At 41.6% G+C, this 1,049,869-nt stretch overlaps 1 protein-coding gene across 2 annotated transcripts; it reads right to left on the bottom strand.

The window, feature by feature from the left end:
• Positions 1 to 108,347: 108,347 nt before the first annotated feature.
• ADARB2 (adenosine deaminase RNA specific B2 (inactive)) lies at positions 108,348 to 914,346 on the bottom strand. 2 transcript variants are annotated; one of them, XM_077491116.1, is made up of 11 exons: positions 913,717 to 914,346; positions 576,252 to 576,287; positions 409,575 to 409,661; positions 372,240 to 373,144; positions 262,290 to 262,401; positions 211,752 to 211,920; positions 204,150 to 204,301; positions 188,555 to 188,723; positions 164,227 to 164,408; positions 122,878 to 123,056; positions 108,348 to 108,672 (listed from the first exon to the last, which is right to left on the bottom strand). In XM_077491116.1, the coding sequence occupies exons 1-11, from the start codon at positions 913,811 to 913,813 to the stop codon at positions 108,496 to 108,498; spliced, it is 2,265 nt and encodes a 754-aa protein (XP_077347242.1). In that variant the 5' UTR covers positions 913,814 to 914,346; the 3' UTR covers positions 108,348 to 108,495. The 2 variants fall into 2 exon arrangements, with proteins under 2 accessions (XP_077347242.1, XP_077347243.1); XM_077491117.1 differs by lacking the exon at positions 913,717 to 914,346 and adding an exon at positions 665,795 to 665,840.
• Positions 914,347 to 1,049,869: the final 135,523 nt, after the last annotated feature.

Here is a 1,049,869-nt window from a genome sequence, read left to right as displayed (position 1 = left end):
TTAAATGTTGTGTTATCGCTCTCACTCTCTCAAGGTCTCCACCAGCTCCGTAATGGAGGAGTTGAAGAGGACTCCAGTGGCAACCTGTGAAACTCTGGTGAACTCAATGCCCAAGAGGGTTAAGGCAGTGCTGGAAAATAATGGTGGCCATATTGACACTTTGGGCCCAATGTGGACATTTTCACTTAGGGGTGTACTCACTTTTGTTGCCAGTGGTTTAGACATTAATGGCTGTCTGTTGAGTTAATTTTCAGGGGGCAGCAAATTTATACTGTTATACAAGCTGTACACCCACTACTTTACATTGTAGTAAAGTGTCATTTCTTCAGTGTTGTTACATGAAAAGATATAATAAAATATTTTTAAAAATGTGAGGGGTGTACTCACTTTTGTGAGACACTGTGTGTGTGTGCGCATATATATATATATATATATATATATATATATATATATATATATATATATATATATATATATATATATATATATATATATCTATACACACAGTGCCTTGCAAATGTATTCCCCCCCCCTTGGTTTTTACCTATTTTGTTACATTACAGCCTTTAGTTTAATGTTTTTTTAATCTGAATTATATGTGATGGATCAGAACACAATAGTCTAAGTTGGTGAAGTAAAACTAGAAAAATATATACATAAAACTATTTTTAAGAAATAAAAAAAATGGACAATTGGCATGTGCATATATATTTACCCCCTTGGTTATGAAGCCCATAAAAAGCTCTGGTGCAACCAGTTACTTTCAGAAGTCACATAATTAGTGAAATGATGTCCACCTGTGTGTAATATAAGTGACGGCCGCACACCAAAACTCGCATATTGGGCAAGGAGGGCATTAATCAGAGAGGCAGCACAGAGACCTAAGGTAACCCTGGAGGAGCTGCAGCATTCCACAGCAGAGACTGGAGTACATAGGACGATAATAAGCCATGCGCTCCATAGAGTTGGGCTTTATGGCAGAGTGGCCATAAGAAAGCCATTACTTTCAGCAAAAAACTAAATTGTATGTTCTGAGTTTGCGAAAAGGCATGTGGGAGACTCCCAAAATGTATGGAGGAAGGTGCTCTGGTCTGATGAGACTAAAATTTTACTTTTTGGCCATCAAAGAAAATGCCATGTCTGACACAAGCCCAACACATCACATCACCCAAAGAACACCATCCCCGCAATGAAACATGGTGGTGGCAGCATCACGCTGTGGGGATGTTTTTCAGCAGTTGGGACTGGGAAACTGATCAGAGTTGAGGGAAAGATGGATGGTGTTAAATACAGGGATATTCTTCAGCAAAACCTGTACCACTCTGTGTGTGATTGGAGGCTAGGACGGAGGTTACCTTCCAGTAGGACAATGACCCCAAACACACTGCTAAAGCAACACTAAAGTGGTTTAAAGGGAAACATGTAAATGTGTTGGAATGGCTTAGTCGAAGCCCAGACTACTGGGGAGGAGGGAATGGGTGTGGCTGCTGGGCGGTGAGAAATGAAAACACGGCTTGTTCTTTGACACAGCGAAAAAGTGGCACTGTGCATGCGCATGCACAATGCTGCTAAACAACAAGGGAATTGTAGTTTGTTTAAAGACGTGACATTGCTGCACAGAGCGGGCTCTGAAAACCTGAAGCTGAGGAGATCATAGATACACTAAAGAAGGAATTTTAGAAAAAGCATATGTATATAACAGGTAAATCGAAAATTTCTGCAGAAATAACCACTATATTCCTTATCTATGCTGCATATAGATCAGATATTGATAAAAAAACTTAGCTTTACAACCCCTTTAAGACATCCCAATAATTTAAATGGACTATCGATGCACCACAAAGGACTAAAAATCACACCTGCAGCTTTTGTGGTAATGGAGCTCAGTGTAACACACACTATTGCTTTAAATGGCTCCACATAGCGTCAATGTATGGGGTAATGTACGCATCATGGTAACACAAAATCCTCATGGAAAAGAAGCCTAACTGCATGTTTCTGTAGTTTCACCAATGTGTCCAGCCCTTCCCTCATTCTTGTACTCTCCTTTCTAATATTCAAGATATCATTCAAGATTAGACCTCAAAATTTTCCTGGTTAGGCCTGTGCAACAAGTGGCTTTATGAGTATAGCAATAAATATCTGGAATCTGGACAGGTAGACCTTCCAATTTAACAAGGAATTTAATAATACAAATGGTGCACTGCTGATCTTCAACTACACCCATAACTATGGATATTTGGTTCTGCAATAATTATACTGCACAGAACAGTTCCTGTGGTTTTTACATTGCCATTTGACCTGTTGGTGTCTGAAAATTATCTGCAATTAGGCATGTCTTAATGGTCTTTTCCTATCAGTTGAACGTTATTTTACTACTTTTATTATAGATAACATGAGCATTTATGGAGGGGGAAGCAGCGCTAGAAACTCTGGAGAGATCTTTGTGTCCCCGACAGTTATATCAAGCCATAAGGGGTACCTGACTCACTGCCATTTGTCCACCACTGAATGATCAACTCTGGTTGCATCGATCATGTAGGCCAATTGCACAAGCCAAGGCACATTAAAAATAAAGAAATAATTATAAAATTAAAGTATACAGAGGAAATTGAGAGGTCTTCAATACATTTGTTTTACTAAAGATTGCCACTATCTGACACTTATTTTGGGGTGGGGGTGTTTTGGGCATACCTTTGCAAAAACTTCTGCTTGCCTCTCTCAATTCAAACTGCAGATCCAGCACAGAAGTAAATTGTGCTACCTAACAATGGGGGGTACTCTTTCACTTAGCAGCAGAGTGTGCAGTCTGGGAAAAGGGGATTGAGTAACATCACATTAAGATGTCTTTTCTAACTGGCGTGCATTGGTAAGTATGATTTTAAACACAGGTTGTGCAGTCATCTTTCACCCAAATGAAGACCACAACCTAAAATTATTATATCCCATAAATGCCATTAAATAAGCTGTTAAATTATAATATGATGTGTAACTTCATTTGAATTTCTCCCAGAGTCCTACTGGCCGTACTCACTGTACAAACTGAGTAAGCCCCAGTTTAGCTTTGTATTCTGAGCCTGAAATGTCCTTCCATGTCAGTGAGACTATTGTGCTGCCCTCTTTGCCAATCCTTCATCCTAGGAGACTGCCCTCTATTCTCTGGGTGTTTGTGCAGGCATTCAGGGTCTACTGGTCTTTCTTTTCCAATAGTTTTTATTAAAAATAAAAAATAAAGTTCAACTGGTCTTTCACAGCCTATCATAAAATTATTATTATTATTCTGGTTTTATATAGCGCCAACAGTTTGCTCAGTGCTTTACAACATGAGGGCAGACATTACATTTACATTACAATTTTGTACAAGAGGAATCAGAGGGCCCTGCTCGTTAGAGCTTACAATCTAAAAAGGAAGGGTCAATTGATACAAAAGGTAATAGCTGTGGGGGGATGAGCTGATGGAGGAAGTAAAACAGTGTTAGTTAGAAGCAGGATAGGCTTCTTTGAAGAGAAGGGTTTTCAGGGATCGTCTAAAGATGGATAGATTAGGGGACAGTTGGACAGATTAGGGTAGGGGTTCCAAAGGATGGGAGAAGCTCTGGAGAAATCCTGGAGACGAACATGGGAGGAGTTGACAAGGGAGCTAGAGAGCAGGAGGTCTTGGGATGACCGAAGAGAGCGGCTTGGTTGGTATTTTGGGACTAGGTTAGTGATGTAGCTAGGGGCAGAGTTATGGATGGCTTTGTAAATTATTGTTAGTACTTTGAATTTTATTCGTTGGGTGAGTGGAAGCAAGTGGAGGGATTGGCAGAGAGGGGTGGAGGACACTGAATGGCTGGTAAGGTGGATTAGTCTGGCAGCGGCATTCATTATGGACTGAAGGGGGGATAGTCTATGTAAAGGTAATCCAATGAGTTGCAGTAGTCGAGGCGAGAGATAACTAGCGAGTGAATTAGAAGCTTGGTGCTGTCATTAGTTAAAAAGGGGCATATTCTGGAAATGTTGCGGAGGCTAAGGCGGCATGATTTGGACAGGGCTTGTATGTGGGCCTGATAGGACCCTGGCATGTGGGGACGGACTGATAGATGTGCCATTGATCTTGACAGAGAAGTCAGGTGAAGGGGCACGTGGGAGAGGAAATATTAAGAGCTCGATTTTAGATAGATTAAGTTTGAGAAAGTGGTGTGACATCCAGGCTGATATGTCTGTTAGTAGATCAGTGATGCGTGACGAGATTGATGGTGTGAGCTGAGGGGCAGAGAGATAAATTTGGGTGTCATCAGCATATAAATGGTAGTGAAAGCCATGGGAGGCTATCAGCTGACCCAGGGAGGACATGTAGATCGAGAATAGTAGAGGTCCAAGGACAGAACCTTGGGGGACCCCAATGGAAAGGGGAGTTGGAGAAAAGGAAGTGGAGTTGTAAGTGACACTGAAGGTGCGATCAGATAGGTAAGATTCAAACCAATGGAGAGTGCAGCCATGGAGACCAAGCAAATTGAGTTTTTTGAGGAGGAGGGGGTGGTCAACTGGATCAAAGGCAGCAGAAAGGTCCAAGAGTAAGAGTATGGAATAAAATGGCTTGCCTTCCTGGTAAAGTGATATTAAACTCTGAATGAAAAAGAAAACAATAGGGCTCTGTTTCCACTACTGTGAGTTGTTGTGCAAATTGGCACATGTGAAGTAGCATGACTAGTCAAAACCCATGCATTTCAATAGTCCCCGTTCTAAATGGTGCGACTCAAGTCACAGCGACTCCAAAAAAGGTTTTTGCACTACTTTGTTCCGTCTCCGGTGCGACTTGTTCTCCATAGAAAGGAATTAAGTCGCATGTACATGTCTGACACCGGGACTTTGTTGCGAATTCCAGAGAAGTCTACGGAAGCACATGATCTCTGCTCCTCCCAAATAGATCACTTCCTATATTGATGTACGTGAGTGTGGAAGACAGCAGGAAGCATGTCTAGGGCTAGAAAGAACAAGCGACAAGTTCATGACAATGAACAAATTATTTGGCTTGTCAGACAACGTCCGGCAATATATGACCTCAAAGATCCATGTTACAAAGATCACGTAAAGAAGGAGAGAGCATGGTTGGAAGTGACTCGCATATATTATGATACCGGGGACTCTTTATCAGCTACAGAACGGTCTTCAAAAAGTAAGTGGTTTATATATGCTGCTTAGCACTTTATGGCTTGCACCTATTGAAATGTTCAACAACCAATGGGTGTGCGTTAACAATGTACACTGTGTTTTCTTGGTGGAGACCGCTTCTCCTGCCGGGGGAGATCACAGCAGTTTGGCAGGAGGGAATCCCCTGTCAACACTATCTGTGTTGATGGTGGAATTTTGCTATTTTTTTCCCCTGCAACCTATGGTTGCAGGAAAGTAAATCTGTGTGTGTGTGTGGGGGGGGCCACCAAATAATATTTGCCCATGGTCCAAACAATATTAAAGATTTCCCTGTCGATGGAGACATCTCAAAGACTGTTACACCAGTTACTTACAAAAATGTAAAAAAAGGAAGGAGTGGTTCCGGCTCAAAAAGATTAGCCTCATATACCCATGCCGGGGATCTTGATTTTTTAAAACTGATGTTGGAAATGCGAGAGCAAGCAGGCATATTTTATGAATTTGACATATCAAATTATAATGCTTACTTGAAAACGATGTTATTTGTATTTCAGAACCCAAGCAAGCTGAGAAGACAGCACACAGGGTTTGCCACCAGAAGATGAGTCAGAGGAAGCTGCTGCTGCTGCGGAGGAAGAACAATTCCAAGAAAATGTTGACAAGGACCTGTTCGTAGATGAATCAAGGTCAGCAACAAACTCAATGAATGAGGAGGATGCAGGACCAGAGCCTAGCAATGTCTCTAGGCCAGTGATGGCGAACCTTGGCACCCCAGATGTTTGGGAACTACATTTCCCATGATTCTCAACTACACTGCAGAGTGCATGAGCATCATGGGAAATGTAGTTCCAAAACATCTGGGGTGCCAAGGTTCGCCATCACTGCTCTAGGCCTTTGTGAAGATCTTCAAGGGGAAGTGTTGGGGCTGGGAAACCCATGCATAAAATCTTAGATGTAGTCAGTCCAGATGTCCACTAAAATGGCTGAAAACCAGTGTGAAGACACAGCATTACATCTCACTGTAATTTTAGGCATATGTAAACAGGTCCCCCCGAGATGAAAAAATATCCACTCAGGATGTTTTTGATGTCATCTGCTCAATCCTTTGTGGGTGAGGAGCCAACAACATCCTCTGCATATATGCAACCCCCCTCCCCCCCCAATATCACCCTTATCAACAATACCCTAACTTTCGAAGTAAACAGTATGCTCCACTATTAATGCAGCTACAGCAGCCATAATGACTGCTGACCCAACATATTGCATAGCCAACATGTTTGCTAACCAACATACAACCTGTGACAACGAAAGAGGAAGGGGAAATAACTAAGCAGGATTAGGAAAATTTTCTCTATGACTAAATCGCAGAACATCAAAGTTGCACAAAGTCATTTTTAAAGTTGCATTAAATTGCAAAACAAAATCACACAGTTCTGGATCCAGAATGGACTCAGGTAAGTCCTTATAGGGTGTTGGAGGAAGCAGCTATTGAAATTTTTTTTTGCCTTAAAGTGGTGTTGCCACCAAAAAATAAAAAAGTGTTTAAAATTCTTTAAAAAAATAAAATAAATAATTGGAAAAAAAAATGTTTTATTCACCTCTAAATACCTGTTGCTAGGGGGTCACTCGTAGTCTGCCTTCTTCCTTGCCCGGGCTGGTGACATCACTTCACTTCATGCCGCACAGTCATCTGGGACCTGTCACGTGTCCCAGATGACTGTGCGGCGCAGTGGGTGCCCAGCTCTGAAGCCACAGCCGGGTGCCCACAGTACAAATGGCGGCGCCGCGAGTGGAGCAGGGGAATGAGGGGGGCTTCATTCCCCGCATCGCTGGACCCTGGGACAGGTAAGTGTCCGATTATTAAAAGTAAGCAGCTGCAGTATTTGTAGCTGCTGACTTTTAATTTTTCTTTTTTTTTAGGGGCACCCCACTTTAATGTAGAAAATGCATTAGGGTAAAAAAAAATTTTTTAAGCATTCTGTAAAAGTCCTCTTCTTTATTTTTAGTTTTTTAATGTAAGTATTTTTGTTTAGATTTTGTTAAGAATCATTACTTTTTCCATTGGGTTGTTTTATTACCAAGACACAGCCGTTGGTTTCTTGGACACAATTCTAAGTTATTGTTTATAATCATATATTTTGTTAATAATTCGATATCTTACAGACCATATTTTACTTTTTCATTTATGAATGTATGGTATTTAAAGCAATTGTAAACAATTGATTAAAGGCAACACATTTTTGTATAGATATAAAAATACATTATAAATACCTTTTTTTCCCCTTTGTTTTAATAAATGATCAGATTCCCTCTGTTTTCAGCTGCATAAGAGCTGGGGAGGAGAAGCAGCAGTACACTGAGCTTGCCAGTGAATGGCTGTGCAGGTGGGGCGTGTCAGGAAAAGTTTTATCATTGTAGGAGAGCGGGCTGAGTTCACAGCACATCTAGAGAACTGGCCAGCAGGGGTTCGGTGTGACCCCGTTTACCGTTTCAGGTCCGATTTCAGCCAAATTTTTGGCTGAATTCGGAACCTGAAACAAACCAAAAGATGCACAGAACTCCTGTGCAAATTCACACCAGAGCTGCAGCAGAGCTATGTAAACCAGCTTCATAGAGAGCCGGTCAAAATCTCCTGCTATTTGTGAATACGTTTCTGAATTAGTGAACCCACATCCAATTCACAATAGTGTGAACTCAGCCTAAATACAGTATCTCACAAAGATGAGTTGTCAAAATCAGGGATGTCATAGGACCATTTAGATCTTAGCTTTTACAAAGCCGGAAGAGAGGTGATAATCAAATGTCAATAAAATTGAGAGGTGTTTTTTTTTTTTGCACAATCTGACCTAAGGAGGTCCTCTACTGAAGATTGCATCAGTTGAGGAGGGGAGTTGGAGAATTGGCAACCAAAGGCATGGGAATGTTGAAAGTATCGAAAAAAATAGGACCACGGTATGTTAAAGTCAGAGTTCAGTTTGAAAAGTGGGACTAAAGATTGGTTGGAGACAATCTGTGTCACCGTTTTTATGTTAAATTTGGTCCAGGCATGGGGTTCAGGCAATTTGTAGATGTGCTCTAGGGTTGGGTTTAGCCAAAGGGGGGCATTGGGTGAGATTGCCTGTTTAGGGTATTTTTCGATTTTGAGACCTGCCCCCCCATGCACGCAGTGTGGTGCGCATGGAGGGTGTCAGTAGATAGGGGGCCCGGGGGCCTTGAAAGAGTAAGAATTTGAGCACCTCAAGGGATCCCAGCACTGCCATCTGGACCTGGGTAGCTGGATTGGAGTTGTCCGGATTGAGCCTTCAGGCAGCCGTTACTAGCTGGGTGGCTAAATAGTACTTATATAGAGATCTGGACATGCCAAACCACCTTGAGAGGTCGGGCGTACCAATGTGGTCCAGCTGTATCTGGGGGACTAGAATCCCCACAGGAAAGAGGCAAGGACGCGATGTAGACATGTGAAAAAAGATTTAGGCATCCACTGTGGAGAGTGGCGAAATAAGTATGTGAATTTGGGTAATATTTTAATTTTAAACAAATTTATACATCCCATCAATGAAAGTGCCAATGATTCCAATGACTTCAGCCGTTGCCGAGTCTCCTGAACTACCGGGGACAGGTTTAGGGGTAAGTAGTCGTTGGCCTGTCTGGAGAACACCACCCCAGGTAAAAGTCTCGACCCATTGAAGGGGAATGTTAGTAGGAGCTGTGACACGGGCGGCCAGGTCTATGGGGAACAGGAGAGATTTTGTCCAGTTGACCCTGAGGCCCATGACAGAGGAAAAGGAGTTAAGGATCTGTAGGGCTCCCTCGAGTGATGGACCTGCATCATTGAGGAAAAGTAGGAGGTCGTCTGCGTACAGGGCGACCTTCTCTTCCAGCCAGATAACCTGCAGCCCCTTAACGTGGGGGGTGGTGCGAAGGGCCTCTGCAAGTGGCTCCATCGTAATGGCAAACAAGGATGGAGAGAGAGGGCAGCCCAGCCGGGTACCTCTGGACAGATGGAAGGACTATGACAGGCCCACTCTCAGCTTAATGGCTGAGGTGGGGTCACGGTAAAAGACCTTAATCCACTCAATGAAGACAAGGGAAAACCCCATCCATCGGAGGATCTCCCAAAGAAAAGGCCACTCGACCATGTCAAAGGCCTTTTAAATGTCGAGAGAGGCCACCACCCTGGATCCCTCATTAAGATGTTGCGCGTGTATGTTAGTGAACAGGCGTCTCAAATTTACGAGTACTTAATCCCAGGTGTGATTGCAGGAGGTTTCTGGGGAGAGGTCTCATTGTCTTAGTTGAGAATGCAGGGGCCCTTGTCTCCCAAAAATAGGGACCTTCTAAAAAAAAACCCTGATTAGCTATTGGTGCTTGCCCTCCTTCACCATTTGTTGAAGAATATAAGGCAAATCTGCAAGCTTTATGTACTGATCTACAGGTGATATTCGAAAAATTTTAATATGGTGCAAAAGTTAATTTATTACACTAATGCAACTTAAGAAGTGAAACTAATGTATGAGATAGACTCATTACATGCAACGCAAGATAGTTCAAGCCATGATTTGTCATAATTTACAGCTCATGAAAACCTCAAATCCACAATCGCAGAAAATTAGAATATTGTGAAAAGGTTCAATATTCTAGGCTCAAAATGTCCCACTCTAATCAGCTAATTAAGCCATAGCACCTGCAAAGAATTCCTGAGCCTTTAAATGGTCTCTCAGTCTGGTTCAGTAGGAATCACAATCATGGGAAAGACTGCTGACCTGACAGTTGTACAGAAAATCATCATTGATACCCTCCATAAGGAGGTAAAGCCTCAAAAAGTAATTGCAAAAGAAGTTGGATGTTCCCAAAGTGTTGTATCAAAGCACATTAATAGAAAGTTATGTGGAAGGGAAAAGTGTGGAAGAAAAAGGTGCACAAGCAGCAGGGATGACCTCAGCCTGGAGAGGCTTGTCAGTGGACTGAGGCTGGAGTTAGAGCATCAAGAGCCACCACACATAGACGGATCCTGGACATGGCTATGAAAATGTCATATTCCTCTTGTCAAGCCACTCCTAAACAACAAACAATGTCAGAAGCGCCTTACCTTGGCTAAAAAAAAACAGACCTGGTCTGTTGCTCAGTGGTCCAAAGTCCTCTTTTCTGATGAGAGCAAATTTTGCATCTCATTTGGAAACCAAGGACCCAGAGTATGGAGGAAGAATGGAGAGGCACACACTGCAAGATGCTTGAAGCCATCTATCAGGAGATTTTGGAGCACTTAATGCTTCCTTCTGCAGACAAGCTCTATGGGGATGCTGGCTTCATTTTCCAGTAGGACTTGGCACCTGCCCACACTGGAAAAAGCACCAAAACCTGGTTCAATGACCGTGGGATTACTGTGCTTGCTTGATTGGCCAGCAAACTCACCTGACCTGAACCCCATAGAGAATCTATGGGGCATTGCCAAGAGAAAGATGAGACATGAGACCGAACAATGCAGAAGAGCTGAAGGCCGCTATTGAAGCATCCTGGTCTTCCATAACAACTCAGCAGTGCCACAGGCTGATAGCTTCCATGCCACGCCGCATTGAGGCAGCAATTGCTGAAAAGGGGGCCCAAACCAAGTACTGAGAACATATGCATGCTTATACTTTTCAGAGGTCCGATATTGTTCTATGTACAATCCTTGTTTTATTGATTGCATGTAATATTCAAATTTTCTGAGATTGTGGATTTGGAGTTTTCATGAGCTGTAAGCCAGAATCATCACAATTATGACAAATCACGGCTTGAACTATCTTGCTTTGAATGTAATGAGTCTATCTCATATATTAGTTTCACCTTTTAAGTTGCATTAGTGAAATAAATAAACTTTTGCACGATGTTCTAATTTTTCGAGTATCACCTGTACACCTTCATGCGTTGCAGTTTTATTTTATTGTTTTGTTATTTATCTTTTTGAGTTAATAAAGAGGTTTAACTTACCGTAATATGGCTATCAAGTACAGGTCACTTGTGTTATGTTCTGCCTATTATATCATAAAATGTCATAATTTTTCATGACATATCTATAAAAAACAGCATTGCTTTTTTATCAGCGATAAAAAGGGTACAACATAAAGCAGCATTGTCTTAATTTTCTTTTAGAAGATTATTTAATCATAAGAAAGCATGCACATCAGACATCTGTGGGTTTTTCCCTCCGTTGTACTGAATGGCTTTGGCTCCACAAATCTAGATCTCTTTTAAAACTTATATTGCTGATTTTATCTCCTGCTAAAAATTGCTGGAAGTCGTGCAGGGCTTAATGAGACGTAAGAGACAATTGAAGCAATTTTTTTTCTCCCTTTGCAACCTCTACAAGGTTACTTAGTGTCTGAAACTTGTGAAATTAGGTTAGAAATATCTTTGGTTTAAAATTAACACAATAGTCTGGGTTGGAAAGCCACGGGGAAAGCACATTGTGAAATCAAACCAGTATAGCTGGCACTATAGAGCAAAATAGACTTCAGTGATGAAAGAGGAATCACCATGTTACAGGGTAGATTGATCCATAGGTACATGCCCCAAAAAGCAGTAACTCACCACTAAGTGTCAATTACCTACAGCCACCAGTGGTTATCTTTCACCAGCTGTGTTAGTAAAACCATATTATATATATATATATATATATATATATATATATATATATATATATATATATACTGAGCAAAATGATTAACACAGCACTTTTGTGTTTGTCCCTATTTATCATGAGCTGATTGCAAAGATCTACAACTTTTTCTATGCACACAAAAGGCCTATTTCTAAATATTGTTCACAAATCTGTCTAAATCTGTGTTATAATCCATCCACCTCACAGGTGCGGCATATCCAGATGCTGATTAGACAGCATGATTATGGCACAGGTGTGCCTTAGGCTGGCCACAATAAAAGGCCACTCTAAAATGTGCAGTTTTATCACACAGTATAATGCCACATATGTCGCAAGTTGGCGAGAGGGAGTGTGCAATTGGCATGCTGACTGCAGGAATGTCCACCAGAGATGCCTTTGAATTGAATGTTTCATTTGCCTACCATAAGCCGTCTCCAAAGGCGTTTCAGAGAATTTGGCAGTACATCCTACCAGTCTCTACAACTGCAGACCACGTGTAACCATACCAGCCTAGGACCTCCGCATCCAGCATCTTCACCTGCAAGATCGTTTGAGACCACCCACCCAACAGCTGCTGCAACAATTGGTTTGCATATCCAAGGGTTTTCTGCACAAACTGTCAGAAATCGTCTCAGGGAAGCTCACCTGCATGCTCGTCGTCCTCATCTGGGTCTTGACCTGACTGCAGTTCGTCTTCGTAACTGGCTTGAATGGGCAAATGCTCACATTTGATGGCATCTGGCACTTTGGAGAGGTCATGAATCCTGGTCTTCACTGTACAGGGCAGATGGCAGACAGCGTGTATGGCATTGTGTGAGTGAGAGATTTGCTGATGTCAATGTTGTGGATCGAGTGGCCCATGCTGGTGGTGGGGTTATGGTATGAGTAGGTATATGCTATGGACCACGAACACAGGTGGATTTTATTGATGGCATTTTGAATGCACAGAGATACCGTGGTGAGATTCTGAGGCCCATTTTTGTGCCATTCATCCATGACCATAACCTCATGTTGTAGCAGGATAATGCACGGCCCCATGCTGCAAGGATCTGCACACAATTCCTGGAAGCAGAAAACATCCCAGTTCTTGCATAGCCAGCATGCTCACCGGACATGTCACCCATTGAGCATGTTTGGGATGCTATGGATCAGCGTATACGACAGCGTGTTCCAGTACCTGACAATATCCAGCAACTTCGCACAGCCATTGAAGAGGAGTGGACCAACATTCCACAGGCCACAATAAACAATCTGATCAACTCTATGCGAAGGAGATGTGCTGCACTGCTTGAGGCAAATGGTGGTCACACCAGCTATTGCCTGGTTTTCGGAACCCCCCCCCCCCCCCCCCCCGACTACCCAGTTTACAATACAGTAAAACTGCACTTTTTAGAGTGGCTTTTTATTGTGGCCAGCCTAAGGCACACCTTCTGCAATAATCATACTGTCTAATCAGCATCTTGAGGTGGATGGATTATCTCTGCAAAAGAGAAGTGCTCCCTAACACAGATTTAGACAAATTTGTGAACAATATTTGAGAGAAAAAAGTCCCCTGCCATTTACAAAAATGCACTGGCCACAAAACACATAGGTGTAAATTTGTACCAGAGGAACCCATGGTAAATGGACTGCAGAGTGTTTATGCAAACTGCAAAATGCACTAAAAAATGCATAGGTGTGAACCTAGGCTCAGCGCCAGTTCACACTGGAGCAATGCGGGAACCCTGCGAATCCAGTGTGGGTTCCCGCATCGCATACAACTTGCAGGGAGTTTACACTGCGATATGCAAGCTGCTGGGAGTGAATTCATTACCTGCAATTCCACAGCTGTTATATATAAAGATTCCACCTTTATCATTTACTTGCAGGTGTGATAAAGAGATTATTTTTTTGGGGCACAAATGCATATAGAAATTAAAACATAGAAAGATATTGTACTTCCCCAAAACCTGCTAGAAGCTGTATTTCTGTGTACACGATTAAGCAATGAGATCAAAGTGTAGAATGTCAGCACATGCTCCAAAACCATGTTTGCATGGTCAGACAGGAACAATACACACACAACTTTGACAGCATGGCCACATAAACCCACTTTTGATGGAAAAAATGCACACTATCATTCCTTCTCCCCCACAAATCACAGCTAAAAACCTGGCCTTCTCAGGCCAAACAAACCCCCACTACTGCAGCCTTTTATATAAGAGAGGTTGTATTGTTAGCACACTGACACATGCCCAATAGAAGTACACGTATCACTGAATAGAATTTGATATTATTAATCGCACCTGGGTTAAAAGTCACTCATTGCAGTGATTTTTTTCACTATTTTCATAGTTTTACCTAGCGCTGCGCCTTTTGTTATTTTGCTAATTTAGACTTGTTTTTTTTTTTTGTACCTGTGCAGTGTAAACCCTACAATTTTAAATGTCCCTGGTCATAATTATTGCTAACAAACAATGAGCTTCCAACATAAAGGCCAAAACTAGCTTTCTTACATTAGAGACTATTTCAACAGGAGACAAATAAAATGCCAGCATGTCTTTGGATTGTGGTGAGAAACCCACACAGGGAGAACATAAACTTCAACACAAACATTAGCATGTTGGGGAATTGAACCAGAAACCCCAGTGCTGCTAGACAGAATTGCTACCCACTTAGCCAGCAGGCAGCCTCACAGGTCTGCATCTCTGTGGTGTGAACCAGCCCTAAGTCCATAGCCATGCTCCGTGCCACAAGCAATATACAATATATTGGCCTAAGTATTGGGACGCCTGCCTTTAAACGCACATGAACTTTAATGGCATCCCAGTCTTAGTTCGTAGGGGTCAAAATTCATTTGGCCCACCCTTTGCAGCTATAATGGCTTCAACTCTTCTAGGAAGGCCATCCACAAGGTTTAGGAGTGTGTCTATGGGAATGTTTGACCATTCTTCCAAGTGCATTGAGGTCAGGCACTAATATTGGGCGAGAAGGCCTGGCTTACAGTCTCCGCTCTAATTCATCAACCAAGGTGTTCTGTTGTGTTGATGTCGGGACTCTGTGCAGGCCAGTCAAGTTCCTCCACCTCAAACTCACTCATCAATGTCTTTATGGACCTTTCTTTGTGCACTGGTCCAAATCATTTGATGGAGGGGGGATTATGATGTGGGGTTGTTTTTCAGGGGTTGGGCTTGGCCTCTTAGTTCCAGTGAAGGGAACTCTTAAGGCATCAGCATACCAAGACATTTTGGACAATTTCATGCTTCCAACTTTGTGAGAACAGTTTGGGGATGGCCCCTTCCTGTTCCAACATGATTGTACACCAGTGCACAAAGCAAGGTCCATAAAGACAAGGATGAGCGAGTTTGGGGTGGAGGAACTTGACTGACCTGCACCTCAACCCGATAGAACACCTTTTGGCTGAATTAAAGCAGAGACTGCGAACCGGACCTTCTCATCCAATAGCCTGGCCTCACAAATGCACTTCTGGAAGAATGGTCAAATATTCCCATAGACACACTAAACCTTGTGGACAGCCTTCCTAGAAGCTGTATAGCTGCAAAGGGTGGGCCAAATCAAATTGTAACCCTACGGACAAAGACTGCGCTACCATTAAAGTTCATGTGTGCGTAAAGTCAGGAGTCACAATACTTTTGGCTGCATCGTGTATCTGGCAAGATAGACAGGGTTGGTGGAACCCTCCTGCACATAAATACCACATTTAGACATAGTTTTAGGACCTGGGAGATGAAACAAATTCTCTACATGAAGCGGCCTGTTTGGGATTTGAACCCAGACACGCAGGGATGCTAAGCAGAAGTTTTAACCTCTAAACCACTAAGCTGCCACGTGTGACAACCTTCTACACATAAGTATACATAAAAAAATGCATTTCTTTGGACCTACAGGTGATGGAATTACATTACTCAAGAGTTCTTCTTCTTCTTCTTGATTTATTCTGTGATATTTTCTGATTCTTTGAGGGTGAGTGTAGAATAGTGATATTACCCTTACATTTTTGGGAGTAACATTTTGATTTCTGATGTTGGTACACATATCACATTTTCTTTGGGCTCAAATTATGATTATTTGGAAATAATAAAAAGCACAAAAAATGGTGACTCATTTCAAATTTGTATCAGCAATGGTATTGTTTGTGGATTGTAAAGACACCTTTTCAGTTTGGGTAAACATTGTTGTGAGATGGAGAGTAACAAGTGAAAGTGACAGAGAATTTTTTTTTTTATTAAAACATCAAAACACATCACATTCTAGCATTCTTATAAACAAAATAGATTAAGTAGAAGCAACAATGTTACAAAGTAAAATTTCATCTCAGCATTAAAATTATTTATTTGGGGAAGTTACCATTAGTTGTACCATTAGAATCAATGGCTAAAACTTGCATTGAACTATGATATAATTCACTCCGAAAAAATGCTCTTTAACACAGAGCTCATTTTGATATTTACTATAGTGCCCTGTAAAAAAGCTTTAAAATGAGAGCTATTTGCAGGTCTGAGCATGCATTGTGTTGGCACCTAGTTGTACAGAGACAGGGAATTAATCTCTTCTTAGACTTTTAAAGATGTTTCAGTGCAGAAATAACTTTTTCACACAGTGTAAAAGCAGATTATCTTTAACCACTAGAGATCCGCACTATAGCCGAATGATGGCTACAGCGCGGACCTGCTTTGCTGGGACTACGTCTATTGACGTCGTCACGTGCACAAGCAGCCTGCGGGCCCCCTGAGGGGCGCGCGCGGCGTGCTCTGTGATCGCCGAGTTTATGAGACTCGCCTGATCACGGATCGGAGCAAGGGGTCGATCCCGACCCCTTACCACGTGATCAGCTGTCAGCCAATGACAGCTGATCATGTGACAAAACAGAGCCGGTAATCGGCTATTTTTCTTCCTCGTGCTGACGAGGAGAGAAAAAAAAACCGATCCCCGGCGGCCGTGATCAGGACTGATGTCCCGATCACGGCCAGCTTATCAGTGCCCACCTGCCCCCTGCCAGTACCACCCAGCTATTAAAAAAAGTGCCACCCAGCAGTGCCACCCATCAGTGCCCATAGTGCCATACATCAGTGCCATACATCAGTGCCCACAGTGCCATACATCAGTGCCCACAGTGCCATACATCAGTACCCACAGTGCCACCTATCAGTGCCCAGAGTGCCAACTATCAGTGCCCACAATCTGCTTCAACAACAGTGCTGCACCTCAGTGCCACATATCCGTGCCCATCAGTGTCATCTACCAGTGCCCATCAGTGCCGTCCATCAGTGCCCAGCAGTGCCACCTATCAGAGCCACCTATCAGTGCCACCTATCAGTGCCCATCAGTCCCATCTATCAGTGGTACCTATCAGTGCCCCTTAGTGCCACCCATCCGTGCCACCTATCAGTGCCATCTTATCTTTGCCTATCTTTGCCCATCAGTGCCGCCTTATCTGTGCCCATCAGTACTGCCTTATCTGTGCCCATCGGTGCCACCTTATCTGTGCCTATTAGTGTCGCCTTAACTGTGCCTATCAGTGCCCACCAGTGCCGCCTATTAGTGCCCACCAGTGCCGCCTCATCAGCGCATTTCAATGAAGGAGAAAAATGACCTGTTTGCAAAATTTTATAACAAACTATTAAACATGATTTTTTATTTTTTTTTATTTTGCATCTTTTTTTGTTTGTTTAGCAAAAAATAAAACTCCCAGCTGTAATTAAATACCACCAAAAGAAAGCTCTATTTGTGGGAAAAAAATTATAAAAATTTCATTTGGGTACAGTGTTGTATGGCTGCGCAATTGTCATTCAAAATGCATCAGCGCTGAAAGCTGAAAATTGGTCTGGGCAGGAGGGGGGTTTTAGTGCCCAGTAAGCAAGTGGTTAAACAATATACACATATTTTAGTACCATTTAGGCAATTATATCATGCTCTAAACATTTTTTCCGTGTGCGCTACTCCAGGTTTTAGCAGAGTTAGACCCCTTTCACACCACACCGCCCATAGCTTCGGTGGTAAAACCGCCGGATTTGCGGTGCATTTCGGCTGCTAGCGGGGAGTTTTTACCCCCCCCGCTAGCAGCCGAGAAAGGGTTAAAACCGCCGGCAATACGCTGCAATGGCGGCGTTTTGCCGGCGGTATTACAGCGCTGCCCCATTGATTTCAATGGGGAGCAGCGGTGGAGGAGCGGTAAACACAGCACTCCTTCACTGCTCCAAAGAAGCTGCTGACAGGACTTTTCCTGACGTCCTGCCAGTGCACCGCTGCAGTGTGAAAGCCCTCGGCCTTTCACACTACAGACAATAGTGCAGCAGTTTTAGGGAGGATTGCAGGCGCTATTTCTAACGCTATATCGCCTGCAAAACGCCCTTGGTGTGAAAGGGGTCTAGGGGTTTGGGCATTATTTGCAGGGCTCGAGTCCCTGTACTTTTTTCACAGCATAAATGCCGTTCCCTTTGCAGGACTAGAGCCGCCCAAGCCAGTGGCATATCTAAGGTATGGCAGCCATGGCAAGTAGCGGAAAAAAGCCTCCCTCCGCATGAAAAAAAAACCCACCCGTCCTCCCGGACTAATATAGCCCCCAGCGCCGGCCAGCCTGCTGGATCGCGGCACCGGTGTTCTATCAGATAGCCAGCTGTTGGGTTCGGCTTAGGCTGAGGGAGGCTCTGTCAGCAGGGAAAGGCGGGGCAGGGAGTTCCACTAATGCTCTGAACCTGCCCTGCCCCGCCCCATGTAGTCTGTATGTGCCTTGGATTACTGAGATCTCCTCTGCTGGACTACGAACATTCCCGCTCCTACTGATGTAAGCCCCACCCCTATCTCCATAAGCCCCGCCCATACAGTGGAAAGCTCTACCTCCGGACTTCTGGGTGCGGGAGGTGAGTCCGGCTGGCCAGGTAGGTCTTTCTGCCTATAGACTCACTGTTACTAAACCCTCCCTGACAATGTTGTTAACCCCCCTGTATAGCTGTGCATTGCTGAAAGTTTAAGTTTTAAAACTGGCTACCTGGTCATGTTCTGTAGTCGCATTCGCAGTCTGGTCATCTCCTGTAGTCCTGTAGGAGTGGGCTTGGCATTGAACACCTGTCTTCTCTTTTGTTTATTAGTCTCATTGGCCCCCCTGTGCATTTATGGGATCCTTTACCATATGTCACAAAATGGCTGACCACACATTGCAGATGATACTAAATCTCGTAAAGTTGATAATCTTGCACGGCAAGGGCAACGTTATTCCAGTTTGTGTGATATTTTCTAATGGGCTGTGTAACATAGAATTTGCATAATTATTTGAAACAGGGTGTATTTGTGTTAGAAATTCCCTGCGAGGGAAAGATCATCACCTATTGTGGTGATTATTCTGTTAGTTTGACAAGTTAACTTATTTTGTTTTTGTAAACTGGCACTTCACAATAAATGTTGCACTGTATTTTCTGTGAAATATATATGCATATGAGCGTATCATTTTTTTTTGGTGGGGGAGTGGATCTTGGGTGGGAATTCCCCAGGACTTGACCCCTGGTTATTTGGATTCAGGGAAATATAGTAAATTTAATTTTGGGAGTATTTTTTTACCGGCGCTATAGTGAGTATCGTTTTAGCGCTAATTTGCGCTAATTAGCACCGCATCACTATAGTAAATGATCTCTGGTGTGTATTATGGCATCCAAAGAGTTCAATTTTGGTCTCATCTGACTAGACTATATTCTCCCAGTATTTCACAGATTTGTCTAAATGTTGTGCAGCAAACTTCAACAGGCTTTTTTCTTTAGCAATGGAGCTTTGCATGGTGAGTGTGCATACAGGCCATGACAGTTGAGTGCATTACTTATTGTTTTCTTTCAAATAATTGTACCTGCTAATTCCAGGTCTTTCTGAAGCTCCCCACAAGTGGTCCTTGGCTCTTAGACAACTCTTCTGATAATTCTTTTCACTCCTCTGTCAGAAATCTTGTGAGGAGCACCAGGACATGGCCGGTTTATGGTGTAATTATGTTCTTTCCACTGCCGGATTATGGCCCCAACAGCAGTTTAGAAATCCTTCTGCAGCTAATGACATCATTATGTTTTGCAACAATAAGGGTGCAAAGGTCTTGATAGAGCTCTTTGCTTTTACCCATCATGAGATGTTTTTTTGTGTGACACCTTGGTAATAAGACTCTTTTTTATATGTCATCAGTTGAGACTGAACCAGCTGATATTCATTTGCACTGACAAGGGGTAGGATTGCTTTCTACTCACTGCTAGATTTCAGCTAGCATCTTGGCTTTTTGCACCTCCCTTTCTTCATGTTCAATACTTTTTCCATGTATTCAATACTTATTTTACCCACTGTATATTTTCCACTTAAAAAGTATTAAAATAAAAGCCTACTCAAAACTTTTTTTACATAGTTTTGATTAAAGTGGAAAGGCTTAGATGTTTTGCCAGCCTACAAAGAGTAGGAAGTCCCCATAGAACAAATCTAATGGTTTTGGGTCAGTTTAAAATATCATACTTTTTTTGTTCAACATATTTTGATAGAGAACAAAGTACAAAGTACCAGAGACAATGCAATTTTTATGTAGTGACAAAGTAAAACTACATAAAAATAGCATTGTCTCTGATATTTATAGATCATCAGCTGCTTACAGTATGTTATAGACAACAATGAGTAGAATAGCTGACAAAAAACAAATCCAACAGCAGAATAAAATTGTATAGCAAAACGTTTTACAAATTAAACGGTTTTAAGTAGGCTGGTTTTGAATCAGAGAAGGATGTGGGGGGGGGGGGGGGGGAGGTGGGAAGCAGGAGCAAGAAAGGGAAAGGGGGGAAGGAGTTCCTCTGGGTTACGTTTGTGAGATTGGAAGTCTAATCTTGAAGGATTAGATAGGTTTAAGCCCTTGTACACACAGTCGGAGATTCCGACAACCAAATCCGCCGGATTTTGTTCGATGGATCTTGTCCGAAACTGTTGCATACACACGGTCGGACAAAGTTGTCGTAAAATCCGATCTTTCAGAACGTGATGATGTAATTTCGTTACGATGGACTACGTTCAGGCTAGTAGCCAATAGCTTTGATGTAGGAATTTGATCTGAGCATGCGTGGCACTTTGTCCGATCGGAATTCTCTACACATGATCGGAGTATGTCCGATCGGAGAAGGTTGTCGGAAAATATTTCCGGCAAGTTGGAAAATTTGGTCCGACGGATACTCCGATGGAAACAGTCCGATGCATACCACACACAGTCGGAATATCCGACAAAACGCTCCGATCGGACACATTCCGTCGGAATCTCCGACCGTGTGTACAAGGGCTTACATGTCAATCAGACAATCAGACACTAATCAAAATCTGTTGGTAAGAAATTTTTTAAATCATGGATTCCAAGTTTTCTTAAATGTAGTCATCAAATTAGTTAGTTTTTCACTGAGCAATGTGTTGTGGAGTCTGGTTTTGACTTGGGGAATTGAAAGAGAGGCATTTGATTGTTAAGTAGCAGTTTGGTTTAAAGTGATATTAGGTAGAGTTTTTTTTTTAAACATGTTATACTTCCCTGCTCTGTGCAATAGTTTTGCACAGAGCAGCCCTGATCCACCTCTTCTTGGGTCTCTCGCTGGAACTCCTGGCCTCTCCCTCCTGCTGAGTGTCCTCACAGCAAGCAGCTTGCTATGGGAGCACCTGAGCTGTTACTCTGTGTGTCCACTCACAATTGCTCCTGCTGCTGTCTTAGCCAATGAGGATAAAGAGACCCAGGAGAGGCGCTGCTCTCATGCACATCACTGGCTTGAGATAGGGCTCAGTTAAATATTAGGGGGGCTGGGGGTGCTGATGCACACAGAAAGTTTTTTACTGTCAATAAGAGAATGTATGAAGGATAAAAAACCTTTAGTCTTTACAACCACTTTAAGGTTGAGTAAAGCTTTCCCAGAATTGATGAGTAGTGGACTATAGTATCTAAAAGTAGTGATAAAAGTAGCGCACATATTATAGACCTGCTTCTATAGTTCTTGGACCACTGGACATGTCCACCAAGTAGGTAAATATTTTCCCAGTTCAGGGCAGCTATGAAAACAAAGACTTGTAGAGCCTGGATCAAAGTGGACAAGACAGGTGGGACCAGATACCAAAGGCTGATGCTAGGACTGTCCTTTTCTGAGATGGCCACTCAGCTGTCAGCTAATTGTCAGGTCCCATCTCTCTCCACAGTTACCCAGCTGTTGATGATCCTGCTCATCAGTCCTGCTTACTTAAGCCATCCAGTCCAGAGGAGGTCTGCCTTCGCCTTGGTCACATCACAAGAAACTGTGCATTCCTGTTTAAAAACTGGCTTTGCTGACATCCCTTCTGGCTCCAGATCCTGCTTGCTGTTCCACTACTTTGATCCCTGACTGATCCTTGATTGATCACTGACTTCTGTTTTGCTGACTCTCCGTTGCGGTTACTGAACTTTGGCTATGTTCTGGTTACGTTTGTTCTTTTTAATTTTATTATTAAACAAGTGTGATTTAACTTTACTTCTGTCTCAGTCTGATTTCATGGTTTCTGACAAGGATATGTTGCCAACACAACTTTGTGGTGTTTCAAATCTAGTCCCATTGTTCCTCTTTTTATTATAATGCCAATGTTTATTGTCCATTTGTCCATGTAAGAGTGATACGGGGATGAAAGGTCAACAAGAGCTGAGCCAAGAGAGCTTTGGGGAATACGGGCTGTCTCTGTATAGGTTCAAAGGAAGTCAAGGTTGACCCACCTAATTTAGGGCTAACCATGGCATTAACAAAATGTAATTTGTGGATATTGGAACAATTCCAAGCTAGGAACTTTTTGGGTAGCCTGAGAGGCAGGGAAAGATTTGATAGGTCAGACCCTTTTAATACTTTAGTGACACATTGGTGCGCATTGCCCAGACCATATTTATTTAACTTGATTAGGGTCTACTTTTTTTTTTTTTTTTTTTTTTTTACAAATAATGATTAGGGTCTATTTAGAAATGTTTTCACCTAAGATTCACATAACATTCCCCTAAGATTCACACAATCGTCTAATTTAATTAAATTGTAAAAAAATATGACTCCTCTGTGAAAACCTGCGTGAAGCATGTGTTGAAACATTTATAAATAGACACAACAAATTTTCCCACTTAATTCATTTTTACTTTTCTTTTTATTTGTTATAATGTTTTGTTAAATGATCTTCTTAGGTTTCTTCTTATAAGATGAAAACATTTTTTAAACTTTTATTATTTTTTGCAAACTTTACGGTAAGTGTTTTTAAACAAAGCCATGTGACTACCATGCCATATTGATGGTTAGAGAAACACCAGGAATTGTCAGTGGCAACTGGGTCTTACAGCCAGGTGTGAACAGAGCTACCTGCTCCTGGCTTTAAAAGGAAATGGATTAAAGCTGTATTAAACCCAATGCAAACATTTATTATGTTGCAGCTTACCATTTGCATTAATTTTCTTGTTTAGGCTTTCTTTTTTCTACTTGAAAAAAAGTATCAGTACTTGTACTTGGTCTTAAAAAGGTGGTATCAGTGCAACCCTATCTAAAACATTATAGAAAATACTATACATGCCCTTTAATATGAGCTGTCCCAATTCATACCTGCAGCTGGTTGGTTTTACAAGGACTGGTAGATACATATGGATGATTGTTCATATCTACTAGAATCGCAGGTAACACTGACATCTATATCAGCTCTTGCTCCAGGCTGTGTTCCATTTTATATGCAACATCAGTATGTCATTATTAGCTTTCCATTTTACTGGTCTAATATTCATCTAGCACTAAAAGACCTAGCTAAAGGTACATTCCAGTTGGCATACATGTTTAACATTCAAATGCATACAGAGAGCACACCACCTGCCCATGGCTCCTAGTTTTTATTCAGCCATGACTGTAGTACACCAGGCCACCCCGATACTACAATTCAACATGTAAAGTGGTTCTAAAGGTGCCTTTTTTCTTTAAAATAGTAAACACATCATACTTACCTGCTGTGTGCAATGGTTTTGTATAGATCAGCCCACATCCCCCTCTTCTTGGGTCCCCTCACCAGAGCTTGTGGCTCCTTCCCTTTTGCTGAGTGCCCCCATAGCAAGCTGCTTGCTCCCGAGCCACCTTTGTATGCCTATGGGACACACAAAGCTTGGCTCAGTCCCGCCCCCTGCTCCCTCCTCACTGGCTGTGACTGACAGCCGTGGGAGCCAGTGGCTCAGCCAAAAAGGAAGGAGAGACCTTGCTGAATTATGATCGAGCTTGGGTAATTATTAGGTGGCTGCAGGGCATGCTGCACACTGAAGGTTTTTTACCTTCATATATAGAAGGCATGAAGGTAAAAAAGTCATCCTTTACAACAACTTTAATACACAGGATTCTTTCAACGTTACAGCTTTTCTAGGGGGAGAGGAGCACCGCAGAGGTTGTTTGCTTTTAGATTCTCTCTTTTCAAATAAAACTAGAACTTTTTTTTAAAAAAATGGTCTTGTCAGGATACTAATATTGGAACTGCCTCTGTTAACTGAACCTAATAATGTGTGTTCCATGCCCTAAATCCCAATGACTACTCGACCTAAAATAAGTAAAAGCAAACAGGGTCACATATCCAGCGGTCAAGAAAATAAGTAAACTAAGCAGCTGCTATAATGAAATATAACATTAAGGAGAAAGCAAAAAAGTTCCAAAGAAATAGGTTCCTTCCAGTTTAAGCAGCACTCAAAATAAACAAAACACATAAATAAAGTAAAAAAAACAAAAAAGGCATATCAGCAACCAGCACTCTAAAAATAGTGACAGTCCAGGTGTTGAGCAGAAATGTCCCACCGTCACCACACCTTGTGATTCCAGGAATTGCACTCACGGACTCCTAATTATCAATACGGATTCCAGTCCGCCGGACCAAGTCCGTCAATGTCCAGTTGTGTGTACGCGGCATTAGTGAATCAATCCAGCTTTATCTCAACAACTAGAGGACATCAGCGTGCAATTTCAGTAATGATCAAATCGAGCGGTGCGCAGGCAGGACAGGAAAAAAACTCCTGCTAGCAGCATCTTTGGAGTGGTGTACACACTGCTCCTTCACCGCTCCTGCCGATTGAAATCAATGGGGCAGCGTGGCTATACCGCCATCATATTGCTTTTCGGTGATTTTAACCCTTTCTCTGCCGCTAGCAGGGAAGTAAAAGTGCTCCGCTAGTGGCCGTTTTACCACCGACGCTGCCCCGCCCCAGTGTGAAAGAGATCTTAAGCTATTGCATTTACACAAAGATATATTTAAAACAGCATTCAGGTATAATATACATTGCTGGTGAAAGTAGTTATGATAATCTCACCACCTCAGAAAGAAACAGATTGTTTCTTGGTAGTTCCCGGGAGAGACTCGGAACAAATCCCCAGTGCAGCCAGCCGTGTTGTCGCGTTTCCACATTCTGTCTTTGTCAATAGGTGGGCTGTGTGGTGACGGTGGAACATTTCTGCAATGATATGAACTGTCTCATGAGAAATTACTCAACACCTGGACTGTCACACAATTTTTATATTTTTATAAAGTGCTGGTTGTACATATGCGTTTTTTTTTTAACTTTATTTATGTGTTTTTTTTTTGTTTTTTTTTGAGCGCTGCTTAAGCTGGAAAGAACCTATTTCTTTGGAACTTTTTAAATTTCTCCTTAATGACTAGGCTACCTAGTTGCATACAAAAAGGAAGTAGCTGGTGTGGGAAGGAGCAGAGACATGTTACCTGCTGTTTATTCATCTAGATAAATGCAATACAGAGACTGTAAATGGCAAAGCATGCCGTGTACTTGACCAGTGGTGGCTGGTGCTCAAAAAGTGTTTGGGGGGGGCACAATTAAATCGAAAAATTCTGAAAAATACTGAAAAAAAAACATCAACTGCAGCCTCACTGTGCCATCAACTGCAGCCACTGTGCCCATCAACTGCAGCCACTGTGCCCATCAACTACAGCCACTGTGCCCATCAACTGCAGCCACTGTGCTATCAATTGCAGCCACTGTGAGCATCAAATGCAGCCACTATGCCATCAGTTGCAGCCACTGTGCCCATAATATGCAGCCATTGTGCTCATCAAATGCAGTCACTGTGCCCATCAAATGCAGCTACTGTGAACCCCGCTCGGTGTCTTACCGGCACTTACCCCATCTTGGTGGTGGGTCAGGCAGAGGGTGATGGTGGTGAGCTATCTGACCGACAATTACCCCATCTTGGTGGTAGGTCAGGCAGCGGGTGACGACGGCGAGCTGTGGGCAGCGGGTCAGGCAGCCACAAGCTGTATCCTCCATGCGTCTCTTCTTTCTTCCTGCTAGGCTTCCCATAAGAGTGCCTGCCCTTTCAGCTAATCAGGTGGCGGGTATTAGCCCTTGTACACACGGTCGGACATTCCGACGGAAAATGTCCGATCGGACCACGTTGTCGGATAATCCAACCGTGTGTGGGCTTCATCTGACTTTTTCGGTCGGAATGTCCAATCAACGAAGTTTGAGAGCTGGATATAAAAATTGTCCGACAACATGATCCGATTGGACTTTGACCGATTGTTTGTAGAGAATTCCGATCGGACAAAGTGCCACGCATGCTCAGATCAAATTCCTAGACCAAAGCTATTGGCTACTAGCCTGAACGCAGTCCCGTCGTAACTAATTAACGCCATTACGTTACGAACAATCGGATTTTCCGACAACTTTGTCCGACTGTGTGTATGCAACACCAGTTTCAGACAAAATCCGTCGGACAAAATCAGACGGATTTTGTTGTCGGAATGTCCGACCATGTGTACAAGGGCTTAGACTCGCTCCTTCTGATTGGTAGAGAGACGGTTCAGTGTTAGCCCTTGTACACACAGTCGGAGAGTCTGACGGAATGTGTCCTATCGGACCATTTTGTCGGATATTCCGACTCTGTGTGGTCTCCATCGGACTGTTTCCGTCGGAGTATCCGACGGACCAAGTTTTCCAACTTGTCCATAAAATTTTCCGCCAAAATTCTCCGATCGGACATAGATCATGTGTAGCCTACTCCGATGGACAAAGTGCCACGCATGCTCAGATCAAATTCCTAGACCAAAGCTATTGGCTATTAGCCTGAACGTAGTCCCGTCGTAACAAAATAATGTCATCACGTTATGTACAATCGGATTTTCTGACAACTTTGTCCGACCGTGTGTATGCAACAGTTTCAGACAAAATCCAACGGATTTGGTTGTCAGAATGTCCGACCGTGTGTAAAGGGCTTAGAAAAGCAAATATTCATTTGCTTTTCTAACACACCTGGGTGGGCTCCGAGTGCAATGCTCTGCGCTCTGAGCCCACCCTATTTTGAAGCCTATTAGAGCCTGTGACTGTAATCAGGTGCTTTGAAAAAACAGCCCCTCCACTATAATTCAGGTGTCCAGCATTCTAAAAGGGGCCTGGATAACTGAATAGGGGGTGGCCATGGCAACCATGGATAGATTCATGCTATGCATAAATCTATGCATTATACATATATGGGGGTGGTGTGATAGAGGGGGAGGCATCGGTGCACCCTTAATGGATGGGCTGCCACTGTACTTGGCATTGAAATTGCATACAGCTTTTGGAATACAATACTGCTTTCTCAGGCCGACTTGAGAAATAGAGGATTTAATAAGACTTGTGGACCAAAAATCAAATATCCTTGTGCTTACATAGTTGGGTAACGCTATGCAGGAAGTTGATGGAAAAGGTTAAAGATAATAATGAGTGGCCACACCCTCTGGCGCCTACTATATAAGTGAGGTGTGGTTTGGAGGGAGGGGCCTATGAGGCTGTGTCTTGCTTACAGCAGACTGACTCTCTGGGGTTGACTTAGACCCCTTTCACACTGAGGCAGTTTTCAGGCATTTTAGCGCTAGAAATAGCGCCTGTAAAGCACCTGAAAACTGCCTCCCATTTTCTGCAATGGGTGTTTTCACACCTAGGCGGTGTGCTTGTGGGACGTTCTAAAAAGTCCTATAAACAGCATCTTTGTGGTGGGTTGGAAGAGCTGTTTACAGCGCTCTCAAAATGCCCCTGCCCATTGTAATGAATGGTCAGCGCTACTGAAGCACCTGAAAAGCACTTCGGAAGCGCCGCAACATGGGAGTGTTTAACCCTTTTCTTGGGGTCAAAAGCACCTCGCTAGAGGCTGAAAAGTGGTACAAAAGTGCCGCTTAAACAGAGCTAAAGCTCTGCTAAAACAAATGGCACTTTAGCACAAATACCCGTGCCTTTCATTGTGAAAGCAGCCTTACTAAAATTGGAGAGTGCAAAAAATCTGGTACAGTTCTTTATAGAAACCGACCAGCTTCCAGTATTTTTTTTTTGTGAAAGCTTAATTGAACAATTTAGAATCTGATTGGCTACCATGTAAAGCTGCACCACATTTTTCACTCTCCAGTTTTAGTAAATCAACCCTCTTTGTAAAAGGCTGTTGAGTCTAAGCAGGGGCAGATCCTGAGTCTAGTCTTGGGAGAGGCACTGCTAGAAAATATGTTTTTTTGGGGGCAATTTATCAGGGAAAACACTAAAAAAGAACACACTGCCCCTGAGGGGCTTGGAGAGGGCTGCTCACCCCAAATAGATATAAAAAATGGGACAAGTTCCCCCACAAGCGGGTTTTTAGGCAGCAAAAACACTAATAGTATGACAGAGTATCGTAAAAAAAGTATTTTAATATATATTAGTTACCATGAAAAAACAACAACATGGCACAAAGGTAAAAACATGAGCTGCACCTGAACAATTGAAAAACTCCAAACGAAAAAATAATATAACATAAGAGCTATACACAAAGTACAATAATAACGATGGATGTGCAGAAATAGACACAACTATTACTAACACTGTACAATATAACAACAGTGGAGGTATAGTCCTAACGCGTTTCAACCCACTCAAGGGGTCTTCTTCAGAGAAATGGTCTGTTATAAAACAAAAATGAAATAAATAAATATATCAAAATACTAATTGTTTATATTGGGAATACCTGACATTTTAGGATAATTTACCCAATAGTGCACGTCCAACTAGATAAAATGAAGTACTTTCAGTGGAGTATCCCCTCCGGATGAATGCCTCAATTTCCTTTCACTTATCAAGAATGTCACCAGATCCAAAAATGTCGCCAAGTGCCAAAAGGAAAGAGAATAGGGGTCGAACGTCGTGGCTTGTGAAAGGTCACACGCATATCTCATCCCCCATAAACATGGGGAGTGGGTGCGGACATTGGTAGTCCCGACAGTATGGCAGGTCGCACCTGTGATAGAATTCCATATATATATATATCAAGTTAGGGACATATATTTTAAACATAATCATTAGGTGTGTATGGGGCATGAAACTATTGTCATACCTCAGATCTATATATATATATAGAAAATAACTGCACCTAGGTGTTTAAATATGTCTGTATATTAGATTAAAGAGAAAAAGGAGGAAGAAGAAGGAGAAGAAAAGCTCACGGACTCAGGTTCTTAGTTGGTGTCAGGAAAAAAAAAAACCCACACTGTGCACATAAAAAAGGGAAAAAGGTGAAAAACATGGGAACAAATAGGAAGAAAAACAGCAACAACAAAACCGAAAAAAAAAAAAAAAAAAAAAAATTATATATATATATTAAAATGTGTGTAATTTCTTTTGTTGTGAAGTGTGTATAGACTGTGTGCGAAAATGTGTGAGTGATATGGTGTATGCTGTGTATGGGGGCAAGGAAATTATGTGTGTATTGGGGTGAAAACTATGAACAAGGTACAGGTGATGTGAGGAACATAATAATAACAAAGGTGCATGAATAAAATCAAATGTGTGTAGATAAGCTGGTGCAAACTTTTTATGTGTGAAAAAAAAACACAAAAAAAAACACCTCAAAGCAACGAAAACCATAGTGAACATGCACGCCTAACAAGGTAAACAAAATCATAAAAGGTCAAAGGCTACTGCCTGTATTACCTGAATAGATGATGTTAATAAGAGGGTTCCCCTATAAGAAAAGGGGGGACTGTGAACAGGGACCTAGCCCGGGATAGGTAGTAGACGCAGTCACTGACTCAAAAATAAAGCCACCCAATCTATAAATTAATAAATAAATAAATAACTTAGAGTGTTATTATACCAAATGGTAATAGATAGTACATAAGTATAAAGGATGAATAGGCGCAAGTAGGGAGAAGTTAACCGTACGTACCGTCCGAGAGTTGAAAAGTTCCTAAATCCTTCCTCATGTAGAGATAGGCAGTAAATGAGCCTTTCCTATTTGGGGGAACATTTATACTGAACCCTGGAGTTCCTCACAGGTGTCATCCACATGCCTAACGGCCAATAACCGCCCCATTCCGTATGACCACCTGAATAGGTGGACCGCGTGTGGCCGCCCCGGAAGGCCACAAGCGGCCCCGAACCAACGTCAACTGATAATGTGGTATTATGTCTAGGCGCACCGCTTGTGCCCCCTCCCCCCAATGCCCTCCCTCCTTTCTCTTTTTTTTTTCTTTCCCTCACTCCTACACTCCCTGTCCCATTTAATCTTTTTCTGGGCGTTGAGGGGGCGTGGACCGTTGCGGTGGGCCGTGGTCATGGTACCACATGCCCCCTTCCCCCTCTAGGGGTATGCCATTTCCCCACTATCATGATCCTGTCGCCACTTGCCTTGGAAGAGAGGGGCATCATAGTTTCATAGTTTCATAGTTAGTAAGGTTGAATAAAGACACTAGTCCATCCAGTTCAACCTGAGTGTGTGTCTACCCCTATCCCTGTACATTGCACACTCTCATTGGTCCCTACCCTCAATCCCACAATCCAAGGTCCCTATTCATATACTAGGGCCAATTTTTGGACAGAAGCCAATTAACCTACCTGCATGTCTTTGGAGTGTGGGAGGAAACCGGAGTACCTGGAGGAAACCCACGCAGGCACAGGGAGAACATGCAAACTCCAGGCAGGTAGTGTCGTGGTTGGGATTTGAACCAGCGACCCTTTTTTCACTGCTAGGTGAGAGTGCTAACCACTACACAACCGTGCTGCCCATTCCGTATGGCCACCTGAATAGGTGGACCGCGTGTGGCCGCCCCGGCGTGTGGCCGCACCGTGACTTCCCGGCAAGGGTAGGAGGGGTTCTGTTTAGTAATATGAGCCCCTCCATTTGTTTCCTCTTATGATATGGGCGGGTCTTTTACCGCCCATCCACGGGGAACATTCACTCCCTTGCCGGCGGCATCCTTGGACACTTCCGGACTCATGCCTCATGCGCACCCGCGATCTAGCGGGTGCGCACGACGTATTGACATCACGCAGTTGCGACGGAAGTGACGTCAGTTCGGGGCCACTTGCGACCTTCCGGGACGCCGGGGCGGCCACACACGGTCCACCTATTCAGGTGGCCATACGGAATGGGGCAGTTATCGACCGTTAGGCATGTGGATGACACCTGTGAGGAACTCCAGGGTTCAGTATAAATGTTCCCCCAAATAGGAAAGGCTCATTTACTGCCTATCTCTACATGAGGAAGGATTTAGGAACTTTTCAACTCTCGGACGGTACGTACGGTTAACTTCTCCCTACTTGCGCCTATTCATCCTTTATACTTATGTACTATCTATTACCATTTGGTATAATAACACTCTAAGGCCGCGTACACACGCGGGGACTGTTCGCTCAACTTTGTCCGCTGAACAGTGTTTCGGCGGACAGTCCGCTCGTGTGTGGGCTTTCAGCGGACAGTTTCAGCGGACAGTCTGCTGAACAAAGTTTTTCGGAAATTCCGAAAAACTGTCCGCTGAAACTTTGTTTTAGCGAACAGTCCCCTCGTGTGTAGGCTTGTTCGTCAAACTAAGTTCCGCGCATGCTCAGAAAGGATTTACACGCCAAAGTTTGCATTGCAGTGTATAGGACGTCGTTTTCTAGTCCCGTCGTACGTGCCGTTCACGTCATCGCGCACGGTTTCAGCGGACTGTTCGTTCGTCGTGTGTGGCCAAGTCCGTCCATGCTAATTTTGAGCGGACTGTCCGCTGAAACTGTTTGACGGACAAAGTTGAGCGAACAGTCCCCGCGTGTGTACGCGGCCTCAGTTATTTATTTATTTATTAATTTATAGATTGGGTGGCTTTATTTTTGAGTCAGTGACTGCGTCTACTACCTATCCCGGGCTAGGTCCCTGTTCACAGTCCCCCCTTTTCTTATAGGGGAACCCTCTTATTAACATCATCTATTCAGGTAATACAGGCAGTAGCCTTCGACCTTTTATGATTTTGTTTATCTTGTTAGGCGTGCATGTTCACTATGGTTTTCGTTGCTGTGAGGTGTTTTTTTTTTTGTTTTGTTTTTCACACATACAAAGTTTGCACCAGCTTATCTACACACATTTGATTTTATCCATGCACCTTTGTTATTATTATGTTCCTCACATCACCTGTACCTTGTTCATAGTTTTCACCCCAATACACACATAATTTCCTTGCCCCCATACAACAGCATACACCATATCACTCACACATTTTCGCACACAGTCTATACACACTTCACAACAAAAGAAATTACACCCATTTTAATATATATATATATATATATATATATATATATATATATATATATTTTTTTTTTTTTCTTTTTCGTTTTTGTTGTTGCTGTTTTTCTTCCTATTTGTTCCCATGTTTTTCACCTTTTTCCCTTTTTTATGTGCACAGTGTGGGTTTTTTTTTTTCCTGACACCAACTAAGAACCTGAGTCCGTGAGCTTTTCTTCCCCTTCTTCTTCCTCCTTTTTCTCTTTAATCTAATATACAGACATATTTAAACACCTAGGTGCGGTTATTTTCTGTATATATATAGATCTGAGGTATGACAATAGTTTCATGCCCCATACACACCTAATGATTATGTTTAAAATATATGTCCCTAACTTGATATATATATATATATGGAATTCTATCACAGGTGCGACCTGCCATACTGTCGGGACTACCAATGTCCGCACCCACTCCCCATGTTTATGGGGGATGAGATATGCGTGTGACCTCTCGCAAGCCACGACGTTCGACCCCTATTCACTTTCCTTTTGGCACTTGGCGACATTTTTGGATCTGGTGACATTCTTGATAAGTGAAAGGAAATTGAGGCATTCATCCGGAGGGGATACTCCACTGAAAGTACTTCATTTTATCTAGTTGGACGTGCACTATTGGGTAAATTATCCTAAAATATCAGGTATTCCCAATATAAACAATTAGTATTTTGATATATTTATTTATTTCATTTTTGTTTTATAACAGACCATTTCTCTGAAGAAAACCCCTTGAGTGGGTTTAAACGCGTTAGGACTATACCTCCACTGTTGTTATATTGTACAGTGTTAGTAATAGTTGTGTCTGTTTCTGCACATCCATCGTTATTATTGTACTTTGTATATAGCTCTTATGTTATATTATTTTTTCGTTTGGAGTTTTTCAATTGTTCAGGTGGAGCTCATGTTTTTACCTTTGTGCCATGTTGTTGTTTTTTCATGGTAACCAATATATATTAAAATACTTTTTTACGATACTCTGTCATACTATTAGTGTTTTTGCTGCTAAAAACCCCGCTTGTGGGGGAACTTGTTCCATTTTTGATATATATCGGGGAAATGGCTGGTATTGGTGCTTCAATCATCACGGCACCATGGTTATTATGACGTCTGGATGATTGAAGCACATAATTTCTATTATTACATTATAATATAAAATTAAATGGTTCAACCATAATGCAGAATCAGTGGGAGCCCTGAGGGTGTCATTTGTCACGTCGCCTGCCACCAAATGCGGATTGTCACTTGCCACGCCACTTGCCACACACTGTGGATTGTCACTTCCCAGATCACTTGCCACACACTGCAGATTGTCACTTGCCACATCACTTGTCACCAAATGCGGATTGTCACTTGCCACGTCACTTGCCATACATTGCGGATTGTCACTTGCCACGTCGGCTGCCACACATTGCGGATTGTCACCTGCCACGTCGCCTGCCACACATTGCGGATTGTCACTTGCCACGTCACTTGCAACACATTGCGGATTGTCACTTGTCACGTCGCCTGCCACACGTTGGGGATTGTCACCTACTGTGTCACTTTCCTGCTAAGGTGGTCTTTTGCTGTGTCCCAGAGTGAAGTTAGGCAGCAGAGAGATGATGTAATCTCTCTACTGCCCACGGCTTCCTGCACAGTAAGGGCGGAACTGCAGGGATGCAGGGTAGTGAGAGATGATTTCATCTCCCTGCTCCCCTGCCCGCCGGCTTCCTGATTGGCCAGCAGCCCACTCAAACACTGAGCCGCCCAGCGCCCCCAATCACCTGCTCACTCATCGACCGAGCCGCCCGCACTGTCACCCGTGGAACCACTCGTGCTGTCATCCATGGAACTGCCCACGCTGTCACCCATGGAACCACTCACCTGCGGAACATCACCCGCGGAACCACCCACGCTCTCATCTTCGGAGCCGCCCTCCTGCGGAAAGTCACCCACGGAGCAGCCCGCCCACGCTATCACCCGTGGAGCCATCCGCATTCTCGGAGGGGACAATTGCCCCGTTGCCCCCCCTGGATCCGCCCCTAAGTCTAAGGCCCCTTCCACATTGGGGCCAGCTTCATTGGAGTACGCCTGCTCAGCGGAGAATCTGTCCACTGATCCCTGCTGAGCAGGAGGGTGGCTGGTCTGTGTCTGCTCTGCATATGCAGGGTGGAAACAGACACATCCTGTTGTTCTCAATACCTGGCTGTAAACGGACCGGACCAAACGGCATGGACCTTATACCATATACCCGACTGCCATCTGTTCTGCCTGACAGGTGGGGAATGGATCCCCATCTGTCTTTTTTTTTTTTAACTAGGATCAGATGTTGGCAGGTTTCAATGGAAACAAGTCCGTTGACACCTGCCATTCCATAGATGAGACTGGAGGGTCCAATCAGTCCGCTAGTGTGAAAGGAGCCTAATCGACAGTTTGCCAAGTCCAAATAACCCCCCCTTGTGTATTTTAGAATAATATTTACATACATATCTTTTTCCAGCTACCTTCTCACTCATCACGATGCAGGCTTCCTTTTCTCATCCGGCAGCATGGAGGGCAGCCCCTGCGCCCCTAATGGATGGGCTGCTGCTGGATCAGAGTATTCAATTTCATCTTGCAGAAAATTTTCAGAAATGTCTGCTATCACACCGCAACCTAGACAAGCCTCAAAGTAGATCATTTCCTCTACATCACTTCCCCTTTAGCCACTTCACACTAGAAAAGCAACACTTTCATGGGAATTTATCAAGCATTCATTAAGCTTTTTCGATGCTTACAAAACACAAAAACAAATAATTATTACATTGCAGCCTACCGATATTTAGATGTGGTCGCATTCATTTTCTTTTATTAGGCCTTTTTTCCTTAATTTTCACCTGGCGTAAAATGTATGTAAAATCTTTATCCTAAAAAGAAAAAAAATATTTGCTGTAATTGGTTAAAAAGTTTTAGCCGAAGTGTGGCTTTAATGGCTTAAAAAAAAAAGAAGAAAAAATGCATTTTGGATTGGTAACCTGCAATATATTTTTGATTTGGAGTTTAATACCGCTTTAATTAAGTTGAGTGAAGCTCGGCACCATTTAACCCAGCACAGGACCAATGATGGACCTTAATGCAGTGGGTCTTCAGGGGGTATCTTTGAAGAGAAGATGAGTATTGCAGCAAATGCTGCATTTGTATTTCAAATATGCTGGGCTATTTATTTTTTTCTTTATAGAAAATGGTAATTAGTCTTTAAACTTAAGCCTTATCCTCCATGTTAAAATTTTCATGTATGCGTTGATAACATAAGCTCACAATGCTTTACGTCTCACTAAACATTTATATATAATGAAGCAGACTCATTACTTACTACATAATTCAGCAATTGTCTAACAAGTCCTCAGATTTGGAATCTCGAGGGAGCACTAATATTGAAGGGCAGTGCAGTTGAGTAGTGTCTGCTGTCACTTTAAATAGAAGAAATGCTATGTTTAATCTGTTGATCTAAATGCTGCTTACCGGAATCTTGGCGCAGAGATACCATAGTAACAGATTGATGCAAACCATCGGCAAAGGTGAAAGGAGACATAGGAAGTGAAGATAATTGTCCCCACCTGAGTCCGATAAGCTGGACTGAAGTCAGGAAACAAATAAAAGATAACATATAAGTATCTTGTCATATGTATATTTCTTGGTTTCAAAATGGCACTGAAGCTGTTTTTAAATGGAAAAAAATATTTAGTGGGATGCTTCCAGCAAGGTAAAGTCTTATAAAAAGAGAAGTGTATACAAAATAGGTGCTTTCCACGGTTATAGGTTGAGGTTTTTGTGTATTTTAAAAGGCAAATGTGAAACTTCACCTACCATATTGATTATGCATTGATATACCCCGTACACACGATCGGACTTTCCGACGTAAAATGTGCGATCGGAGCTTGTTGTCGGAAATTCCTACCACGTGTAGGCTCCATCGGACAGTTTCCATCGGAATTTCTGTTGCGCAAAATTTGAGATCTGGTTCTCAAATTTTCCGACAACAAAATCCGTTCATGCAAATTCCGATCGTGTGTACACAATTCTGAAGCACAAAGTCGTACGTCACCGCATTCTTGACGTTCGGAAATTCCGACAACTTTGTGTGACTGTGTGTATGCAAGACAAGTTTGAACCAACATCTGTCTGAAAATATCCATTGTCTTTGTTGTCGGAATGTGCGATCAATGTCCGATCATGTGTACGGGGCATTAAAGTGGTTGTAAACCCACAAACAAAACTGCAAGACAAAGGCATATTGAGCTAGTATGCATAGCATACTAGCTCATTATGTATTACTTATCTTAGATCCAAGCCCTAGCAGCAGTCCTCGTTCATCGCTCCGGCTGGCTACATCGCTCCCGGAGTTTCTTCCCGGGTATCGCGGGCTCCAGCGCTGTGATTGCCCAGAGCCGTGATGAAATCACTCCCACGTATGTGCAGGGGAGCCGCCGGCAATGGCACAGTCTAACTGAAGCAATAGCATGACGTGCGGTTGCTTCAGTGTGCATGTGCCGATGACGTTGGCACAGATACAAGGGATATCTACTAAACCGTGCAGGTTTAGGAGATATCCTGCGTAGCTATAGGTAAGTCTTATTATAGGCTTACCTGTAGCAAAAAGTGGTTGTAAAGGGTTTACAACCACTTTAAAATGTCAGGTTTCTGTGAAGTAAAAAAATGAGACAAAGATAAATCATTTCAGAACTTTTTCCACCTTTTAGCCCTGTACACACGGTCGGAGATTTCCACAACCAAATCCGTCGGATTTTGTCCGTGGGATTTTGTCCATCGGATCTTGTCCGAAACTGTTGCATACACACGGTCGGACAAAGTTGTCGAAAAATCTGATCATTCAGAACGTGATGACGTAATTTCGTTACGATGGGACTACATTCAGGCTAGTAGCCAATAGCTTTGATGTAGGAATTTGATCTGAGCATGCGTGGCACTTGGTCCGATCAAAATTCTCTACACATGATCGGAGTATGTCCGATCGAACCAGTTGGTCGGGAAATATTTCCAACAAGTTGGAAAATTGGGTCCGACGGATATTCCGACAGAATCAGTCCGATGCATACCACCCACAGTCGGATTATCCCACAACACGGTCCGATAGGACACATTCCGACGGATTCTCCGACCGTGTGTACAAGGGCTAATAGGACCTATAAACTGAAATCTTTTAGGTGGAGGGAGGTAAAAAATAAAATAAAAATAAAAATGGTTGCATAAATGTGCACACCCTTTAACTAATACTTTGTTGAAGCACTTTTAGATTTTATTACAGCACTTTTTTTGGGCATTAGTCTATTAGCATGGCACATATTGAGTTGGCAATACTTGCCCACTCTTCTTGGCAAAAACACTCCAAATCTGTCAGATTACAAGGGCATCTCCTGTGCACAGTCCTCTTCAGATCACCCCACAGATTTTCAATTGGATTCAGATCTGGGCTCTGGCTGGGCCATTCCAAAACTTGAATAAAAATTTTTTCTGGTGAAGCCATTGCTTTGTCGTCATGCTGAAAGATGTTCATGTTCAGCTTTCTAGCAGAAACCTGAAGATTTTGTGCCAATATTGACTGGTATTTGGGACTGTTCATAATTCCCTCTACCTTGACCCAAGGACCCAAGGCCCCAGCTGAAGAAAAACAGCCCCAAAGCATGATGCTGCAAAAAAACATTCTTCATTGTAGGTATGGTGTTCTTTTGGTGATGTGCAGTGTTGTTTTTGCGCCAAACATATCTTTTGGAATTGTGGCCAAAAAGTTCATCCTTGGTTTCATTATAACACTTTTTCCCACAAGCTTTTGGGAGACTTCAGATGTGTTTTTGCTAAATTAAGGCAGGCTTGGATGTTTTTCTTTGTAAGGAAAGGCTTTAGTCTTGCCACTCTACCCCATAGCCCAGACATATGAAGAATACAGGAGATTGCTGTCACATGTACCACACAGCCAGTTCTTACCAGATATTCCTGCAGCTCCTATAATGATGCTGTAGGCCTCTTGGCAGCCTTCATCACCAGTTTTCTTCTTGTCTTTTTATCAATCTTGGAGGGATGTCCAGTTCTTGGTAATGTCACTGTTGTGCCATATTTTCTGCACTCGATGATGACTGTCTTCATTGTGTTCCATGGTATATCTAATGTCTTGAAAATTCTTTTGTACCCTTCTCTTGACTGATACCTTTTAACAGTGAGATCCCTCTGATGCTTTGGAAGCTCTCTGCGGACCATGGCTTTTGCTGTAGGATGCAACTAAGAAAATGTCAGGAAAGACCTACTAGAACAGCTGAACTTTGGGGTTGATCAGAGGCACTTTAAATGATGACAGGTGTGTACTGATTCCTATTTAACATGAGTTTGAATGGGATTGCTTAATTATGAACACAGCTACATCCCCAGTTATAAGAGGGTGTGCACACTTATGCAACCACATTATTTATTTTTTTTGTGATTTTACTTCCCCCCTAAAATATTTCAGTTTATTTTTCAATTGAGCTGTACAGTTTATCTGTCACATTAAAGGTGGAAAAAGTTTTGAAATGATTTATTTTTGTCTCATTTTTTTACATCACAGAAACCTGACATTTTAACAGGGGTGTGTAGACTTTTTTTTATAGCCACTGTATATGGATATTACCATGGCAGCACGGGAGTTTAGGTTGTGGAAACATTTTGTGTCACTTTAGTAAATATTTGAGATGCTCAATGACAGTTTTGCTTGTTGTAACCCAACTTACTACAACATAACCTGCCATTGCTGGTATAGAAAAGGCAAGCAAAACAGAAATATTCAGATTTTAAAAAAAATATTGTGCCTAATGCTATGGCATTAACTGTAGGGAGTTTGATTTCTATTATTCCTATTAGACTCATCAACTAGAGCATCTGAGGGAAGCTGCCACAAGCACAGGCAAAGTAAACACTCTGAGTTATGCCGTGTACACACGACCAGACTTTGACAGCAAAAGTCCGATGGAACGAATCCGCCGGACAATTCGATTGTGTGTGGGTTTCATCGGACCTTTGCTGTCTAAAAATCAGATGGACTTTAGCAATAGAACATGTTTGAAATCTTTGTGCTGGAACCAGTTTCTATTGAGAAATCCGTTCGTCTGTATGCTAGTCCGACGGACGAAAACAGACGCTAGGGCAGCTATTGGCTACTAACTTCCTTAGTCTAGTCCTGTCGTACGTCATCACGTTCTAATCCGTCGGACTTTGGTGTGATTGTGTGTGGCCAAGTCCGTTCGTTCGGAAAGGCCGTCAGAACTCCACCTAAAGTCCATCGGGAAGACCGTCAGACCTAGCCTGCCGGAAAGTCCGATCGTGTGTACACAGCATAATAATTGCAACCCACATTGCAATTGTCTCCACATAACTGCATTTCTGAAAATAGAGAGGGAGCATGTCAGACAAGTTATTTGCTGATTTCTAAGTGCACTGGGTCTAAGGTCCCTTTCACACGAACATCCTGATCAGATCCGCCTGTCCGTTTTTCAGGTGGACCCGATCGTAACCTCCATGGGACAGTACAGAGTAGCTAATAATAAATAAATGAAACTGAGACACAGTATATTTGGTCATAAATGGCCACGGTGTTTATTCAAGGGGTAACCCAAATTAGCTACATTCACATTAACTAAAAAATCAGCTTTCAGCATAGAATTAAATTTCAAAATTAACAAAATGATCCAATACCAGATCTCAATCACCATGTCCTTCCAGACTTATACTGGAAGACGAACCCCCACTGAATAGCACCGTGACTAAACAATCATGAAAATAGGGAGGGGGGGGGGGGTGGGAGCGCACACTGGTCCTCTTCAGGTGGCTGTGAAGCTGAGGTAGCGTCCGGCTTATATAAGCAGTCATAGGCGTGAAGAAACAGCCCGCCAAATTCCTCCAATGACGGCTTGTTGCTAAGGGATATTGCACCAATAGCCCTGCTGAGAGAAAGTAAAGAAAATGCACAGGCAAAGAGCCCTCTGCCCTGTCCCATGCGGGCCCCCGGTTAATGCCGGGGACCGAACATGGGACAGTACAGAGTAGCTAATAATAAATAAATGAAACTGACACACAGTATATTTGGTCATAAATGGCCACGGTGTTTATTCAAGGGGTAACCCAAATTAGCTACATTCACATTAACTAAAAAAATCAGCTTTCAGCATAGAATTAAATTTCAAAATTAACAAAATGATCCAATACCAGATCTCAATCACCATGTCCTTCCAGACTTATACTGGAAGACGAACCCCACCGGCCGAAGCCAATTGTGAAACAAAACGCTGAGGCCCCCCCAACACCGTGGCTTTCTCTATCATATTTTGCAAACCTACATTGAAAATGTCCAGACCTATGTCCGACAAATGTACCAAGTCTGATCTATAGAGACCTGAAATAAAACCTTCCAACTCAACGTGGCGATAGGATAAGTTATTGGAAGAAACCAAAAAATTATGAATGGTCCTATTTAAGCGTCTACGAATCTTGTCTAGATAAAACAAATTGCTAGAGGGGGACCAAAGTAACCTAGGAATCATCTCAGAAAAAGCGATAATTGCGGATGGAAAAAGGACCTTAAACGAAAAGAGATCCTGTTTCATCTCACATAAAAGATTCCAAGTTTTAACTTTACCAATATCATTTGCCCCAGCGTGGATTATTAATAGATCCGGGCTGGGCCAAACATTATTTAAATAAATTAATTCATTTCTTACATCTTTCCAACGTAACCCCCTAACACCATGCCAAAAGATTTGCAAAGCATGAACCTTAAAACCCAAAGACTTTTCGAAATTCCGTGCTTCGGCTCTTTTGTAGGCCCAATGAATAAATGAATGGCCTATAATCCAGACTTTGAACCTAGGAAAATCTGAAAAGAAACTTAATTAGTAACTAACTCAGGTCGAATGTAAGACTTATATCTAACACTGTCCCAACGACCCAACCTCTGAACCTCCTCAGAAGAAAAACCCATAGAGTTAGCAGCAGTGGCAGCCCCTATTCTGAAGGAGTGAGATGAGAAATAAAAGCCTGACAAACCAAGGGTTTTTAGACAAGAAGAAAGGACAGAAGAAAATTAATAACGAGTAAGAAGAGACAGGTCATTGTGAATAAAGAATGACCCGTGAAAGAAAGGTCTAAAGGCGATAAAATTTTAATTATTTTGGACCGGGCAGATAGGAATATACCATGCCCGACCCAACTTAATCATGCGTCCCTTCCCAACCTGATCGGTTTTTGATCTTCTGATGCATATAGTGATAGAATCTGAAGAAACAAACACATCACTATCTAACAGGATAGCGCATGAAGACTTATTTGAGGCGGAAAACTCACCCAGCCGTAAAGCGCCAAAAAATTCCAAAGAAAAAGCTGCTTTAAATAATAAAATTTCATAATGGGAATAGCATACTGAAGGCAAAGTCTGAATTAATTTAACCAAAAGATCAATAGAAATGGGTCTCCTACCATCTCTAACCAAATGGGAACGCCTAAAACCTTTCAATACCTGACGTACTGTATAGAAAGAAGACAAAGCCGGAAGGTCTAACAATTTTAGAAAGAAGGAAACACCAGCCAAAATTGTATGTATAGAAGCTGCACTAAGGTTAGAATTGATTAAAAAAGTAACAAAAGACAGAGCTGTGTAAGCATTACAACTGGCAATACTTAAATTGTATGTAGAGCAGAAACTATCCCATCTCGACCATGCTCGCAGATAGTCCTCCCATGTTCTCAGTGAAACGGAGTTCTTTAAATTGGTGGAGATTAATCCCAAATCAAGCCCCAGAGGAATTCCGGGCATTGGGAGCCAATTGGGTCTGCCTCCGGAGCCAATTCGCGGAACCTGGAAAACTGAAGATGAGATAACCAGTCTGCAATGCTATTGCTTACACCTGGTAAATGTTTAGCTTTAAGCCAAATATTATATTTCATACAATGGAGAACTAAGAAACGAAGCAATTTGATTACAAAATCAGACTTAGAAGATAAACAATTAATCGTGAATAGGACACCTTTATTATCCGTGTGAATTAAAACTCTCCGATTTTTAAACAAATCACACCAAATAACTACCGCCACCACTACTGGGAATAATTCTAACAAGACTAGGTTACGCGCAATGTCAGGAATCCTCCAAGATGTGTGCCACTTTGAAGCACACCAATGACCTGCCAGGAAGGCACCAAAGCCTATAGAACCTGAAGCGTCGGTAAAAAGGCCTAGTTCAAAATCGTCTATAAATTCTTTCTGCCATACCGTTGATCCATTAAAACCTAACAAGAACTCATCCCATACCTTTAAATCATCTTTAATGGCTTTTGACATGGTAACATGAGAAAAAGGATTTTTTAAATCCTTTGTAGCCCTAGCAAAATGGCGAGAAAAAATCCTAGCTACCGGAATTACTCTTGCAGCGAAAGCAAACAAGCCTAATAGAGATTGGACATCTTTAAGCAGAACTCTCCGTCTAGCTAGAAAAGAGGATATTAGCGACCTAATCTTGAAAAGCTTTGATGGAGGCAATCTGAATTCCATGGCGTTTGAATCTATGACAATGCCCAAAAATTCCAGACTAGTAGATGGAAACACTGTCTTCTCCTGGGCAAGGGGAATGCCAAAATTTTCACAAATATCAAAGAAGGCTGACAAAGAATCAGAGCAAACAGAACATTTAGGTGGACCTATGAAAAGAAAATCATCTAGATAATGAATATAACCAGCACCGGGATGCACCACAGACACTACCCATTGAAGAAAAGAAGAAAAAGCCTCAAAGTAAAAACAAGATAAGGAGAAGCCCATTGGCATACATTTATCAAAATAAAAATATCCGTTAAAATGAAAACCTAGAGAACTAAAGCCTTGCGGGTGTACTGGGAGTAAACGAAATGCAGACTTAATATCCGCCTTGGCCATTAATGAATTCCTTCCAAAATGCTCAAGGAGAACCAAGGCCTCATCGAAAGAAGCATACGTAACTGAAGCATCGAAATCAGCAACCTCATCATTAAGAGACTCGCCAGCAGGGTATGACAAATGATGTATTAGGCGAAAAGAGCCTGGCTCTTTTTTGGGAACTACGCCCAATGGAGAAATTCTGAAGTTGGAGAAAGGGGGTGAGAAGAACGGACCCGCAATCCTGCCCTCTGTTAGTTCTTTCTCAATTTTAACTCTAACAACCTCTGGGTGTGAAAAGACCGAACGCAAATTGTCCACTAACTTACAACCAGACCCAGAAAAACCAGGGACTAAAAAACCATGCTTGAAGCCACTATAAAGCAGCTCCGCCATCCTGGTGTTTGGATACATTTCTAGCCAAGGAAGCATGTTTGACAATTTCACCGTTGTCTGTGCCTTTTGAAAACCCATCCCTGGATTGAGGCTGACCTGACATGGCAGAGGCCTTTCGATAACATCTACAAGCCGGGTGTGACCCTGTACAATATGAGCACTCGTGTTTGTATCTACAGTTGGCCAGAAATCTGCATTGTCCTTCATTAAATGCAAAGCAGAAACCTTTGCGAAATGAATTATTAGTAAAGTTGGGTGCTTTGAATTGCACCTGCGGTTTTGGAGGCAACATCAGATTTAACCAAAGGCCAACGTCTTTCACACCCCAACGCAGAGAAGGGTGTACCGCCAGCTTCTGCCTGAAATTCTCATCATAATGAAACCATGAAATACCCCCGAAATGCCTAAAGGCCTCAGCAACAATGTCTAGATGTTGAAATAGCCCAGAACATTTTTCTGGAAATTTTTCACCCATAACTGAAGCGAAAATACAGAATGCTTGAAGCCAATTCTGGAATGTTCTAGGTACTGCTCTCCTTCTATCTTCTTCTGAACGCTCCTCTGATTTCTTATCTAATTTAGAAAGAAATTCTTTAGAAGAAGGCAGGAGGGATAATAAATCAACAAATTCTCCTCTCCAAATGTTCTCCTTAACTGAGGAAGACAAGTGGAAACCTAACGGGGAGATTTCGCACGGAAGCGCCTCTTTCATACAAGCTTCTGCTACTTGACAAGGTGTATTATTACAAGAACTAGGCTGTAAAAGACCACCAGTATTAACTAAAATGTTCTGAGTTCTTAAAGGGTTAAACTGTTTCTCCATAGGAATAGTAACATTACCCTGTGAACGCATAGCGTTCCAGACAGGGCCAACCTTTAAAGCATCCGCAGTGACTGACTGCTGCAACCCAGTACCATCTTGATAAGCACCAATATTTTGTGCACCTGAAGCAAGCAAAGGCTGCACATCTTCCCTTACACCAATAGGGGGAGCAGTACTAATATTCAAATGATTAACAGGATTTTGTAATATCGCTCCAGAATACTGAGCACCTGACACTGCACCAGAATACTGTGCACCTGGCTGCAAATTATAGGAAAAAGTACCAGAAGACTGTACACCTGACATAGTATTAATAGGAGCACCAGCAGGCTGTGTCTCCTGCGCTGCACCAAATAAATGTGCCCCTTGTAAGGTACCAGAAGGCAGTGCTTCCTGTACAGGGATAGTTGTTTGAACTGAAACATTGTTTAATTGCTGTCTATTCTGAAAAGAACTGCCAGCGCTTGCAAACAGAGCCCTGGCAATGAGAGAGGGAGAGGGAGATCCTTGTTCCCCTTCTGACAGGCTAGTAAAAGCATTTGCTAATGAATTAAGGATAACAATTAAGTCAGGTAAAGAAGAAACAGGATTCTCACCAGGCGGAATATCTGACACAGCATTCTGTCCCAAAGGAGCTGCAGCGCTGGTTTCTGGAATGGAGGATGAGGAGGATAAAGTTGCAGCATCTTTAACCACTTGAGATCTGCGCTATAGTCAATTGACGGCTACAGCGCGGATCTCCTTTTCCGGGACTACGTCTATTGACGTCGTCCCGTGTACGAGCGCCCTGCGCGCCCCCTTAAGGGCGCGCGCGGCGCGCTCTGTGATCGGCGAGTCCATGAGACTCGCCTGATCACCGATCCGTGCAAGGGGTCGATCCCGACGGTGATCAGCTGTCAGCCAATGACAGCTGATCATGTGATATAACGGAGCCGGTAATCGGCTATTATTCCTCCTCGCGCTGACAGCGCGAGGAGAAAAAAAAAAGCCGATCACCGGCGGCCGTGATCGGGACATCAGTCCCGATCACGGCCAGCCCTGCTAGCAACCACCTGCCCCCTGACAGTGCCCACCTGCCCCCTGCAGTGCCCCACTTAATAAAAGTAAGTGCCCCCTGTCAGTGCCACCCAGCAGTGCCCATAGTGCCACCCAGCAGTGCCCACAGTGCCACCCAGCAGTGCCCACAGTGCCACCCAGCAGTGCCACCCACAGTGCCACCCAGCAGTGCCCACAATCTGCCTTAAAGGTGCTGCACCCCAGTGCCGCCCACCAGTGCCGCCCATCAGTGCCCAGCAGTGCCACCTATCAGAGCCACCTATCAGTGCCACCTATCAGTGCCCATCAGTCCTATCTATCAGTGGTGCCCATCCGTACCCATCCGTGCCACCCATCCGTGCCACCCATCCGTACCACCCATCCGTGCCATCTTATCTGTGCCCATCTTTGCCCATCAGTGCCGCCTTATCTGTGCCCATCGGTGCCGCCCTATCTGTGCCTATTAGTGCCGCCTTAACTATGCCTATCAGTGCCCACCAGTGCAGCCCATCAGTGCCCACCAGTGCAGCCCATCAGTGCCCACCAATGCAGCCCATCAGTGCCCACCAGTGCAGCCTATCAGTGCCGCCTAATCAGCGCACTTCAATGAAGGAGAAAAATGACCCGTTTGCAAAATTTTATAATAAACTATTAAAACATGATTTTTTTTTTTGCATCTTTTTTTGTTTGTTTAGCAAAAAATAAAACTCCGAGCTGTAACTAAATACCACCAAAAGAAAGCTCTATTTGTGGAAAAAAAATGATAAAAATTTCATTTGGGTACAGTGTTGTATGCCCGCGCAATTGTCATTTAAAGTGCATCAGCGCTGAAAGCTGAAAATTGGTCTGGGACTGAGGGGGGTTTAAGTGCCCAGTAAGCAAGTGGTTAAGATACCTGGAACGAGAAGTAGAAGTGAAAGAATCTTCCTTAGAATAAGGAACAGCAGGGGCTGCCGACTTTTTCTGCTTCTTTCCTTTTCCTACAGGTGTGCGGGAGTTGCCAGCTGAAGGAGAATTCCTGTGTTCCTCCATAATGTTCGGCATGGGCGTCAGACAGGCAGGGAGAGAAGAAAAAGCAGGAGGGTCTTCAGCTAAGCAGTGCCTCAGCCACTCCTCACTGCCAGAGCTTTCTGCCTTTTCCAGAAGCTGACGAAGGAGAGACTCCATTCTAAATGTACACCTGAGCGCACACTGGTCCTCTTCAGGTGGCTGTGAAGCTGAGGTAGCGTCCGGCTTATATAAGCAGTCATAGGCGCGAAGAAACAGCCCGCCAAATTCCTCCAATGACGGCTTGTTGCTAAGGGATATTGCACCAATAGCCCTGCTGAGAGAAAGTAGAGAAAATGCACAGGCAAAGAGCCCTCTGCCCTGTCCCATGCGGGCCCCCGGTTAATGCCGGGGACCGAACATTCTTCTCTATGGAGCGGTGGGTGTAATCAGACGTGTCCCTTTATACCCGGCCTACATCCAATCTGAAACGATTTGCCAAAAAGAGATGAATGGTGAGGATCAGTTCCCCTTCCATCTAGTGGATCGGATGGCAATTGGGTGTAAGCAGACAGGTGGTCTGTTTACATCCAGCCGCTCATAGAGGATAGCAGTCTGTGCCAGTGTCCACTCTGCATGAGCGGAGCAGACAGGGACCTGTCATCCAACTGCTCAGCGGTGATCAGTGGAGAGATCCCCTTCTGAGCAAGCGGATTGCAGCCGCAGTCCACCCCATGTGAAAGGGACTTTACTGCAGAGTCATATTTAGACACAACTGTTGTAACAGGAAAGTGGAGGTTTCTGGTATAACGTGTATCTGACTGAATATATATCTTTGTGACTTTAACGTGCCACGGCAAGATCACTTGGAAGTTCGACCCCTCTCCTCCTTCCTCCGCCTCCGGGACATTCAGAAAGCGTAGTGTGCTACGCGCATGCGCAGTAAGGAAACGACGGCAACACCCGAGAGCAGATGGAAACATTGGCTGAAATTCCAGGACAGGTAAGTGTCCTAATATTAAAAGTCAGCAGCTACAGTATGTGCAGCTACTGACTTAAAATTTCTTGCTGGGGGGGTTCTGGGCGGATATTCGCTTTAAATTCAGTCAGTGTATGCCCAGCCTCTGTGTACTAAGTATACACCGATCAGCTATAACATTATGCCCACTGACAGTTAAAGTGAATAACATTGATTATTATGTTACCGTGATAACCAGAAAGTGGGTGGGATATATTAGGCAGCAAGTGAACATGTTGTCCCTGAAGTTGAGGTAATGAAAGCAGAAAAATTGACAAGGGCCAAACTGTAATGGCTTGATGACTGGGTCAGAGCAACTCCAAAACTGCCGCTTGTGTGGGATGTTCCCTGTATGCAGTAGTCGGGACCTACCAAAAGTGGTATAAGCCAGGCAGGAAAACTGGTAAACCAGTGACAGGGTCATTGGTGGCCAAGGCTCACTGAGGCATGTGTGAGCGAAGGCTGGCTTGTGTAGTCTGATCCAATAGTAGAGCTACTGTAGCTCATATTGCTAAAAAGGGTTGAAGAGAAGTATGGCCAAAGCTCTTTTTTGATCATTCTTCTCTTCTGGGTAACAGAAGTGCTCTTATTGCTGCACTCCTGTGATCAGATTCAGCTGACATCTGATGGCGAGCTAAATCATGACAATGATGCCTGACCAACAACTGACTGAACCTCAGCACACTGCTGCAGCCACCCCCTCCACAGCCTGGTGCTTCAGTGAGCACTGGAGGGGCAGAGCAGAGAGCTGGTGACTAATGCCCCGTACACACGAGCGGACTTTTCAACATCCAAAGTCCGTCAGACCGAGTCCGTCAGACTATCCGATCGTGTGTGGGCTGCAACGGACTTTAGCTTCGCAAAAGTCTGACGGACTTTAGAAATGAAGCATGCTTCAAATTTTCCCGACGGAACTCCGCCGGACCCGGTCCCCTTCGAAAAATCCGCTCGTGTGTATGCTACTCCGACGGACTAAAACCGACGCTAGGGCAGCTATTGGCTACTGGCTATGAACTTCCTTATTCGAGTCGGGTCGTACGTCATCACGTTCGAATCCGTCGGAGTTTAGTGTGATCGTGTGTGGCCAAGTCCGTTCGGCCGAAAAGTCTGTCAGAACTCCGTCGGAACTCCGGCGGAACTCCTTTGGAAGTCTGTCGGACATAAGTCCTCTCGTGTGTACGGGGCATAACAGTTGCTGCTCTCTGCTCAGCGAAGACCAAGAAGTGAGTGATCGTTGGTCATGTGGTTGCTCAGTTCAGACGTCGGAATACACAATGCATTACATCTTTCTGTATATGTGCATGAGTGCCCATGCTGACGTGTGCCCACAGACAAAAGTGCCTACAATGGCACATGAGCGTCAGGACTGAACCACAGGAGCCATTGAAGAAGGAAGCCTGGTTTGATGAATTCAAGAATGGTTTGAGGAATTACAAGTTTGATATCTTGGCTTGGCCTCCAAACTCGCCAGATCTCAATCTAATTGAGCATCTGTGGGATGTGCTGGAAAAATAAGTCTGATCCATGGAGGCCTCACCTCACAAATTACATAACTTAACCACTTGCCGACCGCTCCAAGCTGATATATGTCGGCAGAAGGGCTTTTACAAGTAAACTAATGTACCTGTATGTTGCCCTTTAAGAGACAGCCAGCGGGGATACCTGCGATCACCTCATTAGTGTTGGCTATAGCCAGATAAGATTGATAATTTTAGGTAATATTTTATACAGATTTACAGGCATTACCAGAGCTCTGCATTTCATTTATTATTTAATTGTATTTATTTGTATCACCTAGTAATGTTCTGACTTTTGTAATCTCTTAGCTCTTGTACACACGGCCGGACATTCCGACAACAAAATCCGTTGGATTTTTCAGACGGATTTTGTCCGAAAGTGGTGTTGCATACACACGGTTGGGCAAAGTTGTCAGAAAATCTGATAGTTCGGAACGTGATGACGTTCGTGCCTTGCAACAGGACTACGTTGCGGCTAGTAGCCAATAGCTTTGGTGTCGTAATTTGATCTGAGCAATTCTCTACTAACCATCGGACAAAGTCCGATCGGATAATGTTGTCGGAAAATTTTATAGCCCAGCTCTAAAACTTTGTTGGTCGGACATTCCGACGGAAACAGTCCGATGGAGCCCACACACGGTCGGATTATCTGACAACACGGTCCGATCGGACATTTTCCGTCTGAATATCTGACTGTGTGTACAAGGGCTTACTGTTCATTCACTTGCTTTACTGGTTACTGCAATTTGTCAAGTTGCAGTTTCTGTTTTACTTTTGTGCTTTTATGCCTAGGTTCACACTGACGGTTCAGCTGAACTCGCACAATTTCATATCCTCGTGTCAGTTCCGACTTCGGGGGCGATTTCAGAGACATCTGTGTGGGTTTCTGCACAGATGTCTATTGAAATCGCACCAAAGTCGCCAAAAGTAGTACAGAAGCTACTTTTGGGAATCAGTGTGGTGCCCCAAATGGGGCGTCGCACTGTTTTGGAAGGTGCCATTACCAGCAATAGCCCCCAATTTGGCATGCGATTTGACATGTAAAATCGCATGACAAATTGCTGCAATGTGAACCAGGGCTCAAGTGACTGTTTTTTAGTTGTTTTATGCTCACATTTGACACTGTGCTTGTGATTATCATGTCATTAATTTAGTTAATTTCATTATTTAAAAAATGACTGAAATTGTTAAATAAATTTTACATGTCCTTGTACTCCTTTTTTTTTAAATCAATAAAAACCAATAAAAAATAACCAAAATCTAGGCTTTCATAGACCAATGTTATGGACCATACTTCATAGAGATGCCTTGATGAAGTATTGGGGCTTCATACTTACATTATACTACCAAAAGTATTGGGACACCTGCATGCACTTTATTGGCACCGTAGGGTTCAATATTGAATTGGCCCACGCTTTGCAGCTATAACAGCTTCAACTCTTCTGGGAAGGCTGTCCACAAGGTTTAGGAATGTGTCTATGGGAATGTTTGATCATTCTTCCAGAATTTGTGAGGTTAGGCACTGCTGTTGGACGAGAAGACCTGGCTCCACCTAAAGGTGTTCAGGTCAGTCAAGTTCCTCCACCCCAAACTCGCTCATCCATATCTTTATGGACCTTGCTTTTTGCACTGGTCCAAATCATTTAGTGGAGGGGGGATTATGGTGTGGGGTTGTTTTTCAGGGGTTGGGCTTGGCCCCTTAGTTCCAGTGAAGGGAACTCTTAAGGCATCAGCATACCAAGACATTTTGGACAATTGTATTCCCCCAACTTTGTGGAAACAGTTTGGGAATGGCCCCTTCCTGTTCCAACATGACTGCTCACCAGTGCACAAAGCAAGGTCCATAAAGACATGGATGAGTGAGTTTGGGGTGGAGGAACTTGACTGGCCTGCATAAAGTCCTGACCTCAACTCGATAGAACACCTTTAGGATTAATTATAGTGGAGACTGCGAGCCAGACCTTCTCATCCATATCAGTGCCTGACCTCACAAATGCGCTTCTGGAAGAATGGTCAAACATTCCCACATTCTTTCTTTCCCTCGTTTGATGAGCTTGGAGTCTATAATGATCCGGAGTCCCAGAGAGGAACCCATGTGGATCGCAAATGTTTCAGCTGTGATCAGCAAAACGCTCATTGACCCATGGGGTCTGGTAAGCAGCCATTCTAATACTTACACTGTGGAGGTGATGCATGCAGCACTTTGAATGGTTTTGAATACCATGACATCAGTACTTGTCTACAGCTTATTCTTGGGACTGTTTTGATTAATTTTTCAGCTGTGTATTGTTTTTACAATTATTTTTGACACATTTTTCAGAAAAAAAAACTTTTTTTGGACTGTTTGTTCATTAAGTCACTGATGTTTTCTTGTACCTGTCCAGCAGGGGTGTGAATTTCTGCTTTTTTTTTCATTTATGCTTTAGTCCTACAGGCGTTGTTCATATTTGAATCTTGAATATTCATCATTTTTTATGATTAGTTATATTGCTCGGATGTTGGATCCATCAGTGAATTGCATATAATTCATAGTTTTGGTTATCACCTAATATGTTATTATTATACAATTAAGATGCATTTTATCACTTTCACAATAAACATTTCTCCCAGTGTTCAGGGAGCTTCAGGTGCAACAGTCTTCCCATCTAAATTACCAGTGCCTCCTTTTCTTCTTTTTACAAATATTCCCATAGACACACTCCTAAACCTTGTGGACAGCCTTCCCAGAAGAGTGGAAGCTGTTATAGCTGGAAAGGGTGGGCCAACTCAATATTGAACCCTACGTACTAAAGCCTCGTATACACGCTTATGCCGCGTACACGCGATCAGACTATCCGGCGGACTTAGTCTGGCGGACAAACTGCCGGACTATCCGCCGTACTTTTGAAATGAACGGACTTGCTCACACACGGAGGAAAGTCTGTTCATTTTGAGCGCGGCTACAGGGACCAGTGAAGGAAGCGTCGCTGGCCCCATCACCTGGTATACCCGGCTACCCGGCCAGTCAGGAAAGGGGGTGGGGACGAGCGAGCGCCCCCTCCTTCCTGAGCAATACCAGGCCGCGTGCCCTCAACATGGGGGGGTGTTGATGAGGACAAGGGCCTCTTCCCGACAACCCTGGCCGTTGGTTGCCGGGGTCTGTGGGCAGGGGGCTTATCGAAATCCGTGAGCCCCCAGATCCCGGCCCCCCACCCTATGTGAATGAGTAAGGGGTACAATGTACCCCTACCCATTCACCTGTGAAAAAAATGTAAAAAAACACAACACACGGGCTAAAAATAGTCTATTACACAGCTCTGGGGGTCTTTTTCCATCTTCGGGGGTCTTCTCGCCGGACTCGAACGCTATCTTCTGCTAGCTTTTACTAGCGGAGGAGCCCGGCTTTCTTCTTCATTGCCGCCCTCTTCTTCCGACTTCGAGGGACTTGTCCCCCTCCTCGGTTCTTGCCGGGCCTCCGCGCCTTCTTCTAGCTCTTTTACAAGCGGCCCGGTCTTCTATCGCCGCTTTCTGTTCTTCTGTTCTTCTCTTCTTCTGTTCTTTTGGTTCTTTGAAAAGCCCTTCCATTAAAAAGCTATAAATTGATTGCAGTGGTATGCTAGAATTTGTTTCTAATGCCCCATACACACGATCGGAAATTCCGCCAGCAAAAGTCAGATGAGAGCTTTTGGTCGGAAAATGTGATTCTGTGTATGCTCCATCAGACTTTTTCTGGCGGAATTTCGGCCAGCAAAAGATTGAGAGCAGGTTCTTAATTTTTTGGTCGAAAAAAGTTCAAATCGGAAATTCCGATGTGCAAAATTCCTACTCATGCTCGAAAACAATTCGATGCATGCTCGGAAGCATTGAACTTAATTTTCTCGGCTCCTCGTAGTGTTGTATGTCACCGCGTTCTTGACAGTCAAAAGTTAAGCAAACTTTTGTGTGACCGTGTGTATGCAAGCCAAGCTTGAGTGGAATTCAGAACAGAACAGAAAATCTGCTCGTGTGTATGGAGCATTACAGTGTTCAATTGTTGGTCTGTCTCTACCCATCTGAAATCACACCATATCACATATCTCCTTTCACAGAAACAAAATAAAACTGGCTAATTGTCTAACATTATCTACACCATGCTACATCCCATACAGTATTAAAGTTGGTGTTTCTCAGATTGCCATTTAGCTTGCCACTTTCCTCATCATCTGTATTGGAAGTGGTGGCTGAATCTCACTCTTGTTTCCACAAATATAATGTCACTCACCCCTGAACTTTTTTGTCCTTCTAATGCCGTGTACACACAATCAGACTATCTGGCGGACAACCCGCCAGATTTTGCAGCGGCGCTCCACCGGACTTTCCGAACGAGTGGACCTGCCCACACATGACCGGACTTTTCTGGCGGACTTTTGAAATGAACAGACTTGCCCACACACGGAGTAAAGTCCGTTCATTTTGAATGTGGCTCCGGGTAGACGGAACTAGCGAAGGAAGTCAATGTCGCCTCCTTCATCGGCGAGATTGACACCTTGAAAGCCCCATCACCTGGTATGGATTTAAAGGGGAACTCCTGCGCTGATAAAACGGCGTGGGGGTCCCCCAAAGTCCATAGAAGACCATAGCAGACCCTTATCTGAGCACGCAGCCCGGCCGGTCAGGAAAGGGGGTGGGGACAAGTGAGCACCCCCCCTCCTGAGCTGTACCAGGCCGCGTGCCCTCAACATGGGAGGTGCTTTGGGCAAGGGCACCTTGTCCCCATGTTGATGAGGACAAGGGCTCTCTTCCCGACAACCCTGGCTGTTGGTTGTCGGGGTCGGCGGGCAGGGGGCTTATCAGAATCCAGGAGCCCCCTTTAATAAGGGGGCCTCCAGATTCTGGCCCCCTACCCTATGTGAATGAGTATGGGGTACAGTGTACCCCTACCCATTCACCTGGGGAAAAAAGTGTATATAAAAAAAACACAACACAGGTTTTTAAAGTACTTTATTAGACAGCTCCGGGGGTCTTCTTCCGTTTTCGGGTGTCTTCTAGCCGGACTCCTACGCTATCTTCTGATCTTTTGCTAGCTCTTTTACTAGGGGAGGAGCCCCACTTTATCCTTCATTGCCGCTGCCATCTGGAGGTCTTCTTCCGACTTCGGTGGTCTTCTTCTGACTTCAGGGGTCTTGTCCCGCTCTTCGGTTCTTCTTGCCGGGCCTCCGCTTTCTTCTTCCGGGTCTTTTACTAACGTTGGTCTGGTCTTGTCGCTGTCGCCTTCTGCGTCTTCTTCTTCTTCCTGCTTCTTCTTCTTCTTCTTCTCTTCTTCCGATGTTGACATGATGCTCTTCCTGGCTGTAATGGCAGGGGCGCCTTGTGCGGCGACTATTATAGGGATAAGGGGCGGGGTCACCGGGTGATGTCACATGGTGACCCCACCCCTTATGATGTCCCATTCCCAGCATCCTCTGGGACTGTGACATCATAAAGGGCAGGGTCACCATGTGACATCACCCAGTGACCACGCCCCTTTCCCCTATATAAGTCGCCGCACAACGCGTCCCTGCCTTTACGGCCAGAGAGAGCGTTGTGTCAACATCGGAAGAAGAAGCAGAAGGCGGCGGTGACAGTGACAAGACCGGGCCTAACTTGTACTCTAGCAAACTAAGGCTATTCCTAAGGCTAGGTTCACACTAGAAACCAGTGCAGGAAACCAGTGTTCTGTGTGGGTTACCTACACCGTGTCAGTGTTAAGTTATCGATATACCAAAGGCAGGTCACAAACACAGTGCATTTGCCTGCACAGGATTGCATGGTATAAAAGTACCATTCGATCCGATTTTTTCCCCTAAAGTAATACATGCATTTGGTGTGATTTGAGGCCATTCAAAATGGGCTCAATATGCACCACACTAAGGTGGTTATTTACGAAAGGCAAATCCACTTTGCACTACAAGTGCACTTGGAAGTGCAGTTTCTGTAAATCTGAGGGGTAGATCTGAAATGAGTGAAAGCTCTGCTAATTTTATCATCCAATCATGTGCAAGCTAAATTGCTGTTTTTTATTCTCTTTGCATGTCCCCCTCCCCCTCACTTATAGTGCAAAGCGGATTTGCCTTTCTTAAAAAACTCCCTAAATCTCATGTGAATTGCACAGGAATGTGCAGCATGTTCTTGTGCGATTGATAGACTGAACCAAGGATACGTCATGAATCTGCCAGCTTCTACTGTCCTTTATAGCAGAATGAAAGGAAGTGGTAACTGGTTCCTTTTCCGCTCTACAGTAAAAAAAAATTTTTTTTATAGCAAGTTTCTTTTTTTTTAATGATAGATCAATACACAAAACATTAATTTAACAAAATCAACTACAAATTCATTGATCAAATAAAAACACAATAAGGGCCCATGTTGATGGGCTTTTGTTTGCTTCAAACAACTCGCTTGACGCAGTTCAAATGCAGGTCTGAAGTAGGTCAACTGCAGAATAAATGCACCTGTCAATGTATTCTGAATGCTCATAGAAGTGTTGCTATCTGATGTCATCAACACAAGCACTTAGAGTGGTCAGTTTGGTAAATAGGTATTTTGGAAAAGGGGATTCATTTGAATGTTGGAATTTTAAATCAATATGATTATTGACCACTAGAGGGCATTAGAAAGCTTTACATTACAATAAATACAAACAATGCAATTTTGTCCTATTGTCTTCTAGCACAGTGTAAGTTTATAATTTATGTGCCTGTAAGGCATTGTAGTCTACTATAATTGGTATGTCATGGATGCCGTGCTGTTTTCTTTGAAATATGCCCATCTCAACAAACTATTTACCAGAAGAAAAATCATGTATAGGAAAACTTTTGATCTATAAGAATTCTAATTCACTGAACTGTTTTATTCATACTGAGCACATTCAGAAGCAACGGGACAGGACATACATCTCTTTGCTTTCCAGCACTGGTCCTGGTGAACGTCCTGGTGCAAAGCCAATTTTGTGCAAGAACTACCAGACGGATTTTAGAAGTCAGAAAGTCTGAAACATGCTCTCTGGTTGGTTGCTGTAGATTGTTGCATCTTGCACATTACTTTGTCTAAATAATTAAAAAGCTCTACATTTTTTTATTTTATTTAAATTAACTGTACTTTAAGCAAACAACATTTTTGATAGTGAAGGTGAGAATAAAAAATAAATAAATCTCAGGCGACATTGATATATTTAAGTCTTCATGGTTTTGCAAATTATTTTTATGCCTTTTTCCTTTGCGCTGCAGAAGATTTATCATAAAGCCATTATTCTCCTTTAATTATTTATTAAGGTTGCTTTTAACAAAATGTAACTTTCAAGGGCAACATTTGCTTTCTGTGTAACTCATTGTTTTATTGCGGGTTCATAGCACTTATGCGAAAAATGAAAAATGTAACCTTTTTTATTTTTTTTTATTTTATTTTTTCATGGAAAGTTTTTTGTTGCCTCTGGGATGTGTAGTTTTAATTTCTAGAAAACAGGCAGATACTTTAGTTATGGTGTAATGCGTGGGGGAGATGTGTAGCAAGCTTTAACTCTATCAATCCTGGAGCTTTTACTATGTCTGCTCACATATGGGTCCAGCCCAGTGCGCATGATTTAATATACAAACTTTCAGGCTTCTCTTAGTGTGAACATGCAGCACTTTGCGCACCACGTGGGAACACTTTTTATAACGTCTTTAGAAGTTCCACTGTTTATACATATTTTGATATACAGCCTTCAAGCATGTTGCCATAAGGAAAAGCTATAGATATGCATAGAACATGTCACTGGAGTCCTAGCACTGGATTGTTAGCATGACTATGCTCTAACTTTTAAAAAGTTACTATTTGAATTTGGGGGCACAAAAGGACCCTTGGCAAAACAGGATGAAAAATGAGAAGTACGTTCTGGCTGATTCTTCTATGTATAAGTACACTGTTAACGCTTATGGCAGATTCTGTTGAAGCTCACTGAAATTATATTATTTACAATGGTAATACATGAAATTCATAGCAGCCTATGAGCTGGGAAATCACAGTACCTTTGTTTAGAGTAATAATTTTTATTTTTTTTTGACCACCAGCCAGGTAACCACTTTTCATGCCAAGATCAACTTCTCCCATTGCAAAAGTTCCTCAAACAATAGACGACTGTCTTACTAGTATGGTCACACACTGATCGCAATTCGTCTGGTCTCTGCTGAAACTCAAAATTTTAATCAGTGTATGGTAAGACTTTACACTGGTTAGATATGTTATCCATTATTATAAATGCTCTGCTGCTGGCCAATTTTACACTGCTGTATCTTCTGCAGTATCTTAATCCTTGTAATAAAACCCTGTCTGCACTCTTTGTCTCCAGTAAATTTGGGCCTAGTCTTACTATTTGAAAATTGGCCTGCTGCTGGCTAATTTTACACTGCTGTGCCTGTATTCTTTTGGCCTACACATTATACATATTGGCCTATTCTCAGTAAAAATGTCCCGTTTTATCTTTATCTTCTAATTTATGAGAGTTTATTATAAATTGGCCAACAGCAGGAAAGTTTCACATTAGTGAGAACAGGGACAATCACAATGATATCCTGGCCAATTCCTATTTGGGCGTCAAAGCAGATATATTACCATTCAGTGATTTTCTTTATTTATTTTACTTTAATAAAAAGTATGTATATATATATATATATATATATATATATATATATATATATATATATATAGAGAGAGAGCGAGAGAGAGAGAGAGAGCATCTCACAAAAGTGAGTACACCCCTCACATTTTTGCAAATATTTTATATCTTTTCATGTGACAACATTTAAGAAATGACACTTTGCTACTATGTAAAGTAGTGAGTGTACAACTTGTATAACAGTGTAAATTTGCTGTCACCTTAAAATAACTCAACACACAGCCATTAATGTCTAAACCGCTGACAACAAAAGTGAGTACACTCACTGTACACTCACTACTTTATATTGTAGCAAAGTGTAATTTCTTCAGTGTTGTCACATGAAAAGATATAATAAAATATTTACAAAAATGTGAGGGGTGTACTCACATTTGTGAGATACTGTACACTTAATATTTTTATTTGATTGTATTTATTTAATGTCTTTATTGCCAAACTGAAATGTATTAGATTTGGGGGCTATTGTTGTATAAAGGCAGGCTCATTTTACAAGTGTATTTGTTTGTGTATTTTAAATTTTGCCCTCAAAGTCACTTGAAAAGACCCTCTCCCACTGTGTAGTTTTTTTTTTTTTTTTGCATTATTTTCACAGGGTTAGTTCATCAGTGAACCTTTACCAAAATACTAGGTAAGTGAGGTCTGTATATAACAAACTCTGAACTCAGCTCTGAATAAAGTTGGATAAAGCCCTTGCTATAGATGTAGGCCATTTGGGTACCCCTGAAGCTTGGTTGAAAAACTCTCAGAAATGGCCCCCCCCCCCGTCCTGCCTTGTTAGGATATAACTAGGATCCTTCATGCTCTTTCTGCTCAACCCTACTACCACAGGAGGTAGCTATTTCTCAAATTCAGAACCCCTCACATGTACTCTCTCTCCCCCTGTTGCAGTAAAAGATAGTGAACATGTGTGCGGGCATCATGGGAAATGTAGTTCAAAAACATCTGGGGTGCCAAGGTTTGCCGTCACTGCCTTAGAGGATCACTATATCAGAAATTCTTGTATTCTGATAAATCAATGCACATTCATTACAGTATGTTATTCAGTATATGAAACACATATATTTAAATCTCACAAACCATTATATATATTATTCCCCAAATTTACATGCCGAGCCAGCTTTCCAGTAAAAGTAACGTATAACACTATAACTTAGGATCCAGGTAAGAAGAATAAATAGGTGAAGTAATCACATTGGCTGTAAATGTTGTCCCATTCCCCCCTACTGAAGGAAGGAGCTGTCCACAGGAGCATTGTGCTGAAACAGACGGCCAACAGTCCCAGTGTGTATAATGGTGCAGACAACATACTCTATATACAGACAGGAATTATCTTCTTTCTTCACATCTACCGATTCTACTGAATTATCATCCTAAAAAGTAGTTTCGTTTTAGCACTTTCTACACTCACCCAGCCTGTTTTCATCATCTCCTTATTATTACAATTATTATACTATATGGCCTTGCAAACAAATATCCTAATATGACACATCAGATAACGGTTTCTCTTAATATTCCTAGATATTTTCAAATAGGGTGCTGTTTATATTTATACATGATGTTTTAATAATTAGACAACAGATATTTTGCGCTGATCTGATCCTTTTTTGTACACAAAATGCGGTCTTGATAAAATAACATAGTTACAAGGTTAGTCTATTTGAAAAAAGAAATGAATAACCAATAAGTGCAAATGATCACCCCAATTGTATCCAATAATCAATGCATCACTTGATATTTCTGTTTTATAATTTTTTTTAGAGAGGAATTTAAAGTGGATGTAGAGGCTGAAGGTTTTAAACCTTGTGTGCAGCACAGGGCCACTGATAGAAATCATGGGGCCCCGTACAGCCTACCTGACGGGGCTCCCTTCAGCCTCACCCCTGGTCCCTCCTTCAGCCCCACCCCTGGCCCCGCCCCTATACAGAGAGGCTAGGGTATACATAAAGGCTTAATTGTGGGCGTGGCTATTTTAAAAATATGCGCTACGTGGAGCTGGAAAATGGACATGGTTTAAATTACGCTTAATTATTAGGGGTGGTTAGTGTCAGATGACTGTGTGTAGGATGCAGATAATACTGTGCTGCGTTTATAACTGCACTGTCCAATTTGTCACAGTCAAACAGTTCTACATGAAAAAGAAGAAGATGCCATGTCAGCTAAGCCCTTTTAAAAAAAAAAAATTCTAAACTTTTAATGAGAAGTAATATGTCTAAGGGAGCGGTTCACACCATGGCTGCATTTGAATTGTGATGAAATGTGCTGTGGATTCCTGTAAAATTCAACCTGCATGCAAAATGCACTGCTTTTGTGATCTGCACCAGGTGTCAATAAAAATTCAATGAAACCTCAAACGCAGGTTTCCAAACGTAGTGTGTTTGCCCTGCCCCTGCCAGCCCTGGATCATGTGATCTGGTTGCATTGTATTTTAAAAAGTAGTGCATACACTACACTACATACACTACACTACTTTTTGCACTACTTTTGGTGCATTGCAATTTTAGCCCATTCAAAATGAATGAGCTTGAAATTGCACTGCACAGACCTGCATGTGAATTGCACAGGAACGCACAGTGCATTCCTGTGTGATTCAGCTCCAGGCATGGTGTGATCCAGTGATTTAAATAGAAAAAAGTGGGGTTTGCTGACATTGATGGCATCTCCTTTTTCATGCAGCACTTCTGTGAGAAATATGGCAGTGCAGTATAAAACCCCATTTCTCACAGTCAGGACAGCTGTGCTACATGAAAAGCAGACATTAGACTTTACATTGCAGTTAATGTGACTGGGGGGCTAACCTGCAGTCCCCTGAGAATCCAGATCCACTGTCACCATAATGCAGCTCATGTGTGTACACCAGAAGAAGCCAAGAACGATCATCCTCGAAGCCGGCCACACCCCCTCCCGTCCACTCAAACTACAAGATCTCACAGTCAGGCTCCACCTTTCTGCCTCTGAGATGTTTAGCCCCAGTGAGTGCTCATTGAGAGCAGTTGAACAGCTGCTGAGGGAGGAGCGGACAGGGAGTTGGAGAAAGACTTTTTTTTTTCTTCTGCAATCTGTTCAGATTGCTCGGCCCCCCTGGTGGCCGGGCCCGGTATAACAGGGCCAGTTGTACTGGCTTATCAGCGGCCCTGGTGCAGCAGTCCCTCCAGCCCCCTCTTATGCTTAACTGAGTCCCATCACATTCCAGCGATGTGCACGAGAGCCTCAGCTCTCCAGGGACTCTCCCTCCTCATTGGCTGAGACAGCAGCTGGAAACATTGTGTCCCACTGCTGTCAATCACAGACAGTGAGCCTATTAGGAGTGAGAGGGGCTGGGGCATGAGCAGTGGCTCTGTGTGTGAATGAACACGCAGAGCAGAGGCTTGGGGGTGAGCCTGCTTTTATCAGCTAACAATATGGAAAGTAAATGAACAGAAGAGAAATCCAAATCAAATCAATATTTGGTGTGGCCATCCTTTGCTTTCAAAACAGCATCAATTCCTCTAGGTACACTTGCACACAGTTTGTGATATAACTTGGTAGGTAGGCTGTTCCAAACATTTTGGAGAACTAACCACAGATCTCCTGTGGATGTAGACAGCCTCAAATCCATCTGTCTCTTCATGTAATCCCAGACAGATTTGTTGATGATGAGATCAGGGCTCTGTGGGCGCCAAACCATCACTTCTAGGACTCCTTGTTTTTCTTTACACTGAAGATGGTTCCTAATAACATTGGCTGCATGTTGGAAGTTGTCCTGCTGCAGAATACATTTGGGGCCAATCACATGCCTCCCTGAAAGTATTGCATGATGGCTAAGTGTGTGCCTGTATCTCACAGCATTGAGGACACCATTGATTCTGACCAAATCTCCAACTCCATTTGCAGAAATGCAGCCCCAAACCTGCAAGGATCTTCTACCATTCTTCACTATTGCCTGCAGACACTCATTGTATCGTTCTCCAGTCCTTCTTGAACAAACCGCTTCCTGCTACAGCCAAATATTTAAAAGTTTGTCTCATCAGTCCAGAGCACCCGCTGCCATGTTTTTGCACCTCAGTTCCCATGTTTTCCTGCATAATTAAGTCACTTAGCCTTGTTTCTATGTCCTACGCATAAAAACATGGGAACTGGGCTGCAGAAAAATGGCAGCAGGTGCTCTGGACAGGACTTCTTTTTTTATACAGATTAGGTAGGATGGGTAGGAGGAGGGGGAAGGGAACATTTTTAAGAATATATATAGACTTTTGTCCCACTTTAAGGGTTACGTACACTCTAAGGATTATACAAACTGAATATCGGGCAGCATCAGCCGGCTTAATAGAAACTAGCCAACATTTGGCCAATGTGTACGGCAGCCGGTCTGACAGTAGCCAGCAACCGATCAGCGCTCTCAGAGTGTTGACCAATGTGTTCTGGTAGGCCGGCAGGAGGCTTGTGGGGGGGGGGGGTGGTTGGCCTGCCGGGATGAACAAAAAAAAAAAGACTAGTGTGTGCCAGGCTTTAGGTATAAACAATTTAGCACCATCCATTTTTGTTCTGCAGCATATGCCTCTTCCTTACTAACATGCAAATGACCGATGCCTCCACCTATGACTGGCCTTCACAGCAAGGAGCACATGGAAGGGCAACACATGCAAAACAAAACCAAAGAAATTCCCAGCTCAACTCGCAAACTAGTCTGCTACCAACTGAATGATACTATCTAACAGTTTGCAAGGGTTTGGTTAGCACACATTTGCAAATACATGCGTAAGCTGCAGAGCTGCTCCAAGGCACCCCAATATTTCTGCAGTCCTAACTCTTGTAAATCCATGAGAGCCTTCATAGTAGAAACACATGCATTATAATGGATAGGCAGGGGTCAGTTAAGCCTGGAGGGAGCCCACCCCTTCTTAAAGGCACATGGGCACACTTGAGCACAATGGAAGCAAAGGTATCCAGTGTGCCCCCTCACCAATATTGCATCAGAAACAAACAACTGGCCACTGTCCCCACCTATAACTGGCCTTCACAGCAAGGAGCACATGGAAGGGCTCTTCCTTACTACCCTATGAACTGTTATCCCAGGTTGACATCTCTGCACATCATACAATACACACATCTTCTCCCAGATTAGACCATGTATGCACATTACAGTAGATAGAATGCAGACGTTCCCTGCAGAAGTGAAGAGGTTAAAGCGTTGTGGTCCCTCTAGGGCAGTATTGTGGTTCAGTGACTCGATGAGGGTGGAAGAGTTGTGTTTCTGCAATACGACATTGTTTACCCTAATGAGCTGCTAATGGGATTTAATTGCTGTGCTGTGGTAAAAGGCGTGACAATTAATGTGGATGCTGTTAAAATCATTGTGTGACTCTGAATGCTTAGTAATGACTTCCAGGACACTTATCAGGAACAGTGAGCTGCATGCAGGCACTGAGCAGAGCTAAGCTTCGCTCTATACACAGGGGAGAGGCAGACTCTGCACTAACAACACCAACTTACAAAACGCACAAACTTCACTCCTCATTCTGCAAACTGACTTCTGTTCCTGCTTAAAATGCATTAAAATTGGCCTTTACCCACAAGAATGCAAAATCCATGCCATGTAAGTAGCTCTGCATACACATCCCTAAATATCATTCAGTAATTTGTACAATCAAAGAGTTTCTTGTAAGCTTACATTTTTTTTCTCCCACTTCCCAATCTTTAATAGGCGCTGTTGACTTTCAGTCGCCCCCTGGGAAGGTCATATCACCATTGCCCCCTGGGCAGATCTGGCTAATAAACTGTGAGAGCACTCTCATGAGATCTTGGTGGAACAAGGCAAAGGAGAGACTACAGACAAGATTCTCACTCAGATCTTGCAGATGTCATCAGCGGAAGCAGAGGAGAAGGAAGAAGAAGTCAGGCAGCAATGGCGTGTTCTTTTTTTTTTTAATGGCAACACTGGAAGTGGAGTGGGTGTATGTATAGCGCCTAATGAGAAAATTTGCAAGCAGGCATCTCTTTATTGCAGAAGAGTCTGCTTGCAGTCTTCTTATGAATGTAGCATACACTTAGCTGCACATGCGCAGCTCAGGATGTATTCCAGTTACACTCCGCCTTTGCTGGAATGACTGACTACAGTGTGCATGCATGGGATGATGTCACCCCCTGCTGGCTAATCAAGAAGCTGAAAATTTGGCACCTGGAATAGCCTTGGAAGACGATGACATCAGCCAGTGAGGGATGTAAGGGCCGTATCGCTAGAAGGTGAAGGTGAGCATTTTGCTGAGTTTAGTTCCGCTTTAAATAGAAGTTGGTTCTTGTATTTCACCAAAGTGATGTGAATGAATGAGTGGTGTATTAGGATTTATAGAATATGTTACCCAAACATTTTATATTCCTGAAATGTATATATTCTATCTTGTACCTGGATTAAAGAGTATCCTGCTCTCTTTGTATTTTTTTCCTTTGGGTAAAATACTTGGGGATCCTGCCACTAGGCATTAGAGCGCATCCATCTTAGCATGGCCGGATATCTGTGTTTTCTAGGAGAAGAGCCTGCCTGTCCTCCAATAAACAGACTTGTGCTGACATGCCCCTCCAGATCTATATGTACAGTATGTGTTGACTTAAATATGGTTACTGGTATTATCAGCAAGAAAAATAAAGGATACATTTAGGGCTGGATTATGCCTCCTTCATAGTGAACATGCTGCTCTGGGCAGGGTCATTGCAAGGATTTGTGTCTACACAGGCAAAGGTGCATTTTGGTGTCTGCCCCCATCTCGCCGTTCCTTGCCACCCCCATCCCCTTCACAATGAAATCTTCCACCCCTACTATCTACAGCCGCACTGGTACCTCCTTCTCATTGTGCCTGTATTTGTGATGGGGTGCAGCGCGAAGGACGTTTTTTTCAAATCCCTCCCCAATCCCCCTATCAGGCAGAGCTGTGTCCCTCCTCCCTGGCTCCTCCTCCTAGCTGTGTACAGGAAAACATCAGAGCTGAGGAGGGGGCTTCAGTCTGCTCTCCACTGTCTGCAGCTGTGCTAGTGTAAGGCAAATGACAGGGAGAGAGAGAGAGATGAAGCTGCTATACAGAGATCGCAGTGTGTGGGACACCAAACAACCTGCACAAGATGTGGGGCAGATGTCACTGGTGCCCACATTAGCGCATCCCTGCTGGGGATGTCACTGGAGCCAAGTGCTGGAATTTTCTTCGGATTAGACCTTCATCTTCTTTTTTTCATGTGATCAGCACTGGAAATACCTTGGGGCAGCACTTTCTCCAGGAATAAGCATTTCAGCCCCTCTGTAAGGTCTTTCTAAAATTGAAAGTATTTGCATGCCTTAAGCCGCATACACACTATGGGCAGCACAGTGGTGTAGTGGTTAGCACTCTCACCTAGCAGTAAAAAGGGTCGCTGGTTTGAATCCCAACCATGACACCACCTGCCTGGAGTTTGCATGTTCTCCCTGTGCCTGTGTGAGTTTCCTCCTGGTACTCTGGTTTCCTCCCACACTCCAAAGACACGCAGGTAGGTTAATTGCCTTCTGTTCAAAATTTACCCTAGTATATGAATGGGGACCTTGGATTGTGGGCTCCTTGAGGGTATGGACCGATGTGAGTGTGCAATGTACAGGGATAGGGACAACTGTAGACACTCACTCAGGTTGGACTGGTGTCTTTATTCAACCTTACTAACTATGTAACTATCACATTTTCTGTGATTTTTGTCACTTTAGGGTGGAACTCTGCTTTAAGGCATGCAAATACTTTCAATTTTAAAAAGACCTTACAGAGGGGTTGAAATGCTTATTCCTGGAGAAATTGCCGCCCCAAGGTATTTCCAGTGCTGGTCACATGAAAAAAAGAAGATGAAGGTCTAATCTAAAGAAAACTCCAGCACTTGGCTCCATTGACTTCCCCAGCAGGGGTGAGCTAGTGTGGGCACCAATGACACCTGCTCCACATCTTGTGCAGGTTGTTTGGTGTCTCACACACTGCGATCTCTGTATAGCAGCTTCGTCTCTCTCTCCCTGTCAGCTGCCTTACACTAGCACAGCTTCAGACAGTGCAGAGCAGATTGAAGCCCACTCCTCAGCTCTGATGTTTTCCTGTACACAGCTAGGAGGAGACGCCAGGGAGGAGGGACACAGCTCTGCCTGAGAGGGGGATTGGGGAGGGATTTGAAAAAAAACGTCCTTCACGCTGCACCCCATCACAAATACAGGTGCAATGAGAAGGAGGTACCAGCGTGGCTGTAGACAGTGGCGGTGGGATTTTCTGTGATTTTTGTCTTCAGATTTACCAAAACCATATAATATGAGGTCAAACCTTAGGAGTTTCAATGTGTATGCAATCAGGCAGGCCCTTGCACTACATGGTTTTGGTAAATCTGAAGACAAAAATCATGGGGCTTTATTCTAGTCTAAAAATAAGAGGATAGTTTTTCATTTCAGTTTAGTAGGTGGAACAATTCTAATCATTGCTTTACGCCATATTGGCCAGAGACACACCCAGTACCGCTGGTGTACAGTACAAATATTACCTAATATTATAGAGCCATTTATGTTGTATCCCAAGCTGCATACAGCTTGCTATCTGGCCATCATCAGTGCACTCTATGGAAACCATGGCTTCTGTTACAGAGTATATCTGTTAACATAGATTTACATAAATATAGAAATAAATGTCCACTTTAACTTGTATTGTAATAAATGGAGGCAAGATTACGATTGCTAGTGTTCATCTATGACATTATTAGGAAGTTCGCTGTGTGTTGGAAAATGTCACTCTTCAAAATATCATCATTATTTTATCATGAGTATGTTCTTAATAAAATGTCTGCATCATAGGTGTGCACAGCCTGTTGCATTAGAGTGTGCACCCTAAAGCTCAAGTACACATGCATGTGTGTGTGTCTACATACAGTATATATGATCCTGGCACAGTGAAAGAGAAGAGCATAAACACTTCTCTTATGGCAGAGTTGGTTAGAGGGAGATTTTTTCCATGTTCCTGCTGCTACACAGAGCGATAATACTAATGCAAATGGGGTGATTAGGGTGTGTTTGGACACACCCGACACACCCTGTATGCACACCTCTGGGCTGCATATTTATTTAAATAAACCAATCAGTGAAAATTTCACAGTTTCTTTATTCATATGTTATATATTATGCCATTTCCAGACAGCAAGACCATCATCTTTCTTGCAAGGACACAACTACAGCCATAGCTGGGATTGGCTTTGGGAAGAAGGTTGGAGAGCTAAGTACCAAAGAGTGATATTGATGTATATAGCATACAAATACATTTTGGACAGTTGTGGGCCTGTAGGCAGGTACAGTCTACTTTCTTCACTGCAGGTGGTGCTCTTCCGCAGCGGCACTGCAGTTGGAGAGGAAGTCAGTGTAACATGATTCCTCTATGGTTCACTAGGTCCCTAGGGAAGCTATCCCATTGAATGCTGCCACCCCATTTGACTCTATCAGTCATTTCGGGTCAGACAGAGCCTTTTTTAAGACCCTGACTCCCCAAGTTATTTGCGAGTTGGTAAAGTAGGGAGGGGTGCCTTGCCTGGTGGGAACAGAACTAGCAGCAGGGAAAGGTTCCTGACGAAAAGGGAAAGCCCAGAGCTCGAAACTTCTCTGGACACCTGCCTGCTTGACAGCCAGGCTGCATTGTACCCCTCTCCATGGGTGCTGTCAGTTTGGCTGAATCCTGCTCTCTACATGCTGTTGGAACTGTGAGCGTTTCCAGCTGGGCTGCCTTCCTAACAGGTTATTTGTGAACTTACTCAGCATTATTTAAATACAAGTTCTTTCATTACACTTGGACTGAGTGTATAATTGCCGCCGCACAGCGCTTCACCTCACCTACAGGCCTTTCAACCTCTAACAACAGTCTGTTCACGGCCCTTTTCTGTTCCACTATTACTGTGGCCCTAGGCATAAAACAGGTCAATAAAGTTTGGTGTGGAGGATCATACTGTAAATGGCTTGCACATGAGTCCTCAACCTTACAGAAAAACTTTGGGATACATTTGAATGATGCCTGAGAGCAAGGTATTGTCATCCAACATCAATACCTGTCCTTACAAATCATCTTTTGGCTGAAGAGCCACAAGTTTCAACAGACATACTCCAAAGTCTTGCGGAAGCCTTCCTAGATCAGTGGAGACAGTTAAAACAACTTAATATAAATGTCCATAGCTTTGGAACGGAATGTCCAACAAGCTTATATGTATGCTATGTCAATAGTTGTGATGGTCAGGTGTCTACAAACCATTCCATTCTGAATGGCTAAAACATATTTGCATATTGTAAAGGTGGCTGGTACTGTAGGTCAGTGTTTCTCAACTTCAGTCCTCAAGGTGCTCCAACAGGTCATGTTTTCAGAATTTCCCTCAGATGAAACAGCTGTAGTAATTACTAAGGCAGTGAAACTGATCAAATCACCTGTGAAAAATAATGGAGAGCCTGAAAACATGACCTGTTGGGGCGCCTTGAGGACTGGAGTTGAGAAACGCTGCTGTAGGTGACATTGTGACTCAAAGCACTGATTCAACCATGAAGCTATAGGTGCAACATGTTAATCAACTTCATGATTCTGATCTGGGCAGTGGGAAAAGAAAACATGAGCTAATTGTACTTGATCACATTATTTTCCTTGCGATTTCCTGTTATTGCTCTGGGCATCAAAACAGCAGGCATCAGAGTAATTATTACAGGGTGCTCATTTCACACTCCGTTCATACCTTGCATGTGTTTAATTACAGAAGCGATCACATTCTTTTCAATGCAGACAGGTTGTCTTCTGCGCTTTTATGCTACGCTTTTACGGTTCGAGGCTTAGGTTTTACATTCGGTGTCTTGAAGCCTCAGGGCAGTCCTCTCATGCTGTTAGTTGATATTTTTAATGTGCCTGCACTGCCTGATGTAATATAGCCTGAGAACATTAAATTAGACATTGCCTTCCTTGCACTGCACAAACCCCAGCTGTCATTGTTATTTTTGCATCTGTGCGGATTGGCAGTGACTTGTCTTTAAGTTCACAGGACTGGTGCTGAGCCTTTACTAGCACTTCCTAAGTTGTTAAAGAGTCAGAGGACAGCCTTTCTTGTCTACAGAGTTGTCGGAACTTCCCGCAGAATCTAGCTTTGTCAATCAGCTTTTTCATTCATACCACAGTTTAGAAGATTATGTTTATACTGTAGGTACATGGCCAGGCCAATTTTCATCTTTCAGCGCTGTCACACTTTAAATGACAATTGCGTTGTCATGCAGGACTGTACCCATATGTAATTTTTATATTTTTTTTCACACAAATAGAGCTTTGTTTTTGTGGTATTTAATCAACACTGGGTTTATTTATATTTTTCTTAAAAAATGAAAAGGAGGAAAAGTTTTTCTTATTTTCTGTAAATTTGTTTTGCAAACAGTTAATTTTTCTCCTTCACTAATGTGCACTGATGAATCTGCACTGATGGGCACTGATAGGCTGCACTGATGAGGCGGCACTGTTGGGTACTGATGACGAGGAATTTTGAGGCTGCACTGATATGCAGCACTGAAAGGTGGCACTGGTGGGCACCATTGATGGGCACTGAATGGTAGCACTGATGGGCACTGATGAGTCAGCACTGGTGGGCATTGATGAGGAGGCTCTGATGAGGCTACACTGATATAAAGCACTGATAGGGGGCACCGATGAGGAGGCACTGATTGGCAGCACTGTTTGGTAGGGGTACAACAGATCATCACTGATTCGTGATCCGAACGGGTCATCCCGCTCGGATCGGCACGCGCCACGATCCGCGGAGTGCTCCACGGTCTCGGCCTTAGGAAAGGCCACGGCTTCGGCCTAGCTCCGAAGTGGTGGCCATCTTTCTACACCCAATGTGATCGCTCCGTCAAATGACAGAGCGATCACTTGTAAACAAACCGGCGTCATCATGACGCCGGTTCCTCTCTCCCCTCCGTGTATAGATCTGTACAGTGGAGGGGAGAGATCGGATGGAAGCAGCGCTATGGGCTGCATCTGTAGTGCCCACAGCGCTGCTTTGTGACAATTGCAGTCGCAGCCATCCCCTCAATATGCTGGCAATACTCTGCAATACTCTGCAGCACCCTGCCAATACTCTGCAGCACCTTGCCAATACTCTGCAGCACCCTGCCAATACTCTGCAATACTCTGCCAATACTCAGTCTGCAATACTCTGCCAATACCCTGCCAATAGCCTGCCAATACTCTGCAGTACCCAGCCAAACATCGCCAATACTCTGCCATAACCCGCCAATACTCTGCCATAACGCCATAACCCACCAATACTCTGCCATACCTAGCCAATACTCTGCCATACCCAGCCAATACTCTGCCATACCTAGTCATACTCTGTAAAACTCTGCCATACCCAGCAATACTCTGCGATACCAAGCCATACTCTGCGATACCCAGACATACTCTGCGATACCCAGCCATGCTCAGCCGTACCCAGCCATGCTCAGGCGTACCCAACCATGCTCAGCCAATATTACAGTGGGGGAGATTGTGGATATTACAGTGGGGACTATATGGTGGTGGAATTTTCACAGGTTTTTGCAAATTCAATTATTATTTGCTGACCTGAAAAATGATCCGATCCATGACTCTGATCCGAGGAACGATCCGATCCGTGATTTTTTTGATCCATTGCACCCCTACTGTTTGGGCTGCACTGATAATCAGAACACAAACTATCAGTGCAGATGTTCCCTTTCACACTAGCTGGTTACTGGCTATCTCCTCTCCTCATGCTGTGACAGCATTAGGAAAAGAATGCCAATAACTGCAAGTGTGTTTACATCATGATCAGCTGAGATTGGACACAAATGATTATGTGGTAAAGAGCCACTGTGATTGGCTTTTTACCCTGATCTGTCATCAGCTGTGTCTGAGGTACACAGGAATCAAGGAGTGCACCAGGTGCGTTGTTCTGGGAGGACGTAAATAGACTGGCTACAGTGTGAACAACAAGTGGTTAATCTGAATGATCTTGAAATTTGTAAACTTATTGTTTGGTAACCTTTGAGAGCAGAAGTTATTTTATGATTTAATTTACTAATATATATCTGTTAGTGGGCTAGACAGTATGTAATAAGAGTAGATAAGAGTAATTACAATTCCATTTCATTAATCACATTGGAAATTCAAACAACATAAAAAAAGCAAATGCCTATATATTTATTTATTTTTTTAGACCGCGTGTCACCTGCCTCAAAATCGGAGGGGGGGGGGGTGGATAAATCTAGTGTAGTACCCTCTAGTTTAGTGTGCTAGATGTAGATAGCTTTTGTGAGCTGTAGTGTAGGAATTTGGCCTTGCCGAGAGCCAGGCATGGGTTGAGTCTAGGTCAGGGATGAGTGACTCAGGGAGGCTGGATGACTCATCAAGCAGAACCTCAAGCAACTCTCCCTGCTCTCTGGAACCTTGGAGAAGCTTCCAGAAATAGAGAGAGTGGAATCTGGGAGGAGCTGCTTGGAGCATTGAGGAGGGCTCCATCAAGTGGGCTGGCAGGGGGTGGGCACCTCTTAAAAACTCTGAGGTCATGCCAACAGGGGCAGTTGGGTGGAAGATGGAGTGTTGAGGAGGCCCTTGAGGGTACCCCCTAGTCTGGGCGGGGGGGGGGGGGTGACCTTGGGCCTGGGGCTTGGGTTCTGGACTGACCCTCTACAGCACACAGAGGAATCCTTTGTGATGCATGGGACAGCGGGAGAGAGAGTCAGCACGTCCAGGGGATCTCCAAGAGAAGTCAGCCAGATGGGCCGGTGAGTGTGCAGTCTGGGAGAACTGTAGTGTCAGTCAGGCTCTGTTTTGTATTAAAATTTTCCTTTGAAACTAAATAAAAGGATTAATGAGAAAAAAAGAAAGAAATTCTCTCTGGTGCATATATTCCACTCCACCAAGGGAGTAAATATACATTGGAGTAATTGCGCTTTCAACCAACCACTAGTAGCTCCATCAGTGGCGGCCGGTTCATTAGGGGTGCAGGGGCGCCACCCCCCCAATCTGCATGCAGGGCACAGGACACATGGATTTAATGTGGGCTTTTATTTTTTGATTTTTTAAAGCATGTGATTAGAGCTGGAGACTCTTATTGGCTTCAAAAAGGGTGGGCTCTGCACCCCAAGCCCACCGACTTGTGGGACATTAGCGAATTAATATTCGCTAATGTATTCATGCATTACTTCCTGGCCAATTCTGAGACCTGATTGGCTGGGAGTCTTAGGACCAGCCTCCTGTGCACATCGCCACCTTGTCCTCCTCCTTGCACCTCTTCTGCAGTAAGGTAAGGCCATTGATCACACGCGTGGGGGAGGGGGGAGGTGGTGCTGTTAGTGAGTGTTCGTGATTGTTTTTACTTAATGTTTAATTGCTCTTTAAGATCCAATCTGTTGATAAATTGCTTTCTTTGGGGAAATCCATCTCCATCTATCACCATAGGCTCTAATCAGAAACCCTTCTTCTGCTGGTCAGTGGGAGGAGTCTGCACGGTGCCCTATGCTTGACAGCATCTGCATTGCATTGTGTGGTTTGTCCACGTGTTTGCCATCAATGCCACCAACACTGTCTAGGAACTCACTCTTGCAGAATCACTCCATGCCTGTACAGAGGGTGTGTTCATGATGCCCAGGAAGTGGCTGGAGGAATTTATACCACCCAGAAGTTCCTCTGAGGTCATAACCTGCAATAAAAATGTGCACGCTATCTGTATGGGGTACAGAGGAAGTTGAAGAAAGTTTCAAACTGCATAGCAAAGTAAGTAAATGCCACACTACATAAATGTTTTTATAGTGAGGCTGGAGTTGGGCAATAATGAATAACTATATAATGAATTGATCCTTGGTAATTAACTGGGCCAGACAGCTGCTTATCCAGTATAACACTCAGCTCTTAGAAATACATGTTAGTTTCTGTAATATCAATAGGGGGCTTAATTGCCAGGGTAACTGTGTAGTATAGTTGCTTTGGAAAATAATCACCTTTAGCAATGTGAAGTCCTATTCATGTAGTTTATTAATTAGTTGGTACTTCACGGCAGGAGGGATGATCTGTAAATCATTAGCTCCTATGTGTATACTGTGATCAGAAATAATAATCTTAAGTAGAGTATTTTTATTCTCGTAAAGGCTAGTTGGAGCAGGCCCACCATGGATTTAACTTAAAGCGGAACTATAGGCAATATAACATTACACAGCAGTCTTTGTCCTGTTAAGTTCCCCATTGTAATACCCTGTGAATGTTTTATTACCTGGTGGTTCAGCAAGTAAGGCTGGGTTCACACTATCTGCGACATGGCTCGCAGCAGGGGGTCCGCATATTTGACTAAATTCGGACTTAAAACTGAGCCAAAGATGCACAGGACTGTTCTGCAGTGCGCTCAGCAGCCGCTGCGGAGATATGTGAGCCAGCTCCATAGAGAGCCAGGCGCACTCTCCTGTCATGTGAATTGGAAGCGGGTAAATCTGCATCCAAGTCGCATAAGTGTGAACCCAGCCTTACTTTTAAACTTCCTTCAACAGACCATGCTTGGTGTCCAGCAAAAATGACAGTTAGAGGGAGGAGACAAACCACAACACTGACCGGGGTGCTATGGATGGTCAGCTTTAATTTATATAGCTAAACCTTTAACCAAAAAAGGAAATACAAATTCTTGCTGCAACTGCTTAAAAAGCATAAGGTGATAGGCTTTCATTTGTTAGTCACGCACCTGATAGGAGATCGATGTGATGAGTGCAGCCTCTCTTGCGTCTCCTATCCAAGCACCCCTGAAGGTGTATAAGAGGACGTATAAGGACAGGAGGACATGAGTGCTGAAGAATGTAGCTTGCAGAACCTTGAACTTGATATGTTGACCATGAAGATCCAGCAGGGCGTGAAAGCAGGAGTGTCAGCTGAGCAGTCAGCAGAATAATTAGCAGAAGTTACAGGGGAACTTTGACTTGAACGAAAGTTTAGGATGGCAGAGATGACATCGGCAGGATTATGCTTAGAAGCAGTACAAACAGTCTTGCTGTTAAGGCAAATTATAGGTTGGAGCAGTTGCCGCTTGTTTGTACTGTTGGTTATTTGGAGAGGGGTGCACTGGACACCTTTCCATTGTGCTATTTGCTGGGTGTCTACTGCGCCCCTGTGCCTTTAGGATGAGTTGGCTCCCTCCAGGCAAACCTGCCCTCAATCTATCCATCATTATATTTGTGCTCCTACTATAGAGGCTGCTCTCAAAATGTATAGAGTTAGGACTGTAGATTATATTGGGTTGCCTTGTCATGGCCTCTGCAGCTTACACATGACTGCACAAGACTGCACAATTTGGTTTCTGGCAGGCTGGCTGGTAAGTTGCGCTGGGCATCTTTTTTAGTTGTTGTTTGTTTGCTATGCATAGAAGCAGGCAGCTGCATCAGGGTGTAAAGTAAGTAGACACTCAACAAGAGCGTGGAGCACAATCAGAGGCACAGTCATAGTCAAGATCAAGCAAGGTTATCAATGTACCTAATCAGGAACTGTATCAAGGACAGGGATAAAGCGGTGGTCAGGAATGGGTAGAGCAGAATCAAACTCAGATCAGGAGAAAGCCAGGTCAATAACAGGAATTGCAGTATATGCAGAACATAAGTCAGGAAGCGAGGAATATGTTGAAAACCAGCAATGAGTTAGGTTAGAGCATCCCTTAAAAAGGCCATCTGGTGCCAATGCTGACTGTGCACACACAACGTGATACACATGCACAACCAATGTTCGCGCAGAAGTATGGTCATGTACATGCACATTTTTCCGAGCCAGCTGGTTAGTAGCAATTCCCTGATATCACAAGCCCATCTAAATTTACTAGTTCATCTAACACTGACCTCTCTATAGGGTGACAAAGCTGCTGTCCAAGGGTAACTATACTGCTCCTCCATAAATATAGTAGAATAATGAGTGTAGCCACCTTAGGATAGTAGGTTTGTCACAGGCTGGATTACCAGGTGACAATTAAGGAAAAAAGCCAAAAGAAAGAAAAAAGGAATTCAGCCATCACCGCTAAGGACTACCAAGCTACAATATATTACATTTTTGTTCTTGGGTTTAGATACCATTTAATATTTAATTAAAAGCACCCCGGCACACACAAAAAACAGCTGGTGGTAATGTATGTCATCTTGCAATACACAAGTCACTTCACACTTAATTTCCTATTATGGACTGACAACGCACAGCATGTTTGTGGACCGAGTGGTGTCAGCCATGCCCAAAATCATTTGCTATACTACTCAAGCACTCTCAGTCTCACATCTCTACAACATAAAGGCAAATCATTCATAGTCCAATATAAGAACTAGGGGGACTAGTTATCATGTTGTTCTATATACTGTTTGTATGTCAGACAGAGAGAAAACATCTAATTGCAAACCTTTCTTCACCTAATAACTGTTGATGACTAAAATGGCAAACAAGATCAATAAATCAATGTCTTCTGGTAAAAATCTCTAATTGACTTGAAGTAGAAGCACAGAGCAGTTTTAGAGGTAGCCGAGGTTCCATTTCCTTACAGCACTTCACCCATAATAGCAATTGTTAGACTTTACTTCAAGTGTATTCACCTCTACCTCCATGTCATAGGGAGCAGTGCTGAATGAAAAGGATTTCTTTGTGTACTTCCAGACATACTGTGGATATGTTTCTAGTAAACACAAAAGCAGCAATAAAAAAAGCTATTAACTAGGCACAAGGACTGTTACCTGTTTGTTTTTGAGGAATATTAAAACTTTGAAGGGAACATTCAACATACACATTAATAGCCAACAGACTGACTTGACTCAGCAATATAAAGGAAGAACAACAACAAATTGCCAATCTGTGTTTTATTAGCTGCAGGGGAGACATTGAGGGTCTAATAGACCACTGATGTTGCCTTAATTTCTTAACGCCGACACCTCCCGACTCTTTAAAAGGTTTATTATGCTGGGAGGCGGGGCGCTTCTTAAGATCACGTGACCACCGCAATTGGCTGCCACAGCGGCTACGGGGCCGAAAACGTTTAGTTTGTCTACGGTAACTGTGCTGGGAGTGCACAGTGTGCACGCTCCCAGCCCAGGTGTATAGGCAGCAATTCACGCGCTAAGGACCAGGCGTAGAGAGGCCGCATATTTGCATACGGACAGTGCCAAGGTGTTAAAGAAGACATAGGAGGCTTCTTAAATAAAATAAAACGTGTTAATAAATACATTATGATTAAATAAAATTTAAATGTAAAAACATCCTGTCACCCCTGTACACACCCAAATGCAAATGTGTTTGTAGTTTGTGTATGTAAGCATGAATTGCACTACACAGGCAAGGCATCACCGCAAACATCAGTAAAAGTAAAGTAAAAGCAATAATTCTAAGCCCTTGTACACACGGTCGGAGATTCTGTCGGAATGTGTCCGATCGGAGCGTTTTGTCAAATATTCCGACTGTGTGTGGTCTGCATCGGACTGTTTCCATCGGAATATCCGTCGGACCAAATTTTCCAACTTGACGGAAATATTTTCCGACAAAATGCTCCGATCGGACATACTCTGATCATGTGTAGAGAATTCCGATCGGACAAAGTGCCACGCATGCTCAGATCAAATTCCTACATCAAAGCTATTGGCTACTAGCCTGAACATAGTCCAGTTGTAACGAAATAATGTCATCACGTTCTGAGCGATCGGATTTTCGGACAACTTCGTCTGACCGTGTGTATTCAACAGTTTCGGACAAGATCCGTCGGACAAAATCCGACGGACAGAATCCGACGGATTTGGTTGTCGGAATCTCCGACCGTGTGTACAAGGGCTAAGGCTACAATTCTGGTTAACTCTAAACTAATAAGGCTTTTAAAGTGACACCTATAGACAATTATGGGTATCATCGATTTTTGCTGTTTCACTGACACGTACAATTTGAAGGCTTGACTTGCTTGGTAAATATTTACTCAAGGCAATCCTATCTCTTATATTTTAGTTACAATATATTTATTATTGTGTTTGGCTGCACTAAATATAGTTTTAATGTATTTTCTCATGAAAATATGCATTTGATAAACAGTTGGGCAAATATGTAGCTACATAAAAAATAAATGCAACTGCAGCTATTTTATTCTACAGGGCCTCTGCTTTCAGAAAATATAATTCAATTAAGTATTTTTCGAGCAAAAAAATGCAGATTTTAATATGTGTGTGAAAAAAGTACAAGATTTTCCTGGTGGAAAAGTGATTAAAAGAGTGACCTTTGATCTTTATATGAAGTCAGTTAAAGCAACTATTAAAGTAAAAAGAAATTTATTTTAAAACAAGTTATTTTCATAAATAACCCCTCATTAACCTCCAGGTTCTCTCTAATCAGCCTTAATTAACTCCCCTTAGCTGCTGATTTTTCTGCTTTTTTAAATTTACCTTTTTTAAATTCATTAATAAACTTTTTAAAATGTCATTCTTAAAGAAGTATATTTAAACGTCATAAGCAATGGAACAATTATCAGAACATACTTGAACTTACAGAAGAATTCCACATAAAAATAATGTATAATGTAAAACATCATAGTTAAAGTATAAGTATGCAATTAGTTGACCATAACTTTCTGTAGCCTTTAACATAAATGGTTATGTAGGTGGGAAGCCTGGAAAAAACTGAACATTAACTTAAGGATAATGCCTAGCTACTTCTGGACACCCAAATAAAAAAATATATATGATAATAATAACAATATATATATATATAAAACAATAATACTTATATATATATACTCTATATAAGGTTAAGCAATATATATATATATATATATATATATATATATATATACTGCTCCGCACACTCCCAACACAGAGAGCTATCAGGAGCAGCCGTCCTACCTCGTCTGTGCCAGCACAATACGGGGATGGCACACAGCGCGGAGCACACCCCTATGCTTACCCGATCGACGGGAAAGACCTACGGCTGCATTTCATACCCACCTCATGGGTCAGCTAAGAAATTCAAGATGGCAATCTGCATGAACCCTGTGCAAACAGGGAAGGGACAGCAACAGCAACCACTGCCACAGAGGAACAGGGGACAGCCATCTAGCCACAGATCTCTCTGCATGGGCTCCTCCATAACCTTTCAATCCTTAGGTGAGCCGACAGACCATCCCTATCCCTCATCCAGCTCTGCCAGATCCCTGTCACAGGCTTCTATACTGTCCCCAAGCCCTGCTTCCATGGTTCATCTGCCTTAGAAAAGGACATGGCTGATATATTCCTTAGCCAGACCAGTGGCCAAGCTATAGATCCTGACAGTGCTGAGGGATCGTGTCAGGGCTTGCTTAGCCCTTCCTCCTCTGGGCTGGCCACTCAGCTGTCGGCTAATTGCCAGCTCTCTTCTCTTTCCACAGTTACCAGCTGTTCCCGATGATGCTCGTCTGACCTGCCTATTTAAAGCCTTCCAGCTCACTCTTTCATTTGCCTTTGCGTTGGTCACATCACTAGGAACCATCTCCTGCTGTTTGTTTCAAGACTGGCTTGCTGACATCCCTCCTGGCTTCTATCCTGCTTGCAGTTGCTCTCCTTGGATCCCTGACGTCTGGACTGGCTGATTACCCGATCTGGTTTATGAACTTTGGACTGGCTGACTACCCAATCTGGCTACTGGACTCTGGCTATGCTTGACTACGCTTCTTTCTATTTACCTTTTTATTTTTTATTAATAAACAAGTGTGATTTGATTGTACTTCTGTCTCTGTCTGTTTCATGGTTCCTGACAGATCCCCAGACCCTTTGCCTGCGCCATTGCCATATTCTCCAGATATTATCCTCCAGATACTATCCTCCTTGCACGCTTTGCAGATATGTTGAAAAAGGAGCTAGAGAAAGCCACATCTAAATTGGCCTCTGATCTGAAGCAAGATTTCCAGAATTTAGGATGTCAGTTATACAGTATTGAATCCAAAGTTGATGTCACTGTCCACAGAGTAGCACAGAAATCTACCACTGTTACTGAACTCCACGATCGTTTGGAAGAAGCTTACACTAGAATTGACGATTTTGAAAATCACGCCAGACGGTATTATTTTCATATCCGTGGCTTATCAGAATCGGTTAAAAACATAAACTCCATCACTTCTTCCCTGATGCAATCAGCTGTTCCAGATATTGAGGAAATCCACATGGAGATTGATCACATTCACAGAGCCCTAGTCCCTCTGAAACCAGATGGGCTTTCCTGAGACATGATTTCTTCAGGGTCAAGGAAGCGGTCATGCGATATGCCAGGGAACACCTGGACATGGAAGTTGAAGGTTATCAAATCCAAGTCTTTGCAGACATTTCCCAAGCTACCATTCAAAAAAGAAGGGCATTTGAACCATTGCTTTCCCCTCTGATTCAATGCAACATTCGCTACCGCTGGAACTATCCTTTCCATTAACAATTCACATATAACAATCGATCATATGCCTTCTCTACATTCACAGACGGTGAAAAGATTTTGCTGAAGTTGGGATTTATCTCTCATAATCCCTCATCTCTCGACCCATCAGAATCCAATGATCCTCCTCCTCCGCTTTCACCTCTTCCCCATCCTAAAGGAAATCCGCAACATCACACTGAGTTACCTGAGAAACTCCTGACTGATCCATATTGTCTTGCTTTTTGAAAAAAAATATATTTTTCAGTTTTTTGTTTTGTTTTGTTGGTGTTTGGTACCTTACAAGAGTAGCTTCTCAGTGGTCCTATTATGGGACATTAACTGCTGCCTATGTTTGGTTAACCACCCCCCCCCCCTTTTTTTCCCCATTATACCATACACTTGGTATTTATTACTTTTAGGTCATTCTGATATTATCAAACTTGGGACCTATTTGAAAAATATTTGCCATGCCATTATTACTGTGTGTTTCTCTTCTTTTTTTTTTTTTTTCGTATCTGTTTTTGTTTTTTGTTTATTTGTTCAGGTACATTTAGAAGGGCATTTTACCCATTATTCAATACTTGTGCCGGGAGACAGCTATGCACTCTCCTTGTCTGTCGGACTGTGTCCATCGATTACCCTTGGTGGAGACTCCTACACTCCCAGAACCAGAAATCTGTAATAAGTGGTTATACTATATTTTGTTTCAGCCGTTCAATGTGTTTTCCCATGTTATACTCTTTGATACTGGGCATCTCTAAGCCCACGTATCGACTACTCTCTTTTCTTTTTTCTATATTCCCTATTTTTAACCTTTTTTCCTTCTCCTCCTTGAGGGTCAGCCAGAGGTTCTCTTGGTCTCTGGAGATGCCCATACATTGGAGTCAGTGGGTAAGTCTACCTGATACAGCTGTTTATGTCTTTTGATATGTCCAAGTTAACTGACCCAAACGGAACCAATGCGACTGCTTTCTCATAATGTTCAGGGGTTGGGCTCCCCATCTAAACGTATTAACCTCTCCCCGCCCGCCCTATAGCCGAATGACAGCTTTAGAGCGGGCACTTTCGTCCGGGAGGCCGTCCCTGGACGTACTCGTGTTTACTTCCGCAATGCGCGCCGCCACGGGCGCGCATCGGGGAAGTTTTGTGTTTGCCGTGTCCTCCGGAGACAGGCAAACACAGATCGCTGTAAACGGCCAATCACAGCGGCCGTTTACAGCGCGATCGGCGTGTCAAATATGAGATGATCTCATATGTAAACATATGAGATCATCTCTCAGCGCCGCTCTCCCTCCTCACACAGACAGCGTGTGAGAGGGGAGAGATGAACGGCTGCAGCGGCCGTAAGTGGGAAAAAAATAAAAAAAATTAAAAAAATGCCATCTGCCCCAGTGCCATCCTCCCCCAGTGCCATGCTCCCCCAGTGCCATCCGCCCCAGTGCCATCCACCCCAGTGCTACTTGCCCCCAGTGCCACCTGTTAGTGCTATCTGTCCCCAGTGCCACCTGTTAGTGCTATCTGTCCCCAGTGCCACCTGTTGTCAGTGCCATTTGTCCCCAGTGCCATCTGTCATCAGTGCCACGTATAAGTGCCATCTGTCATCAGTGCCATGTGTCATCAGTGCCACATAGTGCCATCTGTCATCAGTGCCACATATTAGTGCCATCTGTCATCAGTGCCATGTATCAGTGCTATTTGTCATCAGTGCCACCTCTCAGTGTCACGTGCCATCTGTTGTCAGTGTCACGTGTCATCAATGCCACTTGTCAGTGCCATCTGTCATCGGTGCCACGTATTAGTGCCAGGTATTAGTGCCATCTGTCATCAGTGCCACATATTACTGCCACGTGTCATCAGTGCCACGTATAAGTGCCATCTGTCATCAGTGCCATGTATAAGTGCCATCTGTCATCAGTGCCACATATTAGTGCCATCTGTCATCAGTGCCACGTGTCATCAGTGCCACGTATAAGTGTCATCAGTGCCACGTATCAGTGCCATCTGTCATCAGTGTCATTGTCCTGGTGCTCCAAAAAAATAAAAAAATGAAAAATCTTAATTTTGCAAAGAATTGTGGGAAAAAAATGACAACATCAAAAAGCTCACTATGCCTCTTACTAAATACCTTGGAATGTCTACTTTTTAAAAAGGGGTCATTTGGGGGGTATTTGTACTTTCCTGACTTGTTCGGGTCACAAGAAGTGAGATAGTCCACCAGTACATCAGATGTGATCAATTTTGGGCGATTCGCACCACAGCTTGTAGACTCTCTAACTTTCAGAAAGACCAAATAATATCCACTAATTTGGGTTATTTTTACCAAAGATATGTGCAGTATAAATTGTGGCCAAAATTTATGAAGAAAAATTAATAATTTGCATAATTTTGTCATAGAAACAAAGAAATATGCGTTTTTTTCCCAAATTTTCAGTCTTTTTTCATTTATAGCGCAAAAAATAAAAACCCCAGAGGTGATCAAATACCACCAAAAGAAAGCACTATTTGTGGGAAAAAAAGGACAAAAAATTAATTTGGGTACAGTGTTGCATGACTGAGTAATTGTCATTCAAAATGTGAGAGCAGCAAAAGCTGAAAATTGGTCTGGGCAGGAAGGGTGTTTAAGTGCCCAGTAAGCAAGTGGTTAAGGTGTTTAATTATTACAAATCACTAGATGCAGATATTTTATCTCTTCAGGAAACACACTTTGCTTCCTCCTTCAACCCCCGCTATATACATAAAGACTACCCCGTTTGTTATTTTGTATGAAGGAGCAGAATAGTTTAAATGAAATAGACCTTAAAAAGGATAGGTCCTCCGATATAGCCAAAAGCGGGACACTACCTACCAGTCTATGCCGGCCAAATAAATGTGAATCTAATAAAGCATTTTTTCCAAGTGCTTTCAGAGCCTTATGTACAGTATTTTTTTAATGTAAGAGAGAGATAAATAAACCCCTCGCAAAATTCTTCCCTGTAAGCAAATGTAATGGAATTCCCTAAAAATAAACCACAGACAACGTACAACAATGCTTGGGCAGATGAACTGTTCGTCTGAACACGATAAAGCTGGCAGAGTGGAGGCAGCTGAGCATGTAAATAAAATGAAGAAAATGCATAAAATAAATACATGCTAAACAGCATATTACATTCATTGTGCTGGAAAAGACAACACGTAAACAAGATAAAAAAATACATTACTACTGAAAATTGACTTTCTGTAATATCCACATGCACATTACAAGAAGTTTTCAAAGATTTATGTATTGCCAGCTTTCATTAAGAACAGAGTTCTAGCTCTTTTTTAATGAAATGACCACATTTTACATCTCCCATTGAAAAGAGGCAGCGACATTTTGTGCTGATCCCAGAAGGATGTTGTGAAGCCTATGTTCATACCTTACCCCTAGGTGTCTAGGCAACAGTGAAGTCACTGTCTTCCTGATAAGTGCTCCAAATCAGATGAGAAGACACTCCAGTTCAGTACAAAGCATCTTCGTTCACAGTGTTTAAAGAGGTTGTAAGCCTTCAAAAAACAACAACTTGCAAGACAAAGGCATAATGAGCTTGCATGCATGGCATACTAGCTCATTATGAAATATTTACCTTAGAACGATGACCTGAATACATGGCCGACATCTTTCACCATAGTTACTTTCAGGCTTGCGGGCTCCAGTGTTGTGATTGGCCGGAGTCGTGATGACCTCACTCCCATGCATGCACGTGGGAGCCACCGATCATGGCACGGGACCTGAACAGCACCAGCGGGTCGATTCTTCAGTGATCATGCACCGATGACGTCGGAAAAAGTGTATATAGTGAATATCTCCTAAACTTGTACACTATACATATTTACAGTACCTACAGGTACCTACAGGTAAGCCTTATTATAAGCCTTATTATAAGCTTACCTGTAGGTACAAGTGGTGTAACAGAGATTACAACCGCTTTAACCGAAAGGATCATGATACCCATCAACTAGGCATGGCACTGAGTTATGCAGTAAGGGTAAGATAATGATATAGCCTAACTTTTTCTTTTGAAGCTATGTTCTTGCTCATATAAACTATAGCAAATAGTTTATATAGGAGAGTGCCCTGATATAATAAACACACCTTCCATTTAACTGCAAGGTCCACTTTAACACTTAATCCCATTCAATATTTGGTAGATGCTGAAGATAAACCACTGGACACAGTATCTCCCTGGGTCGACAATAGTGAAATCCTAGGTCTGTGTTCCAGTCTTGAACAAGTATTTAATTTTCAACCTTTCAGTGGATGTAAATCCTAACAGTTAATTTCTCTTATTTGCCCCTTTTTGGTCTGTTACAAATACCATTGATTGCGTTTTATTATATTATGGATAAGTGCAAAAACTTGTTTTGATTCCTGACAGAAATCCAAAAGTGTCCTGTGCACACTATGAAATAATAAATCTCTATGTTAGAGTGATGAGGAGAGGAGGAGGGATACAGCATCCTAACAAAAGACATCTGGGCAGGTCTGACACCATTCCTTGCTATTAGTCCAAAAACGTGGCATGTGTTGTCAGTTTGCAACAGTAATTTTTCTGTGGTTGCGGGGTCTTTAAAGGGATAAAACTTGGGCAAATGTGCATTTGCAATTACTAATGTGCATTACTATTAATATTATTATTATTATTAATATTAATTATAATTATTATATAATTTTAATATATTATATTAATTAATATAATATATTAATATTATTATTAATATTATTAATAGTAATGTGCATGTGTGTGTTGTCCCCACTATATATTGTAAAGCACTGCATAAACTGTTGGCTCTATATAAATCGTGAATAATAATAATAATAATTTGCATTTACTGCTTGTGTTTTTTTTTGCCCTGGTATTCAGTAAAGTTTTATGCTGGCGCACAGTCTAAGTAAATGTAAAATATAAAGATTTGAAATATACTATTTTACAAAAATGTAATACTTTTCACTCTCCTGTCAATCTATACAGATTTATATTTTATTGTTTTCTGCCTTGTGAAGTGTTTGATGTAAGTCAGAGCAGATTATAGAAACACCTGTGAAATGCAGGACCATAAATACAGATAAAACGGCGACTAATATAAAATTCACCACCAGTGAAGCCTTTCAACACAGAAGGATCCGTCTTTTAGCTCCCATTCCAGTGCTAACTGTTTTATAAAGTGTAATTTAAACTAATAATCTACTTTGATTGAATCATAGCACACTGTGCGCCAACTAGGATATGCATTACTCTGCTTTTTGATGTGTTCCCTGGCTTCCTTAATCTTTGTCCTAGTTAACACTATGTGGCTTAATGTAATTAAGTATTAAAATAAATTTGTGTTTGCTGTAAAGTCAGAAAAGTTCAGGCATGGCTGGTTTGTTCTCCGAAATCACAGAGCTCCTGCTATGTTCTATCACGTCAATTTACAGGTTTAACAAGTTATCTGGTCGGACCCTATCTGGCCCGTATAAATGGCAAAGTATACAATTCACATATATTCTTCTATTACTTATTAGTCAGATGTATTTAAAAAATTGCCTGTGAGTATGTAACATTTACCAGTTGCAGCCAGTAGGTGGCTAACATGAGATAAAAGAGCCACCTATTCAACAGACTGACTTATTACTGCTGTGAATCGCCCGTGACCTGATTATATACTCACAGATGAATAAGTTAGAGGGGAGATGAGTAAGGACAGTGCCCACCTGGATTTTGTTTGCCCGTGCATTCTTATTAGAAAGCCAAGCATGATCTGCAAACACAGTGTCATGAAAGCAACCAGTATTAAATGCTTATTTGGAAAAAAAAGAAGATTTTCAGCAAATAATAAAATAATTCAAAAGTTTAAGATTCTGCCTTTACTGATGTTCATTGCAATAAGAAAAAAACCGAGCTACGGATGAGCACTGGCAAGGTATTTGCGGGTGAGGGGATGCCCTATCAAGAGTAACTGTCACTTTACCCTTAATGGGCCAGTAAAATAAATTTATAGTAGTTTAACTGATCCTTTATCTGGCACTCCTGGGTATGGAAGAACATGGTAAAGGGGTTGTAAACCCTCTGTGTTTTTCATCTTAATGCATTTTTAGTGCAGCAGCGCCCCCAGCCCCCCTTATACTTGATAAAAATAGAAAGGTGCCGCGCTTAAGACAATTATAAAGGTTGCTGTCTCCCCAATAAAACTCCCCGAAGGAAAGTTCTAAGTATGTAAATATAAGCCAAAGAGAAGGGGATGGATGGCGCTACCTGTATACTGAAGAGTGATTTAACAAATCGCTCTTCAGTTGCTAGAAGCTTTTCAAAAAATGTGGTGAATACACAATAAGGCTAAACCCTCTACCTCTACCCCAAGGGTTTGAAAGAGTATAGTGGTCCACCCTTATGTGACTAAATTAGCCCACAAACTGAGCCTACACAGGCGATACACCTCCTGCCAAGAGAATGATGCTAAGAAACTATACTGGTACCTGCAATGTGACCAGAAAGCTATGATGTATAATATATATAAAAATATATAAAATGCCACTTATAGTGCATAAATGTCAAACATTAAAATAAATATACAGTGCCTTGCGAAAGTATTCGGCCCCCTTGAACTTTTCAACCTTTTGCCACATTTCAGGCTTCAAACATAAAGATATAAAATTTTAATTTTTTGTGAAGAATCACCAACAAGTGGGACACAATTGTGAAGTGGAACGAAATCTATTGGATATTTTAAACTTTTTTAGCAAATAAAAAACTGAAAAGTGGTGCGTGCAAAATTATTCGGCCGCTTTACTTTCAGTGCAGCAAACTCACTCCAGAAGTTCAGCGAGGATCTCTGAATGATCCAATGTTGTCCTAAATGACTGATGGTGATTTCCCAAGCTTTAAACAATAGATGCAGTAGCAGGACTTGAGAGAGCATGGGTATCCCAAAGGGGAGCACTTCTCCAAAAGGGCACTCAAGAATAGGAGGAGCCAGGAGCGTCACGGAGGGACCCCAGAAGAGGAGGATCAGTGCCACTCTGTGCAAAACCAAGTGCACAGTGGAGGTAAGTATGATATGTTTGTTTAAAAAAAAAACCTTTACCATTCTTTCTGATTCCCATACTACAGCCATAGGTGCCTGAGTGGCAAATTGGCGGGCATGGACACCATCACATGAGTGGGACAGGAGCCTCCATAGTCCTGACCGGTGACTCAGAAAGTGTTGAAGTCATTAGTATGGCATGGCGGCCAAGGTAAAGGCATTTTCAATAAAGGCCTGCAATGGCAATCCTGATTTCTGTCTGGACTTGTATTAAATCTCACTCGTCTGGCTGTGTACAGGGCTTAAGGTGCCCTAGCAGGGATAAAAAACTGCACTCGCTAATGCCTAAATGCTAGGCAAGAGTTTGCAGTCATTTGAAATCAGCATTAAGGCACAATTCCAACTTAGATGCAAGTAGCACTTGCGCTTATCTTCCTCCACTACCACTAATTGTCACCTTTGCGATGTAACCCATCTCCTGACTGGTTGGCTGCCTTGCATGTGACACTGATACTGTAGTTCTCTCGAGTCCATGATTTGGCAATAATCCATAAAGGCCATAAGTCTGACCTCACTGGGAACCCCGACTGGTCTCCCCTCACCCCAACCCCATCCACCCAAGGGGGTGATCCACTTCAGCAGGGTAACAGCTACATTTTGGCAGTATTTACCTAGGAACTCCACACAGGGGAATGGAGTGAGTCCTTTTTATACAGTTTGATCTGTAGGGGGCAGTAACCTGCCAAAAATGGCAGGAAACATGTTAACCCTTCCAGCGTAGTTACTTCCAGCTCACAGGTCAACCTTAGGACACAAAATGAAGACATTGTAACAATTTGCACCTGGCTAGCCCAATTAACTTGAAGGCATGAGTGCAGACAGGAAAAACTGGAACGCAGAAAGAAAAACACATTCACCCTCTTGTGTGCACCTGCCTAAATGACTGCATTTCCACAAGATAAAATAAATTACAAATTAAAGAGAGAAAGTGATGATGACTGTAGACAGACAGACATCTCCCTGAGAAGGACAGATGGGGAGATATCTGCATGCCCCTTCCTTCGTGTAGTAATTTGATTCTTCTGAAAGGTAAAGGATTGGGCCTTACAGGGAATGGAAATGCTCTTGTGAAATAATAAGTTCTTACAATTGCCTGTGTTCACTATTGCCCTCTACTAGTTCAAATGTCACCTGATAGCCAGACTGGCTTTCTTTTACTGGACCATTTACGGCCTCTGTAAGCTTCCTGCATAATTAATGGAACTCAAATGCAGATACCAGACTGCAAAAAGAATAAAGGAACTGCTTGGTGATCTAAATCTAAAATCAAATTACCATCTGCATTTTTTTAAAGGATTGGCATTTGAAGGGCACCTCTATTCTGATGTAAAAAGTGGACAATTATTGATGGGGAAGCAAAGGGTAACCTGTTAAATTAAGGCTAAATGGGACATGCCTACAGGTACATACCTCCACCAATCATGCAGACTTCTCCAGAGGGCCCAAAACCAAGTATGTTTTATTATACAAATACCAACTTCATTTCTGTAGTGCTTAACCCTGAAGATTAAGGTTAAGCTGGAAATAACCAAAGTCTCCTTTACTTGTTCATAGGCTGCCAGCCCAAGTACCAGCTCCAGAACCCATGACAAAATTCAGGCTCAGTGTAGGGGTGTATTTTTTTGTAGATTTATTGCAATACTTGAGTACAGACAATCAGAGGGACGAGGGTGCAGGATACTCAAAAACACTAGCAGGTACAGGAGGACAAAATTTTCAAGTAAACTTTTTCAATAGCAGTAACCTCTGATGTCTAAAAGCCCAAGCTCCCCTAGAGCTCTAGGCAATGTCCTACTCACAATGTCTAGAGACAGTTCCCAACCAGCTTCCCTGCAACAATCTTCAGTGAAAGGGTTCCCTATTCGAGTCAAGCTTACACAGGCAGTGTCTTTCAGCAAATTTGTTTGAGTCCACATTCCTCCAAGACCCTCAGTCATAGCACATGCTAAGGTCTAACAGCAGAAGCTCTTTATTAATGCAGGCTGCCTCCGAGGTACAAAGGCCCCAAGAGATAGAGATCTCTGGTCAGACCCTCCCAAACATTTATCTTCTCCCCAACCACACCTTCTGGGCCTATCTCCCATATAAGTATGCATAACCCAGTGGCTGACCCCCCTACTCTACTTCTGGAAGCTTCTTCCAGAGGCAGGCAGGAACAATCAACCACCAGGCTTAAGGATAAACCAGATAAACATAACCATACAAAAAATATAAGTTGTTTCTCAACTGGGTACAGCAGAGACAAAAACGAAATTTAGCTAGCCTAGGGCACTACATTTCCAAAAGCTGATGCTGCGTTCTACCACCTCTCTACTCATTTGTGGTCCATAAGAGTGACTGACAAGCCATAAGTTTGGAAATAAAGTTGGTGTTTAAATAAGAAGGTGTACAACTGCTTCAGGTATCTGTAGTCTGTCAAAATCAGAAACAGTTTCACCTCACGTGGGCCCTAAGTAAAATTTATTGGAATATGAAAATATCCAAAATGACACCAGAGGACACCAGCAGGGGTCAAGGTAGATGCGTTTGTCACAACAGAAATGTGCTTAAGAGCATTTTTGTTGTGTGAAACGCGTCAACCTTGACCACTGCTGATGTCCTGTGGTGTCATTTTGGATATTTTCATATTCCAATGAACTTTACTTGGACCCCACGTGTGGTGCAGTCGTTTCTTATTTTGACAATTTACCATGGAGGCGAGCCGAGGCTAGCACTCAGGTGTGTGTGTTCCAGTGGGCGTATCAGTTACACCTGGAGAGGTGAGTTCTTTTCATTTGATATCTGTAGTCTGTGCTGATAACAGGTATTAATACATTTTTACATTCAATGTTATTAACACTTAATTTCAAAAGGGTAACGCCTTTCTAAGAATATTTTGCTACAAAATTGCTGAAGGCACATTCATTCTGCTGTATGTGTATGCTGTCTAGAGATAGCAGAATAATAAATTAAATGTCAGTCCAGATTTACTTTTAAATTGTCAAGGAAATTGATTATACGCCATATAATACTTGCCCATTGGTCTTTCTGTATTTCCTTGCTGTTAGGTTCTTCTTGTAGGAAGATGGATAGATAGTACATGGCAGATACAGCTTATAAGGTTCATTGAACTCACCTGAGAAGCCACCAATGTACATGGCTCCAAATAAAAGGTAACACAACATTCTGACATCTGTCAGCGTATGCATCTGTTTAATATTCCTTTCTTCCCATGAACACTGAAATGTTCTCTACCAATATGGTTCATTGAGTTTTACAACAGGTCGCAGTTATATTCTCTCTGTAGCATACTATTCAAGCGTCTGAACATTTCCCATTCAGTGAAAAGGTTGCTTAAACCCCAGCCTTGGGATGGAAAAAAATGAAAGCTCCTTGCAGTGGCCTCCCCATGCATTGCAAGGGTTAAGGTCCAGGAGAAGCTGAAGAGACTGTATTACTTACTGTACTTCCTGGAGCATGAGGCTCTGGTGCTGTCCTTTTCTTTTCTCTCTTCTGGCCTGTGGGCAGTCCCTCTGTGTCATTAAGTATAGTGCTGGGCTTTTAACCCAGCATTGTGCAACTGTGGATGGGGGAGGCAGACCCACAACCACAGCCAGGAGTGCCTTTGTCAGGAAAGGTTCCCTCCGCTGGTAATATCAATCATTTGGCATGCAGTACTGCGATCCACCAGCAGGTGTCTCCTGCTGGAATTATGTCATCTTTGGTCCGCAGTACTGGTGTCCACCAGCGGAGGGATCCTGGCAGTATGGAGCAGGTATTGCCTTCTGCAGTCAGGCGTCACATGACTGACAGCAGCCATTATAAATACCCGGCAGGTGCACACACACCTCGCCTTGGTATTGTTCCTTGTGCCCTGACCTGCTGCTTGCGATCCTGATTCTGTACCTATTCCTGTGCCCTGAACCTGTGACCCGTGGTTCTTATCCTGTTTCCCTGTCCTGGTCCCTACCCTGTCCCACCTGTTACCATTATCCCTGTCCTGTAGTCTGATCCGTCCATCCTCTCCCTGTCCTGTGTTCCTTACCCCATTTACTGATCTCCCGTGTATGACCTTGGCCTGGCTTGTGACTCTGATTCTGGACTGCCCTTGTTTATCTGCTGATCTCCCTGTGTATGACCCTGGCCTGCCTATCGTTTACGGTCCTTGCATTTCCCATTTATTGTACATATCTGTCTGTTGTTGTTTGGGGGTCTTTGTTGGTTGGTTTATTGCACTGTGTGGTTGTATTTATATTATTCACTTTCTTTAATAAATCATATTTCACTTATACACGTTTGGGTTTCCTCTGTTGCAGTCCACACAGTTCTGGTCTTATCTGATACTTAACACAATACCAAGGCCATCCCTGACCAGAAGTGGCTACACAGAGGAACCATCTTGGTTCAGGTTGCTTACAGAAATGAATTTAGAAGTGATTCGTTATTATGCTTTGTTGGCGTCTGAGAGTGGTGACTATCTCCGCCAGACACTGAAAGAGTGGACCAGTGATCAGCTGTTGGAAACCATTCGTTTAGCTCACTCCTGGGTTGATCAGGGCTGTATGTTGTTTGGGGATGTTCAGCCGTTAATTCAAATCTGCACAGAGCTGGCCCTGCCCTGCATCCCAGGGGGCCAGGATGATTTTTCTCCCCCTTTCAGTATTAATCAAGTCACATCACTGGTATGGCTTCTGGAAGATGATTCCCCTTACTTTTTTGAGCATTACACAGCCTGTTCCCAACAGATGATAATAGAATGTGTTGATTCCGTACAATCCCTTGTCAGACAGGCAGTATGTAACCCGCAGTTTGTGCAACCACTACTTTTAGCATGGTCTGGTATTTTGCAATCAGCCACAGCCAGCCCACAACAAACCATCTCTGCTACCAAACACCTGCCTGCCCAAGAGTCTCTTCCTCCATCACCTATGGCAACCTCAGTTTCAGCCCAATATACTCTACTCCCCACAAAATATCAATACCCTGTTTCTTCCTGCTGCACATATCCTGCCTTTAATCCAACTGCCTCTTTCCCGTGGCCCACTATCCCTCAAGAACTTCCCCCAGCCACTGTTACCTCTTCCCTGCCATATTCCAACCCTTCTCTCCAGTTTGCTTCATCCCCTACCTATAGATCTGCAGCTACCTACAGGCCTTCAGTAGCTAAATCTAAAAAGAGACGGAAGTTCGTTCCTACCCATTTGATCCTGCCAGTAACGCAACCTGCCTCCACATCAACCAACCTGCTCCAGCCTGACGCCTTGCAGCCTGATGTCCCGGCCTTCCAGCCAGACGCCTTGCAGCCTGATGTCCCGGCCTTCCAGCCAGACGCCTTGCAGCCTGATGTCCCGGCCTTCCAGCCAGACGCCTTGCAGCCTGATGTCCCGGCCTTCCAGCCAGACGCCTTGCAGCCTGATGTCCCGGCCTTCCAGCCAGACGCCTTGCAGCCTGATGTCCCGGCCTTCCAGCCAGACGCCTTCCAGCCTGATGTCCCGGCCTTCCAGCCAGACGCCTTCCAGCCTGATGTCCCGGCCTTCCAGCCAGACGCCTTCCAGCCTGATGTCCCGGCCTTCCAGCCAGACGCCTTCCAGCCTGATGTCCCGGCCTTCCAACCGGCCTTCCAGCCTGATGTCTTGCAGTCTGATGTCCCGGCCTTCCAGTCTGATGTCTTGCAGTCTGATGTCCCGGCCTTCCAGTCTGATGTCTTGCAGTCTGATGTCCCGGCCTTCCAGTCTGATGTCTTGCAGTCTGATGTCCCGGCCTTCCAGTCTGATGTCTTGCAGTCTGATGTCCCGGCCTTCCAGTCTGATGTCTTGCAGTCTGATGTCCCGGCCTTCCAGTCTGATGTCTTGCAGTCTGATGTCCCGGCCTTCCAGTCTGATGTCTTGCAGTCTGATGTCCCGGCCTTCCAGTCTGATGTCTTGCAGTCTGATGTCCCGGCCTTCCAGTCTGATGTCTTGCAGTCTGATGTCCCGGCCTTCCAGTCTGATGTCTTGCAGTCTGATGTCCCGGCCTTCCAGTCTGATGTCTTGCAGTCGGATGTCCCGGCCTTCCAGTCTGATGTCTTGCAGTCTAATGTCCCGGCCTTCCAGTCTGATGTCTTGCAGCCTGATGTCCCGGCCTTCCAGCCAGACGCCTTCCAGCCTGATGTCCCGGCCTTCCAGCCAGACGCCTTCCAGCCTGATGTCCCGGCCTTCCAGCCAGACGCCTTCCAGCCTGATGTCCCGGTCTTCCAGCCAGACGCCTTCCAGCCTGATGTCTCGGCCTTCCAGCCAGACGCCTTCCAGCCTGATGTCCCGGCCTTCCAACCGGCCTTCCAGTCTGATGTCTTGCAGTCTGATGTCCCGGCCTTCCAGTCTGATGTCTTGCAGTCTGATGTCCCGGCCTTCCAGTCTGATGTCTTGCAGTCTGATGTCCCGGCCTTCCAGTCTGATGCCTTCCAGTCTGATGCCTTCCAGTCTGATGTCCCGGCCTTCCAGTCTGATGCCTTCCAGTCTGATGTCCTGGCCTTCCAGTCTGATGCCTTCCAGTCTGATGTCCTGGCCTTCCAGTCTGATGTCCCGGCCTTTCAGTCCGATGCCTTCCAGTCTGATGCCCCGGCCTTCCAGTCTGATGCCTTCCAGTCTGATGCCCCGGCCTTCCAGTCTGATGCCTTCCAGTCTGATGCCTTCCAGTCTGATGTCCCGGCCTTCCAGTCTGATGCCTTCCAGTCTGATGTCCTGGCCTTCCAGTCTGATGCCTTCCAGTCTGATGTCCTGGCCTTCCAGTCTGATGTCCCGGCCTTGCAGTCTGATGCCTTGCAGTCTGATGTCCCGGCCTCGCAGTCTGATGTCCCGGCCTCGCAGTCTGATGTCCCGGCCTCGCAGTCTGATGTCCCGGCCTCGCAGTCCGATTCCTTCCAGTCTGATGTCCCGGCCTTGCAGTCCGATTCCTTCCAGTCTGATGTCCCGGCCTTGCAGTCCGACGCCTTCCAGTCTGATGTCCCGGCCTTGCAGTCCGATGCCTTCCAGTCTGATGTGCCTGACATCCCAGTGCCTGCCTTCCAGCTTGACGTCCCAGTGCCTACCTTCCAGCTTGACGTCCCAGTGCCCGCCTTCCAGCCTGACGTCCCAGTGCCCGCCTTCCAGCCTGACGTGCCGCTGCCCGCCTTCCAGCCTGACGTGCCGCTGCCCGCCTTCCAGCCTGACGTGCCGCTGCCCGCCTTCCAGCCTGACGTGCCGCTGCCCGCCTTCCAGCCTGACGTGCCGCTGCCCGCCTTCCAGCCTGACGTGCCGCTGCCCGCCTTCCAGCCTGACGTGTCGTTGCCTGCCTTCCAGCCCGATGTGCCAGCTTCCCGGTCCGATGTGCTTCTGTCTGCTGCCCTGCTTGAAGTGCCCGTTACCCAACCTGATGTGACTTTGCTCATAGCCCAGCTTGACGCAATGGACTTTCCCCAGCAACTGCTAGTTGGAGCGTCCGGAGGTCGCTCCTTTGAGGGGGGGTACTGTCAGGAAAGGTTCCCTCCGCTGGTAATATCAATCATTTGGCATGCAGTACTGCGATCCACCAGCAGGTGTCTCCTGCTGGAATTATGTCATCTTTGGTCCGCAGTACTGGTGTCCACCAGCGGAGGGATCCTGGCAGTATGGAGCAGGTATTGCCTTCTGCAGTCAGGCATCACATGACTGACAGCAGCCATTATAAATACCCGGCAGGTGCACACACACCTCGCCTTGGTATTGTTCCTTGTGCCCTGACCTGCTGCTTGCGATCCTGAACCTATTCCTGTGCCCTGAACCTGTGACCCGTGGTTCTTATCCTGTTTCCCTGTCCTGGTCCCTACCCTGTCCCACCTGTTACCATTATCCCTGTCCTGTAGTCTGATCCGTCCATCCTCTCCCTGTCCTGTGTTCCTTACCCCATTTACTGATCTCCCGTGTATGACCTTGGCCTGGCTTGTGACTCTGATTCTGGACTGCCCTTGTTTATCTGCTGATCTCCCTGTGTATGACCCTGGCCTGCCTATTGTTTACGGTCCTTGCATTTCCCATTTATTGTACATATCTGTCTGTTGTTGTTTGGGGGTCTTTGTTGGTTGGTTTATTGCACTGTGTGGTTGTATTTATATTATTCACTTTCTTTAATAAATCATATTTCACTTATACACGTTTGGGTTTCCTCTGTTGCAGTCCACACAGTTCTGGTCTTATCTGATACTTAACAGCCTTAGAGAAGACAAGGATCATTTTTTGTTGTGTCCAAAGTGTTCTACTACTAGTGTTGGCCCGGTCTTCTTGTTCGTCGCTGTCACCGCCTTCTTTTTCTTCTTCGTCTTCTTCTCTTCTTCCAATGTTGACATGACACTCTCTCTCACTGTTTAGCTTTTAGGAAAAAAAGTTCAATTGTGGTCTCATCTGACCAGAGCACCTTCTTCCACATGTTTGCTGTGCCCCCCACATGGCTTCTCGCAAACTGCAAATGGGACTTCTTATGGCTTTATATTAACAATGGCTTTCTTCTTGCCAATTGTCCATAAAGGCCAAAGTTGTGCATGACTAATAATTGTCCTGTGGACAGATTCTCACACCTGAGCTGTGGATCTCTGCAGCTCCTCCAGAGTTACCATGGGCTTCTTGGCTGCTTCTCTGATGAATGCTCTCCTTGCTGTCAGTTTAGGTGGATGGCCATGTCTTGGTAGGTTTGCAGTTGTGCCATTTTCCATTTTCAGATGATGGATTGAACAGTGCTCCGTCAGATGTTCAAAGCTTTGGATATTTTTTTTCATAACCTAACCCCGCTTTAAACTTCTCTACAACTTTATATAACTTTAAATACTTGTCTTAGGCAAGTATCTGCACGTATCTGCACCCCCCTCCCCCCTAAAATGTGCCAAATGTGACACTAGAGGGGGGGGGGAGGGTTCCGAAAAGCGGAGGTTCCATTTTTGTGTGAACCTCTGCTTTAACTTGTAAGCAACAAATCTCAGAAAGAGGCTTGGTTCTTAAGGGATTAGGCATGCTCGGAATAATCTTAGGTCTGTCCTCACACAAAATGCTAATAAAAAAGGGGACAGACTTAATGGAACACTTGATCTTTTTCTGCTGTTAGTTTTTTATATTTCGATCATACAGTGTTATTTCATAGCAGTAGTAGAATATTGTATGGTGTTAGCCATTGATTAACGCGTATAATTTCAATTCTGAACTTTCTACAGTGCTATTTGAAATGGCACTGTGAGGCCGCGTACACACGGGCGGACTGTTCGCCCAACCTTGTCCGCTGAACAGTGTTTGGGCGGACAGTCCGCTCGTGTGTGGGCTTTCAGCGGACAGTTTCAGCGGACAGTTTGACGGACAAAGTCTTTCGGAAATTCCGAAAAACTGTCCGCTGAAACTGTGTTTGAGCGAACAGTCCGCCCGTGTGTAGGCTACTTTCGAAATGAGCAAACTGTTCCCGCTCGGAGGAAAGTCTGCTCATTTCGAGCGCGTGTGAAGGTAGGCGGGGCCCGCGACGGAGACGTCGCGGGCTCCGCCGCCTGGAATGGGCTTAAAGGGGAACCCCAACGCCGAAAAAAATCGGCGTGGGGGTTCCCCCAAAGTCCACAACAGACCCTTGTCCGAGCACGCTACCCGGCCGGCCAGGAAAGGGGGGCGAGCGAGCGCGCCCCCCCTCCTGAGCCATACCAGGCCGCGTGCCCTCAACATGGGGGGGGGTGCCTTGGGGAAGGGGGGGCCGCGCGGCCCCCCCACCCCAAAGCACCTTGTCCCCATGTTGATGAGGACAAGGGCCTCTTCCCGACAACCCTGGCCGTTGGTTGTCGGGGTCTGCGGGCGGGGGGCTTATCGGAATCCGGGAGCCCCCTTTAAGAAGGGGGCCCCCGGATACCGGCCCCCCACCCTATGTGAATGAGTATGGGGTACAATGTACCCCTACCCATTCACCTGTGAAATAAAGTACAAAAAAAAACACAACACAGAGAAAAAATATTTTATTGCACAGCTCCGGGGGTCTTCCGTCTTCGGGGGTCTTCTCGCCGGACTCCTCCGCTATCTTCGTGTAGCTCTTTTACTAGCGGAGGAGCCCGGCTTTCTTCCTCCCCGCCGCCGGCCTCTTCTCCCGACTTCGGGGGTCTTGTCCCCCTCTTCGGTTCTTCTGCCGGGCCACCGCACCTTCTTGTAGCTCTTTTGCAGGCGGTGGCCCGGTCTTCTGTCGCCGCTGCCTTCCGTTCTTCTGTCGCCGCCTTCGGTTCTTCTGCCGGGCCACCGCGCCTTCTTGTAGCTCTTTTGCAGGCGGTGGCCCGGTCTTCTGTCGCCGCTGCCTTCCGTTCTTCTGTCGCCGCCTTCGGTTCTTCTGCCGGGCCACCGCGCCTTCTTGTAGCTCTTTTACAGGCGGTGGCCCGGTCTTCTGTCGCCGCTGTCGCCGTCGCCGCCTTCCGTTCTTCTTCTTCTTCTTGTTCTTCTTCTTCTTCCCCAGGAGATGTTGACACGTCGCTCTCTCCGGCCGGAATGCCAGAGCCGCGCTGTGCGGTCACTTATATAGTGACAATGGGGCGGTGTCACATGGTATATGTCACATGGGTTGGTCACATGGTGACCCCGCCCCCTTACGATGTCATAGTCCCCATGTGACATCAACCCATGTGACCAACCCATGTGACATATACCATGTGACACCGCCCCATTGTCACTATATAAGTGACCGCACAGCGCGGCTCTGGCATTCCGGCCGGAGAGAGCGACGTGTCAACATCTCCTGGGGAAGAAGAAGAAGAACAAGAAGAAGAAGAAGAAGAACGGAAGGCGGCGACGGCGACAGCGGCGACAGAAGACCGGGCCACCGCCTGTAAAAGAGCTACAAGAAGGTGCGGTGGCCCGGCAGAAGAACCGAAGGCGGCGACAGAAGAACGGAAGGCAGCGGCGACAGAAGACCGGGCCACCGCCTGCAAAAGAGCTACAAGAAGGCGCGGTGGCCCGGCAGAAGAACCGAAGGCGGCGACAGAAGAACGGAAGGCAGCGGCGACAGAAGACCGGGCCACCGCCTGCAAAAGAGCTACAAGAAGGCGCGGTGGCCCGGCAGAAGAACCGAAGAGGGGGACAAGACCCCCGAAGTCGGGAGAAGAGGCCGGCGGCGGGGAGGAAGAAAGCCGGGCTCCTCCGCTAGTAAAAGAGCTACACGAAGATAGCGGAGGAGTCCGGCGAGAAGACCCCCGAAGACGGCAGACCCCCGGAGCTGTGCAATAAAATATTTTTTCTCTGTGTTGTGTTTTTTTTTGTACTTTATTTCACAGGTGAATGGGTAGGGGTACATTGTACCCCATACTCATTCACATAGGGTGGGGGGCCGGTATCCGGGGGCCCCCTTCTTAAAGGGGGCTCCCGGATTCCGATAAGCCCCCCGCCCGCAGACCCCGACAACCAACGGCCAGGGTTGTCGGGAAGAGGCCCTTGTCCTCATCAACATGGGGACAAGGTGCTTTGGGGTGGGGGGGCCGCGCGGCCCCCCCTTCCCCAAGGCACCCCCCCATGTTGAGGGCACGCGGCCTGGTACGGCTCAGGAGGGGGGGCGCGCTCGCTCGCCCCCCTTTCCTGGCCGGCCGGGTAGCGTGCTCGGACAAGGGTCTGTTGTGGACTTTGGGGGAACCCCCACGCCGATTTTTTTCGGCGTTGGGGTTCCCCTTTAAGTCCATTCCAGGCGGCGGAGCCCGCGACGTCTCCTTCGCGGGCCCCGCCTACCTGTACACGCGCTCGAAATGGGCGGATTTGCCTCCGCCTTACGTGGGCGAGTCCGTTCATTTCAAAAGTTGAGCGAACTGTTTGGCAAACAGTTCGCTGAAACAGTCCGCTCAAAAAGTGCCGTGTGTGGCCATGTCCGTCCATGCTAATTTTGAGCGGACTGTTTGCCAAAACTGTTTGACAAACAAAGTTGGGCGAACAGTCCGCCCGTGTGTACGCGGCCTCAGAAATAACAAATGAACAATTCTTCTTAAAGTGGAGTTGCCCCCCAAAAAATAAAACTACTTAAAATTCTTAAAAAAAATCAAAAAAAAATAATTGGCAAAAAAAAAAATTTTTACTCACCTCTAAATACCGGTTGCTAGGGGGTCCCTCGTAGTCTGCCTTCTTCATTGCCCGGGCTGGTGACATCACTTCCCCTCGCGCCACACATTCACCTGGGACCTGTCACGTGTCCCAGGTGACTGTACGGCGTATCACGGCGCCCTGCGCCGCTCGCGCATGCGCAGTGGGTGCCCGGCTGTGAAGCCACAGCCGGGTGCCCACAGTATGCATGACGGCGCCGCGAGCGGAGCGGGGAGCGAGGGGGGGGCTTCGTTCCCCCGCATCGCTGGAACCCGGGACAGGTAAGTGTCCGATTATTAAAAGCCAGCAGCTGCAGTATTTGTAGCTGCTGACTTTTAATTTTTTTTTTTTAGGGGGTACCCCACTTTAAAGGCAGGCTGTCCTGAAAATTCTGGTTGCCTGGCACTTTGTCTTTACATCTTTCTAAATCACTTTCCTAGGACAAGCAGGCAACAGGTAATATCAGGATTTTGTAGGCTTGTTCCCGATCTGTGTTTCAGAAAGCTTTGAAGTTAGGGATAGCCATGCAAGCTGACATTTAGAGTAATGGCAGTCTATGCATTTAGCAACCTCAGCTAAGTAAAATTCACTCATGAACTGTAGAAGCTCTCCAAAAAATATTGCAATTAAGGCTTCCTATAATGCTTGCTCTGTTTGTAGGATAAGATATTGACTACCCTAGGGATTTAACTTTCAGAGGTGAGAAAACATTTCTTTGACACTAACCTTCCGTCAAACAGCTACATAAAAAAGTGAAATACATCTAAGGGAGCTGTTTTTCCTTTCAGAAAATTTGTATTTCTGTCCATTCATTCCTGGGGTTAACACAGCTCTGCCACACAGCACAATGAATGCCATTGCTTGCTCCATTACAATTAAGAATACAGCGGTGTGATCTCCCCATCTCCAATCTGCTGACTGGACAGAGAAAGAGCCACAGCAGACTGATGGGGTCACCCCTTTGCTTACTCTGCTCTCCCCTCCAATCAGTATGTTCCCTGTTAGCACATTTGCATGCAGCACGCCTGCTTAAGGTCACAAGGTCAGTTCAGGTACCTACAATGGTTACATTTAAAAAATACGTGTCATTATTTATTAATTAATACAAAGGTGTACTAGTGTATTATTTTTTTGTCTCAAGTTTATCTTTAATGTGGAACCTAAAGTGGTTGTAACCCTAAAAAAAAATATAAATAAGATTCTGTTCTTTTAAAGCATGCTGTATAGCACAGGGCTCGTACTATGTAATTTTCACCTTCCCATCTTGTAAAATATTGGTTTATCCTGGCAGTTCCTATGTCCCCCTGTCTGTGCTGACCATGGTAATTATAGCTGTTGATTCATGATTACCGTGGTCAGGTTATGTGCCTTCCTCATCCCACTGCTTTCCTCTGACAGTCTCTCCCCTCTCCCCCTCCCTCCCTGTCAGCGTGAGAGTGGCTCTTCTCGCCACCTTTCCTGCCTCTATTCAGCTGCAATATGCAGCATAAATACATGTACCCCTACGGTTTAGCTGCCATATCCAACAGTGAATGTGATTTTTTTTAAATGAAACGGTTAAATACCTTTTTGCACACCACTACTGTGTGGTCACCTGACCCCCCTGTGCTGGCCAGCTGACATCACATGGAAATCTCGGCCCCTCCCACTTCTCTCTATTGAACAGGAAAGACCAGCAGAGGGGGATCACGTGACCGCACAGCTGCAGTGTTAGAAAAGGTATTTTTAGCCTTTTCAAAAAAAAAAAAAAAAAAAAAAACCTCTTAGCCTTTGTACGGAAATTCTGACGGAAAATGTCCGATCGGATTGTGTTGTCGGATAATCCGACCGTGTGTGGGCTCCATCTGACTTTTTCCATTGGAATGTCCGACCAACAAAGTTTGAGAGCTGGATATAAAATTTTCCGACAACATGATTCTATCGGACTTTGTCCACTCGTTTGTAGATAATTCCAATCGGACAAAGTGCCACACATGCTCAGATCAAATTACAAGACCAAAGCTATTGGGTACTAGCCTGAACATAGTCCCGTCATAACGAACGAACGTCATCACATTCCGAACTATCGGATTTTCCAGCAACTTTGTCCAACCGTGTGTATGCAACACCAGTTTCAGACAAAATCCGATGGATTTTGTGGTCGGAATGTCCGACCGTGTGTACAAGGGCTTACCCTTTTGTCAATAGCAGCATACTCCGGAGGGGATACATGTAAAGTCATATAGTGACTTTACAAACCATTTAACTACATGCATGTCTCCATGTTTTATTTTGTTGAACAATCACTTTGAAAAACTGCCTGTCAGGCATACAGGCAGGAGGTGACGCTTAGCTCCTCCTCCCCTTCCTTGAGATAAAATAAACAATTATGCCAGATAAGACTCATAGGATGTATGATATCATTTTGGCCTAGGCCAGAAATGAAAAAGCAACTGAAGAAATGTAAAATAAAAGCTTAAAACAAGTAAATATAATATATCTTCTTATCTATTTAATGATGCTTGCATCTTAAGGATTAAAAATTGTTCATGTTGATTGAGAGAGCTTAGTTCTGCTTTAATTAATATAAAGGCAGAATGTTTGTGTGGAATGCATATTTGAATGGTTTGACGCACAGCTGCTACACAATGCAATACTTTGCAGTTGAAAAGAGACAAATGTGCAGGTTGTTTGTTCACTGTTATTTTTATTTATTGAACAGAAACATTCACTTATATGATAGCAGTGTAATTTACTGGAACAAGCAGCAAATTCACCCCTCATAAATTCATTTTTTTTTATGTTGTTTTTACAAATCTTACAAATTTACATTAAATTACAAAGTATTGCCAATAAATCATGCTTCCATGTCATACAGGTTTGTGGTCAAAACTGTCCTACACTACTATATTTGCGCAAGAATGTTTATAGGACTTCCCTGACCCAGTCTTCGAGCAGTTATGATACCCAAGTAGATACTAGTTCTGAGAAATGCTGTTCAAGTGAGGTCTGAATGGAATGGCAGTATTTATTGGATAAGTTTAGATAACAAAGTGTTGGCAGTACTTTTCATACTATGGACATATATTTTCCTCTTCTTGATACAAGAGTTTGTTGTTGCTGGTAAATGGAAAACACTTGAAGACATAGTGACAATTTGACACAAACTATAACCACAGTGCTATTTCGCGTGAACCTGTCTCCTGATCAGAATGTTATAGAGCAAGGTAAGACAATAGAATGGCTAAATTGGTGACAATGTCCTCTTTATTGTATGGCCAGCCTTAGTCTACCCCAGTATGGTAAGTAGGGCTCTGAGCAGGTATGCCTTCCTCAGGCTTTAAGAGGCTTGGCCATAACAGTAAAATTGTATAGATCCAGCATTCGGTGCAGGAGTCAGACTGGAAAGAAAATTGAAAGGGTCTCAGAATGATCTCATCCAACAGGATTTTATATTGTGTACATCCCATATCGACGACCAATTATTGGCAAAATTAGATATACATTTATCAAATCTTAATTAGGGGCTGCTTTTCAACTTTCAGGTCAAGGTGACAGATGCACTTGATGCCCACTATTAATTCTTATTTCCCCTATGCTCCCCTTATATTGGATTTGCAGTGTTTATTAAACATGTGCACACTGAAACATTTTGTTTCGGAATTTCATTTTCGTCCGAAAAAAATACATTTATTTAGTTACTTCCGAAAATTTGTTTTTATTTATTTAGCTTCATTGAAAAATGTATTCGTCCAAAAATCCAAAATAATTAAGGTCAAATCTGTCATTGAAGGCTTATGGTGTCTGTTGAATGTTCGAAGAAGATTTGACGAAGCAGCTAAACTGTACGACGCCGCAATCGTACATTTCCAGTTGAATGTTCTGCCTACAAGCTATAGTAGAATTCTAATGTATGACACTAGTAATAATTATATTTATTAATTATTTTTACTAATCAACCAACATTAGAATTCTTCTATAGCCTATGGGCAGAGGATTTGACCATAAATGTCTGCTTGCGGCGACTGCTTCGTCGAATCTTTATGTCAAATCTTTTCTCTCTATGTCGAATAATCTTGGACTAATAGAGTTAGGTTAGGCACATTCAACCTTTTTTGCTATTGTCTCTATAATGTCAAATCTTTTCTCTCTATATAGAATAATCTTGAACTAATAGAGCTAAGGTTAGGCACATTCGACCACAGGTTCAATGCACACAGATTGCTATTGTCAGCGTCATGTCAAATCTGCTATCTATATTGAACTGTTGCAATGAAAACAAAAATAAAGCATTTGTTTATGCCGGATCTCTCAGTTTTTGGATTCTGCACGTTCGTTATCGTTTGTTAAAATAATAACGAAAATACCCAAAATTCGGCCGAAAACGAATGCACATGTCTAGTGTTTATACAATTTGCCACTCACTGTCAGGTTTGAGTTTGGAATGGGTTCTTAGCCCTGACCCAGAACTTACATAGAGCTTATTCTTCAGGGGAGAGTGGTTGACCTCAGAAGTATCAACAGCAGACAGAATGGGCTATCAAGCAAACATTTTTTGTGGCCCTCAATGGGAAAATGTCTTTAAAATACAACCCAAAAAAGAAAAGTTCAGATGCACTGAAATAAATATGTATGTATTTATGGTAGTATGTAGGTCATATTTACTTTAAATGGCCCAGATAAAATATCCTGTAAATGGGTTAGTACAAGATAATAGGAACAAAGAAAAAATGCACTTGACTCAAACAGGTTTTATATACAAGTGCCTAAAAATGCTGATCTGAGCAGTTATTTCTCTCCGAGATGCCTGCTTTGTTCTTTTTGAAAGGGGAAGACAAATGTGACCAGATTCTATCTGAGCAGAGATGTGAACACCCTGCCAGACACACCAGAAATGGGCAATTTGTCTTGCAGGTAAATATGAACTGCAATGGAAAATCCAAACAAGAATGGATGGGCAGATTAAAGGATTAATGTCGTCTTATCTCTTTTCCCCCTGAGTACTCTACTATTTTACAATGACCCTACTAATTTATAACTGACACTATGTCAGCCATTCATACTGCTATTACAAAGAGTCTGAATGAGGGACCAAGTCTAGTTGTGTTAGAAAAAAGATGTTGTCTTGTTATCTTAATTCCATTTCTACTTATTAGGAAGACACTTAAACTGATTTCAAGGTATTAAAATGTCCAGCCAAGCAATAAAAAAAAGCCATGGCTGCCTATAATATGGCAATCCACTTCATAACAAAAGTCTGATTTCAAACCCTGTAGGCACAGTGTGCACACACTTAGAGGGATTTATAGTTCACCTGCCTTTACTATTGTTCAGATGATATCAAAGTCCCATGTTCACATTCAATGCTCAAGTTTCTGAATTCCTGAATAGTAATTCTGAGGTCCTCCATATTTAGGGTTTATTAGGAAGCTGCACTTTTAGATTTTTACTGTGGCATTATTGCTACAGTTAGTATTTAGGAGCCAAATGTCTTTTTTAAATAGAACTAGAATGTCTTAGCCCTTGTACACACGGTCGGAGATTCCGTCGGAATGTTTCCTATCGGACCCTTTTGTAGGATATTCCGACTGTGTGTGGTCTGCATCGGAATGTTTCCGTCGGAATATCCGACGGACCAATTTTTCCAACTTGCCGGTAAAATTTTCCAACAAAATGCTCCGATCGGACATACTCCGATCATGTGTAGCCTACTCCGACGGACAAGGTGCCACGCATGCTCAGATCAAATTCCTAGACCAAAGCTATTGGCTACTAGCCTGAACGTAGTCCCGTCCTAACGAAATAACGTCATCATGTTATGTACAATCGGATTTTCCGACAACTTAGTCCGACCGTGTGTATGCAACATCACTTCCGGACCTCTTCCGGAATTAATCCGTCGGAATTACTCTGACGGATTTGGTTGTCGGAATCTCCGACCGTGTGTACAAGGGCTTAAAGGACATCTTCAGGCAGATTTTTATTTTTTTGGATCGAGTCGGTAAGGTTTAGAAGCTTTGTTAAGTTTTTTTTGTTGTTGCCTCTCCAATAGTGAGACAGATAGCAATAACACATTTTTTTAAACCCTTTCCCCTTTGTTCACAAACAACAAAAAAAGTTTTGAGAAGATCAAACCTTTGAAATGGATTTCCATTAAAGACGTTTTAATGTTGATGCTGTTCCTTTGCCCAGTTGTTACTGCATTCTATGATCCCAGTTTCTTAGAAAAAACCATGCCATACGTATAAGCTCAGCTTCCTTTCTCCCCATTCTAGAGTGCTGTCTGTGTTACCCATGGGGGCGATTTACCCTCACTTTCTTGTCCAAGTGACAGTTGTTAGACTGAAAAGTAAGTGAGGATAGATCCCTCCAATAGTGACACAGATAGCAATAACAAGTTTTTTTTTTAACCCTTTCCCATTCTTTGCAAAACAACAAAAAATAGTTTTGGAAAGTTTTAACCTTTGCAATGGATTTCCATTAAAGACATTTTAAAGTTGATGCTAATCCTTTGTCCAGTTGTTATTGCAATCTATGACCCCATTGTCTTAGGCACACCCATGCAATATGTATAAGCTCAGATTCCTTTCTTCCCGTTCTAGAGTGCATTGTTCCATTACAAAATCCACTTGGGGCTGTTGATAATGCTACTATCTCACAAGTGAATTCACCATATAAACATAAAGAGAATGCACTCCAGAAAGGAGAGCCAGGAGCTTTACTCTCAGAAATAATTTGTTGTAGAAAAAGAAAGTGAGAGGAAATCTCCACAGCAGGTTGTATATATGAGGGGAGAATCAAACTGAGACTTTTAATAGGTGTAAAAAGGGATGCTAGCCTGGAGATACTGCACGCAGTAGTGGCAGATGTGTGCTATTACTAATAGGCAGCGTGGATGTCGTGGGCCAGTTTAGAGACTTTTAATCAAGATGGCAGACAACAGTGTTAGTGAGTACATGGAACAGCGTGTGGTGATGACGTTTCTTGTGAACGAAGGTGTAAAACCCGCGGGTATCTACAGAAGACTTCAAACACAATACGGTGATGAGACACACATTTTAATGGTGTGAACGTTTCAAAGATGGCCGTACTTCCGTCAGTGACGATTCCAGCCGTGGTGGTTCCCAGCCCACAGCAGTCATTCCTGTAAACATTCAGCACATGAATCGCCTGAGTGATATGCATATGTGTCTGGAGAAAAAACAGTCTGGTTTGATCACTAAGGGTGTCCTGTTTCTCCAGGACAAACCACAAGCTCATACTGCTCACTGCACTATGTGCATTTTACAGCAAACTGGCCCATGAGGTATTGTCACATTCCCCTTACAGCCCAGACCTCGCTCCGAGTGATTTCCACCTGTTTGGACCCCTAAAATATTTCCTCAGAGGTCAGCATTTCACCACTGATTATGAAGTGAAGCAGGTGGTCCTAGGATGGTTCAGAAGGCATTAGTTAAACACTGGGATAAGTGTATAAATGTAGCAGGGGAATAATTTGAAAAAAAAAATTGTTCTTTTATTATAAAAACTCAAAAGTCCCAGTTTGACTTGAACGCCCCTCGTAGTTCAACTTTAATGCAATAAACTCTTTAGATGGCATACATTACCAGTCCTATTTCATTATACCTTTATACACTGTTGGAAGATTTGTGTGTGTCAATAGGAATTGCTTACATTTTGTTGGTAGTCAGTTACTTGTAATCTGGTCTGCAGTTATGTGCAGATATATATATATATATATATATATATATATATATATATATATATATATATATATATATATATATATATATGTATATGTATATGTATATGTATATATATGTATATGTATATATATGTATATATATATATATATATATATATATATATATATATATTCTGATTTATTTCCACTGTAAATAACTGCAGATGACTACATTCAAACAGTAAGGTGTCCTTCCAATTTTGTACGATATGAACTACTTTCCAGAGGGCACAATGGATATTTCAAGTACCTGTACAGGCATAGGGGGAAACTCATCTATCAATGCAAATATAACATTTCACAGTCTTAAAAGATCTAATCTATCAAGTGTTATCATATAACCTGAGATACAGTAACATAAAAATGATCACAATGATTTTTGTTTGAACATGTCTTAATTAACCAAGGTTAACAGTGAATGCATAGTGCTGAAATGTCCATGATAAAAAGTCAAAGTTTTTGCCAACCAGGAATAAAGTTACTTCTATAAATGGTATTTAATATAAAGATGGGTGTTATTATACGGAAACGGTTCTCGAACTATAAAAAAGACATATGGGAACTATTTTATTACATCTGCAGAATGACAGGAATGGAACGGTCAAATGTCACAATGTCTATGGTCTACTGTATACATTTGTATAAATATCCATAGGAAGATGCTTTGGGGAGCTGGAAAAGATGGGGGTTGTTTTTATTTTCTGTTATCATTTATTATTCCCATAGTCCTATTCTATTATAGTTCTTATCACTTTGGTCGATTCCTACTTGTACATTTTCTTTTATATACCTAAATATAAAGCTAAACCTAAAATACAAGTTGTATATAAAAAAAGCTATAAAATATTTATATATGTAAAATTAATTTATGAGAACTAAATATATTCAAGATAAAGGTGTGATAATGGGAAGGGGGAAGTACAGTATTTTCCTTCATGCAGCTGACTTCCTGGCCAATTAACCCGCAGTCAGCCCTTTCCCAGTCTGGAATGGAGGAAAATAAAATAAAGATAAAAATAACAAGATGGCAGGGAGAAGGCAACATCATTTTAAATGTCTTTAATTCTGTTTCCACATCCATTTTAATACAATAATTAAAAAAAAAAATGCTATTAATGAGCAACTATAGTCAGTGTAAAATCACTAATAAATTTGTGAATCTCAGGTCATGTGCACTTTTTCTTCTTGATGCAATCTGCAGCAGTGCCAGAGCCTAAGATGGGGGTAAAAGATGAACTGTTGAACTGAAGATGACTTCCAGGTTTGAATATTTTATACATAGTTATAGCCAGCTTGGTCCAATGTAAATATGCATATACCATACCTGACTGATACATTGGAAGCTGGAAATCAGTAGAATCGGGTAATGAAGTAGACACCATACTCCAGTGATCTCAACTTACTTCCAGGTCCTGTGATCAATGGCTGCCCTGCTGCCCGGCCTGCTCAACATGGGCGCCATTCTGACTGGACGAGGTGGAAAGCGTGATGTCCCCATTTCATCCTTGTCATTTGATCCCCTTTGCATTCATTCAGAAAAAGAAAAGCATTCTCTGAATTGCACTCGTGCTTAGTGGTCAACCTCTTGTATTCACAGTGCATCAGGCTGGCTGTTCAGCATAGGACCCATAAGCACCTTTAGATGATAGGAGCAGCGGTGTCTGCTTCAATGATTTCCAGCTATCAGTGGCGTTGGACAGGTGTGGTAAATACAGAGTTACATTGGTCCTGTATAATGACTAGATGGAGTTATGACTACACAGGAGCAGCACCATACTTCTGAAAGGCTTAATTACCTGCTACAGGGCCAAGCCATTAACAGGACAAAAAAAACAGACAACTGGCAAATCACTTTTATTATGGAATGTTGTTTTTTTGGGAGTTCACTTTTAATAAAAACGTTTTTGTTTTTTGTTGTGACATTCTAGGTCCAGTAACCATTTGAAGTCCAGTTCCAGCCAATAATTTGTTGGTTTTATTGTTGTCTGTGGCCCTATTGGTGATCACGGGGTCACAGGACTGGGAAATGATGGTAAATCTCCCTAATTTGAAAACTGAAAATCTGAAAACTGAAAATAAAACAAAACCCCCTTTTAAAAAAAAAAAAGAACAGGGAAACATCCAGAACCTCTGCATTTTTTTGTTGCTGTTTGTACCTTTCAATCCTGATGACCCCTCTTTTGCTAATTTTATAAAAAGTGATGGGGCATCTCCTCAGTTGAGTCACATACAGCAATAAAAGGATATTCTAACCCTTTTTATTCTATTCACAACTGTTTTGGTGGGAGTTGGGCCTTAGTAGCAATCTTAGCTCTAATCTGGCTAATGAGTTAAGGCCCTAAGCCAGTGAGCTGCACTTGTTGTGGGTATCTACAAATATCATGCCTGCCTACATTTTATACCCCCAACTTGGACAAGCCCGAAATCTGCAAATCACCATCCCGGCTAACCGTCAAGGAGCAAGCACATAAAACATATCCTTTATCAATATTATGTATTTGCTTTATTACAAAAATAATCTAATTCAGTATATTGATAACAAACTTTGCACATGGAGCAGAGAAATTCTGCCAGTCTGTATTGTCCCATGAGAACCCAGTCACGGCATAGAGGGGGAACTGCCGTTTACAGAGGTAATATAAATTGCTCTTGTTCTGGAGGCTTTTTCACCCAGGTGCCCAGGCCTGCTTTCTGGATGGCTTTAAAGAGCTTCTGCTTCACACATTGGTACTGAGGGACCACCAGCTTCGCTTCACAGTAAACGGAGGGCATTTCCTTGTGACTTTGGGTTCGTGTGCTCAGCTGCAAAAAGAAAACATAAGAATTGAATGTTTATGGCTGCAGTAAATTGCAGAGAACTCAGATTAAAGCATATGTCCCTTTGGGGAGATTTCCCTTCCTGCCCCATAGCCAAACAGGAAGTGAGGGAAAATCCCTGCAAATTAAGGGAAATCTTTGGGGAACCCCAGGCCACTAGAATTAGTGTCCCCATTTGAAGATGTCCCCTCTGTTCCATTTCTGGGGACAACCCAAAATTTAGGATTTTCTTTTACTTTTACGTTCAATGATAACAGCAAACAGGACAAATAGAGAGGATGAATCACCCTAATGGAAGCAATACAACTGACAGGTGTTCTGATCCCTCTCCACTTCATTCAAAACTAAAAAAAGTTTTGCCTTTAGACATACTTTAACAATGAACTTCTTTTGTTAAAAATACAATTGAAAATGTTATCTGTTCAGTAGGTACGAAAATATACCTGTTGACCCTGTCAGAAATCTTGTGAGCTTATAACTTCCGGTGCTGTCTCTCTGTGCAGCAGTCTTATCAGTTACATTGTTCCCAGGCCTCTTTGTGTACTACAGAACACTTCCGCCCCATGTTATGGAGATGAGAATGGGGTTCCATAGTCCCAACCCATTCCTCTTCTAGGGTGTCAGTGCTTCTTCCCCATAAATACAGTACAGTGAGTGAGCATTGTCACCCCAGAACAGACTGCTGGCACATTATATAAACATGAGTACGCCAGGGAAAGACACTGGCAGACATATTTGCCAAGCTGATGATTACTAGTCAATAAATGTATTACTACTATTATCATTGAAGAAACGATAAGCATGACAGCCATGCAATTTTCAGAAGTTAAAGTCTCAATAATTTTTGAATCTTAAAATCATTTACCAGGGACCTGGACCTACCAGCAAGTGCTGGGAGCCACCAGTACAGCCGAGGGCTTTGCGCTGAATCCACCACAGTGTGACCAGACTGGCTCACCACAGCAGTGTCACCTGGATGAGCACTTTTCCTTCTTACCGTTGTGAGTAGCCCCTTTATTATTTAATAAAGCCAGTACTTTTATGCTACACTTAGAAGGCATTGGTGCTCTTCTCATTTAGGTTAAGATAGAGTGCCTTGAAAAAGTATTCACACCCCTTGAAATTTTCCACATTTTGGCATGTTACAACCACAAATGTAAATGTATTTTATTGGGACTTAATGTGATAGAACAACTTTGTGTTGGTTTATCACATAAAATCCCAATAAAATACATAATAATAATTGTGAATTGGAAGGAAATTGGTAGAAAAATAATAAATGGTTTTCAACATTTTTTACAAATAAATATCTGAAAAGTGTGGCGTGCATTTGTATTCAGCCCCCCCCGAGTCAATACTTTGCAGAACCACCTTTCCCTGCAATTACAGCTACAAGTCTTTTCAGTTATGCCTCTACCAGCTTTGCACATCTAGAGAGTGACATTTTTGCCCATTCTTCTTTGCAAAATAGCTCAAGCTCTGTCAGATTGGAAGGAGAGCATCTGTGAACAGCAATTTCAAGTTTTGACACATAATTTCAATTGGATTTAGGTCTGGACTTTGTCTGGGCCATTCTAACACATGAATATGCTTTGATATAAACCATTCCATTGTAGCTATGGCTATATTGTTTAGGGCCGTCGTCCTGCTGGCAGGTGAAACTCTGCCCCGTCTCAAGTCTTTTGACTCTAACAGGTTTTCTTCTAAGATTGCCCTGTATTTGGCTCCATCCATCCTCCCTTCAAATCTGACCTGGTATCCCTCCTTGCTGAAGAAAATTATTTCCACAAGATGATGCTTCCACCATCATGTTTCACTGTGGGGATGGTGTGTTCAGGGTGATGTGCAGTGTTAGTTATCCGCCACACATAGTGTTTTGCTTTTAGGCCAAAAAGTTAGATTTTGGTCTCATCTGACCAGAGCACCTTCTTCCACATGTTAGCTGTGTCCCCCCGCATGGCTTCTCTGAACCTCTTATGGCTTTCTTTCAACAATGGCTTTCTTCTTGCCCCTCCTCCATAAAGGCCAGATTTGTGGGGTGCACAACTAATAGTTGTCCTGTGGACAGATTCTCCCACCTGAGCTGTGGATCTCTACAGCTCCTCCAGAGTTACCATGGGCCTCTTGGCTGCTTCTCTGATTAATGCTCTCCTTGCCCGGCCTGTCAGTTTAGGTGGACGGCCATGTCTTGGTAGGTGTGCAGTTGTGCCATACTCTGTCCATTTTCGGATGATGGATTGAACTGTGCTCCGTGAGATGTTCAAAGCTCGGGATATTTTTTTATAACCTAACCCTGCTTTAAACTTCTCCACAACTTAATCCCCGACCTGTCTGATGTGTTCCTTAGACTTTATGGAGTTGGTTGTTCACTAAAATTCTCTAACAACCTTCTGAGGGCTTCACAGAACAGCTGTATTTATACTGAGGTTAAATTACACCCAAGTGGACTCTACTTACTAATTAGGTGACTTCTAAAGGCAACTGGTTCCGCTAGATTTTAGTTAGGGGTATCAGAGTAAAGGGGGCTAAGTACAAACTCATGGTATACTTTTAAGATATATATTTGTAAAAAATATTCCTTCCACTTCACAATTATGTGCCACTTTGTGTTGGTCTATCACATAAAATCCCAATAAAATACATTTACGTTTTTGGTTGTAACATGACAAAATGTGAAAAATGTCAAGGGGTGTGAATACTTTTTCCAGGCACTGTATATAACCGTTCAGATATTAGCATAGTTGCAGTGCTTGCTGCACAAATGAATTTCTGACATGCCACAATTTACAGCAATAGTATATTGTTTCAAAAAAGATCCACCTTAGGCCGATGTTTTGCAGCATCCCCCAACCATTTTCCTAAAGCAATTTTTCACTAAGAAAGTGGTAATGATTTTCTATGCGAGAGCTAACTCGACTTGTTGCTGTCACTCACCGATCGAGATTAAGCATTGTTTCATATTGGTTGCAAAATCGCTGGCAACAATTGCTCCTGTGAACAAATACTGAACAGGCACTGGGATTTACATGATTATGTCATCTCTAAGCTAGCATGTCATTCCTAGAAATAGATGTTGACCCCTAGATGATGCCTGAACAAAGATGGTGCCTTCTTCTAGAAAGAAATGCAGATAAGAACATTGGGAGGAGCACTATGATCTCCCTGAGGGGTAGTAAATCCATACATTATGATAAAATATAATGCCTACACATTACTTAGCATACCTTTTATTAACATGTAACAAAATATGTGATGCAAGGTCCACTTTAAAGTAAAAATCCATAGATATGCTGTACCACATGTCTGTATTAATAAAGGGAAAACGTGATTTTTCTTAAGCCGTGTAAAACTCAGGATGACAAATACTGAGACCTTTAAAGAGATTGAGGAAATACACATCTCCAGACAGAACACAGCTGCTAAAAGGTTCATAAGCCAAACTTCATTAGGCCTGATCCCTGGCATTGCGGTGGGATTGTGTGTTGTTGGCTAACAAATGTCTTAAATTGTAGGAAGAGTGCAGTACAGGGAATTGTGGCTTTATGAATCCAGTCCTTGGTGAGGAAAATAAAAATTCTCTCTAACAAAGCAAGGCATGAGGACATTATTGTGCAGCCGTGTACCCCCAAAAGATCTCACTCTATCGTGCAATTTTTATTAGGAAACAGAACAGTATAATAGAAAGCCGTAAAATAGACTTGTCGGTGAAGGTTCCTTTGTTTCATGGTCTCATTCTTGTCAACACAAAGTACAGTCATTTTATTAGTGGAATGATCTCCAACAGTCTTGAATATACATTTTGTAATTAATTTACTGTATCGCTGTAGTACGTTTACAGAGAATGGATAAACTGTACAACATTTAATAAACTGGTGAAGAAAACCTTTAAAGATCTTCAGTAGGCACCCCTGCTTAACCGGTTCCCGACCAGCTCACGCCGATGTACGTCGGCAGAATGGCACGGGCAGGCATATTGGCGTACAGATACGTCCAATCTCTAATGCCGCCCTGCCGGCGGCGTGCTCGCGTGCTGGTCGGGACCCCTGTGAGTCTGGTCGCGGCTCCCGTGGACTCGATCGCCGTGGGCATACCCGCGATCGTCTCACGGGGCGGCTGAACGGAGAGATGCCGTTGTAAACAGCATCTCACCGTTCTGCCTAGCAATTAGTGACGCTGGTCTCTGCTCCATGTGATTGGAGCAGAGACCAGTGTTCACTAAATGAAAGCCCGGCCCCCAACAGTTAGTAACACACCCCTAGAAACACTTAACCCCTACACTGCCACCCACTGGTTAACCCCTTTACTGCCAGTGTCATTTACACAGGAATCACTGCATTTATATAGCAGTGATTGCTGTATAAATGACGATGGTCCCAAAAATGTGTCAAAAATGTCCGATGTGTCCGCCATAATGTCGCAGTCACAATAAAAATTGCTGATTGCCGCCATTACTAGTAAAAAAAAAATATTAATAAAAATGCCATAAAACTATCCCCTATTTTGTAAACGCTATAACTTTTGTGCAAACCAATCAATAATCGCTTATTGCAATTTTTTTTTTACCAAAAATATGTAGAAGAATACGTATCAGCCTAAACTGAGGGAAATTTTTTTTTTTATATATTTTTGGGGGATATTTATTATAACAAAAAGTTAAAAATAATGCTTTTTTTCAAAATTGCTGCAGGGGTGATCAAATACCACCAAAAGAAAGCTCTATTTGTGGTAAATAAAGGACGTCAATTTTGTTTGGGAGCCACGTCGCACGACCGCGCAATTGTCAGTTAAAGCGACGCAGTGCCGAATCGCAAAAAGTGGTCTGGTCTTTGACCAGCAAAATGGCCCGGGGCTGAAGTGGTTAAAGAGGAAGTAAACCCCGATGGGTTTTACTTCCTCTTTTGCTCCCCACAAGGCCTGCAAATTAAAAGCATAATGGGCTAGTATGCATGGCATACTAGCCCATTATATGACACTTACCTGCAAACAAAGCCCACGCTGTCCCCTGTGCAGGCCGTGTCCATCTTCACCCCTCTTCCTTCCGGCGCCACGGACTCCTGCTCTGTGAAAGGCCGGAGCCGCGTGACGTCACTCCTGCACATGCGCGCGGGAGCCGTCAGTCACAGCACACGTTCCTCCTCTACACGGGTTCCTCGCTGGCACTTCTGGCCCCTCCCTCCCGTTGAGTGCCCCCACAGCATGAATCTCGTGCAACATTGCTGAATTGAGATTGGGCTCAGGTAAGTATTAGGGGGGGCTGAGGGGGAGCTGCTGCACACAGAAAGCTTTTTTATCCTAATGCATAGAATTAATTAGGATAAAAAAAAAACTTCTGCCTTTAGAACCACTTTAAGCATCCTCCAAATACTAAAACATCCGTTTTAGTGAACCAACCATTTGCGGTCTGTTTTAAAAAATCACTGTGCGTAAGCATTTGTACAGACTCAACAAATGATTGCTAGATTTTTTGTAATATGATTATCTCCTATGGTTGTCAACTCCATCTAGTGATATCACAATAAGAAATGTCCAGCGCTTCCTGTGTATGGTATAACAATACTTAATAGTCCTCTTTTTTCTGTTCGTGTGCTATTTGTGGTAGTACTCATTTTCATTGTGTGGATTTATCTGCTCCGATATTGAAAAAAAATGTTTTCTTTTATTGGAAAAGTTACTATATAACCTTTTCTGTTTTTAATTTTTGTTGCTTGTATATCTTCATCTATTACTAGCTTTAAACAGGAGAGTGTTTCCAGATTGGTCTGTGCAATCACTTAATTTGATCTAATGGAATACACCTGAACTGTCATGTGTTTCCCCGATTTAAGAGAGTGTATTGTGTTTGCATTTGTGAGGTTTTGACAAAACACTTCAATATTGTGAAAAGCGTCAACCTTACCTTTTCTTCCCCTGCCTGTACTTATCCATTGCTTTTATGAATTTTCAATAAATGAATCTTATCATCGTTTTTGTGTGTGTGCAACAGATCTGAAGTCTTCCATTCCAGTCTTCTAGTACAGATAAAGTCCCCAATGTGTGAATTTGTGACTAGATTTCACCAAGTCTTAAGTGTCACTCAGGACCTACGGCTACTTAAGATTTTTATATACTTGACATCAGTGATAGGCAGATCTCTTGATAACGTGCACGAGCATGAAACGCATTGGAAGGAGCCTATGTGCTGAGTCATCATCACTGCTTCCTTGTGGCAGGAGCGGTGACTGAATATGTGATTTTTTTTGGCCTTATTTGTTTATGCTTAAGCCTTTGTACTTGATTTTAAATTAACGACTACACTATATAAGCATCATTTGGGCTCTCATGGGTGAGCTTTCTTTTGCACAGTGCCTGAGTTTTCTGAGGACCACATTTCTACCAACGCACCAGGGCGAGATCTCTCTTTGCTTCAGAGTATGACCCAAGGCGCATTATGGTTTAATACCTGGTGAGTGTACAGATTGGTGGAGGTGCTTGGCAAACTGTTCCCAAGCACATTGGGTGATGTTTATCACATATTGGAAGCTTATACTGGATTTTATTAAAGTGGTTGTAATGGGTTTATAATTAGGCTTGCCTGTAGCTGCACTGGATATCTCTATATCTCTGCATTGGATATCGCTATATCTCTATCTATATCCCTGTATTTGCATGTGCCGATGTCATGCGGCACATGCACACTTAAGCCAACGTCATGCGGCACATACACACTTAAGCCAACGTCATGCGGCACATGCACACTTAAGCCAGCGTCATGCGGCACATGCACACTTAAGCCAACGTCATGTGGCACATACACACGTAAGCCAGCGTCATGCGGCACATACACACTTAAGCCATTGTCATGCGTCACATGCACACTTAAGCCAACGTCATGCGGCACATGCACACTTAAGCCAACGTCATGCGGCACATGCACACTTAAGCCAACGTCATGCGGCACATACACACTTAAGCCAACATCAAGCGGCACATACACACTTAAGCCAATGTCATGCGGCACATGCACACTTAAGCCAACGTCATGCGGCACATGCACACTTAAGCCGTCGAGAATGGCTACGGGGGATTCGTTCTCAGGTAAGTAATTCATAATGAGCTAGTATACTATGCATACTAGCTCATTATGCCTTTATCTTGCAGGGTGTGTTTTTATTATTATTTTGTACAGGAGGGTTTACTTCCTCTTTAACTTTCTGGTAAATGGATAGACATATCACGCACATTTTTACTATATACGGGAAGAGCTGTACATTTCTTGTTGTGATATGATTTTTTGAAGGTTGTATGATCACCTTTTTTTTTTGTGGCAGCTGCTAAAATATTTATAGCGCTCACTTTTTTCTTGTTTGATTTTTTTGTTCATGTTGGAACTCCATCTAGTGACCATAACGTAGTATTTTTTTTTATCGAGTGATTTCAGAAAAATACCACATTAGAGCCACTAGATGGAGATGATGGCCATTGGTGATAACCATATTACAAAAAAATGTGGCGATCATTCATTGTACCTGTACAACAAAGCAACTAGACCTCTTTCTGTTTGTTGTTGTCAGAGCAATAAAAGATTAAATCTAATTGGTTGTTTTGAGTTTTCTTCAATTAGTAAAACCTCTTGTCTTAGTAAATACAAATGGAAGTGGTCACACCGACTTCAAGGCCAGAAAAAGGAAGAACACAAAGTTCATTGTGTATGCTGGGTATTTCATTGATTCCTATCTAAAAGAGAATTTAATTGACCAGTACTTCAGATGATTTATAATTATATCGCACAACATGGAGAAGAATCGCAAGTGCCAATAAATCCTTCCCAGGTTTAGGAAAAAGAATTATTTTGTCAATATTGGTAGTAATAAGTCACCCTGTTGTGAGTAATGAAGAGAGCTTTTATTTAGAAATTCAATTAGCTCTTTCACTGACTGGTATCTAATTGCCAACCTTAAAATGCTCATAAATATCGGAGTATAGGATTGTTAAATGCAGGCTGAGACATCCGTGTAGTTAACGGAGTGTGTAAAATGCGTTTGTCGGTAATGCACATAAGCTTTTATTTATCTCTCCTGGTGATAAGTACCTGAGAGTGTTGGGGAATTGCTGGGAAGGAACTTTGCTTTGATTACTATTATTATGAAAAAAAACTAAATATTGAAGACTGCAGTCTGCCATGTAATGTGTATTCATTACTGTTATGTGCAAACGAGGTAGTATAACAAAAGACAAGGGACGCGCAGACATTTATTGCTTCTTTATTTATGAACAAGTCTAGTATGGCACAGCACTTGCCTACCCATTTAAAAAAAAAATCAATTCAGCGTAAATTAGTATTTTGGCAGAAAATTATAATCTGCATCAACTGAAAAATATGTATTTGCAGAGACAATGGTGGGCTTATCCACTAGAGGCTCATTCACACTTGCAGAAGCCCTTGCTGCCGCCCCCCCCCCCGATAAGTGATCTGCCATGGGTTCCTTTTCATAGGGTAGTTGACACGTGTAATACCCCGTCCAACCACCATTGTAGCTTACGGTGGATGATTGGGAGGTGGCTGTCTATTTATACTATTCCCCCTGATGTAATGCCGGCCATACACGGTTCAAATTTCAAAAGAATTTTCTTTCGAAAATCGTATATAAGAATTTTTGTAAGAATTTCGCACCATTAGTGGGCTACAGCAACAGCCAGTTTTCATGCAGCAATCAAATTTGAGGAATCGGACATGTTGGAAATTTTTAGAAAAATGAACGATTTTCTAATCAATGATGGGAGAATCGTGCAAGAAATGTAAAAAGAAAAAAAATGCACATGTGCAAGAAAAGAAAATTTACGGAGAGAAAAGAAGTTTCCCAGCCACTAAAATTATTTTCTGTAGCAACATGAGGTAAAATTGAAGGCTTGGTCTGCCAAATTTCGAAAATCAATGGTGGCATCATCAGATCACAAAAAAAATAGAACTTTCTGATTTTGAAAAGAAAATTAGTTCGAAATTCGACCATGTATGGCCTGCTTAAGTGTGAACAAGGCCTAACATGGTTTTTACATTCCTCGAAAGGCTCTGGAAATGAGAGCTCTGCACCCGGGTTCACAACTCTACCCACCAGGTCATTTTGAAGGCCCACTTTAGCCAAAAACTCTTTTTGTTTTTTTGTCTTTATTGCTTTGTGTGTCCTCATTGGGAAGATGTCCTGGCAAATGCTTCAGAAACTGCAAGCAATGTTTCAGATTTTTTAGCATGGTTTGTGATTATCGGGCTGTTGCTGAACTCCTAGAAGGTGATATCCTGCACCTCAGGCAAACAAAGTTGCTCATTATCGTACAGGAAGATTTTCCAACTTGTCAACCGTCATTCCCGGAGAGAATCGTTTGTCTACCCTGTGGGACATCTGCAATTCACTAATCATTTATAATTGTCTATAGGATTGCTACCAAAAACACATTTATGATTAGAATTTAACACATATGCCAAATGTAAATTAGCCTATTCATTAGATAACATAATTGAGCAAACCAACTCATTCATTTGTAGAATACATTTAGAATTTCTCCAAAACATAACATTTGCCAACCATTACCATTGTAAATGACAGGAAAATGTTCTTGTCAGTAGTCAGTCTGTAGAGTTAATAAGACATTACTGGATAATTAACACTACGTTACTTATATAATTCAGTGGTCATCAACCCTGTCCTCAGGGCACACTAACCGGCCAGGTTTTATGTATTACCTTGGGGAGATGCAGACTAGAATACTGCAATCACCAAGCAGAAAATTATATCATCTGTGATGTATTTCAGTTACTTTTCAAACCTGGCCTGTTAGTGGGCCCTGAGGACAGGGTTGATGACCACTGTAATAGGTGTATGATATATTTGTAGCTTTAGTGCCAGGTTAGGCAACTTTAAAGAGTTGGAGATCTTCCTGAACAATATGGGAGAAGTTAAAGATCACCGGGCACAGTGTCTGCCAGTTTCGCCTCCTCACACCTTTAAACCTCCAGTTGCTGTACCACTGTGATAAAGGGGTTGGAAGCCTAGTCCCCAACCAGGTTTCCTCAAGAGTGCCTGCTGCACTTATAAATGAGCCCTTAGTTGGATTCAGCAGCTTCACACGTAAAGTTGGGGAGTGGAAAAACCCTGCGGTTGAGTCACAATTTTGCCGCCCCCCCCACCAAAACCCTACACATGCGGCAGCAGGAATTAAGCCCCCCGTTGCTCTTGGTGGGTGCAACTGCCTGCCAATCATGACCCATTAAAGTAAATAGTGCCACTCTGCAAGCACCCCCCAACTGTATGCTTCTGCGGGGTCCAAGGGGTTAAAGCAGATGGTGAGAAAGCAACACAACGCTGCTATTATGCTCAGTGTATTGCTCCCCACTGATCTGAAGATCTCTTCTTTCCTGCTGCTGGTATCACTCTGCATGGGACAGGAGCCGACACTACAGAGGAGGCATCAGCTTATGCGGCTCTTGCTCCCTACTACAGCTCCAATTTTATAAGTAGTCCCTCTGAATTGCACTCCATTTGATGCTCTGAGATGGCATGTCAGCAAGCCCAGACTGCAATCTACCAGTCACCTGTCTGCAATCTACATGATTGCTGATCCCCGCTTTAGTGTGTATAGAAATACATTCATGCCTGGTATCTATCATAGAGTTCTTAATATAAACAGATTTTTCCTGTTAAGAGGTTGTTTACTGCCCCTGCTATAAAAGGTCAGGAGACCCTTCAAGGCTATATATATGGATGTCTTACAGGAAGTGAGGAAGAGAATGGCCAGATGAGCTGTTACGCCTTGCAAGCCAGCTCATCAGGTGCCCCTGCAACTGAACTGTGCCACAGGGCCTAATTGGAGGTATTGGTGTTAAAGGCCTTTAGTTATATATCCGAATGTATAGATACATACTGTATATACTCTGTTCGTTTCAGACATATGTACATTCTTCCTGTTATTGCTTTGGTTGTATGTAATGCCATAACTTTATCATATATGGGGGGTTATTTACTAAAGGCAAATCCACTTTGCACTACAAGTGCAAACTACAAGTGTAAAGTGCACTTGGAAGTGCAGTCGCTGTAGATCCGAGGGGGCCATGCAAGGAAAATAAAAAACAGCATTTTAGCTTGCACATGATTGGATGATAAAATCAGCAGAACTTCCCCTCATTTCAGATCTACTCCTCAGATTTACAGCCACTGCACTTCCAAGTGCACTTTCAGTGCAATTTCAAGTGCACTGTGCACTTGTTGTTTGCACTTGTAGAGCAAAGTGGATTTGCCTTTCATAAATAACCCCCATAAAGTTACACTAATCACCTGCTGGTATGTCTGCATATGTTTACTTTTAGAAATCTATGCTGGGTGTATTACTAATGCTGTCAGTTATTTTGGGTGAATTATTAGTTATTGTCCTAGAAAGGGATCATTACTACATACGCTGGAGCCCTGTTCTAGGTGGAGGCACTGCCAATTATATATTCATAGTCCACTCTTCCTTTAGTGAAGGCTCTGGCTAATTTGGTTACCTGTAGGTTAGCGCCATAGCCTGTGTGGAGAGGGCAACTTCATATGGCCCCCCTCCTATAACAGGGCTATATTAGTTTATTTATTCATGTATTAATTTATTGATGTCTATGTATCATTGCAGAGATTTCCCTTCACTTCCTGTCCCAGGATGTAACAGGGAGTTAGAAAAAGTAAATCACATATCTTCCAATGGGAACAGGTGTCCCCATTCAAAGATATCCCCCTCTCCACCTCTTGTTCTGGGGGCAACTATAAAATGTTGCGCATGCCATGAAATCTAAATAATTTTTCACATTAAGACCACTTATTTGACAAATCAATCAAAAAAACATTTTTTAACTTTATATATGAAATGAGAAATATACTTGAAATTAAGCATTTATTAAGTATATCTGATTAGCTGTGCGTTTATTTTTGGCATAGATAGATGGCATTATTAGTTCTCTGCGAAGGGCTTTTGGTTCCAAAAAGTTGCAATAGTAAACTTTTGCATACTGATCAAAAACAATATCCTGCACATAGCATTAAAGTACGGTTTTCTAGAGGATCGAAGGATCAGGTGAGTATAAACTTTGTGCTCACCTCTAGAAAAAATGAGCAGTTAATCCATGCAGTGCGGGCACAGCCTCACTGCTTGGGAAAAAAAAAGTTGCCCTGAGTTTGGCTTCAAGTTACATATACGCAGCTCAGTGCCGGGATGTATTAACTCCTGTTAACTCCCCTTAAGGGCCATGTCAACCACAGGGACACACAGGAAACAACTGTTACCTATGTGTCCCATTCACACTGCAACACAGCCTAGTGCTACGCTAAAATGCAGACATGCTGCATTTTATTGAAGCGCACCGGCTCAAATTGCAGTGCAATGGCAATAAGCATAGTGTGCTGCCCGACATTACAGTGAATAAAGTGTACATTTTGTATACTTCAAATAAAGCTTGTATGGAAAAAAAGGAGCAGGGCGAAGCCCTGAATCGTGTATCACACTGCCTAGTAGCACAGCTGCCAATGCTGAGCAGTCAAAACGGTGATCACTCTGGCTATTTTGCGATTTGGCAGATGTGGCACTTACTCCCTCAAAAACTAGTTCGGACTAGCTCAGTAGATTGTTTTAAAAAGAGCTGAAAGCATTCCTAAATTCACAAAATAGAACTGGGTATTAACAATTATAGGTAATAACACCATAGGTTGTTAATCCAGGAAATATCAGATTTTTTTCTCTGCTGAAGCAAATTGGACCAAGCTTTGTTTTATTTTTTGTTTTTTTGTTTTTTACCTTCCTCTGGATCAATTACAGGTATAGGATTGTATATATGGTGGTTCTATTTATTTATTTGTTTGTATTGGTTAAACTAGATGGACTTATTTTTTTTTAACCTAGCTAGCTATGTAGCTATTTCATCTATGCTAGCCAATCAAAATCGCTGCACCCAGAAGGCAGGAAGAATATTCGGCACCGGCGAGGGAGCTTGAGGACATTGAATCACTGGAGTGGAATGAAGACGTTCGTCCCAATTTACTCATAACCTTTTTACCTATAACTGTTAATCTGACCCCTCCTTTTATTACTAAACCCCTAAAGTATTACTTTTATATATAAGAAAACATAAAAACTTAAATGTAAAACATGTGCTTGGTGAAAGGGATTCATGGGAATGGGAAAATAATTCTCAGCCCTATGTAAGCTCCAGGCCTTACACAAGGTGTCCTATCTTCACTTCCAGGAGCTGACTAGAGTGGCGGAAGAGCAAGGGAAAGGTGAGTAGGTAAAGCAAAACATAGGTTTGCTTTAAAATTAAAATTTTTAATTTTTAATTGCAAACATGAACTGATGTTGTAAAGACATGTCTTCAGACTACCAATATACCAGGTACATCACCGGTCCACCCAACTCTTGCATGGTTTGGGTGTTTTGGTGGATTGTTTCGGGCAACAGTCTTGATCAGTCCTTTCTAATGCGGCGTACACACGAGTGGAATTTCCGACAGACTAGGTCCGACGGAATCAGTCCGTCGGACAATCCGATCGTGTGTGGGCCAGTCCCACCGTTTTTTATAAAAAAAAAATCAGACGGACCTAGAAATAGAACATGTTTCAAATCTATCCGACAGACACAAATCCGATGGGGTAAAAATCAGGAAACCGTTCGCCTGTGTGCTGGTCCGACGGACCAAATACGATGCAAGGGCAGCTATTGGCTACTGGCTATTGAACTTCCTTGTTTAGTCCCATCTTACGTTCTCAAGTTCAAAACTAACGGATTTTCGAACAGACCCCGTTCGTGTGTGGCCAAATCCGTTCGTTCAGAAAGTCCGTTGGACCTCCGCCGAAAGTCTGTTGGGAAGACCGTTGGACCAAGTCCGTCGAAAAGTCCGGTCGTGTGTACACGGCATTAGTCATATAATAATAAGAAATAATCAATTCCTTCTGCATAAAACAGGACATAAAATATACATTAAGAACAGAAGCTCATATGCATATATGCATTTAATATAGTTAACTGAAGAGATATAAACTAGTCCATCTGAATTCTGAACTCAGGAGTGGGAAAGAGAAGTAGAACAGTTGCTAATTACACATCCTGCTTTAGTCCTAGATTTGTAATATTTAGGTCAATCTATGATACATTTTTAATAGCATTGCTCTGGAAATGAAGAACTGAGAAATGAGACCATACCTTGCCATAAAGTCTTGACCAGCGAGCGTATAACAAGCATTTACAGAGCCTGGAGGGGGCACCACAGCTTTTCTTTCCTGTTGTAGCATTAATGATCTCTAGGTCAGGACTTCCCACTGTCCAGTTGATGCTGAAATTTGGTGATTTCCCTGGTGGTCGAGGTTCAGTATTACTCACTCCTGCCAAAGAAAAAATAAAAAGCTGAGATGTTAAGTATGGCATCAGAAAATATTACAAAAACGACTGTGTTCAAGAGTTTATATAGTACATAGTACATAAGAAGCAATCTTCTCAGACTAGTAAATGAGACACATTTTAGTCCTTTGAAGGATGACTTCCTTTGCTGCCACACTCCCAAGTTGTACTGCACATCCTTTCTTATAGTGAAAGCATAGTGAGTTCCACTTCCAGGACAGCTCCAGGAAAATGTATTGTAAGATGAAACAACAAATAGATCGCTCAATCACTGCATAACCCCTACAAGTTCTCATGTATATATACAGTAAATGATGGAATCCCATCCTGGACACAGCAGGAAACAGCCCACATCTAATAGCAAGGCAAGGGAACATTATGATTAGATAAATATAAGAGTTTCTGTTTAAACCATTTAAAATCAGTTTGGGCACACTAAGCAAAAAGACGGACATGACATGACTTATTATTAACACCAGTGCATTGTATTGATGAATGCTTTTGCCCATTGATATATTATGTCCATTCATTTTCAAAGGGCCCTCAATGTGCATTCATGGCTAAAAAAATGCACCCACCTATGGAACACTGAAGGGCAGGTGTGTTTTTTAAATCTATATACCCGGATCGGCTATAAAATAGACATGAAATATGACCAAATCACATCCTTCTATACTGTGTACTTGTCTGTAGCCACAGCACTGAGTGTGATTTCTCTCTGCTGCTTTGTTCCTCTGTTATCTGCATTAACCATGTCTGACAGATTTTCCTGACTCTTACCGTACTTTCACACTGGGGCAGTGCCGACGTTAGCGACAAAGCGTCGCTAGTTTTAGCAGAGCTTTACTGCTGTTAAAGCGATACTTTTTGGCCGCTAGCGGGGCGCTTTTAATCCCCGCTAGTGGCCAAAGAAAGGGATAAAAGCACCCGTGTTGCAGGCGCTTCGGCAGCACTGCCCATTGAGTTCAAAGGGCAGGGCATTTTGGGAGCAGAGTATACACCGCTCCCGCACCACCCCAAAGATGCTGCTTGCAGGACTTTTTTTTCCATCCTGCAAGCACACCGCCCCAGTGTGAAAGCAGTCGGCTTTCACACTGGGGGGGCATGAGAGGCGCTTTTCAGGCACTTTACAGGTGCTAATTTTAGCTCTGAAAGGCGCCCCAGTATGAAAGTACCCTTAGAGATAACTAGTGGTATGGAGGAGAGCTACAACACACAATCTGTGATTAACAGTCAAAGCTGTGCATGTTCCCGTGTACTGTGAGGAGGGGGCAGGGTGTGTCTCCTCCCTCCAACCAGGGTTCAGAGTTCTCCTCACGGAGCTCTGTGGTGTTAGATTTTAGATCTCCACCCTCTACTTTTCAGAGCTGAGAGATGCTGTGTAAAATGTGTATTTTGTAACGCTGTAGAGAAGAGAGGGGTGCAAATAAACAGGTACAACTTATGTAGGAGGATTTTTTCACCTCTGTGTATCATCTGAGGCCAGCCACTTCACTCGTTATATGTAGAGGTTTTCAACCACTTTAACTACTTCAATACTGGGTATTTATGCCACGTAGACACACTGAATTTTGGTCGGAAAAAGCTCTGATGGTTTTCCCGACAGAATTCCGATGGGATTTTGCTCAAGCTGTCTTGCATAAACACGGTCACACTAAATTCCGACCATCAAGAACACAGTGCCGTACAATACATACGACGGGACTAGAAAAAGGACGTTCAATACCCAGTAGCCAATAGCTTCATTCTCGTAGTTGAATCTGAGCATGCGTGAGTTTTTTAGGAATTGCATACACGCGATTGGAATTTCTGATAGAAAATTTTTCAGTCGGAAAAAATTGAGAACATGCTATCAAATTTTTGCTGGCGGGAATTCAGTCAGCTAAATTCCAATGGAGCATACACAGAATAACATTTTCCAATAAAAATCTCTCATCGGTCTTTTGCTGGCCGAAATTCCGATCGTGTGTACGTGGCATTACACCCCCTTCCTTTCTAGGCCATTTTTCAGCTTTCAGCGCTCTCACACTTTGAACGACAATTGTGTGGTGATGCTACACTGTTTTGTTTAAAGAAAATAAACATATTTACCTGCTCTGTGTAAATCACATTGGATGAGCCATTAGTGGTATATTTACCACTGAGAGGTGAAATGAGTATTCCCATCGCCAAAGATTATGAGAACCGTTTGAGGAATCCGAAGGGCTCTGATGTGTATAAACGTGTTCATTCATTGGATTGTGGAATATATATTGTGTATTTTTTGGACCAGATTTTATATTGTATGTATTTTATTTAATTATACCATGATACTGGACATTTTTCAAATAAATAATTCTCATATATAATTACGGTAAAGTTATCTGACTTTGCTATCCTGCTGCTATAAAGCCCCATTGGGAAAACTCTTCCATACATTTTGTTTTCGGGGTGTGCAGCGTTCTTCATCTCCCTTATATGTGTCTTTTCCATATTGTATAAATACACCAAAGACCATCCAATAAATAATGTGACTTGATTGAATAAATGTATTATACTTGACCAGGGCTCAAGTCCTGCGGGAACGCATGGGAACGGAGTTCCTGCACTTTTTCCACAACAGGAACTCAGTTCCTGTTAGCAGCCGCGTCCTGCAAGACTTTGAAGTATGCAAGCTGTGTGGCAGGTGCTACACCAGCAGCTGCCAACACAGCTCACAATAGTAAGTGCCGCACACCTGACCATTCAGGCATTGCCAATACAAAGAATTACCGCTCTAAGGTAATGACTTCTCCCAAAACAGCTGTCTCCACAATCCCACAGGGTGCTGGCTCTGTTTGCAACAGGAACTGAAGTAGAAAAGATGTAGCTGGATAGCCGCACTCCAAATTATTCAACTTTATTTCAAAAATGTAATTAAAATCATAGCATCTAGGCTCAGCAGCTGTGCAGTTAGTCTGTTTGCCAGCCTAGATGCTATGATTTTAATTACATTTTTGAAATAAAGTTGAATAATTTGGAGTGCGGCTATCCAGCTACATCTTTTCTAATTCAGGCATTGCCAGTAGGGGGCCCCATGACAGCTTCCACTTCCATCTACCTGTCAATCACAGCTAGCTGATGGGTAGATCAGGTCCCTGCTGCTAGGAGATTGTATTTAGTCAGACCTTTCGCGATGCGCTCCTCCCCGCCGGCCCCTCCTGATTTTCTGTCTCCTCATCCCCCCACCCCCAGTCTCCTGCATACTTGCTCTGTGTGTCGCACTGAATCCCCCCCTCCTCTATCTTCAGTGCCATATGATGAGAGAACGCAGAGGAGGAGCACAGCTATTCTGCTCACAGAACAAGCAGGGAGAGAGGTGAGCTGAGGGAGGAACATCAGTTTGGGGTGGTAAGCTGAGCACAATACCTGGCAAAGTTTAATGCCAGGAGGGAAGTTTATGTGGAAATATGTGAAGGATTGGAATAGCAGCGAGTGTGTGTTGGAGCCCTGCAGAGTTTGCAGCCCCCCAAGCTAACATACATCTCCTAAGCAGGAACATCACTATCTCCCCAAGCATTCTGTCCAGATAATGTGCCGTTCATTTATGACCTTTCCATTTAACCCTGTGTTATCCAAACTCTGTTCAATGAAAAGTGTAAACTCACCACATAAACGCTTTATATATATACAAAATAGCATTCCCCAATAAAGATCAGAACATGATGTTCACATTTGCATGGAAGCACAATTGAACGAATGCTGCTTATTCAGAGAATTACCGTATTTATGTTTATTGAGGATTGTTTTTTTTTTACTAACTGTGTACTAACAGTTAAGCTTCATACACACAATACGAAAATTGGATGAAAAATAACACTTTTGAAGCGTTTGTGCATATGAGGGTATCATTTTTTATTTTTTTGGTGGGCGAGTGGATCTTGGGTGGGAGTTCCCACACTTTTTTCCCCAGATCTTGACCCCTGTACTTGACCACGGGGAACCCATCACCTCTAATCACCACTAGTAAGATGGGGGCTTACCGGATCACCAGCGACCACCTGTATAGGGGAGGTCAAGCAGCGCAAATATCACTCTGCCAAGTCTCCATTATACAAATAGCGTTTAAAACAAACACACAGCATTTAAAAACAAAGAAAGGGCTGCTGCAGAAAAAAATCTCTGTGTATGGGTTTGAATTGCGATCGGACATGCGCAGGGCGTGTGGGCGTGGCTATGTGTACAGCTACGGCTATATTGGAGACTCTGCAGAGTCCTTTTTACAGCATCTGAGCATTATGCTACATTACATTTTTTGTGTAAAAATATACGACACGATTTGGAGCACTTTTTATTTTGCATGAGCTTCTCCGCTGACAAATGTTGAGAAGTTTGCTGTGACTGACCACCTGAGCTACAGAGTCTGCTGATAGGAGATACCCGGGAGATCGGAGGATTCTTTTACATTTGGACATCCGGAGTCGGGATTTGTGAGACTATTTGCGCTGCTTTACCTCCCCTAAACAGGTGGTCGCTGGTGATCCGGTAAGCCCCCATCTTACTAGTGGTGATTAGAGGTGACAGGTTCCACGTGGTCAAGTATAATACATTTATTCAATCAAGTCACATTATTTATTGGATGGTTTTTGGTGTATTTATGGACATTTATTTATGATTTATGGACTTACATATCAATTTTTCACCAATTTTTAATTGTAAATTTAATACTGATTGTATTTGTATGTCACTTTATTTCGGTCACTATTTTTGCACGTCTAATTTGTGTGAATATTTAATTATTATTTAAAGAATAAGCGCTGCACTTTCATTTTTTCTTTGTATTTCTGTGCCCAGTATCTGGGTTATGGTGTTCAGCTGTTGTTAGTTGTTAAAGTTTTAACTGAGCGTGGATATTTACCTACCTATATGTTTTAATGCATGAAGATGCATTTTCAGGTACCAATTACAAAATCCCAAATAAGTCTTTTGTGTCAATTTACATACTTTAGGAAGCTCTACATATCTATATTAAAAAAAAAAGAAAAAGAAAAAAAAAACACTTGCAGAAACAAAGAAAAGCATAAAGTTGGGTGCTGTGTGGTTACTGTTGTGGTCCCATCCAATATTATAAAATCTGCACTAAACACCTTCCCTACCTATACACAGGTATAATCACAACCATTAATGAAGAGACAAAGCTACAAAGTAATAGAAACCCATATTTACTTTAGTTACAGTTTTACTGAAAGTCTCAAGTAATTTCCAAATGATTTTTTTTAGAATACACTATATTACCAAAAGTATTGGAACGCCTGCCTTTACACGCACATGGCATCACAGTCTTAGTCTGTAGGGTTCAATATTGAGTTGGCCCATCCTTTGCAGCTATAACAGCATCAACTCTTCTGGGAAATCTGCCCGCAAGGTTTAGGAGTGCGTCTATGGGAATGTTTGATCATTCTTCAAGAAGCACATTTGTGAGGTCAGACACTGATGTGGACGAGAAGGCCTGTCTTGCAGTCTCTGCTCTAATTCCTCTCAAAGGTGTTCTATTGGGTTGAGGTTGGGACTCAGTGGACTTGGTGGAAGGGGGATTATGGTGTGGGGTTGTTTTTCGGGCTTTGCCCTTTAGTTCTAGTGAAGGGAACTCCTGTACACATGATCGGACTTTCCGACAACAAACCATGGAATTTTGTTTGAAGGTTGTTGGCTCCAACTTGTCTTGCATACACACGGTCACACAAATGTTGGCCAACAATTACGAACATAGTGACATACAAGACGTATGGCGAGCTGATAAAAAGGAAGTTATATAGTCATGCGCCACCCTTTGGGCTCCTTCTGCTAATGTTGTGTTTGGTGAGCATTGATTCCGAGCATGTGTGTCTTGTACTTTGGACTTTTGCCTGATGGACTTTTGTACATGCGATCAGAAAGTCTGACAACAGACATTTGTTGGCGTAAAATTTGAGAACATGCTAGTCAACATTTGTTGGTGGAAAGTTCGACAACAAATGTCCGATGGAGCATACACACAGTCTGACTTTCTGCCAACAAGCTCACATCCAACATTTGTTGTCAGAAAATTTGATCGTGTGTACGCGGCATTAGGGTGTCAGCATACCAAGCCATTTTGGACAATATCATGCTCCCAAATTTTTGGGAACAGTTTAGGGATGTCCCCTTCCTGTTCCAACATGACTGCGCACCAGTGCACAGACCAAGGTCCATAAAGGCATGGATGAGCGAGTTTGGGGTGGAAGAACTTTCCTGGCCTGACCTCAACCAGACAGAACACCTTTGGGACACATTAGAGTCGAGAACACGAGTCAGGCCTTCCCTTCCACATCAGTGCCTGACCCCACAAATGCTTCTGGAAGAACGATCAAATATTCCCATAGGCACACTCCTAAACCTTGTGGACAGCCTTCCTAGAAGAGTTGAAGCTGTTATAGCTGCAAAGGGTGGGCCAACTCAATATTGAACTCTACGGACTAAGACTGGGAGGCCATTAAAGTTCATGTGCATGTAAAGGCAGGCATCCCAATACTTTTGGTAATATAGTGTATTTAATTTAGAACATATCCAGTTGCTGAGACAGAGGAGATCAAGAGTTATTGATGGGAACAGCCAACCAGGTCAAACCAAAAACTGCAGATGACAACAGAATATACATATCTCTTATATATATATATATATATATATATATATATATATATATATATATATATATATATATATATATCTCTCTGATGTATAATTAATGATAATATTTTGGCATTTAAAAACAAAATGATGAAAGACAACCCACTCCTTTAAATACTGTATATTTACCTAGAAGTTTTTCATCTCAAAAACCAAGCAAAGCTATGTTTTGTACAGCTTAACAGTATCAATGACCTATAATGTATTGATTTTCGCCAGGTTCATGATGAAAGCATCAAACTCTATTGCGCCATCTGGCAATTAAAATGCTAAGCACTGTATTTCTTCTTTTTTTCCCATTTGGACTGTTTAACTGAAGATATGAACCTATCTTACAAAAGTTAAATAATTGCTGTCAAATTTCCTGTCTTGAATCAGATATGATCTGAGCTGATTCAACGCTGGTGGCTGTGAGAGCTTTATTCACACTGCTCGCGTGACATTTCCCATCACATCATTACTTAATGAGCCGACATGTCCGACAGACACTGCCTGTTTTGCTGGCATTTTGCAGGATATTAATAGAAAATGCTGTTTAATGATGGCAGTACAAATGCTCCCATCTACATATTACAAAAGGACGTGTGTCAGCCGCGCACACGGGTGGCGGTATGCCGTTTCCATGGTGCCGGGCTTGCTGTAGCTTTAAAAGAAACCTGAAAATGATTAGATGGATTTGAAGAGATGCGTGATTTGTGATAATGACGCTTTTCATATATGTTTTTTAAGACATTATAAAGGGATTTAAGAAAAAGCAGAAACAGAGGTGATGTTTAACAAGCGTAAAAAAAGAAATGCCAGTCAACTGGTGGAAATGATCAGTGAACTGTTATGCTGAAACTGTGTTACCGACAGGATTTACTGTGGTTGTGGTTGTAAACCGTTACATATACCCAGTGAAGGGACTATCCTCAGGGGATACACAGAGAGGAAACAAATCCTCCTACATAAGTTGTACCTGTTTAACTGCTGTCTACTCTTCTCTAGAGCTGTTCAAAGTGCTGAATATTTAAAGCATACAGGAACAGAGCTGAGGCTCTTAAACATGTATATGGGGCTTTAGACTGTCTCTGTAGTCCCCTAGTGCTGGGCTAGGATTACATGCATCATACTCCTGAGCCAAGCAGAGAGAATTGTGGGGACTGTAGTCTCCTGAACAGACATCCTTGATCTGAAGAACTATTCATGAACTATACCTCCCAGCAAGCCATCTGCTCCATGGAGAGAACACTGGAAGAGGCTATAAAGGGATCAGCAGACTAGGCCCAAGCTCTCATGCTTCCCAGGTTCAATCAAGTAAACACCCCTTTTGCTGTGGTGCGAGAGGACTGTGGCCTACCACACGGCAACATGACACTCCTAGCTCCAACCCAGGTGGGACAGACACCACTGACTACACAATGGGCACCACCGCAGCATCGCTGTAAATAGCAGGACCGGACGACTCACTGTTCTAGCAGCCAGACCGCCATCTCAGCCCATTTGCAGAAGGAAGAATTAACTTGGATCGCTCTTCAGGAAGTTCCTACACTGTTCTCCAGAATGGTGAGAGGGCACCTGCCCACAAATCCAATACCAGCCACAAGCATATTCCACAGGACACTGTATACAGACACCTTATACTTGCACTATACTTATACTTGCATACTACTGGTCAATCTCAGCTGCTTTGCCTTGACTGCATATCACTGTGCCACAATTAGAATTCTTGTTTCTATGAGTTTCAACTTCTGGTGAAGATAATCGCAAGGCTTTGCATTTCTGAACACTGTTATTCTATTACTATTTAAAGGGACCACACCACTATTACCTATATTACATAATCTCTCATTAGGTTTAAAGGTATAATAGGCCGGCCTGGGGTTCCCCTTTAGCAGTGGTATTATAGACAGGAACCAGTAGCCTTTTTAGAGATCCACTCATTAACTGTCTGTTTCTGTGTGCATTTATATTATGTATCTGTCATTTCAAACTGTCATTTAACTGATTTGGAGACTTTTTTCAAATGAGTCTTGGCTGTTTATCCAGGATTTGGCTGACTAAATACCATGTTACAAGACTCTCCTCTTGATTAAGTAAAATCTGAGAGAGCTAATCAATCTGCCTTGTGTCAGTGTGTTATTTAAAGTTATACACAACATGTCTGAACCTAGAGTGTCAGGAGGGCTGGAAAGTTCACAGAGTCAAGGTGGCACAGAAAAACATGCAATTCTAAGCAATCGCATGGGGGCAGTGCTACAGTAACAAGCTTGGTTGTTTGTAAAGTCAGAAGCTTTTTTATCTTAATGCATTCTATGCATTAAGATAAAAACAGATAAAAAACCTTCAGAGGGCAGCAGCCCCCCTTTAGCCCTCCTAACACTTACCTGAGCTCCATCTCGATCTAGCATTGTTGTGTACGAAAGCCTTGGCTCTCCCTCCTGATTGGTTGAGACACAGCAGCAGGTGCCATTGGTTCCCGCTGCTGTTAAAGTCAGGGAGCCATTGAGGAGAGAGAGGGGGCCGGGTGTAGCCGTGGCTCCATGTCTGAATGGACACACAAAACAGCGGCTCGGCTTGGGTGCTCCTGCTTGCTGTGGGGGGCACTCAGCAGGAGGGAGGAGCCAAGAGCGATGGTGAGGGGCCCAAGAAGGGAGGATCTTGGCTGCTTTGTGCAAATCCAACTACCCAGAGCAGGTAAGTATAACATGTTTGTTATTTTTAAACAAAGAAAAAAACTAAGACTTTAATACCGCTTTAACCCTTGTGGTATGGCGGGAACCCACTGCAAGGGTATTTTTTTTATTGCAATCCCAGAATCCATTTTAAAATTTGAGGCAAATTTCTAAAGCAGGTTACAATCTGACTGGTGGCTGTGAGAGACCGCTTAGCAATGACACTTTAATATGGGAGGCTTTCTATATGACAGCAAGCAAGGAGTCTACAGGACATTATTAACCACTCCAACCCGGGCAGAAATTTGCCCCCTTAATGACCAGGCCATTTTTTTGCGATACGGCACTGCATTGCTTTAACTAACCATTGCGCGGTTGTGCGATGCTGTACCCAAAAAAAAATGGATGTCATTTTTTTTCCCACAAATAGAGCTTTCTTTTGGTGGTATTTGATCACCTTTGCGGTTTTTATTTTTTGCGCAAAAAACCCTCCCAGACAATTAAAAAAAAAAAAGTTACTTTCTGCTATAATACATATCCAATACAAAATGTAAAAGAATTGAATTTCCTTATCAATTTAGGCCAATATATATTCAGCTACATATTTTTGGTAAAGAAACATCCTAATAAGCGTATATTGATGACTGGTTTGCGCAAAAGTTATAGCGCCTACAAATTATGGGATGTTTATATGGAATTTTTATTTATTTATTTTAGTACTAATAGCAGCTATGAGCAATTTTTAACTGGACTGCGACATTGTGGCAGACAAATCGGACACCTAACTGACACTTTTGACACTTTTTTGGAAACCAGTGACACTAATACAGTGATCAGTGCTAAAAATATGCACTGTTATTGTTACTGTACTAAAGACATTGGCAGGGAAGGTATTAACATTAGGGGCGATCAAAGGGTTAATTGTGCTCCTAGTAAGTGCTTTCTAACTGTGTGGGAGATGCTCTGACTGGATGAAGACAGAGATCGGTGTTCTTGCTTAGCAGGAACACAGGATCTCAATCGAATTCCCTGTCAGAACGGTGATCTGCCTTGTTTACATTGGCATAACGCCATTCTGCCTCTCTGGGGAATGATCGCGGGTGGCCGGCGGACATTAGGTCTGGTGGAGCAGCTGATTGGCATCACCTGTGTCCAATCAGTGCGCAATCGTGAGAAATTACGTACAGGTACGTACTATTGCACAAAATGACATACAGGTACGCGGTTTCACGTAATACAGCTGACCTGCCACCGTAAATATGCGGTAGGCAGTCGGAAAGTGGTTAAAAGATAAATTAAAGAGGTTCCCAGAGCATTAGATTACTGATGGAAGGCAGTGGGGTGACACAGTGCACTACATCTATGATTGAATAATGAACTGGAGCTATGAAATCATGCTGTGTTTTCTGCAATGCCCCATACACACGGTCGGACATTCAGACCACAAAATCTGTTGGATTTTTTCCGACCACAAAATCCGTCAGATTTTTTCAGATAGATTTTGGTCGAAATTTATTTTGCATACAAACGGTTGCACAAAGTTGTCAGAAAATCCAATCGTTCAGAACGAGGTGACGTAAACCACGTACGATGGGACTATAAAGAGGCCAGTAGCCAACAGCTTTCGTCTCCAATTTTTTGCTGAGCATGCGTGGCACTTTGTGCATCGGAATTCACTACACATGATTGGAAAAAGTCCGATCGGATTTTGTTGTTGGAACATTTTAGATCCAGCTCTCAAACTTTTTCCGTCGAAAAGTCCGACAGAAAAAGTCCGATAGAGCCCACACACTATAGGATTTTCGGACAACATAATCCGATCTGACTTTTTCCGTTGGAATTTCCGACCGTGTGTATGGGGCGCTATTTTAAGATGTTCCCTGATTGGATGAGGTGGAGAAGAGGGGTGGATGACATCACAATCTATTCCTTGTCCAATCAGAGAATGCCTTGTATTCATTGAAAAAAATAAAGGATGTATTCTGAATGGCCATGAGGTCTGAGGTGCCAAGCAAGCAAACCCCACAAGTAGCACCCCCAGTGACCCTCTGGATGTGAGAAGTGCAGAATTAGATGAAGCCAAGCTGGACCAAAATAAAATAATTCCTGGAGTTCAGCTTTACATATTTTTATTCTTATTCTTTTATCATACGTATGAAGCTATTCATGCAGTCCTGTCTCCAGCTAAGTGCCGAACTTATAGGAAACTTGTATTTCCACTTAGTGAGCATCGCACTTGTCAGTACATCTTCTGTGACCCAGTCTAATTTATGCAGAAGACATCTTGCAGAGGATTTATCAAAGCTTTACTGGTGTTCTGCAAAATTAATCTAGTTTTGCACTGACATTTTTAAGATGAAAATATTTTTCCAGATAAATCCCAGGGCCACAAGGCTGTATTTTTCTTCTGTCAGCATTCAGGTGAGACTCGGGAATGGCATAAAGTGCAGATGCTTCAAGTGATAATCGCTTGTCTTATATTCTAATGGAATCAACTCCAATATTCATCACAATGGAGCACAAGTATAAAATGGTATTATCTCCTTCTGTTGGTAAGGACACCAGTTCTTATACATCTCTGCAAGGTCTATCTCAATAAAACCTACTCCTCTGCTCCTGTTAGACCTTGACTAAAAAAGGATCAGGGCTTTCGCAGGATGGGGCTGATCTAGGTGACATTTCATGCTCATAGAGGTGTGTAACTCAGACAAGGATGAAGTATAATGAAGCACTTCATTTATATTAGCAGAAGAATATTCATGAAAAGCAAGCATAATCCATCTGCAGTGGTCATATGTCTTAAAAAAATGTGTAGTGTTTTGCATATATTTTCTTTACTGGTTGGATTCAGAAATAACAAAATATATTTTTAAATATATATTTTTATTGATGTGAGTTTGAAATGTTGCAAATGAACGTAGCATTTGCAGCCAAAAAATGTAGCTCTAGTTTAATGTCACCTTTTCTTTACTGCTTTGCTGTAAATAGCCTTATGCCACATACACACGATCGGAATTCCGGCTAGAAAAAGACAGATGAGAGCTTTTCATCGGAAAATGCGACCGTGTGTATGCTCCATCGGAATTTAGCTGTCCAAATTTCCGCCAGCCAAAAATTGATAGCATGTTCTCAATTTTCCAGACGGAAAAACTTTCTATCTGAAATTCCGATCGTGTGTATGCAATTCCGACACGCCAAAAATAACGCATGCTCAGATTCAACTACGAGACGGAAGCTATTGGCTACTGACTAGTGAACTTCCTTTTTCTAGTCCCGTTGTACGTGTTGTACGACACCGCATTCTAAACGATCGGAATTTGGTGTGACCGTGTGTAGGCAAGACAGCTTGAGCGGAATTGCGTCGGGAAAACCATTAGAGCTTTTTCCGATGAGAATTCCGATTGTGTGTACGCTGCATTACACACGATCTGAGTGTTCGTTGGAAAAATCTTGGATGGTTTTTCTGATGGAATTCCACTCAAGCTTGGCTTGCATACACACGGCCACACAGAAGTTCTCGGAACTTTCGAATGCCAAGAATGCGGTGACGTACAACACTACAACAAGCCGAGAAAATGAAATTCAATGCTTCCGAGCATGCGTCAAATTGTTTCCGAGCATGTGCAGGGATTTTGCGCGTCGGAATTGCTACAGACGATTGGAATTTCCGATTGGAACTTTTTCCATCGGAAAAATAGAGAACCTGCTCTCAATCTTTTGCTGGAGGAAATTCCGCCAGAAAAAGTCAGATGGAGCATACACATGGTCGGTATTTCAGACCAAAAGCTCACATCGGACTTTTGCTGGTGGGATTTCAGATCGTGTGTATGGGGCTTTACCTGTGAACAGACCTCCATAGCTGGAACAAAAATTACAAAAACACCCAAATGAGTCAGAAGGGAATCACATTACCCCTCCCTACTTTGCGCATACAGGCCTGCCTAGATTTTCAGTAGACTGATAAAGTCTAAAAATTTGCAAACTGTTGAACTCTATTGTTAGGAAGCCCGCAATAATCACAAAAATCTGTGCACCCTGTGCAAATTTTTATAAAATAATGCGAACAATATAAAAATAAAATCTTTAAAATGTAAAAATACAATTAAAAAGAATTATAGATTGCCTTTGAAGAAATTTTGCTGTTTAATTTAGAAAATACGTAAAGATGCCGCAATAAACAAATATTAACAACGCTAAGAAGAAAAATAACTAGAAGTATTTAGTGCAATTCAATGTATAGTGCACAGAATACACATCTATCACATTTATCATCAGAATAGGTTTCCATCCATTTGTGCTTGGAGATAATAAAGGCTTTCTATTAGTCCATTTGTGGTAAGTGCATTACCAACAGGGATAACCTTTTGAGCACGAGGTTCCTTTCCTGTGTTGGCATTTTTGCTTTTGAGGCTTCTTTACGCTATTGAGGGGTCACAGAGCACTACTTCTGTCCTACCGATTCTGTTTGGGACTTTGTCACACATATGTGTGCTATACATTGAACACTGAATGCTGCATCTTTACGTATTGATTTTATTATATAATAGCTGTTAGAGAGCATCAACTTTTTATTGCCATTGAGCGCTGGGATTAGGAATACGTTGCATTTCTGATATATTTTTATTGTTAATTTAGAAAATGTTCTCTTCTAGTTGCCTTTTCACTGGTCGCTAAAAAAAATACCTGAGGAGACACACTATATTTATGGACCTTGCTTTGTGCACTGGTCCAAATTATTTGGTGGAGGGGGGGTTATGATGTGGGGTTGTCTTTCAGGGGTTGGGCTTGGCGCCTTAGCTCAAGTCAAGGGAACTCTTAAGGCATCAGCATACCAAGACATTTTGGGTAATTTCATGTTCTCAACTTTGTGGAAACAGTTTGGGGATGGCCTCTCCCTGTTCCAACATGACTGCGCACCAGTGCACAAATCAAGGTCCATAAAGACATAGATGAGCGAATTTGGGTTGGAGGAACTTGAATGGCCTGACCTCAACCTCATAGGACAACTTTGGGATGAATTAGAGCTGAGACTGTGATCCAGGCCTTCTGACCTCACAAATAAGAGTCTAGAAGAATAGTCAAACATTCCCATAAACACACTCCTAAACCTTGTGGACAGCCTTCCCAGAAGAGTTGAAGCTGTTATAGCTGCAAAGGGTGGGTCAACTCAACATTGAACCCTACGGACTAAGATTGGGATGCTATTAAAATTCATGTGTGTGTAAAGGCAGGCATCCCAATACAATCGAATGTGGGTTAAAAAACATCTTATGGTTAACCTGTGGCCAGACTATAGGCGTTTATGTATTTCCATATGGCTAACAACCAGTTAAAGCATACTGGTACCTGAGCCCCACAAACTGAAAATGCAAATAAAATAGATTTTTTATATTCAAAGCAAACTCATCCATCCATCCATGTCTCCATGCTTTACTTTGTTGAGAGATCAATTTAAAAAACATGTCTAGCCTAGCATGTCTAGCTGTGTCCATCTTGAGTGAGGGAAGATGTTTCAAGTTTAATTTACTTTCTGGAAGCCATCTGCCCTTAGCTCAGGCATATAGACAGGGGGTGAGCTTAGATGAGAAAGGCCCTCATCCCCTTATTCACATGAAAGAATAAAAAATGCCCATGAAGACTTATGAGATGTATGACATTATTTTGGCCTAGGTCACAAACCAGGAAGTAACTGAGGAAATGTATAAAAAAGGATACAACTATGTATTACCTTCCTATTTATTTACTAAGGCCAGTAGCATAAGGATTAAAAATAGTTAATGTTGATCGAGAGAGTTTAGTTCCATTTTAAACAGATTTAAAAGAAGCTTACTGACCCCTGTAGTTGCAGGCACTGAAGAGCAAATCCCCAAATTTCTCAGCAGATGCACTAAAATCTGTTGGGTCTCTCAGGCAGCCTGAGGACTGAACAAAGGAAATGTAACAGATTTGTCCATCCACACAAACTGCGAGGATAGACGAATCCCCCTTGCTGGGCTATTGTATTCTGACACCTGCAGGCACTGTTTGGCTAACAATTATTGACAGCCACCCACCTTTAGTATGGCCACCTATACAATTTAACTACTTAAGGACCGCCGTATTGCCATTGCACGTCATCTCAATGGCTCAGGCAGGCACAAGCACGTACATGTACGTGCCTGCCTTCCAGCAGGTGGGGGGTCCGATCGGACCCCCTCCCGCTGGATACGGCGGTCCGGTTCGCTCCAGGAGCGATCCGTGATGAGGGGATGGCCGTTGGTTTCTGGCCACCCCCTCTGGATCGCTCCTGGCCAATGACAAGCTTCCTCCCACTGTGTATTGTTTACACAGGAAGGAGGAAGTGATGTCATTCTCCTCGGGGCGGTCTTTTTGACCGGACTACGAGGAGAAGACACAAAGTCGCTGAGGGTTTGTTTTAACCACATGCAGACCAGCGTACGCTGATGTACGTCAGCAGAATGGCACAGACAGGCAAATGGGTGTAAAGGTACGTCCCTTTAAATTTGCCACTGTGCCATCGCATGCGGGGACCTCCATGAGCCCGATCGTGGGTCCTGCGGACTCAATCGCCGTGGGGATAATGTAAACAAGCATCTCCCCATTCTGCCTAGTGACAGTGTCACTGATCTCTGCTCCCTGTGATCGGAGCAGAGATTAGTTACGTGTCACACACAGCCACGCCTCCCCACAGTTAAAAACACTTCCCAGGGCTCACTTAACCCCTACACTGCCACCTAGTGGTTAACCCCTTCACTGCCAGTGTTATTTACACAGGAAACAGTGCATTTGTATAGCACTGATTGCTGTATAAATGACAATGCTCCCAAAAATGTGTCAAAAATGTCCGATGTGTCCGCCGTAATGTCGCAGTCATGATAAAAATTGCTGATCGCCGCCATTACTAGTAAAAAAAAAATTATTAATAAAAATGCCATAAAACTATCCCCTATTTTGTAAGCCCTATAACTTTTTAGTCAAACCAATCAATAATCGCTTATTGCAATTTTTTTACCAAAAATATGTCAAAGAATACGTATGGGCCTAAACTGAGAAAAAAATATTTTTTTGTATATTTTTGGGGAATATTTATTATAGCAAAATGTAAAAAATAATGTGTTTTTTTTCAAAATTGTCGCTATTTTTTTGTTTAACCACTTCCCACCCGGCCAATGCATATATACGGCCGGGTGGGAGCCGTCTACTCCTGATAGGACGTTCAGGAACGTCCTTCAGAAGTAGCGGGATCGCGCGCGCCCGTGCCCGCGCAGCAGCGCGATCCCGATGTGCTCATGTCACCCGGACACGGCACATCTCAGATCGGCAGGAGGGTTCTGTGATTGGCCCTCCTGATCACATGATGGCCGTGTCCAATCACGGCCGTCATGTGATGTAAACAAACAGCCGGTTGCTAGGCAATCGACTCTCCTCACACAGAAGTCATGGCTGAGGAGAGGAGAGCAGAACGCTGCAGCCGGCTGATGATCAGTGAGTATGAGCTGTTTTTTACAGCTTTTTACTCACTGATCATCAGTCTAGTGTAAACACACAACACACAACACAGTGTAAACACAGTCCCCACATATGTCCCCAAAACACACATGTCCCCAAAACATACATGTCCCCAAATAATAAAAACACATGTCCCTAATAATAAAAACATGTCCCCCACATATGTACCACTAAAATCACATGTCCCAATGATTATCTGCACACATATGTACGTGATCACCTGCACACATATGTACATGATCATTTGCGTACATATGTCCGTGATCAGACAAACCAATTATTATACACTTAACGGAATTTTTTTTACCAAAAACATGTAGCAGAATACATTTTGGCTTAAATTTATGACAAAATTTAATTTTATTGGATTTCTTTTAAAATAGAAAAAAGAAAATATTGCTTTTTTTCCAAATTTCCGCTTTTTTTGCGCTTATATCGCAAAAAATAAAAAACGGAGTCGTGAATAAATAACACCAAAATAAAGCTCTATTTGTGCGAACAAAATGATAACAATTTCATTTGGGTACAGTGTAGCATGACCGCGCAATTGCCACTGAAAGTGCTAGAGCGATGAAAGCTGAAAATTGGGCTGGGAAGGAAGGGGGCGAAAGTGCCCTGTATTGTAGTGGTTAATAGCGCAAAAAATAAAAACCGCAGGGGTGATCAAATACCACCAAAAGAAATCTCTATTTGTGGAAAAAAAACGTCAATTTTGTTTGGGAGCCACGTCGCACGACCGCGCAATTGTCAGTTAAAGTGCCAGTGCCGAATCTCAAAAAGTGCTCGGGTCTTTGGCCTACAAAATGTTCTGGGGCTTAAGTGGCAAAAGTCTAATGTCCACTTCTGGCCACAGGTTCTCATTGATGTTTTTGGTGTTTGGTTTAGTATCTGATATGTCACAACCATCTAAAAGTCATAACAGATGGTACTTTAACATCATACTAAAAATATATATATTGATTCGATGCAGACAGTTTGAAAATAATTGTTTTCCAAAAGTGTGCAGTCAAGTTTTGAATTAAAAAATAAAATAAAATAATGGAATACATTTTATGTATGATTCCTCCTTGTTCCAAAGAAACATATTTCTGTTAACATTTCAAACCAGTGAAATATTGACAGTTCCTCCTGCTGATTAAAGCTTGTAGACACATGATTCTGAAACTATTGGAAAATAATAGGCATTTTGTGGGCGTTTTATTGGGTTGTAGTATCTTTTTAGCAGCATGTGGGATGACTGAGCTTCACAACATGTCAACATAAATTTATCAGAAAGATACCAGTTTACAATTCAGTACGTTGTTTGAAATGCTCATATTTTATTTTTAAGATTTTTAAAAAAAAGCCGAGCTGTTAGCTCTAATCCTTCTCTGCTTTATACACATTTTACTGCTGATTCTAGATAATGACAACAACTCCATAGTCACCATATAAAAGAAAAAATGTCTTATTGTCTGAGAGGCATGTAATATGTACTAACAGGGAAGGGTCACCACTCCCCATGGCCTTTTGTAAGCAAAAGCTGAAAACAGCCAAATACGTCTGTTGCAAACATGTGGATTTTATGGCTGCACCACAATGGGTCATTTTACCATCAGCTAGAGCTCATCAAGAAGTCTTCCCTCAAATATCACAGTGAACAGCTACAATGGTGTGTTGGGTTACCTTGGAAGATTGATACTTTCTAATACTTTGGCTCATATACCTGCAGGCATCTGAAGGACTGAACAAAACAAACAAAAGTGGGTGCACAGGCCTAGTACATTATTCCACAAAATGTTAATACAAATATAATGAAAAGAACTACTTACAAACATATGAGTTAAAAGTGCTCATAAAGCCCCTCCTCCGTGGCTTAGTGTTTCCAGACTTTGAAAGTCTCCAGAACCTAGGGAAGACCTCACTGGGGTTCCTGTAGGCTGACGTGTTTCGAAGAGATTTCTTTCTTCCTCAGAGCCAAAAACTTTCTGGGAAGGTTTGGGAATCGCTGCTACAATGACCATTGCAGTGCATTGAAGTAGTAGTCATACCCCTTGAAATTTTTTCACATTTTGTCATGTTACAATCAAAAATGTAAATGTATTTTATTGGGATTTTATGTGATAGACCAACACAAATTGGTACATAATTGTGAAGTGAAAGGAAAATGATAAATGGTTTTCAAAATTTGTTACAAATAAATATCAGAAAAGTGTGGCGTGTATTTGTATTCAGCCCCCTTTACTCTGATACCCCCTAACCAAAATCTAGTGGAACCAACTGCCTTTAGAAGTCGCCTAATTAGTAAATAGAGTCCACTTGTGTATAATTTAATCTCAGTATAAATACAGCTGTTCTGTGAATCCCTTAGAGGTTTGTTAGGGAACCTTAGTGAACAGACAGCATCATTAAGGCCAAGGAACACACCAGACAGGTCAGGGATAAAGTTGTGGAGAGGTTTAAAGCAGGGTTAGGTTTTAAAAAAAGATCCCAAGCTTTGAACATCTCATGGAGCACTTTTCAATCCATCGTCCGAAAATGGAAAGAGTATGGCACAACTGCAAACCTACCAAGACATGGCCGTCCACCTGAACTAATAGGTGGGGCAAGGAGACCATTAATCACAGAAGCAGCCACGAGTCCATGGTAACTCTGGAGGAGCTGTAGAGATCCACAGCTCAGAACAACTATTAGTTGTGCACCCCACAAATCTGGTCTTTATGGAAGAATGGCAAGAAGAAAGCCATTGTTGAAAGAAAGCCATAAGAAATCCTGTTTGCAAGAAAGCCATGTAGGGGGACAAAGCAAACATGTAGAAGAAGGTGCTTTGGTCAGATGAAACCAAAATGGAACTTTTTGGCCTTAAAGCAAAATGCTGTGTGATGGAAAACTAACATTGCACATCAACCTGAACACACCATCCCCACCATGAAACATGGTGGTAGCAGCATCACGTTGTGAGGATGCTTTTCTTCAGCAAGTACAGGGGAGCTGGTCAGCGTTGGGGAAATGGATGGAGCCAAATATATCAATGGCAGTCTTAGAAGAAAACCTGTTAAGAGTCTCCAAAAGACTTGAGACTGGGGCGGAGGTTCACCTTCCAGCAGGAAAATTACCCTAAACATACAGCCAGAGCTACAATGGAATGGTTAAGATCAAAGCATATTCATGTGTTAGAATGGCCCAGTCAAAGTCCAGACCTAAAATCAATTGAAAATCTGTGACAAGACTTGAAAATTGCTCTCCATCCAATCTGACAGAGCTCGAGCTATTTTGAAGAGAAGAATGAGCAAAAAGATGTGACTTGCAGCTGTAATTGCAGTGAAAGATGGTTCTACATATTTATTTGTAAAACATTTTGAAAACCATTTATCATTTTCCTTCCACTTCACAATTATGTGCCACTTTGCGTTGGTCTTTCACATCAAATCCCAATAAAATACATTTACATTTTTGGTTGTAACATGACACATATGGAAAATTTCAAGGGGTATGAATACTTTTTCAGGGCACCATATATTAACCACTTCCCCTGGTAGACGTCATAATATGCCATTTACTTTGAGTGAAGATATCTGGATGATGCCTGCAGTCGGCGATTCCCTACATTGTAAAAGCCATCATAGCAGCTGTTTAGCCGCTTGCTTGCTTTCACAGGTGACGGAAGGAGATGTGTTCCATCCGCCCCCCCCGCCGCCTCCCTCTGGTGTTTCTCCAGTCTCTCCTATGCAATCAGGGAGCCGGAGAATGAACCTGCCGGCACCGACAGTTTACCATAGAGCCGGCCAGCTCTATGATCCTTGAGAGTCGAAAGCAATGTCATGACATCAATTCTGGCTCTGGCAGATGTAAACTCCATTTTTTTATTTAGTGGAAAGCCTGATATTGTTTTTTTTTTTATCTCTGGCTTTCCAGCATTGAGGAGAGATGTGGGGACTTTTAGACCCCAGATCTCTTCGTAAAGAGAACCTGTCATGCCCTATTCCTATTACAAGGGATTTTTACATTCTCTGTAATAGGAATAAACGTTATCAAAAAATAAAAAATTAAAGGGAAAGTGAAAAATAAAAATTAAAAAATAAAAATAAACAATAATACATTTTTTTAAAGCTCCCCCGCACACAAAAGGGAACACATATATAGATCACGCCTGCATACGTAAACGACGTTCAAACACACATGAGGTATTGCTGCAATCGCTAGTGCGAGAGCAATATTTCTAGCACTAGACCTCCTCTGTAATTTTAAACTGGTAACCTGTAAAATTATCTAATGCGTTGCCTATGGAGATTTTAAAGTACTGTAGTTTGGTGCCATTCCACAAGTGTGTGCAATTTTAAAGTGTGACATGTTAGGTATCTATTTACTCGACGCAACATCATCTTTCACATTATACAAAAAAATTTGGGTAAATGTTGTGTTTTTTTTGTTTTTTGTTTTTTTTTTATTTTCTAGCAAAAAAATTATGATTTTTACATGTAGTAGAGAAATGCCAGAATTGGCTTGGGCGGCATGTGGTTAATGACCGTTATGCTGGCCACACATGTTGCGATCTGGCTGTCCAATTTCTATACAATATGTACAATAAAAGGCTTACCTAAACAATCCGTTCAATTTATACTCAATGAAGCAAGCCCTCACTGCACAGCGGTTTGTAAAATGAGATTATGCAATAAAACTGTATGTTTGGCCCACTGAAGCGTTTTTTAAAACTATGCAGTGTAGGGGCCTTTCCTAAAAAATAATCTATTCATTTTATTGCAATCACAATGCAAAGTTGTTGGTAAACTGAAAGAAGATTTTCCAATCAGGTTGTATAATGTGTGGCAAGCTTCAGTTTTTTCTGCTGTATGCTCAGTTTTGTGAATATTAAATCATGCTTATAAACGCGTGTTTTTTTTTAATTACATTTTTTTTGTACATTCGATTTTGCTAAACACACACTACATGTGCTCCTGATTAGCAATAAGGTTTATTTAAAACAGCACAGGCACAGTGAAAGGGTAACACTGGTAAATAATGTCCACAGGGAGAGACAGCACACGGCAATTCCTAAACAGTGCACTGCAGATGACTGCAATGAGAAGTTTATGCAGATTTTAATCTCATCTCTGGAGCTTGCTAATTATGAGCAAAGCACAGCAAGTGACACGTTATTAAGCTTGTTATGATAGCAGCTTTCTTTATTTAACGGCCATGTTAGTGGCAAAATCAAGTGCCACTGCTCTCCATTATCAAATCAAATAACGTGGACAAGACTAGAGATGATAATGAAGGACACCAAGCTAATAAGATATTTATCTGTTTTATACAGAGGAAGAAAAGGAGATTTGCCTTTGTTAAGGACATACAAACATTAATGCAAAAACATCTTAGGTAAATACGAGGAGTCTTCAAAAAGTTTCTTCGTTTTATTAAATATAAAAAAAAAGTTAAAAAGGTGTGGAAACTTTTTTGAAGAAACCTTTTATTTAATATAAAAATATTTCAATTTGGTGTTGAAATGAGCTAGATATAAGACTAAAACAAAACATAGATTAGAAAAATCAAGCTGCCCAACCCAACTCAAGCTACAACTTGGAAAGTCCAGTCTTTGGCAGCTTCGGTCATTGGCACACGAAAAAATAAGTGTTGCAGTTTCCTAGTAGTCCCCCTGCAAAGTCACACAAATACCTGTTGATCCTGCCAGTGAAGCCCCCCTTATTGCAGCTTCCTGTGATGGTGTGGTAACAATGCTGCACTGCTTCTGAATTCAGAGCAGATTTGCCACTCTGTTTTGGGCTGTGCTTGCTTTCAGTGGGATGAGAAGATGTTGCAGGAGGCATGCCTGTTGGCATTATCACTTCTGATGTACAAGACTGTAGCCTGTCACTCAGCAACGGGCCTCACCTAATCCTGCCCACTGCTTTCTGGAATGACAGCACTACTTCTATTGTCGAAACACGCCAACTGCGAGCTGCAGTGTCTGGGAGAGAGAGAATGTGAAGAACTAAGCGTTTGGCTCAGTCAGGGAAGATAAAGTAAAGGGTGAATTCATATTTTTATGAAAAATGAAATGATGAACTAACTTCAAACACCCTGGCCACCACCCCGGACCACACTGCACGTAGTGGTTGTGAAGCCCCAGGCTGCCAGTGTAACAGTCTAAATACCTTACACTGCAATACACAGCTCCAGACTGAGCATCTATCACAATGCTCTCAATGGCAAATGGGAGCTGCTCGCTGTGATTGGCTGGGCAATCTTCTGGGACCTGTGTCGTGTCTCAGAAGATTGCACGGAGGGAGGGGGAAGAGGTGAACTTGCTTCAGGCTCCGCGGAGCCCCGGGAGGAAGTGGGAGCTGGATGCCCCTAAAAAGAGGGTACCCCCCCAAAATACGACATGTCAAATGTTGCATGTCAGGGGGTCACCTTCACTTAAAGTGGAAGTTCCATTTTTGCGTGGAACTCCGCTTTGACTTTTTTAGATTTTTGTTTACTATATGAGGTTTGTGCATCACACTGGATTTCGGAACCTTTATACGAACTTTACACCTTCAAATTTTCTTCTTCATATCGTTCTTTTATCCAGGACATTCTGCACTTTCCAAACACAATTGTTCAATGTTCCATGGCTAATACAATATATTTCTAAAAATATGTGGATGCCATTCCAAATTACCAATTTGGGTATTTCCGTTGAAAAGTACTAAATTCTACAGCATACAAAGACAATTGTGTGTCTCCAACCTTCTGATAAAAGATTAGGGGAGATTCTTTTCTATTCCAAAATGATTTTGTCCCTGGGCTCATAAAAACATGGTTTGATAAGTGGTATGGAGGAAATTGAATCACTGATTGCGAGCTAGGTATTTTCATCCAACATCACTACCTAACGTCAATGCTCTTTCGGCTGAATGATCACAATATCCAACAGGCACAATCCAAAATCTTGTAAACAGCCTTCCCAAATGGGTGGGGCTGTTATAGCTTCAAGGGAAAGGGGGAAGCCTCATATTATTGCCAATGGTTTTTAACTTGAATGCCCAAAATGAATATAATTTAGGTGTGATGGTCAGGCGCCCACAATTTTTTGACCACATAGTGTAATAGGACAGACAATAGGCACCTTAAAAAGAATCTGTAATTTTGCCTATACAGGCCATCGGACACAGAGCATACACAGGGTTTAGACTGCTGGCTCTGATGGAGGAATGGAGAAGTTAGGGAACATGGAGAAGGTGAGTATTTGTGGTTGAGGTTGCTTTTTCAAGAGAATTAGTCACTGTGCTCCAGGGCAAAATGACAGAGGGGGAGATTTACTAAGACTGGTGCATGCAAAATATGGTGCAGCTCTGCATAGAAACCAGTCAGCTTCCAGGTTTTATTGTCAAAGCTTACTTGAACAAGCTGAAGTTAGAAGCCGATTGGCTACAACGCACAGTTTTAGTAAATCTCCCCCAGAGTCTCTTGAAAGGTTATTATAGACTAAATATTTTGCATCAGAAACATGCATTTTGGACAGGATGAGAGTGTAATTTGGATTTCTTTAAAGTATCTTACACAGAAACAAACAACCTTTCCTTCCTCTGAGGAAATATAAGGGTCTACTAGTTATATTAACATGCTTACTAATGGGATATGAACCTACACATTTTATTTATGATTCTTGAAATGTTTTGGTTTGCATGAATTTGCTTTTTGAATAAATTGATTTTTGAAAGCTTGCTCACTTTGATTCATGCTTAATGGTAAAAAGAAATGAGCAACTGACTCACAAAGATTTGGGGGTCACACTAAAGTAATGCTTGTGAGTTTGGAGCATATTTGGTAAAGATTACTGAATACGCATCAAAAAGTATTCAGATTCCAGCTGTCATTGCAACTTAAATTATTTTAATGGCAAATATTAATATCTTAATGTTTGTTATATTTTGCTGACTCACCTCTTCTCTATGTATTACACGACTAGTCTAACATCTGCAGGTTCAAAAGCAAATAAATGGGCAACCACTCATTTTACTCTGGAAAAAAATTGTAGGGGCTAAGCAAATTTATTTAAATGCTTATGCCCTTTACTAGAAAAATTTGAGTTGGTTACTGGGGACATAGAGAAGGCAAATGCATTAAATACCTACTTCAGCCCTGTGTATAGAAAAGAAAATAGGGAAACTCAAGGCCTTAATGGGAATAGTATTGACACAGTCCCAAATGATCCACAATGGCTCAAAATTGATATGTCCGGAAACATTTGGACAAATTAAAGGTGGAAAAAGCACCCAGACAGATGTCTTACATCCAAGGGCTCTATTATATCTAAGCCATTGTTTCTTTAACAAGGTACCATGGTACAATCCATGGTACCACTGGATTGGTGTAAGCCCTTGTACACACGGTCGGACATTCCGACAATCAAATCCATCGGATTTTGTCCAAAACTGGTTTTGCATACACACGGTCGGACAAAGTTGTCGGAAAATCCGATCGTTCAGAATGTGATGACGTTATTTCATTAGGACGGGACTACGTTTAGGCTAGTAGCCAATAGCTTTGGTCTAGGAATTTGATCTGAGCATGCGTGGCACTTTGTCCGATCGGAATTCTCTACAAACGATCGGACAAAGTCCGATCGGATCATGTTGTCGGAAAATTTTACAGCCCAGCTCTAAAACTTTGTTGGTCGGATATTCAGACGGAAACAGTCCGATGGAGCCCACACACGGTCGGATTATCCGACAACACGGTTGGATCGGACATTTTCCGTCGGAATGTCCGACCGTGTGTACAAGGGCTAAGACCAATGTTGTGCCAATATCTAAAAATGAATCAAAGTCTTTACCAAGAAACGCTAGACCTGTTAGTTTATCTTTTATAGTTGGGAAGATACTGGAGAGTTTAATACCAAAATACATAGAAGAGTTTTTGGTAGAAAATAATATTTTAAGCAACAGATAGCATGGATTCATGAGAGACAAATGTTGTCAAACATATCTGATTTCTTTTTATAAGGAATTAAGAAAACACTTAGACAAAGCTGTGGATATGGTATTCTTGGATTTTGCATTTAACACAATTCCCCACACACAGCTAATGTGTAAATTTGACAAAATTCAGTTTGTAAATGGATAGAAAACTGGCTAAAAGCCCATATTCAGAGAGTATTTGTTATTGATTATTACTCTGAATGGTCTAAGGTTATTGGTGGTGTACCCCAACCTTCAGTGTTGTGACCCTTACTTTTTATTAATATTTAGACATGATATAGGGTCTGGGATTTGAAGTACCACTTCAGTGTTTGAAGATGACACCAAGCTATGCAGTTGAATTATGTCCTCACAGGATGTCTTCAACTTACAAGCTGATCTCGGTGTACTATTTATTTGGGCAACTTGAGGTTTAATCACTTAAAGGCCAGTACTGCAGCAGGTTGGCTCTCCTGGGTGAATCACCATCATTGCACGTTGGCCGCTTTAACCCCCCTGGTGCGACGCACGGGGACAGAGAACGGCGCCAATTTCAAAAAGTAAAACAAACAATACATATACAGTACACTGTAATCTTACAGATTATATTACTGTATCAATTTATTTCACACCTCTTTTGTCCCTAGTGGTCTGTCCAGTGCCCTGTATGCAGTCTTATATTATAAATACTGTTCTTCCTGCCTGGAAACTGGAGATTGTCCATAGCAACAAAAACCGTCCCTTTACATCAAAAGTGGTTTTAGACCAGCTAGAAAACAGCGATAATAAATTAGAATCACTTGCAGAATTGGGGCGATAGTGATTTGTGGAGAAATCTGTCATCAAACACTGAAAGTAATGACAGCGACAATTCTGCAACTGAGCAAATTTTAGTGTTTTTGATTTTATTATATTATTGAATAATAATAATAATAATAATTATTATTATTATTATTATAATATTATTATTTGTTATACTTATTTATAGTTATTTATTATATTATAATTCCCGATTTCGTTTTTCAAACTTTATCATACCCGGGATGTCTACTAGACTCTTGTTTGGACAGATTTAAGTGAGTTAAGAATTACAGGCCTACAATATAAAACACCAAATTTCTATGCAAAATAATTGTACCGCTTTCAGCATCAAAAATCTGAAATAATCATACCGCCAGGGAGGTTAAGACCTCTAGGGGGTGGCCGCGATGTCCACCCGCTACCCACGATTGCTCCTGGTAGAGACAGAATGGGAATCCTAGTGATTAGGAACAGTGATTTGTCTCCTCCTGCAGTCACTACACTCCCCCCACAGTTAGAAACCCCTCCCTAGGGAACACTTCACCCCTTGATAGCCCCCTAGTGTTAACCCCTTTCCCGCCAGTTACATTTATACAGCAATCAGTGGCTATTTTTTAGCACTGATCGCTGTGTAAACGTCACTGGTGCCAAAAAAGTGTCAAAAGTGTACGATCTGTCTACTGCAATGTCGCAGTCCGGATAAAAGTCGCTGATCCCCTCCATTACTAGTAAAGAATTTTTTTTTATAATAATGCCATAAATCAATCCCCTATTTTGTAGAAGCTATAACTTTTGTGCAAACTATTCAATATACCCCTATTGCAATTGTTTACCAAAAATATGTAGAAGAATACATATTGGCCTAAACTGATGAAGAAATGCGTTTTTTTAACTTTTTTTGGATATTTATAGCAGAAATAAAAAAAATGAAATTTACGCTTATTTGTTTATAGTACAAAAAAACCCTAATGTGATTAAATGCCACCAAAATAAAGCTTTATTTGTGGGAAAAAAAGGACATAAATTTTGTTTGTGTACATCGTCGCACGACCGTGCAATTGTCACAAAAAATGGCCTGGTCATTAAGCGGGCAAATCCTTCTGGTTCTTAAGTAGTTAATGTTGATAAATGTAAAGTTATGCACTTGGGGGCTAAAAACATGCATGCATCATACATACTAGGGGCAGAACAGATGGGGGAGTCAATGGTGGAGAAGGATCTGGATGTTCTTGTAGATCATACGTTTAATAATAGCATGCAACTAAAGCAAGCAAAATCCTTTCTTGTATTTAGAGAGGGAGAAGAGAGAGATATATAATTTTGCCCCTGTACAAATCTTTAGTAAGACCTCATCTGGAATAAGCAGTTCAGTTTGGGGATCAGTTCTCAAAAAGGATATCAGGGAACTGGAAAAAGTGGAGAGAAGGGCAACCAAACTGATAAGAGGCACAGAGGAGCTCAACTATGAGGAAGGATTAGCTGAACTGAATTTATTCTCTCTTCAGAAGAGGCAATTAAGGGGGGATGTGATCAACATGTATAAATATTTACAGTGCCTTGAAAAAGTTTTGATATCCCTTAAAAGTTTTCCCATTTTGTTATGTTATAACCAAAAACGTAAATGTATTTTATTGGTATTTTACGTGATAGACCAACACAAAGTGGCACATAATTATGAAGTGGAAGGAAAATGATAAATGGTCTTCAAAATTTTTTATAAATAAATACGGTATGTGAAAAGTGTGGCGTGCATTTGTATTCAGCCCCCCTGAGTCAATACTTTGTACAACCACATTTCGATGCAATTACAGCTGCAAGTCTTTTTGGGATGTTTCTACCAGCTTTGCACATCTAGAGAGTGAAATGTTTGCCCATTCTTCTTTGCAAAATCGCTCAAGCTCTGTCTGATTGGATAGAGAGCAACTGTGAACAGCAATTTTCAAGTCACAGATTCACAATTGGATTTAAGTCTGGACTTTGATTGGGCCATTCTAACACATGAATATGCTTTTATCTAAACCATTCCATTGTAGCTCTGGCTGTATGTTTATGGTCGTTGTCCTACTGGAAGGTGAACCTCTGCCCCAGTCTCAAGTCTTTTGCAGACTCTGATTTTCCTATAAGATTGCCCTGTATTTGGCTCCAACTATCTTCCCATCAACTCTGACCAGCTTCCCTGTCCCTGGTGATGAAAAGCATCCCCACAACATGATGCTGCCACCACCATGTTTCACGGTGGGGCTGGTGTGTTCAGGGTGATGTGCAGTGTTAGTTTTCCACAACACATAGCGTTTTAGTCTCATCTGACCAAAGCACCTTCTTCCACCTGTTTGCTGTGTCCCCAACATGGCTTCTCGCAAACTGCAAATAGGACTTCCTGTGGCTTTCTTTCAACAATGGCTTTCTTCTGGCCACTCTTCCATAAAGGCCAGATTTGTGGGGTGCACAACTAAGAGTTTTCCTGTGGACAGATTCTCCCACCTGAGCCATAAATCTCTGCAGCTCCCAAAGAGTTACCATGAGCCTCTCGGCTGCTTATCTGATGAATGCTTTCCTTGCCTGGCCTGTCAGTTTAGGTAGACGGACATGTCTTGGTAGGTTTGCAGTTGTGCCATACTTTTTCCATTTTCGGATGATGGATTGAACAGTACTCTGTGAGATGTTCAAAGCTTGGGATATTTTTTTTATAACCTAACCCTGCTTTAAACTTCTCCACAACTTTATCCCTGACCTGTCTGGTGTGTTCCTTGGCTTTGATGATGGCATTTGTTCACTAAGGTTCTCTATCAAACCTCTGAGGGCTTCACAGAACAGCTGTATTTATATTGAGATTAAATTACACACAGGTGGACTCTATTTACTAATTAGATGACTTCTGAAGGCAATTGGTTCCACTAGATTTTTAGTAGGAGTATGAGAGTAAGCTGATGGCAGAGGGCTGAATACAAATGCACCATTTATCATTTTCCTTTCACTTCACAATTATGTACCACTTTGTGTCGGCCTATCACATAAAATCCCAATAAAATACATTTACATTTTTGGTTGTAACATGACAAGGCACTGTAAGCGGTCCATATAATGAACTTGGTTTCTAGTTATTCACTTTCAAATTATTATAGAGGACAAGGGGGTACTCTTTACATCCGAAGGAAAACAGATTTAACCTTCACATTCAGAAAGGCTTCTTCACAGTAAGAGCTGTGAAAATGTGGAAAAACCCCCTCAAGAACTAGTTCCGGCCAGCTCAGTAGATTGTTTCAAAAAAGAGCTAGATACAAATTTTTAGATGTAATAATGCCAGGGGAAGGTAAACCAGGGAATATCCAATTGCCTTCTGGGGAATCGGGAATGGATCTTTTCCCCCCATTTGAGCAAAGAAGATCATGCTTTATTTTTTTTTGCCTTCCTCTGAACCAACTATGATAGTGTATATTGTGTGTGTGTGTTTTTTTTCTTTAATTGGTTGAACTACATGGACTAGTATCCTTTTTTTTCAACCTGACTAACTATGTAACTATATGTAACTTATTTTGCCTTTCCTTTTAGCTTTACTACGGTAATTAAAATGTGAGTTTTGAGCATTTTTTTTTGTAGAGTGATAAGGGATTTGATTCATTGGCAGGATTAATGCTCTCTATGTCCCCACTATGGAGATTCACTCTCCCTATCTGCCTCACTGACCAGTGTAATTAGGTTTGAAAGTGAAAAAAAGTTAAAATTCTGAGTTGTTACTGGAATGGAGAAATCTTCCAATAGAGCAGGCATGTCCAAAGTCCGTCCCGCGGGCCAATCACAGCCCGCAGCCCGGTTTTGAACGGCCCGCCTGATTATTTGGACATACATATCTTTTGTAGCCCCCGACGATCTCCCAGCACCGGGGCCACAAAAGATGTATATGCTTCGAAAGGGACAGGGAGGAGGCGGGACCGAGCACCGTACACAGGAGAATTTCCTGTTTACGGGCGGCCTCTGTTATAGGAAGTCCCGTCTCCGGTGCTGCGATTGGACGACTGTTCTGTCCATCAAAGGAGGCGGGACTTTCTATTAAACAGGCCACCGGGGTAAACAGGAGATTCTCCTTTGGTGCTCGTCAGTGCATTCCTGACAATGGTGCTGCATTCCTGGCAATGGTGAGGCATTTGTGGCTATGATGATTCATTCCTGGCTATGATGGTGCATTCCAGGCTATGGTGGGGGCATTCCTGGCTATGGTGGGGGCATTCCTGGCTATGGTGAGGGCTTTGGTGGGGGAATTCATGGCAATGATGAGGCTACATTCATGGCAATGGTGGGTCTGCAGATGGGCACTGATTAGGCTGCATTGATGGGCACTGACCATTATTTTGCTTCACAGTTCTTTATTTAAAATTAAAAAAAAATTCCTGAAACTTCTCTCTTAAAGCGAAGGTGTGTTTTATACGCCAATTAATATGGTATATCCAAATAATACTCCCAAGCTCATCTCTTTCCCACAATCAGCCACAAGGGCAAGAGAATTCTTGTTGGGCAGTGTATTAGTGCTTGAACTAACACACTTAGACCGAATTTTAATGGTTCAAAGAATGTCAAGCAAAATGGTCGGCCCTCACGCATAATCACTTCATCAAATCTGGCATTCTTTGAAAAAAGTTTGGACACCCCTGCAATAGAGACACTTGTTCTGGTATTAAAGAGGAAGTAAACCCTGATGGGTTTACTTCCTCTTTTTTTCCCTGCAAAGGTAAAGCATAATGGACTACTATGCATCGCATAGTAGCTCATTATGTGTCACTTACCTGACACAGGAGCCAACGAAGTCGCCGCTGATCCCTGTAGTCCGCCGCATCCATCTTGCTGGTGGCGTCTCGCAGCTCCGACCAATGACAGCGGCGAAGCCGCGATGACGTCACTCCCGCGCATGCGCATGGGAGTCGCGTCTCGCAGCTCCGCCGCTGCCATTCGGCGAAGCCGCGATGACGTCACTCCCGCGCATGCGCACGGGAGTCCACAAATTAGGCAAATCCATTCTTGGACTTGCCGCATTTAGTGCGCCTGCGCGCCGCTGTCTACGGCGCATGCGCCGTAGACAGCGGTGCCCATTTTCGGGCAAATATCTCCTAAACCATATAGGTTTAGGAGATATTGCTTGGACCTACAGGTAAGCCTTAATCTAGGCTTACCTGTAGGTCAAAGTGGTTTGAAGGGGTTTACTTCCTCTTTAACTGTCTAAAAGGGGATTTACCTCCTTCTAGAGAAGTTTTCTTTCACTTCCTGTTGTGTTTATGGGACAAAAAGCGAAGGTATTCTTAAATGGGACACGAGTGACAAAAAACCCCCCCAAAAAACCTGAATGGGGTTTTCACCATTCTCTACTCCAGGGATCTGCAATTAGCGGACCTCCAGCTGTTGCAAAACTACAAGTCCCATCATGCCTCTGCCTTTGGGTGTCATGCTTGTGGCTGTCAGAGTCTTGCTATGCCTCATGGGATTTGTAGTTCTGCAACAGCTGGAGGTCCGCTAATTGCATATCCCTGCCCTACTCCATCTAAACTTAAAATAAAAAAGCTCCTTTACAAATCATATACAATGTACATGACTCGCTGCTCTACTTCTAGTAAATTGGCCCAACATTTGCTATGCATAAAATCTATGGAGTTTAGTAAAGCAGATTTATTCTAAGCATTTTCAAAACCGCTAGGCAACCATAAAGCAAAAAAAAAAAAAAAAAAAGAAGACTAGGCAATGCCTGTCACCCATGTATCAGCAATTTGCAACAAATGACCCAGAAAAAAATATATATATCAGTAGTGGAGAAAACAAAACCAGTATTGTCTTTCAGTCGGTACCCGCAGCTGGGCTTCGAAAAGCGGGGTGTTTACTGGACTGAATATGTGACTGTGACGGCCCACACAATCAGTGCTCTGCTCTCAGATACAGGGAGGATGTATAGCCACAGGACACAGATTAAATACAGATGCAGAGAAATCAATCAGGAATAGAGGAAGCAAATGTGAACTGAATTAGCAAACACTCTGCACGCACGCGAGATAAACACAATATAACAGATTAGGCAACATCTTCTCCCTGTAGACCCTGTCATGCTGAATTCTCACTGAATAAAATGATGAAAATTCCCCACAGATATGAAATCTCACTCTGCAAAAAAATCCAAGCAAAACAAAAAAAAAAAAAACATATTTATCGTCGTACCAAAAATTTCTTTTTTTAAGCAAATAATTTTAGTTAGCAATTAGATCTTCTCTAAGACTATTATGTCGCTATGTTTTGTTAAAAAAGAACACCATCTACAAGAAAGCTAGGAGTGGTTAGTCTTGTTCTATAGTGTGGAAGACATTTTACTGTTTATCTAAGGCCGCGTACACACGGGCGGATTGTATGGCCTACTTAGTCCGCCGAAACACATTTCAGCGGACAGTCCGCTCGTGTGTGGGCTTCAGCAGACTTTTTCAGCGTGCAGTCTGGCGTACTAAGTATTTCGGAATTTCCGTAATACTGTCCGTCATACTTTGGTTTCAGCGGACAATCCGCTCGTGAGTAGGCTAGTTCGACGGACTAAGAATGGCGCATGCTCAGAAAGGATTTACACGGCGGAAGGTTGCATTGCTGTGTATTGGACTTCCTATTTCTAGTCCCGTCGTACGTGTTGTACACGTCATCGCGCAAGATTTCGACGGACTGTTTGTGCATCCGTGTGTGGTCAAGTCCGTTCATTCGAAAGTAGGACGGACTGTCCGTCGGATTGTATGACGGACTAAGTAGGCCATACAATCCGCCCGTGTGTACGCGGCTTTAGGAGCTTCCTCAACTATAGTGAGTGTTGGGAACATAGGTGGGTGTCCTTTGATCCCTACAACAAAGTCATGGAAACTGACTAAAAATAATATCAACAGATTCTCCTATGGGCATTTCATGCGCTAAGAGGATGGGTTTGAAATTGAAGTAGTTTAGAATGTATGGAGAGGTCAGTTATTTTATCTACTTGTAAGTCTCTAAATATGAAGGTTCATCTTCAGGGAGTGTTTTTGTTCAGCCCATGCAGAGGGGAAGGGATGAAAATGGCAATGAGGTAGGGATTTCTAAGCTATACAGTTGCCATTTGCCCCTGCAGCAAAGGGTGTCTGAGATTGTCACCTCTATGTCTAGGGTTACCTTTAGTAAAGTGACCATACAAAGTAAATCTATTATATTGAAATAGCACTCTAGGGAGAATGTACTATTTATTACAAGCAAGCATTAGCTGTTGTGTCTGCTTGACAATAGGCTTCTCGTTTTTACCTTGAGTTGCTCTTTAATCCACTGTGATGGAGGACCACGGTAAAATATTACCAGTAGAGGAAAGACTGGAATTGGTATGAATAACTTAATATAGTATGGAAACGTGGGCGAAATCAGAGGTGATGACGTGCCCAGTAATTACAGCACTCACATCACTTACTGAAAATTGCCGCTGCCTTAAAATAGAAAAGTGTTGGCAGCATGTCCAAAGTAATTTATGAACATATATCATTATATTCAGTCACCAGTCTAATGCAGGATAAAGCTGGCCTTAAATTGGACATAAAAATTCCTAGGGGAGGCACAACTTGTTCCAAACTTACTGCAGGACTCTTATGCCACGTACACACGATCGGACTATTCGACTGACTTTTCTTCCCCAAAAGTCCGGCGGACCTAGAAATAAGACTTGCTTCAAAATTGTCTTCTGGACTCGGCTCTTAGCGGACAATCCGTTCGTCTGTGGGCTAGTCCGATGGACTAAAACCGACGCTAGGGCAGCTATTGGCTACTGGCTATGAACTTCCTTATTCTACGTCATCACGTTAGAATCCGCCGGACTTTTGGAGTAATTGTGTGTGGCCAAGTCCATTCGCTTGAAAGTCCGGCGGACCTCAGCTGCAAAGTCAGTCGGATTGTCTGCCGGAGTAAGTCCGCCGGATAGTCCGATCGTGTGTACGCGGCATTTGAATGTCCTACACATGTACCAAGCATGTGTAAAACAAGTCTTGAAATACACTATATTGCCAAAAGTATTGGAACGCCTGCCTTTACACGCACATGAACTTTAATGGCATCCCAGTTTTCGTCTGTAGGGTTCAATACTGAGTTGGCTCACTCTTTGCAGCTATAACAGCTTAAACTCTTCTGGGAGGGATGTCCACAATCTTTAGGAGTGTGTCTATGGGAATGGTTGATCATTCATCCAGAAGTGCATTTTGTGAGGTCGGGCACTGATGTGGACAAGAAGGCCTGGCTTGCAGTCTCCGCTCTAATTCATCCCAAAGGTGATCTATCGGGTTAAGGTCAGGACTCTGTGCAGACCAGTCAAGTTCCTCCACATCAAACTCACTGGTGGACCAATAGTTCAATACTGAACCCTATGGGCTAAGACTGGGATGCCATTAAAGTTAATTTGCATGTAAAGGCAGATGCCCCAATACTTTTGGTAATATATTGTACCTTTGGTGTGTAAATAGAAACTAATGTTTGCATTCCATTGCTGCCCTTCCCATACATCTCAGCCTGAAAGTCAACATGATAGCCAAACATTCTGCATTAAATCCTCCATTCAATTCTTAAGAGAATTCAAAGTATTGAGTGACTGCCACATCAGAGACTCAATCCTCTGAAGATAGCAAAAAAAAAAATGGATGGTTTATGCAAAACAATTTTTTAACATTCAATCACTTCTTAAAGTGTACATAAAGGCAATTTTTTTTTTTTAAGTTTTGGATAAAGTAGGGAAGGTTAGATGCCTGATGCCTCACTCAGGTGGTTGCATGCGGCCCTTTGGAATTCACTATTTGCCCCTTGCAGACATTGATCTGTTTTGCCATTTACTTTAGCCAGCAAAGAAAAATATACTTCAGAGTGACTTCTAGAAGTTAATAGTTTGGTTTATTTCTATCACACTAAATTACTTTTTCTTGTACTGTCCATCCTTTTTCTCTTTTGTTTTTTTTTTCCCTCTGAACGTTTATAATGGATCATGCTGAGATAAATGTGATGCACACATTTTTTTAAACAGGGCTGTAGGGAGAACAAATGTCAAAGCGTTGACTTGTAAAGGGGAGGTAAAAGCTGTGATCTCTAGCAGGCTCATTCAACATGTCTCCAGGCTTTGACAGTGTTATGAAGCATGTCCCTAGCCTCCAACAACTCCAATTGCAGTCTCCAAACATCACCCATTAGATGTCTTCCATTTCTGATAGGTTTTTGTAGCCTTACATTCACTGAATATTATCACCCCTTTGGTGATGCCAGGGGTCACACTTGAGACTCCCTATAGCAAGAAATTTCAGCACCACTGGGTTATACTCTTTGCCAAGTTTTTTTTTAAGATTGTCTTTGTCCCCCTTGAAAAGAGTCACACATCTGTTAATTCTAGTGAACAATGTGAGGAAAAATCCCCAAATTGTGAGTATTGTGAGTGTGATTGTTATTAAAGTTATTAAACTGCTCTGTTGCAGTGGATTTAGCCTGGATCCTCCTCTTCTCGAGTCCCTCTTCGCTGCTCATGGCCCCCCATAGCAAGCTGCCCCCACAGGAAGCAGCTTGCTATGGGGGCACCCAAGCCAAGCTGCAGCCCTGTGTGTCTATTCAGACACACAGAGCTGCCTTTCAGCCCCACCCCTCTCTCTCCTGATTGGCTAACTGACTTTGATTGACAGCCGTGGGAGCCAATGGTGCCGCTGCTGTGTCAGTCAGGAGGGAGAGTCTTGGATGGCTGAGGGACCCATGGACATCACTGGATAGAGATGGGGCTTAGGTAAGTATTAGAGGGTGCTGGGAAGGCTGCTGCACACAGAAGGCTTTTTATCTTAAAGTTGTTGTTAACCCACTTATCTTCCGATCTGTACCTATATAAGCTCGGCTCTCGGCACTAAGCTGATTCCTCAGCTCTCTTCTATCTCGGTTCACAGTTCCAGTTTGTGGGGCCGAGCATTCCGCTGACATCAGACGGGGAGGAGGGGAAGAGAGGATAGATGTGCTCCTTTAGTCCTCCCCCTGCTTCTCTGGTCCCCCTCGCTCCTCTGGTCCCCCACATGCTTCTCTGTTCCCCCACATGCTTATGAGTTCCTCTTCTGCTCCTCTGTTTCCCCCATGCTCATCTGGTCCCCCCATGCTCCTCTTGTACCCCCCTGCTCCTCTGGTCCCCCACATGCTTCTCTGTTCCCCCACATGCTTCTGCGTTCCTCTCCTGCTCCTCTGTTCCCCTCATGTTTATCTGGTCCCCTCTGATCCTCTGCACCCTCGTGCTTCTCTGGGCCCCCCCTGTGCTTCTCTGGCACCTCTCTTGCTCCTCTGGTCCCCCACATGCTTCTCTGTTCCCCTACATGCTTCTGCATTCCTCTCCTGCTCCTCTGTTCCCCCATGCTCATCTGGGCCCCCTGCTCATCTGGTCCCCCCTGCTCCTCTGGTACCCCCTGCTCCTCTGGTCCCCCACATGCACCTCTGGTCCCGGTCCCCTGCATGCTACTCTGGTCCCCCTATGCTCCTCTATTCCCCCCATGCTGCTCTGGTCCCCTATGTGTTCCACTGGTCCCCTGCCTGCTTCTCTGGTCCCCGCATGCTCCTCTGGTCCCCCTATGCTTTTCTGTTCCCCAAATGCTACTCTGTTCCCCCCATTCTTCTCTGGTCTCCCATGTGCTCCGCTGGTCCCCCACTTGCTCCTCTAGTCCCCCCAGTGCTCTTCTATTCCCCATGTGCTCCTTCGTTTCCCCCCATACTCCTCTGGTCCCCCATGTGCTCCGCTGGCCCCCTGTGCTCCTCTATTCCCCCCATTCTGATCTGGTCCCCTGTGCTCCTCTATTTCCCCCATGCACCTCTGGTCCCCTGTGGTCCTCTCTTCCCCCCCATGTTGCTCTGGTTCCCTACGTGCTCCTCTGTCCCCCACCCCCCCCCCCCCCCCCCACAGCGCTCACCTCCTCTCCCTGGCTAGTTATGCAGTGTGACTGAATAATGATATGATCCTCAGGAATCGGCACTAAGAAGCTCATCATGCAATCCAGAAGGAGGGCAGCCACACACAGCTGTAACATAAGCTTCCTGGGCACTCATTCTCCTTCCCTATCCAGGGAAAGGAGGTGAGCGCTGTGGGGGGGGGGCTAACAGAGGAGCGGAGGGGGGCAGCGGTCTGCTGTCACTGAAACTGGCCCACTGAGCCATCTGGTAGTCCCGATGGCCAATACATGAGTACATGCCTGATGAGGACAGAGGAGACACAGGAGAACAGGCAGCGGATGACGAAGGCACGCACCCTGACTCCAGTGTCAAAGCTCTGCAGCCCTGATATATCGGAGTCAACGTACAGGCAGGAGGATATAGCCAGGCAGGATCAGCCAGGTATTTCAGGTGTTACAGGGGGCGAAATTACACAGCACAAGCACTGTGCTGTATAACATGCTTTAAAGGAACAGGATCCATTTTTCTTTTTCTGTAGTTAACAAACGCTTTAATGCATTAAGGTAAAATAACCTTCTGCCTTTGCAACTCCTTTAAAGTTAAAGCTGAGAGACAATTCTCCAACAGGATCCCTGTTCCTATGACCACTTGAAATTTCATTGACTTTGGAGATATTTCTTCCCATTTCCAGTTGCATCTCTCGGACAACAAATTAAGGGAAATCTCCTTATCATTGATGTCAGTGGGAGGAGTAGTTCCCCATCATTAGGGTCTGTGGGAAGAATAATGCCCCATTGTCAGTGTCAGGAACTATGCCCCAGTGTTGTTGACGGTAAGTGGACTAATGCCTCAAGGGCTGCATAAAAGCAAACAAAGGGCTGCATCCGTCCCCCGGACTGCAGTGTGGAGACCACTGCTCTAGTGCAATGGCAAAGCTTGTTCGAGGGGATGATTGGGCAGTAAAGGAGCAGCAGTATACTGATAAGTCCCGCTGTTCACTATTCTTCTCCTGTTAGCACATGTGCACTGCAGCAGAGGTTCATTGGCCCATAGTACTTCCCTCCTACTCCCAGTCTAATGCCTGCTTAATGAGGAATGCAGAAAGCCTAAAGTAAAATATATATAATTAAAAACAAATTTAAACATAGCATTAATATAATAAAATATTAGCATATACTAGAAAACTCCCTTTTTGTTATTCAGTAACTGATCTAAAATGATGTAGATGTGGCTTTACTCTGTTCACATTCATCGGGGAAAGCTCTGGGGGGGTTAATTGGTTTAGGCAGAGTAAAGATACGATAATTACAGCCATAATGCTGTGGAACGTTGGCTATAAATATGTGGAAATCATACTTATTTTTAACTTAACTACTGGGGAGTGTCTTGTACAATCATAGCACCTATAATGCATGCAGGGCATAGAGGTGGTCAATTTACTGAATTGCACAAATTACATATGATATGAGGAAATGGCTTATGTCCAGATTGTAAGACATACAATTAGGCAGCAGCTTTCAATTCAGTTATGCAGTCATTAGAAAATCATTGCATTTATTTTTTACATAAAGTTAAAAACACACTTAAATGTTTTTTGATATCAGCCTTCTGTAAATTATCTGTGCATCAGCACAGGCTGGGGGAAAAATGGGCAGCAATCTGAGCCAATAAGTGATCATTGCTTTGCAGTGTTATCTGTGAACATGCTTACAGGAGGGGAGAGCAGAGAGATGACCTTATCAATGTGCTGCTTTTCCTTCACTGTCCTAACACAGGATTGGGCTGATCCAGAGAGTAATGCATGACTACAATATAATCTGAGGCGAGGTCCAGGAACTGGAAGGGGTGTCATTAGACTGGCTAACAAAAATTACAAATTCTTCTCAGTTCCTGCAACAAACTGCTTTTCACACGTGTATGTTTTTTGATAAAAAAAGATCTTTCTTTGACCAAAATACATAAAAAAACTCAGTAAGTTACCTTAGAACAGTGATGGCGAACCTTGGCACCCCAGATGTTTTGGAACTACATTTCCCATGATGCTCCACTACACTGCAGAGTGCCAGAGCATCATGGGAAATGTAGTTCCAAAACATCTGGGGTGCCAAGGTTCGCCATCACTGCCTTAGAATATAACTGTGATTTTTATCATTCTCGATATCCAAACGGAGGGGGGGAGTGGATATGCCATGGCCACAATTGCATTACAATGTGGCAAAAAATGATCCCAGCTGTCACGTTCAGTGGGCAGTACCGCCTGCTGAAGATGTCTCATTCAACTAAATGGGGGTTCCTTGCAAGTTGCAACCATCCCGCAATGCATGCGGTGGCAGCATGATAGTGCATGGGTCAAGGGTTTAAAGCAGTTGGTGAGGAGGTGATACAATGCTGCCTTACAGCTTGTTAACTGCTTTCTGAAGAGTGAATCGAACACTATTGTAAACTAACCTTCTCCCTTTTCCAATGTTTTCTGGGTCCTCTTCTTCTGTACTTCTTTCTGGCAATGAGGTGTCCATGACGAGAGTGGCACTGATATATTGACATAAGCACCACTCAATGTACATTTACACTGTGAATGAAGGGTGCCATGGTGAAGCCCTCACAGCATGGTGCCAAGCTGCCCTACATTCAAAGCATCTCCCCAGTCTTTAGGGTTGAGTGATCTTGGGCATCATTCAGCCTGGAAGACTCAGGGTGGTTGATTTACTAAAGGCAGACACTTCGCAAAGGAATTTTTGCTAGAGCTTAGTGAATAAGGTAAAGCTCTGTTGACTTCCATCATCCAATCAGGCTCAAGCTAAAATTAATTTTTTAAATTTTTTCCTTGCATATGATTGTGTATTATTTTCAAGGTAAAATTTTACCACATTCAAGTTCTAGAGAAAATTTATTTGCAAAAATTAACAGCATATTTGCCTTTAGCAAATCAACCCTAGAATTTGCTATACAAGATGTGGCACCTGAAAGAGGTTCCAATCTTTCCCTATTCTATCCCAAAAAAAAGTTTTGGCTTTAAAAACACTTTATGAGAGCGAGAATATTTATATATATTTTTTTCTGATTTTGATGTGGAAATTATTAAGAGGTAAAATAACAAACACCATTAAAAACAACTCACACATCTTCATAAATTGACCTTCATGGCATGCTCCTGCTGTGTTTATCAATGTAAAAATAATTCCCATTTGTATCAATAACCGTTCCTACTCAGCTCAAGAGTAATTAATGCAGCTCAAGGACAATTTATTCCTCCAGGGCTTACTATATTTCATTTGATAACTATAATTGCATCAGTTTTTATCAATAGGGAGTGTTAGGAAAATAAAAAGAAGAAAAAGGATGGTCAATAAGCTGAAATGTCACTGTACAATTTATTGTATTGTATCAATGCAGTTTTTCTTCAGGTGGTCGATCTAAAAAAAGGATGGTGCAGTCTAATTATCCACATTAATTAAAACTGCAGTTTGAAAATTAAAAATAGATACTAAGACTTAAGGACAGTGTTATTATGTGCAAGATAGAGAACAATACATCAGAGGAGTCATGAGTAAACATTGTAGTTTGTAGGTCTGCTTAAAGGGCATTGTAGAATCCTTGACCTTCATTAATTTTCATGTAGGAATTGAGGACAATTTTTAATACATTAAATACAGAACTGAAGGGAGCATGATAATTTGTCTGCAAGAAAGGTATTTGCTTACCGCTGAGCAGTGGATGATTATGCCGATATGGGATTGGCAGTTTACCAATATCTTCTATTCTGTGGCTCATGACCCTGTAAAGGTGGCCCGTATGATGCAGGCTGCCAACGACAATGCTATACATGTAGATGGGCTCGATGAAGTGACTGAGGAGAGCGCCCTGTAGCCCAAGGATATTCCATCTGTACAAAAGAGATTAAACGTTACTCTGGTGAGGAGAATACAAATTGCAACATTCAGTATAAGGGATAATGAATCAGCTGAGGAAGTAATCAATCTGTAGTTCTCTTTGACTTTAGAAGAAGTAAACATTTATGACCTTCTTTTAAAGGAACCCAGTATGACATGAATATAGGAGCTGCCATTGCTGATTGTTTTTTTTTTTGGCTGTCTGTATTCACTACTGGGTGAATCAACAACAAACACATAGGTACATACCAGGTGCCGAGACACTTTGCTGGTTCAATGTGTGTTCCATATTGAAGGAACACAACCCCAGAGCTTAGACCCACAAATAACAGGCTTCTTTGCTTGTTGAGAATATGTAAACATTTTATTGTACATAATCAAGGCACAGGTGCTTTTTAAAGAGAAAGTAAATTCAAGTGAGATTACATTATTTAAAGTGGAGTGGATCTGGGTTTGATACACAGCAAAGATTTCTTCCCATCTCTAGCATGGTTTGATGTCAATAGAAATGTCTCTGACCTGTACCCGCACATTAGTTAAGACCCAGCAGCTGAATGAGCAATGCCCAACCCCACTCAAAAAAAAAAAAAATCAATATGGATAGAGTTTTAGAAAAATGAAAGGGCCACAAATCACTTAACATTTTTTTTTACAATTTTTACAAATATACAAATGTGAAAATGGTCAACAATACACAAACAAGATCATCAAATATACCTTGAGCTAGGCTAAAAAGTGTTTAAGTAACATTAAAAAGATCACTGGTAGCTTGTGGTGCTGAAAGTCTTCAAGTCGAAGTGAAGCCCCACATCCTCTTAGCCCTTGTACACATGGTTGGAGATTCCGACAACCAAATCCGTCGGATTTTGTCCGACGGATTTTGTCCGAAACTGTTGCATACACACGGTCGGACAAAGTTGTCGGAAAATCAGACGTGATGACGTTATTTCATTACGATGGGACTACGTTCAGGCTAGTAGCCAATAGCTTTGGGGTAGGAATTTGATCTGAGCATGCGTGGCACTTTGTCTGATCGGAATTCTCTACACATGATCGGAGTATGCCCGATCGGAGCATTTTGTCTGAAAATTTTACCAACAAGTTGGAAACTCACCCGCGCTGTGTTGTTCCTGTGTCCTCCCTCAGTGGCACTGGCATCTCTACTATGGGCCCCTGCTTGTGACAGCTTGCGGCTTCACACCGGTTACCGGCTGCGCTCCGTGACTGGGAGGGAGAGCTCTTGTTTCCTGTCGCCGAGGCTGAACGGAATAGAAGTGGGAGCAGGTACCTGTCAAATTCGGGTACCTGCTCCCCCCCTCCCCTAAAGCTCAGTTTCACAAACAGGAGCTGGGGAGGAGGCCTTAAAGCAGAAGTTCCACTTTTTGGTGGAACTCCACTTTAATGAAAGTGTAAATTTCAAATAACAAGCAGTGACACAGGAGGGGTCATCCAACTCATCAGATTTAACAATTTAACCCAGCAGATTAAAAAAAAAAAGTTTTTGATATAGTTCTTCTACAACAAAGGCACACATCTGTAATATTCACTGTTTTATCAATATAATTAATACACTAACCTAATTACAACACGTCATAACATGATGAATAATGTTGAAACTTCTCAATAAAATTATTTTTAGAATTTTCAGTCTTCTTTTGTCATGCTTTGCATGCATGTATTTATCGGTTACAAATACTTAACTACGGCGCCAAATGTACAAAAAAAATACTGTAAAATTCATAAATTTACACTAAGTAATCGTTTCTCTGCTGATTATAATTAGTTTAACAAATGCGTCTAAAAAATATTGTACTCTGCTTTTAATAACACAGCATAATATTTTAGGTATTTTTTCAAGCAGTTTTTTAGATTATGTGATTATTTAATAAATAAGTCAAAAACAGAGAAAAATTTTAAATTTTTGTGGGTGAAGAATGAATGTAACATGATAGTACGGTAAGTTGTTCAAGTCAATCAGAGCTATACTTTCACACTCTTGCCCTACATGTACTATTGTACAAAACTTGGTATACTGATTTATGGGAGCACAGATAAGAATATATTAATATGAATACATTTGTTAATCTTTCCCCAGCAACAAAGCGATTGTTTCCCACGGGTATACAGACTAACTGGATAGACACAAAGGTAGTCTTTTCTTGTTTTCACGGTTAGACTTAGTCTCTTTTTCAACGTTTTACTTGTGATGAACCCTAGAAAAAAAAAAATCTCGGGAACCCTTGCCAAAAAAGGAATATCCCTTCAGCTCATGGTATAGTAGCATGATCAATAAATTGAAAAACATTTTGAAGAAAGAATAAAACTAATGTTGTGTACCTAGAATATTTGACACCCAGGGCAGATAATTTTGTTACCAACCTTCTACAATATTATTTTCAATATTATGCATGAAATGAATAACAACTACAGAAAATAAAGGCAGAGAGTAAAAATTGTGATGCCCTCTAACATTATTACGCAGAGTCAAAGTGGTCAGTGTTTGTGGGTCAATCCACCATTGCTCATTACATTGCATAGCAACAAAGAGTTACTGGGATGCAAGCAAACAAAGTTTTTCTCAAGGTAAATTTGCAGGACTGGCTCTGATCTGCAAAGGGGAGCAAACATTCAGGGCAGTGATTCTCAACCAGGGTTCCATGGAACCCTAGGGTTCCTCCAGAGGTTGCTAGGGGTTCCTTCAGCAATGGGAAATTTCTGCCTCTCAGATAAGTTCCCACGGACACCATTGATCTTTTTAGCTAACTGTAAGGAGGTATTTCTTCCCAATGACCAAAAGTGTAAGGACCATTCCTCTCACTCACCATCACACTAAGGCCGCGTACACACGGGCGGACTGTCTGCCCAACTAAGCCTGTCAGACAATCTGACAGACAGTCCGTCCAACTTTCGAATGAACGGACTTGACCACACACGATGAACAGACAGTCCGCCGAAAGCTTGCGCGATGACGTGTACGGCACATACGACGGGACTAGAAATTCGACATCCAATACACTGCAATGCAACCTTCGGCCGTGTAAATCCTTTCTGAGCATGCGCCATACTTAGTCCGTCGAACTAGCCTACTCACGAGCGGATTGTCCGCTGAAACCAAGTTTGGACGGACAATATTACGGAAATTCCGAAAGACTTAGTCCGCCAGACTGTCCGCTGAAAAAGTCAGCTGAAGCCCACACACGAGCGGATTGTCCGCTGAAACACGTTTCAGCGGACTAAGTTGGACGGACAATCCTCTCGTGTGTACGCGGCCTAATGTATCACGAGTTGTAGATTTCTAATTTTTAGCAGGGGTTCCTTGAGACTGGAGAACTATTTCAAGGGTTCCTCTGTGTTGAAAAGTTTGAGAAAGGCTGATTCAGGGTGTTTCTTTTGAAGATCTGAAAGGCTAAGAAGGCTTAGAAAAATTCTTTCACTTTGTTTTTTTTATCAGTCTAAAACTGGAACTTTCACATCTTGCTGTTCTTTGGGAACCAAAGAATCATGACTGTCATGCTGAAATAGTAAGCTTGGGATTTTTTTATATAGATCATGAAATATTTCTTAGATGGGCAGCTTCTGTCACTCATGGGCACAACAATGGGCACATGCTTCTGTATATACAAGATTATTTACATGTTCCTTTGTGGACAGATCCTGTTTTCTGGATCTATTCAGAGTAGGGAAGAGGGTAAAGTTACAATAAAGTCACAGTATTAAAATTAGTGAAGGGAAGAGGTTAAACTTATGGTAAGGTGACAGTGTTAGGATAAGGTTAGGACAAAGGCTTGGTTAGGGTGTGGTAACAATGTTAGGATTATTTTGAAAGCAGGGAGTTTAGTTAGAATTAAGTGAAACTGTTAGTTTAAGGGATTATGTTAGGATTGGAAGTATGTGTTAAAATTAAGCTTAAGAGTAAAATGAAGACGAGGTAACAGTGCTAAAATTAGTCTTAGGGCACAGTGTGACGTTAAAAGGGGGCAATACTAGGATACTATTAAAGTGTTAGAATAAAGTTTAAGGCAGAGGGTTAAGTTAGGATGAGGTGGCAGTGTTAAAGTTACAGTAAGCTTAGGACAGGGGGTTAAGTTATAATGAGGTGGCACTTCTGAGATTAGTTTTATGGCACAGTATGAGATTAGGTGGGGGTATAGCTAGGATAAGATTAAAGTGTTAGAATCAGGCTTAAAGCAGATTGTAAAGTTAGGATGAGGTGACAGTGTTAGACATGGGGCAGAGGGTAACCTTAGGATGAGGTGGCAGTGTTAGAATTAGGGTAGAGGATAATGTTAGGATGAGGGGACAGTGTTAGAATTAGGGTAGAGGGTACAGTTAGGATGAGGTGGCACTGTTAGATGCAGGGCAGAGGGTAAATGTAAGATGAGGTGGGAGTGTGACTTAGAGCAGAGGATAACGTTAGGATCAGGTGGCAGTGTTAAAGTTACAGTAAGTTTAGGACAAGGGGTTAAGACTGAGATGGCACTGCAGAGATTATTCTTAGGGCACAGTATAAAGTTAGGTGGGGGTATACCTAGTATACCTAGGATAAGTTGAAAGTGTTAGAATTAGGCTTAAGGCAGGGGGTTAAATAAGAATCAGGTGACTAAGTTAGAATTAGATTTAGGGCATGGGGTATGGTTAGGTAAGGGTGATAATGTTATGATTCATTTTAAAGTTAAGTGTGAAGTTGAGTTAGGATAGGGTAACAGTGTTGGACTTTTGGCAAAGGGTAAAGTTAGGATGAGGTGACAGTGTTAAAATGTATTTTAGGTCTCAACGTGTAGTTCTGCTGAGGTTGGGGTAAAGTTGAGACAAGATGAAAGTATTACAATTAGACATAAGGACAAGGATTAAATTAGGATGAGGTGACAATGTTATAATTAACACGGACAGAAAAGTTAGGATGAGGCAACACTGTTAGGTCTACGACACAGGGTTCAATTAGTATAATGCTGCATAAACATGACCGGACTTTCCGTCAGAATACACTCTGACTGTCTTTCTGACGGAGTTCCGCTGAAACAGACTTGCCTACACATGATCACACCAAAGTCCATTCGTTTAGAACGCGATGACGTACAACGGGACTAGAAAGGAAGTTCAATAGCCAGTAGCTAATAGCTGCCCTTGCATCATTTTTGGTCCGTTGGAATAGCATACAGACAAACGGTTTTCCTGATAGGAATTGATTCCGTTGGAAAGATTTAAAACATATTCTATTTCTAGGTCCATCAGCATTTTTGAAAAAAAAAAGTCAGATGAAGCCCACACACGATTGGAATATCCGATGAAATGATTCCTTCTGACCTTTTCTGTGTGTACGCGGCATTAGACAACAGTTTGAGAATCAGATTTAGGACACAGGGCTAGACGTAGGTCTAGAATTTGTTGGGACCCTGGGTTTCTGATCAGGGTAGCACATGACTTTAAGCAAACTAATATGTAGAATACGTCAAGCTACTAAATTTCTGACAATAAAGTGCCAAGTAACCGCAAACTCCTAATGCTGCCAGTTGTGAATGGTCCACAGCCCTTTACTGTACTTCAGTCTTATAAATCTGCCAATGTGACATTGGCTCTGTCCATATCGTTGCTTACCTACATCAGGGGGAAACAGCAATATTTACTTTAACACAGGAATACATAATCACAGTTTGAAAATGAACATTTTGCAGCTAATTTCTAACATCATTGTCCTTTTCATTAATTAGCATTTCCCGATCGTTAGGGCAATTATTGTTCTCCCTCTCCGCAATGAATCTCTTTTCATGATTAATCAGGAGTCATTATATTTTCCTTTTCCCGAAGCAGTCAATTACCGCGGAGTCCTTCCCATTAATTAACAAATGTTTGAAACAGGCGCCTAGTACCTGAGCTGCAATCTGCTTAAGAAACCTGTGACACCTAGCGTTTTACACAATAAAAGGTCCCTTTAAATTTTATTCCAAAACACAAGCAATTTAGCTGGCTATATTAATTTGCCTGAGAAGCAGAGCTGTGAATTAGAAACATCTTTTAATCTCATGCTAGAAGAGGCAGCCATCTGGCTGCTGAGAATTTCTAGAGAATCTTCTTCTCTCACTCTGCAAATACAGGTCATTAAAGTAATGTGTTCATCTACATAAAACTCAAATGGAATATAAAAGGTAATATTTATATACAAACAATTTAGTCCCACAATTTAAACAGTCATTGATTTTATGAAACATTTACTTGGGACGACCAGATTTGCATATCTCTGTAGGCAATTTCAGCAAGTAATATAATATTTGGAAAGAAGAGGATACCATTAAATATTCACCTTTTCAAAATGCTAAACGAACAATTATGGCAGCAGATAAATAGGATGTGTTACAGTCTTGATATATTTTCATCATGAATAATGGATTCCGTGTAGAGTTAATCTCTTTCTATGTTTCTAATGGAGATGCAAGCAGTTTTTGCAAGAGTTTATAGTTATTGTAAATACTACGTGTTACATGTATTTGTTCTGTTTTCCTAAAAGACACTCACACCTGGAAAAATGCTTGTCATGGAATCATTTGTAAACTAGCAGTTCATATTTATCGTAGGTGTATTTGCATCCAGCATCTGAGTCTGAGAGGTCAATTCTCAGAAGGTTTACTGTACATACAGTATCTCATAAAAGTGAGTACACCCCTCACATTTTTGTAAATATTTTGTTATGTCTTTTCATGTGACAACAATGAAGAAATGACACTTTGCAACAATGTAAAGTAGTGAGCGTACAGCTTGTATTAGCCCTTGTACACACGGTCGGACATCCCGACAACAAAATCCGTTGGATTTTGTCAGAAACTTGTGTTGCATACACACGGTCGGACAAAGTTGTCGGATAATCCGATCGTTCGTAACGCGATGACATTATTTCGTTACAACGGGACTACGTTCAGGCTAGTAAACAATAGCTATGGTCTAGGAATTTGATCTGAGAATGCGTGCCACTTTGTCCGATCGGAATTCTCTACACACAATCGGTTTTGTTGCCAGCAGTTTCAACATTAATGGCTGTGTGTTCAGTTATTTTGAGGGGACAGCAAATTTACACTGTTAGCCCTTGTACACACGGTCAGACATTCCGACGGAAAATGTCCGATTGGATCATGTTGTCGGAAAGTTTTATAGCCCAGCTATAAAACTTTGTTCCTCTGATATTCCGACGGAAACAGTCCGATGGAGCCCACACACAGTCGGATTATCCGACAACACGGTCCGATCAGACATTTTCCGTCGGAATGTCTGACCGTGTGTACAAGGGCTAACAGTGTAAATTTGCTGTCCCCTCAAAATAACTGAACACACAGCCATTAATGTTGAAACTGCTGGCAACAAAAGTGAGTACACCCCTAAGTGAAAATGTCCAAATTGGGCCCAAAGTGTCAATATTTTGTGGCGACCATTATTTTCCAGCACTGCCTTAACCCTCTTGGGCATGGAGTTCACCAGAGCTTCACATGTTACCACTGTAGTCCTCTTCCACTCCTCCATGACGACATCACAAAGCTGGTGGATGTTAGAGACTTTGTGCTCATCCACCTTCCATTTGAGGATGTCCCACAGATGCTCAATAGGGTTTAGGTCTGAAGACATGCTTAGCCAGTCCATCAGCTTTACCCTCAGCTTCTTTAGCGGGCAGTGGTCATCTTGGAGGTGTGTTTGGAGTCATTTTTATGTTGGAATACTGCCCTGTGGCCCAGTCTCTGGAGAGAGGGGATCATGCTCTGCTTCAGTATGTCACAGTACATGTTGGCATTCATGATTCTCTCAATGAACTGTAGCTCCCCAGTGAGGCAGCACTCATGCAGCCCCTGACCATGATACTCCCACCACCATGCTTGACTGTAGACACACTTGTGTTTGTACTCCTCACCTGGTTGCCGCAACACACGCTTGACACCATCTGAACCCAATACATTTATCTTGATCTCATCAGACCACAGGACAAGATTCCAATCCATGTCCTTAGTCTGCTTGTCTTCAGCAAACAGTTTGCAGGCATTCTTGTGCTTCATCTTTAGAAGAGGCTTCCTTCTGGGACAACTGGCACACAGACCAATTTGATGCAGTGTGCGGCGTATGGTCTGAACACTGACAGGACGACCCCCTATCCCTTCAAACTCTGCAACAAAGCTGGCAGCACTCATACATCTATTTCCCAAAGACAACCTCTGGATATGATGCTGAGCACGTGCACTCATCTTCTTTGGTCGACCATGGTTCTGAGTGGAACCTGTCCTGTTAAACCACTGTATGGTCTTGGCCACCATGCTGCAGATCAGTCTTAGGGTCTTGGCAATCTACTTATAGCTTAGGCCATCTTTATGTAGAGCAACAATTCTTTTTTTTTTCAGATCCTCAGAGAGTTCTTTGCCATGAGGTGCCATGTTGAACTTTCAGTGATCAGTATGAGAGAGTGAGAGAGATAACACCAAATTTAACACACCTGCTCCACATTCACACATGAGACCATGTGACCATGATGTGTCACATGACACCGGGGAGGAAAATGGCTAATCGGGCCCAATTTGGACATTTTCACTTAGGGGTGTACTCACTTTTTGTTGCCAACGGTTTAGACATTAGTGGCTGTGTGTTGAGTTATTTTGAGGAAACTGCAAATTTACACTGTTAGAAAAGCTGTACACTCACTACTGTACATTGTAGCAAAGTGTAATTTCTTCAGTGTTGTCACATGAAAATATATAATAAAATTTTTACAAAAATGTGAGAGGTGTACTCACTTTTGTTTTCATCATCTGTTTAGAAACATCACATTGGCCTGTAGGCAGGTGCAATTTTTCCTCCCCTCTGTAGGTTGTGCTGTTTAACTTAGAGGGAATAGAGGTTGTAAAGAGCTTTATTCCTCTTAAGCCTCCATAGGTATCATCAGGGAAGCAGCTGTCTGACTAGATGCTGCAACACTGGATGACCTCCACAGCCATCTTTACTAAGAGCAATGCTAATAAATAGCACTATTCTACTGCAGTTGGCAGGCATTCCTGTCGAGGAAGGACAAAGCAGGAATACCACTTCCCCGCTCACTGGGGACTCTAGAAAGCTTGGATAAGGATCTTCCTATTAGTCTACCAAGTGCACCTACACTACTGCTCTGCCTGTCAGCCAACCCACTTCACTAGATGTGGCTGTTTTCTCAAGTGCTGGGACTGCGTTAAAGTGAAGAGAACTGTTGTACCTGAGTTGCTTACGATATTAAGGCTCTTCTGCCATATTGTGAAAAAAATAATATAATCAGTGCAATAATCAATAAAATAATGTGATATAATTTTATATATATATATATATATATATATATATATATATATATATATAATATAATATAATTAGCCTACTAATAAGCTTAACATGATTGCTGCCCACACCAATTAGAGTGTATCCACATTTACATAGTAGACGAGTTTGAAAAAAGACACAACCCCATCAAGTCCAACCTATGTGTGTGATTTTATGTCAGTATTACATTGTATATCCCTGTATATTGTGGTCATTAAGGTACCTATCTAATAGTTTTTTGAAATTATCAATGCTCCCCACTGAAACCACTGCCTGTGGAAGAGAATTCCACATCCTAACTGCTCTTACAGTAGAGAACCCTCTACGCAGTTTAAGGTTAAACCTCTTTTCTTCTAATTTTAGTGAATGGCCACGTGTCTTATTAAATTCCCTTTCACGCAAAAGCTTTATCCCTATTATGGGGTCACCACCAGTACAGTATTTGTACATTGAAATCATAGCCCCTCTCAAGCGTCTCTTCTCCAGCGAGAATAATTTCAGTTCTTGTAACCTTTCCTCATAACTCCAGTCCCTTTATTCGTTTTGTTGCCCTTTCTCTGGACTCTCTCCAGTTCTAGCACATCCTTCCTGGGGACTGGTGCCCAGAACTGGACAGCATACTCCAGGTGCAGGCTGGACAGAGTCTTGTAGAGTGGGAGAATTGTTGTTTTATCTCCAATTTTAACGCAGTTAATCCCCAATTTTAACGCATGCCAATATTCTGTTTGCTTTGCTTGCAACAGCTTGGCATTGCATGCCATTGCTGAGCCTGTCATCTACTAGGACCCCCAGGTCCCTTTCCATCCCAGATTCCCCCAGAGAATCTCCCCCTAGTGAAGATTGTATTCATATTTTTGCCACCCAAATGTATTATTTTACATTTTTCTACATTAAACCATATTTTCCATGTAGTTGCCCTCCCCATTAATTTGATCTTCTTGCAAAGTTTCCACATCCTGCGGAGAAGTTATTGACCTGCTTAGCTTAGTACTGTTTGCAAATACAGAGATTGAACTGTTTATCCCATCCTCCAGGTCATTTATGAATAAATTAAATAGGATTGGTCCCAGCACAGAACCCTGGGGGACCACACTTTCCACCCGGACCATTCCAAGTACTCCCCATTTATCACTATCCTCTGAACTCACCCCTGTAGCCAGTTTTCATTATATGTACTCACCCTTTGGTCCATGCCAACGGACCTTACTTTGTACAGTAAATTTTTATGGGGAACTGTATAAAATGCCTTTGCAAAATACAGATACACCACGTCTACAGGCCTTCCTTTATCTATATGGCAACTCACCTCCTCATAGAAGGTTAATAGATTGGTCTGGCAAGAACGATTTTTCATAAATCCATGCTGATTACTGCTAATGATACCATTGTCATTACTAAAATCTTGTCAATAATCCCTTGTCATCCCCTCCAAGAGCTTGCATCCAATTGATGTTAGGCTAACTGGTCTGTAATTCCCAAGGATGTATCTTGGCTCTTTTTTAAATATTGGTGCTACATTGGCTTTTCTCCAATCAGCTGGTACCATTCTAGTCAGTAGACTTTTCGTAAAAAATTAGGAACAATGGTTTGGCAATTACTTGACTGAGTTCCTTAAGGACCCTTGGGTGCAAGGCATTTGGTCCTGGTGACTTATTAATGTTACGTTTCTCAAGTCTATTTCTAATTCTGTCCTCTGTTAACCATTAGGGTGCTTTCTGTGACATGTCATGAGGATAAACATTGCAGTTTTGGTTACTGAATTCCCCCGATTCCCTCATGAAGACTGAGGGGAAAAATACATTCAATATCTTTGCCATCTATCCATCCTTAGTAACCAGATTCCTTTCATCATTCTTTATGGGACAATATGATCTGACATCACTTTCTTACTATTTATGTACTTAAAGCGGGAGTCTGCCGGGAGTTCCGCCGTTTTTTTTTTTTTAAAAGCCAGCAGCTACAAATACTGCAGCTGCTGACTTTTAAAATAAGGACACTTACCCGCCCAGCGCGCCCGCGATGTCGGCACCCGAAGCCGATCTCTCGATCGTCTCTCGGGTGCTGCCGCCGGCATCTTGGGTATGGGAATCAGGAAGTGGAGCCTTTCGGCTTCATTTCCCGGTTCCCTACTGCGCATGCGCGAGTCGCGCTGCGCAATAAGGATGGACCCGCTGCCTCTGGGATCTGTGTGTTACCCAGCAGGCAGCGGGGGACTTTCGGAAAGGGGCGTAATCTACGCCCCTTTCCGCAGAGAGCTATCCCGGAAGTGGGTGCAGATACCTGTACTGTACAGGTACCTGCACCCCCCTCCCCCCTGAAAGGTGCCAATTGTGGCGCCGGAGGGGGGGAGGATTCCAATGAGTGGAAGGTCCACTTTAGGGTGGACCTCCGCTTTAAAGAATTTCTTGGGAATTTGTTTACTCTCTTCCACTACTGTCGTGGTCTATCTTAGCTGCCCTGATTGCACTCTTGCATTTCTTGTTGCATTCTTTGTAAAGTTGGAATGCTGATGACGATCCCTCAACTTTGTATTTTTTGAAGGCATTCTCTTTTGTTTTTATATGCATTTTTACGTTGGAGTTAAACCACCCAAGACTTTTATCAGCTATTTTAAATGTATTTCCCTTTGGGATGCACTGGCTAATGCCCTTATTTAATATGGTCCTAAAGCATACCAATTTTTCCTCCGTGTTCTTTGTTGCTAAGATTTTATCCCAATTATTAACTTCTAGCAAGGGTCGTAGTTTAGGGAAGTTGGTTTGAAATTCAATGTCTTTGTATCCCCCTTATGTTTCCTATTTGTGTGATTTATACTAAAACTAATTGAACTGTGATTGCTGTTTCCTAAATTGCTTGCATTTCCACATCCGCTCTGTATTGTTGGTAATCAGTCGGTCTAGTAATACTTTGTTCCTAGTTGGTGCATTTACCATCTGACCCATGAAATTGTCCTGCAAGACATTTAGGAACTGACGAGCCTTAGATGAATGCCCGGTTCCTTCCACCCAGTCTATGTCTGGATAATTAAAATCTCCCATTATAATGATACTTCCCATTCTTGCCGCTAATCCTAATTGTGATAGTAGGTCTGCCTCTGCCTTCTCCTCTTGTTAGGGGGCCTATAGTATACTCCCAGTATTACTTTCCTCTTAGTTTCCTCCCTTTGTAGCTCTACCCATAAGGATTCTACCTCCTCCCTTGCCACCTTAGTGATGTCATCTCTCACATTCACTTGTACATCATTTTTGATATACAGGCATACCCCTGCCTCCTTTTTACCCTCTCTATCCCTGTGATATAGAGAATACCCTTAAATGGTTTCCAGCCAATCATGAGAGCTGTCGAACCAAGTCTCTGTAATTCCTACAAAATCGAAATCCTCCTCGTACAACAGTAGCTCTAGTTCTCCCATCTTGTCTGCCAGACTCCTGGCATTGGTGAACATGCCACATAGTTTAGACTGGTTGCATACTATCTCCTTATATGTGACTCTCAATATATTAAACAAAACAAAATATAGTGTAGCGCAACCATAAACAAATACAAATAAAAGGTCTGAGGTGTCGCCATTCATAGCGTTTTCTCTATTTACATCATGATTGAGCATATGCATGTTTTTCACATTTGTATTTTATCCCTAAGTTACAGTTTTAATAAATGTTATTAGCAGAGAGCACTATGGTTTGCCTTTGTTTTTTATGGCCACACATGACTGAATGAGATCGCAGGAGGAGGTCAGAGCTGTCTAGGTGCACTGTGATGAGGATTCATGTTCCTGAAAAATCCTGAGAGATATTACACTAAGCGTGTGTGACTCTGCAGTGGGGTCTACATAGTGAGAACCTGGAAGGAGGTCTATTTTGTCCAGGAACACCAGGATGAGGAATTGTTTTCCCAAGGCATACTGAGAGATGTAATCACAGGCGTGTGTAACTCTGTCGTGGGGTCGACTTTTGGAGGTGAGCAGGCATTCCAGCTAGAGGTGGTGGTCACTGAAAATGTATAAACTGTCACTGAAATTTGCACAATGGTAGAATTTTGTTATATTTGGACGTGTTTTATTTGTTTATGGTTGCACTACACTATATTTTGTTTTGTTTAATCTGTTGCCATATTGTTTTGAGACTGTTGAGTTAGCACCTTGTCACTGTCTTTCACATGTTATTTGTTACTTCTAATTAACCAAATAATACCAGTGCCACTTTCCTTGGTCTCTGTCTGCCTTTACTCCATCTTGGGTACCAAACAACTGGCCCTGACCAGAGGCTATTTTCTACGAGGGTTTACTTTACATTACATAAGCCAGTACCACATGTAATTTTCACTAACTACTGCAGTATATGAAAGTGTAGAAGGGGTAAAACCCCCGTCACTTTTTTTCGTTTTTGTTGCCTGGGTCCCGTTGAGATGATTTTTCCCTTACTTATTGTCCTAGAGATGCAACAAGATTTTAGAGGAAGATTCTCCTTTTAAGCAATTGTCACCCAAAAAGAATTACCTATTGGAAACATTTTCTCTTACCTTCTGTTTTAAGGACAACGCCAAAATTTTGGATTACCCTTATTTTTCACTTTAAAACAAAAAAATAGAAGACTGATGACAGAAAAACAGACCAAGTGGTTCATCAAGTCTGACACATTTTTTTTTATTAATGCATGTTTTATTTTTAATATTTTTTTATCTGAGTACAGATCTATGCTTGTCCCAAGCATGTTTGAATGCACTTACAGTTGACTGACCCCCTACCTGTGCTAGAAGTCTATTCCAAGCATCAATTACTCTTTCAGTAAAATAATACTTTCTAAGATTAGTTTTGTACTTTCCTCCTTCTGGTTTGAGGCCCTGTCCCTGTGTTTCCGATCTTAAAGCGGAGTTCCAACTACAATCAATACATTTGTTTTTTAAACCTTTCACAAGCATTTACAATGGCATTGTAACACTCACATCTTCTGTATAATTTGTCCCCCGATGTCTAGTTTCATCTGTTAGAAGAACTTTGATAATGCAGTTTTGGCCATTTTCATTTTGCTTGTGGGCATGTGAAGCTCACAAGCATCCTGTTCTGGGATACGGTGCTGCAGAGCAACCAGCATGCACCGCCCGTTCTCACCCTGATCTTGTGCATGAGTCATTCTCGCAGCGCCGTCAACTACTAGGTTGCTATCACAACGGGCGTCGGAAGTGCCCGGCCCGTTGTGGCGGTAACAAAGCCCTCTGCGCTGCCCACTGACCCCTGGGAAATGATGACACACATCTCCCAGGAGCAGTAGCGAGCGGATGCGCCAAGGGAAGTGATGTAAGGAGCCTAGGAGAGGAAGGAGGAAGATTTCAAGGGACCACATAGCAACAGGCATTAAGAGGTGAGCAAAAAATTAAAAAAATGTCCACATTTTTTTAAATATTATTTCATGCACAGTAATGCCTTTTTTTTTGGGTTGGAACTCCACTTTAACTTCATATTGAACTTGACAGGTGTTCTAACTCTTCCCCAGAGTGTTGCCAATCTGAACAATGATCTTCATGGCAGGATCACCATAGACAGTGGGTGGGCTTTGTGGACCACGTTGGAGACAGGAACATGGAGAAAAGCCAAACTGTGCTAGTATTAGTTTTATCATAGGTTGTTAATCTCCAACAGGAATAATATGTCCAATAAAGGTTGAAATTTAAATGATTTTTGTAACACATTTTTTAAAAGAAAACAAAACAAAACATGTAAGCTTCCGTTGATTGCTGCGTCACAAATCCAAAAGCTTATTTCAAATCGGAATCAATAAAGAAAAAATTTGTGTTAACGTTAACTGGGACATCTCCAGCCCCAGCATGGAGTGAGAAATACCTCTCTCTTTTGTTCAAACACTTGATATTAAAGCGCTGTTTACAGAGACACAATCCCTTGTCTGGCCTTCAATATAGATAAACCTTAAGTAAATATTTTTCCCCCATTTGTCAATCATAGAAATGCCACAGACGAGATGGGTGAACTCTCATAACTAGCTCCAGGAACAGGAGATATATGCACCATTTTCGGTAAGGACGGATCACACTAAGGGGTACAAAGACGTATTATTTGATTGCTGGACTAGATAGGTTTAAGGATGGAAAAAACGTAAGTCTCCAACATCATCATGCAGAATAATAATAATTTAAATAAGGATGCTGATTCATTTCCTATAATGCGTGAATTGCATTTTATTACTTTGTTCAAAAAACACATTATTAAAGCTGATCTCCAGTCAAGCATCGAGATACATAGTTGAAAATATGAGAACTATTTTGCATGCAAAAATGTGTATGGACTTGTGCAGATGGGCAAATATAAGAAATATTTCAGGCAGATTTACAGTAGCTTGCGTTTCACATCAGGTTGACATATTTTTAGATCGTTCTCAGGTGCTTCTGATCTCCTTTCAAGTGCTTCAATGCAGGCCCCCCTTCTAAGTCTGCTAGATTTGCCATAGCCTGTCCCTGTGGTCTAGCAGGGCAGACTGTTAATGTGCTGTTAGAACATTTAACTTGCATCATCATTTTCAGGCAGTGTGACCCCCCCCCCCCCTTCTATATTTTTGGAACTGCGCAGTTTGAGGTTGAGAGAAGGTTGACCGAGAAACTTAAAAAAAAAAACGAAATTGTTTTGGGATCATGTGCCAATGTTAAGAATCATGGACAATTAAATCTAACTGGCTCAAAAAGTAATGAGTCGCTGGGTACAGCAGGGCACTGCAGGTCTCATCTATAAACAATAGAGAAAGAAAAAATGAAGATGCTGTCCAAAGCAACTGACCACATTTCAGTGCACATCGCACCAAATATAGGTTAGAAAAGGAATAAAAGCATCCAATTGCTTTTGACAATTCTACTACAGTTTTAGATACTTAAGCACTTTCCATGTTTTATCTAAAATGGTAAAAATTGCCGTGAGCTATGCTTTAAGTTATGACAATCCCAGCTAACAGTGATGACATGGGGGCCAATGAGCAAAAACCTACCAAAGGACATGCTTAGCCAAATTTTCGAAATGACCATTATGCAAAACATGAACCAACATGTAGAACTATTGAAATATAGTAGTAAAAGTATAACTATACATAAAAGCTGAATGTTTAGTATTTAGTACTAGAGCAGTTTACCCGCTCAGATAAGATAACACAGCTGCTATGAATCGGGGCTGGCTCAGCATTACGAGGTCTGCTGTTCACACCTGCCAGGGAAGTTAATCATGCAGCAGGATTTACGCCATGGTTGGCTGTCCACATCATGACTACACTGGGTAAAATAAAACAGGGATTAGACATTCCAAGATTCCTATGCAATAACAAAGTAGATTAAATGCCTTACTACAGTGATAAGCCTTTTATTCTCAACTGTAAGTCAGATGTAAAAACTTCATGTGGCCAAACTTTAGAGGAGAAACTTGGCACGTGGAGAAAGGAGTTGAATTTCAACTGAGTCTACTGACTCTGTCTACATAGCCAGAGCTTTCTTATGGTAGAATGACAGAGCTGACATTTACCTCTTCTTTAAACAGCTGCCAAGCACATTACCTACATAATGTTGTACTCCTAAGGGCTTCAATGACTTTCACTAAGTCAAAAAAAACTCTAGAATTAACCTTCACCAAGCAAATGACAGCTGAAATCTGATTGATTGGCATAGACCAGAAGTGTGTAATTTGTGGTTAACTCCAGTGGCATTGAACGACGATGCTTGGGAGTTGGCCCTATAGTCTATTGAGACAGATATGGAAAGTGGTGAAAAATATTTCAACCAGATGATATAAAGAAGCTTGAGGTAGGGAATAGTTAGAATAAGGAGGGCTAGGCAGGGTAGATGGGCATACAGGGGTGATTTTTGTTATAGGGATCATCAACTGTGATCTTCTTATGATTAATTGCTAGCAATTGCTAAAGGTAGGGATCAGTGCAGTAGAGAATCTAGTAATTACTGATTGCTAATGGTAGCCCAATGCTGCAAATTTGTGGGATTTTTACAGCTGCATGTATAGCAATCACTAGTGATTAATTGTAGGCCGCTTAGTGGACTAAAATCACTATTGCAAAAATAGGCCCAGCCTAGCCCATCTCTAAAGGTAACTTAACCTCTGGCCGACCAGCTGCTGCAGGTTTACTGCGGCAGAATGGCATGGCTGGGCGAAACAACGTTACCGTATTTAGCTTCGCCTTTTGGTCACTAGGGGCGCGCGCGTGTCCGGAGCCAATGCAAGTGCCTGGCGGATGCGATGACCTCCTGGCTCCTGCCATCGCTCGTGACACGACTCTGGGGATCTCAGTGGAGTAGAGACAGATTGTGTGTTCATACTATGTATGAACACCGATCTCCTTCTCCTCCTAGACAGTCCCACCCCCCCTACAGTTAGAACACCGTGAGGGAACACAGTTAACCCCTTGATCGCCCCCTAGTGTTAACCCCTTCCCTACCAGTGACATTTATACAGTAATCAGTGCATTTTTATAGCACTGATCACTGTATAATTGCCAATGGTCCCAAAAATGTGTCAAAAGTGTCTGATATGGTTGTCACAATTTCCACAGCCCCAATAAAAATCGCAGATCGCCGACATTACAAGTAAAAAAAAAATAATAATAATAAAAAAGCTATAAATATATCCCCTATTTTGTAGATGCTATAACTTTTGCACAAACCAATCAATATACGCTTATTGTGATTTTTTTTAACCAAAAATATGTAGAAGAATACATATCGGCCTAAACTGAGGAAAAAATTTGTTTTTTTGATAAAAAATATGGGATATTTATTATAGCAAAAAGTAAAAGATAATGGGGGTTATTTACGAAAGGCAAATTTGTTTGGGTACAGCATCATTTGTCAGTTAAAGCGACGCAGTGCCATATCGCAAAAAATGGCCTGGTCATTGAGCAGCTAAATCTTCCGGGGCTGAAGTGGTTAATAACAATTTAGCTTCAGTTTCCGAACCTGGGAGAGGTAATGATGTGTAAATTAAATATTTCTGAGTAAAATCACACAGCTTCCTATGATTTTAAATTTGTAGAGGCATAGAAACTCCACTAACAATTCACGATTTCTTGGGGCTTATGTTATGTGGACTATTTAGAACACTGCTTACAGAGGTAGAATGAGGCTGATGTCACACAGGCAATTTTCTCACAGCAACTGAACCCCCCCCCTCCACTTTTGTTAAATGGATTTGTCGCTAAGAAAATCACAATGCTCTGGTATAGGTTCACTAACAGTGAATTTTTTTTAAACAATCTGTTGTTCCATTATTCAGCAATACATTAGCGTTTCAGCTCAGGGGCAAAATCGCTAGTGACCATTGCTCTTGATGCTTTTCTATGAAATGTTGCATCAATCACTATGCTTAGCTACAAATTGCTGCTAATTGCTGTCATTAGCAATTTTTAGTATCAATTAATATCTGCTAAAAAAAAATCACCCTTGTGTCACCGGCTTAAAATAGACCTTTCAGTCACCATAACTACATTTCTGACAAGTTGCTTATTTTATAATCAAAAAAATCAGTCCTTGAGCTTCAGTCAGAGACTTTGCCTAAAGTGAAATTACATCACCAGTCTGCTGCAAGCAGGAGGACACATTTCCTCAGTCACCTCTGTTGTAACCTTATACCAAGTCCTAAGGGGAGGAACTGTCAGTAAGACATTTGTGAACAAAACCACACACTGCAGAGGAACCAGAATTTACATGATTGTGCCAACTCTGAACCAGAATCTCAGTACAGTAGGAAGACGCTGACCCTGGATGATTCCTGAACAAAGATGGAACTATCTTTCGCATGAAGGAATTCTCATGGGGGGGGTACTGTGATCTCTGGGAGAGGAAATGAATACTTGGAAGTGTCACTCTTAGGCCCTGTTCAGACAGACATGTGCAGGAACAAGAGGATTCAGGTTCCTGCTTGTTTTTAGAAAAGTTTAGACATGATTATATGTGTTGCGTTTACTCGCATTTAGAGTTTACGTCCATTTTGTTTAAATGCGTATAGATGCATTTAGACATGCTTAGGGGCATTTAAAAGTGTTACTAAACCCAGTAATATGAAAATTGTTTATCCACCACCTCACAGTGCCCGCAGCTTATAAATCTTCTTTTTACATTAAAATACTGCCATTATATACCTTTTTGGATGATCTGCATACCATGGTTACATGATAAACTGCATAGTGTCTCCAGTGCTAAGAGTTTAGGTAGGAGGAGATTTCCACTGCAGCCTGTATACACGCCCACATGTGTGATGTCAATATCATGTGACCGGGCTAACTTTGAGAACAAGTAAATGTTCTCTCCAGCATAAAATACACAACTGAGCATGTGCAGGTCGGCTACCCTACCTGTGTGTTAGTTGGCCTTCCCCAGATAGACAATGCAAGAAGGGAAGGATCTGTGCATACAGGATAAAACAGCCTTTTTATACAATGCAGAGGATGACCCCTTAAGTTCCACAGTGAGTATAACAAGCATGCTATGCTGCATATACAAACAGATTTTACTATTGTGGGTTTAGTAACACTTTAAGCACATATCTTGAGAAGAGGAGATTAAGAGGGGCGGGGGGGGGGGGGTATGATCAACATGTACAAATACATAAGTGGTCCATATAGTGAAGTTAGTGTTGAGTTATTCACTTTAAGGTCATCAGAGAGGACAATGGGCACTCTTTATGTCTGGAGGAAAAGAGATTTCATCTCCAAATACGTTAAGGTTTCTTCACAGTAATGCCCCTTACACACGATCGGAAATTCCACCAGCAAAAGTCAGATGAGAGCTTTTGGTCGGATATTCCGACCGTGTGTATGCTCCATCAGACTTTTGCTGGCGGAATTCCTGCCAGCAAAAGATTGAGAGCATGGTCTCTATTTTTCGGTTGGAAAAAGTTCTGAAATTCTGATCGTCTGTACAAATTCCAACATGCAAAATGCCTGCACATGCTTGGAAACAATTCAACGCATGCTCGGAAGCATTGAACTTCATTTTCTCGGCTCGTCGTAGTGTTGTATGTCAGCGCGTTCTTGGCGGTCCAAAGTTCATAGAACTTTTGTGTGACCGTGTGTATGCAACCCAAGCTTAAGCGGAATTCCTTCGAAAAAAACATCCAAGTTTTTTCCAACGGAAAATCCGTTTGTGTGTACGGGGCAAAAGAGCTGTGAAAATGTGGAATAGACTCGCTCCATAGGTTGTTCTGGCCAGCTCAGTAGATTGCTTTAAGAAAGGCCTGAATTCTTTCCTTAATGTACATAATATAACTCGGTACTAACATTTATAGGTAAAGTTGGCTCAGGCAAAATCTGATGTGGCTGAGGATGCATCTGTGCTTTTTTTTTTATGCTACATAACAGCCACCAATGCACCTATCTGGATAGCCCAATTCACTTTAGTTATGCTGCATACAGATGCGTTCAGACCCTGCATGCATCTGTATGCAGAATTTTTTTTTTTTATGTCCCAGGTGAACAAGGCCTTACACATTATTTATCTTCGATGCACTTGGCATGAAAAAATCATATCTCATGCCAGGTGCACTTTAGAAATCAGGATATGATATATTGGTATTTAGACTTGCAGTACATAGATAATCAGCCTGGCAATAAAATACTACAGTGGATAGATGGTTGTTTAGGAGTTAACAAGAAGCAAAAAAACAAAAACAAAACAAAACAGAACAGTGTGATATGATGCCAGAGCAGTGCGGATCAGCTACGGGCAATGTACTAAACTACTGGCATCTATCAGGTTTTAACCAGGGTGACATAGAGTGTATGGAAATCACTGGGAGGAAGAAAGTGTCCCATGTTCCCTTTCTGATATATCTGCTATGATTGTAGCTGTCTGAAACAATCACAGAAGGCCGAACACATGCAAAGCCTGGAAGGACTTTGTACCGCAATCTTCAAGAAATCCTACAAAGTCTCACATGAACTTCTGTATTAACTTAAAGGACTGGTTCTATTTCTTTGCAAAACAACAATCACAAATACCTTTGAATACTAAAGTTCAGTGAAAGATTTAGCTGTAAGTGCATTCCCAGTCTCTAGGACACCAGGGTGCAGATGCCACAGAATGTCATAAATACAGCAGATTTATTTTACAGATAAAGATGTGTAAAAAATAAAGTTTGCAATAGTGTGAAGAACAACAATGATGTGAAGAGCATAGTAACCTACAACTGCCAATTAGATTTGACCTTTTTATCAGCTGTGGGCAGTCTGGAGTATGAAAATTGACTGTTGATTGGTTACTACACCTTGCAATTGTAGCCCTGTTGTCTTGACACTGTTTTACTAAGCTAGCTAATGTGAAAAAGTTGGGGGGGGGGGGGGGCAAAATTCAAGCAAACATCAATATGATGGCTTTCTGCACCCAGAATGGGGCTTTTGAAATAGAGAACAAGGTTGTTGTTGTTTTTTTTTACAGTCTATGTCCTGTTGGAGAAATTTCCCTTCACCTTCTGTCCTAGAGACGCAACAAGAAGTGAGAGTAAATTTCTACAAAGCGGGGGTATTTCTAAAACTGGCCATACACTACTAGATTTTTACATTAACATTTGTACGAGTATTCGCAGGAACATTCAATAAGAAATTCTCAGCAGGACATTTGATAGCTTGATGAATGTGGCTTGAAAATACTTTAAAAAATTTGATTTCAACATTTGTTTTTGGAGTGAATCGGCTTTCCTGATCTTAAATCACATTCACTGTTAGAAATGAATTTGTTCAAGAATCATTTTTCCATGTTGCTTCTTTGAATCTTCTGGTGTTGTGGTCAAAAATGAATGACGATCTGACCCCACTAACCATTGGAAAATCAAACGGACATTCTTAACACAAACATTTTCAAACAAAATTCTACAAGTGTATGGCCAGCTTTACACAGCTGTCTCTGGAGCAGGTATCCCCATTGGAAGATTTCCACTCGCCTCTTGTTCTAATGACAAATGTGAAATTATTGGATTTCCCATCACTTTCTTTCTTTGTTACAATGGTCAGTTTTGCCCTACTCTATACAATAAAAGTTTCAGATATGCAAACACTTTAAACCATGTTGGCATATATATATCTGGATATTTTGTAACACTTGTATAGTTTTTTTTTTTGTTTTTTTTTTTGCTGCTTGAAGAAGCAGATTTTAGGTGAAATGCATTCAGCTATAACATGCCAATTAGCCCATGTGAAAACACTTGTTAAAACGAATGTCTTGATTAGACTCATATATGTGTAAAGTGAATAAGTGAAAGGCATATGTGATATGTGTAGATGTTAAAATAACATAAGACTCCTGTTTATTTTATTTTATAAAATAAAAAAATTGTTTTGTGAATTCACTGATCAACTCAAGAAAATATAAGCACCCCAAAAAATCCTGTTATTTTGTTGTGTGGCTTCTTGGAAGCCCCTTTTCTAAAAAAAATAAAACAAAAAGGTTAATAAATAAAACATATTTCTATTTAACACTCTGTTAATGCTTAGTGAACCCTAATAATTTAACTCAGGGCTGGCCTAAGACATTGTGCTCCCTGGGTCCAAGAATAAAATGCTACCCCCCCCCCCCACACTCTCCAAAAAAAAGAATCACGCCCACCAAAAGGCCCCTACATCCATTATTTTATATCATGATAATTAAAACTAAAATTAAATTTATCAGGAAGTCAGATTTCCATGCAACAGTAAGGACAGTATAGGGGTGGGCTAGGACAGGGCAGTATAGGGGAAGGCTAGGGCAGTATAGGGGCCGGCTAGGGTAGTATATAGACAGGCTAGGGTAGTATACAGACAGGCTAGGGTAGTATATGGGCAGGCTAGAGTAGTATATAGACAGGGTAGTGTAGTATATGGACAGGTTAAGGTAGTATACGGACAAGATAAGGCAGTATAGGGGCAGGCTAGGGTGGTTTTAAAGACTGGCTAGGGCAATATAGGGCAGAGTGGGGTAGTATATAGACAGGCTAGGGTAGTATAGGGGTAGGCTAGGGTAGTATATATACAGGCTAGGGTAGTATATAGACCCTCTAGGGTAGTATAGGGACAGGCTAGGGTAGTGTGGGGGCAGACTAGGGTAGTATATGGACAGGCTAGGGCAGTAAAGGGGCAGGATAGGACAGTATAGGGGCAGGCTAGGGCAGTATAGCGGCAGGCTAGAGTGGTATATAGACTGGTTAGGACAATATAGGGGCAGATTGGGGTAGTATATAGACAGGCTGGGGAAGTATAGGGGTGGGCTAGGGTAGTATAGGGCCAGGCAGAGCGGCCCAGGGAACGGGGGCAGTTGTCATCATGACACACAAAACTTTTGGTCGTCAATTTGCTTGGTAAAAAGAAGAGAAGGAGAAGCGACCATGGTTCAATTTGCTGCCCCTCTCAAAGTGCTCCCTGGGTCCAATGGACCCACTGGGACCCATGGTAGGGCTGGCCCTGATTTAACTCCTTCCACCCATCTCCTCTTAGCTGATATTTTTCTGCTGATTATTTTCTGTTTGTACTTTTTTTATTTCCTTTTGTTATTTTTTCAGTTTGTCAGAAAAAGAATGCCACTGGTAAAAATAGGGGAAAAAACACAAATGTTTCTTATTTTTATTGTACATAAAAAAATATATATATTTTTTGTAAGACATTGTTGCCAAAATAAATCTTGGCTTGTCCTCCAGAAACAATATATGCATTACTGTGTTACAGTATTGACAAATAAACAGGCCCATAGTGGAAATGTAAAAACTGCTCGGTCCATAAGGGCCCGGGGTATGAGAGAAGTGAAGGTAGGAGAGCTAAAGTGGCTAAGGATGAAAAACAGAACATGTTTTCTAAGCCGAGATCGGTGTTACCTGGTAATCTTGTCTGTACAGGACATTGTGATGAGTTGCTCTCCTGATAATACTCCATCCCACGTTTGTACAGGCAGCCGGGTTTTCACTGGGACTGTCCCTTCCCCAGACTCTATTTTCGTACGAAGGTGACCCCGAAATTTCCTCACTATGTGCTTGCACCTGTTCACTATGAAAAACTTTGTGTTAGTCAACTGCTCCTTAAATTCAGTTTTTTAACATAACAAATGTAAAACAAAATCATAGATGTACTTCTAAATTCTTACAAAGATTTCTTTATTTTTTTTTAATAAAGAACTTGTCCCAAACTGTCTCCTGTCATTTTAACTTTTTTGACACTTTTTTTGGTTAATGTGTAGGGGTACAATGTACCCAATACCCATTCACATGGGGGAGGGATCTGGGGGTCCCCTTGTTAAAGGGGGCTTCCAGATTCTGATATGCCCTTGTCCCCATCAACATGTTGAGGGTATGTGGCCTGGTACAGTTCAGGGGTGGGGGGGGGGGGGTGGGTGCTCCCAGGGTTAATATCCATACCAGACCTAAAGGGCCTTGTATGGATTTTAGGGGGGCCTCCGCACAATTTTTTTAAAAATTTTGGTGCGGGTTTACCTTAATATTCATACCAGACTCAAAGCTCCTGGTAATGGACTGGGGGGGAACCCACGCCATTTTTGTCAGTTATTTTTTTATGTATATTGGCGGGACCCGACAATACATTACAGCCGCAAGCAGTTTTAAATTACATGCCATTTTACTGTTCTAAACACGGGAAAGATGTGCTACTTTACAGGCAGACTATGGACACACCCCAGGCACAATATTTAAAGGAATATTTCATTTTTATTGTCTGAGTTTAAGCATTATTAAAATTACTACTCATGAATAAATGGCCATTTTAAAAACTTTTTTTGCATCGATACATGTCCACTGGGGCAGGACCTTGGTACCCCAACACTTTTTATGGCAATAACATGCATATAAGCCTTTAAAATTAGCACTTTTGATTTTTCATGTTTGTGTCCCGTAGACTTTAACGGTGTTCATGTGTTTGCACAAATTGTTTGCCTGTTCGCAAGTTCTGGTGTGAACCAAACGGGGGGATGTTTGACTGGTCCGGCTCTACATAGAAACCAATCAGCTTCCAGGTAATTTGTCAAAGCTTAATTGATCAAGCTGCAATTAGAAACTGATTGGCTACCATGCACAGCTGCATCAGACTTTGCACTCTCCAGTTTTAGTAAATCAACCACCTTGCATCTTTCTGATTGCATGCTAGTTTTCCAGCATGTTTTTTTCAACAAAAGCCAATCATTAAACTGGCTTTTGTCAGAAAGACAGCTGTATACACTGACCAAACACTGTTTCCTGCTAAACTGGGCAATTTTTGGCCAGTGTGTACTAAGATTAACTGTTAAAACCAATTCGGCACTACCCCATACTCATAATATTAGAAATTTCTGCTGCCTTTATTCAGTTAACCACCTGTTCCTCCTCATAAAAACTCAAATTCCTTGGCCTCCAAAATTCAGATTTTTCCTGTTCTTCTCCTACATATCTTAGCACTCCTTCAATGTTACCTACAACTCCTTCTCTTCTTCTCCTCTTTCTGTAGAGGTCCATCAAGGCTCTGTCCTTGAACCCCTTCTGTTCTCTATTTACACCACTTCCCTAGATCAAATAATAACTTCAAACGGCTTTTCTATGCTAATGACACCCAATGTTTCTCTCAATTCTCCAATTATTATTATACACAATTTATATAGTGCCAACAGTTTACGCAGCGCTTTACAATGTATAGGGGGGACAACACAATTACAGTACAGTTCAATACAAAAGGTACAGGAGGGCCCTGCTCGTAGAGCTTACATTCTAAATGGAGGGGGTGGTACAAAAGGTAATTGCTGCAGAGAATGATTTGATGGGGTGGCTCAGGGACAGTTAGGCGGGTGTGGGATAGGCTTTCCTGAATAAATTCGTTTTCAGGGATCTCCTAAAGGTGGACTGGGTAAGGGTGATCGGATATACTGGGGCAGGGAGTTCCAGAGGAAGGGAGAGGCTCAGGAGAAGTCTTGAAGGCGAGCATGGGAGGAGGTAACAAGGGAGCTAGAGAGCAGGAGGTCCTGGGAGGAGCGGAGGGGACGATTTGGGCAATATCTGCAGATGAGGTTGGTAATGTAGATGGGGGCGATGTTGTGAATGGCCTTGTATGTTATGGTTATCATTTTGAATTTTACACGTTGGGGTAGGGGGGCCAGTGAAGGGATTGGCAGAGAGGAGCATCAGTCATGGATTGGTTAGTGAGGTTTATTAGTCTAGCAGCAGAATTCATAAAAGACTGAAGGGGGGATAGCCTGCTTAAGGGTAGGCCATTAAGGAGAGAGTTGCAGTAGTCAAGGCAGGAAATAATCAAGGAGTGAATAGGTTGCTTTGTGGTGTTATTAGTCAGGAAGGGCCGAATTCTGGAGATGTTGCAGGGTTAAGGCAGCAGGATGTAGCCAGTGATTGGATATGGGGGCTGAAGGAGAGGTCAGAGTCAAGGATTACACCCAGGACCCTGGCATGTGTGGAGGGACCAGTGGTGTATTGTTGATATTAATGGTGAAGTCACGGGGGGGGGGGGGGGGGGGCGTGAAGGAGGAAATCTAACAAGCTCAGTTTTAGAAAGATTAAGTTTGAGGAAGTGATGTGACATCCATATAGATATGTCATTCAGTAATTTTGGAGATCGAGGTGAGGTGAGGAGTGGAGAGATAGATCTGGGTGTCATCGGCATAGAGGTGGTATTGGAAGTCATGGGAGGTTATCAGCTGGCCCAGGGAAGAGGTATAGAGTGAGAATAGGTGAGCCCACGGACCGAGGCATGGGGTACCCCTACAGAAAGAGGAAGGGGAGTGGAGGAGATGGAGTTGTAAGTGACACTGAAACTGTGCTGCGATAAGTATTCATTTAATTTCAATTCATTCATCAATTCAGTCGCCTTGTCCATCACTAATTTACTAACTAACATAGCAGAATGACTATCACACCACTTCTGCAAAGTAATCTTTTAAAAAACTAAGCTCATAGTTTCCCCCAAATGCCTCCTCCGCCAACTTTTCTATCAAGATCAATAACACTAACTATAGAAAAAGATACAGGTAAATAGCTCACAGTTGCTAAAGCGGTTTCTTAAGGTGACACTCGTGGCTTGCCATGAGTGTCACCTTAAGTAACCACTTTTATAACTTGGGTGTCTGTGCCTGGGTTTCTGTTTGTACTAAACAACACAACTATTAATCCTTCTCCTCATGCCAGGGTGCTAAGTGTAATCCATGACAAGTCCTTATAGTTCCACATTCAGTCACTGAGCAAACCTTGCCATCTTCACCTCTCTCACATTTCCAAAACACATTCTTTTTAAACAAATTACACCACCAAACTATTAATTCAGTTGTTTGTTACTTATTGCCTTGATTATTGGAACCCCCTTGTTGGCTCAGCTATATACAGGCTACCCCCCCCCCCCCCCCCCCCATTTAGCCTATCAGAATGCTGTTGCCAGATTCATCCACCTTAGCAAATGTTCAGTGTCCACCAATCCCTCGACTGACATCTGCATGCCCAGTGAATACAATTTAAAATACTAACAGAACACATATAGGGCCATTCGAAACTTTACCACCAAGCTACATCACAAACCTTGCTTCGGGTTATCACTCTAATCATCCTTCTTAATTTTCCCAATACAACCTGCTCTCTAGCTCTCCCTTCTCCTCTCATTTTAATTTTCAAGACTTCTCCAAAGCTTCTGCCAATGCCTGGAATTTCCTACTTATCTGTCTGGATGTCTCCTACTCTCTTTGCCTTTAGATGATCCCTGAAAACTCATCTCTTCAGGGAAGCCTATCTGACCTCAGCCTAACAACGGAACCTTTACTTCTATCAACTCATCCATTATACTGTTATTACATTTTTGTTTTGCTTGCCCCTCCCTTTTAGACTGTAAGCTCCCATGAGCAGTACCATCCTAACCTTCTTGTCTTGATTTGTATTGTAGCTGTACTGTCTCCCTTTATATTGTAAAGTATTGTGAACACTGTGCAGTAAAATATGATAGGAGCTTTAATCCGTTAATACTTTATCCAAAACTAAAAGACAAGGTTTTGGATATAGATACACTTTCATGTTATTGATAGTGTATATAATACCATATTAGAAGCATTGTAGTTTCATCATTACCACTGTGCTGTGAACTAAAAATCAAATAGAAAGTGCACAGACATCGTGATATACCTTGAGTAAAACTTTATTAACTGACAATATCTAGTACTCACAAACATTCTTGATAACACAGCTTGTTGCATAAAAACATCCAGAATGAGACCAACTCAAATCTCTATAAGTGGGAGATCGTCCATTGCCAGGTCTGCTGAACAGCATGTAGCCACTGTCTTTTCCTCAGAGTATGTGACAAGCTGTGTTATCAAGATTGTTTGTGAGTACTAGATATTGTAATTTAATAAAGTTTTACTGACGGTACAGTACTGTATATCATAATGCCAGTACACTTTCTATTACTTTCTATTTTGTTTTAAAGATTCCCTGTCTGAAAAAGCTTTGGATATCGCAGGCCAATGCTAAGAGAATGTTTGATTTAGATTCAAGCATAGGTTTCCCTATAGCAAGACTTCTAATATGCCAGGACTGTCAGTTTGTGTTCATTTGTAACTGTGAAAGCAGAACACGTATTTTAATCAGGTCATTGGCCTGATCAGTGGGCTGTAAGACCATCGAAACTCATAAGTCTGGGCTAATGTCTGCAGGTTTGGCCCTCTCACTGAGATGGACAGAACCTTAGAGCAAGATCCGGGACTGCTATTTTCCATTATCTGTCATGTGGATTCATTCCTAACTGTACATAATATAACTGGATTCTAACATTTATAGGTAAAGTTGATCCAGGGAAAATCAGATTGCCTCTTTGGGATCAGGAAGGATTTTTTTCCCCTGCTGTAGCAAATTGGATCCTGCTTTTCTGCTTTTTTTTTCCATCTTCCTCTGGATCAACTGTGGGTATAGGATTGGATATATGGGATTGTATGATATTTTTTATTTTTATTTTATTTATCTGTTGTCAAGTAAATCTTATTTTTTCATTCTTGTGTATGTGTTATTTTACTGGTACCACTACCAACTCAAGAGACTTGAATCCCATAAATATCCAGTTTCCTTAGGGAAATTGCAAATTAACTTAAAGTGGTTCTAAAGTGAAAAGGTATTAACCTACCTCAATGCATTTCCTGCATTAAGGTAAAAAAAAACTCACAATAGCTATTCTTCCAACCCCCCCCCCCCCCCCACCACACACACACATTTCTCCAACCAGTGCTGTCCCAACAACAGGTCTTCTCTCCCCTCTTCCTTTTCTTACAGGCTACACTGGGAGCAGCAGGAGCCAATGGTTCCTGCATGTGTCAGTCAAATCCTGTGAGGATGGAATGGGGGGGGGGGGGCATGGCTGAGCAACACTGTGTGTGTCTCTATGAATGCACACAGCTCAGCTTGGGAGAGCTCCCACATGGAGAAAAGGAAGAGTAGAGAGTGCCTGTAAGGGATTCCAGAAGAAGAGGTAAGGCGCTGCTCTGTGTAATGGAAAAATACGCTTGAGTGAAAACAAAAGACAAAGTAATCTAAAACAAAGGCCGCAGCTCTAAGTGGGATACACACACTCAAATACACTAGAAAAATGTCAAAAGCTGTGCCAAAACCCATATATACTACCTGCACAAATAAAAAAATATATAAATAAATGTAAATGGATTATTATAGATCACATTACATATAAAATAAATGAGTGAAATAACATAGATTATAATTCATCAACTTGAGAGGAAGTAGCAAACAAAGTTCATAAAAAAGTCCTCTGTCGCAATTCCTTCCAGGACATTGTGCAGGTAGTATATATGGGTTTTGGCGCAGCTTTTGAAATTTTTCTAGTGCTCTGTGTAATACCCTTGTACGGAACAGGTAAGTATAACTTCTTATTTTAGGAAAAGAAATAAGCCTTCACAAATACTTTAAGATGGCCAGTAGCAGCAGGCAATTGGGTATCTCGTCAAGATATGGTCATTAATTCTGAGATCAAGTGCCAAGCATTACAAACATTTGTACAAATTTCCTTTGACGTTCCACACACAAAAAAGGTGTGAAACATGGGAAAAATGGGAACACACATAGCAACACTGAGAAGGGTCAGGACCTCTATCCGGTTGGTATTGATTTCTGGTTTCTCATAACTTCCTGTCATAATCACTACAGACACTCCGCAATAGAAAACCACAGGAAGTGGCAGAAAATCTCCAAACCTGGGACACAGGAATAAAAACCTGAAAGAGGATGCAATGCTTCTCTGATCTCATCTAAAACTTAAAAAAAAGTTTTCAATAGGGTTCTATTTTACTGTTCTATGCACTGTTCAAATATAATAAAAGGCACATTGTTATTCTTAGTTTTGAATAGAATAGAAAGGGATTAGAACACCTGTGAGGTCTTTTTATTTATGTTTATTTTTTATTGAATTCTGTGTCTCAGTTAAGGAGATTTGGCCTATATATTTGTCCTGTTTCCTGTTATCACCAAGAGAGAAAATAAAAGAAATTCCCAAATTTTGGGTTGTCACTAGAATGTTTATAGATGGCATTCCTGAAGGAATTCTGGTTCTGGTGAACAAGGTGACAACCATGGATTTCCTCACATTGGAGGGATTTGATTGCACTTCTTGTTTAGGCGGTGGGACAGGAGGTGAAGAAAAATCTCTCAAATGGACACATACAATATGGCAAAAAAACATCCTGACATGAGTTATAACCCTCCCGTAATCTATCCAAAATAATAATTAAAAAAAAGTTTCGTCCTTAGTTCTACTTTAAATACTGCACTGTTAATGAAATCAAGAAATTCAGCACTCTCCTAATAAAAAGCAGAATCAAAGATATAAAATGAAAATGTCATCTTCTGCATATTAAGGATAAATGTGGATATTTTTCTTTCATCCTTTTGTTAAACTGTCCTGTAAATATCCATCTAAATAAAACCTCATTTGGAAAATATCAAATGAGTCACAGAAATTGCAAGTACTAAGTTGTACATTTTTATCGTAACTATTCTATCAAATCAGCCTGAATACAAGTTTCTGTGATTCACTTATGTGTTTAAACTGTAATGAGACATGCAACTCTAATATAATATTGCATTAACCTTCTGGCTGCATATACTGGAGAGCGGTGAGTGTAGTTTAAAATGACTACATACTGCATAGTCTTGGCTGTACAATTGTACTGAATAGTGTGGCATAAAAATAACTAAACTAATAAATGAGACATCATAAAACAGATACTAATGACTACTTACTACTCTTCGCTCTCAATCGTTACTAAATCCTGATATTACTTATCAAATATACCAAATATAGGCACGCGTATTTGCTAAATGCTAACTGACAGATTACTTTTCACTAAAGTAAACTTGTCCCAATCCTCGGCAAGTCAATCTGAGCATAGCATAACACACACATGAGCATGCTGTTACCATAAAGTATAACTAAAGGCAAAACTTTTTTTTGCTTTAGATACAGTGGAATAGATTTATATAGAGGGGAATAGATTTAGATTAGAATACCTGCACGTTTTTATTGCTGTTTGTGTCCCTCCAAGGGAGATTTACCCTCTCTATTTGTCTTGTGTACCATTATCATTAGACGTGAAAGCAAAGGAAAATCCCAAATTCTGAGTTGGCTCTTAGGACAGTAATAGAAGACAAATCTTCCAATAGGGGCACTAGTTTTGGTGACCTGGAGGGGCAAGCGATTCCCTTATTGTGCATGGATTTCCTCACTTTCTGTTTGGCTATGGGGCAGGAAGTGAAGGGAAATCTCCCCAATGGGTCATGAAAATAAAAAACTGACAGGGGTTATAACCCTCCCTTACTCTATCCAAAACCCCCAAAAATATTTGCCTGTACTTTTCTTGCAACAGTCTTAGCCTCCCCTATACCTGCTTCCTGAGACTCTGATCAGTACATTAAAGTAAACCCTCCTCTCCTGCCATCTTGGCTTCTGTCTAACCTCTTCTGGACGCCCACTGTATATAAACCTCATCACCTCATATTAACCCCAGTATTTCTTTTATACAGCGGATGATTTAGCGTCCAATAAAAGTGGTCTCTGTGGCGGATTCACCACAGGAGCACTTTTATAGGCAGCGGGAGAGGTGTGCCCTGCTTTCCAGGTAATTTCCCTGCTTATCAGAACGGGGGTAAAGGGGGAAACAAACCAATCCCCTGGAGCGATGGGTAGGAAGTTGAGTGAGGGCAAGATTGCCCCCACTCGACTCTATGCCATTGAGGTCATTTTCGCCTAACGGCCTTAAAGGGACACTTTTCTTCTTTTTTTTAGTAATTGTAAAATTACATATTTTTTATAATTTTTTTGGTTTTCAGTGTAATTGTCTAAGGTCTTTTTGACCCCAGATCTCACAATGAAGAGGGCATGTGATGCATATTTCTATTACAAAGGATGTTTACATACCTTGTAATAGGAATAAAAGTAGTCAAACTTTTTTTTTTAAAGGGACAGTGTAAAAAAAATAAAAAAATATTTTTTTAAAGCACCCATCCCTTCGAGTCGTGGCCACATATGTAAACAGTGTTCAAACCACACATGTGAGGTATCGCCGCAATCATTAGAGTCAGAGCAATAATTCTAATACGTCCTGTGTAACTCTAAAAAGGTAATGTTTAAAGCATCGTCTATTGAGATATTTAAGTACTGTAGTTTGTCGCTATTCCAGGCGTGCACAATTTTGAAGCATGACATGTTAGGAATCTATTTATTTCATGTAACCTCATCTTTTTATCCCAAAAAATTGTGCTAACTACTGTTTTTTTTTCCAATTCATGAAAGTATATTTTTTCCAACAAAATTGCGCTTGAAAGACCGCGCAAATACAATGTGACATAAAATATTGCAACAGACGCCATTTTATTTTCTAGGGTCTCTGTTAAAAAATATATGTTATTTGGGGTTCTAGGCAATTTTCTAGCAAAAAATAAAAATTTAAACATGTAAACAACAAGTGTCAGAAAAAGGCCTGGTCTTCAAGTGGTTAATCAACTGCCATGAAGCTGCACATGTGATCAGTTATGACACCAGCCATTGGATGGCTTGACAGCTTGGTTGAGAGCACAACCAATGTAACAGTTAAATTTCAAGCACGTGCCGAGGATGTAACTTTTTTAAAACTGTTAAATTGATGGGTTTACTTCCACTTTAAAGGGTCAATAGGTAAACTCAACGGATGGGAAGGGGGTGGAGTAGGAGTAACAGGAAAAGTTGTGATTTGTTTATAATATCAGATTTCTTCATATCTTTAGATTTATTAATCATTGTAATATTTAATGTAGGGGGCGTTAGTGACCCACAATATTATCACATCAAAACCAACCTATCTATATGATATCTAATTCATGTGCCAAATAAATATAAAATACATGAATTTCAAAAATATAAACATTTATTTCATAAATACTGTATATATGACCTAACAGTTTATTAATTATATGATACAAATCGATATGTGCAAAAAATACAAATAATAATCATACAAAACTGCATTATATAAAGTGCAAGTACAGAAACATATACTTGGAAACAGTGACTTTAAAACGGTGAGTCCCACTATTTTAGGTGCAAAAAAGCGATCAAAAAAGAGTGTCCAGTCCATAGAAAACATTCAATCCAAATCTTCTTTATCACACCGTGTTGTGACACTCAATGATCAATATATGTGCTACTGTAAACATTCACCAGACTGCCATTGACCACTTAGTTAAAAGCATATTTTGCTTTATATTGTATATAACGGAATGCCGACCTAACAAACTTCACTGGATCTCTTATGAGCTTTGAGGATTATGTACTCCATAGTGCTTGCAGCTACATAGGTCAGTGAGGGCTTGTTTTAAAGCTTGTTTACTGCCTGTTAAGAATATACAGTACAACATTGTTGAGCCTGGACACAGTTCTACCCTCCACTAACCAGTGTACTTTGTAGAGTCCCCTAAATTTCTTGTGCAAGTTTTGACTATATAATTGAGTTTGAATGGGCTAAGTAAAACATCTCTACCCACCCATATGACACCTGCAAGCCCCGTCACGGGAGCCAGTGCCGAACTCTGTCGCTCTTCCCGCTCAGCTATGTCGCTCCTCCCGCTCACCGCCCCCAATGGATTCCTATGGATGCGTGGCATCTCGTGGGGGCGGCGAGCGTGAGAAGCACAGCATAGCAGTGGTGATTTCCAGCACAATCCTATTGTGCTGGAAAAACAATATCGGCGGCAGGTACTGTATATGTGCTTGCATACCCAGAGTTGAAAGGTGAGTACATGCTGCTTGGGAGGGGGAGGTTTTAAAACTAAGGCTCCATGCACACATGATGCTCAAAAAAGTCATTCTTGGCGTCAGATTGCTGGCAGGAAAATGCTGTTTTAAAAACGTAATTTACCAGCGTTTTGCATTGGCGTCAATGCGCGTTTAGCCACTCTAGCTTTTAGCCACTTTTCTCTGCCTCTAGTCAAAATCAATGGTTCCCTATGAGAGCCCATTGAATTGAATAGAAGTCGCACCAGAAGTCAGATCATGATGATCTGACTTGTGGTGTGACTTGTGTGTTGAGGATGTTGAAGGGGAACCCCCGCTAAAATGAAAATAAAATGGGCGTGGGGTTCCCCCCGGATAATACAAGACCCTTCGGTCTGGTATGGATTTTAAGAGGAACCCCCATGCCCAAATCATGGTTTAGCCTGGAGTTCAGGTTTAAGACTTGTGTGGTTCACTAAGTAAGTGTGGTTCACTAAGGTTGAATCAGCAGTGATACTCACCTTGTACCTGGGTGCCAGCACTGCAAAGCATTTATGAGATACTCGTAGATACTATTGTATTAAATCTTGCTGCTCTTCTTTTATTTCCAGTGGTAACAGTTAAACTCTGAAGGGAAATTCTAGGAGCATACTGAAAACATAACTGCAGGGATTAGCTGTTTTGTGTTTTCTTTAAGCTTAATCGAGCTTGCCCGCTGTATTACTTAACTTAGCAAAACAGATGTTCAACAATATGCAATATATTGCAATCAACATGAAAAGATGGAAAATATAATAAGTTAAGCAAAATTATCTTTCAAGCTATAGTAAATTAAATTAGACTGTGAATTAAAATATTTTTTTTCAGGCATTAGAATTCCAACTGATGTTTTTTAAAGGAAACCTGTACTTACAGAACACGGAGGATGCCATTGCTAAATTGTGAAAATGCTAGTTTCCTGGCCAACTGATTTGATGGTTTCAGTTCTTTCAGGGGCACTGGTTTGGGACAAGCATGTAGATAAGGATTTCTGATTTCACTCTTTCTTTTTGTGTGTTTGTAGTGGGTTATTGATTTAGTATGGCATAGCATAGCAGTACAATACCTCAGCAGACATGGTGGAGAGAAAAACCCGAGAATGCCATCTGCTGGCTGTAAATGGTATAAGAAGATAACAAGGACGTGCCGTCTAAGTGAAGTATTAAAAATAAAACACTTTATTCTCAAGGATTAAGAATACTCACAGAATATGGAGTAAAAGATCTCTTATTATGTATTTCAACAGCATCGCCTCTCATTGTCATCCAGAGGATGATAGGGATCCTGTCGGGTGTGGATCGTGTGGAGACAGCAAGGACGTCTTGTGGAAACCAGGAAGTCCAAACAGATTTTCATGGAACACACGGGCGGAAGCGACATCACCGGGAGAGAGAGAAGGCTGGAAGGAAGGCTATGTGTTGGAACCTTACAGCTCCTTCTACAGCCCACAACTGACAGGATCCCTGGCGGTTCCCATAGGATGGCGATCAGAGGGCGATGCTGCTGATATACATGATACCCTGTTTCCCTGAAAATAGGACCTATCCTGTTTCCCCAAAAATAAGCCCTACCCTGAAAATAAGACCTACAAGGACTTTAACTAGGGCTTATTGGGGAGGTAGTGCTTATATTGCAGCCATCAACGACAATCACGCTAGGTATTATTTTCGGGGAAACAGGGTAAGTGATCTTTTACTTCATATTCTGTGAGTGTTCTTAATGCTTGAGAATAAAGTGTTTGTTTTAATACTGTACTTACTTAGTTGGCGCTTACCTGTTTCCTTCTTATAGCTTGATACAGAGGTGGCCAATACTCTGAGGATGGCAGCCGCTGGTGCACAATATAATGCTTTCTTAAAGCTATGGACCTACGGACGCAGGGGTGTCAGCCTCCCAAAGTTCATAGAGCAATATATTTTTAATTAAATGATAAAATGACTAACATTTTTTAACCTTAAAGTTAAAAAATGTTAGTCATATTATCATTTATTTAAAAACAAATCGTTCTATGTGTGTGGGGGATACTGGACTAATAGGTGTCTATTAGGTCTGTCAATTTTTAACAAGCACATGATTAGAGCCCGAGGCTCTAATTGGCTTGGGGTGCAGAGCACTGTGCCTTGAACCCTCCCACTTTTGATTTTAGCGAATCAAAATTCGCCATCATGTTGTTTCCGGCCAATCAGGAGGCTAAAGATTTGGAACACGGAAGCTGGCAAGTATCAGGGAAGCCATGACAGCCCAGGCTGGGGGTTCCATTTTCAGGTAAGGACCAGGAAGGGTTTGTTTGTGCCTCTCAACATTTTTTTATCACAAGCTGCCATTGCTATGGACTATTGAATTTTATGGTCTTTGTAGACAGTTTTTTTTCCATCCCCAGTCTCTACCAGTGCGTTATGTACTAAACCTAATCACTCACTCTCCATGCACCAGAAGATATCCATTATTACTATTGGCTGTAAATGGTAGATAAGAGAGATTGATATGTAACATTTTTAGACTTACCTGACTAAAAAATAAATACAAACTTTTTTTATCTTTATTTTATGGTTCTGCACATAATAAATACTGTACAGGGTGTCCCAAAAGTCGCTATACATAGGAAAAATGGAAACTAGCTAAATATACTTTTTTTTACAAAATATTCATTGCAACATTTTACAAAATATTTACAAAATATTCTCTATGAGTTGGCCACCTCTTTCTACACACACAAAGTACAGTACCTGACCGTGAGATTGTGTTTCCAGCGTGATCCCATCGCGCTGGTTCTCGGCGACAGGGCACTGTATATCTCGCGCTGGCTGCAGTAGGAAAATTTCACATTTTTCTATTGCAGCGAGCGCAAGTAAGAAGCGACAATGTCGCCTCTAATAAAGCTGGCATGGATTCCCCTCCAGGGGCATACCAGGCCCTTAGGTCTGGTATGGATTTTAAGGAGAAGCCCCTAAGTGGAAAAAACGGCATGGGGTCCCCCCAAAATCCATACCAGACTCCTATCCGAGCATGCAGCCCAGCTGGTCAGGAAAAGGCATGGGGACAAGCGAGCGCCCCCCCCCCTCCTGAGCAGTACCAGGCCGCATGCCCTCAACATGGGGGGGTGGGTACTTTGGGGAAGGGGGGCACCCTGCAGCCCCACCACCCCAAAGCACCTTGTCCCCATGTTGATGAGGACAAGGGCCTCTTCCCGAAAACCCTGGCGGTTGGTTGTCAGGGTCTGTGGGTGGGGGGCTTATTGGAATCCGGGAGCCCCCTTTAAAAAGGGGACCCGCAGATCCCGGTCCCCCACCCTATGTGGATGAGTATGGAGTATATCGTACCCCTACCCATTCACCTGAGGAAAAAAGTGTCAACAAAATAACACACAACACAAGTTTTCAAAGTCATTTATTAGGCAGCTCCGGGGGTCTTCTTCTGACTTCAGGGGTCTTCTTCCAACTTCTTCGCACTCTCCGGTTCTTCTCTGTGCTCTCCGGTCTCTTCTCCCGCTCTCCGGTTCTTCTGCTGGCTCCTTCGCTATCTTCTTCCAGCTCTTTTGCTAGCGGTGGCTGGTCTTCTGCGTCCTTCCCTCTTCTCGTCTTCCCTTCTTCTCTTCTATAGTTGAAGAATTTGGCTCCACTACCAATGGGCATCACTACTCTTATATGTTTGCCGTCAATTGCCCAGACACAATTTGAAAAATTGCATCAGTCCCAGAAAACTTCCGCTATCTGGCACCAATCTTCAGGAGGGGGCTTCTTCGGAACCAAATCCCTAAGAACATTCCAGATGTCTCTGCAGGTTTCATGCTGGCAGTAGTTTTGCCAACCAAGAATTCAAAATGCAAACTTGCAAAGGAATGTCCAGTTGCCAGGTACCTAAAATGGCAAAGTAAATACAGTTTATTAGAATGATGCATAGTAACAAATAAGCTACTTCTTTATTAGAACTAAAAAAGAGCTTGGAAGGAGGTGCCTGAGGAAGTGAAGGAAGAAGAGGAGCAGGAGAAAGACACTGGTTAAGTAGAGGGACAATTAATATGGTAAAAACTATCACACCCACAATAACATGCTAAAATTTATTATTTCAATTCATATTAAGAGGATCAAAGAATGATGTGGCTCTCCAAATGCCACATATGAGGTACGAAGAAGAAAAGTAGGTATGAAAAGTTACCTCAATGTTATAATGAGTCTTTCAACAGCCGGAATACTCCTTCGGAAACTGGTGTTTTGTCGCTCTAGATGACTATAGAGTAAGCCAACAATTCATCAAAACTGTAAAGAGAAAATATATGGCTATTAGCTAAATTGAACATGTAAAAATGGACCATTTTTAAACATTTAATCAGGTTTTTGTTAACACTTCTAGCTATTCAAAGATACAAATTAGAAAAAGAGTCACAGTGACCATGCTTCTACACGTTTTGCTAAATATATCTTGGAGCATATACAAGTTAACATAAACATATGTTCTCACCTTCTAATTGACATCCATGTGTAGTTGAAGAATTTGTCTTCATAATCACGCAGAGATGACAGGATGAATCCAAAACCTATGCCTTCTCCTCCTCCAGTTATCCTCTTCTTCATCTATTAATGCTGCTACAGCAGCCATAATGACTGCAGACCCAACATATTGCATAGCCAACATGTTTGCTAAACACCATACGACACGTGACAATGAAAGTGGTAGGGGAAATGACTAAGCAGGATAAGGTATTACATCATTATGATTAAATCGCAGAACATCAAAGTCGCACAAAGTCGTGTCAAATCACAACAAAAATCGCATTGCAATGTCGCACTGTAAATCGCACTACTTTGGGGTCACAGTAGTGGAAACTGAGCCTAAAGGTGGGGATAATGGCCGACAATAAATTCATATTCATTTAAATTCATAATACTAATTAAAATGTTGAATATAATACAATTATATATGAGAATATATTTTTCTAGAGTTTTGGTTTCGGTTTTCGGCCCAGTGCATCCTGAATTTTTGGTTTTTGCACCAACATTTCCATTTGGTGCCAAATGTCCATTAAATATAATATGAGTTTTTTTAAATTTGTTCTATGTATGGAGGCTTTTGGGACACCCTTTATATACAAACACTGAAAACCCCCTTTAACTTATTGGTACAACATTTCCACAATAGTATTCCATAATACGAAAAACTTACAGTCAGATGTGATTTCATAGGGAGAATTAAGTCGAGCATCTCCACATGGTGACGTACTGATATACAGGTGGAAAAGAATATTATCTCTTAGCCGAAAACCTCCTTCTTTTAACCTGACGAAAACAGACCTTTCCAAGTCGCTTTTATGCTTGCTGTGAATAGAAAGACATATTTATTCAAATACATTTTTATAATGAGCATGAATCAAAGCAGTGTGTCAATAGGCAATTACCTCACACCATCCATTTATTATTAATAACACTTTTCATGTCCAAATAGCTCACAAATTTTAATAAAACGGTAAACATGAAGGCTTTTTCAAAAAGATAAAAACACTGTGTTGATATTTTCGATGGTGCAGCAAGGAGACAAGAGGTGGAGAAGTTCATAGAAGGACCTTTCAAGGTGACGGCTAGTAGCTTAGCCTTCTCTGTTGCTATGGTCTCTCTGGACACAAAAGATATTTTAATAGCTTGTTCATTAGGAAAAACAGGTGATATCATACATTGGAACTTGATGGTTACACTGCGCTGTTTCACTCAATCAGTGCGGTTAAGAAGACAGCGTTATTTTTAAAAGTGAAAGTTAGTCAGGGTTAAAAGATACATATAAATTATAAGTCCAAAAAGAAAATCCTAATTGAATACAACCAAAAGGAAACAAAATATAGAGCATTGTGAAAACCTGCACAGCCCTAAGCTGATAGTGAATGAATCAACCATCAGCCATACTGTATATCTCTCAAAGATCCTAATAAAAGATTGCCATTGTTTAGTAATGTTTACCCTTTGCTATAGGTTATTTTTATGGTGCCTTTCTATTGATTGAATAGTTGAATTCCTAAGATATTAACCCCTTGTTCACACCAATGCGATTTTACAGTTCAGTTTAGAATCGCATAACAAGTCGTACCCAATTTGTGACTATGGAACTGTTCAAATCATTGCGCCTCAAGTCGCAGTGACTTTGAAAAAGGTTCCTGCACTATTTTTCTGTAGTTTCATTGCAACTTACATTGATTTCTGTTAAAGTGTTACTAAACCCACAACCGTAAAATCAGTCTGTATATGGAGTAAAGCATGCTTGTTACACTCACTGTGGAACCTAAAGGGTTAATCCTATGCATTTTGTAAAAAGACTGCTTGATCTTTTATGCACAGATCTTCCCCTCCCTGCACTATCCCCCTGGACAAGTCCGGATAAGACAGAGCCTATGGAGTCAGGCTGCACATGCCCAGTTTGGTGTGTACTGCTAGACAGTTGTTTTTTTCTTGGGAGAGTTCATGTGATCAGCACAGGGCCAATCAGCACTGTCCAGACATGTCCAGACAGAGGGTCAGGAGCTCTGCAGCCACATAGGACAGCTCAGTTCAGTATGAAACCCCTCCTACAAGCTTCCCCAGGAAGGAACTGATAGAAATCACAGGACTGCTATATACTGCTGATGAGACTAGGTGTTTAGCAGTTTCTATTTACTCAAATAATTCCATGTCCATGTTCTGTGTACTGTGGTAGATCAGATAGTAAATGCAGGGTCCTGGGTTTAGTAAAACTTTAAATTAAGTCACAAGCCATAATGAAATTACAGTGATTGCTGTGAACCAGGGCTCATTTCTATTGTTAATATGAAAACTCCCCTTCGGATACTGACACTGATCATATCATTTTGAGATCAACTCTGAACTCTGCTGGTGGTGGTTCCTCTATACCAGCGTTTCTCAACCTTTTTGCACTAGAGGAACTTTTTTGAGTCTCATGGAACTGAGAAAATGTTCCTTATGCCGTGTACACACGACCGGACTTTCTGGCACACTAGGTCTGACGGTCTTCCCGACTGACTTTTCAGTGGAGTTCCGACTGACTTTCCGAACGAATGGACTTGGCCACACACAATCACACCAAAGTCCGATGGATTCGAACGTAACGACGTACGACCGGACTAGAATAAGGAAGTTTATAGCCAATAGCTGCCCTAGCATGGGTTTTCGTCCGTCGGACTAGCATACAGACGAACGGATTTTCCGACTGGACTCGAGTCCGTCAGAAAGATTTGAAACATGTTATAAATCTAAAGTCCATCTGATTTTTCAACAGCAAAGGTCCGATGAAGCCCACACACGGTCAAATTGTCCGATGGATTAGTTCCGTTAGACCTTTGCTGTCGGGATTGTTTTAGGGATTGTTTACACTTGCTTCTAAACATGGCATTGGACACAATTTTTAAAAGGACTCTGAAGGCCAATGAAAGCACTTGTTTCTAAATAAAATGGTTAGCTTACAGTCCTGTTCACACGCTGCATTTGCTTTGCTCTGCTTCACTTCAAAAATTATATCCATGTCGCCTTAGTGGTGCTTCAAAGCATCCTCAAACCCTCCATAGAAGTCTATGACAAAGCTCGCTTGAAGCACCTGCAGCTTTTCTTAGGCTTTTATTCAGCTTTAGTTCGCTTTGTTTTAGAGAAATCTATTTGTACGAGATATCAATACACACCCAGGGCATCTGCCAAGCTTCATTAAAGTTTCAAAAACACATCAAAAAAGCATGTTGAAGCGGAAGGCACTTAAAGTTGAAGCAAATGTTAAAAAGATCAGCAGTGTCATGCCACTGGCTCTGCCAAGTGGCATGGGACTCAGATCTTTGCAGGTACCATCAGATGGGAGATCAATCAGCCACAACTCAAGGAATCCCTAACAACCTCTGGAGGAAACCGAAGGTTTCATGAAACTCTGGTTGAGAATTACTGCTTTATAGTGTCATCTATGAGAGTTTAAAGAAGCAAAAAAATGATCTCACAAGCTAATTTTAATTGTGTATATCAAAGTTTAATTTTGATATTATCGAAGAGCTGCAGCTGGGTTGGAGAAAATTGTATTATTCACAGGATTGAGCTTGTCAGAAAGACAAAAGAAAGAGAGAGGTGCCGACAGCCTTATATTGTAGTCCTTACTTTTATTGGTGAGTAAAAACTAAAACAATATATAATGCATTTACAATTGTGGAAGGATGACAAGCATTGAGCATGAGAACGTCTCTAAGAACTGCTGCCCCTGGTGTCCTGGTAAACACTGTTGCCAGAAATGGGAGGGACCTTCTCCAGTCAGGGTGCCAATCAGGTCTCTGCTCTGGTCTGCTCCTTCTTATGTTAGAGCGTAATGGATCTTGGGGCATGTGTTTCGAGGAGACGATCCTCCCCCTAATGGTCATACTATTATTTACAAGCTTTTCAAAGTTCAAGATTATTCGCCTCTAGCAAGGTTTTTTTTATTCTTTTCAGTTCAGCTTGCCAGTATCTGGCCAACATTTAAATATCAGCCTCTGCTTATTTTAGAAGAAGAAATATATAAAAGTTCTCTCATTAGACAGTTAACGGTTAGAGCTCAGCTCCGGGATTTCACACCTTTTGAGACCATCTGGTTGAATGGAGTTTGGACTAAAAACATTGCAAGTTTATATCATTTCAACACAGAACTAAAAGAGTGTTTTGCATTTTTGCATTTATTAGGGGTATTTTACATTTGGGTATGATCACAAAGGGGTTAACTAATTCTAATGTCATATAAAACACATGTAAAAATGTTATATAATAAAGTAGTTGTAAACCCTTACATATACCTAGTAAAGTGACTATCCTCACAGAGATGAAACAAATCCTATGTACGTTGTAACTGTTTATCTGCAGTCTTTTCTCCCCTACAGCCATTCAAATTGCAGAATTTATAAAGCCTGTCTAAGCTGAAAAAGGGGGTGGAAAGCTGAAATGACATACGGCAGAGCTCAGCAAAGAATGTCTCTTGGTGTCAGGGAAACTTGTCAGAAGTGATTCATGCTGATAGCAGAGGAACAAAGCAGCAGACAGAAATGGCACTTAGTGCTCTTAATTAAGACAAGTACACACTATAAAGGGATATGCTTTGTTCATATTTCATGTCTGAGATTAACAATCAGTCATTGATACTTTAAAGGTGACTATACACTCATTGATTTTCCAAATGATTGGATATCCATTGGATTTATTAGCAGAAAACCATAAACCGATGCTTATCGAGTGATCCACCATACACGGACCACAGTATTCTGCCAATCCGATCAAAATTTTCAATAGAAATTGATTGAAGTGTATGAAATTAGAGGTGGCCATGCACACATGACTTTTTCATATGGTGGGATATTGATCAGTTTATTGGCAGAAACACAACATTCCTCAGAATATAAAAAAATATATATTGTAGTTCATACATATAGTGATTTTAGCAATATAGACATGTGATATGATTGTGTTTTCCACCGCAACAGATTGTACTAATTTCAAGATCAATCAGTAACATTGGGATTTGTCAATAACAATCACATGATCCTGCTCCCCTGTGGAAGCCGGTGATGACTGCAGCAGAGAGGAGGAGGCGCCAGCAATGGAGTGGTCTTAGTAACCTATCTATGGATGACATCACCGCTCCCAGGCATTGCCAGCTATTGTCAAGCATTCACTCCTCTCCCCTGCAGCCACCACTGTCTGACATAGGGGATATTGTGACCATACTGGAGAGGGCTGAAAATAGATAAGTATATACGGTATCTCACAAAAGTGAGTGCACCTCTCACATTTTTGTAAATATTTTATTATATCTTTCCATGTGACAACACTGAAGAAATTACACTTTGCTACAATGTAAAGCAGTGAGTGTATAGCTTGTATAACAGTTTAAATTTGCTGTCCCCTCAAAATAATCAACACACAGTCATTAACATCTAAACCGCTGGCAACAAAAGTGATTACTCCCCTAAGTGAAAATATCCAAATTGGGCCCAAAATGTCAATATTTTGTGTGGCCACCATTATTTTCCAGCACTGCCATAATCCTCTTCGGCATGTACTTCACCAGAGCTTCACAGGTTGCAAGTGGAGTCCTCTTCCACTCCTTCATGACGACATCATAGAGCTGGTGGATGTTAGAGACCTTGCGCTCATCCACCTTCCATTTGAGGATGCCCCACCGATGCTCAATAGGGTTTAGGTCTGGAGACATGCTTGGTCAGTCCATCACCTTTACCTTTAGCTTCTTTAGTAAGGCAGTGGCATCTTGGAGGTGTGTTTAGAGTCGTTATCATGTTGGAATACTGCCCTGTGGCCCAGTTCCTGAAGGGAGGGGATCCTGCTTAGCTTCATTATGTCAGAGTGCATGTTGGCATTCATGGTTCCCTCAATGGACTGTAGCTCCCCAGTGTCAGCAGAACTCATGCAGCCCCACACCATGACACTCCCACCACCATGCTTGACTGTAGGCAAGACACACTTGCCTTTGTACTCACCTGGTTGCCACCACACAAGCTTGACACCAGCTGAACCAAATACGCTTATCTTGATCTCATCATACCACAGGACATGGTTCCAGTAATCCATGACCTTAGTCTGCTTGTCTTCAGCAAACTGTTTGTGGGCTTTCTTGTGCATCATCTTAAGAAGCTTCCTTCTGGGATGACAGCCACGCAGACCAATTTGATGCAGCGTGCGGCATATGGTCTGATCACTGACAGGCCGATCCCCTATCCCTTCAACCTCTGCAGCAAAGCAGGCAGCACTCATATGTCTATTTCCCAAACACAACCTCTGGATATGATGCTGAGCACGTGCACTCAACTTCTTTGGTCGACCATGGCTAGGCATGTAAACTGTCCTGTTAAACTGCTGTATGGTCTTGGCCACCATGCCGCAGCTCAGTTTCAGGGTCTTGGCAATCTTCTTATAGCCTAGGGCATCTTTATGTAGAGCAACAATTCTTTTTTTCAGATCCTGAGAGAGTTCTCAGCCAGACTTAACACACCTGCTCCCCATTCACACCTGAGACCTTGTAACACTAACGAGTCATATGAGAGGGAAAATGGCTAATTGGACCGAATTTGGACATTTTCACTTAGGGGTGTACTCAATTTTGTTGCCAGTGGTTTAGACATTAATGGCTGTGAGTTATTTTGAGGCGACAGCACATGTACACTGTTATACAAGCTGTACACCTACTACTTTACACTAAAGTGTAATTTCTTCAGTGTTGTCACATAATAAGCTATAATAAAATATTTACAAAAAATGTGAGGGGTGTACTCACTTTTGTGAGATAATGTACATCTTTCTTACAGAGGTTAGTCAGAATAGGTGTTAGAAGGGGGAGGGGCAGTGGCGTAACTAGAACCTTCAGGGCCCCGATGCAAGAAACCATGAAGGGCACCCCTGAACCCAAGCCAGGGCCCTTCCCTCCGAGTCCGGCGGTGGAACTCCAGGGCGTGGTCACAGGTATGACCTTTGTGAGCCCTATAGTTCCACCACTGGCATCAGTAGTTTTTTTTAATAGTTTTTTTTTATTTTTAGGTGCCCCATTGGGGGACTGTCCCTAGGCAGGATGGGGTCCCTGTCCCCAGGGGGAGATGGAGGGGGTATGTAATGGTGTGTGGGGGATGGGGTCCTCTCACTCACCATGACCAAGCTGACGGCCACGCACTCATCCATGTTGGCCTGGGCTCCATCCAGTGTGCTGGACGGGTGATCAGCATATCTCCCAGAAAGACCTTTCATCATCTGTGTATGACGGGTGAGGAGGGGGGCTGGCAGACAAGCCTGCAGTGTCCTCCGGGGCTGCACTGCATCTGGATGCTTAAAGTTTGTTTACCCGGGAGAAGTATGCATTGCAGTGTGGACCGGATTTGGGGGGGGGGGGCAGACTCTGGCTGGGAGGAACAGACATCGGACTGAGCGGCAATGCATGGAGCAGGAGAGGGGTACTCTGAGGAGCCAGGCGAGGACACAGATCATGCAGGGAATGCACAACTAAAGAGCAGCCAGTGCGATAGTCGGAGCTCTGCTAGTCACCCTTCACCCACCCGTGTGTATGGTGCACTGGTACCCCTAGCTGCCTATGCTGCTGCCGGCCATATGTAGAGGGGGCTGCATGGGCCCCCTGCAGCACAGGGCCCAGTTGCGGTCGCGACTGCTGCACCCCCTATAGTTACGCCCCTGGGGAGGGGCATTTTTAAGAGTACTTAGATATAGCTTGGAATCTCACTTTAGGAAGGAAAGACAAAACTTATTTTTTTACATCCACTGAAACAACTTCCAAATCCCAAGAAGGGAATACAAATTAGTAGAAACCGTGTTTAAATGCCAGTTACTATCCATGGGCTGTGGATTATTTTGCTCTATAAGTCTGTATTAGCTTCACTACATCTGAAACACAAGGACGTTTTCAGTACAGAGCAAAAAGTAAATAGCCTAAATCTCGTCACCACAGGAGAAGGCAAATCTAGTTTTCTATCAAGCGTTCAGTCAGTTCATTTCTAAGTTCTTCATGAATTATGTAAACAAATATCTAAAAGTGTCCCTCGACTTGCACTAATCTAATTCCTCATGAAAGGAAATCCGCTTTCATGGACCAAACACTGAAAGATGAAAGCATATTAAATTGCTTTGCCTACTTCCTCCGTGCGTTGGTCACTCAAAACCAGAGAACAAATAAATAGCTTCATGAAAGAAGTGTGGATCAGACATCTAGAGGACAGACTTCTCCCCCTGTAGATCATATAACATGTCTTGTTGTCAGCAGATTTCAATTTACCTCAGATGGAGCTCCAGCTGAGTGTAGAGGAAGTGGATGAAGGCCCTTCTTACTACAACTTCTGCATGGCAGTCATTGACCGCCAGGCCTTGGTCATTGAGATATTCTCCACTGATACATTTGGTGCCGGATGATAGGGCGATGACCTGTGCTTGCCTCAAGTCTAAACCTGTAAAACAGAAACACACAAAATAGTTTTTTGTTTCTTTACTGCTATTAAAAAAAATCAAATAAATTAAAATCAAATTAATCCTTAGCTTAAAATGTACTCTAGGAAGATATAGGAAGATCTAGGAAGATATGGAAGACACAAATTAGCGCATCTCTGTAATCATTAATAAATCATTAAATGTATTTTTTTTATGAAATATGCCCACAGGAAGCATGCTAATAGGAAAAGAAAGCAGAGTGACAAAGTGATAAACTCATCACTATGCTGCTTCTCCTTGCACTGACCAGTCACAGGACAGATGCAGGATGACTTGGGCTCACAGAAAGTGCGTTAAATTGTGCTAGCAAACTTTACATAAAAAATAAATAAAAAAACAAACCGAGGCCATGTAGACATTCCAAACAGTAGAGAATGTACACATCCACTGAACAGAATAATAAGGACAAAATATACAGTATATACAAATACATCTAAAGGACATACAAAGAAATCAAAGGCTGTCATGTAAAATTCACACGAAAACATCCAGAGAGCTCACTAGCTCAGGTTGGGATGCTCACAATAAGCAGGACTATCCTCCAATGGATACCCGGCAGGTTACCAGAAGAAAATGTATCATTTGAAAGAGCGTCAGAACAAATGATGAAAGAGTCTAAATAAATTTATTGGTTTACACAAAAAAAAAAAAAATAGCCAACACATTTGGAAAAAACTCCCCCTTCATTAGGGCTTCAGTTAAAATAAGAAACTTGAATGGACTCAATTAGGGCTATCCTATGTGAACTTATGTAGAGAAGCTATTGCTGGATTAGGAAAGTTACTGTGCGGCAGCATCTGTGTGAGCAATCAAGATAAGGAGCTGTGTTGGCTGCACCTGACTCCTACCAGCAGCCAATGCACAGCAGGATGAACAAGACCAAGGATGGCCATGCAACCTCTTTTTCGCTGTTGTATTCAGGTAGACAGCCTCAGATAAATATTAAAAATGGGGCCGAAAAACTGGGTAGCAGGCAAAGGGGAAGTATAAAAAATATACACTATATTACCAAAAGTATTGGGATGCCTGCTTTTACACACACACATGAACTTTGATTGCATTCCCAGTCTTAGTCCATAGGCTTCAAATTTAATTTGGCCTACCCTTTACAGCTATAACAGCTTCAAATCTTCTGGAAAGGCTGTCCACAATAATTAGGAGTGTGTCTATGGGAATGTTTTACCATTCTTCCAGAAGCACATTTGTGAGGTAACACACTGATGTGGACAAGAAGGCCTGGCTAGCAGTCTCCGACAGGACACTGTGCAGGCCAGTCAAGTTCCTCCACCTCAAACTCACTTGTCCATGTTTTTATGGACCTTGTTTTGTACACTGGTGCGAAGTCATGTTGGGACAGGAAGGGACCATCCCCAAACTGTCCCCACAAAGTTGGGAGCATGAAATTGTCCAAAATGTCTTGGTATGCTGATGCTTTAAGAGTTCTGGAACTAAGGGGTCAAGCCCAAACCCTGAAAACAACCCCACACCATAAACCCCCCACCAATTGAGTTGGACCAGTGCACAAAGCAAGGTCCATAAAAACAAAGATGAGCGAGATTGTGGTGGAAGAACTTGACTGACCTACACAGAGGTCTGACCTCAACCAGATAAAGGCAAGTGTCCAAATAGTTTTGGTAATATAGTGTAGATTACTGCATACTAGGGTTCTGCTTAGAAGTGTATCTATGGCTAAAATATTTTTTTTTGTTTGTTTTTTTATGAAGTAAGGAAAAATTAGAACTTCTTTGCGTTTTTTTTCTATGTCACTTTTTAGCTTCATGTTTTACTGTTTTCTCTAGCACTACTGGTGCTCTTAAAGGACAGTTGCCTCTACATACACAGCAGTGTTTGTAGAAGCTATGGACACATCTACTCGTTAAATAAAAGGCTTCTAACTAACTTTTCTTGTTCAATCAATAACTACATCCTTGGTGTACACATATTATATGAGGCAATAAACATCTCCCACTGAAGGGAACAAACGAGCATGTTGTTTATGGGCTTCTAAAGCTACTGCTGATAGTTACAGAATCCTTATAAATGTACCTATCACTGGAAGTACTAAATAAAAACCAGAAATCACATTCAGTTCTTTTCCAGTTAAGCTGGAACAAAGATCTCTGATAAATCATTTTTCCTGCCACTGACTTGGTTCAAGGCTAGAAGGACTGTTGGGTAAATAGAAAATATGAAGAAATGGCAACAAGGTTTTAACAATTTGTATAAGCTGAACTCCAAGCAAACAGCTAAATGGATGGAATATATAAATTATAGATATATTACTTGCCGAAGGATTCTAAACTCTGTCCATTTATTCCTGAGATTTACAAAGCCCTGTCACATAGCAAAGCCAGACTGGAGACCTGACTTTACTGAACCAAGTCTATATTTTGTTTTCTCCATCTATTAGCAGGTTTTTTGTTAGTTCATGAGCACTGTACAGTGTTGCCAACCGTCAGTATTTTTACTGGCAGTCAGTAAAAAACAGGAAATTTTCTCCTACCAGTAAATGCCAGTAAAAGGAAAGAGTTGCCAGTAAAAAATATGGTTGTGATGTTCGGCTCGGTCCAGAGCCGGCCGAGACCATCTGAGTCCTTGCTATAGTGTGTTCGGGCAGCTCTGGTGGAGGCGGTGCCCGAGCGTGTCATGTGATGTCATGGTGCAAGGGACCAAACAGAGCGGTCAGAGCCTTGTGTGTGGGTCTGCAGAACAAGTGCAGGGCAGGTCGGGAGTGGGACCGTCAGTGCTGTTTAGACTGGAGTGGACTGAAGGGATCAAGAGTCAACGTCATGTGTGTGTGTGCCTTCCTATTCTCATTTCTTGCCTTCTTGAGTCATTTTCCTGAGCTACTTACTTACTATATTGAAAATAAAATAAGAAATATGTTTTTTGCCCTATTTATCTACCTTAAATCACATTGCTAATTGCATATTGTACTTGTTTGTAGCCTAAATACTAAAATTTGCACTGTAATTTTGGAACTTTTGGAAATGCCAGTAAAAACTTGGCTGTGCCAGGAAATTCTGGGTGTCGTGTCAGTAAATTTCAATCTGGTAGCTTGGCAAAACTGGCACTGTAGCACAACGAACTGGCTTTTTTTTTTTCTGTTTTTGCATAAATAGTTTATTAGAAAAACAAGGATGTACAATGGAGATATTCCAAATGTAGTACTAATTCACAAGGAAATACAAAATGCAACATCAGCAGTTCCTGTAAGGAAGTGGGGTTGATCAAATGAAGTCACCAAACCAGGATAAAAACAAAACAAAGACCTGCAATGAATGCTATCATATAAGTTGGGGATGCCTACTTAAATAGCCAGAACACAAGCAGATCTATAGGTTTGAAAATCGCAGAAACAGAGAACAAAGGAGTTGATATTTAGATCTCTAATTCTCCCATGAACAGACAACGACCATCCTAGTCCACTCCCTTCCCTCTCATAAGCCCTAAGTCCAAAAAGGGCCAAGGGCGCAAGGAGCTAGAGAGCACGTTCCTACAATGAAAATCTCCAATGGGGGGGGGGGGGGTTGTATTCAAAATCCTACTGAATTGTAGAAGAGAGGAAGAGAGGTTCTGGAAGTCAGAAAAGGGTAGAAAAAACAAAAAGAAAAAAGAAGGCGGGGGTGGAATAATGAGGAGGGGGAAAGGGGGAAAAATGCTATTAGAAGCGAATCCCGCAGCATCATGACTTTTTATTCTGCTTCTCCTTCCCCCAGTCTAAGCATTATTATATAGGGAATTATAGGAGGCTGACACCATGTCCAATGCAGGTACCCTCACTAGTTGTGTGATAGGGGAATAGTTATATATTTCTCCCTACCCGCGCATATAAGAAATTTATAAATTGTAAATTCAGCTGCCCGTTCCAAAGTTGTGAAAACCAATAAAGTAAAAACATGTGTGTTATGATCTCTGTAATAGGGATCATCTTCATCTGGAGAGTAGGGTCTTTGCTTGGTGTTGGTGGAGGATTCCTATAGTCACTTAAGCATTGAAATTAGGGTTGCACCGGTACCATTTTTTTTACAATGAGTACAAGTACCGATACTTTTTTAAGTACTCTCCGTTACCGTTTACTGATACCTACCGCAACTGTTTTGTTTTAACTTCAGCTATGGTACTGACAGCTGAATGGTAAATAAATAGATTTTTTTTAATTTAGCGCTTTTTTAATGTGAAATGTGTAAATATATGTTAATATATATGTGTTAAAATATTCACTAACAAAGCAAACAAAACTTTTTTTTTTATTGTTTCGGGGCTGAGTAATGTTGTTAATAAACATTGCCGGATGCTTTTTCTTTTTGACAGCTCCAATTACCGGACTTCTTTAACACTGGGGAGATCAAAGAACGGAGCCTGAAAGAATCGGTTTCAGGTACCCTGCATTTGCAAGAGTGCCAATACTTGTGCAAATACTCGGTATCGGCACTGATACTAGTATCTATGCAACCCTAATTGGAATAATCAAAATCAGAAAAAATTGGATGACCCCCTGTTTTTGGACTTTTTGGCATTTTGTTTTGACCATTTGGGCATTTAATTCCATTTTATTTTATTTTCGCTCAGTTGATATGTTTGATCACATTAATTTTATGCACAATTTTTGACTGATTGATTGCGCATGTTCCATTGGAGTGAATCCGATGGTTCCTCGGTTTCATTTATTTCATTTATTTGTACTGTTTGCACTTCATAATTAGTTATTTGAGTATAGCGCTGTTCACCACACACATTTTTTCACCCTCACTAGTTGTTTTTAAAAATAAATGTAATAATTAAAATCTAAAGTTTTTTTTTTATTTATTTTTGGGGGGAGGGGGGGGGGGGCAACTATTCTGTTCTGTTTGAGATCTGTGAATAGAGGAGGAGTTCCGTCACTCAATTCCACATCCTACTCCATTCACAGAAAACAATACATTGTGTGATAGTAGTAAGGCAAGTTCTATGAATAGAAGAGTAGGCAGACGTGGGTGGGCAGACAGCGCAACTTTTGAACTTTTGTGAATAGCAGCCACTTCTGTTGACCTTTACAGTGCTGGAGGATAGCCGATCAAGGCAGGATTTGGTTGTTGTAAAGGGGCAACTGAAGGAAGATTTTTTATCAGGAGCAACCATTGGTGACCAAAGGAATGAACACTAGTACACATAAATAATGCTGTATGACCCCCTCCAAGAAAAACGACAAAAAACAAACAAACAAGGAAACAACTGTCCAGGTTTATTCATTTATTTAGTATTTCTGGCATCTGTCTAAAATTCAGCTCTAAGTTTCATGTATTTTACTGCTTCTATTCACAGGATTTTTTTTCTCATTTTGCTTAACAGAAAAAATGGTCCTCCTCCATAAATAAATCACCATTGCTAAAGTACACAGGTTCCAAAACCCAAAGGTGTAGCTAAAAGTTGCCAGGTTTCTGAGAAACATCTAAAGAGACCTTTTTATATCTCAGATAAAAATCGCTGACGGTTTGTTCAATTGTGGGAGCTGCTGCTCTTCAGTAAACTGTAACATAGCTTTTGCTTTTTCACTAAACCCAAAGGCTAAAACAGCAAAAGACAAAAAAAAAACCCGGTGCTTTACACCGTGTGCAGCGTGACTGCCAAGACTTAAAGCAAACCTTGAAGTAAAATGCAAAAAAATAAAAAAACTCCTATAAGAAAACAAAATAAATAAATACACTTACATTACCCCGGACCTCTGCCTGTGGAGCCTAAGGGAGGATAACGTCACTATCCTTCCAAGAAGGGTCACAATACTGAGTAATATCACAAGCCACTTCTGCATTGTGCTTGGGTATAATTTTGTGAGATTTTGGATAATCAATATTCATAGGATTTGTTGGAAAGAAGGTGACGTCACTTCTGAAAATAAGAAAGGTAAGTAGGGAAGGTGTATTTAGTGACTGTTTTTCCTGAAAAGTTTTCTTTTCTTTTATTACAGTAATGCTGCTACTCAGGGAACGTGGGGTAACGCAGTTCTGGCACCTCCAGCAATGAATGTGTTCTATGGCAAGGTGTGCTGGAGGGTAAATTGATGCCGACTGCTGGGGGAGCTATTGTCACTGGGGATCTATATTTTTGTAGGAGTCTATTGTTGCTGGGGTGGTATTTTGTTTTGGGGGGTCCGTTGTTGCTGGGGGGAGGTCTGTTGTTGTGTGTGGGGGGGGGATCTATTGTTGCTGTGGTGGGGTATGTTGCTGCTTGGGTGGGGTCTATCAAATTCCATACAATTTAGTAGCACAAAATGATACTTGATTCTGTACTCTCTAAAAGGAGCAGTACTTGGAGGTGGGTAGGGGGTGGAGCCAAGAGACAGTGCTCGGAGGTGGGTAGGAGGGCAGAGATGAAGGGTGACTCATAAGGGGGGGGGAGTTCCTGCGCCTATTCTCTGAGAAAAAAAGCCCTGCTGCTATTAATAATTGGGGAGGGGTCCTAATCGGCGGACTTTGAATTTTACTGCAAGGCCAGCTTTAAAGGACCAGGGACAGTTGTGTTTTTTCATGGCCTTAAATTTCTCTTTCAATTGAAGATGAATAAGAATATTGCTGACTTGCCCAAACCATGTGATTAACTGTTCAACTTAACATACCCAACCCCTGGCATTGGGGTTTAGTCCTATAAAGCAATGCAAAGTGCAAAGTTATTGAATTAACTTTGGAAATCCATGGCTGCCATAGTTTAATACACGTAGATCATATCATTTGAAGACTTAGGAGTGGTTGCAATGGGCTCCAGCCCTCTGTGCAAAGTCATTGCTCTTTAGACTTCATTAAATACTGAGTGAATGTTTTTCAGAGATTAACACTGAGCTACGGAAACATACCTGTTGCTATAGTTTGTAATGTCCACTTTGAACCTCATGTAATACATTATTTTAAAGAGTGTAGAAAGAGTTATATTGCTTCTGTTTTCTGCTTTTTCATTTTTAAATGTATGCTCTATATATTTATATTTAAATGTTTTTTTATTTTAGCAAAATTACTGTAAATTGATATATATATATATATATATATATATATATATATATATATATATATATATATATATATATATATATATGTGTATATATATATGTCCCTGAATAACTGTATCCTCTGCAGTACCTTTGTGTTTGTAGTAAAGTCCCAGCCTGTGCTCTTTGTCTCTAGTAATTTTGGGACTAGTCTTGCTCTATAGCTCCTGTAAATTTGGCCCTAGCCTTGCTATTAAAAATTGTCCTGCTGCTGGCCAATTTTCCACTGCTTTATAATCTGTGCTTAATTCATAATAGAAGTTTGATAGAGACAGACCAGCGAACTTAATACTAGTTAATGCCAGTGGCGTCACTAGGGTTGGTGTCACCTGGTGCGGTAAAACATGGTGTTACCCCCCCTCCCGGGAATGGACGGAGCCAGGATGGAATCAGGGAAATGGATGGAGCTGGAATGGAATCAGGTGAATGGATGGAGATGGGATGGGATGGTGGATGCAGCCGGGATGTAATCAAGGGGGTGGATGGAGCTGGAATAGGATCGGGGAGGTGGGGTGGATGGAGCCAGGATGGAATTAGGGAAATGGATCGAGTTGGGATAAAATCAGGGAAATGGATGGAGCCGGGATGTAAAAACATTTTTTCGCATTGATACATGTTGTTTATGGCAGTGTCCAGCTTCCCATGACTTTCTTGACAGTAGTTTGCCTATTACGCCTAAAAATAGCCAGAATTGTAACACAGGCTTAGCCTGTAATAGACTTCAATGGGATTTGCTGCTAAGCTTAGGTTTGCTGAATTTCAAAATGTAGTGATGGTATCAGCCTATCCCTGATAAGGGTTATCTTTTATTTTATACACATTTCAGTTGTCCGTTATCACGCTACTTTTCCTTTATCACATTCCCTGATATAGAAAAGAGTGTTTCAAAATCTACGAAATACAATCAAAATATAGCCGCAATTGAATAGTCACAGCAAAAAAAAAATTTGGGGGTAAATCTTGCAAAAATGTATTTACTGAAAATATACTATATTTCTATTAAAAACAGAACTCCAGGCAATCACTAAGAACACAGATAAAATGCATATAAGTGATTTGTTTCACCTGCTGAGGGATTTGTATTTCTCTCAATTTACAAAAAAAAGGAAAAAAAAGAAAAGTTCAACTGATTACCTTAGGCCGCGTACACACGGGCGGACTGTTCGCCCAACTTTGTCCGCTGAACAGTGTTTCAGCGGACAGTCCGCTCGTGTGTGGGCTCCAGCGGACACTTTCAGCGGACAGTCTGACAAACAAAGTTTTTCGGAATTTCCGTAAGACAGTCCGCTGAAACTTGGTTTTGTCCGTCCAAACTTGGTTTCAGCGGACAGTCCGCTCGTGTGTAGGCAAGTTGGACGGACTAAGTATCGCGCATACTCAGAAAGGGTTTACACGGCCGAAGGTTGCATTGCAGTGTATAGGACGTCGTTTTTCTAGTCCCGTCGTACGTGCCGTTCACGTCATCACGCACGCTTTCAGCGGACTGTTCGTTCATCGTGTGTGGTCAAGTCCGTTCATGCAAATTTTGAGCGGACTGTTTGTCGGATTGTTTGATGAACAAAGTTGGGCGAACAGTCCGCCCGTGTGTACGCGGCCTTAGAGTAATAATACAATAATATATATAGATATATATTTATACACACACACCTAACCATTGCTAGTAGGGAGAAAATAAAAATGAATAGTAAATATGTCAGGCATAAGACAAGTGGTGCATTCCACAGAATTGTGGCTAACACCCGAGACTAAGGTCAAGATTTATCTAAATTCTGGCAGACTCTGAGCAAAGCCATTGTGCTGGAAATATTAAACAGTGAATTGTACTTTATATACAAGCTTTATCTCATAACATATTGTTGATTTTTACAGTGTCTGATAAATATTAACTGATTGACAGTATAACAGCTTGTGTTTGTTACAAGGATAGATTACTGTGATTTATTTTTGCCTTTAGATCACTTTCCTATTTACAGAAGACTTAGTAATGAAAGCATTGTTGTCTCTATTGGAGATGTATGAATCTAAAAAACGGATACCAGGACTGGCTATAAAAATTATAGGCTAATGAAAAAATAATCAACAATACAAAAGTTTTGATGAGGATGGTTGTGTTGTTCATTTGATGCAAAGTCTATAAGAATTAGGCAATGGACACATTTGATGCCAATAAAGCATCCAGTTTTAGGGAGTATTAGGCCCCTTTCACACATGCGGACAGTATGTCCGTATTTCATCCATCCGTTTGGGATAGCAGGTGTCTGCGGATGAACATCCGCAGACACCCGCTATTGTCCGCCTCCGCTACTGTCCGATTCTGCAGACGGAGGAAAATCCAATTTTTCTATCCATCTGCAGAGCGGATCAGATGAACACGGACCGACGGTCCGTGCTCATCCGATCCCCCATAGAGGAAAGCGGAGAGCTGACAGGGCGGTCCCTGCACAGTGTGCGGAGGCCGCCCTGTCCGCCGCTGGCTCAGCGGGGACAATGGAGCGATACCTGCTGAGTGAGCGGATCATCACGGGGCGGATCATTACTGATCCGCCCCGTGTGAAAGGGGCCTTAGAGAGGTTACATTAGTTTAAATTAAAAGGTAAGAAAATACACCATACAAAATATATTATTAACCTTTTTTGGATAGTTAACTGTCTAGAAGTCAACAAAATCCTGAAGTGTCTTATTGAACATCGTCAGCAGCAGAGAGAAAGGAGAAGTACATCTACTTCCTCTCTGCCCAAACTGCCTAAACAGTTTTAAAGTCGTTCTAAAGGCCTGAATATTTTTTTTTTTTACCTAAAATAAAAAAGATGGTATACTTATACTTACCTGCTCTGTGCAATGGTATTACACAGAGCTGCCCTTCTTCTTCTTCTGGGGTCCCCTGTCAGTGTTGTCTGCTCCTCCTCTTCTCTGAGTGCCCTCATATTAAGCTCTGTGCTGAGGGGCGGTATGATTATTTCTGATTTTAGGTGCTGAAAGCAGTACCATTATTTTGCATGGAAATTTGGCGTTTTATATTGTAGGCCTGCAATTCTTAGAAATAACTCATCCCAGGTATGATAGTAGTTTGATAAATTATAATATAATAAATAACTATAAAAAATTATAACAAATAATAAGACAGTGGCGCGCAGGTGCACTGAGCGTGCCGCTGATAACGGCGATATGCCATCAGTGGCGGCTTCCGTGCGCATATACGGGAGTGACGTCATCACGGCTCCAGCCAATCACAGCACCAGAGCCACGATACCCGGAAAGAAGATGGTCGCTCCGTGGAAGAGGGGACATCGGTGACATCGCTGGCTCCTGTGTCAGGTAAGTGACACATAATGGGCAACTATGCGATGCAGAGTAGCCCATTATGCTTTACCTTTGCAGGGAAACAAAGAGGAAGTAAGCCCATCAGGGTTTACTTCCTCTTTAAGTTGACAAGGAACTTTGAGATAGAGCTCCCTGTGACATCATTGCCCATATTTGGGCAATTCAATTATGCATATGATGACATCATTGTTTATTGTTGGACTTGGACGAAAGTCAAAACTATCAGCTGGGAGCTTGGGCAATAACTAATTTGGCTACCCAGATAATTGTACAACTTTTAACGGTTTAAAAAAGATTTTTTAAAATATGTTAATATTTTATTATAAATAATTTCAATGAACTTTAAGGAAAAGTATTTTTTCTAGGTGCACATGGAATGCACCTAAAAAGTGGAAGCTGTTAGTGACCTGTTTTTAAACAAAGCCAAGTGATCCCCTTGTCATAGGTAACGTAGTGATTACATTATTTGAGGCCCTGCTGATTGGTTCCAATCTTTAATGGGGACTTGGGGCTGTCAGTGACAGCGAATAATATGTGCATGCAAGGTGATGCTATTTTTAATTCACACTTTAATAAACCAAAGAGAGGGGAGCTTTTACTTCTTTTTTAATGATACACGATGATACTGTAAATCTGTGTAATCATCAAGCGTTTGAAAGCAACTCACTGTAGTCAACCAAATGCTACAGACAAATGTCTGCAAAATATTAAACATGCAATAGTTCCATATAAAACACAATAGCGAGGAGAAACTCTAGGTTTTAGATGTGTCCAAAGGCATATTTATCTTGAGTGCAGCCTTTCAGCCATGGCACAGTTGTTTACCGCAGATAATATAGAAAACTACATTTTAATTCTGCAAATGGCTTTTAGTAACTGTGTGTTTTAGTGTGTGTCTTCCTTAGCAGTACTTACAAATGTTTTTTGCGCTGCATCTGGTGATGGTCAGTGTTTGGTTTTAAGATGAGATAGATAAATGCTCAAGACATTTTATGTGTCATCTTAACCTTGCTTGTAATGGTCTGTCATCAGCAGTTTGCGATTCAATGCACTGGAGTGCAGGTAAGTACTCAGATAAACAGTAGGAAATGGAAAGCTGAGCACATAATGACCATCTCAAGCTTATTGCTGTGCGGTCAAGAATAACAGTCGACCTAGGAACAAAATATATAAATTGATTTGTTGACCTGGGGACATCTACTACCATATACACTGTTCTGTAGTTTTCCTGTGTACACAGCTGTACTTCTTGTCTCTTCCAGATTCTAGTTGTCTTATTTTTTTGTACAGGTTACAGTGACACTCACTGTTGTGGTCAAACAGTACTACTTTTTGCATCTGTGTGTAACCCTTCTATTCATTTCCAGTGCCATAAAATAATTTGTCACATGTCATTAGAATAGGTGCTCGTAGGTGATCATTTATTAACCACTTCAATACTGGGCACTTTTACCCCCTTCCTGCCCATGCCCATTTTCAGCTTTCAGCACTGTTACACTTTGAATGACACTTGTACGGTCATGCAACACTATACCCATAGGAAACGTATAATTTTTCCTACACTTTATTACAAGTTGGGTGGCCGGTCAAGGTCATTATATATCTGTTTTGGACTATACTGTGGTATCTTACTATTGGCACCTTCTATGGTATTTTCTGTTTTTGCTTTTATTTGTTACTTGTTATGACATGTATGTTCATCTTTATACTCTGATTAAAAATGTATGGAAAAAAAAAAGAAACGTATAATTTTTTTCAAACAAATAGAGTTTTCTTTCAGTGGTATTCAAGAGTCCACAACCTATGGTATATATATATATATATATATATATATATATATATATATATATATATATATATATATATATATATATATATACCATGAGCCTTCTTTCCTCCCTCTCAGTGCCTGACCTACAGGGTAGGGTAGATTACTACCCTTTCTATACCTGCATTTGCTAAATATTGTCTTTGCTAATGTATTAGTTATTTGTAGCAAGGTTTAACAGTGTTGTAAGTGTCCATATGCATATACGGTTTAGGAGATATTTGCCCGAAGACAGGCGCACTGAGCGCGGCATTTCCAACAACGGAGCTGCCGCGCGTGTCGGCTCCCGTGCGCATGTGCGGGAGTGACGTCATCGCGGCTCCGCCGAATGACAGCGGCGGAGCTGCGAGACCCCACCGAAAAGATGGATGCGCCGAACTACAGGGGACAGCGGCGACATCGCTGGCTCCTGTGTCAGGTAAGTGACACATAATGGGCTACTATGCGATGCATAGTAGTCCATTATGCTTTGCCTTTGCAGGGAATGAAAGAGGAAGTAAACCCGTCAGGGTTTACTTCCTCTTTAAACTGTGCTAATATATTTAACTTGTTTATCATTACCAGGTGTGTGTCTATTTTTGGTGATACTCCACAGCCAGGATAACGGTATTTCCCACATGTGTCCTAAATGTGTTTGCAGTAATTTTATTTAAAGGGGTTGCAAACCTTTGTGGTTTTTCACCGCCATGCATTCTATGCATTGAGGTGAATAACCTCTTGCAGTGCAGCAGCCCGACAGTGCCCCGTTTTACTTACCTGAGCCCTCTTTTTCTCGTGCCGTGGATGAACACATCAGCTCTAGCTGGTGTCTCGTGTCCTGATTGGCTAGATTGATAGCAGTGCAGCTGTTGGCTCCCACTGCTGTCAATCAAATCCAATGACGCGGGCACCGGGGGGGGGGCAGGGTCAAGTCTGGCATTCATGTCTATGGATGCAAATGCTGGACTTGGTAGCACGCCCGCAATGTAACTCCCTCTGGGAAGCGCTTCTCCGAGGGGATTATCTGATGTGGGGAGGAGCCACAAGAGCTGCTGGGGGACCCCAGAAGAGGATGTTCGGGGCCACTCTGTGCAAAACAAGCTGCACAGTGGAGGTAAGTATGATATGTTTGTTATTTAAAAAAAATAAAAAACAAACCCTTACAATCACTTTAACTAGGTGTGTCAGAGGGGCTGAGGCCATTCTTGGAGTTGGGGTGGAGATCAGAGAATCCAAATTCACCAAGCGGCTCATTCGGGGGTGGCACTACATATATATATATATATATATATATATATATATATATATATATATATATATATATATGAAAATTGATCAATCCTTATGTACCGATGGCCTCTCATTTCTTGAGGCCCAAAAATGCCAGAACGGTACAAATATCCCCCAAATGACCCGTGTGACCTGGCTAGCTCTGAGAACAAGGAAATGTGCTCTCCAGCAATAGAGACTAAACTGAGCATGTGCAGGAGGACTACCCTCACTGTATTTTCTGGAGAGACAGTGCAGAAGGGAAGGATCTGTGCATATAGGATCAGACTTTTTACACAATGCAGAGGATTAACCCCTTAAGTTCCTCAGTGAGTATAACAAGCATGCTATGCTGCATATACAAACTGATTTTACTGTTGTGGTTTAGTAACACTTTAAATAATGCATTACAATTTACCTAAACCCATTCGATTTTAGACGACTAAAATGTACTGGAGATTTTAGTAGACTAAAATATGACTAAAACGAAAACAATTCAGATGACTACAATATAATATAATATAAAACTAAAATGGCATTTTAGTCAAAAGACTAAAATACGACAAAAACTAAAATGGCATTTTAGTCAAAAGACTATAACTAAAACGAAATCGAAATTTGATGTTAAAATTAACACTGCACTATATGCCGTCAAACATTTTGCCAAAGTTGTAACATTGGTTGATAACAGTATTTTACACTAAGCAAAATCATCTAGGCAGAATTGGCATTAGAGAAAATTAGAAAGTAATCAGGTCATTTTACTTTGTATCTAGAATGGTAATGATTGTAAGAAAGTCCTTTATCTGCTGACTGGCAGTGCCAACTGATCCTTGTAGCCCCTCAACAGCTGAAAGGTCATACTTTACCGACACCTGATTTAGACCTTTGATAATCCTGCAATTTTACTGCATAAAAATGCCAGCACACAGCCATGCAACTAATAATAACTATCATTGTATAGTAAATAAATTCCCACTGTGCATGGATTCAGGACTTGTGATGGAAATGAATAAAAACCTGCAATCCATGGGCAATTTTCACGTCACCCTCACAGAGGGTAATTCTGAGCAAATAACAGAGTGGCAGGTTAACAATATCTGCAGAGACCATTGGGCTTAACTTTAAATAGCATACCTTACAATGACCTGATAATAGGTGCAGACATGAACTAGCTCATCCCCAGAGAGCTGCATTTTCTAAATATGAGCAATTACCTTTATTCTGAGCCGTATTAGGAATTCATGCTGCCCCAGCCATAAATAAATGTCTGTGGGCTTATGATCAGGTTATGCTGTTTTAACAATAACCATGTTATTTTTAAAGAAACTAAAAGCAAAAACCGTCATTTGCAGATGTGTGCAGGACTCTGTGAGCAAATGTGGGGCTCACGGACCCCGGAGTTTGGGTTTAATCCTTGTGGTAGCAAAACAGTCAGTAGATATACTACTGCATACAGGCAAGCTGTAGGGAGATATAATGGGGATTCATTTAAACTATATGAATTAAGTAATTTAATTTAAATTAAATCAATGAAGTGTGTGTGTGTGTGTGTGTGTGTGTGTGTGTGTGTGTGTGTGTGTGTGTGTGTGTGTGTGTGTGTGTGTGTGTGTGTGTTATTTACTAAAGACAAATCCACTTTGCACTACAAGTGCATTGCAAGTACACTTGGAAGTGCAATCACTGTAGATCTGAGGGGGACATGCAAGGAAAATAAAAAAACAGCATTTTTGCTTGTACATGATTAGATGACAAAATCAGCAGAGCTTCCCCTCATTTTAGATCTTCCCCTCAGATCTAAAGTGACTCCACTTCCAAGGGCACTTGGGGGGATAAGTAGATTTGCCTTTTGTAAATGAACTCCATTGCATTTTATTTTTAAACTTTATTTTTTACTAGTGTGTATTTTACGTTTAAACTTTTTTTTTTCTAGTGTGTATTTTCTTTTTAACCTTTTTTTTTTTTTTTACTTATGTGTGTGCTTATTTATTATATTTTTATTTTAGTTTTATATTTATTTTAAACTTTTTTTTTTTTTTTTTTTACTAGTGTGTGTGTGCTTATTATTCACAACCTAAATGAGGATTAGCATGTCTGCCCATATGGATTGTAGGAAATTTGCCATAGTAGTCTCCTGCATTCCTTCATGTCCAATAATATTTATTCATAGCTTTGAATATAAAGTTTTAAATGTCCTGTAAATAACTGTTAAAAACGATTAAAATATTTTAAGCACTACAGAAGATAGAGATACTATAAACGTAGTGCTATCAATCTTTTGGATCTTAGTAGGATGTTATTTCCTACTTATAAAAAAAATGTTAATACACTTTGCACTACAAGTGCATTTGGAAGTGCAGTCACTGTAGATCCGAGGGGGACATGCAAGGAAAATAAAAAATAGCATTTTTGCTTGTACATGATTGGATGATAAAATCAGCAGAGCTTCCCCTTATTTCAGTTATTCCCCTCAGATCTAAAGCAACTTCACTTCCAAGGGCACTTGGGGTGAAAAGTAGATTTGCCTTATGTAAATTAACTCCATTGCATTTTATTTTTAAACTTTTTTTTTATTAGTGTGTATTTTTATTTTTTTTTTTTATTTTTTACTAGTGTGTATTTTATTTTTAAACTTTGTTTTTAACTAGTGTGTATTTTATTTTTAAACTGTTTTATTTTTTATTTTACTAGTGTGTATTTTATTTTTAACCTTTTTTTTTATTAGTGTGTATTTTATTTTTTTTATTTTTTATTTTTTTTACTAGTGTGTATTTTATTTTTAAACTTTGTTTTTAACTAGTGTGTATTTTATTTTTAAACTGTTTTTTTTTATTTTACTAGTGTGTATTTTATTTTTAACCTTTTTTTTTAACTAGTGTGTATTTTATTTTTAAACTTTTTTTTTTTTTTTTTTACTAGTGTGTATTTTATTTTTAACCTTTTTTTTTTTTACTAGTGTGTATTTTATTTTAAAACTGTTTTTTTTATTATTTATTTATTTTATTACTAGTGTGTGTGCTTATTATTCACAACCTAAATGAGGATTAGCATGTCTGCCCATATGGATTCTAGGAAATTTGCCATAGTAGTCCCTGCATTCCTTCATGTTCAATAATATTTATTGATAGCTTTGAATATAAAGTTGTAAATGTCCTGTAAATAACTGTGAAAAACAATTAAAATCTTTTAAGCAGTACAGAAGATAGAGATACTATAAACGTAGTGCTATCAATCTTTTGGATCTTAGTAGGATGTTATTTCCTACTTCTAAAAAAATGTGCAAAACAATTTTGTGATGTTAGCAGCATTGAGCTCAGATTTTGCAGATTTTTTCTTCCACTGTTATCATTATTGTCGGGGTTCACCAGCAGCCACATTGCAGTAGATGTCCTGTACTATGATACAAAGGCACCCTTATGATTTTATTCTCATCTTATTTTTCTCCTTGGCATCGCAGTTTAAGTGAATTCTATGTCAAACATGTCAAAATAAAAGTGTCAAAACATTTGGATAACTTCTCACCTATGACCAGATGATGCTCACTTCTCGCCAGCCGTGACTTTTACTGTGTGAAGTTCAGCTTGTGTGAACCATTCAGAAAGGCGCATTCTCACCCATCCTGACACGGGTTCTCAGGCTGAGTGCAGGGCGTGAAGACAACGTGTGAACATGAACATTTTTGTAAACCTGTTCACTTTTAGTTTATCCTTCAAGTAACATTAGTCAGGCCATGGGGAAATTTGACATTTAAAACTCGTTTTGACAGCTGGTGTTACTTGTTGTTTTAAAAAAGTTCTAAAACTCCAAGTGCAACTAAGACCTGACTTTTTCAATGCAAAGAGTCCATTACTACACAGAGAACTGTATTTTGCTATACGTTCAGAACACGTGATACGTAACAAACCCATGACGCTGCCGTGCACTAAGCATGTTTTATTTTTGCCCAGGCGTCACAGCTGGTCAAAAAGGAACTAAGAAAAATGAAAGATGGAGGGCGACCACATACTGTAAAACTGTACTCTGAATTGTGAGGCTACAGCTATTATTTTATGAAAAATTATAGGAAGATTTAGATTGCTATGGAAATTCTGCGAGTGAGTATTATCGCTGTTTTCTAGCTGGTCTATAACCACAATTGATATAAATGGACACTTTTTGGTTGCTATGGACAATCTCCAGTTTCCAGGCATAAAGAAAAATATTTATAATATAAAACTGTATGCAGGACACTGGACAAACCACAAGGGACAAAGGGGTTGTGTAATTATTTTATACAGTACTGTAATCTGTAAGATTACAGTATACTGTATCTATACTGGGTATTTTACTTCTTGAATTTGGCGCCGAACTCCGTCCCCGTGCGTCGCAACGCTCGCAGGGAACAGAGGTCGGCACTTTAACAGATCGAGCGGAGGACGGCTCGCTGATCACAGCAGGGGGACATCGCTGGATCCAGGGGACAAGGTAAGTAAACTCCTCCATGGATCCAGCGATGCGGTCCTGAGTCTGGCTCGGGAATATCGCTTATGGTATTTAAATCTTACCCCGAGCCAGACTCGGGAATACAGCCAGGGAGGTTACACTGCCTGGTTCATTCCTTCCGTGCCTTCACTTTAGTCAAACATATCTTTCTTTAGACTCTCTGCTGTGTTCTTCTTGAAGACTTGCCTGGCTTATGTCCCTTCTGGTTCCTGATCATGTCTGCTGCTTTCGACTACGCTGATCTCTTGCTTCCTGATTTACTGGCTTGTTCTGACTACCTGCTTTGGCTATAGAAATCTGGTTATGTTTTGGGTACTTTTACTATTTGTACAATTTTTTGCATTTTAATTAAAAGGTGTGATTTTTTACTGCATTTTCTGTCTCCGTCTGATTCATGCCTCCTGACAAGAAATGAGTGAGACATGCACTATGTATAGAGCTAACAATGAAAGACTCATCAAATTACAAACATACCTAGTACATTATATACTAGATTGTATCACAATATATCACCGGGGGAAGGGGGGACATGAAAGAGAAACACCAGGTGAAGGTGGCTTTTATATATATATATATATATATATATATATATATATATATACCGTATATACTCGAGTATAAGCCGAGATTTTCAGCCTCTTTTTTGAGGCTGAAAGTGCCCCCCTCGGCTTATACTCGAGTCATCGCCGTCTGTCTGCCCGAACAGCGTGTCGAGCAGACAGACAGCGGCCATTCTAACTTTCAAAAGCCGCGCCTCCCTGTCTGTGATAGGCGGAACACAATTTCCCAGCAGTCTGTGTTCCGCCTATCACGGACATCCGCTCATCCTCATACTACGGACGAGGATGAGAGGATGTCCGTGATAGGCGGAACACAGACTGCTGGGAAATTGTGTTCCGCCTATCACAGACAGGGAGGCGCGGCATTTGAACAGGGGAATGGGCGCCGACGAAGAGCGGTGATCCTGGGACGGGACCGGACGGAGGCTCGGCTCGGGACGGGACGGGACCGGACGGAGTCTCGGGACGGGACGGGACCGGACGGAGGCTCGGGACGGGACGGGACCGGACGGAGGCTCGGGACGGGACGGGACCGGACGGAGGCTCGGGACCGGACGGAGGCTCGGGACACAGGTAGGCTGGACACACACACACACACACACACACACACACACACACACACACACACACACACACACGGATGGACACACACACACACACAGGGATGGATGGATGGATGGACACACACACAGGGATGGATGGATGGATGGACACACACACAGGGATGGATGGATGGATGGACACACACACAGGGATGGATGGATGGATGGACACACACACACACACAGGGATGGATGGATGGATGGACACACACACACACAGGGATGGATGGATGGATGGACACACACACAGGGATGGATGGATGGATGGACACACACACAGGGATGGATGGATGGATGGACACACACACACACAGGGATGGATGGACACACACACACACAGGGATGGATGGATGGATGGACACACAGGGATGGACAGGCATATCTCACCCTCGGCTTATACACGAGTCAATAGGTTTCCCAGTTTTTGGGGGGTAAATTGGGGGCCTCGGCTTATACTCGGGTCGGCCTATACTCGAGTATATACGGTATATATATATATATATATATATATATATATATATATATATATATATACTATATTACCAAAAGGATTGGTTCATGTGCCTTTACACGCACATGAACTTTAATGGCATCCCGCTCTTAATCTGTAGGGTTCCATATTGAGTTGGCCCACCCTTTGCAGTTTCAACTGTTCTGGGAAGACTGTCCACAAGGTTTAGGAATGTATCTATAGGAATGTTTGACCATTCTTCCAGAAGCATATTTGTAAGGTCAGGCGTTGATGTGGACGATAAAGCCTGGCTCGCAGTCTCTGCTCTAATTAATCCCAAAGTTTTCTATCGGGTTGAGGTCAGGACTCTGTGCAGGCCAGTCATGTTCCTCCACCCCAAACTCGCTCATTCATGTCTTTATGGACCTTGCTTTGTGCACTGGTTCAAATCACTTGGTAGAGGGGGGATTATGGTACAGGGTTATTTTTCAGGGTTTGCGCTTGGCCTCTTAGTTCCAGTGAAGGGAACTCTTAAGGTGTCAGCATACCAAGATATTTTAGAGTTTGGGGATGACCCCTTCCTGTTCCAACATGACTATGCACCAGTGCACAAAGCAGGGACACACTCCTAAACCTTGTGGTCAGCCTTCTCAGAAGAGTTGAAGCTGTTATAGCTGCAAAGGGTGGGCCAACTCAATATTGAACCCTATGGACTAAGACTGGGATGCCATTAACGAGGAAGTAAACCCTGATGAGTTTACTTCCTCTTTCATTCCCTGCAAAGGCAAAGCATAATGGACTACTATGCATCGCATAGTAGCCCATTATGTGTCACTTACCTGACACAGGAGCCAGCGAAGTCGCCGCTGTCCCCTGTAGTCCGCCGCATCCATCTTGTTGGTGGGGTCTCGCAGCTCTGCCGCTGTCATTCGGCGAAGCCGCGATGACGTCACTCCCGCGCATGCGCACGGGAGCCGACACGCGCGACAGCTCCGTCGCTGAGAATGCCGCGCTCAGTGCGCCTGTGCGCTGCTGTCTACGGCGCATGCGCCGTAGACAGCGGTGCCCGTTTTCGGGCAAATATCTCCTAAACCATATAGGTTTAGGAGATATTGCTTGGACCTACAGGTAAGCCTTAATCTAGGCTTACCTGTAGGTCAAAGTGGTTTGTAAGGGTTTACAACCACTTTAAAGTTCATGTCCAGGTAAAGGCAGGCATCCCAATAATTTTGGTCATATACATATAAATATATTTAGGAGGGCACCAGAGCCTGCTGGTGCAAAGAGTGAGGTAAGTATTATGCCAAAAGTTATAAACAAGCCCAAGGATAAATCCAAGGAAAAGACCAAGCTTAACTTACTGACCAGCCCTCAGACAACCAAGGTGCACACATTTGCAAATGCATGCGTAAGCCGCAGAGCCTCGTCAAGGCACCCTGGTATCTGTGGTACCTAACACTAACTTATAAGTGTCCCGACAGTGGAGACACATGAATTCTGATGTATAGATGAGAGCAGGTGGACTGAAGGGGACCCGTAATACTGAAGTATTATGCCAAAAACCTGGTACACACTACTAGTTTTTTTTGTTCAAACCAGCAAGGCTGAACAGAAAAAAAAGGACTTCTCAGGAGAAGCCGTTGTACTAACTATGTGATGTTAGTACAGCAAGCTCTCCTGCTAAACTATTGTGTTCGGACAGAGGGATGGTCCCTATACCAGAACACTGTCTGGGAGCACTGATCGGGAGCCAATTGGTCATGCCCCTTCGGCCATTCAGCCGGACCAGCTGCAGTACACACGGGCCAAATGTTGGCTGGTTTCTATTGAACTGGCCAATGCCACCCGACATTGGGCACATGTGTACTAGGCTTTATTCCTCACCCCCTAGAGTTACCAAGCAGAGACCCCCCCACAGTACAACTTTAATTCCTGGTGCGTTGCTTTAAATGAAAAAGAAACATGACATTTTTTTTTAATATAGCATGTCTTTTTTATTCCCCGTTTAGTCTTTTTCTAGTAGAACTCCAATTCTTAAGGAGCGAGGCTGTTAATATCTATGGGGGAGAATGTTACATGTGTCAATTTATAATGCAGCAGCTGGCAATACTAGTTAAACACCCTCCAAATACAGTTATATATATATATTTTTTGCAATTTGTCTCAGTATGGGGCCTTTATTCCAGAATTTCAACCAAGCGCCCCCCTTCCTCTCTCCCTCATTCCATCTTACATAGACTGAACTAAACTACTAGCCATGTGCTTTTTTCTACAGCTGTGATTGTCAGCTGCACAAAGGAGCTGCTGAAATAATCTAATGCAAAGCATAGAAAAATATCTACTCCAACGTCTCCCCCCCTCCACCACCACCACCCCAGCGTGATTACAGCGGACATTTCAATGCCACCCTTTGAAAAGAAGGCAAGGTGATAAAGATGAGCTGGACGCATTTAAACTGTCAAGATCGATCAACAGCAGATAGCAAAATAGTGTTTAAATGTCTGCCTCATCTTGTTCACAATGATAATGTGACGCTTCCCTCCGAGAGGGATTTTGGCAATGCAATGTGTGTAATAAGTGGGATACTGGCATTCTCCATTGTTTCTTGTAATTCTTCAGCCCAGCAAATGCATTCTTAATAAGGGGCTAATTGTGATGTGCTGCAATGCACTGAAAGCCTATTAATATTACAACTGAAAGGAGGCAATTAGTGGTAAGTAAGTAAAAGGAAATTAATAAGTATTTCAGGCACTTCATAGGATGGATGGGGAAGGGCCGGGAGTGAAAGCATGCACAGCTAGATTGGACAGTTTACTCATTTTTAACCACTTCAGCCCCCCGGAAGATTTGGCTGCTCAATGACTAGGCCTTTTTTTGAGATACGCCACTGCGTCGATTTAACTGACAATAGCGTGGTCGTGCGAGGCTGTACCCAAACAAATTTGACGTCCTTTTTTCCCCACAAATAGAGCTTTCTTTTGGTGGTATTTGATAATCTCTGTGGTTTTTATTTGTTGCGCTATAAACAAAAAGAGAGCGACAATTTAAAAAAAAAAACACACAATGGGGGTTATTTACGAAAGGCAAATCCACTTTGCACCGCAAGTGCACTTGAAAGTGCACTTAGAAATGCAGTCGCTCTAAATCTAAGGGGTAGATCTGAAATGAGTGGAAGCTCTGCTGATTTTATTATCCAACTATGTGCAAGCTAAAATGCTTTTTTTTAATTTTCCTTGCATGTCCCCCTCGGATCTACAGCGACTTTACTTTCAAGTGCACTTGCAGTGCAAAGTGGATTTTCCTTTAGTAAATAACCTCCAATATTTCATACTTTTTGCTCTAATAAATATCCCCATTTTTTTTTTTTTTTTTTTGAAAAAAGCAATTTCTTTCCTTAGTTTAGGCCAATATGTATTTTTCTAAATATTTTTGGTAATACAAATCGCAATAAGAGCATATTGATTGGTTTGCGCAAAAGTTATAGCGCCTACAAAATAGGGGATACATTTATAGCATTTTTATTATTATTATTTTTTTTTTTTTTACTAGTAATGGCAGCGATCTGCGATTTTTTTTATCGGGACTGTGATATTGCGGTGGACAAATTGGACACTTTTGACACATTTTTGGGACCATTGACAATTATTCAGCGATTAGTGCTATAAAAATGCACTGATTACTGTATAAATGTCACTGGTATGTAAGGGGTTAACACTAAGGGTGATCAAGGGGTTTACTGTGTTCTAACTGTAGGGGGGATGGGACTGTCTAGGAGAAGAGAGAGATTGGTGTTCATACTTAGTAGGAAAACACGATCTGTCTCTACTCCCCTGAAAGAACCGGGATTTGTATGTTTACACACAGACCTCAGTTCACGCTCTGTCACGAGCGATCGGCTCCGGGCACATGCTGCGACCGTTGTTTCACCCGGCCATGCCATTCTGCCACAATAAAACTGCGGCGGCTGGTCAGCAAGCAGTTAAATAAGTTCTTATTGAGAGAACTGTGATGGTGAATATAAAGGAGATAATAAAGCAAGCAACCCTGTCTGGATAAAAGAACAAAAACCTGAGTTAGAGGCATCATGTAAAAAAAGATTACTAATTATTACTTATTCGGAAGGAGGAACTTCCACTCTGTTCAAGGGCTATGGCCGCAGTTGCTATTCAACATTAGACATGTTTTTGTCCGAATGCATTTTCGGCCAAATTTCAGGGATTTTCGTGTATGTTTTAACAAACGATAATAAACGCGTTGAATCCGAAATCCAAAATCCGAAAGATCCAAAATAAGAAAATGCTTTATTTTCTTATCCATTATAATTTCTTATTTTTGCAACAGTTCGATATAGCTAGATAGAAGAATCGACATGACGGTGACAATAGCGAGCTGTGTCTATCGAACCTGCGGTTGAATGTGCCTAACCTAACGCTATTAATCCAAGATTATTCGACACAGAGAGAAAAGATTTCACGTTATGGAGACATGAGGATTCGACGAAGCAGCTAAAAACATACGATCGCTGCGAGCGATCAAATGCTCCGCCCATAGGCTATAGAAGAATTCTAATGTTGTTTGATTAGTAATAATAATTAATAATTATAATTATTACTAGTCAAACAACATTAGAATTCTACTATAGCTTGTGGGCGGAACATTCGACCGGAAATGTACGATTGCGGCATCCTACAGTTTAGCTGCTTCGTCGAATCTTCTTAGAACCTCCGACAGACACCATAAGCATTCAATTGACAGAATCGACCTTAATTAATTAGAATTTTCGGACAAATGCAAATTTTTAACGAAACTAAATAAATAAAAACAAATTTCAGGAGTAACTAAATACATTTTTTTTTTTATGAAACCGAAATTCCCAAACAAAACATACTACACTATATTCACACTACACTAATGCCCCGTACACACAGTCTGACATTCCGACCACAAAATCTTTTGTGGATTTTGTCCGAAACTAGTGTTGCATACACACAGTCGGACAAAGTTGTCGGAAATCGCTGAGAACGAGGTGAAGTTCATTGCGTACGATGGGACTACGTAGAGGCTAATAGCCAATTGCTTTGGTCTCGTAATTTGATCTGAGCATGCGTGGCACTTTGTCCGATCGGAATTCTCTACAAACGATCAGAAAAACTCCAATCTGATTTTTATTTTTGGAAAATTTTAGATCCTGTGCTCAAATTTACTTTAGTAAGTCCGATAGAGCCCACACAAGATCAGATTTTCCAACAATATAGTCCGATCGGACATTTTCCGTCTGAATTTCCGACCATGTGTACAGGGCATAACACTGCACTGACACTACACTATACTCACACTATACTCAGACTACACTAACACTCTACACTCAGAGTCACAATAACACATTAACTCACTAGTAGTAAACTTAGCCCTGCTCTATCCATCTCCACTCCAACAACACACTGCAGAAGGTTCCTGTGAGAAGGAACCTTTTATACTGTGGGGTGGGACTATGAGCACTGAGCCAGGATTGGGCAAAGTCATCATGACTTTGTCCAATTATGGCTCTGACTGTGATCTGTACCCTGATTGGGCAAAGCCTTGCATCTGACCAGAAGTCAGGTACATTGCTTCATCCAATTAGGTCCTAGAATGCACTGTGTAGCGTGCAGTGCATTGTGGGGCCCTCGGCAGGCAAACATCCTGCAGAGCGCCTGCAGATTTTGGATGTTTGCCGGGCGAACAGGCAATGTTTGGGCTGAACTTTTGCTTTACTCAAACTGTTCACCCAACACTATTTGCTATGGTGGAACTTTAGGCCTTTTTTGCTTTTGGACAGAGTAGGAAAAGGGTCAAACCTCATGTTTTTACAGGTATGTCTCTTTCTGTTTGGGGTGATTTCCCTCACCTTCTGTGTGGTCACCAGAGCAGAAAGTGAACAGAATGAGAACATAGCTAGCAATAAGAATGCATTGTTGTCATGGACCAGTTTTCCTCAGTCATCTATTTTCCGTGATTAAGTGATCCGAGGACTCCTCCTGTATACCGGTTCATGATGCAGAACAGAAATCACCAAACACTTCTCGCTAGGTTCACACCTTAGCATTTCTGTCTGTGTTTGCGCAGGCACGGCAGCCAATTCAAATGAATAGGCTGCTGTTTCCACAAAAAATGCCTTTTTAAAAACGCGGCTGCAGGGAAATTGCATTTTCTTTTTGACCATGCGATTTCTCTGCAGTTCCTGAACCTACAAAAAAGCTGCATGCTGAGATGTGTGGGGGTGCCTTTCAGAATGAATGGCAGCCCTGTGAGTCTCCTAAGAGCAGCGATTTGGGTGATTGCAGGTGCAGCAACAGATGCAATTCCCACAGCCACACACTTCTGGTTGTCTCTTACATACAAAGATTCCAATACACTATTCTCAACACACACGTTCCTGTAGAAATGGCTGTGCATATAAGTGGGTGCTGAAGGGACCACTGTTCTGAACCGTGACTAATCAAAGGAACTTGTCTGGCCTGCATAGAGTCTTGACCTCAACCCGATAGAACACCTTTGGAATGAATTAGAGTGGAGACTGCTAGCCAGGCCTTCAAGTCCAACATCAGTGCCTGACCTCACAAATGTGCTTCTGGAAGAATGGTCAAACATTCCCAAAGACAGATTCCTTAATCTTGTGGGCAGCCTTCCCAGAAAAGCTGTTATAGCTGCAAAAATGTGGGTCAACTCAATAATGAACCCTACAGACGAATGCCCTGTACACACGGTCGGATTTTCCGATGGAAAATGTGCGATTGGATCGTGTTGTCAGAAAATCCGATCGTGTGTGGGCTCCATTGGACTTTTTCTGTCAGATTTTCCGACGCACAAAGTTTGAGAGCAGAATCTAAAATTTTCCTACAACAAAATCCGATTGCATAAATTCCGATCGCGTGTAGACAATTCCAAAGTGCCACGCATGCTCAGAATAAACTTAGAGACGAAAGCTATTGGCTACTGGCCAATTTATAGTCCCGACGTATGTGTTTACGTCACCTCGTTCAGAATTATCGGATTTTCTGACAACTTCGTGTGACCGTGTGTATGCAACACAAGTTTGGGCCAAAATCCGTCAGAAAAAATCCAACAGATTTTGTGATTGGAATGTCCAACCGTGTGTACAGGGCATAAGACTGAGATGCCATTAAAGTTCATGTGCTTGTAAAGGCAGGTGTCCCAAGACTTTTGACAATATTGTGTAAATTCCACTTTTACAGTGGGATGTTAAAACTTTTTTAAAGTTCCAGGAGAACCAATGGATGGCCAGTATGGGGTATCTCTAATTTTCACAGTTAATTAATGAACTCTTATTTTAGCAGACCATTTGTCTTTGGATTTTATTGCCAATCATCCCCAGCTCGTACTCTTTTTGCGATGACAGAGCTGGTTCGGTTTTAGTACCTCTTATAGCTAAGATAGATGTGAAAAGATTGCATTAAAGCATTCTCTCATGCCGAGATAATGTGCAATTTATAGCCTTGCAGCCTGTAACCACCTTAGCGGCAGTGCAGGTATTGTGACCATTCTTGAAAGTTCACGTATAAGTGCCAAGACTCTTCTTCCAGGTGTTTCTAGTGAGCAATTTTTTATATTTTTTTTGCCTTCACAACAAGCTTAAGTGCAGCCGTTTCTGTCATTTAACAGGGACACTTTATTCTATTTTTAACAGACATGTACTGAGCAATGCACTGCATTGTTTCTTTTCACTTAGAGGGGATTAAAACCACCCGCTGTTCTGGTGAGGAAAGAAATATTGTTTTTCTTGAACAATAAATAAAATCGGAGGACTTCTCTGAAAGTGTCTTCTCACTGCATTTTACAGCAGTTTAAAGCGAATCTGGCATTTAAACTTCTAAAAGGAATCTAAAATGGTTGTGGGGTCAATTGTATTTTATTGGTAAGTTTTTAAACTGGTGTTTTAAGTCTTTTTTTTGTTTAGTGTGTATAAAAAAATCTTTATCTTACATAAAGAAATAATAAGGGTAGGGTCTTTACTAAACCTCACCACCCAAAGTACATGCCCCCCATCTTATACTCAGGGCCTCTGGTGTGATCATTGCTGTCATCCTAAAGGCCTGTGTTGATGGGCATTGTGCTTGTGTTGATGGCATTAGTTTGAGACACTTGTGAGATTATTCAGATTTCAATGACTGGAAATAAAAGCCTGTTGAGACAAAAAATAATCCTATAGACTTGATGCTTGTTATGCCGCGTACACACGTAGCCGACTATCCGACGGACTTAGTCTGGCGGACTTCCCGCCAGACTGTTCGTCGGACTTTCCGAACGAGCTACTTGCCCACACACGGCACTTTTTCAGCGGACTAATACGGCGTACTAAGTCCGCCGTACTATCCGCCCTACTTTTGAAATGAACGGACTCGCCCACACACGCGGAGGAAAGTCTGCTCATTTTGAGCACGTCTCCCGGTAGGCGGGGCCTCGAAGGAGACGTCGCTGGCCCCACCACCTGGTATGGACTTAAAGGGGAACCCCAACGGCGAAAAAATCGGCGTGGGGGTCCCCCCAGGTACACATCAGACCCTTGTCCAAGCACGCTACTCGGCCGGCCAGGAAAGGGGGGGACGAGCGAGCCCCCCCACCCCAAAGCACCTTGTCCCCATGTTGATGATGACAAGGGCCTCTTCCCGACAACCCTGGCTGTTGGTTGTAGGGGTCTGCGGGCGGGGGGCTTATCGGAATCTGGGAGCCCCTTTAATAAGGGGGCCCCGGATACCGGCCCCCACCCTATGTGAATGAGTATGGGGTACAATGTACCCATACCCATTCACCTGTAAAATAAAGTACAAAAAAAACACAACACACAAGATAAAATAGTTTATTGCACAGCTCCTGGGGTCCTCCGTCTTCGGGGGTCTTCTCGCCGGACTCCTCCGCTATCTTCTTCTAGCTATTTGCTAGCGGAGGAGCCCAGCTTTCTTCCTCGCCGCGGCCTCTTCTTCCGACTTCGGGGGTCTTGTCCCCCTCTTCGGTTCTTCTGCCAGGCCACTGCGCCTTCTTATAGCTCTTTTACAGGCGGTGGCCCGGTCTTCTGTCGCCGCCGTCGCCTTCTGTTCTTCTCTTCAGATGTTGCCTCGTCACTCGCTCCGCTCACAATGACGGGGACCGGGCATGCGGCGACTTATATAGGGACATCACCGGATGATGTCCCCACCCATTATGGTGTCACAGTCCCAGAGGATGCTGGGACTGTGACATCATAATAGGCGGGAACATCATCCGGTGATGTCCCTATATAAGTCGCCGCACGTCGCGCCGGAGCCATTGTGAGCGGAGGGAGTGACGAGTCAAGATCTGAAGAGAGGAAGAGAACAGAAGAACAGAAGGCGGCGGCGGCGACGACAGCGGCGACAGAAGACCGGGCCACCGCCCGTAAAAGAGCTATAAGAAGGCGCGGTGGCCCGGCAGAAGAACCGAAGAGGGGGACAAGACCCCCGAAGTCGGAAAAAGGGCGGCAGCGAGGAAGAAAGCCGGGCTCCTCCGCTAGCAAAAGAGCTAGAAGAAGATACCGGAGGAGTCCGGCGAGAAGACCCCCCGAAGACGGAAGACCCCCGGAGCTGTGCAATAAACTATTTTTACCCTGTGTTGTGTTTTTTTTTTTGTACTTTTTTCACAGGTGAATGGGTAGGGGTACATTGTACCCCATACTCATTCACATAGGGTGGGGGGGCGGTATCCGGGGGCCCCCTTATTAAAGGGGGCTCCCGGATTCCGATAAGCCCCCCGCCCGCAGACCCCGACAACCAACGGCCAGGGTTGTCGGGAAGAGGCCCTTGTCCTCATCAACATGGGGACAAGGTGCTTTGGGGTGGGGGGCCGCGCGGCCCCCCTTCCCCAAGGCACCCCCCATGTTGAGTGAACGCAGCCTGGTACGGCTCAGGAGGGGGGGCCGCTCGCTCGCCCCCCCTTTCCTGGCTGGCCGGGTAGCGTGCTCGGACAAGGGTCTGATGTGGACCTGGGGGGAACCCCCACGCCGATTTTTTCGGCGTTTGGGTTCCCCTTTAAGTCCATACCAGGTGGCGGGGCCAGAGATGTCTCCTTCGCGGGCCCCGCCTACCTGGAGACCCGCTCGAAATGAGCGGACTTTTCTCCGGGCAAGAAAAGTCCGTTCATTTCAAAAGTACGGGGGACTGGCATACACACGGCCGGATTGTCGGCCGAAAATGCAAGTCCGGCAGGAAGATTGGAGTGCAAAACTACTTTCTAAGTCCGCCGTACTTTCGGGTCAAAAAAGTATGCCGGAGGCTACACACGGGGGGATTGTCCGGCGGACTTGAGTTTGCCGGACTTTTCCACCCGATTGTTTGATCGTGTGTACGGCATTAGATGTTGCTTGTGAGACTGTATATATTGTATTGTATCTATATTGTACATTTATTGACACACTATTAACTGCATTTCCCCTACCACTTCTTCTATGTTGGATGGATCACTCTGTAAGCAGGTGCAGTTAGCTAGTTTGCCACTAGATGGCGATGTCCTAAATAGTCTGGTAATAGGTAATTAGAAAAACCTTAGTTTGAGAGTAAAGCCTCATACAAACGATTAGACTTTGTACAAACTTTCCCGTGGATTTTTGTACAAAGGGCGTTAGCCGTGAATTTGTATTGCATACACACGGCAGGACTTTTTCAGTCAACTTTCACCAAATCACATAGTTTTTCTGCTCTTTATCGCCACCTTTGGTCAACTTCTGTATTGTTGTCTGATCTTTTGCATTGGTTCTGAGCATGCGTGTTTTGTACTTTGTACAAAATGGTTAAGTGTGAATCCAGTCTAAAGGCCCATACACATGATCAGACTTTTTGACAACAAACATGCAAATTAGCTGTTTTGAGGCAACATCCAACCGTGTGTACGCTTTATCAGACAAACTTTTTCGGTTTTCATCTGACTTTTGTTGGCTGTGCGAACGGACAAACTTTTTGACAACATAAGTCCGATGGAGCAAAGTCCGATCGTGTGTACACAGAACTTTTGTAGAAAAAATACAAACACGCATGCTCAGAACCAATGCAAAAGATCAGACAACAGATCAGAAGTTGACCAAAGGTGGCACTGGAGTAATTGAACGTCCTCTTTTGAAGTGTCATCAGTATGTTGAAACTTCACTACGTTCTTGTTTGTTGCCTAAAAAGTACAATCGTGTGTATGCAATACAAACTTACGGCCAACGCCCTTTGTACAAAAATCTTAGGGAAAGTTTGTACAAAATCTGATCGTGTGTATGGGACTTTACTTGGTTTGAGATCGTTTTGCAAGACAAGCAATATTTTTGAATACATTTTGACTTGATATACAAGCGATGTCTTGATATACAAGTTGCGTCATGTCACAACTGAGTATAAAAGAGAAGAGAGGCGCCTCTAAATCCCCATACACACTATCAGATTTTCCACTGATTCTTTCCTTCAGATTTACCAAAAGCATATAATATGAGGTCAAACCTTAGGAGTTTCAGTGTGTATGCAATCAGTCAGGCCCTTGCACTACATGGTTTGGGTAAATCTGAAGACAAAAACCAGCAGAAAATCTGATAGTGTATATGGGGCTTAAAACCTCATACACACAATCGGACTTTGTACAAACTTTTCCGTTGGATTTTTGTACAAAGGGCGTCAGCCATGAACTTGTATTGCATACACATGGCAGGACTTTTTCAGCCAACTTTCACCAAATCACATGGTTTTTCTGCTCTTTACCGCCACCTTTGGTCAACTTCTGTATTGTTGTCTGATCTTTTGCATTGGTTCTGAGCATGCAGGTTTGTACTTTGTACAAAAGTCCTATGGTTTTCTGTACACACGATCGGACTTTGCTCCATCGGACTTTTGTTGCTGGAAAGTTTGTCCGTTCGCACAGTCAACAAAAGTCAGATGAAAACCGAAAAAGTTTGTCCGATGGAGTGTACACACGGTCAGATATTGCCTTAAAACAGCTAATTTGCATGTTTGTTGTCAAAAGGTCCAATCATGTGTATGGGCCTTAAGTTTAGCAACAAGCCTCATACACACGATTGGACTTTGTACAAACTTTTGCGTGGATTTTTGTACAAAGGGTGTCGGTCGTGAACTTGTATTGCATACACACGGCAGGACTTTTTCAGCCAACTTTCACCAACTCATGTGGTTTTTCTGCTCTTTACCGCCACCTTTGGTCAACTTCTGTATTATTGTCTGATCTTTTGCATTTGTTCTGAGCATGCATGTTTGTACTTTGTACAAAAGTCCGATGAGTTTCTGTACACACGATCAGACTTTGCTCCATCGGACTTTTGTTGCCAGAAAGTTTGTCCGTTCACACAGCATGGAGCGTATACACGGTCGGATGTTGCCTTAAAACAGCTAATTTGCATGTTTTGTTGTCAAAAAGTCCAATCGTGTGTATGGGCCTATATGGTTACATTTAACCACTTAAGGCCCGAGTCTCTTTCTGAGATTTGTTGTTTACAATTTCAAAACATTTTTTTTGCTAGAAAATTACTTAGAACCCCCAAACATTATATATACAGTATATTTGTTCTAATACCCTAGAGAATAAAATGGCGGCCGTTGCAATACTTTCTGTCACACCGTGTTTGCACAGCGGTCTTACAAGCACACTTTTTTGGGAAAAAATACACTTTTTTGAAAAAACAAAACAAAAAAACAGTAAAGTTAGTTTCATATTGTGAAAGATAATGTTACGTTGAGTAAACTGATACCCAACATGCCACGCTTCAAAATTGCGCCCGCTCTTGGAATGGCGACAAACTTACCCTTAAAAATCTCCATAGGCGACGTTTAAAAAATTGTACAGGTTGCAAGTTTTATTTTTTTATTATTATTCTTGCTCTACAAATCGTGGCAATACCTCACATGTGTGGTTTGAACACCATTTTCATAGGCGGGTGCTACTCACATATGCGTTCGCTTCTGCCTGCAAGCTCGTTGGGACGGGACGCGTTTAAAAAAAAATCTTTTTTATTCTTATTTATTTTACCTTTTGTTTTTATTATTACACTTTAAAAAAAAAAAATCGTCTCACTTTTATTCCTATTACAAGGAATGTAAACATCCTTTGTAATAGAAAAAAAGTATGACAGGACCTCTTAAATATGAGATCTGGGGTCAAAAAGACCTCAGATCTCATATTTACACTAAAATGCAATAATAAAAAAAAAATTTTTGTCATTTAAAAAAATTAAAAACAAATGGCCCTTTAAGAGCTGTCGGCGGAAGTGACGTTTTGACATCGCTTCTGCCCTGCAATGATATGGAGACGGGTGGGGGCCATCTTCCCATCACTGGTCTCCATGTCAGGCCACAGGAAGGATCTGATTGCCCCCTGTCACACCCCCTTAAAGGAGAATTAACCCAAAAAAAAGGTTCATAGAATCCACAAATGCTCTTTTTACCACTACTACTACTTGATATTGACTTTTAAAATGCACAAATGCAGCAATTTAGAAATTGCATGAAAAGGTTTAGCACTGGGAAACACTTTTTGAAAGATAAAAAGTGCATTTTATATACAAATATATAGATCAGACCAAAATGAAGGACAATTGAGGAGGAATGAGGGACAGAGGGACATTGCTCCAAATCAGGGACAGTTGGGAGGTATGCAGTAGACATGTTTGATGCAACATTTCAGGAAAAGAAGCTTATACTAACTTGTATAGCATAGTGCTTAAAATGGTATGGTGTTGCTTTGCTGCTTTAGATCATGAACAGCTTTAATTGAATCAACTGTGAATTTTGCATTGTCTCAAAATGTGCTTGAAAAAGAATGTTAAGCCATCTGTCCAAAAGTTGAAGTTGAAGGAGAAATGGATCTTCAATGAAAAAATGATCCAAGGCACATTAGCAATTCTACTAAAGAATTTCTCACAATGAAGAAATATGCCGCGTACACACGGGCGGACTGTATGGCATACTTAGTCCGTCATACAATCCGACGGACAGTCCGTCATACTTTCGACTGAACGGACTTGACCACACACGGATGCACAAACAGTCCGTCGAAAGCTTGCGCGATGACGTGTACAGCACGTACGACGGGACTAGAAATAGGAAGTCCAAGACACAGCAAAGCACCCTTCCGCCGTGTAAATCCTTTCTGGGCATGCGCCATTCTTAGTCCGTTGAACTAGCATACTGATGAGCGGATTGTCCGCTGAAACCAAAGTACGACGGACAGAATTTCGAAAAATCCGAAATAATAGTACGCCAGACTGCACGCTGAAAAAGTCAGCTGAAGCCCACACACGAGCGGACTGTCCGCTGAAATGTGTTTCGACGGATTAAGTACGCCATACAGTCCGCCCGTGTGTACACGGCATTAGAGTTCACGGATCAGCCTACTTGAAACCCTGATCTGATACCCATTAAAATGTCATAGCAGATTCCAAACAGGCAGTTAATGTAAGAAAATCTTAAAACATATTGCAACTTATGGAATTGGGCATGGAGAAGACGTCAAATCCACCATCAGAGCCTGTGATGGGCAGTCATTCAAAATGCCTTCAAGAGGTCATTTCTGCTAAAGGGGGTAATATCAGTTTCTAAAGCTAAGGGTGTACCTAATTTCTCCACAGCACATCATTACATCTATTGATATTTTTAGCTGGGTGAATTATTGAAAAGTATCTCACGTTTATCTGTAGGCCATGTTAGTAAAGATCTAAGGCTTGCCTGTTCAAATATGTTGAGAATTTCAACAATTTTCATGGATTGGACCTACTTTTCCCAAGCGTGTATATCTGCTTTAAATGTAGCTTTAATGAATTATTTATATTAAAATCAATGATCCATTATATATATTTTTATATTTCAGCAATGTCAGCACATTTATAAAATGTCAGTTATGACTGTTTTTTTCACAAAAATAGATTATATTCATCTTAAAGCGGAGGTCCAGGGGGTAGGGGGGGCAGGTACCTGTACAGTACAGGTATCTGCACCCACTTCCGGCATAGCTATCTGCGGAAAGGGGCGTAGATTACGCCCCTTTCCGAAAGTCCCCCGCTGCCTGCTGGGAAACACACGGATCCCAGAGGCAGTGGGACCATCCTTATTGCGCAGCGCGACTCGCGCATGCGCAGTGGGGAACCGGGAAATGAAGCCGAAAGGCTCCACTTCCTGATTCCCATACCCAAGATGGCGGCGGCAGCACCCGAGAGACGATCGAGAGATCGGCTTCGGGTGCCGACATCGCGGGCACGCTGGGCGGGTAAGTGTCCTTATTTTAAAAGTCAGCAGCTGCAGTATTTGTAGCTGCTGGCTTTTAAAAAAAAAACAGCGGAACTCCCGGCGGACTCCCGCTTTAAATGCAAATCTGATCCCAAGAACAGTTTGTAATAGCAGTAATAAGCATCTCCACATTTCAACTTAAAATGGCTATAAGGTCCGGTTCACACCGTTGCGGGTGAGAGATCCGGATGTGATTCGCACCGCACTGCAGTGCAAATCACATCCGATCTCCGTAGCGATGCAAGTTCAGCCATACAGATAGTATGGCTGAATTCGCATCGCTCCCGCCGCAAACTCGCACGGGACCCTTTTTTTGGTCCGCAGCAGAATCGGATCGCATGGGTGTTCACACCATGCGATCCGATTCCTGTGCGAGTGTGCAGATCGCACTGCGATATGCGGACAGATCTGGGGGTGTCATTAACATTTCATTGACACTCCCAGCAGTCCGCATAGGGCAGTGTGAACTGCCGGCGGGAGGCATGCGATGCGGGAAAACGCCGCGGATTCGCGGCGTTCCCACATCGCTATGGTGTGAACCTAGCCTAAAGGCTAAAGTTTTTTTTTTTTTTACCTTGATGCATTCTCTGCATATTAAATACTTACCCGAGTCCGATCTCGATCCGTCTCTGTGCCCGAGAGCATCAGCCTTGCTTTCTCTTTCTCCTCATAGGACTCAGAAGCAGCAGTGGGAACCATTGACTCATGCTGCTGTCAATCAATTCCCGTGAATAGGGAGCAGGGGGCAGGGCCGAGCCAAGCTGTGTGCATCAATAGGCGCACGCAGCCAGCTTGGGATCGAGCCTACATGAGTACCCTTATAGCAATCAGCTTGCTATGTGGGCACTCGGAAAGGAGGAGCCAAGAACATTGGTGGGGGACCCCAGAGGTGGAGGTTTGGGGCCACTGTGTGCAAAACCATTTCACAGAGTAAATAAGTATAACATGTTTATTATTAGAAAAAAAAAAGCGAACCATTACAATCACTTTCACTTTTAAGCCCAACTCCATCTTCTTCAAATATAACATAAAAAAAATGTTCTGCAGGATTTAAAAAAAAAAAAAAAACTCTTGCTGTGATACTCACTCTTCAGCATAGCTCCCAACTGTCCCTGATTTGAAGGGACTGTCCCTGATTTGGAGCAATGTCCCTCTGCCCCACTTTGCCCTTCATTTGTCCCTCATTTTGGTCTGATCCATATAGTTGCATCTAAAATGCACATTTTATCTTTTAAAATTGTTTCCCAATGCTAAACCTTTCATCCAATTTCTAAATTGCTGCATTTGCAAATTTAAAAGCCAATATAAAGGAATAATAGTGGTAAAAAAAGTCCTTGTGGATCTAATTAACCTTTTTTTGGTTAATTCTCCTTTAATGGTGTGTGTCAGGGGCGTGTCCTATGCCTATATACGTTTGCAAGTAGGTGTCCCTCATTCCCATCTCAAAATGTTGGGAGGTATGCTTCAGTACTGTCTCCTGCAGACTAATCACTAAGCAGAACTAAACAGCATCTGACCACTAAAGGTGTTATATAATTAATTTATAATATTCGAAGCATTCACATCCATTCACATCCATGATTCCATGCATTTTCTTGCTGAGAAATCATGTTGATAAATACCCCCTAGTATTTATGGCCATGGCCATCTTGAGTGCAGTGAGGGCAGATGATTCATGCGGCATTTACTTCCTGGAATCCATCTGTCCTTAGATCAGGCATGCAGGCAGGAAGGTGTGCTTAGCTGGGAAAACCCCTCCTCCACTGAAGAAAGTTTGAAACAAGTAAATGGCAGCATAAGCAGGGGTCAAGTCCTGGGTAAAAAAGTGTGGGAACTCCCACCCAAGATACACTCCCCCGCCCCCAAAAAAAAAAAAAGACATCAGGTCACATTAGGGCACGGGGTACCTCAGGGCATGGGGCACATCAGGCCACGGCGCACATCAGGCCAAGGGGCACATGGCACATCGGGGAACATTATGGCACATCATGGTACATCAAGGCACATTATGGTGCACATAGCACATCAGGGCACATAGCACATAAGGGCATGGGGCACATCAGGCCACATGGCACATCAGGGCACAGGGCACATAGCACATGAGGGCACAGGGCACATGGCACATAGAACATCAGGGCATGGGGCACATCAGAGCTCGGGGCACATCAGGGCACGTTAAGGCACATTGGGGCACATAGCACATCAGGACACATTATGGGGCACATAGCACATCAGGACACATTATGGGGCACATAGCACATCAGGACATGGGGCACATTAGGGCACATGGCACATTAGGGTACGGGGCACATGGCACATTGCGGTACATTATGGCACATCAGGGCACATTATGGGGCACATAGCACATCAGGGCACATAGCATATAAGGGAACGGGGCACATGAGGATATAGGGCACATCAGGGCATGGGGCAGCTCAGGGCATGGGGCACATCAGGCCACATGGCACATCAGGGCACAGGGCACATAGCACATCAGGGCACATGGCACATCAGGGCATGGGGGACACATAGCACATCAGGGCATGGGGCACATCAGGGCACATCGGGGCACATTATGGGACACATAGCACATCAGGGCATGGGGCACATCAGGGCACATCGGGGCACATTATGGGACACATAGCACATCAGGGCATATTATAGGGCCCATTGGGGCACAAAAAAACATCAGGGCACAGGCACATAGCACATCAGGGCATGGGGCACATTAGGGCACATGGCACATCATGGCACGGAGCACATGGCCTTATAGCACATCAGGGCACATTATGGGGCACATAGCACATCAGGGCACATAGCACATAAGGGCATGGGGCACATAGCACATCAAGGCACATTTTGGCACATTATGGGGCACATCAGGGCACATTATGGGACACATTGGGGCACATAGCACATCAGGGCATGGGGCACATAGCACATCAGGGCATGGGGCACATTATGGCACAGTGCATGGGGCACATAGCACATCGGGGCACATCAGGGGGCACATTACAGGGCACATTAGGGGATCTTACTTGCCAGTATGCAGAGTAGCGCAGGAAGCGTTTGTCTGTAGTACGTTCTCCCTCATGTCACGCAGCGCTGCTCGCTCCCCAGCGGCCCTTCCTCTTCTCGTCTATCCCAGATGATGTTGCAAGCCAATGGGGATAGACAAGAAACGAGGAGGGGCTGCCGGAGAGCGAACATCGCCGAGTGACATGAGAGAGAACTTATTACAGGCAGGCACTTCCTGCGCTACTCTGCATACATCTCATTCAGCTCGGGCGGCTCTAGTCCTGCAAAGGGAATGGCGTTCCTGCTGTGAAAAAAGTGCAGGGATGCCGTCTTCTCCTCCCGGCCAATGAATCCGGTCTTGGGACCTGTTTTCTGTTCTGATTGGCCGGGAGGAGAAGCAGGAAGACAATAGCAAATGTTGATTCTTTAATGTCACAAGTGGGTGGGCTCGAGATACAAAGCCCAACCTTTTTGAAGCCAATTAGAGCCTTGGGCTCTAATCATGTTCTTAAAAAAAAAAAAAAACCTTGTAGAAATCCATGCGTCAGGCACTCTGCATGGATATTAGGGGCCAAAACATGGAGATTAGGGGGGGCGGCGCCCTGGGAACACCTTATGGACCGGTTGCCTCTGGTAAGGATTAAAAATAGTCAATGTTGATTGAGAGAGTGAAGTTCTGCTTTAACCTCTAATTGTAAGCCCAGGGCATAAAGGAACTCCTGACCTCTACAAGGCATAATCTTTAAGCTACCCTGGACTTAGAGGATATTGCTGCAGACAATGGAACCATACCATTACATTCTGAGTAACTGAAGCAAAATAAGTATACAGATTAGGAAAGTCAGAGACCCTTATCTGTATGGATCGGAGACTCAAAATATTAATTGTCAGTGTGACAGCCAGGCAACTGCCATTTGAGGAATAAAAAGTCAGCAATAGTGGCTTCTTCCCCATGTGCTTTGAACTTAGTTCATATCCTGATGTGCTGGGCTCCTAAACACTAGACAATATAAATACACTATATTCCCATAAGTATTGAGACACCTGCCTTTACACGCACATGAAGTTTAATAGCATCCCAGTCTTAGTCTGTAGGGTTCAATATTGAGTTAGCCCACCCTTTGCAGTTATAACAGCTACAACTCTTCCGGGAAAGTCCATAAAGACATGGATGAGCAAATTTGGGGTGGAGGAACTTGACTGGCCTCCTGACCTCAACCCAATAGGACACATATTGGGATGAATTTGAGCGGAGACTGTGAGCAAGGTCTTCTAGTCTAACATCAATGCCTGACCTCACAAATGCGCTTCTGGAAGAATGATCAAACATTCCCATAGACACACTCCTAAACCTTGTGGACAGCCTTCCCAGAAGAGCTGAAGCCGTTATAGCTGCAAAGGATGGACCAACTCAATATTGAACCCTATGAACTAAGACTGGGATGCCATTAAAGTTCAAGGTAGGCGTCACAATACGTTTGGTAATATAGTGTATTAGGGGAAAAAAAACAGCATCTAATACAGTGTTTGCTTAATGTTTTGTGTTTGCAGTTGCAATTTGCAGAGTGCTGACAGGTCCACTTAAATGTGGCCATGCATTATAATTGCTCTTGCTCACTAAATGTCAAGCAAAATGATTAAACAGTCAAATATGCCATTCAAAAGCTGAAAGCCAGTCACTTGTCAACCAATAATAGGTTTACGAAAATACAACCAAACTATTTGGTGATCCAAATCCAGGGCTGTAATGCACTTATAAATTAATGCAAACATTTATGCTTCAACATTCATTAGAAAGGTTAAATGTGCTCACCCACCAGTAATAAAAAATATAAAAAAATGAAAGCATCTCACTTGATATCACATTTAACATATATTCCAGCAGCAAAGCGCATACATATGTGACAGTGCCAAGATGAAAAAAACAGGACCAATACAAGTAAAATCTTTATCCACATGCTCAGTGATTTAAGTAAAATGTTTTCTGGTTATCAGTAAATTGTGAAGATATGTATCAGTTAAATATTCTAGATTTGAGGTTGTAAAGGCAGAAGGTTTTTTTTAACTTAATGTGTGTAGCGGCCTCCCAGCATCCCCATAATTACCTGCCTGAGCCCTTTCTTTCTCCAGCAATGTCCACAATCCCCTCAGCCATCTAGGATACTTCTCCTGATTGGCTGAGACAGAGCAATGGTGTCATTGGCTCCTGCGGCTGTCAATCAAAGCTGGTCAGTCAATCAGGGGAGAGGGGATGGGGCCAGGTTGGGGCTCCATGTCTGAATGGATACACAAAGCTCTGACTCGGCTTGGGTGCACCCTGCAGCAAGCTGCTGGCTGAGGGGCACTCAGAGGAGGGAGGGGCAAAGAGCAGCGAAGAGGGACCCGGGAAGAGGAGGATCCGAGCTGCTCTGTGCAAAACCAACTGCACAGAGGAGGTAAGTATAACAGGTTTGTTAGTTTTTTTTAAAAAATGAGCCTTTACAATCACTTTAATCTCTGAGCACCATTAAAAGCTTTAAAGGGATTAGTATCTTGTTACCTTTGCCATGTTGATACTTAAAGAGGGATTTCACTGTAAAAAAAAATATTAAAAGCCAGCAGCTACAAATACTGCCGCTGCTGACTTTTAATAAATGGACACTTACCTGTCCCAGGATCCAGCGATGTTGGCAGCCAAGGCCGATCGTTCACTCGGCTCTCGGCTGCCGCCGCCGCCATTCTAGGTGAGGGAATCAGGAAGTGAAGCGGTGTGGCTTCACTTCCCGGTTCCCTACTGTGCAGGCGTGAGTCACGCAGCGTAATAGGAATGGTCCGCGCTGTCTCTGGGACCCGTGTGTGTCCCAGCAGACAGCGCGCCGGGACAGGAAGAGGCATAGACTCCCGTGGGAGTCTATGCCCGGAAGTGGGTGCAAATACCTGTCTTAGACAGGTATCTGCACCCCCCTCCCCCCTGAAAGGTGCCAACTGTGACACCGGAGGGGGGGAGGGTTCCGATGAGCGGAAGTTCCACTTTAGGGTGGAACCCCGCTTTAATGTCACAAAGTTACTTACGTACATCACTTCCTGTCCCCTGTCCTTGGTGGAAGAAGTGAATACAGAGATAGTGATGAGACCACATTTCCTGCTATTAAAGTGATTGTAAACCCTTACAGACCTCTTTTTGCTACAGGCAAGCCTATAATAAGGCTTACCTGTAGCTATCCAGGATATCTCCTAAACCTGCATGGTTTAGGAGGTTTTGCATGTGCCAACGTCATCAGCACATGCGCACTGACATAAACGAAAGCAATGTCACGTATGTGCCGTTGCTTCAGTGAGTGTGTTGTTACCACACGCATGCGCGGGAGTGATGTCATTGGGGCTCCGGCCAATCACAGCTCTGGAGCTGCGATACCCAGAAGAAACCCACTGGAGTGATGTTGCTGGCTGGTGCTGTGTATGGGCACCGCAGTGAGGGCTTCAATCTCAGGTGAGCATTACATGATGAGCTAGTATGCTATGCATACTAGCTCATTATGCCTCTGTCTTGCAGGTGCTATTTTTTTTTTCCAAAGTGGGTTTACAACCACTTTAAGGATCTGCTGTTTACCAGAAGCAGGCATTATTAAGCAAGTGTTTCTATGTTTAAAATAGAAGTATGGGTTTCACGTACGTATGACCGGACTAGAATAAGGAAGTTCATAGCCAGTAGCCAATAGCTGCCCTAGCGTCCGTTTTCCGTTGGACTAGCGTACAGACGAACGGATTTCTTCATAGGAACTGGGTCCGGCGTAAAAATTTGAAACATGTTCTATTTCTAAAGTCCGTCAGAATTTTGGACAGCAAAGGTCCGATGAAGCCCGCACACAATCGAATTGTCCGATGGATTTGTTCTGTTGGATCTTTGCTGTCGAAAAAGTCTGGTCGTGTGTATGCGCCATTAGTTCACATACATTTTAAGCTACATGAAGAAACAAAACCCTAAATTGCTACAAGGCAGAGGTAACTAGCTACTAACCTCCCTAAAGCTATTTAAATAATGGTTTCACTTGTAAATGCACTATATATAAAGACATTATAAAAAAAAATTAAAAAAAAGATTGTAAGATCGATATACATCCAATATATACAGTACGTTACATATACATTGAGATATTGAGATAGAAATCCCTCTGCTGCAAGTATTTCTCCTATGTGAACTCAGAGCAATTGCAGGTGCGTCACCTAAATACAATGAGATCAACAGCCGCTCAGGGTGCAGGTGTACAAAATACCCTGGACACCTAATATCCGTCTCATCCAATCATATTACTGACCTCATAAATCCACACAGTTACCTATAAATCACAAATCATCCCCATAATCAATATGCATTACTGCAACTTCAACCCCTAAAAAACATTTATTACAGTATATTGTATTACCGACACTACTAGCGCTTCAGAGGAGTATTTCATGGCTGTTAAGGAGAGAAACATTGTAAATCAACATTAAGTGGAAATGGATGGCATTTATTATTTTCTCCTGCCCTGTGAAATTCAATTCTGATATTGTCAGGGTATTCTGATGGAAGTGCTAAATCATACTTAGAAACCTCAAGCAAAAGAAACGATAAAATACAATAAAATAAAAAATAGAACACACACCAATTTCTTGCTGAATTTGGAAAATTGACATTAATAAATAGAGGGATACATATATAATTATCTATCTATTTATCTATCTATCTATCTATCTATCTATCTATCTATCTATCTATCTATCTATCTATCTATCTATCTATCTATCAATTTTCTATCTTTTTCCTTTTTCTTATCAATCAGTCTGTGCTTAGTAGTATTAGGCCTCATTCACATCTTTGCATAGCAGAAAGGCAGGCAGAAACATAAATTTCTGCCCTTGTTTCCACAAATAAGAGAAATAATTGTGATGTGAATTATCTCTTAATGGCACCCCAAACACGAAAGGCAATCATGCATCTTGTTACACGTTTTTCACCCAAAAAAAAAAGTAAAAAAAAAAAAAAAAAAAAAACGTAAAAAAAAAGATTAAAAAAAACAACACACCACAGGAGTGTAGCTCACATGTGAATGGGGCTTTACAACTTTTCATATTTTTTAGCTTAAACTCCAAATCAGGGACAGTCCCTCAAAATCAGGGTCAGTTGGGAGCTATGTGATTTGTCAGACGCAATATCGCAGTCCTGCTATAAGCCGCCACTACTAGTAATAATTAAATAAATAAATACATCTATCCCATAGCTTGTAGATGCTAGAACTTTTGTTAACAAACTAATCAGTATAGGCTTATTTTTTTTACCAAAAATATGTAGCAGAATACAAATGGGTCTAAATAGATGAAGAAATTCAAAAGTAAAAAAAATGTTTTTGTTTTTTTCAAAAATGTCCTTTTTGGTTTTTAGTGCAAAAAAGAAAAAAACGCAGAGGTGATCAAATACCACCAAAAGAAAGCTCTATTTGTGGGGAAAAGGGACATACATTTTATTTTGGTACAGTTTTGCATGACTGTGCAATTTTCTGTTAAAGCAATGCAGTGCCGTATCGCAAGAAATGGCCCGGTTGTGAAGGGGGGTGGGGGGTAAATCTTCTGGAGGTCAAGTATAAGTTTACCCATTTGCACAATATATATATATTTATATTTATTTATTTATTTATCCTTTTACAGCTAAATGTTCACATCTGGGGGCCATGTTTATATTGCAGCTGTAGGCTGATTGGCCTTGTAATGATGTTTCTATGACATTAGGTATACATCGCTGCAATGAGCACAGCCAGATACTGAAGAGCAGGCATAGTAAAGCTGGAGCAGAGCTGTCTTCCCCTTGGATGACTCTGATATAGACTGTCTGACCGAGGTACTAACTATTCCAAATTCTATCCAAAAGGACATTTTTATTTTTATTAAATTATTTATTTTATTTTATTAGATTTTTTTTTTCAATGTGCCTTGTTCACACAAAAACACTGATGCAGTGCGGAATAATACGGACATGCAGCATTTCTCCACAGCACACTGAATGGCACCTCCATGCTACTCTATGGAGACATGAATGAAATGTCGCCATGTGGGGAGATTTACTAAAACTGGAGAGTGCAAAATCTGGTGAAGCTTTGCATGGTAGCCAATCAGTTTCTAACTTCAGCTTGTTTAGATAAGCTTTGACAAAAAAAAAAAAATTGAATTTGATTGGCTTCTATGCAGAGCTGCACCAAATTTTCCACTGTCCAGTTTTAGTAAATTGGGGTTGATTTACTAAAACTGGACAGTGCAAAATCTAGTGACACTTTAAGTTAAAAAAAAAATTAAAAAAATAAAAAGGAAATGATGCAATGCGCTGGAATACGCATCACACCACCTCTGCTGTACCTCACACTAACAAAATGTTGTATTTTGCCACACAGTCTAGTGTAAATGACTCCTTGGAAAGAATAAATGTATCAAAACAGAGTGGCACGTGGATACAGAAAATAGTATCAATGTGCCAGGTCCTGGGATTAAATTTGAATATATAGAATGAAAGGGGCTATGGACTTAATAGGCACAATTACAAATAATTGATTAAAAAATATAATTTTATTTAATATATATATATATATATATATATATATATATATATATATATATATATATATATATATACATATATCATATATATGTGTATATATATATATATATATATATATATATATATATATATATATATCATATATATCATATATCAGAAAAAGTGTTAGAAAAAACATTAAAAACGATAGACAGTCATTATAGCCATCTAAAGATGTTACCGCTACTGTAACACAACCATAATATACTTGGTAATAAGGAAAACATCTCTTGAACATTCCATGATAAAAAAAATGATATAGGGACAAAATTGCGGAATATCAAAGATGATTCAACGATGATACGAGGCTTGACATGTTTCCCGTGTAACCACGCTTCTTCCGGAGCTTAATATGACTGGCTAACAAAAGGTAGAAAAACAACCCCCATATGAATAAATATGATATAATAAGCACAAAATAATAGTGCAAAATATATACAAAAACATTTATATATAGCATCAATGAATTTGCCCCCTGAACAGTCCGGTCTAAACGGTGCACAGGCGAGGAGGAACAGTTTCTCCTCGCCTGTTTGATGTTCCGAAATTTTGTCCCTATATCAATTTTTGGATCATGGAATGTTCAAGAGATGTTTTCCTTATTACCAAGTATATTATGGTTGTGTTACAGTAGCGGTAACATCTTTAGATGGCTATAATGACTGTCTATCGTTTTTAATGTTTTGTCTAACCCTTTTTCTGATATATGACATATATATATACAGTGGTGTGAAAAAGTGTTTGCCCCCTTCCTCATTTCCTGTTCCTTTGCATGTTTGTCACACTTAAGTGTTTCGGAACATCAAACCAATTTAAACAATAGTCAAGGACAACACAAGTAAACACAAAATGCAATTTGTAAATGAAGGTGTTTATTATTAAAGGTGAAAAAAAATCCAAACCATCATGGCCCTGTGTGAAAAAGTGATTGCCCCCCTTGTTAAAACATACTATAACTGTGGTTGTCCACACCTGAGTTCAATTTCTCTAGCCACACCCAGGCCTGATTATTGCCACACCTGTTCACAATCAAGGCATCACTTAAATAGGAGCTGCTTGACACAGTAAGGTCCACCAGAAGATCCTCAAAAGCTACACATCATGCCGAGACCCAAAGAAATTCAGGAACAATTGAGAAAGAAAGTAATTGAGATCTATCAGTCTGGAAAGGGTTATAAAGCCATTTCCAAAGCTTTGGGAATCCAGCGAACCACAGTGAGAGCCATGATCCACAAATGGCGAAGACATGGAACAGTGGTGAACCTTCCCAGGAGTGGCCGGCCGCCCAAAATTACCCCAAGAGCGCAGCGACGACTCATCCAAGAGGTCACAAAAGACCCCACAACAACGTCCAAGGAACTGCAGACCTCACTTGCCTCAGTTAAGGTCAGCGTTCATGCCTCCATCATCAGGAAAAGACTGGGCAAAAATGGCCTGCATGGCAGAGTTCCAAGGAGAAAACCACTGCTGAGCAAAAAGAACATCAAAGCTCGTCTCAATTTCTCCACAACACATCTTGATGATCCCCAAGACTTTTGGGACAACATTCTGTGGACCGATGAGACAAAAGTGGAACTCTTTGGAAGGTGTGTGTCCAAGTATATCTGGCGTAGAAGGAACACTGCATTTCATAAAAAGAACATTATACCAACAGTAAAATATGGTGGTGGTAGTGTGATGGTCTGGGGCTGTTTTGCTGCTTCAGGACCTGGAAGACTTGCCGTGATAAAAGGAACTATGAATTCTGCTGTCTACCAAGAGATCCTGAAGGAGAATGTCCGACCATCTGTTCGTGTACTCAAGCTGAAACGAACTTGGGTTCTGCAGCAGGACAATGATCCTAAACACACCAGCAAGTCCACCACCAAATGGCTGAAGAAAAACAAAATGAAGACTTTGGAGTGGCCTAGCCAAAGTCCTGACCTGAATCCTATTGAGATGTTGTGGTATGACCTTAAAAAGGCCGTTCATGCTCGAAAACCCTCTAATGTAACTGAATTAGGACAATTCTGCAAAGATGAGTGGGCCAAAATTCCTCCAGGACGCTGTAAAAGCCTCATTGCACGTTATCGCAAACGCTTGGTTGCAGTTGTTGCTGCTAAGGGTGGCCCAACCAGTTATTAGGTTTAGGGGGCAATCACTTTTTCACACAGGGCCATGATGGTTTGGATTTTTTTCACCTTTAATAATAAACACCTTCATTTACAAATTGCATTTTGTGTTTACTTGTGTTGTCCTTGACTATTGTTTAAATTGGTTTGATGTTCCGAAACACTTAAGTGTGACAAACATGCAAAGGAACAGGAAATGAGGAAGGGGGCAAACACTTTTTCACACCACTGTATATATATATATATATATATATATATATATATATATATATATATATATATATATATAAAATTATATTTTTTAAAGTATATTATGGTAACATCTTTAGATGTCTATAATGACTGTCCATGGTTTTTAATGTTTTGTCTAACACTTTTTCTGATATATGTGTAAATAAAATTATTTTTTAATCAATTATTTGTAAATGACTCCTTAATTTCGACTCTCAAATTGTTATAATAGTTCAATCGCACCCTTCAGGAATAACTTTTTTCATTTTTTTTTTTTTGCTTGTGCTTTCTCCCTGTCTGAGCAGTGTCAGGCTGTTATGCTATTATATTTCCTGCCTGAGCTCAGTCCTGATTAAAAAAAAAATGTATTAAACAAAGGCCAGGATTAGATAAATGAAAATGAAAGGATTTTATTATTTGTCTTGCTTCAGCAGCCAAGACGGTCACGTTGTATTAAAAACCAGAGTGCAAAATCTGGTGCAGCTCTGCATTGAAACCAATCAGCTTCCAGTTTTTTTTTTTTTTAATTGTAAAAACTGAAAGTGATTGTAAAATCTTGTTTTTTTTTTTTGTTTTTGTTTTTTTAAAGAACAAAGCTGTTATAATTACCTGCTCTGTGCAGTGGATTTGCACAGGGTAGACTGGATCCTCCTCTTCTCGTGTCCCTCTTCACTGCTCCTGGCCCCTCCCTCCTGTTGAGTGCCCCCACAGCAAGCAGATTGCTAATGGGGCACCCAAGCCGAGCTACAGCTCTGTGTGTCCATTCAGATACGGAGCTGTCGTTCGGCCCTGCCCGTTCTCTCTCCTGATTGGCGCCACTGCTGTGTCTCAGCCAACCAGAAGGGAGAGTCTTGGACGACCGAGGCACTTGTGGACATCACTGGACAGAGATGAGGCTCTGGTAAGTATCAGGGGGTGCTGGGGAGGCTGCTACTGTGTGTAGCATACAATGCATTAAGATAAAAAAACCTTCTGCCTTTACAACTCCTTAAAGTTAGAAGCTGATTGGCTACCATGCACAACTGCACCAGAATCAGATTTTGCATGGACCAGTTTTAGTAAATCAACCCCAGAGTGTCAACTATAAACCCTTGACCTCCAGGAAGATTTACCCCCCTTCATAACCAGGCCATTTATTTCTATACTGCACTGCATTACTTTAGCTGACAATTGCCTGGTCATGCAATGCCCATAAATTTACGTGATTTTTTCCCCCCACAAATAGAGCTTTCCTTTGGTCATATTTGATCACCACTGTTTTTATTTTTTATTTTTTGTGCTATAAATAAAAAAAAACTGTCAATTTTGAAAAAAATAATTTTACTTTCTGCTATAAAATAAAAAAAAATGTAAAAATAAATTAATTTCATAAACTTAGACCAATATGTATTCAGCTGCATATTATTGTAAAAATATATATATATATATATATATATATATATATATATATATATATATATATATTGATTGTTTTGAGCAAACGTAATAGTATATATATACTGGAATTTTTATTCTTTCATTTTTTTAATATTAGCAATGGCAGCGATCAGTGACTTTTAGCAGGACTGCGATATTGTGGCGGACAATCGAACACTGTCTGACACTTTTGAGACTTTGTGGGAACCAATGACACTAATACAGTGATCAGTGCTAAAAATATGCACTGTTACTGTAGTACTGATGCTGGTCTTTGAAGGGGTTAAACATCCAGGGCGATCAAAGGGTTAAATGTGTGCCTAACCAGTGTTTTTGTGTAGTATATGTGCTGCTTTTACTAAGGAATATGCAGAATTTTATTACCTTTGCAGGGAAACAAAATCCAGCACATCCCCGCTGACAGGAAAGAGCTCTGCATTGTTAACATATCCTCTTCTCCTTTCAATGGGTGCTGGTGGTTATCGATTGGCACTTGCTGAATGGCTTCTGCTGTGACTAATCGCAGCAGAAGCTGCGTGCCCCCTACCCAGGAGTGCAGAATCGCATATATATTTACGTGATTTGGCACAGAACGGCCGCCCTGTAGCAGTAAATCTGCTATATGGATAATCTAAGGAAGGATATCAGACAGGGAGAAAATACATGCCAATAACAACATACACATCTATAATCAGGGTTTTTTTTCAGCGGGAACGTGGGGGAACACAGTTCCGGCACCTCCAGAACCAAATGTATGTAATAGCAAGGGATGTGCTGGAGGGTCTATTAATGCTGCCTGCTGGGGGATTTATGGTTACTGGTGGGGATCTGTTTTTGTGTGAGGGCCTATTATTGCTTGTGGGGAATCTGAGTTGCTGGGGGCATGTCTTATGGTGCTTGTAGGAATCTACTGTTGAGGGAGAGGTTTATTGTTGCTGGCTGCTGGAGGGTCTATTAATGCTGACCGTTGTGAGATCTGTTGATGCAGCTGGGGGGGTCTAATGTTGCTGGGGTGGATCTTTTGTTGTCGAGGGTGGTATTTTGTTGTGGATGGTCCATTGTTTCTGTGTGGGGGGGTCTATTGTTGTGTGTAGAACTATTGTTGCTGCTGGGGGGAACTATTGTTACTGGGGTGGGGACCAATGTTGCTGGGGGGGGGTCTATTGTTACTAGGAGAGTATATTGTTGTGTGAGGGATCTATTGTTGCTGGGGTGGGGTCTATTATTGCTGGGAGAGGAATTTTTGTTGCTTGGGAGGACCTATTGTTGTTGGAATGGGGTCTATTATTGCTGGGTGGGGATTTTCTGTTGCTTGGGAGGACCTATTGTTGTTGGGGTGGGGTCTGTTATTGGTTGGAGGGGAATCTATTGTTGCTTGGGAGGATCTATTATTACTGGGGTGGGGTCTATTGTTTCTGGCTCCAGTGCATCTATTTTTACTGCTTCTCTTGTTATTAGACAAGAACTTCCATACAAATTATTTAGCAAATGATACTTGGGGCAGTGCTAGCAGGTGGGTAGGGGGTGGAATCAAGGGATGGTGCTTGGAGGTGGGTAGGGGGCAGAGACAAGGGGGGACTCAGAAGGGGGGGGGGGGTTCCTGCACCCATTCTCTGAGAAAAAAAGCCCTGACTATAATTAAGAGGTAAGGCTGCATTATTATAACAGATTGGGCGTGGAGATTCCGATTTATTTTTTTCTTATAACTATTCCTGACTTGTTCTCTTGAAAAAGTCAACAGTGGCAGCTCCAATCGCTTTTTTTATCTCAAGTTCCTTGGCTTATTGGGTTTTCTCGGACAATTTCCTAACGTCTGTTTATAGTGGCAGACTGCATTTGTGCAGCAAATACCTTTCTGCTCTGAACACAATAGTTCTCCACGCCATTCTGCTCTGCCGTCCATCACGCACCCTTTTTTTCTTTTTTACAAAAATACAATGTGGGAGGGACAAGGTTTCACCCGGCTATGTGAGCACAGCTATTTCCTACTTTGGGTTTTTATTCTATTAGAGGAATTGCCTTGGAGCTGTGATAATGAATGCTTCTTCAAATTGAAAGAACTCGTAAACTGCAAGGAATAACATGATCCATTCTGATTTTTGACCTCAAGAAATCACAGTACAACAAATAGCTCTTATATACAAAAAAAAAAAAAAAATGTTTTTACCTCTGGTCATTATGATGGCTGCTAGAGCTTTGTGGCGTGCACATACTGAGAAATTGTCAGTTAGCTCCTGGAATTTCTGCATTACCAGCTTGTATATGGAATCTGCAAAGTCCTAAAACACAAGAATACATAAAAGTGAGTGCCAGACCCGTTAAAAAAAAAAAAAAATATATATAATACATAAAAAAAAAATAAAAAAAAAATTACAGGGTATAAAAACTCTAATAATTAACTTTTCTTAATTGCTCCTTTTTGGGCTGTACAACTTACTATTGAAAGCATTTTATTTTAACTGTTTAATATGTGCAAAAAATAGCTGCTAGAATTGTGTAAACTGATGACTTCTTATCAGTTACATTGTTCCAGACTATCTCTGAAGTAGAAACAAACAAAAGTGCAATGATCAAGAGTCTTTAAGACCCTTTCACACTGGGCAATTTTCAGGGGGCTTAGCGCTAAAAATAGCACATGTAAAGCGCCTGAAAGGCGCATCTCAAGCCACCCCAGTGTGGAAGCCTGAGTGCTGTCACACTGGGGCAGTGCTCTTGCAGGACAGCAAAAAAAAGTCGATGCATACACCCCTCCTCCATGTCCCCTGCCCATTCACATGAATGGGCAGTGCTGCTGAAGCACCTATAAAGTGCTTTGGCAGTGCCGCAAAACGGGCGCTATTAACCGTTTCTTTGGCAAAACGCACTGCTATAACAGCGGTAAAGCGCATGCTAAAACTAGTGGCGCTTTACTGCTAATGCCCTCATCGCCCCAGTGTGAAAGGGGTCTAATGCCACTTTCACACTGAAGACCACCCCCGATGCTATGCAGGCGCTTTTAACCCCAAAGAAGGAGTTAACAAGTGGTTAAAAGTGCCCCGAAAGCGCCAAAGCGCTATGCAGGCAATTTCGGCAGCACTGCCCATTGATTTTAATAAGCAGGGCATTTTGGGAGCAGTGTATACACCGCTCCCACACTGCCCAGAGATGCTGCTTGCAGGACTTTTTTTCTCATCCTGCAAGTGCACCGCCCCAGTGTGAAAGCACTTGGGCTTTCACACTGGGGAGGCATAAGAGGCGCTTTCAGGCACTTTACATGCACTGTTTTTAGCGCTAAAATGCCCGAAAAGCAACTCAGTGAGAAAGTAGCCTTAAGGAGGCAGGTCATTCAAAAATAATAATGATATATAGAGTACAAATAGTTTGAATTGTATTTAAAAAAATAATAATTAAACATTCCATAATCATACCAGTACATGATAACAATTTCCAATGTGATAAAGAGATATATATTTTCCTTTCAATATATTTTTTCTATAACACCTTGGAGTCACCTTCTTTTGGTTTGTAGGATACATCGCTCAGACACTAATATTTACATTGCCATTGATTATATAAGAAATCTCTGCTAATCTATTTATAGCACTGACCCGACACAAATTTCAAGCTGGTTTTATCTTGGTTGTCAGAAAACTTGTCAGAAGTTATCATGCTGATAACAGAAGAATGGAGCAGCAGAAAGACACAGGACTTATGGCTTTGGAGAGAGATAAGAAAACACTATAGATTTACAGTGTAACAGTATCACGTACATGAAAAGCTGTAGCTAGTGGCCATGTTGTTTGAGAACCTTAGGGCAGCCATGACAGCTTGGCTAACAATTTAACATTACAGTAAAAATCTGAACTCCTTCCCTCCTCCCTGATGTTCAGGAATTCATAGGTTTATCCTTCAAAGGATCTGCTTTCTCAACAAAGACCAGCTTTCTCAACCAGGCTAGATCTGTAAAAACATCTCATGTGGGCCAGGATGTCCAGGCCTATCGTAAAACTGTCACCCTCTCAATTCAGAGAACCAGCAGATACCGGTCGTAAATACATACATAAAGTGCACATATGAAATTTCAGCATGTTTCATAACTTCCAAAGTAATAATAGCACAGCCATAATATGGACATATTTAGTTTCCTCAGATAATTTGTAACATTTCAAGTCCAGACACTCCTATGTCAGGTCATATGGGAAACCACTGGTACCCCTTATTCCTCCTAGGTAAACTAGACATTGGGGACATGGCATGTGTATATCCGTTTTGAAGGAGATCTCACGCTGAACAATAATATGGATATTTGTATAATAATAATAATAATAATAATAAATAATAATAATATGGATATCTGTAAATCTGTAAATATCTGTAAACAGTAGAGATGCAAAGATATGAATATGTGTGGGACATGGTCATGAGGGTAGACACCTCCCAGCAACCAGCCCCTAAACAAGATGACCAGACCATTGGTTACTGGTCGCTGTCAACACCCCTTTGATCTGACAGAAAAGAGGCGCTGCCAAGACAATGGTCGGTTCTCTTTTTACCATCCAAGCAGGAACATCTGCCAAGTTTCAGAACCGATTACCCAGCTCATTGATCGAGCTCCGATCAACCCTCAGACATTAAATGCAAGTATTCTTCTTCTCCAATTCTACGTTATTTCATGGTGGCTGTATATTGTCGTTATCTCTTTGAAACATCTTTTTTCTGTAAATGTTTTATTTGCACCAACTTTATAGCTATAACAGCTTCACCTATTCTAAGAAGGCTGTCCACAAGGTTTAGGAGTGTGTCTATGGGAATGTTTGACCATTCTTTCAGAAGCACATTTGTGAGGTCAGGCACTGATGTTGGATGAGAAGGCCTGGCTCGCAGTCTCCGCCTTAAAATCATTCCAAAGATGTTCTATTGGGTTGAGGTCAGGACTGTGTAGGCCAGTCAAGGGCTTGCCCTTGGCCCCTTAGTTCCAGTGAAAGGAACTCTTAAGGCTTTAGCATACCAAGACATTTTGGACAATTTCATGCAACTTTGTGGGATCAGTTTGGGGATGCCCCCTCCCTGTTCCAACATGACTGCGCACCAATGCACAAAGCAAGATCCATGAGGATATGGATGACCGAGTTTGGGTTGGAGGGACTGGACTGGCCTGCACAGAGTTCTGACCTCAATCCGAAAATCTTTGAGATGGATTAGAGCGGAGACTGCGAGTCAAGCCTTCTCGTCCAACATCAGTGCCTGACCTCATAAATGTTCTTCTGGAAGAATAATTCCTATAGACACACTCCGAAACCTTGTCGACAGTCTTCCCAGAAGAGTTGAAACTGTTATAGCTGCAAAGGGTGGACCAACTCAATATTGAACTCTATGTACTAAGACTGGGATGCAATTAAAATTCCTGTACATGTAAGGCTTCATGTACATTGGACGTTTTTACAACCTCTCTTGAATGATTTAACTTGACAGATAGTAACCCACGGTTAAAACAGTTTTGCCACGTTTAGCAGCGTTTTGCAGGCACACTGAGCATGCCGCTACTAACGGCGGTATGCCGTTAATGGCAGCTCCCGTGCGCATGCGCAGGAGTGACATCATCGCGGCTCTGGCCAATCACAGAGCAGGAGCCATGATACCCGGAAAGAAGATGGAGGCTCCGTGGAAGAGGGGACAGCGGTGACATCGCTAGCTCCTGTGTCAGGTAAGTGAAACATAATGGGCTACTATGCGATGCATAGTAGCCCATTATGCTTTACCTTTGCAGGGAAACAAAGAGGAAGTAAACCCATCAGGGTTTACTTCCTCTTTAAGTTCTGTTCCTATTCCCCTCCTCTTCCTGTCTCTGATTCATTTGCTCGTGTACCACCATGCTGTAACATCTTACAACACTGTTTTTCTACCTATGGATATCCAAACATTCCAAGGGATTCATCGTCTATCTTTCCATATAGTGAGTTTTTTCATTGAGTTAAGCTGTCTGAATTGATGCAAGGGATAAATAGAACACCAGGTCGTGTAAGCACTATATGAAGCTGGAGATAAAGTTTATTGCCTTGTAGTTGAGTCAGAACTATTGGCATTCAAAATGTGAAAGCACTGAAAGCTGAAAATTGACCTGGAATTGAAGGGGGTGAAAGCATCTGGAGGTGGTTAATTATCCAATTGTATAAACCACAAATGCCTGTTTACGCATTTCATCTGAACACAGTTTGTTCTGTGAAGATTCTCAATTCCTTTTTGTAAATCGGCTTCAATCCAGTCCAGCAGATAAAAGCAAGAATGACAATGACTGTCGTGGAGCAGGCACCCTCAAAAACAAGTCAGTAGCAGCAGCAGTTCAGTCTCCATCCAGACAGATCCTCCATTCCCAAATGAATACCTAATTACTAGTTTTACTTTTATCTCCTAAAAAAAAAATCAGTTTAAATCAAGTGAAAAACTAACAATGTCCATACAGAATCCAGACAAAAAGGAACAAGTTGGAAAGGGTCAGCAGGGGAGGTAATAAATAAATAAAGTTTAGACGAAGCACATACATTTTTCCTCCAGGTCTTTATTATTTTAACATTGTTTTATCTAAATGTTTTATAGAGTGATGAGAGAGGAACAATTCATCAATAGCTGTTTACTGACTGCCAGAAGCACTTGAGGCTGCCAAATGGCTGCTGTGGAGACTCGCTGATTTGTTACTGCTTGCAGGCTTTTGGGGGCATACAAATTAAACAGCATTATATCAGAGTTGGAATAAAATGATATGGATGACATGCTTGATCATAAATGTAGTGACAGCTGGATGTGGCTGGGACTGTCACAGGTCTCTGTCTGAGCAATGAAGTGGACTCCAGGCAGAACGGGTCAAAATGTTACTTGGGTCATTGGCAAGAGGAAGACAAATGCTAAAAGGCATTTAAGCCTGCAAGTCTATCAGAGTAACCATCATAGTTTGGTCTCTCCCTTATGTATTAAGGGATTGAGAAGAACTGATTTCTTGTTTATCCAATCCAAAAACCTCAGTTAACTCAAACATGTTAAAAATGAACTAAACTATAGAAGTCGTGTCCAGAAAAGTAAAACAAAGCCAAAGGACTAATCACCAGTATTGCCAGATCTCTCGTCTTATCTTTTACCCATCATATGCCTTGCTCTGAACCAGTAGTATATTTAGCTTTTGTGCTGCCCTAGGCCTGACTAAACTTGTGCTCCCCCAATTTAAATATGACCCACCCCTTCCTGTCAAGGCCACACCCATTGTTGATTAAGACCCGTCCAGAAATTTTTGAGTGGGGACACTAGTTCTGAGTCCCTAGCGGGGGGGGGGGAATGGATTCCCTTAATTTGCATAGATTTCCTCTCACTTCCTGTTTGGCTATGGGGCAGGAAGTGAAGGGAAATCTCTGCAATGGGATAGGGATGATAAAAAAATGAATTGATAGGGGCCATAACCCTCCCTTATTCTATCCAAAATTTAAAAAAAAAATAGTTCTACTTTAGGCACACATTTCTAATAATTTTATGGAGAGGACTAAGAAGTTATAATAATGCCAATGGTGCAGCAGAAAACATAGCACAGTGAGGAAAGTTTGTGGTCCATGATGATAGTACAGTCAAAATCAGAAGCCCGTCCGCATACCAGAAGCAGTGCAGCCGCTTAATGGGGGCTCTAGATTAATTTGCCTCCCAGCCCAGTCCGCCCCATAAGACTAACAGTGTAGCACAAGTTGGCAGGGACTCTTTCTGTGCTGCCCCCCCTGCAAAGTGCTGCCCTAGGCCTGGGCCTTGTCGGCCTAGGCCAGGACATAGCCGTTGCACTGAACTGTGTGTGGAGGCAGCCATCTTGGTAGTCACAAGACTGGCAGAACAGAATTACAACTCTTTTGACAGGTAAATAGTTCATATGTATGTTTTTGAACTGTGTAATTAGTAGTCTGTTGGGAATTAGGCTTTACAATTTAACAAGTGCAATTCTTAGTGGATTTAGACTTGCTTGTTAAACTACCAGGAACATGGCCAGTGAATATTGGCAGGTGTGCTGTAAGTTTTCTTGGGTTTGTCTAGGCTTACCTAATCAGACCCCTGTATGTTGACCTCACCTATGCCTGAATACTAGGATTGCACCAATAGCGTCTTTTTATCGGTATGTACGAGTATTGATACTTTCGGGCAAGTACTCGCAAGTACTCAATGTGCGATTCGCGTCAATACAAAATTTACACAAAGATTTGCACGTGATTTGAACAATAAGGGGCGATTCCTGTCTGAATCTCATGTGATTTCCCCCACTGCTCCTGTGTGTGTGTGTACATATAGAAAAGAAAATGCGTCATGTAGTGGGCAGTTTATTAAAGATGTTATAACTCACATTAAAGGAGTTGTAAAGACAGAAGGTTTTTTTATCTTAATACATTCTATGCATTAAGATAAAAAAAACTTCTGTGTGTAGCAGGCCCCCAGCACCCCCCTATTTACCTACCCAAGCCCCATCTCTCTCCAGCGCTGCCCACAATCACTTCAGCCATCCAGGAAACTCCTCCTGATTGGCTGAGATAGAGCAGCGGTGCCATTAGCTCCAGCGGCTGTCAATTAAAGTCAGTCAGCCAATCAGAGGAGAGAGGGGGTGGGGTCAGGTCGAGGCTCCGTATCTGAATGGATAGACAGAGCTCTGACTCAGCTTGGGTGCCCCTTGTACAAAGATGCTGGCTGAGCGGGCACTCAAATGAAAAACCACTGCGCAGAGGAGGTAAATATAACATGTTTATTTTTTTTTAGCCCTTACAATCACTTTAAGTACATATCTGGCCAAATGCAAAATTTGCATAGGTGTCCCGGTCCCACTGGAGCCGCTGGAGGTGCTCCCAGGGCTGGAGGAGAAGTTCTGGGACCCCGTGAGTATAGGGCAGAAGTGATGTGAGCATGGAGGTGGACTGCCTATACATCTCCTCCAGCCCTGTGAGCACCTTCAGCAACCGTGGTTTGCTATTATCAGCGGGACTGGTGACGTCCTTGGTTGCCCAGTCATTTGGAGATTATCTTAGAAAGATATATAAGTCAGGCTACAGATAATAGATTTCCTGGCTCTGATGAAGAGGGCATTCCCCTTGAAAAGCATCAGCCATTGTAGACCTGGATGGCTTCTTCCCATGTTGAAGAGCAAGTACAGAATATCTGGTGTCTTTGATTTTGGAATATACAAGCATACTCCGCTTTTGAGTACACAATGCGGTTTATTTACTAAAGCTGGAAAGAGCAAAATCAGGCTCACTTCTGCATAGAAACCAATGAGCTTCCATGTTTTTTATTACCAAAACTTAATAGAACAAGCTGAGGTTAGAAGCTCATTGGTTTACAGTATATGCAGAAGTGAGCCTGATTTTGCACTTTCCAGCTTTAGTAAATAAACCCCATTGTGTGCTTAAAAGTGGGGTATGCCTGTATTGATGGACTTGATAATATATGTATTTGTGAGTATAATATTTGTTTTTTTTTATTAATAAATGGTATATAAAGGTATATAATGCCTCTTTTTGTTTTGTTTTTTAGTGCTGTGTGTATCCGGGCATCCCCAGTCCTTAGAGGGCAGCAAAGTGAGGTGGCCTTATATTCTTCTGAATTGGAGCAGGGGAAATCAACTGTTTTCTGAGCAACACACTGGACCTCAGGATGTTGTTCTCATTTTTTATTCCAGTAAGGTCAAAGTAGAGAGGGTCTTACCCTTTAGGGGTAGTTCACACCATACGTGCCAAACTGATGGGAACTGAAGGGATAACTGCGTAGTTATCTCTTGCAGAGAATTCAGTTTCACATCAGTTTTCATGCACATCAGTTTTCATGCACATCAGTTATGAGCCCTATTCACACCAACGTTGATGTCATGTCAGTTTTATTTCCTGTGCAAAAAACTGCATACATGTTACAAATTCCTGCGCAGAAAAAAATCTGCACGTTGTGGTGTGAACAGGACACATAGAGAACCATTAATTTTGTTGTGCCCTTGCAGAACACATGGGGAAAAACTGACGTCTCTGCACCATGGTGAACGAGGCCTACAATAGCTTGTGTAGGTCTTCCCATTGTCTGCTCTGTTAAAAACAGAGAAAGAGTTTTTTCCACTTTGGCCTGGAGCTCTTTAACAAGTGTTACATTTTAACCATTGTAGTTTTTTTTGCACTAAATTATATATGAAACAAACAAGCAGAGATTTTCATTAACAGCCTTTTGGGTAATACTGGCATTCTATGTGTGTCAAAAAGATATTAAATCAATAGATTATACAAAAGCAAGCCTTTTAGTAAACATTTTTCATGCAGCCATGGCCTCTGGGTTTATTGGATAAAATATCTGAAAGGTTAGATTTGCATACTGGTAGGAGCAAACAGTCCTGACAACTTGCAAAGAAATGTGATTTTGTGCTGAGTGTTATTTGAAGTTATTTAATATCCACGTAGTGTCATATTTTATTCTGTTTGTGTTATAACTTGTATCAGTGTCACATATAGACCAGTTTATTTGTATCTGGTCTCTAGTAAACAGGTCTAACTACAACATGCAAAAAATCATTTAGAACAAGGTGTCCTAGACAAACATGAATAATAGCACCATTTTTAAAAGGTGACTGGCACTAGAAATATTATAGGATTATTGCAATCTGCAATGGTGATGGAGAAAACCAAAGTGCCCTACTGGAGACATTGTTTTATATATGTAATAGGCAGATTCCCTTTACACTGTGCAGTCAAGCAATCCGGAATGCAAAGGCAGATAGGTGAGAAAAGAACAGAGAGAACTGTGCATATAGGAGGGCATAGTGTGGTGCTAGACACATTGGTATATGAATATATTCAATTATATACTATTTTTTATTTTATCTACAAGTACAGGCAGTCCCAGGGTTACAAACAAGGTAGGTTCTATAGGTTTGTTCTTAAAGCGAAGTTCCACCCAAAAATAGAACTTCAACTTTAAGGGAAGGTGTCCCCCTGACATGCCACATTTGGCACGTCATTTTTTTTTTGAGGTTTCCAGCTCCCACTTGTTCCCAGGGCACTGTGGCGCCGGAAGTAAGTTCACCTCTCCCCCCTCCCTCTCTGCAATCATCTGTTTGCCCAGCCAGTCACAGCGTGCAGCGTGGCGCGCACATGCGCAGCGCGTGCCCGGCTTTGAAGCCACAGCTGGGTATCCACAGTGACAATGCTGGTGCCGCAGAGAGGAGGGGGAGACGAGCGGAGCTTCGTTCCTCCGCATCGCTGGAACCTGGGACAGGTAAGTGTCTGGCTATTAAAAGTCATTATTTGTAGCTGCTGACTTCTAATTGTTTTGTTTTAGTCGGAACTCCACTCTAAGTTGAATTTGTATGTAAGTTGGAACAGGTACATTTTTTAACTCCAATAATTGTTTCATTTTTGGATAGCATAGGGAAGATTTAACACCCCTGTAACATTTGTTTGCTGTTTGTATCCCTGTTCAGAAGAGTTGACCTCACTTTCTGTCCGTGTGACAATTGGATTTAAAAAATTTTGGGTTGTTGTGAAAACAAGGATTGGTGATAAAGCATCAGTGGATACACTTTTTTCCCATTTTAACTCTTACAGGAGTGAATTTCCCATTCTAGGGGTAGATGATTTCCTCTCACTTCCTGTTGTCTCCCTTGGTTTGTAAGTGTCAGGAAGGCTCTGTCAGGAGACTGTCAGGGCTGAGCTCAGCCCTTCCTTCGCTGAGGTGGCCGCTCAGGTGTCGGCTAATTGCCAGTTCCTATCTCTCTACAGTGACTCACCTTTTGATGATATCCTGCTCGTCAGTACTGCCTACTTAAGCCACCTAGTCCAGATTATCTCTGGCTTCGATTGGTCACATCTCTAGAGACACTCTCCTGTGTTCCTGTTAAAGACTTGCTTGGCTGACATTCCTTCTGGCTCCAGATCCTGCTTGCTGTTCTACTAAGCTCATCTCTGGCTCCCTGACGTTTTGGCTTGCCTGACTATCTGTTCCAGTTCCTGAACTCTGGCTACTCTGTTTATCTTTTTTTATTATTATTAAACAAGTGTGATTTAACTGTACTTCTGTCTCAGTCTGATTCATGGTTTCTCTCTATTTCTCCAGCTTCTCTAAGAAGAGGCACGTTAGCGCATGCTAACGGGCGAGCGCATCTGCGCAGGTGCTCCAGAATGCCATCCCATGACAAATAAGGGCGCCAAATGGGCTCTTTAAGCTGGATCAGCACCCAGGATTAGTGCTGTCTCTACAGCATTCCTGTTATTGTTCTGTTACCTGTTATCTGCATCTGCTCCTGAGTTACTGACCTGGCTTTCTCCTGACAATTCCTGCTCTCCACCTGCACCGACCCCAGCTTGTTCTTTGACCAGTCTCCTGTCTTTGCATCTGTACTTGATCTGATCGCACTGTGTATGACCTGGCTTGTTTGACTTTGTTTATGTTCCAGTCAATTTGGAGCTACCTAGCTACAAGCATCTGTCTATCTGCTACTGAGACCTGCTCTTCCCCTGACTACGTCCAAGTACCAGCCTGTTCCTGCCCTTGGGACATCTACTGCCACCTGGCATACTACTCAACCAGCAGCCCAGCAACTAGCACAGCTATCTGCACTTGTGCGACTCTGTACTCCTGTGCCACCTGTCTACTCCACCAGGGACTCAGAGTCAGAGGTGTAAGAGAGGCCTTTCTCTGCATAAACCAGGCTATTCCTACCAGGTACGTGATAGTAGGTATGAAAGTCAGATGTTTGTAACTCAAGGACTGACTGTATTGATTTCTTATAAATGCAAGCTTTTCATTAAAGCAGACCCACACACAAAACCAAAGTTTTGCTTATCCTGTTCCTTCCATAATTTGCAGCATTTTTTTGGGGGGGGGGTACCTTTTTCTGACGGGTACCCACTCCAACATTCTCAATTCTTGCCTAATCCAAGAAGGTGTCACCAACAATGCCCTAAACAGATATACAAATCTTTTGGGTGATTACATTCTCAAGCATCTACTAACTCACAGATGTCTGTTTGGAAGCAGAGTCTGTGTCCATGCAGCTGCAGCATACCAATTGACTTCAATGGAACTTGCTGCACGAAGATGCAAGGAACACCTGTGAATCCCTATGAGGGTGAACATGGCCCTCCACGATGTACACTTTTGTACTTCCCATCTGAAAGAGGCTTTACCTTTATAACTATTACATTTGGTAATAAAGTATTGACAACTGAGTTTATAAAGCATTGCACAATACCTTCTCCCTTGAATATCACATGACAAAAGCTCATTAGGGCACTAGATTATTGCTTATGTTTATATATTATAGTTTTTTGGCTTTAAAAATATAATATACAGTGCATTTACTATTTTGTATCTGCAAATATAATTCAAAAAAGTTGATATAAACTAAATAAAAAATGTTATTTGTATTCCTAATACCCTACATAACCTACATTCCTGTAACCTACGTACATCACCAAAATTCTATTATTTTATATTCCCATGGCGTAGTTATTGTGCACAATAAAGCATTTCCGGAACATTTAATCAACTTGCACCAAACAGGAAAAATGCTCAGCATTTATTGTTTGACTATGATTTCCACTGATATCAATATTGTAGGGTCAAAACTGCACCTGGCAACCAATAACCAGATGAAGGTTTTTTAGCTGAACTCTAACCCTCAAGACCTTCCCTACAGGGACACATATGAGTCTTGCTGAATTCCTGAATAATTCAACGCATTACGGCATTGTGCCCTGGTAACAGCATTATAGGTGCTTTAGGACAAGCCTCTGGTGTCAAGCTGTTATACTAGAAAAGATATTAAATTGGCAGAAATGGGTTTATTTTTGAGTACATGAACACTCTATAAAGCGACCTACGCTGGGGGGGACTGAATCTGAAAAATATTGCTTTGTTTATAGAGCTACAAAAAAATACATTTTACATTCATGTTACTGACTTACTATGACTTAAAGCGGTATTAAACTCAAAACTAAAAATGTAATATATTGCAGCTTACCAATCATTGGCCGTAGTGGATTTAAATACAGTACCAAGTTGAAGCTGAACTCCAGATAATACTTTATAATGTAAACTATCCCTCAGAATGGACCAACTATCGCTAGTATGGTCAAACACACATGTGGGGCAGCCCCTGTGGATCTTCTTTAGACTGGTGTTGCCTGGGACAAATGTTCCCATGTGGATAGATGACAAATAAACCTCATTGTGCAATAACGTTTAAAAATGTATTCCAAATATAAAAACATAGTAGTCAACTCCCATGCAAGGGTGCCTAAAAACCTAGCACCTGGTGTGAATAGCAGGTAAGTTATCCAGGAAATCTGCCCATAGGCAATGGTAGCCCGCTGCCACGTTTAGGGTTCGATTTCCGGAAACAAACGTTGGGACGGAAGTATGTCGCGATAACGCAAATCAACCACAACAAAGGTTTTCCATGAATAAATAAAAGCACCCCTTCCAGCGTTAAATTGTTAACCACGGCTGTTGTAGAAAAAAACCCATATGCAAGGCAATGGCATAATATGCTAGTATGCAAATACTCACCTTGGAACGAAGCCCTCCAGCACTGTACTGTCACTGCTGAGAGGGGTGAAATCTGCCCCCAGTCTTGCTTCCGGGTTCAAGTTCTCCGGCTATGTGATTGGCTGGTGCCTGGCATGCGCCAGTGACGTAATTGGCTGCATCCAGGGTGAATATTCATTTTACCTACAGATAAGCCTTATAATAGGTTTACCTATAGGTAAAAATGACCAAGCAGGGTTTACTACTGCTTTAAATGGTCTGTCTCATTCCTGTATCTATTGAAAAATAGTAGATTTACAGACTGGATCACCAGATGAAAATAAAGTAAAGTAAGCCTAAAAAGGAAACAGATACAGACATCACATCGAAGAATTGATAAGCTGTAATATAATAAATATTAGCTTTTGGGTTTAATACAACTTTAATAGTGTATTCTGCCTGTTTTAGGGGAAAGTAACAATAAAATATTAGTGGGGATCCCATAGTTAAAAATGCAGTGGTCTTTATTCTCATTTTGATGCACAAAGACAAAATTGAAATTCACTTGTAGTTTAGGATTAGGCATTAATAATATGCCACCCAATTGTAGAGACGCTAGGTTACAGACCATCATCTGTTCCTGGAATGTTGGACAGGATCATATTTGATTCCTGATATTTATGGAAACCTTTGGATTAGGGCAAGCACAGTGGTCAATGATTCTCAGCAGATCACCAACTGCAATTTTTCAAGAAACATATTTATCTAAAGGCACACCTATGAAAGCTGAAGTACATGGATCAGTTCCAAGGCATTACTTTTCATCATTTCAAATGTATTCTATATTATAATTTATTGCACATAAACATGTATTATACATTATTATTGTTATACTTTATTATACTATATTCTAAATGTATAATTTCTTATATATTTATAGTTCCCCCTTCCTTATCTGGTAATTCTAGAACATCCTGTATCGTTTTCATAGAGGTAAGCAGTACATGGGTTTTGAGAGGTCACAAGACTTATGATGAAACACAACCATCTCCTTTTTCCATACAGATTCAATAGATGGCTTTGAATATAAAGCAAACGGCAAACTGTCTAAGCCCTTGTACACACGGTCGGAGATTCCGTCTGAATCTTTCCTATCGGACCCTTTTGTCGGATATTCCGACTGTGTGTGGTCTGCACCGGACTGTTTCCATCGGAATATCCGACGGACCAACTTTTCCAACTTGGCGGTAAAATTTTCTGACAAAATGCTCCAATCGGACATACTCCGATCATGTGTAGCATACTCCGACGGACAAAGTGCCACGCATGCTCAGATCAAATTCCTAGACAGAAGCTATTGGCTACTAGCCTGAACATAGTCCTGTCGTAACGAAATAACGTCATCACGTTATGCACAATCGTATTTTCCGACAACTTGGTCCGACCATGTGTATGCAACATCACTTCCGGACCTCTTCCGGAATTAATCTGTCGGAATAACTCTGACGGATTTGGTTGTCGGAATCTCTGACCGTGTGTACAAGGGCTTAGACTACCTGCTATATCTTTATTTTCTCAATAATAATAAAAGGGTTTATTTGATGCCAACAGAGAGGGAGACAGTACCAAAAAGGGTAAGCATAATTTATGTCTGTCTATGAAAATATGATCTCAAACAAAGCCTTTGATAAACTGAGTGCAGGTGTGCATACTCATGCATGTAATATTTACAGGCAGCTTAAAGAGGAAGTAAACCCTGATGGGTTTACTTCCTCTTTTTTTCCCTGCAAAGGTAAAGCATAATGGACTACTATGCATCGCATAGTAGCTCATTATGTGTCACTTACCTGACACAGGAGCCAGCGAAGTCGCCGCTGTCCCCTGTAGTCTGCCGCATCCATCTTGCTGGTGGCGTCTCGCAGCTCCGACGAATGACAGCGGCGAAGCCGCGATGACGTCACTCCCACGCATGCGCACGGGAGTCGCGTCTCGCAGCTCCGCTGCTGCCATTCGGCGAAGCCGCGATGACGTCACTCCCGCGCATGCGCACGGGAGTAGACAAATTAGGCAAATACATTCTTGGACTTGCCGCATTTAGTGCGCCTGCGCGCCGCTGTCTACGGCGCATGCGCCGTAGACAGCGGTGCCCATTTTCGGGCAAATATCTCCTAAACCATATAGGTTTAGGAGATATTGCTTGGACCTACAGGTAAGCCTTAATCTAGGCTTACCTGTAGGTCAAAGTTGTTTGAAAGGGTTTACTTCCTCTTTAAAACAAACCTGTTGACTGACAGGTAGACTGATAAAGACTGGCTTCCATGGTCACCACCTCTCATCCTTCCCTTTTCAACTCCCTCAGGTCATAACTACTAATAATAGTGGTGGCTCAATAGTGGTGGTTCAGAACCAGTGACCACAGAAGATGTTTGCTATCTGCATATTAATGAACTATGATTTTCCCAGAGGACAAAAGTGCATGTGGAGGTCTCTTTTGTGGCAGTTGAGTACATACAGGTACATTTAGAATACCGGTCCTCTTTAGAGAATCTTGCATTATGTAATGAAAACAAAATGTAATATTCAATGTTACATGAATAAGATTACATGCCAGAATTGCTAATACCACCTTACTCCATCCTACTTGCACAGATTTTCTTGTGTAAACTGTTCTAAGGCTGCCAAAGTTAATTATGTGGAAAAAAGTATTTTTTTTTCCTTGTCCTGAACATGGTTCTAATGTATTTTGAAATTTAAGACACAAAAGCATTTGTGATGCATTTTCTCCCTTACCCCAACTTGAGAGAGAAAAGTGTTTATTATCCTAAAAAATAAAATAAAATAGATCCTGTTCACTTAAAGCATGACAGTGTTTGTGCTGTGTCTTTTGGTCCCATGTATAACCTAAAATACCTGGCTGATCCTGCCTAGCTATGCCCTTCCCTTTGTAAACTGACCACAGTTTATCATGGCTGCTGAGCCCTGACACTGTGGTCAGTTTATGTGCCTCCGTCTTCCGCAGCTCCCCTCTCTGCTCTCCCCTGTCCTCTGCCCGCCTGTCAGATCCATCCACTCCCGAGCCCTCCCCTCCTGCTGCAATCATAACTATATTATATGTATACCATCCCATCTGTTATATTATGCTGTGTCCCAGTGCCTGTGCTATATAAAAACTATGTTGACTTCTACCTTATCTCAGAATGTCTCCTGGTGCTCACGTGACCGCCTCTCTCCTCTCACCTCCCCTCCTCCCCAGCTGAAGTCAGCACTGTGGGGGCAGTAATGTAAAGGGGAGGCAGAGGACACTGCTGTTGGTGATTAATGTGAAGGGAGGGGGAGAGGACATCACAGTAGGGGCAGTAATGTGAGATGTGAGGGGAGACAGAGGACACTGTTGTTGGGGGTTAATGTGAAGGGGGAACAGAGGACATCACTGTGCAGGCAGTAATGTGAAAGGGGGACAGAGGACACCCCTGCAGGGGTGGAGGGATAATATGAAGGGGGGACAGAGGACATCACTGCAGGGGGGTAATGTGAAGGGGGGGACAGAGGACCCCACTGTGAGGGCAGCAATGTGATGGGTGGGACAGAGGACACCTCTGTGGGGGCAGTAATGAGAAGGGGGGGACAGAAGACATCGCTGTGGAAGGGGTAATGTGACGGGGGCAGAAGACATCGCTGTGGGGCTACTAATGTAAAGTGTAAAGGGGGGGACAGAGGACATCGCTATGGAGGGGGTAATGTAAAGGGGGCAGAGGACACCGCTGTGGGGGGTTAATGTGAACAGGGGGACTGAGGACATTGATGTGGGGGCAGTACTGTGAAGGGGGGCAGAGGACACCACGGGAGGGGTGACCTAAGGGGGCTGTGGGCACTGCTGTTAATGGAAGGCGGTGTGATGTGAAGGGGAAACTGTGTTATGAAGTGGGAATTGTGATATGTTCATTTGCAAGAAAATTTTACTGATTGGACCTCTGTGAAATATAATTCGCTACCCCTGGTCTATAGGCTCTTAACCTTATATAACAGTGATGGGGAACCTTGGCACCCCAGATGTTTTGGAACTACATTTCCCATGATGCTCACCCACACGGCAGAGTGCATGAGCATCATGGGAAATGTAATTCCATCTGGGGTGCCAAGGTTCGCCATCACTGTTGTATAACATCTTAAATAAGAAGTTCACTCTTCTAGAATATTGAATTTCTCTCATGCTATTTTCTAACCAAATGGTTGTGAAGCAATGTTATTAGCCTGATACTTGATTTGTGCGACTATGTGATAATCTGTTTCATACTGTACGAGTGTTAAATCTCTCCTCAGATTTCAGATTGTCAGGCAAGAATTCGTAAAGTTGGACACCCGTGGAACCTCTCAGAAAATCATGTCATATTTAACTACTACAGGAACATAGTACTACAACTATAATCAGGTCGGCTCCAGAGCAATTTTGTTTTATTTTTCGCATAGACGAAAAAGTCTTAATTTTTGGCAAAAAAAATTAATTATACCCCCAGAACATTACTTATATATTTTCTTAAAGCAGAGGCCCTGTAGAATAAAAAGATGATAGTTGCACATTTTTGTTTCACATGATATTTGCACAACTGTTTATTAAATGCAAATTTCTGGGAAAAAATATAATAAAATTTATTTAAGTGCAAAATCACACCATATAAAATAAATTTTGGTTAACATATAAAGGATGAGGTTGTATCGAGTAAATAGATACCAAACATTTCATGTCTTAAGATTGAAAAAGGATTGTGCCCAAAAATCCCCATAGGTGATGCTTTAAAAGCCTTTACAGTTTATCAGTTTAGAGTTAGGTAGTAGCTCTTGTGCTAGAATTATTGTTCTCACTCAGATGTTTGTGGCAATATGTCACATGTGTGGTGCGACCACGGTTTACATGCGTGTGCACACCCTGGGCTAGCATTTGCATTTGCGCAGGTGTGTGGGGGCTTCAGGGGTTTTCGGCAATTTTTTTGTTTTTCATTTTAATTATAATTTTTTTTTTTTTTACATTTTTCTTTTATGTTTATTTTTTTTAAACAAAGGTTAATGATCATAATTTCTTTAGTTTTAGTAAAAGCTCAGAAGCACATTATTCCATTTCACATTTTTCCAATGGAAACTTTTAGTGCCACTGTATTTATCTGACTGCATCTCAAAAACAAATGAAAAAAATGGTAGTGTCAGTGTCGGTTCACACTGAGGCAGCGCGTCTGCCTCAGACGACCTGGACAAGACCGATGCGGCGACTTGCAAAACGGCTTCTCTATAGACGTCATTGCAAGTCACCTGAAGTCACCCCCAAAGTCGTACAGGAACCTTTTTCTAAGTCGGAGCGACTTGTGTCGCTCCGATTAGAATGGTTCCATTGTATAGAACGGGACCCTACTTGTCAGGCGGCTAAGTCGCCTGACAAGTCGTTCCAGTGTGAACCGACCCTTAGAATTACAGTAAAGCCAAATGAACTGCCTACCTAAGGATAGTATTGAACAAACTATTTACAGTGCTGAGATGTCAGTGCTGCAAGATCTTGGTACAAGGCGGTTGATTTACGAAAGGCAAATAGACTGTGCACTTTGCAAAGTGCAGTTTGCTCCAGTGCTCCAGAGCTTAGTAAATGTGCAAAAGCCCTGCTGATTATCTTCATCCAATCATGTGCAAGCAAAATGCTTTTTTTCTTAAATTTACCTTGCATGTGATTGGGTACTTTTTGCAAAGTGAAGCTTTACCTCATTTACTAAGCTCTGGAGCAACTGCACTTGCAGAGTGCACAGTCTATTAGTAAATCATCCCCAAGGACTCTTAGAAATTGGCATTAGTCCCTGGCATTGGCATTATCAGCCCTGGGTTTGGTTTGGCGGGGCTGTCAAAACAATAGCATGGCAGGGGGGTGGGAGGGAAGAAAACTGCCCTGGGAAACATGAACCGATACAAAAAAAATGTATAATAATAATTGACATGCATTTGGGAGCAGTGATTTTTTAGAACTGACATTTACAAAAGACAAAAGTTTTACAATTGCCAGCCTCCTAGTTTACAAAAAAAAAAGCATACAACCCCCAATGGGTTCATAATTTTTCTTTGTAAACATGCTCTCAACATGGAGGGTACCTTTCCAGAGGGGATCCCGGTGCAAGGCACCTTGTCCCTATGTTGATGAGAACAAGGGCCTCTTTCTCTCAACTGTAGGTTGTAAGGGTCTGCGGGCAATTAAAATAATAAGTGAGCCCCCAGATATCATTCCCTCCCCACGGTGAATTAGTATGAATATGAATGCCCGAACACGCTTGCCAAATGGGTAAATGTTCAGACATTCGATTCCATTAACAACTATCTGAATGCCAGAACAGCCAAAGTTCAGTCCAAACTTGTGCTCGGACCAAACTTTGAGCTCATCTCTAATTGGCATGAGAAGCAAAGTAAAGTTTTAAACCAAAACATTTTTTTTTGCTTAGTTGTGGACATTGTAGAGAATAGATAAGCCCCTTCTCAGCTTTTTCTATATCTGTGTCCCATTAAAGAAATGTCACTTAATTTCTTATCCTGTAGTTAGTGGGAGGAAATCAGTCAACAGTAAAGGCTGTCCCCTCTTAAACTGGCTATACATTGATCGAGACTGGATGAATTTTGATGTGTGTATGGGCTCCCTCACTTGAAAAAAGTTGATTGTTTAATCGACCTCTGTCAAAGGGACATGTAACAAGCCCTCCAGTGGTCTGTAATATGATAGAAAAAATAGAAGGACATTCCTTGAAGCAGGCATCTGTACCAATGAAGATTTATGGGTCTACTGAGGAACTAAAATGATAAGTGATGAAGATGTGGCATGTATTTGGAAAGCTATTTATATACTGCACTGCATGAGAAAAAAATGATACCGCAAGGTTATCTAGAGTGAAATTGGGCAGCCTGTGGTTTTATGGCAAAGGAGTTAAAGGAAACAATCCTGTTTCAGAAATTCTAAAAATAACTGGATAACTACCTTACTGGTGGGCAGCGTCAAAGGAATGCTTGGGGGAAACCTGCACTTAGGCCTGATTCACACCTATGCATTTTAAGGGGTTTTTGAATTTTGCAGATTTGTACTACAGAAAGTGTTCCATAGGAAACCATGTTAAATGGACTGTAGTGCAAATCTGCAAAATGCAAAAAGCACAAAAAATGCATAGGCGTGAATCCAGCCTTAGAAAACACAGAGGAAGGCAATACTGACTTCCTTCCAAAAATGCAAACTGCCAGGCTGGCTCTGGCTTCAGCCCTTTCTGAGTCATTGACTTGGTATATGAATGGAGATTAGAAGATCAAAGTTAACAAATAACTTCTGATCTGCTTACCAGTGGTGGCTGGTGGGTGGGTGGCAAACAAACGCCCCCTCAGGTCCACACTCACCCCTCCATGGTTGCAGTGCCATGATTTCCTCGGCTTCTCCTCCTGACCAACCTGGTCTACCTCCTGTCCTGATTGGCCAGGAGGAGAAGCCAGAAGACAATAGCGAATATTGATTTGCTAGTGTCACAATTGGGTGGGTTCGGCGCCCCGTGCCCAACCTTTTTTAAGCCAATTAGAGCCTGTGGCTTGAAAAAAAACCTCATAGAAACCCATGAGAATGGCACCCCACATGCATTCCTGCATGCAAACTAGGGGGGCAGCACCCCTGCACCCCTTATGGACTGGTGTCCTGCTATGGAGATTTCTCTTAATTTCCTGTCCCATAGCAAAAACAGAAAGTGAGAGGAAATCCCTGCATAGGGAAATTCATTAGGGCCCCCAGGTCACCAAAACTGTGCTCATGGGCAACTGTCCCCTCTATTACTGTGCTGGGGACAACCCAACATTTGTGATTTATTTTCTTATAATGGTAATGGTAAACAGGACAAATAGAGAGGATGAATTTACCTAACAGGGGCACAGAGACCAATAAATACATGGCAGGGGTTCTAACCACTCTCTACTTTGTTTAAAACGAAAAAACCTTTAGTTATACTTTTAGGCATATAGTAATGATCCTTATAGGTGTGCATGGTATTATGCCCACCTAATGCCACTAGCATTAAGGGGTGGGATCTGAGGTGTTTTAACCTTAATAAGAATCACAAATTGGGTCACAGAATTTGTCACCCTACCTTAGACACTTGCACACTTTCTTCTCTTACATTAGATCCTATCTTTCTATTGATTGGCTTTCTATGGCAATAACTGTTTTACCAATTTATCTTGTACCTTATTTGCTGTTTACTAGCCTAGGCGTTACCACTGTAACATAAAAAAAAAATGTAAATGAGAGAGACCTAGGGGTGAATATTTACCTGCCCGCCTCCAATCACCAATTTTTTGGGGGTATAAATAGGACTGCATTTTGGGCCGTTTATCAATAGTGTAGGGAACAACAATTGTTGTTGGTACCCAGTGATTTCAAGTTACAATCCTAATATTCCCTATTTATAGTTCTGCCTCTGAAGCCAAAATCTACATGTAGTTAAACGCTCCCTTCATTGCTTTTGGTCTGAGCATAGCAGATAATTACAGAAAATAGGTGTGCTTAAGGAAAATGTAATATTAGCCTATAACACTTTGGGGGTTATTTACAAAAGGCAAATCCACTTTGCACTGCAAGTGCACTTGGAAGTGCACTGACAGTACAGTTGGAAGTGCAGTGGCTCTAATTCTAAGGGGTAGATCTGAAATGAGTGGAAGCTCTGCTGATTTTATCATCCAATCATGTGCAAGCTAAAATGCTGTTTTTTATTTTCCTTGCATGTCCCCCTTCGGATCTACAGCGACTTTACTTCCAAGTACACTTGCAGTGCAAAGTGGATTTTCCTTCCGTAAATAACCCTCTTTGAGTCAAAAGTTACTTTCAAAGGTTATTTGTCATAATTTCTTTAGTTTTAGCAAAAGCTCAGAAGCAAATTATTAAATTTCACACTTTTCAAATGGAAACTTTTAGTACCACTGTATTTACCTGATTGCATCTCAATTCTTTTTTTTTTAAATGGTAGTGTTAGAATTACAGTAACGCCAAATGCAAAATGTAATATTAGCCTATAATGCTTTGGGCACCTAAGCAAAAATATAGAGTTTTATCTAATTAGAGAAGTGCTGGTATTTCCAATACATTTCGATTATGAATATTAAAAAAAAGGAAAGAATGACAGCCATAATTATAAAAAAACATTATACTCAGTAATACTTTGTGAATAATATCAAGGCATATTTTTATTTATTAATACAAATTTTATGGTCCTGTTGGAGCTTTTTACAAAACATAAACACATAATTGATAGGATGTCCTTATTATTACACCGTTTAGCAATTCCCAAACAGACCCATGCAGCACAGAGGTCTGTCCACTACTTTCAGATTAAGCTAAAAGTAATTTATTTTTTGTTTGTGCTTGGCTATTACTGTCTAAGCTTTTACCCTTATCTCCATTTCTTGCTGTCTTTCTATTACTCGTCATTTTTGTAACAGAAAAACAGAAAGCACAAAATATACTAATCCCAGCATCAACCTTGGAGGATGTAAGCCGTGTGCAAAGTTTTTTTTTTTTTTCTTTCAGCTGCGATAAAATCTTGCCTATAACCATGTCCAACCTTTTCAACAGCAAGACCAGATGGCTTTGCAGCCCATATGACAGACTTTACCCACTGAAGCCTTTCTAAGTGGCTACGTGTCTTTGTTTCTCAGTTGTGGTAAATGCTCAGAAAAAGAGGTATGGAAAATTCACTGGTATTAAGAGTCATCAGAAGCAAACACTCAAGAAAAGGCAAATTATACCTGTTGGACCAATGCTTTTTAAAGAAAAAAGGAATTCAAGAAAGCACAAGACTTTAAAAGTTTTATTGTACAGAAGTCATCATGTCTAAAAAGTTAGATGTTATTTTAAGATGGCTCTGTGCTGTGTTCTGTGAAATTGGTAGAAGCAGAGTGATAAGTCATCAAGAATGGAGGCCAAAAATAACTACCAAATGTCCAGACTAACTAAATATACTGAAGCATAGAGGGTCCGGAGTTGGCTGTCACGGGCAGAGATACATAAAATACTCTTGTGGCACTGAATTATGATTTTTTTTTTTTATAGTTATTTAATGATAAAATAACATTTTTATATATTTGATATTTAATACTTTTTTGGCACATGCAAAGTCCAACTTAATTTGATTAGGTATCTAATTCTTGAGATTGATAGGGATGTGGTATCAATGATTGCTTATTAATCCAATCTAGTTTGTGTATTGAAGTTCATAGCTATATCAAGTGTAGAGATCTGCTGCCTTCTACTTTCTGAATTTGTAATTGCCTGTAAATATATTATGTATCCCAGGGCTGTTGGCTTTGAAACCCTGGAAGGAGGAGAGAGGAGAGAGGTGAGAGAGAAAGGGAGAGATTAATAAGATACTGTATGCTAGTTGCAATACTTCCTCTGCTTCCAAATACTTTGTTTAGATTACTGATTTATTTCCTAGGAAGGGAATCCATTTTGTTCACAGTGAACTTGTCCTGGGTGGAGGCACTGCCAACTTCATTATCGAACCCACTCTTCCGTGCTTTAAGAAACAACCAGCTTGTACAGCCTTTAGAGGCGTTACAGCCCTGCTGCTCGCATTGCCAAGGGACCGGATATCAGGCACTACCCGGAAGTGACGCCAGCAATAACAGTGGCGCAATCTCAATGCAATTTGCACGTAGTGCATTTTCAGGAAGCCTCCTTCCTGAAGATGCACTACGTGCAAAATACATTGAGGCTGCGCCCCAGTTATTGTCATTTACGGGTTTGTGCCTGGCATAATTTCCAGTCCCTTGGAACGCACACCGGCTGCTGTGACATCTCTTAAGGCTGTACATGCTGGCTTCTTAATGTGACTGCATAATTTATATGTTTTAATTCCTTGATTTTTAATACATTTACTGGACTATGAGATTATTATTTCATTGTGCTTGTAGCTTCTTTTGGTTATGAGAGGACATATGGGCTGGTGTTCTTGGTGATTGTGGATTTATTCCATCTCCGTACTTGCATCCATTTGAGAAGCAATTTAGGCCTTGAGGGGCCATATATGGTTTGTGAGAGCGCATTTTTTCTGCACATGGTGGAGCACTTCATTGGATTTAATTAAAATATCCTTCCGCACGGTGTCTGGGACAATATTTATATGGACTAGAAGATGTGCATATGTGACGTGGGAATAGTTATGTATTATTATGGCTGTGAGATTGTGGATATATGACTGAGGCACTATTTTTATTTTGGATATATGGTATCCTTATGGGGAGGCCATCAATTGGGACCAAAGAAACTAATGGAGATTTCATCTGGCCAGGAAACTTTTGAAGGGGTGACTTTACTATGACAATCCAGCTGCACAGTGGAGATCTTGGAGCAGCGAGGATAGGTAAATGTAAGTCATGGATAAAAAGGTGTGAAAGGGGGGAAAATTGGACCTATAAAGGATACTAGAACTAAATGTACAGTTATCCTTTAATTTTCAGTTTGAAATCTTGTGTATACCTTTAATAATAATACAAAATTACAGTAGAAGAAAATACAATACAAACAATAAAAACCGTAATGGTAAGTTTTAGTTGCAAAAAATTGATATTTTAAGCATGCACAGATAATTCTACTATTGCCTGCATTTTTGTGTAGTCATGAGATCAGTCACCTGAACAGATCTGTGCATAAAACAACAGAGAAAAACAGCATGCAACCCACACAGACACAATGATAGTCTCAGAGGTCTACTAATAATAATGTTTTTTGCAAATGTACACAATATCCTCATCTATTTTCTGCTGCTCTAGGCTCACATCATGGTTGAGTAAGCGCAAAGCATACTCAGTGTCATTTTTGGCACGGTCACTGTTTCTGAAACCTCCGAGCAAGCCATACATCATGAAATATTGATATGGTTCCACTACGCTGCTGCACATGACATTTGATGTATGGCTGTAGGTGATTCTTTTTTTTCTCTCTCTCTCCCTTGTATTTCTAAACAGTCACTGAAGGATCAAAAGCAAAATGTCATTTTGCACTTGCAAAAGCGAGAATGGTGACATATCCCAAAAATACCAGGCTGGTGCCAGCCTAACCTGGCATTTTTTAATCTCATCCAGCTCAGAGGGCCTCTATAATTAGTCATCCCATAACGATTTCAAGCGACATTACAAATATTTATCGCATTAAATATCAGCATCCAGAATATTGCATTCATTTGGACTTTTCACGTCCCAATGATTTTGCATTATTCCCATCGACTGAAATAAATGAAGAAAATGTTTCAGACTACACATGAAAGCATGTAAAAATCAATAACTGGATTCTAAAAGGATTTAATATGCCTTGAATACATTCATTTCAAACAGTTTCCTTAAATAGTTTTTTTTTTTTTCCAGCATAACGTATTTTTTAAAGTCAAATATAGAGCATTAAGGCTATAATTACCATTTTAATTATACCTCAATCATCGAATCTACTTTGCATAGAAATTAGAGCTTTTTATGTTATGATTTTTTGGTATCGGGGTAGAAAAAATATTACGGAGCAATTAAGAAGAAAGGGTTTAGAGGCCTTGGAAGATTTCGTCATTTACAAATTTCAATGCATAATCAAGAATTCAGATATCATATTGATAGAACTATAATGACCAATATTCATCTCTCTGGGTGTCTATTTTACTGTATATTCAGGAAATATGTTGTCCTTTTTAGACTATGTAGACCCTTACAAGGTACGTAGAGAAAGAAAGGTTTACTTTGATTGGATCTGTAAGTAGATTCTCATATCTGTAAAGTTTGCCATAAACAAGACGCTTTTCCCCTCTGATATGGGAAACTTTCACAATAATTAGTTAGCTTTATGTGCAAAAACAAGTACAGTATTGCCAACCAACATGATTGAAATTTACTGACACAACACCCAAAATTTACTGGCACAGCCAAGTTTTTACTGGCATTTCCAAAAGTTACAAAATTACAGTTGTAAGTGCACGTTTCAGTATTCAGGCTACAAAGTAAAATATGAAATTAGCACCATGAATTAAGGTAGACATTAAGGTAAAAACACATTTCTTGTTTTATTTTCAATATAGTAAGTAGCTTGGAGTCACAGTGGCAGTCTCTCTCCACGTGGTCCCTTCAGTTCACTCCAGTCCCAACAGCACTGACAGTCCCACTCCGTCTTGCTACTGTCCCACAGACCAGCACACAAGGCTTCACTCGGCTCCCTTGCGCCATGACATCACGCAACAAGCTCAGGGACTCCCTCTGCCAGACCCGACCGAATACACTGCAACAGCCACTCAGACGGTCCCGGCCAGCTTCAGACCAGAGCTGCGCATGCGCAGTTTCAAGCCGATTGTGACAGCCATGATTTTTACTGGCAACCTTTTTCTCTTACTGGCAGGAGAAAAGTGCCCATTTTTTACTGGCTGCCAGTAAAAATACTGACGGTTGGCAACACTGGTACAAACTGATTTTCTAACAATACAGACATTCTGAGCAGAAAACCATTAAGGACAGATGTTATCAATGTAAACAATCTCTATGGAGTCGCTGTGATGTCTGCACAAAATTGGCTACATGATTTTCACACCAATTCTCAGAAAAATTGTTCAAATTTCAAATACCCCAGCCTGTGATTGGTCAATGTACGAGCAGCATGCAGACAAGGTCATCCCATTACACTTTCCTCCTGTAAGGCAAAGCCTAGAGCTGTGAATGGCTCAAAGCCCTGTCTGTGCAGAAGATTACAGACTGGTATGACATTCAAGTCCATGTATTTCTCCTTCTGCTAAGGCCTGGCCCTTCACTTTACCATGTCACTGCTTATGCAAAAAAGTTGCACAACCTCTACATTCATCAGGAGAAATGTTTGCCCACAGGAGGTAAGAATGCAAATTTATACAAATTCTTGGTGTAGAGGCTCCTGCCATTGAAAGTAGATTGACACATTAATGAGGTTATCTTTAAGAGGGTCCCAGCATGGTTGAGGCCCTATGTACAGCCTAGACCTAGCATCGAAAGGGGCTCCACACTTACAAAAGGAACACTTAGTGGACATTATAACTATCAGGTGCTTGTTGCAGCACAAATATTTTCTTAAAATATATAATATGGATAAGACACTCACTAGCTCTATTTATGCATTTTATGCATTTTAGATGTGGTTTTCTTTGCTTTGTATCACTTTTGGCTCTGCACCCCTTGTTATCTTCTTTATTATTCTTTATTATGGGCTACACATACTGAGAAGTGAATTTATTTAATGAGGACTTGGTTTAGCTATATCAATGTCATTATGACTATAACAGTTTTTCCTTTTTCTTCTCCTTTCTGCCCAATTTATTGATTATGTGTCCCAATGTACTGATGCAATGTACTCTGCTAGTGGCCACCACCATTTGTCGCATGCATTTGATGCCTTGTAAAATATATCAAATTTTTCTAGTTAGGTTATTCTCTCTTGTCTCCAAAAATAAAGGTCCTGAAGAAGCACTGTATGTGAAACACATCGACCTCTTGATTTGTTCTAGATGAAGGAGTTATCTGAATGTTACACTTCTGTATATGGTTTTATAAGAGATGTAAAAATATCGAGGACTTATTTCCCATTTGGATTTTAATCTTTGTCTGTTCTAACCATGCAATAAACAAATTTTAGTTATTATATGTGTATGTCTTCCTTGGTACCAGTAAAATTCATATGTGTTCTCTTTGGGTTTTATTTTTTTTTACGACAAAGGGATCATTTAGAAGAATAACACAGGCACATACAGATATCACTAGATGCTACATTTTGGCCAGGTCAAAATAACTTTAACAATGGAACAAACCTTGTAAGGCTTCACTCATACAGCTCAAGGCTACAAAACGCAAAACATACACAAAAAAAACACAAAACATTAAAAAAATAAATTATTCCTTAAGATACTTGAACACACCTGAACAAACAACTGTATCGTAAAAAAAGTTCAGGATATTCTTTGATACCTCAAACTGGGCAGATTGCAGCATTTTGGGACATTTTGAGCCCTACAGGATTACATTGGTTTCCACAAAACATGCAATATGTACATGTTAGCGCACATTTATCTTTACACGACAACATGTGATGTCACAGATGGTACTGTTCTCTATTGGCTAATACACAAATTCCGTAATAAAACATGCAAAATGTGACGCTTCAGTATGAATGTAGCATTAACAAAGGACATTTGCCAATGTGAAGTTAAATTATGTTGTTGCCATGAAGTGTTCTTCTTATGCTGCCTTTATTTCATTTGGGGCAGATCTGCTTCTGCTCTTATCTCTGGCAAATTTTTACAGACACCTAAGTAGCACCATAACGGTTCACTCTCATCAAATGATTTCCGCCTCTCTTAACCAGAGACTGCTGGCATGGCATGATCCAGGCAAGAACACATTTGCTTGCTTCCCCATTGGAAACAATGACACACTCACTCTCAACACTAACATGTCTCTTCTTAGCATGTAATGCCTAGCAGATCAGCAGAAACCAATGAGTTCATTCTGTTCACTGACAAGCATCATGTGATGCCAGATGTCCGCACCTCTAGCTTTTATCAGTCACATACAAAGCATGCAATCACAAGGACAACACCATGAACTGGATATGACTTGAGATGGGGAGGCCTAAACATATACCTAAATGGAAACTATATGGGACACTGTAATACTATATTTCCAGAGAACGATGCAATATATTAAAGGGAGCACAACAGTGCTTGTTTTCCTTCAAGTACTTTGGTCTTGAAACATTGACCACAGTTGTACACAGGGATGGGCAAAGAAGAGGTTGAATCATTGCTCTGACTTATGTACAAGTATAGTTATCAGCTTGAGCTACTGAGTTCTGTAATGTCAAAAGCAATGCTTACTTGCTATATATAAAAATAGATTATATTAAAGTGAAAAGTTTCAGGCTAAAAATGACTATTATATAAAACTTACTATGCAGTGCTTTTAAAAACATTATCTGCTTTGGTTTACCTAAAACTGCTGACTATACTGTGAAAACAGTGGTCCAAAAACGATCTTTCTCTGAGTTTCTGTGTTGCAGAGCCAAATTGCCAAGAGTGGGTCAAATCACAAGAGAATATAAGCCATCTCTGGCCTCATATATTGACAGAATTCCTCTACTGTACACCCTGTAGGGGGCATGTTTAAAGTGCAAGAGACCAGTGCTAACAAATTAAGTTCCTCCCTTTAGCATCTGAAATAAGGAGCTTTTATAATGAATGGGAAAGGGAAAATGTATTAAAATCTCTTCAGGGTCTAATTTGACAAAAAATGAGACTTTCTTTCTTGGATCTCATCAGCCATCACAACATGAGTTCTGTCAGCATGACTAGAAGTGTGAAGTAATATTCATGAAGACATATAATTGATTTTCCGCATGTTATAAAGAAGAGATGGACTTGGGCTCTGCCATTATTAGATAATGTCTCCCTGACACATTCCACTGCTTTATCCTCGCTTATCTATTTCCTCCCCTTTGCTTAGCATTTTTGCCAATATTATTATTTACATTTTAAGCAAACTGATATAAAGCAGCAAGCAGTAAAAAGTCGATTAAAACAAATCAATAAATGACACGGTGCATCACAGTTTTGCTTTTTTTAGTGAAATTAATATACAGTATACAGGAGCAATTTGCTTCTTAATGCCAGCCGAAGTAGCAATTGTGGTGTACAAAATAAAATAAATTTTTGGCCACACTCTCAGTGATAAGTCACTTCCCTTACCACGGAAGCCATACTCCTATTTGTGGTGATTACGGAGCAAATACTTTGATGCAGAGTTTGCATTGTTACAGTATGTCCCAGTGCTCCAACATGTGCAGGAGGTATCTTAGGACCTGGAGGAGGACTGAGATCTCAACTCATGCTTTCCCTAGCAGGCACCACCACATTAGCTTGCAAAGCATGTACTCCCACTACCAACCACCACTAGGCACAACTTTATAACTGGACTTTGTAATTAACAAAGAATTATCAACAAAAGCTAAAAATTATTTCTGAATCCCGAGGGGAACCCACTGCACATAACCCTTGGTTCAGGCTGAAGCCCAATTTATGGACATTCCTATGAAGAAGCTACAGCACAGCACAGCACTGAAGACACATGCCCCTCTACATACACATGCCCCTCTACATACTGCCATCTAATCTTCCAGCCCTGCTCTACCTCTCTGCTTTGCACAGTGGAGGAATAACTAAGCCCAGATCCACTCACCAGCTTACAGGAACAAGCGGGGGAGAGACTAGAGTAGTAGTTTTGTTGTTGTGAATGATGCTGCGGAAAAACAAAAGACCACAATACATATCAGCTACTACTCTCCCCAAAATAGCTGGCAGGCAAGTCTGTGGCTAGTTTTTCCTCCAGTGTACAAAGCAGAGGGGTAGAGCAGAAGAGTCACAGGGCTGTGAGATGTGATTTGTTCTGCTGAGTATGACTCAAGAATAGTTTCGTTGACATGACCCACTCCTTCTGCATTCCTAATGATGGCACTAGTCCTGGAGATAAGCGGCATCAACCAAAGTGTGTTTATTATTCACCTCCTTACTAGCTACATGGTGACACAGCTGTGGGGAGAGGGGGCAACCTGTCCAACAACATAGCTAGCCTTAGACAGCACATAGAAAGATGGGACAAAGTACTGCATGTACTCTGTACACTTGGGGGGGGGGGGGGATGAAAAAAAAAACTGCTCCTTTCCATATTCCTATATTCCATATGACCTAAAGCTTTGGTGGTCTAGATCACATAGTCCCTGACTACCAGGCATGTTGTGGGTATTTTATGTCAGTAATGGCTGCAGCAGTCTGTTGTTTTCAATCAGGCAGACTGTGTCTGTAAGATTTGAAGTGAAATAAGAGGATCAACAAGGCACATCTAGGAAATAGAGCTTTCATATGAAATGGGAAAACAGTGTGTATACATAACTACAAACTATACAGAGAACAAATATTTACATCTTTAAGACACCAAGAAGTTTATGTATATTTAGGCAGACCTAGTCTCCTGGTTGCTTTTTAATTAGGTACCTGCATGCTCAGTAAAGTGACACTAATGCCGCGTACACACGATCGGACTATACGGCGGACTTAGTCCAGCGGACAACCCGCCGGACTTTGCAGCGGAGGTCTGCCAGACTTTCCGAACGAGCGGACCTGCCCACCCTGCTTCTTCTGCTTCTTCTTCCTTCTTTCGATGTTGACACAACGCTCTCTCTAGCCACAATGGCAGGGGCGTGTTGTGCGGTGACTTATTTAGGGACAAGGGGCGGGGTCACCGGGTGATGTCACATGGTGACCCCACCCCTTATGATGTCACAGTCCCGGAGCATGCACTCCCCATGTTGAGGGCACGCAGCCTGGTACAGCTCACTCATCCCAACCCCCTTTCCTAACTGGCCAGGCTGCGTGCTCGGATAAGGGACTGCTATGGACTTTGGGGGGACCCCCGCACCGTTTTTTCGGCGTAGGGCTTCCCCTTTACATCCATACCAGGTGACGGGGCTAGCGAGGTGTTAATCTCGCCGATGGAGGCGGCGTCATTGACTTCCTTCGCTAGTTCCATCTACCTGGAGCCACATTCGAAATTAATGGACTTTACTGCGTGTGTGGGCAAGTCCGTTCATTTCAAAAGTCCAGCGAACTACCACACAGATGGGCAGATTGTCCGCCGGACTGCTGAGTCCGGCGGACAATTTTGAGTCAAAACTTCTTTCTAAGTTCGCTGAAGTTTTGGGAAGAAAAAGTCCGCTGGAGCCCACACACGGGCGGATTGACCAAGTCTGCCTGATAATCCAATCGCGTGTACACGGCATTAAACGTATTAATTACATCTCAAAGAGATCACAGTGCTCTCCCTGACAATGTTTTCATTGTTCTTATGGCCAAAACAATGGCACCATCTTTTTTCAAGCATCATCCAAAGTTCTGGACTATAATAGTTACTGGGATATGATACTTGTTCCTAGATGACACAACCATGTAAATGCCTGTAGGGAAAGTGCAGCAATTTGTGGCAGACAGTGAACACACAGTGTCAAAGTTTGGTGATAGCAATATATTGTAGAAAATGTCAAAAAGTACAAACTAAACAGGCCCAGCGGGGGGGGGGGGGGGGGGGGTTCACACCTGTCTGGAGCCACATACAAACTGTAACAGCGTTGAAACAGAGGTCTGAAGACTACTAGAGGGTGGAGAGGTGGGGGGTTATTATTGAGGGTGGAGAGGCAGGGAGGGTATTTACTATTGAGGGTGAAGAGACAGGGAGGGCTGTTACTATTGAGGATGGAAAGGCAGGGAGGGAGGTTATTATTGAGGGTGGAGAAGTGGGGGGTGGGGTTATTATTGAGGGTGGAGAGACAGGGAGGGGGTTATTATTGAGGGTGGAGAAGCAGGGAGTGGGGTTATTATTGGGTGTGGAGAAGTGGGGAGGGAGGTTATTATTGAGGGTGGACAGGCAGGGGGGTCATTATTGAGGGTGGAGAAGTGGGAGTGGGGTTATTATTAAGGGTGGAGTGGCAGGGAGGGGGTTATTGCTGATCCCACAGCTGTCAATCACTGCCCTGCACTACAGCACCCAGCAGCCCTGTCCCACTCACTCCTCTAAGAGGTTTTGCAGCAGCTGAGACTCCCTGGGAAGTTATCAGAGGTGATGGGAAGGGGAGCCTGGCTCAAAGCAGGACACAGTGTCTCAGATTGAGACAGTCTACTCACTGTGCAGAGCAATGTAATCCAGAAGCCACTCGCAGAGGAGGGATGGGAGGGTCATAATGCAGAACATCACTGAGGAAGAGACTCAGACTGAGCTAAAGGGGAGGGGCGAGGCGGGTACGTGACTTAACCCATGCTGAGCTGGATAGAATTGAGGAGAAAATGAATCCACTTGACTTATCAGCATTTGGGGCCCTACAATAATGAATGGGCCCCATTTGCTCTGCGTTAAAGATGGCCCTGGATCTGGCTATTAAGAAAACACCTGGGCCGGATGGATTGATGGCTGAATTTTATAATCCAGCTTGGTACCTTATCTTGTGGAGATATTTAACGGCTGTCTGAAAGAGGGTTCACTCCCTCCCTCCATGAGACAATCTGCTGTGTTTCTGTTGTCAAAATGCAAGGATCCCTCGATGATTGAGAATTGGCACCCCATTAGCCTTCTCAATGTCGATAGAAAGATTCTGGGGAAGAGAATTTTCTGGAGCTTGTCGTCAGTAGCAGACAGATTGCTTTTTTTTCAGCAGCACTGTTCAGTCCAGGGCAGGAAAACTATTTCAGCAGTGTTAGCTGTGGCTCTGGAACGTTGCAGGGCTGAAAGCTGGGGAAAGTATTTGCTGGCATTGGATCAGACAAAGGCTTTTGATCGTGTCAATCATGAGTACCTCTGGCTTCTTGACAAGTTAGGCCTGGGGGGTGGGTTTATTGGATGGCTTAAGACTTTATATAGAGAGGCAGAGAGCTTCATGCTTGGTAACGGTTGGGTTGGATGGCCCTTTGGGTTGGATCAGAAGTGCACCAGGGGTGTCTACTGAGCCCTTTGCTATACATGTTCACAATTGACCCCTTCGTCAGCAGGCTAGGAAGCAGAGCATTGTGTTGGGTGCTGATGGGCTTTACTGGTGAGCCGCCCTTGAGTGTTGTAGCCTATGCTGATGACGTTTCTGCCTTTATCTCTGGGACAGAGGAGGCGCAGGAGGTGATCTCAGGGATAGAGCAGTATTCCAAAGCATCATGGCTCCAAGGTCAAGCGTGATAAAAGTGACGTTTTTTGGATGAGTGAAGGAGTCGAGAGCTTTGCACTTCTGGACACATTCCCTAGGCCTCAGCAGAAGGTCAAAGTATTGGGCATCGAGTTTGGCCCTGATGGTTACAGTAAGTCAAATTGGGAAGCCAGGCTGAATGATGCTGATGTCAAGGTGAAATGCTGGAAGGGGTGGCAGCTCTCCTTGAGGGAAAGGGGGGACTGGATTAAGACCTACCTGATTTATACCTTTCTGTAAGTCAGTTTTGTTTGCATCTTGCCAGAGTCCTGTTATACCAAGATTTATAGTTGTTTCTTCCAATTATTATGGGGGAACAGGCTGAATCTTGTGAAGCAGAATGTGACTTACCTATCTAGGTGGAAGGGTGGCCTAGGGATGGTCAACCTGGTTTTGTTCTTCTCTCTGATATTTTTGAAACATAATTTTGGTAACATGCTAGCAGAGAGACTGCCTGGATGGGTAGGTATATTCCAGATCTGGTTTAGACCTTTTTTGGGCTGTTGGGAGAGTGCCGGGCCAGTGAAAAGCCTAAGGGTCAAGCAGGGTAAGCTCCCGGCTTATTTTGCCCTGTGCCTGAAAATTCTTAGATGGTGGCATGTCACAGAAGAGGATATCAGGTCCCTTCTTGGTGAGGTAGGGAAAATTTTTAGGTCTCGAGAAAGACAGATGGCAGCAAAGGGTCTGGATAAAGGCGTGGAGGAATATCAGGGCTGTAGCTGCTGTTTGTTCATCTCTGGGTGTTGGGTTCTTTCCGTTTTCTTTCTGGACAGACCCTTAGGTTTTGAAGGATAAACATAATTTTGAAGAAAGGTTACGCACACATGATAATATATGTTTCTCGGTCGGAATGTTAATAAAGTTTGAGTAATGTTGTGTAGAATGTAAAAATAAAATAAAAAAATGTTATATTTATTTTTTGTATTTTTGTAAAAAAAAGTTGAGATGCATTTCTTGTTTGGAAGATTTGCAAGATAAAAAATTGACAACTCAATACTGAACCCTACGGACTAAAAGTGAGATGACATTAAAGTTCACGTGCGTGTAAAGGCATGTGTCCCAATACTTTTGACAATATAGTGTATCTAATGATTATCTTAAAATTATATGGTGTTTGTATGAAATAATTTCAGTGTTAGTCTACTGAACATCCCCATTGGCCCATTACCATAGATCAAGTCACTAACCCAGGCAGTTGGAGATTGTAATTTGCATGTTAATCTGAATGTAAACCCAAAAGGAGCTCTCGATATAAACCTAATTTGCTTATATCGCAAAAATAAATACTATAAAGCGACCACAAAAGTACTATTAGAGCAATAGCAGCAGGATTAGCTATCATGCCCCAAAACATCATGTGTTAAAGATTTTTGAGTCTATTTAAAATGTGCCAAATTATCAGCACCATAAAACTAGCTCTGAAATCTGTATGCCAAATAAATGTTCTGTTCTTCAGTATGCATATTAATGAAACAAAATGCACAGCATATAATACATCATGAGCAAGCCTGTACAGTGTTTGGGATGCAGTTGACGTCTTATGTCTATAAATATCAATGGGTTAAATAAATACAGTCCAGCGAAGCAGACTTCTAACTGCAGTGATGCAAATCCATTACCGAACGGATTTACACCTCATTGTAGTTCCTTAAGTACGTTTTGCGTGTCCAACCTGTGCAAAATCAGCCATTTCCATATGATTGGTTGAGATGATGAAATTCAATGAGATCAGCATATTTCAGTCTGAGATTTAGTTTTTCAATTTAATGCAACGCACATCGGGCCTTTTTCTTGGTATCTAATAATACTGTCAGTTCCAGCTGAATACAGCAGATCATCAGGTCAAAGGGACACTTAAAACTTGATATAGCAAGGATTCTTCTGTGAAACTTATTACCAAAAGTAATATATGGATTTTTTTTTAGGGTGCAAACTGTTTGGGGGCATTTTTGTATAACACAAAAATTCTTCTTTTTTACCTACTACACAGCAGTGCAGACAGTCATTGATGACGTTCTGGGTCCCTAGGATTAGGAGGTGTCAGAGCTGCAAATGCTTGGGGCAGTGTGAGGAATTCAACCAGTTCCAGTCTGGCCCAATTTTGTAATTTCTGTCAGCATTCTTTTACTAGAAAATGAATCAGTAATATATATATATATATATATATATATATACTGTATCTCACAAAAGTGAGTACACCCCTCACATTTTTGTAAATATTTTATTATATCTTTTCATGTGACAACACTGAAGAAATAACACTTTGCTACAATGTAAAGTAGTGAGTTTACAGCTTGTATAACAGTGTAAATTTGCTGTTGCCTCAAAATAACCCAACACACAGCCATTACTGTCTAAACCGCTGGCAACAAAAGTGAGTACACCTAAGTGAAAATGTCCAAATTGGGCTCAATTAGCCATTTTTACTCCCAGGTGTCACGTGACTCATTAGTGTTACAATGTCTTGGGTGTGAATGGGGAGCAGGTGTGTTAAATTTGGTATTATCGTTCTCTCTCTCTCTCATACTGGTCATTAGAAGTTCAACATGGCACCTCATGACAAAGAACTCCCTGAGGATCTGAAAAAAAGAATTGTTGCTCTACATAAAGATGGCCTAGGCAATAAAAAGATTGCCAAGACCCTGAAACAGCTGCAGCATGGTGGCCAAGACCATACAGTGGTTTAACAAGATAGGTTCCACTGAGAATTGGCCTCATCGTGGACGACCAAAGAAGTTGAACGCACTGCTCAGCGTCATATCCAGAGATTGTCTTTGGAAAATAGATGTATAAGTGCTGCCAGCATTGCTGCAGAGGTTGAAGGGATAGGGGGTCAGCCTGTCATTCCAACATGAAAACGACCCCAAACACATCTCCAAGACGACCACTGCCTTGCTTAAGAAGCTGTGGGTAAAGATGATGGACTGGCCAAGCATGTCTCCAGATCTAAACCCTATTAAGCATGTTTGGGGCATTGTCAAACGGAAGGTGGAGGAGCACAAAGTCTCAAACATCCACCAGCTCTGTGATGTCGTCATGGAGGAGTGGAAAAGGACTCCAGTGGCAACCTGTAAAGCTCTGGTGAACTTGATGCACCAAGAGGGTTAAGGCAGTGCTGGATAATAATGGTGGCCACACAAAATATTGACACTTTGGGCCCAATTTTGGGTGTACTCACTTTTGTTGTCAACGGTTTTTTCCTCAATTTTTTGTCCCATTGCGGATATTTTCCTTCACTTCCTGTCCAATAGCCAGACAGAAAGTGAGAGAAAATCCCTGCAAATTAAGAGAATTACTTGGGGACCCCCAGGTCACCAGAATCAGTATCCCCTTGGGAAGATTCTTCCTCTATTACTTTTCTGGGGACAACCCAAGAATTTGGATTTTCTTTTACTTTCACTTAAGTGAAATAGGACAAATAGAGAGCATGAATCTCTTTAACGGGGACACAGACAGCAGTAAAAACTGATAAGTAGTATAATCCCTCTCCTCTCTCTCCAAAACTACAAAAAAAAGGGTTTCCTTTAGTTTTATTTTAAGGTTAGAAGTCTGGGTATGTAAAAACCCAGCACCAAACTCTTTAAAGAGGAAGTAAACCCTTCACAGCACATGCACCGATGACGTTGGTGCAAGCGTATATGACAAATATCTCATAAACCGTGCAGGTTTAGGAGATATTTACAGTACCTACGGGCAGGGCTTGCCCAAGTCATTGTTCTGCCTGGGTCCTAGAATAAAATGCTGCCCCCCACCCCCCCCCAAAAAAAAACAGGCCCACTAAAAGGCCCCCACATCCATTATTTTGTATCATGATAATTAAAACAAAAATTTAATTCATCATGAAGTCAGATGTACATTCAACAGCACTGTGTCTATACGCAAAATTATATGACATACCATTATGTTCAATTCCAAGGGGTGGGCTAGGGCAGTATATAGGCAGGCTAGGGTAGCATAGGAGCAGGCTAGGGTAGTATATAGACAGGCTAGGATAGTATAGGGGCAGGCTAGGGTAGTATATAAACAGGCTAGGATAGTATAGGGACAGTAGCATAGGAGCAGGCTAGGGTAGTATATAGACAGGCTAAGATAGTATAGGGACAGGCTAGGGTAGTATATACACAGGCTGGGGCAGTATATGGGTGGGCTAGGGTAGTATAGGGGCAGGTGGAGCAGTCGGGGGGCAGGTGTCATCATGACATACAAAACTACTGGAAAAAATCTTGGTCGTCAATTTGCTGGGTAAATAGCAGAGAAGGAAAGGCGGCTGTGATTCAACTTGCTGCCCCTCTCAAAGTGCTGCCTGAGTCCAATGGACCCATTGGTAGGGCTGGCCCTGCCTACAGGTAAGCTTAATTATAGGCTTACCTGTAGGTACAAGTGGTGTAACTAAGTTTACAACCACTTTAAGCACTGGGTTCTTGGTTCAGGAACTTAATGTATCTATGTCCACTTCTTCCTTTATAAATATTATAAATCTGATAGTAAAGTAATGGAAATTTGCAAGCTAATAAATCAGCCCCACAAAAAAGGGACATTTATACAGGGTGTGCAGACTGAAACAAGACAAGTCTTTTTTTTTTGCATATTATTTTTCTTCAGTGTGTATTTGTTATATGGTAATCTGCTTTCACTATCCTCCAAGGTGAATTAACGAAATAGGATATTTTTGGCCAGGAACTTTTTTAAACCAGTGATAGTTTTGTAAATCTTATAATATGGTGTTACTTGCAGGTTGTACGTTAATGGAAACTTCTGCATTATACATACTTATGTATTGATTAACTTAAGGGCACAGTTAGGTTTCGATTATCTGCTCCAGCTGTTGCTGCAGGAACGTGGTCATCAAACCTGCTTTGATAAACTGCTGTTGCTTATTTTTGCAACATGATCAATAATATTTAATAAAACATTATGATTAGTCTAATGTAAGAACAGATGGTTGTAATCCTGCACTAAATTTAATAAGGAAAAAAAATCTAATTTTTTTTATAGCAAAGTACATTTATAGTGAATCATAAAATGATATATCCACTCATTATAAACAAGTGATGAGCATTATAGTGCTCTGTAGGGTATACAGTCCATGTTTTACTAGGTCTGCTGGGTCGAGGTTGTGCTTTGGGGCAGCAGTAAGTCCCAGAGACACACTGATGGTGAATGAGTCATTTAATGACTAACTTAGTTTTATTGCCTGGAATGATGGGCTTATTTATCCCAATGCAACTAACAGCTGTCTCTTCTATTAGCTTAAAATTGGAGTAAGAGAAAAAAAAAACAAAGAATAATAATGAAAGAAGGGAAAATTGGCAAGTAATAAAAGTGGGGATTTCCAAAAACATTTGCCCTGTTATATGTGATTTCTTCATTTAGTAATATTATTAAAATAAAAACAACACATATTAATCAATATAATAATAGTTATTCATAACTATTTTATTTTGATGGCCACACTTTAATGGCACATTTCTTTTGATTAGATGCAAACAGCCCAGCTCAGGATCGAGCACCTACCATACAAAGTGGCTTCCTATGGTGGCGGGGGGGGGGGGGGGGGGGGGGGAGGAGCCAGGAGCGCTGGCAAGGGAGCCCAAAAGAAAAGGATGGAGGGCTGTTCTGTACAAAAAAATTGCACAGAGAAAGTAGTTATGAAACAAGATCTTTACAATCACTTTGAGTGACATGGAAATATCGGAGTTTATTGGTTTTAATGTTTCTTCCTCTACCTGCCAGTAATATAGGAGACATGCTCCCTGCCTTGGCATTTGGAAGTGAAAATACTTAAGGAAATATTTTAGCAGGTTACTTACAGTGGCTGATATTTCCTGAAATTCCATCTTTACATATGTGAACGAAAGCACACAGTCTCCTGACAACATACACTATATTGTCAAAAGTATTGGGACACCTGCCTTTACACGCATATAAACTTTAATGACATCCCAGTCTTAGTCTGTAGGGTTCAATATTGAGTTGACCCACCATTTATAGCTATAACAGCTTCAACTCTTCTGGGAAGGCTGTCCACAAGGTTTAGGAGTGTGTCTATGGGAATGTTTGACCATTCTTCCAGAAGCGCATGTGTGGGGTCAGGCACTGATGTTGGACAAGAAGGACTGGCGTGCGGGCTGTGCTCTAATTCATCCGAAAGGTGTTCTATCGGATTGAGGTCAGGACTCTGCACAGGCCAGTTAAGTTCCTCTACTCCAAACTCTCTCATCGATGTCTTTATGGACCTTACTTTGTGCACTGGTGCTCAGTCATGTTGGAACAGGAAGGGGTCATCGACAAACTGTTCCCACAAGGTTGGGTGCATAAAATTGTTTAAAATGTCTTGGTTTGCTGATGCCTTAGTAGTTCCCTTCATTGGAACCAAGGGACCAAGCCCAACCCCTGAAAAACAACCCCACACCATAATCCTCCCTCCACCAAATGATTTTGACCAGTGCACAAAGCAAGGTCCATAAAGGCATGGATGAGTGAGTTTGGGGTGGAGGAACTTGACTGACCTGCACAGAGTTCTGACCTCAACCCAACAGAACACCTTTGGGATGAATTAGAGCGGAGACTGCAAGCCAGGCCTTCTCGTTAAACATCAGTGCCTGACCTTACAAATGTGCTTCTGGAAGAATGGTCAAACATTCCCATAGACACACTCCTAAACCTTGTGGACAGCCTTCCCAGAAGAGTTGAAGCTGTTAAAGCTGCAAAGGGTGGGCCAACTCAATATTGAACCCTACAGACTAAGACTGGGATGCCATTAAAGTTAATGTGCATGTAAAGGCAGGCGTCCCAATATATTTGGTAATATAGTATAACTGTCTCAGCATGTTTAGCAGAGCTGTCACATGGGGCTATGACGTGGAGCTTACACAGGGCTTACTCTCTTCACTCTCAGCGGCAGAACAATGTGGCCACAAAATAAAGGTGAGAATGAACAGCTTTTGGGGCTGCAGTTAATGTGGGCCTGTTTTGTTATAGTTGCACAAAGCACAGGTTCACATTAAGCATTTTTGTTGAAAGGTTTCGTAGCCACTCTGAAATGACCCAGCTCCACCATCTGAAAAACACAGATCTGGTGACTTCTGTGGGCTTATAAATGACTTTATTCTTTAGGAGCACATACATGATCTCTGTTTGAGATTATGTGAAACGCCATTAAACTATAATTTAATATACCTGTTCCTTCAGTAACTTGATTCAACTCCTCAGAGTCTCTCACTCTACTCCCCCCGACAATCTCTTCAACAGTGTCACTTTGTTTTCATTTCAAGGTGCACAGAAGCCTGACCTCTGCACATCAAAGTCATCTTGGAAACCCAGGACACTTTGACGTAGTTCACCTCTCTGTACAAACTGTATTACAGCAACATATATGACTTGGTTTGCTGTGTGATTCACGCTGGCATACACAGGCCCAAGAGATTGCTGTTCTGCTGAGGTCACCAGCAGTTTGTTACGACGCCTCTTCTCTTGTCGAAATAATTATAAGAGGATTTCACAGTTTTCATCTGCGCCACGGCACCTTGCCTACTTTCTCTTTCCTGTGTTACATCTTCCCAGTGAGGTTGTTGCTGAATTACCACTTGAAAAAAAAAACGTTGCCAGAACACAGCGGGAAGTTGAGCTAGAGCAGTGCTTGTCAAATTATTCAGCCTGGCAGTGGTGGTAAAGGAGAGTGACACATAAAGTGTATCATAATGTTCATTCATATGCAACATATTACTAGGAATAATAGTGCTGTAATCCCTTGTCATTTCACTAAGTTAGGTTATTTATTGCAAAGAAAACTGGAATATGCTGTAGAATATTTTAGAGTGGTAAAAAAAAAAAAACTCTTCTTAAATGTAGATATTTTTACTAGGTTAAAAGAATAAAGTAAAATATAAAGTTTAAAGTTAAGAGTTACAGAGGAAGTAAAACCTGATGGGTTTTATTTCCTCTTTATTTCCCTGAAAAGGTAAAGCATAATGGGTCACTTACCTGAAACCGAATCCTGCAATGTCACCATTGTCCCCACTAGCAGGCTGCGTCCATCTTCACCCCTCTTCCTTCCGGGGCCGCAAACTCCGGCTCTGTGACTGGCCGGAGTCACGTGACGTCACTCCGGCACATACGTACAGGAGCTGCCAGTCACACCTGACCCCCTTTAGAAACGGCACGATCTGCCTTTTCTAAAGTGCACATGCATCGTAGACATCGGCGCACACAGCTTTATTGTAAATATCTCCTATACCGTGGAGGTATAGGAGATATTTCCAGCACCTACAGGTAAGCCTTAATAAAGGCTTACCTGTAGGTAAAAGTGGTGTTACGGGGTGTACAACCACTTTAAAGCCCAATTCCTGGAGGGCCCCTGCATAACCGCATGAATGGCAAATTCACACAATGTATTTTTTTCTGCTGCAGTCCAAACAAAGGTACACAGGTAAGTACGCTGAACACAGTTTTAGGCATAGCACAGTATACAGGATGCTGAGAATTGGTCCTGGATGAGAGACAGCAATGCCCACTGTTTGGGGTATGGTCCTCTTAAGAAGGATGATTTGAATGCAGTCTTGGAGTTCTCAAATATTCTCAGCCATGCAGGGTAAAGGGTTCCAGTTGGAAACTGACTTGCAGTTTGCCCAAGACCAGTAAGTCCTTATACGGGATCCAGAATTTGGAGCTTCGGAGAGACTTTGGGTGGGAAAGAGCTTCCAACTCTGAATACAGGGACCCACTTGAAAGGAAGGCCTGAAGTACATTCATAGAAGGGGGAACTTAGGTAATGGGAAGCAGAGGAGGGCATGGGAACAGGGACAGGAATGAACAGTGGAGGAGGAGAAAAGGCAGGTTAATGGAGGGAAAGTCAAGGGGGAAAGATTAAGAAGGATGAGGCCACAGCATTATCTGTAGCAAGGGGCACCTAGTTGAAGGGAGCCAGAGTAGAAAATCAAACAGTAATGCCCTGTATGTCAACCCAGCTATTTCAGATTTCGTCAAATTTGTTAGGACAGTTTCTAGTAGCATAGGCATGTTTGTATAGCGAGAGCATCCCGTTGATCACTGCCTTACAGCCACTCACTGTAGGGGGGTAAGAGATTTCCGGTTCAAGAGAATATTTCTCCTGGTGTAATAGGCGCAATGAAAGACAAAAAGTGTAGCATGCATAGTAGTCACCACGCTCTTCACGAGTCCCAGCAACCAAATGGTGGATCTGGCTGAAGTGACAGAATACTCACCACATTAACTGTGTCCACCACCTCCCTTCGGTAGTGTTGCAGTTTGGGGCACGACCAGAAAACATAACAATAGGTACCGGTAACTGTGTCGCATCTAAGTCAACTGTCCGGAGTGTCAGGGTAAACTGACCTACAGTCTCGAATGGATCGGAGGCCAGAATGATTGGTCTTGGGAACTGAGCTTGGGCTACATGGAAACTGGAAAAACATATAATTAGGTAATTGGTATGTACCCTGCAAGGTAGGATCCTGTATCATATGGACATTAGGATATCCCATAGGGGGGTGTATGGATTGGAGAATAGGTGTCATCTACTCTAAATTGTGCTCTAGCTTGGTGCCAAGTCAGGAGAACGGCTTAGGTTAACAACACTGCTGTTTCATAAATACAGTGCGGTGAATCATTTTTGTTATCCCAATACGTGAAGTGTGTCACTGGATGGGTCACCAAGTTGAAAAATAGGTAAAAAAGGCACACAAAAAAAAGACAATTAATTCAGACATAACATCTAGGAACTGGTAATCTGCAGTATATTGCATTTTGGAAAGGGGGGTTAAATATGTTTTGAATAGGGTTTCAGTAAAAAAGGGATTTGGTCGATATCAAAGCTTTCTTTGCAGCCCTCTATAGTCTACCATCTCAAATGGTGTGAGCTAAGGGATGTAGAGGGAAGGAGCTATATGTCTTAAAGTGTAGTATCTAAGTTTGTATCACACATATGATAGGAGACTGTAGCTGAACTGTGATTCATTTTTTGTAGCTTTCTTAAAAGAGTGAATTATACCAAGACAGCTCTCTATAAAAGATAATGAATTAACCATTTAAAGAAAGGCAATAAAAAATAATAGAAAAAACTCTCCTGCATAGTACCAGGACAGTTAATTTAGAATATGTATTTTGGCTTCAGTGCAAATGCAACAAGGAGGTTGAACAATTTAATCTGGGCCTGGTCATTAATCTGTCACTGCTAAGTATTCATTTTATAATGATGGCTAAGATGTCCTTTGAGCAAAGCATTATGCAAAAATGATTTGTCGTGAACTCTCTGTATTAGACTCCATCAATCTATGTGACTAAATCATTTATTTTAGCAAAATAAAATGCTTTTGTTAAAGCTGTTTTTAGGGCACAACAAATTTGTAATCTACTTATTTTTTTTTCTCCTCAATTTAGTAAAAAGGTATTCAAAGAAGAAATGCAGATTCAGGCACGAAAAAAGGTTTACATGGTAAGATTGATTTACTAAAGCTGGAGAGTGCAAGATCTGGCACAGCTCTGCATGGTAGTCAGCTTCTAACTTCAGCTTGTTCAAATAAGTTTTGACAAAAAAAAAAAAATTAAATGGAGGCGAATTGGCTCCTGTGTAGAGCTGCACCAGATTTTGCACTCTCCAGTTTTAGTAAATCAACCCCACTGGAAATATATATATATAAATCCTAAACTAAAGTCAGGTTACCATCTACACAAGGTCCCATATAGTAGAAAATATAGGATCAATTCACTAACATGAATGAGGTATTTTAAAGCATCAATTGCATTAATTATTTTACCTTGTTAAAATACAAAGCCTCAAATATTGCATAGTTGTGGCGTTTGTACATATTCATTTGAAACTGATAGTGTGCAGTAGTTAGTCACATTCAATTGAAAAGAAAAAAAGGCGCCTCTAAGTCCAGAAGTAAAACATCATATTTCCCAAAAGGGTTAAAAACACTTAAAAAAGGGTGGATGGGTAGTAGCACATCATATTAGTAATATGGCAGGTGGTCTGATGTTCTGGTAGTCCCAAGGAGTCTCAGGGATATCCGGAGGTGTAATTCTATGGTAGCATATTCTGAAGTGGCCAATAGATGGAAGCCACACCTCTCCTGGATACTGGGAGGACAGCTAGGCTGTCTGAGACAGCATGGAAGCCAAATCCAGGATGTGATGTCAACAGGAAGGGACCAACAACCAGAAGTGATATCATCAAGCAACATGTTTTGGAACAGCTAATTGGTTCCTTCCTCAAGCAATCACTACAGGTGACTAGGTGGCTGTGTAAGCCTGGAGCTCCTCACTGCCCGGCCATACAGCTCTCCCTGCAACAGATAGGGACCCGCAGGACACCCACTGAAGGGCAGTATCTAGTGGGGGAGATCGTCCGGCACCAGTACATGCTTGGAGGGACCGTCCGCCGCGACCTCAGACCCCAATTTTCATCCGCACATGGACAAGAATAAACCAATATGGCAGGCGCGACCAGCCATGTGACCAGGTCACAGAGGGACATACCGAACAGAGGCAAGTGCTGACCCCAGCAACTCTATCCTTCTCTCCCCTGATGCCCAGTCCCACTCCCCACAACCAAACTCCATCTCCAGCCTCCACAGTCTCACTCATAGAGGGCACCATGGGATCCTATAGACTGTCCCCTCTGGGCGTAACCCCTGCATGCACAGATCCCAGAGCTACTCCAGGGGTTCTTGGCCCTGATATCCCCCTCAATGCCAATGATTTGTTTGCTAAACTCTCAGAGCTGCTGGACAGAGGCCTAGCACAGACAGCTGACAGAATCACTGGAGATATCCAGTCAGACTTTCAAAACCTGGGCTCCAGAATGGAAACCATTGAACAGAAACTGGATATCAAAGCCCATTCTAGGATCGGTGACCTGGAAAATCAATCGAGGTGGGACAGCTTTTAAATTAGAGGCTTTCCTGGATCCATCACAGATATCCCTTTAACGGTGCAGGAACTCATCAAACATCTCATTCTGTCCATTGCTGCAAGCAAACTAGAACTGGACAGGGCTCACAAATCTCTAAGCCCACCAAGGAAAGATGGATCCCCAAGACATATAGTAGTGAAACATCATTTCTCTGCAATCAAAGAAGAAATTATGAAAAGATCTCGTCAGCAATCCCAACTGATGTTCCAGGGACACGCGATTCAAATCTTCACTGACATATCACCCTTCACAATCCAAAAGTGGAATACCCTGAAACCTCTTCTATCTGTCCTCACCCAGAGGGACATTAAATAGAGATGGGCGTTTGCCTTTGCATTGAAATTCACCTTTAAGAGCAAACCTTATGCCTTCTCCAGCTTCCCGGAAGGAAAGCGAGTGCTACTGAACCTCAAACTCATTTCCCAGGATGCTGCAATAGATACTTTGAACACTGCAACCGGGGTCCTCCAAACGTCCCACACCCTCGAGCCCCACCTCACCATTGTGGAACAAAGCCAAAACCAAGTGAGCTAAAGACAACATGCCTCCCTGATCCCTGATGGACTCAAGCTTTTCCACTACTGTAGAAAATACTAGTACTATACTCAGTACTATACTTTTTGAACAGACAATGTGCACCAGCTTGCATGATTAATAGTACTAGGTTTTTTGAAAGTGCGCATTGGCGGATTGTCTGTTTTATGGTTTATGTGTGCCTAAGCCTATAAAGCTTATATCGCATTGACGAATATTTGCGCGTGTGGGCATTATTTTTGCCCGCACGCGTGCGCATGTGTGCTTGGGCGCTTATGGTGCTTATTGTTCTTATTCCCATATTGGCACATATGTGCACATAAGCGCATACATGTAAATATCTATACTTATATTGGTTTCTCGAGAGTATGTTCTTTTGCCTGAGGATTGCAATGCTTTGTGCCTATATCACTAGCACATTGTAAAATATATGTTTTCATTATATTTTTTATATATATAATTTTGGGCCCCTTAGAGTTTTCCTCTTGGCTCTATAATTACCTAAAAATAAGGCGAACAAGCATATATCGCATATTGGCGCACATGTGCGCATAGGCGAGTATCTGTGCGTGTATGCACCAGTTCTTTGCCCGCATGCACATGCCTGTGCGCCCTGGGTGCCTGTTTCCCTTATCTCTATATTGGCACATTTGTGCACACTTGTAGATTTTTTATATAGTAGTTTTTAGATAATAGATTTTTCATACAATCATTTTTTATACAATTGTTTTTTCCAGTAATTGTTTTCTAGAGCATGCATTTTCTTCTTGAGGCTCACTAGGTTCTTTCGTTTATATCACTAGCATATTGCAAACTGCATCTTAACAATATTCTTTGGGGTTTTTTTGAGTTTTTTTTCCCTTTTTTTCTATAATCATCTAGGAGATGTATGTCCCTTTTCCTACATATATATATATATATATATATATATAGATATATATATATAGATATATATATATATATATATAGATAGATATATTTTTTTTTCTACATTTTTAATTATACAATGGTAACACTAATACTGTCTGTATTAATTAATTTTTAATATTTCTTCTCATGTATAACCATCATTAATGTAATATGATATGTTATCCGTTTTTTAATCTCTGAGATATAATACGTCAGTTTTTAATATCCCTATTTTTTATTGATAACAATGTGCTTTATCACTCGTCTATGCATCCAGAGCCATATACATATATTATACGTTGTAAATATATGTTCAGATATTCTTGCTACCGTTTGTCCCACCTACTTTCCTTTTTCTTTCCTAATTAGCTTGATTATGTCCTTTTTTATTGCCCCGCCTATGTTCCTCCCCTTGTTCCTCCCCTTTTCCCTTTATAAGTATCCGTACCATATCTGTTATGGTAACTTGTTATGTCTGTTGAAAAAGGAGTGCGACTTGTTACAACAATCAAATGTGCATGCTCTCGAAACGCATCCCTTTGAGATGATGTCATCCCGCTGAGCCAGCTGCATCTTGCGTTTCAAGCCTCGGTTTGAGGCTGCCTTCCAGAGCCAGCCATACCACCTTTCGGAAGTGTTATCGGCAATGATGTTTAGAGCATAGACTTTGGGATACTCGTCATGACATTCAATATACTATGTCTGCTTTTTCTCATCTAAATGTGAGTGCTACTATTTTATATATTAAAGCCGTGCTTTAAAACTACTACACCCAGAGGCGCCTCTCCTCTTGTATTTTTCTACAGCCTCGGAATATGGTTTGTGTTCTACATTGATGGCAGCCCTGCGTGCATCCCCTGGATTGAGTCCCTTTTCCATTTGACATCTTACATAGACATTTTTAAAGTTTTATTATATGGACCTTTTTCCAATATAGAACATAATTTAATTTCATTGGGCAAAAAATTGACTCTTGGATTAGTGCGCCTATATTTGTTATTCTGGTTCCTCCATTCACACATGTCCAGTGACTGGCATTTTACTGCAAATGATCAACACCAGTCACTGCAAAAGGTACATAGAAAGCAATTGCTTTCTACAGTATGTGCCCTGTTCATACCACAATGCTGGTATGATGTGTGGTGCAGTGCAGACAAACACAGACATGCTTAGTTTTTCTGTAGCTCATTAGATGGCACCACATGTTACCACAGTGAAATGCATCATGCTGCTGTGCGGGGACTTTAAAGCGGTAGTAAACCCGTAATTTTTTTTTTTTAAACCTGCAAAGCAAAAGGCATAATGAGCTAGTATGCACCGCATACTAGCTCATTATGAAATACTTACCTTAGAACGAGGCCCCGACATCTGGCCCGATCCACGCCGAGGGAGCTGACATGCTCCCTCGGCGTTTCTTCCGGGTATCGCGGCTCTGGCGCTGTGAGTGGCCGGAGCTGCAATATCGTCACTCCCGCGCATGCGCACGGGAGATTTCATTCCGGCCGGCCACTGCCGGATTTTCAGGCCGAGAATCCCCTTGTGCACATGCGCCGCTGCAGTCAGCGGCGCATACCGAGGGGAATATCTCCTAAACCGTACAGGTTTAGGAGATATTTTTTTTACCTACAGGTAAGCCTTATTATAGGCTTTCCTGTAGGTAAAAGTTAAAAATTCGAGTATACAACCACTTTAACTAAGTGTATAATTTGTATATCCTCAATAAAGTTTATTTAAAACAATAAAAACTAAACAAATGCACTGAAACAGCGTATTAACCCCCCCCCCCCCCCCCCAACTGCTGACTGATTAAAATTTTGTATTTTAAAGTGTGGGTTGTGTGAACAGATCCTTAAAGGGTAACTCCACTTTCATGGGGAAAAAAATTGCAAATAAAGAAAAAATTATATAGCGTATACAATTGCTACATGAGTCATATTGTGATTGAATGCTATTAAAAAAATCACCTTTCCTTTTTAATCTGCAACCACTCTAATTTTCTGAAAATGCAATGCAATAGGGCTACCTGAAGGTGTTCTGTACACAGAATGTGTACAGAACATCCCCCAAAAAATCATTACCTGCTTGTGTGATTGGCTCACTGATTTTCCCAGAAGTTTGCACTAAGATACAAGTCAGATTTCAGGCATCCCCTGCAACCAAAAGTGTCATTTTTGGTGAGATATTCCCAATAGGAACACATCTAAGGCCAGGTTCACATTGCTGCGATGCGGGAACGCCGCGAATCCGCGGCGTTTTCCCGCATCGCATTACTCCCGCCGGCAGTTCACACTGCCCTATGCGGACGGCTGGGGGTGTCAATGTTATGTTAATGACACCCCCAGATCCGTCGGCATATCGCAGTGCGATCTGCCGACTCGCACAGGAATCGGATCGCATGGTGTGAACCCCCATGCGATCCGATTCCGTTGCGGACCCAAAAAAGGGTCCCGTGCGAGTTTGCTGCGGGACCGCTGCGAGTTCAGCCATACTATCTGTATGGCTGAACTCGCAGCGCTACGGAGATCGGATGTGATTTGCTGTGCGAATCACATCCGGTTCTCCCCCCGCAGCGGTGTGAACCCAGCCTCAAGGAATGCAGACAAAGCAGTTTTCCTCATTAGTGCCCCAGGTTCACAGCTGATTAATAATTATGAAACTACTCCCATTAGATTCACTTTCCCACATGGACACAAAGAAACATACAGGGATTTCTTCAGAATAACAAATGGTAGGAATCTGCAACAAAGTTTGGTAAAAGTGAACAGCTTATGTGCCTTTACAAAATCAACCCCAATAGGCTAGCAATTGAACTTTGCAACTCTCCACAATCCAACACAGAGAGGAAAGATCTGTAGGAGAAAACATAGTCAAAATCTCCTGTTCTATGGCCACCCGCTTCTCTAGTATGTGCAAGGTGTCCTGCTCCCATGGATAATCCATGTGTTCTGTGTCCCTACTTCAAACAGGAATGTTTCAAGGAGAGACAGGTACAAGTGGCACATAAGATCAGTTTTGTTTGCACAGCGGTTGATTCACCTCTGTCAGTGCTGGTATAAGCTACTATTTAGCAGTATACTTATGTATTCTCTCATGTCAGCTAGTGTCTACCCATCACCCAAGCAGATAAACCTGACATTTCCCTGGTCTAGCGGGCTTTTGTTTTAATGACGGCATTACATCACCATCTTTAAAAGAAGTATGCACCAATCCATGGAATCTATTATTATCTATAATTCTATATTTATAATTAGAATTAAAATAATCTATCATTAATGATAGATTTACATCTATAATTATTAAACACCAATTGCGTTTGATCGTTTACCAAACCTCCAAACAAGCACAATTTGGCCCGAACCGGTAGCTTATCTCTACTCCCGATGCATAATGGTGGCCTTGCTGGCTTTTATTTTTCATTTTTCTTGGGACCATGTACTATCCCATGTGGGTTTTAGTGTAAGCTTCAACCAATGAGGTATTAACAGAGATCAGCGTGCCTCATGAGCAAGTGCCCTCCTGGGCACTAGGACACAGTAAATATACCTGATGGACAGAGGCGTAACTACAACCTTCAGGGCCCCGATGCAAGAAATCGTGAAGGGCCCCCCCCCACCTCTCGTCCCAGGGCCCTTTATTACGGTCCCACAGTGGCCCCTTTCCTGCCATCTTGAGCCCACCCCCACCGTGGCAGAACACCAGGGTCGCAAGTGCAACCTTTGTGACCCTGGTAGATCTGCCATTGTGTACCACCTGTATTTAGGTACTGCCATAAAATGTTATTGATTTTACTGGTATGTAAGACCTGCACTGCCAGCATTTGAAAGGCTTTTAAAAAGGATGTTACTGACAGGCTCAGTGAGCGGACCCTGAGCAGATCACCCATGACAGGAGAACCAGCATATCCATTGCTGACCCCCGGAACATGACCCGCAGTGATGCAGGAGGAGAGCTCTGACAGCAAGTGGCTCACACTAAGGGCACTGATGGAGGATGGAAGGTCAGACTGGCAGCATTGGGTTAGCAGCAATGGGGAGTGGCGGGGGGCAAGTTGGGCAGCGGTTATCAGTACCAGCTGAGCCAATGCAAGAATTTTTGGCTACACAGGTGAAGGTGCATTTTGATTTTTAAAGCCCTGCCACCCCTCTCCCCTCCACAATGCAACCCCCCACCCTCACTTCACATTCTAACCTCTTTAACATTACGCCTGTATTTGTAATGGGGTTAAACGTGTAGGACATCTCTACAAATCCACCCCCACCCAATCACCCTCTCTGCAAAAATCCTCTCGCAATTTCTAGCACAGATCCTCACCCCCAGGTCCTCCCTTCCACTACAACCCTTTCCCACCATCCTGGGTCAAACTCCCCCAGCATTAAATTCTTTCCCCCCATGCCAGCATAAGTATTCTCCCCAGTTCTGTCACAAATCCTACTTCTCAAATCCCCCTTCCCAGTACAAGCCCCCCAAAACACAAATCCTCTCTACTTCTAATACAAATCCATACTTCTAAACTGTCCCGGTTTTGGTGGGACCTTCCTGAGATACAAATTAAATCCTGTGTGTTTGGACTAAGGGTCTGTTCACATCAGAATGCCTTGAGGGAAACCTGCGTTTTGGGTGTGTTTCCCACACTGCATTCAAAATGCACTGCCAAAGCGATCTGCAGTGGTTGTCAACTTAATGACTCCCCAAATGCCGGTTGCAAATGCCTGCACCAGATTGTATAACCAGCAGTACCATGCAATCCAGTTGCAGTGCGTTTTGTAAAGTAGCACATGCACAGCTCTTGGTGCAGACCAACACAATTTTAGCCTATTCAAATGAAAGGGCTGAAATCGCACAGCACCTGGAAGGCATGTGTATCGCTTAAAAATGCAGAGTGCTTTCCTCTGTGATTCGTGGTGTGAACTGGCCTCGAGTCCTGGAGTGATTACCCCAAATCTCTAGCGAGGTGCCCGGAATCCCAGAAACCATGATCGTCCCAATAGCAGACAGCCTCTCTTTGAAGGAGGAGGGAGAAAGTTGTCAGAAAAGGATACTTGCAGTGATTTGGGGGGATAAGAGAATGCTGTATGTGCAAGGGGGCATTTTAGGAGCAGAGAGAACTGGTGCTGGGGGGGGCATTATTTTTTATTTAACCCCCCTTCTAGCACAAGTTCTGTCTGCTCCCAAAGTGCCCCCTTGCACATACAGCATCATCTTATCCCCCCAAATCACTGCAAGTATGCTTCTCTCACAACTTGAACAAATCCAAGCACACTGCCACACTAGTGCGCAGTGCACCCATTCAGTGCACATGGCATATCCACTGCACAAATCCAGTGCGCACTGCACATTACATGGCACCCATTGAGTGCACAGTGCACAGCACTCATTCAGTGCTCACTACATGTTGCACTATACCACTCTCGTGCACACTGCACTGATCAAAAGTGCACTGCCTGTCACACAGCACACATCCAATGCATGCTGCTTGTTGCAAAGCAGTACCCATCCATTGCATACTGCACTGTACCCATCCATTGCATACTGCACATTGCACTGTATCCATCTAGTGCAAACGTCACAATGCACCCAGCAAGCATCCTCCTTTGACAACTAGCTCCCTTCCCTGCAAGTACCGAGCATTCAGAGTCAGTACGAACCTTAAATCAGCATGTCCCATCCCGTTGAGTGCTGTGTCCATTCTCCCCCCCTCCCCCCTCCTTCTGTCTGTGACAGCGAAGCCGATCCTAGGCGGAGGGGGAAGTGGGTTTTAGTCTGTGTGTGAGGCAGGGTGAGGGAGAGATGCTGCTGCTATACAGAGTAATCATAGCAGGAGGACCTGAAAATTCTCACACAAGTCGGGAGCCAGTCACTGGAACAAGTACCAGAAGTCATTACCGGCGGTGTTAGAGCTCACCATCCTTGCGGTCATTACATCAGGCGCCAGACCGGAAGTCTTTCATGCTTGCCTGGGGGCCCCCCCACAGTGCCATAACAAGTGGGCCCAGTCGCAAGTGCGACTGTTGCGACCCTGGTAGTTTCGCCACTGCTGATGGATGATGATAATGATGATAACAGATAGATGGCTAGGCAGATTAACATTCTTATATATCCAGTATATTAGAGGCCTTGTCCAGTTTACATGATGATTGTATAAATAATCAGGCTTCGAATGTGTGCTTATTTAATTTACCCGACCTAATACAACCGCTTTATAAATTCATGAGATTTATCATCATACATATTCTGAAAATCCATTGGCCTTGGCTGCAGTAAAGTCAATGCCTAAATCACAGCTGAAGTGTAGCACATATACTTGGAGGAAATGTTAGCTATAGGAAATATATGTACTATCAAAAATGACACAGGCAATAGCTGACAGTCAATATGAGAGTATAACAGTACTGTATTGTAATAAAAAAAATATTTCCCATTTGAATTAGTAAGGAAAAGAATACAAATAACTACCAGTATTTACTTCTGCAGGTTTATAATTGAAAATAAAGCACACAGGGGTTGATTTACTAAAGGCAAATCAACTCTGCACTACAAATGCACTTGAATGTGCACTTGGAAGTGCAGTCGCTGTAAATCTGAGGGGAAGATCTGAAATCAGGGGAAGCTCTGCTGATTTTATCATCCAATCTTGTACAAACAAAAATGCTGTTTTTTATTTTCCTTGCATCTCCCCCCTCAGATCTGCAGTGACTGCCCTTCCAAGTTTACTTGTAGTGCAAAGTGGATTTGCCTTTAGTAAATAAACCCCACATTTTCACAAAGATAAGTTTTAAATGTTATATAATTGAGAACATTGGTTATAAACATGTCTATTTCTGCTCAACCTGTGAGTGGCATGTGGAGGTTTCTTTCCCATGTATGGTGTACTGGTTAGCATTTTGGTGTAGCAACACTGTTGTTCATCTTTAATTAACTAGGGTCATGGTCAGTGGCATCAATAGGGTTGGTGTCACCTGGTGCGGTGGTGTCACTCCCTCATTGGGCTGTCTCCCGTCTAGCCTGTCACCCCCCCTCCCCATTGGGCTCTCTCCTGCCTAGCCTGTCATCCCCCTCTGCATTGGGCTCTCTCCTGTCTAGCCTGTCACCCGCTCCCCATTGGGCTCTCTACTATCTAGCCTGTCACCACCAATGTTCAGCTGGCTCTCTCCTGTCTAGCCTGTTTCAGGCCGGCAGTGGTCACGGTGTGCACCTAAAACCAGCCCCTGATGGTGTCACGCCTCTGGTGAGTGTCACCCAGGTGCGGACCGCACCCCCATAGCGACGCCACTGGTCATGCTGACTATTCTCTTTCTCTCTCTGTATTAATATGCTCAAAGAGGACCTAAATACTTGTCACTTGTTCTGTGTTTGGCCTCCATGCATCTGAGATTTCCCATTGGCTAACTTATCATGCTTTTTCCTGGCTTGTGTCTCTGTATGGAGGCAGCCATCTTGGTAGAGGCAGCTCTTTACATAAAACACGGATCCTTTATTTTTTAATGAATTCTTTAAAATCTCTTTATTAATTTTCAATAGAAAAACATATCACAACATGCACTTTTAATCTTCAACTTTCCCAGTCTCGCAGGAGCTTTCACATAATTTTATTAATAATAATTATTAATAATTACAACAAATAAAAACATTCATTCTTCCCCCTAAACCTTTGTGTTGATGGTGTGGTTTATTGTTCCCCTTCAATTTCCTGTCCAACATCTCATTACTTTCTTTCTTGTTATTCCAGCTGTTCACTCTTTGGGTTTCCCAGAAGCCGTTGTAGGCTCTACTTTCCGGCTTGTCCAAACGCTCTCGTATTTTTCTTCACATCTTCTATTACAATATGTTTCTCTATATAGCGGCAAGTTGTCATTTACTAAATATTTCCAAAAGGCTAATGAGGGGGCTTCTGTTTTTTGCCAATTCAGTACTATTGCTTTTCTTGCATAGAAAAGCAACATACTTACTTGTGTTCTCTTTGCCCTAGTGGAGATATTATTTCCTACCAGACCCAAAAGACAAATCTCTGCATCCTGTTCTAAAGCAATTGATGTAACTGTAGAGATTACCCTTATAACCTCTCTCCAAAATACTGCTATAGTAGGGCAAGACCAGAATATATGGATAAAATCTCCTGGAGTATACCCACATCTCCAACAATTCTGGGGGTTCAATGAAGCCCATTCTATATAATCTATAAGGTGTATATTATATTCTATGTGTTATCTTAAATTGTATGAGCTTGTCTCGAAGTGAGACTGATATCTGGAAAGAGAATCCCCATATCTCCTCCCAATTCTCCTCCACAAATTTTGGGACATCTCTCATCCAACGTGCTCATAACTTATATATAATAATCCAGTTTTCACGAAATAAGTATATAAGTTTCTGGTTTCTTTTCCAGTCTCCTTCTAGTTATTTGTTCTAATCCTGATTCTGTCAATTGCGGAAGACCTTAAGGAAATTGGGCAGAAAGAGCACAGGCAAGATGCATATAACTAAATACATATCTTCCTGGAATATTCCAAACTTATATCATTCCTGCAAAGGATATCATTGTTTCTCCCTTCACCACCTGAGATAACTTTTTAACCTTAAATTTGGTCCAAGCTCCTGGATTTTGGATAGAATTTAAATGGGACAACTGTGGATTAATTCATGCAGCCTTTATTTTTAGGAATACTAAAATGTTTGCTGTAAATGTGAAGATGTATTGCACACAGAACTGTTTGTATTCTATGAACCACTCATACAATAAAAGGCACTCTATAAGGGGTGACATTTCAGTAAAATTCTAACAAAAAAAAAAGCTAAAAAAACAGTGCAAGGTGCCAAAATCTGCACTTTGGCCCAGTTTACTCCCAGTGCACACCAGCAGCCATGTGATCGGCACAGATGTTGATTTCAATAAGCTCTTATCCCAAAGTATCTAGCTGGAGTGTTGACAAACCTTCATCACAACCCCTGTTGGGAGACTGCTTGTGCTACAGGTCGCTCATCAGCCGTCAGGACCCACTCACGTTTCTCATGACCTTCCCCTGTCCTTCCTCCAAACCACTTCTCTATCCATTGACGCTAAAAGAAAAACTTGATTTCGTATCATCTGTATAACAGAGAGCGGTCAAACTACAATACCTAAATAGTAAGTGCTGGATCAAGCAGTCAAGCCACAGTAACTACAAAGTAAAAGCTGGATTTAGGTGTCAAGTCACGAAGACTGTGCAATAAGTGCTGGACAAAGCAATCAAGCTACTCTTGTGCTGTAAACTCTAAACATCCGAGGTATATGTTCATTAATTTTATAAGCGCCATGCTGGGGTACATGGTCGTCGCTAAGAGACAATTCTTTACTTCCTCATGTCAGAGCCTCCAGCAAGGAGAACAGTAAGCGGCACAATAGTGACATCTCTAAATCTCACTCAACATCTCCAGATACAATTGGGCTGAATTACATAAAGAATTGAGAATCTTCACACAATAAATTGTGTGCCTAGGCATACTCACATACCAGTAAGTGCACTGCAATATTAAGGAAGAAGTCAAGACAAAAGGTACATTTTCAGGGTACTGTTGAGACACAGGTAACACAGGCTTCACATTTAATGTTCTTTTCCACTATAATATGCTCTGGTCATTTCCTCCTAACCAAAAAAATCTACACAATTTTAGCATGAATGGTAACTGGCTATTGGCCAAGCTATCTCTATTGTGTTTTTGTGAGTACTGGTATTAGTAAGGGGCACATTAGACTGCTAGCTGCTATAGGACAAAGACTTTTGTGAATGGCACCATGTGCATTGCATAATGCTATAGTACTATACAAATACAGAACATATGTTTAAAATAAATAAAGCTACTTTTCAGCAATCCCATGGCTGTTTAAAAAAATCATTCTCTAGTGAGCTTTGGCAAGCACTGGAATATTTATTATACATTTAATACAATCAAACTATAAGAGCAATGGAGGCTTAGTAAAAGAAGCGAAGAAGAGAACCATGCAGTTTTGGCAAATATAAACAACACCGTTACTATTGTTAAACTTGAAATATGATTGTACTGCCCAAAGAGGTCTTTGATTGGCTGCCACTGCAGCCTATCACTGTCCACCCTTAGCAACTGGCCAGAAGGACTTGTAATTTGTCACAACATAGTCAAAAGTAATATTCCTACCCACTACTCAATAAGAGAAAACAGCAGAAGCCCAGGGAGCAGGGGTCCTGAGCCAGGACTCATGTGGGGCAGAGCTGTATGTGCCCAGAGGGACTTGCAACCTGGACTGATAGGGGAGGCTACAGAGGACTGCATGTGCCCCAGAGAGTTGCATTCAGCCTGGAAGTCAGGTACAGGGATCAGAGGGGCAAAAGTGTGCAGTGAGCCTGGGCAGACATGGACTGGAGAACCCAAAACCGAATGCTTGTCTGGGAGGAAAGTGATGGAGTGAGTTGCTCTGTTATTGACCAAGAGTTGCAGGGGAGAAAAAAAGTTGCTGGACTACATGCTGCTGTGCTGAGAACTGATGGCTGCACCTACCAAAGTGAAATGTGCTGCTGTAAGTTGTGAGCAGTGTTACTTTTCCAGAGACTGTACTACTGTTCTGGAACCCTGCAGTTCCAGTATCCTGCTGTTCCGGTGTCATTCTGGCATGTGAGACTGAACGTTCCACAGACCCCTACAAAGGTGCAGGCTGGAGAATTGAGAACAAGGCTTGACGGGCCACTTTTCGCCTGACACCACTCAAGCGCTGCAGCATTGTATGTCAGTGGTCCTTTTGGACTGTGTTCAAGAGAACTCTGCCAAATATACTGTGGTGAGAGGCCTGTGGGTCACAACGATGTGTGTATTTGGCTGTGGTTACTTTTTGTGTTGTCTGCGGAGCAGATCTGAAAGAGTATGGTTACAAATACTGCAATTTGGGCACTGCATCATGAGACAATGGCCCTCAACCCTAGCAGGACCTTAGTTGTGTATTTCACTGGCCACTGACTCAGACAGTGACTGAATTTCTTAGTTAGGCCATTCTCATGTATACGGTATTGTGTTTTGAGATTGCGTGTGTCTATACTGTATTCATTGTATTTTGCAACATTGCCTAACCCAATTTCTTTTACAGGGCTCCTGACTTGGTAATAAAGCCCATTCTAAAAATTTCTGGTGTGTCAGTGATCACCTGGGTCTGGGTACAAAGCAAGGCATCACTGGAGCGGGGCAGGAGGATCAAAACAATCCAGCTGCTCCATCAGAGCTAGCACTACATTATAACATTTTAGGAATAAATATTCTAATTGTTAAATTAGCCCAATTGTGAATAAATACTCAGAAACTATCAGCACTAGGCCAAATAGTTAATCGTCCAGCCACTTTCAGACCGCAGCTGACCTCTCACTTCTACCTAATGTACTGTATCCTGTAGACACAGTCTACAGTCAAATGAAACACATATATTCAAGTATTAATCAAGATGTGATTTTGTCTAGCTAGTCCAAAGATTTATACAGCCCTGTCATACAAGAAAATTATCAAATTTTCTCTACTGCAAATAGGCAATACAACTTGGACTTTCCCCTTCCCCCAGCCTGTGAATGCATATTGAAGAAACAGCAGAAAACCTTATTAATTATCCCCTGATTAAAGGATAAGTTCACCTTTTCACAAAAAAAGAATAAATGCAATTTTTTTTGCATATCCCCTCTTTAGCATCTCTTCTCACATGACAATACGTTTGTTTGTAGTCACCCCAAATAACCAAGGTCTTCCAGACCACTAATTAGCCTTGTTGAACAGCATATTCAAGGTGTGGCAAACTAGAGTTTTGTAAAATTGTAGAAGTATGTGTAACACTGACCCCCGAAGGAGCGGCTTGTTTAATTGGGCTTCCCGTTACCTTTCCCGAGATAGATGGCCCAAAGAACTGCAGAAACTGACACTTGATCCACTTTTGGGATATTTATTTGACAAGTAGACAAAATAGTCTCTCAATAAAGGATAAAGGGTTGGGTAGGAAGTTCAGGCACTCTTGGAACTGCAAAAGATAGGAAGTCTCTCACTATAGAAATCCAAAGATTTACTGCTCACAGCTGGATTCTCACAGCTACCGGATAGACCTCCTCTCACTAGGCCTAGCAGCCGATAGAGTGTTGAAGTAAAGCAAAGTCTCTGCCACAGACTTGGATGTAGAACACTTGTGAATAAAGTCTCTGCCACAGACTTGAATGTAGAACACTCGTGAACAAAGTCTCTGCCACAGACTTGAATGTAGAACATTTGTGAATAAAGTCTCTGCCACAGACTTGAATGTAACTGAAGGATGTAGATACATTTAGAGAGCTATCATACGGTACCAGTATGTCCCAACAGGTCCGGCGATACCGTATGAGTGTAGATTCACTTGGTGTCTTTCAACTGAGGCTTCAGGATCTTTCTGAGAAGCCAGCCTTCAGTGTGGCCTTCTCCCAAAGAGTCCTCCCCTGGTTGCTTCTCCAGTTGCTGGGCCTCTCCACAGATGAGACGGCACCAGACCACCTTTGAATCCTCCCCCCAGTTTCTTTGCCTCAGGCTGACCAGCCCGAGACTCGGAATTGGATGGATCCACACCCCAGGCCATGAGGGCCATGGGGGCTGGTCAGGAGGACCAGGACCAAGCAGATAGAAAGATCTTCTGGACCGGAACCTAGGAGCACATGATGTCAGTACCTTAAGTACCCTCTCCCAGAATGCACTCCCACTGGGCTGGTTTCGAGAAAGAATGGCACTCAATACGCCTAGCTAAACTGCTTTCTCACACTTGCCAGTGGTGGCAGCGACACCTGTGGCCAAGCAGAACCCAGTGCAATCCAGCTAGACTGGTACTAAAACCATAATTTGGTATAATTGACCCTAAAACCCAACAGTGGCTTTAGGAATTTTAAATAGAAAAAAACACATAGCACATGGTCTTCAGGAGCCGGCACTACATATGGTTTTATCTCTTGAGGAAATACCCCTTTTAATGCATGATAATAGTCTTCTAGCCTGCTTGCTGCAGCTTGGCATTAGATGCTATTGCTGAGCCTGAGATCTACTAGGACCCCCAGATGCTTTTCCATCTTTGATTCTCCCAGAGGTTTCCCCCCTAATCAGTAACTTGCATGCATATTTTTAGCATCCAAGTGCATCACTTTACATTTTTCTATATTTAACCTCATCTGCCATATGGCTACCCAACCCTCTATTTTAAATAGGTGTTCTTGTAAAGCTGTGCCTATTATATTCTGTTGTGAATTTATTGCCCTGCTCAGCTTTGTATCATCAGCAAACATGGAAATAGAACTGTTTATTCCAACCTCTATATCATTTATAAATAAGTTAAACAGAACTGCTCCCAGGACAGAGCCCTGGGGTACAAAACGTCATTATTGGTATATTTTGATATCGGCTTGGCGTTTAGCTTTACTTTTAAAAACGAAGACTTAGATCACATAGCTGATTAATGGCAAAAAGCTGAATCCTTACCATGAACTGGTTTAGTAGGTCTGATATAATGGAACACATTTTCCCTATTCCCCTACGTTGTCTGACCCATCAAATGATTCAATATTTCCATTATACAGTCAGAGCTGCAGGTCTTTATACTCAGAAGATGCAGTTTGGGGAGGCATTGGCTGCTTGGCTTCTACGTGTGTGATAAGACTTCATGTAACACCTCAGTGCTGTTTACTGTTAGTGATCTTTGAACCAAATCAAAAATAAGTGTTTTGTGACCGCTGTGGATTGCTCTCCGAGAGCACAGAGCATAGACCGCCGCTCCTTCCTCCGCACTGCTCCTGACTGGTAAATGCCAAACTAAAATCTTAACCATTGAAATACTCAACTGTCATCTATAGGTGCCATACCGATAATCTTTTTCTTTGGACTCTATTTGGTGATCCCAAATTCTTCTATGTGAATGTATGAAATACAATCTTTCAACGTCATATTTTATTCTAAAGCCTAGGTAAGCAAATAAGGATAAAGGCAACATTAAACTTGATATGCATTCCACCAATTTCATAAGAATTGTTTTGGGACTGACAATGGTAACTGCCAATACAAGCTAAAATATCACATATTTACCAAGTATTATCTGTTTTGGTGTATTACATATCTGAAAATGATTCATGACGTAGACTTTACTTCCTTGCTGTGTATAGTATTTAAAACATATGGATGAGCAAAGTGATTTTGATAAAACTTATTTTTCTTTTCACCAAAGCAGAAACTTTCAATTTTGTTCACTGAGCTGCTAGAGCTTGAATTTCTTTTCTTTTTTGGAAGGGAGCATTTTGGTAAGTTTCGTTTATTCCATTTAGCGTTCTTGTACATGTGTTTTTTTTACTTTATTTATATTTGCTATTGTGTAGTTGATTATTAGTGTACTATTGCTTTTTTTTTTTTAAAACTTCTTGCATATTTTTTTTTCTATGTAACAAAAATTAAAAAATGAAGGGGCTGTTTTTGACCCATAGGTCCATGATAGTTGATAGGAGCTTCTGTAACCATCAGGAACAATTTAGTGCCCATTAAACACTTAAAATCACCCAAAATAATCTTAATATTGCTTTCCGCCGTCCAATGCATTTTTACAAAATGTCAACATTTTACCAAAATCTACCAATTTTTACCAACATTTTTAGCAAATAAAACCTTTCTTTTTAGAAAAACTTTATTAAAAACATGATATACAGGACATTTCCGTAAAGACTGCAAAGTTAAAGTGTTACTAAACACACAAAAGTAAAATCAGTCGGTATATGCAGTAAAGCAAGCTTGTTATACTTACTGTGGAACCTAAGAGGTTAATCCGCATTGTATAAAAAGGCTGTTTGATCTCATCTTCTCTGATCCTCTCCTTCTTATACAGTTTCCAATCTATCTGCTGATAAAACAGAGCCATAGGAGGGTGCATGTGATCAGCACAGGGCCAATCAGCACTGTTCAGACAGAGGGTCAGGGGTCATGCAGCCTCATAGGACGGTCAAAGGGGAATGAAAACTCCTCCTACAAACTTTAACCAGTACTCGGCCAGACACTGATAGAAGTCACAAGACTGTTATATACTACTGAAGAGAAAGGTATTTTAGGTTTATATTTACTAAAATAATTTCATTTCCATGTTGTGTGTACTGTGGGAGACCAGATACAGTGAATACAGGGTGCTAGGTTTAGTAACACTTTAAATGTTGGTATGCATATAGGGGTTGACAGCCTTCCCAATCACTCATTAGGTATCACCTTCAGGCATTGCTGTAGTACTGTAGGAATTTGCTGCCCTATACTGCTTAAATTTGGAAATGGCTTCTGCTTGTTAATTACCACAAAGTTAATTGTGTATATAACTTCCTATCTCTGGGTTCTTGGGAAAAAAATCCTGGAAAGAGGAAGTGGACAGCGAGAGATACAGTCTCAGCCAAATGTCTTATCCATGCTGCTAATTCCAGGAAAGAAGAGATTATTATGCAATTATTCATATGCTGTAATAGTTTAACTGCAACTGTCCCTCGATCCTTGAATGTCTTTCTCCTATTTCTATTATCACACATGCTCTGTGTCAGATAGCTAGGGCTATACTACTATATGTGTGTAGTGGAAACCTTCCAGTATATTAGTAGATGAACCTGTTTATTGCAATATATATACAGCTCCTGTTATTCTAGTTAACCATGTGCCTTCTGGTCTGGGATTCTATAGATAGTTTTAGCTGAGGGCTTGATAACCAGCATAGGTTAGAGCCAGGTTAGGCTTCTGGTGGTGACTTCTGGATCAACAGCTTAGTGGTCCAGTTGCATATCATATTAAAAGCTACTAGGGACAGAACAGATAGGCTCACTCTACATTTCCATACAACAATTTCAGTTCCACGTCAGTGTTCTTTCCAGTGAGAAGCTTTGTTCCAGGCTGGTTGGACAACAATTGGAGGATCTCTCCATGACCGCAGATCTTGTCTTCAGGTCTCCAATACAAAGACAGACAACAGGGGCCTCTGCAACTGGACTTTGATGCAACATTCATCTGTATATATCTTTATAGATAACTATATATACCCAGGTATATGTGCACAATTCCACCAGGAATCCTGTCAGGTCCCTGATAATACCTGTTTGTACAGTGAATGTATGTACTGTTGTTAAGATCTTCCTATATACAGCTTGTATTATTTCTATACCATTGTGCATTTATTTTTATGGTTAGTTATATGTTGGTCATAAAATTGCTGTGAAAGTTGAACCAGAAGGAAGGCTGAATGACGAAGAATTGATGCCTTTGAACTATGGTGTTAGAGAAGACTCTTGAAAGTCCCTTGAACAGCAAGAAGATCAAACCATTCAATTTTTTTGAAGGAAATCAACCCTGAATATTCACACCTGAGCGTAGCGACTTTGACCATTTTTCCGGTGTATCCTTTCGGATTTTTATGCGTGATTTTTGGCATGATTTTATGTGAGATTTTAAGCTTTGGCATTTTTTTTATTAGCCAATTGAGAAAACTATCATTGGTTGCATCATTTGTTTCTCGGTATTTCAGCTTTTTTTTTTAGCTTTTCCATTAGCTATTATTATTCTTTTTTATTATTATTATTATTATTATTATTCATTTTTGATTATTTTTTTTGTTAGGGTAAGGAGTTAGAGTTCAGTTTAAATTAGGGTTAGGATTAGGGGTTGAGGTTGGGGTTAGGATTATTTATTATTTATTTTTATTAGGATGTTAATACTACTACTCCTACTACTACTATTAATAATAATAGTAAAAAATGAATAAATAAATGTAAAATAAATACAAAAATAAATAAAAATAATCATAAATAAATAAGAATAATCATAAATAAATTAAATACATGAATACTAGGTAATAATAAATAAATAATTAACCTCTAACATTTAAAAACATAAAATATTAAATAACTAAATACCCTAACCCTACAAAAAATAAATACATTATTATTATTATTATTATTAATATTATTATTTTTTGTTGGGTTAATAATAATAATAATAATAATGTATTTCATATTTTCTAAGGTTAAGGGTTAATTATTATTTATTTATGTCTTTACATAATTACATAGTTGGTCAGGTTGAAAAAAGACACAAGTCCATCTAGTTCAACCATAAAAAAATTTAATAAAAAATATCACACAATCCCATATACCCGATCCTATACCCACAGTTGATCCAGAGGAAGGTGAAACCCCCCCCCCAGAAAAGCAGGTTCCAATTTGCTACAGCAGGGAAAAAACATTCCTTCCTGATCCCAGAGAGGCAATTGAATTTTCCCTGGATCAACTTTACCTATAAATGTTAGTACCCAGTAGGGGTGCAACGGATCGTCACCGATCCGTGATCCAAACTGGTCACCCCGCTCGGATCAGCACACGCCACGATCCGCGGAGAGCTCCGTGGACACCGCCTTAGGAAAGGCTGCGGCTTCGGCCTAGCTCCGAAGCAGCGCCCATCTTTCTACACCCAGGCCGTTTACAATGTGATCGCTCCGTCAAATGATGGAGCGATCACTTGTAAACAAACCGGCGTCATGACATGATCTGATCTGTACAGTGGAGGGGAGAGATCGGATGGAGGCAGCACTGTGGGCTGCATCTGTAGTGCCCACAGCGCTGCTCTTTGACAGCCTGCTCTGCAATACCCTGCCAATACCCAGCAATACTCTGCCAATACCCTGCCAATACCCTGCCAATACCCTGCCAATAGTCTGCAATACCCTGCCAATACATTTAGGAATGTGTCTTATTACACATTATTAATTTATTTATGATGAATTTTAGTTATTTGTGTATTTATATTACATTTGTTTATTAATATATTACTATTTTTTTTTTTTTATTTAATTTGAACAGAAAATTGCTCAAAAACGCATGACAAAATGTGTGAATACACACAAAAATGCACGAATGGCACATTTGCATTAAATTTTATGGGGAAAAAAAAAACACGGAAAAAACACTCAAATCTGCCTGATTCGGGCTACAAAAAAAGCTCCAGAACTTTTTTGAGCTTCAGGTGTTTGACTTCTGGCGACTTGGAGTGGAGATGTAAATTATCTCCATAGAGAAGAATAGATTTTTTTCTCCTCCAGCTTTTTGGAGCTTCAAGTTTCAGGCTACAAAATGCTGAGGTGTGAATGTGAACGGGGCCTAATAGTGAAGGGGAAAGAAAATCACAAATTTTGGGTTGTCACCAAAACAGTAAAAACGCTTATCTAGGTAACCCTGATGACAGCCAGGGAATTAGCTCAGCTTGGAGCGATTTCCTCTCACTAACTCCTTTGACTATGGTACAGGAAGTGAAGGGAAATCTCTCCAATGAGACACAGATAAGACAAAAAAAAAAAAAAAACTTACAGGCATTGTAACCCTCCCTTACTCTATGCAAAATTAAAAAAAAAAACTTTTTTCTTTAATTCTACTTTAGGAACAATTGCATTATTTCACCTGCCTGGAAATATCTTAATTGCATCTTCTGTGAATAAGATCATTTTTCACTTTCATGAGAGAAACGTGAGCGCATCTCAGCGAATGCAAACCAAAACCACTGGTGTCTCTGAACCTTGTATGGCCAATCCAAGTAATGCATTCCTCAGCAGTATCATACAATATTTGTAGCAGTTTAGTTAAAGTGTAACTCCACTTTTGTTCAGAAAAAAAAACCTTTCTGGGTGATCTATGTACATTACAAGGATTTTAACAGACTTTGTTGCAGATTCCTACCTTTTGTTATTCTGAAGAAATCCCTGTGTGTTTGTGCTCATGTGGAAAGTGAATCTAATGGGAGTAGTTTCATGATTATCAATCAGTTGCTGCACCTGCATGGCTCAAATAATGAAAATTGCAGGCGCTGCATCCTTTTAGATGTGATTTCCTATTTAGAGTATCTCACCAAAAATTTTTTTTTTTTTGTTGCAGGAGATGCCTGAAATCTGATCTTAGTTCAGACTTCTCGAAAAATCAGTGAGCCAATCACACAAGCAAGAAATGATGTCACATTCTGTGTACAGAACACCTCCAGGTTGCCATATTGCATTGCATTTACAGAAAATTACAGAGCTGCAGATTGAAAAAGAAAGGTAATTTCTAATCAATCGTAGTCCACCTGTCGACCACCTGCTGGTTACAGGTAGACCTCAAACATGTTCCTGCACCGCCGACCTCCGCCTTCTAGGTGGCAGTCCTCTCTCTCTTCCCAGCCTTAAGTCTCCTCCATGGCGCCGCCGCACCTTCTATGTCCCGGTCTCTCTCTCTCCCCCTCCCGCCTCCACCGCTGTCATCACTGAACAGTGGAGGCCGGGAGGAAGCACAGCTCAGGACTGAGGGTGGGAGAAGAAGCTGGCCAAATGAACTTTTTAAGTTAAACCACAGGTGATTGGTTGCTAGGATACAGAGTGGTCCTAACCAATCACCAGCTTGCTAATATGAAAATTAACTCTGCCAGCTCCCGCCCTCTGTCCACAACTGTGCTGCGTCCCGGTCACCGCTTTTGAAACAGGTAGGACACGTGGAATAGGGGGCAGAAGATACCACTGTATGTATGTGTGTGTGTGTGTGTGTGTGTGTGAGGGGGGCTTATGTGAAGGGGGCAGAGGACACTTATGAGCAGAGTCACTCCCATAGCAGTGTCCTCTACCACCCTTCATATCACCCCCCCACCCCCGAACCCTGAATTTTGAGCCTAATGCACTCCTTAACCCTGAATTCTGAGTGTAACGCACTCCTGATCCCTGTATTCTGAGCTCAAAAACACTCCTGAACCCTGAATTCTGAGTGCAACACACTCCTGAACCCTGCATTCAGAGCGCAAAACACTCCTGAATCCTACATTCTGAGCATAGCACACTCTTGAACCCTGCATTGTGAGCGTAATGCACTCCTGAACCCTGCATTCTGAGTGCAATGCACTCCTGAAACCTGCATTCTGAAAGCAACGCACTCCTGATCCCTGCATTCTGAGAGCAATGTGCTTCTAAACCCTGCATTCTGAGCACAATGTACTCCTGAACCCTGCATTCTGAGAGCAACACACTCCTGATCCCTGCATTCTGAGAGCAACGCACTCCTGATCCCTGCATATTGAGCACAATGCACTCCTGATCCCTGCATTCTGAGTGCAACGCACTCAAGATCTCTGCATCTGAGTGCAACGCACTCCTGATCCCTGCATTCTGAGCGCAATGCACTCCTGAATCCTGCATTCTGAGAGCAACGCACTCCTGATCCCTGCATGTTGAGTGCAACGCACTCCTGAACCCTGCATTCTGAAAGCAACACACTCCTGATCCCTGCATTCTGAGAGTAGCACACTCGTGATCCCTGCAATCTGAGTGTAATGCACTGGTAAACCTGGCATTCTCTGTATAACACACTTCTTACAAACCACTTTGACCTACAGGTAAGCCTAGATTAAGGCTTACCTGTAGGTCAGAGAAATATCTCCTAAACCTATACGGTTTAGGAGATATTTACCCGAAGACAGCCACCGCTGTCTATGGTGCGCAGGCGCACTGGGCAGGCCGCAGATCGCGGTGATATGCCGCGAGTGTTGGCTCCCGTGAGCATGCGCGGGAGTGATGTCATCGCTGCTCTGGCGATTTGCCGGAGCAGTGAGACCCACCAAGAAGATGGATGCTCGGAACTACAGGGGACAACGGTGACATCGCTGGCTCCTGTATCAGGTAAGTGACACATAATGGGCAGGGTTTACTTCCTCTTTAAGCCTGCACTCTCTTGTAATACTTGTTTTATTTTTGTTTTGAGTAAAAATATTTTATAAAGAAAAAGGTAGGTCTTACTGTCTTTTTTTTTTTTGGGGGGGGGGGGGGGGGGGCTTGGCTGATGATCTTTGACTTCATCAGTGTTGTTCAAGTAGATCTCCATCTCTCAAAAGTTGCCTACCCCTGCGCTATTCTATTTTTTTATTTGAGATTTTTTTTCCCCACATAAGTGGAGTTGCTCTTTAGATGAGAGGCACATTGTGTATTGGCATTAGACAGAAACGGTATGGATTTGTACATAATAAATACAGTAGGACAAGAACAACAAATAGATAAAATGTATCCTTGTAGCTCTCTCTCTTTTCCTGGTGTCTGTTTTTAATTTTAATTCCATTTTCTTCGAGGGTAACGGCTACAATCAAATCAAGTAGGGTAACTAAAAAAAGAGATAAGCAGCCCAAGTAAGTGCTATGAATTGCCTTCCATCTAAGAAAGCCTTTTACTTCTATGTCCACTAGAGGGAGCCATTGGTCACTGATGCGCTCTTTCATTGCATTGTTAAATTTCAAAGAGCATCTCTGTATTCTTTGAGCAGAAAGGCTATTTGAATAATTACTGGCTTCATAAGGAGTTGAATACTGGTAACAAATGAGAAAATGTAACTGCGGTGAATTTGCACAGTGTGTTTCCAGCGAAAGATCTATGGGAGGGTTCACAGGAAGGCAAATATACAGGGGCCTTACTTTCTGTAACACATCTACCACTTAACTACCGCCAGTCTCTTCACGGCTCTCTCTCTCTTGCCCTCTGCACTCAGCAGAGCAGGATTATTATATGTAGTGTTAAGCAGATAATTATGAAACATCATTCAGCGTAATGACACAACAGAAGTTCAGGAAAGAGCAGAAGCTAATGTTTGACCCAGTCTGCCAGATTCTAAGAACAGCAATCCTTTTATATGGAGTTTTTTTTTTTTTTACAACAAATATAGATAAAACTGGCAAATTTACACATTTTATTTTTCGGGAATGTTATTTCTGTTACCTGTCAGTACACAACACCTGGCTTTGTATTAAATTAACGTAGGTGGCTTGCTTTTAAAGGGCAAATAAGGTGAACACCAAAAGTAGAAGGTAAAAAAAGAAAATAACAGTTTTTCCTTTTTTTGTTTCAAATTAGATTAAAAATAGAAGATCTAAGTTTACATTTTCTATAGTTAGAGCCGTACCCAATGACCCAATGACCACAATTTAGGCCAGGGACTCCAGCTAATTGAATACTGGCTTCCATCTGGGTGGAGTTGCCAAATGGCTTATTAGTTTATTATATGGCTAATTAGAGTCAGCACCACTACTCCAGCCTGAGCATACTGTACCTGCTAACCAAGGGCAATACCTTTCATATTGAATAACAAAAAAAAAATGCTATAATCTGGTTGCATGCCAAAAGGTATATTAATATCTAATACAGTGCTTTGAAACTTTGGAACTTAATCCATATTGAGTCGTAAAAATCAGTGGAGCACATTCCTGATGTATTCCTGTATTATGAATACAAAGCTGAATTCAATTATGACTTTTATATATACCTGGAGTTCTACTGTAAATAGTATATATATATATATATATATATATATATATATATATATATATACACACACACACACACACATATATATATATATATATATATATATATATATATATATATATATATATATTAGGGTAGTTCATTTTCTAATGGAAAAAAACGGTAAAATGTTTGCATATTTTGCTTACGCCTCGAGTCTGAGTGATGTAAAAGATATATTATCCAATCTTCTTGAAATTTGCTATATATATCTTTTACATCACTGAGACTCGGGGCGTTAGCAAAGTCATATGAAAAAATCACATCTTTGGAAAAATGAAACACCCTAATATATATACGTATATAGTCTAAGGGACTATATCAGAGGCCTAAGCTGATGGCCTGAGCAGCATTGCTGTAATAGCAAGCCCACAGGCTTAAAGACAATCTATTTTGTATTTTGAAGTAGTAGTGGAACCCCTGCAAAGGCAACTACCTTGTTGAAGCTTTTCTTTTGTTTAAATTAAAAGTGAGCCACTGGTGTTGATTTACTAAAGGCAAAAAGACTGTGCCCTTTGCAGATGCTCCAGAGCTTAGTAAATGAGGTGAAGCTCTGCTGACTTCCCTCATCCAAACATGTGCAGGCAAAAAGGCTGTTTTTTTTAATTTCCCTTGCACGTGATTGGGTACTCTTTGCAAAGTGAAGCCTTACCTCTGTACTAAGCTCTGGAGCAACATCTCTTGCAGAGGGCAACTACACTTTGCAAAGTGCACAGTCTATTTGCCTTTAGTAAACCAACCCCACGAGTTCTGTAACTGCATTTCTTTAGTGTTGTGGACTCACTTAATACCGCTTTGCCATGGGGTTGATTTACTAAAGACAAATAGACTGTGCACTTTGCAAAGTGCAGTTGCACTCAGCAAGAGCAATTGCCCCAGAGCTTAGTATATGAGCAGAAGCTTTGCTGACTTCCATCATCCAATTATGTTCAAGCAAAAATGCTGTTTTTTTTCACTGCATGTGATTGGATACACACAAAGTTAAACTTTACTTAATTTACTAAGCTCTGGAGCAACAAAGTGTACAGTATATTTGCCTTTAGTAAATCAACCCCCTTGTGTTAATTTCCCCAACAATATAGGTCCCATATGGTAATATTTATTTATTTGGGTCTTCTGATTAAAATATTTAAGAATCTCCTGATCCAATATATATATATATATATATATATATATATATATATCTATATACATCTATATCGATATAGATTTATAGATATATTTCTATCTATCTATCTATCTATCTATCTATCTATCTATCTATCTATCTATCTCTCTCTCTCTCTCTCTCTCTCTCTATATATATACATAAAGCAAACACACTTTATTAGTTCAAAGCAAATTAACAATCCTAAATTAGTTAATCATTACAATTCAAATTACAACATTCTATCCATGCCCACTCATGAAAATATAAATAGTATAATGTATTTATATATATATATATATATATATATATATATATATATATATATATATATATATATATACACACACACACACTGTAGAGCTATGTGATTAAATCCTCAATATCACCAAACCATATTCACTATAAATTGAATATAAAGTTCTATATGTAAAATAAATAAATAATTGATTCATAAATATACGACATTAAATGATATGTGCATCACAGAACAATAAAAACAGTACTCCAAACAAAATCCCAGTACACAGTGATAAAAATGCTTATATTACGGTAAGTAAGTCCACATTGACAGAAGTTCAATGATATCCAATATTGTGACTATGATGTGATGGTGCTCTAAACAATGATAAGGTGACTTCATACACATGCTCCCCCCCATGTGATTGTGCTCACCTCAAGGTATGTGACCGCTACAACTAAGTTTGATCTGGAAAAGCAGCTGAACCACCTCTGGGCTCTATGTGTAATGGTCTCTGTGGAATCCCCAGGTAAGTCCAATAATGCTTTCCTTGGTTCAAAAATTAAAAAGAGGCCGGATAGTGTAATATCAATTCGACATGATATTTATTGGAGATAAAAACATCAGGGTACTCACACTTTTATCGTGCTTCCAGCACACCAAACTACAGAAAAAATACAGTAAAATCCTATGCAAAAGGCTTGAAAACTTGTGTAACAGAAGCTGCTCAGGGAGGGTGTGTGCTGACTCCTCCACCGTCCTGACCCTCATCTCATTATATATAGTTTACCACAACACATGTGGTTAGCTGTGTTTATGGTTTGGATATATCTCTGATAGCTTGCAAGATTCTTTGTTTATATAGTATAATTTTTATAATAAAATACGGTCTGTGCTGTCCCTATATTGCCCCTTATTCAGTACTGGAGTTAAATACCTCTGAATATTACCAGAGAAACAATATCTTATGTATACATCTGAAATACATATGTATGTTGCACAATGTGCAATAGATATATGAATATCATTAACCTGAATAACCTGTATAATTAAATCCTGAAATGGGACTGAGTTTAAAAGCAAGAAACCCTGAAAAGACCTATATAACTAGTAGAAATTTATCTAAATAGACACAGACTACTACTGTTCCTTTATTAAGTGGGGCACTGATATGTTCAAATGGTTAGAGTCGTAAAGTAAGGGTAAAAGAAAGGTACATATTATTACTAAAACACACAAATGTGGATAACAATGAAAAACTACTGTAACAAAAAAGTTAACATATCAAAGAAATGTAGGAAGATTGGAGAGATGTAGGAAGATCTGAGAGATGTAGGAAGTTCAGAGAAATTTAGGAATGATTGGAGAGATGTAGAAAGATTGGAGAGATGTAGAAATATCAGAGAGATTTAGGAAGATCGGAGAGATGTAGGAAAATCGGAGAGATGTAGGAAGATTGGAGAGATGTTGGAAGATTGGAGAGATGTAGGAAATTTGGAGAGAGATTTAGGAAGATTGGGGAGATGTAGGAGAAACCTGAGAGATGTAGGAAGATCCGAGAGATGTAGAAAGATTGGAGATATGTAGGAATATCAGAGAAATTTAGGAAGATTGGAGAGATGTAGGAAGATCAGAGAGATGTAGGAAGATTCGAGAGATGAAGGAACATGCAGAGGGGATGGTTTGGACACTTAACACATATGGGGGCGAACTCATGTAAAGAACTGTGGTCCAACTATAAAACCACACATGTGTACATACAGGCTGTCTTTATCAATGAGACTGGGCTTTCTGTTTTATTATTTATCCCCTGGGGTATTTTGTAAATACATGTAGGTCCTGTCACTAGAACCATTTTATAAGCACTTCTTCTGTTACCTTGACCTTTTCCATCTGCAGTGAAGTCACTATAGCATTGCTACTGCCCTTTCTGTTTTCTGACTGGATGACGTGGAGAGTGTAAAATCACCATCCCGCCTCTCCACCTCATCCAATCACAAAACGCTTTGCTCCTGCTGAATTGCTGAACTCCTGTGTCCAGAATGCAGCAGGCCAGCTGCTCAGCACAGGACCCAGAAGCAAGTGGAGATCAGAGGAGTAATGGTGCCTACTTCAGTGATTTCCAGCTTCCCGGTTCATTAGCCAAGTATGGTATATCCATAGTTATATTGGTCTAAGCTGGGCCAATATAACAATGTATAAAATATTCATACCTCTAATTCTTCTTTAACATACCTACTTGCATTGAAAATCATTTGTTTTGCACTTACTGTCAATACTTACTGTTTGTTCCCATATAGTCATGATTTCCAATTGGTTGCTTAGACCCTGTAGTGTTAGGAGTACCCATTTGTTGCTCATGTATTGCCATGATTACCACTGTGTTTTCCACATTTGTTGCCTTCTTGCTGTCACTCACTGTTGCCAATGTGTTTCTAACGGTTGTTGCTCATGTACTGTAATAACTGCCAGTGTGTAACCCACATATTACCATGATTGCTAGTGTGTTACCCATTTATTGGCACATTTGTCAGTGCGTTTGTTCCACATTGCCAAATTTGCACCTGCACAACTACAGTTATTTGTATTACGAAGTGAAATTCGGGGAAATGCAGTCCAATTCACTTCTTATCAGATGTCTCAGGCATAAAGATGTCATCCTAGTGGCTAATTATTCAACATAACAACAATCATCTGCTCAGGGGACTTATATACCAGATTCCCCAGTACATACATCTATTTTTTAAAGTGCAAAGCAGGCAGCAATCAGTTAGGGCCAATTCTACATTGCTGGCTGCGCTAGGGGCTGTGCAAAGATTGGTGCACCTCTACATAGAAACCAATCCTCTTCCAGGTTTTATTGTCAAAGCTTAATTGAACAAGCTGAAGTTAGAAGCTGATTGGCTACCATGTACAGCTGCACTAGAATGTGCACCCTCCAGTTTTTTTTTTTTTAAGTTTTATTGTTTTCTTAACAAACACAAAACAATACAGACGTACACCATCTCAGCCGACATTAGCAGAGAAGGGACCCACACAGGGGTCACAAGATATCGTTACAAAATCAAGGACCATTGGAATATCTATGACTACCGTAGTATAACAACAGTAGGTTGTCATGGCTCCTGCTCCATGGGTGGACTGACAATGAGCTAGCTCACCTAGAATATCTCGTTTATCCGAGTTGGTCTATTAGGATGTTAAGGAGAGCCATCATATATCAGAGAAGTCACCTAATTTGTTGTAGCAGTGGAGGGTTCCGCTGACCACTTACTCCAGACTCTGTCATGTTTTTTCGGACAGCCTCTATGTGTATAGGTGTCTCTGTAAAGGGGCATCACATTGTTAACAAGTGCTTTCCATAAGCCTATAGAGGAAGGAGTCTTTTCGCTTTCAGCATAGGACAGTGGATTTCCTGGCATAGAACAGCAGGAGACCCAACAAGGTTCTGTCAGCCACTGTGGGCACCAAGTCCTCCACCAGCCCCAGCAGGCATATTCTTGGGGATGGATCAATAGAGATACTTAGCAGACCATTTACCTCTAGAAGAATTTGTGACCAGAATCCTGTAATTACCGGGCAGGACCAAAAGATGTGGATAAAGTCCCTCCAGTTTTAGTAAATCAACACCGTGTGTCCCCGCGGTGACAGACGTTTTACCGTACAGTTATCCTCCCTGGCGGTATGATTATTTCCGATTTTTGGTGCTGAAAGAGGTACAATTATTTTGCATGGAAATTTGGAGTTTTATATTGTAGGCCTGTAATGCTTAGGAATAACACACTTAAATCTGTCCAAACCAGAGTCTAGTAGACATCCCGGGTATGATAAAATTGGAAAAACAAAATCATAAATTAAAAATATAATAAATAACTATAAAGAATTATACCAAATAATAATAAAAATTATTCAATAATGTAATCAAATCAAAAACACAGAAATTTGCTCAGTTGCAGAATTGTCACTGTCATTACTTTTCAGTGTTTGATGACAGATCTCCCCACAAATCGCTATCCCTCAATTCTGTGAGTGATTCTAATTTATTATCGCTGTTTTCTAGCTGGTCTAAAACCACTTTTGATGTAAAGGGACAGTTTTGGTTGCTATGGACAATCTCCAGTTTCCAAGCAGAAAGAACCGTTTTTATAATATAAAACTGCATGCAGGACACTGGGCAGACCGCTAGGGACACAAGAGATGTGAAATAATTACATACAGTAATGTATGTACATTATACTGTATGTAATGTGTGTGTATCACTTTTTGAATTTGGCGCCATTCTCCGTACCCGTGCGTCGCAACACTCACAGGGAATGGAGCTTGTCTCCATGTTACATTGAGCGGAGGACGAGCCGCTCACACAGCAGGGGGACATCGCTGGATCCAGGGGATAAGGTAAGCATACTCATCCTGGATCCTGCGATGCAATCCCGAGACTCTGGAATACCGCCAGGGGGGTTAAACATCTGTCACCGCCTATAGAGGGAATTTGCCCTTAAAGTACATAAATCTTCATATAGAAATGCAAACTTTGGAGCCACTAAACAGGCTCTTGTTCAAGCATGAAATACTCAGTGCTTGAAAAAACTTGCATGGTGAGTCTTAACTCTGTATTTCTATATGCTTTTTAATTTATTGTTGCCTACATTGCATTATAACCCTCCTGGCAGTATTCCTGAGTGTGGATCGGGTTTACATTTCAGTAGCATTAGCGGTAACCCCGAGTCACAATCGGGATTGCATTGCAGGATCCTGGTACAGCGTACTTACCCTGTCCTCAGGATCCTGCGATGTCCCCCCGCTGTGTCCACTGCCGGATCATCCACCCGATGCTCTGTGTTCTGGGCTCTGTTCCCTGTGAGCGTTGCAACGCATGGGGGCGGAGCCTGGTGGCAAATTCAAAAAGTACAAAAAACATAACACATCCAGTACACTGTAATCTTACAGATTACATTACTGTATACAATTATTTCATTTCCCATTTGTCCCTAATACTTTGTCCAGTGCCCTGCATGTTCTACTGTTCTTTCTGCCTGGAAACTTGAGATTGTCCATAGCAACCAAAAAGTGTCCCTTTACATCAAAAGTGGTTTTACACTTGAATGATAGTGAATCATATGGAAATTAATTTTATTATTATTGTACTATAATTTTTTTAAATTATTTACAGTTATTTATTATATTATAATTTATGATTTCGTGTTTCAAACTTTATCATACCCGGGATTTCTACTAGAATCTTGTTTGGACAGATTTAAGTATGCTATTCCTAAGAATTACAGGCCTACAATATATAATGCCAAATTTCTATGCAAAACAATTGAACCGCTTTGAGATGAAAAAAATCTGACATAATCATACCGCCAGGGAGGCTACAAAATAGTTGCATGGACTGAGCATTCTGGTATAAAAGTCCTCTGTGCACATGAATTTTGCTATATTGAAGAATTATTTAATCACAGTTATGCCGCAGTTTAATGTTATGATACCATCTGTGTGACTGTAGGATGAAGTCAGCGCTATTTGTTTTGAGGACAAAAATTTTATAATGTAATCCCCTACAGGCCCGCCACTATAAATCTTAAATTGTGCAGAGCCAAGACCAGTCTCAATTGGCAACAGTCCACCTCTAGATAGACAGGAACCTAATCAAGATGCTCTAGGGATCTTGCATGTAGGAAAAAGTTGCAGTAGATATAGACGTAGACTAGAGTTGACCTGGCAGTGGCAGAAAATTAGTGACATGTACAGAGGAACAAGATATGAAGGTCTGCAAAGGTTTTCTTTGTACAAGCATCCCCTGAGGCCAATGAGGACCATTTCACCTTCAATATTTACTTTGAAAGCATGCATAGTACCTTACTTGAGCCAAAGAAGAACTGTAGTACAGTACAAAGCACATAATCCAGTTTAATCTCTTAAAGTGGATATACACTAATAGCATTTCATTCAACTTTTAACATTGAAAGAACATTTGTTCATTTTCCGAATCATTTATGGAGTATAATCGACGTTTGTTTTCACCTACAATAATAAGAAAATTGTAAGGAGCAGTATTTAACTTTTTTTTTGAATGGACGAATTTCTAACAGTGTACATGGTTTTCGTTTTACAAAATCTATTCATTTCAAAAAGCAAACAAAATCTTGAACTACTTTAGAAAGACATTCGAGTGTACTGAGAATTTTCATATACACTTTCATAAGAATTTTTTATGTGAATTCTCTTTCGAAAAATCATTCTAGTAGACCCAGCTTTATTCTCTAAGTAAAACAAGTCATCTATAATGAACAAAAATTTAAACTGTTGCAAATCACTATAAAAACTGGCTTCAGCGCTAAACACTCCACTAGAATTCAAATTTCTTGGCCAATGGGTGGTAACAGATGAAACAATGCTGCTTTTAAAGCCCTGGTTGGTGAAGGCTAACCTTTAAACTGGAGTTTATATTTCCTTAATTAAAAAAGTATTATGAATTTACATAGCAGAAAATTGTATATGTGACATTGAATTAATTTTATTACTCCATCAGTATGGAATTTGTCACGTTCTTTACATCAGGGTCACCAGCAATCTCTCTTAAAATGGAATAATCAGCTTTTATCTGCTTCGCTGGCCATGTGTTGGGCATACATCTGTTACAGCAATACAACTGTACAGAATAATTAATTGCACCATTATAAATTGTTACAAAGTAATTCAAGAGGGAATCTTGTCAGTGTACACATTAACAACAGAATAATGTTCACGTAAAATGGATGTCAGATGACCATCATTTTATGTTGGCCACGTGCCACCAAACATATTGGGGTTGATTTTACTAAAGGCAAATATGCTGTTTACTTTGCAAGGGAAGTTGTACTTTGCAGGAGAACTTTCACTAGAACTTAAAGTGGTTGTACACCCCTACAGACCACTTTTGCTATAGGTAAGCCTATAATAAAGCTTACCTGTAGCTACCCAAGATATATCCTAAACCTGCACAGTTTAGGAGATATCCCCTGTATTTGCATGTGCCGACATCGGCACATACGCACTGAAGCAAACTAACTTATGTGCCGGCCTGTGCTGTGTACGGGCACCACAGCGAGGGCTTCGATCTCAGGTGAGTATTACATAATGAGCTAGTATGCTATGCATACTAGCTTATTATGTCTTTGTCTTGCAGGTGTTAATTTTTTTTTTTTTCAAAGTGGGTTTGCAACCACTTTAAAGTGGTTGTAAAGGTAGAAGGTTTTATTTTAAATCTTAATGCATTCAAGCTGCTTGCTGTGGGGGCACTCAAAAGGATGGAGGGGCCAGGAGTTCTGAAAGTGGACCGGAGAAGAGGAGGCTCTGAACTGCTCTGTGAATAATCACTGAGCAGAGCAGGTAAATATAACATGTTTGGTTATTTTTAACAAAATCTTGTCCGGCTTAGCAGGGACTGGCCGAGATTTGATCCATCTATGAGCAGGCTGATTGTACCCAAGTCAGTTTATTGATCGACTTGGGTATGACCAGCCGGTTGGACTTTTGGCAAGCGATTACTGCCCACAGTTATAGCCTCTAGCAGTAACCGTTGTATTCTGCTGGCCAGGAAAGCTTCCTGACGGCAGAATACAATAGCGCCATAGGAGGCACTCCCTCATCAATATTGACTGTATTGCTAGGAGAATCGAGCGATTTTCGTTCCTTCCACTCATGGTGGAAGGAAAGAAAATTGATTATTCTATGGCTTGTGTAATTAAAAGTAGTGAGATTTCAGTTTGCAGAAATACCTATATAAGTACAAGGAAAATAAAAAAACACATTTTTGCTTGTAGTGATTGCGTGGTGGACATCAATAGAGCTTCATCTAATTTACTAAGTTCCCTTGCAAAGCAGTTTATTTGCCTTTAGTAAATTAGGCCCATTACGTTCAAAAAGGAGATGGGGAGATGTTGATGATAACTTTCCTAAACATACATCTTAGTTTGTTTTCAAATCAGGCCTGTAAAGTATGATACTCTTCCTAGGCTTAATAATTGGTAAAAAAATGTGGATAAAAAAAACGTTGTAGTTGGTGCACTGGGGGATCCGGTCTTCCCAATAAAGTGAAACCAATAGACATGTGCAGAGTAAAATATTTCGTTTCGGAATTTCGTTTTCGTCTGAAAACTTAATTTATTTAGTTACTCCCGAAATTCGTTTTTATTTATTTCATTTTTCGTTCAAAAATTGCATTCGTCCGAAAATCCACATGAATCACGGTCGAATCTGTCTTTGAAGGCTTATGGTGTCTGTCGAATGTATAAAGAAGATTCGACGGAGCTAGTATATAGCATACTTTAGAACCCTATTAAAGTCTATGGGACTCCAACGTTCAAAATCTAAAGTGCTCATTTTAAAGGCTAATTTGCAAGATACTGTCCTAAAAAGTGTTTGGGGACCCGGGTCCTGCCCCAGGGGACATGGATCAATGCAAAAAAAAGTTTTAAAAACGGCCGTTTTTTCGGGAGCAGTGATTTTAATAATGATTAAAGTGAAACAATAAAAGTGTAATATTCCTTTAAATTTCGTAGGGGGGGGGGGTTGTCTATAGTATGCCTGTGAAGGGGCGCATGTTTCTGGTGCTTAGAATTGTCCCTGCACAAAGTGTCATTTATGCAGGAAAAAAAGTCCTTTAAAATCACTCGCAGCTATAATGAATTGTCGGCTCCCGTAATACAGAGAACACTCATTGAAAGTCATTGATAAAAAAATAAATAAATAAATAAAAAAAAAAGCGTGGGGGTCCCCCAAATTCAATTACCAGGCCCTTCAGGTCTGGTATGGATATTAAGGGGAACCCTGCCTCAAATTTAAGAAAAAATTTGACGTGGGGTTCCCCCTAAATATCCATAACCAGACCCTTCAGGTCTGGTATGGATATTAAGGGGAACCCCGCGTCAAATTTAAAAAAAAATTGACGTGGGGTTCCCCCTAAAAATCCATACCAGACCCTTTATCCGAGCACGCAACCTGGCAGGCCGCAGGAAAAGAGGGGGGGACGAGAGAGCGGCCCCCCCTCCCTCCTGAACCGTACCAGGCCACATGCCCTCAACATTGGGAGGATGCTTTGGGGGTCTGTGACCCCTCAAAGCACCTTGTCCCCATGTTGATGAGGACAAGGGCCTCATCCCCACAACCCTGGCCGGTGGTTGTGGAGGTCTGCGGGCGGGGGGCTTATCAGAATCTGGAAGCCCCCTTTAACAAGGGGACCCCCAGATCCCGGCCCCCCCCTGTTTGAAATGGTAAGGGGGTACAAAAGTACCCCTACCATTTCACAAAGAAAGTGTAAAAAATGTTTAAATAAAACAAACACACTTTTGAAAAATTCCTTTATTAAAAATAAAAAAATAAAAAAAAAATTCCAGCGGCGGTAATCCACTCTTGCTATCCATCGACGGACGGTCATATCTCCAGCGATGGCTCATCTCATCCAGCGCAGCGCAGCATCCTTCTTCTGTCTCCGTGGAGGAGACACTACAGACATTCCGGCGGCTGACGTTTGTTATATACGGAGGGCGGGGCCACCCGTCACCTGACCCCGCCCCCCTCTGACGCAAGGGGAAACCCGGGGTTCCCCGTGACGTATGGGTGACCCCGCCCCCCTCTGATGTAACGGAAACCTGCCTGTGTTACATCAGAGGGGTGCGGGTCACCCCTACGTCACAGGGAACCCCGGGTTTCCCCTTGCGTCAGAGGGGGGCGGGGTCAGGTGACGGGTGGCCCCGCCCTCCGTATATAACAAACGTCAGCCGCCGGAATGCCTGTAGTGTCTCCTCCACGGAGACAGAAGAAGGATGCTGCGCTGCGCTGGATGATATTAGACATCGCTGGAGATATGACCGTCCGTCGATGGATAGCAAGAGTGGATTACCGCCGCTGAAATCTTTTTTTTATTTTTTTATTTTTAATAAAGGAATTTTTCAAAAGTGTGTTTGTTTTATTTAAACATTTTTTACACTTTCTTTGTGAAATGGTAGGGGTACTTTTGTACCCCCTTACCATTTCAAACAGGGGGGAGGCCGGGATCTGGGGGTCCCCTTATTAAAGGGGGCTTCCAGATTCTGATAAGCCCCCCGCCCGCAGACCTCCACAACCACTGGCCAGGGTTGTGGGGATGAGGCCCTTGTCCTCATCAACATGGGGACAAGGTGCTTTGAGGGGTCACAGACCCCCAAAGCATCCTCCCAATGTTGAGGGCATGTGGCCTGGTACGGTTCAGGAGGGAGGGGGGGCCGCTCTCTCGTCCCCCCCTCTTTTCCTGCGGCCTGCCAGGTTGCGTGCTCGGATAAAGGGTCTGGTATGGATTTTTAGGGGGAACCCCACGTCAATTTTTTTTTAAATTTGACGCGGGGTTCCCCTTAATATCCATACCAGACCTGAAGGGTCTGGTTATGGATATTTAGGGGGAACCCCACGTCAAATTTTTTCTTAAATTTGAGGCAGGGTTCCCCTTAATATCCATACCAGACCTGAAGGGCCTGGTAATTGAATTTGGGGGACCCCCACGCTTTTTTTTTTTTTATTTATTTATTTATTTTTTTATCAATGACTTTCAATGAGTGTTCTCTGTATTACGGAGCCGACAATTCATAATAGCTGCGAGTGATTTTAAAGGACTTTTTTTCCTGCATAAATGACACTTTGTGCAGGGACAATTCTAAGCACGGGAAACATGCGCCCCTTCACAGGCATACTATAGACAACCCCCCCCCTACGAAATTTAAAGGAATATTACACTTTTATTGTTTCACTTTAATCATTATTAAAATCACTGCTCCCGAAAAAACGGCCGTTTTTAAAACTTTTTTTTGCATTGATACATGTCCCCTGGGGCAGGACCCGGGTCCCCAAACACTTTTTAGGACAGTAACTTGCAGAATCTTTTCTCTCTGTCAAATCTTTTTTCTCTGTCGAATATTTTCTCTATATAATCTTGGACTAATAGAGGTAAGGTTAGGCACATTCGAACACAGGTTCTATAGACACAGATTGTTGTCAGAGTCATGTCGAATCTCCTATTCTATATCGAACTGTTGTAACAATGAAAACGAAAATAAAGCATTTATTTATGTCGGATCTTTCATTTTTCGGATTTTGTGCTTTCGTTATCGTTTGTCAAAACGAAAACGAAAATAGCTGAAATTCGGACGAAAATGCATTCGGACGAAAACGAATGCACATGTCTAGAAACCAAGCAGAATTCAATATACAGTATCATCCTCAAGAAATGTTAAGAATTAACCACCCCCAGTCTGGGTGAATTCTGACATTTCTCTCATACCTGTAAAAATCTGAATTATTTTTGCTAGAAAATTACTTAGAACCCCCAAACAATATATATATATATATATATATATATATATATATATATATATATATATATATATATATATATATATATATATATATATTAAAGTGTTACTAAACTGACAACAATAAAATCAGTCAGTATATACAGTAAAGCAGGGGATTAAACCCAAGGGAATAATCCTCTGCATTGAGACTGTTTGATTCTGTCTTCTCTGATGCTCCCATTCTTCCACTGTGTCCAATCCATCTCCTGATAGTGCAGAGCATTAGGGGCTGCACCTGCTCAGTTTGGTGTGTATTGCTAGAGAGTTTGTTTTTTGTTTCTTGGGAGAGTGCATGTGATCTGCACAGGGCCAATCAGCACTGTCCAGACAGAGGGTCAGGGGTCCTGCAGCCTCATAGGACAGTCAGACTAGAATGCAAACTCCTCCTACCAGCTTTAACCAGACACTGATAGAAGTCACAAGACTGTTATATACTGCTGATGAGAAAATGTATTTAGCAGTTTATATTTACTAACATAATTGCATTTATATGTGCTGTGTACTGTGGGAGACCAGATATAGCGAATGCAGCGTCCTGGGCTTAGTATCATTTTAACAGAGGCCCTGGAGAATAAAATGGTTGTTGTTGCAATTTTTTGTCATACAATATTTGCGCATATTTAGAAAAACACAACATAATACTCATTGTTTTAGTAAAATATAAAAGATATTATGCTGAGCAAACAGATAAAAAATATGTCTTGCTTTAAATATGTGTAGGCCCATGGAATGGAGCCAAATTACAGCACCTAAAAAATCTCTATAGGCAAAGCGTAAAAACCCTTAAAGTGTTACTAAACCCACAACAGTAAAATCAGTCTGTGCATGCAGAATAGCATGCTTGTTATACTGACTGTAGAACTTAAGGGGTTAATCCTCTGCATTGTGTAAAAAGGATATTTGATCCTGTATGCACTGATCCTTCCCTCCTGCATTGTCTATCTGGGGAAGGCCAGCTAATACACGGGCAGGGTAGCCGACCTGCACATGCTCAGTTGTGTCTTTTATGCTGGAAAGAACAGAGCTAGCCAGGTCAAATGATATTGACATCACACATGTGGGCGTGGTATACAGGCTGTAGGGGAAATCTTATCCTACCTGGACACACAGCTCTGGACAAACTCTGCAGTTTATCATGTGACTGTGGTATACAGATCAACCAAAAAGGAATATATTGGCAGTATTTTAACCCCCCTGGCGGTGTTCCTGAGTCTGGCTCGGGGTGGAAGTTTTATACCGAAAGTGTAACCCTGAGCCAGACTCGGGAGCGCATCGCAGAATGCAGGAGGAGGTTTACTTACCTTCTCCCTTGTATCCAGCGATGTCCCCCCGCTGTACGAGCGGCTCGTCCTCCGCTCGATTCATCACGGAGCCGAGCTCCGTTCCCTGCGAGTGTTGCGACGCACGGGGACGGAGATCGGCGCCAAATTCAAAAAGTGAAGCACACACATTACGTACAGTATAATGTAATCTTACAGATTACATTGCTGTATGTAATAATTTCACATCCCCTTTGTCCCTAGTGGTCTGCCCAGTGTCCTGCATGGAGTTTTATATTATAAAAACTGTTCTTTATGCTTGGAAAATGGAGATTGTCCATAGCAACCAAAACTGTCCCTTTAGATCAAAAATGATTTTAGACCAGCTAGAAAACAGCGATAATAAATTGGTATCAGCGATAGCGATTTGTTGGGAGATCCGTCATCAAATACTGAAAAGTAATGACAGTGAGCAAATTTCAGTGTTTTTGGTTTGATTACATTATTGAATATTTTTTATTATTGTTATATTATTATTTGGTATACTTATTTATAGTTATTTATTATATTATAATTTATGATTTCATTTTTCAAACTTTATCATACATGGGATGTCTGCTAGACTTTGGTTTGGACAGATTTAAGTGAGTTATTCCTAAGAATTACAGGACTACAATATAAAACGCCAAATTTTCATGCAAAATAATTGTACCGCTTTCAGCACCTAAAATCTGAAATAATCATACCGCCAGGGAGGTTAATGTAAAAAGAAGATTTATAAGCTGTGGGCACTGTGGGGGGCGGATAAACTATTTTCATATTACTGGGTTTAGTAACACTTTAACAGGTTACCAGTGTGCGTTCACTCTGATGTTTGCAGTGATCCCTGATATGTGTGTTATGATCACCGTTTGCATATGCTTGTGGGACCTCTGTGAGCATTTGCATGAGAGCACAGGGGGGTGGTACTTTCACATTTTTAAACATTTTATTTTATTTTTTTAATTTCTCCCTTTACATTTTTTTTTTTACTGAACTTGATTGCTATCGCAAGAGATGAACAATATCCCTTGTGATAGCAGGGGCCATGACAGTTCCCCTTTATGGAGAGATTGGGGCTCTTTTAGACCCCAGATCTCTCCTCTGGCCTCCAAAGCATCTGATCAAACAAAGATCAGTTTGATCAGATGCGTTAACAAGCCAGTAACAGCTTGTAAACAACAAACTAAGTGGGAAGGATAACATCAGTTCCTCTCACTGTATCCAGGGATGCCGATGTCGCCGGTTGCATTCATACTAGTCTCCCCAATGGGATGGGAAAACCTAGTAACCTAGAAAACCTAGTGGCGGCGGGAGGGGGGACCCCCTCCACCTGTAAAAGTGATCCAGAGGTTCTTTAGATGCTCTGATCTCTTTTTTCTTGTAGGAGATTGCCAGGACTAAAAAATTATGATCTGGACGCCATGGGGTTGATTTATTAAAACTGGAGCATGCAAAATCTGGTTCAGCTCTGCATAGAAACCAATAAGCTTTCATGTTTTATTGTCATAGCTTAATTGAACAAGCTGGACTGATTGGCTACCATGCAGAGCTGTACCAGATTTTGCACTCTCCAGTTTTAGTAAATCAACCTCCTAATGCCATCCTATGCTTAGACCCTACTTTTAATCAATTTGTTTCTAAATTATGTTATTACTATTGTTATTCCATTTTATGGTTGCCTAGTTACCAACCATATTAGGTGACAATATATTAGGTTTTCCTTTATTGCCTGTTTTCTTTGATATAGCACTACTATTGATTAGTAAGCTTTACTTTCAGTGATTTCCTGTGATATTGTATTTTTGTACACTCAACCTGGTGTGTCAGAGGGGCTGAGGTTCTTGAGAAGGTCAAGGCAAACAACAGAGGACCCTTCCTATCCAACTCTTTAAACACAGACAACTTTGACTATATAGAACATAAAATGAACAGATGATTGCAGACAAAAGGTAACAAAAAAAACAAATCTTTATATATTTGCCTTTAGCTAAAGCAACTACAGAATTCTGACAGCATATATTTAACACTTATATTATTGAGTAAATTAATTGTGAGAAAGTCTCTGCAATCGTGGGTGGTGTTAAGTATTATATAAGTGTGACATTTGTACCTTTTTATTAACCATTTTCATTTTCAGGTCTCCATATTCCTCGTTTGTTACTACAATATTAATTAATGCCTGGGCTCTGCGAACGTTGAAATGCTGTTTGTGTTGAGTGAGATGGATTAATATTGAAGGAAGATTACAGAAACAATCTGTAAGCTGGTCAAAGCCAGCTGGGTCACCTTGATGTCTCCCAAATGAAAAACTGCACGTCAGAATGATATCAATATTCTTCATTGTGGGATAATAAAGAGCCCTGGGGCTTATTTATCAAGCCTGGCAATGGACTATAAAAATTTACTTTAGCTAGTTGGCAGGAGTCGGGAGCTTTTCTCCATATCGGTCACATAGGAATCTGAGATAATGGCATTTCATCGGCATATCAGAACAATTGGAGAGGTACTAGAAACCAGAATTTTGATACAAAGGATTATGAGTCTCCGTATCTGGGACAGCCTAACCCTGTCAGGTTACAAAAAAACAAATAAAAAAAAAACTGAAAGTCTAAGGCAAGAGGTGGCCTCTCTTATGCCACGTACACATGACCGGACTTTTTGACAGCAAAGGTCCGACGGAATGTGTGGGCTCCATTGAACCTTTGCTTGCCAAAAATCCAATGGATTTTAGAAATAGAAGATGTTTTAAATTTTCCTGCCAGAACTCCGCCGGACCCAGTTTCGACGGACCAAATACGACGCAAGGACAGCTACAGCACCTTCCCAGCGAGAATGTTTCCAGCGCAATCCTATCAGCCGGTTCTCGGCTGCAGGGTACTGTACATCTCATTTTCCTATTGCAGCAAGCATGAGAGAGAGGCAACAATGTCCCTTTTAGGTCTGGTATGGATTTTAAGGGGAAGCCCCTACGCTGAAAAAACAGCGTGCGGGTCCCCCCAAAATCCATACCAGACCCTTATCCGAGCACACAGCCTGGCCAGTCAGGAAAGGGGGTGGGGACGATTGAGCACCCCCCGAGCCGTACCAGGCAGCATGCCCTCAACATGGGGGGTGGGTGCTTTGGGGAAGGGGAGCGCCCTGCGGGCGCCCCCACCCCAAAGCACCTTGCCCCCATGTTGATGAGGACCAGGGCCTCTCCCAACAACCCTGGCCGTTGGTTGTCGGGGTCTGTGAGCGGGGGGCTTATCGGAATCTGGAAGTCCCCTTTATTAAGAGGGCCCCCAGATCTAGGCCCCCACCCTATGTGAATTGTCATAAACGAGTGTACTGCCTTTATTTACTTTTTACACTTTCTTGGTGAATGGGTAGGGGTACTATGTACCCCATATTCATTCACATGGGAGGGGAACTGGGCACCACCCTGTTAAAGGGGGCTTCCAGATTCCGATAAGTTCCCGCCCACAGAATCCCACAACCACAGCCCGGGGTTGTGGGGAAGAGGCCCTTGTCCCCATCAACATGCAGAGCCCACCTGCCCAAAAGCATCCCCCCATGCTGAGGACATGTGGCCTGGTATGGTTCAGGAGGGGGGGTGCTCACTTGTTCTTCCCCTTTCCTGACCTGCCAGGCTGCGTGCCCCACAGCCTTTTTTTTTTTTTTCATGGGGCTCCCCTTAGAATCCATACCAGACCCAAAGAGCCAGGTATGGATAGGAGGGGGCCCACGCTGTTTTTATTTTTTTTACTTTTCTATTGCCAGCATGCTTTTGTTTACATTTCACCCCTCAGCGAGGAAGCCTGCTGACAGCTGATGAGTCATCGGTTGTTCCTTAGCAACCAGCTATTCTTCACACAGAAATCAAATTGGTCGATAATTTTTTGACTGGTCGGAATCGCTCAGAAAATTTGGAATTCGTTAGAAAACAAATAACCAAAATTTATTTCAACGTATTTCAACAAAATTCATTACTATTTCATTCAGACATTCGGACACATCCGAATAACAAAAAATGTGTCCGAATTTACATTCAAACCGAAATTCATTGCACATGTGTAACTGCAACATGTGCGATGGCTAAATATACACGCACCATACAGAAACAGTTTGTGGTCAATATGGTCAGCATAGTGTTGCTAAACAAAAACAAAAAGTACACAAGTTAATTCCCACATAGCACAATTATTCATACATGATATTCATACATGATATTCATACAAGGGAATATTCATAATATTCATGTTCTCTTCAAGGATCATTCCCTTTTCCTAGGGAAACAGGGAACATTTTAAGTAAAAATAGCTCACCACAAGGGTTAGTTATCATTATCAGTTTAATACAGGAGTATGGGTTAGAATTATTATTGTGACATGTATTGGTATTACAAAACAACTGAACAAATAATGTTTTTATGCGGATAAAATGCCAGTTATAAACCAAACACAAATGTTTATTTTATACTTCTCCTCCGAATACTGCAATAAAAGCATTAATCATCCTGTGCTTTTAATATTGGGAAACAAGATTATAGGCATTTCCAGGGATTAAGTGAACTTCTAAATATTCAGAAAAGAGACTAAGGTGTGAATAAATTAATGGAAGCCGGTGCTTTAGGTTTTAAAATTAATGCATTAAGGCATCGCGTCTCCTGACATTTTCCTTTTCTTTTGTCCTCCTGTTATGTGATGATTATGTTATGGGTTTGTATTATATAAACCTTTTTATCCATTCAGAACAAAGGGAATGCAAAAATGTTTCCAGAAGAACATTTAAATGTGATGGAACTCTATTTTCTTGTTTTCAACTGTATGAATTAAAGTACTCCAGGCTGATTTACAAAAAAAAAAAAAAAAAGAAAAAAAGCTAAGCTTCTTTGCTTAAAGAGAACCTATAATGGGCTTAGATCAGTTTTATTAACTTTTTGTTAAGTATACAGGTTTTTACTCAGTTTTAAATATGTTTAGTATTTACATAAAATATATTGATGACAAATAAACAATTGATACAAGGTGCACCCAATGACGCTGGCTTTGCACAGCATTCTGAATTTCGTAACCACTTAAGGACCAGGCCTCTTTTTGAGATTTGTTGTTTACAAGTTAAAACGATTTTTGTTTGCTAGAAAATATATTAAAACCCCCAAACATTATACATTTTTTATAACACCCTAGATAAAAAAAATGGCGGTCATTGCAATACTTTCTGTCACACCGTATTTGTGCAGTGGTCTTACAAGCACACTTTTTTTGGAAAAGGAAACTTTTTGAATTAAAAAATAAGACAACAGTAAAGTTAGCCCAATTTATTTTTTTATATTGTGAAAGATAACGTTACACTGAGTAAACTGATACCCAACATGTCACTCTTCAAAATTGCGCCCGCTCATGGAATGATGACAAACTTTTACCCTTAAAAGTCTCCATAGGCGACGTTTAAAAGATTCTACAAGTCGTATGTTTTGAGTTACAGATGAGGTCTAGGGCTAGAATTATTGCTCTTACTCTACCGATCGCGACAATACCTCACATGTGTGGTTTGAACACCGATTTCATATGCAGGCGCTACTCACGTATGCTTTGGCTTCTGCGTGCGAGCTTGGCGGGACAGGGCACGTTTAAAAAAATGTTTCATTTTTTTTTCTTATTTATTTTACCTTTTATTATTCATTTTTTTTATTGTTCTTTAAAAAAATTAATTGTGTCACTTTTATTCTTATTACAGGGAATGTAAACATCCCTTGTAATAAAAAAAAGCATGACAGGACCTCTTAAATGTGAGATCCAGGGTCAAAAGGAGTTAAGATCTCATATTTACACTAAAATTCAATAAAAAAAAATTGTCATTTAAAAAAAAATGTCCCTTTAAGAGCATTGGGCAGAAGGGAAGTTTTGATGTTGCTTCCACCCTGCAATGGTATGGAGACGGGTGGGGGCCCGTCTCCATACCATTGCGAGAGAGAAAGGATCCGATCGCCTCCGCCACTGCTGACGGCTCCGTTAAGCGGTAGAGGGCACTGGAGCATGGTGGGAGGGGGGCCCACTCTCACCACTGATAAAAGTGATCTTGCAGCGATTCCACCACAGAGACCACTATTATCGGAAACCGGACTGCCAGCCGAACAAGTAGATACTGGGTTTATAGATACTGGGTTTATGGCAGCTAGCTGCTGCCATAACAATGATATTCCTCTTCAAATTTAGGACGTATATTCGCGTGTGGCGGTCCAGAAGTGGGTATAGACTGGCTTTTTCTAAAGTCTGAATAGAGGATAAGGCATAAGGCCCCATTTACACTTTGACGTGCGATGACAGGAGTCATGCATTTGCACATGTATGTGCTTTCATTGGGCTGCATTTCAATGGGCTGCCCTAGGTGCAACAAACATGTAAAAGTAGCTTATGTAGCTTTTTGAATGTTGAGTTTCTCATTTGCATTGTTTTTGATGCAAAAAAACGTTTTGGTGAATTTAGGGAGCCATTAACAACACATAACAATGCAAGTGCGTTATGTGTTTTTCACGTGTTTCATAAATGCATGTAAAATTGCTCAAATTTGCACTTGCTCATGAAACACTACAGTGTGAATGAAAGAAGAAAGATGCAGCGCTCTCAACAGATGCAATCCAATCCTAGTGTGCAGTCTACAGCACAGGTGCCAAGGCTCAGTGTGTCTTCTCACACTAAATACAATATATAAGAGAGAAGAGCAACTCCAAGGGTCTGACGCATTTCGGCCTGAGCCTTAGTCATAGGCTATGACTAAGGCTCACGCCGAAACGTGATAGTGTTTGCTTTTTAATGCTCATATGTAGCCAATGTATTTTTGTAACAAGAACTTTGGAGTTGCTGGCTCTTTTCTCTTAACTACAGTGTGAATGTAGTCTTAAAGAGCAAGGCGAGAGTTCGAACCATTAATGGGCAGGCCGATTGATCAACTTGGATACAACCAGCCTGCCAGATTTGCTATAGCCACTAGCAATAATCATTGTCTTCTCCAGTCGTGGACGGCTTCCCCCACCCGCCACCGCCCCCCGCTGCTGGGAGAAGACAATTGCTCGGGAGGAGGCATTCCCCTGTCAACGCTGTCTGTGTTGATGGGGGAATCATAAAAACTTATTTTTTGCAACCCATGTTTGCAGGAAAGAAATTTGCACTGTTTATGGGCTGCCAAAGTCACACAGCTATGTGTGTAATCTGAGATTCTAGCTATTTAGCACTGTCTTTCTCACTAAACTATTCAAGTGTAATTGAAGAATGAAAAACACAATACCTTACAGCTTATCATTCCCTCAATGTGGTGGTTGGATTAGTCTTTTTTATTCCTGGTGATACTGCCTGTAACCCACTTCCTGTCCTAAGTGGACAATTCTTAGGCCGGCCATACATGGTGCAAATTTCTTGTGACAAGGGAATCAGCAATTGTCTGCTCCCAGCGTGGGCAGGTAGGGAAGGTAGGGAAAGCCGTAACCGCCAGGTGAAGACAGTGATTATCACTAGCGCCTATAGCAGCTGCCAGCGATAATCCAGGAGGCTGGTTGTACCCAAGTTGATCAATCAATCAACTTTGTACATTCAGCCTGCCTATTAATCTAGATTAGATCTGGAATCTTGGAGATTCGAACCATGTATGGCTGGCCTTACTCACCCCCAATTCTATCTATAGAGGAGCAACACCGACAACAAAGGACAAGTGAAAGTGAATTAGCTGTACAGTACACCTCCCCATTTTTGTATCCCTAAAGCATGGTGGAGGCATTCTGTAATTACCTGCATATACTGTATATACTATCCTTATCCAAAATTATAGCTAGACCATTCCAAAATTATAGCTAGCCTGCTAACTCACATAATATGCGTCACTCTCATACTTCATTTTAATATTATATAGGAAAATACTTTTTTCTCTTCTGTACCCATTAAATTGAAATGAAGTCCTTCCACCTTTAGGCTTCTAAAATGGCTCAGCTGAGTTATTAATTGGCAGTGCTGTTAATTATCACATATGCTAATAGTGTCTGGAGTAACATATAGCTAGCGTAAAATGCATTTGCTTGCAAACCATTGTAAAATTAGATAGAAATGGGACACCCCCTTCTCTTTGATGTTATGTTTGCCTAATCATTGCTGTCTTTTCTAGTTAATGAGGGTGATAAAAGAGTATTTAACAAGCCTTCTCTTAGCTGAAAGGAGTATGGTGCTCTCAGATTTCGGCATCCTTATTCTGGAGACTTTGGTTATAAAAATCAAAAGCTAATGTTCATCAAAAAGTACAGGAGGCTGAGGGTTTCCTTTTCATATTCCTACATTTTAAAGTTCATTAAATCGTTTTTATTTTTACTCTAATTTTAACAACTTAAAGAAGAACTCTACACATTAGTGTACTGCTCAGAGCAAATGTAACATGGTAAAACAGTTGTAAAATAGCAAATGTGTTAACTATGAACATGGCAGTACGTGGGGCCTGGAGGTTGGAGGATACTACTTTGAGATGTGCAGAAAGTTTGTAATAAAACAACCCAGCACTTTTCATTGCTATCCCCATCTTCTATAAAAGATCCCTCATACCAGGTAAAATTCACATAATTACACTGCTTGCATTTAAAACAATACAGAACTGCATTCATTTGAGTCTTTTATATTTACTTAAAGCTCAGCTTGAAAAGGAAGGTTTTGACTAAAGATAAAAGCCTGTAGTGTATATATAATTTATCTGTGTACTTGCTGGTGGCCTGGAGCCTTAAAGCGGTATTAAAGTGGTTGTAAAGTTATAAGTTACTTACCTTAATCCATTATATGTATTAGGGTAAAAAAAAAACTTCCAGTGCTTGTTTCTCCCTGACCCCCCCCCCCCACTCCTTAACCCTACGTTCACACCTATGCATTTTTAGAACATTTTGCAGTTTGCAGAAATGCACTACAGTCCATTTAACAAGGTTTCCTATGATGCACATTCTCATCTATGCGGTTTTTAGCCGGTGGGTTTTTGGAAAGCGTCAGGGATTCTTTTTTTCTCACAGCAGATTGCATTTTGCGTGTAATAGATTTCAATGGAGCTGCACCAAAAAAGTGTTGCATTTTTTAATGTGTTTTTTTCTTTCAATTTAACACACTGTATATCTGATTGCTAAGGAATCTGGCTGCCATGTCCTTAACAACCAATGAGTCATCAGCTGTCAGCGGGGTTCCACTGGAAAAAACAACAGAATGCACCCCCCCAAATCCATACAAGGCCCTTCGGGTTTGGTATGGATTTGGAGGGGGACCTCATGCCAAAATGGTGTGGTGTCCCCCCAAAATCCATACCAGACCCTTATCCAAGCATGTAGCGCAGTAGGTCAGGAAAGGGAGGGGACAAAAACTCCCTTGTAAATGATACCAAGCCACAGGCCCTCAACATGGGGGGAGGGTGCTTGTCCCCAGATCCTGCCCCTCCACGTGAATGAGTAAGGGGTACATAGTGCCCGTATCCATCGACCAAAAATGTGTAAATGTGAATAAAGACAGTACAAGAGTTTTTGACGAGTCCCTTTTTTAAATGCCCGTGCTGGACCATCAACATCACAGGGGAGCAGTGCCATCCCTTAGCATTTTAAGAAATGTCACATGGCAGAACAGGCAGACCAGAGGCGTGTTTGTGTCACGAGCAGAGGGACATTGTTGTCTTTTGAAAAAAAAAATGTAATAAAAGACTTGTACTGTCTATTATGTTTTTGTTTTTTTACCCCATATTCACTTGTTAAAGGGGGGCTTACAAATTCCGATAAGCTCCTTGCCCGCAGACCCCCACAACCACAGCCTAGGGTTGTGGGGAAGAGGCCCTTGTCCCCATCACCATGACAAGGTGCTTTGGATGTTGCATGCTATGTGCAGTTATATTTTGTGCAATTAAGAATGCATCCAGCTTTTTTTAAAGCAATCTACTTAGCCGGCCAGATGTTAATGAGGCAATCTATTGCACATTTTCACAACTCTTACTGCGAAGAAGCTAGTCCTTTGGCAAATACTAAATTTCCCTTTCTAATGTTTAACTCTCGGTCCTCTAGCGCATTCCTTCCCCCTTCCTTCTATTCTGTACCCCATGCCCAATGGTGGGGCTACATGTCCCATGATGATGCACGATTGAAGAACATTATTGTCCATCAAAGGCAAGCAGGCAGGAAAATGGCCAGGCTCTGTGCCAATTGTGCATGTTGGGAGGTGGAGGAAAGGTGGGGAAGTGAGTGCGCAAGTTAAAGTGGCTCCATTGAGAACCAGCTAGCAACAGGAGCCATTGCAGAAACAGAAGTCATCCACTTTTATGTTTTTTTTTCCATATTTATATTTGTATTTTATGTCGGGATCACACAAAACTGTTTGGTGGTCAGAAATGAGTCAGAAATTATAGTGGAAAGACCTAGCTGTTGGAGTATTTTAATAAACATATGATGCCAGGAGCTGACTTATAACTTTCCCACAATAACTAAGCCTAGGCATAGACAGGTAATTTTCAAAAAAATGAATGGTTTTTCCTATACACACAAGTGAGGTGGATGGAGGAATCCCCCCACTGTGCTATTGTATTCTGACAGCAGGGACTCTTCTTCTTTCAGAATACACTGATCAGTACTGGAGGCCATTGGCTGATCCAGAAAACTTTTCCAACATTCCCATTTGGAAGTCCATCGCTAGATTGACTTCTATTGAATGGGAACAGCCATAGATGGATTGAAATTTGGCTGGTTCGGTAGGGAACGGGTGAATTTTGATCTCTGGCTGTTCCCACTAAACAGAATTTCAATTCATCTATGGCCAGCCTAAAAATTTCATGTTGAGGTGGACTAGCCCTTTATGCAATATTACATTTACCGTATATACTCGAGTATAGGCCGACCCGAGTATAAGCCGAGGCCCCCAATTTACCCCCAAAAAACTGGGAAACCTATTGACTCGTGTATAAGCCGAGGGTGAGATATGCCTGTCCATCCCTGTGTGTGTGTCCATCCATCCATCCATCCCTGTGTGTGTGTGTGTCCATCTATCCCTGTGTGTGTGTGTCCATCCATCCATCCATCCATCCCTGTGTGTGTGTCCATCCATCCATCCATCCCTGTGTGTGTGTGTGTCCATCCATCCATCCATCCCTGTGTGTGTGTCCATCCATCCATCCATCCCTGTGTGTGTGTGTGTCCATCCGTGTGTGTGTGTGTGTGTGTGTGTGTGTGTGTGTGTGTGTGTGTGTGTGTGTGTGTGTGTGTGGCCTTGTGTGTCCAGCCTACCTGTGTCCTGAGCCTCCGTCCGGTCCCGAGCCTCCGTCCGGTCCCGTCCCGTCCCGAGCCTCCGTCCGGTCCCGTCCCGTCCCGAGCCTCCGTCCGGTCCCGTCCCGAGCCTCCGTCCGGTCCCGTCCCGAGCCTCCGTCCGGTCCCGTCCCGTCCCGTCCCGAGACTCCGTCCGGTCCCGTCCCGTCCCGAGCCGAGCCTCCGTCCGGTCCCGTCCCAGGATCACCGCTCTTCGTCGGCGCCCATTCCCCTGTTCAAATGCCGCGCCTCCCTGTCTGTGATAGGCGGAACACAATTTCCCAGCAGCCTGTGTTCCGCCTATCACGGACATCGTCTCATCCTCGTCCGTAGTACGAGGATGAGACGATGTCGGTGATAGGCGGAACACAGGCTGCTGGGAAATTCAGTGTTCCGCCTATCACAGGCGAAGGCGGAGCCGGAGGCGCGGCTTTTGAATTATAGAATGGCCGCTGTCTGTCTGCTCGACACGCTGATCGAGCAGGCAGACAGCGGTGACTCGAGTATAAGCCGAGGGGGGCACTTTCAGCCTCAAAAAAGAGGCTGAAAATCTCGGCTTATACTCGAGTATATACGGTAGTTACCAAAAAATAAACCCCAAAGCATCCGCCAAACAGCAAAATTTTTATTCTGCATCCTGTACTAAAAATGAAATCTGTAAGATGATTGGATGGTATAGGCAGTTTTTCCATTTTTCCTTATAAGGTTAGCTAATAGTTCAATAATAATAATTAAAAAAAAAAACACAGTGCAACGTGCGATCACTCATAGCTACCAGATTAAATAAGCCTATTAGACTTAAGTCTAAGTTACAATCCTAATGTGTTCCGGTGGGTTTCCTTCCACCAACTCCTGCACTCCCATCCTTAATTAAAAACTGCTTGTAAATCAAAGCCTAAATCACGTCTGCATATTATCTGCTGATGAAATGAGATCTTATGCCCTCTTTTAACTCATCAACCTTCATTAGCATTTAGCGCGCCCACATTTACCCTGGCACATCAGTAAACACTTAGTGAAGTGATGATTACTTATGAGTGATTTTTATGAACTTTAAATATGGCGTTAAGGAGATGGGAATGCGATGCCCTAGGTCTCATGCTGGTCTACAAGAAATTTGTAGATAGTCCGTTTATTTAAAGAATTTGTAAATTTTCCTGCATTTACAGAGCTTGTGCATTGAAGTTGTTGCTTGAACACGAAGTGAGAGTAATGCCACGTACACATGATCAGACTATTCGGCAGACTTAGTCCGGCGGACAATCCGCTGGACTTTCCAAATGAGCAGACTTGCCCACACACAACCACACACGAATGGACTTTTCCGGCAGACTAGGTCCGGCGGACAATCCGCTGGACTTTTGGCGGAGGTCCGCCGGGCTTTCCAATTTAACGGACTAGCCCGCACATGGACTAAAGTCCGTTCATTTTGAAAGTGACTTAAAAAAAAAAAGCCGGAGAGTATGGAGAAGTCGGAAGAAGACCCCCGGAGTTGGAAGAAGACCCCCGGACGGCGACGACGGCGAAGGAGAAAGCCGGGCTCCTCCATTAGCAAAAGAGCAGCGAAAGAGCAGAAGATAGCAGAGGAGCCCGGCGAGAAGACCCCCGAAGTCATATTAAGACCACTGGAGCTGCCTAATAAACTAAGTATTAAGGGGTTATTCCTGCGCCTAATCAGGGAAGAGAACAAGGATCTAATTTTGTACTGCTGCATACACTGGAAATGGGGTACTTGAACCCTTTTTACAGGAAAAATATATAAGAAGTAGTGTTGCGCAGTACTGGGTTGGGTGATATTATCCTGAGAGGTCAGTAAATTCTGTCCACATCACAATAATTAAAGTTAGATGTGTTATCGCCCAGACTAAAAGGGGATATATGGGAGGCTAAAATTGGCGAAATAATATAAAAAAAAAAAAAAAAAAAAAAAAAAAAAATGATGCTCAAGTGTGAACGAATATGAGTGGGTGACTTCTACGTCACAATGTGAATAGCATAGTATATCCAATGGTAAGCAAAATAAATAGTGATTCTTAATGCGATTAACAAAATCGCATAAGAAGTGCCAGTGCTAGATAGTGAATAAATCTATAGAAATATCAACTACACCATAAATAAAAACCAATGTGCATAAAAAAGTCACTAAAAAACAAGAATTATGTGAAACAGGTTTGCTAGTGGCTAGGAAATCGCATAAAGTGCCAGTGCCGAAAATTATTGTAAATAAATGCGTATAAATATCTTTATACCATGTGCTAAATTGTGTAAATACGGTGAACACGTAAAATCATGTGACATAAACAAAATCGTGTCAAAGAAAACAACACATAAGAAAAGGATCTCTGTAAAAATATTCTCAGTAAATGTGCACAGTGATTTAAAAAACTATATCAACCAATAGATAAAAAGATTGCACAATCACATATATCAGGTTTATGTCCATTCAAGATGTGCGATAACTGGTGGCGATTATATTCAAAATCGCATGCAACAAAAAACGCATAAAGTGCTGGTATCAGATTTTTGTGTGCACTGTAAAGTAACGTTGCAAACAGTGATGGTATTAGTGATGGTGACTATATCCCACGTGGTCCTGTGTACTCAGGGTATGGATGTCCCCTTACCTTACAGCTGTAAGGTAACAGCGTTTGACATGTGTATCCTCAGGCTTCCTGGTGGTCTTTTATCCCTCGAGGTCCTATCCTTATGGCCCCAGAAACTGGCGTCTCCTGCCTATTACACCGTGTTGGTCTCCTTAAGTGGACGTTCAGCGGTACTCAGCATAGGGGGGGGGGTTGTTAGGTTGCCTCAGCGGTGGTTGTTATGTGAGGGTTAAGCAGATAAAAAGGGGAGCCCCATAGTGTAGTAATTTTGAACAAGATTTAAGTTTTATTTAAATATAGTGGATAAAATACTCACAAACATATAGAGATTTCTTTGCAATGTAAAAACGAGCCTCGAGCTCGATTACGTCACTTCCGGTAGCGTCCCGACGCGTGTTCGTCACGGTCACGTGACTTCATCAGGGGATCTGCCTAATAAACTACTTTAAAAACCTGTGTTGTGTGTTTTTTTATTACTACTTTTTCCCCCCAACTGAATTGGTAGGGGTACGATGTACCCCATACTCATTCACATAGGGTGGGTGGGCCAGGATCTGGGGGCCCCCTTATTGAGAGCCCGACAACCAACGGCCAGGGTTGTCGTGAAGAGGCCCTTGTCCTCATCAACATGGGGACAAGGTGCTTTGGGGTGGTGGGGCCGCAGGGCCCCCTTCCCCAAAGCACCCAACGCCCATGTTGAGGGCACGCAGCCTGGTACGGTTCAGGAGAGGGCGGTGCTCACTCATCCCCACCCCCTTTCCTGACCGGCCAGGCTGTGTGCTCGGATAAGGGTCTGGTATGGACTTTGGGGGGACCCCCGCGCCGTTTTTCAGCATAGGGGTTCCCCTTAAAACCCATAACAGGTGACAGGGCTAGCAAGGTGTCAATCTCGCCGATGGAGGCAGCGACATAGACTTTCTTCTCTAGTCCCATCGTACCTGAAGTCACGTTCAAAATAAACAGACTTTAGTCTGTGTGTGGGCAAGTCCGTTCATTTGGAAAGTCTGGCGGCTAGCACACAGACGAGCGGATTTTGAGTCAAGTCTTTTTTCAAAGTCCGCCGGACTTTTGGGAAGAAAAAGTCCACCGGAGCCCACACACAGTCAAATTGTCCGCCGAATAGTCCGATCGTGAGTATGCGGCATTAGGGTGCATTCACACTTGCAAATTAGCTGAGGCACTGGTACTTGATGATGTTGAGGGACCACCCATAGACCAGAGCTTCAGGGAGCAGAGGGCAGCATTGGAGCGGGGGATTAAATAAGTAGCAATGCCTCTTCCTTCACCCCTAGACATGACAAGCATTTAGAATTTGCAGTGGAGGCGGGGGCCACTGCAAGGGTACCTTTTTTTTTTTTTAATTCCTAGACTTGAGCTTTAAAACAGATAATTCCTATACAGATAATAACACCCTCATCTTCACCATTTGTTCCCCTAGAAAAAAATCTCATCTCGAGTCTGCTGTGAAACAATTAGATTGAGTTCACGCTGCTGTTTAATTAACTGGATTAGAATGAATCTGTCACTGAAGTATTCTAGGATACTGCAAGAGCATGAAGTAAGTGAAGATATTGTAATCCTCTCTCCACCTAAAGATCACATGGCCCTTGTGGCTATCAAAAAAGTTAAAGCATAACAATTAAATACTTACATTTCCAAAGGCTGTAGCACAAATATAGCATGTAACATTAAATATATACTGTACTGTGCAAAAGTTTTAGGAAGGTGTGAAGAAGTAAGAATACCTTCAATATATATATATATATATATATATATATATATATATATATATATATATATATATATATATATATATATATATAAATGTATTATTTTTATCAATGCAAAGTGAGTGAACGGAAGAAAGCTCTAAATTAAATCAATATTTGATGTGACTACCCCTTAGCTTCAAATCAGCATCAATTCTTCTAGGTAAAAGATTGGTCACATCGTTTTGGTTTTGTTTGTTCATTTACTTCCTAATATGTTAATTGACAAAAATAAACTATTAAAACTTCTATTTCTGAAAGCATGTATTTGTTAATTTACAGATATATATTTTTTACCCCTGCTTAAATTTACATATCTATCTATCTATCTATATCTATCTATATATCTATATATATATATATATATATATATATATATATATATATATATATATATATATATATATATATACTGTATATATATATATATATATTTAAAAAAAAATTATATATATATATATATATATTTTTTTTTTTAATATATATATATATATATATATATATATATATTCATTCAAATGGAGAACTGCATGCTGTGTGGAACAGAGTTTGCATCAACCAGTCTGGTGAGTGCAATAGTAGAACGTTTTTTAACCCAAGGACTTTCTTATACGGCAATTGAACCTTGGGAAGGAATGCCCAAAACCGTTGTTTTAATTTTCCAGTTCACTGTGTCATCTAAGTAAATCTTTGGAAAAAGGAACTTTTTACTACTGCACTTCACTCTTGGTCCTCATTTGATCTAGAATAGAGTTTATACAGTATCTCAAAAAAATGAGTAAGCCCTTCGCAATTTTTTAAATATTTTATTCTATCTTTTCACGTGACAACACCGAAGAAATTACACTTTGATACAATGTAAAGTAGTGAGTGTACAGCTTGTATAACAGTGTAAATTTGCTGTCCCCTCAAAATAACTCAACACAGCCATTAATGTCTGAACCGCTGGCAACAAAAGTGAGAACACCCCTAAGTGAAAATGTCCAAATTGGGCCCAATTAGCCATTTTCCCTCCCCGGTGTCATGTGACTCGTTAGTGTTACAAGGTCTCAGGTGTGACTGGGGAGCAGGTGTGTTAAAGCTGGTGTTATCGCTCTCACTCTCTCATACTGGTCACTGGCACCAGTTCAATATGGCACCTCATGGCAAAGAACTCTCTGAGGATGTGAAAAAAATAATTGTTGCTCTACCTAGAGAGGGCATAGGCTATAAGAAGATTGCCAAGACCCTGAAACTGAGGTGCGGGACGGTGTCCAAAACCAACAGGACAGGTTCCACTCAGAACAGGCCTCACCATGGTCGACCAAAGAAGTTGAGTGCACATGCTACATTGTATCCAAAGGTTGTCTTTGGGAAATAGACGTATGAGTGCTGACAGCATTGCTGCAAAGGTTGAAGGGGTGGGGGGTCAGCCTGTCAGTGCTCAGACCATACACCACACACTGCATCAAATTGGTCTGCATTGCTGTCGTCCCAGAAGGAAGCCTCCAAGACGACCACTGCCTGTCTACAGAAGCTGATGGTAAAAGTGATGGACTGGCCAAGCATGTCTCCGGACCTAAACCCTATTTAGCATCTGTGGGGCATCCTCAGATGGAAGATGGAGAAGCGCAAGGTCTCTAACATCCACCAGCTCTGTAATGTCATCATGGAAGAGTTGAAGAGGACTCCAGTGGCAACCTGTGAAGCTCTGGTGAACTCCATGCCTAAGAGGGTTAAGGCAGTGCTGGAAAATAATGGTGGCCACACAAAATGTTGACACTTTGGGCCCAATTTGGACATTTTCCTTAGGGGTGTACTGCGGTGTAGACATTAATGGCTGTGTGTTAAGTTATTTTGAGGGGACAGAAAATGTACACTGTTATACAAGCTGTACACTCATTACTTTGCATTGTAGTAAAGTGTCATTTCTTCAGTGTTGTCACATGAAAAGATGTAATAAAATATTTACAAAAATGTTAGAGGTGTACTCACTTTTGTGAGATTCTGTATATATATATATATATATATATATAAGTGTCAATTTCAGGTGAATATTTTAGGCTGTGTGCTTGCATACTGTGAGCTCTTTACCTCATTTTCTCCACATTCCAAACATAAAAAGGCTCTATGCATTTCAGCAATAGTATACACATACACATAGGGCAGTTGCCTCCAAACTGTGGCCTGAGAACCAGATGTGATCCTTTGCTTGCTTTTATCCAGCCCTTAGGTCATTATTCCCCCTCCATCAGCAACAGTGGGGCATAGTTCCTGCCTCTGACGCCAAAAATGGGGCACTATTCCTCCCACTGACACCAATGATGGGACACTATAACTCCCACTGACACCAACGATAGGACACTTATTTTCCTATTTACTCACCAATGAAGGGGTCACTATATCTTCCACTGATACCAATGATGGGCCACTATTCCTCCCACTGACAATAAATGACGGGGCATTCGTGGTGGAATTATAGGGGTCGCTGAGATCGCCAAGGGGACGGGGCCCCATACTGCAGGGGGCCATTGAGGGCCCCCCTGTATATCTCAAGGAGCAGGCGGCTGAGACCGAGCTCCCCGATCTTCAGCTGAACTGTAATCGGCACTGTGCATGGAGCTCGGAGTCATCACACTGATTACAACTAAAGTGAAAGCCTAGTGTGTGCTCTTTGTATGTGCATGTATGTGTATGTATGTGTGTGCATGTGTGTGTGTGCATGTGTATGTGCATGTGTGTGTGTGTATGTATGTGTGTGCATGTGTGTGCGTGTGTATGTGCATGTGTGTGTATGTGCATGTGTGTGTGTATGTATGTGTGTGTGTATGTATGTGTGTGTGTATGTATGTGTGTGCATGTGTATGTGCGTGTGTGTGTGCATGTGTGTGTATGTGTACGTGTGTAGATGGTGAGCGGGCGGGGGGCACACTGGGGGCATTCGAGGGCACACTAGCAGAATTTGATGGCACACTGGCAGCGTTTGGCACAGTGGCTGCAAATGATGGCACAGTGGCAGTGTTTGGCACAGTGGCAGTGTTTGATGGCACAGTGGCTGCAATTGATGGCACAGTTGTAGCATTTGAGGGCACAGTGACAGAGTTAAATGGGCACAGTGGCAGCGTTTGGCACAGTGGCAGCATTTGATGGCACAGTGGCAGCGTTTAATGGCACAATGACAGCGTTTGATAGCACAGTGGTAGCGTTTGTTGGGCACAGTAGCAGCGTTTGGGCACAGTGGCTGCAATTCATGGCACAGTGGCTGCATTGCATTTGATGATTTTTTTTCTAATTTTTTTTTTGCGCCCCCCCACAAATTTTGAGCACCAGCCGTCGCTATTTAGATGTATGTATGCACATTTTATGTATGCGCGTTTATTCCTGCCTCCCCCCCCCCCCATATTAGAGCTGGGCGATTTTCTAAAAAATAAATAAATAAATCTGTGATTTAAAAAAAAATTATTAAAAAATTAAATTTAAAAACTCCCGCCGCAGCTCCCCAGGACCTGTGCGGTTTTAGCGCCGATCCTGGTGAAAAAAATAAATTGAAAAAAATCGATTTGCTGAAAATTTGAATCGATTTGACCTCTCAACTCGATTCAAGATTCAAATTGATTTTTTCCCCAGCCCTACCCCATATGTGTACAATCAGAACTGATTGTTTTTTTTTTTTTGCTTGTTCAAAGTACCAGCAAAAAAAATGCTGTTCCTCTGAAAAACAATCTGTGCTTAGATCGCTTTTCAGAGGCATTTGACAGTCGATAAAGAGGCAATATGTTGCCTCCTGACCACTGCTTGTATTTAGTTTATGCTGACTTCTGGAATCCCGGACAACGGCTTGGCTTTTCCTGTCAAGCCCCAGTGCACAGATTCACAGCCCAGGTAGCTTATCTGTTTGTTACTGTGGGCTGTATCTATTTGCAAGGGTGAGCGTACATCTCTGCACCATGGACTCCAACCTAGGTAAGCCCTCACAGTTGTCCATTTACACAATATTTCTAACACATAACATATACATGGCAAAAATTACACCCCAAACTAGATTCTCCTACTCCTCCTGAGTACGGCGATACCACATGTGTGAGACTTCCACAGCGTGGTCACATACAGAGGACCAACATGAAGGGAGCACCATCAGGTGTTCTAGGGACATAAGTTTCAAATCTAATTTGACTATCTATTAGGCCGCGTACACACGCGGGGACTGTTCGCTTAACTTTGTCCGCTGAACAGTGTTTCGGCGGACAGTCCGCTCGTGTGTGGGCTTCAGCGGACAGTTTCAGCGGACAGTCTGACGAACAAAGTTTTTCGTAAATTCCGAAAAACTGTCCGCTGAAACTTGGTTTGAGCGGACAGTCCGCCCGTGTGTAGGCTTGTTCGTCAAACTAAGTCTCGCGCATGCTCAGAAAGAATTTACACGCCGAAGGTTGCATTGCAGTGTATAGGACGTCGTTTTCTAGTCCCGTCGTACGTGCCGTTCACGTCATCGCGCACGGTTTCAGCGGACTGTTCGTTCGTCGTGTGTGGGCAAGTCCGTCCATGCTAATTTTGAGCGGACTGTCCGCTGAAACTGTTTGACAAACAAAGTTGAGCGAACAGTCCCCGCGTGTGTACGCGGCCTTACACTTTTGTGAGGCACTTTAGTGGCATGGATGAGCATGAATAGGGATAGATGAGCATTAATGGGGGTGGATGAGCCGTGGATGGGGATGGCCGGTTACGGCTGAGTATGGCCGGGTAAGGCTGAGTATGGATGGGTACGGCTGAGTATGGATGGGTACGGCTGAGTATGGATGGGTACGGCTGAGTATGGATGGGTATAGATGGGATGGCTGGGTACGGCTGAGTATGACTGGGTACGGCTGAGTATGGCTGGGTACAGCTGGGAATGGCCGCGTACAGCTGGGAATGGCCGCGTACGGCTGAGTATGGCCGCGCGCGGCTGGGTATGGCCGAGTACGGCTGGGTATGGCTCCTCCTCTTTTCAGATAACCCCCTAGGAGAAGCGTTCTCCCGGGGGGGGGGTTCCTTGCAGGTGTCCCCGACGCCCGCGTCATTGGATTTGATTAACAGCAGCGGGAGCCAATGGCTGAGCTGCTATCAATCTATCCAATCAGGAGACGGAGAACCCTGGACAAAGGAAGAGCGCATCTCCACCTGGCGAAAGTCCAGGGCTCAGGTAAGTAAAACGGGGGGGGGGGCTGGGGGGGGGTGGTCAATGCCAGGTGTTTTTCCACCTTAATGCATAGGATGCATTAAGGTGAAAAAACACGAGGGTTTACAACCCCTTTAAATGCATCATCACTATGCTGCAACTGCATGCAATGCACACAGTAGCAGGGTGGTTGCAGTACAGCCCCATTCTCCTAGGGATGTACTTAAAGGGTGCCCTGACTGGAAAAATATTGAGAAACACCGACATAGAGGAACCCATCACTCCATTTTTCTCCTGCAGCTGCTGAATGCCTACGGGAGGGAGAGGTGGAGAAGCGGCAGGAAATGGAGAAATTGGTTCCTTTACCAGGGGTGGACTGACAACTCATGAGGCCCCCGGGCAATAGGAGATTATGGGGCCCCCAGGCAATCCGAGATGATGGGGCCACACAGTATACACAAACAGTATACAATCACACAGTATATACATACATGTACAGACAGTATACACAGACATGTTTCTATTGGCTGAGAAGGTACTGGGAAGGTGGGGCAGCTATAATCTTGGGATTTTTAGACCAAAAGGATGTCGGTAAGGGACATTTCAGAGACATGTAAAAAAAACACAGATTTTTACATACTGTCCCTGGTTTTACTGAGGCTGGCAACCCTGATTGGGCCCCCTAGTGGCTCAGAGCCCTCAGGCAGTGTCCAAGTGGCCCAATGGTCGGTCCGCCCCTGTCCTTTACATGCAGCCACCCACTTGCAACCGGGTCCTGTTGTTCCGCCACCGAGCTCGGAGTAAAGGGCCCTGTCAGGGGGGCCCTTCATGGTTCTTGCATCGGGGCCCTGAAGGTTCTAGTTACGCCACTGTGGGGCATTGTTTACTCGCGCTGACACCAAGAAATTTTCTTCTGCCACTGCCCCCCCCCCCCACAAAGTTTGAAGGACAGTAAATGAAGGACAGTAAACTGGCCCTTTGTCCATATTGGGAGTCTCACCCCTTTCTCAAGCCCACACGTGGGGCACCTAAAATAGTTACCCAGCACATTATTATATAGCGTTGCTAAAATGAATAGACACAGAATGTTTTACTGAAAGAGACCCTTGAAATTATAAATGATTACAGTTTAATTAACAGAAGAGACCAGATTCTTTTACTTTTCGTAACACATTTTAGCTTACCCAATTATTATTTATTTCTTTGCTAAGTGATGGAAATAAGATGCTTTGTGGAAAACAACTTAGTTGTGAATTCATTAATACCTACTGTATTTTTAGCAACATAAATAAACAATAAAATTAACCTACAATCAGAAAAATCAACCTGCCAAGTGCAACTTTTACCAATCCAAATACAGTCAATTAAAATCTGGTTGGTATTTGTTGCTGCATTTAGCGCATTTTAATTGCCATGTCAATGTTCAGTATAAATTCTGTGTATTTATAGTATGTTAAGTACTTGTGTAATACTGTATCTATATTCACCTATGTACTAAAATCTGTATGGAGTACAGAACCCAGCATAGATGTCACCTGCATTAATGGAGATGTTTACATGCTTACATGGGTAATGCCTGTACATTTGCTTGCTATTCTTTGAAATTAATTAAGATGGTTCCATTAGCTGAACATCAAAGACAAGGTAAGAATGTTTCAATTCCCAGTTATTTACACCTCGTCAGATAGGTGGAAATGAATTTCTGCATAGAACAGCATATGTCTAAAAATGTGTTACCGTTCAGTTTTAATAGCATATCTGCCAATGTTTTGGTGTAAAGCGTTCCTGTACTCGCAGCTTCCTAATATCCAAATCAGAGAGCCCCGAGTCCTGATCTAAACAAGATTATGGCTCTTCCCACCCCATTTTTTTAATCTCTCGCCCTTTCTATACCTATTTTTACTTGTCATTGTTTTTTCTTTGACTGTCTTTGTTAAAATTATAAATGTTACAGATAATATTTTTTCCGTAGATATTGTTGCATCACATGCTCAATATACCTTCGTAAAAGTTAAAGAATGTATATAGAAATGCGAGCATAGTTACATAGTTAGTAAGGTTGAATAAAGACACCAGTCCATCCTGAGTGAGTGTCTACAATTGTCCCTATCCCTGTACATTGCACACTCACATCTGTCCCTATCCTCAAGGGGCCCACAATCCAAGGTCCCCATTCATATACAAGGGCCAATTTGGGACAGATGCCAATTAACCTACCTGCATGTCTTTGGAGAGTGGGAGGAAACCCACGCAGGCACAGGGAGAACATGCAAACTCCTGGCAGGTAGTGTCGTGGTTGGGATTCAAACCAGCGACCCTTTTTACTGCTAGGTGAGAGTGCTAACCACTACACCACTGTGCATGGACTTCCTAACAATAAAACCGATATTAGCAGGCATCATCCAGTGTATTCAGAGCGTGGGCCTTCTTTTGCCGTATTTATTTTTTTTTTTTACTTAATCTCATATCCAAATAAGGGGCTTATTTCCCTTAGGCACCTTGACCAATTTTACAGCTACAAAGTTTTACATTAATGTCTTGAAATCATTTGTTTCCATATATATGATCCAGGAGGTCTGCCTTAAAGAGCAATGCGGTCTGCTCACATAATTTGTAATAAAACCATATTTGCCATTCTGAAGCTTCCCTCCAACCACTTTGCATATTATTTTATATATACTGTGATTCCGTACTTGTCAAATATGCTGCAGAAATCTCCCTCCAATCTCCCTCCACTGAGTCTGGCTGCAACCATCTTAACTGTGGGCAGCTGAAGCTGCTGCCTGTTCACTTTCTGGATTTACACTGACAAACAGAGACACACCTCCAGCTCTGCAGCTCTCATTGGTCCTTTTATGACCCACCCCCCTCCTTTCTGGCAAACTCTCATGAGAGCTGTGCATGGTGTCATAAGCCTAGGTTTTTTACCAGACAAGAAACAGGAAGTGGGCTGTATACGGAATTACACGCGTTCTGGGTGAGCGACAGAATTGAAAGTAAAGCATCAGCATGACCACCAGAGAATTGTATCTGTGAAATACTTTGTCATATACTTTAACGCTGAACTTTTTGCACATTTTCCCCTGCACTTCATGGGTTAACTGCTAATTTTTCTAGAGGAGAGGAGAGTGGATATATACCCTCCTGCCCCCCCACCCGTGGTCTAGCAGTCTTGTGTGATGAACTGTTCCTGACATCATCACGCACATAGACCAGCTCTGGACATGAGAACATCAGGAACAGTCCACCGCTGGATCGCGGGGGAGAGCCATTTCACGCTGGAGTGGAGGATCAGGTGAATATAAGATTTCTGATCAGCCCTGGACAAAACAAACAGTTGACCTATGAAGTGGCAGCACATCCCCACTGCATGGGAGAAGTTTTTTTTTTGCCCAGACTTGGGCTTTGACTGTCTGCAGATAACAACTATCATTTGCAAAGCCTATTTGGCCTAAATGTAGCCAAATCTCACTTTTTCCACATCCCCCCCTCTAATATTAACACTGATCTATTTTGAATTTTCTGCTACAATCTGTTTTCATTGTCCTTGTACAATTTTTTTCAGTGTTAACTATTACCCACTTCTAAAGCTACAGGTACATAAAAATGGTTACTTGAATTACACCAGACAGGCACAGTGCAGGTCACAACAGCTTCAGCTGATAAGCTGCATACAAAGGAAAAACTCTGCACTCTACATATGCTTTAAATGTTGCACTGTGAATGCTGTGCTATACATTACTTTCCCTACTACACTGTACGCTATGTTGTATATTGTTACCACTAGGGACTTTTCTAAGTATATAGAATTGTATCACATAAATTCATAAACTGGGCTAGCAGGAATTAAAATAAAAAAGCCTGAGGTTAAAGTGGAACCCATTTTTTATGTTCTGCTCTCCTTCCTCCTTCCTCAACCTTCTGGCACATTATCAAAGAAAACATTATTTTCTTTAAAGTGATATTAAAGTCTATTTTTTTCTGTTTAAAAATAACAAACATGTTGCAAGGGTTTTGCACAGAGCAGCCAGGATCCTACTCTTCTTGTTCCCTCGCCGGCACTCCCAGCCCCTCCCGCCTGCCGAGTAGCTTGCTATGGGGGTTCCCAAGCTGAGCCGCTACTCTGTGTGTTCATTCAGACATAGAGCCGCGGCTTGGCCCTGCCTCTCTCTCTCTCCTCATTGGCTCAATGAGTTTGATTGGCAGCAGGGGGAGCCAATGGTGCCCAATGCTGTGTCAGCCAATGAGGAGGGAGAGTCCCTGGACTTTATGGCTCTCATGCATCATTGCTGGATCGAGATAAAAAAAAAACTAGCAGAGACCTCCAGCAACATGTATGCGAATGCGCAGCATCTCTCAGATTACATGCCATGTGCACAGTCCCTGCAGGGCTCTCTGCTAGAAAACAGTCCGAGACCAGCGGCATCTGTGCACATGCATGTGGATCTGGTGCAAGCACAGATACGGCACTGGTATCTCTGCCAGGTCCCACAGTGTGTCTGCGAATGCATCAGATCCAAATGAAAGATGGAGGCACTGAAGAAGAGGGGTGAACAGAGAGCAAGACAATGCTCGACTCCAATGTCTAGTAATTATTTTTTTCATACTAAATTCACAGACTTGCAGTAAAATACAGGGAAAACGGGTGTACATTTTCATCCATTTTATGTGTGTTTCACATGCACTTTACATGTGTTGACCTGCATTGCATTAAAATGCTTACATAATGCATTTTTATCCAACACAACGCAGCTGATCAACAAAGCATTGTAGTGTGAACAGGACACATACATTTTTTTTTTTTTTTAGGTGTCCTTGCATTGACTTGCGCTAAAAACACAGATCAATGCACTAGTGTAAATTATAAAAGTCCCAAATGCAGTGCTTGAATTCACATGGAAGTTCTTTCATTAGATAGATAGAAAATATGAAGGGCCCTTCACCAGCTTCCGTGCCCGTGGAAAAGCCCACCACACCCAAGTGCATCCAATCTGCTTACCAGAAGGAAATGATATATAGTCATATAATCATCAATCTCAGGACTTATGGTGTCACTTTCCAGAAGATACAGATAAACCGAGAAGAGGTCCAATCATCAAATAGCATATGGCCACCCGATTATTGAACTCCAAACCCAGAATGGATGGGATGACCTTTCACCAATTGGCATTGACCCAAATGGAAACAAGAGGCAGCAATAGTGAAGCCCGTAAGGTAAATATCTTATTGTAGTTCACTTACAGGAAGTAGTAGAATACAGTCATCATGATGGCTCTCAGCATGCTTGCATCTGTAAGTGAACTACAATAATATATTGCTTTGTTACCTTTTGATGATTGGACCTCTTCTTGGTTTATCTGGATCTTCTGGAGAGTTACACCATAAATGCTGAGATTGATGATTATATGCCTATATATCATTTCCTTCTGGTATGCAGATTGGATGCACTTGGGTGTGGTGTGCTTTTCCACGGGCACGGAAGCTGGTGAAGGGCCCTTCATATTTTCTATCTATCTAATGAAAGAACTTTCATGTGAATTCAAGCGCTGCATTTTGGACTTTTATATATATTTTGTTTGGTGATCAACAAACTGTGCTGGCTGCTTTTTTGTCATTTTTGTTAGCGCAGATACCCACCACCTCTTCTTTTTTACTAGTGTAAATTAGGCCTAAGACAGGGACAAGCTTAAGGGCCAATTCACACTGCAACACAGAGCGGCAAGAGCAATTCACCACTCTGGCTGCTTTGTGTTGCTGGATACGATAGAGGGGAGTGTAGTGCACAATTCATTGCACTACTCCCTTTTTATTTTATATGAGCTTTATTTGATGTTTACAAAACATACACTTTATTCACTGCCTTGCAGTGCGCTGCACTGGGCAGCTTGACATCGCAGTGCGATTTGGGCCAGTGCGCTGCTATAAAATGCAGCATGTATGCATTTTATTGCAGTGAAGCGCTAGCCTGCATCACAGTGTAGATGGGGCAGATAGGAAACAATTGTTTTCTGTGTGTCCCTTCATTGACAAATGTTTTATCATGTGGTAATATGTCTGTCACCACACATAGTGTAAAGTGACCCTAAGATAATTTTTTTTAGTTGGGGGGGGGGGTTAACATAATATATTTCCTGTTTAAGGTATTTATCTATAAAAATGTATCTCCACATGGAAAACATAGGATCCATTTTCTTCTATTTTCTATGCTGTAAAGGTAGGCTGACACTTTAAACAACACATTCCTATTTACTGCTGTTAAATTATGATCACTTACCTGTGGCAAATGGTTACACTTGCTCCTATTGGGAATGTGACCAGCCAGCTGAATATTAAAGAGGGCCTGTAAGGCGGCCTGTGCTGCTTGGGCCTTGGCCAGTTTCTTACTCCTTCCTGAACCTTCAAATGTCCTCCCATCAACCCTCATCGCCATCACAAACCGCTTGATGTGCTGCTTCTCCACAGTCTCTGAAAGGCAGACGTACCTCAGTCCAGGTCTCAGTTCATTTAACATCACCACTGGGTTCTTCTCACTCTCAGCTGGGGATGCCATCTTGTGCTTGTTTTGTTTAGTATGGCCCATTAAGTCCAACGTGTGACAGACTAATCTCCCATGTCGATATGCACTGGAAAGCAATTCGTTATTAACCGGGCTGTACGAGGCGAAGTGCTCGCTGTGTGCTGTTGGCTCGAACTCTTTGAACAGAGTGTCTGGGAAGTCTGCCTGGTCAGATGTGAAGTCAGTGGAGGGGTTGATGCAGTTCCCCATCGCAAAGTGAGCCTGACAAGCATTTGGAAACTGCACAAATGATTTCAGAGCCAGCTCGGCTGCCCTCATTTTAGCTTTCTTCTTCGTAGGTCCACTGCCCTCGAATGTGAGCCCGTTGACTTCAACCGCCACAGAAAACACAGGGGCATGGACTGGACCAGTTTGAGAAACTATTCTGTATTGCAAATCAGGTTTAAGCTCATGGAGCTGAACAAGGGCATTTTTGGGAGTTACTGACCATGAAAGTTTCTTTAGAATAATCTGCAGCTTGCAAAAATGGCCACCATTTCCTTCCTCCAGGGGCCGCTTTCGTTTAAGGCTGGCTGGCCCGACTTTTGGTCTGTCGCCGGATAAAGCCACATCCTCTCTGTTGCCAACATTGCGATTTTCTTTTACTTCCGTGCTGCTTGTACCTAGGCAACCAGAGAAAATATATGAATGCTGTTATATTTTACCTGCAAACCTAACTAGCAACATACATATCATGTATTTTTGAAAAAACTTTCTATTGAAACCAAATTCTAGTCAATAAACACACAGACGGAATACATACTGTATATGAAAGATGTTTTACCTGACAAAGCTTTTGTATTTCTGTCCAATACTGAAATTGAACAAAGCCATTTCACAAACCTGGGGACACTAGTTCCAGTTACAATAATCACTCTAGAGAGATTTACTTCCTGTTGTGATCCCAGGACAGGAAGTGGGGGAATTGTCCCCAGCAGGGGCTAAAACAAAGCCTGAGATGGGTTTTAACCATTTCCAACTCAATGCAAAACATATAACAAACACTTTTGCTTTAGATATACTGCATTTTAGTTTAGGGGTTTTGTCTATACTCCTATACCCGTATTTTTGTTTTTGTTTTGGATGGAATGAGAAACGTTAGAACAATGTCAGGTTTTACTGCTATCCAGAGCATGGAGATTTCCCCCTCACTTGTTCCCCTCACAAGATGTGAGGGTAAAACTGTAACAGGGAAACAGAAAACAATAAAAAGCTGACAGAGGTTCTATTATTTCCATATTTCCCCTACTTTATACCATCTTCCCCTCATTTCCTCTTTTGAAATAGCTACAATATTTTTTTTCCAAACAGGGTGAAGAACCTCCTTAACCTTCTACCAGCCACTGTGCTGCCACATATATGCATACAGCAGGTGCCACTATTGTGTGCTGGGAGACCACTTACTTGGCACACCTAGCACTGGCACTTGGCTGCACTGTCATGAACAGTTCATGGTCAGCTTAAAGTCAGTAGCCAGTAGGATAGACTTTAGAAAATATGATCACTGTACCAGCCAATCACAATAATCACATGATTGGGAAGCCTAGGATATGTCTCTGGCATTAATAAACCCTGTAAAGCAGCAGTGGGAGCTGGAAGTATGGGGTTGCCTTTAAAAAGGCATTTTTACTTCCATCTGTGCTGCTATTTGTGCTTTTTATCAGGAAAGATGGTAGTAAAACCATGACAGGATTTCTAACAGCGGCAGCTTTCCATTTCTCCTAATCTCCATTTTTTTTTTGAAGCACATGATTAGAGCCTGAGGCTCTAATTGGCTTCAAATAGGTTGGGCTTGGGGCTCAGAGCACTGCGCCCGAGCCCACCCACATTTGACATTAGCCAATCAAAATTCACTATTGTCTTCCTGCTTCTCCTCCTGGCCAATCAGCAGACTGGATTGGCCGAGAGGAGAAGCCACCCAAGCCACCTGTGACCTGGATGGGGTAAGTGCAGACCTGGCGGAGGGAGTTAGTTTGCTGCCCCCCTCAAAAAAAAAAATGGAGCACCAGCCACCACTGATTTTTAATCCTAACCCATTCTATCCAAAAAATAAATTTAAAAAATGACTATATTTTTACTTAAACCACCTTAATAACATGCTATTGAAAAAAATGGGTTGGTGGATGCAGTTTTTAGAGCACCATTTTTAAATTGTGCTGCAGAAAATGCATCACTATTTCCAGTGCAGCCTTCAAATGACTATGATATAGCTGTCATTGGATAGCATGGGTCACAATTAAAATGAACCAACCACAGCAATCAGCGTGAACTTAAAAGAGTAAACTCACCCCTGCCCTTCTAACTCTGCTGCTGCTGATTTCTCCTTTGTAAGTAACACGGTTCCCACTGAGCACAAATTAAATATGAACACCTGACCACAAAGAGGGCACACTGAAGAGCAAGGGAACACACAGAGCAACCAGGGGGCATATTGACAATAAAAGGGGGATACTGACCACCAATGTTATGGGACAAAAACACACCACTGACCACCAACAGTTATGTGGCACTCACCACCGATCAATAACATTTAAAGGGGCACTCACCACCAACCACCACCATAAGGCACACCAACTCCTGATTTGGGGAGTGTTTGTAGTGTCCTGGTATTTTAAGGCTTGTTCTCCTTTTTTGTTTTTATAGTAAACAATAAAAATAGGCGGCTATTAAATACCACCAAGAAAAAGCTCTATTTGTCAAAAAAAATGATATAAAATGTATTCAGGTACAGTGTTGCATGACCGAGTAATTGTCAGTCAAACTATTACAGCATTGAAAAACTGAAAAATGGCCTGGCAATGAAGGGGTATATACAGGCTAGTACTCAAGTGGTTAAGGTTCTTGTATTTTAGTCGCCAAAGTAAACATACTGTACATTAGAATAATAATGCAATGGACATATGAAAACACATTGGAGCTTTTACATTAGCCTAGAATCAGGGTTGTGAACCTATCAGATTGAAATTTACTGACATGACACCCAAAATTTACTGACATTTCCAACACATCCAAAATTACAGTTTTAAGTGCAAATTTCAGTATTTAGACTACAAACAAGTACAATATGCAATTAGCAATGTGATATAAGGTGGACATTAAAGCGGGAGTCCAAATACTGCAGCTGCTGACTTTTAAATAGTGACACTTACCTGTCCAGCGCGCCCGCGATGTCGGCACCCGAAGCCGATCGCTCGCTCGTGCCGCCGCCATCTTGGGTATGGGAATCAGGAAATGGAGCCTTTCGGCTTCATTTCCCGGTTCCCTACTGCGCATGCGCGAGCCGCGCGGCGCAATCCGGACGGTCCCCGCTGCCTCTGGGAGCTGTGTGTTTCCCAGCAGGCAGCGGGGCACTTGCTGAAGGGGGCGGGCGCTTGCGGAAAGGGGCGTAACGTACGCCCCTTTCCGCAGAGAGCTAGCCCGGAAGTGGGTGCAGTTACCTGGATTATCCAGGTAACTGCACCCCCCTCCCCCCTGAAAGGTGCCGATTGTGGCGCCGGAGGGGGGGGGGATTCCGATGAGCGGAGGTCCATTTTAGGGTGGACCTCCGCTTTAAGGCAAAAAACCTAGTTCCTATTTTATTTTTGAAATAGTAAGTAAGTAGCTCAGGGACAGGACAAGAAATCAGAATGGGCAGCTACACGGGCATGTAATTGACTCTCACAGTGACACTGACAGCAGCACAGATAATGATGACACCTCACCAACACGACACGTCCCCTCCGGTGTCACATTGACGGTCTCTCTCCATGCCAGGTGGTCCCTTCGGTCCACTCCAGTCCAAACAGCACTGACAGTCCCATTCCCAGCTTACACAAGCTCGTATGGCAGACCTGTACACAAGGCTTCGGCCGCTCCCCTCGGCCTGCTTGCATCACAAGATATGCTCAGGCACTGCCTCCACCAGATCGCACCCCCGCCGGTGCCACCCAAACACTGTAGCAGGCACTTGGATGGTCTCGGCTGTGCATGCGCAGTGCTGAGCCAAGCGCCACAACCATATTTTTACCCGGCAATCCTTTCCTTTTACTGGTATTTACAGGAGAAAAATGCTGTTTTTTACTGGCTGCCAGTAAAAATACTGGTGGTTGGCAACACTGCCTGGAATACAGCCTGAGAGGTAGATCACACCTTTCTTAAAGTGTAATGATTAATACCTGTTTTTAACAAGAAGTCCCCTTTGTCTTCATCTAATTTTACGTGTGATTTTAAAAAAGTGTCACATTATGTCTCATTTTCAAAGCTTTATGTGCTAAAATTACAATGAATTAATAGACAAACTGTTACAGTATTATAATAAGGTATAATACAATATTTCACTTTAGGATCGCACTATGAGAATAAAAATAAGATAAGGCAAGGCCTATGCTGTGTTAGGATTATCTGTTATATTCTTTAGATATTACTATCCTTTCCACCTTAAAGTGGAAGTACTGTACATGCTAATAATATATATCAGTTAATGCAGTTTTGTAGTCAATAAAAAAAATATTAAATGTATTTTCAATCTCCAATAGTCTGAATGTGCTTGCTATAAGGTTTCTGAGGTTTTCCAGTAAACAGTACTTGACTGGGAGAGGAATGGCCAGCGCAAAGAGCCAGTACATATGTGCCGATAAGAGAAAATAGCATGGTGGGCTCCTTCATCGTCCATGTCTATGCGGTAAACATGGCTGTGTGAACCTGTATGTGTAGTGGACCTGGCTCTGAACCAGTCTATGCAGTGGACCTGGCTCTGAACCAGTCTATGCAGTGGACCTGGCTCTGAACCAGTCTATGCAGTGGACCTGGCTGTGTGGATCCGTCTATTCAGTGGACCTACTTGTGAACCAGTCTATGCAGTGGACCTGACTGTGTGGACCTGTCTACACAGGGGACCTGCCTGTGTGGACCTGTCTATTCAGTGGACCTGGCTGTGAACCTGTCTGTGCAATGAACCTGCATGTGGACCTATATATTTAGTGGACCTGGCTATGGATCTGGACCCAGGAAGTTTATGTGCACACTAAACACCAGCAGGTTGTACACTGGGTCACGCCGGACCGGAAGTCATTTGGGACTGATAGTGAGGCTTGGTTATTCGGGACGGTTCGGAATCGGAAGTGGGGCGGGAGATGTTTCTGACATGGTGTCCCACGTGTATTCCTCCCCTTCTAACTCTTCTGCCAAAATAGTCAGAGGTATGTACATATTTAGATGGGCGTGTGGCCCAAGAAGCACAACAAAATACCAAATATTAGCATCTTTGCATACCGGGTCATCTGCCTTATTATAATTCAGTTAATCATTAGAAACCATTCTGATTGGCTGCTCATATGGGGGGTGGTCATTCGATTGGGGTCAGTTTTGGATTGGTCCTTGGGGTCAGTACCTGACGAATCAGGTGTTGATATCATGATGAGGCTTGGTTTTGGTGGGAACAGCCAGGTGCCCAGAGTGAGGTTTGGATGGTTAGAGACAATATAAATGGAGGTGACACAGCGTGCCGCTCGTGCCCCTGGATGACGCAATTTTGTTGCGAAACGCGTAGGGCTGAGCGGTACGCTATTTATCACCTCATGTTTGTGACGGTTTCCAGGAGAACGGGTCTGTCCGTGTGCGTCCGGCCGGTGCAACGGACTTAAGGCTTATTTTCTTTTATACATTTGTAAGTGTATTTTTACTTTTTTTTATCTCTAATAATAAAGGGTTTTACACTATTTCGAGTTCTATTTTTCCCTTTATGGTTTTGATGCCCCTGCTTTTTGAGTCCCTCTTTTTGGACCTCTGAGTAAAGACGTCCGGGAGTGAGTCTTCTTCCCAACATCCATTGGAGTGGTGGAACTAGGAGGACATCGAGGACCCCCCCCGGCTGGAAGTGGTATCCATTTTTACAAGTCTCGTGTGACCCTCTGTAGTGGGGGGTCATGCCTTTCTGGTAAGCGGCAAATCTTATCACATGCTGGTGGTGGATTGAACACTTCTTTTTTCCATTTGGACCTAGTGGTGAACTTTCTACGAATATTGTGGCTTATTATTTTCTGGAGGACTTTATTTACAGCTTTGCGATAATTAGTTTGGTGGCTCATATACACAGACTTATCGCTTATACACTGGGTGTTTATGTTTCTCAGTTTTTTATTTTTTTTCTTATCTTTATTTTTATCTTTATGTGGATACAGGTTTATGCCATGGAAATCTATTGTATGGGTTAGATTGTAAGGGTTAGATTCTGCGTTTTGAGATATCAATACACGTGTGTTTTATATCACGCATGTTACAGATATACACCAATTTATATAGTGTTGTTATACCTTGTTTACTACTCATTCTACCACAATTTTTTTTTTGCACAATTAGTCGTTTACATAAGTTAAGCGCGGCTTAGGATTTTTTATTTTTGATTTTTTATCTGGCTATGGATCTGTCTATGCAGTGAACCTCCCTGTGGACCTGTCTGTCCAGTGGAACTGGCTGTGTGGACCTGTCTATGTCGTGGACCTGGCTGTGGACAATGCAGTGGACCTGGTTGTGTCAGATGAAGCCACATGTGAACGAGGGCTTAAAGATGCATTTTGTAATGCAATTGGAGCTTTTGGTGCCCCTGTTTGAAAGATTAACCATAACCTCTTGAGATGTCACTGCAACAGATTTCAACAGGGACATAGCAACAAAAAGCATTTTTAGAACCTCTGTCAGAGTTGCTGCTTGTGTCCACGTGAGATTACCCTTACTTTGTGTGTAGTCATGGGCTAGGAGGTATGAGAAAATCATACCAGTGGAGACACACAGCACACAATACCAATTTTTTTTAAAAAAAGCTTAAAAACCATGCTGGCTAAAGTTCCAATCGAATATTAATGCAAACACTGACAAAATTGACAGAAACATCCAGGGGCGGCCTGTCCATTAAGGGTGCACAGGTTCAGCCCCTTTCAGGACTTCGGTGAATGGATTTGAATGCGGGTTAGTGTTACAAGGTCTCAGGTGTGAATGGGGAGCAGGTGTGTTAAATTTGGTGTTATCGCTCTCACTCTCTCACACTGATCACTGGAAGTTCAACATGGCACCTTATGGCAAAGACGTATGAGTGCTGCCAGCATTGCTGCAGAGGTTGAAGGGGTGGGGGGTCAGCCTGTCAGTGCTCAGACCATACACTGCACACTGCATCAAATTGGTCTGCATAGCTGTCGTTCCAGAAGGAAACCTCTTCTAAAGATGATGCACAAGAAAGCCTGCAAACAGTTTGCTGAAAACAAGCAGACTAAGGACATGGATTACTGGATGTCCTGTGGTCTGATGAGACCAAGATAAACTTATTTGGTTCAGATGGTGTCAAGTGTGTGATGCGAAACCAGGTGAGGAGTACAAAGACAAATGTGTTTTGCCTACAGTCAACCATGGTAGTGGGAGTGCCATGGTCTGGGGCTGCATTAGTGCTACCGCCACTGGGATGCTACAGCTCATTGAGGGAACCATGAATGCCAACATGTACTGTGACAAACTGAAAGCAGAACTTCAGTCATTTTTCATCTTTCCATCTATTAAATCCTCTGCCCTCTGTTTTAACTTTGGATAATAAAACATTTTTTTTCTACCAGTAAATACCTTATACAGCCCACTTCCTGTTTCTTGTCTGGTAAAAAGCCTAGGCTTATGACATCATGCACAGCTGTCTCTCTCACTCTCGTGAGAGTTTGCCGGGAAGGGTAGGGGGTTGAGTCATAAGAGGGCCAATGAGAGCTGCAGAGCTGGAGGTGTGTCTGTGTAAATCCAGAAAGTGAACAGGCAGTAGCTTCAGCTGCCCACAGTTAAAATGGTTGCAGCCAGACTCAGCGGAGGGAGATTTCTGCAGCATATTTGGCAAGTACAGGGTCACAGTATATATAAAATAATATGCAAAGTGGTTGGAGGGAAGCTTAGGAATGGCAAAGATGCTTTTATTACAAGTTACGTGAGCAGACTGCAGTTCCTTTTTAAGCTGAGCATGATCCCCTCCTGTCGGAGACTGGGCCACAGGGCAGTATTCCAACATGATAACGACCCCAAACACACCACCAAGACAACCACTGCCTTGCTATAAATGTGAAGGACTGACAAAGCATGTCTCCAGACCTAAACCCTATTGAGCATCTGTGGGGCATTCTCAAATGGAAGGTGGAGGAGCGCAAGGTCTCTAACATCCACCAGCTCTGTGATGTCATGGAGGAGTGGAAGAGGACTCCAGTGGCAACCTGTGAAGCTCTGGTGAACTCCGTGCCCAAGAGAGTTAAGGCAGTGCTGGAAAATAATGGTGGCTACACAAAATATTGACACTTTGGGTCCAATTTGGACATGTTAACTTAGGGGTGTACTCACTTTTGTTGCCAGCGCTTTAGACATTAATGACTGTGTGTTGAGTTATTTTGAGGGGACAGTAAATTTACACTGTTATACAAGCTGTACACTCACTACTTTACATTGTAGCAAAGTGTAATTTCTTCAGTGTTGTCACATGAAAAGATATAAAAAATGTTTACAAAAATGCGAGGGGCGTACTGACTTTTGCGAGATAATGTATACTTCAATACGTGAAGTAGAAGAATAAAATGACATATAATCTTACAAAACATAACCAGTTTTGTATTTTTGGTTTCATGTTTACCTAGTGAATATATATTGGAAAATGAAAAACCAAAGTTATGGCTGTTCCAGTTTTGGGAAACATATCTCATTTCATGGAGGCCAGGTGGAGCCGAACTCCTCTCTGGGGAAATTATATATATTAATTTATATAAGATATGCTACATAGGTGACCCAAATGCATAGCATTGATGGAGTGCCTGGAAGAGGACAATGTACTTTATTATTAACTGCCTGGTACATAGAATCCCAACTCAGCAAAATTTAGCAGTGATAATCTCTGATTTTCCAGACCTGTTTCTGAGTGTTGCCAGGAATGAAGGAGAGCTGTGTGCCTTTGGGGCTGGTGATTAGGAACCCATGGTGGTGTGTTATTAAACCATTATATGGCCATTAATCTTTTCTGTAACATAACGAGTCGTGAAGAGGCAAGTAGAGTTGACTGTAAGTGGGGATATGGGTTGATTAAACAGGATCTCCTTGGAACAAGAACACTGTAATTTTAAGGGAGATGAGGTCTATATGAATTTTCATAATATCAATATTCACGTCTGTCATTCTGGCTCATGGACATATGCCAATAGCTGAAGATAGTTGTATCTCTTATTTTCATTTTGGTGCAAGAAAATAAATATCCAATGACCTACATGTGGATAGAGGTCAGAAAAGGGAATTGGGAAAATTCTGACTCAATCAAGATAGGAACCATTTGATTTGACTTGCTTAGCTATGAATATTATCTGAAAAGTAATTTTCCATTGTAAATTTGAATAAACACACCGCATATGTTAGAATCTGACTCTTATGTGAGAGGTAGAGATGTGGTTTCTAAGGGCGAGTAATGTATATGTACTTTTTCCCACCATCTGTACTGGCAGTAAAGTGGGTCTATAATATATCATCTACTCCAAGTTGATCCATATAAAGCCAGCGTAGCAGAACATAGGTACAGATCTAGGCTTGTTCACAGACAATATCGAAATAAAGAAAAAAATGTACTCTTTGGTAAAGCAGTAAGTACATTAAAAATCAAGCCAGAGCATAATATGGAACAAAATGTTTTCTTTTTTAGTAGACATTGGGTGTGAGCTGTAATTTTTCTTTATTTGGGAGAAGTGGGGCAATTCATTAAAAATTTTACACAACTATTTCAACATGTATGGTGATCAACAACAGATTAGCGAACACATAGTTTGGTGGACCCTCTGTATCACTAAGCCCACCTTTTACACAGGCCATATTTGTTTTGCTTAGCAGGGGCTCTGACCACTGATCCCCTGCTGAGCAGAGCAGAGCGGGTGGATGACAGCTCATTGTTTATGTAGAGAGGACACAGACACAGTCTGCTTTGCTCTTTGGGAAGTCAGATGTAAACAGACCAGTTGTCTGTTTACACCCTACTGCTTTCCGATCCGATTGGGCCAGATGGAGGGGCCAGATGGAGGAGAATGGATCTCCTTCCATTTGTTTTTGCCAGATCAGATTGGATTGGAGGTATGCGGGTGTAAACAGACACAAGTCAGCTTACATCTATTGCTCCATAGAGGAGAATGTGAAAGAGGCCTAAGGGTGGCCATACATGGGGCAATTTTTTTTCCCTCAACAAGCGAGTTGACTGAAAAACTGACCTGTTTCCCCCATCCAAACATTTAATGTGGATGCAGGAATCCTCCCCACTGTCAAAATACAATGACACAGTGACTTATTGCATGTGCTGCTGATCGAGTGAAAATATACCAACAGAGCAGCTGAACAGAAGTCAGCTGTTAGAGTTCTGTTCAACCAGAGTAACCACAATCGGATTTAAATGTGTCTGGTCCATACTCAATTTTGATCTATGCATGGGCAGCGTAAAGTGGTTGTAAACCAGGGACCAGTTTCAAGGCAGTCAAGTTTCCCAGGGATCAGGGAAGGGGGATGGGGCTTGTTGGACAAGTCGGGGGTATTGGGATATTTGCAGAGTCTGTACACAATCCCCTTTATATCAGTGTCCTCAGTTCCCCTTCACATTACAGTTCCCCTTTACTTTACAATGCCCCTTTACAGTGCAGTCCCCTTTATATCACAGTGCCCCTTTACATTAATGTTACAGGGACTGCACTGTAAAGGGTCATTCTGATATAAAGGGGACTGCGCTGTAAAGGGGCACTGAGATTTAAAGGGGGGCTGTGATGTAAAGGGGACTGCACTGTAAAGGGGCACTGTAATGATTACATTGCCCCATTACAGTGCAGTATTTATTTTACAGTACCCCTAGCAATCACAGCCTCTGCCATCACAGAGTCCCTGCAGTCTGGCACTGCTTCGTGACCCGGGGGTTGTGAACCCCTACCCTAATGCATTCTCCATCAAAGTGAAAAACCCTTCTGTGATCAGCCCCCCCCCCCCCCCCCAGCCCACCCTAAAAAAAAATCCTGAGCCTGATCTCGATCCACTGCTCCCTCTCTCCTCACTGGATATGGAGGCAGCAGTTGAAGCTATTGACTCCTGCCACTGTCAATCATATCCTGTAGAGGGGGGAGCCACGCTGTGTGTATCAATAGCCTGCACAAGTGCCCCTATAGCAAGCTTGGTATGGGGGCACTCGGAAGGGAGGAGGAGCCAGAAGAGGGGGTCTAAAAGAGAAGAATAGGGGCCACTCTGTGCAAAACCACTTTACAGAGCAGGTAAACTTGATATGTTTTTTACTTAGAAAAAAGATGGCTAGACATAGATTGAAATTCATCCGATTCAGCAGGGACCGGACCCATGTATGGCCAACTTAAAGCGGTGGTAAACCGCTGGCATACTAACACATGAACATGCTGAAGGCGCTTCCATCTTTACCCATTCTTCCTTACGGGTTTGCAGGCTTTGGCTGTGTGAGTGGCAGGAGCCGCTATGATGTCACTCCCACGTATGCACGTGGGAGCCGTGGTTTATGGCACAGAAAACGGCATGGGTATGCTGTTTATTCAGAGCGGATGTGCTGGTGACATCACCAGCTGTATCTACAGTAAATATCTCCTAAACAGTGCACATTTAGGAGATATTTACAGTACCTATAGGTAAGCCTTATTATAGGCTTATCTATATTCAAAATTCATGCATTGGAGTTTACTCCCACTTTAAGTCCTTAGAAAGATGGCATTAGCAAACGACAGACAGTAGCAAAGTCAGTAAGGCAACGGGCAGATCCGGCACAGTATTGGGCTCGTACACACTAGCAGTAGCCCTCTGAAAGTGTAAAGTTAGCCTAAAGTTGGCCTAAATTCTTTAATATACCTGCAACTGCTTAACACTAATCTATTAAACTGCACACATTATGAATATAAAAACTGGTGGAGTTAAAAAAGAAAAAGATGGGAAAACAGAAAGGATTTAGAATTACTTCTAAATAATACCTACATTTTTTGAAACTACATGTAAACTGTGACTTAACCTGAAAAAGGTTGATGAGTAGGTTTTCATCCATGAAGCATGGCCAAATAATCTACATGTAGGAGTACAAGTAGGCGTGTGATCGTGTATGCAGCAGAAACAAGTACAAAGATTTGGATATTTTCCAGAATGTAATGTACCTGGAATAATTGTCCTTTTTCACATCTCACACATCTTTCTGTACTTGTCAGTTTTTAGCACTCCTTAATGAATTAATAATTCTACTTGGGACCTGTGTCACTGTCAGTGTGTCTTATTAAAATGAAAGAAGGTAGCACATTGTGAATGCATTGCATTTCCAAATAGAACTAACAATGTATTATATTAGAATTACAAACAGTAGTAGCATAAAATAATTCCAAGGGACTAGAAAAGAAAAGAGACTTCATATACATGTATACCAATTACCTATATGTGTCCAGTATAAATAAGTCCTCCATCCAGTCCTGCTCCAGTCTTGCCCATTCACTGGGCTGCTGACAGGGAATGACCATACAAAATGAGTGAAGATGTCAATGAGTAAATAAAGTTACCAGCATTCCTTAATCTACAAAGTTTTTATTTTTTTGTATCATTTTTTTTCTGCTCAATACAGAGGAATGCTCCTCCAAGCTGCTCAAAATCTCCTTGACTTTTTGGATATTCTAGCAGCACCCTTAATAAAGCAGGACTGCGAATGAGTCTGTAGCTCGGCTGACTGCGAAGCGAGATTTGTTAATATTTATTAATATTTAGACATTTGTACTTATTTTAACATTTGATGTATCTTATTCTGTAATGTTTGGTGTAATATCACATTTTGCTAATTTTCTATGGTGACTAATTCTTTAGTCAGCCATGTATTTTAACAAATTATAATAAATATATTGTTTTACCTGTTTTAGCTGTCTGTTGTGTATGGTGCCTCAAAAGTCCCTATATATTGGAAGGTGATCCTTCAAATTGTGTTTCTAGAGGAATGCAGTCTACAGTGATACCAGATTCAACAAAAAAAATCCAGAAACAACAGCATCAAGCATTCATCAATACATAGTGTCAAGGGCCATCAGTCAGGGACAAGCAATCCAGAGAGGGAAGAGGTAGTGCAATATTCTTGTAAAATCACTATATTAAAAAAATGTGAAACAGTTACAGGCCTTCAAAGTGGGCTCAGTAAGAGGTAACTCTGCAGAAAAAGTTTTTTCCCACCTATTTTTGTGGCTCCCTTGCCCCTGGAACAGGCAGCTCAGAAGCAAAAGAGGCACACTACTAAAATGAACATTGCGGCCTCCAGTTGTTGATGATGTACCTAAAGAAGAAGTGCATATGAAAAGAGAGAGAAAAAAAAAAGCTGTTAAATTGTTTCTGAGAGCCACCCTGGAGCCACCCTGGAGCCACACCTGTATGCCGTCCTGCGGGTGAAGAGTGGTGTCATTCACAAGTGGGGGAATGAGCGTGACAGCCTAGTGGGAGGTAAAGCGAATAACCTCAGGCCTTTTAGAACAGGTTAACACAATCAGTCACAACTTTGCGATATTGGTAACAGTAGTTTAGAGACGCTAAAATCAGAAGATGAAAACAGTATGCTGTAGGAGTGATATTGTAACGTAGTAAATAAAGTGGCTCTCAGAAAATAATAAAACTATCTCCTCCATAAAACCCAGTTCAAACATTCAAGTGATCTCTTCAATTTGCCACTTCTTAGGCAATTAAACTGGAAAGTCTGAAGGCAAGTTTAGCGGAATAGCCATACTAGTACCCCAAAAATCACAGTAGCTATGCACCACGTTGTCATCAAGATCTATGGTGATAACTGATGCTAAGCTAAGCAGGAAATTAAATGAAGCCAGGATCATCAGTTTTGAAAGCAAAGATCTGCATATCATAGTGAACAAAGAGGCATTGCTGTTGACTAAGGGCTAAAGGAGGAAGATATAAAGGATCTACTGAACAGAAACGGTGGAATCAGAAACAAGAGATGCGTGTCTAGTGTGCTTCTAGTTGCTCACCAGAGGTGTTTAACCTGTGGACCTCAAAGCCCTCTGATTTGGCCCTCGACCTCCTACTCTGGGATGGTGGTTCAGCACGCCTAGATCGCAGGTTGCTGACCCACCATACCAGAGCATCAGAGTGGATAGACTCGGCACCAGATGAAGCAAGCAGCTCTGAAGGTACTATAGTGCTCGCTCCTGTCCCAGACGAAGTACATTTGGTATCACTCTGCCTGGAAAATACGTTTTTCGAACAGCCAGCGATGCCAGCAGAAACTAAAAGATAAAAATGGGTTTATTAAACATCCCAGTTTAGCAATGAGTTGCCAGACTTGCCACTAAATCTCATACCTAGTACATCATTTGACTTCAAGTGGTTGTACCGGGGTGATGCCTACAGCTGCAGGCATCACTCCAGTACAGTTTTTTAGAGCCAACAGTTGACTCTCTTGTAATAGCAATTGGAGTGGCTAACTAGCTGCTCGAATGCTATTACAAGCAGTAGGAGGGGGCATCAGGATCAGGGGGCAAAAATTTAGGATTTGATTTGGTCTCTGCATGCACACAAGCAGCCATCATCCCACACATGTGCGGTATCGTTGCGAATGCCAGATCATGCGCAGTAATTCTAGCACTAGACCTCCTCTGTAAATCTAAAGTTGTTATCTGTAAAGGCCTTTTGAAGGATTGTCTATGGATAGTAAAATTTTTGTTTTTTGTCATGTGTGGTATCTATTTAGTGTAACATGATCTTTTATATTTTACAAAATAACTGGCTTATGTATTGTGTTTTTTTGCATTTTAAAAAAGTGTATTTTTTCCCCAAATATTGTGTTTGAAAAACTGCTGTGCATTCTCTGATGCCGCGTACACACGACCTGACTTTCCGGCAGACTAGGTCTGACGGTCTTCCGGACAGACTTTCGGTGGATTTCCGATGGACTTTGAGAATGAACGGACTTGGCCACACACAAACGGACTAAGTCCGTTCGTAAGTCCGTTCATTTTGAACGTGATGATGTAAATGGGACTAAACAAGGAAGTTCAATAGCCAGTAGCCAATATCTTCCCTTGCATCGTATTTGGTCCATCGGACCAGCACACAGATGAACGGTTTTCCCAATTTTAGTCCGTTGGAATTGAGTCCGTCGGCTAGATTTGAAACATGTTCTATTTCTAGGTCTGTCTGATTTTTTATTAGAAAAACGATCGGACTAGCCCACACACGATCGGATTGTCCGGTGGATGGATGGTGGGCCTGGAGGATTTGTTTCAGGTCAGAATCCTGTGTAGGGTCAGAGAGGCCTCTGACTGTAATATTATTGGGGTTCAAGTCCAATAGGTGAAGCTTATAGTCTCTGAGTGAAGAAGATTGAGCAATAAGCTGATTATGAAGCTGGGTAACCTCTGTTTTAGTGAGATGCAGTTCCTCTTCCAGGATTTCTACCTGCTAAGCTTCATGAACTATCGTATTAGCAAAAGAAAATCCTGTTCAGTGGAAATGCACTTTATGTATTCACACCATTAGGGGTAAGAAGATTGGTCAGGCTCAGAGTCAGAGGAGTCAGAATGATGGCCATGAATTACATGGCTGTGAGTGCCTCTTAGCCTTTAGCTGTGGAGGCATAAAGGGGTCCCCTGATACATACCAGGTCTGGTCAGTAGATGTATGCAGTGCAGAATTGTGTTTAGTATGTCACTGTGTTTAGTATGTAGGGCTGCTTGCCTCCTCTCCTGAAGAAGAGAGATTGGGTTGCCAGGCATATGGTTGTGGCTTTTTTGGAAGCTACTGCACAGCTACATTGTGCTGTGATGGTGCTACTCTCTTTGTAGTAAGATTTGGTGCAAACTACAAGGGGAGGCAGCAGCTCATCCAACAGCCCCAAGGAGTGCTGCTGGACGTTCACTGTCCAAGAAGGGTAGGCGAAGGAGGTTGGCTGAGTGGGCTTTCCTGCAAGAGAAGTTGGTCCTCATCCTTGTTGGCACACTGCCTCTGGTGCAGAGAAGGCAGATGTGGGCACCATCTTGACAGCCTCCTGTGCCAGCACCACACTTGGATCAGAAAACATTTTTAGGCTGTGAAGCTTGGGAGGGGTTTCAGGGGATGTGAGGTTCCCCGGTGTCCTTTTCCCTCTCTTTGTTCTGCATAGTCACTGCTGAAACAGTTGTGACATTTGGAACACTGGCCAGAGCAGGAGCTAACAAACCAGACGTCTGATTCCTAGGTTTACAAACCACACCTCCTAAAGCTAATATTTTAATGTGAGACCATATGGAAATTACGTTAAAAAATTATATGATTTACCATTAAAATCTAAGGTTTGGATATATTGGCTTTGTGTATTTGTTGGATTCAAGAAAGCACCATCTATTTGGTCACTAGATGGTGCTGACTTCAATAAGTACACTATTTCTAGGGGTTATATAATGTACGTGTGCATCAGAGAGTCATGGACCTAAAGTTGATTAGAGAAAAAGAAGCATCCATTGAAACTTAGAAAAGGAAGTTTTACTTTTGAAAAGTCAAACAACAATATCTACTGTTTGGAAATCTGAGAATGGCAAACACCAGCTACTCCATATAATGGGTTGGAAATTGATATTCTCCCTACTAGCTGTAAGCCCTATTTTTGGACATTTTTGGGGGTTTCCTGTATCCTCGACTCTTTCTTCCAGAAGTTCATCCAGCCATAAATTTATAAAAAGTGACTGGCGCTCAATGTTTCTTTTACCCCTCTATACTCCGAAGATTCCACCCTGCGGTTTAAATGTTGGTGCACCGCACTACTTTGGGTTTATACTACACTCCTCTGATAGAGGAAGAGCACTACACTATTTTTAGTACAACATTGAAGTGCAAGTATAAAAATAATGAATTACTTTAAGGCAGGCGTCTCCAAACTTTTTAAACAAAGAGCCAGAATTTAGGGGTGCTGGACTGTGGCAAATGGGAGTAAAAAATGACAAAACCTCCGTGGTCAGTAGGAGGAGGAATTGTGCCCCATAATGTCTATTAGTGATAGGGATAATGCTTTATCATTGGTATCAGTGGGAGGAATCCCATCATGGGTGTCAGTGGGAGGAATAGTGCCCCACCATTGGCATCAGTGGTAAGAATATTGCCAATCTTTGGTGTCAGTGGTAGGAATAGTGCCCCATCATCAGTATCAGTGGGAGGAAAAGAACTTCATATCTGTGGGAAGAATTTTCAAAGGCCTGGATAAAGGCATGCATAGGGCCGCAGTTTGGAGACCACTACATTAGGGTAATATACATGTATTAATTGAAAATACACTATACATCCCTGTCCTTGTAATACAAATGACTAAAATATAATATAAGCCTTAACATTCTAATATAATTTCAGAATTTACTTTCAAACTTTTTAATCTGCAGCTTTCAGGACAATAATATTTGTTGACCCAACTACTGACCCTGCCTGGTTGAGGCACTTCCTGGTTTAGGGAGACCACTCTCTGTCCCTATCTTCCAATTGTTCTTTTGAATTGTCACCCTGTCACATAGGCTTCTGAAGGGGACTACAAGTTTCACATGTTTCAACACACAATTTTCAGTCATGGTCTACTGCAAATTGTGTGTTGAAACTTGTGAAACTTGTAGTCTTGTGAGACTTGTAGCTTATTCTGAAAAACAATGTAGAGAATGCTACATGGATGTAGACATAAAGTAGCTACAAAGAAACTGTATAACATCAGATAAACTGAGATACAACAAATGATAAAAACAAAGTAAAATCAAGTATTAAAAAAAAAATGAAATCAGTGTCAGTTGTTTATGATACATGGTGCTTTAACAAACTTCATAGCATTCATTTAGAGTTTTCATCTCCCGAAAATGTATGTGAATAAGAGATTTCAGGGCAACAGTAACCTGTGACCCAGTCCGTGCTATCACCATCTGATTCCTGGAATGATTACTAGTCCTAGGGCAGGCAGACTTATCTTGGCATCCGTAGAGGCGTGCTCTGCCCTAGAAGTAGCAGCACCGCTGAATCAGAGCCTTGACTGTCAATTACGATCCTGACAAGTTACCTTTAAGGTTAATGCTGTTAATTGTAAAGTTACCACTGCATGTGATTATCATTATGAACACAGTGAAAATGGAAAATTTCACACTTCTATAAAGAAATTGCAATTTATGTTAGGTAACTGTTTATGAAAAATGCAGCAGTTACTAAGTGTACTTTACATACCTAGCACTCGGCAATGTATTCAATTTTTCATTATCTCTCAAACTCCCAGAGCAAATCTCATTTTCTACACTGTGCTGTTGTCTTATCATGCACAGAAGAGTTAAATGGGCTTGTGTGATCATCATGCTCTGGGTCCCCTGAACGAGAATGCATCACTAATAATGACAATGCCTATGTCTCTAGGTCGAAAGGGCTCAGAAAAAGCAGTCATCCGATTCTCCATGCTACATTTGAAGCGATAATATTGTTTTTCCTGAAGGTTATTCTACTTTCAAACAGTTTCAACTTTTTATTTTTAACACATTGCTCTTTCTAAAATACTAGAATATACCGCTTTGTGAGTAAAATGATTTTAAATGTAAAGTACTTAAATGAAAAATCAAGTTCTATATTGATTGCACGATTTTATTAATAGAAGTTCACATGTGTGCTTTGTGAGAGTGTGTTCTTTATATTCACGATGACGGAAACTTATTTCATAAATGAAAAAATTTAATAGATATAATAAAACAGCTTTTGCTAAAATATTCACCTTCAATCCTGCTGTCCCTGGCAGTACTTCTTGTTCACCACCAGATGCCCTCAGTCAATTAGGTTAAATGACAACCTACATTATTCAACCCACTTCCTCTTAGCATAGATTGTCCTGGTCCCACCCCCAGCCTGTGATTGGACAGTAAAGGAGAATACTTTAATACTTTAATATATATTCCTTTATCCCTTGATAATGTTCCTTTGAACAAAGCTAGTCGGGAGAGCTACAGTGGTGACTTTATTACACCAGCTGGGGTGTCTGCATGTGATTGATTGTTTTATATGCGATTTTGCTCTTGCCTTCTTGAAAATAGTTTTAACCTTCATTAAAATGTCTGGATTTTTATTAACTACACCATGAGTTCCTCCTTTGTCTCTCCCTTTTGCCGAGCCCACTGTTGAACATCCTGGTTGTATAGTAACCCATCCTGGAAACTTGGCTTCTGATAACCATCCATGTCATAGGGACACTGGGATAATGTGCAGCTAGACCCCCATCTTGGGGGGAGAGTAGCTTATAAGCGGCTTGAGAATTGGGTTTGCACTTTTGGGTGTGAAGATTTTGCTATTCACGCTGAAATATGGATTTTTGTTGATACATATATGTAAACTGCAAAATGCATAGGTGTGAACCAGGCTTTACACATTCTTATTCACAGCTTTTGATATATAGATATAGCTTTATATATATATATATATATATATATATATATATATATATATATATATATATATATATATATATAGTTTTTATATATATTAATTTTTACTAGATTGATTAAATATTATAATATTATGCACCTCATATTGATAGCGCAACACATTTTTCAGTAATATTAATACAGTATTGTGCTAACTTCTCTGCCACTCTGCTTTCTATAGGCTAAAAACATGCTCCTTGTTAAAACATGAACCGATTGGCTCCATGTGTTGCCCTTTCCTCTCCCATTCTGAACTCTGCTGTATGGGGATTGCAAGAGACAAGTAGATCAGATACAGGTACATACACTGCTTGCATTTAAAAAATAAATAAAAAATAAATTTAATGATATATTATTCAATATACAGTATAGTTGTGTTCAATTGGGTCTCTTAAATCTGCATAGAGTTCAGCTTTAAATTGAACTCTAGGAAAAACTCTATAAAACAACACATTCAGTTAGACGTCTATTTAAAAAAAATATAATTACATGTACTTTTAAATGGAACAAATTGAAGTACAGTAAAACCTTGGATTGCGAGTATAATTCGTTCCGGAAACATGCTTGTAATCCAAAGCACTCGTATATCAAAGCAAATTTCCCCATAAGAAATAATGGATACTCATATTATTTGTTCCACAACCATTTATTCATAGGCCCTTCAGTTTATAATTCATATAAAAGGATTATAGCAATGTGATAGGTTGTGTAACCATAACATGGTGGCAGCCTCCACAAGGGGATTAGAAGCAAAATCCAACAGGAGCTACAGAGTATAAAAGAGAAGAGAGCCGCCTCTATGTGTAGCAATGTGGTTACATTTAATGAAGGTACAACATTGAGCATAATGAGCAACTCACATGGTTGATGATTAAAAGAGGCACATCTAAGTATGCAGGCCTCAGGGGTAAATCTGTCCACATAGACCATCATCCGCACCGCTGGCTCTTACCACTGTCAGCCTGAAATTGTGACTGGGAAGACTACCCTGCAGTAGAGCAATCTGAAAGTGAGGCTTGAAGCACTCATGGAGCACAGTGTGGAAGGGGTGATGTCGATGGCGGTGCTGAGGGCGCTCTATGTGGACAGTTTTACCCCTGCCTGCACACTTAGATGTGCCTGTTTTAATCATTAACCATGTGAATTGCTAAATGTTGTACCTTCATTAAATGTAACCATATTGCTACATTTAGAGGTGCCTCTCTTCTCTTTTATACACAGTTGTGACATGACTCTACTTGTATATCAAGACATTGCTTGTTTATCAGATCAAAATAAGTATTCCCCCTTCTTTAGGACTTTAAAGGCCACAGAAACTGACATGAATAGAAAAAGATTTTATTACATAAAAAAGATGGTTCAGGTCACAACAAATAATCAAACATTAAAAGATGTCTAGCTTCTAATACTGTATGCATGTGATCAACATAACAAAAGAAAATCCATAACAATACATATAAAATGACACTAGTAATCTCCAGTAGATGGTAATCTCTGGTATCCAACGCATCTCCAGTTTAACACCTTCATCAGGGGAAGAGAGTAGATATAAAGAGTAGTCAAAAAACTCAAAGAGAGTGACTCCATGCAGAAAGAAAATGAGGCAACGGTCAGGATGGGGGTGCAGATAAACGCCAGCCTAGAATCAATATGAATTTAGAACTGTAGATTCCCAAATCTGTTTAATAACAGGTGGGCAGCAGCCACTGGGTTCCAGCAGTGTGATGCAGATGGTATATGTTCTGCCGAAGATAAGGTCATACGTTAGCCGGGGCTTTACATAAAATGTAAAGGCATTGCAGAGAGAGAGGAGACACCACCTAGGTCCACACCATCTTAGACATATGGCATATGCATGAAGTCAGGGTTTATCCGGCGCTATCCATTGATCTTGGAGCTTTATTATGAAGCCCCGGCTAGCTCCTGTCTTTCTATTTGAGTTAAACTTTCTAGGCTGGCGTTTATCTGCACCCCCAGTTGACAGTTGCCTCCTTTTCTTTCTGCATGGAGTCTCTCTCTTGGAGTTAAACTATTTTTGACCGTACTTATATTTACTCTCTCACCCTGAGGAAGGTGTTAAACTGGAGACGCGTCCGGTAACCAGGGATTACCATCCACTGGAGAGTACTAGTGTCATTTTATATGTATTGTTATGGTTTGTCCTTTGTTATGTTGATCACATGCATACAGTATTAGATGCTAGACATCTTTTAATATTTGATTATTTGTTGTGACCTGAACCATCTTTTTTATGTAATAAAATCTTTTTCTACCCATGTCAGTGTCTGTGGCCTTTAAAGTCCTAGATAAGGGGGAATAATTCTTTTGATCTACATATTCCAGGGATGTGGCCACTACACTGATTTTTTCACATGGTGAAAGCCTCTTTCTTTTCTCGCTCATTCATCAAGTCAACATTTATGTCTGGCAAGACACTCTTAGACCAAGTTACCCTCAATCCAAGGTTTTACTGTCTGAATTAGACTTGATATCAGCTGCTTGTCATTGCTGCTTGATGGAGGGACAGCACTTGGGGCCAATCAGATGTTTTGCACTGCTCAAGTACTGACAAGAAGCATGATGACCAGAAGAGAAAATAGAGGGATGCACTCATCAATCTTCTGCTTCACTACCCAGTTAAGAGTGATGACCAATATGTATTGCTTAAAGTCTAACTAAAGGCAATTTTTTTTTTTTGTATAGCACAAAGAGGAACTAAAACACCTATTAGTCTTTTATTGCTGTCTGTGACCCTGTTAAGGAGATCCATGCTCTCTATGTGTCATGTTTATTGTTATTACTGAAAGAGAGTGAAAGAAAATCCCAAATTTTGGATTGTCACCAGAACAAGAATAAAGGAGAAATCTCCCATTGGGGAAAATTGTTCCAGTGATTCTGGTGACAAGCAGGGAATCCCTCACTTTGGAGTCATTTCCTCTCACTTCCTGTTGTGACGTTTAGGCAGGAAGTGAAGGGAAATCTCTCCAATGGAACACATACGACAATAAATAAATAAATAAATAAAAAGTGATAGAGGTTATAACCTCCCCTACTTTCTATAAAATGAGAAAAAAAATATTTTGCCTTTATACTTTAACTACAGTAGGGTCAGATCACCAGACTGGTTGTCTTGCCTGAATCTCAGGACTGTCTGGACAGAACTACAAGAACTTGTGTATCTATTTAAGCGGTGCATATAGCCTGTGTTTGCCAGAGTATATATTGTTTTTATGTAATTTTACCAGAGTTCAGCATTAAACCTATTAGACAGACTTGGAAATTCTATGCATAGTACAGCTAGAACAATGCTAGCAATGTGTGCATCGATTTTTTTTTTTATTGCATTTGTTTTTCATCATCTGCCACACATCTGTTTCTAGTTTTCAATTCTAAAGAATATTTAAGGTAAAGATAAATGTGATGGGTACTGTTGAAAATGTTACTCAATTGCCACTCAATCATCTTAAACTTGTACCGAATCAAAAAATTCTAAAGAAAAGATCAAATAAAAAAAGAATAAAAATTTTATGATTCATATTTTTGAAAACACAAAAATTTTTAAATATATGTTAATGAAAATTTGCACCTTTAACTCCACACCTCCTCTATGCAATATAGTAAAAGGGCACGGTACAGGGGGTTATTATTGTCATATCTCCTCCCTCTTTATCTTACTTTTTTTGGGATCAATCAATCAATGGAAATTATATTAAAGTATATGTAAAGACAAACCTTTTTTTCGTATTTGAAAAGTTTAGGAAAGGGTTAGACCCTCTGACAAGTTTTCATTTCTGTTGGTGTCTCTGCCGGGAAGATTCATCCTCTCTATTTGTCTTAGTGCACACACAGGGAAACAGGATACCTTATGCTACGTACACATGATCGGACTTTTCGACGGACTAGGTCCGACGGTCTTCCCGACGGGCTTTTGGTGGAGGTCCGACAGACTTTCCGAACGAACGGACTTGGCCACATACGAACAGACTAAGTCTGGTCAAAAGTCTGTTCGTTTTGAATGTGATGATGTAAACGGGACTAAACAAGGAAGTTCAATAGCCAGTAGCCAATAGCTGCCCTAGCGTCGAATTTGGTCCGTCAGACTAGCACACAGATTTTTAGTCCGCGGACTTGAGTCCATCGGATAGATTTGAAACATGTTTTATTTCTAGGTCCATCTGATTTTTTGTTTAAAAAACAGTCGGACTAGCCGCACACGATCGGATTGTCAGACGGACTGATCCCGTCTGACCTAGTCTGCCTGAAAGTCCGGTCGTGTGTACGCGGCTTAAGGGAGATGCAAAATCTTACAGCAGTCACCAGAGCAAGAGGTGAGGGGAAATCTGCTAATAGGAAGAAATGTTCCAGTGACAACTGTATATCATGGGAATTTCCTTCACTCCAGGACAAGAAGAGAAGAAAAATCCCCCAAACAGGGCATAGACAACAATAAAATTAACAGATAGGTGTTTTAACCCTTTACCACTTAATCCAAACCTTAAAAAATGCTACACATACACTTTAATTCAATAGAATTCATATAGGACTTATATTTAAATGGTCCCAAAAACAAAGTCAATATGGCAAGTGGAGGTCCCAGAATTTGTAACACTTATGCCTTGTACACACGGTCTGACATTCCGACAACAAAATCCGTCAGATTTTTTCCGACGGATCTTGTCCTAAACTGGTGTTGCATACACACGGTTGGACAAAGTTGTCGGAAAATCCAATAGTTCGGAACATGATGACGTTCGTTCGTTACCACGGGTCTGACCGCGTGTACAAGGCATAAAATAATTAGTCCACGCATAGGAACATTTGAAACACCGCTGTTCTACATCTTACTGAATGACAGTATGGCTCACTCTGAACACATTTTTGAATATCTGGATTGCATCCCAGAAGGTGACATTGTTTGTTCTGGTGGTCATCTACAGTATCTCACAAAAGTGAGTACACCCCTCATATTTTTGTAAATATTTGATTATATTTTTTTCAAACACTGAAGAAACTACACTTTGTTACAATGTAAAGTAATGAGTGTACAGCTAGTATAACAGTGTAAACTTGCTGTTCCCCCAAAATAACTCTGGCAACAAAAGTGAGTACACCCCTAAGTAAAAATGTTCAAATTGGGCCAAATTAGCCATTTTGCCTCCCCGGTGTCATGTCGAGCAAGTGTGTTAAATTTGGTGTTATCGCTCTCACTCTTTCATACTGGTCACTGGAGGTTCAACATGGCACCTCATGGCAAAGAACTCTCTGAGGATTTGAAAAAAATAATTGTTGCTCTACGTAAAGATGGCCTAGAAAGATGGCGCTCCTAACAAATTTGATTATAACTAAACACAAACTTATAGCAGCAGCTACTATATGGGATACACACATAAACACTAGAAAACAAAAAGAGGTAGCTGTGCTGACAGTGACACCCCTGGTAGTGAACCAGTGCTAAATGCAAAATGATTGCATTTATGCTTGAAACTAGACACCCTGGCAGGGTTCAGCTTAAAAGATCCTGGATAACAACTCTGAGAGCAGCAGACCAGGACACTGTCGGGGTGTCATCACTAGGACTTTATTGACTATTTGAGTTCTTTTATTTTACATTCACTTTTATTTAAATTTTTATTTTTTATCATCACATTCAACAGGATTCATATTCATTTAAGCACTTAATTCATGTTGGCCTTTTTACTTGTTTGTTTGTATATTCACATATTTCTAATCATTTTGCATTTAGCACTGGTTCACTACAAGGGGTGTCACTGTCAGCGCAGCTACCTCTTTTTGTTTTCTAGGCTATAAGAAGATTAGAAAAGAATTTGGAATTCTTAGAATTTAAATTTCCTCAAAATTGCTATAAGAAGATTGCCAAGATCCTGAAACTGAGCTGTAGTACAGTGGCCAAGACCATACAGCAATTTAACAGGACAGGTTCCACTCAGAACAGGCCCTGCCATGGTCGACCAAAGAAGTTGAGTGCACATGCTCCGTGCCATATCCAGAGGTTGTCTTTGGGAAATAGACATATGAGTACTGCCATCAGTGCTGCAGAGGTTGTAGGGGTGGGGGGTAAGCCTGTCACTGCTCAGACCATACGCCGCACACTGCATCAAATTGGTCTGCATGGCTGTCATCCCAGAAGGAAGCTTCTTCTAAAGATGATGCACCAGAAAGCCTGCAAACAGTTTGCTGAAGACAAGAAGACTAAGGACATGGCTTACTGGAACCATATATGTGGTCTGATGAGACCAAGATAAACGTATATGGTTCAGATGGTGTCAAGCTTGTGTGGTGGCAAATAGGTGAGAAGTAAAAAGACAAGTGTGTCTTGCCTACAGTCAAGCATGGTGGTGGGAGTGTCATGGTCTGGGGCTGCATGAGTGCTGCCGGTGCTGGGGAGCTACAGTTCACTGAGGGAACCCTGAATGCCAACATGTACTGTGACATACTGAAGCAGAGTATGATCTTCTGCCTTCGGAGACTGGGCTGCAGAGCAGTATTTCAACATGATAATGACCCCAAACACACCTCCAAGATGACCACTGCCTTGCAAAGAAGCGGAGGGTAAAGGTGATGGACTGGCCAAGCATGTCTCCAGACCTAAACCCTATTGAGCATCTGTGGGGCATCCTCAAGTGGAAGGCGGAGGAACACAAGGTCTCTAACATCCACCAGCTCCGTGATGATGTCATAAATGAGTGGAAGAGGAATCCAGTGGCAACCTATGAAGATTTGGTGAACTCCATGCCCAAGAGGGTTAAGGCAGTTCATTTACACACATAATTAACAGCATCTCCTCCTGACTATCACTGTATATTACCCAGTATTACCTACAATAAATAATGCATAGACACGTCGAATAAACCAATTTTATTTGGTCTTTTACTGATGGATCCACTTAAGTCAACACGTTTCTCACAGAGTTTCATCAGGACCAACTGAGGTTTAGGTGAGGAGATAATAATAGTTGCTGATTATAGAAAAGAGCTCACTAAAATCCAATACATACCAATTGATGATTACCATTTATGAAAATTATCATAATTATGTTGCTTTAAATGCAAATATTGCAGACATACCTATGCATGCAAACCTATAATGGACAAGAACAGCAGCCAGCAACAGGTCAATGCCCCCGGGGCGAACACTGGGACACAAAGTTAGACCCAGACAATGTCAGGACCCCTCATCCCTTATCCTGATTATCAGCCTGTTACCTTTGCTAGTGATATTCTACACTCTGGCTGGACCTGCCCTGTCTGTTGTTAGCTGCTGCCCCATGTTACAATAACACAGAGATTTACCAGAATATCCAGCCAACACCACACTGACAAGTCAAAGTCCACCATTAAATTGCTGGCCAGCTACGGCGCTTGTGTGTAGCTACCATCCCACCTTTCTTTTAACAAGACTTGGTTATTCAGGTATGTTGAGCACATATTCTTCAAATAAAATAGCATTATATGTACTTCAAACACAGGGGGAGATTTACTAAAACTGGTGCACTTAGAATTTGGCGCAGCTGTGCATATTAGCCAATCAGCATCTAACTTCAGCTTGGTCAATTAAGCTTTGGCAAAATAAACTGGAAGCTGTTTGTTTTAGTAAATAACCCCCATAGTCTACCTTAAACATTGCAATTTCAAATTGTGACTTGCCACTAAATAGCTGTTGGACCTTTGGAAGGCCCCAATCCTGTCATCGGCAAGTTGTGTGGCATCAGCTTTAAAGTGGTAGTAAACTCCAATGTTAAGATTGTACTTTTCTGCAAGCTTATAAGTCTTAGCCCTTGTACACACGGTCGGACATTCTGATGGAAAATGTCCGATCGGACCGTGTTGACGGATAATACGACTGTGTGTGGGCTTCATCTGACTTTTTCCGTCGGAGTGTCCGACCAACAAAGTATGAGAGCTGGATATAAAATTTTTCCGACAACATGATCCGATCGGACTTTGTCGTTTGTAGATAATTCCAATCAGACAAAGTGCCACGCATGTTCAGATCAAATTCCTAGACCAAAGCTATTGGCTACTAGCCTGAACGTAGTCCCATCGTAACTAAATTATGTCATCACGTTACGAACGATCGGATTTTCCGACAACTTTGTCCGACCGTGTGTATGCAACACCAGTTTCGGACAAAGTCTGTGTGTACAAGGGCTAACATGTAGGTATTATGAAAACCTACCAAACTTGTGCTGTTTAGTAGATATTTACATCAGCTCCAGGTGCTGACAACATTGTGCCCTGAATGCAGAGAGTGTTGTGTGGCGATCGTGATGCCATCCCAACCCAGCTGTTTGAATTGCAAAACTGGAAGAAGGACCAGATGAAGACATAACTGCAGTTACAGCGCAGTGCTGGAGGGCTGCGTTTGACAGGTTAGTCTGCAATAATGTGATAGTATTCGGTGCATACTAGCACATTATGGCAGGGTTTTTCTTTTTTTTAAATCTTTTTGGACCAGGTTTACTACTGGCTTTAACTCACTGCAAGCCAATGACTGAGACTGGTTGGAAACTACACTTTGATCCTGGCAGTTATCCAGCAGAACTCAATTAATGGATTGCTCAATTTAAAGTGTTATCAGGTATCTCTTTCAATAATAATCAAACATTTGCACCCGCTCTATATACTGTATCTCTAGCCTCTCCTTACATACATTTACTCACATACACCTGGAAGCCAGTTAGTGGCGTCTTGAAATCTTTTCCTGTATTATATTAATGTTTACCCAACAGATAACACAAGGCAGTATGGTCTGGGCCTGATGGCAATTTCAAAATGAAAACTATCCACACACTTTTCTACCTAGAATAAAATGACACATCCTTAATCTGCAATATGTATTGTAGCAGCTTAAACTTGACAGATGATGTCATTTGGCGTGCCTGATGTGTCTGTCATGATTGTAGGCAAAAATCATTTACTTAATAAAAAAATGAAAAATAATAACACAAAATCTAAAATAAGCCGCTGAAGAGATTGCAAGGAGCCGGTGTTTTCAAGACCATTAATAGTGCAATACACCAACCAGATCAGGCAGGAGGATTACTAGACCAGTGTTCTACTGTCTGAGGCTTGATATGAAATGCTTACTGGGATCTCAATTCAGAGCGTCTTACTGTCGCATCTCAGTAAAATAATATAAAGAGATTTCATAAAATAGGAAACTATTTGACAGCTCTAATAAATCACTTCACTTCAAGCTAGCTTTAGAATCCTACTCTACGAAACTTTATATATTCTCAAAGTAATTTTTTTTTTTTTTTTAGAGGATTTAGATTAAAAGATGCGTTGGGGCCTAGGTAATATAAAAACATGCATATATATTTTTTTTTACAAGTACATCTGACCTAGTCACTTACTCAATAAAGCAATGCAAAGGGCATTAATGGCAAGCCATGTTCAGTAACCTATAGAAGCCAATCAGATTTGAGTTTATCTAATTCAGATGAGTGAAGGATTAATTCTAATTCTCTTTTTGCTATGGGTCACTACCCTTTGCATATTGCTCTTTGCTTTACAGAATGCACCGGAAAGTTTTGAAATATACTTTGCGTAGCTATTTTTTTTCTTTTGTAAATCACTGCAAACCTTAGAAAACTTGGAAAGATTAGACTACCTGGATATTTATAATATTATTGTAAGTACAACTACTACCCAGGCAGAATATAACCTGACCTGAAGTGAAACTGTGGACAGGCTTCTGACCCTAGGTGTGCACAGCCGATTGCATTAGGGCGTGCACCCCAAATCTCAAACACATATGCTGGTGTGTGTATATACTGACAGTGTCAGTTGGAAGAGATTGGTGTAAGTAGGGGAGTGGACGGTGTCAGTAGTTTTTATTTTTATTTTTTAAATTCTATTTTATTTTTGACTATTTTTTTAGGAGCCCCGTTAGGATGCTTTACTGAAATATCAGGGGTCCAAACAGGGGAAAACTGTGCCACATGGGGTGATAAAGGTGTGCCCTGGCACACCCTGTGCGCATGCCTATGCTTCTGACATCCAAGTATTTACATATTTTTATCCAACAATAAATGAACTTTAACACATGCCCTCAGTGATCTCTGTAGCTGCAGGTACTGTGGAGAAATGTATCCCAGAAGCTTCCAGCAAAAAAAAATCCTGAAGCTGTTTTCTTAACTGTCTCACCCCACCATGCTCCCCCTCCTGATTAGGCAGTTTTCCAGCTTTCTAATGTCTAACATAAATGCAGAGTTAATGCTCTGAAAGGATGACTTATTCCACGTACACACGATCTAACTTTTCGAGGGACTAGGTCCAGCGGTCTTTCCGACGGACTTTCGGCGGAGTTCCGACTGAACGGACTTGGCCACACACAATCACACCAAAGTCCGACGGATTCGAACATGATGACGTACGACCGGAGTAGAATAAGGAAGTTCATAGCCAGTAGCCAATAGCTGCCCTAGCCTCGTTTTTTGTCCGTCGGACTAGCATACACATGAAAGGATTTCTCAGTCCGGCGGAGTTCCGGTGGGAAAATTTAAAACATGTTCTATTTCTAAAGTCAGCCGGATTTTTGGCAAGCAAAGGTCCAATGGAGCCCACACGCGATCGAATTGTCCGACGGACTCGTTCCGTCTGACCTTTGCTGTCAAAAAGTCCGGTCGTGTGTACGTGGCATTAGTCGTGATTCTGCTCATTCTCTCAGCAGCTCACCCTACTATTGCTTTCCAGAGTACCAGCTCTGTGTTTAAATTAGATATTTGCAAACTGGAAGGCGCTTGCCTTTTGTGCTATCCTGTGTTGCCAGTTTGCCCGTTTGTGTTAGGCAGAGCATCACAATCAGCATAGGTGTGCAAAGGGGGTGTGCCTGGGCACACCCTAATCACTATGTGCAGTGCCGATTCCTCCTACTACCCAGGCTCCCCCCCTCCTTGTTGGCCCCACATTGCTGCTGGCTTCCTTCCTCTCCCCTCTCCCTGGCTGCTACAGGGGATATTTCAGGATGCAGGGGAAGGGGCTAGCAAATATGTAATTTACCGGCCTCTTCCTTTTCTAAAAGAACACACTCACTCACTGTGTCCATTCATAACTGAAGCGTAGTAAGCTGTGTTTACTATGCTTCTGTTTGTGAATGAACAGGAAGCCGCTCAGCACAGAGAACTTCCCCTTCATTCACTACCTCATACAGCTGAGGCTGCAGAGAAAGGCATGTGTGTTTGAGCTTTGGGGTGCACACCTTAATGCAATGGGCTACACACACCTATGACAATCAGACATGCTGCTGGCTTGCTACATTGGTTGACAATCTCTGCACTGACCCACTTCCCTGCACAACCCCTCTCTTTAAAAATGCATAGAAAATTGGTATTTTAATATCTCAAAAACAGAAGCAGCAGGAATCTAAGAAAGAGTTTTTCAAACTTTAAACATAGCTTGAGTTTCATTTTTGTAATTCAAACTTAAAGGCTATCTCCACTTTCACAGACAAAAAAAATACAGCAAGTAGAAAAAAAAAAACATAGCATATACAATTGCTACGCAAGCCATATTTTAATTTGAAAAAATACATTCACATTTCAATCTGTAGTGCTGTCATTTTATGTAAGACCTGGAGGGGTTCTATACACCATTGGTATACAGAACACCTCCAAAAATGTCATTTCATGCTTGTGTGATTGGCTCACTGATTTTTACAGAAGTCTGCACTAAAATGTAAGTCAATTTTAGGCAACCCCTGCAATAGATTTTTTTTTTTTTTTTGGTGAGATACTCTCTAAGGGTTAAATATTTCTAAAGGGATGCAGACACAGAAACTTTTCTTTTCTGAGCACTGAGAGTGAACCAGGTGACTATAACGAGCCAGACCCTCCCATTCAGAATCAATCTGCACAGATCATGGTCAACAAGCAGTTATTTCTTCAGGAAAGCAACAGATAGAAATCTAGAACAAAGTTTGCTAAAATACCTTCAATGCACATTAATCACCCAGGGGGATTGTTCTTTTCTAATGAGTATCATCTTCAGCGCAAGCTGCAAGTAGATTGTGCCAGTTGTGAACAATCTCTGCTCATTCCTGTAATTATTGTTATAAGACAATGGCTGATTATGTCCTATCAATTCTGTTTTCAGCAAAGTGGTAGAGGGAAACAATCATTGTGCATGGAGTTCATCACAAAAAAGCCTCTCAATCAATATCTGTATATGCCAGTAATTAACAGATTTCAAATTCTGTAATAATAGTGTACTGTAAAGAAAATATCATGTAATTGGTTCCAGAGCTTGGAGGTTTTGTAGAGCTTTAAGCTGGAAAAATTCTCTGTTCCCAGGTCCACATCTTACCTGATAACTAGACCTCAATATTAGTCTCATCTGTGCACAGACCCTTATATATGTGGACAGGCAGATTCTCAGGATTCACTCTTTCACTCTCTCTGCTGTGGCTACCTGCAGCTGAGTGAAAAAGCTGAGTGCTGATAGAGCACCAAAAAGGCACAAGCGCTACCTGCATGTGTTAGGAGAACCTATTAGGGGGAACCCTGTTAATAAATTGTAATTTAGATGGGCAGATTTTTTGTTTGGTTTATGTGTTCCTGAATAAAAGTACAGGAACACACCTGCCTGAACACTTCCTCTGTGGCCCTGTATTATGTTTTACCAGTTCATTCATTACCAGCCCATTACAATATATATATATATATATATATATATATATATATATATATATATATATATATATATATACACACACTGTAATTTGGAACACCTGCCTTTACACGCACATGAACTTTAATGGCATCCCAAGCTTAGTCCGTAGGCTTCAATATTGTGTTGGCCAACCCTTTGCCACTATAACATCTTCAACTCTTCTGGGAAGGCTGTCCACAAGGTTTAGGAGTGTGTCTAGGGCAGTGGTTCTGAGCATCTCTCCTCCTGACCCACTAACAGCCCAGGTTTGCAAACAAACTAAAATACATCACAGGTGATATAATTTGCTGCTCAGTGATTGCAGTATTCTAGTCTGCATCTCCCCAAGGTAATACTTAAATCTGGCCTGTTAGTGGGTTCAGAGGACAGGAGTTGTGAACCACTGGTCTAGGGAAATGTTTGACCATTCTTCCAGAAGCACATTTGTGAGGCCAGGCACTGATGTTGGACAAGAAGGCCTGGCTCGTAGTCTCCACTCCAAATGATCCCAAAGGTGTTCTGTCAGGTTGAGGTCAGGATTCTGTAGTTCCTCCACTCCAAACTCTCTAATCCATGTCTTTATGGATCTTGCTTTGTGCACTGGTGCGCATTCATGGAACAGGAAGGGGCCATCCCCAAACTGTTCCTACAAAGTTGGGAGCATGATATTGTCAACAATGTCTTGATATGCTGATGCCTTAAGAGTTCCCTTCACTGGAACTAAGGGGCCAAGCCCAGCCCTTGAAAAACAGCCCTACACAATAATCCCCCTCCGCTAAATGTTTTGGAGGAGTGGCCCAATACTCCTCAATAGATGGGATGAATAAGTTCTGCGAGACAGACCTTCTGAGCTACATCAATGGCTGACCTCACAAATGCGCTTCTGGAACAATGGTCATTCCATACACACACTCCTAAATCTTATGGACAGCCTTACCAGAAGAGTTGAAGCTGTTATAGCTGCAAAGGGTGGGCCAACTCAATGTTGAACCCTAAGGACTAAGACTAGGATGTCAGTAAAGTTCATGTGTGTGTAAAGGCAGGCCCCCCAATACTTTTGACAATATAGTGCTTATATATATATATATATATATATATATATATATGTACGAACATACACATTCATAGTTTCATAGTTTCATAGTTAGTAAGGTTGAATAAAGACACCAGTCCATCCAGTTCAACCTGAGTGAGTGTCTATCCCTATCCCTGTACATTACACACTCACATTCGTCCCTACCCTCAAGAAGCCCACCATCTAAGGTCCCCATTCATATACTAGGGCCAATTTTGGACAGAAGCCAATTAACCTACCTGCATGTCTTTGGAGTGTGGGAGGAAACCGGAGTACCCGGAGGAAACCCACGCAGTCACAGGGAGAACATGCAAACTCCAGGCAGGTAGTGTAGTGGTTGGGATTCAAACCAACGACCCTTTTTACTGCTAGGTGAGAGCACTAACCACTACACCACTGTGCCACCCACATAGTTTCAAATAGATTGATTTATTTTCTAAGCTAACAACTTATTTGGATGATAATACAGTAAGCTCATTCCTATCTTTAAGTCAAATTTTATTATTAGCATAATGCATGGGTGTTTTTTTACACCCTGCTATCTGTGTACACAACACTGCCGGCAGTGCTAGCATGCATACAATGCAAACTACCAGTAAATAACGTGACACTAAAATATTACTTGTAAGAAAACGACATAAAACTGACAAATAAACCCTTCTCTCATAGATATTTTCTTCTGAAAGCCTTGCCATCAGGTGGTCTAATTGTAGACTTTTAAGGATGGTAAGCGCAAGTATATTAGAGAAAAGTGTTAGGTGACCTCTGAGTCTAACACTTAATGCTTTCTTCCTAGGTCTTTTAACACAGTGTGCTATGCTCAATCTTGGGGATAATAGTACATTGACGGATGTGGTTTGGGAAGTGGCTGTAGGAATGGAACACTACGCAGTGAAGAATCTTTCAGCCATATGACAACAGCAATGAATAAAGAAGAGTTTTGTGATTTCTATGTCCGAAACAAAAATTAGAGCTAAACTTTAAAGCACAATATATCCCGCTAAGACATGAAAAGCATGCCTTCTAAAGGAGCAGAGGCTGCAGTCTACTTGCTATGTGGCTGCTATTTCCAGTCTTAGAAATTCGATATTTTAAGGGCTCCAACAGATGAGCAGGAGGGGGTTGTCTAAAGTAGGGCAAGTATGGATCGAAATTCGGCTGGTTCAGCAAGGACCAGCCAAATTTCGATCTGTGTGTGGCCCTCTCTGGTCAACACAAGTCGGTCAGTAGATTTACTTCTGTTAAATGAAACTGCTATAATACCTTCCAGTCAGCTGATTAGTAAAATCGGACAGTAGAGGAGCCCCAGCTGCAGAGCGGAGAGGATTCCTCCATCCACCTCACTTATGTGGATGGGGGAATCCAGGCTGATTGAAAAAAACCTGTGCATGCATACACAGCTTAACAGAATGTCAGCTAAATTACAATATAAACAGAAACATAAAAATATGGGTTTAACGAAAAACACCCACGTATCCTGTATAAACTCCATGAATTTTAAGAGTTAAACTCCACTAACAAATATAGCATATTTGCAGCCATATTTTCTAAGAGCCTGTACCAGTGAAGCCTATTGTTGGTATTACAATTGTTTCTTTGTCAATTCAAATCAATGGGAAAGCAAAAGCATGTTAACCACTTAAGCCCCGGACCATTTTGCTGGCTTAAGACCAGAGCATGTTTTGCGATTCGGCACTGCGTGGTTTTAACTGACAATTGCGCGGTCGTGCGACGTGGCTCCCAAACAAAATTGACGTCCTTTTTTCCCACAAATAGAGCTTTCTTTTGGTAGTATTTGATCACCTCTACGTTTTTTATTTTTTGCGCTATAAAAAAAAAAGAGCAACAATTTTGAAAAAAAACGCATTATTTTTTACTTTTTGCTATAATAAATATCCCCCAAAAATATATAAAAAAAAATGTTTCCATCAGTTTACGATACGTATTCTCCTCATATTTTTTGTAAAAAATCGCAATAAGCGATTATTGATTGGTTGGCGCAAAAGTTATAGCATTTACAAAATAGGGGCTAGTTTTATGGCATTTTTATTAATAATTTTTTTTTTACTAGTAATGTCAGCGATCAGCGATTTTTATTGTGACTGCGACATTATGGCGGACACATCAGACATTTTTGGCACATTTTTGAGACCATTGTCATTTATACAGCAATCAGTGCTATACAAATGCACTGATTCCTGTGTAAATGACACTGGCAGTGAAGGGGTTAACCAGGAGGTGGCAGTGTAGGGGTTAAGTGGGTCCTAGGGGTTTCTTTATAACTGTGGGGGGGCATGGCTGTGATTTACAGAACACTGATCTCTGCTCCAATCACAGGGAGCAGAGATCAGTGTCACTTGTTGCTAGGCAGAATGAGGAGATGCTGTTTAAATTGGCATCTCCCCATTCTCCCTCCCTGTGAGATGATCGCGGGTATCTCCACTCACGGGGGGTCCCGACCGGCACCTGTACACTAATTTGGATATAGAAAAATGGGGTTCCCTCGCGCTATCAAAGTAAAAAATATCTGAATGTGGTATGTCGGTTAGATTGCTGCTAGACCTAAATTGTATACCATGCACTTGAATAACAATAAATAAAAAAGGTGATGTATGCCAATTTGCCTGCCCATGCCATTCTGTCGACGTACATCGTCGTGTGCTGGACGGGAAGCGGTTAGGGCAGGTGGATGAAGCTTAGCTAGAGGTCAAATGCTGACGCAGAAAGAGGTCAACCGAAGATCAAATACACCTGTCCATGAATTCTATGTGATCTTACAAACTTTTTTAAACTGATGTCAAATGCAAGTGGAATTCACCAGAATTTGCCAAGTCCAAAACCTTTCAACACAACTCTCAAGTCTCTGTAAAAAAACTGTCACTTTTTTTGCAATATGGTAAACAAGAGGTATTTTGTGAACAGTTAGAAGACCCCTGTAAATGTAATTTCCTGCTTGCTTTATCAGCTCACTGCTTTTCCAACACATCTACACTTAAAGTGGAACATTAGTCACAAAATTACGTGCGCTAGATGACTCCAGGCTGACCCCTTTTGTAGGTATAGCTATATAAACCATGAAAAAAAGTGCCTATGCTGTTTGAAATTCAGTAATACCCTGTCTCACCCTCACACATGCTCAGTTGCTCTCTGTTTTATGATGCTGTGCCAAAAATGTAGAGGCCAATCTGCTGACAGCCTAAAGATTTACTGCTGCTCAGAGCTCTAGACTTCAGCAAAATGGAAGCCTTCAGCAAAAAGAAACAGGAAGGATGCTGGAGACAATTTACAGCGCACACTTATTTTGGTAACATATGGTGAATGTATGTTCATTGCTAAAGAACACGTTATCAGGTTATTATGGGTAAAGTTCCACTTTAAATACAATTCCCACTTAGGGCATCCACTGCAATAGGCATTTTATTTTGGTAAGATACACTTTAAGAGTTATCTACTTCTAAAGCAACCTTTCTCAACCCTTTTAACAGAGGAACCATTGTGACGGTCAGTGTGAAGTATGCTCCTTACCCTTGTGGTCTTTGGGAACCATTGCCACCTTACAGCTAGCTAAAAAAAATCACTGATGTCAGTGGTTACACACCTGAGAGGCAGAAATCACTTACTGCTCAAGGAACCCCTAGTAAACTATAGCGGAACCCTGGTTGAGAAACCCTGTTGTAAAGGAATCCAGATAGTTCAGATTTAACATTGAATATAATCAGATACTTATTATAAAAGCTGATCAGCCCATTCAATGTATATAGTTTGCCTAGATGATTTTTTTTCTACAAAACTAGTTACAATTTTAAATAAAAAATAAAGAAAAGCACATTTTTCATTTTTAAATTGATTTATGGTTAGTGAGATGGCTTACTTAAATTATCTTCGTCGTCCACACTGCTTGCTCCCGGATTTATGAACTTGAAAGGTACAATGAAAGTTGACAGCATACTGATTTTTTCTGAAAGAAAAGAACATATACACATATGATAAACAAAGAGGATGTAACCATGTTTTTTTCCTATTTATTGTAACATTTCACAACATACAGTATCTGACAAAAGTGAGTACACCCCTCACTTTTTTGTAAATATTTTATTATATCTGTTAATGTAACAACACTGAAGAAATTACACTTTGGTACAATGTAAAGTAGTGAATATATACAGCTTGTATAGCAGTGTACATTTGTTGTTCCCTCAAAATAAATCAACACACAGCCATTATTGTCTAAACCGCTGGCAACAAAACTGAGTAAACCCCTAAGTGAAAATGTCCAAATTGGGCTCAATTAGCTATTTTCCCTCCCTGTTATCATGTGATTCATTAGTGTTACAAGGTCTCAGGTGTGAATGGGGAGCAGGTGTGTTAAATTTGGTGTTAACCCTCTCACTCTCATACTGGTCACTGGAAGTTCAACATGGCACCTCATGGCAAAGAACTCTCTGAGGATCTGCAAAAAAATAATTGTTGCTCTACATAAAGATGGCCTAGGCTATAAGATTGACAAAACCCTGAAATTGAGCTGCAGCATGGTGGCCAAGACCATATAGTGGTTTAATGGGACAGATTCCACTCAGAACAGGCCTCACCATGGTCAACCAAAGAAGTTGAGTGCATGTGCTCAGTGTCATATCCAGAAGTTGTTGTTGGGAAATAGACGTATGAATGCTGCCAGCATTGCTCAGCGGTTGAAGGGGTCAGGGGTCAGCCTGTCAGTGCTCAGACCATATGCCGCACACTGCATCACATTGGTCTGCATAGCTGTTGTCCCAGAAGGAAGAGTTTTCTAAAGATGATGCACAAGAAAGCCTGCAAACAGTTCGCGGAAGACAAGCAGACTAAGGACATAGATTACTGGAACCATGTCCTATGCTCTGAGGAGACGAAGATAAACTTATTTGGTTCAGATGGTGTCAACCGTGTGTCACGGCAACCAGGTGAATCATACAAAAACAAGTGTGTCTTCCCTACAGTCAGGCATGGTGGTGGGAGTGTGAAAGTTTGGGGCTGCTTGAGTGCTGCCAGCACTGGGGAGCTACAGTTCATTGAAGGAACTATGATTGCCAACATGTACTGTGACATACTGAAGCTGATCATAATCCCCTCCCTTCGCAGGGCAGTATTCCAACATGAAAAGTACCCCAAACACATCTCCAAGATCACCACTGACTTGGTATGGGGCATCCTCAAACAGAATGTGGAGGAGCGCAAGGTCTCTAACATCCACCACCTCCGTGAGTGGAGGAGGACTCCAGTGGCAACCTGTGAAGCTCTGGTGAACTCCATGTCCAAAAGAGTTAAGGCAGTGCTAGAAAATAATGGTGGCCACACAAAATATTGACACTTTGTACCCAATTTGGACATTTTCACTTAAGGGTGTACTCACTTTTGTTGCCATCAGTTTAGACACTAATGGCTGTGTGTTGAGTTATTTTGAGACGACAGCAAATTTACACTGTTATACAAGTTGTACGCTCACTACTTTACATTGTAGCAAATTGTCATTTCATCAGTGTTGTCACATGAACAGATATAATTAAATATTTACAAAAATGTGAGGTGTACTCACTTTTGTGAGATACTTTATATGTACATATACAGTATAGATTGATCGATATGTAGATACTGTAGAAAGATAGATAGACTTTTAATATATACTGTATGTATATTTAAAACCACTTATCAAACCAATGATTTCATCATTTTCACTTTACCGTCTCAAAGTCAAAGAATTTATTAAAAGTTAAAATGATTTCCATATTCGACATACTATATCTACAACTCATCCAATAGAAGAACAATTTAAAATAATTATACAAATGTTTTAGAACAATAAATTGGTTTTTAATCTACATTATACATGAATACTATGTATAACAACAATATTTTAATTAATAAGGTTTCTCAGGTTAAATATTATTTTGATTTATCTTTAAACTTATCTTTGGCTTATATTTTAAAAGGCATTTGGAATAATATAATTAAATGCATCTAAAATAAAAATGATAGTAAAAATAAATAGAAATAGAAAAATAAAGCTAAAAACATTTAAACTGTTGCAATTAAGTACATTACCTTAAAAAAAGTACAAAGGCATGTGAATGATATTGGCTGTTTGAAACTGCTGTCCACAGCACTTAATGAAGCAGAAAGAGCAGCAGAAAAGGGAACTGTATGTTACTGCAATAGGGGAGATAAATTTAGGAAGCAGTAATACCAGGGACTGAGTAAGGTCAGAGAATGAATAATGGTGTTTCATGTTAGCAACTATGCCACAGATGGAACTAAACCCCATTCTAGATGCTGCTATTTTCTATCCTTTGATGCTTAGAGTCAACTGGTACAGTACATTCTCATAGTCAACATCAGATAATTGGGTACTAGGAGATTTACCTGCATGTCATCAATATATTCTTCGTATTTTTTTAACCTCTTAGTTCAAATAAGCATCACAATGTCCTGTATATGTAACATCTGTCCATAGGATCATAAAGGCCACTATTTGCAGGCAATGCAGGTGTAATTTCCCCATAAAATCCATCACCCGTGTTAACACTTTGGCAAATGTTGGAAAATTATTTGTCTAGATGAAATGTTTTCTCTCATATCAAGAGACATAATAGAAATCAAAGGGGGTTGACTGTGCTTGCATGACTAATGGGAAAAAGATTCTACCCAGAGGTTGCAAAAATTGCTGTTGGTGCAGATGCAGCATTTGTATAAGTATTTTGGTAGGTTGGGTAAAAATTCTAAGGGAGCTAGGCCACAAAAATACTGTAGTTTCTCTAAAATTCCAGTTGTTCAGCCAAAACCTTTCTTTACATTGTGGATAGAGTGGGGACGGTTTAGAACCCTCTGTTAGGTTTCAGTGCTTCAGTTCCAGACAAATCTGCAACAATGACACATAAATCAAACACTGATAGGAGTTTTCATTTATTAACCAACTGACCCCAATTCTAGAATAATTTAAATCAAACTATAGTAAGATCAAAAACACAGTCACATTTGACATTGATTAAACTTGGGAAATCTTTAAGTAGTATGAGTATGCTATCTTGTGCAGTCATAAAGAGACTGAATATTTGCATTGAAAACACCTTTGGAAGTGATCAAAACTGTATGCATTGTGATTAAGAAAGATCACCCCCATCAAATCATTCTCTGCAGCTATTACCTTTTGTACCACCTCCCCCTCCCTTTAGAATGTAAGCTCTATGAGCAGGGCCCTCCTGTACCCTTTTGTATTGTACTGTAATTGTGTTGTCCCCCGATGCATTGTAAAGCGTTGCGTAAACTGTTGGCGCTATATAAATCATGAATAATAATAATAATAATTAATGAAAAGCATACATAATACATAATGTGTCATCAGCGAGTTGTCAGTATTTGTGCAGTTTTCCTTTAACTGGATACTTTTGCACATTGTTGGTAGTGAAGTCTATGGTCTTAGTGGGATTTATTTGAATAACTCCCACCCACAAGAAAAGAATGTTAGGACAATGAAAGAAAAAAAACGAGAAAAGTCCCATGGAATTTGCCAACCTTGTGTCAGAAACAATGAATCAGACTGAGACAGAAGTACAGTTAAATCACATTTGTTTAATAATATAAAAAAAGGTAAACAGAGTAAACGTAGTCAAAACATAGCCAGAATTCAGGAACTGGAACGGATAGTCAGACAAGCCAAATGTCGGGGAGCCAGAGAAGATCGTGCTAAAACAGCAAGCAAGATCTGGAGCCAGAAGGGATGTCAGCCAAGAAAGTCTTTAACAGGAATGCAGGAGATAGTCTCTGTGATGTTGACCAAGGCAAAGGTAGAGATCCTCTGGGCTGGACGGCTTAAGTGGGCACGCATGATGAGCAGGATATCATCAACAGCTGAGTAACTGTGGAGACATAGGAGCTGGCAATTAGCCGACAGCTGAGTGGCCAGCTCTGGGGAGGATGGGCTGAGCCCAGCCCTGACACCCTGTCATGTATTTATTTTTAAATTACTGTATTTATTGGCATATAACACACACTTTTTCACCCTAAAAATTGGGTGCAAATAGTGTGTGCATGTTATACGCCGATACTGCAATTTGGGCTGCCTAGGAGGGAAAGGGGCGGGATTAGCGCCATCAGATTACATACAGCGAGAGTCTCCTGTTTACTCAGTGGCCCCTGTAATAGGAAGTCCCATCTCCTGGGCCGGCATTGGACCAGTGTTCTGTCTATCATAGAAGCCGGTCCAGGAGGCAAAACTATGTATTAAAGAGGCCGCCGAGTAAACAGGAGATTCTCGATGCATATAATCTGATGGCGCTCATCCTGCCCCCTCCCTGTCCCCTCTGAAGCAGCAGTAATCTGAGGTGAGGCTGCATGTGGGCATTGATCAGGCTGCAGATGGGCATTGATCAAGCTGCATTGATGGGCAATAGTGATGGCCGAACGGTTCGCCCGGCGGTCGTTTCGCGGCGAATTTCCGACATTCGCGGTCCGCACGTTCGAACGCCTTTTTCCGTCGTTCGCCGCGGCGGACTTACGTGTTTAATGTATACAAGAACTTTAACCTTTGGTGACACGTTTATCATGTGATACAGGACAGCCAATTGAGACATGACAGCACATGGACACTTGTACATTCCCCCTAACCTATAAATACACCCGATCCGGTGGCCATTTTACATTCTTTCTTCTGTTAAGATAGGGACAGGTTCCTGTGTGGAGTAGGGAGAGATAAACCACTAGCTATTTGGTACACAAAAGTTCTTTTCAGGACTGGTATAGGTGTTAGGTGTTGATAGGTTTGCTGTGCTGCTGATTCTTGCAGCAGCCTGAGTGTCTTTTGTTAGTTTAGAGAAAGGGAAAGGACGGTGTATGCTACAGGGACAGCCAGATTAGTCTTTCATCATCATCATCATCATCATCATCATTAGCTGTTACTATCAAGGTCCACAAAAGAGCTGTTCCAGTAACCACTAATCGTTCTCTTTTTTTGCCAATTTGTATAGGGACAGGAAGGAAGCAGTGTTGTCAGGCAGTGAGGGTAATTTTAAAGACTTGCTGTTATTATTAGTTCCACAAAGGTTCTTTTCAGGACTGGTATCAGTGGTACAGTAATAGGCTTGTACATGTATAATATTCTTTCTTCCAAATATAGAAAGGATATTATACTTGACTGCTGCCCTTCTGCTGCAGTCTGCTAAACATTCACAACTCACTTGTTCCACAAAAGTTCTTATAAGGACTGGTAACTTGGTATAGGGTGCTACGGTACATAGGCTTGAGTGCGGTACAGTCTGCTGTTCTGTAAGGACCGCTATCGGTCCACAATAGATAGGGTTGACGTGCACCACTGCTGACCGCTGCCCTATACTGCAGCAGTCCTTCAGCGGTATAGGGACTGACGTACAGTCTGCTAATCACTAACACACAACCTGCTTGTTCCACAAAAGTTCTTATAAGGACTGGTAACTTGGTATAGGGTGCTACGGTACATAGGCTTGAGTGCGGTACAGTCTGCTGTTCTGTAAGGACCGCTATCGGTCCACAATAGATAGGGTTGACGTGCACCACTGCTGACCGCTGCCCTATACTGCAGCAGTCCTTCAGCGGTATAGGGACTGACGTACAGTCTGCTAAACACTAATACACAACCTGCTTGGTCCACAAAAGTTCTTATAAGGACTGGTAACTTGGTATAGGGTGCTACGGTACATAGGCTTGAGTGCGGTACAGTCTGCTGTTCTGTAAGGACCGCTATCGGTCCACAATAGATAGGGTTGACGTGCACCACTGCTGACCGCTGCCCTATACTGCAGCAGTCCTTCAGCGGTATAGGGACTGACGTACAGTCTGCTAAACACTAATACACAACCTGCTTGGTCCACAAAAGTTCTTATAAGGACTGGTAACTTGGTATAGGGTGCTACGGTACATAGGCTTGAGTGCGGTACAGTCTGCTGTTCTGTAAGGACCGCTATCGGTCCACAATAGATAGGGTTGACGTGCACCACTGCTGACCGCTCACCTATACTGCAGCAGTCCTTCAGCGGTATAGGGACTGACGTACAGTCTGCTAATCACTAACACACAACCTGCTTGTTCCACAAAAGTTCTTATAAGGACTGGTAACTTGGTATAGGGTGCTACGGTACATAGGCTTGAGTGCGGTACAGTCTGCTGTTCTGTAAGGACCGCTATCGGTCCACAATAGATAGGGTTGACGTGCACCACTGCTGACCGCTGCCCTATACTGCAGCAGTCCTTCAGCGGTATAGGGACTGACGTACAGTCTGCTAAACACTAACACACAACCTGCTTGGTCCACAAAAGTTCTTATAAGGACTGGTAACTTGGTATAGGGTGCTACGGTACATAGGCTTGAGTGCGGTACAGTCTGCTGTTCTGTAAGGACCGCTATCGGTCCACAATAGATAGGGTTGACGTGCACCACTGCTGACCGCTGCCCTATACTGCAGCAGTCCTTCAGCGGTATAGGGACTGACGTACAGTCTGCTAAACACTAATACACAACCTGCTTGGTCCACAAAAGTTCTTATAAGGACTGGTAACTTGGTATAGGGTGCTACGGTACATAGGCTTGAGTGCGGTACAGTCTGCTGTTCTGTAAGGACCGCTATCGGTCCACAATAGATAGGGTTGACGTGCACCACTGCTGACCGCTCACCTATACTGCAGCAGTCCTTCAGCGGTATAGGGACTGACGTACAGTCTGCTAATCACTAACACACAACCTGCTTGTTCCACAAAAGTTCTTATAAGGACTGGTAACTTGGTATAGGGTGCTACGGTACATAGGCTTGAGTGCGGTACAGTCTGCTGTTCTGTAAGGACCGCTATCGGTCCACAATAGATAGGGTTGACGTGCACCACTGCTGACCGCTGCCCTATACTGCAGCAGTCCTTCAGCGGTATAGGGACTGACGTACAGTCTGCTAAACACTAATACACAACCTGCTTGGTCCACAAAAGTTCTTATAAGGACTGGTAACTTGGTATAGGGTGCTACGGTACATAGGCTTGAGTGCGGTACAGTCTGCTGTTCTGTAAGGACCGCTATCGGTCCACAATAGATAGGGTTGACGTGCACCACTGCTGACCGCTCACCTATACTGCAGCAGTCCTTCAGCGGTATAGGGACTGACGTACAGTCTGCTAATCACTAACACACAACCTGCTTGTTCCACAAAAGTTCTTATAAGGACTGGTAACTTGGTATAGGGTGCTACGGTACATAGGCTTGAGTGCGGTACAGTCTGCTGTTCTGTAAGGACCGCTATCGGTCCACAATAGATAGGGTTGACGTGCACCACTGCTGACCGCTGCCCTATACTGCAGCAGTCCTTCAGCGGTATAGGGACTGACGTACAGTCTGCTAAACACTAATACACAACCTGCTTGGTCCACAAAAGTTCTTATAAGGACTGGTAACTTGGTATAGGGTGCTACGGTACATAGGCTTGAGTGCGGTACAGTCTGCTGTTCTGTAAGGACCGCTATCGGTCCACAATAGATAGGGTTGACGTGCACCACTGCTGACCGCTGCCCTATACTGCAGCAGTCCTTCAGCGGTATAGGGACTGACGTACAGTCTGCTAAACACTAATACACAACCTGCTTGGTCCACAAAAGTTCTTATAAGGACTGGTAACTTGGTATAGGGTGCTACGGTACATAGGCTTGAGTGCGGTACAGTCTGCTGTTCTGTAAGGACCGCTATCGGTCCACAATAGATAGGGTTGACGTGCACCACTGCTGACCGCTCACCTATACTGCAGCAGTCCTTCAGCGGTATAGGGACTGACGTACAGTCTGCTAATCACTAACACACAACCTGCTTGTTCCACAAAAGTTCTTATAAGGACTGGTAACTTGGTATAGGGTGCTACGGTACATAGGCTTGAGTGCGGTACAGTCTGCTGTTCTGTAAGGACCGCTATCGGTCCACAATAGATAGGGTTGACGTGCACCACTGCTGACCGCTGCCCTATACTGCAGCAGTCCTTCAGCGGTATAGGGACTGACGTACAGTCTGCTAAACACTAATACACAACCTGCTTGGTCCACAAAAGTTCTTATAAGGACTGGTAACTTGGTATAGGGTGCTACGGTACATAGGCTTGAGTGCGGTACAGTCTGCTGTTCTGTAAGGACCGCTATCGGTCCACAATAGATAGGGTTGACGTGCACCACTGCTGACCGCTGCCCTATACTGCAGCAGTCCTTCAGCGGTATAGGGACTGACGTACAGTCTGCTAAACACTAATACACAACCTGCTTGGTCCACAAAAGTTCTTATAAGGACTGGTAACTTGGTATAGGGTGCTACGGTACATAGGCTTGAGTGCGGTACAGTCTGCTGTTCTGTAAGGACCGCTATCGGTCCACAATAGATAGGGTTGACGTGCACCACTGCTGACCGCTCACCTATACTGCAGCAGTCCTTCAGCGGTATAGGGACTGACGTACAGTCTGCTAATCACTAACACACAACCTGCTTGTTCCACAAAAGTTCTTATAAGGACTGGTAACTTGGTATAGGGTGCTACGGTACATAGGCTTGAGTGCGGTACAGTCTGCTGTTCTGTAAGGACCGCTATCGGTCCACAATAGATAGGGTTGACGTGCACCACTGCTGACCGCTGCCCTATACTGCAGCAGTCCTTCAGCGGTATAGGGACTGACGTACAGTCTGCTAAACACTAATACACAACCTGCTTGGTCCACAAAAGTTCTTATAAGGACTGGTAACTTGGTATAGGGTGCTACGGTACATAGGCTTGAGTGCGGTACAGTCTGCTGTTCTGTAAGGACCGCTATCGGTCCACAATAGATAGGGTTGACGTGCACCACTGCTGACCGCTGCCCTATACTGCAGCAGTCCTTCAGCGGTATAGGGACTGACGTACAGTCTGCTAAACACTAATACACAACCTGCTTGGTCCACAAAAGTTCTTATAAGGACTGGTAACTTGGTATAGGGTGCTACGGTACATAGGCTTGAGTGCGGTACAGTCTGCTGTTCTGTAAGGACCGCTATCGGTCCACAATAGATAGGGTTGACGTGCACCACTGCTGACCGCTCACCTATACTGCAGCAGTCCTTCAGCGGTATAGGGACTGACGTACAGTCTGCTAATCACTAACACACAACCTGCTTGTTCCACAAAAGTTCTTATAAGGACTGGTAACTTGGTATAGGGTGCTACGGTACATAGGCTTGAGTGCGGTACAGTCTGCTGTTCTGTAAGGACCGCTATCGGTCCACAATAGATAGGGTTGACGTGCACCACTGCTGACCGCTGCCCTATACTGCAGCAGTCCTTCAGCGGTATAGGGACTGACGTACAGTCTGCTAAACACTAATACACAACCTGCTTGGTCCACAAAAGTTCTTATAAGGACTGGTAACTTGGTATAGGGTGCTACGGTACATAGGCTTGAGTGCGGTACAGTCTGCTGTTCTGTAAGGACCGCTATCGGTCCACAATAGATAGGGTTGACGTGCACCACTGCTGACCGCTGCCCTATACTGCAGCAGTCCTTCAGCGGTATAGGGACTGACGTACAGTCTGCTAAACACTAATACACAACCTGCTTGGTCCACAAAAGTTCTTATAAGGACTGGTAACTTGGTATAGGGTGCTACGGTACATAGGCTTGAGTGCGGTACAGTCTGCTGTTCTGTAAGGACCGCTATAGGTCCACAATAGATAGGGTTGACGTGCACCACTGCTGACCGCTCACCTATACTGCAGCAGTCCTTCAGCGGTATAGGGACTAAGAGTTTTGTCACAGGGTCATTTAAAAAATGACATGCAGAGGAAGAGGCAGGCCCTTCCGCAGGGGTGGTAGGGGTAGGGCAGGAGCAACAGGCTTGAGCCAAAGTGGGAAGTTGCAGAAGGTGCGTTCAATTACTTTAAAGGATGCACCAGACTTGGTTGAGTGGCTCGCTCAGCCTTACTCTTCTGCACCCTCCTCATCCTCTCGATCTGCACCCTCTTCTTCACTCTCTGCTATGTGCACCCCCAAAGACACTACCACCAACAACACGACCACCACCACCACCACCACATACCTTCCGCTTGAGTCACTGGAATTATTTTCCGATCCATATCAAGAGGACATTTCTGATGCGCAGCCACTCTTGGTATTGGATCAGGAAGAGGAGGTAGCAACAAGCGCTACTCAGCAGTCTGACGCCAGTACCCAGATCAGCCCAAGGAGGAGGTTGGTCCCCGGTGTTGCTGCCTACTCTACTTATAGCGGTGGGGAAGGTGACGTTGATGATGACGTGTCTAGTGATGTCACGTGGGTGCCCACAAGAGAGGAAGAGGAGGGGAGTTCAGAGGGAGATATGGACCAGCAGATAGGGAGGAGAAGCAGCAATGACTTACATTGCACAGCAGGGACAAAGCAGACTGCAAATGTATCAGGAGCGAGTCATCGACCATGTACGGTCACATCTGGCGCTCCCAGGACACCGGCACATGGCTCCGCAGTGTGGGCTTTTTTTAACGTGTCCGCTGCTGACAATAGCGTTGCCATCTGCAATCTTTGCAGTCAACGCGTTAGTCGCGGTAAGCCCAATACTCACCTAGGGACGACCGCCTTAAGAAGGCACATGAGCAGCCATCACCGAGCCCAGTGGGAGCAACGGAACACACAAAGCCACACTGCAGGCTCTCACCGTCCAGCCTCGTCTTCTACTTCTCCTTCTCCTCTCTCCTCACAATTGTCCTCCACTCCACCTTCCATCACGCCAAGCTCACATTTTTCTGCAAAAAGGCAGGCTTCCGTGGGCCTAATGTTTGAGCGTAAAAAAATGATGACGCCGGATAACCCTCTTGCCCAACGGTTGGCGGCTGGCTTGTCAGAACTCATAGCCCGCCAACTACTGCCATATAAACTGGTGGACTCGGAGGCCTTTCGCAAATTTGTGGCCATTGGAACACCACAATGGAAGGTCCCAGGAAGGAAGTATTTCTCAGAGAAGGGCATCCCAGAGCTATATGGCCATGTTCAGCGGCAAGTGAATGTATCTCTGGCACACAGTGTCGGTGCCAAGATACATCTGACCACAGACACGTGGTCTAGCAAACACGGGCAGGGAAGGTATATCAGTTTTACTGCCCACTGGGTGAACCTTCTGACGGCCGTCAAGCATGTAACCCGTGGCACCCGTGTAGATTTGGTTTTACCGCCACGGATTGCATGCAGGCCTGACTCTTCTTCTCCTCCTCCTACTCCATCCTCCTCCCTCTCCTCCTCAGCTGCCTCCTCCTTTTCCGCTGCTAGCGTCTCTTCCACTGCACCGCCCAAGCTCCCCAGAACCTATTCCACATGCCAGGTGAGACGTTGCCATGCCGTGCTGCGTCTGTTGTGCCTGGAAGCAAAGAGCCACACTGGCCCGGCACTCCTTTCAGCTTTGCGTTCACAGGCAGATGAGTGGCTAACACCGCTCAATTTGACAGTTGGTAAAGTGGTGTGTGACAACGGTGCCAATCTGCTTAGCGCATTGAAACAGGGCAAAATCACGCACGTGCCGTGCATGGCACACGTCTTAAACTTGGTCGTGCAGCGATTCCTTGTCAAATACCCTGGGGTCCAGGACATCTTGCGGCAGGCAAGGAAAATCTCGGCCCATTTCAGAAGATCTTACACGGCCATGGCTCGCCTTGCTGACATTCAGCGGCGACACCATCTGCCGGTCAGACGTCTTATTTGCGATTGCCCGACGCGATGGAACTCAACCTTCTATATGCTTGATAGGCTGCTCCAGCAGAAACGTGCAGTTAACGTCTACCTGTATGAACTCTGCGAAAGAAACGGTTCTGGGGAGCTGGGTTTTTTTTCACCGCGCCAGTGGCTGCTCATGCGCGACACATGCAGACTTCTGCGGCCATTTGAGGAGATCACCAAACTGGTCAGTCGCAGCCATGGCGCCATCAGTGACATGGTACCTTATGCCTTCTTTCTGGAGCGTGCATTGCGTCGTGTCATTGATCAGGCTGTGGAGGAGCAGGAGCGGGAAGATGAGGAAGTCGCAATGCTGGATGAATTCCCAGGGGGGGCTACTCTATCTGAGACAAGTCAACAACAGGAGTCTGATGAGGAGTCAGAGGAGGATGGTGCCGGGGCGGATGAGCAGGAGCAAGAAGAGCATGCTTTAAACCTTTCTGGGATCCCTGTTGTGCGAGGATGGGGAGAGGAGAATGAAGAGGACGACATTATCCTGGATGATGAGCAGGAGCCAGGCCACCACACCGCTTCCACTTTAGTGCAAATGGGGGCCTTCATGCTCCAGTGTTTTAATAGGGACCCCCGTATAAAAAGCATGAGGGTCAAGGACCAGTACTGGGTGGCAACGTACTTAGACCCCCGGTACAAACACAAAATGGCGGAAATGTTACCGCCGTCGCAGAGGGCTGTCAGAATGCAGCACTTCCAGGCCTTGCTTCGAGAAATGCTGCATTCTGCTTTTGCGTGCGCTGGCAGAGGAGCAATTCCCACTCCCAGAGAAGGATTTGCGGGTACCAATCCAACAGCGCCTGCAAGAAGAGGCCGGTTTGAAGATGTGTTGGTGACTTCGGATATGAGGTCATTCTTTCAGCCGACCCATCGACAGGTGTCATCCGGATCCAGCATCAGGGAACGCCTAGACCGTCAGGTGTCCGACTACATTGGGTTAACGGCCGATGTGGACGCTCTGAGGAGTGATGAACCCCTAGACTACTGGGTGGGCAGGCTTGACCTCTGGCCAGAGCTTGCCCAATTTGCAATCGAACTGTTGGCTTGCCCCTCATCCAGTGTCCTGTCCGAAAGGACGTTCAGCGCAGCAGGGGGGATTGTGACCGATAAGCGTACTCGCCTAGCTCACCACAGTGTTAACTACCTCACATTTCTAAAAATGAATGAGGCATGGATCTCGGAGGAATTCAACACATGTGATCAGTAGACCATGTATATGTCTATAAACAATTTTTGGAATCAAGCACACAGACCTTCTTAATTCATTTGGCTCACTTCCCTGACCCAAAAAAGCACACCGTACTATATGCCCCTACCCTCCTCTTTGAAGAGGTTGAGCGGTGTCATATTTCTACTGGGGCTGCTTATTATGAGGGGTTCCCACCATCCCTGTGCTGTGCTGACTTCCTCCTGGGTGTTCTTATTATGAGGGGCTCCCACCATCCCTGTGCTGTGCTGACTTCCTCCTGGGGGTTCTTATTATGAGGGGATCACACCATCCCTGTGCTGTGCTGACTTCCTCCTGGGGCTGCTTACGGTGCTGCTGTCAGCGCTGTATGTCACGGAGCTGCTGTCAGCGCTGTATGTCACGGAGCTGCTGTCAGCGCTGTATGTCACGGAGCTGCTGTCAGCGCTGTATGTCACGGAGCTGCTGTCAGCGCTGTATGTCACGGAGCTGCTGTCAGCGCTGTATGTCACGGAGCTGCTGTCAGCGCTGTATGTCACGGAGCTGCTGTCAGCGCTGTATGTCACGGAGCTGCTGTCAGCGCTGTATGTCACGGAGCTGCTGTCAGCGCTGTATGTCACGGAGCTGCTGTCAGCGCTGTATGTCACGGTGCTGCTGTCAGCGCTGTATGTCACGGAGCTGCTGTCAGCGCTGTATGTCACGGAGCTGCTGTCAGTGCTGTATGTCACGGAGCTGCTGTCAGCGCTGTATGTCACGGAGCTGCTGTCAGCGCTGTATGTCACGGAGCTGCTGTCAGCGCTGTATGTCACGGTGCTGCTGTCAGCGCTGTATGTCACGGAGCTGCTGTCAGCGCTGTATGTCACGGAGCTGCTGTCAGCGCTGTATGTCACGGAGCTGCTGTCAGCGCTGTATGTCACGGAGCTGCTGTCAGCGCTGTATGTCACGGAGCTGCTGTCAGCGCTGTATGTCACGGTGCTGATGTCAGTGCTCTGTATTACGGTGCTGCTGTCAGTGCTCTGTATCTCCTGCACCCTCTTGTTTGCCTACCCTGGTCCCTGACCTTCCCTCTCCTCCATTGCCTTCATTAGCTCCATAGTCCTGAATTGTCAGAACAATTTCCCAAATAAAAAAAAAATGCTTGTAGTTATCGATCCCAAATTCACCTCATACATGTATTATGCTATTGTCCAGGTGGTGGGACTACGTGCTACCCCCTAATAATTACCCCGTGGCCGCAAATTCGACCTAAAGGTTTGCGAAATTCGCCTCCCATTGAAGTCAATGGAGCCCGCGGCGAACGGTCGTTTTCGCGAACGTTTGTGTCCGTTCGCGTTTCGCGTTCGCGAAACGTCCCGTCGGAAGTTCGTCCATCACTAATGGGCAATTGTGAGGCTGTAGATGGGCATTGATCAGGCTGCATTGATGGGCAATTGTGAAGCTGCAGATGGGCATTGATCAAGCTGCATTAATGGGCAATTGTGAGGCTGCAGATGGACATTGATCAAGCTGCACTGATGGTGAGGCTGCAGATGGGCAATGGTAAGGCTGCATTAATGGGCACTGATCTTTATTTTGCTTTAAGTTCTTTTTTTTTTTTTTTTAATCCTGAAACTTTCCTCCTAAAATGAAGGAGCGTGTTATACACCTGTGCGTGTTATATGCTGATAAATATTGTAATCGTATTCTTTATAAAGAACCTTGACGGTTAAGTACATGTCCCTTTGGGGCTGATTTGCTGGTTCTTTCTGTTTTGTGTTTTAATGTACAGTATAAGGTGCCTCCATTGCTAAGTTAACCTTCATCCAATGGTGGTACATAGACCTGGCAGAAACACAGTTGGCCAATGAGTGTAACCTTTCATTTCTATATTCAGCTCGTTGTAAGACTGTCATGTGGACTTACCACTGGACTGTCTTCAGTCTTCATTTTGGATCTTTTCACCTACTCCCTCACCCATCCTCCCCTTTGTTCTATTTTTCCCTCATCACAGTCAATGTTTATGGGGTAATATCACCCACTTTGTGCGTGGACAGTGGTTGGTAAATTGTTATTTGGTTTGTGTAAGATATTGCTGCTTGAGTCTTGGTGACTAAGCATGTTGTTTTGTTATTGGTTAATGGTGGTTCTGTTTAGTAATACAGGTTAAAGTTTGTTTCATTAATTTATACACAATAAAGGAGCAGTGACCTAACAATTCCCCACAACATTATAATTTAGGTATGTTATGGTGTGATGGGTGCTAATGGGGTGTACAATCCCAAATAATGCTCCTAAATTCCTTTCTTTAGGTATGTCCCATATAGACTCATAGCTAGTGCTTCTACCTCTGCTTATTTATTTTTTCTGGCATTCTTGGACTTTTGGACATTAGGCTCCTGCATTATTGCTAGAACACAATCAAAATCTGCTCAGCAAATGGCAGAAGAGATGGCACCTATGAAGCATGGTAAATCAATATTTATCGATTAAACATTTTCAAATCTGACCTGAACATGTATCAAGCATACTTAAGAGATGTTTCTTAGCTCAAGGCCTAAGATAAAGGCTTCAATATTTTGACCCTCAAGTCAGCCCTTAGCATAATTAGTGAATATAACAACTTTGTGGATACTACTGCTTCAGGGTATTCAGTGTTGCTATGATACTTAAAGAGGTTTCCTTGTTAGCTTACATACTTAATGGCTACACCTGGCAGGCTGTAATGTGCTATAGTAGTGGCATTATTACGGGAATCTCATTTACTAAAATACAATCCATACACAGGGGTTGATATTATAAAGCTAGAGTGCAATCAAATACCTAATGACAAAGAGGAGATCCCTGTACTGGAAGACACACATCATGTGTATGACTTTTCAATACTCTGCCCTGAGCTACATCATTAATCTTTTCTCCAAATATCAACTAAACCATCTTCTCAGTTCCTCCCAAGACCCCCTGCTCTCAAGCTCTCTTTTCTCATCTTCCCATTCCCCTCTCCAAGACTTCTCCAGAGCCTCTCCTATTCTTTGGAACTCTCTACCTCAATCTGTCCAGCTATCTCCTACTCTAGCTGCCATTAGATGATCTCTGAAAACTAAGGTCTTCAGAAAAGTCTATCATGCCACCAACTAACAACTGAACTTTTAACTCTTCCATCATCTCATCCCCCACAGTTATAACTTTTGTACCACTCGCCCTCACCCCACCTTATTAGCTTGTAAGCCCTTTGAGCAGGGCCTTTAACCCTTATTTTATTGTGTTGCAACTGTACGGTCTCTCTTTAGATATGAATAATAATAATACAAGTCTATGTAACACCATTGGATGATAATGGCAAAAGCATGCAAGAGACTTCCCAAGAGACCACAAGGTAAAGGAACTGTGCATAATTTATCTTTATAACGATCCTTACATTAAAAGGACTAACCTAGGTTAGGTTGTTATTAGAGGTCGACCGATATATCGGCCGGCCGATATATCGGCCGATATTTGCCGTTTTTTAAATAATCGGCATCGGCCGATTTGTGCTGATAAAAAGCCGATTTAGAACTACAGCGGGACTTTGAAATGACTTCTGTAAGAAGTCAGTCTAAGTTGACTGAAGCCTCATGCACACGAGACGCAGTTAAACGCGCGTTCAGATGCAGTTGGACAGTTTTTTCAACTGCACCTGAACTCATTCAATGTTATCCTATGTGTCCATGCACACAGTCTCGTTTTTTTCCGTTTATATGCAGTTGCGTTTAATCTCGTTTTTCCAGAAGCAAAAAAATGCGTTCAGAAACAAAAATTTCTGCGTTTCAGACGCAAAACGCGGCAAAACGCGGCAAAACGCCGCTACCGCGTTTAGCCGCGTTTGCGTTTATATGCGTTTTTAAAGGTGACCTTTTTTTTTACATTAAAAATCTCAAAAATTATTGCAAATGATGAAAAACCATTAGAAAAATATTTTAAACAATTGCAATTGCAAGTGGACAATCCACAACTTGTGGCAAGTGACGTGGCAAGTGGACAATCCACAACTTGTGGCAAGTGACATGGCAGGTGGCAAGTGATGTGGCAAGTGGACAATCCACAACTTGTGGCAAGTGACGTGGCAGGTGAAGTGGCAAGTGACGTGGAAAGTGGACAATAGACAACTTGTGGCAGGTGACGTGGCAAGTGACCTGGCAGGTGACGCGGCAAGTGACTTGGCAGGTGACGTGGCAAGTGGAAAATCAACAACATGTGGCAGGTGACTGGCATGTGACGTGGCAAGTGGACAATAGACAACTTGTGGCAGGTGACGTGGCAAGTGACCTGGCAGGTGACGCGGCAAGTGACTTGGCAGGTGACGTGGCAAGTGGAAAATCAACAACTTGTGGCAGGTGACTGGCATGTGACGTGGCAAGTGGACAATCCATAACTTGTGGCAGGTGACGTGGCAAGTGACGTGGCAAGTGACGTGGCAAGTGACGTGGCAAGTGGACAATCCACTTGTGGCAGGTGATGTGGCAAGTGATGTGGCAAGTGGACAATCCACTTGTGGCAGGTGACGTGGCAGGGGACGTGGCAAGGGACGTGGCAAGTGGACAATCCACAACTTGTGGCAGGTGATGTGGCTGGTGACGTGGCAAGTGGACAATCCACATCTTGTGGCAGGTGACGTGGCAGGTGACGTGGAAAGTGGTGTGGCAAGTGGACAATCCACAACTTGTGGCAGGTGATGTGGCTGGTGACGTGGTAAGTGGACAATCCACAACTTGTGGCAGATGGCATGGCAGGTGACGTGGAAAGTGGACAATCCACATCTTGTGGCAAGTGACGTGGCAGGTGATGTGGCAAGTGACGTGGCAAGTGGACAATCCACAACTTGTGGCAGGTGATGTGGCAAGTGATGTGGCAGGTGATGTGACAAGTGGACAATCCACATCTTGTGGCAAGTGACGTGGCAGCTGACGTGGCAAGTGACGTGGCAGGTGACGTGGCAAGTGACATGGCAAGTGGACAATCCACATCTCGTGGCAAGTGACGTGGCAGGTGATGTGGCAAGTGACGTGGCAAGTGGACAATCCACAACTTGTGGCAGGTGACGTGGCAGGTGATGTGGCAAGTGACGTGGCAAGTGGACAATCCAAAACTTGTGGCAGGTGACGTGGCAAGTGACGTGGCAGGTGACGTGGCAAGTGATGTGGCAAGTGGACAATCCACAGCTTGTGGCAAGTGACGTGGCAAGTGGACAATCCACAACTTGTGGCAGGTGACGTGGCAGGTGACGTGGCAAGTGAACAATCCACAGCTTGTGGCAGGTGACGTGGCAAGTGACGTGGCAGGTGAAGTGGCAAGTGACGCGGCAAGTAGACAATCCACAACTTGTGGCAAGTGACGTGGCAGATGGCATGGCAGGTGACGTGGAAAGTGGACAATCCACATCTTGTGGCAAGTGACGTGGCAGGTGATGTGGCAAGTGACGTGGCAAGTGGACAATCCACAACTTGTGGCAGGTGATGTGGCAAGTGATGTGGCAGGTGATGTGACAAGTGGACAATCCACATCTTGTGGCAAGTGACGTGGCAGCTGACGTGGCAAGTGACGTGGCAGGTGACGTGGCAAGTGACATGGCAAGTGGACAATCCACATCTCGTGGCAAATGACGTGGCAGGTGATGTGGCAAGTGACGTGGCAAGTGGACAATCCACAACTTGTGGCAGGTGACGTGGCAGGTGATGTGGCAAGTGACGTGGCAAGTGGACAATCCAAAACTTGTGGCAGGTGACGTGGCAAGTGACGTGGCAGGTGACGTGGCAAGTGATGTGGCAAGTGGACAATCCACAGCTTGCGGCAAGTGACGTGGCAAGTGGACAATCCACAACTTGTGGCAGGTGACGTGGCAGGTGACGTGGCAAGTGAACAATCCACAGCTTGTGGCAGGTGACGTGGCAAGTGACGTGGCAGGTGAAGTGGCAAGTGACGCGGCAAGTAGACAATCCACAACTTGTGGCAAGTGACGTGGCAGGTGATGTGGCAAGTCACGTGGCAAGTGGACAATCCACAACTTGTGGCAGGTGATGTGGCTGGTGACGTGTCAAGTGGACAATCCACAGCTTGTGGCAGGTGGCATGGCAGATGACGTGGAAAGTGGACAATCCACATCTCGTGGCAAGTGACGTGGCAGCTGACGTGGCAAGTGACGTGGCAAGTGGACAATCCAAAACTTGTGGCAGGTGACGTGGCAGGTGACGTGGCAAGTGACGTGGCAGGTGACGTGGCAAGTGATGTGGCAAGTGGACAATCCACAGCTTGTGGCAAGTGACGTGGCAAGTGGACAATCCACAACTTGTGGCAGGTGACGTGGCAGGTGACGTGGCAAGTGAACAATCCACAACTTGTGGCAGGTGACGTGGCAAGTGACGTGGCAGGTGATGTGGCAAGTGACGCGGCAAGTAGACAATCCACAACTTGTGGCAGGTGACGTGGCAAGTGAACAATCCACAACTTGTGGCAGGTGACGTGGCAAGTGACGTGGCAGGTGATGTGGCAAGTAACGCGGCAAGTAGACAATCCACAACTTGTGGCAGGTGATGTGGCTGGTGACGTGGCAAGTGGACAATCCACAGCTTGTGGCAGGTGGCATGGCAGATGACGTGGAAAGTGGACAATCCACATCTCGTGGCAAGTGACGTGGCAGGTGATGTGGCAAATGACGTGGCAAGTGGACAATCCACAATTTGTGGCAGGTGACGTGGCAGGTGATGTGGCAAGTGGACAATCCACAACTTGTGGCAGGTGATGTGGCAAGTGATGTGGCAGGTGATGTGACAAGTGGACAATCCACATCTTGTGGCAAGTGACGTGGCAGCTGACGTGGCAAGTGACGTGGCAGGTGACGTGGCAAGTGACATGGCAAGTGGACAATCCACATCTCGTGGCAAGTGACGTGGCAGGTGATGTGGCAAGTGACGTGGCAAGTGGACAATCCACAACTTGTGGCAGGTGACGTGGCAGGTGATGTGGCAAGTGACGTGGCAGCTGACGTGGCAAGTGGACAATCCAAAACTTGTGGCAGGTGACGTGGCAAGTGACGTGGCAGGTGACGTGGCAAGTGATGTGGCAAGTGGACAATCCACAGCTTGTGGCAAGTGACGTGGCAAGTGGACAATCCACAACTTGTGGCAGGTGACGTGGCAGGTGACGTGGCAAGTGAACAATCCACAACTTGTGGCAGGTGACGTGGCAAGTGACGTGGCAGGTGAAGTGGCAAGTGACGCGGCAAGTAGACAATCCACAACTTGTGGCAGGTGATGTGGCAAGTGACGTGGCAGGTGATGTGGCAAGTCACGTGGCAAGTGGACAATCCACAACTTGTGGCAGGTGATGTGGCTGGTGACGTGTCAAGTGGACAATCCACAGCTTGTGGCAGGTGGCATGGCAGATGACGTGGAAAGTGGACAATCCACATCTCGTGGCAAGTGACGTGGCAGCTGACGTGGCAAGTGACGTGGCAAGTGGACAATCCAAAACTTGTGGCAGGTGACGTGGCAAGTGATGTGGCAGGTGACGTGGCAAGTGGACAAACCGCAGCTTGTGGCAAGTGACGTGGCAAGTGGACAATCCACAACTTGTGGCAGGTGACGTGGCAGGTGACGTGGCAAGTGAACAATCCACAACTTGTGGCAGGTGACGTGGCAAGTGACGTGGCAGGTGATGTGGAAAGTGACGCGGCAAGTAGACAATCCACAACTTGTGGCAGGTGATGTGGCTGGTGACATGGCAAGTGGACAATCCACAGCTTGTGGCAGGTGGCATGGCAGATGACGTGGAAAGTGGACAATCCACATCTCGTGGCAAGTGACGTGGCAGGTGATGTGGCAAGTGACGTGGCAAGTGGACAATCCACAATTTGTGGCAGGTGACGTGGCAGGTGATGTGGCAAGTGGACAATCCCCAACTTGTGGCAAGTGACGTGGCAAGTGGACAATCCACAACTTGTGGCAGGTGCCGTGGCAAGTGACACGGCAAATGCAAGTGTACAACTGCTCTCTATGCTGCTGCTGCTCACTCTGATCAAAATAGCAGAAATAGTTAAAAAAAATGCTTTGAGAGCTTGGGGAGGGTCTACATGATGTTATCTTTATAAACGCGTCTAAACGCAAACGCGTCTAAACGCGTCTAAACGCGTCTAAACGCGACATGCAAACGCGGCAAAACGCGCGTTTCTAAACGCGCGTTTCAGCTTTTTTTTAACAGAGGTTTCATCTGCGTCTCGTGTGCATGAGGCCTGAGTCGTCATAGCAACACTTTCCTCCTCTCTGGGCAGGCTGCCAAGAAAAGAACTAAATGATACAATGTTTACACTTGAATGAATTAAGTCATCTCTGTGTGTAGAAGTTCTCAGTTTAACCATTTAAAGACTAAATCTTTTCTGACACTTGTTGCTTACAAGTAAAAATCCTGTATTTTCTGCCAGAAAATCACTTAGACCCCCCCAAAAATGATATATATTTTTTTAGCAGAGATCCTAGGGAATAAAATAGCGGTTGTTGCAATATTTTATGTCACATGGCATTTGCAGAGAGGTCTTTCAAATGCATTTTTTTGGGAAAAAAATAAAAATAAAATAAAAACAGTAAAGTTAGCCCATTTTTTTTTTTTTTTGTCCAAAAGTTTTGACTACCTGTTTTTATTTAATAATATATATATATATATATATATATATATATATATATATATATATATATATATATATATATATATATATATATATATATATATATATATATATATATATATATTTTTTTATCTAAATCATACATACAAGTAAACTGATTGGAGGTTTGTTTTGTTTAATAAATGTTTAAGTGTAAGAAATTTTCTGTATCACGTATGAAGGCCGCTTTCACACTGGAGCGCAAGTTTTAGCGGCTCTTTACCATCATTTTAGCGGTGCTATTTGGCTGCTAGTGGGGCACATATAACCCAGCTAGCGGCCAAGGAAGAGGTTAAATGCGCCCATGAAGCACCGCTGCCAAATCGCATTGCATGCGCTTCGATTGAGTCAATATTACGTATCATCTTACAGCAGTGTTTGTGAAATACCACCTTTACTGACAGCTACAACACAATACATTCAACAGGTGACCAAGAATCTACTAATACCAAGATCTTACACAGCAATACTGATGTTTAAAAAAACAACTGCAACTTCAGGGTAGTCCTGCCATTGACAAGACTATATTGTAAAACAGTTTCATCTCTGTACTTAGCGAATTCCAGTAAGAACTACAAAGACTTTGATTCTACACTGCTCCAACATGTAGTCTTTACCGCAAATGCAACCCAAGCTGACAAAGTTGACAACTTGAGCACCACAACTGGAACCTTGCTTACAGCAAACAGCCTAAGAAATCCATCAAAGTGACTTGATGCTTCCAAAGACTCTTCCAGCTATTATGTTTGCAATGCTGAAGAATTCATCAGACAAGTTCCTTAGAGCTGTTTGATGGCCAAATCTATGTGTATATATGTTTTGTATGTTATTTCGTGTTTTTCAGGTCCACAACACAAGGCAACCAATCTTCATGAACTTATTACAAGTTTATATCATATTTATTGTATTGTTGAATTGTTATTAAATGGTAGTATTTACCAATGTTAGGTGGGGAGTGTGTTGTCACAGCAACCTTTACATTTTTGTGCCCTAGGTACTGTATGTTTCACTCATTCCTCTTCTGTTTGATTCTGGCTAGTAAGTTCTAGCCTTTCCTTCTAATGCTCATTATTAGTTTCACTTTTCAAGAAGAGACAGGGTTTAGGAAAGTCATTGTCTTCTTACCATTCAAAAGACTGAAAAAACATCCTTTTTATTGCACTTATCTGAAGTACAACTGAAGTACGATTGGAGTTGAACTTTGAACTTTTGTGTCTTACTGCCAAATCAACAAGTGGCTATCCTGCCAGTACAGACTGTGATACAAAGAGATTTTTGGCATTTGAGACAGAACAAGATGGCAAATATTTTTTATGTGGAATAACTAGAGGCCCCATGCAAGGAAAGAATCTGGGCCCCTTACCAGCACACATACCTGGGTACTTTTCTATGATGATGTTAGCCATCATATTCTATGGCATATCCTATAGCAGCTTTTTGTTAAGTGTTATTGTATTTACACATTTTTCTAGAAGACAATGCATCTGCTCTTTGTCATATCTCCCACTCATTGCCCAAATTATGTCTTTAATGTTATGGCTTTTGCAGTTCTCATGGCCAGCACTTAAGCCATTGTATCATCTGAACAGCTAAAGCTCACCTATACAGTGACCTAAACACATGCTTCAGGGAAGGTAGGAGAGAAAACTGAAATCAAGCTTCTCCACATCTTAACCTACTTGTAGCAGTCATGTACAATAGATGCTTAGCTTAATGACATAGGTGGGATTAATTAGCACAGAAGGCAGTTTTTTACATTGCTCCTACAAAATATATAGTATAGCTTCCAGGACACATGCCACAGCTCAACTTCCAGGACACCGTGCCAGATAACAGCTGTCAAGACTATTGTGGTTAACAATAATTAATTCCTAAGGCCTTTGCATAATATTTTTTATATATATTTTGTGAACATGACAGAAGCCATTTTTGCTTCTATTTTTTTCTAAAGAGGTTAACTTTAGTTCATTGTCTTTGAAAATAAGAAACCCTCACAAGAGGGTTTGTAAGAGACTCTGATGCCCTGTACACACGGTCGGACATTTCGAACACAAAATCCGTCTGATTTTTTCCGACGGATTTTGTCCGAAACTTGTGTTGCATACACATGGTCAGACAAAGTTCTCGCAAAATCTGATCGTTCGGAACGTGGTGACGTTTGTGGTGATGGGACTACGTAGAGGCTAGCAGCCAATAGCTTTGGTCTCGTAATTTGATCTGAGCATGCGTGGCACTTTGTTCAATCGGAATGCTCATATAAATGATCAGAAAAAGTCAGATCGGATTTCTTTGTCGGAAAATTTTAGATCCTGTTCTCAATTTTTTTCTGTTGGAATTTCCGCTGGAAAAAGTCCAATAGAGCCCACACACGATCGGATTTAGCGACAATATAATCCGATCGGACCTTTTCCGTTTGAATTTCCAACCGTGTGTACAGGGCATAAGACTCCTTGCATATTAGCTTAGATCATAAATTAAAGGTCTGAACACTTAGTAAAATAAACAATATGAGGCTGGTGTGTATTGTAGGAGACCAATGTCTCGTATTTCAAGAGAACCATAAGTTAAAACCCATATTTTGTTTTCTTTTCATGATTGAGAGGGGCAATAGAGATGTGTTCATAAATAATAGTTTTTGAAATACTTTATAACATTATACACTGCAAATAATCATATTAGCAATAATTCCAAATATATTAGTAAACTATATTGGATTAATTAAATGCATAATTAACTGAACAATGTCACATATTTTGGTTTGCACATTATATATATATATATACATGAGGTTAAAGTGATTGTAAAGGCTATTTTTTTTTTTTTAAATGACAAACATATCATGCTTACCTCCACTGTCCAGCTCATTTTGCTTTGAGTGGCCCCGATCGTCAATTTCTAGGGTTCCCCTGCAGCTCTCGTGGCTCCTCCCCGCATCAGATAGCCCCCTAGGAGAAGCACTCTCCTGTGGGTTACCTTGCGGGCACGCTCCCAAGACCAGGACTTGCGTCCATAGACCAGAATGCCGGACTCGGCCCCTCCGGGGCCCGCATCATTGGATTTGATTAACAGCAGCAGGAGCTAATGGCTGTGCTACTATCAAACTTTCTAATCAAGAGCCAGGACCCTGTGGAGAGAGAGACAGCATGTCCTCGGCCAGGGAAATATGGAGCTCAGGTAAGTAAAACGGGGGGGCTAGGGGGCCGGTCACTGCCAGGTGTTTTTTCACCGTAATGCACAAGGGTTTACAACCCCTTTAAGTTATACATTACCTAGTTTATGGAATTTAAAGATAAGGAACTTAGTGTGGGTATATTTTCTTAAAGTAATATATCTTAGGATTTACCACTAGGTCTGGAGAATATGACACATAAATTACAGTTCTTGATATTTTATGTCCTTTTCCTAAGCCAAAGTCAGTAGGTTATTTCGAAATTAAATAAAGTTATTTTTTATACAACACCACCCCCTTTGGCAATGGTGAATAAAGCAAACTACAATTTTCCTATAAGGGTTATCCAGGAAATGACGTGTGTTTTGATGTCTCCCATGACGTGAAAGGCATTTGAAGTTATATATTTTTTTGTATTATCACTAAATATATCTGATATTATTTTACACTGAATATATAGTTAATATATATATATATATATATATATATATATATATATATATATATATATATATATATATATTGTATATATTTTAGCACATTGTTGTACTCGTCTTGAAACTAGCATTGATAAACAAACTTGAATGAATTGGTTGTGTTGTGGTGGAAAATCTCCTTAAACAAAGATTTTGCATAATTCCATAAATATAATACTGTTTTAATATTTCAGATAAACATCTGACAAAGCTATCCTGAAAGGTTACCTTTACATGTCTATTTACTGATGACTCAACTTGCTCCTTTCAGGCTACTCATACTGCTCCTCAGTACAACACTGCCAGATTTTCTGATCCTGTAGGCTGCCATACAGTAGCACAAAGTGTGAAGACAGTTGACAGTATTCTCTTCCCTGTGGGGAATTAACCTTGGCAGTGAGATCTAGCCAAGGAGTTATGTGTTATTTCCATATACAAAATACTACATAAAGCTTCACATATGACCATGAGTTGCCCTTTTTAATACAGATTAAACAAGTACAATAATATCTTGTTAATAATACAATCAGATTATATTCATAATCGATTTTTATAGCACTTCAATATGTCCTCAGAATTGCATTATAAATTTCCTTAAGAAAGTTAATAGAAAATATATAAAGATGAAATATTTACTGCTATAGTCAAAATGTACATTTGGCAGTTTACACCACTGGTTGTATTTGGTAAGACAATGGAAAGAGAAAATAAGAATAAAGTGTAAAATGTAGTCAATCAGAATTAAAGTGGAACTAAACCCTCCAATTCTTTACAGCTAAGAAAGTTTCTATCTTGGCCTATTTGATCTGCAGTTGCCATGGTATGGCACATGTGACCAGTTATGAGACCAGCTATTTGTTGTCTTGACAGTTTAGATGAGAGCAAAAAGCAACTGTCACAGTTATCATTCAATGGCATGCCTCGCACGTAACTCTTTTGGGAAACAGGTAAATTGATTGGTTTAGTTCCACTTTAAATTTGCTATAATTAGATCACATTATCATCTTTGTATGTTGTGCTGTCTATAGAATAACCTTTGCCTGGGTAAAACCTATTATACATGTTTTAAACCGGGCTCATTCTGGGCTCAGACTATTCTCTGTATGCCACCATAGGAAGCCAGTTCCTACTGTGGCACATGTTGATTCTATGCCATTCATTGATACACACAGTGTGGCTCGGCCCTGTCCTCGTTCCCTCATCACTGGATTTGATTGACAGCAGCAGGAGCCAATGGCTCCCACCACTTTCACTGAGGGAGAGAGTGATAGAGCAACGCCACAGCTCTAGATCGAGATCAGGCTCAGGTAAGTATTGGAGGGAGGGGAGCTGACAATAGAAGGTTTTTTGCATAATACAGAGAATGCATTAAGGTAAAATAACAACCTTTAAAATCACTTTACAAGACTGAATTTTTATTTTAACTGAAGTACCACCAGTACATTTCTGTATTACACTCCCATTTTCCTATATTTTTCCCATTAAAAACACTGCAAGTACAGAAAATATCTGTTGATATATCTCAAATCCAGTGAGTTGCTAAGTTTCTGTTATGAGCTAACAATGCTGTCTCTGTTACACTACAATTCCAAGCAATGTTGTCAGCCCTGCCTGAGTTTTCTCTTGCTGGATTACAAGACTTCTCCCCATTTACATAACCTTAATGGAAAAAAGTTCTTTAATTTAGGCACACAAGAACTTAGGCAGAGCTGACAACACTGCTTGGGATTTCAATGCAACAGAAGCAATGTTGTCAGTTTAGTACAGGAAGTTAGGAGCTCACTGGATTTTTGGTAGGATTAACAGATAATGTTTTGTACCTGCAGCTTTAAAGAGACAAAGCATGAGGAAATTTGTATATCAGACATGTATTCATTTTTTTTTTAGTATGCTCAGACATACACTTTAAATCTGAACTTTAGGGAAAATTAAAATATTCCCTTGCAGTGGGGTGTTGCCCCTGCACTGCAATGGTCATTTAGGTCTAGAGTAGGGGTCTCCAAATGTTCTGTCCTTCAGACTTTAGGGGGGGCAGACTATGGTCGTAGAGAGTAGAACGCGTTCCGATGTTAGTGAGAGTAAACAATGTCTCAGACCTGGTTGTCAGTGGGAGTAAAAAAACAACATAGTGTCTGTGGTTACTTAGAGGAGGAATAGTGTCCCATCATTGGTGTCAGTGGGAGGAACAGTTCCCCATTGTTTGTGTCATTGGAAGGAAGGGTACTTCATTGTCAGTGTCAGTAGTAGGAATAGTACCTCAGAAGCCACATAAAAATAAGCAAAGGACTGCATCTGATCAATGGGATGCAGTTTGGAGCCAATGGGAACAAGAAAAGCACTTTTACTTACCTGATCCTATGCTCCTGTAAGTTCCCTCTGCACTGCGAGACCAGTCTCCACAGCCTCATCTCCCTTCATTTTCTGAAGGTTGCAGGTCCTCTGACATCATTAAGTCCAATGCAGGGTCTATAGCCCTGCACTAGACATGAGGACACTGGGGAACAGTCCACTGCTGGAGTGTAGGGGAGGTCAGCTGTAGGAGCAGAGGACCGGGTATGTAAAACTGCTTTTCCCATCCCATTGACCTAAATGATTACTTTACCATTGCAGTGCAGTGTGCAGCCCCACTGCATCGGAGAGTTTTTATTTCATGGAATTAGGTTTACTAGAATTTAATATGCCAACTGCAGTCTCTGAAAACTGTGGTTAGCCCTCTTATTTAGCATCATATAGCACATCAGCAGTAGGTGGATCACGCATTACAAGGCAAATATTTTGTCAGATACACCCTATGAGGGAGATTTACTAAAATTGGAGCATACGGAATCTGGTGCAGCTGTGCATAGTAACCAATCAGCTTCTAGGTTTTAGCCCAGGTTCACACTAAAGCTGAACTTGCATGATTTCAAACCGGTACTTCAGTTTGACTTTGGGGGCAATTTAAGAGACATCTGTGCAGGTTCATGCACAGATGTCGATTGAAATTGCCCCCGTAGTTGCCAAAATTAGTGCAGCAACTACTTTTGGAAATCAGCGCAGTGTCGCAAATTTGGCATCGTAAAGATTCGGACGATGCTGTTGCTGGCAATAGGCTCTGATTTGGCATGTGATTTGACATGCCAAATCGCATGTCAAATTGGCCCAGTGTGAACGAGGGCTTATTGTCAAAGCTTAATTGAACAAGCTGAACTTAGAACTTGATTGGTAACTATGCACAGCTGCACGAAATTCTGTGTTCCCCAGTTTTAGTAAATCTCCCCTAGTGTATTTTTAAATGTTTATTTCGCTTTTTAACAGGAGCTGCCCTTTAAAATGCATGTCAGCAGCTTTTATCCAATAGATGCAGCATTCAGATGTATTCCAGGTGGAGGAGAATGATTTGGGGTTGAAGTGCTGTTAGACGTTAGTAGTCATAACTCCTTCATTCACGTTATCATGAGACGAGCGCTGACTGATTAATCAGATAAAACTGTCTGCACCATGAAGGATTAGCTGCCGGGTACAGAATGTGCAGGGAAAACAGACAGTGGCCTCTTGTTGCTAAAATGTGAAACCGCAATAAAATGTATCAAGCACTTCCCATACACCTTCTGTCTGAATTACTACACCTCTCATGGCCAGGCTATGATTTAAAACCTAGGGATAGCCAAATAGAACAACAGAATAGGTTTATGATTTTTTTTTTTTCATTGAATTTGACTTTTAAAAAGCAAAACAGGCAACAAGTAAAATCAGTAAATTCTGACCAGGAAATATGGTAGTTGTGCTAAAACTAGTAACATCACTCAAATTAACTTCATGGGAGTTATAGTATATGCACACAGTAGTTTAAACACAACAGAACTTTCAGTTTAAAAAAGCTAGATACATCAGCTAGTTTTCTTTTAAAAACAGCCACAGTCTGAGTAGAAAAGCCTGTCCCTTGCCAGTACGCTGTAGAAGGATCCTTGCTCTCTATGTGGAGCTCATGCTCTCTGCTGATTGGAGAGCTCTAGTTTTAAACTAAAAGTTAATTTGGGATTTAAGCAAGAGGAGCTTAAAACCTGTAAGTAATCTGCTTATATTGTAGTTAAGAATACAAGTGCTAGCAAGGGTGAAAATTGTAGTCAATGCATAGTCTGGCACATGAATGCACAACTGGAAGAAAAGTTGAAGAGTGAAGACCTCTGTCAGCATGTTTCCCTTCTGCAAACATGCATTAGTTATCTAGAGGAGAAATATGCAATGCTGGAGGAAACATATATCCTTGGGTGGAGAATCTTATTTACTCAGCACTGCAGAGAGTTAAAATTGTAGAAGTGAAAGGTGGGGAGAATGTCTTAGGGTAATTAGGTAGGAAGCTGGGTTACTGTAGATAGAAAAAGTGGTGGGTTCTCTGAACAGCAAGGCCAGTTTAAACCGGTAACTCAATATGCCAAGTTAAGTGAGCTTTGTGTAGGCAGTTAGTGGTTACTGATGCCCGTTAATGCTGCCCCAGCGGGAAGTTAGAGGTTAACTATCATTCCTGGGTTTTTTGAGGTCTGACTCTCAGGTCCTGTGTGATATAAAAGGGATAGAGGTCCAGATCCAGAGAAAGAGAAATGGTGCGGGATGGAAGAGGGAAAAGAGCAGAATGAGTTTGGTTTAGACCTGGTCTACTTTGCCAGACTTGCCTGATGCTGTTACTGGAGTCTGCTGGCCAGCAACTTGCTGAAGTCAAAGCTAAATTCCAGACATGGACTCAACCAATGTTGGACTTTTTCTTAAACAGGTATGCTGGGGCAGCCTCAAGCCCGAAGTTAGAGACTAGGGATGTTAGGGAATGTTGGCACATTATCTTGGAATGTCGATAGTCTCTGACATTATGTTATTTTATTCTTCAGGTAAAATGTTTGAAACCTTGCCTAGTCTGAAGTTACTATAGGGGTGCAATGCAAGTAACCAGCACACATAATCTACAGTTTGGGTCACTAGATGCACTGGGGTATGAAGTAAGAGGTACAAAGAGTTCATACAATGGGAAGATACTAGTGGCTACCAAGGGTAACAAAGGTTTCTCTAACAGCCTGTGGTTAAGTGTGTACATGGGGCAGGTGAGCTAGCCTCTTGCAATGAGGGAAATGTTGTCAGCACTACTTCACCTGTGATCTGTATCTCATAGCAGCGAGAGCAGATCTGAACCTCCGGGGACCCCATCCTGTACACAGGTACAGAAGAGGAAGAGTTAAATGAAGTGCACTCTAAGTGCACGGCATGACCCCATACCATTACTGGGAGTGAGGTAGTGGTGATATTCTTGACTGGTGGAGAGGGCAAGGGTTCTGCTTATCCCTACTGAATGCAAAGGTAACCGTGGCAGTGTATAATACATTGAGAGAGCTTAATAAAGTTCAAACACCTGCTAAAGTAAAGGTATCCCATGTGTAATGCAGTGACCCTATCCAAAGTGCCTAGCATAGTCCGGAAGAATTTATCCCAGAGCTTAGTGAATGAGGTGATGCTATGCTGAATTAAATTTTTTCGATCCAATGCAAGCAAAACTTTTCCTTGCATATGATTGGGTGTCTTTTGCAAAGCGAAACTGCACCACATTCACAAGCTCTGGGGAAAATTCCCTTGCAAGGTGCAACTTTCCTTGTACAATAAATGTGGTTTAATTCCAGTTTTAGAAAAAAAAAGATTAACCACAAAAAAATGGTTTTGAAAAAAAATTTTTTTACGTTTTAAAGCATGTAACCAAAGCTAATTCAAGGAAATGAAATAGTCAATATATCCAGAATGAAGGAATGGCTGCTAAAGACAGACAAATCCTCCAAAAGAATTTAAATACATTGCTAGTAAATAGGCTTAGCCAGGTAAACACACAAAAAAAAAGCACGGAGTTGGCCACCTTGAAAGAGAGAGTAAAACTTAAAAGAACTAGGGAAAATATTTCAATAAGGTAAACTTGCTAACAATGCTAAAAGGGCCAAATTTTCCCAATCAGTAAAGATCATGCAATGCTTTCAAATTCCAGTGTGTCAGACCTATCACGCTAAACTGTCAGTTACAACAAACTAACTTCTCATTCTAGAGAAACTTGCATACATTTCAGACTTTGACCAAAGAATACAAAAATTGTACCCCGCTTACAATTTAGTCATTCCAAAAACAAAGTGTAAACCGTTTTAACTATTTGTGTTATCAATGCACGTTTTTGCTAATCGATATATACTTTTTTTTTACCAAAATCAGAATTTAGGAAAAGATTTGAAATAGAAGACTTTCAGTCTTCTAAAAGTGCCCATTTCTGTTCCATTGTGGAGCAGTGAAGTTTCGGATTTGCTTTCAGTGAGTACCATAGTGGGAGTATATATAAACCATAAGAGAAAAAAAAAACGTAGTTAACATTGACATGCACAAAAATAATTTCAAACAATAGCTATTTTGCATTTTTCTTAATGTGCGCCATTATTAATTCTGTCGGAAATAGATAATTTTTAAACGAACAACAGCGATTAGGCAGATGGCCACTGAAGATGTGCCAACATAGAATTAGTTATGTTTAACAGAATCTCTTTACATCTTAAATTCTAATTGCTATTCACAAGCTTCTTCATGTCCCTTGGAATTGTTTAAAATTAATATATTTCCAGTTACACAATAGAATAGTGATAATTACTCTTCATAGTTGACACTTGCTAGAAATGTGCTTAATGGAAATGAGGCTGCCGTGTTGTTCTAAACTTGTATTTCAGTTTTTGCAAATGTGGAACTAGCCATGGCAGGAAGTTTTTGTATGATGTATTATTCCTAAAACAAAGCACGGTGGGACCTACTCCTTGACTATCTTATCCAATGGAATCTGGTAAATAAGTGCTAAAAGTGTATACATAGCAAAAACCTTTTTTGTTTTGGATAAAGTAGGTAAGGGTTAAAACCACTGCCAGTTTATTGTTAACTCTTAACTCTTAACTTTCTTAGGTGGACAAGAAGACCCCATTACAGCACAAAGTTTGCAGTCTAAGGACACTCCCCATTCACACCTCCAGCTTCCAAGACTATAATGAACTAATATATCGAATTGCTTGGTCAAAGGCAAATTTGCTTATTTCTCACCATAACTTTTACTTTCTACTTGTGTTTCATATTAAAAACTGCAATCATTTAGAGCTTGGATGAAGGTTTTTTTTTTTTTTCCTCTCTTTTCTCCAATTCTCAATTGTTAAGTGTTAAATGTAATGTGTTATGTAAATATGTAATGTATATGATTGTATTTTATAGGATGAGTTTTGGAACTTTTCTTTGGAAGCTGAAACTCTTCTTTGTTAAATGTTGTCCTTATCTTTTCTTAAAAACAATAAGAAAAGAGTTGAAATGGATGAAGGGTTTACTGTACAGTAGTATAACAAATTTGTTGAAGTGTATATAAACCCAACCTATAAACTTCTCTTATTTGCTAACCTTTTTGGTCTGTTAAATATATCACTGAAAGTGTTTTATTTTTTATTTTTTATACAGTATATGCTTGAGAATGGCAAAAAAACAAAAAAAACTGTTGATCTCTTCAAAAATTCAGAGCTGTACTAGGTACAGGTATTGTGCACACTGTATTTATTATATGCACATGTATTATATGAAAAAGGATAATTAACCCTGTCAATTCCTAACGTGGGACTACAGAAAAGTATTCTCTATAGTGAATAGGTTTCAGTAGTTTAGCAAAAGATAATTGAACAAGGTTGACACCTCTCAGTCCACAAAAAATGCTGTGCATTGACAGCCAAAAATAAGACTTAAGCTGGCCATAGATGATACGATTTTCTTACAATTATCGCATCCTAAAAATCCAACATCAGCAGGCCCATACATTGTTGGAAACTTCGGCCGGTCCCTGCTGAAATGGTCAAGATTTGAACCATCTATGACAGGTCTCCTTTCTGGCAGATCACAAGAGGAAATACACCCGTATGGCAGAGATGTACTGCGTTTGTGTGTGTGTTTTTTTTCTCCGACATACCCTTTAAATAATATATCATTTGTAGTGGTTTATATGTTGTACATCACACCAAAAATATGAACAACTGAGGTGAAAAAAAGGGGCAGAAGGATTTGGTTCCAAAAAAAGGATAGACTCCCCAAATGATGGACAGTAGGGAGCTATGTGTATTTGGTAAAGCGTTACCCAAACTGTTGGTGCTAGAAAAATCCTGAACAATAATGGTGTCCCCAAAGCTCATAAAGCACAGCTCATGAAATCCTATGGCAGTCCTCCAAAAATAATAATGTATTTTTGTATTTTACAAAAACATACATGCGAAAAGCCATTCTTTATAGCCAATGAACCAAGAAAATATTTATATCTATACTTATTAATATTCCAAAATGTTTCTTATCAAAGCAATGTGGATCTCTCTTTAACAGCTAGAAAATGGAATTGCTGCTCAACACTTACAACATGAAAAGAAACAAGAACTCTAAGAGGAATGTGTAAACGAAAGTAAATTATAATCGTTGAATAAAGAGCCATAAGCAATTCCCATTATTGTTTTTTTTTCCTCCCGATCTGCTGCATTATGCGGCTGCATTGAAGGAAATATGATGGAATTTTATGACTTGCTTAACAATATAAATGTAAACAGACATTCATAATGGCATAGCTTAGCAGCTGTACTTCCTACTTATAACCATAATGGCCCACTCAGCTACTTTCAAATAAAAGGCTATTTCCAAAAATGAAAACCCATTACTTTGTGAAATATTACAGTTTTTCATTACATCTCCAAAACAGCAAAGCGAGTAATAAGAGACAATGTACCGACTGGCTGCTTTTTAAGGGAAAATCCTGTATGCATGTTCCTGTCTATTAGATTTTTTACTAAAATCAATCCAAAATCTTGTTGAGCCTAGTCAAATTAGATCAAAAACACTTTAATTTAGTTTGAACAATACTCTCTCTTCTCAAAGCACAACCTACAGACACATAAAAATACAATACCCAACTTATTATAGATTTATATAAACCTTTTCAAGGATAATGAATTTTTCAAGCGATCTGTTTCTGTCCTGAAAACACAGATTACAAAGGCTTTAATTTTATGAATCTCCTCTGTTTTCCAGCCTATAAGGATCAGTGTTGAATAATCCCATCCTATACAACATTTTTTTCAGCCTTCCTGTTTCAACCAATATGTCTTTGCGGAGGAATAATGAAATTCACCATTCCCTCCTGTTGCTGTTCAAATTATATTTATTGCACATTTATTGTTTTGCAATCTTGTTGTGGGCTTCTGGTCTGTCTGACTTGATCAAACAGAAATTGCTTGCATGCTGCCTTTTGTAAAAGAGAAAATGAATTGGTGTGGGGCATGTTCGGGCAGACAGGTAGAAGAGAACCATTAAAGGAAAACTGGTATTTTTGAGAAAAAAAGGCTATGCTCTTCATTATAGCTAACTACTTTGCAAAAAAAATTAGCAAATTTAATTGATTTTTGCTCTTTAGATATTGAGGTAGACCATGCCAGTAAAAGGCAGTGCAACATGGAAGGGACTAGCAACAATAATTATATGCTCAGTCGTAATTGTGTCAAGAAACATTTTATTATTTTTATCTCCAGGTATCCCTCAGCCATGGTGAAACCCATTGTCCTGCAGATGAAGTATCTAAACACATTGACGATGATACCCATTGTTTGACCTCAAGCTCATTGCAAAACTCTGGGGAAAGGAATTTGAAAAGCTGGGGAGTGTAAATTCTGGAAAATCAGTCTACCTACGCAGCACTTTTGCCTTGGTGGCACTATGGCCTTTTAAATATTTTTTTTAAAATCAGTCTTAGACCCAAAATCAAAAATTACATTTATTGCAGCTTACCAATCCTTAAATTGACTTTTTTCCCCTCTGTTTTCACCTGCTGATCTGGCTAGTAACACCCCTCCTGTATTAGAGTGTGAACACTCTGGATGAAGGAGCACAAGAGGTACATACGGCCAACAGCATTGCCAGTCTGGGCAGAAGGGAGTGTTAGATGGACTAGCAGATTTAGATACACTGACAATTTAAAACCAAACTCTGGCTGCGGGGGTTAGTAAATTAGGAGACATTCTAGTTTGAGGGTATCAAAATTAGCTATCCACATTTGCATGGAAGTGGTCAGATGTGTTAAATTTGTGAGTCCAAAATTTGTAAACTATAGGATCAGTCTGCCAATTATGGGTCAGGTTTTAGAATTTTGGTATTTCCTCTAGCTAATATTGGCGCAGCAATGGTACCATCTAGATATCTCAGCCGATGATTCTCACTTGGGCAATGAACGTGCTACTTAAAAGGGGTTGTAAAGGCAAACGTTTTTTTTTATCTGAATGCATTCTATGCATTAGGATAAAAAGCCTTCTGTGTGCAGCAGCCCCGCTCAACCCCCTAACACTTACCTGAGGTCCCTCTCTGTCCAATGATGTCCACGAGTGTCTCAACCGTCCAAGATTTTCCTTCATGATTGGCTGAGACACAGCAGCAGCGCCATTGGCTCCCACTGCTGTCAACTAGCCAATCAGGGGAACGAGGGGGGGGGGGGCCTTGCTGTGGGGGCACTGAACAGGAAGAAGGGGCCAGGATCAAAGAAGAGGGAACGAGAAGAGGATACGGGCTGCTCTGTGCAAATCCAAACCAGAGCAGGTAAGTATAACATGTTTGTTATTTTTAAATGATTAGACTTTACAATCACTTTAATGGATGTATTTACTCTGGATATATGATTGTAGCAAAATGAACATAATTTGGATGTGTAAAGTAATTATATTTCTTTCATTTGTGTAGCAAATCCCTTTCTGTCCTCTTGTGCGTCCTGAAGAAGCGGACCAGGGAAACGTGTTGATGCACAGTGGTTCATTAACTTACTATCTTGCATACGTTATTATTGTCAAATTGATATCCTACTATGGCCGTGGTGTCTGTATGTAAATACACGTTTTTATTAATGCATGCTTGTGCATGCTTTTTATATATTTTTGCATATACACTGTAAATAAAAAAAAGGATTTTATATAAACAATGTGCCCTATCTTGCCTTTAAAGACCAGCCAAATTTTTATTTCGTTTGTTTGAATCATATTATGGATTTGGTATTGGAGTGGCCTCATTAAGATTGATTAATTCCAGCATATAGTAATCATATATACTCCTTCTTGGAGAAGGTTCAAAGCTCACAAGCATTCACAGATGATAGCATGACATTCTTTTGGGGTGGTGGTAATTTGGTTAAATGCCCACTGAGGGGACATTAAATGCTTGATGAATGGATGAGTGGATGGATAGGAGTAAGCTTGCATGATTTATTATGTGAAATTAATGTTATATGTACTAGTTGGGTGGTTGGATTTGCTGACTAGTGTCACGTTGCAGTGTTTTACAACATCACTGCTGGGAGCTGGATACTTTTTGGTCACCAGGCTGTGTAATATCTATATGCACACTTGCTGGTCTTGCAACATCAGCCAAATAACCTCAACTGGTCATCGGTGAGCAACTTCCTTGACAAGCAGCCGGGTCTGTAAAAGTGCTCCTAGGATCTATAGATTAACCTGGATCTTACCATTCAAAATCAAATTAGATATTCACCATAACTTTTTAACCTATACTCTGCTTCTGTGTACATCTTCACTAATAAAGTTAGTACAAAACAAAACAATTTTCATCAATATGTGTGAAAGCTCTATTTCACCAGTTCTCTTCTAGTCTTCTAATAGAGTCTGGGGGAAAAAAATCTAACTTTCAGTTGGTATCAACTTCTCCTTTTTCTTCTCTAGTCTAAAATAACACAACCGATCTGTTAACGGCCCCGACAGTATGCACACTTGACAATTAGGTGAAGCAACACATTTTGGGTTTTAATGTCTGATGTGAACTTTTCTAATAAGATCAACATCACTGTTAAAATTTCAAAATTAAAAAGTGCAGGAGGAACATTGCATATGACAATTACACTATATTACATATATTTACACACACATGAACTTTATTGGCATCCCAGTCTTAGTCTGTAGGGTTCAATATTGAGTTGGCCCACCTTTTGCAGCTATAACAGCATCAAATCATCTGGGAAGGCTGTCCACAAGGTTTGGGAGTGTCTATGGGAATGTTTGACCATTCTTCCAAAAGGACATTTGTGAGGTCAGGCACTGATGTGGAGGAGAACGCCTGGCTCTAAATCTCCGCTCAAACTCATCCCAAAGGTGTTCTATCGGGTTGAAGTCAGGACTCTGTGCAGGCCAGTCAAGTTCCTTCACCCCAAACTCACTCGTCCATGTCTTTATAGACCTTGTTTGTGCACTGGTGCACAATCATGTCAGAACAGGAAGCCCATCCCCAAACTGTTACCACAAAGTTGGGAGCATGAAATTGTCCAAAATGTCTTGGTATGCTGATGTGTCCCTTCACTGGAAAATTCCCTTCACTGGAACTAAGGGGCCAAGCCCAACCCCTGAAAAACAACCCCACAATATAATTCCCCCTCCACCAAATGATTTGGACCAGTGCTGCTGTTATAGCTGCAAAGGGTGGGTCAACTCAATATTGAACTCTATGGACTAAGACTGGGATGCCATTAAAGTACATGTGTGTGTGTGTAAAGGCAGGTGTCACAATATTTTTGGTAATATAGTGTGCGCTACAATAAAATGATTTGAAAGTTTTAAGAGCAGGACTGTGTTATATAAAAAAAGTTAAATAGGTACATTCCCATCAGTTATTGCATACTTAATGTTGCTAGCAGAGAGTGCACGTAGCATCTTATTGTAATGTAATACAGGGACCAAACACTGCTGCGTAAGACTTTCCCTATTTCCCTGAAGACTAATTCACTTTGAGATTTGCATTCAATTATGCATGTTAATTTAAACAAGGCCACTAAATATTACATACCAGTGTCTTCCCTTGTTATCAGCTGCCACGACGGCAGGCTCACGGACAAGCTCCTGGGTGAATTAACATTCTGATTTGCAGGTGGCACTGTCATTGTTCTTATCACAGCCCTGATTACCGTGGAAGGAATATTTTGTCTACTATTTTATTCATGTTTCTTCTCGACTTCGTGACCCCCTTCTTCAATCTGGAGAGAACGTCTTCAGTCAGCAGGGTGTAAACATCCTGCTCAACACATGCAATGACTGTGTTCTTTGCACATTGGTGCCATAATTGATTTAAATGTTGTGAGGAGAACAACACCTTTTGAGTAACAATGTTTACCGAGAAAAGATTTTTTTTTTCTTTATGGTAAAATTACAAATCTCTGCTTCTAAAACCTGTAATGTTGTACTAACTAACAAGCCATGGCTCAAACTGAGCTGTCTGTGCATTCTTAAAATCCCTACTGCCCATTACTAAGGGTCCAACAGCCTGAGCCTCAATAACTAATGAAATTAATTATCTGATGTAACAAGTGAGGATTTACTGTGCTGCTGTGGCTTCGAAAGAGAAAAATAAAAATGCTTAAAACTGCAGGTCAACAGCTAAATACATTGTTGAAATACTTATACTAAAGTATTATTTATTACTACACGCATGTATATATCTATATATATAGCACTGAGAATTTACACAGCACTTTACATATTGTACATGTACATCAGTCCCTGCCCTCAAAGAGCTTACAATCTAATTCATACATTCACATACTAGGGCCAAAATTGACAGGAGACAATTAACTTACGAGCATGCCTTTGGAGTATGGGAGGTACCTGGAGTAAACCCATGCAGAAAAAGGGAGAACATGCACACTCTATGTATATAGTATATAGTAGTCCTGATAGTGATATACCCTATACTACCAAAAGTATTGGGATATCTACCTTTAAATGTATATGCACTTTAATGGCATCCCAGTCTTAGTCCGTAGGGTTCACTATTGAGTTGGCCCACCCTGTGCAGCTTTAACTCTTCTAGGTAGGCTGTCCACAAGGTTTAGGAGTGTGTCTATGGGAATGTTTGACCATTCTTCCAGAAGCGCATTTGTGAGGTCAGGCACTCATGTGGAAGAGAAGGCCTGGCTCGCAGTCTCCGGTCGAATTCATCCCAAAGGTGTTCTGCCGGATTGAGGTCAGGACTCTATGCAGGCAAGTCAAGTTCCTCCACCCCAAACTCACTCATCCATGTCTTTATGGACCTTGCTTTGTGCACTGGTGAGCAGTCATGTTGGAACAGGAAGGGGCCATTCCCAAACTGTTTCCACAAAGTTGGGGGAATACAATTGTCCAAAATGTCTTGGTATGCTGATGCCTTAAGAGTTCCCTTCACTGGAACTAAGGGGCCAAGCCCAGCCCCTGAAAAACAACCCCACACCGTAATCCCCCCTCCATCAAGTGATTTAGAACCAATGCACAGTGTTCATAAAGACATGGATGAGGGAGTTTGGGGTGGAGGAACTTGACTGGCCTGCCCAGAGTCCTGACCTCAACCCAATAGAACACCTTTGGGAATGGAGACTGTGAGTCAAGCCTTTTTTTCTCCACATCAGTGCCTGACCTCACAAATGCGGTTCTGGAAGAATGGTCAAACATTCCCATAGACACACTCCTAAACCTTGAGGACAGCCTTCCCTGTTTTTTATTTTCCTTGCATGTTCCCCTCGGATCTATAGCGACTTTACTTTCAAGTGTACTTGCAGTGCAAAGTGGATTTTCCTTTAGTAAATAACCCCCAATGTGTTGACCAAGAGAGATGGTGAAGAAGTGGCACAGTATTACATCAGCATAGATGAGCTTTGTTGCACTTTATATTGAATGGCCACATTTTTTTCACTAGTTAGGAGTTTATTGCACAGCATAAAGCTGAATGTCAAGCAAACAGATACAGTACATCCCAGATAAAATTAGTATGAGAGTTTTTTTACCTGCAAAAGTTTTTTTTTTTTCTGTGTATCCAATCCTGAGCTTTTCACAGCCTTGGCACACAGCACCGCCCTGTCTGACATGGCAGGAGACCCGACCTTTTTCTGCTACTGTTAAAGCAGAGTTCCAGTCCCCCAAACATTTTTTTTAAAGACTGCTCTGTAACTGTCTTAACCTGTAAATGAACATTTCTAACATGTCATATTTTTTGCGCTTCTACTTTCTTTAAAAATAGTTTGTTACTTACTGATCTCGGAAGCAGGCAGGTTCCATTTTAGTTGTGGGCATCTGAAGCCCTCTCGTGTTAATTTCCTGGATTTCTGTGCAGCTGTCTACCTATCATGCCCCACCAACACCAAATCTTGCACATGCTCAGTAATGCCTCTATATACTTGATATAGTGATAATGTGTAGCCCGCACTGAGACCATATAACATTGAGCAGACCTGTAATGTAACTGTGTGCAGGGACAGAGAGGAGCTGTCAGAATTAATCAGTGATGTCGGGGGTGGGCGGGACCGAGCAGCTATCGAATACCAGCCAATTATTGGACTTCTTAAGAAAGGGGGCGGAGCCACATACACGTAGCAGCCCGCCCTGACACCATCCTATGGGCTGGTGTTCGATAGCTGCTCGGTCCCGCCCACTCCCAATATCACCGATGAATTCTGACAGTTCCTCTGACAGCTCCTCTCTCTCCCTGCATACGTGAGATTTCGGCAGTAAGTGATTCGCAAGTCATGCTGCTATCCCATGAACAACTAGTGACACAATTGCCTAGGAGATCGCAAGGCGGAAGCAATGTTAAAATACAAAAAACAGGTATCTCTGTTTTCCATATTGTCTTTTTATACATTGTGATCACTATTTTTTATCCTTTTTTTCTGTTTTATTTGTACGTGGTTTTATGCAAATAAATGGCCATCCTTTTTTGACCTAGACTATTGGAGGCTTTTTTTCTTCTGTTTTTACATACCATCTGTCTACGAGCTGGTTTGAATCTCCAGTGGGGGATTCATTGTTTGGTGGCCTCCCTTTCATCTTCCTGACTCCATCAAGAGAAGATTGGATTCCCTGAGGTTACCGTGGACCACTCCATATCGATTGAGGGATTCCTGGCAGCCTGCTGCACTGTCTCTGCATGCTCGTGGGTTCATCCTTTATGCTCACTGACACATAGGTCCATTGGCTCTGGTAAGAGTACCCATCCTTTTTTTGTATACCATCGAAGTTATTTCTTCAGGGATCCACTTATCATTTTTGGCTTATTATGCACCACCGTGGTCGTGATAGACCTATTGATCATTGGGACTGACTTCTGTTTGGACTGATCTATGTTATATTTTTTTTCTACGGATTTATGTTTTTTTCAGTTTGATATTATATGTTGATGTTCATTCATTTACATTTTTTTACTCTCGATATTTATGCACTTTATATACACTGTTTTTAATCACCAGCGCTACATTTTTATTCCTTCACATTTATGAATTTTGTCACATTTGTATGTAGCTGCTTCTCCATGCTATTTCGCAGATTAGTGTAATAATTCTTTGCACCTTTACTTATATTACAATATGGCTTCTGTCGCACTTGTATATTCTATATGATTTTTTTTTTTCATTATTTGCAATATTATTTCCCATGAAAGTGGAATTACCTTTTAAAGGGGAATATGTACAAGCGAGAATATGTAGGCTGCTAGCAATGACTTCCCTTTGTTAAAATGCTAGCTGCCTGACGTCCTCCCTAATCCAATGACTTCTACGTCAGTTAGCTCTGGCAAGTAGGTCACCTTCCATAAGTCTGTTCTGGATCAATTACCTATAAAGCATTGAGGTCAGAGGCAGCCAGGTAACTGGCATTTACAGAATGAGGTCAGCAAAGGTAGCCTCAATATTTCACTCAATACAAGTTGTCCTTAAACTATCTGACTCTATAGCAAAAAAGCACAAGGAAGGTAATGGCATTATCATTGTAATAATGGCACAATAAATGCTTTAGTCCAAATTAGAGGAAATTACATCATTATGAAACAATGCGCCAATAACATCATGTGCATTCACTTATCTCTACTCTTTACTCATATGAGGGGTACTGTCACACCTATTACTAAAATCTTAAAACTGTATCAAACCAAATAAACATACAATAATATATTGCAGCTTACCAATTCCAGTGAATGCATTTGTTTTCTTTTTTTAGAGTTTTTTTTCTCTTATTTTCATCTGGTGATCTAGCCAGTAAGTCAGTTATTTTTCAAGCTGTCCAACAAAAGTGGCCGATAGATGATTGAGACAAACCATTTACCACTGACTGGGGTGCTTACAAAGATCAGCTTTTAATAATTTATGTATATACTTTATCTCAAAAGGAGCACACTACTGTTTCTGTGACTGCCTAAAAAGTGTTAGCTGGAGTTTGGCTTTACTTTGATAGTCAAGTCCATGTAAATCTGCTAGTCCATCTAACAATACCCTCCCCCCAAATTGACAATGCTGCTGTCCAAGGGTGTCTCTGTTTCGCCTCCATCCAGGGTCTGGGTGTCAGTCCACCTGAAACCCGGATACATTATTCAGACCAGGCTGTGGATGTTTGTGGGCAGTTTTGGCATCACTGAAGGGTGGGGTGATGATGTCAGCAAGAGCAATTTGGCCACACCCACTGGCGCACTCTGTGTGCTATATTACTACTCCCCTTGGGGCACCCAAATGTGTCCCAGGTCTTTTATAATACTATAGTGTTTACTGCAGGAAAAAAAAAAGATTGCCCTGTGCCGCAAAAGTGTTCGGGTTTGGCTTGGAGAAAAGGTGGCAACCCTATCAAAGGTGGAGACACCCTAAGACGGGAAGTGTGTTACTGGTTGGCAGGGACGTTGCTAGGTCTACCAAAGATCTGGGGCTAGAGCCCATAGCAGTGTAGTAAAGAAAGTCATACACTTTATATATGTATATAATATACGTGTGTGTGTGTATATATATATATCTCCAGAGAGCTTCCCCCTTACATCATGGTCCCCAGAGAGCCTCCCCCTTAAATCAGGGTCCCCAGAGAGCCTCCCCCTTAAATCAGGGTCCCCAGAGAGACTCCCCTTTAAATCAGGGTCCCCAGAGAGTCTCCCCCTTAAATCATGGTCCCCAGAGAGCCTCCCTCTTAAATCAGGGTCCCCAGAGAGCCTCCCCTCCCCTTGGGGACCCCTGCGGAGACTCAGGGCTATGGGCCCCACATTCAGGGCTATAGCCCCGAAAGCCACCCCCTAGTGACGCCACTGCTGGTTGGATCAACAGGTGAAAATAAAAGGGAAAAAGTCTTAAAAAAGAAAACAAATTCAGCCATCGCATTTAAGGATTGGTTAGCGGCAATATATATCATTTTTGATTTTAGCTTTAATACCACTTTAATAATGAAACAGCTGATAAAGGTCCGGCACTCAGACCAGTGTTGGCTTTCTCGCTATGTCTTTTTTTAGTTTTATAGACAAAGACCCCTGGTATTATTACTGTGTTCTGAAGTCAGCAGTTTTAATTTTACACTTGTCCCCACTGCCTCCTTCCTTATCTAGGCCATTGTCACTTATCATTCACTAAACTGCAAAGCTTAGTTCTATAAGCTGTGTCCTCACATCTTGCCATTCTTAATTCTAAATAAAGTCATATTTTTGAGCTGGCTGTGTAATTTAATATTCTCTTAGAAGATAATTATCTGCTCCTTTATTCACACTGACCTTCAGTAGTGTATGAAAGTACTGTGTGCACTGAATGTGTAAAGTCATCAATAATCCCAGTACACTGAATTAAACGTGATCTAGATAATGCTGTGTCTTTATCAGCAAGAACCATGAATTATTTAAAGTCACCTTTAGAATAGATAATTTCTATTGTTATATTTGGCAATAGGTAGCCCAGGGACAAATATTAGCCTCAAGGTGCTCACTAGTGGGAACAAGAGGCAAGCTACTTTGCACTGTGGTTATATTAACCCTTTGCCTTCCAAGGGCTGGTGCCTCCATGTAAAAAGGTACAGGAAACTCGCTTTACAGTAGAAAATGATTGGAACAGAAGGCCTATTTTACAATATTCATGGCATATTTATTTATCTCTTATAAATAAGTGAAAGTGAACATGTGTCAAAGGAAAAACCATACCTCCCAGATCATTTATATTCATTGCAATATATTTAGAAAACTATAATAATGATTTTTACTGGTTTATGTTCTGTAAATTTGGTGATACGCATTGTAAAAGTACTAGTAGGACCACTTGAGTACAGAGTACATGTAGGACTACTGGAGTACAAAGTACAAGTAGGATCACTGGAGTATAGAGTAGAAGTAGAAACATTGGGAGTATAGAATACCCGTAGGTTCACTGGTTTATGAGTACATGTTGAATCAATGGAGTACGACTTTGTATAAAATACCAGTTTGGTAAATGGGGTGAAAAGTACAAGTTAAATCAGTGTAGTAAAAAGTACATGTCGGATCAAAGGAGTACAGGGTAAAAGTAGGATCACTGGAGTATTTTTTTAAAAGGTGTTTCTTTTCAGTTTTATAACAGGAAAAGAACAAACAGAAGAAAACAAAAAGCATTACAGACCTAGGGTACATACTTGTGATATTTGCATAGTGCCACATCAGTCTGAAAAGATACAAGAGCCAGAGGGGAACAACACACCATTCACTCACTCATACATTCCCACACTAGGCACATATGAACCCGAATCAGAGGCATACTTTCGAAAACTCCTTGAGTCATAACGTTTTTGTAAGTGACTTCCCTTATTATAAACCATTTAGACATATATCTGATCATGTTTGGTGAGTAGGATGACTGGAGTAGAGAGTAGAAGTAGGAACATTGCAGTATAGAATAGCTTTAGGATCACTGGAGTATAATATGTGACAGGCAATAAATAATTCTATCAATATGTATTGAATGTTATTTTTTGTTTTAGACAACTACTGTGTTATTTTCATGTGTCATGATGAACCTGCTTCTAGCAAAACATGTTGACTGATGAAGATCCACATTTTATATCTGTTATATCGATATTGTATGTAATACTTGTCACTTACTATTATGTGTAGTGAGCTTGGGCTATGAGCAAACCAATAAAACATTTTTTTAAATATATATACATTCTTGTATTTTTGTATGATATTTTAAATTAATTGTACAATAAAAACAGATTTTTTTTATATGGTTGTGAACTCCTTGTCTGGCCAATATAGTCCAATACTTTTTTTCTTTTGTTGTATAACTCGGCAGAAGAGTTGGAGTTGGATTGCAGTTGCCGTAGGTAACCATGAACTGGTGGAATAGCAGCCGGTCATGAAGCATTGTACTTGGCAAAGGAGACAGGTCCTCCAGTAGCGAGGGGGTTGGCAATCTGGCTTCCTCCTTAGCAGTTGGTTCCCCCAAAGTAATCAAGAATGAAACCGAAGTACGGAGACCCCATGTACCCTGCCGCATGGCATGGGATAGCATGTGATAAGTGAGAGCACACATGAGGTCTATGCTGGGTTCTCGCTGGACCCGATTTTGTCATTGGGAGTGAGGTGGCAGAGGTATGCTGGACAAGGCATGGGCTCAGCAGTGTCCCTCCTAAATGTAACATATACGAGGAAGGTGTGTAGTAACATGGTACAGTACATTTCACACAGGGACTCTGTACATTTAACTACTGCATTGATGAGCATGTACATGAGAAAGGCACCCTCATGTGTAGGGTAACTAGGCCTCTTCCACAAGGGTACACATATGATTACTGGAGCATAGAGTATATGTAGGATCACTGGAGCATAGAGTACATGTAGGATCACTGGGCATAGAGTACATGTAGGGTCACTGGGGCATAGAGTGCATATAGGATCACTGGAGCATAGAGTACATGTAGGATCACTGAGCATAGAGCACATGTAGGGTCTCTGGGGCATAGAGTACATGTAGGGTCACTGGAGCATAGAGTACATGTAGGGTCACTGGAGCATAGAGTACATGTAGGGTCACTGGAGCATAGAATATATGTAGGGTCACTGGGGCATAGAGTACATATAAGGTCACTGAGGCATAGAGTGCATGTAGGATCACTGGGGCATAGAGTACATGTAGGATCACTGTAGCATAGGGTACATGTAGGGTCACTGGGGCATAGAGTACATATAAGGTCACTGAGGCATAGAGTGCATGTAGGATCACTGGGGCATAAAGTACATATAGGATCACTGGGGCATAGAGTACATGTAGGATTACTGGGGCATAGAGTACATGTAGGGTCACTGGGGTACAGGGTACATATAGGGTTGCTGTAGTACAGAGGACAAGTATTATTCTTAGATGTAATATAGTGTACAATACACTGTAAACTGTGTTTTTTACTGAAATTTGCTGTGGCGATATAAACTGACCTTTGCTTGGTATCTCATTACACTCCAAATAGTGCTAGTTATCCAACTTCAAAACTTTCCCAGAGTCTGGTGTTGTCTATTGAAGATGTAGGCTTCCTTTCATCATGCAAGTTTGAATGTTAAGCAAGTGCTTGTTAGTTTAAAGTATTACACTTGAGATAGTCATTAGGTCCTAAATGTTAGAATATACAATGATCACATCGTCAGATCAGAGTTTATAAAAGCGCTGCTCCTTGGCCCAAAGGGAGGGATTTTACTCAATACAACCTCACATCAAGCAAATGGCCTGAAAATATAACGTGGGTAACACTCTTTCAAAGCAGAATGATCTCAATAGTAGTGAAAACATGAACATTTGCGTATTGACTTTTTCTTATGTACATCATGTACACTTCAATTATTTTTTTGGACTTAAAAGCATAACAAACACTAGAAATGGAAACCTATAAATATATATATATATATTCTATTAGACTACAAAAGCCACAACTGTATTATTATACCTCATCAGCCCATCTAAACAAGAAGACCCTTCATACAGGCTCTGTCCCTGGGGTCATGTCACCATTTTAGTAATAATAATACTAAAGGGTACTATTGGGGGCAGCCCATGGCTTAGCTATATCCAGCTGTACAGACCATCAAACAAGAAAGGAAAGGTGGTTTCATGTTTTCAGAAATGAAAGTGGTATTTAACCCTAAACCAAAAATGTAATATAATGTAGCTTTCTAATCATTAGATGTGGTGGTTGCCTTAGTTTTCTTTCTTAGGCTTTTTTCCATTTCCTCTGTTTTCACCTGGTAATCTGGCCAGGAACACACCTCCTGTATAAGGCTGGGTTCACACTTAAAACAAATGCGTCTGACAGCAGGGGTTCGGAGTGTCCCTGTTCTCCATTTCAGGGATGAATCAGGCCCAAATTTTTGCCTGAATTCAGACCTGAAACGGAGCCAGCGATGCACGGGACTTCTGTGCAATACGCTCCGCAGCCCTGAAGATGTGTAAACTTCCTCCGTTGAGAGCCGGGCACAATCTCCTGTCATGCGAATTGGATACAGTGAAACCCGCTGCATCCAAGTGTGTACCCAGCTTTAGAGTGCCCCCATTCTGGATGAATGGGCACAGGGAGCAAAGCAGACTTTGTTAGTCTGGGGTGTGGAGAGTGTTAGATGTACTAGCAGATTTAAATAGACTAACAAATTTTACCCAATTCCAGATCACACTTAATAATCAGTTGCAACAAACATTTTTTTTTCCTATCAGAATAAAGATTTTACATTAATAAATAAAAGCTTATCATTACAAGCACCCCTGCCTGTGTTAAATGGGTTGTCTCATCTCTCGAAACTGATACATCTGGAAGACAGCTTCTTTTGAAAAACAACAGATATACTAGCTGGATCACCAGATGAAAACAGAAAAAAGAAAGCCTAAAAAGAAAACTAATGTAGCCATCACATTTAAGAATTGGTAAGGTGTAAAAAAATAAAAGTTTGCTTTTGGGTTTAACACTGCTTTAAAAACCTTGTGACTCCTCCAACATCTTGTACTTTCTTTCCATATTCACAAAATGGGCACCACCCCATGTGACGTCACTGATTGGTGCATGCTGGGTCGGTAATGTCACATGGGGCGGTGGCACCAGGTGATATTGCCAGGTGGCCCCGCCCTTTACCTATTTAAGAACTGTCAGTTGATGGAGCAACCTACTTTGCAGGCAGAGAGTTTTTTTTTTCGTTTTTTGGGGTCAGTGGCACAGCAGCATGATTGACGATTGATCTACATCGAGGGACGTTGATTTTTTATTTTTAATAAAGGAATTGTCAAAAACTGTGCAATTGTTTTTATTTCTTTTTTAGACTTTGTTTGGTGAATGAGTATGGGTACAATGTACCCCATACTCATTCATATAGGAAGGGACCATCAACAGAGCCCCGCCACCCCAAAGCACCCCCCCGCATGTGGCCTGGAATGCGCCCCCTTCCTGACCTGCTGGGCTGCATACTCGAATAGTAATCTGTTATATAATTTGGGGAGGACCCCACTCAGTTTTTTTTTTTTTTATTGTCGTGAGGTTTCCCTTAAAATCCATACCAGACCCAAAGGGCCTGGTATGGATTGGGGGGGGGACCCATATGCCATTTTTTTTCATATTTTTATATTGCAATGGTTTTCTTTTTTTCATATTTTTGTTTTACAATGTTTTTTGTTTTCATTCAGCTGTCAGTGGGAAGCCCATTGACAGCTGACTCATCCGTTGTTAAGGACACAGCTACCGTCTTCCCAGCCCTCTCCTAAACAACCAGCTATTTACTATGCCCTGATTGGGCAAAGCTTTGCCCAATTGGGGCTTCGAAGGCACTGTGCAATGTGCAGCGCATTGTGAAGCACTCGGCAGGCAAACATCCCGCCGAGCTCCCCGCAAATTCATGTGTTCGCCAGACGGGGAAACATGCGATGTTCGCCCAACTCTACACATTAGTTGTGGTCATGTACTACACTTCCCATAGTCCTTAGTCCCTAATGTATCTCAGGAATGAGCAAGATAGGGTATCTACATTCCTATATACAGTGGGACCATGGAAAACAAACATAGCCGTCTTCTAACAAGCAGTCAGATCACAGCAGCAAAAAAGAAAAAGGAATTTGGAGATTGGAAGAAAGCTGAGGGCAATAGAAGTTACTTTCTGAGTTAAGAATACATACTTGAATAAATATATTTTTCTAAACCAGAGTTTAATATCACTTTAAAGTGGTTGTAAACCCTTACAAACCACTTTGACCTACCGGTAAGCCTAGATTAAGGCTTACCTGTAGGTCCAAGAAATATTTCCTAAACCTATACGGCTTAGGAGATATTTACAAAAAGACAGGCACCGCTGTCTACGGCGCATGCGCAGGCGCACTGAACAGGCCGCAGATTACTGCGATATGCCGCTCGTGTCGGCTCCCGTGCGCATGCGTGGGAGTGACGTCATCGCGGCTCCGGAGCAGCCAGACCCGGAAGTCACTCCGGGATACATGGCAGCAGCGAAGTTGAAGATGGGGGACCACTTCGGGGGCTTCGTTCTCAGGTAAAGTAATTTATAATGAGCTAGTATGCTATGCATACTAGCTCATTATGCCTTTGCCTTGCAGGTTGCATTTTTTTTTAAATAGCCTTTACTTCCTCTTTAAGGTTGTAGATGGGTCCCCCTGACATGCATTGGGTTCTATTATCCTACTTACCTAGCCTTGCGTGTGATCCAGCTCTGCATGGGACTAATAGACATGAGATTGTCCTCTTAATCTGGATCAGGTGACTCTCAATTTAAATCAATGAGTATCTTTAGTAATCCAAGTCAAAGCGGACTATCCTGGCCTGACACTGACAGACAGAAAGTGTTGCATACATTCTGATAGATTGCTGGCGGTGTGTGGTATTGAGTCTGTTAATTCATTAAGTTGGCTTCTGTGTGCAGAAAAGCATGACTAGAAAACATGGGCAACATACTGTAGCTATACTTCAAAATAATCTTTCTTTGAAACATCTTAAGAGATACTTTATAATGGAAGCATATGGCACACCACTAGTGCAATCAATTTTGATTAGGATACTGAAGATATAAAAGTCATATAGTATAATACATCTCTATATACACATATGTTAGGATCCAAAATATAAATGAGTGTTTCCTGTGGTCTTAATTTATCAATTAGGAAAAACACTCACCATAGCAGAAACTCCTGCTTTGAAGAATTTATACCCGCCACTGCATATGTGTAAGATTTTTTCTTGTTGTTGTCTGTCCAAATCTCCTAGGACATTTAACTCCAAAAACACAAATGTTTTATTTTGCAGCTTACTAGTCATTAATGTGGTGGCTGCAATAGTTTTCCTTTTTTTCATGCTAAGAACAATTTCAGCAAGTAAGGAAAACAACTTTTGATCTTGCTAGAAAGTCTGTATTGCTTCCTGAGGGTTATAGGAGAAGTACGATCAAAGCTCATGTGGCTGTACTTCTCCTGTGGATCACAGGAGTGCAGTTCATTCTCTACTCCTGTGACCCTTTTTCAGAAGAAAAGCGGGCTGAAGGCCACTGTTGTCTGGCGTCACACAGCTGGTCTATGCTGGGGAAAGATGGCAACCATATGGTCGGGATCCACCCACATGCCTGGACCGGCACCTGACTCAGCCTCTCAGTGAGCTGCTGAGAGCCTGCACCAGGCGCTTCTGCCTTCTCTACAGCCCAGCGCTCCAGTAAGCACGGGGGAGGAGGCAAAGCAGACAGCAGTGACTGATAGTCACCAGCTCTCTGCTCAGGAAGCGATGAGAAGCGATCAGTGAGGTTTGATCACTCGGTTCTCAGCATTAGAGCTGTCGGGGAGATGGAGCATTGGACCGATGCTGCATCCACCTAGGTAAGTATAATTCTTAAAAAAATATTTTCCCATACTTCTTTTCAGAATTAGTCCCATCAAACCCACATGTTATGGAAATGAAAAAAGACAGACATGTTTGAAGACCAACTTGTGTGACTTCTATGCCTGCCTGTAGGCGTGCAGGGTCAGGAAATGTGTCATTTGCAGGATCACCAGGTGAAAATAAAGAAAAACCTGACATTACTGGGCTATCAGCAGTGCAGATAGGAAAGATGGCAGATGTGATGCTGTGTCAGCAGGAGGCAGAAATGTCTCCTGTGCATGGGCCCACCAGACAAAGAAAAACAGAAATAAACAAAGCTTTTGGGCTTTTTTAATCTGCTCAGCTACAGTAAATATAAACCTGATCACTAAATGCAGGGCTTTTTTTCAGCTGGAACTTGGTGGAACTCAGTTGCACCACCTTTGGCTCAGGCACCTTGCTCCCCACTATCACCTGTATGTAAACACAGAGGTCTGTCTTCCTGTGTTTTCCAAGTGCAGTATGGGGACAAGGGAGATGCAGATGCTGACCCCCCCCGGATGATCTCCCTGCAAGTGAGAGAGGTGGAGCCACCTACAGTGTGAAGGGAGGTAGTAGAGAAGAAGCGGGGTGAAAGTGGAATGTGAATGCAGAAGCAGTTGTAGAAGAAGGCTGAACTCTGTATTCTGTGTGCAGTGCACCCCAAAACTCTTCATGTAGCACACCCCTGAACTCTGCACTCTGTATGCAGCACACCCCAGAACTCTTCATGTAGCGCACCCCTGAACTTTGCACTTTGTATGCAGCACACCCTAGATCTCTTCATGTAGCGCACCCCTGAACTCTGCACTCTGTATGCAGCACACCCCTGAACTCTGCACTCTGTGTGTAACCCCACCAAACTCTGCACTCTGTACATATTGCACTCCTGGTATTTAATGCCCCTGTAGCCTCCCTGGCGGTATGATTATGTCCAATTTTTGCATCTCAAAGCGGTACAATTGTTTTGCATAGGAATTTGGCGTTTTATATTGTAGGCCTGTAATTCTTAGCAATGACACACTTAAATCTGTCCAAACAAGAGTCTAGTAGATATTCCGGGTATGATAAAGTTTGAAACACAAAATCATAAATTATAATATAATAAAAAACTATAAATAATTATAAAAATAATAATAATATAGTAATAATAAAATGAATTTCCCCACGATTCACTATCGCTCAATTCTGCAAGTGTTCTAATTTATTATCGGTGTTTTATAGCTGGTCTCAAACCACTTTTGATGTAAAGGGACACTTTTTGGTTGCTATGGACAATCTCCAGTTTTCAGGCAGAAAGAACAGTATATATAATATAAAATTGCATGCAGGGCATTGGACAAAGCACTAGGGACAAAAGGGATGTGAAATAATTTCATACAGTAATGTAATCTGTAAGATTACAGTGTACTGTATGTGTTATGTATTTTCAATTTTTTGAATTGGCCCCCAGGCTCCACCCCCCGTGTGTCACGATGCTTGCAAGGAACGGAGCCCGGCACACAGGACATCGGGGCAGAGGAAAGAGCTTGCAGACACAGTGAGGGGACATTGCAGGATCCTGGGTACAAGATAAGTACACTGCACCAGGATCCTGCAATGCAATCTCAAGTGTGGCTCAGGGTTACAGATAATGGTACTGAAATGTGACCCCGAGCAACACTCGGGGAAAACCGCCAGGGAGGTTAAGGCCTTCCCACTGTGAGCGAAATTTCACCATTACCATTATTTGATACTTTTTGGAGGCTGTGTGTGTCGGGGGGGGGGGGGGGGGGGGGGGAGTTGGTTAAATTCCTGCACCTATTTTCTGAGAGAGAAAAAAAAGCCCTGACTAATTGCTAATATAAACTAAAACATGTTAATGTAACTTCAATTCTTGTTAATATATATTTGTAAATGTGCAGTTTTCATTAAAATAATGCTTGGTGGTGATACACTAATTAAGATCCATGTTCAGGCACTTCCTGTTATGGGGTGACAATGTTCTGTCCTTGCCTTACATTTGCTTTCCTATGATTTCATCCTGTCACATGGGCTTCCAATGGAGGATCAAGTGTCCATTTTCACACATTACACAGCCATGATCCACTATCAGGAGACCCACCCTAAAAATGACATGCAGTCCATGTAGACAGGAAATTACTGCAATATGCTTCTGGAGATCCCAGCACTGAGATGCAACAAAAAAATGGAAAAAAGTGAAAGTATAAAACGCACCGGCGAATAACACGCACCCCAAGTTTAGGAGGGAATTTAAAAGAAAGAAACTTTTAGGAGGGAAGTTTAAGGAAAAAAACTTACATTTAAATGCCCATCAATGCAGCCTTGTCAGTCATTTGCAGTCTTGCATTGCAGCCTTCCATTGCAGCCTTTCATTGTTGCCTTGCATTGCAGCCTTCTATTGCAGCCTTGTCAGTCGTTTGCAGGCTTGTCAGTGTCTTTGCCATTTTAAAAATGGTGCCGCCGAGATACAGAGCGGATGTTCTGTGTATCTCGGAGGCGCTCGTTCTCGGCGGCTTTCGGCCGTTCTCGGCTATTTTTGGCCCTTCTCGCCTATTTTCGGCCCTTCTCGCCTATTTTCGGCCGCACTCGGAAAGCTGAAAGCCGCAGAGAATGGCCGAATGTGGCCAAAAATAGCAGAGAACGACCTAAAATAGCCGCGAATGGCCGAATATACCTGAGAATGGCCAAAAATACCTGAAAGCTGCCGAGAGCGGCAGAGAAGGTTAGGAACGGTGGGGGATCGGCGTATAACATGCACCCCCGATTTCCCCCTGATTTTAGGGGGGAAAAGGTGTGTGTTATATGCCGATAAATACATTTTATTTAACATGGTATTTTTTTAATGATACACTGCACAAAATGAATGCTGTTCAGTTGAATTGTACCCCCACTTTAAAGACCTAGGACACTTTAATAAATTTGTTCCATTGCTTCAGAGTGTTATCATTTAAACCAAGTTCTACATGTAAGGATTTTACAAAGTTATATAGATGAAATCACCCTCTCTTAATCTTTTTTTTCCCAAGAAGAACCCCCCAACAATGTTCAGGTCCCTAAAAACAGTTCATAGTGGTTAATAGCAAAATGTTTTTTTTCATTGGTGGTCAGTAGAAAGAATGCAATGGCGGTGGTGAGAATGCCTTTACAGACAGCTAAAAAGATCATTGGTATAATGCTGCTGGTTTTGCCAACTTGGCTTTGGCCCTGGAGGTAAATAGACACCATCATATGGGAGGCTAATTCAGGGAACCCCTAGCAACCTCTAGAGGTACCATAGGGTTGATAATGGCTGCACTAGACAGTTTAATATTTGTCTGGATTAGTTTGTTTTGTATAAAATTTGTATCTGTTTCACATTAAAAAAAATTATAATAATTTGACATATTATATGTAAGGAAAGAAACACATGTATATTGTATACATTATGTAACACTAGAATAACAGACCTAAAATGGACTGTCTGTTTCTCCTACGGCAACAAATTATGTATCTAATGTTGAGAATGTGAAGAGAATATAAGGGCAAAACATAGTTTGTCTTTCACATACTATTTTACTAAATTGCCTAATGTCTGTTCAGCTTTTAGAAAAAAAAGATGCAGAAAAAAACAAATACTATTTTTTCTTATTCTCACACAAAATGACACCTAACCTGCTGTGGGTGAGATATAGTTTGCAGCTGTTTTCTTTGTTGAAATATAACTAACAAACTTGCTGAAGACTAAAAGACTCAAAGAGCACAAGGAGCCTTAGTGGTAAAGTGCTTTATCTTTTTTTTTGCAAACTTTGAAAAACACACCACTAAGTTTAACACCGGAGGCCAGTTTAGTTCTCTCTCTCCACCATTGCATATGCCATGTAGGTAGTACGTTTTATGTTTGTTGTCTCCTTCTTGCCTTAAGGTTTTCACTTGAGTTTTTTTTTGAGTACATATTTTTATATATCCCTCCCCCCAAAAAAGTACAGAAGAGAAATAATACAAAAGTACATGCATCCTTTGAGATCCACAGGTTATAGTCACACCGTTAAGAAAAAATATGAAAATGTTTTACTGGTACAGAAAAGTCAATATCTTTTACAGCTATATATTTAGGATTTATGTAAAACACTTTGCTCCAAACTGGTCTTACAAACCAACGGATTACACACATTCTGTTCCAAAAATGTGTTTAAAGTGTTCCATGCCATGCTTTCCTGTCTAAGAGTATCATTGTGTAGAGGCTGTTGTAAGCTTTTTAAAGCTCCCTGTCTAATAACAAAGCTTCTAGTAATCCATGGACAGCAGTTGTGAAAACTTTCTGCAGAAGTGACCTGTACCTTCAGATGATCTGGAGAGCCTGTGTCAGGACCCAGGTCTGCAACTGCGACCGCTTTCATGTTTAGCAATGTCTCTTCTTGCTGAGCCACATGAGATGCTGAACAGTTCTCTGTCTGATTGTTTGAATTTTCTTGTCTTGTCTCTTGTTTTTAGTGAACCTTGAACTCTTTGGGGGTTATTTACTAAAGGAAAATCAACTTTGCACTAAAAGTGCACTTGGAAGTAAAGTCGCTGTAGATCGGAGGGGGACATGCAAGGAAAATAAAAAAAACAGCATTTTAGCTTGCACATGATTGGATGATAAAATCAGCAGAGCTTCCACTCATTTGAGATCTACTCCTCAGATTTAGAGCAACTGCACTTCCAAGTGCACTTTCAGTGCAATGAGGATTTGCCTTTCGTAAATAACCCCCTATGTTGCTCCCATGAACTTCCTGATTTAAGCCATGAGTCTGCACTTCCTGTTTGGCTGATTATTGTGCTCTCTACAGCCAATATCTCGCTCTTATCATTGCTACTATTATCTCCACTGCCACTCGTTACTGACCTTTAGCTTGTTCCTGGATTACGATTCTGCCTAATCCACACCTGTGGCCATGTGTTCACAACCTTTAGCTTGTTTACTGACTACTATTCTGCTTGATCCCTGCCTGCTATATCTGCTACTGGACCCAGGCTTGCTAACCTGTTGCTGGGGTGAACCTGAGGACCACAACCTGGTACTAACATGCAGTAAAACCCATTTGCACCACCATGAGCTCTTGGGAATGCTGGTTATTGTTTAGGCTCTGTAGCTTGGGTGAGCTTGTCATTGCCCAGGGTGACCTGCTACCACTCTTATCCAGCTGGTAGGTAAGAGCCTCTGTACTGCCATAGATACTGGTCTCCGAGCCTGACCCCAGACTGTGACAGCCTATATACTGTTCAAGTATGCTGGGATACTTTTTAATGAACGTAATGAACATACTTTGTATAGTGAACATCCTTTGTTAAAGTATAGGTTATCTAAATAAATAGGTCACACCCTTAGGCCAGGTTTCTGCTGGAATTTTGAGGGGGCTGGAAGTGTTTGTCATTGTGTTCAATTAAAATCCTCAGCTATTACTTCCCTAGAGACCTGACTGTCTAGTAACCACATGCAAATATAAATAGACCCTTGCGAATGCACTTGCACTTACACTTATTTGGCTCCAATTCCCCCATCCTAGTAGCGGCCTGTCCATTAAGTGTGCACGGGCGATGCCTCCTCAATCCACGCCACCCCCTATATGGTTAATGGATAGATTTATGCATAACATTAATCTGTCCAAGGCTGCCGTGGCCATCCCCTATTTATGCATACGACCTCTTTACGGCACTGGGCGTGTGAATTACAGTGGCGTGAGTGTTTTTTTTTTGAAGCAGCTGATTAGAGCCATCGGCTCTACCCTATTCAAAATATGGTGGACTCGTGGTACAGAGTATTGCGGACCCCACCCAGATGTGTTAGAAAAGCAAATAAACATTCGCTTTTCTAACACTGAATCGACTCTCCGCCAATCAGGATGCGGGTGTGTTACCAGTTTCCAGATTGGCTGAAAGGTCAGGCGATCCTATTGGACGCCTGGGAGGCGGGGAGGGGATGCACAGTGGAAGATGCAGTGATTTGAGAAGGGAAGAGGATACAGGAAATGCTGCCAGATGCCCGTCGCAGCCTGTCCCCCTGTCTGATGTGCCTGCCAATCCGTGATGTGCCTACCGATCCCCGATGTGCCTGCTGATCCGCGACACTGATGGGGTAAGTGCCGGTGGACCGGCAGACAGTGGGGGGGGGGTGTTTGAGGTAGCGTGGGGGGTGGTTGTTTGCCACCCCCTCCAAACAAAAAAAAACACCAGCTGCCACTGGCCCATCCGCAGCAGCTCATGGAAGCTATTATTTTTTCTCTGCTTTGATTTGCCAAGATTTTCGCTGTGCAAATTGCTTAATCCTGCACAGTCTCATTTGTAAAACCATCATGTTTGGTTTAGCTTTTTCAGTGCATGCTGTCATGACCTCATTCATTACAATAGAAATTGGTATTGGGCTGCAACAGGCAAAGTACTGACTTACATTGGAAAGAATGGTGATCTGTTGTACATGCGCGGAGAATCTAGACTTAACAATGAAGATTTACAATTTGCAAATGGCACAGGATGTAGCTCCAAAAACATCACATAGTTAATTGTATAACCATAAGTGTAATAAAAATGCAGACAAACTGCACAGAGCCTACTTGGCTGCTCTTTATAACAGTTAGGTGTCGGTCTAGAGAGTTATGACAGACTGAGCAAATGTGAAGGCTCTTCTTTTTCTCTCTCAGAAATAAGAAAAGCTCTTTAAAAAAGTAATTCAATTGAGTTTTATTGATTATATTCAAAGGCCTACATCCCACTAACCACTACTAAATAGTTAACCGTTTTCATTTGAGGGCACCTCTGACTACAGGAACCTGATAAGTTACTATAGGTGACAGTCCTAGGCACGACATCACAATGTTTTGCATTTTACAATGCCTTGTTATTACCACAAACACACACCGTGACATAGTTGGAAATGCACAATGTTTGTCAGAGGATGTGACGAATTTAGGTTGGTCGTGCCCCAAGACTGTTCATTTATTGTACATGTATCTACAGAGAAAATGTTTGCCATGCCTGCAGTCACACAACTAGTACATCAGTGATTACAAAAGGCACAGATGGGACTGGGACAGTTTTTCATTGCCTGTTCCATATGATAGAACTCAACACATCTGGTATGCTAGCAAACGCATCATTCCACTAATTTGTTTGTCAGTATCTATTGAGGGGACTATCTGTCATGCTGTCACGTTTTGGTTGCCCTGAAATGTTTGAAGAAACATTACGACTACTAGCCACCAGGGAATTTTCAGAAAAGCTACCAGCTGTTCAAAGGAATGGAAGTGGTAGCTTTTCGTCACATGCTGACATGTCGGGGCAATCAGATCTCTGATTTCTCTGTAGTAAAAAATCCATGCACTTTTTAGATCCCAATTTATGATTACATTTTAGTCTTTTTTTTAAATTATAGGTATACATATGACGAATGAGCCTGTATCAATAGCCCAAACCTTTTTTAACCCCTTCGCACCTAAGGGTAAAACAAATGTTTTGCACAAATTTGCAACTTTGACATGTGTTAGTAAAGGAAAAATAGTAAAACTAATTATTAAAAAAAATGTAGCTGTATATTTGGTGTTACTACTATAACCTATCACGAAATAATAACTTAAAATAAATTCTCCTGCTCTGGGCGATCGTAGTGATGCCACATATGTGTATTTTAGTTGTTGTGTCTACCCATAGTACAGGCCAAAAAACAATAGTGCGCATTTTGCTTTTTTTTTTGTCCTACCTACTGTAAAACACAATGGCACTGACACTAACTGACGTTGATACTAATTAAAAAAAATGTTTTAAAAAAAAATCCTGCCCAAAATATACTGCCGAGGACCTTTGACTCTGACATTGATCTTTGACCCTTGCTTGACCCAAACATTAACCCTGGCACTGAACTAGATCAAACCTTTTTTAATGATTAATATTATTTATTTAATATTAATATTATTTGCTTATTTTACTTTTTTAACACTTGTTTTTTTTTCTTTCTACAAGGAGAGAGAGAGATACAATGTATGTTTCCTCTCCATTCACAGATATGAAACACAGGAGCGGGCTTCACAGTGACTGATCAATGTGGTAGCCATCACAGCAATCAGGTGACCCAGAAATGGGAATTCCAGTTCCTGATCATGTTCCTGGGAGTCCTGTCTCTGTGCTGGAAATGTATTATACGTATATATGCACACTGTCAGTGTGAAGGAGTTAGTTTTGGGTAAAGTATGGAAAAACAGACATAAAGATATTGAAGAGATATTTTTCAATCGAGACACTTCCTATTTTGACACCTGTGATATAATTTTCTTCACATTAGAAAGATTTCCTCTCACTTCCTGTTCTGTTTCTCAGACAGGAAATACAGGAGAGTGCTCTTAATGTTTTTTCCCATTAAGAACACTCTCCTTTATTTCCTGTCTGAGAGACAGAACAGGAAGTGAGAGGAAATCTTTCTAACGTGAAGAAAATTATATCAGGAGATTCTCTGCCTTGCCCTGTCCCTGCCGGGTCCAAAAGAAAAAAAAAATGTCTTGGCTTTAAATAAACGTATAACTGATCTTATCAATGTCTAATCAATATTTAGGAAAGAATGTTTAAGTATTTAAGGTGTGCAAGTTATAATTATATAGCTGCAAGTAGGTTTAATGCTTTGTTTTTGTTCAAAAGGGCAACACAGTTAGGCAGGCCATACAAGGTGCAAATTCCTTTCCTGCAACCACGGGTTGCAGGAAAGAAATTTGCTTGAATCTCCCATCAATGCAGACAGTGCTAATAGGGGAATCCCTCCTGCTGGGCAATTGTCTGCTTCCACTGTCTTCACTGTCTTCTCCCAGCAGGAATGGCTTCAGGTGCGCTCCACCGGGAGAAGAATGTGATTAGCTGTAGAAGCCTCTAGTGATAACTGCAAGGGAAACCAGCGGGTTGGTTGTATATGAGTTGATCAGTCGATCAACTTGTCACATTCAGCCTGCCCATTAATGGTTCAAACCACGTATAGCTGGCCTTATGTACTCTGTTTATTATCTGTTTGACATGGGGGTAACTTTATTCTGACGCATAGACAATATTGGGCAGATTAAGGGTCACATGCTCCTTTGTACACATCAACAAGCAATATTTCATTCCGCATATTTCTGGAGCAGGCTAAGAAGAAGGTGAGTGTTACAGGAATTGGCAGGTAGAAGCTGGTAACATCACAGATTAATATAAATATTACCAGCAAACCAGGGATCTTCAAATAAAATCAGAAAGTTTCATTCAAAGTGACCACAACACAGTGGAACAATGCACCATCAGGAGATGCTAGTCTTCATCAAGTCTTAACTTGGGTCCTTTTGTGTATTCTGTTGTGATTTTATTAACGCTGACTGCAAATGCCCTGAAGAAGGGGAGGCTTTTTCCTTAAAACGTGTTGGCTATATCTGATGCTATTAACCATTAAATGTTTCAAAAGGTCCTTTAAGTGAGCTGAACATTTGCTCCTCCATACACATTCAAGGATCAACATCTACAAGAATCCAGGTGGGTGATTTCAATGCCAGCACTTGCAATTATCGTGTTGGGTTGACTGATTCTTTGAAATGTACACTTTTCTACATCCTTTATGGGTTTTTTTAAATTTGAATATGAACTCCTGTACATTTTGGTGTCCTATACTGTCTCCTCAATGTTTTATTCTTCTCTAAATAATCCAGTAGTCCATGTAATGTCAAATGAGGGTCAGGGCTGAGAGATAGAAAAGTAATTTCTTTCTTATCAGACACAGTAACTGTTCTAATCTCAGCGATCAATATGCATCATATGTGGCCTTGGTCTCTGGCACAGATGCTCGATAGGATTTGATATACATGTTTGTAATGCTCCATGAGCCTATATTTTGGTGTCAGGTAAAAGACATTCTGTCAGGGTCAGCTAAACAAAGCCTCATAGAAAATGTTACTTCTTGTCTAGTGCTGTTTGCCTTAATGCAAACGTGATGTGACAGACATTTTGCAAAGCTTTCGCTTTTTTTCTCCCTGCAGGGGCTTTATTTTTGCAACAAGACTCAATAGATTTTTATTTGAACTTATTTCAGAAAATATGGAGATAAAGGGCATAATGTAACAGGTGTGGTAGCCATAATACTTTACTTTTTTTTCTTAATTAAACCGGGGGGAGGGTAAAAATAAAAATAAAACGCATATACAGTATGCAGCAATCTGTCACAGGCATTAACCCAGCAGTTTTTGTTTTTCTGAGTACCCCCAAATATTTGTTAGTGATCCTGCCTGTAGATCACACAGCCATGCTGTTGGTTGACGAGTATGGTAGATTTATAAGGACAAATAGTTTGAAATCAAATTTAAGTGAACTACCAATTAATTAAAGCCCAACTGCAGCTTATTTGTTTAAAGAAATTACAGTAAAACCTTGGATTGCGATTATAATTTGTTCCAGAAACATGCTTGTAATGCAAAGCAGTTGTAAATCAAAGCAAATTTCAACATAAAAAATAATGGAAACTCAAATGATTTCATCCACAGCCATTTATTCATAAGTCCTTCAGTTTATAGTCCATATAAAAAGAATATAGCAATGGGATCAGGTTGTGTAACCATAAAATGTCCCTCCACAAATGGAAGCCTCCACAAGGGGATTAGAAGCAAAATCCAGCAGGAGCTACAGAGTATAAAAGAGAAGAGAGGCGCCTCTATGTGTAGCAATATGTTGCTAAATGTTGTACCTTCATTAAATGTAACCATATTGCTACACTTACAGGCGCTTATCTAATCTTTTATACTCAGTTGTGACATGACGCTACTTGTATATCAAGACATCACTTGTATATCAAGTCAAAATTGATTAAAACATTTTGCTTGTCTTACAAAATGCTCTCAAACCAAGTTACACTTAAACCAAGGTTTTACTGTATAGCCACAGTTTTTTTTTAATCTTTTACAAAAAAAAGGATTAAATACTTTAAATAAAAGTGGGCAATTGTAAGCACCCTTGTCAGCATTACATGGTTTCCCCAACTCCTGTACATGCCACTTTTGCTGGACATCTTAACTTTTAAAAAATAACAAAGCTACTACTAGGATCAACCTGTAATAAAACTACTGAGGGAGAAATAGGGGACTATAGAAAACAAAAACTGCTATTATTTAAAGACGTGCAATATGTTTCGCAATGAATCAAAATTTGGGCAAATTTTCATCTTTCGGACATTCATTCACATGCATCCGAATGTCCAAAGAAAAAATTTACGAATTTCAAATAATACGAAAGAAATTATAGCGAAAAATAACTAATGCGTTTGGCACGATTCATTAAAAATAACAAAAGGTCAACTCTGAGTCAATCTAATGCCGCATACACATGATCGGATTTCTCATCAGAAAAAGAAATGACGGCTTTTCCAACGGGATTCTGCTTAAGTTTGCCTTGCATACACATGGTCATGCAAAAGTTAATTGAAATTACGACCGTCAAGAATGCGGTGATGTACAACACTACGACGAGCCAAGAAAATGAAGTTCAATGCTTCCGAGCATGCGTCAAATTTTTTCCAAGCATGCGTAGGAATTTTGCACGTCGAATTGCCACAGATGATCGCATTTTCGGATAGGAACTGTTCCCGAACTTTTCCCAATCGAAAAATTGAGAGCATGCTCTCAATCTTTTGCTGGCTGGAATTCCTCCAGCAAAAGACCGATGGAGCATACACATGGTCGCATTTTCTGACGAAAAACTCTCATCAGAGTTTTGTGGGCTGAAATTCTGATCGTGTGTACACGGGATAACAGTCCAATCAGCTGATTAATTTTGTACTGGAGGTTGGATTACTGGCAAAGTGCATTACGGAGAACTGAGTGAGAAGGGCGTTGTATTGTATTTGAGCAGAGGAGAAGAGATATTGTCATTGTGTTTGTTAATGGATTTAATAAACAAAATACTTTTCGAACTACGAATCATTATCACGAATATATATAAATACATAAATAATGAATTATTCTAAGAGGAATCAATTCATTATAACGAACATTGATACTCTACACAAATAACAAATTATCTGGAAATTATCTGAAAACAAATTAATGTAAGATAACGAATATAACAGAATGAAATTATTTATTTTACGAATGAAAACTAAACAAACAATTTTCTGTCTTGCACAAGTCTACTATTAATGCAATAAATAGACTGTATCCTATATCCCATTTCCTTCTTTACCCATAGTTCCACTTTAAGGTGCCCATCCACGCACATTTTCTATTTATGTTCTGTAAGGAATATCCTTCTATTGGAAGGGAAAAGTGAATGCACAGTACATGTACTGAAACTATAACAGGGAGCCTTAATATTGGCATATATCATCCCATCAAGAAGACAGGGACTGCCTGACCTGTCCATGTTTTGCTAACCTTAGAAGAATAGTTCCATAATGTAGTCCTTTATACTTTACATTAATTAGGTCAAATATCGACAATTTTCACTCAACATTTTACTGAAAGTGGTACTAAACCCGCAATAGTAAAATCTGGCTGTATATGCAGTAAAGCATGCTTGTTATAGTCACTGTGGAACCTAAGAGGTTATTCCTCCGCATTGTGTAAAAAGGCTGCTTGATCCTGTCTTCTTTGATCCTCCCCTCCTTCCACTGCCCCCTAATAATTTCCTAGTAACACAGAGTGTATGGAGTCAGGCTGTGCATGCCCAGTTTGGTGTGTATTGCTAGAGAGTTATTTTTGGAAGGGTGCATGTGATCAGCACAGGGCCAATCAGCACTGTCTAGACAGAGAGTCAGGGGTCTTGCAGTCTTACAGGACAGTCAGAAAACTCCTCCTTCAAGCTTTAATCAGTGCCTGACTGGACATTGCTAGAAGTCACAAGTCTGCTACATACTGCTGATGAAAAAAGATATTTAGAAGTTTATCTTTACTAAAATAATTGCAATTCCATGTTCTGTGTACTGTGGGACACAAGCTATAGTGAATGCAGGGTCCTGGTTTAGTAACACTTTAATTGTGTTAGCAACTTACACTGGGCATATACTGTACATCAGTGATGATACTGAGCAGTCTTTTCTGTTAAGTGTTATTAGCCAATAATTTCCAAAATTTCTCCTGGTTCTAATATTTTTAAATTGAGGCTGAGAATAAAGGTAATATGAGGGGCACCCACAACACAAGGCTGCTACCTCTGATCAGGCTTGGGAAGGGGTGCGTCTTTGGATTCTAGGGAAATTCAGGGGAAATCAATACAAACATGAGCAGAACATACAAACTCTATGCAGATAGCATCCTTAGTGAGAATGAACAAAGGATCTCAACACTACAAAGCAAAAGTTCTAACCATTTCATAACTGTGCTGACCACTAAAAAATATATTAGGTGATAATTGAAGAAATGCCCCCCATATATACATATGCTGAACTATTTCCACTGTAAATGAAAAACTCAAAGGTAGTTTGTCAGATATTAGATGAGATCAGTTCATAACAGAATAGAAGACTTCTCTGCATTCACGCTCTTCCTTGACCCCTCCCCTAATCATTGGTCTTGCCTTTTAAGTTGACCCTGTCACCTTCTAAAAAGGTAAACACACATATTGAATATTTTAAATGCTTACTTGTAGCGTTCTTCCTTTCCATTAATCATAGCTTCCAACTGTCCCTGATTTCGAGGGACTGTCCCTGATTTGGAGCAATGTCCCTCTGTCTCTCTTTCCTCCTCATTTGTCCCTCATTTTGGTCTGATCTATATAGTTGTATATAAAATGCACTATTTATCTTTCAAAAAGTGTTTCTCAGTGCTAAATCGTTCACCCAAATTCTAAATTGCTGCATTTGTAAATTCCAAAACCAATATAAAAGGAATAGTATTGGTAAAAAAAAAGCCCTTGTGGATTTAGTGAATCTTTTTTGGGGGATGTGGTGGGGAGAGTGCTCTATGCCTACATACTTTTTCTAGTAGGTGTCCCTCATTCCCCTTTCAAAAAGGTGGGAGGTAGGCATTAATGATTTTTTTATTCACTTGCAGTGTGCCTTTGAACTTGCTAGAAATATTGACTACTCCAGAAAAAAAGAATTCTATAGCCTAGTTCCCTCTCCCTTTGCATGTCATAGCCCTCTCTTCTTCAGGGAGTGTCTATATAGGTATCGGTGTCAGCCCAGCTCCTCTACCCTTTCTTCATCTCCCTACATAACCATTTATGTAGCTGCCGGGGTGGAGCAAATGGGGATATTATAGACTAGTGACAGCACTAGTCTGCTGGAGCTGCTGAATACATATCGAAGATGGTAGCAGCAGGCTCAAGGCTTTTGTATATCTACAGGAGGGGGACATCATGAGAAATGAAAATGCATAAAATATTTCACATATATATATATCTTATTGGAAGATTGCATTTGAATTGAATGGTCTTGCAAGATTATGGATTTTTTTGGACAATGTATGCTACGCCTGTACAGTGTAAACACTGACACTAATCATAAATGGTTCAATCACAGTCTGTAGATGTGACTTTTTATTTTTCCATTTATTCATTTATTTAATTTGCTGATGTGAATCAGAGTTAGTAATATAATCTCTAGCAAGAATAAAGGAAGCTAAGGTATGTAGCAGACATAGCTGTAAACTGAGACTATTGATTCCCTGCTTTCTGCAGAGGACTTACTGATAAATCCAGTATATGAACACTACTCTTGGCTTCTTATAATATACTGAACACTAAACTCAGGCAGGACTCAGCTATCACACAGTGGAAATCAACTTTTGACACTCACTGCTCATTACACGATATGTTCCCTCTGTACAACTAGGTAGTGATTAAAACTTCTAACACTGTCTGACTGCAAATATTTTAAGGTCTCTATTTTATGTCAGTAGAAGCTATGAGCCACATAGGATTGTTTGCTCAGCTACATCAGATGGATCAGACTTAACTGTACTACAGGACTTACTCCATTCACGATATACCATTTCATGATCTTACTAATACCTACAACATACTGTAACATTTTTACTGTGTGTTGAAAAGCACTTAAACATTTTTCACATATGTGAACATTTGAAATCAAATATTTCCTTTTTTTTTTAAGTACTGTGCAAATTAAATGAAATGCACATTATTTTGCCCATTTATTCCTTCAAAAAGCATGACACAGTTTTCAATTCAGTCACATCAATTATCTTAGAACAGTATACTTGTATGACTGTTCAACAAAGGAATCAGTTTTGCAGATGGTTTCATGCTCTAGAAGTTGGTAGACGAATAAGCTAGGTCGTGATTTGCATTAGAAGTACAAAGAGCAGCCAGAAGACCAATGAGCAATGGCACGTAATCAAGAATATAAAGCACTAAAAAGCCATGTCAACCTTTAATTTTTATTTTTTAAAATTTTATTTTTAATTGAATTCAAAAGAGGTTATTACAGCAAACAATAACAGTATATTCCAGTACAAATATGTATAGTATTCAAAGTATACATATTGTGGTCAAGTATGCAGGACAGACAGCTCCACTCAGTTATATGGCCTTACTGTTTATATTTTAGTGCCAGCACATGGACAGTTGGATGGCGTGTTGGAATCAAGGGTTCGGAAGAATTGTTGATATATAGAGATTGGATGAAAGATTGGAAAGTTGTGGGGTTGTGGGGTTGTGTGGAATTTTGGGAACCCAGGGATTGAATGAAATGTTAGGAATCCAGGAGTTTGATGGAATATTGGGGATCCAGGGGTTAAAGAGAGTTTTGGGAATCTAGAGAATGGATGAACTGTTGGGACCCCAGAACTTGGACAGAGAAATGGGGTATAGGGATTGGATGACTTCTTCAAATCCAGGAGTTGGATGTGTTAAACCACGTACACACGGGCGGACTGTATGGCCTACTTAGTCCGTCATACAATCCGACGGACAGTCCGTCATACTTTCGAATGAACGGACTTGACCACACACGGATGCACAAACAGTCCGTCGAAAGCTTGCGCGATGACGTGTGCAGCACGTACGACGGGACTAGAAATAGGAAGTCCAATACACAGCAATGCACCCTTCCGCCGTGTAAATCCTTTCTGAGCATGCGCCATTCTTAGTCCGTCGAACTAGCCTACTCACGAGCGGATTGTCCGCTGAAACCAAAGTATGACGGACAGAATTTCGAAAAATCCGAAATACTTAGTACGCCAGACTGCACGCTGAAAAAGTCAGCTGAAGCCCACACACGAGCGGACTGTCCGCTGAAATGTGTTTCGACGGACTAATTAGGCCATACAGTCCGCCCGTGTGTACGCGGCCTTACAGATATAGAGGTTGGATGAAGGGATGGAAAACTGGGATTACTGAAATGCATGTTAGGAATCCAGGAGTTGGATGTAGTGTCGGTACACCTTGGTCTGTATAGGAGATTAAAAAATCAGGGTGAAACAAGTGTTAGGAATTCAGAAGCTAGACTGAGTGATGGAAATCAAAATTTTGATTTGAGTGTTGGAAACTCAGTGTTTGAATAGAGTTATAGGATGAGGTGTTTGGAATTCAGGATTTTAATGCAGCTATGGGATTCCAACTCCGAGGACTGCTATTCTCATTAGGTTTAGAGAAAGATTTGATTATGTCACTAATGTACTGTAGCAGAGGAAGCTATATCTTAGGAACTATAGTGCAAGGACCACCTTCCTACCTTGTCTAATTCTTTCTGTGGATCTGTGCTTTCTCAACCTCTCCTAATGGTTCTTGACTATTACCCCATCAGTCATTGGATCACCAACCATCAAGAGGACAGCTCTGAGCCTCTGACATCAGAAATCAAGCACATACTCCTCTACTATGATAGTCACCTACAAACAAAGACGTGTGCTACAACAAAAAAAATAAAACTTTTTTTTATTTTATTTTGTGTGATTAACACTTAAAGGGGAAGCTGTCATATATATGCACAGAGTTACATATGTTTGCCACCTTTTACAGACTTTAGTACATGCTATAACAAGGCATGGAAAATGAGTCAGAGGGATATGTTTGGCAGTAGGTAGCCTACAAAAAATACCAAGGACTCTCTGCCGACAATCCCTCCCTCACACTCCCAATCCCCCATCCTGGCCCCTCACTGACAATATATCCACCTGCAGGGACCACATTAATCCTCACCATCTGGTCACTTTAACTCTGCTTAGTCTAAAATCAGACCTCTTCTGGCTCCTGTCAATCACAGCCAGTAAGGAAGTAGAATGGGAGGGGCCAAGCAGAGCCCAGTTCTGACTGTCCTATGGACACACAGAGCGGGGCTTGGGAGCTACCATGCATGAGTGCCCCCATACCAAACGGCTTGCTATGGAGGTACTCAGAGATTAAGAGGAGCCAGAAGTGCTGGCAGGGGACTCAAGAAGAGAAGCATTGGAGCTGCTCTGTCCAAAACCATTGCACAGAGCAGGTAAATGTGGCATGTTTGTTATTTAAAAAAATAAAAGTAATTCAGTAATTCAGCCTTAGTCTTATCTATCCAAAACCAGACTTTTCGACATGACCCTTTCCATAAGGTATAGAAAACTAATCTCCTGAATTTATCTTTGCTTTTGTGATTACTCATCATTTAGAAGACTTTACAGGACTTCACCAACCAAGCCAAAGTAAATATAATTGGATAGGGAGATGTTCAGGATCAGAGCATGATATGTCTTTTTTATATGGCTCATAGAGGAGGGTTTATAAAGTTGAAAAGATCTTTACAGTTTCCATTCTTGCTTATTCTTCTAAGTTTTGTTTATTTTTCTCCCTACCAAACCTCTCCACACAGAACCTTATTTGCAAGACTAAATTTTTTTTTTTTTTAAAGTAAACCTCTTAATTGATATCTCTAGCCAGTGAATAATGTCTCCAAGTAAGAGAAGAACTACATTCATTTATTTATTTCCTTACCTCTTCTGACTTTTCCAAATAAAAAATCTAAACCTGCAGAGATACAAATAGTCAACAGCTGCTTGTTAGCGATGAGATGCAGGTGAAAAGAATCCTATTTGTTAAGGTACATATGTTTCCATATTCCTTTTGCCAGACGTATAAAACTCAACACCTGGTAGAAATTATGTTTTGAATTTCTGCTCAACCACTTCAGCTCCAGAGAGATATACATAATACATTGATACAGGGACATACAGTATATGACCACCCTGGTTGTAGAAGATGTTACAGTGCAAATAGCAATTGTTTGCAGGAAAGAATTTCTGCATGTAATTAGTTTTTGTTTGTGGTTATTTGTCCATTAATTGAGCCCATAAAAGCCTGTGTGTGTTATTTCACAAAAAAACTGCAATTGGGTAATTTTGAGAAGATTTATTAATATTTCTTGTTTGTTATACTGTAGGACAATGTGAGTAGCTCAGTGAGCCTGTGTATGAACACAATTTTTAGAGAGACAGTACATCTGTCCAGAAGAAGTACCATTATTACTCATTGATGGAAATCTTTAAAGATGTTACAGTGTATGGTAGGACAAAAATTGCTGTTTTACAGAAAATTATCTGTTGCTCAGACATGTATCCAGCATTTTATTTGGGCTGACGATTCTGTTTGGCCTGGTGTAACAAAGGTGGAAGCCTACACGCAGGGCTAAACTGACTGTGTTAAAGTGGCAGTAAGCCTTCCCTCATAGGTTTTCCCCATGTTCGTAGTATTTTTTTACTTACTCGTCATTGTCTTTCATCTTGTCCAGGAATAGGCCCAACAGGAGGTAAACCTTATTTTTTGTGTAGTGACATCTAGGGATCATACCCTTTTTGTCCTCCAGTCATGGCACGTATGCCGTAAATCAAAACTTTCTCTTGCTGTGCCTCCGTCATCAGCACTCACGGCATTGCTTTGCAATATTGTGAGATTGGTGATCCATGGCGGAGTTTCTGAAACACTTCATGTGACTTGACTTGTCATAAGGAATGTCAACATCAGACCGCATCAGCAATGGAGTGAGCAGGTTTCATAGTAACAATGAATGAAACCGAGGCTTGGATAATTTCTAGTGCACATGCATGAGATTCCTGTAATAGATACAGAAGAAAGAACAGAAGTGTACTATGTGGCGGAAGAGAACAGCTAAGATGGTGCACACTTCAGCAGGGAACCTTAAAATTGCAAGTAACCAAAAATAAATTAATACGAGAAAACAAGAAAATGTATAATGCGGTGTGTTTATATACCAATGGTACAATGGGCTTATCTGTTTTTTTTTGTTTTGTTGCCGCAGCTGAGTTTACTATGGCTTAAAAAGGGGTTTGGTATAGGAGAGGTCTTTTGATGGGTTAAAAGTAAACAGGATTAAAGTGGTATTTAGCGGAATGGTGGATAACCCTTGAGCAAGGGGGGCTTCAGGGGTTAGTCTGTAAGAGGGTCTTTGGAAGTCTTTGGAGGAAAGCTTGCGTCAAGACAACTTCCCACCCTCCCTTCCTTCTTTCATTTTTTGGATTGTCTTTTGGGATGTTGCATTGGTATAGGATGTTGCGTGGTCATGTCATGGCAGCTGGTGTGGTAGAAGGTCCTTGAATGCGTTTTGTTATGGACAAACTATGCACATTTGTAGGGATACATCTTGAGTAAGGCACCTATTATTCTGGTTAGTGAAATCTGTGAGTATTGGTTTGTCTCTGAGTTGGTGTTTTTGCAACTGGAGGCCTAATTTGAAAAAAATCAATGGAGTAATGCTGCTAGCTTTGCCCACTATATATGTTCCATCAAAAGCAAGGTCATTCGCTACAGCTCAAGGAACTCCTAGCAACCTCTAGAGCAGAATCCCCAAACTTTTTATTGTCTTGACACTTTAGGGGTCACTGACTGTCACTGAAGTGGACATTTACTGTTATCAGTGGGAGTAAACATCACCACATTTGGTTTTAGAAGGAGAAATAAAGCCCCATCATTGGTGTCAGTTGGAGGAATAGTGGTGCCAGTGAGAGAAAAGGTGTGACTTGGCCGAATAATGTCCTCTGTCAGTGGGAGAAATGGCTCTCCACTGTTGATGTCACTTGGCAGAATAGTATCTCATATCAGTGTGCAAAAATAGTCCCCCAAGGGCCGGATAAGAGCAAGCAAAGCAAAAGGCTGCAGTTTGGAGACCACTGCTGTTGAGGAACCCTGAGAATGGCTTATTTCATTGCTCAAGGTAATAAAATGAGTGTCTTGTAACTAAACAGGAACTATAGTTTTTCTAATGATTTTTTTCTACAGAAAATGTGAAAAATATTCGCTTAAAGTGCATCTAAAGCTATTTTTTCTTTGGAGTAGGGAACACTTAGAACTCTTGTGACATTGCCATTTCTTTTGTTTGAGTTGAGGAGATTCATTTACTGTAGTTGTCTCAATGATTATTGCCACTGGAATGAAAAGTGATGAAAACTCAAAACTTGTGGCTGTCATTGAAGCAGGGTTTGAGAAGATTTTTTTTTTAAAGAGACGCCTGTTCTGATGACTAAATTCCCTCCCACTTTTGCATCCCCAGTACAGGAAGTAAATGACAACCTCCCATATGGGAAGCAGACAACAAAGAAAAACAAGAAAACTTTATTGGGATTAGATCCATTTCCTAATGTATCCAAAATTAAAAACAATATGGCTTAAAGGGGTTGTAAAGGTAAATGTTTTTTCACCTTAATGCATTCTATGCGTTAAGATGAAAAAACATCTCACAGTGCCGGCGCCCCCAGCCCCCCCGTTTTACTTACCTCACCCCTCGAAAATCCCACCCTCGGCCCCGCTGTCCTCTTCACCACTCAGCCTGGCCGCTGATTGGCTGGAGTGGATGGATTGAAGGCAACGCAGCCATTGGCTCACGCTGCTGTCAATCACATCCAATGACGCGGCGCGCCGGGGGCAGGCCGTGTGATATAGCGAGTGGCTATAGCCGCCGGCTGTATCACGGGAGCGCGCCCGCAGGTGCTTCTCACCATGCGAGGGAGCTCGCATGAACGTGAGAAGTACCTGCGGGAAGAAGCAGAGACAGCCGCCGAGGGACCCCAGAAGAGCAGGTTCGGGGCCACTCTGTGCAAAACGAACTGCACAGTGGAGGTAAGTATAACATGTTTGTTATTTAAAAAAAGGACTGATTCTATAACACAAGATTAAATAGACCGAGTGCAGTCGCTAATGATTTAAAACACCCACAATGCTCCTGATAGCTAGAGGCCCCGTTATGTTTGACTATGTTAGGGGGATTTTTTTTCTTTTGTCACATCAAAAAAAAGTTACGTGTTTGTGCAAGAATAATAATGTGATTTGGTAATGTTAATGCACTATCTAGATTTACGAGATGTGAGACTTTTTATGACAAGTTCACTTTAGGTATATAAATATTTAATGCAATTTTTCTATCTATGTTATGTAAATGTAAATAAATGTTGGACATTGCTCTTTGTTCAGAAGATCCATCACAGCATCAAAGCTTTCATATATGGCAGTATGATAAATGATCGCACCGAAACAACTCAGGAATTTATCAACTGAACATATATTATCATGACATACAGATGTTTGAAACCATAAATTTCCATGTCTGTATATACCACCATATAAATAAATGAAGTCTGTGCCAATGGACAGTCATATGTGGGAGCGTTTATGCATGCCAGGTAAAAAGCATATTAGTGCAAAGTAATTGCTTTGCCCATAATAACCAATCTGATTCCAGTGTTTTTAGAACATATAAACCCATTATATACTCATTTTTTTTTTTTTCTAAAGAAAATTATAAGTACAACACTTTGTAAACACCGTGGCTATCTTTTATGAAATTAGTAGGTCTTGCTGGGCATATATGCTGTGTCACCTTCCACCTCATGGAGATGCACTGTATGCAACACTGCGGTAGCAGAGCTGATCTTCACAGAATTTTTGAAATGCTGAACGATTATCATACACTTGCCAAAATCCTAGTAAGAACCATCTTTTTCTGCAAAGCTCTTCACTGATTTATATATATATTATTGCACATTCGTTTTTTCTCATTAAGATTTATTAATTAGAATCTGCTTTTCCCAAGTTCCCTAATTTGACTTAACACTTGTTTGGAAGCATCATCAAAGATTTGGATTTTTTTATAACCTAACCCTGACTTGTACTTCTCAACAACATTGTGCCTTACTTGTTTGGATAGTTCCTTGGTCTCCATGGCAGTGTTTAGTTAGTTGTGACTCTTGCTTAGGTGTTGCAGCCTTTCAAAAAGATGTGTATATGTAATGAAAGATCACGTGACACTTAGATTGCACACAGGTGGACATAATTTCACCAATTATGTGACTTCTGAAGGTAATTGTTTGCACCAGAGCTTTTTACTTTTTATAGGCTTAATAACAAAGGGAGTGAATATTCATACGCACATGCCAATTATCATTTTTTTATTTCTGAAAAATAGTTTTATGTATATATTTTTCTAATTTTACTTCTTCAACTTAGACTATTGTGTTCTGATCCATCACATATAATTCAGATTAAAAAAGCATTGAACTAAAGGCTGTAATGTAACAAAATAGGTAAAAAGCCAGGGGGTGAATACTTTTGCAAGGCACTGTAAATACCCAATCCAATCAAGGTAGAGAAAAATACATATTTCTTAAAACATTCTTATTCATAAAAATTTGAAAAATTCTATTCAAAATGTAATTTCTGTGGGTATATATGTTTAAAGTGAACATCCAAAATATTTCCTTCTTACTCAAAACAAAAAAAAAAATCTCCTTCCATAAATGGATTATCTACACATTTCATAATCTGTGCCCTCAAGAATTCCACATTTAAGTAATTTTTATGGACAATGAGGTTTTCAACATTAGTGTTTTACTGAGACTGGATATCATATAAATTACAGCATAAAATACAGTAACAAAGCCTCCTAGTGATCCTCTCTACATACTGTATTAGTCCAATTGTACAGGTAATTGCGTAGATTACATTTTTGGTGTTTTCAGTTAACTGTTTATTTATATAGGTCTTACTGGTAATGCACAATCTAATAGTGTTGAGACAAATTGGCAACTGCAACACCGGGATGTCACACACTTATAAATGCTTGTTTTTCTTAAAAAAAGTAGAGGTATCTTATTTACTTCTGAACAGGCTTGGTGACAAATAACTCCCTAACACAAGTGTTTCTACCTACAAACTTTAGTATCTCTCGAAGATTAGGGTCATTAATCAGGGCAGGTAAGTTGATCCTGAATGTTCTGTTTATACTCTGAAACTTCAAGCTATACTTGGTGGTCAAAAACACTCTTCTCTATTCAATTGTTCTTTCAATAGATCTTCCCTCTTAATTTGTTTAGCAAACCTACATGCCTCTTCACCAAACCTCTTAATCAAAGCTTACTCAATGCTCCTCTTTTGTATCTTTCCACATGAATATAGTCTACTGTCCCTTCAGCTCCAGTAACATGTTTCAAGTGGAAACTTGCCGCATGGAGGAGAGAGTTCCTTGGAGATATCCTTTTTACATACCTCCATCTCTACTCCTTGTTTCTCAACTATATCTTTCAGTGGTAAATACAGAATAAGTATGAGAGAGCAGCATCATTTACAGTACCTTATGCATGGTATCATACCAGGCTACCAGAAGTAGAGTTGGGTGAACAGTTGAAACCAAGCAAAACTTCAGCCTGAACTTTGCCTGTTTGCCCATTCAAGGAACACCTGAATTTGTGGGGTGCTCTGCGAGATGTTTGCCCACCGAGAATTTCACAATGCATTGTGCGCTGCACAGTGTATTCTAAGCCTCCCACCATCCAAGTGGACACAGAGTTAGAATAAAAAATTGCCGAGCGTGCCCGAATAGTGGCGAGCGAAGCGAGCCCGCGAGGGGCCCTCTTACTGAGTGCATACCGTATGTCCACTTGCATGGTGGGGCTTGAACCTGGACTCAGGGCAGAAGGTACTATTAAGTGCGCAGGCGCCATTCATCTTCGGAGACTTTCATATAAACTTAACTAAAAAAATAAAAATAAGTTTGGTAAAATTCACCCAAAGCCATGCTAGCTTCATAAAAATGTGGTATGGCTTAGACTGGTTTAGCTAAAACAGAAAGTATTTTATCTACTTCAATTATTTATACTCAGAATCTCATACAGATGTTGATGCTGAAAGAATATTAAATGAAAAGTATTTAATTAAATTCTTGTCCTTTTGTTTATGTTTGGCTGCATTAATTACATGAACAGATGGAATTTTGTAATATTTCATGAAGGATCCCGGTAATCCAACCTTCAATTTGACCAATGATTTAATGAAAAACATGGCAGATTTTTTGTTGTCAATTACTACATACATATATTTTATCCCTAGCTTTGTGTTTCAGTCATGAAGTGGAAATCATCAACAAGTATTGCAGCATCCAACTATTTCTGAGCTGGTTTAGAAAGCCGTTGTTTAATCTAATTGTTGAATTAGTTTCAAAATGCAGTTGATATGGATAGTTAGATGCCAAGACGAACACCTGAATCATATTATCTAGGACTTCTCAAATGGTGGTTAATATTTAAAGCTAAACTTTTTAAATATTTTTTTTGGGGGGGGGGGGGGGGGTAGGGGGGAAGTTGAAACCTCTATTAGAATTTTTGTTCTGTCTATAAATCTTTTATAAATCTTTTAGGAAGCTGGGGGGTAAAGTCATGTCCAGAACAGGGCATGACTATATGTTTCAATTACTATCAGATTAACAACCTGTCTGATTTTAACTGTCTGAGAAAAGTTGCCCTGGGACATACTAATGCCCCGTACACACGAGCGGATTTTCCTTTGGAAAAAACTTGGATGGTTTTTCTGACGGAATTCCGCTGAAGCTTGGCTTGTATACACACGGTCGCACAAAAGTTTTCAGAATTTTCGACCATCAAGAACGTGGTGACAACACTACAATCAGCTGAGAAAATTAAGTTCAATGCTTCCGAGCATGTGTCAAATTGTTTCCGAGCATGCGTAGGAATTTTGCGCGTAGGAATTTGTACAGAAGATCGGAGTTTGCGATCTAAACTTTTTCCGACCGAAAAATAGAGAACCTGCTCTCAATATCTTGCTGACTGAAATTCTGCCAGCAAAAGTCAATGGAGCATACACACAGTCCGAATTTCTGACCACAAGCTCACATCCGACTTTTGCTGGCAGAATTTCTGATCGTGTGTAAGGGGCTTTATAGGAGGAGAGAGCAGAGTGAGCAGAGATCATGACCTGCCAGTTCCTGCTCTTTCCTTGTAAATCAGCAGGTTATCGGCTTCCTTTTTGTATGTGTCACCTGTGTATTTAGCTGTTTGTTTGGAGTTTAGTCTTAAATAGTTTGTCTTTAAAAATTTGCAATCCAAACTAAACACAGGAAACAAAAAAAAAAGAAGTGTTCACGTTTCTATTAATACAGCTATGTGCAATATTTACGGTAAATATTAAGTACATTTCCTTGAGTTAAATGAATTTTTCATATATGGCCAGCCCATTGCAATAACATAAATATGCATATATTTCTAAAAACAAAATAATGAATAGAAAAAATAAAAAAAATTCATAGTACCAGCGAAACGTTTGCTTAATCAAGCTAACAGTTGCTAAGATACAAATGGAAATTTCACTTGAGCATCTATTATGTGATAGTTGGCTAATCTTATCATGAATACTCATCTAGGTGGAAATACAATCTACATTACTCCCATTATTAAAGCTGTATATAAAAGTGTGTGATTATTTTTCAGCTGTTGTGGTGTTAACACCATCTACTCTATGGAAAGGAGTATCGTCCAGGTAGTAGCAGCATTTATTTTCCTGCATGGTAAGGTATTAAAGCAATCCATCACACAGAAGAACCAAGAGCAAACTGTAGAAGACAGGAAGGGGCATGGCAGCTTTTGATGTTACTTTTGGAGATTTGCATACTAGCATCCTCTGTGTTTTAGGCTCTTACACAAGTCAAAATGCAAGTGGCATCTTAAAGCAAGTCTAGCCAAGTTTCTGTGAGTACAAGTGTACTTTATGAGATCCTATTAACTACACAGAGGTGCCCTCTGTGGGAATCAAACTCAACACCAAGTGCTGCAAGGCAATAGGTGTAACTAGAGACAGAATATGTCAAATATTTGGGGTTTAGGGCATTTTGGCATTTTATCATATCAAAAATCACTTACGTGTATTTTACTTATTTAGCATTCTGAGATTTACAAGGTAATGATTTGGTATGGTATGATTTAAAGCAGGAAGACATGTTTAAAACCAGATGTTCCCAAACTGAGATGTACGCCAAATTAGTAAGTCCTGGGAAGCAAGCACTTTAAAGATATTTTAATTTATTTATTTAAATTGCAGCATATTTTGCCTTTTGTTATTGCGACTTTATCACTGAGTTAAAAAAAATAAGCACATGCAAAAGAAGTGGTCTTATACACGCATGTGTCACCTCCTGTTGCCACTACGTTCACTCCCTTGCAGAGCAATGGGCTCTTCAAATCCAACACATGTCAAGGTGTGTGGGATGCCTAGCCCCCCACCCCGCTGAGAACTTCAGTATCTCCCAATGGCCGCTAAACCAATAATGATATAGGAGTCAGCTGATGTAACCACGACAAGAGAAAACAGAGAAACAAGCGCCACTTGAGTAAAACTGTATACATTTAAAGAGGAAGTAAACCCTGATGCATCCCTGCAAAGGAAAAGCATAATTAGTGCGTCACTTACCTGACACAGGAGCCTGCAATGTCTCCGATTTCCTCATCGGCTGGAAGCGTCCATCTTCCTTCCAGGGTCACAGACTCCGGCTCTGTGACTGGCGGAAGTCGCATTATGTCACGCCAGACACGGCATGTCCTTTAATGAAAACGGCACGTGATGACCCTTCCTAAGTAGTAAATATCTCCTAAACCCTGTAGGGTTTTGGGTGGGAACCAGAATGAGGTCGGGAATGCAGTCAACACGTCTCAGGAGAGGGCTGGAACACAGTGTGTAGCAGGATGATGTCACGGACGTGATGCAATGCGTTTCCGAGCGTGCGCAGTGGTGAGATGGTGGCACTGCTCGCTCCTTTTTCAAGCTTTCAAGCTTTTAGTTTTTAACATTTTTAAATTTAACAATTTGCTTTACAACATATGTCAAGGTTTCAGAATAAGAACAAATCTCAGTAAAGAAATTCCATGATAGATGCTTTACAAAAACTTCACTGTGGAAGCACCATAAAATCATATTTTAAAATCATGATCCTGCTGATCTACTTTACTTTTCTAAAGTTTCAGCCTATGAGGAGGTAGAAACTTTCTAACACAATGTAGTCATCTATGACTGAAAGAGAGGTGCTATGCTGTCAATGAGCCTCTATGAGCAGATGGTAAAAAGGGACAGATAATGTGACAGGAAGTGGCAGAATATCTGCTATTATATTGTCGTGGCACCACTACAGTCCATAGGAACTATTACCAAGATTGGGACTGATATGGGCAAACTAAATATTGAACCCTACAGACTAAGACTGGGGATGTCATTAAAGTTCATGTGCGTGTAGAGGCAGGTGTCCCAATACTTTTCAAAATATGGTGTATATAATTATTATATATTAGAGTTATTATTAATTATTTTATATATAGTTGCATAGTTAGGTTAAAAAAAGATGCAAGTCCATTCAGTTCAATAGAAATTCAAGTTTGATAGAAAAAAGATAGAAAAGTTTGATAGAAAAGTAAAAACACGCACACACACACCAGAGTAATCTGTTATTATATTATATATATATTATATATATAGTATATACAGTAACTCACAAAAGTGAGTACACCCCTCACATTTTTGTAAATATTTATTATATATTTTCATGTGACAACACTGAAGAAATTACACTTTACTACAATGTACAGTAGTGAGTGTAAAGCTTGAAAAACAGTGTAAATTTGCTGTCCCCTCAAAATAACTCAACACACAGCCATTAATGTCTAAACCTATGGCAACTAAAGTGAATATACCCCTAAGTGAAAATGTCCAAATCGGGCCAAAAGTGTCATTATTTTAAGTGACCACCACTATTTTCCATCACTGCCTTAACCCTCTTGGGCATGGAGTTCACCAGAGCTTCACAGGTTGCCACTGGAGTCCTCTTCAACTCCTCCATTACAACATCACGGAGCTGGTGGATGTTAGAGACCTTGCACTCCACCTTCCATTTGAGGATGCCCCACAGATGCTCAATAGGATTTAGGTCAGGAGACATGTATGGCCAGTCCATCATCTTTACCCTCAGCTTCTTTAGCAAGGCAGTGGTGGTGTGTTTGGGGTCATTATCATGTTGGAATACTGCTTGTGGCCCAGTCTTCGAAGGGAGGGGATCATGCTCTGCTTCAGTACATCACAGTACATGTTGGCATTCATGGTTCCCTCAGTAAACTGTAGCTCCCCAGTGCCAGCAGCACTCATGCAGCCCCAGACCATGACACTCCCACCACTATGCTTGACTGTATGAAAGACACACTTGTCTTTGTACTCCGCTGCCGCTGTGTGCGGTAGCCGCCGCACACGCTTGACACCATCTGAACCAAATAAGTTTATCTTGGTCTCATCAGACCACAGGACGTGGTTCCAGTAATCCATGTCCTTAGTCTGCTTGTCTTCAGCAAACTGTTTGTGGGCTTTTTGTGCATCATCTTTAGAAGAGGCTTCCTTCAGGGAGGACAGCCATGCAGACCAATTTGATGTATTGTGCAGCGTGTGGTCTGAGCAATGACAGGCTGAACCCCTATCCCTTCAACCTCTGCAGAGATGACAACACAAAGACAACCTCTCAATATGATACTGAGCATGTACACTCAACCTCTTTGGTCGACCATGGTGAGGCCTGTTCTTAATGGAACCTGTCCGGTAAACCACTGTATGGTCTTTTCCACCATGCTGCAGTTCAGTTTTAGGGTCTTGGCAATCTTCGTATAGCCTAGGCCATCTTTATGTAGTGCAACAATTCTTTTTTCAGATCCTCAGAGAGTTATTTGTCATCAGGTGCCATGTTGAACTTCCAGTGACCAGTATGAGAGTGACAGCGATAACACCAAATTTAACACACCTGCTCCCCATTCCCACCTGAGACCTTGTAACACTAACGAGTCACATGACACAGAGGAGGGAAATGGCTAATTGGGCCCAATTTGGACATTTTCACTTAAGGGTATACTCACGTTTGTTGTCAGCGGTTTAGACATTATTGTGTTAAGTTATTTTGAGGGGACAGCAAATGTACTCTGTTATACAAGCTGTACACTTACTACTTTACATTGTAGAAAAGTGTAATTTCTTAATTGTCACAGGAAAAGATATAATAAAATATTTACAAAAATGTGAGAGGTGTACTGTAAATGTACTGTATACCAAATCTCAACCATTATTATATTAAATTAAAATTTCAGACATAAAAATATGGAATAGTTTGCCCTATGCATTGTCATTAATTTAAACATCTGTTACACTGAACACAAGCACAGCATCCATTTCTCTGTGTGATTCACAGGAGGATAGCGCCCCTCTCACAGCGATTTCATGAAGGATGGTTCTGTCATTGAGCATTTAAACTCTCATTTCCTGCTGCCTGGGCGTGTCGCCAGTCATTACAAACTGTGATTGTATCCCAGGTATAATACGTTTTTATGGACTTATCTCTAAACATGAATTTTTCATGCCACCAAGCCAAATGTTGGTGTTGATGCAAAATAAAATTTGTTTCTAATTTATATGGATGACTGAGGCAATCTAGAGAGGAGATATATTTGATGCTCAGTTCTATCTGTATTTTATACAAAGACAAATGAAGATGTAGGGGGTTGGTTATAATAGGAAGCAGGTTTGGACTTGCGAGAAAGCTAGGGTCTATTTTGCCGCCATTCTTTGGTCTGCAAACCGTCTGTTATATCTACAAGTATACCCCACTTTTAAGTACACAATGGGGTTTATTTACTAAAGCTGGAAAGTGCAAAATCAGGCTCACCTCTGCATAGAAACCAATCAGCTTCCAGGTTTTATTAGCATGGCTTAATTGAACAATCTGGGGTTAGAAGCTCATTGGTTTCTATGCAGAAGTGAGCCTTAAAAGTGGGGTATGCCTGTATTAAATCTTACTGATCTCATCACATTTCCTTTCTTCTCTTCCAGAAGAAAAGATCACATAAGAATGCATTTTAACATTAACCCCTTCCCGCCGACTTTAAATGAATACGTGGCATCACGGATGTGGGCTTTTTTCCGCAGGGTTGCATATATGCCTATCTCCCTTTGTGTTAGGAGCACGGTGCACAGCCCACTCCGAGCACAGAGGCCAGGCTCTCACTGAGAGCTTTGGGTCTCCTACTAACAATCAGAACCCAAGACTTTCAGTTCGGGGTCACCTGCTCGCTGTGATAGCCTCTGATTGGCTATCATAGTGATCAGTCACTGTGAGCCTGCCCCTGTATTTACTTCCTCTTCTGAATTAAGAGAAAGATATATTGTATCTTCCTCTTCTTGAAGGAGAGGAACGTAAACAAACTAAAGTGTGAAAATAAAAAGTAAAAATAAAGAATAATAAAGAAAAAAAAATAACAAAGTCAAGGCCGGGGGTCAAATGTCACGGTCAACATATTTTGGCTAGTATTTAAAAAAAAATAGTCTTTAAAGTAGAATCAGCGTCAATAAGTGTCTGTGTCAGTGTGGTTTAGGCAGGTTAAAAAAAGTGAAATGTGCACCATTGTTTCTGGGCTGTACTACGAGTACAAACCACAACTAACATACAAATATGTGACATTGCTGCAATCTTCAGGTACAGGATCATTTATTTTGGGTTGCTCTTTGGTGGTAAGTTATAATAATAATAATAATAATAATAATAATAATAATAGCAAGAAATATACAGCATTTAAAAAAAAAAAAATTTATACTATTTTAGGCAAGGTTTCCTTTGATAATAAAAAAAAATCAGGAAATAACTGTTACCACCAAATGAAAGCCCTACTTGTCCTGACAAAAACAAGGTATAATCCACCTGGATACACAAAGTAGTTGTGGCGATTTGTACAGTTTTACTAACGTTGCAAAAAATAAAAAATATTACTGTGCAGGTGATAATATCTTAAGTGTAATAAAGCTCCTTGCAATATCACAACAAAACCAATTGTGCAAAAACATAAAAAATTTGCCACTTCAATACCAGGCACTTAAACACCTTCCTGCCCAGACCAATCTTGAGCTTTCAGCGCTGTTGCAATTTGAATGACAATTGCGCAGTCATGCTACACTGTACCCAATTTACATTTTTATCATTTTTTTTCCCCACAAATAGAGCTTTCTTTTGGTGGTATTTGATCACCCCTACGGTTTTTATTTTTTGGTAAACAAATAAAAAAAGATCGAAAATTTTGAAAAAAAAATATGTTTTTTTTCTTTCAGTTTCAAAACTTTGTAAATAAGTAATTTTTCTCCTTCACTGATGGGCACTGATGGGGCTACACTGACGGGCACTGATAAGGCAGCACTGATGGGCACCGATGAGGTGGCACCAATGAAGTGGCACTGATGAGGTGGCATTGATGGGCACTGATATGTGGCACTGATAGGTGGCACTGATGGGCAACACGGATGGGCACTGATAGCGGGGAAGGATTGGCATGGATAGGTGGCATGGATAGAAGGCACAGATGGGCATGGATAGGTGGCACGGATGAGCATGGATGGGCACTGATAGGGGGCACGGATGGGCACTGATAGGTGGCATTGTATTATATTGTACTGATGGATGCCAATCAGTGCCAAACAATAATGCATGCCAATCAGTGATGCCCATTGTGGGCACTGATTGACATTCATTGTGGGCACTGATTGGCATCCATTGTGGGCACTGACTGGCATCCCTGGTGGTCTAGGGTCGGAATACCTGGTGCTGGGCATCCCTGGTGGTCTGGTGGCATCTCTGGTGGTCCAGTGTGGCCATCCTCGGGGGGTTGCGCTGATAATTGATCAGCACAGACCCCCCTTGTCAGAGGAGCAGCCGATTGGCTCTCCTCTACTCGCGTCTGACAGACACGAGTGAGGAAAAGCAGAGCAATGGCTATTCCTATTTACACTGTGATTAGGGATGAGCTTCGAGTTCGAGTCGAACTCATGTTCTACTCGAACATTGCCTGTTCGCCTGTTCAGCGAACAGTGAACAATTTGGGCTGGTCGCAGCAAATTCGAAAAGCCGGAACACCCTATACAAGTCTATGGGAGAAATCTAAAGTGCTAATTTTAAAGGGTAATATGCAGGTTACTGTCCTAAAAAGTGTTTGGGGACCTGGGTCCTGCCCCAGGGGACATGGATCAATGCAAAAAAAAGTTTTAAAAACGGACGTTTTTTCAGGAGCAGTGATTTTAATAATGATTAAAGTGAAACAATAAAAGTGTAATATTCCTTTAAATTTCGTAGCTGGGGGGTATCTATAGTATGCCTGTGAAGGGGCGCATGTTTCTGGTGCTTAGAACTGTCCCTGCACAAAGTGTCATTTGTGCAGGAAAAAAAGTCTTTTAAAATCACTTGCGGCTAAATTGTCGGGTCTCCGTAATATAGAGAACACTCAATAAGTGTTCTCTGTATTAGCCGACAATTCATTCATTCATTGATAAAAAAAAAAAAGCATGGGGGTTCCCCTAAATTCAATTACCAGGCCCTTCAGGTCTGACATGGATATTAAGGGGAACCCCGCATGAAATTTAAAAAAAAATTTGACGTGGGGGTCCCCCTAAAAATCCATTTGGAGAGGGAAGCCAGGGGTTCCCCAGTGACGTGTGGGTGACCCCGCCCCCTCTGATGTAACGCAGGTTTCCGTTACATCAGAGGGGGCGGGGTCACACACACGTCACTGGGGAACCCCTGGCTCCCTTCACCAGCGTCAGAGGGGGCGGGGTCAGGTGACGGGTGGCCCCGCCCTCCTAATATAAGAAACGTCAGCGCTGGGATCTCTGCAGTGTCTCCGGAGTGGAGACAGAAGAAGGATGTATGGACAGCGCTGGACTGAGAGATCCCCCGTCGCTGGATATGATCATCCATCGCTGGACCCCGGAGATCCGTCGCTGGATAGCAAGAGTGGATTAGCACCGCTGGAATCTTTTTTTTATTTTTTTCATTTTTAATACAGGAATTTTTCAAAAGTGTGTTTGTCTTATTTAACCATTTTGACACTTTCTTTGTGAAATGGTAGGGGTATTTTTGTACCCCCTTACCATTTCAAACAGGGGGGGGGGGCGGGATCTGGGGGTCCCCTTGTTAAAGGGGGCTTCCAGATTCTGATAAGCCCCCCACCCGCAGACCCTCACAACCAACGGCCAGGGTTGTGAGGATGAGGCCCTTGCCCTTATCAACATGGGGACAAGGTGCTTTGAGGGGTCACAGACCCCCAAAGCATCCTCCCAATGTTGAGGGTATGTGGCCTGGTACGGTTCAGGAGGGAGGGGGGGCCGCTCTCTCGTCCCCCCCTCTTTTCCTGCGGCCTGCCAGGTTGCGTGCTCAGATAAAGGGTCTGATATGGATTTTTAGGGGGACCCCCACGTCAAATTTTTTTAAATTTGATGCAGGGTTCCCCTTAATATCCATGTCAGACCTGAAGGGCCTGGTAATTGAATTTAGGGGAACCCCCACGATTTTTTTTTTTTTTTAATCAATGAATGAATGAATTGTCGGCTAATACAGAGAACACTCATTGAGTGTTCTCTGTATTACGGAGACCCGACAATTTAGCCGCAAGTGATTTTAAAATACTTTTTTCCTGCACAAATGACACTTTGTGCAGGGACAGTTCTAAGCACCAGAAACATGCGCCCCTTCACAGGCATACTATAGACACCCCCCAGCTACGAAATCTAAAGGAATATTACACTTTTATTGTTTCACTTTAATCATTATTAAAATCACTGCTCCTGAAAAAACGGCCGTTTTTAAAACTTTCTTTTGCATTGATCCATGTCCCCTGGGGCAGGACCCAGGTCCCCAAACACTTTTTAGGACAGTAAGCTGCATATTACCCTTTAAAATGAGCACTTTAGATTGTGATCGTTCGAGTCCCATAGACTTTAATAGGGTTCTAAAGTTCACACGAAGTTTAGGTCTGTTCGCAGGTTCTGGTGCGAACCGAACAGGGGGGTGTTCGGCTCATCCCTAACTGTGATCAGCCTTGATTGGACATGGCTGATCATGTGATAAAGAGACTCTTTACCGAGATCGTAGTTGCGGGGTGTCCAACTGACACACCGCAACAACGATCAGGGCGCAGCGGCTTAATATCCTGATCATGTCAATTGACGTCCGGTCAGGATATTAAAACCACTTTGCCACAGTCAATTTGCTATATGGCGGGCGGCAAGTTGTTAAAATCGCAGCGCTAAATAGTGCAAAAAAAAAGTAATTGAAGTAATATCCAAAGAAATGTGATTGTTTGATGACTATCCACCTGGTGCACCTCCCGGTGGTAATAAACAGGATGTTCGCTTACCAGATCTCTAGATTCCACGCTATAGGATAAGCTTTTAAATAATGATCCAGAACTCAAAGTGAATCCCTCAGTGGTTAGATGGGAAAGGAAGGTAAAATGGTGGGCCAAACAAACCCCTGGTGTTCCTCAGATGTGACCAATAAGGAAGAAAAAGGGAGTCCACATAGCTAAAACCGTAAAACACATTTATTATGAGAAAAGGTTACTAAACACAGCAATCCAGTCAATAATCAACGATTAAAATGGTAGTTCCCAGGATAAAAATGACTTGTATACAAGCTCCATTGGCATGGTTAGTTCAGACATAGACTACAGTCTTCATGTTTTGTCATATGTGACATTATCGGGGACAGTTGTTTTTATCCTGGGAACCATCATTTTAATCGCTAACTCTTAACTGGATTGCTTTAAGTGTTTAGTAACCTTTTCTCAGAATAAAAGTATTTTTTGGTTTTACACTACATGGACCCTTTTTTCTTCCTTATTGGTCACATCTGAGGAACACAAGGGGTTTGTTTGGCCAACCATGTTCCCTTTCTTTCCCATCTAACCACTGAGGGATTTCCTTTGAGTGCTGGATCATTATTTAAACCCTTGTCCTATAGTGTGGAGTCTAGAGATCTAGTAAGCTCACATCCTGTTTATTATCACAGTGGAGGTGCGCCAGGGGAATATTCACCCAAACAATCACATTTATTTGGATATTACTTCAATTAACATTTTTTTTTTCATCTGTCATTATGCACTTTCATGTTCAAGCGATATTTTGACTGTTTTTGAATGATTTACTTTGAACGTAATTTATTTAGCGCTGCAATTTTTATTATGCAGTTTTACTAACACATGTCAAAGTTTCAATATTATGCCTAGGCATTTACATTTGTTTTACCCTGAAGTGAAGGGTTTAAACTTGGTGTATAGAAATAGGATACACGGATATGGACATGGAGTAATGGCCAGAAGGCATTAAATTGCAAGATTATTTGCAGAAGTTTTTGAAGGCATTCAAAGGCAATAAAACCCACATTCCACAACAGGAGTGTTGGCACAGTTGCTTATGATCTCCATTGGAAGTGCACATGATAACACTTGAGAATAATTGGGAAACAGAAACACAGGGTTGTCATCCGATAGTGGAAAGTGCCTGAACAAGTACCTCCATGGCAGGATCACCAGGTATTATTTTAATGAAAATTTCAATTAAAAATAAAAAAATAAAAAAGACCTTTGAAAATGCAAGTGCATGTTAAACCTTACATGAGATTGTGTTGACTAGGTTTATCTTTACTTTAACCACCTACATTTTCACCATGTACATTTACGTCGCCAGAATGGCATGGCAAATGGGCATACAGGTACGTCCCTTTGAATTTGCCGCTGTGTGGTCACGTGTGCGCCACTGCCAGTGCGCGACCCTACAGGGAGCTCCGTGAGTCGGATTGCAGGTCCCACGGACTCGATTGTCGCGGGGATACCCTCTATCGTCTCACGGAGCTAAAGAACGGGGAAATACTAATTTAAACAAGCATCTCCTCGTTCTGCCTAGTGACACTGTCACTGATCATAGCTCTCTGTGTTCGGGAGCTATTCTCAGTGAAGTGTCATTCGTAGCCCATCCCCCCTAAAAGATAGAAACACTACGCAGTACACATTTAACCCCTCCCTAGCCCCTTAGTAGTTAACCCTTTCACTGCCAGTGCCATTTTTTACAGTAATCAGTGCAATTTTATAGCACTGATCGCTGTAAAAAATTACAATGGTCCCAAAAATGTGTCAAAATTGTCCAATGTGTCCGCTATAATGTAGCAGTCATGATAAAAATCGCAGATTGCCGCCATTACTAAGGAAAAAAAATTATTTATTTAAATGTCATGAAATGAACCCCTATTTTGTAAACGCTATAACTTTTGCGCAAACCAATCAATCAATCAATGATTATTACGATTTTTTTTACCAAAATGTAGATGAATATGTATCGGCTTAAACTGAGGGAAATTTTTTTTTTTTTTAATATATTTTTTGGGACTATTTATTATAGCAAAAAATAATGCGTTTTTTCTATTTTTTGTTTATAGCGCAAAAAATTAAAACCGCAGCGTTGATCAAATACCACCAAAAGAAAGCTCTATTTGTGGGGAAAAAAATTGCGTCAATTTTGTTTGGGAGCCATGTCGCAATAGCGTGCAATTGTCAATTAAAGCTACGCAGTGCCGAATCGCAAAAAGTGCTCTGGTCTTTGGCCAGCAAAATGGTCCGGGGCTTACTGTAAGTAGTTAAGGTATGTTTAGCTATCTTGCTGATTTTAGCCCAGTTGCAGTATTTGCTATTACCATTAGTAGCTCACTGATTGGTTTAACCTGCTGCCCGGAATAGCTCCTTAACCTTTCCAGAACTCTTTATAAGTTCTTGAACACGTCTACAAAATGAGAATAGTAATGGAAAAATCAAATTCAAACTGAGATAAAACATCTGCAACTTAAAGTTAACCTTTAAAAACCCATCCTGGCTAAATCACTAATCCTTGATAAATGGATTGCCCATCTGAATTTTTTTATCTAAACTTTCAGTGTATTGATGTCTAACCCATCTCTATTTTCCTTTTCGAATAAAGATTTTAATAAGAGAGATTAACCCACCTGTAGCATTTTTTCTTCATTATTTATATCTATTTATGTTTTTTTTTTTTTTTTTTTGCACAAGTTATTTGTTGTTTTACAAGTCACTCTTAAGGTGACGTAAGCAGGGTAAGCTTGCAAGCGCAAAGTGAAACACAATTTCCTGCTGGCTTCAGAAGAAATACATTAATCCAGTGGATATTCCCCACAACAATATTATCTCTCCTGTGCAGGCGATATTTCTTGCATTCAGTTGAAAAGGAATAAAAATCCCAAGAAATTTGTTTGAAAAGTATCACGCTGAGAAGTGATAGGTAAACTGTCTGATATTCCAATCAAGACTTGCTTTCAAAATGCTTTTTCATCACCGATGCAATAATTTTTACAGCATGAAGTGAGGACACACTTCCAGTGCTCATTTCCCAGCTTGAAGATGGTGCCTTTTTCCAATGGTTTGTTTAAAAAAGGACAAACATCTCTATTGACTGATACATTAAAAGGGAGAAAGGAGACGTTATTAAAGGGAATGCATTGACAGGAAAGCTCACAATGCTCAAATCTTAAAAGAAATGTGAACTCAAATTATTACTATAAAACAGAAAGAATTTTTCTAATATTTACAGTTAAAAAAAAATCTGAAAATATGTTTATACAATACTGCATATTTAAATGTATTATCTGCAATAAAAGCGCATACATGTTTTACAGAAAGTTGAAACAAATTACAAAAAATTGCACTGGTTGGAAAATCTTATGCCTCTACCTGTATAAGATTTGATATGTTTGTCATTTCATGTTGTAATTATTAATACATCAGTAACTTTTATTTTTTAAGCATTTGCCAACCGCCCCATAGTAGATTTGCTGCTACAGGGCAGCCACACTGTGTGGAATCATGTATAGATAAGTGATTCTGCACTTCTGGGTTTTGGGCGCGTGTGCCGATCATTCGGTATACTGACAGAATGCCAGTCTGCTTATGTAAGCAAGGCAGATTGCCGTTCTGTCAGTACAGAGGACATGGATCCTGTGTTTCTGTAAAGAAAAACAGGATCCATGTCTTCCATTAGTAAAAGCACCCCCCCCCCCACAGTAATAAAGCACTGGTCAGGCACACAGTTAACCCTTTGATTGCCCCTGATGTTAACCCCTTCCCTGCCAGTGTCATTAGTACAGTGAAAGTGCATATTATTAGCAACGATCACTGTATTTGTGTCACTGGTCCCCAAAAAAGTGTCAAAAGTGTCAGTTAGCGTGCAATTTTTCTGACGCAATATCGCAATCCCGCTATAAGTCACTGATCAACTGATCACCGCCATTACTAGTAAAAATAAATAAATAAAATAAACATTTTAAAAAAATCCCATAGTTTGTACACACTATAACTTTTGCGTGAACCAATCAATATACGCTTATTGGGATTTTTTATTTACCAAAAATATGTAGCAGAATACATATTGCCCTAAATTGATGAAGAAATTTGATTTACTTATTTTTTTTATTGGATGTGTTTTATAGTAGAAAGTTTCTTTGTTTCTAGCGCAAAAAATAAAAAATGCAGAGGTGATCAAATACCACCAAAAGAAATCTCTATTTGTGGGAAACAAAGGACATCAATTTTATTTAGATACAGCATCGCATGGCTGCACAATTGTCAGTTAAAACATCACAGTGCCGAGTTGCAAAAGATGGCCAGGTAAGGTAAACCTTACGGAGATCAAGTGGTTAATGCAATGAGCAAAAGTGTCTGAATTTTACTTGATATCTACTATTTGAAATCTCCTGTACAGTAAATTTTAGACTAGAAGAGGAAAGCGCAAGCCTGAAAGCCAATCAGGTGTGCTGTGTGCAAATGTATTGAGAATGTGACAGCAGAGAGAGCAGAGAAGGTGACCTCATCTGTCTGTTGCTGCTCCTTCTTGGACCAGTCAACATTTTGCATAGCATACTAGCTCATTATGAATAACTTACCTGAGATGGAAGCCCCCGAAGTGACCCTTGTCGTCCTCCTCCGACGCCGCCATGATACCCGGAGTGACTGCTGGGTATCATGGCTCCAGCGATGTGACCGGTCGGAGCCGTGATGGCTTCACCCCCGCGCGCGGGAGCCACCACTTACGGCATAATTGACGTTAGCAGCAGCATACTTAGTGCGTATGCACGCCGCTGTCTACAGCGCATGCGCCGGTGCCTGTCATTTGCAAATATTTCCTAAACCATATAGGTTTAGGAGATATTTCTTGGACCTACAGGTAAGCCTTAATCTAGGCTTACCTGTAGGTCAAAGTGGTCTGTAAGGATTTACAACCACTTTAAAGAGTAGTTCCACATATTGTACAAGCATTTTAACGTTTTAATTTAAAAAAAAATGTGTTCAATCTGAAGTAGGCTATGGTTTTGTAAAGCTAATGTAAAAATGGTGTAGAGAACTCCCCCAGAAACATAATTTATTTCTTAATGGTCAATATAAATGATTTATTGGTTTTCCTGACAGTTTTATTACAACATTGGGCCTGATCATGTGATTGTTGAAAGAAGACCCTCCTACTCAGCACTCAGAAAAGTGGCTGCAGGAAGTAGAATGTGAATGGAATCCATGTGTTGGTTCCAATACAGATGGCTGCAAGTAAGTAGGAATCAAGTTTGCTATGTGTGTAAGTGGCCAGGGAAAGTTTGCAAAAAAAAAAAGAATAAAAAAACCAAACATGAGTTACACTTTAATTACCTTTCTAATTGACTCTATCTTTCTAATTTTGTACATTTTTTAACTTGCTGGTTGTCGGGTGAGGTGATCTCTTGACAGACAAAATGGCTTCTGGAATCACCCTATCCTGATTGTGGCTGACAATTATGCATGTTTACATTATTATGTACATGAAATTTCCAACGCATACACAATTTTAAATGCAGTTAGTTACTCATTTATGAAGCACAAGTTCAATGCATTGTTCTTAACTGTTCCTAATTTGGAGGGACTGTACCTTATTTAAACCCAATCCCTCTTTTCCTCCTTCCTCCTCTTTTTGATCTGATGTATAAAAAATGTACTATTTAACCAAAATTGAAATAAAAGTATTATACTACAATACAACTTTCATCCACCCTAAAAATTGATCCATTTGTTATTTGGAAAAGCCAGTATTAAGGAAACCTGTGGTGAAAAAAAAAAAAAACACTTGTGAGTTTAACTAATTATTTTGTGCTTATTAGCCGCTTAAGGAGTGATTGGACACAGCGGGTGCCAATCAGAGGGTCCGGCGGACTGGATGTCCTGCGGAAATCCCAGCTAAAGAGGAACAAAGATCTCCAGGAATCCCGGCTAAGCAGGAACACAGATCTCTGTCTTCCTACAAGCACTCCCAGGGAGCACATTTAATCCTTTGGTCACCCCTGATGTTAACCCCTTCCCTGCCATTCACTGCTGTGTCATTAGTACAGTGACTGTGCATTTTTTTGGCACTGATCATTGTATTAGTGTCACTGATATCCAATCATATCACTGTGCTAGGGCCTATTGGTCACTCAGATCCAAGCACTGCATCATTGGAAAAGGTTACATGCTCTCTCGTACACAAAAGCATTGGATATTTTCAACTACTGAGGAATGGAGCAGTGGGCAGCACTGGGAAGGTGAGTATAAGGCCTCATGCACACGAGACGCAGTTAAACGCGTGTTCAGATGCAGTTGCACACTTTTTTCAACTGCCCCTGAACTCATTCCATGTCATCCTATGTGTCCATGCACACAGTCTTGTTTTTTGCCGTTTTCATGCAGTTGCGTTTAACCTAGTTTTTCCAGAAGCAAAAAAATGGGTTCAGACGCAAAAATGTCCACGTTTCAGATGCAAAACGTGGCTAAACGCGACACCCGGTATGCAGACACTGTGGATCTAGCACTACAACATATCCAAATTTGGGGTTCCTATCACCAAGTGACCCCGAGATAGGCGGCCCCAAAGTAGGGTCTCAAAATGTCATGCACTTTTCTGCATCAGAGAATGACATTTTGTGACCCGACTTTTGGGGGCCCATATCTTGGGGCTAATTATTGCCAGGAACCCCAATGTCATGTCATGCACTTTTCTGCATCAGAGATACATGGCCTCAAAGTCAACTGTGACCATCTGCGGCAATGTAATTTGGTCATTAGGGTTGGGTGTTATGATAAGTGGTTATCCGTTAGGGTTATTGTTTAGGATTAAGGTTTGGATTAGGGTTAGGGTTGTTTAGTGTTAGTGTAAGGGATAGGGTTAGCTGTTAGGGGTAGGGTTAGTGTTAGGGGTTAGGGTTAGTGGTTAGTGTTAGGATGAATGGTTAGGGTTAGGATTCTGGATATTTTAATAAGGCGTTAAAAAATATTATACTACCATATACAGCAGCAAAGAATTAAAATATATTAATCAATACATATTTCACGATAAAAATATAAAACATGTATGTGCAGCTGCGTACCTACCCCGACAACTTTTTTAATTTTATCCGGATGTCCATTGTCACATTTGATCTGCTCTTAGAAAAAGTACGACCTGGCCTGACATTCGTGGACACCAATATGAGAAACAGTGTGTCACCAGAGGAACGTCTGTTGGTAACGATCAGGTATGTGTATATATTTATAAAATATATTTATCTATAGATGTACAGATGAATTTTTTTCTCTGTCCTTTATTTAAAAAAAAATAATGTCTATTTATAGCAAATTATCCAATTTTTTAAAATATCTAAAATTTTCTTGTGCCAATTTTTAACATGTTAAAAATATATTAAAAAATTGGCCAAATAAATTTAAAACAATTATAAAAAATCTAATTAACATAGATTTGCTTTTAAATAAAACAATTTGAAACTAAAAAAAAATGAATAAAAACATATATTAAGATTAAAAAAAAAAAAATTAACTATTTTAATATTGTTTTATATTAGAAATAATGAAAACATGTTAAAAATTGCCACAAGAAAATTTTAGATATTTTAACAAATTGGATAATTTGCTATAAATAGACATTATTTTTTTTTAAATAAAGGACAGAGAAAAAAATTAATCTGTACATCTATAGATAAATATATTTTATAAATATATACACATACCTGATTGTTACCCACAGACGTTCCTCTGGTGACACACTGTTTCTCATATTGGTGTCCACGAATGTCAGACCAGGTCGTACTTTTTCTAAGAGCAGATCAAATGTGACAATGGACATCCGGCTAAAATTAAAAAACTTGTCGGGGTAGGTAGGCAGCTGCACATACATGTTTGTGAAATATCCAACGGACATTCGCTGTCCCATCAATGGATGGGTCCAATATCGATGAGCTCTGACTCTGGACCTCTCACGAAATTTGCGACGACGTTGCTGTCTCATCAAGAGCAACATCAGGAGCATTTCCTGACATATATTCAATATGGGATCCATTTCAAAATATATACCACAGAAAGAGAGGCAAATGCAAGTGTAAGAAATAAAATGAATAGGTTATGGCGCTAAACCCACCATATGTATAAATATATAAATGTGCTCATAGTGACCTTTCTCCAAACTTAGTGGTATTATAAGTGCTAATTGAATCCTGTAGGAATTAAAGTGCAAATGCATACTAACTCTGTTTAGTTTCCAAAATGGAAAATATATATGATCGGCATTTAAAACAACATATAAGTGCCATATAACAATGAGTCAAACTCCCAAAAATTCATATGAGAAGTGTTCATATGGATCATAGTAAATACTGAATCCTTATATAAAAAAGAAACATTTTAAAAGCCACATAAAGTCACTAAATATGTCCTTCAGTGATATCCTGATTATCCGTGATACAGGATAAAAAGTGATCAGTGCAAATAGGTGCAAAGAAAGTGCAAAAGAATTAAGTCAAACTTCAATTCAAGAAACAGTCACATGGAAACGCATGGAAACACGCTATACGTATCCGATATTGGTGTTATAGATGGTAATGATTCCAACTCGAGTTACTGGTACAAACACTGGTTATAGTATGTGAATGCTCTCACCAGAACTTATGCCCCTATGGGGCTAGATGGACCTTCACAGTGTGAGCCAATGTGTCGCTGTCTGGCTGCTGCTGGTGCACTGAGGAGAGTTTCACTGTTCCGTTCGTATGGACTCCGTTAATGGATATACATAAGGGAAAACACATCCATAGTGTAATATGTTTTAAACAAGACCTTTGTTTATTAGATTAAAAAACTACTCACATTTAGCAGTAAAAACAAATGCATATAATCTCCGCTGGCAGTCTCTGTCTATGGAAAGGGTGCATGCAACGTGGCCACACCCTACGCGTTTCGTCAGAGTGACGTCTTCTGGAGCGGCCATATTGGTGCACCTTACAGTTTAAATAGGGTGCAGGGCTCCACTGCGCTTGCGCAAAACTGACAGCGCCATTTTAGGTATGGGATTCCCTTACTATACGGTCCCAACACTCCTGCTCTGGTAATAACAGTCACACTTTCCTCCCCCTGGGTGCGCAACCCACCGGAGGGTAACCCGATCTTGTCTATGCCAAATATCACATTTATGGCGGTACTTGTATGAACCTTGGAGCACTGCAGCCTATTTTCGTATATAAACTATGTACAGCAACCCGCACTACTGACATCCACTTATGACATCCTATACCTAACATAGGGCTCAGCTGTTATCTATATATTTTTAAAAAAATCACTTTTAAAATTTTAATCAAAAAAATGCAAGTGTACAACTGCTCTCTATGCTGCTGCTGCTCACTCTGATCAAAATAGCAGAAATAGTTAAAAAAACATGCTTTGAGAGCTTGGGGAGGGTCTACATGATGTTATCTTTATAAACGCTTATAAACGCAAACGCGGCTAAACGCGTCTTTTTTGAGCAGAGTTTTCTCCTGCGTCTCGTGTGCATGAGGCCTAATGGGTAGGGAGATGGGCTAGACCCCTTAATTTGTCCTTAATGAGCAGAATGATAGAGTATCTTTAATTATTCATGGTCCATGTTAGTCCTTTTCCTACATACATTGAGCTAAAAGGTGTCCATCTTTCTCATCTTAGATAACTGGGAGGTATTTGAATAGGAGTCATAAAACTAATGTAGAATTTGAACCACTGTTTAATGACAAAAAAATAAATCTTACAGTATAAAAAACTTGTACACATCAAAGTCTCTTCCAGCTGATAAACACACCTTGATAATACATTCATTGGTTCACTGAGATTAGCTGGTTATACTATACCACCTGAAAGAGTTTTCAAATGTCAGTCTTTTCTGCTTTTCCATTTTCTCTACAACAGACATGTTAATTATTTGTGTCTGTGCATAACTGCACTTAGAAAACAGGCCCTGACAATTATAATCTACCTGGTGTTAAATTGAAATCGGCTATAGAAAAAAAAGTTATTACATTGTTCAGGGTTGAGACAAATTAAGATTCTTTGTGAAGACAGAATATCATATTCCAATCTGCTTCTCTAAAACACAATAATAAATCTTCATCAGCAGTCCATAACACAGCAAAAATACTGACTAGTAATTACTTCACTTTACAATACGATGGCGTGCGTCTGATTCATCTGAATAGTTAGTGTTTGCAGCTGCAAATAGGCTTTAAAAATAAATTGCATAATTCCTATAGAATTAAAAGTTTCCATTGTTTTGGAGCACAACCCCAGCCAAAACTTTTTTTTATTTTGTTTAGGATAGAGAAGGGAAATGTTAGCGAATCTGTGTCACCATTGGGGACATTTCCCCTGTCAGGACAGGAAATGATAGGACATTTCTCCAATGGGGACACAAACAAAAACACAGGGTGTAAAAAGGTTAAAACAGCTGAAAATGTGATATTGCTGTTTGTGCTTTCCTGTCCCAAAGACATTCACTACCCCCCAATGTTGTATGTGTATCATAGAGACACACCAAAATTTTAAAACATAGCTGAAGCCAAAAACGTTCAGTGATGGTGAACCTTGGCACCCCAGATGTTTTGGAACTACATTGCCCATGATATTCATGCACTCCGCAGTGTATTTGAGCATCATGGGAAATGTAATTCCAAAACATCTGGGGTGCCAAGGTTTGCCATCACTGTCCTAGAGGCACTCTGGAAAAATGCAGTTTAGGTAGCGTGCCACCCACTGAGGATTTGATGGGCCTGGGTAATTGTGGGGGTTACTAAGTTTGGCATAGCTTGTCAACTTAGGCGTATTGTTGAAAAAAAAAAAAGCAGTATGTGACTGGAAAGGTAAGCACCTTGCATGTAGTAATGATGGTACCTAACAACCTAGCAATAAAACATTTATACATTGCTTACTACAGTATATGCAGTTGCCAAAATACTTGTGCAGTAGCCCTTTGCAGAACCAGCCCGGGCCTCCAGTGAATGGAAAGCAGTGAAGCCCACAGATAGGTAGAAACAGAATGAGCAGTAGCAGGGAGGAATAACAAGACTGCCAAGAAACTCTCTTTTGCCAAGGACACATTTCCCACCATACACCCCATGTATGTGCAGGAACACCACACACGTTTTGTAAGAGGGGTATGCAGCATGTAGGCCTGGCACAGTTTCAGGTGTTTACTACTAGTATCTTTGCTAGTGGCCCACAAATATTGCCTTTGAGGTCTTTGAGGTAAAGTTACATATAGAGTATTTATATATACAGTATTTAGCTCTATGCACCCTTAAAGTAAACTCTGTTACTAAACCCAGGACCCTGCATTCACTATATCTGGTCTCCCGCAGTACACAGAACATGGGAATGCAATTATTTTAGTAAATATAAACGGCTAAATACCTTTTTCTCATCAGCGGTATATTATTATTATTATTATTATTATTATTATAATACAGGATTTATTTAGTGCCAACAGTTTGCACAGTGCTTTACAATGTAAAGGAGGGACAGCACAATTACAATAAAGTTCAATAGGGTTCAGAAGGCACAGGAGGGCTCTGCTTGTGGAGCTTACATTTTAAAGGGAGGTGGCATGTTTTGTTTGGAAAACGTTCTGATGTTCTAAAACTAGGGATGAACCCGATGTTCAAGTTGAACGTAATTTTGACTTGAACATCGAGTCTTCGTTCGTTCGGTGAACACCGAACATTATGGGGCATTCGCGGGAAATTCGAGCGCCGTGGAATGCCGCATAATGCGCTGTGAAATCGCAGTGCATTGATGTCTGATTGGCCAAAGCATGCACCTGACCTGCATGCTTTGTCCAATCACAGAGCGCTCTGCTGTGAGAGCCATGATTGGCCAAAGGCAGGATGCCTTTATTATGTTACTGTTTGTACTGTATGTTGCAGGGCAGCAGTCAGCATTTTATTAGTTTGTCAGTAGACAGTGTCTACTGGATCTTGAGGGACAGCCAGCAGGACATGAACATTGTGAGTGTATAAAATCTCAGGACTGTCCCGTAAGATCCAGGACATTTGGCAATTATGGAACCACTGCCAGATTTTTATTGCTGTCTGTGTCCCTGTTGGGGAAATTCACTTTCTTGAATTGGTCTGATTGCCAAAGTTAATGAAAGTGAGGGTAAATCCAAAATCTTGAGTAACCACCAGAAGAGGATTAGATGGGTAATCTTCCAATGGGTACAATAGTTCCTGTGACAACTGTCTGGGAGGGGATTCCCCTCACATTGTAAAGATATCCTCTCACTTCCTGTTAAATATACAGGGAAATAAGTAAAGGTAAACCTACCCAATGAGACACAAATGGCAAAAGAACTCCACTAAAAGTTTACCTTTTGGTATGCTTTAACTCTTTCCTAGGCAAGCTTAAAACAGAATTTTGGGCATTGGAGCTCATCTTGATCCATTTCTTTTTTTGTTGTTGTTTTGGATGGAGTAGGGAATGGATATTGGTCTCTGTAGGTAGGAGAACATAATCTTTTTTTTTATGCCTGCCAACACGTTCCTTCTGCTTGCTGAGATTGCTTCTCTGCCCCACCAGCTACTACACAACTATTAACTTTATAAGCTCTGATTGACATTCTGGATCCTCTTACACAATGATGTCCTTGCTAAAGGATGGTGGTTAGTTTAAGCCAGAAGTGATCTATAACTAAAATACAACGTCTGGGTAAATTGCCCTTTAAAATTTTCACATAGATTGATTCAGGGCCCTATAAAGAATGTGGATAGCAGTACAGACAACTGCAAATGTTAATATTGGAAAATGAAAACGAGATTTACAGCTGGTAGCCTATGTCTCCTGAGTAAGTAGTAAAATATTCATATTTGACTAAAATGTACCTTCAACAAAAGCTAGAACATCTGTTGTATTTATTTTTCATAATGAGCCCGAGAGGGAGGAGCCAGAGCAGCCGCAGGCCAATGCTAATGTTGGAATGTAAACAGCGGTTTCCATGAGATTTGGCACACATTTCCGACAGTTAAATTCACCGGTGACAATCTGCATGTGTAAGACACTCTCAGAGAGACTCAATAAAGACATCTTAATTTAGAGAGGAAATCTTTAATTAAAAAACTCAAGCTCCAACCTTTCCAGTAAGCGAATGTTTACAGAGACAGAGGGGATTATTTACTCCTGAAACGCGGGGACCTAGCTCTGGAAATTAAAGACTTTTTCCAGCCACATTTTTATGACATTGACAATACAGTAGTCCTGCTGCTGCAACGATCAAACCATCAAATATGATCAAAAGCAAGGTCAGCTAATGCAAAAACATCTGTGGTTCCTCCTGCACTATCTATTCCCTCTCAACTGGTTGGCCAATAAGCATTAAAAACTGCCGGCTGTGCTGGTTGGTTTCTACCCTATACTATAATATTTAATTTTTACATATTTAGGGCACAAACATATTTAGTACTACAAAATATATAGATCCATGCATATCAGCCTTGGGCCAGAATAGCTTTTGATCTTACATACTCAGCAACATGCTGTTTTAGTTGTGTATGGACCACCCATAGGAACACAATGCAAACATAGAGACCCTATACAGATTATGTCCCCAGTAGGAACCTACAGTTAGGCAAAATTTGAATTCCCAACAATACTACCTGCTTGAGTGTGTTTTTCCTGTGAATTTTTTCCAGTTGCTAACTTGGGCTTGTTAACTTGTTTCTACCCATAATTACCCTATTGTTTTATATCTGTAAAGCTGTGATATGGACATTGACTGTAAGTTTTTAGGATCAATAGCCTCTGAATGGTACAATGCTCTCTGTATATTGCTTTAAAATGAAAATGTCATTGTATATGCATATTACAAATTTTCAGAATTAGCTGTAAACTTAATTCTTATGGGCTCTGAAAAACCTCTTTAGTACAACACCAATCTACAGGTTTCAAGATATTTAGCATGGGGAATTTAAGTTGTTTCAGCCTGGTCCTCATCCAGCCACAACTATATCGGAGGCTGAATTGCAAGGTCCCCAACATGTAGCACATACTGATTATCATAGGAGGCTTCAGTTTGGGTGCTGCTAGTCAAGTCTCAAAATTGCAGGATCATTAAGTCAGAGAGTGTGCTTATTTTAATGAGGTCCTCTAGTGATAGTCACTGGAGCCAGCACACCAGTGCTATACATAATCAGGTAGTTTCTGTTTATAGAGGTGATGGCAGACATTTTTGAGAGGATAACATACAAGATGGATGTTGGCTTTCTCAGAGGAATACATATTTTTATTTTTGGAATAGTTGATTTACTAAAGGCATATAGACTGTGCACTTTGCAGTGGTAGTTGCACTCTGCAAGTGCAGTTGCTCCAGAGCTTAGTAAATGAGCAGAAGCAAAAATGTTGTTCCTTGCATGTGATTGGGCATTATTTGTAAAGTAAAGCTTTTCCTTAATTACTAAACAGAAAACAATTGCACTCTGCAAAGTTTACAGTCTATTTAATAAATCAACCCCATTATCTCAACTTAATGCAAGGCCAAAACGTGGTAGAAAGTTGTGAAAAATTATGAAAGGCATCAAAAATGGGGTTGCTGTAGCAGTGTAGGCAGGTGTTACATATGTTATCTTTTAGTATTATTCTTATTATTATTATTATTATTATTAATAATAATAATAAACAGGATTTATATATCGTTGACAGTTTACACAGCGCTTTACAACATTATATGACATCCAGCAGGATAAAAAGCTGTCGCACGCCTGTGGGGGCGCGCATCACAGCGATTGGTGGTGCGGTGTGTCAGTCTGACACAAAGCTACACCAATCTCAGTAAAGAGCCTCCGATGGAAGCTCTTTACCACGTGATCAGCCATGTCCAATCATGGCTGATCACAATGTAAACAGGAAGAGCCTTTGATCGGCTTTTCCTCATTCGCGTCTGACAGACGCAAGCAGAGGAGAGCCGATTGGTGGCTCTCCTGACAGGGGGGTCTGTGCTGATTGTTTATCAGCAAAGTCCCCCCTCGGCTGCCCACATTGGACCACCAGGGAAGCCGCCAGGACCACCAGGGAAGCCCCTAACATGTGGATGGCCAGGTACGTCCCCCATGGCCATCCATATGTGCCAACATATGCCCAGTATATGCCAATCAATGGCCACAAATGGGCACTGACTGACACCATTATGGAAAAAAGAAAATCAGTGATGCCCAGCAATGCCACACATTAGTGTCATCAGTGCCACCCATCAGTGCCACCTATCAGTACCCATCTGTGCCCATCAGTGCCCACCTATCAGTGCCCATCCATGCCACCTGTCAGTGCCACCCATAAGTACCCATAAGTGCCCATATTTGTATCCATCAGTGTTGCCTATGAGTGCCCATCAATGCTGCCTATGAGTGCCCATCAGTGCCACCTATGAGTGCCCATCAGTGCCACATACCAGTGCCATCTATCAGTGCCACCTATCAGTGCTCATTAGTGCCGCCTATCAGTGCCCATCATCAGTGCCCATCAGTGCCACCTCATCGGTGCCCATCAGTGCCGCTTTATCAGTTCCTGTCAGTGCAGCCATATCAGTGCCCATCATTGAAGAAGAAAAAGTACTTATTTACAAAGAAATTTACAGAAACAAAAATTCTAAATTTCAAAATTGTCGGTCTTTTTTTATTTGTTGCGCAAAAAATAAATAAATTGCAGAGGTGATCAAATACCACCAAAAGAAAGCTGTATTTGTGGGAACAAAATTATAAAAAATTAGTTTGGGTACAGTGTAGCACTACCGTGCAATTATCATTAAAATTGCGACAGCGCTGAAAGCTGAAAATTGGTCTGGGCAGGAAGGTGTATGAGTGACTGGTATTGAAATGGTTAAGTTTAAAAGCATAAAAAGCTTAAAAGCTTTTTAAACTTTTTAGTAGGTTATGATGGTGGTATATGCTGCTCCACTGCACGTCTTTTTTTTTTTTGCTCATATAGTATTTAGAGGTCCAAGGACAACACCATTCGTGGGCATTAACCACTTCAGCTTTGGAAGATTTGGCTGCTCTATGACCAGGCCATTTATGACTTGCTGCCATAACCCTGGTACCCTCTTCTTCAGCGGGCAGTCCGCTTCAACATAAAAGTGGTCTCTGCAGGAAAATTCACAGTAAAATCACTTTTATCAGCGGTGCCGCTTATTGCCGTCATGCTTTTTTTCTATTACAAGGGATGTTTACATTCCTTGTAATAGGAATACAAGTGACACTTTTTTTTTAAAGAACAGTGTAAAAATTAAAAGGTAAAATAAATAAGAAAAAGACAATTTTTTTTAAACGCACCCTGTCCTGACGAGCTGGCGTGCAGAAGCGATCGCCTACGTGAGTAGCATTCGCATTAAAAAAATGGTGTTCAAACCACACATGTGAGGTATCACCGCGATCAGTAGAGAAAGAGCAATAATTCTAGACCTCCTCTGTAACTCAGAACATGCAACCTGTAGAATTGTTTAAAGGAGATTTTTAAGGGTAAAAGTTTGTCACCATTTCACGAGCAGGCACAGTTTTGAAGTGTGACATGTTGGGTATCAATTTACTCGGCGTAACATTATCTTTCACGATAAATATAAAAAATCTTGGGATAACTTTACTGATTTCTTTTTTTTATATAAAAAAAAGTGAATTAAAAAAAAAAGTGCGCTTGTAAGACCGCGGCACAAATACGTATTGCAACGACCGCCATATTATTCTCTAGGGTGTTAGAATTTTTTTTAAATAATGTTTGAGGGTTTTAAGTAATTTTCTAGTAAAAAACAAACAAACTGTTTTTAACTTGTAAACAACAAATCTCAGAAAGAGGCTTGGTCCTTAAGTGGTCAAAAATTCAATTAGCATGCAGATGACGGGGAAAATAAGGACCCATAGAAAGCAAAAAAAGCACATAAAACTTTAGTTTTCTATTTCACTGCATCTAGATGGAACAAGGGTAACAAGGTCGGATATCACTCATTATTGGAAGACACTCAGACACAACTAGAGATTAACATTCAAGAAGATATGATATCACTTTACATTATTCCTGCAAGAAAAACTGATTGTATCTTGGGCCATAATTTTCTGTAACACAACTGTTCTGAACGGCTTCTTCATATTTGTCCAGGAATTTCTTTAATCTGTTGTTTTAAGCAGGCTGTTTACACCTTCTGTATAAATGTTTACTGATAACTCAGCATTTAACCGATGCGATAATTGATGCTGCCGTATTTGATTGCTAATAACAGCATGATGATGTTACCAGAACCTTGCTTGTAAATGGATATAACCCCTCTTTTTCATTGTTGTTATCGGAGGACTGGAACAGCTCTCGTGGGGGCTATAACCTGTACAATAGATTAAAACCTAGTTAAATGCTTTTTTCAGCTTGGCAGAACACCAAATTCAGAGGCTGTGTAATCTTTGAATTATAGTGCATTGGCGAGCTGAGTGTAGCAAGGCAAGTGTGCATCAACCGGGTGATTTAGGAAGTGTGCAAGCAAAATCGAAATCCTAATTCCCTATCCCAGAGGGATACATTAAAAGGGAAATTAGCAAGTCAACATAAGGCAGCTTTCATAAATATTTAAATATGTAAGTTTATTAAGAGAGCTTTTTATAATCTGTTAAAAAAATTACAGTATGTTGCATTTATTTTTTCCATTTTTGCTTTGCAGAGCTTGACGTGCAGTATATAATAGGGATGAGTTCTACGCAAACCCAAGCTGTTCACTGTTTGCCAAACAGGTAAACTAAATGGCCAGATATGGTCAGTTTGTTTGCCCAACCAAATCTATGGTATCTGCAGACAAAGTAATTTATTTAGTGGTGCTATTAACTACCTATGCTATATAAGGGTCTCGTATACATTTTTTAGAGGACTTCAGATGAAAAAACTGAAAAAACAAATGGTGTGGTGTTCTTCTAAAAATTTATGCCAGATTATTTTCTAGGGATGCAGCCTGGCTGGCTAGGGAAGGGAGTGGCAGCGAGCGTGCATTCCCACCCCGCACCTTCTGACCCATACCAGATATATCACTTCAACATTGGGAATGTACGTTGCAAGGAGGGTACAAATGAAACCCCAACACTTTTCTTGCCACGTCTTACACTGCTACACCATCAAATATGACAGCACTCTTACCAGCTACTGAATGAAAATAGAGGTGGGATGCTAGGTGATGTCATTGACCATAGTTTTTTAGATTGTAAGCTCTAACGAGCAGGGCCCTCTGATTCCTCTTATACCAAATTGTAATATAACAGTAATGTCTGCTCTCATGTTGTAAAGCACTGCGCAAACTGTTGGCGCTATATAAAACCTTTATAATAATAGTTGGACAATGATTTAACCCAATATCCCTGATCAGATTATAGACTTTTTTTACTATACCAAAGTGGCTGGGGACAGTGACATCAGAACCTGGAGGTAACATTTCACATGTTGCTTTCAGGTTAGTAACAGTACCTTCTACGCTGCAACACCTACCACACTGGTCCTAGGTCAATGGATGGGCACATGGAGCCCAGTAAATATGGTGGAGGTGCAAGGGGAGGGGCAAATCTACAGTTTCCAGGGTATGTGGAAGTCATCTGCACAGTGAGCTGCACAGCTGTTGGATCACCTCAGTCTGACAACCAACAGTTGGCTTATTAGATTTACACACACTTACACCGCCGTAGTTTCTACATTGGTGCCAGTAAAAGGGCTAAAGGAATTTGTTTATTGTTGTCCCTTTAAACCAGGGGTGCCCAACCAGTGGCCCGGGGGCCACATGTGGCCAGCAGAGCCCTCTGATGTGGGATGGTGGGTTGGCAAGCCCAGATTGCAGGTTGTCTACCCGCCATGCCAGAGCATCAGTGTTGTGAATGAAGCCAGAGGAAGTAGAGGAAGCAAGCAGCTGTGGAGCAGAGCTGCATAAGCCAATGCTTCCCGTATAGCACTGGCTCCTGTCATAGGTAGAGTGATACCAAATGCACTCTGCTTGGGACAGAAAGTTTGTTACTAATATCACAGTGTATATATGGACATATCTGTTCTGCAGTGGTTACTGGGCTACTTTTAAACTGATTTGCAGGTGTAGTACAGTGTACCTACGGCTTACCTGCACTGAGCCATAGACTTCTCGTCTTACCTGTGGGTTTGGTGCACTTTCAGAAAGAAATTCTATGGCAAAGTACAGTTAACCTGCAGGAAAGCCACAGGTGTAGGTAGACTACAGACCATCCTGTGTAAAAGTAGCCTTAGGCCCCTTTAACCTCCCTTGGGCTATGATTCATTCTGGTTTTAGGTGCTGAAAGTGGTACAATTATTTTGCATGGAAATTTGCCGTTTTATATTGTAGTCCTGTAATTCTTAGGAATAACTCTCTTAAAAAACACTGAAAAGGGGACACTTTTTGGTTGCTATGGACAATCTCCAAATTTCAGGCAGAAAAAACTGTATTTATGATATAAAAGTGCATGCAGGGCACTGCACAGACCACTAGGGACAAAGGGTGTGTGAAATTTTTTAATACAGTACTGTAATATGTAAGATTACAGTACTGTGCGTGTTTTGTGTCTTTTGACTTTTTTGAATTTGAATTTTTTTGAATTTTTTTGAATTTGGCGCCAATCTCCACTCCCGTGCACCTTAACGTCGCAGGGAACGGAGCTCGGCGGCATTCGGGAACTGTGAATCGAGCGGAGGACAGCTCGATCACACAGCGCGGAGGACATCGCTGGATCCAGGGGACAAGGTAAGTAACTCTCCCTGTGTCCTCCCTATATCCAGCGATGCGATCCCGAGTCTGGCTCGGGGTTACCGCTCGTGGTGCTGAAATCCCAGCCCGAGCCAGACTCGGGATTACCGTTAGGGAGGTTAACATGATCTGTCTGACCCAATCGGACCCTCCATTCACCTCTATGGAGCAGCAGATGTAAACAGACTTGTGTCCATTTACACCTGCCTCCTTCCAATCTGATCTGCTAAAAAAATGGAAAGTGGATCCGTCAGTTTGATCAGATGAGAGGGCCCATAGAGTAGAGTAGAGTAGAGTGGGCTGTGTCTGTGTCCATTTTACATACGCAGAGTGGACGCAGAACTGTCATCTGCTCATTGTGGCCCACTACTGGTTACTAAGTCGCCTAAGTGGCCCTCGGTCTTCAAAAGGTTGGGCACCCCTGCTTTAAACCTTTTTAAACGACCAATTCCCCGCTAAAAGTTATTTAAATTTAAAATTTTTTTGCATTGGTACCTTTCCCCCGTGGCAGTGTCTAGTGCAGAGAAGCACAAAAGAAAGATGGAGCCAGGGTCGGTATATGGGAAGTCAGATACTGAATACACAAAACACTAAGCAAACAGGAGCTCAGAGACCTAGGAAGTTACTCAGGCAATGCGGGCTGCACTGAACATGTCTTAAGGCATGTGATAGAAGGGAAGCAAATAAAAACCAACAGTATTTCACGCAATGCCCATAGGTGAGCACAGAAGCCAAACAACACATGTGAAAGGAGGTCTAGCACAGAGGTCTCAAACTGGTGGCCCACCAGCTGTTGTGAAATTATAAGTCCCATGAGGCAATGCAAGGCTGACAGTCACAAGATGATTCCCACAGACAGAGGCATAATGGGACTTGTAGTTTCACAACAGCTGGAGGGCCACCAGTTTGAGACCCCTGGTCTAGCATAACCACTTTAGCAAAGAGGTAAGAATAGACAGGCAGGAAACTGCAGAATAAACCATGGCAGCTGGTTTTAATGCCAGTTTGCTCCCCACTGCCTACAAGGTACATATCTGCCCAGCATGTGGCTGTATTCGCAATCCCTAAGACCCGCTTACAGGTATCTAGAAATAACACTCGTTATCTTGTATTTTTGTGACTCTTATTTCTATTACCTTGGGTGTCCTCATTCCACCCTCCTGCTCTGTTCCTCTCTGCTCATCCTAGCATTTTTCTCCAGCTCAGAAGCAATATTTCTTAGCTGTATTAATCTTGCCTATTCTACATACACATCGCCTCTTCCTGCTCTCTGTGTCTGATGGGGAGACGGCTCTGGTCACTGTGTGTATTTATCACACAACGGGGAAATTTCATCACCATCTATTGTCTTGTGAGGAAAAAAATGCTTGACGTGTTGACAGCCAAGTCTCTTTAACCTGAGATCCATTTACCCTTATCTGTCTCACTGTGCTGCTGCAGTCTGACTGAACAAGTTCCAAATCAATGATTCATTTATTTTGTGGTTCACTGTGTCCCTTTTCCTGCTCAAATTCATTTACTATCTTGTGCCGGTGACATGCGCTGTTTAGTTCTTGTAATGCATTAGAATAGTCACTGACCTCTGTCATCTGCAAGCCAAGAATGCCTGTGGAAAAGCGGAGGAGTGGTGCTTAAGAAAGAAATATATCGCTGTAAAAACTGTACCAGTGGAAACATTTTTTGCCATTTACTTTGTGCATTTACAGAAAGATGTGGAAAAAATAGTTTAAAGGAAATAGATCTCCTCTGTTTTATTGGGGATTGGAAACCCCCAATAGAACTGCACCTCCCGATACTACTAGCATTCCATTGTGACCCCTTATCCTCCTTTTCTGTTTGAAAGACTGAAGACTGGTCGTAAAAACACATTGTCACAATACCAGAGGTGAGGCTGCAAGTGGGATGTGACATTGCAGGTCTCTATTCTGAAAAAACATTGGACCCTCAGAAGAAGATTCCTTCTTCTGAGGGCAAGTATAGTAAGTTGGGATTTGTTACTTTGACATATTTGATATTCAATCATTATATTGTATGCCAGTTTATGCTTAATGAAATGGAAGTGATGTGAGTTCATCCTTTTTCTTCTGATAGATGTTCCTGCTCAGCATTACATCACCCAAAACTCGCTCATCATGTATTTTTAGACCTTGCTTTGTGCACTGGTCCAAATCATTTGGTGGAGGGGGGATTATGGTGTGGGGTTGGTTCTCAGTGGTTGGGCTTAGCCCCTTAGTCCCAGTGAAGTTAATTTATAAGGCGTTAGCATACCAAGACAATTTGGACAATTTAATGCTCCCAACTTTGTGGGAACAGTTTTGGGATGGTCCCTTCCTGCTCCAACATGACTGCGCACCAGTGTACAAAGCAAGGTCCATAAAGACATGAAGAGCGAGTTTGGGGTGGAGGAACTTGACTGGCTTGCACGGAGTCCTGACTTCAACCAGAAAGAACACCTTTGGGATTAATTAGGGCGGAGACTGCGAGCCAGGCCTTCTTGTCCACATCAGTGCCTGACCTCACAAATGTGCTTCTGGAAGACTGGTCAAACATTCCCATAGACACTCTCCTAAACCTTGTGGACAGAGTTACCAGAAGAGTTGAAGCTGTTATAGCTGCAAAAGGTGGACCAACTCAATATTTAACCTGGGATGCCATTAAAGTTCTTGTGCGTGTAAAGGCAAGCACCCCAATACTTTTGGTAATATGGGGTACTGTATATATATATATCTATCTATCTATCTATATATATATATATATATATATCTATATATATATATATATATATCTATCGATCTATCTATCTATCTATCTATCTATCTATCTATCTATCTATCTATCTATCTATCTATCTATCTATCTATCTATCTATCTATCTATATATATATATATATATATATATATATATATATATATATATATATTTATTTATTTATTTTTTTTGGATTAAATGACTCTCTTTAAAAGTATTTATAAAAAGAGCTTCAGAGAATTAAATGGTTCTACAATTGTTTTGGGTGTGGTAAAATGGATACATCTCAGGCCTAGAAGTTCAATCTCTGATAGCCACAGGATGAATTTTAATTCCAGTCTGAGTCAGGCATACCATTCTGTTTAGGAAAAAAATGCTTGTCTAACATTAATGATGTTAACCCTTATTCCATGTATGTGTATATACTGGTAGTGATAGTGATTTGGTGGGTATTCCAGACTTTGTAGGTGGGCAATGTATCACAATAAATAATTGATGTCTTGTCCAGCTTTACAGCCATTCCATGTGAGAGTTATCCTTTAAAGTGCACCAGTACAAAGACTGCAGACATTAAAGCATTTATTACCCCCAACACTTCATATTCCTGACATGCACCTGCTGTACCATATACTTGTATGAGAAAGTATCCTGTTTTCTTTTTTATTCTTTATTAATGTCTAAACCGCTGGCAACAATAGTGAGTACACCCCTAAGTGAGTCAAATTAGCCATTTTCCCTCCCTGATGTCATGTGACTCGTTAATGTTACAAGGTCTCAGGTGTGAATGGGGGCCTAGGCTATAAGAAGATTGCCAAGACCCTGAAACTGAGCTGCAGAATGGTGGCCAGGACCATACAGCGGTTTAACAGGACAAGTTCCACTCAGAACAGGCCTCGCCATGGTCAACCAAAGAATTTGAGTGCATGTGCTCAGCGTCATATCCAGAGGTTGTCTTTGGGAAATAGACATATGAGTGCTGCCAGCATTGCTGCAGAGGTTGAAGGGGTGGGGGGTCAGCCTGTCAGTGCTTAGACCATACGCCACACAAATTGGTCTGCATGGCTGTCGTACTAGAAGGAAGCCTCTTCTAAAGATAATGCACAAGAAAGCCTGCAAACAATTTGCTGAAGACAAGCAGACTAAGGACATGGATTACTGGAACCATGTTCTGTGGTCTGATGAGACCAAGATAAACGTATTTGGTTCAGATGGTGTCAAGCGTGTGGGGCGGCAACCAGGTGATGAGTACAAAGACATGTATGTCTTGCCTACAATCAAGCATGGAGGTGGGAGTGTCATGGTCTGGGCACTGGGGAGCTACAGTTCATTGAGGAAACCATGAATGCCAACATGTACTATGACATAATGAAGCAGAACATGATTTCCTCTCTTCAGGGACTGGGCAGCAGGGCTGTATTCCAACATGATAACGACCCCAAATACACCCCAAGACAACCACTGCCTTGCTAAAGAAGCTGATGGTAAAGGTGATAGACTGGCCAAGCATGTCCCCAGACCTAAACCCAATTGAGCATCTGTATTGAGCATCTGTGGGGCATCCTCAAACGAAAGGTGGAGGAGCGCAAGGTTTCTAACATCCACCAGCTCCGTGATGTCATCATGGAGAAGTGAAAGAGGACTCCGGTGGCAACCTGTGAAGCTCTGGTGAACTCCATGCCCAAGAGGGTTAAGGCAGTGCTGGAAAATAATGGTGGCCACACAAAATATTGACACTTTGGGCCCAAATTGGACATTTTCACTCAGGGGTGTACTCACTATTCCTGCCAGCGGTTTAGACATTAATGGCTGTGTGTTGAGCTATTTTGAGGGGACAGCAAATGTACACTCATTACTTTACATTGTAGCAAAGTGTCATTTCTTTAGTGTTGTCACGTGAAAAGATAGAATTAAAATATTTAGAAAAATGTAAGGGTTTTACTCAATTTTGTAAGCTACTGTATATATTAAAAACATTTTTGAGGTTTCCTTGTGATCACTATTTCGTTAGTAATCTCTTACTTTCACATCCGATATTACCTCTGAGTTGTCTGTGCTGCCTTTAGGATTTAATCACATGGAAAAGGACCTCCGGAACACATGGGAACACCAGCCCATAGAGTTTTTGAATCTGCTTTACCAAGTAGCGATACAGGTGCGATAACCTAATATTCTGTCCATGTCCTAGAGAGAGGTAAAGGGCCAGCTGCTCAATGACCTCCTAAGTGCTGATAGGGTTATAGGGTACTGATAGGGTTATTCCCTCCCCCCCATGCTCTTCTTGCCGAATCGCAAAAAGTGCTCTGGTCAGGAAGGGGGTAAAATCTTCTGGGGCGTAAGCAGTTAGGATAGACATAAGTGGTCACACAGGGTGGATGCAATATCAGTCAATTTTTCAGGTCTTTCATGTTGTGGCTGAGCTTGAATGAGTATTTGTGTTGAACTTGTTTTTAATGCATTGCCTGAATTATTGTTTGATCACCTTAATTACATTATCTCTACTATTATATACAATAAATCTGTGATGAAAGCTGTTTAGTTAGTCTCACATTCCTGGGGGAGTTGTACCCAAATGCCACAAAATAATTATTACTTGAATAAAAATGCACACATACACAATACTTCACATAATGTGTAGTTACAAAGGTGATTATTTTCCACAAAGAAAAAATGAAAAATAAAGTGCTTATGGGCACATTGTGTATTCTTTCTAATTGGTTAAGTTAATCAACCATGAAATAAGAGTTAAAATTCTACAAATATGGAAAAATAATATAAATGTATATAAAAAAAAAAAATAGGTAAATATCATTCAATGTGAAACACGTCAAAATGGTGGTGAACCACTGGGACGGCTCTGGGTCAATGAGATGATGGATGTAATTACATTCAAAAGACAAAACAACATATTAACTGCATTGGGGGTTATTTACTAAAGGAAAATCCACTTTGCACTGAAAGTGCACTTGGAAGTAAAGTCGCTGTAGATCCGAGGGGGATATGCAAAGAAAATAAAAAATAACATTTTAGCTTACACATGATTGGATGATAAAATCAGCAGAGCTTCCACACATTTCAGATCTACCCCTTAGATTTAGAGTGACTGCACTTCCAAGTGCACTTTCATTGCATTTTCAAGTGTACTTGCAGTGCAAAGTGGATTTGTCTTTTGTAAATAACCCCCATTGTGTTACATTTAGTTGCATGATCCCTGTGCCACCAAGTGATCTTGATATTTGGAAACCAGTTTGAAACATTCTTGCATATGGTGTGTGTCAAGCTTCTTATGGCTTTTAATAATTATGTTACACCAAAGTGGTCAGCATCTTCTAATTATGTAGGGATCGCCCATTTGTGGTTGCGTTCCCCACAGCTAATAACCTTTTTTGAGTTACCGTACATGCTCAAATAATAGTGAGAATGTCATTTTGTGACACAAAACGGGGCAGAGGACAGAGATGTGGGACTGTACCAGCAAATCCAGGGGTGTGGGGGCATTTATGCCCATGGTCATCGTCAATTTTACTGAATAGGAAGAGAAGATTCTAAAGCTGGCTATTTTGTAACTAGCCTCAAATGCTGCCACAAGTAATTTGCTCCGCGACTGAGTTACAAATTGTAATTTCATTAACAGTACCTGAATATGACTGGGTATTAACCTCTTGCAGTCTCTGTACAGCAGGGCTGGAGAATGAGAGAGAAGGAAGCAGTACAAGGAGCCAATCAGTTAATGTGCTGAGAGGGAGTATGCTAATAAGAAGAGAAAGCAGAGTGATGGAGAGAGGAGCTCATCACCGTGCTGCTTCACTTTTCACTGCCCAATCATAGCCTGGGCTGGGTTTATGCCAGCCTCACAGGAAGTTGGTTGAACGTCATATGACATCTAGTGATAAAAAATAAGTACTGTGGGGGACAACTCTGGATTGAAGCTGAATATTGAAATAAAAACTACACTAGATTGGCTATTCATTTTTATCTTGTTATTTCTGGTAGGAGTTCTGCCTTAAATTGTTTGTTGCCTCAACATTTCATATTCCTGATACGTGCCTGCTGTACCATGGACTTGTATGAGAAAATATCCTGTTCTCTTTATATTGCTTTGTGTGAAATCCCTGGTGTTCCTCCTAATCCCCTTACTTTCCTATTAAAAACTGACCACACTCGCTCTTATGCAGCACTGGTGCGTAGTCATGTTGGAATAGGAAGCGTCAACCCCAAACAGTTCCCACAAAGTTGGGAGCGTAAAATTGTCCAAAATGCCTTGGTATTCTGATGCCTTAAGAGTTCCCCTCACTGGAGCTAAGGGGCCAAGCCCAACCCCTGAAAACCATCCCACACCATAATCCCTCCTCCACCAATTGATTTGGACAAGTGCACAAAAACAAGGTCCATAAAGACATGGAGTTTTTGGTGGACGAATTTGACTTGCCTCCACAAAGTCCTGACCTCAACCCGATAGAACACCTTTAGGATGAATTAGAGCGGAGACTGTGAGTCAGGCCTTCTCATCCAACATCAGTGCCTGACCTCACAAATGCGCTTTTGGAAAAATGGTCAAACGTTCCTACTCCTAAACCTTGTGGACAGCCTTCCCAGAAGAGTTGAAGCTGTTATAGCTGCAAAGGGTGGGCCAACTCAGTATTGAATTCTACAGACTAAGACTGGGATGCCATTAACCTCCTTAACGGTAATCCAGAGTCTAGCTCGGGGTGGATTTTCAGTACCAAAAGCGGTAACCCCGAGCCACACTCGGGATTGCATCGCAGGTTCCAGGCAAAGTTACTTATCTTGTCCCCAGGATCCTGCAATGTCCTTCCCGTTCTGTGTGCGAGCCGTGTCTCCGCCAGATCTATCACAGTGCCGAGCTTCGTTCCCTGCAAGCATTGCGACTCAAGGGGACGGAGCACGGTGCCAAATTCAAAAAGTGAAAAACACACACAGTACATACAGTGCACTGTTATCTTACAGATTACATTACTGTGTCACATTATTTCACCTCCCTTTTGTCCCTCCTTGCAGTTTTATATTATATATACTGTTCTTTCTGCCTGGAAACTTGAGATTGTCCATAGCAACCAAAAAGCGTCCCTTTACATCAAAAGCAGTTTTAGACCAGCTAGAAAACAGTGATAATAAATTAAAATCACTTGCAGAATTGAGCGATATCGATTTGTGCGGAAATTCGTCATCAAGCACTGAAAGTAATGACAGCGACAATTCTGATACTTCTGTTTTTGATTTGATTACATTATTGAATATTTTGTTATTATTATTATTATATTATTAGTTGTTATAATTATTTATAGTTATTTATTATATTATATTGTAATTTATGATTTCATATTCCAAACTTTATCATACCTGGGATGCCTGCTAGACTCTTGTTTGGACAGATTTAGGTGTGTTATCCCTAAGCCCTTGTACACACGGTTGGACATTCCGACGGAAAATGTCCGATCGGACCGTGTTGTCGGATAATCTGAACATGTGTGGGCTCCATCGGACTGTTTCCATCGGAATATCCGACCGACAAAGTTTTAGAGCTGGGCTATAAAATATTCCGACAACATGATCCAATCAGACTTTGTCCAATCGTTTGTAGCGAATTCCGATCGGACAAAGTGCCACGCATGCTCAGATCAAATTCCTAGAATAAAAGCTATTGGCTACTAGCCTGAACGTAGTCCTGTCGTAACTAAATTACGTCATCACGTTACGAACGATTGGATTTCCCGGCAACTTTGTCCGACCGTGTGTATGCAACACCAGTTTCGGACAAAATCCATCAGACAAAATCTGACGGATTTTGTTGTCGGAATGTCCGACCTTGTGTACAAGGGCTAAGAATTACAGGCCTACAATATAAAACTTGAATCAGAAAGGGCCGGCGACTCGGATGCTCTTGAATTATACTCCTTTATTTGGTTACATGGGTGAAGCGTTTGGGCTAAGAAGCCTTCATCATGCTTTGCTGAAGGCTTCTTAGTTGAAACGCGTCAGCATAGCCTGTCCCTGTGTACCCATGTAACCAAATAAAGGACTTTTATTCAAGAGCATCCGAGTCACCAGCCCTTTTCTGATTCAAGTACTGTATTTTGGCGCCTGAACGTCCTGGCTAGAGCACCGGTCCACAGTTCATAGATCATCATATTGGCAGTGGAGCTGGGGTATCACTTAGCTTCTCTACAATATAAAATGCCAAATTTCCATGCAAAACAATTGTACCGCTTTGAGCATCAAAAATCTGAAATAATCATACCGCCAGGGAGGTTAAAATACATGTGCGTGTAAAGGCAGGCGTCCCAATAATTTTGGTAATATAGTGTATAATTTAGCTCCATTAATAAAATTAAGATTCAAGACCTCAGCCATGACTACTATAGAGATAGAGTTGTTGTCGCCTGTAGCGTGCGTTTGCTGGCGTTTTGCGCTAAGTTAGTATTGGCTAGCAGATAATCCGAACACTTGACTGAAGTTGTAAAATGGAATGATCAATCTTTTAGACTTTCAAGGCAAACATGTTACACCATGGGGGTCACAATATACTTTTATTACCTCACTGTCAAGGATTATGCCATCACCAGCGAGATAAACTCTTCTTTGGGGAATTTATTTATTTTATTTTTTTTTGTGGAATTGCAGCAGCTCCTCACCAATAAATTTAGTTCAATGCGGTGTTGCTATTAACTAATTCCTTTTAAATCCTCCAGGGCCGCCCAGACGCAAACACTTCAAAGGATTTTTACAGTATATTGAAAATGATATTCACCCTGGGACGGAGGTTTAAGCAGTGATCTGCCACTGTTTTCTTTATGATTACGGCTACAACACAGCTAAATGTCATTTAGTCAAAACACTGTGTTCCCACGGATTTGCAAAACCCCTTGACTTTTTTGCCTTTAATGAAATCCCACGGTGCTGTTAAATAAATATTGTTATTTTTGTAAAGACAAGAAGAGGTTGCTTGATATCAGTCTACAATAAAATTGCTAATTACATCTCTAAAGAGTTTCACATCATCATAGCCTTAGGTATTGCCTGTTCCCGCACAGCAAACCAGCATGCGCTGTAGGTGTCCCCCTGTAATTTCATGTAAGATGTGTACAAGGTGAATTTACAGCTGAACGTTCAGCAGGTCCTTTGCGGTAATATTTTTACTTTACTATGTAGTTCCATGATGAGCCTTTATGTGCTGGAAAAGCTCCTTTTCAATATTGTTTGTAGTACTGTAAGAGTAAACTTCATGAGCCTGCCAGTCCAACTTTCTGTTTCACCTGCTAATGGCACTTCATGAGCATAGAGCATGTGATTCAAGCAGCCTCCAGCAGGTGTCCTCCACTTCCAACAATGGTGACCAGTGACCACGATCCTTCTGACTTTAATGGCACTTCATGAGCATAGAGCATATGATTCCTGCAGCCTCCAGCATGTGTCCCCCACCTCCAACATTGGTGACCACGATCCTTCTGACTTTAATGGCACTTCATGAGCATAGAGCATGTGATTCCTGCAGCCTCCAGCAGGTGTCCCCCACCTCCAACATTGGTGACCACAATCCTTCTGACTTTAATGGCACTTCATGAGCATAGAGCATGTGATTCCAGCAGCCTCCAGCAGGTGTCCCCCACCTCCAACAATGGTGACCACGATCTTTCTGACTTTAATGGAACTTCATGAGCATAGAGCATGTGATTCCAGCAGCCTCCAGCAAGTGTCCCCCACCTCCAACAATGGTGACCACGATCCTTCTGACTTTAATGGCACTTCATGAGCATAGAACATGTGATTCCAGCAGCCTCCTGCAGTTGTCCCCCACCTCCAACAATGGTGACCACGATCCTTCTTACTTTAATGACACTTCATGAGCATAGAGCATGTGATTCCAAAAGCCTCCAGCAGGTGACCCCCACCTCCAACAATGGTGACCACGATCCTTCTGACTTTAATGGCACTTCATGAACATAGAGCATGTGATTCCAGCAGCCTCGAGCAGGTGGCCCCCTGTCCCCATATATTTTATATATATAATGTGATTCTGTACTTGCCAACTATGCTGCAGAAATCTCCCTCCACTGAGTCTGGCTGCAACCATTTTAGCTGTGGGCAGCTGAAGCTGCTGCCTGTTCACTTTCTGGATTTACACAGATACAAAGAGGCACATCTCCAGCTCTGCAGCCCTGCAGCTCTCATTGGCCCTCTTATGACTCATCCACCCTCCCTTCCTGGCAAACCCTCAGAGAGTGAGAGTGATGCCGTGTACACACAATCACACAATCCGCCCGTGTGTAGGCTCCGGCAGACTTTTTTTACCCAAAAGTCCGGCGGACTAAGATTGGAGTTTTGCACATCAATCTGTCCGCCAGACTCGCATTTCGGAAGACCCCCGGAGCTGTGCAATAAACTATTTTAACCCTTGTGTGTTGTGTTTTTTTTTTTACATTTTTTTCACGGGTGAATGGGTAGGGGTACATTGTACCCCATTCTCATTCACATAGGGTGGGGGGCCAGGATCCGGGGAACCCCTTATTAAAGGGGGCTCCCGGATTCCGATAAGCCTGCAGACCCCGACAACCCTGCCCTTGTCCTTATCAACATGGGGACAAGGTGCTTTGGGGTGGGGGGGGCACGCGGCCCCCCCTTCCCCAAGGCACCCCCCATGTTGAGGGCATGCGGTGTAGTATGGCTCGGGGGGGGGGGGGGGGGGGGGGGCGCTCGCTCGTCCCCTCCCTTTCCTGGCCGGCCGGGTAGCGTGCTCGGATAAGTGTCTGATATGGACCTAGGGGGGGGACTCCCACGCCGTTTTTTCAGCGTAGGGATTCCCCTTTAAGTCCATACCAGGGGGCCAGCGATGCCTCCTTTGCTGGTCCCAGCTACCTAGAGCCGTCCTCAAAATGAACGGACTTAGTCCGCCATACCTAGTCCACTGCAAAAGTACCATATGTGGGCAGGTATCTTGTTCGGAAAGCCGGCGGACAGTCCACCAGACTAAGTCCGCTGGATAGTCTGATACGTGTGTACGCGGCATGAGAGAAATAGAGTGGTGCATGATGTCATAATCCTAGGCTTTTTACCAGACAAGAAACAGTAAGCGGGCTGTATAAGGTATTTACTGGCAGAAAAAAATGTTTTACTATCCAAAGTTAAAACAACAAGGGCAGAAGATTTAACAGATGGAAAAATGAAAAAATGACTGAAGTTCCGCTTTAAACTTTTCTCCGCCAGAGCTGTTTTTGTGTTTTTTGCACACATGAGTAAAAACAAATTTTATGCATGAAGATTACATTAAACCCCCAAACAGTGTAATTTTTCTGAAAGCAGACACCCTAGAAAATAAAATGGTAGAAGTTCCAATTTTTTATGTCATAGGGTATTACTGCAATTAAAAAACACACTTAAAGTGTTACTTATCCCAGGCCCTGCATTCACTATGTCTGGTCTCCCGCAGTACACAGAACTGGCAATTATTTTAGTAAATATAAATGACTAAATACCTCTTTTCATCAGCAGTTAGAACAGTCGTGTGACTTCTATCAGTGTCCAGCCAAGCACTGGTTAACGCTTGTAGGAGGAGTTTTCTGACTGACCTATGAGACTGCAATAACCACGACCCTCTGTCTAAACAGTGCTGATTGGCCCTGTGCTAATCACATGCATCCTCCAAAAAAAAAACTCTCTCAAACTGAGCATGTGCAGCCTGACTCCATAGAGTCTGTGTTATTAGGAAATTATCAGGAGTCGGCAGTCAGCAGTACTGGGGGTGTGTGTGAGCAGTCGGGCAGCAGCACTGTCGTCCGAATGCTTTTACGTGACAGGCAGGAGTGTTCTTGTCAGTTTCACATACAATCCCTGGCTGTAGCCACCGGATTGTGTGTATAACCCCCCCCCCCGCTGTCATGTCTGTACGATGTAGGAACCTGGAAGCGAAGAGGTTAAAGCATGTCTAAACCCCCCACAAATCTGTATTTATTACAGCTTACCAGTCTTTAGATGTGGTGGCTGAATTCGTTTTATTTTTTTTCAGACTTGATTTTCTTTATTTTTACTTGGGGATTCTGAAAATTACACACCTACTGTCCCTTTATGACTCCACTGTATCTATAGGGGGCAGCCATGGTCATCAATGGGAATGAGATGAACCTGGGTTTGGTCCGAGATGAGTTTGCAAGAAATGATTGAACTGCGGGTGGTGATTATGAACCCCATCAAAGGTCGCTGAAGAGGGACCTGAGAAGAGGAGGATCTGGGTTGCTCTGTGCAAATACACTGCACAGAGCAGGTAAGTATAACATGTTTGTTATTTTTATAGAAAAGAGGAAAATGGGACTTTGCAATTACTTTAAAGAAGACCATGGGGAGGGGGGGGGGGGGGTTATTTGTGAAAGGCAAATCCACTTTGCACTGAAAGTACACTTGGAAGTGCAGTCGCTCTAAATCTAAGGATTAGATCTGAAGTGAGTGGAAGCTCTGCTGATTTTATCATCCAATCATGTGCAAGCTAAAATGCTGTTTTTTATTTTCCTTGCATGTCCCCCTTGGATCGACAGCGACTTTTCTTCCAAGTGCACTTGCAAAGTGGATTTTCCTTTAGTAAATAACCCCCTATGTGTGGTTGACATTTTATGATATAAAGGTCCAGCAATTATGGTGGGAATTAGTCCACAAGTGGGAAGCTGGTGGTTGCACACATTGATTCATCATTCACAAGCACCAACTAAGTGGAGTATTGTGGCTGTGGAATATATTATTTGGACTTATGTACATTTCATTATATAAGAACTGGATTTTTGAGGCTTTTTTATTAATTTTAATTTGTGCACTATGAGAACTTTTGTTTTATTTTTATTTTTTTATATAATTGTACTGTAGAGCGCTGCCCCAATATAAAGGGGCATCCAGATTCCAATAAGTCCCACTCTCACAAACCACCACAACCACTGAGCCAACTAGGGTTGTGCCCAGTGCTTTGCCAGCAGGTTCTTGGGGGTTCAGTTTTCAGCTATACAGTACAAAAAAGAACACTGGCATGTTTAGTGATTGGTTTCAGAAATTATTGCATTTTAAATTCGGTGTCTGCGTTTTTACACAAAGCATTATGAGTAGAAAATAAGGAATTGAAGAGGCAAGGTGAGTTATTGAAATGCCATCCCATCTCGTCTCTGTAACACATGAGGCATGAGCAGCCTACATTGTTCCACTTGCTGATAATACATGACGGCTGTGCTCCATTTGCAGGAAATGGTCATTTGGTGAATGAAGGAGTTGGGTGAATTGTGCCGGTGGAGGGGGGAGCGGTGCCTGAGATCGATAGAATACTCACATGCATCTAAGCTTCACTGACCTAATAGAGCAGGTTCTCATCAATTCTATGAACTGGATGTGAAGTGACATCAATCTCTTTTGCTCAGCATCAAATGTACGTAACTCAGATAACAAGAAACATATAGAGCAGGGGAAAACTTACAGAGGAAAGCTTCATCTTTACAAATAAACCCATAATAATAACAATAATAATAATAATACATATAGCGTTATTCAAGTTTCATCTGCAAAGCACGTACATGATATTTACTGCATACAAATACTTTGAGAAAGCTTGAACCTGACTTTGAGATGGAGTTTTATATTACTGACATTTAATATTTAATTCTAACCCAACTTCTAGCACTGAGCTGACTATATGGTATTGTATATACACTATATTCTCAAAATTATTGGGACACCTGCCTTTACATGCACATGAACATTAATGCCATCCCAGTCTTAGTCTGTAGGGTTCAATATTGAGTTGGCCCACCCTTTGCAACTATAACAGCTTCAACTCTTCTGGGAAGGCTGTCCACAAGGTTTAGGAGTGTGTCTAAGGTAATGTTTTACCATCCTTCCAGAAGCACATTTGTGAAGTTAGGCACTGATGTTGGGCGAGAAAGCCTAGCTCGCAGTCTCCGATCAAATTCATCCCAAAGGGGTTCTATCTGGTTGAGGCCAATCAAGTTCCTCCACCCCAAACTCGCTCATCCATGTCTTTATGGACCTTGCTTTGTGCACTGGTCAAAATCATTTGGTGGAGGTGGATTATTGTGTGGGGTTGTTTTCAGGGGTTGGGCAACTCTTAAGGCATCAGCATACCAAGACATTTTGGACAATTTCATGCTCCCAACTTTGTGACTTGGTGACTACACCCCAGTGTACAAAGCAAGGACGCTTTAAACACCTTTACTGGTTACCAATTTAGAGTTATAGATGAGGTCTAGGGCTAGAATTATTACTCTCGCTCTTCCAGGTGAAACCTCACATATGTGGTGCGAATACTGTTTACATATGTGTGCGTGACTTACGTATTCAACGAGGGCACTTTCAAATTATTTTATTTACTCAGATGATCTCGTCCATCTCTGGACCAACACTGCGCTTGCCCGCAACCTTTTCCTGTCACTGCCATTTACTGGCAGGAAAAAGTGCTAGTTTTTTTACTGGCTGCCAGTAAAAATACTGATGGTTGGCAACACTTATTTAGGCACATCAGCAGCTTGGGCATTTATTCATTTAATTGGCCAGAATATTTATGCATTAATGCATTTACACAAGTTTAGGTGTGTTTTGCTGTCTATTAAAGCCAAAATATTCTTCTCTTGAACACACAAGTCATCTTTTTTTTTGCCTCTAAATACCTATGTGTGTATGGACTCATAGGCCAACATAGAGGGACATTTTGAGGCAGAAAAAAAGCCAAACACCCAGGAAACAGAAGTTTTTGAGCTGAAGTGTGCGTGAGGCCTAAATGATCTCAGAATTGTTTCACATTGATCTCAAATGCAGACTGGACGAACTTTAACCACTTGCCGACCAGCCGCTCTAGTTACACTGCGGCAAGTTAGCTCTATTGTGCGAATTGCCGTAGGTGTTCATCGCTTTGTACAATAGATACAGTGGGTGTGTGCACAAGGCTGGAGGCGATGTCCGCTGGCCACCCACGATTGCGCCACAGAGAGCCAGATTGGGGATCTGTCAATGTAAACAAACAGATCCCCGTTCTGTAAGGGGAGTACAGAGTGATCGTCTGTTCCTAGTGATCAGGAACAGCAATCTCTTTGTACTCCCAGTCAGTCCCCTCCCCCCCCAACAGTTAAAAACACTTCCCAGGGAACATATTAAACCCCTTGATCACCCCCTAGTGTTAATCCCTTCCCTGCCACTGTCATTTATACAGTAATCAGTGCATTTTTAAAACACTGATTACTGTATAAATGTCACTGGTCCCAAAAAAGTGTCAAAAGTGTCCGATCTGTACGCCGTAATGTCGCAGTCCTTTTAAAAATTGCAGATCACCGCCATTACTAGTAAAAAAAATAATAATAATAAAAATGCCATAAATCTATCCCCTATTTTGGAGACGCTATAACTTTTGCACAAACCAATCAATATACATTTATTGCGATTTTTTTTACCAAGGATTTTTAGAAGAATACATATCGGCCTAAACTAATGAAGACTTTTTTTTTGTGGATATTTATTATAACAAAAAGTAAAAAATATAGCTTTTTTCACAATTGACTGTCTTTTTTTGTTTATAGCACAAAAAATAAAAGCTACAGAGTTGTTTAAATACCACCAAAAGAAAGCTCTATTTGTGGGAAAAAAGGACATGAATTTTGTTTGTGTACAATGTCGCACTTAAAGTGACACAGCGTATCCAAAAAATGGCAGGTCATTAAGGGGGGAAATTCTTTCCGGGATTAAAGTGATTAATGCTAGCTGTGCTCACTTTATATATCCAATCAGGTGCAGGGAACTTATAAAAAGTGAAGTTCCTTCATTTCCACATTTGGATGTCTGAAGTGAACACATACTCACTTCTCTTCCCCTGGTTTCCAGATCATTTCACATGTTAGTAAATCAGGTACTGCTCTAGTGTCAGAACTTGCTGTTCCCGCATTCTAAACTTCTTAGAACATTTATCAAGCTGTCAGATCATGTTCTATACACCAATGTGGCCAATGCCACGTACACACGGTTGGATTTTCTGACCAAAAATGTTCGATGGGAACTTTGTGACGTAAATTCTGACCATGTGTAGGCTTCATCGGACATTTTCCATCGGAATTTCCAACACACAAAATTTGAGATCTGGATCTCAAATTTTCCGACAACAAAATCCGTGAAATCCGTACACATGATCGGAAATTCCGATCATGTGTACACAGTTCCAAAGCACAAAGTTCTCCACATGCTCGGAATCAAGCAGAAGAGCCGCACTGGCTATCAGACTTCAATTTTCTTGGCTCGTTGTACATCACTGCGTTCTTGACATTCGGAATTTCCGACAACATTGTGTGACCGTGCTTATGCAAGTTTGAGCCAACATCCGTTGGATAAAATCCCATGGATTTTGTTGTCGGAATGTTCGAACGTGTGTACGCGGCATTACTCCAGCCAAAGGTCCCCTCAGATTTTGGTAACCGTTGCTCAAACCTGGTTGAAGCTTCCAGTGTGGGGTAGCTGTTTGTACCTTGGATAGACTCTAATTCTAATGATGAGTTCACCCAGGTATGTCTGTCTATGTTTGTCAAAGTACAAGTGTCAGTTTGGGTTTATTATACCCCCTGCAATAAATTATTCAGTGACCTTTATAAATGCGATCAACCTGAAGCGTTTTACATTTACATGGTTGCTGAACTCCTTAGTGTATTCTAATATCCTTATCATTTACAGCAAGGGAACCATCATCCCATATATAATCATAGATTAAGTCTAACATTCTGTTATCTTCTACTATTTTATTCATTAAACATTAATATGGATGTGCATGAAACAGTTGGCAAGACGATATGATAACTGAATACATATAGCTATCTCATCTATTTAGGTTGCCCTTCAGACAAGGGAGTCAACATTGACCCATACATGGCCCTCTGGGGTCTATAATAACTAGGCAATGATTGGCATTGGTACTTATAATAATTGGACACTTAACTTCTTGATGCCTGAAATATATAGAGTAATGTTCGTAGACAACTTTTCCAATGCTGAAAGAAAGATTGTCAACCTATATTCCATCTAAGAAACTGAAGCATGCCTCTGGGCATTTTACTGGTTCTGAGACAGAACTGTCACTTACAGATGCAGGTCTTACACAAACAGGAACCTACAATGTGCCCCCCTAAATACTTACATGAGTCTGAACTTGATCCAGCGCTGTGCCCGAGAGCAGCAGCACTACCCTTTCACTCTTCACTGGACTCAGTGAGAGCAGTGGAAACCACTGACTCTATTGACTCCTGCTGTCAATCAAATCCAATGATGAGAAAGCAGGGGTGGGGCCCTGCTGCGCTGTACATGTCAATAGATGCATATAGTGCGGCACAGGATTGAGCCTGCACGAGTGCCCTCATAACAAGTGGCTTACTATGGGGGCACTCGGAAAGCAGGAGGATCCAAGAGCGCCAGCAGGGGACCCCAGAAAATGATAATTGGGGCTGCTCTGTTCAAAACCATTGCACAGTGCAGGTGAGTATAACATGTTGGTCACTTTAAAGTAGAATTCCAGTGTAAACCTAACTAGTCTTACAAATGCTCCCTCCCCCAACACCTATGCTGACTAGCCTGTGTAAGAAAAATCTGTATACTTGACTGGTCCAGTCATATGGTCCCTTGTGTTAGTCAGTGCCAGCATCAGGGGAGAGGAAAGAGCACTTAATAATGCCTGGGGATGCCTACGAGTGGTGACAACATCCATAAGTTCCTATTACCCAGTGGGTATATACCTACTTCTCCCATTCAAAAGCCGTTGACTGACACAGGTTAGCCAGATAACATGACTGGGCTGTAGTGGGCTGAAAATACACTATATTGTCAAAAGTATTGGGGTGCCTGCCTTTACAGGCACATGAACTTTAATGGCATCCCAGTCTTAGTCTGTAGGGTTCAATATTGAGTTGGTAAACTCTTCCATCTATAACAGCTCCAGCTCTTCTGGTAAGGCTGTCCACAAGGTTTAGAAGTGTGTCTATGGCAATGTTTGACCATTCTTCCAAAAGCACATTTCAGGCACTGATGTGGAACGAGAAGACCTGGCTCGCAGTCTCCACTCTAATTCATCTTAAAGGTGTTCTATCAGGTTGAAGTGCAGGCCAGTCAAGCTTCTCCACCCCAAACTCGCTCATCCATGTCTTTATGGACCTTGCTTTGTCCAGTTTTAGTTGTAACAGGAAGGGGATCATCCCAAAACTGTCCCCACAAAGTTGGGAGCATGAAATTGTCCAAAATGCAGACGCCTTAAGAATTCCCTTCACTGGAACTAAGGAGCCAAGCCCAACCTCTGAAAAATAACCCCACACCATAATTCTCTCTACACCAAGTGATTTGGACCACTGCACAAAGCAAGGTCCAAAAAGATATTAATGAGCGAGGTTGGGGTGGAGGAACTTGACTGGCCTGCATAGAGTCCTAACCTCAACCCGATAGAACACCTTTGGGATGAATTAGAGCAGAGACTGCGAGTCAGGTCTTCTTTTCCAACATCAGTGCCTGACCTCATAAATGCGCTTCTGGAAGAATGGTCAAACATTCCAATAGACACACTCATAAACCTTGTGGACAGCCTTCCCAGAAGAGTTGAAGCTGTTATAGCTGCAAAGGGTGGGCCAACTCAATATTGAACCCTACGGATTGAGACTGGGATGCCAATAAAGTTCATGTGCGTAAAGGCAGGCGTCCCAATACATTTGGTAATGTAGTGTAGGTAAATAAATGTGTAGTCAAGTCCAGGACCGCTTGAGGCCTAATGGTGACCTCCAGAGTTAGGGACAGCTGACATTCTTCTGTGTAGAGTGGGTCACAAGGCATAGTAGGTGCAATGCAAGGTAGATTGATGGGCGCCAGACACTTCTTGAATGCAAAGAGATTTATTTCCTCTTAAACAGAACTGTGGGAGAGAGGGTTAGGGCCAGGGTACCCTTTAGTAGATACAATGCTAATTGGCAGACTCTGAGACTTCTATAGGCAGACAGCCATGCAGGGAAAGACATCCAGCTAGACACCATGTCTATATGAGTAGGAGCGCTGTCTCCTATGGCAATAAGCTTGTAACAGTTTCTAACACGGTTGCAATGAACTCCTCCACTTCTTATACGATCTTCTATTGTAGAACTTCACTCAGCTGAGCTCCCAGTCTTTCACTAGGCTAACTGATCCACTAGCCACTGGATCTCCTGAACTCTTCCAATCTTCTCACTCAGTATCTTCCTCAAGCGTCATGACCGCATCCCTGCTGGGTTCCTAGCTTGGCACTCACAGATACTCCTCAAGCATCACCCCGCTGGCTTGCTTGGTCCCTGGCTTGGCACACAATTATGCTTCGCAAGCGTCACCTCTACTGGCTGGGTCCCTAGCCTGGCACCTGCCGAAGACTTCCCAATTCTTCACCGTTCCTGGCTGGTGAAAACACTGCTCCAGTACTTGCTTTAGCTACTCACAGTGGTCACCGGTAGCATGGTGGATGGTTCCTTAGTGGCAACAGCTTCCCCTCCATCTCCAACCACAGCTGGTTCTCTGGCCGGCAGAACCGCTGCTTCTGGCTGGACTGCAAGCTGCAGTCCCAACCCTACGCTTTTCTCTTGCTTCTGGATAGACCCTCAGATAGCCTAGCAGCCAGATGTCCCTAGGATAGGCCCAAGGCTTATGGCCTAGCAACCCAGGGTATTACAACACACATTCACCCAGACAGCCGCCCAGGTGGCATAGAACCCCGATCACCAGACTCCACCCAAATACATATGTTCTCCCAGCAGGCCAAGGGATCAATAAAATCCTTGCTCATTTGCTGAGACACCCCATTCAGTCCTAGTCTGTCCCTGCAATACCCTTGTCTTGTCTATTGTCACCAGGTACCCGGCCACCTAGCGAGAAGTGCAGCAATTTCAGAATTAGTGTGAAATCAATTGACCTACTGTCAATTAGCCAAGGCAGGGCTTTTTTCTCAGAGAATAGGTGCGGGAACTCAACCATGCCCGCCACACTGACATATCTGCCAATTGGCATCAAATAGTAGCTCTTCCATCTGCATACAACCCCCTCTCTCCACTGCCCTTATTTTCTCCCCCTCCTTAAAAGCTCCACCATCTGTCATATAGCTTACCTTTGTTGCAATATTAAGCTAAAACACCTATCTGGCTGTAGTACCTCCCAGCATACCATACTACAGTCACTTGCAAGGGAGATTATGCAGTAAGAGCATCAACAACTGGTCACCAGGGAAAAAATTTAGACCACAGAGGGTGCAGCCTACCAAGCACTCTCTTCTACCATGACTGCACTAAACCCTGGGCACCTGTTCTGTATCTCCCTTGTCCTTGACTGGCACTCAGTGGGATCTACACAGGAGATCTGACATGTGGGAGCTACTGGGAGATAAGCTATCACTTGTAAACGCAGAAGCTGGACTTTAGTGTTACCAAGTAATAGTGGTGAGCAGGGAGCAGAAGAGCCAGAGGTGGTGGAACTGAGTTCCCCCTAGTTCCTGCTGAAAAAAAGCACTAAGCCAAGGCAACTATAACATGTCAGATACATTTAATAGAAACCCTGTCTAAACATCAGGGGTGCTATCTATATCTGCATCTTTCTTAGCCCTTGTACACACGGTCGGAGAATCCGTCGGAATGCGTCCTATCGGGCCGTGTCGTTGGATAATCCGACTGTGTGTGGTATGCATCGGATTGATTCCGTCGGAATATCCGTCGGACCAAATTTTCCAACATGTTGGAAATATTTCCCGACCAACTGGGCCGGTCGGACATACTCCGATCATGTGTAGAGAATTTTGATCGGACCAAGTGCCACGCATGCTCAGATCAAATTCCTACATCAAAGCTATTGGCTACTAGCCTGAATGTAGTCCCATCGTAACGAAATTACGTCATCACGTTCTGAAAGATCAGATTTTTCGCCAACTTTGTCCGACCGTGTGTATGCAACAGTTTCGGACAAGATCCAACTTACAAAATCCGACGGGCAAAATCTGACGGATTTGGTTGTGGAAATCTCCGACCGTGTGTACAGGGGCTAACACAAGTTAGTCTGCATAAGTGGAGGGGGCAATTATTATTAAGATTGGCTAGGTTTAGCCTGGAATTCTACGGTAATGCCTTCTAGTCATGTCAGAAGTAACCCTCTGCCTGAGGCATAACAATTTAATTCCATTATTATTTCTTGTATAAAATGTACGGGGGCTTTTTTTTTCAGCTTATGTGTGACAAATAACATGATATCACTAATATTATTAATATTTATACCAATAACAATTATTTTAGAGTCTCCCTGTTCTGTGACCAAACTCTTCTTATAATGACTTGACTATCTACAGATACTTGTTTCACTAAAGCCAGCCATACGAAAATCGAAATTTGGCCGGTTCAGTAGGGACTGGCTGAATTTCGATTTATGTATAGGCACTGTTGTTATACAGAACTTGATTTAACTATTGACGTATGTGTAACTGCTATGCTGGATTTTCCTGCTTGATCAGCTCTGCAGGCTATAGCCTAGAATGCTGATCCGTGTATTCTGATGACAAGGAAGTCTCCCCGCTATCATAATACAATGTTGCAGCAGGGAGGATTCCCCTATCCACCTCGAATGTGTGGACAGGGAATGGGGTCAGTTTTTTTTTTTGTTCAACCTGTTGATTTGAATACACTCATCAGCACCGCAGGCTATATCTGGTGGCACTGATAGAGTGAACATTTTCCAATAGGCTGGTTGTACAGAAAAGTTGACCGAGAGATGGACTTCAGTACAACCAGCCTGCCCATGGATGGATTGAAATTCAGCCGGTCCCTGCTGAACCGCCTGAATTTCAATCCGTCTATGATTGGCGTTAAAGTACACTACTTTGATTGTACAGTGTGACCAATGGAATTCTTATCACATGATGTCACACAACAGCTAAAATTATAATTTAGTACTTTTCTACTAAAACTTAAAAAAACAATAAATACACCAAAAATGAAAAACAGACCCTTTATATTTCTGTTACTTCAGAGTCGGTTGGGAGTGGGGGATGGTTAGTTGAATTTCTAAATAGGTTATCTATTTCCCTTTTAGTAAACAATTTCAATCAAATGCTTTGCATAGCAAAAAATAATTCATATAGCTTTACTATTTCATGGTGTATATTTTTTGTCGATTAAATGTTAATGAACCGTTGCACTCCTGCCGTCTTTGATTAAAAAAATAAATAAAAATGTTTAAGCGATTAACCGTTTGTAGATTTTATCAGCGCAGTATAGGAAAATACTAAAAACGATCAGAGTAATACAGGGAAACACTAACTGTAACCAATATCATGCAGCCCATATTAACAGGCATAGTAAATCCAGCACAGAAACATATCGATAGCTTTTACAGGAATATAGAAAAGTTCCCTGCACCTATTGGACATGAAAACTTCTGAAAAATAAAAGAAAAACAAATTGTTTAAGAAGATGTATCTGTGACGTGTCTAGATAAGGATCCATCTTTTTCTATACACTGCTAAGAGAAATAATGGCACAGCCTTTCAGATCAATTTCAAGAATATCTAAATGAAATAACAAACATTTAACGTATTGCAAGAGTATTATACTCCACCAAACGCTGTATCTTGGCCTAGGCCAACAAGGCCCAGGCCTAGGGCAGCACTTTGCAGGGGGGTTACACTGTCAATGTAGCACCAGTCTTATGGGGTGAACTGGGCTGAGAGGCAAATTAGTCTAGCACCCCCATAAAGCAGCCGCACTGCTTCCGGTATGCGGGTGGCCGGCATTCCGCAACTGTGTGTGTGTGTGGAGGGGGGGGCACCACTTCTAATTTTGACTGTCCTATCATCCTGCACCACAATCCTTCCTCACTGTGCTATGTTTTCTGCTGCACCATTGACATGGCTATATCTTCTTATTCCTCTCGATAAAATTATCAGAAAATTTGGATAGAATAAGGGAGGGTTATAGCCCCTGTCAGTTTATTTTTTACCATCCCTGTCCCATTGCAGAGATTTCCCTTTCACATCCTGTCCTATAGCCAAACAGGAAGTGAGAGGAAATCTATGCAAATTAAGGGAATCCATCCCCCTCCCAGTCCCCACTCGAAAATTTCAGGTTGGGGCCTTGACAGGAAGCAGGAGGATTCTCCTCCTGTTTGGCTGAGACAAAGCGGTGGTGTCATTGGCTCCCACTGCTGTCAATCACAGTCAGTTAGCCAAGCAGGAGGAGAAGTTTTGGGACCCCGTTGGTATAGGATGGAAGTGGTATCAGCTTGGGGGGAAGACCGCCTCTGCATCTCCTCCAGCCCTGTGAGTACCTCCAGCGGCCCTGATTTGCTACCAGATATGTAATGTGAGTTCTAACATATTTTAACCTGACTGGATGGCGCTTTAATCCCTTTGCATATACACACACAGGAGCGGTGAGGGGAAATCCCATGCAAGGCGGACAGGAATTGCACCTCATTCTTGTTCGAATTGCATGGGATTCTTTGCAGAGCAATTTGCACCTATTTATTTTGTATTGACCACAAAGTATTTGTTTCGGTATCGGGAGCATTTGGGCGAGTACTGATGCTTGCTCAAATGCTTGCTATTGGCACTGATACTGATACCGGTATCGGTGCATCCCAACTAAATACCTTTTTTCATCAGCAGTTAATAACACTCTTGTGACTTCTATTAGTGTCCGGCTGAGCACTGGTTTAAACTTGTAGGAGGAGTTTTCATTCTCCTCTGACTGTCCTATGAGGCTACATGACTCCTGACCCTCTGTCTGGGCAGTGCTGATTGGCTCTGTGCTGATCACATGCACCCTCCCAAAAAAAAAACCTCACTATTCCTCACTCACATGAACTTTAATGACATCCTGGTCTTAGTCCGTAGGGTTCAATATTGAGTTGGTCCACCCTTTGCAGCTATAGCAGCTTCAACTTTTCTGGGAAGGTTGTCCACAAGGTTTAGGCGTGGTTGACCATTCTTCCAGCAGTCTCCACTATGATTCATCTCAAAAGTGTTCTATTGGGTTGAGGTCAGGACTCTGTTCAGGCAAGTTAAGTTCCTCCACCCAAAACTTGCTCAACTATGTGTGGACCTTGCTTTGTGCACTGGTGCGCAGTCATGTTGGAACAGGAAGGGGCCATCCCCAAACTGTGCCCACAATGTTGGGAGCATGAATGTGTCCACAATGTATTGGTAAGCTGATGCCTTAAGAGTTCCCTTGAAACTTGGAACTAAGGGGTCAAGCCCAACCCCTTAAAAACAACCCCACACCATAATCCCTCCTCGACCAAATGATTTGGACTAGTGCACAAAGCAACTTCCATAAAGACATGGATGAGTGAGTTTGGAGTGGAGAACACCTTTGGGATGTATTAGAGCGGAGACTACAAGCCATGCCTTCACTTCCACATCAATGCCTGACCTAATAAGTGCCCGTTCTCACACGACTTGCAGCGCGACTCACAGATGCGACCTGCACACGACTTCAGCAGCGACTTGCAAAACGACTACTGTATAGAAGTCAATGCCAGTCACCTGAAGTCGCCCCAAAAATAGTACAGGAACCTTTTTCTAAGTCGGAGCGATTTGAGTCGCTCCTATTAGAACGGTTCCATAGTACAGAACGGAGCACGACTTGTCAGGCGACTAAGTCGCCTGACAAGTTGCGATAGTGTGATCGGGCACTCAATGTGCTTCTGGAAGAATGGTCAAACATTCCCATAGACACACTCCAAAACTTTGTGGACAGCTTTCCCAGAAGAGCTAAAGTTGTTATAGCTCCAAAAGGGTGGGCCAGTTCAATATTGAACCCTATGGACTAAGACTGGGATGCCATCCAAAGCCTCTCCCGTCCTCTGGAACTCCCTGCCCCAGTCTGTCCGATCAGCCTCTACCCAGTCTACCTTTATGAGATCCCTGAAAACTCATTTATTCAGGGAAGCCTATCCCACACCCACCTAACAACAACTGTCCCTGAGCCACCCCCATCAAATCATTCTCTGCAGCTATTACCTTTTGTACCACCACCCCCTCCCTTTAGACCAGGGATATGCAATTAGTGGACCTCCAGCTGTTGCAGAACTACAAGTCCCATGAAGCATTGCAAGAATCTGAGAGCCACAATCATGACACCCGGAGGCAGAGGCATGATGGGTTTTTTTTGCAACAGCTGGAGGTCCGCTAATTGCATATCCCTGCTTTAGACTGTAAGCTCTAGGAGCAGGGCCCTCCTGTACCTTTTGTGTTGAACTGTACTGTAATTGTGTTGTTGTTGTCGTCCCCCCCCTTATACATTGTAAAGCGCTGCGTAAACTATTGGTGCTATATAAATCTTGTATAATAATAATAATAATTAAAGGTCATGTGTGTGTAAATGCAGGCGCCCCAATACTTTTGACAATATGGTGTATGTTCAGCATGTGGGTGTTAAAGCCCAGCCTGTTAAATGGGTGGCTGCAGGTTAGAGAAAGAAAATATGTTTAGCAAACACCAGCCAGATGTTCAATGTTATTTGCAAGTTCTCCAGTGGCTAGAATCTACGATATAGATATCTCTTGATGGCAAATAATGGGGGTGCAGATGCAATGCAATGGGTGTGAGGTTTGCAATACAAATGTTAATGGAAGGCCAAAATAGGAGCACACATTTTATTTTTATTGTTTTCCCACTAATTAGCTTACAATGGGAAGTGGTTGGATACTTCATGCTGATTCTGAAATCAATAGCACAACAATTGCTCAAAGTTAACCTGCCAAACGCTTCTTAATGACTCTCGGCAGCAGATAACGATGACGAGGATTTTCAGTGCTTGTTAGATAGAGGAAGGTTAGATGTTTTTTTGGAAATAATGAAATGCAGTTCTCTCACTGTTTATACACAGATATTGCTAATATATTTGGGGGGTATTTAATGAGTGGCGAGGCACACCGCTGAATTGGAAATTAACACAGCTGAATATTCCAGGAGAGCTTATTAGTGATAAATATAATAAATTATTAATGGAGTTTACAAATATTAAAATCTCATTGTTGAGAAAGCCATTACCATTTTGTAATGTCTGTACAGGAATAACATTCTAAGTTAAACAAACACTTATCCAAATTATTCTAATTCACACGTATGAAAGTGTCTGAAATAATTGTGGCAACCCCACTTTTCCTGGGTCTGGGGTAGACTGAAAAGTGAATAGGGGAAGTGGTTGCTACAGGCAATCGATACAGTTCTTCGTTTGTACATTTTAGTTGGAATGTTAGTGCAACTAAACCCTTAATTAAAAAATGGCCAGCAGGCATCTTTTCTTGCAGCAGAAACGTGCTTCATCTCTTCAGCAATAAAACAAACCTGCCTGCCTGTTTGAATCTTCTATTGAAAGTACACGATTTCTGCTGCATTTACCCTACTAGGTGGACCTTAACAGATGATATTCACATAGCTCTCAAAACCATAACGACATATTCCAAGATGTAGGGTACCTAAAGTCCGACACATGATACTCTAGGGACCAGAATCTATGGTATCTAAGGTCATCCAGGGCAACCAAGGCCCTATGCATCCCCTTGAATCTGTCTTTGGAGTAGACGGGTGGGAGCCATACAGCTCAGATGCCCAATTATAGCCTAGCCCAGGGATATGCAATTAGTGGACCTCCAGCTGTTGCAGAACTACAAGTCCCATGAGGCATAGCAAGGCTCTGACAACCACAAGCATGACAGAGGCATGATTGGACTTGCAGTTTTGCAACAGCTGGAGGTCCACTAATTGCATAACCCTGGCTTAGCCTATACTAAACTGCCCCCACAAAACCAAGGCTAGTTCCCTCGCCTCACCAATAGTTCCTCTCATTGACTTGTTTTGAGGAGGTACAACTGGCCCAGGTTGTGGTGCAATGAATATGACTGTCGTATAGTAATAAACCTGTCCACCACAACACAACAGTAGCAGTAGACTGGGGTAGACATACTGGTCCCTCCCGACTGACCTCTTATGCTGCGTACACACGATCAAACAATCAGGTGGAAAAGTCCGGCAAACACAAGTCCGCCGGACAATCCCCCCGTGTGTAGCCTCCGGCGGACTTTTTTTACCCGAAAGTACGGCGGACTTAGAAAGTATTTTTGCACTCCAATCTTCCCGCTGGACTTGCATTTCGGCGGACAATCCAGCCGTTGGTATGCCAGTCCGCCGTACTTTTGAAATTAGCGGACTTTTCCGCGCGCTGAGAAAAGTCTGCTCATTTTGAGCGCGTCTCCAGGTAGTCGGGGCCCACGAAGGAGACGTCGCTGGTCCTGCCACCTGGTATGGACTTAAAGGGGAACACCAACACCTAAAAAATCGGCGTGGGGGTCCCCCCTGGTCCACATCAGACCCTTGTCCAACCACGCTACCCGGACGGCCAGGAAAGGGGGGGGACGAGCTAGTGGCCCCCCTCCTGAGCCGTACCAGGCCGCGTGCCCTCAACATGGGGGGTGCCTTGGGGAAGGGGGGGCGCGTGGCCCCCCCACCCCAAAGCACCTTGTCCCCATGCTGATGAGGACAAAGGCCTCTTCCCGACAACCCTGGCCGTTGGTTGTCGGGGTCTGCGGGCGGGGGGCTTATCGGAATCCGGGAGCCCCCTTTAATAAGGGGGCGCCTGGATCCTGGCCCCCCACCCTATGTGAATGAGTATGGGGTACAATGTACCCCTACCCATTCACCAGTAAAAAAAAAAAAAAAAACACAACACACAAGGGTTAAAATAGTTTATTGCACAGCTCCGGGGGTCTTCTGTCTTCGGGGGTCTTCTCGCCGGACTCCTCCGCTATCTTCTTGTAGCTCTTTTGCTAGCGGAGGAGCCCGGCTTTCTTCCTCGCCGCCGCCCTCTTCTTCCAACTTCGGGGGTCTTATCTTGGCTCAGGAGCGTGGCCGCTCAGTCCCCCCCCCTTTCCTGGCGGTCCGGGTAGCGTGCTCGGACAAGGGTCTGATGTGAACCAGGGGGGACCCCCACGCTGATTTTTTAGGTGTTGGGGTTCCCCTTTAAGTCCATACCAGGTGGCGGGGCCAGCGACGTCTCCTTCGTGGGCCCCGCCTACCTGGAGACGCGCTCAAAATGAGCGGACTTTCTTCTGCATGTGTGGGCGAGTCTGTTCATTTCAAAAGTACGGCGGATAGTCCGGCGGACTTAGTACGCCGTATTAGTCCATTGAAAAAGTGCCGTGTGTGGGCAAGTAGCCCGTTTGGAAAGTCCGGCGGACAGTCCGGTGGGAAGTCCACCGGACTAAGTCTGCCGGATAGTCCGCTACGTGTGTACGCGGCATTAGACTCACAGGAGTTATTGCCCTGAGCGGATTTGCTGAATATGCGGAGGTCACCTCATACCTGTTGGACAATCAAGAGGTCAAAATACTGACATCCAGAAGACTTCCATGAAGTCAGCAGTGGGTGAGGGATCCAACACTTGCATCTCTGGAACAGAGGTAAGTATTTTGTAGACTGCTTTAAACAGCTCCAACCAAAGCTCATGTACCTTATCGCACTTTCAGCGACTGAGCATACAGATGTGAAAAGCTACAGCAGAAAAGAATGGGATTCTTGATATTGAGAGATTTTGCATGTAGGGAAATCTTTGAAAACATGCAGCAAACTGCTCAGGTGTGAATGAAGGTCAATTATTCTTATTATACAGGATTTATATAGCACCAACAGTTTATGCAGTGCTTTATTATGGGGGGGGGGGGGCAGTACAATTACAATACAACAATATAGGAATAGGAGGGCCCTGCTCATGGAGCTTACAATCTAAAGGGAGGGGGCGGATGGTACAAAAGGTAATAGCTGCAGGGGATGATTTGATGGAGGTGACTCGAGTACAGTTTTTAGTTGGAGGTGGGGTAGTCTTCCCTGAATAAGTGGGTTTTCAGGGATCGCCTAAAGGCAAGTGCCCCCCCCCCCCCCCCCACAGAATCAGATATCAGATCAGCTGGGGAAAGGAGAGCAGAAAGACACCAGGAACAACGGGCACAACGCCTCCCAGAGCCATAGATTTGATGGAAGGAACAGAGCTCCTCCTGTCCTTACCCAGAATGAAAACGGGTCTTGCCAGCTGCTGTCCATCATGGACATCCTACTGACATGCAAGGTACTGTATTGAGCATTACACGTACCACTGGGACATAGCGGCACCTGAGGGACTGCAGACCGGGCTAGGGGGTCCCTCACTCTGACCCCCCATCACCCCTCTCTGTCACCCCCCCTCTCTCTGTCACCCCTCTGTCTTTTTCATCTCCTCTGTCGCACTCCTCTCTCTCTCTGTCTTCCCCCCTCTATCTCTCTCTTTCACCCCCCCTCTGTCACCCCCCTCTGTCTCTTTCTGTCACCCCCTTTTCTCTCTGTCACCCCCTCTGTCTCTCACTGCCACCCTCCACATGTATGCAGTCCCTTAGAGTCTCCTGTGCCATGTCCACAGTCTCTTATTGTCTCTTGAGCCATATATGCAGATTCTGACAGTCTCTTGGGCCATGTGTGCAGTCTCTGGTCATCTCTTGTGCCATGTCCACAGTCTCTTATAGTCTCTTGAGCCATGTATGCAGTTTCTGATAGTCTCTTGTGCCATGTCTGCATGCTCTGACAGTCTCTTGTCCCATGTCTGCAGTCTCTGACCATGTCCTGTACTACGTCTGCAGTCTCTCACCGTGATAATGACATTGTCAAAAAGGGTCAGATCATGGGTGACGTTAAAATTATGCCCCCCCCCCCCCCCGAAAAATGTTCTGCAGACGCCCATGCCAGCAAGCACATGTATTAGTGAAGGAAATAGTTTGTTTGGACCAGCCTGGTCAGCAAAAAGACTGACTTTATAAATGTGGTGGTATGACCCCTTTCACACTGAGGCATTTTTTCAGGCGCTTTAGCGTTAAAAAAAGTGCCTGTGAAGCGCTTGAAAGAATCCTCATCTGCAATCCCAATGTGAAAACCCAAGTGCTTTAAGAGCCCTTTCACAATGTCAGCCCCTAAAAAATGCTCGTAAAGCGCCGCTTAAACTAGCAGCGATTTACCAGCATTTTTCGAGCGCTATTGGGGCGCTTTTAACCCTTGCTAGTGGCCAAATAAAGGGTTAAAACCATCCACAAAATGCTGCAAAAGCGTTTTTTCAGGTGCTTTTCGGGCACTTTTCAGGCGTTTTGCAGGAGCTTCCCATTGATTTCAATGGGAAGGGGCGCTTTAGGAGTGGTGTATTCACCGCTCCAAAAGCGCTGCAAAGAAGCTGCTTGCAGGACTTTTTTTGACACCCTGCAAGCACAGTGCCTCAGTGTGGAAGCACTCTGGCTTTTACATTGGGATTGCAGTTGAGGCTTCTTTCAGGCGCTTTACAGACGCTTTTTTTAAAGCTAAAGCGCCTGAAAAATGCCCCAGTGTAAAAGGGGTCTTAAAGTGCAGACCATGGACATTGGCGTTTAATCTAATAAATTGTACCACAGGCTGTAGAGCAAGGACAAACGGTATTGGGGAAGAGGGGCAACACTGATGAGTTTCCCTCTTAATGGGGAAAGAGAGCAATGATTAAATTGACTATATTTTTAATCAAATATTTTAGCATGCATCTCTGGTTATGATTTATTTTATCATAGCTATTTTTTCATTATAAAATTGGCAAGATTGGCTTAATTTAAGGCTAGATGAGGCCCAAGGTGCTTCTCCTGTAATCCCAACTGCATCTTATATCGAAAAGTCCGTAAGCTTCTATGTAAAAAGGACTCAAATACACAGCAATTAGTCATCAAACATATTGTTCAGATATTTGATTAATATAAGCTATATTCTGTTGGCTAATGTAATTTTACTGGTCTTTGCATTGATAAACCTTATCTTGTTGGCAAATGCTTCAACTGACCCATTGATCCAGTGCTATGAGTGGGCCAAAATCAAAACCCACCAGTGTATTCAAGACATACTGTACTGGAGGATCATGACATGCATGTGAAAATATTATATCCTGGTCTATAAGACAGTGCCACAATGCTGCAGTTATTGTTGCATAAAAAAAAAAGAAAAACAAAGGTCTTACTGTTTTGCTTAACCCTGAAACACCCCCACCCTCTGAAAGACCCTCTGCATGCATTTTATCCTTATTTTTATACTTACCTTTTCCTGATGTCTGCGGGTTGGTCATGTGATATGTAGGAACCTCTTCTGCAGTGCTGGACATTCCAATAGTGATGCATAGAGCAGTGCTGATATGATGTCTGCATCATTACACTATCAATGTAGGGTCCCATAATGATCCCTCCTATGGGGGCAAGTTCATGATGCCCTGTACTCACAGGATGTCCTCAGTCTTCTTGACTGAATGACACTGGGCATTGTTCAACCTGAAAGATTAAGGACATCTAGTGGATGAAAGGAATTATTGCAGGTGACAGCTTCAGAGTGGAGGTAAGTATTGCAGTCTAAGCTGCATTTTTTTTACTCCTCAGGCAGCTTTAAACATAAATTAGATTGTAGTTGGGCTTTAAGAAATTATTTCTGATTGGTCATTATGGGTTACTGCATAATCCCAAAATTGGTTTATTAAATAAACTTTTTGGTGAACTGTAAGCTAACATTATTCTTGGTGTTGGCCACTGACAAATAATTGTAGTTGCAATGTATCTCTACCAGCATTTTCTCCTCATTATTAGTACAATAACAGCCACAAAAAGTCAACTGAGAAAATGTATAACCCAGAGGAAAACGTAAAACTGTCCATATTGTCCTCAGTAAAATTCATTATTACAAGCAAAGACTTTGACAAGCTGCTGTGTTTTATAACCTTTACAAATCAATAGGAACTTGTTCATGAGTTGAATGCCGTGTATATACAATTCATGGTGAATGTTAAACACAATAGCAAGCTGAGCTGTATTAGCAGAAACCCACAAGACATTGCAGGGCTCATTCAGAAACACCTGCTCCTCACGATACTCCTCCGACCTTATAGCAATCAAGATCCAGAGTTCTGGGGCTAACAATGGCAGGGATTTCTGTAAGAAATGTAAGATTACATTATACATTACATGTGCCCTGCAATATAACCTATAATCTTGTAACAATGTACTACTACTACAACAAAAAGGTAAAGTGCAAACAAGTGCTGCTGACCCAAAGACTTTAGTATTTTCACTGACACAAAACACAAATCAGGAATTCTGACTTATTCTGGTTTTACGTGCCAGATGAAGCTAGCACCTTCAAAGGGAGTTTTGACATTGCAGCCCCTTTATGTCTCTCAGTGCAGGTTTCCTTTAAAGCCCAATGGGCAGGGCAGCACAGTGGTGTAGTGGTTAGCACTTTCACCTAGCAGCAAAAGGGTCACTGGCCCAAATCCTATTTGCAACACCATCTACCTGGAGTTTGCATGTTCTCCCTGTGCCCATGTGGGTTTCCTCCCACACTCCAAAGACATGCTGGTAGGTTAATTAGACCCTGACTAAACATATTGGCCATAATATGTGTATGTGTTTGTAAGCATGTCAGGCCCCTGCAGGGTAAAGGACTGCACAAAGCCGCAGATGGACACCAGTGGCAAGAAAGTGCCTTGAAGTGACTCAGTTCGCATAAGTAGCACTATACAAGTTACTTATTCATTCATTTATTCAATTACAGGATACTTAAAGTCCAACTCTGTAGAAAAAATAATAATCCCATGTCGTGGGCCTGTGCATTTTGTCAAGGGGGTGAGGGGAAACCTTATGCCTTGTACACACAAGCGGAATTTCCGTTGGGGAAAAAAATCTTGGGTGGCATATACACAATCACACAAAAGTTCTCTGAACTTTTGACCGTCAAGAACAAGGTGACGTAAAACCCTAGGACGAGCCAAGAAAATTAAGTTTTAATGCTTCCGAGCATGCGCCGAATTGTTTCAGAGCATGCGTAGGAATTTTGCGCGTCGGAATTGCTACAGATGGTCAGAATTTCCGATCGGAACTTTTTCCGTCGGAAAAATAGAGAACCTGCTCTCAATCTTTTGCTGGCGGAAATTCCACCAGCAAAAGTCCAATGGAGCATACACACGGTCGGAATATCCGACCAAAAGCTCTCCGACCAAAAGCTCTCCGACCAAAAGCTCTCATCTGATTTTTGCTGGCGGGATTTCCGATCGTGTGTACGGGGCTTTATACAATATGTTACTTCCTGAATTTTACCTGCTTAGAATCCTAGTAGTAATATTGCATACATTAGTAAATTGCATTGCACTGGGACAAGGAAGGGAAGCTCAGAAATACACTATATTGTCAAAAGTATTGGGAACTTTAATGGCATTCCAGTCTTGGTCTGCAGGGTTCAATATTGATTTGGCCCATCTTTTGCAGCTATAACAGCTTCAACTCTTCTGGGAAGGCTGTCCACAAGGTTCAGGAGTGTGTCTATGGAAATGTTTGACCATTCTTCCAGAAGAGCATTTGTGAGGTCAGGCACTGATGTTAGATGAGAAGACCTGGCTCACAGACTCTGTTCTAATTTATCCCAAATGTGTTCTATCTGGTCAGGACTCTGGACAGGCTAGTAAAGTTCCTCCACCCCAAACTCGCTCACCCATGTCTTTATGTACCTTGCTTTGTGCACTGGTCTTGATCATTTGGTGGAGGGGGGAGTTATGGCGTGGGGATGTTTTTCAGGGGTTGGGCTTGTCTCCTTAGTAGGTTTCAGCATACCAAGACATTTTGGACAATTTCATGCTTCCAACTTTGTGGGAACAATTTGGGGATGGCCCCTTGCTGTTTCAACACCAGTGCATAAAGCAAGGTCCTTAGAGACATGGATGAGCGAGTTTGAGGTGGAGTTACTTGACTGGCCTCCACAGAGTCCTGACCTCAACCCAATAGAACACCTTTGGGATGAAGTAGAGCGGAGACGCTAGCCAGGTCTTCTCATCCATATTAGTGCCTGACCCCACAAATGCGCTTCTGGAAGAATGGTCAAACATTCCCATAGACACACTCCTAAACCTCCTGGAGAGCCTTCTCAGAGTTGAAGCTGTTATAGCTACAACGAGTGGGCCATCTTAATATTGAACTCTACCAACTAAGACTGGGATGCCATTAAAGTTCATGTGCATGTAAAGGCAGGCATCTCAATACTTTTGACAATATAGTTTACATCAAGAGGAATAGATATAACTCCTTACAGACATGATTTTTTATCTTAAAGGACAGAAGTCTCAGACTTTAGGGTAAAGCAGTAATATTGCACAGAGGACGCTAACAAAACCAAATCTGGCTTCATATCAGGGTCAGGACAAGGGGCAGGCAGGAGGGGCGGCTGCCCTGGGTGCAATGGTTTATTGCAGGGATGGGGTGCCCTGTGCCAGTTGCTTCTTAGAAGGTAGTGACAGTAGCTAACCCTATCCCTAAGAAAAGGGGGGAGGGGGCGCAGTTTGGCATCTTTGCCCTGGGCGCTGGATGACCTTGTTCCAGTACTGGTTCATATGGAAATATTTTACAGGTAGACAATGGTCATTCTATATCAATATCTCTATTTTTTACCTAAAGTGTCTCTTTAAATGAAACACATTCCTAAAAATCACATCAGTGAAGTTGGCAATCAGGCATCACAGTCACGCTATCAGCTGGTAACATTCCTCTGTCATTGGAGCTTTGATTTTTTCTGTAATACATATTAACTTATCATTGCATTACAGACGCATAAGTAGTTGTCTTTGTAAACACAAAATACTAAGATGATATTGTGCAGTTTCCCCCGATTAGATAGATCTCATCCTTAGATTTATACTGGCACTTTATAGCTTCTGAAAATGACTGTCTCAGCTCTGAAAAGTAATTCCACCCTGTCATATTTGTCTTTGGAAATTGTAACAAATTACGGTGATTTACAACATCAAACTCGAGTCTTCCATTTTTTCGCCAGAAGGCAATGTCGCTGATGGCAAGATTCTAGGCCATCCATTTATCCAATGTGGAAGGTGACAGTGAAAAACATGCTTCATCTCTACTGCATGCTGAATGACACCCTCTTTCCCTTTGAGGAGAGGCTGTCAACATAACTCAAGCTGTCAAGGAACCTTTACAAGAGGCCCAGAACAAATCTAAAATGCCACTACCTGCAAGCCTGCTAATGAGCTGTGACTGCCTCTTCAATGGCTGGCTTCACCAGGAGTACTTGCTCCTGACCCTTATGGTCTCCTTCTAGTCAATATACGTTACAATATCATCTGTCAGTATGTAAGGACAGGTCACAATGCACTACATATTTTAAAATAACCACTTGGCTTATTTAAAGAGCAATTTACACCTGGCCGTGCCACTAAACTGCTAAAGGGCAATGCCTTGCTGCTGGCGGTTGTTTACATTGCGTTTCAAGGTCTCTGAAGAATTGATGTCCTTACAATATGGATTATTATAGGACACTGTAAATGCAGAGGGAGAAATAGGGCAGGGTTAATGATTATCCGCATTCTTCTGTCTTATAACAATACAAGTAAATTAAAGTGTATATAAGCCCAAAAACAAAAACTGATAGTATCTTACCAGCTCTTAGATGTGATGTCTACATTAGATTTATTTTTTCACAATTTTTATACCCTTAAAGTGATTCTAAAAGGAAGAATTATTATATATTTTTTAAAATAACAAACATGTTATACTTACCTACTCCGTGCCAGGGTTTTGCACAAAGCAGGCAAGTATCTTCTTCTTTTTTTTGGTCCCCTGCCAACAGTCTTGGCTCCTCCTCCCTGCCAAATGCCCCCAGTAACAAACCTCTTATTATGGGGCTTGCTCCTGAGCTGCGCTCTGTGTGTCCACCCCCCCCCCCCCCACGCACTCTCATCATTGGCTTACTGGCTCAGGGGGTGGGGGGATTTATTTATTATTTATAAATAAATATTATTATTTATTTATTTTACTTTCTATTTTTACTCTGACCCTTTAATTATTTATTTTTTAGGATGACAGTCCCTCTTTATAAAGAGATCTGGGGTCAAAAAACCCCAGATAGCTTCTTTGCCTTTAAAAGCAAATGATTTTTGGATCTTTTATTAAAAAAAAAAAATTATTCGAGCCTGGATCAGAAGCAACGTCATGATCTCATGCTCCGGTCCTCCAAGACTGGTAACTCTTTGATCCCCTATGGGACTAGCCAGTTGCATCGCTAGATAGTTTCTTGAGCGAACCGATGGAAACACCTATGCCAAAGAAGCACCCGAGAGCCTGGACCAGAAGTGACATCATGGCCTCATGCTCCGGTCCTCAAAGACTGGTAACTCTTTGATCACCTATGGGACTAGCCAGTTGCAGCGCTAGATAGTTTCTCAAGCAAACCGATGGAAACGCCTACACCAAAGTAGCACCGGAGAGCCTGGACCGGAAGTGACGTCATGCCCTCATGCTCCAGTCCTCCAAGACTGGTAACTCTTTGATCGGCTATGGGACTAGCCAGCTGCACCGCGAGATCGTTTCTCGAGCAAACCGATGGAAACGCCTATGCCAAAGAAGCACCGGAGAGCGGCGCTTCAGTAACCAATGCAGCGGCTCATGAGCCACTCGGACTGGTTTCCTGAAAAAGCCGGGTGCTTGCAGAAAAAGAAGCGTACAGGGGTTATGGCTGATAACTCATCCCGGCAACGTGTATACATGTAGTGCAGTTGGCAAGTGGTTAAAAACCTCACGTCTATCTGAAACTACACTGTCCACAGGCAGCCAATCACATTTCCTCCTTGTTCTTCTCTCTCCTTGTGTTGTCCATCACAATATGGGAGAAGTAAGAAAAAAAAACACAGGGATTGGACTGCTGGGTGGCTTAAAGGAACATGTAGGCATATCTGCCTTTCAGTATGTAGCCCAGATACAAGACTACCAGCTGGGGCCCGATGGACATCATCCATAGTGCCATGTTTCATCTGCCATCACATTATGAAAAAATGCGGCCAACGTTGTTTAATCAATATGTTATATGTAAACACTGAACACAAACAATGGAGATTTCCGCAAAGTTAAATTAAACACAAATAAATAATTGAAATGAGCACATTAAATATGATTTCCATCGGCTTTAGTATTCGGAGGTTCTGGTTTTCAGCAGAAAAGGTATTCTGACTGCATTTAGAAAGCAATTTGCAGGATTGTGGCTCATTTTGCTGGTTTGAAAAGCAGTGATAATTAATATGTTTTTTTTTGCAGCTGACAGGCGAACAAAAAACAATAATTGAACGGTACCATTTTACCCACAAGGCAAGACGATAATTAGAGGTTTAACAGACAGTTCGGATTTAATCTGAACAGTAGAGGCTTCTGTGCTTTTCACTGCTTGGGAACCCAGAACAAGCTTTTCTGATGGGAAGAAAGGCAAATAGGAAGACTGAATGTACAGTAGATGGTATAGTTATTGCAACAGAACATTGACCTGCACCTGAAAATTTTAGATTGACATGTTTTTCCAGATCTGTCTACAGCAGTGGTGGTCAACTTTCTTGATAAAAGGTCTTTCTTGACAAGGAGCTGCACGTATTATTCAGTGAATGTAATTCTATAGAAAACTTTCAGGGTCTATTTAGATCTTTGTGCATGTGTAGAGATGTGTTTTTTTTTGTAGCGTTAGGCACGTACCTTTCCTTTGTGTGTTGACACTCATCTTGATGCATATTAACATGTGTCAGTGCATGTGTAGAGATCTGCTGCCCTCTGCTGTTAGCTGCTAATATCACAGTGTTATGTATAATTATGTATTACCACTTTCTGTTTCAGGGAGGGGTTTTGAAAACCCCAGAAGAAGGAAGTGAAGAGAGAGACAGAGAACTAAACCACATGGCCTTTTACACACAAGGGGCCACTACTGCTGCTGTATTTTCACCTAGATCAGAAGCAGAGACTATTAAGCATGTATTTCTATAGTCAAATAGTTTAAATGCAGCTGCTATTAGCTTCTTGTGTGTATTTCTGAAGTCTAGTGACAGACATGTCTATGTCCTGTTGTTATTATCTAACAAGCACTGTGCCAGATGGTTAGGTATGTTATACTGTTTGTATGTAGTGGTGACCTTGCTGTATATTAGCAGGTGCACCTGTTCATTGCAATATAGGTTACAACTCCTGCTATCCTACTTAACCCTGTCCCTTCTAGTCTGGGATTATATATCTAGTTTTAGTTTATGGCTCAATAACCAGCATAGGCTACAGCAGGGTGAGGTATCCAATGGTCACTACTGGTTGTTCTGGTTGTTAGAGGTCTGGTTGCATGGCAGATAAGAAAATACTAGGGGATAAGTGCAGAGTAGATAGGCTGACTCTGAGCTTCAGTGCCACACCACGGTTCCTGCTGGTGAGAAGCTCCCTTCCAGGCTGCTTGAATAAGAGTTAGAGGATCCTCAATGACTACTGATCTTTTCTTCAGGTTTCTAACACAAACACAGATGTCATATAATCATCAGGGGGTCTGCAACTGGATTTTTTTGCAACATTCATCTTAAGGCATGCACACATGGGGTGCCAGGTGTGTTTGTGCACACCCTAATTAACCTGTACTGTTCAGATTCTCCCTGCTGCCTGGGGGCAGGGAAAGGAACTGGGGAATCTCTGTCCTCAGTCCCTTTCTACATCTCAAAAAAAAAAAAACAATTGTAAAATAAATAAAAAAAAATAATCAAATCAAACTATTGACACCAATTTCTGCCTAACTGACACCATCCACTGCTCTACTGACACTACCCTCTGCCCTAATGACTTGTCCACTGCTCTAGTGACATCATTCACTGCCCCACTGCTTTATGTATATTTTATATATATATATATATACAGTATATATATATATATATATAATATATCTCGTCTTATATAAAGCTACACTGGTGTAAATCTATATGCTTATGGTGGTAATGTTATATGCTGGTTGCAGTGGTTCTTCTGCTCTCAATTACTTTGTTTAGATCGCTGATTAATTTCCCAGAAAGGGAATCCCCTCTGCTCACAGAGGCCCTGCTCTGGTTGTCATCAAACCCGCTCTTCTACTTAGCCAAGGTACACTTTCTCATAACTCCCCAAAAGAGGGCTGCTGTGTTTTTAAATTTAGACTTGATAGTGTATAGATTTTTAAAAAAGCCATTGACTAAGACCTGTTAATACCTGTTGTTACATGGATTTTGTTTTACTGCCAGTGACTACTTTGGACCTCCCTCTAAAACATTGAAAAATTGGACATTTAAAAAAAAAACATACTGCACTGATAGGAACAGACATTAGGCATTGAAAGAAATAATGAATTATATGCTGTTTATTTCCAAAGTCTGACCTCCTCCTAATGCATATTGCTACTGTAAAGAGGATTTATCATTGTAATTCAAATTATACAAGCATCATTAGAATGCATATCTATAACACCAATTTACATTTGTACTTTAGTATGAAGCATGAACAAATAACAAACTGCTCCCTAGAGTGACTTAGAATGCATTTCCACCTGTGCAGTCAAATATGAAAAAAAAAAAGCTTGTTATGTGTTTAACCACTTTCAGACCGGACCATTTTGCTGGTAAATGACCAGAGGTCTTTTTACACTTTGGCACTGCGCTGCTTTAACTGGTAATTGCGCGGTCATGCAATGTTGTACCCAAACAAAATTTGCGTCCTTTTCTTCCCACAAATAGAGCTTTCTTTTGATGGTATTTGATTGCCTCTGCGATTTTTATTTTTTGCGATATAAACGTAAAAAGACCGCAAATTTTGAAAAAAAATGATATTTTCTACTTTTTGTTATTAGAAAAATCCAATAAACTCAATTTTAGTCATACATTTAGGCCAAAATGTATTCAGCCACATGTATTTGGTAAAAAAAAAGTCAATAATTGTATATTTATTGGTTTGCGCAAAAGTTGTCACATCTACAAACTAAGGTACGTTTTCTGGAATTTACGCAGCTTTTAGTTTACGACTGCCTATCTCATTTCTTGAGGTGCTAAAATGACAGGGCAGTACAAAACCCCCCCAAATGACCCCATTTTGGAAAGTAGACCCCCTAAGGAAATTGATAAGAGGCATGTTGAGCCCATTGAATATTTTATTTTTTTGCCTCAAGCGATTGAATAATGACAAAAAAAAAATTTTTTTTTTTTTTTACACAAAGTTGTCACTAAATGATATATTGCTCACACATGCTATGGGCGTATGTGAAATGACACCCCAAAATAAATTCTGCTGCTTCTCCTGAGTACGGGGATACCACATATGTGGGACTTTTTGGGAGCCTAGCCGCGTACAGGGCCCCGAAAACCAAGCACCGCCTTCAGGCTTTCTAAGGGCGTAAATTTTTGATTTCACGCCTCACTACCTATTACAGTTTTGAAGGCCATAAAATGCCAAGATGGCACAAAACCCCCACAAATGACCCCATTTTAGAAAGTAGACACCCCAAGCTATTTGCTGAGAGGCATGTTGAGTCCATGGAATATTTTATATTTTGCCACAAGTTGCGGGAAAATTACAAACTTTTTTTTTTTTTTTTTTTTTTTCACAAAGTTGTCACTAAATGATATATTGCTCATGCATGCCATGGGCATATGTGAAATGACACCCCAAAATAAATTCTGCTGCTTCTCCTGAGTACGGGGATACCACATATGTGGGACTTTTTGGGAGCCTAGCCGCGTACGGGGCCCCGAAAACCAAGCACCGCCTTCAGGCTTTCTAAGGGCGTAATTTTTTGAGTTCACTTCTCACTACCTATTACAGTTTTGAAGGCCATAAAATGCCAAGATGGCACAAAACCCCCACAAATGACCCCATTTTAGAAAGTAGACACCCCAAGCTATTTGCTGAGAGGCATGTTGAGTCCATGGAATATTTTATATTTTGCCACAAGTTGCGGGAAAATTACAAACTTTTTTTTTTTTTCACAAAGTTGTCACTAAATGATATATTGCTCACGCATGCCATGGGCATATGTGAAATGACACCCCAAAATAAATTCTGCTGCTTCTCCTGAGTACGGGGATACCACATATGTGGGACTTTTTGGGAGCCTAGCCGCGTACGGGGCCCCAAAAACCAAGCACCGCCTTCAGGCTTTCTAAGGGCGTTACAGTTTTGAAGGCCATAAAATGCCAAGATGGCACAAACCCCCCCCCCCAAATGACCCCATTTTAGAAAGTAGACACCCCTAAATTTAGGGGTACACTAGTGAGACTAGGTAATAAATGGCGGGTGCCCTGAAACTATAAAAAAATAACTAACCAACCAGCGTCACCTGTAACAGTTATATGGTGATCACTGGTGAAAGGGTTAACTAGGGGGCAATCAGGGGGCTTTATGCGGTAGTATATGGGGGTCCCTGGCGCTATAAAAAGCTGCGGCGAACCTAAATACCTACCTGCCTAACTAGCGTCACCTGTGACACTAATACAGCGATCAGAAAAACGATCGCTTATTAGGCTGGGTTCACACTGGAGCGATGCGGGAACGCCACGAATGCGCGGCGGGTTCCCGCATCGCATGCCTCCCGGCGGCAGTTCACACTGCCCTATGCGAACTGCTGGGAGTGTCAGTGAAATGTTAATGACACCCCCAGATCAGTTCGCATATCGCAGTGCGATCTGCAAACTTGGATCGCATGGTGTGAACACCCATGCGATCCGATTCTGCTGCGGACCAAAAAAAGGGTCCCGTGCGAGTTTGCGGCGGGTGCGGCGGGTGCGACACGAATTCAGCCATACTATCTGTATAGCTGAACTCGAATCGCACAGAGATCGGATGTGATTTGCACTGCAGTGCGGTGCGAATCACATCCGTTCTCATAAACCGCTGCAATGTGAACCCAGCCTTAGTGACACTGGCGACGGGGGGTGATCACGGGGTTAAACCTTTATTGGGGGGGTTAGGGGGGTACCTTAGAACTAAAGGGGGCTAACCCTAACTGCCCTAACAGTTATTAGTCACAAATGACACCTGCCGGGTGATCAGGGGGTTAAACCTTTATTAGGTAATAAATGGCGGGTGCCCTGAAACTATAAAAAAATAACTAACCAACCAGCGTCACCTGTAACAGTTATATGGTGATCACTGGTGAAAGGGTTAACTAGGGGGCAATCAGGGGGCTTTATGCGGTAGTATATGGGGGTCCCTAGCGCTATAAAAAGCTGCGGCGAACCTAAATACCTACCTGCCTAACTAGCGTCACCTGTGACACTAATACGGCGATCAGAAAAATGATCGCTTATTAGGCTGGGTTCACACTGGAGCGATGCGGAAACGCCGCGAATCCGCGGCGGGTTCCCGCATCGCATGCCTCCCGGCGGCAGTTCACACTGCCCTATGCGAACTGCTGGGAGTGTCAGTGAAATGTTACTGACACCCCCAGATCAGTTCGCATATCGCAGTGCGATCTGCAAACTCGGATCGCATGGTGTGAACACCCATGCGATCCGATTCTGCTGCGGGCCAAAAAAAGGGTCCCGTGCGAATTTGCGGCGGGTGTGGCGGGTGCGGCGGGTGCGGCGAATGGCTGAACTCGAATCGCACAGAGATCGGATGTGATTTGCACTGCAGTGCGGTGCGAATCACATTCGTTCTCATAAACCGCTGCAATGTGAACCCAGCCTTAGTGACACTGGCGACGGGGGGTGATCACGGGGTTAAACCTTTATTGGGGGGGTTAGGGGGGTACATTAGAACTAAAGGGGGCTAACCCTAACTGCCCTAACAGTTATTACAGTCACAAATGACACCAATGCAAAAAAAAAAAAAAAAAAAAAAAAAAAATGACATTGGTGTCACTGTGACTGGGGGGGCAGGGGTAATTGGGGGGGTGATCGGGGGGTAAAGGGGGGGTGTGAGTGTGCCTGGCATGTTCTACTGTGTGTGGGATGTGTTGGTGCAACTCACTGATCCGCTCTCCTCCGTGTCGGAACGAAAAATACCGACACGGAGGAGAGAATACATCACTTCCTCTCCTGTGTTTACATTACAGGAGAGGAAGTGATGTCACCGGGGATTTCCATTCGTCGGGAGCGATCGCGAGGGGGTGGCCATGAATGAATGGCCGTCCCCTCGTCCGGGATCGCTCCCGAACGAAAACCGACCGCCGCAGGCACCGGGCGGGGGCCCGATCGGGCCCCCGACCCGCGGGAGGCAAATCACGTACATGTACGTGCTTATGCCTGCCCGTGCCATTCTGCCGACGTACATCGGCGTGCGGCGGTCGGCAAGTGGTTAATACGTGTTCCTATTCACACTGCATACCTCTTTTATTTTTTATCTTTCTTACCTTTCAGATGTCTCTAAGGAGAAGGTTTCACGGCTGATTCTAAAGCAAGCCATAGGCGGTTCTGAACCGGCCAAGATTGGAACCATGTATGGGCAGGCTGAATGTACCCAAGTTGACTGATCGATCAGCTAGGGTACAACCAGCATGTCGGATTTTACATGTGATTATTGCTAGCGGCTGTTATAGCTGTTAGCGATAATCACTTTGTTTTCCGGTCGGGGATGGCTTTCCCCACCCCCCCAAAATGCAAGTAGAGCACGTAAGGATTTTTAAGCAATTTTTTTTTTTAAAGTTATGCTTAAAGTGATTGTAAAGGCTTGTTTTAAAAAAAAATTATACTTACCTCCTTTGTGCAGTTGATTTTGCACAGAGCAGCTCAAATCCACTTCTTCTCAGGTCCCTCTTTGCTGCTCCTAGCCCCTCCCTCCTTTGAGTGCCCCTCAGCCAGTAGCTTGCTACAGGGGGCACCCAAGCCGAGTCAGAGCTCTGTGCATTCATTTAGACACAGAGCCCTGGCCTGACCCTGCCCCTCTCTCCTCTGATTGGCTGACTGGGAGCCAATGGCACTGCTGCCCTGTCTCAGCCAGTCAGGAAGAGTGTACTGGGTGGCTGAGGGGATCGTGGACATCGCTGGAGAGTGAAAGGCTTAGGTAGATAATTGGGGGGTGGGGTGCTGGGGGAGCTGCTACACATAGAAGGTTTTTTATATCAATGCATAGAATGAATTGAGATAAAAAAACTTCTCCCCTTACAACTCCTTTAACCACTTCAGCCCTGGAAGAATTTACCCCCTTCCTGACCAGAGCACTTTTTGCGATTCAGCACTGCGTCACTTTAACTGACAATTGCACGGTTGTGTGGCGTTGTACCCAAACAAAATTGATGTCCTTTTTTCCCCACAAATAGATCTTTCTTTTGGTGGCATGATCGCCTCTGCGGTTTTTATTTTTTTGCGCTATAAACATTTATAGCATTTTTATCATTATTTTTTTTTTTTACTAGTAATGGCAGCGATCTACAATTTTTTATCATGACTGTGACATTATGGTGGACACATCGGCCAATTTTGACACATTTTTGGAACCATTGGCATTAATACAGCAATCACTGCCATTAAAAATGCATTGATTACTGTAAAATGTCACTGGCAATGAAGGGTTAACAATAGGGGGTGGTGAAGGAGTTAACTGTGTTCCCTGGGAGGTGATTCTAACTAAAGGAGGAGGGGACTAACTACAGTAAGTGACAGATCATGGTTCCTAGCTAATAGGAACATACGATCTGTCACTCCTGTCAGAACAGAACAGGGAAGTGTGTTTACACACACTTGTCCCTGCTCTGTGTCTCCTGATCACGATCGCTCGTGGCCAGCGGTCATTGTGACCATCGGCCATGAGCATCAGCACCCCCTCTGTGCAGCTGGCGGGTGCACCTGCTATCTAGACCCCACGAGCCAACGTACAGTTGCGTGGTTTCACGCAGGGGAGCCAACCTGCTACAGTAAAACTGCGACAGCTGGTCCAGAAGCAGTTAATAGGAACATGTAACAAATATAACAAAGGTGTTATCCCAATTTGGCTGCAAAAGTGAGGAACACTTTAAAGAATAAGTTCACCTTTAGTGACATGCTACATGTTATACCCATATTCAGGGTGTAACATGTTACTAAAGCAGCACTCCCCAACCCCTCATTGTGACAGCGGGGACCCTCTCCCCGCACCCGCTGTCACAATATGAAAACAGCGCGGCTGTGCAGGGCTCTGCCCACACAGCCACGTCATTCATTCACACAGATCTGTGAATGAATGGATTACGAGTACCACCCGCCTCCTGGGCAGATGGGTTGGGGTTCTCAATCAACTGTGAGGGCGTTGGTGAGCGCTCTTGTGGTACATTGATTCTGTGGTCCATTGATTCTTCTTGAAGTTCTTCTTGAAGTTCAGTAACTGTCTGCCCATATGGGAAATACAGGCAGGCAGTTATACTGAGATTCTACAGGAGCCTGACATTGTACCTACAATTTGCTGATTGCAAGTGCAATGCTTTACAGACTCAAGTGTAAAAAAAATAATAAATACACATTTTTCTCCTTGCAAAAGTAATGAATTTTTTTTTTTTTTTTTTACAAAAGGTGAACTTATCATTTAAGGCTAGGTTCACACTAGGGATGAGCTCAGGCGTGTTCGCATGGAACACATGCAGAGCCCGCCAGGAAGTGGGTGCAGCGCTGCGCTAATCACAGGCAGTGAGACATTGCCCCGATGTGCGGCTGCAGAGATCGGGAAACGTCTCACTACCTGTGATTAGCGCAGCGCTGCGCCGACTTCCTGGCGGGCTCTGCACGTGTTCCATGTGAACATGCCTGAGCTCATCCCTAGTTCACACTATATGCTGGTATGCTGCCTGTAATTGCATGCCTTCCTGCACCCATAAACGCCCTGCAGTTACCAGACATGTGGGGTTGCCATTAACTCTTATTGAGTTGTGTGGACTGCCTGTCATGTGACAGACGTAGCAAAGAAGCTCAAGTACCATTTTTTGGCACTGAGTCAACTGCATTTGACGAAGTGTGGAAAACAAAATATGCAACTGTTATCCACATTTGGAGTGTGATTAGACAATAATGGCACTGCATGACTTTTCAGAAATGCATGCTTCTGCCCACATTTCCATGTTGCTCAGGTGTAAATTCAACCTTATGCTCTGACGATGGACTGTCCCTCAGCATCATCACATCCAATGCAGGACTATGGATACTGCATTGGTCTTGATCAGTGGTCATCATCCCTGTCCTCAGGGCCCACTACCAGGCCAGGTTTGCAAGATAACTGAAATACATCACAGGTGATATCATTTTATGCTCAGTGATTGCAGTATTCTAGTCTGCATCTCCCCAAGGTAATACATAAAACCTGATATGTTAGTGGGCCCTGAAGACAGGGTTGATGACCACTGGTCTTGATGATATCAGGACCTTACACTTCTGGTGCATAGGGGAGAAGACACTATGGGGATTGGTTATTTCTTTTTTCAATTAAATACTATTTAGAATTTTTTTGTATGTTGCTTATTGCATACCACTGATCTTCTACCACAATTTTGCAACCACTTCCTCTCTCCAAACAATCAAGCACCTGCTGCACATGATTTTTCAGTTGAACATACTTCTGCAATGGGCATAGGCATAGCAGATTGAATCTTCCGTTGAGAGAGTGTGAAAAGGTAACAACACAGGAAAGAATTTGGGAGATGGGACAGAGCATTGTCACACAATGGTAGGAAGTGCCTGAACAAGGACCATCATGGCAGGATTACCAGGTATTATTTTATTAAGCCCACTTATAAAAAATTTAACTAAAGGCAAAACATTTTTCATTTTGGATAGAGTAAAGGAGGGTTATAACCCCGGTCAGTCTGCCATCTGTGCCCCACAGGGGAGAATTCCCTTCCTGTCCTTTAGCCAAAATAGGAAGTGAAAGGAAATCTCTCCACCAGAACCAGTGTCCCCATTACAAGATTTCCCCTCTATTACTGTTCTGAAGTCAACCCAAAATTTAGGATTTCTTTTCCTTTCACTCTCAATCATAATGGTAAACAGAACAAATAAAGAAGGTGATCCTCCCCAATTGGGTGCACAGACAGCAATAAAAACTGTCAGGTGTTCTATTCCCTCTCCACTCTATCCAAATCTAAAAATATTACGTTTTGCTTTTAGTTACACTTTACGCTGTTTCCCAAAAGAATGGTCATGTTGGAAACGTCAATAAATGTTTTTCAGTCCTTTTTTTGCAGTATTTCAATTTACATTCTGCCTACCAGGCATGCCCCCTATCGATAATTGCTACAGTTGTCAGCATGCTTATGTCAGCTCTTTTATTACTTCAAATGGCTAGTGCCATAGCTGATCACATTTGCAGCACATAGAGGTCAAGGTGGCACCCTCCCTGGTGGATAGCAGGATTTAGTTCCGGTTTAAAGCTTACATGAGATTTTAGTGATTGGTTTTACAGGTATTTTTTATTTCAAGGGATGATGGACGACATTTTGTATCAAGGCTTAACCACTTTCTGACCACCCTATAGCAGTTTTACTGCTACAGGGCGGCGGCTGTGTGCAGGATCATGTATATATACGCAGTTCCAGGTAGTGGGCACAAATGCATGCCATCGCGGGCTCGCTACCTCTGTGGTTATGCACAGTGGGAGCCAATCGGCGGGTACCGTGGACTCGATCTCTGCCAGCACTCGCCGATGATTCATTACACAGGCAGAGCAGCAGTCTTCCCATGTAAACAAGGCAGATTGCCGTTCTGTCAGTACAGAAGGCATGGATCGTGTGCTCCTGCAAGGCAGGGACATAGATCCAGTCCTTCCCTTAATAAAAGCACCTCCTCCACAGTGCACAAACACAGGCTAGACATACAATTAACCCTTTAATCGCTCCTTCTGTTAACCCCTTCCCAGCCAATGTCACTGGTACAATGACAGATCACCGTATTAGTGTCATTGGTCCCCATAAAGTGTGAAAAGTGTCCAATTCGTCTGCCGAAATATCGCAGTTTTGGTATAAGACGCTGATCGCCGCCAATACTAGGAAAAATTAAATAAATAAAAATTCCATAAATATATCCCATAGTTTGTAGACACTATACATTTTACACCAACCAATAAATATACTCTCATTTGGATTTGTTTTACCAAAAATATGTAGCAGAATACATATTGGTCTAAACTGATCAAGAACTTAGATTTTTTTATTTTTTTTATTGGATGTGTTTTATAGCAGAAAGTAAAAAATAATGTTTTTTTGTGTTTTTTTTTCAAAATTGTCGGTCTTTTTTCGTTTATCGTGCAAAAAATAAATAAATGCAGAGGTGATCAAATACTACCAAAAGAAAGCTCTATTTGTGGGAAAAAAAGGACATACATTTTATTTGGTTAGAGTGTCACATGACCATGCAATTTGTCAGTTAACCTCTTCAGCTCTGGAAGGTTTACCCCCTTCATGACCAGGCCATTTTTTGTGATAGGGCACTGCCTTACATTAACTGACAATTGCACAGTCGTGCAGCGCTGTACCCAAACAAAATGTATGTATTTTTTTCCCACAAATAGAGCTTTCTTTCTGCTATAAAACATATTCAATAAAAAAAATTAAAAATCAAATTTCTTCATCAATTTAGGCCAATACAGTAGGTGCCGCAGATATTGTGTTTCCAGCGCTATGGGATTGTGCTGGAAATCACCGCTGTGAGCTAAGCTTCTCGCGCTCACCACCCCTACGAGATGCCTCGCCTCTCATCCATAGGAATGTATGTATGTATGAGTGGGAGGAGCGACAGGGCTCGTGGTATATATTCTGCTACATGTTTTTGGTAAACAAAATCCCAATAAGGGTATATTTATTGGTTTGCAGTTTGTCTACAAACTATGAGTAATATATGAGGATTTTTTTTTTTTTACTAATAATGGTGGCAATCAGCGATTTCTAGCGTGACTGCGACATTGCGGTGGACAAATCTGACACTAAGTGACAGTTTTTGGGGACCAGTGATACCAATACAGTAATTAGCGCTAAAACAAATGCACTGTCACTGCACTAATGACACTGGTAGGGAATGGGTTAGCATCAGGGGCGATCAAAGGGTTAAAAGGGGTTCCCTGGGAGTGCTTGCTAACATGGGGGTTGGTGCTTTGACTGGTTTTAAGACAGAGATTTGTCTTCCTGCTTAGCAGAAACACAAGATCTCCATCTTCCCCACTGACAGAATGGCGATCTGCCTTGTTCACATAGGCAGATCGCCGTTCTGCCTCTCTTGGTAACGATCGCTGGATGCTGGCAAACATTGCCAGCTCCCGCTGTGATTGGACACAGTGGGAGCTGGCAGCATCTACGCATGTCCCAGACCCAGAAATCTAAATAACGTACAGGTACCTGATTTCGCGCTGCGCTGCTGCAGTAAATGTATGTTGGGCGGTCCGGAAGCGGTTAAAGTAACGCAGTGCCGTATCGCAAATAATGGCCTGGTCATACAGGGGGGGAATTTTTTCCGGAGCTGAAGTGGTTAAAGATACTTAGCTATGACCACGGTCAAAATGGTGTTTATTGCAGTCCAACATTACCAGAGAAGACTTGGACCATATTTGTTACAATGGAGGAGACAGCAGACACATATCAGCTCTCATTCTCTTAAGCACCTTACAAAATACAAGTAAGCAGTTTTCACACATGAAGCCCTTTTAATTCCTGCCTAATGTATCCCTCAAATAACAAAATCTTAATGATGATAATGATATAAAAAGTAATCTTCACAACTCTGCTCAAATTAATTGCACTTCTGTGTAATATGCAATTTTTCTCCAGGGAGTTGACACTTGGAGCTATTAAGGTCTCGGGTTACACGGAGAGAACTATTTGTCACAAAGCACCAGGTTGATCTACTTAAAAATAATGGTTTCAGTGGGACTTTATATTTTGTGATGAATCTTGTTCTAATTCAACATCAGTTTTGTCCCAGATTTCTAGGTACAAATATTTAATGAATAGAAATGTGGAGTGCTTGATGACTAATAATATTCCAATTCAACCTAACAAAAATGACAAAATATTGGAGCAGTATTCTTTTGGTTACAAAAAAAATTATATAGTACTTTAAAAAGTTTTATGACAACAAAATGTCATGATTTATATTAGTAATTTTCTATAAAAAATAAAATAATATACCTGCAAATTAAAAAAGGAAAAAAAAAGACCTTAGACTAATAATTGAAGTAACTTCACATCTGAGCAGTGTCAGCCTGTAAAACTGAGTCAAATAAGAATGCTACAGCCATGAAAGTTAAAACTAGAAAAGTGGCCCAAGGGGATTGCACCCCTATTGCCCATGTGTTTTTTCCATTAATATTTTTAATGGAGGTCTATTGTGACACACGGCCAGATTTTCCGATGGAAAATGTTCGATGGGAGCTTTTTGTCGTAAATTCTGACCGTGTGTAGGCTCCTATGGACATTTTCCATCAGAATTTACGACACACAAAATTTGAGATTTGGATCTCAAATTTTCCGACAACAAAATCCGTTGTCGGAAATTGAGGTTGTTTGTACACAATTCCGACGCACATATTTCTACACATGCTCGGAATCAAGCAGAAGAGCTGCATTGGCTATTGAACTTCAATTTTCTTGGCTCGTCGTACGTCACCGCGTTCTTGACGCTTCGACTTTCTGACAACATTGTGTGACCGTGTGTATGCAAGACAAGTTTGAGCCAACATCCGTCGGAAAAAATCCCATGGATTTGTCCGATCGTGTGTATGCGGTATTAGGCCTCATGCACAATGGTGTTTAGCACCGGTGCATGAGGCTCCGGTGTTTAGCTGTGGACAGAGGGCACAGGTGACACAGCCCTACTGCCGGTGGTCTGTCAAACTCTATGACAGGTTGACAACTGCTGTGGCTAGACAGTTCTGGATGGTACACCTAGTAGTATTTATGTTCACAACAATATGCGCCCAAGGTCTAATGTTTGCTGGTTCGTTCTGGTTTGTGTTTCAGGTTACAAGCTACCTGCTGTTGCTAGCAAGATTTACCTGGCCAGATCTTCAGTCAACTGTGCGCTGGATTGGTGACAATTTTTTTTGGCGGAAAAACAGCTAGCCAAGGATTGTAACCTATCACCTGTATATTCACCTCTGTCACGGGGTGGCATCAGCAGTTACCACAGGTCTGCCATTTGATTCTACCTCTGATTTATCTTCAGCTTTCTTTTTGGGTCCTTTGACCTTCTCCACAACCCACCCTACCCTTTCTTCTATTTTTCCCTTGTTTTGGTCAATCTTTATTGGACAATGTTGCACACTTTGTGGGTGGCTATTGGTTGGTAAACCTGTTATTTGGTTGGTGTAAGATAATAACTGCTTGAGTCTTGATGACTAAGCATTTTGGTCTGGTAATGGTTACCAGTGGTTTTCTTTGGTAATAAAGGGTAAAGTTTATTTCATAATTAAAATGTATTTAAACCCAATAAAGGGGCCAAAGCCTAAAGTTTTCCCACAACCTTTGCCGGGTATTTACTTTATTATTTAGATATGTTGTTATAGTATGATGGGTGTTCGTGGGCTGTAAAATCCCATGACAACATCTTTGCAATAGCCAACAAAAAATGAAAGAGAATCTGTCATAAAAATTTCCCAAACAAACAGCATCGTTAAGCTTAAATGAAAGCACCAGGAATTGCTTCAATTAAAGTCCAACTCTAGGCACAATTATTACCTTTGCAACTTTCCAGCAGGCAATCATTCTTGTTACTCATGAGGACCTTGCTGCTAATCAGTTAGTTTACATGTTCACGGTAGTAGATCGGGAGCTGTACTTCCTGGTTGCTCTGGATGTATGTAATGTAGGTCTTATTAAACCCCAATGCTACAATCAGATTTCTGACCCCCTTTCCTCCTTACCATTCACAAAATACACAGCCCCAAGTGGAAATTGTGCTTCCTTCGGCATGTAAATGAAGTGATTTGCAGGAGATAGAAGTATGCCCACGCGACAGCGAGGTACTCCGGAGGAACAAGAATGCTTGCTGCTGGAAACCTGTTATGGTAATTGTGCCTGTATAGTTGAACTTTAAGAGGATGAAAGGGGGGGTTGGTAGGGACTTCAAGCTTTGGGCTAAACACAAGCAGCTTTTTCTGCTGCAGGGAAATTAGGTGAACAGTCAATCATTTGTGCAAGTCTACTCAAAACTGATATGTCAGCTATTGTCAGATATTGGATAGCTAATATACTCTAACAGTTGACCCCATAATACATGTAATATAAATTTTGTTAGCCAGATTTGGTATCACTTTAATAGTCAGGCATAACTCATACTGATATTAATAAACTTCTACAGCAGCTACTCCTCCTGTGGTACAGAAGATGAGGTCCTGCTACAGGCACTCCTCACCACAAATTATCCAAGTGGTTTCTGGCCACTCCAATGAATCCATCCACAAAACTCACGAAGAGAAGGGAAGCCACTCACTGTTTTAAAAGCCTTATTCAAATGTATTCAACACTCTTACATACAAACTGTTCCCCCTGGATCCCAGGCACCCCAATGCATTTCACTCTAACCAAAACTTACTCAGGGCTTACCCCTGTTTAACGGGGTACCCTTACCTTAGCAGTCTTATTGGACTAATGAATGGTAGGTGTCAAAACGTAACCATGAAATCAAGGAAAGTTCAGGCATCAGTAACAAAATGAAGTGTATAATACAGGAACTGAGGAGTTTTCTTATGGATCATAATGGTATGACATCCTGGGATATACTCTTATGCCGCGCACACACAACCAGACTTTCCGTCAGAAAAGGTCTGACAGAATCATTCCATCAGATATTAAGATCATGTGTGGGCTTCATCTAACTTTTTTCTTCAAAAATTCAGACGGACCTAGAAATAGAATATGTTTCAAATCTGTCCGACGGAATCAATTTCTATCGGGAAAACCGTTCATCTGTATGCTGGTCCAACGGACCAAATATGACGCTAGGGCAGCTATTGGCTACTGGCTATTGAACTTCCTTTTCTAGTCCCGTTGTATGCCGTCACGTTCAAAATGAACGGACTTTGGTCCATTTGTGTGTGTGGGCAAGTCAGTTCGGTCGGAACTCCGTCGGGAAGACCGTCGGACCTTTTCGGCCGGAAAGTCCAGTCGTGTGTATGCGGCATTATAGTTTTAATATGGAGTGACTTTAAGTCACCTAATAGCTTCTTATAAATCTTGTGGACACAGTTATGAGATCTTTGCATTTGTCTGTCCTGATGCCCCATACACACTATTAGATTTTCTGCAGAGTTTTTCCTTCAGGTTTACCATAACCATATAGTACAAGGGCCTGCCTGATTGCATAAAAATTGAAACTCCTAAGGTTTGACCTTATATTATATGGTTTTAGTAAATCTCAGCAGAAAAACTGATAGTGTGTATGGGGCTTGAATGGATATTTTACTTTTAGGAAATAAAGAGATTGCAAAAGAAAGAATATAAACATCCAATATGGGCAGGAACCATTTAAACTAAAGGGGTGAATTGGAAAAGATCCTGGATGGTGGTACAGAGGTCTTGTTCATAGATCCCTCAAGAGACAAATGTAGCCGGCTGTGACTCAACCCAATGGATGCCACTACTCAATAAAATGCGACCTTTTATTGGGCAGACCCTTCAGTGATTTCATAAGCCCCTCATTTTATAGCACTAACCTGCTTTTTATTTAGTCTGGAGTCTTTCCTTACATGAAACAATCTCCCCATAAGTGTGACTTGTTGGATTGACACTACCTGTATTTTACATTATCTTATGCCAGTTGTCATAGTAACTCTTGATATAGTAAAACGTTAGGCAGACATAGAACAGGGTAGCATCACATAAGAACAGGTGAATCTATAATTAGCAGAAGTGGATTGGTCAGAATGACTCATGCACCGCTTCACCCAGCTGTTGTTGAAATTTGCACCTGGGATGGAAACAGAAGGTATTTTTATCCTGCACAGCAGGGTTTGGAGCACGGTACCAAAGTGAACAAAAACAGATGAGCTCACATTTCTGCATGTCAGGTATGTAGGATCAGGACTGAATTTAAATGTTATGATATCCACTTCTAAAGGATGTTACCTTTCATTCAAGCTCTATGAGGCCTGGACTGACCAGCTGGAAATTCTGGCATTGACCAGATGGTTTGTTCTGACCCCTACTGTCAATAACTCAGCAAATGGTTTTTCCACGTTGCGCTTGTGGTCCAAAACTGCACATCGACAGCAATGTTTTACAAAAGCATTAATGTCCTATCTGGCTTGACAAAGATAGGCATTACAGTAAAACCTTGGATTGCGAGCATTATTTGTTCCATGAACATGCTTGTAACCCAAAGCACTTGTATATCAAAGCAAATATACCCATAAGAAATAATGGAAGCTCAGATGATTCTTTCCTCAACCATTTATTCACAAGTCCTTCAGTTTATAGTCCATATAAAAAGATTAGAGCAATGTGATTGGTTGCATAACCATAAAAAGCCTCCACAAGGGGATTAGAAGCAAAAACCAGCAGGAGCTACAGAGTATAAAAGAAAAGAGAGGCACCTTGAAGTGCAGCAATATGGTTACATTTAATGAAGGTACAACAGTTAGCAACTCACATGGTTGATGGTTAAAAGAGGCACAAGACACAGGCATCCGGGGTAAAGTTGTCCATATAGACCACCCCCACCGCCGGCTCTCCCCGCAGTCTGCAATTGTGACCGGGAAGACTACCCTGCAGTAGAGCGATCTGAAAGCGAGGCTTGCACCTCTCGTGGAGCGCAGCATGCAAGAGACAATGTAGATGGGGGTGAGAAGCATGGTCTATATGGACAGCTTTACCCCGGATGCCTGCATACTTATATATGCCTGTTTTAATCATCAACCATGTGAGTTGCTAAATGTTGTACCTTCATTAAATGTAAACATATTGCTACACTTAAAGGTGCCTCTCTTCTCTTTTATACTCATTTGTGACATGACACTACTTGTATATCAAGACATCGCTTGTATATCAAGTCAAAATTTATTTTAAAATGTGCTTGTCTTGCAAAACGCTCTCAAACCAAGGTTTTAATGTATATTGATTTTTCAAGAGACATTGCAAGCATAGCATACAGTGGTAATTATGCTGCTGTAAACTAGGACTCAGCTACCATAAATATAGTGAATGGGGTAACCATATCTGGGTGGTTGGATGGAATGTCTGCAAACATCTATATGGAGCTTTTAAAAAGTGAGGGTTGTCTGAAGCTATCCTTTGGAAAGCAACATAACAAGGCACAGAGTGATGTTACCAGAGGAGTAATGGAAATGTATTTGCACTGGCATTGGTGGCAAATGTCTTTCTTCTTGTGTCCTTGGGCTTTTATTTGTGCCAGTTTTGCATTTGCATACAAGTCTATGGGAATGCAAATCCCACAAGAGGGCATTACTCACCCCAAATCCTACAATGACCAAGCAGATTAGTACAAAATTAGGCCATGTTAGCTTGGAATAAACTAAGATCCTGGGTGTTGTAGATATCACCAGTAATGGTTTATAAGCAACCATTGTTCTCATTTCATCATGCATAGAGTATATATATGGGTGCAGAAACACACCTTGTGCATCATAAGGGCATATCTTAATATATTCACACACCTTCTTTTGTATATCCTGCAGTGATATGCACCAGACATATAGACTCTAACTCCTTTTGGTGCAATCCCTGCAATATAAACACGTTTGGAATATAACGGAGACAGTAGGGGTCAATTTGCTAAAGGCAAATAGGCAATTCAGTTTGCAAAGGAAGTTTCATATTGCAAGAGAAATATCCCCAGAGCTTAGTAATTGTGGTGAAAGTTCAATTTGAACTCAAAAACACTCCAGCACATATAAAGAATATTGAAAAAAAGAAACAGATTTTTTTCCCTGCACATGATTGGATGATGGAAGTCAGCAGAGTTTCACCTCTTCCACTAGGGGAAATTTCCCTCTCAAAGTGAAACCTTGCTTGTAAAGTGGACAGTCTATTTGCCTTTAGTAAATCAACCCCAGTGAGTCCCTCTCACAATGGATATGGCAGTACCTGAAGCTCACCGAAAAAAATGTAACCCTGGTTTGGGGTAGATTCAGCTTTAAATACCTGAATCAATGCTAAATGTACAAATATGAGGTCTGCAGTTCTTCCTTACCCAATTTACATTCATTGTGCGTCCTAGGTAAGTGTACCCATTCCCGAGCTTCAGCAGAGTAACTCCTAATTACTGTAAATATTGGCTTCAGGGCTCGAGTTACCAGAATAATATGGTCCAGATGATCTTAATTCTGCTTCCTGTGTATTCTGCTTGTTTAAATCACAAGGTCACCCTTTCAATAATTTGCTACATGCAAATAAGTTTAGACCTTAAAGCAGGAACATTTTTGTATTCAGAAAGCAATTTGTTATGTGTTTGGTGACTTTGTGTGGAATTTTGCTGCTTGCTAAATGACCTGTCGTCCTGTCCAAATGTGCCTGCAGTTGCCTGCTCGATGACAAATTACTTGTATTTATTGCGTTTTATAATGAGCAATATTCTGTTCCGGGGGGTTCCTGCAATGCTTGCAACAAGCTGCAGTGGCTTGCTAGACATTGATGATATATATCAAATCATCAGAACAAACACTGCCTGAAGTTATATAGAAAATTGCTACAAATATAAAATATACATGCTGAAGAACATGAAATACATATGATAAACATCATACACATACATCACACAAATACACAGACATACATCACATTCCCTAAGGGAGCAGCAGGCTGATTCTCAAATGTCCACAATTTTGGACTTATTTTTTTTTTTACTTATTTATTTATGCAATGTAAAGCATTGAAATGTAGTACAGAGTTTTATAAAATGTGAGCTACCCACATTAGTCCCTACGCTGGGGAGCTAGAACGGTCATACAGTACAAGAATCACACTCACTTATTCTCATTGCAGCTCTAGGAAGAACCCATTTAAAGATAAATACTATTCAAAGATAAAAATACTGCTTTTAACCACTTGGGTACCGCGCTATTGCAAAATGACGGCAATAGCGCGAGGAGAAAAAAAAAAAGCCGATCGCCGGCGGCCGTGTTCGGGACATCAGTCCCGATCACGGCCAGCAATTTAAACGGACACCTGCCCCCTGCCAGTGCCCACCTGCCACCCGCAGTGCCATCCTGAAATAAAGTAAGTGCCCCCCTGTCAGTGCCACCCAGCAGTGCCCATAGTGCCCACAGTGCCACCCAGCAGTGCCCACAGTGCCACCCAGCAGTGCCCACAGTGCCACCCAGCAGTGCCACCCACAGTGCCACCCAAAATCTGCCTCAAAGGTGCTGCACCCCAGTGCCGCACATCAGTGCCCAGCAGTGCCGCCCATCAGTGCCCAGCAGTGCCGCCCATCAGTGCCCAGCAGTGCCATCTATCTGTGGTACCTATCAGTGCCCATCCGTGCCACCCATCCGTGCCACTTATCCGTGCCACCCATCCGTGCCATCTTATCTGTGCCCATCTTTGCCCATCAGTGCCGCCTTATCTGTGCCCATCGGTGCCGCCTTATCTGTGCCTATTAGTGCCGCCTTAACTATGCCTATCAGTGCCCACCAGTGCAGCCTATCAGTGCCCACCAATGCAGCCCATCAGTGCCCACCAATGCAGCCCATCAGTGCCCACCAATGCAGCCTATCAGTGCCGCCTAATCAGCGCACTTCAATGAAGGAGAAAAATGACCCGTTTGCAAAATTTTATAACAAACTATTAAAACATGATTTTTTTTTTTTTTTTTTTGCATCTTTTTTTGTTTGTTTAGCAAAAAATAAAACTCCGAGCTGTAACTAAATACCACCAAAAGAAAGCTCTATTTGTGGGAAAAAAATGATAAAAATTTCATTTGGGTACAGTGTTGTATGACCGCGCAATTGTCATTCAAAGTGCATCAGCGCTGAAAGCTGAAAATTGGTCTGGGACTGAGGGGGGTTTAAGTGCCCAGTAAGCAAGTGGTTAAACTGACTTTGGAGCCTGTTTTACAGTGTGGTCTAAATTTAACTTTGGCAAATCATCTTCTGCCCTTGGCTTGATTTGCTTGTGCAAGCTCAGTAGTTGCTAGTATCCTTCTTTACTGAATGGCCTGTAAAAATGCAGAGCTCTGTATACCACAGTTTTAGAGTATAATATATGTAATAATAATATGTGAAGAAACAACATTTGACTGTAGAGTGTATAAGGTCAGTTTAAAAAAGTTTAGCTAAGTGGTAACTGTTGCTGTTGTAATTCCCCTATTGTGCACCTGTTGCCTGAACAGTTATTTTTTGGTAAAGTGCCCTTCCACCAGAAGTTTGGTCCCACCCCCCCAACCTGCTGCCTTCTGGGACATGTCGCAGGTCCCAGGACCATTCGAAGTATGTAGCGTGGCTCACGCATGAGCAGTGGGAAGCTGTCTGTGAAGCACAGTCACAGCTTGCTTCCCACGCTAAACATGCTGACACCAGAGACACAAAGACTAGCAAAGAACTGGCCTCGGTGAGGACAGTGCTAAATCCTTGGACAGGTAAGTGTCATTTTATTACAGGTCAGCAGCTACAGTATTTGAGCTGTTGACTTTGAATCTTTTTTCAAAAAGGCTAAACAACCTCTTTAAAAACCTGTTTGTTGGCTTCAGGGTTGACTGGCATAGTGATGGCGGAAGTGGTTGGCTGTGGCTTTTGGCCTAAAGGTCAACTTCATGTTTGGAACCCAACCCCCATCCCCCTATCCTTAAAAACATGTATACTTATACTTTTCCTGGGGATTCCTGACTGGTAACATGACCACAAGAATCCCCATTTTCTGCTCAATGCACCCGGAATGGAGGATCTGGAATGCTGTAGAGAACAGGGCTTACACAGTAACAAGATTGCTGTTCTTTGCAGCATTCTCCTGAAAGTCCAGAATGGCTTGATGATGCACCAGTCAAGAAGTAGACTGATTCTGGGAGTCATTCAACTAGGTAAAAGACTGGACCTGTACTTCTGAGAAGTGAGTTGGGGGGGGCATGGGGATGAATGTTGAGTATTGCACCGCTCACTGCTGATATTTTATATATATATATTATACTTTTGATGTTTTAGACTTTAAGCACAATTTATCTCAAACTCTTAGAAGATAGATTGGCATCTTATTGCACATCTTTTACAAAACAAAACCCATTTTAATAAATGTTCTTTGATTTTTATTTCTTTTTTCCGCATCGGATAATATGACCCTATGGACAGATTATTACATTTGTTCTGCTTCAGACAAACATTTTACCCTCCCCCTTACTTTGAAGTTATATTAATGCACAGAATATTTGCTTGTGTGTATTCCTTTGGGAATCAAGACATAAATGTCATTAGCAACTTGAAAGACATAGAAAAATGAACACATTTTAAAACAGGTGCCCAGTCATTATGAATTCATTGAGTGTTCATTGTAATAACATTAATCATGATTAATTCATTTTCTACTAATGTACCAAAGGCTCGCTCTAGAACAGAATTTTGATTTTCCAATTTTCAGTTTAATTTTAGCCATGACAAAAGATGACAAAATAACATTTACATTTTCATCTGCTTTAACCGAAACACTGTAATGAAATGCCATCTTATAGTGCATTTTCTCAAGTAGACTTAATCCATTAAGTATATTAAAGTGAACCTGTACATTGTGTACTTGGCAAAGTAGTAAGTTTGTTTTATAGGAGGTACAAGAAAGAGCCAGAATTCCCACTGCTTTCGTTTTTGGCCACTAAGACCTGCCGCAAGCCCATTGAGGAATATCTGGTACAGCTGGGTATGGAGGAGCATGTGCCATTCCCAATGCCTCCTTTGTTGCAATGCTTAGTGTATGAATGGCCAATCTGTAGGTTTAAGCACTGTCATTTCAACTGTATTGCTAGGTTCCTAAAGACCCAGGTGCTCTTGGATGCCCCACATACAGTGAAAAGATCCATGGCATTCTTTGGTACCCCACATACAGTGAAAATATCCAGGGCATTCTTTGGTGCCCCACATACAGTGAAAAGACCCAGGGCATTCTTCAGTGCCCCACGTACAGTGAAAATACCCATGGCACTATTGGGTGCCACATGAAAGTGAAACAACCCAGGCATTCTCGGGTGCCCCATTTACAGTGAAAAAGACCCAGGGACTATTGGGTGCTTCATGTACAGTAAAAATACCCAGGGACTCTTGGGTACCTCATGTACAGTGAAAAGACCCAGGGCACTCCTAGACACAGAACCTACAATGAAGAGCACTTAAGTGTCCCTTTTCTCATTAAAATCTCACTTTTTCTTTTTTTATCAGTGTCCTTTTCCCTTCTCTTGTACATAGAGCATCTGCCCAAAACTAGAGGCTATATGTCTGTTACATAGAACAGCCAATTTTGCCTCCTTTACAGCTATGCTGCAGGAGATAGTAGCTACAAGCTGCAAGCCTGAGATCCAGGGTGCTTGGATTAAGATCTGATTGAGTTCCAACTCTCTCAACAAGCCAAAAACTCCACAGGAATCCCTGAGCAATCTGGCAGTGGATTGGGGTAATAGGGAAGCATAGGAAAGGTATGTACACGCTGATTATGCTGGCTATTTACTGTCCAATACAGTGCACTTATTACACTGCCAATGCATGAAAAACTGAGGACACTATTGATAAAAGTGCCCTTTGTGGCACGAACGCTACGACAAGGCTTTAAGGCCAGACAGGAAAATGCTTTCAGCAAATGACAGAGCATTAACTATGCATAAAATATATGAGTTTATGACAAAATGTGTGATTTTTAAATAGTCTTAAAAGAGCAGACAATTATTACTGTGTGAAAATTATATTGAGATGTTAACATTTCATTTTTCACTCGTTAATGGAAAAAAAAGTGTTTGTATGAAACTTACCCTTCTGTGTACAGCTCCCATTTTCATTTCTGTACCCTGCAAAGCAAAATGAAATGTTTTAGTGTATAAAACACAAAAAAAGAATTAGCGATTTGTTTTACTGTACAAATAATGGATGGGTATAGAAGTGTATGCCATAGAATTATCCCACTTCTCTTACTGGAACAGACAAATCTCACTTCCCTTTTTCCAGTATATATGATAAAAAATAAATGCAAGTAACAACCAGGAAGAGTGGGACCCCCTTCACATGTGCCATAGAAGGCACAGTAATTGTGACTGGGAAGACTGGGAAGTGCACAGATGTCTTAACCAAAAAGATATGAGGTTAGTGGGTAATTCAGTCCGCCAGCACTGCCATGTTGGTAGGGACAGTTAACAACTTTTTATAGTCACTCAGGTATTGTTAGTTGAGTGTGAGTATTGCTGTGTTTTTACATGAATGATAACCTACAATGCTTTATTTTAAATATATTTTAATGTTCAGTAGTACCGTATATAAAAGTTGAAATTTTTATTTATTCCTAATTAGGTAAATAAAAAATGCTTCATGTTAATATTTCATATACACTTCTTGCAGCCAGCCATGTAGATGCTGTACTGAAAGTTGACCTTAAACGGAGGGACACCCAGCAACTCCAGTTTCCCTTTAAACGAAGCCCAGCTTCAAACACATTTTTATTTTTGTTTTAGATATAGCAAGGAAGGGTTGCAGCCTTGGTTTAGTTTTTAGTGTTGTGTCCCAGTTGAGGAGATTGGAAGGGAGGAAGTGATTAGCAATTTTTTTTAATGTGCCAAAAGCAAAAAACAAAAACAAAAAACAAAAACAAAAAAAAACAAAGAAAATAATTTTTTTTAAAGCATTAAATGAAAATGTAAATTAAAAGAACTTTGTTATCCACAAAAAGGTGTGCAGGATAAGAAGACTACCAGGAAATCTTTCAAAAAGGCTTCAAGGAACACAAAAAGAACTTTTATTAGGACTAATGAAGTGTAATAAACCAACATAGCCCAAAATGTTCAACCAAGCATTTTGGATTCTGCAGAGGTGGAAGACAACATCCATTTTTATCATTTATAAAATGGATGATATTGAAATCCTACAGTGTGCTGCCCCACTTCAATACCGCACATAGACAAATGACGTCCTTAACTTTGTGTAGGGATATCTGAATGATGCCTGCAGCTACATTCAGATATCATTCTTTCCACCCGACGATAAGAATGATCATAGCAGCAGTTCCCCTGCTTGATCGTTATTATAGGCGATGGGAGGGGACATCCCCCCTCTCACCACCATCCGGTGTTTCTCCAGGCTCTCCCGTGCCATTGGGTGCCTGGAGAAAGAATTGGCCAGCGCCGGATGATGATAATAGAGATTTCCATTATGACGTCACACCCGGGTTTCCAGAAGTAAACAAACCCGCGATCAGAATGAGATCGGTGAATGTTTTTTCTCGATTTCATGCTTTCCTGCCTGTAGGAGAGTTGCGGGGTCTTATTGACCCCGCATCTCTCCATGAAGAGGACCTGTCAAAATAGATCCCTATTACAAGGGATGTTTACATTCCTTGTAATAGGAATAAAAGTGATAAAAAAAATGTAAAAAAAGTGTCAAAAATAAATAAATAAGTAAAATAAAAAAAAAATAATAATACATTTTTTTTTCAAATGCCCCTGTCCCCGGTAGCTTGTGCTCAGAAGCGAACGCACACGCAAGTCCCGTCCACATATGTAAACGGCATTAAAACCACACATGTGACATATCGCCATGTGCATTAGAGTGTGTGCAACAATTCTAGCACTAGACCTTCTCTGTAACTCTAAACTGGTAACCTGTAAATATTTTCATAGCGTCGCCTATGGAGATTTTTAAGTACCGAGGTTTGGCGCCATTCTATGAGTGTGCGAAATTTTAAAGCGTGACATGTTAGGTATTTATTTACTCGGCGTAACATCATCTTTCACATTATACAAAAAAATTGGGCTAACTTTACTGTTTTGTTATTTTTTAATTCATGAAACAGTTTTTTTTTTCCAAAAAAAAGGCGTTTGAAAAATGATTGCGCAAATACTGCGTGAGATAAAAAGTTGCAATGACCGCCATTTTATTCTATAGGGTGTCTGCTAAAAAACATATATAATGTTTGGGGGTTCTGAGTAATTTTCTAGCAAATAAATGATGATTTTTACATGTAGGAGAGAAGTGCCAGAATAGGCCTGGTATTGAAGTGGTTACATTTTCCTGAAGGTCCCCAGTGAAGCTACCCTTTGAAGACATTGGCTGTATCTCTCCTGCCTGGATTTCCAAGTATTATAATCCACCAATGATAATAGACAAATCAGAACCAGAAATATTGGAAGAGATTAATAATGATTAATATATTTTTTCTGCTAAACACCCTTCTTTTCACATCTAAATGTTTCATCTGCAAAAGAAGAAGCTGCCCAGCTGGTAGATATTGCTGTGGTGCTCCCAGTGGGCTGTAAAGCAAAAGTCTGATAGGAGCATGGATGGGTGAATGCAAGGCCATAGGGGATGGGGTGGGGGTACTGGTGGGGAGTGGGAGAAAATTAAAGCAAGATTGTAGTAAAAGTACAGTTATGCTTTAAGCAATGTTTTTAGGTAATAGGTCAATAGGTGATGCTTTTAATACATTACTATAGACTTATTTTAGTGGTTCCTGTCGGTCTCCATTGCAAATATGTTATGTTATGCTCTTTGCATACAGCTAGCTGGTTTCCAACCTGTCCCTACTAAGAAGCATTACTCACTCATCAGTGTTAATTTACTAAACAAGTAGTTCATTTTGCTGCATTTATCTTAAATGCCAAGGGTCAACTGAAATAAAACTACTATACTATGAGAACTTTATTTGTCTCCTGGTGAATTTTATTTAACTTATCCTTAGCATTATCTTGTTGGAGTGTTGCTGCACAGCCCATTTTACTGGGTAACTGATACCTACTGAATGCATGTTTGCTACTGTAACAGCAGCCATCCTTTTTGGTAAGTGTCCATTTCACTGGGGTGTGGTGGCTGATCTTGGAGCACTTCATTGGATCACTTTTCTTCACCTCAAGATACATTAGTTGATGTTATTGTACACCATTACACTGGAGCTATCATGCGCAAGAAAAAAAAATCCTGCTCAGATCAGGAGACTTGAAATTTGTTGTGTCATGTGACCACATCTAATTAAGGAGATTGGGGCTGTGGTAATCATTATTGGGGAATAGTCTTTATTTTTTGTTGCAGGAGCCTGTAAAGCATTGCAATAGCGATCAGCAGATTGCTGATTCCATGCAGGTCTCCAGCAGACTCTCACTGTATAGGCTTGCTCATACCACATACAAAACCAATACTTTCTGACAGGAAGCATGAATGAACTACCATGGCGCTCCACCGTACTAGTTCATTGAGAACTACAAGCCGACAGCCATCGGGACTTGCAGTTTTAAATTTACAGAGCCTTTTAAATGAGTGATGCGGCTGGGCAGACAGAGACCCAAGTGGCCGCATTTAAAAAAAAATTTTGCTAGCTGTCAGAGTGGGGAAGTGGAGGCCAGTGCATTCATAACACGTTACATGTTACACCCTGAATATGGAAAAGTGAACTTATGCTTTAAAGCAGAGGTCCACCCACCCCACAAAAAATGAAAAGTTAGCGCCTACAATTAAGGGGCTACAATTAAGGCACCTGGTGTAAGGAAGAGGGATTTGGGTTTTTAGAGCACTGGGTTGACTTTTCATTGGTGTGCAACCTATTTGCTAAAGAGGGTTTGCACCTAAATGGAAGGGGGTTTTCTGTGTTGGGGAAGCTGTTTATGGGAAGGCTGGAGGAGTATTTAAACTAGGATTGTGGGAGGGTGAATTATATTATAATGGGGCAGACAGGTCAGACAGGGGTCAGGCCCTATTGGAGGGTAGAATGGGGATAAATGGGGGGAGGGCTATGGCAGATGATATGAAGGTTCCTATGTTACAATCAGCCACTGGAAATGGTACTATTTGTACTAAAATAAAAAATATGCAACATATGTTTGCAAAATGTGACAATGACTTAAAGTGCTTGTTCACCAGAGGTCTGCCAAAGCAAAATAGGTGAGTTGGAAGCTCTGGCACACAAGGAGAACTATGATCAAATTGGTATTGCTACATCCTGGCTTCATTCTTCTCATGCCTGGGATATTAATATTCCTGACTTTGCTCTCTTTCGGAAAGACAGGGTAAAACAGAGGGGTGGTGGTGTCTGCCTCTATGTGAGAAGTGATCTCAAAACAAGTATGAAAGAGGACCTAGTTGATGGAGCGTGTGATGAGTCTGAAGCATTATGGGTGGAACTGTACATGGGTGTGCATACGGAAAAGGTTGTCATTGGAGTTTGTTATAGACCTCCCATTGTTAGTAAGGAGGCGGAGACTTGGCTCCTTGCAGAGATGGAAAGGGGCGGCAGTGGCGGCAGGGGCGGCAGGGATGGCAGGGGAGGCAGGGGCTGGGACAGTAATAATAATGGGGGATTTTAAATACCTGGAAATTGACTGGAGTAATGGCACTGCTGGGACAGTTATAGCACTAATATTTATAAACCTATTACAGGACAATTTTATGGTCTAGTTTATTGAGGCCCTGACTAGGAATGACACACTGCTGGGCCTGGTAATCTCAAACCATACAGAGCTTATTACCAATATTCATATAAAAAAGCATCTAGGTAGCAGTGACCATAACATGATTTCATTTAATGTTAGCTGTAAGCAACAAATACATATGGGTAAGATAAAAACACGTAACTCCAAATTTTCCAAGGATGAGGGCTGCTCTCCAGGACTTAGACTGGGAGGGAATATTGGCATCAATGGACACAGAACAGAAATGGAAATTCTTCAAAGTGACTGTATGTAAACTCACTGCAAATTATATTCCCATGGGCAATACGTTTAAAAGACTAAAAATAAAACCTATGTGGTTCACGGCCAAAGTTAAAACGGGTATAAATAATAAAAAAAGAGCTTTTTAAAAATATAAAAATGAAGGAACGCTTTCATCGTTTAAAAGTTACAAAGAATATGACAGAATATTAAAGAAAATTAAGGATACAAAAATTCTAAACGAACAACAGATTGCAAAAGATAATAGGACAAACCCCCAAAAATTCTTCATATATATTAATAATAAAAAGGTCAGGTATGAGCATGTAGGCCCTTTACAAAATAATCTAGAGTGGGTGACTGGGGACACAGAGAAGGCAAGTTTATGAAATACTTTCTTCAGCTCTGTGTATACAAAGGAGCATGGGGGAGCTCATGTCCATAATGGGGGTGGTATTGACACAGCCCAAATGATCCACAAATGCTCAAAAGTGATATGGTCCAGAAATATTTAGACAGAATAAAGGTTGATAAAGCACCTGGACCTGAGGGCTTCCACCTGCGGATCCTAAAATAATTGAGCTCTGTCATTTCAAGGCCATTGTTTCTAATTTTTAGGGACTCGTTATTAACAGGAATGGTACCACTGGATTGGCACAGGGCCAATGAGGTGCCCATATTTAAAAAGGGAACAAAGTCTTTACCAACTAACTATAGACCTGTTAGTTTAACTTCTATAGTCGAGAAGAGACTGGAGAGTTTAATAAAAGACCACATAGACAAGTTCTTGCTGGAAAAAAAATATTTTAAGCAACAGACAGCATGGATTCATTATGAAAGACAGAAGTTTTCAAATAAACCTGATTTCTTTTTATGAGGAGGTAAGTAAAACCTTGGACAGAGGGGTGGCTGTGGACGTGGGTTACCTGGACTTTGCAAAAGCTTTTGACACAGTTCCCCACACACGGCTCATGTGTAAGGTAAAGTCTACAGGCTTGGAAAGATCAATTTGTAAATGGATAGAAAACTAGCTAAAAGACAGAATTCAGAAATTAGTTGTTAATGATTCATACTCTGAATGGTCTAAGGTTATCAGTGATGTACCCCAGGGTTCAGTGCTGGGACCCTTATTTTTTAATATCTTTATAAATGATATTGGGTCTGGCATTATAATTAACATTTCTGTCTTTGCAGATGACACCAAGCTATGCAGTGGAATAACGTTCTTACAGGATGTCTCCAATTTACAAGCCGACCTCAATGCTCTGTCTAATTGGGCGACTATGTGGCAGATGAGGTTTAATAATGATGAATGTAAAGTTATGCACCTGGGGGCTAAGAATATGCATGCATCATACATACTAGGGGGAGTACAACTGAGAGAATCAATAGTGGAGAAGGATCTGGGGGTTTTGGTAGATCATAAGCTCAATAATAGCATGCAATGCCAAGCTGCAGTTTCCAAAGCGAGCAAAGTCCTTTCTTGTATTAAGAGAGGTATGGACTCCAGAGAGAGATATATCATTTTGCCCCTGTTCAAATCATTAGTAAGACCTCATCTGGAATATGCTGTTCAGTTTTGGGAACCAGTTCTCAAAAAGGATATCGGTGAACTGGAGAAAGTGCAGAGAAGGGCAACCAAACTGATAAGAGGCGTGGAGGAGCTCAGCTATGAGGAAAGATTAGAGGAACTGAATCTATTCTCTCTTGAGAAGAAAAGATTAAGGGGGATATGATCAACATGTACAAATACATAAGTGGTCCATATAGTGAAGTTGGTGTTGAGTTATTCACTTTAAGGTTATCACAGAGCACAAGGGGCACTGTTTACGTCTAGAGGAAAAAAAATTTCTTCTCCAAATATGGAAAGGTTTCTTCACAGTAAGAGCTGTGAAAATGTGGAATAGACTCCCTGCAAGGGTGGTTCTGGCAAGCTCATTGGATTGCTTTAAAAAAGGCCTGGATTATTTCCTAAATGTACTTATTATAACTGGGTACTAACATGTGGGAACTCAGCCTGCTCTCCTCCAATGATAAGACTTATCCTGACATGCCTCCACTGCACAGCCATTCACTGGGAAGCTCAGTGTGCTGCTGCTTCCCCTCTCCCAGCTCTCATGCAGCTGAGAACAGAGGGAATGTGATCATTTATTTAAAAAAAAGGGGGAAAAAGGTTTTTATAATGTATTTTTTTCTATCTATACAAAAATGTTTTGCCGTTCATTTCTATTGTAAACAGAATGGGTTGTTTTAGGTGACCGTTTACAATCAATTTTAGCTAAGTGATCATTCACTTTGCCAAAGGAACACTCTCTATTCCTTTAGTAAATTGAATAATTGAAAATAAAAAAGTATAATATTCTAAACAGAAAAAAAAAAGCTAATCAAAATTCAAAATGGATATTTCCTATTTCCAAAATAGGAATTTCCTCAATGAAATCTTGAAAGCCTTGAACCTGGTATGGGATAACTGAGGCAAATAGCAGTCATGTGTTGTCATTTTGCTGCATTTTTCAAGGCTGCCCAAATCAGTGGCTATGTGTACATAAGTATATTAGAAAAAAAATAATGCTTAAGTCAAAAGAGCTGGGCAGACACAGCGCGGAATAAGATTTCTCAGCAGACAGATTGAGGCTGGGTGTGAAGAGAGGTGACATTCACAGTGATCTGAGTAGTTTATGAAGGACAAACGACATCAGTCTCCTGGATGGCAGCTTTACAATAGCCTGTGAGCCATACAATGTCTCCGAGGATAATCTTGGCCCTCTTGTTACAATAGGAGCTTTGTACAAATGCAGTGCAGCTGCAATTATTTGCATATGCTCATTATAATATAGATGATCTTGTGGTAAACTCAGTAACTGCTGTAGTGGAAAAAAAAAGGCAAAACTGACAACATAGCCCTGGGCAAAAAAAAAAAAATCATATTTATTATTACGCACACTGTACTTTATTTCCCTCACTGGGCATGCCTTTTTTAAAGGCTATAGATGCTTGCAGCTGCATTGACGGGCCCTTCAAAAGGATGAGCAATTCTCAAGCTATTTACTACATGCATGCATTGCTCAGAGAGACGCAGACACCTATGACAGGGTACAAACAGAAATTCGCTCCAGCAGCTGAACGTGTGCCAGCACTTCATATTCCTGATATGTGCCACCTATACCATGTACTTATATGAAAAAAGTCTCTTGCTCTCTTTGAATTGCTTCCTTTGTGCGAAATACCTGTTGTACTAGCCAGTCCCTCTGGTTTCCTACTAAAAACTGACCACACTAAGTATGAAAGTTTAGCATGGTCAGTTCTCTAGCTATGCTGGGAACTAAGACTGCTCTCCTCCAATCATCAAACTTGTACTGACACCCCCCGCACAGCCTGTCACTGGGAAGATCAGTGTGCTGCTGCTTTTGCTGCTTTTACTCCCCCCAGCAATTATGCAGCTGAGAACAGAGGGGATGTGATCACTTATAAAACATTTTAATGTTTTTTATACCTATACAAGAATGTTTTGCCTGTCAGGTGAGAGCATTTGTGCGGGGGTGCTGCTGCCCGATTGCCCTCACACACCCCCTTTACCGGCGCCATACCCCCCCCCCGCCCCCCCCTGTCATGCTTATCGGGGCTCCGCTTGCCCATTGGTGGGCCCTGGAGCTTCATGGTGGGCATCGGTGGCTGGAGGGGAAGGAGAAGAGCGGACACATGTCCACTCTCCTCCCTTTCTTCTTGTGACTAGAACAGCAACATCTCTGACGTCACTTCCGGGTCAAGCTCTCTGTGTCCCCTGCTAGCAGAGAAATACTGTTTTGCAATGCCATCTGCATTGCAAAACATTTAGTGGAGCCCAGAGGAGACATTGTGGGTCTTTTAGACCCTGCATTTCTCAATAAAGAGAACCTATATAAACATATGTAAATTTTGCGAGCTACTCTAGAGCAACCTGAGATTGCAATCAGCGTCAGGTATAAAGTGACCTGAGATTACAAGCTAGCGTCAGGTGTGGTATAACAATTCCTGTGAAACAAAGTGCAAATTCACAGCTGCTAAGCATTGATCACAATCCCATAATCTGTGAAAACATATATACAAAAAACCAAAAAATGCAGCGCCGTGTGATACTGAACCTTACAAATGCATAAATAGTGCCATAAACAATGAAAATCAATATTGCTAAAAAAAGTAACTATGAATATAAAAAAATATTTTTTTTTTCAAGCAAGCTCACAATGAATTTTTTTTTGTATTATTCCTTAATATCAAGTGTCCAAAAAAAAAAAAATAGAGATTTTTTTCTCCCAATTTACATCAATCCACAGAGACAAAAGTGCAAATTTGGGTATTATACGTATTAATGTCCAAAAGGTGACTCTAGTGATGATAATCCTGATCAGAAGAGGGTGACTTCACACATGTGCCCCCCCCCCCCCGTGTGAATGTGCTCACCTCCAACAGTGTGACCGCACACTTAAGTTTGGTCCACATAAGCTGTTGAACCACTCCTGGGCTCTAAGTGAAACTGTCTCAGCAGGAACCCACAAGAAAATCCAGAGAAGTTGTCCTCAATTTAAAACAAGAAAGAGGCTGGATAGTGCATTATCGCTAGTTTAAAAATGTATTTAGAAAACATAACATCGGGGTACTCACATATTTTAGGTGCTTCCAGTGCACCAAGCTATAAAAGTATTAAGCATAGAATTTCTCTCCAAACGACTTCCAAAACTTTTATTTGTCAGCAGCTTGTACAAAGAAGCATGTATGCGAGCTCCTCCACCGTCCTGGCCCCTCCCCTACATGTGACAACACAGGGCTAAGCACGTGTCTTCCTCAGGGGGACCGAGCTTGCTTGTTACACGAAAACATGCTTTTTATATTCATAGTTACATTTTTTAGCAATATTGACATCCATTGTTTATGGCACTATTTATGCATTTGTAACCACTTTCAGATAGGACCAATTTGCTGGTCAAAGACCAGACCACTTTTTACGATTCGGCACTGCGTCGTTTTAACTGACAATTGCGCGGTCGTGCGACATGGCTCCCAAACAAAATTGACGTCCTTTTTTTCCCACAAATAGAGCTTTCTTTTGGTGGTATTTGATCACCCCTGCGGTTTTTATTTTTTGCGCTATAAACAAAAATAGAGCGACAATTTTGAAAAAAACGCATTGTTTTTTACTTTTTGTTATAATAAATATCCCCCAAAAATATATAAAAAAACATTTTTTTCCCTCAGTGTAGGCCGATACGTATTCTTCTACATATTTTTGGTCAAAAAATCACAATAGGCGATTATTGATTGGTTTGCGCAAAAGTTATAGCGTTTACAAAATAGGGATAGTTTTATAGCATTTTTATTAATATTTTTTATTATTTTTTTTTACTAGTAATGGCGGCGATCAGCGATTTTTATTGTGACTGCGACATTGTGGCGGACACATCGGACATTTTTGACACATTTTTGGGGCCATTGTCATTTATACAGTAATCACTGCTATACAAATGCAGTGATACCTGTGTAAATGACACTGGCAGTCAAAGGGTTAACCAGTGGGTGGCAGTGTAGGGGTTAAGTGTTCCTAGGGGTGTGTTACTAACTGTGGGGGGGGGGGGGTTGGGCTTTCATTTAGTGAACACTGATCTCTGCTCCAATCACATGGAGCAGAGATCAGCGTCACTAGTTGCTAGGCAGAATGAAGAAATGCTGTTTACAACGTAATTTCTTCATTTGGCCGCTCCGTGAGACGATCGCGGGTATGCCCGCGGCGATCGAGTCCGCGCGTCCCGCAACCGGACTCACGGGGGTCACGACCAGCGCTCCCGATGGCAGGGCGGCAAATTTAAAGGGACGTACCTGTACGCCCATTTGCCTTCCCATGCCATTCTGTCGATGTACATCGTGGTGCGCTGGTCGGCAAGTGGGTAAGGTTCAGTATCACACAGCGCTGCATTTTTTAGTTTTTTTTTCCCCTATGTGATACAAAAAAAAGTAACTTAAACGTTAAACAAATAAAGTAAACGTAAAAACAAGCTTATTTTTTTTGCAAGCACATAACCCCCCACATTTTTGAGACCCCCACCCCCACATATACACACACATGATTGTATATGCATGTATCAAGGCGCCTACGCATGAAAAGGTTGATTGCAATACACGTTACATATTGCCGCACACACCGGAGTGAGAACAATAATTCTAACACAAGACCTCCTCTATAAGCCCTTGTACACACGGTCGGACATTCCGACAACAAAATCCGTTGCATTTTGTCCGACGGACTTTGTCCGAAACTTGTGTTGCATACACACGATCGGACAAAGTTGTCGGAAATTTTGATCGTACGTAACGTGATGACGTTATTTCGTTACGACGGGACTACGTTCAGGCTAGTAGACAATAGCTTTGGTCTAGGAATTTGATCTGAGCATGCGTGGCACTTTGTCCGATCGGAATTCTCTACACATGATCGGACAAAGTCCGATCAGATCATGTTGTCGGAAAGTTTTATAGCCCAGCTCTAAAACTTTGTCCGTCAGATATTCCGACGGAAACAGTCCGATGGAACCCACACATGGTCGGATTATCCGACAACAAGGTCCGATTGGACATTTTCCGTCGGAATGTCCTACCGTGTGTACAAGGGCTAACACTAACCTGATACTTATAGGGGGCTTTTAGGGTACTGAAGTTTGACGCTATTTCACGGGTGCACAAAAATTTTACATTAGCATGTTGGGTATCTGTTTACTTGGTGCAACCTTGTCTTTTATATATTACCAAAAAATGTGGGTAACATTTCGCATTTGTTTGCTCTAAAATTCACGTTGGTGTGTTTTTTACAGAAATTTTGCGTTTCCTAGACCTTAGCAGTAAAATCGTGTGACATAAAAAATCGGAACTACCGCTATTTTATTCTCTAGGGCATCTGCTTTCAGAAAATATATAATATTTGTGAGTTTTGTGTAATCTTCAGGGGTAAAATTATTTTTTTAACATGTGTGCAAAAAAACACAAAAACGGCTCTGGCAGTGAAAGGTTTATGTGGTGGCATACCAGGAATCGAAATGGTATTTTCTCGAACGTTTTAGGGTTATACTTCAGCGAGTCTATTTGCGAACTGCTGCCATAAACCCCCGGTATTTAGCATCAAATTACCGACGTACGGGTACGTTGTTCTGAGTGAAGTGGTTAATGTGTTAAAATGGGCTTACACTTAAAAGTAAAAGAAAAGCCTAGGCTTTTGGTCATGTGATCTCTAATGGAGGAATGGATTGGCCCATATGAACTGATCGTCTGTACAAAAGCTTTTTTTTTTTTTCTCAAAATCTCTGAAGAAAGAACAGATTTTTTTTTATTTTTATTATAACTTTATACTACGTCACAGCGAAGAATCACATTTCTGACCTGCCCTGGAAATAACCTCTGATAATTACAAGTCTAAATCCAATTGATGTTCAGCGCAGACTGAGACAGACATTCACTCAGACATTCTAATAAAGAAGGTCCCTGCTGGGTAGAACTTATGGATTCTGAGGTGTTATTTTTACGTTAGCTTAGTATTTGTTTCAGACATTTATTTAGCTTAATGGAAAGTAAAAATAAAAACATAAATAATAATTATCCTTTTTTTCCTGAAATTGGTCAAGAGTTTGAAACACACATTTACTAAATGCACGGAAATAATTCTCCTTTAGTAAATATTGTAAACTTATCACAACTTTTATTCTCTTCCGCCGCAATCAAACCTACCCCAACTTTGCAGCTAGCCTGCGCTGATTATTGAACAAACATCAAAGAAAATATATAATAAATATTGTATATTTAAAGTGTTTGTTACCCCAACGCTTCATATTCCTGATATGTGCCTGTTGTACTATGTATTTGTATGAGAAAATAATCTGTTATCTTTATCTTTGTATTGTTTCATTAGTGTGAAACCCCTGGTGTTCCTGCCGGTACCTCTGCTTTCCTATTAAAAACTGACCACACTAAGCAGGAGAGCACACAGTGGTCAGTTCTCTAGCTGTGCTAGGAACTCAGTGTACTCTCCTCCATTGATGAGTCTTGTCCTGACATCCCCCCCCCCCCCCCCGCTGCACAGCCATTCACTGCCAAGTTCAGTATACTGCTGCTTCCCATTCCTCAGCTCTTATGCAGCTGAGAACAGAGGGAATGTGATCACTTATAATAAAGGGGAAAAAAGGTGTTTATAATGTTTTTTTTTTGGTTTTATATATATATATATATATATATATATATATATATATATATATATATATATATATATACACAGTACACAAATGTTTTGCCTTTCATTTCTATTTTAAATTGAATAGGTTGTTTTACAAGGTGATAGTTTACAATCGCTTTAGTTATAATTCCTATATTATATATTAGTATTTAATATCTATCACAACTTTCTCAACTTTCTCACAACTTTTGTATCACTTTACCCTTCCTTTTAGGACATAAGCTCTAATGAGCAGGGCCCTCATTTTGTAAAGCACTGTGCAAACCCTTGATGCTATTTAGGGTGGATAAAAATCAATGTTTTTTTTTTTTTTTTTATCAGATTTTTTTGATTTTTATCAAATGTATTTTAATAAAATGATTTTGGAGTAAAAATCTAACTAAAGATAGTTTTCTATTTAAAATACATTAATAATTTAGTTTATTCAGCATGAAATGGAGCTTAGTAATGTAGCGTGAGGCTATATAGTCTGCAATACAGTATTAAAATTTTTGGTAAACTCCTCCAATAAATCCCAGCTCTGCAAGCTGAGATAACATGCGCTGCATTGATACATTCACATAATTTCACAGTAACCATGAGATAAAACAAAGTTCAGGAATATTCCTCTATCCCAGGGATATGCAATTAGCGGACCTCCAGCTGTTGCAAAACTACAAGTCCCATCATGCCTCTGCCTCGGGGTGTAATGCTTGTAGCTGTCAGTGTCTTGCTATGTCTCATGGGAATGGCAGTTCTGCAACAGCTGGAGGTCCGCTAATTGCATATCCCTGCTCTATCCCATTGTTTTGCAAATCTATGTGCACTACAAACTGTATGATTGAATCTGTTCGGATATCGCTGTTTTACTAACCTGACAGATTATTATTCTAAATAGGAAACCTTCATTTTGTTTGTAAATATTAAAGATTCTAACTACCAGCAAGAATGAGTCCTTACATGTAAAGAGCACCTGTCATTTCAAATCCATCAGGGTAGTGCCTGTTAGCGGGCATCCACTCACCTGCTGCTGCCACGTCCCTCACGTCCACATCACCAGCCATCCCATTAAAATGAATGGGACTGTCGGTGAGTCAACAGCGGGTCAGAGGAGGGGCCTCTACGGGACAGAGATGACAGTTGCTGCTTAAAAATTATGATTTAAATCAAGTTATTTTACTAGTGATTTAAATCATGATTTAAATTGTGATTTAAATGGACTTGAATTAAATAAAATCCATCCTGATTCTATGTAAATCTTGTATAATAAAAAGTTAATAATAATCTTGGGCCTTTCGCAATAATGAAAAAACAGGAAAAGCGGAGGTCACTTAGTAAGAATCACATTTGAAAATGGGCAGTATATATCCAGAGAGATACAGGCAAGAAATGTATAATGACATTTTTGTTCCTTTAAAAATTGACTTTATGCCAACCCCCTTCCTAAGCTTCAGTATTTGTCATTGAGGCTGCCCACATCATTGAGAAGCTTGGGAAAAGGGAAAGGGAAAGGGCAGCCCCATAGTCAACTTTTACAGGAAAGATCCACATTTCCATAGAAGTTGAGCTGTCTATATCTTCAGATCTATTGTTATGGAGTTTTTCTGAAGGTACCCTTGTTTATGTTTCGTTGTCGATCGTATCTTCAGTTTCAATTACCCAGGTTTCTCACTAAATCTACTCACAACATTTATCTCCTAATAGGTTCATGGATAATAATGATGGGCCTAATAACCTTTTATTTTCTTCTATGTTTTAGTGACTTCAACCACAGTACTTCCCCGTCGTATTTCTTGACTCGGCCCTACTACATTTGTGCAGTTAGGGTCTTCAAGAGAAAAAAGAGGCTATACATGTTTATTCCCCAAAAATTTTTTTTGGGGATACACATTTTAAATCTGTTCTGTAACTGGTTTCTAGGATTTACTGTAACAATGGAAGGGCACCAACCTGTTTCCCACCAAGATCTTAGATCAAAAATTCTTGCTCAGACTGGTACAATGATACAATTTTCTTGCCACTTACAGAACTTACCAGGTTGATGTATTACACTTCATTGTCCTATAATTAGACATACGTCTATAATGATGGAAATAATCATCTCATTGTCTTATGATTTCATTAACACATCCATAATAATAGAACATGTAAGTATTACATCTCCACTTAAAGTGTCATTATACCCAAATCATTATAAACTCTCAATACATCCGATATTACATTGGGGTTGGTTTACTAAAATAATGTTTAGCAATAGGAGGACATGGAGGAGGAGGAGAGAGGGAGGGGAGTGTCATTTACCACGGTGTATGTGCCCACATGTGTGACTATATAGTCACTTGGGCTGCACCAGAAAAAGGAGGAAATTAACAACTTAGAAGGAAACTGAAACTGCTGCATTCTCAGTAGATGTGGCAATGGCTGATCTACACAATCTCAGGCTGCAGCGGGGACACAGACAAGGGGGGAGGGACAGTGAATAGCAGGATCAGCCCGTTTTTTTTTTTGTTGCAATCTACAGAAAACAAATGCTCTAGTGGCAAAGTGAGGAAGAATACAATGGGGTTGGAGAGTGCAAAATCTGGTGCATCTGTAGCCAATCAACTTCTAACTTAAGCTTGTTCTGTTAAGCTTTGACAAAAAAACCTGGAAGCTGATTGGTTTCTATGCACAGCTGCACCAGAAAGCTATTGTCAGTCAACTTAAACTCCACCTACAGAATGTTAGATATATAATATAGATTTGCTATAGACTTTAAAACACTTTGTGCATATTATTATATATAGATTTTTTGATTCTCTGTTCTGAAAGTAGTTATTTTTTTAATGTCATGTGACCAACACAGCACCAATCAGTGCTGTCCAGAGATAGATTAATAGTTCACATGTTCTCTGTTGCTATAGAACATAGAAACAACCCCCTCAGATATTTCCCTGAGGACAGGAAAGACCTTGGAAACATCATGTGACTGCTGAACAGTAATTATTAAAGGAGAAGTGCAGCCAAGAAAATGAAGTGCACTCCTGTGACCCGTTCTCAGCAGACACACTGATGGGCACAGATAGATGGCATTGATAGGCATCTGAAGGGCACTGGCGGGCACTACTGATGGGGCACTGATTGGCACTTTGATTGACACTGATCGGCACTTTTATGGGCACTGATTGGCGATTTGGGTGGGCACTGACTGGCAGCTGATGGGCACTGACTTGCAACTGTGGTGGCACCTTACATAGTTACATAGATACATAGTAGGTGAGGTTGAAAAAAGACACAAGTCCATCAAGTCCAACGTCCTATGTGTGTGATTATATGTCAGTATTACCCCACTTCTGATGGGTGCTGCGCTGATAATAAATGTGCTGATTATCAGAGAACACGCGATCGCTCACTGGCTTGTTATCCTCAAAGTAATCATATGGAGTCCAGTCAGGATAACGGAACCACTGGCCGACCGTCATTCTGCTATAGGCCAGACAGGAAGTGGTTAAAGTAGTTCTAAAGTCATAAGGATTCTGTTTTACCTTAATGCATTCTGTGCATTAAGGTAAAAACACATTCAGTGCCTGTTTCATCCCCCTCCCCCACCCTCTATAAATACTGTATTGATTCAGCACTGTACCTGTCGACAGGTCCTCTCTCCTCTCTATGCTCTCTCACAGGCTTGGCTGAGAGCAGCAGGAGCCATTGGATCCTGTCACTGTCATTAAATTCCAGTGTAGGGGGAGCAGGGGGCATGGCGGAGCCACGCTATGTGTGTCAACAGATGCATACAGCCCAGCTTAGGATCAAGCCTGCTCACGTGCTACCATTTTAAGCGGCTTCCTATGGTGGCCTTGAGTGTCAGTGGGAAGGTTCGGGCCGTATCATAGCACAGAGCAGGTAACATGTTTTTAATTTTACAAAAAAAAAAATACTTTACAACTACTTTTAACTAAATAAAATGAATTACACAAGCAAGTATATCCTTTTCTAATATATAAAAAAGTTCTTTATCTTTAGGCCTCTTTCCACAGATTAAATAAACTGCTCAGGTAATTCCGGACATTTTAACTGCATTGCGTTGTACAGCCATGGATATGTCCTGCTCTATTTATTTACTGACCCCAGCTGTGTATCAGCTCATAGTCTCAGTCACAGATGTCCTTGTGACTTCCCTGGGGACGGCTCATCAAAAATCCCATTGAGAGATGATTTCCATCCAGGCACTTGTCATGTCATTGACTGCTGAATTATGGACTGTGCAATTAAATATGAGATTTTTGTGGACGCCCCCAACCCTGTAGATGACGGAAATGGATTCATTTGAGTGTTTGTCATAACGTGTTGTGAAGCTCGGATATTAAGGACACTAAACAGCTGATGCCGGACTTACTATAAAGCTGAACTCCAGGCAGGTATAAAAATACCATATACTGCCTCTATATATTCATCACAAATGTATTAAATGTATTTTTATTGGCAACTAGTTCCTGGTTATGAATTGAACAACTGTAAAGATGAATTTATAGAGTAAGATCAGGTAGCCTGATTTTACTCATACAGTCTAACTATTATTGGTTTTGGCCACATGCATGCTCCAATTTATTAACAGCCAATGTCCTTCGTAAGAGCAGTGTCTACAACATTTTTTATTACCTTATATTCCAGAAGGTTATGTGCCCTCCTCCAATTTAGTTTAACTTGGTTACTAGGGCCTGACATTCCCCAGCTGCCACTCCGCTGTGACCTTACTCAATGGAAAATGGAACAACAGTGGGTGGAGCTTAGTCATAAAGTCAGAGGAAGTCAGACTACTGCAACAAAATTAATTAAATACAGAGAGAGACATGTTGGATGCTTTGGAAGAAAAAAAAGAAAGATTGTATGTGTCACGTAGTGTTAGGCAAGAGTACATTTACATTAATAAAAGCTAAGAAACAGTTAAATTGGACCTATCATTAAAAAGTACATTTCACATGAAATAATAGGGCGATTGCCACTATTATTCTTTGAGTAAAAAATAGCCACTTTCTGCCATAATTAAACACAGCTAATCAAAGATCGCCTGATCACATAAGCAAAGAAATAGAAACTGGACCTATCATTAAAACTCAATTTTCACATGAAGTATCGGGCACATTTCATAATTTTCAATTTGAGTAAAGAATAGCTACTTTCTGCCATGATCAAATAACAGCTAATTAAAGATCGTATGATCTCTGGCTATCAGGCATCATGTTAAACCACAGTCTACTTTGCCTAAGTTACATCATCACGCCATATGTGTACGTAATGTCATCACGCATGCTACACATGCATGCTTTTTTGGACACGTTTGAAGCATTCATTGACCTGGAAAAGTTTGCCAGGAAATTGAATGTCATTTTTTTTTTTTCGTGGAACATCCCAGTTCCGATAACACAAAGGTTCTGCAGTCTCACACCCACACAGGGTTGCGTAATAAGTCTGCTTTTAATCCCAAAAATATATCCCAAAGTTTTATAGAAGTCTTCAATCACATGGTACAAGAGGATATAAGGAATATTCCTTTTACCAAAAAAAATACAAATAAATAAGCAGACTAGAGAATCTTTCTCGAAATGAGAACAAAACAGGAATATAGTTATTAGACCAGCGGACAAGGGGGGAGGTTTGGTTATATGCAAAACTGCAATGAATAGTGCAGGATACAGCCACCTAACAAAAAACTTTGGGATGATCCAACAGGTAAATTAAAAGCTCTCCTATCCAAGCTGATAGCTAAAGGGTCTTCAAAAGGTATACTTAATAAGAAAGAAAAATATATTACCCCCAATTTTTAAACCCACATTTTTGATGCATTTTTGCATGCAGTTTTCATGCATTTTGTATTTTTTTCTCTTTAAACATAGCTGCTTTCTAAGGAGAAGGCCAGGAAGCTGGCTGCCTCAACCTTAACTACTTATGAGTCATCAGCATACTGTAAAAAAAAGAATTGCCAGCAAAAAAAAAATAAGTAAAAAGATGCTATGCCCACCCCCCCCCCCAATCCATACCAGGCCCTTCGTGTCTGGTTATAGATTTGGAGGAGAACCTCACACCAAAATTTAAAAAAATGGTGTGATGTTCCCCCCAAAATCTATACCAGACCCTTATCCAAGCATGCAGCCCGGCAGGTCAAGAAATGGAGGGGACAAGCGCTCCTCCTTCTCCTGAACCATATTAGGTCACATGCCCTCAACAGGGGGGGTGGGGGGTGCCAAAGCCTCTTCCCCAAAACCCTGGGCTGTGGGCGGGGGGGGGGGGCTTTAACAAGAAAGCCTCCAGACTCCCCCATGTAAATGAGTATGGGGAACATAGTACCCATTCACCAAAAAAGTAAGTTTTTGACCTTAAAAAATAAAAAATAAACATATGATGATGTAGATCCATCATCAATCCCTATGCTGCTGTCACCTCGAAAAAAAAAAAAAAAGCTTTGCTCATAACGAATGCTCCTGTGGTCTGCCTGCCCTGGGGTGTGACATTTCTTAAATTGCTATGGGGCGGTGCCACCCGCTGATGTCTCCTGGTGGCTCCACCCCACTGTGACATCGGTGGCCCAGCATGCACCAGTCGATGATGTAACGGGGGGGGGGGGGGGGTGTCCGCTGAAAAATGCATAGATGCCTACGTGTACCATAGAAAACCATGTTAAATGGACTATAGTGCATTTCTACAAAACACACAAAAAAACACATAGGTGTTAACTAGAGTTAGGCTTTAACAATAAAACATAGAAGCTGATTGGTTACAAGGCACAGCTGCACCAGATTTTGTGTGCACCAGTTTTAATAAATTTCCCCCACCCTGTCTAGTAGGCTTGCAATGAGATATGATCAAGTAGGCACATTCAGGACACAGAACGTATGTAGTGTAGTGAGTATACAGTATATAGCCATTCCAAGTAAGTATAGTATCTCACAAAAGTGAGTACACCCTTCACATTTTGTAAATATTTTATTATATTTTTTCATGTGACAACACTGAAGAAATAACACTTTGCTACAATGTAAAGTAGTGAGTGTACAGCTTGTATAACAGTGTAAATTTGCTGTCCCCTCAAAATAACTGAACACACAGCTATTAATGTTTAAACCGCTGGCAACAAAAAGTGAGTACACCCCTAAGTGAAAATGTCCAAATTTAGCCCAAAGTGTCAATAATTTATGTGGCCACCATTATTTTCCAGCACTGCCTTAACCCTCTTGTGCATGGAGTTCACCAGAGCTTGCGCTTGCACTCCTCCACCTTCTGTTTGAGGATGCCCCACAGATGTTCAGTAGGGTTTAGGTCTGGAGACATGCTTGGCCAGGCCATCACCTTTACCCACAGCTTCTTTAGCAAGTCAGTGGTCATCTTGGAGGTGTGTTTGTTGTCGTTATCATGTTGGAACACTACCCCGTGGCCCAGTCTCCAAAGGGAGACTGGGCCGCAGGGCAGTATGTCACAATACATGTTGGCATTCATGGTTCCCTCAATGAACTGTAGCTCCACTGGTGTCAGCAGCACTCATGAAGCCCCAGACCATGACACTCCCACCATCATGCTTGACTGTAGGCAAGACACACTTGTCTTTGTACTCATCACCTGGTTGGGCCACATAAGCTTGACACCATCTGAGCCAAAGTAGTTTATCTTGGTCACATCAGACCACAGGACATGATTCCAGTAATCCATGTCCTTAGTCTGCTTGTCTTCAGCAAACTGTTTGCGGGCTTTCTTGTGCTTCATCTTTAGAAGAGGTTTCCTTCTGGAATGACAGCCATGCAAACCAATTTGATTCAGTGTGCGGCGTATGGTCCGAGCACTGACAGGCTGGCCCCCCACCCCTTCAACCTCTGCAGCAATGCTGGTAGCACTCATACGTAGATTTCCCAAAGACAACCTCTGGATATGATGCTGAGCATGTGCAATCAATTTCTTTGGTCGACCATGGCAAGGCCTGTTCTGAGTGAAACCGGTGCTGTTAAACCTCTGTATGGTCTTGGCCATGGTGCTGCAGCTCTGTTTCAGGGTCTTGGCAAACTTCTTATAGCCTATGCCATCTTTATTTAGAGCAACAATTATTTTTTTCAGATCCTCAGAGAGTTCTTTGCCATGAGGTGCCATGTTGTGCCATGTTGCATGATGTCAGCACCAAAGCTCCAACCCTACACGTTTCATCCACATAGATGTCAGGGGAAATAGAGATACTGCTGTCAAACACAACCCGTTTAAAAGAAAGGGGGCATGCAGAAACTGCCCTGCAATTGCATGTAATGCAAACAGATGCGCTGTGGTGCAATTTTTTCCAGATAAAACAAGTGTTGAGGAGGTGGATTGCTTTTCAGAGTGGCAGCAAGTGCTGCTGCACATGTGAACGAGCCCTTATAGAAACATGTATGTTCAGTTCACTACTTTCACATGTATATGTATAAAATATTTTAAACTATGGTTCTCTTTTTTACTTCCATAGCAACTCGACAAATTCTTTACAATAAAATATTGGGTGGAAAACTACTTACAAAGCTGTGTCCAGGACTGTAATACCGGCCATAATTATACTGTTGAAAATATAATTAAGCTTAATTAAAACATAATCATTGCCCTTGATTCACTAGTAGCAACAGAAGGGCAGACATTCTGAAAGTGTACAAAGCATTAGAGAATAATTTGGATGATTATTCAGTTATATAGTGTATTATAAAATAATAATCTGTTATTCTAAATAACTGTAGTCTGAGAGTACATCACAGTTCATTAAAAGGAAATGCCATTAAAATAATGCATTCATTAAAGGAATGGGGATGTCTAAGGAAAAACCGCAGTGTTCTAAATACACAAGTAGGATAAAAGGAGAGTTGAGTGTATAAATATGGTTCCCTGCTGCATTATAAAAAAGTATTTGCGTTAGCTGTTATGGATAGTACATATGCTCAAATATGTAATGTAAGGATGAGGTTCAGGATTGTCAATACCCCGGGGCTTTTTGAATTTGTGAATGAAGAACTTTTTGGCCAAAGACTTCACAGTTTTGACACCATAAAAATGAGCACTTATAATGCAGTGCATAAACCTTGCCTCTGGTCAGATGAGTCACAAAAGTAATTTGAAGGAATAGACAACCCAACCCTCTTTCTAATAAATTATACATAATCCCTAAGGCAGTACCCGGCTTCCCATGCCCTTTTTTGAAAATAGATGGCTTATTAGCTCCACAAGTGGCCATAACTGAAGAACAAGATTGCTCCCTGCCCCCTTAACTTTATTTGGGTTTACTGCAAAGTTTGCAATCTCCAAACTTTCAGCAAACTTTCTTGGTACAAACCCAGGCAGATTTGCTCATCCCTAATGTCTTATAAAGCACTCATGCATAATTTTTTGCTGAGAAGTTGTTTTTAAAGATGGCAATAAGGGTGCAGCAGTTTTTTTTTTTTAGAACTTTGTTGCTTTTGATAATGCTGGAGGCAACCATGTGCAATAAAGAGATAGTTCTATAAACAGCACCCATTACCTATTGACTAATACTTTTCTCAGAAGTACAAGTGGTAGAAAGGCTAAATAAAGCTGTCTGTTAACATGAAAAGGATTACACACTATACACACAATGGGGGTTATTTATGAAAGGCAAATCTATTTGAGAGTGCAGTCGCTGTAGACCCCTCAGACCCCACAGATGTCCATAGAATTTTAGGTAGGTATGTTCTAATCGAGGTATCTACTAAAGGTTGGATGTGTTAGAGGCTTGTGAGAATGCAAAGTATGGCAAGGCAAGACTGCACAGAAGGGATGAGAAAAAGGAGAACCTCCTGCTGATTGCTTATTCCAGAGAGGGACTGGGGTCCTTATACATACCCAGGTATGGTCATCAGTGTATTGAGTGTGGAAACATTGGATGCTGGTCTCTGGAGTTTCACCAACTAGAGGCTTGCTGGGTTTGCTATATTGAAGCAGAGCTTCACTCAAAAAGTGAAGTACTGCTAGTTTGCTCCCTCCCCTAGCCTGTAACTGATTAACAGCTTTTTGGGGGGAAGTGGGAGGAGTACCAGTTTTTATCGGTACCCACTCCTGCTTCTGGAATATGCAGGAAGCCACTGCCTGCTCCTGCAGCTAAGATGATGGCGTCAGCATCCCACATAGGCAACAAGTACTGGCTTTGGAAAGACAATGCTGAACCCCAAGCATTGGTGAGTAACTGATTTTTAAAAGTCAGCAGTTCAAGTATTTGTAGCTGCTGATTTAAAAAAAAATCTAACCGAAGTTCCTCTTTAATATAAGCAATATATACCCTGAGGGGGGCACTTATTACATTTAGGCTAGGTTCACATTGGAGCGATATGGCATGAGATTTGACATGTCAAATTGCATGCTAAATTGGAGGCAAAAGCTGGCAATGGCATCATCTGAAACGGTGTGATGCCACATTTGCGGTGCCGCACCAATTTCAAAAAGTAGTTTATGTACTACTTTTGGTGACTTCAGGGTGCGATTTCCATAGACATCAGTGCAACATGCTGCACAGATGTCTCTGAAATTGCCTCCGAAGTCGGGACTGATATGCAGGAATTTTATTCCCGCTGTCAGGGTGAACCTGGACTAAAGCAGACTTAACATTTTTCAAATATTGAAAGCCTGGTACAAGAAAGGTTGCCTCATTTGCAATAATTTCAATTAGTATATTATGCCATAGATCAGGCATGTCCAAAGTCTGGCCCGCGGGCCAATCGCGGCCCGCGTTCCGGTTTCGGATGGCCCGTCTGGTCATGTTCACATATATATCTTTTGTGGCCCCCAACGAATCCCCGTTCGCCAGGGGGCCACAAAAGATAGATACGCTGGCTGCCATGGCGGGGGCGGGACGAGTGCCGTGGATACAGGACAGCATCCTGTGTAAAAGGAAGTCCCGCCCTGCACTGCCATTGGACAACCGTTTTGTTCATCACAGGAGGCGGGACTTTCAATTAAAGAGGCCGTCGATAGAAACAGGAGTTTCTCCTGTATGTCTGTCAACGCTCATCCCGCCCCCTCCCTGTCTCCTCCAAGGCTGCAGAACGTGAATCAGGCTGCACTGATGGCAATGGTGAGTCTGCATTCATGGAAATGTGTGGGCTGCATTCCTGGCAATGTGTGGGCTGCATTCCTGGCAATGTGTGGGCTGCATTCATGGCAATGTGGGGGCTGCATTCATGGCAACGTGGGGGCTGCATTCATGGCAACGTGGGGGCTGCATTCATGGCAACGTGTGGGCTGCATTCATGGCAACGTGTGGGCTGCATTCCTGGCAACGTGTGGGCTGCATTCCTGGCAACGTGTGGGCTGCATTCCTGGCAACGTGGGGGCTGCATTCATGGCAACGTGGGGGCTGCATTCCTGGCAACATGTGGGCTGCATTCCTGGCAATGTGTGGGCTGCATTCCTGGCAATGTGTGGGCTGCATTACTGGCAATGCGTGGGCTGCATTCATGGCAATACGGTGGGGGGCTGCATTCATGGCAATACGGTGGGGGGCTGCATTCATGGCAATACGGTGGGGGGCTGCATTCATGGCAATACGGTGGGGGGCTGCATTCATGGCAATACGGTGGGGGCTGAATTCATGGCAATACGCTGGGGGCTGCATTCATGGCAATACGCTGGGGGCTGCATTCATGGCAATACGCTGGGGGCTGCATTCATGGCAATACGCTGGGGGCTGTATTCATGGCAATACGCTGGGGGCTGCATTCATGGCAATACGCTGGGGGCTGCATTCATGGCAATACGCTGGGGGCTGCATTCATGGCAGTACGGTGGAGGCTGAATTCATGGCAATACGCTGGGGGCTGCAGATGGGCACTGACCCTTATTTTGCTTCACATGTCTTTATTTAAAATGTAAGATTTTTTTATTTTTTTCCTGAGACTTCCTTTTTAAAATTAAGGTGTGTGTTATAAGCCGATTAAATACGGTATATCCAAATAACATACCCGAGCTCATCTGTTCACCACACACAGCACAAAGGCAAGAGAATTCTTGTTGGGCTGTGTATTAGTGCTCGGATGAACACACTTAGACTGAATTTAATGGTTTAAAGAATGTCAGACAAAATGGTCGGCCCTCGAGCATGTTCACTTCATCAAATCTGGCCCTCTTTGAAAAAAGTTTGGACACCCCTGCCATAGATAAACAAACTAACCTTACCACTATAGTCAAAAGCAGAGTTGTCTGTTGTGTAGAGCTTATTAAACACATCTGATTTCATTGTGAACAGTTTTTTAAATAATCCCCACCAAACAGAAAATATATTTGAAGAGATGTAGTATTTCTTCTGCCACTTGTTGTGCAAGCTTGCTCCAGCAGGGTGTGCTAGAGAGGTTTCATACTGTGTTATGAATGTTTATGGAGTTAGCCAATTAGCAGGCTTTGGAGATCTGTTGATGCATGCTGGAAGAACATTGCATGCTGGAAGACATTCTTATCTTGTTAGAATGTCATTGTGAAAGAGGTCTCTTTGCACAAGCATTTGGGCCTACGGCAGTGATGGTGAACTTTGACACTCCAGATGTTTTAGAACTTTGTTTCCCATGATGCTCAACTACACTGCAGAGTGCATGAGCATCATAGGAAATGTAGTTCCAAAACATCACGGGCCTAGGGGATGGAAAAATGGAAAAAAGCAGAGGAACAACCCCTATACAAGCTCAAGCTTTATGCCTGTAGACTGTATTAGGCAATGTTGACATAAGCAGCCAAACAGCGCTAATGTGAACCAGCGCTTAATGTTTCAAGCTTACTAACGTGACTGCAACCCTATTTTATAACCTGAGAAAAATCCATGCCTGAATTTGAAGTGCCTCTAATTTTATTGCCATGTGAGAGCACTTTGGACATGAGAACTGTGGCAGTAGGTCATCTGGAAATCAATATGTTTTGAAGATCAGAGCCAATAGGGCTACACAATTATTTACAGTCCAAAGTGCAATATGTTTACTATGGTACAAAATGTACACATGACACGTCTTTTCCACAACACATGGACACATATGACATTGAGATGAATACACAGTTGGTCTGCTAATAGTTTTAAAAGCAAATGGTGCTACCATATGTTATGAGATAATGAGGATTAAAGGTTACAGTAATTAGAGGTCAATACATTATCATATAGTCATCCCGTGAGTAACATGTATCTAAACATATAAAGCTCAGTTGCATCTCAATACATTAACTGGGCATAAAATGTCAACCCAATTACATAAGCAAAATACTGTAAATGTTAGAGACTTAGGAAAATCTGTCACCTGTAATAGTCGTTAGACAGAGTAGCCATAGTACATTCAAACAACTTGGATGAATGGACTTAATTTCATATAGAGGTGCATTTAATGTTTTTTTTTTTTTTTTTTTTTTTTTTAGCTGTGGACCAGACTATTGCCCAGTACACACGGTCGGACTTTCAGAAAATGTGCGCTCGGATCATGTTGTTGGAAAATCCGATCATGTGTGGGCTCCATCTGACTTTTTCCATCTAATTTTCCGATGCACAAAGTTTGAGGGCAGGATCTAAAATTTTCTGACAACAAAATCCGATCGCATAAATTTCAATGGTGTTTAGACAATTCCGATGGGCAAAATGCCACGCATGCTCAGAATAAACTAAGATACGAAAAGCTTTTGGCTACTGGCCCGTTTATAGTCCCAACGTACGTGTTTGACGGCACCTTGTTCAGAACTATCGGATTTTCCGACAACTTTGTGCGACCGTGTGTATGCAACACAAGTTTTGGCCAAAATCCTTTTTTGTGGTCTGAATATCTGAACATGTGTACAAGCTGAAGTGATAAGAGCTGACTGGCTACCATGCACTCCTGAACCAGATTTCTCAATCTCCAGTTTTAGTAAATCAAACGTGTCATGTTCTGCTGTGAACATGATACGCAAAAAAAAAAACGATTGTTTTCTGTGTGTCATAGCAGTTATCTACTTTTTTCCATGAGATAAAATAGATGTACCTGTACATAATATGAATGGGCCCTAAAACAAGCCATTACACTCCAGCTACATTTACTGTGAAGAAATATATACTCAACGGTCTTCGAATATTACAACAAAGACAGGCTGTCATATTTTTGGTACAGAGATCACCAGGAAAAGAAATACAATTTAAGAGCATCTTTTGTTAAAGCAGTATTAAAGTGTTATATTGCATCTTACCAATTCTTAGATGTGATGGCTGCATTTGTTTACTTTTTAGGCTTTCTTTCTTTTATTTTCATGTGGTGATCCGGCCAGCAAGCCTGTTCTTTTGCTAAAGAACAAGCTCTCTAGCAGAATGTATCAGTTTACATTGACCACTTAAAATTAGCACCTTTTATTTATGTATGCAAAACTTTTGTGCTGTAGCTGATTATAAAATGTAAGCTGGAGTTTTCCATATCATAGTATTCATGTGTTTATTATGGGTTTTAATTGGTTGAGCCATTCAATTTTTCTAATAATTTTTTATTATTGCATGGTCGTAACTATTTTGGGTATACCGTTGATATGTATTTTATTATATGATACATTGTTTACTATGTTATGAATTTTGTACTATGTTATGATGGAATAATCATGTTTTACCTACTTTGTATCAACTTATTGATTTGATTAAACATTTATCAATTATTGTAATGTGCCTATTGTTGTCACTAAGTAATAGTATGTACAATTTACTGAATTCCTCATCCTACGGGAGTGGTGTGCTTCATATAAAGTCCCAATGCCCCTTATGTCCCCCCTTTTTTCCCCTTAATGTTCTCATATAAACAGGGATGGAGACCTGTGTACCGGATGGTCATGGCCTCATACAATGTCCCAACTTCTCTTTCTTTTTTATTACGTGAGCTGGAGTTTAGCTTCAATTTGTTAGTGCATCAAAATCTGGTAGTAAATCTAACACTCCGCCTTCCCCAGACTGAAAATGACTCCCCCTTCCCCAGACTCACAATGCTTGTGTCCAAACATGCCCCCTGTGCTCCTTCATCCAGAGTGGGGGCACTCTAATACAGGAGGTGTGTAACTGGCCAGATCACCAGGTGAAAACAGATGGAAAAAAGCTAAAGAAAAGAAAATGAATGCAGCCATCACATCTAATGTGCAATATATTAAATTTTTGGTTTTGGGTTAAATATCGCTTTAAGGCTGGGTTCACACTGCTGCGGGGGGAGATCCGGATGTGATTCGCACCGCACTGCAGTGCAAATCACATCCGATCTCCGTAGCGATGCGAGTTCAGCCATACAGATAGTATGGCTGAATTTGCATCGCTCCCGCAGCAAACTCGCACGGGACCCTTTTTTTGGTCCGCAGCAGAATCGGATCGCATGGGTGTTCACACCATGCGATCCGATTCCTGTGCGAGTGTGCAGATCGCACTGCGATATGCGGACGGATCTGGGGGTGTCATTAACATTTCATTGACACTCCCAGCCGTTCGCATAGGGCAGTGTGAACTGCCGGCGGGAGTCATGCGATGCGGGAAAACGCCGCGGATTTGCGGCGTTCCCGCATCGCTATAGTGTGAACCTAGCCTAAAGGAGTTATAAAGGCAGAAAGTTTTTTTTATCTTAATGCATTCTATGCATTAAGATAAAAAAAAACCTTTTGTGTGTTGCAGCCTCCCCAGCTCCCCCTAATTACTTACATGCGCCCCATGTTCAGCAATGTCCACAAGTGTCTTAGCCGTCCAGGACTCTACTCCCAATTGGCTAAGACACAGCAGTGGCATCATTGACTTCCGGGGCTGTCAAACAAAGTCAGTTAGCCAATCAGGGAAGAGGGGCGTGGGGCCGGGTCAGAGCTCTGTGTCCGAATGGCTGCCCCCATAGCAAGCTGCTTGTGGTGGGGCACTCGACAGGTGGGAGAAGCCAGGAGCAGTGAAGAGGGACCCGAGAAGAGGAGGATCTGGGCTGCTCTGTGCAAAACCAATTGCACAGAGGAGGTAAGTGGATGGCTGTCCACAAGGTTTAGGAGTGTGTCTATGGGAATGTTTGTGAGGTCAGGCACCGATGTTGGACAGAATGGCCTGGCACGCAGTCTTCGCTTTAATTCATCCCAAAGGTGCTCTATCGGGTTGAGGTCAGGACTCTGCACAGGCCAGTCAAGTTCCTCCACCCCAAACTTGCTCATCAATGTCTTTATGGACCTTGCTTTGTGCACAGGTCCAAATCATTTGGTGGAGGGGGGATTATGTGTGGGGTTATTTTTTAGGGGTTGGGCTTGGCCCCTTAGTTCCAGTGAAGGGAACTTTTAAGGCATCAGCATACCAAGACATTTTGGACAATTTCATGCTCCCAACTTTGTGGGAACAGTTTGGGTATGGCCCCTTCCTGTTCCAACATGAGTGCACCCCAGTGCATAAAGCAAGATCCATAAAGACATGGATGAGCAAGTTTGGGGTGGAGGAACTTGACTGGTGAGATAGAACCCCTGTGGGATGAATTGAAGCAGAGACTGCAAGCCAGGACTTTTTGTCCAACATCATTGCCTAACCTCACAAATGCACTTCTGGAAGAATGGTCAAACATTCCCATAGACACACTCCTAAACCTTGTGGACAGCCTTCCCAGAAGAGTTGAAGCTGCTATAGCTGCAAAGGGTGGGCCAACTCAATATTGAACCCTACGGACTAAGACTGGAATGCCATTACATTTCATGTGTGTGTAAAGGCAGGCTTCCTAATACTTTTGACAATATAGTGTATGTCTGATGACTACAGCACCATACCACTCTGTTATGGACAATGGGAGAGAGATAGGTATCCATTGTGCTTGTTTCTTCCATAGTAATGAATCAAATAGATGTGTAAAAATCCAAAAAGACACTTGACCATTTTTAGCTCTGAAATTACCCTTCATGGCTGAATACTGGATCCTCTATGAAGTTTTACAAGGAGGATTCACAACAACCCACCTTCCTACAAACAGAGTCACATGAAGGCAAGGATCCCCATCCAGTAAGATAAGCTATTTGTCTACCTTTAATTAATCTCGCATTTGTAGGCTGCGACTCTGAAATGTACGCATGACTCATTACGACCGGGATGATTTACCATGTCTAATTCTAATAGCTCTTGTTATATCAAGAGATAAAACACAGCGCAGCAACTAATTATAGCTTATTGCTCCGAGGTATTGTTTCTTATGCTAATATTTTGTTACATGTAATATATGGTGGAGATTAGTTACCATCCACTATGCTTTCTTTTTGATTCTGCTACCATTAATTCTGTATCAGAAGTGGCAGAGAGTGATTTATGTAATCTTGTATCATGCTATTGGTTTCAGTAAAGCCCATACGTCAAAACGAGTGCAGAAATGTAGCCTCTAGTACGGCCTTGCTCTTTTTATTTCTGCTACTAAAAATAATTACACATGTTGAAAAAGAGATATATAGGCCAATGCATGATGGCATGGATATCATACATCAATGTTGGTTGCTTTCCCCAAGCACTATACACTACTTAAAATACAACCAATTTTTGGGCACAAATATTAACTATTTGGGGTCAAAAACACATGCTATCCTAATCAGTGGAAGGTGATGGCAATGGGAAGCCATAGGGCAAAATAACTGTTTAGTTTGTTTATTATTTGTTTACAATTTCCTATATATTAAATCTACTTTATAAAGTAAGGTACTTTACCAACACCATAAAAAAAGGTTTTGCAGAGCTTCTAGGTCCAGGATCAAGTTCCATATATGATGCCTTATTTGACAGGCAAAATAGCATTTCCATTCCTAACTGGCAACACAACATTTTTACATTAGATACATTTTGTAAAAGTTGAAGACTCTGACAATAGTGGTCGGGTCAATAATTAAAAAAGTTCCCATAATAAACATCAACAAAAGGCACCCTGGATAACCAAAGGTTGTCAGATCATTGAGTTTTGTGCCGTTCATGACAATAAATAAATCTGAAGCAAATCATTGGCTTTCTTGATTTTCTTAATAAAGTTTCTAAATGATACACACATCCCACTTATCCAAAATGATTTGCCAAATGCAAGCTTTACCTGGATAATACATATGGACAGTACTGAGCCCCATTACAGTCTTACAGCCTGTCATGGCTAGATAGATCTTAAAGTGGTTCTAAAGGCTCAAGGTTTTTTTTTTTTTACCTTCATGCATTCTAAGCATGAAGGTAAAAAACCATATCTGTACAGCAGCCACCCCAGCCACCCCCCAATACTTACCTGAGCCCCCATCTCGATCCAGTGATGTGCACGAGAGCCTCAGCTCTCCAGGGACTCTCGTTCCTCATTGGCTGAGGGCTCCCGATGCTGTCAATCACTGCCAGTGAGCCAATAAGGAGAGGGAGGGGGCACGCAGAACAGCGGCTTGGGAGTGAGACTGCTTGGGTGCCCCTACAGCAATCTGTTACTGTGGGGGCCCTCAGCGCCAGCGGGGGACCTGAGAAGAAGAGGAACTGGGTTGCTCTGTGTAAAACCACTGCACAGAGCAGGTACAGTGATTATGACATGTTTATTATTTTTTTTTTTAAACCAAGCCTTAAAGAGGAAGTAAACCCTGATGGGTTTACTTCCTCTTTCATTCCCTGCAAAGGTAAAGCATAATGGGCTACTATGCATCGCATAGTAGTCCATTATGTGTCACTTACCTGACACAGGAGCCAGCGATGTCACCGCTGTCCCCTGTAGTCCGGTGCATCCATCGTCTCGGTGGGTCTCACTGCTCCGCCGCTGTCATTCGGCGAAGCCGCGATGACGTCACTCCCACGCATGCGCATGGGAGCCGCCACTCGCCGTTGACCGCGGCGCGATCAGTGCGCCTGCGTGCCTCTGTCTATGGCGCATGCGCCGTAGACAGCGGTGCCTGTCTTTTGGCAAATATCTCCTAAACCGTGAAGGTTTAGGAGATATTTCTTGGACCTACAGGTAAGCCTTAATTTAGGCTTACATGTAGGTCAAAGTTGGTTGTAAGGGTTTACAACCACTCTAAATATCACTTTAATATAGAACTTGTTCAAAGAGGTATGATTATCTTTCATATCATTCATAGAATTGCCATGGAAGCTAAGGGAAACTCATGTAGGCAAACCAAAAAAAAGATACATACTCCCTAATTCCTTCACTTTAATTTAGCACTAACGTTAACTATGTTTGCTATATCCTGGAACATGAAAAGGATCCTCTAGAACAGGGGTCTCCAAACTTTCTAAACAAAGGCCAGTTTATTGTCCTTCAGCCTTTAGTTGGTCTGAACTGTGGCCAGAAGGAGTGTACATTTTCCTGGCATCAGTGGGAGTAAACATTGCCACATTTGGTATAAGGTGGAAGAATAGTGCCCCATCATTGGCATCATTGGGAGGAATAGTACCCCATTTTTGGTGTCAATGTGAGAAATGGTGCCCCGTTGTTGATGTCAGTTGGCAAAATAGTGTCTTGTATCAGTGGGAGAATGGTGCCCCAAGGACCAGATAAAGGCAAGCAAAGGGCCGCATCCGGCCCTCGAGCCACCGTTTGGAGACCACTGGCCTAGAAAATAACTAATTGTAGACCTGCAGGAATGAATTTTCTTCACTGCGACCTTCTACAGTTGTAGCCTAGCACAGATGACAATGCAAAGTTACCTCAACAAAGTCATTATATCTAAAATAAACTCCAGAATGTAAAATGCATTACAGAATTACAAAAAAAACAAAAAAAACATGCTTACTAGATATCAAGAATAAAAAGAAAGCTAATGCAGCCATCACATCTAAGAATTTGTAAGCTGCGCTATAATAAATGCTTGCTTTTTAGTTTAATACTGCTTTAAAAATGGATGTATTTATCATTGTAATATACCAGATCCTTACAGTCATGTAAAGATTTGTATTAATTTAGGGAGGGTTGTATATATCAACTCAGTCTATAGATTTGTAGAAATCATTCTATAGCTTTAATTGCTCTGATTTCATCACACCATTTTCCCCGAACATTGCTTCAGCGTAAAGTCAAAATATGTCTTATCTCTGTTTTACACCAGCTAGAGCAGCGAATTGTTTTTAGCTAAGCATTAGTAACTAATAGGATCACTGATTGAGAAGATGGAAATGTCATAAGCTGAAAATGATTATGACACTTGCAGGATTTAAACTGTCTACACAGCACATTTGTTTGAGAATCTGCAAAATTACATTTTTCTTTTTTTAATTATATTAACAAAAACACACTGAGCAGAACTGATATAAAACTTATGTGTCATTGTTTAGAACAACTGTTATTAACTGGGAATTTAACAGACTGTCCCCATGTTTTAATATAAAAACAGCAATGCAAAGGGTTTTTCGGCATTGCTTAGCTTACTGATTAAAGCATTGGTCTACCCCACAGTATTAAGTCCGGTGGCATAAATCATTTCCTTCTTGTACAACACTGGGGCTGTAGTGGTGACATTTCCTGCCCACCTTGGAGTTTTTCATGTTTCTAGCCCACTTGGAGGTGTCCTCATGCCTCCTGTTTCTCCATAGTGTAATATAAAGTACATTTATATCCAGCAGGGAGAGTGGGGACCCCTACTGATGGCCGTGGCTGCTGTGCAGAGATGGGAACTCAAGCAAAGAGATCTCATCAGCAAAGTTCCTAAGAGATATAGGAAAGCTTTAGGCTGTTTAACTCTCAAGCATCTTCTGAAAAAATGAAATACCAGCATACACATGCTTTTTCAGCTGCAAAGCTGCATGCAATTATATCCAAAGAGTAAAACTCTTTACTTTGTTCCACAAAAGGTCAAGCTAACATATAGGTTTAAAGAGGAAGTAAACTCTCCCACTCTGATGCTTCTTTTCATTTAGTCCATTATAATAAGTCATTATCAGACTATAGCCACTGTAATCCAGCCCAAATCTCATATTAATTACTGTTTAAAGAAACTTTAAAAAACTTGTTTGCAGGGGTTAGGCAGTGCCATCTTAAGTATTGTTTTCTGAGTCCACAGTGGAGTGTATTTCCGCCCTTACATTGAGCACTTCTTGTACTGTTAACCAAGCCTCCTTCTCAATCGAGCGTTTCTATGGCAACCCTGCTTCCCTGTTCATAGCTGACTTGTTTTATTTCATAGTATTTACTTGTGCCGATTTTCTAATGTTTGCCTGTGTCAGTCGTATCAGCTTCAGCTGATAAGACTGCAGTAATGGCCAGGTTTGCACTGCATGTGATGTCACATGGTCACATGGTGTGTAGGAGGAAGCTCTGAGTGATTCTGCAGCCTCCTGGGATTTCAGTGGTGTGCTGTAGGAAGTCCTGATAACAGATAGACAAGCACATAGAGAGTGTGCTATAAATCAGGGGAGATCTGGTCATGCTCAGTGATGTCATTCTAAAGAACAAAAAGGATTACAACAATACTAAGCAAGTAAGGAGATAGCTACAAGCAGTGTTTATTAGGGTTTTGTATGCTGATTTACATGGGACAAAGTTGTGGGGGAGAGTTTAGAAGCACTTTAATAACAGACATTTCAAAAGGGTATATTCATAAAAAAATAGAATAAAAAAAAAAACAAAACATAGCAATTCATCCAGTAAAGTGCATGTACTTTTATTCTGGGTTTTTCTTGATTTAAAATGGAAAATGCCACATGTGACCACTAGATGGTGATAAGTTCCAAAACTAACTTACCAACTACTATTGGCCAAACATGGTATTTTCAATTTTAAATCAACGAAAAGCATTCAGTCAGGACAAGAAATAGTCTAAAATCTTTTTTTTTTTGTATCCATTCGCACAGAATGGATGTAATGCCCTTTCGATGGGTAAATTGTTTTGCAATTTTTTATTTTATTAATACACCCCCATGTGTTTCCAACTAATCTCATCTAGATTCCTTTCTGCACACCACAGAAGTAAGGCACATTTATATCATATTTGAAATCATTTTTGTTTATTAATCATACATATGCCTAAACTTTGTTGTGTTCAAAGGGTGTTCCTTTGGCAGAAACTCCAGTAACCGACATTACTGGATATGTCAGATGCCTGCACTCCTCCGTGTGCTGAGGTTCTATCCACTGAGCTATCCATCACTATGAGTAACAATAGTGATGTACATTGTGGCAGAAGGAACCACAGAGTGGGGGATGAGACATCTGACACACCCAAAATTGTGTTGGGTGCTGAAGGTAGTTCAGCTGGCAAAGCTCTTGAAGAAAGTAAAATCTAGATTTGCTCACCTTTACAGAGGCTAGTATTAAAGTGTATGTAAACCCTAACAATTATCTTATTTTATTTGCTCCCTTTTGGTTTATAAAATATCCCATTGAAAGCATTTCGTTAAGTGCAAAAAATGCTCTTTGATCCTGCAGAAATCCAGTGAACTCGTAATATTGTAACAGTGTTATCTCAAGCTGTGTTATTACCCTACCCAATTCAGCAGTGCATTTACTGTTCTAGGGTGACAACATTGCTCCTGCACAGACACAGTAAATAGAGTAAGCATTGTCACCCTGGGACAGGAAATGGGTTACTAACAGGGTGACCAGGTGAAAATAATGGGAAAAATGTCTGAAAAAAAGAAAACTAACACCATCACATACATCTAAGGACTGATAAGGTACAATAAATTGCATTTTTGTCCTTGAGTTTGGATATCCTTTAAAGGTTTGCTTTTGCAGGTAGTTTTTTAACAGTGGAGCTGTACTTGTCTTTCACTAAAATTCACATCCTGTGAAATCATCCTTTAGTGATAGAAAAAATTGAAATAGAAGTATGGGGTTGGAAAAAAAAACGATACTCACTGGGTGGATGCAGCGTCAATCTAATGCTGCATCTGTCCCCTGTCGGTTCTGCAATGAGAACTGAGTGATCAAACACTGCTGAGTGATTGCTTAGTTTTGCCCTCCACTCTCAGCAAAGAGCGGTGACTGCCAGTCACCGTCTCTCTTCTCTACCCCTCCAGTGCTCACTGGAGCACTGGGCTGTGCAGGGGGTGGGAGTGGCTGGCTCAGGCTTTTAGCAGCTGGCTGAGTCAGCTGCTGGTCACTGTAAAGGTGGGATCGATCCAGCCCCTGGGCCAGTGGCGTCAGTGATTTTTAGCCTGCTTTTGGCCAAAAATGGGTCACAGGAGTGCAGAACTAACTGAACTCCTGTGACCCACACGAGAGGTAGGGCCAAAATAGGTATGGCAATAGTTCCCATTTAAATATGTTTTTGCAACTTACCTTTACTAGGTACCTAGTAAATACCCAATGATCTCCAGAACAAAATACTCAAACAGGTGCTGGAAACTGTTATACTTACAAGTGTAGTCAGATAAAAGAAAACTTCTAAGCCCACGTACACACGGTCGGAGATTTTGCCAACCAAATCTGTCGGATTTTGCCCGTCGGATTTAGTCTGACGGATTGTGTCCGAAACTGTTGCATACACACGGTCGGGCCAAGTTGGCGAAAAATACGATCTTTCAGAACGTGATGACGTAATTTCGTTACGATGGGACTACATTCAGGCTAGTAGCCAATAGCTTTGATGTAGGAATTTGATCTGAGCATGCGTGGCACTTGGTCCGATGAAAATGCTCTACACATGATCGGATTAGGTCCTTCCGGCCCAGTTGGTCGGGAAATCTTTCCAACATGTTGGAAATTTGGATCGGACGGAGATTCGGACGGAATCAGTCCGATGCATACCACACACAGTCGGATTATCTGACGACGCGGTCCGATAAGACTCATTCCGACAGATTCTCCGACCGTGTGTACAAGGGCTAACAAGCTTAATAGCAGCTCCCACACAGCAAGGCTTCCCTTGGTGGGCACCAAACAATAGTTTAAACCAACAATAGAGAAAGGAGCATCAAAGAAAGGAAGATAGTGGCATCACAATCAAGTGCATTGAAACATCGGTGTACACAGAACAACAGTCAATGTGTTTCCACCATAACGACCTTACTCATGGCTTACTACCAACCCCCCCCAGCAGACAGGCACCGAAATCAGGTAAAGGATTCCAATATAATTGTGATTGTTAATTAAAAAAAGCCATATAAAAACAGCCAATGCATTTCAGGAGCAACACTATTCCCCCTTCAGCTCCACTACTGTTCAGCAACTGCTGTCAGGTTGAAGTCACTGGTTTCTCCAGAGTCTATCCAATTTTCATGCTGTGTTGAGCCCTAATTAAGGGGGGGGGGGTTGCCCCCAAAACATGTTGGCTGTTTTTATATGACTTTTTTCTTACCAACAATTAATATTACCTTGTATTCTTTTATCTGATTTGCAGAGGTGGTTTCCAACCAGCAAGGAAGACAGAGCACTAAGTCTCGAGATTCTTTTTGAGAAGGAGTCAGGTGAGTACGGGACAGCACAGTGGCTAAGTGCTTAGCACTTCCGCCTAGCAGCACTGGGGTTTCCGGTTCCAATTCCAACCACAGCACTTCCTGCCTGGAGTTTACATGTTCTACCTGTGCCAGCGTGGGGTTCCTCTGGGTACTCCAGTTTCCTCCTACACTCCAAAGACATGCTGGTAGGTTAGTTGGCTCCTGTCTCAATTGGCCCTAGTATATGTATGAATGTGGGTTAGAGACCTTAGATTCTAAGCTCCTTGATGGCAGGGACTGATGTGAATGTACAATATATGTGTAAAGTGCTGCGTGAATTGACAGTGCTAAATATTACCTGTAATAAATAACATTACTAAGTTTAAAGCGGAGGTCCACCCTAAAATGGACCTTCCGCTCATCGGATTCCTCCCCCCCTCCGGGCGCCACAATTGGCACCTTTCAGGGGGGAGGGGGGTGCAGTTACCTGGATAATCCAGGTAACTGCACCCACTTCCGGGCTAGCTCTCTGCGGAAAGGGGCGTACATTACGCCCCTTTCCGCAAGTGCCCGCCCCCTTCCGCAAGTGCCCCGCTGCCTGCTGGGAAACACACAGATCCCAGAGGCAGCAGGGACCGTCCTCATTGCGCAGCGCGGCTCGCGCATGCGCAGTAGGGAACCGGGAAATGAAGCCGAAAGGCTCCATTTCCTGATTCCCATACCCAAGATGGCGGCGGCAGCCCTCGAGTGTCGATCTAGAGATCGGCTTCGGGTGCCGACATCGCGGGCGCGCTGGACAGGTAAGTGTCACTATTTTAAAAGTCAGCAGCTGCAGTATTTGTAGCTGCTGACTTTAAAAAAAAAAAAAAAAACGCGGAGTCCCGGCGGACTCCCGCTTTAATAGTTTTAGTTAGTAGAAGGTTATTATTTAATCAAGTTTATTGGGTTGGTGAGGGTCTACAGATTTAATTTTTTTTAGAAAGAGTACACTAAAAAAAACCTGCATCAGTCCAATAAATTGCATGGCGTCATTGTGATCCAGCTCTATATATATATCCATGCAATCCTTTCTGCTATTTCAGCCAGGTGTGATACAGGTAAAGCTTTAGTTATTTTACAAAACCTGTGAACAATCTTATTCTTTTTACTACTACAAAACTTGAACAGTGATCGCAGAATGTTCTTGACAGCCTAGCGCTTCCCGCTAATAAAAAACTAGCACTGGAAAGGTCCTTGTAGGGACAAGCTATAATTTTTCTTGTCATTTTAACTTTGGCAAAGGTTTTTTTAGTGATAAATGATGATTCTGTAAGAGCCATTCCAACACCATTTTAGTCAACTCACTGTATTAAACGCATTTTAAGAACTGCCATTCTGCAAGAACTTGGAGGGTTTTGAAAATGAGGAACGGTACAATTTGCTGAATTTCGAAGCATTACATAGAATAACAGCTTCACAGCGAGGGTTGTTCTAGTCAAACTTCAAAATGACTATTTCAGTAGTAATCAAGCAATCTAAATTATGATCATTATAGTATTTGTCTATGTGGATTTTATGCTCAGTCCGGGCAATGCTTTAATCAGGCAACTCAAATAAAACAGTTGGCAAAACTGAACGGAATGCATCTTCAAAAGGCCACATTTCATGTCTACTGAGGGCAACACATACTTCATTCCAAAATAAGATAATAACACTTTGGTAATTAACATGATTGTAATAATTACAATTTACATTTTAACCTTGAGTAGGGGGCATAAAAACATTTCCATTTGGTTTTGGATACAGTGGGTAAATTAAAGTGATATTAAAGAGGAGTTCTGCCTATTTTTTTTTTTTTTTTAAAGTCACCAGCTACAAATACTGCAAAAATAAAATACGGACACTTACCTGTCCAGGGCGCCCGCAACGTCGGCATCCAAAGCCGATCCGTCCCTCGGCTCTTGGGTGGAAGTGCCGCCATCTTTGGTAAGGGAATCAGGAAGTGAAGCCTTGCAGCTTCACTTCCTGGTTCCCTACTGCGCGTGCGCGACGCACGCTACGCAATCCCGCTGGTCCCTGCTGTCTTCTGGGACCTGTGTGTCTCCAAGAAGACAGTGGGTTTTTTTTCGTTGGCTTTTTTCGCACTGTTTTCAGCTGGTGATCTGGCCAGTAACACACCTCCTCTATTATGCCGTGTACACATCATCGGACATTCCGACAACAAAATCCATGGGATTTTTTCAGACGGATGTTGGCTCAAACTTGGGAGTAGGGCTGTGCAGACTGTGCCCTCTCTCCACAGCTAAACACTGGAGCCTCATGCACTGGCGCTAAACACCATTGTGCATGAAACCTAATACCGCATACACACGATCGGACAAATCCATGGGATTTTTTGCGACGGATGTTGGCTCAAACTTGTCTTGCATACACACGGTCACACAATGTTGTCGGAAATTCCAAGCGCCATGAACGCGGTGACGTCGAGCCGAGAAAAATGAAGTTCAATAGCCAGTGCTGCTCTTCTGCTTAATTCCAAGCATGCGTTACACTTTGTGCGTCAGAATTGTGTACACACAATCAGAATTTGCGCGAACGGATTTTCTTGTCAGAAAATTTGAGAACCAGATCTCAAATTTTGTGCAACGGAAATTCCGATAGAAAATGTCCGATGGAGCCTACACGCGGTCAGAATTTCCGACAACAAGCTCCGATCGCACATTTTCCGTCGGAAAGTCCGACCGTGTGTGCGGGGCATGGGAGTGCTCCCACTCTGGATGAAGGAACACAGGGAGCACAGCAGACAGCAGCATTATCAGTCTAAATGTTAAATGGACTAGCAGATTTAAATACACTAACACATTGAATCTAAACTCCAGCTAACACTTTATAAGCGGTTACAGCCCTTCTTTTTTTTTCCTTTTGGGATAAATGTTTTATATAAATAAATAAAACCTGATCATTATAAACATCTCTGCTAGTGTTAAGTGGTTCGTCTCATCTCTGTATCTGATATATTTTGCTGGAGAGCATGTTCTTTTGAAAAAGAATAGACTTATTGGCTGGATCACCAGATGAAAACAACCATTCAGTGTCCGCCACTCCTCTCTGCCAATCCCTCCACTGGCTTCCCTTTGCCCAACAAATAAAATTGAAAACACTAGCAATAACATACAAAGCCATTCACAATTCTCCCCCGAGCTACATCACCAATCTTATCTCCAAATATCACCCTAAAGCCGCGTACACACGGGCGGACTGTCTGGCCTACTTAGTCCGCCGAAACACATTTCAGCGGACAGTCCGCTCGTGTGTGGGCTTCAGCTGACTTTTTCAGCGTGCAGTCCGGCGGACTAAGTATTTCGGAATTTCCGTAATACTGTCCGTCGTACTCGCATTTCGGCGGACAATCCGCCCGTGTGTATGCCAGTCCGCCGTACTTTTGAAATGAGCGGACTTTTCCCGCCCGGAGAAAAGTCCGCTCATTTCGAGCGGGTATCCAGGTAGGCGGGGCCCGCGAAGGAGACGTCGCAGGCCCCGCCGCCTGGTATGGACTTAAAGGGGAACCCCAACGCCGAAAGAAATCGGCGTGGGGGTCCCCCCCAAGTCCACAACAGACCCTTGTCCGAGCACGCTACCCAGCCTGCCAGGAAAGGGGGGCGAGCGAGCTCCCCCCTCCTAAACCATACCAGGCCGCGTGCCCTCAACATGGGGGGGTGCCTTGTCCCCATGTTGATGAGGACAAGGGCCTCTTCCCGACAACCCTGGCCGTTGGTTGTCGGGGTCTGCGGGCGGGGGGCTTATCGGGTACCGGCCCCCCACCCTATGTGAATGAGTATGGGGTACAATGTACCCCTACCCATTCACCTGTAAAATAAAAGTACAAAAAAAAACACAACACACGAGATAAAATACTTTATTGCACAGCTCCGGGGGTCTTCCATCTTCGGGGGTCTTCTCGCCGGACTCCTCCGCTATCTTCTTGTAGCTCTTTTGCTAGCGGATGAGTCTGGCTTTCTTCCTCGCCGCCGGCCTCTTCCCCCGACTTCGGGGGTCTTGTCCCCCTCTTCGGTTCTTCTGCCGGGCCACCGCGCCTTCTTATAGCTCTTTTACAGGCGGTGGCCCGGTCTTCTGTCGCCGCCGCCGCCACCTTCCGTTCTTCTTCTTCTTCTTCTTCTCCAGGAGATGTTGCCTCAACGATCTCTCCGGCCGGAATGCCAGGGCCGCGCTGCGCGGCCACTTATATAGGGACAAGGGGCAGTGTCACATGGCTTTATGTCACATGGGTTGATGTCACATGGGGACTATGACATCGTAAGGGGGCGGGGTCACCGTGTGACACCAACCCATGTGACATAAAGCCATGTGACACCGCCCCTTGTCCCTATATAAGTGGCCGCACAGTGCGTCCCTGGCATTCCGGCCGGAGAGATCGTCGAGGCAACATCTCCTGGAGAAGAAGAAGAAGAAGAAGAAGAAGAAGAAGAACAACAACAACGGAAGGCGGCGGCGACAGAAGAACCGAAGAGGGGGACAAGACCCCCGAAGTCGGGAGAAGAGGCCGGTGGCGAGGAAGAAAGCCGGACTCCTCCGCTAGCAAAAGAGCTACAAGAAGATAGCAGAGGAGTCCGGCGAGAAGACCCCCGAAGACGGAAGACCCCCGGAGCTGTGCAATAAAGTATTTTATCTCGTGTGTTGTGTTTTTTTTTGTACTTTTATTTTACAGGTGAATGGGTAGGGGTACATTGTACCCCATACTCATTCACATAGGGTGGGGGGCCAGTATCTGGGGGCCCCCTTATTAAAGGGGGCTCCCAGATTCCGATAAGCCCCCCGCCCGCAGACCCCGACAACCAACGGCCAGGGTTGTCGGGAAGAGGCCCTTGTCCTCATCAACATGGGGACAAGGTGCTTTGGGGTGGGGGGGCCGCGCGGCCCCCCCTTCCCCAAGGCACCCCCCCATGTTGAGGGCACGCGGCCTGGTACGGTTTAGGAGGGGGGGGGGCGCTCGCTCGCCCCCCTTTCCTGGCTGGCCAGGTAGTGTGCTCAGACAAGGGTCTGTTGTGGACTTGGGGGGGACCCCCACGCCGATTTTTTTCGGCGTTGGGGTTCCCCTTTAGGTCCATACCAGGCGGCGGGGTCAGCGACGTCTCCTTCGCGGGCCCCGCCTACCTGGAGACACGCTCGAAATGAGCGGACTTTCCTCCGCGTGTGTGAGTCCGTTCATTTCAAAAGTAGGGCGGATAGTATGGCGTACTTAGTACGCCGTATTAGTCCGCTCAAAAAGTGGTGTGTGTGGTCAAGTCCATTCATTCGAAAGTATGACGGACTGTCCGTCGGATTGTATGACGGACTAAGTAGGCCATACAGTCCGCCCGTGTGTACGCGGCTTAAGGCTCTGTTCACACTTGTGCGATCCGGGAACCCTGAAAATCCACTGCGGGTTCCTGCATCGCACTCGACTCGCACGGCAGTTCACACTGCCATATGCAAACTGTCGGGAGTGTCAATACATTGTTAATGACAAAAAAAAACGGTCCTGTGCGACTTTGGCTCTGAATGCGATGCAATATCAGCCATATGCCCCTGTGTGGCTGAAATTGCATTGCACTGACATTGCATGTGATTTGCAGTGCGGTGTGAATCACATGCGATCCTGCAGAGCATGCTGGTGTGAAATGCCACTTATGTGCACACAACCGGACTTTCCGGCAGAAAAGGTCCGACGGAATCATTTCATCGGATATTCCGATCATGTGTGGGCTTCATCTGACTTTTTTTTTCAAACTTTTTTTTCAGACTTACAAATAGAACATGTTTTAAATCTTTCTGATGGAATAAATTCCTTTCAGGAAAACCGTTCGTCTGTATGCTGTTCCAACGGACCAAAAACGACACAAGGGCAGCTATTGGCTACTGGCTATTGAACTTCCTTTTTCTAGTCCCGTTCTAAACGAACAGACTTTGGTGGGATCGTGTGTAGGTAACTCCGTTTCATCAGAACTTATTCGGAAAGACCGTCAGAGTTTATGCTGACGGAAAAAACGGTCGTGTGTACGCAGCATAACTATCCTCTCCACTCCTCCCAAGACCTTCTGCTCTCTAGCTCTCTTGTCTCCTCCTCCCATGCTCCTCTCCAGGACTTCTCTAGAGCCTCTTCCATCCCCTGGAACTCACTACCCCAATCTGTCAGGTTATCTCCTACTCTGTCCACTTTTAGGCGATCCCTGAAAACTCATCTCTTCAGGGAGACCTATCTTGCCCCCGGCTAACAACTGAATCTTCTACTCCTCTCATCAGTTCACTTCACAGTCCCTACCTTTTATTTCACCAGCCCCTCCCTCTTTACATTGTAAAGTGCTGCGCAATCTGTTAGCGCTATATAAATTCTGTATAATGATAATAATAAAAAGGAAATAAAGCCTAAAAATAAAAATGCAACTATCACATCTAGGAATCACATCTCTCCACTGATCCCCCGCTAAGCAGGCGAATAACAGGTCTATGTTCATTCTGCTGATGCAAAGTGGACACTGACACAGCCTGATCCCTGAGGAAGTCACTTGACCAGTGATGCAATGTGACAGGTGGAGCCTGTGACATCACTTCCGGTCATGGTCATTCCCTGAGGTGAGCGGCCATTTTATTTATAGGGGACAGTGGTTGCTGTTTTTTCACCTTTTATTTTATTGGATGTCTTTCACCTTTAATCAATACATGGATTGAGTAGTTGTTTATGTATCATCGTTTGCACTTGGACTTTATATATTATTATTTTTTCATCCCTTTCTGGACTTATTATAGAATTTTGTAATTTATGTTTTTTTTTTCACTCCTGATCTTATTTATTTAGTTAATTGAGCAAACGCATCACTTTCACATATATCACTGACACAGCCTGCTGTTCTCTATGGGCCGGTCGCATGGAAACAGACCACCTGTCCATTTCCATCAGATTGTCATCCAATCCGATATGCCAGACGAACGGGGAACAGATACCCATCTGTCTGTTTTTAGCGGACTGGATTGGATCGTATGCATGTCCGCTGACATTTTGAAGAATGGAGGTTTCAGTCGGGCTCGCCTGAAAAACTGACAGGCGAACTCCATCGGAACATCTGTTTGAAAGGGGCCTAAAGGATTGTTTTTGAGTTTAATAGCACTTTACAATTTCTTTCAGGTTTTTATTCCTCTTTGTGCAGTCTCATTGGTTGTAACATGCTGCTATAGAGTTCAGGATAAGTGCTCCTTTCAACATATGATGTACGGGAATCTGTCATTATGAGTATTAAACCTAAACTCCAAGGAAGGGAAAATGTTCCTATGCAGTATACTGTACCTCTGAACTGTAAGGGTTAAATGCTTGTTTAGGTCAAGGGGGTTGCAAAACCAGCTTAACATACCTGATACTCTGCTCCCTCTAGGGTGTAATGCCGCGTACACGCGATCGAAAATTTTCGACTGTGTGTATGCTCCATTGGAATTTTTCTGGCCGAATTCCCGCCAGCAAAAGATTGAGAGTAGGTTCTCAATTTTTCCCAAGGAAAAAGTTTAGATCGGAAATCCCGATCATCTGTAGCAATTCCGACAAGCAAAATTCGTACGCATGCTTGGAAGCAATTCGATGCATGCTCGGAAGCATTAAACTTAATTTTTTCGGCTCATCGTAGTGTTGTACGTCACCGCATTCTTGACAGTTGAAAGTTCAGCAAACTTTTGTGGGACCGTATGTATGCAAGCCAAGTTTGAGTAGAATTCCATCGGAAAAACCATCATAGCTTTTTCCAATGAGAATTCTGATCGTGTGTACGCGGCATAAGACCAGTCCCTGCAGCTTCGTCTTGTCTACACTCTGGGGGCTGCAGGTCCTCTGATGTCATCAAATTTAATGCAGATCCCATAGCCCTGCACTGGTCATTAGGACACTGAGGAGCTGTCCACTGTAGGATGTCAGGAATGTGCTGGCCACTGCGCAGTTGAAGCTCCTCATCTTACTGTGCTCAGGCGCATGCATATGTGCATTAGCCATTGACACTGTCACCAAGTGGTCTATATAAATGCAGCAGCTGCACTAGTCCATTGCTGTGTGATCTGCAGCTGTACCTGAGTTCCTGTATCTGATTCTGCTGACTTCTGTGTTTGACCCGGCTTGCTTCTGACAGTTGCTGCCCATCAATTCCCATAACTGCTGCCCATTAATGCCTTTCACTGCTGCCCATCAATGTCACCCATTAATGCCCATCAGTGCCGCCCCTCAATGCTCATAAGTGCCGCCTATCCCTGCTGCCTACCTGTGCCCACCAGTGCCACCTATCTATGACCACCAGTGCCATTCATCAGTGCCCACCAATGCCACCCATCAGCACATCGGGACCCTGCATGGTAAAGGACTGCGCTATATCAACTAGACTCAACTCTCAACTCAGTGCCGCCTATCAGTGCTCATCAGTGCCACATATCAGTGCCACCTATCAGTGCCCATAAGTGCAGCATACTCGTGCCTCCTCATCAGTGCCACCTGATCAGTGCCCATAAGTTCTGCCTCATCAGTGGCCATAAGTGCCACCTCATCTGTGCCCATCAGTGAAGGAGAAAAATCAGAAACTAAAACATTTTTTTGCTTTTCAAAATTTTTAGGAAAAAATAAAAAACCCAGAAGTAATTAAATACCACCAAAACAAAGCTTTATTTGTGTGAAGAAAATGATAAAAAATTTCACATGGTTACAGTGTAGCATGACCGCACAATTGTCATTCAAAATGTGACATCTCTGAAAGCTGAATATTGTGTGAGCATGTGTATATATATTTTGACAGTAGTGTCCGTAGAGCAGTAGGCAGTGTCAGTAGGGCAGAGATTGGTGCCATTAGTAGTGGATGGTACCTATATATGTGTCTATATATTTAAATGTATTATTTTATTTTTTATTATTTTTTACAGTTTTATTTATTAATTAATTAATTTTTTTTTGTACAATATTTTTAGGACCCCGTTAGGGGTCTTTGGTGAAATATTAGGGGTCTAAACAGGGGGAATCTGTACCACATATGGTGATTAGGATGTCCCCAGGCACACCCTGTGCACACGCCTATGATAGGCACTTGTTTTTAATGTTTTAATGTTTTTTTTTTTTAATGTTTTACATAGTTATACCTAAAAAAGGGGTCAGCATAAATTGATCTAGTAGGACTTTTCTGACTAAAGTTCCACTTTAAACAAACATTTAACCACTGCATGAGAGTTTTTTTTTTTTCCCCCAGAGATGGGCTTTTATTACTCTTTTAATTATATATTGTTTATGTTTATGCTACGATTGAAGAAAAAAAAATACACTGTAATTCAATCCATTGTGCCATGATTGTGTAAGTATAGTCTTAATAGTCAGATATGCACAATCACACAGATTCGGACCACAGAAAAGGACTTCTTTAGTTACAGGAATTTATTTTAATTTATAGGTAACCTGTCATGAGAGAAAGGTGGCATCTGCTGACCTGACTTCTGAAAATACTAGCTGCCTGGCTGTCATACTGCACCCTCTTGTTTCAGTATTGTGAATTACTGACTTAGAACAACCTTGCAGAAAAGGACTTCTGACTTTTCTCTGACTTTCCTAAACTGTATACTTTTTCCCGAGACCCAGAAAATGTCAAAGCCAATCACCATAACAACTGAGCAAGAAGTATCTTCAGAAGGAGGTCACTCTACATATCTCTCTCTCAACATGTTTACCCTAATAGCAGAATAATACCACACGATGAAAAAAATAATTAAGTATATTATACCCAAAGATGAAATCAAATTATCTTAATCATCGCCTACTAATTTATAAAGGTTCACCATTTAACTATTCTTTTTTTTTTTTACTTATTTTTATTTAATTTTAAAAGATGTACAGTAGTTAACATTTAACTATTCTTTTTTTTAATGTCATTTTTAATGTTTTTCAATAAATCACAAAATAATATAGTAAAACTGAAAAATAAGGTAAAAATGATAAAATTACAAAGAACAAGCTATGCTAATGAGCAATCTAATGGTACAAGTATCAATAAAATGTATTTATAATGTTTGAGAAGATTTCAGTAGTGAAATATTAACTGGTTTTGAAGAAATTGCTATGTTTAGTCTCAGAGTTTATTTTGTTAAGTGTTGAACTCTTATTAAAGCACAATTATTTTTTATTCAGTGGAGTGTTTTATGTCCAGCGCTGTAGGAGGTCGATGGGTGCTAGATTCTCATCGTCCATGGGGAATCTCTACATGGGTTGGTGGGAGGAACAATTTTTGTTCTCTCCCAGCAACCTCTTTGCAAGGCAGATTGTATGGTATGGTCGCTATATTGATGATCTCTTGATTGTGTGGGATGGATGGTGACACTATAGGATTGCATGAATTTTGGAAATGCCTTAACCACTTAAAGACCAGGCCTCTTTTTTAGATGTGGTGTTTACAAGTTAAAAACTGTTTTTTTTGCTAGAAAATTACTTAGAACCCTCAAACATTATACATTTTTTTTCCAACATCCTAGAGAATAAAATGGCGGTCATTGCAATACTTTCTGTCACACCGTATTTGCGCAGCTGTCTTATAAGCGCACCTTTTTTTTTTTAAAATACACTTTTTAAAATGAAAAAATAAGACAACAGTAAAGTTAGCCCAATTTTTTTTATATTGTGAAAGATAATGTTACGCCGAGTAAATCGATACCCAACATGTCACGCTTTAAAATTGCGCACATTTGTGGAATGGCGACTAACTTTTACCCTTAAAAATCTCCAGAGGCAACATTTAAAAAATTCTACCGGTTGCATGTTTTGTGCTACGGAAAAGGTCTAGGGCTAGAATTATTGCTTTCGCTCTGATTGCGGCAATACCTCACATGTGTGGTTTGGCTTTTGTTTCTGCACACAAGCTTGGCGGGATGGGCGCATTTACATTTTTTTTTCTTATTTATTTTATCACTTACTTTTTATTTTTACACTGTTTAAAAAAAAAAAAAAAAACTGTCACTTTTATTCCTATTACAAGGAATGTGAACATCCCTTGTAATAGAAAAAAGCATGACAGGACCTCTTAAATATGAGATCTGGGGTCAAAAAGAGATCTCATATTTACACTAAAGTGCATTAAAAAAATCAAATAATTTTGTCTTTTAAAAAACTTTAAAAAATAAAATGCCTCTTTAAGAGCTATGGGCAGAAGTGACGTTATAGCGTCACTTCTGCCCTGCAGTGTTATGGAGATGGGTGGGTGCCATCTTCCCCTCTCTCATCTCCATGTCAGCCCAGAGGACGGCGCCATCACCTCCTCCACTTCTGACGGCTCTGGTAAGCGGCGAAGAGCACCAGATCGCGGCGGAAGGGGGGCTCTCTCCCACCATAGATAAAAGTGATCTTGCAGCGAATCTTGTACCAGACCACCGGCCAAACACAGGGACACCGGGTTATGGCAGCTAGCTGCTGCCATATCAACAATATCCGTCCCAAAAGTAGGGACGTACATCGGCGTGCGGCAGTCCGGAAGTGGTTAATGACAATCAGTTAAATTAGCATTTTTCAATTGAGCATGATGTTTTCAGTATCAACTTTTTAAACATCACCCCAATGGATGATCCAACTACAGGTGATGTTTCAACATGCACCTATAGGAAACCATGCTCTGGTAACACTACACTTTTTGCAGCCAGTTGTCATCCATCCCACACCATCAGTGCCATCCCTTATGGGGAGTTTATTCAACCCAAATGAAACAGACTCAGCCTTTGAGCTGGAATGCAAGGTCATTCATGAGCGCTTATTCGACCAAGGTTATAATGAATCTGTTATACACCAAGGACTGGAAAGGGTTATTGATAATGGACAGAGAGGAATTACTATCAGAGATAAGCCTAAAACCAAGAGAGAGTACAGGCATACCCAACTTGTATGTACACAATGGGGATTATTTACTAAAGCTGGAAAGTGAAAAATCAGGCTCACTTTTGCATAGAAACCAATCAGCTTCCAGGTTTTATTAGCAAAGCTTAATTGAACAAGCTGGGGTTAGAAGCTCATTGGTTTCTATACAGAAGTGAGCCTGATTTTGCACTTTCCAGCTTTAGTAAATAAACCCCATTGTGTACTTAAAAGTGGGGTATGCCTGTATAAAAATAAGAATAAATCTTATAAACCCTACAATGCTAGAAATAGAAGAACTGACAAACCTATTACGTATATAACTACATTTTCCCAAGAATATCATCAAATAGAATAATGAAAATGAATCTCCCAATACTGTATACAGATAAAGATTTAAATGGGATATTGCATATACAGGTTGCCATTTTTCTAGCCGACGTGCACCCACATTAGGGACTGCACTATGACCTAGTCTTTTCTCATCTAAACAATGCCAACCAACCTGGCTCTTCTATTCTGGAAGTTACCCTTGTTATACAAAAACCTGTAGGTACTGTAATTTGTGTCTTTTGGGTAAAACATTTGTTGCCACAGATGAAGAGTTCACTATACAGCAATACATCAACTGAGGCACAAACAATGTAATTTACCTGATCACCTGTATTTCATGCAGCCTCCAATCTCCAATGTAGGTTGTACCACATATCCTTTGAGAGCCCATATAGAGGAACATTACTGTGACACAAATAATCCAAATGCTAGAAATATTTAGAATTTTTGAATGGTAGTAGTAAAATACTGTTCCAACCCCAAATAGAATAAGCCAACACCACAATAAGACTAATTGTGAACAAATATGTAGATAATAAGTGTAGCGCTAAAAGTAAAGTGACCCATCTATTAAGGTATATAACCTCATACAATAATGAATTGCAAAGAAAATCACACTGCAGCAGTGAACAATGTGAATAGCACACTACAAATTATAAACAACCTTGTGCAATAGTGAGTTGCAGAGAAAAAAAAAATCACACTGGTATAATAAACTGCGTGAATAGTGCACTACAATGTGCCAATGTGATCAGCCCACTAGAAGGAGCATAATTCACATACAATAATCAAACCAACATATGTCATATGTATGTGATAGATAATAAATATTTTCCTTGTTCAAAACCTAAATGGAACAAAAAGTGGGTTTGCCCTGAAAACATGAATAGAGTAGTAACAACAGTTAAAAATTACCAGAACATATTAACATACGTGAGTAAATCCGTATAATCATAAACATGTGACAAGTGAACCACAAGGTGTAAATAAGGTGTCAACACACATATATCTTAGTCCATACTGCATCAAAGTGCACGGTGACGCCTGAGAAGAACCCTGTTGTTAGGGATATCCGACAGTCTTTAGTATAAATGTGTAGATAATGGAAAAATACACCCAGGAGTGCCTTCACCTTCCAGGAGATTAGGGGATATAAGAGGGTACCTTACCAGAAGACGTGGACCCAGCCCACCATACGGTGGTGGATCTATCAAGCATGGAACCAGTATGATGAGGTGAGGCTGTCAGGATGAGCCATAGGACCGTCGCCTCTATAGGCTTGTGGAAATCCAAGCAAACCAACAGGTGCAGGGAAAGATGGAACTCTCCGCCAATGGGTAATGGCAACCACAGCTCTCCAAACATATCCTCCGAAAATTGGTATATGTATTCAGGGTATAAGAGAGAAAAAAGGCCTCCACATAGCGTGAATCCGATTGATGGCATTTATTGCATTAAAACATCCAAACCAATTGATATGCAGATAAAATAGTAAAATTGAACAATATAAAATATCGCAGTGTAAGGTGGCTCAGGCCAGCGTATTAACCCTAGAAATATTTTGAATGCAGCACGTCACTTTAGATAATGTCATCAGGGCGTTCTTTCCTCATTTCGCTTCAGAGGAATAGAACAGTTGTCTCACTCAACTAGAGGAGGTGATTGAGAGAGAGAAGGCTACTGGGGAGAGAAGCATGGTGGATTTTTAGATTAAAAACTAGATCGCCCCAGGGGTTACACCTGAGGTGGGATCTGGACCTGGTCTTACATTAAGAATGCCTCTCCCCAGAGCCTCCTACCTTTCCTTTCCTTTCTCTCTTCTGGTTATTTTTCATATACCTGGATTATTATTTTCACCTTTTTTTTTTTTTTTTTACGATGTGCTATCCGATGCATATGTCTATATGTGTATGAATGTAAGCACGTGTATGTACATGCGTGTGTGTACATACATGTGTATATTATCACTAAAAGGTTTGTGAAAATTAGTGGCATACGCATGGATCGCCCTATATGTATTGCAGCTGACCTACTTCCTGTGAACCCTGGCTGTCAATGACACGCCCCCTCTTTCACCTCATCACAGCCTGGGCTCACAGTATTGCTGGGCTGAGCCGCCATGACACAATATTGCATGCAGACCACTCAGTCCACAAGGAAGAACCAGCAACCACCTCTGCCAAAGGAAGAACAGAAAAGACCTCTATGTTCATAGACTACAAGGATAATAGGATGAATAAACAATTTAAAATAAAATGGGGGGTGGGGTCAAAGATACGTGGACAAACGATAGAGTGTGGAGGATAAGATGGAATTCTGCTTTAAAAAAGGTTTTTGTGGAATACAAACTGTAACAGGATCTGACACACTACAGGATACATACAAAAGGTTAACAATAAAATAGGAATAGAATATGATTTTTTTTAGGAATTACTATACACCAGAGAATGCACCCATTCCCAAAATGACTCATGATCAGACACACATTTGCTATCTTTTTTAAAGGGGAACTTAAGAACTAGAAGTTAGATGGAATTTCCTTTATGAAAGCAAACCCATGTGCCGCCACCTTTTATAATGGTTTGAACAACGCTACTAACAATATGGTCAGAACTCATATGTCATTCAGCTTTAATAGTATCTATTTCACCACTTGATAGTGTCAGAGGTCCAACCTATTGTCCAGTAACTGCAGTATGGAATCACAGGGCAGCCTCATCAAATATATGACAGCTAATCTAAGAGAACAGAGTTCAGGGGAGTGTCGGTCCTCCACTTTATCTCTAGGAGCTTTGTTACACATCAGCATAGTGAAACCTATCATTGAAGGTGTTTCTCAGTATTGAATAGGAAAAGGACAAAGGCAAGCTTGGGTAGTTTGCCTTAAAGTGTTACTAAACCCACAGTAAAATCAGTCTGTATATGCAGTAAAGTATGCTTGTTATACTTACTATGGAACTTAAGCGGTCAGTTCTTTGCATTGTGTAAAAAGGCTGTTTGATCTCTGATCCTCCCCTTCTTCACAATGTCCCCAAACCATCTCCCGATAGAACAGAACCTTGGGGACAAGCTGCACATGTTCAGTTTGGTGTGTATTGCTAGAGCTTTTTATTTATTTTTGCTTTTAAGAGTGCATGTGATGTGACAATCAGGAGTAAATAAAAACTCCTCCTACAAGCATTAACCAGACACTGATAGAAGTCACAAGATTGCTATATACTGCTGATGAGAAAAGGTATTTAGCAGTTTAAATTTACTAAACTAATTGCATTTCCATGTTCTGTGTACTGTGGGAGACCAGATATAGTGAATGCAGGGTCCTGGGTTTAGTAACACATTAAAGCTGAACTCCAGGAATTATGTGTATTGTATAGTTACATTGGTCAAACTTGGCACAATGTAAGCATGGATATTTCATACCTATTGGGCTGTTGACGGAGCTGAAAATCACTAGTAGGCACTACTGCAGTGATAGCAGTTCTATCCGATCCTCTGGATCCTGCTGGACTTAATCTTTGCACACTGACCACGTGGAATCGCTTGTTCAGCACTGCGGCCATTCTTAGAACACCTTGTATTTTATTTTCTCTATTTATTACAGGTACTTACAGTGAGAGCACTGCCAATATACGCAGCACGTTACATGCATATATATTGTACATTCACATCAGTCCTTGCCCTCAAGGAGCTTACAATCTAAGGTCCCTAACATGTATTTGAAGTGTGGGAGGAAACCCCCACAGGGAGGGCATGGAAACTCCAGGCAGGTAGTGCCATGGTTGGGATTCAAACCAGCGACCCCAGTGGTTTTTTTTTCAATAAATACAAAGCTTACTCTAATTGGACGAGGTGGCTTTTGTAACATTACTGTCCATCCTCTCCACCATGTCCATTCAGAAAATTGTATCTCTTAAAGAAATACAAGATGTTCCATGAAGTGCCAAGTGAGCAACCCTCTGTGGTCAGTGTGCAGCAGAGCAGCGCTTGCATGCAACCTCAGCAGGATCCAAAAGAATGCAGATATCACTGTAGTAGCACTGACTGCGATTTCCAGCTTCCCATCAGATATGAGATATATATACTTACATACTTGGAAGGATGCTATGGCAATGTGCAATATCAGGGCACCTCATTGGAGATACTGTGTCAACATGCATAAACCTAGGATTTGGGGGTTTGAATGGAATAAGGAAGGGTTTAAAAAACCCTTGTCAGGTTATTTTATGTTGCCTGCAAGCTGCTATGGAAATTTCCCTTCACTTCTTGTCCTGAAGAAGCAACAGAAAATAAGAGTAAATCTTCCACAAAATAAGATGAAATGGATTGGTGAAGGGTTAGAACCTTTGCAGGGTTTCTGTCTGTGTCCTTGGTAGGAAGATGAACCCTCTACACTTGTACTGGTTATCAGGGTCTTTGGTAGAGAAAATATTGAAAAAGGAAAGAATTTAGAGCTGTCCCTAGAACAGAAAGTGAGGGGAAAATTTTCATTTGGAAAGGGAGATTTTTTCCTCACTTTTGAGAGATCTCCTCTTGTGTCTCTAAAGCTAGATTCACATCTGTCCTGGTGGTTCCCGCTGTCAGTCCACACCTGCTCCTGCAGCCATCCGCACAGAAAAATGCAGGGTCATTATGGTAAGCTGCATGCACTGGAACTCGCTCATGCACTGGAAACTGCACTTCACTTGCAGTTCCCATGCGGGCTGCGATTCCAAAAATGCAGCAGGGACCTTATCCCTGCCTTTCAGGAGGCAAGGCAGCTCATTCAAATAAATGGACCGCTGTGCCAGTGCAAAATGGGGCTTACAAAGCCACAATTATGTGAACCAGGTCTGAGAAAGAAAGTGAAGAAAAATCTCTTTGATGGGGCACAAAACCTGACCAGGATCTATTCACTTCTCTATATAAAAAAAGACAAAAAAATACATGCAATTGAACAACATGCATTTCAAATTAGCAAAAAAAGGAGAAAAAAATGTAGGTTGTACAATATGCAGCTGTGCTCCACACGTTACTGGAAGTTGTATGACATTATCTGCAGAAATATATAATACGTTACCATGGTATATAGTCTGTAAATCTGTCTTCACTCACTTATTCACTGTTATTGCTTTCAGGTTGGAAAGGATTACAGAGTGAATCCAAATTTTATTAAGTAGCACCCTGGCTCAGTGATAGATAAACAAATCATTTTCTTTAATTTATAGTACTTCTTGTAGAAGCCTTTAAGCACAGTCCAAGCATTGGATAGACAGTATGTATCAACAGAGATTTGTTCTTCTTTACTCAAAGTTATGAAAATCAATAAATATATTTTAACACTTCTAGATGGATGTGAGGCAAAAGAGAACAAATGTAAAACAAAGTCGCTTTCTTTTTGACTGTAATTGTAAAAATTTTATTATCTTTGCTGTATAATTTTATGAAATTGATGTTTTCAAATAAAGTAAATATAGATGGTGTTTTCTTAAAGAGGCATCTCAGTTTTGGATAGGCAGCAGGTTGGCTTGCCTATCAACTTCTTCTATAATTCACAGACAATGGCCGCTTTACCTATAACCAAAATATCAGCTTTAGGTGGACTTGATTTTTATTCTGCATGAAAAAAAGCCCATAAATACGTGATAGGTTCAAATGATGTTAAAGGATGTCCTTATTCTCCAAAAATATTCCATGCACATCCGCTCTGTAATCTATTTTTATTAAAGCAGAACTATTTTGCTATTACTATTTCTTCTAAAGCTCCAACAATGCAGCGTCCCTGAGCTCTCTGCCTAGCCAGTGATTTCTTTGGGTAGCCGGGCTCCTTGTCTCGATCGCCGACTGCTTTAATTGGCCAGGTGGGCATGATGTCACTGCGAGGGAGTTCAGTCAGAATTGGCAGGCAATTATCTGGAATGCAGAAGAAACAAAGCATGTCTCTTCTGTATTAAAATTCCTGCCTGTTCATTCATTTTTAACTTTGGCTTAAATTTTCACTTTAAAGTGGTTCTAAAGTCTTAAAGTTATTTTTTTTTTTATCTTGGTGCATTATGTGCATCAAAGTGATACTAAAGTTTGCTATTTTTTTTTTTTTTTTAAATAACAAACATGTCATACTTACCTACACTATGCAGCTCGTTGTGCACAGATTGGCCCCGATCCTGCTCTTCTGGGGTCCTTCGGCTGCTCTCTCGGGTCTCCTCCCTGCATTAGATAACCCCCTGGGAGAAGCGCTGTCCTGGGGGGTTACCTTGCGGGCCTGCTCCCGTTTCTAGCATTCAGCATCCATAGACGCTGAATGCAGGACTCGGGCCCACCCCTGGCGCCCGCGTCATTGGATTTGATTGACAGCAGTCGGAGCCAATGGCTGCACTGCTATCAATCTTTCCAATCACAGCTGCGAACCCTCTAGACGAGAGATGTGGAACAAGTTTGAGGGTTCAGGTAAGTAAAACAGGGGGGGGGGGGGTCTGGGTAGCCGGTCACTGCCAGGTGTTTTTTCACCTTAATACATAGGATGTATTAAGGTGAAAAAATACTTACCTCTACAACCCCTTTAAGGTAAAAAAAAAAACACCCCACTATTTGTTCTAGCTCTCAGTCTCTAAGAATGTACTTGGCTTTTGTCATTGCTCTTGGCCTGTCTACAGCTCCAGCATGTTCCATTCACCTCCTGCTTTCACAGGAGACAATGAGGACAGCACAGCCATTGGGTTTCAATTCCCAGATAGCAAGGATAACTCGCCATAAATTTGTGGCAGTGTTGAATTGTAGATCTTGTTAACGTGCTGCACATTTTCAATGGCAAGTTATACACTTGCAGAGCACTTGAAGCACAAGTTCTACTTGACACTTTTCCAATTTGTAGCAAATTTGCGTGGGAAGTCTCTAGCAAGAGCAAAGTTGCAGTGGTGAGTCTACAGCAGGGATATGCAATTAGCGGACCTCCAGCTGGTGCAAAACTGCAAGTCCCATCATGCCTCTGTCTCTGGATGTCATGCTTGTGACTGTCAGAGTCTTGCTACACCTCATGGGAATTGTAGTTCTGCAACAGCTGGAGGTCCGCTAATTACATATCCCTGGTCTACAGTAAGAGTTCTGAAAGTCTACAGCATGAAAATTTAGCCACAGTGATCCCTGTGGTGGGATGACTATTGTACAACATAACTGATCCAGAACTTGCAGCAGACTTGCAGAATCTTTGCAAAGAAAGTTGATCCGGAGTCATGCAGTGCGGATTTTCTGCAATTGTGCAACAAACTTGTGAAGTCTGGCAAGTCTAGCAATAGTTTAGCATGTCCTTTTCAAACTTGCAGCTCAATTGCTTGTTATCTGGTTTCCTCTGAGGAGAGAGTGCGAGTGTGGCTTACTGGCCCTGTGTGTGTCTAGCAACACACACAGCTCAGCTTGGGGTCATGCATGCACAGTTGTCTCCTTAGGCTCGGCCCACACTAGCCCAATTCCAAAGTAGCGTGACTTTCAGTGCAACATTGAAATCTGACTTTGATACAACTTTGATGTGACTTTTTCACATTCTGTGGCATTGATGTCACATCAGAGTCGGACTAAAAAAGTGCAGGAACCTTTTCTAAAGTCTGACAGACTTGTGTAGTATCAGTTATGACAGCTCTCATAGGGGAACATTAAAGACATGGTCCATAAAGACACTGATGGGCAAGTTCAGGGTGGAGGAACTTGTCTGGCCTGTACAGAGTCCTGACCTCAGCACGACAGAACACCTTTAGGATTAAATAAGAGCAGAGACTGCAAACCAGGCATTCTCGTCCACATCAGTGCCTGATCTTACAAATTTTCTTCCTGAGGAATGATTGAATATTCCCATAAACATACTGCTAAACCTTGTGGACCCTATGGGCTAAGATTGGAATACCCAATACTTTTGGTAATATAGTGTAAGTCTTAGAGGTGCACCGATTTAGATGTAATTGTTATACGTTACATCATGTGGATCTATTACATTTTAATCATCAAAGGGGTTGGATAAATGTAAAGGTACATTACAAAACTCCTGACATTATGTACTTTATAAAATATTAAAGCTCAAACATACTTGAACAGGTTTTTCTATCCCATGACTCTTGTCTTTGGTGTCTTGTATTTATAGGACATTCTGACCACAAAATCTTACAGGTACGTTTGTCTTTGTGTTGTTTGCTTTTCATTTTTTTTTTACGCTGCTCGGCGGATCAATGTTGCTGGGAATATTCCCAAGTGGGGTGACTCGCTCTAGTAAGGAAACTCCATCAAAAATCAGTAATAGTTCTGTTCATTTAATTCCAAGAGGAAACACAACATTAAAAGCCCGGCTGGCAGATTTATTGATTACACCTCAGCAATGACCAACAAGCACTCAGAAAATCCCCAAAGGGGGTCATTATTAGTATAGTGTAACTGTGTCACTAAACATTAGTAGCAAGCGCGGAATAGAACAAGCCAGTGAAGGTAAAGACTATATCCTGCCTTGAGTGATCGCAGTAAGAATTGTGTGATCTATTACTATATCGTTCTTTAGGTGACCATGACAAACTGTAGTCAGGCTAGAAGCTTTAGGCATTGTAAAACATTTGGAATGTATATAAAGATAATTAATGGGAAATCATAATATATTTTTTATGAAAACCTATATTCAGCAGATAGATTTTAAAGCATTATTCTGTGTACACACGACTGGACTTTTCGACGGACTAGGTCCGACGGTCTTCCTGATGGACTTTCGGCGGAGGTCCATCGGACTTTCTGAACTAAACAGACTTGGCCACACACAACCAGACTAAGCCCTTGTACACACGGTCGGAGAATCCGTCGGAATGTGTCCTATCGGACCGCGTTGTCGAATAATCCGGCTGTGTGTGGTCTCCATCGGTCTGTTTCCGTCGGAATATCCGTTGGACCAAATTTTCCAATTTGCTGGAAATATTTTCCGACAAACTGCTCCGATCGGACATACTCCGATCATGTGTAGAGAATTCCGATCGGACAAAGTGCCACGCATTCTCAGATCAAATTCCTACATCAAAGCTTGAATGTAGTCCCATCGTAACGAAATTACGTCATCACGTTCTGAAAGATCGGATTTTCCGACAACTTTGTCCGACCGTGTGTATGCAACAGTTTCGGACAAGATCCGTCGGATAAAATCCGACGGACAAAATCCGATGGATTTGGTTGTCGGAATCTCCGACCGTGTGTACAAGGGCTAAGTCCGTTCGAAAGTCTGTTTGTTTTGAACGTGATGACGTAAACGGGACTAAACAAGGAAGTTCAATAGCCAGTAGCCAATAGCTGCCCTTGCGTCGTATTTGGACCATCGGACTAGCACACAGACGAACGGTTTTCCCGATTTTTAGTCCGTCGGATAGATTTGAAACATGTTTTATTTCTAGGTCCGCCTGACTTTTGGGGGAAAAAAGTCTGCTTGAGCCCACACTCGATAAAATTGTCCGACGGATTCCGGTCCGCCGGGCCAAGTCTGCCAGAAAGTCCAGTCTTGTATATTCAGGCTTGCGGCATAAGGCCCTGTTCACACTGGCATTAGAGAGAGGCATTTGAGGCATGTTTTTGCTGGTCCTCGAACAGCTAGTAAAACAGCCTTCATATGGATAATATGGACAGCAGACATAGATATTCAGATTTGAAAAACATATAGCATTTGCATTGCTGTGCAGCAAAAATGAAGCCATTCCATGCAAGTCTATGGTAACGTAGCGTAAACGCACCTGTAGCATTCACCGTGCATTTACAGCACTTTTGACAAGCGATTGGCAAGCATTAATCAAATATCAGTGACGTGGAATGTGGAATATCAGTGAGGTGGAAAATAAATCACTTGGAATGTGTCCTGTGGTGCTTTCTTTAATGTGCATTAAACGCATGTTAAACAGTCAACACTAAAGCTAGAGGCATGTTAAATCGGAAGCGTGAATTTAGCCTAACTCTGAGCATAAATAATACAATTAACATTACCCCATGCCACCACAAACAGTAAGAGGACTAATTACTCTAAGCAGGCCATACGTAGTTAGAAATTTGTCTGGATTCAATCAGTTTTCCCTCCTTCCAGCGGTAGTGGAAGGAAAGAAAATGTGCCTACTCTATGACCTGCCTTACTCCCCAGTCCATCAATTTTCATTCTTGCCAGTTTCGGTTGCAGCAACTGGTCCCACAAAGCTGCTCTATGCTGGTCAACTGTGGTTGCTGGTCCTGCATTGTAAGTGTATCCCGACATTATTGTTGGGATACATCGAGAGACTGGAGCGGCTCTGTGATGTTAGCCATCAGTGAACTTTAGCCCGCTGTCGGCTGAATCTGGTTTATAGGAGTTCAGAAATAAGTGCACTCCAATGACCCACAAGACAAGTTTGACCGAACAGGCTTTGGCTATACTTCTTTTTTACCTTCTGCTAGGAGATCTTTAATATTACATTTGATGTGCATTCGATCTATGTAATAGCTAATGGCAATATCAATAAGGTGGTTTTATTATTGTCATTGCAGGCTTCACAAAAACGAATGGAGACTTTATTTAAAGAGACCAATGTATTATCCCCACTGCAGCCTGCAGCCTCCCTGTCGTGGTTTACATACAGCTGTACTACTAAATAAATTGCTGTTAGCCCCCCATAGAGGGAGCTCTTCAGAGCCCCAAATATCAGCCATTCGTTCTGTGTACAGAAAATAATTTGTACTAATTTGTTAATGCTGGCATGTGCCTGATGTGTACTGATTCAAATGATGAATTTTAATGATAGTTTAAAAAAGAAAGATTTAATCAAAAACATCTGTAATCATCAGAATGTCATTTGTTGCAATGTAACAATAGTGCACCTGTACCTTTCAGAGATAGTGTTTTTTTTATTATTCACTTGTATTCTCTCCCTGTAACGTCAGAAGTACCAGGTGAGCTTCAGTCTGTAACAGCATCCATTTTGCTGCCTAAATGTATTGCTCATAACAGATGAAAATAAGTGCTGTTAGGACTACATTGCTAACTGGTTCTCTTTAAATAGGATTGCTGGCGTAGAAAATAAATCTGGTGGCAAACAGGGTTTTCATGTTAGCTACGCATTAACTGATCATCTGAAAGATTACTGGTCCAACATAAGGTGCTTTGACGCCAGATTTAATTATTTCTTCTGATGTATCAGATAATTGCACAGATTATAGGATGATGCATTGAACTGTCAATATTTGTGCTGTGTTGGAAGACGTTTACAGAGAAAGCATCTCTTCTGCCTTCAAATGAATGGAGCTAATCATGTTTAATTGCTGACAGAAGGCATTGATTGGTGTCAAAAACCGTTAATACATCCCATTACATTATTGACCCACATAACTTTAATAACAACTCATGTAACACTAAGTCTAAAATTATCAGAAATTGTCAAAACTAAGCAAAAGACCCCCAAAAATTGCTAACTTGAGTAAAGGATGTGGTTGAGGTTGTTAATGATTCCCATTATGATACTGACTTCACACAACTTCGATAATCATTCATGTAACACTAGAGCTAAAATGATTTAAAAATGTCAAAAATAAGCTAAAGAAAACACAAAAACCACTAACTGTGGTCAACTGATGACATAGGAACAATGGTTAACGCTGGAATATACAGTAACGTAAGCAATATAAAATGAATCTATGAATGAAAGTTCATTGGTCTTCTGGTATATGATGTTTTATATCTATTCTGTGATATTTTCTTCCTGGCAGACAAACAGTTTTTTTTTTGTGTTGAAGAGAGAATGGGTTTAAGGCTCCATCAGGTTTTTATTTTTGTCTCTGCCTCTGTTATGCTGCGTACACACAAGCGGACTTCTCGTCGGACTGAACTCTGAAGGACTTTTCGACGGAGTTCTGACGGAGTTCCGCCAAAAGGGACTTGCCTACACACGATCGCACCGAAGTCCATTTTTGGTCCATCGGAACAGCATACAAACAAGCCGTTTTCTCAATAGAACTGGTTGAAACATGTCCTATTTCTAGGTCCGTCAGAATTATAGAAAGAAAAAGTAAGATGAAGCCCACTCATGATTGGAATGTCCGACAGAATGATTCCGTCTGAACTTTTCTGCCGGAAAGTCCGGTTGTGTGTACAGGGCATAAGGGAGATTTACACTTTCATTCTGTCAGGACATGAAGGGATGGGAAAGCTCTTCAATGAGGGTAGAGGTAAACAAAAATAAGGAAATAGATTTTAAGTAAAGTAGAGGTCAGGCCCATGTTTTTTCCTTGTAGTTAAGAGGGAGCATTAGTCTTTTAGACACATGCCCCCTTCTATGACATTATAGTGAGAGGAAAGCCTCCACTGCAGCATTTGTATTGGACAGCTTGGACCAATAGTGCTTTACCATTGGTCCAATGCTCCAAGTTGTCCATTGAGCTCAGTGCCTCTGACAAGAAGTGAGAGGCACTGTGAGCTCATCCTCTCAGTCTGCTGTAAACAGCATGTGCCAGCTTGTATTTAAACTGGCCGCTCTGTATGTAGCTTTGACAGGCTGTGCAAGGAGCCCCATATCTCCAGAACCATAGGTGGCAAGAGCCCCAAATTTGGACCAGTGGCGGTGTAGGACTTCAGCTAATTACCCTCGCCAAGCTACGTTCTTCGATTTTTTTTTTATGTTCATGGCAGGTGAGGCTCTGCAAAGACAGTTCACAAATAGGAACCAGCCAGGAACACTCATGGGTCCAACAGCATGTCGAGAGCAGAATTCAGCCAAACTGATAGCTCCTGAGAGAGGCAGAATGTGACCTGGCCATCTTGTGCCCAAGCAGGTATAGATATCCAGAGAAGTTGTGGGCCCTACACTTTCCCTCCTTGTCGGAAACCTTTCTCTGCCGCTAGTTATGTCCCTACCAGGGCTCTGCCTGACCCAAGATGGCTGCTAGGTTCACATAAGGTGGCAGCATCCAATGGGATATCTTCCTCGGTGACCCAGGAAACCATAGAGGAACCATTTTCTTCTTGACTTTTTCTCCAACTGCAGTGCCGTTGTGGGAGAGTGCTACCTGCCGTGGAGAAAATAGACTGCACCTGGCTACAAGTGAATATAAACTGTACATATACTAGAAGAGTGACATAGAAGAATATAGAAAAAGAGTCTTCTGATGGCAGAAGAAGACCATGTGGTTGATCGAGTCTGCACCATTATTAATACATAATAACTTTTTGTCTGAGTATAGATCTATGTTTGCCACAAGCACATTTGAATCAACTTACTGTTGACTGACTCACTACCTACTACTGTTTGCAAGGGCTATGAGACAATTTAACTATAGGTAAAAAAGACATGTAAGATTTCTATATTAATTTTTTTACCAACAATTAAAATGATTTTGGACTCTTTTATTTGGTTTTGGCCTGATGCTCTAAGCCACTGTTGGGTGCCCATTGAGGGAAGTCTTGCTGCATAGAAGCCGACTCGCCAGGGCTATTGAGCTTAGTTGAAGTTTTCTTTCATCTAACTACACTTGCAAGTCAAGAAGTTACCAAGGCCTTCTTGAGAAAGTTGATCTGGACCAGTCATTCTCAACCAGGGTACCTTCTGAGGTTTCCTTGAGCTGTAGCGGATTGGCTTCCCATTTAATGGTGCCTGCATATTTTTAAGTCCAACTCCACTTGGCAGAGCCAGGATATTATGCCAATTTTCTTTTTAGATGTCTGTAATTGTGGCATTCTTCCTACTGACCACCAGTGCAAAGGACATTTTCCTAATGACCCCCTAAGGATTAAGCTTGGTAGGGGTTCCCTGAGACCTTTCAAGGGTTCTTAAGAATTAAAAAAGTTGAAAAAGGCTGTTATGGACCCTATAATAGGAAGTCACTGAACAAGAGACTTCATGCTTGTTCAACACTAGGGTTACCAGTTATTATTTTAATGAAAGCTGCACATTTTTGAAAACATTGAAAATACAGTACATAAACATGTTATTGTTTATATGAGATTTTCATGATTGGATTGATCTACTTGTTTAGATCTAATTTAAATGAGTACACACTATATGTATATAATGGTACAACTAGAATTTTTCAGGTTATGAAGGACAAAGATACCTCTAAACATGAAATACAAGTAGCTTTTCCCCATCACCATCAGTATTAGCAGGAACCTATGGACCTACATTGGTATCTTGTTGCACGATTTCGCCCACCTGACTGAACAGCTCAGATGGGCATATGACACTCATAACACATGTTTCAGAACTCAATCTACAGTCCGGTGTGCCTCTGATACAATTACATTGCTGCATTCCCCAAGGACTGCCATCATTCACACATTCTATTATTTATAAGAGAAGCAAAATATAACTCTATAAAGTTTGCTACAAGATCACAGGTCGTCCTATTTATGCTTCCCCAAGGCATATACACAGTGACTCCATGGCTTCTGGGCAAGTTATGTTCCAATAAACAGAGCCTGTCCTGTGTGCTTTTAAAATGAAAGTCCCCCTTACTCTATGTTACCTACCTGTGATATATATACAGTATATACACACACATATATATATATATATATATATATATATATACTGTATATACAGTATCTCACAAAAGTGAGTACACCCCTCAATTTTTTGCAAATATTTTATTATATCATTTCATGTGACAACACTGAAGAAATGACACTTTGCTACAATGTAAAGTAGTGAGTGTACAGCTTGTATAACAGTGTAAATTTGCTGTTCCCTCAAAACAACTCAACACACAGCCATTAATCTCTAAACCACTGGCAACAACAGTGAGTACACCCCTAAGTGAAAATGTCCAAATTGGGCCCAAATAGCCATTTTCCCTTCTTCGTGGTCATGTGACTCATTAGTGTTGCAAGGTCTCAGGTGTGAATGGGGAGTTACATTTGGTGTTATCGCTCCTACTCTCTTTGAGCTCCTGTACTACCAGGCAGGGGCAGGGGCGTACCTACAGCTTTTGGCACGCAAGGCGGATCCTATATCTGGTACCCTCCCAACTTTAAAATGTAAAAACACCCCACTGGGCTCACTGCATACCTCTGCACCCCCCAATATCTCTTTGTCACTACTGTGTACCCCCCACAACTGCACCTCGGAACCCCTTTACATTACACAGCCCCCCTCAGCTCTGGACCCTTTTAAACTACACAGCCCCCCACAGGTCTGGACCACTGCACATTACACAGCCCCCCACAGGTCTGGACCCCTGCCCATTACGCAGTTCCCCCACACTATCTCTGGATCCCTGCACATTACACAGCCCCCCAGCTCTGGACCCCTGCATGTTACACATTGCTCCTCTCAGGTCGGGGCTCCTGCATATTACACATTGCCCCCCAGCTCTGAACCCCTGCACATTACACATTGCCCCCCCAGCTTGGGACCCCTGCACATTACACATTGCCCCTCCAGCTCGAGACCCCTGTACATTACACTTTCCCCCCAGCTCAGGACCCCTGCACATAGCACATTGCCCCCCCCCCCCCAACTAGGGACCTCTGCACATTGCACCATGCATGCAGAGCTGGAGACACAGCAGCACAGAACAGAGGGCCAGAACTGCTGGAGTTCATTTTTCATATTAACAATGGGAATGATTGGTTTCTAGGACCACTTAGCAACCAATCACCTGATGGTTAACTTGAAAAGTTAAGTCCAGCAGTTGCTGTCCTCTCTCCAGCTCCGTTCACTGTCTCTCTCCTGCTGTGCGGCGCAGAGTGAATATGGCGGCTGGCCCTGGGTGTCAGTGTATGGTCTGCCCATGGGCACCCCTGCACCCTGTCACAGCTCACCTCTCCCTACCCTGGTTGTCACAGCGCTGCAGCTGCTTCCTGTGCTTATCGCTTCGCTGTCACTGCTTCACTTGTGGAGGGCACTGGGCTGACAGCGCACCTAATGTGTGGCACCAGGGGTGGACCACCCCCGTTGGTATGCCACTGCTTGAAGGATTTTTGGTTTATGCCAGATTTTGGAGAGACATGCACGGTGATTGCACAGCTGTGTGCTGGGCTATTTAGTTGTGACCTGACTATAGCTCAGGGTCCCACCCAACAGACAGGAGGTCTGTGCATGGGAGTCATGTGGACTCCCATTCCTCTGCAGAAGTTAGAGACTGCATGGGGCAGCCAGAGCGTGCATGTCTGCAGGAGGCAGATGTAGACTGTGACAGAGCAGCAAGGAGTTGATTGTGAGTAAGCTATAAGAGAGCTTGACTCTAAGGTACTCTTGGTCTGAGGACTAAGGCCTAAGCTGGAGGCCTGAAGTAGCCATGTGAAAAGAGCATAAGCCAGAAGGCTGAAATATTCTGATTGTGCAAGATACAGTAATGGTGAAACCCCCTGTGTGGGCTACTGATATCTTTTGTGAACATCTCTAGTCTTTTAAATAAAAGTGGGCTACCATTCCTTTAAAAATACAGTTTTGGACTGGCGCACTCATTGAAAATGAACCTACCACTTGAGTCTGATCACCCCAATCTTACAATGTGTATATCTCCCTGACAGACCTCCGGGAGGTTTATTGTCAGTGGTCCATTCTGGGGAAGGGTACAATTATTTAGGGAAACCTTTTGGAAGCTTTCTTATCTCCCAGGCATGTAGCTGTTCTCTGGCCTCTCAGGCTGACTGCCTAGGTCAGGTAGGCCCAAATCTAGGATCTCAAGCTTGTGCTGACTAGACAGAAGTGTTTCCCAGGATGAGTGAAACTGAATTCTGGATTGGAGCACCAAGGAGGAACTTGATCCACTGGAGAGTTTTTGCAAAGAGCAAGGTGGATGATTCAACACTGTGGTTAGTCTGATGCCTTATTCAGTGAGTTGAGAACTATTACTGTTTACAGTCAAGAAAATACAGAGTTTCAGCAGGTTTCCGTTACATCAGAGGGGGGCGGGGTGACCCAAACGTCATTGGGAAAGCCAGGCTTTCCCACTTGCATCAGTGGGGGCGGGGTCTGGAGACGGGTGGCCCCGCCCTCCTCATATAAGTGATGTCAGGCTGCCGGAATCCCTGCAGTGTCTCCGCCATTGGAGACAGAGGATGGATGGATGCGCTGCGCTGGAGGGAGAGATCACCGGTCGCTGGATCAGATCAGCCATAGCTGGACCCCGGAGAGATGATCATCTGTCGCTGGATAGCAAGAGTGGATTACCACCGCTGGAATCTTTTTTGCATTTTTTTTATTTTTAATAAAGGACTTTTTCAACGGTGTGTGTGTCTTTTTTAACATTCTTTTACACTTTTTTTGTGTAATGGTAGGGGGACTTTTGTACCCCCTTACCATTTCAAACAGGGGGGGCGAGATCTGGGTCCCTTGTTAAAGGGGGCTTCCAGATTCTGATAAGCCCCCCTGCCCGCAGACCCCCACAACCACTGGCCAGGGTTGTGGGGATAAGGCCCTTGTCCTTATCAACATGGGGACAAGGTGCTTTGAGGGGTCACAGACCCCCAAAGCATCCTCCCAATGTTGAGGGCATGTGGCCTGGTACGGTTCAGGAGGGGGGGCTCTCTCGTCCCCCCTCTTTTCCTGTGGCCTGCCAGGTTGCGTACTCAGATAAAGGGTCTGTTATGGATTTTTAGGGGGAACTCCACGCCATTTTTTTTTTATTTGGCGTGGAGTTCCCCTTAAAATCCATACCAGACCTGAAGGGTCTGGTATGGATACTTAGGGGGAACCCCATGTAATTTTTTTTTGACACAGGGTTCCCCTTAATATCCATACCAGACCTGAAGGGTTTGGTAATTGAATTTGGGGGAATCCCACGTTTTTTTTTTGTTTTGTTTTTTTATCAATGACTTTGAATGACTGTTCTCTGTATTATGGGGAGCCGACAATTCATTATAGCCGCGAGTGATTTTAAATGACTTTTTTTCCTGCAGAAATGACACTTTGTGCAGGGACAGTTCTAAGCATGAGAAACATGCACCCCTTCACAGGCATACTATAGACACCCCCCCCCCCCAGGTATGAAATTTAAAGGAATATTACACTTTTATTGTTTCATATTAAGCATAAATAAAATCACTGCTCCCGAAAAAACAGCAGTTTTTAACACTTTTTTTTGCATTGATACATGTCCCCTGGGGCAGGACCCGGGTCCCCAAACACTTTTCTAGGACAATAATTTGCATATTAGCCTTTAAAATGAGCACTTTAGATGTTGAACGTTCGAGTCCCATAGACTTTAATAGGGTTCTAAAGTTCACACAAAGTTTAGGTCTGTTTGCAGGTTCTGGTGCGAACCGAACCGGGGGTGTTCGGCTAATCCTTACTAAGAGGCAGGAACTTCTCAGTGCTCAAGGAACCCCCCAGCAACCTCTGACGGAATCCTAGGGTTTCATGGAAACCTGATTGAGAAAGGCTGCTCTAGAGTGTAAGGGGATGCTACAGAAATAATTAAAAAAAAAAATAGAGAAGGAGAATCATGAAACAATGGGGATTTTTAAAATAAGGTGTCCATCTAATTAAAATGCATAGGTAGACAAAAATAATATATAGATATAAAATGAACTCTGAAATTAAAGTAATGATAAAATCCACAGACAAGCTGCAGCCTGATACAGAAGTCACACAAGCGATTAGCACCTAGTTAATGCTGTGGTAGAGAGATGGTTTAATTATGATAAGCCGCTGACACTGGGAACAGTGAGAACTGGTAAATTGTTTATATATATAAAGATTATGAGTTGCTAGGGGCAACGGGCAGTTCAAGGTCATTAGTATCTGTTCCTATGGCAACCATTCTCAGGTTTTGCCTGGAAAAAAAACATGAAATCCTATTTCAGGCACACACAAGCACACATTGAGAACATAATATACAGCAATTTAATCTACAGCAAATCAGGTACAATAATACTGCATTTAACTGCCATTTTTTCCCTATTGTATTAATACAAATGAGGCAATTTTTTTTGTTATGGGTTTCTTTGTTCAGATTTGTTCTTTGTGACTGCAGAATGCTGATGAAAGGGAGTCCAGTTAAAAAAGGACACTTGTATATGGTCTGAATTTTAGGCAAGAAGAAAGGGTATGAGTCATTTCTAACGCATATTAATTTGAACATAATAATAATATCATGTTGGGAGATGTCGTGTGCCATGATCTAGAACAGGGGTGTCCAACCTGTGGCCCAAGAGAGCTATGAATGTGGCCCCACAAACAAATCATACACTTACTTAAAAATGTTGATTTTTTTTCTGTAAAACCGTCTTTACACTTATGCCACGTACACACGATCGGAATTCCGGTCAGAAAACGAACCGATGAGAGCTTTTCATCGGAAAATGCGACCGTGTGTATGCTCCATTGGAATTTAGCTGTCCGAATTCCCGCCAGCCAAAAATTGATAGCATGTTCTCAATTTTACAGACGGAAAAATTTTCTATAGGTAATTCCGATCGTGTGTATGCAATCCCGACACACCAAAAATCACGCATGCTCAGATTCAACTACAAGACAGAAGCTATTGGCTACTGGCTATTGAACTTCCTTTTTCTAGTCATGTCGTACGTGTTGTACGTCACCACGTTATAAACTATTGTAATTTGGTGTGACCCTGTATAGGCAAGACAGATTGAGCCGAATTTCGTCGGAATTCGGTCGGGAAAAACCATCAGAGCTTTTTCCGACGAGAATTCCGATCGTGTGTATGCGGCATTAGGGTACACATGCAGGCAAAGAAAAATTTTAGAGTGCTTCTTTACTGGACTTTTATATATTGTCCCCTAAAAAAATCTCCCACTCTTCACAATCACAAATTATTCATGTCATCAATTTTCAGCAACACCTATATTGGTAAGCACCTTGAGAAGTAATTGAGAATTGCTTCTATATCTATTGAACCAGATATTGATGTGATCGTTTATCAAAAACAGTGTCAAATATCACACTAGTTTTACGTTGCCCTCTTTTACTTTTATAATAAAAAATAAAAAATATTTAAAAAATAAATAAAGTTTTATTACTCATATATGTACATTGTCTAGTGATCGTTACTTGTGATCTGCCTGACTTTTTCTGCTTATCAGCTATCCTTTTTGGTAGTGTATCTTATGTGTGGCCCAGGACAATTCATGTTCTTCCAATGTGGTCCAGAAAGGTCAAAAGGTTGCACACCCCTTCTCTAGAACATCCAATCACAAAGAATGTTACTGTAAATATCCTAGTAACTGTTGATAACTGATTGCTAATAGTTACCGTAGATCATTTTTTTAATACTAATGGTTTTGCCCTCTTAAAACTCTTGTTCTAGTTTTGAGCGGATGCCATTGTACTGATTTTCCCATCAAATTTCTACAGGAAATAAGGTTGTTATACCCCAAATCCTAACACTACCCACTGTTTGGTGGGATCTAGGCCTCCTGACTGAACTGTATCTTACATTATTGAGAGTGCAGGCAGAAGAGAAAGGCTGTTTGGTAAAGTTGGGTACTCCTGTGGTAATTCCTACTGGCATGTTCAAGATATATAAAAATCCAGTGCCCATCAATAGTAAAAGTACTAGGTTTAAGTGAACGGGTTCCTTTTATTAAGTCCACTGTGGCTAAAAACAACTGCTTTCTTAAAGCAATAATAATATGGATTGCCCCTATGTTCTTTATTTTTGTTCCTCACTCCGAAAACATGATGGTAGGTAAAGTTGCTCTTGTTTAGACGTACCTAACTATGGGTGTGCAAGTGTAAAAATCCAAATGCTGCCTTGTATGTCACACCCTGGTAACACTTAAATAGAACTTTAGTCAGAAAATGAAGTCCTGCTAGATCACTTCAGGCTGGCCCCTTCTTCTGGTATAGCTTATAAACATTTAAAATAATCTATACTGTTTAAGATCCAGTAATACACTGTTTGACACTGCCCTGCACATGCTCAATTTATCCAATTTTTAATAATTTTTAGGTACTGCAGAGTTTGTAGAGGCCAATCTGCTTTCAGCCTCAAAGCGGAATTAAGCCGTCCTATCTTTTACAACCTAGAACGCTGCTTCTGTTTGATCTACAACTACCATAGTGATGCACATGCACACGTGCTCAGGTATGACACCAGCTATTTGATGGTTTTACAGTTTGGTCAAGGATACAGCCAAATCTGACAGTTAGCAATCCTAGCATTCCAGTAATGAAACTTTTTTTTGAACTCGTTAAATCAATGGGTTTAGTTCTGCTTTCTGTTTTACTACTTGGCTTCAGCAAAATGGCAGCCTCCAGCAAGAAACAGGAGCAATGTTGGAGGCAATTTACAGCACACGCTAATTTTGGTAGCATAATTATTTATGTGGAATGCATGTTGCTTGCTAAAGAACATTATTTTTTATCATGTTGTTATGGCATTTCAAGCATTTAGCCACAGCAAATTATAAGGTTTCTTTTTTTTTTTTTTTTTTATTATAAGGTTTCTAAGTTTGAAGGTTTGCAGTACTTCAAAGATTGCAATGTGGTCATGTTAGGAGAGGTCAGAGGGAGAAACTAGTGGAACCAGTCCTGACTTCTCCAAAATCTTCCCTTTGCGGACCACTAGAAGCCAAAGAGCCACTGCTGTAGAAGCCTTTTAACTTGGTGCTTTTTCTTGCATTCCTTAAATGATCTCTGTATATTGCTCTGAAAAGCCTGTTGACTGTTGGGACACATAATAGATGGTCTCTTTGTGGGATTGAATGGATATTCACCTGCAAAGAAAAACCCGACATAGAGACGTCCGCAACAGCAGATGACTGCAACACACAGTGAAACGCTTAGGGTGCAAGTACATGTAAGTGTACACTTTGGAGGGGAGAAGAGGGAGAGTACTAAAAGCACAATTATATTTGAAATCACTGCTGACTTCTGGTTGTTTCCAAAAGATGCGCATTGAGGAGTGCAGTAAGGTGAAAAAGAAATACATTTTGAGTTTATTTGAAAAATAAAAAGTATTGGGATATCAGTTAAAGTATACCTAAAGCCAAAACGTTATTGTTTTTTATTTCTTTATTTTTACAATGTTATTTATGTATTTACAATGATGACAATCATTATTATTTGATTTATTTTTTAGGATTATTTATGTATTTATTGTAATTTATTGTTACTATTATTTATTTATTAAAACTTAATAGCTGTCTGCATCCAACTGGAAAGTTTCAACCTTTCTGTTTGTCATGGTGACCTCTGTCTACAGCACAAAAGATAATGATAAATCCAAAATTGTATAGTTGTAACCAGAACAAGACTGTAAGGGAAATCTTTGAGTGTGGACACCTGTACCAGTGACAGGTTCCTACCTTTGTAAAAATATAAATATGGCGCTCGCAAACATAATATAAGTGAAAAAAAGAACAAATTGTATAAATATAATGAACAAAAACAAATAAGTGCAGATAAAGCGACCGAAAGTGCTCCAATCCAATGTGAAAGAAATACAAAAATGCTTCAGAAATATTCAGGTGTTCAACACCCCCCGCACCCACTCACCGGATCAAGATGACCCCCAGCTTTGCATTCTATTGGTCGCTTCAAGCTTGGTAGTAATATCCAGGTGGATTAAACAAGTCATCAGATCAAAAATTATTTTGTGAAGGCCCTCAGCTGGACAGACAGGTATCCAAAAAGAATGGAACTGATAGTGAAGTACCATTAAAACATTTTTTATTGCACAGGGGAATGGGTATTTACAAAATTTAAGATTAGAATGGGCACAAACATAGAGCTGTAGGAATAAAGAACGCCGTTCCTGGTATGCATTCCACAAAACTGGAAGTGCATTCCATGAGACCGGAGGTGACGTCAGTAATACCAGAAATTGCATCAACGTGTTTCGCCCTCCCACAGGGCGTCATCATAGAACACACACCAGGAATGGCGTTTTTTTTATATCTACAGCTCCATGTTTGTGCCCGTTCTGATCTTAAATTTTTGTAAGTACCCATTCCCCTGTGCAATAAAAATCTTTTTAATGGTACTTCACTATCAGTTCCATTCTTTATATCTTTTTGGGTACCTGCCTGTCCGGCTGAGAACCTTCACAAAATAATTTTTGATCTGATGACGTGACAGTTAATTCACCTGGATATTACTACCAAGCTTGAAGCAACCCCTAGACTGCAAAGCTGGGGGTCATCTTGATCCGGTGAGTGGGGACACATGAGGGGGTGTTGCACACCTGAATATTTCTGAAGCATTTTTGTATTTCCTTCACCTTGAATTGGAGCACTTTTGGTCACTTTATCTGGAATTTGTTTTTGTTCATTATATTTATACAATTTGTTCTTTTTTCACTTATATTGTGTTTGCGAGCGCCATATTTATATTTTTATATTTTTACATTTTTTCAAGTGATCAGCACCTTGTGTATGGCAGCTGCTTTTGTTTTTGTGTTGTTTTGTATACCACTAGCGCGAGTATATATTTCGTACATATTTTCACATGTTTCTACCTCTACTTTCCCTTTTCATTTCTTGTTTTGTCTCTATAATAATGGGAAAAAGCAACAACAAAAAAACCTGGACAAGGTTCTAACCATTTCCTTGCCCAAAAAAATATCCTATATAAAAATTACAGTTCCACATCTAATTATATTCATAAATTGAAATTTTTTGCTAGAAAGTTTATTTTTTATTTATTCCTTCTCTATCTTCCAATGATTCAACTTCTTGATTCTAATATAGAATGTATACTCTACAGTATAAGTTGCAACACAAAGCAATGTAATTTCTGGGCAATGGAAAGCAAAAATATGGTAGATTACTTTAGGTTAACTACAATTATGTTGTATAAAGGTCGAAACTCAGTAGTGACAAAATATAATATAAGGTAGCAAAGTAACTGGCCTAATGATAAAAGATGGCCCTGCTGTTTGCCGAGTCATCATAAGTCTGCCAGTGCACTCTAATGATGTGAGGAGACTCCTAATATGGATGAACTTGTGCTGCCAAATACAGTCTTATATTTGAAACACTATATTTTCAAAAAATCACACCTATTATATAATCATATTAAAAGTATTTTTTAGAATTTAAATGTTCTTTACTTACAGAGCCTAAAAAAACATTTAGTATGGTAAGCTAATGGTAACCTTGGCTAGTTTTTCAGGAACAAAACTTTCCATAGAAAAATCTTTAAGAGCAAGGACTGTCATTGAAAAATATGACCAAGTATGAATCGTTATGTGGGCAATGTGATTGTATCATCATTAAGTCATTTCTGCACTAATATTTTAACTGCTTCAGCCCCGGAAGATTTTATCCCCTTCCTGACCAGAGCACTTTTTGCGATTCAGCACTGCGTCACTTTAACTGACAATTGCGTGGTCGTGCAACATTGCACCCAAACAAAATTAAAGTCCTTTTTTCCCCACAAATAGAGCTTTCTTTTGGTGGTATTTGATCAGCTCTGTGTTTTTTATTTTTTGCACTATCAACAAAAAAAGAGGGACAATTTTGAAAAAAAAAAACACAATATTGTTTACTTTTTGCTATAATAAATATCCCCCAAAAATATATACAAAAAAATATTTTTTTCCTCAGTTTAGGCCGATACGTATTCTTCTACATATTTTTGGTAAAAAATTGCAATAAGCATATATTGATTGGTTTGCGCAACAGTTATAGCATTATAGCGTCTACAAAATAGTTATAATAGTTATAATTTTTTTATTAGTAATGCCGGCGACCTGCGATTTTTATCGGGACTGTGACATTATGGCAGACACATTGGACACTTTTGGCACTATTTTTGGACCATTGTCATTTATACAGCGATCAGTGCTATAAAAATGCACTGATTACTGTGTAAAGGACACTGGCAGGGAAGGGGTTAATCACTAGAGGGCGATGAAGGGGTTAAGTGTGTCCTAGGGAGTGAGTCTAACTGTGGGGGGGATGGGCTTCAACTCACATGACAGCGATCATTGCTCCCGATGTCAGAGAGCAGTGATCTCTGTCATGACACAAGCCAGAACGGGGAAATACCTTGTTTACATAGGCACTTCCCCGTTCTGTGGCTCCATGACCTGATCGCCGGGAGACCGGCGGACATCAAGCCCGCCAGTCTCAAGGGCATTGTCACGCTGTACGTGGCTGGTGCTTGTGCGTGCCTGCTATCCCCGCCTCTTAAAGGGGACATACAGTATATCGGCATGCAGCGGTCGGCAAGTGGTTAAATGACCTCTCTGCACACACCCTACCATGCTTCTAGAGAACGCTAAAATAATAGCAGGGATTTTCGCTTCATATCCTTCATATTGCAATACATATTCAAGATGGACAACTGTTTCAGTTTCAGTGAGGTAAAATTTAGAACCTTTGCAAGCTGAGGTACTGTTCTTGGATAGAAATGTACATTCTGATATTGTCACCCTATAAGTATATCCCCATGCAAGCAAGGTGAACAGTAGCCCTGGGACTACCCTCTAGGCAGGGCCATCTTTAATATTAATTGGACCCATGGCAAATATTTTCTTGGTTGAGCCAGGATTATTACAGGCAACCTGCTGGCACTTTACAGTCCTCTCTCTGTTTTAATAATTTCAGGAGAAGGGGGGGGGGGGGGAGTCCACACACAAGCCGCTCTGTGTGTACTTTCTGACGAGCTCCATTATGTGGGCCCCACAATAATAACTGGGCCGGGGCGGCTATCCTTTTTGCCCTGCGTTAAAGACAGCCCTGCCTTTAGCTTTAACCTATGACATGGAAAATGTATGCATGATATGATGTCAGCATTGTCTTATCAAGAGAAACAGTAACAACTAGAGAAGGTTTTTCTCATGTGTCAAATAACTGTCTTCTGTAGAAGTCCTTACTAGCAGAGTCTAGACAAGACATGAGATTGTCATGTGATTCAGCAAAACATGATGGATTGTGGACGGTCATTACATTTCTATAGGTACCCTTTTAGGACTTTTTTTTATTCAGTGCTGATATGGGACATTTTAAAAATATAGTCTGCTAAATATATTAAGTGTCAAGAGAATCACATTATAGGCAATGGTAACCCCCAAAACTGAGGCATTCTACTATGCAAATTCTTATGCCCTGTACATACGACTGGTTTTCCCATCGGAATAAACTCTGAAGGTTTTTCCAATGGAGTTCCAGTGGAATTCCAGTGAAACTGTCTTGTGTACACGCGATCCCACCAAATTCGGACCGGCAAGAATGCAGTGACATACAAAGCATACGATGGGACTAGAAAAAGGAAGTTCAATAGCCAGTAGCCAATAGCTTCCATCTTGTACTTGCTTCAGAGCATGTGTAGTTTTTGGTACATCAGAACAGCATACAGATGAGCAGTTTTCCCGATAGGAATTGGTTCCGTCAGAAATATTTAGAACCTGTTCCATTTCTAAGTCTGTCAGAATTTTCGATGTAAAAAGTCCAATGGGGCATACACATGGTCGGAATATACGATGAAAAGCTTCTGTCTGACTTTTTCTGTCAGACATCCCGCTCGTGTGTATGGGGCTATATTCTCATTACTAAATTAGTATTTGGCCTCACCCAGTCTTGTCTTCTACACCGACTAATCTCTTTAGGGAAGACAGTTTTTTTTATAGAGGGGGGAAGGATTGGAGTCACTGTCAAGTTTGTAATGCTGTCTGTATTCCCATTGGGGGTTTCACAAACTCTCCTGTATTTGTAACCCTTGTCACTGAAAGAAAAAGTGAGAAGAGATTAAAAATGTTGTCCCCAAAACAAGATGTAAGGGGAAATCCAGTGACACCGGTTTTGGGGACTACTGAGGGAAAATACCCCTCACTTTGGGAGATTTCCAATTACTTCCTGTGGGATCTCTTATGCTGCGTACACACGACTGGACTTTTCGAGGGACTAGGTCCAACGGACTTTCGGCGGAGTTCAGACGGACTTTCCGAATGAACGGACTTGGCCACACACAATCACACCAAAGTCCGACAGATTTGAACGTGATAACGTACGACTGGACTAGAATAAGGAAGTTCGTAGCCAGTAGCCAGTAGCTATCCTAGCGTCGGTTTTTGTCCGTCGGACTAGCATACACACGAACTGATTTCTCGGTCCGGCGGAGTTCTGGTGGAAAAATTTAAAACATGTTCTATTTCTAAAGTTCGCCAGATTTTTGGCAAGCAAAGGTCTGATGGAGCCCACCCAAGATCAAATTGCTGTCAAAAAGTCCTTTGCTGTCAAAAAGTCCAGTCGTGTGTATGCGTCATAAGACAGGAAGTAAAGGGAAATTTCCCAAATGGTGCACAGAAAAAAAAAAATCCTAGTTTCGAGTCTTCCATACTCTTTAAAAAAATGTTTTTAAACTGTTTGGCTTTACAGTTTAATTTCACTTTTGGGACCTTCTCAGTATTGCAGAAGAAAAATGTTTTCATGAATATTAAAATTAAGAAAAAAAAAATCCTATCCCTTTAGACCTTGAGAGACTCTCACAGAAGTGACAGCCCTTTCCCACTGCAGAAGAAATAAGAAAATTACCGCAATTGTGAACTTGCTGGCTAAAGACTGGATAAAAAAGTCTCAAGAAATTTCTTTGTTACTGAGCAAATTAAATACAGCCATAGCTTAAAGCACATGACACTTCTGATTTGGATGTAGAGGACTGGAAGAGAGTTATCTGTGAAAGGTCGTCTCCAATGGGAATTAGAAAAACAGTTCTTTGGTTTACTGGAGTCAATGTCTCTCTGTGTATTATCCATTACTTAGCAGCAGCCTCACAAAGCAGCACAGAAGCAAGTTTCACACCTCACTGCCTTGTTCTGCTAGATTACACATTGTTGGCTTGTTGGATTGGATTAAAATTACCCATTTAGAACATTAATCAATAACAGATCATATATCCATTACCAGTAAAATTACATTCAATGGGTTCACTGCAGCTCTTTAAAGGGATGCTACTGCCCAAGCACGGAAGGTATGTGCAGTATAACATTTTCATAATGCTATTTTTGCATTCCTTATCAGTAGGCCTTTAAAAAATATATTAATATATAATAATATAAAATATTTACAGATTTTTGTTCATCTAATGGAAGTAATAGTACATGGTGTTTTTTCAGATCCCTATCACAGTCACCAACATTTCCCTTAAATAGTTGAGTACTGATGCATCTAAATTTTATGGTTCTATGATGAACTGTTTACAGATGTAGTATTTTTTCATATTTTCTTTTTTGTCATTTTGTAAACTTATAGGAAGCTTTAGTTATCTTAGCTGTGCACTGGATAATGTCCTCTAAGCTTGGACGGTATTTATCTTAGTCACATGCTGTTCTGAGCTTGCTCCAGCAGAGTGTGCTAGAGGTAACATTTTGTGTTAGTGGTATTTGAAGAGGAGTTCCGCCTGGGGAAAATAAAATTACAAGTCAACAGCTCCAAATACTGCAGCTGCTGACTTTTAATATATGGGCACTTACCTGCCCGATTTTCGGATTGGCTGTCGGATGCTCCTGCCGCCATTCCTGTTAAGGGAAACTGGCAGTGAAGCCTTTCGGTTTAATTGCCGGTTCCCCACTGCACATGCACGAAGCGCACTGCGCTTTCTAACTGGCCTGGAGGCGGAGGAAGGGGGGGGCTGAACTTCCAAGGGCCGGCGCCGCAGCGCAGTCTCCCAGAAATGTGGAAAGGTACCTGTCAAAAAACTCTCCCTCCTGAAAGGTGCTAAAAGGGGGGGGGGGGTGGCAGATAGGCGGAAGATCCACTTTTGGGTGGAACTCCGCTTTAAGGTTCAACTTAAAAAAAACAAAAAAAATCAAACATGCCATACTTACCTGCTCTGTGCAATGAGAGTAGCCAGATCCTCCTCTTCTTGGGTCCCCCGCCGGTGCTCCTGGCTCCTTTCCACTTGACTGGTGCTAATAGCAAACCACTTGCTATGGGGGTACTGGTGCATACTCGTTCTTGATCCCTGCTCTAAGCATCCATAAGACACATAGCGCCACAGCTCGGGCCCACTCCCTGCTCACTCCTCATTGGCTCACTGGTTGTGATTGATAGCTGTGGTATGCTGCTGTCTCAGTCAATCAGAGGGAGTCCTGGTACAGTCAAAGCTATCGTGTACATTGCTGGATGGAGAGGGGGCTCAGGTGAGTATTGGGAGGGGTTGTGGAGGGAGCAGCACACAGAAGTTTTTTTTTACTTTCATGTATAGAGTGCAACCTTCAGCCTTTACAACCACTTTAAGGATGTTTAATACCTAACCAATTAGTTATTTGGGGGTTCTGCTGATAGCTGCTGCAAGAAATACTAAATATCTAAGTCACTTCCTTGGCACAGGGTTCTTCCACTAGGGTTTCTCTCCTGAGTAGATGCATCTGTGACACCCATCTTTTCCTTAGACCTTAGGGCCTAGGGATGTGGGATCTCCCCTCCCAGGATGTCTTCTTGCAGATACTGACTGCAATGGAGTGCCACTGTAGGCCTGAGAGGATGAAGACTGGTGGTGGAAAGGAGTTGGAAAGCAACACAACAACCTTTACACTCCTGTCTGGAATTGAATTCCAATTCTAAGTTACCACTTGAAAATTAAAATGCTTTTAGAAGAGTGGGGAAAGATAGAACCCCTGTCATATTTTTATTTTCTATATGAGTTGTTCTTGCAGATTTCCTCTCACTTCCTGTCCAGTGAACCCAGTGAATCCCGAAGATCAATCTCTCTAACAGAGCCCTGAATGAGTTGAGCGGGGAATTTTCTATGGTTTTGTTTTACATGCATTGCCCTTCTATGTGCTCCTTGCGGTAAAGGCCAGTTATAGGTGGGGTCAGTGGTCAGTTGTTTTTTACTGATGTAATATTGTTGAGGGGGACACACTGGACACTTTTCTGCCATTTTTCTTTGTGCTGGGTGTTCAGTGTGCCCCTGTGCTTTTAAAGAGCAGTGGATTCCCTCAAGGCTCATCTTCCCTCTATCTATCCATTAGAATGCACGTGCTTCCACTATGGAGGCTTTTCATAAATTTACAAGAGTTAGGAGTGCAGATAATATTGGGATGGCTTGGAGCGGCTCTGCAGCTTACACGTGTATTTGCAAAGGTGTGCAAAACTAAACCCATTTTTAATGCAAACTGTTAAACAGGACAATTTGTTTGGTTGCAGACTGGCTAGTGAGTTAAGCTGGGAATTTACTTTGGTTTTGTTTAACAGTAGAAACTGGACTGGGGTTCTGATCCTTCCCCACCCTATCCAAAACTCGAAAATAAAATTGACTTGACATACTGTACACTTAAATGATAATAAAATAACAGACATGTCAAAGAATGTTGTATAAAAATGTAAACTGGAAAGTAGACTGAGTAAAACCTATAGAGTGTCCACCATGGTCTTGCAATATACATGTATGTGTCAGATCAGGATGGAATATGGCAATGATGTTTGTTTTGCCTAGATCAATTAAGAAGCCACTTTTGCAGCAGGCAAAATAAATTGCTGTTTTAGCATTCCATTAAAATGTAATATACCAGGAAAGAAAGGCATTTTCTTTTCCTATATCAGTAAGCCCACAACACATGACATGTTTTATGCAAACTGTACCCTTTCAAAGGAACAAAACATTGGAGTAGCCAGGGGCAATACATTATAGGATCTCAGGGAGAAGCAAGGCTACAGAACTCACTGAGCACCATTCTTGTAAAGCTTCAGATCTAGCGACATATATTACAAAGAACACAATTTATCCTTATGATCTAGAATATAGAAAAATTTTCAGGTTGTATATGCATGTATAGAAAACAGTACTTTACTAAATATAAGTTTAGCATGACCAAAACATTATATTGTGGCTATGGGTGGACACTGGTTGGCTAAATCATCTAATAGCTTCTCATGTATGTGTGTAAATACTACTGTGGTGAAAACATAGAGTTCCCGCCTATGGCCAAACTGCTTATGAGTCTCCTTCAAAATGTCTGTTGGTAGATCTGTGAACTTTTGCTTCCAGTCTAAATCTGGCCATACATGGACTCAATTTTGGCCAATTCAATACATTTTGTGAGTTGCCCTGTTGGCACCACCTGACTCGACAAAAGTTGTGTTTTTCAATTGAGTTTTGCCAAAAGAGATGGATGGCAAATACTTGGCCTGCATCCAGTCAGATGCGAGCACTGTTTGGATATGACACAGAAAAAAAAAAAAAAAAAAAAAAAAAAAAAACTGAGTGTCGTTATAAAAGTGCAAAACAAATCAAAAATACACAAAATACTAATAGTCCATGTGTAGTGTGTCACGTGTATGAACAAAATGCTAATAGTCCATAAGCAGTGAAATGTGTGTTTGAGCAAAAATTCCAAAAACAAAAATGAGGTGAACTATAGTTATATAGAAAGCATATCCATTTAGTGGTAAAATGCGTCCATTTGGTGATCAACAAAGCAGTATCCTGCGTGCTCCAAAAACAGGGGGTGGATTCCACCAGTGCTCCTATGCGTATAGTATCCTCACACTAGGTGCAGTAATTACCTTACCTTACTGCTGTAAGGTAAACAGCATTTCCAAAGTAACGCTTGTTGTCCAATAATGTAGGTTCAGTAGGTGATGTAATCCTGGACTCTCATTCACCATGGGCACGTTGTAACATGCAGAGAAAGCAAGGGGAACACTCCAATAGTGAAGTACGTATTCACAATTTATTGGGTATAAAACGAAGATAAGGTACTCACATTTAAAACAGTAATAAAAAAGCACAACTAAATGAACGCGTGTCACGTTCGCGCTTCCGGACGTCACTTCCGGTGTCCTTACTGGCCAATTGTGTTCCTACGCGTATCGTCAAATGACTTCATCAGGGAAGTCATTTGACGATACGCGTAGGAACACAATTGGCCAGTAAGGACACCGGAAGTGACGTCCGGAAGCGCGAACGTGACACGCGTTCGTTTAGTTGTGCTTTTTTATTACTGTTTTAAATGTGAGTACCTTATCTTCGTTTTATACCCAATAAATTGTGAATACGTACTTCACTATTGGAGTGTTCCCCTTGCTTTCTCTGCATGTTACAACGTGCCCATGGTGAATGAGAGTCCAGGATTACATCACCTACTGAACCTACATTATTGGACAACAAGCGTTACTTTGGAAATGCTGTTTACCTTACAGCAGTAAGGTAAGGTAATTACTGCACCTAGTGTGAGGATACTATACGCATAGGAGCACTGGTGGAATCCACCCCCTGTTTTTGGAGCACGCAGGATACTGCTTTGTTGATCACCAAATGGACGCATTTTACCACTAAATGGATATGCTTTCTATATAACTATAGTTCACCTCATTTTTGTTTTTGGAATTTTTGCTCAAACACACATTTCACTGCTTATGGACTATTAGCATTTTGTTCATACACGTGACACACTACACATGGACTATTAGTATTTTGTGTATTTTTGATTTGTTTTGCACTTTTATAACGACACTCAGTTTTTTTTTTTATTTTTTATTTATTTTTTTTTTTTTTCTGTGTCATATCATCTATATATTTGGATATACTTAATATTATCTCACTGTCATTTATAGAGGATTTCTCATATCAAGTTTTTTTTGGTCAAGCGCACAATGTGACCTGGTGTATTGCACTTTAGTATTTATGCACATTGTCTGAGCTTATTTAAACATACAGTTTCACACTTGATTCTATTTCTGTTTTGGTTGTCACTTGAGTACATGTTAATTTAATTAGATTTATTTAGTCGGAGCGCAACACCATTTCTTAACTATTATCACTTAATTTGGGGAGGGTTTATACCCCTGCCGGTGTTTTGCTGCAACCTCACTAGTTTTAGGACATATTGGTAGGCGCGAGAATACTTTCACTCTCATTACTGTTTGGATATGCTGTCCGGCTGTCAGAATACAGTAGCTGGCACTGCAGATTCTTCCATTGCATGTTGTTTAGGGTGGGCGAGGAAGCAAGTGCTTTCTCTCCTTCAATCTCCAAGGTTGAAGGAGAGAAATCTTGATGTGTATGGCCAGCTAAAAAAATCAGATATCAGAAGTGGGCTATTCAATCGCCGGTATCCATGTGTCCATTAATCATCTTTATTCCAGGCCCGTAAAATATGAACTGCTATAAATACATCTTAGTATATTATACAGCGCATCCAAACCCGGACAACACCAGGCACAGATACTGCAGATAATCTGTCCTTCTGGACTGGTATAACTCTTCTGCAGTGTCCCATTTTGATGTGCACTAAATTTCATAACCATAATGTACTTGCAGATACATAGGAAAATGTGTGGGCCAATGTCAACATTTTAAAACTGATGGCAAATGGATGTTGACTTAGAAAAAAAAGAACCCCCTGCACCCAAGGTATCCACTTATAGCCCACCTGATGATGTCATGATACTTTCCTATAATTTGACAGTGAGGATAGGTTGTTCATACTGCATACTGCTGCAAGGAACAGAATTTATGAAATGAAAGGTGCGTACTGCTCAGCGCAGTACTCCTCTGAGCTCAGGTTGGGTAATGATATTGCCCCAGGAGGCAGGGACATATACACCTTATATGCAGAGGAAATGGGATGTATGACACTAAAGAGTTATGAAAAAATGAAAAAGTAATACTGCCCGGGGGGTGGTGTGCAGCTCTAGAAGGGAGTGGCAGTTTTTTTGTTGTTGTAGTTATTTGTATTGATATTATTGGGCTATTCTGTCATGCTTACCTCTAACGCAGGTGGTCAGATACTATAGTTGGGTTCTGTGTTCTTCAACTATAGCAACCCCCATTCCCATAAGTCAAGCATGCGTACTGGTACTCGGTTGCCCCCAGGTCTTATACACAATACTATGGTGCCTGGCCACTACGCCAGGGCATGTACGAACTGAGCAAAGCAAACAGGTACTTGCCGTTAGCAGTCAGGCAGGGTTCAGAATAGGCAAAATCCAAAGTCAAAAGGCAGGCAGAGTTCAGCAAATAGTCACTATCCAATCCAAGGTTTTCAATGAGGGAATCCCAGAAAGCAGAGTAGGGCAGACAAACAGGGAGCTTGAAACATGTATTACACACGCTATAACAAGCATGAGACTGCAGGCTTGGCTGGCTAAAATCAGGTTTGGTCTCCAACCAGAGATTGACCACATCAATCACCTTGCAAGTGGACAGGCAGAGAGATTGTATCACAACCAAAACCAGGATGCTTAAATGAGATCATCAGCTGTGAAAGAACAGGGGCATTTCATTATGTTTTATTTTATTTTTATTTTATTTTTTCTGGATTTTCATTTTAACTGGTGTGATTGGGATTGCACATCCTTAGCAATTTTGCTACCTAATTAAAACAACTAACTACAGACCATAAATATATGTTTTAATGTAGCATACTGTATTTTCAACAAAGCATAATTATGTTTTCTATTATATTAGATCTATGCACATGCTAAACTTTTAGATTGGACTGGAAATTAAATTGCCTATAGCAGCTTCTGAATCAATAAGGATCCAAATGGTAACTGCTTCAGTCTTCAAGTATCTGATCCTGGGATTAAAGGATACGTTCCCCTTTGGAACATATATGTTCTCACTCTTACATCCTCTCAAACCAATCCCCCCCCCTCCCTGCGACGCAAGCAGGGGATCTTTTACTCATACCTGCTGTCACACTTTAAAAACTGCATGTCTGTTTGAGGCTTCTCCTACATGGCCACATCATTAATTCACAGAGTTCTGTAAATGAATGAACTACAAGTACATTCGGCCACTGCAGCCAACGGCTTTTTGTTCTCCATGAACTGTGAGGGTGCTGTTGATTGTTCCTGCAATTCAGTAACTGCCTACCTGTATGGGAGGTATGGGCAGACAGTACACTGAAAGTGTGCAGGATCCTGGCATTGCACCCGCAATCTGCTGATTTCGCGAGCAAATCCTTTACAGGCTCCAGTGTAAAAAAAATTATAAATGCGCACGTTATTACCTGCAAAAAAATATGTTTTTTTTTTTTTTTTTTATTAAAAAGTGAACTTATCCTTTAACTAAAAAGTCAAAATTTTCTGACATGCTATTAAAACATTAGTAGATATGTTGGCATTCTATGCATTACTAGTATTTACATTTAGGATTACTGCAGTTTTCCATAAGACTTCAGTGAACTAGCATGTCGATCATTTTTATTAGATGCAAATATAGTTTTAGTTTAAGTTCAGATTTGAAGCCCTTTTATACCACCTTCTATACCCTAACTATTACATTTGCAGAGAACACAGCAAACGCTTTGTCTTTATTCTGCAATTTATTCTGTAATATAATGTAAAAGCCGAGGTTCATATAGTACCAACCACACACCATCATTTAATATCTAGAAAAAATGTAATATTATTTCATCACTTTAATAATGCCGCTAGAACCCATATTGCCATACCTTCCTTTTCCTTCTATTGCTTTTCAATATTTGTTGTGTTATTATAGAGTAGCATGTTACCATTGTGGCCTCTTCCTGAAACTCTGAGCTCTCTATTTATAATCCATAGCCAGCAGCAAGCAATATGAACTAGCTGTATCCCTAACTCGAGGAAGCAGACGTTGCTTGTATCTTGCAATGTGCCGGCTACAGTATTTACGCTGGAGAGATCAATTGTACTATTTGCCCCCTACACCTAATTGTATTTTCCTAAATTTGAACATTATCATAACACTGGCAGATTTTATGAACACGATTACACATTTAAAGGCTAGGCTAAAGTCAGCAATGCAATCTATAATAATGAGAGAATCCTTACTGCAACTTAAAAAAAAAAAATGTATACCTTTATACCTTTAACACTAGATAATTTTCAACAAAACATCTATAGCGCCGGCTCCTGAAGAGCACACGCTATGCGTTTTTCAAAGTTAAAGTTATGCCTGAACTGCAGTTTGGTTTGGGTACAATTGCCTAAATTTGGACTTCAGCCTCAGGCTGACTGGACTGGGAGATGTTCAGCCTGGCCACAGGGGGCACTGTCTCTTCTGGCAAGCATGGAAATATGGTCTGGTTAGGTGCTTAAGTTACTCTCACTCGGAGCCTGCCCAGTGGGAGTGGCGCTCTTGCTGTACTTTTTGGGAGAGGGTATTTAAGATGCGGACGTCACGTGGTTCGGGGTTCCGGTCCAGAATGTTGTACTGACTTCATGGTCCTGGTCCTCCTGACCAGCCCCCAGAAAGGCTATGGCCTGGGGTGCGAATCCACCCAATCTTGCTGTCTTGGGGCTGGCTAGCCTGAGGCAAGGAAACTAAAGGAGGATTCTGAGGTGTTTGGGTGCTGTCTCTGGTTTGGGAGAGACCCAGTGACTTCATGCTATCCAGGGAAGGACTCTTCAGAAGAAGACCACGTACGGGTTGGTTCCTTAGTAAGAGCCTGGAGGAGCTGAAGTATCCAAGAAAATCCGATCTCGTGGATATCACCAAGCTGGCTGAAAGATCCAGGTATCCTATGAGTGTTCTTCAAGTTTAGTTTCCCTGCGTGTTCTACAACAACGTCTGTGGCAGAGACATATCTTGTATGTTCTACAACAACGTCTGTGGCAGAGACAGGCAGAAAGTACATAGCGCAGAAGGCACATATCAAGAATATGAAATGTTGTGTTTACATTCTCTTTTAATGTATCCATAGAGCTATCTATCTGTCTATCTGCCTACAGTATTTTTAATTTGTTTTTAAATGTGTGTTTAACATGCGTGTGCCACATACTCTCCCATATTTTAGTTATTGCATTAAAATGTATGCATAGTCCATTTTTTTTAGTTTGGATAGAGCAGGGATGGTAAGGGAACCTCTGAATAGTTTGTATTGCTGTATGTGTCCCCACTAGGTGGGTTCAGCATCTTGATGACCATTGTCACCAAGATAGAAAGTAGTGGGAAATTCAAAAACATAAAATTATCACCAGAACAAAAAGTTCTGGTAATAGGGGTATTTCCCTCACTGTGGCAAGATTTCCCCAAACTTCATGTTTGACAGAAAGTGAAGAAAAATCTCCCCAGTGGGACAGAAAAACTTACAGGTTGTTAACATTCAAGACTGATGGCAAAACACTTTAAATATGGATATGTATAAATGAACTATTAGAAGTAATCTTTTTGTGGCTCAGCTCAATTATTTTCTCATAACTGCTTAGATATCTGTTATGTAATGAGTGAGTTGTCTTCAATCAGTTGGCTAACATGTTATATAAAAAAAGTTTTGGAAACTTTGAAAAAATTAATGTGCTCAAGGGGATTTTTTTTTCCTAAAAAGAATCTATATTTTTTAAATCAAAAACCGCTGGTCATCATAGGTAATTTCTTAATTGTATAGCATCCTCCTCGGTAGGAGCTAGGTTGTCAGATAAATTTAGTTATTTTTAAGCTCCTTTGTATTCAGTGGAGCATTAAGTGATTGCTTTGGGCTTTTCTGGGTTTCACTGGCTGCAGGTTTGATTGTTTCCCTGTGGATTCTGGAGGATTCTCAAATGTAGTGGGCTGGATGAAGCAAATCAGCAGCTGGATACTTATGTTGTCTCAGCCAATCCCTGGGGGAGGGAGCCCGGATGGTGGCTGGGAGTGAGCATAAATAGCATGAAGCCTGGAGCAGCCCTGTTTTTGTCCAAGAAAATAATAATCCCAGCCTAGAGGCCTGCCAAGGAGCTCATCGAGGTCCCAGCTATGCTAAAACAGAAGAAGAAGAAGAAGAAGAAGAGGAATTTCACCTAGGATTTGGTCTGGAGAGTCCACTAAGGACATGTCTGTTTAAAACAGGAGGGAGGCATCCCAGTACCCCAGGGACTTGTGAGTACGTGCCTGAGTACAGGATCTGGGTGACTGTTGCTGCTGTTAAGCCCTGAAGCACTAGTACAAAGGTTTGCCTGGCCTGGGGTATTGTTTATGGTGTCCCAGTGATGCCCATTCCCTAAACTATTGTTGAGGGGGCTGTTCTAAGAAGTAGCTGCAGAGTAATGAGTGTCCAATTATTACTATTGAGGGTTCTGGAGTATTCCACAGCTTCTGGTACCCTGGTACCCTATCCAAGTTGTTCAGCAATAAATAGAGAAAAAAGCAACCCCTAACTTATTTCTTTGAGCCAGGGGAGTGAATATTGCTGGCTACCCCTACACTAGTGAGAAAGGAACCTGGGACAACTCAATGGCCCTTTCATGGGTGAGCATTACACTTTCTTAATTTTTTTCAGTTTTCTTAATAAATAGCCCCCTCTAATAGACTTGATTTGTAGGAATGTGCAATAAAGCACAACTGTTGTATGTCATTGCAAATAGGGAGAAGAGCTTGCATATGTAATGAGAAAGTACGGCTGATCTTCTCTCAGATAAAGGTGATTTTTTTTTTTAACATTAACATATATCAGTAATACATAACACATTTACCTAAAAATGTTGAAAACATTGCCTTTAAATCCCCTGAACATCCAGCAGCTTGGCACAGTTGCTGCTCATCATAGTGGAATACGTGACAGGCTAGCGTGTTGTGTATTTTGCTATGTTTGTGATGCTCCTGGATCGGTACCCTGGCATCGGAACAAATACATCATAGCCTGCTGTGTGGGACACCACTAGTCATAGCACTGGCATATGTTACCATCTGTTACCATCACTAGTCATACCACAGGCATATGTTTCCTGTGTCTAACTGATCTGACATTTTGCTTTCACTAATGCTGATTTTAGCAACAAGTAAATTAGCCATTGTACAAATGGTAGAATTATCTTACGTTACAAAAATTGGATTATTTATCATATGGCAAAAAGAACTTCACATGGGCCAAACTTGTATTTATACATCTTTAATGGCAATTTTAGAGGATACTCGTGGATATGAATCCTACCATCGTCCTCCAGCTGAAAATGCTAGTTGTGTAGCTATTTCTGGTTTCCGGAAACAAAGCTTTTGGAACAAGCATGTAACCAGTGAAATCAGAATTCCTGATCTGCATACTATTTCTAAGTCTGTGACCTATAGACTATTTGAAGCCAATGAATCAGCATACAAGTAAGACAGCTAGCTTTTTCAGAAGGTATTCTCAGCAACTGAAATATGTTATTTTATATTATATTATAATTGATTTCTTCTGATACAATGCAGAGATATTTTATACACTTGTTCACCAAACTGCTTCCATTTTTCGTCATCCCACATTCCTCTCCCCAGCTTTCATTTGTCTTAAATTTCTCTAAGCCCCATATACATAGGACTTTTTCTTTTCTTCCCTAAAAAGCAGAGCTAAAAACACACCCAAAGCTACATTTTGCAAATGCGTTTAGGTGCATTTAGGCATGTCAAGCAATTGGGCATTTATTCATTCTATTGGCCAGAATGTTAATTAAAGTGTTACTAAACCCAAAACTGTATAATCAGTCTGTATATGCAGTAAAGTATATAAATACAAAAGAAATGCGCTTTAGAATGCTAAAATGCCAATAGTGGTGCTGCTACTTAAATAAAATTGAACATATGAGGTGAAAAATATAAATATTTAACAGTGTATATATAATATAATCCACTATAGCACGCTTAAATGTGTCCAAAAAAGACAAAAAATGTCCTCAATAATAATAATAATAATAATAATAATAATAGTAAAAAAATTATATATATATATATATATATATATATATATATATATATATATATATATATATATATATATATATATATATATATAGTGAAAAATAAATTCATGTATATAGATATAAGTGAATAGTGAAAAAGTCTTGTGAATCCACACCAAAAAGACAGTCCTTATTGAAAAGTACAAAAATAATATGTCTATATGATGACACCAGCTCCTCCACCACATTGATGAATGGGAGATCAACTCCAGTTAAGATACAAGCTCACCAGATGATGTTGCCATTCACTCTCGTGTTTGGCAAACAAGCTCAAAGATTATATTGAACAGCTGCTGTAAAACGCCACACTCCGTTCACATGCCCAGGTTTGACTTTGTAGAAAATAAATGGAGAAATGGAGCCTCCAACAGTGTAAAATCATTTGAGATATTGATCCATTTAAAATATATATTGCACGTACATCAAATACAGTTAAAACTAGCTTTTATGTAACATAGTACAAGACATGCCAAGCGGCTCTGTGTTGCAATCTCACCACTGCTTCATTCGCTAGTTTTATCATTTCCACTTCATCACAGGGGATAATGCAGTAATGCAATAAATATGCTTGTTACACTCACTGTGGAATCTAAGAAGTTAATCCTCTACATTGTGTAAAAAGGCTGTTTGATCCTGTACACACAGCTCCTCCTCTTCTTCCACTGACTCCAGAACAGGTTTGGATAAGACAGAGTTACTGGAATCAGGCTGCACATGCTCAGTTTGGTGTGTACTGCTGGAGAGTTTATTTTTCTTTTTTTCTTGGGAGAGCACGTGTGATCAGCAGAGGGCCAATCAGAACTGTCCAGACAGAGAGTCAAGGGTCCTGGATCCTGATAGGACAGCTCAGTGCAGTGTGAAAACTCCTCCTACAAGCTTTAATCAGGAACTAATAGAAGTCATAAGACTGCTGTAACTGCTGATCAGAAAAAGTATCTACTAAAACAATTGCATTTCCATCTTCTGTTTACTGTGGGAGACCATATATAGTGAATGCAGGGTCCTGGGTTTAGTAACACTTTCATTATGGCCATTGAAATGAATGAACGCCCATGCACTTGACATGCCTAGTGCTAAAGTGAGTTTAGATGCGTTTAGGTGCGTCAATCATTTTTTTTTGATGCTTGAATGCTCCTCTTCCGAATGTGCCAGCCCTACCCCTTTAAATATCTGTAAAGCCTATGTTTGCATGGACACACAGGCTTAAGCCGCGTACACACGGGCGGACTGTATGGCCTACTTAGTCCGTCATACAATCCGACCGACAGTCCGTCATACTTTCGAATGAACGGACTTGACCACACACGGATGCACAAACAGTCCGTCGAAAAGCTTGCGCGATGACGTGTACAGCACGTACGACGGGACTAGAAATAGGAAGTCCAATACACAGCAATGCAACCTTTCGCCGTGCAAATCCTTTCTGAGCATGCGCCATTCTTAGTCCGTCGAACTAGCCTACTGACGAGCGGATTGTCCACTGAAACCAAAGTATGACGGACAGAATTACGGAAATTCCGAAATACTTAGTACGCCAGACTGCACGCTGAAAAAGTCAGCTGAAGCCCACACACGAGCGGACTGTCCGCTGAAATGTGTTTCGATGGACTAAGGCCGCGTACACACGGGCGGATTGTCTGGCCAACTAAGTTCGTCAGACAATCCGACAGACAATCCTTCCTACTTTTGAATGAACGGACTTGACCACACACGATGAGCAGACAGTCCGCCGAAAGCTTGCGCGATGACGTGTACGGCACGTACGACGGGACTAGAAATTCGACATCCAATACACTGCAATGCAACCTTCGGCGTGTAAATCCTTTCTGAGCATGCGCCATACTTAGTCCGTCCAACTTGCCTACACACGAGCGGACTGTCCGCTGAAACCAAGTTTGGACGGACAAAATTACGGAAATTCCGAAAGACTTAGTCCGCCAGACTGTCCGCTGAAAAAGTCCGCTGAAGCCCACACACGAGCGGATTGTCCGCTGAAACACGTTTCAGCGGACTAAGTTGGGCAGACAATCCGCCCGTGTGTACGCAGCCTTAGTAGGTCATACAGTCCGCCCGTGTGTACGCGGCCTAACATTGAGGGGTGTTTAGAGACAGAAACAAAAAAAGTAAAACACCTCTACAAGCATTGTTTAAAACACCCTCCATGCACACAGGTACCAACATCTGTGGGCAAGCCTCATTTATAAAGTCTATTTATACATTTTTACCCAAGATTCATACAATTTGCACCCAATATTCACGCATTTTTTTGGGATTCAGTTGAAAAATATATGAATCCTAGGTAAAATTTGGTGAATCTTGTGTAAAAACATGTAAATATAGACCCATGTCTGTGATGTGATGATGTGTCCCAGAAGGTTGAGGGCGGGGGGGGGGGGGATAACTTCTGCACCGATTGCCTAGGAAAGTGAAAGTGGGTACCTAGTTTTAGCAAAAATAAAAAAAAACTCCAAAAGTGGGAGGGGGGGGGGGGGGGGGTGTTAAAGCATAACTTCACTTTTGGGGGAAGGTTCTGCTTTAATTACCAGCATATCATGTGACTGGCAGGAAGACACCAGCAAGAAAGTACATAAAAAAAGCTTATTACATATTGCTGCTGAAGACCTCAAGAAGCTTTCTCTGGCAGACAAGAGCATTGACCCTGAAGTTGGGCTTTAAATAAAAGTTTGTGGTAAGCCTCCCTCTTTAGGGCTCCTTCACACAGATCACAAGGGGTGAAAAAACAGACAGTTGAGCCATGGTTTTAACGCCCCTCCCCCAGCCTCTCACCTAAATCCTAATCCCCCTGGCAGGGCTGTACATACACATGCTGCGGTCATGAGGCTTTGCTTCCCAGCCATGGCATTTTTAACTTGGGCTGCAGAGTTTTGAGAGGTGCCACTATCTGCCAAACTGCTCATTGAGATTAACAGGACTATACCGCAACTATGATCCATATGCTTGACTTGCAGTTGTGGCGTGGTCCTGCAATCTAAACTTTCTGTGCTGCAAAAAAAAAAAAAAGCAGCTGCTATACTGCTTTTTAAAAAGGGATCCTCAGGATCCCAAGGATGATATTTTATTTTATAAGACGGTATGCTTACCACCTCTCTGAAAGAAAACTTAATGTCATATTAAGGCAGTGGAAGGGACATAACACAGGTACATAACACATAATACAATCTTTAAATCAAATAGGATTTTATTGATAAAATACAAAATGTTTACAAGCAGAATGGACATATATTCTTTTTCACAATTAGTCTACCCATAAAACAGTGATATATAACATAAGAAACATTTTTGCACCATACAGAGATGTATACCATGGGGTAGCTCCAGATGGGCCATATAAATCTGGAAACAGTAAATACCTCGGGCAGTGCTCCACCCACCCGCCATCCTTTATAATAGCAGACGGTCCATAATAAGATCAACCGGAGTCAAACCAGGGACATTCAGCCAACGTGCCCAAATTTTTTCGAATTTTTTCATACTCCCCCTATGTTGATATATATATATTTCTCTAGTCTAATGCCACCTACACATGATCGGAAATTCCAACAACAAAATCCATGGGATTTTTTTTGACGGATGTTGGCTCAGACTTGTCTTGCATACACACAGTCACACAATGTTGTCGGAAATTCCGATTGTCAAGAACGTGGTGATGTATGTCAAGCCGAGAAAATTTAAGTTCAATAGCCAGTGCAGCTCTTCTGCCTGATTCCGAGCATGCGTAGAACTTTGTACATTAGAATTGTGTACACATGATCGGAAATTTCTGACAACGGATTTTGTTGTCAAAAAATTTGAGATCCAGATCTTAAATGTTGTGTTTTGGAAATTCTGATGGAAAATGTCCAATGAACCCTACACACGGTCGTAATTTACGACAAAAAGCTCCCATTAAACATTTTCCGTCAGAAAATCCGACCGCGTGTAAGCGGCATAATAGTATCGCCTATGCAAATGAATACAATCTTACTGTAAAATTATTTTGGACAGCATAGAAAGGATTATGGAAAATAGAATTAAACACGTTGCCTTTAAAATGTTTTTATTACTAAGCAGATAATATAATCTTGCACTTAATGATACTGCGTTTCGTTGGAAGGAATATGATTTTTTTTCCTAACGTGCTAGGCATGCTGAGTACATTTTGTTTTGAGAAATACACATAACAAAGTTATGGCTGTTTTGTTTTTCATTAACATTTTAATCAGTGATAAAATGAAATAAAAAAAAAAAAAAAAAACACCCATAGGCAGGCAGTGAGTGTTGACTCCTAGACTTTAATTAGTATTGTTAAATCAAATTAATATATTCGCTTGGCAACGAATAGGATTCATAATAAAAATGAAGCAGAGGAACAGTTTTTACAGATGATTATGTCCTGGATGTTGTAGCTATCATTATTTAACGTTAAAATGAAACATAGTGGCTAACCAATTGTGTCCTCGGAGAATTGCAGAAGTGGGTTCGGGAATGCTTACAAGCCTCCTTTCTCGCTAAACATGTTATACAAATCAAAGCAAATCAAAGATTTTTTTCCCTCTTACATTTATTTATAAAGGAAGAGTGTGGAATGTGATACTGACTACACACGGACTACATGAAATGAGAAGGAGGCCTGGCTCTAAGGAAGAGCCAATCTTTAAACCCTGAGACTGAAGCTTTGTACCCCTGAAGGCAAGGCTTTCTATGACTAAAGCAGTTCATAGATGATATTTATTTACATACTCAATTTGGATGGGGGCATCCTCCCCACTGAACTATTGTATTCTGACAGCCAAGAGAGTTTCCTGATGTCAGAATACACTGAGCAGCATTGCAGGCTAGAGCCTGCAGAGCTGATCGAAATCCAGTAGATTGATTTCTGTACAACGCCCCTTCCCATACATGGATTGAGATTTGGCTGGTCCCTACTGAGTCAATGTATGGCTTCTTTTTCATTCAAGTTGGAATAACACCTAATTAAAGTGATTATAAAGTCTTAAAGGGATTGTAAATGTTCTTTTTTTTTTTTAACAAGAACATTATACTTACCTCCTCTGTGTAAGGGTTTTACACAGAGTGGCCCCTGATCCTCTTTTTCTGGGGTCCCTCCCTGGTGCTCTTGGCTCCTCCTCTTCTTGAGTGCCCCCTCGGAGAGCCCCTTTCCATAGGGGCACCCATGCGGGCGCGCTCCTGAGTAATGTTTCATTCATTGACACAGACAGCCCCGCCCCCAACTCTGGTGTCACTTGATTTGTTTAACAGCAGTGGGAGCCAATGGCTCCTGCTGCTATCAATCTATCCAATGAGGACCCGAGACATCGCCTGGAGCTGCTGTACTTGTCCACACCGTTGGAATGATGTGCTCGCCCCCGTTGCTGGAAAAAGAGGGGGTCTGGGAGGCAGCTTCAGCACAAAAGGTTTTTCACCTTTATACATAGAATGCATAAAGGTGAAAAAACCCAAGGTTTTACAACCCCTTTAAGGTTTTTGACCTTAATGCATTCTTTATGCAAGAGAATACCCCCCCCCCCGACCTCTTTATGGACCTGAACTTGATTTTGATCCAGTGCTGTGACCAAGAGCAGCAGTTCTCTACGCTCTCTCTCTCCTCACTGAACAGATTGATAGCAATGTCAATCAAATTCGGTGACGGGGGATGAGGCCAAGCCATGATTTCTGTGTCTATAGACACAAACATGGCAGCTCCAGAGCGAGCCTGCATGAATACCCCCATAGAAAGTGCAGAGGAGCCAGGAGCGCTGGTTGGGACCCCCAAAAAGGAGGATTGGGCTGATCTGTGTATACCAGTGCACAGAGCAGGTAGGTATGACATATGAAACCCAATTCTTCCACGCTAATAATAATACAAACCACATTAATAGTCTGAAGACTTATGTGAAAAAAAATATATAAATTATAAGTCTGTTTAAAAGATGCATAGATAAAAACAATCAAAGATGAAATTCACCGCTGTGTAATGAGGAGTGTCAGTGGGCCATCACCAGTAGTTAAATGGACTCTTACCAGAATCTATGGACTGTATTACAGAGTCAGATAGATAGGCCTGCAATCAATATCCTAGTATTCAGTGCTGAGACCCAGATGGTTACATCTAATACCCATGACACCTCCATTATGGTTATAATGGATATATATGGCCACGATGAAAGTACAAGGTTCCTCATGGAATCAAAACAGATTTGCCAATTGCCAAGATAGTGTGAATCCATAAAACATGTTTATTAAAAGTGAAATGCAAGGCTACTCATATGAAGATCATAAAAACAGCACTGTGTATACCAAACATAGTAGTAAACTAATCCAAATATTCCAGTGATTGCACGCATTTTGTCATAATTGACATCAACGGGGGCATTAATGCCAAATAAATATCATTTCAGTAGGGGTGTCCTACTCTGATTACCAATCAAAAAAAATCTCAATGTGTCTCCAAAGATAGCCGACATTGCGTGCCAAGCCTCTTTTTCATTCTAAAATGGCTGAACGGCCCAAAGTTGGCCAAGTTGCTTTCTAAGTCTAAAATGGCCAACCGTCCAAAAGAAAGCCAACCCTCATTCTGGATCTAAGATGGCCGAATTGGTGGAGGATGATCTAGCCTCTTTTACAAATTAAAATGGCCGGACGGCCAGAGTCCAAGCCTTGTTGTGGTTAGCAAGATGGCTGAGCTTCTTTATGGAGTTAAGATGGCTGACTGGGGGATATCCTAGCCTCTGTCTCAATTTAAAATGGCAGGATGGCCAATCGATATCCTGAGCTCGGTAAGAATGAGATGTTCATTATTTTAATAAAGAAAAATTGAGGCTTTACTATCACTGTAATATTTGTTACATGTTTTGATTCATATAGCATAGCTTAAAGCTTAAGTTTACCTAAAGCAAAACAAAAAAATTGCACAAGGAACATTATTTACCTTCAGTGAAATGTGTCCCTTGTGCAATTGTGTCCTCCTTTTGCTAAAATCTTTCTCCTCCGATCCCTGCCCCCCACCCCTGCCACTATAATCATCTGGTGCAATGGGGATTAATATAATTAAGGGGCTGTCACAAGCTCCCATAAAGAGTGCCTGAATATGACAGCCCTCTCTGCCCAGCTCCTCCATTGATAGAAGCTGTACTATAGCTTCTGTGAATGAAACATGATCTATGGATGGAAGACGGGAAGATCACTGAAACTTATTAAAACATATTCAAACATATTCAAAAGAACTGAAATGGTAAATGCAAGTAGTGTAAATCTCTGAACTTGTCCTGGTATCAGCTTCTTGAAATTACTGTACAGCAGAATTCATGCATGCTGGGGAAGGGGGGGACAGCACAAAGAGCCTACCAACTGTGCTGCAGCATGTTGATAGGAGAACAGAACGCAATGACAGAGATGAGCTCATCAGTCTGCTGTGACCCAAAAAATCCATATCATGTGCCACTCAGGCTCACTAAAGGAGGTACTAGTCCTTGATGTCAATCACTGGGAGTGCTAGTCGGAAGAGAGCTCGTCCTGGCTCTTAAAATCACTCAGTGTAAAGGAAGGTATCCCTGTGACCGTACATTCATCCCCATAACTAAGCTAAGAGGGGCGGGGCAAAATGTGTTGGGGGCGTGACCTGGTCAGAGTCCAGGCTGAGGTTGCCACTTAACATTGCAGTTTGGGATGACATGGATGTGCAGTCGCAGGCATACCTTCCTTTACACTCATCAGTCTGATGCTCTGTTATGGGCTAGGGGTGGGGAGGAGACTTGTAAGTGTTGCTTAACAGCCATAGAGACAAGTCAGGTATTCCACTTTGCCAGAAAGGTCTGTGCTTGTTAGACATGTGCACACTGAAATATTTTGTTTCGGAATTTCGTTTTTGTCCAAAAAATAAATGTATTTAGTTACTCCAAAAATTTGTTTTTATTTATTTTGTTTCGTTAAAAAATGCATTAGTCTGAAAATCCAACACAATTAAGGTCGAATCTGTCATTGAAGGCTCATGGTGTCTGTCGAATGTTCGAAGAAGATTCGGCGGGGGGGAAAGCTAAACTGTACACTCGCGGGAACTGCTTCATCTAATCTTCATGTTGAATCTTTTCTCTCTATGTTGAATAATCTTGGACTAATAGAGTAAGGTTAGGCACATTCGACCTTTTTTGCTATTGTCGAATCTTTTCTCTCTATGTCGAATCTTTTCTCTCTATGTCGAATCTTTTCTCTCTCAGTCGAATCTTTTCTCTCTATGTAGAATAATCTTGGACTAATAGAGCTAAGGTTAGGCACATTCGACCACAGGTTCGATGGACACAGATCGCTATTGCCAGCATCATGTCGAATCTCCTATCTATATTGAACTGTTGTTGCAACGAAAACAAAAATAAAGCATTTCTTTATGTCGGATCTTTCCATTTTTGGATTCTGCACGTCAGTTATGTTTTGTTAAAACGATAACGAAAATACCTGAAATTCGGACGAAAATGCATTCGGACGAAAACTAATACACGTGTCTAGTGCTTGTGGCAGATCTGTGTAAATCTTATAAATGGATGGACAGAAATTCAAATCATCTGTGTATTTAGCTGTGTATCCATAGCTTAACATTACCCACAAAAAGGATAATAAATGCCATGTGGCCCTAACTCAGAATTAATTTCCTAGTACAGGGGAGCTCAGTTATATCCCTACTGCACACGTCAACAAAATAGCTGCCTCGATCTTATACAATTGGCAGGTTCATTTTTTATTGTTATTATACAGAATTTATATAGCGCCAACAGTTTATGCAATGCTTTACAAATAAAAAGAGACAATACAGTTATAATACTGTAGCACTGACCCCCGAAGGAGCTGCTGATTTTATGGGGGCTTACTGTTACCTCCTTGTTTGCTTCTCCGTCTAGGGTTTCCTGTGATAGATGGCCCAAAGAATGTGAATACTGACACTGAATCTTCTTTTGGATTAATTTATTTAGAACAGAAATAGAGTCTCTGAATAAAGGGTAGAGGTTTAGGAGTGAGTTCAGGTACTTGTATTGCAAAAAATAATTGAAGTCCTTATAGAAAATCCAGAGAATAGCAACTGTTTCACAGCTGGATTTAACAACCCCCGAATAGACCTGCTCGCACTAGGCCTAGCAGCCGGTAGGGTGCTCGACAACGTCTCTGCCACAGACTTGTGATGTACACTTGAGCGTTACCGAGGGACATAGATAAATTTAAAGAGCTAACATACGGTACCAGGTTCTCTCAGCTGATCCGGCGATACCGTATGTGTGTTGATCCAAGCTGCATCCTTCAACTAAACCTCCAGGCTCCTTCAGAGAAGTCAGCCTTACGCACGGCCTTCTCCTGAAGAGTCCTCCCTTGGGGTTCTCCAGTTTCTGGGCCTCTCCCTTCAGATGAGATGGCACCAGACCACCCTTGGATCAGTAGGCTCTGGAATCCAGTCAGGCCTGTCCCTGCAGTTGCATTGCCTCGGGCCAGTGGGCCCCGAGACTCGGGATGCATGGTTCTGTCCCCCAGGCCAGGAGGGCCATGAAACTGGGTGAGGAAGGCCCCCAGAACCGAACAGACAGAAAATAAAAGATGGAACCCCTTACCACGTGGTGTCGGTACCTTAAATATCACCTCCCAGAATGCACAGCAGGAGAACACTCTCACTGGGCTGTTTCAGAGAGACTAGTGGCATTCAATGCACCCATTTAGACTGCGTTTCTACTCTTGCCGGCGGTGACAGCGACACCTGCGGTCAAGGAGAACCTAAAGCAACCCAGCTGGACTGATACTGAAACCAGAAATTTAGAGAAATAGTCCCGAAACCCAACTGTGGTTTCAGGCAAATTAACTTTTCAAAAAACCATAGCGCTTGCTTGTCAGGAGCCAGCGCTACAATACAATAAAATACAAGACGATTAAGAGGGTCCTGCTCAGAAGAGCTTACAATCTAATACGGTGGGGCAGGTGGTACAAATATGTGTAACTGTGGGGTATGAGCTGATGGAAGTGGTAGAAGATTAGTTGGAGACGTGATAGGTTTTCCTGAAGAGATGAGTTTTCAGGGATCGCCTGAAGGTAGCAAGAGTAGGGGATAATTGGACCGGTGGAGTTAGAGTGTTCCAGAGGATGGGAGAGGCTCTGGAGAAGTCCTGGAGATGAGCATGGAAGGAGGAGACGAGAGAGCTTAAGAGTAGGAGGTCTTGAGAAGATCAGAGAGGACGATTTGGTGATATTTGGAGACACGGTTGGTGATTTGGCTTGGGGCAGAGTTGTGAATGGCTTTGTATGTTGTGGTTAGTATTTTGAATTTAGTTCGCTGGGTGATTGGGAGCCAGTGTAGGGATTGGAGGAGAGGGTTGGCAGACACTGAGCAGTTGAGCTCAGTGCGGTATATAGCAACATGATTTTATTAAGGACTGGGATATAAGCTTATATACCGATGCTGCTTATATACTGATAATGTAATGACTATTTACATGTGTACCATTTACTTCTTAATAGGGGTTCTGATTTCAGCTGTGGGAAGTGGGAATCTATGTCAACATTGCTAGCCATACACTAAAGTGAGAGTCTGATGAGCTCTAGAATTGGTTAATTAGCAAGACAAGCAAACAGAACACAACTTTCTCTTCCTTTTAATTAATTATGTCCTTACAAACATACATACAGAACTTGCAGTTAACTCAAGCTTTTCGTCTCTCCTTAGTAAGTCCCATCTCAAGGTCAGGATGGGAGTGATGCCAGCACTTAATTAATGTCATATTGTTATTTGTTTGTTTGGAGAAATGCAGTGTTATGCTAATATAAAGTGACGTTAGCCTTATGCTCAATTACAGCCAGAGTTTTTGAACAGGCGTTTATTGAATAATGGGTTCCCACTGAGAAAATAATGGCTGTTCCTAATTTAGATAATGTCTGGCCACTTGCCCTAATTTAGATAGTAAATCTGTGCTAACTACTTGCTGATTTTGTCAAAATGGTTTAATAATGCTGCAAGGAAACGCGAAGAGTTCAGCAAACTTGTAATACAGGTTGGTTTATACATCCGCCTGTCACTCCAACACAATGGAAGTGATCATTTTGTCTAATGTAATAGTGGCACATACAAAGGGTGACAATGTAGAATCATTGTTTCATCTGTTAGATATAAGAAACAAATCTCACAACAGGACCTGTTGGGGTTATGTGGGGACTAGAGTAGAGAAACATTGCTATGGGGTAGTGGGGTCCAAACGGCTGCCCTTTACTTGCCTTTCCAGTCCTTGGGGCACTGTTCCTCCCACTGACACCAACAGTGAGTCAACATTCCTTCCATTGACACCAATAATGAGGCATAATTCTTCACGCTGATACCAACGATGGGGCACTATTCTTTCAGCTGACAAAAACAATGGACATAATTCCTCCCACTTATATAAATAATGAAGGACTTTTCACCACACTCACACAAATGATGGGGCACTATTCCTCCCACTGACACCAATGATTGGGCACTGACACCAAGCATGAATACTGAGAGGCCTGATGCATGGTTTACTCTTACTGATGCTGGGGCATTTTCTACTACCACTGGCCACAGTCTGCCCCCCCCCCCCAAAGTTTTAAAGACAGTGAACTGGCCCTTTGATTAGAAAGTTTTTAGACCCCTGCTATAGGGGATGAGAGCCAAAGCCAGGCCAGATCAGGCTTTAGAAGTCCACCTAAAAGCTTCCAACGTTTGCAATAGTGACATCATAATAAATGAAATTATGTCATTATACCTGATCTCAAAGGCAGCACACTATAATTAACATGGATCTTGTAATGCAGGTACCACTGCTAAATGGCACAGCCACAGCTAAGGTTGCACTATTCTCTACTGCAAATAAGCAATGAGGCCTGCAGGGCCCAGGACCCACTCCAGCCTGTTGATTGGACACCGAATGTGCAGAAACACATTCACCAGGCCTTTCCTGAAAAACACTAACAAATGGTATTCCTGTTAAAATTAATGGAGAGCAGGGCACACATGCCATGAAAGATCAAAGAATTTCAGCCAGATCCTTCACAGTTCGGGGCAGGGGAAGGTCTCCAAACAGCAGAATTGTAAGTTTATGCTAGCTAGTATGCCAGAACATAAATGACAGCCTCCATATTCTGCTTAGTATAGGTTTTCTATGCTGTTCACATTCTGATATATAATGCAAGTAATCATGAGAGAGTATTTTCCATTATGTACATGCAATTTAAAAACCAAAGAACAGCAAGTAAGGGAGAATGTGATATAACAAAAAAGCATGCACTTTTACTTGATGGCACAATATTCTAGTGCCCAGGGGCAGAATGCGTCATGGGTGCACAACAGAAAAAAATGGCCTAGAACATAGAAAAGTTAGCCCTGCAGGAGAAATGGATAGAGGGGCTACAAAACAAAGGAGAGAGATAGTTCCGGGGGAAAGGGTAAATATGTAACAGGTGAGGTGGTAGCATATAAATAAGAAGTCTTACTTAATCGATGGTCACTGGTAAGATGGTAAGTAGGATAAGCCGGGCACCCCCCGGTTCGGTTCGCACTAGAACTTGCGAACAAAAAAAAATTTGAGCGAATACATGAACACCGTTAAAGTCTAAGGGACATGAACATGAAAAATCGAAAGTGTTAATTTTAAAGGCTTATATGCAAGTTATTGTCATAAAAAGTGTCTGGGGCCATGTATCAGTGCAAAAAAAAAGTTTTAAAAATTTAAGTTTTTTCAGAAGCAGTGTTCCCCTTAATATCTATACCAGACCCAAAGGGCCTGGTAATGGGTTGGGGGGGAGAACCCATGCCATTTTTTTCAATGATTTTTATCTATATTGTGGGATCCAGCAATACATTATAGCCATAAGCAGTTTTTAATTAAAATTTTTCCTTTACAAGTGTCATTTTGCTGCTCTCATTCATAAAACTATATATGGCTGCCATGTAAGTAGCCTTATATAGTGTGGGGCATGAACCCAGCCCCCTGAGCCATGACTGGACAAAGGCACCCTGACTTTGACTAATCATGGTTCTAAAAGCAGAGTGTGCTGTGATTGGCCAAGGCATGTCAGGTACATGCTTTGGCCAATTAGCAGCCATCAATGCACTGCGATCTTGCAGTGCATTGACGGTCTTGCCGTTCATTATGGCATGTTCCACGGGCACTCAAATTTCCCCATAATATTCGGTATTGTTTAAAATTACTCTTTTTTGTTATATCTATATTTATGCCTAAAAAGTCCATAATTTTCAACATTAATTGTTGTGTTTTCTAGTGAATATTCGGTATTCGGTGAACGGGCGAACACCCTTTGTTCGAGTAAAACTTAAGCCGCGTACACACGGGCGGACTGTATGGCCTACTTAGTCCATCAGACAATGCGATGGACAGTCCGTCATACTTTCGAATGAACGGACTTGACCACACACGGATGCACAAACAGTCCGTCGAAAGCTTGGGCGATGACGTGTACAGCACGTACGACGGGACTAGAAATAGGACGTCCAATACACAGCAATGCAACCTTTCGCCGTGTAAATCCTTTCTGAGCATGTGCCATTCTTAGTCCATCGAACTAGCCTACTCACGAGCGGATTGTCCGCTGAAACCAAAGTATGACGGACAGTATTACGGAAATTCCGAAATACTTAGTCCGCCAGACTGCACGCTGAAAAAGTCTGCTGAAGCCCACACACGAGCGGACTGTCCGCTGAAATGTGTTTCGACGGACTAAGTTGACCAGACAGTCCGCCCGTGTGTACGCGGCTTTACATTCGGCTCGAACATCGGGCTCATCCCTAAGGTAAGTTGATGCAGGGGAAGGGACAGAGTACTACTGGGAAGTCATTCTGGAAAGGTCAGCTGGAGAGTGAACCTGTTCAACTCATCTGTCCTTCTTCAATTATCAGTATTAAGGGGGTGTTTTTCTTGGCATGGCAGCTTGATGGGTCTAGGGGTCTTTGGGGGGTCTATGAAAATGTTGTAATCATTACAAAACAGGGCCCATCAGGTGGCTTGGGTAGGTTGTTGGTTCTTGCAGGGGCTCAGTCCCTTGGTGGAAGTCAATATACTGTATATGCCCAAACTGAAACTGTCCTTGAGCTGCTAGGGGTATGCTGCTTGAGGCAGAGATGGTGCTTAGTTAAGATTTTGGTTAGTAGACATGAAAAGACCCTCTCCTGTCAATATTTGTTAATACAAATACTTGGCAATATAAAGACTTGTTTGGTACCTTTTATTTGTTTACTCTCATTTATGGTATTGCCTGTTAAATAAAGAGCCACTGTGGCTAATTTTAAATCCAAGTCAAGCAGCCTGAGTCTTTATTTTGGAAGAAAAATTATAAGGATGGTACTGGCAAATCCATCAAATCAGTCCAGGTGCCCTATGATTTTTGTGTTTAAAAAACGTATGTTTAAAAAAAAAGTGAATCTAATTTCAGATTTTTTTTTCATTACATGCACACGGGCTAACTAGTGTAAACATTAGTGTAAACTAGTGTTTACATTTTTGTATGTACCTTTTATGTGATCAAAATACCTGTCCTAACAATGCCTTCATTTTTATTGATGAATGAATATAAGGAAGATAAGTAATATCTTTGTTCAGGTGTCATTGTGGGTCAGTATCTACTTTCTGGACTACAACGCAACTACTTCCACCTAGCAGCACTACTAGGGTTTGAATCCCAAACATGGCACTACCTGCATATATTTTGCATGTTCTCCCTGTGCCTATGTGGGTTTTCTACCACATTCCAATGACATGCTGGTAGGTTTATTGGTTCCTGTTTAAATTGTGAGTTAGGGACTTTAGATTGTAAGATTCTTGAGGGTAGGGACTGATGTGAATGTACAGTATACTGTATATATGTTAGACATGGGCGCCGTCAATAAATTTGTTTCGTTCTGTTCTGTTTAGATTCGTAATAAAATTAATTCGTACTTCGTATTTTGTGTCTGAAATTCCGTTCTGTTTCGTACGAAATCCGAATTGTCGTTAACGTGTACGAACGTTCTTTACGATGAATTTAAAGGCAAAAACATTGCTCATTATGCTTATTATGACTTGCAGAAGACTTCTGTGATAGAAGTCAATGTAAGTTGCCTGAAGACATCAGTGAAGGACTTTCATCCTCTCTGGGCAGGCTGCCAAGAAAAGAACAAAATGATACAATGTTTTTTCTTCAATGGGCTGAACTCTGTGTGTAGAAGTTCTCAGTTTAACCATTTAAAAACAAAATCTTTTCTGACACTTGTTGCTTACAAGTAAAAATCCAGTAGGTCTTTCAAACGCAAGTTAGCCCTTTTTTTTCGGTCGACCTCTAGGGAGCAGTGACATTAGCAGCGTGACATACAGCAATGACACCTGCACCGTGATAGAGTGATCTGACACCAGCACCGTGATAGAGAGCACTGACATCAGCAGCGTGACATACAGCAATGACACCAGCACTGTGATAAAGGGCTAACTTGCGTTTGAAAGTCCTCTGCGCAAATACCGCGTCACAACCGCTATTTTATTCGCTAGGGTCTCTGCTAAAAAAATATATATAATTTTTGGGGCTTCTGGGTGATTTTCTAGCAGAAAATACTGGATTTTTACTTGTAAGCAACAAGTGTCAGAAAAGATTTCGTCTTTAAATGGTTAAATTGAGAACTTCTACACACGGAGTTCAGCCCATTGAAGAAGAAACATTGTATCATTTTGTTCTTTTCTTGGCAGCCTGCCCAGAGAGGATGAAAGTCCTTCACTGATGTCTTCAGGCAATTTACATTGACTTCTATCACAGAAGTCTTCTGCAAGTCATAATAAGCATAATGACTGAGATCCGGAATTCGTAAACAAAAGTTCGTATTCCGTACAGAATTCGGACGCACGGCAATTCGTATTTCGGATCCTCCCGAACATACGAATTTTGAGAAATTCGTACGAATTTGAGATTCGTACAAAACGAAGCGCACATGTCTAATATATGTAAAGTGCTGGATAAACTGACAGTGTCATATAATTACCTGTTATATATAGTCCCTGTGTTTCATTCTTTATGTTCCTGGCTGTGTGTGTACTTGATGCCTTACACACAATAGCCTCCTCCTTTCTACTCTTGTAACTGTGTAGTGATGACCTGGGAGGAAGAAAATGCTTAATCTTGCCTGCAGCAGACTGATGACATCATTGTCCCCTTCTACACCTCTCAAACTAGGCACAGTCACTTGCCAGGATCTCAAGGACTGCTTCTTAGCAATTAAAGGTATACGATTTTTTGAAAATAATTACTGCAGGCTAGTAAAGTTAGTAATAAATATACTTTAAGCAGCAAAGTTATTCTAATAATATTAAAATCCCACTGACAAGTTCACTTTAAAAAAAATCCCCAAAAAGTCTACAGTTACAGCCAAAGAAGAAACACTAATGAATATGTTAAAAACATTATTTAAAACAAAGAAAAGCTACGCTTGATTATTCTCCGCAATCAGCATGTTAGCGCTCCTCGTGATAAGCTACTTGCAAGTCAAATCGCCTTATTTATATGAATACGCACCATATCCATGGCTTTGTATTTCATTTTCATAATGCAGTAACCAAATGCATAAAAAGGTGATAAACTGAGTAAATTATATGACCCAAAAGTCACGGAGCAGTCACACAATGCACTGTGCAGCAGTCATTTCTTTTACAAAGTGCCTTTTATCACAACAGGGTGGCTTTACTACAATCATAAAATGTAATCGTAAAATGTTTCATTGGGAACTAATAAAAACATTTACAAATAAGCATATCCAATTCTACCATTTATTTGTAATACAAAAAAAGGAACAATAAACAACGGGAGAAAAACCAAACAGAACTTTGAAAGGGTTAAAGGGCTATAGTTCTACACTTCAAAGGTGGTTTATAAGTATATCCATTGCTAGTAACCTCAATAGAAAATAGTGAGAATGGATTCCCAGAAAATCATATGAAGTCATTTTAAAGAGGAATCTCAATTTTAGTAAAAACAATATATTTGTAGAACTACAAACTACCGCATTGTTTCCAACTCTAACATGTGCCACCAACCACCACCGCACAGTCCAACAAGGGGCTTTGATAGCGAAGAGAGGGTGTTTATTGGATGGCAGTGGGTATACTGTAGCAGAGCTTTCTGTAAACATGGCCCAGTCTTCGGGTCTCCCCAGGCACTCAACAACCTATCCAGTTAATATAAAATATAATGGTGTAGTGCTCAAAAATAAAAAATGTCCTTCTACAAGCAAACTCATAAGGTTCATAGATAAATGCATTGTGCTGGGTGTTCAGTGTGCTCCTGCACCTTTAAGACAGGGTGGCTCCCATTCAGTCCACCTGCTCTCACTTATCTATTATAATGCCTGTGCCTCCACTGTGGGGACACTTATAAGTTAGTGTTAGGTACCACAGATATCGGGGTGCCTTGACGGGGCTCTGTGGCTTACGCATGTGTTTGCAAATCTGTGCAGACTAAACCCCTGCTTTTAACGCATGCTGTTGGACAGGTTATTTGGTTGTCTGTGGGCTGGTGGTAAGTAAAGCTTGGTTTTTTCCTTGATTTATCCTTGGGTTTGTTTGTATCTGTTGTTAGCCTTCCAAGCTTCTTACTGCGATAGCCAGCTATAGGTGTGAGAAAGTGGTGTCTTTTTGTATCACTGTCGTGTTTTTTAGTCAGGCACCTGACACCTTTGTTGCAATTGTGCTGGGTGTTCAGTGTGCTTCTGCACTTTTAAGAAGGAGTGGCTCCCCTTCAGTCCACCTGCTCTCCCCTATCCATCAGAATACATGTACCTCCACTGTGGGGACACTTACAAGTTCGTGTTAGGTACCACAGATACCAGGGTACCTTGATGGGGCTCTGTGGCTTACGCATGTGTTTGCAAATGTGTGAAAACGAAACCCCTGCTTTTAACGCATACTGTTAGACAGGTTATTTGGTTGTCTGTGGGCTGGTGGGAAGTAAAGCTTGTTTTTTTCCTTGGTTTATCCTTGGGTTTGTTTGTATCATAGATAAATGTCTCTAAAAAAATTCTGAGAGACATTTATTTAATAACTTTATAAATATTGGTTCTAAAAGGACATTTTTAATTTTTGAGCACTGCACCATTATATTTTATATTGTTTTAGTCACATCTTTAAGGGGGTGTGTTAGGATGGAAGCAGCTTCATTAATATAAGATGTTCACAAGATATTGGTAAATTGGTTTACCTGATCCAGGTAACCCTGTATGCAGACATCCACGGTGTCTCCAATTCCTACACGTACAACCACAATTCCACAATCCAATTAGGAACTTTAACAGCTAGGAGAGAGGGGTTATAGAATAACAGGGGTTATTGGGTAGCTTCCAGTAATAATGTCCCAATGTTCAGGGTCTCCCCTTGCACTCAAAGACTTATCCAGGTACCCTGTGCGCAGATATCTACTTTGGTTCCAATTCCAACATGACCCAGCAACACCACACAATCCCACCAGGGGCTTTAACAGCTAGGATAGATGAATTCTGGGATGGGAGGGCATATACTGAAACTTCCAGTAAACATAGTCCAGTGTTCAGGATCCCAGTGTGTAGACTTCCACTTTGGTCCCATCTCCAACAAGTTCATCCTCCATACTACAATCCATCTAGAGCAGGCGTCTCAAACTGGCGGCCCTCCAGCTGTTGCAAAACTATAAGTCCCATCATGCCTCTGCCTGTGGGAGTCAGGCTTGTAACTGTCAGCCTTGCAATGCCTCATGGCACTTATAGTTTCATAACAGCTGGAGTGCCGGCAGTTTGAGACCCCTGATCTAAATGCTTTGACAGCATTAGAGTTATTCTGGGATAATTCAACATGTTCCTACACCAAACTACAATCCTTTGTGGGGCTTTGATAGCATTAGATGTACCCTGGGATTACAGGGGGTATAGTGGAGCTTCCAGCAAACATGGCCCAGTGTTTAGGTACCCTGTGTATAGAATTCCACATTGGTCCCATCTCCAAGGTGTTCCTACAACATCCTACAATCCATCGTGGGGCTTTGACAGCATTAGGGGTATTCTGGGATAACAGGGGGTATAGTAGAGCTTCCATTAAATATGGCCCAGTGTTCAAAAGTAAAGGTACCCTTAGGTGCCAGCTTTTAGACAATGCCATAATTTAGTATATATTTTTCCTAGACAGGTTTGCTTTAGACAATTAAGGATCCTGATTGAGGTTTAGAGACAATTATTGTGTCTTTATATCACTAGCAAAACTGTCTCATTTGGTAACAAGTCTGTCTAAAACTACTTTGTAGTTTCCTGCAAAAAGTCACATCTTCAGTGATGTTTACCCATTACAGCTTTAGATTGTGGGAGGAAAAAAATGTGTAACAAGCATTGAAAGCCTTCAAATACAGCTAAGTTACAACAATTACAATAGCAGATGTCGTGTTTTCAGCTCTCTGAAGAGCCTCTTTCAAAGTTGATGTTTGTTTGAGAATTTCTTTGGCGAATGGTTATTTGTGAATTGCATAATTGTTCAGTGAAATCACAACATAAATTATTGTGTTTAGAATTCATTAAGGGCTCATTTAAGCAGAGGAAGGCAATTAAAAAGCATAGAGCAGCAAAACGCAGTGCAGGACGGTATACAATGGCACATCTGAAACAGTCACTTGTCAGATACAGACTGGAAAGGAATGGTGCAGATTGGTATCATGTAATTCTGACATATGTTTCAGAGAACAGATCTATTATTTATTTCAACGTAATCCACATATCTCAATAATTCCAGTTTAAGACCAGTAAAATTGTTGATGACAGCGTCAAGAACAAGTAATTGGATCTTTGTGGGACTTCTTCCATGAATATGCAGCTGTCGAACTGTACTCATACCAGATTGGATATGGCACAAGTAATGATAACTCTAAACAAAAATTCAACTTGATAATGGCAAAACTGCTGCTGCGATACATATACTTTTAAGCAAAACAAAAGGTGCAAGAAGGTAACAGCACAGTGGTGTAGTGGGTAGCACTCTCACCTAGCAGTAAGAAGGGTCACTGGTTTGAATCCCAACCATGACACTACCTGCCTGGAGTTTGTATGTTCTGCCTGTACCTGTGTGGGTTTCCTCCAGGTACTCTGCTTTCCTGCCACATTCCAAAGACATGCAGGTAGGTTAATTGGCTTCTGTCCAAAATTGGCCCTAGTATATGAATAGGGACCTTGGATTGTGACCTCCTTGAGGGTAGGGACTGATGTGAGTGTGCAATGTACAGGGATAGGGACAATTGTAGATACTCACTCAGGTTGAACTGGATGGACTGGTGTCTTTATTCAACCTTAGAAACTATAAAACTATGAAGGTACATGATAACCAGCACTCCAGGGTTCCTCCTATTTTTTGAAGCCTGGAAGCTCCCCTTTTTCGCCCAGCTGCACAAAAAGGTTCTAGTGTTATAAACATCACTCATGATCCATAAAATAATACAGTACCTCTGAGATTTGGAATTAAGAGAAGGGAGATGCTGATTTTGCTAAACTAGAAATGAACAGAAGAAACATACTCTGTGAAAGCTGTGTGCCCACTAACATGCAGGGAAAATATGCAGAAAAACTGAGAAGTGAGACTCCTAATGACCTACAGCAAGTGCCGAAATGAACACCTCGACTCTACAACTCTACAAAACTTGCATTTCCTATTAGACATGGAAAAAATCCCCTAAAGGAGTACCCCATTCCTATGGAAAAAGCAAAAGCAAGTTATATTTGTATATGTTTTTTTTTGCCCAGTGATTTATTGCAGGTCTGTGAGAGGCAATGGGGGGGCATTTACTAAAACTAGAGTGTGAAAATCGGATGCAGCTCTGCATATATTAGAAACCAATCAGCTTCCAGGTTTTATTGTCAAGACTCAATTAAACAAGCTGAATTTAGAAGTTGATTGGTTACTATGCACAGCTGTACCGGATTCTGTGCGTACCAATTTTATTGAATCTCCCCAATGTTACTTGCATATGCAATAAAAGAAAAACAAATGCCATTTTACAATATATGTTATTCTGATTCATGCTGGATGCAAAGAGTAAATAGCTTTTTCAAGAAGAACACCTACATTATATCATACTGTAGGTGGTGGGGGGTGACAAATAATGGGTGGCAGCTAGGTCTTGAACAGATACATTGCTAACATTACTAACATTCAATGTAAAGGCTACTACAGCATGGGAGGGGATATTTATAAAAGAATTGGGGTGTGCCCAAAAAGGCTTCTGATAAATAGACTGTGAAAATTGGTCAGACTATGACAATATAAATAAACAAATTACGTTTTATGGCACTTTATTCACTTTATTACAGAACCTCTGCTCTCTGTGTGGAAGCAGCAGTCTCTCTGCAGAGGTCCAAAATGCACCCTACTAAAACAAAGTATGAGAACTCTAATTATCAAGGATTAGGAACTTTTCTGAGCTATGGGGGAAACACAGTAGGGGGCATGCTGAGTCTCTGCACTGCCACACAGAGCACAAGCAAGAGTCCGGCTGGCAGGGGACTTAAGCAGTAGCAGATCTATGAAAGAAAGCAAACTGAAATATGTTGAATACCTTTTGATTTGATGCACCTGGGATGTATTTAGCCGATTAAAACTTATGGTTCAGTTGGTCTTTAACTTTTTATTGCTCTACTTTGTTTAGCCACCATGAGTTATCACCTATAAGTGGTTGGGTCTAGATCAAGTAACAGTTATGCCTTGTACACACAATCAGATTGTTGGCCAACCGAGTGTCTGATTTTTGTCCAAAGGGCACGTGACAGGAACTTGCCTTGCAGAATAACGGTACACAATTGTCGGCCAAGAAACACAAACATGGTGACATACTACGAGGAATTTCAGCTCTTGAGTGCCACCCTTTGGCCCCTTCTGCTAATTTTGTGTTTGGTGAGTGTTGATTCTGAGCATAAATGTTTGTACTTTCGACTATTGTTTGACAGACTTGTGTACTGACCATCAGAAAATCTGACAACAGACTATTGTCCACCCAAAATTTACTAGCATGTCACCCAACATTTGTTGGCAGAAAGTTGGACAACAATTGTCAAAAGGAGCGTACTAACAGTCAGATTTTAGGCCAACAGTCTGTCAACAGACAATCCCCTGCCAGCAATCTGTTCGTGTGTACAAGGCTTAAGACTGTGCTGAAAGAAATGCAATGCCTGCCATGTTTCTGAAAATGCTAATTGCCTTGCTGACATAGAAAATATGTAAAATAAATTCATTACAGGATTTATATAGCACCAACAGTTTGCACAGTGCTTTGCAATATGAGGACAGGCAGTACAATTACAATAAAATTGAATAAAGGAGGAAGCATTGGGCCCTGCTTGATAGAGCTTAAAATTGAAAAGGGAGGGTCAAGTGCAGGGCTCAGGTCCTGCGGGAACACATGGGAATGGAGTTCCTGTACTTTTTCCACAACAGGAACTCAGTTCCCGTTAGCAGCCGCATCCTGCAAGACTTTGAAGGTATGCGAGCTGTGTGGCAGGTGCTACACCAGCAGCTGCCGACACGGCTCACAATAGCAAGTGCCGCACACCAGGGGTGGACTGACCATTCAGGCATTGCCAGTAGGGGGCCCCATGACAGCTTCCTCTTCGATCTACCTGTCAATAATAGCCTGCTGACGGGTAGATCAGGTCCCTGCTGCTAAGAGATTGTATTTAGTCAGACCTCTCGTGATGTGCTCCTCCCCACCGGCCCCTCCTGATTTTCTGTCTCCTGCATACTTGCTCTGTGTGTCCCGCTGAATCCCCCCCCTCTATCTTCAGTGCCATATGATGAGAGAACCCAGAGGGGGAGAACAGCTATTCTGCTCACAGGACATGCAGGGAGAGGTGAGCTGAGGGAGGAACATCAGTTTGGGGTGGTAAGCTGAGCACAATACCTGGAAAAGTTTAATGCCAGGAGGGAAGTTTATGTGGAAATATGTGAAGGGTTGGAATAGCAGCGAGTGTGTGTTGGAGCCCTGCAGAGTTTGCAGCCCCCCAACCTAACATACATCTCCTAAGAAGGAACACATCACTATCTTCCTAAGCATTCTGTCCAGATAATGTGCAGTTAATTTATGACCTTTCCGTTTAACCCTGTGTTATCCAAACTCTATTCAATGAAAAGTGTAAACTCACCACATAAACACTCTATATATACAAAATAGAATTCCCCAATAAAGATCAGAACATGATGTTCACATTTGCATGGAAGCACAATTGAATTAATGCTGTTTATTCAGAGAATTACCGTATTTATGTTTATTGAGGATTTTCTTTTTTTTATGTACTAACAGTTAAGCTTTATACACACAATACAAAATTGGATGAAAAATACCACTTTTGAAGTCTTCGTGCATATGAGCGTATCATATATATATATTTTTTTTTTTGGTGGGGGGAGTGGATCTTGGGTGGGAGTTCCCAAACTTTTTTCCCCAGGACTTGACCCCTGGTCAAGTGATACAGAAGGTAATAACTGTGGAGGATGAGCTAATGGAGAAAATAAAAGTACAGTTGTTAGGTATAGGAAGCATAAGCGTCTCTGAACAGAAGAATTTTCAGGGTTCGTCTAAAAGTGGACAGAGTAAGAAATAGTCAAACAGATTGAGGTAAGACTTTCCAGAGGATGGGAAAGGCTCAGGAGAAGTCCTGAAGGTGCGCATGGGAGGAGGTAACGGGGAAGCTAGAGAGCAGGAGGTCTTGGAAGAAATGAAGAAAATGGTTTGGTTGGTATTTTGAGATCAGGTAAAACCCCATACACACTATCAGATTTTCTGCTGATTTTTGTCTTCAGATTTACCAAAACCATGTAGTGCAAGGGCCTGCCTGATTGGATACAAATTGAAACTCCTAAGGTTTGACCTCATATTATATGGTTTTGGTAAATCTGAAGGAAAAAATCAGCATAAAATCTGATAGTGTTTATGGGCTTTAGTGATGTAGCTGGGGGCCGAGTTGTGGATGGCTTTGTAAATTGTTGTTAGTATTCAGAATTTTATGCCTTGGGTGATCAGAAGCCAGTGGAGGGATTGGAAGAGAGGGGTAGCAGACATTGAATGATTGGTAAGGTGGATGAGTCTAACAGCAGTATTTATGATGGACTGAAGGGGGGGTGCCTCTGTAAAGGTAATCCAATGAGGTGGGAGTTGCAATAGTCAAGGTCAGAGATAACCAGGGAGTGAATATGAAGCTTTGTGGTGTCGTTGGCTAGAAAGGGGTGTATTTTGAAGATGTTGGGGAGGTTAAGGCGGCAAGGTTTGGACCGTGATTGGATGTGGGGCAGAAAGGAGAGTTCAAAGTCCAGGATTACACCTAGAACCCTGACATGTGGGGATAGGTTGATGGCCAGGCCATCAATCTTGACAGAGAAGTCAGAGGAGGAAATACTATGGGCTCGATTTTGGATAGATTGTGTTTGAGGAAGTGGTGTAACATCAAGACTAATACGTCTGTCAGTAAATTAGTAATGTATGAGGAGACTGAAGGAGTGAGCTGAGATAGATTTGGATGCCATCAGTGTAGAAATGCTTTTGAAATCCATGGAAGGCTATCAGCTGACCCAGGAAGGAGGTCAAGAATAAGAGAGGTCCAAGGAAAAAGGAAGAGGGGAGTAGAATTGTAAGTGACACTAAAGGCGCGGTGGAATAGGTAGGATGAAAACCAGTCACAGAGACCAAAGAAGTGGAGTTCTTAGAGGAGGTAGCAGAGAGATCCAACAGTAGGAGTACAGAATAGTGACCATTGGTTTTAGCAATTGTTTGTGAATTTTAGGAGTGCGGTTTCTGTGGAGTGTTGAGGGCATAATACAGAATGAAGGGGATCAAGAAGGTTATTCCAAATGAGGTGGTAGCTCGGTCAGTTTTAGACCAGGCATTCAAGAAGTTTGGAGGTAAAGGAAATCATTGAGATCGGTCGTAGGTTGTTAAGATTGGTGTGATTCAATAAGGACCTGTTAAGTGTGGGGGTGACTAGTGCATGCTTTAGAAAGTTGGGGAAGATGCCAGAAGAGAGGGAAGAGATTAAAGATGTGACTTAGAGAGTGTAGGATAGAGCCAGAGGGTGACCATAGCATTTGCGAGGGAACCGGGTCCAGTGGCGGGTTGTTAGGTGGGTTAGCTTATTTTATCTTTTTTTCCTAAGAACCAAATACAATTTAAGCAGACTGTTGATTTCACTTTTTTGTGTGCAGAGTGGAAAACATGCTCAAAGCACATGGACCACTGCCAGAATTAATAACAACACTAACAGGAATTAATAACAGCAATATTGGTAATAACGATAACAGTAATAATGATACACGGTCTGGAACACCACAGGCGACTGCTACAATGGGAAGAAAACCCTTGAAACATCATTTAGTCTGTTAAAATGTGAAATGAACAATGGCAGATGAAGAAATTTCTGGTGCCTTGGAAAGACAAAAATTAACAGAAAGATTAGATTAATCTCATTAAAATTCTCTTTATGAAATTCATTCCAGAAGAGCATATGGTGCTGAATACAGCACAAACAATCTTTGAAATCAAAATAGGCTTTTCAAGAAATGCAGAAAAGACAAAGCGGTCTATGCTAAATTATTTCATTTATGTATCAAATATTTTCTACTGAAAAGATTGGGACATGTGTGTATGTTGTGCCCCATTTTTCTGAAAATGGCTATCACCTTTTCAAAATATATGCAGCATGTAAATCCACCCTTAAAATCTCATATTAGTTTGAACAGCTAAAAATAAATTTTCAATGTTTTTAAAGGTACCGTTTTCATTAAAATAATACCTGGTGATTGTGCCATGAAAGCCATTGTTTAAAGTAAAAGTTCAGTCAAACACTAACTATACTTAAATCCACTTCCACCCTCACTCTAAGCCTTGTACCTCCACAATCAATCAATTAAGAAGATAGATGTCTTCTCTCTTCTTAATTGATTGATTGTGGAGAAGTCCTCTTTGAAATTATACATTTTGTGATTTCTCATTTTTACTTATGCTTTGAAGAAGGCTGTTATAGCCAAAACATGTTAGCTATTTTGTGCTGCTTTTAAAGTAGCCTAATAAAGAATTTGGAACCTGGACTGTACCAGTTTGCCGGCTATTTTCTTCTATGGATTGATGCCTGGGGAGCACACACTTCAGCCATGAGCACCAGCCCTCAGCAATCTACTGTATGTGGTAACAGACCAGTTGAGCTTGGGTAAAGTTTCTTCAGTTTATCCTTTTGCCCACAGTTTACACAGTTCACTCCTCTTTAACCAGCCAGTTTTCGAGACACAGATAATGAGAATAAGGGTTATAAAATTACAGAATTCCCCACCTCTGTTCAGCCTAATTGGGGCTCAAGAATAATTCAGTGGGGATGCAAAAGCAGCTTGAAGCACGTTGACGCAGCTTAACTCAAACATAGGACTAAAGGATAGTCTGCAGGTCAACTGCACCAGTGAATGATGAAACTCAGATGGAGATTAGCAGTGTCTCCAAATGATCTATAAGTTGAATGCAAGTCATGGCATTCTTTATTTACTATCTATAAAAGTCCAAAAATGATCACAGAAAACTACCATCCACCATGATAGTCAGTCACTGCTCTTCATGTGCATACAGCTTGCATGGTAACCCAGCCCCTCAAGACTCTGAATGCTTTTTAGTCTACACAGATAATACATGTATACTGTCTATATGTCGATATATATATATAAAATAATTTTTGGGGGGAAATTAAATAGTCAAAGATTGTTTATGATTTTCCAGTATGTGAAATCTCTTTAATATCAATTACACTCAAGGCCACCCTCATACCATATCTCATATATGACCAGACTTATTACATTCAGTACGATTGTGGTTACTTTTATTGCATCCCAGCAAACACAGGCTATGTATTTCACTGTGGCTGAGCAATAAAATAGTTAATCATGTCAATCCACATCCTTCTGTATGATTTCATTCATTGGAATGATCTAATATTATACTTTTTCTGTATAAAGGATATCATGTACACCATTTCCATAGCAACAAATAAGGTACGGAACACATTCTCCCAAATTCTCCTATAATTTTTTCTCTTCCACCTAAGTAAATTACTGAGGCGGGGTAGCAGGAAATGATCAAATCTTCTAAATCAACACGTTGTTTGTTCGCCATCTAAATTTCTACGGAACCATTCTCTCTATACAAAGGCTTACGCGTTAAAACTTGACACCTTGTGTTGCACATGAGGCACATGAGGACACCCATAAAAACAGCACAGGGAAAATAACATATACTATATAGTATAATGAGAACCTAGAATGATAATAATGTTAAAAAGAAGTATTATTCTAAATATATACAATATTATAAATATTTTTTTCCTGTAGCCTTGAGATTATATAATTCTTCTCTATGAGTGCTGGATGTGAGGATTTAATTTAGTCTATGATCCAGATGTCTATGTAGTTTTTATATTATGTTGGTATTAGGTTAACTATGTGCAATAATTTTTGGGTCATGGTAGAGAAAGTGGTAAAATTGCACATTGGTAGTTTTTATAACCTGTGTTATTTATTTTATATAGTATTTTATTAGGATCATATGGTTGATTACAGTAAAATATTATTTTTAGTTTTATATGGTATTGCTGTTATTGGTAGTTTTTATTGATGTTATGCCTTGTTATTGTGATTTTTTTGTTGTCTTGTTGGATGTAATTTTGTTTTAGTAAATTCCCTTTGGGATTATTAAAATATTCTAAATCTGGAGCCCTCCAACCGAGACAGATGTGGAACCACATAAAGATGCCACAAGACTCACAACATAACACAGACCTGAGGTGTTTCCTTGTCAGTTGGTCGGTATGCCAGAAAAGGGGGCAACCCAAGATAAGTAATGGGTGATTGTAAAAGAGGGATGTGCAAGGAAGTGCCCTGAAAAGGGGAATGGGTGGGAGGGTATCGCAAACGTATCGAAGAGCCATGGGCTGCCCTTAGAGCTGAAGGTCATTTTAATGGCAAAGTAGTATGAGTATCAGTATGAGTAGTATGAGAATTCCATTTGAAGCTGTGCCATTTCCACAAGGACGGCTCAATGGGTAATAGATTGTTTGAAGGCATGTAATATGTCCACCTTTGACAGCTGCATGCCCGTGCCTATGCTAATGATGCGCTGTATGGCTAGGTCGAGGATGTGGAACGGTATTGGCGGTATCGTCTGAGGGGAAGCGTTGTTGAAATTATTGCAAATCTGCGATTTCCCCAGCGATAGAGCAGGCTGTCCCAATTTGTCCAGCTGCGAATGTCAAGTGGTGGTAGGCATGCCCTGGGCAGTTTGGGAGGTGAAGGGGATGGTCAGAGGACATCTGGAATCTGCTTTAGAGCACCCATTTGCCGTATGTGTGGAAGATTGGCAGAAAAGTGCCCCTTGGGGCCGACTTGGAGCTGAGAGTGTTTGGCTGCTGCTGCACTGCAAATGACTGATGGTAGTTGTAGAAAGCAAAGCCTCCAACCGCTCAGAGAGTAAGCGCTGTCGCGCTCAGAATCCACAGGGGCGGAGGCACGATCTACGTTGTCAGCCCGTGACATGGACGGGTCAAGCTGAACAAAAACTGAAATGAGAGGGAAAAGACAGACATGTGAATGAGTGGCTGCGAACGTGTGCCACTGGTAAATAAGTGGCCGTAACCATGCTACTGTTAGACGAGTTGCAATGGCGTGCTGCCTCGAACCTTGTGAGGGGTGCAGAAAACAAAAGGAAGTGGAGAAACCGGAGCAAGTGTGGGAAGGAACCATGGACCATGCTAGTCGTGTATTGTGATTGAATGTTGGTGAATGTTGGTGAATAAGGATGGAACATCATAATAGCAGTGATTGTGTGCGAACGTACAAATGAGTGGTATGAGTAGTGACTGGGTGCTTGTGGTAGGTGCCTTGATAGGGAGTCCTATCTGCGGAATTTTGTGATGTGTGTAAAAGAAAAACGCGTCGTCTTAAGCCATAGGTTCAAATCATTGTGCCCCCGGTGCAACCGGGATTCAATTTGGGCTGACGTGGAGAACAGAAGAGGCAAGACTGAGTACGTAAACATAGATGAGAAAAAGGTGAAGAAGAATAGCAAAGGAATGACAGGCGCAGTGAAGAAGCAGTTTGGCATTCTGAAGCATCGAATGCTGTTGAGTGGAAATTTAGAAAACTCAAAAGAATGCATGGCAACCAAGGTGAGCCAGTAGGTGACTGGCCAGGTAACCGATACTGGGGTGCCCATCTGCGCTAAGCACAAACCTGTGGACCAGAGTCCCAGGGTATACTGGGGCGAGAAGCTGAAGTCTAGTACTGCCTAAGTAGGAATGTTGCATTCTATAGTTTGTGAGGTATGTTCGGCCTGCCAACGCTTGTACTGTTTACAAGCCCAATGCTTAGCGGCCTTGTCTGCGTAGGTTAAGGGTCGCCCTTCCAAAACAGAATGTAGTACAAAGAAACGTGACAGTAGCTAACGCCTCATGAGTATGGGTGAGCTGAACACCTCCCGGTTTGGTTAACACCAGAACTTGCGAACAGGCAAAAAATTTGTACGAACATGTGAACACCATTAAAGTCTATGGGACACGAACATGAAAAATCAAAAGTGCTCATTTTAAAGGCTTACATGCAAGTTATTGCCATAAAAAGTGTTGGGGACCTGGGTCCTGCCCCAGGGGACATGTATCAATGCAAAAAAAGTTTTAAAAGGGCAGTTTTTTTCAGATTTTAACCACTTGCTGACCGGCTCACGCCGATATACGTCGGCTGAATGGCACGTACAGGCATATTAACGTACCTGTACATTGCCCTTTAATACGCGGCATTGTGGGTGCGCACACACGACTGCCGCAAGCTCTGGTCCTGCGGACTCGATGTCCGCGGGGATACCCGCAATGGGAAATGCTTGTTTACATCACTTCCTAGTGACAGGACACTGACCACAGCTCCCTGTGATCTGGAGTGGTGACACACATAGCCCACCCCCCTACAGTTAGAAAACATCAGTAGGACACACTTAACCCCCTTCAACCCCCCCGGTTAACCCCTTCGCTGTCAGTCACATTTACACAGTAATCAATGCATTTTTAATCGCACTGATCGCTGTATAAATGTGAATGGTCCCAAAATAGCTCCAAAAGTGTCCAATCCATTCACCATAATGTCGCAGTCATTACTAGTAAAAAAAAATATTAATAAAATGCCATAAAACTATCCCCAATTTTTTAGACGCTATAACTTTTGCGCAAACCAATCAATAAGCGCTTATTGTGATTTTTTTTTTTTACCAAAAATATGTAGAATAATATGTATCGGCCTAAACTGAGGAAAAAACTTTTTTTTATATATATTTTTGGGGGATATTTATTATAGCAAAAAGTAAAAAATATTGTTTTTTTTTCAAAATGTTAGCTTTTTTTTGTTTATAGTGTAAAAAATAAAAACTGCAGAGGTGATCAAATACTAACAAAAGAAAGCTCTAATTGTGGGGAAAAAAGGACACCTATTTTGTTTTGGAGCCACGTTGCACAACCATGCAATTGTAAGATAGCAACGCAGTGCCGAATCGCAAAAAGTGCTCTGGTCTTTAGCCAGCCAAATGGTCTGGGACTAAAATGGTTAATAATGCTTAAAACGAAACAATAAAAATGAGATATTTTTCTTGTGTTTATATAGTACCACAGCAAAATGACATTTCTAAAGGAAAAAAAGTAATTTAAAACTGTAATGTTGTCGGGTTCCAGCAATATAGATGAAAAGCATTGAAAAAAATGGCATGCCCCCCTCCCCCCAGTCCATTACAGGCCCTTTGGATCTGGTATGGATATTAAGTGGAACCCCAGGGGGTGCTCTCTTTTTTTCTGCGGCCTGCCAGGTTGCCTGCTCAGATAAGTGTCTGGTATGGATTTTGGGGGGACCCCTATACCATTTTCTTTTAAACGTTGGCTCGGGGTTTCCCCTTAAAATCCATACCAGACCTGAAGGGCCTGGAATGGATTTTGGGTGGGACCCCATGCCATTTTTTTTTTTTTGGCGCAGGGTTCCCCTTAATATCCATATTAGACTAAAGGGCCTGGTAATGGACTGGGGGGGGGGGGTGCCATTTTTTTTTCAATCATTTTCATCTGTATTGCCTAGATCCAACAATATATTACAGCCGCAAGCAGTTTTGAATGAAATGTTTTCCTTTACAAATGTAAATTTGCTGCTCTCATTCATAAAACTATGCCGTGTAGGCAGCTTTACATAGTGTGGGGCATGGACTCAGCCCCCTGAGCCATGATTGGCCAAAGCATTCAGGTCAGATGCATGCTTTGGCCAATCAGCAGCAGTCAATGCACTGTGAATAAGTAATAGTGAAAAATGGAACATGTATGGGGAGAACCAAGGCCATGCTGACCGAGTGACGTAAATAAATGTTTTGACACTGAAAAGAGGCATGCTGAAGCATGACAGCGTGTGTGACCTCAGAAGTCGCATGAGTTGTAAGTGTGGTCGGGTAAATGAGTGGTATAAGTGACAACTGAGAGCTTGTGACAGGGACCACGATGGGGAGGCCATGCAGCAGAAACTTGTGGTGCCTGTAAATGGGCAATGAGTGGTATGAGCAGCAACTGAGAGCTTGTGGCAGGAACCTCATGGGAGAGGCCGTGTTGTAGACGCGCAGTGCCTGTTGGAAGAACATATTACATTATATATATATATTATTATTTTATTTCTTCTTTTTTTCTTTTTGGTAGAAAGCATGTCCAACCTTGTGCAGTATAGAACAACATGAACATGACTGACCTAAGGGAGAAACGACAGACAAGAAAACTGTGACGAGTCGCCTAGCGACGTGTAGTATCACGCACCTGGATCAACAAGGCATACAGGTGAGTGGGCTGCTTAAATACCCCTCCAGGCTCCTTCCATAAATTCAGGCCACCATAGTGGCCTTCATATATCTATATATATATGTCGTGCCCCAGGATGACATCAGGTGTGACAAAATGCATAGGGAGGAGCGATATTCTGACTTCACCGCTATACACAGTAGTCCCGGAATACGGGCTGCTACAGAGAGCTGGCTGGCTTTACTTTTTATCTTGTCTTGCAACATGTACTTTGCATATGATTCTATTACTCACATGTAAGTACAATACTTTTATCTTTTTATTTGAATAAATGCTATACAGTTTTACACTATGGAAGCCTTCTCTTTATGATTTTTTTCTGGGAAATATCTGCCACCTATCCGCTGATTGAGCCACCAACCCCCGAAAAGGTGCTGTGAACCTTACTGAGAGTAACAAAAGGCTGGGTATCAAGCCATAGGTGCATACGATCTCCTGTAATAAGAGATCCATATTAGCTGGTAATATGCATGAAGGTGAAAGAAAGACCCTTTTCTTTATCACTACTCGGGTGTTGTGTGTGATAATTGCACCAAGGATATCGAGTGATAATTTGAATGGACTCTTAACCCTTCATTATTTTGATTAACTACATCTTTATCTTTGATGAATTGAATGGACTCCTAATTCTTTATTAATTTGATTAATCACATCCCTATGCATCAGTTTGCACCAAGTCACATTATTATATGTATTGATTGATAATTTGCAGGGACTTTGAATCATCAATTTGATCAATCACATTCCTATGCATTAGTTTGCACCAAGTCAGTTTAAATATGTATCAGTAGTTTAGTTTTCAGAGCAACTTATTATTGATAAATTGTTTGTGTATGCGTGTATCTAGCAGTAAAATCGCAGCTGTTCATGTTTTATTGTTTTATAAATGTAACTATACATTTGATATCAGTTTAAGTATAGGACATCGCAGTAATTATAAATTATACACACACACACATATATATATATATATATATATATATATATATATATATATATATATATATATATATTTATATATTATAATAAAAGAGTATTATTTCACACGTTCCATGCTCTTTTCAGAGCGGCAGACTGATGTAAACAGACTTGTGTCTGAGTCCATCCAGATCTGGGGAAAAAAATGGAAAAGGACTGGATCCTTTTTAAATTTTTTTTAACCTAAACTTGATGGATCGGAGGTAGCCTAATGGAAATCGACACAAGTCCATTTACACATAGCTCCCAACTGTCCCTGATTTCGTCCTCCCTCTTTCCTCCTCATTTGTCCCTCATTTTGGTCTGATCCATATACTTGTATATAAAATGCACTTTTTAGCTATCAAAAAGTGTTTTCAAGTGCTAAACATTTCATCTGATTTCTAAAGTGCTGCATTTGTAAATTCCAAAAGCCAAGGAATAGTAGTGCTAAAAAAAAGCACTTTTGGGTTTAACCAATCTTGTTTTTGTACAATTCTCCTTTAAGGAGGTGTGGTAAGGGGTGTGTCCTATGCTGGCATACTTTTGCTGATAGGTGTCCCTCATTCCCATCTCAAAAAGTTGGGAGGTAGGATTTACATTTGGCCACCCATAGGTCTGCCTTGTCCCCCAGACACAAACTGAATGGGCATAAATGTCAGAAAACTGACATCTGTCCTGTTCACCTACAATTAAGCATGGGATCCACTTACAGATCTCTTGCTGAACAGAGCAGAGTGGCTCCATGTGAACGGGCCTTCACATGTATAAAAAAATATTTTAAAGGAACCTTACACTTTAGGAAAGAATCTAGAACTTTGTGTTATTAGGGAACAGATTTCTAGGCCTGAGATACAATAATACTTTTAACACATATTTAAAGATTTAGGCCAATACACAGCTGAAATGCATACATGGGGGTGGTCTTCCCTGCCAAAGGATTTTTATTTCTGTCTACCCAGATACACAGCTCTGATAGTCAGCACAGCCAGCCTGGTGACCTTCTTTCTGCCACAGTTAAGTGGCATAGTTAGGTCACCTCCCTTCTTCCAGCCTGTGACTGGACATTGAAGGAGCAGCAACATAATAATAAGGTCATCTGCCTGATCTCTCCTATGGCCAACAAATGTGCATGCAACATACCATATGTAGCGCCCTGCTCCTAATGAGCAGACGCTATTATTTTTGTAAATTTAAGTTTGTCTGAAGCTGCAGTTTGGCTCAGACTAATTATGTCAAAGTTCTGGTTTCTGTACCAGTTCAGTTGGGTTGTGCTAGTTTCCACTTGGCCGTGGGTGTTGCTGTCACCACCAGTAAGTGTTGGACATGCAACAGGCTGAATGCATTGGGTACCCCTTTTACTCAGAAATAGCCCAGTGGGAGTGGTTCACCTGCTGTGCATTCTGGGTAAGGGTACTTAAGGTACAGGCGCCATATTTTTGGGTGGTTCCTTATCCTGACCTCATGGCCGTCCTGGCCTGAGGTGTGTGCTGCCTTTCTCTATGTCTTGGGGCCGGCTGGCCCGAGGCTTTGCAACTGAAAGGATGGGCCCATAAGTTTTGGGGCATATCGATCCAGGGTGATCCTGTGCTGTCTTACCTGCGGGGAGAAGCCAAGTGACTGGAGGATCCAGGGGAGGACTTTTTCAGGAGAAGACCGATCAACAAGGCTGGTATCTCTGGAAGAGCCTGGTGACTCAGTTGGAGGACGCATCTTGGGTCACCTATTACACAGTATCGGCGGATTGGCTGAAAGGAACTGGTACTATGTGACAACTCTTTAACGTTACAACAAGTTGCTGGTTGTGCTTTCCTGTGGCAGAGGATTGCACAACGATTCAGTTGAATTGGCAAGTCTGTGGCAGAGACTTTGTTCGAGCATCTCACTGGCTGCTAGGTCAGTGAGAAAGGCCTATGTGGTGGTTGCTAGATCCAGCCTGTGGAAGTTGTTTGTCCTCTGGATCAAGGAAATACCTCTGACCCGCAATTACAAGGTACCTGAACTCCCCTTAACCCTCTATCCCTCTATTGCAAAAGTTCATGTTCTTTCAAATAAATCTTTGGAAAAAGGACTAAGTGTCGGAGCTAACATTCTTTAATCCACTCTACAACTGGACCCCTAAGATGGACACAGTTAACAGGTGAGGTAACGGTAAGCCCAACAAAAACCAGCAGCTCCTTCGGGGGTCAGTGCTACACATACTTTTTCTGCCGCTCCCTAGCTAAGTCTGAGGTATCTATACTAGCTGCAAATGTATTATAAATAGAGATGTACTCATGTGTTTTAATATTTGCTTTAATAACACTAATCAACCCTGTAATAGGCATCAATAGTATTAGTATTAGAGTAAGTAGTATCAGTATTAAACTATTGTTGTTTAGACTGCTTCAAGCTGGTTAAAGGAGAACTTCACAAAGTTTATACTAAAGCAAAAGTCAGCAGCTACAAATTCCGTAGCTGCTCACTTTAAAAAAAAAAAAATACATACTGGTCCAAAAAGTCTTCAGTACTGTCTTTCGTCTTGCACCACCATCTTGAATTCAGGAGCCAGCTGTGTCTTCCTGATCAGTCACAGGAAGCCCCTGACTGCACATACAGTATGTGAGATGCCTGACTAGAGCAGAGTGTCCCGAAGCCTCCTGGGATGTGTATCCCCACAAAAAAAAAAAAATGAAAACAACGTGAAAAAGGCAGAGGGGGTTATGGGGTTATGACATAACTAAAAGGTGAGTGAAGGCCTGCTTCAAAGATCAAATCTGATTGGTTTCCCCACTTTGCATAGCTCTTGGTGCTGCTTTAAGAAATCAGTCTGCTTCAATATTCTGCATTTATTAGGTTCTTCAAGGTTGAAAGTTTTAAAAGAGTATTTCTGATGCTGAGTTTATTTCTCAAACAAGACATCAAATGAAAGAGCTGAAGCATCTTTGAGCAACCAAAGGCAAAACCATAAAGTGGAGTGTGAAGGTCTGATGATCTCATAATGAATAAACATGAAGTGAGTTGTGGTTGTTTTGAACTCTGAGATTGCAGATCAAGAGACTCCAAGTAGATTGCGTCGGGCCAAATTATGTAGGTAATGCCTTTAGTGTCTATTGTTGGGGCTCAGAGCAATCTGTCAGCTGTATCACACTGTAAAATATCATCCAATGCACTGAGCAGAACTCAGCAAGAGCTCCGGAGGGATCACTGGGCCAGCATTTCCAGCTGCAAGAGATATATTAAAAAAAGCAGTTCCATAAAGATGGGAGATGGAACTAAATGACACTGTATCAAAATGATTAGAAGCAAACTGGCGATGAAGTAGGTCACGTTTATCAATCTGTATTCTGTCAGCGCTACTTTATGTTAAACTAAAAATATCATCTATTATCAGTAAGCATTCATTTTAAATTATAATGGTAAAATGCAAAAGCTGGCACATTTCACATTTTAATATAGTTGATGTATCATATTTTTATTACTTTATTTCATATATAGTTTCACAGGAGCGCACTCTGGTGGCCAAGAATATCCCTGTTGAACTTATATCATGAAAAAATAGATTATAGACTAAAGGCTGTAGGACACATTGACACATTGAGCAGTTAATGTTTTCCAAACTTCAGTGGCCCCACAGGAAAACACACTTTTAAGGTTTAGTCCACCCAAAACTGATAATTCGGTGTTTGTTAGATACTGGAGAGTTATAATACCTGAGATTTGTAATATCTCACATTGACTACATTAAGATCTATGCTCATGGGTGTCTGGGTTTGCACATCTACAGTGACCAATATGAAGTGTCACTAATCTCACTGTTGGGCTTTTTTTCTAATATTATTATGTAGAATAATTAGGGGTTGCTGGAATACACAGAGATGAAAAGTGATTGAAAACTACATTGTAGACATTAATGAAGTCGACAATTTTGGCAATTAAAGTGGAACTTTATTGGTGGGGAAGTTCAGCTCTTCCTCCACCTAACCGCCACCCAACCCCCCCCCCCCTTTCGATTTTTGGAATTTTCTTTATTTTTTTTTGGGGGGGGGGGCAAGTACTTAGTTTTTACAGGTATCTGCTCCTACTTCTACTGGGATTGAAAATCCCAAGAAGTTCAGCGCCCCCCACCTGCAACCTTCTGGAACACTTCATAGATACCAGGAGGCTGCGGGACCATTCACAGTGCACAGTGCGGCTCATACATGTGCAGTTGGAAGTCGACTGTTAAGCCACAGTTAGTCACAGTTGACACAGTTAACATGCCAATGCTGGGTACCTGAAGACCGGCAAAGAACTGACCTGCATGGGGATGATTCTGGATCCCTGGACAGGTGAGTGTCTGTTTAATAAAAGTCAACAGCTACAGTTTTTGTAGCTGCTAACTTTTAATTTTGGAAACCTGGCTAAAGAACTTCTTTAAGTAAATATAGTTTAAAATGGTCTAATTATTGGTAAACCAAAAGGAGATTGCACAGAAGTGGTACAAACTAATTCCTGTGGCTGCCTTAAAGTAACATTAAAGTTAATGTTTATAAAAATAAATATATAAATAAAAAGGTAATACTGCCTCTGTGCAACATTATTGCACAGAACTGTAACTTTTGTCCTCTTCTAGCAGACCCCAGTGGCATTGTAGGCTCCTCCCCTTCTTTTGGGTGCCTTGTGTAGCAAGAACTCATGCATGTGTCCTCCCATTGGATCCATAGACACACACAGCGCTGGAAAGTCATGGCCCCACCCACTCCCTCCAACCAGGAGTTTTATTGACAGTAACAGGAGCCTAGTCCTCAGTTATTCCTGCGAAGCCAGAAAGGAAGGGGAGTGCCGCTGGAGCAGGCGGAGGAGCAAGGCAAGTGTTTATGAAAAATGAGGAATAGAACAAATAAGGAGACAGAGAATACATTAATATAGCGCCCAACTAACCCTGATTTCGAGGGAGTGTTCCTGATTTGAAACAAAGTCCCTCTGTCCCTCTTTCCTCCTCATTTGTCCCTCATTTTGGTCTGATCTATATAGTCGTATATAAAATACACTATTTAGCTTTCAAAAAGTGTTTCCCAGTGCTAAACCTTTCATCCAATTTCTAAATTGTTGTATTTGTAAATTTCAAAAACCAGTATAAGAATAGTAGTGGTAAAAAAAAGCACTTATGAGTTTAACAATTTTTTTTTTTTTTATAATTCTAATTTTTAGGGGGCATGGAAGGGGGCATGTCCTATCTCTACATACTTTTGCTAATAGGCGTCCCTCATTTCTATTCCCAAAATTTGGGAGGTATGCATTAAGGTAAAAAAAAAACTTTAGACTTTAATACTACTATAAGAAACTGTGACTTGTCCATGCAGCACAGGTCAACAGGATTACTTTAATGCTGATCCCTGCAGCATAGTTACCTTCCATTGACTCCCAAGCCTTAGAAACATAGAAAAGTGGTCCATCAAGTCTGCCCTTTTTTTTGGGGGGGGGGAGTAACTGTTTGTTTGTTTTTTTTTGTTTTTTTTGCATGGGAGTTTTTCTTCTTTTTTTCATTACCTCAGTTATTCCTGCGAAGCCAGAAAGGAAGGGGAGTGACGCTGGAGCAGGCGGAGGAGCAAGGCAAGTGTTTATGAACAATGAGGAATAGAACAAATAAGGAGACAGAGAATACATTAATATAGCGCCCAACTAACCCTGATTTCGAGGGGGTGTTCCTGATTTGAAACAAAGTCCCTCTGTCCCTCTTTCCTCCTCATTTGTCCCTCATTTTGGTCTGATCTATATAGTCGTATATAAAATACACTATTTAGCTTTCAAAAAGTGTTTCCCAGTGCTAAACCTTTCATCCAATTTCTAAATTGTTGTATTTGTAAATTTCAAAAACCAGTATAAGAATAGTAGTGGTAAAAAAAAGCACTTATGAGTTTAACAATTTTTTTTTTTTTTATAATTCTAATTTTTAGGGGGCATGGAAGGGGGCATGTCCTATCTCTACATACTTTTGCTAATAGGCGTCCCTCATTTCTATTCCCAAAATTTGGGAGGTATGCATTAAGGTAAAAAAAAAACTTTAGACTTTAATACTACTATAAGAAACTGTGACTTGTCCATGCAGCACAGGTCAACAGGATTACTTTAATGCTGATCCCTGCAGCATAGTTACCTTCCATTGACTCCCAAGCCTTAGAAACATAGAAAAGTGGTCCATCAAGTCTGCCCTTTTTTTTGGGGGGGGGGAGTAACTGTTTGTTTGTTTTTTTTTGTTTTTTTTGCATGGGAGTTTTTCTTCTTTTTTTCATTACCTCAGTTATTCCTGCGAAGCCAGAAAGGAAGGGGAGTGACGCTGGAGCAGGCGGAGGAGCAAGGCAAGTGTTTATGAACAATGAGGAATAGAACAAATAAGGAGACAGAGAATACATTAATATAGCGCCCAACTAACCCTGATTTCGAGGGGGTGTTCCTGATTTGAAACAAAGTCCCTCTGTCCCTCTTTCCTCCTCATTTGTCCCTCATTTTGGTCTGATCTATATAGTCGTATATAAAATACACTATTTAGCTTTCAAAAAGTGTTTCCCAGTGCTAAACCTTTCATCCAATTTCTAAATTGTTGTATTTGTAAATTTCAAAAACCAGTATAAGAATAGTAGTGGTAAAAAAAAGCACTTATGAGTTTAACAATTTTTTTTTTTTTTTATAATTCTCATTTTTAGGGGGCATGGAAGGGGGCATGTCCTATCTCTACATACTTTTGCTAATAGGCGTCCCTCATTTCTATTCCCAAAATTTGGGAGGTATGCATTAAGGTAAAAAAAAAACTTTAGACTTTAATACTACTATAAGAAACTGTGACTTGTCCATGCAGCACAGGTCAACAGGATTACTTTAATGCTGATCCCTGCAGCATAGTTACCTTCCATTGACTCCCAAGCCTTAGAAACATAGAAAAGTGGTCCATCAAGTCTGCCCTTTTTTTTGGGGGGGGGGAGTAACTGTTTGTTTGTTTTTTTTTGTTTTTTTTGCATGGGAGTTTTTCTTCTTTTTTTCATTACCTCAGTTATTCCTGCGAAGCCAGAAAGGAAGGGGAGTGACGCTGGAGCAGGCGGAGGAGCAAGGCAAGTGTTTATGAACAATGAGGAATAGAACAAATAAGGAGACAGAGAATACATTAATATAGCGCCCAACTAACCCTGATTTCGAGGGGGTGTTCCTGATTTGAAACAAAGTCCCTCTGTCCCTCTTTCCTCCTCATTTGTCCCTCATTTTGGTCTGATCTATATAGTCGTATATAAAATACACTATTTAGCTTTCAAAAAGTGTTTCCCAGTGCTAAACCTTTCATCCAATTTCTAAATTGTTGTATTTGTAAATTTCAAAAACCAGTATAAGAATAGTAGTGGTAAAAAAAAGCACTTATGAGTTTAACAATTTTTTTTTTTTTTATAATTCTCATTTTTAGGGGGCATGGAAGGGGGCATGTCCTATCTCTACATACTTTTGCTAATAGGCGTCCCTCATTTCTATCCCCAAAATTTGGGAGGTATGCATTAAGGTAAAAAAAAACTTTAGACTTTAATACTACTATAAGAAAATGTGACTTGTCCATGCAGCACAGGTCAACAGGATTACTTTAATGCTGATCCCTGCAGCATAGTTACCTTCCATTGACTCCCAAGCCTTAGAAACATAGAAAAGTGGTCCATCAAGTCTGCCCTTTTTTTGGGGGGGGGGGGGGGGTAACTGTTTGTTTGTTTTTTTTTTTTTTTTTTTTGCATGGGAGTTTTTCTTCTTTTTTTCATTACCTCGTTGTCTGACCATAGATTTATGTTTATCCCAAGCGTGTTTGAAGCTGTTTACTGTTGACTGTCTCACTACCTCTGTTGGTAGTTTATTCCAATCATCAACCACCCTTTCAGCAAAATAATACTTTGTAAGATTAGTTTTGAACTTTCTTCCAGTTAGTTTGAGGTCATTTCCCCGTGTTCTTTGGTTTCATATTGAAAAGACCACCATCCTATCTGAACCTTATTCACCCCTTGATGTATTTATGTATTTGATGTAAAGATTTCAATCATGTGTCCATTTTCCCTTCTTTCCTCCAGACTGTACATATTAAGTTAAAAAAAAAAAGGGATCAATGAGAAACAACGAAACATCTATGGTGTGATTTGTAGCTGATAGAGGACTGAAGACGTTCCTCCTGCTGTGAAAACCTTAGGTGCTTGGACACCCTTTTGTCAGGCCCCACCACTGTCACATGGGAGGAAGGCACATTCTTCTCAAAGCTGGAATTACCAGGTATGGCACTTTTTTTCCAGGGAGCAGGTAGAAGAACAGAGAGACTGACATTAAAGTAAACCCTTTTCTTTACCCTAAAATCTAAGTGGAAGGCTCTAGTTTCCTGCTTGGCATTCATTTGCAGACTGGGATGGCCAAATATAATCTTATCTTCCGCATATCCTTGATCTAGTTCTAAAACGTTACACGCAGTCTTACCTCATACACACTGGAACAGAAGCCAGGTCCACACCATTGGATCATATGGCAATATGAACCTCCATTGGGTTTCCCATTCTAGTTAACCTCCATGTACTTGACTCAGATCATGCTGGTACGGGTGACGCATCTGTCCTTTTGTCTTCTGTGTTACTGCACATGCATGACCCAGGCTTCATAGGTCCTAATGGAAAAGTGGTTAAATTGAAAACTTGCTTGGAGTCGGCTTTTCCATTAGGGCCTGTAAAGAATAGGAGGTGCATGTTCAGTACCAGCAGAAAAAGATGGGAGTGCAACCTCACCTGGTGTAGACCATGGCTCCTGCACCAGATCACCTGCTGGGGGTTTAAGTAGGCTGTGAAGGGTAAGAGAGATGTTAAGCTTGGCATAGGTAAATAACTATAGCCATTCTTTAACCACTTGCCGACCGCCGCACGACGATATACGTCGGCAGAATGGCACGGGCAGGCATATGGGCGTATATATAAGTCCCTGCCTGCCCGCGGGTGGGGGGCCCGATCGGGCCCCCCCCCGGTGCCTGCGGCGGTCGGCATTCCTTCGAGAGCGATCCGGGATGAGGGGGCGGCCATTCATTCATGGCCACCCCCTCGCGATCGCTCTCGACGAATGGAAATCCCCCGTGACATCACTTCCTCTCCTGTAATGTAAACACAGGAGAGGAAGTGATGTATTCTCTCCTCCGTGTCGGTATTTTTCGTTCCGGCACCGAGGAGAGAGGTTCGGTGAGTTGCACCAACACTCTACACACACAGTAGAACATGCCAGGCACACTCACACCCCCCCTTTACCCCCCGATCACCCCCCCCCCAATTACCCCTGCCCCCCAGTCACAGTGACACCAATGTCATTTTTTTTTTTTTTTTTTGCATTGGTGTCATTTGTGACTGTAATAACTGTTAGGGCAGTTAGAGTTAGCCCCCTTTAGTTCTAATGTACCCCCCTAACCCCCCCAATAAAGGTTTAACCCCGTGATCACCCCCCGTCGCCAGTGTCACTAAGGCTGGGTTCACATTGCAGCGGTTTATGAGAACGAATGTGATTCGCACCGCACTGCAGTGCAAATCACATCCGATCTCTGTGCGATTCGAGTTCAGCCATTCGCCGCACCCGCCGCACCCGCCGCAAATTCGCACGGGACCCTTTTTTTGGCCCGCAGCAGAATCGGATCGCATGGGTGTTCACACCATGCGATCCGAGTTTGCAGATCGCACTGCGATATGCGAACTGATCTGGGGGTGTCAGTAACATTTCACTGACACTCCCAGCAGTTCGCATAGGGCAGTGTGAACTGCCGCCGGGAGGCATGCGATGCGGGAACCCGCCGCGGATTCGCGGCGTTTCCGCATCGCTCCAGTGTGAACCCAGCCTAATAAGCGATCATTTTTCTGATCGCCGTATTAGTGTCACAGGTGACGCTAGTTAGGCAGGTAGGTATTTAGGTTCGCCGCAGCTTTTTATAGCGCCAGGGACCCCCATATACTACCGCATAAAGCCCCCTGATTGCCCCCTAGTTAACCCTTTCACCTGTGATCACCATATAACTGTTACAGGTGACGCTGGTTGGTTAGTTATTTTTTTATAGTTTCAGGGCACCCGCCATTTATTACCTAATAAAGGTTTAACCCCCTGATCACCCGGCGGGTGTCATTTGTGACTAATAACTGTTAGGGCAGTTAGGGTTAGCCCCCTTTAGTTCTAAGGTACCCCCCTAACCCCCCCAATAAAGGTTTAACCCCGTGATCACCCCCCGTCGCCAGTGTCACTAAGGCTGGGTTCACATTGCAGCGGTTTATGAGAACGGATGTGATTCGCACTGCACTGCAGTGCAAATCACATCCGATCTCTGTGCGATTTGAGTTCAGCCATTCGCCGCACCCGCCACACCCGCCGCACCCGCCGCAAATTCGCACGGGACCCTTTTTTTGGCCCGCAGCAGAATCGGATCGCATGGGTGTTCACACCATGCGATCCGAGTTTGCAGATCGCACTGCGATATGCGAACTGATCTGGGGGTGTCAGTAACATTTCACTGACACTCCCAGCAGTTCGCATAGGGCAGTGTGAACTGCCGCCGGGAGGCATGCGATGCGGGAACCCGCCGCGCATTCGTGGTGTTCCCACATCGCTCCAGTGTGAACCCAGCCTAATAAGCGATCGTTTTTCTGATCGCTGTATTAGTGTCACAGGTGATGCTAGTTAGGCAGGTAGGTATTTAGGTTTGCCGCAGCTTTTTATAGTGCCAGGGACCCCCATATACTACCGCATAAAGCCCCCTGATTGCCCCCTAGTTAACCCTTTCACCAGTGATCACCATATAACTGTTACAGGTGACGCTGGTTGGTTAGTTATTTTTTTATAGTTTCAGGGCACCCGCCATTTATTACCTAGTCTCACTAGTGTACCCCTAAATTTAGGGGTGTCTACTTTCCAAAATGGGGTCATTTGGGGGGGGTTTGTGCCATCTTGGCATTTTATGGCCTTCAAAACTGTAACGCCCTTAGAAAGCCTGAAGGCGGTGCTTGGTTTTCGGGGCCCCGTACGCGGCTAGGCTCCCAAAAAGTCCCACATATGTGGTATCCCCGTACTCAGGAGAAGCAGCAGAATTTATTTTGGGGTGTCATTTCACATATGCCCATGGCATGCGTGAGCAATATATCATTTAGTGACAACTTTGTGAAAAAAAAAAAAAAAAAAAAAAGTTTGTAATTTTCCCGCAACTTGTGGCAAAATATAAAATATTCCATGGACTCAACATGCCTCTCAGCAAATAGCTTGGGGTGTCTACTTTCTAAAATGGGGTCATTTGTGGGGGTTTTGTGCCATCTTGGCATTTTATGGCCTTCAAAACTGTAATAGGTAGTGAGAAGTGAACTCAAAAATTTACGCCCTTAGAAAGCCTGAAGGCGGTGCTTGGTTTTCGGGGCCCCGTACGCGGCTAGGCTCCCAAAAAGTCCCACATATGTGGTATCCCCGTACTCAGGAGAAGCAGCAGAATTTATTTTGGGGTGTCATTTCACATATGCCCATGGCATGCATGAGCAATATATCATTTAGTGACAACTTTGTGAAAAAAAAAAAAAAAAAAAAAGTTTGTAATTTTCCCGCAACTTGTGGCAAAATATAAAATATTCCATGAACTCAACATGCCTCTCAGCAAATAGCTTGGGGTGTCTACTTTCTAAAATGGGGTCATTTGTGGGGGTTTTGTGCCATCTTGGCATTTTATGGCCTTCAAAACTGTAATAGGTAGTGAGAAGTGAACTCAAAAATTTACGCCCTTAGAAAGCCTGAAGGCGGTGCTTGGTTTTCGGGGCCCCGTACGCGGCTAGGCTCCCAAAAAGTCCCACATATGTGGTATCCCCGTACTCAGGAGAAGCAGCAGAATTTATTTTGGGGTGTCATTTCACATACGCCCATAGCATGTGTGGGCAATATATCATTTAGTGACAACTTTGTGTAAAAAAAAAAAAAATATTTTTTTTTTGTCATTATTCAATCGCTTGAGGCAAAAAAATAAAATATTCAATGGGCTCAACATGCCTCTTATCAATTTCCTTAGGGGGTCTACTTTCCAAAATGGGGTCATTTGGGGGGGTTTTGTACTGCCCTGCCATTTTAGCACCTCAAGAAATGAGATAGGCAGTCGTAAACTAAAAGCTGCGTAAATTCCAGAAAACGTACCTTAGTTTGTAGATGTGACAACTTTTGCGCAAACCAATAAATATACAATTATTGACTTTTTTTTTACCAAAGACATGTGGCTGAATACATTTTGGCCTAAATGTATGACTAAAATTGAGTTTATTGGATTTTTCTAATAACAAAAAGTAGAAAATATCATTTTTTTTCAAAATTTGCGGTCTTTTTACGTTTATATCGCAAAAAATAAAAATCGCAGAGGCAATCAAATACCATCAAAAGAAAGCTCTATTTGTGGGAAGAAAAGGACGCAAATTTTGTTTGGGTACAACATTGCATGACCGCGCAATTACCAGTTAAAGCAGCGCAGTGCCAAAGTGTAAAAAGACCTCTGGTCATTTACCAGCAAAATGGTCCGGTCTGAAAGTGGTTAATAGTTCACTGATTGGTTTTACTTGCTCTTCAGAGATTCATGTTACTATTTTAAATATTACATCAACTCAGTGTTTAAAATTACCAGTCTAAATTTTCTAAGGATGTATAACCTTGAAACTTCTCAAAATATATACACTATTTTTAGTTTACGCCTTTGGTGTCAAGTTGTTTGCAGTTTCCTGTGAAATGTGAACCTCTTATCTTTGAAACTATAATTTGAACAAAAGTACTTTTTTTGTCCTATCAACTTCCTTTATGTTATATCAGCAGATGAATAATTTGTTCCCAGTTTTAAATGTGATGACATATAAGAGTTGGCATGTGACAACCAACCTGTCAAACTCAACTCCTGAAAGACTGTGTATTCAGAATCGCTACCTCCTAGGGCCACAGTACAACCACATCAGCAGTCAGGAATCTAAAATATAAATGTCTCTAATATTAGAAACACTCCAGCACAGAGTATGATTCTAAGTCACAACTTTTTTTAGTACGTATGATTAATATCATAGTTTAAAATTTGCAATTTGACAATTTGTAATGCACATTAGTAATAGTGGTTATACATATTAAATTGATTTTGCTCTTTTGTGCCATGAAAGTCAACACTGCAACAATCCCCCAACCTACAGCTAAATGCCATTTGAGGTGTTAATCCCTGTTCTTTGAGACTCCATAAATTCTCAGCTCATCTACTATTCAACCACATCTAGGTCTTTAGGTGGATGGGAACACAAGCTTTTTTTTTTTTTATTACCCAACACCATCAGGGCGATGTTGTAATTTTGTAATACTTGGGAAATAATCAAAACATTACATTACATATTGCTTTTCCTCTATACAAATTTTAGGGTTGGGACTGCACTTTTGCTCAATCAGGCCTGGATACACAAATGACCTTAAAGTGGACAAAAATCTCACTCTGCTGCATTCTAACTGTCACTTCAATTGGACAGTTGTTTAAATTTGTTTAATTTATCTTTTTTCATATTCTGCCTCTTTTCCTTTCTACCTCCTTCTATCTCATTCAGCTTCCCTCACCTCTATTCTTGCCTAGGCGAATAGTGTCTTCCTAAGGCCTCCTTGGATACTAATGTCATAGGTTCCCCAGGGCACTGTCTTCCCCACAGCTCAACAAGATTCTTCTGGTCGACGGAGACAGGTGGCAGTTCCCGATGATGAAGAAAACAAAAATTGTTGAGAGGGGTCTGTTTGCGCAGCAGAAAAGTGGCTACGGATAAAGCACAAGGCAGGATTCAATGGGCATTTGAGTCGTTTTTTTGGGGATAAAAGTGAATCAAAAGCAGATGGCATAGTGTTAATGAATTTAATGGGAATGGGTGAAGTTCTTCTTTAATGTGAGTATACCCTGAAGATACCATTGCATTGCTCACACAACCCAAACATTACTAGACATGTCCGTGCATTTTTCATACACATGAACAATGACACACCACAAGCGATACGAACAGAGCCAGTCAAAGTGGTTCTCCAGCTTGTGATCGCTGTGAACAAATCACATTAATCACAATTGTAAACAAAAAATGTCAACAAACCCTCTCCATCCTCTTCCTCTACCGCTGGTCACTTCTACACTGATTTGTAACTGTAATGCTGCGTACATACAGTCGGACTTTCCGGCAGAAAAAGTCTGACGGAATCATTTTATCAGATATTCCAATCATGTGTGGGCTTCATCAAACTTTTTTTTTTAAAAAATTCTGACGGTCCTAGAAATAGAACCTGTTTTAAATCTTTACGACGGAATCAATTCCTATCGGGAAAACCGTTTGTCTGTATGCTGTTTCGATGGACCAAAAACGATGCATGGGCAGCCATTGGCTACTGGCTATTGAACTTCCTTTTTCTAGTCCTGTTTTATGTGTTGTACGTCACCGTGTTCTAGATGATCGGACTTTGGTGTGATCGTGAGTAGGCAAGACCGTTTCAGCGGAACTCCGTCGGAAAAACCGTCAGCGTTTATTCTGACGGAAAAAACGGTCGTAAGTAAAACTGCTCCCACTGGCCACCAATGAAAGGGGGGTACAATGAGCGGCAAGGGGGCATATTGGAAATGAAGAAGCATAGAAAAATGACAAAAGGAAAAAAGACCAAGAAGTGGCCAATCGAGTCTGCCCATTTTTTTTTTTTTACTTTTTTTCTGAATATAGATGTTTGTTCCAAGAATGTTTGAAGCCACTTAATGTTGACTTACTACCTTTGCTGGAAGTCTACAAGGTATCACCGCTATTCCAAAATCAGGTGTCTGATGCCAACATCCCAGGTAATTATAGAAAAAACAGCAACCCCCATTGATAGGCGGGACTTTTTAGGCAACTAGGACACCAAATTCTTTAGATAAAAAACATAGGTTTATTAATTCACATTAAAATAGTTCCAAATTTGAAAAGACATGTACTATCAACCACCTATGCTATGCCCGGGAGGGCAGCACTCAGATACCCACTCTTGCCACCAAAATAAATATTTAGACCCTTTGGTGTCAAGATACCAGCAGATTTTTTTTTATGGGGAACCTCTGTGGAGACTGTTTGGGGCCCTTTGGCGGTAAAGATTTCCTCGAATCTGGCAGAGATAAAATGTCACTTTCCTTTTTATCATCAACACACATATATACTACCTTGATCATCTTAGGTGAAAGTTTGAATTAATGTATCTCCATCACAATACCCCTGAAGAAATGCTTGATCTGAAACACGTCAACTGCAAAAGGCAGTTTTTTTCAAAATGTTTGCCTGTTTTCTTTTATATAATTAAAAATAATAAACTGGCTCAAAAATTGACATAAAATGTATTTGGGTACACTATTGCATGTCAAAGCAATTGTCAGAAAAACTATTACAGCATTGAAGAAAAAAGAAAATGTCTGGCAATGAAGGGGGTATATACAGGCTACTGTTTAAATTAAATGCAACTGAAGTAAGTAACTGAGTCTGTTTTGATAACATCTTCTCATAATCTCCTGTAAAGCACCATTTAGGTCAATACTGTGCTTGCATGCAGTGCTGACAAGGAACAAGCTGGAAAGAGGAGAGAGATGACCTCAATGACAGGCTGCTGCTCCTTCACTGTCCAGCCACAGCTTAGGGGCAGGGAGATGATCTAGATTTTTGCATTAGAGAACTGTGAGGTCATCAACCTGACTGAACTCTCTAGAAGGACTGGCTGGACAAAATAAAAATTGGTTAGCAGGTCAAACAGCTCCCTTATATGTATTTCAGATATGTGTTTAGCTACTTGCCTAGAGTTCAGCTTTGAATCTGTGGTTAACCATAGAGTTAAACCCCTGTCATTTTATTTAAATAAAATAGATATATCTGTATTATTATAAGGTGAAAATGGACATTTAAAATAAGGAAAGCCACATGTAATTATGACTGATTGCTACAGGCGCTGTAGAAAAATCTTCAATTGCACAGCCTTGTGAAAAAAAAAGCCCCAACAATCCTGTACTTCACTCTTACTATTGTTGCATATAATCCTTATTGATTCAGAATAGATGGGGAGGAACTCGTGTCAGGTAGTTATTATAGTCTAACAGTACAGGCACAGTGGTACATCCAGGGCATGGCAGTCTGCCCAATCAAGTTAACTCTTTGGTGCCAAATGGGTATATCACTCTTTGTTTTGAAACCTGCTGGACACCTTGTTTGGCAGTAAAAGCCTACAAGAGAAGCAGTGCCAAAACATAAATGAACTATTACCTGGGGTCTGCTTCCCTGCATACAAGAACACACGGAGAGAGATCTGTTGCTCAGGCTGGTATAGAAGAAAATGTAATGAATTCCTGCTGTAAAGATCAGGCACTTCAATGACACTGGATATGTAGAGCGGTCAGCTCAGACCTCCGAATTTCATTTTTATTGGCTCAACAGGAGACTTTAAAACCCTCTGTCTCTTTTTTATTTTAGAATACTCTGATTGGTTACAGGTTTTCTGTCCCTGGCCTCATTACCTGTTGCTTGTGCAATCTGAAAAATATATCAAAAATGAATTTCAACTTTTGAAACTCCAGGCAGACAGCTGAACCCACAGGCAAAATATATATGTATAATGCCGCGTACACATGACCAGACTTTCCAGCAGACTAGGTCTGATGGAATCAGTCTGTCGGAAAATCCGATTGCGTGTGGGCTAATCTGATCATTTTTCATTTTAAAAATCCGATGGACCTAGAAATAGAACATGTTTCAAATCTGTCCAATGGACTCAATTCCTACCGGGAAAACCGTTCGTCTATATGCTGGTCCAATGGGCCAAATACGACGCACGGGAAGCTATTGGTTGCTGGCTATTGAACTTCCTTTTTTAGCCTGTCTTACGTTCAAAACTAATGGACTTTTCGAATGGACTTAGTCCGTTCGTGTGTGGCCAAATCCGTTTGTTCAGAAGTCCGTCAGAACTCCACTGAAAAGTCAGTCGGGAAGACCGTCAGACCTAGTCTGCCAGAAAGTCCGGTCATGTAAGGTTGCTGTTTCCATCCCTCTAGTACTGAGATTTACAAAGCCCTTTCACACAGCCCAGTCAGGCAGATGACACCAGTGGTGCCATTTTACCATACCGTATCTGCAGGCTGGACAGGGAACGAGCAGCAACAGACTAATGAGGTCATCTCTCTTCTCACTCACTCTTTTCTCCACTTAGCATGTTATGTGCCAACACATTTGCAGGTGGCACATAGTCCTGCCCTTCCATTTTTGCATTCTGAGTTATGCTATATAGGGACTGTATGAGGCTCATGTAAAGTCAAATTCAGGTACTTATACCTGGTTGCATGTAAATATAAATGTTTATTAAAGGACAAATCCAAAAATTTGAAAAACAAATCTACCCTTGCACATCCCTCACTTTAAGGCTCGGTTCACACTGATGCAACATAGGATCCGACTTGTGAGACCCCAAGTCAGATGACATGTGAAATTCACTGTTTCCCTATGAGAGCTGTCCTAACTGATACTACACAAGTCTGTACCACTTTAGAAAAAGGTTCCTGCACTACTTTGGTCTGGCTTTGATGTGACTTCAATGCCACAGAGTGTAAAAAAAAGTCCCATCAAAGTCGGATTCCAAAGTTGCGCTGAAATTTGCGCGACTTTGGAGTCAGGCTAGTGTAAACCGAGCCTGAGGGTTAAATGCTCACAATGTCTAGTGGTAGAGAGACAAGTGGAATTATTTACTGTTTCTCCAAAGCTATGGTCTGTGGCTGTTCCCCCAGCATTATTATGTACAATGCAGGGCTATTTTCCCTGCATTGTGCATGGTGGGGGCAAGCGTGCAACTTCAGCTAGGAGTGGCTTAGAGAGGAGACTGTGGCGAACCAGTCTCACCATGGAAGGAACCCAGGTGGAACAAGGAATAAGGTTTTGCCGCAATCTACCCCACTACAGAGGTAGATTTTTTTTCAATTCCTGGAGTTGACCCTTAATGAGCTAAAGAGCTGCATTCATTTTTGTCTTTTATATCCACCTGTAAGGTTGAATTTCTTACTACGTGAACCACATGGGTAGCAACACAGGGAGAGCGTTTTTTTTCCCCCACAAACTCTCCTGGATAGTATTTTCTTAACCACTGTATAAACAAAACAAAAAGATGGAACAAATGTTTTTGCTAGTTTTGGAGCTTTTTTGAGCCTTTGTGAGCTCTTTTGAGCTCTTCGGGGCACTTGCTGAGTTTGGTCCCTTTTTATTTTCTACCGGTAGGAGCATATGCCTGAAAATGCCTGAAAAAGTCAAAAAGGGTCATGCACACTGCAGCTCAAAAAAGCTGCTCCTACAGGCTTTTGAGGTTCTTTGAGCTCTTATTTTTTGTGCCTGGAAACTCCCCTCTATGTTAGCCAATATTTCCATGCACACTATTGTTTTTTTCAGGCATTTACAGGTATATGCTCTTACAGGCACAGAAAACCCCCCACCAAACTCACATTTTTGAGAGGAGTTTTCGAGCAGAAAAAACACCTAAGTGCCCAAGAATGTGCAAAAATGTGCATACATGCACGCAAGAGCATGAAAAAGCATTAAAAAAAAGCTCAAAGAAGCTTGAAAACACAAAATAAATGGGAGAAATTATCTGAGGAGAGGGTTTGTGAAGAAAAACGCTTATGTTCAAAAAAGAAGCTCAAAGGAACTCAAAGGAGCGCAAATAAGCTCAATAAAAACATGCAAAAGAGCCCAAAAAAGTAGAAGCTTCTTCAAGCTAAAATAAAAGCTCATATGCCTGTAAAAGCATTTTTTTCTTTTTTTTAAGCTGCAGTGACCCCATAGAATGCATCGACATATTTGCGAACGTGGAGGGGCATTTCTAGGAAGAATAAATAAGAGCTCAAAAGCCTGTAGGAGCCGCTTGTTTGAGCTCCTTTGAGCTGCTGTGTGCATGAGTCCTTGAAAGACAACTTAAACTATGAGAATTCTGTTTCTGCAGGGTGAGATGTTCAATAAGTAAAAACTCTTTTCCACATGCCATGGAGCTCTATAGTGTTTGCCATAAATAATCTGCATGTAATTCATTGTCATCTATTGAGATTCATATAGTTGAATTTAATAAGGTGGCAGAAGACAGAGCACTGACTTTATATTCTGTATCATCAAATAAGCCATATATCTAAATAAAGAATTCCTGACAAACGTAGATCATCAGGATGAAAGTCATTATCGAGGCTCACTCTGATATGGGAGTATCCCAAGCCGTGTATTTATTATGCCTATCTGTGAGATATTAATATTGTGCTGGCAGTTTATCATCAGGTGATTTATATGTTTCTTGCACTGTGAAGGCCTGGTATTACCGTACATCCTCGATACATTCCTGCTAACTTATAGCGCAGCAGAATGATACAAGATTTCCATCTCCATGGGGCTGTCTTTGTGTAGGCTGATACTGACTGTAACAACTGGAGATAATGCTGATCTTATCATGGGAAAAGCTGTTTCAATAAATCTCTGCATTCTCAGTGCAACACAGAATATGTATAATATCTTTCATGTAAATAATAGTGTAATACATAGCCAGCACATATGCAGTAGGATTGTGCAGTTTGTGGATAGGACATTACCTTGTAGTAGGTAGAACAGGACTGACATATGGGGCAAAAAGTACAATAACAAGAATGCATACATATATAATAAAAAGACATTATGAACCAGAGGAATTATTTTAAAGTAGTTCCAAAGGCAGAAGTTTATTTTTTTTGTATCTTAACCATTTCAGCCCTGGAAAGATTTACCCTCTTCCTGACCAGAGCACTTTTTGTGATTTGGCACTGCGTCCCTTTAACTGACAATTGCGCAATCATGCAACATTGCTCCCAAACAAAATTGATGTCCTTTATTTCCCACAAATAGAGCTTTCTTTTTGTGGTATTTGATCACCTCTGAGTTTTTTATTTTTTGCGCTATAAACAAAAAAAGAGTGACAATTTTGAAAAAAACGCATTATTTTTAACTTTTTGCTATAATAAATAACTCCCAAAAATATTTAAAAAAAAGATTTTTCCTTCAGTTTACATATTTTTGGTAAAAAAAAATTGCAATAAGCGTTTATTGATTGGCTTGCGCAAAAAAGTTATTGCGTCTACAAAATAGGGGATAGTTTTATGGCATTTTTATTAATAATTTGTTTTTTTACTAGTAATGGTGGCGATCAGCAATTTTTATCGTGACTGCGACATTATGGCGGACACATCGGATAATTTTCACACATTTTTGGGACCTTTGGCATTAATAAACCAATCAATGCTATAAAATTGCATTGATTACTGTAAAAATGTCACTGGCAGTGAAGGGGTTAACCACTAAGGGGCGGGGGGATTAAGTGTGTCCTGGGGGATGAGCTGTGTGTGACATGACACTGATCGCTGTTCCCGATGACAGGGAGCAGACAATCAGTGTCCTGTCATTAGGCAGAAAGGGGAGATGCTGTTTACATCAGTATCTCCCCGTCCTTCAGCTCCGTGATATGATCGCGGGTATCCCCCTGGCGCTCGAGTCCGCAGGTCCCACAGGCACAGTCACGGAGCTCGTGGCAGACGCGTACACGTGCGCACGGTGGGAAATTCAAGGTGACGTACGGGGACGTTACTTTGCCCAGCCGTGCCATTCTGCCGATGTATATTTGCTGACAGCAGTCGGCAAGTGGTTAATGCATTGTATGCATTAATATAAAAACACCTTCTGTGTGCAGCAGCCCCCCCCAATACTTACCTGTGCCCCATCTTGATTGAGAGATGTTGGACGAGAGCCTTGGCTCCTTGGCTCCACTTCCTGATTAGAGGAGACACAGCAGTGGGTGACATTGGCAATGAGAAGAGAGAGGGGGCAGTGCAGAGCCATGGCTCTGTGTATACCCCCCTCATGGGTGCCCCCATAGCAAGAAGCTGGAGGAAGGGAGTGAGGGGCCAGGAGCGTCAGCGAGGGACCCGAGAAGAGGGGGGATCTAGGCTGCTCTGTGTAAAATCACTGTACAGAGCAGATAAGTATAACATGTGTAGTGGGTGCTGCAGCAAAAGACTTACATTAACACAGATAATCTACCAGGGAAAAGATCAGAGCGTCTGCAGGTATGAGTATTTTCCCCCCTCCTCCTTCTTCCTGTTTCACTGACTGACTGAATCTATTGTAATGTGAGCTGACTCACACAGAGCTGTTCACTCTGCAGCCTTCCCTGTGTCCTTATTGGCAGGAAGAAGAAAGCCAATTAAAGAATTCACAGTAGCCAATCAGAGGGACTTTAACAAGCTGCAGGAAGCAGCTGCAAAGTGCTCTGGAATATGAAGTTCCAGCACAGAGCGGCCCCATAGCCTTGTATAGTGACAGGAACTACCAAGACCAGCATGCTCTGCTGGAAGGAAAGTAAAGACTCAATTTTAATTTCCTGAGGGGATTATTCTCAGTGAGCACAAGGCTGGGAGAGAGATCAGACCTGAGGGAGAGATGCTGTACCTCAGGTAATCTCACCATGCAATTCAGGCCTCCATCGCCAGTCAGGACCTCCAGCCTGAAAGAGGGGGATTCCAGGTGCACCTGGGTGAAGCATCCAGTTTGAGGTGACCAGTCGGTTTCGACAGGAGAGCCTGCTGTTCCAGGACATTCATTTGGGCCTTGATTGCAAGATTGGGTGAGGTTCTTTTTTGCCTATTTGCAAGAAACAGGGACACTGCACCACAGAAGGAGTTCATTGACCACTGAATACAGACATCTTTGCTGACAGCCATCTTGCTGACACTTGTAGTGTCATCATTGTCCTGTCATCTTGCCAAGAAAGCTCCTGCCTGCTTCACTTGATAATCTGGGCCAGTTGTGTTGTGTGGCCCTGTTATCCAGGGGTTTAAGTGCACAAATGAAAGTGGCTAGTTGAAGATAAAAAGTTTGATCTTTTCTTCAAAAGGACTGAAGCTACTAATGCCATACGGATCCGCACACACACATATTCATGGCTCTGTATAGGCAGTGGGTGTGTGGGACAGCTTATCTACGAGGTTAAGCCATTGCATGTTGATTTGCATAAAGTGTTTAAAGTTGGGCCTGTGGTTAGGGTTGCCACCTTTTCATCAAACCGACCCCCGAACACTTTAGCGGTGGCATTTTTTGGGGAGGTATACGCTATAAAATTGTAAAATACCTGGGACACTTTTGGTGGTCTGAAAGAGAGTAGTAATGTGGCGCATAGCTCGGCGCAGCAAACAGTGCGCGTGGCTGAATTGTGAGTGTTCTGTATGGAATGCAGGGGTAAGATATGCCCTGGGGAGAGGGCTAGTGCTAGCAGGGGGGTGGGGAGAGTTAGATATGTGCTGGGGGCAGTGGCAGCTGGTGCTCAAAATATGAAAAAGTCTGAAAAAAAACATCAATTGCAGCCTCACTGTGCCCCATCAAATGCAGCCATTGTGCCCATCAAATGCAGCCACTGTGCCCATAAAATGTAGCCATTGTGCCCATCAAATGCAGCCACTGTGCCCATAAAATGCAGCCTCTGTGCCCATCATATGCAGCCTCTGTGCCCATCATATGCAGCCTATGCCCATCATATGCAGCCTATGCCCATCATATGCAGCCTGTGCCCATCATGCAACCGCTGTGCCAATCACACAGCCTCTGTGCCCATCATATGCAGCCTGTGCCCATCATACATCCACTGTGCCCATCATATGCAGCCTCTGTGCCCATCATACAGCCCCTGTGCCCATCATATGCAGCCTCTGTGCCAATCATGCATCATCTGTGCCCATCATATGCAGCCTCTGTGCCCATGATACAGCCACTATGCCCATCATATGCAGCCTCTGTGCCAATCATACAGCCTCTGTGCCCATCATATGCAGCCTGTGCCCATATGTGCTGGGGGCATTTGGGGGGGTTAGATATATGCTGGGGGGTGCTTTGTGAGAGAAGAGTACCAGTGCAAGGGGGAGGGGTAGGGGGTTAGGATATGTGCTGGAGGGGTCCTTTAGGAAAGAAGAGAGTTAGTGCTAGGAGAGGTTGCCAGATTTCAAATCCAATCCACACTTCTAGCATTGTCTTCCCCCTGCCAAAGCCCCCCCCCCCCAGCACATATCCTCCTAACCCCTCGATCACTCCACATATTTTCTACTGTGTCCTCCTTTTTAGCCACTCTCTCCCCCTCCCTCCTCCATCTACAGAGCATAATAAAAACTTTCTAAAAGGCCATAACAACCTGAAAAAAATGCATCAAAAATGTGTTATTGGCACATTTCTATTGAAGTCAATAGGGCCAAAATCATGCTGCAGTCACACCAAAGTAGCACAGGACCCTTTTCCAAAAATGTGCTACATTGATGTGAGTGGACACCATAGAGAATAATGTGATTTCTAAGGTCATGCAACTCTGTGTGACTCAGATTGAGTGTGAACCAGGCCTCAAGGCACAAACAAAGTGTAGAGATGACACCTATTTTCTGGTCTTAGTAGTGACATTAAAAAATAAATAAATAAATGAATAAATATAAAATAAACAGCCTTTATTAAGTTGCTATGGCTGCCCCAGTCTGATAGCGAACACATGGGACTCTCTTCCAGATTCCCCATTGGCTGGCGGGCCTTGATGATGTTTCCCGGACCACAGATGGCTGAGGAGGCAGGCGCTCACTCCGGCCACGTTCCTATGACTGTTACCTGTGCTGGCCAATCACCTCTGCACATGGGACCTGGGCATCTTGGGGAAACTAATAAACAAGGCGCAGAGAGGGGGGGAAGGGGCAGGACTGTAGGAGGCTGTCCGAGCGCTGCTAGTAGACTGAGCGCAACTATATTTGGGGGCACTCTTCTCCTGTCACAGAGATTTTGCAATGCAACACTGCTCGGGATGCCCAGGCTCCTGGGCATGCCCGGACTCCCTACACATGTATGGGCTGCCCCCCCCCCCATGGTGGCCATGTTTTCAGTTACATGATGTACATTTAGGAAAGAATCCAGTTCTTTTTTAACGCGATCTACTGACCTGGAGTGATTGTAAACTTTTTTTTTATATAAAAAGCATGCAATACTTACCTGCTTACAGTGGCGTAACTAGAACCTTCAGGGCCCCAATGCAAGAAACCATGAAGGGCCCCCCTGAACCCCAGCCAGGGCCCTTCAATCCGAGTCCAGCAGTGGAACTCCAGGGCATGGTCACAGGTATGACCTTTGTGAGCCCTGTAGTTCCACCACTGATATCAGTAGTTTTTTTTATTTATTTTTTTATTTTTAGGTGCCCCATTGGGGGACTGTCCCTAGGCAGGATGGGGTCCCCGTCCCCAGAAGAGATGAGGTCCTTTTCTCCAGGGCAGATGAAGTTACTGCCCCCAGGTGAGAAGGGGTCCTTGTCCCCAGGGGAGGTGGGGGTCCCTGTCCCCACGTGAGAAGGGGTCCCTGTCCCCAGGGGGAGATGTAGGAGGTATGTAATGGCGTGTGGGGTCCTCTCACTCACCATGACCAAGCTGTAGGCTGCGCACTCATCCATGTTGGCCTGGGCTCCATCCAGTGTTCTGGACGGGCAATCAGCATATCTCCCAGAAAGACCTTTCATCATCTATGCTGCTGCCGGCCATATGTAGAGGGGGCTGCATGGGCCCCCTGCATCACAGGGCCCAGTTGCGGTCGCGACTGCTGCACCCCCTACAGTTACGCCCCTGCCTGCTTACTATACTTACCTGTGAAATGGTTTTGCACAGAGCAGCCCTGATCCTTTAATTCTGGTGTCTCCAGCCAGTGCTCCTGGCCCCTCCCCCTTCTCCCACTTGCTATGGGGCACTCATGCGGGCTTGATCCTGAGCCCCACCCCGCCCCCCCCCCCCCACTCTTTGCTCACTGGCTGGCACAGCTTGTTTAATTATTTATACATATTTGAAGATATCTGCATATAATTATGCAAACTATGTAGCTTTTAACATTCTCTGTGCTAAAAAAAAAAAAAAAAAGATCAGTTCTAGCTTTTTAAAAGCATTTAGCTTTTAGCTTTTCCCAAACACAAAACAGCAACCCTATTAATAATAGTGGAAAGAAGTTTATCTTTATTTCAAAGAAGCTCTTTAAATTCCCTGCATATGAGTACTTTACTGTTCATTGTTAATTAAAAAGGCCCACTTTACAATACACAATAATCTCTGCTTTTTTACATTTTACCCAAAGCAGTACCAATCATTTCGTTCTAGCACACAAGAGAAACAAATATGTAAACATTCTACAATCCTTAAAAAATAGATAAACCCATCCAAGAATTGAGGAAGGCAGCTATGTTTTATGTTTTGTACATTTTTATGTAATAATGGTTGACATTTCAAAAAAGACTGGTTTGCTTTAATCATGCTGGACTGGCTTAGCTGCGAGGATATTCCGTATTGCTGGTGGCGTCTAAAGTACACTGCATACAGGAATTCAAAATGACAGCTTCCTACTGAAAGGGCTAGGTGACCACATTCCCTTCCTATAAAATGCATATGTGAACTAAATTTTACAAGGCAGTGCTACCAGCATGGAAGTATTTCTCAGATGTGTGTTATTTTAGATAAAATGTTGTTTGTGGATATTTATTTTGGTATATCTTCTATGAAAACTGAAACCGAAGTATAACCGAAAAGCCAGAGGACCCTAACACAAATTAGAAACCATCCTACCATGGCGCATGGGAAATCATCTGAAGGTCCTCCTAACTTCAAATAAAATAAAAGATATATTTTTACTTGTCAAGAAGGAAATACACCATGCCTAAAAATACTAGAGGATTTTAAAAAGACTAAAGTAAGGACAATAAAATATCAGCACTTTACATGTTAGCTACAAGATGAAAACCCAATGAGTGCTCATTCACACTTGAGAGTTTTTCTGCTTGTTTCCCTATGCTTGACTCAGTGCAACATGCAGAATCCATTATTTGTAATAGCCCTAAGCTCAAAAAAGTAAAACTTTTTTTAGTGTAGTCGGGCATTTTTGTCCTTCAGACTTTAGACTTAAATGGAAACTCTTGATTGTTAAGCTTGGTGACCTTTTCTCCTCCTATAGAACTTCATTCCCTTACTCAGCCCATGAAACAAACACCCGAAGCTTGATATGTGTGCAAAGACACTTGTACAACACCTGTAAAATGTCTTAAAAAATGCTTCAGATATGCAGTCAGATAAACTAACAACCTCCATTTTTACAACCTTACCTCCTGTTAAGGAAGTTGTGCAGGGTGTAGGTGTGATATCACTGGTGCTGAGGGGCGTGGCTATTACTCAGCTCTGCCAGTACAGAACACTGGAGTGTGATTGATCACAGAGAAAAAAGGGTTCTGTAAGGTATTTCCAAGCAAAATTTGTCAACAATATAACATGTGTAGGCACAGGACTATAACTTAGCCTTATGACTTAGCCTTTGCCCAATCTGGGCAAAGTAACAGGTTCACGTTACAGGAGGGGATGATATAAAGTGTTATAAGCCCTTTTTTTCTAAGCAGTATACCATATATATATATTGTGAGGGGTTAGCTCGGTAGCGGGTGTGTGTGACCCCCTGGATGGGTTCACAACACGAAGTCAGGCACAGCAGACAGCGGTGTAGGTTCAAAAAACAAAAGATCCGGTTTATTTTTGCTACATGCAGTGATACAAATAACAGCCAAACAAAATAAAACAAGAAAATAAATCCTGGTCAGCTTGACCTCTAACTACACACGTAGACTCCCTGTCTAACAACTGGGTGCAGCCTTGTGCTGCCCCAGTCCCTGTCTCTATTGTAGGGGTTTGCCACACAGGCGTTAACTCACCGCACAGAACAGATCTCAGACTCCCCAGTCTATACACACAAAACTGGTTCCAGGATGGAGCATCTCCCTATGCATGCTGGGGTTTTTTGTAGAGGCCTTAATGAGCCCACTTACTACAGCTGGGCTCATTAACTCTTCCCCTCTAATTGTAAAAGTCTGCATAAAGCCTGAATCTAGGGCACACATATTTCCCATCCTGAATACAACCAGGTGATTTTACCTGCGTGCTGCCACATACCCCCCCCTCTTGTTTCAACCTTGGGGTTGTAACACAAGCAGCCAGACACGCATGTATCCGAGACAAAGCATCCACATTCCCCATTTTAACACCAGGGCGATGCTTAACTGTAAAGTTAAATTCCTGTAGGGCCAGGAACCACCTATTTACCCTTCTATTGGTCTCCTTGTTTTGAGCCATCCACTTTAAAGGAGCGTGATCAGTCACCAGGTCAAAGTGCCTACCTAGCAGATAGTACCGAAGGGAATCTAGAGCCCACTTCACTGCTAAACATTCCTTCTCAATCGTGGAGTAATTTACCTCATGGGACTTCAACTTCCTGCTGAGGTAAATGACTGGGTGCTCTTCCCCGTTCCAGACCTGGGATAACACTGCTCCTAACCCAACGTCTGATGCATCAGTTTGTACAACAAAGTCCTTAGAAAAGTCTGGTGAGTACAACACTGGCTGGCTACATAAGGCTGTTTTTAAGGACTGAAATGCTTCCTCAGCCTCTGGGGACCATTTAACCATAACAGACTCTTTCCCTTTTGTCAGGTTGGTGAGGGGCACAGCCTGAGAAGCAAAATGGGGAATGAATCGTCGATAATAGCCAGCGATTCCCAGAAAGGCTCGTACCTGTTTCTTGCTGTTGGGACGTGGCCAACTCTGTATGGCCTCGACTTTATTGACTTGGGGTTTTATCACCCCCCTCCCAATAGTGTACCCAAGATATTTGGCCTCCTCCTGTCCAATGGTACACTTCTTTGGATTGGCCGTAAACCCAGCTTCCCGGATAGAGTCTAGGACTGCTTGTACTTTTGGCAAATGTGAGACCCAGTCTGTGCTATGGATAATCACATCATCCAGGTAAGCTGCAGCATATTTCTGATGGGGCCTCAGAATCTTATCCATTTTCCGCTGGAATGTTGCCGGTGCATTCTGTAACCCAAACGGCATTCTCTTATATTGGAATGCCCCATCTGGGATTACAAACGCAGTTTTCTCCTTGGCCGACTCGGCCAGGGGAATTTGCCAATACCCTTTGGTGAGATCAAGAGTTGTCATATATCGGGCTGTTCCCAGCCGGTCAATCAACTCATCTATATGCGGCATGGGGTAGGTGTCAAATTTTGTAACTTTATTTAATTGTCGAAAATCGTTACAAAACCGCCAGCTCCCATCAGGTTTGGGCACTAGTACGATAGGACTGGACCAGTCACTCTGGGACTCCTCTATCACACCCAATTCCAGCATCCTTTGAACCTCTCCACGTATTGCCTCCCGTCGGGCCTCTGGTATTCTATAAGGTTTTAGTTTTACCCTTTCTCCTGGCGGGGTGATAATGTCATGCTCTACGCCAGATGTTTGTCCCGGAAGCTCAGAGAAAATCTCTTTGTTACGAAGTACAAACTCTTTAACCTCCTGTTGTTGGGCTTTCGATAAGGTGTCTGCTATTCCAACCTCAGGAACTAAGCAATCAGGCTGTACTTGTGACAAAGTCTCTGCGACTAGGGATTCCCTATCCCTCCAGGCTTTCAGCAGATTGACGTGATAGATCTGCTCCGGCTTTCGCCTTCCTGGCTGTCTAACCCTGTAGTTCACCTCACTAATTTTTTCAATTACTTCATATGGACCTTGCCATTTGGCCAGAAATTTGCTTTCAACCGTAGGGACTAGCACCAAGACCCTATCCCCCGGGGAAAAAGTACGTGTCTTGGCCCCACGGTTGTACACTCTCTGCTGTGCTAACTGCGCTTGGGTTAAATGTTCCTTTACAATTGGCATTACCTGTGCAATTCTATCTTGCATCAGGGCGACATGCTCAATCACACTCCTGTGAGGAGAAATCTCATTTTCCCAAGTTTCCTTGGCGATATCCAGCAGCCCTCTTGGGTGTCTCCCATAGAGCAACTCGAAGGGTGAGAAACCCGTAGAGGATTGGGGTACCTCCCTAATGGCAAACATCAGATAGGGTATTAGACAATCCCAATTCTTTCCATCTCTATCCACCACCTTCTTTAACATTTGTTTTAGGGTTTTGTTGAATCTTTCAACCAACCCATCTGTTTGGGGGTGATACACAGATGTACGCAATTGCTTCACTTTGTACAACTTGCATAGTTCTTTCATAACCCTGGACATAAAGGGTGTACCTTGGTCCGTAAGCAGTTCCTTACAAATACCCACGCGGCTAAAAACAAGAGATAGCTCTTTGGCTATGGTTTTGGCCGAGGTATTTCGGAGAGGAATTGCTTCCGGATAACGGGTGGCATAGTCCAATATAACCAAAATGTACTGATGCCCCCTGGCGGACTTCATTATCGGACCTACCAAATCCATTGCGATCCTTTCAAAGGGGACCTCAATGATAGGAAGAGGTACCAGCGGGTTACGGAAATGTGGCATAGGTGCCGACTTCTGACACACAGGGCAGGAGAACAATAATTTTCTATTTCCTTCATGACCCCAGGCCAATAGAATCTCTGCAATACCCTCTCTCTGGTTTTCTCTGTCCCCAGATGACCTCCCAGAATGTGCCCATGGGCCAATTCTAACACCAACTTCCTGTAAGGTTTGGGCACTACAAGTTGCTCAATGGTTTCTTCTGCCCTTTGAGCCACTCGATATAGCAGGTCCCTTTCCATCGTGAAGTAAGGATAAGGGCAAGTCTTATCTGGGTTCACTAACTCGCCATCTATTTTCACCACATTTTCCCGTGCCTTTATTAGGGTGGGGTCTTTTAACTGTTCTGTGGCAAAATTTTCCCTGTGAACCTCAAGATCCGAAAACTCCACAGACGGCATGTTTTCATCTGAGGATGTTGGCTCCTCCCCAGTTTCTCGAGTTTCCCCTGCCAATACCGACAAGGGAAATTCAGGAGAGTCCTCACCACTCCCAGAGGAATTCTGGTCATCTTCCTGGTTTATAGGGGCACCAATGGGGGCCTCAGGACAATCCCAGAGTTCCCAGAATTTTGGAAAATCCCTTCCCACAATAGCATCATGTGGTAAGTGAGACACTAACCCCACCTGATGAGAGAGGTTACCTTTGGGGGTCTCAAAAAACACTGAAGTTACAGGATACTCTCGGGTGTCCCCATGCACACAAATAACAGCCACCCTGTTCCTCCCAGAGACCTCTGTAGTAACTAATTCAGCTTTTATCAATGTTACCAGGCTACCTGAATCCAGCAACACATCAACATTTCTACCATTAATACACATTTTACATAAATGTTTCTCAGATCCCCGAATGGCAGTGCATGCAACTGTCGCAAACAGCGACTGACGTCTCTCCCTTATAAAGTCACATTGCATAGGCTCATCCACAACGGGGCAATTGGCTGCAATATGTCCCTCTTGCCGGCAGCGGTAGCAAACAATCTTTTTCGCTGTCTCTTGCAGCATGGGCTTCCTGGGCGGCTCCCGCCAGACCTTAGGTAGAACTCCCACCCTCTCACTCTCTCCACCCTCACCCCTTGGAGTCATCTTACCCGCCACTGGGGATGATCTGGTCTTAGGGGGGAAAGTCCGTGAGTCCCTGGAAGAGGTGGTCAAGTTCTCTGTAGCCAAGTACCTCTCAACCAGATCCACAAGTTTATCTGCATTTTCTGGGTCTCCATGGCTTACCCATTTTTGGATGGCAGTAGGAAGAGCTCTCAGGAAACGATCCATAACCACACGCTCCACAATGTTTGGTGCAGTCAAAGTCTCTGGCTGCAGCCACTTCCTGCTCAGGTGAATGAGATCATACATTTGAGACCTGGGAGGTTTTCCAACCTGAAAAGTCCAGTTATGCACACGCTGAGCCCGGACGGCCAGGGTGACACCCAGCCGTGCCAATATTTCTGCTTTTAGCACCACATAGTCTTTTGCTTGGTCAGGCTCTAGGTCATAATAAGCTTTCTGCGATTCCCCAGTTAACAGAGGGGCCACCAGTCCAGCCCATTGCTCCTTAGGCCACTTTTCCCTTTCAGCAGTCCTTTCAAATGTGGTCAAAAACACCTCCGGATCATCCTCTCCAGTCATTTTTGTCAATAAACGGCTCACACCAAAGGATGCGGTATTATTGTAACCACTTGCTTCATTGGTCTGCGGACGTTGCTGTATTAATGTCTCTATTTTCTGTTGAAAATTCTGCTCTTGTTTCTGCAATAGGTCTATAAAGCGGGCTTCAGATTGCTGCAGTGCTTGTTGCTGAGCTTCCAGGCTCTGCTGGTGAGCTTTCTGCTGGGCTGCAAGGCTCTTTTGTAAAGCTGCATTTGTTTGCTGCTGATTTGCATTTGCTTGCTGCTGGTTTGCATTTGCTAGAGCCAGCTGTCTCAGTATCTCCTCCATGCTGGCCTTTTAAAAAAAAAAAATTGAAAAAAAAAAAAAACTGCCAAAATTCTCCACCAACTGTGAGGGGTTAGCTCGGTAGCGGGTGTGTGTGACCCCCTGGATGGGTTCACAACACGAAGTCAGGCACAGCAGACAGCGGTGTAGGTTCAAAAAACAAAAGATCCGGTTTATTTTTGCTACATGCAGTGATACAAATAACAGCCAAACAAAATAAAACAAGAAAATAAATCCTGGTCAGCTTGACCTCTAACTACACACGTAGACTCCCTGTCTAACAACTGGGTGCAGCCTTGTGCTGCCCCAGTCCCTGTCTCTATTGTAGGGGTTTGCCACACAGGCGTTAACTCACCGCACAGAACAGATCTCAGACTCCCCAGTCTATACACACAAAACTGGTTCCAGGATGGAGCATCTCCCTATGCATGCTGGGGTTTTTTGTAGAGGCCTTAATGAGCCCACTTACTACAGCTGGGCTCATTAACTCTTCCCCTCTAATTGTAAAAGTCTGCATAAAGCCTGAATCTAGGGCACACATATTTCCCATCCTGAATACAACCAGGTGATTTTACCTGCGTGCTGCCACAATATATATACATATCCATCTCTGGGTGTGCTGTTTCTTTTCTGTATAGGCTTTATTTCTATCCAGGTCCCCTATTAAAATATTGTGCCATGCATATCAGCCTTTAAGGGTGGTTTCAGGGCTGTACATGATCTCCCTGGAGCCACATGTGTGAATTATCATAATGTGGCATGTTACTGAGTGTTCTTGCCAAATGTGACCTATTACTGCTCCATGAGCTGAAGTGTGAAGCATCAGCAAAGCTCTTAAGCAAAAAACACTCCGCTGCTCTTCCTGCAAGCCCTATGATTGACAGCGGCTCTAGAACTGCTGCTGTACAATGTACCAAAAAGGCCAGTGACGTGACCATGATTCCTCCCCAACTTGCCATGTTAGGCTTAGGTGAGGAAATCCTTCAGGCTAACTATACAGCTTTGGTCACCTTCAGGATCAATTCCAGAAAGAACTTCATCCTCAACAACTCACACAGGCCATAGATGATTCGACCAGGGGTTGCAGGAAAGAAAATCACTTTATTCCCTCCATCAGCACAGTCAGTATTCTCCTGGTGGGGGAGCTGTCCCTGCCAGGAGAATACAGTGATTACTGCTAGCGGCTATAGATAATAATCGTATGTAAAAGTCCTACATGATGGTTGTACAATCAGCCTGACCATAGATGGTTCGAATCCTGGCCTGTCCCTGCTGAACTGGTCGAGATTCAAATTAACTATGGTTTACACTTAGGCCTCTTTCACACATGAAGACTCTTTGTCCATTTTTCATCCATCCATTGACAGACATCGATGCATCTCTATAAAAAAATGGATGTAAATGGATGATCATCCATTTACAACCGCTTCTATCAACATCCGTTTTTTGGAATGGATCAAAGCCCTATTTTTCTTCAAATCAGATTAAAAATGGATGTAAACAGACAGAAGGTCTGTTTTTGCATGAAAAAATTGCTCTAGGACTCAAGTGGTTAAGGACTCTAGCTGTCCTGCAGAAAGCAGATAACAGTATCCACTCTCCATTTTGGATAGCCTCCTCCTTAGATATGAAGTGTGCTCCCTTCCCCATAGCACCCATAACACTTATACTGTAAGGTCTGATGCTTATCTAGTTATATATTGTAAAAATGTTATAAAAGTATTTTTCATGTTTGTATGTTAGAGAAAAACAGTTGTATGGCACTGCATCACTTTTGTGTTCTATGCATAAGTATGTGGTTTTCAGCACCAAACTTTCTGCATTAATCGATGGCTGACATGGTAACTCAAGGCTACTAATTAAATTACGTATAGTATATGATTTTGAAACAGTTCTGTGGTTTCAAAGCCGATGACGTTAGATTACAAGTAAAAAGGTTGAGGCCGAACCCAGTGAAGTACCTATACCAAGCTAAGTGGCTTCATAGTTTGACACGACTTTGACCTTTGGAATTGGAAATGGTCTGTAAGTAATGGTTTTGGGTATGGGGTTACACTGCCATAAGTACATTAATGTCTTGTGGTTTTTCTCTCTTCCCTGTTTAACAGAAAGTGTCTCATTTATCACACTGATGTTAATGCAAATCTAACACCTTCTTACAAATGCATTGAAGTATGTGTATATGCATTATATATGCATTATATTAAATATGAATTTTAATCTGCTTACATTTTGATGTCCCTGGTTCTTCCCTCCCCTCTTATCAATATGCCAATTAAATTGTTTAATGTAACCTTTTAATTGTTTTTATTAAATCTTTCATTTTAGACCCAGTGATGTCATCCACACAATGCAGTCAGATTATGTCAGGTGAAGATGGTCTGTAGGGTTTTGCATTAACTGAAACCATCACAGCATCCGGCCTTGGTGCTCCTCCCTAGAGCCCTCAACCCTGATGCAAGAAGTGGACTGGATCTTGGTGGATTTACAATATGCAAATATCACAATTAGGTATAAGCGAACGGTTCGGCCTGAGCATAAGTTCAGGCCTAACATTTGCCTGTTCAGCCTTTCACCGGACACCCAAATTTGCAGGATATTCACCGGGTGTTTGCCCCGATGAACACCCAGCAATGCACTGAATACTGCACGGGGAATTCTGTGTCCTGATTGGGCAAAGCTTTGCTCAATCAGGGCACAGTGTACAATGGTTGTGATCGAGCGGGGCGGGGAAGCTGGCTGCAGCATTCATAACAGCCAATGAGTCATCAGCTGTCAGCTGACCAATATAAAAAAAAGTACCGTTAAAAAAAATTAGGAAGAAAAAAATGGTATCCCCTGCCCCCCCCCCCCCACCCCCCAGCACCTTGTCCCTATGTTGATGGGGAAAAGGTTCTCTCTCCCAGAACCCTGGGCTGTGATTGTGAGAGTCTGCGGGCAGGGGGCTTATCGGAATCTGGAAGCCTCGGGAGGATCCGGGTGACGTCACTTCCGGTCACGGCCGAGACTGCAAGCATTCAGCCTGTGTGTAACCCTCCCCTATATTCTGCTGGATGCAGTAATTTTAATTGTAAGGGTCCTTTCACATGGGGCGGATCAGTGCTGATCCGCCCCGTGGATATCTGCTTGCACAGCGGGGATCCAGATTCCAGAATCACAATATAAACAAACTTTACTTAATGCTCCGAATAACGTAACGTAATTCGTCCAAATTTCAGAAATTCGGACTGAAATTTGAATCTAATTTTACAGTTGAATTCTAACTACACATATTGCTGAAATCAAAGATGGTGTGTGTGTTATTAGAGTACTATTTCAAAATAATGCTGTTTTTGTTAAGCCAAGATTTTTCTTATGTTTAATCACTTTGCTGCATTCATATCAAAAACAATATAATATTTTAGTTTCGACTGATTTGAAAATGTATCGATTTGAACGTTTCGAAACTAAAAAAATCGGTAAATTCAAAGAAAATTCCAAAATTTCAAATACGAATTCCGAAAACAAATTAATCGAATCAACCGAATTGAACTAAACAAAATAAGTAGATTAACGAATCAAAATGAAACAAAACACATTTTTTTTTGTCATGCACATGTCTAGTTACTGGCCGGATCAACAGGTGAAAAATAAAGGAAACAAAGTTTAAAAAAAAAAAATACGCTAATGCCGTGCACACACGATCGGACATTCCGACAACAAAATCCATGGGATTTTTTCTGATGGATGTTGGCTCAAACTTGTCTTGCATACACACAGTCCCGCAATGTTGTCGGAAATTCTGAACGTCAAGAATGCGGTGATGTATGACGAGCCGAGAAAATTGAAGTTCAATAGCCAGTGCGGCTCTTCTGCTTGATTCCGAGCATGCGTAGAACTTTGTGTGGCGGAATTGTGTACACACGATCGGAATTTCTGAAAACGGATTTTGTTGTCAGAAAATTTGAGATCCAGATCTCAAATTTTGTGTGTCGGAAATTCCGATGGAAAATGTCCGATGGAGTCTACACAGGGTCAGAATTTCCGACAAAAAGCTCCCATCGAACATTTTCCATTGGAAAATCCGACCGTGTATTCGCGGCATAAGAGTGCGTGCAAACAGGACATTTTTACAGCTGCTGTTAGGGTCTTTGACTTTTTTTTAACTGCCTCTAAAAGCCCCTACATGTTAGCCTATGTATCCATGCACACATAAACTGTCAGAGGCATTTAGAGGAATAAGCGTTTAGGGGCAGTAGAAAAAAAACGTCAGCCTGTGCTTCCAGGAGCACTAAAAATGTGCTTTAAAAACAAAAAACGCCAGAAAAAGCAGCTAAATTTGTCAAGCATTTTTAGGCATTTTTACATTATAAAGAGTGCGCAAAAACGCTAATGCCAAGAACAGCGCTAATGTATAAATGCATCTAAATGCATCTAAATGCGAAAAACAAGCGTTTTTAGCGCTGGCGTTTTTTTAAATGTCTTGTGTGCATAAAGCCCTTACATTTAAGGACTGGTAAGCTGCGATATATTAAATTTTTTTGTTTTTGGATTTAATACCGCTTTAAACTAAAATCAGTTGCATGCGCTTCTTGGCTAAAATGCAAATAAAATAAATATAGAACAATAGCTTGGTGTCGGTGTCATGCAGTGAATTTGTCTTTTTTCAGTCAAGCCTGACCCATGTGCCTTGAGTAGCATTTCTGTGATTTGTTCAGGTCACAAGTGGGATGGAAATGAGTTTGAATCCAGCTTCTTCACACATCCGGATTTAATAGACTTTTTTTCCACTGATAAAAGACCACTAATGAGTTCATTTTCTAGCTATCAAATTGGCTATAATAGCTAGTTCCACTGATGATTGCACAGGGACCTGCTGGTCACAGTGGGTATTGTCTTCTTCTGCTGTTAACTCTTTGCTTCCTTCATTCAAAGTGCCTTTCAAAGGCACATTCTTCAGCTATTGTTGTTTTGTTCCGCTGAATACAGGATTAGAGGAAACGTCATGTCTCCCATTTTTCAATGCTTATATTTCTATCAGGGGTAAACGTTCAATACTCACATTGAAGGAGAACAAGTAAACAGGTCATGGCGCAAACTTGCTGTATAAAGAGCTATGGTGAGGCACAAATTTAGTAAACTACAGCAACCAATTCTTTGACAGCTGCCAGCATTGTATCTTATGATTAACCGTTTGCCAACCGTATACTGTGTATATATACGGTGGCAAGGCAGCTCTCCTGTGCAGGATCATGTACCTAGTACGTAATCCTCTACTTCCAGTTTGGGGTGCGTATGAGTAGGGTGGACTCGATGTCCGCTGGCACCCGCCGATGCTTCGGTACACAGGTAAAATGGAGGTCTGCCTATGTAAACAAGGCAAAATGGGGGTCTGCCTATGTAAACAAGGCAAAATAGGGGTCTGCCTATGTAAACAAGGCAAAATAGGGGTCTGCCTATGTAAACAAGGCAAATCACCATTCTGTCACCACCTAAGACATTGTTTTTATGTCTCTGCTAAGCAAGGGCACCGATCCATGCCTTCTGCTAGTACAAGCACCTCTCCCACAGTAGTAAAACATTGGTCGGGCACACATTTTTTTAAAATTCTTTATTTAAAGCGACAGACTAAAATACAGAACCATGGATTTTCATATATTTTCATATACCCCGGGATAGAAAATCCACTGATTCTCAAGATGCCCTTATGCATAAAATGTCAGAAACGTCTGGCTACTAACAATAATACATATTATATAGAAAGTTATTGCATTTACCCGCTACATCTACTCAGCACTGTGCTTTTTCAAAAAGGAGAAAAAGAAAGACCACTTACTCAGAAATATTCTATATAGTACCAATAATAAATGTATGTCGCTTGTGGGGATACATTGCAGAGTCCCAACACATTTTGTACATATATTTAGGAAAAACAAGATAAAAAAAATAAAATAATATGATGACAAAAAAACCTCCCAAAAAACAAAAATAGAAATCAGAATGAAAGTAAAAAGTATGAATAACAAAGGATACGTTATTACTTATGTAACTGTAGGCTCATCAAGGAGTGCCTGATATCTCTCCAATGCAGTAAAGCTTACATTTAATTCTTTGATCGCCCCTGATGTTAACCCCTTCCCACCTAGTGTCATTAGTACAGAGACAGTGCATATTTTTTAGCACTGATCACTATATTGGTGTCACCGATCCCCAAAAGATATCAAAAGTGTAAATTAGTGTCCTGACTGTCCGCCACAATATCACTGTCCTTCTATAATTCACTGATCCTTGCCATTACTAAGAAAAATAAATAAATAAAAATATCCCATAGTTTGTAGATGCTATAATTTTTGCACAAATCAATCAATATAGGCTTATTGGGAGTTTTTTTTTTTTTTACCAACAACATGTTGCAGAATACATATTGGCCTAAAATTGATGAAGAAATTTGATTTTTTCCATTTTTTTATTGGATGTGTTTTATAGCAGAAAGTAAAAAATATTGTTGTTTTTTTTTTCAAAATTGTTGGTCTTTTTTGTTTAAAGCACAAAAAATAAAAACCGCAGAGCTCAGTAAATACCACCAAAAGAAAGCTCTATTTGTGGGAAAAACAGGACAAACATTTTATTTAGGTACAGTGTCGAACGACCATGCAATTGTCAGTTAAAATAACGCAGTGCCGTATTGCAAAGAACGAAGAATCTTCCAGAGGTCATGCAGTTAAAATAATGGTAAATGCTCAATTTTTTTTAACGATAATAATAAACATATTATATATTCCTGCATTGTGAAAAAACAGGTTTTGCACAGAGCAATACTGATCCTCCTCCCCGCCATCACTCCTGGCTTCTCCTTCTCCTCCCCACCTAGCGCCTCCATAGCAAGCTGTTCTGGGGCATTCATTTGTGCCTCCTCTATTGGCACACAAAGCACAGCTTGGCTCTGCTCCCGGTCTCTCCTTACTGGTGATTGACAGCAACAGGAGTCAATGGCTGCTTCTACTGTCTCTGAGCCAATGAGGAGGGAGAGAGCAGAGCGAGCCTTTGCTCTCCTGCACATCGCTGGATTGATATTGGGCCCAGGTAAGTGTGTGTGTGTGGGGGGAGGGGGTGTTGCACGTAGAAGTTTTTTTTTTACCTTAACGCAGATGACGGGGACACACTAGCAACATACCAGAGCATGCGATAGGGACAAGCATCCCAGACCTGGAAGTGTCAGATTCGAAACATTCTTTTGGCACAAGTATTTTTATTTATTTTTATTATTACTATTATCATTTTTTGTACTACACAGCAGAACTCATGAATAACAAGCTAAAAAATAATGGTCTTTTTGAAGATAAAATAACAGTAGCTTTTGCTGCAATTTTCACCTTCAATCCAGAGATTTCCCCTACAGTAGTTATTTTCTGTCACTTAAAGCGGTAAACACCCCTTGGTGACTTGTACCTACAGGTAAGCTTATAATAAAAGCTTACCTGTAGACACAAGGAATATCTTCTAAATGAGAACTGTTTAGGAGATATTCACTATTTCTGCATCCTATGACATCACCAGTGCATGTACTGAGTATGCCATCCTTGTGCCATGGCTCCTATGTGCATGTGCGGGAGTTACATCATTGCGGCTTAGCTATTTAGCCCGCAAACCTGGAAGGAAGACCAGGTGAAGATGAAATTCCTGACAGAGGTGACAGTGCGCCGCTATAGGGATTCGTTGTGGGGCAAGTCTTTCACAAAGAGCTAGCAATGCCAGCACATTATGACATTATCTTGTAGAGACTGTTTTTTGTTTTTTTCTTTTTGAAGACTTTTTCTAACATTGTATTGTCCTGATGGGCAGCATTATTCCACCCGCTTCCTCTGTGCCCAAGTCATTCTGGATCTTTCTCCAGACTGTGACTGGACAGTAAAAGGAGAAGCAGCACAGTGATGAGCTTATGTCTCTGTCACTCTGTACTCCAATCAGCATGCTTCTTGTCAGCTCATGAGCTGATTGGCTAATTGCACTGCTTGTTCTTTTGACACTCAAGCCCTGTTGCACATAAACTGCAAGAGACTGATACCAGGTCAAATGCAGGTACCGTATTTATCGGCGTATAACACGCGCCGGCGTATAACACGTACCCCAAGTTTGGGAGGGAAGTTTAAGGAAAAAAACTTTTAGGAGGCAAGTTTAGGGAAAAAACCTTACATTTTAAATGTCCATCAATGTAGCCTTCCACTGTCCCCCTGCAGCCCTACACTGTCCCCCTGCATCCTTCCACTGTCCCCCTGCAGCCCTACACTGTCCCCCTGCAGCCCTACACTGTCCCCCTGCAGCCTTCCACTGTACCCCTAGAAACCTTCGACTGTCCCCCTGCATCCTTTCCCACAATTGCAGCATGGTTAGTTTTAAATTTACCGCTGCCGCCGCCAAGATTTTCGGCTCCTCCCGCCACCGCTGTCCAGATCTTCGGCTCCTCCTGCCGCCGCCGTCGAGATCTTCGGCTTCTCCCACCGCCGACATAGACCGAGCCGAGCCGAGGGTACTCGGCTACTCGGCTCTGCTCGCAGTAAGGCCCCCGTCCCGCCCCTTGTCCTGGCTCCTGTGATGGACACAACACCGGGCCAATGGCGGGACGTAAAGGCTAGGAGGCGGGACTGGGCGCGACAGAGCGGAGCCGAGTACACAGTACACTCGGCTCAGCTCGGTAAATGTCGGCGGCGCTCCACAGACAGCGCAGATCGGCGGGGGGATCGGCGTATAACACGTACCCATTATTTTCCCCCGATTTTAAGGGGAAAAAAGTGCGTGTTATACACCGATAAATACGGTAATTACACTGCTTGCATTTAAAAATACTGAATGCAAAGCTGTATTCCTTGGAAACATTTGTCTTTATATTCTTTTCAGCTTTAACCACTTGCCGACCACTGTCGGCATATATACGTCGGCAGAATGGCACGGCTGGGCAAAGTAACATACCCGTATGTTACTCTGAAATTCACGCTGACCGTGCCTGCAGGGTCCGCGGACTAGATTTCCGCCGGGATACCCCTGATCGTGTCACGGAGCTCAAGAACGGGGAGATGCTTATGTAAACAGCATCTCCCCATTCTCACACAAGCCCATCCCCCAGACAGTTAAAAACATTCCACTAGGACACACTTAACCCCTCTTCCGCCCCCTAGTGATTAACCCCTTGACTGCCAGTAACATGTTTACAATAATTAATGCAATTTTAAAGCATTGATCGCTGTATTAATGCCAATGGTCCCAAAAATGTGTCAAAATTGTCCGATGTGTCCGCCATATTATCACAGTCATGATAGAAATCGCTGATCGCGGCCATTAGTAGTAAAAAAAAAAAATTATTAATAAAAATGCCATAAAACAACCCCCTATTTTGTAAACGCTATAACTTTTGTGCAAACCAATCAATAAACGCTTATTGAGATTTTTTTTTTTACCAAAAATATGTAAAAGAATACGTATCAGCCTAAACTGATGAAAAAAAATTTTTTTATATATTTTTGGGGGCTATTTATTATAGCAAAAAGTAAAAATAATGTGTTTTTTTCAAAATTGTCACAATTTTTTTGTTTATGGTGCAAAAAATAAAAACCGCAGGGGTGATAAAATACCACCAAAAGAACGCTCTATTTGTGGGAAAAAAGGACTCCAATTTTGTTTGGGAGCCATGTCGCACGACCGCTCAATTGTCAGTTAAAGCGACGCAGTGCCGAATCGCAAAAAGTGCTCTGGTCAGGAAGGGGGTAAATCCTTCCGGGCTGAAGTGGTTAAGGGAGTTGCCACTTTGTCTTGGCTTGATAGAATTTATGTAGTTTGAAGTTAAACTTTAAATAAAAGTTCAAAATGTGCAAACAAGCATACTTTTTATTGCAGAAAAGATATGTATTACCGTATATCTCTTCTGCAATAAATTATTCTTACCTGCCTGTTGTCAACTTTCTTTACAATTTCCCTATCTGTCTGGATGAGTGAATGAACTGCCTTAATGCATGGACACGTGCATAATGCAAGATTATCTTGGGGCCCCCATGTGCCCTCCAGAGTCCCTCTGTGCTCTGCCCTTCTGCAACCCCCCCCCCCCCTTCTGTACCATTTTTATTGATTACTTTTACTGTTTAAAATGTATTTTATTTAAAGTACTAGAAAACATATGCTTAAATCTATCAACTATTTATACTTTAATTCTTGAGAACAAGTGTGTAAATTGGGGCAGGCTGGTAGGGGCCCCCGTCTTTTACTTTGATCAGGGGCCCATGATGCTATTTAGACAGTTCTGCATGAACTTCTACGCATGAAAGGGAGTTACATCATCCCAAAGTAGCCAATCACAATGATTGAAGCTCCCAAACCTGGAAGGAGTCTGGGTGAAGATTTTGGAGCCAGTGGATTTTTTTCAAACTGTGATTAGCTAAGATTATAATTAAGTCAAAATTTGCAGACATTTCTGGTTCTGTCCTTAGATTAAGACGAATCTCCACTGTTTTAAGAAATAATACCAAATGAACGCAATATATTTAGTAGAAATAATAAAATAAATACTACATATCTTTCGCCTGCTGTATTGTTTCTGAAAGCTCACTGTCATAGCAAAAACAATTTTGGTTACTTACATTTTTTCTAATTTAATTTCCTGGATTCCTAAGGCATTGGTGACTTAGCCTGCACCTCACAGGTACCCCCTGTGAACACAATGTCACCAATGACTTCCAGGGAGATCTCGTACCTAAAGTTTTTTTTCTAGAGAGTGATGTCCTACAGCACATGCTTAAGACATCCCATCTTGTGCATGCACCATAGAATACTACAGTCTGTTTAATAATAAAAAAAAAAAAAACCTTTAGGTAGGAGATCTTCCTGAAAGTCACCGATTGTGTTCACAGGGGGTACCCCTGAGATCTGAACTTATTCACCAATGCTTCAGGAATCCAAGAAATGAAAGTAAAGAGACTGTAAGTAACTAAATACATCTTTTAGGTAAGACGCTCTGAATTTAGCATGCAGAGTTGTATACAAGGGTGATTTTTCATTTGGGATAAAGGTCTGCTTTAAAGCCTACACTTCTTAGTTATATATATTTTTTTAACCAGTTGATGTCCACGCTATAGCCGAATGACGGCCACAGCAGGGACCTGAATTTCCGGGAGGCCGTCATATGATGCCTTTCCTGTGCACGCTCCCGGCCCCTCACCATGTGATCACCTGTCAGCCAACGACAGCGGATCACATGATGTAAACAAAAGCTTGGTAATCGTTTTTTTTTTCTCCTCACGCGTGAGGAGAAAAAAAAGTTGATCACCAGCTTATCTGCAAGGGACATCAGTCCCGAAGAGGAAGAGGCACTTATGCCTCATCTGTGCCCACCACTATCCCCTGCCAGTGCCACCTTCTCTTACCACCTGCCAGTGCCCACCAATGCCACCTATCAATGCCCATGAGTGCCACCTATCAATGCCCACAAGTGCCACCCATCAATGCCCACCAGTGGTGCCAATCAGTGCCACCTAGCAGTGCTGCCTATCAGTGTAATCAATCAGTGCCCATTATTGCCACCCATCAGTGCCCATCACTGCCACCTATCGATGCCCATCAATTCCGCCTCATAAGCGTACATCAATGAAGAAGGAAAATTACCTGTTTTAAAATTTTATAACAAAATATAAAAAATATATTTTTTTTTAAATTCAGTCTTTTAAAAAATGTCTTAACAAAGAATAAAAACCACAGAGGGGATCAAATACCACCAAAGCAAAGCTCTATTTGTGGGAAAGAAATGATAAAAAATTCATTTGGGTACAGTTTAGCATGACCGTGCAATTGTCATTCAAAGTGCATCAGTGCTTAAAGCTGAAAATTGGTCTGGACGGGGGGGGGGGTTAAGTGCCCAGTAAGCAAGTGGTTAAATCATCACAGGAGACAGTACTTATATTTAATGAGAAGTCTCCCTTGTGCTCGTGGTTGCTCTCTTAGTGGAAATCTGAAATCCTCAGCCCGTCCTCCATACTTGGTAATCTTCTGGTGCTGCAGGAATAGATACTATCGGCTGGATCTGTCATAGGCATTTGTCAACTATGTCCGCCCTTTTTGTCCCCCTTCTCCATTCATAGAAGCTGTATTATAGCATCCATCAATGAACATTGCTTTATAAATGGGGGACAAATGTATAAATGGAATGTCTGCTTCTTCCATATATAGAGTGCTATTGATTGATAGAAGCTATAGTACAGCTTCTGTGAATGGAGGCGTAGGGTGGAAAGGACAGGTGCAGTCACAGTTTTAACTAGTGCTTATGACAGGTCCAGCGGCTGTATCATCCACCCACAGCACTGATAGATTACTGCTGGGGGAAGGGGGGTATGGGGGCCGAGGATTTCGGATTTCAAGTAAGAAAGCAGCCACTAGCACATAGAATACTTCTCATTGAATGTAGGCACAGTCCTTTTTACTTTTTTTTATGCCTTACTTGTAGTGAGTTTTTTGCTGTGGATACCTGATTTCTTTTTACAAAAAAATCAGACAGATAGCAGACAGCTCGCTCAACCGAGCTCTTTGTTTTAAAGTAGAACTAAAGTCCCGCTTTAAAAAACTGAGCAGACAGGCTTTTCCTCTGCTTGCATGCTGTCTCCTCCGACACAGCAAACTGAGCTGCATACACGGCACTCGTAGGGTTGTTCTCCAAGTGGCAGGATAACAGCAACCTGCCCATGTGCCAGCCAGTGAAGAGGCCAGAGGACTTAATCAATTCATTTGACTCTGGGTGTGGCTGCCACCATTCTTTTATCTTATATCTAAATACTTCTATAACCTTATTTTTTGATCAAAAGTTGCCTTCAAAGTCCCAATAAGAGTAAATTTGGTTTTCTAGAGGCCTGAGGACTGACACTCAGAAGATGCAGACGCAGGACCATTGGACAATTAGGTATGGAGACTTTAGTTCTACCTTAGGAAGTTAGTGCAACAGGCTGTCTGAGTACCAACAGATAGATATGCAATAATTCGTATTTAAATGGTGGCAATGCATATAACTGGTCTGCAGAAGATTATTTGGGATCTGCCCTTTAAGAGTTAACATCCCACAGGCATTTTAATGTGTTATTTTCTAAAACATATCAATAATTCTCCATGGTTATGCTGCACAACCAGTTTACTATTGCTGTTTGAAGAAAACAATCCAAATAATTTCAATAATAAGAATGTCATTAACTGCAGTGAGCTAAATTAAACGGTAATCAATCCATTGCATTGAAGATCAGCACAATCACAGAACCTTTTCCAAGAATTATTTATAGAAACTGTTAATCAGCTATTCCGTGAGGTTGACGCTTTGCTAATAGTGGGGTTTCCCAAATCTTGCCTCGGTTACCTGCAACCTACTGTACCACGGTCAGAATTCCCACTAGGATAACTATTGGCCATAGCTGACTTAATTATATAAAAAAAATGCAAATTTTCTGTAATTCATAAAAAGTTTGAAAACATTTAGGTTGTTTAAAACTGTGCTCCAGTAAGAGATGAAAAAAACAATTTATTCCAGTTAAGTTCAAGAAAACATTTTTGCTACTTTGACCTTAGGCAACCTTCTTAACTAAGGTTCCTTGGAGTCCTAGGGTTCCACCAAAGGTTGCTAGGGGTTCCTATAGCTGTGAACAGAGGTGGATCTTTATTGTCCCATCTACATTAACCACCCATGTAAGGGGGCTGTTTTCCAATGGCATCCAATTAACACTGGCCGGCAATGTAAAGGGGCAATTTTCTTCTGGCATCCAATGTACGGGGTCACATTGACAATGACCACCAATGAAAGAGGGCACTTTTCAATGAATCACTAACTTGAGAGGACACTTCTCCACTGGCCTCTAGTGTAGTGCTTTCACAGTCATTTTCTTTTCTGGAAATTAATATTTAATTTTAGGAATATTGTTGCTGTCTTGCAGGAGTAATCCTTTACTAAATTAGATGCATCTATCAATTATGTATTTAGCTGCTTGGCCGGGGTTCAGCTGGTATGATATCTGGTATTGTAAATCAGGCTCCATATTTATTTTATTCCAGCACAGGAATCTGGTTGGTTGTTTTTAGGGATAACCTATACCTTCCATGTCTTGTAATTTTTACAAATAAGTTTGTCTCCTTTATGTCTTTTCCCTATGATTATGCTTGATCACAGAATACACAAGAGACAAAACTTTTTCTCTAGTTGTTTCATTTGTAAGCCACACTCTTCTAGGGAATACTCTAACAAGTAACATAACCCAACAAAAGGTTTCAGTTATCAAAGTCCCACTGATCTTCTACAAAGAATACAAAACATGCTTTTAACCACTTTCAGACCGGACCATTTTGCTGGTAAATGACCAGAGGTCTTTTTACACTTTGGCACTGCGCTGCTTTAACTGGTAATTGCGCGGTCATGCAATGTTGTACCCAAACAAAATTTGCGTCCTTTTCTTCCCACAAATAGAGCTTTCTTTTGATGGTATTTGATTGCCTCTGCGATTTTTATTTTTTGCGATATAAACGTAAAAAGACCGCAAATTTTGAAAAAAAATGATATTTTCTACTTTTTGTTATTAGAAAAATCCAATAAACTCAATTTTAGTCATACATTTAGGCCAAAATGTATTCAGCCACATGTCTTTGGTAAAAAAAAAGTCAATAATTGTATATTTATTGGTTTGCGCAAAAGTTGTCACATCTACAAACTAAGGTACGTTTTCTGGAATTTACGCAGCTTTTAGTTTACGACTGCCTATCTCATTTCTTGAGGTGCTAAAATGGCAGGGCAGTACAAAACCCCCCCAAATGACCCCATTTTGGAAAGTAGACCCCCTAAGGAAATTGATAAGAGGCATGTTGAGCCCATTGAATATTTTATTTTTTTGCCTCAAGCGATTGAATAATGACAAAAAAAAAATTTTTTTTTTTTTTTTACACAAAGTTGTCACTAAATGATATATTGCTCACACATGCTATGGGCGTATGTGAAATGACACCCCAAAATAAATTCTGCTGCTTCTCCTGAGTACGGGGATACCACATATGTGGGACTTTTTGGGAGCCTAGCCGCGTACGGGGCCCCGAAAACCAAGCACCGCCTTCAGGCTTTCTAAGGGCGTACATTTTTGAGTTCACTTCTCACTACCTATTACAGTTTTGAAGGCCATAAAATGCCAAGATGGCACAAAACCCCCACAAATGACCCCATTTTAGAAAGTAGACACCCCAAGCTATTTGCTGAGAGGCATGTTGAGTTCATGGAATATTTTATATTTTGCCACAAGTTGCGGGAAAATTACAAACTTTTTTTTTTTTTTTTTTTTTTTCACAAAGTTGTCACTAAATGATATATTGCTCACACATGCCATGGGCATATGTGAAATGACACCCCAAAATAAATTCTGCTGCTTCTCCTGAGTACGGGGATACCACATATGTGGGACTTTTTGGGAGCCTAGCCGCGTACGGGGCCCCGAAAACCAAGCACCGCCTTCAGGCTTTCTAAGGGCGTAAATTTTTGAGTTCACTTCTCACTACCTATTACAGTTTTGAAGGCCATAAAATGCCAAGATGGCACAAAACCCCCACAAATGACCCCATTTTAGAAAGTAGACACCCCAAGCTATTTGCTGAGAGGCATGTTGAGTCCATGGAATATTTTATATTTTGCCACAAGTTGCGGGAAAATTACAAACTTTTTTTTTTTTTTTTTTTTTTTCACAAAGTTGTCACTAAATGATATATTGCTCACGCATGCCATGGGCATATGTGAAATGACACCCCAAAATAAATTCTGCTGCTTCTCCTGAGTACGGGGATACCACATATGTGGGACTTTTTGGGAGCCTAGCCGCGTACGGGGCCCCGAAAACCAAGCACCGCCTTCAGGCTTTCTAAGGGCGTTACAGTTTTGAAGGCCATAAAATGCCAAGATGGCACAAACCCCCCCCAAATGACCCCATTTTGGAAAGTAGACACCCCTAAATTTAGGGGTACACTAGTGAGACTAGGTAATAAATGGCGGGTGCCCTGAAACTATAAAAAAAATAACTAACCAATCAGCGTCACCTGTAACAGTTATATGGTGATCACTGGTGAAAGGGTTAACTAGGGGGCAATCAGGGGGCTTTATGCGGTAGTATATGGGGGTCCCTGGCGCTATAAAAAGCTGCGGCGAACCTAAATACCTACCTGCCTAACTAGCGTCACCTGTGACACTAATACAGCGATCAGAAAAACGATCGCTTATTAGGCTGGGTTCACACTGGAGCGATGCGGGAACGCCACGAATGCGCGGCGGGTTCCCGCATCGCATGCCTCCCGGCGGCAGTTCACACTGCCCTATGCGAACTGCTGGGAGTGTCAGTGAAATGTTACTGACACCCCCAGATCAGTTCGCATATCGCAGTGCGATCTGCAAACTCGGATCGCATGGTGTGAACACCCATGCGATCCGATTCTGCTGCGGGCCAAAAAAAGGGTCCCGTGCGAATTTGCGGCGGGTGCGGCGGGTGCGGCGAATGGCTGAACTCGAATCGCACAGAGATCGGATGTGATTTGCACTGCAGTGCGGTGCGAATCACATCCGTTCTCAAACCGCTGCAATGTGAACCCAGCCTTAGTGACACTGGCGACGGGGGGTGATCACGGGGTTAAACCTTTATTGGGGGGGTTAGGGGGGTACCTTAGAACTAAAGGGGGCTAACCCTAACTGCCCTAACAGTTATTAGTCACAAATGACACCCGCCGGGTGATCAGGGGGTTAAACCTTTATTAGGTAATAAATGGCGGGTGCCCTGAAACTATAAAAAAATAACTAACCAACCAGCGTCACCTGTAACAGTTATATGGTGATCACAGGTGAAAGGGTTAACTAGGGGGCAATCAGGGGGCTTTATGCGGTAGTATATGGGGGTCCCTGGCGCTATAAAAAGCTGCGGCGAACCTAAATACCTACCTGCCTAACTAGCGTCACCTGTGACACTAATACGGCGATCAGAAAAATGATCGCTTATTAGGCTGGGTTCACACTGGAGCGATGCGGAAACGCCACGAATGCGCGGCGGGTTCCCGCATCGCATGCCTCCCGGCGGCAGTTCACACTGCCCTATGCGAACTGCTGGGAGTGTCAGTGAAATGTTACTGACACCCCCAGATCAGTTCGCATATCGCAGTGCGATCTGCAAACTCGGATCGCATGGTGTGAACACCCATGCGATCCGATTCTGCTGCGGGCCAAAAAAAGGGTCCCGTGCGAATTTGCGGCGGGTGCGGCGGGTGTGGCGGGTGCGGCGAATGGCTGAACTCGAATCGCACAGAGATCGGATGTGATTTGCACTGCAGTGCGGTGCGAATCACATTCGTTCTCATAAACCGCTGCAATGTGAACCCAGCCTTAGTGACACTGGCGACGGGGGGTGATCACGGGGTTAAACCTTTATTGGGGGGGTTAGGGGGGTACATTAGAACTAAAGGGGGCTAACTCTAACTGCCCTAACAGTTATTACAGTCACAAATGACACCAATGCAAAAAAAAAAAAAAAAAAAAAAAAAATGACATTGGTGTCACTGTGACTGGGGGGCAGGGGTAATTGGGGGGGTGATCGGGGGGTAAAGGGGGGGTGTGAGTGTGCCTGGCATGTTCTACTGTGTGTGTAGAGTGTTGGTGCAACTTACTGATCTGCTCTCCTCCGTGTCGGAACGAAAAATACCGACACGGAGGAGAGAATACATCACTTCCTCTCCTGTGTTTACATTACAGGAGAGGAAGTGATGTCACCGGGGATTTCTATTCGTCGGGAGCGATCGCGAGGGGGTGGCCATGAATGAATGGCCGTCCCCTCGTCCGGGATCGCTCCCGTACGAATACCGACCGCCGCAGGCACCGGGCGGGGGCCCGATCGGGCCCCCGACCCGCGGGAGGCAAGGGACGTACATGTATGTCCTTATGCCTGCCCGTGCCATTGTACCGACGTACATCGGCGTGCGGCGGTCGGCAACTGGTTAATCTAGACAACCATTTGACCTCTGGAAGGTTTTCTCCCTTTCATGACCAGGCCATTGTTTGCTATTCAACACTGTGCTACTTTTACTGGTAATTGCTCAGTCATGCAACACTGTATGCAAGTTCAATTTATATATCTTTTTTCACACAAATAGAGCTTTCTTTTGGTGGTATTTTCTATTTTCTGTTATAAAACATATCCAATGAAATCAAATTTCTTCATACATTTAGGCCAAAATGTATTCTGCTACACGTCTTTGGTAAAAAACAAACTGCATTTTTGGGAACACTATACTATTGGGAATACTAGTATAGTTCTGATCATTACCAAGATACTGATTCATACAGACACTATACCAGTGGCGGCAAACAAACCTTTCCCCTCACTCACATAACCACCAGTCCTAAGACTCCCTGGAAAATCGGGTCTCAGCTTCCTGATTGGCTGAGAGGAAAAGCAGGAAGACATTAGCGGATATTAATTCACTAATGTCACACAAGTGGGTGGGCTTGGAGTGCAGTGCTCTGCGCCCCGAGACCACCCTTTTTTGTAGCCAATTAAAGCCTCAGGCTCTAATCACGTGCTTCAAGAAAAAACAAACGTTGAAATCCATGTGTCTAGTGCCCTGCATGTAGATTAGGGGTTGGGTGCATAGATTAGGGGGGTGGCGCCCCTACACCCCAATAGATCGGCCGCCACTATACTATTAATGGTGGTGATCAGCGATCTATAGTGTGACTGTGATAGTGATCTGGTGCTAACAGACACAAGCTGGGAGGAACGCTAACTGACTGACACTAACGTAGCTAGTAACAGTAATACAGTAATCAGTAAAGGAGGCATGTTAGATATCTGCAGAAAGATCACTTCTTCTCCACAGAGAACAGCTGCTGACTTTCTATTCAACTTGTGGCTGTTTTAGAGGGAAAACAAACTGTAAAACGCTGAACACCTTTTGTTGGATGCACCTGGATTGCATGTTAGTTTAAATTAAAGGTTCAGTTTGGTTTTAAAACCCTAATGTAGCACCATCTAGGTAGTGTTCTAGATATATAAAGTTAGTTGTTAATGTATGTAAATTGGCTTGGCTGAGAGCCAGGGCTGGGCTGAATCTGGGTCAGAGTTGAGTTACTCAGGAATGCTGGATGACTCATTCAAACAACTCTTCTGGAACCTCCCTCTTTTTTCTGGAACCTTGAAGAAGATTCTAGATGTAGTGGATAGAAGCTAGGAGCTAGGGGCTGTCATGCATATTTATGAGGATCCTGACCAAACCTCAGCAAGATGGGGTGGCAGGGGTCATCTTACCTCATAACTAAACATGAGTCATGCCAGCAGGGGCAGTCGGGTGGAAGATGGAGTGCTGGGGAGTATGTGGGAGGCCACGGCAGAAAGGCGAGAGGACAGCAGGAACAGGTCAGCACATCTGGGAGATCTCTTGAGAATCAGCCAGGTGGGCTGATGAGTGTTCAGTCTGGGAGGACTGTGAAGAATTTACCCTGGAGGACTAATGGAAGGGGCAGCTGCAGCCAGGCTGGTTGGCAGTGCCAAAAGAGATGCTGGGACCAGTAGCCACAGGAATGTACTGTATTTTGAACACTGACTTTTTGCTAAACATCTAAGGGGCCTCAAGCTCCTTACCTGTAACAGGCTTTTGCTCTGATCTGACGTGCCTTGTCAGATCTTTATAAGCCCCCGTACACACGGTCGGACATTCCGATCACAAAATCCGTTGGATTTTGTCCGAAACTAGAGTTGCATACACACGGCCGGACAAAGTTGTTGGAAAATCTGAACTTTCGGAATGCAATGACGTTCGTTGGTTACAACGGGACTACGTTCAGGCTAGTAGTCAATAGCTTTGGTCTTGTAATTTGATCTGAGCATGCGTGGCACTTTGTCCGATCGGAATTCTCTACAATCGGACAAAGTCCGATCGGATCATGTTGTTGGAAAATTTTATATCCAGCTCTCAAACTATGTTGGTCAGACATTCCGACGGAAAAAGTCAGATGGAGCCCACACATGGTCGGATTATCCGACAACACGGTCCGATCGGACATTTTCCGTCGGAATTTCCGACCGTGTGTACAAGGGCTTACAGTGTGCCAGTTGAATTCTGCAAGCAAGTGAGTGCTGGAGGAAGCAGAGGAGTGTATATAGACTATATAGGAAGAGTTGTCCCTGAAGTTGTTCTGAAGTCAAATGGGCATCCCATAATTTTCCAATCCCTATCCAAGTTCTAATTCCTCAATAAAACAAAAAAAGGACTGTTCTCTGACTCTAGAATGACTGTGGAAATTTTGTGTGCCTGGTTGTGCAGGGTGGGGGATCTCAGTTACATGTGGCCCTTCAGGGGGTACACTACACTAATTTATATTTAAACCCTTCCACTCTATCCAAAACAAAACACACGTTTGAGCTGGAGTTAAGCTATAACACCGGAACAGCTTTAACACAGCATTGCCATGCTTGCAGTATGCTCCACAATATCAAACAGAAAAAAAATTGCACATTTTAAAGGCTGACATAAAAAAAGGCCATTTCACATTGATGTAGAAAAAAACAGCAGCTTCATTCATTGCGCTGATAACTTTTTAGGGATTTTAGAAATCCACACGACTGCAAAATGTCCTCCCAGTTGTGCCGTGAAACCGTGGCAATAATAAACCCCTTATAGATTCAAGTAGTTTATTTTTCAGAGCTTATCCAATTGATTATTACAGAATCTGAAACCATTAGAAATGTGACCTTTTACATAGTGTACATGACGGGAGGAGAGCTAAGTAATGCTATTGCGCTACTGTTATTACAGTGGGGTGCTTATTCAGCTGGAAATAAAATTACTTTTCCTAACTGAAAATTATATCCATATGACTAGATGTCTATCAGGACTATATATATATGTGATGAGAGTTTAATTGAAAATGTTGTGGTTATTGCTTATCGAGGTAAATGTGAAAAGGAGGGTGGCGGCAGACATTGGGCATATTATGCCTGGTAAATGGGAGGAAAATGCATATTTGTTTTCTGATAAAAGAGTGTTTATCTGAAATGTCATTGTACTAATACACATTATTGTAAAATGATATTCATTATGGCATATCACTGTAACAATGCTCATTTATAGAATAAAGGCACCTTAAAGCTGAAATCCAGACAGATATAAAAGGCACAAATGAATGTAGCATTTTATTAATTAATGGATCATGTAATGTATTTTGTAAATGCAAGCTTGTGGCAGAAATTTACAAACTGTATACTCATATCATAAGCAGTTTCCACTCTACAGACCCTATCTCCCATGCTTCCATGCACAAAATAGGGCAAACTAACCTACCAGCATGTCTTTGGAGTCTGGGATGAAACCAAGCAACCTCAGGGCCAGGATTTGGACCGGCAACCCAAGTACTACAAAGCAGAAGGGCTAACCACTAAGCCACTGTGAATTAGTCTTAGCATCATCCTTGTGAAGTCTACAGTAGAGCAAAGTTCAGACTGGGATAAGGAGAAGTGAACAACATACACAGTGGCGGCCACTCCAGTAGAGATGCAGGGGCCTAAGCCATGCTATATGCAGGGTGCCGGATGCATGGCTTTCACAGTTTTTTTTAAGCACTTGATTAGAGCCTGAGGCTCTAATTGGCTTCAAAAAAGGGTGAGCTTGGGTCGCAGAGCACTGCGTCCTGAGCCCACCCAGTTTTGTGACAATAGCGAATTGATATTTGCTATTGTCTTCCTGATTCTCCTCCCGGCCAATCAAGTAGTGGGTCCGGAGGAGTGACCGTATTTGCTGCCAAGGAGGAGACACAGTGGGAAGTTGTCAAGGAGGAGATGCGCGGTGAAGCCGACTAAGCTGCCCAAGACTTAGATGGGGTAAGTAAGGGGCCTGTGGGCAGGGTTGGACGGGCTGAGAGATGGGTGGGATGCTGATTGACCGAGCGACGAGGGGGATTTTGACTGACTGACCGACCGAACAAGGGGGAGTTTCCCTGATGAACGAACAGACCAGGTGGGTGTTGGGCAGCTTGTTTACCACCCCCCCAAAAAATGGAGCACCAGCCGCCACTGATCATGCAATAAACATCATAACTTTCCAGTATTCTGGGTGCAGAATATCCTGTTTGTGAGGAGGCAGATATCGCCACTGGAGGGTGCTATAGGTCACCAAGCTACTAATCATGTGGTTTCATCTGAATGGTTAAGTGTTTCCTTAATGCTATGGATCTGTGTGCAAGAACAAATATGGGTCCCCTTCCTCAAGACTCTATACTACCGGGCCTACACACTGCCAGCAACACTAGCAGATTTCCAGGCTCAATCAGAATCATTGATCACATGTAACCACTCATGCGAGATGTTACATGCAATCAGAGCCAGCGCCACTGATTTGCACCAAATAAACACCTATGCCCCTCATTCCCCTAGACTGCATAATATTACTTACTTTTATAGGTTTTATAAACTTTTAACATTCTGAATCATTTGTGGGAACTGGTGAGGAATTAGTCTGGATGTGAGGGTGGGCCAAGCATGTATTACATGTGCACTTAATCAGCATATTGTTGGCACTGCATGCACTCCCTACAGAGGGTACAGAGGCGGCATAGGTGGATCTTTTTTAACTGCAGCCGCAAGTAACAGATTTGGCTGCAGCTCAAAGGACGGCATTGCAGCGTATCAATTTTCCAGTAAGAGAAAAGTCAGCCCCTCCCTTTTGAGGCTCATGTGCACTGCATGTGGAGAAAACTTTGTGACACGCCAATGAATTTAAGGTATCGACCAGTGGCATCGCTAGGGGGTGGTTATTGGGGCTATAGCCCCAAATCTGGGGCCCATAGCCTTGTGTTTCTTGCTGCAGGGTCCCTGCCTAACCAGTGGGCTGCAGGTGCAGCAGGTGGGTGGACATGCAGGCTGACTGCACAAGAGAGGCGGATGCGAGAAGAGAAGCAAGCAAGCGGACAAGCAGAGATGACATCATCTCTCTCTGCCCGCTTCACAGCCGTGCCTCTTCAATGTGGGGGCGAGGTGCGGTGGGGAGCAGAGAGATGACATCATCTTTCACTTCCCATGACACATCAGTGTTCTTCCGCCCTCACAGTGTGAGCCTCTTCAATGTCGGAGGTGCGACAGGGAGCAGCAAGATGATATCGTCTATCACTGCCCGCCCCGCATCACCACTCTCCTGCCCTCACTGAATGGACCAGTGCTGCCAGCCTGCCACCAATGCAGCGACAATGCACATTTGGTGGCACTGGCTGACATGGCAAGTGACAATCCACATCAGTTTGCAAGTGACAATCCAAGTGACACGACCAGGGCTCCCACTGATTTGGCATTATGGTGAGTTGAACCACTTCATTATATATTAGAACGTAACTATAGAAACAATGTGCTTCAGTCACCCTGACACCATATCAACCATGGTGCCATGATGATTGAAGCACCAACACCAGCCATCGCCTGTGAAAAATTGCCACCGGCGTGCCCTCCCCGGGCTTGAGAAAAGGTTGGTGACCTCTGCTATGAGCTCTAGCCCCAGATCTTTTGCAGACCTAGCAATGCCCCTGGTACAATCTAGCAGAGATAGCTAATGTGTCTTTGATCCTCACCTTCATTTGATACCATTTTACTCATGCCTTGGAGTCTGGTCACCTGACCAATACTGGTGGGAGAAGAGTGCAATAAGCATGTCTTAGCCTCTTTATATATTTAGTAGTTCAAGATGGTCCTTAATACATCATAAATACACTTTAAATTCTCCTCTGAACTGTTTATATGCCATAGCTAAGGGATCTTTTAGTAAAGCATGTGAGGGAAATTACCGGGACAGCCGGGTGAGCTTAGCTCAGTTTATGCCTCCAGTTTAATCACAAAACTCTTTCACAAAAATATAAATAAAAACAATCCAACTCTATGAATCAAATATCAGGCTTTCTCCAGCTGCAGTCATGCTTCAAATCTTTGCTGGCTGGGAATCTGCAGATGAATTGATATGTGTGTGAAAACCATTCTGTTCATCTTTCATTACAGGAGGACTGGCAGGCAGCTTGTCGGCACCCATTCAAAAGGCTGGACATTACCCCACCGTGCCAAATTTTCCAATAAAACTTTATTTTCAGCCGCAGTGTACGCACAGAGGATACTAAACAAAATATCCACTTCATGAAATGCGAGACATTCCACAGAAAAGGAATGTAAAGGAGATTTTTGCATTCAAAATGGAAAAAAATAAATCACCAGTAAAGTAAAATAATATGTAAAAATGGCAATATTTAAAAAAAACTAAAAGTCCTTTTATAATACTGCAGCAGCGCTTCCCATACACTGTCCAATATAAATTGTCAGTAGTTGAAGTAAAATATTAGAAAAAACAATATGGAAAAAAAGGAGGCGAATAACTGGCCATACAGTAGTAGAACTTTAAAAATTTTACTTTTTTGGAATTTTTGTTCAGTTGATTCTCATTTTTGACCATACTGACTACAAAATCTGAAGGAACAGGATAGAAAAGTTTTCGATTTTATATCAGCGGTGCTGTTAATTTCCTTTTATACTAAACCAAATGTTGAAAGCAAACAACAAATTTAAGTGCTTTCAAATGACATTTATCAAGTCTCTGTTGGCATTATCAAATGTACTAGCAATATTTTTCGCAAGAACTCACAAGAACTTTTCTGTCAAAAATGTATCAGTGTATGGCCAGCATAATGAACTGCTTACTACTTCATTGTAAGTGGGTGCACCTGGGTATTATGTGCTAGATTATTGTATCTGGAAGGTGTTATTATCCCCCAACTGAGAAACCAACCGGCACATGGTGATTTTGAAGTCCAAGAGTCAAGGCACCAAAACCATATCAAGAGACAGATGTAAAGTCAACGACAAGCCAGAATTCTAAAAGTATTTACACCAATCAGAGTATCAAATCCAAATCAGCAATGGGAAGACAATGTTATGGTTCAGACAAGTTGTGTCTGGTTGGTTGGTGTAGATATTTGCCAGCACACCACAAATCTTCACGTTGAGTCCAAATGGCTTTATTGAAGTATGATCCCATCACAAACAAGAGAGAGCAACATTTCAGAGTCACGCAAGACCCCTTCATCAGGCATGTGATCGAAGGGGTACTACATGAAACGTTGCACTCTCTTGTTTGTCATGTGATCATGCTTCAAAAAAATAATTACACTGACCGGAGTATCAAATTCAAAACAGCAGCAAGAAAAGGGGATCATTGTCCAGGCTAAAGTCAAGTCAGGCAGTAAAGGTTTCAATGTCCAGGGCAAGTTGGGTAAATGTTAGGGAAGTAGTTAAACACAAGCTAAGTACATTCATTAGACAATATTCTGATATCCATAGTTTCAAGTCTGTCTTACAAAATGGCACAAACCAAATAGGAAACAGAATCTTGGGCACCTACACCCACAGTCAACTGATACACACCGATGCATACATGAACTTACAAAAATGCAGGACATTTAGGAAGGTACAAGCATCTGATGGCGGGCAGTAGGGAAAGCATCTTCTGAGTGTTTTTCTTATTTATGATGATTTTACAGTTATTTTGTAGGATGAATTACCCATAGGCTTTGCCTCTTTTACATTAGGCTATTTTGAGGTTGTGGTCCAGATTGGTGCCATGGTGATGTTTAAGGAAATTATATGATGGTAAAACTTGTTACTTGACTCTTTCATTGCCTATGGTTATTGTAATGCGTATGGAGACAAACAGGACTAGGGTAGGCTGGACTAGACTTCCAAAATACACAAAAAACCTTTGATACTTGAAGAACTGGGCAGTGTCTCTCCTTTCTTCATTCCTATACATTCCTATACATTTTTTGCTACTTAAAATGTATCAGTAATCTGAATTAAATAAACACCAGTGGCAGAGCATACATCTATATACACATTCATCCTACCAAGAGCACCATCAGAGCCCCCATTAATGCCTTTTCAGACAAATGCCATAATGTCTGTACCAGTTCTCTTTTATACAGGTTATAGTGTAGTTGATTAAGTTGTTAAGCTAGCCATACACCTTCAGATTTTTCTGCAAGCTTAACAAGAGAAATCCCTCCATTTGCCCTAAAAAAAAAACATGAATGGAGGAACCTCACCTGCTAGATATTGTATTCAGACAGTTGGCAATCACCTGCAGCTGTCAGTATACCAATTTATTACTGCATTTTTTTGGATGCGTCATTGTTTGGCTTAACATTTTCCACTCGGCTCCTTCAACAATTGTTGATCAAAAAATGTACTTTTGTTGAGTCAGGTAGTACTGACAGGGCCACCCATGGTTCAAATTATGGCCAACTCAGCAGGAAGTGCCCAAAATTCAAGCCAGCTATACAACTTGTACTTCTTCTGTAAGAGGTGATTAGTTAAGCTGCAATTGCACTTTCAATAATTGCCAATGATACTATATTGACTTAGAAGCCACTTTAACATGTTTTAAGCACGCATTAAGGCTTCATAAGTGCTAGTGAAGTTTGCTGAATTATGGTCAATGACTTTCTGAAAGATGGTATTTTCATCAGCACTTCAGTTATGCATTGATTTAAAAAGAAACCCCTATTTATTTCAAGTTCTTTGCACTCGATTGGGCATGAATACACATAGAGTGAATACACTGACAATTATAGTATTTTATACAATATACATTTAAGACTTTGACATTTCTATAAAACTACATCTACATTGACATCTGCTTTGCAGTATGGTCATTGCTGATTCTCCTCAGTCATTGAAAGAAATGTAGCGCAGCATCAACAATCCACACTGGAGGTCTGTCATCACTGTGAGGCTTTTGTTGCTGTTACAGACCAAATTATTATTTTTACTGCATATGAAACATATCAAAAAAGGTAAGAATGAAAAATAATATTTAAATCAGACTTTCACTCATTTACACAATTCATTTCCTATACAATTGCAGCAAAAATATAAACTGTAAATACCCTATTTTTACCACCTTAAATCAGAACGTCACGCTCTCAATCAACGTTGACTATTTTTACTCCTTATGCTGCTAGAATTAGTAAAGAGATGGGAAAGTATGTCATATTTACTTGTTTTTTTTTTTTTTTTCAATTACTTCCTGGTTTATTTGCCTAGGCTAATGATGTCATACATCCCAGGAGTCTGGATGTATCATTTTGGATAGAATAAGGGAGTATATTATTATTGTAGTATAGTATTTATTTATTTATTTTCTGTGGCTGGAGGAGAGTGGCCCTGTTGGTTTGTCTTCGGGGGCTGGCAAAAACCCAAAAAACAGCTGGCTCCCAATGATGTCAGAGAGAAAGATGGCAGTGTAGAAACCGGTGGGTGGCAGATTGCAGCAAGACAATTCTGGATTTGCTGAACAGGTTATTAAGCTAATTTAGAATGAAAATTATTCAGAATGACAGAGGGGCCTGAAGGAGTAAAGTTTCTGTTTAAGATTATAACACATGTGGGTTGGAATAGGTTGATTTAAAGACTATAGACAAATGGAGTTTCTAGCATGTAATTTATATTATAGCTATATATAGCTCAGCAACATATACACTATAAATTGTAATATTTGAAAAAAAAAAAAAACCGCGGTAATCATTTTAAAAAGGACAAAGAGACACTGAGCTATGAGGACTTTCATAACACCAAAGTTCAACCAGTCCTTCTGGCTAATGCCAGGAGACAGATGGAAGGACAAGGCCAAGCCAGAAGTAGAAAAGTAGTTATACCAATTAAGATATCACATTCAAATCAATAATGAACGACAGGGTCATGATCCAAACTTGTTGTGTCTGGTAGTTTGGTGTTACCATTCCTCAATTGAAAAACCAAGTGGCATGTCATTTAGCTCTATGGTGGCATGGGACACTGACACTAAGCCAAGAGGACCTCCATACTGCCAAAGTTCATCTAGCCCTTCTGGCTAATGCCAGCTGCCAGTTGGGGCCTGGCTCATTTTAGCCATGTAGGTATAGAGCAGTGTACATTAGAGTTCATATTTGTAATTGTGATTTAGTGAATCTGGAATAAGCCACAATGCGGTATATATGTGTGTTTACTAGACAGACATCGGTTTCAACTTAAATAAAAATGGCTTCTTTGTTATAAATAATTGCTCACCATTTACAGCATGACTTATTTTAGCTGTAACAGAGATTGTAAATGTGCAACTAGTGAGACATGCCTCCATCTGTTAACTGTGCTTCTGTGTGCTGTTACTGTTTTTATTAGAAATGAAAATTCATGATGGGATTATGAGTAATAGAAAGTGGGAGGCATGAGCTGCTAATATTCAACGTAAGTTATTTTTATTGGAACATTCAAAGGGCTTCAAGTGACTGTTGATTAAATCTTCGTCAATGGCAAAATGTACATTAGCTTGTGTATCTCAAAGGCGTTACAATGGTTTCATTTATGTAGCTGTTCTATTAATGTAAACCCGTTAACTAAAATCTCAACATGTTAAAGGCAAATTTCAGCTTCAGCAAAAAATTTATAAATGCACCCACATTCATAAGAGCCTGCGTTGGAGCCTGCAGAGAACTCCAACTACTATCAATGGATGGTGGTTGTGATGCAATAGATCCTGCAGGCTCTTCCCTATACCCCCCAGTGTCTACCAAGGTAAGGACCTCCAGTTACAGGGCAGGAGGAAGTTAACAGTAGATTACAAATGCTCCATTGAGATCCAGCCTAATCTCTACATACACAAATGTCTGCACCCTGTGGGAGAAGCACCCAATGATTTAGACAAATGGAGAGGTAGGTGCATAGTTCTGAAAGGGGGGCTGGGTAATGTTACTATGTAACATGTTTCATGCTAGGCGTGTCACATGAAACATGGCCCCAACACTGGAATTATCCTTAATTGTAATGTCAAAAACTTTTTTTTTTAACTATTAAAATAATACCTGGTTATCCTCCCACAAGGGTACTTCCTGGTACAGGGTGACAACCATCTCCCAGGTTTGTTCCTATATTGTCACCGAGTCACAAGCACGCAAGATAGAGATGCTAACCGGGTTGGCACACATTGCATGGGCCACCATTGTCACTATGAGCAGGCCAGCCCAGTGTGCAGTTAGTAATGGAGAGGGTGTAGGCAGACAGGAAGTGGCTAAAAAGGCTTGAGGAAATAAAATGAAAAAATGCCAATTACTGATGATACACAGTACTTTAAAAAGTAAAAGTCCAATTAGAGTTTAGACTTGCTTTATATTGACATGCTATATGAACCAGCTTTAAATAAACATTTGCACTTTTTCGTGGAACCATATGGAATCATTGCCATTGTCGCCCTATTACACTGAGATGATCTCCACTGACTCTTTTACTGTGCCACTTCCACCAACACTGGACTGGTTAGCTATGACTAAGCATCTGTTTGTGATGTGAAATGCGTTAGTGTTTTTCCCTTTTATATGCTTCAGATATGACTGTTTTTGGATTTTAATCTTTCAATAAAGATGCCTTCAGCGATGTGCAGCCTTCCAGGATTTTTCCCTCCTTCCTAATCTGAGCAATGCCAGCACCTGCAAGATCATATAGGAGTGTCTTCAACAGGTCTGGAGCCTTTGAGCTGCAATATTTCTTCAACATTGGGCTGGCTAAGTGTACACATATATGCACATCACATAAGATAAATACGTACAATTTCTATGCCAAGGTATCTATACCAAAGCCTAGCAGAGAAGGAGCTACAAATAAGACTTTAAAGAATGCCAACGTATTCTTAGAATAAATTATCTATTGTATGTTAGCTGTATCTGAGTGCATATCTATTGTTATATGCCACTATTTAAAATCCTCTATTTAAGAATGATGCACCTCCAAATCTGTTTTAAAGGATAAGTGCGCATTTATGTAAAAACTCTACATTCCCCCCACATTCCCCAGCCTCTGCAGCAAAAGACTAAATATAACCCAGTAACTGTATTTAGCAAAGATGAAACAAGTTTATGCACTGTGACAACGAAAGGGTCTGGTTTATAGAGAATAATGATAAAGCTTTTTTTTTTTTTTATGAGAGATTCAAGCTAGTCAATGCTGCAACTGGTGGTGGGGCCAGACATTTCTACTCAACACAGGTACAGTACTGGATCAAATTTTTAATAAATTTTAATTTTATTATTTTTTTAAATGGGAACCATGTTTACAGTTAACTTTTGTGCTTATAGCAACATAAGAAGCCAGCGGCTACCTTCTAATCCAGCTTATGCTTCCCCAATATAACCTGCAACACATGCATCAATCTGCCCCCAATGGACCAATGAGTGGGCCTGCCAACAGGTTGCATAGGGCATGCCCAATGTGGGGTTTGGATGGGGTTCATGTCTGAACTCCACTATATTGAAATAAAGAGAATTTGGGAGCAGCTCCAGGCTCCACTGGAAGAAAGAAGCTGTCTGTAAAGGTACCTGATGGGATTTTACATAGTCAGCTATTAGATGGTATTGTTGAATCAACGCTGTGTAGCACACCTACAGAGTACATAGTGTATGCTTCTCCCAACTAAACAAAAAATGACCAGTAGATCCCCTAAGTTCCTCTGAAAAACAGAGCATTTATTGAACCAGAGCACTTAGTAGTGTTATAAGGCAGTTTTTGTATTATAAAGGAACTTTTTCGGATTGTGGAGCACACAGTTCCACTTTACCCTCAAACATTATATATTTTCTAAAAGCAAACACCCTAGAAAATAAAATAGTGGTAGTTTTTATGTCGCTTGCTATTACCACAAATTTCAGTAAAAGACATACTAAAGTGAATTTAAGGGCAAACAAACACAATAAACACAATAACCTACCAGAAACTACCTCTGCGGATGCCTTATTAGGACGAAATGTCGGGACGGGCTCTGCTGATGCCCCTGCATTACTTGGTTTTATCCATATGCTTTTAATGTCTTCTCAAATGTGCGTGACCATTTTATCATTTTTTCAATAAATGTTTTACATTTAAAACAGAATCACGCTATGTGGCCCCATTTTTCTCCTTTTGCCCTATGTCATATTGAGAGGAACCGCTTATGAATTTCGGTCACTATACCTATGGTGGATACCTTTTGATGTCACTACTTTAACGGATCCCTACCAGATTGGTCTATGTTGGAAGTCGTGGTTTCTGTACCTTTCCTTGGGTGTGTTACACCAAAAGCTTGGTTGACCCATCAGGCATATTCCTAGCTGGGTTCAACCTGTCTGGTAAGCTTCTTTCCTTACAGTGGTGGATTATCTACAGACAACCAGGTCACCCAGATTCACAGTCACATTATTCTTTGCCATATTATATGGACTATATGCACTTTATATGCACTAACACTGTTGGTTTGCTTAAATGTTTCATTATTGTTGGGAAATCTTAATTTGTTGTGTATTTATCTGCACATTTATATACTGTATCAATTTTTATTGGAAATAATCTCATTGTTTATTTGATCTTTCATTAGCACTGCACTATATTACTTTATTCGATCCTGTGTTCCTGCTAAGCAGGAAAATGGATCTCTGCCTTCCCTTAGTAGAAGCACCTTCCACACAGTAAGAAATCACTGGCTAGGAACAAATTAAACCCCTTGATTGCCCTATGCTGTTAACCACTTCCCAGCCAGTGTCATTAGTACATTGACAGTGCATATTTTTAAGCCATGATCACTGTATTAGTGTCACTGGTCCCCAAAAAGTGTCAAAAGTGTCCGATTTGTCCACCGCAATATTGCAATCCTGCTATAAGTCGCGGATCACCTCCATTACTAGTAAAAAAAAAATTAAAATATCCCATAGTTTGTAGATCCTATAACTTTTGGGCAAACAAATCAATATTCACTTATTGTTGTTTTTGTTAACCAAAAATATGTAGCAGAATACATATTGGCCTAAATTAGCCACTTGCCGACCACTGCACACCGATATATGTTGGCACAATGGCAGCGGTGGGCAAATGGCTGTACCTGTATGACCCCTTTAAAAGGCAGGGATACAGGTGTGTGCACCCGCCACGTACAGCGTGACCATGCCTGCCAGCCTCCCGGCGATCGTGTTACGGAGCCGCAGAATGGGGACCTGCTTATGTAAACAAGGCATTTCCCCGTTCTGTCTTGTATCACAACAGAGATCACTGTTCCCTGCCATTAAGAGCAGCAGTCGCTGTCATGTGACTGGGAGCCCATCCCCCCAGTTAGAATCACCCCTTAGGACACACTTAACCCCTTCATCGCCCCCTATTGATTAACCCCTTCACTGCCAGTGTAATTTACACAGTAATCACTTTTATAGCACTGATCACTGTATAAATGACAATAGCCCCCAAAATAGTGTCAGAAGTGTCCAATGTGTCCACCATACTGTCGCAGTCCCAATAAAAATAGCAGATCACCGCCATTACTAATAAAAAAAACATTATAATAAAAATGCCATAAAACTATCCCCTATTTTGTAGATGGTTTAACTTTTGCGCAAACCAATCAATATACGCCTACTGCGATTTTTTTATTACCAAAAAAATGTAGAAGAATACGTATCGGCCTAAACTGAGGAAAAAAAAGAAAGAAGAAATTTTTTATTAGATATATTTCATAGCAGAAAGTAAAAAAAATATAGATCTTTTTTTAGTTTAGGGTCTGGAGAAGTTTGGTTTTGTGTTTCTAGTTTTTTAATACTAGAGGTTAGTGTTTCTAGATGCTGTGATCTCTTCCTCCTCTCTCTTGCCCTCACTTACATAATGACTCCCCTTATGAAAGCCTTGTGGGCATTCCACAAAGTGGTAACATTAGAGACAGCCCCTTCACTTAATATGAAGAATTCTTCTAGGTTTTTCTGGATATAAGCTGAGTATTCTGGCGAGTGTAGGATCTGGGGATTGGCTCTCCAGATCATTGGGTGATTCTTGTTAGGCGCATCCTCCATTGTTATGGTGACTGGTACGTGGTCCAACCATGTGATAGTGGATATATGTGAATCAGATATTTTGGGTAACAGACATTTGTCAACCAAAAAAAAAGTCAATCCATGTGTGCGAGCTGTGGGAATGTGAGAAAAAGGAGTAGTCCCGTTCGGTGGGGTGATGGCACCTCCAGACAACATATATATCATTAGCCCTTATGAAGGTCCCCATGGGAGACAAGAGTCTGCTATTGCGTGAGGAAGTGTCCATGGAGTTGTCTGGAACTATATTGAAATCTCCACATAGAATGAGGTGGCCATGTTGGAAACTATTTATCTTTTTCATCAGCTTCTTTAGAAATCTGAGTTGGTTAGAGTTGGGTGCGTATATATTTACTATGGTATATCTTATGTTGTTTAGGGTGCAAATTAAGTGCTAGGTACCTTCCTTCTTCATCTTCTAGGCGATTGTGTAGTTGTATTGGGTAAATGCGACTGAGTTTTTAATAGCTATTAAGACTCCATTTTTCTTCAAAGATCCAGAGGCTTTGAAAATTTGGGTGAAGTGAGTATTGGTACAGACTGCTTCTGCTGACCGCTGAAAGTGGGTCTCTTGGATGCACAGCACTTCACTATGAGAGTCTAATGAGGTACGCCACATAGATTTTCATTTAGCTCGGTGGTTCAACCCTTTAGTGTTCAGTGATAAAAAAAAAATTGGCATTTTGGGTAGATGGGTGCAGAGGTTATATGTGACTTGTTCTACTTACACTTAGTTGTGTTGTTTGTTCTCTTTTCAGAGAAAGTTGGGTGATTCCTTCTCATAGACAATCAGATTCGTGGAGAATCTGTTGTTGCTAGATCATAGCTGGACTGTCTCCTGTGCTCTTAGAAGGAAAAAAAGAAAGTGATTGGGGAGGTATAAGATAAACTATAGATAAGGCAGTAGCAACCGGGAAAGGTAAGAAGAAACAAGGATCAGCAGTGTGTTTGGAACTTCTGGTGTTCTCGAGGGTGAAAGTTTGTGAACTATCTGCTGCAAGCAGGCACCAGGACGGAATGCATTATGTGTACATCTTATGTGAGTGTGATGACACCACCAACCTGCTACTGAGATTGCAGAAGTTCTAGGACGACTGGTGTTGGAGTTGTGTTCCTTCTCATGGTGGTTTGGGGTTGTTAGTGAGTCTACTTCAGGAATAATTCCCCAAGTGCGTAGCAATTGGATTCCTTCTTCAACAGTATTGATACTATGCTTCACCCCATTTTTGGTCACAATGAGTTTAGTCGGGAATCCCCATTGGTAGGGGATCTTATGGTTGTTGAGAGGTTTGGTGATGGTATTTAATTGGTGCCTCTTCTGGCGGGTGTATTTGGAAATATCCACATATAACTGTAGTTTTGCGTAAGGTGCTGGGAGTTGTCCCAGATGTCTTGCTTTGTCTTTTGCATGATAGAAATGGATTTGAATCAAAACATCTTTAGGTACACTGGCAGGGAGATGTGGAGGTTTAGGAAGGCGGTGGATGTGGTTGATGATAGTTTCCATTGGGGACAGGTCAGGTAGGTGTTAAGTACCTATGGTAGAATAGCTTCAGGTATGCCCCTTATTTTGACGTTGTTGCGTCTGGACCTGTCTTCAAGGTCCGCTATCTGGGCTATGACCCAGTGTTATGTTTTATTTAATATACTGGTGATTTAATTTAACTATATAGTAAAGTACTGTATCTGCATCAAGTATTATTCTATTTTTTAATTATTTACCGATTGATCTCAATTAAATATTTGATGAATTTATTGCTTTATGCCCATTATTGCCACGTCAGAACATTACTTACATTATATATCAATGTCTCAGCCAACCCTGAGTGCTGTATTTCATATAAAGTCCCCCTGTCCCCTATGTTCCCCTAGCTTCTCTCCCCCTTGTCCATGTATAGATTAGGGATGGAGACCTCTGTGCGGGATGCCTAAGGTCTCATATAAAGTCCCAACTTTGTTCTCCTTGTATTTCAATGAATTTGGGATGGAAATACACACTCACTTACATTTGTCACCATATGGATTACTGTATGATATGCATCAAGAGCCATATATATGTTTCAGTTTTTGGTAATACTGGGATGGTTTTCCCTCTTGTGGCTTTTATTTTTGTATCCATCAATACCCGGGGGTTTGGTCTGTGTCTACTTCCGGGAGCTGCGACGCGCACCGCGTCATTCCCCCACTCCCTCGTCTCCATGACTGCGGGGCTGGGGGCGTGTACTCGCTGTGCGTCGGCGCCACGCCTACACACCCGCACGATTGACGCGATTGTGGTCACCGTGCGGACATGCTAATTCCATCTTTCGCGTACCGTATGGAGAGGGGTTTGGGTGTCTACAAATAGGCGGTATTTCGCCTGTGTGTGGCTGCCTCCTCCCCCACAGTGCGGTACTACGTGGCGTTGGTGCTGACTATTGTAGGCTGGCAGGTCAGGTTTTCTCTCTTTTTCCATCACTCATCCAGAGACCTCTAACTATTCACGGTGCCACTTTCACTTTCACCTCATTTATCCTAATTATTAGGCAAACTCACTCTGGTCTTTTTGGAGCGCATCTTTCCCTCCTCTGGCACACTTAAACTTTCTGTATATCAGACCTTTTTCACTCAAGCACTCCATCATACCATTATTTTCCTTCCTACACCCCCCCCCCCCCCTTGCTTATTGTATTACTTTTGTATTACTTTACCCATATACTTACTATATTATATGTTATCATTTATTACAGTATATCTTCATGATGTATATCGAATACTATAGCATTGGAACGGGGATTTTGCCTATACACTCCTCTCCTCTTTGTCCCCTGGATGCATCTGTCCTGCTGCCGCATTCGTCACTACCTCAGCTCCCGGTTGAACTATGGTTTACCATCCCCTGATATACTTAATCCCAATTACTATTTATTATTTTTATTTTTTACCTGTTCTCTACTACTACACTATATTACTGCAGGTAAGAGGGATAGGATCATAGGTGTTGCTCCCTCTCTTTCCTACATCAAATAATTTTTTTATTTTTTAACCCATTATTAATCTCTTGCATACAATTTATTTTAGATACTCCCAACCAGCTGCTCCTGATGAGTGGATATAAGTCCATGAAACGCGTCAAGCTTTTTACCCCTGCTGCTATATCACAGTATCCATAGTTCTTATCATGGGTCCTACTAAAGGGCGGAGACATTGATTTTTTATTTTTTATTTTTTATTATGCATTTACTTTTTATTACAATTTGTTCATTATGGTCGTGTCGATTCTGGGTGTACTGCTGCTATTTATGATTCATTATTTATCTTTACATATGATATATCATTTATTGTGTTATTATATTTATTATTACTATTATTATTATTATATACTGTATGATATAAAATTATGTTCGTGAGATATTATATGAATTATATTTTATTTAATATACTGGTGATTTAATTTAACTATATAGTAAAGTACTGTATCTGCATCAAGTATTATTCTATTTTTTAATTATTTACAGATTGATCTCAATTAAATATTTGATGAATTTATTGCTTTATGCCCATTATTGCCACGTCAGAACATTACTTACATTATATATCAATGTCTCAGCCAACCCTGAGTGCTGTATTTCATATAAAGTCCCCCTGTCCCCTATGTTCCCCTAGCTTCTCTCCCCCTTGTCCATGTATAGATTAGGGATGGAGACCTCTGTGCGGGATGCCTAAGGTCTCATATAAAGTCCCAACTTTGTTCTCCTTGTATTTCTATGACCCAGTGTTGTTCATCTCGGGTGTGTTCATGAGCATCGACCAGGTTATTAACAGTTACAGTCATGACATTCATACGTTGTTCAATATAATCAACTTTCTGATCAATAAAAGACATTTCATCATTAAATTTTCGGAACATGGAGGAAATGTCAGTATACAGCAAGCTATGAAGCGACATAAGCATCTCCTTCATAGTTGTATCAAGAACCGGCATGTTAGATGTAGGAAACGCTGTAATAGGGGATGGCTGGGCCAGCTGTGTGAGCAGAATGTCTATAGCATAGGGTCCTGCGGTCCAGAATCCAAGTGCATCCGCGCTTTAGCAGGACGTTACTTACCGAGGATGATTGTAGAGGTGAGGGGGAAGTCAGAGCCTCAGCTGCGGGGATACTTATTCTCCATCTGCATCAGGGAGATCAGTGTATGAAGCGGTGCTGTGTGCTGAGGAGCCGCAGGCGCCATTTTGGATTTGTCTGCCGAGCGACAGTGTGAAGAAATCTGTCAATTTCTTTGGCTGTCTGTCTGTACTCTTTTCTCTTTCTGGACAATCCTGGCTGGTACCCCGATGTATGGGGATCATTTGTGGCCATCCTGTGGTTAGTGATCGTTTTCCATTCGGTGCGGGAGCTGTCAGATCAGGCTTCCATACTGCTCGGTGGTAGCCACGCCCCTCTCAAAAATTATAGATTTTTTTTTAAATTGTAGGCCTTTTTTTTATAGCACAAAAAATAAAAACTGCAGAGGTGATTAAATACCACTAAATGAAACTCTATTTGTGGGGAAAAAAGGATATTCATTTTATTGTTGTACAGCATCGCACATCCATGCAATTGTCAGTTAAAGTAATGCAGTGCCGTAGCACAAAAGATGGCCTGGTCGTGAAGGGGGGTAAATCTTTTCCGGAGCCAAAGTGCTTAAGTGTACCTGTAATTTGCCCATGCAAAACACAGGCTCACTTGAAAGGGAAAGGAGACAGCTACATGTAACCTGTAGGCTTGTAAATCACCTACCACCCATCATTACATTCTGCTTTACCCACAAGTGTAGCCAAACAATGAGATAATCCAAACAAGAATGGTCAATATTGCTGTCCCTAGGTATAGGCCCAAAAAGTTCCTTATGAAAGAAAGGCAGCCATGACTACTGATCAAATGTATATCTATAAAGATTCATTACAAGGAATCCAGTTGCAAAAGGAACGGCTTGTAACTCTCACAATGAAAATAAATCACTCCAGTAGCTGTGAACAAGTGTTTTGTTCCACGTAGGTGGCTCTCGAGTGTTTAGGTTAATTGGCTTGAAGGACTACATCTTATAATGTTAAACTAGATTATCACATTCCAAGCTCTCACATTTATTGCTCACTATTCTCCCTGTTAGCCACAAGTTCACCTGAGGGGGATACACGTTTCACCCTAATTAGATTAGAGCAGAGGATTTGTACCATTCGCAGAGAAGCACTGCAGCCACTGCTATAATGTAACTTTCATTTAGAAGAAACACTTTGCTATGCAAATTAATTTTAAAGTAATACTTTAGAGAGAAATTGCTGCCTTAAATTAATAACCGAAGGTTAAGCCGGCATTTAAAGTGTATAACATGAGTGAGATAAAATGCTGTTATTGTTAAGGAGAATAAATGAAATCCTAAATGACATAAAACATGTAAATTAAGAAATAAATCATCAACATTTAGAAGAACAAAACAAGCTTTTATTAATAGTGCTTGTTCATTCTACAACAACATGTATTCTTAGTGAGTGGTTTATTTAAAGCTTTTAGTGAGACACATGTAAAAGATTAAGAAAGCCTGATCATCTAGTTTCATAGAATACAGGCATTTTTGAGATTATATAGAATAATTCAATAAGGGCGTAGAAAGAAGGACTAAAGATCACACAACAGATGCTGGACCTGGAGAAGACAGGAGACCCATGTTGCGTGTAAGATTCTAGATGCCTATCTAATAATACCAATGTTGAGATGCTGATTGTGAAAAAATGTTTATGTGGATGCTGAATGGAATTCATTGTCAAGGTGGGAACTGTAGTACTAGATGGGTATAATTAATGATGGTGGGCAGTAAGGTATTTGAGGGATAATGGAGTCAGAATTGGTTTTCAGATTGCCTGGACACCTCTGCTTTATGGCTTGGGGTAGTCATACTCTGTAGAGACAGATTTTACTCATAACAAGGGTTATGCCCCATACACACGATCGGAAATTCCACCAGCAAAAGTCAGATGAGAACTTTTGGTCGGAAAATGCGATAGTGTGTAAGCTCCATCAGACTTTTGCTGCGGCCAGCAAAAGATTGAGAGCAGGTTCTCAATTTTTCGGTCAGAAAAAGTTCAGATCGGAAATTACGATCGTCTGTACAAATACTGGCACGCAAAATTCCTACGCATGCTCGTAAGCATTGAACTTCATTTTCTCGGTTCGTTGTAGTGTTGACGGTCGAAAGTTCGAGAACTTTTGTGTGACTGTGTGTATGCAAGCCAAGCCTGAGTGGAATTTGAAAATCCACTCGTGTGTACGGAGCATTAGAAGAGATAGAAACCTTTAGGGGTACAGTGCTCGGGATGAAAACGAGTCCTCCTGTTTACTGCTGATCACCTGAACCTATCTGAATTAGATTATACCCTACAACTCTCTAAGGGTGGTGGTTAGGGACTGAGCCATTGAGGCCAGTGATAATGCCAAAGTTAGTGATAGCACAAAAAAATGGATGGAGGGCACGAAGCTATTGATAATATTAATGACTGCATTTAACCAGATGGCTCAACAGTAAGAGGATAGGTACATACAGTACATAGAGGACAAATGACCAATGACAAGCATCGAATGGGTGTCCAAGTACTTGCAGTTGGGCCTTTCATCTGAAGAAGACCAGGTGTAGAGATGAATGGACTACGCCTAGTTTGTGGCCGGTGGTTGTCTTCCATGGATTTCAGTTATGGCGAGTTATGTAATCAGTAAACCTCTGCTCCAGTAAACCTTTTTAATGAACAAACTATCAAATAAAGTTGGGCTTCCTATGTGGAGATCTGCTAATTAATGTTCTATGATTGTCCTTTTTGACACTATACTGGACTGTAATTTAAACAGAAATTTGAACCAAGAGCATACCATTTCTTAAATGGGACACACATCAAGATGTTTTTGATTATGTATATAGTGCTGACATATTTCAGACCTCACTAAAGATTATAGAATCAATCATATTAGTACCTGTCCCCCAAAGGAGCTCACTATCTAATCTTCCTAGTATACTCTCTAGGACAGTGGTTCTCAACCTTTGTGAAACCAGGGCATGGTGTATTCTCCCAAAAAAATTGACCAAACGTAAAAAGAAAAAAAAGAAAAGAAAGAAAAATGAGACAAGTTTACATACATGGAATACACATTAATATGCTTGCTTATAGGCTGTAAGTCCAAACTAGAAACTATTCACACTGAAAATTATGTAAAATAAGTGGTTTCACACTATATGAAAAGCTACAGAGATGTGACAGTTAGAAGCGTGTGGGAGGATATGGAGATTAGGGATATGGCTCAGCTCTGGGAGGAAAATGAGAAACAGCAATGCCAAGTAGAATCACCAGAGAAGATGGTGGGGGGTAAAGGAGAAAGCAGATGAAAAGTAAACTATTCAGAACAATAAGACCAGGGACAGGCAGCAGTGTGGGGCAAAGCGGAAGGAGAGAAGGGTGAAGGTGAACAGCACAATGTACAGAGCAAAGGGACTGGGACAAGATGGCAGTGGGGGACAGAAGGAACAGTTATATCGCAGAATGTATAGATTGGGGGCTGGGAGGATCAGCAGTGCTAGGCGGAATGGAGGGATAGAAGGGAACAAATACAGAACTAAAGGGGGGAGTGGAGTAAGCCAACAGTGCAGGGCAGAACTGTCAAATGAATTGAAAGAAAAAGAAGCTGGTGGAATGCACAGAATGTAAAGGTGGGGGGAATAAGGAGCATTGACTGGCCACCATGTACACACAACCTGACACCTATCCACTTTTTTTGGGGAACATAAAAAAAGAATTTGATTTTTGAAAGGAAGCCCTACGCCGTGGATGAATTGAAGGAGTTCATGTCACAAGCATTCATGAACATTGATGCTAACCAGAATTTATGTGTTAGTTTGTCACAATATTGTGGTCAGGATTCAGGAACATTGCATTGTTAATTGAGGAAATCTTGAGCACCTAAGAGGCTTAACATTATCCCAGATTCAGGGACAGGTTCCAGAGTTGTTGCACCTAAGAGACTTAGGGGTTGATTTACTAAAGGCAAATAGACTGTGCATTTTGCAAAGTGCAGTTGTTATAGGAATGTTTGACCATTCTTCCAGAAGTGCATTTGTGAGGTCAGGCACTGATATTGGATGAGAAGGCCTGGCTCACAGTCTCCGCTCAATCAGGTTGAGGTCAGGACTCTGTGCAGGCCAGTTAATTCCTCTACTCCAAACTTGCTCATCTCATTTATGGACCTTGCTTTGTGAATGGGTCCAAATCATTTAGTGGAGGGGGGATTATGGTGTGGGGGTTGTTTTTCAGGGGTTTGGCTTGGCAGCTTAGTTCCACTGAAGGGAACACTTAAGGCGACAGCATACCAAGACATATTGGACAATTTCATGCTCCCAACTTTGTGGGAACAGTTTGGGGATGGTCCCTTACTGTTCCAACATGACTGCGCACCAGTGCACAAAGCAAGGTATATAAAGACATGGATAAGTGAGTTTGGGGTGGAGGAACTTGAGTGGCCTGCAAAGAGTCCTGACCTAAACCCGACAGAACACCTTTGGGATGAATTTGAGCGGAAACTGGGAGCCAGGCCTTCTCATTCAACATCAGTGCCTGACCTCACAAATGCGCTTCTGGAAGAATGGTTAAGTATTCCCATAAACACACTCCTAAACCTTGTGGATACTGGACAGTCTTCTCAGGGGGTTGAAGCTGTTATAGTGGCAAAGGGTGGGCTAACTCAATGTTGAACCCTATGGACTAATGCCGCATACAGATGATCGGATTTTCCGACAACCAAACCGTGGATTTATTTCCTACGGATGTTGGCTCAAACTTGTCTTGTATACACACGGTCGCACAAATGTTGTTGGAAATTCTGATCGACAAGAACGCGGTGACGTATGACGAGCCGAGAAAAATTAAGTTCAATAGCCAGTGCGGCTATTCTGCTTGATTCGGAGCATGCATGACCTTTTGTGCGTCGCAATTCTCTACACACGCTCGGAATTTTACGACAACGGATTTTGTTGTCGGAAAATTTGAGATCCAGCTCTCAAACATCTGTTGTCGGAAATTCCGACAGCAAATGTCTGATGGAGCCTACACATGGTCGGAATTTCTGACAACAAGCTCACATTGAACATTTGTTGTCGGAAATTTCGATCGTGTGTACGCGGCAAAAGACTGAGATGCCATTAAAGTTCATGTGCGTGTAAAGGCAGGTTTCCCAATACTTTGAACATTATAGTGTATGTGTGTTTATATTTATATACTGTATATTTATATACAAGTGTAAATATACTGTATATACTGTATACCATATGCTCCTACCAATCTGTTTTCTAAGCCTACACGCATACCGTATTCAATGAATACACCTGTTTTGTTGTACTGGTTGAAGTCACATTAGCAGGAATTCAGTCTTTGATTTACTGCCCTGAAAGCATCTCTCTGTCATTGTACCAAAGCTACCATTACCATACAGTGTCTCCTGTCCCCTGGCATTGTGCTTACAACACAGAATTATTCACTTGCTTGTACAATACACAGGGAAGAGGGGAAAACAAGCCTCCACTATTTTTAACCACCTGCATCTATCAACATAACATCCGACTAATGCTCTGGGCAGAGGAAGAAAAAAAATCGCCACACGCTTACGGTGCCACAGGATATCACAGGCTGAGACACATAAATGTGCTGCTGCTCGTAAAGCTGTCAGTCCGGGTTTGTCTTGTGCGACCGAACATCAGCACTGAGCGGACAGTTGATGATTATAGTTGTAGAAATTGAATTTTTCTTCAATGGGGACTTGTTCAGGCCTGGAGGAGTGGCAGATGATTGAGCCTCTGCATGGAGAATGAAGGAAACTTTGACAAAAATATAAATATACAAACCTATACTGAGAGAAGTACAGAGGTTCCCACGTTGACCTTCCTCTGAAGATGTTAACTGCCTGGCTACCTCTGACCTAAATTTTCGCATTGAACTTGGAGCTCCTGAGCTACTATACATACTTAACCTCAGAAAATAATATATAACAGTAAGGAAACTAGGGGTTTAAAAAGGAGAGTTCCATAATGGAAAGCAATGTATTTTCTTAGGACGTGTTTCTATCTGGAATGGATCCACAAGTTTATATTGCAGTAATGCCCGGTATATGAACATTGAGGTGTACTGCTATTAATTTGGAATGGCTCCCTAATGTTAGTAACTATATATATATATATATATATATATATATATATACACATATATATATATATATATATATATATATACACATATATATATATATATATATATATATATATATACACATATATATATATATATATATATATATATATATATATATATATATATATATATATATATATGTATATATATATATATATATATATATATATATATATATATATATATATATATATATATATATATACACACACAGTATATATACACTATATTACCAAAAGCATAGGGACACTTGCTTTTACACGCACATGAATTTTAATGGCATACCAGTCTTAGTCCGTAGGGTTCAATATTGAGTTGGCCCACCTTTTGCAGCTATAACAGCTTCAACTCTTTTTGGAAGGCTGTCCACAAGGTTTAGGAGTGTGTCTATAGGAATGTTTGACCATTCTTCCAGAAGCACATGTATTAGGTCAGGCACTAATGTGGACGAGAAGGCCTGGCTCGCAGTCTGCACTCTAATTCACCTAAAGATGTTCTATCGGGTTGAGGGCAGGACTTTGTGCAGGCCAGGTAAATTCTGGTACAAATCATTTGGGGGGGATTATGGTGTGTGGTTGCCTCAGATGACATCTATGACAAAATGCGTAAGATGGAGCCACGCACCCACGTCACTTCCGGTTCGCTATCATGGAGCCTGGAACGCAGTTGGAGCGCACGTTGTTTGCCGGCACCTGACCATTTGTGTTCACCATAGACTGTAGTTTCGTTTAGGACGTTCTTTTATCTATTGCATGGGACGCCTGTTTTTAACTTGCTTTTTTAATAAAATAACCTTTGGTGCTACACTATGGGAGCCCATATCTCTTCCTTATGAGGATTTATCACTGGAACTTCATTGAAGTATTGAGAGCCTAAGGTATCTCAACCTGGTGAACCAGCTGGTAGAGCTATCAAGGGACGAGACATCTGGTTATTCCTATATGCCAACTACCCCTGCAGGGGTAATAGGAGCTGGTGAGTGGGGACCCGTAAAGGGGAGCACAAGAGTCACCTGATGATCTGAGCACTTGTCACCTTGGAATTTCCTGCATTTGCCACAACAATACTGCATTTTTTTGATTGGACTACCGTATATACTCGAGTATAAGCCGAGATTTTCAGCCTCTTTTTTGAGGCTGAAAGTGCCCCCCTCGGCTTATACTCGAGTCATCGCTGTCTGCCCGCTCGATCAGCGTGTCGAGCAGACAGACAGCGGCCATTCTATAATTCAAAAGCCGCGCCTCCGGCTCCGCCTTCGCCTGTGATAGGCGGAACACTGAATTTCCCAGCAGCCTGTGTTCCGCCTATCACGGACATCGTATCATCCTCGTACTACGGACGAGGATGATACGATGTATGTGATAGGCGGAACACAGGCTGCTGGGAAATTCAGTGTTCCGCCTATCACAGGCGAAGGCGGCGGCGCAGCTTTTGAATTTTACAATGGCCGCCGAGGCGCCGACGAAGAGGGCACGGGACGGAGGCAAGGCAAGGCACGGCACGGGACGGGACGGGACGGAGGCAAGGCACGGCGGCGAGGCACGGAGGCAAGGAGGCAAGGCACGGGACGGAGGCTCGGGACAAAGGCTCGGGACACAGGTAGGCTGGACACACACACACACACACACACACACACACACACACACACACACACACACACACACACGGATGGATACACACACACACAGGGATGGATGGATGGATGGAGACACACACACACAGGGATGGATGGATGGATGGATGGAGACACACACACACAGGGATGGATGGATGGATGGACACACACACACACAGGGATGGATGGACGGACACACAGGGATGGACGGACACACAGGGATGGACGGACACACAGGGATGGACGGACACACACACAGGGATGGACAGGCATGTCTTACCCTCGGCTTATACACAATAAGTTTGCCAGTTTTTTTGGGGGTAAATTGGGGGCCTCGGCTTATATTCGGGTCGGCCTATACTCGAGTATATACGGTATTTACTTTTTGAAGTGTATATATGAACTTTTAGTTTTAGTTTGAGTTTTATCATGGTGTTTTGAAATATTTTAACTCTACAAATTTTTTTTTTATGCTATTTGGTGCCACTTCACAGTTACAAGGTTTTTGGATTGATTCGTTTTTTTTCCAACCCCAATCTTATCACGTATCTGCGAGTCTAGGTGTATTTTACACACTGCTGCTTTTCAGATATATGGTAATCATTTCACTATATGTCACATTATAAGCTGCTTTAATGTTTATCAAGCATTTAAGGTTTTTATAATTAGTGGAGTTTATTCATTTTATTGGCCTTCGCACCCACCTTTACACCTAGAGGGTTTGATCAATCACCTTCTGGCCTATAGGTAGCACCACCAACCCCACTCTGCTTTAATTATACACTGTAGCTCCTTGTGGAAGTCTATTAGGGGAGGCTGCAACTGTAGTTATATTCTAAGCACAGAGCCCTCAATATTTTTGTATAGCTACGACGGTTCGCAGGATCATGCCGACCTGCCGCTGTAAAATGAAGGTGGCTGGTCGGCAAGTGGTTCACATTTGTACGACAAACGCTCCGACATTTGGAGCTCATGTCGCATGACATGTGCAAATCAATGGTTCCCTATAAGAGCCATCTTAACTGGTCTGACACAAATCAGTCCGACTTTGAAAATGGTTCCGACTTTGATCCTACTTCAGCCCATTGAATATTATTAAAGTCGGATGAAAGTAGGATCCTTATCCTAACCATCCGACTTGTGACATCCGACATGGTGATTACAGCATCACTAAAAGGAATTTATGTCACAATGGGATTGTTTTGATTAGTCAAAGGACAAGTTGTACTATAACAAAGTCGGATCAAAGTAGTATCCTGTTCATTCAAGTCAGATGGATATAAGAGCGATGCAGGACTGATGTTGCAAAGAAAAGTAGGATGACCGTCATGTGACTGTCGTGTAGTATCAGTGTGAACCCCGCCTAAGACTAAGTACACACTGGTACGACAAACGCTCCGACATTGGGAGCTCATGTCCCATGACTTGTGAAAAGCAATGTTTCCCTATGAGAGCCATCTTAACTGGTCCGACACAAGTCAGTCCAACTTTGAAATTGCCCCCTGCACAACTTTGGTCTGATCCTATTTCAGCCCATTGAATATCACTGAAGTTGGATCAAAGTCGGATTGCGGTCTTAACTGAACCAACTTTGACATGTGTGAAAACACTCGGGCTTTCACACTGGAGCTGCAGGGGAGGTGTTTTGCAGGCGCTATTTTTAGCCCTTTAGCGCCTGAAAAACGCCTTCAATGTGAAAGGGGTCTTAGAAAAAAGTTCCTGCACTACTTTTGGTCTGATTTTGTTATGACTTGCATTAACTTCTAAAGAAGTTGCATACAAGTTGTGCCGAAGTCGCAATGGGGTCCAAATTCAAAGTAATGCGGAAGTCCCGCAACTTTGAAGTCATGGGCAGTGTAAACCTGGGCTAAAACTTGGAAGCTGATTGGTTTCTATGCACAGGTGCACCCATTTTTGCACTCTCCAGTGTTGTGATGTGAACAGGGCACATAAAAAACAATTGTGCTCTCGTATTGAGCCTGCTTTGATCTGTGCAGATCAATGCAGTTCAACTCAGATGTCGAATGAGCACTAAATGTTCTGATTCCACAGTAAAGCCTCCCAGAAATGGTTTTGTGTTTTGGCAGCCATGGGAAAGCTGCACAGAATTGATTGGCAAAAACATACAAGTCTTCCCAGTGCCACTGTCCTGCTCAGTTTAGCTGCATAGGATCAAGGAAAAACTAAGCATCAAATTAAGGTAAATTGGTTGGATTTTCTGACTTAAAGCTCAATTCCATGTTTTATAAGAACCTTCTCCCGGCCTTAAGACCCCCGCTTTATTACCGGTAAATAAAATCCCTAATAAATACCATAAATTCTGCAGTCTGTTGGCTAATCAGTAAAGTCACAAATCTTGACTTTTCTCTTCTCTCAGGGGCAATAACCACTGGACTCATGACATGTAAGACCAGCTCAGTCCATGACTACTGTAATCTCAGGCCTTGTCCCCAAGAGGCATGTCCACCATGACCCTGGGTTTTCATAAAGTGGGCTTTCAATCCAATGCTGGACATTGGATTGGAAGCAGTGAGTCTGTGGGGCACAGTGCCTGAAGTTAGGTATCAAATCCTATCCTAATGAAAATGTATATGGATTCCTGCTTAACCAATTAAGGGCCAAGCCTCTTTTTGAGATGTGTTGTTTACAAGTTAAAAACATTTTTTTGGTAGAAAATGACATTATACATTATACTTTTTTTTTTGTAACACCCTAGAGAATGAAAATGGCTGTCGTTGCAATACTTTCTGTCACACCGTATTTGCGCAGCATCTTACAAGCGCACTTTTTTGGAAAAAATACACTTTTTTAAATTAAAAAATAAGAGAACACTAAAGTTCAGCTTGCATGTTTTGAGTTACAGAGGAGGTCTAGGGCTAGAATTATTACTCTCGCTCTACCAATTGTGGCAATACCTCACATGTGTGGGTTGGACACTGTTTTCATATGCAGGCGCTTCTCACGTATGGGCTCGCTTCTGTGCACGAGCTCAGCAGGATAGAGCACATTTAAACATTTTTTTTCTTATTTATTTTACCTTTTATTTTTTATTTTTACACTGTTTTTTTTTTTTTTAAAGTGTCACTTTTATTCCTATTACAAGGAATGTAAACATCCCTTCTAATAGGAAAAAAGTATGACAAAGTATATTAAATATGAGATCTGGGGTCAAAAAGACCTTAGATCTCATATTTACGTAAAAATGTAATAGGAAAAAAAAAATGTAATTTATTTTAAAAAAAAGTGTCCCTTCAAGAGCTATGGGCGGAAGTGATGTTTTGATGGCACTTCCGCCCTGCAATGTTATGGAGATGGGTGTGGACCATCTTGCCCTCGTTTCTATGCCCAGCAAGGGTGAAGATCTGATTGCCTCCGCAGCTGCCAATGGCTCTGGTAAGCAGCGGAGGGCACTGGAGCGCGGCGGGAGGGGGCCCTCTCCCGCCACCGATAAAAGTGATCTTGTGGCGAATCTGCTGCAGAGACCACTTGGGCAGCACAGTGGTGTAGTGGTTAGCACTCTCACCTAGCAGTAAGAAGGGTCGCTGGTTCAAATCCCAACCACGACACTACCTGCCTGGAGTTTGCATGTTCTCCCTGTGCCTGCGTGGGTTTCCTCTGGGTACTCTGGTTTCCTCCCACAATCCAAAGACATGCAGGTAGGTTAATTGGCTTCTGTCCAAAATTGGCCCTAGTATATGAATGGGGACATTGGATTGTAGGCTCTTTGAGGGTAGGGACTGATGTGAGTGTGCAATGTACAGGGGCGATTGTAGACACTCACTCAGGTTGAACTGGATGGACTGGTGTCTTTATTCAACCTTACTAACTATGAGACCACTTTTATCGGAAAGCGGACCGCCGGCCGAAGAAGAAGATAGATACCGGGCTTATGTCAGTCAGCTGCTGCCATAACAATGATATTCCTCTTCAATATAAGGATGTATATCGGCGTGTGGCAGTCCGGAAGTGGTTATATATTGCATTGATGGCCTATAATACTAAGTAAATGGTGAATTGGTCCTTTTGACCTCTTATATCTAGTTCACTAATACTGCTTCGGATTCCAAAATTCACCCAGCGGAACAAATATTCCTTCTCCGCCAAATCATCAGCGGACCAGAATTTCCATTATTCGCTTATCTTTGTACATCATTTCTGAATTAAGCTAGGAAATCTGCAGCTCTGCGATGCATATTTTGGTTGTATTTTTCTAGGCTGGATAGGACATATTTTGAATATACAGTACATAGTAAAGATCCTGTAAAAATCTGATTCAGTTTACCTTTTCTACAATTACACTGCAATTCCCCATCACAAGGCTGCCGTTATACAGGACAATGTCCCCAGCCTATTGCGTTGATGTTATTTTTCATACGCAACATTTAATGTGAAGAAATGACATTCGGCAGCGGCACAGTCATCAATCCAGCTGTCCGCGCAGATGAACGCAAAGCCAATGAGTTCAATTATAATGATAGAAAAGTATACAAAGGTGAGTAATGCCCGAGGGCTGCCGCTGCTTATTACCTCATTAATAATAAGTGTCGTGCTATAAATTTGATATTTGAGGCAGTTTCTGAAGAGCAGGAAAAGCATTTTTAAGAGTTTAACATTACCCATCGTGAAGTCAAACGCACATTCCGCGGAGAACGATACGAGAGGAAGTAAATCAGTCACTTACATTCTGTTTCTAATCTTGTATCAATTCAAAGTCCATAAAAATGCTAATTCACAAATACGATGAACAGTATTCTGTGACTTTTTACCACTTAGAACAGTCAGATTAAAAAAAGAATGTTTTCTTTTATAGGATCTTAGCCTCATTGTGAAACACTAGTTTTGTTTAAAAAAACATGTCTGCTACATACAGTATATTGCATGAGCAAACTTTATTTCAAAATCCTATCTGCTTCTATTTTAGAGATATAGGAGAAAACGCTCCTTTTCAAAACAGAGAGGAGAATGAAATCCAAAGAGCAGTGCAGAGCTTGTCAATCAGTTTAGTAAACCAGCTACATATTTATTTCAAGGGTGATTCATTGGCATAGTGCAGTCAGTGGGAGCAGACATCTCTACTGGAAGGCAGAGGGGTTTTCTTTACAGATTCATTTTTTATCACATATTTTTTAAAGCTACTTTTCAGCTAGAAAGGATATTTAAATGCTAAGTTCACCTTTTAGGGAAAAAAAATAATACATGCACATATTTTTGCAGAACAAAAATGTAAATGTATTTTTTCCTACAGGAGTATTGAAAGCATTGCACCCTTGATCATTGGATTGGGTGTACAACGTCGGGCTTCTGCACACTCTCCCTCCAGCATGCTGTCCATACTTCTGTATGGCCTTTAGGTTAGAAAGGTGTAGGAAAAGTGAATGGACTACGAGCTCCATCAGTGCACTCAAAGTCCATTGAGATCTACAAGCTGTCTGCCGCAATGGCAGATGAGACTTGTAGTTTATTCATATAAAGAGCTCTGTGGGTGTGCGGTTGGAGCACTGCACAACCGTGCCAATTTTGAAGTGGCTGTGGGGAAAAGGATCCCCTGCCCACTGTCACAGAAGAAAGGGCTGATGGGGAGAAGGGGGCAAGAGTTGGACCTTGTTACATGTTACACCCTAAATATGAGTGTACCATATAACATGTTCCATAAAGTGAACTTAACCATTAAAACTAGAACAGATCAATAATACTCTGGAAAAGGCAACTAATGATATTTAGTCATTTATTCATAAGCCATGTGTGGTTCTAGGTATGTTTTATGCCCAAAAATTTACCAACATTCATCACTTTTTGTCTGGGGCAATTTTTGGTGCAAACACTGTTTACATGTGCTTGTTGGACCTAAGCAGACATTTGCATTTGCTTGTATTTGTGGGCAGACCGGGGTGCTTTTCATTTTTTTTTATATATATACATTTTTATTAATTTCATTTAAAAAAAGGGTTTATGCTTTTTATGTTTTTTTTTTTTTCATTTACCTTTATTGCCTTCAGAAGGGTGCTAGGAAGCTCCCTTGTGATAGCTTTGCACAGGAGACAGATACTTTTATGGAATCTTCAGGGATCTTTTGTAAGGAAGGACAGCTCTGAAACTAGAAGTGATTAAATCCAATATTATTCATCACAGAGGAGATCTCTTTACCAAAACAGCAGATCACTGACTAAAAATAATATAGAACCAAAACAAGGGCTGCAATAACCATAGTGTTGTAATAACCACATAATACATTTTTTAGTGTACGTCAGTCAGCAAGTGGTTAATAACACAAAACAAAAATGTTATTTCAGAAAAAACGCAACTGTAACCCTTTCTGTGAAAATACTTTTTATGGGGTCTTTGTACCTTCAAAAGTCTTAAAGGAGAAGCCCAGCCTGAGCTCATTGGGCTGGGCTTCTCCTATGGATCATAGAAGTGCAATTCATTTTGCACTCCTGTGACGCGTTTTCAGCAGAGAGCGGTCTGAAGTCCACTCTCTGCTGACATCACCAAGATCAGTCCAGGCACCACGTCATCCTGACTCTGGGAGTCTGGATCTGATAGGTGTCTCAGCTCCCCACCCCTCCACAGCTCAGTGCTCTAATGAGCAAGGAGGAGCAGAACAGGAGAGCGCCGGGGGACAGATGCACCATTGGACAGATGCTGCATCCACTTAGGCAAGTATGATTATGGGATAAACAAATCCCATACTTCTCTTCTTCTTTTTCTTCTTCTCTTATAAATAAGCGGCCACACATGCTCCTCGTTATGTCATAGCTATGTTGGGGCTATTATAACGTCCCACCTTCTGGGATGAAAACAGTAAACAGTTTGTTTATTACATTTTTCAAAATTATAAAAGTTTCCAAAATCATTGACCATGTTGACATATGCACAATAAAGGAATATGGTAAGGGAAGGCAAGGGTGGGAAAGGGCGGAAGGGACAGAGGGTCAATGACAGCTTAGAGCTACCTTGTATATAGGATTTATGATTGTGGCTTACGGCAAGAATTCGTTTTGGGTTGTAGGAGAAATCAAAGGCTACAAAGGAGTAAAAGTATGAAGAGGCAGAATAGAAAGAAAGTTTGAGCATGTATAGTGACTCTAAAAAGTCAATAATGATATAAATGTATTTGATACTATATACATAGTGCAACTTGGCCATGTCTGTAGGTAGGGTTACACATGGTCATTAAAAAAGTCTATGAGAGACACATAGCGGAGCAGAGTAAAAATAATCCCAAGAAGTTTTTTAAATATATTAACATTAAAAAGGCGAGGATAGAACACATAGGCCCTATAAAGGATGAGGAAAGGAAGGTGGTTACAGATGACAAGGAGAAGGCAGCTGTGCAAAATGCTTTCTTTTCCTCAGTCTTCACACAGAAAAAGGATGGGTATACTGACCAAGACAGTTTTGTTAGCAACACACAACATAAATAAAGAGGCTGGAGTCCGTAAAGGATTAGAGAAGCTCAACATAAATAAATCACCAGGACCTGATGGCTTAAACCCGAGAGTCCTTAACCACCTCAATACCAAGCACTTACACCGCCTTCATGTCCAGGCCAATTTTCAGCTTTTAGTGCTGTTGCTGTATAAATGATAGGTGACACTGATGGACACTGGTAGGTGGCACTGATGGGCATTGATAGGCAGCACTGATGGACACTCATGGATGGCACCGGTGGGCACTGATTGGCACTGATAAGCGACACTGATGGGCACTGAAAGGCTGCACAGATGAGTACTTATGGGTGGCATTGATAGCACTAGGTGGCACTGCTGGCACTGATGGGCACTGATAGGCAGCACTGCTGGACACTGATACGTGGCACTGACGGGCACTGATATGCGGCACTGATAGATGGCATTGATAGGCATCACTGATGGCACTGGTACTGGCAGACATTGGGGATGGGCACTAACTGGCAGCTGCCTGAGCACTGATTGGCCTTTCCCTGGTGGTCTAGGGTGGCATACCTGTTGGTCCAGGGTGGTGCCAATCCCTGTTGGTCCTGGTGGCATCCTGGTGGTCCTGGGCGGGCATCCAAGGGGGGGCTGCTCTGATAGATGAACAATCAGCACAGACCCCCCCATCAGGAGAGCAGCCGATCGGCTCTCCTCTACTTATGTCTGTCAGACACGAGTGAGGAAAAGCTGATCAACGGCTCTTACTGTTTACATAGCGATCAGTCATGATTGGATATGGCTGATCACGCGGTAAAGAGCCTCTGTCAGACCCCTTACCAATATGCAAAAAAGGCCAGAGATCTATTTCTGGGAACTATGGATAGTTTTAAAAGACTCTTGCATCTTAATGAAAACAATTTAAGGGGGTATGGGAAATTATTTTTCTACACACACACATACCTACACACACACACACAAACACACAAACACACACACACACACCTACACAGATTGAACTGGATGAACTATTGTCTTTATTCAACCTTACTAACTATGTAACTATGTAACTATTATCATTCACAATTTATCTCTCCATGTGTATAATATCATTGAAATTGGAGGACCAGAACACCACTCTCTCAGCCATGTGACCATCACAGGGAGCAGGTCACACGCTCCCCCACACCTTGAAGTGATGGGTAGTCATGCTGGCTGTAGAGGAGCAAGGTACTGCTAGAAAGTGCAGGTATAGTGAGTATAATGGGGTTCAAGGATAACCTTTGCAGAGATGCTGTCACTTTAACACACATGGGCAAGTTGACAGTGTCTCTTTGTTTTAGCAGGTGTATTATTATTATTTATTGGTAGTTAAATAGCACTAGAGGTAAAGTAGAACATTTATAGTTGAAAGGGATTCTTTTGGATTTTATTTCAAATTATGAAAGTCCTTGCAATAATTGGGATCTGCAATGTATTTATAGATACAACACACCTCTCCCTAACTCTTAATAATCTTTGATAGGATGGACAAAGACATACAATAATGATAAATACCTTTAAAAATGTTCATTAAAGATTGTAGGTCTGGCTTAGGAAATGATCTGCTCTGGCTGTTAGTCAGCCTCATCTGCTCCAGAAATGGCTATAAAATTGTTAATGACTGATACAGATATATACAGCTCATTAAATCCTACAGACACATTTCGATTTAGACTGACTTTTTACATGTATTTCTTAGAAAAAACATTTTTTTTATTTAATGCTTTTCCCAGTCTTTTGCAAACAGTATATGTTTGCAACAGACACAATGTTTAGAATTGGTCAACCTCTCTGATACTGGGCCCTAAATGTCAGTTTTCTTAACATAAACTTTCTATTAACATAAACAGATATCATATCACATTGCAGTAGGTAAGCACATGTGGACAATAATTTCATATATATGTATGCAAGCCATGAAATTTACAATTAATATTTAAAATGCATACATACATAGATTGATAAGCAGCATGTTGCAGTAACCAGTATGTAGAATAATTATACTCCATATAATAAGATTTGTAAAAAAGATAAATTAATTCATGATATAGTGTAGATGGAATCATGGGTTATATAATAAAAACATGGCAGCATCCTACTGATCGACAAGTTTCATGGATAATACCACTTCATCGGGAGCAGATGCATCCAAATGTCTGCAAAAGACATGCATATCAATGTGACCTAGTATTTGACGAAATCAGATTTCATCTCTCATTTTTCTATTGTAGATTAGAAATCAACAGTACCTCTACTTCTACACTGTGTTCATTTATTTATTTTATTATGTTTTTTTTTATAAATTGGACTCACAGATGTTCGAGAAGCTCACAGCACCTTGCAAGGATTAGTACCCTTTATAGGTCTCTGAATATTCAGGAGTTGCTTTTGCAATACAGAATAAGACTGTTTTCACCTTGTATCTTTGCCAGGCGCTCCATCTACATAAAGTTAACTCAAGTCCAATAGTTCAATTTACAAACAGTGTTCACATTCCTGTTCATGCCACGAGGGTTTAAACTGATCCATTTTAGCCATCATGACTTTCATGTTAATTACTAGGTTCCAAAGTGAGCAATGAACCTCAATGACATTTTCTTTGGTTGATGTGTACAAAGAACACTTCTAATAAAAATCCCTTATCTCCCCCATTGCAGCTTGTTCTAATCCACTCATCTGTGGCCTTATTTATTATTTCTGCATCCATCAAAAATGAAACAAGAACACAACATCTCCTGACCGTTTCACATTTGCAGCAAGGTGCTTGAAATCCTGCTGCTTGCTTTCCAAATATCTGTTTCACATGCAGACTGAGGTTCCACCACATATTTATTTTTTCTAAATTCTATTTTTGGATTAAATGATAGAAAAAAAAACAAGGTATGACTCCAACCAAAGCAGGCTGGTCCATATTAGAATTCCTAATGTAATTTTTATATTACGTAGGGTATATAGAACCTCAGAATTTATATGCCCCATAGTTTGAAGACTTGACCTGGCTTGTGCTAGATCCGGTAGTCCTGGCTCCCTTATTCACTTTTTATGGAGTTGTCCCAAACTCCAAAGGTATTCGGTGGAGGTGGTGGGTAAACCTAATGGGTTACTGGAGGTAAATCTTCCAGTCATACAACTTACCTGTTTATTGGGCTGCATTGACTTCTTTCTTTTCCTTATGCACTGATTACCATGTTGCATGCCTTATTTGTGGCCTGCAGACAAATGCCCTTAGGTGGACTTCTCCAGCCCTTGTACCTTATCTGACTGGATTGCAGACCTCAACAAGTGTATCAAGCTTGATAAACATACCTATTTCCTTAAAAACACAATGAAAAAGTTTGAAGCAATCTGGTCGAAATGGCTTGAGTTTATGTGCCACCCGTGGGGTAGGCTCCTTACTGCTTAAGTATAACTGTATACAATTTGGTCTCATTTTAATGTTTCTCTTTCTTAATATTTCTCTCCAGATATCAATGTCTGGGAGTTGATATGATATTACTGTAATACACTTATGTGCCTCTTATTGTATATCTATGCTCCATGCATATGCTCTTGTGATTCTTTCTCAATACCCTACATGGCATATTTTGTTTGTCTTTGAAAGTGCAGGTAACAAAAACTGTTCTTAATAAGATCTGATTTAAAAAATAGAATTTCTAATCAGTCTGTACTTTAGTTGCTATCTGTGCAGAAAGTTTGTTTTCTGCCCCAACATTCAGCATCCATTTCAGATTGAACACTCAGCTCAAAACTATCACTCAATACCGTAATTATGTGCTCTATTCCCCCTACAAATTAGGAATAAATAAATAATTCAGGTTGGGGAAACCAGAAGCTTAGCCTTTTTGTTTGATAGTTTTTATAAAGATTACAAGGCATAAAGGTCATCAGTCAAACAAGACCTGCTCTTCTCATGCCTTGTTACCTTGTGCATAGTATAAAAGAATTCCCAGGCATCAAGTTTCATGAAGAGCGATCTGTTGTGATATGGCTTAGAGGAAGGGTAAACGTTGCAGCCTGACAATATTTTCATACATATTTTTTTTAAATCTCTATTTTTGTGTAACAAAAAATGTTCTTGAAATTTCATTTCTGCAATGACAATCTTTGCCAATTAACTTTTCCTACAAATGAGCAGCTTGTTTGTCTGAAAGATTTACTAAATGTAGCTGCTGTTAATTGGATCATTTTCTGCCCAGCTCCCTCAATTTTTAGGTAGAAAGGTGTTGGGCAGATGGGTGTCTACGGGGCCACCTAACGGATGAATTTCATCCAGTTCATCAGGAAACAGATGGAAATTCACTACATGTATGGCCAGCTTAATCTGGATGTGGCAGCTATTGTTCCATTTGTCCACTGACCCCCCTATCAATGCTGGGACAAGGTCATCCAGCACCAAGGGCAAAGAATCCAAACTGCGTCCCCTCCCCCACTCATGATGTACAAGCTTGGGGCAGAGACATAACTAGAAACTTCATGGCCCTGGTGCAAAAAAACTATTAAGAGCCCCCTAATCCCCAGTTGGGGCCTTTTCCTATGGGCCTGGGGCCCTTGCCATTGATCCCATGGCCTCTTTACTCTCGTCACAGGGCCCTTTATCACAGTTCTGCAGCAGGACCATTTCACACATTCTGCAGTGGGGCCTCTTACTGCTGCCTTGGGGCCTCCCACACGGACAGAATGCCAGGACAAGTGCAACCTTGCTGACCTCTGTGACCCCTGTAGGTATGCCCCTGATTTAGGGGATTCTACAGTCAGCAGTCACTTGCTTTTCAAAATCACTGCTGCTGTCACTATTCCTGTCGGCCTTGCAATAGAAGGAAGGAACCCCAGTAAACCATTGCACCCAGGGCAGCCATCCCTCCCACCTACCCTGCTCCCCTTGCTGTTATTATTTTTGAGACTTTTGAGACTTGAAATCAATTTACATTTTGCAATTAGTTTGCATTTTGGCACTGCCTATTTGGTGTCTATTGAACTATGTTAGTGGCCTCAAGATGGTTTAAAAATTTATGGTTATTGCCAGGCAAACACACACTGTATAAATATTAGTTGGGTCAAATATTAAATAATTATTTTATAATGAATAATTATTGATAGATAAGAGCGAGGACTGCCTTGATAGATATATATATATATATATGTGTGTGTACAAAGAAAGATATACAGTAATACCTTGGATTGCGAGCATAATTCGTTACAGAAACATGCTTGTAATCCAAAGCACTCTTAAAAATTTCCCCATAAGAAGTAATGGAAAATCATATGATTTGTTCCACAACCATTTATTCATAAGTCCTTCCGTATATAGTCCATATAAAAAAGATGATAGCAATGTGATAGGTTGTTTAACCATGAAATGCCCATCCACAAATGGCAGCCTCCACAAGGGGATTCGAAGCAAAATCCATCAGGAACTACAGAGTATAAAAGAGAACAGAGGTCCCTCTAAGTGTAGCAATATGGTTACATTTAATGAAGGTACAACATTTAGCAACATTTAGCAACTAACATGGTTGATGATTAAAACAGACACATCTAAGTATGCAGGCATCCGGGGTAAAGCTGTCTACATAGACCATCCTCCGCACCGCTGGCTCTCACCGCTATCAGACTGCAATCGTGACTGGGAAGACTGCAGTAGAGCGATCTGAAAGCGATACTTGAAGCACTCATGGAGCGCAGCATGGAAGGTATGATGTTGATAGCGCTGCAGAGGATGGTCTATGTAGACAGCTTTACCCCGGATGCCTACATACTTAGATGTGCCTGTTTTAATAATCAACCTTGTGAGTTGTTAAATGTTGTACCTTCATTAAATGTAACCATATTGCTAAACTTAGAGGCACCGCTCTTGTCTTTTATAGTCAGTTGTGACATGACACTACTCTTATATCAAGACATTGCTTCAAAATTTATATATAAAAAAAAGGAATTGACTTGCAAAACGCTCTCAAACCAAGTTACTCTCAATCTAAAGTTTTACTGTATATATAATACAATTCAATGCTACTGTAATTCTGCAATTCGGTGTTTAAATCTTTAAATCTACACACTTTGCACTTTGGATAATAGTTCCTGCAGAGCTGTGAGCTACATTGAGTAGCCTCAATATATATCTATCTATCTATCTATCTATCTATCTATCTATCTATCTATCTATCTATATTATATCTATATATATATCTCACACACACACACACATTTAAATATAATTTAAAATGTGCAGTATTATCTCCAGAGTGTATTCTAAAACACTTCTATCCATATAAATAAAAAATATATATAATTTATCTAGGTTGCTTGAAGGGATTTTGTGCCTATTGTGGCTTGAAGACTGATAGCGGCAAATAAATTTTGTTAGTAATGAAAGTTGCAGACACCCTCAACAGTAGAAAACAGAACATTACTCCTGTCTGCTCTCAGCCTGTCAGGCTATTTCAGTTTTATTTCCGCGTGCTACAATATAAAATGCACTAACCATCCAAGAGGATCAATATACACCTTCCTCAACACCATGGAATTATGTTCTAAAATTGATTCCACCTCCACGCATGAGATCTTACAAACTGCATTCTCAGTTAATTATATACTATTGTCTTACTATGAATGAATAGGGAGTCGGGCCTGCTAGTCACCCAGCATCCAGCAAAATGCTGACATACAACGTTCTCTTTGAAGCAGATAATGAATTGCTACCAGGATGAACATGGCGCATTTTAGACAATAGAAAAATCTATGCATCATTTGAAACAAATAACTTTAAATTAGATCTTTAACAGAGCTTTGGTGACGTATTTTCAAGATGCGGTGAAGTGTGGCAGTATGTAATAGATTGCGTTTTAGGCCCATCATTGGATTATTGCTGTTTTGTAACTTGTTGAATAATGTTAAAACACTGCTTAACTTGAAGCATATGTTTTCCTATTTAAATAGGGCATCGCAATACACTGCTGGTATTGTGACGAGTTGTATCCAGTTTCTACTTTTATCGGGCAAAAAGCATCAAGTTAAATGCCTGTGTGATGTTATTAGGGAGAAAATATGGATCTTGGCTGAAGCAGAATGTTTCCTTTAAGTAGCATAACAAGCAGTTCGTTGAAATGTACTGAATAAGGGAAGACATAAGAATACAGGGTTGTATATGCAATGGGGTTGATTTACTAAAACTGGAAATCTGGTGCAGCTCTGAATGTGAGCCAATCAGCTTCCAGTTAATTGAACAAATTAAGTTAGAAGGTGATTGGCTACAATGCACAGCTGCGCTAGATTTTGCACTCTCCAGTTTTAGTAAATCAACCCCAATGTAACATAGCTTATGGCAAAGATCCTATGCATGAACAGCTACGTAAACAGTAGAAAAAAAAACAATATCTCCCCTTAAAAGCAAGATTTTTTTATACAATATACACCAACTACTTGAACCATGCAAGAGTCCACATTTCAGTACTATAAAGCAAATCTCTGTAACACTTGCTCTGCCTAGAGTTTTTCTAATCCATTCCAAGTAATTTGTTCACACAATTGGTCTTCAATAATCTGTGTCATATTTTTAAAAATAAAAATAAAAACAATGTTTGTCAACCCCAGATACCAGCTAGGATAACAGACATATAGCATGGTGATCCAACAGAAAGAGGCAGTGTAAGTGGCCCCCTGTTATATTATACCTGTCACTATTTGGCTGGTGTTAAAAAAAAAAAATCAGACCCCACTCTCAGAATACCAGCCCTTCTGCAGATCTTGTGCCCCCGAAAAAGAGATGTAGGGATTGAATATGAGATGTGGGGTTAAATTTAAGCAACCTGCATCTATCACCTTGCCTTATGAATGGATAAAATAGCTCCTTTGGACCCAGGGCCGGAGTTACCATTAGGCACAGCAGAATTGGGCTTATAGAAGAGAGAAGCAAAAATGTATACTTTTCCTGTATTTTCAACCAATGCTCTTAATTCAATTGTAGAAAAAGTAATCTCATATACAGTACATTTATTTACACACCATCACTATGTTTAAAGGAAAGGATAATTAAAACAAGAAAATGTTCTAAATAAAAGGGTGACCCTAAAACAGAGTATTGCTGTAGGGGCCAAAGGTCATGTGTTAACAGGCTCCTGTTAAGCAAACGTAACCCTGTTTGGAGCTAAATAAAGGATTATTCTTCAGCTATATGAATATTTCATTTTACTTCAAACACATTTAACACTCCAGTGAAGGGGGGGACCCTCAGAACCCCCATAACATGACATTTCTTAAAATTAGAGTTTTAAGAATAAAGTAGCCTGTCACAAAAGCTCAACCAAGCACTTACCTCTAATGAAGAAACCAAATACTTACCTCTCCTGCTGCTCACACCACTAAATACTGCTTTATTGCAAAAAAAAATGGTCCCCAGACATCCACTGGGAAACTGATACTTGCAGAGTACATATGAATCATATGATGTTCCTTAGGTCACACAAAAAGGGGAGAACCTCAAACAACACACAGTTTGAATAAAAGGGATGTTGCGAAACCTGCATTAGGTGAAGTTGGGGATTACCATAAAAGAGTTAGGTGGGTGCTCTCAGTGCTTTGGGATCTACAAACATGTGGATGGTCAGGAATACTTGGTTGAGTTTCAAAAAACCTTGAGTAAGCGGTGTTTGTGGAGACACCTGTGGATTTACAAGGTAGCGATGATAAGCGATCACTGAAACTTCTGGATGAAGTTTACTTTAATAAAGTAGTTGGAAGGACTTGTATCCTGGAACTTTTTTTTTACAAACATTCAGTAATTCCAGTAATCCCTACTGTATAGATCTGTGACTGCCCCTGCAATGTTTGAAACTCAACTAAGAATTCTAGAGTGTCAGTCTCATCAGTTCCCTGCAACTCTCACTGGTTCCTCCCACTGCCCTCCATGTCATTGCAGGAGACAGTAATGACATGGAAGTCAACAGGAGGAATCAGTGAAAGCAAAGGGAGACACAGGAGATTGACATACATGGAAGTGTCAGTTTCCAAACAGTCTTCAGAGGACCATTTTTCAGCAACAGAGCAGTGTTCAGCATCAAAGGTGGCAGGAGAAGTAAGTAGTCGGGTTCTTATTTACAGGTATGTGCTAGATTGAGACTTTTTTTTTTTATTATGTGACCAAGCCATTTAAATAAAGGCCCTTGGCTTTCCAGTTGTTGGTGTTCGTCCACAGCATTTCATGGATTTTCATCCAAAGCAGCTCTTAATAGCTGCAAGTCATTGAGCTACAAAATACAGATGCCCTATTATACTGTGAGACATCCCCAATTTTGAAGTCTTCCACCTATACTTCCTTAAAAAGGAGAAATCTGTGGCTGCTTTATGACAGATATTATCACCAATCCGGCATCAGTAAACTGAAATCCGATTAGCTGCTCTCTTAGCCAATTATATGACTCTGTGTACCACTTTAATTAATAAGTCTACACATGTTGGTGCCATTACAGCAAGGTGCTTTATTTTATTACTAGTTTTGATTAATACTCTCAACAGGGTGGAGAATTCAGGTAACTAGAACAAAAATAACCTAAAATGGAAATACATTTTGTTTTTGTTTATACCAGTGTCATTCATTCTATTCCCACTTTCCTCTTAAAACATAATTAGACAAGATTAATAACGCAATAGCCCTTTGCGAAGACAAATTGATGATTTCAGGCTTCTCGGCACGGCATTTGTTTGAAATATCAGAGGACAGATTGGCCTTCGTCCCAGACTGCAAAAAAGCCAAAAGAATGTATATATGAAACAACAACAAAAAAAATGTTATATTAATTTGCTTCCTACAACTCCCAGGTCCCCTGTAATACAAACATGCCTCACACTAAAGCAATTCTGGTACTTGGAAGTTTTCCAAACTAGAAAATGTTTTGAAAAATATTAATGTTTCCTTGAACAGAAAATTTTGAGATTAAAAGTATACTCAAGTCAAACACGAACATCTGCCATTTAAACAGACTCAGGAGACACATTGTATCTGCATAGTGACTCTAATTTTCATCCCAGCAATAATTTTGTGCATTAGGCCTTCACGCTCATCAAATCTCTATGATTGCTGGTAATCTGCCCTTTTGCATGTCCCTGCTCATGTGCCAATGATTATACAGAATGGTGAGCCACATTGTTCTAGATCTGCACATATGGAAATGTAGGGGAGGCACAGATCTTAAAATCCAATTGAACGTTCAGCTTAATTCAGCTGGAGAATGCTAAATACATTCCAGGTGCATCAAAAAAAAGTCTTATAGTTTGCTTTCTTTAGATAGCCTGAGCAGCAATGCCCATTCCCTGCCAGCATGCTATAGAAAACCATAGAGGACCATTGCTCTTTGTGTAGAAGCTGCGCACTCTTTGCAGAATTCTGAGCCAGAGTTAGAGCTTTATAATCACAGGGAAGTCCAAGTTCTGCTTCTTGCAAAACACTACAATAGAGAACAGATTTGGTGATGTAACCATGGAAATATCCTCTCCTATGGCCATCAAATGCCTTGAATGAATAAGGACAATTAAAAAGAAAAACCCTATGAGGGTAAGCCGGTCCTCATTAAAAATTGGACTCATAAAACGTCTCTTTTCCAGAGATGGTCATGTGATATCTGCTGAATGGTAGATCGGCAATTTGAAATTGAATTTCCTTTGCAGTACAGATTACATATCCAAGCACTGTACCAAAGCCATAAACATAGGCAGTGCTGAAACCAAAGGAGCATTTACCCCTGGAAAGATAAGTATTTCCTTCCTTCTATCACTCTTGTATCTAGTCAAGCAATCCTGTGGTATGCTTTAAAGCCAAATTCCAGCTTAGACCAAAATAAACTGGTAATTGTTTAAAAATAGAAGCCACTTTAGTTATTACCCTCACCCAATCACTGACATTGTCCTCGTAGACTCAACTTCTCAACTTGGGTTGAATGATGCTTTGCATAATTTAGGTGGGGTACAGAAGGGGGGGGGGGGGTCGAGGCTGGAGTTGGCATTAGACTTGGTTAATAACTTTTTCTCACCACGTAGTTCTTTTAGTGACTTAAAGTTTTAGAAACTCCTGGTAATTACACCTTTATCTCCTTAGAGCTTCATTTTTTTTTAAATCATGTACCTTACAAAATTGTAGCTGTGGCCGGCTTGCTCCCATTTAATTCCTGACTTAATGCTTTGATTAAAATTGTAGAGTCTATACCAAAGTCTAAACCAATATTTGCAAGCATTGTTTTTTATCCTTTGATCATAACAGTGCAGGGCTTGTACATGTCCAGGTAGGAGCACAGAGTAATAGATGAAGAGAGCAAATTACTTTACTTATGATCCTGTGATACAAACTGAAAACCACACACTGACCTTGAGAACTAGGGATGATTAATACTACTGTACAGGATAATTGAAGGGAAATTGCTAGGGCCCTAGCAAGATTCTTTTTTTAGCTTTAAAGGATGAGTGAAATTTTCACACTAACATGTTTTTTAACTTGTTCTTGCAGCCTGTGCAAAAAATCCAATAGTAATGTTACCTTTAGATATAATAACTGTTTTATGTATAGCAGCTTGCTGCCTCCCTGCATTATTGTATACATGGTCTCCTCCTTGTATGAAAGCCTTGATCCTTAAGGCACAGTTCACACCTGAGCGATTTTCTGCTTGAAGCTTGTAGCTGTATGTAGCACTGACCCCCGAAGGAGCTGCTGGTTTGAGTTGGGCTTACCGTTACCTCCTTATTTGCTTCTCCGTCTTGGGGATCCCGTAGTAGATGGCCCAAAGAATGTGGAAACTGACACTGAATCTTCTTTTGGGTTATTTATTTAGAACTTTAAAAAGTCTTTCAATAAAGGGTTAGGAGTGAGTTCAGGTACTTGGATTGCAATAATGGAAGTCTTTAGAGAAAATCCAGAGAATAGAGACCGTTTCACAACTGGATTTAACAACCCCCCACATAGACCTCTCTCACTAGGCCTAGCAGCCGGTAGGGTGCTCAAAAAGTCTCTGCCACAGACTTGTGAGATACACTTGAGCATTACTGAGGGATATGGATAAATTTAAAGAACTGACTATGGTACCAGGTTCTCTCAGCTGATCCGGCGATACCGTATGAGTGTTGATCCAGGATGCATCCTTCACCTAAGCCTCCAGGCTCCTTCAGAGAAGCCAGCCTTGCACACAGCATTCTCCTGAAGAGTCCTCCCCTGGGGTTCTTCAGTTGCTGGGCCTCTCCCTTCAGATGAGACGGCACCGGACCACCCTTGGATCAATAGGCCCCGAAATCCACTCGAGCCTGTCCCTGCAGTTGCGTTGCCTCGGGCCAGCTGGCCCTGAGACTTAGGATGCATGGTTCCATACCCCAGGCCAGGAGGACCATGGGGCTGGGTCAGGAGGACCCAAAACCGAACAGACAGAAAATCAAAAGTGGAACAACCCCCAAAGCACGTGGTGTCGGTACCTTAATTACCACCCCCCCAGAATGCACAGCAGGAGAACACTCCCACTGGGCTGGTTCCGAGAGAATAATGGCATTCAATGCACCCAGCTAGACTGTGTTTCTACTCTTACCAGCAGTGACAGCGACACCTGCAGTCAAGGAGAACCCAGTGCAACCCAGCTGGACTGATTCTGAAACCAGAAATTTAGAGAAATAGGCCCGAAATCCAACTGTAGTTTCAGGCAAATTAACTTTTCAAAAAACCATAGCGCCTGCTCGTCAGGAGCCAGCGCTACATGTAAAACACTCAACAAGTCAAATCTCATTCATTTCAGTGGCCCCTGTTCACATCTGAGCATTCTGTCGCCTGAAGCAATACGCCTGTCGCTCAAAAAAGTACATGAGCTTTTTTTTGGCAGATTACCAGCGTTTTATCTCCCTCTCCTCCCCTAGTGCTTTCTATTGGCTAAACAAAAACACCCAAAGGTGTAAAATGCTTGTAATACACTTCTAAAATGCTTTAAAAATGTTTGTAAAAAGCTGAAAAATTGTTTTAAAAAATGCCCCAAAAACTGCCAGTAAATCACTATGCTCAGGCGTGAATGTAGCATAAGTCTAGTACGCATGGGCCGAAAGTCAGACAGCAGCAGCTGGCTCAACAGAAACCAGCCCACATTCAGCCCCTGCATACTGCAGTTGGTCCGACAGAAGTCGGCCGTTCACTGAAGGGGCCATGACCAAAAAGATCTGCCAATCGTCTCCTGATCAGCGCTGACCAGAGTGTTCTAGCAGGGGAGGGGCGTCCCCCTGTCAGAACACAATAGAACACAATAGAACACAATAGAACAGCAGCGTAAATAGCTGTACTAATGTCAGATAGTTAGTACAGCGGTTCCTCGTGAGCTAGCAGGTTTTTTTTTTTCATTCAGCTCTGCTGGGTTGAACAAAGAAAAATGACTACCCTGTGTGTTCCCCTGAAAATAAGACCAGGTCTTCTAGTAATTTTGGCTAGAAAAAAAACACTAGGGCTTATTTTCAGGGGATGTCTTCTCTATGTCCCCTGTCTTCTCTTCTCCTCTCCCCCTGTCAGATAAAGATAATTTTTTTTTACCAAAGATATGTAGAAGAATATATATTGGCATAAAATGATGAAGAAATTTGTTTTTTTAAAACATTTTTGGGGATATTTATTACAGCAAAAAGTAAAAAATAGTTTTTTTTTTCAAAATTGTTGCTTTTTTTTTGTGTATAGCGCAAAAAATAAAAACTGCATAGGTGATCAGATAGCACCAAAAGAAAACTCTGTTTGTGGGAAAAAAAGGATGCAAATTCTGTTTGGGTACAGCATTGCATGACCATGCAATTACCAGTTAAAATGATAAAAAGTGCTCTGGTCAAAAAGTGGGTAAAACCCAAAAATGGACCTTAGTTGGAGTCATTGTGGAAACGTGTATTCCGTTTTGTGAAAGGATTGTATAGTGTCCAGTGTGTCTCCTTTTGTAACTTTGTTGTTGAGGGTGCCTTGTTTGCGGCGACACCGAGCCCTTTTTGTCTGCTCCGAGCACTGCCGAGGGAAAGGCCGAGATCCCTGCTGGTGTCAGCCCTGCTCTGAGCACTGCAGAGGGTGTGGCGAGTGGAGGGGGGGAGTCTCCGGCATGTCACGTGGGCACCCGGCGGCGCTGTGGTTAGGGTGTTTTTTGACAATGGAGTTGCAGGGGGGAGACACAGTAGACATTGTATGATCCTTTTTGCAGGACGAATTATATATTTCTGCAAGAACTTTACTAATGCTTATTTTCAGAGTAGAGCTTATATTACAGCCCTCCCTGAAAATCACATTAGGTCTTATTTTCTGGGTAGGGCTTATTTTCAGGGAAACATGGTGGGGTGTACTAGGCCTTAATTAGCAGCACACTCCAGTCTTCTAGTAGTGCCCTCTCGTGGCAAAAGTTGCTTGTCACAAGATAACCATGTAATCAAACTGCCCGGGAAGCTACAGGCCATGGTAGGATAGTGCCCTTTCCCACTAGTTTTAAATCTGTACAGGCTGCATGTATCCTTTACTTCCTCAATTTGACCAAACTTTGCTTTAGGATGACACATGACTGCTGTTTGTCATGCACCTCGAATACAACAAGCATCCATAACTTAACACCTGACAAGTTTTTATTCTGTTTTAACTGTATGGAGGTTACTAAACATTAAAACGTTTAGGACGACCAGCTCGACTCTGTAAAGATTTATTAGGTATGAGGAATACGGAACTTCAAACAAAATGACTGAACACGATATATTAGAGACGGAATGAAAAGAGAGCAGTGACCTATTTTATTCATATGTAAACCAACATGTGTTTAGAAATATTTGGTTAGTCCACAAAATCAAGTGTGACTGGAGGGCCCTAAGGGGGCGAGGAGAGCGCTCGGCTGGTTTAAGATGTCTGGGATTTTACAAGTGGAAATGTTGATATGTAAGCCGTAGAACGGGATATTTTCAGATGTAGAATCTGCACATCAATCAGGTGACTGTCTATTTTAGATTTTATTTTCTCTAAACACTGCAACTGGTATCTAACTGAACTGAAATGAAAGCATTGCAGATTGTGACAAAGTTCTCTTTTATATACTTTAGATACATGTAGCTTCTGAAGCGCACACGCTATATGTTTTTGAAATGTAATGTTACACCTGGATCGCAGTTTGGTTTGGGTTTAATTACTCCAAATTTTGACCTGAGCATCAGTCTGACTAGACTACAGGGTGTTCTGCCTGGCCATGAGGGGTGCTGCCACTTCTGGCAGGCATGGTTACACAGTCTGGTTGGGAGCTTTAAGATTACTTTCTCTCGGAGTCAGCCCAGTGAGAGTGTCACTCTTGCTGTGCTTTCTGGGAGAGGGTACTTAAGATGCGGAGGTCACGTGTTTTGGGGTTCTGGTCCAGAAGTATGTTCTGACTACATGGTCCTGGTCCTCCTGATCAGCCCCCAGGATGCCTATGGCCTGGGGTGTGGATCCACCCAACTTTATGTCTTGGGGCTGGCTAGCCTGAGGCAAGGAAACGAAAGGAAGTAATCGGAGGTGGTCCGGTGCCGTCTCAAGTTGTGGAAAGGCCCAGCAACTTCAAAGTTATGCAGGGGAGGACTTTTTGGGAGAAGGCCACGCAAGGGTTGGCTCCTCAAAAAGAGCCTGGTAAAGGTGAAGGACCTAAGCGAATCCAATCTCGTGGGTATCGCTGGACCAGCTGCAAGATACTGGTACCACATGAGTGTTCTACAAGTATTCGAGTTTCCTTGTTCATGTATTATAACAAAGTCTGTGGCAGAGAATTATTCCTACACGTGTTATATCTTTAAAGTCTGTGGCAGAGACTTGTTGGCTGCTAGGCCTGGTAAGAGAATGACTATCCAATTAGGGTGAAGATCCAGCTGTAAATGGCTATTCTCTGGATTTATTCAAAGAGAGTTCTTTCAAGCCATTTTTGACACTAAGAGTGCCTGGACTTTCCACCTAAACCCTCTGATCCTATACTGAGAGACTGTTGTTTAACTGCGTTCTTTGTAAACAAAAAATCCTTTAAGTGGATCTGTCGTCAGTCTCTATAGTTTTTGGGCATCTACCACGGGAAACTCCTAGACGCATGCGAGGAGCAGAAGGTAACGGTAAGCCCAATAAAACCAGCCGCTCCTTCGGGGGTCAGTGCTACATACATTTCGGGGGTTATTTACTAAAGGAAAATCCACTTTGCACTGCAAGTGCACTTGGAAGTGTAGTCGCTGTAGATCCGAGGGGGACATGCAAGGGCAATAAAAAACAACACTTTAGCTTGCACATGATTGGATTATAAAATCAGCAGAGCTTCCACTCATTTCAGATCTACCCCATATGCTGCATACACACGAGCGTAATGGGCGACAGAAAAATTCAGACAGAAGCTTTTCATTGTATATTCCGATCATGTGTGTGCCTCATCTGACTTTTTTTTTAACGAAAATTCTGACGGACCTAGAAATAGAATATGTTTTAAATATTTCCGACGGAACCAAATCCTATTGGGAAAACTGCTCATCTGTATGCTGTTCCGACGGACCTAAAAACAGCGCATGCTCTGAAGCAAGTACGAGACAGAGGCTATTGGCTACTGGCTATTGAACTTACTTTTTCTAGTCCCGTCAGAAGTGTTGTACGCCACTGCGTTCTTAAAGATTGGACTTTGCTGTGATTGTGTGTATGCACGACAGTTTCAGCGGAACTCCATTGGAACACCGCCGGGAAAACCTTCGGCGTTTATTCTGACAGGAAACCGGTCATGTGTATGCGGCATAAGATTTAGAGTGACTGTACTTCCAAGTGCACTTGCAGTGCAAAGTGGATTTGCCTTTCGTAAATAGCCCCCTTTGTGTCTCTAGGCTCTGCTGTTTCACACCCTTCAGAAGGGTTATGGCTCACCCAGATAATTGCTATATTTTGTATTTGGCCTGTGCTGATGTGCAATGTATCAATACAAGGGTAATGTTGGGAAATAGTACCGAGCACATGCTTAACCACTTGCCGACCAGCACACGACGATGTACGTCGACAGAATGGCACGGGCAGGCAAATGGGCGTACATGTACGTCCCTTTAAATTTGCCGCCCTGCCATCGGGAGCGTGCCGCCGGCGGCACGCTCCCGCGCTGGTCGGGACCCCCGTGAGTCCGGTCACGGGACCCGCGGACTCGATCGTCGCGGGCATCCCTGCGATCGTCTCACGGAGCAGCCGAATGGAGAAGTGCCGTTGTAAACAACATTTCTCCATTCTGCCTAGCAACTAGTGACGCTGATCTCTGCTCCATGTGATTGGAGCAGAGATCAGTGTTCACTAAATGGAAGCCCAACCCCCCCACAGTTAGTAACACACCCCTAGGAACACTTAACCCCTACACTGCCACCCACTGGTTAACCCCTTCACTGCTAGTGTCATTTACACAGGAATCACTGCATTTATATAGCAGTGATTACTGTATAAATGACAATGGTCCCAAAAATGTGCCAAAAATGTCCGATGGGTCCCCCACAATGTCGCAGTCACAATAAAAATCGCTGATCGCCGCCATTACTAGTAAAAAAAAAATAATAAAAAATTATTAATAAAAATGCTATAAAACTATCCCTATTTTGTAAACGCTATAACTTTTGCGCAAACCAATCAAAATTCGCTTATTGCGATTTTTTTTACCAAAAATATGTAGAAGAATACGTATCGGCCTAAACTGAGGGAAAAAAATGTTTTTTTATATATTTTTGAGGGATATTTATTATAACAAAAAGTAAAAAATAATGCGTTTTTTTCAAAATGGTCGCTCTATCTTTGTTTATAGCGCAAAAAATAAAAACCGCAGAGGTGATCAAATACCACCAAAAGAAAGCTCTATTTGTGGGAAAAAAAGGACGTCAATTTTGTTTGGGAGCCATGTCGCACGACCGCGCAATTGTCAGTTAAAGGGACGCAGTGCCGAATCGCAAAAAGTGGTCTGGTCATTGACCAGCAAATTGGTCCGGTCTGAAAGTGGTTAAAGTGGAACTGTGGTGTGCTCACATAATCTGTAATAAAAACATCTTTGTCATTATGAAGCTTCCCTCCAACCACTTTGCATGTGATTTTATATATACTGTGATTCTGTACTTGCCAAATATGCTGCAGAAATCTCCCTCCACGGAGTCTGGCTGCAGCCATTTTAACTGTGGGCAGCTGAAGCAGCTGCCTGTTCACTTCCTGGATTTGCAGAGATGCAAACAGAGGCACACCTCTGGCCCTCTTATGACTCACCTCCCCTCTCTTTCTGGCAAACTCTCAGAAAAGTAAGTAAGGGAGAGAGCTGTGCATAATGTCATAAGCCTAGGCTTTTTACCAGACATGAAGCAGGAAGTTGTCTGTATAAGGTATTTACTGGCAGAAAAAAAAAATGTTTTACTAAAGTTAAAACAACAAGGGCAGAAGATTTAATAGATGGAAACATGAAAAAATATAAAAATTATTGAAGTTCCACTTTAATCTCTTAATGTGTCTTTAAGCAGTACATTTCTGTGTGTTGTACATCAGGGCTGCTGTTAGAGGATCAATGTCTGCATTAAGACAGTATAGCTGGACCTCCTGCTCTGCAGGTGCTGGGCCTCCCTTTTAAACTGATGGGGCCTGGGCCCAGTACAAGGGGGCTGGCTGTACTGCCTTATCAGTGGCCCTGCTGTAAATGGACAGAACATCACGTTCTGCTTGTTTGTTGGAAATGCATATTAAACCATGAATAAAAGCTGAACTGGCAAAAATGCTCAGTTTAAATTCAGGTAAGGGAGGTGTCTCACCTGTCATAGCAGTTGTATTTCTGTCCATCCAGTCCTGAGATTTAGACAGCCCTGCCGGACAGCACAGCCAGCCTGGTCACCTAACATTTCTCTGCTGGGGTTAACTTATGAGGCCTCCTCACTGCTCTAATAAGAATGTTCCGAGTTACCAATGTGAATACAGGGTCCCTGACTGGCTCAGAACGCTGCCCCTCCCTCACCCAGTTTGGGGCTGAAATCAAGATAAAATCAGATATTTGTACTAGCTAATTTTAATATACTAATTAGTACATTATAATGTCAAAAGTTTTGGAACGCCTGCCTTTACACGCACATGAACTTTAATAGTAGGGTTTAATATTGAGTAAAGGGTAATATTGTGTTGCCACACCCTAACAGTGTCAACTCTTCAGGGAAGGCTGTCCACAAGGTTTAGGAGTGTGTCTATGGGAATGTTTGACAATTCTTCCAGAAGCGCATTTGTGAGGTCAGGCTTTGATGTTGAACGAGAAGTCCTGGCTCGCCGTCTCCGAGCTCAAATTCATCGCAAAGGTGTTCTATCAGGTTGAGGTCAGAACTTCGTGCAGGCCAGTCAAGTTCCTCCACCCCAAACTCGCTCATCCATGTCTTTATGGACCTTGCATTGTGCACTGGTCCAAATCATTTGGTGGAGGAGGGATTATGGTGTGGGTTGTTTTTCTGGGGTTTGACCTGAGCGGGTCAGTATACAGATCCTTTTTTTAAAGGTTAGGCAGTATAGGTAGAAGCAGGGGGGAGGGAACATTTTTAAGAATTGATATAGTTCGGCTTTTCTTTCACTTTAATGAGATTTTAACCTTGACCCTAAAATGTAGGCTAACATTTGGCCCCTCAAACCGAACCTTGACCACATCAATAACCTTTTCTAAGCAATACCTACTGTACTTCAACCTTGCCAAAAATACTCGCCCATTCTACTCGGCAAAAGGCACCTGGTCTCCCCAGAAAACCAAAGGAAGGAAAAAACAAAGCAGTGTCATGAAATCCATGATTCAAAAATATACATTTCTTTACAGTCTATTTTCCTCAGCTTTGAATTCAAAGTTTCAGTGACACAACTGCATCTTGTTATTTTCTCTTCAATGCCAAAAAAGACGTAATACTGATCAATTAGGATTTGTTTTCTGATTAGTCTGATTCAGGCAGCGATTAAATACTGCTTTATATAGATTGAAATTGTGACAGCCCTAGAAGTGGCTAATTTGTTGACCGATTGCCTTATTTTTTGCGTTAAATCCGTGATACATCCTCAGAGGATACTTCAAGTCCCTAAATACCATTCAAAGATTGAAACTGCTACATTTGCAAAATAAAGGTTTTATTTTTTCCCCCATACTTTAGTTTAGTCAGCAGCTGTATTGTGCGAAAATGGGATACGAGTCTGGAAACTGGAACAGCTTAAGGGAATTTCATACAGCAAAGGGTTATATAATGCTCTATACATAAATGACATTATAAAGACCCAGTGATATAAAGTGAACAAAGACATGCATTTAGTTACAGAGCTTGGTGTATCTTTCCATTGTCAGTTTATTATTAAATGTAAAAAAAAAATCTCTAGTGTTGTCACAAATAATTTAAAATGGTCAGAATTCCATTTATAACTATATAAATGGAAGCAATGTGATCAGCAGAGTAAAGTATGGTACATAAAAGATGAAGGAAAAGGGTAGCAGAGACTGTGCTTTTATTACATTAGGCATGTGACCCAGAGCCCACTTAAACCCTGGGCAAACAGCTAAATAAACGAATTAAATACAATTAAATTAAATATGAGAGCTGTTCTGCCTGTGGCATTTTTGCCCATCCAAGTTTGATGCCCTGTACACATGAGCGTTTTTTCCATCGGAATAAACTCTGAAGGTTTCTCTGATGGAATTCCGCTCAAGCTGTCTTGCATACACACGGTCACACCAAAGTCAGACCATCAAGAACACGGTGAAGTTCAATAGCCAGTAGCCAATAGCATCCATCTCGTACTTGCTTCAGATTCAATTTTGGTACCTTGCAGAAGTATACAGACGAGAGGTTTTCCCGATTGGAATTTGTTCCGTTGGAAAAATTTAGAACATGTTCTCTTTATAGGTCCATCAGAATTTTCAACATAAAAAAGTCCGTCTGACTTTTCTGTTGGAAATTCCACTTGTGTGTACATGGCATGAGATTTACACAGCTCTGCCATACCACACACCCTCCCTGGGGCAGGGCAGACAGCCTAACGTTGCTCTGTAGCAGTTCACTGCCATATATGCACAAAATGAAGAAAAAAATAGGACAATAGAGTGCCTGCTAAACAATTGCTACATTTTATATATTTATTTATTTTATATATATTTTATTACAAAATTGCATATCAACTGTGCCTTGCACTCCAAATCGCGCAAGACATAATTAAAATGATGACAACACTGTCATCAAGATCAAAAGGCTAAAATATATCTCGTACAGACCTACACGACACAAAAGTACATAATAACCCGCCAAGGTAAACTTCCCAAAGTCTCGGTAATGTCTATACTCTGGGATTTATTCTCCAACAATTCTCAAGATACCAGCAAATATAGTAAACCAATAGAGTTTGTCTAATAAAGCAGTGGTGTAAATGTGTGATGTGTAAACACAAAGTTGTGGGAATTTATCAAAAGTGGGGCACACAAAATGTCAACTAGCTGTAGCAGATTCAAGCATGGGATGGAGTATGTTGTCTTTGTACAGCATATATCCAAACTTACTGGTTTGCAGTTATTGGCCACCAACTGGTAGCTGCATATGGCTGCAAGAAAGTAAAGTATTTCATCAACCATGTAGGAGTGTACAACGTTTCTGATGTAGTGGTCCTGCCAACTTGAAGGTCTAGATGTATTGGGCAGCTAGGCTGAAGCCTGAACTCTGATTTTTGTTTGCAGCACTCATTGCGTAATCTCAAGCAGATAGAGTAAGAATATTCAATGTTAAAAGGTTATGAATATTTATCTCACACTGGCCAATCACTAGGAGGTATATGGTCAGTAATGTGGACTGGGGAAGGAGGTAAATATTCCAGGAGGCCTTCTAGAAGGGTCATTGTTATTTGTACCTAATAGCTACATTGGTCTATTGTTTGCCACTCCAAGTAGGCAGTATCTGATTGCTCCATTATGGCTCACCTGATGTTCCAAGTGCAGCAGTGCTGCAGATGATTCTTGAGAGCTGGAAGAGATTGTTTACTGAGAGGTCATGTGGCATGGCTATTACCGGTGCATACATGTATGCCTATCCTGTTGGCCAGCCACCAACAGGTTTTGTCCAGACTCTGTCAAGTCATTAGAAGTTAGGCCAAAACTATTTTATTTAGCTCTGCACTCCTGCGACCCATTTTCAGACAGCAGTGCTGCCGGCTGACATCAATCAGCCAGTCCAAGTTTTGAAAAGATCCTGACCATAGAGTCGAGATCCACCCTTACACTGGACCGGTAACTGGCTCAGCCGAGAGGCCCCTCCTATCCTCTCCACAATTGAGCACTGGAGGGGCAGAGAAGAGAGCTGGTGACTGACACAGCTCTCTGTTCAGAGCGGAGGGAGAGAACTGAGTAAAGAGGCGGCAGGGGCCAGATGCAACATCAGATAAATGTTTTTTGTTTTTTTTTAAGCCCATACTTCTCTTTTAGTTTATGGCAACTATTCACTTAAAGCGGTTCTTCACCCTAAAGGGGAAGTTCCGCTAGTATTATCCCTCCACCCCTCCGGTGCCACAATCGGCACCTTTCGGGGGGGAGGGGGGTGCAGTTACCTGGATAATCCAGGTAACTGCACCCACTTCCGGCCAGACCGCCGCATCGCTCCGCCCCCCCCCCCCCCCCGTTGTGTTCTGGGAAACACACAGTTCCCAGAGACACAGCGGGGGACCATAAGAGAAGCGCAGCGCAACTCGCGCATGCGCAGTAGGGAACCGGGCAGTGAAGCCCTCATGCTTCACTTCCCGATTCCCTGACAGAGGATGGCGGCGGTGGCTGCAGCGAGACGAGCGATCGCTCGTCATCTGCCGCCGACATCGCTGGAACCAGGGACAGGTAAGTGTGATATTATTAAAAGTCAGCAGCTGCAATATTAGTAGCTGCTGGCTTTTAATATTTTTTTTTTAGGTGCAGCTCCTCTTTAACATTTTATTAGAAATGTTGAACTTACATGTCTCTTATCCACCTCCACCCTATAAATGAGCAGTAAAAGGAGCACCAGCAGACTGATGAGCTCATCTCTCTGTCACTTTGCTCTCTCATCACATCAACATGCTCCTTCCAGTGAACTAATTAGCTTCTCTCAATCTGAGCTCTGCTGTACAAGGACTGCAAGACAGATGACAAGTCAAAGTCATGTACTTGCACTGCTTTCAACAAAAAATTAATTTACTCATGTACTAATGAAGACAGAGCTGCGTTATTTTGTGTTTTATATCTGCCTGGAGTTTAGCTTTAAGTGTGACAAGAGAAAATACAGTGGCCCTAGTGGGGAGGGGCTTGAGGCCAGTGTACATATTGGACTATTTCTGTTTATTTGTGGAAGTGAAGAGAAGATACTCGGCACTGGTGCTTGGCGGATCTGGATAAAATGTCTTATTCACCTGCCATGGTGGCATAATCTAAAATTTTGCTTAGAGATCCACAGAAAATGTGTTTTTCGAGGGGAACCTTACATTCGCAAGTGGCCTTGTTAGGGATAATTTTATGGATGGGTTATGTAAGACAATATTGCCCTCTGTAAAACCTGATGATCAGAAGGGATTCCAACTGAAAATAAGACCTACCCTGAAATAAGACCTACTGTGATTTTCCAGGAGGGCTGCAATATAAGCCCTACACCGCAAATAAGCCCTAGTTTAAAGTGGTTGTAAAATCATATAATCCCCTCTATTACAGTATTATATAATGTACAATGTGTGTGTTTCTGTAACATAATTGTGCCAAATACCTTCAGTACAGTGTCGCTCGGCGCTCAGCTGACCCCCCACTGCTTTCTTCCTCTTCTCCCAGCTGTCAGCAGGGGTTTTCAGCCTGTCCCTCTGCAGTGCTCTGAGCAGGGAAGAGAGCTCCTGCGAGTCACGGAAGTGCCGAGTGCAGTTCTCAATCTATTTGTACATTATATAATACTATAATAGAGTGGATTATAGGATGTTACAGCCACTTTAACTCGGTTCACACTGGGGATTCCTGACAGGTAGGGAGGGAGAGGGGGAGAGATCTAATGAGATATAGCACATTACCTGAAAGACCTATCCCCAAAATAAGCACTACTGTGTCTTTTGTTGCCAAAATTAATATAAGACATGGTCTTATTTTCGGAGGAAAATGGTAGGTCAATTGCACCCTATTTGCAAATTTTAAGCACATATAGGCCACCTGAGTCTCCATTTTTGGTGCAATTTATGGCATGTTAAAACCTGGAACCTTGCTGACAAGGTCCTGTATTGATATATAAAAAATGTCCGGAATGTCAGTTTATGGAGGAGCTTTAGGGTCACTCATGTGAAAAGAACAGACACTATACATGGCTGTGCAAACCCTGGGAAGCAAGATCCAAGCTTAGCATCACAGGGAAAATATGCAGCGCTAGCAAATCTTCTGAGTATTTTTTACCGTGACGAATAACTCCCTTGATATTGCAGCTGAATTTTCATAAGTAATACCGATATATGAAGCATATTTAACCTTCATTTATGTAAAATATATTGCAATTTGCTTAGTAGGAAAAGATAGTTCTCAGTGAAAGCTGGTTTTTAGCTTTTTTTTTCAACTTTAACAGATATTTTTAACGTTCATTTTCCCATCTGTCTCCTATATAAAATATTACCATTTAAATCATTTTTTGACAAATAATTTCATTTTATAAGGCTTGGCTGAAGACATTGGGATTTGGATGTGGTTGTCTTAGAGGATCCTGCTGGAAGATTTGTCCTGGTTAGGTCATGTGAAGGAGAGAGCTGAAAAGAGCCTTTTCTCCCGATGCCAAGGTGAATGACACAAAAGTCTCCATTCGCTCTGATAGTCTCACGTGAGACAGATTGCTCAGCTTCTGCTTAGCTTTACATGTTTTCACGTGCCAGTCTCTGGGCCATGGGATGAAAAATTACCTTTCTGCCAATATTGGAGCTAGGACACTTCTCTCCACAGCCTCCACCAGATGGGCCTAATTAAACTATTAGCCAATGAAACCGGGGCTGATAGCTCTATTAGGAATCCTCCTGTGCTTAAATAAACAGCTCAGAATAAATAGATTTTCCACTCGGAATGCAATGCGTGTGCTTATTTGTTTGCCCCTAGCGATGCAATAATGCTTGATCATTCCGATACAAAAATGAATCTTACAGTAATCAAGGGAAACATGATAACATATATATATATATATATATATATATATATATATTTATTTATTTAAATATAGCTATGTAGATATGATATATATTATATTATATATTATATCTACATAGCTATATATATATATATATATATATATATATATATATTTTTATATATATATATATATATATATATATATATATATATATATATATATATATATATATATATATATATATATATATATATATTTATTTATTTATATATATATATATATATATATATGTATATATATATCTCAACCAGCCATAACTGTATGAGCACTGACAGGTTACTTGAATAACATTGATTATCTTGTTACAATGGCAACTGAAAGTCAGAGGAATATATTAGGCAACAAGTAAACATATCCCTGAAGTTGATGTGTTGAAAGCACAATAAAAATGTGCCTCTCAGTTTGTTGTGTATGTGTACAAAAAAGTGTATGGGGCTGTGTAGCTGCAGACCAGTCAGGGTGCCCGTGCTGACCCGTGTTCACCGCTTATGGTGCCTACTATGGGCTTGTGAGCATCAGAACTGGACCACAGAGCTAGGGAAAAATGTGGCCTGGTCTGATGAATCATTTTTTTGTTTAAACTTATGTGGATGGCCGGGTGTATGTACGTTATTTGCCTGGGGAAAAGATGGTACCAAGATAAGATACAGTATGGGAAGAAAGCAAGCCAGTGGTGTGATGCTTTGGGCAAAGTTTTGATGGGAAACTTTAGGTCCTGCTATTCATGTGGATGTTACTTTGATATATACCTCCTACCTCAACATTGTTGCTTAACAAGTACACCTCTTCAATGAAATTGAATTCTCTGATGAAAGTGGCCCTGCCACACTGTACAAATGGTTCAGGAATGGTTTGAGGAACACGACAACAAATTTGAGGTTTTGACTTGGTCTCCAAATTCTCCAGATCTCAATCTAATCAAGCATCTGTGGGATGTGCTGGAAAAACAAGTCTGATCCAATGAAGCCCCATCTCACAACTTACAGGACTGAAAGGATCTGCTACTGATGGCTTAGTGTCAAACACTACATTGTACCTTCAAAGTTCTAGTGATGTCCTTGCCTTTCACGGGTCACGGCTGTTTTGGCATCAAAAGGGGGAATACTCAATCTGCGGTAGGTGGTCATGAAGTTAGGGCAATTTTATTTTGGTAATTAAGCTTAGGTTTTGGGAATTACATTTCTTTAGTGCATGCCTAGCCAATTTTTGGTCGGAGGGGTGGGAGAGCTGGGTGTTTCCCTCACATCCTGTCTCCTGATAGGTGTGAAGGAAAATATGCAATAGCAAATAGACAAAAATAAAAAGCTGATGGGTGTTATGGCCTTCCTCTATTTGTGTTGTTATCAATTTTTCCTCACTGCCTGTCTTATAAAACTGTTGTCACCCTGAAAAGAGATGAGGGGAAATCTTACTAATGCGCACCAGACAGCAGTAAAATCTGATAGGAGTTCTATTTCTTCCCCATGCTATCCAAAGCTAAAATTCATTGAACATACACTATAAGGCTAGGTGTAAATGGGCAGTTAAATCCCTTTTTTTTACAATGCAATATATTAATTTGCAGTACACTCAAATCAGATGATGGGCAACGAATGTACCTAAAGGTAAACTTTTTTTTCAGTTTTGTATTGAGTGGAGTGGGATTAGAACAGCTGTCTGGTTTTTATTGCTGTCTGTTCCCCCGTTAGGGAGATTCTCCCTTTCAGTTTTTCATATACACCATCATGATTTTTATATGATGGTCGGATGTTGGTATGAGACAAGTTGTGTTGTAAGCAGCACACTGTTGCACAAGACTATTTGGAGGTAGTTCTCTCTTTTCTGCACTGCATGAGCCTTGATATCTCCATTACCTTACATTTTGGGTAACTTTATATTGAAGTTTACTCTTGTTAAGTCCATCAACCCTTATACTTTGCCATCTAAGCTTCCCCACAGGCCTGGAGGGTTATAATTACTCACCTATGTTACATATACTGTTTATATTGTATGGTCCATTTTAGATAGATTTGTGTTATCCTAAAAAATGCGTCATATAAGTCCTGAGGAGACACAATTTCAGAAAATAGAGCCAGCAACTCCATTAACCCTTATCCACTTTTTTACATACTTATACATATTTTACTCTTTCTCATGTATCAACAAAATAGATTAAAGATTATTGGAGTTGCCAGATCTATCTTCTGAAATTGTGTCTATTCATTGATGTAGGAGGAAACATCTGAGCCAGAGCACCCACCATGGTTTTCCGTTTTTAAGCCAAAGGGATATACTGCTTTGAGCGGAGGAAGCGGATTATCTGTGAAATTTGTAAACTACAAAACAACTGATTGTTAGGATGTTTGACCTTTCTAATGAGTATTACGTAATCCATTTTTTTTATTTTTTTATCTGTGAACAGTTGATTTTAAAACTACCTAATAAAAATAATATTTTTCATGAAAAAACATATTATTCATATGTTAAAACTTTGTTAGAGTCCATATTTAAACCCTTTTAACTACTCTATGCTATTGTTTTACAGTTATCCCAGAGGGTTAAAGTGAAAGAAAATCCAGAATTTTGGGCTGTCACCGGAACTGGAATAGAGGTGAAATCTTCCAATGGGGGACACTAGTTCGGGTGACCCTGGTAACAATCAGGGATTCTCTCAGTTGGGGGGGGGGGGGGGGATTTCCTTGCACTTCCTGTTTTGGCTATGAAACAGGAAGTGAAGGGAAATCTCCCCAATGGCTCACAAATTGAAAAAAATTAAGCTGACAAGAAATTAGAAAAAAAAAATGTGTTTTAATTCTACTTTAAATCTCTCAGGAACAAAAGCAGTTAATTGCATGTGTAGCTTTGGGCTAAATGCCAATAGCAGGTCTGTAAAGTAAACTAAAACAGACCTATGCAATTCAAACTGAGTGTACGATGCAAAAATGTTACCTTGAAGTGAAACGGTTTCCAGACTATGCACCTTAAAGTGTTTACATATTTTTAGCAGTAAACACACTTTGGAACAAGCTTTCATTTACCTCTGTAGCTATAGGCATTTTGGGGAAATGAATTTCCAAAGTTCACAACAGAGCCACATAAATCTCAGTTTTTTTTTTATTATTAGAAACAACCTTGGCAGCCTGCCAGAGCCCTAATGTAAACAACCACCAGGCATTTTTCAGAGCCAAAATGCATTTAAATACCAACAATGTGCAGCCAGCAGTGCCGCCACCACTGTTTGCAAATTGTTGATATTTACATCACCCCTGAAAGAGTGATTATGCAGCGGCAGCACATGTGTCAAGGGACTTTGGTCAATTCTGAATGAAGGCTGAGGTGTGCACATGCTACCAGAATGACTCTCAGGGCAGATATAAACATCAATAATATTTGATCAGCTGCAGTGGCACCACAGGCTACACATTGTAGATATTTACATGGTAACCCTGAGCAGCAGTGGAGACCAATCGGGTTCATGTGCACTGTATGTATGTAAACTTTAGCAGAAATGTACATGCATACAGTGTACAATATGACCCATACATAGGACTGTGAACACATCTCACACAGTGTTTGTTTATGTAGCTAAATGCTGTGGTCCAAAATAGGGCAGTGTGCCCAGGCCCAAGGCATACAATATCTATATAAATGACAGATCTTTGCAACAGAAATGTTATGTTCATTTGCATAAATCCTTAGAATCTTTGTTGTGATTTTAGGAGATCTTTGAGAATGAATTACTTCACAGCACAAAAAGCTAGAGAGGTAAGTGAGGACTTGTTTTAAAGCTATTTTACTATTTGTTTGGTATACAGTATATAAAAAACTCTAATGACTATTTTGGGCTCCGCTGAACTTTAAATGATATGGAAACCCTAACAATGAACATGTATTATTTTATTTTGGATGGGCTATAAAAATGCCTGGCCTTATTTTTATACAGCACACGACCTACAGGGCACAGAAGGTTTGTTGTGGTGATCTGCAAAGCACATGAATTTCACAAGATACATTAGGGTGCCATACAAAATTAGCATTGTTTATGCATTACTATGTGTCACTGAAATAAGTGTTAAATGTGTTTTACCATACATTACTGCAGCACAAAGATGAGAAGACTTAATGTAAAAAAGGATAAGTAGGCACAGATCTATGGGGAGCTTATATGCAAATTTTCTTTTTTTTCTGTAAAGCTGAACTCCTCCAGCTGCTCCATGCTCTGATGGTCCTTATTGACCAATGATCCATAGGATCAAAGCTGAGATTTGCATATATCTTTTCATTGAGGGTAACCCCTATATATACATTCTTTCATGAAATATTTAGGTTGAGTCACCCAGTTCTGTGACAGCTTTATTTTAACTCTGGTTGTGTTAACATTTAATATAATTTATAAAACTCTTAATCAGACTTCTATAGTTTAATGTTAATGGAAATGACCTTTTCACCTGTTCGGCTGCCTTGCATGATTATGTATAATTTCCAGTGTAATATTACATTTCTTTGTTACTAGAGAAAACTTTAAAGGAAAAGTTTGGGGTAAATCAAAGAAATAAACCTACATGTTCTCCTACATAATGCCGCTCTAACCTCAAGAACTGAGAGGTCACCTGACCGCTGATTGCTCAGTTCTTGGTCAGCTCTGAGCAAAGAGCGAGGACTGCCAGTCACTGTTCTTTGCTCTGCCCTTCCAGTGCTCACTGGAATACCAGGCAGGAACGGGGACGGGCATAGTTGGCTTTGGCTCTCAGCTGAGTACTAAGATCTAGAGCCAGATGTCATTCAGGCAGCTGGGTGGATCCCGACAATATGGTGGTATCCTTCCAGAGCCTGGACCGGCTCTGTTATGTCAGCCAACAGTGGGCTGATTTTGAGTGACAGAAGTAGTAACCCACAAGAGAAGTATGGCCAAAAATGCTTTATCTATACTTCACTTTTAACTTGGCAGCACAGTGGCTACTTTGTTAGCACTCCTAACTTGCCATGCTCTGGTCTTGGGTTCCGTTTCCAACTATAATATGTAAACTATTATTACTGACTTCTCCTCTCACTGCCTGGCTGTCATGTTCATCCAATAACTAAAATACTTTTTTAGGATAGATATTTGGGAGCCTGGACCCCACCTAAGCCTCACCAAGGAAGAGGAGGCAGGAGGATTATCTCGGTACAGGTAGAAAAGATATACATCAGAAATACAAAGCAAATATAAAATTAACAATATGTATTGATACAAAAATATAAAGACAACAAACATTACAAAAGGAATACACAGATGAATTGATATTTCAACTAGTTTCGCGGGTTTGCTGCTTCATCAGGAAATACATCTGCAAATAATAAAACTGCAATAATATATAGAAATGTCATACAAAGAATATTACAATATAATACAATGGGGAAAAGGGGTAAAGGGATTTATGCCAAATATATAGGGCTGCTTACCCATGCTTCAGTTTATGCAAGGCATATGACGCACCCGGCAAAGCCTTTTTTTTAAATACTTTTTTGGGCCAGCAACAGAGCATGTATTTGCCCCAGGAGTGCTCACTTTATCTGCAGTAAGCTTGTTCCAGATTGACAGCTCCTCGGGATGAACTAAAATCAATTGATTTTTGAATTGATTGATGGTCAGGCATTTATTATTTTTAGAAAAAGGGCAGTAATAACAGCCCCTGTTTTTCTCACTACAAGTTTTCTTAAAGTGTTACTAAACATGGGACCCTCCCTTCACTCTATCTGTTCTCCCACAGTACACAGAACACGGAACTGCAATCATTTTAGTAAATATTAATTACTAAATACCTTTTACTCATCAGTAGTCATGTGACTTCTATCAGTGTCTGGTCAAAGCTTGTAGGAAGAGTTTTCATTCTACTCTGACTATCCTTTGAGGCTACAGGACCCCTGGCCCTTTGTCTGGACAGTGCTGATTGGCCCTGTGCTGATAACATGCACTCTCCAAAAAAATAAAAAATAAAAACCTCTAGCAATACACATCAAACAGAGCATGTGCAGAGTGAATCCAAAGGCTTTGTCTTATCAAGAGATGGATTGGGGACAGTGGAAGAAGGGAAGTATCAGAGAAGACAGTATCAAACAGCCTTTTTACACAATGCGGAGGATTAAACCCTTAGGTATCACAGTGAGTATAACAAGCCTGCTATTCTACATTTACAGACTGATTTTACAATTGTGCATTTTGTAACACTTTAACCACTTAAGCCCCGAACCATTTTGCTGGCCAAAGACCAGACCCCTTTTTGCGACTCGCTTTAACTGACAATTGCGCGGTCATGCGACGTGACTCCCAAACAAAATTGATGTCCTTTTTTCCCCACAAATAGAGCTTTCTTTTGGTGGCTCTAGAAACAAAAAAAGAGTGCTAATTTTGAAAAAAAGGCATTATTTTTTATTATTATTTTTTACTTTTTGCTATAATAAATATCCCCCAAAAATGTATTAAAAAAAAAAATTTTTCCTCAGTTTAGGTCGATACATATTCTTCCACATATTTTTGGTAAAAAGTGATTATTGATTGGTTTGCACAAAAGTTATAGTGTTTACAAAATAGGGGATAGTTTTATGGTATTTTAATTAATATTTTTTTTTTACTAGTAGTTTTTATTGTGACTGCGACATTATGGCAGACACATCAGACTTTTTTGACACATTTTTGGGACCATTGTCATTTATACAGCAATCAGTGCTATACAAATGCACTGGATTCCTGTGTAAATGACACTGGCAGTGAAAGGGGTTAACCACTAGGTGGCAGTGTATGGGTTAAGTGTGTCCTAGGGGCGTGTTGCTAACTGTGGGGGGCGTGGCTGTGTTTTACACATCACTGATCTCTGGTCCAATCACAGATCAGTGACACTGCTGCTAGACAGAACAGGGAAATGCTTGTTTATTTTAGCATCTCCCCATTCTTCCTCCCCATGAGACAATTGCGGGTATCCCCGCAGAGATCGAGTCCATGGGACCCGCGGTACATGCACACGCTGCCAGCTCTGCACATGCGATGGCACGGCTGCAAATTTAAAGGGACGTACCTGTACGACCATTTGCCTGTCCGTGGCATATTCTGCTGACGTACATCGGCGTGTGCCGGTCGGGAAGTGGTTAAAATGGTTTCTTACAAAGCTATTAACAGGAAAACTGTGGAATATTTAAGTGCTATATACATATAAGAAATAAGGGTACAAGCTTATCTAAACCCAAGGAAAAAAATAACATATTGTACCTTACCTGTCCTTAGATGTGTTGACTGTATTATTATTATTATTGTTTTCAGGCTTTCTTACCTCTATTTGCACCTGGTGATCAGACTAATAACACACTTCCTGTGCTAGAGTGAGAACACTCAAACACTCTACTGTATCTATGGAGGAAGGGGCATTCTCACATTAGGGCAGAAAGTATGTTTGCACAGCAGAGCATCTTCCCCTTTCCTCTTCTCCATAACAAGAGGGAGGTGTTCTGTAGTTCACATTGAACAATCGTAATTGATATCAGTGCAGCACAGGCAGGGAGCACAGGAGGTTATCATTTCACTAGATTTATGCTAGAATATGTTTTTATTTTTTTTTGCACTTAAACTCAAACATATATAACAAAATTATTTCAATAGTATATTTAGTACACCTGACATAAGCAAATAAGAAAAGTTTATAGCTTTGGTTTACATAAATATGTTTCAATCATGTGCAGAAAAATACATAAAATAAACCAAATTATCATTTAACACTTTCTTGCTGCCAAAAACGAAACTAGCAAAGTGGGTAAGACTACAATATAATAAATTATTTCAGGGGATTACTTTTCATTTCTAAATGAGAGTGACATTTTTGTACAGTAGCTTAAACTGCCTATCATAACACAGTCTGCGATGTTCAGCCTAGCAACTGAGACATAAAAAAAAAACTGAAAATAATCATTATATTATGGAAATTACCCTGTGTCATTCCTCCGGCAAACAGAAAACAAATAATTCCAAGATTCACTATGGCATGCCAAGGACAGCATTTTCTCATTTAATTAACACTATTATGTTTGTGACTTTTCATTCCTTAAGATTTAATTGACACATGAAGATGGTGTAAGTGTTCCCTGTGCAGTTTTGATGTGTCAATAACATAAAACAACACATTCCTGTAGGCAAAGTGCAAAGCAATCCATTTAAGGTCCGCCACAATGCATACCCTACCTATTTACAGTATTTTACAAAATTGAGTGAACCCCTCACATTTTCGTAAATATTTTATTATATCTTTTCATGTGACAACACTGAAGAAATGACACTTTGCTACAATGTAAAGTAGTGAGTGCACAGCTGGTATAACAGTGTAAATTTGCTTTTCCCTCAAAATAACTCAACGCGCTGCCATTAATGTCCAAACTGCTGGCAACAAAAGTGAGTACACCCCTAAGTGAAAATGTCCAAATTGGGCCCAAATTTTCAAATGTTTGTGTGGCTACCATTATGTTCCAGCACTGCCTTAACCCTCTTGGGCATGGAGTTCACCAGAGCTTCACAGGTTGCCACTGGAGTCCTCTTCCACTCCTCTATGTCGACATCATGGAGCTGGTGGATGGTAGAGACCTTGCGCTCCTGCACATTCTGTTTGAGGATGCCCTGCAAATGCTCAATAGGGTTTAGGTCTGGAGACATGCTTGGGCAGTCCATCACTTTTACCCTCAGCTTCTTTAGCAAGGTGGTGGTCGTCTTGGAGGTGTGTTTGAGGTTGTTATTATGTTGGAATATTGTTTTGTGGCCCAGTCTCCGAAGGGAGGGGATCATGATCAGCTTTAGTATGTCACAGTACATGTTGGCATTCATGGTTCCCTCAATGAACTGTAACTCCCCAGTGTCAGCATCACTCATGCAGTCCCAGACCATGACACTCCCACCACCATGCTTGTCTGTAGGTTAGACACACTTGTCTTTGTACTCCTCACCTGGTTGCCACCCCGCTTGACATCATCTGAACCAAATAAGTTTATCTTGGTCTCATCAGACCACAAGACATGGTTCCAGTAAAACCTTTTCCTTAGTCTGCTTGTCAACAAACTGTTTGTAGGCTTTCTTGAGCATCATCTTTAGAAGAGGATTCCTTCTGTGACAACAGCCATGCAGACCAATTTTATGCAGTGTGCGGCGTATGGTCTGAGCACTGACAGGCTGACCCCCCCCCACCCCTGCAACCTCTGCAACAGTGCTGGCAGCATTCATATGTCTATTTCCCAAAGACAGCCTCTGGATATGACGCTGAGCACGTGCACTCAACCTCTTCGGTCGACCATGGTGATGTCTGTTCTGACTGGAACCTGTCCTGTTATATCGATGTATGGTCTTGGCCACCATGCTGCAGCTCAGTTTCAGGGTCCTGGTAATCTTCTTATAGCCTAGGCCATCTTTATGTAGGGCAACAATTCTTTTTTTAGATCCTCAGAGAGTTCTTTGCCATGAGGTGCCATGTTAAACTTCCAGTGACCAGTGAAAGCAATAACACCAAATTTAACACACCTGCTCTCCATTCACACTTGAGACCTTGTAAGACTAACGAGTCATGTGACATCGGAGAGGGAAAATGGCTAATCTAGCCCAATTTTGACATTTTCACTTAGGGATGTACTCACATTTGTTGCCAGTGGTTTAGACATTAATGGCTGTGTGTTGAGTTATTTTGAGGTGACAGCAAATTTACACTGTTATACAAGCCATACATTCACTACTTTACATAGTAGCAAAGTGTAATTTCTTCAGTGTTGTCACATAAAAAGATATAATAAAATATTTACAAATATGTGAGGGGTGTACTCACTGTGTGTATATTTCCATTGTTTCTATAGCTAAGCTTTTTATTATTTATTTATTTATTTGTATTATTATTATTATTATTATTATTATTATTATTATTATTTGAATTATTATTATGTAAATGCTAAATCTGTTACATTCCGTGAGATTATGTTATTAGATTAAATCTGAACTCCAGGCAGACATAAAAAGGCACAAATTAGTGAAGCTCTTTAATCATTATCATTAAAAATATTTTTTCCCATAAAAATGTTATTGAAGTTTTTCATGTACATCCATATATCAACAGCCATATACAAAGAGTACAGATGCCAACAGTAATACAAGAAAGAGAAAAAGAAATAGGCATAGAGTTAAAATGAAAAAGAGCCTTTCCCAAGGAGGGGTTCTAGCTTGAGATATGGGTCATAACGTAGTTCTAGTTGTTAACCATAAACACCATACATGGGGATTCCATGTTGGATCAAGGTAAGTACAACCTTTAGAGTCAATAAGGAAGGTGTCATCCCTTAGGGGTATTAAAATGCTAATGAATAATACAAATATACAGAAAAAGGCCAGTAAAATAACAGTTACATGCTTTATCAAGGGAATATGGACACTTATTGCAACAGGTCCTCTTGAATGGCAATCATCTCAGTGGTCATGGTTACACCCCAGGTGCGAGGAATTTTCAATGACTGCTTTGCCTAAAAAAAAAAATCATATTTTTTTCCCTTTTTTCCTTTTGCTGCAGGCTAAACATTCTAAATGTGCCCAATCAATGCTTAATTCTACCAGGTACTCAAACTATCATTATTATTTCAGCTCCTGGATGCTTGAATTGCAGGCAATACTCCAGCAGCTCAGACTATTAATTGGATTCTATCTGCATTGAGAAAAAATTTGACCTGAGGATATAGGACATGTAAAACAAGGTTTGAGATATTATCCGTGCATCTCGGGGGAGCAATATCTCTCCACTTGTAATTATTTGAGTTCCCAATAATACAGTATTCTAAAAGATGTTGTAAGAAATCCATGATGTCGAAGACTGCTTGCTAAAAGAAACTGGGACAAGTTCTTGTCTTTCTGACATAAGAAGCATCTACATTTTAACCAGAAGCGTCTGTGCCTAGGATTTTATTTTAGTTAAGTCAACTGAAGCAACAGAACATATACACATACAATGAGCTAGTTTCACAAAGACAAAGCTGTGGGATTGAGTGCTTAGGTAATTTTATTTAAATGAGAGTCACCAAAGCAATGACATAAAAAGAAACACTGGAAAGGAGATAAGGAATACGTATCATACCGTAGAGCTACATAAGAGGAATATTTTAAATTGGTTCACAATCACATTCACCCCAATATTTGCTCACCTGAGACTTTTACCTTGTACACATGGTTGGAAATTCCGACCAAAAAATCCGTCAGATTTTTTCTGATGAATTGGGTCTGAAACTGGTGTTGCATACACACGGTCGGACAAAGTTGTTGAAAAATCAGATCGTTCGGAACATGGTGACATTCGTTGCGTACGGCAGGACTACGTAGAGGCTAGTAGCCAAGCTTTGGTCTTGTAATTAGATCTGAGCATGCGTGGCACTTTGTCCGTTAGAATTCTCTACAAGCGATCGGAAAAAGTCTGATTGGATTTTTTTGGTTGGAAAATTTTAGATCCAGCTTTCAAATTTTTTCACTGATCTCTGCCATTACTAGTAAAAACCACCAAAATAAAGCTCTATTTGTGGGAAAAAAGGACATCGATTTTGTTTAGGAGCCACGTTGAATGACCAGGGAATTGTCAGTTAAATCGTCGCAGTGCCGAATCGCAAAAAAAACCAAATGGTCTGGGGCTGAAGTGGTTAAAGAGGAACTGTGGTCTGCTCACATAAATTGTAATAAAACATCTTTGCCATCCTGAAGCTTCGCTCCAACTATTTTGTATATTATTTTATATATACTGTGATTCTGTACTTGCCAAATATGCTGCAGAAATCTCCCTCCACTGAGTCTGGCTGCATCAATTTTAACTGTGGGCAGCTGAAGCAGCTGCCTGTTCACTTCCTGGATACACAGAGGCACGCCTCCAGCTCTGCAGCCCTGCAGCTCTCATTGGCCCTCTTATGACTCTCCCCTCCCTTCAAGGCAAACTCTCACGAGAGTGAGAGAGAACTGTGCATGATGTCATAAGCCTAGGCTAATGACCAGACAAGGAACAGGAAGTGGGCTGTATAAGGTATTTACTGGTATTTACTGGCAGAAAAAAAATGTTTTACTATACAAAGTTAAAACAACAAGGGCAGAAGATTTAATAGATGAAAAGATGAAAAAAATGCCTGAAGTTTTGCTTTAATTCCCAAACATTTAGGCGAACATCTTGCAACACAAATCCAGGCAGATTCTGAACTGCAAATCCACTTGCCAAATTGTGACAAGCAGTGATCAGGCTCTTAGCTGAGGGCCCAGTGAAATGTATTCGCTTAGACACTCTGAGGTTGATTTACTAAAAGCAAATAGGTTGTGGACTTTTTAAGGGAAGATGCACTTTGCAAGGTAAGTTGCAAGCAACAATGCTGACTTTTTTTTTATTTTCCTTGCATGTGATTAGGTATTCTTAGCAAAGTTAAACTACATTCATTAAAGGAGACGTATAGTCAAAGCGTGTTTGGCTATACTTCTCTTGAGGCTCACAGGAGTGCAGTTTGTTCTGCCCTCCTGTGACCCATTTTCAGCAGACAGCAGGTTGAAGCCCACTGTCCTCCACCGCCCATTTGTCCAGTGAGCACAGGGAGGGGGGGGGGGAGCAGACAGTGGTGACTGACAGTCCCCTGCTCTCTGTTCACGATTCTCAGTCTTAGACCCCTTTCACAATGGGGCACTTTGCAAGCCCTACATCACTAAAAATAGCACTTGCAAAGCACCCTGAAAGAGCTGCTGCTGCTCGGGGCTTTCACACTGGAGCGGTGTGATGGCAGGACGGTAAAAAATGTCCTACTAGCAGCATCTTTGGATCAGTGAAGGAGCGGTGTATACACTTCTCCTTCATCGCTCCTGCCCTTTGAAATCAATGGGGCAGCATGGCTATACCACCATCATAGCACTGCTGCAGTAGCACCTTGCGGTGGATTTAACCTTTTCTCGGCTGCTAGTGGGGGGGTAAAAGTTCCCCTCTAGCGGCCAAATAGCACCGCTAAATTGGCGGTAAAGCGCCGCCAAAAATAGCATCGTTTTACCGCCGATGCCGCCCCTGCCCCAGTGTGGTAGGGGTCTTAGAGCCAGCGGGGGACAGATCCTGCAATCAGACCAGTGCTACATCCACCTAGGTAAGTATGATTCATTAAAAAAACAAAAAAAATGAATTTCTCTTTTGAGCTCTGAGGAAAAATCCTTTAAAAGTCAACAACCCCTCCATTTTTTTCCCCCTATGCAAACTGGCAATAACTCAAGTATAACTAAAGGCAAAACATTTTTTTTTTTAGTTATGGATAAAGTGGATTAGTACACCTGTCAGTTTTTATAGCTGTCTGCATCTCCATTAAGGAGATTCACCCTCTCTATCTGTCCTGTTTACCATTATCATTAAAAGTAAAAGATAATCCCCCATTTTGGGTTGTCCCCAGAAAAGTAATAGAGGGGAAAACTTCCAATGGGGACACTAGTTTTGGTGACCTTGATCTGGAAGTCCCCAAGGAATTTCCCTAATTTGCAGGGATTTCCTCTCACTTCCTCTTTGACTATGGGACAGGAAGTGAAGGGAAATCTCCCCAATGGGACACAGATGATGGGAAAAAAATCAGAGATTGGGTTATAACCCTCCATTGCTCTATCCAAAATGAAAAAAAACAGATTTTGCCTATAGTTCTACTTTGAGTTCTGATGCTGCGTACACACGACCACACTTTCCGTCCCAATGAACTCTTTCCGACGGAGTTCCGACCGAATGGACTTGCCTACACACGATCACACCAAAGTCCGTTCGTTTCGAAAGCGATGACGTACGAATGATTTTCCTCGATAGGAATTGATTCAGTTGGAAAGATTTAAAATGTGTTCTATTTCTAGGTCAGTCAGACTTTAAATAAAAAAAAAAAAATCCGCTGAAGCCCACACACGATCGGAATATCCGATGAAATTATTCAGTTGAACCTTTTCTGCCGGAAAGTCCGGCCTTCTGTACGCGTCATGAGGGTTGGGTTAGTGCATATCATATCTTGAAAAGTTTTGCAAAAAGAACTCACTTTTACACCCCGACATCTTAAATTTACCTTCAAATTTTCAATTGAATTTGTTCTAGGGACAAACAGGACCTCTTAGGTCATGTACAGACTTGCTCTCAATTATATTCATATGTAAATGAATGCAACTTCTCAGTTTGGCGCGGTGGTGCCTATGCACTGCCAGTTCCAAGCGGTCTGAAAAATTTGACGAAAATATTTACTTCTAGCTAAACTGTTGTTCTGCCGTGTGAGTGTCAAGTGCCTGAACCGTCTCCATGTTACAAATGAAGTGAAGCCTCAGTTGTCAGCGCAAAGTGTCATAATAGGAGACAAGAGGGCCAAACACGCTCTGCTGAGACTTACTTTCCAGACACCATGGTTCTGTACAATTGAATTCACTCATGTATTGGTTAACATAAACAGTGTGGAGAGTATGACATGTCAAATTAGCAGCTTTGCAAATCTCCTGTTAATTGTCAGCCTAATTAAAAAATTGCTAATTATAATGTTTATAACTTCAAATAACTGTTCAGCTATAAAGAACTGCCTGTCAGGTGTAAACAGGGGGACTGAAGGGAAAAAATCAATCGACATCTGTTAATTTATCAGAGGCAGTACACTAAATTGAAAAATGGATTGCCTAATGCACTGTAAATCTGTTCTACGATAAAAGACCAATTCATTCGAACACCTGCTTTATAAATTGTAATGGGCATTTTTACCGCATAGCCCCAGGGCTCCTTTTGCTAGATTTAACCCCTCGTGTTTTGGGCTTTTAAGGAGGAATCCTATGTATTAAAATAGTAGGATCAATGTGTGTTGAAGTATAAACATCAACTGTGCAGTTTGGTTTCCTGTTTCAGCACAGAGCTGTTAATAACACATGTGATACTTTACGGAGTTAAGATAATATTTTGTAACAACTACATGCACAAATGGAATACATAAATAAGAGCTTGATTAGCCTACCAAAGGATTTGTAATTATTTTCATTCTGTAATCAGATTTACACAGCCCTGCCAGACAGTATAATCCTCCCTGGCATGGAAGGGGACCCAACATTTTGCTACAGTTTCACTTTCACTTAGGGCTCAGTTGCACTTGCTTCGGCTTCAACATGACTTCAGATACGGTTTGTTAAAGCTCTCTGAACCCCAGTCAAAGCTCCTGTTACTAAATAAAAAGGTTAACTTACAGTCCTGTTTACACCTTGCTTTTGCTTTGCTTTGGCTTCACTTTAATAATTATACCCCGTGTAGCTTCAGTGGTTCTTCAAAGTGTCTTCAAAGCATCCATAGAAGTCTATGGCAAAGCTTACTTGAAGCCCCACTGAAGCCCCACCGAAGCCTCATCGGACCCTCACAAAGCCTCACCAAAGCCCCACCAATGCCTCATTGAAGCTCCATGAAGCCTTATCGAAGCTCCATCGAAGCCTCATCAAAGCTTCACAAAGCAAAAGCAGGTGTAAACAGGACTGTAAGCTAACCATTATATTTAGTGACAGGAGCTTTGACTGGTGTTCAAAGAGCTTTAACAAAACCTGTCCGAAGCCATGTTTTGAAGCAAGTGTAAACTAGCTCAGATCTACTCACCACTCTGTGACTAGGCCAGAGTTTCTCAACCTTTTTTGGACAGTCTTGAGGCAGCCCATTCTAAAATGTAGAAAACAATTCTAAGCCCTTGTAAACACGGTCGGATATTCCGACAACAAAATCCGTTGGACAAAATCTTTTGTCTGAAACTTGTGTTGCATACACACGGTCGGACAAAGTTGTCGGAAAATCTGATAGTTCAGAATGTTATGACGTTATTTTGTTACGACGGGACTTCGTTCAGGCTAATAGCCAATAGCTTTGGTCTAGGAATTTGATCTGTGCATGCGTGGCACTTTGTCCGATCGGAATTCTCTACAAACGATAGGACAAAGTCCCATCGGACCATATTGTTGGAAAATGTTATAGCCCAGCTCTAAAACTTTTTCGGTCCGATATTCCGACGGAAACAGACCGATGGAGCCCACACATGGTCGGATTATCCAATAACACGGTCCGATCTGACATTTTCCGTTGGAATGTCTGACTGTGTGTACAAGGGCTAATAGTTGTACATAATGCAGCATCCAACACATAAGACACCCCATGTTAGAGGTGATTTTTTTCTTCCAAAGCAAATACACTTTTGCAAACAGGTACTGACTAGTATACCAATGTTTCTCTTCTCCCTCAATTTCTCTCCATCAGTCAGCTAATGTGACTGCAGTGCTGAGGGAGAGGAACACAAGAGGGTCAACCAAGGATGCTGTGGAGGCAACAGACATCCTTCTTATTAACTGATGGCATCATTGGTTGTTAGAATGTCCGTGTCTAGAAGGTTGTAATGGTGCATAGTGAAAGCCTGTGGCTCTGTATAACTAAAAGACAGACTTCATCCACCTACTGGCTTATATACAATTTTTGATAAATTTTTAGGCATTTTTCCAAAGCACCCTGGTTGAAAACGGATGGACTAGACAGTGAAAGGAGAAGCAGGCAATTTTTTATAGAAATATAGTACTTTTTTAGGTACATAATATGAAATGCAAAAATCTAACATTTTATAACTTTAATTTAGAACATATAAAAAGGTTTGTGTATATATACAGTACAGACCAAAAGTTTGGACACACCTTCTCATTCAAAGGGTTTTCTTTATTTTCATGACTATGGAAATTGTAGATTCACACTGAAGGCATCAAAACTATGAATTAACACATGTGGATTATATACTGAACAAAAAAATGTGAAACAACTGAAAATATGTCTTATATTCTAGGTTCTTCAAAGTAGTCACCTTTTGCTTTGATTACTGCTCTGCACACTCTTGGCATTCTGTTGATGAGCTTCAAGAGGTAGTCACCTGAAATGGCTTTCCAACAGTCTTGAAGGAGTTCCCAGAGATTCTTAGCACTTGTTGGCCCTTTTGCCTTCACTCTGCGGTCCAGCTCACCCCAAACCATCTCGGTGGGTTCAGGTCCGGTGACTGTGGAGGCCAGGTCATCTGGCGCAGCACCCTATCACTCTCCTTTTTGGTCAAATAGCCCTTGCACAGCCTGGAGGTGTGTTTGGGGTAATTGTCTTGTTGAAAAATAAATGATGGTCCAACTAAACGCAAACCGGATGGAATAGCATGCCGCTGCAAGATGCTGTGGTAGCCATGCTGGTTCAGTATGCCTTCAATTTTGAATAAATCCCCAACAGTGTCACCAGCAAAGCACCCCCACACCATCACACCTCCTCCTCCATGCTTCACGGTGGGAACCAGGCATCTAGAGTCCATCCGTTCACCTCTTCTGCGTCACAAAAAGACACGGTGGTTGGAACCAAAGATCTCAAACTTGAACTCATCAGACCAAAGCACAGATTTCCACTGGTCTAATGTCCATTCCTTGTGTTCTTTAGCCCAAACAAGTCTCTTCTGCTTGTTGCCTGTCCTCAACAGTGGTTTCCTAGCAGCTATTTTACCATGAAGGCCTGAATCACACAGTCTCCTCTTAACAGTTGTTCTAGAGATGTGTCTGCTGCTAGAACCCTGTGTGGCATTGACCTGTTCTCTAATCTGAGCTGCTGTTAACCTGCGATTTCTGAGGCTGGTGACTCGGACGAACTTATCGTCCGCAGCAGAGGTGACTCTTGGTCTTCCTTTCCTGGGGTGGTCCTCATATGAGACAGTTTCTTTGTAGCGCTTGATGGTTTTTGCCACTGCACTTGGGGACACTTTCAAAGTTTTCCCAATTGTTCGGACTGACTGACCTTCATTTCTTAAAGTAATGATGGCCACTCGTTTTTCTTTACTTAGCTGCTTTTTTCTTGCCATAATACAAATTCTAACAGTCTATTCATCAGCTGTGTACTGTATCCACCTCCTGCACAACACAACTGATGGTCCCAACCCCATTTATAAGGCTTGAAATCCCACTTATTAAACCTGACAGGGCACACCTGTGAAGTGAAAACCATTTCAGGTGACTACCTCTTGAAGCTCATCAACAGAATGCCAAGAGTGTGCGGAGCAGTAATCAAAGCAAAAGGTGGCTACTTTGAAGAACCTAGAATATAAGACATATTTTCAGTTGTTTCACACTTTTTTGTTCAGTATATAATTCCACATGTGTTAATTCATAGTTTTGAGGCCTTCAGTGTGAATCTACAATTTCCATAGTCATGAAAATAAAGAAAACTCTTTGAAAGAGAAGGTGTGTCCAAACTTTTGGTCTGTACTGTATATATATATATATATATATATATATATATATATATATATATATTAAAACCACATGTTTCAATGGGCAATTCCATTTCTAATCATATTTGTTAACAGCAGTTTATACTAGTTCAACAGCACATACTAAATTCATTGTTTTTCCAGGGGAATGTTAGTAAACACTGTTGATGAAATGCGTTGATTTCTGGTCTGTTGAACTTTCGAATCACCAAAGACATTATTTTGTACAGTAAACAACTGATGCCAAGTTACATTAACTAGACCTAGAAAAACAATGAATTGGTATTTACTGTTAAAGCAGAACTCCGGAATTTTCAAACAATCCGCCATTAGTACACCCTCCCACACAAAACACTAAACAGTTATTATATTTGTGATATTTCCTACCGTTTAAGAGATACGACTGATTGAATTTTCAGGAAGTTATCTTTGTGATTCAAAAAATGCAGCCTGTATTCTGGCAAGTAGGAGGTGTTAGAAGAGTGATTGCATCATATCCTCTTCTCTCTCTCTAGCTGTAATCAGACTACATTTCCCATAAATCCTTGGGTTGGGAGCGAATGTGGGAGGTACACTAAGTTTGTACATGTAAATGTGAACTCATCTACTTCAACATAAATCACACCCCTCATTCTGCAGCCAGCAAGCCATACATTACACATGGTATGATAGGTTACAGCCTTATAAATGCAAACCAGTGCAACGTGTCAGTGTCTACCAGAGCCAAATGCCAGGGACCACAAGTGCTGAATGTCAGGAACCAGAAGTGCCAAATGTCAGGGACCACCAGTGCAGATTATCAGTGCCCATCAGTGTTGTGTCAACAGTGCAGATTATCAGTACCTATCAGTACGGTGTCACCAGTGCAGATTATCAGTGCCCATCAGTGCCTTATCTGTGCCCATCATTGTGGTGTCACCAGTGCATTATCTGTGCCCATCATTGCGGTGTCACCAGTGCATTATCTGTGCCCATCATTGTGATGTCACCAGTGCCTTACCTGTGCCCTTCAGTGCGGTGTCACCAGTGCCTTATCTATGCCCATCATTGCGGTGTCACCAGTGCCGTATCTGTGCCCATCATTGCGGTGTCACCAGAGCCTTATCTGTGCCCACCAGTGCGGTGTCACCAGTGCCTTATCTTTGCCCATCATTGTGGTGTTACCAGTGTCTTATCTGTGCCCATCATGGCGGTGTCACCAGTGCCTTATTTGTGCCCATCATTGCGGTGTCACCAGAGCCTTATCTGTGCCCATCATTGCGGTGTCACCATTATCTGTGCCCATCAGTGCGGTGTCACCAGTGCCATATCTGTGCCCATCATTGCGGTGTCACCAGTGCCTTATCTGTGCCCATCAGTGCGGTGTAACCAGTGCCTTATCTGTGCCCATCATTGTGGTGTTACCGGTGTCTTATCTGTGCCCATCATTGCAGAGCGGGGATAGTTACAGATAATCAGGAGACAGAGCAGATCTCAGGTTGATAGGCCTGTATGTGCAAATGCCGCTAGTGGTACAGCCCCGCCTCCCTGCACTGTAATTGTGAAATTGTGTTATAATGTGTAGGGAGGGGGACCTGTACAACGAGCAGTGTTCCCACATACAGACCTGTCAGCCTGAGATGCACTCTGTCCTGATTATCTGTAACTCTCCCTGCACTGGAGAGAGAGATGGCGGGATGCCGGGTGGGCTGTGGAGGAGGGGGGGGGGGGGGGCAGAGTGCTAGCAGGGAGGAGGAAGAGGAAGAGGACACCACCTCTATGGGCGGCACAGACCGGGGGCTGTGAGACCTCCTCTGCCCACTACAGCGAACCAGGCAGAAGTACAACTCCCTGCACACTTTCAGAGGACTACAAGGGGGCATGTCAGACCACTGGCTGAGGTTACTGGAGGGATAGCAACCAGCGGTTTTGCAAACAGGAAATCACCAGGCAATAACGTTTTTTCAGCAAGTTCACCAGGTTATTGCCCATCAGAAGAACTCAGCTTAGAAGAACATGACTGACATAGTTGGTGAAGGTAGGAGATCAACAATAAGAACATGGAAAAAAAGTTTTTGCCCGGAGTTCTGCGTCAAACTGTGGTTAATAAATATGAGTAGGAATGGAATTACCAACTGAGAAGTGATTTTAATATGTATAATTCTTTTATATTATTTAGATTAGGTTAATGACATTTTAGATTATTTGTTCACTTTATAGGTACATAGGTAGTATAAGGTACTTAAGAATGTACCATCTAGTACTATGTTTTCAAAATGTATTATATAAGTGATGTTGATACATATAACTGTAAAAGTAGCTTGCTTTTGAGGTCCAATAAAATTAACTTACTATAAAGATAAAAGCCGGACACTGATGAAGTTAAAGCCAAAACCAAAAATGTACAGTACTGTATACCAGATTACTAGTCCTTAGTGTGGTGGTGGCATTCATTTTCATTTTTCAAGTTTCTGTATTTGCTTCTGTTGCAAATAACACACTTCCTGTCCCTGGGTGACTAAGTTACTCCTACATTGTATCTATGGAGGAAGTCATGGTTGTCACCCTAGACTGCTCTCCTGATATGAACTAAAAAACATGTCCGTATCTTTCATCCCCATTACATAGGGGGCAGGACAATTGGCCGTTTACTAGCTACAAAGGAAGTTATTCCTCAGTGCAGCTCAAAGGAAGTGACAAGGACATGGCATCTATGGCAAGATCAACAGGTTGTTCTTAATTTGGCAAAAATGTTCTTAGCTTGAAATGCAGCCACCAAATCTAAGGACTTATGTTAAAACATAATATATTATGAATATTGTGAATAGAATAAGAGAGGTTTATGATCCATGTTGGGTTTTTGCCATCTGTATCCCATTGGAGAAATTTCCCTTCACTTCCTGTCCCAAAGCACCAACAGGAAACAAGAAGAAATTCCTCCAAAGTGAGGAAAATACCTCTAATGCCCTGTACACACAGTCGGACTTTCCGGCGGAAAATCGGATCTTGTTGTCGGAAAATTTGATCGTGTGTGGGCTCCAACTGACTTTTTCCATCCGAATTTCCTACATACAAAAATTGAGAGCAGGATCTAAAATTTTCTGACAACAAAATCTGATCGTTTCAATTCCGATCGCGTGTAGACAATTCCGATGGACAAAGTGCCACGCATGCTCAGAATAAATTACGAGACAAAAGCTATTGGCTACTGGCCGGTTTATAGTCCTGTCGTATGTGTTCTACGTCACTGCGTTCTGAACGATCAGATTTTCCGACAACTTTGTGCAACAGTGTGTATGCAAGACAAGTTTGGGCCAAAATCCGTCAGAAAAAATCCGACTGATTTTGTCGTCAGAATGTCCGACCACGTGTACAGGGCATTAGGCATCACAACTAGTGTTTCCATTTGTAGATTTTCCCTCAATTCTTGTTGTGGTGACCACTCAAAATTTTGGATTTTCTTTTACATTCATTTTTGATGATAATGGTAAACAGAATGAATTGAGATATTAAATCTCCATAAAGGTGACACAGACAGCAATAAAAACCTTGTAGGTCGACTAAGCCCTCCCCACTTTCTTCAAAACTAGAAAACAAGTTTTGCCTTCAGTTATGCTTTAATTTCTCTTTATTGCCTTTGTAAGATGCAAGTCGGTGAAACTAGAGAGGACTAGAGTAGGCTCTCAGCATCATCATCCCATAATGACCAGCAGATCCCAGTCAAGAGTCCTCCTGCTTTAACCTTATCCAGGTTTATAGATACAGTATGTTTATTACCAGACATTCCAACATAACGCACTCATTGTGAAAAAATATTGCTCCTCAAATCTTAATGAACTCCTGCAGGAAACCTATTTAAAGGAATGTTTCTACAAAGGGCACATGCTTCAGAACTTTGTATCTCACCCTATAAGCCAATGAGGATGTAAAAACATCTTAGAGTAGTTTAAATGCAGGTGGGAAGCAGGTCAATTGCCAGTCGTATGTACCTGCAATAAATTCTGAATGATCTCAGAAGTATCTTAAACTAAGGTCAAAATCATGCTGAAAATGCCCATCAAAACCAGTCACGACACTACCCTTAACTATCAGATAATTTTTTGTCAGAAAAGTAAAGAGAAGCCCAAGACCAGATTATTATGTGCCTTATAGAGGTTGTGGTTAAATTGCTGGATATAAGTGAGCTCATCTATACAGATATGTTTACCCTGGAGGACACTAATTCATGTATCATAGATTGGAAGACTCTAAATAATGAATAAGAGATTGGAAAACTGAAATTCAGGGATCATAGTTTTGAAGACGCCAATTCATGGCTCATAGACTCGAAGACTCTAATTCATGGATCATAGATTGGAAGACTTAAGTTCATGTATAATAGATTTGAAGACTCTAATTCATGGATCATAGATTGGAAGACTATAATTCATGGATAACAGGTTATAAGACTCGAATTCATGGATCATAGAATAGAAGACTCTAATTCATGGATCGAAAATTGGAAGATTCTAATTTGTGGATCATACGTTGGAAGACCCTACTACATGGATAATAGATTGGAAGACTTTAATTGATCATAGATTGGAAGACTATAATTCAGGTATCATATGTTGGAAGACTCTACTTCATTGGTCATTCCTTGGAACATTATACGTCATGGGTCATGGAATGGAAGACTTTAACTCATGCATTATAGTTTTCATTTTTAAATACTCCTCGCTGCTATTTACACCCAACACTTTTTAACTTGTTTTAACTTTTCTTGAGAGTTTATTTGTTAAAATGAAGTCACCTTAGTAGTTAAACAGGATCCCAGTATCCTGAAATATGGATACATTTAGAGCCAGAAAAGATTTAGCAATATGGTAGAGAAGCGGAACAATGTTAAATGAAGTGAGGCAGTATAATATATCTCTTACATTACACAGCACAATTGTTTGACAGAAACGATTGTGAAATCAGATATGCAAAAATGAAAAACTATGGTCAGTAAGACTGAGGAATATTAGGCGAGAGGGATGACATTTTCCTTGGCAGTACAGAATCTGATTCACTATTACTAGAATCTTTGACTTAGTTTTGTTTTGGCACAAAAGGGGTAAAACTATAGTGTCCCCGTTCCTTGGGAAGGGTTTGTGTCTCTCTCCCTATAGCCTCTGCCTGTCTACAGTCCTACCAGTCCTCCGCCACAACCACTTATATAAAGATGATACCTATGGATCGCTTACCCTAAAAAAGCTCATTCAATTCTAATTGTCCAGACAGAATTTCACACAACAGGGATGACCTCTGTGATGAACTATGACTGCAGAAAAGGAGTAACTCAGGTTATTTCAGGCAGTGTTTTATTTTGGGAAAGAGTTTAGGGCTGTCTAAATGAGTGGGCACACCTGGGCACTGCCCAGGGGCCCCAGCTGCATGGGGGGCCCCTGCATGTTCCCCAAAGCAGCTGGTCCTTGAGCCCATGCTGCCCCATGATGACACTGAGAGTGATGGATACACAGGGGAGGGAGGCTGGCAGTGGTGCGCCGTGCTGTGCAGAATGATACCTATTTCACAGCCAGTAGGGAGGGGCAGGGCCGGAGCGCCAGTGATGCTCTCACTCCGCCCCATGCAGCTTGATTGCTTGGGACTCGAAGGCCATGGGGTAGGAGCTGGAGTAGGAGCTGCTGAATCAGCAGCACTGAGAACCCGCCTGTGGAAGTAGCATTGTGGATGGTGTCATGGTGAGCCCATCTGTCCAGCACTGTTTTCACTGAAGGGCTTGTAATGCCCAGAGGGATGCTCCCTTCTCCGTCCCTCCTTCTCCATTTCTCTTTCTGCCTAATTGATTGGTATAGGTGAGTCCAGTGCTGGAGGTGGGCACATAGCCAAAAGTTTACATGCACTGTATCTCCACTGGAAAAGGGGGTACTACAGAGGGGTCAGAGTGCTGGGGGGATATCTGGGGTGTAGGGGGGTCAGAGTGCTGGGAACATATCTAGGGTGTAGAGGGGTCATAGTGCTGGGGGGATATCTGGGGTGTAGAGGGGTCAGAGTGCTGGGGGAATATCTGGGGTGTAGAGGGGTCAGAGTGCTGGGGGGATATCTAGGGTGTAGTGGGGTCAGAGGGCTGGGGGGATATCTGGGTTGTAGAGAGGTCAGAGTGGTGGGGGAATATCTGGGGTGTAGAGGGTCAGAGTGCTGGGGGAATAGCTGGGGTGTAGATGGGTCAGAGTGCTGGGGAGGCATCAATCTAGCAGATATATTATATGCACAGGACAGCTTTGTTACTTTATGTATGTAGTATTTTCTCACTGTTTCTTCTCTGTACAGAATGATTGTTCATGTAGTTAATGCGGAGCTCCACCCAAAAGGGTCTCCTACATATTTGATGTCCGTTTACCTGCGCTGTCCCCCAGAGCATTACTTTGCCCACGGGCCCTTGATGTTATTAAGATGGCCCTAAACGTGGTGACAGAGCAAGTTTAGTGTTTTTTTACATCCATATACCTTCAAACAATGCACATTTGCAGTAATGTTTGCATTTTTGGGCCTTAATAGGGAGAAGCCTGAGGATGAGGGTGGATTTGCAGACATATTGGTGTTTATTTTTTATTTATTTTTATTTAATTTTTTACAGAAACAAAAAGAAATTAAACAAGTGTGAACATTGTCTGTCATACAGTTGACAGAGTACCGTATATACTCGAGTATAAGCCGAGATTTTCAGCCTCTTTTTTGAGGCTGAAAGTGCCCCCTCGGCTTATACTCGAGTCACCGCTGTCTGACTGCTCGATCAGCGTATCGAGCAGACAGACGGCGGACATTAAAATTCAAAAGCCGCGCCTCCTTCTCCGACTCCGCCTGTGATAGGCGGAACACTGAATTTCCCAGCAGTCAGTGTTCCGCCTATCACGGACATCCGTTCATTCTCATACTACGGACGAGTATGAGAGGATGTCCGTGATAGGCGGAACACAGGCTGCTGGGAAATTCAGTGTTCCGCCTATCACAGGCGGAGGACGGAGGCGCGGCTTTTGAATTGTAGAATGGCCGCCGAGAAGAGCGGCGATCCTGGAGCGGCGATCCATCGGCACGACACGGGACGGAGGAGGCACGGGACGGAGGAGGCACGGGACAGAGGAGGCACGGGACAGAGGAGGCACGGGACAGAGGAGGCTCGGGACGACGGCGGCTCGGGACGGAGGCTTGGGACACAGGTAGGCTGGACACACACACAAGGCTGCACGGACACACACACACACACACACACACACACACACACACACACACACACACACACACACACACAGGGATGGATGGATGGATGGATGGATACACACACACACACACACACACACACAGGGATGGATGGATGGATGGATGGATACACACACACACACACACACACACACACACACACAGGGATGGATGGATGGATGGATGGATACACACACACACACACACACACACACACACAGGGATGGATGGATGGATGAATACACACACACACACACACACACACACACACAGGGATGGATGGATGGATGGATACACACACAGGGATGGATGGACGGACACACACACAGGGATGGATGGATGGATGGATGGATGGACACACACACAGGGATGGATGGACGGACACACACACAGGGATGGACGGACACACAGGGATGGACAGCCATGTCTCACCCTCGGCTTATACACGAGTCAATAAGTTTTCCAGTTTTTTGGGGGTAAATTGGGGGCCTCGGCTTATATTCGGGTCGGCCTATACTCGAGTATATACGGTAAGTTGAATCATTCAGTTGAATACAAATGACAGATTGCGGTAGCAAAAGAGTGAACATTGAAAAGAATTCAATTGCTAAATTACCAGGTAACAGGTGTTATCTACTCTCTCCCAGACACCCCTATGGGATCAAACTGTGTCATAGAGGGGAGACAACACACCACCGACTGTCATTGTCATCACTTCTGATGTAGCTAGAAAAGTGATGTAGAAACAAAAAAACAAAAAAATAAATAAAAAGAAGATGCACCGGTTGGTAGAACAGTCAGTATAACAAATTACCCCTTGTTATGTTGTCACCATAAACATCCATAGGCAATTGCAATGGGTATTTATGTGGGCAGGAAGGTGCACTTGCAAGCTGGGAGGTGAGAGGAAGTGTGAAAAGGATAGTCACCCTATGTTAGTCATCATATAAGAGAAATAAAAAGTATATACAAATGTATGGACTGGGTTATTAGTTCATGGTGAACAATTTATCATTCTTTGACTGTACATCTTGGGTTGGATAGCCAGCCATCCCATTTAGTGCTAAATGGTTTGATCTTGAGGTTGGTGATTGCTAACAGTTTCTCCATCTCACATTGGTGGTTTAGAGTAAATATAACATCAGTGGGAGATGGGGATTCGGCTGTGTTACAAAGCCTTGTGATAGTTATTTTTGCTGCTAACAAAAGTTGTGTAATCACTACTCTTAATGTGGGTGAGAATCTGTGTATTGTTAGGTGTAATAATGCAAAGTTCAGGGTTGGGATCTATATATCGGTCACATATGTCTGACAAGATCTTGTTCCAGAAGGATCGTATGGATTTGCATGACAACAGGATATGGTACAATGTGCCTTAATTCTCCGCATTTCCTCCAGCATAGGGCTGTGTGGTCAGGGTAGTTCTTAGAAAGTTTGTAGGGGGTAAGGTACCAGGAGTGTACTACTTTTTGAAAATGTTCCCAATGGTTTAAAAATCAGAAAGATGAGTATGTGGTGGAAAATGCTACTTTCCAGTTGCTATCTGGAAAGGCCCTACTCAGGGTTTTTTCCCATTTAATAATATTAGTAGTTTTGGAGAAGGAGTTTTGGGCATTATAGATGTGGCAGAATAGGGAAATGTCTTTGATAGGTATTAGTAGGGTCCTGGAAGAAAGTGTATATCAAGGCTGGTAGTTCCAAGTAGAAAGGTAGGGGGTGTTTATTCAGGAAGGTTTGAATTTGTAAATAGAGAAAATGTGCAGAGGGGGAGATTAAATCGAGAGACCAAATAATCAAAATTGTGGAGGGATGTGTTATTTTTTTTTTTATCAATTAACAAAATGGAAAGTAAATGAACAGAAGAGATATCCAAGTCAAATCAATATTTGGTGTGACCACCCTTTGCCTTCAAAACAGCATCAATTCTTCTAGGTATACACACAGTTTTTGAAGGAACTCATGAGGTAGGTTGTTTCAAACATCTTGGAGACCTAACCACAGATCTTCTGTGGATGTAGGCTGCCTCAAACCCTTCTGTCTCTTCCTGACCAAATCTCCAACTCTATTTGCAGAAATGAAGCCCCAACTTGTAAGGAATATTCACTATGTTTCACTCATTATTGTACCGCTTTCGAGCCCTTTAATGAACAAACTGCCTCCTACTGCAGACAAAAATTTCAAATTTTGACTCTTTAGTACAGAGCACCTGCTGCCAATTACTTGCACCCCGGTTTCTATGTTTTCATGTATAGTTGAGCCACTTGTTTTCAAGATGGAGGTATGGATTCTTTCATGAAGACCACTTCTGGCCAGACATCTCTGGACAGTAGATGGGTGTACCTGGCTCCCACCGGTTTCCGGCAGTTCTGAGCTGATGGTACTGCTGGACATCTTTCGATGTCAAAGTGGATGTAACCCTCACATATATCCAGTGAGGTGAACAGCATCAGATGATACACAGGGATGAAACACATCTCCCTACATAAGTTTTACATGTATATCTACTCTCTCCAGCTTCATACTGTATATATACTGTTTAGAAAGTGTATGTCCTGTTTGAATTTTCTCTGCCTGATTCACCTGTGGGTGTGGATTTGTGCCATACACTATGAAATAGCTGAATGGAGGAAAGGCACACATCCCCTCTCCACATACAATAGGCAGAAAAAAGAAGAGACAATGCAGAGCTGTGCTGTGAATAGACAAGCTCTCTGCTAATCTATTTATAGCAACCCCCCCGACACAAAATTCAGCCTGGTTTTATCACAGTTCACAAGGAACTTGTCAGAAGTTATCATTCTGATAACAGAGGAACAGAGCAGAAGAAAGCCACAGGACTTAGGGCTTTGAAGAGAGATAAGAAAACATTACAAATATATGTGCCCAGCTCAAATTTCATGAGTCAGGCTTACATCCACTTTAACTACTTGCCGACCAGCGCACGACGATGTACGTCAACAGAATGGCACGGGCAGGCAAATGGGCATACATGTACGTCCCTTTAAATTTGCCGCCCTGCCATGCGCTGGTCGGGACCCCCGTGAGTCTGGTCGCGGGACCCGCGGACTCGATCGCCGTGGGCATCCCCACGATCGTCTCTTGGAGCGGCCGAATGGAGAAGTGCCGTTGTAAACAACATTTCTCCATTCTGCCTAGCAACTAGTGAAGCTGATCTCTGCTCCATGTGATTGGAGCAGAGATCAGTGTTCACTAAATGAAAGCCCAACCCCCCCACAGTTAGTAACACGCCCCTAGGAACACTTAACCCCTACACTGCCACCCACTGGTTAACCCCTTCACTGCCAGTGTCATTTACACTGGAATCACTGCATTTATATAGCAGTGATTACTGTATAAATGACAATGGTCCCAAAAATGTGTCAAAAATGTCCGATGGGTCCCCCACAATGTCGCAGTCACAATAAAAATCGCTGATCGCCGCCATTACTAGTAAAAAAAAAAAATTATTAATAAAAATGCTATAAAACTATCCCTATTTTGTAAACGCTATAACTTTTGCGCAAACCAATCAATAATCGCTTATTGCGATTTTTTTTTACCAAAAATATGTAGAAGAATACGTATCGGCCTAAACTGAGGGAAAAAAATGTTTTTTATATATTTTTGGGGGATATTTATTATAACAAAAAGTGAAAAATAATGCGTTTTTTTCAAAATTGTCGCTCTATTTTTGTTTATAGCGCAAAAAATAAAAACCGCAGGGGTGATCAAATACCACCAAAAGAAAGCTCTATTTGTGGGAAAAAAAGGACGTCAATTTTGTTTGGGAGCCACGTCGCATGACCACGCAATTGTCAGTTAAAGCGACGCAGTGCCGAATCGCAAAAAGTGGTCTGGTCTTTGACCAGCAAATTGGTCCGGTCTGAAAGTGGTTAAGCATGATGTATCTGTCATCTGCTGCTTTAAGTTTCCTTGGCTGATCACTGTGTCTATGATCCTCAACGCTGCCCAAGTCTTTATGCTTTTTCAAAAGAGCATGGAGAGCACAATTGAAAACCCCAGTATGTTTTGAAATTTTTGCCTGGGAGAGACCTCCTTGATGCATATATAACTACCCTGTGTCTTGTTGCTGTGCTCAGTTTTATCATGGTGTATGACCTTTGACATGAAACTGTCTTCCACAACCTCACATTAGTATCAGAGTTTGGCTGTTCCTTGACAAGTTTTAAGCCACCTACACAGCTGTCTCTATTTCAGTTAATGACTGTGTTTCAAAACTACATATTAACTTGATGATTATTAACACTTGATTGGTATAATTGGTTATTCATACACCTGACTATGATTCTACAAAATCGCTGACTTTGTGCAAGTGTACAAATTGTGCAAGTGTAAGCATTGATGCTAATTTGACACCAAAAAGTAGTCCCACCAAATATTGATCTGAGTTATATTTTTCTTCTGTTCACTTACTCCATTTACTTACTGCATTTTGCAAATTGTCAAAAATAAACAAATTAAATATATATTTTTTAAAGCATGCTTACTTTACGAGAGAGAGAGAGAGAGAGAGAGAGAGAGAGGGGGGGAGAAGAGAGAGAGAGTACTCTTCCTTGAACATTTTTTATTTTTTATACTGTGCTGTGAAATTAACTATAATCCAATTTGTGTTACAGTGGTAGTAAAGGTTAAAAAATAAAAACTCCCACGCATGCGCATGGCCATGGCACAGAGCTCTGAAGGAACAGCACAGGTATGCTGTTCCTTAAGAGGACATGCGCCAGTGACATCACCAGCTGCTGCCCCATAGAATATCTACTAAATGGTGCCCGTTTAGGAGTTATGCCCCATACACACGGTCGGAAATTCCGACGGAAAAAGTCTGATCGGATTATGTTGTCGGAAAATCCTATCGTGTGTTGGCTCTATCAGACTTTTTCTGTTGGAATTTCATCTAAAATTTTCCGACAACAAAATCCGATCAGACTTTTTCCGATCGTGTGGAGAGAATTTCCGATGCACAAAGTGCCACGCAAGCTCAGAAAAAATTTGGAGATGAAAGCTATTGGTTACTGGCCTCTATGTAGTCCCGTTGTACTTGTTTTTTTTGTCGGATTTTCTGACAACTTTGTCTGACTGTGTGTATGCAAGACAAGTTTCAGCCAAAATCTGTTGGAAAAAATCAGACGGATTTTGTGGTCGGAATGTCCGACCGTGTGTATGTGGCATTATTTATTTAATCTACAGGTAAGCTTTATTATACCTGTAGGTAAAAATATAAATACAGCATTTACTACCACTTTAATGCTCTATCATTCTCTGTACACCAGCCAAATCCTGAAATCAGCCTGACAATGGGAATGTTTTTACTTCCTATGGGAATTTAAAAGGGTCAGAGTAAGTGATTAACCTGGATTCCAATGTTTAACTCTTGCAGTTGAAACTTTATCATATTTCATACAATATGATTGGGAGTTGATGTTAAAGCAGCATTATAGTTCATACAAAGGTTAGTATTTTTTCCTGGGCATAGCTAAAATTGCCAAGAAAAACAGTTCCAGGGTTACAGACTAAAATTTCCAGTTATAGACTAAAATTTCCGGTTACAGCAGCCATATTGAAAGTGGGACACTAGGTCAATCACAGAAAAATGTAAAGATTTTACAGTGGGCATTAAAGAGGAAGTAAACCCTGATGAGTTTACTTCCTCTTTTTTTCCCTGCAAAGGTAAAGCATAATGGACTACTATGCATCGCATAGTAGCCCATTATGTGTCACTTACCTGACACAGGAGCCAGCGAAGTCGCCGCTGTCCCCTGTAGTCCGCCGCATCCATCTTGCTTGGGGCGTCTCGCAGCTCCGCCGAATGACAGCGGCGAAGACAGCGGTGCCCGTTTTCGGGCAAATATCTCCTAAACCATATAGGTTTAGGAGATATTTCTTGGACCTACAGGTAAGCCTTAATCTAGGCTTACCTGTAGGTCAAAGTCGTTTGTAAGGGTTTACTTCCTCTTTAAAAACAGGTTTATCTTTGTTGACCAAAATGTTTTAGTCTACCAAAAAAAAAAAAAAAAAGTATATATAGAATATATATATATATATATATATATATATATATATATATATATATATATATATATAGATATATATTCTGTATATATGGGTTAAATAAAAACAACATAAATTAAAACACATGAATCAGGGTAGTAATTATAGAATCCACTGCAAGGTATATATAGCTAAAGCATGTGGCCCTTTACAGCTTGTATAAATAGAAGCATTCGATCAGACATGTCTACGTTTTCATGTTCCCCTGAGGATCTTCTCTTATGCTCTTTCAAATTCAGTAAACAATACTTTATGTCTTTTGCACAGATAGTGGATAATTACCGTAGACTTCCAAACATGCTGCTTTCAGTCACTCTCTTATAGTAAGCTTCCTTCATTATGACAGCCAAAGAGCGTCTAGGGATCTGAAGTTTATCATCCAGCTCCTCCTGGGCTCAGTGACTTGAAAAGGTCATTTTCTTTAACAATATGGCTGAGCGACAAAACTATTCGCATATAGCCCTATAATCTTTGTAATCATGAAGGGTTTCCAAAATATTGCTGATATACTAGATAAATTATGTGATGTGTATGTCAGCACAAGATTGGGTTTGGTTTACTAAAGGGAAATAGACTGTTCTCTTTTCAAGGGAATTTTCACTTAGCTTAGGGAGGCTGGGGAAAACTCACTTTGCAAAGAATACCCTATTATGTACAAGGAAAATTAAGAAAAAATAATTTATTTGCACATGATTGGATAATGAAAGTTAGCAGAGCTTCAACTCATTCACTAATATAAAGGTCAATTATATTTGCCTTTAGTAACACAACCCCTTTACCAAACTGATAAGATGCATGTAGGAGCTCATGCCCCTGAACACTGCTCTAAAATGTGCCCGTAAATGACACAATGGGGGAGATTTAATAAAACTGGTGCACACAGAATCTTTTGCAGCTGTGCATAGTAACCAATCTGCTTATAGGTTTTAGCCCAGGTTCACACTGATGAGGGTTAGAAATTATGCTGAGCTCATACAATTTAAAACCGGAACTGCAGTCCAGCTTCGGGGGCGATTTTGTGGGTTCATGCACAGATGTCTCTTCAAATCCCCCCCCCCCCCCCCCGAAGTCGCCAAAAGTAGAACAGAAACTACTTTTGGGGATCGGTGAGGCGCCAAAAAGTTTTCGGATGGTGCTATTGCTGGCAATAGCTGCTGATTTGGCATGCCATGTGAACGTGGGCTTATTGTCAAAGCTTAATTGAACAAGCTGAAGTTAGAAGGTTATGGTTACTAAGCACAGCTGCACTGGATTCTGTGTACTCCAATTTTAGTAAATCCCCCCCCCCCCAAATGTGCATACTAGAGCTGCTTTCAGAGGCAATACAAAATACCCCACCCCTGATGACTTTAAATGCGGCATTTTTTTTTGCCCATGTGCACAAGGCCTAATTCCCTAAACTTGAAATCTGATTACCACATTCTTGATATTTTTAATACCCAATTCAAGCCACAGAAATATATTCAGATAGACACTGTACTGAAAAACTTTATTATCTTAGGCCCCATACACACGATCAGATTTTCTGCTGATTTTTGTCTTCAGATTTACCAAAATCATGTAGTTCAAGGGGCTGCCTGATTGCATACACATTCAAACTCCTAAATTTTATCTCATATTATTTGTTTTGGTAAATCTGAAGGAAAAAATCTTCAGAAAATCTGATAGTGTGTATGGGGCTTTAGTCTTACTTCCTTCTTTATAGCAGTTGCCCAGCAGGCAGCAGAAGTTGACCACTCTGTCCAATACACTGACCAGGTCAAATACACCCCTCCCTTACTCTGCAGTAGCATGGCTTTTTGGAGTGATCACAACCAGTAAAATAACAGAACAGATGTTTGGATTAAGAGTGGCTTAAGTAAAGCTAATTTGTCCTGAATTAATGAATGCCAAGTTCATTGCCCAGCCCTGTCTGGTTTCTCACTACTGAAACGAACTCTGCCTCTCTACTCACTAACCAAAGAAGTAAAAAATACCTAGGTTGGCACCAAGCTGGCCTGGGTAGAGCTAACATAAGGTTAAGGATCCTCACTCTGCCCCCACATACAGTAACAGTGTTTGATCCTGGTGATTAACTACATGGGCACTTAACACTGCATCATGAGATAAGGTAAAGAGAGCCTAATTTTCCCCCATACCAATACGTATGGGGGTCTGGGGTTATAAATGGAACCATCACTTTGCCTTTAATGGACAAAGATCAGGTTCACTTAATTTATGTAATGGTTATAAATTCTTCTAGAACTCTAACTCTTGATGGCAATGTTAATTTATTGCTGAAGCCAAGACAGGAAGAGTCAATAAGGTCTTAAAACAAAGCATGACTTGTCACAGCAAGGTTTTTCCGCCCCACCAACCACTATTTAACTTTAGCTGTGGAGGTAGAGGCTGGGGTTGTATGTATGCCATGACCATGATGCTTTGCTTTATGGCTGCAGCAGGAATATAACCTGCTGTCACTTCAAGTGAATGGGGCATCTCCCTATGCACCCCACAACCGTGTGCAATGTACATGGTTGCAGCGCACTAGAGTGGGATTGAAGGAGGTAAATCAGATGATGAGGAGGCGAGACATGACCTCCTCATAGTCTGCCCTCTGAACCACACTCTGAATGCTAATTGATCTTCAGAGAGCAAAGCTTGTGTAATAAGCCCTAAAAAAAAATGTTTTTACATTTTATTTTAGGTATAATGTGTGAATGGGAATATGTAACAAACACATAGTGATGTTCTCTCAAATTTGACCTAAAACGGGGAAATATACTTTAAGTCCACCTCCAGCCAAACAATTGTTTTTTTCTTTTTTTATTGCTGTATATCACTTTATAGAGGGGTTTCTCCTGTGACACCGGGAACAGAGGAGAACAAGGACACCAAAAAATGAGGGAACACGGTCTAGAAGTATTGCCATAATGACTTATGGGAAAGATTGGGAATCATTAAATTTAAGGCCGAAGCCCAGGCCGTTTGTAACATCATCTGCCCCTTCTCCATGCCTTGTACAATTAGAGAATGTCTTGATAAAAAATTCAAGTTTCTGAATGGTATCAACGCTCAGCATGCATCCCCTGTATTCCATATACAGATGGCATTACAGTGGTGGCCGCCCCCCCCTAATCTCCATGCACCGCCCTCTAATCTCCATGCACCGCCCCCTAATCTCCATGCAGGGCGCTAAACACACAGGGGTCTTTAAGTTTATTCTTTTTGTTTTTAAGCACATGATTGGAGCCCGAGGCTCTAATTGGCTTCAAAAAGTTGGGCTCAGGGCGCAGAGCCCCGAACCCACCCACTTGTGACATTAGCAAATTAATATACAGAAGGCAGATCTTAAGATCGGATGAGCTGGAAACAGAAGACGAGGAAGCCGCACCCTGGATGGGGTAAGTGCAGACCTGACAGGGAGGTTTGTTTGCCCCCCCCAGAAAAAATGTAGCACCAGCTGCCATTGGATAGCAATTTGCTTGAGCGGCACCTGGAAGAGACTAGAGCTGACTATATATAACAGAGGCTACTACAGTGAATTTCTGCATGCCCAGCCGCCTTCTGCATATGAGATATGTAGAAATACATGTAATTGAGCTGATAATTCCTGAAGATCTGCTTTCAATGCATTTTTAAAAGCAACTAGTGTAAGTATCAGAGTTTGCAGTCCCCATTCAGTAGAGCTCAGAATAAGAGACAGGGAAGCAGCACAAGGGGCCAGTCAATTGAGCTGCAATCCTCAGGTACTAACAAGAAGCATGCTGAAAGGGGAGAGAGCAGAACAACAGCAAGATGAGCTCATCAGTGTATTGCTTCCCGTTCACTTCAAATTCACAGGCTGGGGGCAGGGACAAGACCTATTACTTTATTGCAGTAGACAATTATCATATCTCCAAGGTGGCTGTGCTGTGCCATGTCTCAGGAATACATGGATTGAAATACAAATCCTTTGGCAGGTTAAACAGTTTTTTATGTGCATTTCATCTGTGTTCATCATCCGTTCATCAGCTGTTCACTAAATGTTGGGTTTAAATTCTCAGACTGGCTGGCAAAGAATTAGTAAGTAGGTTCCTTATAGCCCAAAAAACACCAGTCAGACATGTCTGCTTTAACTATCTAGAGCATAAGAGCAAGGAAACCTCAAAAATATATTTTTAAAACGATTCAGAGCTTTCTGATAAAACGCAATATCTAATAGAGGTTGGAAGCTGAATCACTCTCAAGGATGTCACACACAGGACTGGAAGATAATTGGCCAGCATGAGAATACCCTTGTTGCCTCTCCACAACCCAGTCAATTACTTATTTTTCAGTCTTCATTACCCGCATCAAGTATGATACATCTGAAGAAGTACTTAGCACTGTTTCTAGGTCTTGTCATCTATGACTTTGAATTTTTATACAGGGGGAAATTTAGGGAAATAAAGAAAAAAAGCAATTTAATAAGCCACTTACCACCACACATGGCTCATGCAGACCAAATGATAATACAAGTACCTAGAATAACTAATGTAGTAAAAGCATACTGAACATTCCATAATTACACATATGATATGCTACAGCTAATACAATACAAGCCTCTGTTCATTTGAAATTAGGCTTGAGCAAAGCAAGATCATCCTTGAAGCTGGAAAGAGGATTTTTAGGTTAATAGAAAATTGTCACCCTTGCTTTAAACCCTTCAGTCTAATAAAAGGCCACCCACCATCTCCTCATAAGTAATAACTAGAGCCACCGCTGGAATCATAGGTATGGCAGGATGGTTTTGTTTGACATGCATTGCCCGCTCATGTGCTCCTTGCTGCAAAGGCCAGTTATAGGTGGAGCAGTGGCCATTTGTTTGTACTGTTGGAATATTGGTGAGGGGACGCACTGGACAGTTTTTCTGCCATTGTGCCATATGTTGGGTGTCTAGTGTGCCCTGTGCCTTTAAGGAGGGATGGGCTCTCTCCAGGCTCACCCACCCTCTGCTTATCCATTATAATGCATATGCTTCTACTATGGAGATTCTCAGGATTTAGAGTTAGGACTGCAGATAACACTGGAGTGCCGTGAAGTGGCTCTGCAGCTTATGCATGTATTTGCAAATGTGTGCAAACAAAACCCGTTTTTAATGCATACTGTTAGACAGGATAATTTGATTGCTTGCAGACTGGTCGGTAAGTTAACCGGGGGAATTTTCTTTGTTTTTGTTTGACATGTGTCCCCCTTCCATGTGCTCCTTGCTGCTAAGGCCATATATAGGTGGGGGCAGTGGCCATTTGTTTGTTATGACAGGATGGTGCACCTGAAGAGAAAAGTGTATTATGGTTGTGCCATAGATCTAGGAAGGAGTTGCTGCCCACATCCCTAACTTAGATATAAAATAGAACAATTTCCTCTATGGGACTTTAGAAGGCAGAAACTCCTTGACAATCAAAGTGTGTTGGAAATATATTTGTATTTTTATTGGAAAAGTTAAAACTGAGAATATAACTTTGATAAAAAGTCGAAATTGGATGCATATATATTTTACAGGTGAAATGTCAAACAGAAACACATGTATGTACAAACAACCACTTGTTCACATGGTCAGAGAATCCGTTGGAATGTGTCCTATCGGACCGTGTTGTCGGATAATCCGACTGTGTGTGGTATGCATCGGACTGATTCCGTCCGAATATCCGTCGAACCCAATTTTCCAACATGTTGGAAATATTTCCCGACCAACTGGTTCGATCGGAAATACTCCGATCATGTGTAGAGAATTTTGATCGGACCAAGTGCCACGCATGCTCAGATCAAATTCCTACATCAAAGCTATTGGCTACTAGCCTGAACGTAGTCCCATCGTAACGAAATTACGTCATCACGTTCTGAATGATCGAATTTTTCGACAACTTAGTCCGACCGTGTGTATGCAACAGTTTCGGACAAGATCCGACGGACAAAACCCGACGGATTTGGTTGTCGAAATCTCTGACCATGTGTACAGGGGCTAAGGGTCCATGGACACTGGCCTTAAAAAACACCAGTTCCCTTGGCAGAAAAAATAAATAAATTTAGAGCATTTTTGTACACGCGTTTAGGAGCATTTAGCATTTTTTCTGCTGGAAAACTCCTCTTAAAACACAAACCATGTTTTTTTTCCTGTCTCTAAATGCTGAACTTAAAATATGCCTCTACACAACCTAATATGCATGGACACCTAGGATAAAATCGAGCTGCTTCTAAAGGCAAAACTCCTGTAGAAGCAGCATTTTTTTTATGCCAGTGTGCATGGAACCTCAATATGACCATTTCTTAGTGACAAATTCACAAGGTTTTTTTTGTGTAGTTCCTAAAACATACTGATCACAATGATCACAGTGTACAGCAGACATCATGAAGCCACAGACTCCAATAAAAATAAAACTGTGGGGCTTTTATGGCTCCAATAAAAATAGAAACTCTGCAGTAAAGAGGGTATTTATCTGTAGGGGCTGTATCTTTGCAGGACAATTCTCTAATGTGGTGACACCAGTACACTGTCCATTTTCCTTATGGGAGGGTAGAAATGAAGAGCAATGGGAATGTGGATGCCACCACTGCTGTTGCATATTACATAAAGACATAAGATCCAGTCTATCCCAATAAACGCCATAACTGCACTAATCTATTTCAAATATCTTGTGCAAACTATATAAAAACTTAAGTAAGACTCAGCATAATAAAAAGAATCTTTGAAGTTCCACAATACAAATCACAGTAGTTTTCCTGATATGCCTGAACGATGCATTTAAAAAATTCTCCATCTTCGTATCAATCATATTATGTCCTTCACTAAAGTTTATGAAGCATTGCGGTACACCATTTCTGCAATTACACACAGAGCAGGAATCAATGTTTAAAACAGCCAAGTATATAAACCATTTAGACACAGGGTAATAACAGTGCAAGACTGATTTTCTACTATAGCAAAGCTGTATTTGCTGTGTATTCTGTACTGGAACAGTACAGGAGAAGATAATTTAAAAAAATGAGGGCAAAAGTCTCCGTGTTGTCCACAGCAACCTCACAATCAACTACTAAAGTTTGATTGGTTGTTTTGGACAAATCAAATTTTTCTTACGATTTATTCATATAAGGCACATCTCAACTGCAAAGTGAAACCAAATAAAAGAATAATGATAAATACCCGGCAAAGCATCCGAATGTCAAATTTAAATACTTAGATGGTAACTTTTTTTTTTCTGCCAAAAGATGCGTAATAAATATTGTACAACCTATTTTATGATCCAAGCACCACTCAAGATTGCATGACCGATCCTCGACCTTCATTGCAACAGTAGTTGACCATGGTAAAGGACAAACCCTTGCCTAATACTACTCTTCACCCTCTTCCCCCCCAAAAGCATGTCCACTGTTAGTGCAGGTGCATCCAGTAGAGTTCTGTTTCTCAACCAATGTGCCATGGCGCCCTTGGTTGCCATTTGAATCTCCCCAAGGTGCTGCAACTACAAGACCCTGGTTGTCCTGGATAAAAGATGGATGAGAGAACTCCATGATCTGGGTGGGGTCCTGTGGTGATAGGGGGGACTCCAATGTGATGGGGGCATTTGATTATGCGATGGTTGGACTTTGTAGTGTTAGAGGGCCTTTCAAGTATACAGGGTACTTTGATGTAAAGGCAGATTTCTGACATGATGGGGGCCTCTGACATGAAGGTTCTGATGCAATGGGGGACCTCACATGTGAATGGGGAACTTAAGATGTGAAGTTAATTTCATCAAGGCTGCCACCCAGGTAGTCCCAAGCTCAGATTTGCATACTTTAAAAGGGTGACATCTCTGAAAATAGGTTGAGAAATATTGCAGTAGTGCTGCCCCTTCCTCTTCCACTCTAAGGGGTTTATTTACTAAAACTGTAGAGTGCAAAATCTGGATCAACTTCCAGTTTTTTTTTTTTGGGGGGGGGGGTTGTCAAAGCTTAATTGAACAAGCTGAAGTTAGAAGCTGATTGGCTATCATGCACAGCTGCACCAGTTTTTGTACCCTTTCTACAAAAAAAACACTGTACATTAATCGCATTAAAAATATATTCAGGGGATCATTTACAACAGAGAGTTGATATAGCTACCAGCTATTGATATACACCACAGGCCATTCATAAATTGCTAACCATAGTGTGGAGTTTGACATTTTTATGGGTATTTCTTTTATTTTCAAGTTAACAAATGCATACTGACGCCACAAAATTTGACCTGAGTACCTGGATTTAAAAAACCTTCATCCATGAACCCAAAACAGGAATAAAAAGCATTTTCCCATTTCCATTTACCAGAAGTTTAACTTGCCTATGAGATATTGTGATGGAAGTGCTTGCCTATACGGTCATGGAAAATAAATTGCCTTTGTCACCGCAAGCAGACTTTGCATTTGCCTGATGGCTTCTTGACATCCTCATATCAAAATGCTGATGTGGCATTCAGGTGACATTTTTTTTCTTCAATAGTTGGACAGTCAACATAACATAACACATATACTATCAGTCTTCGTAGGTAAATGTGATGCGACTTCAGGAATCCTTGCTGAACTGTATGTTTGTATGTCATAGTGATATGATTGACATTTTTATCTTTTTTTTATCCATTCTTCATATTAAGGTGGATATTTTAGTTTATGCAATTTAATTTGAATGAAGTTAACTGTTTATTACTGCAGAACTTCAGGCAGCCATATGCAGATACTTTGTGTTAACTATCTTATGAAAGGAAAAACAAATAAATAAAATAAAACATTTACTAATGTCTAGTCAATTAAAGAGCAATTCAGATTTTTATGAGTAACTGCATTTTGCATATTCTTCTTTGCCTTAAAGTGTTACTAAACCCAGAACCTGCATTCACTATATCTGGTCTTCCACAGTACACAGAATATGAAAATGCAATTGTTTTAGTAACTCTAAACTGCTAAATACTTTTTTTTCATCAACAGTATATTCCAGTCTTATGACTTCTATCATTTGCTATTAAAGCTTGTAGGAGGAGTTGTCATTCTCCCCTGACCCTCCGTCTGGACATGTCTGGGTGCTGATTGGCCCTGTGATGATCACATGCACTTTCCCAAAAACAAAGAACAATTCTCTAGCAAAACACACCAAACTGAGCATGTGCAGCTTGTCCCTGAGCTCTGCATTATCAGGAATTATTAGGGGACAGTGGAAGAAGAGGAGGATCCGAGGGAACAGGATTACACAGCCTTTATATACAATGCAGGGGATTAACTTCTTAGGTTCCACAGTGAGTATAACAAGCATGCTTTACTGCATATTCAGACCGATTTTACTGTTGTGGGTTTAGTAACACTTTAAATCGGTATTGATCACAAAACCAAAAAAAAAGCCATATATTGTAGTTTACCAATCATGAGATGTGGTGGCTGCATTTGTTTTCTTTTTTTTTAAGGATTTGTTTCCCCTCTGTTTATACCTGGTGATCTGGCTAGTAACACACTTACTGTATTAGATTGCCCCACTCTTGATAAAGGAGCACAGGGGTACATTTGGACAGCAGCAGTGCCGTTATGTTGGAAGGGGAGTGTTAGATGGACTAGCAGATTTTAACTAACAAATTGAAGCTGAACACCAGCTAATAGTTCACAAGAAGTTACAGTAACAATGTTGTTGCTTTTAGGATAAACATTTTAAATAAATAAATAAAAGCTGATCATTATAACCGCCCCCCGGTCAGTGATAAATGGTTTGTCACTTCCCTGTAATTAAGAGCTTGTTCTTTTAAAAAACAACAGACTTACTAGCGGGATTACCAGATGAAATTAGAAGAAGAAAGAAACAAAGAAACCCCTAATAATGCATCATACCTAAGAATTGGTAAGCTGCAATATAAATATAAATGTTTGCTTTTGGGTTTAATATTGAACTTGAGGCAGATAATAAAGAAACACATTAATGGAGCTCTGTATTTGTTAATAAATCCCAAATGTATTTTTTAGTGTAGCTAATGTAGGTACCTCTCACAATCCCCTATACAACAGCACAACTGATTAGAAATTGAAGGGGTAGGTTTGGAAGACAATTAGGTGTGCTACATGCAAATGTACTTACGAGGGTCATGAATCTTATGATGTTAGGCAAAGAGAGCATAGAGAGCAGAAGGATGTCCCTATCAGCCGGTGGATAGTCTTTCACTGCCCAATGAGAAGGCTGGGATCAAGAAAGGACATCGCCTTGTGCTGTTGGCTGTGGTTTAGGTTTAAATACTATTTTTTCTGATCAAAATTCTTTATTTTTTTTTTAACATTAGCAAAGGGGACAGTAGTTACAATCAATGTGAAGTGCCCCTTGAGCCTCTGGATGCAGTTTTAGTTGGAATAATTGTTCTGATCCCCCACCCCTGCATGCATAATCTAATATGCACTCATCAAGACTGCAGACTGTTCCCACCTACTTCGTTCATAGAAGCTGTACTATAGTTTCCATGAATTAAAAACGATCTATGAGTGGAGGAGGCAGAACTTTTATTCGTCTTCCATTCATAGTGTTTTTTTTATTGTTGGAAGCTATAGCAAAGTGGTACCAGCTGTCAGAATATTCGATCAGTGCCTGCATCTGATTGTATGAAGGTGCTGTACGACTGACAATTTTCCCCCTTTACTCCTCAATTTGTCAAATGAAGCATGTCGGGCAGAGTGGTGCTGACAGGGCCACCCACTGATCAAAGTTCACTCAGTAAATGGCCAGCTTAGGTCTTTCTTATGATCTGTAATTGCTATGCACTTCCTGCAACTAAAAACTAGCCATAGACAATGCAATTTTCCTGCAATGACAGGTTGCAGGAAATAAAATCGCTCAATACCCCCTATCAACACAGCTAGTATTGATGGGGCAACCTCTTCTAGGGCGCTATTGTGTTCTCCCAGCAGGGGGGCAGGGGGAGCCATCCCAGCTAGGAGAAGTAATAGTTATTATTGCTAGTGGCTATAGCCACTGGCAATAATTGAATGAAAAATCTGACAGGCTGGTTGTACCCAAGTTGATGGATTGATCAATGTGGATACAATCAGCTTGCCCATGCATGGTTCGAATCTTGCCAGTCCCTGTTGAACCGGCTGAAATTTGAACTGTCTATGGCCCACTTAAGCTGGTTTCAGAGAGCTAAAATGAGGCAGAGATACAGTACTGGCACCACAGCTTTGGCATGATCTATTTTATAACTGAAATCAATCAATGTTTGGTCAGGAGTGACTTGCAATACTTTGGAAAGTGACACATAGGGGTTAATTTACTAAAGGCAAATTGAATGTGCACTTTGCAAAGTGAAGTTGCATTCTGCAAGAACAGTTGCTCCGGAGATTAGTAATTGAGCAGAAGCTCTGCTGACCTCCATCATCCAATCATGTGTAAGCAAAAATTCGGTTTTTTTTTAATTTTCCTTGCATGTAATTGGGTATTCTTTGCAAAGTGCAGCTTTACCTCATTTACTAAGCTCTGGAGCAATTGCACTTTGTAAAGTGCACAGTTTAGTTGCTTTAGTAAATCAACCCTATAGTCTTTCGGGTGTAATTCATTTTGTTGTCATCCCGCCACTTCAAATGTTCGCTACAATATAGTAATTTTTGCAGCGCTGTAGGTTTTAATAACTTTATAGTACATGCTGGAGCTCCTTTTAATTAAACATTGTTAACGTATGTTTAAAAACTCCAAAGCTGCTGAAATACATTTACATACCCTTGCCTCTTTAGGGTTTTTGCAGCCTTTCCGACTAGGTAATAGCTGTATTTATTTTTGGACTGGGTCCCGTTACAGGAAGAATTTCATACAGGTCTTCTTGATACAGAACACTTTCCCAAGACTTGGCAATTTATTTTTGCAATTTTGCTGCACTTTTTTTTCATTGCTTATCAGGATATTGTTCTCTGCCGATGCTTAGCCAGCTGTTAGTTTCCATTAGTTGAACTGAAATGAATGACACTAATATGAAAGCATAAAACATTCACCTAGTTTTATTGGATAAAGAAAGCGGGACTTATAGGGTCTATTAGGTTTTCTAATTTATTTTGACTGTTAAAGAATGATATTTCATAGTTTGCAAAGAAATTATAGCTAATGTGTAATTTACTGTGAAAGAAGGAAAAAAAAGAGAAATATGAGTCTTGCCAGGTTTTTTTCACAACTCCCCAGCTTAACCTATCTTTTTGCTCTACTAAAAAACAACATAATGACTTCAAAATCTAGCTTCAATTTAAAGCATTTCCCATAATTACCTCCCGCTTCTGTGCTTAAGGAAGAATCAATTCATTACTGCTACTTACTTTAGCTGACTTAAAGGAAAAAAAAAATCTCAGGTTAACTTTACCAGGTCATTGAGTGGACTAAGCTGAAAAGGGTTTTAAAGTGTTATTAAACCACTTAAAGTGGTAGTAAACCCATCATGTTAATTTTCTGCCATTTCAAGCATTGCAAAGCATCAAACTGATTGCTTTGTGCAAAATTCTTCCTACCTGCTTTATTTCCATGAAATCTGTCCTTTTCTTTGTACTTACATCATCAGCGCATGTGCACCTCTTCCGATTTTTTCGGCAGCAGAAGAGCATGCTGGAAAAATCGGAAGGCCTGTGCTGACATGCCGGGGCTATGTCATTTGCCTTGCCCCGCGTCAGCTCAGAGATTCTGCAAGACTCAGTTTACATTGACAGTCTGAGTCCCAGTACATCACAGGTGTAGATAGAACTGGCAAGCACGGGACTAAGCAGCGAAAATGAGGCTTGGCTTAATGATTACTGCGCATTCACAAGATTATGGACAGGGAGAAGGAGAAATTGCAGAAGTTCGGACACTAAAGGCAATACTTAATATGGCAGTGGCTGCACTTGGAAAAGAGCAGAGGCTTAAACTAGGAAAATAAAAGTAAGAAACATCCAATGTGGCTTTAGTTTGCAGTGCAATGTTTTAAAATCATTAAGACTATTCCTTCTTTGAAATTTAGGTGCAGATGGTCTGAGTTTACTACCACTTTAAGGACCGAACCTCTTTCTGAGATTTGGTGTTTACAAGTTAAAAACTGTTTTTTTTTTTGCTCGAAAATTACTCAAGCATTATATATATATATTTTTTAACACCCTAGAGAATAAAATGGCAGTCGTTGCAATACTTTCTATCATACCACCGGTCTTACAAGTGTACTTTTTTTGGAAAAAAATACACTTTTTTGCATTTTTAGTTAGCCAAATGTTTTTGTAAATTGTGAAAGATAATGTTACAGTGAGTAAATTGATACCCAACACGTCATGCTTCAAAATTGCACTCGCTCGTGGAAAGGCGACAAACTTTTATCCTCAAAAATCTACATAGGCAATGTTTAAAAAATTCTAAAGATTGCAAGTTTTGATTTACAGAGGAGGTCTAGGGCTAGAATTATTTCTCCCGCTCTACCGATCATGGTGATTTCTAACATGTGTGGTTTAAACACCATTTTCATATGTGGGCGCCGCTCAGGTGTGCATTCGCTTCTGCACGCAAGCTCGGCGGGACAGGGTGCACTTAAAAAAATAATTTATTTTACCTTTTATTTTTTATTTTTACACTTCTTTTAAAAAAATAATTGTCACTTTTCTTCCTATTACAAGGAATGTAAACATTCCCTGTAATAGAAAAAAAGTATGACAGAACCTCTTAAATATGAGATCTGGGGTCAAAAAGACCTCAGATCTCATATTTACACTAAAATGCAATAAAAAAAATGAAATGTAATTAAAAAAAAAAAATAATGTAAGAGCTATGGGACGGAAGTGACGTTTTGACATCACTTCCGCCCTGCAATGATATGGAGACAGGGGGGGGGCATCATTCCCTTACTCATCTCCATACCAAGCCAGGGAGCAGACATGATCGCCTCCACCGCTACCGTAAGCGGTGGAGGGCACCGGAGAGAGGTGGGAGAGGGGCCCTTTCCTGTCGCCGATAAAAGTAATTTTGCAGAGAATCTGCCGCAGAGACCACATTTATCTGAAAGCGGACCACCAGCTGAAGAAGAGGATACCGGGCTTATGGCAGCTAGCTGCTGTAATAACAACAATATCCCTCTTCAAAGTAGCAACGTAAAACGACGGTGGGCAGTCCGTAAGTGGTTAAACCCTTGAAGACAAAGTATATATGTAAAAGCATAATTTACATTTCTCAGGTTGCTGTTGTGTTTTTCTCTGTGTACTCTCTTTTCTGGCAGAATTCTACTTCCAAATTGATGCCTCCTATACTCCCTCCTACATTGCCATTTGGGGTCCACCTGGAGCCCTGCAATGTAAATATTTACCAGCACACCATGGATCTTCAGGATTAGTCCAAACATTTTTTTATTGAAGAAAGATCACATCACAAACAGAGAAGTGCAACATTTTAGAACCATGCAGGGCACCTTCGTCAGGCATGTGATCACATGCCTGAGGAAGGGGCCCTGTGTGGCTCTGAAACATTGCCCTTCTCTAGTAATATTTATCCACAACATCTCCCAGGAAATATACAAAGACTATTCCTGGTTTCATTCTGAACTATGCATGTTAATTGAAAGAGCTGGTCACCTTGGCCTCTAGAGACGGACAGTCTGCTACTTCTGGGAGCTCCTGCTATTGTGTAGAGGTGTCCTGTGTTTATATTTATGATAATGAGTATTGTGTCCTCTGAACTAAAAGACGGCAAGTCTGCCCTGAAAGGTCAGGCCTCTGAGTCACCTGGGCTGGTTAAATGATTAATAAATTAGCTCATGTTAATTTATGTTTCTGGTTACAGTTGTATTGTTAGGATAATATGATCAGGAGGTGGGAATGTTCTTCTTCCTCTCTGTATAAAAGCTTGTATTTCTTGTCCAATAAAGGATTCCATGTTGCAGTTTTGCAACTGAGCTACTCTTGCCTGGTTTTTAGTTACAAATTGTGGCTGTAATATCTGATTCAGGCTGGAGGAGGCTGTATACTGATGGAAGTACTCAAACAGAGTGTGAGAGGGTTCTGTTACACCAACATTACGGACAGCTAAAGAAGATAATTGGTGTCATGCTGCTGGCTCTGCCAATTGGCTGTGGTCCTGCATCTTTGTAGGCTCCATCAAATGGAAGGCCAATCAGCCACAGCTCAAGGAACTCCTGGTGACCTCTGGAGGAACCCTGGTTTAGATTGGCTGGTTTAGGCTGTGAACAGTGTGTGTAGTGGAGAGACAACAAAGCATCTGCAGTCCGCTAAAGCAAATAGTGTCTGTTGCAAACTAGAGTGCCCTTGGCAATCAACCACGGAAACATCTTTTTTGTGCCTGTAACTGCAAACTGCTCACCTTTCTTTAAAAATTTAAGTCACATAGCCTAATCCCTCCTATTGCAAACTCCTGGCTGTCTGTAACAATAAGAAAGGGATGTTTCGTAGCAAAGAATCATGTGATAAGAAGACTAGTCAAGCACAGCAGCACATGTGAGGATCTTCCAATGGTCACTGGATTATATATAACTCAGACTTAAATTTCTGTGTCTTGTAACAGTATTACTTCATTACACTCATTTTGACCCCTTCTCACCAGTCCATGCCCCTGAACAAATTCATGATCTAATTTTCAGAAAGATGGACACCAGTTAACCAATCTACCAGCATGCTTTGCTTATGGGAGGGATTGGAGCACTTGGAAGATAGCCACACAAACACAAAATGTACATACAAAGCCCTACGCAGATGATGACCTTGGTGGGAATGAACCCAAGGATCCCAGTTGTGTAAGGCAGATATACTAATTACTTAGCAATCATGCTTATTCAATGGGGATAACAGTGTGCTTTACAGATTAGTGTTGTTGCCCTCTGCTCGGAATAAAATAGGACAATTGCAATTTGAGCACAGAGACAAAGCCTCCAGTGAATCCAGGGTGTAACAATTAACACAGTCTAAGCCATCCTAAAGCTCTCATGAAGAGAAGCTGAACTTGTTATTGCACTGAACTCTGCCCGTTCGGTGGTGGCCGCCTTGCCGTAAGAGATGCAGTGCTTACCCACTACTAAACCTGATTGCCAACCACTAAGCCAATCCACAGCACATTACTGGCCTTACAAAAATAGAGATGTTGACATTTAAATACATTTAGCCTCAGGCACTCTAACATTTATATAATGTTACATTCATTCTTCCATTAGCCTTTATCCTTCCTCTAAAAGATTTACACTACAATTGTTAATTATTTTAATCCTCCACCATGTCAGGTTTGCGCTAGGAAAGGAATTAATCTCGCCATAGCACAAAGCAGATCTGTGTCTTCCAGCGACTGCAAGAATTTCTCTTCGCATACTCCTTGTAAAAGAACACTTGAATTCATTACATTTATAAAAAGCAGGAGAAAGCGGGAGAGAAGGAGAGAGAAAGTGAACAGAAACATATCAATCACCCTCAGGAAAAGGCTTGTCAGGGATTGTGGATTTCCCTCTAGTGGGCTAATTTTCAGCTGCTTATTACACATAAAGTACCGTGATAGGCTATGCTAAAGCATGATACCTAGAGCACTGTGTGAGAGCTGGGATGGAATGAATCTTCTCTTTTGTCTCATAATAAGCTCACAGCATCGGTTCATCATTGCATCTATATTATAAATTAGAAGACAAATGAATGGAAAGCTGGGGGAGAGGTGACCATTGATTAGCATATGGAAGAATCAGCATATTGCAATTTTTTTTTTAATTGTCCAAGCCAGCGATTCTGAACCTATTTTCGGTTGTCACGCCCTTTAGGCACTTCAGTCTAAAATGTAATAAATGTAAATGTTACGTTGTATTTATTAACAAGAAACCTGAGTCTGGGACGATGCACATAACCAAATTGAAGAAATTAACTTCACATCAAAAGCTACCCATTCACATCTGAGGACCCTATCACATTGGAGCCCCCATTCTTGTCAGAGGGCCCCATCATGTCAGAGGTCCGCATTCGTGTCACAGTCCCTCCATCACATCAAAATCCCCCTTATATATCAGAGGCCCCTGTCAGCACAGAGTCCCACTTCACAGAGTCAAAGTCTCTCATCACATTATATTTTCTCCACATCAGACCCCCCTATACATGAAAGCCTACCATCACATCAGAGTACCCTCATCACTACCTAAATACCATCCTGAAGTTTATTGAAGAGATCATATCACAGCATATAGTAGTGATGTTTGGAGGCCATGCAGGACCCCTTCTTCAGACATGTAGCTGTGCTGCCCCCAAAATTTTGCTACTATATGCTGTGGTGTGATTTCTTCAATAAACATCTGGATGCAATTTTAAGGATCCTTAGTGTGCTGATGATATATACCTTAACCATATGATGACACTTGTTCCCAGCTGGTGGTTGCTGCAGTTGCCATACGGCCATGGCCAAGAATGTGTGCATTGGTAAATATTTCACTGGACTCATCACCACAGAGTTTTTCCTGGATCACAGAGACCACTCATCCATCTCCTATTCAGGGAAAACTGGATCTTGTGATGCCCCCGGAGAGCCAAAATGGCACCCCAAGGGTGTTGCAGCAGTCTGGTGGAAAAACACTGGTCCAATCTGTAGAGAATCATACAAGAACAAATGTCTGGAATCCCATAGTGGTTGATTTTATTCTGGTCAGACGGATCAACACACTGAATAACTATAATCTGCAGTTCTCATCATTTGTCCATGCGTAGAGGTGACCCCTTAGTAAATACTGCTGTCAATAAGACATGTGTAGGAAGATTGCAACCCAACAGTCTACCCTGGTAGGTAGATCCATATAGTTGTAAAAAAGTTGTTATAGTTAGACATTATGCTGCTCTAGACACACCTGAATAATTTTGCCTGTTTGTAAGGAACACCCCTTGTGTCATGTAATTCATTTAGTAACAACAAATTCTAGAATATGCTATTGGAGGCTGAAAGAACTACTTTTCAACTAAAGCAAATAGGAGAAAGGGAAAATGGTTTTCTGAACTCTAAAGAGCCTTCTGACTCCCATCAACATCAACTTCTACCCTCTTTCTCCTAAAGTCATCTTGCTGAATTCTGGCACAAATGTTCAGAGGTGGCCACAAGATGGAAATACAAATTCTGAGACATAGTGCTGCCCCATATTTAACCTTGCTGGCCAAAGCAATGGGCCATGGGTGCCCCTATGGTAAATAAAGCCCTGGTTACCATATATAGTGTGGTAAATAGCACCACACTATATATGATGGAGGCCACACAATAGCAAAAGGGAGTTTTCCATCTATTCAAAGAGGTGTAAGAAACTAGTTAAATATGGCTGCATTGGATTATTTAGAAAACACACATATGTTGATTTGGCATTCTACTTGTTGCACAGGTGTAGCCGGCAGTTTAATGAATGAAATTATGCTTTGTAGTGTATTGCCATGTAATGAATCAGTAGAATTGTGATGCAGAGGTGGACCTAGCATATATTTTTTTTTAAATAAGTGCACGCTAAGTATTCTAAGTAATGCGTAAGGAGCTAATTTTGTCCAGCTCCTGGTGAGCTGGCTGAAATTTGAGGCATGCGTGGCCTTGTTGGCACCTTCCCGTATGACATCTATCGGTCTGAAAACTAAAGGTGTCAGGTGGAAATTTGTTCACTGTGCAGGGGCTGCATCTAACCATCTGCAGCCACTCTTTGGGTTATCTGACAGCCACAGTAGCCAACTCACCGAATACAAAAGCTGTCTGACTCATCCATCCATGATGGTTAGCATGGGGCTGAATGATAGAAAGCTAACAGTGTATGGGCAGCATAACACTTCCAGGAATTTATTAATATTAATATTTCTCACATAGATCAGAGTAGTGCTTCTGAAATGGAGTTGATTTACGAAAACTGGAGAGTACAAAATCTGGTGCAACTGTGCATGATAGCCAATCAGCTTCTAACTTCAACTAGTTCAATTAAGCTTTGACAAAATAACCTGGAAGCTGATTGGTTTCTATGCAGAGCTGAACCAGATTTTTCACGCTACAGTTTTAGTAAATAAACCCAATGCTGTCATTTGCTTTTCTCATCAGAAGCAATATTGTCATTAGAGATGGGTCAAACACCCCCAGAACAGCCAAACATCGCAAAAAGTTCGGACCTGAACACCGAACCCCATTGAAGTCTATGGGACCCAAACTCGACAAATCAAAAGTCCCTATTTTGAGGGCTTATATGCAAGTTATTGGCCATAAAAAGGGTATTGGGGCCCAGGTACAGGTACCAGATATTTTAAACAAAATTGTTTTTTAAAAGAGCAGTTATTTTAATGATGTTTTAAGTGAAACAAAAAATCATTTAAATATAGGGCCTGGGGGGGTCCCCTTAGTCTGCCTGTAAAGTGGTGCATCTGTAGCATGTATACAATATGCTGTAGCAAAAATTACATTTCTAAACAACAACAAAAAAATGCATTTAAATGTATTAGCTATTGCCGAACATCCCACCAAACACTCAGAAAATGTGGGTTTTCAGCAAACACTTGAACGACTGATGTTTGGGTCGAACTTTTGCTCGGCCCAAACCGTTCGTCCAACACTAATTGTCATGTTTGGTAACCCAGGGCTCAGCATCTACTTTCTGGAATGATATGCTGGCTAGGAAATTATGTAATAATGTAAATCCCGTGGTTCTTGCCTATGTTTTAAGTTTGACAGACACAAATCGACCCCTGTTGCAGTCCCCTCACCTACAACAAGGCAGTGTTATCACTGGGGGAGAGAAGACTTAGGAAATGCTTCTTCCTGTCTGTAGCAGGCTGATAAACTCATCTCAGCCTAGGCAAAGTCACCTGGAGTTCGAGGAGTGTTTTTTTATTATAAAAGTTTTTTTTTGTTTGTTTTTTTGAAAGGTTAATAGGTAGATTAACTAGTACTCCACCAAAGAAAAAAAAATTCAGGGGGAGACAATGCTCAATATAAAAAAAATAGCCACCAGACTGCATAAATACACTGCATTTAGAATCAAAGTGCGATGTGCTACTCCTGTCTTTCTGTAGCTCAGTATCCTTTGTTATCCCTCTGCCAATTCCGTCAAACAGTTCCCTAATCTGCATACATTTCCCCACCATCCATCCCTTTTGATCCAGCCTCTTCCCTACACCAGTTCGGCTTTCATTGGGGTTTTTTGAAGTTTAAAATGAATTGCCTGCTAATATAGGTATGAAAAGTATTCAGTTGCAAATTGCTCAATCACATTTCTCTTTAGCCTTTTTGCTGCCTTCCTACTCTATGGAAGGAAAGAATGTACATGACAAGCTTATGGATTTAGATAGTTTTAACAGCAATTTAAAACCTTTGTCTACTTCCTTTACTACCTTGTAAGAAAGTCAGTCTATATTCCAGGAACAATAGGGGGAACTTTTCTGATTGTCTCTACTCCTGAATTGTAGGTTTAATGGAACATTTTCAATGGTGCAGTGAATCAAAAATCTGATAGTAGGTTTAAAATAGTTTATTCGCCAATCAATAGTTTGTTTAGAAAAATGATTACGGGAATGTTGGGTGCAAAATCAATGACAAGATCTAAGAGGCAGTATGAAGAATGGTGGGCTTCAATGAGTTTTTGCCTTTCTAATGTATGTTGAAGGGGTTATTTTATAGTTTTATTGGAAATGCATGTGTTTGCAGGCATGTACATTGCTATGCTACAAACTACTTTGATTGATATGATTAAATTGATATTTAAAGTGTATCTAAGCACAAGTGAAAAATTTAATATTGTATTTCAAGTGTATCTAACCCAATGGGAAAAAAAATATATATTGCAGCTTACTAGTCCTTAACTGTCCTGCTTCCATAGAAATGCAGCATTGTCACCCCAGGAAAGGAAGTGTGTTAGGACTACAGATTACCAGAACATGCTGACCGATAACTGTGCAGCAAGCATGTTATTAGCTTACAGGATTTTTGGCAGGATCACCAGTTATTATTTCAATTTGATTAGATATACCAAAATATTTTTACCAAAAAGCTTACCTCCCAACTTTTTGAGATGAGAACGAGGGACACCTATAAGCAAAAGTATGCAGGCATAGGACACACCCCTTACCACACCCCATTAAAGGAGAATTATACAAAAATAATTATTAGTTAGACCCACAAGTATTTTTTTTTTTACCACTACTATTCCCTTTATACTGGCTTCTGAAATGTATAAATGCAACTTAGAAACTGGATAAAAGGTTTATCACTGGGAAACACTTTTTGAAAGATAAATAGTGTATTTTATATACAACTATATAGGTCAGACCAAAATGAGGGACAAATGAGGAGGAAAGAGGGACTTTGTTCCAAATCAGGGACAGTCCCTCGAAATTAGGGCTAAGCAAAAGGAAGCAAATAAGAGAAGTGTATTGTTAAAGTTTACATACAGAGGTATAAAAATCTAATAGCAAAGTGAATCCAGACTATAATTAAAAGTAAATGTTACATTCAATACAAGAAATCAACAGAATTATATAATAGTTACTATCACCACGTTTTTAAATCTGCTTTTTACATTTTCTGGTTCATCCCAACCTCCTTAATTCATATTCTAATCAACGAAATCTTTGCATTTGTATTACATACAGTACTTAGTATTGTCATCACTGAGACTCTGTGCTTCTCTACACAATGCAGGTAGACCATGGCAGGTGGGTGGGGTTATACATAACATTTTTTAAATCAGCAGACTGCCCAGGGTAATGTTAATGTGAAATGCTAATCTTCCATGATTGAAAGAACTGAAATCCAATGAGTGGGCAGACCAAGGACAGGACATATTTGTCTTGATGGTGTCAGGTCCTGAGAGATGGCTGGAGCATGGGGGAGAAGACGCTGCAGGGAGAGGTCTAGCAGCATGGAGGACACTGTAGCCAAATAACATTTTTGTCCTTTTTCCCCACAAATAGAGCTTTCTTTTGGTTGTATTTCATCACCTCTGTATTTTTTATTTTGTGCACTATAAACAAACAAACAAAAAATAAGAAATCTTTGTACTTTGTGCTAGAAAACACTTCAAATAATAAAAAAAAAAATGGAAAAAAATAAATACATTTCTTGATCACTTTAGGCCAATATGTATTCTGCTACATATTTTTGGAAAAAAAAAATTCCCAATAGACATAGATTGATTGATTGCCGCAAAAGTTATAGCGGCTATAAACTATAGAATATTTTCATTTTTTTAAATAGTTTTTACTAGTAATGGTGCCTATAAGAGGCTTATAATGGGATTGCGATATTGCGGCGGATATTCGGACACTAACTAACACTTTTGACACTTTTTGGTGACCAGTAACACTACTACAGTGTTCAGTGCTAAAAATATGCACTGTCACTGTGCTAATGACACTGGCTGGGAAGGGGTTAACATCAGGGGCAATAAAAAAGGGTTAACTTGACCAGTGTTTTTCTAAACTGTTGGAGGTGCTTTTACTAGGGGAAGACATGTATCCTAGTCCCTGCTTTGCACAGACACAGGATCCATGCCTTCCTTCCTGTCAGAACGACAATCTGCCTTGTTTACATTGGCAGATGGCAGTTCTGTCTCTGTGGCTGATAAACGGCGGGCGCTGGCGGACATCGAGTCTGCGGTACCCGCTGATCAGCTCCCGCTGTGCGTAATCGCATTCGCCTTCCCATACCAGGAAGTGCAGAATCATATATATATATATATATATATATATATATGTGGTTCTGCACACAGCGGCCGCCCTGTAGCAGTAAAAATCCTAGAGGGTGGTCGAGTTAAAGGAGAACTGTACATTTGCTGAAAATCATTCACACTGAGCGGGTAATTCAAAGAAAACGTTAAGAGAGAATAGTTCCTCTTTAACTATATGATATAGGCCAATCCAAATACTATACATATTACTGTACTTTGTATTTTATATACATAACCAACATGCTTATACATAAACATAAGCATATTGGTTACTTGATATAAAATACACAGTACAATTTAATAGAATAATAGAATGCATTAAGATAAAAAACAACTTTCTGCCTTTACAACCCCTTTAACTCACAAGGTTTTAGATACATCAGATTTTAGTCTATCAAATAAAAAAAGGTCACAGCGTTCCCTAAGAAGTATACATAAAGTGTATCTCAATATGCAAAAATAAATGCAATACCATCACTGCAAAAGATGTAAAAAGTAAAAAGTAAAATCCATTCTGTATCTAAAGGTAAGTTTTGGGAATATGAAGAATTTCTTGGCCACCAGGAAGAAAAGCCTGCACGATAAAATAATTTGCTGCACATGCTGGCAGGGTTCACCTTCCCCCCAGGATGATGAAAAGCCGTTTTTTTTCTTTGTATTTGTACATTTTAGATCCGTATTTGTCTAACAGAGAAAGCTAAGACAGAATTTCAATGAAAAGTCTGATCGCAGAACACAAAGGAATGTAAATGACATTTGGAGGAAGACTAGTTACAACGTGCACTGGAATAGATTACAATGTACTTTCTAGTAGTAACAGGATGATAATGACAATAGCAAGATACAGGTACAATAAATAACAGGGAAGGAAGACCGGAACACAATATATATCGCGCACACAAAATTGCCCTGAAGGTATGTACTATACATTGAATGTCCTTAATATAACATGGGAAATATTTTGCAAAGCTATGGCACCCACCCAAATATCTGATTGGTAAGTTATGTATCCGCTCAGACATCTAATTGGTAGGCTGGGTCATTTCTAAGGTCTTAACAGACCAAGGGCATCTTTGGGCACACAGAATAAAATGTTGAAGTGCTGGTAGAATACAATGATGACCACTTTGGATCAAATCGAAAACTAATATAATCTTTGTAACTGAACAAAAATGGATTGGTCTAAAAACTTACAATATGATGACCAGATTAATAATACATTGATTGAAAAGTAAAATGTATAATCTCTATATATCAAAGGAGATCCAGAGCATTTAGTAGAAGACCAGGGTCTGTTCCATAGGTTCTTCCAGTATTGCCCATTGAGAAGTGATTACATGTTGTTACACATTGAAAGATCTGACATTGCCCTATTTTTAAACATGTTATCCTCTACAACTCAGTGTTGTGGTGTCCAAGATGCTCTTCAGTGATCAGATACTCATAATCCACAGATTATACCACCCAAATGCCTTACTACATTCTCTAAGGGTATTCAGCAGAGCTGAAGTTAACATTTGCATCTCTATAAGGGGTAAGAAACTAAGTAAAGTCCTTAAGCCCCCTTACCACACTACCTGAACACATATTCCCACCTCTCAGCTGCTGATTTCCAGGTAACAGCTATAGGAACTTTATAGGGTTTTCGCCTCCAATTAATTACAGGGAACACACGGAAAGATGGGGCAAGATGTTTCTGCCTCTTGATGTAATTGCATGAATGATGTAATTGCATGAATAAAAAATGTACATACTTTAGGGTCTACCATAACAAGGGAGGATGGAGAACTTTTGGATGGCAGGAGAACACAACCAACTGGTCTTTTAATGACAGGGACAGTTTCCCATGGGCTAAAAACAGTGCATCATAGAAAGAGTATTGCAATGGTTGGTGGTCATAGTGAAAGGAGGGAATTGTCTCAGAAAGCATAGTTTATTGGAACACACCTTCTCCATTTACAAATCCTTAAAATGGAGGCTTCTACGGATGAATTGCACAAGGAGTACTTGTAAGTTTAAAAAGATGACTGTTCTCTGAAAATTAAATGGACTCATCTAAATAAAACACTATGAAAAATGCCATGCTGTTGTCACAATAAATCTTTATCATTCAGCTTTCTGAGAAATGAGCACAACATACAGTTCTGTTTTGCATTCTTCTAGAACTGACTCCTGCATTTGGTCAGATAACATCTCAAAGCTGTAAAGGAGGTAGATACTGGAAGACCTTCTCTGCCAGGTATGGGATCGCAGGTCTAAATATGGAGCAGATATCTATATGGCACCCAGCATCTCTCACTGAATCATTCAACTCTGAATTGGTCTCAATGGGGTAGTATGTTTACTCTGAACCACCAGCCCAATATATCCTATTTCTACTTGCCCAGGGGCAGCAAAATTGCTCCTAATGCACCAGCCCAGTCAATGCCCGTATGGTTCTGTTGAACCCAGGAGTCCCTTCAATGGTTGCTAGGGGTTCCTTTGAACAATGAGCTATTTCTGCGTCTCAAATTTTCTACCACTGATACCAATTATCTTTTCAGCCATTTGTAGTAGCATTCTTACCACTGACCACCAGTATACCATAGCCCTCCCCTGACTATCAGTGTAATGGGATACTTCATAAAAGTTGTACTGCCTGTTTTTCCTTTCTGGCTATATACATTTTGCACCATTTTCAATTTTCTTTATTTACTCTTAGATCTACAGCTTACTGTTCATGCTAATGTCTCCTGAGCTGTAGATATAATAATCACCAAGGATTACCTTGGACCTGAATGTTATTTCAGAGGTTACCTTCATGAAAGTTTAAGAAAGGCTGATGCATGGCAACAAAAAAGTATGTTAATCGTTATTAGACCAATTACATCTCAGTGTTGGTGAGAATCTCACACGTTGCATGTAATCTTTCAGTTAATAAAAGCAGGGTGGCCAATGGGTTCTGGCTGGTTCATGGGACTCAATTAACACAAAAAGAATGCTAGAAATACAGATGTCATGACACAACTTCCAGAGATGCAATGGTCCTGACATGCACAAATCTATACTGTGTTTAGAGTCATTATATTTTGCACTATATCACTACAGTATATAAATAGGGCATATGTGATACCATGAGATGTTTGCAATAACAAAAGGGGTATTCTGAGAACTATTGTTGGGTCTTAGTTGTATTTTATTTCTATTGTCTTTTTTTGTTGCCTACTATTAAGCCATTTATTTAATTGGATACCCAACTACCCACACCCTGATGGGCGACTACCTATGTGAACACAGCCTTATGGTGGCCATACACACTTCAGTTGTCAAATCCAGGCAGCACAGTGGCTAAGTGATAAGAACTTCCGCCTAGCAGTACCAGGGTGGTTGGTACAAATCCCAGCCCTGACACTACCTGCCTGGAGTATGCATGTTCTGTCTGTGCCTGCGTGGGTTTCCTTCACACTCCATAGGAAGGCTGATAGGAAAATTGGTCCTGGTATGAATGTGAGTTAGGGACTTTAGCTTGTAAGCTGCTTAAGGGTAGGGACTGATATGAAAAAATAGTACAGTATGTATATAAAGTGCTGTGTAAGTTGATGGCACTATATGAGCGCCTGTAATAGAATAAAATCTGAAAACAATCAAATCTCCATAACTTCCCTTTTGAGTGATTCAGATTCAATTTAGATAGGAAATCAACAAATTATCAATCACTTGGCATTTATCGTTAACACTGAGATACTCTGTTTATTAAAATAATTGTATTTCATATTTCAATTGATCAGATCATGAAGCTTCATGGTGGAAACAGTGATACAATCCTAAATTACGATTGTATATTAACTATCAATTAAAATCACTTTCCACTGTGTGGCATATGAATTAAATGGGTTGTCAACTATAAATCGATTATTCCTTTTCAAAGAGGGTGATTTGAGAAGAAAGCAATTATTTATTAAAGCATGTATGGCCACCATTTAGAGTGGAGATGACTGACTTATCCTCACATACACCTTCTGCTGTTGTACATGGATAACTGACCACTACCAGTACAAGTTGAGAGTTGTAGGCTGACATCTACCACTAGCAGTGGGCAGCACATGCATGTTTCGGCCTAAAGCAGTAGGTACATTCAGAGGCAGCTTATAGAGGTGAGTAGGGCTCCTACATGCTAGTCCCAGGTGGTATGGTCATAACTACCTACCAAGGACAATCCTGGTGCTTCAGAGTTGCACTATAGAGACTTTGCACTCACTGTCGGCAATGTAAAAATCACCTACCTTACCTAAATTTATGGAGTAAATTGCTAACCAATAATCATGCATTACATCTAAACACATACATTCTATTTCTAAACACAGATATCATTCACATCCATATGTTCATTTGCCTGTCTTTACCTCAATGAGGCGATTTCCTCGGCAGCTCAGCTGTGTTATTGAGACATTTCAGCATGAAATTTGTTTTTCCTGACTGAACTTTAAGCGGAAATTCAAGAGCCAAGTCTCTAAAGCCAAGTGGGGCTATTAAGAGATAATTACTAATTATGCTAATTTGAGAAGTTGTGCTATTTCTTTCCTTGGTCATTTTATCTGCAACCCTCCCAAGAGAGCGGACTCCATTCAACGTTAATAACCTTTTCCTGTTCAGCGTTTGGTGGAGGACGCAGTGTCCTAAACCTGAGAGATGGTTACAGTGTTGATCATGAGATGGAGGTTCCTTTTACAGAATAAATGATTTTCATTAACTTCTCAATCGCCATGCACATTTCATATCCATTACTACTCTGATATACATTTACAAACTACGTTTTTATTAAGGACTTTTTTACTCTTGAGACTTCATAAGCCCAATTATGATTCCTAAAGCAAATATACTGCATACTTTTATTATGATCTTTTTTTCTCTGTTAAGATTTCTTCAGCCAAGTTAAGTGTGCCACGTAGGAGATCTATGTTCATTGTAAAGTTGAGTGACCAGAAGTCCCCCATTTCTTGGGGAGAGTCCACAATTTTATGAAGCTGCCCCCAAAGAATACTGTAAAATAATAATGTACAGTTAAATGTGTCCCTGTTTTTTTTTTTTTTTTTTAGCTTTAATAATCGTGTTCCTGGCCTGAGCGGCTGCAGTGTAATCCATTTTAGCAATATGTATGTGGTTGACCTCAAGCAAGAAGAAGAGGAGGGATGTATCTTCTCACAGTTGTGTCTGGGGTATTGATAATGTCACATACTGTAATTACGTGGTCTTTCCAGTCTCTCTGTTCTCGGCTTAAGCAAACTTCATTGCAGGAAGTAAGGATATATATTATTTGCCATTTTTCCCTTGCTTGTGATGGTGACACCTGGGCCTGCATCTTGACCTAGAGTAGCGGCCTTCGAACTGTGGCCAGGGGGCCGGATGTGGCTCTTTGCTCGGCTTTATCTGGCCCTAGGGACACTATTCCTCCCACTAACACGAGTCACTATTCCTCTCACTGACACCAACAGTGGGGCATATTTCCTTCCACTGACACCAAAAATAGAAGGTTTGGAAACCCCTCACCTAGAGAAAAGTAGGCTCAGGTGGTTTTATACCATATCCACTTAAGCCCCTCCTACTGTCAGCAAAATTTGGCCACACCCAACATTTGGTGTGGTGTGCTTTGCATGCCGCTATTATCCCTACCCCTTGCTCCCCCCTTGTCCCAGCCCCAATATAAGTAGGTGCAGTCAGTATGGTGTCCTTAGATTTCACTTTGAAAATCTGACTTCATTGTAAAGTAATGCAGACCTGCATTTAAGGATGGCAGTTCTAAAAGGCAGTGTATTCCTATAGAGAGGAGTAACAGATATACTGTATTTTTCATCTTAATTTGTTTTTAAACCCCCCAAAAAGTAAAATGTTGCAGTTTACCAGTCCTTAGATGTGGTGCCTGCATTTGTTTTTATTTTCAGGCTTTTTTTTCACCTAGTGATGCTGTCACTACTAAGTTTCCTATCCTAGGGTGACAATGCTTTCTCACTGTGACATATATTTGAAGGAACAGTGTTGTCACCCTTGGAAGAGAGTTAAAGTAGAAGTTAAGCCAAAGTTGGTTAGGCTGTACTTCTCCTGTGGATCACAGGAGTGCAGTTCATTCTCAGTGCACCTGTTTTCAGCAGACAGCAGGCTAAACCAGCTGTTGGCTGGCATCACAGAGCTCGTCCAGGCTCAAGAAAGCCTGTGACTATATGATCAGGATTCACCCACATGCCTGGACCGCCACCTACTTAAGCTTCTCATTGATCCTGCCCCTTCCACAGCCCAGCGCTCCAGTGAGTCTGGGGGGGGGGGGGGGGTTCAGTCACCAGCTCTCTGCTCACAGAGCTGTGAGAACTGAGCGATCGGCGGCATTTGATCGCTCGGTTCTTAGACTTGAAAACCTCCTGGGTTCGGACACTCTGTCTTTGTTGGCTGTCATTTGCTCTTTTTGGAATAAAATCGTTGGAACATTCCTGTGGTGTGCATCTGTTCCTTTCTTTCTATTGATCATCGATGGTGAGCCATGGCTTGCACCCAGCGCATTCAGACTGTATGCCTTGGGTGGCGTCTTCCTTGTCTGAATCTCAGACTGCCGGTGGGGGACGGATGCTGCATCCTCCTAGATAAGTATGACTCTGAAACAAAAACAATTCCCATACTCCTCTTTTAAGATTACATAACATCTCTCCCTCTCATTATCTCTATAACAGAGGGAGAGGTGTTCTATAGTGAAGTGAACTAGGCAGCGCTGATAATAGATGGAGCTGATAAGTGCACATAAAGTTAGGAGCACACCTTAATCACAACGTATTATGTACTTGCATTGTGTCTTAAAAGAGACAAAAACATTGGTAAATGTGCATGTGCTGGGGAGATGTACAAAATATATATTTTTTGCACATATATACACATAAGTGAGTTTGTCAAATATGAAGCAGCTAGAGATGAAAGTACTTCTCTTGACAATGCTTACACCTTCTTTCCTCCCCAAAGAGGCTGACTCCATCTTTGTTCAGGCATCATCTGAGATCTGCATTTATTTCTTGGACTGAGATTCTGGCTTAGAGATGACACAATCATTTAAATCCTTGGGTCTGGGCAGTTCTAAGTAGTAGCCACAGATATTGCCCTATACATATTAGTCTGGTGTCTCTCATCATGTGAGCAGGGATGTACTTGCGTGTCATCCAAATTCATCTCTAGACAAACTTGGAATTTGCCTTTTTTTTTTTCTTTTTACTCACTAAGCTGTGGGCTAGGTCATTCACACCTTGCAGCTTTCATAAACAAAGTGGAGGGCTACAGGGCAGAAATGACTTTACCTGCAGCTCAATGGAATTAAAAAAGACTATTAGAGATAAGTTTGAAGGATGCCCAAGCTTATCTCTACTTGTGATTTGATCACTGACAGTTAGGGCACTAAGTGTAGTTGTTGAAGGAGAAGTACAGCCAAAATGTCATTTGGCTGTACTTCTCCGGTGGATCACCAGAGTGCAGTTCTTTCTGCACTCCTATGACTTTTCTGAAGCCCGTTGTTGGCTTACGTCACAGACCCAGTCCAGGCTGGAGCAAGATCACAACAATATGGTCAGGATCCACCCACAACCCTGGACCAATACCTTGCTCAGCCTCTGAGACTGAGAGCCTGAGCCAGCCTTTAGTGCCCCTTACACAGCCCGGCGCTCCAGTGAGTGAGAAGGCAGAGCAGAGAGCCAGTGACCGACAATCAACAGCTCTCTGCTCACGGAGCTCTGAGAACCGAAAGATCAGCTGGGTTTGATTGTTCAGTTCACAATCTTACAGCCGGTGGGGGACAGATGCAGCATCAAACCGATGCTGCATCCACCTAGGTAAGCAAAAAAATACTGAACTTACATAGTTATATAGTTAGGCAGGGTGAAAAAAGACACAAATCCATCTAGTTCAACCAAAAAAATAAATAAAATAATACAATCCCATATACACAATCCTATACCCACAGTTGATCCAAACAGACCACGAGGTCAGGGGCTCAGCAGCCATGATTATCGTGGTCTATTTACTTAGGGGAGGGGAGAAACTGGCAGGATCAGACGGGTTTTTTAGGCGTTACGGAGATCCAAATTATACAGCACTAGCACTGTGCTGTGTAAAATCCTTTAAAGGAGCAGGATCCATTTTTTTTTTTTTTTGTTGGGTTAACATACGCTTTAATGTTGACTGAGAAAATTGAGTTCCCCTTTAAATAAATTCATCCTTGCTTTCTGAAATCTGTTAGCAGTTATGTGAAATGAAAGCAAATCTTTTCTGTGGGAACACAGACAGTAAAAATACCCTAAACTTTCTTTAATGCTACTAGGGAATATTCTTTTTATCACCCTTCACATGGCCAGGAAGTGAAGAGGAAAGAGGGGGCATAGACAGAAATTAAAACCTGCCAGGGGTTCTAATCCATTTATTCAAACAAATATAAGGCATTTTGCTTACATGGATCTATAAATATTTTTAAAAATTTTTACAGCGCTTTAGGCTCCGTTCACATCTAGGCGTTGCTATTTTATAGGCATTTTTCAGGCGTTTTTGCAGGTATTTTCAAACCTTTTTTGCAGAGTTTTGCAGTGTTTTTGTATAGGCTTTTTCAAGGTTAAAAGGTCATGTAAAAGCAGTAAAACGCCTGTAATCTGCCAAAAAAGAAGCTCCTGTACTATTTTGAGCGATGGGCATTTTGTTTTAGATGACAGAACGCTTAGATTTGAACAACGGCCATTGAACTGAATGGGATTTGTCTTTTTGGGCATTTTTAGAGCTGAGGCTTAGAGCAGAAAAAACGCTCCAAAATACCTAAATGTGAACAGAGCTTAATGGCGCGTACATGCGATCAGACTTTCTGTCAGAATAAACTCTGACGGCCTTTCCGATGGAGTTTCTGATGGAGTCCCGACCGAACGGACTTGCCTACACACAATCACACCAAAGTCCGTTCGTTTCAAATGCAATGACGTAAGATGGGACTAGAAAAGGAAGTTCAATAGCCAGTAGCCAATAGCTGCCCTTGCGTCGTATTTGGTCTGTCAGAATAGCATACAGACGAACGGTTTTCCCAATAGGAATTGATTCCACTGGAAAGATTTAAAACATGTTCTATTTCTAGGTCCGTCAGAATTTTTGAAGAAAAAAGTCAGATGAAGCCCACACACGATCGGAATATCTGATGAAATTATTCCATCTGACCTTTTCTGCCGGAAAGTTCAATCGTGTGTACACGGCATTAGTGTGCTCTACAGCAGCTCACTCTCCCTTTATCCAATACAGATTGCACACAGAAATGAAATATTTTATTTAAACTATCAAACGGTAATCACATGTGATCATGTGAATCAATATCCAAAACTCAGCAAGAGTAATTAATTAGGTTAAGCAGTCTTATTGTGTTCATCCTGATAGACAACATAAAAACCAAACCTCCTTTTACTTGTTTTTTACATTTGATAAATGCAGGCAGCCAACTTGAACTTTTATTGATTTTGCCCCGTTGGCTAAAAAAAAAGTATTACAGATTTTTGTTTTATCTTGTATTAACACATGAAGATTTTCTGCAAGCTTGGATAGGCTTGGCTGTGGCCCGGAGGGTATTGTGGGGATTTTCTGAAGGGTCACGGCCTAAATCAATGATTTTTTTCTTATCTTTCTTATTTTGTCTTACCGTCAAGAGAAGTTGAGACGGGAGAACAATGACGCACCTTGTATTTCTCTAGGAAAGGTAATACTGTGTCTCCTGGTATCATTTGTTTAACTACTTGGTTCATTTGTTTTCCAAGTGTGAAGCTACACACAGCATGATCATATTTGGCCCAATTTTATGCTGATTCACAGGCTGTTGTTGTGACTGGTCCTCGTGGGGTTCCCTAATGGCCATAATAGGTGCTAGTTATTACTCACAGTGATCTTCCCAATGGGGCAATGGGGACCAATCCAAGAAACTGTGCTTGTACTATAGACGCCATACTGATAAACTCTTCCAATTTTTTCAGTTTTGGGTATTGTAAGCAGGGGCCAGAACCGTTGTCAAGTTTTATTACTGTCTTTGTCCCTGCTGGGGAAATTCACCTCTACTATTGGTCTTGATGATCATTATTACTAGGATGGAAAGCAAGGAAAATCCAGATTTTTTAAGTTGCCACAGAAGCATGAAGCGAAGGGAACCATCCAATGGGTAAACCCAACAACTGTCTAAGAAGTAATATCCCTTTGTTTTCAAAAGATCAACCCCTACTCCTACTGAAGGGAAATTTCTTTGATGAGTTGCCAACAGAACCCTCCCCCAAAAACAACTTGTTAGTGGTCTTAAGCCTAGCACACGCTACTAGTTTTTTTTTTTTAAGACTCAAAGCTCAAAGCCGCTGTACTAACAATCCATTGTTAGTATGGTGATCTCCCTCACTGTGGTATTGTGCTCTGAACGGGGGTTCCCCCCACCCGCTAGAACACTCCGGTCAGCGTTCTCAGCCATTGGCTGACAGTGATGATTGGAGCCGGTCGGCTGATGGTTTTCCAGCACGCATATTTGACAGAAGCCAGGCTGAATGACCTGCTTTTGTTGGACCAGCTGCCACACAAATGTTAGCTGTTTTTTACTGAACCAGCCAATATAGCCCGACATTCAGCCCATGTGTACTAGACTTAAGTCATTGCCTATTCTATCAAAAGTTAAACAAGAAGTTTTAGCTTGACATACACTTCGAAGAGTTAATGTGTTTTTTTAAGTGGTTGTAAACCTCTGAATTGAAAAATTAACAGAACATATATAGTGTGTATTTGTCCCAAACCAAAGCACTTAGTGTGGTTCTTACCTGCTCTCTCTGCTATCTGCATGAGTCACTTCTGACAAGTTATATCTAGACCAGTGGTCTCCAAACTGTGGCCCGGGGGGCCGGATGAGGTCCTTTGTTTGCCTGGTCCGACAACATGATCCAATCGTTTGTAGAGAAATCCGATCGGACAAAGTGCCACGCATGCTCAGATCAAATTATGAGACCAAAGCTATTGTCTACTAGCCTGAACGTAGTCCCATCGTAACATACAAATGTCATCACGTTCCAAACGATCGGATTTTCTAACAACTTTGTCCGACACAAGTTTCGGACAAAATCCGTCTAAAAAAATTAATTGGATTTTGTTGTCGGAATGTCCGACCGTGTGTACAAGGGCTTAGAGTTATCATGGGAAAAAGGTGTCTCCACTGAAGCTTTATCACCAATCCTAGTCTCCATCATCCCATCCCAATTTGGGCTGGAGTTACATTTAAAAAAATAAATGTACCTGTTACAACTTACATACAAATTCAATTTAAGAACAAACCTACAGAACCTATCTTGTTTGTAACCTAGGAACTGCCTGTAGGGGAGCAGAGGTGAATCCCAGGACAGTTAAAGAATAATTTTGTCACATAAATAAAAAAAAATCTAATGTACAAATATGACTTTTCAACTTTTTCCTTCCTCTTTGTGTGTTCTGAAATGAAGACGGGGCAGCCAGTTCAAATGTTTTTAGATTTTTCCATTTCCTGATCAACTATGTAGATTTTTAAAAGATTTTTAAAAAGATTTAGAAAAAAAAAAACTAGTATCCCTGGCATACCCTTAGATGCACCTGATCCATAGGCAATGTGCCCGCAAGGAAAAGCAAAAGGTAAGGCAAGGGATATCTAATTCCATCCATATAGATTATTATTTCTTTCTGGCTCATACATCAATCCTCGGCCTGATTTAAACCAGCTGCAAACACTAACTGGGTGATATTTTTAGTTCTTATTTAGTTCTTTGCCTGAAATTCTACTTCAGGACTCAAACCTCAAACTGCTCTTTTTCCTCCTACAGCCCTGCAATCCAGAAACCTATAGACAATCTGAATACATTTTCACTTTTGCTCATCAAATAATCTGTGCTCATTTGCCCTTTTATTCTCTCTAAATCCTATGTTAGTGAAATCCTCAGACAATCTCCAACTGCTTATAAAAATGAAGAGACCTCTCAAAATAATTGTCTGGCTTTTATCTGATGAATATGCATTAAAGCAGCATAAACTGCATTATAATTTAATCTGCATTATTAGGCAAAGTAATTCAATCTGTGTTATTGGGGAGAATTCAGGAGACAAGCTGCCACCGCAAAGAGAGTGTGCATTATCCTTGGTGATGGCCAACCTAGTCTAGGCAGGAACGTATTATGGTTAATCTTATATTTTGTTTTGATTACAGATGTTTTTACATGCTGCTCATTTGAAAATCTGCTCTGCAAGACCATGTGCATTTCCTACATCCAATCAGTTTAATCCCCAGTGTCATCTGCTGCCAATGTATTACAATGACCCTTCTGTGTTCTTAGGAACGAGCAAATGAAAGACCTTTTTCTTTTTTTTCAGAGGAACAATGGCAGAAGCAGAAGGAGATTGACTTCACTAAAGGGGGTAGCGAATGTGCCTGTGACAATTAGGTAACGTGCATTGTGACTTTCTGTTGCTGCAACTGTCCGTTTTTGTTGTCTCCTGATGGCACGGAGAAGGGAGGAGCAGTGCTATTGCAGTAAAACACGTTCATGGTTGGTGTCCTATTCTGAAGCTTTAAACTGTACTAACGACACCACACAATGGAGTCATTTGGGGGCTTAACTATGATTCATGAGCATGAAGTCTATAAGCTAAATCACCCAATTTAGGTCATTTGTCCAGACGAGCAAGATCTGTTTAGCCTGTGCAGGCTGCTGGGGTCCAAAAAGACAAGAAAAGCTCATCAAAGGAACCTGAGAGAGGCCACTTAGAGGACAGGTAGTCAGGACAATTTTTGGTTGCGTTCAATGGACATTTTTTTTTTTTCCCCTGATAGATTCATTTCCTTTGGTTATATCACAGGAATCAGAATTGATGATATGGATATGACAATAAAAATTACTTTTCTTTGCACTGTGGTGAAAGGTTTGAAGTTCCTTAACCACTTCAGGGCACTTATACACCTTCCTGCCCAGATCAATTTTCAGCTTTCAGTGCTATCACATTTTGAATGACAATTATGCAGTCATGCAATGCTGTACCCAAACAAAATTGTAATAATTTTTTTGTCCGCAAATAGAGCTTTCTTTTGGTGGTGTTTGATCACCTCTGGAGTTTTTATTTTTGGCGCTACAAATAAAAAAATACAGAAAAAAAAAAGTTTTACTTTGTTTTTGTTACAAAACTTTGTAAATAAGTAAGATTTCTCCTTCACTGATGGGCACTGATGAGGATGCACTGAGAGGCACTGATGAAGCAGCACTGATAGGCGGCACTGATAAGCAGCACTGACAGGCACTGATATATGGCACTCATAGGTGGCACTTATGGGCACTCATAGGTGGCATTGATGGACACTCATAGGCAGCACTGATGGACACTCATAGGTGGCACTGGTGGGCACTCATAGGTGACACTGGTAGATGGCACCTATAGGTGACACTGATGGGCACTGGTGTGCACTGACAGGTGGCACCGATAGGCAGCACTGATCAAAGGCACTGGCAGGCATCACTGATGGGCACAGAGTTCCATCCCTAATGGGAAATGATTGCGATCCCTTGTGGGCTCTAGTGGGCTTACTTGGTGGTCATGGGTGGGCATCCCTGGTGGCCATGGGTGGGCATCCCTGCTGGCCATGGGTGGGCATTCCTGGTGGCCATGGGTGGGCATCCCTGGTGATCCTGGGTGGGCATCCTGGGGGGGGGCAGCACTGATAATCAATCAGTGCAGACCCCCCCCTGTCAAGAGAGCAGCCAATCGTCTCTCCTGTACTCGTGTCTGTCAGTGCGAGTAGAGGAAAACCCAATACATGGCTTTTCCTGTTTACACTGTGATCAGCTCCATCATAGGCTCATTACCTCAATCTGAGATGTGGTGTGACAGACTGACACACCACACCACCGTGCTATGTGCCCCCGTGGGCGAGCGATCATGGCATATCCTGCTGGACGTCATATGACACCCAGTCAGGATAATACAACCACTTCCCAGCCATCATTTTGCTATATGGCGGGTGGGAAGTGGTTAAGGTTTTTTTATTGGTGTTGTATCTTCCTGTCTTGGTGACCCTCATTCCCTAAATGTATTGTCCTAGTGACACATAGAGAAATCTCCCCAAGGAGACACAATCCATAAAACATGCCCAAAGCTTTAACTATTCTTCATACGATCCAAAACTTAAAAATCCTTGACTAGATTTGGATGTCAATATACACTTTTAACATTTTCTTTTTTCTCCAAATCTACTGAAAAGCCTCCAGCCAGTTCAATTTTTCTTTCATTTTCTAATAAATGCATCTACAGCTCTTTTCATAAAACTCAAGAGCATGTTTCCTTCACTTCTCATATATCGATCATGGTTCATATTTGATGTAGTCCTACACCCTACCTGGAGAACATTTGGGGGGGGGGGGGGTTTACTAAAACGGGTGCAAACAGAATCTGGTGCAGTTGTACATAGCTGCCGCCATTACTAGTAAAAAAAATTATAAATAAAAATGCCATAAAACTATCCCCTATTTCGTAGACGTTATAACTTTTGCGCAAACCAATCAATAAACGCTTATTGCAATTTTTTTTACCAAAAATATGTAAAAGAATACTTATTGGCCTAAACTGAGGAAAAAAAAAATTTTTTTTATATATTTTTGGGGATATTTATTAGAGCAAAAAGTACAAAATAATGTGTTTTTTTTTGTTTCAAAATTGTCGCTATTTTTTCTGTTTATAGTACAAAAAATGAAAACCACAGAGGTCATCAAATACCACCAAAAGAAAGCTCTATTTGTGGTTAAAAAAGGATGTCACTTTTGTTTGGGAGCCACGTTTCATGACCGCGCAATTGTCAGTTAAAACGATGCAGTGCCAAATCGCAAAAAGTGCTCTGGTCAGGAAAGGGGTAAATTCTTCCGGGGCTGAAGTGGTTAATAAACTGACATCTCGTGTTTCAGTGAATTTCTGGTACTGTGCAAAGTCTCACAAGATTCCAGTATCAGGCCGTTCTCCACTGTTTAAAGCATTTGTAGATCACTTCACTCCTCCAAATGAGAAGCGATCTACAAAGCTTCATAAACTGACATCCAGAGGAGAACAATCTCCTCTGAGAATGCTGGGGAATGAAGCAGTGACATTTTTTCACTGCTGCATAAATGGACACTTTTAATTGAGCAAGCTGAAGCTAGAAGCTGACTGGCACAGCTGAACCAGATTTTGCACTCTCGGGTTTTAGTAAATCAACCCCAATGTCTGCTCTCAGTAAACATACTATGTACTATTCCAGTGTATACTGCTAGCAGCCAACCAGGCAAACATCTGTAATAAAACCGACCACAATAGATACAAAGCAAGCATATTGCCCTGAATAAGGGTGAACACAATACCTTCAAGATGCATTGTTACGCTCGAATGTGGCTATTGCCTAACACCTATAGTGGAATTGGGACTTCTGGTCTACATAGGCGTTTAAATGTATCCCATTGTGCATATGTAGAGTTAAATATCAAACAGTAGAAAAACTTCTGTTAAAATATTCCCCTTGTTTTGACGGTTTTGAGTTCCATGGAGGATGGATGCAATCGACTGCCAGAAACATGGACTCAGCACAGACATCTCGGGAACAGGAAGGCAATTAGGTGGTGACAAGTGTGTCATTTTTATAACTGTCTCATTTCTGGTTCCCTCTCTGTGTCCCCTGCAAACAGTCCCTGTTGTGTCATATGACACAGGAATAGTCTAGCATAAAAATCGGAGCTGATGTGTTATTGTGATTGCACTTCGTAGCCGCGGTAGAGAAAAATGTCAGCGTGTAGTCATTTACTCAGTATTCACTATGTTGCCTGAGCTTCAATCCTCTTGTCAATGGGAATCTACAGTTACCCTTTATAGGCTGAAGAAAGTGACACAGAATCCAAATCGCCGCACAGAAGTGCAGACTTCACCTATGAGACATGAAAAGGAGAAAATAGTTGGCCACTTGCTGAACTAAAGTAGCTGTCAGCATCAAAGTAAAGAGGAAAAGAATTCTCTCATCTACATCTTAAAGCAACCCTCATAGCAATATGACAATCTAAATAATTCCTACTCCTGTAAAGAAGAAGGTAAGTACTCCTTCATTGCCTGCATTACTGAACACCACTTTGATCAGGACAAACTGATAGATGAACAGAAAACAAGACATCTGTCTCCTGTTCCCCCTGTTGCACTCGGTGGTTCCTCTCGCCGGCCGCCTGTGTTCTGTAGTGACTTAGTGGTCAGCAGGAGGTACCACTGAGTGCTGCGATGGACACTGGAGGTCAACACTAACATAAGTGTTTAGCCTGTGGTTCCTCTTGAGGAGTTTATCAGAAGTTTACCAGTGTAGGCAGCGGAAGAGGTAAGTATTACCACAAGTCAGGGGTAGGCAACCATGGCCCTCCAGCTGTTTTGAAACTACAAGTCCCATGACCCCAGCTGGAGTGCTGAGGTTGACTACCCCTGCCATAAATGATTTAGCGGGGTTAAACTAAAGAAATGTAATTGATTCCCTCATCTACAAACTCTATGTGGAAGGGGGAATCGCTGCGGTGGAGGTGGAGCTATTGTATTGAGTGGGAACGCTTCCCTGCCTTCCCTGCCTTCGGAAATGCATTCATCAGCACTGCCAGCTAGACCTGTAGGCACCAATCGAGTGCAATTTTTCCAACAGGCTAGTTGTACAGAAGTCAGTTGAGAGATCAAATTCTGTACAACCAGCCTGCCTATAGATGGGTTGAAATTTGGCCGGTCCCTGCTGAACTGACCAAATTGAGATCCATTTATTACCGGCTTTAGTCTTGGACTCTTTACCTATTTATCATTGATTTTATCTTGTGATCATTTACATATCACTGATTTCATCCAAGAGTCACATATTTTTTGAATGAATTCTTAGGTGAAAAGCATATGAATCCTTGGTAAAAGATAAGATAGACCCCATAGACATTAAATGATGAAAAGGAAAGAGCAAGAAGGAGACCAGGAGAACCCAACTAGATTTATGTCACCAAATGACTTTTTTTATTGTACGCCTGTCCTCTACAGAGGACCTCATATTATAATTTTAGATTTTCTTCTTCCTGCAAATTTTAAATTAGAGACAATTATAAGGCCTCAAGCACACTGGACGTTTGGCCAACTCTCCTAGATGCCTTTCCACCTGGCAGCAGCATCTTGGCAGTAAAAATGCTTGATGCTTGCAAACATGTATAACGTATTTAGGCATATTTATGTGCATCAAGCGCTTGGGTATTAATTCATTTTATTTGCCAGAATAATAATTTATTTTGGCCACTGAAATGAATTAAAGTGGTTCTAAAGGCAGACTTTTTTTTTATCTTAATGCATTCTGTGCATAAAAAAACCTTTAGTGTGCAGCAGCATTCCTCAGCCCCCCTCAACACTTACCTGAACCCCATCTTGATCCAGTGATGTTGCAGGAGAACCTCGGCTGTCTGGGACTCTCCCACCTGACTGGCTGAGACACAGCAGTGAGTGTAAAACACGTCTGCTGACCCTCTGTGGGTTGACTGCGTGTGGCATGTCTTTCATTGCCATTTTTGCACAACAAAAGGAGCGGTTTTTATTCTCTGGAAGTGCCGCTATCTTTTTCTTTTCTAACAGTAGTGAGTGTCATTGGCTCTGGCTGCTATTAATCAAAGTCAGTGAGCCAATGAGGAGAGAGGGGTTGGGACGGGGCTGGTGCCCTATAGCAAGTTTCTTGCTATGGAGGCATTTGGTAGGCAGGAGGGAGGGTTCAGGAGTGCTGACAGGAGACCCAAGAAGCAGAGAATCTCGGCTACTCTGTGCAAATCAACTGCATAAGGCACGTAAGAGCGTTTAGAAGTGTTACACACGTCAAGTATTTTTTCTACCAAATGATGCTGTTCTTGGGTGCACTTGCAGTGGGTTGTTTTTTTTTCTCCTCTAAATGCCTGTAAACAAGTATGTGTGCATAGACATATAGTCTAAAAGACAGGGGCATTAAAGTGGTTGTATACTAATTTTTTTAACTTTTACCTAGAGGAAAGCTTATAATAAGGCTTACCTGTAGGTAAAAAAAATATCTCCTAAACCTGTACGGTTTAGGAGATATTCCCCTCGGTATGCGCCGCTGACTGCAGCGGCGCATGCGCACAAGGGGATTCTCGGCTAAAAGTCCGTCAGTGGCCGGCCCGGCCGGGATGAAATCTCCCGCACACATGCGCGGGAATGACGATATCGCGGCTCCGGCCACTCACAGCGCCAGAGCCGCGATACCCGGAAGAAACCCTGAGGGAGCATGTCAGCTCCCTCGGCGTGGATCGGGCCAGATGTCGGGGCCTCGTTCTAAGGTAAGTATTTCATAATGAGCTAGTATGCGGTGCTCATTATGCCTTTTGCTTTGCAGGTGGTAAAAAAAAAAATAATAATTAGCGGGTTTACTACCACTTTAAGAATCATAATAGCAGTGTTAAAAACGTCCAGTGTGCATGAGGCCTTAAAGTGGTTGTAAACCCTTTACAACCACTTTTTACTACAGGTAAGCCTATAATAAGGCTTACCTGTAGCTACACCGGATATCTCCCAAACCTGCACAGTTTAGGAGATATCCCCTATATTTGCAGGTGCCAACGTCATCGGCAGATGTGCACTGAAGCAAACTGAAGCAATGGCACCATACATGCCGTTGCTTCAGTTAGACTGTGCCTTTACCGGTGGCTCCCGCTCTCATGCGCGCGTGTGATGTCATCGTGTCTCCAGCCAGTCACAGCTCCGGAGCCTCGATACCTGGAAGTAACCCCTGGGAACAATGTTGGCCACTGGAGCGGTGAATGAGGACCTCTGCGGGGGCTTCAAACTCAGGTAAGCAATTCATAATGAGCTAGTATGCTACTAGCTCATTATGCCTTTGTCTTGCAGGTTTTTTAAATTTTTTTAGGGTCTACAACCATTTAAAAAAATATGTAATATCATTAATTGTCTGAATATATTTAAAGATAATTTTTTGCAAAGGCTTCAGGTCACATGTGGGTGTAACATGTTGCGTGTCATTAAAACTCAATGTAGTCATGTAGCAGTCTGCACAAATCTGCACAACTGTCTGCACACCACTGCACACATTACACCCTGTATTATCACAACGTGAAGATTGTGAAAGGGCTCTAAAAGGTGAACCAAAATGTTGACTTCTTGCAAGTCTTTCTGACAGCTGACAGGCATGCATACCATAAGGGCAAGGTTCTTATTTTTCCAGAATAAGCATTTGTGAAATGACAATATTGTTTTGTTATGTGCCCATATCAGATATCAAGACACTTAAAAGTATGTATCATTTTACCCAAGCTGTAACCTCATGGAAACCAAAATAAACCACATAAAACCGCCTTGAACATAAAACTAAAGCGTGCATCATCCATATTTCGCCCCCTCTTAAACTTCACAATTTGCTGGCCCACCTGCCGTATACCAACTTGGATTCCCTGCTGCCATCCAGACAAGCATGTTTTAAAAACCATTCAGTTGAGCACAGAGCAGTCCTATAAAGGGGCATAAAATGTCAGTGTACAATGGGCTTCAGGTCTTACTGAGCACCAGACAGCTGGTACCACAGATGAGAACGACTGCATCTAATGTTCCATGAAATTAATAGCAGTAATTGGGAAAAGGTGGAAACAGGAGTGACAATGGTTCAGCACTCTTTGTGCACTGAAACATTATACAAATATTTATCTGAAAGTGACTCAGAATCAGCCAATATGGCACACATCCACCCTTCCCAACACTTTAAAATCCTTTCCGAGGGCAATGTAGTAAATTTACATCCATCACACATAATAAATTATCTGGGTGTGTTGGAGAACATTATTTTGTATTCTCAGCAAATTTACCAACCTTCTAAGATGGGAAGCAGGGGCATCTTTTTAACACAGACTATTCAGGCGATGGACAAACCCTCTCCATAAACTCTGATCATGTGGGCCGTAATGAAATGAAGCACAAGAATAATCACTTTTAGTAGAACTAGACTCTCTCATTAAATATTAAAGTGGTTGTAAACACTTACAAACCACTTTGACCTACAGGTAAGCCTAGATTAAGGCTTACCTGTAGGTCCAAGAAATATCTCCTAAACCTATAAGTTTTAGGAGATATTTACAAAAAGACAGGCACCGCTGTCTACGGCACATGCGCCGTAAACAGCTGCGCGCAGGAGCACTGAGCAAGCCGCAGATCACTGTGATATGCTGCTCGTGTCGGCTCCCGTGCGCATGCGCGGGAGTGACGTCATTGCGGCTCCGGCGAATCACAGCCGGAGCAGAGAGACCCGGAAGTCACTCCAGGATACATGGCAGCGGCGAAGATGAAGACGGAGGACCGCTTCGGGGGCTTCATTCTCAGGTAAGTTATTCATAATGAGCTAGTATGCTATGCATACTAGCTCATTATGCCTTTGCTTTGCAGGTTGCATTTATTTATTTTTTTATTACCTTTACTTCCTCTTTAAAGTGTTACGAAACCCAAGAGACTGCAGTCTCCCAAAGTACACAGAACATGGACATGAAATTATTTTTAGTAAATATAATCTGCTAACTATCTTTTCTCATCAGCAGTATATAGCAGTCTTGCGACTTCTATCAGTGTCTGGTTAAAATTTGTAGGAGTTTTCATTCTACTCTGACTGTCCTATGCGGTTGTAGGACCCTTGACCCTCTGTCTGGACAGTGCTTATTGGCCCTGTGCTGATCATATGCACTCTTCCAAAAAAAAAAACTGTCTAACAATACACACCAAACTGAGCATGTGTAGAGTGACTCCAAAGGCTCTGTCATAGCAGGAGATGGATTGAGGACAGTGGAAGTTGGGGAGGATCAGAGAAGACAGGATCAAACTGCCTTCTTACACAATGCACAGGATTAACCCCTTAGGTTCCACAGTGAGTATAACAAGCATGCTTTACTGCATATACAGACTGATTTTATTCTTGTGGATTTAATAACACTTTAAAGTTGTTGTAAACCCACTTTGAAAAAAAGAAAAATAACACCTGCAAGACAAAGGCATAATGAGCTAGTATGCATAGCATACTAGCTCATTATGTAATACTCACCTGAGATCGAAGCCCTCTCTGCGGTGCCCGTACACAGAAATGGCCGGTTACATCACTCCCAGGGGGATACTTCCGGGTATTGCGGCTCTGGCGCTGTGATTGGCCAGAGCCGTCATGACGTCACTCCCACGCATACGCCCGGTAAAGGCACACATAGGTGCCATTGCTTCAGTTTGTGTCAGTGTGCATGTTTCCTGATGACGTTGGCCCATGCAAATACAGGGGATATCTCCTAAACAGTGCAGGTTTAGGAAATATCCTGGGTAGCTGCAGGTAAGCCTTATTATAGGCTTACCGGTAGCAAACAATGGTCTGTAAGGGTTTGCAACCACTGTAACTGTTTCTAACTCTTATGTTACTAGCATTAGTAACTAGATAGGAAGGTATATTATATTTACTTGTTTTAACCATGTGTTACATTTCTTCAATTGTTTCCTGGTTTCTGACATAGGCCAAAATGATGTCATACATCCCAGGAGTCTTCAAGGGCATTTTTTATTTCATCTGGGGAAAGGGGGGGGGGGTTCTCTGCTAAGCACACCCTCCTGCCTGCATGCCTGAGTTAAGGGCAAAGATTGCATGAAGCAAAGGCTCCATGATTCATCTGCCCTTATTCAAGATGGCCACAGCTAGAAATGCTAGGGAGTGTTTTCCAAAGTGACTTCTCAACAAAATAAAGCATGGAGACATGGATAGATGGATGAGTTTGCATTGAATATTAAAAATTCATTAAATAGTGTTTTTGTGGTGCTCAGCTACAGTTAAGTTCTGCTTTAACTCACTGAAGATTTTTTTTAAATCTTAAATTTTTCTTTACATTATGATAATCTAAAGCAACATTCAATAAAAAGTGGCAGTAAAATAATACATCTATTTGTACAGATCAATACTTTGGAGCTAAAATAGCAACATTTAATGAAGAAAAAAAGGATTTGTTTTCAAACAAGCTGCTGATTAGGCCTGTGCTTTACATGCACACTAAAAAAAATACCATTGTAGGTCCAGTTCACTACTGGTTTGTTTACTTGGTTGCCAGTCAAGCCCTGGTGAAGGGGGACATAGACCCCCAAAACGTGTTGCCTATTTCTTGATCTGTACCCCTGACCTTTAGGAATTAAAGAAGTATCTGGACCTCTTAGCCGTGGCATGGCGGTTAAATTTCAACCCTTCTTGTTATCAAAAGAGGCACTATTGAGAGACTGAGAGGTTGATTTACTAAAGAAATTTCATTTGGCAAGGGGATTTTCCCTGAGCTGAGTGAATGAAGTGAAGCATAACAATGTGTGTACTTCTATTTTGAAGGATGAATTTCTCCACAGTGCCTGAAGCAACAAAGATCAGTTAGGGCTTGTTTTAGAGCTTCCTTTTGGTTAAGCAGATGTCATATCTTGAATATCTACAGCTTAGTCAATGGTTTATGTAAACCAGTGTGACCCTGTGCACCTTCAATAGCAATAAATGGACAAGGCATGACCCCAAATATAAGCTGAATTTTATTAACCTTCTTGCACTTTCATAGTTAAACAGAACAACTACTAACTGTCCATAAGAAGCCTGAACCAAGTATTGCCATGCCAGCTAATATAAACTGCAAGATGTGAATGGCCTGAAAAAAAGGATATTCCAGTTTTCTGGATAATTTCCCTGACATTATTTGGGTTTATGTATATAACATCCGATCACACACAAGAGGAGAAAAAAACTACATTCCAGTAGGGCTTTCCCCGCTACAAGGGTAAAAAAGGATCTTTATTAGACATGTTCAATTTGTTTCATTTCAAAAAATTTTTTTAGCAAATTTAGACAAATTTGTTAATTCGGAAACATCCGAATTAACGAAAACTCTTTTGACAAATTTTTCCTAATAATCGTAAATTCTATTATTCGAAAATTCGTAAACAACCCAGCTCAGAAAGAAGAGGTTAGGGATGGCGACAAGGGAAGTAAGGAATAAGCATCACAGCCTTTTCCTCTACCTCCAATGTCCTAATGAACATTTAAATCCTGGAGTGAAGGAGAAGGGGTTGGTTACTTTTTTAATATGAAATGCAAGATGTGAATGGCCTGAAAAAAAAGGATATTGCAGTTTTCCTGTCCCTGACATTATTGGGGTTTATGTATGTAACATCCGATCACACACAAGAGGAGAAAAAAAAATACATTCCAGTAGGTTTTTCCCCTGCTACAGGGGTAAAAAAGGCTCTTTATTATTAGACGTGTGCAATTTGTTTCATTCCTAATACATTTTTTAACAAATTTAGACAAATTTGTTAATTTGGAAACATCCAAATTAACGAAAAAACTCGTTTGACAATTTTTTGCTAATAATCGTAAATTTGAATATTTGAAAATTCGCAAATTCACAAATTGTAAATTCTAAAATCCAAAAACCCCAAAATGCGAAAATCTGAAATAACTAACTATTAAATTATAGGTATTGGAATTTCCTTTCAAACTTGGCTGCTAGTGAATGTAACAAATACGAATTTATCCAAAGTTACAAATTATCCGAAATAACAAATGCCATATCTAAATTAATGGAATGTTAATTATTAATAATAATTAATAACAATAAATTAATAATAATAAATAACAATAATAATAATAACTTTTTAGTATTATTATTTATTAATAATTTGTTCCATTCCATTTGTGGCATTCGTTATTTCAGATAATTCGTAACTTCGGACAAATTCATATTTCTTACATTCAGCCAAATTTGAAAGGAAATTCCAATACCTATTATTTAGGTTAAATTAAGTTAGCTATTATTAATTAGTTAGTTTGTTATTATTTAAAATTTTTGGATTTCGTTCTTTTGAATTTTCGGGTTTTCTTGCTTATTTTAGGATTTTCGATTTTTTATATTTTCAGATTTTAGAATTTTTCGAATTATACAAATTTACAAATTGCGATCATAACAAATGACCCGAAAGACTAAGGCCGCGTACACACGGGCGGATTGTCTGTCCAACTTAGTCCGCTGAACCGTGTTTCAGCGGACAATCCGCTCGTGTGTGGGCTTCAGCGGACTTTTTCAGCGGACTGTCTGACGAACAAAGTCTTACAGAATTTCCGTAATTTTGTCCGTTCAAACTTGGTTTTGTCCGTCCAAACTTGGTTTCAGCGGACAGTCTGCTCGTGTGTAGGCAAGTTGGATGAACTAAGTATGGCGCATGCTCAGAAAGGATTTACACGGCCGAAGGTTGCATTGCAGTGTATAGGACGTCGTTTTTCTAGTCCCGTCGTACGTGCTGTACACGTCATCGCACACGCTTTCAGCGGACTGTCTGCTCATCGTGTGTGGTCAAGTCCGTTCATGCAAATTTTGAACGGACTGTCTGTCGGATTGTCTGACGAACTTAGTTGGCCAGACAATCCGCCCATGTGTACGCGGCCTAAAAAAGAAAACCAAATAAAACAAAAACTAACACATTTTTCGGCAGTGCACATGTCTACTCTTTATGTCTAGGGGCTGAGGAATAAGTTGCAATATGTACCTCATTCCACATTTCAGCAGGCTTCCTCCACACTGTGCAAGGGGCCTCTACAGCTTCTACTCTAAGGCTCTCCAGCCACTAGTCCTGTATTGTAGGTTAGGACAGCAAGGTCCTGCCCGCAACCCAGCACAGAAAGAAGAGGTTAGGGAGGGCAACAAGAGAAGTAAGGAATAAGCATCACAGCCTTTTTCTCTACCTCCAATGTCCTAATGAACATTTAAACCCTGGAGTGAAGGAGAAGTGGTTGGTTACTTTTTCATAATTCCTGGAGTTCAAATTTAGTTATCCAGCCTAGTACACACCACTAGTATATCTAAAAAAAAAAACTTACAGCTTTGTCCAGAGCCGCTGTACTAACGACCCAATGTTAGTATAGGAATCTCCCCTGCTGTTCTTTTGTGTTCTGGCCCCCTAGCTAGAACATTCCGGTCAGCACTTTCAGCCATTGGCTGAGATGACTGATCTGGAGCCCGCCGGCTGCTGGTTTTCCAGTATTCTTGTCCGACAAGTCAGCCAAATGGCTAGCTTCTGTCGGAACGACGGCTGAATGTCAGCCCTTTTTTTTTATTAAACCGGCCCATGCCGTTTGACATTCAGCCCATGTGTACTAGGCTTTAGGGCAGTAAGGGTGTACAAACTTGCTAAAGTGGTTACCCTCCAGATATTTGCACCTCTAGGCACAGGTCATCTATGCCTAATTAGAAGTCTAGTCCAAGGAAAGACAGAAATAGTACAATTATAGAAGTGAAGCACTTAACACACATTTCCTGTTTATTTCTCTCACTTGTCCTTCCTCTCCTTACATTCTGATAATTTAAGGCTGGTCCGTGACTTACGAGATTTCCATTTTGTGATTAAGAGCTATTATTAAAGGCTTAACTCGGAAGTCTAGTTCTCGCCAGTAATGTACCTAACGACTGCTGATAGCAAGCATAATATCAGCTTTATCTAGAAGGATTTTAAAATGAGCATGAAAGTCAACCAGAAGGAGGATGCTTTTCACTATATGTTACGTAGACTGTTTGAAATCCATACCATGCATTCAGTATACTAGAACTGCAATTCAAGAAGAGTTTGCTGGAAACATCAGAGCCTGACATATTTGGGCTAAGAAAGATTTCAACCTTCTTCAGTAAAAAAAGTAAAATCCATCAATCTGGGCAGCCCACACAATTTCAGAAGATGGTGTGCGCAGGGGCAAAATCTGGATCAGAGCTGATATCTCCAGTAAGATCATTCATATCTAGCTGTCTGTGTATAAAATGTATCTAAGGACCAAAAATTACATACGTGATACACGCTGTTAATAACATGAACACAGCAGTGTTTTTTTCTTCTCAGTCCCCCTGTAAAACCTTTTGGTACCTGTTGATTCTGCTGGTAGATCAGTTATTTTCCCAATGGCTTCAGAAGGTCACTCTGTCAAGCAAAAGGTTTGGCTACAGGGGCTGGGATAAACCATATGCTTACAAATATTATATAGTTCAAACTTTTTTTTCTAAAAGGAAAAAGTAAACCATTTCAGTAGCTGCTTAAGGTCCTAGCAGTATTGATTCACAAAAGTTTTAGCATAATGTTATGTACCGGGTGTCTCGTTTCTCCCACGATCCTGCCAAGCTGGCCGTCGCGATGCCCACAGGCTTTCCAGCCTGAAAGGGGTAGAGAGTTACCTGTCAGTTCCTGCATGGGCTTTTCTCCCCCCTCCTTCTTCCTGTTTCACTGACTGATGGAATCGAATGTAATATGTGCTGACTCACACAGAGCCGTTCTTCTTGCAGCCTTCGCTGTGTCTCTATTGGCAGGAGGAAGAAAGCCAATTAAATGATCAGTTACAGGAGCCAATGAGTGAGACTTTAACAAGCTGCAGGAAGCAGCTGCAAAGGACTCTGGAATATGAAGTTCCAGCACAGAGCAGCCCCATAGCCTTATATAGTGACAGAAACTAGCAAGACCAGCATTCTCTGTGAACCGTAAAGTAAAAAAATCCATTTTAATTCCTGAAGAGATGGTCAGTCAGCATAAGGCGGTAAAAGAGATCAAACCTGAGGGAGAGATGCTGTCTCTCAGGTGACTTCACTAGGAAATTCAGGCCTCAGCTGCTAGTTAGGACATCCAGCCTGAGAGAGGGGGATCCCAGGTGCACATCCAGATGCATCTGCACCAACGGTGAAGCGTTCCAGTGTGAGGATACCGGTCAGGTCGCCAGGAGAGCCTGGCTGTTCCAGGACATTGATTTGGGCCTTGACCGCAGGATTTGGTGAGAGGGCTTTTGCCCATTTTCAGGAAACAGGGACACTGCACCACAGAAGGTGTTATATTAACACTGTATACAGACAACACTTCTGGTAGTCATCTTGTTGACACAAGATGTGTCAACAAGATGACTACCAGTAATGCTACAGGTATAAAGGATAAGGCCATATTTTCCCAGGTATGCTGTATATAGACATCATTGTCCTCTCACCTTGCTGAGGAAGATTCTGCCTATTTCACTTGATAATCTGTGCCAGTTGTGTTGTTTGGCCCTGCTATCCAGGGGTTTAAGTGCACCAATGAAAGCGGCTAGCTGAAAACACAAAGTTTTATCTTTTCTTCAAAAGGACTGAAGCTACTAGTGCCATACGGATCCGCACACACATATTCAGGGCTCTGTATATGCATTGGGTGTGTGGGACAGCTTATCTAGGGAGTTAAGTCATTACCTGTTGACTTAACCTGAATAAAGTGTTTAAACTTGGGTCTGTGGTGTCAGGGGACAGAAGAAAGAGGCCTGACACAAAGGGAGTCATTCCTCTGCTTTCCTCATGCCTGCACTCATAGAGCCAACCTGAGTAAAGGTAACCAATCTGATTGAAATATGCCATGTTGTGCTTTATTTACCATTTTTATTTACCATTTAAGTGTGCCTCTGCTCTTGGTGACATTCTCAGGTTTGAAATCCCCTGAAAGCAACTTAAATATAGGATTGGGAGCTATATTGCGGTTTAAATGGTATTTAATTTGGACCCTGCTTTCTTGCCTAGTTGAGAGTGACATCACACCCCCACCTAAAGCCTCACGGGATACCAACATCACACATCCCAGGAACATTGGGGCTATTTGCATTGCACTGCACATGAGCGAGGAACTCTCTGCGGCACTGCACATGCACTGGTACATTATTAAGGGGCACGTCAACAAGGGAGTGAAGTTCTTTAAAGGATAACTCCACTTTCATGGGAAAAAAATTAGCAAATAAAAAAATAATAATATAAAAAAATAATAATAATAAAAATATAAAAAAAAAATAATATAAAGTATACAGTTGCAACACAAGTCATATTGGAATTTTGATATTATTTAAGATGACCTTTCCTTTTCTGTAAAGCGTAATACAATATGGCTACCTGGAGGCATTCTGTACACAGGTGATGTACAGGACACCCCCTAAATAATATCATTTCCTGCTTGTGTGATTTTCCCAGAAGTCTGCACTAAGTCCGATTTTTGGCATCTCCTGAACAAATGTATTTTTTGGTGAGATACAAACAACTATATATTCAGAATAAGAAAAGGTAAGAATCTGCAACAAAGTTTGTTAACATCCCTGAAATGTATATAGATCACCCAGAGGGGAATGTTTGTTTTTTCTGAAAAAAAGTGGAGTTACTATATTTTATATATATATATATATATATATATATACACACACACACACACACACCTAGTGACAACGCTGCTGTGAGTTTCCCATCTCTGGGATTTGCCAGACACTAGCAGCATGGCTGAGCATGCATGAGATGGAGAACCAAGAAGGTGACTTCCAAAATGGAAGTGTGGAATTAGACTGGTAGCTGGAGAAGTTTTTCTGTTAGGAAGACAACATCGGACTCAATGGACTAGTAAGTAGCTTTTTTAATTAATATTTATTTATTTATTTGTAGTATTACTTGGGTATGGTAAAGTTCCTCTTTAAATTGGTTAAGGATAACTAGGATCAATTCTGTGGTTAAGAGTATAGCATGCATCTTTCTTGCCTGGAAAAAAAAGAAGACTTTTTTTATGCATTAGAAATTCATTTTATATTTATTAAAAAGAAATATAAAAAGCTGACGCAACATACATTTTATATTTATATTTATTTAACACTAAAGTGTACATCTGTATGATTCACCAAGCCTTATGTAGGCCTGCATTTGCCATATGGCCAACATACAATATGCATAGCACTGAGCTGTTCAAAAGGAACTATATACAGTTTTCTTTCTCATGTAATAAAAAAAAATACAAGGGAATAGCAGAAGAGTTTAGATATAATGAGGGCGGGGTCAATATACTGTATATGTCACAACACAGTTTAGTTGTTTACCAATGTATACAAAAAATAAAAAATTACATCAAAATTAATAATGTAAAGATGAGCACTGTATTATGATTTTTTTTTTATATTTTCAGTAAGTTATTTTAAAGGGACAAGAGTTTGGCAGGTTTTTAATTCACCACCCCCCACCCACACCCCTCTTTCTGATCCTGCTTGGATAATTTCTGGTGTCTATGGTGTCTATTATACACATATACTAGTTATTGCACTAACGCCAGGGCTCAAGTCCTGCGGGAAGGCATGGGAACGGAGTTCCTGTACTTTTTCCACAACAGGAACTCAGTTCCCATTAGCAGCCACGTCCTGCAAGACTTTGAAGTATGCGAGCTGTGTGGCAGGTGCTACACCAGCAGCCGCCAACACAGCTTGCAATAGTAAGTGCCGCACACCAGGGGTGGACTAACCATTCAGGTATTGCCAGTAGGGGGCCCCATGACAGCTTCCTCTTCGATCTACATGTCAATCACAGCTAGCTGAAGGGTAGATCAGGTCTCTACTGCTAAGAGATTGTATTTAGTCAGACCTCTAGTGATGCGCTCCTCTCCGCCGGCCCCTCTTGTTTTTTTGTCTCTTCACCCCCCCCCACCCACCCCAGTCTCCTGCATACTTGCACTGTGTGTCCCGCTGAATCCCCCCTCCTCTATCTCCAGTGCCATATAATGAGAGAACCCAGAGGAGGAGCACAGCTATTCTGCTCACAGGACATGCAGGGAGAGAGGTGAGCTGAGGGAGGAACATCAGTTTGGGGTGGTAAGCTGAGCACAATATCTGGCAAAGTTTAATGCCAGAAGGGAAATTTATGTGGAAATATGTGAAGAGTTGAATAGCAGCGAGTGTGTGTTGGGGCCCTGCAGAGTTTGCAGCCCCCCAAGCTAACATACATCTCCTAAGCAGGAACACATCACTATATCCCTAAGCATTCAGTCCAGATAATGTGCAGTTCATTTATGACCTTTCCATTTAACCCTGTGTTATCCAAACTCTATTCAATGAAAAGTGCAAACTCACCACATAAACACTCATATACACACACATATACAAAATAAAATTCCCCAATAAAGATCAGAACATGATGTTTACATTTGCATGGAAGCACAATTGAATGAATGCTGATTATTCTGAGAATTATCGTATTTATGTTTATTGAGGATTGTTTTTTTTTGTTTTGTTTTTATGTACTAACAGTTAAGCTTCATACGCACAATACAGGAATTGGATGAAAAATACCACTTTTGAAGTGTTCGTGCATATGAGCTTATCATTTTTTTTTTTTTTGGGTCGGGGAGTGGATCTCTGGTGGGAGTTTCCACACTTTTTTTCCCCAGGACTTGACCCCTGACTAACGCCACAGGTAACCTGCACAAAGAGGGTGCAAAAGTTCAATATAATTCCAGCCTTGAAAGGGTTAGTCTTCAATAGTAGCACAACCTTGCTGCTCTTGCAACCAGCGGGCACAGGAAACTGCAAACACACAAGAGCACAAGATCTAGTGCAATATCCTTTATTTTATTGCGGTTATAGAACATGTAAGGAGCTTGCACAATTTATTGGGTTGGTTAAAATTTCATTGCTGGGGTTAAGACATTGCAAAGACCATCAGGAACTGTTGTTTTTTTCGAGAATGGTCAACCTACTAACAGTATGCTGCACCCATCCAAAATAAAAAAACATTAGGTGTTGATTTTCAGAAAAATATGATGGCTGCCATTGTTGACCTCCTTCAGGAATTGGTGATAACTTGGCTACAATACTTTCTTTGTTGTTGATCTGGGACAAGCATGCAGATTAGAAGATTAGTAGTCCTACCTACACAAGTGAGTCATGTACTAAACCCATAAGATCAGCATGACAGCCTGGCAATTAGCATTTTCTGATGAAGGACAGCCTTTTTATATTTGTTTTCTCCTGCAAGGCTTTCCTTTAAAATACTCTGCCTAGGACTAAATGAGGCCATCCATGGGGCCAGAACGTGATGGCATAAATAGGAAGAGTGCTGAGTTATTTATTAAACTATGCCATTCATTATAGTGTGATAGTGCTGATCAAGCCTCAGTCACTTTAGTCAATCAGGAGCTTTAGAATGTCCTTATCTGTGCCATTGCAGCTTAATGGATAACCTTCTTGGAAAGGGAGGGGTAGATTAAGTACAGTCTGAAGCGGCTGATTGCACCACCATAATTGGCTGAAAACACCCCACTGACTTGAATAGGAATTCTCCCTGTATCTTGAGTTTCACCCTAAGTGCTTCATTAGCAGCTGATTTTTGTTAAAATGTATCATTTTATGAAGCCGCACAGTGCACTCTCCTGTCTACTCCAGACAGTAGGGTGGAAAGAGTAGTTTTTTTTTCCCCAACTGCAATTTTCTTAGATGGATAGTAGTCTCTGATTGCCTACATATCTCATTTCACTAAATGTTATTTCAAGGCATTTTACTGCTGGCAATTAAACATTCATTTCAGCATCTTCACAGCCATAAAAATCATCCACTAGAACTTTATTCAAAGTACTGATCAAGAAAACGGAGCAAAACTGGATTCTGGACATGCAGTGTGTCTCGAGTACTTGATTTGCTTTTCTCCTCTTCACATGGTAACAATGAAAGAGGAAATGGCATCTGCTGTAAGCCTTATAGCTTCAAATGACAACACCTTGTGTATAATGTAGATGTAGAACTTTATGCTAACAAATAAAAATGGGTGAACAGGCATGATTTTAATGCAGAAAGACATGCTTTGTCATTTCTGCATTAGAGCCCTTTCACACTGGGGCATGGGCTGTGCTTAACCCCGCTAGTGGCCGAGGAAAGGGTTAAAGCTGCCCACAAAGCACCGCTGCCGAGGCACTTTGCAGATGCTTCGACAGCACTGCCCATTGATTTCAATAGCAGGAGCGGTTTAAGAGCGGTGTATACACATCTCCAGCACTGCCCCAAAACCGGTGCTTGCAGGTCTTTTTAAGGTCCAGCAAGCGTAACGCCCCAATGTGAAAGCACTCAAGCTTTCACACTGGGGAGGCTTGAGAGGTGCTTTTCAGGTACTTTACAGGCGCCATTTTTAGCGTAAAATGCCTGAAAAGTGCCTTCAGTGTGAAAGGGGTCTTAAAGTTACTTACCTGACTGTCCAGCCCTGTACAGTAAGCTGCTGGCACGCAGGTCACTGTAAAAATTCTACAATGTCAAAGCTGACAACTCTCCCATGTACGTATGGGAGTGGCGTCATCCCCACCTGGCCAATTAAAGGGAGCTCTGGGAGTATAGTTCCGCTTTAAAGGAAAAGCTCATTTGGCTGTACTTCTCCTGTGAATCACAAAAGTGCAGTTCATTCTGATGCCCGCTGTCAGCTGACGGTACAGAGCCGTCCCAGGCTGGGGAAAGATCGCGACCATATGGAATCCACCTAGAGGACTGGACCTGCACCGGCTCAGCAAGCCACTGAGAGCCGGAGCCAGCTGATCCTGCCCCCTTCACAGCTTAGCGTTCCAGTGAGTACTGGAGGGAAGGGGGATTGGAATCAGAGCAAAGAGACAGTTTTATGCTCATGGTGCTCTGAGAACTGAGTGATCAACGGTGTTTGATCACTCAGTCCTCAGCCTTAGAGCTGGCAGTGGACATTCAGCATTGGACCGATGCTGCATCCATCTAGGTAAGTATGATTTCTAAAAAACAGACAAACCTAAATTCCTCTTTTAAAGCATATTTTCACTTTTGCAGTCAAATCTGAGAAAACTCAGCTATATGGTTGATACAGTATGTGTCCCCATTTACACAGCATACCTAAAAAGAAAATTCTTAAAAAAAAGATTTCTTACCTTTCAATGTTTCTTGAGGGGGGGGGGGGGGTATCATGGCTGACTGCAAGGTTTTTGAACAAGTCTGTCCTCAATAACATACAATGCAAGAAGCCAAGCCTCCAAACCTCCCTCCCTCTCTCCTTCCTTTCCAACCTTTAATCCCGTGTTAGGACAGACAGTGTTCAAACCGAGTTACAATTGATAATGAAGATCTGCCTGCACAGCACAGACATAATTAGTTATGGCAATCCCAGCTGCCCAGCCCCCTCACAAACAAAGGAAACTACCTAGGATCTTTCCTTGCTAGAGGGTCCAGAATAGTGTACCGAATCGAGCTGCAATTTTTAAATATATAAGTTTGCCTATGTGAACAGAGACATGTAATAAATATAAAGTGGACGTTATCCAATTGTGGCTGCAAAAGTGGAAATACACTTTGAAGTGTATGTAAACCCTAACAATGAACTTCTCTTATTTGCCACCTTTCAGTCAGCTTGATATGACATCATGTCCGTTTTCATCTGATCTCACCCGATCCGATCCGCCAGCGATGGATCCGGACATAGGGCCATCTGTCTGCTTTTGGCAGATTGGACCGGGTCAGATGTCAGCAGACATGTCACCGCTGACATCCATGGTTTTGCACAGATCAGCCTTGAACCATCTCCTCTTGGTCACCCTGCCGGTACTCCTGCCCCCCCGCACTTAGTGCTCCCATAAGACACAAACAGTGCTGCTCGGCCCTGACCCTCCCAACTCCTTCCACACTGGCTGTGATTGACAGCTTCAGGAGCCACTGGTTCCCACTGCTGTATCTGAGCTGATGAGGAGAGAGAGCCAAGAGAGCCCCTGCTCTTGTGCACATTGCTAGATCAATATCAGGCTCAGGTAAGCAAAAGGGGAGGCTCTAAGAGAGGTGCTTACAGAAGGTTTTTTACATTAATTCAGAGAATGTATTATGGTAAAAAACTGTCAGCGCTGCCTATTCAAAAACTAGTTGGCAGAACAAGATCTGGCGAGGCATTGACATACTCTAGGCTTGTACAGGTGGGAGGGTCTTCCTGCAAAAGTCACAGGCCTCTTCCAGTGTTGTAATATAAAAAAAACGAAGTGCTGGTAAAAGTCGTGAGTCAATCACATGAGCATAAAATGACATTTCTGAACATCCAGCAGTATAGAAAACACCATCATACATAGAAGACAGGCTTTAATTTTTGCCAGTTTAAGACAATCCTAACTGGCTAAACCAAAAGGTCATCTATATTAACACTAATTTACAAAAAGGCTTACCCTTTAAAGAGAATTTGTCATAAGGGAAAGTGCCCGAGAAGCATTTTCTGTCATCACTCTCCTACTAACATCACTTATGGTGAAGCTGAATTGGTTTAGCTTCATTGCCCTGGATGTATAGTTCCAGGATGAAGGCTTCTTGTCACTCATATGTGCTCACTTGTGAGAGATTCCATTTAATAAAAGAAATTGCAACGTGCAAAATGTAATAAACCATTTAACCCAACTGAACTCATCTTTTGCCGACTGCACTACAATACACAAGTTGTAATATTTCATTTTACCACCATTGCTGTGGACACTGCTAGCCTAAATAAGCCTGCACATTAAAGTATAACTAAAGGCAAAACTTTATTTTTAGCTCTGGATGGTGTAGAGATATATAGTAGCCCTCCTTGCTGTCTGTGCCCCTGTTTAGGGAGATTTACTCCCTCTAATTGTCATGTTTGCTGATATCACCAAAAGTGAATGTAAAATAAAAACAAAAAAAATATTCCAATGCGGAAACTAATTCTGGTGACCCTGGTGACAACCAGGGATTCTCTTACGTTGCAGGGATTTCCCCTCACTTCCGGTTTTGGCTATGGGACAGAAACAGAAGGTAAATCGCCCCAATGTGACACAGATGACAGGGGTTATAAGCTTCTCTTACTCTATCCCAAAAAATGCCCTTATATCTACTTTAAAACAATTCTAAAGGCTTTTTATCTGCTTGCATTCTATGCATGAAGGAAAAAAAAACCTTCTGTGTGCAGCAGCCCGCCCAACCCCCAATACTTACTTGAGCTCCCCCTTGATCCAGCAATGTGCACAAGATTATCGGCTCTCCGGGGACTCTCCCTCCTTGTCAGCTAAGACAGCAGAGGGTGCCATTGTCAATGATAGCCAGTGAGGAGAGAGGGGGGTGAGGCCTAGCTGCGGCTCTGTGTCTGAATGGACACGCAGAGCAGCAGCTTGGGAGCACACCTGCTTGGGTGCCCCCATCAACAGGAGGTAGGGACTAGGAGTGCCAGCAGGGGACCTGAGAAGGGGAGGATTGGGGCTGCTCTGTGCAGGTAAGTATTTTTGTTTTTTCACGTTTGCCTTTAATGTCACTTTAAGGCTCCATGCAAGGGCACAGCTATGATTGATATGTCTTTAAAAAACAATCACTACAAACTTCACAAATATCCTTATTTTGTAGAGGAACTCACAATTTTAAATGTGAAACATTTGACCAAATATAGATAGTTAGTATTCTGGTAAGGTAGGTTAGCGTTCTGGTAAGGTGGGTCAAAATCAACGGAAAGCCCTTCCTTGGAAATAGAAATTAAGTCTTGACCCTGTTTTATCTCTTTATAGTCTTCCCCACAGGTTTTGATGTGTGATAAATTGTTACATGGAAATGCCTTAAAATACCCTGAAATTGCTGCTTCCTGCTCTCCCCATTCAGTGCTCTATACTGAATTAGCTGAATAACAATTCACAGTATCATAGCACTGGGTTCAATTTTAGGGCCATTGCATTGGATATTTCGACAAACCACACAACTGCTGTAAAGGAATGTGGGGGTAAGACTGCGGTAATAGGAGTTGTTAATACAATGTCTAAGTGACTACTACATATCTATTGCTAAATACAATACGCTTACAAGTCCTTATTTCCAACAATGATCCAAGAAACAAATGGTACATGCCACATTTTACAATAAGCTTGCTTGCTATCCAAGTTTGGTCCCCCTTCAAGTTCTACTTCATAGATTAGTGCGTTCTATAGCTTCCTCTGATGGAGACAACATAATGTACAAAAGAGCTGTACACAAGAAATAAATGATTGTAAAATTAGGCTGTGTTATAGGCCAACAGTTTTGGATGTACAGTTAGCCGCAGGGGTATTATAGAATGATTGGCATGCCTCTATTCATTATCCTATGATTAGGATTTGTAATTTAGGCAAGGACATGTAAATAAATCCTGTTTTAAGAATAGAGAACTTAGAACTTAACATAAAAGAGAAAAAGGAATTTCACATTATTTTCCTGACAAGTTGTGAAGAAAAAAATCTTTTTTCACCTGTGTAACAAAGAATGACCTAAGGATCCTTGCATTTCTGAAGGCCTTTTTAACTGCTGCAGGTGACGGCTATGATGTTCACACTCTACTGTGTCGGAAACCATGAAGATAGCTAAGGTTTCATTGACTGCAATACTTACATGCAAGGATTGCCTTGCTTGTATAACTGTGTGAGCCTACATTGGAAAAAAATGTAACTAAAAACAGCAGAGTTCTGGGTCAAAATCTAAAGAGGTTCCTCCTATCATACAAAGACATTTCAAGCTTCTATATAGGTAATTATTATTTTGAGATATCATGTGTACATTGAATCTTAACTCAATTTAGATAAAAGCAAGAACAAATAGGTGTCTCTACGAACCTTCGCTCCTTTTCCATGGTGCCCCAGCACACCCCAAACCTCAGATGATTAGTATGTCATTTGAGCTTCCAGATCTTAGATTGGAGCTTTACCATGTCCTTAGTTATGAAATGGAAACATTAAGGATAATAACCGTCTATATATTTCTGAAAACATGGTTTTAATGGATGGGGTTCCTGAACTCACTGGAATATAAGATACTACTCTACTATTTACAGGCACTTAAACTCACATTGTAACTTTGAGAACACATTCACCTGTAAAGCCCACAGGGGAGGAAAAAAAACACATTGGGGTTGATTTACTAAAACTGGAGAGTGCAAAATCTGGTGCAGCTCTGCACAGAAACCAATCAGATTCCATTTTTTTTGTCAAAGCTTACTTGAACAACCTGAAGTTAGAAGCTGATTGGCTAACATGCGGAGCTGCACCAGATTTTCCACTGTCCAGTTTTAGTAAATCAACCCCCTCCCTATTTTTTTTTTCCTTTGCTTTTTCAAAAACACCCTCTTTTTAATACACCTTTTTTTCTCTAATTCTTGTTGACCTGCATCCCTCCATATACCCAATCCTTCATTGTTTAAAGAGGGAGTCCGCGTTTTTTATTTTATTTTTTAAAAGCCAGCAGCTACAAATACTGCAGCTGCTGACTTTTAATATAGTGACACTTACCTGTCCAGCGCGCCCGCGATGTCGGCACCCGAAGCCGATCTCTCGATCGTCTCTCGGGTGCTGCCGCCGCCATCTTGGGTATGGGAATCAAGAAGTGGAGCCTTTCGGCTTCATTTCCCGGTTCCCTACTGCGCATGCGCGAGTCGCGCTGCGCAATAAGGATGGACCCGCTGCCTCTGGGATCTTTGTGTTTCCCAGCAGGCAGCAGGGGACTTTCGGAAAGGGGCGTAATCTACGCCCCTTTCCGCAGAGAGCCATCCCGGAAGTGGGTGCAGATACCTGTACTGTACAGGTACCTGCACCCCCCTCCCCCCTGAAAGGTGCAAATTGTGGCGCCAGAGGGGGGGAGGATTCCAATGAGCGGAAGGTCCACTTTAGGGTGGACCTCTGCTTTAAAAAGGAAGTGGGGTTGGGGGGGTCTACCAGAAGACCATTAACATTCTAATCTATGAGTAGATAGTGAGGATAGACAAAGGAGAAACAGCAAGGAAAACAGAAAGGAGCATCATTATAATATATAAGTAAGTTCCATATAGAATGGCATACTTTGTACATATACTGGCTGTGTCTGATGTCATATTCTTGGATTTCCCTCAAGAGAACTGTACATACATGTTACCTATTTAAAAGAATTGTCCACAGCAAACCTAAGCTGAAGTTCATGAACCAGTAAACAGAAAGAAAGGGGTGGTGGGGGGGGGGGTAAAAATAAATAGCTTAGACAATAGATTTGACAATGATTTACCAAAGGCAAATAGACTGTGGGGGAGAGTTACTAAAACGGGTGCACTCAGTATCTGTTGCAGCTGTGTATGGTAGCCAATCAGCTTCGAAATTCAGCTTGTTCAAACAAGCTTTGGCAATAAAACCTGGAAGTTTATTGGTTTCTCTGCATAATAATAATAATAATAATAACCCTACTAATAATAACCCTATGTGCACTTTGCAAGTGCAGTTGCTCCAGAGCTTAATAATTGAGGGGACAGACTGCTGACTTCTATCATCCAATCATGTGCAAACAAAAAAAACTTTTTTTTTTCTTGCATGTGTTTGGGTATTCTTTGCAAAGTGAAGCTTCATCTCATTTACCAAGCTCTGGAGAAACTACACTGCCAAAGCGCACAGTCTATTTGTCTTTAGTAAATAAATTCCAATGTTATACCCAATACAGAATGAAATGTGAGCAAAAACTTGGTAAGTAAGAAGGCAGAGCATTATGGAGTTGATTTACTAAAAGCAAATAGACTGTGCACTTTGCAAGGGCTGTTGCTCCTGAGCTTAGTGAGGTGAAGCTTCACTTTGTAAATAATCACAATTAAAGAAAATAAAAAAAACTGCATTTTTGCTATCACATGATTAGATGATAGAAGGCAACAGAGCTTTCCCCAATTTCCTTAGCTCTAGAGCAAATGCCCTTGCAGGGATGCAATTGCACTTGCAAAGTGCGCAGTCTATTTGCCTTTAGTAAATCCACCCCATGAGCTCTCTAACATAATGTGCCCAGAGCAGTAGCACCCTATAAAGATTTCTGCTGGATGTAATCACTTTCTAAAATGATTAGTTTGTTACCCAGCATTAATTGAAGGTTTAATGTGCCACTACAGGCTTTAATTTATTTGCAACCTTATTTTTGGTGAATTTAGAAACAAAAAGTAGATATAGGTAAATAGCTATCCGTTTTGCAAATCTGTGGCAATTTAAAGGGGTTGCAAAGCCTCATTTAAAAAAAAAATGCAAAAAGCAAACATGTCTATACTTACCTGCACTGTTCAATGTTTTTTTCACAAGGCAACCTCGATCTTCCTCTTCTGGGGTGCCCCACCAGCACTCCAGGCCTCTCCTCTTCATTGGGTGCCCCCCAGGGAAAGCTGCTTTCCCTAGAGGGCACCCATGTAGGCTCACTCCCGAGACTAGCTGTTGCATCCATTGACACAGACAACGGGACTCGGCCACCCACTCCCATGTCACTTGATATGATTGAAAATGGCTCCTGCTGCTGTTAATCTGTCCAATGAGGAGAGGGATAGCAGATGGAGCCACTGCACCCATGCACATCGCTAGGTCAGATCAGGCTCAGGTAAGAAAAAAAGGGGGTGTCTAGGTGAAGTTGCACAGAAGGTTTTTAACCCTAATGCACAGAAAAACCTTGAGACTTTACAACCACTTTAATTTTTCTTAGGAAATTCTTTCATTCATGTATGGCATATTTATGTCTTGGTGACTAGTGTAACAGTGGTCACCTGTGGCCATTCTCCATCATAAAACTCTCACACTAGAAGTATACTATTATAAGTCATTTGTGTTGAGCGAAATTCAGAGACTGCCATTGAAAACCATCCGGGCAACTAGCGTTTTCAGTAGGCGGTCAGCAATGGAATCGCCCATATTTGTTTCAGCACAGGTTTCCTTTAAGAGGAGAGTGAAGGAGGTGGGCTGTGTGTGGTGGTGAGGGTGATGGTGGGGATTAAAATATTCAAACATTTCAGTCCCGGCTCGCCAAAATGTAAATATACTATAGTTGGTTAAATAACCTATTTATGTAGTAAAATCTAAATATGTAAATTCTATCTCTTTGCATTTAATGAGATCAGTGATCAAAAACATAGTTTTATCCTTGCGTGGCTCAGCAACATAAATTCTTTGATACAAAAGAAATAGGCAGCTACGAAATGCTACACTGGGGGTATAAATTTAATTTAGTATAATAGAGTGTGAGACATAATCTAAGCAGTGTGTTATTAAAAAGTTACCTTGTTATAATGTCAATGATAGCTCTGGCTGAACCCTACAGTCTGCCTACACCATATGATTCTGCATAATGATCTAAGTGGGAAAGGTTAAGCAGTTGAAATTAAAAACTAACTGCAGGGTGGATATGGAGGATTCAGCGTCTGTTTCACAGGGAGGAAAAAGCTTGTCGTATTTAGATGCGTATTCACGAATCCCGCGTTTTAATTCTAAATTTAAGTTCAACCATCACGGCTAATGCCCTTGATGCAATCTCAAATTGCTGTCATTACACGGATCACTAGAAATCGGATGGCGGATAAAGGATTAATCGATTTAATTTTATCACCGAATCCAGCCCTGCCTCTCGAGCTGTCAGCGGACAAGATAAGAGGTGCACATCTTGAGACGTGACACAAACCTGTCATAGGGAATAGTTTGGTCTGAAAAACACAGTGGCGATGAAACAAGCTCATTTATTGCCATGGCGGAGTTGGAAGATAGAAAAATCCAACTGGTCCTTTTATCTGCAGCCTTACTGTAATCTGTCTCAATGTTATTGGATTTCATACTGAAATAATCGTACTTTTTTCAGCCCACATAATCTACTCCTTTAACCACACCAGCTGCTCTTTATTTTATTTTTTGGATGGTTTGCTGTTACTTGGAAGGTATCCTAAAGAACACAAAGGTGTTTTTATTGTCTTTTACCCTATTTTGTATTGTTATGCCTTTTTATATTAAAGCACTATTACACCCACAGGCAAAGATTTATTGTATTGCAGTTTACCAATTCTTAGATGCAATGGCTGCATTTGCTTTTTTTATTTTTTAGGCTTGGTGATCCGGCCAGTAAGTCTGTAGTTTTTGAAATGCAGAAGCTCTATTGCACATTAATCTGTTACAGAGATGAGACAAACCATTTACCACTGACATGGGTGCTTACAATGATCAACTTTTATTTATTGATGGAAAACCCTTTATCCCAAAAGGAAAAAAAAACTGTTTGATGTAACTGCTTATCAAGTATTAGCTGGAGTTTATTTTTAATTTGTTAGTGTATTTAAATCTACTAGTACATCTTGCCCCCCTCCCCAGACTGGCAATGCAGCTGTTTGCTGTGCCCCCTTTCATCCAGAGTGTAGGCACTCTAATACAGGAGGTGTGTTACTGCAGTGGTTCTCAACCCTGTTCTCAAGTACCTCAACAGGCCATGTTTTGGGAATTTCTCTTAGATAAAATAGCTGTCCAAAATACCAAGCAATTGACTCTGATTTAAATCACCTGTGCAAGATTAAAGGAAAACCTGCAAACATGGCCTGTTGGTGGTACTTGAGGACAGGGTTGAAAATCACTGTGTTACTGGACAGATCACCAGATGAAAACAGATGGAAAAAAGGAAAAGAAAACGGATGCAGCCACCAGACCTGATGATTGGTAAGCTGTAATATGTTCCATTTTTGGTTTTGGGTTTACTGCTTTAAATCTGGCAACATCAAAAATATAAATTTATCATGATCACTGATGGCCTCTCTTCAAGCACACGAATACTTCACATGCCAACGAGGACAAGTCTATCCATGGCCTTATTTTCTTTCATAAGGGGGGGAAGGGTTAGGACCACGTCAGCTTTTTTTTTTTTTCTTTTGTGCTCCTGCTAGGCAGATTCACCCTATATTTTGTTTATTGATGACCCCGTAACTAAAAAAGTGAATAGAAAATTCAAAGCCTTGAGATGTCATCAGAACAGGAAAAAGGGAAAACCTTACAATGGATACTCTTGTTTCGTAACAAAGAGGCTGTAGCCTTGAGATTTCCTTTCACAACTTTATGTGTGTCCAAAATAGGAAGTGAAGGAAAATTTCTCCAAAATAGCAATGTATTAGCCATTCGCTCTTTTAACCCCCCACCCCCCCCAATATATATATATATATATATATATATATATATATATATATATATATATATATATATATATATATATATATATATATATATATACACTGTATATAGGCTATATATGACTTCTATGCTGGTATTTCAGTTATGGGTAGATCCTGCAGCATCTTTTGAGATTTCCCTGCCTATGCTTTTCATGGAAATTCATGGAAATTCACTTCCTTATTGCAGCAACAAAAAAAAAAAACCTAGCCCTCACCCCCCAAATGACATAATAAAAAAGTAAGTGGGAGGAGCTGGGAACACAGAAGTAGAAAATTAACATTTGATGTGGATTGGACCAATGAAAAAAGAAAAAAATGCCTCAACTCAATAAAAAATACCAAAAAGTAGAATATGACCTTTGGACAGACTGATACTTAAAGGGGTTATTTTTTTGCAAAATATAATTTTTTCAATTACAATTTCAATGCATGAATAATAGTTGAAAAATACATCAGTTTGCTGTTTTTTTTTTTTTTTTTTTTAGAAATCCTTCTGCCATCATGTATATGTTAAATGCCATATAACACACAAGCACAGAGGGGAACTCTCAAATAATAGAATTCAAAGAAGTTAGGTTGACGGTATCCGAAAGTCATATGCGATAATAAATGAGATAGTGCTCAGCAATAGTGCCAACTATCATATAAACAGGGTGAGGAACATGCAAAGTTGACCAACAGGCTTAGGAGCAGCCTATTCCGATATACAGTAGGTCACCAGGCATCTGAAGTTAGATACAATGCTGACTTCTCCGTCTTAATTTTCCAATGTTCTGGAAAATATTTATATTCAAAACAAAACAATCCCAACAATAATACCTTTATTTCTTGGTAATCTTTACACCATACCAATTCATCAGTTAGCGAATAATATATTGGGTATTGTATGGCTGTTTTCACACAACCTTAAGAGCATTATAAAGAACATATACCATAACACTTAGCAGCATGGCATATTGCTGAAATTAGATTCCATCCTCACAACATATCCTATATCTAGGTATATTGGGCTTAATAGGAGTAGAGGCTGTTCATTTTGCAAAGTGTATTATAGAAAATAGGTTGAATCTGCTTTCACTTTCAATTACCAATCATGTGCAAGGAAAAAAAAAAGAAAAAAAAAATGTTGCCACATGCTTGGTTGATTGAAGTGACCACATCTTATTCACTAAGCTCAGAGAACATTGACTTTGCACAGTGAACAGTCTCTATTCCTTTAGTAAATCAACCCTATATATTTTTTTGTATGTGTAGATCTCCTCTACAATACAAAAAAACAACTAGGAGGTACTTCAGAGTTCAAACCAATCCTGGACCCTACAGTGAGCATTATATTGTAAGATTTTTGGGTGCTGAAGAGCTATTTTATCATTTGATACAAAATTAATAAAATAAAAATTCACAATAATAATAGAAACACACAACTTAGTTAAATAATAATATGCACAACCCATCTGTCAAGAGCAGTTTTGATTGACATGTGGAAGAGATAAGAGCGCCCACCATAAAGGCACCAGTAAACTTTGATCCTGCTCTGCCTATCTGCCTTTCCATGTTGTAAGAAAATGTTTTACTCACACAACAGCCATGTTCATTTTTTTTTTTTTAAATACTTGAACTAAATTTGTCTCCGTCTACTGCTTAGCAAGCATTCTTACGTCAGCAGGAAAGTGCTGAGACTTTTAAAACACCAATAATAATAATAGTAACCAAATGAAAAACACAAACGCAAGTATAAAAATGCAGATGCACAGGCCTGGAGCACAGCGAGTTATCTTGTCACACATTAGCGAGAAAATATTTTGTATCACACAGGTATCTGTCTATTGACTAACTGAATAACAGATTAAAGTGTACACTATTCTGTGAACCAATCAGATTTATTTTATTCAGCATTTTTGTATGAGCAAGATAAAGATGGCTACTATCTGCTTAATTTATCAATGTGTCTACAAGTCATCAACAGACTGAAAATGTATTGATTAGTTACTATGAGAAACACAGTTTTGTTAGATTTTTTTTTTCTTCTGGCTCTTTAATAAGGTCTAATATGTATGCACCTAGCCTTTTCTATAAACCAGCCTTAGGGCATGTTTAACTTAAATATTAATATTTACCTTTGCCTATATCTACATCAAATAATCATATTATATTCAAAATTCCCCTGACTAGATATCTCCACTAAGTATTTGTTAAAATGATTTATTTAGTAAATCTGCCACATATAGTAGTCAACTTCACAGGTTGAAAGAACCATTGTTAAGTGTTTGATTATGCAGAATGCAAGTGGCATTTAGGGTAATCATCTTTACAGAACGGAAAAAAACATTTCAAAATGGTCAACTTCATGGAATAGAAGAGTCATTTTTAAAGTAGTCAACTACACAAAATAGAAAGCCATTTCAAAGTGGTCATCTACACAGAATGGAAGAGTCATTTTACAGTGGTCAACTACACAGAATGGAAGAGCCATATCAAAGTGGTCATCTACACAGAATGGAAGAGCCATTTCAAAGTGGTCATCTACACAGAATGGAAGAGCCATTTCAAAGTGGTCAACTACACAGAATGGAAGAGCTATTTCAAAGTGGTCAACTACAAAGAATGGGAGAGTCAATTTTAAACTGGTCAACTATGCAGAATGAAAGCACCATTATTATAATGGGGAAATACACAGAATGTAAGAGCCATTTCAAAGTGGTCAAGTATAAAGAATGGAAGAGTCATTTTTAAACTCGTCAACTATGAAGAAAGTAAGCAACATTATTTTAATGGGGAAATACACAGAATGGAAGGGCCATTTCAAAGTGGTCCTCTACACAGAATGGAAGAGCCATTTCAAAGTGGTCAACTACACAGAATAGAAGAGCCATTTCAAAGTGGTCATCTGCACAGAATGGAAGAGTCATTTCAAAGTGGTCAACTATAAAGAATGGAAGAGTCATTTTTAAACTGGTCAACTGTGCAGAAAGCACCATTATTATAATGGGGAAATACACAGAACGGTAGCTCCATTTCTTGAGTAATACAATGCCCACTTCAGCATCTTTCTCATGACAATTCATTAGTACCTAGTAAAATGATGAGCCACATTTTACTTTAACATCAGAATTATGAAGCTGGCTGAACCTTCCCTTCTATGAGTCAAAAATATATTTTATATCTCTATCATGCACACATTCATGATTTTTCTTTGGCTTCTTAAGCAATAAGACTGCTATTAATTTATTTTAAGTTGTTTTAATTATTATTATTACTACTACTGTTACTATCATTAATAATTACTTAGAGAATGTTTAATTAGTATTGGTGTTATTTCTTAGGGAAAATCAGGTATTTTCTTACTCTTGCAGATGCATTCAAACAAAGACTTAGATCATGAGGACTATGAAAACACCTATGAGAACACCTACACAGTATTGTAGAAGACGCCCTTCTTAATGCTTTTAGCAGACTACTCTACTCTAAACCAAAATCACCAGCAAGCCATGACAAATGCTTTATTGTCTGTAATGAGATTCACTGCAAACACAAGGGTACAAATGACTTTGTAGCCTGATTTCTTAAGATTGAGAATTTTTTAAACTATTAAAAATTTGATTAAAATATTTGATTTGTCATTAGCATACCATATGTCAATGCAATGTGTTCCATCAGCTGTCAAGAGCGTGTTGGCAAAATAATGTCATCTTAAAACAAAATGTTGATACATCACTAGTATTATACAGCTGTCAAAATGATCCGATTATGTGTTTTGTTTTTGTTTTTAAAGTCAGCATATTTTTGCATCTAACAACCAGTAAGAGAACAATGGTACTGAGAGTAGTCCATGAAGGGTTAATTCACAAAAACAGGAGGCCCTAAAGGAATTAACCATTATGTACCATGAAATATTAATTGTGACCTATAGCAATAGGGCACAACTTGAGAAATGTAGGTTACTAACTTGGTCATTACCAATGCAATGTTTGGAATATATATACGGTAATTTGTTGTTTTTCTTCTAGATACCTATTCTAATTAGTGTCTAATTATATATCACGCAATTGGATAACGTGGCATACTGTATGGGACAAAAGTAGAATCTTATGTATTGATGAAAAAGCAATGTTTCCTACTTTGATATATTTTGTTTAAGAAAAGTTTTTCTTTCATGTTAAGGTAACTAGTATATTATGCTTCCCTTTGAACATTATATATGCCTGAGAGGCTGCCTGAAGACAACACAAAGGCTCAGTCAAATGAAATCATCTCTTTAGCCAGGAAAATAATGACCTAGCTAATTAACATGCTGGACTGGAGGGAGGCTAAATACTGACCGGTCCGATGACAGTCAATTGCGTATCACCCTATTGATTTTTTGATAAAGGACATCTGACATTGGACAAAGAAGCCAATGGCAACGTACGTCAATCAATGGCTTGGGCAATCCCACTGATTATCTTGGAATGTAGATCATAGTGTGAGACCAGCACTTCATTATGTGTCACTAATTTAATTTGCAAACATCCATGTACGCACACACCCCAAAATCAGAATAATGTTTTTTATGCAACAGATGATTCAGAAAATACAGACTTCACATTCAAGATGTTCAACCAATCCCAATCATTTTTAGAAAATATGGAAGTCAGTTTGCACTCTGTTTTCACTGTATTATTATGTCTATTGCGTTCTTCTAAATAAAATGAAAGATGGATTGGACATATTCCATACAGAATCTCTGCAAAAACCCTTGCAGTCTTATACTTCAACCTCACAGAATTGTGAAGGACAGAAACCGCAGATAGTAACCAACTGAAATACACACCCTGCCATCCAAGCATCTACCTCTAGGATGTACATTTTCTATACCATACAATGCACTAATATCACAACTAGTAAATATTAAACATATGACATATGTTCTTTAAAAACTAGAAAAGGCCTACTCTTTATTATTACACACACAGATGTACAACCATACACATACATACTCAATATATATAATCATACATAAAAATATTGGCAGACTGTTCTGCCAAACAAGGCCTTCACACTTTTTTTTTCTAAAGATGTTCTGTATTTTTACTACTATATCTCCATCCTCTATTGTAAATCCATTTGGAGCATGTTGGTGATCAAAACAATGATAACAATAGATACATAGATAGTTATATAGATAGAAATATGTTGGCGTGAAATACAATAAAGATAGCAATAATAATAATAAGCACATATGGAAAGCTATGGAAAGAAAGGAAGAAAGAGAGAGAGAAAGAAAGAAAGAGAGAGAGAAAGACAGAAAGAAAGACAGAAAGAAAGAAAGAAAGAAAGAAAGAAAGAAAGAAAGAAAGAAAGAAAGAAAGAGAGAAAGAAAGAAAGAAAGAAAGAAAGAAAGAAAGAAAGAAAGAAAGAGAGCGAAAATAAAGAAAGAAAGACAGAAAGAAAGAAAGAAAGAAAGAAAGAAAGAAAGAAAGAAGGAAAGAAGGAAGGAAGGAGAGAGAATGAGAAAGTAAAGAAAGAAAGACAGAAAGATAGAAAGAAAGAAAGAAAGAAAGAAAGAAAGAAAGAAAGAAAGAAAAAGAAAATAAATAGTAATACTGACATATAATCACACACATAGTTTGGATTTGATGGACTTTTGTCTTTTTTCAACCTCACCTACTGTGTATACTTTGTAGAAAGAAAGAAAATACACAAGCGGTGGGGTATTTTATAAATAGATAGATTAATACACATATACATGTAATAGTGATGGACTATTTCTATCAATACATTTAATATGTACAATTATGGGTGATTTTGTATTCAGCAAATCACAATGCAATCTTAGTAATCAGCAAAGTATAGATACAATATTCAAACACAAGCTAGTGTTCTGAGAATTTATTTTTTCCTAGCAAACCAACTATAAGTCATGTAAACAAAATTACATATCCAATACAAGTAATAATCACATGTCTATGATTATATCAGCCACACTTCTCATCTTCAAAAACAAAAGTTGAAGTGAACAGATAGGCGCTGTTTAGGAGACGCAGCAGTGACAGCAATAATGGAACAACTCTCATAATACTATGAGCATATTTTTGTTGTTAGAGCTGTCAAGTCTCTATATAGGCTGACAGTGACAGGTCTGACAAGGAATACAACACATGCAGATGTTGAGATTCCAAAGGGTATTTATAAGCCACATACATCTTCCCAGGAAGTTCATTCTCAAACATATGGGTTTATAAAAAAATGATTTGATTGCAATATGTTACCCAAAAGTAGCATAATTAGCTATAATCCCAGTGCACTTGGGGAATTTCCATGCCAGCAGCTAAACGTTTGTAACTGGGTAAGGGCAAAATAAAAGAATGACACATTTCCTCATTGTATATTTTACAAGTGTGCACATGTCTGTCTATCTCCCTATCTATGAATCTATTATCTTTCCATCTTTATATTTGCATTACTTTTGTTCTCTGTGCAGCAATACAGAATAACAAGGTGCTATATCCAATACTACAGATAACATCATAGTAATGCATAATAACATAAGTAAGTATAATATAAATAATACGTAAAAAATATAATAAAAAATAGACACAGAAAAAGAGATGGATAAAAGCACTGAATACAACACAAGGCACCTGTAGACTGTACCTTTTCAGTTCTGAGGAATATGTGACGTCTTATAAATACATCTCATATTCACACATATAATAAAAATCTGCATTGCATTATTGACATATTTATAAACAAGTCATACCGGCAATTTTATGTATCCATTTTACACATTTTAATAGTGGTGTTGTTAACATGCCACTATGTTTTCACAAAGTTCTTGCATTCAAAAATAACAGGCGATTGTACAACTCATGTATTAGATAACTAGCACTCTTATAGTATACAATTCTTTCTTCAGAATGTGATTTTTTATTTATTGTTTATTTAATTTATCCAATTTTTCCTTTATTCTTTTATAACTGTTTTGGGAATGCTGTCAAAACTTACTTGTACTTACAGTGGTAGGTTATTGTTTATAAAATGAAAAGAAAGCCTATTATACATGATTTTAATCAGTATAAAAAGTAAAAAAAAAATACAGAAATTTCTTGTATTTAAATTAAAGCCGATATTACTTCAGAACACCCAGAAGGGTTTTTACACCTGATGGCGGCATAAGGTGGAAATGTAAGATTTTACTAGGAAGGAATTGCACATCTAAAGGCAAGACCTTTGCAGCCCTGAAGCCTTGAAGCGCCTTCTAGGTCTTGCGCACTAGAGGTTACAAAAACCAAAAGAACGCAGTCATTTTCATAATTAACAGCACAATGCATCACATATCTTTGTACCCTGTACTCATTTCATGAAACACTTCCTTTAAAAATATTGTGGGTTTTTTTCCAATCAAAAAAAAAAAACTTTTATAAAAGCCTAAATGCTTCAAAGCAGTGTGCACTACGTTTTAAGCTGCCTGGCTATATTGTTGGCGTGGAAACAAACAGAACAACTAATTGGTGTAAAAAAACAATCAAATCAGACTAGCAGATATAAATTATTTACTATTTCAGGTTTAAATTAACTCAAAATGAAGTAACGAGGGACTGAAGTGAATCCTCTGTCAGTACAAGCTATCTGCCAGACTACCCTAAATAGTAGCTCATTTAATATTACGTTAGGCTGACGGTTGCTTGTTGTGACCATAATAAAATTGTTTTTAATAGGCTACTTGGCTTTCATAGACTGCATGCTATTAGGTCTTGATGTTACTTATAAATGCTGAGATCCTTGAGGATCACAGAGCATCAAAGAATGCAAACCCAGTCAAAAGATCATAACAAAAAAAAAAGTTTAAGATGAATTTAGACTTCCAGCAGAGTTTCTCTTGCTCTTTTGTCTTGGCGTGGCGCATATGATTCAGAAAAAAGTCTTAAAAAAAAAAGAAAAGAAAAATCCCTCTTTTGTATTTATAGCAGTTTGCTGAGCAAAGCCAAAATCAAAAGGGCTAAATGATACATTTTTACAACTCAGTTCTGTTTCTATACTTTTCAAATTGTATGCTATTCATCTCTGACTCAAAAGCAATATTTCAATATAAATATAAAAAAATATACGCAATTAAAGAAACAGATCCGATTCTCCAGATTCTGATTTGGGCCTTAGCTTTGGTACAAATAATACTGGATGGTCATGGGAATAAACTACAGACCTGCCAGTCTATTAGACTTTTGTATCTTTCTACAAATATTTTTCTTTTATTACTTGTTATTTTATAAACACTTTCATTGTGTTGTTTATTATTCTATTTCCTATTGTTGTTGTATAACTTTAGATTTTATATTGGAAAGTAGCTAAAAAAAAACTTTGTCTCAAAGTTGCCAATACTTTTAGACTTTTATCTCATTTCCATTTTTTTCTGGGCTGGTGTACTATAAACTAGGGAAGTCTAAGATCCCAAACCGTGTAAGGTTTATAATCAGATTTTTTTTAAGTGTAAAAATACACAAAAAAATACAAAAGAGCCATTTAATTAAGCAGCAACATAGTTAAACCTTGGCAAAAAGTCCTTTTATATTACATATGGTGAAAATGTCAAAGTGGAAACACTTCCAGGAACAAATCCTAAAAATCCAGATCAGACCCAGATAACAATTAGGTCTATGGGATGAAGCAGCCTGTTCTTGAAGCCTCTTTGTCTGGAAATCTCAGTTACGGTGGAATGATAGATCACATGTACAGCTTTTCTTCTTTTTTTTTTTTGCCATGATTGCATGCTAGGAGATGACTGGCGCTGCTAATGCACTGAGTTTACATTGTAGAAGCAAGAAGCATTTTGTGAATGTGAAATTACTGCTGCTTAGAATTGGCAGGGATCATGTGCTAAGTGTCTGTGACAAGAGGGAAAGAAAGCTACAGACATGCTAATGAATCTCACTGGGGAGGGAATGGGGAGCCGCTGAAGAACAAGCTGTAAGGACGCTGATAACTACAAATCACTCTTCACCTTGTGAAATAAGAATTGCCAGTCCCGTGAGTTGGACCTTTGTCCCTGGAAATGTCCCTGATTTACAAAACTGAAACAAACCATCCCCTTTTTTCCTGCATGCTACATTCAAATCACAGTCTCCCGATGTCTGGAGGAATATGCTCTAAGTGAGTCACGGATCTCTCAAATCATCTATGTAACTGTCCCTGGTTTCCAAGGACGGTCCTAAAAGCTGACTCTTCGTCCCTGGAAATGATTCATGTCACAGTCTTCAAATATCTGAAGGAAGATGTTGGAATACACTGATCTCCCAATTCACCCCTAGATCTGGCAGAAGTCCCTGGTTTCCAAGGACAGTCCTAAAATCTGTAGCTTGGTCCCTGGAAATTATTCAAATCACAGTCTTTCCTTTTTTGGAGGAATTAGCTGTAAGTCACTGATATCTTAAAAAAACTAGAAAGAGTCCCTGGTTTTCAAGGACAGTCCTAAAATCTGAAGTTTTGTCCCTGAAAATGATCAGATCACATTCTTCAACCGCCTAGAGGAATACAATGTAAACCACAGATGTCTTAGATAACTGGCAAAGGTCCCCAGTTTTGCAAGGGCAGTCCTAAAATCGGAAGTTTTGTCCTTAGAAATGATTCAAATCACAGACTTCAATAGTCTGGAAGAATAAAGTCACTAATCGCTCAAATCACCTATATAGCTGGCAGAGGTTTCTAGTTTCCAGTGATAGTCCTAAAATCTGAAACCTTGTCCCTGGAAATGTCTTCAACTGTCTAGGGGAATATGCTGTAAACCACAGATGTCTCAAATAACTGGCAAAAGTTCTCAGTTTACAGGAACCGTCCTAAAATCTGAAGCCTTGTCCCTGGAAATGTCTTCAACTGTCTAGAGGAATACACAAGAAACCACAGATGTCTCAAATAACTGGCAAAAGTCCCTGCTTTACAAGGACAGTCCTAAAATCTGAAGCGTTGTCCCTGGAAATGATCAGATCACAGTCTTCAACTGGCTAGAGGAATACGCAAGAAATCACGGATGTCTCAAATAACTGGCCGAAGTCCCTGGTTTACAAGGACAGTCCATTATCTGAAGCTTTGTCCCTGGAAATTATGCGAATCACTCTCTTAAATTGTCCAGAGATAATTGCTGCACAGTAAGTCACCAGTCCCCCAAATCCCTCATATAACTGGCCGAAGTCCCTGTATTTCAAGGACAGTCCTAAAATCTGAAGTGTGGTCGTTGTAAATATTTTAAATCACAGTCTACAACTGTCTGAAGGAATAAACTGGCCATATACTATACAATCTGATTTTACAATCTAATTTTGCTTTACCAGTATAGGGAAACACCTAAACAACCCTTTGCATATTTGCAAGTCTGGCTATTATACTAAATAGTTGATAGTAGATTTAAAGGAGATCGTACAATCTAAATTGTTAAGTGTATGGTCACCTTAAGACACCTATCACTCCAATCATTCTAGCAGAAGTCCTGGGGACAGTCCTTAAATCTGAAGCTTTGTCATTGGAACTGTCCCTAAGTTCCAGAACTCCCTTTTTTTGCATACTAGTTTTAAATCACAGTTTGCAAGAAAGTGATCAATCAAGCCACTTATCTAACTGGCAGAAGTCCCCAAAAGTCCTATAAATCCCAAGCGTTGCCCCCACAAACATCCTTGATTACCAGAGCTAAATAAAACCCCGGAGTCCTCCTCTATCTCCTGGCTTCTAAAATGTTTACTTCATAGCAACTCTATTGCTAATTCAATCACTATTGATATTCAATTGGGAATTAGGAGCTGGCCAAACAGCAGAGCTGGCTTTATCATGTTGACATCTATGAAAAAAAAAGTGATTGCACCCTAACAGGAGGAAAGAGCAAACTCTTCAGCAGTTAACAGGTCCTTAATCAGAGCTGCTGCTTACCTTTCCTCTTGGATCTCCTCCTCCTCCTCTTGCACTTGAATTTGAGTTGGTTACTTGGACATCCAGATGTCCTGCTGCTCCCCAATACTGAAGCCATGGATGAAGAGGCAGCAGAGGGAAATGCTTTGTAGAATAGTCCCCCAAAATGAGCAGGATGTGAGCAGGCTGCTCTGTAGAAAGCTGTGTAGCTGCTGATTTATCCAGCTGGATGTTGTTGTGGCATGTAGTCACTTGCTACTATTAGCTGCGCTAAGTGTCTTTTTATCTTCTTTGCATGCTTGGTGCTCCTGGGATCAGCCTCTCTCCTCTCTTCTCCCCACTCTCCTCTCTTCTCCCCTCTCTCCTCTCTTCTCTCCCTGTCTCTAGCAGCCTAGATCCACTTTTTTGCACCTCTGCTAGTGCTTTGGCACTGACCACTTTGAAGGCAGTCATGCAGGGAGCCTGTCTATTTGCTCTAGCAAAGTCTAATTAGACCCAATCAGAACTGTCTCCTGGCTCTGACATCAGCAGCACCACCAGCAGCAGTCCCTCTGTATTCCCCCCCTGTCAGCTTTGCAAATTCAGCTCCCATTTGGGCTGACGGATAGGCTTAGGACCTGATGGGGAGGAAGAAGGAGATGCTGCGCTGGAGGGGCTGGGAACATACTGCCAGTGGATGGGGAAGGAGCCTGGGGGGCATCTGAAGAATGCAGCCTACAAAAGCAGCTCTCTGCCTCTCGCATTAAGCCACATGGGCAGAACATTAGGTTCGCAGACTCTGCTTCCCTGGGCATGGAGTTTTCTCTATTAGTCGGTTATTGCCTTCATTTGCAGGGAAGAGAGAAAACACGTTTCTTTGACATTAGAGATGTGTACCATTCATCCCTGGCTGGGAGCTAATATACTGGAGCTTTATTGTCCTAAAGCTAGAAGGAGAGGAAGAAATAATGCATGTTACCTTATAATTAGGAGAACATGAATAATGTTATGGGAAAATGGAATAACAGAAATGATGTGAATTAAAGTGAATGTAAATGATCACCTTGCAAAACCACCCATTCAGTTTAACCACTTCAGCTCCAGAAGGTTTACCAAGTCATTTTTTGCGATACAGCACTGCGTTACTTTAACAGACAATAGCGCAGTCCTGCGATGCTGTACCTAAAAAACAATTATGTCCTTTTTTTCCCCAAATAGAGCCAGTGGCGTCGGGGGGGGGGGAGGGGGGGATGGTGGCTGGAACCCGGAGTGGGTCTCCAAAAAACCCCCGGGTCTCGGGCGTGCACAATTCTATTATTAGCCCCGAGCGAGGCCAGCAAGTGGGGACCGATCTAACTCAGAGTGTGGCCGAGTAACATAGCAGGTCCTGCCTTCTGGAGCCCGCAGCACCTATGATGGACATCCCACTGGTCCAATGCGGTTACCATGGGACGTGCAATGTCCATCATAGGCACTGCAGGCTCCAGAAGGTGGGAATTACAATGCGTCTGCCGTGCTGTTGTGAGAAGATCCCCACTCGGCGCTCAGGCCGATGGGCGCCTTTCCTCTCCTCTTGTGTCCTGTCATCGTGGCTCTGACTGCCTGGAGTGCCTGCTGTCTACTCTACTGTGATGGGTGCGCTGCACACTACAGCTGAGCTGCAGGAGGAGGTTACGTCACCTGAAGTCTGGTCAGGTAGGTCAGTGCATGTCAGTGTGGGTCAGGTAGATCAGTGTGGGTCTGTGTATGTTAGGTAGGTCAGTGTCAGGTAGGCCAGTGTGTGTCAGGTAGGTCAGTGCGGGTCAGTGTATGTTGGGTTGGTCAGTGTGTGTTAGGTAGGTCAGTGTGCGTCAGGTAGGTCAGTGTGGGTCAGATAGGTCAGTGTGGGTCAGATAGGTCAGTGTGGGTCAGTGTGTGTCAGGTAGGTCAGTGTGTGTCAGTGTCAGGTAGGTCAATGTGTGTCAGGTAGGTCAGTGTATGTGAGGTAGGTTAGTGTGTGTCAGGTAGGTCAGTGTATGTCAGGCATGTCAGGTAAATTAGTGTAATGGTCAGTGTATGTCAGGAGGTTGGTCAGTGTATGTCAGGTAGGTGAGTGTAATGGTCAGTATATGTCAGGTAGGTGAGTGTAATGGTCAGTTAGGTCAGTACGCGTCAGGTCGGTAACCCCCCCCCCCCCACTGGGCTTGGACTTTGGGCTGATGCCCCTGTTTTTTTATTGCCATCTAGCAACACCTCTGAATAGCGCTCTCTTTTGGTGGTATTTGATCACCTCTGTGGTTTTTATTTTTTTCTGTTATAAAACATATCCAATAAAAAAAAATTTAAAAATCTAATTTCTTCATAAATTTAGGCCAATATGTATTTTGCTACATATTTTTGGTAAAAATTATTTTTTATAAATAAATAAACGTAGATTGGTTTGCACAAAAGTTATAGCATGTACAGAATAGGGGAAAGATTTATGGCATTTTCTTTTTACTGGTAATGGCGGTGATCAGCGATTTTTAGTGGGACTGTGGCTTTGCGGCAGACAGATCAGACACCCAGCTGACATTTTTGACACTTTTTTGGGAACCAGTGACATTATTGCAGTGATCAGTGCTAAACATATGCACTGACATTGTACTAATGACACTGGCAGGGAAGGTGTTAACATCAGGGGCAATCAATGGGGTTAAATGTGTTCTTTTAGTGTGTTTCTAACTGTGTGGGAGGAAGGGCTGAGACAACACACAGATCCATCTTCCTGCATAGCAGAAAGACAGATCTCTGTGTGATCCCCTGTCAGTACAGAGATCTGCCTTGTTTACTATGGCGGATCCCCGTTCTGTCACTGTGGGGAACGACTGCTGATTGGCCCCCCCGCTGGCCAATGGGCACGCATTATACATTACATTTTTTTTTTTTTTTTTTTTAGCAGAGAGCATCTAGAGAATAAAATGGTGATCATTGTAAATATTGTATGTCACACGGTATTTGCGCAGCAGTATTTCAAGCGCAATTTTTTGGGAAAAATACATATTCACAAATTTAAAAAAAAAACAGAAAACAGTGAAGTTAGCCCAATTTTTTTGTATAATGTGAAAGATGATGTTACGCTGAGTAAATAGAAAACTAACATGTCATGTTTTGAAATTAAGCACAGCCGTGGAATGGCGACAAACTACGATACTTGAAAATCTCCATAGGCGATCATTTACAAAATTTCTACAGGAGATCAAGTTAGAATTATTGCTCTCGCTCTGATGATCGTGGCAATACCACACATGTGTGATTTGAACATAGTTGAGATTAGGGATGAGCCGAATACCCCCGGTTCGGTTCGCACCAGAACTTTGGAACGGACCCCAAATTTGTACGAACGTTAGAACCCCATTGAAGTCTATGGGACTCGAACGTTCGAAATTAAAAGTGCTAATTTTAACTGCTAATATGCAAGATACTGTCCTAAAAAGGGTTTGGGGACCTGGCTCCTGCCCCAGGGGACATGGGTCAATGCAAAAAAAAGTTTTAAAAATGGCCGTTTTGGCGGGAGCACTGATTTTAATGACGATTAAAGTGAAAAAAAAGTGAAATATTCCTTTAAATATCGTGCCTGAGGGTGTCTATAGTATACCTGTGAAGTGCCACGTGTTTCCCGTGTTTAGAACAGTCCCTGCACAAAATGACATTTAACGGAAATAACGCCATTTAAAACTGCTTGCGGTTTTAATGTTATATCTGGTTCCTGCAATATGGTTGAAAATCATTCAGAAAAATGGCATGGGTAGCCCTCCCTGCCCATTACCAGCCCCTTTGGGTCTTGTATGGATTTTAAGGGGAACCCCGTACCCATATTAAAAAAAGGAAATACGTGTGGCCCCCAGGCCCTATATACTCAGAACAGCAGTATACAGGCGGTGCAAACAAGACAGGGACTGTGTAGATTTGTTGTGTTAAGTTGAATCTGTTTGTAATTTTCAACTGGTAAATTTTTAAAGTGTAGCTCCAGTCAAAAAAACTATTTTTAAGCTTTTTGGAAAACATAGGGAAGGGTTATCACCCCTGTATAATTTGTTTTGCCGTCCATCTTTTTTCATCTCACTTGCTGTTGTCTCCTTCCGTTTGCAAGTAGGAGATGTTTGTAAGTTGGATGTTTGAAAGTAGGGGCCTGCCCTATATGCTCTGCAGAAATAGCGGAACAAGGTGTTGGTTTTGCCACAACATTGTAAGCCCTCAAAGTGACGCTTGGTGGGCGCTGGAGCGCCCTGCTGTGAACGATTATATCAAGAATTGTAATTACATGCCATTGTTGAACAGTGGTAGAAAAATTGACCTTTGGTGGTTGTGGTGCTGGTGCCACAACACTATAAGTCCTCACAGTTACTCTGGGTGGGCACAGGAACGGGCCCTCCTGTGAAATATTATATCAAGAATTGTAATTACATGTCCCTGTTAAACAGGGGCTGAAAAATTGGGCTGCTGGCACTGGTGCTGGTGCCACGACACTGCAACCTCTCCCATATACTCTAGTTTTAGTGCTGGAATTAGCCCTGCTGCAAAGCATTGCATCAAAAATTGTAATTAAACGCCCCTGTTAAACAGGGGCAGCAAAATTGGGCCTTAGGCATTGGTGCAATGACACTGCAACCTCTGCCATATACTCGCTGGATGCAGGACAGGCCAGTTACTCAATTGCATACTGTACAAGCTCTGGCCAGTGATCCATCCTCAAGACCCAGTAAGCCAGAGGATTTTCGGTGGGAAAGGCGTACAAGTCTGACCTTGCCCCTAGGTATACCTGCACCATGTAAATCAGACGCTGGCGATGGTTGTTGGAACCGATCATACCTTGGGGCTGCGGATTAAAAAATTGTCTGAAAGCATCGGTCAGATGGCCACCTTCTCCACCGCTCCTTCTGACCGATGCCTCAGCAACATGTTGTCCAGGACCAAGAGTTTGTAACATCCCAGTCTCTGGGAACGCGTTGCACAGACCTTTGTGCCAGGCCTCCCAGAGATGTCTCATCCTCTGCTCCCTCTGCGACGGCAAGATAAGGTCCGCAACCTTACCCTTGTACCGTGGATCAAGGAGAGTGGCCAGCCAGTAATGGTCCCTCTCCTTGATCCGAAGAATACGAGGATCCTTCCGCAGGCTTTGCAGGATCAGGGAGGCCATGCAGCGTAGGTTAGCTGAGGCATTCGGTCCGGAGTCCTCTGGGTCACTAAGGACAACATGATCCGCAGCTACCTCCTCCCAGCCACGTACAAGTCCACGGGTTTCTTGGGACTGTAAATCATCCCTACAAGACTGCTGCTGCTGATGCTGAGTGCCAGCCTCCACCTCCATGCTGACACAATCATCCTCCTCCTCCACCTCCTCCTCATCCTCTTCCTGTGGGATGGGTGGCACAGCAGGAACACTGTCTGGATAAAGGGGGCCTTGAGAGGCAAGGAAGTCCTCCTCTTCCTGCCTCTGTTCTGCCTCAAGTGCCCTGTCCATTATTCCCCGCAGCGTATGTTCCAAGAGGTGGACAAGAGGTACAGTGTCACTGATGCATGCACTGTCACTGCTCACCATCCTTGTGGCCTCCTCAAACGGTGACAGGACAGTGCATGCATCCCTGATCATGCCCCACTGGCATGGTGAGAAAAAACGAGCTCCCCTGACCCTGTCCTGGTGCCGTAGTCGCACAGGTACTCATTGATGGCCCTCTGCTGCGTGTGCAGCCGCTGCAGCATGGCCAACGTTGAGTTCCACATGGTGGGCATGTCACATATAAGGCGGTTCTTGGGCAGGTTCAACTCCTTTTGGAGCTCAGCCAGCCGAGCACAGGCATTAAATGATCGGCTCAAATGCATACAGACTTTCCTGGCCTGCTTCAGGACATCCTGTAAGCCCGGGTACCTGCCCAAGAACCGCTGAACCACCAGGTTAAGGACATGAGCCAGACAGGGCACATGGGTCAGTTGTCCCTGTCAGAGAGCGGAGAGGAGGTTGGTGCCATTGTCGCAAACCACCATTCCTGGCTTAAGCTGGTGTGGCATCAACCACCTCTCGGTCTGCCCCTGCAGAGCTGACAAAACATCCGCCCCAGTGTGGCTCCTGTCCCCCAAACAAACCAGCGCAAGCACGGCATGGCATCGTTTTGCCTGCGTACTTGCGTAGCCTCTGGAATGCCTACGGAGCACCGCTGGTTCTGAGGACAGAGCACTGGAAGAGGCCATGGAGGAAGAAGAAGAGGAGGGGGTGGAGGAGAGAGGTGTGTCACAACCAATAGTAGCATTTTGGAGGCGTGGTGGCGGAACAACCTCCAACACTATTGCACCTTGTCCTGCATCCTTCCCAGCTGCCAGAAGAGTGACCCAATGGGCCGTGAAAGACAGGTAACGTCCCTGTCCATGCCTGCTGGACCATGAGTCAGCGGTAATATGCACCTTACCGCTGACCGCCCTGTCCAGCGAGGCAAGGACATTGCCTTCCACATGCCGGTAGAGAGCCGGAATTGCCTTCCATGAGAAAAAGTGGCGTTTGGGGACCTGCCACTGAGGAAGCGCACATTGTACAAACTCACGGAAGGGGGCCGAGTCTACCAACTGAAAAGGCAGCAGTTGAAGTGCTAGCAATTTAGCCAAGCTAGCATTCAACCGCTGGGCATGTGGGTGGCTGGGAGTGAACTTCTTTCGCCGGTCCAGCAGCTGGGGCAGGGACATTTGCCTGCTATAATCGGACGTGGGTGTACTGCTAGCAGAGTGCCCAGAAGCACTTGGTTGTGACACACCTAATTCTACACCTTCATTCCTCTCAGAGCAGGTTTTATAGAGGACTGAAGGTCTAGTGGGGCTGGAGATCCCAGCTGATGAGGAGCAAGCAGAGGTCCGCTTTGTTCTTTGGTGTGGGTCTTTGAGGTACGCTTGCCAACGAGCTGCATGGCAGGTCAACATATGTCTGGTCAAGCATGTGGTGCCCAAGCGGCTGATGTTTTGGCCACGCGAGATACGCTTGAGACATATGTTGCAAACAGCAGCGGTGCGATCTGATGCACTCGTCTCAAAAAAGGCCCACACCAAAGAACTTTTAGAATAACGCGCAGAGGCAGCGCCCTGCACAGGCGGAGCTCTGCGGTTTGATTCAGTCGGTGTGCTGCCCCTAAGCTGGCCCCCGGAGGGCATCCTGCCTCATTGGACATGTGCCTCCTCCTCCTCCTCTCTCCTACCAGGCACCCACGTGGAGTCAGTGCCCTCATCATCCCCTCCCTCTTCATCGCTGGAGCAAACCTGGTAGTATGCTGAAGCTTGTGGAACATGACTGCCAGATTGCTGTCCTTCTTGAACATCCCCTCTCTCTGCATTCACGCTACTGCCTTCCTCTAGCTGAGTATCATCATCAGAGCCTACAAAACACTGGGCATCCTCCTGGAGCATGTACCCAACACTGTGCTCAAAGAGTTCAGGAGACTCCTCAGGAGGACGTGGTGGGTCTAGGGAAGGAGTCACTGATGATGACATTGAGAGGAGGGAAGACGATGCGTTGGCGGCAGCTTTGCTAGTACCCTGAGCCTGGGTGAGAGAGGATGAGGAGGATGAAGAGGGCTTGGTCATCCACTCTACCAAGTCGTTGGCATGTTGCGGCTCAACATGTCCAGCTGCCGAAAAGAAGGACAAGCGTGTCCCATGGCCACGTGCTGATGATGACGATGCACCGTGTCCACGACCAGCACTGTTGTCTCTAGACACAGAGCCAGCTTGCCCTCTTTTATCGGCTCGCGCCTGTCTGCCTCTCCTTGCTGGCCTTCCAGACATGGTAATGGCCTGAAGGGAGTTGGGAAAACCAGCAATTGGGTAGTGTATATTGTGGTGGAGGCACACACAACATCCACTAACTCCTGCAGATGGCTCAATTAGAGAAGAGCTATGTAGGTGGATATAACGGTGTATACTGGGTTCAGAGCACGCACAATCTCCTACAACTGACTGCAAGCTCTATTTAAAACGAGCAAGATAGCTAGCTATATAGATGGATATAGCGGTGTATACTGGGTTCAGAGCACGCAGACAGCACGCACAATCTCCTACCACTGACTGCAAGCTCTATTTAAAACGAGCAAGATAGTTAGCTATATAGGTGGATATAGCGGTGTATACTGGGTTCAGAGTACGCAGACAGCACGCACAATCTCCTACCACTGACTGAAAGTTCTATTTAAAACGAGCAAGATAGCTAGCTATATAGATGAATATAGCGGTGTATACTGGGTTCAGAGCACGCAGACAGCACGCACAATCTCCTACCACTGACTGCAAGCTCTATTTAAAACGAGCAAGATAGTTAGCTATATAGGTGGATATAGCGGTGTATACTGGGTTCAGGGCACGCAGACAGCACGCACAATCTCCTACCACTGACTGCAAGCTCTATTTAAAACGAGCAAGATAGCTAGCTATATAGATGAATATAGCGGTGTATACTGGGTTCAGAGCACGCAGACAGCATGCACAATCTCCTACCACTGACTGCAAGCTCTATTTAAAACGAGCAAGATAGTTAGCTATATAGGTGGATATAGCGGTGTATACTGGGTTCAGAGCACGCAGACAGCATGCACAATCTCCTACCACTGACTGCAAGCTCTATTTAAAACGAGCAAGATAGTTAGCTATATAGGTGGATATAGCGGTGTATACTGGGTTCAGAGCACGCACACAGCACGCACAATCTCCTACCACTGACTGCAAGCTCTATTAAAAAAGAGAAATATAGCTAGCTATATATGTGAATATAGCGGTGTATACTGCGGTCAGGGCACGCAGACAACAACCACTACAGAAGAGCAAGAACGAAAAATCGGCCGATAATGATCGGTGTATACAGTGTTGAAGGTACACAGAACACCCACTAACTCCTACAGACGCCAACACACTACACAAGGCCGCCGCGCTGGCGGCCTTATATAGTGTGGGGCTTGTACTACACAGCCTGAGCTATGATTGGCCACAGGCATCCTGCCTGTGGCCAATCATGGCTCTCCTCGCTGCCGGTGCTGTGATTGGCCAAGCATGCGGGGTCACAGTGCATGCTTGGCCAATCATGAGCCAGCAATGCACTGCGATGACGCAGTGCATTGTGGGCCGTGAGCGCCACATGAATTTGGCGCGAACGCCCCATAACGTTCGTAATTCGCTGAACGGGCAAACAGCCGATGTTCGAGTCAAATGTATGTTCGACTCAAACACGAAGCTCATCCCTAGTTGAGATATGCAGGCGCGATTTACTTATGTGATCGCTTCTGCACGAGAGCACGAAGAGACGGGGCGCTTTAATTTTTTTATGTATTTATTTATTTATTATTTTTACACTGTCTCTTTAACCATTTGCCTACCACTGCTACCAGGCACTTACACCCCCTTCCTGCCCAAGTCATTTTTCAGCGCTGTCGCACTTTGAATGACAATTGCGTGTTTGTGCTACACTGTACTTAAACACATTTTTTTGTATTTTCTTCACACCCCTTCGTCATTTCTTACTGTGGGGTGGTTTGCAAGTAGTTAAAAAAAGTATTATTCTGATCATTTTTATTGCTGTTACAAAGAATGTAAACATCCCTTGTGGCAGTAATAGTCAGTGATATGTACTCTTTATGGAGGGATCTGGTGTCTATAAGACCCCAAATTCCTCCTTCGCAGTTAAAAGTATTAAAAAAAAAAAAAAAAAATCATCATTTCGGAATACTATGTTTTTTTTTTTTAAATCTGCGCCATTGACAGTCAAGTAAACCGGAAGTGATGTCATGACATTTCTTCTGGGTTACTAGATCTGAGACCCAATCAAAGCCGATTCTGGCTTCATTTGGGGTCTTTGTCTAGCCAGCAAATGTGCCAGCTGGTGGCTCGGGCCTCCCGGAGGGACAGAAGGCATCAGGAGGAGGGAGGGAGGCTTTTAGCCGCACCAATTGTTATCACTAAAAAGCCAATCATTGGCTCCAAAAAATGGTACCGGGGTGATGCGTGTAGCTGCAGGCATTATCCCGGGATAATCCCTTCAACCTGAGAATGCATATTTGCATACGGTCAGCCTGAAGGGATTAATATCCATTTAAAAATGTGCCCCCCCCCCCCCGCCTTCTGGTCATGCAATCCCCATGTTAGCCAGCGCCAGCTGCATGGGTGAGGAGAAAGCACTCCAACAACAATGGTAAAGTCTTGAGTGGTGATATTACACATATTCTTAAGATGCCAATCCATTGTCGGCATTCCCTTTTCTCCCCTGCAGCCACCAATGGCTGTCACAGGGGAGCCAGATCACATGACTGGACAAGAGCGGTCTAAAAACAATGTGTATATACATCTTTATTAGGCAGGTTAGTCAGCTTGGGTTTTAGAAGGGTGGAGGGACATTTTAAAAGTAGAACTATAGGCAAAAGTTTTCTTCATTTTTGGATAGAGTAAGCTAGGGTTATAACCCCTGTAAGGTTTATTTTTGCCATCTTTGTACAATTGGGCAGAGTTACCTTGACTTCCTGTCTCATAGCCAAAATAGAAAGTTAAAGGAAATTGCTGAAAATTAAGGGAATATCTAGGGGACCCCAGACCACCAGAATTAGTGTCCCCATTGGAAGGATTCCTCTGTATTAAAATGTGCGGTTCCTTTTACTTTCCCTTTTAACCTCCCTGGCGGTACGATTATTTCGGATTTTAGGTGCTAAAAGCGGTACCATTATTTTGCATGAAAATTTGGCGTTTTATATTGTAGTCCTGTAATTCTAAGGCCGCGTACACACGGGCGGACTGTCTGACGGAATTGGTCCGCTGAAACGTGTTTCAGCGGACAATCCACTCGTGTGTGGGCTTCAGCGGACTTTTTCAGCGGACAGTCTGGCGGACTAAGTCTTTCGGAATTTCCGTAATATTGTCCGTCCAAACTTGGTTTCAGTGGACAGTCCGCTCGTGAGTAGGCTAGTTCGACGGACTAAGTATGGCGCATGCTCAGAAAGGATTTACACGGCCGAAGGTTGCATTGCAGTGTATTGGACATCGAATTTCTAGTCCCGTCGTACGTGCCGTACACGTCATCGCGCAAGCTTTTAGCGGACTGTCTGTTCGTCGTGTGTGGTCAAGTCCGTTCATTCAAAAGTAGGACGGACTGTCTGTCGGATTGTCTGACGGACTTAGTTGGACGGATAGTCCGCCCGTGTGTACGCGGCCTTAGGAATAACTCTCTTAAATCTGTCCAAACCAGAGTCTAGCAGACATCCCGGGTATGATAAAGTTTGAAAAATGAAATCATAAATTATAATATAATAAAAAACTATAAATAATTGTACCAAATAATAATATAACAATAATAAAAATTATTCAATAATGTAATCAAATCAAAAACACTGAAATTTGCTCAGTTGCAGAATTGTCACTGTCATTACTTTTCAGTATTTGATGACGGATCTCCCCACAAATCGCTATCGCTCAATTCTGCGAGTGATTCCAATTTATCATCGCTGTTTTTTAGCTGGTCTAAACCCATTTTTGATGTAAAGTTACAGTTTGGTTGCTATGGACAATCTCCAGTTTCCAGGCAGAAAGAACAGTTTTTATTATATAAAACTGCATGCAGGGCACTGGGCAGACCACTAGGGACAAAGGGGAGGTGAACTATTTACATACAGCAATGTAATCTGTAAGATTACATTACACTGTATGTATACTGTGTGTTTCACTTTTTCACTCGCGCCGATCTTCGTCCCCGTGCGTCGCAACGCTCGCAGGGAACGGAGATCGGGTCCGTGATAGATCGAGCGAGACACGGCTCGCTCGTACAGCAGGGAGACAACGCTGGATCCGAGGGAGAAGGTAAGTAAACCTCCTCCTGGATCCAGCGATGCAGTCCCGAGTCTGGCTCGGGGATACCGCTTTTGGTATAAAAATTCCACCCGAGCCAGACTCGGGAATACCATCAGGGGGGTTAAGGATAATGGTAAACAGGACAAATATCAAGGGTGAATCTCCCTAATGGGGGCACAGACAGCAATAAAAACTGACAGGTGTTCTAATCCTCCTCCACTATTCACATCAGATGCCCTGGAATGCACTGATTAAAGCATTCCACCGCATATGTATTGTGAAAACAATGGGGGGAGATTTACTAAAACTGGTGCGCACAGAATCTGGTACAGCTGTGCATAGTAACCAGTCAGCTTCTATCTCCAGCTTTTACAATTAAGCTTTGCCAATAAAACCTAGATGCTGATTGGTTACTATGCACAGCTGCACCAGATTCTGTGTGCACCACTTTTAGTAAATCTTCGTCAATGTATTTCATTAGGAGCAGTCCACACTAGTGTGTTGCTCTGATGTGAGCTGTCCTGTGCAGAAACTAAAAAGTAGAACATGCCCTACTTGTGTTCAGCATGACATGTGTGTAAATACATGTAAAGGCACCACAATGAGCATAACTGCAAGATAGGGTTGCCCCCTGTCCAGGATTCACCTGGACAGTCTGGGTTTTGTAATATGATACATGTGTGGAAATGGAAAGATGGGGGGGGATACATTGAAATGGATCTTTTAAGGAACAAGGTATAGCTAAAGACATAATTAATTTACTATCACTAATCATAAAACATTTTCCATATGACATTATATAATATACTGTACATATTAAAACATCAAAATGTGGTGAAACAACATATGTTATTAAAGAAGGTTTATTCCTTTCAGCCCGACTCATTTCATGGACTTGAACCACTTCTTCAGGAGCCGTCACAAATTGTTTATTCAAATAATAGTCTAAACAAAAACAACCAAAGTCATTATTCAACATTCTTCATCAATTTAAAGTGTTAGGGTGATACCCCTGGACACACAGAAAATGGAGGGAGAGGAAAAAAGGCCCATAGGGTAGAACCAACTGAGGGCCCACAGGGAACAATGCTTTCCCCATATAAGCATACAGTCACATCTCCAGCTCACTGATCCCAGTTGTGTTCCCAGTCACAAGCTCTCTATGTGTGAAAGACATCTAGATATTCTTGGTAGGAGGAGGTTTTGGTTGTTCAAACAAGGTATGTGACCCCAGAATCTAGGTATGTGACCCCAGAATCTAGGTATGTGACCCCAGAATCTAGGTGTGGTCAGAAATGTATGGCTCTGCTTTAATGGAGAGACTCATTTTGATTTTTGCCAATATATGGGAAACACGTCGGTCTGAAAGGAGTGAACCATCTTTAATAACATACGTTGTTTCATCACATTTTGATGTTTTAATACATATGTATATTATATGATGTCATATGAACTAATATGGAAAATATGTTTTATGATCAGTGAAGTGATAGTAAATAAATGCTATTTTTAGATATATGGTTTGCCTCAAAAGTTCAATTTCAGTGTATTTTCCTCCTATTTTCCTTTCCCCCATTTTTATAATAATAATCCTTGGATATGCATGTAAATGCGCTCAACGCATTGCAATGTGAATGGACCCTAAAAGCTAAAATAATAAAACCAGCTTTGCTGTAATATTCACCTTCAATCCAGAGATTTAGCATCTGTACTTTTTTCCTCCACTAGATGTCCTCAGTCTAAGCCCCTGTACACATGGTCGGAAATTCTGCCAACCAAATCCGTCGGATTTTGTCCGTCGGATTTAGTCCGACTGATTGTGCCCGAAACTGTTGCATACACACGGTCGGACAAAGTTGGCGAAAAATCCGATCTTTCAGAACGTGATGACGTAATTTCGTTACGATGGCACTATATTCAGGCTAGTAGCCAATAGCTTTGATGTAGGAATTTGATCTGAGCATGCGTGGTACTTGGTCCGATCAAAATTCTCTACACATGATCGGAGTATGTCCGATCGGCCCAGTTGGTCGGGAAATATTTCCAACATGTTGGAAAATTAGGTCCGACGGATATTCGGACAGAATCAGTCCGATGCATACCACACACAGTCGGATTATCCGACGACACGATCCGATAGGACACATTCCGACAGATTCTCCGACCGTGTGTACAAGGGCTAAGGGTCAGCATCATTTAACCAACTTCCTCTGAGCCCAGCTGGTCCTTAACCCAGAAGCCTGCTATTGGACAGTGAAATGAGAAGCACAACAGTGATGGGCTCATTTCTTTATCACTCTGCTCTCTCCTCCTATCAGCACATGGTGGCTCATTGTGCTTCTATTTCCTTTTACACTCCAGCTCTGTTGTACAGGGACTGCAGGATACTGATGCCTTGTCAAATTCAGATACTAACACTACTTGCCTTTAACCACTTCCATACCGGGCCTATTCTGGCACTTCTCTCCTTCATGTAAAAATCATAATTTTTTTGCTAGAAAATTATTCAGAACCCCCAAACATTATATATGTTTTTTTTTAGCAGACACCCTAGGGAATAAAATGGTGGTCATTGCAAATTTTATCTCGCATGGTATTTGCGCAATCATTTTTCAAACGTCTTTTTTTGGGGAAAAAAACAACAGTTTCATGAATTATAAAATAACAAAACAGTAAAGTTCGCCCAATTTTTTGGCATAATGTGAAACATGATGTTACACCGAGTAAATAGTCACCTAACATGTCACGCTTTAAAATTGCACACACTCATGGAATGGCGCCAAACTTCAGTACTTAAAAATCTCTATAGGCAACGCTTTACATTTTTTTCATTTTACAAGTTTAGAGTAACAGAGGAGGTCTAGTGTTAGAATGAGTATACTAAGCAGAGTAAAATAAACATTCCCTAGTAAATTATTTGATACAATTCTTACCCCCAGTACTTACAGTTTACAATTTCCAATGCCTCCTGCTTCCTTGGTGCTGCTTCCCTGAACAAGCAGTGCACACGGTGTTGGATGACTTCACTGCCCAAAGGTCATCATAAGAGGCCCTGCATTGTATGTGAAGAGTGTGAAAGCCTGCTCACATCCCAGGAGCTCACATCCCATTGAGCTATTTTCCTTCACTTCCTGTCTGTCAGACTCAACAGAAAGTCAGAGGATATATTTCCAATGTAAGGGAAATCCCCCTTGACATAGTTATTAGGAAACGTCTCCCCATTGGGAAATTGTCCCCTATTCATGTTTTTTGTGGCAACTCAAAATTTTTACTTACCTTCATACCAAAAGGACATTGGTGATCAGGATAGTTACAACAGTTACGATAAATCTCCCCCAAAGGGGACACAGACATTGAAGAAGACCTAACCCCTCACCACTCTATCCAAATCTAGCCTAAAAAAAAGATAGATATGGTAGTTTTGAATTTGCTTATATGTTAACAAGTTACTGAAAATAGAATCGTTCTTTGCAATCTTTTTTAAATGCAGGTTTCATGATTAAAACCTTATGATCCTGCCCTGAAGGTCCTCACAAAGACCTTCCAATTTAGGTTGATAACTGTCTCCAAGTGGTGCTCCTGCATTTTAACCACTTGCTTACTGGACACTTAAACCTCCCTCCTGCCCAGACCGATTTTCACCTTTCGGCGCTGACACACTTTGAATGACAATTGCGCAGTCATATAACACTGTACCCAAATGACATTTTTTTCCCAGAAATAGAGCTTTCCTTTGGTGGCATTTAATTACAGCTGGGAGTTTTATTTTTTGCTAAACAAACAAAAAAAAAATGCAAAAAAAAATCATGTTTTATAGTTTGTTATAAAATTTTGCAAACAGGTAATTTTTCTCCTTCATTGATATGCGCTGATGAGGCGGCACTGGTGGGCACTGATAGGCTGCACTGGTGGGCACTGATAGGCTTCACTGATGGGCACTGATAGGCACAGTTAAGGCGGCACTGATAGGCACAGATAAGTTGGCACTGATGGGGACAGGTAAGGCAGTACTGATGGGCATAGATAAGGTGGCACTGATGGGCAAAGATGGGCACAGATAAGATGTCACTGATGGGTGGCACGGATGGGTGGCACTGATGGGCACTGATAGGTACCACTGATAGATGGGACTGATGGACACTGATGGGCACTGGTAGATTACACTGATGGGCACTGATATGTGGCACTGAGGTGCAGCACTGTTGTTGAGGCAGATTGTAGGCAATGATAGGTGGCACTATGGGCACTGCAAGGCGGCACTGTTACCGACTTACTTATTCTTACCAACACTGTTGTCATCACATGATCAGCTGTCATTGGCTGACACCTGATCACGTGGTAAGGGGTCGGGATTGACCCCTTACTCCGATCTGTGATCTAGCGAGTCTCATAGACTCGCTAATCACAGAGTGTGCCGCACGCGCCACACATGCCCCTCAGGGGGGGCGCAGGCCGCTCGTGCAGGGGAAGACATCAATAGACTTAGTCCCGGCAAAGCAGGTCCGCGCTGTGCTGTCATTCGGCTATAGTGCGGACCTCTAGTGGTTAAGGACCGATGAATCAGCCCAAGTTCAGTTTTCAGGATCTTCGTTAAGCCCTATGTGAAATTTGCAAAATCTGAATTTAGCAGCTAATCCCACTGAAGTCTATGGGAGGGAGGAGGGGTGGGATGCGTTAAGACCAATTTTGAGGCTGGACTTGAGGAGAAAGGCATTACCATATGTCCCCTATAAAAAAAAAAAATGACACTGGCAAGAGGATACTTTTAATTTTAAGGGTGACATGGAAGTACACAATTTCTTTAAATTACATGCTTGAGAGATACCTTAAAGCTGTATGTGGAGTTATGGAACAGTACGATTTTCACAGGAAAGTGCCATCACATAATTTGGATGTGTAATTGATTTTTTACTTTAACATTTAGCTTGGCTTAAGCACAGCAGCAGGACCACAATCTGAATCATTTCAACTTGAAAAAAGTATTTTTTAGGTAGTTTTGGTTGCAACGCCTGATTTTTTTTTATCAAACCATAATGGACTTAAATTGTCAAGTAGAAAAAGCAGCCACAGCAGATCTAAAAATTATTGGAGAGTTCACTCTTAAAAAAATAAAGCCAAACCTTTCAACTTCCCTACAATGCAGCTCATTAAAAGAGAAGAATGGGATTTTCTTAAAAATCATACTTACCTAGGTGGATGCTGCTTCTGTCCCCTGCCCACTCTAAGGCTGGAAACTGAGTGATCAAACACAGCTGATCGCTTGGTTTTCAGAGCTCCCTGAGCAGGTCACCAGCTCTCTGCTCTGCCCCCTTGCACTTACTGGTGCAGTGGGCTATGAAGGAGGCATGAGCGGCCGGCTGAGAGGCTGAGCCGGATGCCAGTCCAGGCATGTGGGCGGATCACAAACATTTGGTTGTAACCTTTCCCAAGCCTGGACCGGCTCTTTGACGTCAGCCCACAACGGTCTTCAGCCCACTGTCTGCAGAAAAAGGGTCACAGAAGTGTAAAACGATCTGCACTCCTGCGATCCACAGGAAAAGTACAGCCAAATGAGCTTCTCCTTTAAGCACAGCTTGGGCTTTTGAGCATCATTTTTTAGCTTAGTTGCTCTCCTGGCTGTAGCAGCCAGCAAATGACAGCTCTGAAACCATAAATAATGAAATCATCATCACTTTCAGATTTATTAGTCACAGAGGAGATTAGGGAAAAGATGTTCCTCCATTTCCTCAGTGTTTAGGTATCCTATGCATTTACCATGAACCAAGAGTTCCTGGAGGTGGAGGAAAGGCATCAGCCTTTCTCACTTCAGTAAAAGTGATCAGTGGCTATAGAGCTGCCCAAATCACTTTTATTGAACAGCCAATCAGCTGTAGAAAATGACAAAAACCTAATGGCTGCAGCTTGTTGTAAACACTTGCTGACAGGATGAATATATATACGTACAACATTCGGCAAGTGGGTAAAAGGATTTTTATGGTGTACAGATATGTATACACACTCAGGGCATGTAAGGGAACATAAAACAGCACTGCAATTCAAAGAACTTAACCATAGCTTGTTAAAGTAAATTGAAATCCAACATCTAAAACCTCATATAGGATTTAACATGATAATATCACTTGGGAATCATATTTTTATTTTATTTTGTAGCTTTTAAGGTTGAGCCAGCGGTTTGAGTAGAGCGTATGTTCGACTCAAACATCGGGTTTTCATTTGTTCTAAAAGGAATGGAACATATGGGGCATTCGAGGGAAATTCAAGTGGGTCGGAGCACCCCATAATGCACTGTGAGATCGCTGTATGATGCTGTATGATGATTGGCCAAAGCATGCACCTGACCTGCATAGTTTGGCCAATCACAGCACGCTCTGCTGAGAGAGTCATAATTAATAAGGCTGGGGGCCTTTGGTCAATCATATCTCAGGGGGGACGGACAAAGTCCACGGCCCACACTATATAAGGCTGCGGCCGTGTGTAGTGTTGTTGGTGTGAACAGAGAGATAGCTTGAGTGAGATTAAGCAGGCAGGTTATTCAGTTAGTGGCAGTGTATTTTATATATATATATATATATATATATATATATATATATATATATATATATATACACAGTAGCTCACAAAAGTGAGTTCACCCCTCACATTTTTGTAAATATATTATTATATCTTTTCATGTGGCAACACTGAAGAAATGACACTTTGCTACAATAGTGAGTGTACAGCTTGTATAAGACTGTAAATTTGCTGTCCCCTCAAAATAACTCAACACACAGCCATTAATGTCTAAACCGCCATCATCAAAAGTGAGTGCACCCCTAGGTGAAAATGTTCAAAACTGGCCCAAAGTGTCAATATTTTGTGTGGCCACAGTTATTTTCCAGCACTGCCTTAACAATCTTGGGCATCAGGTTCACCAGAGCTTTACAGGTTGCCACTGGAGTCCTCTTACACTCCTCCATGATGACATCATGGAGCTCGTGGATGTTAGATATTTTATATATTATCCGACGATACATTACAGCCGTGAGCAGTTTTCGATTATTTTTTTTTCCTTTAGTGTAATTTGCTGTGGTACTGTTATAAACATGGAAAAGATGCACTACTTTACAGGCAGACTAAAGAGACCCCCCCCCCAAATTTAAAGGAATATTTAATTTTTATTGTTTCACTTTAAGCATTATTAAAATTACCGCTCCCGAAAAAAATGGCTGTTTTCAAAACTTTTTTTTGCATTGATACATGTCTCCTGCGGCAGAACCCGGGTCCCCAAACACTTTTTATGGCAATAACTCGCATATAAACCTTTAAAATTAGCACTTTTGACTTTTCATGTTTGCGTCCCATAGACTTTAACAGTGTTTGCATGTTCATACAAATTTTTTGCCTGTTCACGTTTTGCTGCAAACCGAGTGGGGGGGGGGGGTTTCAGCTCATGCCTACTAGCTTTCATGAAAATGACAGCGGGTGATGCTGATATAAAACTCCTTGTTTAGACACTTTATATTATAGAGTGACAATTCTCTATCTCCCACAATCTCCTAACAATCTAATGTCCTGCGAGCCACCTCTATACTAAAAGCCCAAATCGGATCTCTCAAATGACACACTTATTTAGAATCAGCAGCTAGCGTTGCACACGTCCCACAATTTCCCACCTGAAAATCACCCTGTCACAGGATCTCCCAAAGGAAACTATAATCTGCTGTGCTGATGTATATTACCCAGACATATTCCTGGGTTGTTATGGTTTAAATAATGACCAGAAGAAATACTTGCATCTAGCAACAATTGGGAAATATGCCCTGTTAAAAAACACATGTAGCCTGTTATCACTGTAATTTATGTGGACAAGGACAAACGGTAAAAAAACTGTAAAGACTTGCAATAGGATATAATAAAGGATAAAAAGAAGGTGACCCTCAGCAATTCAAAATGCACAGCATTTTTCTACCTACTGTACATGACATTTAGTAAGGATTTACAGTATATCTACTTTAACTGCTTAAGGACCGCCCCATGTGTATATACTGCGGCAGTGCGGCCCTTAAGTACAAAATAACGTACCTGTACATGATTCCTCTCCTCGGCTCTGCAGAAGCCAATCAGGGGGTCCGGCGGCCAGTTTAGAAACTGCAGTAGTGAGATTTAGCACTCTCCAGCTTTAGTAAATAAAGCCCATTGCACCAATGTACTCTGACCTTTTGTCAATATCAGAAAGTCAAATCCCTCTGTTGCTCTGCGGATGTCCCTATTGTTGTTCTGAGGATGACGAACATGCAGATGAGCTTCCTTGAGACAGTTTGTGCAGAAATTCTTTGGTTATGCAAACCGATTGTTGCAGCCGCTGTCTGGGTGGGTGGTCTCAGACGATCTTGGAGGTGAAGATGCTGGGTGTGGAGGTCCTGGGATGGGGTGGTTACACGTGGTCTGCGGTTGTGAGCCTGGTTGGATGTACTGCCAAATTCACTGAAACGCCTTTGCAGATGGCTTATGGTAGAGAAATGAACATTCGGTTCAACAGCTCTTTTGGACATTCCTGCAGTCAGCATGCCAATCACACACTCCCTTAAAACTTGTGACATCTGTGGAATTGTGCTGTGTGATAAAACTAAACATTTTACTGTGGTCAGCCTAAGGCACCTGTGTAATAATCATGCTGTCTAATCAGCATCTGGATATGCCACACCCGTGAGGTGGATGGATTATTATGGAAAAGGAGAAGTGCTCACTAACACGAACTAATTTAGACCGATTTGTGAACAATATTTTGGAGAAATAGGCCTTTTGTGTACATAGCAAAAGTCATAGATCTTTGAGTTCAGCTTATGATAAATAGGGGCAAACATAAAAGTGTTGCGTTTATAATTTAGCTCAATATATATATATATATATATATATATATATATATATATATATATATATATATATATATATATATATATATATCAAGTGAAATCCCAATTTATGGGTGCTCACAGTCATGGGTACACACGAAATATCAAATGTCCTTTTAGGTGGAAGTCCCTCTTCCAGGGCCCACTGCCCCACAGCTTCTGTTGATAACAGTGACATGGTCTTCCCTTAAATTCCTGATCCAAGATATTTATCTCAGCAGTGCCTCCAAATGTAGCACTATTTTTCACTCTCTCTGCTGCTACTAAGGTATGATGGCGCCACCTGTATAGTATTTAGGAGCAGAGTCTTCTTAATCAGTGTGATCAGGACAGGATCTTTAACAAGCACAGTGCCTCCACTCAATTGGGGCTTGTGAATAGCAAGTGAAATCCCAATTGAGAAATATATCTTCACATAGACAGTAATCCACACAGCATTGTATTTGAAAGTCCATGTACCGAAGAAATAACATTCACTGAACAATCCAACATAAAGTATTTTCCAAACAGGAACATGAAATCATTAACAGTCTCTATGTATGTCTCAGTAAGGTGAATCTGCAGCACTTACACATTCTGTGTTCTCTTAGCAGGAATTCACTCTTCTCTCTCCACATCTCTCTCTCTCCACCCACTTACCCACAAAACTCCTTGCCATCATCTGCTCTTCTTGATGACCTCATCCTTGGTGAGAGAGAGAGAGCATAGCCGCCATATTGGAAAAGGGCAAACAAACACTGCATTACAAGAGTATACACTTGGTAAATGGGCAAAGAAATGGTCACATCACTACATATATAACTTTGTCTCTGGTTTACAAATGTGGATGTTTGTCTCTATTAAGGCTGGACAATAAAACATGACTAGGCCACGGTTTTTGATCATATACTAAATTATCCCGAACCATCCTGTATAGGAATTAGTCACATGAACAAAGCTAAAGTAGTCTAGGCTACTAATGCTTAGACAGAGCAAGGCAATTAGTGGCTTTTCCTGAACATTGATTCCCTGAAAAGCTGAAATAATGTGACCAACTGTCAGCATTTGTTCATGTGATCAGCATTTGGTGCAGGAAAGGCCAATATTAGGGCTTATGCAGCCAAGCCTTGTTGATGAACACTGACTTTTGCATTCAAATGCAGCTCTACTCAAACATACAGTAAAAGCAAAAAGCAATCAAGGGAGGTATTCTGTAGTCCTACTCCTAACAAACGTCCTAGGGTGGACGCGCTGCTCCTCCATGGATGCAGTACATCAAGTGAGCATTGTCACCCTAGGACAGCAATTATATTACTGACAGGATCACCAGGTAAAAATAAAGGGGGAAAAGCCTGAAAAAAAAAAAGAATGCAGCCACCACATCAAGGGACTGTACTTCAGTACATGAAATGTTTGTTTTTAGAATTGGATACATTTTAAGGGACTATATTTATAAAGAAATGTTGCGACCAAACATTTACTGCATTTGAATCTTTCTGGTGCATGTGTTTTACACAACAATGAAAGATTCACTACCAGTGAATAATATGCCTCTAGGGTGATGATATACTAAAACTGGAGAGTGCAAAATATGGTGCAGATCTGCATGGAAACCAATTAGCTTCCAGTTCTTTTTTTTTTTTGTTAAAGCTTATTTGAATAAGCTGAAGTTAGAAGCTGATTGGCTACCATGCACAGCTGCACTAGATTTTGTACCCTCCATTCTTAGTAAATCAACCCCTATGGCTGCATTCACACTTCAGCGTTTTGAATTGCGGGCAGAATTGCGGCGATTCTGTCCATGATTTGACAGTGCCAATGTGTAAATGACAAATTGCGGGACTCACCTTTGAGATGGCATTCATTTGAATGACCCCTAAAATTGGGGTGCAAGTTTGCCGTGATTGTCGCACGATAAATAATGCCGCAATCGCGGCATCTCACATCACATGAAGCATGTCGCCCAAAAGTAGCTCCTGAACTTTTTTTGGTGACAAGCTTTATGCAATGCAGGTTGCCATGATTGCAGAATGATGTATCGTGCAACCACTGCTGGAATTACCAGGGTCGCAACAGTCGCACTTGCGACAGGGCCCTGGCATTCCACCACTGTCTGGGAGGCCCCAGCGGGGTTGCTAGTCGCACGGCCCTGAGCTGGGAGCATGTCTCTCATGGAACAGCACAGAGCCGGCATTGACAGTTCTATCTCCCCCTCAGTCCGTCCTCTCTTGCACAGGATGAGAGAGGACACAGCCGCTCTGTTCTGTCTTCTTCCCCCTCCCCACTCCAGTTTGTGCTCCATGGGTAGTCAATTGTGAAGCTAACAAGCTCACACTGCCCACCTAGCACAAACAGGAGGGGGGGAGGGAGAAGACAGAACAGATCGCCTTTGTCATCTCTCATCCTGTGCTGTCAATGTTGGCCCTGTGCTGTTCCATGAGAGACACGCTCTCCGCTCAGAGCCATACTAAGGCAGACGGCACTGATAGGAGGCTTTGATGGGCACTGATAGGAGGCATTGATGGGCACTCATAGGACGCACTAATGGGAACTGATAGGAGGCATTGATGGGCACTGATAGGAGGCACTAATAGGCATTGATATGCTGCACTGATGATCACTGATAGGAGGCATTGATGGGCACTCATAGGCACTAATGGACATTGATATGAGACACTAATGGGCACTGATATTCTGCACTGATGAGCACTGATAGGAGCCATTGATGGGCACTGATAGGAGGCACTAATGGGCACTGATAGGAGGCACTAATGGGCACTGATATGCTGCATTATTGAGCACTGTTAGAAGGCATTGATGGGCATGGATAGGGGGCACTAATGGGCTCAGGTAGGAGACACTAATGGTCACTGATAGAAGGCATTGATGGGCATTGATAGGAGACACTAATGGGCACTGAAAGGAGGCACTAATGGGATCTGATAGGATACATTGATGGGCATGGATAGGAGGCACTAATGGGCACTGATATGCTGCACTGATGAGCACTGATAGGAAGCCTTGCTGGGCACTGATAGGAGACACTAATGGGCACTTATATGCTGCACTGATGAGCATTGATAGGAGGCATTGGTGAGCACAGATAGGAGACACTAATGGGTACTGATAAGAGGCACTAATGGACAGTGATAGGAGGCATTGATGGGCACTGATAGGAGGCATTGATAGGTACTGAAAGGAAGCATTGATGGGCACTGATAGGAGGCACTAATTGGCACTGATAGGAGGCCTTGATGGGCACTGATAGGAGGCATTGATGGGTACTGATAGGAGGCACTAATGGGCCATGAAAGAAGGCATCCATAGGCACTGATAGAAAGCATTGATAAGTACTGATAGAAGGCACTAATGGGCACTGATAGAAGGCATTGATAGGCACTGATAGGCTGTACTGATCAGCACTGGTAGGAGGTATTGATGAGCACTGATAGGCAGCATTGATGGGCACTAATAGGTGGCATTGATGAGCACTAATAGGTGGCATTGATGAGCACTGATAGGTGGCACAGACGATTGGGGCATTGATTATCAGTGTAAACACTTTTCTGACATTCTTGACGGTTAATCATGGTTTCTTGCACCAGGGCCTTGAAGGTTCTAGTTAAGCCTTTGCATACGACAATCGTGGCAGACCCGCACCGCAATTTTAGGTGTCATTCAGATCACCTATTGTGCTTTCAAATCGCAGGCAGAATCGCAGCAAATCTGCCTACTATTCAAAAAGCTGAAGTGTGAATGCAGCCTAAGTGATTTTTGTTACTTTCCTGTAATTGGATGCAATTTAGAAGTTCATCAGTAATATACAGACAAACACAAAACTAAATTTGAGTTGAAAACTGCATTATCCTTTTAAAAATGACCAGTGTAGTACAGTGCTAATTACAGCAGTAAAACCTTTGCTCACACCAATTATGGAGTCAGATGGACACTCTTAAGTACTTTGTTTTGTTCATGACATATCTGATTCTTTTCTTATTATTTTTTTTTTTTTTTCGGAGAACACTGCAAGCAGCATATCAGCTGAACATCCTACACACATGTGAGAGACACGGCTCTCTGTACCCATATGGCAAGCCCCGTAGTCCGCTTACGTCTGCGTGTGATAAACTTGCATATTTGATGAGATGAATTCATGGAATCTGCCAGTAAAAGATATTTTTAAATTGCAACCCTAAGGTGAAACATACATCTACTTGTTTTTTCAATAACCCAACTCTTTCTCTTAAGCTAAAATGAGGTTGAGGTGTCTGTGTCTCGTCTTGCTCCTTGCCAATTTGCTCAACCAGAACCACTGTATAATTGGCATGGCATCCCTCCATTAATACTATGAACTTTGTTCAAACAAAATAGTACTAAACAAGCTTAACAGAAGCTTTATAATAGATTCTAAGTCATGTTTGCCCATTAGAATTATTGTTAAGATCCTCTACTTGTATCTATGAAAAATGTGCGGACAATTTCAATCAGTCAGACATTTTCAGTCAAACAAATACACTTTTTTTTGTCATTTTGATGAGACCGGTTGGTAAATTTTTAAAGATTTCCAAATCCTTCAGTAAATCAGCCCAAATTGGGACCAGCAGTGATCCAATTACTTGAGTAGAAATTGACATTAAGCCCAGGTTCACACTTGTGCGAACACAGGCATTGCATGTGATTCGCACCCGCACAAGGGTTTCGATTGCATGGGATGTATGTGCAATGCAAGTTCAGCCATACAGTTGTATGACTGAACACGCATTGGATTCTCAGGAAAATCATGTTGGCACTATTTTTTTCCACACTGGAATTGGATTGCATGGGTGTTCTCAGCCATGCGATCCGATTCCTTTCCGAATCCACAGTTGGCACTGTGATCTGTGAACTGATCTGGGGGGTGTCAGTAAGATTGTATTGTCACCCGCAGCGGTTCGCAGAGAGCAGTGTGAACTGTCTGCTGGAGAGATGCAATGCAGGAACCGGTGCTGTAATTGCTTTTTAGATGGTAGTAAATTATCTTTCCAGTATGTTTTTGTAATAAACCTGGAGCACCCAAAAAACTCAGAGAGAATGGGATTAAAAATGTAAGAACAAATGAGCACAGCCTTCAGTGTACATAGGATACTAGCCGGGCAGTAATATTTCTTATATGGGACATTTTAACTCTTCCCCCACTAAACGAACAAAAAAAAGGTGGGCTGAAGTTGTGCTTTAAAACTAACCTACAAAGCAGAAGTCTAGATAAGTCGTCTCCCTGGGAGTACCTAATTACTAGAAACATTTGTCAATCCTGGCTTATGTATCTTGTGTACACAAATCTTTTATGTTCTTTTGCAACAAATACCCAAAGACAGACATCATATTTTCACACAGTGGTTTTTATTTTTATACTTCATGTTTTATTCAGCAACAGTACATTGATAGTAAAGCAGTTTAGAGGCTTTGATTTATTATATATATGTATAGTATGAATCTGTTGGACGTTATCTTTTCTATGTGCCCTAAAAATGTCAATCAAATGGTACTACATGATGTAAAAATCAACAGATTTATACTCATAATGTGTATGATTGTGTATTTATTTACATAAACTATGTATGACAATTTTTTTAATTATAATTTAATAAAAACTGCCCAGCCTGGCAATTAGCCATTGGGATCACAGAAACCCTTAAGCCCCGTACACACGAGCGGACTTTTCAACATCCAAAGTCCGTCAGACCGAGTCCGTCAGACTATCCGATCGTGTGTGGGCTGCAACGGACTTTAGCTCCGCAAAAGTCTGACGGACTTTAGAAATGAAGCATGCTTCAAATTTTCCCAACGGAACTCCGCCGGACCCGGTCCCCTTCGAAAAATCCGCTCGTGTGTATGCTACTCCGACGGACTAAAACCGACGCTAGGGCAGCTATTGGCTACTGGCTATGAACTTCCTTATTCGAGTCGGGTCGTACGTCATCACGTTCGAATCCGTCGGAGTTTAGTGTGATCGTGTGTGGCCAAGTCCGTTCGGCCGAAAAGTCTGTCAGAACTCCGGCGGAACTCCGGCGGAACTCCGGCGGAACTCCGGCGGAAGTCTGTCGGACATAAGTCCTCTCGTGTGTACGGGGCTTTAATGTGTTAGTAAACCCAAGACCCTGCATTCACTATATATGTTCTCTCACAGTACACAGAACATGGAAATGCAATCATTTTAGTAAATATACTAAGCTTATTATAAGGTTAAAAGCAGTATACAGCAGTCATGTGACTTATATCAGTGCCTGATTAAAGCTCGTAGGAGAAGTTTTCATTCTACTCTGACTGCCCTATGAGGCTGCAGGACCCTTGACCCTCTATCTGAACAGAGCTAATTGGCCCTGTGCTGATCAAATGCACCCTACCATTAAAAAGAAAACCTCTCTAGCAAAACAAACCAAACTGAGCATGTGCAGAATAACTCCAAAGGCTCTGTTCTATCTGGAGATGGATTGGGGACAATGGAAGAAAGGGGGGGGGGCAGTGGAAGAAAGGGTGGATCAGAGAAGACAGGATCAAGCATTCTTTTTACACAATGCGGAGGATTAACCCCTTAGGCTCCACAGTGAGTATAACAAGCATGCTTTACTGCATATACTGCATATAAATTGTGCATAATCATGTATAATAATATACAGACTGATTTTACTGTTGTGGGTTTAGTAACACTTTAAAGCTAAACTTCAGCCTTATGTTCAAGATGGCAGCTACCCCAATTTATAACTAACCGTTGCAGTAAGGTGCTCATGAAAGGGCAATGCACAACACAAACAGACAAATATTTTCCCAGCGCACCTACCAGCTAGCTAGAAAAAAAATGACCCTGTCTAACATTTCAAGTTAAAAACAGGGGTTTTGGTTGCACACGTTTGCAAATATATGTGGAACCCGCAGTCCTAACTCTGTATTTTTGAGAGTCTCCAAGTTGGAGCATTTATGACAGTGAATAAATTAAGGGCAGGTTTACCTGGAGGGAGCCCACTCCTCCTTCAAGACATAAGGACACATTGGACCCCCAGAAAGAGCACAATGGCAACTATCCAATTTGTCCCTAGCCAAATCCCGTGAACAAACTATACAAAATGTATATTTATAACTAGCCTTTAATGAGGAGTGGGTTCCCTTCAGGTAAACCTGTCCTTAATTTATCCACTACCATAAATACACCAACTTGGAGACTCTCAAAAATATAGCATTAGGACCACAATACACAGAGGATCCTTGATGTAGGAACTGCAGAGCAGTGGGGATGTGAAGGGAAGGTAATTATATGTAGCTGCAGGGCTGACATTAGTGAATCTGTTGGTGTGGCCTGCATGGACATTTTAGTGTACGGACAGCTTAAAAAGTGATGTGGGGTCCCTGGTGTCTGCTTGTAAGAAAGTGTTGGCTTATGTTTTGTCTGATCTCTTGATCCTTGGTCTGGCTGCACACAGGTCTCTTCCTACGCCATATGTTTCTTATGTCGCGTACACACGAGCGGACTGTATGGCGTACTTAGTCCGTCATACAATCCGACGGACAGTCCGTCATACTTTCGACTGAACGGACTTGACCACACACGGATGCACAAACAGTCCGTCGAAAGCTTGCGCGATGACGTGTACAGCACGTACGACGGGACTAGAAATAGGAAGTCCAATACACAGCAAAGCACCCTTCCGCCGTGTAAATCCTTTCTGGGCATGCGCCATTCTTAGTCCGTCGAACTAGCATACTGACGAGCGGATTGTCTGCTGAAACCAAAGTATGACCGACAGAATTTCGAAAAATCCGAAATACTTAGTACGCCAGACTGCATGCTGAAAAAGTCAGCTGAAGCCCACACACGAGCGGACTGTCCGCTGAAATGTGTTTCGACGGACTAAGTACGCCATACAGTCCGCCCGTGTGTACACGGCATTAGACATGATCATGTGATATCAATATAAATTATGGTAACTGCATCTGGCACACTGGATAGGTGGACTAAGATGTCCCTCAGAATTGTTATGATTATATTCTTCACATATATTTACTGATAAAAGATTCCCATATTACTCTCTATACAGTAACTGTACTATTGCTAGTCCAAATTAATAACTGATAAGTTCCTTTATTCAAGTTTGATAGCCCTATACAAACTTATGTTGTACAAGTTTGTTAAGTATGTTATATTAAAACTTGTATTATTAACTTGTATTGTATCGTTCTCAATAAATTATTTTAAAAATAAATATGTCCCTCAGATAAGGGGTCAAAAACAAATTCTCTCTTATATATAGAGTTGATCTTTAATACATAAGATTCCTTTTTGGAAAATAAAGTTTAAAACATTTATAGTGTGATACAGAATAAAACAAAACAAAAACATGCTTTAAAACGCCCCCTCCCATTTTCACAGACATGCTCATACATATGTTAATGCATGTATTAGGTTTGACTACATATGAAAGTGACGATTGCACTACACAGATGATATATTGCCATGGATGCAAGATTGAGAGCAATCTAACTCTGAGGCCGCGTACACACGGGCGGACTGTTCGCCCAACTTTGTCCGCTGAACAGTGTTTCAGCGGACAGTCCGCTCGTGTGTGGGCTTCAGCGGACAGTTTCAGCGGACAGTCTGACGAACAAAGTTTTTCGGAATTCCCGTAAGACAGTCCGCTGAAACTTGGTCTGAGCGGACAGTCCGCTCGTGTGTAGGCTTGTTCGACAAACTAAGTGTCGCGCATGCTCAGAAAGGATTTACACGGCGAAGGTTGCATTGCAGTGTATTGGACGTCGTATTTTTCGTCCCGTCGTACGTGCCGTTCACGTCATCGCGCACGGTTTCAGCGGACTGTTCGTTCATCGTGTGTGGTCAAGTCCGCTCATCCAAATTTTGAGCGGACTGTTTGTCGGATTGTTTGACAAACTAAGTTGGGCGAACAGTCCGCCCGTGTGTACGCGGCCTTAAAGTGGAAATAAACTTCCCTATCGTTTTCAGCCAAGGAAGCTGCCATCTTTGCCTCTGTTTAATCTTCAACTGCTATGGTGCTGCACATGTGATTCGTTATGACACCAGCCATTGGATGGTTTGATAGTTTGGCTGAGAGCACAGCCAATGTGCAGCTGGCATTCCCGGCATGCCTTTTTTTTTTAACTGTTTAAATTGATGGGTTTACTTCCACTTTAACTATAGGGGCTTTAAAAGCTTTGCCTAGGGACAGTTATGGGTACCAAAATTTGTTGCTGTTTCATGAGCGCACACAATTATAACCAAGAGGTACGCAGAGAGTCCGCAAATATGTGGCCTCTTGGTGGGTGGGCCTTGACGCCGATTGGTTGCATGTTTGCGTACTAAATTGTAATGCATTTTTTGCTGTTAAGCACTGTGCTAATTTAACTGGCAGCTGCTTGGTCATGCAACACATTGTACGCAAATTAAATTTATATCATTTTTTTCACACAAATAGAACTTTCTTTTAGTGGCATTCTATCACCACTGTTTTTTTTTTTTTTTAATTGTTGCTATATAAACGAATAAACAGCTATGTTTTGGAAAAATTTTTTTCTTATTTTCTGTTATAAACAAAAAATTCCTTCATAAGTTTAGGTGAAAATGTAGTCTGTTGCATTTCTTTGGTAAAAATAACCAAAATGATTGTATATTATTTAGTCTGTATAAAAGGTACAGTATAGTATATGTATTTGAAGATTGATCATTCCTGATGTATTGACCACCTATCTCATTTGCTAAGAATGCCAGAATAGTACAAATACCCCCCAAATTACCCTTTTTGGAAAGTTGACAGTCCAAGGTATTTAGTAAGATGAATGGTCGATTTTTTGACGTAATCTTTTTTTACCATTTTTCAGAAAATGAAGAAATTAAATAAACTTTTTTTTTACATACTTTCACCCGGGCAGTACAGCATCGTATGACTGGTGTTGCGGTGATCAGGGATACTGAGTGATGGCAATATGTAAAAAACGATTTTGAATAATGTATTATTTAATTTTTATAAACATTTTGTCCTTCTTTTTAACATTATTTTTTTTTTTTTTTTTTTTGTACATCCTGTTACTTCTGGGGGGTGATCAGGGATTTTTTTACACTATTTTTGCTTATGATCACTGTTATAAACAATAGTTTCAGCTGTCAAGAATGGCTTTCATTTATGACAGCTTGCTTAATATTGTGATCTGTCATTACAGCTAATCACATGGTACAGTGTTGCTGCGACTGGCCCATGTGATAGCGCTGGGCCAATCACAGCATCACAATAGTTAGCAAAATGAATGCAAACCATTTATGACTGTTTTGTTTACATTGTGGTCATGTGGTCGCTATGACCAATCATATCGATCACATGATACCCTTGCCGCTCATATCAGCATTACAGGGTTTACGCCGCTGCGCACATGCGGACATTGTACATACTCAATGATGTACCACTACTTTGCTGAGCTTGAAGCTGTCACTTAGTCACAGCATATTTACTCTGAGCAGGTCTGCAAGTGGTTAAACAACATAAACCATAGACATTGGGGTTGATTTATTAAATGCAAATAGACTGTGCACTTAGCAGTTGCCCTCTGCAAGTGCAGTTGATAAAGAGCTTAATAAATGAGGTAAGGCTTCATTTTGCAAAAAATACCAAATCATGTGTGAGAAAAATAAAATAAAAAAACACTTTTGCTTGCACATGATTGGATGATGGAAGACAGCAGAGCTTCTATTCATTTTCTAAGCCCTGGAGCAACTACATGTATCAATGCAAAAAAATAAGTTTTAAAACTACAATTTTATCGTGTATCGTGCCTGGGGGATATCTATAGCATGCCCTCTCCCAGTCCATAAGCAGGCTCTTCAGGTCTGGTATGGATTTTAAGGGGAACCCTGCACTAAATTTAAAAAAATGGCGTAGGGGTCCCCCCAAAATCCATACCAGACCCTTATCTGAGCATGCAACCTGGCAGACCACAGGAAAAAGATTGGGGGACGAGAGAATGCCCCCCTCCTGAACTTTACCAGGCCACATGCCCTCAGCATGGGGAGGATGCTTTGAAGTAGCCCCCCAAAGCACCTTGTCCCCATGTTGATGGGGACAAGGGCCTCATCCCCACAACCCTTGCCCGGTGGTTGTGGGGGTCTGTGGGTGGGGGGCTTATTGGAATCTGAAGCCCCTTTTAACAAGGGGACCCCCAGATCCTGCCCCCCATTTGAATTGGTAGGGGTACATTGTACCCCCCAGAAATTCACAAGAAAAGTGTCAAAAATTGTAAAAATGACAGGAGACACTTTGGGGGGCCAGGATCTGGGGGCCACCTTATTGAGGGCATGTGGCCTGGTACGGTTCAGGAGGGAGGGTACTTTCTCACCCCCTCTGGTTTTCCTGTGGCCTGCCACGTTGCGTGCTGGAATCTGGTATAGATTTTGGGTGGACCCTTACGCCATTTTTTATTTTAGCGCAGGGTTCCCCTTAAAATCCATGCCAGACCTGAAGGGCCTGGTATGGATTTTGGGGGACCCCTACGCAATTTTTAAAAAAAAGTTTGGCTGGGGGTTTCCCTTAATATTCATACCAGACCCAAAGGGCCTGGAATTGAACTGGGGAGGGGGGAACCTATGCGTTTTTTTCAATGAGTTTTATCTATATTGAAGGGATCCGACAATTCATTACAGCTACGATCAGTTTTAAGTGACATTTTTGTTTCTTTTAGAAATGTCATTTTGCTGTGTTCTAAACATGGAACCCCCCCTGCATGATATTTAAAGGAATATTTAATTTTTATTGTTTCACTTTACGCATTATTAAAATCACTGCACATGAAAAAATTTCTGTTTTTAAAACCTTTTTTTTGCATTGATACATGTCATCTGGGGCAGGACCCGGGTCCCCAAACACTTTTTCATGAAAATAACTTGCATATAAGCCTTTAAAATTAGCATTTGTGGTTTTTCATGTTAGTGTCCCATAGTCTTTAAAGGGGTTCTGTGGCTGTCGAATTTGCTGCGAACACCGCATAATGTTCGTTGTTCGCCGAACGTCTGAACAACCAAAGTTTGGCCCAAACTTATGCTTGGGCCGAACCGTTCACCCATTCCTAGTTATAACATATAGCATAATAATATATTATTTATCTTGATTATAACAGTACCTTTTCAGCAGGCAGCAGATTCTCATACTCCCTCTTAACCGTGTGAGGAAAAACATGGGATTATGGGTAAATCTTATACCCATAAACACATGTTTTTTCCATGTAGTTGAGAGGGCTGGGATGCAAGGAAGCATCTGTCTTTTAGACACATGCCCCCTTCTATGACACTGCATTGAGAGGCGTGCCTCCATTGCAGCATTTTTTTTAACAGCTGGGGCTAATGGTACTTTATTTTTAATCCAAGGCTCCAAGCTGTCCATTGAGCTCAGTGCCTCTGACAAGAAGTGAAATCTCACACTGTGAGCTCATCCTCTCAGTCTGCTGCAAACAGAGTGTGCTTGTATTTAAACTGGCCGCTCTGTATGTAGCTTCTGACAGGATGCTCAAGGAGCCCCATATCTCTGGAACCATAGGTTGCAGTAGCCCCAAATATTTTACCAGTGGGGTGGGGTAGGACTTAGACTACCTACCCCCCACTGACCCACTAATTTGGTGTCTCTGTGACCTCATATCCCCGAGCTACTACCCTCAAAGCTCGATTTCTTTTAATGTTCATGGCTATGCCTCCCCTGCCTCCCCTGGCTGCACGTCCCTGTGCAAAAGAAGTCTCCAGAAACTTGCATGAGGGGCCCCAAAGTTTTGACTGCCTAGAGACTGCCACATAGCTCAATTTGCCACTGGGCAAGGGAAGGCAATTGTTTGTAAAGACAGCCAATGTTTTCATTTTTATTTGCCGTGATTGGTTCGCTGAGATCACAAGGTACAGAGCCACTCTGAAAAGCCATCTGCATTTTTCCTATATCTCACAGTGTAAACAGAGGCATTGGAGTTGATTTATTAAAGGCATATAGATGGTGCACTTTGCAAAGACCAGATGCACTCTGCAAGTGCAGTTGTTCCATAGCTAATGAGGTAATGTGTCACTTTGCAAAGAATACCCAATCTCATGCAAGAAAATTTTTGCTTGCACATGATTGGACGATGGAATCGATGGAAGTCAGCAGAACTTCTGCTCATTTTCTATGCTTTGGAGCAACTGGTTTTGCAGAGCGCAACTGCTCTTTGCAAAGTGCACAGTCTATTTGTGTTTAGTAAATCAACCCCATTTTGTAGGCGCCAGGTCAAAAAACAAGCATTCACCTACCCAGTGTTTTTTATAGGTAGTACTATGGTTTAAGATACCCTGTCACCTCACATTCATTTTAACAATAGTTTTTTTTAAAGATTATATATGTATTTGATGTATTTAGCCATGTTAAAGCCACCCTTGTGTAGACATTCAAAACCCCTGAGGCTGCTGCCATCTTAAATATAATGTGCGCAACCCCATCAGACTCAGGGCTGTCACTCCAGTGGCACTGTATAGCATTTACTTTCTCCCTCCCCAGCAGCTACATCAAAGATTATGTAAGGAGGTGAGGGGAGGGGCAGAGGAGCTTGGCCAGCACAGAGAGTAATTAGACACTCCCAGAACAGGTGAGGGGTATGGCTGTTCTGAGAAAAAGACCCTTCTGAAATAGTCGAGTTTCTAGTAGGTCAAAGTGGAACTAAAGTCTGTGATACTTACCTTTCCTTTAAAGAGGAAGTAAACCCTTACAAACCACTTTGACCTACAGGTAAGCCTAGATTAAGGCTTACCTGTAGGTCCAAGAAATATCTCCTAAACCTATATGGTTTAGGAGATATTTGCCCGAAAACGGGCACCGCTGTCTACGGCGCATGCGCCGTAGACAGCGGCGCGCAGGCGCACTAAACGCGGCAGTTCCAAGAATGGAGCTGCCACATTTGTCGACTCCCGTGCGCATGCGCGGGAGTGACGTCATCACGGCTTTGCCGAATGACAGCGGCAGAGCTGCGAGACGCCACTCCCGTGCGCATGCGCGGGAGTGACGTCATCGCGGCTTCGCCGCTGTCATTCGGCGGAGCTGCGAGACGCCACAAGCAAGATGGATGCGGCGGACTACAGGGGACAGCGGCGACTTCGCTGGCTCCTGTGTCAGGTAAGTGACACATAATGGGCTACTATGCGATGCATAGTAGTCCATTATGCTTTACCTTTGCAGGGAAAAAAAGAGGAAGTAAACTCATCAGGGTTTACTTCCTCTTTAATGGTCTGACATTGCTCGCCGGTGCAGGTGTCTTCTACCAGACTTCTTTGGGATGCCAGGCTGCGACCGGTTTCATTGGCCATTGTGGGATAAAATCATTCCTGTGCATGCACAGGAGTGCAGTTATCCCGGCATACAGAATCATTTGCACAGCCCAGAGTACATACCAAAAAAAGCCTGCGTGCAGGCACGTAGGCTTATTTTATTATTGCACGTCTCTTCTGCAATATAGAGCCTGTCTGCTTGCAATTTTTAACACTTTAGTTCCGCTTTAAGAAGCAGTGAATTCATAATCACTTATAGAAAAGGAAAATGCATTCGATGTTTTAAATACTTAAATTTTCTGTGCTTTTCGAATTAATTTTCTAAAGTTGGTGACAGGGTCTCTTTAATAATCAGACGTCAAGTACTATAAATGGTCTACTTGTGACTCAGCGGCGTGGTTTATAAAAGCTTCTATTCCCCATACTGTAACTGTTGAGGCAAATTCATGCACTGTCTGGGACTATACTGACAACGAGAACATTTTATAAATCTGCCTCGGCAACGTCTTTATTAAAGTATTTTTTCCACATCGGCTTGTGGTTTTTAATAGGCAACGAAGACTGTTAGAGCAAGAGTTGAAGAACAGGCACGTTAAAGCTGCATATGTAAAGCTATTGATCTTAAGCCATCATCTCATCTTTTTCTCTTCTTCTGCCATCAAGGAGCTCACCCTCTCTGTCAGACTGGTCAAATGTGGAGAATCTGACTAACAAGTTTATTATATCTGACACAGCTACGAGAAGAACAGAAAATTCTTTCATGAGTCTTTCAGTATTTGTAGTACGCACCAGCATCCCGGGGGAGTCTAGGCTGCCTTTGTATTGTGTTTTAACCTACACTTGTTCCTGACATTGCTTCTGTAAATAATAAAAAGGCGCATTCTGTATTCTGTTGGTAAATTTAATGATCAATTTTTTTTTTTTTTTTACATAACCATAATAAAAATCTTATAATAACATGACTAATATATTGTGTTTTTTTTTGTTTCAAGAGGAAGCTCAGTCTATGCTGTATGCCATATTCACGAAAGAGTTAAATTCTCCATTGTAGTAACCCATAACAACCAATGAGATCTTGCCTCTATAGCCTTGTTCACGTAGGGCATACTACAGCGCACGCCCTTGTGAGAGCCATTTTTACCTACACATGGATGCACAGGTGTTCCTTGAATCCTGGTGCAGGCAGTCTTTTTCATGTCTATTGGAATGCAGCAGCTGCTCCGAAGTTGACATTCCTGTGGTGTGGCTACATGGTCCGAAAAGCATGCTTTTTTTTTAGGGGTTGAATTTGAGCCTGCACGGATGTTAAAATGGGAGCAGTGGCTGTGTCCATGCAGCTGCCGCGTTTCAATAAGAGGCAGCCCATCCATTAAGGGCGCACAGGCGCCACCCCCACTGTCCTTCACTGCCTCGTCTATCCATGCATCCGGTCCCTTTCAGGACACTGGCACATGAATTTCAATGGGGAGGAGCTGTTTTTTTGAAGCACTGATTAGAACCAGAGGCTCTAATAGGCTTCAATATAGAGTGGGCTCGGGTTGCGGAGAGTGCACTCTCAACCCACCCAAGTGTAACACTGATCCTCCTCCTGGCACATCAGGAATCAGGTTTTGACACCAGTCACCCGATTGGCTGAAAGGACAGGTGATCCTATTGGACGCCTAGGAGGCGAAAGGGAGGAGCTGGAAGCCGCCATGGAGGAGAGAACTCAGCGCTGAGCCTCTGCACCACGCTGCCTGCCACCCACCACAATTGGATAAGTGCCAGACTGACAGCGGGGGGTGGGTGGTTGTTTGCTGCCCCCCACAAAAAAGCCACCACTGGTTTCAATAGACATCAATAGGAATGCACCTGTGCTTCCCCATGCAGGTAAACCTGGCCCTCGCACGGGCATATGCTATAGTACACCCCCGTGTGAAAAGAGCCCTATGAATCAGTGCATTGACATTACTGAATGTTCACCCAATGCATCAGATTCTAACCACCTCCTTGTTTCCAACTGATGTTCCCTGGCAGAGCTGAATCAAGGGAAAGTTGATCAGACAGGATTAAAGCTGAACTACAGGTTTTGCTTTTTGCTGTGGTAGGCCCCTTTCACTTGTTGGTTCACAATCTGCTATGGATCACTTTGTCAGCAGTGACTGGCCCATGGTTTGCAGGCAATCAGGAGGTAATAGTACACTTCTTTGGTTTGCATAGGCAGGTGGTATAACTTGTCGATTACAACAGAACTCCACTTTTTACCCCAAAGTGATGCAAAGTCTTGCAGCCTAGATCTGCCCACATACCCTTGTGAAAGATTCCATAATGCTATTAACAGACTGCATCATATACAAGGTGGTATCTTAAAGTTCCGAGACTAGTTCTGTAACACGCCAACAGATGGCAGCACAAGGATGCACAGTCACAGGGAGCACCGACCTTCATAAGTCAGTATGCCAAAATACATTGTCCTGTGTACATCGGGACCTGTGCAACTGGTGCTATTCTGACCACGTGCATTACCACGTCTGCTATTCATTATCATTAGAACATAGAGCAGACGTGAAAAACTGGATGCTTCCTGTCACCAAACTCTCCTCACACGTGAGTTTTTTTGCCAGAAACAACATGATCTCACTTCAAAAAGAAGACTTCAAGGACACATTCCAGAAGTGCCAGGAATGCTGGGAGTGCTGTATTGCTGTGCAGGGACACTATTTTGAAGGTGATAGTGTGTAAATGTAGATAAATAAAATACTTTCTTTTAAACAGAGCTAGTCTCTTTTTGATACATTTTGATACCACCCCGTATGTGATTTGTTATTTTGTCCATTGTTCCATTTTAATTAATAACTGACCTGGAACACGAATGCAACCAACCTGTTAAAGAGGAAGTAAACACTGATGGGTTTACTTCCTCTTTGATTCCCTGCAAAGGTAAAGCATAAAAGAACTACTATGCATCACATAGTAGTCCATTATGTGTCACTTACCTGACACAGGAGCCAGCGAAGTCACCGCTGTCCCCTTGTGTACGGAGCCTCCATCTTCTTGGTGGGACTCGCTGCTCCGGCGCTGTCATTCGAAGGAGCCACGATGAGGTCACTCCCCGCGCGTGCGCACGGGAAACGCCACTCGTGGCATATCGCCGTTAACAGCGGCGCGCTCAGTGCGCCTGCGAGCCGCTGTCTATGGCGCATGCGCCGTAGACAGCGGTGCCTGTCTTTTGGCAAATATCTCCTAAACCGTTTAGATTTAGGAGATATTTATTGGACCTACAGGTAACCCTTAATCTAGGCTTACTTGTAGGTCAAAGTGGTTTGTAAGGGTTTACAACCATTTTAACTATATATTTTAACACTACTTAAAAGTGTGTTATTCTGTTCACTCAGTCTTGTGACTCAGGCAACCTTGTCAGCATAGTCATACACCACAGTTAGATTGACAAGCTCTATCTCACAAGCAGCATGTCTTGGTCCAACACAATCCTGGACTGTTCATTGCACAGTGGGGAGGCGGCAGTATGCTAATGAGTCTTCATCTGCTCCCTCCTCCATCAGCATGTTTATTTATGCCATGTGTGCACTGCGAGAGCCTGACTGACACTTAGGGATGGTCCCACCTCTCTCCGTACACATAGTATACCTGTACAGGGTATTACAGGAGGTAGATATAAAGACAAATGTATTTAATTATTATTTAATGGATAACCAACTTCACCATCTGTTTTTAATGTTTGCCAGGCGTTCAGTGTCAACAATCCCAACACCTAAATATTATTTTGTTATAAAAAATAGTGGATGCCTTTAATTATTGATTATTCTGTTCTATCATCAATACATATTTATGCAAGGATATCTTAAGGTGATCTCTGCATTTATTTTTGGAAGAAAATTAAATATTGATCCACAGATTATTATTTTAACTAGAAAAGATAAATGTAGACATGTCATTGGGTTGGAATCCCCTCCATTTTCAATCAATACATGCTGAATATCTTTGTAAAGACTTGTGTATTGGCCAGACATTTATGTTTTCTTCCCTGTGCTTGTCGTGTCCTCAGGGATGTAGAATTATTTCTGCTGCTGGTCAACATACAGTTTGCAGATTAATCTATACTCTGACATTGAATTAGGAAATCATCAAATCTTTTACATCAGCCTCTCAATTTTGTTTATATAAATCTTTTAATAGAAATTGAAAGCTGTGTGAACAAATTAAAAATTCAGATTCTTTTTATTCTCTATTATTTATTTTATTTTTTTTGACGTTCACAATAATAATAATAAAAAAAAAAATCTAATCTTCTTTTTCATCCGTGTCAAAATTACTACATGTTGGCTCAAGGAAATGTTTCATTCATTCAATTCCCTATGCAGTTCTGGCAATTCCAACTTTACTGGTGAAAAGATAAAACAGAGAGAGACCACTGTGTTCTGCCATAGGAGCAAGATGGATATGAGCATTCCAGGTGAGTTGACTTAATTCTATAAAAAGTATTGATGTACATTGTTATGAAAGAAATCAGGAAAATAATCACTACCGATTTTGGATTTGTATATGCACATTTATATTTATCTATCTGGTTAGACTTTTTTTAACCTAGAAAAATATACAGCAAACATAGAATAGCTAACATTGTTGAGGTCTGGTCCAGCTAAGGATATTTAGGCCAGTAGATACCTCAGAATATCAACTAATCTGCTAGCATGACTGCCATGCCAGATTTGGTATATCTACTATGGTGAATGCAACAGTTGCATCTTTTATTCTAAATATGGACATGTAGAGACAAAGAAGTCTCAGAGAACCAAATAGACCATTGCATATTCATTGTAGGCTTAAGACAAATTGTATATATTTTTTAAAATATTTTTTACAATATATATTTTAAAAATAGCTTTATGTGGATAATTGGATGCTATGTATGTTAATTATTTTTTGGGGAAAATTTGTCTCTATGCCTAGTTTATAATATATATATAAATAAGCCATGTATGCTCAATACATGTTCAGACATTTTTTTTACTTAAATAATAATACAACGCTCCCTACAGGATAACACTACTAGTGCATAAAAATTACATTCATAGAATAGGAATATGAAAGAAAAAAAAAGTAAACATTTAAAAAAAAAAAATAAGAAAATGTAAAAACACGTCCATCATTAATAAATAAGCATATATTTAACATAAAACACCATAAATTAATATAAAAAAGTCCACAGATATGTGCAAATGAAATTCCCAATTTAAATTAACACACATATAATGTGTTAAAAAATATATATTCCAACTGAAGCACAAGTTTCTCCTATCTGCAGTTCTCATCTCTTCCTTTCTCCAGCTACATTCTGATCTAGGTGACTCATAATAGGATTCCAAATAGCATCAATTGTAAAAAATTATACCATTAGTAGAGATAAAATCACATGGCCCAGAAATATATTTTAATTAACATATATTTAAATGAAGCAAAAGCAAGTGCCTGCCTATCACTGGGAAAAATGTACACTCACTTCAAAATCCTGCAACTCCAGCTATCTGTGTGCATGTGCTCATGTATGACGTCACATCACTTTGCCCATTGCAACATTGTGATTAATCTTAGACTTTGCCAGTGTTGTGATGCAGCAGTTCATCTCACAACCTGCTAAGCTAAGAAAAGGTATTGCATGCATGCAAAGCAACACTGTGTTGTAAACTGAAAGCATAGGAAACAAGTATTTTGCTTTGTCTATACATTGGGGTTGTGCACAAAATAGTTACCAATGTAGCCCCAACACATCTGGTGTGAATGAGCCTTAAATTTAAAGGGTTAGTTCACCTTTACCAAAAACTGCCTATGCAGGTAAGGGGTGTCCGTAGATAGAAACAAACTGTGTAGCTTTGACTAAAGTTGAATAATACCCATGCTTTAAGTGGGTGACATTTACATACCTCCTGAATCCTGGCTGGAATGCCCCCAGGATGGTGCTACCACATTGCTAAGTGAGGCCTAGTTGCTACTGCTCACCTCCACCAGTAGTGCTAAGTCTCTTCTCCTTAGTGGACAATATCTGGACAAAACTTTTCTCCCTCTCTTCACCCATCTGAGGCCTCTTCATGGCAGCCTGTGCATGAGAGGGCAGCATGTCCCACTGTGGGACAAAACCCAGAGTTCAGTGTGCTCACTGAATAAATACATTCATCCAGCTCGCCTTCAGAGCCTGCCTCTCTGGGAAAGACCAGGAATGTATCCATATTCATGCTGCTATGTGCATAACTTCACACCTACTATCCAGAAACTTCTCCAGTCTCCTGGTGGATGCAGAGAAAGCTATAGGCCAGACTGGCAGCAGCTGAACACTCAAAGCAGACCTAACTAGCAGACTGCAATTTCACTGATTACAGTAAGCATAACATGCTTTTGCCTGTCACACAATTACAGCCACATTACCTACCACGTGGCAACTAAATTTGCCTACAGAAAACACAACTTAACAGCTATTTAACTATCCTAGCACCTACCTAAGAGGATGCTACATACATTTATTGACATTTAATTGGTTGGTCTTCCATTTTAGATAAGTCTTTGGGTCCATATTTATAAAGCAGTTGTAGGTAATTTTTCAAGACTTGTTAGATAAGCCATTACCTCAATGTTCACAGTGCTGGTAAAATGGCTGCACAATTTTCCAAGTTACATATGTTCACCTTTTAGTAGTCTAGTGGACATTATTACTGTATTGACCTTCGCATTGTTAATTCCAATCAAAAGTTCCCTTTGCTGCTTCAGAAAGGTATATTATGTTTATAAGAGATACCAGCTAAATTGTATATGGTATTGAAAAACCCATTATTTCATGGTCCTTTACTTATATAGTTTCAAAGTAAGATCTAGCTGAGTCAAATATATAAGGATAAGTAACACAATATAGTATATCCTTGACTTAGAAATAGCGTGTGTGAAGCTTCAGCTGGAGGACCTAAATTAAGTGTCTCAAGTGCAAGGCTAGAGTTGTCAAGCCATTCTTTATTTGGCTTGTGGATATTTGGCCTTCACTGTCATCCAGAGCTTTAATTATCTAGCTAGTGAATTAAATGTTACTTCTGAAAATCTGGAAAAGTAATAATGCAACCTTCAAATGTCAACAATTAATATATAGTATTATCCTGTCAGCAGGACAATACTTTATATTAATAAAGCTACTTGTAAAATATGAATGTTAGCATGTATTGGGTTAATTGCGATCAGTTTACTAGTAGACTTCTCACTTAGCACTGAACCTGTGATCACTTCAATCCACCATTCATGTGCAAGCAAAATTTTTATTTTTTTTTAATAACTATGGGTGTGATCGAGTATTTGATGAGAGCCCATGTCAACTGGGCTAATTGAGCTTTCTACACCTTTAGTAAATCACACATAAAAGTAGCTTATTGACTGTCATTTTTAGTATACTGACCTATATAATTTAATAAAGCTCATGATTAGCAGAAATACAGAAATAAAAAATAGCAATGAACACAGCTTTTAAAGGAATGTATAATGTTTTTTTTTAGGGCTGTGGAAATTAACCTCCCTGGCATATGATTATGTCGGATTTTAGGTGCTGAAAGCAGTACAATTATTTTGCATGGAAATTTGGTGTTTTATATTGTAGTCCTGTAATTCTTAGGAATAATTCATATAAATCTGTCCAAACCAGAGTCTAGTAGACATCCCGGGTATGATAAAGTTTGAAAAACAATATCATAAATTAAAATATAATAAATAACTATAAATAATTATACCAAATAATAATATAATAATAATAAAAATTATTCAATAATGTAATCAAATCAAAAACACTGATATTTACTCAGTTGCAGAATTTTCACTGTCCTTACTTTTCAGTATTTGATGACGGATCTCCCCACAAATCATTATCGATCAATTCTGCGAGTGATTCTAATTTATTATCGCTGTTTTCTAGCTGGTCTAAAAGCACTTTTGATGTAAAGGGACGGATTTGGTTGCTATGGACAATCTCCAGTTTCCAGGCAGAAAGAACAGTTTTTATAATATAAAACTGCATGCAGGACACTGGAGAAACCACTGGGGACAAAGGGGATGTGAAATAATTACATACAGCAATGTAATCTGTAAGATTACATTATACTGTATGTAATGTGTGTGTTTCACTTTTTGAATTTGGCGCAGTTCTCCGTCCCAGTGTGATCGAGCGGAGGACGAACCACTCGCACTGCGGGGAGACATCGCTGGATCCAGGGGGAAAGGTAAGCATAGTCATCCTGGATTCAGCGATGCAATCCCGAGTCTGGCTCGGGGTTACCGCTAATGGTTCTGAATTTTCACCCCGAGCCAGACTCGGGAATACTGCCAGGGGGGTTAAAAATTAATTCCTCGATTCATTTTTTTGATTAATCAAAATTCTTTTGATCGGTACTCACCTCTCCGCCAGCTTCTGGGTCTTCAGGGAGTTCCGTCTGAGATCCGGTGACGTCACCGGACTCCTCCCCCCTTCCCCAAGTGCCTCCGTCTGCTAATGAAGGGAAAGGAGGAGGAGTCCGGTGAAGTTGAAGTTATGATTGAACGTAACATGTAAGGGGGAGGAGCTATGCGTGATGTCACCTGCTGTTGTCTTATGGAACTAACAATACTGTCAGCTTTACATGCCGTGTTTTTATCATCTTTATGTGAGTAGTTTGTGTTTGAACACAGAAATTAAATTTTATACTTAAGCGGTGAGCACTTATATCTTTTATTTCTACCCATGACCTGGCATCCTTGCTGAGATCTAAGGAGACGTGAGAGAAGTTTATGGTCTGTTATGAGAAGTTTTGATACCCGCTTGCATGACCACCTGTTTGCACAGGTGTCCATGCCATAAGGTGAGAGTGATTAATTAGACTGGAGGTGGAGGGATTGTTGCGCTACTGTGGAAAAAAAAAATCCTTACGTCAGTGCTACAGTTTGAAATTAAAACGTATTTGTGTGAACTGTGAAGTTAAGTCATGGATTGTGCAAACTAATTAGTGTCGGGTGATTGTATATAGTGTATACCACATTTACCACTGACTAATGCAGAGTTGCAATGCAAGGAGATCAGCTAAAATTAGTTGGATCTGTATGTGCATTATAATTAATCGAAATTAGTTGATTAATCGATTAAAAAAAAGATTAATCGAACACGAAAATTGTAATCAGTAACAGCCCTAGTTTTTTATTCTATATGCATTCTATTGCATAGTATAGTATATAGTATTATATATATATATATATATATATATATATATATATATATATATATATATATATATATATATATATATGTATGTATGTATGTGTGTATGTATGTATGTATATATATATATATATATATATATATATATATATATATATATATATATATATATATATATACACATACACTATGTTTCCAAAAGTATCAGTATGCCTGCCTTTACACGCACATGAACTTTAATGACATCCCAGTCTTAAAGTGGTTCTGCACCTTTAAAAAAAATATTAAAAGCCAGCAGCTACAAATATTGCAGCTGCTGACTATTAATACATTCACACTTACCTGTCACAGGGTCCAGCGATGTCGGCCGCAGATGATGAGCGATCGCTTGTCTCTCTGCTGCCCCAGCCATCATCCTCTGTCAGGGAATCGGGAAGTGAAGCATTGCGGCTTCACTGCCCGGTTCCCTACTGCACATGCGCGAGTCACGCTGCACGTCTCCACTAGTCCCTGCTGTGTCCTGGGAACTGTGTGTTTCCCAGAACACAACGGGGGGGGGGGGGGGGCGTCTGCGGGGTCTTGTCCCGGAAGTGGGTGCAGATACCTGGATTATCCAGGTAACTGCACCCCCTCCCCCCTGAAAGGTGCCGATTGTGGCACTGGAGGGGGGGAGGGGTCAGATGAGCGGAACTTCCACTTCAGGGTGGAGGACCGCTTTAAGCCCCATACACATTATCAGATTTTCTGCTGATTTTTTCCTTCAGCTTTACCAAAACTATGTAGTGCAAGGGCATGCCTGATTGCATATAAAATGAAGGTTTGACCTCATATTATATGGTTTTGGTAAATCTGAAGGAAAAAATCTGCAGAAAATCTGATAGTGTGTATGGGGATTTAGAGTCTTAGTTCATAGGGTTCAGTGTTGAGCTGGCCCATCCTTTGTGGTTATAACAGCTTCAACTCTTCTGGGAAGGCTGTCTACAAGGTTTAGGAGTGTGTCTATGTGAATGTTCGACCATTCTTCCAGAAGCGCATTTGTGAGGTCGGGACCTTGCTTTGTGTACTGGTCCAAATCATTTGGTGGAGGGGGGTTGTGGTGGGGGGTTGTTTTTCAGGGGTTGGGCTTGGCCCCTTAGTCCCAGTGAAGGGAACTCTTAATGCATTAGCATACCAAGACAGCTTGGAAAATCTCATACTCCCAACTTTGTGGCAACAGTTTCGGGTTGGCCCAAAGCCAACAAACTTGCACAAAGCAAGTTCCATAATGACAAGGATAAGTGAGTTTAGGGTGGAGGATCTTGATTGGCCTGCACAGAGTCCTGACCTCAAACCAATAGAATACCTTTGGGATAAATTAGAGCGAGCTAGGCCTTCCAGCCCACATCAGGGCCTGACCTCTTAAACATTCCCATAGACACACTCATAAACCTTGTGGACAGCCTTTCCAGAAGAGTTGAAGCTGTTATAGCTGCAAAGGTTGGGCCAACTCAATATTGGACCCCGCGGACTAAGATTGGGATGCCAATAAAGTTCATGTGCACAGAAAGACGGGTGTCCCAATACTTTTGGAAATATAGTGTCTGATATATATATATATATATATATATATATATATAGACTAAATATATAAATTGATAATGATAATAATAATAATAATATTAAATAATATTACAATAATATAAAAGGCAAATATAATAATATCAATTAATGTACTTCACAGGGCTAATTTACTGAAGGCAAATAGTTTACTTACTTTGCAAGAAAAATATCACTTAACAAGTTAGCTTACTGAATGTGGTGAAAATTCAAAAAATACCCAATCATGTGCAAGGAAAATAATGAAAAAAATGTATTTTTGCGTGCACATAGTTGGATGAAGGAAGTCAGCAGCTCTTCACCTCTAAGCTAAAGGTGCATTTCCTGGTAAAGTGAAAATTCCCTTGCAAAGTGAACAGCCTATTTGACTTTAGCAAGTCAACCCCTATAAATCCAAGGTCCAGCATATAATAAACATAATAAATACTACTTATTGCAAAGGTAATTGCAAAAAATTGGCAGATTACACCTAAAGCTACTACTACAAAAAAAGCAAAATAAAAAACAAAAGCTTTATATGTTTTCATCTATATGTATTCATTTGCTGATTAGCTGTAACTAGAAAAAAACAAAAGGGAGGGTATGACAGGGCCACGTGAATTTGTTGTGCCACATCCTAGAACATAATAGAAGAGAAGTCCCCTGAGGGTGGATTTTTAAGGCACGTACAGACTAAAATGATACACAAATTATTTTATTGCATAAAACAGACAAAAAGCAGTTTAGTATACAGTATACATCTAAAAAGTACACCAACGGGTATATATACAACCAGTATTAATACTACACTTGGTTATGTCGTATCATTCATTTGGAAAGAATCACCCTACGCGTTTCGGAGCTTGACAAAGCATATCCTTCTTCAGGGGTGTAAATACGGCGTTTTTGTAGAATCGAATGAATAGCAGGGAACATGGTGTCACAGTTAGGTAATAACTAGGCAGGGAATAGGACATGAATACAACAATTGGTTATAAGAAATGGTTCACAGATGCTTACACTACTGGTAATAGAGATGATAATAACCCACAGGTACCGTTTGATAAAAACAGATAGTTATACAAGACCATGCAAATATGAACGGCTCCGCCAGTGTTCAAGGCACGTCCCACAGTTTGTATGCATTCCAGCAAGTATTATAAATGTCATGCAGGTATGGTATCAATCGAGGAAATTATGCAGTCCAAAAGAGGGGGAGAAGTCCATGTGGACTGAAGCTCTTATAGTCCTTAACCCAGAACTACTCCTGAGAAAAAAAAAATAAAAAAAATAAAAGCCTTAATAAAAATTGTCCTCCAGAAAGTGAGCAGTCCGAGCAGGGAAACACTGGGGCTGACATTAAAGTGCAGGGTAGAAAATTATGCAGCAATTAGGGAGTATAAATGAAATAATGAAGGGTGTATATAAAAAATGGCTGTATAGTTGTAACTGGAAAAAAAAAATAAAGCAAACAAATATGCTTGATTGATGCAGTCCCATAATGCCGAGGTTTACCTTGGAATTATACCTCATACATTTATTTTCACCATGCAGACATGGCATACATTTCATTGAGGTGTCAATGTTAGAGAAGGTCTCAGCGTTCAGCACCATGGAGAGAGGACACAGGACAACGCACACAGGATCAGCTATTTCTATGTAAATTGCTCATTTTGCATTATCTCATTATAATTTAAGAAAAAGTCCAACCTTTTATGAAGGGTGAAAACACTTTATTATTGTAGTACTAACTGTGTGAAGCTTTGCTTCTGTTTGGCCATGCCTCCATATTAACATGTGTAGTTTACTTGACTAGAAGCAGATCCTATGATGCAAAGCAGGCCTGGTCCGTATTAGCCCAGTCATCATGATGTCGTGGGGGAAGGGGCACAGACACAAAATGTAGGTTGTTTGGTATAAGAATGCAAATAATTTGCACTTCCAAAGAAGGTAGGTGAGAAGTGGTATTCAGAAATGTCAGCAGCAACAACGTAATGGGGCTTGATTAACTAAAACTGGAGAGTGCAAGATCTGGTGCAGCTGTGCGTGGTAACCAATCAGTTTCTAGCTCCAGCTTGTTCAATTAGGCTTTGGCAAAAAAAAAAAAAAAATTGCACTCTCCAGTTTTAGTAAGACCCCTTTCACACCACGCCGCCCATAGCGTCAGTGGTAAAATGCCGCTATTTTTAGCGGCGTTTTACCATCGGATTTGCGGCGCATTTTGCCCACTAGCGGGGCGCTTTTACCTCCCACTAGCGGCCAAGAAAGGGTTAAAACCACTGGCAATACGCGTCTTGCCAGCGGTATTACAGCACTGCCCCATTGATTTTAATGGGGAGCAGCGGTGGAGGAGCGGTAAACACACCGCTCTTTCACCGCTCCAAAGAAGCTGCTGGCAGGACTTTTCCTGACATCCTGCCAGCGCACCGCTGTAGTGTGAAAGCCCTCGGAGGTTTCACACTACAGACAATGGTGCAGCTGTTTTAGGGCGGCTTGCAGGCACTATTTCTAACGCTATAGCGCCTGCAAAACGCCCTCGGTGTGAAAGGGGTCTAAGTCAACCCCAATATCTTGTTTTGATATGAGAGGTCTTCTTAAAATACTACTGAACAGGTTGCATAGAAAGAAAGATATATTCAGGTTCAGTGGAAGTATCTTGAGAAGAAATGTTCCACTGACGTAAAGATTAATGTTTGGCATCCATTGTACAGGCTTTCATAGAACATGTCTACAGTGTAAAAAAAAAGAAACTCTTTGGTGTCATAGGAATCTGTCTGACTGCACTTATCTAAAGAACGTTCATATTAGCGTAATTCTGAGCCAAACAAAACAAAACGGCGTAAGGTCCCCCCATAATCAATACTGAACCCTTATCTGAGCATGCGGCTTGGCAAGCCAGGAAAGGGGGGGGCAAGCGAGTACCCCCCCCGAACCAGGCCATATGACATGACAGGGCCCCTTCTACGCAATCCTGTCTGGCGGTTGTTGGGGTCGGGGAGGCTTATCAAAATCTGGAAGCCCCATTTAACGAGTTTTTGAGTAGTCCTTTATTATAAAAAAAAAAATGTCCTCCAGTGTACATTCATCCTCAGGCGATCTTCTTTTCTGGGCGAAAGTTCCTGGCGTCTGCCTGCTCCGCTGTCTGACATGATTTAAATAACTAAAAGATGGAGTCATCTGATAATATCAGTGGTAGACCAAGCCCCCTTGTGACATCATCGACCGTGGCATGCTGGATCGATGATGTCACAAGCGGACAGGGGTCACATTTACGATCAACTCCTTTTTTCCTTTCTTTTTGTTCTGTTTCTGGATTTATTCATAAAGACTATAGAGGGTCATAACTTTGTGTTTAATGAGCTCTATAGCAAACCCTTTAAGATCATCACTGTTTAATCTTTAGCTCAAATCTTCATTTTGCAACTTCTCTCATGATTCAAAATACTATTTGTCGAGAAATGTCTTTCCCATTGATAAGAGTCTCTTCACTTTCCTGTTAGACAGTTGTCACAGGAACATGTTTCCCCAGTGCAAGATCTCTTCTTGATTTTTGTTCCAGTGACAACCCAAAAATTCCTAGTTGCCATGACAAATAGAGAGGATGAATCTATCATGCAGGGACACATCAATAAAAACCTGGCAGGGGTTTTATTCCCCCCTCCCTACTCTATGCAAAATGAATAAAAATGTATTTATATACACTATAATATTTATTTGAAATGCCATAATTTTGTAAATATTATTTCAATTTTTTTTAAGTTTGTACATTTTGTTATCTTCATGGCAATCATATTTCTGTCATACAAAGTCAGCATTGCCAGAAAAGTGCATTTGTTTTTTCCTTTGCCATTTCTTAAAGCAGTATTAAACTCAAAAGGAAACATTGATTATATTGCATTTTACCAATACTGTGATGTGATAACTGCATTGATTTTCTTTTTCTATTTTCATCTGGTTTTTCAGACAGTCATTCTGATTTTGTTATTTTTTTTTATTTTTTACATAACAAGCTCTTTTGCAGTTACAGGGATGAGACAAACCATTTAATACCGTCAAGGGTGCTTAAAATTATCAGCTTTTATTTATTCATTTAAAATCTTTATCCCAAAAGTAAAAAGTTTGCTTTAACTGATTATAAAATATTAGCTGGTGTTCAAATTCAAATTGTTACTGGTTAATGTAACATTAAAGATTTTGTTTTATTTTCCCTTTAAAATAACACGCATATCATATTTACCTGATCTGTGCAATGGCTTTGCACAGAGCAACATCGATCCCCATCTTCTGGGCCCCCCCCCCCTCCCCAGTGTTCCTGGCTCCTCCTCTTTGGCAAGTGCCCCTATAGGAAGAGCCATTTGATGTGGCCCTTGACCACAAACTGAATGTAGGGGTTTTGATGTGCTTTTAGAAAGGGCACCACATGATATAATAGATATAATAAGTTTATGGCAAAGCACAACAAACCCCCAGAAAAAGGCGCAGGTATAGTGTGCTGCACCCATGGTGTGGGTAAACCACAGTGCATCCGCGTGAAAGCATCCTTAAAGGGGGCTTAGAACAGTAAGGAATCATTTATATTTGCGGTTTGGGGGTGGATACGTGTTTTTACCATACCTCCCAACCACTGGTGTAGCATCAGGGGTCGCAATGGCGACGCTGCTCCATGTTCCAGGGGGCCTGTGCAGCCTCCCTGTCATATTCTGTTTTACACTTGGACAGGTGGGGCAGCACATGCAGGAACTGATCCTCCTCTGAAAGCCGGCTTCTCCTCCTCTCACTCCCGACAGCATTCAGCAGCTGCAGGAGGGAAACGTTCATGATGATATTCAAAATAAAAAAAAAATGTTAAATTCTGAACCATTCCATTTCATTGTGGCCCGGGAACGGTTATCAAATCACTTAAAGCATTTGTTACCCCAACACTTCATATTACTGATATGTGCCTGCTGTACCATGTACTTGCATGAGAAAGTATCCTGTTCTCTTTGTATTGCTTCCTTTGTGTGAAATCCCTGGTGTTCCTGCCTGCTGGTCTGCTTTCCTATTAAAAACTGACCATAATAAGCAGGAGAGCACACCGTGGTCAGTTCTCCAGCTGAGCTGAGCACAGAGGGATTGTGATCACTTATAAAAAATGGAAAAATATTTATTTATAATGTTTTTTGTTTTTTTATATCTATACAGTGGATGTTTTGCCTTTCATTTCTATTTTAAACTGAATGGGTTGCTTTACAAGGTGATCGTTTACAATCACTTTAAGTTGCCCTAGCTCAGGGATATGCAATTAGCGGACCTCCAGCTGTTGCAAAACTACAAGTCCCATCATTCCTCTGTCTCTGGGTGTCATGCTTGTGGCTGTCAGAGTCTTGCTATGCCTCATGGGACTTATAGTTCTACAACAGCTGGAGGTCCGCTAATTGTATATCCCTGCCCTAGCTCTTCAAAAGGTTTAGTGCCACTGTTTTACCCTAATACATAGAATGCATTAAAATGGTTGTTTAGCCACTTTATACACTTTATACAGTTATCTGTGTTTAATTATGTAAGGTGCCCCAGTGTCTGTGCTTTGTAAAATGCAGCTTATTTCTGAAAGTCACATACACAGGGGCAGCTTACATTATTAAATGGAGAGTGTAGTGTAAAAAAAATGAACTGTAAATTCAGCAACAGGAGGGGGGCGGGCACAGACACAGAGCTGACAGGCAGGGAGGGGAGGGGGGAGAGGATGGAAGAGAGGACAGAGGATCAGCCAAGTATTTCAGGTGATAGAGAAGGCCAAATTACTTTGTATATTGAAGATTTTTAGGATTTTTAAGGTACATATTAAATCAATAGAAAAACTTTTTTTGTTAAAAAGTCTACATTTTTTTAATACATTAAAAACAACGCAGTTGCATCAAAAAAGACTCATAAAGTACAGTCCTTAAAGGCAGAGCCTTCTACCAAAAAACATAATACATATATTATCACAGTTTTATAGTTACAATATTCAATATTTATCATGTGTGTGTATATATATATATATATATATATATATATATATATATATATATAAAAAATTTCCCCACTTACCCCACTTACCCCAAGATGTATTGTAATTGATAATGGTTCAAGGGATCAGGCAGACACCATAAGACCAGAAACCGGACTGTAGGAAATCATAGGAGGCATGAAAGGACCAACTACAAAAGTTGTTCAAAAAAGAGTGGATGCAGTATCTTATAAAAAATAAGTGCCTAAAAATAGAATTTACACTTACAGAGTCTAATTTGCCAAAGAGGTGAACATGAGGATGAGAAACTCCTATTTGGGGACACTCAGCACATAATCTAGAAGAGAGTATATATAATGCATGCAAGCTGGATATAAAAACCAGCAAAACAAAAGATATAGAGTAAAAGGATGCTTCACAAAAAATCCATCCTATAATCCCATACTATAATAATAGCCACCGGGTAATGCTTTGTAGTAGGAGATAGAAAGATATTAGTGCTAAATGCTTGAAGGTCCTGTAGGAAGTATGTGTCTCTCCTCATGGTTTCCAACTAGCCTTAACCACTTCAACCCTGGAAGAATTTACCCCCTTCCTGACCAGAGCACTTTTTGCGATTCAGCACTGCGTCGCTTTAACTGACAATTGGGCGGTCGTGTGACGTGGCTCCCAAACAAAATTGATGTCCCTTTTTTCCCACAAATAGAGCTTTCTTTTGGTAGTATTTGATCACTTCTGTGGTTTTTATTTCTTGCGCTATAAACAAAAAAATAGCGTAAATTTTTTAAAAAAAATAATCTTTTTACTTTTTGCTATAATAAATACCCCCCAAAAATATTTAAAACATTTTTTTTTCCCTCAGTTTAGGACGATACATAATCTTCTACATATTTTTGGTAAAAAAAAATTGCAATAAGTGTATTGATTGATTTGCGCAAAAGTTATAGCATCTACAAAATAGGGGATAGTTTTATGCCATTTTTATTGATAATTTTTTTTTACTAGTAATGGCAGCAATCAGCGAGGTATTCACTATCTGTCATGTTCAGAAACGTGTAGGCCTCTTCACTGGTGTACCAACGATTTGCCATTTTGGGCTCTAAATTTAGTAGTACAACTAGTGAGACTCACAGGTAAAAAAGCTCCTAGGCTGTTAGTGACTGTATCAAAACGCTACCAGAAAAACTGTTAGCGATCGCAGGGATCAGGTCTGACTCTGCCAATGCTACAGTTATGTGTTTAGTGTTTTGTAAGTGACAGTGATCAATCGATACTGCACTTGGGTGGGCTGGGCTGGATGGAAGGGCAAAATGCAGGTGCTAGCAGGTATCTGGGCTGATACTGCTAACACTGATTTTTTGGGAACCCTAAACTGCTGGGGAAGCTAGTATGGATCTGATCAGATCAGATATTGATCTGTTCAGATACTATACCACTAAGGGAGGTGTATGCTGCATGCGTGGGTGTTAGCGGTACTGGCACTAACCTGACACTGTCTGGGGTGATGCAGACCTAACTTATATCGCTCATCGGGTGATCAGGGGGTTAAACCTTTATTAGGTAATAAATGGCGAGTGCCCTGACAATATCAAAAAAATAACAAACTAACCACCGTCACCCATAACAGTTATACTGTGATCACTGGTGAAAGGGTTAACTAGGGGGCAATCAGGGGGTTAAAACCTTTATTAGGTAGTAAATGGGGGTACCTGATGCTATAAAAAGCTGCAGCGAAATGAAATACTTACCTCCCTAACTAGCGTCACCTGTGACACTAATACAGCGATCAGAGAAACGATCGATTAGTGACACTGGTGACGGGGGTGATCTCGGGGGGGGGTTAAACCTTTATTAGGGGGGTTAGGGGAGTACCCTAGACCTAAAGGGGGCTAACCCTAACTGCCTTAACAGTTATTGCAGTTACAGTGCACCAATGCAGTAATCAGTAAAAAACAAAACAAAAAAAAACTGCTATTGGTGTAACTGTGACAGGGGGTACAGGGGGGTGATCAGTGGTGATTGGGGGGTGAAATGTGTGCCTGCATGTTCTACTGTTAGTGTTGTGTTGGTGCAACTCACTTTGGATAGCTTCTCTCCACGGGAGCCGGAACGAAAAGTCTCCACGAGGAGAGATGACATCACTTCCTCTGCCGCTGTTTACATTACAGCAGAGGAAGCATTTCATTCGTCAGGAGCGATCACGAGGGGCCATGAATCAGTGGCCTCCCCCTCAAAGATGTGCCCCCCGCCTGTGAGAGGCAAGTAACGTACGGGTACGTTACTTTGCCTGCCTGTGCGATTCTGCAGACATATATAGTCGTGAGGAGGTCGGCAAGTGGTTAAAGGAACAGGATCCATTTTTTTTTTAGGGTAGCAAACACTTTGAGGTAAAAAACCCTAAAGGCATGTACACACGACCGGACTTTCTGGCAGGCTAGATCTGACGGTCTTCTCGACGGACTTTCGGCGGAGTTCCGACGGGCTTTCCGATTGAACGGACACACACAATCACACCAAAGTCCGACGGATTAGAACGTGATGACGTACGACCGGACTAGAATAAGGAAGTTCATAGCCAGTATCCAATAGCTGTCCTAGCGTCATTTTTTGTCCGTCTGACTAGCGTATAGACAATCGGATTTCTCCATAGGCGCTGGGTTCGGCGGAAAAATTTGAAACATGTTCTATTTCTAAAGTCCGTCTGATTTTTGGAGAGCAAAGGTCTGATGGAGCCCACACACGATCGAATTGTCTGACGGATTTGTTCCGTCGGACCTTTGCTGTAAAAAAGTCTGGTCATGTGTATGTGGCATAAGGCTTTACAACCATTTTTAACTTGCTAGTACATCTAACACTCCCCTTTACCAGACTGGCATTGCTTTTGTCCAAATGTGCCTCCTATGTCCAGAGTGGGGCACTCTAATACAAGAGGTGTGCTACTGGCCATATCACCAGTGGAAAACAGAGGGAAACAAAGCAAAAAAAAATATTTCAGCCACCGCATCTAATGATCGGTAAGCTGCAGTAAATTAGAGTTTGGTTTTAGGTTTAATACTGCTTTAAGGATATCTAAGTGTATTTTATGTGAATATGTAAGACAATATTACACTATCATATAGTGAACATACCTACCCTTGTCTTTGACTAAAACGGTCCAGATATGCAGCACACAAAGTTTCCTCTTCCAAACTAATATAGGCATGAATATTAATTATTGAGACTTTAAAAATTGAAGTGTATACATGATTCTATTTACTGGACCAGATAGTAAAACTGTAATGTCCATGCTGTGATCATCAGTCTCTTGTCAGAAACATGGCTTCCTGTCTATATATTACTAGCGCCTTGACCTCAGCTGTAAATTTCAGCGCACATCCATGAAACTTTAATTTGCAGGAACACTGAGAAACAAGTGTCCACTGCTTTTATGACTTTGCTGACCTTCGGTATCTTATAAAGGCTCAGATTCTGTCAAGTGATTTTATTTGTGTTGAAAATAATGACAGTGTGGAATACAAACCAAAATACTCCTAATGAACTGTTTTCCCAGACACTGCTTAATTCACCTCATTTATTAGTCTGTTGTATTTCATTAGAGTATTTCTGGTCGAGCTGGGTCACTACATCTAATGAAACAGGGAATGCAGTTAACAAAAAAGGGAATTAAAGATGTGACCCTCCTTAAAAAAAATTTATTGTTTAAAGGCAAACTCCATTCAGGATAAGAAGACAGTCAAATGACAAATTATGACTTTGAATAGTATTTCTTTTTTTTATATATTCTTTATTTGGAAAGAAATTGAAACACTTAGCCCCTGTACACACGGTCGGAGATTTCCACAACCAAATCCGTCGGATTTTGCCCGTCGAATTTTGTCCGTTCGATCTTGTCTGAAACTGTTGCAGACACACGGTCAGACAAAGTTGGCAAAAAATCGGATCTTTCAGAATGTGATGATGGGACTACATTCAGGCTAGTAGCCAATAGCTTTGATGTAGGAATTTGATTTGAGCATGCGTGGCACTTGGTCCGATCAAAATTCTCTACACATGATCGGAGTATGTCCGATCGGCTCAGTTGGTCGGGAAATATTTCCAACATGTTGGAAAATTGGGCCCTTGTACACACGGTCGGAGAATCCGTCGGAATGTGTCCTATCGGAACGTTTTGTCGGATAATCCGACTGTGTGTGGTATGCATCGGACTGTTTCCGTCGGAATATCCGTCGGACCAAATTTTCCAACTTGCTGGAAATATTTTCTGACAAACTGGTCCGGTCGGACGTACTCCGATCATGTGTAGAGAATTCCGATTGGACCAAGTGCCACGCATGCTCAGATCAAATTCCTACATCAAAGCTATTGGCTACTAGCCTGAACATAGTCCCATCGTAACGAAATTACGTCATCACGTTCTGAACGATCGGATTTTCCGACAACTTTGTCCGATCGTGTGTATGCAACAGTTTCGGACAAGATCCGTCGGACAAAATCCGACGGACAAAATCCGACGGATTTGGTTGTCGGAATCTCCGACCGTGTGTACAAGGGCTAACAGTGTTCTCACCTCTCTCTAGGCTCATGTTCCTGTCATCCTCAATCTCAGAACCAACATCTGAATCCAGTAATGGCTGGGCATCATCATGGAGCAAGTGGCTGATGCTGTGGTCAAATAACTCAGCTTACTCCTCCATGGCTGATGTTGGGGCTATGGCAGGAATAGATCTGGACAAGGAGGCAGATATATCCACTCTGGCAACTGCAGGGGACTGCACACTTGTCTCTGCTTGTGTGACAGAGGATGAGGAGGATGAGGAAGGTTTAGTAAGCCAGTCCACCACCTCCTCTCCATGTTGTGGCTGGATAGCACTGGCAAACTCACTAAGCAGAGGAAATTATACCCTGCCATCAGGACTGACCATCATGTCCACTTTTGCCTGTGGACACATTTGTTGCTTGCCCCCTTACAGTGCCAAGGGAACATCTGCCTCTCCTTGTTGTCCTACCAGACATTATTATACTGGCAGTAACATACACAGAACTATATGGTGTTAAACTGGCAGTAACACACAGAGAACTATATGGCGTTAAACTGTCAGTAACTCACACAGAGCTATATGGTGATAAACTGGCAGTAACGCACACAGAACTATATGGCAATAAACTGGTAGTGACACAGACAAAACTATATGGCATTAAACTGGCAGTAACGCACACAGAAGTAAATGGCATTAAACTTGGGGCTTTGTGATTGACGATGGATCTACATCGGTGGATATTCTTTTTAGTTTTTTTTAAATAAAATAATTCTCAAAAAACCTGTGTACTGTTTTTATTTATTTTTGACACTTTTTTGGTGAATGAGTAGGGGTACCATGTACCCCTACTCATTCACATAGCGGGCCCTTGTTAAAGGGGGATTCCGATAAACCCCCTGCCTGCAGACCCCCACAATCACAGCGCAGGGTTGTCAGGAAGAGACCATTGTCCCCATCAACACAGAGCACTCCCCATGTTGAGGGCATGTGGCCTGGTATGGTTCAAGAGTTCAAGAGAGGGGGCTCGCTCGTTCCCCCCCCCCCCCTTTCCCAACCAGCCAGGCTGCATGCTCAGATAAGGTTCTGGTATGGATTGGTGGGGACCCCCACACCATTTAAAAAAAAATTGTATTGCTGCATTGTTTTGTTTACATTTTAGCTGTCAGTGGGGAAGCCCGTTGACAGCTGATGAGTCATCGGTTGTTAAAGATGCGACAACTGGCTTCCCGGTCTGCTGATTAACAACCAGTAATTCTTCACACAAAATTCAAATTGGTCAATCATTTTTCGAACAGTCTGTATTCTAATCATTCTGAGAATTCAGAATTCATTAGAAAATGAATAAAAAAAACAAATTTTAACAGATTTCAATGACATTCTTTACTATTTGTTACTACTTCAATCAGAAATTCGGATGCATTCGAATCTCAGAATAACCAAAAATGTGTCTGAATTTGTATTGGGACCGACACAAATTGTCTAATAAGATGTCACTGTCCTTGGCAGATAGGAGGATGGGAGGGTTTAGTTCCACTTTATAATGGCCTTTGGTGCTCAAAATCCCATGAGAATGTGCACCAGCCCATTGCAGGATGCCCAAAATCTTGCAATCTCACAGAATTTTGAGCATCAAGCTTCCCTGGAGCAGTGAGGCACAGTGGTGGAAGCTGTGGCTAAGGTAAGTATTGTTTATTTGAAAAAAAACTTGTTAGCAATATTTACATTTTTAGCATGAGGGCCATGGATAAAGTGGACTTTCCATGTTCTTGGAAGGTCTGCTTCTAGTACTGTTACCAGTTAGAAAAATACATTTCTGAAAAATGACTCTACTTATCACTACTAGAGAAAGAATACCTACATATTTCTTTATGGAAGAGGTCCAAATGGTTGCTGCAACTAAATAATACAACGTGAAGCTGCCTTTACATATTATTTACAAATAATACCCAAAATGTCAAGTTTGTGAAAAGCCACACCTTAGTATTCCTATATACCTATAGAATGTAGGCCGACTCAGTCCTTTGCTTACATGCATGATAAAATTGTTTAGAGAATAAAGTGTTAGGATGTTGTTAACTGGTAAAACTAAAATATAGTTATGATTCCAAATACCAGTAAAATGTAAAACACTATCTTTATTAGCACAAGTATGCACAAGCATATAAAAACAATTACACACATTAAAAAAGGTTGCGGACAGAGTATTTGGATACTGTTAGAACACCTGGATTCAGCAGGTGCCAATGTAAGTAATCCTGATTTGTAAACAGGCTCAAGCTTTGAAGTGTAACAGGCAGAAAGGCAAACACTGTGGCTATTACGAGACCTGGCCAACAGAATAAAGAGCAAAGCCCTGAATATTTAGGCAGAGCTTCCAAAAAACAAGGATCGGGATTATATTTAGTTGGAAATGATTTGCTACAGAGATTGAACATGAGATGTACAGCCAAAATGTCAAGGGTGTAAAGTCAGATCTCAGTGGAAGATACAATGAACTATATTCTCTAAATGAAGAGAATGGAGGTCATAGAGGACTTTTGAAACAAGACAAGATTTAAGGAGCCACAATCCTGCTATTGTTTTTAAATTAATGCAATACATTTAAAACAAATTGCAAAAGAAGACAAGTACTGTGGAAGTGGTACCCAAAAAAGGTTGCATTGCAGGTAGTCATTTTTGAGAAACTTACAGTGAAGAGGTTGATTTCCTAAAATCGGAGACTGCAAAATATGATGCAGCTGTGCATTGGAACACATCAGTTTCTGTTTTTATTTTTTTCAAAGTTTAATTGAACACGTTACTGTAATGGAAATTTGTAGGTTCTGTATATAATTGTATTCTATTTTATATGTATTGCACAATACCCTCACTGTGCACACGGCACTAACAATGTTTTCAGTACATGTTTTGCATTCTTTCAAGTCCTGATTAGAATTAGCCTGCCTATGTAAGTCCCCTTGTTACCATAAACGTACAATTGTAATATTAATGTGATACCTACGTAATCATGTGTATAAAAGCCTTCAAATGCGTAATAATAAAGGAGAATTATTATTTGGAAAGATGCTGAGCGTATCTTTTGTGTCTGTTCCCTACTGCAGTAGTTATTAATTTGGAACCACTAATCAATATGAGGGTAGGAGTTGTCTATCATCAAAATATCCATTTCAGGTGGCAAAGCCAGCCAGGTGGGGTTATCAGGTGACCCTGAGTATCTGAAACGAGGAGCTTGAGACGATCCGGGAATTTCTGATAATCAGCCGGCTGAGGTAAGCCTTTTGCTTACATTTTGAGTTATCAGACTTCCTTGATCGGTAAGGCATTTTCGGGACAAAGGGTACCTATTTTACTCCCCTTAATCAAACTGTATTGATTAGTGGTTATATGTTATGTTGTCACTGTCTACTGTCCATCAGAGTGTTATAGAGAAAGGGAAGAATAGTGCTATTCACAGGTATATGTAGTACATCTGCTAGATAAAGTAGTTTAGAGGCAAAAGGGTATAGGCACACGTAGAGAAGACTGGCCAGTCATTATGGGCATTAAATTATGTAAGGGAATGATGGGTAAGAGACCCTCAAAAATGCCCAGCGCAAGAGGAGTGCTATATATGAACCGAAGGTGCGGTTCCGCCTATACCGAGCCCCTAGATTAATGGTTAAAGTGGACAGGGATCCACAAAGGGTAACTGGGTTACCACCAAAGTCCACAGGGACAAAGAATCATGCAGAGTATACAGCTAGAGAAACAGCTATTTATGTGAGCAGGATGGATCAAGAGTGACATTAACACTAGACAGAAAGGGACTTTTTGATGTTAAGTTGTGGGATGAATTTGGGGTCAGGCACTACAACTAGTAAGGTCAAGAAACAGTAATGAGAGTTAAAACAGAATCCTTTATATGTTGTCAGAGAGGGAAGATGGGATGAGCACTATAGCTGCCCGTCTGATCATAGAAGGTACAGTATGTGAAGTATGGTATTACAATACATTGGATGCAAAGGATATCAGAACAAAATAAAGAAAGCAGAAATTTAAGCAAGGAAGTATTAAAAAGCGTTAAAAGAAAGTGAGAGAATGATATGCATGTGTTGTGTACAAATGGGAATAATGTAAGCGATTTTAGAGGGATACTTATGTATGTTTCTGAATGCTGGAACCTTTAGTTCTATCGCTTGTATGTGTCATGTACACAAATGTGACCCCCTCCTTTGTGCTCTCCTGAAAGAATGTAGCTGGGATGAGGTTGGTGATAAGCTGGAAGGACACCATGCCAATTTCAGTTTTTTTAAACAAAACATTTATAACAAAATGTGCCGGGTTAACGAATCTAATGATAAACAATGTGATTACAATTATTTTTTAATCTGTTTTCCAAACATGGTAAAATGAAGGTTACAAATTAACCGTGTCTTACACAAATTTAATATCCTGTGATAGTGGAAACAGTGCATTAAAAAAACAAGAGAGAAATTGCGTAAAATGAAGTAATATGTCCCCCTTTAAGGACATTTATCTGTGCATATATATTAGTATGTGATATTGAAATTATCATATGAGTATTAATTTCTAATATGAGTTTAACAATTTTATTAATAAATATAGATATATTGAAACTGGTTTAGACAACCTGTGGTTGGAAATAAAATCCAGGTTAATGGGGAAATTGGTAAAAATGGAATTAGCTAAGATTAAGATAACAATTTTGCAATTTTACATTTATTGAGTGGAAAGAAAAAAAAGATTAAGATGAGGTTGTTAATTTGAATACAGCTGCAATAATGTTTAACAAAGCCAAGATGGATGGGATACATAGGAAGTTTTTCTACAGAAATTAAATCTTAAAGTCTGATAATAACTTAATGTGCGGTCCATGATGTGAGAGTAATAATAACATTTAAATATAACAGACCCATCACATCAAGTCCACACACCCTATTAGGATAGCTGCTGCCTGCAGCCAGTTGGTTTATAGTTTTTGATGGCCAAGTGCTTTCTGGTCCGCCATACATATTGTTGGTCCTTTTGTGTTTATGTATTTTTATTTTTGAAATCCAAAGCAGAATGTGTGGATTGTGAAATGATGTGCCCCTTTTCCTTGTAAGTGCAGTGGGTATAAGTAGAAGAATATTTTGGATTTATGGACATGTCTGCATGACTGCAGGGTATTCTTATCATTTATTATAATATTGCCAGGAAAAAGTTGTCTTTTTGAAACATGAAACTGGAGTTCTTACACAAACAGCATGATAGAAAACAAGCCATTGTTATATTTATGCAAGCTGGACCCAGTAATGAAGGGTTCACTCCGATGTATCAGAGCTGTAGCTTTATGCAAAGGTGCTATTAGACAAGTTACAGATATTATTTTGGTTGCATATTTAATTTTTAATAGTCCAACATTCTGCACAGCAAATATATAGCTAAGTGTTTATCTAATGAAAGGTTCAAAATATGAATTTGTTTTGTGTGTTTATGTACAAATCTAACAATAAAAAATGTGTACATTGGAATCCAGCCACCTTGTTGCCTCTATTGGAGTGCAGGACACACTCCCTGGAGACCCAAGTATTTACTTTTTTGTAGTGTTATTCCTGGTTTTATACCGAGGATGAAGTTTATCACCCAGAAGGATTCCCTGTATTCAGAGTCATTGGATCCTTTTTCCCCAGCTCAAGAAGCAGAGCTCCATGTTTAGGAAAAAGCCTGTGAGCTATAAAAAGAGTATATATTTATATACATAGTCAAGAGATAGAGAGCTTTTGGTTCCATTTGAAGGGCCAGAAGTTTGTTTTTACTTCGACAGGTAAACCAATCAAGCATGCCAAGTTAATTTGATTGGCTGTTTTCAGCCTTCCAGGTTCTTGCTGAGGTAGCCATACTAACAGTAAAACTCACATATGGAAGCAGACCAGGCGACTCTAAGGATGCTGCATTTACAGCCCAGGACACTTGTTGGGTCTGTGCAACTCACAGATTCCACTCTAGTTCTGGCCCAGTATAGCTGGGATTAATAATTCAACTTTAAGGACCCCAGAACGAGAAGAACAAGTAGTCCACAGAGGGCAACTTCTTATGAAACAAGACTTTGGAAAAGGTGATCATTTATGTCTGCCAGACACTCTTTTCCCTCCAGCTTGACACATGGACCGTGTCATCAGTCACAAGTAGTTATGGCTGCCTTAGTAAATGAGCGTGGGATAGAGCCAGGGCTCTCCAGAGTTGTTTTTATAACATACCACTTCTTGTTTTACCTGTTACCAAAGGTGTTACCAAAAGCTGAACATCCCTTCCAGAGATAACAAAAAGATATATCCAGATGCCCAAGTCAGGATCTTCCGAGTATGTATTTTGTTTGTATGGACATGTTTTATGGATGTCCAGTGGCAAATGCTACTGCAAAGGCCACAGTAAAAAAAGTGTTATCAGAAATAGTTTGTAAGTACATAGTGCAGAATCTACAGAGAGTAACAGAGGGAATTATTTTTATAGGAGAGTCCTTACTGGAAGTTTTGAGGTTTTATTTTTTACACGCCCTACAATGTAGCGGACAAAGTAGAGTAAGAAACTAGAAAACTTTTGCCTGAATGTTTTATTATATTTTATCAAGCCCCTAAGTGGATGTTGGACTCTCTCCCTATGGGAATTGGTTTGGGAGTGTGTTACGCACTTGCGTATATTTTCTCTCAGCAGCTGAAGTCCTCCATTCGGATCTCACAGAGAATGTTGCTGATTTTTTAAGGTTTTTGACAAACTCATTTATGTGTTTTCTCCCCAATTCCAGATCCTAAAAGTTTGGAAGGATCTAAAACTAAAGCCAGGTGACATGTGTATTGTTAAGAGACATTTATATATAAGGAAATGTTTGGAGACTCAATATAGCATCTATTTCATGTACAGTTGTGCAAAACTTGAAGGAAAAGTCACCTGGATCCACACCAGACACTGCAAAAATGGCTAAATTAAAGAAATCTCTGTGTTTGATTTGTTTCCCTCTTGCGATCACAGTCTAGGGTACTTTTTGATTCAATTACTTTAATTGTAAGGGATATATATATATTTGAAAAGTAGTTTAGCCATGCTGAAGTCATTTTTGCCTTTTGTACCTCTTTCATTTTATGTAGAATTGTCTGTGTTTACATGTGCTGATAAGTCAGCATAACAGCAATTAAGCTAGAAGGCCATTCTGGCCACAGGAGTGTACAGCCAGTACTCTGTAAATATGTATTATCAATCATTTGTTTTTCACAATGAAAAGTCATTTTGTAATGAAAAAAGCTGCTCAGCTATTATTTTCTCCACAATGGAGTTTTTGCCTCTTTGGCCAGGACTACCGCCACCTAAGCGTGTGGAGGTTCCAGGTTAAAGGTGATAGCAGGTATGGTTAGTGATCAAAATATTGATCAAAAGAGAGGAGACTGTAATGGAAATTTGTAGGTTCTGTATATAATTGTATTCTATTTTATATGTATTGCACGATGCCCTCACTGTGCACACGGCACTAACAATGTTTTCAGTACATGTTTTGCATTTTTTCAAGTCCTGATTAGAATTAGCCTGCCTATGTAACGCCCCTTGTTACCATAAGCGTACAATTGTAATATTAATGTGATACCTACGTAATCATGTGTATAAAAGCCTTCAAATGCATCATAATAATGGAGAACAGTTATTTGGAAAGATGCTGAGCGTATCTTTTGTGTCTGTTCCCTACTGCAGTAGTTATTAATTTGGAACCACTAATCAACATGAGGATAGGAGTTGCCTATCATCAAAATATCCATTTGATATTCAAATTGATTGGCTATCATGCACAGCTGCACTAGATTTTGCACTCTCCAGTTTTAGTAAATCAACCCCCAGCGACAGAGGCATCTTACATGATCCTGCAGCTATACAGGTATGAGACTATAGGACAGGAGTGACAAGGTGTAGTCACATGTCAGAAAATGACTGCTGTTTTTCATGGCAATGGTGGATTTTTCAGGATACTGCTTAGGCCAAAAAATTCCCCAAATATGAGAGATGCCATTATTGAACTTTTGAAAATGTTAGTTGTCTATCTTAGGCCCTTGTTATTTTCAGGGGTGCACCTAGAACAAGCCCACGGCAAGTCAAATTAAACTGAATCTGCACCGCCTGATCCGCATACTTATTGTATGTTGGTAACTTAAAACCCTTAAAAAGCTAGAGGATCAACACGGTACCAGGGTAGCTTTATATTTTCAGAAGGAAATCAGTAATAGCAACCCCCTATTTCTTTCATAAAGGATAAAGTACCTCTATAGCCACGGAGAAAATTACATTCAGTATTAAAGGTTAAGTTCATCTTTAGTCCAAAAATAATAAAATGTACATGATTTTTCAGGTTACAAAAATGTATTATTATTTTTTTTTACCTTGGAACCTGCAAAGCATTACATAGTGATAAGTGGATCATAGGTGCAATGTCAGGCTCTTACAGACACTGCCGACAGCTGTCTGCCCTTGCCTCTGTATGGCCAGACAGTTACTCAGCTACAGGAAGTGTCAGTGAACTATTAAGGTGCTGATGATCACTCTGGTAGCACATTGAGAACTACAAGTCGTCTTCTATGGTGCTGTTTTCAAAATATTACAGCGGGTGTGGGGAGAGGAACCCCCACATGCTGTCACAAGGGAGGGGGTTGCAAGTGCTTGCTGTATGTTACATGTTACACCCTAAATACAGGTGTAACATATAACATGTTACTAAAGGTGAACTTATCCTTTAAGTATTATATTATCAGATGTAAGTTCATCATCATATAGCTCTAAAAATAAAAATAGATACCTAATATACATATTATCTGGCTTGTTCAAAGAAACAGGACCTCCACAAAACTGGCCATAAAGCAACCAATCATGTTGCGTATTTTAGTCTCTGGAAAAAAATGTGGCCACCCAATATGAAAGAAGTCAGCAATTTGTTTTTCTAGTTTATATAACCCCTGCCTTTAGTTTGCCAATGATTGAGTACATAATTAATAATGTTATCTTGTAACATTACCCCTGATCTATATTTCTCAGCATCATCATATTTCTCATCATTGTCACACTTATATGACCTAGGTCCTCATAAACCCCCTGTACCCTGAACTAGGGATGAGCCGAACACCCCCCAGTTCGGTTTGCAGCAGAACATGCAAAAAATTATTGTGAACATGCGAACACTGTTAAAGTCTATGGGACACGAAAGTGAAAAATCAAAAGTGCTAATTTTAAAGGCTTATATGCAAGTTATTGCCATAAAAAATGTTTGGGGACCCGGGTCCTGTCCCAGGGAACATGTATCAATGCAAAAAAAGTTTTAAAAATGGTTCTTTTTTCAGGAGCAGTGATATTATTAATGCTTAAAGTGAAACAATAAAAATGAAATATTCCTTTACATATTGTGCCTGGGGGGTGTCCTTAGTATGCCTGCAAAGTAGTGTATCTTTCCCATGTTTATAACAGTGCCACAGCAAAATCACATTTCCAAAGGAAAAAAATGTAATTTAAAACTGCTCATGGTTATAATGTATTGTTGGATCCCTGCAATATAGATAAAAATTCCCCAAAAAAATGGCATGGATGTCACCCACAAAATCCATACCAGGCCCTTCAGGTCGGGTATGGATATTAACTGGTTGCCGACCGCCGGCCGTCAAATGACGGGCAGGCGGCGCACCTATTGTGGCGGGAGGACGTCATATGACGTCCTCCCGTTTAAACAGGGAATGCGCGCGATCGTGCGCGCGCATCCCTGTTTCTTCGGTGGCGGTGTGTCACGGAGACACCGCTCGCCACCGAAGGGGGTGAACAGCCATTCGTTATGGCTGTTTACCACGTGATCGGCCGTGATGAAGTCACGGCCGATCACAGATGGTCACACCCCGAACGTGCACGGCGCATGCGCGCGATCGCGAGCACGCTGCGAGTGCACGTCGGTGGCGGCGTGTTCCCCCGGGAACACTGCTCGTCACCGACGCTGGTAAACAGCCATTGGCCGGCTGTTTACCCACGTGATCGGCTGTGATCCTTTCACAGCCGATCACTAAAATGTACACACACCGATCGTGTGTGAGGAGGAGATTGCGGTAACATCTCGTTACCGCATACAGTGCACACCAATCACACTGATTGCCCCCCCCCCAATAAAGAGGACCTGTCACCACCCCTCATAGTACCTGTCAATCACAGTCCATCAGAGTACCTGTCACAGTCCATCAGAGTATTTGAGTACCTGTCCCAGCCCATCAGAGTACCCGAGTACCTGTCCCAGCCCATCTGAGTACCCGAGTACCTGTCCCAGCCCATCTGAGTAACCGAGTACCTGTCCCAGCCCATCAGAGTACCCGAGTACCTGTCCCAGCCCATCAGAGTACCCGAGTACCTGTCCCAGCCCATCAGAGTACCCAAGTACCTGTCACAGTTCATCAGAGTACCCGAGTACCTGTCCCAGCCCATCTGAGTACCCGAGTACCTGTCCCGGCCCATCTGAGTACCCGAGTACCTGTCCCGGCCCATCTGAGTACCCGAGTACCTGTCCCGGCCCATCTGAGTACCCGAGTACCTGTCCCAGCCCATCTGAGTACCCGAGTACCTGTCCCGGGCCCATCTGAGTACCCGAGTACCGGCCCCGGCCCATCTGAGTACCCGAGTACCTGTCCCGGCCCATCTGAGTACCCGAGTACCTGTCACGGCAGATCAGAGTACCCGAGTACCTGTCGCGGCACATCAGGGTACCCGAGTACCTGTCACGGCACATCTGGGTACCCGAGTACCTGTCACAGCCCATCTGAGTACCCGAGTACCTGTCACAGTCCATCTGAGTACCCGAGTACCTGTCACAGTCCATATGAGTACCTGTCACTGCCCTTCAGAGTACCCAAATACCAGTCACCAAACCATCAGAGTACCTGTCACAGTTCATCAGAGTACCCGAGTACCTGTCCCAGCCCATCAGAGTACCCGAGTACCTGCCCCAGCCCATCGGAGTACCTGAGTACCTGTCCCAGCCCATCTGAGTACCCGAGTACCTGTCCCGGCCCATCTGAGTACCCGAGTACCTGTCCTGGCCCATCTGAGTACCCGAGTACCTGTCCCGGCCCATCTGAGTACCCGAGTACCTGTCCCGGCCCATCTGAGTACCCGAGTACCTGTCCCGGCCCATCTGAGTACCCGATTACCGGTCCCGGCCCATCTGAGTACCCGAGTACCTGTCCCGGCCCATCTGAGTACCCGAGTACCTGTCACGGCAGATCAGAGTACCCGAGTATCTGTCGCGGCACATCAGGGTACCCGAGTACCTGTCACGGCACATCAGGGTACCCGAGTACCTGTCACGGCACATCAGGGTACCCGAGTACCTGTCACAGCCCATCTGAGTACCCGAGTACCTGTCACAGTCCATCTGAGTACCAGAGTACCTGTCACAGTCCATATGAGTACCTGTCACCGCCCTTCAGAGTACCCAAATACCAGTCACCAAACCATCAGAGTACCTGTCACCAGGCCATCAGAGTACCTGAGTACTTGTCACCAGGCCATCAGAGTACCTGAGTACTTGTCACCAGGCCATCAGAGTACCCGAGTACCTCTCACCAGGCCATCAGAGTACCCGAGTACCTGTCACAGTCCATTAGAGTACCCGAGTACCTGTCACAATCCATTAGAGTACCCGAGTACCTGTCAAAGTCCATATGAGTGCCTGTCACCGCCCTTCAGAGTACCCAAATACCAGTCACCAAACCATCAGAGTACCTGTCACCAGGCCATCAGAGTACCTGAGTACTTGTCACCAGGCCATCAGAGTACCCGAGTACCTGTCACCAGGCCATCAGAGTACCGAGTACCTGTCACCAGGCCATCAGAGTACCTGAGTACCTGTCACCAGGCCATCAGAGTACCCGAGTACCTGTCACCAGGCCATCAGAGCACCCGAGTACCTGTCACAGTCCATTAGAGTACCCGAGTACCTGTCACAATCCATTAGAGTACCGAGTACCTATCACAGTCCATTAGAGTACCGAGTACCTGTCACAGTCCATTAGAGTACCGAGTACCTGTCACAGTCCATTAGGGTACCCGAGTACCTGTCACAGTCCATCAGGGTACCCGAGTACCTGTCACAGTCCATCAGGGTACCCAAATACCTGTCACAGTCCATCTGAGTACCCGAGTACCTGTCACAGCCCATCTGAGTACCCGAGTACCTGCCCCAGCCCATCTGAGTACCCGAGTACCTGTCCCAGCCCATCAGAGTACCCGAGTACCTGTCCCAGCCCATCAGAGTACCCGAGTACCTGTCACAGTTCATCAGAGTACCCGAGTACCTGTCCCAGCCCATCAGAGTACCCGAGTACCTGTCCCAGCCCATCGGAGTACCTGAGTACCTGTCCCGGCCCATCTGAGTACCCGAGTACCTGTCCCGGCCCATCTGAGTACCCGAGTACCTGTCCCGGCCCATCTGAGTACCCGAGTACCTGTCCCGGCCCATCTGAGTACCCGAGTACCTGTCCCGGCCCATCTGAGTACCCGAGTACCTGTCCCGGCCCATCTGAGTACCCGAGTACCGGTCCTGGCCCATCTGAGTACCCGAGTACCTGTCCCGGCCCATCTGAGTACCCGAGTACCTGTCACGGCAGATCAGAGTACCCGAGTACCTGTCGCGGCACATCAGGGTACCCGAGTACCTGTCACGGCACATCAGGGTACCCGAGTACCTGTCACGGCACATCAGGGTACCCGAGTACCTGTCACGGCACATCAGGGTACCCGAGTACCTGTCACGGCACATCAGGGTACCCGAGTACCTGTCACAGCCCATCTGAGTACCCGAGTACCTGTCACAGTCCATATGAGTACCTGTCACCGCCCTTCAGAGTACCCAAATACCAGTCACCAAACCATCAGAGTACCTGTCACCAGGCCATCAGAGTACCTGAGTACTTGTCACCAGGCCATCAGAGTACCTGAGTACTTGTCACCAGGCCATCAGAGTACCCGAGTACCTGTCACCGTCCATCAGAGTACCCGAGTACCTGTCACAGTCCATTAGAGTACCCGAGTACCTGTCACAATCCATTAGAGTACCGAGTACCTATCACAGTCCATTAGAGTACCGAGTACCTGTCACAGTCCATTAGAGTACCGAGTACCTGTCACAGTCCATTAGGGTACCCGAGTACCTGTCACAGTCCATCAGGGTACCCGAGTACCTGTCACAGTCCATCAGGGTACCCAAGTACCTGTCACAGTCCATCTGAGTACCCGAGTACCTGTCACAGTCCATCTGAGTACCCGAGTACCTGTCACAGTTCATCTGAGTACCCGAGTACCTGTCAAAGTCCATATGAGTACCTGTCACCGCCCTTCAGAGTACCCAAATACCAGTCACCAAACCATCAGAGTACCTGTCACCAGGCCATCAGAGTACCTGAGTACTTGTTACCAGGCCATCAGAGTACCCGAGTACCTGTCACCAGGCCATCAGAGTACCCGAGTACCTGTCACCAGGCCATCAGAGTACCCGAGTACCTGTCACCAGGCCATCAGAGTACCCGAGTACCTGTCACCAGGCCATCAGAGTACCCGAGTACCTGTCACCAGGCCATCAGAGTACCCGAGTACCTGTCACCAGGCCATCAGAGTACCCGAGTACCTATTTGCAGCCCATGTCTCATAGAATATACGTTGGGGTGTTTGCTTTCCAAAATGGGGTCATTTTGTGGGTAATTTCACCGTCCTGGTGGTCCAGGACCTTCAAAAGTGTGATGGGTAGGAATGAAATGAGATGTGTCATTTATGCTCCTAGAACGCCTGAACGTACTACTTCAATGTTCGGCCTCTCTATGTGGCCAGGCTGTGTAAAAGTCCTACACATGTGGTATCGCCATACTCGGGAGGAGTAGCAGAATGTATTTTGGGGTGTAATTTTTGCTATATACATGCTATGTGTTAGAAATATCTTATAAATTGACAATTTTGTGTAAAAAAAAAATGTGTTTTAATTTTTTTCCACATATTCCAAAAACTTCTGGAAAAAAATTAACCATTCAAAAGACTCATTATGCCTCACAGATTATACGTTGGGGTGTCTGCTTTCCAAAATGGGGTCATTTTATGGGAAATTCCATTGTCCTGGTACTCCAGGGACTTCAAAAGTGTAATAGGTGGTTGAGAAATGAGATGCGTCATTTTTGCTCGTAGAACGTCTGAAGGTACTACATCAATGTTGGTGCTCTGTATGTGGCCAGACTGTGTAAAAGTCTCACACATGTGGTATCGCCGTACTCGGGATAAGTAGCAGAATGTATTTTGGGGTGTCATTTGTTGTATGCATATGCTGTGTGTGAGAAATAACCTGATAATACGACAATTTAGTAAAAAAAAATAAAAAAAAATTAAAAATCTTCATTTTGCAAAGAATTGTGGGAAAAAATGACAACTTAAAAAAACTCACCATGCTTTGTAAAAAGGGGTAATTTGGGGGGTATTTGTACTTTCCTGACTTGTTAGTGTCTCAAGAAATGAGATACACCTGATGTACTGAAGGCCTAATCAGAAGTGATCAATTTTCAGTGATTGGCACCATAGTTTGTAGACTCTATAACTTTCACAAAGACCAAATAATATATACTAATGTGGGTTATTTTTACCAAAGATATGTAGCAGTATAAATTTTTGCCTAAATGTATGAAGAAAAATTAATGATTAGCAAAAATTTATGACAGAAACCAAGAAAAATTCATTTTTTTCACAAAATTTACGTTTTATTTTATTTATAGCACAAAAAATAAAAAACCCACTAGTGATTAAATACCACTAAAAGAAAGCTCTATTTGTGTGGAAAAAAGGATGCAAGTTTCATATGGATACAGTGTTGGGTGACTGAGTAATTGTCATTCAAACTGTGAGAGCGCTGAAAGCTGAAAATTGGTCTGGTCAGGAAGGGGGTGTAACTGCACTGTATTGAGGTGGTTAAGGGGAACCCCACACGCATTTTTTTTAAAAAATGGCATGGGGGTCCCCCAGGCACTATATACTCTGAACAGCAGTATATATACTATACAGCCTGCCCCATATACTCTGCAGAAAATTGGGCCTTAGGTGTTGGTGGTAACAGAACACTGTAAGCCCTCACAGTTACTCTTGTTGGGTGCAGGAGCAGGCCCTGCTGTAAATATTATATCAAAAATTGTAATGACATGCCTCTGTTAAACAGGGGCAGAATAATTGGGCCTTGGGTGGTGGTGCCACAAGACTGTAACCCCTCACAGATACTCTTGTTGGGCACAGGAACAGGCCCTGCTGTGAAATATTAGATCAAAAATAGTTATTACATGCCCCTGTTAAACAGGGGCAGAAAAATTGGGCCTTGGGTGGTGGTGATGGTGCCCTAAACCAAAAATATTGATGGAAGCTAGTATGATCAAGATTGAGGAGGGACAGGATAGTCAGCATAGGCAGTCTTCAAGGGATACCACATCCATAGCAAATTCAATCAGTTACATCAGCATCAGGTGCTTGATAGCTGCTGATCCAAGACTGATTCATTTTTATGAATGTTAGTCTATCAACAGAGTTTGTGGACAGGCGCACTCTTTTATTCGTTACAAACCCTCCAGCACTGAATGTGCATTCAGAAAGCACGCTGGATGCAGGACAGGCCAGTAGCTCAATTGCATATTGAGCAATTTTTGCCCAGTGATCCATCCTCAAGACCCAGTAACCCAGAGGATGCTCTGTTGGAAAGTTCTCCAAGTCTGCTCTTGCCCCAGATATTTCTGCACCATGTAATTCAGACCTTGGCGTGGAGGACTGTAAAATTGTCTAAAGGCATCGGTCAGCCGGCCACTTTCTCCACCGTTCTTCCTCTGACTGAAAGAAAGCCTCAGCAACATGTTGTCCAGCACCAAGACATTGTAATCTCCCAGGATTTGGAAATGCGTTGCAAAAACCTTTCGTCAAGGCCTCCTGAAGATGTTTCATCCTCTGTTACCTCTGCGAAGGCAGGATGAGTTCTGCAACCTTACCCTTATAAGGTGGATCAAGAAGGGTTGCCAGCCAGTAATGATCCCTCTCCTTGATATCACAAATACTAGGGTCCTTTCACAGGTTTTGCAGAATCAAGGAGGCCATGCAGCGTAAGTTTGCAGAGGCATTTGATTCTGAGTCCATTGGGTCACTAAGGATCACATGATCCGTAACTACCTCCTCCCAGCCACGTACAACTCCTTGGGTTTCTGGGGACTGAAAACCATCCCTTGTAGACTGCTGCTGAGTGCTATCCTCTAAATCCATGCTCACACAATCCTCCTCCTCTACCTCCTCCTCCTCTTCTTCCTGTGTATTTGGCAGGCCCGCAGGAATGCTATGTGGATAAAGGGAGCATTGAGAGGTAAGGAAGTCTTCCTCTTCCTCCTACTGTAATACCTCTATTGCCCAGTCCATGATTCCACAAAGCGGAATCAGGAAGACTAGAGGGAGAGTGTCATTGCTGCATGCATTGTCGCTGTTCACCATCCTTGTGGCCTCTTCAAATGGTGACAGGACAATGCATGCATCCTTGATCAGTAGCCACTGGTGTGCGAAAAAAAGCCAAGCTCCCCTGACCCTGTCCTGGTGCCGTACTCGCACAGGTACTCATTGATGGCCCTTTGCTGTGTGTGCAGCCGCTGCAGCATTGCCAACCTTGAGTTCCACCTGGTGGGCATGTCACAAATTACATGTATGACCGGCGGAAATGACCACAGACTTTTCTGGTTTGCCTCAGGAGATCCTGTAAACCTGGGTACCTGCTTAAGAACTGCAGCACCACCAAATTCAGGACATGTGCTAAACATTGAATATGGGTCAAGTGTCCCTGTCGGAGGGTGGACAGAAGGTTGGTGCCATTGTCGCATACAACCATTCCTTGCTGAAGCTGGCATAGCATCAACCACCTCTGAGCCTGCTCCTGCAAAGCTGGCAGAATCTTTGCCCCAGTGTGGCTCCTGTCCCCTAGGCAGACCAACTTAAGCACCGCATGGCATATTTTTGCCTGACTGCATGCATAGCCCCTTGAATGGCTATGGAGCACCGCTGGTTCAGAGGCCAAATCTGCTGAAGAGGCCATAGAAGAAGAAGAAGAAGAGAAGGGGGTTGAGGAGAGAGCTGTGGCAGAATCCCCACTTGCATTTTGGAAGCGTGGGGTGGAACAAGCTACAACACCTAACCCTGTCCTGCACTCTTACCAGATGCCAGCAGAGTTACCAGTGTGCCATGAAGGAAAGGTAACATTCCTGTCCATGCCTGCTGGACCATAAGTGAGCGGTAATATGAACCTTACTGCTAGCCACCCTGTCCAGTGAGGCCAAAACAGCAAGGCCAGTAGAGAGCCGGAATGGCCTTCCGTGAAAAGAAATGGCATTTTGGAACCTGCCACTGAGGTACTGCACATTTCACAAATTCACAAAAAGGGACAGAGTCTACCAGCTGAAAAGGCAGCAGTTGCAGTGCATACAAAGGTTGCAAACAGCTATGGTGCGATCTGCTGCACACGTGTCAAAAAAGCCCACACGAAGGAACTTTTAAAAGTCAGCGAGGAGTCAGCACCCCCCTGCACCTGCGGAGCTCTGCGGTATGATGCAATAAGGTGGCTACCCCCTAGAGGACATCCTGCCTTGTTGGAATTGTGCCTCCTCCTCTCTTCTCTAAGGCACCTAAGTACAGTCATCATCCCCTCGCTCTTCGTCACTGGAGCAAACTTGGCAGTATGCTGCAGCTGGGGGAACATGACTGACAATTTTTTGTCCTTCTGTGGCACCCCTCTCTCTAGGCTCACGTTACTCCCTTCCTCAACATGGGAAGCAAAATCTGAGCCTTCAAATCGCTGCCCATCTTCCAGCAGCATGTACCTGACACTGTGGTCGAATAATTCTGGGGACTCCTCCGTGCATGATGGTGAGGCTATGAAAGGAGTGACTGGACAAGGAGCCGGTGGAATAAGCTGCTTTGGCAGCTGCGTTGGAAGGCAAACTACTCTGAGCCTGGGTGACAGAGGATGAGGAGCATGAGGAGGATAAGGACGACTTTGTTATCCAGTTCTCCAACTCCTCTGCATGTTCTGACTCAATAACACAGCCAGCAGCAGAAAAAACAATTCAAGCATGCCCTACGGCCACCTGCAGTGGATGCACCATGTCCACGACCACCACTGTTGACTGTAGACACAGAGGCTGCCTTTTAGTAGCCTGTGAGTGTCCGCCTCTCTTTGGTGGCCTTCCAGACATGATGTATTTTTTTGTTTTGCAACACCACACATTATATACTATGTACACTGCCTGAAGTGTATTAGCAACTGTACATACTTTATAATATACTGTGTACACCGCCTGTACTGTATCAGCAAAATAATAAAAACAGTGTAGCGCTTCACTAATAGATGTGGTCAGCATAAATTATATAAATAAAGACAAAGATAATATGAATATGAATGCCTAAAGAAAAGTCCAACATTGGCCGCACATTCCACTATGTAGCAGGCCCGAGGGTGGCCGAACCGTCACAGAGGGGGGAAATTGGACTAGGCGGGTGTATTCATACGAGTCTGCTTGACTGTAACATCAGAGAGAAATGGATAAAATACTTCTTACCGACTTAGTTGGACTCATACAGTCATATGACAGTTGAGTCTAGAAGGCTTTAGGTCACAGTTTGGGACCAAGGAGTACAAGGAGGAAGGTCTGTTGAGCTGATGGATGAGCTCCAAACGATTGTAGGCCCTGTGATGGATCCTTTCAAATGGAACGTCAAGGTTGTATGTAGTCCAGCTCAGACGTAGCCCGTTGTACTGATGCTCCAATCTCACCCAAATAGGGAGGGAGACGTTGTGGAGGTTTAAGCCAGAGAAACAGAAAAAAGGAAAAAAGAAAAAAGGCTCCACATGGTGCAGGTCAGGCGGTATAAAAAAGGTTGATTTATTGAAGTCAAAAAATAATTAATGACTTAGTGATCACATAGAAAGTCTAAAATAAAGATTAAAAGCAATGTAGGGTGCCAACAGCTCGCCCAACGCGTTTCGACATATGTGTCTTCTACAGGGGCTTGTTGGGGCCCACCACATTGCTAGCAAATATATAAGGAGTCAGAGAGGGGTTCCGCCTACCAAAGGGCGGGGAATCCTATCTCGGACAACCTCTTAAAGATACAATGAACATTTAATCAAGTCAGAGAAAACATATTTAAGTACAATAAATAAATATAAATAGAATCTAAAAATGTCACTGATACAAGCTATCAAATTGATTTAGTGACAAAAATATAAGAATAAGCCACCATATTCACAAATGAATATCCCTAAGTTAATCATATTATTGGAGGCCTAATCTAACATAAAAATGCAAGAAAATCAAGTACATAAAAGGTATACCCAGAAATCGCATCAAGCACCAATGCAAATTGTTAAATTAATATAGTGACAAAAATATATGAATAAGCCACCATGTTCGCAAATAAATATCTCTAAATTAATCATATTAGACATAGCCTCATCTAACATAAAAATGCAAGAAAATCAAGTGCACATAAAAGGCATATAGAAATCGCATCAAATGCCAATGCAAAAAGATCAGACATATACCACCTATTTCACATAGACTAAACTGCAACATCACGTAAAATGACCTGTTTGCATTTGTGTGGTGTAACAGAAGGAACTGTGAGGGTCTGTATAATAGTATTCCTCATTGTGCTGTTCAGATGTCTCAGACTTATTTTACTAACCGTAGGTGGCCAGAAAAGTGTATATCAGTAACCATAGTGATAGTCCTTACGTGATGATCTATTGTTTACAGTTCCGATCACATGGTCAGAAGGTGTGTAATGAAAGAGAGAAGGCACAGCCAATCACTCCATACATGTGTCACATGGCTATGGGGGGAGTGGATGTGGGAGTGGAAAAGGACCATCATGTCCAATAGCAAGGGCAAATGTACATCTAGGTCACCACATAGAGATGCAAGGGAGGGAGGGAGACAACGCACCATGGCACACTCCCTCTCCTGTACGTGCTCTGTACTGCCAATCGCAGAGAGCCACGTCAGGACCCATTACCTCGGAACAGGGGCGTGCATGTGCGGACGTCACACGCTACGTCACTACGTCACAACCCGGGGGGCGTGTGCGTGTGAACGTGTGCGTGCGGACGTCACACGCCACGTCACTCCGTCACAACCCGGGGGGTGTGTGCGTGTGAACGTCACGCATCCAATAGCTTTCCAGGGAATAGGGAGGGGAGGGGCCACAAAAATAGGCGCCGTTTCCCTCGTGGTGAGCGTCACACGCCACAGGCGTGGCAATACACAGGGCAGCCAATCAGAAAAAATGTGCCCGCTCTACACGTGCGCCGTAACCAATGACGCCGTCACGTCACGTCACGCAATTTATTGAATCCGGGAACATTAAGGAAGCAGGACAACGGGGAGGATACAAAAGGCGTGGCGACATAACGTCACGCCCAGTAAAAACACCCGACGTAACCGTAGCAACTAAGGCATCATAATAGTAGTAAATCAAAAGATATCAGAAAAAGAAAAACAAATAACACCCCATAGCCAGAATGGACAGCTGGTAACAATAGGGAGGTATCTGAGAAAAATATGTGAAAAATAGTGACATAGGCAAATAATGTGAATTGCGCTCATAATTACCGAAAAAAGTGATGAGGTGCCAGTGACATGGGGGTGAACTTAAAGTCTAGCACATATAGCATATTTTCTAATAGTGCCAAAAATAGAGTCAAATAATGTGAATTACGCACATAATGACCGAAAAAAATATATATTAAAGTGCCAGTGACATGGGAGTGAACTTAAAATCTAGCACATATAGCATATTTTCTAATAGTGCCAAAAATAAATATAAATTCTAAATTAGTCGAAAAACATCCGTCCCCAATCGCACGTGGTCTAGAGAAAATGCATAATAATCGCATATATCTAGATTTGGACACGGGACCGAGGATAAAGTGCATAAATGTATGAAATAAATGAAATTAAGTGAGCGTTGTGCCATAAAGGGCACAAACTAATGATCAAATGAATAAATATGATTGAAGTGTCATTATGTGCGTAATTCACATTATTTGACTCTATTTTTGGCACTATTAGAAAATATGCTATATGTGCTAGACTTTAAGTTCACCCCCATGTCACTGGCACCTCATCACTTTTTTCGGTAATTATGAGCGCAATTCACATTATTTGCCTATGTCACTATTTTTCACATATTTTTCTCAGATACCTCCCTATTGTTACCAGCTGTCCATTCTGGCTATGGGGTGTTATTTGTTTTTCTTTTTCTGATATCTTTTGATTTACTACTATTATGATGCCTTAGTTGCTACGGTTACGTCGGGTGTTTTTACTGGGCGTGACGTTATGTCGCCACGCCTTTTGTATCCTCCCCGTTGTCCTGCTTCCTTAATGTTCCCGGATTCAATAAATTGCGTGACGTGACGTGACGGCGTCATTGGTTACGGCGCACGTGTAGAGCGGGCACATTTTTTCTGATTGGCTGCCCTGTGTATTGCCACGCCTGTGGCGTGTGACGCTCACCACGAGGGAAACGGCGCCTATTTTTGTGGCCCCTCCCCTCCCTATTCCCTGGAAAGCTATTGGATGCGTGACGTTCACACGCACACACCCCCCGGGTTGTGACGGAGTGACGTGGCGTGTGACGTCCGCACGCACACGTTCACACGCACATGCCCCCCGGGTTGTGACGTAGTGACGTAGCGTGTGACGTCCGCACATGCACGCCCCTGTTCCGAGGTAATGGGTCCTGACGTGGCTCTCTGCGATTGGCAGTACAGAGCACGTACAGGAGAGGGAGTGTGCCATGGTGCGTTGTCTCCCTCCCTCCCTTGCATCTCTATGTGGTGACCTAGATGTACATTTGCCCTTGCTATTGGACATGATGGTCCTTTTCCACTCCCACATCCACTCCCCCCATAGCCATGTGACACATGTATGGAGTGATTGGCTGTGCCTTCTCTCTTTCATTACACACCTTCTGACCATGTGATCGGAACTGTAAACAATAGATCATCACGTAAGGACTATCACTATGGTTACTGATATACACTTTTCTGGCCACCTACGGTTAGTAAAATAAGTCTGAGACATCTGAACAGCACAATGAGGAATACTATTATACAGACCCTCACAGTTCCTTCTGTTACACCACACAAATGCAAACAGGTCATTTTACGTGATGTTGCAGTTTAGTCTATGTGAAATAGGTGGTATATGTCTGATCTTTTTGCATTGGCATTTGATGCGATTTCTATATGCCTTTTATGTGCACTTGATTTTCTTGCATTTTTATGTTAGATGAGGCTATGTCTAATATGATTAATTTAGAGATATTTATTTGCGAACATGGTGGCTTATTCATATATTTTTGTCACTATATTAATTTAACAATTTGCATTGGTGCTTGATGCGATTTCTGGGTATACCTTTTATGTACTTGATTTTCTTGCATTTTTATGTTAGATTAGGCCTCCAATAATATGATTAACTTAGGGATATTCATTTGTGAATATGGTGGCTTATTCTTATATTTTTGTCACTAAATCAATTTGATAGCTTGTATCAGTGACATTTTTAGATTCTATTTATATTTATTTATTGTACTTAAATATGTTTTCTCTGACTTGATTAAATGTTCATTGTATCTTTAAGAGGTTGTCCGAGATAGGATTCCCCGCCCTTTGGTAGGCGGAACCCCTCTCTGACTCCTTATATATTTGCTAGCAATGTGGTGGGCCCCAACAAGCCCCTGTAGAAGACACATATGTCGAAACGCGTTGGGCGAGCTGTTGGCACCCTACATTGCTTTTAATCTTTATTTTAGACTTTCTATGTGATCACTAAGTCATTAATTATTTTTTGACTTCAATAAATCAACCTTTTTTATACCGCCTGACCTGCACCATGTGGAGCCTTTTTTCTTTTTTCCTTTTTTCTGTTTCTCTGGCTTAAACCTCCACAACGTCTCCCTCCCTATTTGGGTGAGATTGGAGCATCAGTACAACGGGCTACGTCTGAGCTGGACTACATACAACCTTGACGTTCCATTTGAAAGGATCCATCACAGGGCCTACAATCGTTTGGAGCTCATCCATCAGCTCAACAGACCTTCCTCCTTGTACTCCTTGGTCCCAAACTGTGACCTAAAGCCTTCTAGACTCAACTGTCATATGACTGTATGAGTCCAACTAAGTCGGTAAGAAGTATTTTATCCATTTCTCTCTGATGTTACAGTCAAGCAGACTCGTATGAATACACCCGCCTAGTCCAATTTCCCCCCTCTGTGACGGTTCGGCCACCCTCGGGCCTGCTACATAGTGGAATGTGCGGCCAATGTTGGACTTTTCTTTAGGCATTCATATTCATATTATCTTTGTCTTTATTTATATAATTTATGCTGACCACATCTATTAGTGAAGCGCTACACTGTTTTTATTATTTCGTTTGTTGAACTTTGTTTGTTTTCGGTGTTGGCTGCTGTTTTTGGCTGTTGAGGCCTTTTTCCACATATACTAAATTGTAGCGCAGTGTTTTCCCCTTAACTGTACTGTGTCAGCAACTGTACAAAGGCTGCACTGTATTGTATACTGTGTACACCACCAGAAGTGTAGTAAAAACTGAACACACTGTATTAGATACTGTGTACACCACCAGAAAAGTAGTAGAAACTGTACATACTGTATTAGATACTGTGTACACCGCTTGCACTGTATTAGAAACTGTACAATGGCTGCACTGTGTTTTGTACTGTGTATACCACCATAAGTGTAGTAGAAACTGTACACACTGTATTAAATACTGTGTACACCTCCTGAAATTTAGTAGAAACAATACACCACTGAATGCACTGTAGATATCGACTACACTGGATGCAGAGTAGCCAATATCTACATATATATATATATATATATATATATATATAAAATATATATATATATATATATACATACATTCTCTCAAATACACATATCTCAAATACACTGCCACTAACTGAATAACCTGCCTGCTTAATCTAAATGTTAGGAATCTTCCCTTGTGATCAGTCAAAACTCTAGATGTGTTGAGAAGCAGACAATTTATTTCTGATGTGGCCCACAAAAGAGAGACATGCTTACAGAACAAAAGCTGAAGAAAGATGTCTACCAAAAGAAAGTGTCCCGCCTTCACATACCCCACAAGAAAAACATCTCTATGCTTCTATTGGCTGAGGGAACATAAATAACGTTGTCATGTCACAGGATGGCACTTTATTTGCTATTCATGTTCCGTACATTCTTAGGCTATCATATTTAGTTAAATCTAATCATCCTACTTACTATGGAGTTAATTAAGACAAAACAATACAATGAGTTAATACAATAATGTGCTCAGAAGTAAGCTTTTTAACAAATCAGTCTCAGGACTATTGTTTTTCTAATAGTCACACAATAAACATTTAAAACTTTTCTAACATTCCCTCCTCTTTGTGTGACTATTTTATCTCAACACATTTCGATGATGGTCCCTGTGTTATACACTTTCGGACTGTATGTCATTAAGTTGAGCTTCAATGTCCACATAGGTCTCCTCAGAGGTAGAGAGGGTTTGATACATTGTTCTTCAGACTGCAATGAGTTTTTGTGAAATTCCTCGAATACAGGGAATGCAGCAGCATCCGCAAGTAACCAAAACAGCCAAAGCCACAGCGATTGAGATCAAACATGATGTGATAAATCCAGTCCATTTACCGAACCATCCTTCAAGCCAAGTTGTGAATGGATCATTAATACCTGAGTTTTCCGCCAATTCATTCGATAGCGCAGTCAGTCCTTCCAAGGCTCTGGTCACGGTCCCTCACGGTCCCTCCAGGAGCTGTATTGTTAGGGATAAAGGTACAACACATGCTACCAAACATTTTGCATACCCTCCTCTTTCAGCTAAGACCATATCTAAAGCCATTCGGTTCTGCCAGGCCATTAGAGATATGGGGGCTAACTGTTCTGCTAGGCCCTTCACAGCATCTCTAGTATAGTTTACAAATCGTTGTAGGTTATAATATATATAATTAATCCAGTCAACATTTTTATCTATAGTCACCCACCAGAGAAGAGACGCAAACCCAGCTGTCACCTGATTCCTGGCTTTAAACTCATCCGGCACCCCGCGAAGAACCCCAATCTCATCTATGTAGATCTGAGAGTCAAATGACCCCAAGGGAGAGGTGTCCCTACGATACTGTCGGTGACTCTTAATCCACGGGTATTCTGACAGGATTCTCAGGGGCATAGCCAGCTGGACCATAGCGCAATCCCCTTGGGCATTGGCTGGTAGTCTAGCAGTTTCTTATCCCCAAACATCCACCAGACATCATCTCTCTGAATGTCATGTCCAACCCAGTCACCGTTTCCGTGTTAATCCTCTCCACACAGTAGTCATCAGGCAGTGACCCAAGATCCACCACGCTACGGGTCCCTGGGAGTGCAAAACAAGTAAAGTTGCCCGGATAAGCGGTAACCGCTGGAGGTATCTGAGGTCTCTGTACTGGGGGAAACAACAAACTCAATGTGTGACAAGTAAAATTTGTTTCAGGTTTATAGCTCTTATTATACAATTGCAACATACATTTTAAACCTTCTGGATCTGTATTGTGATCTAGAGGAAAAGGAACTGTTGCTAAATGTGGTCTGGCTCCGGCACAAACTAAACAGTTTTCCTTTTTCAGAGTTCTAACCGTGTACCTCAACCATTCTAACCACTCATTTTTTCCTTGGTCACCCGTCTCCAAAGCTATGGCATCTTCTATTGTTAGGTTAGTGAATCTTATAGGTGGTAATACCTCAAGGAAAAATGTTCCTGAGGGATCAGTTCCTGACACCCATGCTCCCATGGAATACAACCGCTGATCTTCCTTCCTCGGCTCCTTTAATGTTATTAATAGTTGGTTACAGTTCTTACTATTGTGAAGGGGGAGTTGGCCGCTTTTGTGATTATGAGTCTCTCCTTTATTCCACTCTTTTTAGCCCCTGGTTGATTATACCCCCAATCTTGATGTGCTATAGTCCACAGGGCCCGATCCCATGCTTGACATCCTGTCTTATTCCAGAGCCAGCAGATATATTTATCTGCCCATAGAAGTCCTCTAGCCCCAGTTGTATCCCCACAATCTGCAATCTGACAGAAGTCTACCAGTATAGTGCTAGTTATTCCCTCTATAAAGTTTTGGATTTAATGCTTTTCCTGCTCTTTCCTAATTCAAAGGTTCCTCTACTCTTCCATAATGTATAACCCCTCTTATGGATGCCTCTCCTAGAGTCACCAGTAACCCAAGGACAATTACTGTCCCTTTCATCCTAACCAGCTACAGAGTTCCAGCGGATAGGATAGGGGAGTTGGAAGGGGAGGGAGACTTCACCGGTTTGAGACAAGTCCCACCTTGTGTGAGACCTCCCTTTGTAGCCGGATTTTCTGAACCTCTGGTAGCCATCTGGCCCTACTCTGCCTGTAAAACCTTTTTACAATGGGACTGGTGAATCCAGGTAGACCTCTCTGCAATCCTTATCACAGTAGGGGTAGTTAAAAGGACTTTGAAAGGACCATCCCACCTTGGGGAGTACCACTGCTTTTTTCTTATTACTTTTTATTGAGACCCAATCTCCCACATGCACCTTTTTATCTTCTTAAATTGGACCTTCTAGACCAGAACCAAAATCATTAGTATGTCTTTGTATTAACAACCTAGACATGTATTCTGCTGGTGTGTGCTCAGACTGCTCACTATGTGTTTCATTTGATTGTAAGGGTATCTTATATGGCCTTATCATTCCAAATGGACTTAAATCTTCTTTTGGGGGTGTGATATACATACTGGTCACAGCTACTAGTAGGCAATACATCCAATTATTTTTACCTATTTCTTCCATAGCTTTTCTCAGTTTGCTTTTTAGAATGCCATTATGTCTTTCTACCAATCCAGCTGATTGGGGATGATAGGCACAATGGTATTTCCCTTTAATTCTCATCACTTCTGTCAAATGTTGTATATTTTTTAATTACAAAATGGGGTCCATTATCACCGTAAATCTTTTCAGGGATTCCAAATCTAGGAATAATATCTCTTAGTAATGCTTTGGCTACAGTCTGTGCATCTGCACTTCCTGTCGGGAATATTTCCACCCATTTGGTCAGGGTGCCTAGGTACCAAACAATATTTCTTCCTTTCACATTTGTCTAATTCAATAAAATCCATGCAAATGTGTTGGAATGGATATTGTGGTGTAGGGAACTTCCCTTTCTGTGGTCTTATACCTCCCTGAGCATTGTGTCTTGCACATATAAGACATTGAGAGCAAAAAGTTTTTTGAGTAATTTGTGAATCCATAGGCTGTACATACTTTATTTAACATCTCAGTCATCCCCCTGTTTGACACATGCGTTACTCCATGTGTCAATACTGCTGCATACCTAAATAAAGATTTTGGTAATACCAGTTTCCCTTCAGGTGACGTGTAAATGTCATCAATTATTGTGTAACCCTTTGTTTTCCAATATTGTTTTTCCCCAGGGGGGGCATTTTGCTGCATATCAGTAAGGACTGTATGATCTATCACTATGATTTCTCGTCATTATTTTATGTGTTTCTTGTGCCGCTATTTTGGCAGCTTCATCTGCCCTTTTATTTTCCTTTGAGATGGGGTCCGTATATTTTGTGTGTGCTTGACATTTACAGATTGCAAGCTTTTTTGGTAACTGTATTGCATCTAGGAGTTCTAAAATGAAGTCCGTATGTGAAAATGGTTTACCACTGGAAGTGACCATCCCCCTGTTTTTCCATTGTTGTGCAAAAACATGTACTGTTGAAAATGCATATTGACTGTCAGTGTATATGGTTACAGATTTTCCTTCTGACAGTACACATGCTCTTGTCAGTGCTACAAGTTCTGCAACTTGTGCTGAATAATGTTTTGGTAGTGGCCCCGCTTCCAAAATCTCATCCTGTGTCACTACTGCATATCCTGTTGCATTTGTGCCATCTGGATTTTTCTTACTAGAACCATCAACAAAAAGTATCATGTCAGGGTTAGATAACGATACATCTTTCAGATCACTTCGTGGCAGTACCTTTTCAGTGATGACAGCAGTGCAGTCATGTTTATACCCGTCAGTAGGAAGTAGTAGTAGTGTGGATGGGTTCAATGTAGTACCCCTCTGTATTGTTAAGTGAGGTTGTGTCAAGAGTATTGTCATACAGGAAAGGTGTCGTGCTGGGCTCAAATGTGATACTTTTTGTTGTAACAGGATAACAGACACCTTTCATAGTTAGTAAAGTTGAATAAAGACACCAGTTCATCCGGTTCAGCCTGAGTGACTGTCTAGCCCCTACCCCTGTACACCCACATCGTTCTCCACCCCCAAGGATCCAACGTCCCCATTCATATACCAGGACCAACCCGGGACAGAAGCCAATCAACCCACCTGCATGTCCCCGGAGTGCGGGAGGAAACCAGAGCACCAGGAGGAAACCACGCAGGCACAGGGAGTACATGCAAACTCCAGGCAGGCAGCGCAATGATTGGGTTTCGAACCAGCGACCCCCGTCACTGCTAAGCGAGCGTGCTAACCACTACACCGCTGCTGCTACCAGTGCTTGTACACAGGGTGGAAGTGCTCTAGTTGCACTGTCTAATTCTGTAGAGTAATCCTTCCTCTAAAACCACCTGTGCCTCTCCCGCTATGAGACCCCTCTGGTTCTGCCTCAGCAGTGTACTCTTCTGCATCCTCCTCTCCTTCATCACCTTGCACAAAAACCTTTACTTTCACATTCTTTTTTGCCTTTGTTTTCAAATACTTCTCAGAATGCTTAGCATATTGTAAAACATCTAAAACTGATGCAGTTCGGTAAGTAACCATGTTTTTAACAATGTAATCCTTATGATCCTGTTTCAATCCATTTAAAAAAAACAATCTTTAGCTGTTGTTAATATGCACTATACACATCCTCAGCTTCGGGGAGCCCGGAGAACACTCTAAAAACACTCTCTCGTAATTTATTTAGGTAGTCACTGACACTTTCCTTGTCTTCTTGTACTGTCATATTTATTTTTTGCCAATCAGTCCGTTGTACCCATCTAAGATGGCATCTGTTCAATAAGGCAGTCAACCTGTTCCCTAAGTATGGGCTTTCTGGAGGCAATGGATCCCCCCGTCCCTGTGCATTTTCTGGGGCGCAGGGGTATTCCTCACCGTCCTCCACACCATACCTAATAGGAGGTTTACTTAGTCTCTTGGCTTCTGCTGGGGCACCTAGTACATGAGTTATGGCGTCAGTTAATGTTTCAAGGATCGATCTGTTCATCTCCAGGACTGAACTACTGTCTGACAAGATTGAGGAAGTGGAGTTGGGGTTTTGTTCAGAGGCGGTTCTTTTTTTTTTTTTATTTAAAGAATGCAGATTATACAAACATATAAAAAACGACATGACAATCAGCTGGAACTTACAATAATGAATCATGAGAGCTCACACCAGTCCAAATATACTGTTAAGAATACATTGATGAAGTCTATCCAAACATACTGAAGGAGTGATGCGATTAGCCGTTATCAACTATATGTGTCCAAGAGCTCCAGTCTAACCAACAATGCTATCTACTGAGCAGGAGGGAATATCTAGGTACCCAAAACATGTTGCACATATATCTGTGCTGCATTCGTATTCTGGGCGATCACGTGTAGTAGGGCACCCCCCAAAGGGAGGACTATCGTGTCCCAGGTTACTTAATGAAATTGACTGGAGCAAGTCCCTGTCGTTTTAGGTTATGGAGCTCGCACCCATGAGGCTGGGGGCGGCACCAAGCTGAGGTATTGCATTCAGGAGGATTTTCATTTTTATGGGGAGGAAAGATGAACGACACCCATGGTGTCACGAGAGAAAAGAGGGGGTAGCTTATAAGAAAGAATAAGGATGGGGAGGGAGGAGGGGGGGAGGATAAGGTGAGGCCCCGGCGAGGCCGCCGACCCAAGGCCCCATTGCCCCTAAGGGACTGTCTGTTCATGTGTAAGATTTGTAGAGGCGGTTCTTTTGACAGGGGTGGATGTCACAGGGAAGGTGTTACTCTGGGCAGTTACTTGCACCTGAGGGGGAGGACCATTATAAGGAGGTGGTCTCTGGGTATAGCAGATGAGATCATCCTCTTTGTCCACTAGGGACAATTGGGCTTGGCATTTTTCCTTTGTTCTTCCTTCTACCCTAATTCTAGCATGCTAAAGCCAATACTCCGCCATTTCCAACCCATACCTTTTTTGAACTTTGGGTCCTGACAATTTAAGCTTATCCACAGGGCCCCAAAATAGAACTTTCTTTCTTTTTAATTTTTTTTTTTTAGTATTCTGATTCAGAACTTAGCCTTTTGACTTATAAATGTACCCAAATATAAACAGCATTGCATCATTAACACTTCACAGTTGAAAGTCTATGAATTCTAAAAATAACTCCAATCCAATATAAATATTTACTTTAAGACTATTATTCAGACTCTTTCCCACCAAAAGTCCTAATATTTTCACAGATGACTTCTGTCAGGCAATCTGCATTTTCTTGTTTCCGAGAAACAGCTTCTTGACCATCATAGTAATGAAAACATCCTCAGCCTTTTTTTTTCTTTTCTTTTCACATTCATCAAGCCACCTGATAATAATTCTACAACATTCTATTCACTCCAAAGTGCAATCTACCTTCTTTTTCTTTTATGCTAAGTTTCAATATTTACAATATAACCCTTCTGTATTGTCATAGCTAATCAAGGGTTAACTTTTACAACTTCTGGCAGAAGCAATCCTTACATGAGGGGAGGAAGAGGGGGAGAGAGAGTTCAGTGCCTTGGCTTCTTATCTTCTTGGAAATACCAGCACAAAAACATGTAAACGAACAAAGCAATACAAGAGAAAAAACATCAGCACTCCCCACACTATCGAGAGAATCAAAAAGGGTTAAACATGAACAAAGATAAAGTAAACACACACAGAAGAAAGTTAGCCTTGCGATCTTTTTAGATCACTTAACTAAACAGCGCTTAAATAGTCAGGCATTCAACCTCTGACATTCGGTATACCTCAAATCTTTTTGTTATCTGTCCGGACAGCGGGCGACGTAATTTTTTACCTTAGACAACGTCCCCAAGTGTCTCTGTCTACGAGCACTGGACCACCTAGAATATTATAGGATCAATACCAATGTCGGCAATTACAATACATTAAACCAGAAGCAAAGAGAAAGAGAAGAAAAGACTCTTGGAAAGAATTAAGAATAATTTAAATTATCTTACCTCTCAAACACCTGGAATGGATCACACAAGGTTCGGAAACAGACAGTGGAATCCAGATCTTTTGCCCCCGCCCCTTTTTCACCAAATAACATTGAATGGGGGGACTTTTAATATTCAGTGAGCTTCAAAGTCCAATACTCACCGAAGTTTTGTCGGGGCAGTCTGATCTGAAAACCAGCGTGTTGCTTCCGGCTCGAAAGACCAAAAATGTTAGGAATCTTCCCTTGTGATCAGTCAAAACTCTAGATGTGTTGAGAAGCAGACAATTTATTTCTGATGTGGCCCACAAAAGAGAGACATGCTTACAGAACAAAAGCTGAAGAAAGATGTCTACCAAAAGAAAGTGTCCCGCCTTCACATACCCCACAAGAAAAACATCTCTATGCTTCTATTGGCTGAGGGAACATAAATAACGTTGTCATGGCACAGGATGGCACTTTATTTGCTATTCATGTTCCGTACATTCTTAGGCTATCATATTTAGTTCAATCTAATCATCCTACTTACTATGGAGTTAATTAAGACAAAACAATACAATGAGTTAATACAATAATGTGCTCAGAAGTAAGCTTTTTAACAAATCAGTCTCAGGACTATTGTTTTTCTAATAGTCACACAATAAACATTTAAAAATTTTCTAACACTAAATCAAGCTGTCTCTCTGTCCACACCAACAACACTATACACGGCCGCCGTGTAAGCAGCCTTATATAGTGTGGGGCGTGGACTTAGTCCCCCTGAGCCATGATTGGCCAAAGCAGGGTAGCTCTCTTAGCAGAGCGCGCTGTGATTAACCAAAGCATGCAGGTCAGGTGAATGCTTTGACTAATCATCATGCAGCAATGTACTGCGATCTCGCATTCCGCGGAACTCAAATTTTCCATGCATGCCCCATAATGTTCACTGTTTGGCGAATAGGCGAACAACCGCGAACATCAAGCTCATCCCTACCCTGAACAGTCAGCTAAGAGATACAGAGCAGGCCATCAAAAATTCCATCAATACAGTCCAAATCAGAACAAGATGGCCAGTTATTAGCCATGCAGGCCTACAAAGCCTCTAACCATAATACATATCATTAATCACCTTTTAATGACTAATGTAAAAGATGTGTTAAAACATTCAAGGTTTCATCACAATCCAGGTCCTAACTAATGGATCCAACAGTCTGACATTTTGCAAGCCAACAGCCTATTGATCAAAGCTTTATATTGCGCTGTAAATATTTTAGCACCTTTGTCAGACTATGCTACATTAACTGGATTCTGTAATTACTGTATAGGTGCTTTTTTAAAGTAGTATTAAAGACTCTGCTTTTTTTTTTTTTTTTTTTTTTAAACAACAAACATGTCATATTTACCTGCTCTGTGCAGTGGTTTTGCACAGAGTTGGCCTGATCCTCTTCTTCTTGGGTCCTCTGTCAGCGCTCCTTGCTCCTCCACCTTAACCAGTGCCCCCTATAGCAAGCCATAAGACATATAGAACCTCGGCTCACCTTGCCTCCCGTTCTGTCCTTATTGGCTCACTAGCAGTGATTGCTGTCTCAGCCAATGAGAAGAGGGAGTCCCGGGACAGTAGAGGTTTTTGTGCACATTGCTGGATAGAAAGGGGGCTCAGGTGAGTATTAGGGGGGCTGTGGGAGGAGCTGCACCCAGAAGGTTTTTTAACTTCATAGAACCTTCAGCATTTACAACCACTTTAATCCCATTTATATTACTGTGGCTATTATTGTATTTTTGTATATTGCTTTTTTCTGTAAATATATTTGCGTTCACCATTTTTCAGTTTCTTTAATTAAAGTTAAAAATGGCAGTATTTTTTTTTTTTAAATAACAAACATGTTATACTTACCTGCTCTATGCAGTGGTTTTGCCCAGAGCAGTAATAGGAGCTTGCAATGAGGCACCTGAGCAGGCTTGCCCCAGAGTTGCTGCTCTATTTGTCTATTCACACACAGAGCGTGGCTCGGCCCTGCCCCCTGCTCTCTCCGCATTGCCTCACTGGCTGTGATTATTCAGCCAATGAGGCGGAAGAGACCTGGGAGATCCGCTGCTCTCATGCACATTGCTGGATCGAGATGGAGCGCAAGTAAGTATTGGGGGGGTTGGGGGAGGCTGCTGTACACAGAAGGTTTTTTACCTTCATGCAAAGGAAATACATTTATGTTGGGTGACCCAAATACCTTTCCAAACCACAAAGGTTAATACCAATCAAAGTAGCAGTGACATCATCACTATGCTTTATATAGACTGTTAGAGAACAGAATTGTGGGAGGGACCCGGCAGGTCCACCCACTACATGATGCCTGCAAAAAACTACAGGAGGGGGTGGATACAAGACCAGTCACCCTGCAGAAGGAGAGGGAACAGAAATGACCAGTCTTTTATATAACAGGAAGCTCCTGCACACAGGCAAAATTTCACACTGGATTACTGTACAAATCTCAGAGATATACACCAGAGTTGCCAACCATCAGTAAATTTATAGACAGTTTGTAAAAATCTGTGATTTTTACAACTGTCTTAAATTATCAAGGACTGATAATTTGTCATGTTGTGTTGAATTTTTAAGGGTAAGCCAGTCAAAATACTTGTAACGGGTGTTATCAGTATTTCCTTATTGTGTTTAAACTCTTTATAGATCAATTGTCTTAGTTTTTAATAGGAGTTGTGTCATTTTTCAGGCTGTCAGTAAAATTGTGCTCTGTCAGTAATTTTTTGCTGTTTTGTTAGAAAAAAATTCTGTGTGTGGTTGGCAGCTATGAAACACACAACCACATCAAAATTCTGGTAAAAAAAAGACATGGCTCTTGTGATTAGGGATGAGCCGAACACCCCCCGGTTCGGTTCGCACCAGAACTTTCGAACGGACCCCAAATTCGAACGAACTTTAGAACCCCATTGACGTCTATGGGACTCGAACGTTCGAAATTAAAAGTGCTAATTTTAACTGCTAATATGCAAGATACTGTCCTAAAAAGGGTTTGGGGACCTGGCTCCTGCCCCAGGGGACATGGGTCAATGCCTAAAATGTTTTTAAAAATGGCCGTTTTGGCAGGAGCACTGATTTTAATGATGATTAAAGTGAAAAAAAAAAGTCAAATATTCCTTTAAATATGGTGCCTGGGGGGTGTCTGTAGTATGCCTGTGAAGTGCCACGTGTTTCCCATGTTTAGAACAGTCCCTGCACAAAATGACATTAAACAGAAATAACATCATTGAAAACTGCTTGCGGTTTTAATGTTATATCTGGTTCCTGCAATATGGTTGAAAACCATTGAGAAAAATGGCATGGGTAGCCCTCCCTGCCCATTACCAGCCCCTTTGGATCTTGTACGCATATCAAGGGGAACCCTGTACCCATATTAAAAAAAGGAAATGCGTGTGGCATCCAGGCCCTATATACTCAGAACAGCAGTATACAGGCGGTGCAAACAAGACAGGGACTGTGTAGGTTTGTGGTGTTAAGTTGAATCTGTTTGTAATTTTCAACTGGTACATTTTTAAAGTGTAGCTCCAGTCAAAAAAACTATTTTTAAGCTTTTTGGAAAACATAGGGAAGGGTTATCACCCCTGTATAATTTGTTTTGTCGTCCATCTTTTTTCATCTCACTTGATGTTGTCTCCTTCCGTTTGCAAGTAGGAGATCTTTGTAAGTTGGATGTTTGAAAGTAGGGGCCTGACCTATATGCTCTGAAGAAATGGCGGAACAAGGTGTTGGTTTTGCCACAACATTTTAAGCCCTCAAAGTGACTCTTGCTGGGCGCTGGAGCGCCCTGCTGTGAACGATTATATCAAGAATTGTAATTACATGCCATTGTTGAACAGTGGTAGAAAAATGGACCTTTGGTGGTTGTGGTGCTGGTGCCACAACACTATAAGTCCTCACAGTTACTCTGGGTGGGCACAGGAACGGGCCCTCCTGTGAAATATTATATCAAGAATTGTAATTACATGTCCCTGTTAAACAGGGGCAGAAAAATTGGGCCTTAGGCACTGGTGCTGGTGCCACGACACTGCAACCTCTCCCATATACTCTAGTTTTATTGCAGGAATTAGCCCTGCTGCAAAGCATTGCATTAAAAATTGTACTTAAACGCCCCTGTTAAACAGGGGCAGAAAAATTGGGCCTTAGGCACTGGTGCTGGTGCCACCACACTGCAACCTCTCCCATATACTCTAGTTTTATTGCAGGAATTAGCCCTGCTGCAAAGCATTGCATCAAAAATTTTACTTAAACGCCCCTGTTAAACAGGGGCAGAAAAATTGGGCCTTAGGCACTGGTGCTGGTGCCACGACACTGCACCCTCTCCCATATACTCTAGTTTTATTGCAGGAATTAGCCCTGCTGCAAAGCATTGCATCAAAAATTGTACTTAAATGCCCCTGTTAAACAGGGGCAGAAAAATTGGGCCTTAGGCACTGGTGCTGGTGCCATGACACTGAAACCTCTCCCATATACTCTAGTTTTATTGCAGGAATTAGCCCTGCTGCAAAGCATTGCATTAAAAATTGTACTTAAACGCCCCTGTTAAACAGGGGCAGAAAAATTGGGCTGATGGCATCACCCAGAACCAGAAATGTTCTTCCAACATATCAGCGGAGGAGGAAGAGGATAGACAATCAACATAACAGGACAGTCACTCAGCATCAGCATAGGCAGTCTTGAAGGGATGTGATATTTCAAAAAAAATTATTCGGTTACATCAGCTTCAGGTGCTTGGTAGCTGTGGGTGATCCAAGACTGATTCATCTTGATGAAGGTCAGTCGATCAACTGATTCGGTGGACAGGCGCACCCTGTGATCGCTAACAAAGCCACCAGCAGCACTGAAGGTGCGTTCCGAAAGAACGCTGGATGTAGGACAGGCCAGTAGCTCAATTGCATACTGTGCAAGCTCTGGCCAGTGATCCATCCTCAAGACCCAGTAAGCCAGAGGATTTTCAGTGGGAAAGGTGTCCAAGTCTGACCTTGCCCCTAGGTATTCCTGCCTTGGGGCTGCGGACTAAAAAATTGTCTGAAAGCATCAGTCAGACGGCCACCTTCTCCACCGCTCCTTCTGACCGATGCCTCAGCAACACGTTGTCCAGGACCAGGAGTTTGTAACCTCCCAGTCTCTGGAAACGCATTGCACAGACCTTTCTGCAAGGCCTCCAGGAGATGTCTCATCCTCTGCTCCCTCTGCGATGGCAAGATAAGGTCGGCAACCTTACCCTTGTACCGTGGATCAAGGAGAGTGGCCAGCCAGTAATGGTCTCTCTCCTTGATCCGAAGAATACGAGGATCCTTTTGCAGGCTTTGCAGGATCAGGGAGGCCATGCAGCGTAGGTTAGCTGAGGCATTCGGTCCGGAGTCCTCTGGTTCACTAAGGGCAACATGATCCGCAGCTACCTCCTCCCAGCCACGTACAAGTCCACGTGTTTCTTGGGACTGTAAATCATCCCTACAAGACTGCTGCTGCTGCTGATGCTGAGTGCCAGCCTCCACCTCCATGCTGACACAATCATCCTCCTCCTCCTCTTCCTCCTCCTCATCTTCTTCCTGTGTGATGGGTGGCACAGCAGGAACACTGTCTGGATAAAGGGGGCCTTGAGAGGCAAGGAAGTCCTCCTCTTCCTGCCTCTGTTCTGCCTCAAGTGTCCTGTCCATTATTCCACGCAGCGTATGCTCCAAGAGGTGGACAAGAGGTACAGTGTCACTGATGCATGCACTGTCACTGCTCACCATCCTTGTGGCCTCCTCAAACGGTGACAGGACAGTGCATGCCTCCCTGATCATGCCCCACTGGCGTGGTAAGAAAAAACTGAGCTCCCCTGACCCTGTCCTGGTGCCGTAGCGGCACAGGTACTCATTGATGGCCCTCTGCTGCGTGTGCAGCCGCTGCAGCATGGCCAACGTTGAGTTCCACCTGGTGGGCATGTCACATATAAGGCGGTTCTTGGGCAGGTTCAACTCCTTTTGGAGCTCAGCCAGCCGAGCACAGGTATTAAATGATCGGCGGAAATGCACACAGACTTTCCTGCCCTGCTTCAGTACATCCTGTAAGCCGGGGAACCTGCCCAAGAACCGCTGCACCACCAGGTTAAGGACGTGAGCTACACAGGGCACATGGGTCAGTTGTCCCTGTCGGAGGGCGGAGAGGAGGTTGGTGCCATTGTCACAAACCACCATTCCTGGCTTAAGCTGGCATGGCATCAACCACCTCTCGGCCTGCACCTGCAGAGCTGACAAAACATCCTCCCCAGTGTGGCTCCTGTCCCCCAAACAAACCAGCGCAAGCATGGCATGGCATCGTTTTGCCTGCGTACTTGCGTAGCCCCTGGAACGCTTACGGAGCACCGCTGGTTCTGAGGACAGAGCACTGGAAGAGGCCATGGAGGAAGAAGAAGAGGAGGGGGTGGAGGAGAGAGGTGTGTCACAACCAATAGTAGCATTTTGGAGGCGTGGTGGCGGAACAACCTCCAACACTATTGCACCTTGTCCTGCATCCTTCCCAGCTGCCAGAAGAGTGACCCAATGGGCCGTGAAAGACAGGTAACGTCCCTGTCCATGCCTGCTGGACCATGAGTCAGCGGTAATATGCACCTTACCGCTGACCGCCCTGTCCAGCGAGGCAAGGACATTGCCTTCCACATGCCGGTAGAGAGCCGGAATCGCCTTCCCTGAGAAAAAGTGGCGTTTGGGGACCTGCCACTGAGGAACCGCACATTGTGCAAACTCACGGAAGGGGGCCGAGTCTACCAACTGAAAAGGCAGCAGTTGAAGTGCTAGCAATTTAGCCAAGCTAGCATTCAACCGCTGGGCATGTGGATGGCTGGGAGTGAACTTCTTTCGCCGGTCCAGCAGCTGGGGCAGGGACATTTGCCTGCTATAATCGGACGTGGGTGTACTGCTAGCAGAGTGCCCGGAAGCACTTGGCTGTGACACACCTAATTCTACACCTTCATTCCTCTCAGAGCAGGTTTCAGAGAGGACTGAAGGTCTAGTGGGGTTGGAGATGCCAGTTGATGAGGAGCAAGGAGAGGTCCGCTTTGTTCTTTGGTGTGGGTCTTTGAGGTACGCTTGCCAACGAGCTGCATGGCAGGTCAACATATGTCTGGTCAAGCATGTTGTGCCCAAGCGGCTGATGTTTTGGCCACGCGAGATACGCTTGAGACATATGTTGCAAATAGCAGCGGTGTGATCTGATGCACTCGTTTTAAAAAAGGCCCACACCAAAGAACTTTTAGAATAACGCGCAGAGGCAGCGCCCTGCACAGGCGGAGCTCTGCCGTGTGATTCAGTCGGTGTGCTGCCCCTAAGCTGGCCCTCGGAGGGCATCCTGCCTCGTTGGACATGTGCCTCCTCCTCCTCCTCCTCCTCTCTCCTACCAGGCACCCACGTGGAGTCAGTGCCCTCATCATCCCCTCCCTCTTCATTGCTGTAGCAAACCTGGCAGTATGCTGCAGCTTGTGGAACATGACTGCCAGATTGCTGTCCTTCTTGAGCATCCCCTCTCTCTGCGCTCACGCTACTGCCTTCCTCTAGCTGAGTGTCATCATAAGAGCCCACAAAACACTGGGCATCCTCCTGGAGCATGTACCCAACACTGTGCTCAAAGAGTTCAGGAAACTCCTCAGGAGGACGTGGTGGGTCTAGGGAAGGAGTCACTGATGATGACATTGAGAGGAGGGAAGACAATGCGTTGGCAGCTGCTTTGCTAGTACCCTGAGACTGGGTGAGAGAGGATGAGGAGGATGAAGAGGGCTTGGTCATCCACTCTACCAAGTCGTTGGCATGTTGCGGTTCAACATATCCAGCTGCCGAAAACAAGGACAAGCATGTCCCATGGCCACGTGCTGATGACAATGCACCGCGTCCACGACCAGCACTGTTGTCTCTAGACACAGAGCCTGCTTGCCCTCTTTTATCGGCTCGCGCCTGTCTGCCTCTCCTTGCTGGCCTTCCAGACATGGTAATGGCCTGAAGGGAGTTGGGTAAAACAGCAGTGTAATGGAGTCACACAACACCCACTAAGCCCTGCAGATGGCTCTATTAGAGAACAGCAATAAACGGTAGATACAGGTGTATATTGTGCTGGAGTCACACAACACCCACTAACTCCTGCAGATGCCTTTATTATAGAACACCAGAGATAAAGGGGTATACTGTAATTGAGTCACACAACACCCACTAATCCCTGCAGATGCCTCTATTAGAGAACAGCAATAAAGGGTAGATACAGGTGTATATTGTGCTGGAGGCACAAAAAACCCACTAACTCCTGCAGATGCCTTTATTATAGAACACCAGAGATAAAGGGGTATATACAGATGTATACTGTGCTGTGCTGGAGGCACACACAACTTCCAATAACTCCTGCAGATGGCAAGTGGGCTCAAATAGAGAAGAGCTATGTAGGTGGATATAGCGGTGTGTACTGGGTACAGAGCACGCAGACAGCACGCACAAGCTCCTAACACTACTGACTGCAAGCTCTATTATAAAAGATAGATCACTAGCTATATAGGTGAGGTGAATATAGCGGTGTATATTGCGGTCAGGGCACACAGACAACAACCACTACAGAAGAACAAGATCGAAAATCGTCCGATAACGATCGGTGTGTACTGTGTTGAAGGTACACAGAACACCCACTAACTGCTTCAGACGCCGACACACTACACTAGGCCGCCGCGCTGGCGGCCTTATATAGTGTGGGGCGTGTACTACACAGCCTGAGCTATGATTGGCCACAGGCATCCTGCCTGTGGCCAATCATGGCTCTCCTCGCTGCTGGCGCTGTGATTGGCCAAGCATGCGGGGTCACAGTGCATGCTTGGCCAATCATGAGCCAGCAATGCACTGCGATGACGCAGTGCATTGTGGGCCATGAGCGCCACACGAATTTGGCGCGAACGGCCCATAACGTTCGGAATTCGCCGAATGGGCGAACAGCCGATGTTCGAGTCGAAACGTATGTTCGACTCGAACACGAAGCTCATCCCTACTTGTGATTATCTATCCTGAGGTTAAGCTTTAAACTATATTTTAACGTTATTAAAGAGGAAGTAAACTCTCCCACTCTGATGCTTCTTTTCATTTAGTCCATCATAATAAGTAATTATCAGACTATAGCCACTGTAACCCAGCCCGAATTGCATATTACTTACTTTTTAAAGAAACGTTAAAAAACTTGTTTCTGAGTCCATAGTGGAGTGTATTTCCGCTCTTACATTGAGCCCTTCCTGTACTGTTAACCAAGCCTCCTTCTCAATCCAACGTTTCTATGGCAACCCTGCTTCCTGTTCATAGCCGATTTGTTTTATTTCATAGTATTTACTTGTGCCTATGTCTAATGTTTCCCTTTGCCAGTCTTATCAGCTTCAGCTGATAAGACTGCAGTAATGGCTAAGTTTACACTGCATGGCATGTCACATGGTCACATGGTGTGTAGGAGGAAGCTCTGAATGATTCTGAAGGCTCCTGGGAGTTCATTGTTGTGCAGTAGGAAGATAGATAAGCACATAGAGAGTGTGCCGTAAATCAGGGGAGATCTGGGCATGCTCAGTGACTTCATTCTAAAGAACAAAAAGGATTACAACAATACTAAGCAAGTAAGGAGATATCTACAATCAGTGATCATTAGGATTTTTTATGCTGATTTACATGGGACAAAGTTGTGGGGGAGGGTTTACAACCACTTTAAGCCTTATCTCTGATGCACTAAGTGCCGGTTCACACTTGTACAGTGCGGGAACCCTGCAAATCCACTGCGGGTTCCTGCATCGCACTCGCCTCTCACGGCAGTTCACACTGCCATATGCGAACTGCTGGGAAGTATCATATAATGTTAATGACCCCCCCATTTCAGCTTGCATATCACCCTGCAAACTGACAGCTCGGACAGTAATCGGATTGCATAGTTGTGAACACCCATGTGATCCGATTCTGGTGCGCAACAAAAAAAGGGTCCTTTGCTTGTTTGATCTGAATGTGATCCAATATCAGCCATACTATCTGTATGGCTGAAATTGCATCGAACGGACATCGCATGTTATTTGAGGTGTGAATCACATGGGATATTGCACAGTGCACTAGTGTGAACTGGCACTTAACCAGAACTTCTGTCTTTTTGAAGAATGTTACCATATTTGGAACCTCTGTTATATTCCTGTCTGCTGTGACAGTGTGCAGTATATTCAAATTTATTTATTTTTTTAGAAGTCAGAATTGCTATAGTAGATATTGGTGTACGTTTCCAGTAAAAAAAAACACATGGTGGCAGCTTTTTAATTTGTGTTGAGTTAACTGTGAAGTTAATTGACCTCAGTGAGCATCACACTTGCATTTAAAAAACACAATGATACAATAAACATATTGAATACAAAGCTGCATTCATTTTGACCTTTTTATATATATTTTTATATCTTTTTTATATCTGTTTGTCAAAAAACCTTGCATGTCCCAGTCCTATCAGTGCAGCATATCTTGCTGCGGTACAGCGACATGAATGAAGTGTACTTTTGTACACTTCTAACAAAGTTTGTAAGGAAAAAGAATTATGCACCAAACTGCCCCCTACAACAATCAGGAACGGACAGCTGGTAACTCAAGTGTAAATTTGGCCTAAGAGAACACTTCATTTTAAATGGCTCCTGAGAGCTATGGAAGCTTATTCCAAATATTACTATCCTATTTTTGTGTAAAAAGCAGACCCTCATATTTTTTTGTATTTTTTTTTTTTTTTTTTTAACAAAAAAAAAAAAAAAGCAACATAACACTATTTAAATTTAAATTTCCATCATCATTTCAAATAGCACTTTTCAGCAGTATCTGATTCCTTTGTCTCACTAGTCTTGTCTTCAACAAACACAGATGGCGCTATTGCAGCTGTACACTCTGTGCCCAATCTCACAGATGCTTCCCTCAGGATATCTTCTCTTCCTACATGATCAAAAGCTTCCCTATCTTCTGTAATTCTTGCCAGTGTGCTAATGTCCACTTCTAATTACTTCTCCGAACAGCTTTTTTTTTTAAAGATTTTGCCACTAAATATCAGAATACGCTGTGTTTCTAGAAGCGTTACATTTCATATGTTTTTTTTTTAAAAGTGAGGCATGGTCGTTTTTTATATGTAAACATAAAGTTTACAGTTATGTCCAGATAGTAAATGATGGAAGGAGTGATTTAGGTAAAACTGAAATCTTTGTCTCCAAAATTTCAGAGAAGTGGGAATTTGTTTTTGCTCATTGAACTATTCTTTTTTATTTTTATTTTATTTAAAAGTTTTTAGAAGGATGTACAGTGTTTATGGTAATTTTGTTTATTTAATTTAGTGTTCTTTGTGTAATGTTGTGTGTATATGACCATTATTTGTGTACTACTTAAATAAATTTAAACTTTTTATGTGGAAAAAATGTAAAATAATGAGATTAAAGCGGGGTTCCACCCTAAAGTGTAACTTCTGCTCATCAGAACCCTCCCCCTCTCCGGTGCCACACTTGGCACCTTTCAGGGGGGAGAGGGTGCAGATACCTGTCTAAGACAGGTATTTGAACCCACTTCCGGGCATAGACTCCCGCGGGAGTCTATGCCTCTTCCTGTCCCACTGCGCTGTCTGCTGGGACACACACGGTTCCCAGAGACAGCACGGACCATTCCTATTACGCTGAGTGATTCACGCATGTGCAGTAGGGAACCCGGGAAGGGAAGCCGCAATGCTTCACTTCCTGATTCCGTCACCTAGAATGGCGGCGGCAGCAGCCGAGAGCCGAGCGATTGATCAGCCTCGGCTGCCGACATCGCTGGATCCCGGGACAGGTAAGTGTCCATTTATTAAAAGTCAGCAGCTGCAGTATTTGTAGCTGCTGGCTTTTAATATTTTTTTTACAGCGAAATCCCTCTTTAAGGCATATTCATGTACACTACAACTCCTAAGCTTGAGTTTAGGAGCTTTTGCTGTTTTTTGCCAAAGCTCCTAAACTCAACTCCATAAAAGCCTATGGGGTTTATTCACTAAAAGCAAATCCACTTTGCACTACAAGTGCACTTGGAAGTGGAGTCGCTGTAGATCGAGGGGGACATGCAAGGAAAATTTAAAAAAAACAGCATTTTTGCTTGTACATGATTGGATGATAAAATCAGCAGAGCTTCCCCTGATTTCAGATTTTCCCCTCAGATCTACAGCAACTGCACTTCTAAGTGCACTTGTAGTGCAGAGTGGATTTGCCTTTAGCAAATCACCCCCCCCCCCCCCCCCCATGTGTCTATATACACATAAGCTTTTAGCAGAGTTTTGGAGCTGCTGTGTTTAGAGGAGCTTCAACCGCCCTCTCCTGAACACAGAAGGATCATGTTCAGGATGGGAACGTTTTGATCGTTGGCTGCAAAACATAGCAAAATGGTGGTAAGATCTCGGCACAATTTTTCCACGTTTTGCATTTTCCTGTCAAAGTAGGCTATGTGTACATGAAGCTTTAGGAAGGTTAATTCATTGGCACAAGGATAAATGGAAGGAGCTTCCGAAATCCCCAGGAGCCCATTAAAGTCTTATAGTCCACCAGCAACACACCACCTCAAAAACGTCTGAAAAACTTTTTTTTCAGAATGATCACATCACAAGTCCACCAGAAAGCACCTTCATTTTGACAGATACTGACAGCAGTTAAAGCCTGAGAGGACTCTAACCCTTCTTCACTTCATTCAAGAAATGTTTTGAATGGAATAACACTTTCATTTCAAAGATGAAAGGAAGAGAATATGGCATTTGTTTAATGAAAAAACAAAAAAAGAAAGTCCATGTGGGACTATGAATGCTACAAAAAATACAGAAAGTCACAGCCTTTAAAATTAATTAAAAAACTAGCAGACCGAATGAGCATGCTGGTAATGCAGTTCACAGTAGAACAACAAAAGATGTCCTCATCCTGCCACAACAGTTGACACTGGTCCAAACTACTGTATATCTAAGGGCTCATTTACATCATATCCTATGTTTTTCCACACTGGATGAATACACATCACTACAAGGGAACATAGAGAACAATCGTTTTCTATGTGCCTTGTTCACACCTTTAGGGTGTAGAGCAGTGTATAGAATTAAAACACAAAGGGTATGCATTTTATTGCAATGGAACAGTCTACTGACCTTTTGTATATGTTCAAATAATAACTGTAGCACTGTTATATGCTGCAAGAGTATAGCGAGGATTGGCGGATGCTGTGTATCTGCTATAGAGGTTTTCTTGACTTTGTGGGAACACGTTCTTTTGGTGAGGTTAAAAAAGAGCAAAACTAATCAAATACTTTATCAAGGTGCATCTTTGTTTCTATCTTTTCTGTTAAAGTGAATAAGTAATCAAGGATAATATGCACCCATTACTAATTCACACGGGGAAAGGGGCTGATATCTGTGAGCTCCCTTATTCTAAAGGGGGATTCCAAACTCTAAAAAGTCCTTTGCTTGCAGATCCCCACAACTACCACTCCAGGGTTGTGGGGAAGAGGCCTTTGTCCTCATCAACATGGAAATAAGGTGCTTTTCCAGGGAATCCCTCCTGACAAGGTCCCGTCCACTTTGAGGGCATATGGCCTGGTGTGGTTTAGGAAGGCAGATTACACACATTCACCCCCTTTCCTGGACAGTTAGGCTGCATGCTGGGTTAGGGGTTTGGTTTGGCTTATGGGGAAACCGGTGCTGCCTATTTTTGCAGTGGAACCCAGTACGTGTTGAGCAAGTGTTGGTAAGCACTTGGTGTCTGTCTGGATGTTGATGGAGAGAGAGAGAGATCTGGTATACATAATAGCTAATATATCCATACTGCACAATATGTGACTTCTCTATAACTTGAGAGTCATATGTATCTGGTAAACCACTTGAAGTGTTTGTCTGGTGGCAGAGACATCCTGGCATGGCATGGGATCTTGGATTCACTTATACTTTGTTATTGCATGAACTTTTTTGCACTGAATGTTTATTTACTCACTGGAATATGCATATATTTGGGTTGATTCATTGATCAATTTTTAATCAATGTTATTTATGAATCTATAGAGGTACAGCACTTTGATTAAATCAGTTTTTGGGTATGGTAAATATCTCATAGCGTGCTGGCAGCTTCATACTGGTATAGTTTTTCCACTAGCACGGTTATTTTCAGTTATAAGAAATATATGCAAAGCCACATAATCAAATCAACACACCTCTGTAAAGTCTATTTGATGTTTGACCAATCTCTACTTGTGGGTGGAGTAGCACAGAAGGAGCCCAGACTCTCTCGGCTAAAGAACCCTATTGTATATTTGTACTAAATAGAGAAAAAAACTGAATGTGACAGCTGTTCAAGTCAATTTGTAACTATCAGAGGGAGGTACATGCAAGTGGGGCAGTAATTCAAAAACACAATGAACCTAACTATAAACTCTTTCTGTAATTAATGTTTTCCAGTTTGTGTCCTCATATAGGTTAGAGTAGGACCACACAAATAGTGACTCCTTCATGCGACAGTGAAAACTGGGCAATCTGTTTCCTCATCTAATGAGAAAACTCAGTTCAGAAGAGCACTAACCATAGCTAAAATAGGAAACATAAATAAATAATACAAATTTTAAAAAATAATATGTTTTCACACCGGGCAAATCTAATGCCGTGTACACATGAGCATAATGTCCAACAGAAAAAGTCAGACGGGAGCTTTTCATCGTATATTCCGATTGTGTGTATGCCCCATCAGACTTTTTACGTTGAAAGTGCTGACGGACCTAGAAAGAGAACATGTTCTATATTTTTCCAATGGAACCAATTCCTATCGGGAAAACCGCTGGTCTGTATGCTGTTCTGATGGACCAAAAACGGCGCATACTCTGAAGAAAGTACGAGATGGAAGCTATTGGCTACTGGCTATTGAATATCCTTTTTCTAGTCCGGTCGTATTTGTTGTACATCACCGCGTTCTTGATGGTCAAAATTTTGGTGTGATCATGTGTACGCAAGACAGCTTCAGCTGAATTCCTGCGGAATTCCGTCCTAATTCAGTTGGAAAAACCTTTAGAGTTTATTCCGACGGGAAAACCGGTCGTGTGTACAGGGCATAAGTTTATGTATAAAGCCATTCACATTAGGGCAAGTGTTTTAGCATTTCTTTTTCTTTAAATACATATATACAGTATATTTTATTTATTTTAAACTATATTACCAAAAGTATTAGGACACCTGTGTTTACACGCACGTGAACTTTAATGGCACCCCAGTCTGTAGGGTTCAATATTGAGGTGGCCCACAAATTTGCAGCTATAACAGCTTCAACTCTTCTGGGAAGACTGTCCACAAGATTTAGAAGTGTGTCTATGAGAATAATTGACCATTCTTTCAAGCCAGGCTGGTCAAGTTCCTCTACCCCAAATTCGCTCATCCATGTCTTTATGGACCTTACTTTGTGCGCAGTCATTTTGGAACAGGAAGAGGTCATCCCCAAACTGTTTCCACAAAGTTGGGAGCATGAAATCCAAAATGTTGTGGTATGCTAACGCCTTAAGAGTTGCCTTAACTGGAACAGCCCAAATAGCCCAAACCCTGTGATAAAATCCTGTATCATAATTCCCCCTCCACCAAATGATTTTGACCAGTGCACAAAGCAAGGTCCATAAAGACTTGAGTGAGTTTGTGGTGGAAGAACTTGACTGGCCTACATAGAGTCCTGACCTCAACCTAATAGAACACCTTTGGAATGAATTAGAGCAGAGACTGCGAGCCAGGCCTTCTCGTCCACATCAGTGCCTGACCACACAAATGCACTTATGCTGTTCTTGTACACATCACTGGATAGGGCTTAGGTAAGTATAAGGGGGGCTGGGGGGATCCTGTAGCTTAGAAGGTTTTTTACCTTAATGCATTAAGGTAAAAAAAACCTTAAGGCTTTAGAACCAATTTAAATATCTCTCTATCTATCTCTCTATCTATCTCTCTATCTATATATCTGTCTGTCTAACTCTTTACCTATCAGTGTGTCTGTCCCGCTATATTTCTCAATAATGCTAGATAAGAGTTCTGTCTTTTTTGCTGGATATTAGAAATGGTTGTAGAAATAATGGGGCACTTCACGCTTCAGTCAAAAAAATAAATCTTGGCACAGGTTACTGTAGCAACGGTAGTAGAGAAGACAGAAAAAGAGGTCTTTGTGATCACCTTGCTGGTTTTTAGAGACCCCTGGCAACATCACAATTAATATACAATCCACAAGGAAAGAGACTGGCACTTTGACATTTTCCAGCAACATACAGCAGCAAGCAGACTGACAATCTGCAGTTTACTTGCTCAAGGCTTTGCTGTAAGAAACATCGGTTTGCTGTTTGTGGAGGGTTCTAGGTGAATTAAACCAATTCAGTCTATGGATATCAGTTTCTTTTTTCTTTCTAAAGGAAAAAAAAAATCTATTTAAATGGCAGTTCGAGCACAATCAATAGATGTGACAGACAGCAAATGATGGCAAGGAGGGATGTAATGAAGGTGTGTAGGTGTAAGCGGTTTGAATAACAAAGGGCTGGAAAATTACCGGGCTGTGGGTTATTGAACAGGTGCATGGCAGAACGGACTATAGTTTTCTGCTTACTCTTTCCTGATGCTGCAGTGTCTTGTCCCAGGTAATTGTATGTGGCAGCAGAGCATCCCCGAGCAAGTACTCAGTGACTTCTATTATTTTCCACTAGATAGATTTGTTAACATTTTTAACACTTGCCTTTGTTGACTGTTTCTTAGGTGACCATGCAAATATAAGACTTAATCACATCTAATGCTAATAAAATGGTAATAAATAAAAACAAACTGCGCTTATCCAAATATTAAACCAAAGTCCAAAATTTCATTTCAAGTCCCAAGGAAGGAAACGTTGTTCAATTATTTGTAGGAAAAAGAATTAATGAGATTGCTAATTCCTGACACCACAACATGCATGCATGAACTCCAAACAGTGCCCGATCGCCGTAAATGTAAGTTATGCTTACCAGATAGCAAGCACTAAGGGCAATTGGCTAAACCCAGCCTAGGGCCTTTACACTTGCAGATGTCCACATCAGGAAACAGTATACACTAGGTCCATTCGAAATCCATACATTCTCACAATTAGCACAAAAAGAAGAAAATGGCTGCCATAGTGTAGTATATTAGATAACAACAAATACATTTATTTAAAAGTTGCACTTACAATTCTGTAAAGCATAAAATTCAAATAAACAATATTGCCGGCCGGCATAAACGAATGGAGCCTGTCCTCCTCGAACAAACAGCGTGGTGACGTCACTGCGTACCCTCCCAGGCGCGTTTCGTCACTAATCTGATGTTTTCAATGGGGAGCGCTGTTGCATTCCCTTTTGCTCTAATAAAATGGTAGCCTGTATAGTCCTACCAAGAAGGATAATAGCAAACACTTCCAAACCCTACATCCTTAGGAGTACATAGAGCAGGCTGGAGGACAGGATGAGCACTCCTTCCTGCCTAGGGCCTGCTCCAGCCCTCTCCGAATCCTGTCCTGAGCCAATCACACTATCTGGATGTTAAGACGTGGGCAAGTGAAAACAAAAAAGTTAAGAAAAACAATGGCCCATGTTTTTATAAATTTAAGTGGTTGAAAAAGCAGAGGGATTTTTTTTACCATACTGCTGTATGCAGTTTCCCCTGCAGTCCCTGCTAGATACAACATACCTGAGCCTGATCTCGATCCAGTGATTTACAGAAGACTCTCTCTGCTCTCTCCCTCCACAGTGGCTCAGAAACAGCCATCGGCTCCCATCGCTTTCAATCACAGCCATTGACGAGGACGCGGGAGGTGGGACAGAGCCCGGCTATTTGTGTGCCCCCACAGCAAGTGTAGCACTACCTTTGCAGGGGCTGCTGGTGACCAGCACCCCTACTCCTGCACAGCCAGACAACACGAATTCTCCACTTGCAACCACACATAAGAAATCAGTCCCTTGGATTTGTTTTGATGTTTTATTAAGGGTAATACGTGGATAGGGTGAAAGGATTTATGGGATGCCCAACTAATTGGCAAATGGGGACAACTATTTTCCTCTCTACAAAAGATCCTGGACTGCTTTCCTTCCTGTACGCACACAGTTTTTTGTGGATTGACAGCAAAAGTCCTATACCGACTAGAAACTCTCAGCCCCTCTTGGTACTAGCACAAACAAAATGAGGAAAACTGCATGCAGGGGTTTATCCTCTCTAGACATAGAACTGCCAACAGCTCCACTGCTTGCAGGCACTACCAGCCCTCCTGGCTGCTCTGAAGATCACCTGAGCAAAGATAAAAGGTGTTAAGCACAACACTGTCCTTTTAGAAAGCTAGCTACATGTGGCAGCCTCCCCTCTTGAAAATCCCTTCTGTCTTCCTTGCTCCCACTGCTTCTCAGGTGAGACTCCTAGACAAACCGTGATGCTGTAAGGGTTTTCTTAAGCCAACCTGAGCCAAGCCTGGCAGAAACACTCCTAAACATAGGGGATCCCTCCTGAGTCACCAACAACCTCCTCAGAATTCCATCTTCCACCCAACTCCCCTGCTTGCATCACTCATCAATATTTAAGGGCTGTCTCAGCTAACCTGCCAAGCCCTCTGCCTGGGGATTGGCCAAGCTTCCTCAAGCATGAAGATCAACCCTCCTTTGCCCACTAACTTCTAGAAGTTTCTTCAAACTTCCAGATCCTGTGGGAGGCCTCAGAGTCCTGCCTCTGTGAGTAATCGAGTCTGACCAAGAAGCCAGGAGCACTGGCAAGGGACCTGAGAAGAGGAGGAATGAGGCTGCTCTGTACAAAAACATTGCACAGAGCAAGTAAGTTAAATCATAAAAAAATAACCTTTGCAATACCTTTAAATATAAATTCTTGTTACATTTATCTATTGCATTAAGGCAGAACCTAAGTAGAAGAAAACAATTAAATAAAACAAACTAATCAAAAGCCTGTAACTGGACAGTGGGGGAGTAGCAGAATGGTGAATAACTCATTTCTATAGCACTCTGCTTTCTTCTCCTATAAGCCTTGTGCTGCTTTTTCCTCTCCCACTCTGAGCCCTGCTCTACAACTGCAATGGGTTGATACCAGATACAATTCAGGTATTTACACTTAATGATGTATAAACAGTCACAATAATTAGGGTCTTATGTATGTGCCTGGAGTTCTGGTTTAAACATATTTGATCAAATAAGGGAGGAAACTAGAAGGGGAGTAAAGAAACAGAGAACAGAAGGGTGAAGAGGAAAAAAAATATCTAAAAGATCATAGTTCTTTACATTTTTCTATTGATCAAGGATTAACAACAGAAATTTCTTCCATTTTTTTTTTTACAACCAGCCCTTAAATGTAAGAATCTGCGATGAATTCCTAAACTTGTCAATCATATTCTTGCTGTCAGCATTACAATCCCTAATGATGTCTTATTTGGGTTTCTAGAATAGTTACTGGAGCATTCAAACAATACTCTTAACAATACCACATTGTACATTGCAGTTTTTCTTACACTAAATCAAATATTAAATTAGAATTAAACCCTCACCGAACGATATTTATCATACACAATCATCTCTTTTTTTTTTTTACTTGTTTTCAACTAATTTTCATGTACTTTGCATATCAGGGCAGATAATCTCCAGATGATTCCAGTGATGGCTGGATGGCATTCCTCAGTGTAGGTTTTCTGATACTGACAATAGTGGACCAAGCTCGCGTAATGTGCTTGAAAGGGTAACTTTAATGTCTTACTAAACCCAGGACCCTGCATTCACTATATCTGGTCTCCCACAGTACACAGAACATGGAAATGCAATTATTTTAGTAAATATAAACAAGACATCTCAAGTCTCCCGCAAGGTGTGGGAGACTCCCATATTTCTGCGGCGGCTCCCTCACACTCGCAAGTGCCTTGCAAACTCCCGAGAATGATTGGTGTGGCGGGGAACAGCTGTGAACACCAATCTCCTTTGTATAGATTTTTATCTGACAGACGTTTTTATCTCTCCCTTCTGTGGCTATCAGCTAAACAGCTATACAGGGAGATCGGTGTTCACAGCTGTCCCTCCTGCTGCACCAATCATTCCCAGCTGCTCTATATGCTCCTCCCCAGCCCCCTCCATGTCCTTCTCCACTCCCCTTGTTCTCCGGCCCCCCTTGTCCCCCGCAGTCGACTCCCATCCTCTCCTGCTGGTTGCGGGGGGAACTAGTAATTGGATACAGTGAGCGAGTTCTGTCCTGTGTCCTGTGATTACTGAGAAGAGTAAACTGTGTGCTCAGTTTATGAATGAACAGGAGCCTCTGTCTCCTGTTCATTCATCTTTAGTGCTGAGAAAGGAACTGGGGAACCTGTGTCCTCAGTCCCTTTGTCTGTCTCAAAGGAGAGATGTCAGGGTTCTGTTTAGACCCCTGATATCTCACCAAAGCCCCCCAAAAAATATATAAAAAAAAATTGTAAAAAATGTTTAAATAAAATGTAAAAGTGTAAAAAAATAAAACAAACTACTGACACCACTCTCCCCTGCTCTACCAACACTGTCCACTGTCCCAACCCCCTCCCCCCAAAAAGCATTGTAAAAAAAAAAAAAAAAAAAAAAAAAAAAATCAATAATTACAACTAAAAAAAATACTGACACTGTCCATTGCCGCATACCATCCACCCCCACCCCCTTCCCCAGAAGCACTGGAAAAAATATTGAAAAAGTATGGGGGGGGGGGGGTTGCGGGTGTGAAGCGCCACCTCCCTGAAATTAGTTTGTGCAGGTTAGGATGTATGTATAAACTGCTAAATACCTTTTCTTATCAACAGTATATAGCAGTCTTGTGACTTCTATCATTGTCTGGTTAAAGCTTGTATGAGGAGTTTTCATTCTCATCTGACTGTCCTATGAGGCGGCATGACTCTTGACCCTCTGTCTGGACAGTGCTGATTGGCCCTGTGCCAATCACATGCACCCTCCCCCAAAAATACTCTCTAGCAATACACACCAAACTGAGCATGTGCAGAGTGCCCCAAGGCTCTGTACTCTCAAGAGATGGATTAGGGACTGTGGAAGAAAGGGAGGATTTTTATACAATGTGCAGGATTAACCCCTTAGGTTCCTCAGTGAGTATAACAAGCATTCTTTACTGCATATACAGTCTGATTTTACTGTTGTGGGTTTACCAAAACTTTAAAGTGGAGGGCCACCCTAAAAAAAAAAAAAAAGCATTAATATTCTTTAAAAAAAAAAAAAAAGAAAAAAAAATGTTTTACCTGTCCAGAAATCCCAGTTGCTAGGCAGTCTTCCTAATCTGCCTTCTTCCTGCTCCTCGGTGATCTTCGGTCTTCTACTCCTCCGCACTGTCTTCTGGGTAATAGGGCGCGCTGTGTTCTGGGAACTGTGTGTTCCCTAACACAGCGCATCCCATTCACAAAGCTTCCCGCGACTCGCGCATGAGCAGTAGGAAACGGGCAGTAAAGCTGCAAGGCTCCACTGCCTGTTTGCCTTAGTTGGAATGGCAGCGCTGGGACCCGAGAGCTGAGGGACATGTCAGCCTCGGCGGCCGACATTGCGGGCACCCTGGAAAGGTAAATTTCCATATTACAAGTCAGCAGCTACTTTTGTTTCAGCTGTTGACTTTTAAAAAAATTTTTTAGGGCTGAAACACCGCTTTAGGTCTCCATCAGAAGTCCTTGTGATAGGGTAACAATGCAAGTGCACAGGGACAGCTTTTTTAATAAGGCTTTCACAATAAAATCTAGAAGCCGATTTAAATGTATTAAAAAAAGGCTTTTTAAATAACATCAACATGGTAAATCTTATATGAGGTTTTAGTCATTGTGTTTACATATACTACATATACTACATATACTTTAAAGAAGAACTTAGTTTTTGTTAAGGAACATCCAGCTAACAATTCTCTATCAGCTATGAATCTGCTATGGCTATAAATACATTACCATCATGAGGCAACTTTAAAATAAGCTAATTTATGTTGTGGACATTTGGACATAGACACTACAGAAAAACTCATCTACCACACCTGTTCAATATCCGTAATTCCCATTTATATCATTGGCCAGCCTACATAATTTCATTTTAGATTATCATAAAAGATAAGTGCTCTTTAATGTGCGATTCCAATTTTATTGAAAAAAATATATAATTCTCTCAAGGTCATTTATGTTCTTTGCAAGCGTCTTAGCAAACATTGCATAAATGTGTCAGGTCTATCTATTAAATATTTAATGTCATTAAGTATGTCACATTGCAACGTGCTCTCTAATACAAAACAATAAATTGTAGCATTAAAGATGATCTATCATTATAAATGTTTTATAGTTTTGTCTCCTATGGAACAAAGTGCATGTAGTACTTTGCCCCATGAGTGCCATCTAACCCTAATTCTGAGTATTGATCTTCCTCCCTCTATTCCTGCCACTGTCCATCCAACAACAGTATTGCTCCTAACTGTCCCTGAGGGATGGTCCCTGATTTGGAACAAAGTCCCTCTGTCCCTCATTTTGGTCTGATATATATATCGTTGTGTATAAAATGCAGTTTTTACCTTTCAAAAAGTGTTTCCCAGTGCTAAACCTTTCATCCAATTTCTAATTTGCTGCATTTGTACATTTCAAAATGCCAGTATAAAGAAATAGTAGTGGTAAAAAAAAAAAAAGGTACTTGTGGGTATAGCTAATATTTTTTTGTATACTTCTACTTTAAGGTGGCGTGGCATGGGGATGTCCTATACCTACATATTTTTGGTAATAGTTCTCCCTTTGTTCCCATCTCAGCTGATTCATAGCTGCAGCACAGACAAGCACCGGCAAGGGGAGTGCAGAGCCTGACAGGTCCCCCCGTCTCTGCATTTCTCTCGTCTCCTTCAGAGCTGGCCTTGGATTGGTTTCGGCAGAAGGGGAAGAGGGCAGGTCGGTCATAACTAGGGTTAGAAAGTACTTAGAAACATGGAGCAAAGAACTACATGGAGTTTGTACTGTAGCATCAGAACTGTGCAAAAAATCCTTCCATGCTAGAATAGTTCTAGAAAGCAGCTTTACAATACAAAACACAACCCACATTTGTGTATGTGATCTACCTTTACCAAGTCAGTTGTTTCAATTATGTTAATTGGTTAGGTTGATGCAATAATCTCAACCCACCAATCTGTAATTTAAAGTTTGTCAAAGATGGCATTATTTTTGAAACCTAGTAGCAGACATTGGGGGTTATTTACAAAAGGCATTTGTATTATCATGTTAAGGGGGCTTTTTGCTTTATATGAATAAATATCATTTTTCATACATCATTATTTAGTTCTAATTTTTTTTTGCTTTTGCTGCCTAAAAACCCCAATTTTGGGGAGTTTTTTCCATGTACTATTTACGAAAGGCAAATCCACTTTGCACTGCAAGTGCACCTGAAAGTGCAGTCGCTCTAAATCTAAGGGGTAGATCTGAAATGAGTGGAAGCTCTGCTGATTTTATAATCCAACCATGTGCAAGCTAAAATGCTGTTTTTTTATTTTCCTTGTATACCCCCCCCCCCCCCCCCCGGATCTACAGTGACTTTACTTCCAAGTGCACTTTCAGTGCACATTCAAGTGTACTTGCAGTGCAAAGTGGATTTTCCTTTAGTAAATAACCCCCATTGCTTAAATAACAATCTTATAGCTTAGTAAATTGAGTCTAATAAACATGAACACCAGCTAAACTGCTAAATAGACTTGAAATACACATATTTAAAAGGTTTTACAAACAAATGGCCACTGCTCCAACCTATAACTGGTCTTTACAGCAAGGAGCCCTGGAAGGGTGATGTATGTTAAACAAATACAAAGAGATTTCCAAGCTCAAACTTACCAACCAGCCAGAGACCAACCGAAATGAATGGTCAAACAATATGCATTAACCTCCTCAGCGGTAATCCCGAGTCTGGCTCGGGTTGGGAATTTCATTACAATAGCGGTAACCCCGAGCCAGACTCGGGCTTGCACCGCTCGATGCAGGGGATGACACAGGTAACGTTACTTACCTTGTCCCCTGGATCCAGCGATGTCCGCCGCGCTGTGTGATCGAGACGTCCTGCGCTCGATTCACAGTGCCGAATGCCGCCGAGCTCCGTTCCCTGCGACGTTACGGCGCACGGGAGCGGAGAACGGCGGCAAATTCAAAAATGTAAAAAGACACAAAACACACACAGCACTGTAATCTTACAGATTACAGTGCTGTAGTAAAAAATACACACCCCCTTTGTCCCTAGTGGTTTGTGCAATGCCCTGCATGCACTTTTATATTATAAATACTGTTTTTTACTGCTTGTAATTGGGAGATTGTCCATAGCAACCAAAACATGTCCCTTTTTCATTTTTTTTTGGATTTGATTACATTATTGAATAATTTTTATTATTCTTTATTATATTATAAACTTTATCATACCCGGGATGTCCGCTAGACTCTGGTTTGAAGAGATTTCAGAGCGTTATTCCTAAGAATTACAGGACTACAAAATAAAAGCCAGATTTCCATGCAAAATAATTGTACCGCTTTCAGCACCTTATTCCAGACTGAATCATACCGCCAGGGAGGTTAAGAACAGGGATTTAGTCTGCACATATTTGCAAGAACAAGTGTAAGCTACAGATCCCGTCAAGGCACCCTGTTTTCTGTAGTCCTCAACTCAAACTTCTGAGTCTCCATAGTGGGAGCATATGCATTTTAATGGATAGGCAGAGGGCAGGTGAGGCTGGAGGGAGCCCATACCTCCTTAAAGGTACAGGGCACGCTGAACACCCAGCACAAAGCACATTGGCAGCAAATATGTCAGTGCGTTGCCTGACAAATATAGACCTCTGACTGCTGCCTATTCATTAAAATGCATGTGCTCCCATTGTGGAGACACAGAAGTTAGAGTCAGGCACTACAGAAAACAGGGTACCTTGACAGGGCCTGCAGCTTACGCATGTATTTGCAAATGTGTGCAGACTAAACCCCCGTTCTTAATGCATGTTGTTAGACAGGTCAATTCGATTGGTCGCTGGCTGGTTGGTAAGTTTGATCTTGGAAATCATTTTGTATTTGTTTGACATGTGAAATGTTCTGTTTGCAAATAATTTGTAATTTTGTCCTTTCCCTTTTTTGATTCAAACACCTCAGCTATGCAGCACAGCCAATAGTGTGACACCACTTTTTCCGTGAGGCCTCATTCACGTTAGGGGTGAACGTACACGTCTACATGTTTTTGTGTGTTGTTACATGCTACTTGTAGTACAGGAGAAGAATTGTGTGTCTCAGCCCCATAGTCTTTTCAATGGCCTTCAAGCATTTTCTAGGCTAATATTAAAGTCCAAAAATATGCAATTCTGCCCCCCAAAAAGTTCCTGTACGCTTTCCAGCTTCACTTGACAAGGCAACAAGTGTCACTGTGCTCAGGTGTAAACTGGCCTATTGAGATTAATGGGATTTTTCAACTTGAGCGTTGTTGTGTTTTGGGAATCAAGCGACAAAACGCTAAGGTGTGAATGGGGTCCTAGTGTTAGAATACAATGGTATCACCTCCCCAGCTTCAAGTTGCTTATTGAACAATAAAGGGAAAACAAAACCGATAAGTCATCATCTGTGCTCCTTCCCTGTAATGCCCTGAACACACGGTTGGACTTTCCGATGGAAAATGTGCGATTGGACTGTGTTGTCAGAAATTCCGATCGTGTGTGGGCTCCATCTGACTTTTTTCGGTCGGAATTTCCGACACATAAAGTTTGAGATCTGGATTTAAAATTTTCCAACAACAAAATCCAATCATTTAAATTCTGATTGTCTGTAGACAATTCTGACGCACAAAGTGCCATGCATGCTCACAATAAATTACGAGACAAAAGCTATTGGGTACTGGCCTCTTTATAGTCCAGTCGTATGTGTTGTACGTCACCTCCTTCTGAATGATCGGATTTTCCGACAACTTTGTGGGGCCGTGTGTATGCAAGACAAGTTTGGGCCAAAATCCGTCGGAGAAAATCTGACGGATTTTGTCGTTGGAATGTCTGACCGTGTGTACAGGGCATTAGCGTATTCTCTGATAACACATGTCCGTGCGGCAGAGGCTGATTTACTTCCCTCCCTCATGCTGTCTGAGTGCTTCTGTACAAGAGATTACAGAAGGCTGACTAAGGTACTTATACTAGTTGTATGTTATAATACATAATATTTTTGAAGAAATACACACCTGTGTTGAATACAATGTTTATACCTTTCTGGAATTTATTTTTAAAGGCCAGTGATCCGTGTTTGCACAGCTTCTACCAGTCCTCGGACATTACCTAGTCCGGTTACACTTTGCTGTCAAGGGTGTATGGTAAAAGGGCTCTTTGGTGGTGTATTTCTTGCAGTGTGCCTATATCAACAGGAAATTAGCTCCAAGCAGCTACCCAGGTCCCTGGTGCAGTCATTTTGAGTGCAGAAAACTGTTTCTCACTGTAGGAACAATGTAAAAAAATAATAAAAAATGTTATGACTGTTTTTTTTCTTTTTTATTCGATTAGCACATGATGAGACTAAAGAGTATACATAAGCTTCTGTAAAGCCTCATGCACACGATCAGACTTTGTATAAACGTTCCCGTGGATTTTTGTACAAAGGGCGTTGGCCGAGAACTTGTATTACATACACACAGCAGGACTTTTTCAGCCAACTTTCACCAAATCACGTGGTTTTTCTGCTCTTTACCACCACGTTTGGTCAACTTCTGTATTGTTGCCTGATCTTTTTCATTGGTTCTGAGCATGCGTGTTTGTACCTTGTACAAAAGTCCAATGGTTTTCTGTACACACGATCAGACTTCGCTCCATCAGACTTTTGTTGCCAGAAAGTTTGTCTGTTCACACAGCCAACAAAAGTCAGATGAAAACCGAAAAAGTTTGCCCGATGGAGCGTACACACAGGCAGATGTTGCCTTAAAACAGCTAATTTGCATGTTTATTGTCAAAAAGTCTGATCAGGTGTATGGGCCTTTAGACACAAAAGCTCTTCTACCCTTTGATACCCAAGTCGAAGCTGGCATACATTTTTTGGGGATTTATTTTAAATTCTCTAAATCAAGGGTGTCAAACTCAATTTAATTGTGGGCTGCATCAGCATTATGGTTGCCCTCAAAGGGTCGATTGTATCTGTAAGAATATATACGTTTATTCAGGGCTTTTTTTCTCAAAGAATAGGTGTGGGACCTCAACTACATTCCCCTGATGAACTGCATTGAATGGTGTGTGTGGCCATATTGCATTAACAGTGGGATGATCCCAAAGGGGCAATAAATACCTGGGATGTGTAATGTGCAGACAGGGTCAGGGGTGCCCTATACACAAAATGCAGAGTTCAGGGGTGCACTAGGTGTGTGCCATATACAGAATGCAGTGTTTAGGGGTGTGCTATGCATAGTGTGAAGGGTTCAACTCTCTTTCAGAGGTTGTCCACATCGCACTTTCACCCCTCCTTTGGCTCTGACCTCTGCACCATTCTCCCCGATCCCCACCTCTGCTGCACACATCTCCTTCCAAAGCCCTCACCTCACCTACCCACCCCAACTCCCCTCCCAAAAAGCTTCCTCACATCTCATCTACCCAGCCTAGCTCTACTACCTCTCAGCCGTGTAGGTGCCCACTCCCACACTGCACTTGTATCTGTATCTCCCTTGTCTCCTCCCTGAGTACAGGAAAAACAGGGATCTGTGCGAGCCACCTGGAGGAAAGCTTTCTTTGTAAACACAGAAGGCTTCTGTGTTTACAAGTGACAGTGGGGAGCGGAGGTGTTGAAATGGAGTTCCGCCATATACCGGGTGAAAAAAAGCCCTGGGTACGAGTGCCTTATGGAATGGCCTAAAGACCCAGATTCAGCCCATGGGCCATGTGTTTGACACATGTGCTCAAAATCAAGGTTTCTCAACTGGGGTTCTGTAGAACCCTGAGGTTCCTTCAGAGGTTGTTAGAAGTTCCTTGAGTAATGAAGAGTTTCTAACTCCCATTAACCACTGATAGCTATTATCTTTTTAGCTGTATTACTGTTTACCCAGTGGTTAACCTATAAAGGGTGTCCTTCCCCCACTGACCATTATTATAACTGGTCTTTCGCCCATAGACCACTAATATATGGGACCACTACACTGACTACAAACATAAGAAGGCATTTTTCCAGTTAGCACCAGTGTAGGCGGCATTATACTTCTCACTGTTTCCTAAATGTGACTGAAACATTTTTTATTTTCTTATAGAGCAGGGGAGTGAAACAAACATGCTCGATACACTACATTCTTTAATATTTTATGCAGGGCTTTTTTCTCATAAGTGCAGCAAGTCTGATCTGTGTAGTACAGAGCCGAGGAGGAGTTTTAGAGCGCTTAACTCTGTGCTACACAGATCTGACAGGCAGCAGGTGGGGTAGAGGCTGCCTCTGGAATCTCCCATTAAATGCTAACATTTGAACCCAGTCCTGGGCACCCATCAAACAGATGTGGGGCATCTGACACATGCCCTGGCCCTGGATGCCAGCACTAACATACAGAAACCTGTGGAAGAAGTGAGTGGTATAGAACACTTCCTCTATTAGATTTTATGTTATGTGATAGGGTGGGGAGTAACGGGCTGCAGGACATGGTGGAATGGCTTTCTAACATGTTCCGGCAGAGAAAAAGTCCTGAATTTATGTATTATTATATTTACAACTTACTGACCACACATTTGTTTCGTAGGTTAGAGATATAATAATTTAAAATGGGTTCTCAGAGACATGAAAATCATATCAAGGGTTCCTATGAATTAAAAATGTAGCGAAAAGCTGCTCTATATGTTTTTGCACACAAAGTGTAACAATGAAAGGTATGACAGGAAGCAGTAGGGAGTGCCAATTTGGAAATGTTTGGACATGCCAGGAATGTGTGTTCAAAAATTCTTTGAAATTCACTAAGTGAGCAAGGTCTGTAACAAGAAATTGGGACTTCAGGCATGGATGTTTACAGTGTATCTACCCAGATGGTGACAAAGTCATATGTGTAAGGTCAGTTTATAAATAATTCTGCAGCAACATGCAGTCAATGTAGCATCTGTTTATATATTCTATGCCTACTCAAATATTTGGTAAAAGGCTAAGTGTAACATTTTATAGGGCCCTGGGGCCAAAATATTTAAGGTATGTAAAAATATATATATATATATAATATATTTTTTGCAATTTTCTGTGGTGACTCTAGTTCTATTACAATTAGATACACCTAAAGTTGTTATATTTACACATTTGTATATTTTTAATTACATTGTGCTAATAAAAATTACTTTTTTAGTTTAGTCAGTACTCAGTAGCATGATTATTTTGTACTGGGGGAGGTTATAATGTATAGTAATGTATAGTTACATTGAAAAAGACACAGGTCTATCAAGTTCAACCTAGTCTCACTGAGCGAATTTATTTAGAGGGAATTGTTTCTTTGAGGGGGGTTTTTAGGCACTTTGTTTTATTTTATTTCACTGTCTATGATTTTTTTTCCCCCTTTTTACAGTGTACATAATGAAATTGTAGTGTTTACAGGTGTCACTTAGAAAGTCTTCTACAAACTGACATACAGCATACTCCTATGAAAAAATGTAAAATAATGAAGCTAACAATTTACATGTTTTTTTTTTTGCTTCAGGACAGGTCCAGCATAATTAAAAGGAACTTCCATGACCCTCTGAAATATTTTTAAAAGTCTTCAAAACCATCAAAAACCATCATAATGTTGCAGTTCTCATTGACCTAACTGCATTCATCAAAATGGCAAAACTTTACCAAAATGTCTCTTTTTTTACTCACCCCTACTTAGGACCATAAAGCAACTGTTGAACCAGAGGAAGGCAAAAACAAACCCTAATAAAGGATGGTCCAGTTGGTCTTAACAGGAAAAGAAACCTGGCTAGGTGTTAAAGCTACATCAGAGGAGCCATGCGTTACAGGTGACCATAGATGGCAGACAAGGACCAAAGAAATATGTTCTGCAGCTTGCTTAATACCAAGGGCCTCACACTTCTAATGCTTTAGTCTCTTTAAGGCTGTCTGGTTGGAAGATAACAACGTGCTTGTGTCCCTTGGTTCTCGCAGCCTGCTGATGTCATTTTAGCACCTAGCCATCCCAGCAGTTCTTGGATCCTTTTCTCTAGGGGATATAGAAGGCTTTGTACCCTCTAAACAGAGAGCATCTCCTGAGGAAGGCCAACATATGGGTGAAATATGTTGGGAAGTTCATCTTATATTGCTGTGTCGATGAAATTGTAACCAATTGTGCTAACCATCTGTATATCTCTTTTTTCATTTTATTTTGCTCCTCAAAATAAAATAACTTTTATACATTATATTTGATATTTTGACAATTCATTTTGCACCTATAAAGTCAAATTTTTTCCTTACCTTAAACCTATAAAGTCAAATTTTTTTCCTTACACTTAAGGTGAACAACGTTTTACCAACTTTACTATATAAACCATTTTTGTATGCATACTAAAAAATCATATTCCCCCACAATCAACTCTTTCTAAAGCAAGACTTTACCTCCTTAAAATAAATGTATGCACAAACAGAAGAGACATATTATATTATGCAAGAATACAAAAGCTATTTGTTTTGTGCATGGGCATTCATTCTGTGTGAATGCAGGCAAAATTAAATGTTACGACTCGTACTCTATGCATGGTCAACTGAACTCCACCCAATCGTCACACATATCTTAATAGCAGCGTGATTATTCCTGACACGTTGCTGGGAAAACCCTAAACCTCCCACTCCACAAACGGTCATCACAACCCTAAATGACCAATGCTTAATGGAATTCCAGTTTGCCAAATCTTATTTAACTCTACACAAATTCTAATCTTCAAACAATGAAACCCTTCGCTATGGGACTCCAGATCAACACCACTCCTCTGACCTATTCCTAACTGCTGGGACAACTTCTCACTCACACTCTACCCATCAACACTGGGCTGGGGCTCAGACCCCCAAACTCTCATCTGCGGACTTCACTAATGTATTGCAATTACCAGTGACTGCTGCTCATATCCCACTAAGCTCATATCCCACTGCTCCCTTCTCCTCTTCTCCAACTCAGTCTACTCACCTAAGTCCCCCCTTTTATATGGACACTCCACAGTTTTGATTATTATTGCTATATGCATTATATTACCATTATATGTATCTCTTGAGAAGTTGCCACTATTTTAAATAACTCATGGCCTACATACAACCATTCTTATACTTTGCAACTTATATGCTTTGTTGAGGAGGTTACACCCTCCTATACCTATAAGCCTCTGTCTTCACAGGTTGAATGCTATTCATTCATCAGAATAACATGAAATACCACCTTATAGCCACTAGTTGGAGCTGACGATCATAGTAAATAGTTATTGTTGATTATTGTTGATGATCATCAGCTCCAGCTAATGGCCATAATGCATTCACACTATTCTTATAAATGAAGAACATCCAACCTAGAGGGAAACATTTGAATGTACATACATTGTGTATCATTTGAATTAAACATTTGAATGTACTGTACATGCAGTTTTGCAGGACAAGTCGCACTTTTTTTTTAAGTATACACCCCCTAAGTCTGCTATAAAACTTTCTTAGTTGCCGGCTTGCAAACATCTTTTAATCCTAATCCTTCTAATTACTCCTGTGCATATGCGTGGGACTCATGTGAAAAAGATGGCCAAAGATTCTAAACACGGACAAGGACCAGTTCGTTCTGGCAAGGATGTCCTATTGCTGGAGGGCAGATAATTATATAGGACTTTATTTATGCTAAAAAAAGTTGCTAAGGGATGTGCAGAACAGAATCATATAACAAGAAACTGCAGTCCTATGCTAAAACAAAAATGTTGCTACATTTAGTTGTAATAGTTTATATAACTTCAGAAGTAGAATTGGCAGTTGTTTCTAACATAATGACTTATTCAAAATTATGCTAGAAAAATTGGTGCTGGAATCTAGTGAGTAACATGCCCACTTTTTTCCTCTCCTTAGTGATCACTAGGAAACGCACACAGCACTGCTGTTTACATACTGTAAGAGAAATCTGTTATGTCCCCTTTCCAGCATCACATCTACTACCTGCAGCAGAAAAATCAGATGTAGTATCTGCATAATTAAGTTCAAACCTTGGAATAAACAAAAGAGTGGATAGACATGAATAGAAGTTAGGCCTCTTTTTAAGCAAAATAATTCAAAATAATAAACATTTTTGTATGGGAACACTACCACCTATCGTCTTACTTATATAAGCCACATTTAATTTTCTGCTCTTTGCGTTTTTTTCGTTTTACATCATTAGACACCTAGACTGTGTTGTGAATAATTCATATTAACTCCTACAGCCTCCCCAAAGACAGGACCATTTTCTTAATGGTTGCATCTTTCCATGATAACTTTGTGCTGATTAAGGAAATGACATAGTTTTAGCTTTTTTAATGCTATTTTAGCACAAATTAGAGGAAAGAGATTAGAGAAAAGTATATTTTCTTAGGACCTCATTTACTAAAGTGTGAAGTGAGATGGGGTGAAATATCCCATGATGTGAAGGGGACACTTTTTTTTTCAAATTCTCTAACATATTGATGGGTGCAATTCTCTTCACTGGAATTTGCACTTTAAATAAACTAATCACAAATCTGGACAATTCAAATTGAGCATAAGAAAAAAAAAAAAAGCCTGAGCCGAGGTTATCTTCACTGAAAATGGTAGGACAACCCAAACAGTAAATTCAAAGATATAGACCAGCCTTTTTTTGGGGTAACTTGGGGCTTCTTCAGGGATGCCTTGGCAAAATGCCTAAAAATTGCCCAAAAATTGTATGCAAGTCAGCGTGTGGATGAAACCTGCCTTTTAGTTACACAAACCCACAGATTTTCATTGTGCACCATTAAAACCTTCTAGCTGCCGGCATCCTAATGGCCAATGGCATCATCAGTTGATATGGAGGATGTCAGTCGCCTGCATAGCATCCTTGTTTGACCCTTCCCTGCCCCTCTCAATCAGTGTTGGGGTCACATTGGCTGAGTGATGGAGAAAAACTGATGGAGAAGAAAACAATTGGAATACTAGTCATTACCAGTTCGCAAAAGTGTATTTGCTTTGAAAGAATAAATCACCTCTAAAGTTGGGTGTCCTACTTGTGTGGATGTTGCTGCATTATGTAAAACTATTAGAATATTTTTTACATTTTAGAATGGGGAGCCTCGAGACTGTCCATAATTTTTTTAAAGGGTGCCTTGACTGAAAAAAGGTTGAGAAACACTGATATAGAAAGTTGAGGTATGAAAATCTTGACTTGTGAGTCAAGTTGACCAGTTGAGCTTGAACCTGTCTGTTCCACCTCCTAAAGCCAGACCCATGTATGGGCTGAATGTACTTTAGTAGGGATTAGCTCAGATGTGTTTGGATCCTAGTTTGAGTGATCCCGCTAAAAAGCTGTCATCTGTACTTGGCCAAAGATCTGCAGCTGGGGCATTCCTAGCCCCACAGTTGTACGTATAGAAGGGGTGTATACATGTGCAATTGTGGGAATGTGGGAATGCCTCAGCCACTTATTATTGGCTCAGTACACTTCCTAGCAGGCTCACTCAGATGGGTTCAGACTAGGATCCAAACACCCAAGCACACCAGAGCTCATCCCTACTTCTGAGTCTCCCAATTGGCAAATTTTTGTGGATTAACATTTAAATGGGCTTGTTAACTTGCCTCATTTAAATGGACTTGAAAATCAACATCTGAGCTATTTTAAATAGTGCAGGACATCATAGAGCATCTCTCATAGAGGTGGAAAAAACTAGTGGTCTGGATTCATTTTTACCAACCTTGACCACCCAACTCCAAAGGAACATGGTGGCTGCTTATGTGAGTACACTATGCCTATGATGCTAAGGTGCTGCAATTTTAACTTGGCAGACAGAGTTTGATTTAGGGTGGGTATACCCCTGGATTTGGCAAAAGTACCTGGCACGTAATAGTCAACATTGGCTGGCTTTCGGTGGAGCTCTTCTTTAGGTGGTGCACTGTCTCTTTAAGAATGCTAATCAATCCCAAAGGCTGAGCCACTAAATGTGAGGAATCACTAGTTTGGCTAAGCATGTATGGTGGGTGGTTAGAACATGTAGTTAATTTTACCACCTTCTTGGAGACTTGCAGCTCCCAGCGATCAGGTTCCAGATCCTTACACAGGTTGCAGTCTTTCAGCTCACACCCTGCAGTGTTTCTCTCTCCCAACTCAGTTTCTGAAGGCAGCTCCAGCAGGCTCAGGTGCAGATCCGTCCCCTCTCCCCTGATGTGAGGGAGCAGGTACAGCAACAGGTCCTCTTAGCTCCTCTTTAATTGCTTTGGTCCTATGGCTGTAAGGCACAGACATTGGTCTCTTGGCTGTGAGGCACAGACTCTGCCTGCTGGTCTGTCCCCATCGCCCTCTTCCCAGGACTGACTTGCTCTGGGCAGGTCTGCCTGGGAAAACAATGTAGCTATCCTCCTCTTACAGAAAGGGTTTGTGGTAAATTAAGTTCAGTGGCCATAAGCTTCCTTAGACAAAGATGATGCAGGGCCTCTTTAAAACTACATCTCCCATGGGGCTCTGCAACACACTAAGTCATTTCCTGAGAATTTCCATTGGCTCTGACTCTCCCCGTGGTACTTCTTGTCCACCACATCTTGCTCTTAGTCTGATGGCCAGAATAATTCAAACCACTTTCTTTCATCCTTGAGTGTTCTGGACCTGCCCCATCTTGTGACTGGACAATGAAAAGAGAAACACCACAGTGATAGGTCTGTCACTCAGCTCTCCTCCTGTCAGCACATTCCTCCTCCCAGGCTCCTCCCAAATTTTAGTTGCTTTCCTATCATGCTGATCCAATAGATTCAATGTCTTCCTGAGTAAATGACCTGGAATTGTTATGGCTTTGATTTTACTGCCATGTTTCCATGTATAAACTCATAAAGCACGCCATGCCATGCACCCAGGCAACAAGAGTTTTGCAGGAGATGATCACAAATGGCTTCCTCTGTATTTCTCTCCTATGATTCCTTTAAACTGAACGTTTGCTTTACCCATGCAGAGCACGTTCTTTTTTGTAAATTATGTTTTGTTTGTGTCCGTTAATAATGATTTCAGTGTATTTTTAGAAAAAAATATATTTTTTATATTTTCAGGAGCATCTCCGATATGCTGCCCTGCCACTTCCCTGCTGACATTGCAGAATGACTGCTAATCTAATGTGTAGTGGAGTTGGAATCTCTGTTTAGCTTCCAACATTAGTCAGTGAGGATTGTCTTTAGACTTTCTGTGGGTTCTGTTTTTTTGGTTACGTTGGAGATCCTACAAACAACTTCTTCGGGTCTGTGTGCTCCTTCTGCTCCTCAGCACCTCCCATCCCACAACCATGGTCTGAGAAACAAGAGAGGAGGATGCCCTCATCATCTTGGTCTCTTACCAGGTTCATGACAAGGAATCCCATAATCCCATAAGTATTCTGTAATTTTCTTAAAGGGCATTTAAAGCCCCCTTTATATTGGTCAACTTTTTCAACTTTTTACAATTGTTAGAGGAACAGGAGGTAATGGAATATCTTTCAATCCGGACATTAGTGTAAAAGAAGAGTTCTTTTTACATTCACTTTCTGATGTATCTACAGTACATCTCCCCAATAGTACGCAGACAGCAAAAAAACAAAATGACGGGGGTTTTAATCTTTTCTTACTCTATCCAAATATCAAAAATAATGTTTTATATATACATATTTATTAACTCCTGGTGACCAAGAAATACATACATCACAGCAGTTTTACCTGCCATATTTTATTTCTGTTGATGCAGTTCTGAGATTTACTCAGCTGTGCCAAATAGACCGGTCTTTACTGGCAGGGGAAGGGAACTAATCTTTCTCTGCTGTAATTTCTATTTCTTCTTCAGTCTACAATCGTGACCGGGAAGACTACCCTGCAGTACAGCGATCTGAAAGTGAGGCTTGCGGAGTGCAGAGTAGAAGAGACATCGTCAATGATGGTGCGGAGGGCGATCTATTTGGACAGCTTTACCCCAGATGCCTGCATACTTAGATGTGCCTCTTTTAATCATCAACCAAGTGAGTTGCTAAATGTTGTATCAAAATCAAATAAGTGGTGCTGCGCTACCTTAAAACTAATAAATTAATCTAAAGTGCCTAGTGCTTACTATTGATTAAATACCAAATTACATATAACTAAACAATAATGTAAACCAGCTAACGTGACCATAAATAAGGCAATCAGTGAAAAAAGTGTCAGGTGTTAAAATGAAACATACAATATATAAGCAAATATTAAAGTGTCCAGTGCTTCATAGATTCAAAATCGCATAAACCAGTGAAAATAAATAGTGCAAGCAAGCTCTTTCCTCGGTGGAAATTGACACAATAAACTAAAAACTGTATCAAAAATGACACACATGTGAATCATCCAGTGCAATTAAAACGCATGATAAAATAGCAGAGTCTCTATAAGAAAATATATAAAGTGACGCGTGATTCATAAGGTGCTTCTCCAGGTACAGGGTGCCAGGAAAACCAATGTGTACAACCCCTTGTGCCTCTTCAGTGTTCCACACACATCAAGTGAAGTGGCCCCTTACCTTACTGCTGTAAGGTAAACAGCAGAAACAAAAATCTCAAGACAATCCAGGTGGTGTGTCCCTACTCCCGGAACATAAATCTTATCCCCATGTCAGTTGTTGGAGTCACAGAGTCTCGTAGGGAAAAGGAAAGGAAGGCTCCAATGGTGAAGTACATATATACTTTTATTTAATAAAACCAAAAACATGGAGAGGTACTCACAAACAACAGATAGGTAATTTGCATATCACAACACAGCCGAGCGTTCCGTTCGTGTCTCGGACGTCACTTCCGGTGTCCTGATTCCTCCTATTCCGACGCGTATCGTCACGTGTCACATGACTTCATCAGGGAATGGGATATAGGTATACGGAAGTGTCTTTTATAGTGGCGTATATGGCGGCCATTATTCCGAAGCCTCCTATAGACTAACATTGTCGCGGCCATTTTCTAGAGGATCGGGCTACAACAGCGGGCCATTTTCCCTATGTCTAGCCGTCGGCCATTTTCCTGAGGCCCTCCCATTACTCAGACTTAGATAGCGCATTCGACCGTACGTCACCATCTTTCCTATGCTTCAATAGTAAAGTAACCATTTTCCCGGAGCCATACACGGATAGATACCCATGCAAACTGTTTATAGGCTACGGTTTTGTTATGTGTCCACACATGTAAACACAGACTATTCTTCTCCAAAACATCCATTAAAAAATCATGTTTAAAAAAATTTATTAGGACTATAACTAAAAAGGCTTCGGGGGAAGGGAGCAGATGGAAAACATCATTAGCAAGTCTGTCCAGCGCAGGCCATATACCAAGCATGGGCCGCCCCCAACATAATATATATCAGGGCAGTCCAGGACCGATAGCTGTACAGATAGTTGTCCAAATACAATATAAAGGGCAAAGAGTATGGTCCCCATTCTAGGCATCCTTCCTACATATTTAATTCAAATCAATCAAACGGACTAGCAGACAATTCCTCATTATAATAAATATAGGGAAGTCCAATTTAAGAGAACGGCTAAAAGGTAAACGACTATAATTTTAGAATACATTTTTTTTTTTTATATATTTAACAACAGGCTAGTAAAAAAAAAAAAAAAAATAATGTCCGAGAGGCCAATAAGTTTACACAGGTCAATAAACAGATATACATAGTTGAGCTAGATTTAGATACCCTCAACTCATATTCGGATAAAAAACGCTATTAAAGTTAAAAATCACTAATAAAACAATTTACATCAAAGTCAATATTAAGGCCTTGGGGTGAAAAAGTATCTAAAATAAATATCCACTTAGATTCTAATTGACTAAGTGTCCTGACTTTATGGCTACCTCTCCAATGCTTTTTATAGGGTTCTATGCCCCAAAAAGTAAGGTGGGTGGGGTCCCTATTGTGGTGGGTGCTAAAATGTCTGGACACACTGTGTTTGTCAAAGCCACTAATGATATTTTTTACATGTTCCTTAATCCTTACTTTTATTTTTTACATGTTCCTTAATCCTTACTTTTAATGATCTCTGTTCGCCCCATATATTGTATATATATCACTTTATATATTTTCTTATAGAGACTCTGCTATTTTATCATGCGTTTTAATTGCACTGGATGATTCACATGTGTGTCATTTTTGATACAGTTTTTAGTTTATTGTGTCAATTTCCACCGAGGAAAGAGCTTGCTTGCACTATTTATTTTCACTGGTTTATGCGATTTTGAATCTATGAACTTTTTTCACTGATTGCCTTATTTATGGTCACGTTAGTCACGTTATATGTAATTTGGTATTTAATCAATAGTAAGCACTAGGCACTTTAGATTAATTTATTAGTTTTAAGGTAGCGCAGCACCACTTATTTGATTTTGATACACGTTTCTCAGTGGTAGGGTTTATACCTCTGTCGGTGTTCTGCTGCAACCCATCTTTAGCACTAATCGAGGTTTTATATGATAGCGCGGGGATACTCCAACTTTGTTTGCTAAATGTTGTACCTTCATTAAATGTAACCATAATATTGCTACACTTCTCTTTTACAGTCAATTGTGACATGACGCTACTTGTATATCAAGACAAACTTTATTAAAAAATGTTGCTTGTCTTGCAAAAAGCTCTCAAACCAAGGTTTTACTGTATTTGCATTGCTTTGATACCCCTTCACTTGCTGAGTTCTTCTTACTTCCTGCTGCATCTAAAGAACTGGAAGTAAAAGATAATGTTCCCAAAATCATGGCAATGTTTTAATCGTTTCCTACTTTCCTTATAAAAAATATTTTGGACAGTGGCATCCATAAGGCTGCTCGGGCGCCGCCCCCTCTCTCCAGCATTTGCTGACACAGTGGCAGAAGTTGATGGGCACAGTGGCGGCATTTGATGGGCACAATGGCTGCGTTTGATGGGCACAGTGGCTGCAATTGATGCATTTTTTTCAGTATTTTTCAGTTTGTTTGCGCCCCCCCCACTGATTTTGGATATACACAAATGCAGAGAAAATTTGTGATTTCAATTTCTGACTCGGAAGCCAATAGCTACCATATCTCAAACTAGCCTATCCAGTGCTTTTTTTTCTCAGCGTATAGGTGCTGTTACTCCCTATTCCCAAGTCACCCCTTGTCTCCACCCCCTACCCACCTCCGAGCACCATCCCTTGGTTTCCCCCCCTACCCACCTCTCAGTATTTCTCTTTTTATAGAATACGGAACCAGCAACAATAGACTCATTCAGCAACAATAGACCCCCCCCCCACCAGTAACAACTGATCTTGCAGTGGCCAGCATCAGTAGACCTTTCAATAAACAATAGATCCCCCCGCAACTTTAGATACCCCAGCAACTTTAGATCCCAACAGCAACAATAGTTCCTACCAACAACAATGGACCAGTCACAAAAATAGATCCCCCAGCAACAACAGAACTGCCGCAACCACAAATCCTCCTAATGACTATAGAACCCTTATGCAGCCAGCATCAATAGACTCTCCAGCACACCCCATCACCTCCTGCCATTACATAAATTCAATGCTGGAGGTGCCATAACTGGGTCCCCCCACCTTCCTGCTGAAAAAACCCCTGAGCCTAGCACTTATTTTACTGCTGTCATTGTAAGAGCATCAAAACTCACCTTTTGTACATTAAATGCTGATAATCTGTTTGAAATGACAGAAAGTGTGAGTGAAGGTTTGACAATAAATTTGGAATGTAAAAAAATATAATTCACTTTCCCCTGCCTCTCCTCCCTTCCTCTCTCACATTTGAATAGTGTTTTTTTTTTTTTTTCAAATTCTGCGCAGGGATTCATGTCCTGGTAGAGCTTTGCAGCACACCTGCACACCAGGGCCGGCCCAAGACATTGTGCTGCCTGGGACCAAGAATGAAATGTTGCCCCCTCTCAAAAAAAAAATTACACTCACCAAAAGGCCCCCACATTCATTATTTTATAACATGATAACTAAAGGGGACTGGTCATGGTGGTCTACATGTATATAGGAGTATAAAGAAGACCTGTCATGGCTCTATGCATGTATATAGGGATAGAAAAAGAACCTGTCATGGCTATATACATGTATATAAGTGTATAAAGAGGACCTCTCATGGCTCTGTACACGTAAAGGAATATAAAGAGGACCTGTCATGGTTCTATACATGTAAAAGAATATAAAGAGGACCTGTCATGGTTCTATACACATAAAAGAATATAAAGAGGACCTGTCATAGTTCTATACACGTAAAGGAATATAAAGAGGACCTGTCATGGCTCTACACATGTTTATAGGAGTATAAAAGGACCTGTCAGGGCTCTATACATGTATATAGAAGTATAAAGGGACCTGTGCATGGCCGGCGGCTGTGTTGTCCACCAGCCACAAGCAATCGCTCCACAGAGTAAGGCCGCGTACACACGCGCGGACTGTTGGCCCAACTTTGTCCGTCCAACAGTTTGAGCGTACAGTCCGCTCAAACTTAGCATGGACGGACATGGCCACACACGACGAACGAACAGTTTGCTGAAACCGTGCGCGATGACGTGAACGGCACGTACGACGGGACGCAAAATACGACGTCCTATACACTGCATTATAACTTTCGGCTTGAAAATCCTTTCTGAGCATGCGCGGAACTTAGTTTGACAAACAAGCCTACACACGGGCGGACTGTTCGTTGAAACAAGGTTTCAGCGGACAGTTTTTCGGAATTTCCGTAAAACCTTGTCCGTCCAACTGTCCGCTGAAACTGTCCGCTGAAAGCCCACACACGAGCGGACTGTCCGCCCAAACACTGTTCAGCGGACAAGGTTGGGCCAACAGTCCGCGCGTGTGTACGCGGCCTTAATAGTGTAAACAGACAGATCCCCATTCTGACAGGGGAAGAGAGACAGATATGTTGTTCCTAGTTATTAGGAACAGCAATCTCTCTCTTCCTCCAGTTAGTCCTTCCACCCAAATTTAGAAACACCTCCTAGTGAACACATTTAACCCCTTGATTGCCCCCCAGTCTTAACCCCTTCTCTTCCAGTGACATTTACACAACAATCAGTGCATTTTTATAGCACGGATCGCTGTATAAATGTGAATGGTCCCAAAAATGTGTCAAACGTGTCCAATCTGTCCACTGCAATGTTGCAGTCCCTCTAAAAATCGTAGATTGCCACCATTACTAGTGAAAAAAAAAATAATAAAAAAAAATAAATTGCCAGAAATCTATCCCCTATTTTGTAGACGCTATAACTGTTGCGCAAACAAATTAATGTACGCTAATTGCATTTTTTTATTACCAAAAATATGTAGAAGAATACATATTGGCCTATGAATGAAGAAATTATAAATTTTTTGGGATATGTATTATAGAAAAAGTCAAAATGTACGCTCTTTTCTTTTGTTTATAGCGCAAAAAATAAAAACCACAGAGGTGATCAAATACCACTAAAAGAAAGCTCTATTTGTGGGGAAAAAGGACATTGATTGTATTTGTGTACAGCATCTCACAACTGAGCACTTGTCAGTTAAAGCGACGCAGTGCCGTATCGCAAAAAATGACCTGATCATTAAGGGGGAAAATCCTTCTGGTCTCTAAGTGGTTAATCAGGGCTTGGCAAGGCAAGTTCATCTCAGGCTCTTATGTCTCATACAACTTGTCATGTGTGTTTGCACTTACGGTTTTGATTTGCACTCCACCCCCAGATGTGGATTGTCACCTGTCACACGTTGCGGATTGTCACTTGCCACTTTACCTGCCATATGTTGCGGATTGTTACATTCCACGTCACCTGCCACACATTGTGGATTGTCACTTGCCACGGTACCTACCACACATTGTGGATTGTCACTTGCCATGTCACCTGCCACACCTTGCGGATTGTCACTTGCCATGTCACCTACCACCTTCTGTCTTGCGGGTGTCAGTTAAACACCAACCCCCCCCCCCCCAAAAGTGCCGCTCGGTTCCGATGGTCCCATCATAGGGCCGGTCCTGCTGCACATGGATGGGTTCCCCATGGATGCATAAATGCCAACTCTCAGCAGATCGCCGTTCTGTCAGGAGGGGTGAGATTGATTCTAGTCCTGCAATAATTTGCTGATCGCTGCCATTACTAGTATAATAAAATGAATACATTTAAAATCCATAAATATATATCATAGTTTGTATACACTATAATGTTCGCGTAAACCAATCAATATTTGCTTAATGGATTTTTTTTTTTACCAAAAACAGAAAAGCAGAATACATATTGCCCCAAACTTATAAAGAAATTTCATTTTTTACATTTTTTTTACTGGATCTGTTTTATAACGGAAAGTAAATAATATTGTTTTTTTTTAACTGTCTGTTTTTTTTGTTTCTAGCGCAAAAAATAAAAAACACAGAGGTGATCAAATAACACCAAAAGAGAGCACTATTTGTAGGGAAAAAAATTACATACATTATTTGGGTACAGCATTGCACGACCACGCAATTGTCAGTTAAAATAACACAGTGCCGTATCGCAAAGAATGGCCTGGTCATGAAATCTTCTGGATGTCAAGTTGTTAACGGATAAAAAAAAGAAATTGGGACTATACAAATATTCTTCGGATGAAACTTTACTAACATAGTTATACAGTGTATTGCAACTAGAGTGAGTTTTATGCAAAGCCAAAACTTTTTTTAAACTTCTGTTTCTGTATTCTCTGCCTACCTCTGCGTCAGGGCGTCAGAGTCAGGGAGCAATTTATGTAAGAGAATTTCTGTTTTCTTCATGATCAATAGCTGCTTAGCGTAACCAGGACATAGCACACAACACTAGCCTTCTGATTTAATAAGTAGTGCAAAGAGCAATAATGAAGTGCAAAGTGCGGTAAAATTTCAATTTTGCAGTTTAGTGGTCCTTGGCAGTTTGTTGCCAGCACTAGATAACATTTTAAGATATTCTTAAAAATTTCTGTCCAGATTTGGCCTTTACAAAAATGGAATAACTTTGTAAACTAAGTTGGGAGTTTCCTAAAGCAGAACTCCAGTTAAATATAACAAGCTAAACGAATAGCTGACAAAAATATAAAATATAAAACAGAGCTTTTGCTGAAATTTTCTGAGGTTTCCCCTGCAATTTTTTTTTAAAAGTCTGATGGCCAGCATTGTTCAATCCATTTCTTCTGAGTCCATTGTGATATTGGGGGTTGTTTAACCTAAGTGTAGCACCCGCTAACGAGACCAATCCACACCAGAAATTCAATTTCAGGGCTTTGTGACCCACTTTTATTAAAGAAAGAAAATGTACATTGAGAATTCCCATGCAGGGGTTTCAAATTCACAGCAGTAATAAACGAAAAATAACAAGCCACCTGGCTCTATGGTCAGCTCTGCTGCTCTGGCTTTGCTTCAGCCCTCTTGACTTTATAACGGAATTACTGTACCTCAGCACTCTTTCCCAGGTTCCTTGCTGTTCCATCCTACAGGCTTGGACCCTATGTCTGTTCTGACAAACAGAACTGTGCGGACATGCACACTTCTCCCTTGCTTGCCTGGACTCCTCGGGAGGGTGGAAAGCCCAGAACCATGGTCAGGTATCTACAAATACACACACCTGACCAGTCAGTGTGCTGGTGAGTCCCAAAATCTGGACCCAGGACTGGGGATTTCATCCCACCCAGATCAATACGAAATCCCCGAGATCCAGATCCCAAAACAGATTTTAGTAAATAATAAGGAAACTGAAAAGTCAGTTTCCTCCTAACGTTGCAAGCTCCCTGGAGTCCCTCAACCCATCCCCCATACACTGGTGGGGTACCACACTACCACACCATATTGTCCTGAATTTCCCCAGCCTTTGACTGTACAGTGAAAGGTGATGAGCTCATCTCTCTGTCACTCATGAACTAATTTTTTCCTTGTACTGCTCACACTCCAGCTGCATTGTACAGGGAGCACAAGAGGCCGATACAGGGTTACAATCAGATACTTACACTGCTTTCATTTAAAAATACATTTATTATGTGCACACACGCGCAGTCCACGGGTACCGACATGCTGTGACAGAGCTCCTCATACCACCGAGCGATAAACCAAGCTAAAAACAACACAGGACAAGCAGCACCTACACGAAAATGGGCCGTAGACCACCCGGATCACCTGGGGAATGCAGTGATGTGCCAGAAGCCTCAAAACAAGCAGACAAACCAGAGGAATCAGCTGCAACCCCCTCCCCCTGCACAGACTCCCTCTTCCAAGATGACGCTGGATAAGCAGAACACATGCGGCGGCCGGAGCACAGAACAGCCCGGCTCCCCACAGTACACAGACCCCTCTCCCATAACAGAGCCGCTGAGCCCCTTCTCCTCCCAGTCTTCCAGAGACCATGAGGAGGAGGATCAGGGAGAAGAGTCTTCTTCCCTGTCTCTGTCCCTCAGAGCGCCCCGGGACTTCCAGAGCAGGCAGGGTCCCCAGGCTCATCTATGGACAAGAACATGGCTGATATGGCAGACTCCATATTTAGCCAATACAACCCAGCTCTAGCAGATCCCTCACTTCCACAGGCTCCCTATGCAGGGGACACAGTGCTACTGGCAAGATTTTCAGCTATGTTACAGCAGGACAAGGCTTGTTCCATCATTACTTATGATATAAAGCAAGACATACAGAGCTTTGGCCTTAGACTAGACAATATTGAAACATAGGTAGATAAAACGGTGACCAGGGAATAAACCAGAACTCCAGGGTGGCTGTAGAACTCCAGGGATGATTGTTGGAGGTTTACGCAAAAATTGAAGACCTAGAGAATAGGTCCCACTGTTACAGTGTGCATATATGAGGCACTACCAGAAACCCACACGGACTTGGAGGGAGCAATTAATACCAGACATATTACCACACCAACTGGAAGTGGATCATATCCATAGGGCCCTGGTGGCCCCAAGGTCGGATGGATTGCCATGAGATGTGATAGTGAAACCACACTACTACAAGATCAAAGAAAAAATTATGGCGACCTCCAGATACAGGCAAGATCTGAATTTATTCAGAACACCCATACAGCTGTTTACAGACCTTGCCCCTTCCATGGTTTCCAGAAACTCTGAAACCACTTCTACAGCAGCTCCTGAACTGTCAGATAAAGAACCGTTGGTCTTTCCCCTTCCAGCTCTTCTTCACATACAGACGCAAAAATCACTCTTTTTCAAATTACCACGATGGAGAAGGGCTCCTACTAGAGCTGGGAATCATCTCCAGGGACCGACTGTCCCCATCGTCCTCCACTCATCAGAACTGACCATTATCCCCCATTGTGTCTTCACAATGCTCTAGGCAGAATGGAAAGACCCCACTTCACATCTGATCGGAGGCAGATCTAGCCCTCACTAGAAAGGGACTTGCTTTTACCTGTGGTGTTTCTTCCCCTCCGGGTCCACAAAAGGATCCATGTCCGAATAGGGCAAGTTAAGCTCATAGTTGGAGATTATTACCTACAGGGGAAGACAGGCTTTGCGGCCTTAAAGGTTATAGTTTTATGTTGCTGAAGTTCAAATGACTGCCTTTTTTGCTAACCAGGCTGTGTTCTAGGAAAGTGACTGGGTAGAGTAGATTATAACATGGCAGAGAGGCCGGTTGTCCCATTACTTTTACTCTGGTGGGAATGGGGGCTGGAGTGACATGGGTACACATAATGGGAAACTGCTATTTTAATTAGGTACAAATTATTTCAGTTAATATCCTGTTTAATTATGATGAAGCTTTGAAGCTGGGGTGGACACGCAGACCACTTAAGTGAACCTGCTCTGGGGTGGGCATTGTCCCCTTGGTGCTAAGGTTTAATTGTTGAAATGTTATATATAATGCAAGGCGTTAAGTATTGGAATTCTCTCCAAAGATTATTTATCTTTTTTACTTTTTTCTTTACTCTCTTCTTTCTCTAGCAGGCTCTGACCTCCCTTCCCGATCCGGCCATATCCTCACGGACCTCTGGGCTGCTCGCGTCCCCCGGAACATGTACACACACAGCTCTACACCTAAGTGTGCTCTGCAAAACCATAATCTCGGCTGACCACCTAAAAAAGTATTCTATTATTACACATAATGCGCAGGGCTTCAATTCCCCTGTTAAGAGAACAAAGGTTTTCCTCTATTACCATAAGCAGAAAGCAGATATATTGATGTTGCAGGAGACTCATTTCTCCAAGACCTCAACCCTGAGATATCTTAGTACTAGATACCCACAGTTTTACACTTCCTCCGGCCCAGAGAAAAAACTTGTAGTAGCCATATATTTTTCACACAAAGTACCATTTGTCCCCACCACCATAGTTAAAGACAAACAGGGTAGATACATAATGGCAGTGGGCCACATTAATGACCGTTATTTCATACTACACTCCAAACAAGGGTCAACTGTAATTCTTTGACAAAATGTTTGCAGTATTACTCCCAAAGGTGCAGGGACAGGTGATTCTAGGTGGGGAGAGTAACCTACAAATCGTCACCCAGTAAACCAACACTCAAACATGTGCCCAGAAACAACAGTAGTCTAGCAAGGCTATTACATAGTAATGACCTCATAGATACCTGAAGAGAGGACAACCCCTCTGCCAGGGACTATGCCTTATATTCCTACATCCACGGCACATACTCTCGAATAGATCACATATTTATAGGGTCCACATTATTACCATACATAACCTCGGTCAGAATACTGACCACACCATGGTCAGACCACTCGCCAGTCAGATTGTCCTCATCTAACGTATGGAAAAAGCCCTATCCATCCCCCTGGAGACTAATGCAACATTATTAAATGACCCGGGAACAATAGCTGAAATAGAGAAGATATGTTTATTCTTTCAGGAGAATTTACCCACAACCACATCCCCCATTTGAACAGCCCACAAGGCCTCTATCGGAGGTAAATTACTACAACTGGCGGACAGGCACAAACTATCCTGAGACAACACTGTGATACTTCAGGAAAAAGCTTTACCATGGGTTGACATTAGACATAAAATAAATGAGGCTCGACTGGCACTAAACCTGAGTCTCACTACCCAGGCAGAAAATAAGGTGGTCACGGCATAGATACTACACGATGGGAGACAAACCCACCACACTACTAGCGAGAAAATTAGTTCCCAGGCCCTACACATCAGCATTACCTAAACTTAGATTGAACAACAGCCAGTTAAGTCAGAAACCAGAAAGGATTGTAACTGAATTAACAAAATTCTACTCCAAAGTGGGACCAAATAAAATGGAAGAATTTTTTAGACACATTCCCTTACCCAAACTGACACAGAAACACTCAGATTTAATGGACCAAGAATTCTCAGAAGCAGAAATAAGACAGGCGATCAACCCCTCTAAGGCTCCGGATCCAGATGGGTTTTCAGGACAATATTATAGAAAATTCCAAGAGGCCCTGACCCCACATCTTTGTACTTTATATTAATGCAATAAGAAAGCTCAGAAAAACACAGCATATATGCATGTAATACCGAAACCAGGAAAAGATCACGGGTGCTGCGTGAGCTACCGCCCCATCTCATTGATCAACACGGATTTAAAAATGATGACAAAGATCCTGCGGTGAGACTGAACAAATTTTTAGCAAAATATATTCACCCAGATCAGGCGGGCTTTGTACTGGGGCGTCAAGCGACGGATCAAACTAGAAGGGTTATAGATATAATTTCTGTGGTTCACTCGGATTGGGATGAAGAAGACCAAGATAGGGAATGTTGCTATCCTTAGATATCCATAAGACATTTGATTCCCTGTCTTGGGACTACCTCTTTTTTTGCCCTGGCCCCTCCTCCGGGACTGTGACATCATAAGGGACGGAATCACCATGTGACATCAGCCGGTGACCCGCCCATATGCCTATATAAGTCGCCGCACAACACGTCCCTGCTATTGCGTCTGGAGAGAGCATCGTGTCAACATTGGAAGGAAGAAGAAGAAGAGAAGAAGGAGGAAGAAGAAGAAGAAGGCGGTGACAGTGATAAGACCAGGCCAATGCTAGTAAAAGAGCTGTAAGAAGATAGAGGAGGCCTGGCAAGTAGCACTGAAGAGCGGGACAAGGTCCCCGAAGTTGGAAGAAGACCCCCAAAGTAAGAAGACCCCCTGGCGGCGGTGACGACGAAGAAGAAAGCCAGGCTCCTCTGCTAGCAAAAGAGAAGCAAAAGAGCAGAAGATAGCGGAGGAGCCCGGCGAGAAGACCCCCGAAGACGGAAGAAGACCCCTGGAGCTGTCTAATAAAGTACTTTAAAACCTGTGCTGTGTTTTTTTATTAACACTTTTTTTCTCCCAGGTGAATAGGTAGGGGTACATCATACCCCATACTCATTCACATAGGGTGGGGGGCTGGAATCTGGGGGCCCCCATATTAAAGGGGGCTCCCGGATTCCGATAAGCCCCCCGCCCGCAGACCCTGACAACCAACTGCCAGGGTGCTTGGG

Source organism: Lithobates pipiens, unplaced genomic scaffold (assembly GCF_037356315.1).
Source record: "Lithobates pipiens isolate NorthernLeopardFrog02 unplaced genomic scaffold, aLitPip1_a1.2 Scaffold_19, whole genome shotgun sequence".
NCBI classification, from domain to species: domain Eukaryota; kingdom Metazoa; phylum Chordata; class Amphibia; order Anura; family Ranidae; genus Lithobates; species Lithobates pipiens.
The sequence above is the reverse complement of the archived record's forward strand: the minus strand, read 5'-3'. Positions and strand labels throughout refer to the sequence as shown.

What these genes read in the sequence shown, in the direction of transcription:
- ADARB2 (XM_077491116.1), bottom strand. Translation starts at nt 913,813, where the DNA reads ATGGCTTCAGTATTGGGGAGCAGCAGGACATCTGGATGTCCAAGTAAC. An exon ending in GGACGACGAAGATAATTTAA is followed by an intron (nt 373,145 to 409,574) that starts GTAAGCCATCTC and finishes CTGGTTGCCTAG; the next exon opens with GTACAAGCAGCACGGAAGTA. An exon ending in AGCCATCATAATGACCAGAG is followed by an intron (nt 211,921 to 262,289) that starts GTAAAAACATTT and finishes TCTGTTTTACAG; the next exon opens with GTTTAGACTTGAGGCAAGCA.